This window comes from Ovis canadensis, chromosome 5, assembly GCF_042477335.2.
Source record: "Ovis canadensis isolate MfBH-ARS-UI-01 breed Bighorn chromosome 5, ARS-UI_OviCan_v2, whole genome shotgun sequence".
Classification (NCBI taxonomy): Eukaryota; Metazoa; Chordata; class Mammalia; order Artiodactyla; family Bovidae; genus Ovis; species Ovis canadensis.
Window position 1 is genome coordinate 39,565,511 of NC_091249.1, and position 1,153,433 is coordinate 40,718,943.

At 40.1% G+C, this 1,153,433-nt stretch overlaps 8 protein-coding genes, 3 long non-coding RNA genes, 2 other non-coding genes and 5 pseudogenes across 34 annotated transcripts; 9 read left to right on the forward strand and 9 right to left on the reverse strand.

The window, feature by feature from the left end:
* The first annotated feature begins 42,539 nt into the window (after positions 1-42,539).
* C5H5orf63 (chromosome 5 C5orf63 homolog) lies at positions 42,540-65,479 on the forward strand. Of its 16 annotated transcripts, XM_069589514.1 has the most exons (7): positions 42,652-42,688; positions 44,206-44,251; positions 44,542-44,594; positions 58,133-58,360; positions 58,669-58,789; positions 64,133-64,189; positions 64,840-65,479. In XM_069589514.1, the coding sequence occupies exons 5-7, from the start codon at positions 58,676-58,678 to the stop codon at positions 65,014-65,016; spliced, it is 348 nt and encodes a 115-aa protein (XP_069445615.1). In that variant the 5' UTR covers positions 42,652-42,688; positions 44,206-44,251; positions 44,542-44,594; positions 58,133-58,360; positions 58,669-58,675; the 3' UTR covers positions 65,017-65,479. The 16 variants fall into 16 exon arrangements, with proteins under 16 accessions (XP_069445612.1, XP_069445613.1, XP_069445610.1 ...); XM_069589512.1 differs by lacking the exon at positions 44,542-44,594 and having other exon boundaries at positions 42,549-42,688; positions 58,124-58,360; XM_069589520.1 differs by lacking the exon at positions 44,542-44,594 and having other exon boundaries at positions 42,637-42,688; positions 58,124-58,360; positions 64,852-65,479.
* Positions 65,480-66,798: 1,319 nt separating this feature from the next.
* LOC138440293 (transcription factor BTF3 pseudogene) lies at positions 66,799-67,517 on the forward strand (annotated as a pseudogene).
* Positions 67,518-80,738: 13,221 nt separating this feature from the next.
* LOC138441138 (uncharacterized) lies at positions 80,739-90,805 on the reverse strand. Its single transcript, XR_011257254.1, has 4 exons — positions 90,406-90,805; positions 87,692-87,789; positions 81,824-81,909; positions 80,739-80,823 (listed from the first exon to the last, which is right to left on the reverse strand). It is a non-coding gene; the product is annotated as an uncharacterized lncRNA (long non-coding RNA).
* On the reverse strand, positions 82,604-873,264 carry LOC138441134 (large ribosomal subunit protein uL16-like). Its single transcript, XM_069591648.1, has 2 exons — positions 873,203-873,264; positions 82,604-83,401 (listed from the first exon to the last, which is right to left on the reverse strand). Exon 2 carries the CDS (start codon positions 83,327-83,329, stop codon positions 82,685-82,687), a length of 645 nt encoding a protein of 214 aa, XP_069447749.1. The 5' UTR covers positions 83,330-83,401; positions 873,203-873,264; the 3' UTR covers positions 82,604-82,684.
* Positions 90,992-245,262, forward strand: MARCHF3 (membrane associated ring-CH-type finger 3). Its single transcript, XM_069591647.1, has 5 exons — positions 90,992-91,239; positions 205,095-205,338; positions 208,260-208,464; positions 238,494-238,703; positions 245,006-245,262. The coding sequence occupies exons 2-5, from the start codon at positions 205,151-205,153 to the stop codon at positions 245,162-245,164; spliced, it is 762 nt and encodes a 253-aa protein (XP_069447748.1). The 5' UTR covers positions 90,992-91,239; positions 205,095-205,150; the 3' UTR covers positions 245,165-245,262.
* LMNB1 (lamin B1) lies at positions 265,125-318,473 on the reverse strand. The gene is made up of 11 exons (XM_069591646.1): positions 317,607-318,473; positions 293,768-293,924; positions 293,004-293,129; positions 288,303-288,473; positions 286,784-286,909; positions 281,157-281,377; positions 279,915-280,140; positions 278,284-278,388; positions 274,010-274,129; positions 268,806-268,913; positions 265,125-265,930 (listed from the first exon to the last, which is right to left on the reverse strand). The coding sequence occupies exons 1-11, from the start codon at positions 317,963-317,965 to the stop codon at positions 265,889-265,891; spliced, it is 1,761 nt and encodes a 586-aa protein (XP_069447747.1). The 5' UTR covers positions 317,966-318,473; the 3' UTR covers positions 265,125-265,888.
* LOC138441135 (transcription factor BTF3 pseudogene) lies at positions 298,301-298,949 on the forward strand (annotated as a pseudogene).
* LOC138441562 (large ribosomal subunit protein uL24 pseudogene) lies at positions 318,530-398,773 on the reverse strand (annotated as a pseudogene).
* LOC138441886 (U6 spliceosomal RNA) lies at positions 348,519-348,625 on the forward strand. Its single transcript, XR_011257461.1, has one exon. It is a non-coding gene; the product is annotated as a U6 spliceosomal RNA (small nuclear RNA).
* Positions 401,035-406,347, reverse strand: SPMIP10 (sperm microtubule inner protein 10). Its single transcript, XM_069589527.1, has 3 exons — positions 406,262-406,347; positions 405,603-405,711; positions 401,035-401,244 (listed from the first exon to the last, which is right to left on the reverse strand). Exons 1-3 carry the CDS (start codon positions 406,345-406,347, stop codon positions 401,035-401,037), a joined length of 405 nt encoding a protein of 134 aa, XP_069445628.1.
* Positions 407,562-417,774, reverse strand: PHAX (phosphorylated adaptor for RNA export). The gene is made up of 5 exons (XM_069589528.1): positions 417,092-417,774; positions 414,819-415,432; positions 413,678-413,798; positions 412,269-412,352; positions 407,562-408,816 (listed from the first exon to the last, which is right to left on the reverse strand). Exons 1-5 carry the CDS (start codon positions 417,185-417,187, stop codon positions 408,547-408,549), a joined length of 1,185 nt encoding a protein of 394 aa, XP_069445629.1. The 5' UTR covers positions 417,188-417,774; the 3' UTR covers positions 407,562-408,546.
* On the forward strand, positions 422,219-461,058 carry ALDH7A1 (aldehyde dehydrogenase 7 family member A1). Its single transcript, XM_069589529.1, has 18 exons — positions 422,219-422,669; positions 424,273-424,326; positions 425,005-425,070; positions 432,516-432,596; positions 432,958-433,081; positions 436,157-436,289; positions 438,301-438,345; positions 441,667-441,744; positions 443,584-443,681; positions 446,188-446,229; positions 448,103-448,197; positions 451,370-451,454; positions 452,406-452,512; positions 454,834-454,950; positions 456,183-456,280; positions 456,528-456,601; positions 457,863-457,938; positions 459,497-461,058. Exons 1-18 carry the CDS (start codon positions 422,478-422,480, stop codon positions 459,549-459,551), a joined length of 1,620 nt encoding a protein of 539 aa, XP_069445630.1. The 5' UTR covers positions 422,219-422,477; the 3' UTR covers positions 459,552-461,058.
* LOC138440299 (uncharacterized) lies at positions 466,698-516,676 on the forward strand. 3 transcript variants are annotated; one of them, XR_011256983.1, is made up of 5 exons: positions 466,698-466,901; positions 468,239-468,357; positions 471,842-471,940; positions 514,143-514,255; positions 515,339-516,676. It is a non-coding gene; the product is annotated as an uncharacterized lncRNA (long non-coding RNA). The 3 variants fall into 3 exon arrangements; XR_011256985.1 differs by having other exon boundaries at positions 466,700-466,924; XR_011256984.1 differs by lacking the exons at positions 466,698-466,901; positions 468,239-468,357; positions 471,842-471,940 and adding an exon at positions 491,055-491,169.
* GRAMD2B (GRAM domain containing 2B) lies at positions 500,968-623,464 on the reverse strand. 5 transcript variants are annotated; one of them, XM_069589533.1, is made up of 14 exons: positions 623,166-623,464; positions 530,539-530,658; positions 527,501-527,612; positions 525,150-525,216; positions 524,127-524,230; positions 520,185-520,280; positions 517,908-517,979; positions 517,715-517,795; positions 514,879-514,990; positions 514,110-514,232; positions 513,414-513,501; positions 510,435-510,539; positions 506,482-506,569; positions 500,968-502,196 (listed from the first exon to the last, which is right to left on the reverse strand). In XM_069589533.1, the coding sequence occupies exons 1-14, from the start codon at positions 623,291-623,293 to the stop codon at positions 502,155-502,157; spliced, it is 1,338 nt and encodes a 445-aa protein (XP_069445634.1). In that variant the 5' UTR covers positions 623,294-623,464; the 3' UTR covers positions 500,968-502,154. The 5 variants fall into 5 exon arrangements, with proteins under 5 accessions (XP_069445634.1, XP_069445633.1, XP_069445635.1 ...); XM_069589532.1 differs by having other exon boundaries at positions 513,414-513,504; positions 623,166-623,444; XM_069589534.1 differs by lacking the exon at positions 623,166-623,464 and adding an exon at positions 576,673-577,133 and having other exon boundaries at positions 513,414-513,504.
* On the reverse strand, positions 518,283-518,409 carry LOC138441914 (small nucleolar RNA SNORA28). The gene has a single exon (XR_011257482.1). It is a non-coding gene; the product is annotated as a small nucleolar RNA SNORA28 (small nucleolar RNA).
* Positions 612,169-613,823, forward strand: LOC138440300 (uncharacterized). Its single transcript, XR_011256986.1, has 2 exons — positions 612,169-612,257; positions 613,661-613,823. It is a non-coding gene; the product is annotated as an uncharacterized lncRNA (long non-coding RNA).
* Positions 634,474-634,863, reverse strand: LOC138441746 (large ribosomal subunit protein eL27-like; annotated as a pseudogene).
* Positions 873,265-1,041,197: 167,933 nt separating the features above from the next.
* Positions 1,041,198-1,041,329, forward strand: LOC138441935 (U2 spliceosomal RNA; annotated as a pseudogene).
* The last annotated feature ends 112,104 nt before the right edge of the window (positions 1,041,330-1,153,433 follow it).

A 1,153,433-nucleotide genomic window follows, 5' to 3' on the forward strand; every position in this document is an offset into this window, starting at 1 on the left:
AGACAAGTCACCCCTTTTGAAGGTAGTAAGCTGCAGTATTTATGATAATTATATGTACTTCTGAACATTTATATGCCTAATTAGAAGATTGAAAGTTTTAAGGCAAGTAAAAATAGCTGAACTCACCTATGTTGAGAACACTGAGAAAATGATGAATGCATCTGTTGGGATCCACGTGAAGAAGTGCAGTAGTCAGTTGCTTATACAAGTCAAGAGAGTTCAGTAAGATCATGGGGCTGAAGATGTATATTTCAGAGTCATCAGTCAAGAGATGGCTCTGAGTGATAAAAATGAGAGTGACTATAACTGAAGAAGAGTCTAAGGCCTGAGCTATGGAGAAGAGGAAGATCCAACAAAAGAGATCGAGGAAGATCAGTCAGTGAGAGAGGAGGAAAAGTGTTTCTGAAAGACAAAGGAGGGAAATAGTTTATGGAGAAGGTAATGCCAATTGCATCAAACAATACTGAGAAATCAAGTAAGATGTGGAGGAAAAACTGGTCAATAGATCTAGCCACCTTGAGTGGTCTTGACAAGAATGACTTTAGTAGACCGAAAAGCAACTGAAAGTAGGGATGGGGAGAAGATGTCGATCTTATACTGTCTTCCTTCATAGCCTGAGCTTCATAACTTGAGCCTCCTTCATAGCCTGATCCTTCATAACCCGAGCCCACACATTTAATAAGTGGGGAGAATACCAGAGAGAGAGGGAGACCCTGAAATTAAATTTGGTCCTGTTAGGACCAACAAACTCAATCTTAGTTTACAAAGTGTCTTTGTATAATTTAAAAAAAAAAATTAGGTAACAGCAAAATCAATTCCCCAAAGAGAATGAACCCCAACAGGCCACATGATTACAGTCTCCACATTTTGTATACCAAAAGCTCCACAAAAGATTTTTCTTTGAGTTGTGAACTTAGTCACAAAACTTAACTTTTACATTTATACATGTATTGAAAATAGCAAAGTTACTTAAAAATCATAGATGCTCTGTCCACATGAAGCTCACCCCCTTGCCTTTAGGCAGAATTACATCTGAACCTTTGTGAATACTTAACAATTAACCTTGGTTTTTTTACCCAACAGCATTTAACCTAATAGCTACTGTGTATAAAGTAATTAATACCTTGAAAGTGAAAGTGAAAATGTTAGTCACTCAGCCATGTCCAAGTCTTTGAGACCCCATGAACTATAGCCTGCCAGGTTCCTCTGTCCATGGGATTCTCCAGGCAGGAATACTGGAGTGGGTTGCCATTTTCTTCTCCAGGGGATCTTCCTCACCCAGGGATCAAACCCAGGCTTCCTTCATTGCAGGCAGAGTCTTTACCTTCTGAGCCACCAGAGAAGCCCCAAAAAGTAATATCTTGAGCCTTGATTTTATCAGGCTCTCCTTCAGTCACTGATCACCCTGCATGATCAGAAAGCTCTAACTCAGATCTCCTAGAGAGATCTTGGTGCAGGACATTTTAATGACTTTGGGCTCTTTCAGTGAGTGTAAAAATAAACCATTAAAGGCATACTTTGTTTTCTTCCTATGAAATGTATCAAAATAAAAGGCCACCTCCATCCTCAAAACTCATCCCATCTTTTGTCCTACCCTTTGCATCAAAATGCATGGCTTGGGTTTGCCCATATTCTCTTTCAGTGTCCTCACCAGTGTGATGGGAGTGACAATAGCAGTTTACCATCCATCCTCGGGGTGAAACCATTACCATTCCTGTGATTCATCTCCATTAGTCCTTTGCACCAGCCCAACAGTCATTTATACTTCTCTTGTCAAATCCAATGGGCCACAGAATTCTAGGAAAAGTCTGGCCCAATTTCTCAATGATTTGATTATTCTATAGTTCTCAAAAGTTCTCCTGAAAAAATTCCAAAATGCTGCCTCTTTAAATTATTATTATTCCTCTTTAAAAACAGCACTGTCCTAAAAGAATACTGCCTTTCAAGATGTCCTTCTCAGCAAATGTATTATTTATTCCATTTATAGTTAGAATTTTCATGTTCATTTTCCTCTTCAGTGAACTACTTTCCCGAATTTCCTTTCTTCCTCCCTATAATTAGTGCCACACACCACTGATAAAGGACCTACATTATCAGAAAGAAAAGAAGCCATAGGAGCTTATTGTGTATTCTCAAAGGAAAACATTCCAGCAAATGAGTTTACAATATTCAAATAAAGTTGCTTCCCACATAAGAAAGCAAGAAACAAATATGTTGGAAAACTTGCTTCATTTGTAGACATTCATAGATGCAAGATCCATGGCCCCTTGTGAATACAGAGATGAATCTGACACAAACCTGTCCTGGAGGAACTTACAGTCTAGACAAGAGAAAGCGGGGCAAATCTTGTTAAAATGCCTGGAGTAAAATTCAGACTTAAATTGAAGAAAGTAGGGAAAACCACTAGATCATTCAGGTATGACCTAAATAAAATCCCTTATGATTATACAGTGGAAGTGAGAAATAGATTTAAGATACTAGATCTGATAGATAGAGTGCCTGATGAACTATGGAATGAGGTTCGTGACATTGTGCAGGAGACAGGGATCAAGACCATCCCCATGGAAAATAAATGCACAAAAGCAAAATGGCTGTCTGGGGAGGCCTTACAAACAGCTGTGAAAAGAGAGGGGAAAAGCAAAGGAGAAAAGGAAAGATATAAGTATCTGAATGCAGAGTTCCAAAGAATAGCAAGAAGAGATAAGAAAGCCTTCTTCAGCAATCAATGCAAAGAAATAGAGGAAAACAACAGAATGGGAAAGACTAGAGATCTCTTCAAGAAAATTAGAGATGCCAAGGGAACATTTCATGCAAAGATGGGCTCAATAAAGGACAGAAATGGTCTGGACCTAACAGAAGCAGAAGATATTAAGAAGAGGTGGCAAGAATACACAGAAGAACTGTACAAAAAAGATCTTCACAATGCAGATAGTCATGATGATGTGATCACTAATCTAGAACCAGACATCTTGGAATGTGAAGTCAAGTGGGCCTTAGGAAGCATCACTATGAACAAAGCTAGTGGAGGTGATGGAATTCCAATGGAGCTATTTCAAATGCTGAAAGATAATGCTGTGAAAGTGCTGCACTCAATATGCCAGCAAATTTGGAACACTCAGCAGTGGTCACAGGACTGGAAAAGGTCAGTTTTCATTCCAATCCCAAAGAAAGGCAATGCCAAAGAATGCTCAAACTACCACACAATTGCACTCATCTCACATGCTAGTAAAGTAATGCTCACAATTCTCCAAGCCAGGCTTCAGCAATATGTGAACCATGAACTCCCTGACATTCAAGCTGGTTTTAGAAAAGGCAAAAGAACCAGAGATCAAATTGCCAACATCTGCTGGATCATGGAAAAAGCAAGTGAGTTCCAGAAAAACATCTATTTCTGCTTTATTGACTATGCTAAAGCCTTTGACTGTGTGGATCACAATAAACTGTGGAAAATTCTGAAAGAGATGGGAATACCAGACCACCTGACCTGCCTCTTGAGAAATCTGTATGCAGGTCAGGAAGCAACAATTAGAACTGGACATGGAACAGACTGGTTCCAAATAGGAAAAGAATTCCGTCAAGGCTGTATATTGTCACCCTGCTTGTTTAACTTCTATGCAGAGTACATCATGAGAAACGCTGGACTGGAAGAAACACAAGCTGGAATCAGGATTGCTGGGAGAAATATCACCTCAGATATGCAGATAACACCACCCTTATGGCAGAAAGTGAAGAGGAGCTAAAAAGCCTCTTGATGAAAGTGAAAGAGGAGAGCGAAAAGGTTGGCCTAAAGCTCAACATTCAGAAAACGAAGATCATGGCATCCGGTCCCATCACTTCATGGGAAATAGATGGGGAAACAGTGGAAACAGTGTCAGACTTTATTTTGGGGGGCTCCAAAATCACTGCAGATGGTGACTGAAGCCATGAAATTAAAAGACGCTTACTCCTTGGAAGAAAAGTTATGACCAACCTAGATAGCATATTCAAAAGCAGAGGCATTACTTTGCCGACTAAGGTCCATCTAGTCAAGGCTATGGTTTTTCCAGTGGTCATGTATGGATGTGAGAGTTGGACTGTGAAGAAGGCTGAGCGCTGAAGAATTGATGCTTTTGAACTGTGGTGTTAGAGAAGACTCTTGAGGGTCCCTTGGACTGCAAGGAGATTCAACCAGTCCATTCTGAAGGAGATCAACCCTGGGATTTCTTTGGAAGGAATGATGCTAAAGCTGAAACTCCAGTACTTTGGCCACCTCATGCGAAGAGTTGACTCACTGGAAAAAACTCTGATGCTGGGAGGGATTGGGGGCAGGAGGAGAAGGGGACGACCCAGGATGAGATGGCTGGATGGCATCACGGACTCAATGGACGTGAGTCTGAGTGAACTCCGGGAGATGGTGATGGACAGGGAGGCCTGGCGTGCTGTGATTCATGGGGTCGCAAAGAGTTGGACATGACTGAGCTACTGAACTGAACTGAAAAATTAGGGAGAGAGTCTTTCTAAACAAGAACCTAAAGGAAGGCAGTGAGGAAGAGGTATCTGATGATTCTTGAAGATGGGATAGCATTTGGAGTGAGGTTTAGTGACCTCAAATGAGGGGAGGAATTTTCTTTTGAGAAGGGAACTGATGTGAACACAGGCTACCATCTGGAAGGGCATGAGTCAGGACAGGGAGCCAGGGCAGGGACAGAATGCCCCAGAGTGGGCAGGAAGGGGAGTAGGAGATGATGAAGCTGGAAAAATGGGTTAGAACAAGGCTTTGCCAGGTTGAGAATGCCAGCTGGAAGGCTACGGGCTCCACTGCTTAGGCAGTCAGAATCCTCCAGGGGAGTCTGCAGCAGAGGGAAAGATGAGTGCATTAATGCATAGGATGGATTGGAATGAGAACATACTGGAAAAGGGAGGTCAATTACAGGGTTTCTGTTTGTAATCATAGGCTCGGCCTTGATGAAATCACAGGACAGCAGGGCTGCAGAATTAGAGAGGAGGAAGAAGATTTCAAGATATTTCACAGAATTCATAGAGTCTGGCCTCTGATGGCATATGGAAGCGGTGGAGGAAGGAGGAGTCAGAATTAACACTGAGGGTTTGAGACTGGCTGAAATGAGGATTGGAGATGAAGGGAAAATTTGGGAGGGACAATATATCAGAGAGAGGCTACAGAAGATGCCTGGTGACTGATGGAAAAATAAGCTTTTTTAAGAAAGAACCCAGAGCTGGAGGTACAAAGGTGGAAATCATCTGTACAGATGCGACAACCAATGTCGCGACTTTACACGAGATTGTTAATTGAAAAAGAGTCACAATTACTGTCTATACATCACAAAGTCAAATGGTGCTCTGTTAATTATCTACTTAGTTTGATGAATGTAGACAGTCTGTATCAGATCATTATAGCCTAGATACTCTGCAGACTGAATGACCCAGTTTTGCAGCCCTCATCAATCAAATTAAAGAAATCATTGTCAAATCTGCCCCTGGCTTTGTGCTGTGTCAATATAGCCAGTGGGCTCATACTCAAAGTGAAATTGAAAACTTGACTCAAGGTCCTAAGGTGCCAGTGTCAGATCTCAAGTCAATTCTACCATCACCTGGCCGTGATCCAGCACACCAGGTCCCACTGTGCAGTTCACAGACAACTTCCTGCACAGTGTCTCCTTTACATGACAGGGCCATGCAACAGATTGGGTTGTCACCACTTCACAGATGCGGAAACCTGAAGTTCAAATGGTCCTCTGTCTAGGGTCCTTCAGCCAAAACTGGAGGCAGAACTAGCAACCAAGGTTTGAGATTCAAAGTAAATGGCAGAGAGGTTTCTGTTTGGTGTTTGTTTTACTAAACTACACTGCCTAACCTTTAAAAAAAAAATGCTTATGCTCATTACTAATTAATACCACTGAATGGAACAAGTGGTTATCTATACCCATTGTTCACTTCTCTCTCCACTTCTTTTGCCTTCTCTGTGTTATCTCACTGGAACTGACTGGGTGAGTGAATAGTATGTGTATGCACACGCACACGCACACGCACACACACACGCACACGCACACACACCACCTTTCTCATAATCTCAACCTAGTTGGCCAACTTAGAAGGAGAGCTATATCTCAAATAACACACTGTCAAAACCATAGGTCCTATTTCTTACTGTACTTTTATGGTTCTTTGGCTGTAGGCAACCACATTGCACAAAATAAATCTGTAATTTGATGTCACTTTCACACCCTTCAGAACATAAGTTTTAAGCCAAGCATGACGTTCAGTCCCAAACTTCAAAATGAAGGCCACTACATTGTATAAGAAAAGATGAGTCCAAATGAGAACCGAGGAGTATTTCCCTGGTAAGATAATGAGAACAAGAGAGTGGCGAAAATCACTTTCTTCCTTGCTCTGTGGTTACACAGATTTATGGTATTTCTTCACACTCTGCTAGATCCTAACATGTGAGGTTCATTAGATGAGACTCATGAGCAAATTTTCAAAACTAATCAGTGAAAAGTATCTTGATATACCCTCACCTCAGCAAGTTCTGTCCTTCCACCAAAAGTGAAAAAGGAGAACCATCCGACATTTCTTAACTGTCACAGGGAGGCTTGGTGAAGCAGACCCTGAGCCCCAAGGGCTTCTGGGAAATATACTGGGGAAACCAACTCCTTCCCCTTAACCATTTGTATCACATATTGTCATTGGGATTGAAGAGTTCCCAGAGGGGAAAAAAAAATTAAAATTCATCCTATTGGAATTCAGACATAACCTGCCATGTCTGATGGGTGGGTGGCGCTATGCAAAGCCAAATCATAGAGAGGAGCCATGGGGCTTCTGAGGGAACATTTCAGCCACAGCATAAAGTCAACATCTTACAATCCTAACTGTTTCATATTTCCATGCAGAAATATTAGAGTTAGTGACAAGAAATGGTAAGAAATCTTAGGCTTTTCATTTATAAGGAGGGCATAAAAGCACCTGTGCTCAGAGGATGTGGAACAGAGATTTTCCCTGAAAACTGTTCTGTGTAACCTTTGCATTTGGAAGGTTGGGAAGGGTAACAGACACATGCTTGAGGAGAACAACTGAAGGAAACATGGGCTGGGGTCTGACTCTCACTTAAAATGAGCTGATGAGTAAGTCAAAGAATAAGTGGCTGCATGAGCCAGCCTATGCTCTCAGTCTGTCGAGGGGCCGTGAAAGTGAAAGTCGCTCAGTCGTGTCTGACTCTTTGCAACCCCATGGACTATATAGTTCACGGAATTCTCCCTTCTCCAGGGGATCTTCCCAACCCAGGGACTGAACCCAGATCTCCCTCATTCCAGGCAGATTCTTTACCAGCTGAGCCCCAAGGGAAGCCCAAGAATACTGGAGTGGGGAGCCTATCCTTTCTCCAGAGGATCTTCTCAACCCAGGAATCAAATTGCAGGCAGATTCTTTACCAACTGATTTATCAGGGGGTGTCAGTTCAGCTCAGTTTATTCTCTCAGTCATGTCCAGTGGTTTGCGACCCCGTGGACGGCAGCTCGCCAGGCCTCCCTGTCTATTGCCAACTCCCAGAGTTTACTCAAACTCATGTCCATTGAGTCAGTGATGCCATCGAACCATCTCATCCTCTGTTGTCCCCTTCTCCTCCTGCCCTCTATCTTTCCCAGCATCAGGGTTTTTCAAATGAGTCAGTTCTTCTCATCAGGTGGCCAAAGTATTGGAGTTTCAGCTTCAGCATCAGTCCTTCCAATGAAGATTCAGGAATGATTTCCTTCAGGATTGACTGGTTGGATCTCCTTGCTGTCCAAGGGGCTCTCAAGAGTCTTCTCCAACACCACAGTTCAAAAGCATTAATTCTTTGGCATTCAGCTTTCTTTATAGTCCAACTCTCACATCCATACATGACTACCAGAAAAACCATAGCTTTGACTAGATGGACCTTTGTTGGCAAAGTAATGTCTTTGCTTTCCAGTATGCTATCAAGGTTGCTCATAACATTTCTTCCAAGGAGTAAGCATCTTTTAATTTCATGGCTGTGGTCACCATCTGCAGTGATTTTGGAGCCCCAAGAAAATAAAGTCTGACACCGTTTCCACTGTTTCCCCATCTATTTCCCATGAAGTGATGGGACCGGATGCCATGATCTTAGTTTTCTGAGTGTTGAACTTTAAGCCAAATTTTTCACTCTCCTTTTTCACTTTCATCAAGAGGCTCTTTAGTTCTTCCTCACTTTCTGCCATAAGGGTGGTGTCATCTGCATATCTGAGGTTATTGAGATTTCTCCTGAAACCTTGATTCCAGCCCAGCATTTCTCATGATGTACTCTGCATAGAAGTTAAATAAGCAGGGTGACAATATACAGCCTTGATATATTCCTTTACCTATTTAGAACCAGTCTGTTGTTTAATGTCCAGTTCTAACTGTTGCTTCCTGACCTGCATACAGATTTCTCAAGAGGCAGGTCAAGTGGTCTGGTATTCCCATCTCATGAAGAATTTTCCAGAGTTTGTTGTGGCCCACATAGTCAAAGGCTTTGGCATAGTCAATAAAGCAGATGTTTTTCTGGAACTCTCTTGCTTTTTCGATGATCCAACAGATGTTTACAATTTGATCTCTGGTTCCTCTGCCTTTTCTAAATCCAGCTTGAACATCTGGAAGTTCACAGTTCACGTATTGCTGAAGTCTGGCTTGGAGAATTTTGAGCATTACTTTACTAGTGTGTGAGATGAGTGCAATTGTGCGGTAGTTTGAGCATTCTTTGGCATTGCCTTTCTTTAGAATTAGAATGAAAACACCTTTTCCAGTCCTGTGGCCACTGCTGAGTGTTCCAAATTTGCTGGCATATTGAGTGAAGCACTATCACAGCATCATCTTTTAGGATTTTCAACTGGAGCGCAACTGGAATTCCATCACCTCCACTAGCTTTGTTCATAGTGATGCTTCCTAAGGCCCACTTGACTTCACATTCCAGGATGTCTGGCTCAAGGTTGGTGATCATACCATTGTCATTATCTGGGTCATGAAGATCTTTTAGTTTTGTGTATTCTTGCCACCTCTTCTTAATATCTTCTGCTTCTGTTAGATCCATATAATTTCTGTCCTTTATTGTGCACATCTTTGCATGAAGTGTTCCCTTGTTATCTCTAATTTTCTTGAAGAGATCTATTGTTTTCCTCTATCTCTTTGCATTGACCAATTTCTTATCTCTCCTTGCTATTCTTTGGAACTCTGCATTCCAGTGAGTATATCTTTCATTTTCTCCTTTGTCTTTCACTTCTCTTCTTTTCGCAGCTATTTGTAAGGCCTCCTCAGACAACCATTTTGCCTTTTCACATTTCTTTCCCTTGGGGATGGTCTTGATCCCTGCCTCCTGTACAATGTCACGAACCTCCATCCATAGTTCTTCAGGTACTCTGCCTATCAGATCTAATCCCTTGAATCTACTTGTCACTTCCACTGTATAATCATAAGGGATCTGATTCAGTCATACCTGAGTGGTCTAATGGTTTTCCCTACTTTCTTCAATTTAAGTCTGAATCTGGCAATAAGCAGTTCATGATCTGTGCCACAGTCAGCTCCCGGTCAGGGGGTGTAGGGATGCGTATTTCCCATGGGCAGAAGTGGGTCACATAACAAAGAATGAATATGGGGTCAGCTTCTCTCCCTCCAATGAGACTTTCCAGAGAGGCAATGAGGCCCTAGTGGAGAGAAGTTAAAGATATTGCCAGACATCTGAGGGCTGAAGGAGTAAGAAATCACCCATAATGGAGATGCCTCCCTCTGGGTCAAGGGAGCTCCAGATGAAAGGCCTGCAGTGATGGGGTTCTTCAAAGAACCAGAGCTTAACTTAAAACAGCTGCCCAGCCCCCAGACCACAATCCCGCAAGACAGTGTCAGTCACATGAGAACCTTTCTGTACCCCACTTAACTCTCCCTCATCCCCTACTATATTCCAGCCCTGGAAGACTGGAAACAGAAACAGAATCTAGCAAGAGAAGAGCTGGCAAGGACTCCCACTCTCCACCAATGTAGGCTCTGCCCCTACGCAAGAAGGGCTTAACTTGAGGAACTGGAAGATTTTATTTCAAGCTTGAAGAGTTTCTTATTTTATGAGCTGGACTTTTTGAATAAAGATTGTATTTGGTAACCTGAAGATTTTTATCCAATGGTTGTGGGAGACAAATTAAAGTTGCTTTATGACTATACCCCATGAGCCTGTTCATTCACCCTGTCAGTTACACACCCTTTTCCTCCCACTTAGCCATGTGTATCCAGCGATTTATTTGGGTTCTGAGGAACTTCATTAGAGGGGGAAAAAACCCTATAAACATACTGGGAATCAGACATATACAGTCATGTTCAATAGGCTGGAGTGGGTGACAGTCAAATTGTAAAAGGATTAGTTAGGTTCTCATCCAGACATTAGTTGAGGTCACCTTGTCCTCTGAGAATTACATAAAATAAATGGCTGACACTCTCCCCTCCCTATGATTAATGGAAAGCCGCTGCAACTGCGGCTAAGTCGCTTCAGTCATGTCCGACTCTGTGCGACCCCAAGGACGGCAGCCCACCAGGCTCCCTCGTCCTTGGGATTCTCCAGGCAAGAACAGTAGAGTAGGTTGCCATTTCCTTTTCCAATGCATGAAAGTGAAGTCACTCAGTCATGTCCGACTCTTCACGACCGCATGGACTGCAGCCTACCAGGCTCCTCTGTCCATGGGATTTTCCAGGCAAGAGTACTGGAGTGGGGTGCCATTGCCTTCTCTGAACTGAAAGCTAGCTCCCCCTAAATATTGCCATGACTCCCCAGAGGCTCTCCCTCCAATTTCTCCTTGTCATTCTCCCCAGCCTTTCCCAGAGCTTCTCCATTTACTCTGCATTCTAGTTCTCGGATTATAATGCAGACCCTTTCTCTTGATTTTCCCAGAAATACCACTGGCACAAGGTCTCACTTCAGGCAGTTACTTTTCAGCACAGAGCAAGCAGCTTAAAATCAAACACAAAACATCCTTGTCTTTGAACATCCTCTGGCCACCGATGACCTTTAACACATAGCCTTCCTGCAGACTGTCCATACCACGGATTAATCCCTGGCGGCTCCCTCCCCCTTCTCCACCTTCCACGTCTTTTCTCCCCAGAAAATCCTTGTTTATTTGTTATGCAGATCGGTTTAGCTATCTCTTTGTTTCAGTGCCTCCTTCCAATCATGCCTCCGGGGCCTCATCTTTGCTAAATAAAGGGCTATTTACTCCAGAGAGATATTATGCTACTTCCTTACAGGCTGAAGCTGCCGCAGCCACTTGTGACTTTAAATAAAACTGCTTTATCTATACTCTAAGACCAGCAACAGGGCTTGAGTTTGGACGGACAGGTGCCTTTGGTAATAGGTGATAGCAGCTTCCAGAACTCATTGCTACTCAAGGAGACTGACAGCATGTCTTTCTCCTAAGGAGAAAAGGGTTCTGTGTATTAATTGAAAATGTGTTGTTGGTTGCTGTTCAGTTGTTCAGTCGTGTTGAACTCAGCACACCAGGCTTCCCTATCCTTCACCATCTCCCAGAGCTTGTTCAAACTCATATCCATTGAGTTGGTGATGCCAACCAATCATCTTATCCTTTGTCGCCCCTTCTCCTGCCTTCAATCTTTCCTAGCATCAGCGTCTTTTCCAGTGAGTCAGTTCTTCACATCAGGTGGCCAAAGTATTGGAGTTTCAACTTCAGCATCAGTCCTTCCAATGAATATATTAAATATTCTGAAAATCTTTTGGCTCAGGTGAACTCATCATGGGTACTTTCCACTGTTCCTGTTTCCATATCCTTGCACTTCACTTCACCCCAACCCCTGCCAACACACACACACACACACACACAACACACGACAAAGTGTTATGCCCAGAGTCCGAGTCCCCAAAACTGAGAGAATAAGACGTCCACAGCAATGCAAAAGCATAAAGGGGTTTATTACTAGCTCGAGCCAGGACCCATGTTTCATCCAGCACAGTGGAATCAGACAAAGGCCCTGAGCTCTGAATCACATATACTTTTATACAGATGGTTCTTTGTTTCTGTAACAGCATAGCTGATTGGTTAAACCATACGTGCGCGGGGGACTTTTAAACCTTGCATCCCTATCCAGATTGGCTCAGGTCTGGCACGGGCGGGGGCTACGGGGATTTTTTTCTGATTGGTCGAGCTACACTGCCTGCGGGAATTCCCAGAGCCTCAGCTTTTCTCAGGCCTAGCCCGCCCCTTAGAGCCTGTCCTGGCTTCAGTTTGGTCCTAACAAAAGAAAAAGAGAATTCATGGCTGTCAGATATGGTGGCCCTCAAGGCCCAGTGGAAAGATTCCTGATCCTTCATGCTAGGGGGAAGTGGGTCTCCAGTTTTACCAGCGTCTGTGCATACAGGGCAGGGGTTGGGGGGGCTGGCTGCTGTCTAGTCCTGGTATTACCACCTCCAGCTGAATGAACTTGATCAGCAACCACAGAGGGCTCAAGCAACCTGGTCATTCCTCTCCCTGCTGAGTACAAAAAATAAAAAGGAAAGATCTCCCGATCCTCACAAAAACAATAACAAGGGTCATAGGCCTTGGAAGACAGCAGGCTTTGCAAAAATGACAGTAAGTGTGGGCTCTCCATCTTCACTAGCGGCACCAGCAACAGTGCCAGGATCAGAGTGGTAGGCTCTGTGCCAGCAGCAACATTGCCAGGATCAGAGTGACAGGATCAGAGGGGTAAGCTGGGATTAGGTGCTCTGTGCAAATGCCGCGAGAGAAAGCTGTAAATCCCAGCTCGGTAAACATCGGGGGGAGTGACTGGGGACATATGTGAGCACCCCTCAGAGGGGCTCTATAAACGACTGGGCTTCTTTGAGTCAACAAGAAGTCAGACAAAAGGGGGTTTGCTTGCTGCTACTGACATTTGGAGTTTAATATGATGCAACTTCATTTGCAATCAGCAGCTGCTGGATCCTGCTTGGATTGCATACTATAAACAGCTTTTCTCACTAAGTCTATGAAATTTGCAGACATACAAGGCTGCATCATTGTAGAATTAGTCTGTGACTGTGATCCATTCTACCCACAGTGTTTTCCAGAATGCCACTAGGGAAATTTGGAAAAGAGGTAATAATATCTGAACACCACCTATAAATATTGTTAAGTGATTTGCTTACCTTATCTCCCATGGCCCCTGAGAGGCAGGTGTGATTATCCCCATGTTAGAGATGCCAGAAGAGGCTTGGAGATTTTAAATAATTTAAGGTCAGATCAACATCAAAACTGCTTAATTGAAGATACGAAAATAAACACTAAACTAGGGCACCTGAAAGATTCTAGGATATACTACTGATACCTCTATTTTAGGTCAGCGTCCCTAGAAGAAGAATTGGGGACAAGGATTCCTGTGCAGGTGATTTATCCAGGAAGAATTCCCCAAGGCCTCTGATAGGGGGTGAGGGAAGCAGGACTGGGTAGGGCAGGAAATAAATCAGAGTGTGATCTTAGGTGGATGCTCCTGGAGTGACTTCACCCCATCCTACAGGGTAGCCCTGAAATGCTAGCTCCACCTCACAGTCATCCAACCAGAAGCACTGCCTCATTCGTCAGTCAGGACCGTCACCTGAGAACAAAAGCCACAGACCTGGCCACTGAAGGCACATCATACCAAACCCACTGGCATACACGAACAACAAGGAGAGAGCTGAAGAATCAGGTCAGAGCACCAACAGTATCTGCTCCACCCACTCAACAGCAGAGTTGACTCAGCCAGCTGCAGAGCCTTGAGTCAGAGCGAGTGCTTCCACGATTTGGGCTTCAGACTGACTGTGTATACCCAGGAGGAGTAGAAAGACTGTTTCAGCCAGTCTTTTGGTTTACTGAAACTGTTTTGTCATTTAGAAGCCCAGCATTTTCAGGTTTCCATGAGGGCAAAGAGGCAGCGCGATACGGCCAAGGACTTCCGGCTTTGCCTAAGAAGAGGAATCCCTCCCTTCATACGTCTCACAGCCTGGCTCTGTGACACAGCAAGTCACTCAACTATGTCAGCTTCAGCTCCCTTAGAGAGGAAAGGAAGAAAATGACCCATCCCGGAGTGGCTAGAATAGTCAAATGAGATAATGCCTAATAAAGTGCTTTGTAAATGGTCAGCATGATATAAATATTAGTTTTAGTAATAATAGGTTACAGTTGGATTAAACAGAGAGAATCCTATTTCCATTCAAATGAGCTGCATGTAGATAGACATGACCATGCTTAATTTCAGAGATTTGGAGTTTTCTCTTACTCACAAACAGCTTGACTCTGCCTCTTTCCTAATACCTCTGTCCCAGCCCTCATCCATCTGGAGATTAGATGGATTTGGAAAGAGAGCAGCCTTGATCTTCAAGAAATCCCAGCTCACAATAACACACACCAGCTAGTCCTTCAGAAGACTTGAGCCTCATTGTCTGCTCTGCCCTGGAGAAGCCTGCACCGCACACCTTCACGCATCCTGTGACCCTGTTCCTCCCTATCAACCAGCACCGACCTCTCCAGCACCACCAAGAGAATATGACATGACAAGCACACTCACCTGGAGGGGCAGAGAACATAACAGCATAAACATCCTCCATGCACACACCAGTGTGTACAGCCTTAACCCAAGTAATAGCTCTCACACATCCACGAAAAGTTGGTTACAAGGGGTAAGGTGGAGATTTGAGCATCCGGGGCAATAAGCCTGAAAACCACACCAGATGCATGATTTGGTTTAATAAAGCTATCATTGTTTACAGAAGAATGTTTCTCTCGAGAGTGATTTCCAAGCATAGGGAACAAGGAACCTCAATTATCAATGATTCTTTCTCAATTATCTTTTGGACAACCAATTAAAGAAAGAAGAAACTTTGGGATCAGAACAACCTAAATTTTACTCCTGGCTTCAGCATGTACCAGCAGTGTGAACCTGAGCTTTCCCATCTGTGAAATGGGATCAAGAGTACCTCCCTCATAAGGTACTATAACGATAAAGGACATTCAAGCTGTCTAACAGAGTTCCTACTAAAGAGCAGATATTCAACGAATGTTATCAATAATAATATATAAAGGGCCAAGTCCAAAGCATGTGACATAACAAAATATTTATTATTGTTGTAACTATACCCCTCAGAGAGCAGTTCAGTGGTTTGCAGGCATGCACTAAATGTTTGCCAATTTAATGAATACACAATTGAATACACGGTGAATACATGGTTGCGGCCAACAAATTTCTTGGTCCACAGAGGAAAGAAAGCACTTCTAAATCCCATGCCTGAGAATCACTTACCTCCTAAACATCTTTCAAGTAGTGCCTATGCTCAGCCCAGGTTTCTTCCCTGTTTCTCCCCTGTCAGCCCAGGAGGAGAGCTGTCAAGGGTACACACCGCCTTCCCAGCTGAGGGGCTGGATGCAAGGCCAGCCGCAGCAGGGCTGTGAGTCACCAGCTGTTTCTGTCTACAACTGGGACATAAGTGTTGTGACCATGGGTTGTGCTAATTTACCTGACTCCAAAGCCAAATGTCAGAGTGGGACCATCACAGATACTTATGTTTGTTTCTGAGATGACATCTACTTCGACTTTGCACAAATTGTGGAGTCATTAGGTATCTAGCTCTTCTTGTCAGTGAAAACAGTGCAGAAATATACACCGCCGGTATCCAATGAGATATTCTCACTCTCTTTTTATAGTAATCTCCACCACTTGCAGACAACTCTTCCTTTGTAGACTTTGAACTGGCAGAAGAAGGTAGATTTGCCTATTCAAGCAGCCTATGCCAGAGAAGGCACCCTGTCCTGGAGCTATATCTGAAAAAAGCCGGGGGGAAGAATCCAGAACAGAGGGGTGTCTCAGGAAAGGTGGCTTACTGCTCCATAAAGAACTTTGTTCACAGCACCTTCTTGGATACAAGAGAAAGGACCATACTGCCCTAAGTCCAATTTCGAACAGATAGCACAGGCATATGGTGAGGAGTCCTGAGAAATGACAACTTCTTCAGTGAGGAAGAGAAGACAGATGATATTTACTGAATATTCACATGATAATAACTATGGTCATTTATTAAGGACATATGCAGACTCTGTGCAAAAATTACCTCATTTATGTGCACAATAACCCTATAACATTGGTATTGGTTTGCTAGGGCTGCCATAACAAAATAGCACAGAATAGGTGGCTTCAACAACAAAATACGTGATCTCACAGGTCTGGAAGCTGGAAGTCCAAGAGGAAGGTGAGAGCAAGTTGGTTTCCTCTGAGGGTCATAATAGAAGAGTCTCTTCTGGTCCTCTCTCCTGGGCTTGCAAATTGCCACTCTCTTGCTGCCTCTTCACACAGACTTCCCTCTGCATCTGCATCCCTAGAGTCTGTTTTGTGTGTCCAACCACCTTTTTCTTATAAGGACACCAGTCAGATTAGATTAAGGTCTACCCTAACACCTTCATTGGCTGCACAGGCGCAGGAGGGTCTAGAGGAGCTATTCCATGTTCAAGGTCAGGAGGGGCAGCAGTGAGGAGATACCCCTTGTCCAAGGTAAGGAGAAGTGGCTGTGCTTTGCTGGAGCAGCCGTGAAGAGATACCCCACGTCCAAGGTAAGAGAAACCCAAGTAAGACGGTAGGTGTTGCAAGAGGGCATCAGAGGGCAGACACACTGAAACCATAATCACAGAAAACTAGCCAATCTAATCACACTAGGACCATAGCCTAACTCAATGAAACTAAGCCATGCCCGCGGGCCCACCCAAGATGGGCGGGTCATGGTGGAGAGGTGTGACAGAATGTGGTCCACTGGAGAAGGGAATGGCAAACCACTTCAGTATTCTTGCCTTGAGAAATCCATGAACAGTATGAAAAGGCAAAATGATAGGATACTGAAAGAGGAACTCCCTAGGTCAGTAGGTGCCCAATATGCTACTGGAGATCAGTGGAGAAAAAACTCCAGAAAGAATGAAGGGATGGAGCCAAAGCAAAAACAATACCCAGTTGTGGATGTGACTGGTGACAGAAGCAAGGTCCGATGCTGTAAAGAGCAATATTGCATAGGAACCTGGAATGTCAGGTCCATGAATCAAGGCAAACTGGAAGTGGTCAAACAAGTGATGGCAAGAGTGAATGTCGACATTCTAGGAATCAGCGAACTAAAATGGACTGGATGGGTGAATTTAACTCAGATGACCATTATATCTACTACTGCGGGCAGGAATCCCTTAGGAGAAATGGAGTAGCCATCATGGTCAACAAGAGAGTCCGAAATGCAGTACTTGGATGAAATCTCAAAAATGACAGAATGATCTCTGTTCGTTTCCAAGGCAAACCATTCACTATCACAGTTATCCAAGTCTATGCCCCAACCAGTAATGCTGAAGAAGCTGAAGTTGAATGGTTCTATGAAGACCTACAAGACCTTTTAGAACTAACACCCAAAAAAGATGTCCTTTACATTATGGAGAACTGGAATGCAAAAGTAGGAAGTCAAGAAACACCTGGAGTAACAGGCAAATTTGGCTTTGGAGTACACAATGCAGTAGGGCAAAAGCTAATAGAGTTCTGCCAAGAGAATGCACTGGTCATAGCAAACACCCTCTTCCAAAAACAGAAGAGAAGACTCCACACATGGACATCACCAGATAGTCAACAACAAAATCAGATTGATTATATTCTTCGCAGTCAAAGATGGAGAAGCTCTATACAGTCAACTAAAAAAAGACCAGGAGCTGACTGTGGCTCAGATCATGAATTCTTTGTTGCCAAGCTCAGACTTAAATTGAAGAAAGTGGGGAAAACCACTAGACCATTCAGGTATGACCTAAATCAAATCCCTTATGATTATACAGTGGAAGTGAGAAATAGATTTAAGGGACTAGAGCTGATAGATAGAGTGCTTGATGAACTATGGACGGAGGTTCATGACATTGTACAAGAGACAGGGATCAAGACCATCCCCTTGATCCCAGGGATCAAGAAATGCAAAAAAAAAAGCAAAATGGCTGTCTGGGGAGGGCTTACAAATAGTTGTGAAAAGAAGGGAAGCAAAAAGCAAAGGAGAAAAGGAAAGATATAAGCATCTGAATGCAGAGCTCCAAAGAACAGCAAGAAGAGATAAGAAAGCCGTCTTCAGTGATCAATGCAAAGAAATAGAGGAAAGCAACAGAATGGGAAAGACTTCAAGAAAATGAGAGATACCAAGGGAACATTTCATGCAAAGATGGGCTCGATAAAGGACAGAAATGGTACGGACCTAACAGAAGCAGAAGATATTAAGAAGAGGTGGCAAGACTACACAGAAGAACTGTACAAAAAAGATCTTCACGACCCAGATAATCACGATGGTGTGATCACTCACCTAGAGCCAGACATCCTGGAATGTGAAGTCAAGTGGGCCTTAGGAAGCATCACTATGAACAAAGCTAGTGGAGGTGATGGAATTCCAGTGGAGCTCTTTCAAATCCTGAAAGATGATGCTGTGAAAGTGCTGCACTCAATATGCCAGCAAATTTGGAACACTCAGCAGTGGCCACAGGACTGGAAAAGGTCAGTTTTCATTCCAATCCCTAAGAAAGGCAATGCCAAAGAATGCTCAAACTACCGCACAATTGCACTCATCTCACATGCTAGTAAGTAATGCTCACAATTCTCCAAGCCAGGCTTCAGCAATACGTGAACCGTGAACTTCCAGATTTTCAAGCTGGATTTAGAAAAGGCAGAGGAACCAGAGATCAAATTGCCAACATCCGCTGGATCATGGAAAAAGCAAGAGAGTTCCAGAAAAACATCTATTCCTGCTTTTTTGACTATGCCAAAGCCTTTGACTGTGTGGATCACAATAAACTGTGGAAAGTTCTAAAAGAGACGGGAATACCAGACCACCTGACCTGACTCTTCAGAAACCTGTATGCACGTCAGGAAGCAACAGTTAGAACTGGACATGGAACAACAGACTGGTTCCAAATAGGAAAAGGATTCCGTCAAGGCTGTATATTGTCACCCTGTTTATTTAACTTCTATGCAGAGTACATCATGAGAAACGCTGGACTGGAAGAAATACAAGCTGGAATCAGGATTGCTGGGAGAAATATCAATAACCTCAGATATGCAGATAACACCACCCTTATGGCAGAAAGTGAAGAGGAGTTAAAAAGCCTCTTGATGAAAGTGAAAGAGGAAAGTGAAAAAGTTGGCTTAAAGCTCAACATTCAGAAAACGAAGATCATGGCATCTGGTCCCATCACTTCATGGGAAATAGATGGGGAAACAGTGGAAACAGTGTCAGACTTTATTGTTTGGGGCTCCAAAATCACTGCAGATGGTGACTGTAGTCATGAAATTAAAAGACTGTTACTCTTGGAAGAAAAGTTATGACCAACCTAGACAGCATATTCAAAAGCAGAGACATTACTTTACCAACAAAGGTCCGCCTAGTCAAGGCTATGGTTTTTCCAGTGGCCATGTATGGATGTGAGAGTTGGACTGTGAAGAAGGCTGAGTGCCAAAGAATTGATGCTTTTGAACTATGGTGTTGGAGAATACTCTTGAGAGTCCCTTGGACTGCAAGGAGATCCAACCAGTCCATTCTGAAGGAGATCAGTCCTGGGTGTTCATTGGAAGGACTGATGCTGAAGCTGAAACTCCAATACTTTGTCCACCTCATGCGAAGAGTTGACTCATTGGAAAAGACTTTGATGCTGGGACAGATTGGGGGCAGGAGGAGAAGGGGATGACAGAGGATGAGATGGCTGGATGGCATCATGGACTCGATGGACGTGAGTCTGAGTGAACTCCAGGAGTTGGTGATGGACAGGGAGGCCTGGCGTGCTGCGATTCATGGGGTCGCAAAGAGTTGACAGAACTGAGCAACTGAACTTAACTGAACTGAACTTACAAACTCTATCTCAAAATCCAGTCTCATTCTAAGGTATTGGGGGTTAAGACTGCAACATTTGAATTTGGTGGGGAGAAATAATACAGCCCAAAACAGGTACTATGATTCCTGTCTTACTTAGGATTTTTAAATCTGCTTTGTCAAAGATAGCTTGTAAATGGTAAAGGCAAGACGTGAATTTGGGACTAACATGAACGTCTGTTATCTCTATCATGTAACACTACCTCTAACAGTGGATGAGAGGAGCAGACACAAGACTACAAGTGACTTCAACATCTGTATTTGTATGGTGCCTGAAAGATTTTGGTAGGTGGTTTTCTTAGAAGCTTACTTTGAAATGCATAATAAGTGTTAAGTCCTGCATTTGTGGGTTAATTTACAATGTGTTCCTTTGTTACTAAAGAAAATTTCTCTAAGCAACAGAAAAATCTGTGATCCGCCCCTGCACAAGCACATACCTGCCCTGGCTAATTATTTAAGACATTGTTCAAAGCTCTGCTCTTAATTAACACTGTGCATTGCTTATGCCAAAACACAAGCCCAGCATCTCTCACAGTTTGTAGTCCATCTGGTCTCCAGGCCCATGCTGCCAGTGTCAGGCATGGCTGGCGGTCGCATGCCACCTCCCTTCCTGTGTGGGGTGGGAGGAGGGATCCATGGTAGGTAATGAATCAATAAGGCTCAGCCAATTTTCCAGACTCCGTTGACATGCATGGCCAGTTTTCTCTTGTGATTAATTACACTTGCTTCTGCAGGAGGATTAATTTACTTTTCTGGAGTGCCTTTCTGATTTCTGCTGTTAAAAATCCAATCTTCGCAATCTCCCAGCTCAGAAGGAATGGAGTCCAGTTCAGGGTGGGCGATGACAGTCGTCAAAATCCAGAGCTTGAAAGGGTTACAAGTGGAAGGATGTATGTGTACATATACATATGTACATACATGAGCATAAACATAAATCTTGTATAATTGTGATGTCTCATTAAGGTGACTATATGTTCCTTTCTTCATGGCTGCCACCTATTCAAAAAAGCATATTAAAAAAGGTACAAGCAAATCAGATACTGCAGATTTCAGATAATAATACAGTCAGAAAAAAAGAGTAGATAATTGGAGACGTATTCACAATTAGACATAACTCTCTTCAAACAAAGAAGTACCCCTAGTTAATTAATGTTTGTCAAGCACTTTGAAGTCATACAATTCAACATCCTAGACATTCCCACCTAAACACTGGAAGACAAAAGGCTGGTGCTCAGGGAAGCAACTTAGGATGATTCTGTCCTGCTCAGTTATTCATCAGATTTACAAAGATGGGGGGAATAACACTACAGATACAAAGTAGCTGGAGCTAAATTTCCTTAAAAGCTATTGCTCTGCCTCTACCTCGCATTTTTCTTCATGAGTAAATAGGGGATAATTCTTCAGAAAATCATTTCACAGGAGCAGTCACATGAAATCTTAATTATTAATATCACAATTTGTTATTTATTGGGCATCCATAGTGTATTAGATGCTGAACAAAACTCAGAGAACTCCAAATCATAAATCAAATTGACTCACTCAGAAATGTGGGTCTTTAGCGTTGTTTTCTGTGTGTTTTTTTTCAATGGGATTTGGGACAGTGAGCTGGATAATGAGGTGCTGCCTGCCCTAGAGGGAACAGTCTTTCTGGCACTTAGGTTTTATTACCTACCAAATAAGAGCTGAGTATTTACCTGAGAATCAAAGAGTCCAAACTAGGGAACGGACCTTGGAGGGTGTTACAGCCAGCAGTCTCCAACCCTTCAACCCCCTTCCAAACTTGGCTGACTATGAGTCCATCTCCGTAAACTATTTCAACACTCACCATGTTATTTTTATGCATCTTTATATATTTACTTAAATGTTTTATATATATATATATATATAATATACTATTGGACCAATATATTACAATCTTTATAGTGTACAAAATGAGAAAATTTTAAAAGATAACATGAAGATAGGGGCCTGAAGATGGTCCAGTGATTAAAAAGCTACCTTGCAATGCAGAGGACACTGGTTTGGTCCCTGGTCCGGGAAGATCCTACATCCTGTGGAGTAACTAAATCTGTGTGCCACAACTACTGAGCCCATGCTCTACCATAAGAGAAGCCACCTCAATAAGAAACATAGGCATTGCAACTAGAAAGTAGCTCCAGTGTGCTGCAACTAGAGAAAGCCCATGTGCAGCAACAAAGACCCAGTGTTGCCAAAAATAAATGAATTTTAAATACATGAAGATAAAATGTTTTAAAATAGTTATTTTATTTTTTAAATTAATTAATTTTAATTGGAAGCAAATTACTTTACAATATTGTAGTGGTTTTTGCCATACATTGACATGACTCAGCCATGGGTGTACATGTGTCCCCCATCCTGAAACCCCCTCACACCTATTTTATTATATTTAATTGATAAGAACAAAGAATTTTTGCTCTTGCTAAAAAGACTTTTACTGATAATATTTCTCTACTGAGTAATGCAGTTGAAAATGATTTATTATTGTTTTAAATTTTAGTTTACTACCATGTGATACTGGGATTTGAAAGTTTGGGGCAGCTTTAATGGCTGCCACCAGTGAGAAAGTTACTTCTTAAAAATATATCTATCAAAATGGGGGGGAAATGCATTACTGGCTGGGCTTGTTAAATTATGAAACTCATTTTTAATCTCATTCACCAATTATGTGAAAATTTTTATAGAAATTTGCTAGTAAATTTCTATTTTTCCTGCTCTATCATTCATTCTTATCAATAAATTAGAACTTAACTGTACTTTTAAATATTTAATGAAAGTGAAAGTCACTCAGTCATGTCTGACTATTTGCAACCCCATGGACTATACAGTCCATGGAATTCTCCAGGCCAGGATACTAGAGTGGGTAGCCTTTCCCTTCTCCAGGGGATCTTCCCAACCCAGGGATCAAACCCAGGTCTCTCACATTGCAGGTGGATTCTTTACCAGCTGAGCCACAAAGGAAGCCCAAATATTTAATAAATGAGTTTAAAAAATGTGGATACCTTCATTTTTAAGTCAGTTTTGAAATGCTGGATCATCTAAAAAGCAAGAGAGTTCCAGAAAAACATTTATTTCTGCTTTATTGACTATGCCAAACCCTTTGATTGTGTGGAATATTCTGAAAGAGATGGGAATACCAGACCACCTGACCTGACTCTTGAGAAACCTGTATGCAGGTCAGGAAGCAACAATTAGAACTGGACATGGAACAACAGACTGGTTCCAAATAGGAAAAGGAGTACGTCAAGGCTGTATATTGTCATCCTGCTTATTTAACTTATATGCGGAGTAATCATGAGAAATGCTGGGCTGAATGAAGCACAAGCTAGAATCAAGATTACCAGGAGAAATATCAATAACCTCAGATATGCAGATGACCCAACTAATGGCAGAAAATGAAGAACTAAAGAGCCTCTTGATGAAAGTGAAAGAGGAAAGTGAAAAAGTTGGCTTAAAGTTCAACATTCAGAAAACTAAGATCATGGCATCCGGTCCCACCACTTCATGGCAAATAGATGGGGAAACAGTGGAAATAGTGGCTGCCTTTATTGGGGGGGCTCCAAAATCACTGCAAATGATAATTACACCCATGAAATTAAAAGACGCTTACTCCTTGGAAGGAAAGTTATTACCAACCTAGACAGCACATTAGAAAGCAGAGACATTACTTTGCCAACAAAGGTCTGTCTAGTCAAGGCTATGGTTTTTCCAATAGTCATGTATGGATGTGAGAGTTGGACTATAAAGAAAGCTGAGCACCCAAGAATTGATGCTTTTGAGCTGTGGTGTTGGAGAAGACTCTTGAGAGTCCCTTGAACTGCAAGAAGATCCAACCAGTCCATCCTAAAAGAGATCAGTCCTGGGTATTCATTGGACGGACTGATGTTGAAGCTGAGACTCCAATACTTTGGCCAACTGATGCAAAGAACTGACTCATTGGAAAAGACCCTGATGCTGGGAAAGACTGAGGGCAGGAGGAGAAGGGGATGACAGAGGATGAGATGGTTGGATGGCATCACCGACTCAATGGACATGAGTTTGGGTAGACTCTGGCAGTTGGTGATGAACGGGGAGGCCTGGCATGCTGCTGTTCATGAGGTCACAAAGAGCCGCACACGACTGAGCGACTGAACTGAACTGAACTGCTATTTCTAATTTTCTGTTTGTGACATGGTTTTCAAATTTACACAGTTATATACAGCTTTGGCAACAAAAATAACTTTAATAATGAAAACATTTTCAGTCATTATTTTCAAAATGCTTTCTCTCAGAAAACAACCAATGTCTCATTTTAGTAAATTAGTTGAGTGATTAAAGAACTTCATGTAAATTCCACTCTTTCATTAACTGAGTGATCTTGGGGAAGACCCTTCACCTTTCTACGACTGTTTACTCATCTGTAAAATGGACTTAGTAGTCTCTACCTTCTAAGACTGTGTGAAGAGTCAGTGACTTAATTCATTAAAATAGAGTATCACACACTAAACCCTATGTAAATGGAATGTGTTAAGCGTTAGTTTAGTTTCACAAAAATTTCTGCAAAGAGTTCTACTACCAATAGCTACTTGTCATCACAGAAGATCAGCATAATTGGACATATGCCTTTTTATTTTAAAAAATGCATAACCTTATGTATGACTATGCATTAATTATTTTGACCCAATATAACCTACAAACCTCTCTATGACACAAAAGATTGCCATGGTTATTCCTCATTTCATTCAAAATATTGTAAAGCCTCTACTATTTGCAGTTCTGTTATTTGATATAATATCGTCCATAAATTTCTTTAACAGAATACAATAAACTACAACATATGGAAGCATCCTAATATGAGTGAACAATGAAGATAATGCTGCAGCTTTCAGTGCTGGGGTACTCCTGTCTGCCTGCAGTGTCCTATGTGACATCTCATCATGAGACGGGATCTGATTTACTAGATCTCAAATTCCAGTAAGCTTGGTGTTGTTTGTGTTGTTCAGTCAGCAAGTCATGTCCGATTCTTGGCACCCCCATGAACTGCAGCACTCCAGGCTTCCTTCACTATCACCTGGAGTTTGCTCAAATTCATGTCCACTGAATCAGTGATGCTATTTAACCACCCCATCCTTTGCCACCATCTTCTTCTTTTGCCTGCAATCTTACCAGTAAACTTACTGCCTTTTTTTAACTTTTAGATAAAAGTAAATATAAAGGAGATGTCCTTTTCAGTCTTTCCTCAACTGTGGAGTCTACTCATCTGGTCCAGTGGTTTCCCAGCAGAGATTCTACGCAGAGCTGCCAAATCAGACCCCTGGGTGAAGCCTGCTTCTTAGCTGGCTCCCAGCCAGGGATGGTCTGACAGCTGATGAATATCTAACCTCACGAGGGAGCCTTCCTTCCTGAAGCCTTGACAGGTGGTCATTTTCTTGCACATTTCCAATGACCAAGAGTTTATTACCTCCCAGTTCAATTCAGTTCAGTCACTCAGTCGTGTCTGACTCTTTGTGACCCCATGGACTCCAGCATGCCAAGCTTCCCTGTACATCACCAACTGCCAGAGTCTACCCAAACCCATGCCCATTGAGTTAGTTATGCCATCCAATCATCTCATCCTCTGTCGTCCCCTTCTCCTCCTGCCTTCAATCTTTCCCAGCATCATGGTCTTTTCAAATGAGTCAGTTCTTCGCATCAGATGGCCAAAGTATTGGAGTTTCAGCTTCAGCATCAGTCCTTCCAATGAATATTCAGGATTTATTTCCTTTAGAATGGACTGGTTGGATCTCCTTGCAGTCCAAGGGACTTTCAAGAGTCTTCTCCAACACCACAGTTCAAAATCAGCAATTCTTGGGCGCTCAGCTTTCTTTATAGTCCAACTCTCACATCCATACATGCCTACTGGAAAAACCATAACTTTGACTAGATGGACTTTTGTTGGCAAAGTATTCTTTGCCTCCCAGTGTCTCTGCTTTTTAATATGTTGTCTAGGTTGGTCAGAGCTTTACTTCCAAGGAGCAAGCGTCTTTTTATTTCCTGGCTGCAGTCACTATCTGCAGTGATTTTGGAGGCCAAAAAACTAAATAAAAAAAGAAAGAAAGAAAAATTTTTAAAAAGTCTTTTACTGTTTCTGTTGTTCATTCTATTACCTCCCAGTGTAGCTCATATCACTTTTGCATTCCTTTAATTGTCAGAACATGTTTTCTTTCACCTCACTGTAATTTTCTCACTGGTGTATTTTACTCTCTGATGTCACGTAGAAAACACTTCACACCATCTCTCCTGACCCTCATTTCTCCTCTCTCCTCCCCAGACTCTTTAATCCATGCCCATTTGACTTGTTTTCTGGGATTTCTTCCCTCCCAATTCCCCTCCTCTGACTGCTCTCCTTCTTGGGAATGTTGCTCAATATCCCACGTGTCATCAGACCAGGTCAGGATGCTGTGAGTGTGCGACCTCCTCACGGCTGCTGTGATAGCATCATCAATGCCAAAGAAATTCATCATCACCAGTTAAGCTTCCCGTGTTCTCTCTATATGGGTCCTTCGTGTAGCTCACCATGTACATTCATTGATAGTAGAAACGCCTTTTATAATTGAACTGAGGTACTCTTAATTCTAGACATTTTCATCTAGAATTTCAAACTCTCATCCAGACATGCATGTTTTCTCCTATGTGATATACTGGTTTGCAGTGCAAAACTTTAAAGATTTGATATTGTCTATTTAATCTATCATAGTCTTATTTTATACCATAAAAAGTATGGCATCAAGACAAATACTGACCCTACAAGTAACGTCAGCTGCTACCACTTAGGCCCAGTTCTGCTGAATAACATGTTTTAATACTTATTTTTATTTACTTATTTGGCTGTGCCGGGTCTTAGTTGTGGCACATGGGATCTCTGGTCTTTGATGCAGCATGTGGCATCTAGTACCCTGACCAGGGATGGAACCTCGGCCCCTGCATTGGGAATATGGAGTCTTAGCCACGCTGCACCTCCAGGGAAGTCCCTCCTGAACAACTTTTAGCAGGACGCTTCCACTTTCTGCATCTCTCTGCACTCACCAATCAAATGAGAATAGAAATGCCTACCCTCCTGACCTCAGAAAGTTTTAGCAAGAATTAAATGAGTTACAAACTAAGAAAGCCTTTTAAAATTATACTATATTATTATTATTATTACAATGCAACTTGTAGGCATTTAATACATGTTAATGGGGAAATGAAACAGATAGATAAATGATGGAGAGCAGACTGAATAATTACAAGAAGGCAGGATTAGAGGGAAGATAAGATGTAACATCAATTCAAGCTCCTGGCACTGTAAGCTAGTGTCGTCACCGATGGCAACACAGAGAGAATCAATGCTTTAAGTCCAATGCAGTGTTTAAAGAAGGCAGGGCTGTTTCTGGTGAGAGATTATCTCACCCACGATTTCCATACCTCTGTGCAGTTAATGAGGCATCTAGTAGCACCTGTTCAGAATTTACCCAGGAAGAAATGAAATGGTAGGAGGCAGGAGCCAAGAGGCAAGGCTCACATTCATCAATGCGCATTGCTAGTCTTCTAGGGACAGAGACATATTTATCTGCTGAGCAGCAAATCCCATTTGACTGTTTAAGTAAAAGGTAATGATTAATATCAAGCTAAAAGTGTGTGCCTTTCTATCTTTTACTAAATAAAATACACGCATGGCATATGTATGAAACGAAATTGCATTTTTAACAAGTTTTTCATTCTCCCATGAATTTGGCGTCATGGGATATTTGGTCCTGTGCATTTAGTCATTCATCCATTTATTCAAACAAACATCTCCTAAGTGGATTTTAGGTGCCAAGCTTTCTCACAGATAGAGCAGAATTAAAAGATGAATAACCTCATAGCCTGCGGTCCCAGCGGGTAGTGGGAAAGAGAGGGAGAGATGGAGAGAGTGAATGACTTCAATGCAACACGATGTGACAGAATATGGACTGACTCAGGGTGCACTGGGCTCCCAGGTGATCTTTGAGCATCACATGAGTCAGGACTCCACTGCACATCAGAGAAACCACTCTAGCGAGCAAAGGAGAGAGAAATTTAATACAAGGAACAGGACGCTAACAAAATCAATGAACAGTCAGGAGGAGCCGTCTCTATCCTGAGGCTGGAGAGAAGAGTTCTAAAACAAAACTATAGAACTCTCCCAACCCCTCCTAAGGGGAGTGTCCTCTCTGCCAAACTCAGGAAGCTTGGAAATCAAGAGGCTGCCAATGCAACACTGTCTCCAAGAATAGGACTCACTAGCAGCTCTTCAGGGATGACAGTTGTTGGCGCCTACTAGGCCATTGTTGGGAGTCAGGGGTGGTGGAGGCTAATATGCCTCCATTGCGCTCACCATTTGCCTCAAAGCATGTCCTAGAAACTTGCACTTGTGACACACACATAAAAAAATTAGCGAGCCAGAGCTTTGCACTGTTTGCTGGGCCTTGTACTCAGCCAAGGACTTCCCTGGTGGCTCAGATGGTAAAGAATTCACCTGCAATGTGAAAGACCTGGGTTCAATCCCTGGGTTGGGAAGATCCCCTGGAGAAGGGCATGGCAGCCCACTCCAGTATTCCTGCCTGGAGAATTCCATGGACACAGGAAGCCTGGTGGGCTACAACCATGGGGTCGCAGAGTCAGATATGACTGAGTGACTAAGCACAGCACGTAATCAGCCTAGGTGAGTGTTTGGCAAGTGGTGGATCTTCCATTCAGAAGTTTTCATCACTATGTAATTCATCTATTCACGATACATGTATTTCATGCAATTTGGATAGCCACATGTTATTTCCTTGCAATAATGGCCTCCTCCACACTTGCTCAGAGAGGAAGAGCTGCTGAAGGCCAGGCTACCACGGAGTTACTGAGTTATAGCACGCAGACAGTGGCGTGCAACTCACTTGCAAAAGTACAGGTGATATGAGGTGACAACAAACTTCAAATGCCTCTGTCTCTCTCTCTTTCTCCCTATCTTTCCAGTCCAAGAAGGAAGACATTCAAGCAAGCTATGAGAGAATATACAATCAGATAAGCTTTTCAAATAGGTGATGGGCAGAGAAAAATACAGTGAAACATGAACTGACCATTCTACTTGCTTAGGTTCTACCTCATTGTCTATACTTACGTGACAGTCCATGATGATCATAAAGGACACCAGCACTAAACCAAGAAGTCACAGAATACCCTAGAATTAGATGCTGGGGGGCAAAAATCCGTGAGTAGATGTCTTCACAAGCAAGCATCTACTTCATTCATGGTAGTGGAAGCAAAGAGTAACTCTGAGTTATGAGCTTTCCCCAGATGAATGGAGCTAGTAACTTAGGTCCCTGCTGTGTTTCTGTTTATTCACTTGCACACACACACACACACGTGTGCACACATAGGAAGAAATATCATAAAGATGATCTACACTTTAACCAATTAACAGTTACAAAATAAGACATGTGACTGTACTATAATTGAATTGTCACCATCAGTACAAGAGGGCAATGCCAAAATTTCCTTGTACTTATAATGAGTTTTTTTCTTCTATTAAATATCTTTTTTTCCACCAGGCTTGTGCCAATTATACCTCTCTTGTCTCTTGGACTAATGGGAATAACTGATCCCCACTTTCTAACATTCATATCTGCCCAAATATTGTATTCTTCACTCTTCCTCCTTTTTCCCAGAAAGTAGCTAACACTCTTGATTTTAGAAAGAATCTTTTAAAATGTATCACTATTTCAAGAGATTTCTGGAGCCTGGCCAACTTGACTTGCTGTTATTTTATTTATTTTATTTTATTTTTTTTACTTTATTTTACTTTACAATTCTGTATTGGTTTTGCCATACATTGACATGAATCCACCACGGGTGTACATGCGTTCCCAAACATGAACCCCCCTCCCACCTCCCTCCCCATAACATCTCTCTGGGTCATCCCCGTGTACCAGCCCCAAGCATGTTGTATCCTGCATCGGACATAGACTGGCGTTTCGACTCTTACATCATATTATACATGTTTCAATGCCATTCTCACAAATCAAAAAAATAATTAAAAATGAAACGTTTAAAACTTAAGAATATGTTAGGCCTGCAAGATAACTTGCACCGATGAGCTTGTTCAAGGTAAGATTTTTTTTTTTCTCTGCTTTAGTCTTTTTAACATGAATTAGTCACTGAGAGTTTGTATAGAGTTACAAGAAGATGATCTGGGGCTTACAGTGTGGCCAAAACATGAATGTCTCCGAAGACTGGCATTTCTTATAACTGCTGAATAATTGTCATGAAAGGGTTGCTGTGAGGACTAAGAAGGGCAGAGCAGGAACTAGGAAACAGAACCTCACAGAGGAATTAAAGAAAAAAACAGTATCCAGAACTAAGAGCCCAGCGCACAGCCTTGGCCTTGGGTCCAGCCACAGAGGCCGTTCCTCTGGCATTCTCTGGGAGGTCTCAGAACTCCTGGCCCTAAAGTGGAGGGCACCTCCTCTGAGGGGGACATCTTCCCTCTGCAGACAGGAGTCATGCAGACACAGCTTGACTCAAGGGGGAGACAGGCTGGTTCTCAAAGGCTAAAGGGGATGACTGTCAGGTCCACCAAGAGGGTTCATCTTCCCTTAGTATCCAGAAGACAACTATTCCAAGGCACAATGTGAGGAAAAGGATGGGTGAGCCAATTCCTTCAAGGGTAAGTGAAAGTGAAAGTCACTCAGTTGTGTCCAACTCTTTGTGACCCCATGGACTACACAGTCCATGGAATTTTCCAGGCCAGAATACTCTAATGGGTAGTCTTTCCCTTCTCCAGGGGATCTTCCCAACCCAGGGAATCAAACCCGGATCTCCCTCAATACAGGCAGATTCTTTACCAGCTGAGCCCCAAGGGAAGCCCAAGAATACTGGAGTGCGTAACCTAGCCCTTCTATAGCAGATCTTCCCGACCCAGGAATCAAACCAGGGTCTCCTGCATTGCAGGTGGATTCTTTACCAACTGAGATATCAGGGAAAGAAGAGCATTATCCAGCTACTCCAGCCAACAAACAACTCAGGCAGGATTCACAAAGTAAGAGAAGACCCTAGAGATATGTTGCCTAAATATCGGACCATAACTTCATATGGTGTTCATAATCTCTGGATAATTGCTCTGCTTTTTGCTTTAGTTTGCCTAAGCAGCCTCAGCACTCATGAAATACCTACAATAGTATGTAAAAGCCTGCACAGAGGCATGATAGATTAGCCACAAATAATGCCTTGGCCGACTGCAAAATTTCCCATTTTCTTCAAGCTGCTTGCGGGGGCCGGCGGGGCGGGGCGGGGCGGGGGGGGAACCCTGCTTTATTAATTATTCTTTTGCCAACTACTTAGGTTTTAAAGGGGCTTTTTTGTGTTCTAAAACCACATTTATGTTAAGTACCAGCGTAAATGAAGCACAGAAATAAACAGCAATGCTGTCTTGTGGGATCATAGTTCATGGAAATGGTGGTTCTTCCCCCATTTCCGCTGTTTCACTCAGAGGACATTAAACTATTATCAAGCCTGTCTTCCCTTCCAGGCCTCAAGGACGGATTTAATTTTGTGCTATGCTCAGACTTGATGGCTAATAGCAATAACGCTAGTACAAACATCTGGACTCACTACAGGAAATCCTTTCCCTCATCTTGAAAGCCGGCCGCCAACTTGAGTGAAAGGCAGGCAAGAGGCTTCTGCACTTCAGCCATCAACAGAAAACTGCAACAGAAAGGTATTCTAGGAAGGAAGGAGGGAAACTGACAAGAAATGAGAACTGAACTTCAGAGAACATTCTGGAATCCAGTGACAATCCATGTGGAGTTTTTATATTTAGAAAATGCTAGAGCAAGAGATACAGAAGACAGGGTTTTTCATCTTTTTTTAAAAAGTAACTCACAAACATTCCTAATTTAGCTAAAGGCATGCATATACCTTGAAAAGGCTGACAGTACAAAGTGAAACATGAGTTTTCATAATCGTATTTGAAATCCTGGTCCTAGCTCAGCAAGATAGAGATAAAGTTGACCCAAACCCTTGTACTGGAGATTGTGGAAGTCTAATAGTTCTGTGAGTATCTGGGGATGGGAGTGGGGAGGAGTTATAGTCACAGAAGTACTTTTTTCAGCTTTTCAGACTCTATTGAATTGTTCTGAGGTTTCCTGTGTGGTGGCTCAGAGAGTAAAAAATCCGCCTGCAATGCAGGAGACCCAGGTTTGATACTTGGGTTGGAAAGATCCCCTGGAGAAAGGAATAGCAACCTACTCCAGTATTCTTGCCAGAAGAAATCCAAGAATAGGGGAGCCTGGTGGGCTACACTCCATGGGGTCGCAAAGAGTTGGATACCACTGAGCAACTAACAGTTTCACTTCACTTCATTTCCTGTGTTTACACTGGTGACCCTAACCTGGGACCCAAAACCTTCTCCGTGACTCCACTTGTCACGTGCTCCCTCCCCTCTACCACCAAAGCATCAGCAAACACAGGTACCAGAACTTTCACCGGAAAGGTGGGAGCCTTTGGATACAATGGGGGAGATGCTTTGCAGGCTGCTGCATCTTAAACCGTAAGAAAAGCACTTGGAAACCCTGAGTTAGTCCTTTCCACCATCCTCGCACCATCAGTTTCTCAGTAGCTGTGACCCCTTAGCCATATGACCTCCCACCATTTTACTAAGCCTTCGCACCTCTCTACTTCATCTGCAGAGACGCTATTTCTAAATAAGGTCACATACCCAGATATTAGGGGTTAGATACATCCAAGTCCTAACCCCTAATATCTGGGTATGTGACCTTATTTAGAAATAGCGTCTCTGCAGATGTAGTCAAGTTAAGCAGAAGTCATTAGGGTGGGCCCTAATCCAATATGACTAATGTCCTTATAAGAAGAGAAGAGAGGCAGAAAATGCCGCGTAACCACAGAACCAGGGACTGGAGTGAAACGATCACAGACCAAGAAATCCCCCGGATGGCCAGCCACCACTAGCTTCCTAAGAAGCTAAGAAGAGGCAAAGAAGGATTCAAGCGAGAGCCTCTTAGCAGAAGCGTAACCCTGCTGACACCTTCTTATTAGACTTCTAGTCTCTCAAACTATGAGAGGATAAGTGTGTGATACTTTAAGCCCCATTCTGTTATGGTGGCCCTAAGAAACGAATACTTCCCTATTCTTCCCTAATTCTTCCTTCTTTTTCCCTTCCTCCTACTTTCTCAGCAGAGAGATACAGCATCTCGTGTGATCTTGACACCTACCCTTATATCCTCAACTTTGACCCACAAGTAGTTGTGAAAAGTGAAAGTGTTAGTCATGCAGCTGTGTCCAGCTCTTTGTAACCCCATGGACTGTAGCCCTGTAGGCTCCTCTGTCCACCAGATTCTCTAGGCAAGAGCACTGAAGCGGGTAGCCATTCCCTTCTCCAGGGGATCTTCCCTACCCAGAGACTGAACATAGATCTCCTGCATTGCAGGCAGACTCTTTACCATCTGAGCCACCAGCAGTTGATGAGTGTATTTTCCTGTTCAAGGACAGTTTTATCCCCAAGAGATAGTCTGGTGCCAGAGATTAAGAAAATATTTTTTTTCCCCTCCACTACCTATAATGTATTTAGATTGTAAAAACAAATAATCCAAAGTCCCCTAATTAGATTTGAAGGTCAAAACTCAACAAATTGGCTGTTGCTCTTGGTCACAGAAGCAGACTTTTGCTTCATAACCATTGACAGCTTCCCATTGTCAGTAGGGAGGAAGGTCTTCCTGCTTTTCAGAGCTGGTAACGCTGGTGTGAACTGGCCTCTGCCTCCGTGCACCTCACCCCGAGCGGCTCCCCAGCCTCCGCTCTTGGCTCCTCAGCCTCACTCTTGGCTCGGACAATGCTGGCTTCTTTCACTTCCTCTTTTTCAATATGTGCGCCCTCCGCCCCCTCAGCATTGGCTCTGCTGCCCCGGCTGCCCGGAACTCTTTCGCTCCGGACCCCTGCCCTGGCCCCTTTCTGAGCAACCACCTAATCATTCTCAGACCTCACTCAACTGTCAAGTTGTCTGCAAGGCCTTTCCTGACACCCGAAGACTGAGTCACATCCCCCAGTTACAGACTTTTATGGAACCCACTGCTTTCCTTACTGATGTTTATTAGCTTTTAATCATAATAGAAACTCTTTTAATTGAGCTCCTCTGGGAAATTAACTGATGTTTTCAGATCCATCTGGAAAACGTATTGACTGATGCCAGAGCATGATAAATGCTTGCGACTTCTGCCGGGTAATACCCTCATCACTTCTCCCTGGCCTAGCAGTGCTCTAGCCTTAGGAAGAGAGGGCTGTTTTCGTTCCCTAACTTGTTTATGGCAGTTGTACTTGATTACTATAATTATATAGTTTAACTAAATATCACATAAACTGATCAAATGTGAGCATAAAAAAGAGAGTCACTGTTTCTATGATAACTTAAGTTCAATGCTATTGCTATGAAAAGACTTGAAAAAACTGGGGGGAAATTGCTCTTAAATTGTAGGCAAGATAAGTATAAAAGATTGGGGGAAAATAATAAGTTCTAAATGAATTCCAATTACTTCACAAGTGTCTTTAAGTTCTCCCTCTAATGTGTTTGAAACTGGAAATTATAGATTATATACATTTTGAGTGGGCTTTATGCAAGAAAGATGATGTTAACCTTCAGTTATCAGACTGATCCTCAAAGAAAGCACCTGGGCCCTACCAAAGTCGGCAAATAAACATTCGTTTATGCATTCTAAGTAAAAAATAAAACTGTTATGTTTGTGTATACATATATACACATGCTCCTTCTGCCTGCATTTCCCAATCACCTAACCAGCTACTAGTCTTGCTGTCTATATAAAAGGACTTCTGCAGTCAAGATCAGTAAATACTTATTGATGAGATCATTTGGTTAACACCCACCTCCCCCACTTTGTGAATTCCATTATACCAAGGGGCATGTCTACGGGTTCACTCCCAAAGTTCTACTGCCCAACATTGGCATGTAGTACGTATTCAGTAAGCATTATTCTGAATAAATGAATGAAAGATAACTTCCCTTTACTTTGTGTTATGCAGATATAGTAGATAATTTAGCAAAATATTTAAACATATTTCTAAAAGATGCTGAAAGCAGTGGGAAAAAAGTATACCTCAGAATTCTTTTAAGCAATAAGTGTTAACTTCAACTCTGTGGAAGACTGCTCACTGTGTCGGGGCATGTTTCTTTCTGACAGCTGGGCTGGCTACCCCATTTTGTACAGGGCTCCCTGGATAGGTGTAGATAGGAAGCAGGGAAAGAAAGAAGCACTTTTTACTCCTCTCTCCTCTCTTTATGTTCTGAGAAATCTATTCTCTTCCATGATCGAGGTTTAGTGAACATAACAGATGGGTTTAATCCATAAAACTGAAAAACTTTTCCCATTTCAAATCCATTTCCTGCTTCTCTAGGTAAAACAAAGCTTTCCCTGAGGAAATGATGTAAATGCACTCAAATGTTCTTAAAAGATGCCACATAGCACAAAATATTGCTATACACTGAACCATGTTTTTTTCATTTACATTTAAAAAGAAATATGAATTGTGGTAGTGGAAAAGAAAAATACAAATAAGAATTAGAACATGTTTTTCAATCCATGCTTCATTGTGTTCTTCCCCAAGGAAGAATTTCCTAGAAAATGGGCTTGGTAAAAATACATGCCCCACCTATGGTACAGAATTCTTGTGATGGATCAAAATAAATCACATACACAAAAACTTCCAAAATACTACAAAAGGTAAACACATGTATCCTGTCATCGTTACTACGTGGTGCCCACACCAGATTTCCTCAGCAGCGTCAGTCTCTGCCCTTTTTTGAGCCTGGCAGACTGCACACCATCCACTGCCTTTTGCCCAGACATAGGCCGTCTTCTGTTACCACATTCAAGAAGTCCTGGAGTGTACCAATTAGAGGTAGACAGTCAGGTTCCGCTCCAGCAAACCTTCTGGGGAAATCCATAGGACACTCAATCCACGTCTCCTCCCATAGTCTTTTCAAGACAGATATAGAGAGGCAGGATGAGTCCAGGCTCCTGTGAAAACCATAATTTCATTGCTGGTGTGGGTTTAAACTTTAACAGCTTTGGTATCCATCTGTAAAAATGTCATTTCTCTTGGTTCCATCCTAGTAGCTCAGACAATAGAAAATCACAAATCCACCTCCCTTGATAAAATGTAAAAGACTGCAGTCTCTGTATAATATATGTGCACTCAAGCTATACTAATTTATTCTACAATTACTTTTATTTTTTTAGCATTTTTATTTGGCTCTTATACTACATAATTAATGGTGTTTACATGGAAAGGTTCTTTAACTAATGTAAATAGCATAAGTGGATTACTGTGCAAGGCTTAAAACAAATAAACATTTTTCTCCCTTTGAAATTTTCTTCAATGTCCTCTGAATGTCCGGCATGAGAGCAGAGTTTTTTAAGCATCAAGGAGAATATAGAAATCAGGTTCCTGACATCCATTCTCCCCTGGTAAGACAGACTTGTAATTCTCTTTCTTGTAATGGTTGGCCTGGGGGAGTCAACGGTGACCCAGCTGACCCAACACATCTAGACTCAGAAACTTGTCTTTTCTTTGGGAGGTTGCCACTGTTTTTTTCAATGACCTTAAACATAACACAATATCTGGTCCCTACAGATGATTTCCTGCACAGTTTGCAGTACTGGGGATGAGACACTCAGGAGATAAACAAATCAGCTCACTATAAGGGCCAGAAAAAGACCAGGGAAGGTAGGTTTCTAAACACCTCCACCATCATGATCACATCGCCCAATTGGGGCAGTTATTAGGGCTGTCCCTCCTAGTCAAAGTTCAGACTACATTTTTCTTCAGTGACAGCACAGAGCCAGGTTACTGTAAAATAGAGTTGGCATGATATTCACTAACTGTCAGGACTCAAGTTAGTTTTCTAAGGTGTTCCCTAGGGAAGGCATTGGCATCAAAAGCCATTTCTTTGCTCCTTCTCTCCCAGAGGCAAAGCCTGGCTTGCGGAGGGAAGATAATTCACTCCTCACCACATGTCCAGCCCTTAGGAGGCCTTAAAAGGAAGCCTGGCTCCAGGCCATCTCTGGAAGAACAGGCAATGTGTTTTCTAAAGCATCCTTGGAGTTGAGGAGCTATGGACTAGGCTAAACCAGCAGGCTTTCTCTAGAGCAGGCTTCTGTCTCAGAACTGATCACAGAGCTGGCAGGGTCTTGAGATCTAAGAGACAATTCAACCCAAGTGAGTTCTGAATGGACATTCCAGAACACAGAGATCCTTGCACCACTTCTATCCAGATTCCAAGAGCATAGCTTGGAACTGGAGTCCAGACCCAGATGACAAGATCAAATGCCTATGATAGGACTTCCCGGTCCAGTTGTTAAAAATCTGCCTTCCAATGCAGAGAACATAGGTTTGAACCCTGGTTGGGGAACTAAGATCCCACATGCCATGAGGCAACGAAGCCTGCCCACCACAATGAAGATCCAGCACAGCCAAAACTGAAAAAAAAAAAATCCTCATGACAAGCCAGTTTTGAGTGAACAAAGTAGCTTAAGACCCATGGCTGCACTAAGGCCTCCAGATTCTCTTAAGACTCTTCCTTTCACATCACATGAACCATGTCAAAATCTATATACACCCTACACTTCATAATTTTGCTATACAAGATTTTATAATTTTACTTTTGAAATTATTTAGCTAAAATATGCTGTGATTTCTCAACACATGCATATTAAAGAACTCTCACTCAGGATGAGTATCTCATCTAAAAACTGCTTTCAAATATAAAGAAATTGTTATGAACACTGAATCCAGCAATTAATGAACATGGCATAATACTGCAGGTTATAACCATTAATAAATGTTTATTAATTTTGCTTTGGCAGATGTTTTTTATTTTGGAGATAATTCTTCCTGGTGAGACTTCAGACATTTTGTCCAGCTTAACTCATATGCCCAGTACTGTGAGTCCTACTCCCAGAGGTAAACTGGTCCTCTGAGCTCATGGCACTCAGCCAAGCTCTTTCAGAGTGACTGGGCATCAATTAAAGTGAGTCAACAGGGATGCCCAACTATCCACGGGACTTCCACTCTCTTGTACCATCACCTGAACAACCCAAGAAATTCTTAGTAATTAAATTCTGTTTCTAGAATTTGTGAATTTGGGGCTCCATGGAGATATTTACCTTTAACCAATACTACAAGCCTTCACTGTTGGCCTTTGGTGGCGTCGTTCTTCTCATTCAGCAGATGAAATCAGGTTTCACGAATCCAATTATATTTCCATTCTCCAAGAAATGAGATTTGGAAGCTGATTTGGAGTTGCATTTCTAGGAAGTTTTCCTATCACACCACAAAATGTGAGTTACACATGTTCCACGTTTATAACTAGACCCAGGATAACTTTTTTAAAGATAACATATCAGCAACTGTTAGGTGAAGTATACTTTGTCGACTTACTTCTTTTTTATTTTCTTCAGAAAGACCGGGTCTTATCAAAGTGTATCAACTCAAAAATAATCATAGGTAGTCTGTAGAGAGTCACAAATTCCCTCTTTTGTTCTCAACACATGATGAAAATGATAAGAATTTGAAAACTCAACTTTCTAGATGTGTCCTCTAAAAGTTATTACCTAACCAATGTGGTTATTTAGGGCATTCATTCCCGACCTTAGTTTGTTTTGTATCTTCTTGTAAATCACTGAATATATCCTGAATTCACAGTGATAAACAGTGAATGCACAGTTTATCCATGATAAAAAGCTCATGGATACTGACATCAGACAGCACGGGATAGAATCTCAACTCTGCCATTTTCCGGCTCAGAGAACTAGTGGTGACTGCCAGGTCCATTGCTCAGTCATGTCAGACTCTGTTCCACCCCATGGACTGTAGCCCACCAGGCTCCTCTATCCATGGGATCCTCTGGGCAAGAATACTGGCATGGGTTGCTATTTCCTCCTCCAGGGTATCTTCTTGACCCAGGGATCAAACCCTCATCTCCTGCATCTTCTGAACTAGCAGGCAGATTCCTGGTCACTGAGCCAGAATGCTGAGAACTAGAGCAAATTACTAAGTCTCTTTTCTATAAAATGGTACTAATAGTACTTAATGGATTGTTCTCAGGATCAATCAGGTTATAAGTGTAAAGCTGTGGTGAACAAATCAACAAATATTAGCTTTAAAAATTACTTATTATTATCCACCATTTGATCACTATTTACAGTAACACCTTCTTGAACTAACACCAAAAATGATGTCCTTTTCATCATAGGGGATTGGAATGCAAAAGTAGGAAGTCAAGAGATACCTGAAGTAACAGGCAAGTTTGGCCTTGGAAATACAAAATGAAGCAGGGCAAAGGCTAGCAGGGTTTTGCCAAGAGAATGCACTGGTCATAACAAACACCCTCTTCCAACAACACAAGAGATGACTCTATACATGGACATCACCAGATGGTCAATACCAAAATCAGATTGACTATATTCTTGGCAGCCAAAGATGGAGAAGCTCGATACACTCAGCAAAAACAAGACATGCAGCTGACTGCGGCTCAGATCATGAGCTCCTTATTGCAAAATTCATATTTAAACTGAAGTACAGAAAACCACTAGGCCATTCAGGTATGACCTAAATCAAATCATTTATGATTATTCAGTGGAAAATGGAAATAGATTCAAGGGGTTAGATTTGATAGGGTGCCTGAAGAACTATGGATAGTGGTTCATAACATTGTACAGGAGGCAGTTATCAAAACCATCCCAAAGAAAAAGAAATACAAGAAGATAAAACAGTTGTCTGAGGCAAAATGGCCTTAAAAATAGCTGAGAAAAGAAGAGAAGTGAAAGACAAAGAAGAAAAGGAAAAATATACCCAACTGAATGTAGAGTTTCAGAGAATAACAAGGAGAGATAAGGCTTTCTTATCTAAGTAAACAATGCAAAGATATAGAAGAAAATAATAGAATGGGAAAGAATACTACAGATCTCTTCAAGAAAATGAGAGATACCAAGGGAAAATTTCATGCAAAGATGGGCACAATAAAGGACAGAAGCAGTAGGGACCTAGCAGGAGATATTAAGAAGAGGTGGCAAGAATACACAGAAGAACTGTACAAAATAGGTCTTAATGACCCAGATAACCACCATGGTGTGATCACTCACCTAGAGCCAGACATTCTGGAATGCGAAGTCAAGTGGGTCTTAGGAAGTATTAGTATGAACAAAGTTAGTGGAGGTGATGGAATCCCAGATAAGTTATTTCAAATCCTAAAAGATGATGCTGTGAAAGTGCTACACTTAATATGCCAACAAATTTGGAAAACTCAGCAGTGGCCACAGGACTGGAAAAAGTCAGTTTTCATTCCAATCCCAAAGAATAGCAATGCCAAAGAATGTTCACACTACCACACAACTGTACTCATTTCAAATGCTAACAAGGTAATGTTCAAAATCCTGCAAGCAAGACTTCAAAAATATGTGAACCAAAAACTTTCAGATGTACAAGCTGGATTTAGAGAAGGCAGTGGAACCAGAGATCAAATCGCCAATCTGTTGGATCATGAAAAAAACAAAGGAATTCCAGAAAAACATCTACTTCTGCTTCATTGACTATGCTAAAGCCTGTGACTATATGGATCACAACAAACTGGAAAACTCTTAAAGAGATGGGAATACCAGACCACTTTACCTGCCTCCTGCGAAACCTGTATGCAGGTTAAGAAGCAACAGTTAGAACCGGACATGAAACAATGGTAAGTCTGGTTCAAAACTGGGAAAGGAGTATGCCAAGATTATATATTGTCAACCTGCTTATTTAATTTATTTGCAGACTTGGAGATGGAAATGAAAATCTACTTCAGTATTCTTACCTGGAGAATTCCATGGACCAAAGAGTCTTGCAGGCTACAGTCCATGGGGACACAGAGTCGGACGCAAAATGGTGGGCTGGATGATGCACAAGCTGTAATCAAGACTGCTGGGGGAAATATCAACAACCTCAGATACACATGCAGATACCAGCCTAATAACAGAAAGCGAAGAGAAACTAAAGAACCTCCTGATGAAGGTGAAAGAAGAGAGTGAAAAATCTGGCTTAAAACTCAACATTCAAAAAATGAGAATCATAGCCTCCAGTCCCACCACTTCATGGCAAATATATGGGGGAAAAAATGGAAACAGTGACAGATTTTATTTTCTTCAGTTCTAAAATCACTGTGGATGGTGACTGCAGCCATGAAATTAAAAGATGCTTGCTCCTTGGAAGAAAATCTATGACAGATCTAGACAGCATATTAAAAAGCAGAGACATCACGTTGCTGACAAAAGTCCATGTAGTCAAAGCTATGTTTTTTCAAGTAGTCATGTATGGATGTAAGAGTTGGATCATAAAGAAGGTTGGCACAGAAGAATTGATGCTTGTGAATTGTGGTGCTGGAAAGACTCTTGAGAGTCCCTTGAACAGGAAGGAGATCAAACCAGTCAATCCTAAAGGAAATCAGTGCTGAATATTCATTGGAAGGACTATGCTGAAGCTCCAATTCTTTGGCTACCTGATGGGAAGAGCCAACTCATTGGAAAAGACCCTGATGATGGGAAAGATTAAAGCAGGAGGAGAAGACAGTGGCAGAGGACTAGATGGTTTGATGGCATCATTGACTTAATGCACATGAGTTTGAATAAGCTCTGGGAGATGGTGAAGGACAGGACAGTCTAACATGCTGCAGTCCATGGGGTCACAAAGAGTCCAACATGACTTAGTGACTGAACAACAACTACAGTAATACATTCAGGCCACCATACCTCACTCCTAGACTATTTATCACATCCTGCCTTTCCTGTTCCAGCTCTGCTCTCCTCTGCCCCATCCCCTTCACATGCCCTCCCTAAAGGTGAGCGATCTTTTCCTAATGGAAAAACAATCAATTCAACCTGCTTCCACATACAAAAACAGTAAAACAAAAAGTCTTCCAGCTGCCCTTAGCACAAACCTGAAAAGTCCTCCAGGGTCTACTCAGGCCTATCCTTTCCAGCTTGTTTCCAACCCACCCCCAACTCCCGAACCCCTACCCTGATCCCTCAAGGCTTCAGCCTTGCTAATCCCTCTTCTGCGCATTGCCCACATTAATGCTCCCTCAGTGTCACCTGTCCCTAGGCCTGGAGAACACAGTCCCCCAGCCTGACCCTATATGTTCCAGTCTGAAAGTTACTTCTTTACCTAGAGTACATTCCTGTTTTTCCAGAGGTCCCTTTCACGACAGTTAGCTCAGGAAACACAAGACTTGTAAAGCTATTTCTAAATGTTTGACTTGCCTACACAGCCCTAAAGTTTGGGTGGGTACAGGTACCCTTTCGTTTGTTCATCATCCCCATTCCCCATAACTTAGTTCAGCCGGGATTCAGAGAAAGAGGGCAGTAAACAATAAATGAATGAATGCGGGGGAGGGGGAGTTAAAACAGCCTTCCCTGCACATCCTCTAAAAGCTGGCTTTCACATCTGATGCTCCTTATTAAATGGTTCCCAAACATGCCAGGTCACTTTTGCGTGGTCTTAAAAACAAAAAAATAAACCAGTGTGGCCTTGGTTTTAGCGTCTGTTTTCATGCCTAACAAGCCAGGCGCGGCCACCGTTCAGAGGGGCGATTGGCCCGGGTTTGGGCTCCACTGACACAAGCCCTAAGGGCTGAGGGCCGGGGCGGAAGTGCGGGAGCGGCAGGGCGCCTGCGGCCGGGGCGGAAGTGCCGGGCGCAGGGCGGAAGTGGCGACTGGGGCGGCTGAGGCTCAGGTGGGTCCCCGCGGTCGGGCGCCGGCAGGTGGGCGCTCGCGGTCCCCAGCCCGGAGCCGGTGGGCAGGCGGGAGAGGAGGTCACGGGAGCTCCACGCTGTGCCGCACGCTGCCGATTTCGATTGTCATTACAGGAAATTTAATTAAACCGGGAGCCATAAATCCGTGAACCTCCGGGGGCAAATTATAAGCGTGTGTGTATGTGTGCGCTCGCGATGCGCTTTGGGAAGTGAACACGGGTGGGAAGACGCAGCTTTTTAAAAGGAAGCAGAAAACATCACAACTTCATGCCCCTTCCCTGATTAACAGATGCTCTGTTTCGGATTTAATTGAGTTCTGTGAAGTGGCAATATAATCTCAGTTGGCTGAGATGACTGCCTTATGACATAAACGTTTTTGAGCAGCCATGTTGACCTTTAATTTAGGGCCAAAAGGTTTAATCGTGAGTACTGTGGGGAACACTGAATCCTGGGGTTTTCTGGACCTCCTCTCTGCCTTTACTGCACAAAAGCAGCCTTCTGGGTGCTGAACCATGAGAGAATAAATCAGAACCTATACAATTCTCAATAAATATTTAGCCTTATCAGTCACCCCTGACAAATATCACTCATACTTTTTTTTTTTTTTAAATAAGTCCAGAGTTACAGAAGTCCCTACTGGATTGTTACTAACATGAATAGGCAAGTGTCTTTCTAAGGTTGTCCTGTTAAAGAACAAGGAGTTATTCTTTTTTTTTTTTTTTAATCTGGCTGATCTTTATTCTTAATAGAAAGTATTTTATGTAGTGCTTTGTATTTTAGAACACTTAAAAAAAAAATCCACTGTATGACCGAGCTCAACCCCAAGATTCTCAGCTCCTAGAGCACGGAGATTGTTTCTAAGATCTGTTATGTCCCCCACTCTCTCTGGCACATTTCCCAGCATAAGAGCTTTCCTTAACCACAAACTGCCTTGGTTAAGCAGCCGTTGGTTAAGAGCCTTATTTCAGTGTGTGACTGCGAAAAGATGAGGTGGCTGTTAGAGGCCAGTCTTCTCATTTACTAATTATATCAGGAATGCTGTGTGAAAGTGCTTATGATGCTAGCAGTATTTGGAGCTATATACATTGAAACTGAAAACACTTGGAAAAAGAGCTGTGCCCTGGAAACACTGAGTGGTTATAGTAATGCGGGAAAGGCAGAACCAAATCACGGTTCTGTGTGAAATGTCATAACCTAATAACCTGCGTCCTGCTCTGCCGAGGAACTGCCTGGAACCAGAACAGGTCCCGGTGTGAAAATTAAGGTTGGTGGGGCTGTCTTTTAGATAGGCAGACTCCCCAGAGTTTTTTAAACTTCATGCTTACTGTGGTCAGTAGTAACTGCCTGCCAAAGAAGGATCAATATTTTTTTGTCTCCTTTACTAGAGGAAAATGTGGCTATGTGGTTTTCTTTAGATGGATTGATGGCAGGTAAGGAAATAGAAATGAGGGTTTTCCAACTTGGGAACTTATTGGACTGTATTTCTATTTTATTCCAGATGCCTGTTTCTAGCAGACTCTTAAATACTCAGAAGCAGTGTGGAGGTATACCTTCAAAATAAGTTTTCTTTTTCTTATTATTAAGGTTTTTGTATTTCATAACGTGCAAACTCCAGCTGGCTGATGCATTTAGTCACTCTAATGCCAGGGCTCAGGGTTTCACACATAGCAGGACCTTGAGGTGAGCTGGTACAAGTAATAAGGTTTTTTATGTTCGTTATTTTAAATCTAATTTTGCCACTGCTTTATTCAAGGGGTGTACATCAGAGGAAGCCAAAAGCCAGCTGGAATAGTTCCTGCTTGCAGTTTTAATCTTGTTTGCAATTATTTTGAAGGGAGAAACCATCTGGATCCAGGGATGTGTAGTTACCCAGGTAGCAGGCACTAGGTGAGCTTCCATCATCCTTCCCCTAGTATCATGGCCAGTTCGAGAGACAAAAATTATTTGAGGAAGAACATGCAAAGTGGAAAGTTTTGGCTAAGTTTCACCTAGATATTATTCCACATCCCTACCTCCCCATCTCAGTTACGGAGGCAGGGAACTGGAGGCATGAAAACATTACTCTTTTTATTCCAATCCTTACCCAAGATAAGATTTCCAGATATAGAAGTAAAACTCAAAATATCTTCTATTTTAAGAAAGTATCCATCTCCAAGGATTTCAGAGCATTTTACCAATATCTACTAACAAGCATTTTACTGCTGTAGACTGTGGTATTGTATTATTTGTTTGTAAATCTTTCGCCTACCCAAGGTGTGAGTTCCATAAGGGCAGAGAAAGTATCTGAATCACTTTTATATTTCTAGTACCTGGCACTGTGCCTGGCACATTACAGACGCTCAGTACATGGTATAAAGGGGAGGCTGGATCTATAAGGAATGTGAAAGCATCAGTGGGAATCAGCAAGGTACAGAAAAGAATGTAAAACAGTAATCTTTCAAGGGGCTACCGGATGCAGTTGTAAATGTTACAGTTAATGCCTTTATAAACAGCTTGGAGTAGGGAAGGGTGTATTTGAGAATCTACAGATGGTCACCAAACTGCCATCCAAGGTGATCTAGCCTGGTGAGTTGCAGGGTCTTTCTTATACTGAACAGAATATGCAAAGTAAAAGACACCACCAGCCCTACTCCCATTTTCTCTTAAGGTCTGCAATGCCCAGCTCCTCACTCAAACACCTGTTGAGTGGATATCTGAAAAGTATCCATTTGAAGGTATACTAAATTATTAGCCTACTTAAGCCACTACTATCTTGGTTTGGTCCTGCCTAAAGGATAAAGGACTTTGATCACTATTTTAAGGCAAGGTTACCCAAATAATATTGAATGAAAGCCACATCATCTTTTCTACTTCACTGACATTTCAAAAGAGTTCAAACTTGTCAGCTTTTTGTATTGTAATAGGGCAGGCATGTGGTATATGCTGCTTCCTTCTGTTGCCAATGGGAGTCCAGCAGAAACCAGAATGTTACTGCTGGAAACAGATGACCTTCCTCTCATTGTTCCTGTACTTTTTCATATTAATCATGAAATAATGGGGGAAGTGACTTCTAGTTTAGTCAGAGGTAAGGACATAGGACTGAATTATTTGATTTTGTTTTAATTCTTTACTTCTTAAACCATGTAGTTCTTCTAGTCAGCCAAAGTCCCTTGGAATCCAGCTCCAAAATATTAAGATTTTCTATCAATGTGACAGCTGTTAAGTAACCAGAATAGGACTGAGAGAATTGAGGAATCTCATGTATCTGCAAGTTACTAGAGCAGGACCTCAAGAGTGGATAGTCCCTAATGTTCCAGTATTAGTGTCACAAGTCCAAAGAAGTGATGGATTTAATATCTCAAATGTTCCAAAGCCATTTACTACAAAATGGCTAAAAATGAATGAAACATCTTTCAGGTCCTGTGTGGTCATGTGGCTAACTTCACCTCTTCTGCAAGATGAATTGGAAATGGTGGAGTATTAGTGACAAATGGGAGACATTGCCTGGATGGATGGAATTTGAATTGCAAACAGTTGTTTTTGGAAATGAAATTGTGTGCTTTTTAAATAGCAAGGAAACTGGGTACAATAAGACTAAGATGTTTTAATGAAATTGCCTTCTTTCTGGGTCAGTAGTAAGCATTAGAGATACCTTCAAAAGGAATGTGTCATTTTGGTTAAGAAGGATAATGTGGAAAGGAGTCTGCATAATTCCTTATGCACTTTATCCCCAACCCTTGAACTGGCTTGATTTTGCCCACATCTTAATGTTATCTTTATGGAATGAAGGAATTTTCAAATTGGTTTTTAAACTCTATTAAGCCCTCATGTATGATATAACCCAACCACATTATTCAGGCTTTCTTGGCTTTCAGGAATAGCTTTGCAGCCATTATGTCCTAATTGTACTGGACATTGTTGCACGCTCTGAATTCAGAATATTCCTCTGGCTCTAGGCCAGATGCTGAGTCAGTAACTTTGGGGTTGAGGATGAGGGGATGGGTACAGTGTGTGCAAGCCCCATTTTGTGAACAAGAATTAGTCTGGAATCCATTTCGGACCCCTGGGTGCTAGAGGGAGGGGTCCTCCCTCTAACTACTATTCTTGATCAGCATCTTCATTTTATTTTTCTTAGTGAAATGTTTTTCTGGAAACCAACCCTATTACCAAATAGGCTCTTGTGAAGCAATGATCTGGAAAATGTGACTGCTAAGGTCCAAAGATTCTAAAACAAACTCTTGCTTACTCAAAAGATTCCTCCTCCTTCCCATTTCACATTTGCTATTGGCCTTGGCAAACACAGCCGCACTTCTGGAAGTGGAGGAGAATGCCAAGACGATGAGGGTCTGTCATTAAAAATCACTCTTTAAATGTATCTATCAATAGGAAACATTATTATTATTTTTGGAGGCACATTCTTAGTATTCTTTCTGGAGGTACTTTTCCATCTGAGATGCTCAAACAATGCAAGATCAATGTCACCTCCCCCATTTTCCTGCAGGGTATTTTTGGGATGCCAAGGCTTCCCAGTTATGATCAAGGAGCTACAGAAACAAGCTTGGGATGAGGAAGCCCATGTACACTTCTGCCCAGATCTGTGTATGAATTTTGGTTCTCTTTAAATGGGCCTAGCATTTTAGACTGCTACAGCTAACTACTTCCAAGGCTTTCTTTGGAGCCTTTTGACATCATGAGCTACTGCCACAGCATCTCTTCTGGATATGATTTTCCCTTTTCTGATCTGGAGGACATTTGATACCCAAAACCTATGGGTATAGTTTCTCCTAGCCTCTGTAAAACGAGAGAACAGGACAGGGGGTCGTAGTCCCATATCACAGTTGATGAAACTGAGGCTTAAAGAGATGAGGAATTGCCTAGCATCAGAGAGCTAATTGGTGGAGTTGCCTATCTTTGGGGTTTAGATTTATGAAATCCTCACACAGAAATGCACCCAGGAATTCAAATGTGCTGAATTCCAACTGAAACTCTATAAGAAAGAGTAACTTTAAAGCTTTAGATGAAGAATCATGCCATTTGTGCTTAATTCCCCTGACTGATGAGTTAGTGGAAGCTATATTCCTTTACGTTTACTTCGACCTCTCTACACATTTATTCAAAATACTTTGGAACAAGTTTTGTCTTTAAAGATTATTAATAAATCCAACTTTACCACTTCCTAGGCAGCTTCTGTTTTGATATACAGGAGTTGAGTTGAGGGTATCATTGATAAAAAACAGTGGTACTGAATTTTCCCTTCTTTGAAAATATAAAGGCGAGTATTAGGAAGGAATAATAGGAAGGGAAGTGACCTTTGTTCAGAGCCCATCAAGGGAAAACCTCTACCTCTTGCAAAATGAATTTCATTGTCCTGTGTGAGGCCTGAGTAAGCTAAGCCAGAACCTGGTGCCAGGGTATTTGCTGGTCAAGATATTAAGTCTTAGTGGAAAGTAAATGGGCTTCTCTGGTGACTCAGACAGTAAAGAATCCACCTGCAATACAGGAAACCCAGTTCAATCCCTGGGACAGGAAGATCCCCTGGAGAAGGGAATGGCTACCCATTCCAGTATTCTTGTCTGGAGAATTCCATGGACAGAGGAGCCTGGCGGACTACAGTCCATGGGGTCGAAAAGAGTTGGATACAACTGATCAACTAACACCAGAAAAATAATATGTTGGGTCTTGAATCAGTTATATCCTGTCTTAGGAATTCCCATTTAAGTAGTCTTCACAATCTGAAAGTTTTCAGCTATTTGTTTGAAATGTTTTTCAGTTTTCAATTCCCTGTTTCTGAGACAATCATTCCTAGAGTTTAAATCCTCCTTCTGGGGCCAGTAAAAGCACATTTCAGTCAGTAGACTCATCATCATCAGTATTACTAATAACAATACCTTATCTTTGTATTATTTAGTAACAACTAAGCTTTATTTCTATTCTGCTTTTTAACTTGTACAAAGATTTTTATATTTATTATCTCTTTTTAAGTCACCCATCCAACTTTTGCTTTTACTCTTCTCCCTACCCCACTACCTCCATCTTCACCAGAAATATCTCCTTTTGTTTAAGAGGTGAAATTAGCCAGGGATCAGACAAGACCATTCATTTTAGGGGCTGGCATTGGTTGTAAGATTTCATTCCTTTGGAGGGACATCAGACACATCTTATCTGATTCGTGGTAGATTCTTTGACTGTCCCTTTTCCAGTCCAAGCCCTCATCACTCTTTTTGACAGTCGGCCACTCCTGTCTTTCTGGACACACTTTGTCCTGCTGGCTTCCATGACAGCCTACTTTTCTGATTTTCCTCCTACCCCATCAACCTTTCTCTTTGCTCCTTCACTGGCTCCTCTCTACGCTACTTCTGAATGTTGAATTGCCTGAGCTGTCTCTCCTGGGCCCTCTTCTTTTCTTAGCTATTTAGATGATCTCACAATCTCAGCTGTAATTGGAGCCTTCAAACTGAAGGAGTCTTGAAGTTTATCTTCAGTCCTGGTTTCTCTCCTGGCTACCAAACCTGTATATGCCACTTTCTACTTGAGCTCCAGCCTGTCCCTCACTGAGCTCCCAGACCCATACCCCACTCAATCTGTTCCTGCCTTCGCATCCCTCATTTTAGTAAACTGGCACCGCTACCCACCCAGAGGCTCACTACCGAAACTAGGATAGTCCTTACTGTCATTTTTAATTACTCAAATCCAGTTCATCGGCAGGTCCTTTCAGGCCCGTCCATGCCACCCACCTTTCTCCCCTGGACTACTACAGTAGCCCCTAACTCCCTGGTTCCACTCTTGCCATCCCAAACACATTCTTCACACAGGACTAAGTGAAAGTGAAAGTTGCTCAGTCGTCTCTGACTCTTTGCAACCACATGGACTGTAGCCTACTAGGCTCTTCTGCCTGCTCTTCTCCAGGCCAGAATACTGGAGTGGGTAGCCGTTTCCTCTCCAGGGGATCTTCCCAACCCAGGGATCGAACCCAGGTCTCCTGCATTGCAGTCAAATTCTTGACTGTCTGAGTCACCAGGGAAGCCCACACAGTGCTAAAGTCATCTCTTTTTTTTTTGGCCATGACATATGGCTTGCCAGGCTTCCCAGGTGGCACGAGTGGTAAAGAACCCACCTGCCAATGAGGGTCTGACATAAGAGATGTGGGTTCAATCCCTGGGACAGGAAGATCCCTTGGAGGAGGACATGGCAATCCACTCCAGTATTCTTGCCTGGAGAATCCCATGGATGGAGGAGCTGGCGGGTTACAGTCTGTGGTGTTGCAAAGAGTCAGACACGACTGAAGCAACTTAGCACTCACATGTATGTGGCTTGCAGGGAATCTTAGTTTCCCAACCAGAGTCCGGGTCCCCAGCAGTGGAAGCACTAACCACTGAACCGCCAGGGAAGTCCCTACAGTCATCTTTTTAAACTGTACATGTGATCACATAACTTCCTTCCTCTAAATCTAATTATGCTTAAAACCTAAATTTGTTAACATAACCCACGAGGCCTTAGGGGTTCCAAGCCCCACTGACCTGTCTCCTCTACTCTTCCCCTTGCTTACTTGCTTTAGCCACACTGTCCTTTCTGTTTCTTCCACTGAATCAAAGTTGTCCTCACCCTAGAGCCTTTGCACTTACTGTTCTCTCTCCCACAATGCCCTTCTTTCAGATCTTTGTACCTTCTTAGCCTTTAGTCTCAGCAAAAACGACACCTGCTCAGAGTACCTTATTTAAAGGCCTGCCTTGGTTACCATCACATCACCCTGTTCACTCCTTCCCCTTTGCTTACTACTGTCTGATGTTGTCTGACCTACGAGTCTCTTTAATGTGCCCAGTGACAGTATGGATCCCATGAGGGCAGGGACTTAACTTTTTGGTGCACCACTGAACTCAGTACCTATGAGTATCTCATAGGTGGAAAACAGCAGGTAATTGTTGAATGAGTGACTCTCATCCCACACCTAGATTTTCATAACTCAACTCTTTCCTGCCTCCGTTCTTCTTTCCTTTGCAGTCTATCCTGCTTGCTGCTGCCAGATCAGTCTCCTAAAATACTGATTTTATTGCATCACTCTCTTTTTTAAAACTCTTCTTTGGCTCCCATCCAAAAGGCCACAGCATTCCTACCTCATGTCTTTGTGTCTAACCCTGACTTCAGAAGGCTTCCCCCTTTTCTATGTATCCAAATCCTACATGACTTAGGATCCTTCTCTCGTGAAACCAGTTCCAATGTCAGCCCACAGTACTCTTCTTTTCTTGTCTCTATGACATCTGAAGTTGCCCATTAGATGTCCCTGTTGTGATCTCCTGTATTTATATTGTTTCAGTGAAGAATTTAACTCCCTCCTAAATCCACTGGAGTGTGTCTCTCTCTAATTCTTCTTGCTTATATCCAGAATGTGGAGTTGATTTCTCCATGTGAGAGTTTTATTTGGAGGGAAAGAAATGAGCTAAACACCAGACAGGATGAAAAAAAAATAATAAGGGCTTAATTTTACTGAGAATTTGAAGGGAGTGGGATAGAGGAGCAGAGTGTAGGTACTAAGTGATGGACATGTAAATGCCGTATACCATCAGAGGAGTTATAATCCTAATGGATAGGCCAGGGCCCACAATTCAAACAGTTTAAAAACTGTTGTTTGTGCAGATCAGTGTGTTGAATGTAAATGAATGGAATACCCATTGCATCCAAACAGTGGAGTAGAGACATCCAGATACTTGGAAAACCCAGAGTCATAGTAATCATTTAAAAGAAAGTTAGAAAGGGAGCTTTATCTCTAGGAACTCATGTGACCAGTCATATCTTTCTGAAACTGCTTCTCTCTATAGGCTTCTCTTTCCCCCTTGTGATGAAGCTGTTGCCACTGGATCCTGGAAATAGAAGCTGCAGGGAGCAGGGTGGACGTGTGGGTGTGTCTGCTCAGGATCTCATGTGTTATGTGGGATCAAGTCAGCAGTCCAGATCCCAGACAGATGAGGCTGTGATAATCATCTCACATTATGTGCAAATATCAAATCAATATATTTTATACCTGAAACTAATACAGTGTTAAATTATTTTAAAAAAAGAATGGAGCTGAGCATGAAGCCATGTACAGGTGGCCCCACGAGCACATGGTGAGCCAGGGATCCTTGTTGTAACATCATGTCTGAGTTGGGGCTATCTCCTTGGCAGTTCCCCTGGCCAGGTACCCTGACTGCTGCAGCTGAGATACTGAAAAAGCACCTGAGATCCCACCTAGGGAGTGAGGGGCCCCCTCCAGGCTCCCTTCCACCCCCTACCCTCTGTTTCTGTTCTGCAGCCTCATTCTAACCCTGCTTACTCTTGGAACTGACACCTCAAAGTATCAGCTCAGTCTGCAGCTTTGACTGGGTCCCTGTACACCACCTCACCTTGCACTCTTGGCTCCACCCTTGGACCCAGGATCCCAGGCTAGGCTCCCACTTGTTTGGGAGAGAGGGAGGTTTAGACACCTCTGACTGACCACAAACACATAAGATCCCTGGGGAGGCATCATTCATCCCTGTTTCTCTGGATTAGGGAAAGCCCAGTGACCTAGATGAGTGCCCTAAGAGCACTCTCACCTCATTATATGAGCGCTCAGCAATCTAAAACAGTGGATTTTGTTCCCAATAGAGGGGTGTTTCTGTAGGCCTCTGTGTGTGTGTGTGTGTGTGTGTGAGTGTGTGTGTGCGCGCACAGGTATGACCTAAATACAATCTCTTACGACTATACAGTGCAAGTGACAAATATATTGAAGGGATTAGATCTGATAGATAAAATACCTAAAGAACTATAGATGGAGGTTCGTAACATTACATAGGAGGCAGTGAACAAAACCATCCTCAAGAGAAAGAAATGCAAAAAAGTGAAATGGTTGTCTGAGGAGGCCTTACACATAGCTGAGAAAAGAAGTGAACGGCAAAGAGAAAATGAAAGATATATCCATCTGAATGCAAAGTTCCAAAGAATAGCAAGGAGAGATAAGAAAGCCCTCCTCATTGATCAGTGCAAAGAAATAGAGGAAAACAATAGAATGAGAAAGACTGGAAATCTCTTCAATAAAATTAAAGATACCAAGAGAACATTTCATGCAAAGATGGGCACAATAAAGGACAGAAATGGTATGGACCTAACAAAAGCAGAAGATATTAAGAAGAGGTGGCAAGAATACACAGAAGAACTATAAGACCCAAAAAAGACCCTTAATGACCCAGATAACCGTGATAGTCTGATCACTCACCTAGAGCCAGACATCCTGGAGTGTGAAGTCATGTGGGCCTTAGGAAGTATCACTACAAACAAAGCTAGTTGAGGTGATGGAATTCCCAGCTGAGCAATTTCAAATCCTAAAAGATGATGCTGTGAAAGAACTGCATTGAATATGCCAACAATTTTGGAAAACTCAGCACTGGAAAAGGTCAGTTTTCATTCCAATCCCAAAGAAAGGCAATGCCAAAGAATGCTCAAACTACTGCACAACTGCACTCACACTATCAAAGTAATGTTCAAAATTCTCCAAGCTAGGCTTCAACAATATGTGAACTGAGAACTTCCAGATGTACAGGCTGGATTTTGAAAGGGCAGAAGAACCAAAGATCAAATTGCAAACATCCATTGGATCATAGAAAAAGCAAGAGAATGCCAGAAAAAACATCTGCTTCATTGACTACGCTAAAGCGTTTGATTGTGTGGATCACAACAAACTAGAAAATTCTGAAAGAGAAGGGAATACCAGACCACCTTACCTTCCTCCTGAGAAATCTATAGGCAGTCAAGAAGCAACAATTAGAACCAGACATGGAACAACAGACTGGTTCCAATTTAAGGAGTACATCAAGGCTATGTATTGTCACTCTGTGTATGTACTCTGCAGAGTACATCATGTGAAATGCTGGGCTGGTAAAGCACAAGCTGGAATCAAGATTGTGGGGAGTAATATCAGTAACCTCAGATATGCAGATGACAGTACCCTCATGGCAGAAAGCAAAGAGGCACTAAAGAGCCTCTTGATGAAAGTGAAAGAAGAGAGTGAAAAAACTGGGTTAAAACTCAGTATTCAAAAAATGAAGATCATGGCCTCCAGTCCCATCACTTCGTTTCAAATAGATGGGGAAACAATGGAAACAGTGACAGACTTTTATTTTGGGAGGCTCCAAAATCATTGCAGATGGTGACTGCAGCCATGAAATTAAAAGACACTTGCTCCTTAGAAGAAAAGCTGTGACCAACCTAAACAGCATATTAAAAAGCAGAGACATTACTTTGCCAACAAAAGTCTGTCTATTCAAAGCTATGATTTTTCCAGTATTCATATATGGATGTGAGAGTTGGACTATAAAGAAAGCTGAATGCCGAAGAATTGATGTTTTTGAACTGTGGCGTTGGAGAAGACTCTTGAGAGTCCCTTGGACTGCAAGGAGATCAAACCAGTCAATCCTAAAGGAAATCAATCCTGAATATTCATTGGAAGAACTGATGCTGAAGCTGAAGTTCCAATACTTTGGGCATCTGATGTGAAGAACTGACTCATTTGAAAAGACCCTGATGCTGGGAAAGATTGAATGCAGGAGAAGGGGACAACAGAGGATGAATCCAATTCGATGGACATGAGTTTGAGCAAGCTTTTGGAGTTGGTGATGGACAGGGAAGCCTTGGTGTGCTGCAGTTCATCGGGTTGCAAAGAGTTGGACACAACTGAGTGACTAAACTGAACTGAACTGAATGAAGGTGGTACCTGAGCTTATATATTGATTTTGCACATGAACTAACAACACTGCAGCTTACTGATGAGAGATCATGTGAGCTTGGAGATTCAGTGTGCCAAAGGATTCTTTGAATGAATAAAAATTCTGATCTGTGAAGGTCAGTTTCTCTACTCAAATGAGAACAATGTTGTTTGCCTTCTAATCAGACACACACAGCATTTGAAGAATCCAGGAGCCCCACAAAGGTGATGTGCAGCCCGAGCATGAGCAGCTCCTCATGCAAGAAATGAATAATCCTTATTAAAGGCACAAATGACCCTGGCTTCTTTCTGTCCTGTGAGGAGTTGCTTTAATGGTATGCCCTTCAGCACTTCGGAGGGAAAACGCTATAAAGTTACCTTTCTTATATTGCTTCAAGGAGGACAGAATTGGGTCCAGCCAGCCCTCCCCCACGCTGTATTTGATTCGGCCATAAGACCACTGAAGTCAGCCTCAGTTTTGTTGAAAAGCCAGCATTCCCTCTCTCTTTTGGGGTGATCCATGCCTTTGAGCAGCCATATACTTGAAACAGCAGGAGTCACCATCTTTATTGTTAGGCTGTGGAATTTGTTTTAGACACATTCTAAATCCAGTCTTATACTTTTTTTTTTTTTGTTTGGCTGTGACAAAGGTGACCCAATTGTGCTTTTTTGATACTATGCACACAGCTCTTTTTGTTTATATTACAGAGGCATGTAACAGAATACAAAGGGTAAAATTGTGTGTGTGTGTGTGTAGTAAAGACACATTTCATGACAAAATTCAATGATATAATCAAAAAAGTGTTGTCCTCCTGGTCATGAGCCAACAGGTACAGACCACCTGTGCTGAGATACTGTTAAAAAATAATAGGACTATGTTCTATGAAAACGTCACATTGACAGAGTAGTCCATATTAAGATTTTACTTCAAGAAGGCATGATTGGGTGAATATGACAATGACAGCAATGGCATTAGGGTTTACAGAGTTAATAAAATATCCTAAGAAGAATATTATAGGATTCCAATTGGAGTGTACCATTTTACTTTTTATTTCTAAAACTAAGTGAACTCCAGTGGTCAGAACTTTAGCCTTAATATCTTATTTCTGCCTAGGAGAGGTATAGGGAAATATATATATATATATATATATATATATATATATATATATATGACTCCAGTATAATTTTATAATACAGTGCTTACAAAGAAATAAGTTAATTTAACAGTGTGGTAAAATGCATGTGCCTCAGGGCATTTGGAAAATATGCAGGTAGTAAAACTGCATAATGCTAATGCATTTCTCAATGAACAAATGTTCCATGTTTAAATGATTAAATTCACATGGGAGGAAAAAAGGAGAAATGGAGACTAACGTGGAGAAGAGAACTAGTTTAGGCAGAATGGTAGTGGCATCTCTGAAGACTTTATTTAGCTTTCTGGGTTAGTTGAACAAGTATTCTTCCAAATCTGGAATGAACAGCAACTCTGTTTACTATGACAGGTTTTATTTCTCTTGGGTGCAACCAAGACCGCATGCTGTGTTTTGTCATGTTGGAAATACTAAAGCAGATTTCCACTGTGATTGTGATTTTTTTTCTTTTACAAAAGCCTTAGCACCTCAGTCTCAACTTAGCTAGCTAAAAGCAATAAGTTTTCTATTCCTTACCAGGCAGACATCAATAAATCTTAAATCCTTCCACCCAAAGCACACAGCTGCCGTTCACTATCCTGGTTGTCATCTTAGGTCACTGCCTTACATGGCCTGCTCCTTCTCATTTCCAGGGCTGCCTTTCTGTTTTTACTCTCACAAAACTGATCTTCAGAATTTCCTTTCTCCATTTAGTACAGCTTCTTTACCTTCATACCCTAGGAGGGTATGTCACTATTAGCATAATGCCTTCCCCAAACCAACGATGCAGAAATTTGTACCTAGTGTAAACATGGCTAGCATTCTACTTTCCCCCTTCATTTATATCCTCTGTAGACAGAGACATGTTTTGAAGCTACTGTCCCCAACCACATTCACCTACTGGAGTGCTGATTCTGCTGAATTTATGGAAAATATATACACCAGGGCTTATTGCTTAGTTGAGAGTAGCACAGCATATTGTGAAACTCTTTAGATCTGCTGTCCACCTTAGAATAATGCTGAGTCCTTGCAGAATTCTTATCACATTCTTTTTTATGCGTTATCAGGATCATTTAGTTAGCAGGGAGATCCAGGAAGAACCGGAAGACTAAGGGTTTAAGAAAGAAGGGAAGATTATTGTTTCCACAGGTCAGAATTCAGTCCTTTTGTCTGTCTTTACTCTAGTTCGATATGGGTTCAGTGCTTTTAAAGTCATATCTTTCTGTTTGAAATGAGTTTGAAGCTAATCTTACACTGAAAAGCCTGGTCACCAGTAGAGACCAGTGCACAGTTAATACAGGCATGCTGTGTGGAGCAGAGCAGAGTGAGACTCGAGACGGTGGGGAAGGGCTGGGACCAGCTGCAGTGCCCTGCCTGCTTCTTGTGGACACGCGAAGGAGCACTTACCTTTAGTTATGATATGAGATCTACCCAGACAGTGACTGCTCTGCACCCTGAGTGTCTGATGAGGGGCAGAGGTGAAACTGGAAAGGGGGATAAAAAGTGTTAGTCGTTCAGTCGTATCCAACTCTTTGCAACCCCATGGACTATAGCCAGCCAGGCTCCTCTGGAATTCTCCAGGCAAGAGTACTGGAGTGGGTAGGTAGCCATTCCCTTCTTCAAGGGATCTTCCTAACTCAGGGATCGAACCAAAGTCTCCTGCATTGCAGGCAGATTCTTTACCATCTGATTCACCAGGGAAGCCCAAATAGTGACAACTGTGCACACTGAGTGTCTGATGAGGGTTCAAGGTGAAACTGGAGAGGAGGAGAAAGGCTCACTCTAATACTATTAACATTCAAACAATTATTTAAATAGCTACTATATACCAGATTAACTGTAGACACTCAGGAATTACTGGAGTGAATAAGTATCTGCTCCTGTGGAACTCTGTTGTAGTAAAGGGAACAGATAGGTAAACAATTTTAGATAGTGAAGGGTAATAGAAAACTATAGCAAGGTACAAGGAAGGAGAGTGGTGGACTGGCCCATGTTGATAAGGTAGTCACTAAGGCATCTCTAAGGAGGTGACATGTGCCCAGGCCAAACGAAAAGCTACTTAAGAGTTTTTCACACAAGGGGACAGGAAGTGCAGAAATCCTGATGAAGAAATAATCTTTGGTTATTCAAGGAACAGAAAGAAAATCTTTGCTCTGCAACTCACCAAGATAAGGGAGGGGAAAACTGATAGATGAAGTTGGAGAGATGGAGTAAAGAAAAGTTAAGAAATGAAGATCCCAGGAATGAATTCATGCTAGGAATATTGATAAGCAATAAAGTCAACAATACATATGTTTTAAAAGTAAAATGATTATATATGTAGTTTAAAGGACAAAGCTGGAGGCTCCGTAGAATAACTAGAAATAAGTAGGGTGTCTTATGTCATGCAAACTAGCAGGATGAGAGAACTTCAAAGCCTACTGTTTGACATGCTGCTGTTACCAAGCTGTTATTGGAATATCTCCAGCAGAAACACTAGTACATTTGTGGATGTTTTCAAAAATGATGGCAATCTCCTTTTAAAAATACTTCTGAAAAGAGTTGTGTAGATTTTTGTTTTTGACAAGTTAGCTCAGCCTAATTCTCCTTGTAAGTTCCTCTAGGTACCGCTCTGTGTTTCCCCACCTCTTGCAGCAGAGTACGGATCTCATAAGTAATAGCCTTAACCTTCAGCTGGAGACTTGTGCTGCTTACTTACTGATCCTTTATCGTGAAGGTGACTGGGCACTGTTGAATGCCTACCAATAAGATAAGCTACCTCTGCAAATAAAAACCATCTCAGGAAACTTCCACATTTTAGAAGATCATCAGGATGCTAGCAAAACCTACAGGTGAAATTTAATTTTTTAATCTAATTAACACATGCATGCAATTTGCTTACAGAAACCAAGTGATTAGACACATAGTTAATCCATACATTTGGATTTTTCTCCTTCTAAGTTCTGTTTTCTTTGGAATACAGTACATATTGAGGCATCATGGAGACTTGCCAAACATCCTGGCCTCTCTGCCACTCTTGGACTCCAAGAAGTACATCTGAAGTCTTCAAATTCCATTACAGACTTGCAGCTTACTGTTCCTATTATAAAGAGCAAAGTCTAGGGCACATAAGTTTACTGATCTGTTTTTCTCTTGGCAGAATTAAGATGCTCTGGTTTCAAGGAAATAGCATGCAACTTGCCAAACACTCCTTTCAACTACTCTTGAGAAATCTCTCTGCTTCAAAGACTGCTCTGCCTGTGCTGACCTTATTCACAAAGGTACAGAAGAAAAAGTAAAATTACTACTTTAAAAACATAAAGTATTCAAATGTTGGGAAAAGAAAGTTGTACATTTAAGAAAGGGGGAAAGTGTTGAAAGGAAAGGAAGCAATGGTATAAATTTTCTTCAGACCCACTCGTCAGTTTACCCTACCTAGCTACTTCATTGTCTCACTGTTTCCAGAGAGTAAATTAATATATTTATCATCTAATCATTACATTGAAAGAAAAGAACTGATGTTTACAAGTGTATCCTTTAGAAATAAAGTCAGTTCTTGGCATCTGAATCAGTTCTAATGAGGTGGATGAAACTGAAGCCTATTATACAGAGTGAAGTAAGCCAGAAAGAAAAACACCAATACAGTATACTAACATATATATATGGAATTTAGAAAGATGGTAATGATAATCCTGTATGTGAGACAGGAAAAGAGACAGAGATGTATAGAACAGTCTTTTGGACTCTGGGAGAGGGCGAGGGTGGGATGATTTGGGAGAATGGCATTGAAACATGTATAATATCATATATGAAACGAATCACCAGTCCAGGTTCGATGCATGATACAGGATGCTCGGGACTGGTACACTGGGATGACCCAGAGGGATGGTACGAGGAGGAAGGTGGGAGGGGGGTTCAGAATGGGGAACATGTGTATACCCGTGGTGGATTCATGTTGATATATGGCAAAACCAATACAATATTGTAAAGTAATTAGCCTCTAGTTAAAATAAATAAATTTATGTTAAAAAAGAAAGTCAAAAAAAAGAAATATAGTCAGTTCTTGTTATTTGTGATAGTCATAGTCTATAAAATCACTACAAATACTGAATTAGCAAGTACCAAACCACTGCTCCTAGGGCGAATATAGGGTTAGAGTCCTTTGAGCACCTGGTCACAACATTTTTGTCAGCTGATCAATACATAACCTTTGTTTTAAGGAAGATCGTCGGCTTTGCCAAATACTGCTATTAGTTTGAAAGAATGAAGTCTGAAAATTGACCAGTGGATTTGGCAACATGAAGGTCATTGAAACTTATGAGCATTTTCAGAGAAATGATGAGAAAGCTCTAGGGAGTTGGTCAAGAGAGGATAAGAGGAGGGAAAAAAATACATAACCTTGTTTTATGTGTGTTTCTGTTTAAAGGCACCTTATTTAATATATACTGTTGATCTATTATATTAACACTCTCAGGGCCAGCAGCACCATAACATATGCCTGAACAAAGCTTATCTAACACAGTACTTTCTCCCTACGGCACATCACAGCCTTCTTATGCTTAGAAACACTAGACAGCACTTCAGTACTACACTTGGCTATTTTAAATGGCAGAAAAACACAAAAATGCAAGAAGCATGGCACTGAATAGATCATGATTTGGCCACCTGATGTGAAGAACTAACTCATTGGAAAAGATCCTGATGCTGGGAAAGATTGAAGGCAGGAGGAAAAGGGGACAACAGAGGATGAGGTGGTTGGATGGCATCATGGATTCGATGGACATGAGTTTGAGCAAGCTCGGGGAGTTGGTGATGGACAGGGAAGCCTGGCGTGCTGCAGTCCATGGGGTCGCAAATAGTCAGACATGATTGAGCGACTGAACTGAAGTAGATCATGAAAAGGACACTTGTTTACAGTATGAGAGCTAGAAAGAGCATCATGTTGTCGCAACTTAGCCTGAAATGTACACTTCAGGCAACTCAGATTTTTTACTACTCTATGCAACTGCACATCCATGAATGACTGCAAAAGCTTGGGTGTTAATTTTAGGGTTACAAATAAGTTTTAGTGAATAGATGAATTCACAGATACAGAATCCACAAATAATGAGGACTGACTGTACTTACTTTCTTATTCCTAACACTAGTTTTAAGCCATAAAGCAAGTGTAAATTTTTTAAGAGATTTTTCCTGTAAAAGTTATAAGACAAACATTATGGATTTCCTTTTGCTAATTAACATTACTTTGTGTGATTTATAGTCAAAAAAGAAATAAAGTGCTGGGTAACAGAATTAACTTTAGTGAAAAATACTGCAATTCAAGCAAAAAAGGCCTCTTATTTAATAGACTTACTCAGATTTCAGGCATTTTAGCAATTTGAATATACCTGACAATTATGTAATAAAATTTTTAAATTAATTTCTTACTGAAAATAATCTTGACTACTTTTCATATTCATAATAATATATTGCACTATTATGGGACAAAAGTATTTCATAATCTGTGTCTACATATGAGAAATGCATGTGAAAATTAACCACAAAAATAAAATAATCCCTTAAGGTTAATGGTGCTCATTCGGCCTAACTATTCTGCACTATTTTTCAGTTTGAACAACAGCCAAGTAAGCCAAAAAAGAAAGTGAAGTTGCTCAGTCGTGTCCGACTCTTTGTGACCCCATGGACTGTAGACTGCCAGGCTCCTCTGTCCATGGGATTTTCCAGGCAAGAATACTGGAGTAGGTTGCCATTTGCTCCTCTAGGGTATCTTCCTGACTCAGGGATCAAACCCGAGTCTCCCACATTGCAGGCAATCTTTACCATCTGAGCCACCAGGGAAGCCTAAGTAAGCCAACACATATGCTCCCCCCCAAAAAAGTTCCACTAATCTTCCATTCAGCTTAAAACTTGTACTGAATCCCCTTCATTTGTATCATTAGACTATAAGATATTACTGTCACCTCTAGGAGTTCCCAGTTCTCTGAAAGAAAAAGTACATATCGATTCTCTTCCAGTTATAAATAATAGAAAGTACTTCCCAGAGTGGCTTAAACAAAAAAGGGATTTTATGGGTTAGTTTGGTTTCAGAAGTAGCTTGATTCTGCAACTTAAGCATATTATCAATCTCTTCAGCTCCACATTCTCTGAGTTAAATCAGTGCACACTCTGGCTCTTTAGATGGATAACTGCAGCGATCCCAATCCCAGATCTCACATTTCAGGTATCTACAGAAACCCCAGCAAACGCCTCACACTATCCATTGTCTACGACTGGCCAGTCCCTGAGTCATCTGTAGTCGAAGAGCTAGAGTGTGTGTGTGTTAGTTGCTCAGTTGTGTCCAACTCTTTGCAACCCTATGGACTCCTTCCAGGCTTCTCTGTCCATGCAGTTCTCCAGGCAAAATACTGGAGTGTGCAGCCATTCCCTTCTCCAGGGAATCTTCCTGACCCAGGGATAAGACCCAGATCTCCTGCATTCTTAACCATCTTGTCATTTTTCAGTTCATAGATTTCTTTAAATTTGATGAACCTTTCCTCATAAAAATACATACACATGTGATAATTTGCCCAGACTTCCATGGTCCCTGGGTTTAAAAAAAGAGAAAAAAGTGATCCTAGATCTACTAAAGTTCTTCATTATAAAAGCAAGTACTTCTGCAATTTCACTGGTTTTTGTTTTGTTTTTGCTTTTAAGAGCCTCTCTTGACTTTTTTGAACTTTTTCAGAAAATTTTAATGTGGTTATCTTAAAAATCACAGACTATCCATAATCTGTTTATTATAAAGTGAAAGAGGAGAGTGAAAATGTTGGCGTAAAGCTCAGCATTCAGAAAACTAAGATCATGGCATCTAGTCCCATCACTTTATGGCAAAAAGATGTGGAAACAGTGTCAGACTTTATTCTTTGGGGCTCCAAAATCACTGCAGATGGTGACTGCAGCCATGAAATTAAAAGACGCTTACTCCTTGGAAGGGAAGTTATGACCAACCTAGATAGCATATTAAAAAGTAGAGACATTACTTTGCCAACAAAAGTCTGTCTAGTCAAGGCTATGGTTTTCCCAGTGGTGATGTATGGATGTGAGAGTTGGACTGTGAAGAAAGCTGAGCGCCGAAGAATTGATGCTTTTGAACTGTGGTGTTGGAGAAGACTCTTGAGAGTCCCTTGGATTGCAAGGAGATCAACCAGTCATTCTAAAGGAGATCAGTCCTGGGTGTTCTTTGGAAGGAATGATGCTAAAGCTGAAACTCCAGTACTTTGGCCACCTCGTGTAAAGAGTTGACTCATTGGAAAAGACTCTGATGCTGGGAGGGATTTGGGGCAGGAAGAAAAGGGGACAACAGAGGATGAGCTGGATGGCATCACTGACTCGATGGACATGAGTTTGAGTGAACTCCAGGAGTTGGTGATGGACAGGGAGTCCTGGCGTGCTACAATTCATGGGGTTGCAAAGAGTCAGACACGACTGAGCGACTGAACTGAATGATAACATAATGAGCCCAGTTCTCTGAAGCAGAAAAATAGGGCCAGAAAGACCTTTCTGAAGGAAAATGTCTTTTGATGATCTGGGCTTTTGTTTCAAAATATGGTGAGTTAAGCTGGAGGAAGGGCCTCCATAACAGCTCATCGTTTTTTATCCTGTTAAAAAGCAGGTTTTATATAAGCGTCAGTAATGCTGAATCTGTTTTTAGCTCATACGAGAGAACCTACGGTAGTCCTTGTTCTCCGAGTCAGGGCCTCATAAGCCTTTAAAATCTGCCGATGGTCTGTAGCATTCTCAGCAGACTTCTCCTCTAGACAGAGTGCAAACAACAGCCACTGAAACTTGCGCGCTCCTACGGTGGAGTTACTCTGGGAAACCTACTGCTGACACTTACAATGAGAAAACTGACAAAACAGTAAAGTGTTGGTAAAATCAGCACCCAAAGTAAAGAGATTTTTCCCTTCTAAAAACGGGGCAGTAACTATCTAACTCTATCCCAGTGGGTTATTAGGAAAAACAGGCTGGGGTCTTCCCTGGCAGCCCAGGGGTTAGGACTCCATGCTTTTACTGCTGTGGGTCCAGGTTCAGTCCCTGGTCGGGGAACTAAGATCCCTCAAGCCGCATGGCATGGCCAAAGAAAAAGATAAATGGAAAAACAGGCTGGCAAAGTTCAGTACCCCCCAGTCAAAACAGATTTTAAGATATTCTGGCAATGTCAGCCAGGCCTAGAAGGTGCTCCTCATCTAGGAAGGACAAAGCTCTAAAACTATAGATGTTTGGAAAATGATCTTCCCAGGTATCAATTATACTAAGCCAGTAAGAAGAACATATAAGCGTCTAAATGTACTGTGTGTACATATATGCACACATATATATGTGTAACATGTAAGCATCAACATTTATTAGATAAATATGCTTGCAGAGAAAAAAAATCAAAACACAATTAAAAATTGCCAAAAGCCCATTTGCCATGAAATACTAGCTATTTATAAGAGTCTATAGTAGTGTTTTGCTTTGGAAATAAAACAGTATAATTAACCTGGGAGAAAATAGTCCTTTAAATTAAGTATAATCTGCTTCTTGTGGCTTTTGTCAGGCTGAATGCCATTTCTTTGGGATTAATGGCTTTTTTCTTCCTATAGGATCCATGTCCCCTTTGTGATGAAGCCAAGGAAGTACTGGAGCCTTATAGAAACCGGGTAATATGATACGCTATAGCTTTATGTATATGGAATGGATAGTATATGTAGTATAAGACAAAGCATCTGTCTGGATCCTTTCTTTAGGAAAAGACATTGAATGATTTTTCATTTAAATTTTCTTTCTGTTCTTCAGAGAGATTTTAGTGCTGATTTCCATAAAAGTCATTACACCTAAGTGTTTTTCTCTGAGCAGCACTGGGTTTCTTACTCTGACTGTTAAAATGCGTCAGAGTTAACTAGCAGGTACAGTATTCATGCTTTAAGCTTTTGTCCCTATTCCTTTTATGTTATTTTGTCATTTCCATGGAAGTGTTTTCCAGTTGCAAACTGTGACACCTTTCCCAATCTTCCAGTCCAAACATGTCTTTCCTGAGTCTCAGGCAGCTTCCCAGTTGGGGACATAGTTTATTTAATTTCAACTGAGTAGTAATGCTGAACCTAACAGATCTAACAGAAAAGTAGCGACCTGGAAAATTAAAGAATATAAAGAAATCAATCAGTCTAGGGAAAACAAGGTCATTAGATGACTGTGGACCTCAAACAAACAATAACAGTAAAAAAATCTCTGAGTGTTAGAACCGGTCACTATAACCATTGCATTGTTCCATGTTGCTGAAAAATAGAGCTTTAGTCTGTCTCTGTTTCAGTTTATTTTACAGGAGGTGGACATCACACTTCCCGAAAACTCTGCTTGGTATGACAGGTATAAATTTGACATCCCCGTCTTTCATTTGAATGGCCAGTTTCTGATGATGCATCGAGTAAACCTCTCAAAACTTGAAAAACAGCTCCAGAAACTTGAGCAGCAAGGTGCAGGAGGCTAACACACACCCTTATGATTTTCTACCTTCTCTGTCCAGAACGTGTTTTCCTGACGAAATGACTGTGTCTTCAAACTCCTTTTGTCATTTTCACACAGCTCTACAGATGTTCTGAACTCAGTCGTGCCAAATAGTGATATTCCTTTTGTGATTAATGGAAGTACCAATGTGGGAACTGTTTACGTGCTGGCATTTTGTAAAATAAGTGGAGTGTATTGGCGGGGAGGGGATGATGGACGGCAGGAGATATCCACTTGTTTTATTTATTTTACTCTTTTGTATTACTGTGGAAGCATCTCGCATTCACTGGACAGAGCCGTTTATAAGAAGGTGGCTCTGTGTCCCTGCTGCTGCCCTAAGGGCTTAACTTTTTAATGAAAGAATAAATGTTCTTCCACTTGGTAGATAAAGTGAAATGTGAATTGCTAATAACTGAACACAGTCAATAAAAGGATGTTTTAACAAATACATCTGCATGAAGTCTATTTCAGAGGAATTTAATAATACTTGTTTAAAATTAGAGCTCATTTTTTTGTACATAAGAGAATAAACTATCCTAGCCAAATTCATTTCATTTGAGAAAAACAAAAGACTTGAACCCCAAAATGTATGTAAGGATCTCAACATATTTTATACATAGTCAGTGAACTGATTTGTAATATCTGAGAACTGCCTTTCATAGTTTTTCAGTTATCATCAATTGAGTTAATTGAGCATATTTTAAGACAGTGGTTTTATCAGATTTTAATATCTTGGGGAAAATTCATGTTGGACCATCATTGAACAGGTATGTCGCCTAAAGACAAAATACTCTTTACCACCTTATATAAAGTATTAAAAATGCAGTTGTGTTCTCTTATAGTCAGGTTCAGCCAATGGAGGAATCAATTCATTTAAAAACTAAACTGCCCTTTTTTCTTAAAATCACATTGTTGCAATTTCATCTATAATGAAATTCTTTTGTGAACTATTTCAATAAATTTGGATGTTGTGAGTCACTTAGCTGGATTTTAACACTATGAGTTAGTCTTTGAAATTAGAGAATTTTAAAGCTGGCCAATCTTAGACATTGTTTAGATCCACCCCCCTCATTTTATACATGAAAAGGACTCTGACATTCAGAGTTTCAGGAAGTTAACTAAGTCACATAGCCAGTCAGATGTTAGACTAGGTCTTGCCGTGCACCCTAAATCTCTAGTACCACCTGGGTGGGGGCCTTTGCCACACACCCCAAATCTTTAGTACCACCTGGGTGGGGGCCTTGTGTTATCTCACATAAAGCGTTCTTAACCATTCTGGACCAACACAAATTAAGAAACAACTTTAGAAAACTTCCAAAGTAACAACAGGAAAAAAAATCTTACAATTGAATGTCAGTGTTTCTGACATTTTGGAACATACATCATTTGATTTTATAAATATTCATTGAGCCCTATGATAGGCAAAATTTTAGGAAGACTCCAATGAACCATTACCCTTGTAATCTCTCCCCTTTGAATATGGGTGAAACTTATGGATATGATGAAATATCCCCACTGTGATTATGTTACATTACAGTGCAAAAGGAAGATGATCTAGGGTAGCTCTGGTCTAATCAGGTGAGCCCATTGAAAGCAGCCTAGTTCTCTCTGGCTGGTTGCAGAAAATGAAATCAAAGAGATGTGCTCCCTGTCTAGCTGCCGTCTTGTGTCCCCACGTGTGTGTGCCTAACCTCAGCGGGTCTGCCTGAGACCACCTGAGCGCCAAGCCTAGTCCCCCGCACACCCCCATCTCTGCTCCAACAAGATGAAAGAAACTATCATGAACCAAGAGAAACTCACCAAACTGCAGGCACAAGTGCGCATTGGTGGGAAAGGAGCTGCTTGCAGAAAGAAGGTGGCTCATAGAACAGCCACAGCAGATGACAAAAAACTTCAGTTCTCTTTAAAGAAGTTAGGGGTAAACAATATCTCTGGTATTGAAGAGGTGAATATGTTCACAAATCAAGGAACAGTGATCGACTTTAACAACCTTAAAGTTCAGGCACCTCTGGAAGCGAACACCTTCACCATTACAGGCCATGCTGAGTCAAAGCAACTGGCGGAAATTCTCCCCAGCATCTTAAACCAACTTGGCGCAGACAGTCTGATCAGTTTAAGGAGACTGGCTGAAGCTCTGCCCAAACAATCTGTGGATGGAAAAGCACCACTTTCCACTGGAGAGGATGATGATGATGAAGTTCCAGATCTTGTGGAGAATTTTGATGAGGTTTCCAAGAATGAAACAAACTGAATTAACTTCTGAAGAAAATAAATCTTGAAGAAGTTACTGGAAGCTGCTATTTTATATATGACTCCTTTTAAAAATTTTGTTTATGGATCTGATAAGATCTAGATCTCTTAATATTTTTAATCCTAAGTCCCTGGACACTGCAGCTCTTTTCAGTTTTTGCTTATATACAATTCATGCTTTGCAGCTAATTAAGCTGAAGAAGCCTAAGAATAAAGTTTGAAACAAAGATAAAATTATTTGCTTAGTGAAAAAAAAAAAGAGAAAGAGAAAGATGTGCTCCTACCAGCCTGGAAAGAATCAGACACCAGTGTTGTGAACTGCCAACTAGGCAAGGAACTGGGCAGCCTCTGGGAGCTGAGAGTAGTACCTGGCCAACAGCCAGCAGAAAAATGACATCAGTCCTACAGCTTCAAGGAGATGAATCCTGTTAACAATCAGTGAGTCTAGAAGAGGCCCATGAAACCCAGGTGAGAATCCCAGCCCTGGGTTATTTATATCTTGGGTTCAGCTCAGTGAGAATTTGATTAGAGAATTCAGCCACACCTTGCCTAGACATCTGATCTACAGACACTATGAGATTATAAATGTGTGTTGTTTCAAGCTGCTAAGTTCATTGTAATTTTTTACGCAGCAATAGAAAACTCACAGAAGTCCTTACAACACTGACGCTCAGTGGGAGGTGGTGGGAGTATAAAAGTGAATCAGGCACAGTCCTTGTCTCAGAGACACTGACTGTCTCGGGCAGCAGAGAGAGGCAAATTAACAAAGCGCGACGATGTAGCATTGTGAGAGCTGGAGCTGAGACATGTGAAAAATGGTACAGCAGCCAGATGGGGAACATGGCAGGAAGACATCACAGAAAATTAGACTTAAATTAGGTGAAAAGTAAAAGAGTGTGGAAGGGCATGGCATATTTAGAAAATGGCAGGTGGCTTTGTGTGGCTGGCATGAAGGGGAGGGAAGTGAAGGACATGAGACTGATGAAATAGATAGGGGTCCACACTGTGATAGAGAAGGAAATGGCAACCCACTCCAGTGTTCTTGCCTGGAGAATCCCAGGGACGGGAGCCTGGTGGGCTGCCGTCTATGGGGTCGCACAGAGTCAGACACGACTGAAGCGACTTAGCAGCAGTAGCAGCCACATTGTGAAGGACCTCAGGTAAGATGGTGTTTCCCTGCAGCAGTGCCCTCCCTTACTCCCTGCCCTTGCCCAGAGTCAGCCCTTCTGGCTCCTGAGTCCTCACAGGTGTCTGGCCTCTCTACTCCAGCCCTTCCGAGTCCTCCTAGTCCTCCAGCATGCTAAGCTCAGAAGTCCCCTGAGGAGCCCTACAGGACATTGCCATCTTCATTACAACCAGGGCTGAGGGGGCCATAGATAAGATCGCCCTCTCGTGTGTCTGGGCACCCTGTGTCCCTTCCTCCCTGCTCCAGGCAACTTGAAAGCTACATGGCCCGTGTCCTAGGGCTGCTGATCAAGAGCTTCAGGCTCTGCTGAGCTAAGAGGGAGAGAATCCACTGGTTCCCTTCAGAAACTGAGGCTGGCCAGAGACCCTGGAGTGTTCTCTTGGACCACTTCTTGCTTAAGAATAGCCAGCTCATCACAGGTGTGGAGGATCTGCAGGGACTTCATCCAAACAACACATTTCTGACATTAGGATTTCAAACAAGCAGACAAATCCACCATGTACTCGCAAGGTGTTAAAACTAAAGTGTTGGCTGAGGCACAAAGACACATGAGGTGCTGCATTCCAAAGGAAATACGGGATCATGTAAGGATTGCTGGAGACTGGGGAGAGGATATTTGGAGGATGTTTTAAAAGAAAAATATGCTCTCACTTCCCACCAAAATAAAAAGTTGGGGTCACGCAGTGTCAAGTTCATGAGTGCAGATCAGAAAGCCTTATATATGTCGCTGGGTAGGAAGAACACAGTGGTCTAGTTCCCTTCCGGACAATCAGGTGAAAGAAGAGCTTACAAGCATTTCTGGTGTGCAGTAAAGGAGGACAGCTGCTGCCCCGAGCTTGTCCAAGGAAGAAGGGGTCGGTAGGTGTATGTTCAGGGATCAGAGGTGTGCCAGACGTGTGAGAGGGCTGGCTGGGGAAAGCCTTGGGCACAGGCAGGCCTCAGAAGAGGCGAAGCGGAGGGAGAAGACTGGTTCCTCGGGCTGAGGAAGCAGGTGGCTGCTCAAGTGGAGAGCGCATTTGCCTGAATCAAGGAAATAGCGGGTGAATGACACCAGCTAGGAGTGCAGCCTCCCACAAGCCTGTGGAAGTCTCTGTGAAATGTCTGCACCACAGCCCCAGAAGGATCAGAACCTGGCAGAAGCAGGGAAAGAAAGACCTTCTCCTTCCTCAGCTGACTGACTACACACGGCTTCTCACTGGGCTAACGGTAAGACGTAATTTTAAACCAAGTTCCACATTATCAACATAGGAATGGATGCACTAAAGGTGATTTAGACTGACCAAGGCTTTTCTACTGGCTGTTCAGTCACTAAGCCATGTCTGACTGACTCTGTGACCCCATGGACTGCAGCACACCAGGCTTCCCTGTCCTTCACTGTCTCCAGGAGTTTGCTCAGATTCACATTAACTGAGTTGGTGATGCCATCCAACCACCTCATCCTCTGCCATCCCCTTCTCCTCCTGCCTTCAATCTTTCCCAGCATCAGGGTCTTTTCCAATGAGCCGGCTCTTTGCATCAGGTGGCCAAAGTATTGGAACTTCAGTTTCAGCATCAGTCCTTCCAATGAATATTCAGGGTTAATGTCCTTATGATGTACCACTTGCCTAAGATTTCTGTCGCCTAAGAATGCTCAAAATAGTTCTGACACTACCAAGTTTTTATTTTCCCCTAAACAGAGGGAGAAACTCCCAATGAATACATTTCATAGGGATAGAGGGAAACATAAATAAACATGCTTTCGAACTGTATTCCATATTCAGAGCATTGATTGCATGTACCTAATGTTTTTTACCTATAGATCTTCAATGAATTTAATTACGCTAATTTGAGAGAGGAATGCAGTCCTGTGTCTAAGATTCCTGGAGACCTTCAGTAATCCCTCTGGTCTCAACAGCTGGAAAATCGAAAGGCAGCTCTCTGGAAACATCTAATTATCCCACCATTGCTAAGCATCAGACAATGTTATGTCACTTATTATAGTCATTTTTGTATCATATCTGTAGCAGCAATTACTTTTCCTTTCTAAAATTATGTTTAGGGATCAATTTGTTGACTGATTTTGACACAAGAAGCTCATAATATTCTCCCACTCCCAGAGGAAACAGTGAAAAACCTCTTTTTTTCCTAAGCTACTGCTTAAAAATGAAGTGGAATGAACACCGAGTTTGGGACTGCACATTGTTGCTTTTGGTTACAGTCCTGCTTTCTTCCAGATGTCTCATCAGAACATGGTAAAGACTTACTGGAACACTTAACTCTTTGGCCAATTTATTGAAGGAAGCAGGGGTTCACTCAGACTAGGATTTTGGTTTGTTTATAATAATGTCATGACTCCTGGAACTCTGACAGTAGGAATGAGAGTAGGGACAGGCCTCGGGAATTACTCTTAAAAAACCACAGAAGAGATGTAATGTACAACATGATAAATATAATTAATGGTGCTGAATGTTACATATGAAAGGTGTTAAGAGAGTAAATCCTAAGAGTTCTCCACACAAGAAGAACATTTCTATTTCTGTAATTTTTGTATCTATATGAAATGATAGATATTCACTAAACTTATTGTGGTAATCACTTCAGTTCAGTTGCTTAGTCGTGTCTGACTCTTTGCAACCCCATGAATCGCAGCACGCCAGGCCTCCCTGTCCATCACCAACTCCCGGAGTTCACTCAGACTCACGTCCATCGAGTCAGTGATGCCATCCAGCCATCTCATCCTCGGTCGTCCCCTTCTCCTCCTGCCCCCTCCCTCCCAGCATCAGAGTCTTTTCCAATGAGTCAACTCTTTGCATGAGGTGGCCAAAGTACTGGAGTTTCAGCTTTAGCATCATTCCTTCCAAAGAAATTCCAGGGCTGATCTATATATATCAACATGATTCAGTATGTCAACTATATCTCAATAAAAACTGGAAAAATAAAGCACTGGGTTAACACAAGTCTTTAAAATTATATTAAATATAAATGATTTTTTTAAAAAAGGATAGCAGAAACTGAGGCAGCACCCTGCTCACAGTGCCTCAGCTTCTTTCCTTCCTTGTTCTCATCTTGCTCACTGGGTCCCCTCCTTAGGTACAGTATCTACTTTCTCATAACTATAGCTTGCTCATGCCCATCATTCCAACTGACCCTTCTGTTCAGCAATGCAGTGATCCCAGTCTCTCAGCTTCTCTATTCCTCCTTTGGAGAAACTTACTAACTTGTATTTTGCAACCAGCCACCCAAGTCATATGTTGGCTGATCAAGCCTATAGAACAAACCACCCTTGGATCAGGCACCCATCCCTAGCCCAATCAGCTATGGGGACCAAGATCATGTGATACAAATGATACTCACTGCCCTCTCAGCAGAGACTGAGAGCATGGCTGGGGATCGGCAGCTCTGGTCTACAACCAGAGTATGTCATTCTACCATATTCAGGAGAAGTCAAGAGGAACAGTTTGGAAAGTTCATTTATCTACTTGTGGGAGTGACGAGGACTTGAACCATGGCAATGCAAGTTAGACAGGAAGAGATATCAGATATGTAGCAGTCAGATTGACAAAACTTCATGACTGACTGGAGGGGATAGTGGAAGAGTGAGTAGAGAGAAAGTATGAAGCCTGGTATGGCAGTCTCCTTGCTGTGGCTATTAAGTAAATCCTGGTACTTCCCATTCCCTGAGAGAGAGAGTATAAGGGGAAGGGGAGGTTAGTTTTTGGTGGTCCTTGGTGGATGGGAAGGATGGGACATGGGGAATTTGCCATGCTTGCAGGAAATCCAAATAAGGATTGAAGTTGGAAGTTCAAACCGGGGGTCTGGGCTATACAGGTTTGAGAGCCCCCAGAAAATGGTTGAATATGGTTGGGCCTGCATCTACCTGGCATTTGAGGAGAAAAGTAGACTAGCACCAAGTCCTGAAGGGAATACCAATCTCAACTGAATGGGTAGAGGAAGGACCACTGAAGAAAAGTAAGAATGAGAGGTGACAGAACTATGGGGAAGTTCATCCAGTTTTTATTATTCAATCTCTTTCATGATTTCATAATAGTAGAGACTATGCCAATCACTGGAGATAGAGCTTAGAAACAAAATAGCCTAGATTTCTACTCAGCGGTTTGCATTCTAGAGGGAGAGACAAAATAATATCACACAAGAAGAACACAATAACCCATATCTTGAGGTCAGAGAAGCAGTTTTTCCCAGAGTAACCAACAGTATGAAATGTCATTTGAGCAAGGATGGGAATAAAAAGAAGACGCTGGGTTTGAACAATAGGAAATCAATGCTATAGTAGCTGAAATAATGGCCCCCAAATACCTAGTAACTAATCCCTGGAACCTGTGAATGGTACCGAATATGGAAAGGGGACATTGCAGATGTAATTAAGCATCTTGAAATGAAATAATTGTGGATTATCCACGTAGGTTCTAAACATAACCCCAAGTGTCCTTATAAAAGGCACAAAGAGACGGATTTGACTGCAGAGAGGAAGTAGGAAATGTGCCAATGGAAACAGCAGGTTGGAGTGATGCAAGAAAGGGGCCCCGAGCCAAAGAATGCAGTGGCCTCCAGAAGCTAGAAAAGGCAAAGAAACAGATTCTCCCCTAGAGACTTCAGAAAGGGCAAGTCCTGCCAGCCTCTTGACTTTAGCCCAGTTAAACTGATTTCAGATTTTTGGCCTGGAGAACTGTCACAGAATAACCTTGTGTTGTTTTGAGCCCACAGGTTTCTGGTGATTTGTTACAGCAGCAATAGGAAACTAATACAAAAAAGGTAACTTGACCTTAGGGAGAACAATTTTGGTGGCGAGAGGGAGGAAGACGCAGACATCGAAACCTGCATGTGAATGACGAGTGGGAGGTTCAGAAGAGATGGCAGAATATCTAACTTCCAGGAAGTTTTCAAACATACCTCAATTAATCCTCTAAGAAAAAGCATCACAGAAGAGCTGAAGACCTGATTAACTGGTGAGCTCAAATCCTCAAAATGGTAAGCAGTGTTGAGGAAGCAGCATAACCTTCAACCTATCTTAGAAGAGCTAGGCAGCTGGAGAGCAGAATTCAGGGGCTCCCAGTGCAACTCTGACACTGGAGAACAGACAGCACCGTAGCACCACATTCTCATCTGCAGACGTGCAACAGACCCAAGACTCCTGCTCATCACAGAGACCAGAATACTTTGAAACTGTGACCCGAAATCCTGCACCTGGCACAGATCTTATACTTCTCCATTAACACAGGAAGCCATATCAACCACTGAGCCCACAGAGAATGGCCTCGTCTGGCCAGACTTTAATGTAGGCACTAATACTTTACACTTAGCCTCTCCTCTCTGGTTCAAAGAGGATGACTACCCAAGCCACAGTACTTCTGAATTCTAAAGACCATATAATTTCAGGAAATGGGGGAAATATTAAAGTCATACAAAAGATGGAGAACAACTCATACAGGAAGTGACAGCCAATAGATTTAGACACAACGAGACGAATCCAGCGTAGGTATCCCTTCCTCACACCAAAATGTTATATTTGAATTACTGCTGGTGGAAAGCTTTCTACCCTCAGAAACAGGGTACACAGCATAATATCAATTTAGAATTTTAATGACTCAGAAACAAGAAGTAGAAAAGACACAATTTAAAGGCAAGTTCTGCCTAAGGTCTCATTGTGCTACTCACCATGTACCAATGTGACCCGACTCCCCTGAGAAACACTGATGGCCTTACAGCAGCACTGCATTGTACAGACCCCAGCAAAGATCCCACGTCCTCCTGACAAGGTCAACCCATGCTCTGCCCACCAAAGCAGGAGAAACAAATCATAAAAAACACTTCCCTCAAAACTGGGTTAAAACATCCAATTGCATCATACTACTGCTACTGCTAAGTCACCTCAGGCGTGTCCGACTCTGTGCGACCCCATAGACGGCAGCCCACCAGGCCTCTCCATCCCTGGGATTCTCCAGGCAAGAACACTGGAGTGGGTTGCCATTTCCTTCTCCAACGCATGAAAGTGAAAAGTGAAAGTGAAAAGTGAAAGTGAAGTCGCTCAGTCATGTCCAACTCCTAGTGACCCCATGGACTGCAGCCTACCAGGCTTCTCTGTCCATGGGACTTTCCAGGCAACTAGGTTAAATATCAGTTGGGAAACTCCCTTTTTCAGGACAACCTATAGCCTGACCAGGTAAGGAAGATGGTCTTGTATGTTCTTTGTTATGAATTTAATATCAAGAAGAGAAAATAGGCATCTATTTATAATCTGGGTAATAAAGAGGCATTAGAAATTGGGAAGATCCAGAACAGCTAGGTCGCTGCCAGAAGAGCTAAAATTCAGAAATTATTAATAATTCCACCTGTCCCTTACTTTTCTTCAAAGTAAAGCCAGCATCACTCTTTTAAGATTGGAGAAGATTAAGACATTCGGAAACCACAGTTTGTGGGATTTAGTCCCACTGTGATTGCTGACTTCTAGTATCGGCCTTCTGTTCTGCATGATGGCTCTTGTCTTGCAAACTAGCAAGACTCCTGAATTTGGCAAGGATCCTGCTCTGTGAAGCATTTTCAAGTTAGAGTTTTTAACAATGTCACATTTCTCTAATCCAGTAATAAAGAAAATGTTGAGAGGACAAAGGATGCCACTGAGTTCTCACCTAATAGCAGAAAACAATCTCCTAGCAGGCAGATGCAGGCCAATACATCCAGGGTGATCATGACCTTTGAGTTACAAAAGTTTTTTTTTTTTTTTTAAATTTCTTTACCTTAACAAATGACTTTGATAGGTAAAACTGAATTTAGAGATTATCCCTCCCCCCTTTTGTTCTATTCATTGAAGGTGGTATTTTCTATTTGTATATACTGTGACCACATGAGAAATATAGCATTTCACTTCTTGATATATTTTATAGCCTGTACACTAAGTGAGGTCAAAAGGATGCTTTCAAGAGAAATAAAGGATATCACAATCACTCTATGGAGGAGGAAATGGCAACCCTCTCCAGTATTCTTGCCTGGGAAATCCCATGGACAGAGGAACCTGGCAGGCTATAGTCCAAGGGCTGCAAACAGGACATGACTTAGCGACTAAACAACAACAATAATCACTCTAAGTAAATTTTCCAGGAGGAGGAAGGAAGAGTGGAATAGGTGATTACAAATATTTAGAAAGACACATCACCTTGCCCATGGTGCAGAGGCTACAATTATGTGCAATTCCCTGCTTAGATTTTTTAGTTATGCAGAATATTGGAAAAAGCTAAATGATGGGGAGAAGAGAGAAAGGGGGAAATTTAAGCATTCCTTGTAAGGCCTTTATTTAAATGGAGACAGCGCTTCACCATAAGGGGGCAGTTAAGAGTCTGATAATTCTGCTGGTATACTGTTGTCAGGGGCGTCTCTGGGAGCTCAGCTGGTAAAGAACCTGCCTGCAATGCAGGAGACCCCAGTTCGATTCCTGGATTGGGAAGAGTCAAACCTTTTTTTAAAAAAAAAACATGAATTTGGGGTCCTTAAAAATATTCTGTATAATTTTGAAGTCAAGAATGGTTCCTCCTGCTCACAAAACATGATCACTTTTCATCAATATTTTTTAATGCTTTGACTGGTTTTGCATAGGCAGAAAAGATAAATCTTCAACTCTTGGAAATAAATCTTTTTCCTCCCTGCCAAATCCATAACATGATCCCAGTCTATCAATGACAGTGCCATCAGATAAGTAGATGTGTCTTGCTTGGTTAGAAGTGTGCTGTGGTTTTCAGCAAGAATAAGACTGTAGTTAGAGATCCAGACTGAGATATGTTCAGACCACATTATAAATTCTTTTCAATTCTATTCTGAAAGTATCTCCTGGAGCCCCAGTTTGACTGTGTGACTCATTCAGGGCTGACATCCTCTGGAATTGAATGTCTCAGGGAGAGGACAGAGGAGACCTTTGGGACTTGGGTTTCAGGAGGTGACATTGGAATTCATGACCAGGTAGCTGCAGGCCCTGGCTCTTTAGATTCCTGGGGTCTTCTCCACCCTCAAGCTGAAGATGAGTTTACACCAGAATTGGTGCTCTGGGGAGGGAGAGGCAAATCTGAAGATGAGCAAACCACAGAATCACTCAGAGGTATCTGAAAATGTAGTGTGAGATTCTACAACAGCCCAGACTTTTTTTTTTCTTGTTCCCTTTCATCATTTCTAAGTAAAATGTGGAACAAGCGACAGGAAATAAGCTACACTACCTAGAGTTATATCGCATTTTCTATGTTCCCCCAACTTTTATTTTTAACATATGTTTTCTTTTTCTTTTCCTTCTCAGAAATCCTGAGATATAAATAGGGCCACTATTATTATCTTTATCTTTGAGATGAGAACAGTGAGGCCCAGAAAGCGGAAGTGGCCTCCATCAGGTCATGCAGCAAGTCAAAGGAGGCCCAGGGAATGATACTCAGTTCTGCTTTTGTTTAATCCAGAACAGTCACCCTACCGGCTTTCAGTGTCCCTTTCCTCCTTTTCCCTTTGGTGATTTTCTTTTGAATGTGATCCCTCACCAACTGAGGAGTGAAGACAGATCTGTGTTCAGAGCTGCAGAGAACTGTTGTTTAAAGGTCCCCCAAGGGGCTTGTTTCCATTGCTTACCTGCAAAACCAAAGTTTGAATGTGTGACGGAAGTCCCTTAGAGGCATGTTAGGCTTCCTCCCACCCGAGACTGCTGTAATTAGCTCTGCTAACAACTATGATTGAACATAGCTCGTTGCAGTCATTGTTCACTGACAGGCACAGATAAGAGCCGCATGTCAGCAAGTGGTGTTCTAAGTGGTGCTCCCTGCTTGGTTAAACTCATGTAAGGCACTTATCAGAAACGCTGTTCCCAACTTCAGCTAACAGCAGGCAATGTCATTGCAACACCTTCCAAAGCCTCCAAAGGAGACCCCCAGTGAGCATAACCAGTACCAGGCGGTGGGAGAGACGTGGTCTATTTTGACCTTGCCCGGGAACTGGCTGCCCCTCCTGCTAATGGAAAACATAGGTGTGGCCCTGCACAAATATGGGAAAAAGCAAACTTCATGATCCTTATGACTCCCACAGTCTCAGATCTCCCCTGTAAGAACACTGGTAAGTGAAAGTTACAAATGTGTGGTACATTCAGCCTATGCGTTTCAGAGGCTATGCTCTCATTAGAAGCAAAACAGAAGGCTGCTTGCAAACACCTGCCGGTGAGCACAGGGCCAAGAGGCAGCGTGGGCGTTGGAGGGGAGGTGTTGCCCTGGCAGTAAATCCAAGCTGCTCACACCAAGGGAAGGGTTTCCAAGGAAGCTATCTGACCAAGAGGTAAATAAATACTTAGTCATTCAACAGGCCATATATGACTGCTTCACCTCCAATGCGGGGACGTCTGATTCCAATGAGCTCCCAAAATGAGGGGATAGCATTTCTTTTCCAGCCACCCTTTATTCACAATATACATTCCTTTGTTAAGAAATGTAAGAATCTCTGTAATCAAACCCTTGTTGACAAGGTGTTAAAGAGCTACAATTTGGCCGGTTGGTGTTATTTCAACAATATGAATTATGATTCTAAATTACATAAAAGAACCCAGCCTTTCTGTGGCCCAAGATCCCCTATTGCATATATCCTGTGGCCTCTCACCTACTCCCCAGTGTCACAAAATTATATGATTCTCCTTCTGAAATGGTTTCTCACATCTGTCTTTGTTCCAGTGCTCACTGCTGCTGTCAGAGTTGAGGGCTTCGTTGTTTCTTGTCTACACACTGCACTAGCCTGGCCTCCTAAATAGTCTCCCCTGCTCACTGCCCTCCCACCCCATCTCCCAGCCACCTCAGCACCACCTTCAATTATCCTTCCAAATCCCAGCCATCATCAAACCACTCACAAACCAATCACAGTTCTATAAAAATGAAACTAGTAACAGAACTAGTATGGTAGTGAACGCCTTGCATCTAGCCCCCATCGACTGTACCCTTCATGTATCCTAAACTGCATCTTTTCCAGATGACTTGCCTTTGCATGAAAGTATCATCACTCAACTATCTTTGAGCCTGTCTTCCCTCCTTAAAAAATCACTGTTTTGACTCAGCTCAAATGCCATCTCCTCCAGGAGATTTCCTACTACTTTCTTCCAGTCCAAATCAATTAACCACTCTTCTCATTAAGTCTATATAGCACTATTTATACATATATAAATATATAAATACACAGACACGGACTTCCTACATGGTGCTAGTGGCAAAGAACCTGCCTGTCAATGCAGGAGATGCTCAGGAGATGCAGGTTTGATCCCTGGGTTGGAAAGATCTCCTAGAGGAGGGCCTGGCAACCCACTCCGGTATTCTTGCCTAGAGAACCCCATGGACAGAGGAACGGCAGGCTACAGTCCATGGAGTTACAAGGAGTCAGACATGACTGAAGTGACCTAGCAGTAGCTGCATATATGTTTATAAATACACACACTTTACTGAGATATGATTCTCATACAATTCACCCATGTAAAGTATATGATTTAATGGTCTTTTAGAATAGTCACAGAGTTGTGCAACCATCACCACAACTTTAAAACATTTTAATCAACCCCAAAAGAAACCCTGTACCTACTAACAGTTCCTCCCCATTCCTCCCCAACAAGCCCCCAGCCTTAGGCAACCACTAGTCTATTTTCTATCTCTATAGACTTGCTTATTTAGGATATTTTATGTAAATAGAATCATACAGTATGTGGTTATGACTGGATTCTTTCATTTAGCATAACTTTTTAAAAATCCATCCATGTTGTAGCATGTATCAGTACTTCATTCCATTTTATTGTTGAATGATAGATAGCTTATTGTGTAGACATACCACATGTTATTTATCCATTTATCAACCGATGGACATTTGGGCGGTTTCAACTTTTCAGCAACTATGAATAAGGCCTCATACACACTTCGACTATCATTTAACGTGTGTAGCTTAGTAATACAGGATTTTGGTTTGTTTGGCCTGTGTCTATTTTATCACTTGATTATAAACTCCTTGCGGGCCAGGACCATTTTTAGTCTTCAATCTCCACACAGTAAGTATTCAATAAATGTCTGAAAAGTGGATTAAAGGACAGAGATTATAGGTTCTTAATGTGCTGATTATCATACAAGGTAACCAGAATAAAAACATTAGGGTGGACTAAATAATAATCCAAGGAAGGATCCAGTAAGTTTACCCAGCAAAGTGTAGCATTCAAACCTTATCAGTTCTTAAGTAAACTTTCATCTTTGGATTATTTCCTGGAATTCCATGCATGGATACTACAGTCAGTTATTTCACGGAGGCCATTCCTTTGCTAATAACAGTTGTGAATTGGTGGGTAGAATCCCGGAGATTTCTCCTAAATTGACTCCACAGTGTTATTGTTATTGTTGCTTAATTGAGATTGTTCTGACCCAGAATCACGGCTCTCAACCTTAGCTGAGCATCAGAATCCCCCTGGAGCATTTTCCAAGACACAGATCACCTGGGTCCTCTGCCCGACTGTGATTCTGTTCTTCAGGTAGGAGGCCAGGTGCTCACATGCTCTCAGAGCTATAAAGATGTTTCTGATACAAAGCTAGGTTCAAGAATTCCTGTTTTGACAGTTGCTCTGTGGTTAAAAAGAATTAATTTCATAGAGCATATATAGCACTTTACTCCTGGAGTGTATTTTACTCATCCTGGGATCATGCCCATTAATACTACCTAACATTCATAAGGCACTTTTTATTTGGAAAGAGCTTTGATGTTATCTTCTACTAGCTAGGCTAGCATGCTGGGTGACCTTGTACAAATCACATAATCCCTGAGTGTCACAAATTTTCTCAACTGTAAACTGTAGGCAGTAATACTGACCCACCCTCAAGGGGTATTGTGTAGACTAATGGAAGACTATAAGGCACTCAACAAACATAAAAATGTAACATGCATGCTTATTAGATATGAAGTCCCAGTCACAGCCTTTTAAGATGAGACAAATACCAAAATAAACTCTTAAACAAGACTTTCTGCAACCTTCACTGTCAACCAAAAAAATCCTTTCCCAGCACTAAAGTACAGCAATTCCCTCTTTCCACCAATATTAATAAGCAGATATAATTCACAGTCACAAAGAAAAAGCTAATAATGGCAGCAAATAAATATATAAAAGTCCTGAAATATAGTTTGCCAACCTTGTTGTTTATCATTCACAATGCAATTAGAGATTGTATCTATAAATATACTTTTCTGAAAAATATTCTTAGAAAATATTTGTACATGTTCACACAAGTCTTCAAGCTGATGCTACATACTCACTGTTGACGTTAAGCTTGAAGTTGTTTTTGCTGATAGTTATCACGTGGCTATATTTAGCCTCTCCTCATTTCCACCATGTAACTGGAAAAATATATGGTCAAAATGAGACTTTGAGATCTATCTCAAGTTGTGGGTGGGCAATAACGGGGAGGCAGAGGAAGAGCCTCCAATCTTGGAATCAGAGACAAGTCTCATAAGGATGATAACCCACAACTAAAGACTCAATGACACCATATTTTCAGCTTCTTGGAAAAGGGGGTCAGAGAACAGACATGGTTTTCCTTTTTCTTTTCCATTTTACTTTGAAAGGGCCACAAAATTTTACAGGGCCAGGTCCAATTACATATTCCAGTTCATTTACAATTGAACGGTTTCTGTGATTCTGAACTTGAATTTGTGTCCTCACGCCCGCCCGCCACAGCTGATCTGAACCAGGAATCCTAAGCAAGCGTGACCTGTCTGGGGCCACTTGACATTTGACCATGCTCTTTCCTCTTTGTGCCTTCTGAGGGTTTTGGTTTTATTCACAGGGGAAGTTGTCTATATTGCTTAAGCTTACCACTTGCTAACAACTAAACTTACTGAATACTTTTATCTGTGGATAATATTATAGCGCTTACTGTGGAGGTTACCAAGAGTTCCTTGAGAGGCTTACAAGGTTGCTACAACTCAATGACCTTGGATCCTTGAGTCAGGACAAGACCAACATCCTCCCCACAGAGACGCCTAAGGTTTGGTCAGCTGACATACTGGTTTCTTGGGGACTCCTGGACTTGCCTTCACCAGCAGACATCAGGTTGAAATGTCATTCAGCTTCTCACACATTTTCCTACCCGCGATACCCCATTAGACTTCACCAGAATTCAGAAGCTCTTGGGAAAAGAGCCTCTGTACAGGAAGTCTGTTGGTTAGGGAAATTAGTATTATGTATAGTTATTGTTTTTTAAATAAGGTTAATTCCAGCAAGTGTCTAACCCAATAAGCTTTGAGAGTCTCCGCATTTTTGCTGAACATCTTAAGGGAAGAAAGAGCCAGGTAGGCTTCATTTCAATAGTTAGGAGAAATTAATGCTAATACATACCTTCAATGGGATTCACTTGGTACTCTGAACACTTTCTTCCATCAACATGGAAAAATCCCCAGATGTACACACTGTGGAATTTTCCTCTGTAAAGAGATGCAAATGGTTACAATAAGCTGTCTGATTTCCTCTGAGTCTTTCAAAGTCCTGTTTTCCTCCATATCTCAAGGTAACCATCCCTGCTTTGTGGATCTAGAAGTCAAGATGCTGTGAGTTAGTATCATCGTGTTCCTCAGTGAAACACAGGCCACCACATCTCAGCCCTCCTTGAAGTCAGAGGGAAGAGCCATGCGTTTTAAGATAGGAGGAGTCAGGTACAATTTTCTGGTCTACCGCTTGTGTGCCATGTCTTTCACAGGGGATCCTTACGATCTTAAGATCTGAGACGAAATGTAATCATTCTTACCTGTTAGCTTTACTTTCTTTCAACTTCTTGAACACACACACATACACCAAACATGAAGAAACACTCAACTATTTACTCATGAATCTATGACTTGGGTCATAAAATATAACCTGCGCAAAGCCAAACAAGGCACTAGAGGGTAGGGAAACAGGAGAATGTTGTGCATTGCATCTAGAATTTTAAAATGTCCCATTTTAGTGGTTCCCGTTTGTTTTCAGGCAGACAGTTAAAACTGGCCTATCATTTGCAGTAGATATTTGACCTAAAGGAAGACTTCCCTGACTGATCATGGATAGGCATTTTCAAAGAAAACTCTCCCACAAAACCAAATTGATTCAAAAAAAAAAAATCACCCTACTTAATGTATGTTGAAATTTTTCACTTTTTTTTTTTTTTTTTTGACAGGAAATAGCATTTATTGGTGAGCATGATTAAGGAGGGGACAGCGCTGATGCTCATGAGTGCAGGGCCCGCCATTTGTCCAGGGGACCACGATTAGGGATGTATTTGACCCCACAGCCATCTGGGATGAGTCGCTTTTCTGCCACCATGTTCTCAAATTCATCCGCGTTGAATTTGGTAAATCCCCACTTCTTAGAGATGTGGATCTTCTGGCGGCCAGGGAACTTGAACTTGGCCCGGCGGAGGGCTTCAATCACATGTTCCTTGTTCTGCAGCTTGGTGCGGATGGACATTATGACCTGGCCAATGGGGACCCTGGCCACTGTGCCCTGAGGCTTTCCAAAGGCACCGCGCATACCTGTCTGGAGTCTATCAGCTCCAGCGCAAGACAACATCTTGTTGATGCGGATGACATGGAAGGGGTGGAGCCGCACTCGGATGTGAAAACCATCTTTGCCACAGCTTTTCACCATGTACTTGTTGGCACAAATACGGGCAGCCTCCAGGGCTTCAGAGGAAAGCTGCTCATACTCATCTGACACCATGTGGCCACAGAGTGGGAACTCATCCACTTTGGCCTTCTTACGCCCCAAGTCGAAGATGCGAATGTTAGCATCAGGGACACCTCGGCAGAAGCGGGACTTTGGGTACGGCTTGGTCTTACAATACCGGTAACACCGGGCGGGGCGGCGGCCCATGGCGACACCAGGATCTTCAGTGGCGTGCCAAAGGGAAAGAGCGAAATTTTTCACTTTTAATTTTTATGTCATCTAAACATCCACCCACCTCCTTAGAGCACTGCTTTACTCCTTTATAGAAAGATTTAAGTAAGCAATCTGTTTCCTTTCTAAATATTTTTGGGTTAACAGTCATTCTTCTCTCACTTGTATTTTAGTCCTGATAATTAAACAGTAAAAATGCTAATTAGTAGCCTGTATCTGGAGAGAAAAACCGCTTATTTCTTGATGGGCAAAATTCAAGCTGAAATGGAGACCTTACAGGGCAGTAAGATAAATGGGTTAGGTTACATGCTAAAGGGAAGGAATTAGATCAAACTGACCAAAAGACACTTACAAGACTGAAGTTATAAAAATGCAGGCATTTGTTCTTAATTGTAGGGCAGAGAAAATAGGAGGAAACACCCTTTGTCTTTCTTTTAACCTGGAGCTAACTTTAGACATAGAATTACTTACATGTTAAGAAATTAACTTTATTTCTCTATGTATTTTTGTTTCTAGAAAGACAATGAGCTAGAGAGAGAGGCATACTATTAGCTGGGGATCTTGAGTACACTGTCCAGAACCTGCACTTATTCTTTCCATAAGTACATATCCATGAGGAAGCGAAGAATGCTCCTTTCAAATTCCTCATCTGTCATTATCTACATGATGATTTTTTCATCCACTTAAGGAAGAATAATAACTTGTATCTTGCTGGAATGCTGTGAAGAATGCCGTGAGAGAAACTGATGTACGGGGAAAATATCTGGAGACTAAGCACAAAATAATAGCACTCAGTACATGTTAGAATAATGAGTGAATGGGAGAAGTCAGAGATGAGTCCAGTCCCCACCACCTGCAGGCTAAAATCTTTATATTTCACTGGGAATTCAGCGCCCTAGAAAATCTGTTCCTTTTGACTCTCCAGCCCTTTTTCCTCCACTGCCCTGCTGCAGTCAAACATTCTCTAATACATCTTGAATTTGCCCATTTTTGTGTCTCTCTGTCACTCCCATCCCTCTCAGCCTCTATTTTCCGAAATTCTACCCATCTCTCAAGGGCCTTAAATCCCATTATCTGCTGGAATCTTGGGAGACTCACCTCATCCTCCTCCAAACCCTGATCCTTGCCATCTAGATCTTTCCGGAAGACATAATCCACCAACCACTTATTGCTCGAGCAGATCGCAAGCTCCTGCAGTGCCGGGGCCCTGTACACAGTCCCCACCTCTGTATGCCACAGGCCGTGGTGCCTGCCAAGAGTAGGTGCTGAATGGACTCGTGATTGAATGGACGTGTAATCTGTCACCCTGCCCCTGTTGTGTTCTTGGACAAAACGCTTTGCCTCTTTCAGTCTCAGCTGCCTCAGCTGTGAACAGCGGATAACAGCACGGATGTACTCCCCAGGTGTGCTGTGAAGAATAAACCAATGACTGAAAAGCAATTTGAAAATGCGAAATGAAATGCTATATATAAATGTTACATAATCAAAATCGTTTCCCTCTGTATTGTGTTTTCTTTGGCTTTATATCTTGGAACCCTTTGTGAGTTCCAGAATTTCACAGATGCAATACCATCCACATTAGCACCTAAATTCTCTTGGGTAATAAATGATTGTGTGTATTATAACTCACGGCTACCTTTCCCTGGCATACTTATATGTGAATTTTTCATAATTTGGGGTATTCATAATAACTAATGATAGAATTCATTTTTAAGGGATCATCCATTTTTTTCCTTCTTTGGCCAGCCAGTTAGGATTCCAATATTGTTGCCTCAAGGGAACTAACTTCCATTAAACCAAAACCCAGATGATGAGCACACAGTTTAGAAGCCCAAATCTTCTAGGAGCTTACAAACTAAGACCTGGAAATTGATTTGGATTTGAAGCACTTATTTTTTTTTTTTTTTGGCCCTTTTCGTGCTAAATTCTGAACCCCTCATTTGCTTTGCTGTAACATATGTGCCACAGAGTCCTCATGGTAGCCTCATTTTCTAGACACCAGGAAAGGCGGTATTAGCCCACTCCACATGAAAGCAAGACAATGGTAGTTTTAAATGTTATTTTCTTTCTTAGTATGTTCAAGAAAGAGGTTGCCTATAGAAAAATGCATTTTTTGGAATATGTCCAGTACCTATAAAAAGAAGATTTTTATTTTTCCTGCATAGCAGGATACTATTCCTAGAATAGTCTGTCTGCATAGATAGAAACTGAGGAAGAGATGGTAGTGACATCCTAAGGCAGTTGCAGGGATTAAGTGAGTCATTAGGTGAAAAGGCTCAGAACAGTGCACAGCACTAAGTGTTGCTCAATAAATATTAGAGGTTATTATTACTGGTAGAGGACCTACTGGTTTGATCTCCTTGCTGTCCAAGGGACTCTCAAGAGTCTTCTCCAGCACCACAGTTTGAAAGCATCAATTCTTCAGCACTCGCCTTCATTATGGTCCAACTCTCACATCCATACATGACTACTGGAAAAACCATAGTTCTGACTACATGCACCTTTGTCAGCAAAGTGATGTCTCTGCTTTTTAATACGCTGTCTAGATTTGTCATAGCTTAATATCAACCTGAACATCATCAACCCTGAATATTCATTGGAAGCACTGATGCTGAAGCTGAAACTCCAATACTTTTGCTACCTGACATAAAGAGCCAACTCATTGGAAAAGACTCTGATGCTGGAATGAATGAAGGCAAAAGGAGAAGGGGGCTGACAGAAGATGAGATGGCTAAGTAGTATCACCGACTCAATTGAAATGAATTTGAGCAGACCCTAGGAGATAGTGGAGGACAAAGGAGCCTGGCATCCTAGACTCCATGAGGTCACAAAGAGTCAGACACAACTTAGCAACTGAACAACAAGAGGGCCAACTAATCAGCTGGGACCTGTGCTCAGAGTTTGAGACTCACAACAAACCAGTAAGAGAAAGCTTGTCACCTTCCACCCCCACTCCAGCTGTTTCCAAGAGACTACTACTTATCCAAGGTCTCAAAGTGAGGAAGCAGTGGAAAGAAAATCCAGAGCCCATATTCTTTGCCCTGTTTCTTAGTAGCCTTACTGTTCTTAAATTTTACTTACGTTAGGAGTCCATTTTTCCTTCCTGAACACATGGTCCTCCCTTCCCCACAGTCTAATTCCTCGGTTTTACTAATTTTGCTATGAAAATTTTCAAATTAGGACCAACTTGTCTAATTAGGACCAACTTGTCTAATTTTTATGTCAGGCCATTTTTCCATGATCATTCTTGTCTTTCATCAGACTTGTGCTCACTCAGCGGCATTCATTTTTAAGAAGTTCAATGTAGTTTTTCCTTCTGGTATGTATGAACAAATCCCACATTTCTGTAGAATAGAGGCTTTTCCCTTCCTCACCCATTTCTGCTATCACATTTTTACTTAGTTGTGTCTGTGGTAATATACTCTCATATGGACCAGTGGCACTGTCATTCAAAGGCAATGAGATATCATTGTTTTTTGGGTGGTATCACCCTGGCCACAGATACTGTACCAGAATTCTCTGTGTTAAAAAAAAAAATCTCCTAGTTGTGGTGTACAAACTAACACCACACTTTAGTATGCCAAAAACATCTACATGATATTTTGTGGTCTGCACTACAATATTTCAAAGTGCCTTAACATTTGTTATCTTTCCTACCTCATTGATATTAATCAGAAGTATCACTGTAGTTTCATAGATGGGAAACCAAGGTATGGGGAATTTTAATGGTTTGCCTACGGTCTCAGGATGAACTCATAGCCTAGCTGGTATTTAGAATCTGCTACTTCTGACTACATTTCTTTGCTCAACCTGTTCAAATTCTGAATAAGTTTCTAAGTTGAATATATGTTGAAAGAGGTGGTAGACATAGGAAAGGGGAAAAATACTATTCACTAAGTAAAACTTTCAAAACATGAAAATTTTGAAAGGACTGTGAGGGCTGTTTGCCCTCATTTCCATTTGCAGAATGGAAGGACAGTAATCCAATGAGATTAAAATGAATAGAAATTGCAAGTGTAAAAGGGAATTGTTCAGACCACACTATTTTCCCATTTCAACGTTGTTTTGTTCTCCTTTTCAGCAGCTGGTACATTTACAGTGCTGTGTCACCATTGGCCTTAAGTAGATAAATACAGTGGATTCAGCCACTGCTGTTTTACGATCAAGGAAGCAAGGGTAAACAGAGGTTAAGTGACTGCCAGGAGCACTCACCACAGCAGTCACTCAGACTAGAACCCAGTGCTCCTATCAGTCACACTCTATTGAAATTTAGGAGGTCCCAAAATATTCTTTATGTGTCAGAGGTGGGTGAGAGTGCCTGAAGGCAAATTTGCTCACCATCCACAAAGGGACCAGCCCGGCTTCCATGGTGCCACCTCAATCTTCTCATTCTTCCCTTCTCAATCTTCCAAGCCATTCCATAATCTTCCTCATTCCTTTGAGAGAGAGAATATTTCTTTTGGTGAAACAGGAAGAACTAAACAAGAGATTTCCAAGTTCAGATTTCCATGGTTTTGTTTTGTTTTGTCTCATACAAATAGGACCATAATGAGTTCTTAGACAAGTAATAGGTTTGCTTTTCCTTTGTATTAATAGAATATGGGGATGACCCCAACTCAAGAGATCATTAGAGGGACTGGCAACGAATAGAGTAAGTCTATGCCTGATTGATAAGCTCCTGTCAAGTACCAATTACAACAGAACATGGCATGGAAATATGAATGTAATCTAGACGTGCTCTGCCTCTTCCAATGTCATCCATCCTACAAGGGAAAATAAGACCAGTTGCTTGTCTACGAATTCATGGATGGGAAGGTCTCTGTGAAACAAACAAACAGAAAACCTTGGAAATTGGGGCATGGAAGTTACTTGTTTAGTCGTAACTTATTTCATGAAAAGACATTTCCTATTTCCTTTTCTCATTATCTAACATAAATACTATATCAAGTGTAGTCAACAGCCAATGTTTGGCTCCTACTACCAAGGTGATTTTTTAAACAATAATATTAGCACCTGTGCAAAACCTTCACAGGGTATTAATATGATAAACACTGGTAGAAAACTTTTTCTCCAGTCATCCAGGAGTTGAAAAAACAAATCCAAGGAGAGACATTTTTTCTGTATCTCCCACCCTGACCTCAGTATAGACAGACCTAGTATATATTCCATTCACATGGTCTACATAAGGCCATTCTCCACAGCATGCTAAACAACTGTTCGAACTGGATGGGATGGTCTTCCTTGCCTGTACCAGTCTTTTGGTTCATTAGATGAAAGTGAAAAAGTGAAAGTCGCTCAGTCATGTCCCACTCTTTGTTACCACATGGACTGTAGCCTGCCAGGCTCCTCTGTCCATGAAATTCTTCAGGTCAGTACACTGGCATGGGTAGCCATTCCCTTCTCCAGAGGAATCTTCCCAACCCAAGGATCAAATCCAGGTCTCCTGTACTGCAGGCAGATTCTTTATTGTCTGAGCCACCAGGGAGGAAGGGCTTAAATACACACAAAGTCTGCATGACTAATCTATACTTCAGGGCTTCCCAGGTGGTGCCTAGTGGTAAAGAACCTGCCTGCCAATGCAGGAGACATAAGAGACCTGGGTTTGATCCCTGGGTTGGGAAGATCCCCTGGAGGAGGAAATGGCAACCCACTCCAGTGTTCTTGCCTAGAGAATCCCATGGACAGAGAAGCCTGGCAGGCTACGGTCCGCAGGGTTAGAGAGTCAGAAGTGACTTAGCACAATCAATCTTTCAGGGCCTACTAAGGACTGTCCAGACCCTGATTTTCTTGCCCTCCCTGACAGCCTGCTTTCCCCATTGAGATGGGGAGATGAGGTGACACAATTTGAAACTCAGTCCAAGCACATAGCTCCCCTCAGAGTTGCAGCCTTCCCTGCTAGGGGGGCCGTTTCACTGCTTTTCAGCCACAGGCCTTTTCCTTCCTTCTTGGCAATGACCCTCATCAGAACCTGCTCTTGAGAGGTGGGCTACTTATGATACAGGTCCTTATGGGAGCCAGTGAAAGTCACTCAGTCCTGTCAGACTCTTTGCGACCCCAAGAACTATAAGTCCACGGAATTCTCCAGGCCAGAATGCTGGAGTGGGTAGCCATTTCCTTTTCCAGGGGATCTTCCCAACCCAGGGATCGAACCCGGATGGGGGGCTAGGGAGCCACTGAAATAACACTTCATGAGGTCTATACTCCCTCATGTGTGATATCCTGAACAGTTAACTATATTGAGAGACTACAACCTTTAGGACTTATGGGATGTGTGGGAGACAATGGTCAGTGATGGAGGTGAGTGTCAGGGTGCCAGGGAGCTTGACCCCTGTCCTGCCATGCACATCTTCATTTCACTAACATGGGTTGGGTGTCTACCTGTGGAAGGCATACAGAGGTCACTCCCCACGAACAGTTTACAGTCAAGGGCTTGCTAACATTCTAGGCCTCAGACTGGAAAGCAGCACCCAGCTCTGCTTTGTGACTCTTGACACCCCCAGCTCTGCAAAGACTTAAAACTTGGCTGAAGAGGTGATCTGCCGAGAAAATGAGCAACAGTGACCTGGCTGTCCAGGGAGGACAGGGCCCACAAAACCTTCCTTCGAGGCCACTCAGCCACGGATTGACCCAGCGAGTTCAGAATGCCCCCAAGACCAGGCACTACAAAGGTGTCTAACTAGGACCAGGGACTTCCGCAGGAGAGAGGGCAAGAGCACGCAGTCTGAGACAGGCGGGATTTGTTCGTGGCGTTCCTGCTCGCCAAGATGGGACGGTCCTGGTCCATCCAGCAGACCCCAGGGACAGCGGCAGGGGGAGCCACCTTCTGCGGAGGTCATCCCGCCAAACAGCCCCACTATCGAGCGCCCCAAGCCTTCCTTTCGCCCCCGGGCCCTGTTCAAGTGCCAGGGCTCCTCCGGTCGGCAAGGGAGCCTAGGCACCTGGTAAAGTCCCTGCTGCCGGTAGGGTGGAGGGTCGGGGTGAGGAGGGACGGTGTCGTGAACTCTCCGCGGGGCTGGCGGAGTTGGAGGTACATTTCGGAGATAACAGCAGACCTTAGTCAGAACCTTTTCAGAAAACCCGGAGCTCGCAGTTCTCGTCCCGGATGTCCACCGGTGGCTCCGTGACCCAGCCCGGGCTTCATCATCTTTGGGCCTCAGTTTCCTCCTGCTGACCCGCTTTAGGAACGCCAAGTTCCGCACCTCCTGCGGGCGCCAGGGGTGGACGGTGTAGATCCAGTCTCGGTCCGCAGGGCGCTCGGGCTTCCTGCTCCACAGCGCGCCGACTCAAGGTGGTTCCAGGCGGCCCCAGGCCCACAGGGCCCCTCTGGGGTCACCACTACCCTTTCGAGGCGTCGGGGTCCAGCCACAGGCTCCCCCGAAGCGCCAGCCCTCAGTCTCGGCTCCACACCTTTGCCAATTTCCCCGCCGCGGGCGCGTAGCCCTGCCAGCCCTCAGCGGCTGGCGATTGGACGGCGGCGGCGGGGCGGAGCCAGGCGCTTAGCAACGCCCGCGGCCTCCCCGGGCCCTGACGCAGTTGCGATTGGCTGCAGGCACCGCCAGTCACTGTTGGAAGGGCGCCCCGCCCCGCGGGGCTGGCCCCGGGCTGACTCCGCCCCGCCCGCCTTCTGGCCCCGCCTCCCTCCGGAGCCGGGTTACCTCTACGCGGCTGTCCGCCTCATTCTCAGAGCAGGTCCGTGAATTGTCGGCGCGCTCTGGGCAGCTGCTGAGCCGGGGCTACCATCGGGCTTGTAGTGCTCCCTCCGAGGTGCCTGCCGGAGCTAATGTGCCCCGGTCGGCCAGGGCTAGAGCTGTCGCCGGTTCGGGGCAACTTGGGATTCAGGACTCGCAGCAGGGGCGTCGGTTTGCGATCGGGACTCGGCTACGAGGGTGAGTGGCCGCGCGCAAGGAGAGCGGCTCCCCTTGCGTCGTTCGGCGGCTGAGGGGCGGGGGGGTACTGGACGTGTCCTGGCGCTAGTTGATCTGTCCGTGCGAGCGTATCGGCTAGTTGGGAGGTCAGGGCTTGGCGGTATTAGCTCCTTGCCAGCACCCCCCATTCCCGAACTTCTTGTTTCAAAGCGTCCCAAATCGGCCCAGGACGCGGCTCTGCGTTGGCGAAAACTTGGTGTGTTGTAATTGGCATCATTAGATGGGGTCCGAGGACGCGTCCCCTGGCCCTCTACAGCGGTGACACGCGCGCTAGGGGCTGTCTTCGTGTCCAGGGGCATGCAGACAGTAGTTCCTAGAAGCTTGAAGATGGGTTCCTGAAAAATTAACACTCGCCGGAGTCGGCGGGAAGAGGTAGCCCCTGTGCCTCTTGCCAGCGATCATCCGGCTCGGGGTGGGTCTTTAGGGGTTAGAGAACTTTAGCACCAGTCAGGTTCCGTAGCAGCGGCTTTAATGCTTTGCAGTTATTGAAGGGAATTGACAGTGCAGATATAAAACTTTGTCAAGTAATTACTTCCCATTAGCCCTTGAATCCGCATCCCTCATGAGGTGCTCAGACCTCTGCATCCTTATTCAAGGTGTGCCCGAAGGACTTCGTTAGGACAGGGGGTAGCTGCTGTCTGTCCCAATGCTGGGAGGCCCCAGGGAATCCAAAAGACTGTGAAAACGACCACCAGGCTGTCGGTTGGTGTTTGTTTGAGCTCCTGTGTGTTTAAGTGATGAAGTTGTGACAGGAACTGACAACAGAGGATTCAAGGTTAAACCTGACACTTCATGTTTGTGACTCAGTCTGGGATAGATTTTTTTTTTCCCCCTCTGGTTGATAAGGGGTAAAAGCAGCTGTTTTTGTTTTGTTTTTGAGAGTGGTTACATACATGTAATTTATATTATGTGTGGACTAAGTAGAATTATCTTCTTTTAATTCTTATTTAACCTGAATGAGAGAGAGCTTACTGAGAGTACTAGGTAGAGACTTAGGGACAGAATTGGAGGATATTTTGATCCTTGAGAATGTGTAAAAACACTGAGATATATAGCTATCCATGCATATGTAGATGTGCTTATATGTGTGTGTATTTATATGTGTGTGTGTATAACTGATAAGCAAATGAAAGAGATATGGGGGGGAAACTGCCTTGAATGTCGTCTGATCTGTGGGGTGTATGATGAGTGTGTGTGTAAGCATGTCTGGATCTGCCTAGTCTGTCTGGGTCAGTGTATGTCCACGAACTTTATGAGCATTCAGTTCAATACCACTCCAAGCAGCTTCCCAGTTCCTGTTTTATAGCCCAGCAGCCGCCAGCCGGCCCATCTGTTAAAACATAGTGTGTATACTTCACTGGGAGCTCTAGGGTGGAACCTGGGTAGGGGGCAACCCTTAGTGGAAATAGCATGCTACAGACAAAGCCTCCTCTCAGGTCCATTTTCATTCACAGTTCAGCTAAACATGTGATTTTTGGTGATGGAGGGAAGGAGTGCTTGATTCTTCAGAAATGGCAAACTGTATTTTGTGAAATAATTATAGGCATGGTTTGGAAAGGAGGAGTATATAAGGAGGAAAAAAAAAAATCCCTGTAGAAAAGAAATGTAGAGCTTGTCATATAACCATGCAACACTGGTTTACTGCTTTGCCGTAGCATGTATATCAGAAACTGTTTCCTTTTGCTTCTAAGAGAATGAATTAAAACGCAATTGTTTTGCACCCCCCCAAAAAATCTTAATAGTAAACAGAACGTTACTACGGAGGCTATTTAATCTACTAGCTCTGACTGCCTTAGTAATTCTAACGAAACATATTTTTAAGAATTTATCACTCAGATATAAATTCATATTCAGCCTAATCACTAGGTGCAATGGTTCACAATTTATACTTTAAAATAATAATAATTATAAAAAGCCTTATCACTAAACTTTTGATGACTAAATGGCTATAGGAGGAGTGGAACAGCTTATTAAGTTTCTGCAGCCAAGTGACTGATACTTAAAAAAACTATAAATTCCTTTAATAGCATAATTACTTTTGGTGACAAAATAAAGGCAGTGTTTTTGAGAAGTAGGGTTGATATTTTACCTAATAATTTTTTGCTCGTAATCACATTTTAATAATGGTGCTTATTATAGGTGGATAGAAAATACTGGCATGGTTCTTAAGAACCTATCACAAACATTGTTTTCATTTTTATGGTACTTAAACATTAGAGGAAAAATATCCTAACCCCTAATCCATACATTTCTGATGGACTGTGTAGATACAAGAATTCTCCTGTCTTAATATGCGTCACCTGAGTCAACTGGGCTTCTTAAAAATTCAGGCTGGACTTCAGTCTCCAGGGTTAGATTCAGGAATCTGGGGTGGGGCTTAGGAATCTACATCTTTAACAAGCACCCACAAGTTACTCTGATGTCAGGGATCCTCTCACAATATTTTGAGAAACACTGCAACAGCATTTATAATATAAAAGAACAATTACAGTCTGTGAGTTGATTCAATAAATGATTGTTCCAGAATTTCCAGGTGGCATTTATTAGCCTTGTGAAATTTATAGGTAAACTCTTGTGTCCTCAACAATGGTACCTTTTGTCCTCTGTTCAGAAGTGTCTGGGGACTCCTTAGGAATCCCTGCTCCAGGTTAGCCCCAATTCTAAGGAAGTCTGTCTTGGGAAGCAAGGTAGTTTGAGACCTCACCCCAGCTGGATCCCTTCCCTCCTCCAGGTCCAGTGGGTTCCTGGGGTGCTCTGGAGTAACCTTACGAGTCTGAACTCACATTGTTGGGCATTTCTCCCTGGAGGGTACAAGACTTCCAGTTCTTGAAAGCCACCTTTAACTCACTCCAAGCTTGGGAGTTAGAACCTCAGTGGGACAAGAACAGACTTGTCTGAGGTCAGGGATCTCCTTAGGAAGCTGTAGCTGGTCTGCCTGTTGATCAGGAGAGTGTCCCAGGCCACAACCCAGGGGCTCAGGGAGTCTCAGTTTCAGAAAGTCATCTTAAGTATTTTGAGGTATCCAATTAATCAGGTACACAGGTTTTCTTAGATCACAGGGAGAAGGGTTGAGAACTGATTGCCACCTCTCCTTGCAAATCAGTGTGTGGACTTCCCTGATGGCCCAGTGGTAAAGAATATGTCCTGCAATGCAAAGGTGTGTGTGCTAAGTCCAACTCTTTGTGACCCTATGGACTGTAGCCTGCCAGGCTCCTCTGTCCATGGAATTCTCCAGGCAAGAATACTGGAGTGGGTTGCCATTTCCTTCTCCACGGGATCTTCCCAACCCAGGGATCGAACCTGCATCTCTTGAGTATTCTGCATGGACAGGTGGGTTCTTCACCACCAGCACCACCTGGGAAGCCCGCAGGGCAAGGGATGCAAGTTCAGTCCCTGGTTGGGGAACTAAGATTCCAAATGCCGTGGAGCACGAAGCCTATGGGCCACAACTACTGAAGTCCGTGCACTCTGTACACTGTAGTGAAAGACACCACGTGATCCAACAAAGATCCTGCATGTTGCAGCTAAGACCTGACAGAGCCATATAAATAAATAAGTTAGTTAACTTTTAAAAAAGCAGTTGTTAAAAAAAAAATCAGTGTGATTTTGATGTATTAATCATTGTCAATTAGCTTTTTTATAAGTAGTTTGATACCTTTAGATTCTGTTCTTCCCTTTCAGACTGGCATAGTTCTCAGTGTTTAACACTCCTAAGTAAAGTTTAAAAGAGAAAGGATCTGTCGGCAGTTGCTGCCCTACCCTCTTCCTACCTTCCAACTACCTAAGTAACCAGGTGACTTTTCTGAGGTCAGATGTGCCCAGAATATTTACTTCACTGCTGACAAAAGGACCTGTATAGGCTAGAACACTGAACTTGGATTCTTCCAGGCCACCAGATCATTACTGGTACTTTTATGGAGCAATTTATGTTCTGAGGAACACTTGGCAGGCATGTTTATGGGTTGCTTATCTTAATCCTTTGCGTGCAAGGATTTTTTTCCCACTTTGTTACAGATGAGCAAACAGCAGCCACAAAAGAATAATAATACAGTCATCCATCAGTATCCTCATGAGACTGGTTCCAGGACTCCCACCCCTGCAGATACCAAAATCTGAGGATGCTCAAGCCCCTTATATAAAGTGGCATAGTTCAGTCGGCATTCCATACCCACGGGTTCCTCATCCCCAGATACCAAGAGCCAACCTTATTTAGATTTTTTCTTTCACATCCAAAGATGACACCAATAACTGAGAAGTTGGTCTTGTATTGGAATTGTTTTTATGTAACTTTGTGATGAGATGATAGAGTCATGCTTAGTCATTCATATCATCTAAGTTTTTTTTCACCTCTTCAAATTTTTTATATTGCATGTGACCTTGGAACAATTTTCTTTCTAAAGCTAACCAGCCACTCACCATACATTAATATGATAATAATTCAATGATCCTGACCTTAACCATCTAGGTTTGACCCAGAATGGCAAGTAATTTGCAAAAGGTCACAGAACCCAAATGCAGCAAAGCCTATATGGAGAATTTGGGAGACTTTATATTTTAGAACTGTGCTATTTGAGAACTGTATGTTGCCTATTGAGTCATGTTGTATGGCTAATAATGTTAAGCTGGCAAAAAGAATTTGCCCAGCTTCTGTGTGATTGGATGGACCTAGAAAATGTCCAAAGTCTAAGGTATAATCACAGCCCCTGATTCTACAATGGTACTGATTTATGCCTAGTTAAAAAAAACTACAGTAGAATGCTACTTTTCTTGAAACTGGCCATAGGCCATGGCAAGATTCTAAGCAACAATTCTCACTTTTTTTTTTTTTTTTTTTGGGCCCATGACACTTTTGGCAAAATTTTTTGGCAAAAAAAAAATTTGACAAATTCAAGTTTTTGATTTTTCTTTCTATATCCTTATTCCCGTGGTGAAATCTACATATAAAAAATTTACTTTTCAAATCAATCTGCCTTTTTAACATCTCCTAATACTTAAACCTTCGCCATTTTGACTTTTTCTCCTCCATAATGCCCCCTTAAGTTCCTACCTTCACTTTGGTTTTTGAATTCAGTAATGTCTTCTAATAATAGAATGGTCATTGAACTATGGAAGTTCTACTCTAGCTTGAACTTTGTAGAATAACTATAACGGTATTAAGAAAAAAGAAAAACTAAGAAGGATAATATGAAAGTCATGTTATTACAAGTATCTTATTACATATTCCCAGCATATAGTTTCCATGGGAAATTTAAGATCCAGATGAATACAGTGACAGCTTCACTCATCTGTCCTTATATATACTCTTGTGATACAAGCTGAGAAATATAACTGAATACAGCATCCTGGGTTAGAGAAGAAAAACAAAAGTTAAGCCCTGAGAAAAGAATTGGCAAAAAAAAGTGAAGGGTCACAGTTGGGATGCGATGGAAAGAGGGGTGGGGAAGAAATACCTCCAGTAAAATGCCAGATAGGGTGGTAAGAAATTTATAGAGGTGCTGATGGCTTGGGGTTTCTTGGGGGCATTGATTCTGTTTTATATTGTCTTCACAACCCACAAGCCCTGCTTGCTTTAAATAATTTATTATAGCAGCAAGCCTTCCCATGGTTAGTTTCTTTTCTTTTTTATAACATTTTCCTTCTCATCTCTGAGTCTAATCAGAGGCATTTATGATAGTGTGGCTGTTCTAGAATACTTTGGAAAATCCATGATCAATATCCCTACATTATAAACCCAAGGGTGTTCTGTTTTATTTTGCAATGTTTTCTTCCCTGCTATATTAACTCAGGATCTATGTTTTAAATAGTATTTTATTAATCTTTGCACAATAAGACTTCTGGGCTTGTTTTTCTTGGCTGGAACTATCTTTTGAGTAATCTATCATCCAACCACCATTGATCTAATGATGTATTTATTGCTCACTATTGCAGCACTGGCAAGAAACCCAGTATGATTCTAAAAATTTGATTAAAAAGAAATCAAGTTTTTGCAAGGCGTAGCCACCCAATTATGTTAGCAGCTGCCAAGTATATTTTATGCTAAAATATACACACATATTTCAAGTGGACAAAATGTGATCTTTTCAAAAGCTTTTAAAACTTTTTGCTATGAAATAAGTATAATGAGAAGACATCTTGTAATTAGAAAAATTACAAGTGCACTCCTCACCTCAGCCAAAGATAAAGTATAGTAATTTTCAGATTATACCCATAGACACTAACCTGGATAGGTTTATCTTTTTGATCGACAATAATAAAAACAATGGTGATAAGAACTATCTCCTAGTCCTTGAACAATCTTCCAGGCAGTCCTCACAAACCACAATGAACAGAAACGAATTAGCAGGTAGTAACTGAACGTCTGTCACAGGTAGCACCTTTTCTCAGCTTAGCCAACTCAAAATGCAGTTCAAGTATAAGCACCCTTGGGAACCTTTTCCATGCTGCTCTTTGGCCTGGCTGTATACAACCAGCAGAGCCCTTACCTGCTGTAATCCCTCCCTCCAGACTGGGAGCCCCTTAAGGGCAAGGACCACACTTGACATCTTCTAGCTTCTCAAGAGATGGTATTCAAGAAATAGCTGCTAGGTGCACTAGAGACTATAAAGAATCATAGGTGAACACCTGCAAGGCCTTAAAAGGACATGCATAGGATATTTACCCAAAGTCTGCGTGATAGTAATAACTGAACCGTAGCCCCAAACTTTCTGCTGTAGCCCAGTCTTAGAAATTCATAAAACTGTCATCCGTGCCTGCCCATTGACCCTCTGCGTCTCTCTGCTCCATCCCTGCCTTGCCTTCTTCTCTTACCATCTCCCTGTTGTGTCTTTGAGAATGTCTCCAACTCCCCACTGCCCCAACCAGGCCATCTCCCCTGGTTCCTTTGATGTTCCCATACCCACTGGCATATCTTGACAAAGCAGCTGACTCATGGGTCCCACTTTGAGACTTGGGACAGCCTCACGCTTGCATCATTTGAAGTCTCAGATGGCTTGGCCTCTGTTGCCATCCAATGCAGCTGACTACCTAGGTTTGGCCCTAGGAGGTTTAGGGGCCTTGCAGGAGCTCGATGGTGCTGTGCCTAGAGGCTGCTAGTATCCTAAGCCCAGCATAATGGGGGAACTTAGCACTTAAGTTAAGCTTTTATTTTTTTTTTAATTCCAGCAGACTTTTATTTCCGAGATTAACTTGCATAATATTTTTCATTGATAAATCACCCTTTGTTCAGGAAGCATTGTCCCTACATAGTCAGGTTTATGACCCAGTCTGAGGGCTTAGATAAATACCAGCTCTCACCTCAGAGCTGGGTTACTGAGTTGGTGTACACACTATGTGTCCAGGCAGTTAAGCATAACTCCCTGAGGTCAGGGCCATTAGGATAGCCCTTTTATGTTAGATCTTAACGGGCTTTAAATGACTGCAAGAGATCAAGGACCCCTATTTTCCATCTCATCTGGGAGATTAAGCCTCTCTTAATATAGGTGCTTTCTTCTCATACCTGCCAAGAAAATATCACTAGAAAATTGAGTAATTACATCTAAAAGTTATTTCAATGTTCAAGGCAACAGAGAAGATGAGCCACCCTAGATTAGGTCATGGACTCAAGCACTGGTTTCTTTTGGATCTTGCGTCAGGAGCACCCGTCCCTGCACACCCTGGGGCTTCTGCTTTCCCCTGGGAGCTGGGGCTTGGGAGGATTTGAGGAAGGCTTGGGTGGAGGGGTTGGGGTTGAGGCAAACCTGAGTACGCAGGGCACGGTCAGTGGAGGTTCTCCGTGTTGTGCAGGGCTTTGGCATTTTCTCAAATCTGCTTCTGAGCATCCCTAAGAGCCAATCCTCTTCCTCTTACACTTTGTGAGTATGTTACCCAACAGAGGTTCTCACACTCCGCAAGTTTTTATCCTTAACCTTCTAAGTTTTCCTAATTTCAACTTCTCTCTCTCCTGTAGCCCCATCCTGCAATAATGTTTTTTTTTTTTCTTTAATATTCTCTTTCCCTTCTGTTCAGGTAAGAACTCTACGTTATGAACGTTCCTTTAATCAGTGTTACTATTCATCTTTTCCCTGCAGGAGTAACTGCATTTTTGACCATTTTCAAAGGAATTTCCTAGAGCCTTCTGGTGTGTGTGTGTTTCTGGTGCTAAGAAAAAGATCACAATAGCACAGCTCCTCCTTGCTGGGATATTACAAGCCTTCCACAGTGCAAAAGTAATTAGCCTCACAAAACCTCACTTTTCACCAGCTTAACCCATGCTTGCCAGTGACACCCTCCCTCACCTGCCTAATCATTCTTACCACCTCCTGCTCACTTTTTCTATCATTAGGAAACAAGATCACACATCTCTATTAACACTAGACATATTCATTACAACCAAAGAGATGAAACTCTCCACAAAAGCCAAACCTGACATACTCAGAATAGGGAAAAGGGGTAGGATCACCCTGATTTCTTTAAAAGCAAGGCTCTGTGAACTGGTGCATCTTTTATTAAGTCCTTAATTTGTTGTTGTGATAAACCCTGGCCTGTTTCTTTTTTGAGACTGGGTAATTGCCTTATAGCTAATGTCAATAGCTGTCACTTTTTTCTTTCCCTTCAAAATCGTTGCCTGCAAGTTTCAGTTTTGTCGTCTTCATTTATTTAATTTTTATTTTTGGTGTTTTGGGTTGTTTATCATGACCTACTTAACATGTGTTGTTTCTAACTCTTCAAGATATCTTTCCCCCACTTTCCTGCCCCTGACAATGTCTCACAGCTAAACCTAGTCCTTATGTTGAATGAATTCCCATTTTCGCTGCAGATTAGTAATGAAGACATTAAGTGGGATTCTGATAGTGACCCTTTCAAGAGCTAAGGCACCATTTACTATTCCGTTTTAATTACAATCTTTCAGCAAATTTTCACCAGTTATAATGTTCACCCCATTTTCTAAGTAACGTTTCTCAAATACTATGCAACATTATGAAATCTGTGTGCATTACCCTTTCTGTTCTCCATTATGAGCTAAATTTATAATTCTATAATTTTCTCATAGGAGAAATGCTTATTAGACTGGAATGGTTACTTTGGTTTCAAGCCATACTGCTTTTTTGCTTATTGTGAATCATTGTAGACATTTATGTAATCTTTGTTTTAGTTCATTCCCAACCCCCACCTCCATAAGCCGTAATCCCACTGTATCCCTTCCCTACATAGTCAGTTATCATCGGTGCCATGTTTCCAAGATGAATATTTTATTTTATGGGTCTTTAATATTTTCAATTTTAAAATAATCCTGCACAGCTAGAACAAAAACAGGCAGGATCCTATCTTGACCATAGCATTTCCTCCTTCCTTTTCAGGAGGAAGGAAACCACCCCCCCTGCCTACAAATGGCCATACTGCACCTCCTCTCTGGAGTGTTTCTGCCTGTGCCTGGGATCTGTGCTTTGTTGCTATTCAGTGACTAAGTCACGTCCAGCTCTTTGCGACCCCATGAACTGCGGCACACCAGACTTCCCTGTCCTCCACCAGCTCTTGGAGTTTGCTCAGATTCATGTCCATTGAGTTGGTGATGCTATCCAAACCAACCCATCCTCTGCCACCCACTTCTCCTTTGGCCTTCAATCTTTCCCAGCATCAGGGTCTTTTCCAGTGAGTTGACTCTCTGTATCAGGTGGCCAAAGTATTAGAGCTTCACCTTTAGCATCAGTCCTTCCAATGAATATTCAGGGTTGATTTCCTTAAGGATTGACTAGTTTGCTCTCCTTGCGGTCCGAGGGACACTCAAGAGTCCTCTCCAGCACCACAATTTGAATTGGGATCTGTGTTTGTCCTGCATGTTCTCTGCTCATATTCTTGTAATTAGATAAGAGTTCACAATCGGCAGCGTTATGGGGGGGGGGGGGGGGTTGCGGGAAGGCCAGTGAGAGCTGTGCTTTATTTGAGTCTTGGGGAAAAAACAGTTGTCCTAAGCAAGTGTGAGATGAAAGTCACAGTTTTTGAAAGATTGGGAAAGCCAGAGACAGGCCATTTGGTATCAGCTACGCATGCCAAAGTACCGTCTTCCTGTGGTGATTTCTAGGGTGTTTTCCCCTTGGGCTTTTCTGGGTGACTATCCCAGTGTTGCATCAAAATTAAAATGCTGTATCAGCTCATATCCAGGACGGCTGGAGTTCACTGGGCTGGAGTCAGAAGTCCTAGTTCCATCTGCAGACCTTCCCAGAGCCAAAGGAAGGAGTGATGTTTCCAAATGGAAATGTCCATGTGGAGATAATGTGCTTGGAGACCTTCCACACAAAGCGGAATTCCCTAACCCAAACTGACCTACGTGGTAAGGAAGTGTATTATCTCATGAGAGAAGCAGGTCAGGCGGCAGGATTGGTTGACTCAGTGACACAAAGACAGTGATACAGGTTTTATTCATCTCTTTCATCTTTCTGCCACTGTTGGCCTCAGGGACCATTTCACCTAAGACTGGTCCTTGCCTTTTGCAGGATGGTGACAGTAGTTACTGACATGTTGTTGCAGGCAGGACAATATCTACGGCACAGAAAACTTATCCCCCCTTCCAGGTTCTTCTTTTGGAGAGTATGGAAACATTACCCAGAAGAATCCACAAACACCTGTCTTTTCTTCTCATGGATTACAATAGGATTATATGCCCCATCTCAACATCAGTCACTTGCAAGAGGACAATATCAGGATTCTGTTAGTAAGAAAGAAGTACGTGTGTGGAAATGAGGGGGGCAGTAGATGCTATCAGGCCATTATCACCCACTCCAGTACTCTTGCCTGGAGAATCCCATGGACAGAGGAGCCTGGGAGGCTACAGTCCATGGGGTCGCCAAGAGCCGGAGACAACGGAGCGACTTCACTTTCACTTTCACTGCACTCAGTGACTTGAAAAATAGCTGTGAAATTCGCCCTTATGACTGCTGTGTAGTTGATAGATACCACGGAGCTGCTACACAGTGCTGGATACAAAATGACAAGGCTATAGGTTGACAAGGAGAGAAAAGCCACAATGCAGACTAATGAAGGACAGAACTGAGCCAAGATCAATAATTATTCTGATTAGAACCACAATAAGCCCTAATGAATTTGAATGTACTAATTCATGTCTATTTGTCCTCAATAAGAATATGATCTTTATGGAATAAAAAAGATTCTTTTTGCTTATTTCTCAATAATTCTGTATTTCTGATATATCATTTTACAGCATAGCCCTATTTGAATGGAAAAAAAATTTATTTACTTTATTTACATGTCAGAACATTAACAATAATGATAATTACTGATGATTATAATTGGTCATTATTTATTGAGTGCCTCTTATAAATTAGGAATTTATTAATAGCATCTAAGACACGCCAGCAATTTGCTTATGCCACATAGTGGGCAGGCTTGGATCGAGACTCAGGTTCATCTGCTCATGTTCCTTCAGCTCTGTGGCTTTCCTTTGCCTTGGAGGACAATCTCAAGACTCTCATAGCCTGCAGGGTCCCGCCCATCTCTGTGGTGTCACCACCTACCCTCTTGGCCTCACTCAGCTATCCAACCACAGCAGCTTCCTTGCTGTCTAATAAACCAGTCTCACTCCCACCTCTGACCCTTTGGATCTGCTGTTCCCTCTGCTTGGGTCACATGTCCTTCTTTCACACAGCTACCTCTTTTCCATTCAGGGCTTCTCATCACAGGCACCTCCCAGGACTCTTCCATCTCATCTGTTTAGGGCGCTCACTCAATTCCTTCTCTCCCATTTTTGTTTCCGATATGGTTCTTGAACAACCTTAGGTAATTAACCAACTGCTGCTGCTGCTAAGTCACTTCATTCATGACCAACTCTGTGCAGCCCCATAGACAGCAGCCCACCAGGCTCCCCCGTCCCTGGGATTCTCCAGGCAAGAACACTGGAGTGGGTTGCCATTTCCTTCTCCAGTGCATGAAAGTGAAAAGTGAAAGAGAAGTCGCTCAGTTGTGTCCGACTCTTCGCGACCCCATGGACTGCAGCCTACCAGGCTCCTCCGTCCATGGGATTTTCCAGGCAAGAGTAATGGAGTGGGGTGCCATTGCCTTCTCTGAATTAACCAACCAGTCTACTTGTTTTTGTCAGTTTCCCCCATTAAGTTCCATGACGGCAGAGGTGGTATATGTAAAAAGAATGAACAGGGGAGTAAGTTAATGAAGGAATTAATGTTTAGAAGTCTTAACCTCAAAGAATCCATGGTCAGTCTTTTATCTCCTACGCTAAGAATAAGGTAGGATGTTAATCATCAATGAGCTGGGTGTGTGCACCTTAGTTTTTTTTCCTGTAAAATTTGAGAACTGAAAAAGTCTACTTTTCATTCCTTCTCTCTTTGAAGGAAAACAAAATATAGATATCATAGTTTTTTGGAGAAAAGATAGATTTACTATTACAATAGTATTACATAAAAGTTCAAAAGCTTAATCTAAGAAAGAAATCTGAGCAATACTCTTAACTCTAGTTTTTATATTGATTTTGGTTGTATGGACTGCAACTCCTTTCATTTTAGGGCATGAAAACGAAAAGTGTTAGCCTCTTGGTCATGTCCGATTCTTTGTGACCCCATGGACTGTAGCCCACAGGGCTCCTCTGTCCATGGGACTTCCCAGGCAAGAATACTGCAATGAGTGTGGAAAGAAATGGAAGGAAGGAAGTACTGGAAGGAAATGGTTATTTCCTTTTCCAAGGGATCTTCTTGATCCAGGGATCAAACCCTTGTCTCCTACATTGCAGGCGAACTCTTTACTATCTGAGCCACCAGGGAAGCTCTAGGGCGTAAACCCTTAAAAATGAAGGTATACATATAAGGCTAAGTTGTAAATTGGGAGAATAATAATCGTATGATAATTTGGAGTGGCAAATTCACTTAAAATTGTTTTCTCTGCTTGCACATAATTTTTCATTTGAACTCGTGTAACTACTAAAATGATTTATTCTTAGAACTGTGTTATTAATTATTCTGAGGTAATTATGAAGGTGCAAACTGAAAAACAACTTTGCCTCACATATTAGCTTGGATGGGATTGACAGAAATGAAACAGAGTGCCTTCCTCCTAATTCCCTTTCCTTTGGCTTTTCAGCATCTACATTTGAGAGTACCTTTTAATCCAGTTCTTTCAGTTGGCTTTGCTCTGTACCAGAAACAAGTCAAAAGGCAGGTGGGGCGAGGAGCAAAATGTTTTGATGCTGTTCACACTGTACTTCTCCCTTGGTGTGCATCCTGGCAGGGACCCCTTTCTTCCTCACTTTGTAACCTGCGTAGATTTGGGTGTGTGATTGGGTAAGAAGCCATCAGGATTCAGGTGACAGTGAGATCAGTAATTAAGGGGCTGGGTCAGTGTATCATCATGACTAAAGTTAGACAGGTGCATGGTCTATATATGCTCTTGAGAGCCTGCCTCCGATGGGGCAGTTTTCATATACAGTAGATTGGCCCTTTCATGGCTCAACAAAGGCTTCTTTCTTTCTTTCTAAGCTGTGTGGGTGGGAAACAGCATGTGGTTATAGAAAATGTATAGCAAAAGCAGTAGCAATGAGAAAGAATCCATAATGGGTACACACACATTGCTGGAATGTTTCCCAAGGATATGTGGGGGGGCAAGGGGAGGGCAGGCAGTGAGGTTTCTTTGGCAGAGGCAAAGTAGAACATGTGCTTTTCCATGTGTGAACACTGTGCTTTGAAAGGTCCTTTATGATTCACAAAAGCAGCTGCTTTTGAGTTGATATAGCCACAGAGTTTGGGAAATTCACTTAAAAAAGGTGTGCTGCAGACTCCTGACATCTGTTTTGGAGATCTGGTTGAGTGTTGCGAACTTGCTTATTCACAAGTGGCATGGCACAAGTATTCCTCATTAGAGTGTTGGGTCCTTTGTTCATTTCTTTAGGGTCTGTGGATCAAAGCTGACAAGACATGACTTAAAATTTTGAACAGTCATTTGCTATGTTACATACACACTTACATAAATTTGCAATGATGGCTTTTTTCTTAATTTATAAAACTATGCATGGCAGTTTTACTTCGCCTAGCAAATCAACTTTCCTGAGTTACTTTCAGACATTTTCTGTTGTATTATAAGGCTTTCTTGCTGAGTATTTGTAATCTTAATTTGCTTTTTTTTGGTGACTTTTAGTTTTACCTAACAAATTCTGGGGCTCTTTTTGTACACTTCTGTTGCATTTCTGGTGTTTCATCATCATTATTAAGTTATTTCCACTTTTCTAAGAATTTCAAACCTAAATAATACCAGCAGTGTTGTTTCTTGTCACTTTCAACAAGACCCATTTCTGTCCAGTTCTTCGAATAAGATAACTAGGACATACGATTCTTTTACTTTCTGCTCATTAGTTTTCAATTTATTATATACTGACATAATGTGGCATTTTCATGTTTAAGAATAAGGCAAAAACTTTATTTTCAATGTGTTATAACTATTGTTATTTTCCTAAATGACAAAGCAAAAAAAGATTACCACCAAATAAGATTAGTGTGGATATCTTGAACTAGAAAGCATTTGAAATGTTTCACAGCTACACTTTGTGCTAAATATAAAAATAATTGTGTTTCCCATGTGTGAGCATTAAAAGACCCAGTTGGAAAGTCACATAGTATAGCAAGTAGGTCACTATTGATGGTAGAACATGAGACAGGAAATGTCACAGCTAAGATTAGAGGCCAAGCAGTATGTCTCGCCATGCTCGCTGCATTGTTCATCCTAAGAAGTGGAAGAACTCAACAGGGTATAACTAACTTTAGCCCAATTTAAAAGTATTAACAAGGATAGCCTTTTAATCTGTCATTCCCATTTGTTTCTATATAACTCACTTTCCCAGTTGGGCAAACTAATTGAACTGCTTGGGTTTGCACATGAGCAGACCTCTGAATACCAATTAAAATGGTAGCCTTCACATTTTAGAAGTATAAATGGGAAGCAATAATCAGCTATGCACAGTTATAGTAAAAGATATACCTGGTGTTTGAAATTCCTAACAAGGAGTAAGCAGTTAAAAATGAATTCTCAAAAAAAAAAAAAAGAATTCTCTTAAAATCTCATTTATCTTCACTTTTGAATGTAAAGTACTATATGGATACAGGAGAAAAGTACACTCTTAGGGAATCCAGTTGCTTTTTACTTTTATTTTTGGGGTAATATAAGGAAGACCTGGGCTTCCCTGGTGGCTTAGATGGTAAAGAATCTGCCTGCAATGCAAGAGACCTGGGTTTGATCCCTGGGTTGGGAAAATCCCCTGGAAAGGGGAATGGCAACTCACTCCAGTCTTCTTGCCTGGAGAATGCCATGGATAGAGGAGCCTGGAGGGCTACAATCCATGGGATCGTAAAGAGTCGGACACGATTGAGTGACTAACATTTTTATGAGGAAGGTTTAATATTTATATGCAAGAATTTTCACCACAGAAAGTACCTAACTTTGCATACATTTGCATATTCTGATTTTAACAAAAGAGAAGGAAAAAAAGCAGTGCTCTCTGGCATCTGCCCCACACCTTGTTGGGAGGGGCCAGACCAAGGTGGAGCCTTGGATTATGAGAGAAGCCGTCCCCTCATGCTAGACTGAGCAACTGAACGCAAGCCCAGAGTGCCGGCACTTATTTGGATGAATAGATGGAGGCATGCCGAGATGACTGAATTTGAATCTGTCTTTAGAGCACTGAGGATTCATTTACTTTCAGCACAGAGTCCTTCACAGAAGTACCCTGGCTCATGGGTTCCATATATTCTGCGTAGATCATTTCACTGCTTGAATCTCAAGGTCTTCCTAGACTCACCTTTTCAAAGGTCATTAACGCAGATTAATACGCTCTGAACTAGGATTATTTCAGGCAGGTTGTAATTTTCAGGAGGTGAGCAGAGTGGTGTGGAGGCTCAATGAAAAAAAATATCTTAACAGTGTTTTTAGTCTTTATTCCTCCTCAGCTTAAGCACAGAGTCTACATTTTTATTCCTGATCCAGGGGAAGTATGTTGAAAAGGGGTTGGAAGCACAGTCTCACAGATTCCCCTCTAGAGTGAAAATCCTAGGAGTGGTTTTCATTTGGCAGGAAGACGTCTGCTGGCTTCTGATTGAAGCAAACACAAGTGATGTGGCTGTGGGGTCTGGTTGCATCACTGTGTGTGCCGTGTTCTTGCCCAAAATGATGTAAGCTGATTGTGAGCGGTAAAGTTAGCTCATCTTCTAGGCCTCTGTTGACAGAGGTTGGTGGGAATGTCCTAGAAAATATTTAGGCGTGCCTGAAATAGATTTTTGCTTTGAAAAATCTCTTTTCTAGTTTCAAAAATGTATGCATAACTGATAAATATTTAAATCCTTACGTGCCTTGTAGAATTCCTTAACACCTTGTGAAATTGGTTATCTAATTTTAGATACTGCTACATGAGACTCCTCTTTGATATCAGTGTAAATGACCAGAGAGTCGAGTATACCATTCTACTTTGACCTCAGTCAGAACCCTGAGCCTGCCTGTGACAAGAGGTAAATATAGAGTAAGTTCCCAGGATCCTTTGTAAACCTTGTATCCCTCTTCTAGGAAAGGAACAGAAAAATGGATCATTTCTATGGACTTGTTCCAATCTAAACAATTTATGATATTATTCATCTTTCAAGGCCATTTGCTTATTTTTCCTTTCTGCAGTGAGAAATACATAAAATTTTCTTGTTGGCACCTTTTAATTGTAACGGCAATACTCATCAGGCTGCTGGTTGTCTTTTTGAGTGCTTTCTATGGCTGTTTCTTTTACCTGTGTTTTATTTTGTTTTGTTTCAATGTTTACTTATTTATTTGACTGTGCTGGGTCTTAGTTGCGGCATGGGAACTTTTAATTGTGACATGTGGGATCTAGATCCCCAAACAGGGAATCAGACCTGGGCCCCTTACATTACTGGACCACCAGAGAAGTCCCTTTACCAGTGTCACATGCAAGAGCTCAAATGCAGTTTGGTCATAAATTTCAAGCAAGGTTATCAGTTCAGTTCAGTTGTTCAGTTGTGTCCGACTCTTTGCGACCCCATGAATCGCAGCACGCCAGGCCTCACTGTCCATCACCAACTCCCGGAGTTCACTCAGACTCACGTCCTTGAGTCAATTCCCGGAGTTCACTCAGACTCACGTCACAGACTCGAGTCAGTGATGCCATCCAGCCATCTCATCCTGGGTTGTCCCCTTCTCCTCTTGCCCCCAATCCCTCCCAGCATCAGTCTTTTCCAATGAGTCAACTCTTCGCATGAGGTGGCCAAAGTACTGGAGTTTCAGCTTTAGCATCATTCCTTCCAAAGAAATCCTGGGGCTGATCTCCTTCAGAATGGACTGGTTGGATCTCCTTGCAGTCCAAGGGACTCTCAAGAGTCTTCTCCAACACCACAGTTCAAAAGCGTCAGTTCTTTGGTGCTCAGCCTTCTTCACAGTCCAACTCTCACATCCATACATGACCACAGGAAAAACCATAGCCTTGACTAGATGGACCTTAGTCAGCAAAGTAATGTCTCTGCTTTTGAATATGCTATCTAGGTTGGTCATAACTTTTATTCCAAGGAGTAAGCCTCTTTTAATTTCAGGTTATCAGTAGGTTTTGTATTTTAACACAAGAAGGGTATAAATAGGGGGGAAAGATGGGGTGGTTGATATTGGTGGGGTGTGGAGGGCCTAGTTCCATGGTGAAAAAAGAATCCATTATGCCAGCATGTAACAGGAACCTAGTTACAATTCACACATTCAATAACCTCTGTCCCTGCATATAGGAAATACAGCATCAATGCTTATAAACCTGTGTGCATGGAAGTAGCACAAATGAAATCTTCATTTATAAGAGCCATCTTGTCACTTTATAAAAGGCCTACTGAAAAGAGTTTATATAATTTTAACTGATATACAAATAACTCTTTACATTATCTTAGGCTCTCTGATGATAGATAATGTTGGTGGAATCTCTCAAAACAACCTAGATTGGATTATTTTTCTTCTTGTCTTTTTGTCAACAAAACTTTCTTTGCAAAGAAAGAAAGACTGAACATCACCTGTAGTCTCTACACCATCCTGTCCTCAAATACAGACATAGCCAATCAAGGTTACTTTCATAAATGTGACTTATCCTTAGTTTTTCTGAAGGACTCTCTGGTTGTGAGAGTGGTTAACATCTGAAAGGAATTAGAGGCTTTGGAATCTCCTTCTTGGGAGTTCTCAAACAACACAAGAGAAGCTAATTTTCAGGGAGGAAAGTTGACTGGACAAAGTTCCAAAGATCATCTTTTGGTCCTGTCTTTATTTTAAAACCTACCTATGTTCTTGTAAGTTAGTGCCTTAAGAGATTTTACTTAACGGTAACCAGATCTTGGCACTGTACAAATAATTTCTTCTAGATGTTTATGTCTGTCCTTCCAGACTCTTGAAACAGGCTCTGGTCTCTGAACTGGGTTGTCTGGCCCCCTGCCCAGTGGATGACTCTTACTGCTGGCTGCAAAGAACACACTGGAGTTCCGGAGCTCCTACCCCTCAGCCGGGCAAATGTAGAAAACAAAAATAATCCAGGTGCTAAAAGATGCTAAATTTAGAAGACTTTTCCCTTCCACATAATAGAGTACAATTTGTTTCTTCTTCCCACACAACCTGGAGCTGTCCAGAACAACCATGAAAACACATGACCCCCCCGCCCCATCCCGTCCCTCCCACTTGCAGCTGTCCAGGCTTGCAAGTGAAATTTGTGTGTGCTGAATTATTTTGCTTGGAAACGCATCACAATCACCTGTTTTAATGTTTGTGGAGGCTGAAAACTGCCAGTTCATTTGAGGGGTATGTGAGTGTAGTCTAATCAGGAGACAGAGACTGGCCAACCTTACCTGGTTCTTCTGGATGAACTCAAGAAGGCTCTCTTCCAGCTGACAGAAGATGACTCAGCCAGGTAACCCATCTTCATTCCTCACTCAGTTGACTGTGGTGGGTTTTTCCAGAGCTACCAAGAAACATAAGTTTGGGGGTTATCTAGGAGTTGTTTGAGCAGTCAAATAATGAGAATACCTTTATAGCAGAACATCCATTCATTTTTAATTTTTGAGTTGGAAGTGGCACTGGAGATTGTCTAGATCAGGGTTTAGAAAGTGAAATTTCCATGTTAAACCAATGGAGCATGGGAAAGAAAATACTAGAACTCCTATTCACCTTTTTATATTCCAAAAGTAAGAAAAATTAAATTTTACTACTATATATGAATTTATATTTTCACCCTCCCCTGTTGTTCAAGTCAGGAGACCCTATATTCTGAGGGAGGAGTAAGTTTCCCTCAACATACAAGTGTTGTCTGGGCCCTCACTTGTCTATAGTATGTTGCATTGTATTGGTATGTGTCCAATTAATTTGCAGAATATTCTTAGTTTCAATTAAACTACCTTTCAACAATAACAACCCACCTCCCGCCACCATCACCAAAAAAAAAAAAGGCAGGTAGCTTAAAAAGATTCTGACAGAGACAAAGTGTGAATTAAAGATATCACTAATTGTGAAAGCAAGCACTGGGGAACAATATGAGGACGGAGGAGCGGACACTTCATTCCTGGACACACTCTTTGATAGCTGCATTGTAAGTTAAAAACAGTAATGGTATGATCCGTTCTGATCAGAAACCAGCCCTCAGATTTCAAAACAAATAACTGAAATACGGACTGATAGCTACTATCATGAAGAAGAATGAACACGTTCCTGATGAGAAATGAAGGTACCATGATTAGAAAAACATGGAAGATAACCTTTGCAACTTTTTTAAACCAATGTTTAAATTCACCTACTAATTGTTATGAAATTTCATAAAACTAAATGGTGGTTTGAACTTCTCTCGACGTCTTTTACTTGTACCCAAAGGTAGAAAAGCAACATATCTTTAGGAAACACTGGTTCTTCCTCTTAATACAACACCAGATATGTTGAAAACAATCTGAGTTTCCTTTTCAGAAAATACTACTGAAAGTATTAGTGAAGATATTGCTGAAGAAGCAAATAGTGTATTAGAACAAGTTATGGGTAGCAAAAGACTTGTTCTACATTGGTAAGATGTTAGATCTAACCTATTGTATTTGTTTATTTCTCTTTAACTGATGACATATATATATATACTAAGTGCTTCTATTTGGTGAGCCACCACTAGGTGAGATTTATTCATAATCTTAATGAAAATGTTTTATGAAAAAAACTGAGTAGCATTTCCTCTTAAGCAGCAGCTGTTGCTTAGAGAAGGATGGCAGGGTAAGGTTACAGGAGATAAATTCATTCACTGCATCATTCATAAGCAAGCAGCCAAGTTGTTGAAGCCAGAGGAACACAGAATGCTGCAGGATGCTACTTTGTAGTCAACTTTATAAAAATAAAAAGCCTTAATATACAGAGTGGAAGCCATACAATATTTTGAACAAGGTTAAGAAGAGACCATGAAACTTCTATACCTCACAGAGGTTTGCTGGTTATCTTGTGGGAAAATACTTAGTTGTCAAACTTACAGATAAGTTATATTCATTTTTCTTTTATAGAAAGGAAATGGCTTTGTATTTTGTAACCACTTCTGTGATAATAGGCAACTTGGATAGTATGCTACCTACAGGTCATTAAAAAACAGTTAATTTGTTCTTTCAAAATAAAGGTATCACTTTAAGACTAAGTAAGGAAATAGCTGAATTTGAAAGAAACTCTTATAGAGAGAACATTGTGAAAACAGTGTTTGGAGGTATTTATGTTGTTACATGATTTTATTGCTTAAAATAATGACAGCCATTAAAACCCATCTTTGTAAAATAAATTGAAGTTAAAACTAGACCTTCAATGTAACGTATCACAGATAATAAAATCTAGATTTTTTAAACACAAAGTATATTCAGTCATACTGCCCTTGACAAAATGATGATTGTTTAGTAAGATGAAAAAAGTTTTTACTCTTAGATATAAAGAAAATATTCTTTATTTCATATTTACCTTGTACATTTGTCATTTTGATGTTTGTTTTATAATGTTCCTAATATAATACATGTGTGCACACCCAATACATGAGCATGGTGTGCATGTTCAAAGGCTTTTTAGTGTTGGAATTGATGATTCAGTAATTTTGGAAACTAGTGCTAGGCTAAAGATTTTCAAAACTTTTGGGGGCAATAACAATCACAGAGTCTTTGAAACAATAGAAGATATGCACCCTCTTCTCAGAAATATTACACACATATTCTACCAAATAAAATTTTGTCCAGAATCTTAGGGTAGTCACATGCCTAACGATGGTTATTGTCATGGACTCCATTCAATCCCCAGGCTGAGGATATGAATGACCTAAGGAGTTATGCAACTTACCCACAGTCACCCAGTGACATGATCTGGTCTTTCAATCAAGACTTCCTGAGCATATGTCACTCTAGGCTTTGGTCTGGTTGCTGAGGATGCAGACATGGGGATGGAACTCTAGTTGGGCTCCCAAGAAATTCACAAGCTCCCGGGCAAATCCAACGTGCAACAAATAATCATGATACAATTGATGTCTAGGAAAAACTTGTTTATTTGACTGGCCTTACATAACACTAACTGTCTGGAAATGCAGAGATGGGCAAGACAACCCTTGTAGAAAATCAGGTCCCAATTACTTGCTCCAGCTTCCAGGGCTTTTTCTAACACACCTTTTATATTGCTCAACCCAGTGATGCTACTCATTGGGGTTTTGCAGCTTCGTGCACTAAAGGACGATGTACAAGTAGAGAGGTGAGGCAACGGGGTCACACTCCTTCCTATTTCTAAGCAACCGAAAGCTCTCTCTTTGAGCTTATGTGCACTAAACTTCATGCCTTTGTGCAATAGAGAAATGAACTCTGAAATAAATTGGAAAATGGAAGAAAACAGGGAGTAATAAATGAGGTATGGAATTTTACAAGCTTCATGATCTCCTTCCCCAAAGGCCTGAATCTATGTAATAAGGTAGTAGAATAAATTCCTGCCAAGTCTGAATTTATTCCTATAAAAAAGGGAATGATAGGAATAAAGTAAGTGTGAATTTTCTTTTTCTGCCTAGGTCATTAGTTAGTATATTCTTAAAGGTGATATGGAGTTTTTTCCTACAAATGTTGTGCTCTGTTTAGGGACTAAAAATAAACAGAGCAGCGCAGGGAAATCGGCAAGCATTATTGATCGCTGTCAGAGCCATTTCCACTTTAATGTTTGCAAAAGGCACAACCCAGTGTTGCAAACCTATTTATAGGGAGCAGTTCATCATTCATTGGTCTATATGGGTGAGAAAAACAAGGTGAACTGTCAGATAAATTTTGGTTTATCTTAGGAAATAGAACGAGAAGGGATCTCCTTCAGAATTAGTGAAGCGGGCTCCTCCCATGTGCTCCTGTGGAACAAAGGAAAGACCTGTGGAGTCTGGCGTCTGGGGCTCCCAACCTGAGTGCTGCCTCCGGTTGGACTTTGCTCCATTGGCTGCATCCAGCCTCTCTCAGCTGCAACCTGCCACCTCCTGTCCTGGGAGCAGGGCTAAGAACAAAGGGTGCCTCCCGACCCCTCCTGCCCTTCATTCCTTCCAGCAAGCTCTGTTCCCCGTTGGTCTACATGCTTTTGTGCACATGTATATGTACGTGTGTATGAATGGAATGTTTTGTGGGATCTTCTTTTGACATTTGGTTCTCTATTCATTTTTGGTGAATTTTTGTAATTTTTTTCTTTCCACTCATTTCTTACCAGAGTCATTTAGTCCTCAAATACTCCTGAAACCCTTATTTTTCTAATTTCCTCCCCACCCTACTCACCAGGCTTCCACCCTTGGGCAGCTTTTTTTTTTTTTTAACAAGTGTCAGTTGAGTTTAATAAGCGTTAAGTGAGTGCTGGTCACAGCTTCGAGATTTGAGGCTAAAGAGACAAGGCAGAATCTTTGTCCTCAAGCTGCTCAGTCCGGGGGACTTGTGGTCTGTGCTCTGCCTTCTCTCTACTCTAGTTATTGATCGCTCCCTCTAGGCAGAGTTTCTTGCCAGCGTACTCCACTGTAGTAATAGCTAAACGTTGGTTCAGTAGAAATGAATTCTATCTTAAACCCCCAGTGACATCTGATTTGTGAAAAGAACTGGCTTGTAGCAGGCTCACCCACCTTAAAATGTCATTTAAGAAGGGCTTGGATTCTGTGTGTTAAAAATGCCAAGGGGATGCTAATGAGCCTGACCACCTTCTACCCCTCTGCAGTGATGTTATTTCACTCGAGGGCATGGCTGTCCAGGCTCTGGGAAATGGCCTGTTGATTGTTTTCACTCTGCTGTGGTGGTTTTAGTGCTAGTAGAGCACTGGAATGCTAAAATAACTAACCATTTTAAAAACAGTACATAAACAGACAAGGAAACCAACTCTGATGCTGGGAAAGATTGAAGACAGGAGGAGAAGGGGACGGCAGAGAATGAGATGGTTGGACGGCATCAATAACTCAATGGACATGAGTCTGAGCAAACTCCAGGAGACTGTGAAGAACAGGGAAGCCTGGTGTGCTGAAGTCCATGGGGCGGCAAAGAGTCAGACAAGACTGAGTGACTGAAAGACCAACTCTGACTATGTGTGGTAACAGTTCACTTTAGTTCGGGGCTGGTAAAATTGCTTTCCATCATCTCTGTGTCCATCTCTTCCCTTTAGATCTTTTCTAAGTTCCTCTGTTCATCCAAATACAACGTCAGTTTATTTTCAATGAAAGAGGCACCAAGGACAGTGACAGGCAGTTCATCTTCCACAGTCACAAAACTATGCCAGTTGTATATAGGCCAGACTTCAATCAAGCAATAGGGACGGAACTTGAAAACTAATAAACATCTTAAATATAACCCTCATCTCTGTCCCTCAGTCTTTCTGATAATCACCAGACAAACGGTTATCAGGGCTGAGATAATGTGAGCTCTTTACCCTCCAGGGCCTTGCTGTGTGGATGGAATTCTTCACTGGTTTCATCACTCGTGACAGGGCTAATTTCTTTCTTGTGGCTGGGTACTGCTGGTTTCCCAGATTCATTCTTGAAATCCTTTTGCACCATGTCACTCTTCAGTACGGCTACTCAATCCATCCTTTGTCTTCCTCTGTTTCTCATGCCATACCCTCTGGAATATGTCACTATGCGTGGCGTCCGTTCTGTCCTGTCTCGGAGTGGCATGCCTCCAGATGATTACAGCTGTCTTCCTAGAACCTTATACAGAGTAATTCATTCTTGCCTCTTTCAAAGAGCAGCGATGCTATGAAGCCACTGGCATTGCCAACTCCAAAGTATTCCTCATTTTTCCTTCATGTTATATCACTGCCCAGCATTCCAGACTAATAAAAGCTGCTGGGATCAAATTTACCATGATTTCCTTGCATGTTATAAGCACCCTGATGACTGGCTGTTGCATAGCAAATAGACTGTACATGGACAAAAATGGAAGCAAGGCAACCAATTAGGAGATTACTGCAATAATTCAAGGAGATCTATCAATGACTTGAATTAGGTGACAGTAGTGAGGCTGGAATTGGAGAAGGAAATGGCAACCCACTCCAGGGTTCTTGCCTGGAGAATCCTAGGGACAGAGGAGCCTAGTGGGCTGCACAGAGCCTATGGGGTCGCACAGAGTCAGGCACAACTGAAGCCACTTAGCAGCAGCAGCCATGAGGCTGGAGAGAAGTGGAATTTCAAGGTGGCAGAACAAACGATTTGAAAGTGAATTGAAAATGTGGCATGAGGAATGGAATGAGGAAGCATGACGCCTCCTAAGTTTTGGGGAGAAGGAGGTTAATAAGGGAGGTGTGCTGAAGGGGAGGGGAATAGAGAGAGCACAAATAAAGTTGGTTAAATGATGCTAAGGATCTCTTTCAATTCACTAGTGAGAATTTGGCTTAAGATCATTAATACTGAAATATATGTATTAGCCTCTTGAAATCTATAAAGTTGAGAATGACTCTGAGGCATTGTTATTATTTTGCTTTGGTTCCATAATATGGCTACCATGGAGTGGGCTGATTTCTGTGCAGTGTGGGACATTAGTGATAGGTAAGTTCTTTGACTAGATCTGATAGAGTGCCTGATGAACTATGGAAGGAGGTTCGTGACATTATACAGGAGACAGGGATCAAGACCATCCCCAAGAAAAAGAAATGCAAAAAAGCAAAATGGAGGAGGAGGAGGCCTTACAAATACCTGTGAAAAGGAGAGAAGCTAAAGGCAAAGGAGAAAAGGAAAGATATACCCATTTGAATGCAGAGTTCCAAAGAATAGCAAGGAGAGATAAGAAAGTCTTCCTCAGCGATCAGTGCAGAGAAATAGAGGAAAACAATAGAATGGGAAAGAACAGAAATCTCTTCAAGAAATTTAGAGATACCAAGGGAACATTTCATACAAAGATGGTCTCAATAAAGGACAGAAATGGTATGGACCTAACAGAAGCAGAAGATATTAAGAAGAGGTGGCAAGCATACACAGAAGAACTGTACAAAAGGGATCTTCATGACCCAGATGATCACAATGGTGTGATCACTCATCTAGAGCCAGACATCCTGGAATGTGAAGTCAAGTGGGCCTTAGAAAGCATCACTATGAACAAAGCGAGTGGAGATGATGGAATTCACTTGAGCTATTTCAAATCCTAAAAGATGATGCTGTGAAAGTGCTGCACTCAATATGCCAGCAAATTTGGAACACTCAGCAATGGCCACAGGACTGGAAAAGGTCAGTTTTCATTCCAATCCCAAAGAAAGGCAATGCCAAAGAATGCTCAAACTACTGCACAATTGCACTCATCTCACGCACTAGTAAAATAATACTCAAAATTCTCTAAGCCAAGCTTCAGCAATACCAAGTTCAGTGAAGCATGAACTTCCAGATGTTCAAGCTGGATTTAGAAAAGGGAGAGGAACCAGGGATCAAATTGCCAGCATCTGCTGGATCATGGAAAAAGCGAGAGTTCCAGAAAAACATCTGTTTCTGCTTTATTGACTATGCCAAAGCCTTTGACTGTGTGGATCACAATAAACTGTGGAAAATTCTGAAAGAGATGGAAATACCAGACCACCTGACCTGACTCTTGAGAAACCTGTATGCAGGTCAGGAAGCAACAGTTAGAACTGGACATGGAACAACAGACTGGTTCCAAATAGGAAAAGGAGTACATCAAGGCTCTATATTGTCACCCTGCTTCTTTAACTTACATGCAGAGTACATCATGAGAAACCCTGGGCTGGAGGAAGCACAAGCTAGAATCAAGATTGCCGGGAGAAATATCAATAACCTCAGATATGCAGGTGACACCACCCTTATGGCAGAAAGTGAAGAAGAACTAAAGAACCTCTTGATGAAAGTGAAAGAGGAGAGTGAAAAAGTTGGCTTAAAGCTCAACATTCAGAAAACTAAGATCATGGCATCCGGTCCCATTACTTCATGGCAAATAGATGGGAAAACAATGGAAACAGTGGCTGACTTTATATTTTTGGGCCCCAAAGTCACTGCAGATGGTGACTACAACCATGAAATTAAAAGACGCCTACTCCTTGAAAGTTATGACTAACCTAGGTAGCATATTAAAAAGCAGAGACATTACTTTGTCAACAAAGGTCCGCCTTGTCAAGGCTATGGTTTTTCCAGTGGTCATGTATGGATATGAGAGTTGGACTATAAAGAAAGCTGAGCGCTGAAGAATTGATGCTTTTGAACCTTGGTGTTGGAGAAGACTCTTGAGAGTCCCTTGGACTGCACGGAGTTCTAACCAGTCCATCCTAAAGGAAATCAGCCCTGGTTATTCATTCGAAGGACTGATGTTGAAGCTGAAACTCCAATCCTTTGACCACCTGATGCGAAGAGCTGACTCATTTGAAAAGACTCTGATGCTGGGCGGGATTGGGGGCAGGAGGAGAAGGGGACGACAGAGGATGAGATCGCATCACCGACTCAATGGACGTGAGTTTGGGTAAACTCTGGGAGTTTGTGATGGACAGGGAGGCCTGGCGTGCTGCGGTTCATGGGGATGCAAAGAGTCGGACACGACTGTGTGACTGAGCTGAACTGAACTGAAGTTCTTTGAGGGTGAGACCAGGGCCTTGTTTGCTGTGTCTTCAGCACTGGGAATCTTAACAATCACAGGAACTTCCACTTCCACCGCAGGGTATGTATGGGTTCAGTCCCTTGCCAGGGAACTAAGATCCTGCATGCCACATAGTGTGGCAAAAAAAAAAAAAAAAAGTACAGCTCTCACTTAACAGTCTTAGAATCATAGGTGTTGGAGGTCTGTAGAAATAAATAAATTAGGTTGTATATTTGATTTACAGAGAACTTGACCATCTAAACAAACCACATGTCTTGAAAATACATCTCCCTGTGGGGAAGTAATGCCCACCGAAGAAGGCAGGGACCAGAGGACCATGGGCTGAATCAGCAGGGTGTCATTACTGCAAAAACACTGGCTGGACAGATGCTGCAATGGGGTATATTTAGGCCTGGAATAGAATAGTGAAGGCCAAATCTGAAAGGCAGTGACAGTAGCCTGCAAGAACAAGGATTAGAGTTTGGAGTGGGAGGCCCAGCATGTAGGTCAGGTCTTCCAGGACTTTGCCATGTAAATAGCCTCCGTGTCCCCAAGGTGCAGGCTGTCCACAAGGTTGTGCTGGGCTGCTCACTGAAAACTGGTCTGGGCATAATTGCCATTAAGATGGGCATTGTATGAGGGGAAAAAGAAATGTCTGCTATTTGGAAAAGAGGAAGAAAATGAACCCATTTTCTGCATCATGTACATCAGATAAAAATTCCTTATCCCCATTGGCAATATTTTATCTGTTTGCCCCAACTGAGGCCTACAGCTCATAGACCTGCCAGTATTATAGGATCAATGTAAAAAATCCTATTGGTTTGCTGACTTAGGGATTATTTGAGAGCCAGACCTGGAAAGCAATGATATGGCAAATTCAGTATGCTAGTTCTCCTTGAAAGAGAGTCTCTGAGAGAGGACTTTCTGGGGGCCTCTCTAGTTTTCAGTTCCTCCTGATATCTGGTGGCATGTGGTAATGTTTCTTCCAGTTCTTAGTCTTTTCACTTCAGTCCATCACTTTGGGGCCTCTTTAGGTAACATCCACAAATATTTTGGAGCTTGTTCTTTTAACCACAAATCTTTATAATATTTCAGCTTGTTTTGGCATGTTCTGGGGATTGGCACAGAGGGAATGGTGCAGGGGGACAAGTGAGACTGTTGTTTTTTAAAAAATGGCTTTTCTCAGCTTGATAGCCAGGGAAATACCCATTTGTTGTCCTCCTGGCATAGATTTTAAAGTAGTCATGAGGTTGCCTTTTCTCCACCCTGTTCTTCACTTTTCTGCACCCCATCTTCCCACCTGTTCTCCCCACTGTGAGAAAATAGGTTTTGCTGGAGCCATTTCCACCTGCTGGCTTCCAGGAGTGGCCCCAGCCATGGGATGCTGAATGTTTGTACTGGGTTCGCAGAGAGCCAAGTCGAGGAACAAGCGTGTTTGTATGAGGCCACGTGCCCTTCTAGTGTGGCTGCTCTGGTTTTGTCCGTGACCCAAGCTGAAGTACATTCTCCAGGTTGAGGAAGGCCAAGGAGTGGCTTGAAAAAAGAGCAGGAACTTTGTGCTTTATTCTTAGCTATGAGAGGCGAGTTCTACTCCACTGTCAGTGAGTACTTTCTGCCTTCTGATCCGCAGGTGTAGCCAGACCTGGCTGATCCCTGGTTACCCAGCTCACTGGCTGTCACATGGGCCCCTTGGAAGCTACAATTAATACTTTTGCACTTCCACACTCCCTCCTTCCCTTGCACATGACATTTTCTAACTTCTTTCGGGACCTACACAAAATAGAAGAATAACCCACCAATACCTAAGATTTCCCATGTTGTGAGATATAGTATTATTATCCTGCCATTCAAGAGATTGTTTTATAATGCCAGCCAGGAGAATTTTTAGGAATAGGCTAACATTCTTTTTTTTTCCTCTTAGCATTTCTCATTTGTTCTTAGATTGTCAGCAGCCTCCAATGGGTTTCTGTAATAACAGTTCTTCAGTGTTTTCTTTGTAGTGATAAATAAACACTCAGCCAATTATTTATTTTCTAAAGTCAACGGCAGTGTTTCTTTGCTCTATTGATAGCAGGGCACAAATAGTTAATTCCCCGATAATGGTAGCAATAAAGCCTAGGCTGGTCAGATATAAGTGGACGCAGAATGATCGCTCATCTCACAGACATTCTTCAGAGAGAGAGAGTTATGGAAAAAAATGATCATCTTAGCAAAAAAAATAAGGTATCCAGTCATCTTGGCTAAGCTGGCCAGAAGAATAAACTGAATAGGTTATTCTATAATTTCTATTAGAAAGAGAATCTGAGGTCACAGGAAAGGCTGCCCGGAGTCCCCTGACCCTTCCACTTTGGGGTACTTAGTGATGGTGAGAAAGAGTAAGCCTGTCAGGGCAGAGGGCTTCCTCTTCCTACTCCTGTCCCCACACTTGCAAAGAGAAGAATGTTTCTCAAGGAAGGTTCTTGAGATAGAGCACCAAGCATATACACTAGTAAAGAACAATCCTGTGAAAGGCTGGCTGCTCTGGTTGAACATTATTCATACATGTACCAATGCTTTTTCACCACTGACAAAGAAAGGGAGATGAGAATTTGTTTCAAAGTGCCCATGTACACACTCCAGCATGTTTGTGAGGCAGGGGAGGAAATTCTTTAGTAGTATTTTCTCATTACTAATTCTAGTTCTTGGGTCTTGGTCCCCATAGCTTCAGTTTTTAAAGCCTTTGATGGAAAAATATTAGCCCTTGTGACTGAGAGGGGCAGAGATTTTCAGATCTTGGAATTTTTTCTAGCTTCTAATACTGATCAGATCCAAAACAGAAAGAAGAAGGGCAGATGTCTCCATGTCAAGTGAAGGGCTTGCCATATTATTGTTTTCTCATTGCTGCTCTTTCCTTGCTTCTTTTGCTTCACCAATTCAAACCCTAAGCCCTGCCTCCTCCAGGAAGTCTCCTCTGCCTGGCTTTCCCAGCATTCACATTATGTGTTGTGTTTCTCTCTGTCTTAACTTACTGCTGCACTCTACTATATTAGCTGCTCAAGAACTAAAACAGTGACATATCCAGTAATCACTTATTAAACTGTTTAATAATTTTTGAAATGAAACTCTAGTCTCTGAATTGGCCCTCTAACAACAGTAGTCAGTGGTCTTCACTTTATATTGCAAGTCAGCCAAGGAATAATTATAAGTATTAATACTTTATGTGATCAAAATTATCATCATCTGCACAAGTAGTTAAAAATAAACTCAATAAACTCAGTTACAGAAGGGTAACAGACTGGCTCAAAATTTGGAAAGAAGTATGACAAAGCTGTATATTGTCATTCTGCTTATTTAACTCATATGCAGAGTACATCATGGAAAATGTTGGGCTGGATGAAGCACAAGCTGGAATCAAGAATGCTGAGAGAAATATCAATAACCTCAGATATGCAGATGACACCACCCTAATGACAGAAAGCAAAGAGGCACTAAAGAGCCTCTTGATGAAGGTGAAAGAGGAGAGTGAAAAGGCTGGCTTAAAACTCAATATTCAGAAAACTAAGATCATGGCATCTGGTCCCATAACTTCATGGCAAATGGACGGGGGAAAAATGGAAACAGTGACAGACTTTATTTTCTTGGGCTCCAAAATCACTGTGGATGGTGACTGCAGCAACAAAATTAAAAGAAGCTCTCTCCTTGGAAGAAAAGCTATAACAAACCTAGACAGTGCATTAAAAAGCAGAAAAAATCACTTTTCTGAAAAGATCCATATAGTCAAAGCTATGAGTTTTCCAGTAGTCATGCACAGATATGAGAGTTGGACCATAAAGAAGGCTGAGCACCTAAAAACTGATGCTTTTGAATTGTGGTGCTGGAGAAGACTCTTGAGAACCCCTTGGATAGCACGGAGACCAGTCAATCCCAAAGGAAATCATCCCTGAATGTTCATTGGAAGGACTGATGCTGAAGCTCCAATACTTTGGCCACCTGATGTGAAGTACTGACTCACTGGAAAAGACCCTGATGCTGGGAAAGATTGAGTGCAGGAGCAGAGAGGGGAGACAGAGGATGAGATGGTTGGATGGCATCATCAACTCAATGGACATGAGTTTGAGCAGACTCTGGGAGATAATGAAAGACAGGGAAGCCTGGCGTGCTGCAGTCCATGGGGTCACAGAGTCGGATACGACTGAGCAACTGGATGACAACAGCAGAAGGGTATAAATTGAAAAGTGAACATTTCTCTTTCTCCTACCCTCATTTTTCACTCTCCAAATATAACCAATGCTAACAGTTTTTATGTATCCTACTAGAGGTTTGTGTGCAAATACAGATATAGCAGAGAGCCCATTATACAGACTCTTCTGCACCCTGACTTTCAAATAACATGAGTAATTTATCCTAGAGGTCTTCCTGTCTCCTCACTATTTTTTCTTGCTGACTGTAATATCGTATTGTGTAAATGATCAGTTATTGATTTAAGCAGTTCCCTGTTGATGAGCATTTAGATGATTTTCATCTAATCAGTAATGATAGTGCTGCAGTGAAATTTTCCCTGTATTCATTACTGGTGTTTCTTGCTAACACCACTCCCCAAGGAGACTGAAGATCCTGGATCCATACCTCATTGGAGAGGGACAAGTGCTCCACCCCCTCTTGAAGCCTGCCACCAGGGTGCCCTCTTCTCCCTTTCCTGTTCATTTTAATTTTTCACTCACCTCTTCATAACTCAGCCACAATCAGTCCACTTAAATGCCTTATAGAAAAGGCAGTAACTTAAGTACATGAAGTTGTCGTGTGTGAGAGAATAGGGTGCATCGGGATTCGTGGAGAAATGGAGAGCCCCAAGGCCTCAGGACATGGAAATTCCAGAAGAATTTTAAACAGTCATGGTTTTCAGGCTCTAGGACGCTAGCTGATGATAACTGATTTGAACAAACGTGCACTTACAGGACCCTTTCTGCTAAGTAGTTCCTCAGCCTGGACTGTCTGCAGTCTCAATCTTCTCCATCCTTCAGGGGCCCAAGCTTAAATTCCGCTTTCCCAGAGTGTTTCACCTCACCCTTGCTGCCCTAGCACTATATTTTAGCTTCTGGTTATAACACACGACACTCTGCCTTCCATGGGAGGTTTTGAGTAGCTGATGTTGGCCATCCAAGAGCCTGGGACTTTGAGTTTCTCGTTCTGTCTACCTCCAGCATTTATTTCCATCTAGTAAATTCCTAACAGATGTTCCTACTAGGAGAAGGACAGAGAAGAAATAAAGCCTAGTTTTGGCGACAGTATATTATGGTCAGGGCATCGAAGAAAACCAAACAAAATCCTTTGAATATAATGGACATAAATGTTTCTTGGCCAAAAATATTCTGCACAAGGAATCTATATCACTAAATTAGGGAAGTCTGTCTTCTTTGTGTTATGTCTGGTTGGAATAATAAGGTTAATTTTCTTTATCATAGAAAACACAGACACAAGGCAGGCTTGAACTCTCAGTCTGAAAAAACTTTTAACTCGAGTGGTTATAAAAGCAATGATATCCAGGCAGTTAGAACATTAGGCGAAGCAAGGTAGGAACATAGGCAGCCCCCTGTACAGTCAACAGCACCTTCATGTCCGAATGTCAGAAGCTTTCTCATGAAGCACAGGCTTGGAAACATCCTAAATGAGTAACCCTAGACATGGGGACATGCTGATATGTTGATTTTATTGATTTATGTATTAGAGCTTTATTTATGTGTCCAAGAGTGACTGAGTGGCTTGTTTCTGAGCACCCCAGATCCAGTTTGGGAGAAGGCCTCCAGATCCTGATGTAGGTAGGAAGTTCACCAGCAGTTTGGAAGGCTGCCTTTCTTCATCATTGATCATTTTCTACTGAGATTTTATATTAAAGTTGCATTTTTTGAGGCATAATTTCCATACAGTAAGATTCACTTTGTAGTGTATAGAACTATGCGTGTTTAACAAATACATACAGTCATGTAACTAACACCATGATCAAGATATGGAATGGTACTATCATCTCCCCAAATTCTCTCAAGTCTTTTTTTGTGACTGCTTTTGGTAGGTGAGGTTTTATTTCTCAGGCCCTTTTCTAGTCAACTGTTGCTTTTACTCCCAGCCCCTGGCCACTGGTGACCTGTTTCCTGACCCTATAGTTTGGCTTTTTCCAGGATGTTACATCCATGGAATCAGGTGATATGTAGCCTTTTGAGTCTGATTTCTCTCATGCAGCAAAATATATCAAGATCCATTCATGCTGTTGTGTGGATCAGCAGTTATTCATTTCTGCTTCTGAGCAGTGCTCCGATGTATGAATATACTGCAGTTTATCTCTTCACCAGTTGAGGGACGTTGGGGTTGCTTCCAGAGTTTAGCCATTGTGAGAAAAGTCACTATAAACATTCACATACCATTTTTTTTTTTTTTGGTGTGAGCATATGTCTTCATTTCTCCTACCTAGGTGTGGGATTGCTGGGTTGAATGACAAATGTGTGTTTAACTTTTATAAGAAACTGCTGAATCATTTTCCAAGTGGCTGTTCCATTTTGCATTCTGAGAAAGGTCTAGAATTAAGGTTACATCTATACCATCTTAGATCACTTCAATAGGATTATATATTTCAAGTGGATTAGAAGTCGCTTAAAGGTGTCCATGAGGTTGTTCTGCTTCAGCTGTGGTTGAGTCGAGAGGAAGGGAGAGAAGTGGAAGAGGGATTTTTTATTTATATACAGAACTTTTTTTTTTTTTCCCTTCTGCCCGAAAATGATTAAAGTGAGTGAGTGCTTGCTTGGCAAGCCACAGACGTGATATTCAGGGAAGATTAGAGCAGCTTTGCAGATAAGCTCAGAGAATCTGCTGGGCCACAAAGTCGTTTCCCATGCCCCTCTGGGCAGTCCCCAGTGTCCTGGTGTGACGATATTGGATAACGTCAAGTACTGGGAACCTGAAGATGGCACGTCTTTTAAGGATGATTTTCCAAGTTTTATCCAAATTCTCAATTGCCTGGTAACTGACGTAGCACTTCTAAGTGCTTTCAGATTCTGGCCACTGGGCATACTCTCCTCGAAAGGCTACTTGTCATCTAGCTTCTCTGTGGTTCGTACAGGGGGACTGTGGGTCTGGCCTTGGAGCCTCAGCCCTGACTCCTGACAGCTGTATCTGTGGGCTCTCTGGCTTTTGCTGCCATCAGCAAGCACTGCTGGGCTCAGCAGGAAGATCAGTTCAAAGGCTCTTCAGGTTGAAGGCCTCGTCCTCCTATGGCTTGTCAGGGTTCATACTGGTTTGCTTTAGAGTCAGCTGGGCATCAAAAACAGGAAGAAAAAAAAATCAGTGACATGGGGACCTCTAATGCCCTTTTGTACCCTTCGAAGTTCTGTAGTAATTGTATCAAACACCTTGACCTGGAAATCCAGCCAGTGTCCTCTGGGGACCAGTTACTTGCAGTGTTTGAGTAGGAATTAATGCAATGATCCTGACTAAAGGCAAACTTCCAACCAAGGGCACAATGGGGGTTTTGTATTTTACCTCACAGCTTCTACTTGAACAAAACAGAGAGGAGATGGAAAAGCAAATGGAAAAATGATTTTTCCGTCTGCTTTTGCTTCAGGGGACTGTCCGTTCAGTGCTTGCCTCTTGGGGGTCACAGCTTCTGGCTCCCCCTTCCCTCCCTGAGTCTGTGCGCTCAGAGGTCCTGTGGAAGGTTTTTCAGCATCAACTGGCAGCTCTGTTTTTTGAGCTGATGTGACAGTCTTCTTAGTGATGCCAGTTTGAACAGAATGTTAAGGGCCAATGGACATGATACCTGAGGTATTGAGAGGAAGCAGCTTGTTTTCTTTCCAGCTATAGATGTGACTGCAGGTGAGCTCTTTGGAGTTGAGCTATCAGAATTCGACAGAGAAGCTGTGGCAGCACGGGAAGACAATCACAGGTTTTGATTGTGCCACATACCCTGGAGCACCCAGCAGTTTTGTAACTTTTCAGTTGGCATTAACTAAACCCACAGGATGGCTTTCCCTATTATTGTCCAGGAAATTGTTTCCCCAGGGCTGCCGGTGTTGGCAGCCCCAGTGAATGGTCCAGCTTTGTGTACTGCACGTGGCCCAAGAAAGACCCAGTTGGCAGGCCCTATGCATCAATTCCAAAAGGCAGGGAGTAAATGGAAACATCTTTGGGGACTCTTGCTTGCTAGGCGTATGGCGAGTGCACAAAGCCAGGCATCTTATCAGGCCAATAAATACATTTGCCAAGGAAAAGAATACAGTGCTAATGGATGTAAGGGAGGAAAAACTCAGAGAAGCAGCCTGATGCTGCTAAATTTCATTCTTAATAAGGGAGGTTGCTATCAGTGCAGCAGACACTGAGGATGAGAGCATAATATCATAGGAAGCTGTTCATAATTATCACTGATGTGCTTTAAGAATTACAATTAATATATTCATACTGGTTCTATCAGTAAAACATTTCTCTCCATGATGTGTATTATAATTTATGGTTTGCTAGGTCACAGTAATGCTGAATATTCCACAAATCTCATTCCTCAGCCAAGAGATGGTGTCAGTAGACCAGCTTATAGAAGCATTTGGTCCATTTTTCTGCTTAGATTTATGGTGGACCAGCGCTCATACACTGACAAAATCTACAGCATCTGGGGGAGAGGGAGGGGCTACTAAAGTGCTTTTTTAAAAATTCCTTTGCTTTTTGACAAAACAGGATGGTTCAGAAATTTCCTAATCATCTTCCTGTTTGAACTTCTCAATCTGCATTTGAAATGGTTTCCCTTCGGTCCTATTATTATAGGCCTTTTTTTCTACACTGAAGTGTGTTAGCGATGTCAGTGAGTGTCACCTACATAAAAAACACCTCATTCAAGTCTGAAAGAATATTTTTGAAGAAACTCCTTTTAAGTTTTTATGAAAATGATACATGTGTAAGTTAAAAAATGAAATATCACAGAAATGCTTATATGAGAAACCATGTGCCAAACCCAACACTGAGAAGGGGCTAGATTTTAGACAGGAGTTTGGAGGTGGTACTCCAAATGTCTGCTGCTGCTGCTAAGTCGCTTTAGTCGTGTCCGACTCTTCACGACCCCATGGACTGCAGCCCACCAGGCTCCTCCGTCCATGGGATTCTCTAGGCAAGAACACTGGAGTGAGTCGCCATTGCCTTCTCTGCCAAATGTCTGAGGCAGAACTAGAGTGTTGGAACACATGCTAGCCCTCCTACGCCTTTCCAGACCATATTTTTAGGGTTTTATTTTGAACTAATTTTAGATCTAGAAAAAAGTTACAAAAATAATAGAGTTTCTGTATATTCCTCACTCAGCTTCCCCTAATGTTAATGTCTTACATATAGTACAGTTTCCAGGCAGCTCTAAGTTTTCTCTATAGATAATGAGTCCTCTGATAGTCTGGGCACAAGTCACTTTTTGCGTGTCTAGCACAGCGCATGGACCTAAGGCCCGGGATGGGGAGGAGAGTGAGGGGTACCTGCAGGCCACAGGTACATCGTTCTTGTTTAGTTGCTAAGTTGTGTCGGACTCTGAGACCCCATGGACTGTAGCACACCAGGCTTCCCTGTCCTTCACTATCTCCCGGAGCTTGCTGAAACTCATGTCCATTTAAGTCTGAGGGCAGGAGAAGGGGCGATAGAGGATAAGATGGTTGGATGGCATCAGTCTTTCCCAGCATCAGGGTCTTTTCTGATGAGTTAGCTCTTTGTGTCAGGTGGCTAAAGTATTGGAGCTTCAGCTTCAGCATCAATCCTTTCAATGAATATTCAAGGGTTGATTTCCTTTAGAGTTGACTGGTTTGATCTCCTTGCTATCCAAGGGACCCTCAAGAGGCTTCTCTAGTACCACAGTTCAGAAGCATCAATTCTTCAACACTCAGCCTTCTTTAAAGTCCAACTCTTACATCCATACATGACTACTGGAAAAACCATAGCTTTGACTAGACAGACCTTTGTCGGTAAAGTGTCATCTCTGCTTTTTAACACACTGTCTAGGTTTGTCATAGCTTTTCTTGCAAGGAGCAAATGTACGTTAGGTAGATTCAATGAACTTTTCTGTTTTTCATCCCCTTCAAAATCCCAGTCTCTGGTGCAGTTGCCCAGTGAGCCTGGGGTTTTTAACGGTACATTGCCAAACTGCTCACTCCCATCCTCCCACTTAACCAAAGTTTTCTCCTCCATGTTCTACACTCTTATATTCTTTCTCCATATCAGTCAGGGTTCTCCAGAGAAAAAGAATCAGGTAGATACAGATATACATAGAGTGACAGACACAGAGGTTGATTTATGTTAAGGAATTGGCTTACATGATTGTGGAGGCTGGGAAGTCTAAAATCCACAGGTCAGGCAAACAGGCTAGAAATTCAGATGAGTTGCTACTGTGGTCTTGAGTCCCAAATCCATAGGGCTGGCTAGCAGCCTGGAAACTTGGGCAGGATTTTTATGTTAGTGTTGAGGCAGAGTTCCTTCTTCTCTGGGAAACCTCAGGTTTGGATCTTAACGTCTTCAGCTGATTGATCAGACCCTGTCTCCCCTCAGCCCACCACATTATGGACGATGATCTCCTCCGTAGAAAGTTACATGGTCATCAACACTCATCACACCTTTATAGTAACATCTAGACCAGCCTTGGTCCCCAAACCACTGAGCACCACAGTCTACCCAAGTTGACACAGAAAGTTAGCCATCATCTGCCCAGTTCTCATTTGCCGTCCTCTCCTTGACCTCCAGAAATCTGTTGAAATCTTTCTCTTTTTTCCCTGATGCTTCTTTCCTGATTGCTCCACTGTTACACCCCTCCTCCCCCGGAATCATTTTACTAGCGTCCAGAGAGACAAATGCTTGTGTATATTCCGCTATTAGTGGATACCCAGGTTTCTTTGTCAGAGAGACTAATGCTCGTGCAAGTGTCTGTCTTATATACTGGCCTGTTGGCAGAGATCAGCAGCCCTTTTAAGGTGAGAGGGGAAAAAAAGCATCATGATTCATCTCAAATTTATTTGCTTTACATATTACTCGATTTACTAACGTTGATTCTTAGTTATCTATTGCATTGTACTTATTTAGATTTTTTTCAAGTATTCATTTTATTTAATCTGATCCATCTAAGTGAAATTATTTATTTCCTATTCGTTTGCCTGTAAGTCCACCCAACTTTGAAATATATGAAAAAAAATCATAATGTGAATTCTGACCCTTAGTTTTTTTATTTTAATTTTTAAATCATAAACAAAGCTCTTTCAAGGACTTATGTTCACCTCTGTAATTCACAACACCTAGAAAGGTGCTTTATTCAAAATAGGCACACAAAAAATTTTCAATATGCTTATATTTTCAAAAAGTCCTTTAGCTTTGTATAATAATGTCATAGTTTCATATGGTACTTTAGAGATGTCAAATGTTTTAATTTCTGATATTTCATTTACTGGTCACATTTGATACTGCTGGGGGTAGGGAGGTTGCAGGCATGTTTAGCCTTATTTACTGGTAGAACACTTGGAGTCTGTGTGAAATGGTTAATAATTCGCTGAGGTCATGTAACTTACAATTTAATTTCTGAATCTGCCTGATACCAGGTCTTCTGACTCCTAGTTCTATGCTCTTTACTTAGGATACATTGCGGTGCTGTACACATCCTAATGGGAACATTAAACAGTGGGCATATTTCTATAAACCCTAGTGCCATTAGACATGCTTGTGATGGACTCATACTCAGGGCACGTTCTGGTAATGATCTAAACTATTTCTTTGTTTTGTAAGAAGCTAAATTTCCTTGGACGGTCAGTCCCCCTCACTGTGCCCTTACATGCTCTGCACCCATGGACCAAATGGAGTCATGCATGAAAAATGCTTCTAAGGTCAGACTCTCAGAGCAAAGGCATGTGTAAGAGTCAAAGACCACTGTGTTTCCTGAACCAGACCCTCCTCGCCACCAGCAAAAATTCATCCATACAAGAAATGCTCTAGTATTATTATAAAAACATCCAATTAAACCCATCACAGAATCTATGAACAGAAAACAGAGATGCAACCCTTCCCCTCCCCCCCCCCACAAACCTTCCAAGATGCAGCTTTTCAAAAATAACGTAAAGGTTTAATTAAATGACTAGAGGAAAAGTAACAATGCCTTGTTCAGAAAAGAACATCATTGCAATATAAGTATAGGCTCACTGGTGCAATAAATATTCTTTTTTTTTTTTTTTAAGAAATACCATGTGTTACGATTTAGCATAAAGCAAATGTGGCAAAACCCAAGAATGGTTCCTAAAAGCAGAGCCCCATCATGCAGGGCCATTCACCATTGTTCTGAATTAACCTCTCCCATCACCGCCTGGGGGTGAATGAGGGGTAGTTTCCTTGCCAGATACTCCCTACCTCTGGTTTCCCAATTTTCCTTTATTCCACTTTTTTCAGGGCTGCCTCTGACACTTCTCTCCTGCCCTTCCAGTCCCCACCTCTCCACTGGATTCATGTACTCACCATCAGGTGAAGTACCTTAACTAATCCTAGTTGTAAATTATGGATTATTCAGACCAGTTTCAGGCCAGGTCTCATACTATTCCACTGAATCTGGCAGAGGCTTAAAGGATTAAACAATCCTTCAAGTATTTCCTGTTATCACTCCTCCTCTTTCAGTATCTAGGAGCATCCTTAGGGCCTGGGGCTCATAACCATGGATGGGTATGTGACTTGGCCTATGGGGACCTGTGACTCTCCAGACGTGAAGGTGGAATAATATAAGCATAAGTGCATTTTCCTGGGAAGTGGGTCTAGTGTTTTCCTCAGATCCTAAAAAGGACCCATGACCTAAGAATATTTAAGAAGCACAAGTGGCTCTCAGAGGCCTGTGAGCTTCCTCCAGCTTCTTCTGTTTTCACTTGAGGCCTGGCATTGATCCCTCAGGCCCTGGCGCAGCTGCATGTTTCCCGCCTGGCTTCCCGCCTGGTTTCCCCAGATGTGCTGGGCTTTGCTTCCTGCACTTTCTTGCCAGTGTGCTGCCCATTGGCTAGACCTAACCTCTGCCTGACTTTTCTTAGTCCTTTGCACATCCCCCTGTCTGGTGTAGAAGGTATTCCTGCCCAGTTTCTTTCCCAAGTAGTTCTACTCCAGCTTGGTTTATCCTAGAATATCTTTTCTGAATATAGAGCATCACCAGGAATTTTCCTCAACCCTCTGCCCCTTGATATAGCTCAATTGGTAAAGAATCCACCTGCAATGCAGGAGACCCCAGTTCGATTCCTGGGTCGGGAAGATCTGCTGGAGAAGGGATAGGCTACCCACTCCAGTATTCTTGAGCTTCCCTTGTGGCTCAGCTGGTAAAGAATCCGCCTGCAATATGGGTTCCATCCCTGGGTTGGAAAGATCCCCTGGAGAAGGGAAGGGCTCCAGTATTCTGACCTGGAGAATTCCATGGACTGTATAGTCCATGGGGTCGCAAAGAGTCAGACATGACTGAGTGACTTTCACTTTTCACTTTCACTGCCCCTCATCAGTCCATCTGGTCCATCCCAGACTCACTGCCCTCCTTAAGGGTGACACATAGGGGCTTCTCTAGTGGCTCAGATGGTTAAGAATCTGCCTGCAATGCAGGAGACCCAGGTTTGATCCCAGAGTTGGGAAGATCCCCTGGAGAAGGAAATGGCAACCCACTGCAGTATTCTTGCCTGGATAATTCCATGAACAGAGGAGCCTGGGGGGCTACAGTCCATGAGGTTGGAAAGAGTCAGACATGGCTGAGTGACTAACACTTTTACCTTCTCAGGGAGTCATACTCCAGGGACCAGGAGCATCCCCCTTGCCCTGAGAAATCCTGGCACTGCCTGCCCTCCTCAGTTTCAGTTCAGTTCAGTCGCTCAGTCATGTCTGACTCTGCGACCCCATGAATTGCAGCACACCAGGCCTCCCTGTCCATCACCAACTCCCAGAGTTCGCTCAGATTCATGTCCATCGAGTCAGTGATGCCGTCCAGCCATCTCATCCTCTGTCGTCCCCTTCTCCTCCTGCCCCCAATCCCTCCCAGCATCACGGTCTTTTCAAATGAGTCAACTCTTCACATGAGGTGACCAAAGTACTGGAGCTTCAGCTTTAGCATCAGTCCTTCCAAAGAAATCCCAGGGCTGATCTCCTTGCAGTCCAAGGGACTCTCAAGAGTCTTCTCCAACACCACAGTTCAAAAGCATCAATTCTTCACCAATCAGCCTTCTTCACAGTCCAACTCTCACATCCATACATGACCACAGGAAAAACCATAGCCTTGACTAGACGGACCTTAGTCAGCAAAGTAATGTCTCTGCTTTTGAATATGCTGTCTAGGTTGGTCATAACTTTCCTTCCAAGGAGTAAGCATCTTTTAATTTCATGGGTGCAGTCACCATCTACAGTGATTTTGGAGCCCCAAAAAATAAAGTCTGACACTGTTTCCACTGTTTCCCCATCTATTTCCCATGAAGTGATGGGACCGGATACCATGATCTTCGTTTTCTGAATGTTGAGCTTTAAGCCAACTTTTTCACCCTCTGCTTTCACTTTCATCAAGAGGCTTTTTAGTTCCTGTTCACTTTCTGCCATATCCCCCTACAATTGCAAGGTCCCACACTAACATTATATAACATCCTGTTGCTCCCCACCCCCCATCAGTGCCATCCAGGGTCAGCTGCAGGTCACAAACAGGTTTTACCTTGCTTCAGCCTCACTTTAACAATTTCTCTCTTGGTTTTATGAGAGCAGTTTCTACATTTTCTGGTTAATTTTGTTTAATGTTCAGGATTGGAAAAAATAGCCAACACTGATTAAATTTGAAAAACAGGAAGCTGGACAGAGATAAAAGATAAGAAAAAGATCAAAGAACCATAGAGTTCTAGTATTTTCCTTTAGGTAGGGTCTGTGCATTGGTTTGGGCCTCTTCTAAGCGACCCCTTCATGGCCTGTGAACCTTCTGCTCTGCTACCCGTGAAGGGTCTGGAAAACAGAGGGGGGACAGTTGGAAAGGAAGCTGAGGGGTCTGGCTCTTCAGTCACAGGAGCCTCTGTGGATGGACCCCAGATCATAAGTCACATTGGCAGTGAGGGAGGTTTGGGGCCCCGAGTAACCGCCGTTCTAGTCCAAAGTGGCTCCCCGCGAAGTCTGCATTCTGAGCCTGCTGCCATCTCCCACAGCCAGCCTTTGCTGATTCCCAAATGAGAGAATTCACCCTGCTGTCTTTAGATTCCCGCTGTCAGTCAGAGCTCTGAGCTGTCCCTTTGCTGCTTGTGATACTCGATCCCCAGCCGAGGAAGCGAGCTGCCTGTGGCCTCACAGACTCACAGGAAAGCTGAGTCATAGGCAGAGTGCTAGTTCCTGTCCTCAGACAGCAATGAGGGGTGCCACAGCCCCTCTAGATCTCTTGCCCAGGCCTTCCCTCTCACCCCGAGGCCAGCTTTTCAGAAGGGATCATCTGCGCCTTTCTACCGCTGAAAAATGAGCAGTTCTCTTGGGAAGCCAAAGCCACCTCCTCCCTTGGGGCGCGTGGGAGCAGCTGGGCAGTGTCTGTGCTGTCCAGCTCTGCAGTTCCTCCACGGCTTTCTCCATCCAGTGCTTCTCCTGCCCAGGGAGAAGAATGAGGTGTGCACAGCCGGCTCCATGAGAAGGCTTTGTCACCGTTGAGACTTGTTAATGAGGCCTTGCAAAGTATTTGAGAGCCCATGGCTACCAGGTATCTCAGTTTAACATATACAGTGAGCCCGTGGGAGGAGGAAAATGATGATTGCATTTAGTTGGCTACAGAATAGGGTGTCAAGAACAACCCGAACCGTGTGTGCAAGTTTCCTCCCATCACAGAGCACACACGCTGAGTTCTCCTGTCTCGTAACCCGGTGGCCCTCTGCACACCAACACTGCCTGCGTGACCGCGCCTCCCTGCATTGTAAAACACTAAACCGATGCAAAGTGTTGGGACTAGGCCCTGCACCTGTGCTAGGATCAGTTTAAGAGCCATGGTACCCTCAGCCAGCTGTCATTTTGCCTTTCAATAAAGGAGCCACCCTGATGTGGGCCCTTGTAGGAGACATACAGTGGTTCTTGGTTGGCACTACCCATATGCGCAGTATGACAAGGACAACACAGAACTGAGGCATGCGTTCCCTACTCTACCGTCCACTTTCTGAGCACCTTCTATACCAGGCACTCGGCTGTCTAGTTCATCTGATTCCATTCATACTCAGAGCAGTTCCATGAAAAAGGTGTGTTTAGCCCCTGTTGCAGGTAAGCGCATTGAAAGCAGAGAGTTAACATGCCCCCAGGTATCACAGCTAACCTCTGGTAGACCAAGGTCTTCTAACCCAAGAGCCCTTGCTTGTCCTACTAACACTGTGCTATAGTCTGTAAGATCCCAGAACTGCATGTGGGAGTCACCCGGAGACTTTGAAAATAATGTCAGAGCCTCTTCAGATGGGGCCCAGGCTGCCAAACACCCAGCTTCTGCTCCAGCACTGAGAGGGCAGCCTGCCTTGCTGTAGCCCCAGGCTCAGCACAGGTCTGTGCAAAACCACCAGCTCTCCTGCACTTCCTCCCCTTTCTCTTCCCCTAAGACAAAGCCATTCAGGCCGTCAATAAAAAGTCCACAAGCAATAAATGCTGGAAAGGGTGTGAAGAAAAGGGAACCCTCCTGTGCTGTTGGTGGGAATGTACGTTGGTGCAGCCACCATGGAGAAGTACGGAAGTTCCTCAAAAAACTAAAAATAGAGTTTCCATATGATCCAGCAGTCCCACTCCCGAGCATATGCCCAGACAAAAGCTGTAGCTCAAGAAGATACTCAGCCAAGAGCAGCACTACTCATAATAGCCAGGACAGAAACACCTAAAGGTCCATTGACAGATGGACAGATAAAGAAGGTGTGGTACGTATATACAATGGAATACTGTTCAGCCACAAAAAGGAACGGCATCATGCCATTTGCAACAACTTGGATGGACCTAGAGAGTATCACACAAAGCAAGAAAGAGGACGACAAATACCACATAATATCACTTACATACGGAATCTAAACTATGACCCAAACGAACTTATCTATGAAACAGAAATAGACTCACAGACGTAGAGAACAGCCTTGTATTGCCAAGGAGGAGGCTGAAGGGCAAAGGATGGGGATTAGCAGGTATAAACCATTATATGTGGAATGGATAAACAAGGTCCTACTATATACCATTTAGTGAAGTCGCTCAGTCGTGTCCGACTCTTTGCGACCCCATGGACTGTAGCCTACCAAATTCCTCTGTCCATGGGATTTTCCAGGCAATAGTACTGGAGTGGATTGCCATTTCCTTCTCCAGGGGATCTTCCCGACCCAGGGATTGAACCCGAGTCTCCTGCATTGTAGACAGACATTTTACCATCTGAGCCACCAGGGAAGTCCACTATATACCACAGAGAACTATATTCAATATCCTGTGATAAGCCGTAATGAAAAAGAATATGAAAAAGCTTTGTGTGTGTATATGAGTCTACACATACATATGTATGTATTATATACATGTATGTATGTGTATATATACATATATATATATGTATGTATGTAGATGAATCACTTTGCTGTATACCGGGAACTAACACAACATTTTAAAATCACTTATACTTCAACTGAATACATTTGAAAAATTAGATCCATTCACGGCAGTTCATTCAGGCTAGGGCTCAGCCATGGTGCAGACTGGAGCAGATGGCTGCAGGCAGAGAGCCAAGGAGGGTGGCTGTGAGGGGGACTGGGACCAGCAGTGAACCCAAGGACATAGAGGCAGGCAGGCAGGAGAGGCTGTGGAGGTGTCTAGCACAGGGGTGGATGCATTCGACTTCAATGAGCGAAAAATGACTAGGTGTTCAAGTTTGTGTGGGCAAAAGGTTTTCATTACCAAAGATGAGTGGACACAGAAGAATATTGTGTCTGGAGAGGGAAACGCTGAAGTTGCATGGTACACACTGAGTGTGAGATGCTGTAAGAACCAGACCAGAAGATGGCTACTTGCAAGTGAACATCTGCAGTGAGAGACCCCAGGACCTGCTTGATTTCCTAAATGCATTGAGATGCGATGCAGTCTCTGAAAAAGGTGACGCAGTTAACAGCAGGACAGTGCTGCCCAGGTGCTTTTGGAGCATTCAGAGGATACTCGTATGTGTGTGTGTGTGTGCGTGTGCGTGTGCGTGTGCCTGTGCGTGTGTGTGTGTGTGTCTGTAACATATGTATAGATCTCTTAGAAACCTTTTAACAAGTGGAAAAAACAAACCAGGCCAGAAGGCTACATTTTCTTGATACAATGTATATAAAATGTTCACAATAGGCAATCCATAGAGAAAGAAAGTAGGTTAGTGATTTCCAGGGACTGGGGGCCGAGGAGAGTGGAGAGTGACTGCTGATGGATGTGGAATTTCTTTGGGGACTGATGAAAATGTTCTAAAATTGATTATGGCAATGGTTGCAGTACTCTGTGAATATACTGAAACCCACTTTAAATTGGTGAATTGGACAGTGTATGAATTGTATCTCAATACTAATATAAGGGTATATACATATATTCTGTTCAAATTGCCATTATTTGCTTGGCTAAATATAAAATCCAAACCAAAAACTAATTCCAAATTGTATCCAATCTTTACTCAAGTATATATGGGCATCTTGACTTCTTATGCAGAGAAAATACACATCCTTACTCACTTCCCTTTCAAATGTTACCTTACTTGTCAGAGCAAGAAGCAAAAACCTATGAAATTGGAGATAGGAAAGCAATCTAAGGAATAATTAGATTCTTTATTTAAAGAACCAGAGTTGTTTGCAGGAGAGAAAAGCCCATGATCCTTTGCTGTCTTGTTTGTTCCCTGGGAGAACCATTCTTCTTGGCCTCTTTAACATATACGCTCTTACATATTTATGATTTGAAAAAGTGGGATAGAAAAGGAGCGGCTGAACAGTTTCTGTCTTTGAGATTTACACTAAACTATGTATCTGATCTTGGTCCATCATTTTTAAACCTGCAAAATACAGATGCTTGGACAATGGTTTCAGATTTCATGATCATTGGTATTTCCTTATAACAGGTTGGGACTGGGTATGGGGAAATCTGAGTTAGCCTTAAAGTTAGGCACAATTTATCAACTTGACTTGAAAGTGTTAATGGAAAGTACTGTTTGGAAACAGCCTTGGATATTTTACGAAAAACCTTAGGAATACTCCAGGATAGCGATTCTAAATACCACAGTAGTCGAGTCATGTGCTCTCCTTGTAAAATGAAAATGAGCCTGCCTGGCAGCCCATGAAAAACTGAGCTTCACTCCAAACATAATATTTGATACTGTCCACACTTTAGTGCTCTTGTTACTGTTGGCTCAGGTATCTGATATGATATTTTCTTTTGTTGTTGTTCAAAGAAAAAAGGTTGGAAAATGCTCAGATTGCTGGTGTGATGGGAGGGAGGTTCTGTGAATGCACAAATAGAAGTCTGTCTCCAAGCTAAACACGCACAGTATACAACATCTTCGGTATGAAGAGAACAATGTGTTCAGTATCACTTCCCAAAGCCTTGCAAAATATATTAATATGCTGCTTCCATTTCACTAATGTATTTGAAGAGAAGGCGGCTCGAGGAAGTTTTCTCCACATACAAGTCTTAGATCTGGAGTGGGACCTAACGGAAACTAATGCTTAAAGTTCTCCAAAATCTCATCTTCTTAGTTATGTTTTGGCATGGCTTCTTCCGTCAGACCTTCAGAGGCTTTGCTGTCCAGGAAGTAGGCTGAGGGCCCCAGGTGCTCGAATGCTGGAATAGTTGATCCCTGAATGAGCCTAGATTTATTTGGCATTTTGCACAGCAAACAAGGTGTAGTAGGGACCCATCTTTAAGGAGAAGGTCCATTCTTCCAAAAAGCTGGTCTTACTCCCTGCACTGTGACTAACTGGAGAAGTCCTGGAGAGACTCATTTGCTCGCTGCTGGAGGCTGATTTGCTGCCCCGCAGAAGCACACACAGTGCAAGAAGACCTGCAGTGGGTCATGGATTTTTCTGCAGATTCAGCAGAGTGCTGCATGCTAACTACCAGCTTAAAGAGTGCTGAAGTCATGTTGTGTCAGTGCATCCTAGGATGAGGCTTTGCAGTGGAGAGCTTGACTGGAGCTTAAGGATGTCACACACAACTGGATTTTCCATTTGGGGCCATGGATGGCTTCTTTCAAACCCACAGATGGTCTAAAACTTGTAGCCTCGCTTTTAACCACTTCGCTTACAAACCTTTCAATAGAGAACTGAACAAGCAGCAGAACTTAACTCCCCTCCATACCCTCAGTCTGCATGACTAGATCAGAACAGGTTCCCAGATGTTTCCCAAATGAAAACCAGGTCTGCATACTGGTGGCTCACAGGCCCACCCAGCCATAGATGACGTGTTTTATTTGGCCTATATTCTGTTTTTAAAAAATACTTGAATGAGTTGTCAACATCTAAAACTCAGGAAATTGCATATTTAATCTACATTTCTGGTTTCTCTTAAAATTCCGAAGATGTGGCCGTCCTGGGCCAACAGTGGTGTCATGGCAGTGATACAGTGAGTCCAGGGGGGCAGCTGTGCCCTTCGAATTAGATGTGGCTCCCTTCTGGGTGCCCCAGTTCTCACCCAGCCCACCTGAGTCACTTCCTTTATCTACTCATCCCTTTAAATGTTTGGGTTTGGGACCCCCCCCCCAAACAAGAGAAGACACCTTGTTTCTTAATGTTTGGACAGTGGTACCAGACTTTTTGACAAAGTGGCTGTCAGTATGAAATTTGACCTAATGATAAACGAGATTATCATACGCATGCCTGAGTCCTGAATTCAAAGACAGGTAAAATGAGTACAATTTAGGATATAAGGCTCCACACTCATGTCTAATAAGGAATAAAAACTATTTCAAACAGAGAGATGTATATGGAAAGGCCCACTAAATGGAAGATAGGTAACCTGAATTTTTGACTCAACTCCCCGTGCCCCATGCTGATAGAGGTCAGCTTCCCCACCTTCATGATGGAAGCATTTGTAACCACCACCATTACTCATTCAGCATTCACTCAATGTTTATTAAGTGCACATGACATCGAGGCTTTAGAGTCTTGCAGACGTGGGTCTGCACATAGGACTTCAGTTTCCTCATCTAGAAAATAAGGAACATAATATTAAGCACCTCCATGTGAGCTGTAGGACCAGCTGTATGCCAAGCTGGGCATCAGGCCTTAGAAACATCAGACTTTTTTTTTTGTCTAAGAGGAGTTCTATCAGACTTCTAAATCAGAGGTCCTTAGCGGATCAGCCCACTGATACTTGAATCAGAGCATGAGCCCCTGCTACAAAGTTGTCCACACACAATTGTTTGCATGACATTCCAGGGATTGGGGAGCCCACCCATGGGGCCAGCTTCATCTCTAGAACCTTCTCAATGGGTTGGTCACACAGGATATGGAAGAAGTGGTTCCAGAACAGACAGAGCAACATACCAACATCAGTCAGACAGGGCAGCTCTGTGTGAGGGCAGGGGGCTGAGGTGCACCGAGGTGAAGCGGGCAGTGAAGGGCATTTTCAATGAAGGTGTCACTCAGCCAACACAGAGTTAGCATTCTGTGTATCTGTCATGTAAATAACCATGGCTACTCTGGCACAATCACAAAACTGATTCTTTCACAGTTTTCTCCTGAGTTTCTATTTGTCATCCTGGGTATGAAAACTAACCTCAGTATTTAGTAAGTCAGACCACTGCTTTTGCAGAAGGCTGGTTTGACATACTGCATCCCCCGCTCCTCCCCGCCCACCCTATAGTTCCCAGTATGTTCAGGACTGATTGCACATGGAACCTAGGTATCTGTTGATGACCCAGATGGTCTCTCTCAGCGGTCTCTGTCCTTGACCTTCTCTGACCTTTGGGTTGGATACAACACTTTATCACAATCCTTCGAAAGCAAATCCAACTGCAAAAGTATTGGGAAACAGGTAGATTTTACTGACAGTTTGGCAGGCAGGGTGAAAAGAAAACTCATCGCACTTCACAGTCAGATTCCCAACAGACAACCCTCAGCTGCCAAAGCTTGTCTCTGTCAGAGGCCAGCCCCCACATCTTTCCTCCTCACCCCTCCTCACCCTATAGCATGGGCTAATAAGTCAGAGAATGGAGCTCCCTGAGCTTCTAGCATTGCTTCCTCATTCCTGTTATCTAATACTGCCCTGAATATGAGAAAGCCTCTGTGCTGAGGATCACGGCTCTGTTTATACCAGGCAGCCAGCAACAAGTCCTTCTTAGTGTCCCTTCTGTGTGTGGTGGGGTTGGGAGAAAGTTTAAATAACAAATATAACCTCCTCTTCCCTCTTGCCACAAGGTAGCTTTTATTTCCACTTAATACATTAAAGACATCCTTTAATGGGTTGAGCATGGAAACTCATCTCTCATTTTTAGTAGTTGCATGGGGTGCCATCATATACAGCAGCATGATGTATTCATATTTCACCATTACTGAGCATTTACTTTATTTCCTTTTTTTTTTCTATTACAAACAGTGCTACAGTCAAATAAATATCGCACACTTGTGTGTGTGTGAAGGATGAATTTCTGGAATAGGTATTTCTGTTTCATGAATATGTACATCATAACATTTAATAGCTATTGCTGTCCAGAAATTTATCTTCCCACCAACTGTGTAAAAGAGACTCTTTCAAGTTGCTGTAAAATTACCTCATTCTGTATGTTTGTTTATACCTGTCCCACCTTGATTCAGGAACGGTTTAAAGTGGCTAGCAGGGGAATATAAATGAGAGGTAGATGGGAGGAAACATGAACAACAAAGATAAAGACGTAAAATGAACTGATGAATAAGGTTATTGTGAAAATTCATTCAAATTCATGGTATGCCCCAGGCAACCCTCATGTTTGGCACTAAGCTTTCCAGTAGCCAATGCAAAGAAGAAACGCTGGTCAATTACAGAATCCACACCCGAAAACAAAGTCACAGCTTGGCAGCCTCATATAAAGAACCTCGTATGGCAAGACAGTGTTCTTAGCAGTGCAACCTCATGTGACCCAAACAGCACCCCTGTGGCTGCCCATTTTTCTCAGACCCAAAACACATTGCCCAGGAACAGAGCCCTGTCTTAAGGTGCCCGTGTGCTGATTATGTTGGGTGGGGAGCAGGCTGGCCAAGACTGATACGCCAAGCCTCTGCTCTGAACGTGGCCAGATAGCAAGGCATTCAGAGCAAGTGTCATCACTCGAACACACAGACCTTCCTTTCTCCCAAAAGCTTCTGGGAATTGCCTCAGAGGAAGAGACCAGAAGCGAATCTGGGCCAGTGTGCGTAAGGCTAGTCAGGAAAATACTCTGGAGACGGCCCCCGGGCAGGACGCATGGGCTGCCTGCCAGGTAGGCGGGCAGGGTGCCAGACAGCCACGCTCTCTGTGCTGCCCAAGGGTGAGGGTGAGGATCCCAGAGGGAGTGAGAAGCCAGGGGCCACCGGTGCAAGTTGTACATGCCTAAGAGTGGGCTCATGAAGGGGCTGGGGGAAATTCAGATCTCAGACCCTGGAGAGTGGAGACAGGAGGAACCCGAGCGAGCTCAGCTGGGAGGGGAGACTGTGCTAATTAGCCCCCCAGGTGTGGAGCCAGCGGAGAGCAGATGGAGGATGTGAGGAGGCCTGGATGGAGAGAGAAAGGAGATGAGCTTCCCCGAAATCACCAAGGACCCGAGTGTCCCTGTGCAGATGGTCAGATGGCTCTTCAAGGAAGCTCCGACCCAGAGCAGAGGGAGGGAAGCTAGATACCCAGCCGCAGGCTTGCTAAGAGACAGCTGGACTTGGGCCTGGCTTTGAAAGGAGGGCAAACTAGCAAGAAAGAAGGGAGACTCCAAGGGTCAGGACTGGCAAAATATTCAGAAAACAAAACTGATTGAGTCATGTCAGACTTTGTCCCCAAATCCCAGTGAGCTCTGGCTAACTTTACCCTCAAGGTACCTGCAGTATAGTCCAGACACCCAACCACGTCCCATGGAGGGCATATCAGAGTGTATCAGGAGCAGGAAAAGAGAATTCAGAATGTGTATTGCAGCCTCATGAATGCAGAAAAAGAGTTATCTTCCTTTGTCATTCCCTGGGTGACAATAGAAAAAAGGAGGGGAGAGTTATCCAAGGGGAAGAGAAAAAGACAGTGAGAACCTGACTGAGGGAGCTTTGAGTGTTACCCTGGGGAGTCACAAAAGAGAGAGAAGGATGTAAGAACGGCGGGCACCTCCAAAGGGAGTAAACGAAACCAAAAGAGAAGCTGGGACAGGCCTGCTGGGGATGTGACATGGCATGGGGGGAAGAGGAGGCACATTTCTTGCCTGGTAAACTTATACCAGAAATATACTAGAACCTAACCTGGGGCCATATTTTCTCATCAACCACATTCTGCCAGTACAATAAGCCAGATACCCCAGGAAGCTCTTTATCACCAGGGGCTTCCCTAGTGAAAAATTTCCTCGATTCCTTTCAGGTGCTTCCATATGAAAAGTTGCATTTCAAATCATCCTGAGTCTCGGCCAGTAAAGCTGTTGGGTTTTAGCCTCACGCACATAGACCCTGATCCATTAATTTTAAAACCTACCACCTTCACATCAGTTTGCTAACAGACTGCTTTTGCTCTTCCTGAGAGAAGGGCTTTCCCATTCCCATATTCTGCACCCCTCTGCTGCTGTTTGCTTTAGTCACTAAGTTGTGTCTGACTCTTTTGTGACCCCATGGACTATAGCTCACTAGGCTCCTCTGTCCACAGGATTTCCCAGGTAAGAATACTGGAGTGGGTTGCCATTTCCTTCTCTAGGGATCTCCCCTAACCAGGGATCAAACCCACACCTCCTGTTTCGGCAGGCAGATTCTTTACCACTGAGCCACCAGGGAAGGCCCTGGTGATAAAGAGCTTCCTGGGGTATCTGGCTTACTGTATCGGCAGAATGTGCTTGATGAGAAAATATGACCCCAGTTTAGGTTCTAGTATATTTCTGGTATAAGTTTACCAGCAATATCATATAAGTAAAATATAATGTGAACCTATATACGGGAAAATAAGAAACTAATAATAAAGTTTTAGTGTTAGAATACCATATTCTATTTTAAAATAGATATAAGGGTGTGGCTCAGTGGTAAAGAAGCCACCTGCCAATGCAGGAGACATAAGAAACATGGGTTTGATCCCTGGGTCAGGAATATTCCCTGGAAGAGGAAATCACAACCCACTCCAGTATTATTGCCTGGAAAATTCCATGGACAAAGGAGCCTAGTGGGCTACAGTCTCTAGGGTCACAAAGAATTGGACATGACTGAGCACACAAACAGATGCAATGATAACCAAATGAATTCAACTGCCACATATAACTTATATAGCTTTTTGTTAAGACTTTTAAGTCATAGATAAAAATTAATTTTTTATAATAAAGTCATACTCAGGATGTGATTGAATATGCAAAAACTTAGTAAATGGAGTGTGTCTTATAAAAAGATACCCATTTCCTTATTGTCTAAATAGCCAGTTTCCATGAATTTAATGTGATCAGAGGTCTTGGTCAGGACTCCCCGAACTCCATTTTCAAATGGGTTCATCATATGAACACTGCTAGAAAGGTGCCACCTCTGATCGGTGTAATGCTTTTGATTTGAAAACCCCTAATTAAGGATCTTCATCATTTCCTTGGTAACAGAGAGTTTTAAGCAAAATATCAGAGCAGGAATATTATGAAAAGGTTATTTATTTTTCCCTCTGCCTCTCATTCAGTTCAGTTCAGTTCAGTTGCTCAGTCATGTCAGACTCTTTGCGACTCCATGAATCACAGCACGCCAGGCCTCCCTGTTCATCACCAACTCCTGGAGTTCACTCAGACTCATGTCCATCGAGTCCGTGATGCCATCCAGCCATCTCATCCTCGGTCATCCCTTTCTCCTCCTGCCCCCAATCCCTCCCAGCATCAGTCTTTTCCAATGAGTCAACTCTTTGCATGAGGTGGCCAAAGTACTGGAGTTTCAGCTTTAGCATCATTCCTTCCAAAGAAATCCCGGGACTGATCTCCTTCAGAATGGACTGGTTGGATCTCCTTGCAGTCCAAGGGACTCTCAAGAGTCTTCTCCAACACCACAGTTCAAAAGCGTCAGTTCTTTGGCGCTCAGCCTTCTTTACAGTCCAACTCTCATATCCATACATGACCACAGGAAAAACCATAGCCTTGACTAGACGGACCTTAGTTGGCAAAGTAATGTCCCTGCTTTTGAATATGCTGTCTAGGTTGGTCATAACTTTTCTTCGAAGGAGTAAGCGTCTTTTAATTTCATGGCTGCAGTCACCATCTGCGGTGATTTTGGAGCCCAAAAAAATAAAGTCTGACACCGTTTCCACTGTCTCCCTGTCTATTTCCCGTGAAGTGATGGGAGCCAGAGAATAATACTGCCCTAATATGGAGGAAAGCAAGGCTTCTTTGGGCCAAAAGAATAGAATTCAGAAGTAGGACACACTGATGAGGCCTCTCCCTCCTAGGGTGATGGCTTCCAGGAATTTTTTTCTTCTGCTCAGTTGGGTGTAGCTTTGACAGAGTAAAGTAAGAGCCACAAGCCTGGACCACCATCTCCAGCAATCAGACCATCTTGATGGACAGAGGGTTTCCTATCCATCTTTTCTTCATTCTAGGTCCCCACCTTAAAAAATAGGTTTTGCTCTGTTATGAATATGAAGCATATATTCCTCTAAGACATCCTTCAGTCCCCCAAATTACAGTGTTTTAAATGAATATTCTTCTCTGCTATCAACTTTAGCCACTTTTGTGTAGTGATTAACTACAATAACATACATGTTGTCACTAATAGAGATCACTTCCTACTTTATAGCCATAATCCACACCCCAGCATTTCTTTTCTAGCACTGGAAACTGATAGAGTCCTTACAATGCCTTTTAGGCAAAAGGGATGTGAGAGTTGAGGACTGTACTCCAGCTCTCTCTGTTGCCTTCTTTGCTCTGGGCTGGCCTGCTTTAGCCTCTGACTAGGTGAGAGGCACAGGGTCCTGTGACCTCCAGGCTGCCAGGTGTGTAGGTGTATCCCCTGCGGGGAGAAGCCTTGCTTCCTCTGGCTCACCCCACCTGGCAGGAGCCCCCCAGAGGTGGAATGCACTGGGGTGCGCTCACTCAGGCCTCCACGCACTACAGGCGACACAGAACGTGTTTACTTAGTCACAGTGACCCCACCCCCAAACGTGTGGACACAGAGTCATCCCAACTCCCACGGCAGCCCGAAGGAAGTATGCAGGTCAAGTTGTGAAATACCACCCCTGGTTATTTAGAAGGGCGTTTGGAATTCACAGCCAGGCTGGTTTTGTTTTAAGCTCTGCTTATTGCACTAATAGGAAACAATATGTGTTGATTACCCTTTCTTCTCCATAACATTAGTGATTCTCCAGGGAGATGCTTGCAGTGTTATTCTCCAGGGAGACATGATGACATGGACTTAGGTCCTGTAACCAGGTATTCAGCAAAAATAGCTAAGTAAAGAGCCTGAAACATATTGAAATTATAAGGAAAAGTGTGAAAATACATGATTATGAACAAAGGTTTTGTTTGTATTCACAGCAAAAAGAGAGAAACTATTTTAAAACTGACATGATGATCATGTGATGTAGAGAAATGGGTATATAATTTTTGCTGGGTGTGGGGGAAATGCAGTATATAAATTATTCAGGAAATAAATTTTCTCCATTGCCTGAGGGTATTTGGGATTCATCTCTAAGTCCTCACAAATTTGCAGGTTTTATTTACAGTATTATTTCTTACACTCCGTCTCAACAACTAGGTCCAAGTCATCAGACCTCCTTTCCCACGATCTGGACACTTTTTCTTTTTCTTCTCACTTGACCATGAGGCCAGTGAGGGCTTCCCAGGTGGCTCATTGGTAAGGAATCTGCCTGCCATCGCAGGAGACATGGGAGACACAGTTTCGATCACTGGGTCGGGAAGATCCCCTGGAGGAGGAAATGGCAACCCACTCCAGTATTCTCACCTGGGAACTCCTATGGACAGAGGAGTCTGGCAGGCTATAGTCCTTGGGCTAACAAAGAGTCAGGCACAACAGAACACAGCACAGCAGCAGCAACCGGTGAGAATGACTTTGAGCATTCAGTAGTAAAAGCCTCTCTCTCCCTCCCCTCACGTTTTGACAGCAGTCATGGAAGATGAAACCTGCTAGGGATGTGAGTGGTTGGTAGTAAGGTGGTACCAGGTGGGAGGAATATGCTGATGAAGGAATCTGGCTCTCAGTTAATGAATGACATCAATGCCTTTCATGTTGAATGGCACACCCGAGGCTATGTGAGACAAGCAGGCAAGAAGAGAAAGATCATATCTTGCTAATTGACCTAATCGCACCTCCTCCCCCAGAACTATGGATGATTTATAATACGGAACTTCCTTTAATTTCATCCAACCGCCTCACCCAGAAACGAAACACGGTAGTGATTATGAACAATGATTACAGACAAGAAGATATTTTGCTCCTGTCTCTTGCCATTATTTTCTCTATGAGCTAACTTTTTTTTAGGGAAAGCTGAAGTGAAGCTCATTTCTTGTTTTGTTTAGGGTGGGGTGTTTTTTTGTTGCATTTTTTTTTCTTTTAATTTTAAGCAGCCACACCCTCTGTTCCAAATAGAATGCAAATGCCCTCCCTTATGTTCTTGGTGTTATAAATGTCGGGCTGTGCAAAAGCAGCCACAGTAATGGTGGAACTGGTATGGATAATAAAAACTTTGGGTCTTGGAAAGGAAAAAATGAAAAGACCTGTTCAGAATCACAGGGCCAGGGAGTCTGGCAGTTTTTCCTCATATTTCTAGATGATAGACAAATTGTTAGTTACCAAATGTATAATTTATTAGTAATTGCTCTAATTTGCCTCGGGTTTCTAAATTGCCAGTTCAATGAGATCAACTATTTTGTACCCATAAAATAGGAATCGTGTGGTCGTTAAATGAAGTAGCTAACCAGTTGGGGTGATTTCTGTGCAAACGCAGTTATTGCCATTGTAATTTAGAAAGTCAGGGAGGAATACCACAGTCAAGTTTCTTAGAAGCCGAGTGACGAACACCACTCACTGGGATGAAAACACTGCACATATGTTTCCCTCTACTGGATGTATGGATGCTGGGATGACTGGTTTCACTGGGTTGTGGTCTATTTAAAATAAAAAGCTTCATTCCTCCTTGGGAGGGTGACTGTGGGGTGGAAGATGAATCCCTGCTGTGGGTGGCTGGGTAACAGAAGGCTTGAGAGTGTGTAAGTGAAGCTTGGAGCAGAGCTGGGCCTGCAGATGTTGCAGACAGGGTTGGCACAGAACTCTTGTTTCTTCTTCTCAAAACCAATGTCCCATTTCTCTCAAAAAATGATTAACAGACTTCAGGGATTGCTATAAGAACCTAAATGCAAAGTGTCTTCTTGTGTCGGGCCTGTCAGATTTCTCTCTGTTCCCTGATCACCTCGATTGACCAGCAGAAACATTTTCTCCTTACCCTTTCTGCTGAGAAGCCAAATGAGCTGAGGTCTCATTCAGCAGCACTGGAAACTCCCTTCTGCTTGCTGAACTCTGCCCCTGATGATTTGTGAGAGACAGGAACACAGCTTAACATTCAGTCCTCAGGTTTAAGCTTGTGGTCCTGGAAATGGCAGAAAATAGGAAAAATGAAGTTTTTAGCTGACCTTTCAGAAAATAGGAAGTACAGGTGACAGAGTAAATGTGGATTGCGCAGGATGCTTTAGAAAGTCACTCTTTTGCCCAGCTCAGCTGGCAAACATCCTGGGACTGATAAAATTCCTTTGCAGTTCATCAGAATTTAACTTTGGCTCAATCGTCAAAGTCACAACCACATCTCTCAAGAGTACCGTTTGGCCGTAGGTCAAATCCATTATGGCAAACACAGTGGATGTTCCTGAATAGCATTCCTAACCACAGCTGACATATACATGCATCAAGCAAATCAAATACCAAAGGGAAAAAAAAAAAAACTCAGTAAAACAAAATAATTTAGATAATCCCTGCTAATTTTATTCAAATCGCGATGCATTCAAATCGGGATGCATTCCCAAGTGACCAAATGGCATTTGGAAAAATGATCATATTCTTGGAACCTGAAATGAGACTGTCAGTGACTAAGAATTTAAACCAAATTTGGAAAGTATACTCACAGCCTCGTGACTTCCTATTAGCATGTTCCTGACCAAGGCGGAGCACAGAGGAGTCTCCTGGCTTAAAGCTTGCTTGCTCAGGGTTCTCTAAGCAACAGGGCAGGATGGGCAGTCCATTTATCTTCAAAGCCGGGTCTTAGGGCCAGAATCTCCTAGCCTATCAGAAAGGCACATTTTGGGGCTCTTCCCCAGCATGTTGTCCACCATTTCTGGGGATGGGGCCCAGGAATCTGGGTTTTTACAAGCTCTCCAGGTGATTCTGATGTTCATTTAAGTGTGAGAACTACTGGCTTCAGGGTCTAGAACAAACTGTCTAACAACTGAAGGTTTGTGGATGTATCTAGGTGGACATGAACTTGGGCAAACTCTGGGAGATGGTGAGGGACAGGGAGGCCTGGCGTGCTGCAGTCCCTGGGGTCATGAAGAGTCAGACATGCCTGGGCGAGTGAACCACAAAAACAGCTGGGTATCTTTCTACGGTTGAAAAGTGGCCATCATGCTGTCCTCTTATGGTTAGAAGTTAGGTTCCACCTGCTGCTGTTGCTTTCTTTTCTCCCTGACATTTTCCAATGTGTGGATCAGAATAATAGGGCACCATACACTGAAAATGACTTAAGATGGTACTCTGTGTTTTTAAACTTGAAACTATAAGGAGCATTTCCTAGATATATTTGTACTGTTTTCGTTTTCTGGTACCCTAAGAGGTCAACATACACTTAAATAGTAGTACACACTTTTCCTGAATCAGCTCTCCGCACATCTCAACATTCTGCAATATAGCAAAACACTACAAAGGAGATTAAAAAGACCTCTCGTTCAACTGTTTAAGAAAACTGTGCACGAAAGTTCATACTTAAATTAAAAAAATTCTTGGAGGCTGCCAGAATCTACTTACCCTTACTTTCCAAAACTAGTTGTACCTCAGAATTACACAAGAAGCTTTTGAAAAATTCAGATGCATGAAACCTAAATGTAAGAGCTAAAACTATGAAACTCTTAGAAGAAACTTAGGTGTAAATCTTTGTCATCTTAGATAGGCAACAGTTTCTTAGATATGACTCCTAATGCACAGACAAACTAGGAAAAATTCACTTCAGTTCAGTTGCTCAATTGTGTCTGACTCTTTGTGACCGTATGGACTGCAGCACGCCAGGCCTCCCTGTCCATCACCAACTCCCAGAGTTCACTCAGACTCATGCCCATTGAGATGGTGACGCCATCCAACCATCTTGTTCTCTGTCATCCCCTTCTCCTGTCTTCAATCTTTCCCAGCATCAGGGTCTTTTCCAGTGAGTCAGCTCTTTGCATCAGGTGGCCAAAGTATGGGAATTTCAGCTTCAACATCACTCCTTCTGATGAATATTCAGGGCTGATTTCCTTAAGGATGGATTGGTTGGATCTCCTTGCAGTCCAAGGGACTCTCAAGAGTCTTCTCCAACACCACAGTTCAAAAGCATCAATTCTTTGGTGCTCAGCTTTCTTTATAGTCCAGCTCTCACATCCATACATGACTACTGGAAAAACCATAGCCTTGATTAAATGGACCTTTGTTGGCAAAGTAATGTCTCTGCTTTTTAATATGCTGTCTAGGTTGGTCATACCCACTCCAGTGTTCTTGCCTGGAGAATCCCAGGGACGGGGGAGCCTGGTGGGCTGCCGTCTATGGGGTCGCACAGAGTCGGACACGACTGAAGCGACTTAGCAGCAGTAGCAGCAGCAGGTTGGTCATAACTTTCCTTCCAAGAAGTAAGCGTCTTTTAATTTCATGGCTGCAGTCACCATCTGAAGTGGTTTTGGAGCCCAAAAAAATAGTCTGCCAGTTTCCACTGTTTCTCCATCTATTTGCCATGAAATGATGGGACCAGGTGCCATGGTCTTTGTTTTCTGAACTTTTTCACTGTCTTCTTTCACTTTCATCAAGAGGCTCTATAGTTCTTCTTCACTTTCTGCCATAAGGGTGGTGTCATCTGCATATCTGAAGTTATTGATATTTCTCCCAGCAATCTTGATTCCAGCTTGTGCTTCATCCAGCCCGGTGTTTCTCATGATGTACTCTGCATTTAAGTTAAATAAACAGGGTGACAATATACAGCCTTGACGTCCTCCTTTTCCTATTTAGAACCAGTCTGTTGTTCCATGTCCAGTTCTAATTGTTGCTTCCTGACCTGCATACAGATTTCTCAGGAGGCAGGTCAGGTGGTCTGGTATTCCCATCTCTTTCAGAATTTTCCACAGTTTGTCATGAACCACACAGTCAAAGGCTTTGGCATAGTCAATAAAGCAGAAATAGATGTTTTTCTGGAACTTAGACAATTAATTTAAAACTTTTATGCTTCAAAGGGCACTATCAAGATACTGAAAAGATAGTCCACAGAATAGAAAATAGTTGCAAATTACATAACTGAAAAGAGTCTAGTACCTTGGTTTAAAAACTCAACAGTGAAAAGTAAAACTCAAATAAACCAGTTTAAAAATGGGCAAAAAATCTGAATAGATATTTCTCCAAAGAAGATAGGCAAATGGCTGATAAGCACACAAAAAAGACCCTCAGCACCTTTCATCACTAGAGAATTGCAAATCAAAACCATGTTGAGATGCCATTTCACAATAGGAATGGCAGGAATCAAGACGACAGCAAGCGCTGGGAAGAATTTGGAGAAATTGGCAGCCTCATACATTGCTAGTGGGAATAAAATGGTGCAGCCACTTTAGGAACACTCTTAACAGTTCTTCAGAAAGTTTACATACAGTTACCATCTGAACCAGCCATTCCACTTCTGGGTGTATACCCAAGAGAACTGGAGACTTAGAAACTTGTACATGAATGTTCCCAGCAGCCTTGTTCATAACAACTGAAAAGTGGAAACCCACATGTGCATCAGCTGGTGAAAGGATTAACGAAATGTGGTGAATTCTAGAATGGGATATTTATTCATTCAGGAAAAGGAGTATTGATACATGCTACTACATGGATGAGCCTCGTAAATACTAAGTGAAAAAGCCAGACACACAAACAAACTTGCATACTGTGTGATTTTCTTTATATGAAATGTCCAGAATAGGTTAAGGCCATAGATGTGGAAAGTTGATTCGTGGTGGTCAGGGCCTGAGTCAGTCTACTGGGGACGGGGCTGATGATGCTGCTGTAGAAGTAGATAACGGTGAGGACTGCATAACTTTGTAAACTAAACCACTGAGTTATATACACTTAAAAGGGTGTATTTTATTGTGAATGAATTATATCTCAGTTTTTAAAAAAACTCGCAGCAAGTTGGATTTGGCCTGTGGAGCCAACTTTTTGTTTTTGTTTTTAAAAACAAACAAAAAAAAATGGGGAAGGAGCAGATACATGGAAAAGATCGACAGAATGCTAATAGTTGTTGAACTGGGTGATGTAGAGGTTCAATGCAATGTTTTCTACTTTTGTGATCAGTATACACAAGCGTATTTCCATAATTTAAAGAAAGGTGATATGGGATGCATCCTGAATTAGAGATTAGAATCACTGAGGAGGGAGCCTGGACATCTGCAGTTTTGACAAGTTTCCAGGGATATATTTGAAACCAGTCAATTGCTGGTTTGTAAGTCAATAGGTGGGAACCACTGCTCTATACATACATGTGCTCATAATTTGATTATCTTAGAAGTTAGAAGAGAGGAAAGCAGCTCCTAGAGAGAGACAAATAGGCAACAGCAAAAAAAGGAAAGAAAAGCTTGCTGCTAGCCCAACAAGAGAAAAATAGGAAAGAATAAGATGCAAGCACAAAAACTTAAAAAGCTCAGTATTCTGAGGCCATTTAGCATAGAAGCAAATAGTTCTATGTGCAATAACAAACTGAAATCATCACCATATTACAGAATAGCACAACTTTTTATATTCATAATGATGGCCTCGAGGCATTCAGAGAAGATTAAATTGTATTCAGTAAATGTTATTTAAGGCATATGGAGGTAAATATTCATTTTAGCAAATAGCATTTTAAGAATACTCCGAGTGGTAAAACCTCAGATATAAAAGAAATCTGATTATCCAGGTAAGATGGTTTAAAAATTCTAAATAGCTTTATTTTTAAAGTCTAATAATTTTTTTCTACTTGGCTTTTATGAACAAAATCTAACTTGCAACTAAGGAAAAATAACAGGATATAAACTTCCTGAAACATTCCTGTAACATTCTGGTTACAGAAAACATTGTGGAAGAGAGAAACTGAGATGGAGGAATTTTTGTGTTTTAGTGCATGCTCTCTTCTAAGCCAGTAATCTTTTTTTTTTTCCTAAGTCAACTTTATTGAGTTGTAATTTACAAACAGTTTAAGTCTATCATCTGAATACCTTGACTCATGTAACCACCACCCCTTCAACACTCAGAACATTTCTTTGCAAAATTCTGTGCCCCTTTGCAGTCAGTTCCACACCCCAATACCCACCTTGCCCTGGGAAACCACTGAGTATGAATCAATTGTCACTGTTGATTATTTCTGCCTCTAGAATTACATACAGACTTGTACTGTATATATCGCAGTATCCAACTTCTTTCAGCATAACTATGAAACACATGTATATTGCTGCATGCTATGAATTCATTTCAATTTATTGCTAAGTAGTATTCATTATGTGAAAGTGAAGTGAAAGTGCTGGTCGCTCAGTCGTGTCCAAATGTTTGTGAACCCAAGGACTGTAGCCCGCCAGGCTCCTCTGTCCATGGATTCTCCAGGCAAAAATACTAGAGTAGGTAGCCATTTCCTTCTCCAGGGGCTCTTCCTGACCCAGGGATCGAACCTAAGTTGAGTGCAGGCAGATTCTTTACCTTCTGAGCCACCAGGGAAACCAAAATTATTTATCCATTCACCTGTAGTTTTTTCTATTTGAGGCTTTATGGGAAAAAAAAAAGGAAGTCTTTTTATGGACATATGTTTTCTCTTCGGTAAATTCCCAATGCTGCTGCTGCTGCTAAGTCACTTCAGTCGTGTCCGACTCTGCAACCCCAGAGATGGCAGCCCACCAGGCTCCCCCGTCCCTGGGACTCTCCAGGCAAGAACACTGGAGTGGGTTGCCATTTCCTTCTCCAATGCATGAAAGTGAAAAGTGAAAGTGAAGTCGCTCAGTCGTGTCCGACTTCTAGCAACCCCATAGACTGCAGCCTACCAGGCTCCTCTGACCATGAGATTTTCCAGGCAAGAGTACTGGAGTGGGTTGCCATTGCCTTCTCCGTCCCAATGCTGGGTCATGTGTAAAATATGTATCTAATTTAATAAGAATCTGCCAAATTCTTTTCCCAAGTAGGTTCACCATTTTATACTCCCACTGGCAATGTATGAGAGTCCCTTGGACTGCAAGGAGATCCAACCAGTCCATCCTAAAGGAGATCAGTCCTGGGTGTTCACTGGTAGGACTGATTTTGAAGCTGCAACTCCAATACTTTGGCCACCTGATGCAAAGAGCTGACTCATTTGAAAAGACCCTGATGCTGGGAAAGATTGAGGGCAGGATGAGAAGGGGACAACAGAGGATGAGATGGTTGGATGACATTACCGACTCAATGGACATGGGTTTGGGTGGACTCTGGGAGTTGGTGATGGACAGGGAGGCCTGGCATGCTGTGGTTCATAGGGTCACAAAGAGTCGGACATGACTAAGTGACTGAACTGAACTGCTAATTAATTATATATGTAATTCGTGCATGCGTGCTCAGTTGCTTAGTGATGTCCAACTCTTTGTGACCCCATGGGCTATAGCTCACCAGGCTCCTCTGTCCATGGGATTCTGCAGGCAAGAATGCTGGAGTGGGTTTCCGTTTCCTTCTCCAGGGGATCTTCCCAACCCAGGGATCGAACCCACATTTCCTGAGTCTCCTGCATTGGCAGGCGGATTCTTTTCCACTGAGTCATCAGGAAGGCCTAAAATTTTAGTTTTATTAGTCATATATTAATTATATACAGTGTTACTTATATATATGTTTCCAGGTGGCTCAGAGGTAAAGAATCCACCTGCCAATGCAGGAGACACAGGTTCAATCCCTGATCCAGGAGGATCCCCCATGCTGAGGAGCTACTATGCCTGTACGCTACAGCTACTGAGCCTGTGCTCTAGAGCCTGAGAACCACAGCTAGTGAAATTTTCATGCCCTAGAGCTCATGCCGGAGAAGGCGATGGCACCCGACTCCAGTACTCTTGCCTGGAAAATCCCATGGATGGAGGAGCCTGGTAGGCAATAGTCCATGGGGTTGCTAAGAGTCGGACACGACTGAACATCTTCACTTTCACTTTTCACTTTCATGCATTGGAGAAGGAAATGGCAACCCACTCCAGCGTTCTTGCCTGGAGAATCCCAGGGACAAGGGAGCCTGGTGGGCTGCCATCTATGGGGTCGCACAGAGTCGGACACGACTGAAGCAACTTAGCAGCAGCAGCAGCAGCAGAGCCTATGCTGCACAAAAGAAGCCACTGCAATGAGACGCCCACACACCACAATTAGAAAGTAGCCTTTGCTCACTGCAACTAGAGCAAAGCCCACACAGCAATGAAGACCCAGCACAGACAAAAATAAATAAGATTTTTTAAAAAAAACAAAAATTTTAAACACAAAATATTTTTCCCAGCACTGATAGCCGAAACATGTTTCTGAAGCAGCATTTATGTTCCTTTCTAGTAAGTAGGCAATTACAACCATTTAAAGTCTTGGCAATTTGTTATTTACACATTTGAAAGTCTACTTTCTATGGAACACAGGGTCTCTATTCATGAAAGAAGAGCAGTGCAATTTAAAGATAAAGAGCTCTAGCTTAAAGAGTCAGAGCAGGGTGAGAATCTTGGCATCTTTAGGGAGCACATTCTTTAACATGCACAGTCTCGGTTTCCTCATCTGCAATCTGGGGCAGAGGGGGAGAGGGCGGTCATAATTATACACCTCTCACATGGTTGTTCTGAGGACAGCGATCTCGTGTATATAAAGCCTTTGGCAGTATTCCGAGTCCATATTTATTGCTCAACAAATGAAAGCTTTAAAAAGATGTGTTCATTGAAGGAAAAGCTCATCACAGGAAAAGACAAGAGGTTCTCTAGAATGTGAATTCTTTCTCTTCCTGGATTTGACCAGGATCATGTTCCCTCTTTCCCCTTAGAAGTCAGAGAGACTGCCACTCCATCGGCTTCCCATAAGCCTCACCCTCAAGGTCATTCGCTCCCAACCCTCCACTCCTCCTGGGGCTGCTCAGTCTGAGGCGGGGTGTGACCCTTCTCTCACCAGTTCCAGTCTGGCTCGCCTGCTCAGAAGCCTGGATTCAAGGCTAGCTTACCATGCTGCACTCTGCCTCAGCTGTTTCAACTAATCTCACACTGGAACATCCTGCTTCCTTCCAGAATTCAGCCTTAAGTAACATCCCACATGTTCAGGAGAATTACACGGGATTTGTATGCAGCTGCTATATGGACCCCAGCCTCAAACAACCATAATAGGACAATAGGGGGAAAAAAAAAAAAAAAAAAAAAAACCTCACTGGACTCACATCTTAAAATTCCAGAAAATCTTTTTTTTTTTTCCTCAATTTTCCAAAGTCATGAACCCTAAGCAAGGAAAACTCCCCAGTCTCCGGCTTTAAACTGTGTGCGTGTGTGTGCGTGCACGCACGCTAAGTCATGTCTGACTCTTTTGCAACCTGATGGACTGCAGCCTGCCAGGCTCCTCTATCCATGGACTCCTCCGGGCAAGAATACTGGAATGGCTTGCCATTTCCTGCTCCAGGGGATCTTCCCGACCCAGGTTATCAAACCCACGTCTCTTGTGTTTCCTGCATCAGCAGGCAGATTCTTTACCACTGTGCAACCTGAAAGTGCAAGTGAAAGTGACGTCGCTCAGTCGTGTCCGACTCTTTGCGACCCCGTGGACTGCAGCCCACCAGGCTTCTCCGTCCATGGGATTCTCCAGGCAAGAATACTGGAGTGGGTTACCATTTCCTTCTCCAGGGGAATCTTCCTGACCCAGGGATCGAACCCAGGTCTCCCGCATTGGAGGCAGACGCTTTAACCTGTGAGCCACCAGGGAAGCCCAAGAAGCCCAGTTTGAAGACCACCTGGTAAATGTTCGTCTTTGCATTTGCACATAGGGCCTTTATGGAGTGGCCAGTAATTGCATCTTGCCTAGCTCCTGAGTCTGGAGAAACTGCAATCTGTCAGGAGGTAAATAAATCATAATAAAGAGTAAGTAAGAAACTCTGTGTCTGTGTGTATATATATAGCAAGCAAATAGAGTAACCAGAGAAATCAGTTTGCACCAGCATTATGACATCACACGACTCATTCAAACCTCATATTGAGGCAAATCTTGTTATCCTCACGTTTGCGTGTGCTGTACCGTGCACCCTACAGTGTTAATTCCACCTTCAGGCCAATGAGTGATGAGGTACATCTCAGAGAAGTGGGGAGGAAGGCAGAGGTTATGGTCTGGCAGTACTGGGGGGAAGTCATGCTAACCTTAGGTCAATATCTTTCTGTCAAATACCCTCCCTACAGAGCATCAACTGAAGGCTAGCCTTGCATCCTTAACCACTTCATTCAAGCCAGCAGCTGGCTCACACAGAGTCCCCTCAGCCAGAACTAGTGATGGTGTCAGTCAAAGTTTGTATTAAATATTGCAAATAGGGCCCAGAGTAGGAATGCTCTTTAGACAAGCACTTTAGTCCTCTGACACTGCTCCTCAGGTCAGTTCTATGTTACAAAGAGGAGAGGATAAAGGAAATATTGATGAATTACTTCGATGAGTTTCAGTAGTTTATAGTCAATACCCTTGACATTCTGACATCCTCATCTACTCTTCTTTGGTTTTCCTGCCAGAAGAGTATTATACCAGTTGAGGAAGAATCAAGAGTCTCTCAACTCTTCAACTGCTCAAAAATTCATCAGCCTTTTTTCTTGGAAAATTTACTAATTTTAAAAATATTTATTTATTTATTTGGCTGCCTGAGGTCTTAGTTGTGGCACATGGGATCTTTGATCTTCCTTGTGGCATGAGGGATCTAGTTCCCTGACCAGGGATTGAACCTAGGCTCCCTACATTGGGAGTCTTCAGTTCAGTTCAGTCGCTCAGTCTTGTCCAACTCTTCTGACCCCATGGACTGCAGCACACCAGGCTTCCCTGTCCATCACCAACTCCTGGAGCTTGCTCAAACTCATGTCCATCGCGTCAGTGATGCCATCCAACCATCTCATCCTCTGCCGTCCCTTCTTCTGCCTTCAATCTTTCCTACTATCAAGGTCTTTTCCAGTGAGTCAGTTCATTGCATCAGATGGAAAAATATTGTAGTTTCAGCTTCAACATCAGTCCTTCCAATGAATATTCAGACTGATTTCATTTAAAATTGACTGGTTTGATCTCCTTGAAGTCCAAGGGACTCTTAAGAGTCTTCCCCAACACCACAGTTCTAAAGCATCAATTCTTCAGCATTCAGCATTCTTTATAGTCTAGCTCTCACATCCATATATGACTACTAGAAAAATCACAGCTTCAACTAGACAGACCTTTATTGGCAAAGTAATATTCTGCTTTTTAATATGCTGTCTAGACATATTAAAGACAGCATGTATTCTTAGCCACTGGACAACCAGTGAAGTCCCTAAAAATTTACTAATTTTAAAACTAAATTTTTGTGAGCTTCTAGTTCTAAAAATGTTTAGTGTCTAAGGTCAAATGTATCTTACGTTAGTTCTGTCTAATAAGTCAGTCTCTGTACTAAACATCTTTAATGTCATTTATTCAGGCAGAAAATGTATGTGCTTGGTTTAACTTTCTTTTAATATATAGCATTCCCCCTTCCTCCTTTTTTCTCCTCCAGTTGTTAGCAATAACACTCTAAGGTTTGTTTTCTTTTCCCCCTGATAACTTTGACAAGTTAACTAAGATTGATCATATCTTCCATTTTGGTTTATATGGGTATTAAAATCAATACTATCTGGGCTTATCCTACAAAGTAGCAAAGTCAATGTGTAATTACTCTAGTATGTCTTTTAAAGGAGGATTGCATCATTTTAGGATCTATTCTTTCTGTTGAAAACATGTATTTCTGAAACTCAAATGCTGCTTCTCTGAATAACTGTAATTCATTAAAAAATATTTTTGTAACAGTTCAGTTTCCCTTCAAATTGGATAATCATAAGACTGCTTATTCTTTATTTACTTGTTTTATAAACAAAATGGAGAGGGTTACAAAATAATATTTTAAAATGTATCAAGTACTTACTGTGTGCCCTGCACTAGGCCAAATATTACATATATTATCTGGGTAATACAACATGCTATAAACAATGATATGTGCTATTATCAACTTAATTTATATAAAAGGAAACAAAAGCTTGGAGAACATTAACATGCCCACAGTTACCTGGGCTGAAAGAAAATCCTGTTATTAAAAAATAATAAACCCGATAACAAGTTACAGCGTGTCAAGCTCATATGAGTTTTAGTATTATTGCTGTTGTTGGAAGCATATATATATATATATATATGCATAGGCACACACAGAGATGATCCTGTTGTATAACCTTAGACTGGAAAGGAGTTCACAGGCAACATCTTATACTCTTGTTTTCCAAATGACGAAGTTAAGGTTCCTGGAAGAAGTGAAATGACTGGCCCCCAGGGACACAGCCAGTTAAGTGAATTTCAGACATAGTCAGCACATGTGTATCGTGTGCCTCCTGGGAACATGAGTTCCCCAAGCACTGTCATTTTGTCCCAAAGTTCCTTCCTTCCCCGAGTTCTCACACTGCAGAGTCCCTGTGCTCATGGCATAGACCCATCCTTGTTTCTTCACATGATGCCGCCTCCCTGCCTCTATGGACAAAGACGCATACTGCATACCGCTGTTCAGTGCTGCAGATGCTCGTCTGCTTACACTGGCAAAGAGTCACCAGCGTAGCTTCAAGGTTCTCACTATCCAGCCTATCAATGTAATTGTGTAGTAGTATCACTGGAGTTGTGAAACAAACACTAATATCCCCTCCTTGTGTTTATATTTAGCAGTGAGTGTTAATGGTATGATTATTGAATGGAAACAAGCTCCACCCAGAACGAGACTGGATGACTACACGATTGCCTGGGGGACTTAGGTTATCCAGTGCACACTGCACTCTGAAATGAAAATACCCAGCATAGACAACTTTATTATGTCTATAAACTTGGCTTCCTACTATCACCATTTCAAGCCAAATTATGTATGTTTGATGAGGCATAATTTCTTATTAGATCGAGAGAATACCAGGGCAGAATACATCACGACGGAATTATAATTTGAATTTTAATCAAGCTCTGTTCATTTCCCAATACTAGCTAATGAAATAAACTCCATACTGTAGTTATACAAATGAACAGGGGACAATAGACAACAAAAAGGGAGCAAATCATACTGCTTACCATAAATATTTTTTATAACAGTAAGCATTAACTGTTGGCATTTTTTTTTCCTGACCTTTCCGTGAACCCTCTTTCATCAGCCTTATGGTGGTCGCTCCTGAAAGACAGATGTCTGACGCTGGGTTTTGGCATCTCTGATGAAGGATTTAACATGCTGTATTCAGCCCTTTAATGATTCTCTAAAATTTTATTTTGATAACCTCTATGTAAACCCTGCATGGAGATCAATGTTTCTCGTTTCTGACAGAGGATATGTTGAAACCTTTCCAACAACACATCATTAGTGAAGTGGAGAGGGGACTGATGTGGTGGACTTTGGTTTGCTTCATTCTGCTTGCTGTTTCCTCTCTTCATCTACCACACCCAGAATTCAGACGTTTGAAGCAAGTGTTTATAATAAGAGATTGGAAGAATGAAGTCATAGCTGGAATTGCCTCTAACACATCACTGTATTGTCTGTACTGACCACACCAACAGCTCCATAAGAATGACATAAATAATACAAAACTCAGTTATCTGAATAATGAGCCATTTTCCCTTATTCCCAGCCACTTCAATTTCGTCTGGTGAGTAACTTCTAACCAGAGTATTTATCACCTGGTCATTTTTATTAGTTGGTATAATAAACTTGAGTATATGAACAATTAGAGTTTTGTAAAGGTTGAAGAGTCAGGTGGCCAACAGACACACGTTGATATAATTTTGAATCTTAAAACTGTGGTATTTGCCACCTGCCAGACGCTTCTCTCTTTAATCGCAAAAAGCAGGAAAATATCATTGCTGTAAATGGCTTGGGGGCCTGTTAAAACGTTGTTTTTCTAAAGTATTTAAGTCATCAAACAAGTAGCAGGAGGTCAGTGTCTAATAATGTTGGTTAATAGCTGGAGGCAGATCAGAATACATTTAGATTTCTTTTTCTAAACATTTTCACAGGGGCAAATATTAATAAAAAAATTAAAGCTTTAGAGTTTGCAGAAAATATGCAGAAATAAGATTTATACTCTGCCTCTGTAAGGGTGTTGAATATCATTTCAACTTGCAAATATTGGTACAATGGTCATATTATCTTCACATTGTGACAGTTTTGTATTTTCTTCACTTGAAACATTGTCCCGGGGGCATTGTGATTGTTAAACTAATCTTTATTCATGATTTATGCAGCCTTAACTCAAATCTCTGGAACAAAATTAATAAATCATATGTTGATAGAGAATGGCAGAGACCGTAGATAATTCGATGAACAATTTCTATGTGATCAGTACCACTTATGCCAACTTATAGTGGAAGTAAATTTTTCCATAAGATATAAAAACTCTTAGGATCTTCTGAAAAGTATAGAAATTCAGTCTCTTGCCTGATGTATTTCAAGATGGGCTGAAGCCAGACTGAACCAAACCAATGTATGGTCAACTCACCCTTAAAAGATTAACTAGCAAAGAGTATCACATAACTTGAATTCACAGCATACCGGAACTCTTAACTCAAAACCCTCCTGCTGCAATTTATGTCCATTTGTTCTTGCTGTTGTCTCAAAGGAGCTCTTACAGTATAACTGAGTATCCTCTGTGGAACTATAACTAAGCAATAACCTAGGAGAAAAGGTACATTGGTAATTAGTCCAGGAAGTGATGCTGGCTGGAATACCAAGCAGGGCTAGCTGTCTGTTAGTTACAGAGTTTTCATGCCATTATAATAATTGCAGCTTTAAGGACATCCAGGTATTACTGGGTATAATTATTGAAGGTAAGATTATTTTCTTAATAAATTTTTAGAATAGTTTTATATTTACAGAAAAATTGCAAAGATATTACAGTGTTCCCATATACTTCGCACCTGGTTTCCCCTATTATTAACATCTTACCCAGCTGGACAACCTGAAAGAAATGGATACATCCTTAGAAACACACAGCCTTCCAAGAGAGCATCATAAAGAAGCGGATAATCTGAATAGCATGATTACTAGTAAGGAGACTGACCAATAATCAAAAACCTCCCCAAAAGCAAAAGTCCAAAACCAGATAGCTTCATCAGGGAATTCTACCAAACATTCAAAGAATTAACAGCAATCCTTCACAATTCTTCAAAACAATTGAGGAGGAGAGAATACTTTCAAACTCATTTTTATAAGGGCAGCATTACCGTGATAACAAAACCAGACACATACATCACACATGCATATGCACACACACACACAAAAATTGTACACCAATATCCCAGATAACCATAGAAGCAAAGATCCTCAGAAAAAAATCAGCCAACTGAATTCAGCAATATAGTAAAATGACTGTACACAATGCTCAAGTGGAATATATTCCAGGGATGCAAGGATGGGGTCAACATCTGCAAATCAGCCTGTGTGATACACCACATTAACAAAATGAGTGATAAAAATCTTATGATTATCTCAATAGGTCCAGAAAAAGCATTTGGCAAAATTCAATATCCACTTATGAAAAAAAATCCCAACAAAGTGGGTATAGAAGGGACATACTTCAACATAATAAAAGTCATATATGACAAGCCCACAGCTACCATCATACTCAATGGTGAAAAAACCTGAAAGCATTTAAGATCAGGAACAAAACAAAGATGCTCATTCTGGCCACTTTTATTTAATGTAGTATTGAAAGTCTTAGCTGCTGCAGTTAGGCAACAAAAAGAAAAGGCATCCAAACTGGAAAGGAAAAAGCAAAACTGAGATGATTTAAGGATGACATAATTTTATGTATAAAAAACTCTAAAGATTCCACCAAAAAAAAATGTTAAAACTAATAAAAACATAGTAAAGTTTCAGGATGCAAAATCAATTTGCAAAAATCTGTTGTTTTCTAAAAACTAAAGAATCAAAAGATAAGAACCATAAGAACAATCCCATTATAATTGTATCAAAAAGAGCAAAATACCTAGAAAGAAATTTAACCAAAGAAGTGAAATACCTATACACTGAAAACTGTAAGACATTGATGAAAGAAACTGAAGACAAATAAATGGAAAGATATTCTATGTTCATTGATTGGAAGAATTAATATTGTTAAAATGTCCATGGGGATGGACAGGTACACACTGCTATATTTAAAATGGGTAACCAACAAGGACCTACTGTATAGCACATAGAACTCTGCTCAGTGTTAATGTTGGCAGCCTGGATGGGAGAGGAGTTCTGGGGAGAATGGAAATGTGTATATGAATGACTGACTCCCTTTGCTAATCGTCTGAAACTTATTACAACATTGTTAATCAGTTATATATACTCCAATACAAAATCAAAAGTTTTTTTTAAAAAATCCATACTCCCCAAAGCCATCTACAGATTCAGTGCCAATTTCCCATTTTTCAAAAAATAGAACAATCTTAAAATTTGTATGGAACTACAAAAGACCCCAAAATAGTCAAAGAAATCTTGGGAAAGAAGGACAAAGCTGGAGGCATCATGCTTTCTGGTTTCAAACTATATTATAAAGCTATCATAATCAAAATATCATGGTATTGGCATAAAAACACAGAATAGAATCCAAAAATAAACCCATGCATATATGGTCAATTAACTTATGACAAAGGAGCCAAGAATATATGATGGGGAAAGACCAGTCTTTTTAATAAATGGTATTGAGAAAACTGGGCAGCCACATGCAAAAGAATAAAACTGGACCACTCTTACACCATACACAAAAATTAAAATAGATTAAAGACCTGGAACGATAGAGTTCTTAGAAGAACACATAAGCAGTCAGCTCTTTGACATCAGTCTTGGCAATCAGCCTTGATTTTTTAATTTGACACCAAAATTGAAGATAATCAAAGCAAAAATAAGCAACTGAGACTTCCTCAAACCAAAGTTTCTTCACATCAAAGGAAACCATCAACAAAATAAAAAGGCAAACTATGGAACAGGAAAAAATATTTGCAAATCATGTAACAAGGGGCTAATGTCCCCAATATAAAGAACTCATATAACTCAATAGCAAAAAAGAAAGAAAGAAACCATCTGGTTATGAGCAGAAGATCTGAATAGATATTTTTCCAAGGAAGACATACAAATGACCAACTGGCACATAAAAAGATACTCAACATCCCTAATCAGAGAAATGCAAATCAAGACCACAATGAGATATCACCTCATACCTGTTAGAATGGCTGTTATCAAAAAGGTAACAAATGACAGGTGTTGGTGAGGATGAATAAAGAAACCCTTGTGCACTGTCCAAAGGTGGCTCAGACAGTAAAGCATCTGCCTGCAATGCGGGAGACCCGCATTCAATCCCTGGGTTGTGAAGACCCTCTGGAGAAGGAAACGGCAGCCCACTCCAGTACTCTTGCCTGGAAAATCCCATGGACGGAGGAGCCTGGTAGGCTGCAGTCCATGGGGTTGCAAAGAGTTGGACACGACTGAGCGACTTCACTTTCGCTTGTGCCCTGTTGGTAGGAATGAAAATTGGTGCAACCACTATGGAAAACAGTGTGGCGTTCCTCAAAAAATTAAAAACAGAACCACCATGTCATCCAGCAATTCTACTTCTGGGCATCTAACCAAAGAAAATGAAAACATTAATTTGAAAAGATCTGTGTACCCCCCACCATATTCATTGAAGTAGTATTTATAAGAGCCAAGATATTGGCTAAGTGTCCATTGACAGATGAATGGATAAAGGAAATATGACATCTATACTGGAATACTATTCAGCCATAAAAAGGATGGAAGCTTTACATGTATGACTACATGGATAGATCCTGAGAGCATTATGCTATATGAAATAAGACCTAGAAAGACAAATACCATATGATTTCACTTATTTGTGGAATCTAAAAGACAAAAGAAAAAAGAAAAAAAACCCCAAGTCCAGAAATATCATATGACATCCCTTAAATGTAGAGTCTAAAAAGACTTGATACAAATGAACTTATTTATAAGACAGACTCACAGATATAGAGAACGAACTTAAGGTTGCCAGGGGCAGGGGAAGAGATAGGGAATTTGGGATGGATGGGTACACACTGCTATATTTAAAACAGATAACAAACAAGGGCCTACTGCACAGCACAGGGAACTCTGTATAATGTTATATGGAAGCCTGGATGGGAGGGGATTTGGCTGAGAATAGACACATTTATATGTATTCCTGAGTCCCTTTGCCGTCCACCTGAAATTGTCACAACATGGTTAATCAGCCATACTCCAATACAAAATAAAAAGTTCAATTAAAACAAAAACCACCACCAAGCCCATAGATACAGTAAACAGTGGTTGCCAGACGGGAGAGGGGTGAGGTGGATGAAAGGAGTAAAAGGGTTCAAAAGATACAAACTGCCAGTTATAACATAAATAATGTCCAGCATGGTGATTATATTTAATAATACTGTATTTTGTATTTGAAAATAACTAAGACAGTAAAAAAAAATCTTATATTAGATGTTTATTTGTTACAACAATCAACCAGCATTGATACATTATTACTAAAGTCCATACTTCATTCAGATTCTTTAGTTTTTGTCTGATACCCATTTTTCTGTTCTGAGATCCCACATTACATTTAGCTATCATGTTCCGCTTGGTTGTGAGTTTTTCAGACTTTTCCTTGTTTCTGACAACGCCGACAGTTTTAAAGAGCACTGGTCAGGTATTTTGTAGAATGTTTCTCAAGTGAGATTTGTCTAATATTTTTCTCATAAATGGACTGGGGTTATGAGTTTTGGAGAAGACCAAAATAAAAGTGTCAGTGTCATCAAATATGAAGGGCACATACATTGATGCTCATCTTGATCACCTGTCTGAGATGATTATTTGGTTTCTCCATGTAACGTGAGTGTTACGTACTCTCTGGAAGGAAGTTGCTATGCACTGCCCACACTTAAGGAGTGGAGAGTTATGTTCCACATCCTTCAGGTCAGAGTGTCTACATAAATTATTTTAATTTTCTCTGTACAGGAGATTTGTCTGTCTCCCTCCCATTCATTTATTCAAACAATTATTTATAAATTGGTATGAACTCTTATACTTTGGATTATAATGCAATACTGCTTATATTTTGTTTCCAGATTATTCCACCTTTGGCCACTAGAGTTCTTAACACCTGGATCCTACATCCCTCTGACATAACCCCTCACCACTGTGGGTTTTTGTTTTTTTGTGGGGTTTTAGTGATTATTTGGAAGGAATGATGCTAAAGCTGAAACTCCAGTACTTTGGCCACCTCATGCAAAGAGTTGACTCATTGGAAAAGACTCTGATGCTGGGAGGGATTGGGGGCAGGAGGAGAAGGGGACGACAGAGGATGAGATGGCTGGGTGGCATCACCGACTCAATGGACGTGAGTTTGGGTGAACTCCAGGAGTTGGTGAAGGACAGGGAGGCCTGGCGTGCTGCGATTCATGAGGTTGCAAAGAGTCGGACACGACTGAGCGACTGAACTGAACTGAACTGAACTGAGTGATTGTTTTCAAGTTAATTGTTTCTTGCACTGAAAATCAGTCGAATTGGTAGTTACCAACTTTTCTCCTGCATTCCAGTATTCAATCATTTTCTATTCAGGTGAACAAGTAGGATTTTTAAAAATCACCCATATTTGATTATTAATCAGATTATTCAGTACCCTTGATCTTTCTTCTCCTTGTATATACTACCCAATCATGAGACCCTTTTTGGATTTAAAGATTCATTATTTTAAAAGCAGTGATAAACAGATTAGATCAGAAGTAAATAGGGACAAAAACTGGAATATAAAGACTCAGATAATGAAAACAAAACAAACAAACAAAAAACTATAGAATACAAAAGCAATGGGCTTTTAGAAGTAGTAAAAGGAACTCTGTGAAAAATGAGCTTAAAATTCAAGATAAATACCCTAGACCATTTATTAAACTAACATACATCTTAATATAATCAAGAATGTCTCAGCCAGAGAAACAACTTAGAGCATACTGAATGGTAAGCTGGAGACACTGCATTAAAACCAGGAGTGAGACAGTCCTCACCATGATCATTCAGTATTCTACTGGAAGCTACAACCCCCTCTAAGAAATAGAAATCAGAGGAAAGGAGGAACAAGATAATAATTATTTGTATGTTATATTCCTATTTATCTAGAAACTTAATAGAACAAAAATAATAGATTAAACTGTCTTAAAAAATTAAAATCTATATACAAAATAAACCAAAATCTGTAACTTTTCTTATGGACAATAATTACAAAATATAATGGAAAAAATTTTCATGTACTAGAGTATAAAATAATAAATAGTAATAAATCATATCTCGGAAATTAAAATACTTTATGGGGAGAAATAAAAGGAAATTTTGCATAAACGCTATGTTGCTAAATGGGAAGATTAAATTGCATCTTTAAAATGGTGGCTAAAAAAAATGGCAAGAATAAACAGAAATGATCAGTAAAGTCTGGGGGACAAGAATGTTGGAGATCTTCCTGTACTAGTTATTAAAATGAATTATAAAGCTATAATAACTTTAAAACATGGTATTTTACAAGAACGGACCAACTACTGAGACAGCACATAGGAAGTGCTTCTAGTATGTGTAAGAACTTACTCTAGATAAAAGTGATACAGAAATGAAGAAGTTATCAATAAATAGGATTGAACCAACTGATAAACAATTCATAGAAAATGAAAATTAGCTTTCTACATCACACCATACACTAAAATACATTATCAATGGATTGAAGAGTTTATGAAGTCATAAAAGTCATAGAAAATCTAAGAATTGTTATTTGCACTTGGAATGAGAAGACCCTTCTATGTAGAGGAGTAATAGAGAAAACCACAGAGAAAATAACTGATAGGTTTAAATTCTAAAAACCTCCAAGTCAAATAGACTATAAACAAGATTAAAAGATAAATGACAGGATCTCTTATAAGTTAAAGACAGAATACTATGGGCCAAGAAGTTTTTAAGGAGTATTTATTTACTTGATATTTGTGTATTTGCTTATTTATGTCAAGAAATTAATAACAGAATACTATCCCTAATCTGCCAATTTGAAGAGATGTTTTGAAACAATGAAAACCCAGTCTTGGCAAAGATTCCGGAAAATGGGCAATTTCATTCACTACCAGTGGAAGTAAAACCTTGACAGAAAATGAAATTCATAGGAGAGGTAGCCTAAGTGGAAAGAGGATTGGAATGCAGGCTGAGATCCTGCTCTAAGCTTCTGTCGTGCAGTGTGAACCTAAACAGGAAGTATGAGATCTCTGCTTCTTTGTTTTCTCATCTGTAAACAGAGAGGTGGGTTTAAAAATATTGTCAGTTTAAGTGAAGACAGGAGAAGCAGTGATACTGGGAGAGAAATGGGAAATTTAGAGACCAGAAGAGACAATCTGTTTGGAGAGGGAATCTGACTAAAATCTCAGATCTATTCATTGTAATAACATAGAAACCCCAGAAACAACTCCCCAAATATATAAGGGTAAATTAAAGCATTAAAAATAAGTGGGAAAAGGATTATTTGATAAATTATTTAGCTCTCATTATGAAGAAAGAAAAGCAGAGGCATCACCCCATACAGATGGATAATTTTAAATGGATTAAGGGCTTGAGTGTGTAAAATAAACCCTTAAATGTTTTAGAAGGAAATACAAAAGAATATTTTGGTGGCTATGGGGGATAGATTATTTCCCAGTCAATACACAGAAAGGACAGTTCATAAAGGAAAGATTACATTAAGAAGTAAAACTGTATTATGCAAGGGCCACTACAAATAAACTTAAGACATAATAAACCCTGGACTGGAAATATATAATGTTAACACATAAAACAGAAAGTATATTGGTTTCCAGACTATATAGGTGGAGAATCCTTGATGAGTGAGTAAGTGAGTAAAAGTCACTCAGTCATGTCCAACTCTTTGTGACCCAGTGGACTATATAGACTGCCAGGCTCCTCTGTCCATGGGATTCTCCAGGCAAGAATACTGGAGTGGGTAGCCATTCCCTTCTCCAGGGGATCTCCCCAACCCAGGGATCAAACCCAAGTCTCCCGCGTTGCAGGCCAATTCTTTACCATCTGAGCTACCAGGGAAGCTTAAAAAGGTGAGCATGTTAGTCGCTCAGTCACGTCCAACTCTTTGGGAACCCATAAACTGTAGCCTGCCAGGATTCTCTGTCCCTGGGCTTCTCCAGGTAAGAATACTGGAGTGGGTAGCCATTCCCTTCTCCAGGGGATCTTCCCAACCCAGAGATCAAACCTGGGTCTCCTGCATTGCAGGCAGACGCTTTATCATTTCCGCCAACAGGGAAGCCCAGAGTATCCTTTCAAATCAGTATTAAAAAGACAAACAACTGACTACAAAAATGAGTAGCAAAGAAACTTTCAGGAAGTAAACAAAGGAGGTTTAAAGGACAAATAAATATAAGAAGAGATGCTGAGCCTTACTAACAGGAGAAATGCTTGCTAAAATAGGCACCATTCCTCATCCATCAGAATGACAAAAAATTATGAAGTATGACTGTCCAAATGTTGGACAGGATGACTGGAATGGAGCATTTTCTCGGCTTGCTAGGCATGCAATCTGGTGCACCTTTTTGGACAGCAAGTTGACAGTACCTGCTAAAGTTGAAAATGTGGTCTATTAAGCAGCAGTTTTACCCCTAAAATTATTCCCTAGAGAAGCACTTGCAACAGAAGCCCTGTAATAAGGACATTCATTTGTCATAGCAAAATCTAATGTCTGTTAATGGAGTGAAGATAAATCATGCTATGTTCATATTTTGTTTTCTTCGTTGCTATGTCCCTAGCCATCAGAACAATACCAGGAGCACTGTTGATGTGCATAAATATTTGTTGAATGAATGACTATGGAGGACACTTACAGCATTAAAAACGAATAAACTAGGTCCATATGTACCAATATCAGTAGATTCCCGAAACAGTGTTGGGTGAACAAAATGATTTTTGAACTTGTATATTGTACAAATTTAACACACAGGAAACACTATTACATAGATACCTACATATAGTAAAACACAGTCTAGAAAAAAAAATGTTAATGGTGGTTGCCACTGGAAGAGAAGGGAAGGATGATAGCAAAGAGAAAAGCAGAAGAAGAAATTTGAGAGTAGGGGTTGGGAAACAGAGGAGACTTCAGCTTACCTCTGTGGTCTTATTTCTTCCAATAAAAATTCATCTGAAGCACAAATGACAAAGTAAACTTTTTAAAAAATCTGACTTGGAAATACATGTTTATTTTTTCTGCTTATAAAACTCTTTAAATAGAGAATACTTTTAATTCATAAAACAAGAAGAGATAACTATTTAAATGGGAGTAAGGAATATGAAACAGTGGATATTCAAAATGTAGATGAAATCAATTCATTTACTGAGTTTAAAATAAAATCAAGTAAATCTCCTAGGCTTTAGACCAAAAAGACAAGAAGATAGAATATACAAGAGAAAATATAATGGGCACGGACACTCAGTCCTAGACGTCTAACATCTGATTAATGAGAGAAAGAGAAAGAGAAAACAAAGACAACAGTGAGGAGGTAACAGGTATTTAAAGAGATAATAAAACAGTTCCTAGAGCTGAGAAGAAGCAAGGGCCTTCAGATTTAAATCGTAAATCCTTGTGAAATTGGAAACGCAAAAGATAAAGAGAATATGCTAATAGCATTCAGAGGAGGAAGAGAAGTTACTTACAAAGAAATGAGAATCAGAGTGGCATTTTATTTCCAATCAGCAACACTTTAGAAGAATGAATTCACAGTTCTGAGGAAAAATGATATTGAACCTAGGTATAGTTCAATGATATTGACTATATCATTAAGCTATTAGTCAATGGAAAGGCAAAATAAAGATTCTTTTGGAAGATTCAGGAATAAAGCTCTCCAGGGAAATACTTGTTTGAGAACATTTTCTAGGAGAGGAAGCAGGGAACTTGAAGGAGAGAAAAAAGAACATCATTTGAAAAAATATTGACCTCACTCTCAAAAAGTACAATGAAAAGAAACCCAAAGTTGTGGCATGTTTAGATAACACTATGTCTGAATTACAGCATAAAAGTCAGAAAGCAACAGGAAATCTTCAAGAAGAATGTGAATTTTCTGTACTGATTTGATTAACCAGCCATATGAAATTAGTATTAAGGCAAAAAATAAGCTGCTACTGTCAACAGAATAGAAATAAAACAAAAATAGAAGCAGCTCAGGAAAAACAAAAAGCTTCACAAGAAATATAGTCCAACTATGAAACAAATGAAAATGTGATTTGATTTTGAGCAACCGGTAGAATACAATTTTTTTAAGTTTTGACCTTGAGGCTTGGAGGATTCTCTTTCAAGCAATATGGCTTAAGCAACCCAGTACTGCCTTTTCTCAGGAGCTAAAGTGAGTGATATCTATAGAACTATAATACTGAAATGCTTTTTCTTAGTTTTTGTTTTCTACAGTTTATTTGTAGAGAATTTGTGGAAGCCAATTAAGACCACCAACAATTTAAATTATAAATCCTAAAATGCAAAATGTATGCTATGGCTGAGAGAATTTAGGTGATGGAAGAAGAAAAGTGCAGTGGAGAGAAGTGAAATGGTGCCAGTTTCCTCGAGGTACACAATTAAGAGATACTGGTTTAAACTGATGGATTAATAAATAAATGTTTAGGCATGTTATTTAAAGTTCTAAAGCTAGCAAAGAACTTTAGAAGTAAAAAATATAGCAAAATTAGGGGAAAGGAGGAAGGGAAGGAAAAGGTAGTAAGCTAAATTTCTAATTTCTTAAAAACAGAAAGCTAATTGAAGCTGCTAAAATTTGGTAAATCAAGAGAGGAGGAAGTGTAAGTACTGCAAGAATAACTGAAACCAGTAATCCCAGCAGATTATATACCAATATAATCTGGAGGTGTTATCAATATCCTCCTTTAGTGAGTGAATTTGTATAACCATGAAAGTTCATTACTTTTATCATAAGTTTTTAAAAGGAGATAAAAAATTGTAAGGCCTCTCTGCCTTGCTGATTCCTGCAACACCACTCCATAAAAAGAGTCGAGCCAGAGGAAAGGGCAAGAGCTTGCTGTCAACGTTTTCTTTGTGTTAGAATTTCGGCAGTCTTCTTATAGAGTAAAAAGAGCCTAGATTATAGTTTGGCCAAAACTCAAAAACCCTGGAGCAAACATTGAACAATGTACAAAAATGTCCAAAGAACTCTAATGGAAACATCTAAGGTCACTGCTTTACAGACCATGCTGTTAGTGGTACATCTAATCCACTGTTCTTATCCAGATGCATCGAATGTTACCCAAAACTATCAGGGAAAAGAGTGAGTCCCAGGAACCCAGTCAGCAGAGAAACGGATGGACTAGAGATATAGTATACAATAATAATAAAGGTGAAACTCTATACTCAAGTTCATTGTTCATTCAGAGGAAGTCAAAGTATGACTCAAAATATTATTGTGAAGAAACTTCCACAAGTAGTACAACATTTTGAATTCCATTAAACATAATAGCTAACATTTTACAATGCCTATTATATGCCAAACACTGTGCCGAGTGCTTTATGTGTATTATTTAATCTTCAGAAGATTCTAATGAGGTTAGTACCGTTATTATTCCCAATTATAGATATGGAAAGGGCTTCCTCAATGGCCCAGCAGGTAAAGAATGAGCCTTACAGTGCAGGAGACATCAACCCAGGGTTTGATCCCTGGAATGGGAAGATCCCTTAGAGAAGGAAACAGAAACTCACTCCCTGGCAGACTACAGTCCAAAGGGTCACAGGGAGCCAGACTCGACTGAGTGACTAAGCCCGCAAGCATCAGATAAGGAACCTGAGTCAGTGAGGGTTCAGTAACTTGCTCAGAATCACACAGACAGTAGGAAATGGAACATATGTCCCAAATGTGCCCAAGTCCTCTGAGTTTAGAAAATATGAATACATTTTTAAGAGGTGAATTAATAATTATAATCTCAACACCCTGGGATTTTTATGTACTTTTATATATTTCATCTTCCCGATGTATTTTTTGAGTGTGATGCATTTTCTATTTCTTACCAATTTGGGGGTCCTGAATCTCTTTCTGTATGTGTGTGCTGTGCTCAGTCGTAGCTGACTCTATTGTGACCCCATGGACTGCAGCCCGCCAGGCTCCTCCGTCCATGGGATTCTTCAGGCAAGAATACTGGAGTGGGTTGCCATTTCCTCCTCCAGGGGATCTTCCCAACCCAGGAATCAGAGCTTCATCTCCTGAGTCTCCTGCGTTGCAGGTGGACTCTTTACTGCTGAGCCGCTGGGGAAGCCCCTTCTATACTATATAGATAGATAGATGGATAGATTCCCATACTATATCTATATATATCTATATCTATATATCTATATATATAGTGTGTGTGTATATGTATGTACAGATATACACACACAAAATATATATTGTTTAATAATCTTTTTTCACTTAATAATTGGATATTATTCCATATGATTCCGTGGTCTTCTGCAAATCTGCTTAGTATTAATTTATTCATTCACTCGATGTTTATTGATGAATGAGACACTATTCTAGAGACTTGTACTACACAAGTGAACAAGCACACAAAAATCCCCAAATTTATGAATTTATGGAGTTTACATTTCACTGTGGGGAAATGACAATAATAGAGTAAGTGAAGTGTATATTATGTTGGAAGCTGAAACGTACTATTGCTCTTAATCCAATATATGGATTAAAAGATATAGCAGGATAAGAGGGATCAGGAGAGCTAGGAGGGTGGTAAGGTGACTGAAGTTTTCATTGAGAAAACAACACTGGAGAAAAGCCTTGAGGGAGGTAAAAGAGTAAGCCAGGCAGATAGCTGGGGAGAAAGCTCTCATAAAATCGAGATATAATTCATATATGATCAAATTCACTCTCTTAAAATATATAGTTCAGTTTAACAGAAAAATTAAATTCTTTAGGGAGGATTAATTTGAGACACTGTATCACTTACTAGCTGGTGAGCGCCTTGTTTTAACATACATACATTAAGGAGTTGCAGTATGGATTTGTGTGTATTTATACCTGTATTTGAGCTTCCCAAGTGGCGCTAGAGGTAAAGAAACTGCCTGCCAATGCAGGAGACATAAGAGATGCGAGTTTGTTCCCTGGGTTGGGAAGATCCCATGGAGGAGGGCATGGCAACCCACTCCGGTATTCTTGCCTGGAAAGTTTCATGGGCCTTTCCAGGTGGGCTACAGTCCATGGAGTTGCAAAGAATCGGACACAACTGAAGCGATTTAGCATGCACGCACAAATACCTGTGTTTGCCTCTTAAGCCTTGTCTTTTAAGGTATTTCCTCCACTGGGATTTGCCTTTAGAAAAGCTAAAATTCACTTCAAAAGAAAGAATTCCATTATGCTGATATCATAAGCCTTGTTGATTACTAAGTAAGATTTTCCTTCATGGTGGGAAAAAGCCTTTCTGCCCTTTACATGCCCACATTCCCGGTTATGTCTGCCTCCCACCTCCCCAGCTGCACACCAACAAAGGCACACACGTGAAACACGCACGACAGATGGTGCCAAGTCAAGAAGCCTGCCCTCGCTGTGACGGCTTCCTCAGCCTGCTTTCACCGGGCGCAGATACTGAAGATCATGACTTAGGGAGGATCCATCCACCTTTATTATTTCTCTGTTTTCTCAGTGTCTCCTCTACACACTGGAGTCTTTCATCCATAAGTGTCACCAAGTTCCGGGCTGCTGGCCCGTGTCACATGAGGAAATCCATGAGCACTTGAGAAATAACCCGCATTGGACCTGGCTCCAAGGTCATGATGCAAAACGCCACATAACAGAGAAACTCCAATACAATTAGGGACTGTTTTCAACTGTCTCATGCATTCTTTCACTCCATGTATTGGTTTTCCAAGGAGCATGGGGATGATCAGGGGCAACATTTTCTCTATGTCTTTGTGTGTTTCTGCACAAGCCCTGGTCTGGTGCACAGAGTGGATGCTCAAGTATTAACAGCCTGGGTGAGAAACCGGGCAGTCCCACTGAAGAGAGCTCACAATGCCTTGCGGCGGCCGCCGAGAATGGGGCTACAAGGGGCTCTTGGTGATGTTTGGGGAACGCAAGTGGGCAGTTCCTGGCCTGGCATTATTTTGTTGCTATTGGGTGTATATATTGCTTTCTCCCTCCACCAAAAGATGATTTTGGTGAGCGAAAAACCTTGCAGGAAAATGCAGTTAAGCCAAGAAGTAGGTACCTGCAGACACTGCTGAAAATGTCTTCTGTGACCACATACACGGTTGTCACGTTTAGGGTGTCTGCTGTGCTATTGCTCTTCCCCCCCCCACACCCCCACCCGAGAGGTGGTTTCCTAATAGCTACGGTTTCAGTGACTGTCTGAACTGGGCACGTGACAGCTTGCACGCAGGGAAAGATGTTCTTCTGTTCGTTTGCTCCCTCACCTTCCTCGGTGGAATCAGGGTTTAAGAGGTTATTTTTAGCCACTTTTGTCAGAAGGGAAAGAAGGAAAAGGCAAAGTGAAGACGCCCTGATGTGCTGTGGCAACTGAAAAGAATGGGCTTTAAAAAAACATCATTGGTGAAGATTAATTCCTTTGTCGATAAACGCCGGCAGCTAATCTAATGCCGATTGCACATGCCTGGGGAATGAGCCCTGTGGACACTGAGGAAACTCAATCATTGTGTGACGCAGCACTCGTTTTTTCTCCCAAACCCTGACCAGGCATCTGCCATTACTTTCCATTTTTTTAAATTGCAGAGCAAAAAGAAATGCCAAGCGGTTCTTGCAGCTCCAAAGGGCAAACTGCATATGTTTTGACATAGGATGAAAATAAATTATTCTAAAGTCTATTCACATAGAGAATTATCTTTCCAAACCAAATGTCTGTTTCACCTCTCAGTTCCTTTCTGCACCAAGCCTTTGGGCAGCAACCTGACTGGGTGGTGTTAGTGAGTTTGCCTCCTTTAGGGCTGAGTTTAGTGACCGCAGGGCAGCTGGAGGCCCTTAGTACCCTTTTCCCCCCCATTCACACAGCCACTTCTGCTTAGAAGAAACACTCCCTCCCCGGCCTTTGGCTTGTGGTCACTTTCAGGGACAGCCGACAGCCTAGAGCTAGGGTCCCATCTAGGACCACAGTGCATCAGTTTTTACTGGAAGTTAAAAAGCCTTGGAAACTCAAGCGAATAAACCCCTAAACTCGGACAATCCCAGCTCCTGAAGTAGGAGAAAGCTGGGCTGGCCCTGTTTTTTCTCATCCTGCCTACACTAACCCAGAAAGCTCACGGCAAGTTTCCTGTGGAAAACTTTCTCACTTTCTAACTGTAGTCCTCAGGAATAAATTTTAACATGGCAACCCAGTATACACACACTCAAAAATAAAACTTACCTTGCAACGTACGGTGGGCTCCAGTGCTTTATTTTTTTCCTAGCTCCATTTAATTCTCTTTTTCTCGCCTAAGACTCACTAAATTCATTTCACAACTCACTAGTGGGTCACCACCCACACTATGAGAAACGCTGTCCTAGCCGAGCAGTGTTTTGGGGTGGAAAGAGCTGCATACACAGTGCCCATCCTAGAGAAGGTGTGTGTTTGCTCTTCTGTGAGCTGGTCTGTGCTGGGATGCCTGCCCAGCAACTGCAAGGAGCCAGGCCTTGTGCTGAGCACCTGACCTGCAGAGCTCCAACTGCGGGAGGTCTGAGCACTGTAATCACTCACAGATGAGGCTCAGCTGAGCTTAGATGCTTGCCTGAGGATCCCCAGCTGGTGGAGTCAGAATTTAAATGGCACGGCTGTGACTGAACACCACACTCCTAACCTTGACCCTGCCCCAAAGCCCACTGGTTGCCCTCGGGATCAAGTTGAACCTCTTAGCCTCTCCAGCTTCATTCTTCTCTCCTCCCTTGCACTGTAGCCTTAAGGACCTTTCTTCAGCTGCTCTAACATGCTGGGTCTTTACACAAGTTGTTCCTTCTGGAATTCTCTCCCCTTTGCCTGCCTAGCCTCCCTCATTATTTAGGTCTCATTATTTACGTAAACCTCATTTCCTCCAGGACACCTTCTCTGGATGCCCTGCTCATTGCCCTGTTAACAGTAACAAGTGCCTCCTTTAGGCTCCCAGGTCACTCTGTAATTTCTCCACCCCAGCACCTGTGCTATTTCATTATTTTGCTTCTGTATCCAATGGTGTGCTACTGAAAGTTCAACAACCAGCTTCTGGGGAGTGGGGAAGGAAGGAGAAATTTGTAGCGTTTGCCAGTTTCCATAGTGTAAATACCTCCACCGTTGCCAATTTCAAGCTACCAGCATGGCTTCACTGAATATGGAGCTGGAAAGAAATTGGTGAGAACTGTTGGAAAGAAGCCGGCTCCAGTACAACACTGGACATCTGTCTTGTCTTCTCTGACCCGGGGGGGGAGGGTAGAGATTCTCTTTGTTTTGCTGACCCTTGTGTAACTCCTCAGTGGATGAAAAGAAGAGGAAAAGACTGGCAGGAAAAGGGACTGATATTCTGAGAAATACTAAGATAGTCCCAACAAGTAAAGAAAGAATGAGAGATGAAAGGATAAAGGCTGTGTGTGCTGAAGATAACCAGCAACAATCACCCCTTCTTTGTAGTTTATAGAATGCTTCCACGTGCTTCATGTCATTTGATCATATTCACAGAAATGTTAGGTTAGATGTTACTCAAGAGATGAAGAAACTGTGTCTCTTGGAGGTAAAGTGATCTATGTAGGGGGTCACACAGTTCACACCTGAACCAAGGTCCTGAGTTCCAGCCCCACATTGCTTTATTATTTAGGTGACCTCCCACATGAACATACCTGCTCACAGCATGAAAGCAGATAGCCAGACACATGCGTGGACTGGAGTGAGGCAGGTAATGGCGCAGGGAAAGGCAAAGACTGTCTGGGAATGACGAATGCTCTGTGTGTATGCGTGTGTGCATATGTGTGTGTGTGTGTATGCACACCGGGGCCAGCACATGTGACACATGAATCTGTACTATTTTTATGCCATCATTTCCCACCACTAACAATTTTTTAAAGAAATAGTGCCTCCCTCCAAGAATTGAGATGAGGGTTATATGAGATAATTCTTGCTAAATAAATAAAGGGCTGCTTCTCACAGAGTGAACACTCAGTATTGTTTTTGTATCTTTTGCTACCTTCTCTTTATCAGGCTTTATTTTTGATGACCCTGAGGTGATTAAGCACCTTCTATTGATGTAACTTACAGGAGAAGAAAGCCTTGCCAGTAGGGCAGTGCTGTTCGTAGGGCTGCAATGCCACCCAGCCTTCGAGCTCAGGAATGTTTTACTGTGTTTCTGAGGAAGTTTCAAAACATGTCAAAATACTGATCTGAGACAGTCAGAGTTAGAATGAAATCCAGTGACCACTTGGACTTGTCTCGTAGAAAGCTCTAATGATTTCCCTTCTCCATGTCAATTCACGAGTGGCTTTACAAGGCTTAGGACACGCTTTGCAAAGCACCATCTTGAGTAAAACATACAGAAACATTAAACTCCATCTAATACAAATGACCTTCTCCTATTTTCTTACTATGTCTGGTGTATACTTCTCTGTGTTTTGTTTGTTTGTCTGGGCTCACAGTTATCACTTTAGATACTAAACTCCTAAGCAGTTAGACAGGGACTGCGTTTGAGTTTTTAAACCAAGAGTATGTGTTTACATTCTTAAATGATTTTTAACAAAACTGAAAGACTACTATTTTATGATATGTGAATATCACATGAAACTCAAAGCTCAGTGTCTATAAGTAACATTTTCTTTAAAGTTTTTTCATAGCCATGCTTATTCATTTAGTATTGTCTATGACTATTTTAATGTTACAATGGCAGGGTCAAGTAGTTGTGACAAGTTTGAATGGTCTGCAAAGCTTAAAATCTTTATACTTTGTCCCTATAGAAAAAGTTTGCTGACTCTTGGCCTGGGATAACTAGTACATGCAGGCTAAGTTGCTCCAGTCATGTCTTATGGACTGTAGCCCACCAGGCTCCTCTGTCCATGGAATTTTCCAGACAAGGATACTGGAGTGGGTTGCCATGCCCTCCTCCAGGGGATCTGCTCCACCCAGGGATTGAACCTGAGTCTGTCTCCTGCATTGGCCGGTGGGTTCTTTACCACTAGCACCACCTGGGAAGCCCAAGATAACTAGTAGATCCCTTAAAAAGGTAAGGTTTCGTCAGCAAATACTATGATGTTCATATTCAGGCTTTCAAGATTTTCAGTGCTTCTTAAACATGGGGAATGGTGGAAACTACTGTAATGCTGTCTCTTTTTAAGCCAAATGCGATTAAATAGCTCAAAATGCTCAAGAAGGCTTGCTTTTAGAGATACCTAGGAAGTTCATTTTCATTAAGAAGCATGAGGCAGGAAGCCTGCAACATTGAATTTCAGACAGCCCCGGGATTCTACAAACTAGCAATAATAACTGGTACTGCACAGGGCTGTTTAAAAGACTAACTGGGATGGTCTGTTTGTTGTTCTATGATACCCTCATTGTGTGCTCACACCTCACAGCACTTAACTCGCCTTTCCATCCTGAACTTCTTCCACGAGTGGAGTGCCTGGAGATCTATCTGGGGTAAAGCAATAGCAGTGGAGTGGTCAGGGTGACGGCTGGCCGAACTACCAACAGAAGGACCCTGAGACAATTCCATGTGGTTCCTCCAGTGATCCAACTAACCAACGAACGAATGCTTTCCTGGGGTCAGGGCCCAAATGCACAGTGAGAATCTTATTTCAGTGCTGTCCTAGACAGAGACACAAGTCAGTCCTGCCTTATTCAGGTTCTACTCCGTGGGACACTTATCACACATAAACATGCTTTGGCTTAAGTTTTGAAAACCCAAGCACAATTCTGAAAACTGTTTCTAACAAGTGTGAATTTTCCCACCTGGTTTGTTTTTTCGTTGGTTGGTTGGTTGGGGGTTTTTTTGTATTTGTTTTTCCTACTTATTACACCTGCTTATTGAGTAGATGATGTCAAAAATTTTCTCCACAGTTTAGAGAAGATAACAACTTTTTAAAAAATAGGTTTGAACTTCTCATCTTGCCTGGAGTGTTAGAAAGTTCCTGTAATGCAGCTCAGAACAAAAGGCTTAAGAAGACAAAGGCCTCATTTTGATATGTTCAGTTCAGAATCTCTCCCTTTCTAGAACATTTAGGAATTGGTCATGATTCTTCTACAAAATTCTGAGCCTACCATTTCTGAACCAGAACAAGTTATAATGCAGTACTGGTAGTTTTACTTGAATTACAAAAGTTGACTGCTGTATCTTTTCAAATCAGAACTCAGATTCAACACTGTCTTTTACTGTAGCAGGGAACTGGAGGAAATTTTGTGAGCTGGTAGTTTTATACTTTCTACCACTCACAGTAATGTTCATTAGTTTTTCAAAATCAAATCTTCTAACATTCATCTACTTAAAAAAATAAAACAAAAACAAGCAAGCATATAAATAATATACAGTTGCACTACAATTTTAACAGCCCCCTAGCATAAAGATATTTTTTGGTGTTCAGCATGAGAGATCACTTTAATTGAGACTATCGGTGCTTAGGAGAAAAAGAGATAAACAAAGCACAATTTGCTATTGGATGAGAGGCAGAATTTCCACATTTGATTCTTATTATTGATGGATTCCATATTTGAGAATTTACACCTACTTGTTGAAATTTACTTGTAACCCTAAAATCAGTAAATGTAGCATTTTCTCTGCAATAGGCAGGCATGCACAGAGAGGTAAAAAATTTGAATCACCCTCTTATATTAATATATTGCAAGTCAAGGTCAAACAGGTAATGCTCAGCTCTGCCTTCTTGTTTCAGCTCTCATATTGTATCTTCTTTACAATATACTCCTGTGGTTCTTGTTGCTCCTCTGCTTTTTAAAATGGCCCAAGCAGAATGCTGAAATGCTGCCTATGTGTCCCTGAGCACAAGAATGCTGTGATGTGCCTTATGGAGAAAATATAAGTTAGATAAATCTCATTCAGGCATGAGTTATAGCATTGTTGGTACTGAGTTCAATGTTAATGAATCAACAATATATATTAAATAATATATCTTGAAACAAAAACACACATAAAACAAGGTTATGTATTGATCCATTGATAAAAATGTGACCAAAGGCTCACAGGAAACTGACCCTGTATTTCCACTAGGAGCAAAGGTCTGCTATTCCCTAATTAGTGTTCTCAACAATTTATAAAACTAACTACCTCAAATAACAAGAAACAGCTGCTTTTGGATTTACTTTCAAGTCTCAAATTTGGAGCTTAGGTACTATTACTCCAGAAGAATCTCTGGCTGTTAAAATTATAACTATATTTTATAATTACAACAGTTATTCTCAAAGCACTAACAGGAATTTCTTCCAGTCCTTCCAATTATAGTTCTCTATTTTATTAATACTTACCATGTTCAGAAAGGAATCATAGTGAAGGCTGAATGCCTAGCACGGATGATATTGGAAGAGGTTGGGGATAAGAGGGAAATGAAGAAATGGGTGGTAGCCAGGGAAGAATTAGAAAGTGACCTCCCATCCCAACCACTGCTGAGACCTTTTTTGCCCGCCCTGGCCTAACAGTTTATACCACTAGGAAAGCTTTCCTCGCAGGAAAGGGCACAAAGGGAAGGATTATATGGATGAGATGTTGATCCAACCTATTCATACAAGGAAAGTATAGGCAAGAGAATGGAGTTGTCAATGAATAAGTAATAGTGTTTAAGTTGTTTAAATCAACCCTAACATAAGGTTATGTTTGTAAAAGAGCTGGATGCTAACAGGAATTTGTACATGCACTATTATTACACAGTATCCAAAAAGGGGGAAACTTCTGGCAATCTTTATAAGCTTTTCTAAGACAAAGAGCCATTTGCAACTTTAGTGATTACCATATCCACGGAATTCACTTTCAGTCAGTGAAAGAACAATCTGATTTCCAGCCCCTACTCCGGTTGCTCAGATGGTAAAGCGTCTGCCTACAATGTGGAAGACCAGGATTCGATCCCTGGGTTGGGAAGATCCCCTGGAGAAGGAAATGGCAACCCACTCCAGTATTCTTGCCTGGAAAATTCCATGGACTGAAGAGCCTGGTAGGCTACAGTTCATGGGGTTGCAAAGAGTCGGACACGACTGAGCAACTTCACTTCACTTCACTCCCCAAATACCTGATTTTAATAGCAAAGGAGATCAGTGTGGACTTTTCTTGTTGTATGTAAGAAAGGAGGAAAATTATTTATTTTGGCTTCTGTGAAACTGAGGAAATATTACATTTTCTTCATTGTAATGCACATGTGATGTTATTTCCCTCAAACCAGATTCTAATTTTCTGTAATTCAGTAGGACAGCTCACAGAACTTTGTAGCCCACAGTTTTGAAGTGCTATGGGGAAAATTAAATCATTGCACAAGATGGGAAGTAGATGAATTGTGATGCTTATAAAAATGTGTGATGATTCACAGATAAGAAGAGAAATTTCATCCACAGTGTGAGCCTTTGGGAATACTAAGGAAAATGATTCAACTTCAAGGTTTTTTTAATTTATTTTCTACTTTTGTGCCCTACTCATTTAAAAAAGTTATATAGAATCAGATCAACAGAGCTGAGAATTATGTTCTACTCACCTCTAAGTAAAATGTGTTTCGAAAAAACCTGAGGTGTACATCAATGTGATAGGCACTACAACTATCATAAGATTTAATCATGAAATCTTGCAACCATTACACACTGCCTTGCCCAACCATTTAAAATACCAAGAATTCTTCCAGTTTCCAAATTTGAGCCTAATCAAAAGAGCATGTACTTTCCCTTGAAGCATCAACCATACTCAGTGTTATTAGGATACTCAGGAATTCTTCTGTGGAATATGCTTGTCATAACTGGAGAAATCACCTACTTTGTTAACTTTAACTTTGGGGAAAGGAGTTTTCACTTTTTAATTTCCTTTTTCCTACTCTTCCTTCTCACCCACTCTCACCCCAGCCGGAATGACTCAGGGTGCAGAATATGCAGGCATGCTCAGTCATGTCCAATTCTTTGTGACCCCGTGGACTATAGCCCCACCAGGCTCCTCTGTTCATGGAATTTTCCAGTCAAGAATACTGGAGTGGGTTGCCATTCCCTTCGCCAGGGGATCTTTCTGACCCAGGAATCAAACCTGCATCTCTTCTGCCTCCTGTATTGCAGGCGGATTCTTTACGGCTGAGCTATTGGGTACCTTGCATCATATATGCATTTGATCCGTGTTAAATAACAATAGGGGTAACAAGGCATAGGGAGTCAGAGATGGAGTTATCAGATTCTTCCACTAACTGGAGGGTGCAGAGAAAATCATGAAATTCCTCTGCTTTGGTTTCCTCATGTAAGAAACAGGTGAAAATGCTCGCCAATTCTCATAAGGCCATGTGGCTTAAATATGCAATTGATGGCCAGGCAATTATATCAGTTCCAAACAGGAATGATAAATGATGTGTTAGAAAAGCTTGGCTGGTTATTACAGCTTCTGTTTATACATTTGTCTTCTCTAGCAAGGATATGACTCACATTAAGTATATGGGGTTTTAATCTAAATTGGCATGTTTTTTGGTTAAAAAAGAAAAAAGCCAACCAAATGTTCATTTAGGGCACGTTATATTTGTGTATGAGGGAAAGTAGAGAGAGAACATCCTGTCTGGGTCATTTTGTCTCTCCACTGTTGACATCTGTGACTGGCACCAGGGGAGTAGGAGGGGCCGTCAGAAGATTCAGTCACGAACCTCGTGGTGGGGACCAGCGATGATGTCACACCGCAGGGCTTTGTACTTGGGAGTATTTGTGAATTTACTACTTCATTTTATTCTGACAAACCCCAGGGTAGCTCATAGAAATGGATTTAGTTCTCATGTATTCCTGATGAAAGAACCGAAACTGAGAGAGAGTAAACGACACGCTGGTGATTCCAGCCAGGCAGCAACAAAGAGCCTGGGGCCTCTGAGGTCCGACCCAGGGGCCTTCGCACTAAACTAGCTATTTCCTAGGGCAGGCTGCTCTGGACAGGGGTTACCTAACTTTCTTCCCTGGAGATCTGTAATGTCACGTCTGCACCTATGGAATAAAGGAAATCTTTCTGGCAGCTTTTTGGATTATTTATGATGAAGGTATGTGGTTTTGGGGGGTTTGGGGGTTTCTTTGAGTTTGGATTTGGCTGGTTTGGTTTTTATGTTTATTGTTTACTTTCTCAGGAGGTGGTTTAATATGCTTCCCCTCTTGAGGGTTCTAAAATGTTATTCACTCGTCCTTTTTTTCTAAATACAATAAAAGTATTTTTTATTTTAAAAAATACAAAAAGCATAAACATTAAAAATAAGAATCAGTTATTACCCAGAAAAAAAGCACCGTTCACATTTTGATATACCTTCTTTCTGTCTTTGGTGGTTGAAATCATAGGTACAAATACTTGTATAGTCCACTCCCCTCCCCCCACCCCGCTATAGCCTTATATTGTATTTTCCGTGCTATTACACAATTATGACAGTAATATTGATGGTTCCACCAACAGTTCCTCTTTGGATGTGCTCTATTTGTTTAACCTTTCCCCAGCTGTGGGATGGGCTTCCCTGGTAGCTCAGCTGGTAAAGAATCTGCCTGAGAGGCAGGAGACCCCAGTTGGATTACTGAGTCAGGAAACTCCCCTGGAGAAGGGATAGGCTACCCACTCCAGTATTCTTGGACTTCCCTGGTGGCTTAGATGGTAAAGAATCTGCCTACAATGTGGGAGACCTGGTTTCGATCCCTGAGTTGGGAAGATCCCCTGGAAGAGGGCATGGCAACCCACTCCAGTATTCTGGAGAATACTATGGACAGAGGAGCCTGGTGGGCCATAGTCCGTGGGGTTGCAAAGAGTTGGACATGACTGAGGCGACTAAGCACAACAGCACAGCCGTGGGACAGTCGTCTTGCCTTACTAAAAGGAGTCCTGCGCTGTATAAAAGAGCACTGCAGGTTGTGCCTAAGTCCTTGTTTGCATTTCTGATTATGTCACTAAAATAGATTCCCTAAGAAGAGGTTCAAACATTATGTCTTAAAAATAGATTCCTAAAAGGAAAGCCACAAGCATTTGAAGACCATTGAAACACATTTCCAAATTGCTTTTCAGCGTGTGTGAGGGCTCATCACATGCTGAGAAGAACTTGTGTCTTCTCTGCCTATCATATCCCTGTTATCCACTCTCTCAATGTGTGACTGGGATCATGGGTTACTTTTTTACAATAGCCTGAGCATCAACAAGATGGATGGAAATTTGCTTAGATTTTGCTTCATGGATTTTAAAGCCATAAAAGTCTATATAGTCAAAGCTATGGTTTTTCCAGTAGTCATGTATGTATATGAGAGTTGGACCATAAAGAAGGCTGAGCGCTGAAGAATTGATGCTTTTGAACTGTGGTGTTGGAGAAGACTCTTGAGAGTCCCTCGGACTGCGAGATCAAATCTGTCAATCCTAAAGGAAATAAGTCCTGAATATTCATTGGAAGGACTGATGTTGAAGCTGAAACTCCAATACTTTGGCCACCTGATGCAAAAAATTGACTCATTGAAAAAGACCCTGATGCTGGGAAAGATTGAAGGCAGAAGGAGAAGGGGATGATAGAGGATGAGATGGTTGGATGGCATCACCCAGTCAATGGACATGAGTTTGAGTAAGCTCCGGGAGTTGGTGAAGGACACGGAAGCCTGGTGTGCTGCAGTCCTTGGGGTCACAAAGAGTCAGACACAACTGAGCGACTGAACTGACTGATTTATATGTATACACACATACCTACACACATAGGTGTATTTTTAGGTTATCAGTTCCTTGGTGCTTCCTGCTATATTAGTCAGTATCTCCAGAGAAATAAAACCAATAGGATAGGAGGGAGCTAGAGATTTATTTTAAGGAACTGTCTGACATAATTATAGACGCTGACAAATATCAAGATCTACAGGGTGAGTTGGCAAGCTAGACACCCAGGAGAGTTGATGGTATAAGTTTGCTTCCAAAGGCTGGCAGGTTTGAAACCTAAGGAGAGCCAGTGTTTTATTTCAAGGCTGCAGGCAGGGAAAAAACCGATATCCAGCTCAAAAAGAGGTAGGTAGGTAGAATTCCCTCTTATTTATGGGAAAGTAAAGCCTTAGTTTTATCCAGATCTTCTACTACTGGATGAGGCCCACCCAGATTAGAAAAGACAATCTGCTTGTCTATCGATGTAAATGTTAAACTCATCCCAAAATACCTTCAGAGAAATACCTAGAATAATATTTGACCAAATGTCTGGACATCCTGTGGCCCAGTAAAGTTGACACATAAAATTAACCATCACACCTCAGGGGACTTATAAAATAGCAACACTTTTTTTTTTTCTTTAGGACAGTAGCGTTTTCTGGTGATTTTGCTACTTCACATCATTCAGAAACAGAATGGGCAGGCCTCCCTTAACTTGATGACGTGATGGTTTCCAACACCAGCTCTTAAGAGCCCAATCACGTAATAGTGTTTCTGAATGCAGAAGTAAGGGTACCATTCAACTCTAACTAGCCATTTTATCCCCACTGGGAAAATGTACCCTCGAGTTCCAAATCAGGATGCCAAAAACATGCAGCTTGCACCATGCGTCTGCCTCACACAGCAAATCAAGCCTACATAGACAGGATGGGATCGTTGACCTGAGATCCCCCTTTTCTGCACTTTCAAAAAGTGTCCTGAATTGATGGGGAAATAGAGATTGCTTTACCTCTAAGTATTATGGACCTTTATTTACTCATTCAGTCCTTTCTTCACTACATTCATTCTTTAAGTATACTTATTTCACAACAGTATCCTCCATGCCAACTTCATACCACATGCCTGGGGCACGTGGGGAATGGGATTAGAAACTCATTTTAGAGATGCTTGCAAGTCATTTCCAGGTTAAGAGTTCAAATTCATGGTCTGCAGGTTACTTTTTCTAAACAGCCTGTAGATTTCAATTTTGGTTATGAAGATAAGGATTATCCGAAATTCAAGAAAAAGAATTAAAATATAGGTAACTGTCAAGTAATAGAGGGGAATGCTAGACTGCTCGGGGGTTAAATGAGATAGAGGGTATTGTATTTCTAAATAAGAGGTATCTGGATCCAGAATTTGATATCAAGATAGTGAATTCACTTATTCATTGAATGAGTCAGCAAATATTATATGCCAGATACTTGTGAAAAAAGAAGTGGGTTTTAATAATATTTTTTTAAAAAGGAAAGCAGAGACAGAGGTTAGAAGGCAGCAGGAAGATCTATAAAACATACCTTTTAATTCAGTCTTCCCAATGACCGCATTGCTATTAAAGAAGATTGCTCATGTAAAGAAACCGCATATGTTTTGTAGTTTAAAAAATAATGCAGTTTACTGAAGCAGATTGGAGCTTTATTCCTTGGAACTAATAAAAGAGGCTTATGGGAGTTGGAAAGAAATAAACAGAATGACTTTACAATCATTTGTAGATACACAAGTATCTTTAAATGGCCTTTTTACTCTTTATAATGAAAATATCCAAAAGCCTCCACAGTAATGGGTAATTCACCTAGGAACTCATCTTCATTATTTGTGTAGTTTTTAATTCCCCCAGCTTTTACCTTCATGTACATCAAAACCACTTAAGGGCTCTAAAAAGTTACTGAAGAGAATGCCATGTTTAGAGCAGAAAATTTTGTTATTGAATTTACCATAGTGATCATCATTTGTAAATCTAAGGAATGAGTCCAATTTATGAACAGGCCAAGCTGGAGAAATCAACATGCCTCATTTTGCATCTGTACACACTGTTATCATGGATTAGCTTTCGTTGCAATTTCTCCCCTAGCAGACACACATATTTTATGTCACCTGGAAAAGTAGAACTTAATAAAAACCATGAGGCAGTATATTCTAACTTCTTTCAAGTGTGCAGATCCTTATGACCTAAAAATCCAAAAAGTTGTAAATTTCTCCATCCACATATCCCTGTTTTATTAAAAGAACATCTCTTTCTTCCTGATGTACCTAGTAAACATCTGAGCGGGCCTTGTGCTGAATACTGTGTAAACAAGATAAAGACCGTGCCCAGTTCTGGGAATGTTGACATCAACAGATGGAAGTGGAATTACAAACTCAATTTGATTCTCCCTTTTGTTAGGAAAGTGCAAAGACACATCTTCCTCAGAAAAGAATGGGGCCATTCATTTCTCTGTATCCATGCTGAATACTTCAGAGTGGCTATATCACTTTAGGGCCAAAATGGTACCTGGTTTTTTAGTAAAGCCAGGGAGGATAAAGGGAAAGTTCCAAGAGTTATAGTGGCCCACCTGGCTCCCCAAAGCCTCATACGTGCCCGCCATGTGAAGGGAGACAGTTTTATATTCTGTGTTATATTGATGCAGTGTTTTCAGATAATAGGCTCTGCACACTTCACTTTCCAGTAACAATTTCTTTAGACTTCTGATGTACCTGGGATGTGTGTTCAGCCCCACCCTGAAGTTCCCCTGGCAAGTTCTGGCACGTCCATTCCAGTATCACAGCATTAAGTGCGGGATTCATCAGGCCCACCTCTGTCCCTCTCCAGAGCCTTATATATTATTCTAATAATTCTGGGAGATACTACTGAGTGGGCTTTCATTGGGTAAGGCATTGTACATACCCTGTGGGCTGACCGCACAGTGACTCGGTAGGAAAGTCAGCCACCCTCTGCCTTTTCAGAGATGGTGACTCGACCTGAAGAGAAGCATCGTATCCAAGGTTGAACCCTGGTAACTGGTGGCAGGAGCCAGTATTTAAAGCCAGGTGCTTGATTCCTAAGCTCATGTTTTTTTCTGCTTCTCCATTTTGCCTCTCAGGACTGCACTGTTTCCCATATTAGTGTCAGTATTGTGATAAATTGGAGAGGGAAATGGCAACCCACTCCAGAATTCTAGTCTGGGAAATCCCATGAACAGAGTGGCCTGGTGGGCTACAGTCCGTAGCATTGCAGAGTCAGACATGACTGGGCGGCTAAACACACACATGCTGATAAATGTTGGCTTGAGCAGAAATATCGAATAACATAGATTACCCTAGAGACAGTTGAAGTTGCTGTGGCCCTAGCACAATATTGCTGGTAGCAGTGTTTGCTCTGTGCCAAGCTCTGTGTTAGGCACTTTACATACATCATTGCACTGAATCCTCAAATATAAGATGGGCACAATTTTATTTCCACTATTTCGGAAGACAGAAATGATAGATTGGAAACTCTGGGATTCAAACCAAAGGTGTCCAGTTCTGTGGCTCACATGTTGAATCATTGCAGAAAATAACCTTCCTTGACTTTGCTTTTAAAAAAGAAAATTGTAACACTACTTCCCTGGTGAGGCTAGTAATTTCTGGCGTCTCTCCTAGTCAAGTTGACTGCCGCCACTGGACACAGTGGCCCCTGTTTTCCTCCTCCCCGTGCCCATCTTAGAACTTTACAGAAGGAATTATACTTGCGTAGGCTCTAGGTCCATGGCTCAATCCAGGATGGTAGGATTTTACAGTGAACTGTTAGCATGAACATGGCATTCTATTACAATCATTAATTGAATAAATTAAAGTTTCAGTGGATTGAAAAAAAGACGGTATTACACAGGGCATGTGTATAGGATACGTGTGTGTAGGATATGCTTTTATTTGCATTAGCCAAGAAGTCAGGACCTGAACATATGGTTGGAGATTCAAATAACTGAGTAATGGTATTACTTTCTGACAGAGAACTATTTACTGGAAAGATTCTCAGTAGGAATTGAATTGCTTTTATTAGTTTATTTAAAGTGTGCCGTTCCCTTTTCACCTCCGTTTCAAAAGGCAGTATTTATGCTATTTCAGAATGTGTGAACATCCTCCACTTCCAGAGCCGTGGAAGATGTTTACTGCCCGTTCCCTGGTTCAGCAGCTCTCCGAGAGTTCCAGTGAGGCCAGAAAAAAAAAACCCAAAAACCTGCTTTCATCCTGCTCATCCTCTTTGGGATGCATTTCCTGACCAGTCCCTCTCCTGGGCAGAGGAGCGGTCCCTGCTGGTGTCTGCAGGGCCATTTAGGAATTTCTTCTGATCCCTTTTCTCTGTTATTCCTCTTCTCACTGCTTTGTTATCCTCCACTCAATTTCCAACTTAACAGAAATGCAGATGGGCACATGAGTTTCTAGGTTTCCCAAAATACACATTTTTCATGAGTGCTTCCTTCTTGAAGTGTGTGGACAAAGCCATTATCTTCCCATTATTACTCTGTTTTAACGTCTAACTGACAGATGCCTGTCAGTAAAACAAGGCGATAATGGGCAGAAAATATCTCTGCTCCTAGAGAGCAGAAAAGAAAGTTCCTGGATTCCTGTCAGTCTCAGAGACTTGTCAGCCGTCATTAAGGAAGACCTATGAAGGGCCTAAGTGTTTTTGCCCTTATTAGTGAGAAAACGGGAAGGAGCTGTTTCTAATACATGTGCAGAGTTCACCCACATGCAGTTTGTTCCCCAGTGGAAGCTTGCCCAGCGTGTTAAAGCACCACCTTTGCAGCCTAGAGCTGGGTGTGGCCATGCCAGATGGCACCTGAAGGCTTTATGGGACGGGTATGGCTTCCTGACGGATCATAGACAAAGCCCAATAATGTGATTTTGACTTGATAGCCTCAGCTATTCAGTCTGAAGTGGTGTAGTTCTGCTGATGGCTTCCAGACTAGAGGCACCTTCTGATGTGTTTAGTAAATACTACGATGGTGGAAATCCACAGGGGCAATTTGACACTAAGTCATCTGAGCCACAATTAGCAGAAGAGGGGAGATTTTAATGATTGTTCTCGTTTTCCCAAGGTATCAGTAAATGCAGACAGTCACTGTCTGCAAGGAGTGTTCGGCCGGCCTTGGGGAAGACTTTATCAGACCTAAAGAGGAGAGTCATATACCAAAGCAGATGAGGGAAACAGTGTCTGGCCTTCCCGTCAGAAGACAGCTACAAGATGACAGGGATTTGTGCTCAGACTTAATTTGTGTCCTTGTAAATTACAAATCCAGGTCTCTGTACTCAAGCAGAAGGGTTAGTTATAGGGTGGTGGTTCTTTTTTTTTTTTTAACTTCAGTAAAGGCAGATGGACCTGTAAAAATAATATGAAAGTGAAAAGTGAAAGTTGCTCAATCGTGTCCGACTCTTTGTGACCCCATGGACTACACAGTCCATGGAATTCTCTAGACCAGAATACTGGAGTGGATAGCCTTTCCCTTCTCCAGGGGATCTTCCCAACCCAGGGATCAAACCCAGGTCTCCCACATTGCAGATGGATTCTTTACCAACTTATAGACAACAACATGGAGAAGGCAATGGCACCCCACTCCAGTACTCTTGCCTGGAAAATCCCATGGACAGAAGAGCCTGGTGGCCTGCAGTCCTTGGGGTCACTAACAGTCAGACTTGACTGAGCAACTTCACTTCCACTTTTCACTTTCATGCCTTGGAGAAGGAAATGGCAACCCACTCCAGTGTTCTTGCCTGGAGAATCCCAGGGACGGGGGAGCCTGGTGGGCTGCCGTCTATGGGGTCGCACAGAGTCGGACACGACTGAAGTGACTTAGCAGCAGCAGCAGACAACAACAAAAACAACTTAGTAATAGGATATTCATAAAGCACCAGTCCCTCACTCTGAAAATTGGCAGTCAAAGGAAGGAATGAAGAAGTGATTATGCCTTTTCTGTGCAAATTGTTTTTCAGAATAACCAGATTGAAAGGGTTGATGAAGGGAAGTTCTTCTTCATATGAGAATTCTAGCCACTAAATGTAGAAGGGAAATTATAATTGAAAAAGCATAATTTTGTAGACCCCAAATGAAATCATTGATTCAAGCACCTGTCATCAATGGATGCAGCCATTGGACCATTAGAACCATCATGAAGAACTCCACAATGAAGGAATCAGACTGCCATTACCTGAAGCCACTAAGAATGGATCATTATTATATTAGGAGCCTTCTGCAATGATGCAGTACATAAGTACACAGTGCCACCAATGAGTTATTGCTGCAGAAGAGTTGACAGAAAGTTCCTAGAAAATACAGGGGATAGAAGAACAAGTTAAATGATACTACAAGAAAAATTAAGAATGTGGCTATTTACTATGGTGAACAGTGTGGAGATTTCTTAAAAAAACTGGAAATAGAACTGCCGTATGATCAAGCAATCCCACTCCTGGGCATACACACCCAGGAAACCAGAATTGAAAGAGACACATGTACCCCAGTGTTCATCGCAGCACTGTTTATAATAGCCAGGACATGGAAGCAACCTAGATGTCCATCAGCAGACAAATGGATAAGAAAGCTGTGGTACATATACACAGTGGAGTATTACTCAGCCGTTAAAAAGAATGCATTTGAATCAGTTCTAATGAGGTGGATGAAACTGGAGCTGATTATACAGAGTGAAGTAAGCCAGAAAGAAAAACACCAATACAGTATACTAACACATATATGTGGAAATTAGAACAATGGTAACAATTACCCTGTATGCAAGACAGCAAAAGAGACACAGATGTAAAGAACAGACTGTTGGACTCTGTGGGAGAAGGCGAGGGTGGGATGATTTGGGAGAATAGCACTGGAAACATGTATATTATCATATGTGAAACAGATCGCCAGTCCAGATTCAATTCATGAGACAGGGTGCTCAGGGCTGGTGTACTGGGATGACCCTGAGGGATGGGATGGGGAGGGAGGTGGGAAAGGGGTTCAAGATGGGGAACACATGTACACCCATGGCTGATTTATGTCAATGTATGGCAAAAACCACTATGATATTATAAAGTAATTAGCCTCCAATTTAAAAAAAAGAAGAATGTGGCTATTGAGATGGCCTCATGTGGAGCCCTGTATGAGTTTTTTTTAGTGTGGAGAAAAAAAGAGAGGTGACCGTGTGCAAGTGAGAGGGACTTAGATGCATCCAGATGTTATACTTGCCTGGATCATTTAAACAAGGCAGCCATAACCTGCTGCATATCACATGGAACTCTGCTCAGTGTTATGTGCCAGCCTATGGGACAGGGGTTTGGGGGAGAATGGATATGTGTATGTGTATGGCTGAGTTCCTTGAAACTACCACAGCATTGTTAATCGGCTGTACCCTGTGCTGTGGTTAGTCACTCAGTCATGTCCAGCTCTTTGAGACGCCATGGACTGTAGCCCACCAGGCTCGTCTGTCTATGGGGATTCTCCAGGCAAGAATACTGGAGTGGGTTGCCATACCCTCCTCCAGGGGAATCTTCCCAATCCAGGCATCAAACCCAGGTCTCCCGCATTGCCGGTGGATTCTTTACCATCTGAGGCGACAGGGAAGCCCAGGAATATTGGAGTGGATAGCCTATCCCTTCTCCCTGACCCAGGAATCAAACTGGGGTTTCCTGCATTGCAGGCAGATTCTTTAGCAGCTGAGCTACCAGGGAAGCCCCGGCTATACCCTAATACAAAACAAAAAGTTTAAAGTTGGAAAAAAAGATTTTTCAAGATAATTGGAGAAATTTGAGTACCGTTTGGATGACAGATGATGCAAAGAAATTATTAAGTTTGCTAGGTATGATCGTGGCTTTGCAGTCCTGTAAGATATGTCCATGTTTTTAGAAATTCGTATTGAAGTGTATAGAGGTACAATGACAATTTCTGAGATTTGCTTAAAAATTTTATAGGATAGAATGAAGGAGGTAAGGGTGAAAGGAGCGTGGCAAAATCTTGATTAACTGTTAGACTGAGATGATGGAAAATATATGGGTTCCTGAATTCTATTTGTTTGAAATTTTTCATGATAAAAATATTTTAAAAAGAGTAACAGCTCTCTCAGACGGTGGTGGGGATCCATCGGTGATGTGATTAAAGAAAGATCATTCTCTAATGATAAAAAAAATTTTTTTAATATCCTTTATTTTAAAAAAAAGTTTTGTTAGATTTTGGAGGTCATTACTAAAAACCGGTTTCATCGCTTTATGTCAAGCAATTGGAGGAGAATTTGGGAGACAGATAGTCCCCTGTGTGAAAGTGAATGCTGATCTTAGCTGGAATAACTTGCTTTCTTCAGCATCTGCAGCGCCTGGTCTCTAAGGACCTATCTGGCTACATGTGTTTTTCACATTTATTAGTGAAATTGGAGATTCAAGAGTAAGGCACAGTCCTCAGGAACACTGTGTTAATTTGTGACACACTAGAGATTTTTTAGCCCATAAAGCAAATGAATGAGCTCCGTGGGGGTATGATTGTTATTTTCACCCTGGAAGGCAGTAAAGACCCACTGTATTTATTAAGTACTTAGAGAATGGAAAGTGAATAGTGCTATGAAAACAGAAAAATACACTCTTGCCATTAACAGTGTAATTTTTTCGTTCTGTTCTGAAGGAAAACTACCATCAGACAAAAATTTTAACATTAAGGTTAACCTCTGTATATTTGGTTGTCTGATCTTGGGTAATAATTCATTGTCCATGTAAAAGTTGCTTTTGTTTCTGTCAAACAGGTGGGATGAGGTTAAGGAACCTCACCCATTATTTTTGCAGGGACAAATATACAAAGAAATGAACAGATCACATGCTTGATTTAGGTCCTTCCCTCTGAGTGGTTGAGAGGCCTAAGGGAAGACGTCCCTCTGTGTAAGCTGATGCTCTGGGGCGTTTCTCGTTGACTGTGGAGGCTCGGCTCCCCTGGAGGCTTAGGGAGAGAACGGGCTGGTTCTCACACTGAACAAGTCCAGGTGAAGCTGGCGCTCCAGCAGGTGGGGGCTGTGTAAGATGCAGGGACCAGTGCATCCACCAAAGTCAAGGTGCATGGCAAGACGGGACAGACAGCCAGAGAAGCAAGTGCAGGAGGGGGCATGTGTTCTCCTTAGAAAACATAAGGCCTCGGAGGTCCCTTTGAAGAGGTTCAGAAGTGCTTTGCATTGAGGTAAGTAGGAAGGAAGCACAAATGAGGCCCCATTCACCACCAATTTCATGGTCCACAAGAATTTAGGATATACAACTATGAAGAAATCAAGTGATAAAGACAGCTCAGATAACTTGGTCCTGGGCTAAGTGTTAGTTCTTTCTCGTGCTTGTTTATATCTTGACGGTTTAAAAGGCTGGACACTTTTAGGGAAGCAGTGAAAAGAAACTGTGGTTTTTGTGTGTATGTGTGAGTGTGTGTAGTGAAAGGGCAGTGGTGTCCAAGAGCAGAGTAATTCCAGGGGGCATTGCTGTGGGTTTTTTTTCCTCTGTTCATACAAGGCTGTCAAAGCATTTCAGCCCCTACAAGACATTCACTTGGGAAAATGGGAGGGAAGTGATGAGGACTGCAGAGAGGTGGGCTAGGCAAGGGGACTTAGAGGTAGGGTCTGGAAGGGACCTCTCTTCCTCACCCTGGTCCTCGGCTGTTGTGAGATGACCCTGCAGCCCTGCAGTCTCTTTTGTTTGGAACGGCTGCTTTACAGTGCTGTGTTAGTTTCCACTGTACAACAAAGTGAATCAGCTATAAGCGTACATATATCCCCTCTTTTTTTGGATTATCTTTCAAGTTACCACAGTGCACTGAGTAGAGTTCTCTGTGCAATACAATAGGTCCCCATTGGTTATCTATTTTAGACATGGCGTCGGTCATGTGTATATTGAGGTCAATTCCAACCTCCCAATTCATCCTGTCCCTCCCTTTCCCTCCTTGATATCCATGCCTTTGTTATCTACATCTGTGTCTCTGTTTCTGCTTTGTAAATAAGATAATATATAACAATGTTTTCAGCTTCCACATATATGCATTAATATACAGTATTCTTCTCTCTCTGACTTACTTCCCTCTGTATTACAATCTCTGGGTCCGGGCATTGCGGTCTTAAGCACTGCCTGTTACCAAGTGACCCCCCACAGGCCAGGCACATATCTATCCCAGGGCCACAGTGTCAGGAAGGAAGCTGAGGCTCAGTGCCAAGTGGGTGCTGGCTGGCAGTTCAAACCCTAGACACCTTGATCCAAAGCCAAGGCTCTGTTCCCTCCCCTGCAATGTCCCCCAGAGCTTCCTCTGAATCCAAAGCCAAGGATGTACAAAGGTAACACAAAATACCTAGAGATTCTGACCATGTGAGAAAGAACCAGTGGGGTTTGGGGACCTTCAGCAATATGAAGCGTATGATGGAGATCCTAAAAAGCAAAAGCTGAAGAGTGTTGGTCTTTGCCCTTGCCTTGCTATTCCTCGGCTAGCTGAGTAAGTTGGGATATCCTTGTGTGTAAATGGAGGTCAGCCAGCCATGTCTCCTGGGGCTCCAACAAACACTGCAGAGAGGCCTGGGCCCCCAAGCCTGGCAGAATGCAGAGCTTGGACCCTGCCTCCTGAGAGGGCAAGATGGCAACCTCCCCATGGCCTTAGTGAAATGCAGCCCAGGAAAGCCCTGGGGAATGCTGGGGTTTAAAATAAGCCATAGCTGGCTTGATTCCAGGCTGCAGGAGGCTGGGGTCAAGACGGAGCACATCTGTGTAGCTAGTAGGGAGTTGTTTGTACAGAGGAGAGCGAGACACAACTTGGAATGAGCCCCAAATCAACTTCCTTTAATGATGGGCATTCAGTTGGATGCTGGTGGAAGATGTGTATGAACCTAATCACAAATCCAGAACTTGCAGTCCTCAGATCATCTTCAGCCCTCACTTGTAGCTGAAATGGCTTCCTCCTGTATCCTCAGACATCCTGGGCAGTGTGCCGTCCCCTTCGTACCTTCCTTGTGCTAGACAGGTAGCCATTTGGCACAGGGCACCTTGAATGTCATCTGAACCATACACTTTTACTGCTCATCTCTGAGTAATGTCACATGAACATCTCATTCTACTTTGCCTGCTCCCATCTGTTTTTCAAACTTGACATTTAAACTTTTCTGATGTGCCCTGATGGTTCACCAGCCCCCAGAACTCAACCGGGCAGCTCTGTTTCCCCACAGTTCCCCTAACTCAGCAGGGCATCCCAGACAGGACCAGTTGTTATTTACAAGTGCGATTCAGCTGTCGCTGTGTCTTTGAACACACAGGGTTGTTGCTGTGGGATTTTAATTGCCATTTTCCTCTGTGTAATTATAATAAAATGAAAAAATGGGATAGTCTCCAAAATCTGAATTAATTTCATGAGTACTTCTTGAGGGGAAAAATATGTATAAATATGATAATTGTTACTTGCCTTTAGCAGAACTAGAGAATTTTACCTGGCTGAAAATAAAATATAGTCATTTTAAATGGAAGAAAAATTAGTCTGATACTTTTTGTAGCTGAGAATCAGAATTAATAACATGGATGGGAAATGATAAATAACTCTGGATACAAGTTTCAAATAGAACACAGGGAACAAGCTATAACTCTCTGGAGCCAGCTTGCCTTATGCTGGTCTGGGCTTTTTTCTCCCCAGGGTTCATCATTGGTATTTACACATTTCTCAATAAAATGGCATAACCCCCAAATCAAACATTCCTTCATGCTTGGAAACAGGCATTTCACCTGCTTACTCCGCTCTGTAAGGTGACAATGAGCACGTAGCAGAGAAAAATGAAACGACAAAAAGAGAAGGTTTTTTTTCTTTTCTTCTTTTTAATTCACTGGGCCCCTAGTGTTTCACTCTGCAGACTTACCAAGCACCTGATGGGCATGTTTATAAAGACTTGGATGGTCACTTTATTTGGAATGACAAACTCTCCGCTCTACATAATGAGGTCAGTGAAGCATCCAGAAAAGAAATGTATAATTTGGTAGCTTGGGTCTGTAAGCACAGCCCTGCTGTGGCTATTTAAGTTTAATGAAGCAGCTACTTTGCCGCTAACATGCTCTTAGTGAATAGCCTCCTTGGCATGTTTTTGAAAACTTCAATGTTGCTGGTAATCATGTCCCAGCCATCTCCTTGGAGAGCCTTTGTGCCCTGTTCTCAGAAGAAATATGCTGCTTTTACATGTTAATGGTTTTGAAATTAGTCATTTGCTTCGTTTTCATTGGAAAGGAAGGTCAGTGTGTGATTTCTTGCCTGCCTTCATTTTCTCTGAACATACAGAATTCTAACTCAGTTCATCAGCCATGCAGTGCACTGTCTGGTTATAACATGCCTGAAAACCCAGGGAAATATTCTATCAAAGAGTGTTCCTATTCTCAGAGACTGTTCTTAGAATTCAACTCAGAGGGGAAAGTTCCTGGACAGGTCATTATTGCTATTTTTCCCCCTTTCAGTTACCAACCGACTTGTATTATCCATTCCTTGGCCTCATTAGAGGAGGACTTGCTCCATGAGTATGCAGCTCCTCGAAAAAGGCTAAGGGACACTTTAGAGACCCTTTATGAAGCAGATTTGCTCATGTAAAACTAAAGTCAGGTTTCCGAATCCTGGATCAGCTTTAACGATGCACAGCTCTGTGGGAGCAGAAAGCCATCTAGCCATGCCATAGTTCTGCACTTTCATTCCCTCAAATTTAGAGCATGGAGTGCTGTCCTCTGAATTAGCAAATACATGATTGCTAGTGTTGTTATTGTCACTGAGCATGTCCGACTCTTTGCAACTCCATGGACTGCAGCACACCAGGCTTCCTCGTCCTTCATTATCTCCTGGACTTTGCTCAAATTTATGTCCATTGAGTCAGTCATGCCATCCAACCATCTCGTCCTCTGCTGCCCCCTTCTCCTTCTGCCTTCAATCTTCCCCAGCATCAAGGGCTTTTCCAATCAAAAAGTGAGTCAGCTTTTCACATTAGGTGACCAAAGTATTGGAGCTTCAGCTCAGCAGCAGACCTTCCAATGAATATTCAGGATTGATTCCCATTAGGATTGACTGGCTTGATCTCCTTGCAGTCCAAGGGACTCTCAAAAGTCTTCTCTAGCACCACAATTTGAAATCATCAATTCTTTGGTGCTCATCCGTCTTTATGGTCCAACTTTCACATCCATACATGACTACTGGAAAAGCCATGGCTTTAACTATACAGACCTTTGTCAGCAAAGTGATGTCTCTGCTTTTTAATATGCTGTCTATGTTTGTCATAGCTTTCCTTCCAAGGAGCAAGAGTCTTTTAATTTCATGGCTGCAGTCACTGTCTGCAATGGTTTTGGAGCCTAAGAAAATAAAATCTGTCACTACTTCCACTTTTGCCCCTTCTATTTGCCATGAAGTGATGAGACCAGATGCCATGATCTTAGTTTTTTGAATGTTGAGTTTTAAGCCAGCTTTTTCACTCCCTCTTTCACCCTCATTAAGAGACTCTTCAGTTCCTCTTCACTTTTTGCCGTTAGAGTGGTCTCATCTGCATATCTGAAGCTGTCGATATTTCTCTCAGCAATCTTGATTCCAGCTTGTGATTCATCCAGCCTAGCATTTTGCATGATGTACTCTGCATATAAGTTAAATAAGCAGAGTGACAATATATAGCCTTGTCATACAGTGAACTCATGTACAAAGCCCACTCTGTTGTACGGAGCCTCATGGCTCTGCAGCCTTGGAGAGAGTCTGGGGAACACTCTAGACTATTTGGAGACCTATGCTTTCCTTTGGGAAATGAAAAGCAGGACTTGAAATGGTTAGACTCTGTACCACCAGAAACTTCATAGGAATATGCAGTAAACTCTCAAAAAATGCTTGTTTGAATGGATGAAAGAATAAGTGAATCCTTCTGTTGAAAACTCTGATTGCAGAGATGATACACAGGACCCTTCCAGGTGTATTGTGACCTGAGGAGCCTATTTTTTAAAATCTCTGGAATTATCATTAGGGTTGAATTTGGAGATCCAGGCTAGCTCTGGAATGCCCCTCCGAGCTTAGGCCTATTCAGCCCACTGCCCAGGCAGCCCACATGACCAGGTTAGTGCCAGCATACACACAGTATTATGCCCATTTACACCTTTAAATCCTGTGGATAATGTTTATACCCAAATAGAGTTGCCAACGTACCAGGTACCTCCCCAAAATAACTTTGTCATTTTACATCTGAGAAATTAAAGTTGACTTGGTACTGAAAACACAGATCTGATAGAAGCAGGCTTGAAAAAATATCTGGGAGTGGCTTCTGTTTTATTTTTCAGTGTATTTATCATGCAATAGATTAGCTAAGATAAAGGTATGCATGCATTCTAAGTTGCTTCAGTAGTGTCCAGCTCTTTGTGGCTCTATAGACCATAGCCCACCAGGCTCCTCTATCCATGAGATTCTCCAGGCAAGAATACTGGGGTAGGTTCCCATGCCCTCCTTCAGGGGATCTTCCCAACCCAGGGATAGAACCCGCATCTCTTAAGTCTTCTGCATTGACAGGTTCTTTACCACCAGCGCCACCTGGGAAGCCCAAGATAAGGGTAGCTACGGTAACAAAGATATGAATACCAAACGTAATAGCAATTTTTCATCATGGATCTTTACTAAACATTTCCATGGAAAAGTGCAACCTGTGTAGGGGGTATGGAGGTGACAGGTCTCGGGAGAATGAGAAGTTGGGTGCAAGGAAGATTCCCTTTGTACGCCCCACTGGGAGAAGACGGAGTGGTACAAGGTCAGGGCTCAAGTGTGATCTAAAGGATGCAGTGGGTACAAACTGACCAGCGATGGAGGAAGACAGTTCTAGAAAACCGAAACAAGAGGCAGCTCAGGCCAGACAGAGAACAAGAAAGAAGGTTAATGCAGTAATAACATGTAAATATGCATAGCTCCCTGTGCATGGCTCATCCAACGTGCAGAGCACGTTCACATGTCTCATCCTATTTTAGACCTCACAAATAACCAGAAGAGGTGGCTCAGGAAGTATCAATACTCTGATTTCAAATGCAAAAAATCTCAGCAAAGTCTGAGAGACTGTGCAGTTTACTCCGGTGAGTGATGAGCCAGGGCGCAGGCTTTGATGTCCTGCTTCTAAGAACAGAGCCTTTCCTGTAACTCCACGATCTTTGCGGAGGTTCAGGGGCTGTGGGGCACAAAGGCTGCAGAGGTGAGCTCGGCTCGCTTCCCTGCCCTTCCCCCATGTCCTGTGCATGCATCCTCATGATGCCAGCCGTGTTCCCATGGAAATCATTCACCTTCAGCAGCCTGTTCAGCCATGATTAGCTGCAGCCTGGTTGGGTCCACGCTTTTATGAAACTGTACTCTAGCCTTTAAAGGGGTCATAGTTTCACAGACAGTCCTTTTTATCTTCACAATTGTCTAATCAGGCTTTCATTTCTGTAGCCACTCCTTTCTTTTTTATTTGTCTCCCTCTCACACACCTATTCCCAGTCCGCCCACTGAGTGCAGCAGAATTTGGCCAGTGCCAAATCATGTTTTATTCTCTATAAGGTGTCAAACCTAACCAAGAAAGAACTCCCATCAGTGTAATTTGAGGTTTCGCATTTATATGGACACCGCTCCCTCCCAGCATTAGTGTTTTTGTCCTGAGAAATCCAGAGAGCAGAATTCTTGGGGGAATTTTCTAGGAGCAGTATTAATGTTAACAAACAAAAAAAAGGCCATCAAATGGCACTTGACATTTTTCAGGAAAATCAGTGGAAGACCAGTGCTACGCTACAGACCCTGGCTAGGCTACAGCCTGACTATTTTTAGCATCCTCAGCAAGAGCCTGCTGTTCTCCTAAGTGGCTCTGGAAGAGACAGGGCAAACCAGTGGGCCATTTGTCACTGCCCCAGGTGCAAACGTGCATGCCAACTGATGCCCATGGCCTGCGAGAACCACTCCTGCCCCATGCCTTGATCTCAGCCTCAGGGCTTCTTTTTTACTGAGGCTGGGGAGACATGCTCCCCTCTCTCTTCTTCCACCTGATTAGACTCCCTCTTCTGGGGCTGGCGCCCACTCAGCCCTTCCCACCAAGGTCAAGGTGCCCATCCTCCATGTAATCCCTCCCGCCACATTTTCAATTCAAGACAGTCTTTCAGGAGCGTGGGGACTCACCTCTGGCACACTGGACTTAGTACGTCAGGATTATTCTGGTGTGTGGTGGTCAGCGGATGTGCTGGTGTGTTCTTCAGTGAGTGTTGGACGCGAGTATCATTTCAATCAGGTGCTAAGATGGGTGCAGAGCATGAGGGAAAGAGCCAGGGCTTGCTTGCAGGAGAAGGCAAAGTAGAGGAGGAATCTTTTTCCTTTATGCCCAGTTCAGTGCCTGGTGCTCTCTGTGAAAGGAATAAACTGATCAGCTGGTGGGTAATAGCTCTGTTGCCTTTGAGAAGGCAAGTGAAATGAAGTAAAATTATACTTCTAAGGAACTCTACTTCCAGAACTGTTTTAAGGGCAATTTTATTGCAGATTTAGGTCATACATTTAGAACTACTACCTGTGTGTGTGTGTGTGTGTGTGTGTGTGTGTGCAGTCGCTCAGTTGTGTCTGACTCTTTGTGACACCATGGACTGTAGCCCACCAGGCTCCTCTGTCCAAGGGATTCTCCAGACAAGAATACTGGAGTGGGTAGCCATTTCCTTCTCCAGGGGATCTTCCAGACCAACGGGATCAAAGTGCGTCTCTTGCGTCTCCTGCCTTGGCAGGCAGGTTCTTTACCAACTGCGCCACCTGGGAAGCCCTCAGCGAGGGCTTAGTCTTAAGTTTATAAGTGAATGAACCTGGGGGCCTCCTGTGCCTAAGAGGCAGTCCCCTCATGAAGGGCAGCCTCCTCGCCGGCCGGCGGGGCCTCTTTTTCTCACCCTGCAGCCCTTCTCCTCCTCCTTGCAGCTCCATGGAATGGAGGGAGGGGGTGCCTGGGCCTCCGAGTTGGAGTTATGCAAAACCCGTAAATAGACTCTCGGAGCGCACCCAGACATAATGATTTTGTGCGGCAAGAAGGTCACCGTGTCTGCTTTTCCTGCCAACACACCCCTGGCTCTTAATCTATGGCTGCCTTGTGAAGCAAGAGAGCTGTGCCAGGAAGTTACACTTTGTGACTGTCAGGCACTATGAGAATTTAAAATCATGTCAGTGGGGTTTTATCAGAGCAGGCCAAGGGAAGAGGGGTTAGACATAGTTTTCAAAGCTGACCTTTGAACATCCTTTTTGTTCTGTGGTCTGAAAACTTTGGGGAAAAAAAAAAAGATAAAGCTATCTGACCCCAGTTACAAATCAGCTCCACCCTGCCAATCCTGCCAAAACTTAAAAGGCTATCCACCCAAAAAGTTTACTGTGGTTATTCAAGTGGTGGCATTTTGAGTGAGTTTTATTTTCTTTGTGCTTTTCTGTACTTTCTTTAACATATATTTCTTGATTTTGTAATGTGAGAAAAAATAAAAGAGGCAAATCCTTTTTAACAAGCACCACTATACTAGCTGATCAGCTCATTGGGTTTTTTGAATGCTTGGTACCTGGGGGTTGAGAAGGCCGGAGGGTCCTGGTAGCAGGAGTCCTGCCATCGCCTCACATCAGGCCTCAGACCATGGCTGGTGTCCACGGCCCCGGCCCCATTGCCAGTTTTCAAAGGGCTCCTGGGAGAGGCCAGACCGCAGACCCCGAGAGGACTAGAGGCAGCCAAGGAGGACAGGAAGGGGAGGCCAGCCAGGCTCCTCGGCAGGAAGGAGGGGATTCCATTCCCATCCGCTGGTCAGGGCTGCGGATATGTGCTTGTCAGCAGTGACCGCAGCAGCTCAAGTTCATCTGAAAACCCGGCATTCTCCTCCTGAGAATGTCCAGTGGATGGACATTGCTCTGGAAGTTGGGCAGAGTCTATTTTCCAGACCTGTAGGGGTCAAGTAAAATGTAGTAAATAGAGACAAATATCTAGTAGAAAATAACCCTTTGAGGAATTCCAAAAATCCTCTTAGGGTTGGGAGGCAGATTTATTTACACTTGAGGCCTTGACCACCCAGACCACTAATTGACAGGAGCTTAGTCTGTCTACCAGCCCTGCCACTGTCCACTGAGTCCTGGCTGTGCCGGGCTCAGAAGCTCGAGGTGAGCAGGCTGGGCGGAGACGGTATGTATGGACTGTGAAACTGTGTCCTCTCAACATTAGACATAAAAAACTGCCTCCTGCGAGTTTCTCTTAAGGCCTCTATTTCTTACACATCACATGCAAATCTATTATTGGATGCAGTGGAGTTCCTTACTCCACTGGGTCTGAATGCTTTGAATTTGAGGTCAAGTTCAAGCCTACACTGCACAAATTGGAAACAGAATTTCTTGCAGTCTATGTGACAGGCCATGTGTCAGCGAGGTAAGGTCCTTATTAAGAATGGATTATTCGTAACAAGTGGTAGAGACCTCATTCACCTATGTGTTCACCTCTGAGAAGGCAGTGTCCCTAGATTTTAAATGGTACACAAAAAGAACCAAAAGCTTAGTACTAATGTATTTATTGTAATGTCCATTAAAAAATATATATAGGGACTTGCCTGGAGGTCTAGTGATTAAGACTTTGCCTTCCAATGCAGGGGGTACAGTTTCAATCCCTGGTCCAGGAGCTATGATCCCACATGTCTCACCACCAAAATACTGAAACATATTATAGCAATATTGCAGCAAATTCAACAAAGACTTTACAAATGGCCCACATCCAAAAAAATAAACATCTTTAAAAGAAAATTGGTATAACAAGCTCATCAAACTTATCATTTCATGAATAACTTTAAGACAAGGCTAAAATAGGTTAACTTTTTAAAGCAAGCTAATTTTCAAGACACATTAAGTAGATAATTTTGTTATGGAACACAGATACGGGAAAAGTCAGAAAGGTGGTTCATTAACTGAGTGATTCACGTTTGGCAAATATTGCCCAGGAAGGTGCTATTTGGCCGAATTCACATGGTTTTGGGTTTTTTTCCCTCCTTTCTTTTTGCCTTTTTTCACTCTCTCTCTTTTTAATCTTAGCATCTCAGAATGAAGCTGCATAGAGGATAAATTGCTTCCAAGAAAAAAAATAGTTGCAAACGGTTTTAATAATGGTTCTAGTAACTCTGAGAGAGTGTCAACAAAGACTTATTGCTTCTCTGGCCCAGAGCGGGAGAACTGCTTATCTTCTCTTCAGATCTGGCTGCAGGGCCCACCATGCCCTCCCCTCTCCGATCCTCGGTGTTTACATACACTGACACGCTCACTGTCCTGTTCATAACCATATCTACGGGTTCTCACGGGCTGAGTGTGTGCGTGAGCTTTGCAAATGGTTGCAAGACAAAGTACCACCTGTTATTTCTATTAAATCATGACATGATGATGGTGGCCATAATTCTCCGTTTTCTATTAAGTACCCTGCCCAAGTAAACTGTTTTCTGATCTCTCTTAGATGGAAATCCTGTATGAATGTGGAAGCCATTAGCAGAGTAATTGCTGTCTGTTACCATGACAACCAGCCGCTGCAGTCACCTGCCCGAAGTGCTGCCAGACTGCACCGGCTCTGCTGCGCCCGTGGTGAAGACCGTGGAGGACTGTGGCAGCCTGGTGAATGGGCAGCCGCAGTATGTCATGCAAGTTTCCGCTAAGGACGGGCAGCTGCTGTCAACAGTAGTGCGGACCCTTGCCACGCAGAGGTAGTACCACCATTGAAATCAATGAATCTGTAATTGATCCCGAGTGCTTTCTGTCAGATGTGAAATGCCAAAGGGAATGTAATTAGTGCTCAGGTCTTTGTGTCAGGTGAGAGGAGGTACTGGAGAGAGGAAAAAAAAAAAAAAAACTACACAAGTTCTGTTATTGCTGTTTCTATAGCAATGGGGTAAAAAGCTAAAACTCACACTGTGGAGTTTTCTGCTTAAAGTCACACTCGCAGAGAGCCAGGCAGGGAAGGATCCCACAAGGCACAGGGTCACTTGCTTAACATTTGTTATTTTGACCTTGCAACAGTAATTACTTTCTTGTCAACTTCAGGTACTAACAAAGGTAGCCCCCTTTGTTAGGATAGAACCAAGAAGGCCTCTGGTTTCAGGTGCCTGAGCCAAAGTGATTGGATACGTGGGTAAAACTTTTGAAGTGACGTTCTGGTGTGCAGGCTAGCACCCCGTGATGGGGGCCCATTCAGCGCAGCTTCCTGGGGGTTCCTCGGGCACATCCCCATTTGGGGGCTTCTTCTGCTGCCTCCTTCTTTGCCCTCCACATGCCCTCTCCACGATCCTTGATACACACTCCGCCCTGTGAAGTACTATCACAGCTCGTCTCCCCTGAGTGATGAGCTGAGCCAGACTGAAGGCTTTGAGCAGCCCAGACATGGTTTATCCAGGCCAGCCCTGTGTCCTCGGAGGTCTCCTCTGGTGCTCTTGCCACCCACTGGCAAGTGGAGAGCCACAGGCTGCCTGGCCACTAAGTGCTCCTCGGCTTCTCCATTTATTTCAGAATGAGTAAGTGGGACCTGACTTATGACTGTGAAATGTATTTCAATAGTAGACATGCCCTGTGATTTCACTGCTGACACGTCTGACCCTGAAACTTCGGGTCAGTCACTCAGAGCTCGACTGCTTACCTTGGTCTGAGCAGTTCAGCCAACTCCTCCAGTGCAGATACAGGCTCATCAACCCCTACGTGCAACAGGACCCCTGGTGATACCAGAGCACTCTCTGTGCCACCCCGAACCCCCTGGCCCCACGTGTGCTGGCCGCCAGACATGGGGTCGCCCGCCCACACATGTTATAAACATTATCCATGTGCCTTTGACTGTCAGTCTGTGTGGCCTTCACAAAGGGAAGAAATTTAAAACAAAAAAAAAGTCAATATATATTTTTCTACCTCTGGGAAAACTTGTAACAGTTGGTTAGGACTCAGAATACAAGGAGGCAGTGAGTGTGAGTGCTCGGCCGTGAGCGGAGACAGACAGTTATCTGTCTGCACGCGCTCCTGTCGCCCTCGAGCCGTCAAACACCCCATCTGATCAGGAAGCACGGGCTGCAGAGCTGAAACGACCGAGACCTGGGAGCCAGCGTGTGTGTGTGTGTGTGCGTGTGTGTATCAGGCATTTTCACATGTTCTCCTACCATATGGTAGTGTAAACCAGAACTTTTACAATTGTATAAGCATTTTGGTTCAGTGTGAACGATGGAGGCCAGGAATAATGAGAGAAAAAAGTCAACTCTTTAAACTTTCTTTTCCCACCCCTGAGCATGTGGGGCTCCTTTTGGCAAGTGGGAAGGAGTCTCCTTTCCTCTTTTACTCCCCTTTTAGCCTTCACTCAGTCCCAGGATCATCCCCAGAAAAGCCTTTGGGAAAGAGCAGTGTTTTCGTGGCTGTTTCCACAAAGATGGAGCCAGAGAGAGTGGGGTTAGCATAAGCCTGGGTCACTGTAGGGGACAGGAAGAAGTAGGGAAAGGTGGGTAAAGAGTCTGGTCCTTGGGTTTGCACATACAGTGATGACGTTTAAAAATCTAATACCCTGTAAGGACCTCTAACAATATAAAAAGACATTGATCAGAGGCAGATAGCCCTCCAGTATCCATTGAGAACTGAGGCCATCTTATTGGAGCTTTCCCTTGGCCTTTGACATACGTGGTGAGGGCCATGTCATTTGATTTTCCCTGACCTGAGTTTTTCTACAAGTGAAAATAGTGAGCATTAACTAGGCACTTAGTACCTGCTGGTCCCTCATCTAAGCTTGTGGCCTGGATTACACTTTCTTATCCTCACAGTCACCATATGAGGACAGTACCCTGCTTTGTGCCCATTTTAGAGATGAGGAAGCTAAAGTCCAGAGAGAAGACATTATTTGCCCAAAGTGAGCCAGCTCATGTGCAGCAGAGCTGGGGCTTGAGCCCAAGTGGCATGACTCCAGAGCCTGCCTCACTAACCACAACACCATGAGTCCTCACAGGGGTGATGTTTCCAAGTTAAAGGCCGAGCCCTGGACTGAGGCCACCTTGGTAGGACATACCTTTACCGGCTTTCAGCTGAGTGTCCTCAGCAGCCCGAAGTGCAACATAGGAAAGCTCCAGCTCTGTGCTCCGGCTCAGGCTGCAGTTCTGTGTGGCGGCTTCAGGGTCGGCTGCCCATCTGTTTTCCTCCTCTCACTCTCCCATCCCACTAAAAAGAGAAAGGCAAAGAACCTCTGGGTATTCAAAAGTGTCCTGGCCTGGTTCAAAAGACTCAGTTTGTCTAGAAACTATAATCGGTGCTGTTTGCAAACAATTTCTTACTAGCAAAGGATGATTTTTATTTTTCAATTGATAGTTTGCCTGAACTACATCAACGTCCAAGGCAAAATTAACACATTGCTCCTTTTCCCTCACTATGTCCCTGGGTCCGCCTACTCTGGTATTAGCCACCCCCTAGTTCATTGTTTTGACAAAAGTAGATGCCCAAGGACCCTGGCCCCCATGGCCGAATGCCAGTGTAGATATTGGGTTTTAAAGCAGATGTATGTTCTGAGCAGCTGCCGCGGGGGAGGGTCCGAAGGCCCCAGAGCTGGAGGACCATGGCGTGGCGGTGGTTACCAGCCCGTGACCAGCAGGTGCCCCTCCTTCTCTTGCAGTCCCTTCAATGACCGGCCGATGTGCAGGATCTGCCACGAGGGCAGCAGTCAAGAGGACTTGCTCTCTCCATGTGAATGTACAGGGACCTTGGGGACAATTCATCGGAGCTGCCTGGAACACTGGCTGTCGTCCTCAAACACCAGCTACTGTGAACTCTGCCACTTCAGGTTTGCAGTCGAGCGCAAACCCAGGCCGTTAGTGGAGGTCAGTAATTGGGGCACGTCTTGAAAACTTAGCTCTAATGAGCAAATGATGTCTGCTTTTATGCCCAGCTCACAGACCCTGTGCCGCTTCACTGAAGCATAGTAATAGCTGTGTGTGTGTGTGTGCGCACGCGTGTGTGTGTGTGTGACATGAGACAGAGCCAGCACTCGGGAGCCAATGGCAGAAAGGTGACCTCTATGAAGTGGAGATGAGAGAGAAGAAGAAATCAGTGTGAGGAGATAGGGGACGTTTTAGAGACTTGATCTCCATTTTTCCATGCCTGTGACACGGAGCAAACAGATCAAACACTGTTCTCTTTGCACACCATTGCTCACCTTGAAGCAACAGATAAATGGGATTTGGGTTGCCTAGTCTGAGAAATCTTTGTAGAAAAGTATAACTGCATGTGTGTTCAGCCACTTCAGTTGTATCCAACTCTTTGTGACCCTGTGGACTGTAACCTGCCAGGCTCCTTGTACATAGGATTCCCCAGGCAAGAATACTGGAGTGGGGTGTAGTATAACGCACAAAGACCTACATTTGGGGGTTTGACTAGTTCTACACCTTAGGTAAGTGACTTCACCTCTTGGAGTTACTATGAGGGGTAAATGAATTAATATCTATAAAACATTCATAATATTAGGTATATATGCAAGAGTTTGAATTTTTAAAAATCTCTCCTAGGAAATGACACGCAAGCTTTTTTCAGCTAATAACCTAGTATTGATATCTCTTTTCTTAAAAGTGATGCTGCCAACCCAGCCATTAAAATGGCAGGACATTATCTTTCCTATTTTAGGAGCCACGTGATTCTTCTTTAGACCCAGGGTCCGGTCATGTATGGCTGTTCAGTTGCTAAATTGTGTCCGGTTCTTTGCCACCCCATGGACTGCAGCATGCCAGGCTTCGCTTCCTCCCCTGTCTCCCAGAGTTTGCTCAAATTCATGTCTGTTGAGTCAGTGATGCTACCTGTCTCATCCTCTGCTGCCTCCTTCTTTTACCTTCAATCTTTCTCCACATCAGTGTCTTTTCCACTGAGTTACCTCTTCATATCAGGTGGCCAAGGTATTGGAGCTTCAGCTTCAGCATCAGTCCTTCCAGTGAATATTCAGGGTTGATTTCTTTTAGGATGGACTGGTTTGATCTTGTAGTCTAAGGGACTCTCAAGAGTCTTCTTCAGCACCACAATTCAAAAGCATCAATTCTTTGGTGCTCAGCCTTCTTTGTGGTCCAACTCTCACATCCATACATGACTACTGGACAAACTATAGCTTTGATTATACAGACCTTTGTCAGCAAAGAGGTATCTCTGCTTTTTAATATGCTGCCTGGGTTCGTCACAGTTTTCCTTCCAAGGAGCAAGTGTCTTTGTATTAACTGGAGAAACTGGAAAAAAATTATTAAGTTATCTTTGCCTTCTCTCCTACTCCCCAGCTGCCAGCCAATCAAAAATTGCATATTGGCAACAATAAATATTCTAATACACTTGAACCAGAGCTAGCTGGAAGAGGCCAAGACATTGTGCCTATAATCCAGTTGGGCTGATAACCTCATTTCAGCTGACTCAGTGGAACTTTGACACTAAACTAAAGCTAGAAATCAAGAAGCCCTTCTTGGAGGCTATTTAAAACAGCATGTTAGCTTGTTGGCACTAAGGTTCTAGAGCGCTCTGCTTATACATTCTCTTGGTTCTGACCTTGAAAATCTAATCAGGACCCATAACTGGGGGCTGTTTTAGCTGTGACCTCCTTGCCAAATGGCACAAAATTTATTTGACTTGCCCCAATAAACTCAATACTCCTTTTTAAGATTCTAGATCAAGTGACCTCTTAATTTAGGTGTCTTGCTGTTTGACATCTACTTCCAGAAATTCATTTCTGTAGAGTGCCATGAGGATTTAGCTCACTACCACCTTCCTTGAGATTTTCATTTCAGAACTTCTCTGCAGAGGAGGAAATATAATTAAGTAATAAACAAAGGAGGCGAAGATTTTCAAGCCCAATGGCCAAAGTTAAAAAGAAGCCTATTTCTCCTTTCCAGAAACTTTGTGGAACCTCCCCAGCTTGATATTGCAGCTCTTTCCAGGGCAGCTGGCTTCCCAAAGAAAGAAAACCTTGCTTTGAAATGGGCTGTATCCAGTGGTCTTTTTTTTAAACTGGTCTTTCCCCAGTAGAGAAGACTTTTTACTTGGCAAAAACCCCAGTATGTGTATGCATAATAGCTAACAAAGGCTGGGGTTGGGGGTGCATGCATGTCAGATAACACACATGTGTCAGGTCACGCAGTGAACCCTTGCAGTCTCAGAGAGGCACATGTACCCCCACACAGAGGTTTCTTCAGAGCCACGGGTGTCAGGCTGTAGATGGACTCCAGGATCTCAGACCACTGTCATTAAACAAGGAAACAGGGCAAAAGACCTTGAGAATGTGTGAGGTGCTCTGCACAATTTAGGGCCTCGCCTACAAAAACTTCACCCAAACGGTCACTGGTGGTGACATTTCCATTGCACAAATGGAATGTGACATTTTTCAGAGTTAATGATGATTGAACAAGTTGAAAGTGAAAGGCAGGCCTTCTCAAGCTGGGGGAGGCTGGCCGTTTGATCATCCGATGGCGAGATGAACTTGCTGTTTGACCACAAGCAATAAAAAGAAGTTGTCTTTGGTTTCTCAGCTGGAGGACAAATGAGAACCAGGTGCAGGCGGATTTTTAAACAAATGACATTACTAATTGACTTTTCTCCTCTTACCAAAGGGCAGGTTTATTCACAGTGAGCGTTGCTTCTCAATATGTTTACTTCAAGATGAAAATGAATCTTTTCAGCAAATCAGCAAAACCTGCCTATTTGGGTTTAAGCATTAGGAGTATTGTTACTTTATCATTTTCCCTCTTTAATTGCTTTAATCATTACTTTATTTACCAGTTGGTTCTGCCTTCTCATTAAAGCAAGAAAATTCCGTAACATTTCATTTCAAAATCAATGTGATAGTAACAACTCCCATTGCTAGAGGAAGCGGTTTAAAAAGCCATTTATAAATTTTATTTGTCAGCATCCAGACATTACATCAGTTGGAATTGCTTAACTCCACAGACTCCCATTCTTTAGTAAACTCTCAGTCCTTCATCCACCGTAAGCCTTCATCTTCCTCAATCCCATTCTGAAGATACTTCCTCGCCTGTTGTTTCTTACATTCTCTGCAGCCAGCAACTGGATGTTCATTTTTAACAGATCAGGAACCCAAAGCTATCTTCTACACAGGCTGCTACATAAAGTCTTTCTTCCCTCTCCTTGCAAAGAATGAGTTTCTACTCAAAATGGCCAAGTCAATAGACTGATTATTAATAGCAACTCCAAACTGGGCATCACTTCTCCACTTTCCACTGACCATCTGGGTGACATACCTGTTTCTCTGAGCTGCAGTGTGGAGGGTGAACTGCAGATTCTCCGTGATCTCTTTGGTCTCCAAAAGGCTCAAATTCTTGTGCAAAAACAACAACAACAACAACAACAACAACAAAACATTCTACACTTAAAATGAGCCCATTGTAAGGTGAGTAAATTATACTGTGTTGGCCAAAAAGTCCATGCCGATTTTTCTATATGGTGTCACAGGAAAACCCAAATAAACTTTTTGGCCAACCCAGGGCTTCAGTAAGTTGCTGTGTGTATCTACTTACCTACCTACCTACATGGGGAGACTAATTCTTTTAGTCTTTTTAATTCATTTTCAGTTTTATACCCTAAATATTTTCTTGGTGCTAAGTAAGCTAGCATAACGAGGTAGTTTCAACCCAAGAGAGTTGGTTGGGTTTATTCAATTATGGGTGGATTTCCTCTACAGTCCAGCTAGTGTAAATCTCCTAAAAGATCTGTGTCTACTTGGGCAAAGTTTGAAAGGAAAGCATTCGAACTGTCCATAGCAAAAAGGAAAACGGATATAACCCACATACATTTCATACCTACCCAGCCAGCACTTCTCTCAGGAAGGCTACATATTTTTGTTGATGATGGAAAATGTGTCCAGTGGCAATTTGTCAGATGAATTAGCCCCAAGAATATTGACCTGGTAGAATGCAGTAAATAGACAGCCACTAACCATAAAAGGATTCACGGAATGACTGGCCTAGGTGGTTTTATGGTCTCCTCTCTACTCATTTTCAGTTTTCCTCATTTCTGTCTGTAAGATGAACTCTAATACCATTCTTTTATAAGGGTGAAATACAGCAAACCAATAAAAATAGCACAATTTGTTCCCAAAAATGTGTGCCTTGACTTCCGCCTTTTGCCGTGATTGTATATCTGATTGAGCAGTTTGCCAAGGAAATCCGGCTTTCTATGTGCAGATAGCGTGCTTGCAACATCAGCTTCTAGGATGGGAATATCTGCCAATGGGCTTTCCTAAGACATGTATCAGTAACACCTGCCCTTGCCCGGGAAACTCATGAAGTAATAGATCAGCTCAACAATGTCAAGATTAAAATGAAACAGCCAGGAAATGGTGGAAATCTGCAGGAAAGGCTTCCTAGGATCTGATCTGTCCCCAAACAGGAAAACATGGTGATTTTTCACAGAAGAAGTGATTAGGTTTTCGTATTCCTATTTCCCTTTACACAACCCCAGCTGATTGATAGGAATTGTATGAACAATTTAAAAGCTGTTCCCGGTGAGTCTGAGGTTGAGCTAAATTGAAACTGAGAGTGTTTTCACACATATCAGTTACTCAGAATAATGGAATATAAAGCTTGGGAGATGAGGATTAAAGACTTTGTTTTTTCAAACTTTTCATTTATAATTTTTTAAGTCACTGGAGGAAAATGGTTTGAAAGTGTGCCGAGGATTCAGTGTCATCTTCAGCTATACAAAAGGGAGCAGAGTTGAACTGCTGTGAAGAAATGACTTTGTACCTTGGTGCTTGGCTATTTAATAGATTTGAGACTTCACTGAAGCCCTCCTACTATGTTTCTGTCAGGCTTAGGAAAGGATGTTGCTCACTTCATCGTAGTCGGTTTGGTTTCTTTTTTTTTTTTTATATTGGAGTATAGTTGATTAACAAGTGTTAGTTTCAGGGGCACAGCACAGTGATTCAATCATACATATACATGTACCCATTCTTTTTTCAAGTTCTTTCCCATGTAGGTTATTACAGAGTATTGAGTAGAGTTCCCTGCGCTATACAGTAGGTCCTCATTGGTTATCTGTTTTAAAATATAGCAGTATGTACATATGTATCCTTCTAGGTTAAAATGTGCTGGCATGCTGCAGTCCATGGGGTCGCAGAGTCAGACGTGACCGAGCGACTGAACAACAAGGTTAAAATGTGAACTTTTGGTTTCAAAGTGTTCGTTTTCATCAGCAAACCGCTGTAGCCTTGGGATAATTAAGGAATGACACCAGAGAGGACAGAAACTGATGGAGGAAGCTTCCCAGGCATGAGGACCCCCTACTTCCTCAAAGGAAGGTGGGCAACCTCCCCTCTTCATTCCAGCCGGTGAGCAAAGCACAGCCCAAGAGTAAGGTGGCAGGACCGTAATCACAGCACGTGATAGGCCATCACAAAGCCTCGGTTCATTAAACAGACAGATAAATAGAGAATCTTCCTCCCAACTGCAAACCATATATCATATTTGGAGCCTGTGGTTGTACATCAAAGAGAATGACCCTTTGCCCTTCAGTTCAAGACAGACACAGTTGGACAAGGGTTTGTATAATATAAAACCAGCACCACTGCTTTGAGCCACATAGCAAATGTGATGATTCTGACAAATTCTGCCTGCCTTCTAGTCATCAGTCCTCAGCCAGTGGCAGGAGCCCTGTTCCACTGGCAACCAGTGAGGAGAAAACGTGTGCTTCAGAGTTTGGCCAGGAGACGCTGACCAGAGTTAGAGGAGGGAGACTGGGAGTCGGGAGGGTCAGGCCGACTGGGAAGATCCAGGCCCAGCTGGACTTTGCAAGCTTTTTGGAATGCAAGCTCTGGGCAAGCAAAGTCTTCAGCATGGTGTGCGGGGGAAAAGATGGTCTTGCCCATGTGGTAGATGAAGGCACGGGTTTGCTGTGGGCCTCCCTGGTGGCTCAGATGGTAAAGAATCTGCCTGCAATGCAGGAGACCCAGGTTTGATCCCTTGGAAAAGCCCATGGAAGTCCAGTCCAGTATTCTTGCCTGGAGAACTCGATGGACAGAGGAGCCTGGCGGGCTGCAGTCCATGGTCTCACAAAGAGTCAGACACAGAGTGATTAACACTCACTCACTCCCTTGCGGTCAAAATCCCAGCAAGCAGCAAGGAAGGTCTCAGGTTACCGATCTCAGGCTTTGCTCTCCTCCTGTGTTCTGGAGGGACAAGGAAAAGCCGCACGCAGTGTCTGAGCAGTGGGATGGGGAATGGATTTACCTGAATCCACCTGGCACTCCCACTTCCCTCCCTCCTGTCCTCCAGGCATGGGGCCTCAGCTTCCCCAGGGCTGATCAGGCCCTTCCTCTGCAGCCCTGTCTCCTGGAGGCAGCTCTTCCACCTGCTCCAGTCCAGGCTGAGGCTCCCAAAGCCAAGAGCAAAGGAAAGATGACATAACAGAAAGGGGGCGTGGCGAGGGACTTTTGTGTCTATTTTTCAGAGAACACAACAAAAGCCCCTCGCACTGAGTGACATCTGTGCTGGTGACTTTTCCTAGCAGGGCTTAACACCCCGGCTGTGGCTGCTGTTGTAGAACCAGCTGGCTGCCCACTACCTCAGTGAGAACCTGAACAAATCATTCCTCCTCTGAATGCGTCAGTCTTCTCACCAGTAAAGCAGAGCAGAACTAGCCAGCGGGTGACCTCATTCTCGCACACAGCTGTGCTTTACTGAATTAATGCTCTTTTTAAAAATTGAATGCCTTCAGGTTGGACATGCATGCACTGTCTAGTTCCCAAGGGTCTTGCCTTCTGCTTACACCCACCCAGTCCTCTTCACCCTCTGCAGCATGTGCCTGCTTTTTACATTTGAGATTCCAAACTTGTGTGGCATCCCCTACCTTTAAAACCTAACACTAGACAGTGTATTAAAAAGCAGAGACATCACTTTGCTGACAAAGGTCCATACAGTCAAAGCTATGGCCTTTCCAATAGTCATGTATGGATGCGAGAGTTGGACCAGAAAGAAGGCTGAGCGCCAAAGAATGATGCTTTCAAACTGTGGTGCTGGAGAAAACTCTTGAGAGTCCCTTGGACTGAAAGGAGATCAAACCAGTCAATCCTAAAGGAGATCAACCCTGAGTACTCATTGGAAGCACTGATGCTGAAGCTGAAGCTCCAATACTCTGGCCGCCTGATATGAAGAGCCGACTCAGGAAAAGATACTGATGCTGGGAAAGATTGAGAGCAAAAGAAGAGAGTGGCAGAGGATGAGACGGTTGGATAGCATCATCAATTCAGTGGCCGAGAATGTGGGCAAACTCCAGGAGATGGTAAGGGACAGGGAGCCGTGGCCTCCTGCACCCACTGAACTGCAGAGTCAGACATGAGTTAGCAACTGAACAACAACCCCACCTCTAAAAGAATTTCCGAATGGTATGTGATTTCTTTCTACCAACATCTTTCTCCCAAGGTAGTACAGACTGAACTTAATGATCTCCTCCTATTGTCCCCACATTATGAGTGAGCTGAAATGACTGGTTCAAACTCACACAATTAATGAGCCGGTAGGAGAGAGAATACTAGCACAGACAGTGGTGAGAAGTACCGTGCACTGCAGCTGCCTTAGTGTTGGCCAAGCACTTCCTTGCCTGCCCTGTCACCAGCCTCCCCATCCTTTGTCCAGTAGTTGAGATGACCTGCCTGATGACTAAAGTCTAGAGACGCTTAATCCTACAGTTGTTCGGATTTGGATTTTTCTCTTGATTCTGGTGGCTAATTTGGCAGTTCCTTCGTTACTTAAAGCTTAGTTACAAAGAAGCTGTTTTAAGGTATCTATTAAATTCACAGCTTGCTTCATTAAAAATCACTTCATTTAAAAAGGCAAGCCAACTGAAGTGTTCACATGGCCATGCCAGATGGAAGGGAGCTAACTGCTTGGTGCCTGGGTGTTCAGCCCATCCACTGCTGGGAAAGGACTAATTTGGAGGGGAAATCCTGTTCCCTGCATTAAAAGAATTACAGGACCAATTCTAGCATTTTAACTTGTATTGACACTTGCAGTGACTTGGGTTGAAATACAAATTAGAAATCATGTTTTTGAAAGGACCTTTCTCAGACTTCCCTGGTGGCTCAGTGAATAAGAATCCACCTGCCAATGCAGGAGACACAGGTTCGGTCCCTGACCTGGGAAGATCCCACATGCCTCGGAACAATTAAGCCCGTGTGCCACTACTATTGAGCCAGCAAACTGCAACCACTGAGCCCACGTGCTGCAGCTGCTGAGGCGCATGCACCCTAGAGCCCACGCTCCACAAGAGAAGCCCCCACAATAAGAAGCCCAAGCTCTGCAACGAAGAGTAGTCCCTGCCTACCACCACGAGAGAAAGCCTGTGCAAAGCAACAAAGATCCAGTGCAGCCAAAAACAAACTAATTACATTTTTTAAATACAAATTTAAAAAGAGGACCTTTCTCCATCCTAGTAGCTGCCTTCAGCCTCTCCTCATCTGCGGGTCCCTGGAATAGAGGCACAAAGATGCAAAACACTAGGAATTGTTTCACACAACGTTTTGATTTTAATTGTTCTGTGTTATAACACATAGAGAGGAGGGCAAAAAACAATATATAAACAAGTGTGTATCCACCACCTAGAAGTAACGAATGTCACCATGTTGCGAGCAACACATCTTTTAAAGAACAGCCTCCGGAGGGGAGGAGGGAGGAAATGTCTGTAGTTGTCACCAACTCGGGCTTCTTTGATGGCTTAAATGGTAAAGAATCTGCCTGCAATGTGGGAGACCCAGATTTGATCCCTGGGTCAGAAAGATCTCCTGGAGGAGGGCATGGCAATCCACTGCAGTATTCTTGCCTGGGGAATTCCATGGACAGAGGAGGCTGGTGGGGTACACGGGTCGCAAAGAGTCAGACACAACCAAGCAACTAACACACTTGTCACTAACTCATCCTCAGGTAGTATCAAAAACAGAAGACTGAGCCAAGTTTCCCTGAAGCACATCTGGGCCAAGAACAAGTAAACAGAATACAGATAATCCTGAAAAATGCCAGCCCCTTTGAGCTCCCTCCAAATGTAAGAACAAACAGTACAGCAGTGCTGGCCACCAAAGGGTCCACTTCTTTGAAAGGCAGACAGTTGGAAGCCATTATATCGGAGTTTGGGGGGTTGTGGGGGTTGGAGAAGAAAGTGTCCCCAGCTGGGCAGAGAGCTTTGTAAAGGCAAGTGTGATCAAGAAGCAGTGAAATGTCACTGTGTAACTACACCAAGTAATCATCTCTCCCCTAAGTCCTGCTGAAATAACAAGGCACAATTAGCCCACAGGAGTGGCCCTGTGCAGGTGAAGGCACCAGGATGAACTGAAGGCAGTCATAAATTGCATGAGCCCTGGTGCAAATTTCAGACAGAGTTATCAGATATGCATAAAACTCCACACTGAGGGCATCTGCCTGCCCTTCTCTTGCCTTTTCAGTTTTAAGTGTCAACACCTGCCACTTTTAATGCCAAAGAAAGAATACACATTTTGAAATACATAATGGTCTGAAATATTGTGAACAGTACATGATTATGGTTAAATGCTGCCTAATGGACAATTATATTCGAATGAGCCAAATGGAGAAGTATCTTCAGTTAGGCAGTAGGAACCCAGTGGTCATTTATTCACTGAATAACACCCTTCTTTGCCCATTTATGCTAAGATCTCCATTTTCTAGCATAGGCACAGATCTTGACATGATATTCCAATCCAGTGGCATTCATTAATTTCACTTTGAGTCCATCTATTTTTACCCTCAAGATATTCACACCCCAGAGTTTTCTCTTCTTAAATTATTTAACCATTTCCTAGGCAAAGGAGAGAGATGTATATCGTGCATTTTATATCGCCATCTTATTTTAGTGTATCTGGTATCCCTATAATAGATATTATCTCATTTTATAGATAAAGAAGCTGAGATTCTGAGATGTAGTCACTCATCAGAGATCTTAAAGACTTTCGGCCACAGGGAAGTCAGCAGAGAGGGTAGATGAATTCAGGTTCCTCTGGCTCCAGAGTCCGTGCACTTGCCACCATACCTGCCTGGCTTCCTCCTTCCTGGCTCAAGAGGTCTTTCCACTTGCTCATTGACATGTTAACACACAAGCACACAGAGAACTGAGGGCTTCTCTACCAATAGCCAGAGTTTCTAAGGGACTATATGTACTTTAGAAAGGGAAGCATAGAAAAGGTGATGACTAAAGCCCTGATGTGCCTCTTGACATTGACCCATCTATTGAATACAGAGCTCTTGGTGGGGAGGGAGAGGCAAACAGGCCGAGCAGAGAGGATTTTTAGGGCAGTGAGCCTATTCTGTCTCATACCACAGTTGTGGCTGTGTGTCATTATACATTTGTCCAAACCCACTGAATATACACCAAGAGTGATATACATTCATGCTGTTCGTTGGAAGGACTGATGCTGAGGCTGAAACTCCAGTACTTTGGCCACCTCATGCGAAGAGTTGACTCATTGGAAAAGACTCTGATGCTGGGAGGGATTGAGGGGCAGGAGGAGAAGGGGACGACAGAGGATGAGATGGCTGGATGGCATCACTGCCTTGATGGACATGAGTCTGAGTGAACTCCGGGAGTTGGTGATGGACAGGGAGGCCTGGCGTGCTGGGATTCATGGGGTCGCAAAGACTCAGACACGACTGAGCGACTGAACGGAACTGAACTGAAACTATGAACTTTAGGTAACAGTGTGGGTCCATCAATTGTAACAAACGTAGCACTCTTGACGTGAGGATGTTGATAGTGGGGGAGGCAGGGGATATATGGGGACTCTGTACTGTGCACTCAATTTCGCTGTGAATATAAAACCACCTCTAAAAAATGAAGTGTATCAAAAACACAACAACAATGAGCTGTGCCAGACTGGGTGCTGGGCAAGAGGAATAGCATTTCTTCTCTGTGCTTCTGATACTCTGGGCTTGTTGGGAAACAAAGCTCAGAGGTACGCCACCCTATTAGAAGCCAGAGAAGTCATTCTTCATTTCCAAGGGACTTTATATGCCCTGTCTCTCTCCCTTTTCATCTAGTTACTCTTTCTCTGCATTTGTCTTCATTTCCATGAATCATGATGTCACTCACTTCTTCCAAGGTCTCTACTAGGAGAGATGTTATTAGAAAGCTTGGTGAACCCAAAATGTTTAAGAGCCTTTTCCCTCCTTTCAGGAGCAGGTTGTGAGGATTAATTGCTTATAATATGGTTGTACACACGTGTGAGGTGAATTTCTATAGACGCTGTCATCTATATAACTCAGATTGGTGAAACTGATTTTGCAACTCATGAAGGAAAACCCTGGTCTTTCTCTTGAATTATTTATATAATTGCCTCTGTTCTTTGCTTCCGTTTCTTGACAGGTGCAGCAAATTTGGGGAAAGATAAGAAAAACCCTGTCAGGTCTTGTGGCTTTGTGTTCCTCTTCCATTGTTCACTAAACGTATATTCCTGTACAGTGCCTCATAGCTGCCTACCTTCATTCATAAAGAAATAGGAACCCTGTGAGATTGCTTGGGATAAAATTGTTTCTTTGCAGTCCATTATTACAAAGCTGTAGGGATAGGTTTATGCTGTGACGGATATATGAGAACAAAGTTGTATTTGTGTGTGTCTAACATGAAAGAGAAAGAAAAACGCTTTTAAAGCTTTTAGTTTGGAACACTGAAAAACAGGCTTCTTAGGTATGCCCCTTATTAAAATATGTAAAAGATCTGTTTGTAAAGACTGAGGTCAGATTAAAAGAAGAAAATGAAATATTTTCTAATCATTGTCTTATCATCACTTCATCTCCAGCGATGCTATTAGAGACAGAAAGTTGGCAGAAAGGGTGAAGTTCAGAATCTTTTAGGGCTCTCAGGAAAAATGGCTAATGTCGTATATGAAATGCTGCTGGCAGGTAGGAACTGCAGGAAAGTTGTAAAATAGAATTTATGGGCATTAAGGACTTATATCTGTGTAGAATCAATAAAAACAGAAATCAGGAGATGAAGAGAAAATATTCACCGTGCTAGAAATTTATGCAACCTCTCCTAACACTTTGCTTACTTCCAAAGGCTAGCTGTTTGCCTTAACGCTGGTAGATGATGGGAGGAAAGGGATGAGAGATGAAAGTAATAAAATGGCTCTAATATTTTTCTAAACACTGGCTCATCTGCTTAAAAGCTATGACTTTAATGCTGAAACCCAGAAGTCATTCGTTCATCAAAATATATACACATTTTCAGCTGTTTGTAAGACGTACCTGACAGATACATATATCTGAAAAATAACCCTATTAGATGAAGTTGTGGCAAGGTGGAAAGAAATACCTGCAAATCAGAATTCATGCAAGAGAAGGGATTCTTTAGGGAAATCTACAGGCCACTTCAGAATATTTTTACCAAGGGTGTTTTTCAGTCTCAGACTTTTAGAACACTTATTCAGACACAATTCATAGACCATATAGTCCACAGAAATTTTAGAACATTTTCATCACCTGCAAAAGAAATATCACACACTTCAGCCTGAACTCTCCAGTCCTCATCTCTCTACCTTCACACCCTCCCCCAGCCCTAGGCAACCAAGAATCTATTTTATATCTCTGTGGATCGATCTGCCTGTTCTGGACATTTCCTATAAATGGAACCCTGCAGTTGAGACTGGCTTCCTTTATGCAGCATAAGGTTTGTAAGGTCCAATGTCAGAATTTATAGAAAGCATATCTTAAGCTTCCTTGCTATCATTTTCTTACTCCTTCACATTCTATTCACCTTAATATACTGCTTCCTCTCCTACTTGCTGTCATTTACTGAGTATTTACCCTATGCCACTGTTCTACCCGCTACCACTTTCGTGTTCAACTGTTTCTATATACAAACTTCTTCTTTTTTTTTGGCTGCACTGGGTCTTCATTGTGGCACACAGGTTCAGTAGTTGCATTGTGCAGGCTTAATTGACCCACAGCATGTGGGGTCAAACCTGCATCCCCTGCTTTGGAAGGTGGATTCTTAATCACTGGACCACCAGAAAAGTCCCCAACCTTTTCCATTTTCGAAAGGAAGAAAGTGGCACAGAGATGTGGATGGTTTATTCCCCTCTTAAAGTTTTGCCTTTTCCCGATCACAATTTATGTGATGAAACTGTTCACTTTTATTGAGAAGAAATAATTATGCATTGATTTTATGTTGTCTGAAATTTTGCCACCTGTGTCCAGTAAAAGTCTTTTTTTTTCCCCTTAGCCTTTTAATTTAGATGTTTTCATGATTCTGCTGCCCTACAACCACACGATTTATTTTTTAAATATCACAGTTTGTGCCCTAGGTTGATTTTTGTCTTAAGTCCAGGTCTAAGGAGATATGGATAGTCCATATGGATTCTCAGAAGGGAATCAACATCCTGCCGCCCATATTCTGAAATTTATCAAAGCTCAGAAAGCTGGACCAGACCAAAGAGTGTCTTGAGACAGTTTAGGAAAATGCTCTGGAACAGCACTGCTTCCCCTCAGTCATGTTTGAAAATAGGATCAAGGCTTGAATTCTCTCCCCTGAAATGCACAGACACCCAGTGTTCACATAAAGTCACAAAGGGGTCACAGATTTTCTGAAGTCCTGTGCCCAGGGTCAAACATCCTTGACCTACACAAACAGTAACATAGGCTGCAAGGGAACATGTAGACTGTCCAAAAGCGTCTCTTGCACCCTTAAAAGGAAAACTTCTCATTGCTTCACTGCAAATTCCTTCTTCTGTGAGGAGGCCTCATTATAATTCTAGGGATATCCACAACAGTGGATATGACTTGCTAGTGTTAAAGGGACAGCTGCTGATTCAGTTCTGCCCACATACAGCACTGGGCTGGTTATTAACTTGGGTTCTCCGGTGGTTGGCTTGGTTCTGCCACAAGGACACATGTCTCAGGGTCACTCAAGCTAGAAATGTCCCCTGGTTGGGGTCGAGCTTTCCCCCAGACAGCAGTTGTATCCTTCCAGCCGGTCTCCTGCTTGGCCTTCTGGAAACGCCAGTCCCTGATGTCACGACCCCTGACATCCAGCCATTGCCACTACTCCTTAAGAATGGCTTCCTTGAAGGCAGCCATGAGAAATTTGTAGCAAAATGGTCTGCGAACACTGAACATAAGCAAAACAACTCATGCCAAAAGAGGAAACTGGCACCCTCCCCTCAGGTAACACTGTGGTGTATTTTTACTTGGTGGTCTGATATTCTGGGACCCGTTCCTAATGAAGGATATCTGAAAAGTCCAATGTGTGTGTGTTCAGTCATGTGCGACCCTCTGCAACCCCATGGACTGTAGCCCACCAGGTTCCTCTTGTCCATGGTATTTTTCAGGCAAGAATACTGGAGTGGGTTGCCATGCCCTCCTCCAGGGGATCTTCCCCACCCAGGGATCAAACCCAAGTCTCCCACATGTCTCCTGCATTGGCAGGTGGGTTCTTTACCACTGTGCCACCTGAGAAGCCCCCTGAAGAATCCAAGGGAGCCAGAAGAACAAGGTGACCGGGGTGGCCTGGACAGGAAGAGGGAGACTTTTTCATTTGGATGTGAGGAGGCTAAGGAAGAGCATGCCTGAAATCTTACAAATCATGAAAAACTTAGATAACATGAGCCTGGTGTTCGTAGCCCAATCCGGATTGTGGGCTAGTGGGCTCCCTTTGAAATCTGAGGGTAAGAGTGCCAAACAAAAATAAAGAGTTCCCACCAAATACTGCAACTTGTAAACTTAAGCCATTGTCTCGAGTGGAGCCTTGAAGGATTCCAGATCCATTGGTTGCTAGGATGTGTCCAATGTCAGCAAGATCAGACAGGCCCTGAATATGTGGGGAACTTTTTGGCAGCAAAACCCTGGACTGTTAAGCACTGTGAATCTGGAAGTTCCTCTCTTCTCACAGTCATCCATCCAGCAGAGAGTTCCTCTTCTCAAAGTGTTCCCATCCTTGCTGACTTTGGGAATATATGGTCCTGGTGAGAATGTCTCTTCTATCCTGTATTTGGCACATGGATCACATTTCATCGAAATTCCTCCACCACACCCTGCTTGGAAGTGTTTTCATACTCACAGTCTTAATACATGAGGGTTTTTCACTACCGGTTTTTTCAGTGTGGTCCCATTTTGAGGATCTGCTTGTAAATTTGATTTCTCCCTCTGTATTCCTTTAAACATCCCTGATTCACAAAATAGGTATTTATTATTCTTATGCATGTAATTTATCATATTCTCATACTTTGTCCAGTGTTCCACTGAGGGTTCTTACTTGGTACCCTGTCACGGTACCATTTACTCTGTGATCCTGTCTTTCTCTTGGAAGTAATTATTTAAAGCTCCAGAATCCTGGGCTCCAACCACAGGCCAGCAGAAGGGGTGTTAGATGGCAGCAACTTCACCAGCTGGAGGGCCAGGGGTCCCATAAGAGCTCCAGGAACTTGGGGCTTCTGTATATGTCCTATTTGTAATAGATTACACAGCACAAAACCACTGTCTTCCAGAGTAATCATTTTTATTGTTGGCCCTATGCTTTTTATTAATTTCATCTGCAGATTTCTGTTTTCTTGCTCTTCCTGCTTTCTTGGTTGTTTATCTCATCTTGTGTTTCTGGCTTTATATGGACCACATATGCCACATAATTCTGCAGTATCTTCTTGTATTTTGGATAAACAATCTGCATTTGGCTGTGATCACTTCTACACACAGTGATATAAAATAGAGAAAAATGACTCCCCCTTTTACTTATATCTGGAATTTCAAGTGAATATACAAAATTATTTTGCCATCTAACCCTGCTATGCTGCTAATCTTATCTTTGGAAAATTTCAAACCATTGGTGTGAGTGTGTGTAGCAGTTGTTCAAATAATGCTGAAGCCAAATTATAATGTTCCAGACACAAATATAGTATTTATGGAGCATGATAGCCCTTTAATTGGCTTATTGGCCTGAGTCCTCCAGGGAGCATCCCAGATCTCTAGGGTGTCCTTGAATATGATGTATACTTCAGCCAATTCACAGCTGTGAAGGCCAGAACAACTGCTAAGCATGTGTCTGGGACAAAAATTACTTAACTGGATTTGATCCGAAGAGTCATGGGGAGTGATTTTATATATGTGTGTATATATTTCAGTTAAACTCATCTGATTTCTATTCAAAGAGATCACCAAGTTAAGAAGGATTTATGTATTTCTTCAACTAAAATTTATCAAACACAAATATTTTAGAAAATGGGATATAACTGTGAACAGGCCAGAACACTGTACTAACAGAGTTTACCTGCTAGAAAGAATGACAGAAAAAACAAGTAAATCAAAAGATTAGTTCTGATGGTGATGCAAGTTATGAAGGAAGAAACAAGCTGTTATGTTACAGAATGACTGAGGAGAAGGAATTTGGGGGTTTGTGAAGGCCTTTCTGAAGAGGTGATGTGTGAACAGAGGGATGGCCCATGAGAAGGAACTAGATGTGGGAAGAGTGGCAGGCAGAAAGAGCAGCCACTGCAAAGGTGCTGAGCCAGGCCAGCTGAGTATTTCTGAAACAGGAAAAAAAAAAAAAAAAAAAAAACCACTGCAAAGAGCACTGTTTGAGGAGTCAAAGGAGCTAGGTTTCAAGGTGCTTCAACTTTTCTGTCACAGATCCCATAGGCAGATCCAGTCTGCCTGTGGATCTCTTCTCAGAATCATGTTTTTCATCACGTAAAATACAGGCCTTCCCAAATGGCGCTAGTGGTAAAGAAACTGCCTGGCAATGCAGGAAACCTAAGAGACATGGGTTCAGTCCCTGGGTCTGGACGATCCCCTGGAGGAGGGCCAGTATTCTTGCCTGGAGAACCCGCTGGTCAGAGGAGCCTGGTGAGCTGTAGTCCATAGGATAGCAAAGAGTCGGACCCAACTGAAGTGACTAACACACACAAGATAAAATACATAGGAATGCAAAGAAAGCCAATTACATTATAATACAGCTATAAAAATATTTAAAAGACAAAGCTGTGGCATAAAATATAGATGCTGCTTTAACGCGTTTTGCAGATCTAATGACTATGAAGTGTAATTTGTCAAGATATCTGCAACAGTTTTAGTGTGAGATATCTGTGGTTTCTGTAGGTGACAGTCACTAAGATTTTCTGCATAACTCAATGAGATACTAAACTTCAGTTAGAGGCTGTGAAAATAAAGATGTGATCTCCCCCTCATCGTAAAATCACAGATCCCATGAGTCATATCCTTGGACCCCTTGGGGTCTGTAGAGCCCAGGGTACACGCAGTGGGGCTACGACACGCAGGCTTGGTGGCTGCAGCGAGGCATTAGACTCAGTGCAATAGGGACCCACCGGGGAGTTTTCAGCAAGAGAAGTGATGTGATCTTGCTGCTTTTTATAGAGAACCTGGATTCCAGGGTAACAGAACGAGAAGACTGAAGTGACTATCACATGGTTCAAGTGAAAGGTGAGGGTGGCTTGGTAAAGAGTCGTGGCCCTAGAGACGGAGATGTGAATGTGTCGAGATGTGTTCCAAAACGTCAGCATCTGCTGACAGGTTGGGTAGAGGGAGCAGGGAATGAGGAAAGGGAGAATGAGAATGAGGTGGAGGTTGTCTGCGGGAGCCTGTGGGGGTCGGTGTTGCCGCGGACTGGGGTCGAGCCTCCTGGGAGAGGAACTGGAGTCAGTCTGTGGGCAAGTTGCAGTGGTGGTGAGTCCAGGGTTGCACTGTGGACCTGGGGAAGGGTGAGATGTTTGTTACACGAATGCAGAGAAATTCAGTGCGCGGTGGGATCCACGAGCCTGGAGCTCAGAAGAGAGTAGGGCTGAGAGATGACATAGCCACTCTACAGTTGGACCTCATGTTTCGAACAAAAGTGGGACGTTAAGACAACTAGCGAGAGGTGGTCCCCATCCCCTCAAAGCTGGACCATCCTTACTCCTTGGAGGGAGACTCCCATTTTCACTCCCCCAGAAAGGTGATGGAACTTAATGAAGTTCACACAGCATAAGGGGGAACCAAGAAGATACACGTGGAAGCAGGGTCCTGTCTCCTGCTTCGATTCCCATGTTTTATTGCTGCTCAGTGCTGCTTCTCAAACCTTACTCATTGTGAGAGCAAACGAAAATGAGGGTCAAGGTTTTCTGTAGCACAGAAACAAGCTGAAGGGAAGATATGAAAGAACAGTAGGCTGGAGATTTCAAATACTGGCTCCTCCACTGTGTAACCTTGAACAAGTCATTTAACCTCACTGAGGCTTAATAACCCAATTCAAAATGGGAATAACACCACCATCTGGTGTCATTAAATTCAGTAAAAATACCTGGCACATAATAGGCACTGGGCACCTATTTTTAGTTGAATTCAAGTTGTATAATTTTTACATGGACACTTGGTATTGTCTTTTTCTCATATATTTCAAAGTACTTTTTTTCTAGAAAAAAAAAATAAGACAGTAACTGTGACTAAAACAGTACAAAGGACCCTGAATAATTTACTGGATTTCTCATGCTATTTCATGACCTATAGAAAAATAGATTATATTTCATGATTATTTACATCTTAGGGTAAAAAGATGACTTGAAAAGAATCTACAGGATTTTTCACCTTGTAGCAACAAAACAATATATTATCTTGGCAACCGAAAAGGAGTGTTATAAGGAATTCTATCTCCAAACTAATAGGCTAAAAGCAGTGAACTTCAGAACTTGAGGTTTACCAGCCAACAGAGTTTCTTCTCACTGACTGATTTAATTAGTTTAACATACTGTAGGGTCATTTCTAGTCAGGGCCACTGGCATCTCAGATGTTTATTCATTCATTTTCATGAAGTGTCTACTATGTTCCAGTACTGTTCTTGGATCAAGGCATACAAGAATGAACAAAAATGAAGTGCTACCATCATGGAGCTCTCATTGAAGTGGGGAGCAAAAAAATAAACAAGCAATCAGATAAATAGATAAACAGCGTCATTTCACAGTGTCATGCACTCTGTAGAAAATATAGCCAGGTAATGCTCAGAGGTGCAAGGAGTATTTTTTAACTAAATGATGAGAAGGAGCCAACCATGCAAGAATATGGGCAGAGCCTGTTCCCCTTATGGGAATAGCCACGTGTAAATTTGGAAATGAAGCAGGAGAGGTTATAGGAGACACACAGAGGAAGGCAGGGTAGACACTCAGAGGAAGGGCAGAGTTTTATTCTAAGCATCGGAGAATTTTAAGCAAAGGAGCAACATGGTCTGATTTATGTAATTACAAGGCCACTCTGACTGCTGTTTTGGATTTGGACGAGAAGGTGACCAGAATGGAAGCAGGAATGCAATTGCCTCCCAAGTAAGAGGTGATGGAGGCCTGGGGATGGCAGCAATGGAGATGGAGAGAGGAGCAGAGATTCCGGATGTGTGCTGAAGGAGTTCTGATGGGGCCTGCAGAAGGGCTAGATTTGCAGGGTATGACACAGAAAGGAAGCAGGATTAATGAAGCAACAGGGGGTTGGTCATGCCATTTCCTGATAGGGAGCCTTACAGAGAAGAAAGGTGGTGTTCAGTTCAGTCGCTCAGTCGTGTCTGATTCTTTATGACCCCATGAACTGCAGCACACAAGGCCTCCCTGTCCATCACCAACTCCCGGAGTCCACCCAAACCCATGTCCGTTGAATCAGTGATGCCATCCAACTATCTCATCCTCAGTCGTCCCCTTCTCCTCCCACCCTCAATCTTTCCCAGCATCGGGGTCTTTTCAAATGAGTCAGCCCTTCACATCAGGTGACCAAAGTATTGGAGTTTCACCTTCAACAGCAATCCCTCCAGTGAACACCCAGGACTGATCTCCTTTAGAATAGACTGGTTGGATCTCCTTGCAGTCCAAGGGACTCTCAAGAGTCTTCTCCAACACCACAGTTCAAAAGCATCAATTCTTCAGCACTCAGCTTTCTTTATAGTCCAACTCTCACAACCATAAATGACCACTGGAAAAACCATACCTTGACTAGATGGACCTTTGTTGGAAAAGTAATGTCACTCCTTTTTAATATGCTGTCTAGGTTGGTCATAACTTTTCTTCCAAGGAGCAAGCGTCTTTTAATTTCATGGCTGCAATCACCATCCGCAGTGATTTTGGAGCCCCAAAAAATAAAGTCAGACACTGTTTCCACTGTTTCCCCATCTATTTGCCATGAAGTGACGGAACCAGATGCCATGATCTTCATTTTCTGAATGTTGAGCTTTAAGCCAACTTTTTCACTCTCCTCTTTCACTTTCATAAAGAGGCTCTTTAGTTCTTCTTCACTTTCTGCCATAAGGGTGGTGTCATCTGCATATATGAGGTGATTGATATTTCTCCTGGCCATCTTGATTACAGCTTGTGCTTCATCCAGCCCAGCATTTCTCATGATGTACTCTGCATATAAGTTAAAGAAGCAGGGTGACAATATACAGCCTTGACGTACTCCTTTTCCTATTTGAATCCAGTCTGTTGTTCCATGGCCAGTTCTAACTGTTGCTTCCTGACCTGCATATAGGTTTCTCAAGAGGCATGTCAGGTGGTCTGGTATTCCCATCTCCTGAAGAATTTTCCAGTTTATTGTGATCCACACAGTCAACGGCTTTGGCATAGTCAGTAAAGCAGAAATAGATGTTTCTCTGGAACTCTCTTGCTTTTTCCATGATCCAGCAGATGTTAGCAATTTGATCTCTGGTTCCTCAACCTTTTCTAAAACCAGCTGGAACATCTGGAAGTTCACGGTTCACGTATTGCTGAAGCCTGGCTTGGAGAATTTTGAGCATTACTTTGCTGGCATGTGAGATGAGTGCAATTGTGTGGTAGTTTGAGCATTCTTTGGCATTGCCTTTCTTGGGATTGGAATGAAAACTGACCTTTTCCAGTCCTGTGGCCACTGCTGAGTTTTCCAAATTTGCTGGCATATTGAGTGCAGCACGTTCACAGCATCCTCTTTCAGGATTTGAAAGAGCTCAACTGGAATTCCATCACCTCCACTAGCTTTATTCGTAGTGATGCTTCCTAATGCCCACCTGACTTCATATTCTAGGATGTCTGGCTCTAGACGAGTGTGAGTGATCACACTACTGTGGTTATCTGGGTCATGAAGATCCCTTTTGTACAGTTCTTCTGTGTATGCTTGCCACCTCTTCTTAATATCTTCTGCTTCTGTTAGGTCTGTATCATTTCTGTCCTTTATTGAGCCCATCTTTGCATGAAATGTTCCCTTGGTATCTCTAATTTTCTTGAAGAGATCTCTAGTCTTTCCCATTCTTTGTTTTCCTCTATTTCTTTGCACTGATCACTGAGGAAGGCTTTCTTATCTCTCCGTGCTATTCTTTGGAACTCTGCATTCAGATGGGTATATCCTTCTGAAGGTATTTCCTTCTTTGCCTTTCACCTCTCTTCTTTTCACAGCTATTTGTAAGTCCTCCTCAGACAGCCATTTTGCTTTTTTACATTTATTTTTCTTGGGGATGGTCTTGCTCCCTGTCTCCTGTACAATATCACAAACCTCCATCCATAGTTCATCAAGCACTCTGTCTATCAGATCTAGTCCCTTAAATCTATTTCTCACTTCCAGAGTATACTCATAAGGGATTTGATTTAGGTCATACCTGAATGGTCAAGTGGTTTTCCCCACTTTCTTCAATTTAAGTCAGAATCTGGCATAAGGAGTTCATGATCTGAGCCACAGTCAGCTCCCAGTCTTGTTTTTGCTGACTGTATACAGCTTCTCCATCTTTGGCTGCAAAGAATATAATCAGTCTGATTTCAGTATTGACCATCTGGTGATGTCCATGTGTAGAGTCTTCTCTTGTGTTCTTGGAAGAGAGTGTTTGCTATGACCAGTGAGTTCTCTTGGCAGAACTCTGTTAGCCTTTGCCCTGCTTCATTCTGTTCTCCAAGGCCAAATTTGCCTGTTACTCCAGGTGTTTCTTGACTTCCTACTTGTGCATTCCAGTCCCCTATAATGAAAAGGACATCTTTTTGGGGGGTTAGTTCTAAAAGGTCTTGTAGGTCTTCATAGAACCATTCAACTTCAGCTTCTTCAGCATTACTGGTCGGGGCATAGACTTGGATTACCATGATACTGAATGGTTTGCCTTGGAAATGAACAGAGATCATTCTGTCCTTTTTGAGATTGCTTCCAAGTACTGCATTTTGGACTCTTTTGTTGATGACGTCCATGCTTAATCAAGTGTTCAGCTTTGGGGACTTCCCCAGTGGTCTAGGGAGTTTGAGTTGTCTACTAGTCATGTAAGTGGAGCTGTGGAGTGGCCTGCTAAATATACACATCTGGAGCTTTGGAGAGAGGCCAAGGCTGGAGATTGGCATTTCGGGTCATGAGCAAATCATCTACGAAGTTTTCGTTTGAGGTGCATTGCTTGCAGCCGGGGTTGATGGACATTTGAAGCGAGCGTCTCCTTAGCTTCCCTGGAGTCAGAATATCCTTCTGAGCAGCTTCAACTGTCCTGGAAATTCACTGACAGACTGCAAAGTTCAGGGACTTAAAACACTGGTGGGAGTTTGTTTGCTTTTGTTTTCTGATATGTTTCAAGTTAACTGAAATGTGTGATTTTTTAGTTTCATCTTCAGTTCTAAATTATGCCGAGGACCTGTCACATGTCTTCGGGTCTTTGCACTGCCCCTTTCCCATCGCAGCTCTCCAGGCAAGCCAGACAGCTCAGTGCAGGCTGTGTTGTGTTGGGCTTCAAGAAGAAGCCTCGTTCCGAGAAAGTCAAGCACTTGGTGAATAACTCTACCAAGTGTCAGATTAACAGGAGACACTCTGGCAGATAAACCCAAGTGAGTAAACATTCTGAGATCAGGCATTCTTTTTTCTGGTTTTCTACCCTATAAATTTGTTATGGTTCTATCGGTTATTATCCCTCCTATCAGTTTCTTTCATTTTCATGATGGTTTCTCATTAAGGAGATTCATGGGGAAGGTTGTAATCGATCGGAGCTATTAGCCACCAGAGTGTAATCTGGTTCCAGTACAAACTGACCTGCAAAATGTCCTGTCCACCTTGGGGATTAAAGCCGATTAACTCAGAGTCTGGGAGGCAGAATCTAATGTCCTGCAGCACTGCACCCCCTCACTCCTCCCCAGCAGTAAGGGATTTAACAAATTGACACTGTAATTAGAACTGAACCCACAGTTAACCCACCTTGCAAATAACCACTAGTGCCTGGCTCAGCTTGGATATCCATTTACAGCCAGTGAACAACACTGCGTCCCTGGCAGTGGAATGTGCTTCAATTCCCCCTGCTGTCTCGGGCCCTACACTGCTTATTACCGTGGAGGTTTCTGTTGTGTTTCATTTGGTTGGTTGTTTGGTTGACTTTTGCACCTATTTCCAAGAGTGGATTAATCTCATCACTTGGGAACAAGCCAATGATTAGAAAAGGAGCCCCACCAAAAAAAAAAAAAAAAAAAAGCCAGCTCACTGCTAGGGCTTTCAACAGTACAATCTCTCTGCTTTATGATGGAATCAGAGAACAAAAGCCAGGAAGGTGCCCCTGGCTGCCCACATATCCCCTGGCAGCCATGTAGGTGGGCCTGCCAAGGCAAAAGAGGCCATACAAATGAGCATTCTCCATCACTGACCTCTGCTCTTAAAAATACAACTAACCACCAAGTACAAGCTGAGGACTAAGGTCCAACTAAAGACTCTCTAAGAATGACATTTTAGGGAATTTCCTGGCTCTCCAGTGGTTTCACTCCAAGCTTTCACTGCAAGAGCCCCAGGTGCAATCTCTGGTTGGGGAACGAAGATCCCACAAGCTGCACAGACACCCCTCAAAAAAAAAAAGGTGATTATTTAGCTACAAAAACTGTCCACAAGCAGCAGGATGAATTAGTTGGTATTTCACTCCAGGGGAACCATGGAGAAGGAAATGGCAACCCACTCCAATATTCTTGCCTAGAAAATCCCATGGACAGAGGAGCCTGGTGGGCCACAGTGCCCAAGACCACAAAGAGTCAGACATGACTGAGCACACCAGGGGAACCATAATAGGTAAATATTCCTTCTTGTAGTAATAAAGCCAGTTAAGGTGCAGACCTCTTCTCCCTCTCCCCTTTATCCACGCACCCTTCCTACACCCCAGCCTTTTTTATTTTTTGAGAATGAAGATACAATAGGAGCACAATCTTTGGAGCTAGACTATGTAGATCAAGACAAGGTCAAACTTCTATAACTTATTTAACTTCTGCATGCCTCCATTTCCCTATTAATATAAAATACTAATGTTAATAATGGTACCTCTTTCAAAGGTTATTGAAGAGTGGATAAATTACTACATGTAGCAGATATGATAGTGCTTGACATATTGTAAGATCTGAGTTAACATGTAAACATAAGTTGCTGTCATTCATTCAGCCTCCGAATGCTGAATGTGCTATCAAATGCCAGTGATATAAAGGTAAGGGCCACCTCAAGTCAGTGGGAAGACTGGACATACAAACAAACCTGCCATTCTGCCTCTGTCTGCTCTGTACTGAATGTTTGGGACACAAAGATGCTACTACACATAGGGATAATACTTTATGTTAAATAAGTACAACTGGTAAGAGAGAGGCAGAAGACATATAAAAAGCAAAAGATGCAATTGAACAATAGTTGAGATCAATCTTTTGGCTATTATGAATTAAGCTAAAATGCATGATAATGTAGCTGAGATCAAACACTTAGAATGTTGTAGTGTGGTAAAAGAATTAACATAGAACAGAACAGCAGCCTAAGCAAATTTTATAAAGTTACCATGATAACATCCTGGCCAGCCAACCATTCAGTTACATGATGTACCAAGAAAACAGCAGGACTTACCATATCCCACCTAGCCGAAAATCTGCAGAACATCTCGTGTGTGCACGTGCAGGTGTATACACAAACACACACACTCATTCATGCACACATGCAAATATCACTTGGTGCAGAAAGAAAACATAAATATGGAAAGCAAGGATCAGACCAGTGAGGCTGGTTTCAATCTCAACCCTTGCTACCTATCGTTAGGTACATTGCTAAGTTCTGTTCCCCATTGTTTGTATCTGTAACATGGGGAGAATGTTAGGAATCCTCACAGGGTTATTGTGAAGACTCAATGAGCTATTGCACAAAAAACTCCAAATATCTAGCACTGGCTTGCCCCAGCCTTGACTCAGTAATAGGTTATTTTATTGCTTTAGTTTGCTGTGTTCTAAACACCTGCCTCGCCTGACTTCCTCCTCTCTCTTCATCTCTCTCCCTTCACCTCCCCTTTCCTCTCTCTCTCTCTGGATGTTTTGTACATAACTGCACAGGTAATCCATGTTCATTCTAGAGAAACATAAATATACATACAAAAAGGAAAAAAGTTAAAGACCATTCTGATTCCACTACCAAGAACAGCAACTGTTTTGCTAGGATCCTTCTGGTCTTTGTCTATGTAAATTCACTACATCTATGTAAGTATAAAGGTTCATCACTACATATATAGGATCATACTGTAATTCTGTCTAGTAGGATTCTTTTCTTGTTCAGCAATATATCATGTCAGTAAATACAAAATATACGTTATCACTTGAGATTACTCCATAGAAGTCTGTTTTAAGAAAATTCCATATTGTATTTAGACAATCCTCTATTGCTGGAACTTGAGGCAAAATCACATTCTCTCTGTTACAAACCCTGTTTAAATATCCTGTATCAACTTTTTGGACACATTGGTAGAGGGTCTTACCGTGGCACAAGGCGAATTTTTCCTCAACAACAGATATTGCTAGTGGTCTTATTCCCGGGCCTGCATTTGTGAGAGATAAATTATACTTAGGATTCTGAAGAAGTCACAGATTTTAACATAACAGCACCTATTTCAAGAACTTCATACTTGGCTTCCCTGGTGGTCTAGTGGTTAAGAACCTGCCCGCCAAAGAAGGGGTCATGGGTTCAATCCCTGGTTTGGGAAGATCCCACATGCCTCGGAGCAACTAACCCAATGGACCACAACTACTGAGCCTGTGTGCTGCAACTCCTGAAGCCTGTGTGCCTAAGCGCCTGCGCTCCCCAACAAGAGAAGCCTCCACAATGAGAAGGTTGCGCACCACAGCCAGAGATTAGCCCCCGCTTGCCGAAACTAGCGAAAGCCCGAGTGCAGCAGCAAAGACCCAGCAAAGCCAAAAATCACTTAAGTAGTTGATTTTTAAAAAAGAACTTCATACCTAAATATGACTCAAATAACACAAAGAGTAAAGTGAGCAAAAAAAAAAAACCCCATATATATATATATATATATACACACACACACAGTGTTAATAATATGCAGAATCTAGGTCCTGGTGGTCATAGACATAAAAAATGACCCGGAAATTTTTTAGGAATATAAAAGGTCAAAGAACAATTAGAAAGTAGGAAACTGGGAACAAACAATAGGAATTTCTAGTTTGCCTCTGCAATTTATTGTGCATCAGGCAGAGTTCTGCAGTGATCCATAATCACCTCCTTGCATACCTGAGTCATTTCAGTGAGCGGTGTCAAGGGCCACATAAAGTGCCACTGCTGCTGCTAAGTCGCTTCAGTCGTGTCAGACTCTGCGACCCCATAGACGGCAGCCCACCAGGCTCCCCCGTCCCTGGGATTCTCCAGGCAAGAACACTGGAGTGGGTTGCCATTTCCTTCTCCAATGCATGAAAGTGAAAAGAGAAAGTGAAGGTGCTCAGTAGTGCCAACTCATAGTGACCCCATGGACTGCAGCCTGGTCCATGGGATTTTCCAGGCAAGAGTACTGGAGTGGGTTGCCATTGCCTTCTCCTACATAAAGTGCTAAGTTAGGTTTCATAAAACATGTTCATAATTCCCAAGGAACAGAAACTGGGAGGTGCAGAGGGGTCTTAGTCAATGAAGTAAGCTTGTCTGTGCACCTGTCGCAAATTTATTGAGAACCTACTATGTTCCAGCAAGGGGGGGCACAGAGGAAAACAGGCCAGCTTCCCAGATCTACTTCCTGGGAAAATCTAAGCTGGCTGCTAGGTCAGCACTAGTGTTTAAGCGTCTGGATTTCTGAATGCGTTGCCACTTCGGTTTTTAAATATTTCACTGGCAGGACATCTGAACAAGAGTGGAGAGACCCTGATCCCCTCTCAGTATCACCCAGAGCAGTCATTCTCCCTTCCTGAGCCTCTGTAAAGTAGGGATAACAATATCTCATTGCTACTCTCCACTTCACAGAAATATTGCCAGTATTTAGATAAAAAAACATTAATTACTAAGAGCTCTTTGAATTTCTTTGAAGCTGCTGAGATGTCTGAGGTAGCATGACAACACGTAGTGAGGTTACTACTGTTTGCACTTGATCATTTTGGTATTTGTATTAAATTTTATAACACTGTTTATGTTCACAGACAAGCCAACTCCCCATTATCTATGTTTTAATATTTATCCAGGTCCACTTTTGAACTGAGGTGACTTTTTTCAGCATCTCGGTCGTTTTTAAAGTGGAATGTCAGGGAGTTCCTTGGTGGTCCAGTGCCTAAGACTCTGCACTCCCAATGCAAGGGGCCAGGGTTTGATCCCTGGTCAGGGAACTTGATCCCCCATGCCACAACCAAAGGTTGTGCGTGCCACAACTAAGACCTGGCACAGCCAAATAAGTTTAATTAATTTAAAAAGTGGATTGTCACTGGAAAGGGGTAATTTAGGCATTTGGGGCCCTCTACTATTTGCCTCAGGCAAACATTCAAGGAAAGTCTGCTCCTTCCTTGAACAGCAAACTGCCTTCTGTCCCTCTGAGCTTCCACCTCTTGGGCTCACTCTTGAGGCTTCTGCTGGCCTCTACACAGCTCTTTCCTGGTTCCCTCGCCCTCTTTGCAGCTCCCATGTCTTCTGGGTCTGCCCTTGAGTATAGCCTTCCCTCTCTCCAGTCTCCCCTGTCTTGGTCCCTTCCCTCCCATCAATGGTTTTGAAGGAATCACTGTGCTGGCCCCTTAGGGTAACTTCTCAGCAGCCCACAGCACTGCTGGCCCCTGAGAAGAGGTGGAAGACAGTCAGCCAGGTCTCTCCCACCTCACCTGACTCCTTCTCTGGACTCCTTGGCCTCTGTCATTGCTAGTTGGGGTAGTGAGATGAGAAATTACTTGGGCATGTTTCCATGCTAATCTGAAGGAAAGCAACCTGGCCTTGTTACCAATATGATAACTGACATCAGTACATAAGCATGACTTTTCCTAGATGGATTATGGAAAACATCTCAGCAGACACTCAGTAATTCCCCAAGTGGGAGGACAGCCTTGTTCCTATCCTGCGGGAATGCTCATCACTAGTCTTTCAACAAGCTGATGTTTTCCCCACCCTTTTTGGAATTGGTTCAGTCAAGATGGTAGCACAATTAAGATGTCAGAAAGTGAAGTGGCTCAGTCATGTCCCACTCTGCAACCCCATGGACTGTAGCCTACCAGGCTCCTTCATCCATGGGATTTTCCAAGCAAGAGTACTGGAACAGGTTGCCATTTCCTTCTCCAGGGGATCTTCCTAACCCAGGGATCAAACCCAGGTCTCCCACATTGTAGGCAGATGCTTCACTGTCTGAGCCACCAGGGAAGTCTAAGATGTCAGAGACAGTCCTAAGTAGATCTAGGCTCCTAAAATATAAGGGAAGGGGCATTATGGAGTTCATGGAGTAAAGGTGAGTCTCCTTCCCCAAGACCACCCTCAGTGACTGACTAGGACACACAAGACCCAGAAAAGCTCTTATACTCATGGTTACAATGAATGACAACAGAGGGATACCAATTAAAATCAACAGAGGCAGAAGGTGCTGGGGCAAAGTCCAGGAGGAACTAGACACAGGCTCCCAGATGTCCCTTCCCAGCAATATCACACAGATGCCCCTAATTTTTATAGCAGTAGTTTATAACAACATGTGCAAGTCATTATCAACCATGGATGTGTCCAGGGCGTTTATTAGGGTCAGTCACATAAGATATGCAGTGCCCGCGTGAAAGTCCTCAGCTACTCAGACTCCAGCCCCTGGAGCAAAAATAGGTGTTCAACATAAATCACACCATTGGGATAAACTATCTGCTTACCCTGGCACCATGTGGCCCAAGGCCTCAGACATACAAAAACACGTTTATCAGGCACATTATCACAAGGACTTAGAGCTCTTTTCTTTGGAGAAGGCGATGGCACCCCACTCCAGTACTCTTGCCTGGAAAATCCCATGGACGGAGGAGCCTGGTAGGCTGCCGTCCATGGAATCACGAAGAGTCAGACACGACTGAGCGACTTCCCTTTCACTTTTCACTTTCATGCCTTGGAGAAGGAAATGGCAACCCACTCCAGTGTTCTTGCCTGGAGAATCCCAGGGACAGGGGAACCTGGTGGGCTGCCGTCTATGGGGTCACACAGAGTCGTACACGACTGAAGTGACTTAGCAGCAGCAGCAGCAGAGCTCTTTTCTTAGGAGCCAATCTTAGAAAAAACAGGTGTTGGAAATGTGCAGGATTTGAGCAATGTGGGTGCAACGTGGGCATACTAAGTTAACCCTTTCCTGCACGCATTCCCAGGGTCGACACAGAAAAGCTCTGGCACACTACAGCGCTTCCTGCACCTCAATTACCTTTCAAAGATAACATTCTCTCTGCCTTCCCCATAGGGTCATTGTGATTCATAATAATCATTGAACTCTTCAAAACCAGCAGGACATCTACAGCAAGGATGCTTTTATTGTTATTACTATTATCATCATCACTACTATTGATGGGACAGGGCTGGGAATGAGCTCTTACTGCTTCCAGGTAATCTCAGAACAGGTCAGAAGTGCCTTCTCCAGATGCTGAAGACAAATACAACCTCAGAGTAGCATGTCTCCACCCCTCCCTGGTGTTTAACCTTGTCCCTGCTTTTCTCTGTCTCCCTTCCCCTGGCAGTGGCTCAGAAACCCAGGTCCCCAGCACGAGAAGCGGACTCTGTTTGGAGACATGGTGTGCTTCTTGTTCATCACCCCGCTGGCCACCATCTCGGGCTGGCTCTGCCTGCGGGGCGCTGTGGACCACCTGCACTTTAGCAGTCGGCTCGAAGCCGTCGGACTGATTGCACTCACTGTTGCACTCTTCACTATTTACCTCTTTTGGACACTAGTAAGTATGGCCCGGAGCCCGGGGATTGCAGCCGGTGGGAGCTGGCAGCACCCACCTGGCATGGCTTTCCCTCTTGTCTGTAGCTCATCTCACCTGCCTGGAAGCACAAGAGCGTTAAGTGCTGGCAATAGTGATTCGGGGTGCGTGTGTGTGTGTACATGTATGTGCACTGCTGGGAAGAGCAGATGAAGCAAAGAAAAAGCCCCAGCTTCTGAGAATTCATCAGCCAAAGGCATACACCCTGGGCATTCCTCCCCTCTCACAGCCAGGCACTCCTCTGTGAGCAGGCCTGGCATCTTCTTTCTCTTGTTCATGCTCCTCGCTTTTGCCAGGATTGTGGTATATGATGTACATGATGAATGACGCGCTTGGCCGCTGTTGCTGTTGCTGCCTGCACAGATCATGAATCCTCCTGCTGGTTATTTTCTTCGTTCGTCCTGACAAGGCCTAAAGTCTTTGTTGGACGAGGAGATGCACTTCGCCTGCTGATTATTCTGGGTTGGGACATTGATTCTGCTGCCCATAAAACCACTAATTCATCTAGCTGAGAAGCTACCACTAAAGAAAAACCATTTCCCAATAAGTGTTCCTGCTGGATAGACAGAAAAAAATTTTAACCCTCTCTGGTTTTTTATTGTTTTAATTAACCTCATGGTTGCTTGGGTATCAGTTGGCAGCGCCCACAAAGAGGGGGCAGCATTTGCTCTCTCTTGATGCTTCCCTGTGAGACCTGCAGGGAAGAATGTCATAGTCCTCTAGACAGTTTTCAGAAACTGGGCCCCCCTGCTTCCCGGCATGTGCCTGCTCATCTCTAATCCGAGCACGCTCCGTTGTTATTCAATATGTGTTTCCTGTCTAGGCTGTCCCATTCCCATCTCTGCAGCACAGTGTCAGCATGCGAAGCTTATGGTGCTCACACCTGCTCCCTTACCCTATATCCCAAGCCCTGTGCCACCGGCTGCCATCCCTACCATGCTGACCACAACCCCCTGCTCACTGCCCTTCCCTCTTGTCCAGCTCTGTACCTCCTCTCATGTGAGAGTTTCAGATGCTAAGTGGGGGATGCATTTCAGTCTCAGTAAAAGGGGCATGACTTGAGCCTGGGTACATAAGGAGTATTTCGGTGCTTGGAACTTTATGGGAGTCTTCTGGTTAAGGGAGACATTCATTTTCCCAGCCTAATAAAGCCCTTAGTCAAAACTTTAATTGTCTCCTCTAAACATCTACGCTTCTAAACTGTGTCTTGATTCACTGTAAATCAAGCAATCAGGCTGACTCAGAAGCTGCAAGGACAGTGTTGTGGGAAGAGAATTAGAAATAAGAAACTAAATTGTCTGTCCACTACTGTCTAAGTCCTGCACCACCCTGGAAAAGTCATTTCACCTCTCTGAGCCTCAGTGTCCTCATCTGTAAAGTAGGGATGAGAGTCATACCCATCCTACCAGCTTCTCCTGGCCTTAGGGGATTGATGTGAAAGCATACGTGGGAGAGCACTTTGGAAAACAATTAAGTGTAAGTTTTACCGTGTTTGGAAGTTTGCTAGTCTCTCATTTTTCTTGTACAAGTTCCTAAGATGAAGGTTGAAAGAAGATGTAGTCTTAAACGCTGGACATTCAAATTAAGTTAAGGCCTTTTTGAAAATCTGCTTTGTAAAGCATACACTTACCTAACAGGAAAGGAAAAAAAAAAGAGGAAGGAGTGGGTAAAAAGAAGGAAAGAAAAAAAGAGATTACCTACAGAAAAATGGACATTATCCTGTTTCATCTCTCATCTCAGGTGAAAGGAAGGTTTGGGTGGGAAAGGTCCCTGGAGTGGCTCTTTCGGGAGACTGATGACATACTCCACTCTAGAAATGCTGCCAAGAGGCAGTGCTGCATGGTAAAAAAATAAAATAAAAGCACATGCCTTCAGAATCCAAAGACTCTGTGTTTAAACCCAAGATTTAGCATCCAAATAGCTGTGTAACTTCAAACAGGGTCCCTAACCTCTCTGATCATCCCTCTCCTTCCGCTGACCCCTGGCTCAACTGTTGTGAGGATGAGGTGGGATAACTTCGGGAACATCCATGGGGCACTCAGCAGAGGCATGGGCTCTCTTCCCCCAGCTGCTTTGCTCCTCCATCTCACACTCTCCCTCCCCTCTCTATACAACGAAGAGCAACTGGAGGGAAATACCGGCGTTCCTCCCCTTTCGTGTGAAAAACTCACAGCGGCCACAGCTCAGCGATAGGTTACTGAATCTAGACTAACTCCTTCCCAGATAAATGCTGTACTGAGCGGGCCTGGCAAGAGCCTTAATTCAGAAGCTGACAGCACTTGGAAACTGCCCTCCAGCAGAAACCCATTGTAAACAAGCTGTCAAACTTAAGGAGAATATGCTGTGAAAATGTCTTAGATAAACAAACGACGGTGTCAGTCCCAGCCCGGCTCTCCCCAGAGGAACCTTCCCAGAAGGGCCTCGCCGGTGCTGTCAGAGGGACCCACACCCGCTCTGCTCGGAGGTGCATTTGGAGCTCAGCGCCTCCACCGGGGCCCAGGCTTGACAGACTCAGGGAGTTCTGCCTTCTGGAATCCACTCCTCTGACACACACAGGTGTCTGGCACCCAGGAGGCCAAGACCTCGGTCACCTCCACCCTGACAGCTGGAGGGAAGAGGTACCCCGGAAACATCGCTGTGCATGCCACAAATCATTTGAAGTCCGTGGACAGGCACAAGTAGGTGAGAACTGAGTCCACGTGAAGAGTTCAGAAAGTGTCCACAGAGGATCTGCATTAGCCCAGTGTAGCAGTGACCACCCCCCCCCCCCAGGAGGTCTGCCATCTACTGAGTCTCGGTGGCAACTGATTAAATCACCAGATGGAAGGAATGAATGATCCAGCCCTTCTGGCTGACTCCCAGTCCCGTGGGTCAATCATTTAAATTCTCTTTACAGAGGGGAAAGCTTGAATAGAATGCTGTCCTGGCAAGGCTCACCTTGGGTTCAGACACACCCTAAGGGTGTCCGGCAAGACCCAGTGTGGCTGACTCAGTCCCTCACCGACCTCTTGCCTTCCACAGGACCATCACAGATCAGAGGTCAGGCCCCATTCTGGGAAGACAACTTCACCGCCCTGGCCTCATCCATATGCTTCAGTCACACCATGAACTCCAAAGAGAAAGGGCAGAATCAAAATTCCTAATGAGATTTCCCAAATCATGCCATGACTTTACAGCAAACATGCGGCCTCAGCCAGTCACCTCCCTTGGGGAGCTATTGTTGTTTTGTTTCTAAGTCGAGTCTGACTCTTTTGTGACCTAATGGACTGTAGCCCACCAGGCTCTTCTGTCCATAGGATTTCCCAGGCAAGAATACTGGAGTAGGTTGCCATTTCCTTCTCCAGGGGATCTTCCTGTCTCCTGCATGGGCAGGCTAATTCTTTACTGCTGAGTCACCAGGGAAGCCTCTTGGGGAGAGGTGATGCTAATACGTGCCAGCCCTCTGTGTGCCGTGCACATGACCTTCCCTGTGGCCGGAGGTTAATAAATAGCCTTTGGATGAAAAAAATGAAGACACTTCAAGAAACCCATCCCGTAAAGAGTAGTTTTTAGAATAGTGGTCCTGTGCTCTTTCTTCCTCCTCTTTCTTTAAAACCTCAGAAATTTAATAAAGATCTAAATGAAGGTCCCAGTGTTACTACTGCCATAGCTTCTTTTTCCCTGTGTTTATTTGTTTCCCTCACTGCCTCTTTGTATCTCTAAATCAAACCTGCCTTCTTCTTCTTCTGTTCCACGGAGGGGAGGGAGTGTCTTGGCGCTCTTAGAGACCAAAGCCAGGGCAACTGCAGACCCATGATCCCTGTGCTCTGCACCTACCTTTATTATCTCTGACGCAGCGTCATCTGCACATGATGCTTTCTTATTGACTGAATTCGCCTGCAGACCGTGGTGGTGAACAGCAATTAAGATAGATGAATACGTAGTAAGGTCTCACTTGTTTGTCTGAACAAGTGGGTCTTATTTTTGTACTTCCCAGCCAAGGAACTGAGAGACCTCCTAAGGCTTGGACTCCCAGTTCCTCGAAGCAGTGCTTCTTAGGCTTGATCGTACATGCGAATCACCTGGGGATCTTGTTAAAATGCACGCTCTGATTCCCTATGTCTGGGTGGACCCACAACTGTTATATTCTAACAAGCTCCCAGGTGGTACATCCTTCATGGCCACACTGAGAGCAAGGCTTTAGAGGAAATAGCCCAACCTCTCTTTTTCTTTTTTCCCCCACCTTCCTGTATCTAAGGTGCGTTGCAAAATTATCTTCTTTTCAGATTTAACCCGCCAGAAATAACAGGCCTAGAACACTAACATGTGGCAATGGCACTGTGCAGCTTGCTTTTTATCCATTATCTCTGATATCATTATTCACATTCTACAAACGAGGTATCCCACTGCCTGCCTCCTACTGCGCGCAGCTACCGCTGTGCCCGCGCTTACTGAGCATGCGCAGTTCATTACCATCCCGACGGAGGGACTAGGTTTCAAATCCAGCTTTCCTCTAATATTTCCAGATCCAGATTTCTTGTACTGCCCCAGCTCGTCTTTAGTACTTGTCTGTTTCCTACCTCTTCCCTGCCCTTTGCCCTGATCAGCACGTTTTCCAGCCTGCCTCTTACCTTCATGAGTAGCACCAGGCAGCAGCAGGACAGAACAGATATAAGAGAATCAAGCTTTAAAAACAGAAAAAGAAAAAAACCCAAAACCTCTGATCCACTCTGGCATGTTCAGAGCCTTTTGGAGAAAAGCACATCTGTGTGAGTTTAAGAGCTTACATTTTCATACTGAAATGTCTCTGGCATTCTGTCTGTGGCATCTGCTTTCTACCCTAGGAAATTTGAGTGAGTGGCCTTGGATTTCATGATCCTTCCATGAAGACAGGCCCTTTCTGATCAAGAGCCTGCATTCTCTTCCAGAAATACTGAGCTCAAACCATAGGATCAGTCCACTTTGGCCAACTGGGACCCTGTACTAGGGTCAGCATGACTCAGCTACCCCAGGTGGTTAAACACTCTGTACCTTGAATAATTTGTCATCCTGAGGTCATGGGCGCCTTCTTCGCCAGCACTTACCTAGACATCTAGATATACTCAAACTAGAACCTATACTTCCACTTTTAAAGGCAGTTTATACATCTTCAGAAGAATTGATTCTTTGAATTTCCTGGGAAAATTGATCAACGCTTTTCTCCAGTCTTCTCCAAAGCAAGCCATAGAAGCAAGCAAGCTTCTTCAAGTATATTTACACCAGAAGCAAGCACTTTGGGGGCACAGTTATGTCACAGTTGGTGAGGCATCTACTGCTCGTGCTGTCGGGTATTGTGTAAGAGAGGCCCAAGTCTAAAAGTGGTGTTGCATTTGGAAGGTACAGGATGTGTATTCACTCATCCATTCACTCGGTGGACTTAACTGAGCAACTTCCTAAGCACCAGGCACGGTGACAGGTGCAGAGCATGCAAAGACGAATGCAACAGAAGCCCCCGCCCTCAAGATGCTTCTAGTGCAGGGAGAGGGCCAGGCCAGTGGTGTACAGGGCACTGCTGCCATGCTGAGGTGGGTGCAGACACTGGCTCAGGAAGAGCTCCTCGGGGGAGCTGGTGCCCACGCTGAAGCTTCTCCACTGGAAGCCATGGAGCTGGGGGCAGTGGGGGTTGCTCACAGGGGCTGCCAAGTACAATGGTGCAGGTTGTCCTATCACATGGAGCTAGGGGCAATGGGGGTCGCTCACAGGGGCTGCCAAGTACAGTGGTGTAGGTTGTCCCTATCACAGTATGAAGGGTGCCCTTCTTGTCATACTGTGCATGGGGTCCTTTGAGTTGTGCAGTGTCCAACCTACAGAAGGGTGTGTGAAGCCCTGGCATCCTTCTCATTTAACAGAGAGAAACTCGATGACCAAAAGTCCCACAGCTGCGTGAAGACTGGCGCTGTACCTGCTCTGCCTACAGCCCCCAACCAGCTTTCTTCTCCTTTGGGGTCCAAACCCCTACTCTGAAAATAAGTCCAGGCTCAGGAGGAACCTCATTTCCTATTATTACTGTGATTTGACCCAGTATGAAGAGGCATGAGAGGAGCCCTGCCCCTGTGTTCAGGGCATGAGTGCTCTTTGGTTGAACCTCAGACTCGGCACGCATCTACCTGCTAGAGCAGTTTTGCCCCAGGCTCTTGCCCAGCTGTACTGATGTTTGGAACTGTTTTAAATGGCACATAGGTTGTTTGAATTGATAACCAGCTTCCGTTATCTGAAACCTTCTCTTGTTTTTCCTCTCCCAACCCCAGGTGTCATTTAGGTACCACTGTCGATTGTACAACGAATGGCGTCGGACCAATCAGAGGGTGATTCTCCTCATTCCAAAGTCTGTCAACATCCCTTCTAACCAGCAGTCCCTGCTGGGCCTCCACTCTGTCAAGAGGAACTCAAAGGAGACAATTGTTTGATGTTTGTGTGTTTGGTTGGGTGGTTGATTTGTTGTTTGGGGTTTGGAAGTTTCTGCACTGGGGCCATGCACTGAGCCACTCCCAAACCCTTCCTCAAGCCTGTGGGTCGAAGAACATCCAGAGCCATGTAATCACATCGCCCTGACCAACAGACTCCGCCCGAAGAAAGAGAATGCTCTTTGACTTCAAATCATGGATGCTGCAATCATATGATATTTGCTAAGCTGCCAAACATGTTTATTTAGCAGATATGGAATTTTCTGAACACCTCTTTCACATGTGAGGAAGGTTGTCCTGCTAAGGATGCAATTCAATTCTTCCTTTTTTATTACTATTTCAAATATAAATATATATATATATTAAACTTAGATGATAATCAAAATTGAAAAGCCGATGTTAAAACTGGTTTCCTGGTTTGGATGGGTTTTGTTTGGGTTCATTGGTTTGTTTCCCAGTTTTTACTGTAGATTCTTCGGGGTAATTTGATAGCTTGAGTGGTCTTTTCCATCTCTTCCAAGTCCCTTCCTCAAGGGGACAGCATAACTGCAGGACAAGTCATATTTGAAGGATGTTTTATACTAAAATCCATTTAATTATTCAGTTTTTAAAGAAAAAAAAAGGCGTGACAACTCTCCCCACAGTGAACTGTTTATTTAAACTTCATTAAGGAGAAAAACAATTTATGGTGAGAAGCACGCTCCTTTCAACTTGTTTGGTACTGACAGCTGATAGAAGCTATTTTCTAATAATAAATACCCAGTGTGTGAAAGACAAACCCCACTGATGGCTATACTATTTTTTTTTTAATCATAAAACCTGTGAGGCTTCCCAAAGTAGATATGAAAAAGGAAAGATGAAAGGAAAGCAAAAAGGTTGGTGTTCTTACTCCCATTTCACTTAGTGCGGGTCTTAATTCTGCATTCACAATGAATTGGAGGATCATTAGACATTTCTAGGAACTCTGGACCTGTTTTGCATATCAATTAGCACTCCCATTGCTCTGCTGAATTTCTAGCTTGACAGGTAGATGTAGCAAAAAAATAAAAAAGCCTGTCCGAGCAGTCTTAAGACCCCTTTGTCTGATTTCTGAAAAAGAGCCCCATGCAGTGCCTCCCCCAACCATGAGCCAGTGCTGTCACAGGCTGAAATAGGCTTCCTCTAAGGAGCCCCTCTTTTATCCATCACAATGTAAAAGGTCTAGACTTTCCCTGCATTTGGGTGTCCACTGAAGCCAGGGAGCAGACGTGGGTCTGGGGAAAGGCACTTATCCACTGTGGCACTCAGGCTCCCGTCCGCTCACTCACCCACATGCCCTGAAGAGAAGGTGGAGCCCAGCCTTGGAGGAATGCTTAAAATATGGATTTCTAGAACATGACCCACATTGTGACTATCACCTCAGCGTCTGCCTTGTGCTCCTCCAGGAGGTGCAAAAGAACAGGCAGTGAGGAGGGTAACAATTTTGTCTGCAGAGTGATCAAGCCAGGCAGGTGTCGCCTTTGTCTGCCAAGCCCTCCGTTCACAGACAGCTCCCTGCGCTGTCTGGGGAGGGAAACAGCTGTACTGCTTTCCGCTGCAAAACTCAGATGTGTTTTATGGCTTGTGATAATAGATTTCCTCCCCACCACGCTTCACTTCGACACTTCAATTCCAGTAATATACATCTCAGCCCTTCTGTTTACTCGGCCCTGCTCACCCCCTTGGGCTGTCATGAGCTGCACCACCAGCAGCCGTTTCTTAATTGACCTTTTTAAAATGCTGGACACCACTGGCTTCACGCAGCTGTCACACATTAAATTTCCAGAGCCAAGAGTCCAACTTGGTAGCTTGCAAACTGCATCCCTGTACCATCGTTGACAAATGACGTCCACCCAGCCTGGGTCCCCGAGCTGTGAGGTGAACCAGTGACACCTCTCAACTGAGTGGCACAAATACTTCTGAGAGGAACTTGTCCTGTCTGTGTTTTCCATGAATTAAGAGAGAAGCAGCAGATTCCCAGGATCATTTCCTGTTGAGGTTGACTGCAGAAAATCCCTGCTGTCTTGATTCATGAGATATAATGAAGCCAAAGAGCAAAGGCAGACAGGTTCCAGCAGCTTGCTGGGGCTTCCAGACCGGGAAAGGTTGGCAAGGTGGTACTGTGCCTGGGCCACGTCCCTTCCCTATAAGGGCATCTCCACCCAGGAAATTAAATAGAGTTCATGTGTGAGGAGTGGGCTGTACGTGGGATGGTGGCCAGGACACCTTACCAGCTGAGAGAAGCATCAATGCCTCCCTACCCAGCCTCCGCCTATGAGACACTGATCTCCCTCAGCACCAGGGCCCATCTGGGATTCTGAAAGCTCTTGGAAGACACTTCATCCTCTCTTAGCCCTTTAACTCAGAGGTCGTTCAAGGCAGGAGAGTCCAGGGAACTGCAGCCATAAGCACAAGACACCAGCCAAGAGGACAGAGGCCGTAGGAGCTTTGGTCCAGGCTCTGCATCTGTCACCAAGCCACACTGCATCTTCTAAAGCTGAGTGTACTCCTCACTGGCATGAAGGCGCTGTCTGGGTTACCAGTGGCCTGGCCAGCCTTGTATTACACACTCTCTCTCTCTGCTTCTTTCTTTTTGAAACAGGAAAAGGCACAGGCGGGTAAAGGATCCTGCTGGCTCATTGCTTCCCTGCTCTGACCCCTTACACAGTCCTCTCTCAGCACCCCTTGCTGTATCCTCTCCTTGAGAATCTTAGAGATAATTGTGTGTCACAGCAGCGATGCCAGAGGGAAAGGAAAGCAGAACAAGTCCAGGGCACTCTCGCTGTCCCCATATGTTGTCACCAGCATGGTGCTGCTGCTTCTCCTCTGGGGAAGGACAGGATCACAGAGCATGCACCCGAATCCTCCAGCTCCTCAGAGCACTGAGCAGGAGCTCAGATGAAACCCAATTAAGGAGACATAAGTAGCTTGACTTAGAAGTTGCCTGTAATTGTCTTTCATGTACAGGTCTCCCTCCCTGGACCCCCAGCGCCGTGGTGGCCACTTGCACGTGGCTGGGCCAGTAACTCATCTGAGGATGCTGAAAAGCCAAAGAATATGTGAATGGGCAGCCCAGCTACCTGCACTGGGGCCCCAGCCAGCTGGAGACTCCCTCCCCTTGGATTTCTCTTGGCCCCACCTGGGTCTGCCTAGTCCCAAATCTCCATGCAGCTCACAGAAAGGCCTGGTGTGCATGAAGCCTCTGTCTTCATCCTGTCCTCCCAGGAAGAGTCCCAGGCTGGAAGACCCTAAGGAGGAAGGGAAGGAAATAGGCACATGTTCCCCCTCCACTTTCATCCAGTGTCTTCCCAGAAGCTCCTGGCAGACCAGCCGTAGGGTGGGCAGAGCTCAGGCTGGAACAGATTTACAGGTTATGATTCTGAAGCCTTAAGAATGGCTTAAGGGGGATGGGAAGTGAGCCAGCGGATGGGAACAGGGTCCAGGATTATTTTAAGTTGAGATGTTGGGACCAGGACAGACCTGGCTGGACACCATCCCTCCCAGCCAAGCACATGCAGGATCTCGCAGGCTGCCAGCCAGAGGCTTCATGCCACGAAGGCTGCAGTCATGAGAAATTAGCTCTAGATAATGATAACCCGGGAAATTGCAGACCCTGTCCAAAATGTGTCATTTCTATTATGTCCCACAATCTACCTTTTCTGACTTTATGAAAGTTTTTGTGTTGAGAAGCTGGCTTTGGGCCACTCTGCCTTTCCCTCACTATTGAGTTGCCCTGGGGTGAGCCTGACTCTTTGCTTCTCGGTGGGACAGAGCAGGAGAGGACCAGCTATGAGTCTGTCACCCTGGGTTTGCAGTGTACCAGCAGTGGGTTGTGGCCAAGGGTTCCCCCTTATGTAGGCCTCAGTTTCTGCATCTATAAAATGGGGATAACACCTACCTCTGGAGAAGGCAATGGCACCCCACTCCAGTACTCTTGCCTGGAAAATCCCATGGATGGAGGAGCCTGGAAGGCTGCAGTCATGCAGTCGCTAAGAGTCAGACATGACTGAACGACTTCACTTTCACTTTTCACTTTCATGCATTGGAGAAGGAAATGGCAACGCACTCCAGTGTTCTTGCCTGGAGAATCCCAGGGACGGGGGAGCCTGGTGGGCTGCCGTCTATGGGGTTGCACAGAGTCGGACACGACTGAAGCGACTTAGCAGCAGCAGCAGCAGACAGTCCTTATAGGATTCTGACAGTGCGCAGTAGGCAGCTCATGAATAAGCATCAGCACCCTTCCATCACCTTCCTTCTACTCGCTGTTGCTAACGTCAGGCTGATTGCCTGGGTTTTAACAACTTTGATCAATGATTTGAAGAACCATAAAGAGTTTTAAATCCTTTTCAGAAAGACGAGGGATTAAAAAAAAAATGACGAGGGATTAATTTTAAATAATCAACACATATTTATCCAGCACACTGTGCTTGGGAGTACAAAGAACTGTGAGAGATGCTCCTGGAGGTTGAAACGACTGACTTGATTGAGATCTCTGAATCACACGTGGATTTCAATTAACTTGGCATTTCCTGATACTGGAGCCTATGGCTAATTAAGAATTCATCACAGATGAAAAATGTGCCAGTTCTGGATCTCGCGCTACAGAGGAAAACAAATATAGTCCATCAGTTGTCTGCGTTCCCAGAAATGAGGGACTCGTGAGTCACTGAGCTCACATAGCTAGTGCCTTCTTAGAGGTTCTGAATTCCATGCACAAAGACAGCAAAAGGAGATGGCTCAGGAAGTTTTACTTCCTTTTGAAAAATTCTTTTTTTCTTTTCTGGATACACTTTGCACCTACTGGGCCATAGTTACCCATCAAGGAAATGAATAGATGGACCTATAAGAGGTTTTATTTTATCTCATTTGTGGGCACCAGGTACAAAGAATTGAGTTATTCATATATTTTAGTCCATGACACAGTTTCTGTCACCATGAGCCAATATGGGTCCCTATTCTATTTTATTCCACAAATGTATACAGTGTCAAGCACTTCCCACAAGCCATGCACTGTTCAGCACTTTGAAAATTACCTCCTTTAATCCTTACAACAACCTCATCCATTGTTACCTAACAAACAACCCTCTAATTTAGTGATCTCAACCTCATGAGTTTCGTACTATGGGTCATCTTATTTACATTTCAGAAGTCCTCTTTCTAAAATCACAAAGATAGTCTCCCACACTTTCTCCCTTTATCTTCATGGTTTTATGGATCACCTTTAGGTGTTCCATTGATCTAGAGTTCCTCTGTGTTTGACGTAAGGATCCAACTTTATCTCCCTAAGGTAGGTCATTTGCCATCACCATCTTCTAAACTGTCTCCCTTTCTTCATTCACCTGTGGTGTCACCTGGATGGTGTATCCTCTTCCATATAAACATTATCTGGTTTTGCATACTCAGTTTACAACTTTAACCCTTTTGTCTTGTTCCCTTGTTACCTCATTGTTTTTCTTACTAATGGCTTCATAATGTGCTTTATTATCTAGAGGAAAATAGCAGTTCCTCCCCAGTCCCCCACCAACTTCACTCTGTTTTTCAAAACTGACTTAGTTACTTGGGAACAGGCTTTTTATTCTTGTGTATACATTTTAGAATAATTTTGTTAAGTCATTTTAAAAGTCTTGATGGACTTGTGATTGGAATTGTAGTGAATTTACACAACAATTTCATGAAAATGACAATCTTTACAAATCTTTACAGTTTTTAGCCAATCTCATACGATAATCGTAACATAATACCATTTATTCATCCATTCTCTCCATCCTGAAAATAGAGCTCTAAATGTCAGTAAATTCTTGTGTGTCCTTTGTTAAATTTCTCAATAGTTTACAGTTGTGTTGTTATGGTACGATAAGTGATGTCTGATTTTCTAATTTCTCACTGGTTAGTGCTGGTGTAAAGGAACGCTTGTTACCCTCTCACTTGCACCTTTGCTGACTTCTGCATTTGTTCTCAGTTTGTGGATCCCCTTCCAAGCCATCTCTCTCCTGTCCTAGTGGGTGGCCAGGCCCTTCCTGGAGCCCTGGCTTGCTGCAGGGGACAGGGCACAGGAAGAAAGCCCACAACCATGGCCCTGGTACCCCAGCCCCACCCAGCCACTTTACCTCCGCTTCATATACTGGGGATCTGGGCTAGATCTCACCTCACTGCTGAAGTCTTGGGTCCCTTTTTAATTCTAAAATCCTGAGTAACCTCAGCTGGTTTCCTGGCTCTTGGGGGCCCTGGGTTTACAAAAAGTGATGAAGTGCTTGGCAGGAAAAGATCTGTGCCATGTGAGCCACTCCTGTATGAAAAGCGAATGACCGCCTACTCCCCCTCCCCACTCCATCCCCTCCTGGTTCACAGCAAGAAGGTAGCTGTGACTTTTAACCCAGCTGCAAATAATTAATACTTAGGAGACATATGAATGCATTTTATTCTCAGATAAAGCTTAAAGCCTTGTTGATGTTAAGATTTTTTTAAAGTCAATCTGAAGATTTGTAGGAGAAAATGCCTAGGAGTGACCAGGAGGCTGACTGTGCAGAACACCCATCACAGACCTATTAATATATGGAGGCCCTTCGAGGCCAGGAAGAGTGAGCAAGCCTGTGATGGTGGGTGGCCCCACAGCGGGCGAGAGGTATCGTACAGCAACTATAACTGTTTTCCTGCCCCTTAAACAGGAAGCTCAGACTGGCTTTGGAGAAATTTGCAAATAACTTTTCTAACATATAAATATACTCCTACAGAGCTTGAAAATGTCACTGGCTTTTCTCTATCATGTACCTTTCTTCTCACTGTCCCCACTGAGTAAATGCAGGGCCAACTACATCTGATGCCTCCAGCTTAGCAGCTGAGGGTACCAGGCAGTTTGGTGACATCCACAGGACACTGGCTCAGAGCTTACCCTCTGCAAGACCTCTCAGCAGCAAGGGGCTACCAGCACCCTGGCCCCAGACCACAGAAAAAGATGAAGTGAGAGTCTATGGGCAGTGATCTAAGACTCTGTCGTCTGGGTACCACTGGATCTCTTCTGCAGTCTGTGAGGGCACAGGACCCAGGCTTCATGGACATCTCACCACAAAGTTAGCAATCCTGAGTTAGGTCTGTGTGTGCAACAACCTGTCCGAGGGCACGTATGCACCACTCTGGAAGGGGTGGGGCAGCCTGGCTGGTCTTACAGAACAACAGCTGCTCTGCCCTCAGCAGCCTTTAAAGCACAGAGGACTGGAGAATCCTCAGCCTGACCATCTCCTCTCAGAAGCCTGTGCTCACAGAAGGGCTAGAGAAGATTGAATGCTTGTGGGTATATCTAATTCATCCCAGGAGGAGGGCTGGGAATCATACTCAGGCAGGGTCTGCAAAACCATACTCCATTTAAGGGAGCTCAGGTGGGGTTTGTTTTGTTTAATGAACCTGGTGGGCAATGCAGTCGCTGTCGGTCACGCCCCTGCACACCACGTGGGTCTCCTCTGTGTATAGAGATCTCTTACAAGCTCATTTACGCAAAGCCTTCAAAAATTGGCCATAACTGGTTGTGGTTTCTACATGCTGTTTTCCTACTAAGACGAATCAGGTCTTCTCAGAGAAATGTCTGAGTCTAGGTCAGAGACAGGGAAAGTGTAAGATGAAGATGGAGCACCTTGTCATACCTGAAAGCAAGGGAGACTCCTGTGGTCATGTCCAGAGGACAGAGGATAAAACCCAAACAGGCTCCCACCAGCCTAAGGTGAAACAGTATGAGCAGCACAGAGAATCAGATTGCACCGAATTATTACACATCATTTATGTTAAAAGTCACAAGTTCATAATGATGCTAAAAAAAAAAAACCACCTCATTGGCCACTCTCCACCTTTGGAGAGTGCTAAAGAACTGAACCATTATTCCGATAATGGCTTTTTAAAAAAATGTCTTGTGTGCTCTGTACCTTGGGGTATAATTGATGAAGGAAAGTTCTTTAGAGGAGACTTGCACCTTAAAAATGTAGAAATAATGACAGGATCTAAATGAAATCATCGATATGCCTAATGATCATTAGCAGGTGCCAAAACCATTAGCTGATGGGGCACTTTATGAAAGAAGTCAGACCCTCATCACCCAGACTCACAGATGGATCCTTACATCATGAGAAGGAGAAAATCTGACCTGGGTACCTCCTGATGTGATGAGGTAGGAACTGGGAAACACTCCTGCAAAAAGCTGAACCTGCGTGCGATCAAGCGCTGCTGGCTATTAGTTTACAGCAGTGAGGGGGGTCGATAGTTCATTAAACGACACTGACATTTAACAGCAAAGAGCACCATCACTATTGACACTTGCAGGTGGGTAATTCATTCAGACTTGAGAAACTGACATCAACAAATACAAGATGTGGACCTTGTTTGGATCCTGATTCAGACAACCCCTACATTATTGAAATTATGAGACTATCAGGGAACTTTGAACAGTGGATATTTGATCGTATTAAGGAATTGTTTTAAGTATGGTTACAGAATGATTGGAGAAGGAAATGGCAACCCACTCCAGTACTCTTGCCTGGAGAATTCCATGGACTGAGGAGCCTGGTGGGCTATACAGTCCATGGAGTTGCAAAGAGTTGGACATGACTCAGGGACTTCACTACTACTACTACAGAATGATGGTTATGTTTATAAATATAAGCATAAGCCCTTGTCTTTGTGTCGGCCAAAAAGTTCATTCGAGTTTTTCCACACTACATTCTGAAGGATTTATGGAGGAGTTGTGCAATATCTGAGATTCCACTGGGTAGCAGAGCAGAGCACACGCCTATAAAAGCCACAAGCCTGACCGGAAGCAGATCACTATTGAAACTGAGTACATGGGGTTCATTAAACTATTCTCTCCACTTCTATACAGGTTTAAACTTTTCCATTGTAAAAAAATTGTTTAAAAAAGGAAACAAAAAGTAGGGCACAGCTGCCTGACACAGACTCTCTAACAGGCCTCCCCACTCTGCCGGGAACAGGGAGCTGAGGGAGAGAGGGCTGAAGCCAGTGCCGCAGGAGGGAGAGGCTTCGCAAGAACACAGAAACCAAGGCGGGGCCTGAATCAGAGGCTGTAGGGTCAAGCCTGGGCATTTTTCTTAGCGCTGTTACACAAGGCAAGACCAACTGCTTCATGGTTTGACCTATCCCCACCCAGGACAAGGAGGATGTGCCTAGTGGGTCCCAGGGTACAACAGAGACTTGCCACCCAAATGGCAAGATGAGGAGAAAGCTTTGTCAATCAAACCCTCTTTGGGTCCAAAATGAGTTAACAACACCTAGACCAAGAATCAAAAATGGGGTTCTTCTCCTAGAGAAGAACTCACTTAACAATTTAAAAGTAATTGTGAACCAGAAAGCACACACTCCCATAGACCCACACATGCATGCAAGGCGCACATTAAAAACCCCCATCATACAGAGAAAGACAAATATCCTGTGATATCGCTTCTTTGTGGCATCTAACAACAACAACAAAATTGTTCCAGTGAACTTATTTACAAAACAGAAATAGTCACAGATGTAGAAAACAAACTTACAGTTACCAACGGGGAAGGCAGGGGATAAACTGGGAGATTGGCACTGACGTATACACACGACTATATACAAAATAGGTAACTAATAAGGGCCTACTTTGTAGCACAAGGAATTCTACTCGGTAATTTCTAATGACCTATATGGGGAAAGAACCTAAAAAAGAGTGGATATATGTGTCAACTGAATCACTTTGCCGTACACCTGAAACATAACATTGCAAATCAGCTATACTCCAAATAAATAAACAAACACCCTGGAGAATTCCTTCATGGTCCAGCAGTTAAAACTCCATGTTGCCATCACAGAGGGCATGGGTTCAATCCCTGGTCAAGGAAGTGAGATCCCACACGCCTTGAGGCACAACGAAAAAGCAATTAATAAAAATAAAAACAGAATTCCTTAAAAAAAAAAAAAACCAACACTCTGTCACACACACAGCATTAAGAGAATCTTGGGACAGGCTAACTCTGCTGTCAGTATCAGAGTGTCTCAGGGTGACATCGTCTGAAACCCCTCCTCCTCCTTCCCCACCCACACTCCTGAATTCAGCACCACTCAGGAAAGAAGTACCTGGAACAGGGTGATCAGAGGAGAAAAAGAATGAGCCAGCAGGTGTAAGAAGCAAAAGTGGACCCTGCAAAGAAGACACGGGAAAGAAGTGGCCGTAAGCCCTGCCCAGGTCAGGAGGTGGGAGGAGGGGAGAACACTTCCCTACCCACAACTTCCCGGCAGCTCTTCCATAATAGCCTTCAGATGGGGACAGTTGCTGTATAAGTCAGTTAATGGGGAGTAGACAAGCTCACGGAGAAGCAAGGGGCACCCCACTCCAGTACTCTTGCCTGGAAAATCCCATGGATGGAGGAGCCTGGTGGGCTGCAGTCCATGGGGTTGCAAAGAGTCGGACACGACTGAGTGACTTCACTTTCCCTTTTCACTTTCATGCATTGGAGAAGGAAATGGCAACCTACTCCAGTGTTCTTGCCTGGAGAATCCCAGGGACGGGGGAGCCTGGTGGGCTGCCGTCTATGGGGTTGCACAGAGTCGGACACGACTGAACCACTTTAGCAGCAGCAGCAGCAGCAGACAAGCTCAAGTTTCTTGCTCCTCCCCTCTCTCCCTGGAATTGAACAAGCCTCCTCAAACAACAACCTTCCAGAATCCTGTCGGTTTCCTCACTTTCCCCTGAGACAGAATGCATAAGCCGCTCACTTATTCCCCACTTATAACAATCCAGAGTCATTCACAGGTCAGCTCACACATCCTGAGTCTGTTGATAATAAAACACTGAAAAAAAAAAGTTGCTACAGAATAGTACGGCACCCTGTGATACACCATCACAGGGATAAGCTCATTACTGTAACTTAGCATTCATGAGCCAAGGATGACAAAAGCACCCCAACTGCCTTCCTCTATTTCATAACTCAGTGTTTCCCAAGCTTCATCATGCAGTTTGGGAAAGAGTTGCCAAATACCCATAGTTACTCCTTCCAGCAAACGAGGCAGGGAGGCAGGGCTCAGTCCCTCTGGTTTGTCCCCTGCAGCTTTAGCATCCCAGGGAGGCTCTGCCTGGCGACGCAGCCATTCCCTCTCCCAGCTGAAGGCTGGAATTATTTATTTAAATGAAAATTTGAAATCAACCTAGAGCCACCAGATTGAAGACAAGAAGAATCCTGCCCTGGATCAAACACAGACAAGTCAGTGCACCAGCATTCACGTGCAGACAGCTCAGCTTCAGCTGTGTGCAGGCCCCAGGCTCGGAGAGCACTCGGGGAAGGGGGGCCAACCGGCAGCAGCCGAAAGGCTTCCTCAGAGATGGGGTCTCAGTGGAGAACTGGGGAGTGATTGCCAAACACGCTCCAGAAATCCTCTCCGTTTCTCATTTGAACCCTGAGCACAGAGGCACCTTGACATTTTTGGTAATCTCTGACAGGCTGGCCACATTGGCATGTTTACCCCTGTTGTTTAAAACCAGAGTTCACAAGTGTGCCTCCTTCCTGCCTCCTCTTATGGGAGACCAGCTGCCCCTGGTCTCTTACAGGAGACCTACTGTGTGGGGTGCCTTCCTTTTAGAAGCATGCTTACTAGAGCTGTGGTTTTCCATCTTTGTGTGATTATCTGATTGAGGCCCACACTGAGCTGTAAAGCTCCTTCAGGGTCAGGACAAGATTACCTTTTACTCAGCATTGTACTGAGTATTTGTCAGTGCTAGAACACAGGAGGGCATTTGGTAAATGCTGACTAAATCTTTGATGAAATTGGTATTTACTCACAAAGCGAATAAAATGTGGCACTTACAGTAATCTCAATGGTTTTCCTTGTTTAGCCATTCAGTCGACAAGCGTTAGCTCTAACCAACAGCATCTGCACTGGTAGACTCGTGTACTAAGAACAACAAACAACCTACATTTCAAAACCAGAGTCTCACCTTACTTCCCAATTTTCCTCATCAAAAAATTTGAAGTAGTCATTAGCTTTAAATTCCTATGTATTTATTTAGACCTACCATATTTGTATGATCGTTCTATGTGTTCTAATATAATTCTACCATCAGAAGTCTAGTAGAATTTTTTTTTTTTAGTCTCAATTGACAGATAAGGAAACTGAGCAACAGAAATGTCAGGATCATACCATTAAGGGACAGCAACAATGTCACTAACACTGCTCCTATCCAGGGTTTCCCATTCACAGAGCTAAGTTCAAAGACGGAAACAATGCTGTTTTTCCTTCTATATATAGCCTGGCTTGTGGAGGACTATCCATGTGGGAAAGTACAAATTTGGGACATAACCCATGACTACACTTGGAATGTTTTAAAGAATAGTTAGTTCACTATGATTAAAAAAAAAAAAAACAAAAAAAAACCTTCTTTGTAATCAGAGCTGAATCATAGTTCCAGTAATTCCTGTCATTCCCAGTCCCTTACTGCCTGCAAACATGTGGGGAATATGTGACCATTCTCTAGGCCACTTTGAACCACTCCCAGATTGGACACTCACATTTTGCTTCACTGAGGCCCAACCTTCACTGAGGCCTCTTTTAAGCCCTCCAACAACTCTGCTTAGCTTACCTGATGCTGACCCCACAGGAGACTTTAAACCAGAACAATTAATCAGCTTCGTGATATCAGGGAAGATGCATGCTGAAACATAGCCAGCTCAGGAAAGGGCAGTCCACCCAGGCTGCGGCTTGCCATCTCATCCTACAGGGTAGAATGCACTGCAGAGTGAGGCAGACGGAATGAGCACAAGCTCAAGCTCGGGAAAGAAAGCAGAATCCCTCGCTGGCTCCTGACTAAGACGCATCAGCTAATCTACATGAAAGCATTTCCTAACCTGAAGCATGCAAATAATATTCATTATATTTGCCATTAATGTAAAGAACATCAGAAACACCAGAGCCTTAAAATAGGGCTTAGGGGGCCACCTGACAGTTGGGATTATCCCCATTCATTGTTGCCAGTGAGCAGCACCGTTGTCACTGGTATACTAGCTACGTACATTATTTTCCAACAGCTGCCTGGGACAGCGGAATAGGCAGAGCTATCAAAGATGGTGGCCTGGGGATTGCTCTGGCAGTCCAGTGTTTAGGCCGCCACGCTTCCTCTGCAGGAGTCCAGGTTCAATCCCTGGTCAGGGAATTAGGATCCCACAAACCGCAGGGTCAAAAGGAAAAAAAAAAAAAAAAAATGTGGCCTGGGCAATCAGACTGAGTTCCCAAGAAAACCACTGAATCTCTCATCTTGATATTCCAGGTGCTTGCTAGGCAATGCCCAGCAAAGCTAAATCGCCAGTGAACGGTTATTGAAGGAATGAATGAATAAATGACTTAACCTCTGGGCGAGTTGGGGCTTCCCAGGTGGGAATAGGCCACCAGTGAATAGACCACCAGTGGTCAAGAACCCACCTGTCAGTGCAGGGTTCCATTCCTGGGTCAGGAAGATCCCCTGGAGGAAGGCATGGCAAGCCACTCCAGTACTCTTGCCTGAGAAATCCCATGAACAGAGGAACCTGGAGGGTTATCGTGCATGGGATCACAAAGAGTTGGACCAACTGAGCATGCACACATGCTGGGCAAGTTGCCCATCTTCAAAAAAGGGTAACATCACTTGCCCAGAGTGGCACTGTGAGCTTTAAGTGAGTCAACATTGGCTATGACGCCCCTGAGCAGGCTGCCTGGCTATGTGAGCATCCAACAAACACCTGATCCTTTTGCTTTCTCCCTTCTTCCTCCTCATGGCTCCTTCCTTCTCCTTTATGAGACTGAAACTATTCCATGAGTCAGGGCGAGACCGGCGTGGTACTCTGCACTCCCCACAGTGTCAGAGCAGCACTGCATGCCCAGGACACTGCCCTCGCCCGTTCTCCCTGGTTGGGTTCCCAAAGTTCCGCAGGTACCTGACACAACGAAGGCCCTGCTTGAGCTTCCTATAGGAATTTCTGCTAAGAGGCACCCTGAGTCACCCAAAGTCATCCCCGCTCTGATGCCCAAATCCTTCATTCTCCACAAAGTTCCTCTCCCACATGGATGAACACAACCACCACTCCTAGTGACCCCACAGCTGCACCTCCCAGAGTTCAGCCCAGGCCCACTATTTCTTTCACAACACAGAAGTAGGCAACAGGCACTCAGGGAACGTTTCAGCTCGTTTTTCCAATGTTCAAACTTCCTAACATTTTTTTCTGTTAGCAGGACAAATACTGAAGAATAACGGGCATCTGGGGAAACGATTCAGAGGAAAATTCTGGCCCTTGAAAGAGCTTGGGTTTAGTCCTCTTGACACTGGAAGGCAGCATACCAAAGGAGTGGGGAGCTGGCCGCGAAGAGGAAGGCTGGGTCACCACCCCAGTTTCGGAAGAGAATAGACCAGCTGCCAGGGCCTAGGTCAAAAGGCAGTGCTTGCTAAAGCAGGGGGTGAGCTGGGAGACTGCCTGGCTCACATATAGAGAAAGGAGGGGAAAAGAGAAGGATGAAGGGAACGAGTACCTGGGTCTCAGGGTTCGGAAAACAAGACAATGATCTAAGATTGCCACTAAGATCACTCTTGGCCACTAAGCTAGGAAGCCCATTTCTGCCACAGTGAGACCTGCTGTCTTGAGACGTGTCCCGCCGGTGTGGTCACACAATGGACACTTAGCTTACACTCATGGCTAATTTGTCATGGCTATGGAAATACCCAAACTTATTTAACAGACCAAATCAGACTGTCTGAAAATAGTTCCCCAGATGGAGTCACAAAGCACGGAAGAAAAACAAAGACTAGGGAAGGTATCAGACACTGTTACAGTTGAATGGGGGAACTGCCCTAGGCCGGATGTGTAGAAAAAATCAGAAGGCTGGCAGATGCTAGCGGCAAAGAGGATTAGGGCACACGAGTCGCAGGTCAAGTGGGTCATGAAAGAAGGCTTAAAAGGCAGGTGAGGATTCTATCTTAAACCAAAGAAGTCAACAGCACTATTTAAGAAAATGGCATACAAAATGCAGAGAATTATTAAAGTACATGGGCTGGGGTACTCACGTAATTAATCCACCTGAATATGTGTTTTATTACTGTAAGTAATCAAGCTACTGAACAGGCTGTCTCCTTAAACTGAGAGGTGCATTTTGTCTCTGCAGAAACATCAGGAGAAGACAGGATTTACTGTGCTGTTACAGAGAAGGAAAAATTCGTATGGTGGAAGTGAGGGTAGCAGGTGGGGAGCGAGGTGACTCCCCGCTGTCGATGCGTGTCTCCAGGGTAAACTGGCTCCCAGGGGACCTCAGTGCTTGTCCTCTGCCTGCCCTCTGACCTTCAAAACAGCAAAGCTGCATTGGCTCCCAGTCCTGCTCCATCAGTTTACTATTCTTCCCATTCAACACGTTAGTCAAGCTCCCTCCCTCCAACTTCAAATATGACCTCTGTGAGCTTTACATGTATTTTGCCTATTTTCCTCATTCCCATCAACTTGATTCTGAATGCCCTTTTAGTAAGGAAGACAAAAACATCGAAGGCTAAACCCTACCTCTTTCGGCGCCTTTTTTCGGTAGGGAGGAATGGAGTCAGTCTCAAGTTCAGAATTCTGGGTTTTGCCAGGTTAAGTATCATGGAAATTCCAGAACTCTGCTTCAGGGGTTCGAAAGTTTGATCTTCATCATTCTCCTCTGGTGGTACCCCATAAAATCATATCCATGTTGCTCCTTCATGCAGTGGAATTAAGAAGATCTGTGCTTTGTTGAGAAGCCAGTGATCCAGAAGCAAGGATTAAAGAATCTTTTCAATTTCTCACTTTGGTTTAAACATGTGGCCAGGAAAAGAAGAGGCATTCAAATAAATTTCTCAGCAATTTACGATTCGGTAAAAGGGATGATGGGTAAGAAACTAAAACTCAAAAGAACATGATTTAGCATAACTGTATCTCTTCAAAATATACACACATACAAAAAAAGTGCATTTATTTGTATGTATGTATGATGGTGGAATGAAATGATCAAGATGACCCCTTCTTTCCACTATAAAACTGATAACATAGAACTATTTTTTCTTTTAATACAGGGCCAAGCCTAAAAAAACAAGAAATGTCCAAGTATAAGGGAACAAAGAACTCGATCTGAAGAACCCTCAAGGACTAGAGACTCAGAGAGGAAACATGTCTTTAAGTCCATTTAAGGAAGAGGGCCTGCTGCACAAAGCACATAACCGTGCCGTACAGCCCTCAACACAGGTGACCAGAACACCACCTGCCAGCCCAGAGCAAGAACCACCTCCTGCTGAGGCTGGGGGACCACATGTGGAAGTCACCTGTGAGAAACAGAGAACACCCCGCAGCAGTGTCCTGGTGGATCTTCACTACCACAAGGGGAGAAAGCAGCAATGAAGGTCCAAACCACTATACCATCTCATCACCAAGGAGACACGCGGGAAACTTCCAAACTATTCTGTAGCAAAACGCTGGGACAGGGACCCACTCACAAAATAAACAGCCCTTGCTAAAGATAAGTTCGTAATCCTAAAAACCCCAAGAAGAAATAAATCACCATTCATTTTTCGGTAGCTGAGGGAAAAAAAAATGAGCCCTGCCAAGAACTCAAGAATATAGAGACTATAAAATAAGTATGATTAAAATGACCTTTTCAAAGGAAGAAAACCATAGTTTTTTAAAAAACTGAATAAGGAACAGGCAAATATGAAAAAATATCATCAAACACAATGTCAGAAATGAAAAGTATAGTTGAGGAAACTAGAAACTACAAGTGGGATACACAGATTAGACAAGGCTGTGAACATAATTAGTGAGGCATACACTAAGTTACTGAGACTACAGCACAAAAAACCCCTAAAACCTGGAAAAGGATAGGTTCAGTGTAAGCCTGAAAGAAATCCCCAAAGGGAAGAACAGCAAAAGGGGATGAGCTGATACTCAACGAAATATGAGCATCCAGAATTTTCTTGGCCAAAAACCCTGAGCTGAGAGGAAAATAAATCTGTATCTAAACATAGTAGTGAAACCAGACCACTGAAGACAAGATGAAAGGGGGAAATTCCACACTCGTTATGAAACAGTTCAATCATGCAGCCCTAACCTCCACTGATGGAGAAGGCGATGGCACTCCACTGCAGTACTCTTGCCTGGAAAATCCCATGGGCAGAGGAGCCTGGTAGGCTGCAGTCCATGGGGTTGCGAAGAGTTGGACATGACTGAGCAACTTCACTTTCACGTTTCACTTTCATGCATTGGAGAAGGAAATGGCAACCCACTCCACTGTTCTTGTCTAGAGAATCCCAGGGCCGGCGGAGCCTGGTGGGCTGCTGTCTATGGGGTCGCACAGAGTTGGACACGACTGAGGCGACTTAGCAGCAGCAGCAGCAGCAGCAACCTCCACTGATGGCAAGACGCATCTACTACACAGAGGCAGCCTCTGAGTCTCTGTCCCCATGACGCTCCGTGGGAACAGCCGTAGGTGCAGCTCATGTTCAGAAAACTTCTCTTTGGTATCAAGTCTGCCAGCTTAAACAGACTCCAAAGTCTCCTGCCACATATTCAATGGCACCCAACTACGTATTAACTGAGTCCTGGATTCTCAGTCTAAATTTCACGAGTATATATAATACTCCTCTGTATTAAAACTGCCCTTAATGCCTATTAAAGTGATTTCTATAACCTAATTCATCCAGCAGTAGAGTACCTAGGTTGGATCCTGATGACGAGAACCCCATCTTGTGGCAACACTTTTCACAACCAAGTTGGGCCACACACAGCACTGCCATTCTCATTCTGAAGACAAATCTGTGCGGAAAAGTTACCATTTTATCTGCTTCACCAGACAGGATTTCTAACCCAGCATTTATCTTGTGTCTGTGACAGCACCAGAGTACGCAGTAAATCTGCAGAGCACAGAAATTCTGAGACTTCGTGAGTTATTTTCAAGTGTAAGCTGCTAATCTTTGCACAGCTTACTGCAGGAATATTTTAAGAGAAAAGCAAACACTGACTCTGGATTAGCTTCTGAATTGTTATCATTAGCTCAGTCTAGGGAAAATTTGGATATTTTACTTTCTACAAGACGAACTCACTGAGCTGAAGCAATTACAAGATAAAAATCCCCCAAATGCATAACAAATGACACCCTAGTTATCACCATATAGAACTACCTCACACAGCACACACCTCCCTGCATTTTCTATCATTCATACCATATTTCAATCAGTGTTGTTCAGGCACTCTCTTTTCCACCTCTTTGAAGTACTCCAGTCTTCCCTGTCCTTCACCATCTCCTGGAGCTTGCTCAACTCATGTCCATTGAGTTGGTGATACCATCCAACCATCTCATTCTCTGTAGACCCCTTCTCCTCCTGCCTTAAATCTTTCTTAGCATCAGGGTCTTTCCCAATGAGTCAGCTCTTCACATCAGGTGGCCAAAGTATTGGAGCTTCAGTTCAGCATCAGTCCTTCCAATGAATATTCAGGGTTGATTTCCTTAAAGATTGACTGATTTGATCTCCACGCAGTCTAAGGGACTCTCAAGAGTCTTCCCCAACACAACAGTTCAAAAGCATCAATTCTTAGGCACTCAGCCTTCTTTATGATCCAACTCTCATATACATAAATGACTACTGGAAAAATCATAGCTTTGCCTAGATGGACCTTTGTCAGCAAAGTAATGTCTCTGCTTTTTAATATGCTATCTAGGTTTGTCATAGCTCTTCTAAGGAGCAAGCATCTTTTAATTTCATGGCTGAGTCACCATCCACAGTGATTTCCGAGCATAAGAAAATAAAGTCTTTCACTGTTTCCATTGTTTCCCCATCTATTTGTCATGAATTGATGGAACTGGATGCCATGATCTTCATTTTTTGAATGTTGAATTTTAAGCCACCCTTTTCACTCTCCTCTTTGACCTTCATCAAGAGGTTCTTTAGTTCCTGTTTGCTTTCTGCAACAAGGGTGGTGTGTCATCTGTGTATCTAAGGTTATTGATATTTCTCCCAGCAATCTTGATTCCAGCTTGTGATTCCTCCAGCCTGGCATTTTGCATGATGTACTTCTGCATATAAGTTTAATAAATAGAGTGACAATATACGGCCTTGATGTACTCCTTTCCCAATTTTGAACCAGTCTGTTGTTCCACATTCAGTTCTAACTGTTGCTTCTTGACCTGCATACAGGTTTCTCAGGAGGCAGGTAAGGTGGTCTGATATTTCCATCTCTTTCAGAATTTTCCAGTTTGTTGTGATCCACACAGTCAAAGGCTTTAGCATAGTCAACGAAGCAGATATATTTCTAGAATTCTCTAGCTTTTTCTACGATCCAATGGATATTGGCAATTTGATCTCTGATTCCCGTTTTTTCTAAATCCAGCTTATACATCTGGAAGTTCTTGGTTCATGTACTGTTGAAGCCTAGATTGGAGGATTTTGAGTATTCCCTTGCTAGCATGTGAAATGACTCCAATTGTGTGATATTTTGAACATTCTTTGGCATTACCCTTCTTTGGGATTGGAATGAAAACTGACCTTTTCCAGTCCTGTGGCCACTGCTGAGTATTTCTTCCATATTTTAAGACAGTAAAACTAGATTCTAGAAGTATTATCTTCATCTTTTTCCTTTAAAAGGAATATCTTCCCCAATTTCTCCCACAGTCCCTACGTTCCTACGTGGCTTTCTTAAAGAGATTTTAAAAGGTCTTACTGTTAATAAGCTAAAAAATATAAACGATAACTGGGCTCCAAAAAAACTAGCTATTATTTTTATTATAAGTGATATTATTGACAGCAGGGTACTGAAAACAGGGGAGACCCCAGAAGAGTCTGTGTGATTATCTTCCCATTGTCAGAGCCTTAAAGAAAAACCTAGTTCCAACAAGAAGCCAAATTATTCTTATCGAGAGTACAACTGAAACAATTTTCTCCCCTCAAAATGTTTTTAAAGTTAAAACAGACAGCAGATTAATATTAAAACAGCCTTTTATTGTTAATGTCACGTAAGAAATTTAAGCAAGTTACACTATCTTAAAAAACACAACTAATGCGTTTTAGGAGAAACCCTTCCCTTCCCTCTCCTCCCCCTCCCCCCATTCCCCTTGCGAATTAAGAATCTAAGAGAAGAAGTAACCATAAAACAAAGTTTTGTGGAATCCTTCATCCAGAGTGCTTACATGATGATTAGGTTATATTGCCTTCTTACAAAATTTCTCTTTTCTAGTTAAAAAAAATTTTTGTAGCCTTGATTGTTTATTACAAAAAAATTCAGTACAAAAGTTTGATATATTGAAAAATGCCTTTCCCCTCCCTCACAGCACCGTTATATATAGCAGAGGATAATCAAGAGCAGATTGCTAATCTAGATGGAGCAATCTTCAAATTAAACCCAGACACACAGTGGTTTATTTACCCTCCCCCTCTGCCTCCTAAGAACTTTAAAAAAAAAAACCACACATACAAAAAATGTCAAAAAATTTGAGGGACCCTTTCCAAACAGTACAGTTAATTCAGTGTCAATAATTCACATCTTGCAACAAAGTGTATGGATATGATTTCTTTTATAAAACTTTCAGTGTCAAAAAAGGAAATTAAGGCCATCAGATTCGCAGCTTAAAAATTCACATAAAGGAATATAAAAATATTCTGTGCTTCTGAGAAGGCTCTGCACTGCATGTAGGTAAGGATTACCATACTTCTTTATTCTGAGGAAGACAGTTGACTTGAGAAGTTTACATAATTGCACAGCTTCTGTTGGAACCTCTTGGGGCTCCCTGATGAGGAAAACAGAAAGAAAACTCTTAGCGCTAAGACAATGGATCACAGCATTTTAAAATAAGGAAGAGATACTACAAATTCATTATCACTTACCTCCAAATGGACCTTTATTATTTACTACTTCTCACCCTTTCTAACCTTTTCTTATGGACTGCCCCCTAGGATAATGAAACAAACTCCAAAACACTGATTCTCAACTCTAGTTGCATGTACAAATCCTGAGGAGCTTTAAAAAAAAAAGAGCTGATCTAGGCCTCTAGATTAAATGAGAAATTCTCACTTACCTGGGGAAGAGTATCTATTTATAAGTCATTTTAAAGTTCCCTAAGTAGTTCTAATATGCAGCTGAAGCTGAAAACCACTGTTCAATAGCATCTTTTTGTAACTTAGTAAACAAGAAATCAGTGGACAGGATTTCTGAACACAGAGAATATGGCTGGCTGGATCCTCAGCTTTCATATCCTGAAGCATCTGCACTGGGTTGATCTTCAAATGAGAAGTCAAAAAGGCTCCATCTACCCATTTCTTTCTCACTCACTAATCCCTTAAAATCTCACATGACTGTGACTCACCACTTCACTAAACAGAAACTGGTTTCTTGACAGTCAAACAAAAAGACTTCAAATCAACTCAAAAGGCCACTGGACTCTTTCTCTAATGTGAAGTCAAAAGAGCTGATCCGTCTTTCCATCTTCCTTCTTTTGAACCTCGATATCACTATTTCTTCTGATCACAGAAGCTAAAAAACCTTGCACATCTTTGATTTCTTTTTCCTTCTTGCCCTCAAGTTCAGTCACTATGCCTTAATGAATCTCTATTTGTACAGTCCCTCAGTGTGTCTGTAGTCTCCCTCTGATACTGTCTCAAATTCTCCTTTGCTCCAAAGTATGCATAAACTACTTCCTTAGGCATTCCTAACTATGTCAATTTAACATCAACCTTCCCACTTCGTTTCTCTCACGCACACACAACCTACAACAAATCTGGATGGACAGATATACCTGGTGCTCAAGTCGACATATCCCCTGTGATGAATTAAAAATCCTCATAAATTCACTGCCATTTCTCTCATTATGAGATACCCAGGATTTACCGCCCCCTCCACCCCCGCCCCAGAACTGGAGCTGGCCTATGACTTATTTTGACTAAGAGAATATGGGCTTTTAAGAAATCTAGTGCTCTCTGTTTTTACTTTGTTGGAAACCAGCTGCCATGTTCATGTTGTAAAGAAGGCTGGGTTAAACCACCAAATGATGAGAACTGCATGGAAAGAGACATGAAGAGCATTCCAGCCCCAGCCAAGCTTCCAGCTGAATGCAACTACATGACTCACTTCACTCTCCATTGTGTGAATCAAAAAAATGCCCAGTTAAGCCCAGTCACAGGAATTAAGAAATCACTGTTTTAACCCACTGAGTTAAGGTGGTTTCTCAATGTAGCAACAACAGATAATCTAAACACCCATAGAACACCACTGTGTGTGTGTGTTAGTCACTCAGTCGTGTCTGACTCTTCCTGACCCCATTGACTGTAACTCATCAGGTTCCTCCGTCCAAGGAATTCTCCAGGCAAGAATACTGGAATGGGTTGCCACTCCCTTCTCCAGAAGAGCTTCCCGAGCCAGGTATCACATCCGGGTCTCCTACATTTCGGGGTAGAGTCTTTACTGTCTGAGTCACCAGGGAAGCCCAGAACACCACGGTCTGACTTTTAATACTCAAATAACTGCCTATCCTTCAAAATACCGGACAGAACTTATTTCCCAGAGATCTTCTCAACTGTTCTGGTGGCTTAAAGAGCCTTCTCCAGCATTTGACCTGCTGTAACTCAAGCTCTGAACCCCTAGTCTCTTATATTATTCTACTACCAGTCATTATAATGCTTCTCATAGGGCAGGAAATGAATGTCGTGTCTGTTTCTTGTTTAAGCCAAGTTTAAAATACCTGTTCTTCACGCATTACTCACCAGAAATGTATTAATACTATATATATACCTTAGTTCCACAACCTCCAGACCCCCAGGGCAATAATGTGCTAAATATTCCTCCAAAATGTATGAGAAAGTATCCAGGCCAAAAATCCACCCTACCGTAGCCTACCTCAAGTGGTTCTCACTTTAGAGAGCAAGCTCCTAACTCCTGACTCTGGAGGCTGAATACATAAGAGGATGTTTATTTGGAGCAGGACTGGGGCTAATTAAGGCAAATGAACAGATTTATAAATCTAGAGACATGGTGATGAAGTCTTATAAGGATAAGAGTAGGAATTTTGATTAATGATCAGACTTGAACAGCTTGAGAATATAAACTGAAGGCTTATTACTTATTAATAATTCTAATTTAATAAATTAAAATCAAATTTGGAGTTCCTTTATTTCAAGGGCTCTCAAAAGTCCAAGCATCAGCTAAAATCTAGCTTGCAATTAAATGATTAAAAACTTAAGACAGCAAGACTTTTGCTTCACATTGAAATTGAATATTACTCTTTTTTAAAGTTTATATGTAGATACCTACTCTAACTTAGTCATCTAAACTCAAAGAACCCTTCAATAAATAATTCTGAGCATGCATTCCAATCCATATATACTTATGCGGCATACATGTCCTACATACATTATAAAACAAAAGACAAAACTGAAATTCAATATGAGAAATAATTTTTTAAAAAGAAGTGCTAACATTTTCTTCCAGTACTCAAACGTACTGTATCTTGAATATCCCCTCAGGAAAAACAAACCCCACTTGGTAGATCACTGATTTGGTCCATCAAGTAATAGGGGAAAAGGAAAAAAAAATCAAGCCCCACTATTGGTTTTTGGTCTTCATGTAACTATGTTAAAAAAATTTAAAAAGAACTATATTGAAGTTAATACCTGCTGGTGGAAAAGTTCCTCCTCAACAGCCACTTCGGCTGCTTCTTCCTCCTCCTCTTCCTCTTCAGGTATGGTTGTTTTGAAGACTGTACTTCTCTGAGCAACCTCCTAAACAAGAGTTTGATTTTAAGTTAAAACACTATACTCAAAACCACAAAGTCTGTGAGAGGACATCCCTTCTTTGCATCAATGTAAGAAACTGCATTCCTACATCAGGGACTTTTTTTTAAGTGGTTCATCAGTACTTCAACTACTAAACAGGAATTTTTGCATAATTAGTAGCAGTTCTTAGATCGTCAATATTTCTTGCAGGAAAGCTACTGGGATCCAATTTGAAATACCCACTGAGAAGTTTCCACTGCTTTTTATCCCATTCTGTTACTAAGAATTCTGTAAATGACTTGGCACACTAAATTCTTTATAATACTCAACATGAATTCAGCTTAAAGATCGTGGTTCCTAGCAAAGAGAGGGTACTAAATAAATGCTGAATAAAATGAAGTCAGAGGCCAACTGCTGTGCTCTCAGGGATCCTGGTAGCAAGAAGACCTCCTGAGACTGAAAAGGACAAGCTTTCATCCCTTCAGCAACTAGTTCCTCTTAAAAGAAACGGAATAAGACACAGGAACAGTATTTATTCATAACACGCTAGTGAAGTCCCAATGTACTCTGCACAAAAACTGATCTGTCATTCACTGGTCTAACAGAAAGTAGGCGCAAATACAGATGACTTTCCTGTAGAGAATGCCGACTTGCACAAATGCAGCAGTGTTTCTGTTTGAGCACAAGGCTAATCTGATGATCTAGCAGCGAGAAAATGTGTCCTAGAGTGCTACAGAGCTTCTAATTTTACTCTGTGCTGTGTCTTAAGGCCACTCAAGAAAGGTAAGTCCAGATGAAGATGCTAAAGTCATGTGAGTAAAAGCTTATCTGAAACTTAAACATGGCTCAACTAGTTTAAACTGGCAAAGGAAGAAAATCAGAGAACAGTGTCAGAAACATGAGACTTCAATTTAAAGTATATCCATGGATATCGTTTATAAATGAAGCTGAGGTAGCACAGTAATGTTTTGTACAGACTTTTGATTTTTGCTGCATGGCCAAGGAAGATGGACCATTTTGATTCTCAATTAGCCAGAAACTTCTATTCTGTGAGATCAGTCTGTGTCAGATTGCTTAAACCAAACTAGTACTAGTAAAAAAGCATGTGAATCCTCAGATCAGTTACAGCTCTTTGAACTAAGATATACACTGAGGTATGGTGGCACACAAAACAGAAAAAAGACTCTCAAAAAGTTTCCAGAGTATCTACCTTCCCTCAAGTCATCTTAAAATAAGAAAAGTCAAACAAAATCGGTTACAGAATTCTCAGACTTCCTGGTTGTCCATCAGTTGAGAATCTGCCTGCCAGTGCAGGGGACACAAGTTCAATCCCTTGTCTGGGAAGATTCCACAGGCCTTGGGGCAACTAAGCCCACGCACCACAGCCGCTGAGTCTGTGCGCCCTAGAACCCATGCTCTGCAACAAAAGGGGCCACTGCAATGCGAAGCCCATGCACCACAACTAGAGTAGCCCCTGCAAGCCGCAACTAGAGAAAACCCACTCGCAGCAATGAAGGCCCAACGCAGCTGGAAGGAAAGAAGGAAGATTTGTTTTTTTTAAAAGATGGTTAGTTTAAAAAAAAAAAAAAAAGTGTTACAGAATTCTCACATTTCAGCTTCTAGCAGCTCATGACAATGTACACATCCCATATGGAAACACTGGCTCTTAGAGCTTGTGATAAAACACCAGACTATGAGCCTCAAATGAGAAGCTTAGCAAATAGCAATTTGCCCAACTTCATTAATTATGAATTACTTCAGCATAACTGCCTTTAATTTAAGCCTGCTGTTAAGCACTGTTCATTTGACAACATTTAAAAACCAATTAATCTAATACAGAAAGCCTGTATGGAATATAAGTGAGCTAAATGTCTACAGATTTAAATAAAAAAATAATAAAACAAATTCAGAATCAAAACTTGTTGGGAGGTTTAGGCCCAAAAAGGTACTAAAGATAAATGTCTTTACCAAAAAAATTCCTCTTAGAAGGAAACCGAACCGTACCAGTGATCTGGAAGGCACACATAGACGGTTTGCCTCTCTATCAACATGTCATGGGTCTGTCCAGGTAAAGCCCTGGGTACATACAGGTACACCATCTACCCAGCAGTGAAGCAGGGCCAGCTCACATGCTGTCTCTCCGGCTCTGCACTCAGTCACGCCATGTGGCTGGCCTGAAATCACCAGTGTGAGTATTTACACCACAGAAATCAGCGATTACCACAAATCAAGGTGGTTTTTATTGATGAAGGAGCTGACTGTTAAACTATGGTGTCTCAGGACACACAAGTAGTATCTACATGTACAAAAGTTTCAGGGACACCTATATTTTAGAGGTACAGAGAGGCGGCTTTATTATTTTCCTCATTAAAAACAAAAATAATAATAATCCGTGTTTTCTGCAGTGACACTTACTGCTTTTAACCCACCAGCATTCCACCCCACTCATCTCTCATTAAGAATGCACAGTTTTACCTGGGCACCCTCCCTCACATGGTGATGTGATGTGTGTGTCACAAAGAGCTGAGTGTGATCTAGCCGTGGAGGCGGAGGAGGGCTCAAGCTCAAATTATGTCCTCCCAACTCTAGGAACTAGCTAAGAGATGGGCACATGACCCAGGCTGGTAAAACAAGAGCAAAGCCCAGGCGAGGACCTGACTGGGCACCATGCTCTTGCCCACAAGAAGTCGATCTGGAATGATGGCACCTCCAGCCAGCAACTATTTTGCATCCATGAGGGAAACACTCGATCCCAGGAAACAGACCGCAGAAAGATCGCTGGGGACGCTGGGTGAGCCAATGGATCAAGTCCACTCTCCCTGGATTGTCGGTACTGTGAGCTCACATATCCCCATTGCTTTAAATTCATTTTAATTGGGTTTCCTGATATCTCCAATGCCTCAGCAAGAAAACATGCACTGAAAAATTAAGTTGACTCAATAAGTCAGTTACCTACAATCTTATAGAAAAATGGTCTTTACAGGTGGTAATTATGAATTATGATAAATACAGTCTGGAACCTACTAACGAACATGGCCTTACAGAATGAAATATATAAATGTCAAAAGTACTTGTCTGACATAAGAACCGTATTCATAATACTTTGCTCATTTCTGACAGAAGTCTCTTTACAGAGTCTAGCAAGCAGAAGACAGAAGTTTGTTAAAAGAACAGGCAAACAAACTCAACAATCTAATATTCAGTGGTTTGAATTATGAAGGGAAACCTAAGCTCAAGTCAGCTATATTGATACATCATCAGTAACACTACCTCTAGACATATCCCATGTCATGGTATCTACTTTGTTCACTTGTCCTTGAACCTATTTTGTGGGCTTTTAAACCTCCTGCATCCCAAATTATCTTCCTATAAGATCGTTTCTAAGTTGGAACATGTTTTCACACAAAAAAAGATGGGACTAGATTCCATGGCTCATAAAAACCTATTTCATCTACCATGGCCCCTTATAATAGCACTTTTCAATCTGGGTGAATCGCCACTCATAACATTTTGAAAAACACATGTACTCTGCCAGTTTCAGAGCTTGGAGAAACTACCAATTTAGGAGCTGCAATAATTTCAGCACTCAGGCAGCACCAGCTACAGCTGGGAAGAGTTCCAAAGAGCTGAAGGCAAGAAGTAAGCAGGGCTCCACGCCGAGAAGAGGAGGAAGATTCTGTTCCTTGAAGTCTGTCAATTACTGAAGGCATTTTTAAACACCCTCCAACCCTGAGGACCTAGGAGGTATTTGGAGGTAAACTGTACTAAGGTCTACAGTGAAAAAAAATCAGATGCCCTTTCATTTTCAGCCTCAGTCTGAGATTAAGGGCATTCTTCTTTCAGCAGACAGTGAGTTCCATATGAAGAGAGGTCTAAACACCAGCAGATGTTTACAGTGAAGGATAGGTGGGACGATGGCTGGGCATAAGGCACCTCATATGCAAATACCTCAGAACCCATCATGAATGCAGTTAATAACTTTATTTCTCTGTACTTAAGTGAAGGTCTATGTTTGATTTTTCCAAAATTTTACCTAGTAAATTCTTACTGAATATGTGCCAGGAAAACTCAGAACAGGTCCTTGTCCCTGTGTGCTTATTACTCTAGTGAGACAAGACAACCTGATAAGCAAGGCAAGGTCTGTAACCTGGCACTACGGGAGGAGAGAAGGAACTCCTGACCTGGAACCATGCCTTCCTTTGCAGACACTTTGATCTCTTAGTACGTGTGTGTGGCTGGGGGAACTTGGGGGTGTCTTTCTGTGACAGCAGGGGTTCTTTGACAAGAATTCTATGACTGATATGTTGGAAACATACACATCAAGCAAAGGTACACTCCTCAATCTTGAAACTCAGTTTCACAAGCACGCTGAAAGCTAGTAACAGGTTAATAGTATAAGCATTTACCAGAGGCCAGATACTATTCTGGGCACTTCCCAAGGACTGTTTCATTTATATTGCTCTTAGTATATTATAGTAATTACTTTGTTATTACCATCTTCACTTTAAAATGATAAAACTAAGAGAGCTGAAGGAACTCACCTAAAGTCCAAGGTCACTGGGCAGTGGAGACAGAAACTGAACATAGACTGAATTCTGGAATCTGGGCTAACAATCAAAACCACGACAGACTCATATTTCATTCCTAAAATCTAAAACCCTGCAGTTAGCTTTACTTTGACTGACTCAGCAGCCTTGGTCTGATTTAAGCAATCAGTTACTTCACATTTGATTTCATCCTTGAAAAGAAATCACACTTGCACGATGAACCCTCAAATGAAACTGATGCCGTGGTGGGGACACAGATAACAGACTTTTGGTTGCCAAGGGGAAGGGGTTTGGGGGAGGGATGGACTGGGAGGTTGGGGTTAGCAGAAGTACGCTTTTACATATTGCATGGATAAATAAGGCCCTACTTTATAATAGCATAGAGAAATAATACATTCAATATCCTAGGATAAACCATAATGGAAAAGAATATTTCTTAAAAATATACATATATGTATAACTGAATCACTTTGCTGTATAGCAATAATTAACACTATAAATCAACTATACTTCAATTAAAAAAAAAAATGACACTTTGGTGGAACCGATACGTACCTCTCCCTGAGAATTTTTCAATATAACCTTCACATCTTCGCCAGTGCCCCAAGAGTTCTGGTTCTTCCAGATGAGGTCGGTGGGAGGACTGGCTGTGACACCGGCATTCGCAGCCCAGATCTGGGAAAGAGAAAAGAAACCAAGTCACTCTACACACAGCCCTGCTCTCCCACGTGCCAATAACATAATGATGAGACTTCCTAACATCCTGTAAGAGGAGTGACTCTAGAATTTCCAGGACTATGTGGCCTAGCTTCAGCCTTGCTGTATTAACCAGTTGTGTTTCCAAGAGCCACAGAGCTTATCCAGACCTCAGCTTCCCCATCTAATAAGTAAAAATGCTGCTATAGGGACTAGATTCATATCCTAGCTCTCCTAACATGTCAGCTCACCTTGAGCAACCTACCTTACTTTTACCCTCCAATGGGACATAAACAGTACAGTTAATACATGGGACTACTGTGAAGGAAAATGATGGCCCACAAAGAAGAGCCGAAGCTGAAACCCCAATATTTTGGCCACCTGATGCGAAGAGCTGACTCATTTGAAAAGACCCTGATGGTGGGAAAGATTGAGGGCGGGAGGAGAAGGGGACGACAGAGGATGAGATGGTTGGATGGCATCACCGACTCAATGGACATGGGTTTGAGTGGACTCCAGGAGTTGGTGATGGACAGGGAGGCCTGGTGTGCTGCGGTTCATGGGGTCGCAAAGAGTCAGACATGACTGAGCAACTGAACTGACAAAGAGGAGATGGCTGACTCAATGAATATAAGCTCTCACTGCCAGCACTCTATTATTCTATGGGTTTTATGAGCCATCCTTCCGTGTAGAGCCTTCTGCCCTCCTCTAGCTGCGTGCAGCAGGAGCTGAGGAGATGACTAACTTCTCTCAAAACCTCTGCAGCAGACAGCCTTATCTAGAATACTGTAATGGAAAGTGGTATGTACCTAACTAGAGACAGTGTCATAATACCCCAGAGTGTCTGAGACTGAATTTCAAAAAGAAGTCAGGAAACAGAAAATCACTCATTATTCAATGGAAAACATGACTGCTATTGAAACAGACAAAACAAACAAAAAGAAATATTTCCCTTTTCCTAAACAGGGAAATTCTGCAACATTTTAATGTATTTACTGGCAGAAGAGTATTGATAGAATAGCGAAAACTTGAAAGTTAGAAAACCTGGGTTTGAATCATGGACATATGTGTGTGATATGTGACGTGATAGTCCCACAGTCACGTCTGACTCTGCGACCCCATGGATTGTGGCCTGCCAGGCTCCTCTGTCCATGGACCTCTCCAGGCAAGAATACTGGAGTAGGTAGCCATTTCCTTCTCCAGGGGATCTTTCCGACCCAGGGATCAAACCCAGGGCTCCTATGTCTCCTGCATTGCAGGCAGGTTCTTTACCAGTGAGCATAACACTACACCTCTACAAACCTCTACGTCCTCTCCTGTAGAGACACTACAACCAGTCCTTATCTTTCCAAAAGACCATGTGAAAACAGATAGAAAAGTTTTGTACTCCATACATTGTTTAGGAACATAAAGGGCCATACAATGGCAAAATGAAGACTGGAGATGGTATAAGCTGGTATCTTTTTAAATGGGGAAAAAACTTTATCAATTACTAATTAGGAGAAACCCCTTTCCTCTTAAGCTCCTTTGAAGCTTCCAAATCTTCCATCAGCTTTACAAATGGAAAAGGGCAGAGAGCATTTACTAGGATAAAACTGAAAAAGAGAACTGGATCCAGGCTGACCTTTGGGTTTTGTGGAATATTAATCTAACCTCAAGCTATACTTTTCACTATTCCATATGGAATCATACACTTGATTTAGTGTTAATAATAACTGTAACATGTCAGTAACCTTACTGGGTAATTTAATCTAAAACTAATATGTACTAGAGCTGTACTGTTCAACATGGTAGTCATATGAAGCTTGTGAGCACTTGAAACATGGCTAGAAAGTATAAAGATTTAGTAAAAAAAAAAAAAAAGTAAAATATCTAGTAATTTTTTCTATTGATCATGATATAATAATGAATTGGTGAAATGATAATATTTTAGATTTACTGAGTTAAATAAAAGTTCTAAAATTAATTTCACCTTTCTTTTTCACTTATTTTAAATGTGGCTACATGAAAATTTCAAATTACATATGTAGTTCCCTTATTTCTGATTTAGAGTTTTAAACTGATCTTTGCTATTGCCTTGCCTTGTACAATTTTACAGGAAGATTACTTATCACTACTATGTTCCACAGAGCTTCTTAATACATTTAATGCCAGTTAACAAATGGAAAAAAAAAAGTATTACTTTTTTATGTGAAAATTGATTTCTCCCCTAGATCCACAGAATATATATATCTATTTAGTCATTGAGGAACTACATTCAGTGGAAAAAGCAGATGACTGGCCTAACAGTTTTATACTACTTTAAAGAGATAGAGAGCACACTCAATCTGAAAATTCTGAATTAAAATGTCAGATTCTTTCCAACACATTATGCAGCTTCCACATGACACACAATAGGACTGAGCAATTTTGTCTCACTATAATAATCACAAAAGAGAAGCAAAGACAGTGTGGTTAGTGTATGTTCCCATTTTCACCAATTATTACAAAATTAGCATCTGATATTTTCATAATGTGGTGGCAAGTTCCATGAATACATTTTTTAAAAGAGAGGTTCTAACCTATTTTAGGCTTTGATATTCAATACTAAGTAAGGTTTGCATCAATCATAAAATATAAAACATTTAATATTTTTTAAAAAGAACTGATAAAAGGACAGCCACTTCAACATTCTTCACAGATGAAAACAGTGACTTCTTTAAAATCTGTATCAAACATATTTTGTTTGCTAGGTCTACTTACTGAGTAAAAACAAAGGAATTATGTGTTTGCTCAAGGGAAAATATTTCTCTAAAAAGTTAGTCAGTAATACTTAGTAATGATCACATATGTGCACCTGCAGAACACAACCACAAGGCACCACTTAGAATTCAAAACAGAGTCAAAAGGGCACGAAGCCCATCTCCCTCCAGATCCTGACCACTTAGATATCTGAAAAACCACACTGATATTGCTAAAATATTATGTTTAGAGAATGATGCTTTACAACAGTACCTATCACCTAGCTGTGTTCAGTCGCTAAGTGGTGTCCAACTCTTTATGAGCCTGTGAACTGCCTCATGCCAAGCTTCCTGTCCTTCACTATCTCCGGGAGTTTGCTCTAACTCATATCCACTGAGTCAGTGATGTCATCCAACCATCTCATCCTCTGTTGCCCCCTTCTGCTCTTGCCCTCAATCTTTCCCAGCATCAGAGTCTTTTCCAATGAATCCACTCTTCTTTGGCGCTGAAACACCAAAGTATTGGAGCTTCAGCTTCAGCACCAGACCTTCCAGTGAATATTCAGGGTTGATTTCCTTTGGGATTGACTGGTTTGATCTCCTTGGAGTCTCCAAGGGACTCTCAAGAATCTTCTCCAGCACCACAGTTTGAAAGCATCAATTCCTCGGCATTCAGCCTTCTTTATGATCCAACTCTCACATCCATACATGACAATGGAAAAACCATAGCTTTGACTATACAGACCTTTGTGGGCAAAGTGATGTCTCTGCTTTTTAATACACTGTCTAGGTTTGACATAGCTCTTCTTCCAAGGAGCAAGCATCTTTTAATTTCAAGGCTGCAGTCACCATCCGCACTGATCTTGGAGCCCTAGTAACTTTTGTTAAAACAAGTCCCTATCCCAATCTCAGAGATGGTAACTAAGAGTGAGGTAGACACCACCAGTCTAGACACCAAAACACTATTCAGATGATACTGATCCTCACCTAAGGCTAAAGACTGCTGTTTTAAGACATACCTCAGCATTAATAGATCACCTCCTAACAGTTCTTTATGCCAAGTAGTATCTCCTGCATTACACTGGGCTACCAGGTAACACTCGAGAGGCAGCTTTTTTTGTTTTGTTTTTCTTTTGTGGGGAGACAAGCAGGGAGGGGTGGGGGGAATCAGCTGATAATATCTACTGGAGTAGACAAAAATATTTCAGAGGCCAATTCTTTCACTTTTAACAGTCAATTACCATCTCAAAAACACAGAATTTTTTAATCTTTGGTAGCACTTGTAATTCCCTAATAATGTCAAAAACGTTTTAATGCCCATATCTAAAACGTGTCTCTTTAAGCCAAAATGGTTTCAATTACTTCAATTATTGGTTGAGATCGTGAAATTAAACGATCACTAAATTAACTTACTGTAACAGTCTGGCCTGCCTTCAGCACATATCTTGAGGTATATTTGTAACTGACTGATGTGTCTCCAATTTTTCTGATCATCTCCCAGCCTCCCATTGGTTGGTCCTATTTAAAAAAAAAAATCAAGGTCACTTCAAATATACAGAAAGTTGTGGAATAATCAAATAAATCAATTCTTAGGCAGTTAAACTAAGACAGCTTTATGACTGTCTTCCCATGGTTCCTATTTTCCCTACTATAAAAAGAAAACATGGTTTTGTCATTCAGCAAAACAGAAACTTTGACAATGCTGCAATCTTAATTAGTAAGGTGTGTGATCTTAAAGAGCGCAAAATTGGAAGAAAAGAGATGGGAATCAAACTAAATGGTCATATTCAATGCTAGATTAGGTGCATAATTTAAACTTATAACATCACCTAGCTGAATAACTACCATTTCACACATCGAACTTTTGACTACCATAAGCTTTTTAAATAGAGACACATAAAGCCTGGAAACAGAAGGAATAAAATACACGCTTTTTCTTCCACATCTGTACCACTTGTGCCCATATTTAATACTTATCTTAAAGCATAAGAGGTTCAAAAAGGGTTAATAACATAACGAGCCAGTCCCAAGCACCGGCTGTCAATGTTAGCCGGTAGGCTGCCCAGAGCTGCCCAACTCCTAAGGAGCTGTTCAGGGTATTAAAGCAATTAGCTGCACTAATTTATTTATATCCATCTCTTACTCAAAGACAGGAATAAACGAGGCTGAGAGCCAGCTCCAGAACAGCTCCAAAAAGGGCGGCAATGACTCTTGTAACACAGCCAAACTACTACAATGGAGCAGCAGAGGCTCCTCTGTCCTGCAGTTTCTAAAGTCGTGACTGAGAGGGCCTAGAGCCCGTGCTGCTTTGCATCAGAACCACTAACGCTCCTTTGCCCATCCAGAGTACTTATTCATCCACACACCAGACAGTTTTAATGGCTTTGAGGAGAAAAGTGATTTTACAGACATTTCACAAATCCTGAACGTGCTTCTGAAAGTGCGATCCATTCCACTGTACCTGCCTCTGGCATCATCTGACAACCCTTCATGGCCCCAGCTTGAAAGTTCAGGATTCCCTGCTATGAATATTTTATGTTTACTTTTAAATAATTTCAGGATTGAGCTTCATACTATTCCTAGTGTGTATTAAATCAACAGTGTTCATTCATTTATTTAGAGAGAAAAACACTCCTAACATGTGTCAGAGTCTGGGCTCATATTTCCTACCTTTCATAAAGCTAACAGCTGTGGAAGAATATCTACACAATCTATCTTCTTCACAATTCTGGCTAGAACAGGAAATATTAATAATTCATCCTTAGGAAGGCCACGGTGACAAAATGACCGGATGCGAAAAAAATCCCTGGCTCTCCAAAGAAGAGCTAATGAATAAAATTTTTAAACCACTAAGTGCACCATCCCTCTTCCTTTTCCTACTCAAGTTTATGCTACACTTCGTGAATTTGGGTTAAAAAGGAGAGGGAAACTCTTATTTCATGAAGATGACTGAATCCAAATAAAGGCTGAGGAGTTATTACAATTGCAAGACAAACCCCCAATTATCAAAGCCTGTCTGGACAAAAAGGGGTCTGCGTTTTCACCTGTTCCGAAGTGTTCTTCAAGCGGATAAATTTTCCATCAACATCTATCTCTTCAATGCAAACATTCCCAGTGGCTGAGGCAGAATGAGAGATGCTGACACTACTGCTGGCCTCGGATTCTTCCACATCCACTCTCTTCCTCTTTCCTCTGGTGGTACGCACGCTGCGACTCGAGGATGCACGTGATACTGTCACGCGGGAAGAAGGGCTTGGAGAGAGCTTCAATCTACATGGGAGAAATAAAACACTCCAATTATGAAACACATATGCTCTTCCTAAAAGCACAGCATTAATGACAATCTGTTAGACAAAGCCAACGTACATCTTAACAAAAAGAAACTTATTTGTGCTACAATGCCCACTATCAACATTGTTTCTAAAAATTATTATCTGAATGTTTTAGCTAAGAAAAGACCACAATCATAATGCATGAAGTTTGGAAAACTGGGAGAGGGGTGGTGAGAGGTTGGGGTGAACAACTCACCTACTACCATCACCCTACCACAACCACTGTTACATTTAGTATCTCTCCTTAACTTCTTCAAACCTGTATTTTCTGTTTACAAAATTACAATCACAATGTATGCAATACTGAAATTAAATGTCTGTTTATTCTAAGTGAGATACTTTCCCTTTGGAACTTTTTCTCAGAAAAGGTTTAAAAGGATTTACACACTAACCATATTTGAAAAGTACACAGTCTCTTTCAGCAAATCTAGTATTTTGCAGCATGTCTGCATGCGCGCTCAGTCTTGTCTGACTCTCTCCGACCCCATGGACTGCAGCCTGCCAAGATCCTGTCCATGGGATTTCCCAGGCAAGAATACTGGAGTGGGGTGCCATTTCCTCCTCCAGGGGATCCTCCCAACCCAAGGGCTGAACCCACGTCTTCTGCAGCTCCTGCACTAGCAGTGGGATTCTTCACCACTGAGCCACCTGGAAGTCATTTTGCAGCATATTAAATTATCAAAACATTTAAAATCCCAAAGGAGAAACGGTATCCTTCCAGAGTTCAGCATTTAAAATAATAATACTAAGACTGTTTGTACATCTTCTGTTGTTGATGTAGAAGAAAGATCTATTACTACCTACCTCTACACCTAGATATTAAAAAAAAAAAATGAGAAAACACTTAGGATTGTCCTAATTGTTTAAAAAAAAAATCCTATTTACTTTTCTTCAAATAGAAAGGGTGGGGGCAAAAAGTAGACTACGAGGTAGAGTGACAAGCAAGTTGCATACCTCTCTTCTTCACCTTCTAGGAGTTTCCTATAAGCACTGATTTCCATGTCCAGGGCTAACTTGACATCAAGAAGTTGCTCATAATCGTTCAACTGTTGCTGCATCTGATCACGTATCTCCGCCATCTCTCTCTCTTTGTCAGACAGCATTCGGCGAGAGTTGTCTCTTTCTTTAGCAAGCAAGTCCTCCAACTCTTGAATCCTCTCCAAACATGCTCTAGACTGAAGAGGAGTCAAGGGAACACATTTACTTTCTAGGAACATTCCAACATTAGCACAACACTAGCACAGCTATTTTAAAACATTTCCTGACCTGGAGCAAATCCAATCTCGTAACAGCAGAATGCAAGAACATTTTTATTTTAAGAAATTAAAAAACAAAATTCCTCCAATACAAAATACAACTCTTAGGAAAGTTTTGCCTTATAAAAAGGCTAGGAAAAGACATTCATCAAATGTACACATAATTTTTCTTTGTTTGACCAAATGAAACAAAATTTTAAGCTGTGGTTTTAGTAAAAAATTCTGGCTCCCTACAAACCATTTAGCTCAAAAGTATAAAGTAACGAAAGCAAAGAATGACAAGAAAACTCATTGACAAAAGAAACCGAGTATCTTATGGGGAACTACTGGAACAATTTAGAAACTTAACAAAAGGGATTCTAGTTACCACTTCAGAAACGGTGTGCTTTCCCACACTCCATCAGCATACAAACACCATATGATATACTGTAGGCTGTAAATATTATTATAAACATGGAAACCTCATATTTGGTATTTAAAAAAATGAAAAATCACACTTCCTACACAAGAAGGTTCATCTTAGAAACCTGTCGTTCACCAGGTAATCACTCATCTGCATGTCTCCAAAACAGAATTCATCTCCTCAGAAAATGACCAAGGTAATCAACTCAAAAAGACTGATGTAGAGCTTAGGCCCTTAAATCACAAGTACCTATGCATCAAAGCAGGAAGGAAAGGGCACATACTGTGCAAAAGTGAAATCTGGAAGGCTAAAGATAAAAAGGATCTCTATTCTACGTAGAAACATTACACTCTGGCTAGTGAATTTATTTCACACAGGGGTATAGGTTAAATAATTTGAAACTGCTTTACATGTATACTGAGGCTGGACAAATGAGGAAACGGGATGGTAGAAACCAGGCTTCTCACACTCAGGGAGAGAAGTTATAGATAAGCAAGGAAGGAAACCTAAAGTGAACCCAGTGGTACAGGGTTAGAGTCCCAGACATCTGTGTAAATGTGTGGTAACCTTAATATAAATACAAGTGGACAGAGATACAATTACAGATAAGCATGTAAACATGGGTGAGCATATACACATTTACCTAGCTCTGCCCACAAGCAGGCCTAGAAACAATGACACCCCAATACCAATGAGCATACCCAGGGCCCAGAACTTGCTTTCTAGATACCATTCTCCAGTAAAAAGAACCAGAGCACCCTAAAGAAATAGCTGATACCAGTGCTGAGATAGGGAAAATACACGACAAGCCTGGAGCATATTACAGAACCATAAAAAAAAGAAGTGCTCCAAAAAGGGGGGAACATGGTAGCCAATCTGACAAAACTCCTCAAAGCCAAAGCTGGAACAATCTGAGCCAATAAAATCATCTATTATCCAAATATAATACACATTATAAAAAGATTTCCATGAGTCCATACTGACAGAAACCAATGAATGGACAAATAAATACACAAATAGGGGAAGAAGAGATGAATCTTTACAAAAGCATTCCATTTAATAAAGGTAAATACTCTCTTCAGAATGTGACACATAATTCCTGCTCTTTATCCTTGAGGGCAGGCTGGACTTGGTGACTTGCTTTCTAAAAACAGAGTTAGGGAAACACAAAAATAGCAACTTACAATTGGGAAACCTGGCAAACAGTGTCTTAGCCAATGATGAGGGTTATCACCATCAACGATGTGTACATGTCACGTAATCCCTGATATGATGTAACAAGAGGGCACGTAAAATCCTTATCTCCAGGCTAATCATAAGGAAAGCACCAGATTAACTTAAGATTGGAGGAGAGCCTACAGGATACCTGGCTGGCTCTTCTTAAGACTGTCAAGGTCATGAAAAACAAAGAAAGTCTGAAAATCTGTCACTGACCAGAGGGGACTAGGGAGACCCGTGGGTACCATAAAACAGAAAAAGAACAGTAACAGAAAATCTGGTAAAATCCAAACCGTCTGGAGTCTAGCTGACAGTAATGTACGGACGGCAATGTCTCAGTTTTGACAAATGAACCACAGCCATCTAAGATGCTAACAAAGAAGGAAGACTGGGGGAGGGAGCTAAGGGAGCTGTGTGTACCAGCTTTCCAACTTCCCTACAAATTTACAATTATGCCAAAATAAAAATGTTATTTAAAAAATAATCAACCAATGAATTAATTAAAATCCAGGACATTCTATATCGGAAGCAAGCATTCATCTCAAGAGGGAGGCTAAACAAAATCCTGCCTCAGAGACCATGGATTTACCTGTATTTGCCAAAAAAAAAAAAAAGGCTACAAACTGAGAAATCCATTTTTTCCCTTTCTCAGGGTTCTTATATTTTCTTTCCTCCAAAATAAAGAACAGTTAAGTGTAAAAGGTATGTTCTCTGGGAATTTCCTGGCACTCCAGTGATCAGGACTCCGTGCTTCCACTGCAGGGGGCACAGGTTTGATCCTGGGTCAGGGAACAAGGCTTTCTTATGCAGCACAGCCTAAAAATAAGGAAGTAAAATGTCTCCTCTTCAATCAATCTCTTTATTTTTATTTACCAGGTGGGAGAGACAGATTGGCGACAATGTCTAATCTGAAGAGACATAAATCACCCAAGATTCAGAGAAAACTTTTAGCTTCGATCTGTAAAGGCCAAAATGTACTCATTTGTCCACCTTACGTTACAGGGTTCTGTAAGAGGGAAAAATCAAAATCTAGGTATAAGTAAGCTTTAAAGTTACTCTGAATCATTTTGTATTTTTAAATAGAAATACTTAAATGTAGTTTAAATAACCGCACTACACCTGCTTCATAGTGAAATACAAAGAATAAACAGGAGAGAGAGATCTAGATCCTTCTTCCTGATTCTGCCACTAAATAACACACCTCACTAAACTGGTACCGTTAGGAAAACGAAGCGGTCCAACTAGTATCTGTAAGATTCTGCCTCAAAACTCTAAAACTGTACTACTCATTTCTAATGGGGTTGGGTTCTCTTTGTTTTAAAATACCTAATTTTACCAGTTTATTATAATCTAGCTCTCACAGAAATTTCCAGAATTTGGGTGTTAGAAAAACAAAAAATAAAGGTGCCTTCAAAGTGCCACTAAATTCTGCAACTTAAACAGACCCTGACCAATTCAATAATCTGGCCAAAGTAAAAAATCTAGATAGAAATGAAAGAAAAGCTGTAAGCAATATATGAAATGCCTAATTACAAAACATAACACTGCTGCTATATTACGGAAAAATATTTTCTAAGTCACCATTTTAAAGGCTATATCAATTGTAAGTAAAACTAAAGAACTGCTTCATTAACATGAGTCACATAACCAAAGAGGAAACTCTGTGGCCTAACATACATGATGAAATCGATGACTCCACAACAAATACTCCAAAACAAAAAGTTAGAGATGCCTTTTTCTTTTTAATGATCTAAGGCTAAAATTCATCAACCAAAGAAGATATCCCTCAAGATATATTATTTATCATAAAATCTGATACCAGAAAGGATCACTCTCCACCCCCCTGACAGAGAAATTTAAAACTATCTGGCTGAAGCAGGCACTCCTCTCCTATTTCCTAAGGAAGGAGCTCTTCAAAACACCGAGGGCCCTGCCTAACACTGTTTAAGAGCTGCTAACCTGATGTGAAGAACTGACTCATTGGAAAAGACACTGATGCTGGGGAAGATTGAAGGCAGGCAGAGAAGGGGATGACAGAGGATAAGATGGTTGGATGGCATCACTGACTCAACGGACATGAGTTTGAGCAAGATCCGGGAGTTGGTGATGGACAGGGAAGCCTGGTGTCCTACAATCCACGGGGTCACTAAGAGTCAGGTGTGACTGAACTAAACTGAACTGAACCTGAAGTTAACCAAAAAACTTGCAATGACAGGAACATAACTAACAGGCAAACAGGGAAAGAGCCCTGGACCTGAGTCAGAAGACACAGCTACCAAATTTCAGAGCCTACTGCTATTTAACCACAGGCAAGTGCTATTCACCTCACCTGTAAAACATCCATACCTAGCATAATCAAGTGCAGTAAGCATCAGCCCCTGCCCAGCCTCCTAAAAGATAAGGAAATGTAAAACTGAGGGAGAGGGACTAACCAGAATACCATTTATTAAATGGAGAGTAGTAGCAAATGTCAACTCAGAGTAAAAACAGACAGGACTATCTTTGGAAAGGTACCTATTAAATGGGGCAATGGAAAAAAGGTGGTTAAATTCTTAAAAAGGAAATCTTTGAAGAGAGTAAGGTATAAAGAGAAAAACTGGGAACAGTGAAAGAAACCCATTTGTCAGCTTACAGTCTCTGGGCTCGTCATTAAACTCACCCAGGTCTGTGGTCAGACTGAGTGGACTCAAAGGCCCTTGTCCTTCCAGCTCTTTAATTGTATGTTGTGAGTAATGAAGTACACATGATAACAGCAAAGTAAAAACTTCTGTTTTAATCAAGCTCTTTTTATATCACCTCGTTTTACACAATAAGGTGTCTTCTAAATTCCTACAATAAATGTCTTCAGTTTTGTAATCAGAAAAGGATACTACTAAAAACAAAATATTAAAAAAGCTTATTTAATGAAGAATAAAAAGGCTACTCTTATATGAAAAATTTTAAACAACATAATTTCCTCCCTTAAGGAAAACAGAAAACTGAAGTTACTGCCTAAGTCATTGAGGTGAGCAGCAGATTATCAACATATCCTGCACTTATATGGTTGGACATGTACTTTGCATGCATATCAGCATCACCCTTGAACCAAAACCCCGATTTCAGGCAGTGTCCACACCTGCTTACGCAGCACCTAGAGTGCACCGTTCCACATTGACAGGCACCCATCAACACACCAGCAACAGTCACAAGACAGGTGTGCCAATGAATGAATGAGTCACTAAATTCTTAGCCAAGACGCAAACTGATGCTGCTTCCCAAGATACTAACTACTGAGTATTCTAAGCACCAAGGGAGTTTGTCTAGAAACACAAAGCAATCACCACCCACAAAGAACTTCCGCAGGTTTTCCTTCATAACAGTTTCTAAATGTGATGAAAACGAGTACGTCGGGAAGAGCACTGTGTGGAGATCAGACTGCTGGCTGGGTCAGAAAACCAGGGTCCTGGGATAAGTCCAGAGAATAAGCCAGCAGGTCATTCCCTCAAGGGCAATTCCCTTAGCTCCAGATAATCTATTGGGTTAGGAACAACAGTCTCTGCCCAGAGGATGCTTATGCAGTGAGAAATAGAAGAAACCTGGGGAGCACTGTGAAACCAGAACTCAAGGAAATACTATCCTCTCTGAAAAGTGATTTCAGGAAGAGCCAAGCAGGTGGGCTACCGTGGTGGAGGCGGCCTTCAAGTACAACTCTGAAGCTTAGTTACCTCCTTCTGCAGATTAGAAAGCTGAGACGAGAGGCTCTCAATTCTCATTCGACTTTCCATCAGTTCTTCTCTGGCGCTGTTGACAGTAGAAGTATTCATCTCTGACGACAGCCTGGCATTTTCAAGCTACGAAAAGAAGCAGACCACGGTCAGTCTTACCTAGTGAATTAGAACAAACGAATGAGGAAGTGTGAACCATCTCAAGATATTTCATTTCAAACCTAAGCCCTGTCAGTAACTAGCTGATGAAACAGGAAAAGCATCATGAAGTTCGCTGATGTGCTATGAATTACCTTAGAAGTTTTTCTGCTTTTTCAGCTCAGTTTCCAATACGGGAGCTTAACAATGCTGATATATGTGGGTTTACCCAAAATTTAGTGCTTCAATATTTCATCCATTATATGTCTAATGTCTCAGATAATGCTGCTAGTAAGCAGACTGAATAGGATTTAGCCATGGTGGTGTTTGCAGGAAAACAAGCATCACATATCCCTAACCAGCAAATCTGATACAGAATATAAAACAATAAACAGAAAGTGCTAATTAAGAGATTATCTCCAACCAAATAGAAATACTTCCTTTCAGAAGCAAAAAAAGAGCTCCTCTGGTACAAACAATAGCCCATTCCCCCAAATGCCCACAGCATTCTGTCCTGCCTGTCTTCAGGTATGTCTTCTGTATTTCTCTTCCCTGACTCCCTCTGAGACCAGAGTCTACGTGACCGACCCATCCTTAGCTTAGCTTCTTCAGTGCCCAGCACAGTGCCAGCACCAAGTAAGGGCTGAACAACTAAATGTAGGGATTAAAAGATCACCCTCTCATCAGCCAACTACTACTTCATAAAGTAGATTAAAAGCAATATGACCAATTTGAAGCCATGCAATGGAAATTATTTTCAACACCTCTATGGCTTATTTCTAAGTCTTCCACTAGTAACTTTTTAATCAAATCATGTAATATCTAACACATTGGGGTAAAATCATTTACTATGAAAGCCTGTAGTCAGTGAATTAATAAATTTTTGCATGGTCTCCTAATGTAACAGAGAAGTTTCTATATTCTTTTTTAAATGGCTGAGGAAGAAATATCAGAGGGTGTCCATTTGGCCTTTGTTCAAAACAGCCCAAAGTGTGGTGGTCACAATCTGAGTACAATGATGACAGGCAGTCAGAATTAGATGCAGTCCAACAAGGTTAGTACTTGTTACTGAATGAAAATTTACTTTTAGATGGCTGGAGTTTAACTAATATAACTTGACACGAATGATCAATTGGACAAAGAGGTTAAAGACCATACCTTTTGTAAAAGTGGAATAATCCTACTTTCTCTGATTAATTTCTAGTTAACATTTACTTTACAAAAAATTGCTTTCTTAAAAAAAATCAATTTTCTATATTCGTGGAGACTGCAGGAATTCACTTAATAAAATTAGAACAAACCAAATATCAAGTTATGCTCTCGGGGAGACTCTGAAACAAAAGCTTTACGTGTTTACAGCCATCCCGGGCAGTCTGCTCACTTTGGCATGGTAAGTCTGCTCTAGCTCTTCTTTGTACAGCTTGACTTGGGCATCGTGTTGCTCTCTCATCTCATGAAGGGCTTGAGCCAGCTTGTACTCGTACTCAATTTGACGCCCAGAATCCACCTCTACCAAGCGAGTTTCATGCTTTCTTCTGGTCTCGTTAATCTCCTAGGAAGAAAAAAATGACATAAAACCAAGTTACTTACTATGGCGGATATCAAGACCATCTGAAGTTTTACACACCAACCTCCTCATGTCTGTCCTGACAAGCATGTGAATAGATAATTTTTTGCCTTCATTTTCAAATGAGAAGATTTTTGAGACAGAACTAATGACAGAAATGGTAGCATCTCAAACTCTAGGAATTTTATGTTTATTTTCAGTAGCACAGCTATTTATTTCTCTAAAGGCAAGGAATGGCTTTCCAGCCATTCTAACTAGGTATACTGAATAGCAGGTAATTATTTTTCTAAATTGTACTGACAGTAGTACTAAGAATAACTCTGAAAAAAAATTCCACATGAAAAGTTAGAAACTTATCAGTAAAACTTCAACTAGAAGATTTATGCATAAAATAAAACTTGTCTTAGACATACTAAGACAGAGCAAGCTAATTTACACAACTAATAGCTGGTGATGCTAAGGTATCAACATCAATTGATACACAATCTTATTGACCATATTACTTTTCTATCTCAAATACATATGGCAATTCACTATCAAAGAATAGAAATAAGAGGCATAATCCTTCACATTAGTTTTTAAGGAATTATCCAAACTAGAATGGCTAGGAACACAAGTCCAAGAATACAATTTCCATTCTAGCGTCTAGCTCTGAAAATACAATAGACCTGTCTTTAATGGCAATAATTAAAGAGGCCACAAGAGGGGGATATAAGAACTTCTTGTTTCTGCATCCTCTTCCAGCATGCGGTTTTTCTGTGCATGTCCCTCATCTTTCTCTTAACCACAGGAAGATGAGCTGGACGGAATCAGAAAACCAGGGATCAAATCCCAGTTCTGCTACTAGACTCCTAGGGCTCATATCTATATGAAGTGAATGTTACTTAAATCATAAAAATATGCAAATAAAAAGGTTTAGTTCAACCAGTATCAGGTACCTACTAGCCATTTTGCCCTTCATCTGCCTCCCTTCCTCTTTTTGTTGCTTTTCTCCTTCCTCTTACCCCTTAATTGTTCATAATAAGGAATCTAGGTATATTTACTGAATAGAATTTGACCCTCCATGGGGAAAAAAAAAGAAACGAGGAAGATTTTTTTTTAATTCACTCTCAAAAAGGCAAAACCCCAAAATTCAAAGTTGCTACCCAAACATACTAAAAATACTAAATTATTACTTTTTAGTGATGTTTTTCACTTAGTATTTTACATAAAATAAATGACTTACAAAGAAAAAAATCCTAAACCTCTGGTTTAAAGATGCAGGAATCCACAGAGCTTCAAAATTAAGAAACAATAGATCGTGGGAAATTTTAACAAAATGAAACAAAAATGTAAGTCAATATAAAGATACTTCAATTTATAAACTGTAGTAAATAATTATATGATAGCAGTCACTGTAATTTATAAGGAGCTTTCACACATGGTATTTTACTTTGATCCTTACCACTTCTTGGGGAAAAAACAGCAGGAACTGATATTTCATTTTTAAATAAGACACCGACTCAAGAACTGTCCAAAGTCTGGCTACTTATCCAATGAGTGCGCTTTGTCCCCACAATACCCAGTAAAAATGGTCAATTTCTATTAAATTATTTTTCTCAAACTAAAATTATTTAACTTCTATAATAAATTCCTATTTTAAAATTGTTAGTCACCATTTTTAACATTCAGTTCAGTTCAGTTCAGTTCAGTTGCTCAGTTGTGTCCAACTCTTTGCAACCCCATGAATCGCAGCACGCCAGGCCTCCCTGTTCATCACCAACTCCCGGAGTTCACTCGAACTCACGTCCATCGAGTCGGTGATGCCATCCAGCCATCTCATCCTCTGTTGTCCCCTTCTCCTCCTGCCTCCAATTCCTCCCAGCATCAGAGTCTTTTCCAAGGAGTCAACTCTTCGCATGAGGTGGCCAAAGTATTTGGAGTTTCAGCTTCGGCATCAGTCCTTCCAAAGAACAACCAGGACTGATCTCCTTCAGAATGGACTGGTTGGATCTCCTTGCAGTCCAAGGGACTCTCAAGAGTCTTCTCCAACACCACAGTTCAAAAGCATCAATTCTTCGGCGCTCAGCCTTCTTCACAGTCCAACTCTCACATCCATACATGACCACAGGAAAAACCATAGCCTTGACTAGACGGACCTTAGTCGGCAAAGTAACGTCTCTGCTTTTGAATATGCTATCTAGGTTGGCATAACTTTCCTTCCAAGGAGCAAGCATCTTTTAATTTCATGGCTGCAATTACCATCCGCAGTGATTTTGGAGTCCAGAAAAATAAAGTCAGATACCATTTCCACTGTTTCCCCATCTATTTTTCATGAAGTGAGGGAACCAGATGCCATGATCTTCGTTTTCTGAATGTTGAGCTTTAACCCAACTTTTTCACTCTCCTCTTTCACTTTCATCAAGAGGCTTTTTAGTTCCTCTTCTCTTTCTGCCATAAGGGTGGTGTCATCTGCATATCTCAGGTTATTGATATTTCTCCCAGTAATCTTGATTCCAGGTTGTGCTTCTTCCAGCCCTGCGTTTCTCATGATGTACTGTGTATATAAGTTAAATAAGCAGGGTGACAATACACAGCCTTGACGTACTTCTTTTCCTATTTGGAACCAGTCTGTTGTTCCATGGCCAGTTCTAACTGTTGCTTCCTGACCTGCATATAGGTTTCTCAAGAGGCAGGTCAGGTGGTCCAGTATTCCCATCTCTTTCAGAATTTTCCACAGTTTATTGTGATCCACACAGTCAAAGGCTTTGGCATAGTCAATAAAGCAGAAATAGATGTTTTTCTGGAACTCTCTTGCTTTTTCCATGATCCAGCAGATGTTAGCAATTTGATCTCTGGTTCCTCTGCCTTTTCTAAATCCAGCTTGAACATCTGGAAGTTCACAGTTCACATATTGCTGAAGCCTGGCTTGGAGAATTTTGAACATTACTTTACTCACGTGTGAGATGCATGCAATTGTGCGATAGTTTGAGCATTCTTTGGCATTACCTTTCTTTGGGATTGGAATGAAAACTGACCTTTTCCAGTCCTGTGGCCACTGCTGAGTTTTCCTAATTTGCTGACATATTGAGTGCAGCACTTTCACAGCATCATCCTTCAGGATTTGAAATAGCTCAACTGGAATTCCATCACCTCCTCTAGTTTTGTTCATAGGGATGGTTTCTAAGGCCCACTTGACTTCACATTCCAGGATGTCTGGCTCTAGGTGAGTGATCACACCATCGTGATTACCTGGGTCGTGAAGCTCTTTTTTGTACAGTCATTTAAGTATTTAACTGCATGTTCTTTAACCTGCATGTTCTCAAACCCTCTTCAATTTTGAGAAAATACACATGTGCCTTTCTTCAACTGTATTACACTACACGTCTTTTCTGGTAACAGCTGTTACTTTTACCCCTCAAGGCAGAAGCACAGAAGTTATGGCTGACAGATATTTTTTATAACTATAAACGCTGTGGGTAGCCAGCCCCCAATGACTGCTATGTTCATCTCCTGTGTGAGCCCCCTTCCATACTGTATCGTGGTTCGTCAGTGTGATGGGGAGTGACGGTGCATCACTTAGGGATTTAGTCTCTACAAGACAATATAGCTTGCCTTGCTCTCTCTCTCTCTCATCATCCACTCTTGAGGAATCCCGTCATGAGCAGCCCTAACAGAAGAGCCTGGTGGGCTACAGTCCGTAGGGTTGCAAAGAGGCGGGGACGACCAAGCGACCAATATATACACATAAGGAAGCCAATGCTGAACTGGTATCTCCAGACAACAGCTGTGAATGAACTCTGAAGTGTCCCTCCAGACCAGGCTGAAAGCCTGACTGCAACCTCATGAGACCCTGAAGACAACATCCAAGTTAAACAGCTCTTAGATCTCTGACCTTGAGAAACTGTAAGATAGTAAAAGTCTGTGATTTTAAGATACTAAATTTTGAAGTAATATATCACTAATACAAATGCTTAGAGAGGTTGACAGTTAATTAACAGCTGTAGCCAGACCTTTTTAAGTTAGATGAAGTAAGTTGAGTTATATTATTGCATAAGTGAAAGTCGCTCAGTCATGTCCAATTCTTTGTGACCCCATACAGTTTCCATACAGTCCATGGAATTCTCTGGGCCAAAATACTGGAGTGGGTAGCTGTTCCCTCCTCCAAGGGATCAATCTCAGGTCCCCTCCATTGCAGGCAGATTGTTTATCAGCTGAGCCACCAGGGAAGTCCAAGAATACTGGAGTGGGTAGCCTATCCCTTCTCCAGCAGATCTTCCTGACCCAGGAATCAAACCGGGGTCTCCTGCATTGCAGGTGGATTCTTTACCAACTGAGCTATCAGGGAAGCCCTAGATGAAGTAAAAGCTTATAAATTTACCGTAACACCTTGAATTCTTACATGTAGCCTTTTTAGGAACAGTGCTTTAAATCCTTTGCCTACAGAATCCTTCCCATTTTTTCACATGTATGGTTTATAACAAAGCCTTTGGGGATCCTTCCATTCCTTAAAGAAGAGAAATTATACATAATTACCTCCTCATACATGTTTTTACGAAACTCCAAGTCCTCAGTAAGGCTCTGACAGCGATTCTCCAAATCCACTTTAAGTAAAGTTTCATCTGCTAACTGTTTCTTCGCAGCAGCTAAAGAGGCTTCCAACTAATAGAAGGAAAAAGAACTAATGAAAGTTATACAGCATTCATTTAGTAATGAATTTAATAGATACCGATGGATTGAATCAAGTCAAGTATTACAATTTCTATGTATTTGTCAATGTATGAGAGTCCCTCATGATAATCTTTATCACAGAAGTGTGGGTTCAACTGCTGGTCCCACCCACAGAGTGTCACCTCAAAACAGCCCTCAAATTCGGTAAATGGCAACAGGGGATGAAGAGATACCTATGGCTTACGTTTCAAAACTCAAACGAATGATTTTGGCTACCAATTTTATTTTTTCCTGTGTGGAGAGCACCATTAAGACATCTTCTCTCTTTTTACCCTACATTTTGGTACAATAATGAAATAAGCTGTGAGATCGAGAAACGAACGATCACAACAAGCAGGACGAACGGCAGCAATAAGATCTGCACAGTCCAGACACAATGACTGAGAGGTGAGGGTGCTTTACACGCCAGCTAGCTCAGGTCTATCCTTGCAGGTGTAACCACCACCCCGCCATCGCCGGCCAAAATAACTCAATAAATTTAAGATAAAAAACATAAATCAAGTTTTACAATCAAGACAGATGGGGCAATTAACCTGCAAAATACAGCTCAAGAGCAGAGTCTAACTTACCTGGGCAATCTGATCCTTCAGATCTTCCAAATCACTCTCTAAACTTTTCTTATCACCAAGCGCTGTCGCCAAAGCGGCATCTTTCGAATTCAGCGCTGCTTCGTATTCTCGAAGCTTGATCTGGGCTCCATTAAGATCAGATTCTTTCTTAGCATAACTGCAAAACATTTGAGAAAGTGCAAGACATCATATTATACAGCTGAACTGAGCCATTCTCCCTCCCTGTTTAAGGGGGAAACAAAAGAGGAGGTAATTTAAATAAAGGCTGCCATAAGCTACTAAAATCACAGGAGTGATTCGGGAGCACTCTATCTGGAGTGCTATCTTTGGTGGATAATAACTTCTTCCTTCAACGACCACCCTTCCGTGGTTAGCAATGACTCTAGCTGTAAGATGTCCAGAGGCCCAAAGTATCAGACTCTGGTTGTCTCTGAGGGAGAACACAAGCCTTCTTGTTTTATAAAGAGGTGTCTCTATGGTTCACTAAAACATTTCTAAAGAAATGAAAACCTGTTATTTTTAAATACAATGAATAGTAAAAATCAAGACATACATGAGACATAAATCAAGATAAATGATGAGATTAAATAAATGAAAATGAAAAGTTACTTCAAAAAGTAATGTCATGACTTGTTGATATATATTGATAGTCACTTCTTAGACATTACCTAAGAACTGACCCCAAGCTTACAAGTAGTTTCCATTTCTTACACAAGAAGTGGTTTTAAAACTTCCTTAACTACAAATAAGGGGCTTCCTAGTATTTTGAAGAAAATAATTATTTTCAGTTTACACTAATAACTATCCAAAAATGAAACTAGAATGAAGGTGTATTTTACTTATAAATATCACTTTTTATTAAATGGAATTCTACATTATAAAATTAAGATTCCTTAGGATATAGTTTGTCAAATAATTATATTGTGAAGATCAGTATTTTTTAATCCAAATAATTCCATTATCATTAATAGGTCATACTGGAAAAGCCTTAATAATATAAAAACTCTCAATATATGTTCTTAATTAAAACTGCTATTATAGAGAAGTATTTCCACTACTAATGTTTGAGAGTGGGCTCAACAGAGGAATCTTTAATTAACAGAAATCCTTAAAATAGTTATATCAATACCATAATAAAATGAAGAAAAAACTATCCAAAGGATAAGCAAAGGTAGTGAAAAGAGAAGATTTAATAGTACTCAGTTTTTGCTCATTTTGGTATTATAAAACAACTACATACACATACAAAATCTCAGCTGTCACATAACAAGAATTTTTTTTCTTAAATTCTGTATTTTTAAAAACCACAAGATGGCAGTCTTTCACTGAAGACTTTGTTTAGAAAGGCGAGGAAAAAAATCAACTGTAGGAGAAAAAAAAAACTTCCCATACAGTCATTAATTTGTTAACAAAAATGCCTAATTCATAAAAGTGTTGGGTCCCAAAGCTAGGAACACCACAGAAAAGAATCAATACTTATGGAAGAGCCATTACTTTACCCCACAATATAAATGACCAGAGCTGGAAGGGAGAAATAGCACAATACATTGGATTTTAAAACACAGTCATATTTTATAGTGAATCGCACAATATTTACAAAAGCTACGGACTCAAAATTACTTAACGGTTACAAAATTCTTCTGCATCACTGACTAATATTTAAGTCAGTGAATATTAGGAGGGGCTTCCCTGGTGGCCCAGTAGTAAGAATTCACCTGCCAAGGCAGGAGACATAGGTTTGATCCCTGGTCCGAGAGGACCCCACATGCCACGGAGCCAGCTGAGCCCCTCGCCACAACTACTGAGCCAGTGCTCTAACGGCCGGGAACCGCAACTGAAGCCTGCGCCCTAAAGCCCCTGCTCCCCACAAAGAGAAGTCACTGCAGGGAGAAGCTTGCACATGGCAACTACAGAGAGCCCCTCCTCGCCACAACTAGAGAAAAGCCCACACAGAGATGAAGACCCAGCACAGCCAGAAATAAACAACACTATTTTTACAGAGCACGCAGGAAGTCTTGGTCTACCTACCAGCACACGGTCAAAGTCCAGAGACCTGCAAAACGGACATCATGGAATACACACATGCGAGGATGCATCACCCAAGCACAGAGCAACATCTGACACTGCTCTCAGCAAAGAATAGCTTAGACAGGAATCCAAAGTTGCGCCGAAGTTTCACTTGAGGCATCGGTGGGCATTCTTCTGAGACTGTACTTCCTAACTGAATTTCTTCAGTTACTGACCTGCTTATTCAATGGAGATGTTTTCACACATGCACATGCTGAGTGTAAGTCAGAAAACATACCCATTTACCGGAGGTGTTCACCTAAGAACCAAAACTTTAAATTGCAGCAACAAAAAAAATGTTTATAAAACATAGCTAACACTCTAATTACGAATCTCCTCCCTTAATAAACAAAATTACTTTCATTTCAAGTAAGCTTGAATTTCAGTCACAGAGAAGGAAATAGCAACCCACTTCAATATTCTTGCCTGGGAAATCCCTCGGACAGAGGAGCCTGACAGGATACAGTCCGTAGAGTTGCAAAGAATCAGACACAACTTAGGGACTAAACAAGCTTGAATTTCATTCATAGCAAGTAAGCAGGTCTAATCAAATATCTGACCATTAAAAAAATAATCAGCTGGAAAGGCTACATTTACAGTACTGTTATTCTATCTCAGTGGATCAGGAGAAACAGACATAACTTCAATAATGGACTTCCCAATAGAACCTGGTACCTAAATCTGGGACCTGTCCTTATAATCTCCTGAGGCTTGTAGGACTAAATAACCTAAACACAATTCATTACCTGCTACTTTCTGAATTGCTCCTGCCCACTTCTGACTACCAAGAAAACCACTGCTTTAATCACCTTGGTTTTTAACCTGCCAACTCTTTGAACTTGGCTAGATTTAGGACCAGCATTTCAACCCTGGCTTCAGCACTGAGCTGCCTGACTCTCGAACTCTGTGTCTGTTTGCTGAGGACTCTGCACTACCTTTTCTCCTCGGATGACAAGTATCCCACTCCCTCAGTAGCCTTCATTTGTTTAAGTGTACCCCATTCCGGACTACTCCCACCAATAAATAAATGGAGATTAGAAAATGCAACCAATTACATAATTGCTGGAAAACGAATGCTTAACTGAGCCCCTAGGGGATATCCATCATTGGCAGGCAGTAACTGTAGAGCGCATTCTAACTAAAGTCACATCACCTATACACAACACACAGAAAATCACTTAAGACCTAGGAAGTATATAATAACAACTTAAAAGTCAATTATGAATCATACTGTAGTTGTACAACCTGAAAAATTAAGTTGACCACTTAAATAGGGAAATAAATTAAGCAGAACTAGAGGGATAAATACATACTAGAACATGATCTGAAACTTGTTACAGAACAGTTTTAATTAGTCAGGCATTGGCAACTTCCCTGGTGGCTCAGAAGGTAAAGTGTCTGCCTATAATGTGGGAGACCCGGATTCAATCCTTGGGTCGGGAAGATCTCCTGGAGAAGGAAATGGAAATCCACTCCAGTAGTCTTGCCTGGGAAATCCCAAGGACGAAGGAGCCTGGTAGGCTACAGTCCATGGGGGTGGCAAAGAGTCGGACACGACTGAACGACTTCACTTCACTTGGCAACTTACTGCCCTTCCGCTAACTTTTCACTGGTCAGTTTACACAAGTCAGTATATAGCACAATGCTCAGCTGAATTAATTCTCTAGCTTGACTAGTAACACAACCCCCAAAGTCCCTGAATTCAGGTTCCCTAAATCACCTACTACGTGACCCATGAACGAAGACTCCATGTTCATTTTCAGGACAGAATTTATATATCCGGGTTTGGCTTCCTTCTTTCACAAGTGCCATTAATTTTCAGTTTTTCCTCAAATACTTTTGTCCTTGTTCATTGATTCTCATATACGGAAATATAAGTAACAAAGTGTAACATTAAGCAATTCAAAATAAGAGACCTAAATGGTAAGATGGTCTCTTAGTTGACAGAATAGCTACATAAGTAGAAGGTATACAAAATTACTTTCTGGATGTTAAATGGCATTTCCATGAAATTTACCAAAGGTTATTATACTGCAAATATACAAGAATAGATAAGGGCAAGAAAACTAGGAGATTCCCTAGTGGCTCAGATGGTAAAGAGTCTGCTTGCAATGATGGAGAACTGGGTTTGATCCCTGGGTTGGGAAGATGCCCTGGAGAAGGGAATGGTTACCCACTCCAGTATTCTTGCCTGGAAAATCCCATGGACATAGGAGCCTTGGAGGGCAATAGTCCATGAGGTCGCAAAGAATCGGACACGACTGAGCAATAACGCGCGCGCGCGCGCGCACACACAAATGCTTGCTAAATTAATAAAATCTGTTGAAGATGCGTATTCAATCTGTTGAAGATGCGTATTCTTATGAAAAAAAAATACATCCAAACTGTAATAATGATAGACTTTAGAATACTGACTTTAAGAAGCCACACGTCCTCTAGCTGCCGTCTTGCTTCCCCGCGTGTGCGCCTAACCTCAGCGGGTCCGCCCGAGACCACCTGAGCACCAACCCTAGTCCCCCGCGCGGCCCCATTTCCGCTCCAACAAGATGAAAGAAACTATCATGAACCAAGAGAAACTGGCCAAACTGCAGGCGCAAGTGCGCATTGGTGGGAAAGGAGCTGCTCGCAGAAAGAAGAAGGTGGCTCATAGAACAGCCCAGCAGATGACAAAAAACTTCAGTTCTCTTTAAAGTTAGGGTAAACAATATCTCTGGTACTAAAGAGGTGAATATGTTCACAAATCAAGGAACAGTGATCCGCTTTAACAACCCTGAAGTTCAGGCATCTCTGGCAGCAAACACTTTCACCATTACCGGCCACGCTGAGACAAAGCAACTGGCAGAAATGCTCCCCAGCATCTTAAACCAGCTTGGTGCCGACAGTCTCACCAGTTTAAGGAGACTGGCTGAAGCTCTGCCCAAACAATCTGTGGATGGAAAAGCACCACTTGCCACTGGAGAGGAGGAGGATGATGAAGTTCCAGATCTTGTGGAGAATTTTGATGAGGCTTCCAAGAATGAAGCAACTGAATTGAGTTAACTTCTGAAGAAGATAAATCTTGAAGAAGTTACTGGGAGCTGCTATTTTATATTATGACTGCTTTTAAAAATTGTGTTTATGGATCTGATAAAATCTAGATCTCTAATATTTTTAAGCCTAAGCCCCTGGACACTGCAGCTCTTTTCAGTTTTTGCTTATATACAATTCATTCTTTGCAGCTAATGAAGCTGAAGAAGCCTAAGAATAAAGTTTGAGACAAAGATAAATAAAATTCTTTGCCTAGCAAAAAATAAAATAAAACAAAAAGCCACACATCTGGCAAGGCGGGGTGGGGAACAAGCAAGAGACACTCATATTTCTAAAAACAGAAATACAAGTATTGGGTCTTTTTAATTACTGCCTTCACATGTCAGACAACAGCTTATGGAAACCAAAAAGGAACCACTCTCAGGTATGTTTTAAACCCCACTCATAATATTCCATAGCAAAATACTAGGCAACTCTGGTTGCTCAGATCACTTATTTGCAATTTTGAAAAGCTATTACAGACTGTCAAGTTCATCTTATTTAAGAGTAGCTACTCAACAGATTCCGACTTAATAATGTTCCTAATTTTTAATCTCCCTAGATGGAAATGAGACTACAAAAGAAGATGAAAGACCAACAAAAACAAAACACGCCAATGAGTTCTCGGCAGGTGTCCAGCTACCTTTCTTAACTCAGCACTCATCACTAACATTTACTTCAGGATCATTCTTATTTAGAAAAACAAATTACAGGGAATGAAAGGGAAATGTCATTTTAGTTTTTTACCTTCAATCAGGTAACAGGAACCATTCTTTATAAAATTACTTTTAATCATATCCACAAAGGCTTTTTAAATCCTTCAAAATAGACCCACTCTACATGGAGAGCCAGGCTGATCAGGCACAGCTCTTTGAGCTCTGGTGTTAATATACAGTAAGGTTCTTCTGAACAGCTGTCTGGTGGCAGCTGAACACCACTCAACACTAACGCAATTATTCAATGACTATCAAATAATCCAGCTTCTGAGGCACTTTCCATCCCAGAGTTCAGAATCAACATGCCCTATATTATGTAGCCATGGTTCAGACTTTCAGTGCAAAAATAAACTTTACTTTGGGCTTTAGTTCAGTTCCATTGCTCAGTTGTGTCCGACTCTTTGCGACCCCATAGGCTGCAGTACGCCAGGCCTCCCTGTCCATCGCCAACTCCCAGAGCTTACTCAAACTCATGTCCATTGAGTCAGTGATGCCACCCAACCATGTCATCCTCTGTCGTCCCCTTCTCCTCCTGCCTTCAATCTTTCCCAGCATCAGGGTCTTCTCAAATGAGTTGGCGTGGGAGCGACTGTGAGGAGATACCTGACATCCAAGGGCAGAGAAGACCCAGAAAGATGGTAGGTGCTGGAGCAAAGGCTGCGTGGTGGGCGTGCGGCTGGAGAGTGGCTCTGAGAGGATACCCCACGTCCAAGAACAAAGGAGATGCCCCAGCAAGATGCTAGGAAGGGCAGAATCACGTTTAGAATCAAACCCCATACTCACCAGAAACGCTCAGAGGGCTCAAACAAACCTTTTGAGCACCAGGACCCAGAGACCCCATAGAGGCTGGGACAGAACTGTGTTTGGGCTTAAGATAAAGGATATTAATAGGCCCAAACAAAACCCTTCTGTCCTGAAACTGAGTAATCTATCTAAAGTAATAGACTCAAACTGCATATTAAATGCATCTGCCCCAACATTCACTCATCAGCCTCAATACTGTCCTCAGAGTATCTTCCCTTCCAAAGGGAGAAGGGATCTGATCCCCAATATTTCTACCAAGGAAAATTAATTACAAACTAAGTAAAATCTAATATACAATGTCACCAAAGTCGTGTGATCACAATTTCCATTAATAAGGGTCTCCTCTGACACAAGCAAAAAGACTAAGATGCTTCTGCACAAACCTAAAATGGATCATTTCCGGTGGTAATAAAATTCTGCTTCTCATTCAATAAACTGAGCAGCTGGGAATTCTCTGGTGGTCTAGTGGTTAGGACTCCATGCTTCTGCCGTAGGGGGCATGGGCTCCATCCCTGGTCAGGGACCTAAGATCCCACAAGCCAAGTGGCGTGGCCAAAAATTAAACATAAATAAATAAACTGAGCAGTCAACACATTAGCAACAACCCAATCAAAATCAGGTAAACTCTAATTGCAATCAGGTTAAAATTAGGAAAAAATTAAGCAAGATCAACACTGGACCACAGAACCATTTCTCTGAACAAAAGAAATCCACTGACATAAACAGACGCAAGAGAGGAATGGACAAATACAGTTTAAGTTTTAACAAAAAAGTGACTTGCTGGGGGAAAAAAAACAACTAAAATCACAACCTCGTTATGCTAGGTCACTGATCTGGGTGTGTGGAAACTAGCAATGAACAAAACATACAGAGTCCCTGATCTTACGGAAGGTACATTATACTGGGGAGAGACACAAATACATATACAGCAGGGATAATCAATATTTCAAAGAAAAACAATTCAGAACAAGGAGTTAGAGAAAGAAAGGGAGGATGATCATTTTACATAGTGTTCAGAAAGAGACTGATTTTATGTCACCAGCCATTTTTTACATCAGAAAATCACTTTTCAAACCCAAATTTTATCCAGCAATACAATTACTATCATTAGTTATTTCATTGTTCCTCTATGGGTTATGTGCAACCCAATCTAAAGAGAAAACAGTCTCCTACAAAAATGGTTATTACTAAGTCAATAATTATTTTGGGGAAGCCTAGAGAGTGCTAGGAAATGTGCTGATACAAGAAGAAGCAAAATCAGACTCCAGCCCTGTGCACAAAGAGATTCCAGTCCAGCAGGGGAACCAATGAATCACACAAAATTGTCTTAACAAATCAAACCTATCAGCAACATCCCTAAGAAACAGAAAAGGTACACAGTGCTGTAAGAGCACATGATGTAACTTCCCAGTGAAAATGGCACATTAAACACGGCTCCACTGTTACCCCATCCAGAAACACAACAACTGAGTAACAAATTGACACGGAAGGAACAACATTTTAGAAGCTAAAATCAGACGAGTGACAATGAGCCCGGCCAACCCTAGAGGGCCGAATCTCGAGCCAGACACAGGGCTATGTGAGAAATGACCTAATTTATACTGCAGATACTGTTGACAGCAAGAGATACCCCAGTAACCTGAAGTAGGACTAGATGAAAATCTATTTGAGAGGCTAAGCAGACCATACTCTATGTTCCTGGGCCAATGGCTCCTCATTCACCAGGATGAGAAAGGAAAAGTTTACTCTCTAAGGAGTAGAACAGAACCTCAGACCTGGCGCCACCTGAACAGCCAAAGGCACACTATTATACTGAAAAGGCAGAATTCCAGTGGACTTTTACAGATGCTGATGTCGCCTCTCAATCTCCCTCAGCTTGAAGTGCACTGTACAGACAAAACCCAAGAGAGAAGACTTGAAGACAGACACTGGGTAAGTTTCCAACTAAGCGATTCCACTGTTACACAATGATGCTTAGTCATGAATGCATCCATTCGTGCATACAGCTTCCCATTCTTAGAGCCCTGCTTCTGAACACAGAGGACATGTAACAGTCATCAGACCTTTGAGAGAAACTCTCACTGTAAACTGACTCACCCAGTGTCCATTCCACCCTCCTGGCTGCGCTTTCTTAAACTAGAAAACATAAACGACATTTGCCAGAATCTCTTGCAGCTAGGATTCTGGAGGCAAAGTATATACTCTCACTGCTGCTGCTGCTAAGTCGCTTCAGTCGTGTCCGACTCTGTGCGACCCCATAGATGGCAGCCCACCAGACTCCCCCGTCCCTGGGATTCTCCAGGCAAGAACACTGGAGTGGGTTGCCATACATCCATGATACAAAAGAAGGAAGTATCATGGGGCTACCTTCCTAGTATTTATGGCAATTTCTCTGCTGACAAGGAGGGTCAACACCACATACATTACTATAGTACTTTTGAAATCAGGAACTCATTCCTCCAATTTTGAGACTGTTTTGGCTATTCTGGATACCATGGATTTCCATTTAAATTTTAGGCTTAGTGTGACAATTTCTACAAAAGAAACAACTGATTCTGAGAGAGACTGCATTGAATCTGTGGGTCAATCTGGGGAGAATTGCCAGCTTAACAATATTAAAGTGTCCAGAGATAGCCGTGGGCTTAGAAAGCCTTTGGGCAACCTGTCTGCTGATGGGTGGGGCTGTGTGCCCCACTGGTTGTTTGCTAGGCCTGAGAAGTCAGCACTTACAGGCTGTTGAGTGGGGCCAAGCCTTGGTGATGGAAACCCAGGCAAGATGTCCACCTCAAGGAGAGTTTGTGCAAATGGATACTCCTGCTATGTTCACCATTAGATTTTATGACTCCAAAGTGAACCACAGCAGGCACCCACCTTCACAGGAGACCCTTCAAGACCAGCAGCCTCAGATTCAAGATGTCCAGCTCCCCAAGGCAGACAGTGGCTGTGATGGTCATCACCTTCCACAAGTACTCCAAAACAAAAGGATATGTCCTACAAACTCTTTTAACTTTTCAGTCATTAGTACTTCTTAGTAACAACAAAAGCTAGAAAACTGTAGAGCATGCTTTCAAAATCCTGAGGAAATATTCTTTACAACTTAGAATTCTACACCCAAAGTATCAATGCTTATGCAATGCAACTAGACAAGAAAAAAGCACAGATGCAAAATTATATTTCTATAATAAGATAAAACTAATAGAAAGCCTCCTGATTACTACTGACTCGATGTCTTAGCAACTGACATCATCTTTCTTTATAGTTAAACAAAACTAAATAAGTGGGGGGGAGGGGGAAGCAAGGGAATTCCAAAAAAAAATCTACTTCTGCTTCATTGACTATGCTAAAGTCTTTGACTGTGTGGATCACAACAAACTGTGGAATATTCTTAAAGATATGAGAATACCAAACCACCTTACCTGCCTCCTGAGAAACTGGTATGCAGGACAAGAAGCAACAGTTAGAACCAGACATGGAACAATGGACTGGGTCCAAATTGGGAAAGGAGTACGTCAAGGCTGTACACTGTCACCCTGCTTGTTTAACTTATATACAGACTACATCATGCGAAATGCCAGGCTAGAGGAATCACAAGCTGGAATCAAGACTGCTGGGAGAAATATCAACAACCTCAGATATGCAGATGACACCACCCATATGGCAGAAAGTGAAGAGGAATTAGACTCTTGATGAAAGTGAAAGAGGAGAGTGAAAAAGCTGGCCTAAAACTCAGCATTCAAAAAACTAAGTAAGATCATGGCATTTGGTCCTATCACTTCAAAGCAAACAGACTGGGAAAATGTGGAAACAGTGTCAGATTTCATTTTCTTGAGCTCCGAAATCACTGCAGACGGTGACTGCAGCCACGAAATTAAAAGGCGTTTGTTCCTTGAAAGAATACCTATGTCAAACCTAGACAGTGTTTTAAACAGCAAAGACATCACTTTGCCCACAAAGGTTCATATAGTTGAAGCTATGTTTTCCCAGTAGTCATGTATGGATGTGAGAGTTGGATCATAAAGAAGGCTGAACGCCGAGGAATTGATGCTTTTGAACTGTGTTGGAGAAGACTCTTGAGAGTCCCTTGGACAGCAAGGAGATCAAACCAGTCAATCCTAAAGGAAATCCACCCTGAATATTCATTGGAAAGGCTGGTGCTGAAGCTGAAGCTCCAGTACTTTGGCCACCTGATGTGAAAAGGCTGACTCACTGGAAAAGACCCTGATACTGTGAAAAATTGAGGGGAAGAGAAGGGGGTAACAGAGGATGAGATGGCTGAATGGTTTCACTGACTCAAGGGGTATGAGTTTGAGCAAACTCAGGGAGACAGTAATGGACAGAGAAGCCTGGCATGCTGCAGTTCATGGGTTCACAAAGAGTCTGACATGACTTAGTGACTGAACAACAACAAGAAAGTGGGGAAAATACTATTTTCATAGACAATCAAAAGGAAAAGCGGTACAGGAAAGGAAAACTACAGAACACTACTGAGTTCTGTTGAGGATTATGTTCATAGAGTATAGGCTTCTCTACTGTAATACAATTTGTGCTTCTGAAAACTCTTGCACATTAAAAATAAGAGAATGGGAAAAATAAGGTTGGAACCAATCATTCAAAAGTTACACAGCCCTAACCAACGCACCAGCAGTGACATAATTAGTACCCCAGGAGATGGCTTGGGCAATGCAGTCAGTTTGGCATGGATAGAGCAGCCTCAAGAGATGCTCAGAGACGCACAGCATCAGAGAGGCCTTGCTGATCTGCAGGAACTGAGCCATTAGAGACGGAAACAGACTGAATACAACCAAGGCTCTAAGAACAGAGGCACAGTGCCTCTCTCGGGGAGGGACTCCTGGGTGCAGGATCCTTAACTTTGTTAAAATGAAACTGAAGTCAGAGCTTTCTTTTCCTCTGAACTCTACTCTTGATATTCTGCCTCTCCTTTATTGGGAAAAGCCACATAGAAATCAATACAACCTCCAATTATAATTATGCCATTTCCCTATTTACCAGTCACATACGAGCAAATTGGTGCTCCAGGAGCATTTGCAGCAGAACACCATTCATTAATACTTTATATACCAAAAACTGACCTAAAGCTAATCTCAACTAAAACATAATGTATGACTATTAGGAGGAAAAGAGGAAGAAGAATTTGTATTATGAAGAATAGAATGAAAAAACTCAATTCTTCATCTTCCATAAATGGGACTGAATAAAAAACTTCACCTTTGGAGGGGAGGGAGCAAAGCCAAGTACGGTATAAGCTGAAGCCACAGAGTCACTCAGGAGCCAGCTCATCAAGGTAAGAACATTTAGGTAAAATGACCATTTTGTCCAAGTCTGTCTAGGGCAATTTCCACCGGCACCAGTTGTCCCAGCATAATTATCAATAGCTCTCTCTTTCACACACAGAAAGAAGTATCCCTGTTTGGATACTAAATTATACGGTCAATCTATTAGGTGATACTGAGGAGTTTACTCTTTACTCTAGAAGCCACAGTCCTGGAAGCTACTTAAAAGTGTCTTAGACAAAGGCAGGGAAACAATAACATTTTTTAGTGCAGAATCTTAGAGGGATAAGTGTTCTGGTACCCTATCCAATGTTCCGCTACATAAACATCAAGTAAAAATCTACTTTAAATCGACCTTTAAGAACATCTTCCTTTCACATCAAACACCCTTTGTGACCCACATGTTTATTCCCATTTCTTCCTTGATAATGGTCAGTGGCCTTGGACTAGCATTAGATGCTCCTCACAGTCAACAATATGCTCCCATGAACAGAAGTCAATGGATAGATACTTCTCAGGCCTTATCAAACCAGAACTGCACTAACATTCCTTTGTAAATCTCACTGTTCCATGACTCAATTCTGGGCCTACTTCTCTTGCTATTACTTATTATCTTAGCTGTAGGTTTTCCATCCTCTACCTCATCCTCACACGTAGACGTTTTCCATGTCTCTGACTTTGTCCTTCTTCTCTTTTCTCTCTTTACCCCTCAATGCCGCTAAGTCACGTCAGTCGTGTCCGACTCTGTGCGACCCCATAGATGGCAGCCCACCAGGCTCCTGTCCCTGGGATTCTCCAGGCAAGAATACTGGAGTGGGTTGCCATTTCCTTCTCCAATATCAGGCTTCAAAAACTGTATCTCCAATCAAGTCTCTCCTCAGAGCTCCAGAGAAGTCCTCCAAATTGCTGGCATCTCCACCTAGCAATCTAGCAACAACTGACTGACTAACACCATTAACCTCTCATTAATTCTGAGTAGGATGCTTCACATCTGGTCCTTTCCTGCCAGTCTCTCTTAAGAGCAACTCCATCTCCCCAAGCGCCCATGCATGGAAGCCATCACCCAAGACTCCAATTTCCCTAACCTCGCACACTCAGTATCTCTCCAGCCCACCTCTGCCCTCCTCGCACACTCAGTACCTCTCCAGCCCCCCTCTGCCCTCCTCGCACACTCGGCACCTCTCCGGCCCGCCTCTGCCCTCCTCGCACACTTGGCACCTCTCCAGCCCGCCTCTGCCCCTCCCCACTTCCTACCCCAGTTCGGCAGCCATGGCCCCACGTGCTCACACTAGCGCTTCTACCTCTCCTCTTTTCCCTCCACGCAAAAGCCAGACTGATCATGTCAGTCTTCTGCCTGCAATTCTTGAGGCTCTTCATTACCTAACGTTAAACCCCCCCTCACCTCATTTTTATGTACATCTATACAGCTAGAGTTTGCCCTTCTACAGTTTTCCATTTAGAAGTCAATTCCACTTACGTCTCAACATTCAGCTCGGATTTCCCTGCCTCCCCCAATTCTCCTGAGCAGCCGCTTTACAAGCTCCTACTCTGCTCGGGATGGTTGGCAGCCCCATCCCCCACAGCATGAAGAGGGTACTGCTATCACGGCACTGCTTACATTGTATTAGCTGCGCTTATGTGCTCAGTCGCTAAGTCGTGTCCGACTCTTTTGTGACCCCATGGACTGTGGCCCACCAGGCTCCTCTGTCCATGGGATTTCCCAGGCAAGAATACTGGAGTGGGTTGCCATTTCCTCCTCCAGGGGATCTTCCCCACCCAGGGATCCAACCTGTGTCTCCCGCATTCGCAGGCACATTCTTTACCACTGAGCCACCAGGGAAGCCTGGATATGTATTAGCATACCGCCTTAGTATTTCAAACAGCTGCCTCAGTTACTTCACCAGTTTCCTCACCCTTTGAGCAAGGTCATCGTAAGGCTTGAAAGACAGTATCTGTAAAGCATCTAGCACAGTATCTGGCAAACACAACAGTCACAAAATAACATCAGCTCTTTTTGTCCTGCATCTTGCACACGCCTTCTAAGCTTTCTAGGTCTCAGTTTCTGAACCCACAAAGTGGGCTGGAAAGATCAGATGATCCAAGCCTCCTCCGAGCAGCAAAAGTGCTGTAACTCTATAAAGGCAACAAATGCAAATGCAGTGAAGGCGAAATTTGCATTTGAAGGGACCAAGTAAACATGCTCGCTAGGGACAGTCTCCCTTTCACTCAGGTCTACAGCAAAGACATCAGCAAAAACCTAAGACTGTGACCCAAATGTGAATCTTTACTCCTTTATGCTTGCAACACGACAGTAACAATAAAGATGATCAAGAACTAAAAGAATCCCCCAGAAACTAAAAATAAATTATCTGAAACAAGAAAACTATACCCATTTACCGCCAGCGGAATCAAAAATTGGCAACATTGTCACTACTTGATGCAGTGGTTAACATTTAACCAAAAAATTAGTTAACATTTAACCATTTTTAGGTTAACCAGGAGGAAATAAAATCTTACACTGTCAGCAAGAGAGAAGATAATCATGGCCCTCTATGACCTCTCAGAAATTAGGGAGATATAGCCATAGCAAAGCCTACATCTTTGGTCATAGTAAACTAATCCTACCCTAAAGGCTGTTGATGTTATCTTTAAAATGATGATACAGCACATGTACTGACATGTAAAGAAGTTCACAAAGCAGCGTAGCATGAAAGAAGGTTACGCATCAATGTTTATCACGAACCCATTTTTGTTAACTATCTGGATATAAACAGGAAAACTTCCTAACTCTTACTTATGGAACTAAGGGTGATTTTTATTTTCTTCTTTGTGTTTATCTCTATTTTCCATAAAGTACATATAATTTTTGTGTAGCTATATATATTTATATATATATTTTTAATTCCCCAACAATAACTGCCAAAGCACAAACCGTTTTATCAGAAAGATATACTTGGGGGGAGGGGGGGTAGAGAGTTAAAAACTCCGATTAGGAAAACTTGGACCCCAGAAACAACTGGCAACTTCAGTTAAACGGGGTCCTGTCACACAATTGATACTTAGGGCTCATTCTCAGTGTGCAAGAAATACATCTTCAGTGATGATGTAAAAGTCTAAAGATACCTAATTCAAAAATACCTGAGGTGACGTCATCTGGACAAATGAAAAGAACAAGCATATGGAGTGTACGGAGGGGAAAAAACACAGAGCACATTTTTATAAAGCTTCATCTTTCATTCTGTGTGTTTACTTCCTTGAATCTGGGTACACCAAGAGAATACCTAGTCCATCCTCCTAGTTTAAATAAACAACTCCAAAAGTTATCTTGCTTTACCAAACATCCTTTGAAAGCATGGGAAGGAAGCATCATGATGGTTTCATTACTTAGGACCTGTCGCCTAGACTTTAATACCAATTCTAGGCAGCAATCCTTCCCATTCTTCCCTTGAAAATTAAAGTGATATTTACCATGAAGTTTTATACCTCTCATATTAAGGCTAGGAGTTACTGGCAACTTGTTTCTACCAGGGCAAAATCAGGACATAAACAGAAGACCAAGTAATACATGAGATCAAGGTTTTTGGAGTTTTTTTTTTTTTTCAATTAACTATACTACATACAAAGAAAAGTCCCTAGAGCAGATTAGCATTTATTATTTTAGATTTGAAAACTAGAAAATATGAATATTAAAACAACCTGCAGGATTGTTTAGTCTATGCACCTAAATTTTATTCTGTGACCAAAATATGTATAAAGTCAACAGAATAAATATATACAGTAAATCCCCACCACTCCCTTTTCCCCTGAGGAAAGAAAGAGAAAAATAAATAGCTTATGTGATTTACACTGCATTTCAGTATGCTTCCTAATTTCTTCAAATTGCCAATCCTGCTAAAAACCCACCCATTAATATAAGACAAGTAAATGAAATGCTAGAAAAAGGTCTGAGTTTCTTCATTCTTCCTGAGATTCAGAAAACAACTACTTACATCTTATCCCAATTATTCAGATGAGGAAATGAAGGTTCAAAGAACTGAAGTTACCTGTCCCAAATCACAAAAAGTAAGAAGTACTACTATGTCTCAGGCTAATGAGACACATGATTGACAAGTGTCCCAATTATACTTGTTATTATCATATCAGCACCTCTACACAATTTTTAATGAAAACACACAAATCCAAATTTTCCAACAGAAGTTTCCTTACTAATGTACTGACAAAGCAAAAGCCAGAGGAAAGTCACTTTCGCAAAGGAATATACTATGTAGACTTGATCCCCTCAAGCTGAAAACTATCCCACTCAAAATTTGCTTGGGGATCAAAGTAGGAAGCCTACACATCCTCAGATGCATATGCAGCACGAAAAAATACAACCAACATTAAACTTCATTCTGTTTGGAGAAAAGATATTCTTTTTACAAAATTATATTTAAAAAGTACCAACTTTTGAAAAGATATGAAATTCCACTTTAATAAAACATTTGTCCAGTACCTCAAAGATTAATACGAAAAAACACTGGCTTTGAAGCCTGATATCTAGAATATATTAAACTAAGTTTCCTGGTACATCCTTTAAAATTTTTTTTTTAATGAAGAAATGTAAGTTGACTTGCTCAGCATCTCAAACAATCCTACAGCAGCATCCATTGTATTAGTTACATTCCAGTGAAAAAGCTGAGCGCAGAAAAATTGATGCTTTTGAACTGTGGTATTGGAAAAGACTCTTGAGAGTCCCTTGGACTGCAAGGAGATCCAACCAGTCCATCCTAAAGGAGATGAGCCCTGGGTGTTCATGGGAAGGACTGATGTTGAAGCTGAAACTCCAATATTTTGGCCACCTGATGTGAAGAGCTGACTCATTTGAAAAGACCCTGATGTTGGGAGAGACTGAAGGCAGGAGAAGGGGACGACAGAGGATGAGATGGTTAGACGGCATCACCAACTCAAGGGACATGAGTTTGGGTAAACTCCGGGAGTTGGTGATGGACAGGGAGGCCTGGCATGCTGCAGTTCACAGGGTGGCAAAGACTCAGATATGACTGAGTGACTGAACTGAACTGAGCTCCCATTTCCACTTTCCTAATTATTCATAATTCTGAAAAAAGAGAAAATCACTATAGAGTTAATTTTGCATCAAGTTTGAATATCTACTACGAATCAATCAAATCTGTGTTTGATGAATAGAGTACAACTTCTAGAAACTGATAAGCCAAGTGAATTTACTAAGCAGTCAATTAAAAAACATACATCATTCCTTTCCTATACATAAGTCCAGAGCTCTAAAGCTTACGTTTTCATTAATTCATCTGGTGACAAAATTTGACCTGAATGGATATGAAGCTATTTTTAGACATTTTTCTCCACTTACTGTGACTATTAATATCTTTCCTTGCAGAAATATATATTTCACAGAGTGCTACCCCAGACGCCACTGGAGGCGTCATATACAGTACATGCATATTACCTTCTTACATTTGGAATTGCTTTTAATTCCAAACACATGTGGCCATGTGGGTTCTACATGAAAGACTATGGACTTAAACCACTGAAGGGAAAAAAAGTATGTATCCATGCAATTAGTTACTAAACAATCATTCAACATTATCTCTTATATTCAGTTTTTCTGCATAATTAGCTAATACTGAAATTCTCAATTAAATCCATTTTTTATTTTTTGTTTAAAGTGTTGATTGATGGTATGCATCATCATTTTTTGCAAGTGATCCCCAAAAACCTTCCAATGAAACATACTAAATAATAAGGCTTGAAGTTCAGTTCAGTAGCTCAGTTGTGTCTGACTCTTTGCAATCCCATGGACTGCAGCACGCCAGGCTTCCCTGTCCATCACCAACTCCCGGAGCCTACTCAAACTCATGTCCATCGTGTCAGTGATACCATCCAACCACCTCATCCTCTTGTCGTTCCCTTCTCCTCCCGCCTTCAATCTTTCCCAGCATCAGGGTCTTCTCCAATGAATCAGTTCGTCACATCAGGTGGCCAAAGTATTGGAGTTTCAGCTTAAGCATCACTCCTTCCAATGAATATTCAGGACTGACTTCCTTTAAGATTGACTGGTTGGATCTCCTTGCAGTCCAAGGGATTCTTGGAGTGAATCAAAGTAGCTGTATCTTAGATCTGAGATCACCTGCACAGAAACTGTTGTCAAATTCTTTCTAACGACAAGCGTCTCCAAGAATTCTTCTGTCTTTGGACTTCCTTGGCAGTCCAGCGGTCAAGACTCCGTGTTTCCACTGCAGGGCACAGGGATTCATCCCTAGTTAGGGACCCACACATGGAGAGGTGAGGCTAAAACAAAGAATGCTAAAAACCAAACAGGAACAAAGTAATTTTTGAATCTATAATTCTCTTAAGACTTGTTTCCCTAACCTAAATACACCCAAATGATAAGATTAATAATTACAAAGACTTTGACTCCAAATAAGTTAGAGAAAAGTATTCATAAATAAAAGAGCTCAATGGACCCAGATAATAAAACATTACTTCTTTGTCATCCTACAAATGTTATAACATTGCTCAAAATCAAATGATTTCCAAGACTTCCATGCATTGATCTCCCCACTATACTCTTGACAAAAAAAGCAGTTAACAACAACTAAACCCACAGGATCAAAGTGAACAGAAAGGGCTCATTAGCAAACATTTCAACAAATTTCTAGTAGATGAAATGTAGATAAATGTACCTATCACAGATCGTGCACACAAAGGCTACAAGAGAAAGTGAAGCAGAATTAAAATGATGGATTAACCCATGAAACAGCTTTACACCTCACCCTCTAGGGCACCCCTTAACATAAAGGCAGGCTTTCCAACAAGTGGGCCAAGAGTACATTCCACTCTTATATACAGAAGTCCTAATTTGCTATTCCACTCAGAAAAGTAGGAAGGAGCTACCAAAACAATCCAACATTCATTTTCAAGCATTACCTAGTCCTTCACTTGAAAATGTAGATTACCAAGGATCAGCAATTGACAAAAATTAGTAAGAAAAAAAAAAAAACCAACCCAAACAAAAAGTAACCAGGCAAGAAAAAGAGATAATCCAATGAGCAGAAGAGAATTTTAAAAAGAAAATTAAACATTACCCTCAGACAGATTAAAGAAAATAATGCATCCTTAAACAGACACAAGTTGAATAAAGAGAAATATCTATATAAAGATTTCTTGGAATTAAAACTATGACTCTGCTTTTAAAATGTCACTACCGAGCTAGAGAAAAGCAAGGTGATCTCCCAGAACAAAAAACGATTATGAGAAAACAAGATGCCCAAAAGTTCAACATTCTAACAAGAGAGAACTAAGAAAATAGAACTCAAAAAGCATATGGAAGAAAGGTCCCAGAGCTAAATAAAGATCAAGCCTCGAAATAGAAAAGATGCATAACAACTACAATGCATAAGAGGATATCTATATCTAAGTCCTATCACCATGCAATCCCAGAAAACCAGGATAAAAGAAAATCCCAAAGCTTTCAGAGGAAAAGAAAATCAAAAGCAATTACCAAAAAAATATGTATATATATATTACTGTGACTGGCATTAGATAGACAGTTTCAAAATTCTCCAAGGCTTCAGCAATACGTGAACCGTGAACTTCCAGATGTTCAAGCTGGTTTTAGAAAAGGCAGAGGAAAAAGAGATCAAATTGCCAACATTCACTGAATCATCGAAAAAGCAAGAGAGTTCCAGAAAAACATCTATTTCTGCTTTATTGACTATGCCAAAGCCTTTGACTGTGTGGATCACAATAAACTGTGGAAAATTCTTCAAGGGATGGGAATACCAGACCACCTGACCTGCCTCTTGACAAACCTATATGTAGGTCAGGAAGCAACAGTTAGAACTGGATATAGAACAACAGACTGGTTCCAAATAGGAAAAGGAGTACGTCAAGGCTGTATATTGTCACCCTGCTTCTTTAACTTCTATGCAGAGCATATCATGAGAAATGCTGGGCTGGAAGAAGCACAAGCTGGAATCAAGATTCCCAGGAGAAATATCAATAACCTCAGATATGCAGATGACACCACCCTTATGGCAGATAGTGAAGAGGAACTAAAAAGCCTCTTGATGAAAGTGAAAGAGGAGAGTGAAAAAGTTGGCTTAAAGCTCAACTGTTAGAAAACGAAGATCATGGCATCTGGTTCCATCACTTCATGGCAAATAGATGGGGAAACAGTGGAAACAGTGTCAGACTATTTTTGGAGGCTCCAAAATCACCGCAGATGGTTACTGCAGCCATGAAATTAAAAGACGCTTACTCCTTGGAAGAAAAGTTATGACCAACCTAGAGAGCATATTCAAAAGCAGGGACATTACTTTGCCGACTAAGGTCCATCTAGTCAAGGCTATGGTTTTTCCAGTGGTCATGTATGGATGTGAGAGTTGGACTGTGAAGAAAGCTGAGCGCTGAAGAATTGATGCTTTTGAACTGTGGTGTTGGAGAAGACTCTTGAGAGTCCCTTGGACTGCAAGGAGATCCAACCAGTCCATCCTAAAGATCAGCCCTGGGTGTTCTTTGGAAGGAGTGATGCTGAAGTTGAAACTCCAATACTCTGGCCACCTCATGCGAAGAGTTGACTCATTGGAAAAGACTCTGATGCTGGGAGGGATTGGGGGCAGGAGGAGAAGGGGACGACAGAGGATGAGATGGCTGGATGGCATCACGGACTCGATGGACATGAATCTGAGTGAACTCCAGGAGTTGGTGATGGACAGGGAAGCCTGGCGTGCCGCGATTCATGGGGTCGCAAAGAGTCTGACACGACTGAGTGACTGAACTGAACTGAACTGAACAACAACTGGGTGCTAGAAGTCAATGGGTCAATATGATACCTGTGAGGAAAAATTCCGAAAGTGGAATTTTATATACCTAGCCCAACAATCAATCAAGCATGAGACAAAAATTATTTTCAGACATACAAGACTTGTAAAGTTTAACTCCTGCCATCTTTTCTGAATAAGTAACTTAAAGCTTCTCCCAACAAAATGAATGAAGGAACCAAGGAATCAAAAATATGTGACGCAGGAGGAAACTAGATCTAAATCAGTATATTAGTCTGTTAGTTGCACACCATGTCTTAGGAGCAGGCAACTTAGGGAAGCAAGTGGCTTCGCATAATAGATATTATAAATAGATATCTTCAAAACATCTGAAGATATGCTAAAGGAAAATTTTTCTTTAATCAGCAAGAAAGATGGAAGGCTATTTAAGAACAAAAGAAAGTTAAGACTGAAATATCAAAGTAAAATGCGGCATGTTTTGAGGAGTTGATACTTACTAAAAAAGAAAATATATCTGACTCTGACAACAGAAATATATGTATAGGCTCTACATATATAAATATACAATAGATATATATCTATCAAGCAATTTTCCTACCAAATCCCAGCAGACATCTAAAATATTGTTTTCAGTTGTCAAGCCCTCAGACAGGCCTTCCTTAACTACACCATCCCTCACCCTACTTTATTTGTACTCCCCTAGTATCTGTTACCCTAGCAACCTATCACATACACTGATTTCACTGATTCTACTAATAATACAAATATTCTTCACTTTCTCATCTTGCTGAAACCAGGATGCATTTTACAATCCATGCAGAGCGTTCTACCACTAGTCAGCCAGGTGGCAGTCTTGTTACTATGTAAAAAAACCTTCCAAGTGGATGCCTTCTGGAAAGATAATAAAAGCACCAAAAATGTTTCAGATTATATGAAACACAGTTCTTACTTGCTGAGTATCTCCCCCATATTAACATAAGGGCAGTAACTTTTTTTTTTTTTAATCCCTGTATCCTCCACATAAAACAGTGACTGGCACACAACAGATACTTGATCTGTGTCACAGTTAACATCCCTGAAACCAGGATGGGTCCTACAGGATATATCCTACATATTTGGCCCTGAAATTTCTTTTTTCTTAGTGGTACATATGATACTGGTGAATCACATAAGCAATAGCATCCAAGATAAGAAATTCAGCAACAACAAATTTGGAGGAAGAGGGGGACAGAGGTGAGAGTACTGACCCATTTCAAAAGGTGACTCCAAAGGTTGAAAAATCCAGGAAACAGAAATACAAGCTTTTTTTTTTTCCTTTGCCGAGAGGCAGGCAGGGATATTAGCTATCAGACCATCTCCCACCAAGGATGGAACCCATGTGTGCCCCCTGCATTCTGCCATATTCGTTCAGCAGGATCTTAACCACTGGACTGCCCAGGAAGTCCTAGCTAATTATTTTATTTTGTGGAACTAAATACTCAAAGAAATAAAAACAAAAAGAGCTAAATGTGATTTGTCTCCTGGAAAGAGTCAGGAGACATCATTTATCACTATGAGGCAGTCTATATAGTGTTTTAGTTTTACCAAGTGTACATACTCTTTCTGAACCGTTTTTCAAATATCTAACATCAGGGAAGTTGAAATTCACATATACAAAACCACAGGGACCCAGACAGGGATATTTACACGGATGGAGACAGAAACACTCAGGAGAACACAAAGTAAAAGTCAGAACCAGGTATCTCCAGAAATTTCAGTTGGCAAGAGGGGACGGAGACCCCCGGAATACTGGTGACAAACAGCAACACTCTAAAGCATGACGTCAACACCAACTGCCTACTGGTGATAATTATGCCATTATTTTTTGCCTCACAAAGGCAAGGTAGGATCGGCAAAGTTTATCTCTGTGCCCTGGACTGATAATTCACACTCTCTTACGAATTAATTACAAGCTTTCCTTCGTTCGATCCCTGGATTGAGAAGATCCCCTGGAGAAGGAAACAGCAACCCACTCCAGTATTCTTGCCCCTGGGAAATCCCACGGACAGAGGAGGCTGACGGGCTACAGTCCACCGGCTCGCAGAAGAGTCCGACAAGAGTCAGCGACTAAACAACAACTACAAACTCCCTCACCACAACTCTCCACATTTATACAACCCCCCTTTCACCAGCTCTGGCCTGTCAACACGACAGTTGGGGGCACTGTCCTAGGTCTATCTTACATTCGAAAAATTAAGTGACTATTTCTTGGCGATGCAAAAGTTAGGCGAGAGAACTGTTGCCGGGGGGGTAGGTGGTCCGGCGATCGGAGAGCAGTGGCCATACAGGCAAAAATCCAGCTTGCGAAGTCCTCTGCAAAGCATCCAAGGACCCGCTTCTATCTCCACAGAAAGGACACCTTTCCCCAAAGCGAAGCAGCTTGAAAAACCCAACTTGCCAGGAGGAGACAGTGGCGCGCGGTTCAGACTCCTCCCCTCCCTCTGTGCGCAAGGCAGGCGCAGAAGGAGCGCAAAATGTCACAGGGCCAAGACTAAGCGCGCCAAAGCGGGTCCCACCCCCGGGAGACCGGGACGCCAGAGGCAGGTCCCTCCCCTTCCTCTCTCTCGGCCCGCGCAGAGCTCATTCATTCTCCAGGCGGGCAGCGGGATCTCCCCAGACAGCCATTCTTGCACCGCAAACCCAGCAGACGCTTTGTCTCCGGCCTGGCCGGAAACCGGGGCGCGCATTCAAGCGCGCGCCCTGACGCCACCTCCCCGCACCTGGCGCCCGCCGAGTCCCGGGGCGGAAAAGCCTTCTGGATCTTACGGTCCGAAGCCCCAAGCCGGGCGCTCGTCGCTGGCGGGCCCACGCACGCACTTCGCCGGGTCCCACTAGGTATCCAAGATCGGGAAATGTGCATCCCCGTCCCACTATCAGTATTGCTTGAGGGCTCTGAGCGACCCCTGCCCAGAATGAAAAACACTAGATTCTTTCTTCTTGGAGACCGAGACCCTGCCCGTTCCGAAGGGCGTGGGCACTCCGGCCCTCGCCTCCCGCCCGAGCAGCACCCCCCGGTCCGTGTGTGAGGTACAGCGGCCGCCAGGCGAGCACTCACTTGAGGAGCAGCTGGTCGTGCTCGGCCTTGAACTTGCCCAGCTCGATCTGCAGCTTCGCGCGCTCGCGGGCCGTGTCGTCGAGGGCACGTCGCGCGTCGGCCAGCTCGGTCTCGTAGAGCGCCTTGAGGCCGGTGAGCTCGCGGCCGCGCACCTCCTCACGCTCCGTCACCTGCAGCTGCAGCGCGCTGTTCTCCGTTTCCAGGCTGCGCACCTTGTCGATGTACACGGCCAGCCGATCGTTGAGCTCGCGCAGCTCCTCCTTCTCTTGGAGCCGCGACAGCCGCGTGGGGCTCAACGGCGTGGCGGGGCCGCCGGCGCGACTGCCGCTCCGCGGCGGCACGGGGGTCGCTGTCGCCATGGCGATCGGCGGGGAGAACGGAGCGCGGAGGCCGCGGGCAGCGTCGGGACACGGAGGGGGCTGCAGAAGGCAAAGCGGGAAGGAAGGCACGAACCGGCGACCCGCGCTCGCGGAGAGGCCGCCGTGGGGAGGAAAGACGGAGGACCCGGGGCTGGCGGGAGACGGGTTACAGCACAAAGGGCAAAGGGGGAGGACCGCGAATCAATCAAACGTAAAAGGCCCTTTGTGAAAAAACAGGCACAGACACACACGCGCGCGCACACACACACACACACGCTCAGGAAATACGGGGCGATGGTGCCCGAAAGGGCCGAGCAGAGTCCGCGCGCCGCCGCCACCGCCGAGTCTCCCGCCCGCAGCACTTTGTTTCCTCTCAGGCGGCGCAGAGCCGCGGGCGGGGGGAGGAGGGCGGAGGGGCGGGCTGGCTGCGAGCCGCGGGGGGCGGAGGTGGCGCGGGCGGCGGCGCCGCCCTCCCTCCCCAAGATGGCCGGCGCGCTCCGGCATCGCCACGTGACCGTCGCTGGCCAATGAGGAGCCCGCAGCTCGGGGGCCGGGCCTGTAAATTCAAAATCGGGCCCTCAGGCAACCGTCGGCTCCGCGCGCCTGGCTGGGCGTGGCTGGGGAAAGGGCCGAGGGCGGCCGGGAGGGGCAACGGGGACTGCTCGCGCCGCGGCCCTGGGCCCGGCCCTGGCCGGGCCTTCCCACCACCCCGCGGGGACCCCCTGGCGGGGCAGGGCCAGCGGATGGCGGGAAGAGGCCCAGAGGTTTCCGGGGCGGGTCTGTGCCACCACCCACACCAGGCAGTTCAGGGAAATTCAAAAGTAAACGTTTCTAATAGCCACACACAGAACTCGCAGAGGCTGGGATGACCGCGGGCGTTGTGACCTTATCCCCGCCCCGCGAAGAAGGTTCGGAAAACTGCCTGGAGGCCGCACCGCGGTGGAGTTACGTAATGGGCGCTGGTGATAAGCGTGCGGGTTCCAAGTGCAAACCTGTGCTTTTCTCTCTCAGTGGAAAGCGTATCAGAACACCGTCCCATCAAATTGACACACGTGCGTCTTGAAGACAAGATAAAAACCGAAGAAAAATCGGTGTTGACAGGCGGTCCCTGTTCCGTTTTATTTAACAACTTAGGGCCTTATAAAATCAAAACCTCACATGTGATATGATTAACAGGTTACTAAGTATTTAACACAAGCTGTTCATGCTCGTGCTTCAGTAAAATCCAATGCATCGAAAACTAAACTTGTGAAAATGTAAGTGGAAATGACTTTTTTGCCTTAAAAGGGGAGCCCCTAAACTGTTGACCACAGTTCTAATAGAATGTCCATTAATCCCTTTGAGAGTTTTAAACTTTCATCCTTAACGTTTATTGAAATTTACTATGTCCCCTGCCCTGGGCTTTTCGTGGATTATCCGTCCAGACGTTATGTGGTATAGAAACTAGATTCTTTCCATTTGAAAATGTCTCCACTTAATACTTGAATTTCCCTACAATCTCCTGGCAGGTGACTAGACAGTATTTGAACCCAGGCGGTCCCGCTATAACCTAGAAGGCCATCTCATAACCCTTTACAGACGTATCTGTAGAGTAATTTACAGGTTGTGCGAAGTCGCTCAATCGTGTCAGACTCTTTGCGACTCCATGGACTGCAGCACGCCAGGCTCCTCTGTCTGTGGCATTTTCCAGGCAAGAATACTGGAGCACCTTGTCATTTTCTACTGCAGGGGATCTTCCCCACCCAGGGATCAAACTCTTGTCTCCTGCATTAGCAGGGGGATTCTTTACCACTGTGCCACCTGGGAAGCCCCCCAAATTACCGGTTAGTTACCTTAATAATGGCAGGAAGGAAGACTAGAATGTTCTTTAAGTATTAATCAAGTCATGTACATAAGAATTAGTCAAGGGCACCAGGCTGAGTATCATCTGTCAATTTCCTGGCACTCTGAGTGAGGACACTCTCCTTCGTGATTCTGTTTCCTGCCCTGTTATCTAAAATACTTCCTTACTTAACCTCCTTGATAATTAAAAAAAATTGAAAAGATTCTAGTTTGAAGTTGGTGTTAGGAGTTTATAAATGAGTATTAAAATAACTTTAATAACTTTAAAGGATCTTGAAAGTCTAGATTACTTATAAGAAATGAGGCCTACAGAAGGTGAATACTGGGCCCAAGATGGTAGAATCTGGATTGCAATGTAAATCCATTCTCCTTGGGGCCCTTTCCCACTGATGACTTGGCTTTCACTCCATACCCTCCTTTAACACCTCAGACATTTAAAAAGAATGGAAATTTTTAAAAAAAATTTTTTTTCCCATTTTTGAAGTTTCAACATTGAATGTGCTTTCAGGCATGGCCTTTACTGGTCTCGATGCTATTAAGCTGTCTCTTGAAATTTTGGGGATTCCTCATTGGTTTAGGAAACAGTAGGTCCTATTAGCTGAAGTAATGCGTACACTGGAGTCAGACAGTTAAGGCTTTGCTGTTGATAGCAGTGTTAACTGTATGGAAATTATTCCTTCGTTTCCTCATAGGAAAATGTAGATGATTCCTATCTAGCAGGGGTTTGCAATAAAGTAACATTAAGTAATATGTGTAGTGTTTAGACATAATATGGGATGGCTAAATAATAATCCTTACTAATAGTTATCCTGTGTCTCCAAGCAAAAGCAATGAAAAAAATGAAATTTTAGCTTTAGAATTAGTTAATTGTGCAAATATTTGATCAGGCACTTTACCAAATGAACACATTCCTTTCTTATTCTCTTGGCTTTTCCCATGCCTACTCCATACCTAGAATAAGACTTGTTTCTTCCCTGATCTTTCATACTAAGTGTGTCCAGCCCTCTTCTTTTAAGCATTTCCTGCAATCCCATTACCTCCAATGTTTTCCCCAGTAAATGAGAAGTAAATACTATATAAATATGGTGACAAGAACAGCCATGATTTCAAATATTCTGCCTGATTTTTTTTCTGTGAACCTTTACTTGTCAGTGCACATGTTCTGACTAGTGGTTAGCCATATACATGGCCACCAAACTTCAACTTCCCAGGGCATCCTTTACCTCTGTAAAACCCCTCCCACAGCACACAGCTACCTCACCACATACAGAGAATTAGACCTTTGCCTTCCTTTTTTTGTATGTTATGTGGATCTGGGACGGATAAATACAGGATACCTATCATGGCTGGGCAGAAGGGACCCAGACTAGGATAAGGGTGGGAAGGAAGGGAGAAGAAAAGGAGAGACTGAAAGCTAGCAGTAATCCAAGTTTGTCCCAGGAGAGGGTGGTGACAGCTGGCAGATAGCTGAGTATACAGTGTAAACACATGGGGTAGCTAGGGATTCAATACAAAATGAAAGTGTTGCTAAATGGTGTCTCTCTTTTTAACCGATGTATGTTTTCTGAATATTTGAATGGTGAAAAAAATTAATATATGATCTTACATTAAACCAGATTGTTTCTATTTAATATACTTTGCAAAGTTAATACTTTTCCAGTTATCATAGAAACATAATACATCATGTTTCAGAAGATTGTTACAGAATGTTACAGAATCCCTTCCAACTCTGATAGAAATAATATTTGTGTTTTTAAAACCACCTAAGAGTTTTTGTAGTTGTTGTTTTCTGTGTGGGTTTGTTTTTTTTTTTTTTTGCCACACCACCTGTGAATCTTAGTTCCCAGAGCAGAATTTGAACTTGTGCCCCTTGCAGTGGAAGTGCAGAGTCTAGCAAGTTTACTAATAGTTACCCTGTGTCTCCACAGCCTAAGAGTTTTAGAGGTTATTTATCACCTTCAGTAAACTTGTTCTCTTAGCATAGCCCCTTGAAGTTTATTTACTGCTGAAAATTGTCTTCCAAATTGCTTGTTAAGATCTGGACACAGGGCAAAGTAGAAGTGACAGGATTGTTTTAACTCAGTGGTTCCATCTGAGAGCTTGTGATTTAGTCAAAAAGAAAAACCAATTTGCAGTTTTGTATTTTAGTTTTATTTTATGCCAAAATATGTTCATGACACAGCTTTTTTTTTTTTTTAAGTTATCTTTAAAGCATTTGTTAAACTAATACCTGGCTTTTAACAGCTTTTTTTTTTTTTTTGCTCTTACAAAAGTATCCCCCTTCACCCTATATTCTGCATCTTTGCCTTTAAATTGTAAAAATAGCAAAAGCCTAGAGTCCAAGAGTAGGATTTACAAGTAATTCAGCTGTTTCTGCTCTGATTGGAACTGACCCCACTCAGCTTTCATGATCAGTCTTTAGTCACTTTATCTTGATGTATGGTTTATCCCTCCCAATTACACTTTAATTTACTCATTTAGTTCTTAGTCTATTGAGCTGAGACTTTCCTTGCCTAAAATTTCCCCACCAGTCTGCCTCTTTCGTTTTGCCTTAGATTTCCCCATAAAACTTAGTCTTTCAGGTCAGTCTAGAAAAGTGAGGACGCTGTTTCCAGACCCCCCAGCTGAGTTCAGGAAAGCAGAGGAAAAAGGAAGACACAGTATCTGCAGAGTTGAAAGGGGAGAATAGAAGAATGAAACTTCAACCAGGTACCAGCGTGTTCTTTCCTTCTTCCTCATTACCACAATTTTGGGGTGCCATTCTTCCCATAATGGCACAGTAAACCAGAATTAAAGATAATTACACCATTCTCAGCTTCTACATTCAGTAGCTTTGACATTGGTATAAGAAAAGATTTGAAAAAAAGTGTAATCTGGCTGGACCTCCATCCCATTTCTCATCCTTACCATCTCAACCCTAATAAATGCCTCCTGGCTAGGAAAGGGAGGAGAATTTGAAGCCAGATACACTGGGAGAGTCACGGTCCCTTGTCCCATCCCTGAACTGAGTTCAGGATAAGGGTGGAGGATATCCAAGAGTGGAGATGGTTTGTGCCTCACAACAAAGTCTCCTGTTTGCTTCTATCTCAAGGCAACAGAACAGAAGCCAAGAGCAGCCTTCCTTAAAACCACTCTAGTGAGCAGCCTCAAAAAAAAAAAAAAAAAAAAGCCAAAATGGGTGGGAGAAGCAAGAAAGGAAATGCAGAACAGCCAGGGAAGCTGGCCTGAAATTCTCCAGAGATTTGCACATTAAAATATATATATATATTTAAGTAGAAACAAAGATTCAGGATACCTAAAAAGTTATGCTCATTTGCTCACTCATTAATCCATGCACTTATTCATCAGACATTTGTGGAGGACTTTAACTATGTGCAGAGCAGGGATGACTAAAGTCCAGGCATGATCCCTGCTTTGAGGAGCTCCGCAGTCCAGTGGTGGATAGGCAAGCATTTGTGCAAATAAATTCCACCCCACTGTGCCCCGTGCTAAAACTGAGGCATGAACAAGGTAATGTAGGTTCATTAAGGACCAAACAGGCCTCTGTGCTGGGAGGAGGAAAACACTTGGAGCCAGACGATCTTTGAGCTGGGCTGGGAAGAATGTCAGCCTCCAGGGACTGGAAAATATATCGGGGACTTAGTAGAGACCAGTAAATGGCAACCCACACCTCCAGGGAGAATTAGGGGGAAACCCTAGATGGAATCCTAACCTCCTTATGTTGTGCTTTTTATTTCAAACCACACTGCATACGGGGTGCTTTAAATTAGGAATTAGTAAAGGTGGTAAGGGAAGCAGATGTTGGTCAACAATCTTAACTTCAGGCATAGCTTACATTGTCAGGAAAAATGGGAAATTGAAGAAATTACGGACAAATTAAAACAATTACATTACTTAAGCTGAGTTGTAAAAAAACAGATGCCTCACATAAAGCAAAACAAAAATAGATAATCAACTAAGCAGGAAATTTTGGGTAACTCCTTTGTGCAAAGCATAGCACCATGTGCGTTCAAAGAAATGTTTTAAAGTATGATACATGGTTCATTCCCTCCATAAAGGTATCATCTTGTGTTGGTGGAAATGAAATGTATACATGCTAATAAATAGGTTAGGCAACTAAATCGTGAGTGACAAAGGCCTCAAAGAATGACATCGTTGGCAAGTGTTAAATCTCTACAAAAACGTAGAGAATGAAGAAATTAGAGAATGAGAGGACAGTGTGAAGAAAAGATTTAACTAGACATTGATGTAGAGAAAGTCTTCTTTAGTAAGAGATTCGATTTATAAAAAGATTATCTTGACACACAGTTTTTCAGGAATACAACTGTTCCATAAAGTGAGATGATTCTATATTTTTGATTGTATGAAACATTTGTATTTGTCTATGTTTAGCATGTATATTAGAAACTGGGCAAGAAATATCCAGAATTTGGATCCCCACATGCTTGAGTTTTAACAATACCAAAAATATTCTGTTAGAAGTCACTGAAAGGAAGTGACATTCAAAAGTAAATAGCAGCCTCTCTGATTTACATGTATATTGTGAAAAGTAGGAAGTGAAACGTTCATAGATTGCTGATGGGAGTGTAAATAGTACCACCACTTCAGAAAACTGTTTGCTCCTTATAAAGGTAAAAATGCTCCTATGCTGCGTTCCAACAATTCTGTTTCCAAAACAAATGAAAGCACATGTCTACTGAATGACTTACACAATAAGTTCATAGTAGCTTTATTCACAATAGTCCAAACTGGAGACAATCCAAATGCCAGTCAACAGAATAGGCAAATAAATCATGGTAAAGTACTATTGAGCAATAAAGAGGAATAAGCCTCAGATACACGTAACAAGGTGATGAATCTCACAAGCAATATTTCATGTGATTCATTTATATGAAATTCAAAAGCAAATTAAGTGTAATCTGTGTGAAAGAAGTCAGAACACTGGTGTGTACTGTGGTGAGAATTGATTAGAAAGGGGCGTGACAGGAGCATAGGCCCATGCATAAACACAGTCATCAGATCTCATTAAATTGTACATTTCAGATCTGTGCATTTTGCTGTATGTAAATTTTACAAGGATGAAAACAACCCAGTCTCTTATAGATTAAATTGAAAAATTCGTGAAGTATACTTGGAAGTTTTTTTTTTTTTTGGTAAGTGAAAACCATTTCCACCTTATTTGTTGCTTGAATTCTAAATTTTCGGTGGACTGTTCATGTTTACACCTGTGCTATAAATCTCCATGATTTCTTCAGGAGTCAAAAACTTGTATAAACCCTTTTTTTTTTTTTTAAGTCTCTTACTTAATCAGATTTAAACGATGTGTTTGAGTAATGAAGCCAGATGTTAAGGGTAAAACTGGTGACTTGAAGAGAGCTACTGTCAACTTTTGTCTTAAAAAGTTTGGAATATAGACACTAAAAAACTGAGGACTTAATAAAGGAAGTTCTAAACAGAGAAACCTAAAACGGTAGTTTCTACCCATGAAATTCTGTTTTTCACTCCTATATTGGTTTCATTTTATAAGATGACATATTTAGACACTGATCATTCTGTTGATCAGATACAAATACTGAACTCTAGTAATCCAGGTCCTAAACTCTTCTATTAATATAACAAATTTCTAAACACTAAAGACACACTACAGTTTAATTAATGAGGATAGAGAAGAAATTTTCAAAGGGGATGGGGATCAGGAAGAAGGGAAGAAAAGGGGCGTTATCAAAATCTAGGACAGCAAAAAAAATTATCTGTTGTTTTAATAAACATATTTAAAAGTCTGACTAAATCTTCTTGGCCAGACAGGTTTTGTAAAAGCTGCGATGCTTAACTGAGTGCTGGGGGGAAGGACAGAAGGCACCCTGTTTATAAGGGGCTTTCTCGATTTGGGTAGGCAGATGAGATTTTTATGTTTATCAAAAGAGGTTGTGGGATGATAAAGTTGTGGGATGATAAAGTTATGAGACGCTGCAGTGGAGAATGCAGAGGACGTATACCACATAGTTCCTGCCGTTGGTCTGGCTGGGGCTCTTGAGTCACATCCAGAACCACGCACACCTGTATACCATTACATACCAGAAGTAACTAAGTCAGACAACCCACCATGACAACCGTGACTACAGCCAAGTGCTTTTACTGTGACATTCATTTGAAAAAATCACCCTGTGGTAACTTGAATCAACCCTTTCACAAGGTTTTCAGAAATGTGTTGTCATTTAAAAGAAGTTGGTTTCATTTCTCTAAACTTCTTAGTTCTTTTCATTTACTACATACTTCCCTTAAGGGAGTTAAGTTGGGCTGATCTCAAAATGAGGGATGCAGAAACAAAATCTCAAGTGTCATTGGAAAAACAGAAGTTACAGGAGTGAGCCCAGCGCCGTTATTTTTAAAAGTGAAGTGAATCTAAATCTGCTGCACCCCAAAGTAATTAAGATGTCATTCCTCCATGAACCTCCCTGGCATGATCATCTCCAGCAGTCACTTGGAACCAAGCAGATTGCTTTTCAGTTTATCATTTTGACCAAATCATAAGACTTATCACCAGTGGAGTAATTCCCTGAGGGACAGTGCAAATGATGAAATGTTCTCCCCTTTCTTTCCACAATACCCAACTGGGAGTGGAGCAATATACAACAGTGGATAATCTAAATCCCCTTGTGTCAGAAAGCATTTAACAAGAGGCTTCCTGTGTGCTGTTCTGGATCTGTCAAGAATCCTCTGTTCCTTATTAATTCTTGAATATTCAGGAATTAAGAGGAGAGGCAAGCCTCTCCTGGGCTGAGAGATCCAGGCATTTCCTTCCTTAGTTTTTCAATATAGTGATAAGTACCCTCTTCCTCCTTAGGAACCATATGATAAAAGTGATTGTTTACAACTCTCTCTCTCTTTAATATGGATTGCCTATGTTTTGTAAGTCTGGAATTTTAATCTTTATCTGAGAATAACTACCTTGTAAGACAGTATATATGCCCACATCATGTTGATTAAAACACCTTTGCTCCATCAGAGCTTGCGTCCCCATGTCTTTCTGTCTTTCTCTCTCTCTCTATTTCTGGCTGATTTCCTGGAACGCAAAAGCCGGCTGTGTAACCCAGGAAATATTAGCCTCTCTCCTTTCGCTTTCTCATCGTCAACTCCGGATCACCAGGTTCCGGTCCATTAAAGGACCTCAACACCCTGGCCTTTCATCCATCTCTCATTTCTCATAATAAGTCTACCTCATCTAAGAAGTGAGCAAAAACCCTAATAGGCATGAGTCAAGAGATTTTTATTTCAAGATTTTTCCAGTAGTCATGTATGGGTGTGAGAGTTGGACCATAAAGAAGGCTGAACGGTGAAGAATTGATGCTTTCAAACTGTGGTGTTAGAGAAGACTCTTGAGAGTCCCTTAGACTGCAAGGAGATCCAACTAGTCAATCCTAAAGGAAATCAACCCTGAATATTCTTTGGAAGGCCTGGTGCTGAATGAAGCTCCAGTACTTTGGCCACCTGATGTGAAGAGCCAACTCATTGGAGAAGACCCTGAGGCTGGGAAAGATTGAGGGCAAGAGGAAAAGGGGGTGACAGAAGATGAGATGGTTGGATGGTATCACTGACTCAAAGGACATGAGTTTGAGCAAACTCCAGGAGATAGTGATGGACAGGAAAGCCTGGCATGCTGCAGTTCATGGGGTCACAGAGGGTCAGACATGACTTAGCAATGAACAACAACAAAAATCCTTTTAAAGTCTTTATTGAATTTTGCTACAACATTCATTCTGTTTCTGTGGTTGGGTTTCTTGGTCCCATCTAAGAAACATCTTGGCTTCCCAACAAGGAATCAAAACCTGAACCCTCACCTGCATTGGGAGGTAAAGTCTTAACCACTAAACCACCAGGAAAATCCCAAGAGATATCTTAAAACTTCAGAAATCAATTACTTAAAAACGTAGTAAGAATTCCATTTGGAAAATTTCTTATTTTCTATAACTTTTGCCTGAAAATGAATCTGATCTGTAATGTATATTTCATAATTATCTACCTATTATTGATAAAATAGTACCAAATATAGTAAATAACAATATATAAGGTAAGACTTTTTAACCTTAAATACCAGCAGCCTATCTCAGTTTCAGATTTACTATGTAATCTCAAATGCTTCCAACAAACTTCATTATGAAGAAATTGGAGGAAATCAACCACTTGATTTAAAATGCATATGTATATATTTATTTATATTTAAATATAAATTTATTTAATTTGTATTTAAGTAAACATTTAATTTAAATAAACATTTGCTTAATTTATATTTAAATGAATATGTTTAATTTATATTTAAATAAATATGTTTAATTTATATTTATTTAAATATTAATATATTTATATCAGGAGGGAGGTTCAAAAGGGAGAGGATATATGTATACCTATGGCTGATTTATGTTGAGGTTTGACAGAAAACAAAATTCTGTAAAGCAGTTCAGTTCAGTCACTCAGTCGTGTCCAACTTTGCAATCCCATGGATTGCAGCACACCAGGCCTCCCTGTCTATCACCAACTCCCGGAACTTACCCAAACTCATGTTCATTGAGTCGGTGATACCATCCAACCATCTCATCCTCTGTCATCCCCTTTTCCTCCCATCTTCAATCTTTCCCAGCATCAAGGTCTTTTACAATGAGTCAGTTCTTCACATCAAGTGGCCAAAGTATTGGAGTTTCAGCTTCAGCATCACCCTTCCAATGAATATTCAGGACTGATTTCCTTTAGGATGGACTGGTTGGATCTCCTTGCTGTCCAAGGGACTCTCAAGAGTCTTCTCCAACGCCACAGTTCAAAAGTATCAATTCTTCTGCACTCAGCTTTCTTTATAGTCCAACTCTCATATCCATACATGACTACTGGAAAAACCATAGCTTTGACTAGACAGACCTTTGTTTCCAAAGTAATGTCTCTTCTTTTTAATATGCTGTCTAGGTTGGTCACAGTTTTTCTTTCAGGGAGCAAGCATCTTTTAATTTCATGGCTGCAATCACCATCTGCGGTGATTTTGGAGACCCCAAAAATAAAGTCTAACACTGTTTCCCCATCTATTTGCCATGAAGTGATGGGACCAGATGCCATGATCTTCGTTTTCTGAATGCTGAGCTTTAAGCCAACTTTTTCACTCTCCTCTTCCACTTTCATCAAAAGGCTCTTTAGTTCATGGCTATCTGCCATAAGGGTGGTGTCATCTGCATATCTGATGTTATTGATATTTTTCCCGGCACTTGATTCCAACTTCAGGTTTATCCACTCCAGCATTTCTCATGATGTACTCTGAATATAAGTTAAATAAGCAGGGTGAGAATATACAGCCTTGACATACTCCCTTTTGTATCAGGAACCAGTCTGTTGTTCCATGTCCAGTTCTAACTGTTGCTTCCTGACCTGCATACAGATTTCTCAGAAAGCAGATCAGGTGGTCTGGTATTCCCATCTCTTTCAGAATTTTCCAGTTTGTTGGGATCCACACAGAGGCTTTGGCATAGTCAAAAAAGCAGAAGTAGATGCTTTTCTGGAACTCTCTTGCTTTTCCGATGATCCAGTGGATGTTGGCAATTTGATCTCTGATTCCTCTGCCTTTTCTAAAACCAGCTTGAACATCTGGAAGTTCACGGTTCACGTATTGTTGAAGCCTGGCTTGGAGAATTTTGAGCATTACTTTCTGGCATGTGAGATTAGTGTAGTTGTGTGGTAGTTGGAGCATTCTTTGGCATTGCCTTTCTTTGGGATTGGAATGAAAACTGACTTCTTCCAGTCCTGTGGCCACTACTGAGTTTTCCTAATTTGCTGGCATATTGAGTGCAGCACTTTCACAGCATCCTCTTTCAGGATTTGAAATAGCTCCACTAGAATTCCATCACCTCCACTAGCTTTGTTCGTAGTGATGCTTCTTAAGGCCCACTTGACTTCACATTCCAGGATGTCTGGCTCTAGGTGAGTGATCACACCATTGTGATTATCTGGGTTGTGAAGATCTTTTTTGTATACTTCTTCTCTATATTCTTGCCATCTGTTCTTAATATATTTTTGCTTCTGTTAGGTCCATACCAGTTCTTTCAATTATAAAGTAAATAAATTTTAAACATAATAAAATGCATGTATACATATATATATCATACATACATAAAAGTGTATTTTGACACACTATGTCTTGAGGGATCTTAGCTCCCTAATCAGAGATTGAACCTGGATCTTGGCAGTGGAAGCTCAGAGTCCTGACTACTGGACTGACAGAGTACTCCCTAAAATGCATATTTTAAAAACTGAGTGTGGTATACCAAGCAATGAGAAAGAGAACCATAGATGTATCACCTGTCCCAAATATCAAATGCAGATACAAAAATGTGACATGTGTATCACATATTAGCAAGGACAAAGTGAATGTGAAGTGTGGAAATTTGGTAGAATTGCACAATTGTACATTAGGATTAAGTTAATGCTCTGGGGCATCACTGGTGTTCCAGTGGTTGACTCCACACTTCCAACATAGGAGCCAGAGGTTCAGTCCCTAATCAGGGAACTAAGACTCCACGTGCCACTCCATGCAGCCAAAAAATAAATTTTTTTCTGTCCTGGATTACCACCAATATACTATTTCACTTCCCATTTGTCTTTTAAAGCTGTAAAAGTGATTTAGTTTTAAGAGTTAAGCAGTTGCCCTGGAGAAGGGAAAGGCTACCCACTCCAAAATTTTAGCCAAGAGAATCCCATAGACTGTATATCCATGGGGTCACAAAGAGTCGAACACGACTGAGCGGTTTTCACTTTCACTAAGCAGTTGAAGATCTGGATGCCAGATCTGTTTCGGTCATTGGGGCAGGGCCAAGAAAGAATGTGAAGACTACTTGGAGACTAATTCAGAGATAGAGGTGCCCTTCGTGCTTGGCATGTCCAGCTCTTTCCAACCCCATGGAAAGTAGCCCTCCAGGCTCCACTGTTCACTGAATTTTCCAGGTAAGAATACTGGAGCAGGTTGCCATTTCCTCCCCCAAAGGATCTTCCTGACCCAGGGATCCAACCTGTGTCCCTGGCATCTCCTGTGTCTTCTGGGTTGGCAGGTGGATTCTTCACCACTAGTGCCACCTGGGAAGCCCACTTTAGAGGCAGAGTGGGCTGATTTGACCAATCACTGGACAAATAAAACTGAGAATATTGGGGGACCGATGAAGATATTGGGGCTCAGGGAAAGTAAAATCAGGACAGTAGAGACAGGCATACCCGAGTGTGTATCCTTCTCAGTCATTATATGACCTGTGAACCTCCATTTCCTCATCTGTAAAAAGCAGAGAAAACTACCCTATCGGGATGTTGAAATAAATGGGTATGTTAATGTATCTAAAGTATATCTGTTACATAGGCAATGCTTAGTAAATATTTTTCCTTTCCCTTCCTCAAAAACAGATATCAGGATATTAACTTCTCAGTTTTGAAAGTTATTTAATTTGGCATATAAAGCACTGAGAAAAATCCGTGCCTGTTACAATACCACATTTTCAAAATGTAAACTGTTAAACTTTGTCATGCTTACTAACGTTTATCTTGACATAAAGTCAATAATTATACAAATATTGAATAGTACGTATAATACAGTTGACTTACTATAACTTCATTTCATTTCATTAACTTCCAGTGAATATCACTGTGGCCAGTGTAAAAGAAATTAAGAAACGATCAAGCCACAGTCCCCGCCCCACAGAAACTGCCAGTGTCCAAGGGCAGAGGTCAATGTCAGTACTTCTGATACATGCTCTGCTGAATCTTCTGACAGTTGTCCACAAGCCAGCCTCTCTCCAAACACAAGATGCTGTGGTATTGAGTTGGAACTTCATAGCCGGTTTTATCATTTTACAGATTATCTTTCAGACATCCAGGCACAGTTTGATCAGTTTAGATTGATTTTTGTAATAGAACAAATCACTCTCAGTTGTTCTCAGAATATGAAGGCACATCTCCTTATTGCAAAAGATGGAGGGAGGTAAGGTTTATTTTTCTTAGATACATATAACATTTAAATCTAGATTTTTCCCTTTGTATGTTTCTTCACCACTTCCACATTCTGAAGGGAAAAAAAAACAAAACTGCATGCTTTCTGCCTGTCCAAAAGATACTGCCTGCTGGACAGAAAAAAAAAAAATGTGGTATTAAACGTGCAGCCATCTGCTCGCCACTGGCTCTGGGTGAGCCAAGAAAAGCTAATTAACACCTCGGCCCTTCCTCCTGGTGACATTCCCTTCCCTCTCATATCAGCTTCTTTCCACATTCTCTGACTAGGGGAGGCTAGAGACATTTGCCTGTCCTAGGAAGAGACAAGAACGCACTTCAGCAGAATTCTGGGCCATGCGTTTCTAAAATTTGAAAGGAAATTACGCAAATTACCTCCCTCACTCACACCAACAATGCTGCCTTTCATGGACGAAACCTCAAAACATCTTTTTTCCCTGTCCAAGGAAATTGGTAGGTCTGGAATCCAGTCTACTTTGTAATGGACAATTGTCGGTCTGACAATTGTCTGACAGTACCTAATTCCCACACTGAGTCTCTCTCGCGAATTTTTAGGGGCAATTAGTTTTAAGAGCAGAGATAGAAACAAAAATCAGTATAGTATAGTGAATATAGTGTCATTCGCCATAAAGCCACAGGAAATGATGAGAGGATACATTCAATGTGAAACAGCAGCCACAGCCCAAATGGCATTACTCATTAAAAAGATATCAGATAAATAGGACATCAGTGAAGCAAATTAAGATTTTGAGACTTTAAAGAATAAAAAGAATGAGTCTTCTAACTAGTCAATAAACACATACTAGCTATTAATGCAAGAAATATGATTCTATTTACCTAGGAAATAATGCAATCTGGATAAATTGATGTTTCACTAATAAAAATCTTTGTTAACTTTGGATTTGGTTACAAAATAAATTTTTTTCCCCTTTGTTCTGACTTACTTTTTCTCTTTTTCTACCTTGTAGTAATATAAGCTATGTACTTTAAAAAAGAAGAAGAAGAAAATCTGACTCTTCCAGTTTAAAAGAAGAAACACAGTAGAAAACAAACTTTGAAAATTACAAAACCATAAATATTGGGTCAGAATAAGAATCTGACGAGAATCTTGGAAAAAAACTGTAGCTAAGTTTGCTATAAAAAGACTTGGTCCATAGTTATATTTCAACACAGCAATGTATATTTGAAAAAGACAAAAATACTGTGAGATTTTGATGTCAGAAATTTTACCTTTTTTTTAAAAGAAATTGCCCAAGTGGATATTTTTAACAACAGAAGGAAAGGGAAGCCAACAAACCATTTTAGAGTATTTTTCAAAGTCACATAAAATTACGCTGTGACTCAGATCTGTACAGAACACCAGATGCTTCCTACCTATAGCGAACATCTGTAACTTTTTTGGTTGTTCACTCTGAGCTGTCTTTCTATGCTTGGGGAATTCCTCACCATTTGAGTCTTAGCAAGAGACAGGGTCTGCCTTCCACTATGCTGCTGCTGCTGCTGCTAAGTCACTTCAGTCGTGTCCGACTCTGTGTGACCCCATAGACGGCAGCCCACCAGGCTCCCCGGCCCTGGGATTCTCCAGGCAAGAACACTAGAGCGGGTTGCCATTTCCTTCTCCAATGAATGAAAGTGAAAAGTGAAAGGGAAGTCGCTCAGTCGTGTCCTACTCGTCGCGATCCCATGGACTGCAGTCCACCAGCCTCCTCCATCCATGGGATTTTCCAGGCAAGAGTACTGGAGTGGGGTGCCATCGCCTTCTCTGCCTTCCACTATAGACGCTAAGAAAGCCAGCCAGCCTTTTTTTTTTTTTTTTTTTTGCAGGCCTAGGTTTAGCCAATCAGATGCAGCAGATCCAGAATTTGACCCAAAGCATTGCAAGACAGGTGGTCTGGTATTCCCATATCTTTCATTTCCAGTTTATTGTGATCCACACAGTCAAAGGCTTTGGCATAGTCAATAAAGCAGAAATAGATGTTTTTCTAGAACTCTCATGCTTTTGCCATGATCCAGCATATGATGGCAATTTGATCTCTGGTTCCTCTGCCTTTTCTAAAACCAACTTGAACATCTGGAAGTTCACAGTTCAAGTACTGTTGAAGCCTGGCTTGGAGAATTTTGAGCATTACTTTGCTAGTGTGTGAGATGAGTGCAGTTGTGTGGTAGTTTGAGCATTCTTTGGCACTGCCTTTCTTTGGGATTGGAATGAAAACTGACCTTTTCCAGTCCTGTGGCCACTGCTGAGTTTTCCAAATTTGCAGGCATATTGAGTGCAACACTTTCACAGCATCATCTTTCAGGATTTGAAATAGCTCCACTGGAATTCCATCACCTCCACTAGCTTTGTTCGTAGTGATGCTTTCTAAGGCCCACTTGACTTCACATTCCAGGATGTCTGGCTCTAGGTGAGTGATCATACCGTCGTGATTATCTGGGTCATGAAGCTCTTTTTTGTATAGTTCTTCTGTGTATTCTTGCCACATCTTCTTAATATCTTCTGCTAGTGTTGCTGCTGCTGCTGCTAAGTCGCTTCAGTCGTGTCCGACTCTGTGTGACCCCATAGATGGCAGCCCACCAGGCTCCCCCATCCCTGGGATTCTCCAGGCAAGAACACTGGAGTGAGTTGCCATTTCCTTCTCCAATGCATCTACTGTTAGGTCCATACCATTTCTGTCCTTTATCGAGCCCATCTTTGCATGAAATGTTCCCTTGGTATCTCTAATTTTCTTGAAGAGATCTCTAGTCTTTCCCATTCTGTTCTTTTCCTCTATTTCTCTGCATTGATCACTAAGAAAGGCTTTCTTATCTCTCCATGCTATTCTTTGGAACTGTGCATTCAGATGCTTTTATCTTTCCTTTTCTCCTTTGCTTTTCGCTTCTCTTCTTTTCACAGCTATTTGTAAGGCCTCCCCAGACTGCCATTTTGCTGTTTTGCATTTCTTTTCCATGGGGATGGTCTTGATCCCTGTCTCCTGTACAATGTCACGAACCTCTGTCCATAGTTCATCAGGCACTCTTGTCTATCAGATCTAGTCCCTTAAATCTCTTTCTCACTTCTACTGTATAGTCATAAGGGATTTGAGTTAGGTCATACCTGAATGGTCTAGTGGTTTTCCCTACTTTCTTCAATTTTAGTCTGAATTTTGCAATAAGCCATAGTCAGCTCCTGGTCTTGTTTTTGCTGACTGTATAGAGCTTCTCCATCTTTGGCTGCAAAGAATATGATCAGTCTGATTTTGGTGTTGACCATCTGGTGATGTCCATGTGTAGAGTCTTCTCTTGTGTTGTTGGAAGAAAGTGTTTGCTATGACCAGTGCGTTCTCTTGGCAAAACTCTATTAGGCTTTGCCCTGCCTCATTCCGTATTCCAAGGTCAAATTTGCCTGTTACTCCAGGTGTTTCTTGACTTCCCACTTCTGCATTCCAGTCCCCTATAATGAAAAGGACATCTTTTTTGGGTGTTAGTTCTAAAAGGTCTTGTAGGTCTTCATAGAACCATTCACCTTCAGCTTCTTCAGCATTCCTGGTTGGGGCATAGGCTTGGATTACTGTGATATTGAATGGTTTGCCTTGGAAACGAACAGAGATCATTCTGTTGTTTTTGAGATTGCATCCAAGAATAGCATTTCGGGCTCTTTTGTTGACAATGATGGCTACTCCATTTCTTCTAAGGGATTCTGCCCACAGTAGTAGACATAATGGTCATTTGAGTTAAATTCACCCATTCCAGTCCATTTTAGTTCGCTGATTCCTAGAATGTCGACGTTCACTCTTACCATCTCCTGTTTGACCACTTCCAATTTGCCTTGATTCATGGACCTGACATTCCAGGTTCCTATGCAATATTGCTCTTTACAGCATCAGAGCTTGCTTCTGTCACCAGTCACATTCACAACTGGGTAATTTTTTTGCTTTGGCCCCATCCCTTCATTCTTCCTGGAGTTATTTCTCCACTGATCTCCAATAACATATTGGGCACCTACTGACCTGGGGAGTTCCTCTTTCAGTATCCTATCATTTTGCCTTTTCATACTGTTCATGGGGTTCTCAAGGCAAGAATACTGAAGTGGTTTGCCATTCCCTTCTCCAGTGGACCACATTCTGTCAGAAAACCTATATGCAGGTCAAGAAGCTTGTCACCCTGCTTATTTAACTTATATGCAGAGTACATCATGAGAAACGCTCGGCTGGAAGAAGCACAAGCTGGAATCAACATTGCCGGGAGAAATATCAATAACCTCAGATATGCAGATGACACCACCCTTATGGCAGAAAGTGAAGAGGAACTAAAAAGCCTCTTGATGAAAGTGAAAGAGGAGAGTGAAAAAGTTGCGTTAAAGCTCAACATTCAGAAAACTAAGATCATGGCATCTGGTCCCATCATTTCATAGCAAATAGATAGGGAAACAGTGGAAACAGTGTTAGACTTTATTTTGGGAGGCTCCAAAACACTGCAGATGGTGATTGCAGCCATGAAATTAAAAGGCACTTACTCCTTGGAAGGAGGTTTATGACCAACCTAGATAGCATATTAAAAAGCAAAGACAGTGCTTTTCCAACAAAGGTCCATTTAGTCAAGGCTATGATTCTACCAGTGGTCATGTATGGATGTGAGAGTTGGCCTGTGAAGAAAGCTGAGTGCTGAAGAATTCATGCTTTAGAACTGTGGTGTTGGAGAAGACTCTTAAGAGTCCCTTGGACTGCAAGGAGATCCAACCAGTCCATTCTAAAGATCAGTCCTGGGTATTCATTGGAAGGACTGATGTTAAAGCTGAAACTCCAATACTTTGGCCACCTCATGTGAAGAGTTGACTCATTGGAAAAGACTCTGATGCTGGGAAGGATTGGGAGCAGGAGGAGAAGGGGACGACAGAGGATGAGATGGCTGGATGGCATCACCGACTCGATGGATGTGAGTTCGAGTGAACTCCAGGAGTTGGTGATGGACAGGCAGGCCTGGTGTGCTGCGACTCATGGGGTCGCAAAGATTTTTACACGACTGAGCGACTGAACTGAACTGAACTGAACTGATTGCAAGACAGGAGAATCCATTCTGGTATCAAAGTTCAGTTTCTCAAAGGCACGAGGACAGAGCACCATCCTTCTTGCAGGGTTTGTGGGGGGAGGGGGATAGCAGCTATAGAATTGCTTCTTCCTTGTAACGGTAATGAACTTCCCAGCTACGTTCTGGGTCCCCTGTATGAAGTCTCCTTTGACCTACGACCTCTAGCCTTCCTAGCACTCTGTGAGCCACACAGTTTGTTTCCAGTACTTTCCTTCTCTGCTCAAGTCAGAATCACCTTCTGTTGGCTTGTAGTGAAGAACCTTACAGGACATAGAACCTCTGGACTAGTAACTTAGAATTTAAAAGAGAGGAACCGGTGACTGGATTATAATTTCTCTTATAAGTTACATATGGCTCAGGAAAGAGTTGAAGGCAAGCTCATTAGCGATGAGGTATGTGCATATTTTCCCTTGTTGTAAGTAGGCGTGTGTGTATATCCAGGATATACAGAGAAAGACTGGTTTCAGTGGTGGTCTCGAAACAAGGATGGGGAGCCTTACCCCTTTATCTAGGTCCAGGTCTAGATTACTTATACAGCTCAGAAAGGCAGGAGTAGAAAACCATAGACATTTTACAAAAACATAAAGCAAAATAATACCCATTAAACACATGAAACTGGCTGCCTACGGGAGTTGGAAATAGGAGTCGGGGGTGGAGATAAAAGGGAATGGCTGAATAGACTCATGCTGGGCTTTTATCTGAAGGTGTCTGGCCCACGTGCCTGGTGCCATTTCCTCTGCCCCTGAGACATCCAGGAGGGAAAGAAACTCCAGCCATGCATCATTTGGGTTTGAAGATGAGCCTACCTGCTAGTATGGATGGGATTCACCACGAGGCTGGAGCTCCCAGCTCAAACAGGCAGCAGGAAGGGTTGTAAGAAAGAATACCTGAGGTAGGGAATCTTAAGAGAGGTTGATAATATTAAACACTTTTTTTCCGATTGGAATATTGCTTTACAGTGTCGTGTTGGTTTCTGCTGCGCAACGTGAATCACCTGTCTGTATACATGTATCCCCTCAGCCTCTTGAGCCTGCCTCCTACCCCACCCCCATCCTACCCGTCTAGATCACAGAGCACCAAGCTGAGCTCCTGTGCTATACAGCAGCTTCCTGCTGCCCGTCTGTTTTATCCCTGGTAGTGTGTATATGTCAATCCTTACCTCTCAACTCATCCCACCCTCTCCTTCCCCCACTATGTCCACAAGTCGGTTCTCTGCGTCTGCCTCTCCATTCCTCCTCTGCAAACAGCTTCATCGGTACCATTTTTTCTAGATTCCACATATATGTGTTAATGTATGATATTTTAAACACCACTTAATAAGTATAAACAAACTCTTTTAGTCTAGACCTAATTATACCACAGCAAGGTTATAAACAGCTCTGTTTAGGGGGGGTGAAAAAGTTTGGAAATAGATTGTGGTGATGGTTGCATAACATGAGCATAATTAATGGCACTAAATTTTACACTTAAAGTGATGAAGATGGCAAATTTTGTTAGTTATATGTTAACACAGTTTAAAAATATTAATGACATACCAAAAGCCATTCAATCGTACACTTCAAATGGGTGAATTGTATCTTATGTGAATTGTATCTCAGCAAAGTGGTTTAAAAATTACTCTTAAGTGTTTAGGGATCTTCTCTTTTAAACATTTGGCACTTGGTGTGAGAACTGCAACCTTTTGGGAACTGAGAAATTGTTGCTCTTGTCTAATGGATAACTAACAAATCACTTCCCTTTCACAGCAAGTTAGAGGCATGTATCGGGGACAATAGTAACACAAACATCTCAAGGTTTAGAATACATCAGGTTTGGAATACATTGAAAAGAAATAAAATGTAACAAGAATCTAGCAGAGATGGACACACCCACCTAAAAACTGGCAGCACTGACAGAGGGAAGTTGCGAATATTCAAGTGAAAATGAGAACCATAGTTGGCGGTAACTGACTTTTTTTTTTTTTTTTAAACATGTGAGGTTTAAAGGAGAAGCTGCTGGCTGCAGGCCCAAAGAATGTAAGAGCACACTTGAAAGCTCCCAGACTGGATCAATCATAGCTGGAAGAGTCCGAGCTGCGGCAGGAGCCTGGGCCTACCAAACCTCACAGCTGCAGAGGAGTTTCTTCACTTCCAGACCCATTCTTGTATCTGCCGTGGACATTCCTATGTCTGTGCCATCAATCACGCTGTTTCCTACACCTGGAACGTCCTTTCCACTTATCAACAGAGTTTTCAATCCTACCGATCACTCAAGGGTCAGCCAAAATAGCATTCTTTCCCTTTCCTAGCGCCCAGCTGGAGGAATGCTGCTGAGGCAAACCAAACTGATTTTAAAGGGATGGTTGCAGACACACCTCTCAGATGTTTGGCTAGACAGCGAGTAGGGGATGGGGATCAGAAACGTAACACAACTCTCATCACCAGAAGGGAGAGGACCAGCAAAATGGTATTAAGGGGAAAATACCGTCCTTATTGCCAACTACATTCTATAAGTTTAAACTTCCTAGATCACCTGATGATCTTCTTGAATATCAAAGAAGTCATTTTTAAAATAATTATTTAGGTAATGAATGCCAGTTGAGCTATTTCAAATCCTGAAAGATGATGCTGTGAAAGTGCTGCCCTCAATAAGCCAGCAAATTTGGAAAACTCAGCAGTGTCCCCAGGACTAGAAAAGGTCACTTTTCAGTCCAATCCCAAAGAAAGGCAATGTCGAAGAATGCTCAAACTACCTCACAATTGCACTCATCTCACACGCTAGTAAAGTAATGCTCAAAATTCTCCAAGCCAGGCTTCAGCAATACACGAACCGTGAACTCCCAGATGTTCAAGCTGGATTTAGAAAAGGCAGAGGAACCAGAGATCAAATTGCCAACATCCACTGGATCATCAAAAAAGCAAGAGAGCTCTAGAGAAACATCTATTTCTGCTTTCTTGGCTATGCCAAAGCCTTTGACTGTGTGGATCACAATACACTGTGGAAAATTCTTCAAGAGATGGGAATGCCAGACCACCTGACCTTCCTCTTGAAGAACCTGTATGCAGGTCAGGAAGCAACAGTTAGAACTAGACATGGAACAACAGACTGGTTCCAAATAGGAAAAGGAGTACGTCAAGGCTATACATTGTCACCCTGCTTATTTAACTTCTATGCAGAGTACATCATGAGAAACGCTGGGCTGGAAGAAACACAAGCTGGAATCAAGATTGCTGGGAGAAATATCAATAACCTCAGGTATGCAGATGATACCACCCTTATGGCAGAAAGTGAAGAAGAACTAAAGAGCCTCTTGATGAAAGTGAAAGAGAAGACTGAAAAGGTTGGCTTAAAGCTCAACATTCAGAAAACTAAGACCATGGCATCTGGTCCCACCACTTCATGGCAAATATATGGGGAAACAGTGGCTGACTTTATTTTTGGGGTCTCCAAAATCACTGCAGATGGTGACCACAGCCATGAAATTAAAAGATGCTTACTCCTTGGAAGGAAAGTTATGACCAACCTAGATAGCGTATTAAAAATCAGAGACATTACTTTGTCAACAAAGTTCCGTCTAGTCAAAGCTATGGTTTTTCCATTAGTCATGTATGGATGTGAGAGTTGGACTATAAAGAAAGCTGAGTGCTGAAGAATTGATGCTTTTGAACTATAGTGTTGGAGAAGACTCTTGAGAGTCCCTTGGACTGCAAGGAGATACAACCAGTCCATCCTAAAGGAGACCAGTCCTGGGTGTTCATTGGAAGGACTGATGCTGAAGCTGAAACTCCAATACTTTGGCCACCTGATGTGAAGAGCTGACTCATTTGAAAAGACCCTGATTGAGACGGGAGGAGATGGGGACGACAGAAGATGAGACGGTTGGCTGGCATCACTGATTCAATGCACATGTGTTTGGGTAAACTCTGGGAGTTGATTATGGACAGGGAGGCCTGGTATGCTGTGGTTCATGGGGGTCGCAAAGAGTTGGACACGACTGAGCAACTGAACTGAACTGAATGGCGCTAGTGGTTTTAACACCTTAATTCAAAATTATGGACTCTCTTGGGACCTCACTGGTAATCCAGTGTGTTAAGACTGTGTTGCCAAGGCAGGGGACCCAGGTTTGATCCCTGGTCAGGGAACTAGGTTCCACATGTGGCAACTAAGAGTTCACATGCTGCAATTAAAAATCCCCCATGGCGCACAAAGATCCAAGGTCCCCTGTACCACATCTAAGACCTGGCACAGCTGAAGGTATGGCCTCTCTTCACAAACTATTCTTCTACAGTTATCATGAGGAAAATGCCTTGGATACACATTTTTTCTCTCCTAGTCTGACTTATAACTTTTGTTGAATTGCTATTGAATTGCTATGCATTGCTCCTTCTGATAACTTCTAAGGAAGTGTTTGCATTACCTAGAATAGCTGCTTCCCAGTCTTTTATGAGTCATGCCCAGGGACTTCACTGGGTGGTCCAGTGGCTAAGGCTGTGCCTCTAATGCAGGAAGCCCAGGTTCAATCCCTGGACAGGGAACTAGATCCCATGTGCCTCAACTAAGAGTTCACTTGATGCAACTAAGATCCAGAGTAACCAAAATAATAAATAAATATTTTTTTAAAAAGTCACGCCCATAAAAATAATTTTCTATTTAGGAATACAGAAGCAAAAGCCTGAGTCAACCATATCCCCAGTCCCTCTGCACAGGGAGCATATTTATTTATCCATTTATCTATTCAACCGTCCATCCATCATCCATCCCTCTGTTCCCTGTGATCTCTATTACCCGCTGTCTCCAGTACCATAGGCAACCATTCTGATGCGCTAAATGTGTCTTGTCTTCTGTGCTACTATAAGGAGTAGGGTTACCCTGCGCGCCTGCGTCTTTAACCCATGCAAGTGACGCCAGGATGCTGCCCTCGTTCCATCTCTTCCTTCCTTTCCTCAGCCTGGCTTTGGAGACCTACAGCGTTGCTGTGTGCACGTCTAGTCTGCTCCTCAGGACTTCACGGTGGTCGTCTCCTACATCGGCGCCCATCCCCTGTGACAGGCACCCTGATTGCATGGATTCCTGTCTCTAAACACCGACCTTGGTGAATACTCTCACATGTGCCCCCTGAGAGGGAACTGCGGGTCACAGGGTACCTAGACATTTATCACAGTGATGTACCCATACTGCTTTCTGAACTACTACCTGTGTTGTGCTAAGTGACTTCAGTGGTGTCCAACTCTTTGCAAGCCAATGGACTGTAGCCCACCCACCTCCTCTGTCCATGAGATTCTCCAGGCAAGAGTACTGGAGTGGGTTGCTTCTAGACCCAGGGATCGAATCCGGGTCTCTTATGTCTCCTGCATTGGCAGACAAGCCCTCTAGACTGCCTATGCTTGGCTAAAAGCTGGACATAAGGTTTCCTAGAGGCTACAGTGCCACCAGCACTTGGCACGAAAAGGAGAATATTTGCACAGCACACTTGGGTGGAAAGGTGGCACTGCTCCTTAGAAGAAAATGGGTCCCTGGACTCCTGTGGCCACACCCTTGCAGCCTCCCTAAGGACAGAAGCATCCATACCTCTTAGCCTGTAAGCCCTTTCTAAGCATTTCTCTGCAGCACTGGGCTTGCCGGGTGACTCAGATAGTAAAGAATCTGTCTGCAGTGTGGGAGATCCAGGTTTGATTCCTGGGTTGGGAAGATCTTCTGGAGAAGGGAATGGCAACCCACTCCAGTATTCTTGCCTGGAGAATCCCATGAACAGATGAGCCTGGCAGGCTATAGTCTATGGGGTTGCAAAGAGTTGGACATGACTGAGCAAATTTCTGTCTGTCTCTGCAGTACCACACAGATGAGGAAATGCCAGAAGAGGGTACCTCTCTCTCCATCTCCCACTGTCTTCTTAAATGTTAAGTCTCAGGATTCTGTGGAATGAGGAACAACTGTTAAATTTCTCAGGGTGGCACTTACTGTACCCGCATCCCCAGTGGTGCAAAGGTGTCTTAGGGGAGAACTCCGGGTCACACCACTAGCAGACACCATCACTTCCAGCGGCCCCTCCCTTCCAGTGCCACTGATGCTACTGCTTACCATCCTGCCACAGTCCTGGACCAATTGTGGTTACTTCCAGCTTACGGGAGAAGTAAACACCAAGAATAGGATAGTCAGAGCCCCACAGTAGAGGCTGTGAGGAGCAGCTGGAATCCAGGCCTGCTTGTCTACAAACCAGTTTCTTTGTACACCCTGCTGGAAGATGCTGCAAGAACAAAGGGCAGAAATAAGGCTGTGGGAGAAGGGGAACATTATGTGTAGACCTAGAGACTCCAAGACTGGGCACTGCAGATACCCAGAAGAGCATGGTCCCTTCCTTTTGCTCTGTTACCCCAGGTATCTGGGATTTCAGTCTGGCAGTTGAGATACAAATATATCAACTGTGTTCGGAATAATCTGATGATCTAAGAATCAGGGCATTTGCTTTGATACATTTCTTTTTCTATTTGGTGTTTTGTTTCCCTTCAGAGTTGTAAATTGAGTGACTAATGTGTTTTCACAGTCTGTGGGTTGAGGTTGACAGAGGGAGTAAATTAGGCTTTTTTTTTTTTTCTGTTACTAAATAATGGGGGGAAAAGTCAATTTTTTTTAGAGAACTATAAAAAAATAAATCCCAGCTGATGGGATGATAAGGAGCTAAATAGTTCAAGAGATGACATCATCATTTATTCTTGTGAAGTATAAGTGCTTGTTGCAGTCTGGAGTAAGGATTTCCAGGATGCCCATACATATTAAGTTCTGGGAGGGTCTTCCATGGCGCCCCGGGTCCCAGTGCAGGGGCCAGGTTCAATCTCTGATTGGAGAACGAGATTCCACGTGCTGCAACTAAGAGTTTGCATGCCACCCACATACTGCAACAAAGACCTGGTTCAGCCAAATAAATGAGCTCTGGGAGAGAAAGAAACATTTGCCTATATGTCCAGAAATGAAGACAACTTATTAACCAGGCGGGAAACTATCTGTGCAGGCCTACAGTTCGAAGTTTCTAACAATACCAAAAACTGCAGATGGAGGGGGCTGACACAGTCCCCTTCCTAGAAATGAGGTGTTCAAATCTAGGGTCATCGCAAGCATGCTGAGCTCTTCTCTGGATTTCCCGAAAAACATTTTGACAGTCTTTTCACCTCAAGACTTGCATTAGATATATCATGCCCAGTATACCATACAGCTATAGGAAACAGACTTAGGACAGTCATGTGAGCCAAAAAAAAAAAATATCTTTAAACAAGCACAGGCTACCAAGCTAGTGACTCCAACAGCTGTATTTATGTGCGTAATATAGGCATTGTTAATTATGATTTTCCATCTTCATATTTAGAAAAACTGTAGATAGTATTTTTGGATGTGATGAAGGACAGTGATATCAAAATATATGTACATGTGTCTATATGTATACATACACACATAATAAAGAATAGAAGCCAATTAATATCCATGGCATAGAACAATAAAGATACATTTGAGACCTTTAAATTTTTTAAAAATTCTTCTTAAAAAGCTAATTAAATAAGAGATCTGTCTTTGCTTGTATGTGTACAGTAATTGCAAGTTGTCTGTCTCTCAATGTCTCCCACTGCATATTAAGATGCTAGGCTCATCCTCTATTTTCCCTTTGGTCATGCCTCTGACTCATATCACAGCACCAAGCCTTAATTTTTTTAAATCTTGGAAATAGAGTATTAGGAAGGAACACAACAATGTGTTCATTGCTGTACTATGGAAAATAAACAAAGCTTGACTTTAATTGTAACACGTGGTTATTATATTAAAGGCAATGTGTGGTAGGCAGTGAACCACTCCCCTCACCGCCAGCCTCCTCCCTCCTCACTTCTCCTTAAGAACTTCCTAGTGTTCCCAGATGGGTGGGTTCTCCTAAGTCTCCTTTCTGGTGCACGGTTCTGTCCCACAAGAATGGCTGACCAATCCAGAGCAGAACCCTGAACAAAGAGGGACAAGTGGTTTCTGTTCCCCAGGAGGTACCTTTTGACCAAGAAGTATTTGAAGCAGCAAGCCCTCTAAGGAGAAAGTCCCTGACCGTGTCTGGGTTCACTGAGGTCCCCAGGGATGCCCTGGTTGTGCCACTGCAAGGCTTGCTGCCCACTCTCCCCTGCACTCAAGGCCGTGCTTGACTATTCTCCTACAAGGGCCTCCACCCTTCAGTTTTTTGCTCAAGTTCTCTTTGTTTTCATTCACTTGTAAGCAGAGAAAACTGTAACACAACACACATGCTTAATATGACTTTATTTCCATACTAACATGGAATTTATGGTTTCTGGTAGGATTAAGATCACAGACTTATCTTCCACCTGACACTGTCCTTTATGAAGAACCCCAAACAACCTCAGCTGGCATGTTTAGAATTATCTGAAGTAGGTTAAAACAGTATGGTTAAAGCAGGGTGACTCAGTGATAAAGAATTCGCCTGCAATGCACACAACATGAGTTTGATCCCTGGGTCAGGAAGATCCCCTGGAGGAGGAAATAGCAACCCACTCCAGTATGCTTGCCTGGAGAATCCCATGGACAGAGAAGCCTGGTGAGTTCCAGTCCATGGGGTCGCAGAAGAATCAGACATGACTTAGTGACTAAACAGCACCAGAGCAGTATAAGAGAAAATAACTTAAGGAATTTGTAGGGAAATGTGGGGTTTATTAATTTGTACACTAACTTTAAAAAAGTGCTTTAGACTTTCTTTTAGAATCCCAGCACCCCCCAGAAGACTATTTGTGAACTATCATTAAAAGCCATTCAACTTCTATAACCAAAGGAGAGTCTTCATTTTGGCTTAAGCACCAGGTATAAATGTCTTTGCTTATCTACTCAGGATTTAAAAGTGCTAAGTCATTTTATCGGAGAAGGCAATGGCACCCCACTCCAGTACTCTTGCCTGGAAAATCCCATGGATAGAGGAGACTGGTAGGCTGCAGTCCATGGGGTTGCTAAGAGTCGGAGACAACTGAGCGACTTCACTTTCACCTTTCACTTTCATGCACTGGAGAAGGAAATGGCAACCCACTCCAGTGTTCTTGCCTGGAGAATCCCAGGGACGGGGGAGCCTGGTGGGCTGCCATCTATGGGGTCGCAGAGTCGGACACGATTGAAGAGACTTAGCAGCAGCAGCAAGTCATTTTATGGCAATGAGGTTTTGAAAAAGTTTAAAAAGCAGGAAACAGAGCAGAAGTCTCAACAAATACATAGTATCCTATTCCACCACATTCACTGGACTGGATTATATTGTCTCACAGGTTCAGTTAACTCTGAAAAGTGAAAGTTGCTCAGTCCTGTCCGACTCCTTATGACCCCATGGACAGTCCATGGAATTCTGCAGGCCAGAATACTGGAGTGGGTAGCCTTTCCCTTCTCCAGGGGATCTTTCCAACCCAGGGGTGGAACCCAGGTCTCCCGCGTTGCAGAGGGATTCTTTACCAGCTGAGCCGCAGGGAAAGCCCTGGGAGAGCCTAATAGGTGCATATGTTTAGTGTGGGAGTGGGCAGTGTACTTAACCCAGAGTCTTTCATTCTTCTGGAGTTCAGATGAAAGCAACCATTTAGGTTTTGTCTAACATTTAGGGTGTGTTTCCAATTACACTAATATCAAAGCAAGCACCTCTGGATTCTTCTTCAGGATCTCTATCGTGAAAACTGAGTGTATGGTTCTGCTCCTCCCAGGTCCACCCCCTGCTTCTGGAAGCAGCAAGATCTTGCCAAACTTGAAAATCTCTATTGAGGGCACAAGTAGGCATCACAAAACTTATCTGATCTCCATTTTGCCCAAAATAAATGGTTTAAACCTGGGGACAGTGTTGGGTAAGATTAGGCATGGTGACTTGAGTTGGAGTTCCAATCTGTCCCTAACTAGAACATCCTTTTATTGACCTTAACCCCCTCCCACCAATTCATTAAAGTTCTTTAATCCTCAAGTAATTGTTTATGAGATAGTAAATGAATTCTTAGGCTTACCTTTTTGTGAAGATGTCTTAAAAGCTCACACCCTCCCTGGCTTAAATGAGAAATTCAAACATGTCCTAGGGATCTTCTGAGTTCAGAAACAAGTCTAATTGTCAGCCTGAACTGCCAATTCTCATCATGCTGTGAAGGAGTCTTTGAGTGTTAGAACATCATCCAATTCATCTTTGCATCCCCTAGCACCTACCATCATGAGGGCTATTAGGAAGCTCAATAAATAAATACTTGTCAAATGAACATATCCTTTTTATCTTTACTATTAGAATTGAGTTTTCAAAGGGAGTAAGAACTGTATAGACTTAAACTTTAGATTCCACATCATACAGACAAATTTCATGCACAGGGAAACAACTTGAGACATACTGCAACACATATTTATTGAATTAAAGAAAAAGTAGTAATTTTGGCAAATACAGAGAGATTTCAGTATTCAGTCAAACTGTAGTGCCTAAACAAAGTATTAATGTATTAAAAGACCACTCAAAAACTCAGGACTCTGCACCTGGAACCGGAAGAATAGCCCCCAAAGTGAACCCCAGGGTGTTGGGGGAGGGGAATAGGGGTGGGGGTGGGGACGTGGAGGAAAGTCTCCAGTGAGAGGTGGAACCGACTGAAACTGCATTGACCGGAAGAGAGTCAGCCCCGCCCACCTCCACAGGGCTTCCTAAATAGTCACCACCCCCAGGCTCTTTAAATGGAAGATAGTCAAACCAAAATTGTCATCAAAGCTGTTAGGCTTTTTCCTGTTCTTTTTGCATCTAAGGCATAGTAGGGAAAATAAAATGACAATATAAACCATAATAAAATAGTGCCCTAGAAGGAGTGACTTATTTATTGCGTTTGGCAAGTATCCACTGGACAGTTTAACTCAGCGTCTCTCCTGCTCTGTAGTTTGTGTGAGGGAATGACGGTTTGCATTCCTTCTCTGCACAAGCTTTCACTCATCTGCCTCTGAAAATAACTCTTCATCTGCAGTTTAAGTGAGACCAGGTCTAATGGAATCTCATATGTAAAATTTTAAAATAAGAAAACAAGAAACAAAAACCTAGTACAGCAAGCGCCCCCTGGATTATATACTTCAAAATCATAAATCATTAAGTTTAGGCTATGTGAATTTCACCTCAATTAGAAAAAAGATGGTCTGGAGCAACCACAATTTGCTGTTAAAATCTTTTAGAGTCCTGAAATTTGTCCATCCTGCTTTGTGTCTGTAAAGGGATGTGATTAGTCTGACTTTTTGTGATCCATGGACTATATTGGGACCCATGGACTATTGTGGACCCATGGCTCCTCAGTGCATGGGATTCTCCAGGCAAGAATACTGGAATAAGTTGTCATGCCCTCTTACAGTGGATCTTCCCACCTTAGGGATAGAACCCAGATTTCCCGCATTGCAGACAGATTCTTTACCCTCTGAGCCACCAGGGAATACCTGTAAAGGGCTGGGCCAGACCGAAATGAATTTGGCACCATGAGGAAGTCCTGGACTCAGAATCTTAAGTTTACAGCCCCAGCTCTTCTTTGTCTTGGGGATCTTTTAACCTCTCTCTGCCTTTGTAAAAAAATAAAATTCCCTGTTGGAAATATCTGGTCACTTGGGTCTCCACAAGAAGTAAATTGGTTTATTTACAAGCAAGAGCTGTGTGCACTTTGGTAGCACATATACTAAAATTAGAACAATACCAACAAGATTAGCATGGCCCCTGCGCACGAGGATGAGATGCAAATTGATGAAGCAGTCCATATTAAAAAAAAAAAAAAAGAAGAAGAATTATTTACATCTTTATTATCTTTCAAAAGAGCTGCTTTCACATTTCATCATCAGTTAAGTTTAAAGACCAGAGTCTTTCGCTTCTCTTCTTTTCAAAGCTATTTGTAAGGCCTCCCCAGACAGCCATTTTGCTTTTTTCCATTTCTTTTTCTTGGGGATGGTCTGAATCCCTGTCTCCTGTACAATGTCACGAACCTCTGTCCATAGTTCATCAGGGACTCTGTCTCTAGTCCCTTAAATCTCTATCTCACTTCCACTGTATAATCATAAGGGATTTGATTTAGGTCATACCTGAATGATCTAGTGGTTTTCCCTACTTTCTTCAATTTAAATCTGAGCTTGACAACAAGGAGTTCATGATCTGAGCCACAGTCAGCTCCCGGTCTCGTTTTTGCTGACTGTATAGAGCTTCTCCACTTTTGGCTGCAAAGATATGATCAATCTGGTTTCGATGTTGACCATCTGGCAATGTTCATGTGTACAGTCTTTGCCTGTGTTGTTGGAAGAGGGTGTTTGCTACGACCAGTGCTTTCTCTTGACAAAGCTCTATTAGCCTTTGCCCTGTTTCATTCTGTACTCCAAGGCCAAATTTGCCTGTTATTCCAGGTATTTCCTGACTTCCTACTTTTGCATTCCAGTCACCTATAATGAAAAGGACATCTTTTTTGAGTGTTAGTTCTGGAAGGCCTTGTAGGTCTTCATAGAACTGTTCAACTTCAGCTTATTCAGCATTAGTGGTCAGGGCATAGACTTGTATTACCATGATATTGAATGGTTTGCCTTGGAAATGAACAGAGATCATTCTGTCATTTTTGAGATTGCATCCAAGTACAGCATTTCGGACTCTTGTTCACTATGATGGCTACTCCATTTCTTCTCAGGGATTCTTGCCCACGGTAGTAGATTTAATGGTCATCTGAGTTAAATTCATCCATTCCAGTCCATTTTAGTTCGCTGATTCCTGAAATGTCGACATTCACTCTTGCCATCTCCTGTTTGACCACTTCCAATTTGCCTTGATTCATGGACCTAACATTGCAGGTTCCTATGCAATATTGCTCTTTACAGCATCGGACCTTGCTTCTATCACCAGGCACATCCACAGCGGGGTATTGTTTTTGCCTTGGCTCCATCCCTTCATTCTGTCTGGAGTTATTTCTCCACTGATCTCCAGTAGCATATTGGGCACCTACTGACAAGGGGAGTTCATCATTCAGTGTCCTAGCTTTTTGCCTTTTAATACTGTTCATGGGGTTCTCAAGGCAAGAATACTGAAGTGGTTTGCCATTCCCTTCTCCAGTGGACCACATCTTGTCAGAACTCTCCGCCATGACCCATCCATCTGGGGTGGCCCTACACAGCATGGCTCATAGTTTTATTGAGTTAGACAAAAGCAAAAGAGAAAAAGAAAGATATACCCATTTGAATGCAGAGTTCCAAAGAATAGCAAGGAGGGGTAAAAAAGCCTTCCTCAGTGATAAGTGCAAAGAAATAAAGGAAAACAATAGAATGGGAAGACTAGAGATCTCTTCAAGAAAATTACAGATACCAAAGGAACATTTCTTGCAAAGATGGGCACCATAAAGGAGAGAAATGGTATGGACCTAACAGAAGCAGAAGATGTTAAGAAGAAGTGGCAAGAATACATAGAAGAACTGTACAAAAAAATCTTTATGACCCAGATAATCACAATGGTGTGATCACTCACCTAGAGTCAGATATCCTGAAATGTGAAGTCAAGTGGTCCTTAGGAAGCACCACTACAAACAAAGTGAGTGGAGGTGATGGAATTCCAGTGGAGCTATTTCAAATCCTGAAAGATGATGCTGTGAAAGTGCTGCACTCAATATGCCAGCAAACTAGGAAAATTCAGCAGTGGCCACAGGACTGGAAAAGGTCAGTTTTCATTCCAATCCCAAAGAAAGGCAATGCCCAAGAATGCTCAAACTACCGCACAACTGCACTCATCTCACATACTAGTAAGTTCAGTTCAGTCGCTCAGTTCAGCTCAGTTCAGTCACTCAGTCGTGTCCGACTCTTTGCAACCCCATGAATTGCAGCACGCCAGGCCTCCCTGTCCATCACCAACTCCCAGAGTTCACTCAGATTCACGTCCATCAAGTGAGTGATGCCATCCAGCCATGTCATCCTCTGTCGTCCCCTTCTCCTCCTGCCCCCAATCCCTCCCAGCATCAAAGTCTTTTCCAATGAGTCAACTCTTCACATGAGGTGGCCAAAGATTTGGAGTTTCAGCTTTAGCATCAGGGCTTCCAATGAACACCCAGGACTGATCTCCTTTAGAATGGACTGGTTGGATCTCCTTGTAGTCCAAGGGACTCTCAAGAGTCTTCTCCAATACCACAGTTCAAAAGCATAAATTCTTTAGTGCTCAGCTTTCTTCACAGTCCAACTCTCACATCCATACATGACCACTGGAAAAACCATAACTTTGACTAGACAGACCTTTGCTGGCAAAGTAATATCTCTGCTTTTCAATATGCTCTCTAGGTTGGCCATAACTTTCCTTCCAAGGAGTAAGCGTCTTTTAATTTCATGGCTGCGATCACCATCTGCAGTGATTTTGGAGCCCCAAAAAATAAAGTCTGAAATTGTTTCCACTGTTTCCCCATCTATCTCCCATGATGATGGGACCAGATGCCATGATCTTAGTTCTCTAAATGTTGAGCTTTAAGCCAACTTTTTCACTTTCCTCTTTCAATTTCATCAAGAGGCTTTTTAGTTCCTCTTCACTTTCTGCCATAAGGGTGGTGTCATCTGCATATCTGAGGTTATTAATATTTCTCCCAGCAATCTTGATTCCAGCCTATGCTTCTTCCAGCCCAGCGTTTCTCATGATGTACTGTGTATATAAGTTAAAGAAGCAGGGTGACAATATAGAGCCTTGTTGGTTCCTATTTGGAACCAGTCTGTTGTTCCATGTCCAGTTCTAAAGTTGCTTCCTGACCTGCACATAGGTTTCTCAAGAAGCAGCTGAGGTGGTCTAGTATTCCCATCTCTTAAAGAATTTTCCACAGTTTATTGTGATCCACACAGTCAAAGGCTTTGGCATAGTCAAGAAAGCAGAAATAGATGTTTTTCTGGAACTCTCTTGGTTTTCCAATGATCCAGTGGATGTTGGCAATTTGATCTCTGGTTCCTTTGCCTTTTCTAAAACCAGCTTGACCATGTGGAAGTTCATGGTTCACATACTGCTGAAGCCTGGCTTGGAGAATGTTGAGCATTACTTTACTAACGTGTGAGATGAGTGCAATTGTGTGGTAGTTTGAGCATTCTTTGGCATTGCCTTTGTTTGGGATTGGAATGAAAACTGACCTTTTCCAGTCCTGCGGCCACTGCTGAATTTTCCAAATTTCCTGGCATATTGAGTGCAGCAGTTTCACGGCATCATCTTTTAGGATTTTAAGTAGCTCAATTGGAATTCCGTCACCACCACTGGCTTTGTTCATAGTGATGCTTTCTAAGGCCCACTTGACTTCACATTCCAGGATGTCTGGCTCTAGGTAAGTGATCACATCATCATGATTATCTTGGTTGTGAAGATCTTTTTTGTACAGTGCTTCTATGTATTCTTCCCACCTCTTCTTAATATCTTCTGCTTCTGTTAGGTCCATACAATTTCTGTCCTTTATTGAGCCCATCTTTGCATGAAATGTTCCCTTGGTATCTCTAATTTTCTGAAGGCAAATTGTAAGTGGTCAAACAGGAGACAGCAAGAGTGAACATAGACATTGTAGGAATCAGCAAACTAAAATGGACTGGAATGGGTGAATTTAACTCAGATGACCGTTATATCTACTACTTTGGGCAGGAATCCCTTAGAAGAAGTCAAGTAGCCATCATGGTCAACAAAAGAGTCTGAAATGCAGTACTTGGATGCAATCTCAAAAACAACAGAATGATCTCTGTTCATTCCCAAGGCAAACCATTCAATATCACGGTGACCCAAGCCTATGCCCCATCCAGTAACGCTGAAGAAGCTGAAGTTGAATGGTTCTATGAAGACCTACAAGACCTTTTAGAACTAACACCCAAAAAAGATGTCTTTTTCATTGTAGGGGACTGGAATGCAAAAGTAGGAAGTCAAGAAACACCTGGAGTAACAGGCAAATTTGGCCTAGGAACACGGAATGAAGCAGGCAAAGGCTAATAGAGTTTTGCCAAGAGAAACACTGGTCATAGCAAACACCCTCTTCCAACAACACAAGAGAAGACTCTACACATGGACATCACCAGATGGTCAACACCAAAAGCAGACTGATTATATGCTTTGCAGCCAAAGATGGAGAAGCTCTATACAGTCAACAAAAACAAGACCAGGAGCTGACTGTGGCTCAGATCATGAACTGCTCATTGGCAAATTCAGACTTAAATTGAAGAAAGTGGGGGAAAGCACTAGACTATCCAGGTATGACCTAAATAAAATCCTTTATGATTATACAGTGGAAGTGAGAAATAGATTTAAAGGACTAGATCTGATAGACAGAGTCCCTGATGAACTATGGACAGAGGTTCATGACATTGTACAGGAGACAGGGATCAAGACCATCCCCAAGGAAAAGAAATGCAAAAAAGCAAAATGGCTCTCTGAGGAGGCCTTACAAATAGCTGTGAAAAGAAGAGAAGCAAAAAGCAAAGGAGAAAAGGAAAGATAAAACCATCTGAATGCAGAGCTCCAAAGAATAGCAAGGAGACATAAGAAAGCCTCAGCGATCAATGCAAAGAAATGGAGGAAAGCAACAGAATGGGAAAGACTAGAGATTTCTTCAAGAATATTAGAGATACCAAGGGAACATGCTAGTAAAGTAATGCTCAAAATTCTCCAAGCCAGGCTTCAGCAGTACGTGAACGTGATGTTCAAACTGGTTTTAGAAAAGGCAGAGGAACCAGAGGTCAAATTGCCAATATCGCTTGGATCATCAAAAAAGGAAGAGTTCCAGAAAAACATCTATTTCTACTTTATTGATTATGCCAAAGCCTTGACTGTGTGGATCACGACAAATTGGAAAATTTTGAAAGAGATGGGAATACTAGACCACCTGACCTGCCTCTTGAAAAATCTGTGTACAAGTCAGGAAGCAACAGTTAGAACTGGACATGGAACAACAGATTGGTTCCAAGTAGGAAAAGAAGTACGTTAAGGCTGTATATTGTCACCCTGCTTCTTTAACTTATAAGCAGAGTACATCATGAGAAATGCTGGGCTGATGAAACACAAGCTGGATTCAAGATTGCTGGGAGAAATATCAATAGCCCCAGATATGCAGATGACACCACCCTTATAGCAGAAAGCCAAGAAGAACTAAAGAGCCTCTTGATAAAAGTGAGATAATGAAAATGTTGGCTAAAAATTCAACATTTAGAAAACTAACATCATGCCATCTGGTCCCATCACTTCCTGGCAAATAGATAGGGAAACAGTGGAAACAGTGGCTGACTTGATTTTGGGGGGCTCCAAAGTCACTGCAGATGGTGACTGCAGCCATGAAATTAAAAGACGCTTGCTCCTTGGGAGAAAAATTATGACCAACCTAGACATCATATTAAAAAGCAGAGACATTACTTTGCCAACAAATGTTCGTCTAGTCAAAGCTATGGTTTTTCCAATAGTCATGTATGGTTGTGAGAGTTGGACTATAAAGAAACCTGGGTGCTGAAGAATTGAAGCTTTTGAACTGTGGTGTTGGAAAAGACTCTTGAGAGTCCCTTGGACTGTGAAGAGATCCAACCAGTCCATCCTAAAGAAAATCAGTCCTGAAAATCATTGGAAGGACTTATGCTAAAGCTGGAACTCCAGTACTTTGGCCATCTCATGTGAAGAACCAACTCATTGGAAAACGCCCTGATGCTGGAGAAGAGTAAAATCAGGAGGAGAAGGGGACAACAGAGGATGAGATGGTTGGATAGCATCGCTGACTCGATGGACATGAGTTTGAGTGAGCTCCAGTAGTTGGTGATGGACAGGGAGGCCTGGTGTGCTGCAGTCCTTGGGGTCGCAAAGAGTCAGACATGACTGAGTGACTAAACTGAACCCAGAGGCCCAGTATTTCTCCTTACCTTTCCAACCTTTGAAAAAAGTAACTTATTAACACATTCCAAAACACCAAAATAAATAAAACGTTGTTCTGACCCCAAGAAGTGGGGTCACCATTATGCAGTCATTCACAAAAAGACAAATCATGGCCCAGGCCAGGAAACAGAGCACCTTGAAAACTGAGGAAGGAGGTGGATCCCAAGGGTGCAGCCTGCGGGGAAGGTTTGGCCAGGCTGAGACCTTGGACACGGGCCTGAGGCATAGACTTTAGGAGCAAGGTAGGAGGGGTGGAGGAGCAAGTGAGCTGCGAGGCCCAGCCCCTACACACCCTGAAGCTTACCACCTGGACCAGAGGAGCTCCAGCTTGGCGGTTGAGACACAGTATTCCCCACAATATTCTTAATTACTCAGAGAAAATTAGTCCCCTTACAGCGGAGAAAACTGCCAAACAACTTTTTATCCAGAGATTGCAGTTAAATTCACGAGATAGGGAACAAGTTGACATCATGTGCTGATAGTGCACTGAGGAATATATGGAATTTCTTTCTGCCCAAAGTACCTAGTATGATTTTAATCACGAGAATGTCAACTAAAAAGTGGCACTTATCAAGAGCATTGCCAAGGACTGAACAACAAAGGCATTTGCCATCTGCCTCTATGGAGACTGAACCCCATGCTACAATAGCTGTTGACCTTCAGCAACCCCTGAGGGAGTTCAGGTGAACTGAGGCACCCTGTGCTCCAAGCAATCTGGTGGGACAGGTCTTTAGATATTTGGATGTTTTTAGGAACAGATTTCATGATCTCAATCCTTGCATCTCCTCATATAAAGAGAAGCACTAAATCCCTTCTTGGTGACATCAGATCCTCACTACTAACAAAAAAAGCCTTTTGTAAAATAGGTGCTTCATGGTATTGAACTCTCCTTTCACCAAAACCTTATATATTGAATTTTACCCACTGCCGCTTTCGAGCAGTCTCTCAGAGCTATCTGAGATGCTGCCTCCCAAGCTGCCATCCTCATTTTGCTCCAAATAAAACTTAACTCACAGCTCTCAAGTTGTACATCTTTGTGTAGTCGACAAGGAGGTACCAGGCAAACCGAAACTGAAGGACACCCTGTACAGTAAATGACTAGAATCCTTCAAAAGTTTTATCATGAAAGGAAAGAAAGAATTTTTTTCTGATTCTAAGAGTCTAAATAGACCTAGCAACTGAGAGCGATACATGATCTAGGATTTTCTCTCGCTCTAAAAGCCATTATTCAGGGACTTCCCCGGTGGTCCAGTAGTTAAGAATCTGCCATGCAATGCAGGGGAACTGGTTTCCATCCCTGGTTGGGGAAGTAAGATCCAACAGCCACAGAGCAGCCAAGTTCACATGCTCCAATGACTGGGTCTGCAAACACCACATAACACCACGCGCTTCGAATAAAGACAGGAGGCAGTCTTTTTTATTAAAATAAGTTAGTAAATAAAAGCCATTATTCCAACAACTGGAAAGGTTTTAATAAGATCTGTAGATTCAGTCAGTTCAGTTGCTCACTTGTGTCCAACTCTTTGTGACCCCGTGAACTGCAGCACGCCAGGCTTCCCTGTCCATCACCAGCTCCTGGAGCTTACTCAAACTCATGTCGATCGAATCAGTGATGCCATCCAACCACCTCATCCTCTGTCGTCGCCTTCTCCTCCTTCCTTCAATCATTCCCAGTGTCAGGGTCTTTTACAGTGAGTCAGTTCTTTGCTTCAGGTGGCCAAAGTATTGGACTTCCAGCTTCAGCATAAGTCCTTGCAATGATATTCAGGACTGATTTCCTTTAGGATAGCTGGGTTGGATCTCCTTGCAGTCCAAGGGACTCTCAAGAGTCTTCTCCAACACCACAGTTCAAAAGCATTGATTCTTAGGTGCTGAGCTTTCTTCATAGTCCAACTCTCACATCCATACGTGACTACTGGAAAATCCATAGCCTTGACTAGATGGACCTTTGTTGGCAAAGTAATGTCTCTGCTTTTTGGTATGCTGTCTAGGTTGGCCATAGCTTTTCTCCCAAGGAGCAAGCGTCTTTTAATTTCATGGCTGCAATCACCATCGCAGTGATTTTGGAGCCCAAAAAAGTCTGACACTGTTTCCACTGTTTCCCCATCTATTTCCCATGAAGTGATGGGACCAGATGCCATGATCTTAGTTTTCTGAATGTTGAGTTTTAAGCCAACATTTTCACTCTCCTCTTTCACTTTCATCAAGAGGGTTTTTAGTTCCTCTTCACTTTCTGCCATAAGGGTGGTGTTATCTACATATCTGAGGTTATTGATACTTCTCCCAGCAATCTTGATTCCAGCTTGTGCTTCATCCAGCCCAGTGTTTCTCATGATGTACTCTGCATAGAAGTTAAATAAGCAGGGTGACAATATACAGCCTTGACGTACTTTTCCTATTTGGAACCAGTCTGTTGTTCCATGTCCAGTTCTAACTGTTGCTTCCTGACCTGCATACAGATTTCTCAAGAGGTAGGTCAGGTGGTCTGGTATTCCACCTCTTGAAGAATTTTCCATAGTTTATTGTGATCCACACAGTCAAACACTTTGACACAGTCAATAAAGCAGAAGTAAATGTTTTTCTGGAACTCTCTTGCTTTTTTGATGATTCAATGGATGTTGGTAATTTGATCTCTAGTTCCTCTGCCTTTTCTAAATCCAGCTTTGACATGTGGAAGTTCATGGTTCATGTACTGATGAAGCCTGGCTTGGAGAATTTTGAGCATTACTTTGCTAGTGTGTGAGATGAGTGCAATTGTGCGGTAGTTTGAGCATTCTCTGGCATTGCCTTTCTTTGGGATTAATGAAAACTGACCTTTTCCAGTCCCGTGGTCACTGCAGAATTTTCCAAATTTGCTGGCATATTGAGTGCAGCACTTTCACAGCATCATCTTTTAGGATTTGAAATAGCACCACTGGAATTCCATCATCCCCACTCGCTTTGTTTGTAGTAATGCTTCCTAAGGCCCTTGACTTCACATTCCAGGATGTCTGGCTTTAGGTGAGTGATCACACCACTGTGATTATCTGGGTCATGAAGATTTTTTTTGCATAGTTCTTCTGTGTATTCTTGCCACCTCTTCTTAATATCTTCTGCTTCTGTTAGGTCCATACCATTTCTGTCCTTTATTGTGCTCATCTTTGCATGAAATATTCCCTTGGTATCCCTAATTTTCTTCAGGAGATCTCTAGTCTTTCCCATTCTATTGTCTTCCTCTATTTCTTTGCACTGATCACTGAGGAAGTCTTTCTTATCCCTCCTTGCTATTCTTTGGAACTCTGAATTCGAATGGGTATATCTTTCCTTTTCTCCTTTGCCTTTTGCTTCTCTTCTTTTCACAGCTATTTATAAGGCCTCCTCAGAAAACCATTTTGCCTTTTTGCATTTCTTTCTCTTGGGGATGATCTTGATCATTGTCTTCTGTACAATGTCATGAACCTCCATCCACAGTTCTTTAGGCATTCTGTCTATCTGATTTAATCCCTTGAATCTATTTGTCACTTTCACTGTATAATCATAAGGGATTTGATTTAGGTCTTACCTGAGTGATCTAGTGGTTTTCCTTACTTTCTTCAATTTAAGTCTGAATTTGGCAATAAGGATAAAGAATAAAGCAAGTATGATAAAATGTTAATATGTGTGAAATGGGTAAAAGTTGCTTGGCAGTTCTGTGTGCTACCTTGCAACTTAGATTCTGATTTTATACTAAAATTAAAAGTTAGAGGGAAAAAATTAGTTGAGCCTGTTGATGTTAAGATACAAACACGGATTTGTCTGATCATGTTTTTGACTGTTAGCTATTAACTGCCCATCTAATCTAGATCAGAAGATGGAGAAGCTGTATACACGCAGCAAAAATAAGACAGCAGGTGACTGTGGCTCAGATGATGAATTCATTACTGCAGAATTTAGACTTAAATTGAAGAAAGTAGGGAAAACCACTAGACCATTCAGGTATGACTTAAGCCAAATCCCTTATAATTATACAGTGAAAGTGTATAGAGTCAAGGGATTCGATCTGATAGAGTGCGAGAAGAACTCTGGATGGAAGTTCAAAACATTGTATAGGAGCCACTGATCCAAACCATCTCCATGAAAAAGAAATGCAAAAATGAAACCAATCACCCCAGATTGGGACTTGAACCCAGCCAAAACCCACAGTACCTGGTTTCAGGACCTAATGAAGCTGAGGTTCTTGATGTCTCATCACAGAAAGAACTCAGTGAGAGAAAAAGCGATAGGTAAGAAGTGGATTCCTTCAGATTCAGAGAGAAGCACGCTCCACAGACAGAGTGTGGGCCGTCACAGAGAGTGAGTGTGCCCATGAAACTGGGGCACGGTTAGCTGTTATGGGTTGGGTAATTTCATAGGCTAATGAGTGGGATGATTATTCCAATTATTTTTGGGAAGGGATAGAGATTTCCAGGGATTGGGCCACTGCCCACTCCTTGCTCTTTTGACAGTAGCTTGGAACTGTCATGGCCCCTTTCAGTTCAGTTGGTAAGTCATGACTGACTCTTTGTGGCCCATGGACTGCAGCATGCCAGGCCTCCCTGTCCATCACCATCTCCCAGAGCTTCTCAAACTCTTGTCCATCGAGTCAGTGATGCCATCCAGCCATCTCATCCTTTGTTGTCCCCTTCTCCTCCTGCCTTCAATCTTTCCCATCATCAGGCTCTTTTCCAAAGAGTCAGATCTTCAAATCAGGTGGCCAAAGTACTGGATTTTCAGCTTTAGCATCAGTCCTTCCAATGAATATTCAGGACTGATCTCCTTTAGGATTGACTGGTTTAATCTCCTTGCTGTCCAAGGGACTCTCAAGAGTCTTGTCCAACACCACAATTCAAAAACATAAATTCTTCAGCACTCAACTTTCTTTATGGTCCAACTCTCACATCCATGACTATTGGAAAAACCATAGCTTTGACTAGAGGGACCTTTGTTGGCAAAGTCATGTCTCTCCTTTTTAATATGCTGTCTAGGTTGGTCATATTAAAAAATAGACATTACTTTGCAATCTTGATTCCAGCTTGTGCTTCTTCCAGCCCAGCGTTTCTCATGATGTACTCTGCATATAAGTTAAATAAGCAGGGTGACAATATACAGCCTTGATGTACTCCTTTTCCTATTTGGAACCAGTCTGTTGTTCCATGTCCAGTTCTAACTGTTGCTTTCTGACCTGCATATAGGTTTCTCAAGACGCAGGTCAGGTGGTCTGGTATTCCCATCTCTTGAAGAATTTTCCACAGTTTATTGTGATCCACACAGTCAAAGGCTTTGGTGTAGTCAAGAAAGCAGAAATAGATGTTTTTCTGGAACTCTCTTGCTTTTTTGATGATCCAGCAGATGTTGGCAATTTGATCTCTGGTTCCTCTGCCTTTTCTAAACCCAGCTTGAACATCTGGAAGTTCATAGTTCACATACTGTTGAAGCCTGGCTTGGAGAATTTTGAGCATTACTTTACTAGCATGTGAGATGAGTGCAGTTGTGCGGTAGTTTGAGCATTCTTTCTTTGGCATTGCCTTTCTTTGGGATTGGAATGAATACATATCATAAAATTCTCTCTTTCTCTGTACAATTCAGTGGTTTTTGCTTGTGGAAGCATCACCACTATTTATTTTCAGAGCATTTCTATCACCCCCTAAAAGAAATTTCCTACCCGTTAGCAATCATTTCCCATTCCCTTCCATCCCCAATTTCTGGTAACCATTCTCTGTTTCTCTGTGTGTGTGTGTGAGTTGGCTGCTCTGCCGTATCCAGCTCTTTGTGACCCCATGGACAGTAGCCCTCCAGGCTCCTCCGTCCATGAGATTCTCCAGGCAAGAATACTGGAGTTGCTTGCCATTTCCTTCTTTAGAGGATCTTCTTGACCCAGGAATCACACCCGAGTCTTCTGTGTCTCCTCCATGCAGGCAGGTTCTGTACCACTAGTGCCATGTTTCTGTAGAAATCTCTATTCGGAACATTTCATTTGAACAGAGTCATATAATATGTAGTCTTTAATGTCTGGCTTCCATTACTTAGGATAATGTTTTTTAAGATTCATCTATGTTGTAACATCTATCGGTTCTCCATTTGTCTTAATTACTGAATGAATAATCCATTGTGTGGATATGCCACGTTTTATCTGTTCATAGAGGTGATGGACATTTGGGGTTTGGGCTACTAAGAATAATGCTGCTCTGAACACTCATGTACAAATTTTTGCATAGTCGTATGTTTTCCAGGTGGCTCTAGTGGTAAAGAACCCACCTACCAATGCAGGATGTGTAAGAGATACAGGTTTGATCCCTGGGTTGGGAAGATCTTGTGGAGTAGAAAATGGCAACCCACTCCAGTGTTCTTGCCTGGAGAATCCCATGGACAGAGGAGCCTGGCGGGCTACAGTCCAGAGAGTCACAAAGAGTTGGATGTGACTGAAGCAACCAAGCAGAGCATGCACACACACGTCTTCATTTCTCTTGGCAACATACCTAGGATTGAAATCTCTGGACACATAGTGTATTAGTTTGCTAGTGCTCCATAACAAAATACCACAGACTGGATGGCTTAAACAACCGAAATTTATTTTCACAGTTCTGAAGACTGGGCGGAGAAGGCAATGGCACCCCACTCCAGTACTCTTGCCTGGAAAATCCATGGACGGAGGAGCCTGGTAAGCTGCAGTCCATGAGGTCGCTAAGAGTTGGACATGACTGAGCGACTTCACTTTCACTTTTCATTGGAGAAGGAAATGGCAACCCACTCCAGTATTCTTGCCTGGAGAATCCCAGGGACGGTGGAGCCTGGTGGGCTGCCGTCTATGGGGTCACACAGAGTCGGACACGACTGGAGCGACTTAGCAGCAGCAGCAGCAGAAGACTGGAAGTCCAAAATCAAGGAGTTTGGTTTCTTTCAAGTCTGTCTCCTTGGCTTGCAGATGCAGAAAACAAACTTTTCTCCTGCTAAAATTGGTTACTTTTTATGACATAACTTCTAGGGTCCTATCATGTTAGAAAAAATTGGGGAAGAGGAAAAATAGGGTGTGAACATGAGAGAGAAAATCCCTCTCTTCCATGTTTGATGAAATAAATAGGGAAAATTTCTTTTCAGAATCTTTGTACCATTGGTGCTTTGTAAGATCTTTATGAATTAAAAAAAAAAAAAAGATTAAAGAAATTCAGAGGTTGAAAATGTTTTTAGTTTTATTCATATGTATCTATCTTTTGGAATTGCTGTTAGCTGTTCTTGACACAATGAAAGGTATTTTAAAGAAATCTATGTGTAATATAATTTTTGTGTTAAGTGGTGTGATTTTTTTGATTTTTTGACCTTTTTAAAAGGGAAGGTCTGAGCGATTCACTCACAGGGAGCTTGACAGTGTTCACCAGAAACAGCAAAGAGCAAAGGTGGAGCTACAGAAGAGCTGGGCAGGGCTGGCCTAGTGATACCGCTGGCTGGTCTCCTGGTGCTGCTGGTCTCAGGGTCACGCTGGGGACAAGCACTTTTAACCTCCAGCTACAGTATGTGGATCCAGTCCATTCACGAGAGCGTTACTCAGGGAGGTGTGTCTAAAATGAACTGTCAGAGCGAGTGAGCAAGTGGCCCAAGGCAGGCACGTGGAGAGGTGGAGGGCCAAGGGAACCAGATGCCAGAGAAGGTAAGAGCAAGGAATGCATCTCACACAGCAGAGGAACGAGAACCTCCTGGAGCGGTTTCAGAGACTTCAGCAACCGCCAAAAGTGGAGAAATGTTGCATTCTACTAATAGATTGTTGCTTGGCCAGGCTGAATGCTTTGGAATATTCCACAATAGAACACACAGGAAGAATAAGGAAGTTTAAACGAGGTCTTGGGGTCAATGTCACAAAGCGTTGTGTAGAATGGAGCAGAGGCAGGTGGCTCTGACAAACCAAATAAGAATTAGACTGAATTATTTCAGAGAGCCGATTGAGTCAATAACTTTGATTAGTTTGAGATGCAGCATTTGTGTAGCTTTAAAGCTTTTGAACTTGGCTTGACAGCTGGTATACATTAAAGTGAGGCCATTGGATATTTGTCTTTAAAGTATATATATATATTTTTTTTCTTAAAAAATCTTTTAACTTTTCTTTGTCATCATCTTTGGTGTTTTGTGACTTAAAATTTTAAAAAGGAACTGACTTCTGTTGCGTAACAGTACATATCTATGTAAAATATTCTGTAAGAAGAGGTGCTGTTTTTGTTTTCTTAGCTTACATTCCCAAAGCTTTTCATGCCCCAAAGGGAGTGCCTGCTACATTGTTCAGAGGACACCCATGATCAATTGATAAATGTATAAAGAAGGCAAGCAACATCTTTAGGGCATGCCAAAACCTCCCAAGTGTCTGATATGTGTCAGACACTTACTTTTATCAACTTAGAACTTGCATATTTCCATAATAAATAACATGATTCTGTTTCTCACCTGCTTAAAGAATGGTGAAACTGTCTACTCCCTCAAGTCAAACAAATCCAATCTTCAGAAACAGATCTACAGGAGTATCTTTTGAGCATCTTAATAAAAGATAAATGTGATCAGAGAGGTCAAATGTCATCAAATGTATCTATTTGGTTGTATTAGGGTGGCATTTACAGAAAATCCTTCAGAGCCCACTTGTATAGTCTGCCTGAGTCAAGAAATTGGACTTACTCTGCAAATATCGAAGGTCTACTACATAGACCATTACACTTACTATATCCAATGAAAGCTCTAGAAGCATACTTCTAGGTTTCACATTTCTAAACATTTAGAATATTTTAGTTAATTAAATCCACTTAGAATTAAAACCTTAAGATATTTAAAGGAAGTCCCCATAGGAGACAATAAAAACAGACTGAAGTGTTGATTTAATGGTAGATTCATAAAAAATGTGCGACATATTCTTTTCTGTTCTATGAATGTCCAGAATGCCCAGAGAGGATTAGCAAACTGCAACTGGAATACATGAAAATTGCAGTTATGGATTTTTTCAAAGGGCTTATATTTTAAACTGTAAACAGTCAGCAAGAATAAGACCAGGAGCTGACTGTGGCTCAGATCATGAACTCCTTATTGCCAAATTCAGACTCAAATTGAAGAAAGTAGGGAAAAGCACTAGGCCATTCAGGTATGACCTAAATCAAATCCCTTACAATTATACAGTAGAAGTGAAAAAGAGATTTAAGGGACTAGATCTGATAGACAGAGTGCCTGATGAACTATGGACGGAGGTTCGTGACATTGTACAGGAGACAGGGATCAAGACCATCCCCAAGAAAAAGAAATGTAAAAAAGCAAAATGGCTGTCTGAGGAGGCCTTACAAATAGCTGTGAAAAGAAAAGAAGTGAAAAGCAAAGGAGAAAAGGAAAGATACAAGCAGCTAAATGCAGAGTTCCAAAGAATAGCAAGAAGAGATAAGAAAGCCTTCCTCCATGATCAATGCAAAGAAATAGAGGAAAGCAACAGAATGGGAAAGACTAGAGATCTCTTCAAGAAAATTAGAGATACCAAGGGAACATTTCATGCAAAGATGGGCTCAATAAAGGACAGAAATCATATGGACCTATAGAAGCATAAGATATTACGAAGAGGTGGCAAGAATACACAAAAGAACTGTACAAAAAGGATCTTCATGACCCAGATAATCACAATGGTGGGATCACTCACCTAGAGCCAGACATCCTGGAATGTGAAGTCAAGTGGGTCTTAGAAAGCATCACTATGAACAAAGTGAGTGGAGGTGATGGAATTCCAGTGGAGCGATTTCAAATCCTGAAAGATGATGCTGTGAAAGTGCTGCACTCAATATGCCAGCAAATTTGGAAAATTCAGCAGTGGCCACAGGATTGGAAAAGGTCAGTTTTCATTCCAATCCCAAAGAAAGGCAATGCCAAAGAATGCTCAAACTACCGCACAATTGCACTCATCTCACATGCTAGTAAAGTAATGCTCAAAATTCTCCAAGCCAGGCTTCAGCAGTATGTGAGCCCTGCTCTTCCAGACGTTCAAGCTGGTTTTAGAAAAGGTTGAGGAACCAGAGATCAAATTGCCAACATTCACTGAATCATGGAAAAAGCAAGAGAGTTCCAGAAAAACATCTATTTCTGCTTTCTTGACTATGCCAAAGCCTTTGACTGTGTGGATCACAATAAACTGTGGAAAATTCTTCAAGAGATGGGAATACCAGACCACCTGACCTGCCTCTTGAGAAATCTATATGCAGGTCAGGAAGCAACAGTTAGAACTGGACATGGAACAATAGACTGGTTCCAAATAGGAAAAGGAGTACATCAAGGCTGTATATTGTCACCCTGCTTATTTAACTTATATGCAGAGTACATCATGAGAAATGCTGGGCTGAAAGAAGGACAAGCTGGAATCAAGATTGCCGGAAGAAATCTCAATAACCTCAGATATGCAGATGACACCACCCTTATGGCAGAAAGTGAAGAGGAACTAAAAAGTCTATTGACAAAAGTGAAAGAGGAGAGTGAAAAAGTTGGCGTAAAACTCAACATTCAGACAACTAAGATCATGGCCTCCAGTCCCATCACTTCATGGCAAATAGATGGGGAAACAGTGGAAACAGTGTCAGACTTTATTTTTGAGGTCTCCAAAATCACTGCAGATGGTGATTGCAGCTATAAAATTAAAAGATGCTTACTCCTTGGCAGGAAAGTAATGACCAGCCTAGACTGTGTATTAAAAAGCAGAGACATTACTTTGCCAACAAAGGTCCATCTAGTCAAGGCTATGGTTTTTCCAGTAGCCATGTATGGATGTGAGAGTTGGACTATAAAGAAAGCTGAGCACCAAAGAATTGATGCTTTTGAAGTGTGGTGTTGAAGAAGACTCTTGAGAGTCCCTTGGACCACAAGGAGATCCAACCAGTCCATCCTAAAAGAAATCAGTCCTGAATATTCATTGGAAGGAGTGATGCTTAACCTGAAACTCCAATACTTTGGCCACCTGATGTGAAGAACCTGATGTGAAAAGACCCTGATGCTGGGAAAGATTGAAAGCAGGAGAAGAAGGGCACGACAGAGGATGAGATGGTTAGATGGCATCACCGACTCAATGGAAATGAATTTGAGTAAACTCCAGGAGTTGGTGATGAACAGGGAGGTCTGGCATGCTGCAGTCCATGGGGTCTCAAAGAGTCAGACACGACTGAGTGACGGAACTGAACTATATTTTAAAGAATCTGCTTTGTAGAGTCAGATAGCAAGAGGATACTCATAGTTGGAGGTTAAATAAAATTTTTTCACACACACAAAAAAAAACAATGAATCTAAGACTCATTTATTTTCTATTTAACAAGGTCAATTTTCTTTCTTTCTTTTTATTTTTCTGCCTTTCCATAGGATACATGGGATCTTAGTTCTCTGACATGGAATTGAACCTGAGGCCCCTGCAGTGGAAGCATGGAGTCTTAACCACTGGACCTCGTGGAGAAGTGCCAAGGTCAATTATCAAAAAGGCCAGTACAACACAAGTTGAGAAGGGAATCTTTCTAGTACTCCAGCAGGAATCAATTGTCTCCCTAAACTTCCTTTCCACTGGAATTTATATCCCATTAGGATGATATCTCAGCCAAGTAAATGCTTAGCATCACTCAGGCTGGAATGTCACCAGCCGTAAACATTTCAAAAATACACATCCAAGCCAGCCTTGGCTAGGAGCCAAGACAATACAGTAATCCACTTGGACAGCTACGAGGGTGAAGCTGGGTCAGAGATAAGCAGCGCCAGCTAAATGTTCATAGTTTACCTCCCACCTGACGAGTCCAGACTCCGGCTGTGCAGCACGGGTGTCCTCGTTGTGCCATCTAAGACTTCAAGACACCAGAACACAACTTTTGTTACTGCAACTACACTCATTTCTGACACATATCATTTCCCAAAGTGAATACTTTTCCTAAATTCATACATGGATACTGAAGTTAGCTGCTGATATAAAATCCTCAGTGTTCTTCATTTTTAATTGTTACGTTTCTCCCAGGTTGTATTTCATGTATTCAATAAATATTTAATAAGTATTGAGGGCTTCCTATGTGTTTTCTTCTTGGTTAAGCCGAATAGAGCAAAGAGAGCTGCCAAGCTTTGCCCTGTTCAGTTTTCTTCCAAGTGAACAAACTCCCAGAGGGGACTGAAGTTTAGACTTGATGTTTTTTGTGGCAGCTGCCAGTTTCAGGGAAGCAAAGTATCATACATAGTCCACTGGTGACAGATGGAAGTAATGGCTTGAGTTCAAAAAAGAAATTGCAAGTTTATGGACCAACATACAAAAAGCAAATTACTTTAGTTACACAATGCATAAGGTATGAAATAGTGGTATAAAAGCATAATTTAGATAAGCCCTTTGCTGTTGCCAAAATATTTGTAGATTAGAAAATTAAAATACTGTGATTATGAAATAGGTTAACACCCTCCATACCACTCCCTGCCTCTAGTGTAGTAAGCAGCATGCTTTCCTTTGCAAGTGACAGAAGCCAGCTCAAAATTGTCTGAGGTTTGATCCTTGGTTCAGGAAGATCCCCTGGAAAAGGGAATGGCTACCCAATCCAGTATTCTTGCCTGGAGAATCCCATGGACAGAGAAGCCTGGCAGGCTACAGTCCACAGGGTCACAAAGACTCAGACATGACTGCGTGACTAACACACACAGGAGAATTTACTGCCTTCTATGTAACCGGTAAATTCAGGGTGTTCCGGGTGTGGCTGGTTTCAGGATGACAGATCCAGGGTCTCAGATGAGCCTGTCAGATTTCTCAACTTTGTTTTTTTTAACCGTTCTGGACCTATTCTCTTCTATGCAGGTAGGCGTAGCAGGGAGATTATCAATGTTTCCTGGTTAATATCTTTCCCTGGGAATTCTCTGGCAGTCTAGTGGTTAAGACTTTGCCTTCCAAGGCAGGAAGTGCAGGTTGATTCCTGGTTGGGGACTAAGATCAGCCATTGCCTTGTGGCTAAAAAACAAAACAAAACCGTAAAAGAGAAGCAATATTGTAACAAATTCAATAAAGACTTTAAAAATGGTTCACATTTAAAAAAAAAATTTTTTTTTTTTAACTCCCACCTTCATAACACAAAAAGCAAAGTGCTTTCCCCTCCAACTCTAAATGTAAAATCCCAGGAGGGATTTCCGCTCGCCTGACTTGAGTTGCATGCCTTTGCCTACTAAGTGAAAATCTCTCAGTCATGTCCGACTCTTTGCGACCCCATGGACTGTAGCCTGCCAGGCTCCTCTGTCCATAGAACTCTCCAGGCAAGAATACTGGAGTGGGTTGCCATTTCCTTCTCCAGGGGATCTTTCCAACCCAGGGATAGAATCCAGTTCTCTTGAATTGCACACGAATTCTTTACCGTCTGAGCTACCAGGGAAGCCCAGGATATTTGGATATTAGGAATGTCTGGAGTGTTCTGTGCCCACTATGGAACAGGATCCTGGTTTAGTAGCGCCATCAAAATCACCCGATTACATTGCTGTTGGAGAGAACCTGCTCCCCAAAAGAAGAGCTCCATACACAGAACCAAAAGACATTCTGAAGATTCCAACTTCAAATCTGCCCTTATCTTTTGGTTCAGCCGTATTCCATTGAATGTTTGACTAATATGGTTATATTTGTGGCTCATTGGTTCTTGAACTTTAACGTACATCAGAAACATCTGGGGAGCTTGTTAAAACACAGATTACTGGGAACACAGTGTTTCTGATTAAGCAGGTCTCTTTCTAAGTGATGTTGCTGGTCAGAGGACCACACTTTGAGAACCTCTGTTTTGGAATTTCTTTGTTTAATTGTCAAAGAGATTTTTATCCAAATAAATACCATTCCTGGATATATCTTGCAGGTAAAATATCTCTAATTTTCAAGGAACATGTCATTCTGATACTGATTACCATTGCGGCCTTGGACAAGTTACTAAACCACTCTCCCAATTTTTTGTGTGTGTAAAATGGAAATAACATTACTTACTTCATATGGTTGCTGGAAAGATTAATTAATACATGTAACACACTTAGAAGTACATGGTGGACTTTCCTTGAGGCCCAGTGGTTAAGTCTCTACAGGGAGTTTTTCCATTGCAGGGGGTGCAGGTTCAGTCCCTGGTTGGAGAAGTTCTTCAGGCCATGTGGTGTGGCAAAATAAATAAGTAAATGATTTTAAAAGTAAAAATTTTAAAAAGTGCATAGTATGTGATATATGTGTTTCCAAGTATTTAAACTGCTCCAGGGAATAGAGAGGAAACCATGCAAAGCATTTTATGATGGAATCAAAAGATGAATATCAAATCCTGAAAAGGATTATGCATATCAATCTCACCTATAAATTAACCATGAAAATTCTGAATAAAACATTAGCAAGTAGAATCCAGCTGTACACTAAGAGAACACAATATCACAACCAGCTGGGTGCTATTCCAAAACTGGAAAAATAGTTCAGTCATATTTATTAATATAGTTACTATAGCAATAGATCTGAAGCAAAAAAAAATCATATGGTTATTGCTAAGACTCAAAAGGTAATCCATATTGAGTCCCGATGAAATTTTCAGTAAAGTCAGAATTGATGACTAGTAGACACCTGTCATTTCTATTTTTAGCTATCCAGCATCAGCTTTGTATTCTGGGGTATGGAGTTTGTGTGAATCTTGGTGGGACATGGGGTCCCACTTGGAAGACAAGGCACTGATTTTTCTGACCGTGGGAGCCATAGTGCAAGCACCAACCCTAACCTTGTCAACCAGAGACCCTCACCTGGGACTCTGAGACACAAGTGGGTAATGCAGAGAAGTAGAGGTGAACAGAAATGTCTGATGGGACAATGTTCGGGATCAGCCAGGACGGCAGGAGGCATCTCAACCTGATGCCTCTTGGGGCAGAGGCATCTGCAGTGTGGCTTCCCAGCATTTTTTTTTTTTTAGAACTGATAAAATTTCATTTCATATTTGAAAGATCAGTATTTTTGTGTCTTTTGAAGGTGGGAAAAGCATTCTTGGACAAACAGAATGCATTGGGTTTATTCTGATGACTCAAGGCATCAGAGCTGCCTTGCTGGTAACAATGGATAAATGCTACAGGAAGTCAAAGGAAATTGGCAAGACCAATTTCCGGCATTGGTCTTGGCATTCAGACAAAGGCTGATTGATCTGCACTTGATAGGAACGTTGCAAAGATGATTCAAATATCAGATGGTACTCAGACCAGAAGAACTCATATTTGCAAACTGGAGACTTTTTCCTGGATGCTTCTCAGTCTGGGAATACGCAAAACCCCATATTTTAAAAGAACTTCCAATTTTATGATGCCCAGTCTGTTTCATTCTTATGAGCTGAGTTTGAATCTTCAATTTTCCCAGAGATTCTGGGTTATCACATAGGCATCCAATATTTTCTTCCATTAAGTTACCTAGATTCTGTTTGGGATTTTGAAAACAAGAAGCCTGACTGGTCCAAGATAAATATCTTTTTGACTTTAAAGTGTACCAAATCTCAACATTCTATTCAATAGTAAAATGTCAGGAAACATTCTCATTATGGCCAGCAATACAGCAAGGTGATCTCTGTTCTCATCTGGCACAGGATTCCCTAGATTGTTTTAGGGATAAGGTGTCAGGGAACAGCCTTCACTTCACAAAAGTCTTGCGAACAAGTCATGGGCAACACAAGCTGAGTGGCCAGTGCTGTGCTGTGCTTAGTCACTCAGTCTTGTCCAACTCTTTACCACCACGGACTGTAGCCCACCAAGTGCCTCTGTCCATGAGATTCTCCAGGCAAGAATACTGGAGTGGGTTGCCATGCCCTCCTCTAGGAGATCTTCCCAATCCAGGGATCAAACCCAGGTCTCCCGCACTGCAGATGGATTCTTTACCCTCTGAGCCACCAGGGAAGCCCAGAGTGGCCGGTAGGAGGCCTGAATCAAGTCCAGGAGAGCACACCACATATCAGGCCATGGCAGCTGCAGCGGAATTTGACAATATGTTTAACATATCTTAAAATGCTTAACAATCAGACCCTTATCTCAGCAGTTTACTTCTGGGGATTTGGCCTAAGAGATAACCAGTGCCAAAAACAAAGACTTGCGTGTGTGTAAAGGGAATAAAATTTCCGCCTGGTCACAGTAGACAACAAGCAATCTGTCTTTTAAGTAGGAAATTACTTTCTTCTTCTTCTTCTCTTCTCCAACTCCTCTTTTCTCGACCTTCCTCTTCCTCCTCTTCTTTTTCATCTTCTTCCTCCCCTTCCTCCCTCCCACCCTTCCTTCCTTTTCCTCTCTCTCACCTTAAGAGGCCTGTTAGTATAAAACAGAAGGTCCTGGGCTACTCTGAATGGGATGAAAAGTGGAAGTGTTAGTTGGATCTGATTCTTTGTGACCTCTTGAACTGTAGCCCACCAGGATCCTCGGTCCATGGGATTCTCCAGGCAAGAATACCAGAGTGGGTTGGGTAATCCAGAAGGCAAGGGAATTTGGAGACATTTCAATCACATGTGTGCAAGAATATTTCAGGCACCATTATTTATACTCAGACACATCTACCTTCAGAACCACCTAACATTCCAGATATCAATTCAGAATTTTCAAATTTCAGACAGTAAGTACTGTCTACTGTACCCCAGCATGGAGAAATAGGAAGAGCTGGTCCAGCCTCAGCTCTGGTCCCCTCATGGCCCATTTATTTTTTCTTCCTGCTCCCAGCTCTATTCTGGCTAAACAGGGCTGTGTGCACCTGTGAGACTATCTCATTCTCCTGTTCAAGCTATATCCACATACTTGCTCAACCCCCTGGGCTAGGAGCAAGCACATTAGTGCTGTGGCCCTGATGTGGGAGAATGGACTAGGGACAGGGCCCAGTCAGCCAGGTCTTAAAAATGAACTTCTTGAGGTAATTTGGGCAGAGAATTCCAGGGTACACAAAGCACACTTGCAGGGGAATTGGGACAGGGAGGGACATACCAGAGAGGTCTGGTTCAAGGACTGGATCAAATCCAAAAATGATAATCTATCTTAAGCTTTATTTCCCCTGTAAGTTCAGCAGTCTTGTCATAGATACAAGGATATTTGAGTACAGGTAGATCAGTCCTGGGATTTCTTTGGAAGGACTGATGCCGAAGCTGAAACTCCAATACTTTGGCTACCTCATGCGAAGAGTGGACTCATTGGAAAAGACTCTGATGTTGGGAGGGATTGGGAGCAGGAGGAGAAGGGGACGACCGAGGATGAGATGGCTGGATGGCATCACCAACTCGATAGACGTGAGTTTGTGTGAACTCCAGGAGTTGGTGATGGACAGGGAGGCCTGGCGTGCTGCGATTCACGGGGTCACAAAGAGTTGGACATAACTGAGTGACTGAACTGAACTGATACTGAAGATAAGTCTGAGAAAATATATGGTCCCAGAGATGTTAGTAAGAAAAAGGTTACTAGGTAATGTAGAGGATACCTCCTAAATTACTAATGTAAGTTTTTAGCAGAGAGCCTACTGTTCAGGCATTCTCAGATTGTATCTGGGAATCAGAATCAAGATTCCCAGCACAGTGAGTCTCCTCCAGAAGCATCTGTTTTAAAGCTAAAATTTATTGAATTCTCTTTTCTTAACCTTGCTTTTATGTGGGTCATTTAATTTAATCTTCACAAGTGCCCAGTGTGGTAGATGCTGTTATAATCTCTAATACAAGGATGAGGAAGCAGAGGCTCTGAGGCAAATGTGACTGGGATGTGAACCCAGGCAGACCAGCCTGAGAACCCCCAGTCCTAGCCACTAAGCGACAATTTCCCAGTTGGCTAATAAATCCAGAATAAATTTAACAATGAATCATTTGGATAAAAGTGGCTCCCATTCTCCTAATTGGTTTGATAATGTGATATGGGAATTCTTGCCCTTTTACCAACCCTCTTCATGGAAATGCATCAAATCTTTCCACATTTCCTGACTAATTTTCTCCTGGCAACTGAGGGTAGTTTAAAGAGGTTAAGTCTTGGGGCATACAGACCAGAATTTAGCTGGTGATTTCAATCTAAAAGGTTGTTCAGTTGGGAGTTCAGGTGCTGTGGCTGACCAGAGTGAGTACTGCTCCTCCTTACCCTTGGAAATTCCTTGCAGAGCTGCCAACAGTGTGATAAGTGTCTGTGTTAGTGAACCGCAGCTTCAGTCATGTTGCTTTGGACACGATGAGCAATGGCATGTGATGGTAACAGAGGTAACAGGTGTGAGTAGAGAGTTCTTTGATGACCTAGGTTTCGGCGGGGCTACCACTGCCCTCTGGTTACAGCAATAGCAACGGAGGTTCCTTCTACTCTAGGAACCTAGATGTTGGTGTCTTCAAAGCTCAAGTGAGGGTGGCTATCTGAGTTTTGTTTAGTCTCTAGCAGTGATACATGAGCAAAGAGGACTGTCCCTTAAAATGAAGCACTGAAACCCTGCATCAGGTCCATTTCACTAAGCAAGGTCATTTTAAGACCCGAATGTCTGCCAAGCAGCATGTAGCCTAAAGATGTTTGCCCCAGTTGCTTTCCAGGAACTTGTGGAAAGTCAGCTGTGAACTAATGATCTCGTCAGCTCTTAATGAAAGTGCAAGAGGAGAGTGAAAATGTTGGCTTAAAACTCAACATTCAGAAAACTAAGTTCATGGCATCTGACCCATCACTTCATGGCAAATAGATGGGGAAACAATGGAAACAGACTTTATTTTGGGGGGCTCCAAAATCACTGCAGATGGTGATTGCAGCCATGAAATTAAAAGACACTTGCTCCTTGGAAGAAAAGTAATGACCAACCTAGAGATCATACTCAAAAGCAGAGACATTTCTTTGCCAACAAAGGTCCATCTATTCAAAGCTATTTTTCCAGTATTCATATATGGATGTGAGAGTTGGACTATAAAGAAGGCTGAGCACCAAAGAATTAATGCTTTTGAACTGTGGTGTTGAAGAAGACTCTTGAGAGTCCTTCGGACTGCAAGGAGATCCAACCAGTCCATCATAAAGGAGATCAGTCCTGGGTGTTCATTGGAAGGACTGCTATTGAAGGTGAAACTCCAATACTTTGGCCACCTGATGTGATGAGCTTACTCACTGGAAAAACCCTGATGCTGGGAAAGATTGAAGGCGGGAGGAGAAGGGGACACAGAGGATGAGATGATTGGAAGGCATCAACGACTTGATGGACATGAGTTTGGGCAAGGTGGGAGGTGGTGATGGACAGGGAGGCCTGGCACGCTGCAATTCATGGGGTCGTAATCCGACAAGACTGATCGGCTGAACTGAACTGAACTGAACTGAACTGCAGATGAGTTACACCTCTGCAGGAAGATATTACACACCTTTTCCCAGTCACCGTTCCCCACATTCCCCTTGCCTCACAGACTGCAGCTGTATTTGTATCCCATAAGTACCCCATCCCCTTGTCTTCAGAGAGGCTGATGTGAGACTTTTTTCTCTTCTCCTTGCTTAACTGCCTTGTGAATAAGCCCTCTGTTTGCTTCCAACTTTTGTGTTGCAGCAAACTGCTTGCTGGGCATCAAGCAAAACAAACTTGTTTTGGTAACGGTACTTTGAGAGGGTCCCAAATATAATGGAATTGGAGGAGACATGGGGGTTGAGGAGTAGAAACTGAACTTGCAGCTGTATACCTGAAACTAATAGAACACTGGAAATCAACTATACTCTAATAAAAAATTTTATTTGAACTTGCTGATAACCTGAGGATATGTACAGGTGGGAAGCATTGCTTCTACCCCAAATCATATGTAACCTCAGTTATATTTTGAAGAGAACTGGACATTTATTCTGTTGTGCTGAGGTCCTGAAATCTGTATTTTGGACTTTGGAGATAACTTTAAAGATTGTCTCATTTAACAACACACCCAGCATTAAAAACTTCTTGCCAGGAGTTGTCCGGCCTGTATCAACAGAGCTCTTAAGACTGGAACTCACTCTTTTCTGAAGCACCTCATTCTGTGTTTGGAAACATTAATAAAATAGTATCTTGAAAATTAAGCCTGAATTTGTGTCATGTTCACTCTTGGGTTCTATAACCTGAGGCAATAAGGGCTAAATTGAATCCATCCTCCACAAAATACCAGTCCAAGTAAAGTCAGTCATCCTGAGACATCACTTTTCAAAACTGAAGACACTCAGAATTGTTCATGCAACTGTCTCTTGTGTGACATGTGCTGAGGCCCTTCGTGCTCCTGATTTCCCTGAGTATTTTGCGGTTGTCTCTTTTGCTTACAAGACTTGACGTCCAGAATTGAAAGTTATGTTTCTGGAGTAGAGACAGCAACTGCCATCTCTGCTTTTCTCTTAATGCAGACCAACATCAGAGCCACTTTATTATTATTATTATTTTTTTTTTTTTGGTGTAAACCTCAAAATGGGTGTATACTGATACAACTGCTGCCTGCATTCCCTAAATCATTTTCACATGAGCTACTACTAAGCCCTGCTTTTTGCTTTGGTTAAGGCAGCTGCTGTGCTCTTCGGAGACTTAAATGCCCTTGGGGTAAGTCCCAGCAGCAGAGGAAATAGTCCATCCAATATTATTAAATCTGTGCCTCCAGATTCAAAACAATCCAACGTTTTCAGTCACAAGTTTTATCTTTTCACAAAAGAATGAAGAAGTACCTTTTAAAACTCCAGGGAAGATGGCAGTTTCTCTAATTTTTTGGCAATTATCACTTGCTATTCAAATGTAGAAATCATATAAGAGTTACAGCCAGTTTTTTGTTTTCACATAAAATTAAGGTTTAATTTTAAAATATCTTTACTATTTCAGTTCTGAAAACAATAGACTCTTGGGAAAATGTAGTAGAATATTTGTATTAAGCTTGAAGATTAGTCTCTAAGATCCTGTCAGGGAAATAGCTACTTTTATGATTACAAAGTTTAACTCAAAATATAAAATTAAAATTCAGCTTTTAGTCTGTAAGTGACTGAAAAAGATTAAAATTAAAGTAAGGGTTAGCAATGTTTAGAAAACTTTATAGGATTTTTCAAAGCACTAAATTGTTGCCCTTTTGTCTAAGTTTGGCTTCGATAAGTGTTTAAAACCTCGCAAATCAATGTTACATGAGCAATCTTAGTGCTGAATTATGGATCTCACAACTGCCAGTGCTTACATATCTGTCTAGGATAAGAAATGGAATTTGTCAAGTTCTTACAATTATGCAAGTTTCTAGGTTTTTTAAAAGCCGATTTGGGTCATTTAAAAAAAAATCTTACAAATAATTCAGCCGAAACTAGTTCATTAGTTCAAAACAAATTACTTCATCCTTCATCACTCTTCAGTATTTTAAATCACAATGGGCCTCAAGATAATCATAACCTTATCCAACATGTAATGGTGTAAAGGGAAGGTTACAGAATATCTGGGGCCAGCTTTGGTGTTTATCTACTTGAAATATTTCATTTTGCTGAAAGTAGAGAGAGGCAAAGGGTTTCATTTGAAAACCTGAACAATTACTGAGTAACAGAACAAAACTATTGATGTTAAATAAGTCACACTGCAAAAAGACAACCATTTTACTCACTGGCACGCAGATGGACAAGGTACATTCAGGACTGGCCCTTCCTCCCCACCTTAGCAGAGACCGGGGGCCTGGGTCAAATCTCTGGAGGTGGAGTTTGCAGAGTTAGGCGGTGGTCTGTGAAGCATGAACCGAGCAGTGATTGCAGACCCCCTCCATCCTTCTGTATCCTTAAGCTCTGCCTCCCCCAGATGGCCCAAACCCACTTGGGATCACAATGGAGAGTATGTTTCCCCAGCACCCGTCTCAGTGTTAAATGCCTCTTTGCTTGCGTCTGGTCCAGTCTTGCTCAGACAAGGGCTGTCAATGATGGCCACAGAAAGGCCAGCCGAGCACATGGAGCCCATGGTGTGGGAGGTGGCAAAGCCTCTGTTGGGAAAGAGGCTGGTCATTCCTAATAGACTACTGATCTCTCTGGGTGTCAGAGAGGGAAGGAGCGTGAACAGACGAGGGTAGTTAACACGGCAGCGCTGCAAAGCAGTGACCTGTCCTCACTTGCCTAGCAACTGGATGGCCTCTGGGAGCTGACCTGCCACTGACACTGGGCCTCCTTGTTTAGGCTGAACCGATGCCATTCTCCACCCACTTCTTCCCGTGCGGTCTGTCCACTCTGTCTCTCCTTTCCTCCAGTGGAATCTTAATTTGGTCAGAAGTCAGAGGGCGTGGATGGGGAGAGGGGTGCAGGGAACTGTAAATGTGTCTCTAAATTTTGCAGTCTTCATAACTTTAACATGCTGATAGTGAAACTCATCCCCTAAAACAAGAATGACTGGTACCTAGCTGCCAGGAGAGGCCCTCAAGGTACAGGTGAAGAATTTCAGTGAGAACTGGTTGGGTGGGAAGGAATGGAGATTACACATCACTTATCCTTTGAAGTTTTCTACAAACATGACTTTACAGACTGTGGCGAGGGATAACTTGTAATTTAAAATGAAATAAAAATATTCATATGGGTAGTTCCTCTAGGTTCTATACATAAATAAAATGAGGGAAAGCATGTAAAAAAAGATGATAGTTAAACATATACAATTGTTGGAGAATTTAATGTTGCCAAGCGTTATTAATTTAACTTTTTTTCGGAAGGCTTTTTTGATGTGGACCATTTTTAAAGTCTTTATTGTTACAATCTTTATTTGTGACAATACTGCTTCTGTTTTATGGTTTGGTTTTCTGACTCTGAGGCATCATCTTAGCTACCTGACTGCATTGGAAGGAGAAGTCTTAACTACTAGACCTCTGGGAAAGTCCCTCACTATCTATTTTTAATTCCTGTTAGTGAATCTGGTGGGTTTTTTTTTTTTTTGGTGACATTCAACACAGTTGACCATATTCTTATTTTATTTTTTATCAAAAATTATATATACATATGTAGAGTTAAATATATTTATAATGTTTATTACTTTAAAAATCCCAGCTATTCCCCACTCTCCAACATGTCACCCTCCCCCAATATCCCACGTCTGTTTCCCATAGCAATGATTTTTAACTATTTTTGTGCATTTTTTTAGATATTTACCTCCATATCTGTAAATAATGTGCTTATAATATCACATCTTGAGTTGCTAATTGTAGGCATTATGTACTGATTTCAGACCGTGGGGAGACTGACATGAATTCTAACTCTGTATCTCTCTCTCTCTCTCACACACACACACATTTCTCATTCCCCTTGTCTCCACAGTTACACTGTAAGATTGCTTATATAAATAATCAGAATTTCATTATTATGTCTATGTAAACACTATTCACGGCTGAGCCAGGTGGTATATAATGACTGAATGTTCTTGCTGTCCTGTACAGCATTCCTCCCTACCCTACTTCTATTCTACTATCCCCTCGCTTTAATAATTACCTTTTCCCCTCATTTCCTTAATTTTCTCTGAATACAATTGACCCTTGAACAACACAGGGATTAGAGGGAGTAGCACTGCCCCTTGTGGTCAAAAATACACCTGTACCCACCATTCCTCCTATCCCTGGTTCTACATTCACAGACTCTGTATCCAAATTTAACCACATAGGAGTTAGAACTTAAAACGTGTGAATTTTGCTAGAGTACAGGCATTCAGTCCGTAACCTAGGGAATATAAAGTAATATTTCTGTGAATCTGAACTTGTACTTCCCTAATACTGATGCTGAGCATCTTTTCGTATGTTTATCTTCTTTGGGGAAATGTCTGTTCAAATACTTTGTCCATTTTAAAACTGAGTTTTTGTCTTTTTATTATTAATTTGTAAGAGTCATTTAAATATTCTGGATACATTTCATTTATCAGATATATTATTTGCAAAAGAATATATTTTCTTGAGTAACAATTTAAAATTAAAGTCACAAAAACCATAAACTTCTCCAAATATCAGATTAGCAAAAGAGCAAAGAAAATAAGTTATATCACGAGGGAATTTAAAAATTATAAAAAATAACAAAAGAGAAATATGTCAGTCAAAATTTTTATATGTGCTTATTTACCTTTTAGAAACATACTGACTTTCAAATTAGAGCACAAGGCAAGAAGCCAAACTTTTGGGTATGTAAAAGAAACACACCTAAAACAAAGTGGTTCACAAAGGTTGAAACTAAGAGGATGGGCAAAAGTAAACTAGGCAAATGCAAATTTTAAAAAAAGCAGGATCCTGGAGAAGGACATGGCACCCCACTCCAGTATTCTTGCCTGGAGAATCCCATGGACGGAGGAGCCTGGTAGGTTACAGTCCACGGGGTCGCAAAAAGTCGGACACGACTGAGCGAAAAAATAAATAAATAAAAATAAAAAATAAAAAAAGCAGGATTTGTGATCTTAATATCAGCAACAGATATGCATACCAAAAAGCCATAAAATGAGACCAAGTAGGGCTACTTATAATAATAAATTATAAAATTTAAATGATAACGATAATATAACACTTGTGGTATACATGCCCTTAAAGCTTGGTAGCAACATTCAAGGAGCAGACATTACAGGAGATAACAAAGGGGAGTAGATGTGCTTGTTTAGGAGACATTTCGTTTGCATTTAAGGTAGATCAAAGAAATTTTTAAGGAGTGTGAGAATATAGACAACCTAAGTAGCATGATGAGCTAAAGATGGTCAATATCACATTTCATTTGAATGTAAGATGCCATCAATGTAAAACATCATTTTAAAAATATAGCACAAGAAAATAAGTGCTATCAATTAAATTATGACACCTGTCTTATGGCTTGCAAAATGCGTGAAGAAGTCTCAGTATCCTCTGCTAGTTATGAAATTTGTTCCATCTATTTTGAGAGATCTTGCAATTTCTAAATTCGGTTGCTTCAGTTGATATGCAATAGGTATCTTCTAGCACATATCTCAGGAATAAAATGCCACACAGATGCATCTACTTATAGTTATTCTCCTTTATTGTTTCAAGGTCCTGTACAGTCTTTGGTTGTTTCTTGCAAGAAAATGTGTAGTTTGGCATTCAATAATATTTGCTTTACTAATATCAAATTTATACCTTTGCAAGCCTTTCTATGTACCCAATGAAATTTAGTTTCAACACCAAAATACACTAATCTTTTCAACCTCTGAAAATGGTAACTAAACGCCACATGTACAGAGTCCGCATTATAAACATATCTCAGTTGAAGTGTCAATGATGTAAACAGCAGGGACCACGTATATGCCTGTGCCAGCAATGCCTTATGACCGCCACCTGGCCAAAAGCATCTATGAGATGCTAAAATTGAAAGATGAATCTCAAGCAGTGATTTTAAAATGTAAAAGAAAGAAACTGTGACTGGATTCAATAATACACGGTAGGTATACTGTGTTTCCTTAAGATAAATAATATACTTCAAGTGTCCATAGAAAATTAACCATATATTGGTCCACAGAAAACACTGAGCAACCTTTGAATGGTAATAATAGAGGCCACATTCTCTATTCACAATTCAATAAAACTAGGCTAACTAACATGATCACAAAATAAAGACCCTTCTATACAAATATGTAAAGAAAACAAATTCTCTTATGTAATTCTTAGATCAAGCTGCTGCTGCTGCTAAGTTGCTTCAATCATGTATATCCCATATAGATAGAGAATAGTATATCGCATAGAGCAATATGCTAAAATACTAGGCAACCAAAGGAAGTAAAGATGAGTGTGGTACTCTCAAAGTTAAAGCACACTGAAATTCTTGAATTGTTTAGGAAGAAAACAAAATTGTCAAGTTTTTGTTTTGTCAAAATATATATTTATATTTTAGGAATTACCAATGAGAAAAATAAATTGCGGTATATTTTCTAAACCAGTAGAAGCAACATAAACCAGTGTCAAGAAACTCACCCCCTATGTTTGCTTCTAGAAGTTTTATAGTTTCAAGTCTTCAATCCATTTTGAGTTGATTTTCGTTTATGGCAAAAGATAAGGGTATAGTTTCATCTTTTGCATGTAGCTGTCCAGTTTTCCCAATACCATTTATTAAAGAGACTATCTTTTCCCTTTTGTATATTCTTGGCTCTTTTGTCATAAATTAATTTACCATAAATGTGTGGGTTTCCTTCTCAGCCTCCTTTCTGTTCCAGTGATCAATATGTCTGTTTTTTTTTGTCAGTATCATATTGTTTTGATCCCACTCAGAGTGAATTAAGTCCCAGGCCAAGGGCCTCATTTTACCTTAATCACCTCTGTAAAGGCCCTGTCTCCAAATAAAGTCACATTCTGAAGGGGTCATGGCTTCAAATTCAATGTGAATTTTAAGGGGATACAATTCAGCCCATAACACAATTTATAACAAAATATTATGTAATTTTTCACCATTTCAACAAGTGAAACATGGGGCATGGTTACACTATCATAGTGCTTCTCAAACTTTAGTTGTACATATGAATGCCCCGGGGATCTTGTAAAAAAACGCAGATCCTAATGTAGTGGTTTTGGAGGGATCTGGGATTCTGCAATTCCAGCAAGCTCCCAGATGAGGTCCTTCGGCCATACCTTCCGCAGTGGTGAAGCGCTGAAAGACAGGAAACAGTCAGATCCTTGCAGCTGCTTGTAATCGACAGGACTGTGTTTAAGAGGGGTACGAGGATCAGAAGAAAAACAGAAAAACGAAATAGCAGAGAACAAATGTGATCTATATTCGTACATTAGAAAAAGAAACTTAAGGCTCATATGCCAAGACAACATACTACGTTAATGGAGAAAATGAGGAGGGGTGTTATTCCTACAAATGAATAAGTAAATGATGTTAATATTCACACCCCACCAGGCCTATCAGTCTTTCAAATCTACAGATTTGCAAGAAAGTTTTTCAAGCCATTACATAATTTCACCACCACTACAGGTGACACATTGGGATGCCTATTGAATTTTAAAAATGTCTTTATAAAGGGAAATTACTTAATCAGTTCTAGGAGTCCCTTTCCAGTTTATTTACTTATCAATTTTTTTAAGAATTATAATCATGCATCACATTGGAAGGATATGATTGCTGAATTAGCTATCACTGTATCCAGATCATCCACTAGGCTGGACTAAACTTCGCATCTTGAAGATTTCAAGCAATTTCCAAATGTCTGACTTAAAACCAGACATTTAATATACCAAAGCAGTGAAGACTTCACAACTATCTCGTAATCCAAAAGCTTCAGGCAGAAAGATCAGGCCCTAGGGCGAGGGTGGGATGATTTGGGAGAATGGCATTGAAACATGTAAAATATCATATGTGAAACGAATCGCCAGTCCAGGTTTGATGCATGATACAGGATGCTCGGGCCTGGTGCACTGGGATGACCCAGAGGGATCATACGGGGAGGGAGGTGGGAGGGGGGTTCAGGATGGGGAACACGTATACACCTGTGGCGGATTCATGTTGATGTATGGCAAAACCAATACAATATTGTAAAGTAATTAGCCTCCAATTAAAATTTTAAAAATTATATTAAAAAAAAAGAAAGATCAGGCCCTAGAAAAATCTGACATATTCACTAGGGATTTATCACTGACAGCCCTGGGGAGTTGGATAGCCGGATGAGCTCTGAAAGTTCTTTCCTTACTAACTGGAAATACAGGGACAACTGCTTCTATTCTGCTTGTAGCCTGTTTTACACAAGTATGGGCCTCTCTCACTCTCTGGTCTAAGCAAAGCATGCATGAAGACACTGTTTTAAATCCACCCTGTCTGCAGGATTTTGTGGCATTTTCTGTGGAAAATGAGACCATAACTCGTATCATAATTTTCATGTTTAATTACCCTGTTCTGAATAAGGTAACTTCTGGGGGCCATCTGTTCAGAGAATAACTGGATGAACATTTCAGAGTAAATATATGAAAAGGTTAATTAATGCTGTAGGCTAAACAACAACGAGACATACAAGAACAGGTCTGGTTAATTCAGAAAGTCTCATCAGATGCTTCTTCTCCTGCAGCATCTGTGTAAAACTGTGATGTTCTTCAGGCCCTATAATTTGCAAAGTTCCAGTCTTGCCAACAAACTGGGAAACTCTGGCTTATTTGTCTATGAGAAAGAATATGACCTTGAGACCAAAATCTAGATAGATTAGTAGCATCAACTTTTTAGCCTTAGTAAACTATGAAAAAAAATATTCTGACACTAAGTTCCTAGATTCACAAGATGTGCTTTTAGTATAAAGCCATGTGTTTTTGCAATGTCTGTCAACATCATGGGTCATTTTCCTCCAAACATTACAGCAAATTGGCCACATTTTAGTTGTTTGCTACAGCTGATTTTCAGATATCTGTCTATGTACTGTGATGACAAATTGATGTTATATGTAGAATAAAATCTGGAGGATTAGACCACAAAATATTATCAGTGGTTGTCTCTGGAAGCTGGAACTTTATGTAATCTTTATTTTGTACTTTCTGTTTCTCTGGTCTTTTTTTTTTTCTTTCTTTCTCTGATTTTTTTTTTTCAGTGAATATGGTTTACTTTTATAAGCAGAAATAGAGTTACTTAAAAAAAATAATGCATTAGTAGCAGAATGTTGACCAAGCTGCTTGTTTAAACATGTCTTACTAAATGAAAAGAAATACCACCCCATAATAAGAAGTGCAAAGAAAATAATGTATTGGAAAGATTAATACCACAAACTATGCCAAGCATTACCTGGGAAAATAGAAGTTTTTAGATGTTGGGCAAATCAAATAGCTGACGTCAAAAGTCATAATGGAGGTAATAAACAAAAACTTTATAATTAAATATTAAGTTAATATCAATATTGAATTGAAACTCCAAAAATTAAAGCTAATTCTTCCCAACAGACTTTTTGTTATGAGAGCATATTAAACATCTATTTAAAAACCTTTTTGGGGAATTCCCCATTGGTCCAGTGGTTAGGACTCTGCACATCCACTGAAAAGGGCAGTTTGATCCCTTGCCGGGGAACAAAAAAAAAGAAGAAGAAATAAAACCTTCTAAAGCTTCAGTTAGAATATTTTTTTAAGTAAGGTCTATAGACTGAATGTTTGTGTTCCCCCTTCCCCCCAACCAGTGGGATCTGATTCCATTGCTGCTGCTGCTGCTAAGCCACTTCAGTCGTGTCTGACTCTGTGTGACCCCATAGACGGCATTACTTCATGGCAAATAGATGGGGAAACAGTGGAAACAGTGACAGACTTTATTATTTTGGGCTCCAAAATCATTGGAGATGGTGACTGCAGCCATGAAATTAAAAGACGCTTGTTCCTTGGAAGGAAAGTTATGACAAACCTAGACAGCATATTAAAAAGCAGAGACATTACTTTGCCAACAAAGCCCGTCTAGTCAAAGTTATGGTTTTCCAGTATGCATATATGGATGTGAGAGTTGGACTATAAAGAAAGCTGAGCACCAAAGAATTGATGCTTTTGAAATGTGGTGTTGGAGAAGACTTTTGAGAGTCCCTTGAACTGCAAGGAGATCCACCCAGTCCATCCTAAAGAAAATTATCCTGAATATTCATTGGAAGGAGTGATGCTTAAGCTGCAACTCCAATACTCTGGCCACCTGATGTAAAGAACTGATTCATTGGAAAAGACCCTGATGCTGGGAAAGACTGAAGGCGGAAGAAGAAGGGGATGACAGAGGATGAGATGGTTGGAAGGCATCACCGACTCAATGGACATGAGTTTGAGCAAATTCTGGGAGTTGGTGATGGACAGGGAGGCTCGGCGTGCTGCAGTCCTTGGGGTCGCAAAGCGTAGACAAGACTGAGTGACTGAACTGAACTCACTGCCCTTCCCCCCGCCCTCCCCCCACCACCCGCCTAAATCAGTGCATTTAATGTAAATGAACTAATGTGGAAGGTATTTGGCCAGGGTGGGGGAGGTGATTATGTCTTGAGGGTGGAGTCCTCGTGAGTGACCTTAGTGTCTAAAACAGATTCCCGGTGAGCCCCACACCCCTTTCTCAGCGTGAGGACACAGGTAAAAGTCTTCTAACATGCAATAGGAAACAGGCTTTCACGAGACACCAAGTCTGCTGGTGCCTTGCTGCTGGACTTCTTAGCCTCCAGAACTGTGGGAAATAAAGTTTCTATGTTTCTAATTCATTCTGTCAATGACATTCTGTTACAGCAGCCTGAACAGACACATTGCCCCGCAGCACGTGGGATCTTAGTTCCCCAACCAGCCCTTGCATCGGAAGGAGGTTCTTAACCACTCGACCACCAGGAAAGTTCCTCTTTAAGTCTCACTCACTCTCATTTCTTTCCCCAATGAATTTAAGTAACATATGAATATTTTATATTATTTTATTTTTTAAAACATTTACTTATTTGGCTTACTGGGTCTTAGTTATGACATGTGGGATCTAGTTCCATGACCAGGATCTGAAATTGGGTCCCCCGCATTGGGAGCTTGGAGTCTTAGCTACTGGTCCACCAGGGAATTCTGTGAATATGTTAATTTCATAATAAAAGAAAGAAACAGAGAAAAGATAAGGATGCCAAACCTATTTTAAAATGTAATGGTTTTGAGAGGGTAACAGGCAGGAAGGCCAAGGGTCTCCAAACAGAGGAAATAGCCTGCAAGTGTCAGACATTTTTATCTCTCTTAAGCGGCAGGAGGAAACAAACTAGTGATATATTTTCCTTCTCTATACAAATTTAAGCTATCTCAAATCCTGAAAGATGATGCTGTGAAAGTGCTGCACTCAATATGCCAGCAAATTTGGAAAACTCAGCAGTGGCCACAGGACTGGAAAAGGTCAGTTTTCATTCCAATCCCAAAGAAAGGCAATGCCAAAAAAGGCTCAAACCACCGCACAACTGCACTCATCTCACACGCTAGTAAGGTAATGCTCAAAATTCTCCAAGCCAGGCTTCAGCGATACGTGAACCGTGAACTTCCAGATGTTCAAGCTGGTTTTAGAAAAGGCAGAGGAACTAGAGATCAAATTGCCAACATCCGCTGGATCATGGAAAAAGCAAGAGAGTTCCAGAAAAACATCTATTTCTGCTTTCTTGACTATACCAAAGCCTTTGACTGTGTGGATCACAATAAATTGTGGAAAATTCTTCAAGAGATGGGAATACCAGACCACCTGACCTGCCTCCTGAGAAATCCGTATGCAGGTCAAGAAGCAACAGTTAGAACTGGACATAGAACAACAGACTGGTTCCAAATAGGAAAAGGAGTACTTCAAGACTGTATATTGTCACCCTGGTTATTTAACTTATATGCAGGGGACATCATGAGAAATGCTGGGCTGGATGAAGCACAAGCTGGAGATCCAACCAGTCCATCCTAAAGGAAATCAGTCCTGAATATTCATTGGAAGGAGTGATGCTTAAGCCGAAACTCCAATACTTTGGCCACCTGATGTGAAGAACTGACTCATTGGAAAAGACCCTGATGCTGGGAAAGATTGAAGGCAGGAGAAGAAGGGGACGTCAGAGGATGAGATGGTTGGATGGCATCACTGACTCAATGGACATGAGTTTGAGTAATCTCCAGGAGTTGGTGATGGACAGGGAAGCCTGGTGAGCTGCAGTTCATGGGATTGCAAAGAGTTAGACATGACTAAAAAGCATATTAAAGAGCAGAGACATTACTTCCAACAAAGGTCCGTCTAGTCAAGGCTATGGTTTTTCCAGTGGTCATGTATGGATGTGAGAGTTGGATTGTGAAGAAGGCTGAGCACCGAAGAATTGATGCTTTTGAACTGTGGTGTTGGAGAAGACTCTTGAGAATCCCTTGGACTGCAAGGAGATCCAGCCAGTCCATTCTTAAAGAGATCAGTCCCGGGTGTCCATTGGAAGGACTGATGCTAAAGCTGAAACTCCAATACTTTGGCCACCTCATGTGAAGAGTTGACTCATTGGAAAAGACCCTGATGCTGGGAGGGATTGGAGCCAGGAGGAGAAGGGGCCAACAGAGGATGAAATGGCTGGCATCACCAACTCGATGGACATGGGTTTGAGTAAACCCCAGGAGTTGGTGATGGACAGGGAGGCCTGGTGTGCTGCGATTCATGGGGTTGCAAAGAGTCGGACACGACTGAGCGACTGAACTGAACTGAACTGAGGGACTAAACTGAACCAAACATTTTTTTCAATCTTTGAAAATTACATACCATGGTATAAAACCTAACCTTGTGTGTGTATCTTCTCTGAAATATGTTACTACATCTCTAGTATACATAGCCAGAAGTCAAATTGCTTTGTTGGAGTATATACATTTAAAATATTGACAGATGTTGCTAAATTGTCCTCCATAGATGTTGATATATGAGAACACTTATTTCCTCATTCTCTAACCAATATCCTGAGTTATTAAGCTTTTTGATGTTTATCAATTTGATAGGGAAGAAGCTATCTAATTATAGCTTTAAATGAGTGACACTGAGTGTCTTATGTTTAAGAGGCATTCATAGTGGTGTTTTCTTTTTCCCTGAATTGTCTGTTCACATCCATTGTCCATTTTTCCTTCTGGGCTGTTATTATTATTTCTTATTTACTTATAAGAGTTTTTTAATATATTAAGAAAGCTAGGATTATAATCGGAGAAGGCCACGGCACCCCACTACAGTACTCTTGCCTGGAAAATCCCATGGACAGAGGAGCCTGGTGGGCTGCAGTCCATGGGGTTGCTAAGAGTTGGACACGACTGAGCGACTTCACTTTCACTTTTCACTTTCATGCATTGGAGAAGGACACGGCAACCCACTCCAGTGTTCTTGCCTGGAGAATCCCAGGGACAGAGGAGCCTGGTAGGAGGCCGTCTATGGGGTCGCACAGAGTCGGACACAACTGAAGCGACTTAGCAGCAGCAGCAGCAGCAGCAGGATTATAATATGAGCTACAGATATTGTTTCATGGTTTGTCATTTGTATTTAGCCTTTGCTTTTGGTAGTTTTTGCCATGCTAACTTTTAAAACATAATTTAATTTTTAGTTGTCTACAGTGTCTCAGATTTGTGTTATAAGAATACTAGAAGAAAAAGGCTTTGAGATAAAATTCACGGTCTGCTAGAAAGGAACATTCTAATTAAAACTTTGGATGAGACCAGAATTACCTTAAATTATCACTGATAATCTAATAAAAATCTTGATCATCTTGCCATCCAAACTCTAAAGTTTGTTCCTCTAATAGTTTATCCCATCTTGATGAGGCCAACTTCCTTCTACTTACTCAAGGATAACCTTGGACTTATCCTTGGATCTCTCTCTCTCTTTTTCAATTTAAAAATTTTATTTTTAAAAAGTTTTGGCTGCACGGGGTCTTTCTTGGAGCACACAGGATCTTCATTTCAGTGTTCGGGCTTTCTCTAGTTGCAGCATCTGGGCCTCTTTTGTTGCGGTGGGCAGCCTTCTCTAGTTGGGGTGCTCAGGCTTAGTTTCCCTGTGGCATGTGGGATCTTAGTTCCCTGACCAGGGACTGAACCCACATCCCCTGCATTGGAAGGCAGATTCTTAGCCAGTGGACCACTTGGAAAGTCTCATTGTTGGTTCTCTTTTTCTCTCACATGCCACATTCAAGCCATCAATAGCTCTTATCAGGTCTATTTTAAAAATATTTCTAGAATGTGACCTCCTTTCAAACCCTTCACCACCACCCTAGTCCAAGTCACCATCTTAGCTTATCATAAATGCTCCTAAGTGGTTTCTCTGCTTCTACCTCCTGGCCTATCAGTTCACTCTCAAGGAGCCAGAGATCTTTTAAAGATATAATACAGATCATGGAGCTTCTCTGCTCAGTGCCCTGCCAAGTCTCTGCATTTGACTTAGGGTAAATATCAATGTTTTTACAATAGCTGATGGTCCACTGAGACCCCCCACTCTCACCTGTTGCCTGGCTCACGCTGCTTTCTTTGCTGCTTGTTACTGGGACACCAAAAGTTCCTGCCTCAGGGCGTCCGCATATCTGGTGCCTTTCCTTAGAAGGCTTTTGTCCTCAGTAGCCACAGGTTCCTCCCCAATAAGTATTTTGTTCAAACATGACTTTCTCAGAAGGACCCTCTGTGATCACTATTATTTAACATTTCTCCCCCATCCCAGCCACTTCTGGTACTCACCCTTCCCCTTCCCCCTTTGCTTTTCTTTATAGCTCACATCTCATATGGCATTCTAAGTATGTTGCTTGCTTATTTGTTTAATATCTCATCTCCTACCCAAGCTCCCCCCATTTGAGCTTCGTGAGGGCGTACTTCTAGTCCTGTTGGTGTGTTCAGATTTTTTTATCTCAAGTCCTAGAACAATGCCTGACACATAACCATGAGAGAATGGATCTTGGATTGTACCTGAAGGACTTCACCTTCAAACTCAGATCCACAAAAATGCACTGAAAACCAGCTATGTAAATGGTTCTGCCCTTGGAGTAGTGAAAGAAAACAAAACCAGAGCCAACTTATATGAAAAAAGTTTCAAAGAAGAATTGAGGCATAATATGAAAAACAGCACATACATAAGAAAGTTTCAACTTTTCCAGGTAGTTATATTAGAGTTGGATGTGTGAAATAGGTGATTAAGACTGGAAAATACAAATTTGAGCTTAATTTTAAGAGATGCCAGGAGGAGGTTACACATAATTATATATGCAAGAGGAAACCACTGAGAAGGATGAGCAGAAATTAACATGATGGGAACCAGGTTTCAATGCTTAGTCTACTGGCATGTCTAAGATGCACTGGGTCTGGAAAGGCAGTTTAGAATCTAATACTATGGTGTCAGTGAGAGGCTCTGAAGTAACTGAGAGTAGCCCTAGAAAGAAATGAAAACTCCTGTGTATGTTGAATAAACATAAATTGGCAAGTGATTGGCTATAGAAAGTAAAAGGCAGTCCAGGGTAGGGGCAGACAGAGCTAAGATTTTAAGTTTGGGTAATCCTTAAAGCATGTCCTAGACACCTATGGATCTTTCAGTATGTCCTTTCATGGTTTGATGTATTTGTATCCAAATACAAATACATGTGTATGCAAGGAGCCTCAGCAGAGAAAGTCAGTACATTCTCTTTATATTACTATTAGGACTGCAAGGAATACACAGCCCAACACTGGGAGCCAGGTCTGTGGGAAGTTGGACTGAACTGACGCTTGGTAAAGAGGCTGAGGAAACTATCTCCTTTTTCCGTCTCTCGAGATACTTTACCAGATATCATTGTTGGAGCTGCATCTTAACCTTAGAATTTGACAAACATTTGCATGTGTGGCCATTCAGGAAGATATAATCCAACAGCTTAGATTGAACCCAGCAGCTCCTCTAACCTCTGAGAATTGCTTATCATGCTCACCTGCAGGAAAATCAACCCAATGAAAACATCATATTCTACAATGGATAAGACACAAGGCAGTCCAATCCCTCCTTTATCTACAGCCAGCCCAAGTTCCTTACACAAACACCAAGAGATTAGTTAAATGCAATGCCCTGTCCAACACAAACAAAATGAAATGATGTGATTTAGAGATGCAGAGTGTCAGAAGACTTCATGTTTACCAGGGAAACAGATTTATCTAATAGCTTGCAGAATTTTTTCTGTAATAATTTTGTGCCTTCTAAACAACTTTCTTTTTTTGTTTTGTTTTGTTTTTTTACATTTTAATAAAATTTTAATTTATTTATTAATTTTTTATTTTTATTTTTTATTTTTTAACTTTACAATACTGTATTGGTTTTGCCATACATTGACATGAATCCGCCACAGGTGTACATGAGTTCCCAACCCTGAATCCCCCTCCCACCACCCTCCCCTAAACGACTTTCTTAGTTTGGTTAATTTTTAAAAAATAATAACCGAAGCCAGTAAACAAAATATTATTGGAACACCGCCATGCCTCTTTGTTTATAAAGGAAAACAAAAGTTCAGTCGGCTTATGGTTTACTGTGGGATTCACGGTTAGCGCGGGCTGTGTGTCACTGACACGATCATGGCCCGGTGCCCTGGAGTGGTTCTTGGCATTGCCAGTCATTTCCCACTGGACTCACTTGGCCCCATTTCCTCCTCCTGAAACAAATCATCCGCAGTTACTGCCTCAACTGAATGGAGTATCTGACTTGGTCAAGACAATTTGACTATATCCAGAGCCAAAAGCAAAGAACCTAATGACTCATCTCCAATTTTTTAAGTCCAATAATAAAAGATACTCTGTGATTAAAGAGTTTATTATAGGTTAAGTTTAGTGCAATATTAATTAATGCACTAAAGTCCTGTGCTCCCACTTCTCTCTGCCTATAAAGAGCTGTTGCTGTACATTTCTCAAAGAGATTTTATTTTAATATGATACAGAGAAGTAATAACCATAAGAGTTCAAAAGGAACTTCGAGGTCATATTGTCTCCTCATTCACATTGCATTTTATTTGTATTTTACAGTTGATGAAACTGAGGCTCAGAGAAGCAAAGTTATATTTTCCAGACTCTATAACAGGCTTGTAGAAGAGCCAGAGCTAGAAACCAGTTCTGATCCAGTGGTTTTAAGCTCTACGATATTTACTACAGGATAATTAAATGATCCTATTTGACAACATAACTTTCAAGTACAATAGTTTATAAATTTCAGAAGAAAAGTGCCAGAGAATCGGTATCAGAAGGAGCTTTCAGAAGCATCCAGTCCCACTTCCCAGTATGTCAGGAATCCCATTAGAGTTCACAGAGAGAGGATATTAGAGTAATGCAGCTGTCGCAACTGTGACCCCAGTCATTTAACAATCCTGACTGGTGGCAGCTTCCACATGGTGACTCAGGAACTCAGCCTCCTTTTATCTGTGGCCTTCTTTTCTCAGGGTTTTCACCCTTTACATGCAGGAGGAGCATAAGGAAAAAACAAACGGAGAAAGATTCTTAATCTTGGTCTTGAGAGAATACATCTCAATAGTTCTCAGTGGGAACTATTCACATGTCCCTATCGAGCTGCAAGAGAGGCTGGCGAGTGTAGCCCGTGGCTGGACAGCTGCCTCTGTAGACTATGGAAGCGGGCTTCATTTCTGACTTGGGCATCTCCAATCAGCCGAATGCAACCTCCTGGGGAAAAGTGCAGGTGTAGTTAGCAGCCAACACTGGTACTCCAGTTTGTAAAGGGGATTTCATGCATGCTCAGTTGCTTAGTTATGTAACTCTTTGCGACCCCATGGACTGTAGCCCACTCAGCTCCTCTGTCCATGGAATTTCACAGGCAAGAATATTGGAGTGGGTTGCCATTTCCTCCAGGGGATCTTCCCCTCCCAGGGATCAAACCCACATGTCTTGTGTCTCATGAATTGGCAGGCGGATTCTTCACCCCTGAGCCACCTGGAAGGCACCAATAGCATCTGCTACAATCTACCCTTTGTACCACTCAGAGCCAACTGTTTCTCATTGCCATGTTTCTTATTGCCATTCCATCTGGTTGCAGGTCCTCCAGCATTCTGGTTGGTGTAATTTCTGGTACTTATAAGAGGAGAATTCTTGGAACAAATTACAACTTTGATGTTGCAGGCTGTCCTCAGGTTAAAAGTAGTAGTTGTTCTGATCTACTTGTTTGCACAGCTTTGTTATGCTTTGGGGAACTGCTCGAGCCTAGTTTCAGATGCACTGTTTCTATCTTCTGATGGATGCTGCTGGTGTACCCAATCTTATGATCTGGTAAGTCTGACCAAACTCAGCTTGTGGTGGGCAGCTCTTGTTTCATAGTGATTTGATGTCTCATAATCAGATAGTCACTTCCAGGTCACAATAATGTGTCAGACGCTGTTTTGTGAATGGTGTATAGTTCTCTGCTACAGGTAACACAGCCTTGCCCAAGAACCCTAGAGATCTGCATGGCAATTCTCACATTTAGGGTTCTCAAGTATTTCACACAGCATCTTTACCTACCACAGACACATCCAAATACCCTAGAATTTTGGGGGTCATGTGGCCCAAAAGGCAGTGTTTCTTGTACCATAACCCAGATCCACTACAGAGCCCTTTTTTATTCTAAGTCCCACTTAAACTGGTAGACTTCCTCATGTTGCAAGCTCAGTTGCTCAGTCATATCCAACTCTTTGCAATCTCGTGGACTGTAGCCCACCTTGTTCCTCTGCCCAAAGGATTTTCCAGGCAAGGACAGTAGAATGGGTTGCCATTTCCTCCTCTAGGGGGTCTTTCCGACCCAAGGATCAAACCTGTCTCCTGCATTGGCAAGAGGATTCTTTACCACTGAGCCATCTGGGAAGCCCAGTAAACTTCCTCATCACCCACTAAATAGCTATCTGTTTTCCTTTACAACTTGTGATTTTGAAATAACTACAGACTCCCAAGAAGTGGCAAAGACAGTACAAGCAAGCATTCCTGTGTACCAAGCTTCCCCCTGTTTTCCTCATACATGTTAAATACCCAGAGCCATTGCAGAATTCAGTACAGCTTCTTCTTCCTTCATTTTGTCCTGGTTCTCTGCAGGTGAATATCTTAGCAATGGCACCACGACAGCAAGCCAAGCAGTAATAACAGTTCACTCACTACCGATGACGGGGTTCTCATTGCCATCTAGTAGATAAGCACTCCAACACCAAACCTACATCCAGTTGGCTTCCTAGGGCCATTCCTCTCACTAGCTGTCCTAAATCACTTTCTCTGTGAATGGAATCTGAAGTGGGACTCTTTACTTAAAAGATCTTAAGGAGAAACCTTTTAGGGAGTGAAAACAGGAGGAGACAGCAGGGGATGAAGTTCAGTAAAGATATGGCTTTAGGAGAAGTCTGGTCTCAGCTCGATCCCATGGGAAGCCCTGAATCATGCATTGCTCCACTCAGAGGTGTCGTGTGTTAGTCGCTCAGTCGTGTCCAACTCTTTATGACCTTGTGGACTGTAGCCCACCGGGCTCCTCTGTCCCTGGGATTCTCCAGGTAAGAATACTGGAGTGCGTTGCCACTCCTTTCATCCAGGAAATCTTCCCAACCCAGGGAGCGAACTGGGGTTTCCTTCATGGTAGGCGAATTCTTTGCCCTCTGAGCCATCAGAGGTGAAGGTTGCTAATCCTTTCATCATCCAGCTTTTGTCCACGGCCTTCCCCTGGGTGGGGAGGTGTAAGTTACTGCCATTATCTCCTGGACCAATGCCAGGTGAGGAGGCTCCTGCAAGCCAAGGGCAATTCCACATGAAAGGACAAAGGCCTGGGCCAGGAGCAGCCAATACCCACAGCACCTGGGGGATGAACGCACACCCTGTGAAGGGGCATACGGGCAGGGCCTCCAGCAGCGTCTTCTGTCCCTCCCTGAGATGATACAGGTTCAGAGCTGAATGAGGAGAAGGAGGCAGCCACGGGAAAATCTTGGGAAGATCATTCCAGGTAGTTCTGAGGTGAGAACTAACTTGGTATGTTTGAAGTGCAGAAAGGCCATTCCCAGTGGAATGGGGGGATGGAGGTGAGGCTGGAGAGACTGAGCTGGTGAATCTGGCAGAGCAGCATGACACAGGCAGCAGCTGGGCTTAATTCTGACTACCACTTCCTCAAGACACTTTACATCTTTAAGGCATGTTAACAATGTTGTTGCACTGCGAACATCTGAGAGGTGTGATTAGAAACATTATTCCTTACTACTCAGCCATAAAACATAATTAAATAATGCTATTGGCAGCAATACGGATGGACCTAGAGATTACTGCACTAACCAAAGTCAGAAAAACAAAAAGGCTATCACTTACATGTGGAATCTAAAAACGACACCAGTGAACTTATTTTTGAAACTGAGTCACAGACACAGGGAAGAGACTTGTGGTTGCCAGAGGTGGAGGGGCCTGGGGGAGGGATGGGTTAGGAGTTTGGGGTTAGCAGTGCAAACTATTGTGCAGAGAGTGGATAAACAGGGTGCTACTGTACAGCACAGGGGCCTATATTCAATATTCTGTGATAAACCATAATGGAAAAGAATATGAAAAAGAATGTACATATATGGGGATATATATATATATAGCTGAATCACTTTGCTATATAGCAGAAATGAACACATTGTAAATCAGTTAATATTTCAATGAAATTTTTTTTAAAAGAAATGTCATTCCTGCTTTTATTAAAAATACACACCCCCACATCAGCTCATAACTCATTTCAAATGTATCAGATCTTAGATATGAATGTATGAGCTCTTAAATATCATTGCTTTCATGAATTTTAATATGTCAACACAGCAGATCCAATCTTGACCTTGCCTTATTTATTCCTTCTAATCAGGTTATACTTAAATGAACTACCTTTGAAAGGAAAAACAGATTAGTTATACTAAATGGTTTTCTTAAAATACTTCACCATAAAAAATAAAAAACAACTGTACCTCCTGGTACTCCTACACCACACACTGATTATTTCCTTTCTGTGTTATCATCTGTCTTTCTAGTAGAAGTGTTTTATACCTTTTCTTGGAGGTTAAATGGCTCTAATAGGGACTTCCCTGGTGGTCCAGTGGTTAGGACTCAGTTCTTTCACTCCTAAGGGCTGGGGTTTGATCCCTGCTTAAGGAATTATCCCACAAGCTGTGCATGAAAAAAAAAGTTCTAATAGTGCCTTACTGACCTGATTTATAAAGGTAACTTACCAAGTGCAGGTGAACTCATTTCCAGGAAGGGTTGACCACGTGTTCAAGCCTTACTTCTGTGCTTCATTCACTCCAATATAAACCATCCTGATGGAGGTCCCTATCCCCCATCTGCATAGCTTTGATCCTAATTGTGGCTTCTTACCTGGATTTATGTTCAAACCGGTTTATTTATCTCTTAATCTTCAATTCATCCTTTGAACTATTGCCAGATTAGTTTTTCTCAAACTCTGTCATGATCATTAATAGTAATCTATTTCAATCACTGGTTTGGAATTTAAAGTCCTCAATAAGCTGGATCCTTTTTCCTAAGATTACCTTCTTTTATTTCCCAGCAGGAAATTTTTCTCTGCCCAGGATATCCTCACATATTCTGTAAACATAGTGATTTTTCCTCATTGCCTCTGTTTATGCTTTTCCCATGTGTGGAAAGTCCTTTCTAGCTCTCACTGGCTTGCATCTGACCATTGCTCAAATCCAGCATCCTGCTGGAACCTGCTCTGATTTCTCTGACACTCTAAAGCTTAACTCTTCTCTGGAGGGTAGTACCAGCTGAGGCCTGATCATCTAGTCATCACTTAGGATAAAATGCACCTGTAATTGCTTGAGACCCCCATGAACTTTGTCTCCTAATCAGTTCAGTTCAGTTCAGTCGCTCAGTCATGTCCGACTCTTTGTGACCCCATGAATCGCAGCACGCCAGGCCTCCCGGTCCATCACCAACTCCCGGAGTTTGCTCATACTCACGTCCATCAAGTCCGTGATGCCATCCAGCCATCTCATCCTCAGTCGTCCCCTTCTCCTCCTGCCCTCAATCCCTCCCAGCATCAGAGTCTTTTCCAATGAGTTAACTCTTCGCATGAGGTGGCCAAAGTACTGGAGTTTCAGCTTTAGCATCATTCCTTCGAAAGAAATCCCAGGGTTGATCTCCTTCAGAATGGACTGGTTGGATCTCCTTGCAGTCCAAGGGACTCTCAAGAGTCTTCTCCAACACCACAGTTCAAAAGCATCAATTCTTCAGGGCTCAGCCTTCTTCACAGTCCAACTCTCACATCCATACATGACCACAGGAAAAACCATAGCCTTGACTAGACAGACCTTTGTCAGCAAAGTAATGTCTCTGCTTTTGAATATGCTGTCTAGGTTGGTCATAACTTTTCTTCCAAGGAGTAAGCGTCTTTTAATTTCATGGCTGCAGTCACCGTCTGCAGTGATTTTGGAGCCCCAAAACTAAAGTCTGACACCGTTTCCACTGTTTCCCCATCTATTTCCCATGAAGTGATGGGACTGGATGCCATGATCTTCGTTTTCTGAATGTTGAGCTTTAGGCCAACTTTTTCGCTCTCCTCTTTCACTTTCATCAAGAGGCTTTTTAACTCCTCTTCACTTTCTGCCGTAAGGGTGGTGTCATCTGTATATCTGAGGTTATTGGTATTTCTCCTGGCAACCTTGATTCCAGCTTGTGTTTCTTCCAGTCCAGCGTTTCTCATGATGTACTCTGCATATAAGTTAAATGAGCAGGGTGACAATATACAGCCTTGACATACTCCTTTTCCTATTTGGAACCAGTCTGTTGTTTCATGGCCAGTTCTAACTGTTGCTTCCTGACCTGCATACAGATTTCTCAAGAGGCAGGTTAGGTGGTCTGGTATTCCCATCTCTTGAAGAATTTTCCACAGTTTATTGTGATCCACACAGTCAAAGGCTTTGGCATAGTCAAGAAAGCAGAAATAGATGTTTTTCGGGAACTCTCTTGCTTTTTCCATGATCCAGCGGATGTTGGCAATTTGATCTCTGATTCCTCTGCCTTTTCTAAAACCAGCTTGAACATCAGGGAGTTCACTGTTCACGTATTGCTGAAGCCTGGCTCCTAAAATGAAAATGAACCTTGCTGTACTCGCAAGATATTCTCTTAAATCCCCAGAAAAGACCAAAGAATGCACAAGTTAATTTTCCTGATCAGAAAAAGAACAGAGTTGTCACAGCTCATTGCTAGGGGTAATTAAATATATCTTGTGTGACTTCACTGAAAGAGGACTTTTGGAAATTAGTGCTCATTGTCCCTTGGACTTCACCCCATGTGTTTTTGCTTTGCTTTGCTGATTTTGGTCTATATCTGAGCAGAACCCTACGGGCCTTCCTGGAACAGACTCCCCACAACATGTCCTCTGCCTGCCTCTTGTCTGTAGAAAAAAATTAGCCTCTGAGGCCTTCCTTGAATTCCAAAGAATCACTTTACTGATGGTTTTTCATTTGTCCCTAGAAAAAGACATGTTTTTCTCTCTAAATGTGTTATCCCTTAGTTTCTTTCTTTTTTCTTTTTCAGTTTTCAAAGTTTTACGTATTAGGTGTAATTTCACTGCAAAGCACTGAGGGATAGACCCAAAGGGTTTAAGCTCCCCTTTGTGAATAAAATGCTCTATCTGAAAATTTGTTAGTTATAGAAGCATTGGAGAATTTCTACCTCTGATTTCTGTAGTATCACAATATTTCTAACAGGCAATGACAAAGATTTCCCTTATTAAAAAAGTGCAAACCAACAAAACATTTAAAAAAAAAAAAAAAAAAAGCTTTTTTTTTTTTTGAGCAACACAGCAGAGACCTCTTCTGGTCAAGAAGCAGAAGGCTTAGGCAGAAAACCAACTTGGAAAAGGTTAAAGTGGAGAGAATTGGTATTGGAGAAAAAAGAATATGAACTAGGTTTCTGGAAGAGTTGTTGAATATGAAACTCTTGACAGCAGAATAGAAAGGAGCGCCTTCCACATGTGGGGAGCAGTGTCTGCAAAGGTAAAATACAGCAGTGTTTGCTGCAGATAATTTACAAAGATATGAGGATGTAAATAAGAATCACAGCTCCACCTTTCAGAACTAATATTGTAAACATTCTGATGCTCTGGCTTCCAGCGCTGTTATCGGGTCATAGGCATTTATCTTATCCACACAAGTTGATACATCCTGACTTTTTATCCAGCCTTCTATCCCACATATTTTGCCACATTCTCCTTTTTTTCATTTTAACAGTTTTGTTTGTTTGTTTGTTTGTTTTTGAGCAGCATGTGCAACCAGGGATCAAACCTGCACCCCTACGGTGGAGGTGCAGACTCCTCACCACTGGACCACCAGGGCAGTCCCATTTTAACAGTTTTTAACGAAAGTTGCTAATGATCCTTGCGTTTTCTCAGTTGTTTCTTCCTTATGTCTGCTCCTTGCTTTTCCTACTTGGCGAGATTTGGGATCGTTTTCAGTCTTTGTCCGGTTTTTGTCTAGTGACAAGCACCTTGCCGGGCTGAATGCCTACGTGGACAGTTGTGCCCTTAGCTTCCTCTTGCTGCTCTCAGTGTAGGTGACAGACTTCTTCCCATAAGCTCGGGCTGTGTTGCCAGTTTGCTGCTCTTTGCAGGGCCCTCGCAAAATCTGAACTTTCTCATCCTTTCAGACAAGCACGGATCGAATAATGCTCTTCCGTCTCAGCTCTTTTGGAAAGAGGGGAAGACATAATCTTCCTGTGAACGTGGGGAAGTGCACTGACGTGACTTTTCTGGTTCTTGCTTTGATGAGAAGCCACAAAAGAATTGAACTTCATTTTGGCTGCTGGTGCTTCAGCAGTGGTCACTGTTTCAGCCACATTCTTAAAAGAAGAAAGACGCTTTCTGACAGTCAGGCTTTCAGTAACAAATCACGTGAAAAGCTGGAGAAGTCGTAGTGAAGATTTGGAACTGGCCCTGTGTTGCCAGGGCCCCAGTGGTGCAATGAGGTGCACAGAGCTCGGGGAGTGTAGTGCTGGCTCTATTCCAGCCACTGCTCACCTTCTCTGCCAGACACCCCTGTGTGGGACACATCCGTTCACCTGCTCTTGGCGGCCCCTTAGCCTGCTGGAAGCTAATTAGTGATGGTCGAATATGATCACCTATATTCTCAATATGTGTGATATATATCCCTCGGCATTTTCGATCCTGGAAATCTCAGAGATTTACCAGTCACGGGGATTAACCCACCTGGGCCAAGACGTAGCATGATAATCTGCTCTCTTTGGGAGAAATTCAATTTTAAATTGAACCACAGTGGAACGGGGAGTCTTTTAAAGCATGTTTATGTACTTAGCTGAGCCACGTTTTTTGTTGAGGCATATGGGCTCTTAGTTGCAGCTTATGGGATCTAGTTCCCTAACCAGGGACTGAACCAAGGGACCCTCACTTGGCCATCAGGGAAGTCCCTGGAAGTCCCTGAAATTTGAGTTTACATTTAAGAGAGTGAAATTAGATGAGGAATAATCTGAAAGAGAATCCCTTACTAGGATGTAACTTAGAAGGTCACACAAAATGAGAGAAAATTAAGTAGAACAGAATAATTGATACCATCAGGTGATGAGACTGTCACTGAGCCAGGTACCCTAAAGTGTCTAAAGGAATTTAGATAGAAGCCTTATTACAAGAATACAGCTATATCACCGGAGATGTCTGCAAAATCATGAGCAAGGTGTGATGGGGGAAACACTCAAGATCTCTGTCTCCTCTGTGTCATATTGTTTCTGCTTGGCCCAACAAACATTTGCAGAGCGTTTGCTTTTCCATCTCCGTGTGTCAATTGCCTTCCTCTTCTTTGAAGCCCAGACCACTATTCTCAAATCCTCTTCTGTCTTTAGCGGAAGATGATATATAAAGTGAGGGTTTCAGTCATTTTGGTGAGTTATTCAGTTTTCCTGGGTCTCTCCCACGTACACGTTATTTAACGTTTGATTTTCTCCTGTTAATCTGTCTCATGTCAATTCAATTCTTAAACCCACCAGAAGAACCTAGAAGAATAGAGGAAAATTTTTTCCTCCCCAACAAATGTTGATGGACATTTGTTTCTACCTATTGGCTATGATGAATAGTGCTGCTGTGAACATTAGTGTACAAATATTTGTTCAAGTCACTGCTTTTAATTCTTTGGGACATATGCCTAGAATTGAAATTGCTGGATCATAAGGTAATTCTGTGGGTAATTGTTTAAGAAACCACTATACTGTCTTCCAGAGCAGTGCATAATTTTTACAAATGAAAGTGAAGTTGCTCAGTCGTGTCCGACTCTTTGCAACCCCGTGGACTGTAGCCCACCAGGCTCCTCTGCCCATGGGATTCTCCAGGCAAGAGTACTGGAGTGGGTTGCCATTGCCTTCTCTAGGGTGTCTTCCCGACCCAGGGATCAAACCCAGGTCTCCCGCATTGCAGGCAGATGCTTTAACCTCTGAGCCACCAGGGAAGCTCATAGTCATTCTTATTTCTTAAGTTCTGTGAATCAATTCTTTGCTGTAGGATACTGATACTTGAATACACTGAGCCAATATGGAAAGTATATCTCAGCTAAAATTATATGATGCATCATAAAGTTGTCTACCAAACACTTCTAATAACCATATTGGTTAGTTACCAGTCTCTGATAGCCTTAGGGGTATGTGTATTGGTGAGGGAGGCAGAAAGAAAGGTGTTGGGGTAATCAGAAAAGTAGCAAAAATAATCCTACATCCTCCAACTCTATCTCAGTTTGGTTTACCTGACAGTGAGTTTTGGAAGAGGTGAATAATAAGGATGAAATGAGGAGGAGAAAAAGGTAGAGGAGTGTGGTGAAGATAGATGGTGGGACTGGATCAGTGTACTGTTTCTTAACTACTTACTCTGAAATTAATTTCAGTGAGACAGTTTTCCTTGCTCCTGGTGTTCTCAGAGACTATTTTCTTTCTAAGCTATAATAATATAAAAAAAATGCAGTTGCCTTATAGCCTTTGAATAAATTAAACCTGTAGGTGAAATATTTATGGAAGAGAGAGAGGGAGAGACTGAACTACTTGATTATTTTATTCTTTGATCAGATGAGTCGCCTCCTGAAGCCATGGGAAATCACAGTGCTTTGGTACTTGGAGAGAGGTGAATGCAGAGGCATATCCGCAATTTTTATTTCTGGGGGGCCTTTCTTCAAGACAACTTTACGATCTTCCCCATGGCAAAGCCTTTCACTGTGATCCAGAAACAGAGAGTCTTCCAAAGGGCCAGCATGGATCCCACATGCTTCTGCGTGCTAAGAGGAAGAAAAAAATCTGCTGTATATTACACCAAAAATCACTTTATTATATTAAGATGGAAGTTGCCCAGTAGTTTTTCTGTTACTGTCAAGAAGGAATCTCTAGTGGGCAGAGCAATAATCCTTTTTTAAAAAAGCAGTGCTAACTGGTGTCTTCCAACTAACAGGAAGAGCCAGTGGTGTGGGCTGCAGACTCTAAACTTGGAGTCAGATGACTGACCTTTATCTTCACCACTTGTGTCCTTTATGTACTGTGGAACTCAGTTTCCTCAAATATAAAATGGGAATTGTTAAACAATTCTTTGAGTGCTGAATAAAACATTGTATGTGAATGCAAAATCTTTTGCTGACTTTCAAAGCTCTTTTTAGGGCTTCCCTGGTGGCTCAATAGTAAAGAAATCTGCCAGCCAGTGCAGGTTCAATCCCTATGTCAGGAAGATCCCTGAGAAGGAAATGGCAACTCACTCAGGTATTCTTGCCTGGGAAATCCCTTGCACAGAGGAGCCTGGTGGGCTACTGTCCATGGGATCACAAAGAGTTGGACATCACTGAGCAACTAAACAACACAAAGTAAAATAAGCTATAGAGGATGCGGAGGCTGCTGCAACTGCTGTTGGATAGACAATAGTTACTTATTATCTGTAGTAAGAGGTTATTACCTGAACTGTACATCTATATCTGATTCTCTGATATTGCTGAATAGCAGTGTGGCCCGGTCTTGGGGTGCAGCCCCCTCTCTCCTATACAGTGCTCTTGTTTTTATGTTGTTAAATAGCTATTTCATCTCCTATAGGAAAAATCGTACAATGGAAGAAAAGAAAAGCTAGCATTTACTCAGAGCACTTTCACTTCATTTTAATTCTCGTTTAGTTTTCACTTTTACTCTGTAGGATAGATGCTCCATATGCTGTTACTTCAGTTGTGTCCGACTGTGTGTGACCCCATAGACTGCAGCCCACCAGGCTCCCCCGTCCCTGGAATTCTCCAGGCAAGAACACTGGAGTGGGTTGTCATTTCCTTCTCCAATGCATGAAAGTGAAAAGTGAAAGTGAAGTCGCTCAGTCGTGTCCAACTCTTAGCGACCCCATGGACTGCAGCCCACCAGACTCCTCCATCCATGGTATTTTTCAGGCAAGAATACTGGAGTGGGGTGCCATTGCCTTCTCCAGATGCTCCATATACCAGTTGTTAATTACATTTTAAAAACTGTTAGGAACACTGTCAACTAAATTGCAGAAGTGAAATAACAATGAAAAATTTATGCTGAATTATAGCTCTAAAGAGTAAGGTCAAGAATACTGGAAATGTTTTATATATAATATTCATATTTTATAACATCATCTATTTTGGTAAAGTATATTCTTATTCAACATTAATTGCTTATTGATTAGAAATGTGGAAATTAGTTACATACACACATTTCTTCCTAGGAATCATAACTTGAAACTTCTTATTGTCTGATTATTACAGAATATTGTATTCTCTTTTAAAGAAACAACTTACCTTTTCACAAGTGAATGGTCAATCTGAATTTGGAAAATGTTTTGAAACTGCTGAGTACTGAATAGAAGCACTGAGTGAACACGGAGTCTTGTCTATAAATCTAGCCAACCTGTTCGCATAGCTTTCAACCTGAGTATGCAGTACAGCTGTAAAAACACTCTCTGCAAAGAACAGACTTGTGGTTGCCAAGGGGGAGGAGAAGTAGGGGAGAGTTGGATTGGGAGTTTGGGGTTATCAGATGCAAACTATTGTGCCGGGAGCCAGCGTGAGGAATCCCACCCTTGACAAGGTCACGAGGGAGGAAGCTGACATACGCAAGGACGTGATCAGACTTCAGGAGTTCCCCCTGGCATTTCCTGAGCATGTACCCCCAAAACCAAAAATCTGCCAGCCTTTGTACTCTGCTTTTCCACTCTTCTGATATTCTCTGGAAAAAAGTCAACTTGGGGCTTTAGTCTTCTGCATTTGAAAGGGATGTTTCAGTTAAACCCCCTCTGATAGCTCTCTAGATTGCCTAACAGGTTCCCCAGACCTCTTACTGCTTGTGAATTGCTTACAGCCCCCCAACTGCAAGAGGCACAAAGCTTAAAAGCATCTTAAAGATGCAGAGCCTTTTCTAAAGAGTTAAAAATTATATTGGTAGAGGGTTTTCACTGTTGACTCAATGACTGCTGCCAGGCCTCCATATTCTTTATCTTTTAGGAACCTGGGAGGATGTTAATCAATGTAAACAGGATATGGAAAAAGATATATAGTAGTTTTGATGTTAGCAACACTAGACTTTTGAGTTAATTACTTCTTTTGTTATATATCACTGCACTCCTCTTGCGTCCTTGCTATGTAAGAATGTAACTTTATTTAGTGCTTTCTGAGAATGGTACCAGACTTTGGGAAGATCAACACAAATAAGTCTTCTGGTTGACAAAACCCTTATCAGAAAAAAGGCTGTAAAATGTTAATTGGCCCTTTTGGCTGGAAGATAATGTAAATTACCTAAGACTTGTTTATACAATTAGGTATGCAGAGAGAAAAGCCTGGTTTTGATAAGAGTCTGGACTGCTAACGCTGCATTACTTTGTGTTACCCATTGATCTCCATGTTTTATCAAAAGTATAAAAGGCCTTCTGAACAATAGAGGACGGAGCCAGTCACTGGACTGGTTTCCCCCGCGTCTCTCTCTCTCTTTTTCCTTTTCCTCTTTACTTTAATTTCAGGCTGAATTCCCATCTGGGGCGTGGAGGCTCGCCAAGTCTACTTACTTGCTCTGGCTGTTAAGACCCGCGCGAAAGGGAGCCTAAGGCGAGGCACCCTTAGATATTCAAGCGAGCGCTGGTGGCCCAACGTAGATGGTGCAAGTTTCTTGTCAGGAATTTATTGGTCTTCCATGTAATCCAAGTTATTCAGCCTTCTTTCTCCACTTAATTTTCCTACTACACTATTCTTAATCTAATCTTATATCAATCAATAAGTCTTCCCTCGCCAACGACGTCCACCCTTCGAATTCCCTGGATCCACCGGGGCTGGACCCCGGCACTATTGTATATAGAATGGATAAACAAGGTCCTACTGTATGGCACCGAGAAATATATTCAATCTCCTGTAATAAACCAGTAATGGAAAGGAATATAAAAAAGAATATGTGTATATTTATATACATATATAACTGAATCACCTTGCTGTACAGAAATTAATGCATTGAAAATGAAATATACTTTAATAAAAAAGTACATACTCTGTACTACAGCCTTAAAATTAATGGTGCCTACGACTGATGAACTTAATAACTGTGAGTTGGCATTATGTAGAGAAAATATAGACATGTATTTCTGATATCTTTTGGTTTATCTATTTTAAGTTTATAATTGGGATATTTGAGTAAGATATTGCTATTCAACTTTTGTTTGCAAGTTTAGGTGGCAGGTGCTCCAAACAACTTTTGTTAGAATGGTGGTTGTCAAGGCCTGGGAAGAGGAAGAAATGACACAAAGGGTACAGACTTTCAGTTTTAGGAAGAGTAAGTTCTAAGAGTCTAATGCCCAACACAGTGACTATAGTTAGTAAAATGGTACTGTATACCTGAGAGCTGCTGAGAGTAGATTTGAGGCATTCTTCCTACAAGGAAAAAAGTTACCTATGAGAGATGATGAATGTGTTAATTAGCTTGATCTTGGTGATGTACAAAGCATCAGGCTGTACACCTAAAAATTTTATTTATTTTTGGCAGCACTGGGTCTTCCTCGCTCATGCGGACTTTCTCGTTACAGTGTGTGGACTTATTGTGGCAGCTTCTCTCGTTGCAGAGTACAGGCTCTAGGTGCGTGGGCTGAGCTGCTCCATGGCATACGGAATCATCTTGGACCAGTGATCCAACCTGTGTCCCATTCACAGGCAGGCAGATTCCTAAGCACTAGAGGGAAGCTCCTATTTTTAAAGATTTTTTAATAAACTAGCCCTTTGCTGTATATGCTATAAATATTTCCCCGAGTTGCCCTCAAATTTTTTTGTTGAGGTATAGTTGATGTACAATATTATGTAAGTTTCTGCTGTACAACACAGTGATTCACAATTTTCTGTAGTTTTATTTGGCCACACCACACAGCATGAGGAACTTCCCCAACCAGAGATCAAACCTGTGCCTCTTGCACAGGTGGAAGCATGAGTCTCAACTACTAGACTACCAGGGAAGTCCCATGTTGTATACTTTAAATATACACAATCATATTTGTCTATTGTCCCTCAATAAAGCTGAAAAAATGAAAAATAAATGTCAAAACATAGAGTTGTATGCTTATTCACAGATATACTATATACTATAGTTTTTTTTTAAATTATGAATATTTATAGGAAAATACCTTCAGATTCACATTCCTGAATTTCATGTCCTGCTTCCAAGGCATTACATAATGTCTTGGGATCATCCCTTGCTTTAAGGAAAACCGTGGCAAATGAATCTCACAACACCTGAAGATGAAGCAAGCAAGAAAGGGTATCTTGTGAACTAAATACAATTGTTTTAGCATCATTTGAGGGAATGGAAGCAGTTGTGTCTGTGAGGTTTGGACCCCCGCATCTGCAGGACAGAGCTGCCACTGCTTTGAGACTCACCTATTAACAGTAGATACCAGACCCATTAAATCCCCAAGTGTCACCGAGTCCACTCTGGATATCATTACTCTAACTGCATGCTGTCCTTTACAATGTGCTCATGTTCATTTTGGCCTTATTTTAAGGGGAAAAACAGCACACCATGATTTAGCTCAGGCCTATGCACTGGCTAAAGGAATCTCTGGCCAGTCACAAAAATCAGTAACTAATTTAGCTTCTGAATTTAGTACATGCTCTACACTCAGGAGAGTCTTGCTTTCTCTAGCACACACAGTTTTGCTCTGGAACATAAAGTTTTCTATATAGATACCAAGGGGAAGCACATAATTGGCATCCCCATGAATGTTAACTCCCAGACTGAAAACAAACAAAACCACGGGAAATCCCCAAACCCTTAAGTCCTCACTTATTAGCAAGCTTATCTGAATTCTCATCAGAACAGTTGTTGGCGAGTTTAGGTAGGATTGGACAAGTGTCTTTGCCTGAAGCCATCACTGCCAGTAGTGACAGGAATTCTCATCTAGAACTTCACTAGTCTACTAATTATGATGACAGTACTGCCTCAGATGTAACAATGTTTTGCTAACTTCATAGCAACCCATAGCAATTGCTTCAGCAGTTAATTAAGAATGTGGGGCTTAGAGCCATTTTCAATGTTTTTTAAATACAACTTTGACAAAGATACTAGGAAATATAGTGGACTAAGCAATTATTACTCACAAATAATCACTGCATATTTTCCTCTTTATATATTGCACATAGCTGATATGTCCCATTTCTGTTTTGCCATTATTTAGATACCATTATTTATATGCCATTATTTTGAGTGTAAATCAAACTTGCCTTAACCCAAACCAATCCAACCCATTTTACCTCCTAGGTTTTGAATTGAATCACAGAGCATTTTAGGTAAAAAAATAAACTCATTCTAATAAAGGTTATGAGTGAGGATGAGCACCTAAATTACTAAGCCAGAGACACAGAGGGCTATTACTGTTAATCCTACTAGCCAGCAAATAGAATGTTCGGCTGAGCAGGAAGAATGACTGTAATGTACGCTGGTATGGTGACAGTATTAAGGGAATATATTTCTAGCAAGAGTTTGTACAGACATTCCTAGATCTGGATAATCAGAAAGGTTTAGAGAAGAGTAATGTTAATAAACAAAACTTTAAACCTTAAAAACTGAAGCACTGGTTTCTATACCATTAGGATGTAATACAATCCAGAAATCTGTAGTTTACAAATGTTAAGAAAATGAAAACAAGCTAGGAAGCAGGGTGGGGGAGAAATGAGCCATCCACTAAAGATGAAGTAGCCTGAGACATTCTTCAAAAACTGTTTTAACTTTCACTAGAAAAATCAGTAGTATTTATAAGGATACATGACATTTAGATTTCTGACTGTTATCTTACTAATATACCAGACCTTTAAAATCACCTCACACAAAGTAATCCCAGGAACAGTGGTAATCATTTTACAATGCATAAAAATACTGAACCACTATGCTGTACACTTGAAACTAATTTCATACTGTAAGTCAATTATATTTCAATTAGAAAAAAGTTCTTCAAATAAATAAAAGGTTAAAAAAAACTTTAGGGACAATATTTAAATACTTACCTATTTAAAATGCTTCTTTCCTTGGTTATGGCAATTTTATGAAAGAAAATTTGAGATTAAAAAATAAAATCACTCGAATCTCATTGATTTCCAGAATTCCAATTTTATTTCTGCATTCTTTATGAATAAAATGTAACCAATAACCATTTTCCTCTTCCTTCCCTGCTTAGATCCAACTTCAATGATTTATGTGTTTCAAAAATTACTGAAAGACTTCAAGTACATTATTGCAAAGAATAGATAATAACTGCTTCCTACATATTTTTGCTTACTCTGTAAACTGTGGTCAACTCTTGGGGACACCTTAAGTAAACTACCTTTATTTTCTTAAATAAAAATGAATAATTTTAAACATCATGCAGAAGAAACATTTTTAATACCTAACTTCCTTAACATAAGGTAAAACTGTCTTAGGCAGGCCCACTGGGAATTTCTTAAATGTCATTGTAATTGTGCACATATGGATTACATTCAGTATTTAAAGATATGACCAAAGTAACTAGTAAGTCAAAAACAAAGTTAAAAGTTATGAACCGATACTTCTTTGAAAAGCTTCTGATGTTTATTTACTTCGGAACACACACATAAGTGGGAAGAGCCACTAGTATAAACCTATTTTTAGTTTCTATCATTAAAAGCCTAAGAGTTCTTAAAACACAGAAAAACTAAATTTGAATGCATTTGTAATAGCTTAACAATTTATGTCTTAATAGGATCTTCTAATGGAATGTTTCGAAACCAATCATAGTTCATTGCAAAGATAAATCAGAAAAACTTTTGAACGGCATGTTATAATAACCTGGACAAAATTGATTATCAACTAGTAATAATTAGCACATGCAACAGATTAAGAAATTAAATCTTCCACTATATACTTTTAAATACTTTGTCAGACATGAGAAAGTTGTAAATGTTCTTATCACATTCATCTCCCACATATTCAATTTTATTTAAAACAAGGTAACAGTTCTCTCCAGATTTTTGTGTTTATCAGTGCAAAGTAAAATAATCTCAGTAGAAATGGTTTATTACAATGTTATCTTAGAAAGGTTTATTCCTCAAAATGTACTAAAACATGTCCAAATCGTGAGAATGATCAACCTCAATGGCTTCCTCTGCATCCAACTTCGTTTCTCCATGTCCTTCCTGTGATTCATCAAGAGAGGCCAGGGCCTCATTAGTGTCACTTGCAAAAGTCTCTCGTGATGTATCATCATCTTCTTGAAAATTTAGGTTTTTAATGGCTTGTTTCATCTTTTTCCCCATCACTTGCATTCTTCTCTTTCTAGCAGCTTTTTTATTTTCATATTCCTTTTGATTTTCAAGGTAGAAAATGTCCTACAATAAAGGAACAATTTTAATAAACAAGAACAAATACTATTTATTAAAACTACCATATCCTTAAACCCTATTATGTTGCCTTCACAACAGTGTGAAAATTCACAATTTTTTCAAGTGTCTACTTACCTTTACATGGAGCATAGTAGCAGTATTTTCATTTTATATGAAAACCCATCCAAACATCTTGATAAAAACAATTAACTAGTACAACGCTTGGCAATACTAAATTACATTATGAAGTCCCCCCTTTCCCTCCAAATACAGCAAACCTTATTAAAGAGGAAATGTCATTCCCATGGGTTATATCCTTAAATAAAACAAACCAGGGAATGGCCTGAAGAAATGTCTTTTTATCATATTGTTAACGTGTTACAACAAATGCAGAAAATAGATAATCTGAGAGAAATTTTTCTTCTCCCATCCACAAGTTAAGAACCTAGTGCATACTACTTTAAGAGGGCGATCGTTATAGCTGGACTTTAAAAAAATATAGCAAATTAACCTCTAACTATTCTTACTCTTTTTATCTCCACAAACTTTGTATTCTGTACAAGAAAAATAATAAGCCCACTTACTAAAATAAAATCAAATGAGAAAAAGTTGAAAACAAGCCCACTCAGTTCAGTTCTGGCTTCCAAACTCTACAGACTGTGATTGGTAATAACAGTGACTAAAGAGTGACAATAAGAGGGACTGAAAGAAAAATTATAACACCATTGTTTGAATGAAATATGAAATTACCTGCAATAAAATTATATCTACCTTCTGATTTTTCTTTCTAGTAACAAAGGTAGTCAATCCATGTACAACAGAAAATTTGGAAAAAACAGAAAAAAAAATCTTAAAAGCCAAAACATTTCTAACCCCTCACAACAGACCAAAGCACTGGTAACATTTTGGTGTTTTAACTACCAATCTATTATCCCATGACTCTTTTTCTTTAAAAATCTGTACTCTGCCTTTCAGCTATTATTTTATTTTCTAATTTTCTTAGAATTGCTTCACAAAAATAGAGGCTACACAATAGTTGTTTTAAGAATGTCCTTATAAGTAAACATTCCCCTATTATTGGATACTATTAAAAATGTTTCCACTGTTTATTGTAACGCAATGTTTCTGACAGTTTAGGATAAAAATCTACACACATTAAATTCCCTTCTCCACAACAAGTCAGAAGAACTGAATTTCAAAGACCAGTGATTCAGTGGAAACAACATGGGTCTGAAGGCAGAGTCCTGCGTGATCTCAGACCTGTCCTTTTCTTGCTTCCATCTGCAGAGCAGGGTGACACCCAATGACAGGCTGTCAAGAGTAAGTCCTGTAAATATTGGCCTTAGTGCCAGCCTCACAGGAAATAAATGTTCTCCTCTCCTGCTTCTGGAAATTGTTTGTCCAGATTTAGTTATCAAGAAAAAGCTTTTTTAGATATCATTTTATTTAACTCTTTTATAGTAATATTAAACAGGCAGCGCACATATTACAGTCCTCACTTTATAGATGAAAAAATCAAGGCTGGGGGAGACAGTAAGCAATCTTCTCACAGTCTACAATTGCTAAATGGCAAAATTAAGATTAAAACCTAGACTTTGAATCTTAGAGAATCCTTTTCATCACATCATACTGTATCTTTCAAAAGAGTGACATTTTGCCATCAAACAAAACCTGAGAAGAATGTTCCTTCTAAGTACACATTTCTGGCCAGGGGTAATATTAGGGGAGGAGGGAGAACATTAAGGTATTAATATAAGCTCTGTTCTATCACTCAGAAGTTGTGTTCCCAAGGAAATCCACTTCATTACAAATTCACGTTATCAAAATAACTGTCCAATGAGGGAAAAAAGCACTTAAGGAATACAGATTCCAAATGTGCAACAACGGGAACATTTCTTGTAGGAATTTCAGTAACATATTTTTTAAAAAATGACCAAAAGTGAATAGTGAGGGAAAAAAAAAAAAACAAAACTGAGCAAATGCAAAGTATGCTCACATGGAGCATCAGCTCAAGAGAAAAGGCTTTTAATTTTGTGTCACCATCAGCCTTACATTAAAACAGTTAAAGCACATTCCTATGACCTTTATCACCCACTGGTATAATAGAGAGAACACAACATTTCTCAAATCCTGCAGCTGTGTTGCACGAGTACCACCTCCTTCCTAAGAAGCCAGTTTTTATTTTGATCAGATGTGCTGAACGCCGTCATGTTCCTTAATTAACAAATTAACAGATACCAAATTCTGAGCTATGAAAAACCCACACTGTTTTTTTCCAAATGACATTCTAGTAATACAAAAATGATTAAGAATGCTAAAGTGCCCAGCTTCCTGTTCATCAGAAATACAGGAGATAGAGAAACAAAACAAATGCACCAGCAGACATTCACCAGAATGTGGTACCCTCTGTAAGAGCAACCTTGGACCCATCAAAAGGTCTACAGCCTAGAGGAAAATGCAGGATTAAAAAGATCAAAAGAGATATAACAAAAAGGATGTGGGGATCTATTAGATAGGGTCCTGGTTTGGGGAGGAAAAAAAGCTAGAAAATACATTCTTGGGACAATTCATTAAATCAGAATAAGTTCTACAAAGATAATGGGATGATGCTATGAAATCATCATTTTTATTTCTCTTAGGTGTGGTTATGGAGGATATTGTCCTTACTATTGTGAGATTCTAGTTAAAATAATTAGGGCTGAATGTCGTGATGTTTGTGTCTTATTTCTCAATGGTACAGAAGAAAAAAAAAAAAAGTCAAAATATTAACTACCCCTAAAACTAGGTAAAGGATACATTGGTATACATGCTGTTATTTTTTCATCTATTCTGCACATGTGAAATTTTTCATTAATAAAAAGTTATAGAGGGAATTCCCTGGTGATCCAGTGGTTAGGACTCCATGCTTCCAGGGCAGAGGGCCTAGGCGTGATCCCTGGTCAAGGAACTAAGATCTCGAAAGCCAAGTTATGTGTGTGTTAGTTGCTCAGTCATGTCTGACTCTTTGTGACTGCATGGACTATAGCCTGCCAGGCTCCTCTGTCCATGGGATTCTCCAGGCAAGAATACTGCCATTCCCTTCTCCAGGGGATCTTCCTGACCCGGGGATCGAACCCAAGTTTCCCGCATTGCAGGGCAGATTCTTTACTGTCTAAGCCACCAGGGAAGCCTTAAGATTCCGAAAGCCAAGTTATAGGAGAGTAGAAAAAAATAATTACATGCTAAGACACCAGGAAAAATTTCCATAAAAGGAAATCATGACTTTCTCTCTGAAAGGGGAGAAAAAGAGGAGGCAGAGCTTTATAAGAGGTTCAAGTTTTACTTGAAAAGAGCAACTAAAAAAAATCAGTCAACGTAAGGCAGAGCAGGTAATAGAGATCAATAGAAAATGAAGCTAGAGGCTGAGTGGCAGTCAAATTATGATCGATCTTAAAAGTCAAGGACATTATCATTTTTACCTTAATTTGTTCCTCACTGATACTAGGTGTGTTTTTCAGGAGATTCAGGAAAACTCCACCTGGTGTTCTTCTTCGACTACCATTCTACAAAAAGGAACAGAAAAATTATCCTGTGTAGGCTCTTACCCTGAATGGTCAGAGCAACTTTCAGAGACATTCTTAAGGCGCAATTGTTAAGATTTACTATGCCATTCCGTTAAACTGCAGTGTCCTTCTCACCTCTCCAGACTTCCCATTTGCTCTATTTCTTTTCTCATAGCAGGTAACACTTTCTAGCATACTTGGAAGATACTACATTTATTCTTTAGACCGCTTCCTTCCCACCCTCTATTGTAGCATAAGCTTCCTGAGTCTAAACAGTACCTTAAACTACGACACAGACAGGGGGCACCACTACACTCATGATCATCATAGTTTGTTGTTAACTTCTATAATCTATGTTCACAGGCTGTTTCGTCATCCAGTGCTATCACTTTTAATTGGTTACTTTTCTCTCCATTTCCACAGCATAATATTGATGGAGTCTCTTGTGATGTTATTACTCAAATTCATGAGGAACAAATAAGAAGGACACCATTCGACCTTCATCCTCACCCTGTGGTGAAAGCTCAATTGAAAGAGATCTGCAAGACCACTCATTCTGCGGCATAAATTGCTACTGCTTGTGAGCTGGCCCCAGCAAGAGAATTGCTCTATCAGTCATTCTGGGACAATAAAGTGCTTTTTAACCATTATTTTTCTTCCCCCTTCATCAACCCCAGAAGCCTCTTTAGACATTTTGTTCCCTATTCACCCCTACCACCCAGGAAATTTTAATACTCATACTTTATCTGTGCTTACACATAACAAGATTTTTTTTTGCCCCCCCCCCCCCAAAACCAGTTTCCAAGAATGTACGAATTAATTGAACCAAAAATAACACTTCTCTTCACCACTAACTGAGTTTTGGGCACTATGATCAGCATTATGCATGCATTATCTTATTTAATCCTTACATTAGAAGATTAATCCCATTTTATAGCTGAGACTGAGGTCTCCAAAGTCAAATAATTTAGCCAAATGTCACATCTAGTATGTTGCACATCCAAAATTCAAAACAAGAAACCCCAATCTCCAAAACCCATACTCACTAAATTTGAGCTTCCAGGTCCTTTGCCCTGACTTTTTTCTTAATTCAGCCCCTCCCTTAATGAAGCCTGTTAGAGATTTGTTGTGGACTACACACTAACAAGCTACAATTTAGATATATTTTTAATAAGAAAAGTACTAATTGTAAAAAGTGACCATACTGAATGTTTAAATTCAATTTTCATTATTAATGCAGGTTTTTAAAAGTCTGAAACACACTGGTTATAATCCATAAATAAGAGAACCAACAATCAGAGACAAGGGCATTTTATTAGACTTACCATTATAAAAAGACCACCGTTTTGTTCAACTTCAGCAGTTTCCATCAGAAGTTCAATTGCCTTTTTGTTCCCAATTATTCTCACTACTCGGGCTATCAAATCTTTCTTTGGTTCCTGCAACCTGATAAGGAACAAATGAAGTAATATCAACCTCTTTATTTGTTGCATAAAGTTGAGAAAATCTACCTTTGTCTCCAATTTAGTTCTCAGATAGAATTAACATCCCATTCTAGTTATATTACCTTTGAACCAAACATGTTTTCAAACTTGTGAAACTGTTTACTAGTGATTTAGAGCTAATAAAATGTAAACAAAATTTCAACTTAAAAAATTTCATGTTAAAAACACATGAAATGTAAATTCACCATACATCAAACAACTCTACTCCTATCCAAAATAAATGAAAATATGTGTCCAAAGATGTGTACATGGAAGTTCATAACAGAATTATTCATAATCGCCAAAAAGTGTAATAGCCAATACAAATGTGTGTGTAAATATATAAGCTGTTGATGACTGCTGTAACATGGACGAATTTCAAAAACACTGCACTATGTGAAAATAGCCAGGCACAAAAGACTACATATTGCGATTCTATTAACATGAAATTTCCAAAAAATGCAAATTGACAGCAACAGAATGATTAGTTACCTGGGAATGGGAATAGGAACTAACTTTAAATGGGCATATGGCATGAGGGATCTTATTGGGTGATGGAAATGTTTTAAAAGTGCTTTATGGTTGTACAATCGATAAATTTACCAAAAAAAAGTCAAACTTAAAGAGGACAAATTTTATTACATGTATAATAAGCCTCAATAAAGTTGTAAAAACAAAAAAACACTCCAAGAAACCCACATGATTTAAAAGGATCTTTTTATCTGAGGAGTTCTATAGCCCTCAATAAAAAGAGAGGCTCAAAGTTCACAAAAATCTACAAAATTATTCTATCAGGTCAGCCCAAATTTAAGAACAGCCAACCATATTCATATTCATATAACCACATAAGCCCAGTTCTTGCCTTGGATTTAAAAATCTCAGAAAGGAACACCACCATCAATGTATTTGGGATCTATGGTATATCTTATAAATGGAAGACAATTGGTCAAGTGTTCACTTGTAGAAATATTTAAATGCTCACCTGAAAGAAATTTCATCAGCCACCCTCTCCTGAGAATCGTCCTCTGTGATCTCATAGCGGCCTTTATAGTTCATTTCTAGTCTGTCTCCTACTCTCTCTTTGACAGGTCGTTTCCTTTTGGGATGACCTTGCCCATTTTCCTCCTCCTTTGGTCCCATTTTTTTGCCACCATGCATATATTCTTCTAGCTCTTTGTCTAATTCTTTTGTATGTTCTTGAGATTCTCTTTTAAGTTTCTTAGCAAGTAAATAATTGTAGGTCTCAGACTGTCGGCTTCTGTCAATAGTGCCCTCCATTCCCAAGATACCAAGTTCAGTGGCCACTGCGTCTTGGTTCTGTTCTTGCAGCACAGCACTCCATATGTTGTTCACCTTCTTCCTTCCAGCTATAGGTGGTTTCTGGCTGCTCTGGTCAAACTGAAAAGGCTCTGGTTTGGGAGGGGTGTTAAAACATTTCTGTCGCTTGCGTTTCCAGACAGAGCTATCATCATCTGAATCTGAAAAGCTCTCTTCACTTGAATCCACACTTTTAACAGTCCGATAATGGGATGCTGGGGCACACACTGTTGCAGTACTCTGGAAGGGCCGCAGTGCACAGTCCCCACCTAGCGCTTTCTGCAAGTGAAGGAAAATCACAATCAATTCCACAAAAGACATTACCCACACACCCTGTGCTATTTAAAAAAAAATAGGGATTCAGCTGAACCATTTTAAAGCAGCAGTGATCTTTGAAGATCTCTGAAACCAATTTGGTGCCTGAATTTCTAAAGGTTTACATGGAACTTCCTTTTTTTTTTTGGCCACTTGCAGGATCCCTGAGAGTGTTAGCCTGCATCACTCGGGGATCCTGCAAGCGGCCAAAAAAAAAAAAAAAAAAAAGAGAGAGAGAGAGAGAGAGAAATCCATGTAAGGGACTGAATTGGTTTCAGAGATCTTCCAAAGATTACTCCCTAACCAGGAATTGAATCTGGGCCCCCAAGGTCGATGTCGCCAATACTAACCACTAGACCACCAGGGAACTCCCTGGAATTTCCATTTTTAAAGCCACAAATTCTTATTTCTATATAGCTAATGCAGCACTTAGTGCTAAAACAGCTTTCCAAAAAATTATCAAAGTTCTTAATTCTCACTTTCAGAAGATTTTCAATCTTTTCAGTTGTCAGAACGTTTGAAAATCACATGTTGAACAATTGTTACAGGCAGTTAGAACTTGTTTTCCTCTTTTCCAAAGGTGCCTGTCATGTATGTGGACATATCAACTGCCTTTATAAGGTTTTGGGACTATGTTCTTTTTAGACTAGAGAGTGAAGTCCTATGTGTAAGCATCCCTGACAAATTACTTGTAAAACCGCAGAGTCCATGGCATTAAGTTTACTAAGTCAGGAGTCAATCTAAGGAAAATTGAAAAAGATTGAAGAACAAAATATCTTGGTACCGATTTCCCAAGATGCTTCTATGCAAAAGGAATCACCTTTGCTTTTTCAACTAAACATCAAAGTATTTGTTGAGCTCCTAATCCGTGCTAGAAATGGGGGAGGGGTATTTTAAAGCTAGCAGTCTCCGTATCTGGAAACAATAACGGCACTAGCACTTGTCAGCCACCATTTAGGCTCCACCGAATCCTTACAGCCACCCTATCACTGTGGTACTATTATTCCCACTCTAAAGATGGGGCACAGGCTGAATACCTTGTCACCGAACACACAGTGGCGGCTCTGGAATTCCAACGCGGGCAGCCTGGCACTAAAGCCTTCTCAAAACAGCTTGCAACTTAGTAGGGCGGCCAAGATAAACGCCTGTTTAGAAACCTGGGAAGCTAACATAAAACCCAGTGGCACATTAGGGCACGACGAAGCTAGGTTCCATGGGAATATGGAAGAACAGGCCCCTGAGCAAGAGATGAACTTCATTCTCGATCCTCACTCCCTTTCTCCTCGGGGCGCAAATGAGCGCCACAGGCTGGTGGTGGGCCGACGTCCCCACGTTCTACATGTTCGGGAGAATTTGCCCTTCGGGGAGAACCCAGCGACGCCCAGTGGGGAATTCCGTAGGTTTAGAAAACAAGGAGAGGAGCACGGGAGGCAGGAAAGACGACCGCACGCCCGCCTCTGGGAAGCCGCACGCCTCGCGCACCCCGCCTCGCAGCTAAATGCCAGGCCAGGTTCGTAGGGCCCGCCGTCTCCCCGCCGCCTGCCGGGCTCCGCGCGCCCGACAGGAGGACGCCTGGGCCCCGCGCTCCGGGCCCCGAGTCACCCGCCTGCCCTCCGCACTCACCGGCACCGGCAGCGGCCTGTCGCTGGGTGCCACCGTCATGTCGGAATCCGAGTCGGAAACCTGCCCATCGTCCATGTCGCCGGCCTCCTGCGCCATCTTCCCCCGGCGCGGCGCGGCGGGCCGGGAGGGCACTTCCGGCGGGGCGGCGGGCGGTGGGTGCTCGGGCGCCCCCGCGAGGGGGCCTCTCTCGCCTGGGCTGCCTGAGTCGAGACTCGCTGATGTTGCGTCATCATTGCAAACTGCTCCCTTGTGCTGCCTCAACACCCTGGCGCCTTCGCTTCTGACCTGCTCGCTTCAAACCTAAAGATGTGCACGCATGGCAGCCGTGAGGGATTCCTCCCTCGGTCTCACAGTCCTCGCCTGGATGCTCCAGGCCGGCCTTTCTGCATCTAGTCTTGCTCCTGTGTGATCCACTGCAAGGAGCTTCCTGGGGAGCCTTCCAGACGGAACGTGAAGTCTCCGCCCGGCTCAGACCTCAGCACAGCCGACAGAGCTGGAGGTGTGTGCTTCAGGCTGGGGTCCCCTCCCCTGCTCTCCAGCCACGCTGGCGCCTCTCACGTTGTTCCTCAGGCACCCTTGGTCCTTTCCCGGCCCAAGGGCGCTGCAGTTACTGTTCCCTCGGCCTGCAGACCCTCCAGTACCCCACACCCCATCCTTCCGGAGGTTATGCTCTCACATGATTCAGAATTCTGATTAAATGTGCCCTTCCCACAAAGGTCTTCTTCAAGCACTCTCACTAAAACAGGGTCCTTTCTTTACAGTCACTCTCGCACCCTTTTTATTCCTTCATGGCTTCAATAGTCATATGCCTATGTGTTTAATTTTTTTGTCTGAATTCCCCACCAAAATGTCTATTTTATTCACTTTTTTCTACCGGTGCCCAGTCCAGTGATTTCTTGTATGTAAACATGGTGAAGAAATATTAATCGAATTTTTTTCGGCAAAAGCGAAGTGAAGTCGCTCACTCGTGTCCGACTCTTTGCAACCCCATGGATTTTAGCCTACCAGGATCCTCCATCCATGGAATTTTCCAGGCAAGAATACTGGAGTGGGTTGCCATTTCGGCATAAAGGGGATCTTATTGTTTGTACCTTTTTACTATTCTGTAATCTCCTTTCAAAAAGAAACAATATAGCTGTTTATCCAGGACACTTTTCTAAACCAAAATATAAAGATCTAGCTCCTTTTTAATGACTTCCCAGTTTTTCCACTGCATGGAGGTAGCATCATTTATTTAGTTTCTGATAGTGTACATTTAAAGTGTAGCCAGTTTTGCAATGAACATGTCTTTTTACAGACTTGTTTTATTATTTCCTTAGTATAGACTGTATGGGAAGAAATGAATTTATATTTTTGAAATATGAATTTAGTACCTATAAAGGAACTTAGAAGTCACTTGGGCCCATTTTATTTTGGTAACTGAAGGGAGATTACATAGCTAAGCTATTGCAGACATCTGTCCTGACTCTTGGAGAAGGAAATGGCAACCCACTCCAGTGTTCTTGCCTGGAGAATCCCAGGAACAGGGCAGCCTGGTGGGCTGCCGTCTCTGGGGTCGCACAGAGTCGGACACGACTGAAGTGACTTAGTAGTAGTAGTAGTAGTCGTCCTGACTCCAGGTCTCCTAATAGAGGTCTATTAGGCTGTCTAAGGTCTCCTCTTAGACAACTGATATTTTACTTCTTTTGCATAGAATTACAGTTCCCCTGAATGGGTTCTTGTGTGTAGTGTGAGGTAGGAGTACATTTTCATGCTGTTATTAACATTATACTGTGTGGTATGGGATGCAGCTAAATATCATATAATGCATAGGACAGCCCCTCACACTAAAGATTTTCTCCAATGTTTTCCACTGATGTTTTAGAGTTTTAGTTCTTACTTGTAAGTCTATGGTTCATATTAACTTAATTCTTATACATAGCATGAAGTAGAAGTCAAGTTTCTTTCTTTTTTTTTTGCACCTGAATATCCAAATAATATAGCATCTTTGTTGAAAAAACTATTCTTTCTCTTTTGATTTCTTTGATACCTTCATTGAAAATTGACTATACATGTGAAAGTTTATTTTTGAGTACCCTATTTCTGATCCATTGATCTTTATGTCTGTCTTTGTACCAGTGTGACATTTTCTTGATTATTGTAGCTTTATAACAATTGTAAAATTGTGAAAATAATTGTTAAAATCAGGTAATGTAAATTTGTTCTTTTTTTTTTTCTTCCTTAAAACTGTTTTGACTATTCTAGCTCATTTGCCTTTCCATTTAAACTTTAAAATATGCTTGCCAATTCTAGTATTTTGATTGGGATTGCATTGAATCTATAGGTTAATTTGGACATTTGAGAGACTGTAGTAGCCTGATACCATTGAATGCTGGAATCAAGTATTATTAATCAATAACTCTTCTTCTGACACTGGGCTCATTAAACCACTGGATAGGTAGAATGTATCCTGGGAGAGAACGGAGTATTTAGAGCACATGAATGGTTGGTCCTTTCTGAAAATAATTTTCCCCATTAAATAATAAGCCAGCATGTTAGTTGCAATAGCATATTTTGGTATTTTGGTGAGCTTGATTAATCTGAGTATGCCCAGAGCAATAGTAAGTGCCACTCATTCATGCTCTGAAAAATCAGATGCTGAAATTATATTCTGGTTGGTGTGATTTCTCCAATTTACCACTGCCTTGGGGCAAACATGCATGTTCATATCACTCTGCCTTCTGGCCAACTATCTTTGAAGAATAAAGACAGCTATTATTCACAGAGGATTTCCCAAGCACAGGTCATTTGTACTTATGCTGTGACTCCAGAGTCTTTGCTTTAACCACTCTCTGAGGCCTTTGATAAGTCATTTGAAAAGTAGAATTTGCCATCTACTAACTCCTCCAGTTTTAATACAAAATTAGTTCAAGGTATCCTGACATTTGAATTTCTATAGGGCTTTGCAGTTTTTATATATGCTTTCATGTACAATCCATTTAATTCTTTTTCAAGTGTGAAATGTGCCTTCACAAGATTCATTTATTCTATATTTTCCCGCTTTGCCCCATCAAAATTCATTGTTGGTGATTTTTCCTGACCTCCTATTGACAGGCTAAATAAGTTTTGAAAAAAGAAGGTGAAAGAGAGATGTAATCCCTGTTTTCCATATAGGCAGTTGCTAGTGTCTGTCGTCCCAAAACTTGTTTAGAGGGAGACCACCATGAACCTCTCTTTTCGACTTAGTGAAGAGATGGAAGTTAACATTCCTTGAGAGCGTCATGTGTTGCTTCTAAAATTTAGTGCATCTGTAAATGTCTTCTCATTTTTTGAATCAAATGGAGGGGGAAAGAATGGAAGGATGTGATGTTGGGATACATGTACAAAGAATCTTACTGGCAGCCAGAAAGCGAGGAGAATTAAATTCTCTATTAAAATATCTGAGAATTGAAATGAAGGAAATTAGTGCATCAGTCCTAGGAGTGGATGGACAGAAGTAGTTGGGTTGTTGATACAGATTACCAATGCTGAACAGGGTCTCCTTGCTTATTACTGCTGAGGTGTGTTTATAGGTTCATTTTTTTCCCAATGATGTAAATGAATGTGAGCCTGGTAGGACGCTGGGAATTGTGGAGTCATGCAAGGATGAGTCAGAGGCGGTCCTTGCCTTAATGGGGGAAAAGTGTAACATTTTCAAGTGGAAACACCATTCAGATATCCAGCACTTACCGCAGTTTCTGGTAGATGCTTGATAAGTGCCTATTTCAACATGATTTGTTGAAACCATTTATGTTCTAAGGGTCGAATAGATAAAGCTTGAATGCAGAGATGGAAGGAAAGGTTTTACAGGTGGAGGGAACAGTAGGGCAAAGGCACCATGAGAGGAAAACACAGGCTTTGTAAAGAAACATGTGACTCTCAACTGTCTGCTTGCCATGTGGAAGGCCACAAGGCAAGTAGGGAGAAGTAATATTTTGGGAAAGTAGGTTTGGAATCACCTTATTTATGCAAGGATTTGAGAGTATGTGTATATTTAAAACTTCTGCCCAAATCATGCTGATTGAGATGTTGCCATTTTCCTTAAATAGGATAGGCCTAGTTATTGTGTTATCATGGGTGGCAGATGGGATGGTGGGGATGGCAAGAATATTGCAGGAAGAGAGAAGAAATGGAGAAAAGAGGAAATTGATCAAAACTATCTTTGTTCTTCAAAAGCAAGAATATACCCACACAGAATATTTGGAGGGAGCTACCACAATTTTGGGAAACAGATGGGAAAACAGTGGAAACAGTGTCAGACTATTTTTTTTGGGCTCCAAAATCACTGCAGATGGTGACTGCAGCCATGAAATTAAAAGACGCTTACTCGGAAGAAAAGTTATGACCAACTTAGATAGCATATTCAAAAGCAGAGACGTTATTTTGCTGACTAAGGTCCATCTAGTCAAGGCTATGGTTTTTCCTGTGGTCATGTATGGGTGTGAGAGTTGGACTGTGAAGAAGGCTGAGCACTGAAGAATTGATGCTTTTGAACTGTGGTGTTGGAGAAGACTCTTGAGAGTCCCTTGGACTGCAAGGAGATCCAACCAGTCCATTCTGAAGGAGATTAACCCTGGGATTTCTTTGGAAGGAATGATGCTAAAGCTGAAGCTCCAGTACTTTGGCCACCTCAATCGAAGAGTTGACTCATTGGAAAAGACTCTGATGCTGGGAAGGATTGGGGGCAGGAGGAGAAGGGGCCGACAGAGGATGAGATGGCTGGATGGCATCACTGACTCGATGCACGTGAGTCTGAGTGAACTCCGGGAGTTGGTGATGGACAGGGAGGCCTGGCATGCTGCGATTCATGGGGTCGCAAAGAGTTGGACACGACTGAGCGACTGAACTGAACTGAACCACAATTTACCATTTTTCATTAATTAGATAACTGTAATTTGTAAAGTAACAAAGGGGCGGAAACAATCCTCTCCTTTCCACCAGAATTGGTTAAAAATACCGACTCTTAGACCCCAGTCCAGACCTACAGAATCACAATGTGCATTTAACACTATAGCTAGGTGAGATCACATGCACATTACAGCCTGAGAGGCCTTCTCTCACTGTATTTTAGAGCCAATCTTTTGCTGGAAAAAGTTCCTAGCTGGTGCCGCTGTTCCCGCCGTCTTTCACTAGATGGCAGTAGCCTGCTCACTTCCTCCGGGTTTCACCCTCATTGTTTTCCAGGCCTGGGTTGACCTCCAGGCCGCAGCTCCCGGCTCCCGCGCAAGATCCAGCTAAGCAGGGCGACGGCGGGGGGCGTGCTCGAGGGCGGGGCCGGGCCTACCCAATGGGCTCCTCCGGGTGGGGGGCGGGGCCCCGCTTCAGTTGTTCCTCGGGCCGCAGGCGCTCTTCGCATCCCTGACTCAGTATGTGGCGCGTTCCCGGTCTGCTCTGCGTGCGCGTTGCAAGGAAGAGCAAGTTCTCCGGACCTTGGACCAGGCCTGCCGCCTTCATGTCCACTCTGCTCATCAATCAGCCTCAGTATGCTTGGCTGAAGGAGCTGGGGCTCCGCGAGGAAAACGACGGCGTGTATAATGGAAGCTGGGGAGGCCGGGGAGAGGTATGCACGACTTGGGCAAATCTCTGCGGCCTCTCTTCGCTCTGGGAGGCCGGACAGGCGCTGCCCAGCCCTAATCCCCGCGGACGCTGTCGGCTTATAGTGGGTGGGAAGTTTTGAAGTCCATAGTAAACGGTCTCTCAAGTAGAACCATTAAAAGTACCACTAGATATTAGGTCCTGCGTGTTACCGAGAATCGAGTTCATTTTGGGGCAGAAAGGGGTTAAACTTCCCAAGCGTACTTAAAACCGCACGGCACAGTTCTGCACTCTGTAGTGCGAAATGCCACACACTTGGCGGTGGAAACCATCTGACTTTTCTACTTGACTGTGGCTCCTCGCATGTGACGTGCGCCACAGGTAATGTTCTACAGTATTATATTATCTTTTGAAATCCTCTGGAATGCAAGCTCGAAGTTGCTGAAGTTCTGTTTTTCAGTCATTGGGCTCAGAGCTTCCTTGAGGGCCAGATTTTCAGCATTTCTCTATTTCCAGACCCTAACAGTAGCTTGACTCTCAGTTAATGTTCAGTAAAATGTTTTATAGACTAGGATGGAAAGATAAGGTTGTTACTACTTGGAGTTTTTTTGAGGGCTGCGTATGAAAGAAAACTTATAAGAAAACGTTATATAACATCCCAACAGTTTATTGAATGAACCTGCTTTGTTGGAGGAAAAGCATCTTTTAGTTATCTGTGGCTGTAGGAAGTGCAGGTGGTTTTAATTGTTCCCAATCCCCCATTGGTGGTTTTATCCTGTTTTTTTCTGTGGTATCCAGTTATTAGGTTCATGGATAAAATACCCTTTCCTGAAAGCCTTTTTAAAGCTATACCTGGGTGTTGGTTTTGGTTTTTTTTCCCCTAATTTATCCCTCCAGTTCATGTGGACACACGCCTTTCCCATGGTTGTCTAGCCTTGGCCTTTTCACCTCTGACCAGAGGGTGGGCAGAGTTATGGAGAGAGGGAATAAGCTAAACGTAACTGCGAGTGTGTTTGCTCAGTCGTGTCCGACTCTTGCGGCCCTGCGGACTGTAGCTCGCCGGGGTCCACTGTCCGTGAGATTCTCCACGTGAGAATACTGGAGCCGATTGCCATTCCCTTCTCCAGGGGATCTTCCTGACCCAGGTCTCCTGCATTGCAGGCAGATTCTTTACCATTTGAGCTATAGGGAAGTCCCTAAAACTTGTAACCTTGGTCTGTTAATGGAAGAAGAGGCAAAATAACATATTACTTTTAGCCTTTTGTGTAGATGCTTAACATTTAGATGGCGAGGGTGGGTTTTGGTGAAAAAGTTGTTCTGAGTGTTCAGGTCAAAAGTGAAAACTCTAGTCTCCTGTTTGTAACAAGTTAATGGAGAAGGAAATGGCAACCCACTGCAGTATTCTCACCTGGAGAATCCCATGGACAGAGCATCCTGGCGGGCTACAGTCCGTGGGGTCACAAGAGTCGGACACGACTTAGCCACTAAACCACCACCACCACCAATGTAAAGGGTCTGAGTTTGGTTATTGTATCTTAGCTCCCGCCCTTGCCCCATCTTCCTTTTTACCTTCCTCCGTTTGGTCTGCCCTCCATTTTCTATTTATGTAGATCATCTTTTTGTTTTAGGTTATCACCACCTATTGTCCTGCTAACAATGAGCCCATTGCCAGAGTCAGACAGGTACGTGCTTTTTTTTTTTTTTTTTCTTTACATGCAAAATGCCCTTAGGGAGTTTGTGCCAGTGACCACTGAGTAATACAAATTTACAAAGTCAAAGAATGTTTCCTTTTAACTTTTAAGAATGTCTGGGGGAGGGACTTTCCTGCAGGTTCAGTGGTTAAGATATTGGGCTTCAGTTGCTGGGAACACGTGTTTGATCCTGGTCCGGGAACTTAGATCCTGCATGCTACACTGCCTGGCTGGAAAAAAAGATTTCTCGGGGAGACCCTGTACTCTGTGAGAGTATATGTGCCCTGGAAAAGGAGACCCCTGGAGAGGACTGCCCAAGAGGGGTTCCACTGAGGTCTGTGTTTCTGGATCACCAGGGAACTTGGGTTAAGGTGAATGTTCTGACCTCTTGAATCTAGGTTGTAGCCTGAGGTTCTGAATTTCTAATATACTTCAGGTATTGCTCACAGATGAGGCTCCTGGACCTTGCTTTGAAAGGCAAGGTTTTAAAAAGTACAGATTCTAACTTAGCAAATTCCAGCAAGTTTTGGGAAGTGTAAGGCGTGATAATCATTTTAAAACACAAATCTTAGGGTCACTGGGGATTTTACAATTCTTTTCCAAAAGTCTATGTTCTTAGGAGATCATCACTGCCCTTTTCCCTTTGTCTCCCTCCAAATATTTATTTAGGCCAGCATGGCTGACTATGAAGAAACTGTAGAGAAAGCAAGAGAAGCATGGAGCATCTGGGCAGATGTAAGTACAGAGTCCGGGACACAAATATCTACTGTAATGACACACAAGGAGGCAGCCAGCACCCCCTTGCTGATACTGGAGCTTCTTGGGGGCTGTGACTATCTCTAAGCTGTAGTCCTAAATTAGTACTCTTTTCCATATTTTGCCTTCAATAGCAGGGTAATTTTAAAGGGAAAGGAACTCTGTACTATTGTAGCGTAAGCAATCTATGAACACTTTCATCTCCAACTGATCTATGAACACCCAAGTCTCCAAAAATTAAGCAAAGAGAAAGGAATCTCTATGCTAAAAATAAACCATATGCTCCTCCTCCACCTCCAAGTTTTTTTAGGGGCAGGGAGGGGATGTTAGTAGGTCGGCATTCTTGGTTCAGAGGGAGTGGTGTCAGCAGCAGCTCTCATAGGGCCTAGGCTTCAGTTCCTTGGCAGTCTGATGAAGCCCTTAGGCTAATTCTGCCTCCCCTGTCTCTGTCTCAACTAGTTCTGTGAGCAGGTGTAGGCACTGACTGGAGCTGGACTGGGCCACCCTGAGCTGTCGATAGATGAGGGCCAGGCTCTGGAGGAGGGGAGAGTAAAGAACTGGCTTAGTCTGGATCTTCCAGTTTACCCTGAACATCCCTTTTGGTCTTCTGCCTGAGATACTTGGCCTGAAGCTATAGGAATATCCTGAAATGTTAACCCAGCTCTGCCCCAGGTAGTTACTTTGCCTTAGTGTGCTTTGTCTTTTGTAGAAAGGGGAGGCCAGGTGTGCTTACCTCTTGGGTTATCATAAGGGTTAAATGAGTCAATCATTTAACATGCTTACACGCAGGGGTAAACCTTAGTACCTGTTTTTGATTTTTAGAACCATGTGCTGCTGAGCCTCAGTGGGTTTTTTTTGTTTTTTTCCTCCTGAATCAGTGGTTGCTCTGGGGACTTGGGGAAGGAGAGCCCTGAACTGGATGCAGGGTTACTGTTAGCCAAGAGACTGCCTCTGTGCAAAGCAGGAAGAACGTTGCCTTTAACTATTTGGGCTATAAGTTAGGCTCAGGGTTTATTGTATACAATCAAAAACTGAACAGAAAAAATCCTTGAACAGAGAAAATACTGCTTCCAAAAGTAGTGTGCTAAGTGAAGTTCATCTTAGCAATGTAGAGAATAGTGACCGATGCCATGCCAACTTTATTTTAAATCAGCTCATTCCCCATCTGCTGGGCTCACATCTGCAGGTATGGAGTGCTGACTGTTCTCCACCACTCTGTATAAGGTGCTTGAGCATCCACAGGTTTTGGAATCCATGGGGGTCCTGAATCAATCTCTCATGGATAATGAGGGACAGCTATATTGTTTTTGTTTTTTCAATTAATAGACTATATTTTAGAACAGTTTTAGAGCTACCAAGGGGAAATTTCATGCAAAGATGGGCTCGATAAAGGACAGAAATGGTATAGACCTAACAGAAGCAGAAGATATTAAGAAGAGGTGGCAAGAATACGCAGAAGAACTGTACAAAAAAGATCTTCACAACCTGGATAATCACGATGGTGTGATCACTCATCTAGAGCCTGACATCCTGGAATGTGTCGTCAAGTGGGCCTTAGAAAGCATCACTATGAACAAAGCTAGTGGAGGTAATGGAATTCCAGTTGAGCTATTTCAAATCCTGAAAGATGATGCTAATATTGTGCTGTACTTTACAGGACTGGAAAAGGTCAGTTTTCATTCCAATCCCAAAGAAAGGCAATGCCAAAGAATGCTCAAACTACCGCACAATTGCACTCATCTCACATGCTAGTAAAGTAATGCTCAAAATCCTTCAAGCCAGGCTTCAGCAATACGTGAACTGTGAACTCCCTGATGTTCAAGCTGGTTTTAGAAAAGGCAGAGGAGCCAGAGATCAACTTGCCAACATCCGCTGGATCATGGAAAAAGCAAGAGAGTTCCAGAAAAACATCTATTTCTGCTTTATTGACTACGCCAAAGCCTTTGACTGTGTGGATCATAATAAACTGTGGAAAATTCTGAAAGAGATGGGAATGCCAGACCACCTGACCTGCCTCTTGAGAAACCTATGTGCAGGTCAGGAAGCAACAGTTAGAACTGGACATGAAACAACAGACTGGTTCCAAATAGGAAAAGGAGTACATCAATGCTGTATATTGTCACCCTGCTTATTTAACTTCTATGCAGAGTACATCATGAGAAACGCTGGGCTGGAAGAAGCACAAGCTGGAATCAAGATTGCCGGGAGAAATACCAATAACCTCAGATATGCAGATGACACGACCCTTATGGCAGAAAGTGAAGAGGAACTAAAAAGCCTCTTGATGAAAGTGAAAAGTAGAGAGTGAAAAAGTTGGCTTAAAGCTCAACATTCAGAAAACGAAGATCCTGGCATCTGGTCCCATCACTTCATGGGAAATAGATAGGGAAACAGTGGAAATAGTGTCAGACTTTATTTTGGGGGGCTCCAAAATCACTGCAGACGGTGACTGCAGCCATGAAATTAAAAGACGCTTACTCCTTGGAAGAAAAGTTATGACCAACCTAGATAGCATTTTGAAAAGCATAGATATTACTTTGCCAACAAAGGTCCATCTAGTCAAGGCTATGGTTTTTCCTGTGGTCATGTATGGATGTGAGAGTTGGACTGTGAAGAAAGCTGAGTGCTGAAGAAATCATGCTTTTGAACTGTGGTGTTGGAGAAGACCCTTGAGAGTCCCTTGGACTGCAAGGAGATCAGCCCTGGGATTTCTTTGGAAGGAATGATGCTAAAGCTGAAGCTCTAGTACTTTGGCCACCTCATGAGAAGAGCTGACTCATTGGAAAAGACTGATGCTGGATGGGATTGGGGGCAGGAGGAAAAGGGGACGACAGAGGATGAGATGGCTGGATGGCATCACAGACTCGATAGATGTGAGTCTGAGTGAACTCCGGGAGTTGGGGATGGACAGGGAGGCCTGGCGTGCTGCGATTCATGGGGTCGCAAAGAGTTGGACACGACTGAGCAACTCAACTGAACTAGAACAGTTTTAGGGTGAAACTGTAGGGGAGGAAATTTTTTTATTCTTCCCTTCTATGTTCTTTGGCTGGCCTAATAATTAGCCAATATACAACAGATTAGCAGGAGAAAAACAAATTTTAATTTTTTATGAGGGGGAGGCATAAAGATATGAGACCCAAAGGCAGCAGGCAGTTGAGGCTTAAACACCATCCTGAGCTAAGTAAAGGGATAGGAGCCCGGGGCTTCAAAAAGGAGGAGGATAGTTGCTAGGAATGTGAGCAGAGCAAGTGTTCGGTAAGCAGATATTTTCCCTCTCATGCAGATAAGTCAGATATAAAAAAGTTTTCACTGGTGATAACTCGTGGTACAGGTCCCTTTCTAATTTCTTTTGGGCTGTTAAGGGGAGTTAGAAATCTTTTCCTGAGTCTTCTGGGCCTTAATTATCTGTAGCTCAAAGTAAAGCCACAGAACTTGTCGGATTGGCCGATTCTGGGGTGGCTTATTCTGAACTCCTAAGTTTCCTATATTAACACCCTGCCTTAGTGGGGTAGCTCTTAAAATTGGTGAGCCAATACGGGCACATCAGTAGTAACTGAAGTCCATAAGTTGCGTTAAGAGTCACTCTTTGCATGTGTTGTTTTGAATGCTAGTGGAACTTTTGATTAGAAACTTCCGTTATATGTGTGTATATACCCATAGTAAATACAGTCTTGTATGAAAAAAGATTTGTGTGAATTCGGGGTCTTTTCTTTCCCTGAACTGACTTTTAGGTCAATCTTGGCTTTGCTCAAGGGGGTGGCAGATGGCACTGTGATGTCTTTAATATTGTGCTGTACTTTGCTGTTGGTGCTGTTTTCGAATTCAGGTGCTGGTTTGAAGTCTGCTCTTCCACGGTCATGCCAGCCTCTGCACCTAGTGTTGTTTCTCTTTCTGCTCTTCATTTTTATTTGTCTCCGTAGAGTGGGGCTGCTAAATGGGAACGAGTGGCTTTTCTGGGTGATGTTAGAATCAGTTGGGAATCCCACTTGTTGGAATTTGAGTTAAGCAGTTGAGTCCAGAGTTTAAGGAGAAAGCAGAGCATTTCTTCACTGTGTCTCCAGGACTCCTCAAACATGAACAGAACAAAGCTTGGTCCCCTCCAGGTGCACACACTCCTCTTGGCCCCTCACTTGCATGGGGCTACTTCTGCTTGGCCCTGACCCTTCTGGGTGCCTTGCCTGTGAGGGCAAACCACAGTTTCATTTAGTTTCTTTGTATTCGACCTGGAATTTTTCAAAGGGAACTTTTTTTTTTTTTAAAGGAAAAAGGAGACAGAGTATAAAAATATGAAAAGGCAGTTTATAAAAATGTTTCTCTTAACTAAAATTAACCACCAAGAACCTGGTTGGGAATTCTTGCTCTGCTGCTTTCTTTCATGAGCTGGTTTAGTCCGAATGCCACCTGTTTCTGCCCGTCTGCATCCCCTGTGGGTATCATCACTTTCCTTCTGTACTCCTGGTGAGGAGGAAAGGCAGAGTCTCTTTCTTCTCTTGATGACAGGAACTCGAATGGGCCTTCTCCAGCTGCATAAAAGGATTCCAGATACCTGTAGCTCTCTCTTTTTTTTAAGTTAATTTTTAATTGAAGGATAATTGCTTTGTAGAATTTTGTTTTCTGCCGCATATTAACATGACTCAGCCATAGGTATACATGTGTCTCTGTAGCCCTGTAACACAGTTGTCTTTGGAATACTTCCCCAGGGGCTCAGCGGATGACAAGCTCGGTGCTCTTAGTTCCCTGTTCATGGCTGCCTCTGATGCTCGCTGTAGACCTGACTTCAGAGTGAAGTGTGCAGGGATGAGGACTCTCGGTGGCTGTCTCAGGAGGGTCTAAGGTTATTGATGTGCTGTTGTGCTGGGCTGGTCAAACCCACACGGGAATGGGACTGTCTTCCCGGTTTCCTGCTCAACCTCATCCCTCACCTCGTACTTAATCCTGACATTCTTTTTATCTCTTGCTGCTCCTACCCATCGTTTTGGAAGCGGGAAGAAAGAAAGAAGAAAAGTCAAGTTTGAGTGGTCTGAGAGGGAATGTAGTTTAAACCTTGGGTGATGGGTTCTAATGTGTACCCAGGGTTGAGGCTTGATCAGTTGCCAGGTCTTAACAGTTTGAATTATGTTTGTCTCTTGCTGTTTTTGTGGTCCAGACAGCCATCATCCCTTGTCTGGCTTCATAGTTTTCCTGCCTGAGTCTTTCCTCCCTCTGATAACATTTCCTGTACCACATCTAGAGTGGTGTTTTAAAATGCACTGTGAGGGACTTTCTTGGTGGTCCAGGGGTTAAGACTGCTTCCGCTGCAGTGGGCCTGGATTTGGTCCTTGATCGGGGAGCTAAGTCCCTGCATGCTGCATGATGTGGCTAAAAAATTAAAACGCACTGTGATTTTTCTCCCCACTGTACAAAACCCTCTAGTGATTTCCCCACTGCTCTTTGGATCCTTTACATGGTCCTTTGCAGTGTGGCCCCTCCTTTCCACTCCTACTTCTTTGAAGTCTTTATAGTTTCCCGAAATTATCATATTCTCTTGCCTTTTAGCCTTTGCGTATGTTATCTCTCTGTCCCCCATAATCTCCCTCTCCTTTATCTACCTCTTCAGATGGCAAACACCAATCATGCTGTAGGCCTCAACTCTTTAAAAAGCCCCCTTCCTTCCCATCTCCTTGCCCCCACGTAACGCTGGGTTAGTAGTCACAGGTGGTCCACTTGTGTAGTTTAGCGCCATCATGGCGCTTACCATGTGAGATTATAATCTCCTGTGTTGTGTCTGCCATCCCCAGTGGATTTGAATCTAGCTGCCTTGTTTCCCTTGAATCCTGGGGAATAGCACACTATCTGGCACATAAAGTGTGTGCAGTAAGTGGTGGTTCAAAGACTGGTAGAATAAATAAGCTCAGAATAGTCATGTGTACTGAATTAGCCATTCTGAGTTGAAATTAACCAATTTGCTAAGGCTATAAATGTGTGGTCTAAATTTGGTTCAACTCATTCAGTGCCTTAGAAAATACAGAGGATCTTTGCTATTTCATTTAATGTTACAATTTTTGTTTACTGTTTCCAAAAGTGTGCATGTATCATAAAAATAGCAAATGTTGCAGACGTACACAATGCAGAGAATCAAAATGTTGTGATTCCATTTCCTGGAAATTGCAACTGTTAACCTCTTGTTGTATATGCCATCAAATTTAAGCAAAAGTTTACTTACCATATGCATTATCTTGCTTTTTTTTTGTTGTCTTGTTACGGCTCTTTAAAAGTTTTTCCTTATAAATCTACTTTATTCTTTTTAGAAAGTGTCCAGACATTTTATGTGCTGTTCTTTGCTCAGTCACTCAGTCATGTCCAACTCTTTGTGAACCCATGAACTGTAGCGTACCAGGCTCCTCTGTCCATGGGGATTCTCCAGGCAAGAATACTGGAGTGGGTTCCCATGCTCTCCTCCAGGGGATCTTCACAACCCAGGGATCAAACCCCAGTCTCCTGCATTGCAGACTGATTCTTAACCTTCTGAGCTGCCAGGGAAGCCCTCCATTTATGGCTATGCCGTAATTAACCAATCATGTGCTGATGGGCATTGGGATGGCTTCTGTTTCTCTGCTGGAAACGGCACCGCGGTAAATGCTGCTGTAACCTATACTTTTGCACACTAATGTTTATGTTCAATTTCCAGAAGTAGAACTGCCTGTTCAAAGTAGTGGGGGCGCAGGATGCATTTTAAATGTTAATAGAAAGCCAGGCTACCCTTAGATTAGAAAAACTATACAAGGATATTTGGTGTACATTTGGGGAAGAGAGAGAGTGAAGAAGAGCCCTGAGCTCCATGAGTGCCTCAGTTATTTTAGCTCCACTGCCTAGTATTGCTGATGTCACACAGTATGTGCTCAGAAAGTATTTCGTGAGAGGGTGGTATGATTGAATGGATTTTGGACACCAGCCTAAGTAAGCTGATTTAGGGTTTGGGTTTGCAATCAGTTTGACCCATGTGAAAACATCACTGGGAATCATATAGGGTTACAGGTTATGTAAGGTATTTAGAGCTTTGTAGAGTCATCCCACCACTCCAGTAGTCTTGCCTGGAGAATCCCATGGACAGAGGAGACTGGCAGGCCATGGCCCATAGGGTCACAGAGAGTCGGGCACGGCTGAAGGAACAAACAACTAAGCATGCAGTGTCATCCCAGAAAGTTGTGTCCAATCTGAATTTCTCTCTGTACTTGGCGCAGTCCTTGCTCACCAAGAATGTGTCATCTGTATATTTTCTTGCTCTCTGGAATGGGTTTTAAGGCCTGTCACATCAGACACTGATGAGATCAAAACAGATGTTTTTGATGTGGTTGTGCTTTGTTCTTTAACAGCACATTAGTACCGTGATAATAGACATGAGCTTACACTTTTCAGCAGACACTAAAATGCCATTCCTTCCTTAGATTCCTGCTCCAAAGCGAGGAGAAATCGTGAGACAGATTGGTGATGCCTTGCGGGAGAAGATCCAAGTGCTAGGAAGCTTGGTAAAGTATTTTTGTAGTAAATATATAGTACTTTGAGTGAAGAATAAGGCTGTTTCGTACTTTTGTGTATAAGATTGTGATCTTTTTAAGGTCATAATTTATGTATTTCAAAAATATACGTGTATATAAATTTGTAACATATATTTCAAAAATCTTTTCTTTAGAGGAAGGATTAACAAGATGGATAGGAAAATGTGAAGACAATTCTTGGGCTTTAAAATTCTTCAGAAAAATAAGAACAGACTGTGGTTTATAACCCTCACAAAGCAGAAACAAAATGTTTTGCTTTCCCCACCTCAAATTTAATGTTTAAAGCAGGAATTCTGTTGGAAAAATGCTGCTTGGTCTTTTGTATTTTTAGGTGTCTTTGGAGATGGGGAAGATCTTGGTGGAAGGTGTGGGAGAAGTTCAGGAATACGTGGATGTTTGTGATTATGCTGTTGGCTTATCTCGGATGATTGGGGGACCCATCCTGCCTTCTGAAAGTAAGTGCTAAGTATTGCACTCCGAAACAGGGAACTCCCCCAGATTCTCTGATTGTGAGCAGTTTCCACAAAATACTTGTATATGAAAATGTCTTTAATCTCTTTACTAAGAAAGTCAAATTAAAACAGGTGAAAATAATCAGATCAAGATGCTTAAACTTTTTAAATTTTTTAAGATAAAGCTCAGCGTTGGCAAGTTCATGGGTGGAGACTTTGTGAAGTGAATCACCAGTCTTATCTGGAAAACAGTTTGGAAAAATATCTATCCCGAAAATATTTAATGCAAGTTTCCCTTAAATCTGTTAAATATTTAATGCAAGTTTCCAGAATATTAATTTAAGTAAATAATCTGAAATGCAACTGAGGTTCAAGTGTTAGGGTTGAGCATTGTCCCATTAACAGGAAACAATGGAAATGGCCTAAATGTCCAATCATGACAAAGGCTGAACAAATAATTTTGGCAGTCTATTAGCAGATATTGTCAAGAGATCATAATGATTGCCTTCCCCAACCGCAAACTTTATAGGAAAGTTGTACTTATTTTTACTTCTTTTGTCTTCTTTTTTAATACATACTTATTTTTAGATTATTTTGATTTTTTTGAAAAGATAGTCTTTTTCATTTCACAAAATTAAAGAGGAATAAAAAGGTGAAGGAAGAAATATTTTCCTCCTCCCAGTGGGATACTCCATAGCATTCCCATGAACATATCAAATGTTTCTGGTCTCTTGAGTGTATCTTTCTGGAGCTTATTCAGGTGCAGACAGATATGTAGCAAACCATGTGTTCTGTTTTATACTTTTTTCCTACTTAATGTATCTTAGAAGTTGTTTCATATTGTTCCGATAAGGTGCTTCCTTCATCTTTTTTTTTTTTTAATGGCTGTTTTGTTGTAAGGATGACCAGTTCCCAAGTAACAGGTATTTGGGGTGTTTCAGTCTTTGCCAGTTAAACTGTGCTGCAACCTTGTACTCAGTGACGGGGACAAGGGCTTACCCAGTTTGTAGTGTTTGCCACGTCAATGGAACAAACCAGGTGAGTTCATGTGACCGTATTGAAAGCACAGAGGTGGAAATCTCCTGAAGTAGTAATGGTGGTTATCTGTCAAGGCAGAATTATTAATGGTTGGTATTGTCTTTCTTCTATATTTTCCAAAGTTGCCACGCTGGGAATTAGGTTACATTTATAATCAGGAAAAGACATTTTAAAAAAATCATGTTTTCCTGTTTCCTCTTGGAATATTGGGCAAATTCCCTGCTGGTAGAAAGAGGGGGTTCTTTTCAAATGTACAGTTATTGTCCATAATTTGCTGTGTAACAGTGAGTCCCATTAGCCAAGGTTAATTTTATATTGAACACTTTCAGAGGTTTTTCAGAGTTAAGAAAGTAAACTGCCAGTTTGGGATGGTATATATGTGCAAGCAAGTAACTTTGATTTTTACCTGCTCTAATGTCTGACTCACCAATTAAAATCCTTTTCAATTGTTTACACTTTAAAAAAATAGATTATTCATTTATGCAGAAGCTCTTGGGTAACTTTGACTTCATTCATTCAGTTAATGCTTGTTGAGTGTCTGCCAAATGATCTAATAGGTAATAACTTGGTTGAAAAAATGTAGTCCTTTCCCTCAAGAAATGTATAAAGCTGTAGATTCCTTGCATTTTAATTTTGTTTATTTTTACTTATTGGCCACACGGCATGCAGGATCTTAACTTAGTTCCTCAACCAGGGATCATACCTGTGCCCTGTGGTGGAAGCATGAAATCTTAACCACTGCACTGCCAGGGTATTCCCAGGGGTGATTTTAAACTGGGAAGAAGCCTGTGTGAAAGCTTAAGATGGGAGAACTTGGCTTATTTGGGGAACTGTGTTACTGCAGCCCTGCCGGAGGGTGCAGGATGAAGGGAGAGATGGGTGGAGAAGGAACCTCGGGAAGGGACTTTATCCTGAGGGCAGCTCTGGTAGTGATGGGGTTGCCAGAGTGTGGCAAGTGGGGGGCGTCATGTCTTCAAAGCTATACTGTCTCCCTGGAGAGAAGGATACGGAGGGGAGGGGCAGAGAGGAGGAGGTAGGCTCTGTGAGGAGGAGACTGTACCAGCACATCACCTCCAGGGGGAATAGGGTTCCCGGACTAAGGGAGGGCCTGGGAGTGAGGTGGAACAAGTGCTGGGTTCCCTGTTCTTGCTGACAGGCTGAGCATGGCCGAAAGGCAGATGGCTGGGAGTGCGGCCTTCCTAATGCTTTTAGCCAGGTTTCACGAACCTTCGCACTCCTTGCTCTGGTTCTTCACTGCTTCAGCTGCCTTTGATTAAATAAGGCTCTTGTGGGGTGAGATGGTTGGATGGCAGCACCAACTCAATGGACGTGAGTTTGAGCAAACTCCGGGAGATGGTGAAGGACAGGGAAGCCTGGGGTGCTGCAGTCCCTGGGGTTGCAAAGAGTCAGGCACAACTGAGCGACTGGACAACAACTTGTGGCATTATGGTGACTTAAGTTGGTCTATAAGAGACAACTATTTTAATTTATATTTTCAGTTTTCCTATATGTATGTAAAGATGTGTACACTTAGTTCTTTCAACGTTTATGTAATTGTTAAAACTTACTTTCCCCCTGTACGTGAGTCACCTTGTCCTGAATTTAGAGAGGTGAGCTGAGGGCCTCATCCGGCCCGGTCAGGAGCATGGCCCGGAGAGTCGTGACTCCTGTGTTGTGGTTGTGCCCTGCCCTTGGCCATCACATTACCGAGGACATGTCTCGTTTCCTCTCTGAAGTCTCCTTGTCTCCCAGATGGGACTGGCACTGCCCTGATCCACAGAGTTCCTTTGAGGAGTAGAGGCTTAATGGATATCCTCATGGTTTATAAGGTAGTCTGGTAATAACAGCATTCGTTGTATGCTGGCGAATGTACCAGTGTCCCCCAGCTGTGTAAGATGATCTGTACAAAGCATCTGTAGTCCCCACCTGATCTGGTGCATCTTTGTTCTGAAAATGAAAGATTGCCGACTTTGTTTTTGTGACCTCGACAGGCATTAACTTAATGTGTTTAAGCATGTTGCATGCCTTCTTCATCCTCAGGACCTGGCCATGCTCTCATTGAACAGTGGAATCCTGTAGGCCTGGTTGGAATCATCACTGCTTTCAACTTCCCTGTGGCCGTGTATGGCTGGAACAACGCCATTGCCATGATCTGCGGGAACGCTTGCCTTTGGTAAGAACGGTTTGTTTTTTTTTTATCCACTAGTTAGATGGTAAAAGTCTCCGTTTTCAGGTACTACTGAAAGTATTGCAAATGTTTTCAAATGTTTTCTACTATTTCCGTTAACATAGCAAGTGACACCTGCTAGTTGTGAAATGCTGGGTTTTAGTTATTTACATATTTTACCATCAGTAAAATTTATATTTTTTGACTTAACTTTTTGACACAACCTTATACCCTCTTCCTTCTAGTTATCTCTACCCCAGGCAAGTATAGTGTAATTCAATTTAGACATTAATTGCTTGGACTCAGTGTCAGACTCCACCTGTTTAGGGGCTCAGTCTTCCACAAGACTCCTCCTTCTTAAGATGCTAGCTGCAAATGTTCCCAGTCCTCAGGACATCTGCAGTTCTCACTGGCTGTCTACAGATTTGGAGGTTACCACTGGTTTCAGTAGAGCTTCCCTGGTGGCTCAGATGATAAAGAATCTGCCTCCAATGCGGGAGACCTGGGTTTGATCCCTGGGTTGGGAAGATCCCCTGGAGGAGAGCATAGCAGCCCACTCCAGTATTCTTGCCTGGAGAATCCCCATGGACAGGGGGACCTGGCAGGCCACAGTCCGTGGGGTTGCAAAGAGTCAGACACGACTGAGTGACTTTAAGCACAGCACATACATTGGTTTCAGTAATTCATTAGAATGGCCCACAGAACTCAAGGAAGTGCAGTATTTAATGGTTGCACTTTTGTTGTAAAGGATGTATTTAGGGCGTGGTTTAGAAGGGTTTCAAACACAGCATCCCTTCCCTCTCCCTGTGAGGTCAGGACATATCACTTTCACACCCAGAAGGCATCACTGAGCTTTGGCGTCCAGAATTTTTATGGGGTTTTTATGACACTGGCATGATTGAGTAAATCATTGTACATGCGACTGAACTCAAGTCTTCCTCCTTCCCTCCCCATGATTGATCTTTCTCATCACCACCTCCCATCCTGAAGCTGTCTTGTGGGGAGGGGCACTAGATACCTCAGTAGCATAACAAAGGCCTTTCTGTCATTCAGACAGTTCCGAGGTTGTTGATACTGGGTGTGCCAGAAACTGGGAGCCAAATCCCTGAGAAGCTCCAGCAGTTGGTGATGGACAGGGAACCCTGGTATGCTGCAGTCCATGGGGTGGCAGCTTCGGACACCCTGAACTGAACACCAGATACAATCTTCATTATGCTACATTTCACAAGCAGAAAACTAAATGAACAAGTAGGAGGGAAAAGAGAACTTGTGATAAGTCACAACCTTCTTTTAGAAACACGACTCTTTTTTTTTTTTAATTCAATAAAAATTTGACAGTGAATTCCCAAGAGATTCTGAGGCACTTGGCCAGTCTTCCCATTGCTGTGTTAAATGTTACATCGCTATAAAATATGTGATAGTAAAAGTTAGCTGGGGAAATATCAGTATTTATAGATGACAAAACAGTTGCTTGCTTTTAGCTTTCACGTTCAGTGGAGCAGCTTACATCAGGAGAACCAGGAGAATTGTCTTTGCCCATTTTGTGTCTGCCCCACTACTGTGTACTGATCTTATTGTTGTTCTCAGTTGAAGGTACTCAAAGACTATATAAGCAAGGCATAGTTGGAAGGATTAATGATTTGGCATCATGTTACCAAAGGCTAGCAGTATGGTTTTCCGAAGCCCCCGAGTTATTCAGTGAAAGTTCACATTGACTGATCTCTGTTTTACTCAGTTTGCACAATAGACAGGGGTTAACGTAAAGTTCCTGTGGTCAGTGCAGCAAGCAGGTTCAGAACTGCTCAGGGCCATTTTTATACTTAGGAAAGTATTATAGTCCCTTGGGCTCCAGAGGCACCAAAGTGAAGGACTGATTTCTCTTTCAGTTATTAGGCTCTTTTATTTACTTAGAACTTTTCCTCACAAAGACTGTTGCTTCTGCTTACAAATAAAAGGTATTTATGATTTTCACCAAATTAAGCTGATTTTTTTTGTTTTTATTTTTTACTGTTACAAGGAAAGGAGCTCCTACAACTTCCCTCATTAGTGTAGCTGTCACAAAGTAAGTATGTGTGGCTTTCTTTTTCCTGGGTCTGGGGGAATCGTAAAAGGGTGATTGATAGCACTGAATTTTTAATCTGGCATGAAAGTGTCATATTTATTTTAGCATAGAATCTGGATAAACTCTGTTCTTTGATTGTAATAACATTTTTATATCATTGTGTAGTTTACAGATCCTTTTCAGGGCCATGTAATTTAAGTCATGGGAAACATGCCAGATACTGATATAAATGTTGAACTTGAACTCTTAAAACATTTTTTTTTTTTTTTTGTCATTTGCAAAATAAAAACAAATCCAGTGGAGAGGAAATAGTCTTGCAATTTAGGGGCTATATGCTGTAACTATGCAGCATGTTAATGGTCTTAATTTCTACTCAGGCCCATACTTTCATTGTTCTTGTTTAATAGACCTTAGCAAAACAAAGAAAGGGTTAAACTATTCAACTGATTCTTCTGACACTGTCTAAAATGTATTTCATCTTTTGGTTAAAAATTACTGTTTTATTTATTCCTCTTTGGAAACGTGATAACACTAGTTAAGTCATAAATCAGTGTTACTGATTTATCCTTCCAGAACTAGAGAACGTATAGAGGAGAATGGCTGCCTGTGTAGGGTGATGTCGGGCCTTTGATGATGCATTGTTTGCCTGGCCTGCATTCTCTGATTTAAGAATTATTGGCAGAGAGCTTGTGATGGAGTCTGTTCATAAGAGGGTCCTTAATGTTGGACTGCAAGGAGATCCAACCAGTCCATTCTGAAAGAGATCAGCCCTGGGATTTCTTCGGAAGGAATGATGCTAAAGCTGAAACTCGAGTACTTTGGCCACCTCATGCGAAGAGTTGACTCATTGGAAAAGACTTTGATGCTGGGAGGGATTAGGGGCAGAAGGAGAAGGGGACGACAGAGGATGAGATGGCTGGATGGCATCACTGACTCGATGGACGTGAGTCTGAGTGAACTCCGGGAGTTGGTGATGGACAGGGAGGCCTGGCGTGCTGCGATTCATGGGGTCGCAAAGAGTTGGACACAACTGAGTAACTGAACTGAACTGAACTGAATGTTAGAAGATCATTTAGGAACACTGGCTTAGGAAGCAAAAAGTCGGCTAAGAGAGTAGTGTGTGTCAGTATTAAAAGGAATGTGTGATATTGAGGAAACAAATATCTTTCAAGGTAAGGGTTCAAATTAAATATGAAAAAGAACCCATATACAAAACACATAAAAATGGTGAGATTCCCCTAGGCAATTAAAAAAAATAATCCTTAAAAAAACAAGCAAACAGTTAATATGAACATGGTGAACTAACTTGCCAGTTGTTATAAAATAGCTGATTAAATTATTATTTTGATGTTTTCAGTTATTGCTTTGTTATTCTAAAGCATAAAGTTATTCTTTGTGCTTTTAAATACTTATTTGGTTAAACCTTTGAAAGGTTTGAGGTGTTCACTTAGGAATATGGCTGATTTTATTTTTTTGATGATTGAGAATATCATCTGATTTTTGTGATAGAAGACAGTAAGTTAAATGATGATATATTGTGCTGGAGTTAACCAAAGGTATCATACCATCCACTGGGAGTTTTTATTTTTATTTTTTTTCTCTGGGAGTTATTAAATTCAGCTGCTGTTCAGACTCATAAGATGACTACGTATTGTACCTGTCTGTTCAGAAGGATATAGGACAGGAACATAGTTTCTGGTAGGATAGCATCAGGTACAGTCATTTCTCTTCATTCGCTGTTTTTTGAGCAGTTTATTTGGGGCAAAGGAGTTGCGATATACACTGGACAGGGGTTACCTTGGCTTAGAAGCTCAATGCCCCGCAGAAACCAGACAGTCTTGTAGCAATTCTTGTATGCATGACTTTCAACCACTCACAAGGGACATGTAGTTACGGAAGCCACTGCCCTCAGAGAAGAGCAGAAGCATGAGGCTCCAGTCACAGTTCTTGGGTCATTATTCCAGTTTAGATGGGGGTGATCAGCCAGGGGTTGCTTTTACCATGAGCCATGTTGTCTAGATAGCATTGTTGACATTGGTGTTTATCAGGTAAGCTGAGGAACAAAACAAGAGTTAACCCAAGGTCAGATTCTCATGAATTAGGGAAAGAGGGTTTGATTAACTTTTACCTACAGGTGCAAAGCAAAATGCCTACCCTTCAGGTGCAATCAGCTGCTTGCGCAGACGGTAGATACACCCTGAGTCCCTGGAGAGAATTATACAACCTGATCCTTAGTCTCAGACATGACAGCTACAGTGTGTGACCCTTGATGGGTGGAGGAAAGAAAACAGCTGTAAAGGACATTTTGGGGGCCAATTGGAGAATTTACTTGGGTATGATAATGGTATCATACCATTGGGTATTTATGGAAGTGGGTATAGGATTTAAATCTTTATGAAATATCAGGGAGAAAGTAGCCAGTAGCTTGGGGTGATAGGTCAAAAGAATTTTTGCCCTATTGAGGCACCTACTCCCCAGGAAGCTCCAAATCAACGAAAGAACCCTGTTTCAGAGAAATCGGAATTACTGGAGCTATATTTTACAACTTAAAATCAGATTGAAATAGCATTGAGCCATGTTTCTCATTTAGATTCTAACAGCCTAAGTTGTAAGCATAGCCTTAAGAAAGGACTGTGCTTGTCCACCTTACTTTAGTCTGGTGGGTGGGGCACTGTTTCCTGACTAAGAGGTTGGTGGGAAGCCAGTAGACACTCGTCCCTAACTTCTTTGGGGTCCTGCGCCCTCTGCTGTTTCCTCCACATCCCCTCTTGGTTTGGGGAACCTTTTCCCATCTCATCCTTTACCATTTCTCTAGCTGGCTCTGGTTGGAAGAGATGTGGCAAAACCTCTCATGGCAAATGGAAACTATCCTTCATTTTCTTCATCTTTCTGGGTTTTATTCCATATAGCCCTTTTTATTTCTTTAACATTATTTTAATGGATTTGTGATGAGAAAGGGCTCCCCCACCTGCCCCCCAAAAGCCCTGCAATCAGTTTCCCACTTTGAACTGGATGTCTTCTTAGTTGGGCAGAAAATATTTGAGAACAGTGATCACTTGAACTTCCTGACCAATGCTTTAGGTCTTTTGTGTATTTTTCCTGTCTTATTCTGAAGTTTCTTTTAGGGGGAAAAAAAAAAAGTTCTGCTTTCAAGTGTTTGAAAACCTCCTCTAGTATGTGAGGAGAAATCTAGGCCTAGATATTTGAGGGATGGGAGAGAAAGTTGAAAAAGGAAAGTTGAATGGTTGGAATTTATTAATTTTCAAAATTTGGTAAGAAGTCAAATCAGTCCCTTCCTTAGCATCGCCTTCTCTTTTCTAGGATAATAGCCAAAGTTCTGGAGGACAACAAGCTGCCTGGTGCAATTTGTTCCTTGACTTGTGGTGGAGCAGATGTCGGGTAAGTCAGCAGGCCCAGAGTGTCTTTCTGCTGAAGGACCTGGGATGATCACCTAGAATCATCTTTACTAGAATTTCAAAACCCAATATAGTGGAGGAGGTGAGAGTGGTATTTTGAAATCTTTACTGTTACAGATCTCACTGGGCTTTACTTCATTAATATGTAGCTGTTGTTGGAGAGTGAGTGAGAACTGTCTTTTTTCGTTGCCCAGAGATGCTCTTGTAAGGTGTTTGTGTTACGCATTACTGTGCCAGCGTGCAGCCTGTGGTTTCCTGGCGCTTGATTTATCAATGTGCTCACTTAGAAAGCAGAGCTGTGGAGGGGTGCTCTGCTGTCTCACTCCGCACCGAGGACACGCAGCCTATCCTCTGGGTTCCTCCGTGACCAAAGAAGGGAACCCTGGAGACCCAACTTCTGATGTATTGTTTTTCAAAAGTTGCCATGTAATTCACATACCATAAAGTTCTCTCTTTAAAAATGTACAGTTCAGTGGTTTTTAGAATAGTCACAGTGTTGTACAGCCATCCTCATTACCTTATTCCAGAACATCTTTGTTACCCTCCCCTCAAAAGAGCCTGATACACATAGCAGTCACTTCCCCTCCCTCTTCCCCCGGCAACCCCTCTTCTACTTCCTGTCTCTGTATTTGCCTGTCTGGGATATTTCTTATAAATGGAATCATACAACATGTTGCCTTTGTGTTTGGCTTCTTTCACTTGTCAGAATGTCACAACCTCCTTTTTCAGCTGGAATGGACTACACTTTCTCTAAATCATAGTAAAAGCTGGTTCTACTGGCCTGGACTTTCTATGAGGTGACGTTTCCTAGGAGTCAGGTCTTAGAGCCCTTACTGGTATGGTGAAAGTCTTACTCTTGTCTCCATCTATTGTACTTAATGGGCAGTCTCAAAAAGGAGTAGTAAAGACTTTTTTTTAAAGATAAGTGAGAACATTTTAGAAATTTTATTTAGAAAATACAACTGCCATATAAAGAGTGCATATAGTGAAGTATTATCTAAATGTCATTTAAAACATGACATTTAAAATATGTCTATCCTTTGACCCACTCTGTTCTTATACTTAGGACGTGCAGTCCTTCAAGTTGGCCTTGGTATAGCTCAGATGGTAACAGTAGTGTGTGCAAGAGGGCTTTAAGCAGCAACCCCCTTGAGTGTCAGTGCCCATGTGTGCTGGACTGACCTGGGAAAGCCCACATGCACAGTGTCATCAGCATTTCCAGCCCTGCATTGGTCTGAATCTGTATCTGTCTTGCTTGGCACACACCACACCCTTTGAAGCACTGAGCTATAAGCAAGGAGGTTCAGATTGACAGTGTCTGGTCTACCTTCCTTAGAAACTGGAAATCCTAGCACAGACTTTCTAAGTCAGCTTCCATGAGGCATAATTAGGATATTTCCTTACAGTCTTTGCACTTTTAATTCTTTTTCAAAAATATTTTTTAATTATTTTATTTTTGAAGAGTTTGTTTTTAGTCAAGCCACGCAGCATGTGGGATCTCAGTTCCCTGACCCGGGACTGAACCCGTGCACCCTGCATTGGGAGCATGGAGGCTTAACCACTGGACCACCAGGGAAGTCCCTAAACTTTTAATTCTTGAAAGAATCAGTTTTAAGAGACTTAAAAATAACTGAGATGCTCATCAAGGAAATGGTCCAGTTGAAATGTCCAGTCACCCATCAGTACAAGAAGGAATATCTTCCTTAACAACATCCTTGAGGTGATTTCTGTTTATGGAGAGCTCCCAGAATGGGTTAGGCACTGTCAGATGCCACCATTGCTGGGTTTCTCTGCTTGGGTGACCGTGTCTGTTCCCCTGCAGCACAGCAATGGCCAAGGATGAGCGGGTGGACCTGCTGTCCTTCACCGGGAGCACTCAGGTGGGAAAACAGGTGGCGCTCATGGTACAGGAGAGGTTTGGTAAGTGTTGGCTTTATAATGAACATTTTAATACCCTCAACTATGGATGTGCAATCTAAAGATTGGGTTTTTTCCATGGATTATTTGACTGTCCAAGTAAAAGAAAAGATACAGTTAACAGTGGGTTAATATTAACAGCAGATATGATACCATAATTTGGAAAAGGATTTCATTCCCTCCCCAACTGACTGTATTAGAATCATATCAAATGTATTTATTAATCTGTAACAGACCAGTTTAGCAAGTAAAAAACGAAAACTCGCGATTTAATCAGGACCATTCAGAGTACAGGACCTAGACTGAATGCGGTATAGAAGATTTGCGTCTGTTCTTCTCTCATTTATGATGCAGCTCGCAGTGGCTTTGGTAATAACAGCCCCATCCCCATGTAATTTAATATCCACTTGATGCTTAGGCGTCCCTGGTGGCTCAGTGGTAAACAATCTACCTGGCACTGCAGGTGACATGGGTTTGATCCTTGATCCAGGAAGATCCTACATGCCTTGAAGCAGCTAAGCTGTGCGCAGCTGTTGAGCTGGTGCTGTTGAGCCCAGAAGCCACAACTACTGAAGCCTACAGGCCCAAGAGCCCCATGCTCTGCAACAAAAGAAGCCACCTCAGTGAGAAGCCCACACTAGAGAGCAGCCCCTCAGTCTAACTAGAGAAAAGCCCACGCAGCAAGGAAGACCCAAGAAGCCAAAAAAAAAAAAAGTTCCTTTAAAAATAAAAATCCATCTGATGCTTAACTGCTTCAGAGTAGTGGAGGTGAGAACATACTCTCCTGTAGTCACACATGCTGCCAGTGGCACAGGGAGATAAAAGTGACTTACATAGAAGCTGATTTTGAAGTGCAGTTAAGAAAAAAATAACTATATTTAAAAGGTCAGTAGTAAACACAGCTCTAAGTTGAGGCAAACGGATCTCAAATCTCAGTGCTCAGGAGTGTGAAATGAGAATGGTGTACATAACCTCCTGTATTCCTTCCTGGAATGTAAGTTGGCAGTGTGTATCAGGAGCTATAATATTGACACCCTTTGCCCCTGACCTAAGTAGATGATCGAGAGGTAGGTAATCAACAGCCAATATATGCAACACTAGAGAAGTTCTTAAACAAAAGGTGGCTTGTATCATGGTGATGGGATGCTATATTGGGATGTTTTTAAAAATATAGCTCTTAATAATTTAGAGAAAAACTGAACTGATAGGTTTTTATTGAGGAAATAAAGTGAAATTGATTATTATGATCTCCACTGGATATAGATGTATAGGAAAGAGATTGGAAGGCACTGTATCAAATTATGAGGAGAGATTTCATGGTAACTTGTGCCGTGCCTTTGGCTTATTTGATTCTTTTTTGCCTTTTTTTTCCCAAATAATTTTCTACAATGAGCACATAATTTTTAAACTTTTTTATTGTGATAATATATATGTGTGTGTGTATATATATATATAAACATTTGGTTTATATATATATATTTTTTAACTGTACAGTTCAGTTGCATTAATACATTTGCACTTATATTATTGTGAAACTGTCACCATCATCCATTTCCAGAACTTTTTTTGTCTTCCCACCTCTACCCATTAAAAACCAGTTCGGCATTTCTTCCTTCTCCTAGCCCTTGGGAACAAGCATTCTGTTTTCTGTCTCAGACTTGATTATTCTAAGAACCTCTTATAAGTAGAATCATACAGTAGACGTCTTTCTGTGTCCAGTTATTTCGCTTAGCATAGTTATCTTCAAGGTTTATCCATGTTGTAGCGTGTGTCAGAACTTCCCTTTTAAGACTGAGTAATATTCCAAGTATGGATATAGCCCTGTTTATTTATCTGTGCGTTTCTCTGTAGATACTAGGGTTGATTCTACGTTTTAGCTATTATGAAAGTTGCTATTGCAAATACTACTGAGGCCCCTGTTTACTTCTTATGGTTAAGTACCCAGAGGTGGAATTGTTAGATCTTATGGTAGTACTGTGCTTAAGTTCTTGGGAAATTGTCATATAATTTTCCTCGGTGACTGTACCATTTTACACTAACTGTTTCGAGTTTAAGGGGATATAATTTCAAGCTTAGAGAAATTCCAAGACTAACACAAAGAATCCCATATACTCATTAATAAGTTTTACCAATCACTTGCCCCATTTTTAAAATCGCTTTCTCTTCAGCAGCACACACACACATACACACACAGAAACACATACATATTGTGAGAGTATATTGTTTTTGAACCTTTTGAGAAAGTTGAAGACATTGTACTCCTTTAGATATGTTTGTGTATTTCCTAAGAACAAGGCCTTTCTGTCATATAACCATCATACAGTTATTGAAATCGGTCATCTTGACATTAACGCAATGCTCGTTCTTTTTTCTTTTCCTTAAGGTACAACTGGTTTATGCTTATGCTGTATTTTAAATCTGAAAGTAAAACTAATGGGATAGGCTGTGGTTTGCAGGTGTGTGCAATCAACTGAAATAGGCATGAATTTCTGTTTACATATTTTTAAAGGGAGAAGTTTATTAGAACTTGGAGGAAACAATGCCATTATAGGTAAGGTTGCCTTTTTTGTTTGTTTTCTGGTTGACATGTCTTCTGTAGTCATCCTGAATGTGTAGAACTCATCTGTTCTGTGTTGTTTGAGATCTAACTCCCGTGCGTGGGAACTGTTCTTTATGAGGCAGAACACAGTGTGTTCGTGTTTGGAAAATGTTACCTGGGGCTTAGAACCTGTGTGTGAGACTTTCTGATGTGGCATGTTTCTTGTTCTCCTATTTTTTTTTTAACTGGCCACATGTTTCTCTAGAATAAATAAGTCACTCGTATATGATCTGTTTCCAGAAATACTAGCTTGTCATCAGTGGAATATTGAGTGCTTTTACATTGGGAAGGAACACTTCCTTGAGGTATTTTATCATTTAGCTATAGTCTTAGAGATTATTTAATTCTCTTTTTCACTTGTTTGACACAAAAGGAAATAGTCCACCAGCGTAACTTCTGGATAATATAATGAATATCAGCTGGTTGAGACTTCATAGAATCATGAATTTTATGATAAAAAAACTTCCTAATTGTACATTGCTGTCGTTATCGTGTTTAATGCTTTTGTGTTTGTGGGGGACACCAGGGATAGAAAAGTGTATGACGAAGGATTTGTTCTGGATGAACTTCTAATCTTGTAAAGAGAGCTGATTAAAAAATACAGTTAATGTTTATTGATCACTTGGCATTTGACAAGTTCTGTGATAAGCTGTTTCATATGCCATATGTCATTTAATCCCCACAGTAGTCCCGTGAGGCAGATACCTTTATTAATCTCATTTGAAGGTTACACTGAGGCTTAAAATGATATGTGCCTGAAGTGACAGAGTCAGCATTTGTATCTTGGCAATCAGACCCCAGAGCACAGCTCTCTTTCTAAAACTCCTTCCTATTGTCCATTAGTACCCCAGATAATAGTATTCCATTTCATGGATGAGGAAACTGAGGCTTAAAAAGGTAAAAATAACACAACTAAAAAGGGATGGGGATGGATAAGAACTTTGGTCTGTTTGGTTGTACAAACTACCTTCTTAACCATCACATTAGTCTGAGAATGCTGTTAGGCTGGGCAGGGGAAAATTGAGGATGTAAAAGGCAGTTGGGACTGTAAGTTTCTGGAAGGGGTGGAAAGTAACGAGTCATAAGTAATACAGTGTATCACCGGAAGGGTTAATCTTGTAAAGACGAGGCTCATTTTTCTTCAGAGGGCAGAAAAGTAGGAGGAAGGAATATAGGCAAAAGGGGAGAGGAATCTGGAGGTCATTTTGTGTTGATCTCTTCAGATGCAGAGGAAGCAGGACAGGGCTTATCACTCCAAGACTTTTCACCAAGTGCAGGATGCGGTCGTCTGGTGTGGGAGTAAAGGGCCCGAGGGATTTGAGAGATTTGAAAAAACTTCTATAGAGGGGGGATCAAGTGGCATTTAAGGGAACGGACTGATGCAGGTGAGGGTGTAGATATTGTTAGAGAGCTTGGTTTGATGGTGGTAATAAATCAGAAGGGTCCCAATGGGCTCTCTCTGGCCCAGGGAAGCTGCCATTGTAATCAGCCGTGGGGTTGAGGGTGGGGGTAAGTAAAACTGACAAAGACAACGGTGTCTTATAGAAGAGATCACGTGGGGGTGCAGACAAGGCTTAGTCAGCACCAGAAACTCCCGAGAGGTGAAAGATAAAACAGATCAGAAGAGGATGAACTCATCACTCTATTCTCATATCATTTTCCCTGGGAGAGAAGTTGCCTCTGCAGTGTGAACCTGCTCATCGTAGAGAAATAGTTCTGATGTTCTCTTCCTGTGCTTTCTAAAGGCATCGTCTCCCACCACTTAGTGTCAAGTACCTTGTCTGCCTACTTCACGACACTAATGGGTGTGTTTTATTTCCCTAAGCTTTTGAGGATGCGGACCTCAGCTTAGTCGTCCCCTCAGCTCTCTTTGCAGCCGTGGGGACAGCCGGCCAGAGGTGTACCACGGCGAGGCGCCTGGTGAGTGTCTGCGTGGGCATGTGAGGGTGTCCCGTGTTTCCATTGCCATTTTTTAACACACTGTACCATTCAGGAAGTGTGATGGAAGCGCCACTAGAAACCTGCGGTTTCTGAACGTGGTTGACGCTCCTGCTCTGCTCTGTGCTTATGGCACACTGTGCTGGTCAGTCAGGGCCTCTGCCACAGCTCTGCCCCAAGCTGGATGTGGTCCAGCCCTCCCTGGAGCTGGACCTGGGAGATTCGACCTGCTTTCAATCCTGCACCTAACAATGTGGAGAGTCCCATGTCACTTAGAGTATAAAACCACCTAAACACCCTATGGGGTCGCAAAGAGTCGGACAGGACTTAGAGCCTGAACAACAACAACAAAACATTTGAAAAATTCAAAACTGTTTGCTTTTAGCATAGCAAACAAAATTCAAAACTGTTTTGCTTTTAGATAGACAATTTTGGCTTTTTTATAAAGACATTTTAAGTAGTAAAATATTTTAAAAATTAAAGAAATTTTGGCCTGTAAGTCAAGTCTTGGATTTGACTTGATGTGACATAATTTTCTGGAAAGTGAATGTATGTGTATTCTCTCTTGAGAAATGTCTTAAGTCTATTCACATAGTGTATAGAGCACATAAATATTAAGTGAATATGATGAGAGGGGTTTCCCGTCAGTGCTTGGGGCTTGGGAAGTTTAATATCCACCCTTAGTTTGGGGCTGGATTTTAAAATGAATTTTTATGGGATACAACCTCGATTTTCATGACTCATGCTACTGAAAACTTGTGCCAAACAAGTTTTGATGAGGCAGAAAATTTGGCTACGTTTGCCTTTTTAAAAACAATTATTGTTGAGTTTTCCTCCTGTCATTAAAAAAAAAAAATCGAATTATGGAGGAATTCAGTTCAGTTCAGTCGCTCAGTTGTGTCCGACTCTTTGCGACCCCATGGATCGCAGCACGCCAGGCCTCCCTGTCCATCACCAACTCCCGGAGTTCACCCAAACTCATGTCCATCGAGTTGGTGATGCCATCCAGCCATCGCATCAGAATCTTTTCCAATGAATCAACTCTTCTGAGGTGGCCATAGCTTTGAGTTTTTCCTCTCACCCACAATGAATGTGAACAAATTCTTTATAAGATGAGTGTAATTTTAGAATAAGATAATAGGGAAATTAAGTCTTTACTTTTGTCCTGACTTCTCATTTTCACTTTTCCTATATTTTACAGTGAATGAATATCAATCTTTTCTTTGTTTCTACATTATTCAGTTGAAGTTCTCAAGAACATTTAAGCTACAATTTTCATAAAGTATTTACAATGTATTAAATTTGTTCACCTTAAGCATTTATTACATTAAAGCTTAGAAGGAAACAGTCATACTCCAAAATATTATAGTCTTTAATTACATGACTGTGTGGATCACAATAAACTGTGGAAAATTCTTCAAGAGATGGGAATACCAGACCACCTGACCTGCCTCTTGAGAAACCTGTATGCAGGTCAGGAAGCAACAGTTAGAACTGGACATGGGACAACAGACTGGTTCCAAACAGGAAAAGGAGTATGTCAAGGCTGTATATTGTCACCCTGCTTATTTAACTTATATGCAGAGTACATCATGAGAAACGCTGGGCTGGAAGAAGCACAAGCTGGAATCAAGATTGCCGGGAGAAATATCAATAACCTCAGATATGCAGATGACACCACCGTTACGGCAGAAAGTGAAGAGGAACTAAAAAGTCTCTTGATGAGAGTGAAAGAGGAGAGTGAAAAAGTTGGCTTAAAGCTCAACATTCAGAAAACGAAAATCATGGCATCTGGTCCCATCACTTCATGGGAAATAGATGGGGAAACAGTGGAAACAGTGGCAGACTTTATTTTTTGGGGCTCCAAAATCACTGCAGATGGTGACTGCAGCCATGAAATTAAAAGACACTTACTCCTTGGAAAAAAAGTTATGACCAACCTAGATAGCATATTGAAAAGCAGAGACATTACTTTGCCAACAAAGGTCCGTCTAGTCAAGGCTATGGTTTTCCCAGTGGTCATGTATGGATGTGAGAGTTGGACTGTGAAGAAAGCTGAGCGCCGAAGAATCGATGCTTTTGAACTGTGGTGTTGGAGAAGACTCTTGAGAGTCCCTTGGACTGCAAGGAGATCCAACCAGTCCATTCTGAAGGAGATCAGCCCTGGGATTTCTTTGGACAGAATGATGCTAAAGCTGAAACTCCAGTACTTTGGCCACCTCATGCGAAGAGTTGACTCATTGGAAAAGACTCTGATGCTGGGAGGGATTGGGGGTAGGAGGAAAAGGGGATGACCGAGGATGAGATGGCTGGATGGCATCACTGAGTCAATGGACGTGAATCTGAGTGAACTCTGGGAGTTGGTGATGGACAGGGAGGCCTGGTGTGCTGCAATTCACGGGGTCGCAAAGAGTTAGACACGACTGAGCGACTGAACTGAATTACAAGGCAAACTATGAAATGATGTAAATGTCAAGCATTTTTTTATTTGGTTAACTTTTGTTTTTCCTTTGTATCCTGGAACAAATATGCATAGCTATGCTTTCTATTAAGTGTCAAATATTAAAGGATACTATTGTATCCTTTCTATTAAGTGTCAAATATTAAAGGATACTATTGTATCCTTTCTATTAAGTGTCAAATATTACAGGATACTATTTGGGTCATAACCCAAATTAATTTCTATAGGGACAGTAGTAGTCTTTAGAAAAATCCACTCCAGTATTACACACCTCTATATGATTTATCATTGGCCCTCTCTATACAAAATCTTCTGTTTCATCCAACTGTGAACCATGTAGTCCTGTAGCATTTGTTCTAGAAAAATATTTTTATACAGGGGGACTTGACAGTTCAAACCCATGTTGTTCCAGGGTCACCTGTATAAATCAGTACTATTAAGAAAAATTGGAATAATTCCCTGGCAGTCTAGTGGTTAGGACTCTGAGATTTCACTGCTGAGGGCATGGGTTCAATCCCTGGCAAGGGAACTAAGATCCCACAGCTTCACAATGCAGCCAAAAAAAGAAAAAGGCTGCAGGAAAAAAAGAAAATTGTACAATGTTAGCAATTTTGTGCATTTATTTATACTATTTATATGTACTATTAATAGTGCATTTATATTTCCTAATCCCTTGAATGTTTCTTCATTTAGTTCTTACATGAAAGCATCCATGATGAAGTTGTCAATAGACTTAAAAAGGCCTATGCACAGATCCGTGTTGGGAACCCTTGGGACTGTGAGTATCTGGTTGATTTCAGAGATTTTCTTTTTAACTGCTGATGTTATAAGAGTTTCTGATTTTCTACACATATATTTATTTATTTATTTATTTATTTTCCCTTTCCGAGAGGCCCAAGGGACTCTGAAGCAGGTTATTATTGGGCAGATGGGATGACAAGTCTGCTCCAAGTTAGGATCTGAGTGTTTCATGTGAGCTGGGGGGGGTGGGCGGTGAGCTTGGGAAATGATCTTGAGGTGGGGTGAGTTTGAGGAGCTGCTCCTTCTCCGTTTCCCTCTTTGGAGTTACCACCATCTTCCCTCAAGCAAGATGGCAAGAGGCACCTACCTGACTTTTGTGCTTCCATTTCTGCCTTCCAGCATAACCAAAGGCAGTTTTAAAAATGTAATCAGATAATTCACTCTCTTGCCTGACACATTCATTGCTTTTGGACTAAAACTTCAATGCCTTTGGAGCCCTGTTTTAGCAAGTTTATAGTCTTGCGTGGTCTTACCTCGTTGCCCGCTCCGACCCCCTGTGCACCCTTAACTTGTTCACAACTGCTGGGCCTATGAAGTTCTTAGAGAATCGTCACCCTGTGATGAAGAAGCAGAGCCTATATTTTGACTGCAGTGCTCTGATGAATTGATAGCTCTTTGCCTAGATTTGACCCTCCATGTTTCTCTATAGAAAGCTTATGAGGACTCAGTCACACCTGCTTTTTTGCAAATCTTCTGTGGCTGCTTTTGCACTGCATTGGTGTAGTTGAATAGCCATGGCAGAGACCACGTGTCATACAAAGCGTTAAATAGTAACTGTCTGGCTGTCTGCAGAGAAAGGTTGCTGAAACCTCCTGCTCTAAGCCGAAGTGATATATGAAGGGACTGGTCTGCTCGTTGAGATAGCTGTTAGAATAATAAAATGATGTCTTTTAGGGTGAAATGAAGAGCATTCTTTTTTTCTCTCTAGCTAACGTTCTCTATGGGCCACTCCACACCAAACAGGCAGTAAGCATGTTTCTTGGAGCAGTGGAAGAAGCAAAGAAGGAAGGTGGTACCATTGTCTATGGTGGCAAGGTAATGACCACTTGAGATCAGGACTTTCTTTTCCTTTTGCACACAAGTAGGCTCTGGGTAAATTGATGAAGTGTCCCTGACTGCCAGCTTTCTTTTCTGCATTCCTTTTGTGACAGGGGAGTAAGTACATATTTGAAAGAATGACAGTATAACACTCATGGAACATTTCTGAAAAGACGCAACTCGGAGCCAAGGTTATCTTTGAATTGAGTGCCTGGCAATTTGTATGGAAGGAGGATGAAGACCTCTTTTTCATGGTACAGGGGAGGACTGTATTCAGTACAGTTTAAATCTGCATTTAGTCCTGATTTTTAAGTCATTTAAGGCAGAGGATCAAAAAAATGCACACTACACGCATTTTAATTTGACACATATTACTGTTGTCGATGGAAAATTAATTAGTTGGTTTAAGAAAGAAATGGAAAGTTTTATTTGAGCCAAGTTAAGGATTATAACCCAGGAACAGTATCTTGGAACGGTTCGAGAACCATTCTGCCTGTTAGAAGTCAAGGCAGTTATAAAAGTATTTTAGACTGTATATTAAATGATAGTTTACACAGTCTAGAGAAATGTCATCGTGGCTCCTTACAAGATAATGAAGGAGTGTTATATTTTAGGAAGTGTCTTACTGGTGCTAGGAGAATGTTTGCTCTTTATGGTTAAGCAGGTATTTCTGCTTATGGGGAGGTTTGGTTGACGCAAATACAGATACACAAAGCACAGTAGAGGGGAGAGAGGAAACCGTAGGGCAGAGAAAGCTTTTGATGGTTAAATTTTTCTTGTCTTGCTGTAAAATATGAATTTCATTTCACACTCTATTTGTTTGATTCTTGAGATAGAGATCCAAGGCATTTTCTTCATGTAGGCTAGAAATTTGTCTTCATCCTTGAATAAGCTATAAGTATCATTTATTATCTACAATGTAGTTTCAGTTCTTTAAAAATCGCAGTGAACTGAGTCTCTTGCAAAGCTCTCTGAGAGCAGAATCCTTCTCTTAACATTGACACACCTATATTTCACCTGATAGAGATGTGTATGCATATTTGTATTTTTGTTACTTATTTACCTTGAGGTTTTTTTTTTTTAAAGCATATAACTTTATAGAAGTAACTTTTTCTCCTCCTTGGGTAATGTTTACTTGTTACACAATGCAGTATAGGATTACAGTAACAAATAGAGCTGCTGCATACAGAACCAGGGGTAAATATAGGTGACTCTTGGTAAACATACAGCTCAGAAGGTGAGAGCAGAATTGTATAGGCACACTGGACAACTGACCGCTGGCCAAGCAGCATGCTGCCAGCATCAGAATATTTTATAGACGTTAACGTGGAGATGAACTAGTAATTTGGTTATGTGGAGCTTAGTTAGGAGCGTGTCTACAGTATGCCCTTTTGGAGCTTTAGGTTTCTGTGTTACTGTGTGTTCATTTGCTAGGGCTGCCATAACACAGCATCACAGACTGGGTGGCTTAAGCAACACGTTTATTGTCTCACAGTTCTGGAGGCTGAGTCCAAAATCGAGGTGCTGGCAAGTTTGGTTCTTCCTGATGAGGCTTCAGGCTTGCAGGTGGCCGCCTTCTCTCAGTGTCTTCACATGGTCTGCCTGGAGAGAGGAGGTCCTTGGTGTCTCTTCTTATGAGCAATTAGTTCTATCTGATAAGGGCCTCACCCACATGACCTTGTTTAACTTTGCCTCCTTGAAGGTCCTGTCTTCAAATTTAGTCATAGTGGAGAAGGTGAGGTTTAAGGCTTCAATGTAAGAATTGGGGAAGCGGTGCGGGATGGGGTACGTTGTAACAGGATTGGTATAGATTACCTCTTTAAAAATTATGTGGAGTTAAAAATAGCCACCTGTAGCCACATTTTTTCACTGTAACTTGGTCATGATGCATAGCCCTGCTCTCTGTCCTTGACCCTTTTTTCTTTTCTTTTTCTGACCAACTAAATTAGAACCAATAGGTGGCAGAGAAATTTTCATTCATGATGGGAAGTTATTTTGGAGAAATAATTCACTTATAAATGATATTTTTTTTTTCCCCAAAAGTATAGGCATGGGACTTCCTGGCAGTCCAGTGGTTAAGACTTCACATTCCAATGCAGGGGGTGTGGGTTCGCTCCCTGGTTGGGGAGCTGATATCCCACATGCCCCGCCAAAAAAATCAAAACATAGAACAGAAGCAATAATGTGGCAGATTGAGTAAAGACTTTAAACATGGTCCATGTCAAAAAAAACACCTTAAAGTACAGGCGAAGATGGTATCTGCTGAACCGAAGAACCAAAAACAAATATTCTTGGTTTATTTCCGTTCTCTGCTGCAGGTTATGGATCGCCCTGGAAATTACGTAGAACCGACAATCGTGACAGGTCTTGAGCATGACGCGTCCATTGTACACACAGAGACTTTTGCCCCGATTCTTTATGTCTTTAAATTCAAGGTAAAATGTGGATTCCTTCTCTCTTTCCTCTAGTTTAATGTTGAAACATTAATGAGAAGACCAGGAGAAAATAAAGACATATTAAATTTCACTCAGCCTTTTGGGGAGGTTTTATAAAATGACTGTGATTAGTAGAGATTTGAAAGTTAAGGACAAAATACGATGATCCGAACACTTTAAACAATAAAACATGTTAAGCTAGATGCCAGGGGAATTGAGACAAGCCAAGGGCCAGTTTTGAAATTAATGGAGAATGTGGCCCACATTGTCTGTATCACCTGATTTAGAGCTGTGTATGCTATGCAGTCATCTTGTGCACAGAAGGGACCAGGTAGTTTGATAGTCTGAGTGTTCAATATCAATGGACAAAATGAGAAGATATAAACATACAGTTACAACCTGTATCAGAGGACAGGCTGCCAGAGGTTTCAGCAGACATAGGTATCTAGAGGGTCTCCTTCCTCATGTGCAACAGACCCTACTCTGCCAGCAGAAGCTTAGAGACTGAATTGAGGCTTGGCTACTATGATTAACAGTTAAAGGGTAATGAGACATACCTTGTTGCAGTTATGTGATGGCATGAATTAAAATCTTGCTTTAAATTGTCTATTATTGTTCCACATAATGTGACTATAAATTGTAGTTTCATGTTTTGTCATGTGCCTACATGTTTGAGTTCCTGAGCATATAATTTAGCCTCTCTTGCCTAATCTGTGAATTTGGGATAACACTGAGCCTATGTCATTGGCTGCGAATTGACTATATAAATGTATGTTCAATGCCCAGGTCAGTGTGTTTATGTTGCATGTAGTAAGAGCTTAGTAAATAATAGATCTTATATGTAGTGGCATGAATGGAAGAATGTACTTGTGTGTGTGTGTGTGTGTGTGTGGTGTGTGTGTGTGTGTGTTATATTTATTTGGCTGTACTGGGTCTTCATATGGAAACTCTTAGTCACAGCATATGGGATCTAGTTCCCTGATGAGGGATGGAACCCAGATCCCCAGTGTTGGGAACACTGAGTCTTAGCCACTGGACAGCCAAGCAAGTCCCCTTATATGTTTTTCTCAAAGTTCATTTGAGGGGAAGATCCCACAAAGCACTGTATTAGGAAGATGTTGACTCCTTAGTTCCCCTACGATTACACTGGTAAATTTTATGGAATGAGTTTACCATTGGTGATTGGACCCGACACTGTATCATCTGACAGCTTCCAATGTCTGTCCTTTTAGAATGAAGATGAGGTCTTTGCATGGAACAATGAAGTCAAACAGGGACTTTCAAGTAGCATCTTTACCAAGGATATGGGCAGAATCTTTCGCTGGCTTGGGTATAACTTTGTCTGTTTTGAAAATGTATATAAGTCTGATTTGTGTGGTGAATGGACTTTACAAAAAAGAAAATGATGCCATCATAGGTGAAATCTGTTTTTCAGCATTGAGAATTTTAGAAGTTTTGTTCAGCTTATTTATTTATTCATTTTTGTGTGTGTGTATGTATGTGTGTGTGTATATATATATATTTTTTTAACTTCCCTATATTTTGCTTTCACTATTCCTCCCTTTTTATATATGCAGACCAAAAGGATCAGATTGTGGCATTGTAAACGTCAACATTCCAACGAGTGGGGCTGAGATTGGAGGTGCATTTGGTATGTGGAGAATCCTTTTTCTTTTACCATGTTGGACAACCTGTGTGAAACATTGTCTGCCAGGAAGGCATAGAGACTTGGTACCCAAAGCTTTTACTGGGAGTTGGTCACACAGGCATGCAAGGCCTAACATGCCCCCAAGATTTCAGACTCTCAGAAGGAAAACCGGTATTAAACATAAACTACATTGTTGGCCCAGTGAGACCGTATGGGGAACTGGTTAGCCTGTAAATTTCCAGATGCTAGCGGCATTGTAAACAGATCTGCTGTGTATTTTCTGCACAGCTTGTAACTTTTCTCAGACTTTGAAGTTATAACTTGCTTGTCTTCTGGTTTCCATTACTGTAGCTGAAACGCCCAATTCCCTTTGATTTCTGATCTTTCCCCTCATTTCAAAAGTTTGGGTCTGTTATTTATGTCTGATGTTCTGAAATTCTTCAGTAATATGCCTCAGTGGAGATCTTTCTAAAATTCTTGTTGCACAGTCAATGGGCTAGCAATTGGCCTTTTAGCATTGGAACTCACAGGTTTTAGTTGTGGAAAGTTTTTGATAGTTTTATTTTGTTTTGGTGGTGTTTGAGTTTTTTTCCCTTTGATTTTTTTTTTTTCTGTTTTAATTTCTAGAACTCCTATTACTTGCATGTTATCTCTTGAAGAATTATCTAATTTTTTTTTCTTTTTATCTATCTCATTAGTCTTTTTGAGAGATTTCTTCAAACTTTTCTTCTAATCCTTCTCTCAAGTTTTTTCTTGTCTGCTCTTACCAAAAAACAATATTAAGTGTACTTTGATAGCATACTTTTAAATGTAACCTTGTCTTGTTTTGTGGAATCATAATCTTTTTATAATCATTAAAAATATTAATATAACATTTAAACATTTTATTATAACATCAGTTTATGTATATTTTAGAAAATTATATACAGACAAGCGTAAATGGGAAAATAAATTATATTTCCCTTGTCAAGAGGTTTCTACTCTTAACACCATGGTCTAATGGTAAGGTTTTTTCAAGGTTGCCTTCTGCTGCTTGGTATTTTTATTTTTTTAAATTCCTTTTAAGTTTATTTTCCACAGTAGTTCCCTGTTTTGTGTTTGTTTTGGTCTCTGTCTTTTATTTATTTGTTTGCAAAGCAGCTACCTGGCCACAGGTAAGGTGACTGGTCAGGTAGCTCTGGTCCCCTGGTGTCTTCATCTCCATGATACTGAGCAGGAGCCCGCACAGAGGCGCTGCTCACGAGCTGTTTGTGCTCTTCTCTAGGAGGAGAGAAGCACACTGGCGGTGGCAGGGAGTCGGGCAGTGATGCCTGGAAGCAGTACATGAGAAGATCTACTTGGTAAGAGAAGGCTTTGGGGAAGCGGTTTGGCCTTACAGCCTCTGGAACATGCTTCTACACAGTTCTGCTTTCTGCTCTGTGTTCGTGTAATTTCTCTTGATTTTGTGTTTCTAACATTCCACAGCTCTCCCCTCCCAGATCATCCACTTGGTACTATTCTTTTCCTAACTGTTTCAGCTAGTGCCCAGCATCTGACTGAAACCAGTGTTTTCTGTCTAGGGATAGCACCGTAGCAAGACACTTGGGGTCAGCCAGCAGGATAAAGTGGAAGAGGCTGTCCTCTGAGTTTTTTCCTTGGGTGCAGTTAACCTATCCCTGCAGTCTACCAGGGTAGAAGAACATGGAGGTGGGTGGGCTGCCTGCAGGCCTGGCTAGTGAGTGGCGGGGGCAGGCGGGTGGGAGGGATCCTGCTCTCTGGGAATACTGAGCATGAACCTTGAAAGTAGAACAGCGCAAGGGTAGCCGGTGAGGGAACCTGTTGCTGGGAGATTTTGATTAGGACTTTTTACTTGTTTTCTATTTTCCCTCCCCTTTAAATAGAAATCGCTCCATCCAGGTGCAATAAGATGGTGTGTGAGGTGAGGCCCGCGTGGTGTTAGGTGTTAAAGGAGCACGGGTGAGGAGCCAGGGCACTGTCTTAGTCTCATTTACTGTTTCTCGCTGGCTCTAGAACCTCAGAAGGAGCAGGGTGGGGGGGGTTCTCCAGCAACTTCATGTAGGTCAGGAAATTTTCTTTCCCCCTCCAGCTTTACTGAGGTATATGATTGACAAGATTGCAATATATTTAAAATGTATAACATGATGATTTACATATGCATACATTGTGAAAAGATTCCCAGTCAAGTTAGCACATCCTTAACCTCACATCACTGTGTGTGTGTGTGTGTGTGTGTGTGTGCACGTGCAGGCATGCTTAGGATCTACTCTTGGCAAATTTTTGAATGTATGTCAGGAGTTTCTGAGGTGCTTTGGCTATGGCTTATTTAGTCTCAGACATATGCATGCTCTTTGCCTGATTCCCTTTTGTTGAAGACAGTCTTGTTCCTTTTATTATTTGTCTTGTGTACTTGGGATCTAGGGGACCAAGCATGTATTAATAGCTGCGGCCTTTTTGGAACCCATTTAATGGGGACACTCTGTATCAGGAGTAAAGCCAGATGGCTAAAAGGAAACCTTTTATTTTCCAAATTATTATAACTCCTTATTTTATCTCTATCAGATGTGAATCCCTGTGTTTTTCCTACTAATTCACTGCACGTTATTGAGAGACGTAAAGAAGGTGAAGTTATAGTCTCCATATTCTTTACACCCTGAAAACCACGACTAACAGATACGCTGTGTGTCTTTTCAGACTTTTGTGTTTCTCCTTTTTTTTCTTTTATAAAACTGGATCTATACTAATTTTTTTGTATACTGATTTTTTTCACCGTCTTATAACTTGAGCATTTGGCCTTGTTAACATATGCAGCTTGGCTACATTTTTTTCATGACATAAAATTTCCTCTGCTACATGTGTACTATTCTTCATTTAATTTTGTTCATTTTTTACCCCCCTTAGTACCATCAACTACAGTAAGGACCTTCCTCTGGCCCAAGGAATCAAGTTTCAGTAAAAAGTGCTTTAAATTGACATTTCAAGTCTTTCACGCATTGTTACAACTCTTTCTTCTGAAGAAGACAAAGAAAATGAGTATTTGCCTTGAATAAATGTATCATTTTGAATATGACGGTGGCTAATCCCTTATGCTTCCGAGGCCTAAATCAAGAGACTCATTTAAAAAAAAAATAAAAGTTTTCATGACATCATCTCAAGTAATAAAAAGTAGAGTAGGTGAATTTTTATGTTACTAGTAGTTACTGATTTTTTAAATTTAGGATTTTTATAATTTATAAAAAATAATAGTACATGTCATGGTGGGAATTTGGAAAAAATCGGAACATAATAGAGAAGAAAATAGAAGTCTTGTCAGTAGATGTAGGAACATCTCCTAAGCAAATAAAGAAATCAGTGGCGAGCTTGATTCGCGTCACCTCACACCCTGGAAAGGGTGTGATTGAAGAGAGTGTCCCTTGTTCATGGAGGACCGTAGCGCAGTTATGCTTGTGGATCGACTTGGTGTTTAAGATGACTGGGGGCATTCATCACCATCACAGCTTCTCTCGCTCAGGATCACCTGTGTCACCACAGAAGAAATTTGCGAGACAGACGGAGATTTTGCCCCTGGCCCACCTAGAACCTGCACCTGTGGATGACTGGACTTCTATGCAAAGCACCTCTGGATTTCTTAGGCAACCTCAGACCATCCTTTTTAGCTGTTAGGCTCCTGTAATTGCCTTTAGGTTTGTTCTTAGAGAATATCAAGTGTGTAGCAGCTCGTGTTTGCAGTGACCTCAGCATAGTTCACTTTCTCTTTGCTGAGCATCTGCCTCCTCTTGAGAATCTGCCCAGGAGCCCCTGGAGTGGTTCGGCTAAGGGCCGTGCCAAGCGCACACTGGCTCCTGCAGTTCCATCTTCCTGGCAGCCTTCGCTCCCCTAATGGGTAGCAGCTACCCACCACCTTGACTCCTGCCAGACTGGACTGGGCAGAAGCCTTGGAAGATGATGTTTGTACAGGACCTGATGTGTCAGGATGTATTGGAGAGATTCAGACAATGGGCAAAGAGTTTGGGGTTGAGTTATGACAGAAGCAAGCAAATGAAAAGACCAAACAATTTTAAATTTGTCAGGGAAGTGATGGTATTCATAGCATGTTCCATGGCCCAGCGTGACTAGTGTTCACAAGCTGTGGTCAGCCTTGAATATTAAGCCAAACATGGTGATAAACCTTTTGAGAGCATGTTGGCAGAAGTTCAGGGTATGAGAGCAGGTTAGGAAGGCAGGCAGTTTATGTTCTTTGGTGGACAATCAATAATGTCTAAACTTACAAAACAGGAAATACCAACATAGGCTTATAAAGATAGGGAAGAAATTCTGAAAAAAATCTTTGCTTCAGGTTGTGGGGGAGAGACATGGAGAAGAAGGCATTACTGTTTTCCATAACAGGTCTTGTAGAGCTGTTTGTGTCTTTAAATCAAGAGGATGTATAACTGCTTAAAAATTAAAGCCAATGAAAAAGAAAATGATCTTGGAGAATCAGGTGCTTGAAATCCTCCACTTCTTGATCCCGTTTCCACCACCCCCACTCCCTAGCATGTACACGCACGCTGTCTGGTTCCCATTATTGAACTGGGGACTCCTTTTAAACATCTCATGAAATGATTGTGCTGAAAACCAAGTTTTCTTCCATGTTGTGAAGTTCATAATAGACTAAATCACCTTGTATTGATATATACATACTTTTTAATACAAGCTGATGCTTGAGAGAATTACTCTCTTTGGGCATTTGTTCTTTTAAAAAAAAACCTCGCCATGATTTTTCTTTGTAAGTTACAGTGCTAGGTCTTGTAGCCCTGTCTATAGAATATAATCTGAAGAATATAAAACACTATTTTAAAACATTTTTAGGAACCATGTAGTAACTGGCTGTTTTCATTTTGTGAAATTATATAAGATTAATAGTGATTGAAATATTTTTTTATACCCAGTTTTTTCCCAAGCATTTTATTTTTTAACAGGTATTCTGAAACACAAGCTGTGTCGGTGTTTTAATTTAAAAATTTTTACATTTATAATTTCTCTCCAATCAGGTATTTAAGGAGGTTCTCTGTCTTCCTGTGTATCTCCTAAAGCCACGCCATACTAGCCAATTTGAAATAATAATCTCCAATACACTGGTGGGAGGGGTACCAGCAGCTCTCATCTTAGGTTATAAAAGTCAAGTTAAACTGATTCCAGAAGTTTTCTTTGAAACTAATTCAATTTTCTACATCTTTCTAGCAACAAGGACATTTTTTGCTGTGACGTTTATTAAAAAATTTTGCCTTTAAATGGCCCTCTTTGTTTTATTACTGGTTTAATAAAAGTTACTCATAGTAGCCATAGAAGTTAAAGTGTGCATCTGTACGCAGTATTTCTGGCCATGTGATTGAAGGTGCTGGGAGCCTAGTCCTTTGCTGGGAGCTGCTGGATGCTGGTTACACTGAATCGCCTTGTCACTGGCCCTCCCTGAGTGTGGCAGCCATACTGCGAGTTCCGGCCTCCACAGTGGACCCGAGCAGCTGTGGTTAGCATTTCCACTCTACAGGACAGTTACAATTATAAAGATTTTAAAAAAAATATTACAAAGTAACATAGTGCCTGTCAATGGTAAGAGCTCAGCAAATGTTTATTAGGGTGTGTTCTGTATTTTGCACTTGAAAAAAAATTTTCTTTAATGTGTTTTCCTGAAAGAAATTTAGAAGCATTGGTTTTTGAAAAGTGAAGTTCTTTGAAATGTTTACTGGAATCAAATTTATAAGTAGGAAAGAACCAATTTATAATACCCATTTAAAAAACCGAGGTATACGGTATCTGTTGAGTTCAAATATTTATCATTCTTAGCAAAGTTTATTCCTATATAATTTACGATTTTAGTTGTCAGTTGGATTTTTCCTCTTTGCTTATGTGTAAATTTTTGCAGAGGCAGTTTTCTTCCCTGGGTAGGTTAGGTGTGAAAATAGGAGGACAGATTCAGTAACTCCTCAGCGTTTGCGATTTGTTGGTCTTTTCACTGACAGTTCTATGGTTTTCTATTAAGAGAATTCTGGCCAGAAATCAAGTATTATCCAATAGCCTTCACGGTGTTGCCCTGCAGGTGGCGCTGTTGATCAGAGCAAGCGCCTCAGTTTGGCAGGGGAGTGATTCCTTCGGACTTTTAGGTATCCAGGAAGTCACCATGGAAAAGGTTTTGCGTTAAACTCAATGTGCTAAACTTCAGGCTGGGCTTTTCTGAGCTGCTTTTCATTCCAGCACCATTGATTACCCGCCTTCCCTACCTCCATCTGATAACTGCGCAAATCACCTTTGCTGCAGTTGATTATTGTGCTTAGGTAAAACAAGGCCCGAAGTGTCAGAGGAAAAACTCAATGGCTATAATCACAGAATAGTGTCTTTTACATTTAAAAAAGTATTATTTTTCTTCCCCTGCTCCCCGTAGTAAGCATATGTGTGAGTTTACTCCATTTTTAACAACTCCAGGGGACATTGTGTTTAACGTAAACTGTGATCCAGGCACTTTTTGAAGCACTTAAATATAAACCCATTTAATTCTCCACAGTTCTACAAATTAGGTATTATGATCCTCATTTTACTGATGAGGTACAGAGAAGGGGTAAGCAACATTCACCAAGTCTCACTGCTGATAAATGATGGAACTTAAATTTGCACCCAAGCATTTTGGCCCCAGAGTTAGCGTCTGTTGACAGGAGTTGCAGCCCCTGAAAGTGGAGCTCTAGCAATGCCTGCTTCCCTGCCTGTTTCTCAGTCGCTACTCTTTCTTTCTTCTTTTGTAATGTTCTTTATTTTTTATATAATCATGAACTTAAAGAAAAATGGAAGTAACTGTTCCCCCTCTAAGCTGTGAGAGTGTGTTGTTGACCTGATTCCACATTAACTCCAAGCACTTCAGGGTTTATTTCCCACAAACTACATTTTACTATGTAACCATATACGATTGATACGTTACTGATACTCTGATTCCATTCACCCTTTGATTTGAGCCAGCAGAGTCTTTTATAGCAAAGTGAGTCATGTCATATATACTTAGTTTCCTTTAGTCTCTTCTTGACTGTTATGGCCTGGATACTTTGGGAACTGCAGACCACTTACTTTGCAGGGTGACCTTCAACTTGGTGTTTCCTCATGATTAGGTTCAGGTTGTGCACCTTTAGCAGTTACAATTGCAGAAATGATACCGTGTTCGTCCCATGAGGTGGTGCATGATTGCGTTTTGTCTTATTACTCATATTACCATTGATACCTTGACCAGAGTGGTGTCTACCAGCTTTTTTCATTGTGAACTATTTCTCCTTTGTAAATTAATGTCTTCTGTGGGGAGGGACTTTGAAATTACCTGTGTGTTCAGTTCGCCCTCAAACTTTCTTGTCTCATCTATTTTCCTCTTTTATACAGTGAGTTATAATCCATTTGTTTTATTACTTCTTTGGATGCTCACAATATACCTTGATGTTCCTGATTTGGCCAGCAGAGTTCCCCTTGAGCTGACGTCTGTGTTTTTTGAATGTGTCCTTGTTCTTTAGGCACTTGCTAGCTTTTTGAAACAAGATGTCCCAGATTTTTCTTGTAATTAATCTACCCCAGTTCTGCTATCAGCCATTTCTCCCAGGAGCTCTGATTCCTTTTAGTCAAGAACCATATTTAGGGGAATTCCCTGGTGGTCCAGTGGTTAGGACTCTGTGTTTCTACTGCAGCAGGCATAGGTTTGAACCCTGGTTAAGGAACTAGGATCTTATATGCCAGGAAGCACAGCCGAAAAAAACAGAAAAGAATCTTATTTGGAAGCCAAGATCTGGTGTAGGTATGACTAGTGACATGATATCACTGCTGCTAGGTCCTTACAGAGGATAGAGCTGGGAAATACATGTACAACCGACTGTTGAACGAGTTTGAACGGCACTGGTCCACAGAGACAATACTTTGCAGACAAAGGTCTGTCTAGTCTACATAACCTATGGTTTTTTCAGTAGTCATGTATGGATGCGAGATTTGGACCATAAAGCTGAATGCCGAAGAACTGATGCTTTTGAACTGTGGTGCTGAAGACTTCTGAGAGTCCCTTGGACTGCAAGGAGATCAAACCAGTCAATCCTAAGGGAAATCAACCCTGAATATTCATTGAAAGTACTGAGGCTGAAGCTGAAATCAGTACTTTGGCTACCTGATGTGAAGAACTGACTCATTAGAAAAGACCCTGATGCTGGGAAAGACTGAAGGCAAGGGGAGAAGGGGATAACAGGATGAAATGGTTGGATGGCATCACTGACTTGGTGGACATGAGTTTGGGCAAGCTCCAGGAGTTGGGGAAGTCTGGCGTGCTGCAGTCCACTCAGTCGTAAAAGAGTTGGACACAACTGAGCAACTGAACTGAACTGGTCCACTTACGCTCAGATGTCTTTCAACAGAATTACAGTATTAACACAGTCATATGCTGGTTGAATCTGCAGGATCAGAACCTCATATACAGAAGGCCAACTTTAAATTATAAGTGTATTTTTGACTGCAGAGGGTTAGGGCCCTAATGCGTTGTTCAGGGGTCAACTGTATACACAAGTACCTCTGTGTTTACTTCTGAATCTATCTGCTTATACTGAGAGCTAGGAGTTCACATCAAAACTTCCATATCCAACCCAATATCACAGGTTTCATTTTAGTTATCTTTTGGTATTTGCAACTCTGATAGTAAGAAACTGCCTCTCATTACCCTTGATGTATTTCTCACTGGAATAGCTAATCTCCCATCTTTCTGAGGACACCTCCCTCACCTACTTTTGGTTTTGAGGATGCTGGTCTCATCTCCCACGTGGATTTCCTTCTCAGCCCACTCACGCATCCTATACATAGCTGTCCCCAAATGGGGACAGTCTTCCAGCTGCCTAATGGTGTTAGGACTGAACTGCTCTGGAAGAAATAAAGTAGACAAAGAGTAGATTTTAGCTCCTGTAACATACTACAAAGATTGGAGGCTCAACAAGGTAGCTTCTGTGACCTTTCCTGAAATGTTGAGTCCTGAGTCAGTTAAAATGACGCTGTTCCTCACCCTGCCTGCTTGTCTGGGGGCTGAGATGCCCGGGTCTTCAGCTGGATATATAGGTGGCACGGGTCTGGGAGGTGGAGCATCTGTGTCTTCAGCACAGCTCTGCTTCTAAGAAGCTGAATGTTCTTAGAAGAGTAATCTGACCTTTCGGTGCCCTAGCTCTCTCATCTATAAAATGAATAGGCTGGGCCATGTGGAGACCATGGACCAAAACTGGCTAAGTGCTTGATTTATACTTAGGTGTTAGCCTTCAGAAAAAAATTCAGATTTAAATTTCTTTGGAAGGAGGCTGTGCATGCCAGTTAGCCACAGGTGGGCCACAGCTCAGATGATCTTTCCAAGTTTCACATATTTCCTTCCAGCCGAAAGGTTTTGAGGTTTAGGCTCTGGTGAGTCAAGCCTACCCCTGTCTGACCCTTCTTGGCTAAAGGCAGTATTTACACCAAGAAGAATGAAAACAGCTTATAGACTTCCAGTCAAGGCCATATTCAGGATATGATTTTAGCTTCTCTTTCCGAGACTGCAAAGAATGAAAGCTCAACAAGGTAGTATCTCTTTCCTCCTTAACAGTCCAGACGTGGGTAGTCCAGGGTGAACTGGTGACCTCCTGGTGTCTGGGCCTGATTGTTCTGCTTGATGAAAGATGACTCATCGCTACCACATACTTGGGTAGGGGAGGGCACTCTTCCACTTAAGGGTGTGACCAGGAAGTTGCACATGTCAATTGCAACATGTCACATCACATGGCAGAACTTAGTCACAGCATATACAGCCAAATGGGAGGTTGAGAAACCTTTATTTTTGGCAGCTGCGTACTTGGACACAACTTGGGTGTTCTGTTGAGAGAGGACAAAATGATTATTGGGGGAAAATTAGCAACTTCTACCAGAGTGTGTGTTAAACATACTCCCTTCTGCCCACTCTGGGGAATGCCTCCTGTCACATGTCATTTTACTTCCTTAAGCTCTGATGATCAGCCAATTAAGAATTCATTTAGATCCTGCTACGATTACTTAGGGCTATTCGTCATGACCCTTCATAAAAAACAGAAGTCATCAGCTTCCGAAAGCAGCCAGTCAGGGAAGTTTCAGAGTTGGTTAGAACAGAACGGGAGGTGGAAGAGAGAAGTTTTGACAAATGGGATAGTTGGAGGTAGAGCTGACAAAGACAGGAAATCCTGCAGAGCCAGTGGCCAAGTGGAAAGTGGGTACCTGGAGAAGTCAGTGCTGGTTTAAGAGAAGTGGGAAGACGGAGAGAGGCTGAGAACCAGATGTGAGCTTCCTCTGCATTTTCTGGTGTGGCTCAGTGGATTTCTAATCTTCTGTATCAGGGCTGTCAGAAGGGCAGGATTCCATTCTCAGCTTAAACCACATCTCTTCTGAGGCCCCTGTCTTCCTCTGTAAAATGGGCATAATCTTTCTCCAATACCTCTTTTCCCAGCACTATTGTAAAATACAAGTACGATGCCAGATGTTAGAACTTTCTAGATAAAGTGTAATAGATGCATGGTGATACTGGAAGAAGCAGTGAGCTCCCTGTATTCTTTGTGGAGCTGGTCTGGGCCAGCCCAGGGGCACTGATTTAGTTAAGAGAAGCTCAGAGATGTGGACTGATGGGGTCACCTCTGATTCAAACGTCATTCCTTTGACAAACAGGGCCTGGGAGAGACCACACAGTGTGGAGGTTAACCCCTATGTGGCAGGTCTAGACCTAGGCTGTCAGCATAGACACATATCTGGAACGGAGTGGGGAGGATGGCATGGTCTCGTATATGGTCAGAAAGATGCTCCTTACACGGGGCTACTCCTGTTGTGGTGGGATTGCCAGTGCTTTCTCTGATGAGCTCAGAGTTCCTTTAAGGAAGTCTTAACCTAAGACTCTTGAGAGGAACTCAAGAACCATGGCTGGAACTGGTTTGATATTGGATTGCAGTGAGCCACATGCCGTACCACTGAATCTCTCCTTTTGAGCTGGTGAACTCATATTCAGATTGGCTTTCAGCTGTGAAAAAATCTTCTGAGTGAAAAGAGGAGACATTTTCTCCAGTTTAGGGATTGAGTTTGCAATTAAAATGAGGACATTCAGCTGTGAGCCAGGAAATGCTCTTTGCTCGTAATCTCAAACAGCCTGTGAGAGGGGTCCTCATGAGAGGACTATGAGAGCGTCTTTTCCTGTGTTCTTTTTGGGGGAGGAGACGACACGTGGCCTTGTCTTTTCTGGGGATAACACGAGGGGACAGTGTCTCAGGGATGCATCTTGTTTTATTTTGAATTGCAACTTGGAGAATGGGATGTCAGTTTTATATTACTTCCCTCAGTTATTCATTTAAAAAATGTAACAAACTGTGGTAAGAATAACAAAGACGATTCATTGAAGGTTTTTCTTTCTTTTCTTAATGATCTGCCCTGACTTAAAAGAATTCTGCATAATAATTGCAGTGTTTCCTGGCGTTTTAAATCCAGACTCTAGCTACCCCAAAACAGAGTGATCAAATGATTTTAACCTCTTGAAATTGAAAGAACCTCTGAGGAAAAACTACCAGGAAACTTTCTATAGCTTAGGGCTGTAGACTCTGTAGGAATGACCCAGTGAATTTTTTATTCTTGTAGTTTGCCCTGCACAAGGAGTCAGAAAAAGAGGAGATGAATTCTCACCTCTGCCTGCTTCTGCAGTCTGCCTTAGCTGCCTAGTAAGTGGCCGATCATTCCAGCATCTCCTATGAACACAGGTAAGCTGAGTCTGCGTTCCCCATTGTATTTTTTGACCTCTGCACATTTAACAAGGACTTTCTCATGACCGCACTCCCTCCTTTCCTCCTTGAGGGATTTTATTTTATTCTTGCTCACGAAAGCAGAGAGCTGACTGCTGCTGGTATTCCCCCACCTCCCTCTCAGCCCTCTCAGAGCTTCCGCACCACCGAGGGCCCCCTCCCTCCCAGGTCAAGATGTCACCGTCTACCTGCCGATCTGGCTAAGTGGCTGAAGTCACGACATCCCCCCTAGTCCCGGATTTTTATAAAGAACCTAGTCAGTGTGCTGCCCTCGTTCTCCCCCAGCAGGATTCATCTCCGTGAAGCGCATCCTCTGAAAAAGGGAAAAGCCCAATTGTTCCCTCTGTGTTGCCCAAATGACTTGAAGGGCTTGGATTTTTAGTAGCTTCCAGAAACAAAAGAGGATTTTTTTTAACTGGACGACCGATTTCCTCCAGCGAAGTCTCCCTGGCTGACCTTTGTTTACGGTTAAGCAGCATTATGCTGGCTGCTCTGTGGCTCCAAGTCAATCACTACAGGAAATTCGCTTTAGGGCTGTTATTGAACTTACAAGGCCTACTTCTGGTTTGTTCTTTTTTTTTTTTTTTTTGTCTGTTCCTTAACAACAATAAGGAAGGTTACAGAAAGTTTCATATTATCCTTCTCACCCCAGTGTTAGATCTCCTTCTTGTTGTATCCACAAGGTTCTGATGCACCGGTAATATATTTTAAAAATTAATTAATTTATTTTTGGCTGTACTGTGTCTTCACTGCCCTGAGGGCTCTTCTCTAGTTGTGGAGAGCAGGGGCTGCTTTTTTTGTGGCAGTGCACGGGCTTCTTATTGCAGTGGCTTCTGTTAAGGAGCAGCGGCTCTCGGTTCACAGGCTTCAGCAGCTGAGGCTCGCAAGCTTAGTTGCTCCGGGGCATGTGGGATTTTTCCCAGATCAGGAACCGAATCTGTGTTTCCTGCATGAGCAGAATTCTTTACCACTGAGCCACCAGGGAAGCCCTGCACCAGTAATTTTTTAATGTCTGCTTCCCTCACTAAAGGAAAGCTCTGTGAGGGCAGGACCTTGCCGAGCTTAACCAAGTTTTCTGTCTCTCCTCCCGCATAGTATGGAATCAGTAAATGTTTGTTGAGTAAAGAAATAAATGGATACTCTGTGGAGGGTTTGACTTCTATTTGTATGTGTGGGGAAGGAAAAAAAATTCTTCCTCACTCATGTTCTTTCACTGAGACCTGTGAATTAAACTGAGAAAAAGATTAACAGAAGAAAAGAAATACGCATTTTAATATTATTTTATGTACACAGAGGGGACTTTCCTGGTGGCTCAGAAGGATCTGCCTACAATGCAGGAGACCCGGGTTCAATATCTGGGTTGGAAAGATCCCTTGGAGAAGGAAATGGCAACCCACTCCAGTATTTTTGCCTGCAGAATCCCCATGGACAGAGGAGCCTGGCAGGCGATAGTCCATACAGTCCACGGGATCCCAAAGAATTGGACATGACTGACCAACTAACACGCATGTACACAGAGGCCTTCTTACAAATGAAGTGAAAACCCAAGAAGTAGTTACTGTTGGAGACTTACATTCCATTTTACCAAAGGCCAATGAATGGTGGAGGATTGAAACGATGAAGTTAAGGGGGTTTGGGTTTCTAGGGGTAGTAAGTTTTGGGATGTTAAGTATATGGGGAAACATAATGGAAGAAAGGGTTAACTGTCAATAGTCAGGTTTAGTTTCTGCACACTCATCCGGATGCTGTCTTAAGCTCTGGTGATAAATGTTGTTCTTTCCTTCTGGGTGTGAGAGAGGAGGACATCTTCAGAAGGCAAGTTAAGCTTTTAGGCTGAAGGGAGATGAGCAGAGAGCTTTTTCAGCTTTTTCTCAATTGCCTTCAGCTCAAGAATTCTTATGCCAAAGTGGCATATTTGGGGGCGGCATACTGTGATCCCTTTTAGTGTTTGGTAGAATTTGGATCTGGTAGAGACAGCTCATTTCCTACTCCAGCATTCATCGTCCCCTTCTTGTGGAGGGTGCATGAGTGCCTGGATAAAGACAGATAGCATCTGCTAGTCTTTTACAGCAAGGTGTGGCCATGTATTAAAATAGCTTGGGTTCCTGAGGACTTCTAGGTGCAGATGAATCACCTCTGGACTGTCAACTCCTAGGCTCTTTTGAGACAGAGAGATGACCGTATACCTTGTTTATGCTGTTGCAGTTACAGGATTTTGTGTATGACTTGCAGCCAAACCTAATTGTAACAGGTATCTTGGCTTTTCTTTGCATTTCCGAGGAACGATTTGGATTAGAAATCTGAATCTAGCTGGGATGATCATAGAAAACCATGCCAGTTAGAGATGTTCTGAATCTTAGGACAGCCTCAGCTGAGGGTATTTTCTTTGGTGGTTTAGCTCACCAAGTCATCGAATCATCATTCGATTTAGTCGCCAAGTCATGTCCGACTCTTGAGACTGTATGGACTGTGGCCTGCCAGGCTCCTCTATCCATGGGATTCTCCAGGCAAGAATACTGGAGTGTGTTACCATGTTCTCCTCCAGGGGATCTTCCCGACCCAGGGATCGAACCTGGGTCTCCTGCATTGCAGGCAGATTCTTTACTGACTGAACTATAAGGAAAGCCTATTTTCTTCGTTAATTTATTTCATAAATATGCTCACCAAAATGGAGCATGTCCCCTCTTACCCTTTGGATTAGAAATGTAAATAACAAATCAGTATATTAAGTATTGATCTATTGATTTGTCTTATGAGGCTGAAAGTAGCTATGCATCTCTGACTGGCAGCAAAGCAAAAAGTCTGGTATGCCCACCCTGGTAGTTTTTGCTCTAAAGTATAAGAGAGTGCAACCAATCACTTGCTTGTTTGTTTGTTTTTTTTTAAGATTTTTTTCCCCTATTATGTTTATGTCATTGGAAGCATCTTTTGCTTCCTGGTGTCCTTTATAAGATTTGAATTTCTTTATTGCCTAGTCTAATTTAGCTCACATGAGTAAGAACTTCTTGACAATGACACGTTTCCTTATCTTTTATGCTAGTTCTTTCCTACAAACACCTAGTTGTCTAAGCTGTGTTTCACTTACCTTAACCGTAAAGGAACAAGGAAATTCTGTCTCTTTTCAAGCAATGGTGACTGTGGTGACGTGCAGACAGTGGGGAGGAGGCAGTCTGGGAGCTATGACTCTAGATAACAGTTTGTGAGACATGGCTGTATGAGAAAAGGCTTTCCCTTCAGTTTTCAGTTTATGTTTTTTTCCCTCTAGGAATTCCCATTAAGCTTAGACAGTCATGAAGTTGGGAATTTCATCAATCTGATTGGAGTCGTGGGACACTAAAATAAGCACTTTTAGCTCTGTGTGCCCCATGCCCTGAAAGCAGATTGGGTCATCAGGTTAGCCTGGTGGAAATTTTTGTTCTTAATCTCTCTTTTGTCCATTCAGTCCATAGGCTCCAGAGCCACAGAAGCTGAGAGGATGGAGGAAAAGGTTCTTCTCCAATAGGAAAGAGGTTGGCACATAGGACAGACTTTCTAGAAAGAGGTGGGTAAGACTGGTGTGACCGGCCCGGAGTGAGGCAGGGGGTGTGTGCTGGGAACGTGGTGCACACTTTCATGAGACTAGGAAGAGAGCTAGAATTCTGACCCACGGGGATATTAGTTATAGATGTAGTTTTAAAAGCAAAAATGGAAGAAGTCTGTGTCCCTCATCATTTGTAACTTACTCTTAAATTATCGATACCTACGGTTTGGGTCCAGAGCCTTTTTGCTGCGGTGGGGTCCGTACCTGCCTGTTTCTTGCTCTGTCACTGCCTTTGTAACCTAGGGAATTAGACTAGCTCTTCCTACCAATCAATGTAACAGGAAAACTGCCCCTTACCTGTACATGGAGCTGTGAAGGTTGTTTCCCTGGAACTGAGTAAAAATTCACAAGTGGGCCTTTTCCTGAGGGGAAAACATCCTTTTTTGCTATTGGCCTGTCTCCTGCCTTCTCTGAAGCCCAAATAGAGGATAAAATTGAATTTGTACACAGTGTTAATACTATTAGTTAAATTGTAACACCCTGTATTGTCTATTGTCTACTTTTATTTTCTTCAGAATATCACGTAACATAACTTGATATTTAGCCAGAGGAATACTCTGATTTCTCTGAGAAATTAATATGCCCCTCTGCCTTTCAGGTGGTAGATCAGTGGGGCATTTGGGGAGATACTGTGTTTGCTTTGCATCACTGTCCTCTTTTGGGTCATCACCACTGTTTTCAGTTGAAAATCACCAAAAGGGAGACAGGCAGTATGGCGTGTGCCCATCTGACATGAGTTACTTTCAGAGTTTCAATGCTGAGAATCTCAGTATCCAGTCCTGACTAGTCAAACTTCGTAGTGAAAGAGACAATGTTTTAAGAGGCATGTATGGCAAAAATGATTGGCATATTCTGCATGGTACTTGATGGCAGTCTTACTCAAAACAAAAGCAAACAAAAAGCCAAGGACATTTTTTTTTTTTTTTTTTTGCAGATGGGCAATTTCTCAGGGTTTAACAGGGTGTTAGAAAAGGGAGATTCTTTTCACGTTTGTCTGTGCGTTGGAAAGCTTAGCTTGGTGGATGGTGAGAAAAGGACACCTCCACATTCTCACACACCCAGTCTGAGGGAAAAACCACCCACAATCCCCACCCAGCTGAAATTTCCCACTTGATCCACTTTTTGGTGAAACCCGAGATCTGAGATGTGCCAGCTGCTTCCAGCTGTAGTCTCAGGAGCCCAGTGCATTCTGGGATTGGTGCATTCGTGGGGATGGATGGGGGGTGGCCTCATACATTGCAGATTCATACCAGACTCAGATTTAGAGGATTTGGGACCATTATTCTTGGCAGTTATTTTCCATCATAAGGAAAACAAATCAAATTAATACAAATAGGTTTTTGCTTTTAATGGATTTTCTTTATATAAAAGTTAAAGTTCTTGGTTGTCTGTCACATGCAGAGGGAGTAAGACACTTGAAATGTATTTTATTAAGCAATCTGAGGCCCAGAAAGAAGACAAAAGACCTGCCATTTGTATGATTCTGAGTCCAGGGACACTGTGATTCCCAAATGAGTGCCCTTGGGTGCAAAATTTGAATGGATGGATGGATGGAAGCCAGAGCGTGGATGTTCTCCACTGAATGGCTTCCAGGAGGAGACTTTACTTAGTTTGGGATAACTTTTCACTGGCCCTCGAAATCTTGAACAATTTAATAGGTTTACTCCCAGGTGACTATAAAGAAATGGGAAGTTTGGGTCCCTGGAGCTCCTGGGTGTGAGGCATGAATGAGGAGTGGCTTTGGATGCTTACATCTTTACTTCCAGGGCACTGGGTGCTGGCTGCAATCCTGGCCATAGAGGGAATTAGATGAGGGTCCCAGGCTGCTGTGGAGGCCAGGGGTGCCTGCACTGACCTCCAGAGGTGGAGCCAGACAGCAAATGGCCGGTGGACTTGGTTCAGCCTGAGATGTGATGAAAGGCCCTGGGGGAGCCCTTGTGCAGCTTTTGTTTCCAGGGCTTTCAGTTCTGTATTCCCCTTTCCGTAAAGAAGAATTTTCTAGAAATGTTTACTTGTAGGAAAGAAACTTAGGATACTGAGGCATGTTGCCAAGTCTACTAAGAAAATCTTCACCCAGTGATACAGGACTATTTACCTGGTTTCTCGTTCAGAATTTGGCCTTGCTTGGTTCTAGAGAATGGAAACATACATCAGGTATTCTAAGATTTGAGGGACCTAAGGAAATAGAGTTGATGATGTTGTGCTATTAAAAAGAATAGTGACCAGACACAGAGAATTATTTGTGGTTGTCAAGGGCTGGGGTGGGATGGAAATAAAACAAGAAATAGTGATCATTTCAGTTATTCCACATCATAGGCTCAGGAGTCATTCTGGATGTATGATTTTTATTTTAGTTTTTTAGACTGCTCTGTAGTTATCTAGGCCTGAGAAATGCTGTCCTAATTTTGGTGGTTTATGAATGTAGTAACTGTGCTTTGATGGGCATCTACCGAAACTATTATAGAGTGCCTTTTCTTGAATGCTGTATTCCCAGTGAAGCCCATGCAGTTGTCTGTTAAAGACAATGTTGTGAATTTTAAACAGTTTCTGAAGGTATGAAAAATGTAGGCTTAGACAGGAGACAGCCTATAGCATAGTGCTCAGCAGCATGGCTTCTGAAACCAGAGCATCAAAGCCTTGGTTCCTCTACTAACTAGCTCTGACTTTTCAGAAGTTACTTAACTTCTCTGTGACTCAGTTTCACTACTTATCCAATGGGGTGGGGGACGTGCTGGTCACTCAGATATGCTTCGCAGACCTCTGGCTTCAGGAAACGTGACTGACCAAGGGCGCCAGCCGCTATATTCTGACATCCATCACCAAGGTGCACTGAGGCCAGGCCCCCATGGCTGCTCCTAGCCCACTGCGCATGGTAGAATGTGAAGACAGACCCAATCATGGACCGCTTGGAGCTCCTTTCTTTGCCCCTTTGGCCTAAGGACTTCTTGATGGCTTTGCCTAACCCACCTTTCATGATGTTTTCAGCCAATCTTCTCTCTGTCTCCTCCCTGGGCTTAGACTTACAATAAGGTCTGAGGGCTCTCCTGGCCTGGTCTGGCTCCCAGCCTTCCCTGCAAGGTGACAGTGGGAACTGGTTGCCCACAGGCTGTATTCTGGTGTCGGCACTCACAGGGCTGGTAGAAGCCTGAGTGACCCATTTGGAGAGGCAGATCCTGTCAGATGGATGCCTCTGCTCTCTTTTTCACTAAGTGGATGCTGCCTGGCTCCCTAACCCATCCTGTTTTCTCCTTATCAACAGCCATTTCTTGTTTCCTTTGCTCTTTTTCTCCAATCATCTTTTATTTCCTCACTGTTTTATGACATTTATACAAAGGGCCAGGCCTGGTCATCAGAAAACCAGAATTTTGCCTCTGACAACCTCCAGAAGTTGTGTGTTCAGTTATTCTTTGGGCTGTTTTGCTTTTTAATTGTTTGGTTAACTTTTGCCTTTTTATTACCGTTTATTGCTTTCTTTTATTTGGAACTATCAGAGTATGAGATGCTCTGGTTGCTTGAGAGTTCTGGAGGGTTGAAATCTGGATAAATGAGGTGATGTAAATGAATTCTGTAGGAGTAGAAACTAATGGAGCAAATGAACAATTACATTGAAATCTGGGAGGTGTAGAAACGTTTTTAAGCTCAAAAATGCCCTGGATGCTTGGAATAGAATCTGGATGTTTAAATCTTAATGTGTTAGGACTAGATTCATATGAGATATTTGATACCAGTAATACATGAATTGATTTACATTACTGTCAAGGCTGTATATTGTCACCCAGCTTGTTTAACTTATATGCAGAGTACTTCATGAGAAAGGCTGGTCTGGATGAAGCACAAGCTGGAATCAAGATTGTGGGGAGAAATATCAATAACCTCAGATATGCAGATGACATCACCCTTATGGCAGAAAGTGAAGAGGAACTAAAAAGCCTCTTGATGAGAGTGAAAGAGGAGAGTGAAAAAGTTGGCTTAAAGCTCAACATTCAGAAAACGAAGATCATGGCATCCGGTCCCATCACTTCATGGGAAATAGATGGGGAAACAATGGAAACAGTGTCGACTTTATTTTTTTGGCTCCAAAATCACTGCAGATGGTGATTGCAGCCACGAAATGAAAAGGCACTTGCTTCTTGAAAGAAAAGCTATGACCAACCTAGACAGCATATTAAAAAGCATACTTTGCCAATAAAGGTCCGTCTAGTCAAAGCTAAGGTTTTTCCAGTAGTCATGTATGGATGTAAGAGTTGGACTGTAAAGAAAGCTGAGCACTGAAGAACTGATGCTTTTGAACTGTGGTGTTGGAGAAGACTGTTGAGAATCCCTTGGACTGCAAGGAGATCCAACCAGTCCATCCTAAAGGAGATCAATCCTGGGTATTCATTGGAAGGACTGATGTTGAAGCTGAAACTCCAAAACTTTGGCCATCTGATGCAAAGAACTGACTCATTGGAAAAGACTCTGATACTGGGAGGGATTGGGGGCAGGAGAAGAAGGGGATGACAGAGGATGAGATTGTTGGATGGCATCACTGACTTGATGGACGTAAGTTTGGGTGAACTTCGGGAGTTGGTGAGGGACAGGGAGGCCCAGTGTGTTGCAGTCTATGGGGTCTCAAAGAGTCAGACATGACTGAGCAACTGAACTGAAAGTCCAAAGAACAGTAATTCCACATTATTATGTGGACTTCAATTAGTTCTTATCAAAGATACTTTTGTAATGAATTTGTTCCCCCCTTAATAGCAGCCTTGTATGTGCATTAAACTTTTTTATAATGATAAGTTACTATGGCAACACCATAGTCACAAATACTCGCCATACAATTGAACTTAAACTTCAGGTCTCAGTAAAATGGAAGGATCGTTGCACTGAATGAATTTTGAAAGGTTAATGGGCCCAACATTTTGCCCTTAAGCAAAGGAGAGTTGTTCCCACAAGATCAAAATCAAACTTATTTTAGAATTTCTGGTTAAAGTTTGCGTAACGTGAACCAAAATGTAAATTCTTAAGCTACTGTTATATTTAACAAAAAATGCAAACTGAGTTATTTAAGGAATGGCTGTATTAATCTTGTCCATATAATAGCTGGTTTGTGACATGTGACATCACATTTATATCAATGAAATGTGATATAACATGAAGTCTACAATAATTTTAATTTTGAGAGTCTTTGGGATTAGTTTTTTTTTTTCCACCCTATTGGTTAGGAGAGTTTTCAAAGCACTGCGGTGTGGATTTAGGACAAGCTTATGAGGCATGTGTGGTAGGAAGAGGCTGGGATTTTTGAATCAGAGCATCTGGGTTCAAGTGTATTCCCCTGCCATTTAGTCCCTTAGTAAAGTCATTTAGTTTCTCAGAATTTAGCTTCCTCATCTGTAAAATTTTAATATTGATATGGGAATAAATTCTTTTTTGGCCAGATTTTTCTGTGGCTTGAAGGCATATTATGTATTAAAAAAGAGCTTTGTAACAAGTTCCTGTTACTATTTGTGTGAGAAAGGCAATGTTCATATAATTTGTGACTCATAAGGAGAAACCTCATATGTTCTTAATTGCATTCTATGATGAGATACTCAGTTCCAACACAAGTGATCCTTAATTAAGTAAAAATAATCATAAAGGGGGAATTTTGCATATAATATCCCTGGAAGGTGAGGCTCAGATTCTCTTCCCAGATTCTCTTGCCCATCATTTCACTGAATGCTCCCAGTAAACATGCAGAATTGTGAGTCACTATCTCCATTGTAGGCAATGTGATGAATGCCAAAACGACAGGGAACTTTGCCAAACCTCAGTGTTAGTAAGTCACTGGAAAAAAAAAATTGAATGTAGCAATTTGGGTTCCAGAATCTATGGTCTCAACACTTGCTAACTACTTTTGAGCTCATAAGTCACTAGATTTAGAAATTGGTATATCACTTCTTCCAGAACTCCTGGGAATATCAAGAATATCTATGTCCTTTGGCTGGGCCAGAAATAGAAAATTCTTCTTATTGTTGTTCTACTAGATGAATGTCACAAATTTCCATGGACTTGACTTCACATTGTAGGGGAGGAAATGCTTTTCCTCCACCCTCTTATGTTCAGTCTGTGAGACCTACAAATTAAATTGATAAATGGCAGTTTCACAGGAGAAAATCTGTACAGATTTTACTGATATAAATAATTTTATGTGTATGAAGAACTTCACAGAAAAGAAGTGAAAACCCCAAAGAAGCAGTTACATAGTTGGGGTCTTATATACATAGATGAATAGGAGAAAGGGAGGGAGAGAAAAGGCGCTTAGGGGAAAACAAATGAAGTTTTGGAAAGGTAAATGGTCTCACTTAGGAGACTAAGTGGAAAAATGCTAGTCGTCCAGCGATGTCTGTTTGGGTGTGATTGAATTAGAGTTCTTCTCAGGGAGTGGACTTATGACAATTGAGTTCTGTTGGGAGCCTCTGCTTTTTGGTAGGTAAGAGATTTCATGGACTCAAAAGCCTTCAGCACAAAGTAACACTGTGTCCAAATGGGATAGCATATTGTGATCCTTTTCAGTACATTTGACTGAGAATGAAGTTCTTAAGTTACCTAATAAATGTGATATTTAGACTTACAATCATCTTTTGCAAATGTAAAGGAACTCATCATTCACAACTAGCATGCATTTGGATTTAACCACTTTACTCTAAGTGAGAAGACTGGATTCTCAAACCCATCATCAGAAATTTTAATTCGGGAGACCTGACGGGGTTTCAGGATCTGCCTCCCTGGGATGCTGAGGTTGGCATTGACCTTGTAGTTTTGGTGCGAGGGTCGTGCTTTTATTTTTTATTTATTTATTTATTTTTAAGCTATTGGTCTCTGAGCTTTATTTTTTTTTAATTTTTTTTTAACTTTACAATACTGTATTGGTTTTGCCATACATTGACATGAATCCACCACGGGTGTACATGAGTTCCCAATCCTGAACCCCCCTCCCACCACCCTTCCCATATCATCTCTCTGGGTCATCCCAGTGCACCAGCCCCAAGCATCCTATATCCTGTATTGAACCTAGACTGGCAATTCGTTTCTTACATGATAGTATACATGTTTCAAATTCCATTGTGAGTTTATCCCAGAGAAATGCAGAGTTGCTAAATAGAATGGCCCAATAATCAAAGAATTCCTCCTCAGCCTGGGCCTGTGGTCACAGAATCAGATTGAGAAGAGAGGCAGATAAGAACACTTCTGTTGCAGCAGGCCTGTGCTTTTTCCAGTGCCAGAGTAAGTTAGGAGAGCTTGAAGGTAGATGAAACCTAAGTACCTGGAAAAATGAGCTGCTTGAGCTGAGTGTTTCAAACTCAGGCAGCGTTTGCGTCCTAGCTGTTCAAACTAGTCTCACCAGGGAATTGCAGTGTCTGGTTATACAGTTTGGTGCCAAGTTTCAGTAAATAAGTACTACTATTAAACGTGAAATATAATGTTCATGGGATCCTAAATGCTTAATGAAAATCAAATTCATGAAAGAAAAAACTAACTTCTATGCTTGCTTACTTCCTGAAACCAAGGTCTAGATAGTATTGCACACTAGCTAAGTCATGTCCAACTCTTTGCGACCCCATGGATGACAGGCTACTCTGTCCTTCATTATCCCCCGGACTTTGCTCAAACTCATGTCCACTGAGTTGTTGATGCCATCCAACCATCTCATCCTCTGTTGCCCCCTTCTCCTCCTGCTCTCAATCTTTCCCAACATCAGGATCTTTTCCAATGAGTCGGCTCTTCATATCAGGTGGCCAAAGTGTTGGAGCTTCAGCTTCTGCGTCAGTCCTTCCAGTGAATATTCAGAGTTGGTTTCCTTTAGGATTGATTGGTTTGATCTCCTTGCTGTCCCAGGGATTCTCAAGAGTCTTCTCCAGCACCACAATTGAAAAGCAGCAGTTCTTTGGCACTCAGCCTTCTTTATGGTCCAACTTTCACATCCATACATGACTACTGGAAAAACTATTATGTGTGTGTGTGTGCGCCTAGTTGCTCAACGTGTCCAACTCTTTGCGACCCCCTGGACTATACAGTCCATGGAATTCTCCAGGCCAGAATACAGGAGTGGAAAAAAAGGAATATCCTTTTCCTTCTCCAGGGGATCGTCCCATCCCAGGGATTGAGCCCAGGTCTCCTGCATCGCAGGCAGATTCTTTACCAGCTGAGCCACAAGGGAAGCCCTAGCTTTGACTATATGAACCTTTGCTGGCAAAGTAATGTCTCTGTTTTTTTTTTTCAGAACTGATTTTATTTGGGTAACTGACTGAAGGAGTCTCGTTTGTAACCAAGATGAAATTCACAGTATGTGTTATACTCACACTTAAAAAAATATATCTCTATGTATAGGAATTTGCAAATTGATATAAACATACATTTCTTCGAAGTGCAATTCTCCCTTTCTCGCTGGAGGAAAAAGATTAGAGCCATCCAAGCAAGGCAACCCCTTCAAAGTAACTTGAACACAAATGATGTAGGTTATCTCTGCTTTTTAATATGCTGTCTAGGTTTGTCATAGCTTTTCTTTCAAGGAGCAAGTATCTTTTCATTTCATGGCTGCAGTCACGGTCTGCAGTGATTTTGGAGCCCAAGAAAATAAAATCTGCTGTTGTTTTCACGTTTCCCCCGTCATATAGGTGTGTATTAATAAAAATGTCCACATGACTAGCTCCCAGATTTGAAAGGAAACTGAATGGTCTAAAGCAAATCCCCTTGGTCAGTTCTAGGTGCTTGGCATCCAGAAAATTATTTAACCTCACTGGCTCATGTAGTGTTTGTGACATTGGAAGCAAAGAATGTGAGTGATTTATTTTGTTCTTTGTAAACATTTATTAACATTTATCCAAAGGCCAGGAAGTCTTTCATATGTAAAAACCTGATGGTATTGGAATGAAAGAAGCTTTTGTACAACGAAGGAAACTATAAGCATGGTGAAAAGACAGCCTTCAGAATGGGAGGAAATAATAGCAAATGAAGCACTGATAAAGAATTAATCTCAAAAATATACAAGCAGCTCCTGCAGCTCACTTCCAGAAAAATAAATGACCCAATAAAAAAAAATGGGCCAAAGAACTAAACAGACATTTCTCCAAAGAAGACATATAGATGGGTAACAAACACATGAAAAGATGCTCAACATCACTCATTATCAGAGAAATGCAAATCAAAACCACAATGAGATACCATCTCACACCGGTCAGAATGGCTGCTATCAAAAAGTCTACAAGCAATAAATGCTGGAGAGGGTGTGGAGAAAAGGGAACCCTCTTATACTGTTGGTGGGAATGCAAACTAGTACAGCCACTATGGAGAACAGTGTGGAAATTCCTTAAAAAACTGGAAATAGAACTGCCTTATGACCCAGCAATCCCACTGCTGGGCATACACACTGAGGAAACCAGAATTGAAAGAGACACATGTACCCCAATGTTCATCGCAGCACTGTTTATAATAGCCAGGACATGGAAGCAACCTAGATGTCCATCAGCAGATGAATGGACAAGAAAGCTGTGGTACATATACACAATGGAATGTTACTCAGCCATTAAAAAGAATGCATTTGAATTAGTTCTGATGAGGTGGATGAAACTGGAGCCTATTATACAGAGTGAAGTAAGTCAGAAAGAAAAACACCAATACAGTATACTAACACATATATATGGAATTTAGAGAGATGGTAACTATGACCCTGTATGCGAGACAGCAAAAGAGACACAGATGTATAGAACAGCCTTTTGGACTCTATGGGAGAAGGCGAAGGTGGAATGATCTGAGAGAATAGCATTGAAACATGTATATTATATGTGAAACAGATCGCCAGTCTAGGCTTGATGCATGAGGCAGGGTGCTCAGGGCTGGAGGACTGGGATGACCCAGAGGGATGGGATGGGGAGGGAGGTGGGAAGGGAGTTCAAGATGGGGAACACATGTACACCCATGGCTGATTCATGTCAGTGTATGGCAAAAACCACTATAATATTGTAAAGTAATTAGCCTCCAATTAAAATTAAGAGAAATAGATACGGTCTTCTCTTTTTCCAGGAAGACCACGTTCTTGTTTCTATACGTTGGGGCTTCCCTGGTGGCTCAGATGGTAAAGAATCCACCTGCAATGCGGGAGACTTGTATCAAACCAGGATTTGATCCCTAGGTTGAGAAAATCCCCTGGACGAGGGCATGAAAACCCACTCCAGTATTCTTGCCTGGAGAACCCCCATGGACAGAGGAGCCTGGCGGGCTACAGTCCATGCGGTCGCAAAGAGTTGGACCCAACTGTGTAACTAAGCACAGCACACCTCACTAGCAGACGTGGTCATAGGGAATATTTGCTTGGAGCAGAACCAGACAGAAAGCTAACAACCTTTCACACAGGTCTATTCAGGCCACTAAGGTTACTCACCGCTGAAAAGGCTGCCCTGTAAGTGCCGTCATCTTATTACAGTTTTTATGTCATTTTATAGCTTCAGGGGCTTTTCAGGTGTCCTTATTTCATATTCATCACCATTTCCCCAGATGACATTTAGCAAACTTTAAAAAAAAAATTGAAGGATAATTGACCTACAACACTGTGTTAGTTCCAGGTGCACAACATAGTGATTCAGTATTTCTATGCCTTATGAAATGATCACCGTCATAAGTCTAGTTACCACCTGTCACCCCACAGAGTTACTACAAAATGACTGTATACCTGTGCTGGGTGTTACATCTCCATGACTCATTTATTTTATAACTGGAAATTTATGCTTCACCTATTTTATTTTTCCCCATCTCCCTCCCCTCTGGAAACCACTCGTTTGTTCTTGTATCTGTCTGTTACTGTTTTGCTGTGCTGTTCATTTATTTTGTTTTTAGAGTCCACATATAAGTGAAATCATATGGTATTTCGCTTTCTCTGCCTGACTTATTTCACTTAGCTTAATACCCTCTAGGTCCATACGTGTTGTTGCAAATGGTAAGGTTTCATTCTTTTTTTTTTCTTTAAATGACAATATTCTAGTGTATCTGTGTGTATACCATCTTTTTATCCATTCCTCTATCAGTGGGCACTCAGGTTGCTTCCATTTCTTGGCTAGTAAATAAAGCTGCAGTGGGGTGTGTATTTCTTTTTTAGAGTTTTTGTTTTCTCTGGAAAAACACCCAGGAGTGGAATTGATGGGTTGTGTGGTAGTTCTAATTTTTTCCAGAAACTCCATATTGTTTTCTATAGTGGCTACCCCAATTTACATTCCCACTAACAGGGTGTGAGTCATTGTGGTGCCCGGGCTTAGTTGCCCCATGGCATGTGGAATCTTCCTGGACCAAGGATCGAACCTGTGTCCTCTGCACTGGCAGGTGGATTTTTCACAGCTAGACCACCAGGAAAGTCCAAGTTACAGTATTCTTAAACTCTATTTGGCTTTTCGTTTTAGTTTCAAACTCTTTGTTAAACTTCTCACTGTATTCATTCATTCTTCTCCTGAGTTTATTGAGTATCTTTATGATCATTACCTTGATCTCTTCATTATAATTGCTTTTCTTTGTTCTTTTTCTGGAGCTTTTTCTTATTCCTTTGTTTGAAATATTCCTTTGTCATCTCATTTTGCCTAATTCTCTGTTTTTATTTTTCTGTGTTAGGTGGATCGGTTATGCTTCCTAACCCTAGAGAAGTGGCTTTACATAGAAGATATCCTATGGGACCCAGCAGCAGTCCCTTCTGGTTACCAGATTTATGTGCTCTAGTTGCCCCATTCTAAATCCAGCTTGAACATCTGGAAGTTCATGGTTCACAAACTATTGAAGCCTGGCTTGCAGAATTTTGAGGATTTCTTTGCTAGCGTGTGAGATGAGTGTAATTGTGTGGTAGTTTGAACATTCTTTGGTGTTGCTTGTCTTTGGGATTGGAATGAGAACTGATCTTTTCAAGTCCTGTGGCCACTGCTGAGTTTTTCAAGCTTGCTGGCATGTTGAGTGCAGCACTTTAACAACATCATCTTTTAGGATTTGAAATAGCTCAGCTGGAATTCCATCACCTCCACTAGCTTTGTTTGTAGTGATGCTTCCTAAGGCCCACTTGACTTTGCATTCCATGATGTTTGGCTCTAGGTGAGTGACAACACCCTCATGGTTATCTGGGTCAAGAAGATCTTTTTTGTATAGTTTTCTGTGTTTTCTTGCCACCTTCTTAATATCTTCACTTCTGTTAGGTCCATACCATTTCTGTCCTTTATTGTGCCCATCTTGGCATGAAATGTTCCGTTGGTATCTCTAATTTTCTTGAAGAGCTCTGTAGTACTTTTTCCCATTCTCTTATTTTCCTCTATTTCTTTGCATTGTTTACTTAAGAAGGCTTTCTTATCTCTCCTTGTTATTCTCTGAAACTCTGCATTCAGTTGGGTATATTTTTCCCTTTCTTCTTTGCCTTTCACTTCTCTTCTTTTCTCAGCTATTTGTAAGGCCTCCTCAGGCAACCATTTTGCCTTTTTGCGTTTCCTTTTCTTGGGGATGGTCTTGATCACTGCCTCCTGTACAATGTCATGAGCCTCTCTCCATAGTTCTTCATGTACTCTGCCTATCAGATCTAATCCCTTGAATATATTTGTCACTTCCACTGTATAATCAAGGGGTTTGATTTAGGTCACGCCTGCATTTTCTAGTGGTTTTCCCTTCTTTTTTCAATTTAAGTCTGAATTTTGCAATAAGGAGTATTTTGCAAGCTGGATTTAGAAAGGGCAGAGGAACCAAAGATCAAATTGCCAACATCTGTTGGATCATCGAAAAAGCAAGAGAATTCTAGAAAAACATCTACTTCTGCTTTATTGAGTACGCCAAAGCCTTTGACTGCGTGGATCACAACAAACTGTGGAAAATTCTTAAAGAGATGGGAATACCAGACCACCTTACCTGCCTCCTGAGAAATCTGTATGCAGGTCAAATAGGAACAGTTAGAACTGGACGTGGAACAACAGACTGGTTCCAAATCAGGAAAGGAGTTCATTAAGACTGTATATTGTCACCCTGCTTATTTAACTTACATGCAGAGTACATCATGTGAAATGCTGGGCTGGATGAAGCACAAGCTGGAATCAAGATTGCTGGGAGAAATCTCAATAACCTCAGATATGCAGGTGACACCACTCTTATGGCAGAAAGCGAAGAACTAAAGAACCTCTTGTTGAAAGTGAAAGAGGAGAGTGAAAATGTTGGCTTAAAACTCAACATTCAGAAAACCAAGATCGTGGCTTCCGACCCCATCACTTCATGGCAAATAAATGGGGAAACAATGGAAACGGTGAGACTTTATTTTGGGGGAGCTCCAAAATCACTGCAGATGGTGAATGCAGGTATAAAATGAAAAGACGCTTGCTTCTTGGAAGAAAAGTTATGACCAACCTAGACAGCATATTAAAAAGCAGAGACATTACTTTGCCAACCAAGGTCTGTTTAGTCAAAGCTATGGTTTTTCCAGTAGTCATGTTTGGATGTGAAAGTTGGACTATTAAGCCTGAGCGCTAAAGAATTGATGCTTTTGAACTATGGTTTTGGAGAAGACTCTTGAGAGTTCCTTGGACTGCAAGGAGATCCAACCAGTCCATCCTAAAGGAAATCAGTCCTGAATATTCATTGAAAGGACCAATGCTGAAGCTGAAACTCCAAAACTTTGACCACCTGATGTGAAGAACTGATTCATTTAAAAAGACCCTGATGCTGGGAAAGATTGAAGGCAGGTGGGAGGAGAAGGGGATGACAGAGGATGAGATGGTTGGATGGCATCACTGACTCAATGGACATGAGTTTGAGTAAGCTCCCACAGTTGGTGATAGACAGGGAAGCCTGGTGTGCTGCAGTCCATGGGGTTACAAAGCGTCAGACACGACTGAGTGACTGAACTGAACTGAACTGAACTGAACTAAGTGCTGCCCCTGTGTGGGCTGTATGGGCCCATCTGCTGTGGTGTGGCTGACTACTGTTGACCCATGGGTAGGTAGGGCTGGGCCCTGGTCTTTTTGGCTGCCAGGCCCTGCCTCATACATAAGCTGCTGGCCTGCTGTTGGGTAGGGTAAGGTCATGGCTTTGCTGGCTGCACATCCCAGGGAACCCTGGGGCTGGGACTGGTCTATTGGTGGACAGGGCTGGATTCAGAGGTAAGGGGGCTATGCAGTCTAGGGTTTTCAGGACTGCTTCTGACCCAGTTGGTGGGCAGGTAAGCCCTGACGGTAACAGGTTGGAGAGAGGACTCCAAAATGGCACTTTGCAGGACCAGTGTCCTTGTGGTAGAACAAGCTTCTCAAATGGCTGCTCTTAGTATTTATGTCCCAGGGGGAATCCCATTTGCCTCCTCCCATTCTGGGAGGCTCAGAAGGGGTCTGATCAGGCTTCTTTCAGATTACTGCCTCTGTGTTAGGTCTCTGAGCATATGAGATATTCATGTGAGCCCTTAAGAGTGGAGCTCGATTCCTACAACCCTCTGACTCTCCCAAAACATCTGGCCTTCAAAGCCAGATGATCTGGGGACTTGTCTTCCTATTGCAGGACTCTGAGCTGGGGGGCCCAAGGTAGGGCTCAAACTCTGTTTTGAGAAAACCTCTGCCATTGGGATTACCCTCCTGTTTGTGGGTTGCCTGGCTAGGGATGTGGACCTTGACTATACCTCATCTCTACCCCTCCTGCCCGTCTCATTGTGGTTCCCTGCTTATGTCTTTGGTTGCACAGAATCTTTTCTGCTGGTCTTCAGGTTGTTTTCACCAGAAGTTGCTCTGTAAATAGTTGTAATTTTGCTGTCCACATGGGAGGAAGTGAACCTAGGGTCTTCCCATTCTGCTATCTTCATCTGAAGCTAGCAAACTTTTAACTTTCATTTAGGCTCCATGCAGAAATGGAAGAGTCTAGTTCTGATTAGAGCCAGGCATGTTCTTTCCTTCCCTGACTAAACCCTTCTAGAGACTACAACTTTACATAGGTGGATTCCCACCCAATTTAATTATCTGTCCCTCAAATGGAGAAATGAATCAATTGCTCAGAAAGGTTTACAGTTGCTTCTTAGGCCAAATTTCATCTCATTTTTGGATACTGGTTTTCATATTATTTGTTCTTTGAAACTAATATTGAAAGTACAAGGAAAAAGATCAGGAGTCTTAAGGAAGCTCAGTCCCCTCAAAAAGTCCATACTGTGTTATTTTTTTATATATATAAAACTTTATTTTTAAATAAAGTTTTAAATAAATCCATTTGGGCAGTAAGATCATACAGTCACAAGCCTACAAAACAGACTTGCCTTTAGTTGAATTTCACGTTCACATTAAAGAAAACAGTGTTGGAGGAAAGCATCAATATCATATACTACTCATTGTTCATACGGAAGGATGTAAAAATCCACTTGAAAACCTCTCTTAAGGATTCCTAAGAGTTAAACAACAATGACAACAAAGGATGTGTATGGTGACCCAGAGCTTATTTGCTTCTTTTATTAAGATTGCTAGTCAGATTCTGCTCATGGGGAGGAATTTGAGCCCAGATGGAGACTGAGACTGTGTTTATTCCCCCTGTTTTTTATCAACAAAATTAGTCACTTTTATTTAAAAGAAACATTACAAATAAATGTGCAAAATTAAATTTCATGATTAAATACACAAAAAGTAACATGAAATCCACATGCAAAAAAAAAAAAAAAAAAAAAGAAATCCACATGCAAACTTAGTTGGTTACATGACAGTAAAAGAACTGGCAAAACTGAGAACTTACTACTGCAGGTTTTAAATGTTTGCAACCTAAAATCAAAACCATAGAATTAAGTTTTTTAAGGGAATTTAAGAAAATTAAATATATACCTTAAGTAGCACTAAGAAAATAGAGCTCACGCCTATTTTAGTTACCAAAGGTAACTAAATTTTGGGGGAGATGCAAGTGGAAATCACCCAGTATTTCATTTCTAGTATTTCTTTCTCCTTGTTATTTAGTTTTCTTTACTCCGGGATGGCTTCAGGATTTACACAGCATTGTGTTCTGTTCGGCAGCCACTCGGCTTTGATTGTGCAATCAGTACTCTGCCTTCATTTTTCTTCTGACAGTAAACTCTACCTCTCTGGAATAACTGTGTGGCAAACAAATTGGGTCACATATGCTTGTCTGCAAAGCCAATAGCGTATCACAATCCTCCATGCAACGTTGTACAGATCAAGCGTGTCAGAGCCCCAGCATTATCATGTAGCTGTTGTCCTTATTTCTTTGTTGAGCAAGAAATGGTTTAATTTCCCCATGGGCAGCTTTAACCCTTGAATGGAAATTTGCCACAGCCTTGAAAATGAGGAAGTGTGCTGTGGAAGAGATGCAGCTGGCTCCCTCACCGCTCTTCTCTCCTGAGGTAGCCAGCAGAACCACGCAAAGCCAAGCAATCTGGAAAATTTTTTTACACTTCCCTGAGAGCTGACCATCTCGGCTTGACTGCCCAGCTAGGCATCCACTTAATAAACAGCGTTTTAACAAGTCCAGTGCTGGTCGGGGGGCAGACCGGACACTGTGATTATCTCTGTTGTTTGAAAGGGCGACCCTAAGGGCTAGAGTCCTTAAAACAGCATATTCAGATGTTAATCTTTAAATAGGGAATGAATATTGATTGTCATGAAGTTTTGTTCTAGATTCAACCATACTAAGTTCCCTTCGCCAGGAGTGTTCCATCTGAGTGCCTAACCTGGCAACAACCTTTGATATAACGTCATTCCTCTGTGGACCAGCCATCAACTTGGTGGCAAGACTGTTGCTCGGGACCTCTTCCAGGGTGGAGGGGAACGATTTCTCTTTGGAACAGATACGTGTTCTCGATATGGATCTGCCTTCCTTGTCCGTGTTTCTGCCTTACTCTCCATCATGGTGACTTCACTGCATGCCACATTGCTTCTGGTCAAGAACTCATTTCATGACACAGAATTTCAGCAGAGGGCTAGCGCCCACAGAATCCACTGGTTTTTTCTTTCTTTCTTTTTTTTTTTTTTTGCCACATACTCCATCACTCAGAAGCTGCTGGCTTAATAAGATAGAGCATGGCCTTGTAAAGGGCCTGTTAGGCTACCAGTTAGAAGAGACACCCTGAAAGCATAGAGTTCTATCTTACAGGATGAAGAAAGAAACCAACATATGCGTGCCTCTCCTATAGGCACAGGCCCAAGAGTCAAGGTTGGAGTTAAGTGTATCTCCTTTCAATATTTTTCAAAACTAATAATTTTCATTTATTTTTTTGCTGCACTGAGGCTCCATTGCTGTGTGTGGACATTCTCTAGTTGTAGTGAGCTGTGGCTACTCTTTGTTGAAGTGCTCAGGCTCCTCACTGCAGTGGCCTCTGTTCTTGAGGAGCACAGGCTCCAGGGCACATGGGCTCAGTGGTTGCCTGGCTTAGTTGCCATGCAGCATGTGGTTCCTGGACTAGGGGCTGAACCCATGTCCCCTGCACTGGCAGGCAGATTCCTAATCACTGGACCCCCAGGGGAGTCTTCCTTTCACTGTTACTGTTTAATAATAATCTACTTGTGGGGATTCTTGCCCCCCAACCCTGCAATTTTGAACTCTGCTGGTTTGGAGCAGACAAATGTTTGTCCTAATGGACAAATGTTTCTATTGAATTGGAAGCTAAGACTGCCAAATATCTATTTTGGTTTGTTCATGCCATTGAGCCAATGCACAACCACCACCACCACCAACAAAAGGTGGTGGGGAGAAGAAGAAAGAGAGAGAAAGGCTCTGGGAATTCAGACCCTTCAGGAATAAAGATTTGAGTCACCTTGCCAGGTAAAGAATTCTGATCAGCTGAGGTTCTTTCTGAGGTCAAAGGAAAGATGTAAAGGGTAGTAGAAGATGGAAGAAGATGATAAATTTGTTTTCGTGATTAGTTACAAAAATGAAGGCCATTGCAGCTATGTGTATTATCTTGTTTCCTGTGGGTATGTGTGTGTGTATTTGTATGGTTTGTATTAATATTTGTTTATAGTAAAGTTTTTTCTTTTTCCTACCCCTTAATATTCTACACTGTTTTGTTGGAAGCTAACTTTACAATTTAGTCACTAGAGAGTAGAATATTCAGACGGCACTAGGACCAAATTTGAGGGATGATGAAAAATAATTTTATTTATTTTAAATTAAAACTCTTTGGGGAGCTTTGAATTCTTTATTTTTCTCATCTTTGGTCCAGTAACATACAGAAATGTCTCCTGGAGTTACAAGACTTGGGGACAGGGCCAGATACCAGGGAGAGAGAAGGAGGTGGCTGGCGGTGCTAGAGCCCTGGGGAAGGAGCCACTCCTTCCTGGCGGGGGGGGGGGTGTGGGGGGAGTTGGGACAGGTGCAGGTGTGGGATTGCCTCCGCTGCTTCAGGTAGCTGGCTGCCCTCTTCACACCCTCCCTGAGACCAGAGGATGGGGCACTGGCATTTCCCTGAATCAGCGTGTGCTGCCATCTTGGTAACCCGGCAGAGCTGCAGGCTTGCCTTCTTCTTCTGCAGCCCTGGGTGAGAAGCTCTGAAGCTTAGCTCAGATCAGCAAGGGTTGGCCTTTCCTCCTTTTCCTCTCCCTGACCTACTGTTTCCCAAGACCCCAATTTAGCCTATATGACTCTGTCCACATCGATGCCAACTCACCGATGTGGGTAGGCGTGAGGCCTGCATCTTCTTCCTTGGAAAAGCGGTCCAAGAGGGCAAGTTCAGCCTCACTGAGGGGGCCTCGGCAGGGGCAGTGGATGCCTCCTCAGTGCTCCCACAGTTAAAGGTGGGCAGAGCTGGATAGTGAGGGTGTGGGGTGGCACTTTCAACACCTCAAGGCCCCTCCTCTTCTGCAGCCTTCTTCTCTGAGAGTTGCTGGTGCAACCAGGACTCAACAAGGACTGGAGCCCAGGCTCATCAAGGGGATGGTGTGGGGATCAGAGAAGGTGGTCCCTGGACACTTCAGAGGACCGTCACCTCCCCACCCCAGAAGAACTCATTGAGTTGGGAGCTGTCACTGAGCACAGACACGTGCACTGTGGAGCATATCAAGTTCTTAGCCCGTTTCTGCGGCACCTCAACCACTGAGGCTTTGAACCACCAAACACCTATGCCTGGGGCGGGGCGGGGCTGGGAGGGGGAAGTGAGGAACTCACGGAGGAGGTAGTCTGGTCTCCAAGTAGCTTGTGGAAGGTGCTAGATCACAGAAGTGGACACAACCAGCGTCAGGACTTTGCATCATCATTTTCAGGTAAGGATGAGACTGCCTTCCTTTGCATGAAGTAGAGTTGTGTCGTGTTAGAGACAAAGTTGTGTTTCTTATGTGAGAGTTCAAGTGTCTATAGAAGGGATGTGTATGGATGCTGCATAGCCCGAGGGGTGCCTCATAGCCGTTATTAAGGGATTCTTTCTTAGCTTAAGGCCCTTCCTTCGCACTCTGCTTTGTGCTGCTCAAGTTGCAACTTTTCAGACCATGTTTCTGTTTTGCCAGCTGCTCCCTGTTAGATTCTGCTAACATGGGGCTCTAGGGAGAGACTGTGAGGCTGGACAGGAAGAAGGGATTGCGCCTTGTTCCGGTTTCTTAACTTCTTCCTGTTACAGTGAATGTTATCTTATTCTCATGGCTTTGGCTTGGCACTGACAATTTGTTCTGGAGCAGCAGGTGGATCCGGTTTGCAGTTTATCCAGCATTTCCAGAACCAGCCTCATTATGCCCCCCTCTGACACATTACTGCCCCCTGACGTGCCCCTTCTGCAGAAGGCTGAATTTCAGCTCCACCCGGCCTGTCCCCAGCTTCTAAGCTCAGATAGTTTCAGCCACCTGACTCTTGTTCCCTCCAAACCTGGGTTTGCTATTTCCACGCTGTCTTTGTGTTCTGATTTTCTTTGCTGTCACTGTTACTGAACCAAACTTGGGTCCACTTGCCTGCTGCAGTAAAGTCAGTCTACTGATGAACCAGGTCGTGGTGAAGGAAAGTGCAGCTTTTATTGCGCCAAGCAAGCAGTCCAGGCAACTAATACTTAAAAGGCCCAAAGTCCCTAAAGCCTTTCAGGGAAAGGTTTTTAAAGACGGTGAAGGAGGGGGTCATGAGGTATGTGATCCGCTCATGGACATTCTTTTGATTGGCTGGTGGTGAGGTAATTGAGAGTCAACATCATCAACCTTCTGGTTCCAACGGGTTGGGATTCTACTGTGCTTGTGGGCAGCATACAGTTAACTTCTTCCACTTGGTGCTGGTTTCAGGATCTGCAAAACAGCTCAGAGGACATGGCTCAGAATTTTATCTGTAGTTCTTGAGGAGGAACAAAAGGTCCTTGACTTTGTTTAATGGCTAAACTTTTATTTCATCTTGCTGGACTGTTTTCCCTTCCTTCTGCATTTTCTCAGTTCTCCAATTAAATTTACTCTTTGGAACTCAGGGAATGCCTACGAGGTTAAGGTTTTTCTACAGACAAGAGACAGGCAGAGGACATGGGGAGGTTGGAGTTTGTTCTGAGAAGGCTTCATAGGACCCTGCTCGGTTACATCATCAAGTTAACAATTCTTTTGAAGTATAATGGATTTACAATGTGTTAATTTCTGTTGTACAGCAAAGTCGTTGTTATACATGTATATAATTATTTTTTTAAAATATTCTCTTCCATTATGGTTTATCATAGGACACTGAATATAACTCTCTGTGCTGTACAGTAGCATGTTGGTTTTTATCCATTCCATACATAATAGCTTACATCCACTAACCCCAACCTCCCACTCCATCCCTCCCCCTACCTCCTCCCTCTTGGCAACCGCTAGGCTCTTCTCTATATCTGTAATTCTGTTTTTGTTTCACAGGTAGGTTCATTGTGTATCATATTTTGTGATGTTATGATATCGTGTGGTATTTGTCTTTTTCTGACTTCACTTAGTATGATACTCTTTAGTTGCATCCTTGTTGCTGCAAGTGGCATTATCTCGTTCTTTTTTATGGCTCAGTAGTAGTCCATTGTGTATATGCACCCCGTCTTCTTTATCCATTCATCTGTTGATGGCCACCTCACGCGAAGAGCTGACTCATTAGAAAAGACTCTGATGCTGGGAGGGATTGGGGGCAGGAGGAGAAGGGGACGACCAAGGATGAGATAGCTGGATGGCATCACGGACTCGATGGACGTGAGTCTGAGTGAACTCTGGGAGATGGTGATGGACAGGGAGGCCTGGCGTGCTGTGATTCATGGGGTCGCAAAGAGTCGGACACGACTGAGCGACTGAACTGAACTGAACTGTTGATGGACGTTTAGATTGTTTCCATGTTTTGACTATGAACATAGGAGTGCATGTATCATTTTACAGTTTTGTCTGGATATATGCCTAGGAGTGGGACTGCTGGATTATATGGTATAACTCTATTTTACAGGCATCTCCATGCTGTTTTCCATAGCTGTTGTACCAACTTACATTCCCCGCAACAGTGTTGAAGAGTTCCCTTTGCTCCACATCCTCTCCAGCATTTATTTGTAGAATTCTTAACGATGGCCATCCTGACTGGTGTGAGCTGGTACCTCACTGTAGCATTCATTTGCATTTCTCTAATACTCAGCAATACTGAGCATCTTTTCATGTACCTTCTGACCATTTTTATTTCTTTTTGGAGAAATGCCTATTTAGATCTTCTGCTCATTTTTGAATTGGGATGTTTGTTTGTTGTTGTTGTTGAGTTGTATAAGCTGTTTGTATATTTTGGAAATTAAGCCCTTGTCAGTCACATCATTTGCAAATATTTCCTCCTGTTCTGTGTTTTCATTTTGTTTATAGTTTCCCTTGGTGTGCAAAAGCTGGTAAGTTTGATTAGGTTCCATTTGCTTATTTTTTGTTTTTATTTCTACTGCCTTGGGAGACAACCTAAGAAAACATTGCCACAATTTACATCAGAGAATGTTTTGCTTATGATCTCTTCTAGGATTTTTATGGTATCGTGCTTATGTTCAAATCTTTAAGCCATTTTGAGTTTATTTTTGTATATGGTGTGGGGGTGTGTTCAAGTTAACAGTTCTTTCTACCTATTTCACAGTACTTGAGATCAAATTTCTCTGGTTTGGGAATTCTATTTCCACTCAGGACGGAGTAACACAGCTAGATTTGCTGTCTGTGTGTCAAAAGTTCAGCAACAACTGAAGTAAAATCAGTGACCCACTGGAGTGGTAATTAGTAGAAGTTGATTGTGCACACACCAAAAAGACAGCCCACGAACTGGGAGCACTCAAACCAAACATGGGATGAGGCTCATGCTGTAAGGCTCAGGGGTATATTGTTATGGAGCAGCTCACATAGTGGAAAGGCAGGAACTGTTTAATTTTCAGTTATTGGTTAGCATATTAGGCTTTTCCTAACCGATAGGGAAAATTGGTCAGGATATATACCTCATATGAACCTTGGGAAACACTTCAAGTTTTGGTTATGATTTCCAGAAGCATGAAGAAGAAATGACCCAGGTCAACTGAGTCTTATAAAATAAACTACATTGAATTTCTCTTTTATGTCCAAACTGGTTTTATCTGCTCAGGGAATTTTCAAAGAATCCCCATTTGATTTTGATTTTACCATCCCAATGAATGAAGAAAATCCAGAAAAAATGTATAAACAATGGTTTTCAAGATGCTGGAGATTAGGTACTGAAGGACAGTTAATCCTGAGAGAAGAGAAACAACGGAGGTGAGATTGCTCCAGCTGACTTCCTGGAGAGAATGTTCAGGCTGCAGGAAGGGAACCTAGGCAGAATGAGGGTTGCAGAAATGGAGGTAGGAGAAATACCCAGGTGACTAGAGTTGGCAGAGCAGAGCATTAGGAAGGAGAGAAGCTTTCTTTGAGAGACATAAAGAGAATGAAAAGACAAGTCACAGTCTGGGAGAAAATATTTGCAAATCACACGGGTGATGAAGGACTTTTATCTAGAATATATAATGAACCCTCAAAACTTAAGTAAACATCCCAATTAAAAAAATGGATAGAAGACTTCTTATTAAAGAAGGTATACAAATAATGTCAAATGGCACATGAAAAAATACTCAGCATCAGTAATCATTAAGGAAGTGCAAATTAGAGCAACACTGAAATACCGTAACACAGTAGAAAGTCTAAAACTGCTACAGTAGAAAGTCTATAATTTCAAAGACTGATCATGCCAAATGCTGGTGAAGATGCAGAGGGGCTGGCACTCATGCCTTGCTGATGCTGATGTTCAGCAGCACATTTGGGAGAAAGTTTGACACTTTCTTAACAAGTTAATCATATACCTGCCATATGACCCAGCCATTCCCTCCTAGGTGTTTCCCCAAAAGAAGTGAATGGGTGTATCTACACAGAGGCTTTATAGAAATGTTCTTAGCAGCTTTATTTGTAATAAATAAAAATTAGAAACAACCTGCATGTTTATCCACAGGCTGATGAGCAAACAATTTGTGTTATATATATATTTCATTACATGTATATTATATATATATATCTCAAAAATATATGTATTACATATATATCTGAGAGGGATATATATATATGTATTTCATTATATGCATACATATATATTCACATATACAGTGAAATAGTATTAAGTAATAAGATATATATGATATTTCACTTATACATACAGTGAAATACTATTAAATAATAAAAGGAAATGAGTTACTGAAACATGCAAAAGTAGATAAATCTTACAAGGATTACTTTGAATAAAAGAATCCAGACAAAAAAGTACAGACTCTAGGGTTCCACTTATATAAAATTCTAGAAAATACAGTAATATATAGAGACAGAAAGCAGATCTGTGGTTGCCTGGGGAGGAGGCTGTGGAGAGGGGCATAGAGAGTGCTCCCAGAGAAATTACTTGTGGGGGTGATAAAGATATGTTTCTTGATTCTGTGATGGTTTCACAGGTATATACTTAAAACATGTACTTTACACATGTATAGTTTACTATATACATACATTATATCTCAATAAAGATGTTAAAAACTGGAAACACTATTTACAATAGCGAGGACATGGAAGCAACCTAGATGTCTATCGACAGATGAATGGATAAAGAAGCTGTGGTGCATACACGCAACGGAATGCTATTCAGCCGTAAAATGGAACACATGTGAGTCAGTTCTGATGAGGCGGATGGGCCTAGAGCCTTTTATACGAGTGAAGTAAGTCATAGGAAAACAAGTATTGTATATTAGTACATATATATGGAATCTAGAAGGATGGTACTGATGAACCTGTTCGCAAAGCAGCAGTAGAGATGCAGACATAGAGAACAGACTTACAGACAAGGGTGAGGGAGAAGTGGGAGAGAGTGAGATGAATGGAGTAGCATGGAGGCATCCACGCTAACATATGTAATCAACAGCCAATGAGGATTTGCTGTATGACTCAGGGAACTCAAACTGGGGCTCTGTAAGAACCTGGAGTGGTGGGAATGGGCGGGAGGTGGGAGGAAGGTTCAAGAGGGAGGGGACATATGTACACCTATGGTTAATTCATGTTGATGTATGACAGAAATCAAACCAATATTATAAAGCAATCATCAATTAAAAATAAATATTAAAAAATTGAAGTACTGTTAGGGTGCTGCTGGTTAGACAAAACTGCACAAACATTCCTTTGGCAGCCAGCAAAACTGTTATTCTACTTCTTCTGCCTTGAAGGCATCTGGCTAAGGTCACTTTCATCCAGGGGCAAGCAATCCCTAGTGCTAGGTCCTGGGAAGATTTCTGTGAGTTCCTACTGTGGCCCATGGATGTGCAGACAAAAAGGAATAGAGTTCACAGTCATAATCTTTGTATGGAGAAAGGCTGAAGGGGCAATGGGATCATTGCCTGGCCAGGACCAAGAATGAGGGAGGGCAAGAGCCTATACTGCTTGGGTCCAGAGATTACTGGCTATTCACAATTCCACCACTGGAATAAAACAAGTATTCTCATTACTCTGTATTTCCTTCCAGGGATTTGTCCACAAAGCTGAATGTTTTTATGTAGAAGTTGCCATATAATTTTTCACTCAGCTGTTTTCACTGAACATTATAACAGCGAATATATCTTGGTGGCTTTTACAAATATTCTTTGAGGAAGAATTCTTCTCTGTTCTCTACAGGAGACGGAATTAAGACTTAGAACAGCCATTTAGGAGATTAAAAACAGACACTGAAAAAGAATTTCGCCTTAGCAAGAGTAACTAAAACCAAAATTTTTTCTTTTTTAAAAATTGAGGTATAATTGACATATCCCATATATTAGTTTCAGGTATACGACACAGTGATTCGATATTTGTATATATTGCTAAAGGATCACCACAATAAGTCTAGTTGACATCAGTCACCATACAGAGTTGATTTTTTTCTTGTGATGAGAATTTAAGATCTACTCTAGCAACTTATAATTATGCCATACAGTATTATTAACTATAGTCACCGTGCTGTATGTATATTACATCCCTATGACTTATATCGTAACTGAAAGTTTGTACCTTTGGATCCCCTTCACCCATTTCAACCACCACTTCCACCCCACCTGACTCTGGCAACCGGAAAACTGTTCTCTGCATCTATGAGCTTGGTTTTATATTCAGTATTTTTTAGATTCTGCATATATATGAGATCATAGATATTTGTTTTTCTTTGATTTATATAACTTAGCATAAGGCCCTCAAGATCCATCCATAATGTCATAAAGGGCAAGATTTCATTCTTTTTATGGGTGTGTGTGTGTGTACACACACCACATATACATTTTCTTTATCCATTTACCTTTTATAGACACTTAGGTTGTTTCCGTATTTTGGCTACTGTAAATTATTCTGCAGTGAACCTGGGGGTGAATATGTCTTTTTGAATTTGTGTTTTCATCTTCTTAATATAAATACCATGAAGTGGTATTATTGGATTCTATGGTAGTCCTATTTTTAAGTTTTTGAGGAACCTCCATACTGGCTGCATCAACGTACATTCCCAGCATCAGTACACAAGGGTTGGTTCTCTTTCCTCCAAACTCACCAGCATTTATTACTTCTCATCTTTTTGATAACAGACATTCTAACAGATATGAGGTGATATCTTATTATAGTTTTGATTTGCATTTTCCTGTTTAGTGACATTCAACATCTTTTTATGTGCCTGTTGACCATCTGTATGTCTTCCTTAGGAAAATGTCAATTTAGACAATAACTGTTTTCAATCCATTTTTGAGTGAATTTTTGTGTATAAGATAGAGGTGTAATTTCACTCTTTTGCGTATGGCTGTCTTGTTTTCCGCTCACAATTTATTGAAGATACTGTCCTTTTCCCATTGAATCTTCTTGACTCCTATGTCATAATTGGCCATATATGTGTGAATTTACTTCTGGGCTCTCTATTCTGTTCCATTGATCTATGTTTTTATGCCAGTACCATAGTGTTTTGATTATTGTAGCTTTGTAATTTAATCTGAAACCAGAGGATGTGGTGCCTCAATTTTTGTTCCTCTCTTGGTTGCTTTGTTTGGCTATTTGGAGTCTTTTGTAGTTCCATACAAATTTTAGGATTGTTATTTTTGTGAAAAATGCTATTGGAATTTTGATAGGGATTGCATTGAATCTGTACATTGTTTAGAGCAAGGCTTAGCATCTGGAAAAAACAAAAGTGCTGGAAATACTAGTGGTCAAAGATGCTCCATTTAATGTCTTTGATTTTGTTTTGTAAAGTCAAGAACTGGTAATATCATTATTAGCAAGGACAGGCTTAAAAGAAGTGCATGAGAAGTATTATATCACTGAGCTCCTTTGTAAGAAGATCAGGTTATGGATCCCAAATGACAGTATTAACTGTTACAGATGAATAGAATTCTGACTTTAAAACAATGCTTGAGAGCAGAATTCACTGGGCTGTCTACAACATGTTAGTGTCCATGTTATAGGTATCCATCCATCCTTTAGATCACCAGAAACAGATAAAGAAGGAAAGTGTCATCTGAATTGAAATTTTAGGATACATAAATCAAAACAGCATACAATACAATTAACATATAGGTTGGAAAATTTTCAGTCTGACTCTATGAATTTATAAATTAGGGTGAGTTGTGGAATGGAAGGAAAAATCATTAAATAATGTGTCTGGTAGGGAATTCTCTGGCAATCCAGTGATTAGGACTCTGTGCTTCCACTGCAGGGGGCCTGGGTTCAATCCCTGGTCATGGAACTAAGATCCCTTAAGCTTCATAGCACAGCCCCACTCCCCCCAAAAAATGTGTCTGGTAGAAAACAAATTTATGGTTACAAGGGAAAAGGGATTGGTGAGGAATAAATTAGCAGTTTGGGATTAGCATATATAAACTACTGTATATGAAACAGACAAACAACAGGGTCCTACTATATAGTACAGGGAACTATACTCAGTATCTTGTAATAGCCTAGAGTGGAAAAGAATATGGAAAAGGGTGTGTGTGTGTGTGTATATATATATATACACACACATATATATATCTGAATCATTTTGCTGTACACCAGAAATAAACACATTGTAAATCAGTTATACTTCAATTAAAAAAAAGAGGAGAGACAGGAATGCATTTATTGTTTGAAAAGATTGCTCTTTCTGCATCTGTATGTATGTGTACAAATAATTTTTATTTTCTAAATAAATTAGGCTTAATACATAAGAAAATGTGTCAGGGATGGTTTTAAAGAATTACATATGTGAGTAGCTGGGAAATGCCTTGGAGTATTGGGTATATTTAGGAAAATATCTTCAATATTCACAGAGCTTGAGAGATCAATAATCCTGTCTACTTTCCATATGTAAGACTGGTAATTTCTATTCACCTAAATAGTGTTTTTAATCACAGATTCTCTATGTAAGTCTGTTTGAAGATAGGTTCATTTGCGTCATATTTTAGACTCCACATGTAAGTGATATCATATGGTATTTTTCTTCCTCTGAGTTACTTCATTTAGTATGATAATCTCCAGTTGCATCCATGTTGTACAAACAGCATCATTTTTCACGGCTGAGTAGTAGTCTGTGGTATATAGGGACCACATCTTTATCTGTTCATCTGTAGATGGATGTTTAGGTTGTTTCCATGTCTTGGCTATTGTGAGTGGTGCTGCTACGAACATAGGGGTGCATGTATCTTTTTGGATTAGAGTTTTGTCTGGATATATGCCCAGGAGACAGATTTCTGGATCATATGGTAGCTCTAGTGTTTTGAGGAATCTCCATACTGTTTTCCATAGTGACTGCACCAATCTTCATTCCCACCAACAGTGTAGGAGAGTTCTCTTATCTCTACATTATCTCCAAAATGCTTACCTTTTAAAATGCTATTTTCTATGCCAATTTTTGACAGTGCCACTCTAAACAGTGATATAATTTAAGTGCTCTGCTACTATTCAGTAGATATCACTAATGTTCTGCCCTTGAGGCTTCAAAGAATATTCTTGTATGTACATTTTTGAGGAAATCTCTTATTGTTTTGGGATAAATTCCTGGATAGCCTTACTAATTTAGTGAAATAACTTTTAAAGGCTCCTTACACAGTTGCAAAATTTCTCTCCACAGGTGGCTGACACTCTTGAATCTTTAATGGTTTTAACTATAAAACACTGACGTAGAACTTTGATAAAGCCGGACTGTCAGATATGCAAACATTTTAAGAAAAAAATGAATACGGTTCCTACTAAAAGAGTATACTTCTTGCCCTACAAGGCCATCAGCTTTAGAAAGATCATCACATTTAATTCTCACAATGACACTTTCCCTTGGTACTTTTATCCTCATCAAAACGGGGGAAAATAACCAAATATCTTGCTTATAGTCACATAATTCAAAAATGAGGACCTAGGACTCATGCATTGATGTTCTGATAACAAAGTTCATTTTCTTTCCCCATATTGTTGTAACACACGAACTTAAATCCATTGTTTTGCAAGTGAATACTAGGGAGGAAAGGAGTATGGGTGAGTTGGAAGTAGTAGAGAGAGATGAGAAGCAGTTAAAAAGCAGTTAAAAAGTCTTAGTTACAAGAATTCAGACTGACAAAAGACAGTGTTAGCAAGGTATTTAAACCAATGAGTATTTATTAAAAGCCAGGGGTGCACCAGGCGCAATCCCTGTCCAGTAGGCTAACAAACACAAATGATGTAGCCAATTCACTTATTAGCTTATCTGATTAAACAAAATACATTTCATAGAAATGATTATAAAATGCATTATAGACAAACAGAATATCTTTTATATTAACAAATCTTAGGGTGCCTAAATAATTATTAATAAAAACCAGCCAACCCATATGGTAAATAGAAGTTAGCAAACCACCAGTTATATATTTTAGTCAGCAAAAGAGAAAAGCATGCTATCATCATGCTGATGGGTTTCACCATTAATTATAGACATCCTGTTTTGAAACAAACACAGTCCACCTACAATCTTAAAAATGCAGTATCTTCCATCCAGTATCAAATCACTATTATATTTTTTGGTTTAAAGATTAGTTTTGGTTTCAAAGTCTTAGTTTAAACTTAGTACTTTAGTCTCAAGTCTCACAGATTCTTGACATGGGGTGGGTGAGAATCCTGTTAAGTATTAATGAGAGGAACAAAATAAAACATTAAATGGGATAGTTCAATCAGCTTTGCCTGATTTTCTTGCCAATACGTGGCTGAGAAGTTAAGATACACACGTAACTTAAACCAGAACATAACATCAGAAAGGGAAAGAACCCCAAAACTCAAATGTTACTTGTTTGAAGCAAGTTTGTCCATCAGAGTTTTTTTTTTTTTTTGCCCTTTTGAAAGTCATGGCAAATTCTTTAAGGGACCGTATCAAGTTGGTTGGCACATGATATATCCCTTCCGTTGAAGGCTGGTTAAGGCAGGGGTGGATACATGAGAGAAAAGGCTGATGGGCAGGGCTGAAAAGGCTGGAGTGGAATATATTTGCTGACAGTCACAATAATCTGCTGAACCACAATCATCCAAGTGTCCGCCGGGCCCTTCTGGAGACCTCCAGAGACGGGTCTGTTTTCTTCAGGCAGCAGCACTGAAAACTTCCTCAGAGAGTCGAGGTCAACTTTTATTGCACAGGAACCAGAATTATTCCCCATTCCCCCCTTTCCTGAGCCTGAGACCTCCAAGGGCAAGAGAGGCTGCCCGCCTGCTAGCTCCTCTGGCCGGCAGGGAGCACTCCACCAGAACACCCTGGGAGCACCTACTTGAAGGGAAGTGCGAGGTATGGCGTGGCTCGAGCTTCAGTCACCATTCTCAAGCAGCTTTTGTAAGTTGTTTTGTATCTTGAAATAATAGAGAGAAAAGCTCCTGTTATTCCATAGAGGGGAGTATACAGTAACGGCGTATTTGCTATGGTTCATATAATGCTTGAGATTAATCTCTTCTACCTTGAATTAAAAGCTACACATGGGTTAAATTTAGATCAGGCAAATAAATGCATTATCATGGCACAAAAACTGTTTGACAGTCCACTTCAAAATGAAAAAAGATAGGGCAAAAAGTGAAAGAATGGCACAAAGATGACAATGTCAGTAGAGACTAAGAGAAATAGAACAAAAACCTTGGCAACACCAGGTGTGACCCAAATGCATTCAGAGGCAATGGGAAACTGTCCTTGACAAAGCCCATGTGATGGTCTGAATCGGACAAACACCACAATATAACATTTCCCAGAAGACAGAATTTCACAGGACACTGACGATCTGTGGATCTCAAGCCCAGGATAGTGTTGGGCATTGAAAATGGGTTTAGTAAATGTTTGGGTAAATGAATTTGAAAGAATCCAGAGCAGGGTGTTTTTAAGGATCAATACTGTGAAGGGAATAGGGAACTCTGTGGAACAAGAGAAAGAGAACATAGTCTTCATTTGCAAGAATATTCTGTGATGTCCTACTGGTATCCACAGAGTAAATGGAGAGGAAGAGGTTGAAAAAGTATGTCCCAGGAACTTCATGTATGCTCGCCTTAACCACACACATGTCCACACACATGTTCACACACAGAGGCAGGTTTTCTACGCGAAGGTAAGGGCCTGAGACACTATATAACAAGACTAGTCACACAGTAGGTGGCACAGTAGGGAAAAGAACAGATATCTGACTCCATAAAAAAGTTTATGCTTTTTCTTCTGCCCTGCTGCTGCTTCTAAGTCATTTCAGTCATGTCTGACTCTGTGTGACCCCATAGACGGCAGCCCACCAGGCTCCTCCATCCCTGGGATTCTCCAGGCAAGAACACTGGACTGGGTTGCCTTTTCCTTCTCCAATGCATGCATGCATGCTAAGTCGGTTCAGTCGTGTCCGACTTTGTGCGACCCTACAGACAGCAGCCCACAAGGCTCCTCTGTCCACAGGACTCTCCAGGCAAGAATACTGGAGTGGGTACTGCTCTGACATTAATGCCACTTCCAGTGCTAAGAAAATAGGTATTTACTTCTTTACCTGTAGAGGGCACTGCCTTCATTCCCCATATTATTACTTCACATCTTCCCTACCTATCCCATCGGACCAAAGATAAATGGACAAGCAGGAGTGGGAAGGGAGAAAAAGAAATGATTAAAAAAACCCCAAAAAACTGATATACAAAATATTTAAAATGCCTACAAAGACAAAAACCCCAAAAGTAAAACAAAGGAGATAAATGGGCAGTTTACAAAAGGAAATCCATAAGAAGAATATATATGAAATGATGTTCAACCACAGTATTAATCAGGAAAACGTAAATATAAACCATGAGATCTGACTTCACACTCAGTCTAGGAGGTGGGAGGGGGCCAGAATGGCCTAAGATGGTCTACATTAGAGAATCTGAGGAGACATTTGAAGATAGACTAATTAGTGAACAAAGCCTTGTGCAAGCAAAAAGGGAGGAAGGAGTTAAAATATCCTTCAATTTCCCATAAGAATGACTGAAAGGGCAGTGATGCCATGAACAGAAATGGGTAAGATATAAGCGGGCAGATCAGGAGGCCGAGACATGACCAATCCCTGCAGGAGAATAAAAGAGAGTTGCTGGTGTGGAGTAGAAACAGCTGAGACGTGGCTCCTACCTCCCCATAGCTGCTCCACCTCCGCCATGCACTGCTGTGTCATCACCAGCCTGCCTCTGGGGAGGGTGGGGCTGGGGGGTACAGCCTGAGTAACAAGCACACAGGTGTGCCCTGGTGACTGTTTTTATGCCAAGACTCCTATGAGCAATGTGTGCAACTAAGTCAACACATGCATTTTGACTCTAAATCCCCTCTTTCCCGCTTCTGCTTTGGGACACAGGTTTATGTTGGCACCCTAGCCGAGAGGCTGGGTTCTGCGCAAGACGTGACCAGCTGTCTCTCCTGCTTTCCTGTCCCTCATTACAGAAAGTGTTGTCCCTGCCACGATCCACAGGAGAATGGGAAGAAATGCACAAGAGGGTGGCTGGGTTCTGCATGCTTCCCAGTCCAAAGAACATCACCATGTGCCAGCATGAACAAAAGAGAAAATTACCTCTCCATTCTCCAGGTCAGCATGGAAGTCAAACATGTCTAAAGTGAAAGTCACTCAGTCATGTCCAACTCTTTGCGATATAGTCCATGGAATTCTCCAGGCCAGAATTTTGGAGTGGGTAGCTTTTCCCTTGTCCAAGGGATCTTCCCAACCCAGGGATCAAACCCAGGTCTTCTGCATTGCAGGCAGATTCTTAACCAGCTGAACCACAGGGGAAGCCCAAGAATACTGGAGTGGGTAGCCTATTGCTTCTCCAGCAGATGTTCCCAACCCAGGAATTGAACTGGGGTCTCCTGCATTGCAGACAGATTCTTTACCAACTGAGCTATGAGGGAAGCTCTAAACATGTCTAAGCATTTCATCAAAGAAATTTTATCTTCAATTCTAGCAACTAATGTTTTAGAAAGGAAAACAGTTCTGGTTGCTACTCCATACCTTCTCTAGCTTGATTATGCATCGCAAAGAGAAAATGTCTGAGTCTGCCCACTGATACAGTGGTTCAGTGGGAATTATCTGTCATGCCTTGGTTTAGAATAGAAACCTGTGGACTCCTTTGCTCTCCATACTTAAGTGGTTAAGTGCTAGATACCATTTGGTATCACAGGACAAACTTAATTTGACTTGTCTGTGTTTTATGTTTCTTCCCAAGTAAGCATAACTGTACTATTATGGAAATCCACCAAATACCAAGCATTTGTGGCAGCAATTAGAACTGAATAATTCACTAAACCTTTCCTGAGATAAGGATCAAAACAAAGCATCAGATGGGAAGGGACAGACATGGTAAATGGAGAGATAAGAAATGTTAACAAGGTTTAAATTAACTTCAGGGTATTTCTGGCTCCCTACCATCTTCTCCTGGTTGCCTCACTCTTCAGTGACCTTATCCCCAAGCAGAAGGTTGGCTTTTTGGGGAGCAGTAAAGCAGAGGACTTCTCAGGACAAATGTGGGAGTCAGACCTGGCTCAAATTCTAGCTCTGTCAACTTTCTGGCTCTGCCTCCTTAAGTAAGTTAACTTGAAACTTTGATCATTTTGTCAGATGGAAACAATGACATCTACAGAGACTGAATGCAAATATTTTATGAATGGTGACAGCCAGCCTGGGTGGAGCTGGGGCTCCACCTCTCTGGTCAGGACACTCCCCCTACAGTGTCCCTCCCTGGAGCTCCATGTCAGGTATCACTTATCCTTGGGGCCTAGGACAAGAGGATAATTTCTAACCAAGAGGAAAACCACAAAATCTACTATTAATAGCAGGGAAAATGAGGTGAAACCTGTTTCTTTGTGGAAAATCCCTTGGCGAGGTTTAGCCATTTCAATGGCCTGTTGCACACCCATGTGTGTGTAACCCCTGCCCTACGGTGGTAGGGGGCCTATAGTACCAACATAAACCTGTGTCCCAAAGCAGAGGCAGGAAAGAGAGGATTCAGGGTCAAAATGCATGTGTTGACATTATAAATAGTCATAAGCTGCACACATTGTTCATAGGAATCTTAGCATAAAAACTGTCACCAGGCAATAAGACCAACCTAGACAGCATATTAAAAAGCAGAGACATTACTTTGCCAACAAAGGTCTGTCTAGTAAAGGCTATGGTTTTTCCAGCAGTCATGTATGGATGTGAGAGTTGGACTGTGAAGAAAGCTGAACATCGAAGAATTGATGCTTTTGAACTGTGGTGTTGGAGAAGACTCTTGAGAATCCCTTGGACTGCAAGGAGATCCAACCAGTCCATTCTAAAGGAAATCAGTCCTGAATATTCATTGGAAGGACTGATTCTGAAGCTGAAACTCCAATACTTTGGCCACCTGATGTGAAGAGCTGACTCATTTGAAAAGACTCTGATGCTGGGAAAGATTGAGTGTGAGAGGAGAAGGGGACGACAGAGGATAAGATGGTTGGATGGCATCACTGACTCAATGGACATGAGTTTGAGTAAGCTCTGGGAGTTGATGATGCACACGGTGGCCTGGCGTGGTGCCGTCCATGGGGTCACAAAGCGTTGGATATGACTGAGTGACTGAACAGACTGACTGAGGCAGTAAGCACAGTGACTGCCCCAACACAGGAAAGAAAGCACTCACCTTTTCTAATCGCATTATGTTAGCTGTAAGCTCTTGACACAGGGCCTCCACATTTAACTGTGACCCCAGGCCAGATGGTGCTGTCTGTCTGTAAGAACCAAGAGAAAAATTACTGTGGGCAGGAATGGCAAAGAAACAAGTGGAATGAACACATTTTAAATTTATTTGAACAGAAAACTAGGTTATAATAGAAGACAGTGTGCATTTAACCTGCAAACATCAGAAAGGCCTTAAAGTACTGCACAACTCCAGACTAGATGTTTAGGAGACTAATTCTACAAAGATCAGCTGGAAATCTCTTAAGCTATTTTTATCTAAGTGGCTGTGTTGTACCTTGGCTTCCAAACAAGAATCAATTATTCTCAAGCATGTGGTTTCTTAGACTCCTTTTATTAACTGCTGATACCTTCTGTCTGTCCATGATGGCATGCATTTTTAAGGAGTATTGCTTTTCTCAGTCATATTCGTACTGTTTATGGGAGAAGCAATCATTTACACTAGAACTTTCATAATGTTTGGGCTTCCCTGGTGGTTCAAACAGTAAAGAATCTGCCTGCAATGCAACAGACCCAGGTTCGATCCCTGGGTTGGGAAGATCCCCTGGAGAAGGGAATGGCAACCCACTCCAGTGTTCTTGCCTGAAGAATTCCATGGACAGAGGAGCCTGTCTTTAACCAAATTTCTGTTGATGTATGTGACTTCTGTATTTCCTTCCTTGAGACCTGCCATATAAATGTAATTGCCCTTGTCAGTAATATAACTGATGTATTCACTATTAACCACTTGAGTATTAAAGAAATGGGCTCTTACTCTGGGGTCCACTGGGGTCCTATACCAGCTAACACTGTAGGACATTTAGAGATATGTATACATTTTCCTGGAGAGCTGCTCAAAAACCACCGATCAGATTTTCATGTTAAGGTCAAGCACCATGGTTTGTTCTCCTCTGTTTCTTGGTTGTAATTTAATTTAAGCTGTGAAGTTTTTTTTTTTTTAAGTATAGTTCAAACCTCAACATGAATCAGCCATAGGTATACATATATCCCCCTCCCTCCCTACCCCACCCCTCTAGGCTGATACAGAGCCCCTGTTTGAGTTTCCTGAGCCATAAAGCAAATTCCCGTTGGCTACCTATTTACATATGGTAATATGTTTCCATGTGACTCTTTCCATACATCTCACCCTCTCCTCCCCTCTCCCCATGTCCCCATGTCTATTCTCTGTGTCTGTTTCTCTATTGCTGCCCTGTAAATAAATTTTTCAGTACCATTTTTCTAGCTTCCGTATATTTGTGTAGAATATGATATTTATCTTTATCTTTCTGACTTACTTCTCTGTATAATAGGCTCTAGGTTCATCCACCTCATTAGAACTGACTCAAATGCATTCCTTTTTATGGCTGAGTAATATTCCATTGTGTATATGGACCACAATTCTTTACCTATTCATCTGTTGATGGACATCTAGGTTGCTTTCATGTTCTAGCTATTGTAAACAGTGCTGCAATGAACAATGGGATACATGTGTCTTTTTCAATTTTGGTTTGCTCAGGGTATATGCCTAGGAGTGGGGATGCTGGGTCACATAGTGGTTTTACTCCTAGTGTTTTAAAGAATCGCCATACCGTCTTCCATAATGGCTGTATCAACTTACATTCCCACCAACAATGAAAGAGTGTTCCCTCTTCTCCACACCCTCTCCACCATTTATTATTTGTAGACTTTTTGATGATGGCCATTCTGACTGGTGTGAGGTGATGGCTCATTGTGTTTTGATTTGCATTTCTCTAATAATGTGTGATGTTGAGCATCTTTTCATGTGCTTGTTATAAGCTGTGAAGTTTCTAGATGGCACTAACTGGTCTAGTTTATTTTACATAGGATCCATTTTTGAGCCATAGATACTTGGTAACTTATTGATGAGTATCTAAATGTTAAGAAAGCAAACATGTTTCTCATTGAGCAGAGGTGAAATAGTTTTTTCTTTAACCTTGATCCATAGTGTCAAAGTCTTATATCCCAGAAAGGAAACTGAGTTTAAATCTTAAAAAAGAATTTATTTGGCTGCACTGGGTCTTAGTTGCAGCATGTGGGATCTAGTTCCTTGACTAGGGACTGAATCTGGTCCCCTGCATCGGGAGTGTGGAGTGTTAGCCACTGGACCAGCAGGGAAGTACCTGGTGAAATCTTTTGGTCTCTAAACGAGGGATCTGAGACTCAAGGTACTGACTTATCCACATGAAATTCTGACAGTCCACAGGCTGTGAACCCACTAACAAAGCTAGTACAATGTATATATTTAAAAAATGATTCTGTACCAATGAAAGCAGATTACAAGTGTGGATTTAGCTACCTGGGCAGCATGGATGGATGACCCTGGATGAAGAAAGATACAGAGGAAATTCAGGTTCTGTTAAATTACTCTATTAACAGACTTTCCCATCATAGATGTTCCCTGACCTCATGTCATATGAGGTCCCTGACCTCTGTGATTTTCCTTTTAAATGATTGTTTTTCAGACTGTTACCTCCTCTTGGGTTGACTATCTAAATAGTAGAATAAATATTCCATTTGACTTTCATTAATAGAATTTCCCCCTCATTGTCACCAAGTTAATTAAATGATGACATGACAGGAGGTAAATTTCCCTAATAAAATCACTTATGTCACTTACATGATAGTGAACTAATACTAATAGTTTACATTAATGTAGAGTCACCTCCTAGCTCTAGGTGTATTATTAACATTCTGAACAACATGGGAGAGAGTAAGGGCAGGGTATAAATCTATCCCAAACCATTTATTAGACTTCTTATTATTGGCTCAAATGTATGTTCATGATACAAAAATAATCTGTGTAACAGCATACACATAAGCCATAGAACAAAACTTTTAAGTAACTGTTAAGAGTGTCAAGAAAGGCCCCAGAATGGTATAGCATAATAGTTCTTGAAGTGTAGACCCCAGACCAGCACCAGAAGCTTGGAGAATGGGCCTTATAGTCTATTTTAATAAGCTGTCCAGATGATTCTGATACACAATGAAAATACACTGACTCACTTCTCAGCTATTCCTTACATGCAAGGAACCTCTGGTAGACTAAGTTTCTATGGTCATATAGACCTGAATCCTGATTCTGTTTGTTTTTTTTTTTTAACAAACTATTTCTCTGAGTCTCAATTTTCTCATCTGTAAAGGAGGGAATAACATCTATCTTTTAGGGTTATGGTGAAGATATAATGAGAGAACATTGTTGGTGTGTGAAAGGGTCTATTGCAACAGTGTCCCTAGCACATGGTACATACTCTACAAAGAAATATCTCTACTTTTAAAACTTCAGCTAGCAGTATGCTTTTATTTTGGTTTTTAGGGAATGTGTCAAAATCCTCATGTAAATGGGTTTATAGGAAAGACCGCTATGTCAGTAGATTTAATTAGTTGGGGCCTATTAAAAATACTGTGGTAGAAAATCTTTACAGACACATTCAGCTAATTACTGGTCACATGGATCTTCATAGTGGTCAAGAGTTTTGTAAATAAGTGAGTTTCTATAAAGAGCTATAAATGATGAAATGTGCTGTTACTTGAATTGTTTCTTTTTTATGAATGACTTGACTCACTGCCATTTTACAAAGAAAACTTGAATATTTTAATAAACGGGCCAAGGTCACAATGGAGCTTAGTCTAAGAGAACAAGATAATGTAAAATTAGGCTTGTTTCTTGCCTTCTTGCTGGCAACACTGTAGCAACTCAAAAACATGCAGAGTCAGGTCATTCATTTTTTTCTCCAGGGCCCACCTACCTCTTTATTTTTTCTACATGTACACTTAGCAAAACGTCTCATACAGAATGTACCCTCAATTAATGCTTGCCAGAAGGATGCCATGCTCAGGTCAAACATTATACCAATGTCAAAGGCAAGCAGAAGACGGCACTGGAGGGAACTGACTTACTCAGTCTGATGGGTGTCCACAATGGAGGTTAGTGACCCCAGCTGCTCCTCCAGAGTATTAATTCTGTATCTCATGTAGAAGGTTGAGATGATCAGTGCACAAACACTGGAAAGGGATAAAAGAGAAATCATCAATAGGTTAATGACCAGGGCCTGATTGATGTTCCTAAAGCAATAAATATGAACTCTGTACCTTTGAGGCAAGGTATTTACCAAAATAACTTGGCTACAGAGACTTTAAAAAGGTCATTTTTTTTAACAGACTGATGCTTGCACCAAACTTTATAACTAAGATATTAAATTCTCTGCTGCTGCTGCTAAGTCGCTTCAGTCGTGTCCGATCTGTGAGACCCCACAGACAGCAGCCCACCAGGCTCCCCCGGTCCTGGGATTCTCCAGGCAAGACACTGGAGTGGGTTGCCATTTCCTTCTCCAGTGCATGAAAGTGAAAAGTGAAAGTGAAGTCACTCAGTCATGTCCGACCTTCAGCGACCCCATGGACTGTAGCCTTCCAGGCTCCTCTGTCCATGGGATTTTCCAGGCAAGAGTACTGGAGTGGGGTGCCATTGCCTTCTCTGATTAAATTCTCTAGACCCTCAATTTACAAATAATGGCCATTTAGGAGTCTTATTCAAAGCCAGCCAATGTAGATTGTCAAGCTGGGGCTCCTCCTCCCACCAGATACTGTCGGAAGTCCTGGCCAGTGAGTATCTGGTTTTGTGACTCACAAATTCCCTGCTTTATCTGAAAACCAAACTGGGCACATCCTCCTCGGTTGTGAGGAACAGCCTAGAACTGGGTCAGGCTATTTTCAGAAGAACTGGTTACAGAGTGAAAGCTGAGGGGGAAGTTAAAAAAAAGTCAATGCCTAAGTTTTATTGAAGGGGATTACTTTTCTAAAAATTGAAGTACAGTTGATTTACAGTGTTGTGTTAATTACTGCTGTACAGCAAAGTGATTGTTATACATTTATTTATATTTTTAGAAACAGTCTTTAATACTATTTTTTAATATTCTTTAAAAATATTTTTGATTTTTTAAACACTCTTTTCTATTATCCTGTTGTTTATCATAGGATATTGAATATAGTTCTCTGTCCCATACAGTAGGACTTTGTTGTTTCTCCTATACAATTATATTTTATAACTATATATAATTTGCATCTGCTAACCCCAACCTCCCACTTCATCCCCCCACCCTCTCTCTCGGAAACTACCAGTCTGTTCTCTGTGTTCATGGTGCTGCTGCTGCTGCTAAGTTGCCTCAGTCGTGTCCGACTCTGTGCGACCCAATAGATGGCAGCCCACCAGGCTCTCCCGTCGCTGGGATTCCCCAGGCAAGAACACTGGAGTGGGTTGTCATTTCCTTCTCCAATGCAGGAAAGTGAAAAGTGAAAGTGAAGTTGCTCAGTCGTGTCTGGCTCTGTGCGACCCCATGGACTACAACCCACCAGGCTCCTCCATCCATGGGGTTTTCCAGGCAAGAGTACTGGAGTGGGGTGCCGTTGCCTTCTCCCTGTGTCCATGAGTCTGTTTCTATTTCACAGATAGGTTCATTCGTGTAGTATTTTAGATTCTGCATTTAAATGATAGCAGAATGATATTTGTCTTTCTGGCTTACTTAGTATGATAATCTCTAGTTACATCCATGTTGCTGCAAATGGCATTATTTAATTCTTTTTTATGGCTGAGAATCATTCCATTGCATATATATATATATATATATATATACCCACACCATATCTTTATACATTCACCTGTTGATGGACATTTAGGTTGCTTCCATGTCCTGGCTACTGTGAATAGTGCTATGAGCATGGGAGTGCATGTGTCTTTTTGAATTATAGTTTCGTCTGGAGATATGCCCACGAATGGGACTGCCGGATCACATGGTAGTTCTCTTTTCAGTTTTCAGAGGAAACTCCATACTGTTTTCCACAGTGGTAACATCAGTTTACATTCCCGCGAACAGTGTAGCAGGGCTCCCTTTCTTCACACTCTCCAGCATTTCTGGGCTTTTTAACAATGGCCATCCTGACTGCTGTGAGGTGGCACCTCAGTGTAGTTTTGCATTGCAATTTTCTAATAATTAGCAGTGCTGAACACCTTTTCATGTGCCTCTTGGCCATATGTAGCTCTTCTTTGGAGAACCATCTATTTAGGTCTTCTGCCTCTTTACCAATTGGTTGTGTTTTTGTTGTTGTCGGGTTGGATGAACTGTTTGTATATTTTGGAAATTAAGCCCTTGTTGGTCACATCATTTGTAAATACTTTTGCCCAATCTGTGGGTTTTAATTTTGTTTACAGTTTCCTTTGCTGTGCAAAAGCTTGTAAAACTTTGACTAGGTCCTATTTGTTTATTTTTGTTATTATTTCTATTGCCTTGGGAGACTGACCTAAGTAAACATTGCTAAGGATGTTTTGCCCATGTTTTATTCTAGGAGTTTTATGGTGTCATGTTTTATGTTTAAGTCTTTAAGCTATTTTGAGTTTCGTTTTGTGTATGGTGAGATGGTGTGTTCTAACTTCATTGATTTACTTGTAGCTGTCCAATTTTAAGGGGATGACATTTTAAAGTTGTTTTGATTTCTAACCAGAGGACATTAGATAGACAAAAAAATAAACAAGAACAAAGATGCGTCATATTTCAGGCAACAATTTCTCTACTAAGAGTATCTACTCAGAACTTAGTCCTCTGCTGGATCTGGCATATTTTGCTCTTCTTTCTTCCCTTCTCCACTATTTATTTAAATAAAAAAGGGTGAATATGAAAATGTGACCTAAGTTTAAGGAAAAAATGTTGAAGTAGGAGATGAAAATTGCCCCTGGAAAGATCTGGGTCACATTAGAGGCATTAGAGATTCATGGCTCTCGACAACGTGAAGAGATTTTTCCTTTAGTGAAATGAATCATTTTCTTAAGTCATTCATTAACAGTAATATATAAGTCTTAAGTCATTCACAGTAAATACATTTACTTACACAACTGCATAGAATATAAGAATATGGTGGAGAGTTGGACATTTCTCAGACTTTACTCTGGGTATGAGTCCAGTGGTTTCTGACTGACCTGCTGAATGGAAAACAAAATATATGTTTTAAAGTGATAACATATCTTCTTCATGCAGCAGTATCCCTATAGGGAAGAAGTACTTGAGAGACAGAATTATTTCCAGGCAGTAGGAATCAGAGAAAATACTATCTGAAGCCTTCCAGTTTTCATTTCAATCAGTGGTTACAATTCCTTCCCACATGTTTCATTCAATACATATTTGTTGAGAGCCTTCTCTGTGCCAAGGCTTGGGATACAGTGAGTGACTGGTGAATACAGACCCCAGCCCTGATCTCCTACCAGGACAACCGGTGACCAGTTATGATAAGAATCAGTAAATAATAATTAAATAATTTAGTTTTATGGGTAATTTTTGAATCATAGACTCAATGTATTCAGAATGATGAAAGGTCCTCTACAGAAACTATTCATCTTTGCATCCCTTACAGTAAAGCACAGAACTGGGTACTGTCTGTTGAGTGAATACATGAACTAATATGCAAAGACCCACAGCAGGAAGGGAGGAGAGGCAACAGGAAAGGCAGTCATAAAGTGAAACATGAGGACTTTTAAAGTTACAAGCAGACGCCCCCACTACCCGCCTGCCATCATAATCCATTCCTTACCATGCCCAGGGAGACTCTTGGCTTTTCCCTCAGGTACCCTGTTCACAAGCGGATCTGCCCGAGTTGGTTTTGCTTCTCCCTTGGAGACATTCAGAACTGTCTGGGATTCTGTCACATGGAAATCTACCAAGATGAAACAGGGCTGGGTAAGTTTTCCCTCCAGTACATTTACACACATAGGATCAACCACAAAGCAAATCAATCCCTGAATACATACATAATGGTCGGGAATATAAATGGATCTTAAATCCAATGTTTAAGCAAATAAGAAATAAAACGATACAAAGGCAGTTTGTCCTTATCCCACTGATTCATGGGGATCATTCGGCCATAATAATTAATAATATTATAAAGAAGAGGTCAGAAAATATTGCATTTTTCTGTCTTTCGACCACTCCAATATTATGTCTATTTAAGAGATGATTTCCCCCCCACCCCCACCCCACACCACACAGCTTGTAGGATTTTGGTTCTCCAACCAGGGATTGAACCTGGGCCCTCTGCAGTGAAACTGTGAAGCCTTAACCACTGGACCCTCAGGGCATTCTCAGAGACATTTGTTACATGCATATAAAGGCAAATGGGTTTTTACCACATAGGCAATTCGTTTCCCTTGAACTTTCAAACTACCCTTTGTTTAGAGTCCTGTTTTAACTGTAAGCGCAGAAGATGTGTTGTTTATTGGTTGGTTTTGTTTTTTTGTTTTTGGTTGAGGTAAGGATGTTTTATGGAGAATTAAGTTTCAATAAAGAACAAAAATCTCCCAGACCTCGAGAGTTCTCAGATTCAGGGGTCTGAGAGCCAGAACTGCTGTATCCTTCCATGTCTTGCCTTCTTTGCCGCACCACTCCATCCAGATCTGAGAATTCATCGTTGAAATCCTGAAGGGAGATAATGAAATGCAAAGAGGCCCATTATCCTTTATTCAACATGTAGGCCTTTCACTTAGACCTGACCTATAAAATACAAATAAGGAAGGATTACCCCATAACAGATCAGAGTATCTGGTTACTGACTTTCTGGGCAGTCAGAATTCTGTTAACACACAGTGGCCAACTTGTTTGAAACAACAAATGTCTAGGGAAAAAACTGGAATGCTGATGACAGAATAGCTTCCAGGTAAAGCTGGAGAAATCTCATTTGCATTTTGTAATGAGAAAAAGTGACTGAAATACATATATATAGCAAAAAAGTAGCTAGAAAGTTCTAAATGTATGTTCTAAATGCAGAGTCCTTTGGAAGGCAAGGAGATCAAACTAGTCAATCCCTTAAGGAAATCAACCCTGAATACTGACTGGAAGGACTGATGCTGATGCTTCAATATTCTGGTCACCTGATATGAAGCGCTGACTCCACGGGAAAGACCCTGATGCTGGGAAAGATTGAAGGCAGGAGGAGAAGGGGATGACAGAGGATGAGATGGTTGGATGGCAACATCAACACAATGGACATGAGTTTGAGCAAATTCCTGGAGATGGTGAAGGACAGGGAAGCCTGGTGTGCTGCAGTCCGTGGGGTCACAAAAGAGTCAAATGTGACTTACTGACTGAACAACAGCAAATGCAGAGAAAGGTTTTTTTCAAATTAAGTTTTAACAGAGGTATTGGAAACAGAAAAGGGAAAATGGCTTAAGCAAACCGGACACTGAGGGAAAGTTTTAGCTTTTTTCTTCCCTCAAACAAATCAAAAAAGGGTCAGTAACATACTTCTAAATGACAGAAGGGTTATATAGAAGTGTGGAGTTGGGAAACAGTGGGATGCTTTTGCTGTGTACCCTACTGGTTCCCCAAAGTGCTTAAGAAATGAAGAGATAAGAGGCATCACTAAAATGTGCCAGTGAAAGTACAATTAAGCGATTAGGCAAAGGTACAGTTAGGTGAGCTTTTCACAATTTATTTAGCGACCAAGTGAAGAAAAGGAAACATGGCCTGCAAGCAAATTACCAACATTTCACCTTCAATTAGCTGTCTCTTGATCATTTCAACAGCCATTGCAACTTCATGCAAGAATTTATAGGGGAAAGAAAATTAAACAATTCAAATCTCCTCAGTTTAATAAGTATTAATGGAATGCCTACCATAGATCAGGCAGTATGCAAAGCTCCATAAATATGATTTCATGACTGCATTTAATCTTTACAGCCATGTAAGGAGCTTGGCATTTTACCAGATGAAGAAGCTGAGTCAGAGTAATTAAAGAGCTTGCCTGATGGCATAGCTCAGCTGGCTGGAACCAAGATTTGAAACCAGGTTCGATGGATTCCAAATCATAAGTGTGTTATCCTATTTCTCACTGTTTTTTTAAGGTAGATTTTTTTTTTTTAATTGAGATAAAATTCACTGGTTTAAGTATACAACGTAGTGGTTTTCAGAATAATTACATTATTGTACAACCATCACCCCTGCCTTATTTCATGATATGCCCATCTCCCCACCAAAAGAAACTCTTTATCTATTATCAGTCATTCCAATTTCTCCCTCCTTTCATCCTCTGGTGACCACTAATGCATTTTCTGTCCCCATGGATTCGTCTATTCTGAACATTTCATATAAATGAATCATACAATATGTGGCCTTTGTGTCTGCCTTCTTCCCCTTAGCAAAATGTGTTCAAGATTTATCCATGTTGAATTATATATTGATAGTTCTTCCTTTTATGGTCAAATGATATTTCACTATATAGATATATTACATTTTATTTATCCATTTATCAGCTGATGGGTATTAGGGTTGCTTCTACTTTTGGGCTGTGATGTATAATGCAGCTATGAACATTCTGGTTTTTGTGTGAACATGTTTTCAATCCCAGTACTTTTTAACAGCTCTGAAAAAAAGATAAAGATGTGTAGATGTTGAAACTCTGGGCTCATCCCACTTCACCAAAGGTATTAAAACATTTAACAATCATCAATTCGGGAATAACCATTTGAACAATATGGCTGGGACTTCTTGGGCTTATATTATACCACCTCAGGTATAAATCTTATACAAATGGGGGGAGCTATTTCCCATTAGAGATTTACTCTATAATCAAAAAGTCTAAGGGAATCCAAGAATCTCTCTGCCTTTCACCTGGGCATTACAGCTTTCTTCTTCCACAATTATTTCTAGTTATTCCTCTTCCACAGTTATTTCTGGGTATCCCTCAACATCTACTAAGCTGTAAAATCTTTGAAGGTAAGAACTAGTTTTGATTTTTCCTGGTGTCTTTATGGGTATACTATGCTAACATGGTGCCTTCAACGCAGAAAACGTTCAATGACTTGTGGGACTGAATCATGCCCTCCCCAAATAAATTGGTGAATCCCTCTAAACAACACTGATAAATCCATCAAGATTTGAGGAATACCTTTGTGGACCTGTGACTGGCCAAGTCAGCCAACTAACATGTTTCTTTTCTTTTGCAGGATGGCTGTTCAATTACCTGAATAAGTGTATGACCTCCTATGGTCCTCTCTCCTTCAGGACATAAATGCCCTCCTCAACTCTGCCTCAGACGCCATGGTCCTAAGTTCCTCCCACACCCTGGTCATGGTGTAAGGAGCAGTGCCATTGTGGGACAGTCTCACTTTCTTTTGCATTTTGATCATTTTGTAGGCAACTCACCAGAGGCAGAGATGAAGGGCGGTCTGCCCGGAAACTGTTTTCAAGAGAAGATGGACTGGGACCATTGCCAATACCTGTATTCTGAAATTATTGAAACAAAATTATTTTTACAAAATGGAAAAACCAGATCAACTCCCAAACTAAGACATACAGAAGAGAGACAGCAACTGAGGCTCAGAGATGTCATACTCACTTCTAAGTGTCCACACACTGATTTCAGTAGTTTGTAAGTTGAATCTCTGGAGAGTAAGGAGACAAATATGTACTGAAAAACAAAATTATAATTATTAACAGATACTGCTTGACTAGGAGTAAGAGTTAAAAATTTTATCTATCTATATTTTTTCAAACAATGTAGCCTATATTCTTTTTTTTTTTTTTATTTTATTTTTTTTTTTTATTTTTTTTTTATTTTTTTTTTTATTTTTTTTTTATTTTTTTAATTTTTTTATTTTTTTAATTTTTTTTTATTTTTTTTTTATTTTTTTTTTTATTTTTTATTTTTTTTATTTTTTATTTTTTTTTATTTTTTTTTATTTTATTTTTATTTATTTATTTTTTTTTTAACTGTGTTCAAGTCTATGTAACGGCTAGTCTCACAGAAAAGAGAACACCGGAATAGGTTAGACTTTTTTGCTATAGCAAGCTCAAATTGTGTCAGACAATTTTGATTTATCTGCCACAGAGTGTTGCTTGCATAACAATGTAGCCTATATTCTATACAGAGTCTATACTCTCATTCCTCTCACCCACACATTGAGTTTTTGTTCCATTCCTAGAATAAAGTGAGTATGTTCTCCCACAATAGCAACAAAACTCTCAAACCCAACTTAAATAATAGAGAAACATATAGCAAAAGGAAAGCTCTGATACCCTAACCTTGGTGCCCCAGACAAGCTTGGTCAGAAAGAGGCCTGAACAGCACAGAAAGGCCCGTGATGTTTTTGCCAAGTCCTCTTTTAAGTCCCTCTCCCTCCCCTCCCCACCTCCTTTTGAGAAGGTATTTAACAGTTCCCAAGGGTCTGCTGTCTCTGCTCTGACCTAGATTTCCATTGAAAATTTCCCAGCCGCTCTAACAGGCTCATGTTTTTTCAAGTCACTTCCAGATTCTTTCTTGTACAAATACGGAGATTTCTCCTAGTGGACGCTTATAAGTAAGTTATGAGAAAGAAGTAAAGTCAGAGCTAGGCAAGTCATTTGAGAGACAAATAACATAAGGAAAAATGATTTTACCATCAACCATATGTTAACAATAAAAAGGCTCACTCTTTTTCCATCTGTTCGAATCACACAATCTTTTTACACTCGCTTTCCAAAGTTTGTGACTACCCTCTCTTGCTCACCCATGAGAGAACTTGATATACTTTCCAAGCAAATACTGTATTCCAAAGTAGTTAACATTATGGGTTCTGGCAGTAGATGGACCAAGTTGCAAATTTTGGCTCCTTTACTTACCAAGTGGGTGACACTGGGCAAATTGATTACTTAATGCCTCTTAGTTTCTGTTTTCTTAACAGTCCCTACCCCTCATAGTATGGCAGTGTGGAATAAATGTGTACATACAAGGAAAGTATCTTGTGTACATCTGGCAAGAAGTACCTGATGCTTGCTAGCCATTAGTATTAAAAAAAAACCAAAAACTCACAATAGGTATCAGCATATTTCCTAGCTCATCCGAATAGCTTCTTTTACTCTTCCCTTCTCTTTCCTTCCCTCTTTAAGTTATTCAGTAGGGTTAGAAATTAGCTTTTATGCTTTCATAAAAACAGTAGGGAAAAGATAAAAAAAAAATTTCAAGTGAAAAATGAGTAACCAAACCATTCTACTGCCTCTCTCTTGCCAAGATGAAAGAAACACTGCAAATATTTCAGGTTGTCCATGCCTGGGGTAGCCCAAGGCCAATGACAACTCCAGAACTTTTGTATCGAAGAGGAGTAGTTAAGGCAACCTGGAAGCAGAGAGGGCCTAGATTGGGCCTGAAGCTGCACCTGAATAGCAGACCCCACTTTTGTTTTCAGGTTGGCTCTGGAGAGGCACCAATGGAGGTTACAGGGAGACTGGCCAGCCCCACCTCAGGGACTCCTCCTATCACCCTGCCTCACCCTGTAAGCAAGGCAGTGGTAGTGTTTTAAACAAAAATAAAGAAATGAAATATATCCCTTTAGCCTGACCTGACCTGACAGATGTTAGGCAAAGGGAAGGTGGGAAAGAATTTTAATTTTTTGGACCTTGGTCAAGTAAGTATAATGAAGTCAGCAGGAAATTCAAAATAGGCAATGATTAGAATAAATCACCTTGTCAGGGGAAACCACACTAAACAAATGTCTGAAGGCTGTGATTTTAAAAATTAGTCTTCTAGAGTAACTCCCAATTCATGGTATTTATGGTTCAGGGTCTTGGTACTTGGCAAGAGGCCCCTAAGGCAATGAGACCCAGAGCAGGACAAAGCAGGGTGCCCACGCGTACTCACCCTGTCTGTGACTGTCGCTATAATCAGGGCGTTTGGCACCAGGAGGGCAGTTTTGGTTTTCTTTATCAAGGTTACTGAGAAAGCTGGAATCGAGATCTGAAACAGAATCACTGAGTTAGCATGGGTTCAGGCTCCATAGAGCAGCATTCCAAATCTTCCCGTTAAAGGAAAAAGAAAAGATAAAGCCAACAGCCAGCTCTTCAGTCTCCATGAAGAAAAGGGAATCTTAAAGAGTGGCATGGGTGTGTCACCGAGGTCTCAACCTGGTGTTTGCAAAGCAGGAGGATACGTGTGGATCACTGAGTCTGTTGAGGGGTTTGGTGGGAAACATTTATCTTTAGACATGGGAACAGAATGCAAAATGTACAGTCATTTTAAAGGTGATCCTAAGACCCTAATGAAGTTACATGCTTGTGGTTACCCACTCTGAGCTCATCTCCAACCACCCTGCTCTCCTCTGTCCTTGGAGGAAAAGGCTGAAAGCACTAGTGTAGCAGACCCATTTGGGGACAGGAATCCTGGGACCTGAATTCTCAGTTCTGTTACTATCTACATGACCTATCCAACCTCGTAAGCTGTCCTTTCTTGGCCTCAGTTCCCTGACTTACAGAGACAGTCTTACCTACTTCCCAGGATTTTCTGTGAATTAAATGAGATAATAGACGGAAAATACCTAGCACTCAATAAAAATGTCATTCATCTGTCTCTTATAAAAGAGGATGGGTGAAATAAAAGAACTCTTTAGTTCTTTTCTGATTCAAACAATAAGAAATAATGACAATTACAGCAGCTACCATTACAATACCTATTCACTAGATGACAGTTTCATTTAATTATGACATTCCTATAATATAGATATTCTCAGAGATGAGGATGTTTGTTTAGAGAGGTATGTGACTTTCACCAGGGCTTTCCTGGTGGCTCAGATTGTAAAGAATCTGCCTGCAATGCAGGAGACCTGGGTTCGATCCCTGGGTCAGGAATCTCCTGGAGAAGGGAATGTCTACCCACTCTCGCATTCTTGTCTGGAGATTTCCATGGGCAGAGGAGTCTGGTGGGCTATAGTCCATGCGGTCTCAAAGAGTAGGACATGACTGAATGACTAACACACATGACTTTCTCAAGGTCATAAATAAGTTACAAAGATAGAATCTGAACCAATCTGATCCAAAATAGGGGTTCTTTTTTATACAGTGTACTCCCAGAATGTACCAGATGCCACAAATAATAGATGTTCCTCATATTTTAATCAAACCTGGTTGATTTTTATGAGATCAACCAGGTTTGATCTCAAAGGAAAATGGATCATATCACTTTGATCCCCGAAAACAGAGGCACCCACAAGGGCCTGAATTCGCCCACGGGTGCACACACTCATGTGAACATACATTTTGTAAAAAGGCTTTATATATTCTGAAAGAAATCAACAAGGTCAGTTATGGGGGAGGAGGGCCTTACGCTAGTACTTCCAGCTTGAATGACCAAAACTGAACTTGTAGTTTCCTTAAGCTTAAATTTAGGATATTTCTGTTCATACTGAGGCTTACAGGATGGAGTTGTTCTACCGCCCCTGATGGGAAGATTATGAAGAAAGAGGGGCTGATCTAAATTAGACACTAGAGGAAAGAAAGCTATTTCATCAAAGAACTCTACCCACAAAACTTTTGAAGTTGGGGAAATAATTCAGAAGTGATAAACTGGGATTACTTTGGAGAAAAGAACTTAGTATCTTCCAAGAAAGATGATAATATAACAATGAGTCTAATTTCGATTCTCAGCAGCAACATAAATACACAGTGAAAAGAGCTATAAATTTGGATTTTTGCAGAATCTGAGGCATGGAACACGCTTAAGATGGAGTTTTCAATCAGTTGCTTCATTAGTATAAAATGACAACTAGATAACACTGGAGAAATAAAGCATGAATCATTTCTCTGTTTGAGCTTAGATGGAATGCAATACGTGCCTTTAATTTTACTAGCATCTGAAAATACACACTGGCTGAAAAGGTCTTGATTAAATTAAGGTTACACTTTATTATTACATTCCTCCAGGGTAGGGTGCTTAGAAAATTCCCCTTCCTGGTGCAGATTGTTTGACTCCTTCTAGTTCATGCTAGATTGCATTGGGCCAAGGTCTGCTGGCAGGGAGCAAGTTCTGCCAGAGGACTGAAGCCCAGGTTTCCATGATACCATCCTCAGTGGGGAAGGAATGTGCAAGTCACGATTGTGGTTCTTATCTTCCCACCCCTCTTAGATTAGATACAGCACAGGCAAATGCAACCCCATGTGTCCTTGTCTTGAAAAAACCATGTCAATCCTTTTTTTTTGATCAGTACTTTCTTAGCTAGAGGAGGGATTTTGAAACCATTACTAGAATAATATTAGCTTGAAACCACTTACTGGCTTTGTGAATTTCTCATCCCTTAACAAAGGCTAATTCTTTGTTCTCTAAAGTTTTCAAGCCCTGCTGCTTTGGTCAGAGGTGTTGGCTTTCGCTGTTGCTGAGAATTATCTTTATCTCACAGAACCAGAAATCAGTCCCCTTATCCACTCTATGCACAAGAGCTTATAATCCAGAAATCTAGAAACATGGTGTGATATTACTCAATATCATTTTCCATTATACTGATTCAAATAATACTGTGAATCTAAACTATGTTTATCTCAACACAACTCTATACAATAAAAATTACATGTTTGATGCTAGTCTGCTGACTCAACACCAACATAAAGAATTTCCACCATATTTGTTACATGGCTTTTATTTATAAGACTGCCAATAGCTTTAGGGAGAGTATTTAAATAAAACATATCTACCAGTCAAAACAAAAGGAGTTTTTAATCAGCTACTTCATGAATATAAAAGTTGCTTATTCATAATCATGAATCAGAATGATTAAAAACTCACCAAGGTCACGCAAACCCCAGGTGTTTCTTTGCCTCCTTGTTCTGGTGGCCTGGCTGAACTGTGTGATGCTATGTCATAGCTCAAAGGGAAAGAATGGCAGTGGGAAGGAACGAGCTTTTTCCTTGCTTACACCAAACTCCCAAGGGCCTTGTTTAAAAGGCGGTACCCTGGGAAAACTACCAACTCCTTCAGGCTCTTCTCCTTAATGGCTCAGGTATCATGGGACTCTGCTCCCCCAAATTTGTATTTAGTGAGAAGGAAAAGATGTCAGTCCACATCTACTGGAGATTGTATGTGACTCCCAGACCAGGACCAAAATGCTCCAAAGCCTGCTCATTTTGTACTAGTGACAAATGGAGCTCTAATAAGTAGCTTATTTATATGCCTGTTTGCCTAGATTTCTCATGGTAACTGTGTCAATATGGTGTAAAATTTTTTTTTTAAAGAACTGTTTTGGGTTTAATGTATGTCTTTGAAACAAATTACAGCATACCCTCCATATGAAGAACTTTGAGTGTGCTGGTGACATCTTGGTAAAAAGGATTTAAGGCAGGATTTTAGAAGGGATCTATGTATGTAAGGAAAAGAATGAAAAGAGTTCAGGTTAGGGAAAAAGAGAAGTTTGTGTCATCTAGAGGCATTTAGGGGGCTTCCCAGGTGGCGCTAGTGGTAAAGAACCCGCCTGCCAGTGCAGGAGACAGAAGAGACACTGGTTCTATCCCTGGGTTGGGAAGACCCCTTCGAGAAGGGCATGGCAACCTACTCCATTATTCTTGCCTGGAGAATCCAATGGACAGAAGAGCCTGGCAGGCTACAGTCCATGGGGTCACAAGGAGTCAGACACGACTGAAGAGACTTAGTACTCATGCAGAGGCATTTAGAACCTGCAGTATTTGGGACTACAGTAAAGGAAACTTGGTATAAAGGTATCATAATGACACAAATATTTATAAACATTGTTACATTTAACAATTAATATTAACAATATGTAAGAAAATGCAGGGTTAGTTTTCTTTTAAAAAAAATACTAACCTTAGTGTCTTTTCCAAAGACCTTGGAATGAAAACAAATCCAGTTTTCTGAGACAAAGAGCTTCCCTTGGTATAATATTTCTTTCTGTAGAGCACACGTAAAACCTGGGAAGATATACACAGGTATAACATCATTTACAACTTCCATTTAAGATGAAAATTGTGTGTATCTGTTGATGACTCAGGGATGGGCAGAGATAACACACTCATATGCTCAAAAGATCTCTCCCCTGTTTTTCAGTTATCTTTAGTGGAATAAAGCTATGGAGATGAGAGTTTGTTTTTTAATTCCAAGTCTTACAAACTTCAGTATAAACATCAAAATAGAAAGGCAAGTGTGTCATTGCAGATGAGAGTTCAGAACGATGTTTCAAAAATCTCTGTTTGGGAAGGCATGTCACCCTTGTGCTAATGTTGACACTGCTGCCTGCCCCTCCTTCCCTGGGATGGTCATAATGACTCTTTTGAAATAGACGGTCTCATTGTGGGAAGAGCACATGACCCACACCTTCCTGTGTGGAGATAATGGCAGGAACCCAGCACGCTGCCTTAGCATTTGTGTACTGAGGGAGGCTGGAATGGAACCCTGGGTCCCTCTGCTCCCAGGTGGAGCCAAGCAGCTGCTGAATGGCGTGCTGGGTTGGGTGTTTAGGCGTGACCGTTGAGCCCTGAACAATGCAGGGGTCAACATGTCTGTTGACCTAGGTCTGTGTTGCCTTCTTCCGGTCTGGTCTTGCTTGGTCTTGTTAGCCTAAAACAGCACAGTCCAATCACAATGCATGTTAGCACGAATATGGAAGGCGAGGACATTCTGGAAACCTCTGGGATAACTCTGTATCACATGGAGGGAGTCAGTTCCCCATTCTACTCTCTTATCTCTCAAGGTGCTGGGTGAGAGCTGAGTGAGGTCAGCATTACGGTCACGTCATGACTTTCAGAAACCTATGCCCCTTGGTGATTCAGTCCCCAGACTCTTTCACCCCCCAAACCAATTAGCATCTTTTCAAAGCAGGTCAGAACTTACTCTGTCTCAGGGGTTCCTCCGTGGGGACATCTAGAAACAGTTTGTGGAAGTGCATGTTTGCTTTGTCCTGCAAGGAAGACAAAACACAGACAGAAGTCCCTGCTCTCAGCGTTCTTGTCAAACATAAGCAAATTTTACCTTCAGTTGAAATCATATAACAAGTCTCCCCACTCTTAAATAAAGAATCTTTAGGAATTCCTTCTCCCTGATCTTATAGTCTCCAACACAGTCCTTCAGGGAAAAACAGTGGAGGTCACAAAGGTTTCATTTTCCAATGAGATTAGTGACCTGATGACTGGACATGTATCTATAATCATGAAGTAGCTGGTGGGCAGCCTTCTGCAGAAGTGGCTGGACGAGGGTAATAAGAAATGAGGTAGAACTGACAGAAATCTCACCAGGCAGTGAATCCCAGGGCACTCAAGATCCCAGTGAGTACTCTCAGAAGAGGGTAGTGGTTAAAAGCTCTGTATCAGATGACCCTGAGTTTAAGTCTTGGCTGTACCTCTTCTGAGGTATGTGATCCTGCCCTAGTAACTTAACCTCTCTGGGCCTCAGTTTTCTGTACCTGCGTCAGAAGGATGTCCTAGGGCTTAAATGGGGGTGATGTATCTCCAGGACCTGCTACTGGGTTTGTCCCTATCACTATTACTGTGGTGAAAGTATTTCCTTAACCAGTGTTGGGGTAGATGACAAATAGGATTTCACAAGAAAGATTTAGCTCTCCAGGGCAGTAGAAGGCCCAAGAGTCTGAAATGCTACAAATCACTTCATCTTCAAGGAACCTGTTTCCAGTTATGATAACAGCAATTTACAGCCTGTAAAGGGCATTCACAAAACACCACTCCCAGCTCCACAATAACCTGGGAACTGACGTTCATACTGCACAGTTCAGGGACCTGTGCCTCAGGGATACCTGGGGACTTAACTGGCTCCACGCATCTACTAAGAGGTAGAGCTGGGCCCTCTGTCCACAGGATCACTCTTCTTCAAAAGCATCCAGCAGGCAGAATCTTATGAGCAGAAAAGAGATACCACAAATTGGCCCTTGATGATTTATTATCTAAACTAGAAGTGGTCTCAATGGCATAAATGGTCCTAGTTTTGCCATAAAGGTGATTCATATGACAGACAGTCCCCTCGAGACAACTAATTCATGGATGAACACTTCACATAAAGTAGGTTAGCTCAAGCTGCTTCTTGGAGTACGTCTGGCATCCAAAAAGTTCCTTCTGATTAAAGCTAGATGTTGTTCTAAAACTTACGGTTACCAGTGGGGAAAGTGGGGGTGGGAGGGAGGCATAAATTGGGAGATTAGGATTGATATATACACACTATTATAAAGAAACAGATAACTAATAAGGATCTACTGTATAGCATAGGAAACGCCAATACTCTGTAATGGCCCATCTGGGAATAGCATCTAAAAAAGTGGATATATGTATAACTGATTCACATTGCTGTTCAGCAGAAACTAACACAACACTGTAAATCAACTATACTCCAGTAAAAATTTAAACAGCTAGGTGTTCTCTCAGAGCTTTGCTGAGATTTTCTTGTTAATGGCTATAGTGAGTCTTGGCTGCATGCTTGATTTAAAAATATCCTCCTGGGCCATGAAATCTTCAAAAATGTGGATAAAAATCAAATTTTAAAAAGGTAGGGACTGATCTAAATTAAACATGACATGAAGAACAAATGCAATGCATGGCTCAACTGGATTCTAGAGAGCGGGGGAAAAAACCTCTGAAAGACATGGATCACTAGGACAACTGTGGAAATTGAAAATGGATTTTACATTAGTAATATTTTCATAAATTTACTATTTAGTTAAATTTCTCAGGTGAGTCAACAGCTTCTTGTTCTAGTTGTTAGGAGACACATATTCAAGTATTTTAGGAGTAAAGTATCAAAAAACCCCAAACTGTTGACCCCAGTATGTCATACTCTATGACACGGATCTGTCTGGGTATATTCTTCTGGAGAAGAATCATAACCCTGTTCCAGGTTTTCCTCCTCTGTGTGCACCTGGGAGGCCTTCTATTCACACAGATGCCTTATAAGACTATAACTGCAGGGTAAGGATGTCACAGTTCTGCTGGACTTGGCTAATTATTAGACAAGCACATGAATCTGGGTTGGCCCCTGCTCTCTGGGCGCTTGTCAGAGTACAGGGCCACAGTGCAGGACTCACTACCATTCAGCATACGCTGGAAGGTCAGCTGGGAAATCCAATGTTCTCTAAATCTGTACCTGCATTAGGCCTGGCCCTTGCGTTCCTTCCTCCAGCTGGCTTCAAATCAATGCCCCTTTAGCCCTCTGAGACGATCCACATCTCATTCCTAAATTACCTGGCTTGAAGATGAGGACTTTTTCCTTTCAATCTTAGAGTCATTCTTGCTTTCAGTTTTACAGTCGCTTTTCTCATTTGCTAAAGGGGCACCATCGAAACTGGATTTTGACCTGAGGAAAGAAAATCCAGGGAGTCTATAAAATGAAATTTTTTATGCTACCCACTAACTTTATTACTACATCTTAATTATCACGCCAGCTCACAACAAAGCCTTTCATTGGTTTTTCTCTTCTAGATATCAATGATCACTCAGTACTCTAAGGGCATTTACCCAGCATGTGATGTGGGTGACGGGGTGATTTCAGCAGCTGGTCATCCCAAACTGCAGAAATCATATCTTATGGAAGAAAGAAGTATTGATCGAGCTGTGAAAGTAATTATATCATCTCAAAAGTACTTCAAGCAGTATACAGAGTAGTACTGGAGGCCAATAATAGAAGCTGCAGCTCTAGTTCAATCCAGGAATATTTGGTTTCAAAATGCTGTCAATGCTTCACAAGTGTTAACTGAGTGAGGTGCTGCGTTAAATGCGTCAGAACAGACAAGACAGTTTTTATCCTTAAGGAGCCTGTGCACACATCAAGCATCTCTTTAAAAAGGCAGTATGTGATACAGCATCAAAACAATGCCTATCACAGGCGTTAGGAGGAGATACAGAGACGATAAGCCCAACAGCAGGTGAGAGAAGAGACCAACAGGACAACTTGGGTTTAATATACTGGGCCTAACAGGATGAGCAGGAGCCGGGTATGAGGAAAAGAGAGACAGATCATCACAGAGTGGGAATAAAGAAGGGAAATCATGATAAAAAAGACCGTTTGGAAGTCCCTCCTTCGTTCTCATAAGGGCAGAGGTCAGAGCTCCCTGACTTCTTTCCAAAATGACTCCAGTCCTGCTTCTCCATTTGGGGAGCATCTGCATCTTCAACCATACAGCAAAACACAGCCATGTCAGTGTGGATTGAGTGCATGACTTTCAGAGGTATATGCATGAACAAGTTTCGTGATACAATTATATAGACTTTTTCAGTTTCTTGGGGGGAATATGGCACATGAAATTTATGATTCCACAACAGGATTCTTTAGATCAAGGTGCAGTTAAAAACAATGTTTGGTTCAAAGTGAATTTAAGAAGACTCTTAAGCATTTGGGGGGGGGGGCATATGGGTGTGACCCAGAAACAGAAATGAAGTTAGAGAGACTTTAGGCTCTGGTTTTCTCAGCTATGAGGCTATGGACCATGCAATGTCCCAGGCCTCTGCCAGCCCCAACAGTTTGTGTCTAAGATACCTATCATTCAATTCAAGGCACAGAGATTTGGATTCAACTACTGGCCATTGAACCAATTTATGGATACAAATGCCTTTAGAATTCTAGGAATTACTTAAAAAGAAAAACAACTATGAGTAAACATTTGCACTCTACTTGAAAATAAAACTGTTTTTACAAATGTCAAATTACCTATTATTTATATTAGTGACTACTTTGAATTTATCACCTCTATTGATTCAAATTAATAAATGTTAATGGTACTGTCAAGGCAACGATCAGACCTTTCAAAGAACTACGGGCTGTAAGCAAATGCGACAGCAGGGCAGCTGTGCCCTTGGTTCCAAGTGGCACAAGCAGAAGGGTTTGTCTGCACAGCACTGGCCTGAAGTAAGGGTGGGAGGGATGTTCATTTACACACATGATTTCCTTGTGCCTTTTCGACTTCTCACTTCTTACAAATGACTATGAGCAGGACCTGAAGCCTAGTGCAAAAATTTTTATTCAAAAATTCAGAACTTCCAGACAGTGAGAGCAGAGCCTTCAACCAAGTGCAGAGCTCTCTGCACGACACAGATCACACGTTGGAGAAGTTTCACAAGCCCTGGTGCTTGGTGTAAGACGATGAGTGTATTAGTCTCCCATAAAGCCTGGGGAAGGTGGAGTTACATGTGTAGTGCATTTCAGAGCACCTGTGGCAGCCAGTCAGTGGTGCTGGAAGTGACAAGAAACCACAGGCTTGATGTCTTTGCTGAATAAGGCAGGATGCTCTGACAGGAAAACAGCTGTAGAAAGAACGGTTGAAAGTGACATGCATCAAAACAGACTTGCAGAAAAGACGGAGAGAGAATTGGGAGTGATAGAAAAGAAAAAGCAGGGGGCAGAGTAAAGACTTATACTTGGTCCTGAGTGAGGAATGGATTAGCAAGAAGATGTGCGCTGGGGTAGCCAGGAAGGAAGGGAAAAGTAGGAGTTATTGAATCATCCTTTAGCAGAGGCCCAAAGTCGTAGAAGGCAGCAGTTCTGACAGTTCTTATAAGAGGAAGAGAGCTATCACTCCACTCGGTGTAGATGAACGGTCAGAGTTACTTGTGATTGATTGTTGGCTTAACCATTTTCCTTTAAGGGCAGAAAAGCAACTTGAAATTCCTACTTCTTCCTTCCATGTGAAAAAAAGCACATAATTGGTGCCCCTGAGAGTAATGGGAGCAGAGGTCCACGTCTCAAACCTCCTCTCTCCTCACAGCCCCATGATCAAACTGAGCCTGGTTTCCAGCACTGGCCCCTGGAAACAGGCAGTGCACACCCTGCCCAGGGATCCCAGGCAAGGTTTTTTCCCCTCCTCTCATTTCTGCAGCTGTCAGGGAAGTGAGACAGCAGCTGTGCACACCCATAGGCTGAGCACACAATTCAGCTGGGGTGGCCTCATCAGTAACCCTGCCAGTCTTTCCAGGTGCTTTCTAACTCTGTGCCAGAGAGGGGGCCACCCAGGCTTTATTACGTAGCAAAATCAGTGCTTAAGAAAGGGGCAGAAAGTTTGCAGAAGCCTGGGGCAGGAAGGAGAAGAGCTAGGAAGAGCTCAGAGAGAAAGCAGATGCCAGTGCCTGGATGTGAAGGAAAAACACCTCGCTTCTTTCTCAGGGGTGTTCCCTGCCTGTAGGAGAGCTTCCGTCTTAGCCGCCACCATACAACTAGAAATACCAGCTCTTTCCAGCAACCCCTCCCTCTGAAAAGCCAAAAAAATGGAGGGGGTCATGTGAGGACTCACCGCAGGGAAATGGTTCTCTTCTGGTCCTGGGGCTCGGCCTCGCTGGACGGGGTGGGAGACAGCGCCGCTGGTGACCTGCATACCTTCTTCCTCTCCTCCACGCCATTCTCAGCCTCTGAGCTGGGGAAGAGAAAACGCTTCACCTTAGACATCCAGGGTGGGGAGGAGGCAAAGACGATGACGTGACCTCACTTTTCTGAGAGTGGAATGATCTTCAATCCTGCGACAGGCTGAAGTCAACAAGGACAGCTGTGCCCTTCCCATCCCTCCATTCTGGCCCCTCCACTGGTGCCAGAGGAGGAGGAGCTCTGGGTCATGCTGGCTTCAGATACACCTGCAGGTTTATGTGTGGGTAAATGTCCGGCTTTGCAGGGACTCGCAGGCTCCCAGGTCTGTGGCCCATGAGCCCTGTACTGCCCGGCTCAGCCCTGCCCAGCACGGAGGTGGCAGATCACCTGGAGGCTGGGAGGGCCTCCTGAACCTGCTCACGTGTGGCCTCCTGCCAGGTGTGAGTTGTCTCCCGGGAGCCCCCACCCGTTTTGTTTGCACTTACGTCACTTATCACCTTTTGTTGTAGTCCTACAGGACTTGGCTTGGGTGGTTGCTAATTTCACCAAGTGCCTCTCTCAGCAATTACTATCTCTAATCCACACCAGGCTAGGTGGGAATTACTACCCCCATTTCACAGAGGAAGACCTGAGGCTCTTACTTGGTGAATGACTCGCCCCACTTCATAGAACTGGCAGCTGTCTGAGTTGGGATTCAAACTCAGGTCTGTCCATCTGAGAGGTCTTTGTGTAGAAGGCCATTCTCAAATTTTCTTTCTTTGCATTCATCCACCCTCCCAGTTCAGTTCAGTTCAGTTCAGTTGCTCAGTCGTGTCCGACTCTTTGCGACCCCATGAATTACAGCACACCAGGCCTCCCTGTCCATCACCAACTCCCGGAGTTTACTCAAACTCACCTCCATCGAGTCGGTGATGCCATCCAGCCATCTCATCCATCCCCCCAACCACCTATCTATCCTCTGAGCCCTCTTACTAGTTCTGTGATGTGGCAGCCCCAGGCTGGGGTGAAAATCTCACTGATCTTTATATTGACCTCAGGGTCTAGGACAGTGCTGGTATGTAATCATGCTTAATGGGCTTTTGGAAAACTAGGTCTGACCTTGGTGAAAGAGGGAGAAGAGGGGACAGTAAGTCAGAGGGCCGCACACTGAACCATTAATGGATGGAGGAGGGCCAGTGTGGTGAACACAGGAAAAAAGTTCCCACAACCTAGTCAAGGAAATTGAATAAACCAAAAAAAGAAAAAGAAATCCACTTGAGAGTCCCTCTTGAAGTAGGGAGACAAGGTGTGTGTGGAACTTCAATAATCCACTTCAGCATTCCTCCAAATATTTACCAAGTTCTCTGAAGGGTCAGATTCAGGCCCATCCTGCACAGCACCTTTGTGGACTCAGAAAGAGCCATGCCCAGTCAAAGGCACCCAGGAAAAGGTGCTGTCTGTCTGACTGTAGCCCTGTGGACACATGGCCTGCCAGAGAAACAGTGCCCCTTGCTCTGGGCAGAAAGAGCCCAGTGCCAAGATGTAGAGGAAGCACTTTGCTTACTGTGGTCACTTGCCAGTGTTGATCAATATGGGATTGACAATTATTGATTCTCTAATGTCTAAAGCGGAAGTGCAATTCATCTATGGGCCAATTCAATTTGGGGTTTTTGTTTACTCAAAGATGCTAAGGAAACTCAAGCAAGCTAATTCCTAACATGATTCTTGGAGGCACCCTTTATCCCAGAGGTCGTCTTGTCAGCAGCAGACTCTAACAGCCAGAATCTGAAAAGCAGAGACTTGCCTGTGCTTGAGTGAGGAGGGCGCAGGGGAAGAAAGAAACCACTTCCTCAGTGCCTCTCAGGCACTATAAAGTTACCGTCAGTGAAGCTAAACTCTCACTGACAAGGCAGATGAAATAACAGGTCTCACTTAAATCATGAAAACAAGGAAATCAGTTTAAAAAAAAAAAACAACAAACAAACCAGAAACAAGAAGATAAGGTTCTTTCAAGGACACTGACTATAAGAATTAACTGGAAAAAAAAAAAAAAGCCAAGTCAATGATCCTTTTCTCTCAACAAATGCTTGTTTATGGGTCCCTACTGGCCCTGCTGGTGAGACGGATAAATGAGTTTCAGTTTTAAGGAAGCAGAGAAGCGGGAGAAGATGCTGGGAACAGGGGATCCATCTTCACCTGGTATTAGCAGGTTATTTCTTCTCTAGTCTCGAACCCAATTTAAGCATCAGTTATGGGCCCTGAAAGCTTCTCAGTAGGGAGTTTCTGAGCAATTGCCATCTGATAGACAAGGGTGGCAATGCTTGGGAGATAAGACAGACATGCTTATACTAACCAAGCCTGACTTTACCTGCTAGGCAATAGCATATGTATTACCAGCTACCACACTGAAACCAGTGATGGTTTCAATAATACACTGCCACACACTGTTACACAATCTATAAATTAAAAAAACAGGTTGACAATCCTTATCAACAGTCTGATATTCCTTACTTCCTAGACCTCATTAGTTTGATGATGAGTTGATTCAGACTTCACAATGTTTCAGAATTAGAATTTTTATGTGGAGTCCACTATTATTCCACCTGGAAAGTCTCTCTCTGAGTTTAGAGTAAACTCAACACCTCTCTCCTGTCGTATCTATCTCCCAGGCTCTTTGCCTCTCCTGCTGAGGCTGTGTTGTACTCAGGCACCATCACATCTCAGTGATGATTAGGTTCTGTCTCAGGTGAATGATTATACTGTATCTCAGATACATGCAAACAAGTGCCTCACTTTGGTTCAGTCCAGGAAGCTGTGTTCCTTCCTAACTACAGTGATAAACCTGTGTTTGTCTCCCTTCAAGTTAAATTAGTCTAAGCTTGGTCATAAAAAAGGTCACTAAATTCCTTTATGGTAGTACCAGTGAGATAGTTTTACATCCACTATCATTTAAAAAACTCCCTGATTATCATTTCTCGAAACCAGTCTTGCCCAACAAAGGTTAAGAAGTGACTTGAAGATAGCATATGTTTCACCAGAAAATAAAGTCCTAGAAATCGGACGGTCATGATTAAGGGCAGGTCTGTGAAAGCACGGTGACACTGGAACCCTGTGCTGAAAACCAGGCTGCCCCTGGACTTGCCAAGATCTGTAGCCTCAGACTTGTTCCTAGTATGCTGCCTGCTTGGTGACCCCGTGGCCGGTGGGCAAGAGTGGCAGTACTTGGGAAGCAGAGGAATGGGCTGTAGGGACAGAGGAGGACTCTGGGGACCCCTGGGCTGTAGCCATATGGCAAACAGAGCGTCATAGTAACCGCAGCAGAAAGCAGCGTGGGGTGCACAAGGCGCAGGAGCTGGTGATGGAAATCAGTACCTCTCCAGGACCTCTTAGCCTCTCCCAAGCGCAAAGCAAACTCAGTCTAGTCTGGGAGCAAACTAGATTTTTGTAAGTCAGGAAGAACGGTCTTTCATTTACAATTCTGATGCAAGTATATCTTTATCTGGAAAATTTACATTGTATTTATCTACTGACATATTTATTCCTGAAGAGGTACTAGAAGCACAACAATACAATTCAAAGTTACAAACGGAAAAACAAACCTTTCTTGTGCCCACCCCTGTTTTGTGGTCACCCCGTTTCTCTCCAGAGGCACCTACTGTTCCCAGCTCCTGTGTATCCTTCCGGGGAATCTGAGTGCATACGAGTGTGTGTGTTTTAAGCACAAGTGATAGCATGCTACGCTATACCCCTGACCCCTTTTTTTTCCAACTTACGATTCTCTGGTACTCTTTTCCTATTAGTACCCATATAGCTTCCTCATTCTTTTTAATGACAGCATAGAGTTCCACTGTAATGTTTAACAATAATTTAACCAGTTCCTTATTTATGGGCATTTGGGTGATTTCAGTCTTATCATAAATACAGACATTACTAAGAATGTCCTCATATGTTATGGGTGAATACATCCATGGGATAATTTCCTGGAAATGAAACTGCTGTGTTAAAATGTACACAAAAAAATTTTTACAGTTACTGCCAAACTGCCTTTAGTAAAGGTTTTGTGACTCACACCCATAATATGTATCAAGAGTTTACACATTTCTACCAAAGTGTTAAACTTAAAAGAATAATCCAGAGTGCCTAGCAGGTACCTAGCACAGAGCATAACAACTTTACCAGTGACTAGTGTTAAAGTTTTCTTTTTAAACTGTTAAAATTTTTGATCTCTGCAAATGTGAGACAAAAAAAAAAATCCCATTATACTTTTGATTTGATTTACATTTCTCTTCTGATGACTAAGGTTGAGTGTATTTTCATATGTGTGTTCTTTATTTCCTGTTTTGCAAATTAGCTGTTTGTATGTACATTTTGCCAATTTTTCTGATGGGCTGCTGATAAAAACAATTCTGATCATAACTGCATCAGCAAATTCTTGGCAATATCCTAGAATTGACTTTTTAAATAAATACACACTTAGAAAAGTTAAATGGATATTAGAGGTCAGCATAATGTTAAAATAAAACATTAATGACAAATTAACTTTTCCTTTTTTCTTGATAGGCTTACTGGCAGATTTCAAAAAGAAAAGCCAAAAATATAGTATTCTTTGGTTTTAGCAAAACCTGTGATGAAACCTGACAGGCTTTCAGTTCAGGATGGAGAACAGGAGCACAGATGTTTGCCTCTTCTTTCTGAGGCCTGTTAAATGAGAAATAATAATCCTGCTTACAATGATGGTGGGAGACTGTCCACAGAAGAGTCATTTCCCCACATATCTGGAAAATGAAAGCGAAGTACAACATGAACTCATGCGGCAAAGCAGAGGCAGTTGCATTTTAGAATTTGGGCATCCATGGAAGACAAGAGAATAGTAACCTGTTTCTCAGTGTCCAATAAGGTGCTATAAGAGGAGGATGTAAGAAGTGTGGAAAACATTAAACAAAATTAAAGGTGTGTGTGTGGGTGCTCAAATCTCTGCCCATCCTCCACCTCACTATCACCCTCTGCCTGACCTCAACACCAAAATGTCAGATAGTCAGCTGCTCAGCTTGTGAGAAAAAAAAAAAATTTAGAAAGGTTGTTAATTTATTTTTTTAATATAAATTTATTTATTTTAATTGGAGGCTAGTTACTTTACAATATTGTATTGGTTTTGCCATACATTGATGTGAATCCGCCACAGGTGTACATGTGTTCCCCATCCTGAACCCCCCTCCCACCTCCCCCCATCCCATCCCTCTGAGTCATCCCAGTGCACCAGCCCCAAGCACCCTTTCTCATGCATCGAACCTGGACTGGTGATTCGTTTCACATATGATAATATACATGTTTCAATGCCATTCTTCCAAATCATCCCACCCTTGCCCTTGAAAGGTTGTCAATTAAAAAAAATGAATAACTTAGCAGCAGAAAATCAGGGTACCTAGTTTGGAGGCTGAAACCCCAGAATAAATCCTTTCTCTTCTTTCCATTTTGAACAAAGTGGTCCCAAGCTAAGTACCAATTTCCTACCCATGTTCTACTGAACTACGCTAATTCCTCATCTGACCCCCCACCACCCACCAGTCCCTCATTCTTACATATGAAATGACAGTAAAGGATTGCTAGACCCTTGAAGAAAATCTGAAGTCTCAAAGAAAAGACCAGGATAAACTAACAAGAAGGTAAAACCCCTGGAAAACTGACTTCAGAAAACAAAAGAAAATAAACAAGCAAACAAGAAAAACAGAAACCCAAAACCTTCTAATTAATATCTTCTGAGAGAAGACAGAACTCATAAAACAGACCACAGTATTATGCAAAAGGACTGAGTTCAAATCCTTAATAGCCTACAAAGCACTTGCTGATCTGCCCTCTCTGCCCCTCCGGATTCCTTTAACCCCCTTTTCTCAGTTTATGCTCCCACAAGAACATCTGTGCCCTGGATGTTCCCTCTGCCTGGAGTGCTGTTGTCCCCATAAAGGGCAACACATGATTTTCTCGCTCCTTTCCTTCAGGCCATTACTCAAATATTACGTTCTCAAGAAACAACTGGAGTAACAGGTAAACTTGGCCATGGAGTACAGAATGAAACAGGTCAAAGGGTAATAGTTTTGCCAAGAGAACGCACTGTCCATAGCAAACACACTCTTCTAAGAACACAGAGAAGACTCCACACATGGACATCACCAGATGGTCAACACGAAATCAGACTGATTATATTCTTTACAGCCAAAGATGGAGAAGCTCTATACAGTCAGCAAAAACAGGACCAGGAGCTGACTGTGGCTCAGATCATGAACTCCTTATTGCCAAATTCAGACTTAAATGGAAGAAAGTAGGGAAAACCACTAGATCATTCAGGTATGACCTAAATCAAATCCCTTATGATTATACAGTGGAAGTGAGAAATAGATTTAAGGGACTAGATCTGATAGATAGAGCGCCTGATGAACTATGGATGGAGGTTCATGACATTGTACAGGAGACAGGGATCAAGATCATTCCCACGGAAAACAAATGCAAAAAAGCAAAATGGCTGTCTGCGGAGGCCTTACAAATAGCTGTGAAAAGAGAAGCGAAAAGCAAAGGAGAAAAGGAAAGATACACCCATTTGAATGCAGAGTTCCAAAGAATAGCAAGGAGAGATAAGAAAGTCTTCTTCAGCGATCAATGCAAAGAAATGGAGGAAAACAATAGAATGGGAAAGACTAGAGACCTCTTCAAGAAAATCAGAGATACCAAGGGAACATTTCATGCAAAGACGGGCTCGATAAAGGACAGAAATGGTATGAACCTAACAGAAGCAGAAGGTATTCAGAGGTGGCAAGAATACACAGAACTGTACAAAAAAGATCTTCACAACCAAGATAATCATGATGGTGTGATCATTCATCTAGAGCCAGACATCCTGGAATGTGAAGTCAAGTGGGCCTTAGGAAGCATCACTACGAACAAAGCTAGTGGAGGTGATAGAATTCCAGTTGACCTATTTCAAATCCTGAGAGATGATGCTGTGAAAGTGCTGCACTCAATATGCCAGCAAATTTGGAAAACTCAGCAGTGGCCACAGGACTGGAAAAGGTCAGTTTTCATTCCAATCCCGAAGAAAGGCAATGTCAAAGAATGCTCAAACCACCGCACAATTGCACTCATCTCATACGCTACTAAAGTGATGCTCAAAATTCTCCAAGCCAGGTTTCAACAATATGTGAACTGTGAACTTCCAGATGTTCAAGCTGGTTTTAGCAAAGGCAGAGGAACCAGAGATCAAATTGCCAACATCCACTGGATCATCGAAAAAGCAAGAGAGTTCCAAAAAACATCTATTTCTGCTTTATTGACTACGCCAAAGCCTTTGACTGTGTGGATCACAATAAACTGTGGAAAATTCTGAAAGAGATGGGAATACCAGACCACCTGACCTGCCTCTTGAGAAACCTGTATGCAGGTCAGGAAGCAACAGTTAGAACTAGACATGGAACAACATACTGGTTCCAAATAGGAAAAGGAGTACGTCAAGGCTGTATATTGTCACCCTGCTTATTTAACTTATATGCAAAGTACATCATGAGAAATGCTGGGTTGGATGAACCTCAAGCTAGAACCAAGATTGCCAGGAGAAATTTCAATAACCTCGGATATGCAGATGATACTACCCTTATGGCAGAAAGTGAAGAAGAACTAAAGAGGCTCTTGATGAAAATGAAAAAGGAGAGTGAAAATGTTGGCTTAAAGCTCAACATTCAGAAAACAAAGATCATGGCATCCGGTCCCATCACTTCATGGCAAATAGATGGAGAAACAGTGGAAACAGTGGCAAACTTCATTTTTGAGGGCTCCAAAATCACTGCAGATGGTGAGTTCAGCCATGAAATTAAAAGATGGTTACTCAATGGAAGGAAAGTTATGACCAACCTAGACAGCTTGTTAAAAAGCAGAGACATTACTTTGCCAACAAAGGTCCACTGAGTCAAGGCTATGGTTTTTCCAGTAGTCACATATGAATTGAGAGGTGGACTATAAAGAAAGCTGAACACCAAAGAATTGATGCTTTTGAACTGTGGTGTTGGAGAAGACTCGAGAGTCACCCGGACTGCGAAGAGATCCAAACATCCTAAAGGAAATCAGTTCTGAATGTCCACTGGAAGGACTGATGTTGAAGCTGAAACTCCAATACTTTGGCCACCTGATGTGAAGAAGACCCTGAACAAGAACAAGACCCTGATGCTTGGAAAGATTGAAGCTGGGAGGAGAAGGGATGACAGAGGATGAGATGGTTGAATGGCATCACTGACTCATGGGCATGAGTAAACTGCAGGAGTTGGTGATGGACAGGGAGGCTTGGTGTGCTGCAGTCCATGGGGTTGCAAAGAGTCAGACACAACTGAGCGACTAAACTGAACTGAACTGAATGAGACCTATTTATGTAATCAAAGGGTTGGAAAACAGCATCAGGATACAGAAACTTGAAAAGAGAAAATGTAAGAGGGAAAAACAAGACATGTTTAAGCCAGGTACTTCTATATCAAATGAACAGGAATTCTAAACAGAAAAAAAAAAGGAGAACGTATTATTAAACAAAAAGTATGAGTGATAAAGAGGTCAAAGAAGAGGTCAAAGAACTTCTTATTCTAAAAAGTTGGGAGTAAAATTAACTTCACAAGATATTTTGGTCAGGGTGTTTTTTTTAAGAGGCAAATGCATGAAAATAGGAAGGAGAAAGTGATATGCAGAAGAGAGGCAAGCAGGGAAGTAAGTATCAATGAGTTGACACTTATGTTCCATCAAAACAGGAAGCTGAGAGAGAAAGCAGAGAATTAGTAAGCAAGAGAGAACAGGATGCATACATTTTTATAGATAATGAAGTAACACTACCACTAAAATCAAACACAGTTAAAAGTTATTGGGGAGGCAGATGAAAAACTTAGCAGTTTGGTTTTTTTTCTGGAGCAAGGCAGCAGAAAGAAGCAAATTAAACTGTTGTTAAGTTTGGTTCTTAATGAGAGAGGGCTGTGTTCAGACTTTATTTAGTTGGCAGTGGGGATTAATCAAAGATTTCTAGACAGAAGGGATGAAACGATGAAGATGAGATGTTACTCAGTGCTTACTCTTCTGGCACATACAAGGGGCCTGATGATAGACATGCTCATGGAGGGTTACACTTGCATCAATGTACAAGAACAGGGAATGGGCGCAGGTGGGGGCTGGAGACAGTGAGAACACAGAGAGGCAGATGGGGGAGGAGCTTGACCTCCAGAGAGGCAGACACTAGAGAGAGAATTGAGAGATAACACCGGGTCGAGTGGGAGAACAAGCAACGGAGAGGAACACCCAAGATAACCCAAAGCTTATCTGGGGAGTGGAGAAGATCAGCACCACCAGGGCTAGTTACAGGGAACACAAGAAGAACTGTGTTTCGTGGGAGTGATTTTGCAAATCTAGTTTGCCATATAATAGACATATATTGGCAGCAGGTAAAAAACTATATATGAAAACCAGCAGAGCCCAGAGAACAACAAAAAGATACTGTCCTCACAGAGGAAGGTTTCTGTCAGTTGGAAATGATTTCTGTTGAGTCCCAAGCACACCACCATAGGGCGTGAAAGTGAAAGATGCTCCGTTGTGTCTGACTCTTTGTGGACCCCATGGACTATACAGTCCATGGAATTCTCCAGGCAAGAATACTGGAGTGGGTAGCCTTTCCCTTCTCCAGGGGATCTTCCCAACCCAGGGATCAAACCTAGGTATCCTGCATTGCAGGCAGATTCACCAGCTGAGCCACAAGAGATGCCCAAGAATACTGGAGTAGGTAGCCTATACGTTCTCCAGTGGATCTTCCTGACCCAGAAATTGAATCAGGGTCTCCTGCATTGCAGGCATATTCTTTACCAACTCAGCTATCAGGGAAGCTCTAAATCTCAGCTGCAATATCAGGGCTGAAGGAATGGCTGAGCACAGACCACCCACTGGCCCCAACATGGCCCTTTAAGCTGGTTCCATGAACAATCATATGATTCATTCCTACCTTTATACCTACTCCCAATTCTATTTTCAGCATTACTCGTTGGGGCACAGACTTGGATTACTGTGATACTGAATGGTTTGCCTTGGAAACGAACAGAGATCATTCTGTCTTTTTGAGATTGCATCCAAGTACTGCATTTCAGACTCTTGTTGACTATGAAGGCTACTCCATTTCTTCTAAGGGATTCTTGCCCACAGCAGTAGATATAATGGTCATCTGAGTTAAATTCACCCATTCCAGTCCATTTTAGTTCACTGATTCCTAAAATGTCGATGTTCACTCTTGCCATCTCCTGTTTGACCACTTCTAATTTGCCTTGATTCATGGATCTAACATTCCAAGTTTCTATGCAATATTGTTCTTTACAGCATTGGACTTTATTTCCATCAGCAGTCACATCCACAACTGGGTGTTGTTTTTGCTTTGGCTCCGTCTCTTCATTCTTTCTGGAGTTATTTCCCCACTGTTCTCCAGGAGCATATTGGGCACCTACCGACCTGGGGAGTTCATCTTTCAGTTTCCTATCTTTTTGCCTTTTCATACTGTTCATGGGGTTCTCAAGGCAAGAATACTGAAGTGGTGTGCCATTCCCTTTTCCAGTGGACCACGTTTTGACAGAACTCTCCACCATGACCAATCTGTCTTGGGTGACACTACATGGCATGGCTCATAGTTACACCAAGTTAGATAAGGCTGCAGTCATGTGATCAGTTTGATTCGTTTTCTGTGATTGTGGCTTCTTGCCAGGAGCCAGCACGGGAGATCCCACCCATGCAGGACTCGAGGGACTCCCTGGGCCATCCCACCCATGACAAGGTCATGCGGAAGAGTCCTGATAAGCAAGGCCTCAGGACTCGATGGACCCCCTGGAGCTGCTCAAGCATCTACTGCAAAACCAGAATCTGTCTGTCTTCCTATTTTATGTTTTTCACCAACTCTTCTGACATTAACAGGGGGCTGTTCCCGACCACCTTTCTCTGGAAAGAGTTAACTTAGGGCTTTAGTTAATAAGTCTGGACAAGATAAGAGTGTTTCAATTCAAACCCCCTGTTAGCATTCTAGCTTACTTGGCAGGTTTATCCAGACTCTTGCAACATTGTTAAGCCAATATTTGCTGCCAAGTTCTCACATCCTTTATCCATTGTGTTCCTGGGAGTGCATATAGTCAGGATGTAGAAAAAACAAGGAGCAGCCTTAGCATTAGCAACATTAAGCTTTGAGTTAATAAGTTCTTTCTTTGCTGTAACCTGGTGAATCTTTGCTCCATAAAAATGTAACTGTACTTTAAGGGTGATGCAGGCTAGGAATTTAAGAAGAAACACTTCAAGGGAAAATTATTGTTCTGGCTGACCAACCTTATCAAAAAGAGGTCATAAAATATCAACAGGCCTCCAGGCCAGAAGATAATGTACAAAAAATAAGACTCTTGCAGGAAGGAACCTGGTATCGATAAAAGTTAATACTGATGGAATGTTGAGTCGACTCTGCATTTTTCACCTTGCTGTATGTACAACTCAGGGTATAAAAGCCCTCTCTGAAAATAAAGTGACGGGCCTCGCTCACGGAAGCTTGGTCACCCTGTGTCATTCTTTCCTTCTCTCTTTCTCTATCTTTCTTCATTTGCCGACGTCGTCCATCCTGAGGATATCCCTGGACTCTGCTGAGGCTGGACCTCGGGAGCTTCCCAGGTGGCTCAGATGGTAAAGTGTCTGCCAGCAATGCGGGAGACCCAGGTTTGATCCCTGGGTTGGGAAGATCCCCTGAGAAGGAAATGGAAACCCACTCCAGTACTCTTGCCTGGAAAATTCCATGCATGGAGGAGCCTGGTAGGCTACAGTCCATGGGGTGGCAAAGACACGAGTGAGGGACTTCACTTTCACTTTCTTTCTTTTTGTGATTATGGTTTTCATTCTGTCTGCCCTCTGATGGATAAGGATAAGAGGCTTATGGAAGCTTCCTGATTGAGGGGGACTGAGGGGGAAACTGGGTCTTGTACTGATGGGCGGGGCCACACTCAGTAAATCTAATCCAATTTTCTGTTGATGGGCGGGGCTGTGTTCCCTCCCTGTTGTTTGACCTGAGGGTAAACTATGGTGGAGGCAAAGAAGATAATGGCTGGTACAGGCACTGCTGCACTCAGTGCCCCCAATCCTGCTCAGGGGGGCCACCATTGACCCACGCCTCTGCTGGAGACTCTTGGACACTCATGGGGAAGTCTAGGTCAGTCTCTTGTGGGGTCACAGCACCTTTCTCCTGGGTCCTGGTGTGCACAAGGTTTTGTTTGTGCTGTTCAAGAAGCACAAGATTTAGAAAAGGCAGAGGAACCAGAGATCAAATTGATCCTTTGGATCATTGAAAAAAACAAGAGAGTTCCAAAAAACATCTACTTCTGCTTTATTGACTATGCCAAAGCCTTTGACTGTGTGGATCACAACAAACTGGAAAGTTCTGAAAAGATGAGAATATCAGACCACCTGACCTGCCTCCTGAGAAATCTGTATGCAGGTTGGGAAGCAACAGTTAGAACTGGACATGGAACAACAGACTAGTTTCAAATAGGAAAAGGACTACTTCAAGGCTGTGTATTGTCACCCTGCTTGTTTAACTTATATGCAGAGTACATCATGAGAAATGCTGGGCTGGAGGAAGCACAAGCTGGAATCAACATTGCTGGGAGAAATATCAATAACCTCAGATATGCAGATGATACCACCCTTATGGCAGAAAGTGAAGAGGAACTAAAGAGCCTCTTGATGAAAGTGAAAGAGGACAGTGAAAAAGTTGGCTTGAAACTCAACATTCAGAAAACAAAGATCATGGCATCTGGTACCATCACTTCATGGCAAATAGATGGGGAAACAGTGGAAACAGTGACAGACTATTTTTTGGGGCTTCAAAATCACTGCAGATGGTGACTGCAGCTAAGAAATTAAAAGATGCTTGCTCCCTGGAAGAGAAGCTATGACCAACCTAGGCAGCATATTGAAAAGTAAAGACATTACTTTGCCAACAAAGGTCAGTCTAGTCAAAGCTATGGTTTTTCCAGTAGTCATGTATGGATGTGATTGTTGGACTATAATGAAAGCTGAGCACTTAAGAATTGATGCTTTTGAATTGTGGTGTTGGAGAAGACACTTGAGAATCCCTTCGACTGCAAGAAGATCCAACCAGTCAATCCTAAAGGAAATCAGTACTGAATGTTCATTGGAAGGACTGATGTTGAAGCTGAAACTCCAATACTTTGGCCACATGATGTGAAGAACTGACTCATTTGAAAAGACCCTTTTGCTGGGAAAGATTGAAGGTGGGAGGATAAGGGGACAACAGAGGATGAGATCGTTGGACAGCATCACTTATTTGATGGACATGAATTTGAGCAAGCTGTGGGAACTGGTAATGGACAAGGAAGCCTGGCATGCTGCAGTCCATGGGGTCGCAAAGAGTCGGACATGACTGAGTGACTGAACTGCACTGAACTCTGTTTCCCTTTTCTTTCAAAGCTTAAGGCAACTCACATAACTTCAAAATGTGTTCAAATATTAAGATTTTGATTTTTAAGGAACAGAAGCCCAATTCAAACTGGCGTATGTTTTTATTTTTTAAAAAGCCACCCACAGGGGCTTCTGTCACTGCTTTAAGATGAAGTTAACAGTAGAGAAGAGTGCAGCTGCAGACATGTCCCCTCAACCTTGGAGACACACAGCGGTGATCTCCAGGGTCTCCCTCTCCAAGTCTTCTGGGTCATCAATGCCCCATTCATCCCCCTGAGACACTGCCTCCATTATGTCATGCCCCTATTCCAAAACTAACAACGGCTTCCTATTGAGATCAGAATGAGGCATCTGGATGTGAGTCAAGACTCTCCAGAGTTTTGCAGCCTCTCTCGACTTTCTAAAACAATTCCTCCATTCCAGCCGTGTTGGTCCTCTCACCATGGTGGCTTAGTTTCTAAGTCGTGTCTGACTCTTGCAACGCCGTGGACTGTAGCCTGCCAGGTTCCTCTGTCCACGGGATCCTCCAGGCAAGAATACTGAAGTGGGTCGCCATTCATTTCTCCAGGGGATCTTCCCAACCCACAGATAGAACCAGGGTCTCCTGCATTGCACGCGGATTCTTTACTGATTAAGTCACCAGGGAAGCCCATAGCCTTGCTTATGTGTTTCATCCTTTTTCTGGGTATGGCTCTTGGCTCGTCTAGCCTAGGCTGTCCTTTCTGCTCCTTCCTAACAACCCACAACTATTCATTGCTCCATGCCCAGGACATGTCTCTCTTGATAGTAGCCCCTATCTCTACCTCTAATGTCAGGACATTAAAAAATTATGTAATTAATATTCATTGACTGGACAGTTTTGAGTATGTATAGAGTTCAGAACAATAATCAGCACTGGAAAAGGGGCTTGAGCTTAAATTTAATCCCAAGAACTATGTACAAAACTCATTTCCAAGTGTGACTTTAAATCCTGTTGGAAGAGGACCAGGCTGAAGGTGGAAGAGGGGAGAAAGAAAGTCATCTTTTCTTTTCATTGATTCAGCATTGTGTGCAAACTTATCTTTCAAACTGATCATTAGTTAGGTGAGTAATAATTTGAAATATATGAAAACTGACTGTCTTCATTGTTGGAAGAAACAATTGTAAGCAAAATCATAATCAAATTAAATAACTTCTTGACAGTGGTATTCTGAGGCCAAGCACAACTGGAAAATAGCAAAAGTGACAAGAAAATGCATCAAGGAGACAGCAATTGACTTTTCCAATTTCCAGGAAAGGTAGATTGCTGCTGCTGATAGCTCTGTTCTGTTATTTATACCCTCAGCATGTAAACAGGATTTTGTATAGTACATTGCTCATGCTAACAAAGTTTCTAAAATATATATATCTCCTTCAAACTAATAATCTTCCCAGGGGCAAAGACTTTAAATATTTTTTTGTATTTATATCTCTACTCTTGTTTTGAAAGTGTTCTTCCACCAACTGACACTTTTAATATACCTAAGATACGTTAAAGGAAATCTATTTAATTAAGGCTTTGGCCAGAAGGAAGTGTTTGGGAACAACCTAGATTTTTAAAAGTGTAATAAGAAACTTACCAAAACAGAAAGATAAGAATGAAAATTTCAGGTAGGGCATGAAATTCAGGAAACTGCATCCCACTCCAGTATTCTTGCCTGGAGAATTCCATGGACAGAGGACCCTGGCGGCCTACAGTCAGTGGGGTCACAAAGAGTCACACACGACTCAGCAACTAAACAACAACACAGGATTAACAAATTTTCAGCTATTACGGCAAATATTTAAAAAATCATAAATATCAAATAAGACTGAAAATTACTCAGGTACTGTAGATTCAGTCAGTTCAGTTGCTCAGTCGTGTCTGACTCTTTGTGACCCCATGAACTGTAGCACGCCAGGCCTCCCTGTCCATCACTAACTCCCGGAGTCCACCCAAACCCATGTCCATCGAGTCGGTGATGCTATCCAACCATCTTATCCTCTGTCATCCCCTTCTCCTCCTGCCTTCAATCTTTCCCAGCATCAAGGTGTTTTCAAATGAGTCAGCTCTTTGCATCAGGTGGCCAAAGTATTGGAGTTTCAGCTTCAACATCAGTCCTTACAATGAACACCCAGGACTGATCTCCTTTAGGATGGACTGGTTGGATCTCCTTGCAGTCCAAGGGATTCTCAAGAGTCTTCTCCAACACCACAGTTCAAAAGCATCAATTTTTTGGTGCTCAGCTTTTTATATAGTCCAACTCTCACGTCCATACATGACCACTGGAAAAAACACAGCCTTGACTAGACGGACCTTTGTTGACAATGTAATGTCTTTGCTTTTTAATATGCTGTCCGGGTTGGTCATAACTTTCCTTTCAAGGAGTAAGAGTCTTTTAATTTCATGGCTGTAATCACCACCTGCAGTGATTTTGGAGCCCAGAAAAATAAAGGCAGCCACTGTTTTGCCATCGATTTGCCATGAAGTGATGGGACTGGATGCCATGATCTTAGTTTTCTGAATGGCAAACCACTTCAGTATTCTTGCCTTGAGAACTGTAGATTAAGGACACACAGAAGAAAACTAAACCCACTGTCAAAAGAACCCCATTAAAATCCGGAATATAAAAAAAAGTTAAGATCTCTATTTTGGGTTTTTCAGAAGTAAGGGTAATCCTTCTCACAGCAGATCAGTTTGGAACCCCATTTGAAAGGAACAGAGGATCAAGAACTGGGGGATGAGGACTGTAGGCAAAGTCATAAAAACTTTACAGTATGCAAAGAAGGAGAAAAAAACAAAAGAACAAGTGCTTTGTATATCAGGAATGCCAATAAGAAGATATCCGTAGTGTTAGAATCTGGGAGGTGAGTAGGACTACAAAGAACTGAGTGTCTGAGGTGCTGTCCTTAAGCCTGGAGGGATGAGGGTGCAGCTGAGCAGAGGAGTTCTGAGTTTGCAAGAGATTAACAGAGCCCTGCCATGGTCTCTTGAAATGAGGCTCAGCTTTATGAAAATGCTACTCCTAAGAAGACTGATGTGTATTTTCTGATACATGGGTGCTGGGAGAGGATCATGTTAGGGAGTTCCATTTTAGAGGCACTCTTCCGGGAAAGAGAAGGAATGAGGACCAGGTGGTAAATGGGAAAAGGAAGAGGAGGGAGAGACACCCCAAAGGGATGGAGTCTTAGTAAACTGCATTGGTAGAACAGTGTTTTATGTTCATGGAAATTCCTTTTGAGTTAGACTTCCTTTCTCTTGTTACCATACCTAGAGTAATAACTTTTATCTGGAGAGCAACAGAGAGACAGAATGTACCATGCCAGAAATGCATGTATTTAGCCAGAAGGGAATATTTTACCAATGAATAGCATAGTAACTTTTAAGGTTAAAGAAAACTATAAAACTACAAGGCCATTTAGAAGCCGACTTGGGAAGAGAGAAACATTTGCTTTGTTTTCAGGAATCCTGGTCCCTGTGGAGACCAGCTGTGCTCCTCTGGCCCTTAGCTATTGCAGGAGGTGTTTGGACTGGAAGCATTAGAGATATGAGCTGTCTTCTACTATCCTGGCGCCCATCTGTGATGACTTAAGTGTCTTCTTTCCTCTTATACCCTTCATTTCCTAGAACTCTCTATCTTTCTGTTTCACTTAGGGGAGGAGGAGAAAAGATCAAACGCGAGAGAGCGGAAAGACCAAGGTACGTAGGCATTGCAGCAGAGTTAAAAGTTGCCACAAGAGTCCAAAATAGTACCAGACAGCCATCTAGAAACTTATTTCTCCTTTGATCCCCCCACTTAAAACTGGCAGAACCACTGTCTCACTGTCCTGTATTCTGATCTCAAGGTGCAGAACTACATGTGTATGAGGACAGCTCGGGATGGAGCACACAGGAATTTCCCAGAGGTCACTGGGAAATGCCACATCATCCCCAGTGAAGAAAATGGACATGGGACTTTATGGATGTCATTACCACAGATGAAAATTCTCTCTGCTTGAATGCTAGATAGTATTACTGAAACTCAGGATTTCTTCCTAATGAAAAAGTAAAGGGACTCCATTTCTAAAGAAGAGAAAGACTATCGCATTTTAAAAAATGGGAAAACTATATTAAACAGTTTTCTGTAAAAGGCTTTAGTTTAACCAAAACACGTCCAAACTAGATATACTTAGGGGAAGAATAGTTCTTGCTACCCTATGGCGAAAATAAAAGAGTACATTTTTAGTTATTTCAATATGGAATTCCATAATTATATAGTATATATGATATAAGTAGTATATATCAGAATATTATCATAAAATATAAAAAGAATACATTATATGCTGTATAATATCATGTATTATATAATATATAATTGATATATGTATCAAAATATGGAAGGATTGTAGAACTAGCAACTCTTGAAAAGAAATGCTTATAATTGTAATTAATGTGATTTATACATAATAACGAGTACCTCTTTCAAGGAAATAAACAGTAAAAGTCTAATAAATCTTATATCTGATATCCTTATTTCCTATCCTTTATCTCTCCCACTACATATATGCATTTTCTCTACCTGTGCTAAAACATATATTGCTTTGGAAAACATCTATTCTTGGCCCCTCTCCTCTTCCTGGCCACACCCTCCTAGTGGATTTTCCAGATGACTTTACACTTGCATTGTTCTTAAAGAGCATCCACGCCCACACCACCAGGCCATACTAGTCCTCATGCCAACCTTATGAGGCAGGTATGTAAGACAGGTGTTATCCATATTTCACAAATAAGGAAACTAAGACGAAAGCCTTGAGTGACCAAAGAGCAATCTGAGTGACTGGAACCTCCATAGTTCTAATACTTTGACTATCCGTCTCCTACCAAAGCTAGTCAGACACCAAAACCTGTGGATTTTATGTCCTTAACATATTCCAGTTATGACCCCTCCTGCTCTTTCCCAGTTCTACTGGGTTAGCTAGGGTCCTCAGTGTTTCCTGTCCAGACCCCTAAACTTCCCCACCTCATCTGAATGATATCCAACACTTCCTCCTTCCATCTGTGCGGAAGATCATATTGTCCTGTGATCTTTGAAAAGCCCAAATATACTATAATATTCACATCATCTCCCCAACCCCACCTCATTTAAAAGCCTTTTTGTTCTCCACTGCCTACAGGATAAAACTGAAGTTGAGTACAGGCGGCATTCTGCAATCTGGAGCCTCCTCACTGGCATTCACCCTCTTGCCATGTTCTGTCCAGCCCTGCGCTAGGGCTGCCCAAGCCTTCTTTCATGGTTCCAGCAAGCACTGGTCATCTTCTGGGATTTAGCTCTGGCTGGGGTCTCCTCCTACAGGAAGCCTTCCCCATTCCTCTCTGTGCCCTGAGGACCAACCCTCTTTTACTTAATGATTCTCCCCAATACCCTAAAAGGTATGACTGCCATGGAAGCTGTATGCTTTAATACAGGGTTTAATAATTATGAACGGGCTATTATTTGTTCACCTTTACTCTTAGACCGTAACCCCTGGAGGGCAGGGCCTGGGTATTATCTCTGTGAGGGGGGACTCTATTCACTTCATGCTCCTTATATCACAACTGAGACCAGGTATCTTATTTCTAGCCCAGAACCCTTTTTAACTATACAGACCTTATAAACAGCAATAAGAAGCAATATACTCCACTGTGAATTCCTGGACTCAGGAAAACTGGCATGGGAAAAGATCAGGGAACTTTTCTGCTGGAGTCTAGGTCATATTTGGCAAACTTAGACTACAATTAATCAAGAGCAGTTTCAGTGAGGCCATGGCCTGCCTTTCCAAGCCTGCCAGACAAAGATCTGAAAAACTGAACCTGCAAATGTTGGGGGCAGAGAAGAAACATTTCCATTGAGGAAGCTTCACCATTCCTTCATCCCAAACTGGGTGAAAGGTAATGGAGTCAGCCTTAGGAAGGGCTAATGAGCTGTCATACAGCTGGGAGGGGCTGTTACACCTTAAGTGGCTTTACTTTAAGAGTTTAAAGGGCAATGCTTGGTTATTGCAGATTCTAAGAAACAGAAAGAGAACAGGATTGCTTTTCTTCATTTTATACCTCTGAACTGGATTAAGGCTCAAGGAGAGGAATCAATGCTGTGACTTTCTAAGAGTAACCCAATGCATGGTTTCTGGGAGTGGCATCTTCATAAGGGGTATTTATCATATTTCAATGTCTTAATAAGAGTCTGACTTTCTCATCTCCACACCAGATCCTCCCTTCCAGAGCATGTGTTATAAGCAGCACTGTACAGAGCTGCTCTCTGTCACATCAAACTTGATTTTAGAAAACACATTCTGTTTTCATTTAAAAAAAAAAAGGGGGGGGTGGAAATAAAGGAGTTTACATGAAGCTAGGTGGCACTGACAAGAGGAATAGTGGCAATTTTTGAAGATCAGGCATAGATTTCATCAGAAAAACTTGGACTCTCTACTTTTTGGTGTTAATAATTTACATCATGTGTTGTGCTGTGCTTAGTCGCTCAGGCAAGTTCGACTCTTTGCGACCCCATGGACTGCAGCCCACCAGGCTCCTCTATCCATGGGGATTCTCCAGGCAAAAAAACTGGAGTGGGTTGCCATGCCCTGCTCCAGGGGATCTTCCTAACCCAGGGATCAAACCCAGGTCTCCCGCATTGCAGGTAAATTCTTCACCAACTGAGCCACCAGTGAAGCCCAAGAATACTTAAGTGGGTAGCCTATCCCTTCTCAGGGGATCTTCCTAACCCAGGAATTGAATCAGGGTCTCCTCCATTGCAGGCAGATTCTTTACCAGCTGAGCTACCAGGAAAGCCCAATTTACATTATAGCTGAGTAATTAAAGCTACCCTTTCACTTCCTTTCATAAATGATTGCAAAATTTTCCAACCACCTACTATGAAAACTTTATGAAATACAGTAGGCAGAAGAATGATTATCTACTCATAGCTCAGATGAGTGTCTTGTTTCACCTGTATCTCTGTCCATTCCTCCCACTTCATATTTTTGTGCAACAAATGACCACATTATCTTCACATCTGTAATTAATACATAGCTGTAAAAGATAAGCACTTTTTTTCAAAAAAGATCAACACAATACCAGTAACACTCAAAAAAGGATTAATTTAGTTAACTAATTGTAATTAACAAAAAACATGTGAAATCTAGCTGTTCTTCAGGGAAGGTTTTGGCATTACAAATTATTATTTTTTAGAATAAGCACATTATTATTTCAGGGTGGAAGACAATTTCTTTCTTTCTTTTCTTTTTTCGCCACGCTGTTCAGCATGTAGGATCTTAGTTCCCTCCCTGCCTAGGGATTGAACCTGTGCCCCTACAGAGGAAGCACAGAGTCTTAACCACTGGACCGCCAGGGAAGTCTCTAGCATTCTGAATTATTATTGAAGAGTAGCAGAGCATGCTAGCCTAAGAGATGTCAATTTAGTATTCTATAATGATTTTGAGCTACTTTTAGGTACCTGAAGAACAGCAAATGCCAGGAGGGGCTTTCTCTGAATGTCTCCTGTCTGCCTACAGACAGATTCTCCCAGAGGAACTCAACTGTCATAAATCCCCTCCCCAAGTCTCATCAACCAGGGAGGACTGACTTCATCAGAGAGGAGACTAGGAGCTTACACCACACCCAGACAAATTCTGTCACAACTATAATACCTCCCCTGTATTCTATGGGCCCTTGATCTTTCCTAAAAATCATTTACTCTCTCCTCTTTTTTTATTAAGATGGTATTTAATCCCAAATTCTACAACCACCTGGAGTTGCTCCTTTTCCCCTGGGGAATCTCCCAGGTATACATGAATTCTACCTGTTAATAAACTTATCTTTGCTTTTCTCTTGTTAACCTGTCCTGTATTTTACGTGTCTCACAAGCTATATATATATAGCTAAGAACTCAGAAGGGTAGAGAGAAAATTATTTTTCCTGCTCTCCAGTATTTAGGACTGTAGGAACTGAATCATCTCCAAACAGAAATGGATATCTGAGCACCCAATATGGGATCTGGGAGAGTTCACATTTCCTGTATGAGTCCATGTGGTTGTCACCAGCTTGGCAGTAGAAGGTACCCACCTTCGTATCTTTACTTGCTAGGGGTACCTTTTCTCTTGGGAGCCTAGCTGCCCTGGCTACTCTGGGGAGAGTAAGAAACAGACATGAAATTCCCTAATCTCAATATGTGGGCCAGATTAGGTTTTCTTGGGGGTGAAGGAAAAAAGATTCAAAATTACATGGGTTAACATGAAGCAAGCTGTAATTATGAGCAAAGAGCATCCAACTGAATGAGCTACCGTAACTCTAGGTGGGACCACGGAGTGACGCCTGTAGCCTGCCTGCGCCTCATGCTGCAGCTGCTCCTCTCCAACCTCCCCCCGCTCACATCCAAAGGACAGCCTAGAGAGAAACCTGAGCAGAGCAGACACAGGTGGTGATATGATAGCGCAGCTGCCATTTCCTCTGGCCCATCAACAGTAGGTGTCAGCGAAGCCTTGGGCTATCCTGGCACCGAGACTGTCTGGCCTTTCCCTCACATCTGGTCCTCTGCCTTTGAGCATTTACAGGGTTAAGTCACACCTCCTGAGCAGAGAACAGGGTCAATTCTGCACCATATAAAAAGCAAGCAGGATGTAGGTTTGAAACACAATCTGGAGTTCTAGGTGCAAAGAGCAGCACTTTCAAAGCATTAGACTCTACCTCACACAGGTCAGAATGGCCATCATCAAAAAAGCTACAAACAATAAATGTTGGAGAGAGTGTGGAGAAAAAGGAATCCTTTTGCACTGTTGGTGGGAATGCAGACTGATACAGCCCCTGTGGAGAACAGTATGTAGGTTCCATAAAAAACTAGGACTAACACTACTCTATGACGCAGCAATCTCCCTACTTGGCACATACCCTGAGAAAACCATAATTGAGAAAGACACACGCACCCCAATGTTCACTGCAGCATTATTTGCAATAGCCAGGACATGAAGCAACCCAGATGTCTATTGATAGATGAACAGATAAAGAAGTTGTGGTACATATATACAATGCAAAAAACTCAGCCATAAAAAGGAACAAATTTGAGTTGAACTGAGGTGGATGAACCTAGAGCTTGTTATACAGAGTGAAGTCAGTCAGAAAGAGAAAAACAAATATCATATATTAATATATATATGGAATCTAATCTATATATTAATCTATATACAGAATTCCACATATATGTGTGTATATATATGTATACACACATATATGTGGAATCTAGAAAAATGGTACTGATGAACCTACTGATATGTGAAGTAACTGAGGGCGTCTCTCCACCACAGCAAGGTCAAAGTCATTGCTGTGTCAACGTCTCCGCGGGGACAGCAGTACGTGACTGGGTAGAAGGTGTCTTTGGAAACACAAGAGAAGAGAGATGTGAACGAGGATGTGGGAGGACTCTGTGTCCTCAGGGTTTTGCCTGGATCCTATTTTCTTTTAACTAACTAATGGAACCTTGGGCTCAGGACACAAATATACAGACTAAAACAACCCGTAGCAAAACCAAGACTGAGAAGACAAATTAGGCTAAAAAATGCTTCTCTCCTCCAGGGTGTGTACTTTAGGTGTTCTTGAGCCATACAGCTTCTGGTAAGATCAGTCTGTGAATTCTACAATTTAGTGGTTCTCAAAGCGGGACCTGAGGACATTCTATCTCAGACCCATCTGTGGTTAGGGGAGGGTCTTGTAAAATTGCACGTTCTTAGCCCACCTTCAGATCCCTTTAAGTCTTATAATCATTAAAATCTTGAAACTACTGAGCTGAGGGTCAACCAAGCCAAGATTACTGAGCTGAGTGGAAAACAATTGACTTTTTTTTTTTTTTTAAACCAGCAGTTGTATGATGAGGACTGGAAGAGAAGTGTTAATTTATCAGCACAAACAAGTACTTCTGGAAAAATAATCCCCCTTACTGATGAATGTGTAATGATACTTTAGAAATGAAGTTTCTATGTTAGCTAAATGCACTATCTAAAATTCTTTGGTAGACACAATTACTGGTTGTTTTTCTTTTCTTTTCTTTTGCTTTGATTTATGGTTTTTTTAAAAAAAAAAAGCAAAAATAAGATGGAGAAGCTCCATATAGTCAATAAAAACAAGACCAGGAGCTGACTGTGGCTCAGATCATAAACTCCTTATTGCAAAATTCAGAATTAAACTGAAGAGAGAAGGGAAAACCACTAGATCATTCAGGTATGACCTAAATCAAATCCCTTAGGATTATACAGTGGTAGTGACAAACAGACTAAAAGGATTAGATCTTACAGACAGCGTGCCTTAAGATCTATGAGTAGAGGTTTGTAACACTGTACAGGAAGTGGTGATCGAAACCATCCTCCCACAAAAAAGCAAAAAGGCAAATGGTTGTCTGAGGAGGTTTTACAAATAGCTGAGAAAAGATGAGATGTGAAAAGCAAAGGAGAAAAGGAAAGATAAACCCATCTGAATGCAGAGTTCCAAAGAATAGCAAAGAGAGGTAAGAAAGCCTTCCTAATTAAACAATGCAAAGAAACAGAGTAATACAACAGAATGGGAAAGACTAGAGATCTCTTCAAGGAAGTTAGAGATATAAAGGGAACATTTCATGAGACGATAGGTATAATAAAGGACAGAAACAGATCTAACAGAAGCAGAAGATATTAAGAAGAGGGGGCAAGAATACACAGAAGAACTATACAAAAAAGATCTTCATTACCCAGATAACCATGATGGTGTGATCACTCACCTAGAGCCAGACATTTTAGAGTGTGAAGTCAAGTGGGCCTTTGGAAGCATCACTACGAACAAAGCTAGGGTGATGGAATTCCAGTGGAGCTATTTCAAATCCTAAAAAGATGCTGCACTCAATATGCCAGCAAATTTGGAAAACTCAGCAGTGGCCACGGGACTGGAAAAGGTCAGTTTTCATTCCAATCCCAAAGAAAGGCAATGCCAACGAATGTTCAAATTACTGCACAATTGCACTCATCTCACATGTTAGCAAAGTGAAGTGAAGTCGCTCAGTCGTGTCCGACTCTGCGACCCCATGGAATGTAGCCTACCAGGCTCCTCTGTCCACAGGATTTTCCAGGCAGTAGTACTGGAGTGGATTGCCATTCCCTTCTCCAGGGGATCTTCCCGACCCAGGGATCAAACCCAGGTTTCCCGCATTGTAGTCGGATGCTTTACCGTGTGAACCACCATCTGCTAGCAAAGTAGTGCTCAAAATTCTCCAAGCTAGGCTTCAACAGTATGTGAACCGAGAACTTCCAGATGCTCAAGATGGATTTAGAAAAGGCAGAGGAACCAGAGATCAAATTGCCAACATGTGTTGGATGATAGAAAAAGCAAGAGAATTCCAGAAAAACATCTACTTCAGCTTCATTGTCTATGCTAAAGCCTTTGACTGTGTGGGTTGCAACAAACTGTGGAAAATTCTTAAAGAGATGGGAATAGCAGGCCACCTAACCTGCCTCCTGAGAAATCTGTATGCAGGTCAAGAAGCAACAGTTAGAACCAGACATGGAACAATGGACTGGTTCCAAACTGGGAAAGGAGTATGTCAAACCTGTATATTGTCACCCTGCTTATTTAACTTATATGCAGAGTACATCTTGTGAAATGCCAGCTGGAAGAAGCACAAGCTGGAATCAAGATTGCCAGGAGAAATATCAATAACCTCAGATATGCAGATGACACCACTCTTATGGCAGAAAATGAATAGGAATTTATTATAATCGTAAATGTTGTTTGGGCTTCCCTTGTGGCTCAGCTGGTAAAGAATCCACCTGCGATGAGGGAGACCTGGGTTCAATCCCTGGGTTGGGAAGATCCCCTGGACAACGGAAAGGCTACTCATTCCAGTATTCTGGCCTGGAGAAGTTCATGGACTGTTAGAGTCCATGGGGTCGCAGAGTCAGACACAACTAAGTGACTCTCACTAAAATAGTTTAAAAGTTCTTTACATCTTAAATAGGGTTTTGAAGGAGCTTATTTCAAAATGATGACTGATGTAAATACTGAGGTAAAGAAGGCAGCTGAATACGAGATTAGGAGTTAATGGGTTAATATGGTAAATTTAAATCCAATAGCTTGACAATACATCAGGGAGACAAGTTATGAGCCTTTCTTCTGTCATGCAGATTTAGGCTGGATATTCTTACAGGCTTATCCTTTCTGAAGAATTTCAGAATCATTCTGTAATTTAAAAAAAAAACACATTTATTTGGCTGCACTGGGTCTCAGTTGCGGCACAGGGGATCTTTCAGTTATAGCATGAAAATTCTTAGTTGCTGCGTGTGGGATCTAGTTCCCTGATCAGATATGGAATCCTTCTCCCCGTATTGTTTAACTATTGGACCACCCTTAATGTTTCTTAAGAGAGTCACTGAGATTCTGTTTGGTTGTACTGAACTTATAAATTTAAGGAATGAAGCTATCTTTATAATGTGAAGGTTTCCTTTCAAAAGGAGGTAAACCTCTCCATTTAAGTTGTCTCACTTAGTAGGTATAATTCTGGGGTTGCAAACAGTCAGACATGACTAAGCGACTTTCACTTTCACTTTAGTAGGTATATAGTTTTACTTTAAGTCCTAATATCTATTTCTGGGAGTTTTCAGCTCTCAGGGTCTTTTCTTCCTCCAGTTTACTTTTCAAATTAGCATTGTTAGAAAGTAATTGATTCTTTAAAAACATTTTATTGGCTTATAGTTTACTTAAAGGGCTTCCCTGACAGCTCAGCTGGTAAAGAATCCACCTGCAATGCAGGAGACAGTGGTTCAATTCCTGGGTCAGGAAGATCCTCTGGAGAAGGGATAGGCTACCCACTCCAGCATGACTGGGCTTCCCTGGTGGTTCTGTCGGTGATTTGCCTACAATGCGGAAGACCTGTGTTCAGTCCCTGGGTTGGGAAGATCCCCTGGACAAGGGAAAGACTATACCCGCTCCAGTATTCTTGCCTGGAGAATTCCACAGACTGTAGAGTCCTTGTCACTTTCACTAGAGTTGACTTAAATGGTGTGTTAGTTTCTGCTGTTAATTTTTAAAATATTTCAGATAATTAACTTATTGAATACTCTTGTTTCTAAATTTGTTAGCTTACTTGATTTTAAAAACTAAAATTAATTTTTACCTGTGCTCAGTGTACAGAAGGTCCAACCTCCTGTGAGTTACACTGACCTAGTTCCTTATTGCTTTCATCCTCTAACATACTGGTCATGTTCCGTTTCTCAAGAACGTTGACACCTTGATCCTTCAAAGTCCAATGTTCAAGTGGGATGGCATCCAACAACTTGGCATTAAGTCCAGTGACCTTTATTTTCACTTCACAATTTCCCAGTGGCTCTGTAGTAAAGAATCTGCTTGCAAAGCAGGAGACGTGGGCTAGATCCCTGGGTCAGGAAGATCCCCTGGAGGAGGATACAGCAACCCACTCGAGTATTCTGGCCTGAAAAATCCCATGGACAGAGGAGCCTGGTGGACTACAGTCTAAAAGGTTACAAAGAGTCGGACATGGCTGAGCAGCCACACACAGAATAGAATAGAATAAACCACCATCAGTGTCTTGCTTTCATCATTATTCAGATTGCTCCATCCAGAAATTAGGACATCTCTAACTTTCCACTCAGCCTGTAATCTCTCCAGTTCTCACCTCATGTACTTTTTGGCCTCACACAGACTACAGTCCTTGATATTTCCATGTTCTCCTAGTTGAATCAATCCCCTCTGGATTTATTTCTTGCAGCAGCTCAGACCACATATATATATATACAAACACATGATGATCATCTTTAGTTTCCAGTTATGCCCATTCTTTTGCACAGCCATTCAGCACAACTACCCCAAGACCAGCTCTGCACACTGTTAAAGGGGGAGAAATTAGCCCTTATGGTGGACTGGTACATTTGTTGTCAGCTGGGCCCTTGGCAGTTCTCTCCTATAACCACAACTTGTGTGCCAAACATTCTCCAGGCTCCCAAGTCCCTAACCAAACACAGTTCATACCTTTGGATGAAACGGTTACCTTAGCACTGTGCTGAGTCAATTGAAAACTGAAGTATTCAGACAAGGGCATGACTTCCCCCGACTACAATCACCTAAACTTGCACCTAGTGCATCATACATTCCTCCAGTTTCAGAAGAAAGTTTCTCTCTTCTTGATGTTCAAGCCACTTTCTGATACCTCTGGGCCTGTTCTATCAGTTATCCTATCTTTGGGCCACATCTTCATTTTTTCCTCTTTGCTGGTTCTTTCTCCTAATTTATATACAGGCTCACAAAGCTCTCCATCAAAAAAGCCAAAATCTTATTTAGTTCTCACTTCCTAAGGTTACCTTCCTGTCTATCCTTCAGTTCTCAGCCAAGGCTGTCAAAGCCAGTCTACCCATGTTGGGTCTGTTTCCACATTTCCCATTAACCCACTCTACTCCAGTCTGGCCTCCATTCCCAATGTTTCTCTGGCAAAGTTCACCAGCAATCTCTACACTGCTAAATGCCGACGGCATATAAGGAGCTCTCTCAGTGCTGCTATCGGTGGCACCTCTCACTGTTGACTGTATCTTGAGATTTCTCTTCTCTTGTTGTTTTTCTTCCCCCTCCTGCTTCTATACCATTCTGTTTGTTTCCTTTTGCTTAATTTTCTGCTATACCATTTATTCTCTGTCACCGTTGCAGCCCTTCTTTGACCTTTATCTCAACGTAGCATGCATGATTCCTAGGTTCTCTCTTTGGTCCTCTTTGCTCCACTGAGAAATTCCATTCACTGGGAAATTCCATCCACTGGATTTTAACTATCACTTCTGTGCTGGCATTTCCCAGCTCTGTGTCCCAGCTCTGACCTTCTGGGGCATTTTCTGACACCAACAACCAACTCTCTGATTCTCCAGATACCAACTGGATATCCAACAGTCCAGTTCAATTCTGGCACTAATGACCCACATTTGGATCCAATCTCATGGGTTAAGGGCTTGACTGCCTCTGCTTCAGATGCCAGCTGCAAGTTGCAGGCCAAGTGGCTATAAATCAGAGGTTTCCAAGACACCTCTCTCCACCCCCATTAGGTTTGATACTTTGCTAGAATGGCTCATAGAACCCAGGGGAATGCTTAACTTACATTTACTACTTTATTATAGAAGACGACTCAAGGATAGCCAGATGGAAGAGTTACATAGGGCAGGGTATGGGGGTGTGTGGAGTTTCCATGTCCTCTCTGGGTGCACTGCCCTCCTAGTATCTTGATGTGTTCGTTCACCAATCAAGTGCATCAAGTCTTATTATACTGCTTAATCGCTTGGTGCCCTTCTCTCCCAGGAGGCCAGGGATGGGGCCAAAAGCTCCCAACCTCTAATCACCTGGCCTTGCTGGTGGCCAGCCCCATCCTGAGGCTATCTAGGCGTACTGCCCTAAACCATCTCAGTAGCATAAACTCAGGTGTGATCAAAAGGCGTCATTATGAATAACAAGGGACACTCCTTCCTATCAGGAAATTCCAATTCTGGGACTCTGTGCCAGAAACTGGGGATAAAGACCAAATATATTTATTACAGCACAGACTTCCATCCCAATCTCTCTTTTCCTACGTTTCATGGCTTAATTAACAGCATCACAATCCACGCAGCCTTCCTGGAGACAGAAACTAAGAGTCTCTCTACCTTCCTTCTTCTGTCAATCCAATCTATCACCTGGTTCTTCTGATTTTATCCCCTTGACATTTCTCAAACCTGTTCTCCCATTTTCCTACTAAATCAATCTCATTTGGATTGTTTCACAGACAGCTAATCCTTACTTCCTATTTTGTTCTCCATCAAGCCTACCTTAAACCTTGCTACTGGACCTGAAAAACTAAAATTTGACTTTATCACATACCTGTGTAAACCTTTCAGTGACTCCCATGTCTTACAGGTAAGTCCAAGCTCCTTCTCATGGCATACAAGGTCATCCTCTGTGACCTTCCTTCAGTCCATTGAGGCTGCCCAGGTACTGCCACTGAATATATATTTTATGTTCCAGTAATATTAGTTCCCCATAATCACCAGACTGTTTCACATTACTCTGCATTCATCTAGGCTATTCTGTTTGGATTAAATGACCTCTCTAGTTTTTTTTTTTTTTTTTTAAGCTAACTCCTATTCCTCTTTCAAAATTTGGCTATCATCGTTTCTTCTAAGAAGGCTTTTACACAATCCCTGCACTGGGCTGGTTGGTTCTCCACTATCCTCTTAAAATGCCCATACAATATTCTTATTATCGCAATAGGCTGAAGTTGGTATTTAGTGTCATGGTAAGATACTGCTCAAGTTATAGTAAAATCTGCTGTGATGTTCTTGAGGGCAAGGTCCACATCTACTATATCCTAATATTCTATAACACACTGTGCTGCTGCTAAGTCGCTTCAGTCGTGTCCGACTCTGTGTGACCCTACAGACGGCAGCCCACCAGGTTCCTCCATCCCTGGGATTCTCTAGGCAAGAACACTGGAGGGGTTGCCATTTCCCTCTCCAATGCATGAAAGTGAAAAGTGAAAGGGAAGTTGCTCAGTCGTGTCCGACTCTTCGCGACCCCATGGACTGCAGCCTACCAGGCTCCTCTGTCCATGGGATTTTCCAGGCAAGAATACTGGAGTGGGGTGCCATTGCCAACACACTATAGTGCTTGACAATAGTGTCAAGTGCTTAACACAAAAACTGTGTTAAATTCCAACCACTGCTACAAACAAAAGTACTTTAAAGGATACAAAGTGTGTTAAAATGCTGTGTGTGTGTGTATGTGTGTGTGTTAAGTCAGTTGTCTCCGACTTTGCGGCCCCATGGACTGTAGCCAGCCAAGCTCCTCTGTCCATAGAATTCTCAGGCAAGAATACAGGAGTGGGTTGTCATTCCCTTCTCCAAGGGATCTTCCTGACTCAGATACTAAGTCAAGGACACCAACTTACCCTTTCCAATTAAAATGCTGTAATACTTATTAATTGGAGAGGATAAGCTTGTATCCTTGACTTCATATCCGAGGAAAGGGCTTTTTAACTTTAAATTGTCTCTTGTATTCAAGTGCAATATACGATTATTTTTAGATTTGAAGTATACCAGAGAAACCTGCAGTTCCGTTGATAATGAATGTGCTCCCCATTTGTGTTATAGGTTTTACATTGTTACTTGCTTAGACCTTTCTACTACAAGTTGTTCAGAAGGCATTGTGGTCCTGTCACCAGAAGCCAAAGGGCAAGCCAGGGTTGTCCAAAAGTGACATGGATGCTGATGTGTATCTATAAATATGTAAGAGGGGACTTAACGTATGTTCCAGAGGCAGTCTGCGTTAACCAAGTATAAGTTAACGAAAAAGAAGGGGGGAAAAAAAAGAGGCCAGACCAAGTAAGAAAGCAAGGATTCTATTCTTATTCAAAACACTTTCCTCGGTGTGTTCAGTCTGATAGAATTCTTCACACAAAGGTTACAGAAGAGCGCAGAGAAGTAGGGCAGTTTCTTCAAAGAACTCATACTCTTCAGGTTGGAAGGGACTGAACAAATCAGGTCACTCAGCCCTCTCTCTTTATAGAGGAGTTAATTGAAGACCAAAGAAAACAGCTTCCCCAAAGTTCCAAAGAATCAACAGGATTGCCAAAGCCAGAAGCGAAGCGCAGAGAGCCAAGCAGGGGAATTCTATTGGTAAATGGGGCTCCAGGTCCTCCCCAGTTCTGCTTTCCTGCCCCGACCAGTCAACAGTCCAGCCACAGCAGACCTCTAAGGATTCATCAAAAACACACATTTGAACCTCCAAGCCTGTCCTTGTTCATCCCTCGCCTGGAATAATTTTTCCCTTAGCTGAGGACAAATTCTTTCTTGCCCATCAGCTGCACTTTAGACACCAGCACTTAGCTCAGCTCACCTCAAAAACAAACAAACAGAAAAACAAACAAAAAACCACAAACAAAGCCCACAAACTTTTCAAAAGCCAGGCATAGAAGTGAGATGGAAGTCTCCTTACTGTGGTGCCCCCAATTCAGTGACGAATCTATGTCTGGCACATGAAACTCAAAGTCTCTAAGGGAGCTGTTTGGAGGTAATGAGCTATACCATTGCTATTAGCATTTGAGAATCATTGTGGAATTTTTATCACAGCATTGCTTGTGTGTGTGGGGTGTGTGTATGTGTGTATGTATGCGTGTTCCACTCTCCCCTCCCCAGACTGAGAGCTCCTAAAACTCTCACTCAGATGCACTGTCTACATCTCACTCAGTTGTGTATTCCCAACACAGAGTACATGATTAAGAATGAGGTCCCATCTCACGCCGGTCAGAATGGCTGCTATCAAAAAGTCTACAAACAATAAATGCTGGAGAGGGTGTGGAGAAAAGGGAACCCTCTTACACTGTTGGTGGGAATGCAAACTAGTACAGCCACTATGGAGAAGAGTGTGGAGATTCCTTAAAAAACTGGAAATAGAACTGCCATACGACCCAGCAATCCCACTGCTGGGCATACACACAGAAGAAACAAGAATTGAAAGAGACACGTGTACCCCAATGTTCATTGCAGCACTGTTTACAATAGCCAGGACATGGAAGCAACCTAGATGTCCATCGGCAGACGAATGGATAAGAAAGCTGTGGTACATAAACACAATGGAATATTACTCAGCTATTAAAAAGCTATTTTAAAAAAGCTGGTTTTAGAAAAGGGAGAGGAACCAGAGATCAAATTGCCAACATCCGCTGGATCATGGAAAAAGCAAGAGAGTTCCAGAAAAACATCTACTTCTGCTTTATTGACTATGCCAAAGCCTTTGACTGTGTGGATCACAACAAACTGTGGAAAATTCTGAAAGAGATGGGAAGACCAGACCACCTAACCTGCCTCTTGAGACATCTGTATGCAGGTCAGGAAGCAACAGTTAGAACTGGACATGGAACAACAGACTGGTTCCAAATAGGAAAAGGAGTACGTCAAGCCTGTATATTGTCACCCTGCTTATTTAATTTCTATGCAGAGCACATCAGGAGAAACACTGGACTGGAAGAAACACAAGCTGGAATCAAGATTGCCAGGAGAAATATCAATAACCTCAGATATGCAGATGATACCACCCTTATGGCAGAAAGTGAAGAGGAGCTAAAAAGCCTCTTGATGAAAGTGAAACAGGAGAGTGAAAAAGTTGGCTTGAAGCTCAACATTCAGAAAACAAAGATCATGGCATCTGGTACCATCACTTCATGGGAAATAGATGGGGAAACAGTGGAAACAGTGGAAATAGTGTCAGACTTTATTTTTTGGGGCTCCAAAATCACTGCAGATGGTGATTGCAGCCATGGAATTAAAAGACGCTTACTCCTTGGAAGGAAAGTTATGACCAACCTAGATAGTATATTCAAAAGCAGAGACATTACTTTGCCAACTAAGGGCCGTCTAGTCAAGGCTATGGTTTTTCCTGTGCTCATGTATGGATGTGAGAGTTGGACTGTGAAGAAGGCTGAGCACTGAAGAATTGATGCTTTTGAACTGTGGTGTTGGAGAAGACTCCTGAGAGTCCCTTGGACTGCAAGGAGATCCAACCAGTCCATTCTGAAGATCAACCCTGGGATTTCTTTGGAAGGAATGATGCTAAAGCTGAAACTCCAGTACTTTGGCCACCTCATGCAAAGAGTTGACTCATTGGAAAAGACTCTGATGCTGGGAAGGATTGGGGGCAGGAGGAGAAGGGGACGACCGAGGATGAGATGGCTGGATAGCATCACGGACTCGATGGATGTGAGTCTGAGTGAACTCCGGGAGATGGTGATGGACAGGGAGGCCTGGTGTGCTGCGATTCATGGCATCGCAAAGAGTCGGACACGACTGAGCAACTGAACTGATTAAAAAGAACACATGTGAATCAGTTCTAATAAGGTAGATGAAAGTGGAGCCTATTATACAGAGTGAAATAAGTCAGAAAGAAAAACACCAATACAGTAATATTAACACATATATATGGAATTTAGAAAGAAGTAATGATGACCCTCTATGCAAGACAGCAAAAGAGACACAGATGTAAAGAACAGTCTTTTGGACTCTGTGGGAAAAGGCAAGGGTGGGATGATTTGAGAGAATAGCATTAAAACATGTATATTATCATATGTGAAACAGATCGCCAGTCCAGGTTCAATACGTGAGGCAGGGTATTCAGGGCTGGTGCACTGGGATGACCCTGAGGGATGGGATGGGGAGGGATGTGGGAGGGGGGTTTCAGGATGGGGAACACATGTACACCCATGGCTGATTCATATGACTGTATAGCAAAAAACTACCACAATATTGTAAAGTAATTAGCCTCCAATTAAAATTAAAAAAAAAGAAGAAATGCTTGCTTAATTACACTGAATTAGAGAAGAGTGGAGATATGTTACATAGAAGTTACCAAACAACATGAGATTCAAATCAGATCTGAGATATGCCATGATAAGGAATCCATTCCAACTGAAAAGCCAGAAAAGGGAATAACAAAATATGCTTGTTTTTAAGTAGGCTCCAGGACTGGTATGTAGTAGAACAGTCAGCTCACAGATATTAACTGCTGCTACTGCTGCTGCTAAGTCGCTTCAGTTGTGTCCGATTCTGTGCGACCCCATAGACGGCAGCCCACCAGGCTCCTCCTTCCCTGGGACTCTCCAGGCAAGAAAACTGGAGTGGGTTGCCACTTCCTTCCCCAATGCGTGAAAGGAAAAGTGAAAGTGAAGTCACTCAGTCATGTCTGACTCCCAGGGACCCCATGGACTGCAGCCTACCAGGCTCCTCCATCCATGGGATTTTCCAGGCAAGAGTACTGGAGTGGGTTGCCATTGCCTTCTCCGCAAATATTAACTAGCAGGTGCTGCGATTCATGGGTTGCAAAGAGTCAGACACGACTGAGAGACTGAACTGAACTGAACTGAACAATTAGAATGGAAAAAAAAAAGAACAGAAAAATGGAAAGCCTCACAAGCTTCATAGCTAATTGATTGCTATCATATGTGAAAGGCATGAGTCATGCCTTGAATACCCCAGTGGAAAAGTCCATTTGGTATAAACTGAGGATATGGGGAGTGGACCTGAGAAAATATAATGTGTATACAAATTCCCATAGTGTGTAATGAAGCAGAAGAGAGAACAAGATGATTGTGATAGCTGAGCCTTTCACTTACGTCACTGTCTAAACTCATGGAAATGTTTTTCAAAAGCTGTTTCTGTTTTCCATTATTCGTATGTAGGGCATACTCCTCAAGAAAAAAGTCATCGCCTGTTACATTTGTATCCTGAAAGTATTTTTAAACGCCTATCACAGGCCCAACACCTACATGAAACATGATTTTAGAACAGAACAATAAGTAGAACATTTTACTGTTTTCATAATGAGGTTACAAAGTAATAAACCTAAATTGGGTGTACAAATTGGTTTGTAAGTCTCATCAGAAATTCTGACTTATTATTTTATAGTCACATCTTTTTGGATCAAAAATGATCTTATCCATAGACTGGTTTAAAGGTGTTTAAACTATTCTTATTCACCAAATTTGGTTTCAGGCTGTTTCCTAAAATTGAATTCATTCTCAAACAAAGAGGATTTGCCAACCTCATGACTATTCAAAGAATGAGCTCCAGGCTCTGAAAGTACTTCACAAGAATTTTAAAAAGATTCTGTGCAATTGCAGAATTTTTACAAAAGTTCTTAGTCCCTTTGGCAATTACTTAAAAAAAATTCACATGGTTTTGAATCGGTCACATTACAGAAACACTATGTACTTCTGCAAAGAAGAACCTAACCGTGGTTTTTAAAAATCGGAATCTGAATGACTGCTATGCAAGTCACCATATGAAGCTGGAACTGAAACAATGAAGTTTCAGGTCTATATAGTCAGGTCTGAGCTCAGATGGAGACAGAAGAATCCCGAAAGGCACCTGTGTCTGACAGTACACAGAGCACTAGCTCCCAACTGGCAGCTACAGGTGCTCTCTCTACTCTGGCCTCTATAAGACCATTAGAAATCCTTTCAGTGTTAGAACTGCAGCAAGAAAGGAAATGAGTCTTGGTTTTATAGTTGAGAAAGCAGACCTATATAAAAGTTAAGAAATCCAAACGGGGCTGCACAGATATCTAATGGGAGCCACTTGGCCTTCTGCATTTTTTGCTCTTCCCAACTCTACTGAGCCTGTAGAATTAATGATTTTAGGAGCCTGGCTCAGATTAGACTGCCTATATTTGAATTCTGGCTCCAACATTTCAACAGCTATTATAAACTTGGGCAAGTCACTGTGTCTCTGTTATGCATAAAAATGTGATGGTAACTGTCCCCTCCTTTGTACATGTATATATATATACAAGTACTTTGAAAAGGGTCTAGCATATAACAATGATATTATCTCATCTCATCTAAATATATCAGCTGCTATATTTGATATACATTTTCTGGAGCTACTTTGTTTCTTCTTTGAAAGAAATCTCAAAAAACATATTCCTTTCCTTTACTCTTTTTTGTATGGGCAAAGGCCCCATCTTCATCTTGGTGGCTGCCATGACACTCAGCACAGTGCCCAATACACGGAACTCCTTAATCAACGTCAGCTGACAACATGAGCAAATCTCTCTGGTCCTTACCAACTGTTAAAATACTGCCTTTCTCCTAGCTCATATACCATTTTTACTCTTTCATCTCAGGTTCTGTTGAAAAGTATGACATTTGGTGATTTCAGAATTTGAATGTAGAAAATGTGTTGTGATTCTTTGTATATAAAAAAGATTCTGATCAAATCAGGAAAAAATATAAGCTATCTACCAGCTTCATGTCAAAACTAGTTCAACTTCAGAGGAGCAGAAGGGAAAGAGGGAGGGAAAAAACATTCTTGACAGTTTATATCGGCTCTCAGAGGACCACCTTACATGTTCTACAAACATTTAAGTTGTTAAGATCAAATGAGGAACGATTTTCCTGTGAATTACAGAAACAGTACGGTGATAATAAAAGTTGTCATGATGAATGGTTTTCCTTCACTGTTGACATATGACAACTCAACTCACAATGCAGCTTTTATAGCTCTACACATTAGATGTTTCAAAATAATCTGTAGGATCATAAGATAACTGTTTTCAGATAATAATCCTTAACAGTAAAAGACACAAAAATTAGAGTATTCTGAGTTCTTCCCATTTTTTTAACTCATTGAGCAGGATGCAAGACACAATCTGAAAAATCTAGAAGGTAATAAACATGGATATAATAATAAACCTGACATATACAGACTTTAAGAAAACACCAACACTCGTACAGAGATTAGCATCTCCATTAGGGAAGGAGAGGCATGTCAGCCACCCAGCTCAGTGCCTGGGATTTCAGGGATAAGACACAGAACAGCACAGGGAAAGACAAGGAGGAGCATCTTCCAGGAGAGAAGGGGGAGATTAGACAGGTCAGTGAAGTACCATTTGTTTTTTCATCCTTTCAGTGTGACTCAATCTTCCTCTCATCTTTCTAAAACTCCTATTCTCCCCATCTGCTTACTCACTGCCTCCTTACACATTTCCATTTCTCCATTCTGGTCTCTGCTCTGCTCAGGTCTCGTCACTACTGTGACTTCTATCTAGTTGTTCACGATGTGGTCCATATTTCTTGCTGCTTTATTTGACTAGAACTCTTTCTAGGCTCATCCAGGTAGGACAGAGGCACAGAAAAGATTAGACGATGAAGGTAACTTGAGGATGGGTCAGTAGGACATCAACTCTTCCATCTAACACTCCAAGTCTACCTGGCTAAGGCAAACCTCTGTTCTCATGGATTTATTTATTCATCAATATTTAAACCGTGTATGTCCTCTTGCTCGTGCTCAGCTGCTAAGCTGTGTCTGACTCTTTTCGACCTCATGGATTGTAGCCTGTCAGGTTCCTCTGTCCATGGGATTTCCCAGGCAAGGATACTACAGTGGGGTGCCATTTCCTTCTCCAGGGGATGTTCCCAACCCATGGATGGAACCTGTGTCTCCTGCATTGGCAGGCGGGTTCTTTACCTCTGAGCCACCAGAGAAGCCCAGGTCACCTAGATAATTAATTATTCTGCAAAGAAGTTTGGGAAAAGTTGTTCATGAGAATAATGGCTGCTGTTTATTGAGCTCTCTTATAGTGTACAGTCCAGATACTGTAGGATCACACTTAATCCTCCTGACAGCCTCACGAGGTGCTTCATTGTGCCAAGTACAGCACACTTAGAGTCATACTGGGAGGTGGATATTCTAAAGAAAAAGAAAAATCAACAAAAAAAACTTGACTCTGGCTTTAAATGACAATAGCATAAGAACAAAATCCAAAGGGACTTCTCTGGTGGTCCAGAGGCTAAGACTCCGTGTTTCCAGGGCAAGGGGAACAGGTTCGATCCCTGGTCAAGGAATCAGATCCCACATGCTGAAACTAAAGATTCTGATGCCCCAACCAAAAAAGAGAGCCTGCACGTTGCAACTAAAAGATCTTGCATGCCAGAACGATCGGTGATCTCAAGTGCCCCAACCAAGAGCCAGCAGCACAGCCAAATAAATAAATAAAATACATTATATACATAAACAAAGAACAAAACCTGAACCCTTGGCAAGTGGTTACCTTTGAGACAAGGAACTGTCAGGCAGAAGAGAGGAGGAATACCTTCACTTTTCATTTTATCCCTATCTATACTGTTTAAATTTTTTTGCTTTTAAATATGTTAGCACATATGGGGGAACATTATAGTCTCATTTAAAAATGTCTTCTTTGTAAATTTCATCATTAAAAATAATCCACTTAAATGTTACACGCAAAATTTTAAGAGATTGCAAAAACAGGTCCCAAGTATGACAGCCTGAGTTATCTTTTTAACGTTGCAGTTTAAGGGAGTTTTCAAAATCGTTAAGTATTAACGTCACTCAGTTAACAACGCAACAGATACCTGTTACGATATTAAGTGTAAGGTATTGACATATCTTTAAGGTGCTTACAGTCTCGTTTCCCTGCTATGTGAAAGTACTTTCTGTTAAATCTAACCACGGGCCCTCATACACTGCTAGTGGGCATGTAAAATGGTGTAGCTGCTTTGGAAAATAGTTTGCCAGTTCCTCAAAAAGCTCAAACATAGAGTTACAATGTGATCCAGTAATCACATTTCTAGGTACATGCTTGAGAGAAATGAAAACATGTATCTACAAAAAGACTTTCACACAAGTATTCAAGGCAGCATTACACATTATGTTCATGAACAGGTGGACATACAGACAAATGGTCTACCCACATAGTGGAATACTATTCGGCAATGAAAACGAATGGGCCACCGACACATGCTACTTTATGGATGAACCTCAAAAACATGATAGTAAGTGAAAGAAGACAGATACAAGAGATCACATATTATATGTGACTCTATTTATATGAAAAGCTCAGAAACAGGAAATTTAGGGAGACAGAAAATAGTGGGGCCGGGGATGAATTTTGACTATTTTTAAAATTACAATTTATGTCATGCTAATGGGAATTAGTATAAATGGGCCCAATAGATCTTAAAGGGGAAGTGTGTGAAAATGTTCTAAAACCTGGTATAGTGATGGTGCTCCACTCAGTAAAGTTACTAAAAGTCACTGAATTGTCTACTTGAAACAGGTAAATTTTATGATGTGTAAAATACACCTCAATAAAGCTGTTAAAAATCACCAGCATCTTCGGTCATCATGCCCCATCGTGCTCTGGTACGTGTGGAGTGACCAATGAGAACACATTACTTACTTTGTTAATAAATTAGGGACTGGAGTTTAAGTTGGTTCTGCTTCTCTTCTAAGGGTGAAAGTAAAAGTGAAGTCGCTCAGTCGTGTCCGACTCTTTGCGACCCCATGGACTGTAGCCAGCCAGGCTCCTCCGTCCATGGGATTCTCCAGGCAAGAATACTGGAGTGGGTTGCCATTTCCTTCTCCAGAGGATCTTCCCGAACTAGGGATTGAACCCAGGTTCCCGCATTGCAGGCAGACGCTTTATCCTCTGAGCCACCAGGGAAGCCCCAGTAATCAAATTTAGGCATAGATAAAAATACCCTCGTTTCTTTAGGGAGTAGGAATTCACTTTAAGTCATTCAAGTGGCAGTGGAGGAGTGTCTCTCGAGGACCTGTGCTTTATGGCACTTGAAAATGTGTAAAATGCCTAACGCTGGGCACTGAAAGAATTAGGAAGGTGCTGAAGGACAAGTCTACTGCAGTTTAGCAAATGGAAACAACTCAGCAGTTTAAAGATGAGGAGCCAGGAGGCAAAGCTTCCCCACCTGCATCTCTTACAAGCGTCCTATATTAATCAATCTATTAATATTGCCTGCCTATCAAAGGAAAAAAGATGAGGAACCATCAAAGAAAAGCTCAGAACCAGGACGCAGGATGTGTAAGTCAGCGGGCCAGAGAGAAACGCACTGGCAATAGATGCGTGCGTGTGTGCGCGCTCAGACTGGCCCGATTCTGTGACGCCATGGCAAGAATATTGGCATGGGTTTCCATTTCCTTCTCCAGGCAATCTTCTTAACCCAGGGATCAAACCCGCGTCTCTTGTGCGTCCTTCATTGGCAGGCGGATTTTTTACCCCTGAGCCACCTGAAGCCCTGATAGAAGATGGGAGAACACCAGATCAGTAAGCAACATGGAAATGAGCTGGCAGGCCACTGAAGAGTTAGGGCGTGGGATCCTTTCAGCATAAAGTAAAAGCCAAGCTGCCAAGTTGGATTCATGGTAATGTTTAGTGGCTATCATGAGTGCCAGATAAGTCTAGTTGCTGGAACAGAGGCTTACTTAACAGGACACTGGTACCTGCGACTGTTAGAGCTAGGCCTTTTGAATTTTGACTATTTTGTTTAAGAACATTTTATGTCACCCTTCCTCCCCACCCCACAGCATGTCCCAGACCTTCAACAGCAAGCACGGCGACATGGTTTCTGGAACACTAACCATTTCAGGAGAATCCCATGGACGGAGGAGCCTGGTGGGCTACCGTCCACAGGGTCGCAAACAGTTGGACACGACTTCACTCACAACCAGTTCAGGAACTAGGTGAAATGAGTTTCTGACATTTCCCAGTTAAACCTCAAAGTAAAACTATATGAAACAGCTGACTTTATTTATTTTTTGCCATGCCATGGGGTTTGTTGGATGACTCCCGACCAGGGACTGAACCTGTGCTCTGGGGCAGTGGAAGCTTGGAGTTCCAACCACGGGACTGCCAGGAAATTCCCAAAGCTGATTTCATTATTCTTTATATAACAAAGCTTGGAGGGGCTAAGTAACACTGCCAGGGTCACATTCCTAGAAGACAAGAAAGTCATATTTCAAACCTTCGTTTTCTAGAGCCTGCGTTCTTAATCTTTCTTTGTACTGCCTTGACAAATTAGCAATTTCTATTAACCATGGAGATGATTTGGGTCATTAAATTTCTTTTCAAAACAGTTCAGACTAGAACACTGTTTATTTTTCTCCATTTTTTCAAACTCCTCAATTAAGCACTGTACCTTAATATAAATATTTTCTAATACGTTGTAATTTTTTCCTCTTATCCAGAAGTTTATATTAAAAAGTAGCATGGATAACCTGTCAGAGTTACCTGAAAATTAGAATTAAAAAAGAAAAAAAGTATACACACCTATGGGAAGACATATAATATACAGATAATTATAGAGATTTTCTTACTAAATAGGCACTTTCAAAGTCTGGAGTTAAGAAAGCACTAAGAAATCAAGCCATACTCAATACGTATTCATATTTACTCCTCTTGCTTCCAATGCGAGATCAAGCCCCGACTGCAACCCTTATTCTTTTTGTCAAGTACCCACAAGGACAGTGTAATTGGAAGACAAATGCCTTCACTACAGGTAATTTATTTTAACTTGAAGTCTCTAAAGTTAAAGTATATCTTGCAAATAATTATTATTTCTTGATAATCCCAGAGAACTTCCTTTTAAGGTAAAAATGCTTATATTGCATACGTCCCTGGTGGCTCAGAGGTTAAAGAGTCTGCCTGCAATGTGGGAGATCCAGGTTCGATCCCTGGGTCAGGAAGATCCCCTGGAGAAAGAAGGAAATGGCAATCCACTCCAGTATTCTTGCCTGGAGAATCCCATGGATGGAGGAGGCTGGTAGGTTACAGTCCATAGGGTCGCAAAGAGTCGGACACGACTGAGCGACTTCCCTTTCACTTTTTCTTTCATTTACCTTCTTTTTCTCCACATATAAGAAACTGAATAAATTTCTAGAATTGTTATGTCCTAAGGTATTAAAGCTTAAATGCTTAAAATTCAAACTGCAGGGACTTCCCTGGTGGTCCAGTATTTAAGAATTCCCTGTCAATGCAGGGCACACAGGTTAGATCCCTGCTCATATGGGCATGCCAAGGAGCAGCTAAGCCCACTGCTTTAGAGCCTCTGCTCTGCAACAAGAGAAACCACTACTGCAATGAGAAGCCTGCACATTGCAGCTAGGGAGTAGCCCCTGCACGTCATAACTAGAGAAAGCCTGCACGCATCAACAAAGACCCAGGGCAGCCAAAAATAAATCAACAGCTGTGTACTAAAAAAATTAGTATTAAAAAAAACAAATTGTATTACAAGTATATGTTATATGTGATATAATTCATTATTTGAAATATGAGTCAACTGCCCAGAATTATGTATTAGTTTTAGACACTTTTTGAAATTCACTAAAAGTAACTAGGCCATTACTAAATTAGATCCATCAGAGATTTAAGAAATAAAAGTATATCTAAAAAAGTTAGTCTATGTTAGAAATATCTACATATTGTGAACATGAAAGAAATCAAGAATGAAAAAGACAAAGCAGAGAAAAACTAGGCTCTCAAAAAGAAATATGCAGCGAAAACTACCAATTCTTGGTTAAAAAAAAAGGGGGAGAGGTGTTATTTTTTAAGTCAAATATGTACTTTGGTGGTAAGTAAATGTGCAGTCTCACTTCTAGCACAAAGATGAATAAATAAGCCACAGCTCTCAGGCAAGTAAAGGTATCTAAAAATTTTCCTGCTACTGACAGAAATTTGATTAAAAGTATAATTTCCCCTGAGATAGTCAAACTGAAAGTCAGCTATAAGCATATTACGTACCTTAAGTAGGTGGGATGGGTCTTAGCCTTCATAGCTCATCAACAGATAGTTACTGAAAGTGATTATTTGCCAAGTTCTTCAAGAAATTCAATACAAAAAAAATGTGACTGGAGTTTGCAATTTATTTGGGGACAGTTAACTAAGGTACACTGGACTAGTGTCTGAATTAACATGTTAACAAAGCAGTACTCTGTACATACTAAATGTTACATAAACATTAACTATTAATAAAAATTAATAACAATAGCAGCTCACGTTTCTGGGCTGACCACATACATACAAAGTGAGCACTGGTAAGAAAGAGGAGACTGTGGCCAGTGATAGGAGAGGCTTTAAATGAAGGAAAGCTCGAGCTGATTTACAGAAGTATCTTGAGAAAGAAGAGAGCACACTGTTTGAGCAAAGCAATAGACCTGAGGAGGAGGGAAGGATGAGGAAGCTTGATTCAGTACTACGACTAAATACTATTTATTCTTCTGCATTATCACCTCTGAATTACAGCGTTGCTGCTGTGATCGTTGGTTGCAGAATCGGTGCAAGCTTTCCGTGCAAGCTGACTAGTACTAGGAAACGTGTATTAGGAAATGGTCTATGTGTGTCCAGATCATCAAGGATCTTAAATTCTTGGCAGAGGAGCCTGTTTCTTAGAGTAGGTCATAGAGGGCCATCAAAGTTTCCGCAGTATAGGAATGTACTATACTATTCAAGTTCAGGCTCTAGACTTAGAGGAGTCCTGGACTTGAGTATGAGCTGTTCTCTTATTAACTGTGTCTCTGCCTGCCTAGTTACTTCTCAGAGTTTTAATGTTACTATTTAAAAACGGCCATAATCATAGTGTCGATCTGAATTTGTATGAAAATGATTGTGAAGTTTTGAGCACATGGCCTGTAACATAGCAGGCATTCTCCATAATTGGCCATCTATTATTAATTAAGAGGCTAAGGTCTTAGGTGATGAGGCTCATGTGGGTGAAGTTACAGATGTAGAGACTGGGGAGGGAGCAAGCCATTCAACACTCTTGAAGAAAATGTCCCTTGGGACACCCAGGTTTCAACAACTTGGAGTTTAGTGATAATTAATCTAAAATAGGAAATTCAAAATAGAGAAGTTAGACTGAGTTTCCAAGCATAAAAATGTCACCATGATTTCGAATATGGAATTATCACACCAATATCACTGTGATAATATAACTACCTGTGTCTTTAAATATTTATTCTGTTACCAAAGCAAGAGGTTAAGAGCTCAGAATAAAATGGTGTCTAAAATCTTAGACTGAATCAGAAGTGACTTCAATGGATCTAGGAATTACCACTTTGTTGGGAAAAGCAAACCAAACACCCAATAAACCAAGGACTGCCAAATGGATAAACATCTGAACTGTGGAGAAGATTCAGTTGTAGGCCAAACTTTTTATAGATTCTTTTGTGTTTAATGGTAGTATACACATGTGCCTCCCCTCAACGCTACTCTTGGAGGTATAGAAGGATGGATACCAATTCACATTCATTCTTATATTCCCCACTATTATTGAAGAAATAGTAAGTATTCCAATATTTATAGAACTGAAATGAATTTGTGCAATGGAATGTTCCAAAGGAAGGGGCTGGCCGTTTGGGGCTTTGAGTTTCAGTGCTGTTGTGCCTATATTCTACATAATTATTTTCTCAATATCTAAAGAGTTTTAGTTTAACTAAATTAGTCTAAATAGCAGATATTTAGTCTATAATAGATGTTTTCAATCAATCAGAATGAACTCCTTGACTGAGTACCTAAAGGACCGGGAATGTGACAACTTAAAACTTAAGATCTGTGGGGTAGACTTGACTCATTCTGCCTTGTGTAGCTGGACATAAATACTGCCTTTGGATGAGTTCTGAACTAAGAGTTTAGAGTTCCAGTCTTCCCTGTGCCAATTACCACCTCAGACATCTATGAAATGGTGACACCTCTTATTCAGGGAAGTAAAGTTTATAAAAGAATGATTAAATACAAGGGAAATCTACATCATTTGCTAGTTCATCTTTTTCTTGGGTTTGAATTATTAGTATAAAATAAGGACTTTATTTTGGAGTGAGGAAATAAGAATATGTTGTGAGAGTTATACCTATAGGAAATTTTCCCTCAATCATCTTTGTTTAATCAGTAGTGAGGAAAGAACATCAGCTTAAGTTGACAAAGATGAGAGGAAAATGTAAGAGAAGCCAAAGAAAGCAGACACTGGAAGAGAATGTGACCAAAGCGTTTGAAACCACAAATCAAAGCAGTGAATAAAAGCTATTCTTTTTTCTAAAAGGTCAGCTCAAAGTTCAATAAATAGGTGGAATACGCTTCTGAAAATGCACATCTTTATGTTGAACCAGGCTGTGTTTTTAAAAAACCAGTAAGTGCTGAAATAATGAATGATGCGGACTGGATTTTTAAAATCTTTTCTTTGTTTTTGGATTGAATCTTTACTATTAAAAAGTGTGTCACCTTTTTATATTAGTATCAGTAAAGCATTTTAGATACCCAACAGCTTGGTACCATAAAAAGTAAAACTGGGCTTATTTAGATATTTACTTTACTCCTACTTAATGTTATAGTGATGTAGAAAATAAGCAAATAAAGATTCTTCTTCTTTTTAAAAGAAGAGTTTGGGAATAACAGGCATACAACAACCATACTTCTGGATTTTTTTTTTTTTAAGTACACGAGATTAATGTTACACGAAGCCAATCCTTGTGACCAAATATTTGAATTTTCAGTTTCTTAAACCAGAAGAGTTTACAGGTCAAACGATGTGCAAATCCTATTATCCACAAGAGTCCTTTAAGAGGGCAGTCACCGTCCAATATTTGTTGTGTTTTGTTATACTTTCATTGTGCTTCCCGACCCCACCCCCGCATCCTCCCTTTTTATACAGTTTTTAAAAGTGTGTAACAAGTTTGTGTTAAGTATCTAACAAAGGCAGGCAGTCTTTGAGGGGGGGAAATAAAACGTGTTTCATGTTTTCCACTATTTCTGCGGTCTCTAGAGGATAAACAGGGAAGGGAATGAGGGAAAAACACCCTCACGTCCGAGTCACAATCACATAATACGCATCGTTGTGAAGCTACTGATGAGATGCCATCTACGGGACACCGCATCTCCACACGCGTCATTAAGAGTAAGACAATTAGAATAAATGTGAAGCGCTGTTTCTCGACGTGGCTTGGAAATCTGAAAGTTCGCCCCAGACCTCCCTCGGGATTTATAAAACACCAACGGTGCTTTCGGCTCAAATAATTCCCAGCCCCGCGGGAATGCAGGCTGCAGTGCATTCCAGAAAACTCTGCTTGCCTTTTCTCTACTATAGAATCGGGGGCAAAAAAAGAGACCGGGCGCCACAGAAAGAGTTCAAGCACAAGTCTGTCCACGTTTAAAGCTCCAGAAAGCCGTGTCCGCTTGCAACTCGCCCCTGGCGGAGAAGTTTGGGCTGCGCGCGTCCTCCCGCCCCGGCTGGGTCCAGCAGAGGATACTTACTGGGCTGAGCCAACTTTGCTCTCCCTCTTCCCGAGCACTTTGGCAGACTTCGCGTCGTCCACATCCTGCTGTAGTTCGGTCATCAGGGCCACGTCTGGACGGCACCTTCACGCCGTCTCCTCCCCGCTTCCCCGGCTCCCACCGTCCGGGCTGCAGGCCCCGCGAGCCCGCCGCGCCCTCCCCTGCGCCCTGGGCCGCTCGGTGCATCCGGGCCGCCCGCGCCGGGGGCCGCCAACCTGGACACGTCCGGGCCGGCGCGATTGGTCCGGGCGAGAGGGGCCGAGCCGGGAGGGAGGGAAGGGGAGGGTCGAAGCGAAGTGACAGCCTCTCCTCCCAACCCAGGAGGCAGAGGGAGAGAAAAAGGAAACCTGTAGAACTCGTCTTTCTGGGAGAGGAAGCTAATTGGCCAAGCAGGTGAAACATTTGCCTAACCCGGCGCCCTATAAGCAGCCTCCTAGGAAACTGGGCCTTTTTTTTTTTTTTTCTTATCTAGACTAACTACGGAGGTTGAACAGTGGGCAACCAGCTGTAGATACAGGAAACCATAGGGGTTTTCGCGCATGGATGCGCTGGGTGGGCTGGCCTGTTCCCCAGCCCAAATTATTCAAGCAGGGTGTAGCCTTCTTGAGGACTGCCTGACAGAGCTCAAGCAATAGGTCGGTAGTGCAGCAGAGGTGATATGAGCTGGTTACCTAGTTAACCCTTCCTAGTTGATGAGGGCAGACAGGAGGATGGAGAAGCAGCCATCACAATCTCACCAGCAACTTGCCTACTGTGCGCCCAGCCAATGAAATGAATGCCTCTTCTTCCCCATCTTGCTGATTCTGTCTGAAGTTTTGTGTTTGGAGCATCCACTTACTCATTTAAGGAACTTTGAGAGCTACCGTGTTCCAGGCATTATTCTAAACATCCACTTAGTAGAGAGAGGAAAGAAAAAACTTTCCTCTGCCCTTCTAGGTTCTTCTGGCTAGTTGAAGAATTACACTGAACTGAGATAGATGAACAGGATAAGATCAAATTTAATTACCTGTGTTCAGGGAACTGCCCAAACATATGTCACCCAAGGACATGTTAAGCAATTGAGGCTTATGAGCCACCTGAGAAAAGAGAATGGGGCAGGCAGGGATTTGGGACTTCAAAGTGTCAACTGAAAAAAAAAAAAAACAAACAAACCCAAACCTGCAAAACCTAAAAGTTGAGAATTATGTTTTATTTGGCAGACTTAAGCCCAACAGACAGCCTTTCAGATAGTACTATAAGACTGACCTGAAGTAAGGGAAGAGCTGGGATATATAGGAGTTTTGGCAACAAAAACCTTAAAAGATGACTAGTAATCAAAGAATAATTGAGCTTCCCAGGTGGCGCTAGTGGTAAAGAACCCGCCTGCCAATGCAGGAAACGAGAGGTGGCTCCCATCCCTGGGTGGGATGGAAGATCCCCTGGAGGAGGGCATTGCAATGCTCTTCAGTATTCTTGCCTGGAGAATGCCATGGACAGAGGAGCCTATCGGGCTACAGTTGGTAGAGTGGCAGAGAGTTGGACACAGCTGAAGTGCCTTAGCATGCAAAGCAAAAACAGACATCTCAGTTAATGAATTTAGCACTTTTCTATGTATGGGGGGAGGCAAGACTCTGTGTTTATTGAAATCGTTCCTTGATATCCACCTTAACTGTCTAGGGCCAGTGTCCTTTTTTCCATCCTAACTCCCATCAGGATGCACAGTTGTGGGTGCCATGTGGTTGATGACTTGATGGGGCTTTAATATCTGTTGTTTACTGATACGGCAGGCAACATTCTCATCCACAAAAGGGAAGGAAGGCCATTCACAAAAAGATGAAAATGAGCAAATGTTTGATAAAATGTTTGCTGGGCCAAACAGAAACAATGGAACACAGAGAGGAATTTTAACAAACAGACTCTGCTTAGGTTCCTCCCTGTGTACATACCTAGTTTGCATTATACTGTAGTAATCTTCAGTGACAAGTCCCTTCCTGGATCAGGTCTTCTAGATAAATTTTTTTTGGCAGTTAGATGAGAGGTCAAAGATTCTTCTCCAATCTTTTGAGCCTTGATTATTTTTAGCTTGAAATAATCTGCATGCCAAATGGATACATTTCAGAATGGCAAATTATAGTACTATCTGAAAGGCTGTCTGTTGGGCTTAAGTCTGCCAAATAAAACATAATTCTCAACTTTTAGGTTGTGCAGCAGAGGTGATATGAGCTGGTTGCCTGGTTAACCCTTCCTAGTTGATGAGGGCAGAGAGGAGGATGGAGAAGCAGCCATCACAATCTCACCAGCAACTTGCCTACTATGCGCCCAGCCGATGAAACGATAGCAAATAAGGTATGTGTTGGTAGATTTCTGATTTACTACAGAGTAGTTAGGATTAAGAAAAACTAATATAAAACCTTATTGTTGGAGGTTTAACTTTATGGCTGGGAAAAAAAAATGACTGACTCTATGCTCTGGGGCTGCTTTCAATTTTTCTTTTAAAAATGATTTTAGATTTACGAATAATTACAAAGAGTAGGCAATCATAGCATTTATTTGTGTAGGAAAAATGTCGCCTGCCAACAAGCCACTGGAGCTACCCACCACTGTGCACCCTGAAGGGATTCACGATAGAGAGAAACAGGATACTGGCCGTAGACAGTTAACGTGCACATCAAAGGTATTATTTCAATAAACCCAGATTCTCGCATCTTCCCTTACATAGAAAAATGCTAAATTTATTCATTTGAAGTTTCTGGCTTTCTTTAACAGTAATCTTTTGGTTAAACTACCTGTGTTGTTAGGGCTTTGTTTTTGTTTTTTGCAAAAACTATAACCTGGCTCCCCCCTTACCTCTTTGGAACAGTCCCTCAGAGCAATCTGAGAAACTGTCTCCCATTCCATGGAATACAATATAATTCTCAACTTTTAGGTTGTGCACTTCTTTCAGTCAACAATGTGTGTATAAAAAGAAAACAAAACCTACCCTTCTAAATAACCTCAAACATTTTGAAAGTGAAAGTCCTTTTCGAAGTTTTCCTCTTCCCTCTATGTTTAGTAGCTGAGAGGACAAAACCATCTTTTTGTGACCTTCTTGCTCTAAAAATGATTCTCATGACACTTGAAAAGTAAGGAAAAGAAAAAAGTTTACAGAAATTCCATTTGAGTTGGCTTGGTCAGATCTCTCTCTCTCCCTGTTTTTTTTCTCTGCACGAGCCTCGCTGGGCAGGGTGGGGAAGGCTCTGGGTGACCCAGAGGCTTGGAGATATTACTCATGCCTTCAGGCTTCCGGTCCCTTCTCTAGTTCACCATCCTACTTGGGATGGGAGTGGATTTAGAATATAGAGGAGGTTGTCACCATCCCAAACTCTGGGTAGTGACTGTCTCATTAAAACTCAGGTGTACTTCAAGCCACCCTCACTGCAGGATTCAGATCAGAAATGACTTTTCAGCCCCCTCAGTATTTTTTTTTAATTGCTGTTAAAGCTATGTAACATAACATTTTAAGCATTGGTAAGTGTACAATTTAGGGACATTACATTCATGATGTATGTAACCATCACCACCATCTAGACCCAAAACTTAAAAAAAATCACCCCAACGTAACTATATCTATTCAACAATAATTCCTCCATCCCACCTTCTCCCAGGCCTTGGTAACGTCTATTCTATTTTCTGTCACTATGAATTTCTCTATTCTGGGGCCTTCATGAAAGTGGAATCAGACAATATTTTTCCTTCTGTGTCTGCTTTATTTCATGAAGCATAATGCTTCCAGGTCCATCCAAATTGTAGCATTTATTGGTATTTTATTCTCTTTTTTGTTGTTGTTAAATAATATTTGATTGTATATGCATATTCCACACTTGTTTATTCATTCATCCCTGGAACACGTGGATTGTTTCTACCTTTTGGCTATTGTGAATAATTCTGGAATGAACACTGATGTACAAATATTTGTTTGAGTCCCTACTTTCAATTCTTTGGGGCATATACCTAGGAGTGAAATGCTGGGTCTTTTGGTAGTTCTAGGTTCAGCCTTTTCCAAAACCATGGTCCGGTCTCTTCTGATGTATGAATATAGGCAAGTGTTTATAGCTTCCCCACACAGGCTTACAGTTGAACTACGGAGCACTCAGTTGCCCTGAAATGCGTTCCTCAGTGCCTGAGATGAGGAATTCCAGAAGTGTGATCTTAAGTGAGAAAGGGAGAGAAAGGTAGGGGTAAGGGAGGGATTTGAGGAGGAGCAGGTGGGGAAAATAGTTGATAGAGTGGGGAGGAATTAGAAAGGAGCTGGGGGTCTTCCCTCGTGGTCCAGTGGCTAAGACTCCCTGCTCTCAGTGCAAGGGGCCTGGGCTTGATCTCTGATCGGGCAACTAGATCCTGGATCCTACAACAAAGATCCTGTGTGCTGCAACTAAGACCTGGTGAAGCCAAATGAATTTTAAGAAAAGAAAGGAGCTAATAAATGACATTATTTTACTTAGTGGCATTTGATTAAGTGTAAATGATGCTGTCACAGCTTCATAATTTGTTTATTCTGGGAGCTGTTCTACAATAGGGCTTCCCTGGTGGCTCAGTGGTAAAGAATCCTCCTGCCAATGCAGGAGACCCAGGTTCGATTCCTGGATCAGGAAGACGCCCTGGAGAAGGAAATGGCAACTCATTCCAGTATTCTTGCTTGGGAAATTCCATGGACAAAGGAACCTGGTGGGCTACAGTCCAGGGGGTCGCAAAGAGTCGGACACAACTGAGCGGCTGAGCATGCACAGCAGTGAAACAATAGGGGAAACTTACTTATAGCGTGATAAAACAGACATAAGATTATGTCTAAAATACATTTTGGGATACTCTTTGGTTTCACACCAGTGGGAAAAAAGCTCTACCCTCTGTTTTCCTTCCTACAAGCCTCTGGGAACAGAATTTCTTCTTTCTGATATCAAAGAAAAATTCTAGCTGATACTTTTTCCAGGTATTGAAGCAGTTCAAGCAGAAAATGCCTAACCTATCACCTTTCAGGATATAGGGGTTTCCATTCAATAGCTTAGAATATTGTGAACAGAGAACATTGCCTGACATTTCCCAATCAAAGTATGTTGCCCATCGTCTCTTTTCTACAAGGATCAAGCCATTAGCCACTCCAGGTACCCATCGATGGTGCACCCTGAGGGGAATTCAGGATAGAGAAAATTAGGAAGATTTTTTGTACTTTGGATGCTGGTCCTAGATACTAGATAGTTAAGATGCATACATATCTAAGGAATAATTTTAATGAACTGAGTCTTATATCTTCCCACACATAGAAAAACATTTAAAACATTCAGATATCTATTATTTGTGCTTAGCAGTGATTTTTTGACATTTGACTGCATATTTTTTTTTTCCCCCCAGCAAAAACTTGTATATATCTTGGCTCCTTTGTCGCCTCCTCTATCTCTCTTTGCTATGAGAGACTGTCTCCTGGGACATGGTCCTCAGTAAGATCCTCAAATAAAACTCAACTCGAAACTTTCAAGTTGTGCAGTTTTTCTTCAGTCAAATATTGATCAGATTGTGGTCTGCTTTTAACATGATCAGATACACTGGACATCTGTCCATAGTCTTGGGGCAGAGTTCAAATATGGATTTGGAAATTTGAGTGGCTATTTGGTTGCAATGTATGGTCAAGTAGTTATCTAATTTACAACACAGGGCAGGGTATGTAATTATTAGCCAATATCTTTGGAAGGACTGATGCGAAAGCTGAAACTCCAATACTTTGGCCACCTCATGTGAAGAATTGACTCATTGGAAAAGTCTGATGCTGGGAGGGATTGGGGGCAGGAGGAGAAGGGGATGACAGAGGATGAGATGGCTGGATGGCATCACTGACTCAATGGACATGAGTTTGGGTGAACTCTGGGAGTTGGTGATGGACAGGGAGGCCTGGCGTGCTGCAATTCATGGGGTCGCAAAGAGTTGGACACGACTGAGTGACTGAACTGAACTCATAAGCACATGTAAAGTGTCATCACATGCCTGTAATTTTATTCATATTGTCTGAAGATGTTTGTCTTAGAAGATGTTGATGCTCTTATCAATATGCAGCTTGGAAGTGCTGTAATAATTTAACTATGCATAGTGTTTAATATACATCACAAGTCAAATAATTTTAGGAACTCTCTTCAGACCATTCCTGTTTTTAATTTAAGGTCACTATGCAGAGGAAAAAATGGGAAAAGATGGAGAGAGTTCAGAGGAACGCTAGTACAGTGACACTGAAAAACTTAATTATATGACTTAAAAAAAAACTTATATGAAAGTTGAGAAGTGTTATGTGAAGGGGACCTTTACTGAGTGATTTTTGTCAAAAATGACAGAAAGTTTCCTGATGAATACACTCATTAAATGTTGGAGTGGGAATGTATATAATAGGCTATGAAATCTCCTCCTGTAGAGACCTTTGAAAATATTTAAAAAATAAAATAGAATGGGACTTCCCTGGTGGTACAGTGAATAGAAATCCACCTGCCAATGCAGGGAACACACATTTGATCCCTGGCCTGGGAAGAACCCACATGCCAAAGAGCAACAAGGGCCTTTGTGCCACAGCTACTGAGCCTGAGCTCTACAGTCTGAGAGCTGCAACTACTGGGCCTAAATGCCAGAACTACTGAAGCCTGTGTGCCTAGAGCCTGTGCTCCATGCTAGAAGCCACAGCAATGAGAAGTCTGTGAACCACAACAAGGAACAGCCCCCTTTCTCACTGCAGCTAGAGAAAGCCTGCACACAGCAATGAAGACCCAGTGGAACCCAAAATGAATGAATTAATTAATTAAAAATAAAATAGAATGATTTTAAGCCAGTATTTCCCAAGTCAAGTTATACTGCAGATGGGGAAATTTGAAATACTCAATTTCTTTTTCTAAGGACGAGGCAAGAACTAAGTTTAGCACTTGTATTGAAATGAACAGGCAAGATCGTAAGGGCTTACTGCTCTAGGGGCAGATAGTGGTTGGGAAAAACTAGTATAAATCTGTTTCTATAAGAAAGCAGAAGCAATAACAAAACTCTTCCAGCTCAGTACTCTGTTTTTAAATTGAAAAAAAAAAAAGGAAGGGTCTTCCCCAGTGGTCTAGTGACTGACTGCACTCTTATGCAGGGGGTCAAGGTCTGATACTGGTCAGGGAACTGGATCCCACATGCCACAACAAAACATTCCAAATGCTGCAACTGAAAGATTCCATGCGCTGCGACTAAGACCCAGTGCAGCCACATAAACAAGTAATAATAAATAAATACTTATATAAATGAAAATAAAGTAACACCATATAATGAATTAAAATCTACCCTGAAGTTATGTGTCTATTTTCTGTGTAATAAATGTTAAAAACCACAACATGTAAAGTGGGGAGGCCTCTGAGACCACCCTGTATAGTGCTTTTCACACTGGGTTCTGGCGGACTGGTGAGGGGAGGAGCTGGCATTTGAGCTTAGGTCTTCCGACTCCAGTCTCTCCTTCTGACCACTACACAATACATAGCCTGTCCTGCTTCCAACAGAACGCTTTCTTCCACTTGTATCTCTTTCACTGATTTCTGTTTTGTGTTAGTTCGAGTTGGAGGGAGGGGGGAAAGGGTAGTCTATCACACACTACCCAGAGTTAAAAAATCAAACCCATACTATGATTTTTCATATAAGAGGAGAGTGATAAAGTTGGCTTAAAACTGAACATTCAGAAAACTAAGATCGTAGCATCTGGTCCCATCACTTCATGGCAAAAAGATGGGGAAACAATAGAAACAGTGACAGAGTTTATTTTCATGGGCTCCAAAATCACTGCAGATGGTGACGGTCACCATGAAATTAAAAGATGCTTGCTCCTTGGAAGAAAAGCTATGAACAACCTAGACAGCATATTAAAAAGCAGAGACATTACTTTGCCAACAAAGGCCCGTCTAGTCAAGGCTATAGTTTTTCCAGTAGTCATGTATGGATGTGAGAGTTGGACCATAAAGAAAGCTGAGCACCGAAGAATTGATGCTTTTGAACTGTGGTGTTGAAGAAGACTCTTGAGAGTCCCTTGAACAGCAAAGAGATCCAACCAGTCCATCCTAAAGGAAATCAGTCCTGAATATTCATTGGAAGGATTGATGCTGAAGCGGAAGCTCCAATACTTTGGCCACCTGATGTGAAGAACTGACTCTTTTGAAAAGACCCTGATGCTGGGAAAGATTGAAGGTGGGAGGAGAAGGGGATGACAGAGGATGAGATGGTTGGATGGTATCACCGTCTCAATGGACATGAGTTTGAGTAAGCTCTGGGGGTTGGTGATGGACAGGGAGGCCTGGCATGCTGCAGTCCATGGGGTTGCAAAGAGTCGGACATGACTGAGTGATTGAACTGAACTGAACTAGAGTTTAGTGACTTACCCAGAATTACAGTGGTCCCATGAGGATGAAGAACCAGCTTTTCTGACCTCCAGTGGGTGCTTATAAAGGAGAATAAGAGAGTGAAGAGTACAAACAAAGCTTGTTAATGGCAGAGGCACCTGCCTTATTAAAGAGTGGGGGGTGGGCAAAGCCCAGGGACCCTTAGACATGTGTTATGCTTACAGGGAACATAATATATGAATCCAGAGCTATCTTTTTTTAAAGAATTCAAAATTTTTCTCTATTAATTCTGGCTGGGCTGGGTCTTCACTGCTGCACAAGGTTTTCTCTAGCTGTGGTGAGTCGGGGCTGCTCACCAGTTACTGTACCCAGGCTTCTCACTGTGGTGGCTACTCTTGTGGAGCACAGGCTCTAGGGCGCACAGGCTTCAGGAGTTGTGGCGCACAAGCTCAATAGTTGTGGCACATGGGCTTAGCTGCTCCGCGGCTCGTGGGGTTGTCCCGGATCAGGGATTGAAGCCTTGTCTCCTGCACTGACAGGTGGATTCTTTACCACTGAGCCACCAGGAGCTGGCTTTGGTGGCTGCATTTCACAGTTATCTGCAGTTATTGCTGCATGACTAACCACCTCAAAGCTTGGTGGCTTAAAACAATATGTATTATTTTCTCTTATGGTTCAATGTACTGATGGAGCTCAGCTGGCTAGTTCCCATTTGGGGCCTCTCATGCAGCTGCAGTCGGATGGCCCAAGGGTTGGAGCCATTTGAAGGTTCAGCTGATGGATGTGAGCTCTCATTTCCATGCTTCAACTGAGATAGGTGAAATGGCTGGGGACTAGCTGAACATTTGAGTCTCTCTGCCTGGCCCACCATGTGGTTAGATTGGGCTTTCTTACACATGAAGTCCCAATATAGTCGGACTTTTTAACTTGGGAGTTGGCTTCCTTCAGAATATGTGTTCCATGATATCAAGAGGGAATATGCAAGGCTTCCTATGCGATAGCCTGGGACATCAGGTGTCACCTCTGCTGCATTCTGTTGGTCACAGATGAGGCACAGTGCCAGCTCAGGTTCAAGGCAAAAGAACTACCCAAGGTGTGAATACCAGGAGTGCAGTTCACTGTGGGCCAACTTTGGAGACCAGCTGCTACAGTGCAGATAAGAGAGTAGGTCCTCTGAGGCTAGATACATTGTCATTGGGCATGTTGGCAAATGGGCATTTCTAACAGCACTGTTCTAAACTTGAGAGATATGGACATGGACAAAACAAGAAAAACCCATACTGCTGGGACTCTTACATTCTAGTGGGAGAGAGCAAAGACTGGTTTACATAGGAAGATCAAGGAAGCCTTTGTAACAGGTGACATCTCTGCTGAGACTTGAAGGAGGGGAAGACAGAAGGGATATGATATCTGGGGGCAAAGCTTACCAGCCGGAGGGAAGGGCGTGGGGAAAGCCTCCAGGTGGGACTAAGCTTGGCATATTTGAGGAAGGGCAAGAAGGTCATTGTTCTACACCTCACCTGGAGTAAAAGGAGGGAAGAGAAGGGTAGAGGGAGATGGTCTCATAGAGATATTATCTTCTCTGCCCATTTGTTTATTATCTGTCCTCTCCTACCTAAATGGAATCTTCTCAAAAATAAAGGACTTGTCTGTTGTGTTAGCCACTGTATTCACAGTGCCTGGTTCACATCAGATGCTCAGTAAATACGTGCTGGATGAATGAATGAATCACTGAATGATTGTTTCCAGCCAGCGGTTCTCAACCACACTCCAGTTCACCCGAGATGTTGATGTTGAATAGTATCAGTCTTTTTTTTTTCAATTTGCAGGGGGTAGAAAAGAGTGCATGAAAAGAAATATAACTTAAATCCTTTCTAAATCCTCCCTCCCAATCTAGGAAGGAAAACCTTAGGCCTGTGCTACTTCTCACTTGTCTGCTAGCTGAGTACAAGTGCTTCAAACAGGTCAGAGAGGTCACATGACTCCCAGATGGTCTAGGTCTGGAGGAAGTCCAAGAATCACTGTTTATAACCCACAGGCAACAATTTAAAGGGATGGAATCACTCCTGTTTTCTTAGAGAAACATTCATACAGCTACTTCCTTTCCTTGTTTTGGGCACTAACGACCATGCCATCAGTGTGCAGACTGGCCTTTCTCTTTCCTTGCACCCTGGCTTGGCATGTTCTGTTTCCCTCCCTGTGAAATGTTTGACAAGGCAGTCTATGTAGCACAATCAGCACATTGTTTCAAAGCCAGGTAACATTTAATTGTTATTAAAGTAGTTTCTTCAAGTTGCATTTTTTCTTAATGTCACCAATATCATAGACTTTTAATGGCTTTTCATTCTTTTTTTACATATCTTCATTTTTGGGGACAATTCCTGTTAGCATTTTGTTATCTCTCCTTCCAATCTGTTCTCCATGTAGCACTATTTATTTTAAAAAATTTATCTAACTAATAACCTGACAAAGAAGGAGCATGGGAGAAACAAAAAACACCTCAGGCAAATAAAGTTTATCTTTCAAGTTTACTTTGCTTTTACTTTTTGGTTGACTCATAAACAGAACCTACATTTGAGGCAAATTGTGCAGTCTATCTGTCCTTCCTTTGTCCCTTCCTTCCGTCCTCCTTTCCTTTTTCCTTCCCTCCAATCAACACTTTTTTGATGCCTTTTATGTGCAAGGCTATATTCTAGGTGTGGTTTCCCAGATGGCTTAGCATTAAAGAATCCTCCTGCCAATGCAGGAGATGAAAGAGATGCGGGTTTGATCCCTGGGTCAGGAAGTTCCCCCGGAGAAGGAAATGGCAACCCGCTCTGGTATTCTTGCCTGGAGAATCCCATGGACAGAGGAGCCTGGTAGACTACAGTCCATGGGGTTCCAAAGAGTCGGACATGACTGAGCACGCACGTAGTCACACAGTCAGCTTGCTGTGAGTTTGCAGTGCGGTGGGAAAGTTCATTATACAGATAATTACAAAACATGCACATACAAAACCTTAGTCCAAAGCTCACCTTCATATACCACAACAAGACACTTGGATCAAGTAACATCATGATGTAAAGTCATGGGAGGGGCAGGAGATGGATATTTGATTCTTCAGGTTCTTGCTTCTTGGGTCACACATCAGTCACCCCTTCCTCCACCCCCAGACATCTGCACAACTTGTTGAAAGGGCTCTAGGCTGGAAGTCAGGAGGACTGGGCTCTAGTCCAAGCACTGTGCTTGGAGCTGGAATGTGGATCTATTCATGGAACATGGCATTGAAGTAACAACGCTGGCCTCAAGGGAAGGACCCTAAATCTCACAGTTATAGCTTCATCACTTTCTGCTTTACACAGATTGACTGTAAGAATGAGGGGAAAAAACACCTTTTACACAGAAATGTTGCATTTACCCATTGCAAAATGCCAATTTTAAATAAATTAATTTTTTACTCTCTCAGGAGGAGAGAGTAATTATGGAAACCTATTTCCTGTGGGAAGCTAGGGCCTTGACTTCCTTCCGGTAGGACTTTGTGCTTCTTTGCATTCGTTTCTACTTTTAAAAGCAAACCAGATGAAAAGAGAATGTTTTCCTATGCGTTAAGATCACAGACTAATTAAAATCAGAATTTAATTTTTAGTTTGAGTAGTAGTCAGCAAAATGTAAAGTTCACCCTTCCTCCATATCAAAAATGTGTGTTTTTTTAAATGACATAGTAGAGGGAGTTTAGACATTGGAAATACATGGTGATGTAGAATCCCAAGTCCCCAGGTTTCAAAAATATATTGTAAAAAATTGCAGTAGACACTGCAAAGAAATAGGAGATGAGAGCTGTTGGGAATGGTTTTGGTTCCTAGCTTCTCAGTTGCCTGCCCTAGATGGTTGGTCCTACAGTATTTGCTTTTCTGCCCTTGATATCTAAGGGTTTTCCCATGCTATCCTGTCAGTAAACATATCCCTTGTTTGAGCTAGTTGAATGAGTTTATCCCCAATTAAAGAGCCCTAGGAGGGGTGGAGATGGAGAAGGCAATGGTAACCCACTCCAGTACTCTTGCCTGGAAAATCCCATGGATGGAGGAGCCTGGTAGGCTGCAGTCCATGGGGTCGCAAAGAGTCAGACACGACTGAGCGACTTCCCTTTCACTTTTCACTTTCATGCATTGGAGAAAGAAATGGCAACTCACTCCAGTGTTCTTGCCTGGAGAATCCCAGGGACGGGGGAGCCTGGTGGACTGCCATCTACGGGGTCGCACAGAGTTGGACACAACTGAAGTGACTTAGCAGCAGCAGCAGCAGGAAGGGTGGAGAAGGGAATGGCTACCCATACAAGTATTCTTGCCTGAAGAATTCCAAGGACAGAGGAGCCTGATGGGCTACAGTCTATGGGGTTGCAAATAGTTGGACATGACTCAATGACTATCATTTTCTGTTTCAGGAGGGGTGGATGTAGTGTAAAATCAGAGACCGGCTAAGAGTCAGACGGATCTTAGAGTCCTAGTATGCACCATACATCCTGGACCAAGGCCTTAACCTCCTCTAAGCCTCAGCTTCCTTATCTGTGGGGAAAGAATGGGAACAGAAGTTAAATTATCTTGAAGGATCATTGGGGAATTAAAAGAGCAAATATATATAAAGGAATTAGCACACATTGCCAGGTACTTAGTAAGCACTCAAGTTATGTAAATTACTGATGATCCTTACTACATTATTACTGAGCAAGATAATATCTTAACAGATAGGAGTATTGCCCTCCCTTAGTTCATCAGCTCTCAGTATTTAAAGACAGTGTGTGGAGTATTATGTCACATGCTAGACAAATTTACAAAAGCTATAGATGTTTCTCTTCCTCTGAGTTCTCAATCCTCTTCAGGTTGTTTTCCTCATGTCAGAAGCTAAGTCTGCATCCTTGTATCAGTGGCTTTGATACGTTTAACTTGCTGGAACTCAGCTATAATCTCTAGGTCATCCTTTTTTTTTCCCCTCTCTCTCTCAGATGTCTTTGCCACTGTAAAAGCCTTAGCTTAACTAGTGAACGAATTGTTGGAATCGAGAGTTAATCAGCATGAACTTTTATGGGTTGGAGGCTTGTGATAGCTAAGGTGACTGTACATCCTGGTTTGCTGGGGCTGCTGCTGCTGCTGCTAAGTTGCTTCAGTTGTGTCTGACTCTGTGCGACCCCATAGACGGCAGCCCACCAGGCTCCCCCGTCCCTGGGATTCCCCAGGCAAGAACACTGGAGTGGGTTGCCATTTCCTTCTCCAGTGCATGAAAGTGAAAAGTGAAAGTGAAGTCGCTCAGTCGTGCCCGACCCTCAGCGACCCCATGGACTGCAGCCCACCAGGCTCCTCCGTCCATGGGATTTGCTTGGGTTAGTCCTGATTTAGTTCTACTGTTCTGGCATAGTTATGGTAGTGGCCCCTTTTACTCTCAAAAGCTGTGCCTATTTGCATAATTTATTGATAGCCAATATATAGTACTGGCCAAAGTGAAATATCATGTCAGTTCAGTTGTTACTAGGCATCTAATGGCCCAGAATCTTGGGTCTTACTGTCTTGCTGCTCAGTAGGGTACCCTCTGTCACTCACTGTACCCCAAAATTTATTTAATAACCTGAAAGTATGGAATGCTGGGGTGGAAAACGGTGTATGCAAGAACATCAAATTATCACAGTTACTTGAAAAACAACTCAAAGTTCATGCTCCATTAGTGTCAAATTGTTCACAGAGTTGATAGTTTCATGATCAAACCAAGAGTTTGGGTCTAAGTGTCTCATTGTTATTACTTATCTTGACTTTGCTAAACACAATGCAGAATTTTTGCTTAGACCTAATTGAGTTGTGCTTATGTTGATACTGAAGTTGCAGACAATCCAATTTAATTCTCCAGATGCTTTCTTTTATCATGTGTCTTTAGAAGAAAGAACTGGGCCACCTGACTCTTCTACGGAAAGAATTTGAAGTCTGCTGCCTCTGTTAACCAGGCTATGGTTTTTAGTTTACCACCTAGTGAGCTAATTCCTTAGAGCCTTGGGTATCTAATGGTTACTAAACCACCAATGTAAGTTTTGTAAAGAAAAACTCTTGGAACAGAAAAAAAAATCAGGTTTAGGATTCCTTTACTTTTTCATTTATCATTTTCTGTTTTTGTTACCTGCTTTGTTTAAAATGTGAATAGTAGTTATCTTGTGGGTATGGACTAAGAAGGGGGTAGAGGACTTTCAAGGGCACTAGAAATATTCTATATATATATATTTGAGTGTGGTTACATGGGCATATGCTTATGTAAAAGTTTTTGAGTATACAGCTAAAATTTGTGCATTTTAATGTGTATAATGAAATGAGGAAAATCACTCAGGTCGTGTCTGACTCTTTGTGACCCCAGGTAGCCCGCCAGGCTCCTCTGACCATGGAATTCTCCAGGGAAGAATATTGGAGTTGGTAGCCGTTCCCTTCTCCAGGGAATCTTCCTGACTCAGGGATCGAACGTGGGTCACCTGCATTGCAGGCAGATTCTTTACCATCTGAGTCATCTGGAAAGCACAAATGTATATATAAGGTAAACCTCAATCAAAAGAAGTAAAATGAAAAGCCTCAGATCTCTTTAGTCAGAGCTAGTTTAAAAAATGTATTCTGGTTAATAAAGTAACAGAGAGAAGAAACAAAACACCTACTTAAATAAAGTTCTTTATATCTATTTTTTTCTCTTGAGTATCAATATGATCCTTGTTTCTTACTCTTTTCTCTGGATGTATATCTTATTATCTCCATCTTTGATAATAAAAGTTCAAATTATGACACAAGAGTTTTTGGATAGGACTTTTTCTTCTTACTTCCATTCACATGTTTACTTCAGTATGTGACATTACAAAATTTAAAACTCTTAACTATGAACTTTTTGCACAACCCATGCAGTATCTACTGAAAGCTTCCTGAGCCATATCAGTCACAGCTTATAAATAGTATGTAGCTTCACCTCTTGATTTCCAGTTTATCATGTGATGGTTTAATAAGTCAGTTGAGTTATAGAAACAAAAACAGCAAAAGAAGCAAACAGCATTTGAAAAAAGTGAAAGTGAAAGTCTCTCAGTCGACTCTGAGTTTTTGAATCTCATGGACTATAGCCCACCAGGATCCTCTGTCCATAGAATTCTCTAGGCAAGAATACTGGAGTGGGTAGCCATTCCCTTCCCCAAACAAATGCACTGAAAATTAGATCTAATGTATATTTTAGAAAATATTCGATGCCCTCAAATATCCTCTTTTACTTTACTATCTGCCTCCAAATGGTACCGTACTATTGTGTAGCCACACAGTGATCTAAGATTTAGGTCAGTTCAAGAACTTAAATTATATACAGTTAAAGAAAAATAAGGTGGATGGGGTTTCTCAGGTGGCTCAGTAGTAAAGAATCTGCCTGCCAATGAAGGAGACCCAAAAATGAGGGTTTGATCCTTGTGTTGAAAAGATCCCCTGGAGGAGGGCATGGCAACCCACTTCAGTTTCTTGCCTGGAAAATTCTATTGACAGAGGAGCCTGGCAGGATACAGTCCATGGGGTTGCAAAGAGTCAGACATGACTGAGTGACTGAGAATAGTACACACAGCTAAGGGAAAAGAGAGACAAAAATTACTTGAGTGCCTTCTACGTGCCCGGCACTGTGCATAGATAGCTAATCTTCACAACAACCCTATGAGGATTTTCTTATTGCATCAGTGAAAAAACATTAAGGTTCAGAAAAATAAACAACTCTCCAGAGGTCACACAGCTAATAATTCAGTTGTGTTGATTGTAGCTTACTTCTTTTGTATCATCTCCAGTAGTATCACAAGAGGTGGATTCTGAAGTGATTAAAAGATTCAAAGGGATTTTAGAGACAATCTCATCAGTCCCACTTGTTTGGAGGTAAGGAACTGGGTCTAAGGAGGTTATATTTTGTCTATCTGGACAGCACACAGCTCAACTGTTATTTCTTTTTGGAAGCTCCCTCCACTTCTCTCCTCATCTCCCTACCTAATCCTACCTCACTAACCTACCCTAATCAGAATTAAAATCATTTGCATATATTTTATGGTATGAAACAATGACTGTTGGAGCCCGAGTTTAAATCCCCTATCTACCATGTATGAGCTGTGTGACCATGATTAGGTTACTTAACCTCTCTGAGCTTCAGGGTCTTCATTGTGAAAAAGAAGAAAACAATAGTACCTGTCTCACAGAGTGGTTCTGATAATTAAGTGTATTAATAAAACATGGATTAAATTTAATGTATTAAAACATGGATAGCCTTTCCCCCAGTAAACCTATGTTGGACATGTGTAGTGAGCAAGAGACTTTGTTAGAGACATTGAAATTTTGTTCTTATTCATTGCCACATTATAAGCTCACTTCTTATGTTTCAGGGTATTTCTTGTCAGTCTCTATATACAGGCCCTTTCTAGACTATTCACTAACAGTGGAAAAAAACAAGTAGATTGAAAGAGGAGAGTGAAAAAGTTGGCTTAAAGCTCAACATTCAGAAAACGAAGATCATGGCATCTGGTCCCATCACTTCATGGGAAATAGATGGGGAAAAAGTGGAAACAGTGTCAGACTTTATTTTGGGGGGCTCCAAAATCACTGCAAATGGTGACTGCAGCCATGAAATTAAAAGATGCTTACTCCTTGGAAGAAAAGTTATGACCAACCTAGATAGCATATTCAAAAGCAGAGACATTACTTTGCTGACTAAAGTCCGTCTAGTCAAGGCTATGGTTTTTCCTGTGGTCATGTATGGATGTGAGAGTTGGACTGTGAAGAAGGCTGAGTGCCCAAGAACTGATGCTTTTGAACTGTGGTGTTGGAGAAGACTCCTGAGAGTCCCTTGGACTGCAAGGAGATCCAACCAGTCCATTCTGAAGGAGATCAGCCCTGGGATTTCTTTGGAAGGAATGATGCTAAAGCTGAAGCTCCAGTACTTTGGACACCTCATGCGAAGAGTTGACTCATTGGAAAAGACTCTGATGCTGGGAAGGATTGGGGGCAGGAGGAGAAGGGGACAACCGAGGATGAGATGGCTGGATGGCATCACGGACTCGATGGACGTGAGTCTGAGTGAACTCCGGGAGTTGGGGATGGACAGGGAGGCCTGGCGTGCTGCGATTCATGGGGTCGCAAAGAGTCACACACAACTGACCGACTGAACTGAACTGAACTGAACTGACATTCGTGATATACTTCATGGGCTTTATTTACAAGTGGAACAATGTATTGTCATGTGATTAAAATGTTCATTGCATCAGATCATACTTTCCCTTTCTCTTTCCTTTGGAAGCCTACTAGCAGCAGACACTATAGCAATTTAAGGGCCCTGGGGACACATAATCTGCCTCTATAAGAAAAATAAACAAACAAAAAAACACGGATAGCCCTTTAAAATGGGGTATGATTTGTAATAAGTATCTCATGAATATCAGTGACTCATTTTTGTTGTTATGTAGCATAATATTTCTCTCTTGATTTATGGTTACATGTGTGTAGGCTTGCCTTTCCGGTGGGATTGAGACGGGTCTGGCACATCTTGGTAATTCTCCGTTCAGTGCTAAGATTGATGTTTAACAATTCTAGACATGGGAATTCCTCAGCAGTCTGGTGGTTAAGACTTTGTCTTCCAATACAAGGGATGCAGCTTTGATCCCTGGTCAAAGAACTAAGGTCCCACATGCCAGAAGTGGAGGGGTGCCACAAAAAATTTAAAAAAGAAACAAAAACCCAATTCTAGACACAGAACAAAGATCTATTGACTTGATTTCATTTACCCAACTAACGAGTTTTCAAATCTTCCAAATATCACTAGTTAACAACTCCATCAAGTGCAGAATGCAAACATTATCCTGCTATTTTTGACAACCCTGATTATAAGATTTTCCAGTTAGCATTTATCCCAAGAATTCCTCATTGCTCTTAGAAATCTAAAAGTACAGGGGTAGTTGCATTTGCTCATGATTCAATTCAGGAATTAGTTATTTCCCTGTTGTTCCTTTAGGGGATTAACATCAAGCATGTGTTGCCTTTCTATTTTTGGTATTATGTGGTTGATGCAAACTGGACTAGTGTAACAAGCAAGGAATCCCAGCATGTGCTGTCTGCCCATAGCTCCCATTTCCACCAGCACTGTCTCTTTAACCCCACCATCAAGCTGCCAGGAGAAAAAGTAAGGTCTTTATCTCTTTTTGCCTCCCTTCACGCTGCACTCTCTATCAAGTATTCCCATCATAGAAAAGTCCAAGGCTTCATTTCCTTGGGTTGTGTCGAGTGGAATCCTGAGATTTCCTGATTTCAGGGAGATCGCTATTGTTTTTTGATTTCCACTCAGAAAATCTAACCTCTGCATTTCTGTAGCACGACACTACTGTTTTCCAAAGTATGATATATGGAATGTTTCTAAAAATGTGGACTACCACAATCAAACATGAGCATTCCATCCTTTTTTGGCAAAGTGGTGTGTGTGCGCGTTTTTAATGACAAATTCAGCGCTATTGTCTTAAGATTCAAATATTGTTCAATGTCTCTGCATTTTGGAAAAATGACGCTATTATTCCACTGTGTAAGTTCTTCCTTCCAGATAACCTCTTCCTTAACAGCAGAACCCAGAGGATGAATACATGTGTTTAGAAAGCTTCCCTGGCCTTTGTGAAGGTTTGGAGCTGCTACTGCAGCTGCTAAGTCGCTTCAGTCGTGTCTGACTCTGTGCAACCCCATAGACGGCAGCCCACCAGGCTCCCCTGTTCATGGGATTCTCCAAGCAAGAATACTGGAGTGGGTTGCCATTTCCTTCTCACATGCATGAAAGTGAAAAGTGAAAGTGAAGTTGCTCAGTCGTGTCTGACTCCTAGCAACCCCATGGACTGCAGCCCACCAGGTTCCTGTGTCCATGGGATTTTCCAGGCAAGAGTACTGGAGTGGGGTGCCATTGCCTTCTCTGCAAGGTTTGGAGACTTTTGGGTGTGAATCTTTGAATATGTCAAACTCAGTATCAGGAAATCTGAAGTTGCTTTTAAATAAGATAAAACTCATCATGCAAGCGTTTTGTTGTACAGGAGAAATGTAACTTTATGAATACTTAATTTTACATTAAGATGAGTTTACTTCAAGAAGAGAGCATAAGCAAAACATTCTCTAACATAAATCGTACTAAGATTTTCTTAAGTCAGTCTCCTAAGGCAATAGAAATAAAAACAAAAATAAACTAGTAGGAACTAATCAAACTTACAAGATTTTGCACAGCAAAGGAAACCATTACAAAAAAAAGAAAACCTATAGAATGAGGAAAAATATTTGCAAGTGATGTGGCTGACAGGGGCTTAATCTCCAAAATATACAAACTGTATAACTCAGTAACAAGAAACAAACAACTCAATTGAAAAATGGACAGAAGGACTTAATAGACATTTCTTCAAAGAAGAAATACAAATGGCCAGTAAGCACTTGAAATGATGTTCAACATTGCTGATTATTAGAGAAATGCAAATCAAAATTACACTGAGTTACTACCTCTCACCAGTCAGAATAGCCATCATTAAAAAGCCTAAATAACAAATGCTGGAGAAGACGTGGAGAAAAAGAACCCCCCTACAATGCTGAAGAGAATGTAAGTTGGTATAGCCACTATGGAAAACAGTATGGGAGGTTGCTCAGAAAACTAAAAATAGAGTTACCATATGACCCAGCAATCCCACTCCTGGGTATAAATATGGACAAAACTGTAATTCAAAAAGATACATATACCCCTCTGTTCATAGCAGCACTATTCACAATAGCTAAAACATGTAAACAACCTCAATGTCCACCAATAGACTAATGGGTAAAGCGAACGTGGTACATATATACAATGGAATAGTGCTACAGCTAAGTTGCTTCAGTTGTGTCCGACTCTGTGTGACCCCATAGACGGCAGCCCACCAGGCTCTCCCGTCCCTGGGATTGAACACTGGAGTGGGTTGCCATTTCCTTCTCCAGTGCATGAAAGTGAAAAGTGAAAGTGAAGTTGCTCAGTCGTGTCCGACTCTTAGCGACCCCATGGACTACAGCCCACCAGGCTCCTCCATCCATGGGATTTTCCAGGCAAGAGTACTGGAGTGGGGTGCCATTGCCTTCTCCAACAATGGAATACTCAGTTCAGTTCAGTTCAGTTCAGTCGCTCAGTTGTGTCCGACTCTGTGACCCCATAAATTGCGGCACACCAGGCCTCCCTGTCCATCACCAACTCCCAGAGTTCACTCAGACTCATGTCCATCGAGTCAGTGATGCCATCCAGCCATCTCATCCTCTGTCCTCCCCTTCTCCTCCTGCCCCCCAGCCATAAAAAGAACAAAATAATGCCATTTGCAGCAACATGGGTGCAACTAGAGATTATCATACTAAGTGAAGTAAATCAGAAAGAGAAAGACAAATACTATATAATATCACTTACATGTGGAATCTAAAGTATGGCACAGAGGAACCTTTCTATAAAATAGAAACAGACTCATTGACATAGAGACCAGACCTGTGATTGCCAAGAAAGAGAGGGGAGAGCCAGAGGGATGGACTTGGAGTTTGGGGTTGGTAGATGGAAATTATTACATTAAGAATGGATAAACAGCAAGGTCCAATAGAATACTATACAGCACAGGGAACTGCATTCATCTCCTGGGATAACCATAATGGAAAAGAATATATAAAAAAAAGAATGTATGTGTGTGTATAACTGAGTCACTTTGCTGTATAGCAGAGATTGGCACAGCATGGTAAATCAACTTTACTTCAATCAAAAAAAGAAAAAAAAAGATGAGCTTACTTTCACATTGTTTCCTATTGTCTCTCCCCCAGCATCTAAACTGTGTGAGGGCTGGTTCATTGTCTCTTGTTGAACTCTATTTCCATTACCTATGAATAGTGCCTAGTAAATGTTTCTTGAACAATGAATGATGACAATTAGAAAAACACTGCATATTATAGGCAACATCCAATATAGAAATGCATTGTGTTCTAAATGACATTTTGCATATTATTTGGGATGCAGAATACATTTTTATTATAATACATTAATTATTTAATATAATACATTAATATATTATTATATTATTAATATACTATATAATATATTAACAATATATAACATATATAATATAATATATTGTTTTAATATAATACATTAATTATTTGGGATGCAGAATACATTTTTATTATAATACATTAATTATTTAATATAATACATTAATATATTATTGTGTTATATAATATATTATATAATATATTAATAACATATAACATTATATATTATATGAAATATATTATTTTAATATAATACATTATTTAATATAATACATTAATTATTTTAATATAATACATTAATTATTTGGGATGCAGAATACATTTTTTTCATATAAACAGTAATGTGAAAAGAACTCAGATCCATAGATTCATTCTTAAAAGTGAGCTTATCCCATATTACAAATTCTACTGCTTTTGCTATGCTAGGAGCAAACTTTTGGGGGGTTAGCTCAGGAATCAAATCATTATTTTAAAACTTGTATAGTGATGAGATATTTTATCCCACAGGGAATTCTGCACTGAATTCAAGAACAGGTTTCTCTCCATGTAGTTTCCTGCCTGGGTGAATGTTTGTCAAAGGAATCTAGAGAGATAGGGCTTCCCTGGTGGCTCAGAGGTGACTCTGCCGGCAACACAGGAACTGCAGGAGATGCAGATTCAGTCCCTGGGCCAGGAAGATCCCTTGGAGGAGGGCTGGGCAACCCACTCCAGTATCCTTGCCTAGAAAACCCTGTGGACAGAGGAGCCTGGTGGGCTACAGTTCATAGGGTTGCAAAGAGTCAGACATGACTGAAGTGACTGAGCATGCACACAGGCGTCCAGAAAGACAAGCAACTGGCTGTTAAGGGGCAAACACTGTCTTCTCCAGGGCTTTGCGAGACACTCTACCCTAATTCCTGGCTCTATAGAGGTACTCGCTTTCCATTAAATTACGAGCACTTTCCACTCAGTTATGAGAACTTCTAATTTTCTATACATGGCCTCTCCCTATTAGCCACAGTCCTGTATAAAATATTGAAAAAACCTCTGGAACTAGTTGTGACTCTATTTCCGATCTAACAAACCTATATCCAAAATTCCTGGGGACAGGTGTGTTTTGGAATTCAGAGAGATTTTTGGATTTTAGGAAGGTAATATGACATATGTTTCACATTACATAATATCACCAGCTTGTAATTCAACACAATAATATTTCTTTCGCTAAATGTGTGAATATTCCCATGAAGTGAGATAAATAGACATTGTTCATAGCCTTAAATCTCTTCAATTTAGTTCTGTGATGTGTACATGTGTGCTGAGTCATGTCCAACTCTTTGAGACCCCATGGATTGTAGCCCGCCAGGCTCCTCTGTCCATGAGGATTCTCTAGGCAAGAATACTGGAGTGGGTTGCCATTTCCTTCTCCAGGGGATCTTCCTGACCCAGGCACTGAGCCTGTGTCTCTTGCATCTCCTGTGTTGGCGGACAGATTCTTTACCACCAAGCCACCAGGGAAGCCTGTTCTCCTGTTAAGTAGAAATAAAGTAGATCTAAATCCAGAAGTTTCCATAAAACACTCCTTCTCATTCTAGAAACTGAGTAGCAGGCTCTCTCCTGCTGCTTTTGACTTTTCAGTCCCTGACGTTGTTTTGTTTTTCCTCTTCTCTTCTGCATTCTAGCTTTGATTAATACATAGCTTGCTTTTAGAAGTTTTGGGGATTAGTCTTAGCAATAAAAATAAAGTGAGCTGAGCTTTTGTTAGTGTCAGAATATTTTCCATGAAGGCATATTTGTGAGTTCTCTGTTGCCTGGAGCCATGCTGGGAGGTTCAGTGAGTCTAACCCCCTGGAATTTCCCTAGAGTTTCTCTCCTCTGCCTCCTGACAATCTATGCAAACTCGAAGGTGCCTTTTAGCTACAACAGGTCATTTTCCCAAGTGATCATGTGATCCAAGTCTAAGATCATAGTTGTTAAATTCAGATTAAGGTAAACTAATCATGTCCTGGAATGTGCTGATTAGGTAAATAATTAGAAATGAACTTCAATAATAAACATTAATAGGCAAGGATAGATTGTAAATACTTAACCAGCTTGGTTCATTAAGGGATTTAATTCTGAGACTAATGTTTTTTAATGTTAACCATTAAAAACAAAACCTTGTTCAATATATACCAGCCTTGTGTTTCTTTCTAATTATGAAATACTGTTATTCCATTTTTCCAAAGGAAAACTTTTGGGTTGGCTGAAAGGTTATTCAGAAAATCTGAACAAACTTTTTGGCCAGCTCAATATCTTCTAACCATGAAACCTGTTGCAAGAGCAACAGGATGATCCTAAATAATTCACTTTAGGAAGACAGACTTGAGGTTCCTTTATTAATGCAGTTTGAAGACCAACAGTTATAACTTCAATGGCTTGATGCCAATAGTATCCCAAATATTCTTTATGCTAGCCTTCAGCTGTTTCATAACTAAGGGTTATCAATCTGGTTGGCTCAGTCTTGGTAAGAATAAAAACATATCTGGGGCTCTTCAAATGTAGGAAAAAACAATATGGATTTTACTTCACAGTTTCTTGAGGTTAGGAAAAATTTCCCAGTCTCCTCTGTTGGATGAGAGTAGGAACCATGGTTATTTCATTTACCTGTGTGTAGCCTATGTTGAGCCTTCAGAGTAATTATTTGATAAAAGGAATGTAGAATATTGAATGAAACTATCAAAGACAGGAACTCATTACCATTAGAAACAGCCCAGTTCACGCTTGGGCATCTCTAGTTGTTCAGAGTTCCCCTTTATAACGATTCGGTTGTCATCGCTTCCCACACAATTGTTCCATTTCACCCCATCAGGCTGCACAGACTTACTCTACAATGTGACAAACCTTTAAATATCTGAACTCACCCCCATGCCCCACTCTCCCCTCCTGGCCTCTGGGCTTTGCTTCGGCAGACTAATAACCCTAGTTCATCCACAAGTGGTGTAGATATTAGTGTCTCTGCATGCTTTCAGATTCCCCTCTGAGCATGGCCCAAATTATCACCTGTAAGTAGGCAGGATGGTCAGAGAAGGCCTGACTTGCATGGGATGGTTACCTTCTGCATTCTAGTCTATTGGTGCTTTTAAATATCAAATTCACTTTCTAATTTTTTTGATAAATCAATTTTTTCAACTTTTCAGAGAGAACTTCTAATTTAGTCTGGGCAGATCCTGCCTAAAAGGAAGGCAAATTAAATGGGAGATAATTATTATCTTGGAGGTAGGTTTAATTTGCTCATGGTTCATCTGTTGTGTCTTGTTTCCAAGAGGACTTATCTGGATTCAAGATAATTTGAATCTTTGTGAAGATTAAATATAGGGAGTTAGATGGAGCATTTCTCCCTGTGTGATCTCTGTAAGGAATGTTTCTTTCACGGTATCCAAGCCAATCGTTAGGACTGCCAAGTCTGATTCTGGGAAGCTAAGGTCTCCCCATGTGGATGCCTGATAGTTATGATAGAATTCTGAAGATTTTGAAAGGCAGTTGCTGAAAAAGAATTTACTATATTTTTCCCCCATAGGGCTAAAAAGACAATTTAGCAAAAAGAATTTATTGATCTTTCATGAACTTTAATATTGTCTAAAGATAATTTTTAAATCAAACTACTAATTGAGGGCAGGAGAAGAAGGGGGCAACACAGGATGAGATGGTTGATGGCATCACTGACTCAGTGAACATGAGTTTAAGCAAACTCTGGAACATAGTGAAGGACAGGGAAGCTTGGTGTGCTGCAGTCCACGGGGTTGCAAAGCATCTGATAAGACTTAACAACTGAACAGTAACAATGACATTAATGTAGAAGATGACGGTACATGTGAATATGTAGGTATTTTCCTAGAAATAATCTATGAGTGAGATAAAATGTTCACATTTGGGTAGAGAAATAAAATTGTAAAAAAACCAAAATTCTTTGCAGCTATTTGAATCCTCTGAAATTACAGTCAGTTTATAGTTGTTTGGGGGTGGTGGGATGATGGAAAACAGGAGAAGCAAGAAGAGGAAGCTGATGGGTGAAGGTAGGGAGTGGAAAGGAGGGGGGGGGGGAGGAGTGAAATGGGACAGTGACGGTAGAATGTCTGTTTCCAAGTGTCCAGAGAGTCCTTCCCTGCTTTCTTGCATGCACTTTGAGTTCTGCGTTATGATATATTTAGTAACTCAATGGTCAAAGTTAAACAATTCTTATGTAATAGAAATTCATTGCCCTGGGAAAAAAGACTTCCTTTCACTTGCCTTTCACTTCCTTTTTTGGATGTATTCTAGTTGATTTATGGTGTTAGTTGGTTCCAAAAAGAGCGGAAACAGCCAATAGATTCTTCTACACTTCCATGAGATAGAGGATTATTCTTATTCAGTATTTGCAGGAAAGAAAAGGACTAAATTGGAGCCTTCCTGCATAGGGCTTATTCCTCAAGGTTCCATCTTTGATGATCACATCTGGGCTAATAAGAACTGCTGGGCTGATAAGTATTACGAGGGTGTGTTGTGAACTCTGCTCTTATTGATAACCATTTCAGCGTCTGCTCATCTGTGAGGATTCTTTCTGGAATGCCAGGGCATTCCATTCTTACCTTATGGTAAGAATCAAAGAATGTTTGTAATTCAGACATTCTTCTTTCCATTGCAACATGTAGATGCCCAGAAAGGAACAGGGGTTTACTTTCACCTGGAAGGCTGGAGAGTGGAAGGCCATGATGGTGGTAATAGACAGGACTTTAAGCTAGAAACTCCTGGGATGACTTCAAAGTGATTTGGCCTAAGTGGTCCTAAGACTAGTGAATCAATCTTCTTGCCAAGGTTGTGGGGTCAGTAGACTTCTGACTTGAAAACCAAACCTTACAGTGTGCCCCTGGCCCTGAAATCCTGCTGACTCTATTTCAAAACTCTTAATCCTCTTCCTCTTTCCCTCAAGAATCTATTTTCATTGGATGCTGGTTTTGAGATCTTCATTTTCCACTTCTGTGCAGAGAAGAGGTAACATAGCATGTCTGAGACTTGTAAGAAAGACCTATTTGCAAGGTTGAGTTGGCATTTGGGAATTTGGATTTTGGGGTATTTCCACTGTTCTCCACCTCACTGAGCCTAGAATATGCAGATAATATAATTTATGCCTATCATCTGCTTTTTTTTTTTTTTTTTTTGCTGCATCACACAGCTCGTGGAATCCTAGATCCCCAACCAGGGATTGAATCAAAGCCCTCAGCTGTGAAAGTGTTGAGTCCTAACCACTGGACCACTATAGAATTCCCTGATCATCTGCTTTTTTTTATTCTGAAAGTTTGTGTTTGGAGTATGAACTAGGCAGAGGATGTCTAAGTGACTAGCTGCCAATAAAAACCTTGGGTCCTGAATCTCTAATGGGCTTCTCTGGGCAGAAATAAAATAAGCATGTTGCTACATTTTTGTTGCTGGGGGAGGAATGCATTCCCTGTAACCCAGGGAGGGAGAGAGCATTAGGAATCCTGTAAACAGACTCCTGATTCCACCAGTATATTTTCCCCTTATGGCCCAACTTACTATGTCACTGTAATAAATCCTAGCCACTTGTACAACCATATTCTGAGTTCTGTGAGTCTTTCTGGGGCTTCCCTGGTGGCTCAGGTGGTAAAGAATCTCCCTGCAATATGAATCTCTGAGTGTGGGTTGTTCTGGGGGACCTCTGACACAACCCCTTTCTTATAGTACTCTCGTATTCCTATCCTAATGCTACATAATTCTGGTGAAACGGTAAAAGGGAAGCATTTTTTAAAAGTTAAGTGGCAAATAAAGGAAATATCGATCTAGAAGTTCTGGTTCAGTAAAAACATGTCATTCCTTTTAAAAGTCAGGAAGCCAATTTATTGAGCTTGCCAGGTGGTTCAGTGTTAAAGAATCCACCTACCAATGCAGGAGATGCAGGTTTGATCCCTGTGTTGGGAAGATTCCTTGGAGTAGGAAATGGTAACCCACTCCAGTTTTCTTGCTTGGGAAATTCCATGGGCAGAGGAGCCTGGCAGGCTATAGTCCATGGGGTCATGAAGAGTCAGATATGAGCACACGTGCACAAGCCAATTCATCAGTCATGGAAAACTTATTTACATACTTTATATTTACAGAATATGAACTTTCAAAAAAAGTAAATGATTTCTTATAATCTTTCATTAGCATTTGAAAAAATAACAGCTTCATTGAGATATATGTCATACACCATCAAGTTCTCTCTTTTGAAGGCTATATAATTCAGGGGTCTCAGTATCACTAAATAGAGTTGTGCAGCTGTCACCACTAACTCCAGAACATCTTCATCATCACAAAACGAAACCCTGTCACCAGCAGTAGTAAATCCCCATTGTCCCTTTTCCTTAGCCCTTGGTAACCACTAATCTACTTTCTATCTCCATAGATTTGCCTCTTCCGGACATTTCATATAAATAGACTGATGAAGTCTTTTGTGACTAGCGTCTTTCTTCCATGCTGTGACGTGTAACAGTACTTCATTCCTTTTTTATACCAAATAATATTCCATCTTGTGGATATACCACATTTTATCGATCAATAGGTAAACATTTGGGTTATTTCCACTTTTTAGCTATTATGAATATTCAAGTTTTGGCCTAGACAGATGTTCTCAATTATCTTGGGTATCTACTTGGGAGTGGAATTGATGGGTCACACAGCTACTTTAAGTTTAGATTTTAGAGGAACTGCCAACTTTTTTCCAAAGTGGTTATACCATTTCACACTCCCAACAATGTACGAGGGTTCCAGTTTCTCAAACATGCTCACTAACACTTGTTTTTTTCTCTTTTTTGAGTATAGTCATTCTACTAGATGGGAAGTGGTATCTCATTGTGGCTTTAATTTGTATTTTCCTAGGGAATGATAATGTTGATCACCATATTACTTCTTATTGGACATCTATACATCTTCTCTGAAGAAAAAGCTATTCAAATCTTTTAGCCATTTAAAAATGAGTTGTCTTTTCATTATTGAGTTGTAAGAAATTCTTTATATATTCCAGATGCTATACTTTTTATCAGATACACAGTTTATAAATATTTTCTTTCATTCTGTGGGTTGTTTTTGTTTTCTTGATGGCCTTTGATATTTATCATTGATGAGGTCCAATTTATTATTTCTTTTGTAACTTAGGCTTTTGGCATCACATTTAATCCTTCAGTTTTGGTGGGGATTTAAATCACCCCACTTACTTTAGAATGTCCACACCCATTAGCCAGTACTGTTACTCCATGGTGGAAGGAGATTAAAAGTGGAAGGGGTTGGAGTATAGTGAGATAGAAAGAGCATGTGCCTAAAATCTAAAGATTGAGTCCAACTCATCTGTCATGGAATATAAGTACTTAATTTTCCAAACTTCAGCTTTCTATTTGCAAAATTGGGTAGTTGCTATTTCATAAGGCTATTGTGAAATTTGAATTAGCTAAATTGCAAAAAGAGTTTACCGTGGTGCCTGGCACATAGGAGGTATCTAATATACACTAGGTTATTGTCATTTTTATTAAGAGAAGGTGGAACTGAGCCTGGACCTAATCAAGAATTACTCAATAGAGCTATCACTCTGTTTCTAACTGTGTATTTGTATAGGCGGCTAAAATTATATAGAACTGCAGATTTGCTTATTATTATATAGTTTTCCAGCACTATGGAAAAATCTGATAGGCACACAGTAGGATAATTTCATTTCTTTTGAATTCAGGAATAAACAAAACTATTTCTCTTTGGGATCCAAAGAAGAGACCTAGACCCAAAAAACTGTGGCGTCAGCATCACCATGTGTTTCTTATTATCATTAATTTAGGGCCATTTATACAACTATAATGGAGAAGGAAATGGCAACCCGCTCCACTATTCTTGCCTGGAGAATCCCATGGATGGAGGAGCATGGTGGGCTACAGTCCACGGGTTGCAAAGAGTCGGACACGACTGAGCGACTTCACTTTCACTTTCACTATACAGCTATAAAATGAATAAAGCTCCCTACCTGTCACTTAGGTAAGGGACTTTAAGAATGGTCACTCAATATTTCCATTAAATGTTTACTATACTTTACAACATTACTTTAGAACTAACCCAGTCATTTAGTATTCACATAAACAGAGTGGTTTAGGACATAAAAACATACTCTGTTTTATTATGATAAACCCAGATATTGGGGACAGTTCAAAGTAAAATCATCTTGATAGGTTTCTCCTGTGTGGCAGGTAGACTAATAAATGAGGCAACTTCCAGTAGAAATATCTTATTGATACTTAAGAGAAAGAAGTTTTTTAATATCTTCTGTTTAACCAACTCAACCTAAAATTTTGTTATTTTATTCATCATTAAAAGTTCAACTCTTACTCAGTAATTGGCATAAGTATACTTTTAAATGTGGAAAATTTGGTAAATATTAAAAACCCTTTTGAAAAAGCCCATAATAATCCTATGCTGTGAAACTTTTAAGCTATGCCACACAATTTTCTGTTTCACTTGTGCTTAAGTTGCAATTCAGAAATATTTAGTGATTACTTCTATCCTTAATAAGGCCAGAAGACTAGCCAATAAACTTAAGGGGATATAAAGATGAATAACACATTCTTTCTGACTAAAGATTTGGCAGTTCAGTAGGTGATCTAGAGGCAACATGCTATAATTAATGGGAAAACAACAGTAGGATAAGATGAAAAATTTCATAAAGTTGATAAAGCAATTTGTGAGGTGATAGCCGAAGTTAGAAATCAGCCAAAGGTGTGTTAAGTAACATTTATTGCTTGGAAAATTCCATGGGCAGCTGAGCCTGGTGGTCTGCAGTCCATGGGGTCACAAAGAGTTGGACATGACTGAGCATAAAAGTTCACATGTAGCACTTATACATGGCAGGCAGATTTCTAAGCACCTAAATCCAGTTACTCATTCAATCCTTACAACAGCTTTTTGAGGTAGGAGCTACCCTTCCCCCACTTTAATAGGCGAGGTAAATGAAGTACAGACATGACAAGCTACTCAAATGAGGTGGGCTCCCAGGCAATCTGGCTGAGGAATTGGTCTTCTTAACTACTCTCTTATGCTACTTCTTAACTCAAAGAGGAATTATTGTTAGTAGAGTAGCTTTTGGATTTCTGGAACCTCTACTTCTTCAAAACTCCCCAGACGTGGGATATAATAATGCATATAAATAAAAGATCTGATAACTCCTTTCTCTCTTTTAAAGGTGTTATCACCTTTATGTCTTACTCTAAAATTTTACATTAAGCATATGTCACATACTCTAGTATATATGGATTAGATAATGTGGTCATCCTGTATGACAGTATGAATGGTCTCCTTCAAAGTATGTCTAGTAGGGAATAAGCTTTATTTCCATATTTTCCAATTTTGGAAATACCCTTTCATACCATCACAATAGCTTCTTGCATAGATTTGTTAAACTGTTAGATTATTTCCCATTTTACTTTTATGAAATATTGATGATAATGTCTATTTGTCTTGATTGAAAAATGCAGCTACTAGAGCAGGCTCAGTTTTGTAGGGTCTAAAGCCTACTATTGTTTACAATATGGAGGACTTCTTTCAGAAGCACTACAAAATTAGGTGCAAGGAATGAATATTGAATTAGAAGTGCTTCATTCTGTCAGGCCCTAAAAGTTTCAGCTTAATTAGCCTGAATGATAAACCACCGCTTCAGATAGTAACTAAAATAAAATTTGAAAAAATTCCACAAGAATAAAATACCCAAAAAGAATGCTTCATTTTTTTTCTCAGAAGGATCTTGTAATTTTAAACTTTATATATATCATCTCATCTGATTTTTTTTCTCCTTTTAATTTCTCAGTTGTCTGGAAAAACTTTATTCACAACAGATCTCTCCATTTTGTGAGATGAGGAAGAAGAAAGGGTCAGTGATTTGCTCTAGGTCACAGAAGCCTGTTAGGGGTCTTTCCACTATTCTTGTCAGCAGATGAATTTGAAGAAAGAATATTTTGTATCAGAAACCAAGAAGCTTCTTTTCTTAGGGTCTTTAGTGTTATTTTACTGGAGAAGAAGCTAAGCTTGGACAAATTTACAACAAAGTTCAAAGCCCAAAGTGTGGAATTCCTGAGTGTAGAACATTGCTTCACCTTGTAACTGGTAGCACTGTTGGGAAAACCTTTCATTTTGATGTGACACAGACATTTTGAACCTTTTTTTTTTTTTTCCCTAGAGATAAGCACATCCTTTTCTGCCCCCTGCCTCTCCACAAAGTAGTATAATTTTGAGGAAACTACTCAGCCCAGCATTGGTTGTTATTTTTTTTTTATACCCTTATTTTCGTATTTTTCTAAGACCATCATAACATGGACTTCAGTCACAATGAAGAAATGAAATACTTTGACAGCTGCTTGGCTCTTCAAGTTTGAATCTTAAAGTTCTCAAGTGTTTCCATGTTTCAAATAAATAAAAAAGTATTTTTTTTTAAGCTTCATCTACTTTACCCCCCTGTTTTCAGCTCTCATTGAGTTGTTTTATTGTTTAGTTGACTTTGGGAAGATCTCCTGGAGAAGGAAATGGCAACTCATTCCAGTATTCCTGCCTGAGAAATCCCATGGACAGAGGAGCCGGGTGGCCTGCAGTCCATGGGGTCACAAGCAGTCGGACACGACTGAGCAGCAAACATCCACACCCGTGCATCACCCGTGCAACAGCCTCTACCCTGTTACCAGGCAACGGTTGTGAAAGTCAAAGTGAGAGGGATCTAACGGGGTCTCCTGCACTGCAGGCAGGGTCTTGAACGCGAGCCAGCGGGACCGTTAGTGGTCCTACTTAGTCATTGGTCAGCGCCGCGCTGGACCCGCCCACAAGCAACCGTCAAAGAGCCGCCAGTTAGCGAGTGCATTTCAACGGTGGGCCTGCGCAAAGTGGCGGTCTTCATACAGAGAGCAAGGTAAGAGGCCATTCCTGACCTGCTACTCCAGACCCTCCAGTTCACGCGCTCTAGGCCAGCAGGTGAGCGGTAGGTGGGGGATTGGGGGCAGTGTGCCCAGGGAACAGGCTAGGGGCTATGTTTTGCAGAGCTCTAGAGCCCTCAGCAAGGCTGGTCGGGCCACGGTGGAGCCTCTCCCCGATCCCTGCCCCTGTGACCTAATGGCAGGAGCCGTTTGCTTAAGAGGCAGGCTTCGGGACCCGGCTCCCATCATTTGGTTGGCCTGAGGAACCTGAGGGCCAGTGGGCTCCTGGGTGCCTGGCTCCCTCAGGGATGACAGCTGGACAGGGTCTGGGAACCTGGCCCTGAGGGAGTTGCCAACTGATATCGGCCTCCTTAGCCAGGACTGGGACCTTGGAGGGTGAAAACTATGCCTTGGGATCTTGCCCTTTCTTGTCAGAACAGAGAGAAACATTCATTTGGTAGAGATTTATGGGAACATCCTTACCTGACCATGACCCAAACTCAAGAACAAAGGATGTGACACCAAGAAGTTTGCAAAACTTATTAGAAAAGGGCTTCGCTGAAAGCTTTCAGGGAGCTTGGGGTTTTTTAAGTCATGAGTGACCTGTCTCTTTGCATGGTCCTGCAGTAAACCTTTCTCTGTTCCAAACTCTGACATTTTGCTGTTGTTTGTTCTCTGTGTATTGGGCACATGGACTTTTGTATTATTTATTGTTGTTGTTTAAGCTGTCATATCTGACTCTTTTGGGGACCCTGTGGACTGGTAGCCTGCCAGGCTCCTCTGTCCATAGGATTTCCCAGGCAAGAATACTGGAGTGAGTTCCTTCTCCAGGGAGTCTTCCTAACCCAGAAATTGAACTCTGATCTCCTGCATTGCAGGTGGATTCTTTACCGTTGAGTTATCTGGGAAGTCCCACGGGAATGATAAAACAAATGAGGAGGGGGAACTCTTAAGATTTGACACAGTGTCTGGATTGTGACTTCCTGTTATTTTTTGGGCTCCAAAATCACTGCAGATGGTGACTGCAGCCATGAAATTAAAAGACGCTTACTCCTTGGAAGGAAAGTTATGACCAACCTAGATAGCATGTATCAAAAGCAGAGACATTACTTTGCCGACTAAAGTCCGTCTAGTCAAGGCTATGGTTTTTCCTGTGGTCATGTATGGATGTGAGAGTTGGACTGTGAAAGAGGCTGAGCACCAAAGAACTGATGCTTTTGAACTGTGGTGTTGGAGAAGACTCTTGAGAGTCCCTTGGACTGCAAGGAGATCCAACCAGTCCATTCTGAGGGAGATCAACCCTGGGATTTCTTTGGAGGGAATGATGCTAAAGCTGAAACTCCAGTACTTTGGCCACCTCATGCGAAGAGTTGACTCATTGGAAAAGACTCTGATGCTGGGAGGGATTGTGGGCAGGAGGAGAAGGGGACGACAGAGGATGAGATGGCTGGATGGCATCACGGACTCGATGGACATGAGTCTGAGTGAACTCGGGGTGTTGGTGATGGACAGGGAGGCCTGGCGTGCTGCGATTCATGGGGTTGCAAAGAGTCAGACACGACTGAGCGCCTGAACTGAAATGATTGTATTACTATAGTAACACTTCACTGACTTTGTCACTATAACAGCAGTTCTTGAGTGCCCTACTTGCCACATACTGCACATGCCTAAATCCTCAAAACAGTCCTAAGAGGTGCTACCTGCCCCATTTACAGATGGGAAAACTGAGGTTTGGAAAAATTGGGTAACTAGACTAAGGTAATGCAGTAAATGCTGGAATTGTGATTCAAATACAAGTCTGAGTAACTCCAAGGCTCCTGCCCTTCCCTCATATATTACTGTTCAGATTAGAAATATGTTGTAGTTTTGATGTCATCTACAAACTGCTGAGGTGCCCCGCCTCCACGATGGTCTCATGTGATCCCCTCCTTTCTTGGGTTTCTCCCCCTTGATCCTCCTCATGCCCACTGAATATGCTGGGCCAACCTGTGTAACCAACAGGATATTGCAAAAATGCAAAATACTTGTTGGTTAAGTATTGCTTGAGGGAACTACTGTCCTAGGCAGAAAGAAAATAGGCACAGAAGTATGAAGCTATGAAAATGTGAGGCATCTTTGAGGGATTATTTATTAAACTAAAAACCAATGTTTATTAAATTATTTATATTTATTAATTTAGTTTTAGAGTAATTAAGCTTATTAAGCTTAAATTAATTCAGTGTAGAATTAAGTTAAAATTAAGCTTATATTTATGGAGACAGGACTTTCAGCCTATGTTGCTCCTTGTGGCCTTTCAATTGTATACTTGTCTTTCTTCCCAATGGCAAGGGTAAAGCACTTGGGACCATAGTGAAGCAAAGAGCTGTTGAGATCTAATAATGAATTAGAAGAAGAGTGAAATTAGTGGGAGAGTGAAAAGATTCTAGACTTGGAGTCAGAAGATCTGAGAGGTCATCTGACTTTGCCATTAGCTGCTCTCCCTGCACTGAGCATATTACCAACTTGTCTGCTCCTCCTCAGCCTTCCTGGGGTGTGGTCAGCAGCACCCCAGCAACAGTCAGCTATTCTGGTCAACTCAGGGGAGCTGCTTATGTATCCATCATCCACCACCATTCATTCATCCAACACTTATCATTGTTTAGCTTAGGTCAGGAACTGTGCCGAGTGATTGGTTAGGAATAAAAGGCAGAGTGTAAGGAAGAGAGATATTAACAACAAGAAAGATTGAGTGTGTGATAAATGCAGTAATGGAAGTAAACAAAAGGTACATTGTAAGTCCAGAGAAAGGGGGATAAGGCCAGGGTAGACTTTCTGAAAGCAGTGGTACCTGGTCCAGCTTTGAAAGACAGCTCAGACTTTATTCTGCCTGTGTGTTATATGCAGTGTGTGTGTTAATCAGTCAGTTGTGTTGACTCTTGTAGGTAGAGAAGAAGGTTCAAAGGCCCAGAACTAGCATGTGTGGCTGGAGTGTAATCTCTCTGGGGTACAAACAGGGCAAGAGATATGACAGAGAAGCCGACCAGGTCACAGAGTGCCCTCACAGTCCAAAGGACAATGCTCAGAGGTAAATCAACACTCTTGTATGATATGACCATTCCTGCTTCCAAGTTTCTTTTTCCTTTTGCAGGAGCATGGTTGGAGTGAGAAAGGCTTCCCAGGTGGTGCAGTGTTAAAGAACCCACCTGCCAAAGCAGGAGATTCAATAGACGTGGGTTCGATCCCTGAGTTGGAAAGATCCTTTGGAGTAGGTAATGGCAATCTGCTCCATTACTCTTGCCTGGAAAATTCCATGGACAGAGGAGCCTGACAGGCTACCTAGGGTTGCAAAGAGTCTGACATGACTGAACACATACACTTGGAGTGAGGCTTGTTCATGGCATCCTGTTCTGCCCCTTTGGGTTTGTTGGAGGGAATAAAGTAGAAGTTTCTTTTCCTTCAGGATCATCCTGGCAGCTGTGAGACTTCCACATTAGGAAAAGTTTATTTTGTCCCACTAAAACATTTGAAATGTGTAGTTTATTTCTAGATCTAAGTATTGCAACATTGGGATTAACAGGAAATATGCTGTGGGAAATTATAGCTTGGAGAGTTCAGTCAATAATTTAATCTTCAAGGTACATGCACCTTCCCTACCCTTTATGGTTGTCTGAGTGTGTGTCTGTCTCCAGCAGAAACTGAAGTCCCTTGGAAATAGGAGTTGACTCTTTAGCCATTTTTTTTTTAATTTAAAATTTTTAAATTTTAATTGGAGGCTAATTATTTTACAATATTGTAGTGGTTTTTGCCATACATTGACATGAATCAGCCATGGGTGTACATGTGTTCCCCATCCTGAACCCCTCTCCCACCTCTCTCCCCATCCCATCCCTTCTTTAGCTATTTCTTTACTCCACAGGAGTCTCTCCTTGTCATAGAGTTTCTTCTTTGTGCTAGGGATACAAAGACAAGGATGTATTCCTAGCCTCTAAGAGCTCTAGGTGACAAGTGAATATTACCATTATTACTCTCCCATTGCCTTATAATAATCACAGCTAGTATCAGAACATTTGCTGTGTGCCAAGCACCTTCTGTATTATCTCACTTAATATTGTCCACAACCCTATGATTATCTCCGTCTTACAGTTGAGGAAAGTGAGGCACAGAGGAGTTACACAGTTTAAAAATGTATACTATCATGTAAGAAACGAATCGCCAGTCTATGTTCGAAGCAGGATGCAGGATGCTTGGGGCTGGTGCACAGGGATGATCCGGAGGGATGATGTGGATGGGAGGTGGGAGGGGGGTTCATGTTTGGGAGCTCATGTACACCCGTGGCGGATTCATGTCAATGTATGCCAAAACCAATACAGAATTGTAAAGTAAAATAAAGTAAAAATAAAAATTAAAAAAAAAAGTGATGAAACCAGATGTACACGAGGCAGTATTCCCTAGATAGAGCATCCCTACACAGAGATCTTAGAAAGTATTCTATACCTTTCTAATAAATGAAATTACCCACCATACTTGTTCTTTTGTTATTGCTCAAAAGTACATAGAGCAAATACCATTGTCTTTTAACATAAATTTAACTGAAACTCACATGATCATAAAAGGACTAAATGTAAAAATTAGAATCCCAGAAAAGTCTTCTTAACCTCATTTTTTCAAACAGAGAATTATGCCTGTCTCTGAAACCAGTGTTCCCTCTGGGGTTGTGAAAATCACCATGAAGAAGCTGAATGAAATGACCCTTGAAGTTTGGATTTGATTTTTGGAAGTAGCCCAAATAATTGGAGCCAAGCCAGGTGAATAAATTGGTTAATGAAGTTGGATAACTGTTTTGGTTTTGTAACTGGCTGCCTATTCACTGCATGAACTCATTTCATTGGTCCAGTTTTGCCAAATGGCAACAACAGAAAACTTCTCTTCCTTTTCTGTTACTTGCTTTCCTCACCTAAGCAACAGAGAGAGTAACCATAATCCATCTATCACAGGGAAAAGCCACCAAAGTTTATAAGGTCATATCTCTAAAAAGTTCCCATGGATATGCCACAGTGCAAATATAGGAGACTATTATTGTTACTGCTGGCTTATGTAGAAACAGTTACTCATCACTTATGTACTTCTTGGCAGGGCTTTCAATCTCCCTTATCCAGCCCCACATAGATACACATGGAGGAAACTCCTAGAATTTCCGCATCAGTTACCCTTGGCTGGTTTTATTTTGTTAAACATGAGGAGAGGTAGGAGGGAGGGAGGGAGGGAAAGAGATAGAGAGGGAAGGAAAGAGATGAAGGCATGGAAATGAGTCTGACTTTTAAAAATCTGTTACAACAAAAAAACTCTTAATGAAACTGGGACTTTAAGCTAAACTTATCCATGTCCATAGATTTCCATGAGGTTTTAAGACCAAAAGGCTCAGCTCTCCTGGAGAACACAGACACAGAAGCAGTTAGAATCAGGAGTATATCAAGAGTTTGTGGATCGAAGGCTTATACCACTTTAGGGTCTTCTTTAAGAGAAATTAGGGACAAAAAATTAGGCATGAAAGGGAATATATATTTAGAGAAAAGAAGTCAAGTTATTAGTTTACAAATAGCTGACAAACTCCATCAATATCTCCAAATCCAAAAAACTTATGTGACACTCTTATAAATTAACTGCCTGACATATTCTATGCTGTTATATTTTTAACTGATACATGTTGATCCTTTCATATGACACATTTTGTAATTTTCAATGAGAGATAATACAGTCTTTTCTCTAGAAAAAGTTTGAAATTGAAAGTGTTAGTCACACAGTCATGTCCAACTCTTTGCAACCCCATGGAGCCTGCCAGGCTCCTCCATCTGTAGGATTTTTTCAAGCAAGAATTTTGGAGTGGGTTGCCATTTCCTCCTCCAGGGGATCTTCCTGACCCAGGGCTTGAACCTGAGATTCCTGCATTGCCAGCAGACTCTTTACCATCTGAGCCACCGGGGAAACCACGAGTTTTATCAATAGGTTAGACATTTTCAGACAGTTTCAAACCTGTTCTTGATAATGTCATGCTAAGATGTACTGTGTGACACACAGACACAATGGCTGCTTTTAGTATTACCTTGGGTTTGTGCTCCATAAAGAATTCTGATAAATTGTGTGATAAGCATAAGTAAAATTTGGTATACTTATATAAGCTGCATTATGAAGTATCAAGTCTTAACAGGAGAGAGAATTTCTGGTTTGACTTGGTGTTAGTGAGAACAGAACCCAGAAGTTACAATTTACACGTATGATGATGGGAAGACCTTGCCAGAGATAACCTTCAGCTCTGTACATTTCCAACTTAATTTCTCTTCTATTACCTACGTGCTTCTGATGCATAGCACTCGTAGGACATGTTTATGTGATGGAATCATCTTTGGTCCTGCACCTTTTTCCCCTCTAACGTTTATTTATTTATTTGGCCATCACAGGTTTTAGTTTCAGCATGCGGGATCCTCACTGTGGCATGTGAACTCTTAGTTGTGGCATGTGGGATCTAGTTCCCTGACAAGGATCCAAACCTGGGCTCCCTGCATTGGGAGCACAGAGTTTTAGCCACTGGACCACCAGTGTAGTCCCTGGTCCTTCACTTCTGTGTCATCAAGCAAGGTGAATTTGCTTAGTGGAGTATTCCTGGAAGCCAGGAGGACTAGTGATAACTTAGCACATAGAAATGATGGCAAATCACATAAATATATTCCGCTTATCTCTAATTAAATGTATCTCCAAACAACTTCCCCTTAGTTCACAGTGCCACAAATGCCCTTGGCTACCTGACTGGAGGGGACATGTAACAGAAAATTGGAATGAAGAGAAGGCAATTATAATTGTAGTTAAAATATTATCTGAAAAGTTTATGAAAATGTACAACTACATGAATATCTTGCTAGGGACATTCCCAGGGCCGTGGAAGGGCCCAAATAAGTGAAGGTAGAAGATTAAGCTTCTTTGGTTTTATAATAAATACTTCCCTTTTGACAATACATTCTGATACATAGTTAACATGGGATGATAAGAAAAGGCTTCTAGTTCTGAGGGCAGAAGTAAGGGGGCAAGGGAAGAGCTCTGATGTTATACTAAGCCTTTCAGGAGGTGCATCTGGAAAGATGAATGGGAATTTTCAGACTTACTCCATTTACAAAAGCCTGGTAATAGGCTTGAGCATGTGTATTGTGAGAATCCTGGGTGCTTTGTATCATTAGGCAGTAGGGAAGTGTCTGGCACAGTTTGGGAAGGAGACTGTAGGTCCCTCCTCTTCTGGCAATGTTAGTGCTGGGGAGTTCTCTTTTCTTCTTGGAAAATTCTAACGCTTCCATCAAAGAGGCCTCTTCCTCTGTATGTCACCTCCTCGTTCTAACTTCTACTACATCATTGTACCCCAAGGCCCAGCAGAGTTCACTGATCCTGCCATCTTGCCCTCACCTGCTCACCTGACCCTACCTCACCTCACTCCATTCACTGAAATACTTGCCTTGTACTCAGGACACTATTATCTTTCCGCTTAACACAGTCCTGCCTTCTTTGATTGCTAGCCTTCATCCCTGTTCCTGGAGAAGGAAGGCCATTTCCTAAAACTCAACCTCCCTTTAGCTTCTAAATACCAGTCTTAACTCTACAACTCCTGTGAACAGGAGCTGAGGCCATGGGGCTTACCTAGTAAAAATGGATCAGGGTATCTACCAATGGATCATAGTATCTACCATGTTCCTGTTCTTCAGGTACCAGATAGTCTTCTGTCCTTTCCCTAATTGCAGAAATGGGACTGGCTAAGAAAAAGCAAGGCTCTTGGGAGGGGAGAGTGGAAGGGAAGAAGGGTCAACGTCTCCTCTACCACTCGCTGATGACAACTGACGAGCAGAGGAGTGGAAGCAGGGTCACTGGAGCCACCAAGGGGAGGCACAGTGAGAGCGACTCAAGGCTGTTCTGACCCTACCGAGCTCATCGTCCACTGCAGCCTGGAGTGGTCCCCAACCGTAGCCCAGCACTGGCCCCATCCTCGTTTCACATTCCAGCTCGGTACTGCCCCATATTTGCCCTCTTTTGTTGTCACCTTGGCCCTTGTTTATGCCCCCAAAGCCCACGGTGCCCCTTTTAACACATTAGCTTCACTGGGCAACTTTCATCTTTGCCTAAAATGGAAATAGACTGACAATCTAAAAAGAAATATTTTGGAGAAACAAAATTTTTTTTAAAGCAGTAGACCTAATGGCTAATTTGTATAGTAAATCTCCAAAAACTAACTTAAAAATACCTGATTTTTATTTGCTGAGTGACTAAGTTATTGAACTGTTAATTCATCAGAGCCTTTTCCAGTCTATTTATGAAGCTTAAAGCAATTCGTGTTTTTCAAGGCCTTCCAGTGTTCTGTATTTTGGGAAATGATGACTTTTCATGAACTTCAAATGAAGTGCTGGGTGCTTTATGAGTGCCAGAGATTTTCAAATGAGGATCCTCTTAGTGGAGGCCAGAGAAGCACTCAATAGATTCAACAACCATTTAAAAACCCTCAACAAGAAGGAAACTTCTTTAACCTCAGAAAAGTTGATAAAATCTGAAATAAAAGCATTTCATTTTAAATTAGGAACAAAATGAGAAAGCCTGGAATTAGTATTTATACTCAACATTATATGGAGTTCCTTGCTTGTATAATTAAAAAAGATTTAGAAGGACTAAAGTTCAGAAAGGTAAAAATTTTTTTTTAAATTATCAAATAATATTATTGTCTACAAAAAACACAGTCTACAGATTATTAACATTAATAAGATTTAGCAAGAATGTGGATATAAGATCAATTTAGAAATTCAATTATATTTCTGTACATCAACAAAATAAAATCCAATTAAAATTTCCAAAAACAACAAAGGTGTAAAGTACCTAGGAATAAGTCTAACAAATGATGTGCAAGATTTCTGTGTAGAATTCTCAAAAACTTTATCAAAGGATATTAAAGACGTAATAAATGGAGGCCCCATCATGTATATGAGTAGGTATATGGAACGCCATGAAATGTCACATTTTCTCAAATTGAGCAATAGATTTTCTGCAATTTCAACTTTAAAAATAAATCTTGACTTGACAAGCCACATTCTAAAATTTAAATGGAAGAGCAAAGGGTCAAAAGTAGCAAATCACTTCTGAAGTAGGTAAGAAGTCTTGTCTTATCAGATAAAAAACTTTCCTTGTAAGTGACAGTAATGAAGATAGCAATGTGTGATAGAACTGCATTGCAGATTAATGGGGAAGGAAAGTCTATTTGATAAATAAGCTGGGATAATTCATTATCCATATAAATGACTAGATGATTCCTTAATTCACAGCAGAAACAAAAATAATTCCAAATACATGTGCTGTACTGTGCTTAGTGGCTTAGTCATGTCCGACTCTTTGTGACCCCTTGGACTGTGGCCTGCCAGGCTCCTCTGGCCATAGAATTCTCCAGGCAGGAATACTGGAGTGGGTTTCCATGCTCTGCTCCAGGGGATCTTCCTAACCCGGGGATCTTCCTAACCCAGTGATTGAACCCAAGTCTCCTGCCTTGCAGATGGATTCTTTATGGTCTAGGCCACCAGGGAAGAATTCATTATCCCTATAAATGATTAGATGATGCCTTAATTCACACCAGAAACAAAGATAAATTCCAAATACATAAAGGATCCTAGTTTGAAAAGAAAACATATTTTTAGAAGAAAATACACAAGCACATTCTTATAACCTCAGAGTGGAAGGAGTTCTTAAGTAACAGACAGTGCAAATTATTAAGAAAATGAGATATCACCTCACACCAGTCAGAACAGCTAATTATCAAAAAGATAACAAATAACTAGCATTGGTGAGGCTATGGGAAAAAGGGAAACTTCATGCACTATTGGTGGGAATGTAAATTGGTACAGCCACTATGAAAAACTGTATGGAGGTACTTCACAAACTTAAAAATAGAACTGCCATACAATTCAGTATTTTTACTTCTGGGTATTTATACAAAGAAAACAAAAACACTAATTCAAATAGATGTATGCACTTCAGTGTTCATAGCAGCATTATTTATAAAAGTCAAGATATGGAAGCAACTTAAATGTCCATCAACAGAAGAATGGATAAATGCTTGGTATAGATACACAACAGAATATTACTCATATACCTATAAAAAGATTGAAATTTTGTCAACAACATGAATGGACCTGCAGGACATTATGTTTAGTGAAATAAGTCAGAGAAAGACAACAAATGAAAAAATATAACAAAACAGTAATAGACTCACAGATACAGAGAACAAACTAGTGATTACCACAGAGGAGAGTGGTAGGGTCAGGGACAAAATAGGTCAAGGTGATTAAAAGGTAAAAACTACTAGGTATAAAATAAATAATTGACAAGGATGTAATGTTTAGTACAGGGAATGTAGTCAATATTTTATAGTAACTTTATATGGAGTATAGTCTATAAAAGTATTGAATACCATGTTGTACACCTGAAATGTTGTAAGTCAACTATACTTAAATAAAATAAGCAAACTAATAAGTTAAAAATAAGAGCTCAGACATAATAGGCAACATGAACAGACAAGTCATATGCTGGAATAAAACATTTGCAACACGCATAGCTAACGAAAGATCAGTATTGGGAGTATTTCAAAAGCTATCTAAAAATAAGGAAAAATTAGTAATCTCTCTCTCTCCATTTCTGCTTCCCCAAAGGGTCATAAATTCATAAGCAGTAATTTAAAAGATGAGGAGATGAAAATGACCAATAAACATACTGAAAAGATGCTTCTCTTGTCTTAATAAGAGACATGCACATTAAAACCATTTATTTTGAAATGACATTTCATACCCTGCAGATTAGAAAAAAGTGAAAATTTAGATAATGGCAGTGTTGATGAAGCAGAATAACTGCTGGTAGTAGCATCAATGACAGAACTTTGAAATGGAATTTGACATGATGAGTAAAGTTAATCATGTCCATAATATGGCCCCACTGTTCCTCTCCTAGGTAGGTACCTTGGAGAGACTCTTGCATAAGCACACCGGACACCTGGGCAAGGTGGAGCATTGCTTGAATGAGCAACAAACAGGAAATATCCAGAGAGGGGCAAAAGGGAACATCACATCATGATACTCCCCTAAATCTTCTAGTGGTTTCCCACCTCAGTTAGACTAGAATTTTAAACTCCTCATCCTCTGCTTGTCTCTCTGATTTCATCAGGTGCCCATTGTGGTTCCCCAGGACACATGTCTTCTCCACTTGAGAGCAACTTGCTCCTTCTCAGTCATTTTGTGCTTGGCTGCTTCATCCTCAAAGTCAGCCTAACTATCACTTGGAGAGTCCTTAACTTGCCACTTCACCTAAAGTAGTTTTCCCCATCTTATTCTCCATCTCTGCCCTGTAATTGTTTCCTGTAATAATATACATCAGTATTTAAATTATGCATGTATATATGCACTAATTTATAGTTTTTTTTTTTGCCTATGTTCGATATTAAGCTCATAACTTTCATGAGGACAGGGACTAGGTCTATCTTGCTTTTGATTGTACTTGCTGTGTCTTCCACATAGCCTGGCATATAATGCTTAGTCAATAAATCTTTGTTGAACTGAATGATTGAAAGAAAAAACTGCATAAATTGTATGTGTCTGTTTGAGTAGTTTGTTGATATGAGGGTACATTTGATTAGCTTTAGTTCATGGGAAAGATAATGGGATAATACAACAGCCACATAAATTGCCAACATTTACTTAGCCGGTAAAGGGAAGTGTTTATCTTTTTTGATTCTTTTTTAAATTGAAGTATAGTTAATTTTCAAGGTTGTGTCAGTTTCAGGTGTACAGCAAAGTGATTCAGTTATTTGTATATGTATATTTTTTTCAGATTCTTTTTCCTTTTAGGTTACTGCAAGACTTTGAGTATAGTTCCCTGTGCTCTACAGTAGGTCCTTGTTGGTTTCTATCTGATTTTTGACCTCAAATAATTAACCAACACATGACTGAGTGCTTCAAAAAATTATTTTAAAAGATTTTATATGCAATATGTTAAGTAGATCTTTCAACTAGACTAAAACTCCTCTAGAGCCAAAATATTTGGAGGTATGAATAATGTTTTAAGATAGGTTCCAATATACATTTAAAAAAAACCTTACATATACTAATATATAGATTTAATGTTGAATATTCAAAGATGCAGGTGAAATAGGCCTGGGCTGTTTTTAGAAAGTCTTCAATATGGCTTGATGCAGGTTTTTATTTTATTAGTATTCCATTTATCTATATTTATTTAAGTCATATGTATTATATTTACCTAAATTATATTTTGCATGTTTATACATTTTAATACTTTTATACATTTAATTTAATTTTTCCTGGTTAGATCTTGAGCTACAAGAAGAGTTTGCACTACAGTCAATGTGAGAGAAAGATTAGGTAGACAAAGTAATTAAATAAATTTCAGGAAACTATGGAAATAATCTAAGAGTTTTACATTTTCAATCAGAATTGTACTCTTACTCAAACAGCTATAATGCAAGTAAGGCAGATTTATTTTATTGATGGGTGGAAAAATTAAACTAACTTTAAGTAAGTGGATTGAGATTCATTTTATGTAAATTCAGGTTCTTGATCTCAAAAACTTTTAAAAAATGAATTTGTCTTCATAAACTGACAGTCTAATATGTGAATACTATTAGTGGGATTTCTTTATTTTCTATTTAATTTTTAAAAGCTATAACTTTGAGTACTTTTTTGTGTAAATGATTTAAAATGATTAAAAAATAAATCAGACAATTGACTTTCTGGATATGGTGCTATGCAAAAGTGAAGTTCAGATATGGAGGTTCCTCTTCTGCCTTGACTTGATTACTTTACATGGAAGTTACATTAACGTTTACATCAGATGGAAAGTAAATTTTAGGTGGTTAGCATGCTGTAATATATATAGAAGTAGAAATAAAATGTTATAAACACGAAACATATAATATTATAGACCAATGTCACCTCCATTAAAAAAATTTACACCAAAGCTGGATGAGTTATAATCTATAAAAATTTGATTGCATTGTATATCTGAAACTAATATAGTTTTGTAAATCAACTAAACCTCAATTTTAAAAAAGTTGGATGAGAAACTTTTTCTTGTAACAGATTTCCACCTGCACTTGGTTTCCCCATTGTATAAGTTGCTGGAAAATTATTATGAGACAAAATGAATAAAGAGTAGATAAATGAATTTTCATTAAAAATATAAATTATCAGAGTGGTGTTCATGTAGGTATTAACAATTATAGCTAAAAAAGATATGTTCTGAATCTAGTCACAGCTGCTATAAATCGTTTTACAGTAAGTAGCAGGACCAGACCACAGCCAGTATTAACATTTAATTTAGAAAGCTCCAAAGAAGGAAACTGTTTTGAAATTTTAATAATTACTATTCTGATACTTGGGTTTCCTGGTGGCTCAGACAGTGAAGAAGCTGCCTGCAGTGCAGGAGACCTGGGTTTGATCCCTAGGTTGGATCCCCTGGAGGAGGGCATAGCAACCCACTCTAGTATTCTTGCCTGGAGAATCCCCATGGACAGAGGAGCCTGGCGGGTTACAGTCCATGGGGTCACACAGAGTTGGAAACAACTGAATGACTAAGCACACAGCATATTCTGATACTTATACCATAATTTTGACAGCAAAGGAAGGTTTTTGGTTTAGCTGTTTTTACATGAACTTGGGCAACCTCTGGGCAATGCTGAGGGACAGGGAAGGCTGGAGTGCTACAGTCCATGGGGTCTCAAAGAGTTGGATATGACTTGGCAACCAAACAACAACCACCACACCACCACCACCAATAGTTTGGTTTCACTTACTGTGAACCTGTGAGGGGGTCAAGGATCAAGTAACTGCATAGCTGGCCAGATTTCCAGTACGTATTAAACAGTACTAAGAAGTCAACAACAATTATTGTCCCTTCACGGTGATAAGAGTTCTGTTTGCTCAGCAAATCACATCCTTTTCTGCGTACTCCCTTAAAATCTACCAGCCCAGGGGCCTGGGCTGTGCCCTCTCTTTCTCTTTGGCAGAATCCTCCCTTTGGGGATGAGGAAGGAGCTCTCCAAGCAGCATCTGTTGGGTGGCCGAAGCCATGGGGTTGGGGGCGGGCAGAGAGGGTGTACCCACCTGAGAAACACTGAGCCGGGGCTGTCAGGAATGCTGTTCTGGGCCTCTGCACCCGACTTGCCTGGGATGCCTGGAATCTCAGACCGGAACGTTGTGTCACTGCCTGATGAGAGCCTTTTCTTCACCATTGTACACTTGTCAATCACCAACTCAAGAAGTAAACTCAAGGGCTCATTTTCCAAGCTCCCCAATAATGTGAAAATATCTGAGTTTCAGCCTTGTTCTGTTTCTGCACTGCAGGAAGCTCTTTCTTCACATGACTCCTAATCTAGCTGAGGTGATTTTTTTTTTTTGAAGCCAGTTAATGAGTAACATGTAAGTATAACATGGAGTGGTTTTCATCCTACCCACATTTGCTCTGAAGGAGAAATAAACATGTTTGGTAGACTCAGCTTTCAGTTTACTAATAGGAACACCATATGACTCTGGATTTAGGCAGAAATGTCTATGGAAACTCGAAGACTTAAAAGAACGAGATGCAGAGACAGGCAGTAATGAAACATTAAAAGCAGAAATGTTTTCTTTAACCTCCTGAGTCTGATCAAAAGGGCAGGGAATGTGCTTGACACCTTTACACGTATAGGAAATAACTAGCCCATGTTAGGTAAGACACGCAGGAGGCTGTGTGCTGTGGTGCTGAGTCTCTGGGACCTGGAGAGCTCTAGAGTTCTTATGGAAGTGATACGTTCAAAGTTAAGGGAGCCTCAACATTCAGGCTATGTATTTTGCTGGTTATAGAAAACTGTACTCGGTACCAAAATGGTAATGACAATAAAGACAAACAAACAAAAAAACACTAGGAGTTAAAGGCTCAGACTCCATCCATTGCATGCTGGCTGTCTAAGCACAGGCGATCCCAACCCGGCCAAGCATATCAACCATGTGTCTCCCACAAGATTAGAAGGAAATCATATTGGAGAATATTCTACATATTATCATTATTGTTATTTAGAACCCTACTAAAAGTGTGAAAGTGAAAGTGTTAGTTGCTCAGTCCTGTCCGACTCTTTGTAACCCAGTGGACTGTACCCTCCCAGGCTCCTCTGTCCATGGGATTCACTAGGCAAGAATACTGGAGTGGGTTGGCAATCTCTTCTCCAGGAGATCTTCCTGATCCAGGGATTGAACCCAGTTTTCCTGCATTGCAGGCAGATTCTTTACTGTCTGAGAGAGCAGGGAAGCCCACTAAAAGCAGGAGGGAAAATGAATTTACATGTGATGATCTTCAGATCGTTGGTCACTTAATGTTTCTTCACAAGAAAAACATCAGTTTTTCACCAGTGTTACTAGTGGCAGGGAAGGATTTATAGTTCAAAGGAACTATATTCTCTCTCTTCTGTTCCCCTTGTGATTAGTCAGTGACATTGGAGAATGACTGCCTTAAGTGAAGTACACAGATTCTGATAGTGGAAGAGAGCAAAGTTTCCTGGGAAATCAAACCTTTAGCCTTGCTTTTGTTAGCACTTTGCTCTAACCAGCTGACAACCGGCCAGGGGTAGGTTTTTGCATTTCTGTGCACTGTACTGACTCTAAGCATACTTTTGAAATTACTAGACAAAGTGTATATTTCAGTAGGATTTTACTGGTGCCTACCAAAATGACCAGTTTATCCCAGTTTGTCCAGAATACCCTTAATTTTTAACATTGAATGCCCAATATCCTAGGAACCTCTTAGGGTTGGGCAAACCAAAGCGGGTGGTCACCCTGGTTCCAAGTGTCGTCTTGTTACAATTCTGGTGGCGCATTGCACCCAGCTTCCCTCCTTATTTTTTTTAAATAGTGGAATATACATATTTCTCTTTTTCCCTTTATGTTTCCCCTTATGTACCCCTTTTGTGTTGCAATTATGTTAGAAAGATATTAAGTAAGGTAATTTATACTGAAGTGGATGGATTAATCAAACCCATCATGACGTAGTGATTATCATATGAAGTAAGTCAGACAGAGGAAGACAAATATGATGCCACTTGTATGTGGAATCTAAAAAGTGATACAAATGAATTTATTTGCAAAACAGAAACACACTCACAGACATAGAAAACAAGCTGATGGTTACCAAAGGGGAAATGTGGGGGAGGGATAAATTTAGAGTTTGGGATTAACAGATACACACTACTATATATAAAATAGATAAACAGCCAGGGCCTACTGTCTAGTACAGGGAACTATATTCAGCATTTCACAATAACCTGTAATAGAATAATCTATCTATTGATAAAACCTGAATCACTTTGCTGTACAGCTGAAACTAAGGCAACATTGTAAACCAACTATACTTCAATAAAAAAAAATCCATTACCAAACTTCTAGAATAGCAACCTATAAGGTAGTTTCTGCTCCTTATAAATAAAAAAGTCTCATCAGCACAGATACTACAACTAATGAAACATAATGTTACTGTTTCCTAGGCTGGTTTGGATTTTAACTGGGGGCAATGCTTAACTCAGGACAAAATGTCTCAAAAGGAAGAAATCTAAGGGTTAGCAACCAGTCTTTGGACATATTTTTTAATAGAGAAGATTTCTTAATATTCACTCAGTCAACAATATTTTATCAGCAAGGCTCCAAGCTGGCTGCAGTGAGTGATACAAAGGTATTTAAAGAAATGGGTCCTTGCTCCAATATGTAGCTAGGAAGAGAAAATATACGTAATTGAAAAGTTAACTAACCAGTGAAAGAGGGAGGAAAGCAGTAAATCATAATGCTTTAGAAGCAGAGGGGGATGAGTGAATTCACTGCTGCAATCACCGGTGATATGGTTGTGTCATAGCGGCAGCAATGACTAGCCTACGGGAGGCAGCCCTGAAGTAGTGGAAACAGTACTGCCTGAACTCCTACGTAAGATATTGAGTTCATTCCTTATCATAAGAAAGTGTGTCAGAGATGAGATTTGCTGAAATTCTAGAGCATGGGTCACAAACTCAAATGCCTTCAAGACCCAGAAGATAAGTAAAACCACGACAGGGCAGACAGGGCGTAGAAGTCTGTAGAAAGTGGCAGAAAAGTGGAGTGCTCATGCCCTCCCTAGAACTTGTCAGTGTGAAACTACAGATGCTGGTGGGAGGGGCAGCCTAAACTTGTCTGAAGGCGGGATTCAGTCACGGCTTTTCAACTGAATTCCACTTTTTGATATGAGCTACCTATGATCAGTCTTAAAAATTTTGCTAGTAGTTATGTCTGCACTTTATATTCAAACAGGAATAAGGTTCTGATAGCACATGACCACTGAAAGAAATATGACTGATTAGTTTTTAAATGGGTGACAGTTGACAGCTGTGCATTAATCTACACCTGCAGACACTCAGCTGCCACTGTTTGACCCCTTTGGCTGTGTTTAGATGTGGCCTGTACTCAAGGCACTTTTAGCCTTTGCTACAACTTTCATTTTTATGTGGAAAAATGGAAATAAAGACCAGGTGACAGAGACATTGGCAAAAAAAAAAAAGTATGATCTATGATAACAACCAGAATACAATGAAAATAAAGATAGCAGAGACCTTTCATATCTTTCCATGGAAAGGGAGATTAATAAATAAAACTAAACAAGACAAAAACTGACAACTAGAAGGCAGTTTTAAGTGAGACCACCAATGATGGAAATACCTCATTTTTCTGATGCTTTCCAGTAAGTCACAATGCTATATCTTTATAAACAGAGATTATAAAAGGCAAAGTGGTTGACTGAGGAGGCTTTACAAATAACCTGGAGAAAGGCAAGAAGCGAAAAGAGAGAAAGGGAAAGATATACCCAACTGAATGCAGAGTTCAGAGAATAGGAAAGAGAGAGAAGTCCTTCTTCAATGAACAATGCAAAGCAGTAGAGGAAAATAATAGAATGGGAAAGACTGGAGATCTCATCAAGAAAGTTGGAGATATCAAGGGAACATTTCATGCAAAGATGGGTGCAATAAAGGACAGAAATGGTAAGGACATAACCAGAGGCAGAAAAGATTAAGAAGAGGTGGCAAGAATACACAGAATTGTACAAAAAAGGTCTTAATGACCCAGATAACCATAATGCTGTGGTCACTCAACTAAAGTCAGACATCCTGGAGTGTGAAGTCAAGTGGGGCCTTAGGAAGCATTACTGCAAACAAAGCTAGTGGAGATGATTGAATTCCCGCTGAGCTATTTCAAATCCTAAAAGATAATGCTGCACTCAGTATGTCAGCAAATTTGGAAAACTCAGCAGTGGCCACAGAACTGGAAAAAGTCAGTTTTTATTCCAATCCCAAAGAATGTTCAAACTACCAGACAATTGTGCTCATTTAGCGCGCTAGTCACTTCACGGGAAATAGATGGGGAAACAGTGGAAACAATGGCAGACTTTATTTTTTTGGGCTTCAAAATCACTGTAGATGGTGACTGCAGCCATGAAATTAAAAGATGCTTACTCCTTGGAAGGAAAGTTATGACCAACCTAGATAGTATATTCAAAAGCAGAGACATTACTTTGCCAACTAAGGTCCGTCTAGTCAAGGCTATGGTTTTTCCAGTGGTCATGTGTGGATGTGAGAATTGGACTGTGAAGAAAGCTGAGCGCCGAAGAATTGATGCTTCTGAAGTGTGGTGTTGGAGAAGACTCTTGAGAGTCCCTTGGACTACAAGGAGATCCAACCAGCCCATTCTAAAGATCAGTCCTGGGTGTTCTTTGGAACGGATGATGCTGAAGCTGAAACTCCAATACTTTAGCCACCTCATGCAAAGAGTTGACTCATTGGAAAAGACTCTGATGCTGGGAGGGATTGGGGGCAGGAGGAGAAGGGGATGACAGAGGATGAGATGGCTGGATGGCTTCACTGACTAGATGGATGTGAGTTTGAGTGAACTCCGGGAGTTGGTGATGGACAGGGAGGCCTGGCGTGCTGCAGTTCATGGGGTCGCAAAGAGTCGGACACAACTGAGTGACTGAACTGACCTGAACTGAAGGTTATGCTAAAAATCCTTCAAGCTAGGCTTCAGCAGTATGTGAGCCAAGAACCTCCAGATGTAGAAGCTGGGTTTAGGAAAGGCAGAGGAATCAGAGATCAAATTACCAATATTCATTGGATCATTGAGAAAGCAAGGGAATTACAGACTACTACATGAAAGTCTTTGACTGTGTGGATCACAACAAACTGAGAAAAATTCTTAAAAGGATGCGAGTATCAGACCACCTTATCTGTCTGCTGAGAAACCTGAATGCGGGTTAGAACAATGCAACTGAATGAAACAGAACGTTCCATGGAACAACAGACTGGCTCACCCTGTTTATTTAACTTATATGCAGAGTATATCATGTGAAATGCTGGACTGGATGAATCACAAGTTGGAATCAAGATTGTTGGGAGAAATATCAACAACCTCATATATGCAGATGACACCACTCTAGTGGCAGCAAGTGAAGAGGAACTAAAGAATCTCTAGATGAGGGTGTAATATGAGAGTGAAAAAGCTGGCTTAAAATTCAACATTCACAAAATAAGATTATGGCATCGGGTCCCATCAAATTCATGGCAAATAGAAGGGGAGAAGATAAACTCAGTGACAGATTTTATTTTCTTGGGCTCCAAAATCACTGTAGATGGTGACTGCAGCCATGAAATTAAAGGATGCTTGCTCTTTGTAAGGAAAGCTATGACAAATCTAGACAGCATATTAAAAAGCAAAGATGACTTTGCTGACAAAGGTTCATATAGTCAAAGCTATGGTTTTTCCAGTTCAGTTCAGTTGCTTAGTTGTGTCAGACTCTTTGTGACCCCATGGACTGCAGCATGCCAGGCTTCCCTGTCCATCACCAACTGGAGCTTACTCAAACTCATGTCCATTGAGTTGGTGATGCCATCCAACCATCTCATCCTCTGTCATCCCCTTCTCCTCCCGCCTTTTTTGCAGTAGTCATGTACAGATGTGAGAGCTGGACCGTAAAGAATGCTGAGTGCTGAAGAATTGATGCTTTCTAATTGTGGTGGTGGAAAAGACTCTTGAGAATCCCTTAGACAGCAAGGAGATCAAACCAGTCAATCTTAAAGGAAATAAACCCTGAGTATTCCCTGGAAGGTCTGATGCTGAAACTGAAGCTCCAATATTTTGATCACCTGATGTGAAGAGCCAACTCACTGGAAAAGCTTCTGATTGCTAGGAAAGATTAAAGGACAAGGAGAAGAGGGTGGGAGAGGATGAGATGGTTAGATTGCATCACTGAAGCAATGGACATGAATTTGAACAAACTCTGGGAGATAGTGAAGGACAGGGAAGCCTGGTGTGCTGCAGTCCATGGTGTTGTGAAGAGTTGGACATGACTTAGTGACTGAACAACAATAACAACAGGCATATGATAAATTGTGTAGGAGTTATAGTATATATTGTTTTGTTTGATTTTATACAAGTTGGTAATATTAATAATTTCCAGGGAAATATTTATGAACAGTATATGATTTTTTAATGTCCCCATAGTGGATTTTTTGGTATTATTTTTATTGTGGTTAAATAATGCGGTTAATGTGGTTCATAATGTTTTACCATAAGGTTTATAAGACAAAATATACAAAATATAAAGAAAATTTTAAAATCACCTATAATCCTCAGTTCCCAGGAATAGTCACAGTGAATATTTTAGCATCATCAAAATTATGTTTTACTCTAGTTCAGTTCAGTCACTTAGTTGTGTCCGACTCTTTGCAACCCCATGAACTGCAGCATGCCAGGCCTACCTGTCCAACACCAATTCCCAGAGTCTACCCAAACTCATGTCCATTGAGTCGGTGATGCCATCCAACCATCTCATCCTTTGTCATCCCCTTCTTCTTCTGCCCTCAGTCTTTCCCAGCATCAGGGTTCCAACGAGTCAGCCCTTCACATCAGGTGGCCGAAGTACTGGAGTTTCAGCTTCAACATCAGTCCTTCCAATGAACACCCAGGACTGATTTCCTTTAGAATGGACTGGTTGGATCTCCTTGCAGTCCAAGGGACTCTCAAGAGTCTTCTCCAACACCACAGTTCAAAAGCATAAATTCTTCTGTGCTTAGCTTTCTTTATAGTCCAACTCTCACATCCACACATGACTACTGGAAAAACCATAGCCTTGACTAGATGGACCTTTGTTGGCAAAGTAATGTCTCTGCTTTTTAATATGCTGTCTAGGTTAGTCATAACTTTCCTTCCAAGGAGTAAGCATCTTTTAATTTCATGGCTGCAATCACCATCTGCAGTGAGTTTGGAGCCCCCCAAAATAAAGTCTGCCACTGTTTCCCCATCTATTTGCCATGTTTTACTTTAAAGGACTGTCAAATTGTTAATCCTGGAAAAATATTCAACATTTACTAAACAAATTTTTATCATTTCTAAGGGGTCTTGCATTCAAAGTGAGGAATAAACAGATACATCTTTTCAGTTCCCCGCCTACAGCTGGAGCATCTGGGGCTAGAGAAGTTGATGTAGAGCCAGAAAAGACATGTTTGGAGAATTTCATGAAACAGATTTGAGCAAGATTTGTTTGGGAGTAAGCACAACACTGGCCAAGATGTTTCTAGTCTAGTGACTAGATGGTAGATAATGAGATTTTAAAACAAAAAGGGACCTAAAGATATTTCACAATATAGATGTATCCAGAAGGGTTAGATGACTCACCCAAGGTCATGTGAATAATTATATAGTGGCAGAGGTGGGGCTGCCTCCTGGACTCTCTCTTCATTCCTGGCCTGGTAACCTGGCTTCTGTTCACACCATGAGGGTCTACAGGGTTCCTCCTCTTGTCACTCACAGGAGAATAACATATCAGGGAGCAGCAGCAGCTCACCTGTATTTGCTGTTGTCTTTATACACTTCATTTCTTACTGCTATTGTGTGAAGCAGCAGTTTTTCTTTTAGATATTAACTTTTTTAGGCTTTGTCATTAATCATAATATTTAAAATTTTCTCCAGCTTTCTGAATTTCAGGGAGTTTTCTCCCTATATTTTGCTATTGGATTCTAGGGCCAGTACACATTTTATTTAAAAACACCGACTCTCTGTGCTTGAATTCTTATGATGCAACTTATTAGCTATAGTTTTCTAATCTGTGCAATGAGACTAGTAATAGTACTTACCTAATAGGTTTGTTCGGAGAAGGCAATGGCACCCGACTCTAGTAACTCTTGCCTGGAAAATCACATGGATGGAGGAGCCTGGTAGGCTGCAGTCCATGGGGTCGCTAAGAGTTGGACACGGCTGAGTGACTTCACTTTCACTTTTCACTTTCATGCATTGGAGAAGGAAATGGCAACCCACTCCAGTGTTCTTGCCTGGAGAATCCCAGGGACGGGGGAGCCTGGTGGGCTGCCGTCTATGGGGTCACACAGAGTCGGACACGACTGAAGTGACTTAGCAGCAGCAGCAGCAGCAGCAATAGGTTTGTTGGGAAAGCAAATTAGTTAATACTTGCAAAGACTTTGAATATTGTCTGGCACATAAGGAGCACTCGGTAAGTTGCTATAATTATTACCAACTTTCATAATTATTTTTATCAACATTTATAAAAGTGGGAAAAGGCAACCCACTCCAACAGTCTTGCCTGGAAAATTTATAATAAAATCATAGGGCCTTATGTACAGTAACTAATTATCTGTTTTTCAAGGCTTTCAAACAGCCTAACATATTATTTACATAATATAAACTCCACCTGTTTAAAGTGTATAACTTAGTGGTTTTTAGTTTATTTACAAAGTTACACAACCTCCACCATCTCTAGTTTTAGAACATTTTCCTCACTCCAAAAAGAAGCCTTGTACCCCATGAGCAGTTACTCTCCATCCCCTCACAACCTCCTTTCTCCACCCTCAGCAACTGCTAATCTACTAATGTAACTGCCCTATATGAGAGAAAGTAAGTAACTTATCTGATTATTTTATATAAATGAGATCATACTATGAAATCATAGTATATGTGATCTTTTTTGACTGGCTTCTTTTACTTAGCATGTTCCACTGGGTTCTTTCACTTAACATGTGATTTCATCCACATTGTACCATATATCAGTAATTTATTCCATTTTGTGACCAAATAATATTCAACTCTGTGGATACTGGAGAGGGAAATGGCAACCCACTCCAGTATTCTTGCCTGGAAAATTCCATAGACAGAGGAGATTGGTGGGCTACAGTCCATGGGATTGTAAAGAGTTGGACACGACTTAGTGACTAAACAACAACCAAATAACTATACCACATTTTATTTATCCATTCTTCAGGCGATAGGTATTTGAATTGTTTCCACTTTTTGGCTTTATGAGTAATGCTGCTATGGAATTTGAGTACAGGTTTTGTGTGGTCATGCATTTTCAATTATCTTAGTTGTATACCTTAGAGTAAAATTGCTATGTTTAACTTTTTAAGGAACCATCAAATTGCTTTCCAAAGTGGCTACACCATTTTATATTCCAACCAGCAATATCTCCATATGCCTTCCAGTACTTATTATTTTTTTCTTTTTGATTGTAGACATTCTAGTGGTTGTGAAATGATATCTCATTATGGTTTTTATTTACGTGTTCCTAATGACAAATGATGTTGAGCGTTTTTCTGTGCTTATTGGCCATTATAACTCTTATTTGGAGAAAAATCTGTTTAATCCTTTGCCCATTTTCAAGTTAGGTTGTCTTTTTTATTATTGAGCTGTATCCTTCATATATTCTGGAAATAAGTACCTTTTCCAATATGTGATTTACAATACTTTCTCCCATTCTATAGGTTTCTCTTCACTTTCTTGATGGTGATGTTTGAAGCACAAAAGTTTTAATTTTGGTTAAGTCCAATTTATCAATTCTCTCTTTTATCAAACTTGTGCTTTTGGTGTTATACATAAGACATAATTGCCTAACCCAAGGTCATGAAGATTTACTCCTATGTTTCTTTTAAGAGTTTTATCATTTTAGCATTTACATTAGTGTAAGGTCTTTGAAAGTTATGACCAACCTAGATAGTATATTCAAAAGCAGAGACATTGCTTTGCCAACTAAGGTCCATCTAGTCAAGGCTATGGTTTTTCCTGTGGTCATGTATGGATGTGAGAGTTGGACTGTGAAGAAGGCTGAGCACTGAAGAATTGATGCTTTTAAACTGTGGTGTTGGAGAAGACTCTTGAGAGTCCCTTGGACTGCAAGGAGATCCAACCAGTCCATTCTGAAGGAGATCAGCCCTGGGATTTCTTTGGAAGGAATGATGCTAAAGCTGAAACTCCAGTACTTTGCCCACCTCATGAGAAGAGTTGACTCATTGGAAAAGACTCTGATGCTGGGAGGGATTGGGGGCAGGAGGAGAAGGGGACGACAGAGGATGAGATGGCTGGATGCCATCACTGACTCGATGGACGTGAGTCTGAGTGAACTCCGGGAGTTGGGGATGGACAGGGAGGCCTGGCGTGCTGTGATTCATGGGGTCACAAAGAGTGGGACACGACTGAGCGACTGAACTGAACTGAAGGTCTTTGATCCACTTTGAGTTAATTCTTAAATGTATTATTTGTTAGGGGTCTAACTTCATTCTTTTGCATGTTGTCCCAGCACTTAACTCTTTGGCCAGTTTTCCTGACATTATTGTTGAAAATGAATTGACTGTAAATGTTGTTAGGTTTTATTTCTGGCTAACTATTTTAATAATATAATTAGAAACTTATTAACAATTAATTAATTTGATCAACACTGTTTCTTTTGAAGCCGTGTGTTTTTATCTTTTTCGTAAGATCTGGTCTACATAAGTCCAGGAGCAGCATTTTTGGTATTTTCCCTTTATCCTTTTTGGTAATCCTGAAATCATGTTTTTTAGGTGGTTGTTTATTTCACCTGTTTGTAATAGTGATATAACAAAAATATTAATAGTAATGATTTTCTACAAAATCTTCAAGCATTTAGAAGGGAATGAACTAAAAGACCAGTCTTAAAGACCGGCAAACAGAAAGAGATTCACTTACTAATATGTTTCTATTTATTGTTGATTACTTTTCTTCAGTTTAGCATTCATCTTGTAACATTAAAAAAAACGGTAATGAATGGTGAGGCTGGGCTGAATTTACAACAACTCACTGTGATGGTACTGTCTGTGTCAGTTTAGTCTTAAAAAGTTATTTTATGGTATCTTTAAGATGTGACTTAGGATAGAAGTGTGAAATTTATGGAAGAAGAAATATACATGGATAATAAATAAGTGAAAAATATTCTCTACTAATTTTAAAAAACGCAGCTGATGACCTAATTGGGTAACAAATTAGCAGAGTTTTTTTTAAAGATCACCAAATTTGTGGTGATGGTAGTAGGCTTTTTTTTTTTTGTATTGTAAATGACTGAAACAAGACAAACCTAAAACTGCAGCTTCTGGAAGAGCCATTTGTCCTTGTGGGTCTTATATCTCTCCTTGAATTTGACCTTGGTGTCTTGTTGAGAGTAGGATCTCTGAAGACATCCTTATTGACAGTGATTTTGTCCAAGGGAATATCCACAGAGTAGCTTGTGGGGCATGAAGTGATTATAATTATAAACTTTCATGAAAGACTTGATCTTTGACCTCTTAACAATTTTCATCTTGTTAATGGTGGCTGTCAGTTTGTGGTCAATTCTAGCCCCCAGAGCATGACTGTAGGGTTGGCCTGAGGTGCTATTATCAAGGTTCTTCATTATGACCACTTCGTGTCTAGAGTAGCATCTGGCCGAGATCAGATCCATAATATTGAATTTCATGAACTTGCCCATTTCAGCAGCACCAGTTGGGACTACAGCTAGTGGTAGGCCTCTTAACATGTATGTATTCAATGCTGGCTGCTGCTGCTGCTAAGTCGCTTCAGTCGTGTCCGACTCTGTGTGACCCCATAGACGGCAGCCTACCAGGCTCCCCCGTCCCTGGGATTCTCCAGGCAAGAACACTGGAGTGGGTTGCCATTTCCTCCTCCAATGCATGGAAGTGAAAAGTGAAAGTGAAGTCGCTCAGTCATGTCTGACTTTTAGCGACCCCAGGGACTGCAGCCCACCAGGCTCCTCCATCCATGGGATTTTCCAGGCAAGAGTACTGGAGTGGGGTGCCATTGCCTTCTCCGGTTCAATGCTGGAAATAACCCATAAAGGAGTTCTCATCCTCATTTTGTGGAGGAGAAAGCTGAGGCTTGTGAGTTTTATGAACTCATCCCGCATCTCACAGCTTGTGTGTGACCAAGGTGAGACTCAAACCTAGGTATAGGTATATAAAGCTAGGAATAGCTGCCCTTCCATAGCCACAGGGCGAGTTTAGCCCAGACTGGCCAGAGGCCATCGTGAGCTTCCTGGTAAGCCAGAGTTTGAATTCTGCCCTGTGTTTCTGTGCAAACTCTACAGAGTAAGGCGAGGTTTGGGGGTTGCCTGGGTCATCCTGGGGCTGAGGAGACACACCATTTCTCTGAGCAACTGTGTTCCAGTGTTTCTTGTTAGGTTTTCAGGGAGGGAGGGTAAAGAGTAGGAGTGAATTTATTAGTTGTGTAACTTCTGTATTCCTGGCACTTTACATATAGAAACTTATTTAACCCTCCTGTAATGCTAGGAAACGGGTATATTTCTCATCATTTCAGAGATAAGGGAACTGAACTCAAGAAAAGCAGCTTCTTTTGCTAGTTCACACGTTCAGTTGAACAGCAGCAGAGCTGAAATTTAAATGCAGGCCTATGGAATCCAAAGTCTTTCCGCTATTATACAGTCTTTCTGAAAGGAAAATAAAACACATGGCTCCTGTTCCTGATTTCCTCAACCTACTCACATATTATATTACACTTTATGTTCCCATCATGCCTCATGCAGTGTATGCCTTCACAGTGTCCGTGTGTACCTATTGTGACGCCTTCAGATGTCATTCTGAGGCCTTCTATTAATTGCCCTGGGTCTAGGCTGAGACTGATCACCTTCCCAGAAGAGAATCTTTTGCAGATAGGATTCTTTGAGGGATATTTAAGCAGTTGCATTCATAGTTGGAACTGTAGAGGAATTAAAATAAAATTCAACGCCTTGCCACATACATGGTGCCCTGCTAGTAGTTTCACAGACTTTGAACTAATAAACACAGTAAAAGTCAAAGAACCAAAAGCCTAATCTACAGTGTCTGCTTATAAGGAAGTCAAAGAAACTAACCTAAAACCTAATCTGTCTTTCTAAATTAAAAGGAACTTAGAACCAAAACTTGCGGAGTTGCACAGCAAGTTGCATGAGTAACAGTGCAAGTATGGAATCATCCTCTTTCCCTTGTATATGACATAATGAGTTCTCCTGGACAAACTGTGTCCCAGATTGCAGCCATACTTCCAAGTCCTCCCTAGAATTGTTCATGGTCTCCCTCTGCTTGAGTTCTCCCTCTTCAGCTTGAATGACATGAAGAACTTTAAACTCTACCAGTTCTCCTTTGCAATCAGCCTATAAGCAAAAGGCATTTATATCAGAGATTCCTGAGCACCAGGGACCACTCTTGTTTGTGCTCAAATCCTTGATTAAACATAGGAACTACCCCTGATAGGATCTCCTTCCTGTGGAGACTTTCTGTCCTAGAGATACCCAAAAGACCTTTAATGCAGCAAAGTGGCATCATTCTACACTTAACTACTTTTTCCAGGTCTGAGACCTGTCACAGTTCCGGGTCAGGATCCTTTGGCTTCACTGCTTTCCCCTGGAGCCTACTCTTCCAGGGCATGAGCTGTGCTTGGAATGTCTGCTGGATGCTCCTCTTTGCTGCCAGGGCCTGTTGTCTTTTCCACATCTTCTAGAGGTTAACCAATCTTCGAGAAACTCTGAAGAGTGTCAGAAAGGAACTTTGAGTTTACTCCTGACGTGGCCAATAACAAGCCTTTTAGCCAAGTGGCCTGTTCTTCCCTCACAAATAATATATAAGAAAGTTTCTCTTTCAGGGTCTGGTTAGAGGGACAGATCAGCCACATCTGAAACCCACATGTGAGAGTCAGCAATTGACCACAGAGACTTTCTGTGTGACTCCTAGGATAATGTTATCCTGTCACCTCAGGAGCTTCTTCTTTTCTTGAGGCTGATGTGGGGTTACTTTCATTGACCCCTTATTCATGATGATCTTTGTCTTACACCAAATTTTATGTCTTTTCTCACTTTAGAAAACAGTAAGTACCTGCTACCTCAAAGGTTCTACCCTAACTCTTCCTAAATGGTCTTCAGTTTACTCCCTGGAGTTCATGACTGAATATTATTTAAACATGCCCAGCATAATAACTTTCATATGTATTTGAATTAAACATAACACATTTGATATTATCAAAATGTTGATAAAACATCAATATTTTATCACCCATGTCTCATCTGTGCTTTCTGTGATCAGAATATACTTTTTTGCTTAAAGAACATGTTTTATGCTGTATTCATCATGGTTCTTTCCTCACTGTGGAGGCTCAGTAAATACTTACTGGTGATAAACCTGCTATGCTTAAAGCCAGATTTACTGGGAAATTGATCTTTTTTATTCTTGCTTCTTTTTAGCTGTTCTACCATGACACTCATGCAGACACTTAAGTTGCTCATTAACTAGAAAAATAATAAAATGACATTAAAGTTCCTTTTCTGCTCTGTTTCAGACAAAAGTCTAAATGACTGAACTCAAATGTAAATATTTTAGAATATCTAATTCATTTTAATCTAAGACCATTGCACAGCACACTGTATGTGGGGAGATGATTTATTTGTATAGGAAATACTAAGATGAAGGTTTACATAGAGCAGAAAGGGTACAATTTGCTTGTAGAGTTCAAAACTAGATAATAGAACTAGAGACTTCCATGCATAAGATTGTAAAATATACACATAATTTTATTCTGTATCATTTCTTTCCTACTCTTGCATGCACAATTTGCCCTTCCATCCTGTGTTAGATTAAAGCATTAATGATCTCAGTTAAATTAATGGCTTCTCTCTGTCCATACTATTTGTCTGATAACCTTGGAGTCCCTGATCCTCCAACTTGGGCTGCCTTTGTGACTTGCTTTGGCCATATAATGTAGCAGGAATGATGTGGTGACAGGTCTGAGTCAAGAAGCCGTGTGTATTTCTGCTTCCTTTCTGGCTCTTCTGTGGTCACCATGGCAACATGCCTGAATTAGAATCTTGTTCCAGGTGAGACCTGGTGGAGCACAGATGAGTCATTCCAGCTTTCATAGACCACTCAGCTCCTGGTTGACCTGCTATTTGACATGTGACCGAGTCCAGCCAGAATCTAATTGGTCTAGATCAGTAGAACCACCTGCTAACATGTGGATTTATAAACAATAAGTAGCTATTTCAAACCCATATGTTTTGAGATGGTTTTTATAGAGCAATAGCCAACTTCAGATTCTACAGTCTTATCACTAATGGAGTAAGATGATAATAGCTAGCTCCTTTTAGGGGCACTTATATTTTACCCGTTGTCAACTGCTTGAGTTATATGAAAGTAACTTTGAGAGTGTCTTCAGTTTCACTAAGTGAACAGAGGGAACTTGGAGACTGTAGTGGAATCTTCCTGTGTGAATAGCTGAATATACTTCAGAAGACTTTTCTCACCAGAAATAAGGAAAGGTAGCTTTAAGGTAAGGTAGGGTAGAGGACATCTTTTAAAGACATAGACCAGCACACTCTTGGGCTTCCCTGGTGGCTCAGATGGTAAAGAATCCACCTGCAGTGTAGAAGACCTGGGTTTAATCCCTGGGTTGAGAAGATTCCCTGAGAAGGGAATGGGTACCCACTCCAGTATTCTGGCCTGGAGAATTCCATGGACTGTATACTTCATGCGGTCGCAAAGAGTCAGACATGACTGAGCAGCTTTCACTTTCAGCATGCTGTTACCACCACATCCCCCTCTTCCCCAGCCTCCCCTTCAGCCCTCCTACTCCCCGTGAAAATCCTGCAGCAGCACCTGCCATTTACTCTTGTCAGGTCTGTTCTGGAAGTCCTGCTTCTTACCCCTGTCTTGACCATGTTCTGTGTCTTTGCATTGAAATTCTTGTGACTTCTTTGGTGTAAGACAAATTAGGCTTCCAATCCAGCTCATGCCTGATGTGTGATGGGCCCCCAGGCATGCTGAGGTTTTTTTTTAAAAAAATATTTATTTATTTATTTATTTATTTTTGGCTGCGCTGGGTCTCCGTTCTCTTTGCATGGGCTTTCTTTAATTGTGGCGAGTGGGGGCTACTCTTTGTTGCAGAGCATAGGCTCTAGGCACGTGTGGACTTCAGTAGTTGAGGACACAGGCTCAGTAGTTGCGGCTGGAGGACTTTAGAGTGCGGGCTCAATAGTTATGGCCCACAGGCTTAGCTGCTCCGAGGCATGTGTGATCTTCCCAGACCTGGGATGGAAACCGTGTTCTCTGCATTGGCAGGTGGGTTCTTAACCACTGTGCCACCAGGGAAGTCCACGCCAAAGGTTTGATATCCTTGTGCTCCAGTCTTCTCTGCAAAATGTTGGTGAGAAAGTGTGCTCTGTGATGCACTATTCTTTTTCTCCATGGTGTATTCTTACAGTTAGGGAAAAAAAATTAGCTATTGCTTTTTAAAAAGTTAGTTGAATGTCCTTTTGATCACTGGTAAAAGACATTTTCTACTGATTTAGAAACTTTGAGGTATGGGTCAAAGCTTTAGCAAATATTAACTTAAATATTAATATATATCTTTTCTGGATTCTTTTTCACGATAGGTTATGAGGTATTGACTACAGTGCCCTATGCTATACAGTAGGTCCTTGTGGTAAGAAATCTGTTGAACTTTAATAACTCAGGCTTAACAGAGATCCTGGAAACTTGTGAACACCTTACAAAAACCTCATTTTGAAGATGTGGAGACAGATGTTTCTTAAGATTTCCTTCAGTTGTAAAGACATCTGAGCTAGTGGAAATATTTTAATTCTATTGGAATATACTGCAGAATCCACTTCTACCAAGGAATGAAATAAGGGAGAAAAATAATATCTTGTTGATAGTCTACTCTGTCTGGCATTTAGATATTTTACATATTCATTTATTCCTTGCAATAACCATATAGAGTATTATTCTCACCTTAACTACATCATATTATAAATAACCACTACAGTCTTATTGAGAGAGTATCAAGCACCAGTGTTCTTGCCTGGAGAATCCTAGGGACGGGGAAGCCTGGTGGGCTGCCGTCTGTGGGGTCACACAGAGTCGGACATGACTGAAGCAACTTAGCAGCAGCAGCAAGCATCAGTGTAATCAGTGGGCTCAGCTTCAACAGTCTTCTCTATCTACACATGTCCTCTAAGTGATATTATCCAGCCTTAGGGCTCTAAATTCTATTTATGTGCTAATGACCATCAAATCTTGTAATCTCCCCCTAACTTTTCCCATGTTAAATAAACATCTCAAACTTACTCTTACCACACCAAAATGTTGAAGTCACAGCTCTCCTCCAAACATTTCCACTCAGAAAGGATGATGCTAAGGGGAAAACAAGCCCTAAAACAGCCTTCCTCAAGCCCTGCTCAGAGAAAGATTAAGACAACTGAAATAAGTTCAAGGAGAAAGATGTTGAGTTATTTTGGTATGTTATGCTCCTTTTCTAAAAGGTGGAGAGACGTGGAGGAGAGAGATAAGAGGGAAAATGAATATACTGTTTACTCAATGGGAAATGTACACGAAAATTCCATCTTCAGAATCCTGGCACCATCTAGTGGTTAACACATCCTGTTTCAGAGCCCAGTCATTTTTGTGGATGGTATTAACAGTTCTCAGACTTTTCCTGGCTGGAGGAGGCAACGGGACCCCACTTTAGTACTCTTGCCTGGAAAATCCCATGGACAGAGGAACCTGGTAGGTTGCAGTCCATGGGATCGCAAAAAGTTGGGCACGAATGAGCGACTTCACTTTCACTTTTCACTTCCATGCATTGGAGAAGGAAATGGCAACCCACTCCAGTGTTCTTGCCTGGAGAATCCCAGGGACGGGGGAGCCTGGTAGGCTGCTGTCTATGGGGTCACACAGAGTCGGACACGACTGAAGCGGCTTAGCAGCAGTAGACTTTCCTGGTATGTCTCAGAATCCTGTGTGTTCAGTCCCTTCAATTGTGTCCGACTCTTTGGGACGTCATGGACTATAGCCTGCCTGGCTTCTCTGTTCATGGAATTTTCCAGGCAAGAATACTGGAGTGGGTTGCCATGCCTTCCTCCAGAGGATCTTCCCCACCCAGGAATAGAACTGGGTCTTTATTGCAGACAGATTATTTACGGCTAAGCTACCAGGGAAGGGTTTGACATAGGGTTTAGGCATGAGAGTTTTGAAAAAACAAGTTACACAGGTGATTCTGCTTATAGTCTCTCATTTGTATGACTTTCCCTCTCCTTTCCTTCACCCCTTGTAAGAAGTATTTATAGAGGATATTTTATACAATAGGATCAAATTGAATTTTGAGAAATGCTATTTTGAAATTCTGAGGATTTTGTGACACATTCAAATCAAAACAGAGTTGAGAAGTTGTATGTGTATGGGGAGTGGTGTAGGGTGGCCCCAAACCAGTGTGGCCAGTCATTGCTCTGGTCAGCCAATAGCCAATTAAATAGGACAGAAGACATTTGTAATCTATTTTTAAGGTTCCTCTTAAATTTTCCATCACCTTCTATCCTATTGATTTTAATAGTTAAAACTTTTCACCCTTTTATTTTTAAGTCATCTCAAATTAACAAAATATTTCAAACACACCAAGAATTTTCATAACCTTTCATCCAGTTTCCTCAAGTGATAATACATTGCAAAACCACACTACAATTATAAAAATCAGCAAATTAGCACTGATACTATTACCTTACACATAGACTGAATGTGAATTTTCCAATTGTTCCACTAGTGCTCTTTTCTTGGTCTGCAATTCAATCCAGATTCTCATGTTGTGTTTAGTTAATGTCTCCTCAGTCTCCAGTTTGTGACACCCCTTAGTTTTTGCCTTTCAATAAATTTGATTTGACCCTTTAAAAGTACTGAACAATTAGTTTTGGAATAGAATTCATTGTGTTTTTAAAAAATTTTATCGTATTGAAGAATAGCTGAATCACAATGTTATATTAGTTCCAGGTGTACAACATAGTGATTCAAAATTTTTATAGATTATACTCCATGTCTCAGTTCAGTTCAGTCGCTCAGTCGTGTCCGACTCTCTGAGACCCCATGAATCGCAGCACACCTGGCCTCCCTGTCCATAACCGTCTCCTGGAGTTCACTCAAACTCACGTCCATCGAGTCAGTGATGCCATCCAGCCATCTCATCCTCTGTCGTCCCCTTCTCCTCCTGCCCCCAATCCCTCCCAGCATCAGAGTCTTTACCAGTGAGTCAACTCTTCGCATGAGGTGGCCAAAGTACTGGAATTTCAGCTTTAGCATCATTCCTTCCAAAGAACACCCAGGGCTGACCTCCTTTAGAATGGACTGGTTGGATTTCCTTGCAGTCCAAGGGACTCTCAAGAGTCTTCTCCAACACCACAGTTCAAAAGCATCAATTCTTTAGTGCTCAGCTTTATTCACAGTCCAACTCTCACATCCATACATGACCACAGGAAAAACCATAGCCTTGACTAGATGGACCTTTGTTGGCAAAGTAATGTCTCTGCTTTTGAATATGCTATCTAGGTTGATCATAACTTTTCTTCCAAGGAGTAAACGTCTTTTAATTTTATGGCTGCAGTCACCATCTGCAGTGATTTGGGAGCCCCCCAAAATAAAGTCTGACACTGTTTCCTTTGTTTCCCCATCTATTTCCCATGAAGTGATGGGACCAGAGGCCATGATCTTAATTTTCTGAATGTTGAGCTTTAAGCCAACATTTTTACTCTCCACTTTCAGTTTCATCAAGAGGCTTTTTAGTTCCTCTTCACTTTGTGCCATAAGGGTGGTGTCATCTGCATATCTGAGGTTATTGATATTTCTCCTGGCAATCTTGATTCTAGCTTGCGCTTCTTCCAGTCCAGTATTTTTCATGATGTACTCTGCGTATAAGTTAAATAAGCAGGGTGACAATATACTGCCTTGACGAAAGCCTTTTCCTATTTGGAACCAGTCTGTTGTTCCACGTCCAAATCTAACTGTTGCTTCCTGACCTGCATACAGATTTCTCAAGAGGCAGGTCAGGTGGTCTGGTATTCCCGTCTCTTTCAGAATTTTCCACAGTTGATTGTGATCCACACAGTCAAAGGCTTTGGCATAGTCAATAAAGCAGAAATAGATGTTTTTCTGGGGTAGTTTGAGCATTCTTTGGCATTGCCTTTCTTTGGGATTGGAATGAAAACTGACCTTTTCCAGTCCTGTGGCCACTGCTGAGTTTTCCAAATTTGCTGGCATATTGAGTGCAGCACTTTCATAGCATCATCATTCAGGATTTGAAACAGCTCCACTGGAATTCCATCACCTCCACTAGCTTTGTTCATAGTAATGCTTCCTAAGGCCCACTTGACTTCACATTCCAGGATGGTTGGCTCTAGGTGAGTGATCATACCATCGCGATTATCTGGGTCGTGAAGATCTTTTTTGTACAGTTCTTCTGTGTATTCTTGCCACGTCTTCTTAATATCTTCTGCTTCTGTTAGGTCTGTATCATTTCTGTCCTTTATCGAGCCCATCTTTGCATAAAATGTTCCCTTGGTTTCTCTAATTTTCTTGAAGAGATCTCTAGTCTTTCCCATCCTGTTGTTTTCCTCTATTTCTTTGCATTGATCGCTGAGGAAGGCTTTCTTATCTCTTCTTTCTATTCTTTGGAACTCTGCATTCAGATCGGAGAAGGCAGTGGCACCCCACTCCAGTACTCTTGCCTGGAAAATCCCATGGAAGGAGGAGTCTGGAAGGCTGCAGTCCATGGGGTCGCTGAGGGTTGGAAACTACTGAGCGACTTCACTTTCACTTTTCACTTTCATGCTTTGGAGAAGGAAATGGCAACCCACTCCAGGGTTCTTGCCTGGAGAATCCCAGGGAGGGGGGAGCCTGGTGGGCTGCCATCTATGGGGTCGCACAGAGTTGGACACAACTGAAGCAACTTAGCTTAGCAGCTGCATTCAGATGCTTATATCTTTCCTTTTCTCCTTTGCTTTCAGCTTCTCTTCTTTTCACAGCTATTTGTACGGCCTCCCCAGAGAGCCATTTTTCTGTTTTGCATTTCTCCATGTTTAGTTATTTATGAAATATTGGCTATAGGCCCTGTGCTGTACAATATATCCTTATAGCTTGTTTTATATACAGTTTGTGCCTCTTAATCTCCTGTCCATGTATCTTGAAGATATACCACATCTTCTTTATCCATTTGTTTGCTGATGGACATTTAGGATGCGTCCGTATTGTGGCAAATATAAATAAAGCTACTACGAACACTGGGGTGCAGCTCTTTGAGTAAGTGTTTTTGTTTTCTTTGGATATACACCCAGGAGTGAAATTGCTTGGTCACATGGTAGTTCTATTTTTAGTTTTCTGAGGAAACTCCATATTGTTTTCTACAGTGGCTGCACCAATTTACATTCCCACCAACAGTGTAGGAAGGTTCCCTTTTCTACACATCTTCTCTAACATTTGTTATTTATAATCTCTTTGATGACAGTCATTCTGATAAGTATGAGGCAGTTTTTCATACTGGTTTTGATTTGCATTTTTCTGATGATGAACAATGTTGAGCATATTTTCATGTACCTGTTGATCATCTGTATATGTTTTTCAGAAAAATGTCTATTCAGATATTCTACCTATTTTTAAATTGGGTGGTTTATTAATATTGAATTTTATCAGCTGCTTATATATTTTGAATATTAACCCCTTATTCATCATGTTACTTGCAAGTATTTTCTCCATTCAGAAGGCTGTATTTTCATGTTGTCAGTAGTTTCCTTTGCTCTGAAAAAGTTTTTAAGGTTAATTAGGTCCTGTTTATTTTTGCTTTTGCTGCCTCTTGGTTAAGTTCAGCATATCCATTCTTGTAAGAAGTGATGTTTGAGTTCTTCTCTGCACTGGATCAAGGAATGCATGATATCAGTTATCCCATTACTGACTCATGGGAACCCATGGTTTGCACAACCACCTTGGGAGCACCTGGACTTTTCCAGGAGAACTTTGATATAAGGATCTTGAAGGAAATGGATCTTCAGATATGACCTTAGACATGGAACAGCAGCAACAATGGTTAGTTGATTCACATTTTGTTGGCTGCCCTGTGATTTCACTTGTGGTTATACTGGGCAGTTCCATGCAGGTTTCCACTGACTTTAAGGTGACATAGTCTCCTGTTAAGTGCTTCACCTAATGCCTCAGTGTTTCCTTTGGTGTTACAGATGTTGTGAGGAACTTTCTAGGCCATGGTATGTGCCCACCTTTGGGAGCAACCCTAGTTGGTAGAATAAATGTTTTGAAAGGGAGGCTCAGAATTTTATCCCATAGACAGAAATGTATAAGTGGAAGAATAATAGCAGGGAGAATTTTAATTATGATCCTAGATAATTTGGTGGTGACATGGAGATTAGACTGGTATAGGAAGTAAATGGGAGCAGGCACAGATATCAGGAGTCAACTAGAATTGTCCTGATTAGAAATACATTGGGCCTAAATTTGGAAGCAAAGTGCTGTAGGAATTTAAAGTTGGAGATATGATGGTAAAATTCCAAATACATCAGCCAGTTTTCCTTACTCAGGTGTTATGTTACATAATAAAATGGGCTCTGGGTGCCTGTCTAAGGTATCTCTTGCTGTGAGATGAAACTTCATCAAATTGGTGGCTTACAGCAATCAGAGAAGAAAAAGAAATAGAAGGAATCCAGAATGGAAGAGAAGAAGTAAAACTCTCACTGTTTGCAGATATGATCCTCTACCTAGAAAACCCTAAAGACACCACCAGAAAATAACTAGAGCTAATCAATGAATATAGTAAATTTGCAGGATATAAAATTAATACATGGAAATCCCTTGCATTCCTATACACTAACAATAAGAAAACAGAAAGAGAAATTAAGGGAACAATACCATTCACCATTGCAATGAGAAGAATAAAATACTTAGGAATAAATTTACCTGAAGAAACAGAAGATCTATATGTAGAAAACTATAAAACACTGATGAAAGAAATCAAACATGACACAAAGAGATGAAAAAATATACCATGTTCATGGATCAGAAGAATCAATATAGGGAAAATGAATATACTACCCAAAGCAATCTATAGATTCAATGCAATCCCTATCAAGCTACAAATGGTATTTTTCACAGAACTAGAACAAATAATTTCACAATTTGTATGGAACCACAAAAAACTTTGAATAGCCAAAGCAATCTTGAGAAAGAAGAATGGACCTGGAAGAATCAACCTGCCTGACTTCAGACTATACTACAAAGCTACAGTCATCAAAACAGTATGGTACTGGTACAAAGACAGAAATATAGATCAATGGAACACAATAGAAAGTCCAGAAATGAATCCATGCATCTATGGACATCTTATTTTTGATAAAGGAGGTAAAAATATACAATGGAGAAAAGATAATCTCTTTAACAAGTGGTGTTGGGAAAACTTGTCAATCACCTGTAAAAGAATAAAACTAGAACACTTTCGAACACCATACACAAGGATAAACTCAAAATGGATTAAAGATCTTAATGTAAGAGCAGAAAGTAGAGGAAAACATAGGCAGAACACTCTCTGACATAAATCACAGCAAGATCCTCTATGACCCACCTCCCAGAGTAAATAAAAGCAAAAGTAAACAATTGGGACCTAATTAAACTTAAAATCTTTTGCACAATGAAGGAAACTATAAGGAAGGTGAAAAGACAGCCTTCAGAATGAGAGAAAATAATAGCAAACAAAGCAACTGATAAAGAATTAATCTCAAAAATACACAAGCAGCTCCTGCAGCTCAATTCCAGAAAAATGAAGGACCCCCCCCCAAAAAAAAAAAAAAACATGGGCCAAAGAACTAAACAGACATTTCTCTGAAGAAGACATAGAGATGGGTAACAAACACATGAAAAGATGCTCATCAGTCATTATCAGAGAAATGCAGATAAAAACCACAGTGAGGTACCATCTCATGCCAGTCAGAATGGCTGCTATCAAAAAGTCTACAAATAATAAATGCTGGAGAGAGTGTGGAGAAAAGGGAACTCTCTTACACGTTTGGTGGTAATGCAAACTAGTATAGCATTATGAAGAACAGTGTGGAGATTCCTTAAAAAACTGGAAATAGAACTGCCTTATGACCCAGCAATCCCACTGCTGGGCATACACACCAAGGAAACCAGAATTGAAAGAGACATGTGTACTCAAATGTTCATCGCAGCACTGTTTATAATAGCCAGGACATGGAAGCAACCTAGATGTCCATCAGCAGATGAATGGATAAGAAAGCTGTGGTACATATACACAATGAAATACTGCCGGGGGCCAGCGTGAGGAACTCCGCCCATGGCAAAGGTCATGAGGAAGGAGGCTTGGCATACGCAAAGGCGTGATCAAGCCTCAGGAAACCCCCTGTTCCCGAGCATCTAACCCCAAAACCAGAGTCTGTTTTATGCTCTCACCTGCACCTCTGACTTTACGGGGGGCTCTCCCCCATAACCATTTCTCTCTGAGAAGGAGTAAACGTGCAGCTCCAAGGCAATAAAAATTCTTGGGCGTGACAAGAGTGTTTCAGCTTACAGACTCCTCTGAAGGTTATCTAGCCCACCTGTATAGGTTTGTCCGGCCACATGTGATTGCTTGCAGCCTCCCAACCTGAGAGGCACGAGATGTTTTAGACTTACTAAAGGCAAATTATTTTGGGGAGTTAGAAATTATTAGTATAGTTGGTTAGGAATTATATTGGTGAAGGGTCTCTTCATTTGTTGTGTCAATAATTGCTGCTAATTCCCTGCTCTGGGTGGAACAAGGATGTCTCAGGTCAAACCTCTCTGCTGACAGACTAGCTTGTGTGACAGGATTATCCTTACTGCCGCCACTAGGCACATGATTGTTTACTACCTCTCAACCATAAACAGCACAGAGAGTTTTGGAGTATTTTGAGAGTCTTAATTAGCATAGGACTTTTTCTTCTTGTTGAGTCAATGATTGCCGCCAGGCCTCTATATCCTTAGGCACCTGGGAATATATTAATCAATGTATTTGGAATATAGCAAAGGAAATATGGTAGTTTTTGATGTTAGCAATACTAGACTTTTTGAGTTAATGGATTTTCTCTTTTGTAATAGATCACTGTACTTTGTTATATATCACTGTGTCCTTGCTGTGTAAGAATGTAACTTTATCATATCTTAAGACTAAATAGATCTTAAGGGGAGCATTGGTGAAAGGATTTTCATTTGTTGGGTTGATGTTTGCTGCTAAATCTCCATGTTCCCTACCCTTATAATGAATATAACTAGCATATAGGAAGAAATAAGGATTAACCTTTAAGCATATAGGAGAAATAAGTATTAACCTTTAAGACTAATCATGTTAACCTTGGGTTGAATAAATTCCTTTCTTGATTGTAACTCACTACACCCTCACCCTATAGGAATGTAACTTTATTTGGAGGGTGGTGCCTGGTTTAAGAAAAAAAAAACACCCTTGGAAGAAATAAGTTTTTGGTTATCAGAAAGAAAGCATCATAAAATGTCAGCAGGTCTCACTCATGGCCAGAAGATGATGTACCTTTTTTATACATTTATGTGAAGCACCTGATTTTGACAAAGGTCAGAACTGCTGACCCCCGCGTGACTCTGTATTCATCCCTATGTGTAACAAAAGGTATATAAGCAAACCCAGAAATAAAGAAATCGGATCAGTTTCCGGAAAGACTGATTCCCCCATGTCGCTTCTTTCTTGCTCCCGTTTTTCTGGCTGAATTCCCATCTGGAGCATGGATGCTATTCCACGTAATCCAAGTTATTCAGCCTCTTTTTCTCCACTGATCTTCCCACTACACTATCCATTTCTAATCTCTCTATATCTGTGATTAAATATGTATTTTTCCAAAGACGCCGACTCCGTCCCCACCTTCGAATCACCCTGGATCCACCGGGGCTGGACCCCGGCAAAATACTACTCTGCTATTAAATTTGAGTCAGTACTAATGAGGTGGATGAAACTGGAGCCTATTATATAGAGTGAAGAAAGTGAGAAAGAAAAATACCAATACAGTATATTAACATGTATATATGGAATTTAGAAAGATGGTAATGACAACTCTATATGTGAGACAGCAAAAGAGACACAGATATAAAGAACAGACTTTTGGACTCTGAGAGGTGAGGATGGGATGGTTTGAGAGAATAGCAGTGAAACATGTATATTACCATATGTGAAAGAGATGACCAATACAAATTTGATGTATGATGGGGTGGGGAGGGAGGTGAGAGGGGGTTTTGGGTCAGGGGGACACATGGCTGATTCATGACAATGTATGGCAAAAACCTCCACAATATTGTAAAGTAATTAGCCTCCAATTAAAATAAATCAATTAATTTAAAAAATTTGGTGGCTTAAATCAATAACTTATTTGTTCAAAAAGTCAGGCTGGAGACTTCCTTGGCAGTCCAGTGGTTAAGACACTGTGCTTCAATTATAGGGTACATGAGTTCAATCACTGGTCAGGCAGTTAAGATCCCACATGCCGTAGGGTGAGGCCAAAAAATAGAAGAAAAAAAAAGTTGTGCTAGATTCAGGTAGGCAGTTCTTTTGCTGTCCTTTTGGAGTGTATTTAAGAAGTTGTCTTCTGAGGTTTGATTGATGGTTAGTACAGTTGACTTGAGGGCTTTCCAGGTGGCTCAGCGGTAAAGAATCCACCTGCTAATGCAGGAAACACAGGAGATGTAGGTTCGATCCCTGGGTTGGGAAGATCTCCTGGAGGAGGAACTGGCAACCTGCTCTAATATTCTTGCCTAGAAAATCCCATGGACAGAGGAACCTGGTGGGCTACAGTCCATGGGGTCACAAAGAGTTGGACATGACTGAGTAACTGAGCACACACACACACACAGTTGACTTGAACAACACAGATTAAAGTATGGATTTTTTTTCAGTAGTAAATTATGTGGTACTGTGTGTCCATGGTTGGTTAAATCCAGGATGTGAAGGAACCTCAGCTGCAGAACAGCAGATCTAAAGATGGAGCTGCTGCTGCTGCTAAGCCGCTTCAGTTATGTCAGACTCTGTGCGACCCCACAGACGGCAGCCCACCAGGCTCTGCCGTCCCTGGGATTCTCCACGCAAGAACACTGGAGTGGGTTGCTATTTCCTTCTCCAATGCATGAAAGTGAAAAGTGAAAGTGAAGTCACTGAGTTGTGTCCAACTCTCAGCGACCCCATGGACTGCAGCCTACCAGGCTCCTCCGTCCATGGGAGTTTCCAGGCAAGAGTACTGGAGTGGGGTGCCATTGCCTTCTCCGAGAGATGGAGAGCTGACTTTAAATTATTACGTGGATTTTAAAGTGCATGGAACATTGGTATCCTGGCATCATTCAAAGGTCAACTATACATTAGTCAGGATTCTCCAAAGAAACAGATCCAATAGGAAATAAGATATATATATATATATGTAGTATATATGGAAAAGGCAATGGCAACCCACTCCAATATTCTTGCCTGGAGAATCCCAGGGACAGAGGAGCCTGTTGGGCTGCCATCTGTGGGGTCGCACAGAGTCGGACATGACTGACGCGACTTAGCAGCAGCAGCAGCAGCATGTGGTGTGTGCGTGTGTGTGTGTGTGTGTATATATATATATATATAGTGTGTGTGTGTGTGTTTGTGTGTGCTCAGTTTCTGTCATCTCTGACTCTTTGCGACCCCATGGACTATAGCCCACCAGGCTCCTGTGTCCATGGAATTTTCCAGGCAAACACTGAAATGGGTTGCCATTTTCCACTCCTGGGATCTTCCCAACCCAGGGGTTGAATCTGTGTCTCTTGCATCTCCTGCATTGGCAGGGGATTCTTTACCATTGTGCTGCCTGGGAAGCCCACATATAAACATAGTAGAGGAGATTTATTATAGGAATTATCTTACACAGTTATGGAGGCTGAGAAGTCCCACAATCTGCCATCTGCAGGCTGAAGAACCAGGCAAGCCTAAAGCATGAGAATATGGAGCTCTGATGACTGAGAACAGGAGAAGATGGATGTCCCAGTTTAAAAACAGAAAGAATTCACCCTTTCTTTGCCTGTACGTTCCAACAGATTGGATGATGCCCACCTGCATTGGTTAGCTCAGATTCTCTTAACTCAGTCTATTGAATCAAATGCTAATCTCTTCCAGAACTGCCCTTACAGACACACTCAAAATAATGTTTTACCAGCTTTCTGAGCATCTCTTAGGCCAGGTGAATTGACACGTATATTAATTATTGTTACCAAACCAGGTTTGTTTTGCCTGACACACAGTACACCAAAATGCTAAGACAGGTTTGCAGCAAAGAGTGGGTTTATTCAAAGGCAGCCAACTAAGGAGACCAAACAAATCTTAAAATATGCCTCGCCAGGGTAAGGGGCTGGGATTCACGGGATAAAGAAGCGGTATATTCATGGGCTGGGTCTGAGGCATGGAGGGTGTTGGACTGTGGGGAAAGGTGATTGGAAAAGGGTGTGATCATGTTCTGCACAGGCATAACTCAGCTCCAGTCCTCTGCGTGTGCAAATGGCACTGAGATGACTCTGAGCATGCTGAGTTGGAGGGTTGGAGGGCCTATCCGGTCTTAACCAACTCAGTTGAAATAGACACAGCTGATTCCACTTTCTTGGCCAATAATGAGCAAACAACTTTTTGCTTAGGTTATGTGTTACTTGAAGGACATGCAAATCTTTTTCTAAATTTATTTTTTAGTTGGAGGAAAATTGCTTTACAGTGTATTTGTTTCTGCTGTACAACACCATGAATCAGCCATAATTATACCTATATTCTCTCCCTCTTGAGTCTCTCTCTCCTCCCCTCATCCCATCCCTCTAGGATATTACCGAGCACTAGGCTGGGCTCCCTGTGTTATATAGCAACTTCCCACTGGCTATCTATTTTACGCATGATAGTGTATAAATGTCAATGCTACTTTCTCTGTTCATCCCACCCTCTCCTTCCCCTGCTGAGGGACATCTCAAAATGACCTTGATTAGTGAAGACAGGAGAAATGGATTTCACTCATCACCCACGGTTTCCCCATCACAGTCAAGGACTTCAGCTGAGAGGACTTGTCTTTGTTCCACACGAACATCCTACTTCACAAGCTTTCTCTTGTGAAAGCAGCAAGTCCAGGAGGTGAGAGCAAAGTTTCAAGGCCTCTCTAAGGTCTGAGCTCAGAGTCACACAGTGTCACTTCTGCCTATGGGTCAGAGCAGTCCCAAGTTGACTCAGCCTGTCATTGTGAGGAAAGAGACTCCATCTTTTGATGGAAGGCGCTAGATTAATATATGACCAATTTTAATTTAGTATATTTTAGTAGCCAATGAAATGAATTTTGAGCGCTATGTCCTCTTACTTGTGGATTTTGTTTTAAAGCAAGAATTCATATTACTCATGTGCTGACAATCATTTCTACTCTCTTCTCCTAATACCCAGGTAAATATTTCAATGTGTCTATTCTCATTGCTGGTAACTATTTTAAGCCAGAACCCTTGAAATATGTGGCAGGTTTAGATAAACTTGTGTAAGGAGAAAGATGCAGGGGAAAGCTTAGATTCACAGAATAAATATTTTCTGGACCACTGGAATCAATTACTATCTTTTTAAAATGATAGCAAATGTAATATTTCAAATTAATTGTTTTTTAAACTAGCAATAGGTTTTTTTTTTTTTAAACTAGCAATAGGTTTTTTATGTGTGAATTTTTTTAAGAAAGAAGAAAGGGATATTTTGTTTTTATAATATGGCATCAATATTTATGGGAACATTTTGATAATCACTGTAATAAACATCTTCATAGTAGAATAAAAATGTTTTAAATGAAGATAGTTTAAAGAAGCACTAGTAAAAATTTCATTATCTTAAATATCAGAATTAGCTGGCAATAATGGTTTAGTAATTTATAAGCTTTTATAAAGCAATAGTTCGCCATAATGGTAATATCTAAGACTTACAAAGAAGTTTTTGATAACTTGTGTTTAAAAGAGGCAGAAATAGAATGCAGATGTCTTTTTATGCAAGGAATTGTTTGGTCAAATATTATACAATGTGTGGAAAAGATGTGGTAATCTGGTCCTTTAAGGAGATCCTGCCTTCCCAACCACTGGGCTTTGGAGGCAGAACTTCACCGGCGGAGAAAGATTTTGCTGAAGATGTGAGGCAGAGACAACCTAAATCAAACCTTTTCAGAAGGCTACATTTTATTTTATTTTGAACCAAGATCCCTGGCTCAGTTCTGGGCATTTCTTCCCAAGCTTGCTCTTCTGGCTTATCTCACAGACTGCTTTTTACTATTCCACTTCTTTCTTCAGACAGCTGCTTCTTGACAATTGACTTCAAGCTGTTTCTAAAGGTCATCTTAGTCACTTTTTCCTCTTTGACTGAAGCTTTTATATTTTAACACTGCGATCCATGTTATTTCCTCAGAACACTTGTTTGTTTAGATGCTTCTGAAACGATAATGAAAAGGGGTGGTTCTATATAGCAGTGACAATGAACACACTGTTTCCATAAGCAAGAACAAAGATGAATTGCACCAGTATAACTTGGAGTGAAAGAAACCAGATACAAAAGGAGGGGCCCTGTGTGAATCCATTTACGTAAAATTCGAAAACAGGCTAAGTTCATGTGTAATTCGACCAGAATAGGGCTTACATAGTGGGTTTTTGTGGTGCCCCACTAGGTACTCGTTATATTGATGGGCTTGGCTTGTGGAAATTTATTGAGTTGTGCACTTAAGATTGTTACACTTTGCTATTTCTTTGTTACAGTTTTTTTTTTAGAAAAATAGAACAATAAAGGAAAAATGGTTCTCATTGACTCTCAAGGGAAACCTGAGATTGAGTATCATTAAGTTGGCACCATTTATTTATTTTTTCAGACCCACTTTATTGCAATGTTGATTTTGATTTTATTGGGTTGTGGTTTCTATGTAAACCACACTTAAGAAGGCAAACATCCAATAAATCAGTGGCAATCAGAAGCAATGAAAACAATATAAAGCAAACCAAAATACAACATGTTTAGTATTGCAGTGCTGTAGGACTCTTATTTTACTGAAAAAAAGAATCACCATGCTCCGCTAAACCTAGAAACCCTAAGAGGAAATTGAAAACTGAACACTGATATCACTGAAGCCAATGTTATCTAGACAGCTTCTCTCCCTGCTGCCACCCACTCCGAAAACACAATCTAAGACTAAGACTATGGCATTTGATATTTCTTGGTTGATTCTGTTCTGAGAGCTATATATTCTTTCTTGGAAAGGAAAGGAAAAAGGAAGTCATGTATAATGATAAAACTAATAAAATACCTCATATTTGCCAAAATTCACATCTAAATGTATTTAGATGCTGTTGTCAGGCTTGTATTATTTCCTAGAACAGTGTTGACTTCTCCCACAGTTGGTGCCTCTTCCAGGATGTTTGTGGATAGTAATAGAATGCTGGACATAATGCCTGAACTCACCATTCCCTCCTACCAGTTGGAAGGGTTGAAATAATATCAATGACACTATCCTTAGGACTATTCCCTGCATATCTGAGGTGTTACCTTCGAGTTGAAAATGGAGGATGAAAAATAGGTTAGCAGTTTTAATTGCTGTTGTTGTATCAAGGATACAACTGTGATGGGTGGAAATACAGTCCCCCCTTGGGATTCAGAGAAGATTGAATATGTTGACTTAAAACTCAACATTTAGAAAACTAAGATCATGGCATCTGGTCCCATCACTTCATGGCAAATAGATGGGGAAGCAGTGGAAACAGTGGCTGACTTTATTTTTCTGCCATAAGGGTGGTGTCATCTGCATATCTGAGGTTATTGATATTTCTCCCGGCAATCTTGATTCCAGCTTGTGCTTCATCCAGCCCAGAATTTTGCAGGATGTACTCTGCATATAAGTTAAATAAGCAGGGTGACAATATACAGCCTTGACGGAATCCTTTCCCAATTTGGAACCAGTCTGTTGTTCCACGTTCAAATCTAACTGTTGCTTCCTGACCTGCATACAGATTTCTCAAGAGGCAGGTCAGGTGGTCTGGTATTCCCATCTTTTTCAGAATTTTCCACAGTTGATTGTGATCCACACAGTCAAAGGCTTTGGCATAGTCAATAAAGCAGAAATAGATGTTTTTCTGGAACTCTCTTGCTTTTTCCATGATCCAGCAGATGTTGGCAATTTGATCTCTGGTTCCTCTGCCTTTTCGAAAACCAGCTTGACCATCAGGAAGTTCACAGTTCACGTATTGCTGAAGCCTGGCTTGGAGAATTTTGAGCATTACTTTACTAGCGTGTGAGGTGAGTGTAATTGTGCAGTAGTTTGAGCATTCTTTGGCATTGCCTTTCTTTGGGATTGGAATGAAAACGGACCTTTTCCAGTCCTGTGGCCACTGCAGAGTTTTCCAAATTTGCTGACATATTGAGTGCAGCACTTTCACAGCATCCTCTTTCAGGATTTGAAATAGCTCAACTGGAATTCCATCACCTCCACTAGCTTTGTTCATAGTGATGCTTCCTAAGGCCCACTTGACTTCGCATTCCAGGATGTCTGGCTCTAGTGAGGTGACATGGAGGCTATAAAGGAGGATCTTAAGAGGAGTGGGAATTTAGCAGGTAGAAAAGGTGGGGAAGGACATTCTAGGTAGCAGGAAAAGCACAGAAGCTTGGATTTCCATGCAGTGATCAGGAAATGATGAGAAGTTTGTTATGTTAGGGGTTGTGAGAAATGGGAGGTTGGGAATGGAACAGGAAACCTAGGCTAGACCAGGTTTGAGGAGAGCTTGTATGCCCTGGAAGGAGTTTTGAGTAGAGCAAAGAGCAGTAGAAGGATTATAAAAAGAGGAGAAGCATGGTCCTTCCTGTATTTTAGGAAGATAAGATCAGCAATTCTAAGGATAGTGAGTTAAAGAGGGGAGAGCAACTTCTTGGAAGGCAGAATTAATCTTTGATTTAAATGTTATTGCATATGGATGATGAAATACTAGAAAAGTATGGAAATAACGATGTTGATCTAGCTTAATGATATAGAAAGATGTCCAAAAGATATTGTTGAATAAAAAAGTTTTTAAAAATGTGGTCAGTAAGATTCTGAACCTATCTATCTATCCTTCTACATAGAAAAATTAGTGAGGGACTTCCCTAGTGGCCCAGTGGTTAAGAGTCTGCACTTCCACTGCAGGGGGCAGGCATTCAAGCCCTGATTGAGAAAGTTCCACATGCCTAAAGGTACAGTCAAAAAGAAAAGAAAAATGAGTGAAAGAGTACGCTAAGATGTTAACAACACTGTTTACTTGCTAGTAGGCTTCAAGTAATTTGGGAAAAAGCAACTCAGAGGCCCAGTTAAGTTTTTAGTATGAAATATTGTTTTTTGTCAAAATCTAGTAGATGGTTCAACATTTCAAGATGAGAGGAGGATATGCAAAACCAAGAAGAGTTTAAAGAAGGGTCAAAAGATAACAAATAGAAATAAAAAATAGAAAACATGAGGACAGAATATAGAAATGGAAACTGAGAAGAGAAGGAAGGGGAACAATTTTATTTAAAATGGGTGTTAAAGTTTATCTCTGGATGCGTTTTAAATTGTTTCTTATTGTCAAGAGTGTAAGATGTTGCTCTATGAAGATGGTGTTGGTGGTTTAGAATGGTGTCTTAAGGACCCTCTAGCTCTATAATCCTTATATCATCTGATTCCACTGTACCAGTATATGGAGGGAACACACAGTTTAAAATTATCTCTTGTATTATTGTAAGTATTCTTTCCAGACATTTTCCATGAATGGAATTGGCCACAGATGCAAGACTGAATTGATGCTTTTGGATAATATAAGTGAACGTGAAGTTGCTCAGTTGTGTCCGACTCTTTGCGACCCCATGGACGGTAGCCTACCAGGCTCTGCAATCCATGGGATTTTCCAGGCAAGAAAGAATACTGGAGTGGGCTGCCATTTCCTTCTCCAGGGGATCTTCCCAACACAAGGATCGAACCTAGGTCTCCTGCATTGCAGACAGATGCTTTACCGTCTGAGCCACTAGGGAAGCCCATATATATATATATAAAATGTACATGCAATTGTGTGGAACCAAACTGGTTTTACTAGTTCAGAATAAACCTCATAGAAGGGTTGGGATTTGAAGAGATAGCCCAGGAAAGGAGAAGTTTAGAACTCAAAGAGAAGAAAAGGAAAAGAATCACTTAGGTTAATTTGTAGGAGGGTAAAAGTATTTATGACGAAGGAGGTCAACAGTCATGATACTGTTTGCTATTTCACCTATTTTAAGAAAATGAGGTTCAAAGGAAGAGAACCAATCTTAAGTCAATCAGCCAAGTCCCTCTTGGGTTTGTACTATGCCCTTATGAGGATCACCTCTTGAAAGTGCTCATCTTCCTGGGTCCTAGGACCATCCAAGCTCACCTTCTTTTCTTCTTTAAACCCCAAGCATTGATTGCTTGCTTTACATACTGATTTATACCACTCATTCTTTCACCCATGCTTCTCTCTAGTTATTTAACTTCTTTTTGCTTCTTTTCCTTCATTTTTTTTTTTTTTTACTGTGCCACTTGGCATGTGGGATCTTCCCCCGACCAGGACCAGGACTCAAACCTGTACCCCCTACAGCGGGAGCTTAGAGTCTTAACCATTGGAATGCCATGGAAGTCCTCCTTCATTTTTAAAGGAATATAATTATCTTAGATTGTTGAAAATATTTAAAAACCATGAATGTCTTTGAGCAGATGCGCTTGGAGCTTTTCTGGCAGAAGTTGGAGTTGAAAGGCAGAGTCCCATCTGGCTCTTCTTACTCCCCCAGAGCTCTCTAAAGAGGCATCAGAGTCAGGTTTGAAAACCACTTGACCTGAATCTGTACTTCCCAGAGTCAGGAGAGATTACTCAGGCCTGGAATGTGCTGAAGACAATAAAGATTCTTGTTGAGATGGTAATTTACTTTTCCATGTAACATTTTCAACTGGGTTTCTTGAAAAGAGCAATTTGTTTTACTGTGGTAATCTAATGGTTAGGCCTCTGGGATCAATATTTGTGTTAAGAGAAAATGAAATGTAGTTATCAGAATCAGGAAGATGTTTCCTTATCTGCCGCTGTCTTGCTGAATGGCCTTTTGAAAATTGCTTGGGATTACCCTTCATGTCCCCTCACTTTTCCATAAAGGTGCTGTGAAGACCTCTGACTGAGATGTGCATCACTAAGGTTCAGGGAGAAAAGAGGGAGCTGGTATAAGTCTTTCAAAGTGCTGCCTTTGTACCTGATTGAGTGGAGGAGATTTGAACTCTTCTGGACCTTGATGTCTCAGACTATTTCCTTGTCTGGTAGAAAACTCTTAGCCACTTCCCTTCTAAGAGCTTGAGTAAAGAGAATTGTTATTGCATCTTTTGTGGAAAGCGTTTTCTGCTGCCATTTTGGTCTTCCCCTCTGAACATATTGAATGAAAGGAGTGTAGAAGCATCCTCCTTTGCAGGAAAAAAAATCATCTCATTGTTTGGTTGCTGTCTCAGAGGTGAAAGTCATTTCCAACAGATGGCCCTTCCTTGACCCCCCAAGGCTGCTGGTTAGCACAGACTGCAGAGAGCTTGGAGGAACACTTTGAGGGATTGATTCAAGGCAGCAGAAACCTCTTATGTCTACAACCTAGCTGACCTTTCTTGGGATTCATGCTGTATCTGGGACTTCTATTTTATAGCTTTTGAAGTCATATATCTTCATTAGGACTTAGAAGTAAATATATTTTTTTAAAGTTCTAAGAAGGAAGCAATTTGTCTTGAACACAGTGGGTTTGATCTTTAGAGAGAGGTGAACAGCTAAATTTTTTTCAACAGAAGCTAAGGATGATGAATGAATTGTGCAGTGCTAAGAAGGCCTCTTCACAGCAGAGAGGGTTATCTTTGGAAGGATTTTAAATCAACACACACGTAGTTACCTGACTAAAGAGCCCTTGCTTGTCTCTGAGCAGTGACTTTCCTAGGAGGTTTCTGAAGACAAAAACCTCAACATTGTATCTTGCAAACCAGAAAGAGTTGGTATCCAGATTTTCAAAGGAATAGACCTTGCAAATGATAATTCCTTAGGGTCTTTGTCAAAGAGTAAGCCTTCCTTACCTGTCTGGTACACTCCATATAAAATACATGAGTATTTTTTCCCCGGTGGAGTGGACTGTTAAATGAAGGCATGTACAGCTATAGTCTTTTCCTTCACATGGGTCTTTTAATATTTTATATCCTGGCATATATGGGCATTGCCATCTAGTGAAAGTGAGTGTTGGTGATAAAATTTCTTAAGATGAAGTTTTACTTATCTCCAGAACTAGAGGTTTGTTTGGTGTATTTATATGGAACTTCAGTCACATTAGTATTTTGATTAATTACAAAGGTTTACATCTTTGTAGTTAATTTTTGTTTCAGTGGAATTTTTCTGGCCTAGCCATTAGTCATTTGATGCCAGTCTTTGTACAAATGAACAAATAAACACAATCTCTTACACCCAATCCAAGAAAGCTATACAGGTGTGTAGCACTTCTGTAGAGTAGTGTGAGAAAACATGATTCCCTTTAGAATGGCCTGATTTATAACTTGATTTCATGGAAATGTTAAAAATGGTCTATATTTGTATCTGCATACTTTTCTGTGTGTGATATACATTATATGATTAAATCCTCTAAACAACTCTGTGTGATAGGTAGTATTATTACTTTATTCTTCAGAAGAGGAAACTAAGGCAGGGAGAATACTAAGATTGTCTGTTAATCATGGCAGAGCTGGTGTTGAAACCCAGTCCTCAGAGGCCACAGCCCACACTCTGGACAGTGTACGCAGCTGCTGCCTTGTTGTTTAGTCGCTAAGTCGTGTCCCACTCTTTGTGACCCCGTGGACTGCAGCATGCCAGACTTCCCTGTCCTTCACTATCTCCTGGAGTTTGCTCAAACTCATGTCCACTGAGTCAGTGATGCCATCCAATCATTTCATCCTTTTTCACCCCCTTCTCCTGCCCTCAGTCTTTCCCAGCATCAGTGTCTTTTGCAATGAGATGGCTCTTTGCATCAGGTGGCCAAAGTATTAGAGCTTCAGCTTCAGCATCAGTCCTTCCAATGAGTATTCAGGACTGACTTGCTTTAGGATGGGTTGGTTTGATTGCCTTGCAGTCCAAGGGACTCTCAAGAGTCTTTTCCAGCACCACAATTTGAAAATATCAATTCTTCGGCACTCAGCCTTCTTTATGGTATAACTCTCATATCCATACGTGACTACTGGAAAAACCATGGCTTTGATTAGACAGATCTTTTATTGCAAAGGAATCATAGCAAGGCCCACAGTTATTGGACACCTACTGCAGTGTAGATTGACAGGGGAACAGAGGCACAAAAATGTCCTGCAAAGATCCTAGTGTTAACCTTGAGATAGTATATCATTTGGGAAGATGGCATACATACCAATGTGACTTATAAAGTCAGATAAAGTACATGCTAAGTCTAAATTAATTTTACTCCACAGTGTATAATTTAGAACCGTTCAAGCATAAAAAATATTGGAAGATTTCAGACAGTTGAATAAATATGAGTTAAAACTAACTTTTTGATACAAAAAGATCAAGGAAAAATACTTGTGTAAAGAAAACAATAGAAATGGGAATTCCCTGGTTGGTCCAGTGGGTAGGACCCTGCACCAAGGCCCAAGGGCCCAAGTTCAGTCCCTGGAGGGGGAAGTGATATCCCACAAGTGGTGTAGCCACAGAACAAAACAAAACATGATAGATACTAGTTGTGGAATGTATGGAATGGTTTTTTTTTTTTTTTCTGTCTAGGGTAGAGATTCCCTCCCTCATGGAATTCATCAGACTTGGATAGACCATTTGATGTTTAGTTTGAGGGAACAAGCACTGGCACAAGGTCAGTGAACTTCTGCAAAGTTTGACTCACTTTCTTTGCATTTAGGGGGTGGGTATCCTCTCAGCCCTTGGGGCAGCTGGGTGCAGCCTGGGGGATACCTTCATGATTGATGATACAAGAACCTCTCAAGGCCTGGCTTTCTTTTTTTTTTAAGAGAGGATTAAAAAAAAATATTTATTTTTATTTTTGTCTGCAATGAGCCTTAGTTTAGGGCTTCCCTGATAGTTCAGTTGGTAAAGAATCCCCTTGCAATGCAGGAGACCTTGATTTGATTCCTGGGTTGGGAAGATTAGCTGGAGAAGGGATAGGCTACCCACTCCAGTATTCTTGGGCTTCCCCTGTGGCTCAGCTGATAAAGAATCTGCCTGCAATGTGCAAGACCTGGGTTCGATCCCTGGGTTGGGAAGATCCCTTGGAGAAGGGAAAGGCTACCGACTCCAATATTCTAGCCTGGAGAATTCCATGGACTGAATAGTCCTTGGGGTCACAAAGAGTCGGACACAACTGAGCGATGGGTCTTCACTGCTTTTGTGCAGGCTTTCTCTAGTTGTGGCTAGTGGGGGCTACTCTTCATTGCAGTGTGCAGGCTTCTCGCTGTGGTGGCTTCTCTTGTGGAGCTTGGGCTCGAGGTGCTTGGGCTTCAGAAGCTGTGGCACACAGGCCCAGTGGTTGCGCATGGGCTTAGCTGCTCTGCAGCATGTGGTATCTTCCCAGACCAGGGATCAAACCCATTTCTCCTGCATTGGCAGGTAGATTCTTACCCATTGTGCCACCAGGGAAGTCCCGAGGCCTTGGCTTTATATAAACTCCCCCAAACTTAGATACAACCAATTAAAAAGAAAGAATTCTAAATTAATAAGAACTGAATTTTTGCCATCTTCACAAAATGGGAGCTCAAAATGCAAATCAAATTACTATACCTATGACACTAAGTTTTTGGTTCTAGCTAATGTTGGCACAAGGGGTAGTCTCTAAGTCAAGGAAATGAGGAATTCGTGATTTTTTTTTTTTTAAAGAGTGTTATTGATGGGTTTGTGGATGGCCTCTGCAGGTATCCATGCTTTGGACATGGAGTCTTAGAGCATTTGAACCCATTGCGAAAGGCAGATAAGACTAGAGACATGGATTATAGGAGAAAAATCAATTGAGATTCACAAATCTAAAGGCCCTATTCTGGAATTTAATAAGTGTCTGAGTTAAAAGTGCTCAGACTTACAAAGGAACAGGTTCAAATGTTCTTATATGAAACAAAGCCCCGTTTAAAAAAATATCTTTGACAGAGAAACTGGAACTTGCTATTAATCTTATTTATCAGGGAAAGTGTTGCATTCTCTCCTCTACATATGGCAGTTTTCTCTGGCCTTGGGCAGGGATTTGCATACAAAAATAAAAATTTTCTTTTCCCCAGGCTAAGACTTTGGGAGCCACTTTAAAGAAATTATTGATTTTTAATTGGAGGATAATTGCTCTACGGTATTGTGTTGGTTTTTGCCATATATCAACATGAATCAACCATAAATTTTCATATGTCCCCTCCCCCTTGACCCCCCTTCCCACCTCCCACCCCATCCCACCCCTCTAGTTGTCACAGAGCCCTAGTTTGAGTTGCCTCAGTCATACAGCAACTTCCCACTGGTTATCTGTTTTTCATATGGTAATGTATATATTTCCATGCTATTCTCTCAATTCATCCCAACCTCTCCTTTGGGAGCCACTTTTTATAAAGCTCTAGAAACTTGGATTTATTTCCTTATTAGCTTTATATAAAGAGAGTTTGTATATCAAGAATCACTTCAGGAGAAGGGAAAAATAAGGCCGTGGTTAGGTGTCATTACCACTGCACCTCTCTACCTGCAGCATCTCTGGTTCTTGACATGACCCATGCCTCTTGGGATTTCTCCTTCTTGGCCTGTACCTTGAAATCTTGCTGTGTTGGAGTAGAGTTTGCCTGGGTTTCAGTCTCCGTATTGATGCTTATGCTTGACAGGGGCCTGCCTCTCTTGCTTTCCAAATTCCCTGTCTGTTTGGGCCTTTGACCTTAATAAGCAAGGATCCTCAGACTGTATTTATGTCTGGAACATACTTGTTAACTTTTTTTCATTATAAAAACAATATTTATCTTTAGAGAAATACAGGTAAGAAGAAATAAGAGTCTAAGGAAAAAAGGGATAAAATAGAAAACCAACCATAATTCTATCATTTGGAGGCATCAGTCCTTTATTAGCCATTTTGTGTATATCATTTCAGGATATGTTATCAAAATAGAACCATATAGCATAGACTATTTTAGAATCTGCTTTTCCTACTTATTAATATAGCAAACCTATTTCAATATTATCACTAACCTTTATCAAGTCAGTACAAAAGGCTGAATATTATTTTGTGTAATGGATGTACCATAGTTGGTTTAACATTTTCAACATTGTCGGACAGTTTACTTCTAATGACTACCCTTTGGGTACCATCACCTGCACAGTCACGATTATTTCCTTAGGATAAATTTCTAGAAGTAGGATTGCCAGGTCAAGGCATGTGCAGAATTTGAAGTCTCTTTGTAGGTTTCCAAACTTCCCAATTTATTCACCCACCAAGAAAATCTGAGAGTTTAGACCTTTGCCCTGGCTTTCTGACTTGGTTTCCTGAATGTGGTTTTCTGTGTGGCTCTCAGTTACACTACAGCTCTCCCACAGGCTTTGTGTTGAAAAAATAGAACAATGCAAAATAAAATGACAAGCAGACAACAAACAAACCTGCTATGAACTGGAATTTAGGTTAAGGAGACAGATTGTCAGTCTGCTTGGCTTAATGTGTATGTGTATTGTCCTGTGTGTACAGCGCAGAGAGGTTGAAAGTACCATGGGTTCTTACTCTGAGGCCAAGGGTAGGCCCTCCATCCCTCAATCCTCAGAAAACATGTACTCTTTGCATTAGGGCATGTCAACTTTTTTTTGGTGCAGAGAGAGTTCATAACTTCCTTAAGGTTTTCTAAGGGCCTTGTAGGACTAGCATGAAATGAATGATTCAATGTATTAGTTTCTTGCCTTGTTAAATGAAAAGAGTAAAAGAAGAAAAGAGATATGGTTTTCCCTTTCTAGTTAAAATATTTCTCATTTGTATCAGGGTCCTTTTAGAGTTGACTATTATTTTTGAACTATGATTTCTGGAATCAGGGATAAAAATGGCTATTCTATAATTGCCAGGAATTTGCTTCTGTGCCTCCTCTAAGAATGGAGATGAGGCAGATTTGTCTTTTGTTTGGGGAGGGGTCACTTTGGGAGTGAGTCCTCAGGGTCAAAGAGCCTAAGGCAACACCTGCTTCTGGCACTGGCCCTGTTCCTTGAAGCAAAGGATTCCCAAGTCCAAGTGTGAGACGTCAGCCAGATGTAACTCTATATGGAGAGGGACAGGAAGCATAAAAGGTATGCAAATTACTTTTTTTTTTTTTAAAGAATTGAGGACATTTCAATTGAGGGAAACAATGGAAAATTAGAACACTTTCTGGATATTCGATGATATTAAGGAATTATTGTTGTTAAGTAGAAAATGGCATAATGTATATCTTTCTATTTACACATGCATGCTCAGTCGCTTCAGTCGTGTCTCATCCTTTGACACACTGTGGACTGTAGCCCGCCAGGCTCCTCTGTCCCTGGTATTCTCCAGGCAAGAATACTGGAGTGGGAGGCCATTCCCTCCTCCAGGGGATCTTCCGGACCCAGAGAAAGAACCCGTATCTCTTGTTATCTCCTGCATTGGCAGGCAGATTCTCTTACTGCTGAGTCATTTAGGAAATCCTTTTATTTACAAACCCATACACAAATTTTTTTTGTGTGTGTGGTAAAAATAAACGTTTTGTTTGAATTTCGAGAAGGCAGTTTCTAGTGGCAGACTGAAAACAAAGTGGAGCGTGTGTGGATGAAGGCAGGGAGGATGAGAGAGTCTCTGATTCTTAGTCGTTGAGGGGCAGGTTTTAAGCATGATAGTTGATATCTGACCAAGGCTTCATTTCCAGAATACATGGAAGTGCAATTCTTGGATTTTAAAACAGGTTCTTTGCTTATCATCTAGGCTATCTCCTAGACTATATAGTACTTGGATTCAAGAACCCGAATCTTAACCATCCAGACTTTCCCTTCCAAAATGCAACATTTATCACTCCCAGGCATCTATAAAACAAATAGATTAATAATAGGCATTGCTTAAATTCATTAAAAAATTATTCTTATGTGATTTTATATCATTTAACGCCAAAGATGTTGGTAACTGAACCTTTCGAAAATTGAAGGCCTATTTCAGGTTAATGGCTAAGTCACCATAATAATAAATTTCAAATAACAGTAATAACCGATTAAAAAATAAATTCTAAATAAATTATCAGCTGAGAAGAGATATAGAAGGCCGGAGGACTGATTTAAAAGTGCCAAGACAAATTTTATCAATGTACCTCAGTTTCAAGGTCTGAGTGTCTTTAATGATATAATGCTGCCACCTGGTGTTTATGCTCCTTTACTGCAGTAAGATTTGTGGCGTTGACACGTAAAGTACTACTTCAGGGAAAGGTTAAATTTTTGAAAAGGCAATTATTTGAGCTTTTGTCTGAGAATGAGTTGAATGTATTTCCCGTAAAACACAAATTTAATGAATGAAAGAAGACTTGAATTCCCTTAATAGCATCACAAATGATAAATGAGAGATGGAGCATCTGCTGGTTATCACTGACGTATTACAACTTTATCCTCTATTCTGGTTATTAGAAACAAAGTCACCTTCACAATCAGAGCAGGGTCATGGCTTGATCTGACAACTGGTATTTTAACTTAAATTCTGTTTGGAACCTAGCAGAGAGGAATTTGGAAATTAGCATTTAGACAGAGAACAATATGGGATTGTGGAGAAGAAATTCTGAAGTGTGTGTGCATGGGGACAGGGGGTCGTGTGCTGGGATCGAGTTTGAGAGCTCCAGGTTTTTAGCTATGTCTCATTTTTCCCATCGATGAGATTTGTTTAGCTCACATAAATTTTTCTTAAAAACAGTTTTAGACTCCGACAGTAAAGGATTTCTGGGGTCTTTTTGGAAACCAGAATCTCCAGATGATGGGCTAACATTCCCTGTCGCATGACTTGCTGGGACATATGTTGTTCAATTTGCTCCAGATCTCATCAGGCAAGTTTTACTCACTCACCAGCTTGAACCATGTCTTATAGCTTCTAGATTCTAGTGAGAGGAAAAGAGAAATTAAGGCTTTTAGTGTTGGAAAAGGAACCTGAACCCATCTAGTCTATGCCCTTTCCTTTCAAGAAAGAGAAAGCTGGAGTGCCCAGGATCACATGCCTAGGGAAACCCAGAGAGAGAAAGAGAATTCAGAACTTCCTGCAGCTTTGTGTATTTATCTGGGATGGTTTTGGTTTTGGGTGACCTGATGCAAATTGTTTAGGCACAAGGTGACTTTCTTGTCATATTTATACAATAGGTTCCCAGAAAAATATTTAATTTGGCTTTTAATATTCCACATTCATGGTACATGTGAATGTGACAGGATGTAAAAGCTACATCAGTTCAAAATAAATAGAACAAGGAATTTGTTGAATATTATGTATCTATTCTGTACTGTCTAGTATGGTAGCTACTACCCACATTTGGTTATTTAGATTTGTATTTAAATTAATTGAAATTAAATGCAATTAATTTTCTCAGTCTTACTAGTTATATGTTAAATGGTCAATAGCCGTATATGGCCAGTGGCTTGCATATTGGACAATCCGGATATACATTTCCATCATCACAGAAAGTTCTCTTGGACAGCAGTGATGTGGTTGAAATGCCTTTTTTTTTTTCTTTTTTGAGACCTTTCCTATAGCTTTATCTTGTTTTTCTTCATGATAAACAGAATTAATCAGAATTACTTCATGAGCAAGAGTGGAGAATGAAAGCCAGGCAATGTTCATTGTGAAAGTTAGATACTGAAGCGAGAAATTTCTAAAAGGAATAAAATTCACCAAATGTGGGTGTTGGAGCCGAATGTCTCTTGCCATGAAATGAAAAGCAGTTTGATGGACTTGTGCTTTTAAGGGCTGACCCAGATAATGTTGTTTCTTTGAGTTTCACGCCTTTGCTGTGTGTTAAATGTGTCATGAACAAGTGCGTCCATTTACAGCTGTGGTGGATGGCCACTTGTGATGCCTGCCTGGCCTCCAGCACTGGGAACCTTCCTGTCCCACGCTCCATGCAGTCTTCATGGGAATCTCAATCTGAGCAGAAGGGCTTAAGATAAAAAATATGATTCATCCTTCTGGCAGTTCTGAAGAGACCAAACATTGTTTCCCAGCATTACTCTGGGTTTTATCTGTCCTGAGATCTGGTTGCTCATTTTACCCTTCCATTTGATGTAACTACCTACCTCATTTCCTTCCAAAGAGTGAAAAAAATTTTTTCTTTGTTAAAGTGAGCCAGAACCTGTTTTGTTACATTCAGCCAGATAATCCAAGCCAATATGATGCTGTTACTTGAATGTCATGGTGTATGGAAATGAGTCTGGCCCCTCTGTAAGTTTATGTATGTGTGTTACTCAGTTGTGTCCGACTCTCTGTAACCCCGTGGACTGTAGCCTGCCAGGTTTCTCTGTCCATGGAATTCTCCAGGCAAGAACACTGGAGTGGGTAGCTGTTCATTTCTCCAGGGGATTTTCCAAACCTAGGGATTGAACCCAGGTCTCCTGCCTTGCAGGCAGACTTTTTACCATCTCAGCCACCAGGGAAGCCCCGAGTTTACCTATATATGTGGTCAACCTATGTGGTTATAATTTTGAACCAAGTCCTCTTCTGTGTACTCTGGAAACTCAGTGTTTATACTATACTTTGGAGCACTAGCCTCTGTCCATGGGATTTCCCAGGCAAGAATATTGGAGTGGGTTACCATTTCCTCCTTCAGCAGATCTTCCTGACCCAGAGATTGAACCTGTGTCTCTTGTGAGTCCTGCATTGGCAGGAGGATTCTTAACCATTGTGCACCCTGGGAAGCCCCATTAAGTGAAGCAGACAGTAAGAAAAGTGGACCGTGGCTTTAGAATTGAGGTAGATGAAAAGGGTGGCATCTGGGCCTGCAGATAAAGAACTTAGGAAGCTCTGAATGAAGGCTCTGGGTCTACTTATGGCCACTCCCACTTCTCGACTGGGAATGTTTCATTTATCCTTCTGAAAGTCTTCATTGTCTTTTCCTGATTCCTTTAGCTCTCCGAGTTTTGCTGTGCTTCTGTTTACTGCCAGCGTATTTTCTAATGAGGACAGAGGAGATCTGGAGCAGCCTTGTCTGTACATTTCCAGTAAGCAGTTGGTGGATAGAGCATTTCTATCCGTTTTCTGCAGTTTCTGCATTTACACCAAGTGCAATTGAGTTTTGTATTAGGAGCACATAGAGAGGGGAAACCTTCCAATTCATATCATACCAGGGCCAGAGAAGGATATTTATAGCATTTCAAGTAAATGCTATAGACTCAAACTGCAGTGAGTTTTAGGGGGTGCTGAAAAGTATGAATGCATTCATAAGTAATTTTTGTGGGTTAAAAATGTTGGGTTGTGTATTGGAATCTCATGTTTAGTGACCCTCCAATTTTTAATTAGTAGCCTTTTTCCCTCCATCAATTACTAGCCAAAAAAAAAAAAAAAATTGGGATAGCATAAACCAAACAAAATTCCTGCACAGAAAGAGCCTCACCATTTGAACACCAATTTAAACAAACCATATTGCTATGCTTTTGTTGTTATATTCCTTTTAAATTGTTACTTTTTACTAATTTTGAGGTCTAAATCGGTTCAGTTCAGTTCAGTCACTCAGTCGTGTCTGACTCTTTGCGAACCCACGAACCATAGCATGCCAGGCTTCCCTGTCCATCACCAGCTCCCGGAGTTTACCCAAACTCATGTCCATTGAGTTGGTGATGCCATCCAACCATCTCATCCTCTGTTGTCCCCCTTTCCTCCCACCCTCAATCTTTCCCAGCATCAGGGTCTTTTCAAATGAGTCAGCTCTTCACATCAGGTGGCCAAAGTATTGGAGTTTCAGCATCAGTCCTTCCAGTGAACACCCAGGACTGATCTCCTTTAGGATGGACTGGTTGGATCTCCTTGCAGTCCAAGGGACTCTCAAGAGTCTTCTCCAACACCACAGTTCAAAAGCATCAATTCTTCAGTGCTCAGCTTTCTTTATACTCCAACTCTCACATCCATACATGACTACTGGAAAAACCATAGCCTTGACTAGACGGACCTTTGTTGACAAAGTAATGTCTCTGCTTTTTAATATGCTGTCTAGGTTGATCATAACTTTCCTTCTAAGGAGTAAGTGTCTTTTAATTTCATGGCTGCAATCACCATCTGCAGTGATTTTGGAGCTCCCCAAAATAAAGTCAACCACTCTTTCCACTGTTTCCCCATCTATTTGCCATGAAGTGATGGGACCGGATGCCAAGATATTAGTTTTCTGAATGTTGAGTTTTAAGCCAACATCTCCTCTTTCACTTTCATCAAGAGGCTCTTTAGTTCTTTGCTTTCTGCCATAAGGGTGGTGTCATCTGCATATCTGAGGTTATTGATATTTCTCCCAGCAATCTTGATTCCAGCTTGTGATTCATCCAGCCCTGCATTTCTCATGATGTACTCTGCATATAAATTAAATAAGCAGGGTGACAATATACAGCCTTGACGTACTCCTTTTCCTGTTTGCGAACCCTGTTGTTCCATGTCCAGTTCTAACTGTTGCTTCCTGACCTGCATACAGATTTCTCAAGAGGCAGGTCAGGTGGTCTGGTATTCCCATCTCTTTCAGAATTTTCCACAGTTTATTGTGATCCACACAGTCAAAGGTCTAAATAAGTCAAGTGTATTTTAACCTATGCCTTTTAAATTAACATCCAAACTCAAATCAAGGTCATGAACATCAGTAAATACATAAACCAATAGAAATGGAAGGATTTATTTATGCAGGACCACTTTACAAGGAGGAAGAGTTTCTCATCATTATTTGAGATTTCCAAAATGAGAAAGTGCCCCCAAATAATCAACATGGTAATATATTATTTTGAAAGTTCAGTGTCAATATGCATGGTTCGGTTGTAATCACTACTTGAATAAAAGAGGAAACAAAAATGATAATTGTAATTTAGGGCAGAAGCCCTGATTCCATGCTAGAGACCTACCCCTTAGGACAGTGTTGTTCATGACATCAGATGGTGGCCGTGGGCTTCCAATGCCCAAACCTTCACTTCTGGTAGGCAGTGTTTCTTAGATGTCAAATCTGTGCCTGGAAGACAGCTGATCATAGACTGTAGTGATATGAATTCTTGGTGCTGAGAACATCTAATGGCATTGCACAGGGACAGCTGCAAGATAATGTGATGTTGCTGTCCTCCATTTCATGCTGTACCTAATTTTTTTTTCTCTCCCTGTAACATTGATTGATTCGGTAGCGGAGAATGTTTGCTTTCCAGCTGGCAGATCTAATTGTAAATAAACAGCTGCTAGCTGCATTTAGACAGTGGATGATGTTGGCAGGTACAAGAGCAGGGTGTGCTGGATGATTTAAGGCCTGTGCAGTGGAGTGTGTGGAAGGCTGCGGAACCAGATGCAGGCAGGAGGCTTTCAGGTACAAAGTCCTCTGTGGCTCAGAATAACCTCAAGGCAAAATTTTTACATTTTAATATAAAATAAGGACTGGTGCATGGATGTGAGGGCCTGTGAAGGCCAAGGTTATGGACTAAATATGAAGAAAATATAGATCCTCTGTTTCCTAGGAGTCCTTTTTGTTTTTGAAGAGCAAAGTCATATATTAGATTAATTATCAAGAATAATTTCCCTGGACAAGGTAGATTTAAAATTTTGGAATGAAAACAGCAAGAAGATGAATATGTGGAGGAGAATTCTGCCTTGTCTATGAGATGATGTGAATAGTAACAGCAGCAATAACAAAAATGCCAGGACCTCAATAGAGGTCATCACTCTAGTTATAGCCATGTCTTTGCCTAGATCAACCCCAGCATCTTCACGTATGGGACACTTAGCTCAGGAAAGTCGAATTTTCTCTGAGACACTGAGTGTTTTAGACTATAAACAGCAACGCTTGTAAAGCTTAGGAAGGAACTTTGCAGGTATCAGTCATTAACCTAGGTGTCAGCCAAAATTGTGGCATCACTGGTCACCTGAGCCTAAAATCTATAGTGATTATCCTCTTGTTTTCTCTAACGTGAGGACCTCACTTGGCCAGTGCCTTCCTCTCACTGTCATCATAAATCTGTGTTCCTTCCTTCTAGACTGGAGATGGCCCTTTCCATGGCTCAGAAGATCTTAAGCAGGACTTGTTTTCCCTACCCTTATATCTGGAGCCAGTGTAGGGTCCTGGACAGGTAAAAGATGGATGTTGGTGTGAAGGAAAATTCTCCAGAGCTAGCCTAGGAGGGACCAAGGAGAGACTGAATGGAACCCGATCAAGGTATCCCTCTGACCCAGAACTGTGGAGGGCCACTCCATTCTTAAACATTATAGAACTAAGGATATAAAATGTGCTTAAAACAAGGAGAATCTCAGCTGTGTGACTGGACCAGCAGCAAGAATGAGTGGAGAGGTGGGTAGGTGCAAATTACCTGGTGGCATCTAAAGGTTACAGCATCTTCCAGTACTGACCCTCAGCTGCTCCCTAGCCCTGTGGAGTGAAGACAGGCTCTGGGCAGAACAGCCGCACAATCGTGGATAATGTGGAACTGTGACCTGGAGACTGGCAGGTGACCTAGTAGTGTTCCTATTTTCTTTCTGGTTTCTCCTTGGTTTTTGTCATAAATTCTCCTTCTTCCTTGCACTTTGCATCAGAATGTCCTGGATGTTTCATGTTCTTTTTTCTTTCCCCCTTCCCTCTACTGCATTTTCTGTCTGTTTATTTTTTTGTTACAAGCAGTGTTTAGGTCTTCACAACCTTTCCTATAGTCTTTTTGTTTTTACACCTCTCAACAGAGGTTGTTTCCTCCCTCAAGTCCAATTTCCTGTTCATTATCGGCTCTCAGGTATTCACAAAGCATTTTGGCATGTTAAAAATCAGTTGACAATTCTCCCTGGAGGGAAACTGTTTTCTTTCCTGAAACGCTTTATATGGGGGAAGGGAGAGTGAGGTAGCCCACTGGTGATCTCACCTCCCAGTCTCCAGGTCACAGTTCCACATTCATCAGAACCCCTAGTGGGGCCATTTACCTTTACCTGCATTTGATAGCAGGACTGTCTAGGCTGGAAGAGACTTAGTAACTTGCCAGTGGCTACAGAGCAAATCATGGAACAGTCTGGATTGATTTTCATCTGTTGGGCTCCAACGGCCACATTCACTCCACTATGGATGGGGGCGAGGTTTGCCCCTCCACATTCCAGGGGCAGAATGTCTTGCCACTTCCAGCCCTCTTGAGGTCCAGAGAAGTAGTATTCATAGGCATGGAGGAGGAGGACTTTAAGCTATAGACCATGTATCATAATCTAGTTTATAAAAGCCTGTTGGCCTGGCCTCAATTTATTCTCCTTCTGAAACAGCCTGATGATCTGTAATGATGAGAATTTGAATCCATAATCTGAATTTACTTAACAAGATAATTAAATATTTAAAGTCAGTTCATTTGGAGGCCAGAAGGGATTATAGATAGCACACACATAGATTTCCATCCCTCTGTTAGTATGCACAGCAGCACATTCTTAATTTTGGTTATAGCTGTTTTGCAGTTCTCATATCTCTGCATTTTCCATGGCAATTAGGACTGGAGGGAGCTTGTGGTGTCCTTGGAACCGAGAGAGAAGTGAAGTTATGACACCGAATAATACAAAATGGGCCTAGTCCTCATTGCAGTAGAAACCACTCAGAAAAGTTAATTAAACTCAGGAAATAAGCTGCAAGATAATTAAGTTTTGGCCTAATTTTACACTGCAGGCATTCTATATTGTTTTTGCAAGGGTCCAAAGGAACATGAGATAGAAAATCTCCAGGTTTTGGGTTTGATTCATAAAGGATCATTTTCTGTAGTTAAATGGAAAGATAAAATGGTGATGTGTGGGCAGCAAATTGTATTTCGTAAGGTTTAAATGATCATTGTGCTACACATAGAAGATGTTTACAGTTTCTTTTAATTATCAGTAGAAGTGAGAGTTGTCAGCATGTCTAGTGTAGGAGATGATAAATGTGTGAACCACAAATCCAAGATATGTGGCATTGTGTTTTCTAAAATAATGGTAAATAATCAGCTTATTGTATTTTGTGAGCTTGAGTATATTTTAAACTCAAGGGCTGGAGGCAGCCTTGATCACTATCTTATTACCTCATGTATAACAGAATAAAAAAAAGCCTGTCCCAAGTCAAGAGCCAGTTCACCATCTCTCCTTAGCCTGTCCTTGTGGGAGGAAGGAAGGAGGGAGGAGGGGATGTTTGCTTCCTGACTGACTTGCTTTTCACTTGCTTTTCTGCTAGGGGTTATTTAGTACCCTGTGGCCTTTGAGGGCATTGCCAGTTGATTACATTTTAAACTGTCTAATATTTATCCTAGTTTTTTTTTTTTTTTCTTTTTTAATGCCTGTTGTGAGCTCAGTGCTCCTTTTGGACAAAGTAGAACATTTATTTAAAAACTGACCTGGGATTTACCTTGTTCCTTCCCTATATATTTTCTTCTTTGCTTTAAAAAAAAAATTATCCTGTAGGACAGGAAGAAAATAAACCAAAATCTATCTGTTGGCTGCCAAAATGAATCAAGTCAACTTTATTTCTTATTTACTGTTTCTGGGAAGTTCTGAGTCAAGACAACTAGCCTTTGGTGAAATTTGATCAAGGCCATTCTTAATGTTCAATGCTATGTTATTTCTCCTGCTGGCTGATTCCAAAAAGGATTCTCCAGGGTTCTTTCTTTCATTGTACATAGTTTTACTGACATTTTGCAAGTGACTTGGAATTTCGGAATACATTGGAATGTAAAGAAGTAAGCAGTCTAGATATACCATGGTGATCACTTTGTAATGTATAGAAATATCAAATCACTATGTTGTGTGTCTGGAACTAACATAGTGTTGTAGGTCAAGCATACTTCTATTAAAAAATATGTAGACATTGGGAGGAAGTGTATAAAAATGCTAATGATGGTTATCTCTAGAGGGTAAGGATTATGGGTGTTTGCTATTTTTTACTTTATGCTTTTATGTATTTCTAGTTTCTATATTGAAGATATATTGCTTATAGAATTATAAAGAAAATAAGAAATGTCATTAAAAAGAAAAAGAAATCACCAGGGCAAAACAGGTATAAATGTAACAGGATATCAAATGAGATGTCTACTACTATTTCATAGTTTTGATCTAAGAGCCCAAAGCTGGGGGCAGGTGGCCCTGAGGTGGTCAGTCCAGTGTTCCGCAGAGGGTGACGGAATGGCCAGAGTTCCACCACTATAATATGAAGATCAGAGTTGCATCTGTTTGCATCATTTATTTACATCATGAGCTATCCTGTCCATCCAAACTGCTGATCTGGATGGGGCAAAGAGAGAGTCAGAGCAATGGTCAGATTCCCCCTTCTTAGGAAACCGTCCCCAGTGGAATTAGAGAAGTCGTTAGGGAAGAGCTCCCTGGCTGCTGTGGCACACCTGGCTTACTGGGGTGTGTTTACGCTCCCTAAACCTACATACCTGTGCCTATTTAAATGGGATCCACAAGATGGGGACCGTGTCATCTAATGCAAGAGACGTCATGGCCTTGGCTCCTTAGAATGTCGATGTGATTTGGAAAGCTGGTCCCATGGAATGGCTGCTGGACTTTTAAGAACCAAAATTAATACAATACTAGCTCATTGTACTTAATGCATTTATTAGGTGGTTACTTTGTGCCAGGCACTGTTCCAAGTACTTTACATGTACAAACTTATTTAGTGCTCAGAAAGAATTCATGATTTAAGTATTATCCCCACATTAACTGAGAAAGTGATGACTCCATCAAGACAACACAACTGGCAAGCAGTTGAGTTTCTAACCTGGATGCCATTCTACCTCTTATGTGAAAAGCATTCTGATTGCCTCAACTGTACACTCTGCATCAGAGAGATGACCCAGGCCCTGGATGTTGGACCCCACCTGAGAAAAGGCCTACTGCCTCCTATCAGTGATGAAGCAATGACTTCAAGGTAGCAGCTGTCTTTCCAGGGCCCCTGAGGTGGGGGAAGGGAATGAGAGTGCCTTGACTTCAAACCGAAAACAGGAGACCTGGTCCTTGCCCATCTTTGCTAGGATTTGCCTTCATAACCTTGCATGTATCCACTCTTCGTCAGACAATATAGCATGCTTTCCTTTGGAAAATTACTAAACATAGGATTAGCAGCACCTGGAAATGTCAGGAAGGCCCGACAAAGTCTGAAGCAAATAAAAAATATTTTTATTTGCATGTATGGATGTGAGAGTTGGACTGTGAAGAAGGATGAGCGCAGAAGAATTGATACTTTTGACCTGTGGTGTTGGAGACAACTCTTGAGAGTCCCTTGGACTGCAAGGAGATCCAACCAGTCCATTCTGAAGGAGATCAACCCTGGGATTTCTTTGGAAGGAATGATGCTAAAGCTGAAGCTCCAGTACTTTGGCCACCTCAATCGAAGAGTTGACTCATTGGAAAAGACTCTGATGCTGGGAGGGATTGGGGGCAGGAGGAGAAGCGGACGACCGAGGATGAGATGGCTGGATGACATCACGGACTCAATGGATGTGAGTTTGAGTGAGCTCCGGGAGATGGTGATGGACAGGGAGGCCTGGTGTGCTGCGATTCATGGGGTCGCAAAGAGTCGGACACAACTGAGCGACTGAACTGAACTGAACTGAACTGAACTGAGGGTAAGGTGACAAGCCTAGGAAAATAGGTACTTTTAATTCCCTAAGTGGGAAAAACAGAGCCAGTTTTCTTGACATAATTATCTTTTCATCTGTTCAAGGTATGGAGAGTGCCAAGTACTGTCCCAGAATGGACCTGAGTAATTTAAACCAGTTGTGAGTGGAAATTCTAGAAGGGTAATACTAGAACTTACACTGCTTACCATTATTTAGGTGGTTGTCTGAAGAGTTCATGTAAAATAATATAAAGCGCTGGAGGTAATTGGAGAGACCCCTAATATCATTAAAGGTCTGAAAGATGCCAGGTAGGGAACTATTTTGCTTTTCAACTTTTCCTTGTGGTCATTTTAAATGATTTTGAGAGACTAACTACAAATTGCTGCTGATGTAATAAAATTGTTTCTGCCATTGTTAACATAGGACTTGAGATTGTTTCAATTCTGGAAAAGCTATCCAATATGCCCTGTAATATTAGCAACAGATTTGGCCAGTGCATTTATTTCTACATCTGTGCATAAAAAAATCACCACTAGCAATTTGCATCTACCTGCACAGGACAGTAATATATTGTCACTGTCTTGTCTCAAGGGTGTGTAAATTTTCTCGCTCTCTGTCACACTGTTGAAAGAAGGGATTTTAAATCACATGGAAACTTGAAAGCTTTTCTTTCACTTATTATAGAGATGATGTATTAATTAGGGGAAATAGGAGAGCTGTTTTCTGTCTTTTCTTCTCCTTTATTGAGTTTATGACCTTCAGGGGATAGGTGAGTAAATACAAGAAGACTCATGAACCTTGCCCATAGTTACCTCTGTGGGCATTCTATTTCAAGCCTAGAGAGAAGCACCCATTTAGACTAAAACCAAACTCCTCTTATGATTATAAATTATTTTACAAGACTTTTATTGTTAGAGCTGGGCTTGGAAAGGGGGACACAGTAAGATTTTCCTGTTTCCTTATTAGGAATAGGTTTTATCCCCAACCATTTCTGCAGCAAAGTGATTTGAATACTGTATAGCATTACCTCTTTATTGATTTGTAGCTGTTTCTGCTTGTTTTATATTCTGTTGATAGTGCCTGAAAATGTCTGCTATTGTGTTAGGGGTGCTGGAGTGGGATCAAGAGAGAGGTGTCAGTTCCCGAGCTCCTAGTAGTGACTGTCAGCAGGGGACAGAAGGTGAATGCAGCTTGTTAGGTGTATGGCAACAGCAAAGAAGCAGGCTTCCATGTAACCTGTTAGGGATGGGTAAGAAATGAATCTTGTGGTCTTAAATACATTAGAAATATGACTTTTGGAAAAGGAAAGAGTTGAGGAGGCTAGACCATGTTATGACTCCACTGTTCTTGCCTGGAGAATCCCAGGGACGGGGGAGCCTGGTGGGCTGCCATCTATGGGGTCGCATAGAGTCGGACATGACTGAAGCGACTTAGTAGTAGTAGTAGTAGTGGTAGGCATATAAACTATCTGACTTGGTTTTACATAAAGAGCTGATCCCCAAATGCTGGAGGAGTTGTGATCATACAGTTGACTTGGGTAACATTAAGGGTTTAGAGTTTGAAAATAAACTTAGATATTTTCTTCTTCATTTTCTATACATAGAAATGAAGGCCAAGAGAATTTAAAGTGATGGCTGAGTCAGGCTGGAATCGACGACTCCTGATGGCTGGTCCAGCACGTTTCTGTTGACTCCTTTTGAATATCATCTGTAAAGTCTCTGAAGTAATGTCACTGAAAAAATCAATTTTATGTTGATAATTATTGACTGTTATAAAGAGTGAAAAGTCACAACTGTGTCTTCTACCAAAATGTTGCTATAATCACCCTTTAGTGGTGAGAGGCAGCGTAACACCTGACCCAGACTTTCTGGGATAATATTCCAGCCCGGCCTCTGATTACAGAGAAGTCTCAGCCTTCATGGGTCACAGTGTCCTCCTCTGAAAGTAAACTTTTCCCCTGTCCAGACAGTGTGTTTTCAAACTCTAGGATATTTGCTGATCTGATTAAGTGAAAAGAGTTATCTCAATGTAGTTTCGACAAACATTTATTTGTCATGAGTGAGACTGAACATTTTAAAAAATGTGTGAATTAAATAAAATAATATGTAAAACAGAAGAGTGTCAAGCGCAAGTGACGATTGTTAGCCAATTTCATTCTTTACTATTTAATTTTAATGAACAATACGTTAACGTAGATCAAAGATCCGAAGGTGTAGAAGTATAGAGAGCGCAAAGTCAGCTTCCTCACTCTCTCTGTCAGCAATCCAGTCTGCTCCCTAGTAGCAGTTATTTTCATAGAGCTCCTTCTAGTGATTTTATGTGTACATAAGTAGATATGTAAAGAGGTCTTATTCACTTCAATAAGCTGTATCATACTATGTAGAATGGATTTACCATAATTCATTTTACTTGACACTTGTTAACATAAATTTAGGTTGACACCAATCTTTTGCTATTATGTTTTAATTTTTTTGCTTTTAAACTGTTTTTTTCCCCTTATTTATTTATTATTATTTTTTTACTTTGCAATATTGTATTGGTTTTGCCACACATCAACATGAATCCACCACAGGTGTACACGTGTTCCCAATCCCGAACCCCCCTCCCACCTCCCCCCCGCCCACATTATACTGTGACAGATTACCTTGGACATATTTAAAATGGGCAGGAGACTGAATAGATATTTTTTATAAAGAGGAAATGAAGATGGCCAACAGGCATATGAAAAGAAGCTCAACTTCACTAATCATGAGAGAAAGGCAAATCAAAACCACAATAGGTGTCACCTCACATCTCCCAGCAGGGCTGTTATCAAAGAGAACATAAATAATAAATTTTGGTGAGGGTGTGGAGAAAAGAGAACCTTCCTGCACTGTTGATGTGTAGCCATTGTGGGAAACAGCATGGAGTTTCCTCAAAAAACTAAAAATAGAACTAGTGCATGACCTAGCAATTCCACTCCTGTTTATATATCTGAAGAAAACAAAAACATTAGTTTGAAAAGATATGCCCCAATGTTCATAGCAGTATTATTCGCAATAGCCAAGATATGGAAGCAACCTAAGTATCCATCAACACGCGAGGTGATAAAGAAGATGTGGTGTATATCTAGAGAATGGACTACTACACAGTCCAAAAAGGGAATGAAAATTTGCCATTTGCATAACATGGATGGGCCCAGAGGGTATTATGCTTAATGAAATAAGTCAGAGAAATGAAAATACTATACAATATCACTTATATGTGGAACATAAAAAATACAACAAACTAGTGAATTTAACAAAAAGAAGCAGACTCAGAGAGAAAAAATTAGTGGTTACCAGGGGAAAGGAGACGCTTCCCTAGTAGCTCAGCCTGAGGTGCAGGAGATCCCAGTTCAATTCCTAGGTCAGGAAGATCCCTTGGAGAAGGGATAGACTACCCAGTCCAGTATTCATGGGCTTCCCTGGTGGCTCAGATGGTAAAGAATCTGGTGAAGAACAGACTTTTGGAATATGTGGGAGAAGGCCAGGGTTGGACGATATGACAGAATGGGATTGAAACATGTGTATTACTGTATGTAAAATAGATGACCAGTGCAAATCTGATGCGTAAAGCAGGGCACTCAGAACTGGTTCTCTGGGACAACCCAGAGGGATGGGGTGGGAAGGGAGGTGGGAGGAGGGTTCAGGATGGTGGGACACATGTACACCCAAGGCTGATTCATGTTGATGTATGGCAGAAACCACCACAATATTGTAAAGTAACTAGCTTCCAATTAAAAGAAAGAAAGAAAGAATCTACCCGCAATGTGGGAGACCTGGGTCCCTGGGTTGGGAAGATCCCCTGGAAGAGGGCATGGCAACCCACTCCAGTATTCTTGCCGGGAGAATCCCCACTGACAGAGGAGCCCAGTGGGCTATAGTCCATGGTGTTGCAAAGAGTTGCGCACAACTGAGCAACTAAGCACAGCACAGCGTGGGGGGAGGAGAGGAGGGCAATACAGTGGTGGGGGAGCAGGAGGTACAAACTACTGTGTGTAACATAAGCTCAGAGATGTACAACATGGGGAATACAGCCAATATGTTGTAATAACTGTAAATGGAGTGTAACCTTTAAAAATTGTGTAAAAATGTATATGGAAGAAAAATAAAAAGTACAGTTTTTTGGTGTGTAGTTTGTAATGTACACAATACATTAGTCAACTGTATATGTATGTAATTAGAAAATAAATATACATTTGACCCTCGAATAATGTGAGGATTAGGGGTGCCAAACTCTCACACAGTAAAAAATCCATGTATAACTTAAAAAAAAAATTGTTTATTTTTGGCTGTGCTGGGTCTCTGTTGCCGCGCAGGCTTTTTCTCTGGTTGCCGAGGGCAGGAGCTCCTCTCCAGGTGCACTGCGCGGGCTTCTCACCGTGGCGGCTTCTCTTGTGGCAGAGCGTGGGCTCTGGCTTCCTCTGGCTTCAGTAGGTGAAGCTTGTGTGCTCAGCAGCTGCTGCTCCTGGGCTCTAGAGCCCGGGCTGAGTAATTGTGGCACCTGGGCTTAGCTGCTCCGTGACCCGTAGGATCAGGGATTGAACCTCTGTCTCCTGCTTTGGCAGGCAGATTCTTTACTACAGAAAGACCAAGGAAGACCCCATGTATGACTTTTGATTTCCTTAAAACTTAACTACTAATAGCCTACTGATGACCACAATCCTTACCAATAATATAAAAAATTAACACACAATTATATGTACTATGTACTGTATTCTTACAATAAATAAGCTAGAGAGAAGAAAATGTTATCAAAATTGTAAGCAAGAGAAAATATGTTTATAATACTGTACTGTATTTATCAATACCACAAGTTTACCTCATCTGTTTATAAGATGGATCATCTGTCAGCACCTATATTGTCTTATATGATACAAAACACTGTAGATGTTATGTGTATTACTAATACTAGGCATCAAAAATGAAAAAGTAATGTGAAAAAGAGATTCATATTTATATACAAGTAAAATGATTTGAACATTGATAATGAAGAAGCTGCAGTATGATTGCTTTATGGTAACTCAACAGGATTGCTTCATGATAGCCTAGCCTATTAAAATAGTTTTCTGTATATGTTTACTTTTTACCAAATAGGTTACCAAATTTATTTATTTATGTAATTTATGGCTTCTGTAATTGTGACATGTTTGGAAAGGCCTTCTCCATTCCAGTACTATATTAAACCACTGGATTTGTCTGGTACTTCTATTTTTTGTAAAGTATGTAAATGTGTAATCCATTTGGAATTAGCTTGGAGTAATAGTGAGGTCCATGTCTAACTTATAATTTTCTTTTCTATTTTAAATGTTTAATATGTTGTCCTAATACTTTTTCTGGTCTAGCATTTTTTAATGGAAATGTCTCCTTTATTAGATGGTAAGTGAATAATAATATTTCCATTGACTGAAAATTAGACACCATGAATAAAGTAGAATATTTGCTGGGCTTCTGAAAGTGTGGAACAATATTTGAGCTAGAAAAGAAAAAGGGCCTTTTTCCCTTCCTTCCTCCCTTCCTCTTCCCTCTGTCCCCCCTTCCTTTCTTTCCCAGGTGAAGTAGGATTTGGAATTAGGTAAATCATGAAAAAGTACACTACTTTAAAAATGAAGAATTGAAGAATTATATTTAAGTTATGAATGTAATTATTTTCCTTTCAATATTTCTTTAAAGTGTGTTATTTCATTACAGGTGTACGTGATAGTGTACAGCAAGCTCTCTTTAAGTCCCTACTCAAACATTTGAGGTTGCTTACAACTCTTTCCTCTAATATGGATAAAATTCTAAAATGAAGAGGGTGCATTTACTGTTTTCTTTGGGAGAAATCTTCATTTCTATACTTAATCAATGTGCATTAGCAATCTCAAATGGGTCAGTGTTCTGACACATGGTCAATGAAAACAATGAAAGAATGTGGTTTGATCTTTGTAAAAGTGGTTTCTATTACACTTGGGGAGTCCCTCAAATGACATATATGTGCATATGTTCACAAACCAAGACTTTTCCTCCTGTTTTCTTTATTTTCTTAAAAACATATAACTTTTTAAGGGGGAAATAGACTAGATTCTAAGATGTATTTATAGTCCTCATAATATCTATTCAGAAAACTAAGATTGAATCCTCTTTATTATGAATGACAGGAAAATTAATAAAAATAAAACAATACCTTTTTTTCTTTGTTGGTTATTTTGTTCTATGATTTTAGGTAGCTATATTCACCCTAGGAAATCTTTTTGATACTTTTACAATCTGAGATATATAATAAACCATTTATATCTTTCCATGTTTCAGAACCCTGAAGCCTATATTTGAAATTTGAAGTAAGCAATTTCCACAACAGCAATGTTTCATTTTTTTTTCTCTTTTTCTGGACTAGTTATATTGAAAGCTGGCTTTTCTCTTTCCTCTGAAGTATTGCTACTGAACTTTATGAATTAAATTTAATACTACAAGCCAAAATATCTGTGTGTTTCCATTTTCTGCAACCATAAAAATATTACTGGTAGAATTACTTTGTGAGTCAAGCCTTAGGTTCTGAATGTCACTGGATTTCTCCTATCTGGAGATTTTTCATTTTCAATTAGACTGAAGCACAGATTCAGTACAGGTGGAAGAACTTTTTCAAAAGTAAGAAATGTAAGTACAACCTTTCTCTTCAAGGTAGAAAACTGCTGAGCTCTTCTGTTAACAATGCTTTATACGAGAATTTGGGAAAAGGCCCTCATTTTTTCTTTTTTTCTTTGAAAAAAATTAGTTTACATTAAAATATGTCCTGAGTATTCAATGGGGCATTGATATCTCTGTGTACCATTACAGTGTCCCAACATATGAAGACACTTAGTGTACAAAAGCCTTGAGCTCCCTTTTGCTGTTTGTCTTATTGCCACTGGACATGTGATGTGGGAAGTGGAAATTCATTTTACTTCCCCTCCAGTCTAATCTGTTTTTTAAAATGAGAAGATTCATCCCAGGAAGAATTTCTCACAAAGAATGAACTTTGAATTCTTCTTACATATGATGATGCAAAGGTAGGAATAGTAATTATCTTTCCCTGCATTTCATCATCAGGTAGTCTAGCCTCGAAATTAAGCATTTTAGTGAGTGAGTGTGTGTGTGTGTGTGCGTGTGTGCGGGCTCTCAGTTGTGCACTCTTTGTGACCCCACAGACTGTATGTGGCCAGGCTCCTCTCTCCATGGGATTTCCCAGGCAGGAATATTGGAATGGGTTCCCATTCCCTTCTCCAGGGGATCTTCCCGATCCAAGGACTGAACCCACATCTTCTGTACTGGCAGGTGGATTCTTTACCACTAGCACCTCCTGGGAAGCCCAGTAAATTTAATAAGAAAGTGAGTTTAGTAGGAAGGCTAGGATGTGAGGACAGAGGTCAAGGTAGACTCCACAGTGGTGTTACATTTTAAGTCAGAGGACAGTAATGCTCACTGAGCCTTGGTATAGTTAATTGAGAAAGTTTAGACTGTATTAGGTTGTTTTTTTTTTCTCTTCTGGGGTTGTAACCTGATATCTACTGTCAATCTGATTATCATGCTTGGGTAGACAATGCCTTTTCTTTTTGGAAGTTTTTAAGAATCTCTTTATTTTTGTCTTATGAACAATATATCTAAGCATGGATTTTTAAATAAATTTTTCCTATCTGGCACTCAGTGGGCTTTTCAACCTGAGGTTTCATGTCTTTCTTTAGTCTTGCATAATTCTCTGCAATTATCTCATTGAACATAGCTTTTCCATTAGTCGCTTCTTACAGCATTCTTACATGCATGTTAGGACTTCTGTATCTATCTTCTAAATGTCCGTATCTTACCTCCTTATGTTGTGCTTTGGGAGAGTTCCTTAATTTGATTTTCCATTTGACAGTTTTCTCTTTGGCTGTGCCCAATGTACTATATGCTTCCCAGGTGACACAGTGGTAAAGAATCCGCCTGCCAATGCAAGAGATGCAAGAGATGCAGGTTCGATTCCTGGGTCGGGAAGATCCTCTGGAGAAGGAAATGGCAACCCACTTCAGTATTCTTGGAAGATTCCATAGACAGAGGAGCCTGGCAGGCTACAGTCCATGGGATGGCAGAGTTGGACATGGCTGAGCAACTGAGCATGCACGTACACACACACAACATGCTATACAGTCTGCTTGTTGAATGTTTAGATCTCAGTGATTACAGTGTTCTTTTCTAGGTTTCCCTTGCTTCGTGACTCTTGCTTTTATTTTATAAACCATAATACTGATTTTATGTCTTTAAAGTTCTTAAACACTTGAAGTTCTTCTCAGCACATCACTAACTTTTATTGGGAGATCTTTGGTCAATTTTTTTTCAGATGGGGAATGCATGTACACCAGTGGCAGATTCATGTTAATGTATAGCAAAACCGGTACAATATTGTAAAGTAACTAGCCTCCAATTAAAATAAATAAATTCATACTAAAATTTTTTTTCAAAGTGTTGAAGTCTACTAACCCTTCCTATTCAAATACAGTAGATGTAACAATTTTTTTGGTGTCAATTGCACAAAGATTTATATATACTTTTATCAGAAATAAAAATTTAAAATATTGTATAACAGAATGAATGTGTAGTAACTTAAGAATTTCCAGTCAGAAATCTCTCTCTTGAAAAACGGCTCCAGCTTGTTATTTAATTTTGATGCTAGAGGACAGAGAGAGTCATGCTCCCTGAACACGCTTCACATGAGGTCATGGGTAACCCTGAACTGTCACCTTTAATTGGAGAACCTAGTTTGAGTCACCCACATTGTGTGGAGTACACTTAAAAAAAATATTTGTTTGTTTATCTATTTAGGGCTGCACTGGGTCTCTGTTGCTCTACAGCGTAGGCTGTATATTTGTGCCCCACAAGCCTAGTTACCCCATGGCATACGGAAACTTCCCAGACCTGGGGATTGAACCCATGTCCTCTGAATCAGCAGGAAGACTCCCAACCATTGGACCACCAGGGAAGTCCCTAGGGTACATTTTAAAGCAATCACGTGAGACCACAGGGGCCTTAATCTCAGTATTCCAAACTAGATCCAAGTTCCTTTGAGCCATGAGGCTTAAGCATCTGTTACTGAGTTCCCTTTTCTAACCCACAGAGATTTTATTTTCTTGTCTTCAACTACAGATATATATGTTTAAAGATCTCTCTATATATCTGTTGTATTCAATATATTATTTTAAGTCTTAGCTGCTGGACTGGGGAGATTTTAACATGCTCTCAGCAAGCCATTTTCATCTGGATACTCACTTTTAATGTTGGCAAAATGAGTTCCATCTTCCTGTAGCGCAGTTTACTTGTTAGATTTTTAAAAAGATGTTTCCGGATACAAGAGAACTTCTTAGGAGGAATAGAATTTAAAATTTAGATAATAAAATAAATCCATTTTTCTTTGGAGAGAGTCCTGTACCACATATTCTTTTAGTGTTAAAATTTTATTAGCTCTAACAGCTGACTTTCAGTAAATATTAGTGGCTGTTTTGGGATTTGGAGAAGGGAATGGCTGCTCACTCCAGTGTTCTTGCCTGGAGAATTCCATGGACAGAGCAGCCATGGGGTCACAGAGAGTCAGACACGACTGAGCAGCTAACACTTTTGAGAAACTGTATTGGCCCTCAAGCTTCCTGATGGGCGTATCACACAATACTCCATCGAAAGGGATGAGCGCTAGGACAGGATATATTTTTCGTTACAGGGAATTCACTGGAAGTGGGACCAATTTACATTTTATCCATTGTGTAAAGAGTTTCATGTGGAAACAAGTTAATTGGCACCATATTTCTGATGTCTTCAGCAGTGTTTGAGGGTCCTTTATAGGTGGGATCCCAAGCAGCTGCCCTGTGACCTATCTTTTAAATCTGCCTCAAGTTACTTATTCTGGTTTTAAGTCATTTTGCAATGAAGCCTACAGTTTAATGAAAGGAAAATAACATCAGTAACTTTTGCCAAAATGGATGTGAAGCGTCTTTGAACTGCTGGACTGTCCTTGTAGTTTTTTTTCCTGGGTAGCAGTTGGTGTGGTGCGATCTTTTCATTCTATTAATAATATGTTATGCATGGTCACATCCCTGGTTAATTAGACTTACAGTTTTCAATTAACAGCATTTTTGATGATACATTATTATCCTTATTAGTGAGGTCATAGACTATATTATAATAAAGACTGAAGACTCTATTGTCAGCATAATCTTGAAAGAACCATTTAACTTTATGAAATGTATCTGGTGAAGAAACTTCATACTTTATTTGATGTCTAATTTGACCCCCATAAAGAACCAAATGATTCCCTTTTCCCTCCTCTTCTTTGAATAAAATGTCCAGCACTTCAGATGGTATGAATATTTCTCTCAGTTAAAATGAATAACATTGTCAGAAAATGAAATCTAAATTTTTAAAAATTGAGTAGATGAGCAGTCAGATATTTTTTAAAGCAATTTATCATGTCTTTGGATGAAATTTATAGTTCTATGTGAAACTGATTAACTCCATTAGATTTTAATTATTGTTCCAAAATCAATACTCTTATGAGCCTCCAGCAATTTCATTCACTCATCCAAATGAAGAGGGTGGATTTGGGGTGGACATATTCTTTTAGTTGACATTGAAACACTCTATTTGGTTTAGATTGTTGTAGCTCACTCTTTTTCTACTGTTCAAATACAAGGGGATCAGAGGAGATTTGTAATAGGTTTTTATCTAAACTTCCCAGCAGCTATGGAATATTGACTTTGTCTCCTTTTGTCTTTTCAACTCAGGAACCTATAGTGTAATCTGATGAGAGATTTGACAGTGGCCTCTTGATGTGCCATGGAGGACTGAGTTGGGTGTGGGTACTTCTCTCCAGTCCTGCTCGCTTCATTCTCACTTTTAAATGAGACTATCAAGTTTAGAGAGAAGGATCGTTTGCACCATTGCTTTCCAAGTTACTGTGCTGTGCTGTACTTAGTCGCTCAGTCATGTCCGACTCTTTGCGACCCCATGGACTGTAGCCTGCCAGGCTCCTCTGTCCATGGGGATTCTCTAGACAAGAGTATGGGAGTGGGTTGCCATGCCCTCTTTCAGGGGTTATTCCCAACCCAGGGATCGAACCCAGGTCCCCCCTCATTGCAAGTGGAGTCTTTACCATCTGAGCCACCAGGGAAGCCCAAGAATACTAGAGTGGGTAGCGTATCCCTTCTCCAGGGGAACTTCCTGATCCAGGAATCAACCTGAGGTCTACTGCATTGCAGGCAGATTCTTTAACAGCTGAGCTACCAGGGAAGCCCTTCCAAGTTATTTTGTTTCCCCAAACGTAAACAACATTCTGGCATCTATCACTGTTTCTATCTGACTTATGTTAATCTTGTTTGTGTTTGAGCTTTGTATAAAGTTACATAAATTGAATCATAACACCCATTCTTTCGTGTCTGGCTTTTACCCACCAGCATGATGAGTGTCAAGTTTGTCTTGCGATAATGATGAAGTAGTAGTAGTATTTCATTCTTCTCATTGCTCTCATTCACTGCAGAGACTGACAAACTTCTTCTGTATAGATCCAGACAGAGTAAGCATTTTTAGCCTCGTAGGCCATATGGTCTATGTTGCAACTCCTGAACCTGGTGAGTGTGGTGCAAATACAGCTATGATCTGTAAATGAGCATAGCTGGATTTGACCCACAGGCTATAGTTTGCTGACCCCTGCTGTATTATTGAAACACCATGCCACAATTTATTTGTTCTCTAGGTGTTTAGGTTATTTTTGTTTTGGGGAAATTGTGCCTAAGGCTGTTGTGAACATCCTTATGTATGTCTTTTGTGCTTATTTTAGTGCTTTTCACGTGGTGGAATTGTTGGATTAAAAAGGATGCATATGTTCAACTATGGCAGATATTGACAGCATGTTTTCTGAAGTGGTTTTACTGGCTCATACTCCTACTGATAATCTTCCAGATGATTTAAATTTTTACTAACACTAGATATTGTCATTAAAATTAGCCAATTTGGATTTTTAAAGTATATTCAGGCTTTTTTGTCCAATTTTTGAAAATTGGTTTTCTGCTTTTTTCTTATGGATTTGTTATATTTCTTTATGTATTCTGGAAATGATCTATTTGTTGGAAATATATATTGCAAATATTTTTTTCCTATTTGGTGACTTGCCTCTTTCACGTAAAAAAATATTTTCTTTGTACTAATTTTATTTTTTCATTCTTATAGTGATATATTTTCACATATAGACTTTCTTAAGTGTAATGAAATATGATTTATCAACATTTTTCTTTATGGTTAGCTCTTTCTGTGCCCTGTATATGGAGAAGAAAATGACAACCCACTCCAGTATTCTTGCCTGGAGAATGCCATGGACAGAGGAGCCTGGTGGGCTACAGTTCACGGGGTCACAAAGAGTCGGATATATAAGAAATCTTTATTTAAACTAAGGTCACAAGTGTAATTTCTTATATTAACTTCTAGAAGCATTATTATTTGTCTTTCATAATCATATCTATCATCTAACTGAAACTGATTTTTTTTGTGTTTATGTATGGTATAAGGTAGTGGTCAACAGGACCTTTTTCTATATGGCTACCCAAATGATTCAACATCAGTTATCAATGATTTTTTTGGCTCGTTTAATTTTAGAATTTTACTAAATTCATCTATGGAATTCTTCAATTCAGTTATCAATCAATAAATCGATTAATTAGTCATCTTCAGTGAGACTGGCAGTGCCATTACTTTCAGTTTGGCTCTCTGTGTGTATGTGTGCAGTGAGTCAGAAAATGGTATGAGGGGAAAAGTGGAGGCTGATGTCCAGGCTACTTCCAAAGCACATGTGCATTTTGTTTCCTTTCTGTGATTTATTCCTTCAAGTTCTGCTATTTGATTATTTGCTCTTTTCTGACTCCAAATACCTGTTTCAAGTGTTTTATCCATCTTTTATAGTTATTTTCCATTGAAGGTTAGTCTGATACAAATTACTCTGACATAAACCACACAGCTTTAAAACAAAGTTTTGATTTCAACTTGTTATTGGATTCGGCCAATTCAACTGGTGGAACATAAACCAAATCCAATTTACCATATTTAAAAGAAATTTTCTTCTTTTTCCTTTCTGTTGTAGACATATACTGGGGGAAGACTTTCAGGTGGATAATGTATTTTCCAGGTTTCGGCCTTTGTTTTCCTGATTGAGAAGATGCCTGTTTACAGGTGTGCAGCTTTCTCTTTTTATTTTCTACCCATTTTATGAGTTCAGGTTCATACTTGGGGGTGACAATAACCAGTATCACGCAGTGCTTATCATTTACAAACCACATTGTGACCCATTATATCATTAGTCCTCACAACAAGACTATCCTGTGAAGAAAGTGTTGTTGTTACCCCTCTGTAGCCATTGAACAGACTCAGACTCAAGATCGGTTATGGGATTTCCTCTCAATCACATTGTCGGTAGGTGGCATACTAGGGGTGAAATTCCTGCCTTCCATAGCACCCTTTTCCCATTCTGTTTTTACCCTAAGAATAACCCGGCAATTGGCTGGAAAATCTACAAATATAATTAAAGTAGTGTTTACTCTCAAGGACTTTCCAGTTTAGTGCATTATATTACACTGTTTCTTAGGAAGTAACATTGTTATTTTTTCAAAAATGCCAAAGCTAAAATGTCCTCAAGCTTTAGCACAATCTGGAAAATAAAGATATGAGTAGACTAGAAAAGAATATTAATCAAATTTGGAAAGTTTGGGGAAGGTAGAGCAAGGGCTTTTCTCTACTTACATTTTTATAGAATAATGACGCCTAGTTTGGGTTCAGGGGAAATAGGACTAGTATTTCACATGAGAATCTTCTTCTGTACAACTCTTGGAAGTTTTTGGAAACCTCTGTCACCTGAACATTTTTCAAATTCTTTAACGCTTATATGTCTTTTCCTTTAGTTCATGTGCCTGGGGAAAAAAATGTATTCAAGTGAGAATGAGTCTCTCGGTGCTTTCATCAGATGAGGTGCACCCCAGAAACAGACAGGGTTAGAGACAGACCCAGGCTTTGACCACAAGAGGCTTCCTCATGTGCATCTGTGGAGTGACGCAGGCTTGTCCGAGTCTCCTTGGGGAGACACTGTCTCCCAGGGTATGCTTGGAAGCATGTGTGCCTGCTTTCAGTTGTCGCAGTGACTGGATGGAGCTACTACTGACATTTGGTTCCTTGGGGCCTTGAAGTGGAGGGACTTAAATGCCATATTAAAGTGAAGTGAAGGTTGCTCAGTCATGTCTGACTCTTTGAGACCCCAGGGACTGTACAGTCCATGGATTCTCCAGGCCAGAATACTGGAGTGGGTAGCCTTTCCCTTCTCCAGGGGAATCTTCCTGACCCAGGGATCAAACCCAGGTCTCCAACATTGCAGGTGGATTCTTTACCAGCTGAGCCACAAGGGAAGCCCATAAAAGAAGCCATATTAAAGAGTTTTGTATTTTACTGTGCCATCCACAGTGAGTAATTGGAAGCTGAAATTATTGTTGGAAAGATTAACCAGGTGGTGATTTAGGGTGATTTTCAGAGATAGAGGCTGGAGGCTAGGCACCAAGTTAAGATTTTGTAAAAATTGACACATGCAGAAACTATGAGTTACATTAGAATATGAGAATGAGGAGGGAGAGTTTGTTACATCTTCAAATCCATCTTAAAATATTCATGAGAGAAGTAAAAGGGATGTACTCCATATTTGGGAGGTATGAAAGGGGAGAGGAGTGGGCACTCAGACAGAAGAGAACTTAGGTTAACAGCAGCGTAGTGAAAAGGGAGGAAGGCCATACTCTAACCCGCACCTGGTTTGTCTGAGGCTCATTAGGCTCTTGCTTTGTACATGAAAACATTCTATTCTTTAATCAGTGCCTAAAATTGATCCAAGTATTATTTATATGCCTCCCTCCCTCAGGCCAAAGTAAGTCAAAAGTTGATCCTCAATGAAAGAGTGAAACTTATTAGTGACTTCTCTGTAGGCACAAGTGTAACAGAGCTACTCAGAGAAAACAAAAGGATGGTTCAGAATGCCTTGGGAGCTAATTTGGAGTTCAGATATTTCAGGTTGAAATATAGAAGCATTACTTTTTTTTTGGTTACACATATGACTTCTATGTGAATTCTGGCAATTCAGTGAACAGTAGATGAGATGAAATAATTTGGAAGCCTTATTTCTTCTCTCAGAGATTTAGATTGATTAGTGAATAATTTTGCTTAGTTGTAGGAACAAGTCTAACAATATTTTCTAGATAGGCTGTTCTCTAGGTAGCAATTTCATTTGCTCTGCCCTAAAAAAAAAAAAAAAACCACAAAAACTGATACACTTTGCATATGAAACTTTAATACTCTAATCAACCAAAAGAAAAAGTCCAAAATGTACAAATGAAAAATTCAAACAATTGGCACAGGTTTAATATTAGCTACTTGTATATATAACTGTATAAGTTCAAAAGAGCTAACCTATGTGTATATTTAACAATTGTTTACACGTGTGCCTGTCTGTAAGAATCAATTCATGCATTTCTTCGAAATCCTAGGTGCTGCCTCTTTGTGAAGACACCGGTACTCCATTCACATATCTTACCACAAAAGGTAATCCTGTTCCCAGGATTGAGGACACGGTGCATCCTGTATTTAGACAATGTAGTTTTCACCTTATTGGTTAAAATCCTTCATGATGATGATACAGGTATCATCATACCTGTACCTGGGTGTCCCCTGACTAACAACTTCACACAGAGGGCTCCAAAAATAAGTCTGTAAACCACCCTGACATGAGAAAACAGACTCCTTGCCAGGGTGCTAGCACAGGTCTAGGCTTAGGAGAGCCTGCGGGCTCTGCTCATTGTCAGTATTCCAGCTCATTGATACTGGTGATTTTGGTGGGAACAGAGGGCAGGGGCTGCGTAGCACACGTGTCAGTCATTCTGTATTCTCTAGTGTCTGTCCTTGTGCTTTGCTCATAGTAGGTGCTCTATAAACATTTATTGATTGAATTGATGAGACTTGGCAAAAATATCCAGAAGCAGTTTTGGCATATAATATTTGCTATGTATGAGCTAATATATTTCTCATTCAGGCACACAAAGATCTCTTCAGTTCAGTTCAGTTCAGTCGGTCAGTTGTGTGTGACTCTTTGTGACCCCATGAATCACAGCACGCCAGGCCTCCCTGTCCATCACCAACTCCCCGAGTTCACTCAGACTCATGTCCATTGAGTCGGTGATGCCATCCAACCATCTCATCCTCTGTTGTCCCCTTCTGCTCCTGCCTCCAGTCCCTCCCAGCATCAGAGTCTTTTCCAATGAGTCAACTCTTCTCATGAGGTGGCCAAAGTACTGGAGTTTCAGCTTTAGCATCATTCCTTCCAAAGAACACCGAGGACTGATTTCCTTTAGAATGGACTGGTTGGATCTCCTTGCAGTCCAAGGGACTCTCAAGAGTCTTCTCCAATACCGCAGTTCAAAAGCATCAATTCTTCGGCGTTCAGCCTTCTTCACAGTCCAATGGTCACATCCATACATGACTACTGGAAAAAACATAGCCTTGACTAGACGGACCTTTGCTGGCAAAGTAATGTCTCTGCTTTTGAATATACTATCTAGGTTGGTCATAACTTTTCTTCCAAGGAGTGTCTTTTAATTTCATGGCTTCAGTCACCATCTGCAGTGATTTTGGAGCCTAAAAAATAAAGTCTGACATTGTTTCCACTGTTTCCCCATCTATTTCCCATGAAGTGATGGGACCGGATGCCATGATCTTAGTTTTCTGAATGTTGAGCTTTAAGCCAACTTTTTCGCTCTCCTCTTCCACTTTCATCAAGAGGGTTTTTAGTTCCTCTTCACTTTCTGCCATAAGGGTGGTGTCATCTGCATATCTGAGGTTATTGATATTTCTCCCAGCAATCTTGATTCCAGCTTGTGTTTCTTCCAGTCCAGCATTTCTCATGATGTACTCTGCATAGAAGTTAAATAAGCAGGGTGACAATATACAGCCTTGACGTACTCCTTTTCCTATTTGGAACCAGTCTGTTGTTCCATGTCCACTTCTAACTGTTGCTTCCTCGCCTGCATATAGGTTTCTCAAGAGTCAGGTCAGGTGGTCTGGTATTCCCATCTCTTTCAGAATTTTCCACCGTTTATTGTAATTCACACAGTCAAAGGCTGAGGCATAGTCAATAAAGCAGAAGTAGATGTTTTTCTGGAACTCTCTTGGGTTTTCCATGATCCAGTGGATGTTGGCAATTTGATCTCTGGTTCCTCTGCCTTTTCTAAAACCAGCGTGAACATCTGGAAGTTCATGGTTCACGTATTGCTGAAGCCTGGCTTGGAGAATTTTGAACGAAAGAGTCCAAAATGCAGTACTTGGTTGCAATCTCAGAAATGACAGAATGATCTCTGTTCGTTTCCAAGGCAAACCATTCAATACCACAGTAATCCAATCACTGGTCTATGCCACAACCAGTAACACTGAAGAAGCTGAAGTTGAATGGCTCTATGAAGACATACAAGAGCTTTTAGAACTAACACCCAAAAAAGATGTCCTTTTCATTATAGGGGACTGGAATGCAAAAGTAGGAAGTCAAGAAACACCTCGAGTAACAGGCAAATTTGGCCTTGGAATACGGAATGAAGCAGGGCAAAGGCTAATAGACTTTTGCCAAGAGAACACACTGGTCATAGTAAACACCCTCTTCCAACAACACAAGAGAAGACTCTACACATGGACATCACCAGATGGTCAACACCAAAATCAGATTGATCATATTCTTTGCAGCCAAAAATGGAGAAGCTGTATACAGTCAGCAAAAACAAGACCGGGAGCTGTCTGTGGCTCAGATCATGAACTCCTTATTACCAAATTCAGATTTACATTGAAGAAAGTATGGAAAAGCACTAGACCATTCAGGTATGACCTAAATCAAATCCCTTATGATTATACAGTGGAAGTGAGAAATAGATTTAAGGGGCTAGATCTGATAGATAGAGTGCCTGATGAACTATGGACAGAGGTTCGTGATATTGTACAGGAGACAGGGATCAAGACCATCCCCATGGAAAAGAAATGCAAAAAAGCAAAATGGCTCTCTGGGGAGGCCTTACAAATAGCTGTGAAAAGAAGAGAAGCGAAAAGCAAAGGAGAAAAGGAAAGATATAAGCATCTGAATGCAGAGTTCCAAAGAATAGAAAGAAGAGATAAGAAAGCCTTCCTCAGTGATCAATGCAAAGAAATAGAGGAAAGCAAGAGAATGGGAAAGACTAGAGATCTCTTCAAGAAAATGAGAGATACCAAGGGAACATTTCATGCAAAGATGGGCTCGATAAAGGACAGAAATGGTATGGACCCAACAGAAGCAGAAGATATTAAGAAGAGGTGGCAAGAATACACAGAAGAGCTGTGCAAAAAAGATATTCACAATGCAGATAATCATGATGGTGTGATCACTCACCTAGAGCCAGACATCCTGGAATGTGAAGTCAAGTGGGCCTTAGAAAGCATCTCTATGAACAAAGCTAGTGGAGGTGATGGAATTCCAGTTGAGCTGTTTCAAATCCTATAAGATGATGCTGTGAAAGTGGTGCACTCAATATGCCAGCAAATTTGGAAAACTCAGCAGTGGCCACAGGACTGGAAAAGGTCAGTTTTCATTCCAACCCCAAAGATCTCTTAGTTACATAAAATAATCTTTTATTTTAACCTGGATTTTTTGGTTGTTTTAACTGTGCTTTTAAAGAATCTGTTGCTTTAATAGGTATGTTTTAGCAGTGCACATTTTCTAGCAGTTTATATTACTACCATGTTCAGCAGTTGTGTTAATGGAAATATCAACATTCTGACAAAGGCTGGGATTCATAGTATTTAAGATCTTTCTTAGAGAAGTAGAATATACACAAATGCGTTGTGTATGTTCCAGTTGAGTGTGGGCAGAACTAGGATCATAGTCATGTTCAACAGAAGCCCTCTGTTTGCATATTAATTGATTTCTAATAGTGAAGCTCCCTATTAGCTTAGTATTAGTATACATAGGTGTATCTGGGTATATGGTATGTAAGACATGTTTGTATTTGTACAGGTAGTCAACATGGCTTAACAATAATTTTTGGGAATTTTTTAGTCCTATTAGTATTACTAGCTTACAATATTTTCATCAGTTCCTAATTGTATTTTCAGTGACTACAGTAGAAATCTAAAACACAAACTGAGTTTCAATGCATTACAAAAAGCCAAATTTTGGCTTTTTGTCAATTTTCCTTCCTTGTGATTTGCAGTTAAGATCTGGAGCAGAAAGTGCCTAGGATGTAAAGAATCAGGATGCAGTGGTGAGGGTTGAGGGTCGGAACTCAGGTCCTATTCTGGGCTTAGTGTCATTGAGAGGTCAATGCACTTTGATGACACCTCTGAATGATTTTTGTTCCACAGAGGTGGATTTGCCTCTTAAGTTTCAACAGTGCTAATAAAAGCAGAGTTCTGCTTTAGCTTTGCGTGGGTCTGCATAATTTTAGAGCATTGATTATTCAGCTCCTGGGACATGCATAGAGCATAGACTTTAGAATTTAAGTCTTAACTCCACTAGTGAGGAGTCTGTGATACTGAGCTAGGTAAATAACCTCTTTAAGCCTTGATTTTTCTTACCTGTAAACATGGGGTTAACAAAGTAGATGCCAGAAGGTCCGATGATAGATTAAATGCTTGGGCAAGTCTTACCTTAGCATCTGGCAGTTAGTAATTGCTCAATAAATGCTAGCTATTATTATTTCTAGTGAGTCTACTATCTCTTAGGTCATTTATCTCCATTGGCAGAGATGTCAGATACTTTCATAGATAGCATTTTCAACAGATAAATTACACAGGGTTTGCTCAACTTTAGAAATGTTATATGAGACTTGAGTGATCTCCTTTATAAGCCAAGAACTAGTGCAAACAAAGCAGGTGACAGAGGAACACATGGGGTGTGTGAAGATGCATTTCTCAATTAGAATTTGAGGCCATTCTAAAGTGAGCAGAGAAGATAACCTGTGTCTGGATGAAGTGACATCGATTCAGCACAGGTACGTGAACAGCTACTAAATGTAATCAGATATTATGCAAATTGAACCTCTGTTGTTGCATTCTAATGACAACTCTCCTGTAAGTTACACTTATTTCAGGATTTTACTTATTCTCATTAAATAAGCCCAAGGTTGTTTGCATTCCTGAAAAAGGAAAACTGTCAGTAAGAACTCTGAGTCATGCGTCATACAACAGCTACACCTGTTTTTTGATTTGATTGAATATATATATTTAAAGAACCTAAGAGATTTTGACTTTCAAATACTTGAGTTAATGGCTCAGGAAACTCAAACAGGGGCTCTGTATCAACCTAGAGGGGTGGGATGGGGAGGGAAATGGGAGAGAACTTCAGAAGGGAGGGGATATATGTATACCTATGGTTGATTCATGTTGAGGTTTGACAGAAAATAGCAAAATTCTGTAAAGCAATTATCCTTCAATAAAAAATAAATTAATTAAAAAGATCACGTTGGAATCATAGCTCTAACACATACGTAGAGAGAGCTTTAGAAAAGGTCAAGGTGTTAGTGCTGATTTTTGTGGAGAACTTAAGATTTTCACTTGTGAATTTCTGTTTACAATCTAAAGGAAAAAATATGCAACAGAATTGAAATCAAAAGTCCTTTGGCTTTGCTTTGAATATGTGGTGATGTAATAGTTTTCTTGGAGATACTTTCATAGATAGCATTTTCATAGATACTTATGATTCTTGAAGAACTTTTAAAAAAGAAACCAACACAATATTTTAAAGCAATTGTCCTCCAATTAAAATAAATAAAAAAGTTATTTTTTCCTTTTTTAAAAAAATTATTTTTAATTAGGGGAAATTGCTTTACAATGTTGTGTTGATTTCTGCTGTACAACAGTGCAGATCAGCCATAATCATACATATATCCCCTCCCTGTTGAGCCTCCCTCCCCTTTTCCTAGCCTACTCCTCTAGGTCATTACAGAGCACTAGGCTGGACTCCCTATGTTATACAGCAACTTCTCACCAGCTGTCTGTTTTACACATTGTAGTGTATATATGTTGATGCTGCTTTTCCCGTTTGTCCCAGTCTCTCCTTCCACCGTGTCCGCAAGTCCATTCTCTGTATCTGAGTCTTCATTCCTTCCCTGCAAATAGGTTCATCAATACCATTTTTTCTAGATTATATATATATATATATATGTATATATATTTGTAAAACATGTTTTTTTAAAAATTATTTATTGAAGTATACTTGATTTACAATACCATGTAAGTTTCAGGTGTACAGCACAGCCATTCAGTTATACATATGTATGTATGCTGCTGCTGCTGCTGCTGCATCGCTTCAGTCGTGTCCGACTCTGTGCGACCCCATAGACGGCAGCCCACCAGGCTCCCCTGTCCCTGGGATTCTCCAGGCAAGAACACTGGAGTGGACTGCCATTTCCTTCTTTGATGCATGCAAGTGAAAAGTGAAAGTGAAGTCGCTCAGTCATGTCCAACCCTTCGTGACCCCATGGACTGCAGCCTACCAGGCTCCTCCATCCATGGGATTTTCCAGGCAAGAGTACTGGAGTAGGGTGCCACTGCCTTCTCTGATATATATATATATATATATATATATTCTTTTTTGGATTCTTTTCCCTTATTATATAATATGAAGTAGAATTCCCTGTACTGTACAGTGGGTCCTTGTTGGTTATCTGTTTTATACATAGTAGTGTGTATATGTTAATCCCAGACTGCTAACTTATCCCTCCTTCCATAAAACATACAAGTTCTGATCTCTCTGTCTTGTTTAGTGACCAGAGATTAGAATATATAGATGTAAATGTCGACACTTGAGGCAGAAAGTTTGAGAAGTTATTCACATTGTGTCTATTTTACTCTTATCTCAAGAAGATTACCACTTGCATTCTAAAGGAGATCAGTCCTGGGTGTTCTTTGGAAGGACTGATGCTAAAGCTGAAACTCCAGTACTTTGGCCACCTCATGCGAAGAGTTGACTCATTGGAAAAGACTCTGATGCTGGGAGGGATTGGGGGCAGGAGGAGAAGGGGATGACAGAGGATGAGATGGCTGGATGGCATCACTGACTTGATGGACATGAGTTTGGGTGAACTCCGGGAGTTGGTGATGGACAGGGAGACCTGTCATGCTGCAATTCATGGGGTCGCAAAGAGTCGGACACGCCTGAGCGACTGAACTGAATTGAAACATGGAAATTTAAGTTGGACTTTACCTGGAGAGACATCATGTACTGACTGTCTGGTGAGTCTCCTTGTGTAAACATACTCTTCCCCAGCTTGGAAAATCTGTATTATCGTCGGCCACTTGAAATAAAGCTAGTTATTTTGATCCAGAATTCTGAGATCTAAAGATTTATGCATAGAGCGCCCTTTATGATATTATCTTTAATGAACTTAAAAAAACTTTGTAAAATGTGGACTTTTCAGTGGGAGCAGATGAGTATTTTGATTCAGAAATCATCATGCCCACTGCAGAAATAATGCATTTTAGTGAGAGGAAAAATGAGTGACACTTTCCATTTCTTGTATGAGATTAACCAAGGGTATGTGAACAATTGTTCTGAGAGGTATTTTCATGGGAGGCAGAACAACTTAGTTTCTGAATATTCAAGGTGATATGCTGCAAAGGAAAAAAAAAAATCTACCATTTCAGAGGAAATGTGTGTGAGGTCATTCTTTTACCCTTGGTGAACTCCAGCATATCAGGGGCAATGTAATAATTAAAAACTCATTTCACAGCAGCTGATTAAGCTTTGATTCACAATTACACTGTCTTTCAAAAGTCTTCTCTATCTGAGCATTTTGAAAATATGATGGCTTCATTATTTGTTATATTTCCAAAGTTAGAGCTTCAAAGGAGCTGCAAAAACTTTCTCAATCATCTAGAAAGACATGAATAAAACATGCATACCCAGAATTTTAAATTAAAGTAATTAGGCCACATTAGAATCTTAAAAAAGAGATTTAACATCCATGTCAATGTAGAGAAAGATGCCCTTCATTAAATTATATCTTCATGTCCAACAATTTAAGCTCCTACTTTTAGTGTAACATTAGAAAAAACAATTATTGTGATTAAGATAATTTTAAAAAGTAAATGTTAGAAAATTCAGACCACAACATTTTCAGAGTATCATTCCAATAGAAATTTTTTCTCCTATAGATTATTTTAAATTAATAAAGCAATATTCTAAAATGTATACCAACTTTCTGGACCCAAAATAATGAGTGTATGCAAGAGTCTGATACTTAACTGAAGACTGGATGGTTTTCCCATAGGCAGCAAGTAAGTATGGACTTCAAACTAGCACTTGTTAGATTGTGAGATAAAAACAGCTAAGGATAGAGTGTTGAACAGTATAGCTCTAGATAAGATGGGAAGCTAAATTTTTGAGACCTCACAGTGCTCCTTCAAGAAACCTCCAAATTTAGGGAAAATTCTAGCAAACCAAGAAAGATCAAGTTGGGTTCAGTGAAGGAAAATGGAGATAGGTAGAGAGGAAATTGTGCCTTAAATATCACAGTCACGTTTCTATTTTAATTAAGCATCTTCCAGATACGTAGTTTCTGGAAGATGCTTAGTTTCTGAATATTCAAGGTGATATGCTGCCCAGACTCTACTTCTTGGATCATTTTCCCATGGACAAGAGCCTAAATAATTTAAGTCACCACCCAGGGCTTAGCACTTCATGTGTAAAATGGAGATAGTAACATGGGTTGCTCTGATGATCAAATGACAACATACAGAGAACTAACAGTTTCCGGAACAGTTCCCACTTAATGAAGGGCATTTTAAAAATTCCGTATAACAGACAGCTGAAGCAATTTAAAGCAAATCTAATCATTTTATATAATAGAGTCAAATAGGAGACCTAGGAAACCTTACTAATATGAGAGATTTAAGGGTAGAAGAGCTGATATCCCTTTGAGAAGTCTATGGATGATGTATTATTTGGGAGGTATCTTCAAAGATGAGTAGAATCATGACAGGCAAAGAATGGAGGAAAGTGTTTCAGGTGTAGAGAACAACAAGACACTATAGAAGCTGGGGAGCATGAACTGGGTCCAGGACTGTAGAAATCAGGTGATTTGGCTGGAACGCACGATCAAAGTAGGAAGCTTAATATCAAGCTGAAGGATTTCTTAATTTAGTACACAACTGAGAATTGTGTTGTTGTTGTTGTTGTTTTGGTTTTCATTTTTAGCAGTAAAAGAATACAATAAGGGGAAAAAAAACCACACACAGAATTTATAGGCATTTTCCTTCAAGTTAATACTGATTCCAAGAATAGGTGCTAAATGTTTTCCAAGTGATTTTCAAAGTAGAAAGAAATGCCCTTGAGAAGCTGTGTTGTTAAATATGTGCTTACAAATATGGGAATCAAGGACACTCTGTTCTTCTCTCTTTAGTAATCACTGGAAGGTCTTATGCTCCTAAAATAGCTATCAACTTGTGAGATGTCAGTCAATCATTTGAATGGTATTCATGCAATTTCAGCTATGTGCCCAGGAGCACATCATTCAGTGAAGACAGAAAACAATGTATAAAAGGCACAGTTCTTGCCCACAAATAATCTAGTCCCGTTGGGGAGGAAAAATTGACCCACCTGTACAAATTATCACGTGGATCCCAGCAGAACAGTGTGTGACCAATCAAGTGATTCACTTTCAGAACTTACAAAACCAGGTAAATTCTAGTACAAAGACATACAATTACTCTGCTTTCTTCATTCCTCTGCCTCAGTTGTATACCTAGCGTTTGACTAAGCACATATAATGGAATGCAGATTGCTCCCAGAGTAAATACATCAGGATGCCTTTATTTTTGATTACAAATACATAAATCACAAGATACCTCTTAAAGTTCATCTTGAGGAACAATATAACACAGTCTGTGAGTAATTCAGAGTGATTCACAATCATCCTCTCATTTAAAGGCAGATCTACTCTAAGAGAAGTAAAAAATAGCTTTTTTGGGGCAGGGGAATTGAAATGAGCTATTTGCTTTTTCAAAAATAACTAACTCAGGTGGTTAATTGGTAGTGTTGAAAGCTCGCTTCTTGCCAATCAACTTGAAAACATTAAACAGGGATATAAAATTCAGTTTACTTAAAACTAATCTAAGTAAAGAGGGAATACACTTTTCATCCTACTTTTTGAAATAATTTAATTCATAGAAATTTTTTAGAGCTTTTAAAAGCATTTAAAACAGAAACCTTTAACAAAATATTTCTAATAGTTTCTGATAATTAGGAAAGTGAAGTCTGTGCAAAGTGCTTCAAGCAATTATTGATAAATTTCATAGAGTCAGCCGAAGTATATGAGCCTGTATCTGCCCTCAAAAAATTTTCAATAAAGTTGTGATGACTTATATGCATAAAAACTGAATATTAGGTAGCTTCTAGATAGTGCTCAATAATTGGGAAAGAAGTTAAATGTATTAAGAAAGCTTGTTAGTGTGTGTCTTAATATTGAATTCAAATGGTACCTTAGATCTAACATACATGGGTCATAAGTTATCAAATTTCCATTTTTGGTAGAGTTAATGAAGATTAGCAGAGAGAGATATCCTTTCATGGGTATAATGAATGTTAGGTATTTTTATTGAAAGGACTTGGGTACATTTCAATTAGGAAAGTGTTGCACTCCAAACTGAACTAAGCTCTGCTAGAACCACATGAACAAAGAAAGATTTTTAGTGTGTGTGTGTGCATAAAAAGAGATCCAAAGACCAGTCCATGGTATCTACAATATCACCAATTACTCAAGCATCTTTATTGCCATCTTTTCTCATTTCTCGTGGTTAAAAGATGGCTACTGTATTCCCAGTTATCATATTTGAATACAAGAAAGTAGAAAGGAGAAGGGTGAAGGGCCAAGTGATGAAAAGGCCTGCCAGTTTGCCTCTTTTAAGAAGCTTTCTCCAAAGCTCCATCCAGTAGCATTTGCTTACATATCATTGGCGAGAACTGGGTCACAAAGTCACCCCTAGGTGCACGGAGCAAGAGAAGGTCTTCTCACTTTCCAACTGTTAAGCTGAGAAAGGAGCCGTAAATGGCTTTTGTGTAGGCAGTACTCAGTGTTAGCCCTGTAACATTTTAATGTTAAGTTTGAGAGAACATACTCTTGTTGGCCTGAAACACACTTGGTTTATCCCTAACATCCTGGTATTCCATCTAATTTAGTATTTATACTGTTTTTATTTCTTTATTTAAAAGAGGAAATATTATTTTATTATTGTTAGCCAGTCAGTTCAATCTCTCAGTCATGTCTGACTCTTTGTGACCCCATGGACTGCAGCATGCCAGGCTTCCCGGTCCATTACCAACTCCTGGAACCTACTCAAATTCATGTCCATCGAGTCAGTGATGCCATCCAACCCTCTCATCCTCTGTTGTCCCCCTCTTCTTCCACCTTCAATCTTTCCCAGCATCAGAGTCTTTTCAAATGAGTCAGTTCTTTGCATGCATCAGGTGGCTCAAGTATTGGTTTCAGCTGCAGAATCTGTCCTTTCAATGAATACTCAGGACTGATATCCTTTAGGATGCACTGGTTGGATCTCCTTGCAGTCTAAGGACTCTCAAGAGTCTTCTCTAACACCACAATTCCAAAGCATCAATTCTTCAGCGCTCAGCTTTCTTTATAGTCCAACTTTTACATCCATGCGTGACTATTGGAAAAACCATAGCTTTGACTAGATAGACCTTTGTTGGCAAAGTAATGTCTCTGTCTTTAATATGCTGTCTAGGTTGGTCATAACTTTTCTTCTGAAGAGCAAGTGTCTTTTAATTTCATGGCTGCAGTCACCATCTGCAGTGATTTTGGAGCCCTCAAGATAAAGTTTGTCACTGTTTCCATTGTTTCCCCACCTATTTGCCATGAACTGATGGGACCAGATGCCGTGATCTTTGTTTTCTGAATGTTGAGCTTTAAGCCAACTTTTTCACTCTCCTTTTTCACTTTCATCAAGAGGCTGTTTAGTTCTTCGCTTTCTGCCATAAGCGTGATGTCATCTGCATATCTGAGGTTATTGATATTTCTCCCCTTAAAATAAGCTGAGCAGTGTCAAGCAGCCCTCCATTTTGTGTTTCTAGATTCTTCTGTGGTCTTGTCTGGAAGTGTATGAGACCTATGATCAGTGTGTTGGCAACAACCAATATCTCCTTTTTAAGGCCAATACGTGGGGTTCTCAGTGATAAAAACAGTGTCCTTGGTCACTAGTGATGAGGGACAGCTAGCTCCTTTCAGTCTTGAGTAGTGGCAGGAGGCACATTTTGGTGCTGTTGCCCCTTCAGGCCTCTTGGTACACTAGCCAGTCACGCTGTGGCCACTGCTTCCCCCAGAAGCACATGAGCTGCTGGTCTGCTCTCAGTGCAATCAGTGGGACATTACAGGTTAGAGCTTCCTGGAGTGTATAGATCTACAGATGTCTTAGTTTTGGTTTTTCTCAGAGGTCGTCCAACAAAGATTAGAATAAATGCTCTTTATTTGTGAAATGCAAATAATATCTAGAGGGTAGTGAGGAAGGAGAAATCAGAGCAGTAAGGAGGCCAATAAAAAGTGCAAAATTCTGTAGAGCAATTATCCTTCAATTAAAAAATAAAAAAAGAAAGGACAGCAAGATCTAAACAAATAAACAAAAAAGTGCAAAATTAAGCCATTTGCTGCCACACATGACTGGAGCTTAATCCTGTGGAGAAACTCTGGGAAATGGTACAAAACAAACAGTTCAGAATTATTTCATTGAAGGAGCACAATGTTAGGGTGTATTTCTGCATCTATTTTGGAGGGTTGTCAACTGGAATTTCTCTTGGGAGGTTATTGATTACTCAGAATTTCTGGATTTCTGTATAAAAAATAGCACAGCAGTCCCCAATTCTGAGGATGGGCTAGAAGAAAGGAGCCCTTTGTCACAGAGATGTAGATACTCATGGGAATTTGGCTAGAAGACATGGAGAGGTTTGAGGGATATTCACAGGGTATTGACATTGTCAATAATAACAATATAATAACTTTTATTAATTTGATAATACTTTAAGAAAAATTTCAGCGAACTTTTTAGTCAGTAATGAGCCCGGAGAATTGGAAGTACTTGCATAATAAAAATTAAGTACTAAAATTTTTCCTAAGAAGTTTGATAATAGATGAGTAACATTTACCACCCACTCCAGTGTTCTTGCCTGGAGAATCCCAGGGACGGGGGAGCCTGGTGGGGTGCTGTCTATGGGGTCGCACAGAGTCGGACACGACTGAAGTGACTTAGCAGCAGCAGCAGCAGCATGGGGGCTGTGGTAGTACCACTGATCACATGAAAACCAAGAGGGAGAAACACTAAAACAACCCCGAGATGCCTCTAGAGCTTCGCAGGTGGCACTAGTGGCAAAGAACCTGCCTGCCAATATAGGAGACTTAAGATAGGCAGGTTCGATCCCTGGATTGGGAAGATTCCCTGGAGGAGGGTATGGCAACCCACTCCATTATTCTTGCCTGGAGAATCCCATGGACACAGAAAGCTGGAGGGCTCCAGTCTATAGGGTCATAAAGAGTCGGACATGATTGAAGTGAGTTAGCACTCATGCACATGTAAGATACCATTATACACTTTTAGAATGGCCAAAATCTAGAACGCTGACAGTACCAAATGCTGGAGTGAATTTGGAACAACAGGAACTCTCTTCCACTGCTGATAGGAATGCAGAATGGTGCAACTACTTTGGAAGACAGTTTTTCAGTTTCTCATAAAACTAACCTAATCTTACTATGTGATCCAACAATCATCAGTCAGTCAGTCAGTTCAGTCGCTCAGTCGTGTCCGACTCTTTGTGACCCCATGAATCGCAGCACGCCAGGCCTCCCTGTCCATCACCATCTCCTGGAGTTCACCCTGACTCACGTCCATCGAGTCGGTGATGCCATCCAGCCATCTCATCCTCTGTCGGCCCCTTCTCCTCCTGCCCCCAATCCCTCCAAGCATCAGAGTCTCTTCCAATGAGTCCTCTTCACATGAGGTGGTCAAAGTACTGGAGTTTCAGATTTAGCATCATTCCTTCCAAAGATACTCCTTAGTAATTACCCAAAGGAGATGAAAATGTATGTCCCCACAAAAACCTACACATGGATAATTACAACAACTTTATTCACAATTTCCCAAACTTAGAAGCAACCAAGATATCTTTCGGTAAGTGAGTGAGTAAATAAATTGAGGTACATATAGACAATGCAATATTATTCAGCACAAAAAAGAAATGACTATCAAGTCATGAGCATACATGGAGAAAACTTGAATGCATATTACTGAGTGAAAGAAGCCAAGCTGAAAAGGCTACATACTATATGATTCCAACCATATGACATTCTGGAAAATGTGTAACTATGAACACAGTAAAAGGATCAGTGGTTGTCAGGGATGAATGCATGTGGTACAGAGAATTTGGGGGGCACAGAGGATTTTTAAGGCAGTGAAACTACTCCGCATGAAACTGGAATACTGGATATGTCATAACACATTTTTCCAAACCCATAGAATGTGTAACACCAAGAGTAAGCCCTAATGTCAGCTATGGTCTTTGAATGATAATGATGTGTCAGTGGAGGGTCATTGTAACAAATATAATGTTAAGAAAAAAGTTAATGTGACATAAATAGATACGGCCTAAAAATTGAACAAAATGAATAATACTAAATGCTTGAATGTACCAACCCATACTTCGCTTTCACAAATTTATTAACTTTTCAGCCTTTTTTCTTACCCCTGTCTATGGTACATTTCTTTTCTTCTTGCTTTCCTACTAGAGATGAAATATTTAGTGTTTCTTTTCTCTCCTTGGAGGAGTTTGATACTCTTTGGGTTTTGGTTTATTAGTTTTATCCAAAAATCCTAGCTCTTTGATGGACTCAAAACTTTTTATTTGTATATTATTGTACTTATTATTTGTTCTCACTGTTTGCATGACAGTAACTTTCACTTGTGACTCTCTACATTAGGTGTTGACAAATTTTGATTCATGGGCCAAACCCTGCCCATCACCTGTTTCTGTGAATACGGTTTTACTGAAACATAGCCATGCCTATGTTGCTTATATATATTGTGACAGAGACCATGTGTCTCATAAAGCATATGTCCCATATTTACTGTCTAGCCTTTTAGAGAAAAAGTTTGTTAACCCTCATTCAACGTATTAAAAAGAAGCAGAAGTACCTTTGATGCTATTTAAATTTTGTTGTATCCTGGAATGAAATTCCAAACTTTGAAGGAGACTTATTGTATTTCTTAGTTAGAAGTGAGAATGACTATTCTTTGTATTCCGCATTGCTAATTCTTTACCAGTTTACATGCTTTATGTTGGATTAACCGTACTTTCAGATATGGATACTTGTTTGGCAAATGTTATGTTTTGTTTTTTAAAAATGGTATGTTTGTTTATGAAGATGATACTCTGAACTGAATTTTGAGTTGTTTTTCTAATGATGTTGCATGGTTTGCATTAATCCTTTTATTTTTGTCCTCCTAGATCCCAAGGCCTTTCTTATAAGCCCTCTGGTAGAGGTTATCGGATTATTGACAAAGGTATGAAAAGGAAAAAAATTTACATGCAGTTAATAGATTACATGACCCTGCTATTTCTGTGGCTTTTTTTTAACTGGTTGTATTAGTCTGGTCTGTTAATAAATGTGAATTTGTAACTGTTTAGGTATCACTGCCAGGGAGATAAGAAATATAGGAGTCAATATATTCTCGAGTTTTAGTTTTTCTAATTATAAGCTCATTTGGAAATTAATCTGTAGGGGGAAGTACAAAAATAAGTTAATCTTGGCCATGTTTTAACACACTCATTTTATTTTCATCTAGTCCTTTTAAAATATAATTAACTGAATTTTGTCAAAAATGTTTTTGAATGCATTGAGATGATTATATGTTTTTCATCTTTTGTTTTGTTAATGTGGTATATCACATTGACTGATTTGCAGATGTTGAACCATGCTTGTATCCACGGAATAAATCCCACTCAGTCATGGTGGTGTTGCTGTTGTTGTTCAGTAGCTCAGTCATGTCCAACTCTTTGCGACTCTATGGACTACAGGCCTCTAGACTCCTCTGTCCATGGAATTTTCCAGGCAAGAATATGGGAGCTGGTTGCCATTTCCTGCTTCAGGGGATCTTCCCAACCCAGGGATTGAACCTGCGTCTCTTGCATCTTCTGCGTTGGCAGGTGGATTGTTTACCACTGAGCCACCTGGGAAGCCCCATTATCAGGGATATTGACCTGTAATTTTCTTTTCTTGTGGTGTCCTTGTCAGGTTTTGGTGTCAGTGTAATGCTGGCCTCATGAAATGAATTTGAAAACGTTCCCTCCTCTTTGATTTTTTTGTTAAGAGTTGAGAAGACTGACATTAATTCTGTTTTGAGTTTGGTGGGCTTCACCAGAGAAGCTATGTAGTCCTGGACTTTGTTTGTTGAGAGGTTTTTGGTTGCTGATTCAGTCTCCTTGCTAGTAATCAGTCTGTTCAGATTTTCCGTGTCTTCAGGATTCATTCTTGATAGGTTGTACATTTCTGGAAATGTATTCATTTTCCTCAGGCTGTTCGATCTATTGGTGTATAATTGTTCATAGTGTTCTCTTATGAGCCTTCATATTTTAGTGGTATCAGTTGTGATTTTTCCTCTTTCATTTCTGGTTTTATTTATTTGACTCCTCTCTCCTTTTATCTTGATTTGTCAATTTTGTTTATCTTTTCAAAGACTCAGCCTTTAGTTTCATTCATCTTTCCCAGTGTCTTTTTAGTCTCTATTTCATGTATTTCTCCTCTGATCTTTGTTGTTTCCTTCCTTCTACTAATTTTGGGCTTTGTTTATTCTTCTTTTTCTAGTTCTAGGTGCAAAGTAATGTGGTTTATTTGAAATCTTTCTTGTTTCTTGATGTAGGCATCTGTCACTATGAACTTCTGACACTTATTCTTAAATTCAGTGAATATGTGAACATAGAGGCTTTATGCAAATGTGGGTGTGCCTTTTGGTTTGTATGTGGGATGCCCTGGGCTGAGGGAATTTCCAGGAGCTAAGTTTTTGCTTGGCTACCTTGGGGTCATAAGCAACTTCTGTTCCTATCTCAGCATTAGCTGGAGAGCCTAACATTTTTTGCTAGCATCCCCACTCTCATCCCCACCCCCACCTCAGTCAGAGGGCTCGTGGCTGCCCTATGGGAAATTAGATGTTCATTTCATGTCCTTGATGACAAAGAAACCATGATTTTGTTCTATGGACTGTCCCTCCCTCCTTTCAAGTGTAAGATCATATTTTCAAGCAATTGGTTTTACATTCAACCTAGAAACTTGCCCAATTCTCTGTGAAGTTCCACTGCCAGCAGCTTGCATGAGGCAGAATGCTGATTTAGCTCATAGGATGCATTGAGCCACATTTCCATGGTAACCAGCAGAGAAACCTGAGAGAAGCAAGACTGCAGAGGAACTGTAGCCATTGCCAAACAACAAATCAAAGGGAATTGTCTCAGGAGAGATTTCTAATTATCACTCATCTGTCTTTGCTGCCAAACCAGAGTAAGGGAAATGGCTCCATTGTCACTGGCATCTTTAGGTCACAAAATCACAGAAACTTTGCTGTGCTCCTCTAAGAATTTTTTAGAGCCTCCTGCTGCCTTAAAGTATATTGAAATAGATTCTTAGACTGACCTTTTCCTTAGTGTTATCACCAATTCCTCAGCAGTGATAACTATAATGCTCTGTAGCTTAAGATATTTTAGAGGCAGCAAGGTAATTTAAAAAGTCTGAGCCTGATAGCTAATAACATCTGAGATTGTTCTCTGACATCTTGAAAAGATTGCCTCGTTTCTTTATTTCTTCCCCCCCGCCCCCTGCATCCTCTTTAATATAGGCAAACTTAATTTCAGTAAGCCTTAATGCAAATAGAGTACAAACCTATATGTTTATAAGCAAATACATGCAAATCATGTTACAGGAAAACAGTCAATGTTCCTAGAGTAACAATTGGTTTCATCTATGTTTGCTCATGTAAAAGTTTCTCAAGGTTACAAAACTATCACTAAAGGTTTATAATTTGCTGGTGAAATAGTTGCAGAGATACCTTTCCCACTTTTAAATATGCTAAGATTGAGGCTATCCAATCCTTGAGACAGAGGAGAGGTGATAAATGAAGACAGAGCATCATATGAATAAAATCGAGTTGCCCTTGTTAAAAGAGCGACTTCAGTGTTCATGCATTTTGCCAATCCGCAGAGGTGTCTGTGTTAGTAGCAGTCTTTAATGTCTCTGTTCTGTATTAATTCACATTTCTGACTGGCATATGCTGGAGGCTGGCCTGAATCACCTTTGTTTTATTAAAGGTGCATTTAAGGTCAACTACCACTAACTGCATTGTTAAATATTGATTTAGCCATTTGAATTAATGTAATTTTCAGTCCTTTCCCTACTTAATGTACACCAGCACCCCTGCGACCCAGTCAGACAGAAGATCAATATGTGGGCATTCAGCTTGTAGTGAAGCTGGACTGACTGCTTTCTGTGCTCACTTGTTTTCCTCTGGAAGCCAAAGAGTTCAGGGTAATGGGCTATTTGCTTATCTGCCGATCACCTGCAAAACTTATGAATGCTTTCATTTCTTGCAAAATGTCTCTGACCTACTTAATAGTCCATTTCTCAGGGTTCTGAGGGATAGGTTTCCCTTGTCCAGGAGAAAACAGTATCCAGAAAGCAAAAAATCAAACCTGCAAATTATAACAGCAAGGTTAGCACTACATGGATTCATAACATTTCAGAACCCAAGACAAGCCTTAGAATTACTTTACTCAGCCACTGGGGTCACAGAATCCTAGACTTTCAAATATTCTTCTTTGTCAAATGGCCTGTATGTGTGTGTGTATGTGTGTGTGTGTGCTCAGTTGTGTCTGACTCTTTGTGATACCATGGACTGTAACCCTCCAGGGTCCTCTGTCCATGGAATTTTCCAGGCAAGAATACTGGAGTAGGTTGCTATTTCCTACTCCTGGGGATCTTTCTGACCCAGGGATCAAACCCACATCTCTTTCATCTCCTGCATTGGCAGGCAGATTCTTTTACTACTGTTCCACCTGGGAAGCCCTAAAGCCCTCTAGACCATGTAATTTGTCTTTATGCAAAATGAGGAAAAGTAAATGAATTTTGTGGTCATATTGAGTCAGGTCAAAGAAAGCTTGGTATTCAAATAAAATATCTTGGCACAGACCAAATGAAGCCACTGTCCCTAAAGAGGCATGTAGTGATATTGCCTCCTTTGGAAATTTTCAGCTTGGCTCTCGAACAACTAGACAGTAACAACTTGCTTCCCTTATTCTAGTTTAACATAAAACTAGAAGAAAAACTTTGATATTGATATCAAAATATGTAGTTGATGTATGTTCTTTTCCTCCCTAGACTCCATTCAAGTTTTGAGGTTCTAAGGGGCCATGTTTGCTTCCATATGTATATTCATTGCCTAAGAATATAGCACTGAGAAGGCAATGGCACCCCACTCCAGTACTCTTGCCTGGAAAATCCCATGGATGGAGGAGCCAGGTGGGCTGCAGTCCATGGGGTCGCTGAGAGTTGGACACGACTGAGCGACTTCACTTTCACTTTTCACTTTCATGCATTGGAGAAGGAAATGGCAACCCACTCCAGTGTTCTTGCCTGGAGAATCCCAGGGACGGAGGAGCCTGGTAGGCTGCCATCTATGGGGTCGCACAGAGTCGGACACGACTGAAGCGACTTAGCAGCAGCAGCAGCAGCAGCAAGAATATAGCAAACATTTGAGGAAGCAGAATCAAGGGATAGAAAGAGAGAGACCAAGCCCTGGTGATGTGGTGTCTGGATCCAGCCATGCCTGAAGATAGTGATACCTATGAAAATGTATATAAATCACTAAATTTGCTTAAATTGTTTCTTTTTTTGCTGACCACAACCAGTGTCTCAATTTACTAACAAATATCTAAGCTGAGTTGGGTGTTTGAGAAATACCTGAACCTTGGTAAGTGAAGTGGCAAAACTTCTAAGTCATTAAGATAGTTTCAAGGTAATTTCTTATAGCATTTCTATGTGTGTTTTAAAATAAAAGGCCAGGGGACAAGTGTCTAGTAAACATTTATATCCAAAATCTCTCTCTCTTCAGTTTGGATCTAGATAAACACATTATCTGTAGTGTAAGCATTGTGAATTGACATTTTATTTTCAAAGTTCTTATATAATGTCACTCCTTTCTAGTGTTTAATAACATCTTAATGACTGTGGAGTCTTTCATGTAAAAGCCATAGTTTAAAAAGTTGTGTTTTTTGGCTCAAACTTTCAGAAAGGCTAAAACTGAAATGGATTCTCCATTAAGAAAGGAAAGCACTGAGATTGAAATTATAGATGTTTAGATCTAGAAAAATAACCTTGGAGATGGGTGCAGGACTCCCAATTTATAGGTAGCACCATGAGACAGAGGGTTTAGGTGATATGACCTCAGCCGTACAGCTCATTTAGCTGTGGAGCTGACACTGGTGCTTACGTCTCCAGCCATGCACTTTACCCTGCTCTGACTTTCACAGCCCAGTGGATTTACTAGTTCTCCCTTCTCTTACTTGACAGCATTCTGGGCGGTACTTTCTATTGCAGGGCTGTCTGGGGTCGAAAGCTTCCAATGATTAGATGCTGTAGGACAGAGGCACTATTTAAAGACAGCCATGGATGGATGTAATATTGTAGTTTATATCCACATTCTCTAAGTGCAAAGGTGTAGTAGTACTCCAGTCTCTGTGGAGGTGAGGAATGTAATTAGAAAATAGAAGTTTAAAGGCAAGAAGAATTAAATTAACTGGAACAAACACAGTAAAGAGAATCAAATCTTTTGTCTCAGCACTTGGTTACACAATGAAGCACAGGGATTAATGATAAAGCCCACGTAGATTTTTGGTGGCATCTCTACCTGGCTCACTGGTTAAGAATCCACCTGCCAACGCAGGAGACACAGGAGACAAGGGTTCCGTCCCTGGGTTGGGAGGATCCCCTGGAGTAGGAAAGGGCAAACCACTCCAGTATTCTTTTTTTTTTTTAATTTTTTTAGTTTTTTATTTTTTTAATTTTAAAATCTTTAATTCTTACATGCGTTCCCAAACATGAACCCCCCTCCCACCTCCCTCCCCATAATCCCATGGACAGTAGAGCTTGGTGGGCTACAGCCCATGAGGTCTCAAAGAGGCAGACATGACTGAGCCAGTGAGCATCTATGCACTGCCTGCTGAAGGTGGCCTTGGTAGCAGATTTGATCATTCCATTTTTTTGGATGATTTTTATTCTCATCACATAGACCTCCTTGCAATAACACTCTGCAGTTATGTACAATTAAATGAACTCACTCATTGACATAAAGGAGGTTTGAAATATAAAAAAATATTAGATATTGATGACTTTGCCTCTTTTTATGTGTTGGCTGTAGAGTACACAGTGCGAAAGTCTATCAGCACTAAAGCATCAAAATTATAAAACGTCTGGATGTGAAGTTCATAAAGCTGAAACTACTTTTTTCTTAAACAAAGGCAGATGCTTTGTGTAGATAGATATCTCTTTTCTGTGTTCTAGGCATTTACTTTCATTTTTGAAAGCCTTTTAAGTGCTTCATGAGGCACCTGGCCCTGGAGTGAAAAGAGATTAAAAACACCTTGGGGAATCTTAATTCCCTCTAAATCACTTTTTCTGCCCCTAAAAAAAAAAAAAAAGAGTTGGTCTCAAATGAAAGAAATATGGAACCTTACCTACCTTATGAATGATCTCTCTTTTCTCCTCTCTTATTGCTCCTGAGTTCCAGGGCTTGCTGATAGATACGTGGTGATTAAAAATTCTCATTGTGCCCATGTGCCTTGTGCCCTCTCTTTGTTGTTCTGCAGTTGGGTATCAAAGCTGTGCTATCTATGTTCTTTGAAGACTAAGCAGGTTGGACGTGCGATTTAGATGAAAAACAATTACTCTGTGTTAGCTTGCTTTTGGCAAGAGTGTATTAAACCTCATCTCACTGATGGGAAACAAAAGCTACACTTCATCTTCATGAATTTCAAATGAGAGGGAGACAAAAATAAGGAAGCACTGAGTTTTCTGGCAGGAGCTTTTCTGCATAACCTTTCCCTGATGAGTTGGTTCCTTTCTTGAGAGAATACCCTCAGCATTGGCTTGGATAAGAATACATTTCTCTCCCATGCACAGATGGTGCAAATGATCATGCAGTTCTACTGGTGGGGAGGTTTTGAAACACAAAAAGAGAACTAAACAGCTGAAGTACATGCTGTGGCATTTTTTGGGAACTTATGAAAGGAAGAGAATTAATGGACACAGTGCACTGATACCTTTTATTATAAATGTGTTTGGTTTTGAGAAAATGCATACCAAGGACATACTTGTGAACCAGCTACGTTTTGAATTAGATTGGGCCTTAAGAACACTATGTTGTCTTGAGAGGCTCAGTTTAAAACCCCTGGCTTGGAGAATTTCATTGGATCATCAACATCTGAGTAATGTGTCATTGCTTGGGATGTCAGAATAAAGTCTTGGCCTTGGTCATTGAAGGAGAGCCTATGAACCCAAATGGCCTGTTGCTGAGTGAGGAACTAACTAGTTCTAAGGGAACCCATAAGATATTTGATACTTTTCACAGTATCACTCAGTTCAAAAACACTAAAGAAACATCAAAGGCAGTATTGAAAGGGAATGAAATTACCTAAGCCTAGCAGACATCATGTGTGCTTAGATGGTTCCACGATTGACTTCATTCTCTGCTGTCACTCTCAAAATTTTTAGTCACTTTTGAATAAAGACCCTTGCATTTTCACTTTGCGCTGGACCCTGCATATTTTAAAGCTGGTTTTGAGGAAATTTTATCAAGGAGGATTGAGAATGGAGAGCTGTTTCTGGCTCCCTGCTGTCTGAATTTTCCAGCTTGGGTACAACTTTCCTAGTGTAACCAGTGGAGCCAATTGCTCCTGACGGGTAGGAACAGGGAATAGTCTTCTTTTGGAGAAGTCTCTGAATGAAAGGCAACTTATATGTCTTTTCATATACTCACCTCAGCTTGTCACATTCCTAAGAGTCAAAAACTGTACTGTATCTGAGCACTAATGTTGCTTGAGTGGCTTCAAAGTAATGTGTGTTTTGTTGACTCATGGCTAACATGTGGAAAAAAATTTTTTTTCTAGAAAAGCAAGATTTAGGTTTCAGTTTTGGCTATGAACACATTTTTTTTTTTATTTGTATGGAGTTTATGTTTAAAATTAAATTGCAGTTTTTCCTTTTAGACTATTGTCAACCTCTAGTCCCTAACCTGGCTACTGTTGAAGGTTTGGTAAAATTCTGCTGATCTCTCGAGTTTAAACTTATCATATAGGTGAGAAGGTGGCTAAAGACTCGATGAGAAATACTTTGGGGCAGCAGTCCCTAATCTTTTTGGCACCAGGGATTGGTTTTGTGGAAGACAGGTTTTTCCACAGACTAGGGTGAATGGAGGGAAATGATTTCCAGATGATTACATTTACTATATACTTTATTTTTATTATTATTATATCAGCTCCATCTCATATTATCAGGCATTAAATCTTGGAGTTAGGGACCCTTTCCTTAGGGGATTTTGAGACATGGTAGAGCCTAGAGCAAAGGCTCTGCGCAGAGAGAACTGGGCCTGCCATTAAGCTCTTAAGGAGCTGCTTTGCTTCTATGAAGGCCACTTCATTGCACTAAGACTCAGTGTCTTCAACAGTGAAATGGGGATAAGAATGTTACCCAGCAGAAATATGTCAGTATTAAGTGAAATAATAAGTATAACGTGATTGAACCGTCCATAATACTTGGAGTTTTTTTTTAAAATTAATGACTCTATACATTTAATTATTTAGAGTAACTGGGTATAATTCTCTCTTCCTAATCTTAACCCTTTTATATGGACTAAGTTCACTATTTAAAACCCATGTTCAAATGAGATTTTATGCATGCATTTAGGAAAGAAAAGAAAATAATCAAGAAAATATGAACCAGCTTTACTTAATTATATAGGATGTTTCTTTTTTTTTTTCTTATTGTTTTACTTTATTTTACTTTACAATACTGTATTGGTTTTGTCATACATTGACATGAATCCACCACGGGTGTACATGCGTTCCCAAACATGCACCCCCCTCCCACCTCCCTCCCCATAACATCTCTCTGGGTCATCGCCATGCACCAGCCCCAAGCATGCTGTATCCTGCGTCAGACATAGACTGGCGATTCGATTCTTACATGATGGTATACATGTTAGAATGCCATTCTCCCAAATCATCCCACCCTCTCCCTCTCCCTCTGAGTCCAAAAGTCCGTTATACACATCTGTGTCTTTTTTGCTGTCTTGCATACAGGGTCGTCATTGCCATCTTTCTAAATTCCATATATATGTGTTAGTATACTGTATTGGTGTTTTTCTTTCTGGCTTACTTCACTCTGTATAATCGGCTCCAGTTTCATCCATCTCATCAGAACTGATTCAAATGTTTCTTAATAAAATATTTATAATTTTCCTATAGAATTTAGGTGACTTCCTACCCAAAAGGCTTAGGGTTAAATCTATAAAAAGTGAAGATCTAAGTGTTTCTTACTCTGAATCTGAATGTTTCCATTTGTATTATAAAATTTCCCAAATGTCCACACAGGTAGTATCAGTCCCTCACACAAATTACAAGAATATGTTATTACTTTAAAAGGTAATCTTAAAAAAAGGTAATCTAAAACCCTTGGCAACATAATACTATAGTTTCTTCTTATTAAGCACTTTGTTGTGTGGTGTTAGTCACTCAGTCATGTCTGACTCTTTGTGACCCCATGGACTGGGGCCCGCCAGGCTTCTCCATCCATGGGATTTTCCAGGTAAGAATACAGGAGTGGGTTGCCATCTCCTTCTCCATATTAACCACTTTGTTAAATCCTAAAAAGTAAGCCTGTTAGCCATACTTCTCTGCCACGTGTCTCCCTTGAAGAAGGCCCTACTACATGGTCAAAATCACAGTTGTGAAATTGAAGCCTCTGGTTTCCATCCTATGAGTGAAATCCTCTGAGGTGTTTGGTGGGGGTTTTACACATACAGGATGTTTATAAATTCCTTATGGTATTTTAATGTTTGATACCTTGTCCATCACAGAAGCAGACTGTAAACATCTCATGTAAACAGAACCCCATTCAAATATCTAGACTTCAGCACAAGCACCATCTTTAGGAATGCATTGTTCTTTAAAAAAAATATTTATTTGGCTATACTGGGTCTTAGTTGTGGCAAGTAGAGTCTTTTAGTTGTGGTGGGCAGGGTCTTTAGTTACAGGATGCTAACTCTTTAAAATGTGAAATCTTAGTTGTGGTATGTGGGATCTAGTTCCCCAACCAAGGGTCGAGCCTGGCCCCGCCTGCATTGGGAGTACGGAGTCACAACCACTGGACTACCAGGAAAGTGTTTGTATTGTCCATTTTGATTTGCCAAGCCTTTGAAAACATTCTCCATTTGGTGAGTCATTTCATGGACTACTTCTATGAGCACAATCCTTAAGATGAGGAGGCAGCTTATATAGAATCCTGGGAGAAATACTCTGAAAGGAAAAGGTAATAGAAGGTAGCTTTGAAATTCATCCAGGTCAGCTGATACGTTTTCTTAAAAGGGCCTTGTGGATGAACCATTGACTGTTTGAAATAAAATCATGCAGGAAGAAAAAGCAATGAAAAATAATGAAATTATCATAATTAGGTGAAAATTTTGTAACATCTCAAAGTAACACCACATAAACCACGTATATATTTTACAAAGTAAGGTCAATAACTCACACTTTCCTGAAAGCAGAATACTAAAAATGTTACAATATTAAAATTTTAAATCATATATTTTATAACGATTTATTTTATTACCTTATGAATACATCTACATACCCTCATCTCTTTAAACATATACACATGATTCACATTGCTGCATATATCTACTAAATGCATTTTTTTGGTCTTCCAAGTCATTGTTGTTGTTCAGTCACTAAGTCATGTCTGACTCTTTGCTTCCCCAAGGACTACAGCACACCAGGCTTCCCTGTCCTTTACTATCTCCTGGAGTTTGCTCAAAATCATGTCCATTGAGTTGGTGTGCCATCCAACTGTCTCATCATCTGTCACCCCCTTCTTCTCTTCCCTCAATCTTTCCCATCATCAGGGTTTTTTCCAATGAGTCAGTTCTTCACATTGGGTGGCCAAAGTATTGGAGTTTCAGCTTCAGCATTAGTCCTTCCAGTGAATATTCAGGGTTAATTTCCAGGCATATTCATTTTTAAATGAATAAATCATTTGTGATTCAGGTTATTGGTATGCTGACTGTATTAATAGAGGAGAACTTTCATCACTTTTAGAAAACATATAACATCTCTTTCATACAGTTTACCTCTTTGTGGAAATTCCTGATTATGCTATGAGAAAGCAATCCAAAACAAAAGAAAATTTTACTAGAATAGTTGTATTTTTAATATGATACTCAATGGGAAAGTAATTAGGATAATAATTTGCTACTTGTTCCATAGTTCTTTGAAGTTGTTTAAATGACCATATTATTTTTGCCAGGAATTTTAAGTTAGCTGTAATATAATTTTATCACACCCTTTTGTGGCCTTTGAAAGTGAAGATATAAGCTATATTGCTGCTGCTGCTGCTAAGTCGCTTCAGTCGTGTCCAACTCTGTACGACCCCATAGACGGCAGCCCACCAGGCTCCCCCGTCCCTGGGATTCTCCAGGCAAGAACACTGGAGTGGTTTGCCATTTCCTTCTCCAATGCATAAAAGTGAAAAGTGAAAATTAAGTCGCTCAGTCGTGTCTGACTCTTAGTGACCCCATGGACTGCAGCCTACCAGGCTCCTCCATCCATGGGATTTTACAGGCAAGAGAACTGGAGTGAATTGCCATTGCCTTCTCCAAGCTATACTGAGTGACTTGCATTAGGATGGCTGCTGTTGATGAATGGCAACCCACTCCAGTACTCTTGCCTGGCAAATCCCATGGATGGAGGAGCCTGGTGGGCTGCAGTCCATGGGGTCGCTAGGAGTCGGACGCGACTGAACGACTTCACTTTCACTTTTCACTTTCATGCATTGGAGAAGGAACTGGCAGCCCACTCCAGTGTTCTTGCCTGGAGAATCCCAGGGATGGGGGAGCCTGGTGGGCTGCCGTCTCTGGGGTTGCACAGAGTCGGACACGACTGAAGCGACTTAGCAGCAGCAGCAGCAGCAGCTGTTGATGAACTTTTGGGAGTAATATGATTTAGAAAAGAGAGATCAGATTCATGGCCAGAGAGATCTGGTTTTGGGGACTGTGAACATTCCTTAGCATCATGTGGTTCTGGGGCAAGTGTTTAAAATTCTTTGCCATAATTTTATAATCTGAAAATTTGTTAAGATTAGAAGCAAGATACAGAGTACGCAATATACTAGGTGGAATGACTCAGTAGATGGTAACTAATAATACTAATTACAGATAGGTTTGTGTTGAACTGACCAGACTTTTATGAACACAGTTTGCACAAAGCCAGAGTACCCCAAAACTTAAAAACTGCACTTAACTCCTTTCTACAAAGTCTACAATGTCTAAAAGTCTCTTGACCTTTCTTTGTTTTTTCTTATAACAGAAAATAATGTTTTTTTTCCAGCTTTGGATTATAGCTTGATGCTAAAATTAGTAGTCTTCTTTACCAATATTTAGTGATGTGGCTAGTCTTTTAAAAAGAAGACTATACTATTGTCCTCTGAATTTCTTATGTTATACGTATGTAAAATGAGGTTATCTTTTATTACTTGAAAGTCAGATTTGTTTAGCTTAAGGGATTGAACAGAACATGCAACACTGCTGTTCTTAAATATAGGGTTCCTATTTTCTCTTCTATTTTTTGACTGTGCTGCCCAGCGTGCAGGATCTTGGTTCCTTGACCAGGGATTGAACCCTGGTCCCTGGCAGTGAGAGCGCTGCCAAGTCCTAACCACTGGGCCTCCAGGGAAATCCCTAAGGTTTCTTTTTGGTAGAGAATTTACAGAATTTTAAAAATATGTATAAATTAGAATTTAGTATGGCACTTTCCCCCTTAAAAGCTGTTCAGATATCTATTTCTGTTTTAGATTATTCCAAATTTCTACTTAAGAACTATGAATTGTAATAGAGATAAGACTTTTCCATATGTGTCATTTTGTTGGTTATAATTGAACAAAACCCCTGAGTAAAACAAAATGCCTAGAGTTTTCCAGCTGAATATATGTTACAATAGATTGATGAATAAAAAATTGTTGTCCAGTGAAACAATACCAGTAAGTGACATCTGCATTTGCTCAGAACTTCATATGGTTCTGGCATGTATTATACATACTTTCTATAAATTTTGAGCATCAAAGAGGCTGAAAATTCTTTTTGTATTGATTTTTTCCTGGTTGATTTTGTTTTATAAAACTAATGTACATTGTTGAAAATGAACATAAAAAGGGGCATTGGAAACATGTGGCATTTGTCTAATTTCCAGGACAATAGGCTAATACCTCTGAAAAGAAAATTGATACCAAATATGACATGGAACATATGCTAGGGTAGGTCTTGGAGACTGAATTCATCTTGAGCATGAAATGTTAGAACATCTTAGAGTATTCACTGGAAATCAGAAACAGTGTCTGGTCCTGACACATTTCTTCTTTCAATAAAAACCAGATCTGGGCTGGTGCTAGTATTAAGCCCCAGGGTAGCAACAATGAAGCTGACATCAGGTGAAATTCCACTATTTATCATAGCAGCTACATGGGTAACTTAAATACTCCACCCCCAACATTCTGACACAATGCAATTATTTTGCTTTTGACAGACAGACGGAATTTGTTTGTCTGAGAAGGTTATTGCTTAAAGTACCATCTTCAGATAAATGTGCTCAGATTTATATTTTAGATCTATTTCACAGCTGCACTTTTATAAATAGGTTGGAAAATAGCTAGACACCGATTTATGCTTGACAGCTAGTTTTACTGGTGTTAGAATTTCTGCAAGGATACTTTGACTTGTTCCCTTGAGTCTTCACAGCTCATGAAAACTCCAAACAGCGTTAAAGACAAGAGGAAGAAAATTCTTTAATACAATATGTTCAAACCTCAGTGGATTAGCTTGTTCCAGATTTTCCAAACAGTTTCAGTTTGGAACAGTTTTTTTTTTCAATTGTTTATTTGAACACATTGCAGTTTTTTCAGTTTTTCAGTGTATAATAAAAGGCTTGCTCAGTGGTTAATTTAGACAAGAAAGTGCTCAGGTTGAAGCAGGTAAACCTGTTTTATAAATGTGAATTTGTATGTATCTGTTTTTACTGTTGGGTAAGAACATGAATTCTGAAGTCAAACTGCTTGTCTTCCAAATAGGTTCTGCAGGAGATGTTGTGCAATAACAATTTCTTTTGTTTCAGTTTCCTTGTCTGTGTAAACATGGACGCTAATGTGAACTAAAGTTGTGAGGATTAAATTAATTAACGCATTTAAAGAATTTAGAAATGCTTGGTTTATAGGGTATGGCTGATAAGTATTAGCCTCTATTACAGGTGTATGTGTGTGTATATGTATGTTTATAGACTATGTTCAAGAAATGGCAATCTGCTCCAATATTCTTGGGTGGGAAATCCCATGGACAGAGGAGCCTGGTGGGCTACCATTCATGGGGTCGTCAAAGAGTCAGACAAGACTTAGTGACTAAACAATAACAACATATGTACACATATATGTGCATGTATGTATATATGTATTTGTTTGTGAATAAATAATACATTGTTGAAATAATATTGATAAAGCTAAAATTTATTCAGTATTCCTTATGTCATATTCCTGTTCCATCATTGGTTATATGAATGTTGCTGTATTACCAAATATGTTTTGAGTATTTTATAAAACACTGTCAAAGATAATGAAAAATATACTGCAAATGTATAATATGAAATATAGTGAGTATACATGTATCCAAATTCTTTAAAAATTGATTGTCTTTTTTGTCTCATTTTCCCTCAAATATCTTCAAATATGCTGTAAGTGTAGAGAGGATTTAAGTTGCTGGAATGACCCATCTAGAACCTTCCAGATGTGTTGATATAATTGATTGTGTGTGAACATCTCATGTGCCAATTACATATGGACATCAGGATGAGCAAAAGACATAATAAATGGCACAGTTGTTTCTTTCATTTATGGGAAAAGTGTTTTTTTAAAAAATACCTTATAACTTTAAAAAAATTTATGTGTATATCTTGTCTGCCCTGAGTGAAAATCATGCATTCCAAATATATGATGGTGAAGGGAAAGGAGTGAATATAGTGGTAGCTGCAGAGAACAATATGCTTAAGAGAATAGACTATCACTATATTGTTACTGTTGCTATTAGAATAAAGGCATGTGTTCTATTGGTGGGAAAGAACTGGAGGGAAGGGGCAGCTAATTAAACAGCTAGGATCATAATCAGTGGAACAAGTCATTTAAGAACTGATAGTTTAGCAAGATGGATCTGGGAGTGGAATGTAGACTGGACTGAAGTTTGAAAGTGGCCAGAGGGCAGGAGACCATATGGGGAGTTGCTGCAGCAGCAGCAAGATTGTCAGGGAACTGCAGATTGCATGGAAATGAAATAAAGAGGTAAAGATAGTTATCCATGAGGCCTCAAGAAAAGAAGGAACAAGATGTAGTATTGAATTAAATACTGAGAAATAAATAACATCCAAGGTATCCTCAAGTTTGGCTTGGGTGATCTACTGTACTTAACATACTGGGGCCATTTCTGCCTCACTCCCCAAAGCAGTTCAGGCTCACTATAACTCTGCTTGTCCAGGCTCTCTGACAGTGACACTAAAGAAACATCAGACTTTCAGTTTTTTTTTTTTTCTCTAAATTGTGTTCTTTTGTTATTAGGATCAGTGTTATGTGATCTTCCAAAACGAATAGCTCTGATTACTGTGCATGTCCTATGTCTTCTTTCGTCCCATAAATCTGCAGTTACTGAAAATAAGCTGAATCATTAGAAGAGACACAAAGGCCACATCCACAGGGGCTAAATGATCTGTCAGGATAAGAGTCTTGAGCCACTGCACAATGTACCTGTTCATATTGTCATTTTGTTGTCAAAACTGCTTTTTTTTGCTTTCTTTTTCTTGCTCCTGCTTCAAGCTTATTTTTGGAGCATTTTAGTGACCTTGAATGGGAAATGAAATGGTGATGCCACTTCTAAAGGAAAATGTGTTTAAGATGTGCTGGTTCATGAAAGAGAATCATCAGTCAGAGTTCCCCAAGGGCTTAACCTTCATCTGCTTTTCAAAGAGAAAATCTGCTCCCTTCTGCTCATGCATAGAACTTTGTCCGCTTCCTCTCTTTGTCTTCTTCCATATCTGTCCTGCATCAGTAAATTTTTGATCTTTGGAGTCTTTTGGTGAGGATGCACCATCAGTAGTTCAAAACTGTGACAACTTTCTCTTTCTTTTGTTTCAATTTTCTCTCTGTATCTTCCTGCCACTTCACTAATTTCTATCACTGTATTGTAAAAATGAAGGGCAAAAGTATTAACATTGTGGACACAAAATGTGAATCCAATTGTTGCTTGTGAGTTTGCTGCATGTTTGGGAAATCTTCAGTTCAGCTCAATCGCTCAGTCATGTCTGACTTTTTGCAACCCCATAGACTTCAGCACCTCATGCGAAGAGTTGACTCATTAGAAAACACTCTGATTCTGGGAGGGATTGGGGGTAGGAGGAGAAGGGGATGACAGGATGAGACGGCTGGATGGCATCACCAACTAGGACATGAGTTTGGGTAAACTCTGGGAGTTGGTGATGGACAGGGAGGCCTGGGGTGCTGCGATTCATGGGGTCGCAGAGTTGGACACGACTGAGCAACTGAACTGAAGTGAACTGAGACTTCAGCATGCCTGGCTTACCAGTCCATCACCAAATCTCAGAGCCTACTAAAACTTGTGTCCATCACGTTGGTGATGCCATCCAACCATCTCATCCACTGTATCCCCTTCTTCTCCTGCCTTCAATCTTTCCCAGCATCAGGGTCTTTTCAAATGAGTCAGTTTTTCGCATCAGGTGGGCAAAGTATTGGAGTTTCAGCTTAGCATCAGTCCTTCCAATGAATATTCAGGACTGATTTCGCTTAGGATGGACTGGTTTGATCTCCTTACAGTGCAAGGGACTCTCAAGAGTCTTCTCCAACACCACAATTCAAAAGCATCAATTCTTTGGCGCTCACCCTTCTTCACAGTCCAACTCTCACATCCATACATGACCACAGGAAAAACCATAGCCTTGACTAGACGGACCTTAGTTGGCAAAGTAATATCTCTTTTGAATATACTATCTAGGTTGGTCATAACTTTTCTTCCAAGGAGTAAGCGTCTTTCAATTTCATGGCTGCAATCACCATCTGCAGTGATTTTGGAGCCCCCCAAAATAAAGTCTGACACTGTTTCCACTGTTTCCCCATCTATTTCCCATGGAGTGATGGGACCGGATGCCATGATCTTCGTTTTCTGAATGTTGAGCTTTAAGCCAACTTTTTCACTCTCCTCTTTCACTTTCATCAAGAGGCTTTTTAGTTCCTCTTCACTTTCTGCCATAAGGGTGGTGTCATCTGCATATCTGAGGTTATGGATATTTCTCCCGGCAATCTTGACTCCAGCTTGTGTTTCTTCCAGTCCAGCATTTCTCATGATGTACTCTGCATAGAAGTTAAATAAGCAGGGTGACAATATACAGCCTTGACATATTCCTTTTCCTATTTGGAACCAGTCTGTTGTTCCATGTCCAGTTCTAACTGTTGCTTCCTGGCTTGCATACAGATTTCTCAAGAGGCAGGTCAGGTGGTCTGGTATTCCCTTCTCTTTCAGAATTTTCCACAGTTTATTGTGATCCACACAGTCAAAGGCTTTGGCATAGTCAATAAAGCAGAAATAGATGTTTTTTCTGGAACTCTCTTGCTTTTTCGATGATCCAGCAGATGTTGGCAATTTGATCTCTGGTTCCTCTGCCTTTTCTAAAACCAGCTTGAACATCAGGGAATTCATGGTTCACATCTTGCTGAAGCCTGGCTTGGAGAATTTTGAGCATTACTTTACTAGCGTGTGAGATGAGTGCAACTGTGCAGTAGTTTGAGCATTCTTTGGCATTGCCTTTCTTTGAGATTGGAATGAAAACGGACCTTTTCCAGTCCTGTGGCCACTGCTGAGTTTTCCAAATTTGCTGGCATATTGAATGCAGCACTTTCACAGCATCATCTTTCAGAATTTGAAACAGCTCAACTGGAATTCCATCACCTCCACTAGCTTTGTTTGTAGTGATGCTTTCTAAGGCCCACTTGACTTCACATTCCAGGATGTCTGGCTCTAGATGAGTGATCACACCATCATGATTTTCCGGGTTGTGAAGATCCTTTTTGTACAGTTCTTCTGTGTATTCTTGCCATCTCTTCTTAATCTCTTCTGCTTCTGTTAGGTCTATACCATTTCTGTCCTTTTGCATGGTTTGTTCCCTGGGCAGTTGAAACCAGAAAGAGAATAAAATGTCCTTGCTCAGGCAATCCAGGTCATCTCAGCAAGGCAAGTGACATGAGTTGCTGGGCTGCCATCTATTGTCATTGTTTCAATATGGTGACCCTTCAACAGTAATTGTGGAATCTTGATTGTCCTGGAAATCAAGCAGACTCAGGAAAATGCTTAGAGCAATGTCATTGCCCTTATTAATAGTCAGTATAACAAGAAAGTTGCGCACAACAGAAGCTGCACTGCACTTAGTGTCTCAGTCGTGTCCAACTCTTTGTGATCCCATAGACTGTAGCCCACCAGGGCCCTCTGTCCATGGGATTCTCCAGGCAAGAATATTGGAGTAGGTTAGCATTTCCTTCTCCAGGGGATGTTCCCACCCCAGGGATTGAACCTGGGTCTCCTGCATTGTAGGTGAATTCTTTACTGCTGAGCTATCAGGGAAGCTACTGAAACTAATATTTTTAAAGTCTGACAGCTTTAAGTACACACAAAAAATAGTCTAATAGAAATTAAAATTTTCTTTCCTTTAAAATAAATTTTGTTATATGTTTTTAGGAATATTCTAGGTTTATGTTAGACATAGTTAACATTTGCTATGATTTCACAGAGCAGTCATAACGAAGAGTGAATTTTTAAACAAATGTTTACTTGGGGATTGTAGTAATTTGTTAACTGTGGGGCCTTCTTTGTTCCCCTTTCCTTGCTTTCCACCTTTACCCATTCATCATTATTCAACTCTTTGCACTTTTCTTTCCCATTGAGATGTTTTACTAAAAATTCTGGTGTGTAGGAGTTTAAAAAAATTATTTACATAATGATAAGGATAATCTTTCCTTCGAAATACTTTTCCATTTTTTACCCCACAGAGTCTTGTAGCTGTAATTTTAGTCTTTGTTTTACATTTATCTATTTCCCTTTTCTTGCTTTCCATCTTTAGAGAGTACTGATCCCATTTTTTCCTTTTAATACAGGTGACATTAAAAAATTACATGTTCACTGTAGGAAGATAAATTTATAGTAAAGTTATATAAGCTAAAAGACGGAGGATAAAATGTATAATTTATATCACCTGGTGAGTGCTATTACATTTTTGGTGTATCTTATAGAATATTAATAAATAACTGTATATACCACATATGCAAAATGGATTATATTGAACTCCTCTACCTGTTTTTATACAACTTTTCATGTTAAAAAATACACCTACAATATCAGTTTTAGTGCCTGAAGCACATTTCATTGTACGGGTAGGCTGTAATTTACTTAATCAGTCCCTTACTTTCAGATACCTAGTTTGTTTCCAGATTTAAAAAATAATAATACTAAAACACCCCTACAGCTAACTTTTGCCATAAACTAGCCTCAGTTTTTGGATCCTTCATAAACGTCTACTGCTTTTATAGTACTCATTTTAAATTTGTTGATGTTTTCAAGTAGTTCATAAATTTTGAGATCCAACATATATTTTTACCATAAGCAAGTGTTTTAGCTTTCCTTGCTAAGAGAACACTCAGTGCATACTTAGTCTTGATTAAACCCCGTGGTCTTGCTCCTGGGTATCGTGGACCTGAGTAGTAATGCTTTATATATAAAAGAAGATATTCAGACACTTGTGCTCTTTATTGCTTGAACCCACCAGTTCTAACTAATGGCCCTCTATAATGGTATAGGAGGTTTCAGCACAACTCATAACACAGTTTTACCTGTATCTGCTGCAGGTAAAGGAAAATGAGAGAGAAAGAGGGACTAGTTAGTAGTGGGCTCCACTGCTTCCAGCTTGAGAGATCTGAACCTCTCATAGGTGGTCAGCTCAGTTCAGTTGCTCAGTTGTGTCTGACTCTCTGTGACCCTGTGGACTGCTGCACTCCAGGCTTCCCTGTCCATCGCCAACTCCTGAAGTTGGCTTAAACTCATGTCCATTGAGTCAGTGAGCCATCCAACCATCTCATCCTCTGTCATCCCCTTCTCTTCCTGCCTTCAATCTTTCTCAGCATCAGAGTCTTTTCCAAGGAGACAGTTCTTCGCATCAGGTGGCCAAAGTATTGGAGTTTCACCTTAGCATCAGCCCTCCCAATGAATATTCAGGACTGATTTCCTTTAGGATGGACTGGTTTTATCTCCTTGCAGTCCAAGGGACTCTCAAGAGTCTTCTCCAATACCACAGTTCAAAGGCGTCAATTCTTTGGTGCTCAGCTTTTCTTATAGTCCAGCTCTCACATCCATACATGACTATTAGAAAAACCATAGCTTGGACTAGATGGATCGTTTTAATAATGTCGTCTAGGTTGGTCCTATCTTTTCTTCCAAGGAGCAAGCATCTTTTAATGTCATGGCTGCCGTCACCATCTGTAGTGATTTTGGAGCCCCCAAAATAAAGTCTGTCACTGTTTCCATTGTTTCCCTACCTATTTGCCAGGAAGTGATGGGACCAGATGCCATGATCTTAGTTTTCTGAATGTTGAGTTTTAAGCCAACTTTTTCACTCTCCTGTTTCACTTTCATCCATAGGTGGTAGCTCTCTGCTAATGGTCAAGGCTCCTGTGACTCTCTCCAAGTATCTGCCCTTATCTGTTATGATAAAGAAGCTTCTCTTATGACAGCATGGGGCTTTGGCTGATAATTAGGAAAGATGTTCTTGATGTTTTTTTTTTTCTCTTTAATTTAATGCATGTATATGGAAATGGCAGCCCACTCCAGTATTCTTGCCTAGGAAATCCCAGCAATCCCATGGATAGAGGAACCTGGTGGGCTATAGTCCAAAGGGTTGCAAAGAGTTGGACATAACTGAGCAACTAAGCACACAAGCACATATTCAATGTATACAATACCAAGCCCTCAAAACTTTAAATTTTCCTAGCCTGTTTCAGGGAGGGAAAACTTTCTTCTATCCTTTTAGGTGCTGTGTATAAACCTGAGAATTAAACTCACAGAAGACAGCCTAATAGGAGAAAAGGAGACATGAATGCAAAAGTCCTCTTAAGGAGAATGAAGACCTGAAGAAACCAGTAGGACCAAGAGCTTACATATTTGGTTTCGGAAATAAAGAACTGATAAATATGTGAGAAAATGACAAGGCAGAGGGATGGGACAGTAAGCTGTGTAAGCTAGTTAAAAAGGAAGATAAGGGTTAATTTAGTAGGTTGTTCGGATGGATTCATTTCGGCATCAACTCTCAGTTTCAGGTTATAAGAATGTTCTTCTTCTCCTGGTACTAGGAGGGCCCCTTCTCCTGGGAGATTTAATGATGCTTTTAAGAAGAAAATGGGGAGGCTAGAGACCCCTTTCTGAATCTGCTGTTTCTTAAGTGCTTTTAGCTCAAAATAATCAGAACTATGGATGGAGGTTCATGATATTGTACAGGAGGCAGGGATCAAGACCATCCCCAAGAAAAAGAAATTCAAAAAGGCCAAACGGTTGTCTGAGGAGGCCACAGATAGCTGTGAATACAATGCAATCCTTATCAAGCTACCAATTGTATTTATCAGAGAACTAAAACAAATAATTTCACAATTTGTATGGAAATACAAAAAACCTCGAAGAGCCAAAGCAATCCTGAGAAAGAAGAATGGAACCGGGAGGAATCAACCTGCCTGACTTCAGACTATGCTACAAAGCCACAGTCATCAAGACAGTATGGTACTGGCACAAAGACAGAAATATAGATCAGTGGAACAAAATAGAAATCCCAGAGATAAATCCATGCACCTATGGACACCTTATCTTTGACAAAGGAGGCAAGAATATACAATGGAGAAAAGATAATCTCTTTAACAAGTGGTGCTGGGAAAATTGGTCAACCACTTGTAAAAGAATGAAACTAGAACACTTTAAAACACCATACACAAAAATAAAATCAAAATGGATTAAAGATCTAAATGTAAGACCAGAAACTATAAGACTCCTAGAGGAACACATAGGCAGAACACTCTCTGACATAAATCATAGCAGGACCCTCTATGACCTACCTCCCAGAAAAATGGAAATAAAAGCAAAAATAAACAAATGTGACCTAATTAAACTTAAAATCTTTTGCACAATGAAGGGAACTATAAACAAGGTGAAAAGATAGCCTTCAGAATGGGAGAAAATAATAGCAAATGAAGTAACTGACAGAGAATTAATCCTCAAAATATACAAGTAGCTCCTGCAGCTCAATTCCAGAAAAATAAATGACCCAATAAAAAAATGGGCCAAAGAACTAAACAGACATTACTCCAAAGAAGAGATACAAATGGGTAACAAACACAAGAAAAGATGCTCAATATCACGCATTATCAGAGAATGCAAATCAAAACCACAATGAGGTACCATCTTACGCCGGTCAGAATGGCTGCTATGAAAAAGTCTACAAACATTAAATGCTGGAGAGGATGCGGAGAAAAGGAAAGACTCTTACACTGTTGGTGGGAATGCAAACTCGTATAGCCACTATGGAGAACAGTGTGGAGATTCCTTTAAAAACTGTAAATAGAACTGCCATCAGTTCAGTTCAGTTCAGTCGCTCAGTCGTGTCAGCTCTTTGCTACCCCATGAATCGCAGCACGCCAAGACTCCCTGTCCGTCACCATCTCCCGGAGTTCACTCAGACTCACGTCCATCGAGTCTGTGATGCCATCCAGCCATCTCATCCTCTGTCGTCCCCTTCTTCTCCTGCCCCCAATCCCTCCCAGCATCAGAGTCTTTTCCAATGAGTCACCTCTTCGCATGAGGTGGCCAAAGTACGGGAGCTTCAGCTTTAGCATCATTCCTTCCAAAGAAATCCCAGGGTTGATTTCCTTCAGAATGGACTGGTTGGATCTCCTTACAGTCCAAGGGACTCTCAAGAGTCTTCTCCAACACCACAGTTCAAAAGCACCAATTCTTCGGCTCTCAGCCTTCTTCACAGTCCAACTCCAAGTCTATGCCCCAACCAGTAATGCTGAAGAAACTGAAGTTGAACGGTTTTATGAAGACCTACAAGACCTTTTAGAAGTAACACCCCAAAAAAGATGTCCTTTTCATTATAGGGGACTGGAAAGCAAAAGTAGGAAGTCAAGAGACACCTGGAGTAACAGGCAAATTTGGCCTTGGAATGCGGAATGAAGCAGGGCAAAGACTAATAGAGTTTTGCCAAGAACATGCACTGATCATAGCAAACACCCTCTTCCAACAACACAAGAGAAGACTCTACACATGGACATCACCAGATGGTCAACACCAAAATCAGATTGATTATATTCTTTGCAGCCAAAGATGGAGAAGCTCTATACAGTCAACAAAAACAAGACCAGGAGCTGACTGTGGCTCAGATCATGAACTCCTTATTACCAAATTCAGACTCAAATTGAAGAAAGTAGGGAAAACTGCTAGACCATTCAGGTATGACCTAAATCAAATCCCTTATGATTATACAGTGGAAGTGAGAAATAGATTTAAGGGGCTAGATCTGATAGATAGAGTGCCTGATGAACTATGGAATGAGGTTCGTGACATTGTACAGGAGACAGGGATCAAGACCATCCCCATGGCAAAGAAATGCAAACAAGCAAAATGGCTCTCTGGGGAGGCCTTACAAATAGCTGTGAAAAGAAGAGAGGTGAAAAGCAAAGGAGAAAAGGAAAGAATTAAGCATCTGAATGCAGAGTTCCAAAGAACAGCAAGAAGAGATAAGAAAGCCTTCCTCTGCGATCAATGCAAAGAAATAAAGGAAAACAACAGAATGGGAAAGACTAGAGATCTCTTCAAGAAAATTAGAGATACCAAGGGAACATTTCATGCAAAGATGGGCTCAATAAAGGACAGAAATGGTCTGGACCTAACAGAAGCAGAAGATATTAAGAAGAGGTGGCAAGAATACACAGAAGAACTGTACAAAAAAGATCTTCACGACCCAGATAATTATGATGATGTGATCACTAATCTAGAACCAGACATCTTGGAATGTGAAGTCAAGTGGGCCTTAGAAAGCATCACTACGAGCAAAGCTAGTGGAGGTGATGGAATTCCAGTTGAGCTGTTTCAAATCCTGAAAGATGATGCTGTGAAAGTGCTGCACTCAATATGCCAGCAAATTTGGAAAACTCAGAACTGCCATAGGACCCAACAATTCCACTGCTGGGCATACACACTGAGGAAACCTGAATTGAAAGAGACACGTGTACCCCAGTGTCCATTGTAGCACTGTTTACAATAGCTAGGACATGGAATCAACCTAGATGTCCATTGGCAGACGAATGGATAAGAAAGCTGTGGTACATATATACAATGAAATATTACTCACTTATTAAAAAGAATGCATTTGAGTCAGTTCTAATGAGGTGGATGAAACTGGAGCCTATTATACAGAGAGAAGTAAGTCAGAAAGAAAAATGCCAATACAACATATTAATGGATATATATGGAATTTAGAAAGATGGTAATGATGACCCTATATGTGAGGCAGCAAGAAAGACACAGATATAAAGAACAGACTTTTGGACTCTGTGGGAGAAGACGAGGGTGGGATGATTTGAGAGAATAGCATTGAAACATGTACATTACCATATGTAAAATAAATTGCCAGTTCAGGTTCAATACGTGAGACAGGGTGCTCAGGGCCAGTGCACTGGGATGACCCTGAGGGATGGGATGGGGAGGGGTGTGGGAGGGGGGTTCAGGATGGGGAACACATGTACACCCATGGCTGATTCATGTCAATATATAGCAAAAACCACTACAGTATTGTAATTTGCCTCCAGTTAAAATAAATAAATAAATTTAAAATAGCTGTGAATAGAAGAGAAGCGAAAGGCAAAGGAGAAAAGGAAAGATATACCCATTTGAATGCAGGGTTCCAACAAATAGCAGGGAGAGATAAGAAAGCCTTCCTCAGTGATAAATGCAAAGAAATAGAGGAAAACAATAGAATGTGAAAGTCTAGAGATCTCTTCAAGAAAATTAGAGATACCAAGGGAACATTTCATGAAAAGATGGGTACAATAAAGGACAGAAATGGTATGGACCTAACAGAAGCAGAAGATATTAAGAAGAGGTGGCAAGAATATACAGAAGAACTATACAGAATTGACCCAGATAATCACTATGGTGTGATCACCAACCTAGAGCCAGACATTCTGGAACATGAAGACAAGTGGGCCTTAGGAAGCATCACTACAAACAAAACTGGTGGAGGTGATGGAATTCCAGTTGAGCTCTTTCAAATCCTAAAAGATAATGCTATGAAAGTGCAGCACTCCATATGCCAGCAAATATGGAAAACTCAGCAGTGGCCACAGGGCTGGAAAAGGTCAGATTTCATTCCAATCCCAAAGAAAGGCAATGCCAAAGAATGCTCAAACTACCACACAGTTGCACTCATCTCACACGCTAGTAAAGTAATGCTCAAAATTCTCCAAGCCAGGCTTCAGCTATACGTGAACTGTGATCTTCCAGATGTTCAAGCTAGTGTTAGAAAAGGCAGAGGAACCAGAGATCAAATTGCCAACATCCACCGGATCATGGAAAAAGCAAGAGAGTTCCAGAAAACATCTATTTCTGCTTTATTGACTATGCCAAAGCCTTTGACTGTGTGGATCACAACGAATTGTGGAAAATTCTAAGAGATGGGAATACCAGACCACCTGACCTGCCTCTTGAGAAATTTGTATGCAAGTCAGGAAGCAACGGTTAGAACTGTACATGGAAGAACAGACTAGTTCCAAATTGGGAAAGGAGTATGTCAAAGCTGTATTTCTCACCCTGCTTATGTAACTTATATGCAGAGTACATCCTGTGAAATTACAGGCTGGATGAAGCACAAGCTGCTTGGGAGATTGCTGGGAGAAATATCAATAACCTCCGATATGCAGATGACACCACCCTTATGGCAGAAAGCAAAGAAGAACTAAAGAGCCTCTTGATGAAAGTGAAAGAGGAGAGTAAAATACTTGGCTTAAAACTCAACATTCAGAAAACAAAGATCATGGCATCTGGTCCCATCATTTCATGGTAAATAGATGGGGAAACAGTGGAAATAGTGACAGACTTTATTTTCTTGGGCTCCAAATGACTGCAGATGGTGACTGAAGCCATGAAATTAAAAGATGCTTGCTCCTTGGAAGAAAAGTTATGACCAACCTAGATAGCATATTCAAAAGCAGAGACATTATTTGCCAACAATGGTCTGTCTAGTCAAAGCTATGGTTTTTCCAGTAGTCATGTATGGATGTGAGAGTTGGGCTGTAAGGAAAGCTGGGCACTGAAGAAGTGTTGCTTTTGAACTATGATGTTGGAGAAGACTCTTGAGAGTCCCTTGGACTGCAAGGAGATCCAACCAGCCAATCCGGAGTGAAATCAGTCCTGAATATTCATTGGAAGGACTGATGCTAAGCTGAAACTCCAATACTTTAGCCACCTGATGTGAAGAACTGACTCATTTGAAAAGACCTTGATGTTGGGAAAGAGTGAAGGCAGGAGGAGAAGGGGACAACAGAGGCTGAAATGTTTGGATGGCATCAACAACTCAGTGAACATGAGTGAGCCAGCTTTGGGAGTTGGTGATGGACAGGGAGGCCTGGTATGCTGCAGTCCATGGGGTTGCAAAGAGTCAGACATGACTGAGCAACTGAACTGAACTGAATCAGTAGGCCAAAATGGCACATTTTGGGGTGGCATGTTCTGAATCCCATTTGGTTGTTTGCACTATGAACTTTTTCCTTGCCTTCAAAAACATCATATGCTATTAGAAGCCACTGAAATAAATGACCTAAAAATTCAGTTTTGGTCAACTGACAGTTTAATTCCCACCCCCCACCCCCAAAGTTTGCTTATAATTTAGAACCCTAAAAAACACTTCTTAAAACTAATCACTTAGAGAATCCTTTTGCTCAGTAAAGTATGGTCCTTTTAGGGGGGTTTCCAGTATAAGCTGGGGTTTCAAAGCAGTGTACTTAAGTTTTTCAAGTGGGTAAGGCACTTATTCCTAAAGATCTCATGATAAGAGGAAGGTTATCTTTGGAGCATAAATAATTATACTACCAAGCAAATACAACGGCTTAAGAGAGGTTAAGAGAGAGAAATTTAATTCATTTTGGAAATCAGAAAAACTTCCTTGGGGAGACGTGAGTAATGTACTTGACAACAGTGATAAAATTTCACTAGACTGGAGTGAATAAGACTCCAGTGGGTTTATGTGTGACCAAAGGCACAGAAATAGGGTGCTACCAGATGTGTTTAAAATCACTCAGTTTTTCAGAGGGCAATGGCATGATGTCACTGAGGGTAAAGCTGAAGCTTATGTATTTGATATCTGAGGCAATGGGAAGGAGGGTTGATGTTGCTGGCCTATGTTTGAAGAAGACAGTGGTACCTAGAATGGACTAGAGTGAGGAGGCAGGTCACAGTGGTCCAGGAGTTAGTCTTAAGGAGAACCTGAATGCAAACTTTGGCAGTAGGACTCTCCTGAAGAGAACCAATGGCATTGATTAAAGGAATGTCTGCGCGTAACAGCTTTCAAACCTGGGGACCAGGAGAATAACAGGGGTAGTGAGGTCAGAAGGAGAGACTGGAATGGGAAGGAAGGTAACCATCTTGAAGAAAAGCAAAAAAGGGAGATGGGAGGGAGAGGGGGAGAGCAAAATTTGAGGAAGTGAGAGATGGAAGAAAACAAGGGAAAACATATTTATCAAATAATCCCAGTTATTTAAATATAAACCCTGGAAAATTGCTATGAAGGAGAAGTACAAATGGCTGTGGTAGAGTGTGACAAGAGAACTCATCTAGTCTCAGTCATGATGTCAAAGGTATCAGTGAAGAAATGAGCTGAAAGATGAAGAGAAAATAAGTGAGCGCTGCTGGGAGAAGGCTGGAGGGAAGCACAGAACAGTGTCAAGAGCCCTGAGGAAGGGGTTGGCAGGAGGTGGGGCATGGCCGAACACGCACCAGCTGTTGCAGGAGCCAAAAGGATTCCACAGTAGTGGGGAGGTGTTCCTTTTTTCTATCCTGGGGTAGGTTAAAAAGACAGGTTGTGGGTGTCAATGGTAGGGAGCAGCTGGTGCATGCAAAAGAAAATTGAAGATTTCAGAAATTGTCTTGCTTTATGCCAGGTTAATAGTATAAGCCAGTGATATTAACGCTAAAGACTGTTTTTTTCTTTCCTATTTTTTTTAAACCAAAGAGTCTGAAATGTATATTTCCTGGGGACTAATATTCAGACCTGCAGTTTTCAGTAGGTGTGCCTTGTTTTAGGGAGCAAATGTATTTCTGAAGAATTGTGGCTAATTCACATTTTGGTAAATTGACTAATTTTAAACACAGCAGGGAGTATGCTTTTTAAAGGAAACCTATGGTGCATCCTTTCATAAAGTACAGAATCTTTTTGGAAAACAAACATGTTTTGTAAATCTCTCCTTTAGTAGATGGGGTGAGGGTATAAATATGCTAAGAAACACTTGTGTTTATATATACTTAGGATTTGACAATAAGCAAATAAGGTCTTTTGAAAACAAGGGCAACTTCTCTTCAAATTCTTTGGCCTGTAAATACTTTAGTAGAAAGGCCCACCCTCTCTGTCATTGTTTTTATTTCTTGAAAATTTGTTGCTATAATCAATCTCTGGTTTATTAAAAGTTTTTTTATTGAAGTATAGTTGAATTACAATGTTGTGTTGATTACTGCTGTACAGCAAAGTGACTCAGTTACACACACACACACACACACACATATTCCTTTTGGTTTCATTTTAATTAGGTATCACAACTTGTTGACACTTCTAGGGAAGTATTTTCAGAAGAATGGTGCAGGTGTCTATATTTTTCAAGATATATACTTTTCTTTCTTCATGTTCTTCTTGAGTCACTGCTCATAAAAGAAATGATGTGTCTATGGAAAGAGCCAGCATTGATCTCCTTGATTACTTATTCTCAGAGAGTTGATGTAATGGTGTTACCACAATGTGTTTCTGATGTGGGATTGTGTTGTTGGGGATTCCAGGGTGACACTTTGTAGAATTACCCTGGGGATTGGCTATGCTGTTATTTTCTTCCTTTAGTGTTGGCCTCTAGGTTTACTTGATGTAGAATTAATCTAAAGAAGAGAAAACATTTCCAATTGCTTGCCATCCTCTTGAGAATCACAGATTTCTAAGATCGTATGTCTAGTCTAGGGTTTGGTATGACAGATATTTATGTTTGATACAGAATAAAATACAAAATATACTTAACCTTTATTCAGTCTGCATTATAAATATATTTTACATGCTTTCAGCCATGGTAAATTATACTAATAACCTGTTATTGTAAAAATGTTGAGTATTTTCTGTCTCTTTGAATGATTATTTATTTGCTAAAAGTATAGGATTTATTTTAACACTCTTGACAGAAGAAAAAAAATACCTTTTAGTGAAGCGTTACTTTTCAAGTATTTTTTTTTTATATCTGTCCAAAATATAGCTATAGAGATGACACAGGAAAAATGTCTAAATAGTATAAATGATCTGGAATTGCCCCTACCCCTGTTTGATTGTAGAAAGAATATATACACTATAATATTTACTTCTAGTTACACTAATACATTGATTTCATTATCTGTAAGTGGTTTTTCATTAAAGAAGAACAAATGAAATGTTCTATGCATTTCTGGAAAGAAAAATACCCCTTCAATTTCTTCTCCATCCGTACCCATATTAGAATACATTTTCCCTGGAAACAATAGAGTAAAACACTAGCTTAAAGCTTCTGGGACATTCTAATTGATTCTTGACCTGGATGTGAAAGCTCTGAAGAATTAACATGAGAAGTTGCATTTATATTTCAGTTTAACATGCTGGCAAACTTGTACAAGCCTCTGCTCATCACCCAGTGTTCTAGATATAAGTATTTAGAATAACTTTGATTTTTTTTTCTTATAGGAGGTTGAATATTGTACAGTTATTTAATTTTAATATTAAAAAATCACACCATTTATTCCTACTATTAGGAAGCCAGGATCTGAATTACTACATCTCTCTGAATCTACTTTTTAATAAATTATTTTTAATTGGAGGATAATTGCTTTACAGTGTTGTGTTGGTTTCTGCCATACATCAATGTGAATCAGCCATAGGTATACACATGTCCCTGATGTTGAAGCTGAACCTCCAGTACAGATGCTTAGATAGCATCACTGACTCAATGGACATGAATCTGAGCAAACTCCAGGAGACAATGTAGGACAGGGAAGCCCAACGTGCTACAGTCCATGGGGTTGCAAAAAGTCAGACAGGACTTAGGACTGAACAACAACAACATACACATGTCACCTCCCTCAGCAACCTCCCTCTCACCTCCCACGCTATCCCACCCCACTGTGTTGTCACAGAGCACTAGGCTGAGTTCCCTGTGCTATACTGGAACTTCCCCTTAGCGATTTGCTTTACACATGGTAATGTATATATTTCAGTGCTGCTCTCTGAGTCTCTTTTTAATTTAAACCCATTCCTTTCCAGCCTTCCCTGTTTCGCAAACAGCAATTTGTTGATTCTTTTCTCAAGAACTCACATTTGGTGTCCAGTGGCTATGGACTGTGGAGTACTCATTTCAATCCAGCTTTCATAGTTTCTGTGACCTCATTAAAAAAAAAAAGTTTGTTTATTTAGGTATTTGGTTTCACTGGGCCTGTTAGTTGTGGCATGCAGGGTCTAGTTCCCTGACCAGGGATTGAACCCAGGCCCCCTGCATTGGGAGCTCGGTAGCCACTGGACTTCCAGGGAAATCCTGATCTCACTTTGTTTTGAAATTCCAAATGATCTCCATTTATTCAATAAAGAATCCCTCGACCAGTTGGGAAGTCTTGTTGGTCCACTAGTGCTCTCTGCCCATATAGCTTTCATGCATTTCTGAGTTCTTATCTTTGCCTATTCTGTCCTTTTACTTTTCCCATAATGCTGACCACTTGTGTCCATCTACTTTCGCCTCCCAGTGATCACACACCTCCCACTGGCTGTGCTTGAGTGACTCTCCCCATGATAAGATCGTGGTGTTGGTATCTTAGCTGTGTTATATCAAATGCTGTTGGATTGTATCAGAGTATATTTAAAAACCGGAGCAGTTATCCTCAAATCCAAATAGAAAAATGAATGAAAGGGAAACCGAGTATAAGAGCTTAAGTAAAACTGAAGAAAGACAGTTTTTAGAGAGGTGGTTTCTTTAGAAATAAGGGGATGGAAGCCAACTTTTCCCATATGTTAGGGCTGATTAAGGGCTATGGTTCCCTGTTATGAAGGAGTCCCAGGAAAAGCTCACCTGAGGGTGGCAACAGAGAGGTGTAAGACATCTTTGAGCATTCATATTGGTCTTCAGTGATTCACCTTCCTGTAGTATATCCCTCCTCCCCATATTTCAGTTCTCCCAGAGAGAACTGAAATATGCATATGTATCTAGAGCTGCTGGCTGGATTATACAAGGGGGAGTAGAGTGAGGCAGTGTGTTGGGGGTGGGGGTGGTCATTGCATCTAAACTTTGATTCCAACTTTTTGCATCCAGAAGCTTCATCCAACAAAATATCCTGAGCAGACAATTTTCCATCTACAAACTCACACTATCCAAACTTACAAGAGACAGGTGTGCAAATCACAATGTCAGCTTGTTCATCGACAGTGATGGGTATTCCTTTCCAGGGAATCTGAAGGAGGAACTGGGGATTGCCTCATGAGCATGCTATCAGGACAAAGGGCAGTAGGTCATTTAAGGAGTACTCCCCTTTGCCTAGAGAAAAGTCTGTGAACTCTCCTACTCTACGAAAGAGAAGTGAATAATATTAACATGAAGAGATGAACTGAAACACGTGCTCCCTCCCCTACAAGAATCAGTGAAAAGCAGTCTGGCTTATAGAAGGCTGAATGATGAAATTTAGTGAAGTGGTCAATTTCAGTTCAGTTCAGTTCAATCGCTCAGTCGTGTCTGACTCTTTGCCGCCCTATGGACTGCAGCATGCCAGGCTACCCTGTCCATCACCAACTCCCTGAGCTTGCTCAAACTCATGTCCATCGAGTTGGTGATGCCATCCAAACATCTCATCCTCTGTCGTCCCCTTCTCCTCCTGCCTTCAATCTTTCCCAGCATCAGGGTCTTTTCCAAGGAGTCAGTTCTTCACATCAGGTGGCCAAAGTATTGGAGTTTCAGCTTCAGCATCAGTCCTTCCAGTGAATATTCAGGACTGATTTTCTTTAGGATTGACTGGTTGGATCTCCTTACAGTCCAAGGAACTCTCAAGAGTCCTCTCCAACCCCACAGTTCAAAAGCATCAATTCTTCAGTGCTCAGCATTCTTTATAGTTCAACTCTCACATCCACGTATAACTACTGGAAAAACAATAGCTTTGACTAGACAGGCTTTTGTCAGTAAAGTAATGTATCTGCTTTTCAGTATGCTGTCTAGGTTGGTCATAGCTCTTCTTCCAAGGAGCAAGCATCTTTTAATTTCATGGCTACAGTCACCATCTGCAGTGATTTTGGAGCCCTAAAAAAGTCTGTCATCATTTCCATTGTTTCCCAATCTGTTTACCATGAAGTGATGGTACCAGATGCCATAATCTTCATTTTTTGAATGTTGAGTTTTAAGCCAACTTTTTCACTCTCCTCTTTCACTTTCATCAAGAAGTTCTTTAGTTCTTCTTCACTTTCTGCCATAAGGGTGGTGTCATGTGTGTATCTGAGGTTATTAATATTTCTCCTGGCAATCTTGATTCCAGCTTATGCTTCATCCAGGCCAGAATTTCACATGATGTACTCTGCATATAAGTTAAATAAGCAGGGTGACAATATACGGCCTTGATGTACTCCTTTCCCAATTTCCCAAAGTGGTCAAGAGGAGTTAATAATAATGCCCTGCTGCTACTGCTAAGTTGCTTCAGTCGTGTCCGACTCTGTGCGACTCCGTAGACAGCAGCCCACCAGGCTCCCCCGTCCCTGGGATTCTCCAGGCAAGAACACTGGAGTGGGTTGCATTTCCTTCTCCAGTACATCAACGTGAAAGGTGAAAGTGAAGTTGCTCAGTCGTGTCCAGCTCCTAGCAACCCCATGAACTGCAGCTCACCGGGCCCCTCCATCCATGGGATTTTCCAGGCAAGAGTACTGGAGCGGGGTGCCATTGCCTTCTCCAATAATAAAGCCCTAAAGTATTACTTTTCAAAGAATGAAGTACAGCTTATGATGTAGAAGTAATTGGAATTTCCAGTGGAAACATGTTTTTTTTTTTTTCTAGTGGAAATTACGTTTTTAAAATAATTGTTTCGTGGTGTTAAAAAGGTTTTGATTTTAGATCCTCTGGGAGAAGCAGCTGCAGTTTCTCCTTTCAGAGGAGACCAAGCTAGATCTTCCCTACTTTCTGTTGAGTTTAGCTAACTCAATAAGGCAACAAAAGCTGCTGACATTCAAAACCTGAAGAAGGCAGAGGAGGACACTCACCCAGAGAGCAGTGGTAGGTCCTGAGGGAAGGAGGGGTGGGATGAACACTTCTGGTGATAGCATTGGGAGAGATGGGTGAGAGGCTGTACGATGTAAAGAAGTAAGAGGAGGGGTAGAGGATGAGGATGGCAGAAGTACAGTCTCTTTGAATGATTTAGAGAGCATCTGTGTGGGATGGGGAAGCTGAGTCCTGGAGGTCTGCCCTGATTGGTAATAAGAGGAGAGAGTTGCTAATGCTTCCCTGGTGGCTCAGATGCTAAGGAGTCTGCTTGCAATGTGGGAGACATGGTTTCATTCCCTGGGTTGGTAAAGATCCCCTGGAGAAGAAAATGGCAACCCACTTCAGTATTCTGGCTTGGAAAATCCCATTGACAAAGGAGTCTGGCAGGCTACAGTCCATGGCGTTGCAAAGAGTTGGACATGACTGAGGGACTTGATTTTCACTTTTCCCCTTTCTCCCTACAACTGTAGCCATCCCTCCCTCAACCCAGGGACCTTCATATGACTTCAGAGTGGTCACTGAAATTCTTTCTTATAGGAACATTTTAATCTTTCATTCAAGTCTAGACCATGTTTGCTATAGGGAAAATTTGATAAGACTGTACCTAAACAGAAGATCTTTCTCACCTAGAAGCTCCTATGCAAAATGACTTAAATAAAAAGGGAGTGTATTGACTTATATAATATAAATATCCACTGGCATCAAGTGTGACCTGAGGGGAACCAAATCTCTCATGAGGACCCAGGATCTTGTCCCTTGTTTGGCTCTTCTTCCCTCTGTATTGCCTGAACAAGTGGCCTCTCAGGGGTCCAAGTTCGCGTTCACCCTGTTTCAAGTCCAGTGGAAAATATGTGCTACTTCCTGATAGCCACAAGGCAGATTCTGGGGTCTGTCTATGGCACCATGCCTGCTCACCACATATGTGTGTGCTCTCAGTTCCTTCAGTCCTGCACAGCTCTTTGTGACCCTATGGTCTGTCCATGGGATTCTCCAGGCAAGAATACTGGAGTGGGTTGCCATGACCTTCTTCAGAGGATCTTCCCGACCCAGGGATTGAACGCACATCTGCCTCCATTTCCTGCATTGCAGCAGATTCTTTACCCACAGAGCCACCCCAGAAGCCGCACCCAGTCACCATGCTTACCCCTAAATAATCACACATTAGGCTTTTGAATTGAACTTGGTTTCAGTTCAGTTCAGTCGCTCAGTCATGTCCGACTCTTTGCGACCCCATGAATCGCAGCACACCAGGCCTCCCTGTCCATCACCATCTCCCGGAGTTCACTCAGACTCACGTCCATCAAGTCAGTGATGCCACCCAGCCATCTCATCCTGGGTCATCCCCTTCTCATCCTGCCCCCAATCCCTCCCAGCATCAAAGTCTTTTCCAGTGAGTCAACTCTTCGCATGAGGTGGCCAAAGTACTGGAATTTTAGCTTTAGCATCATTCCTTCCAAAGAAATCCCAGGGCTGATCTCCTTCAGAATGGACTGGTTGGATCTCCTTGCAGTCCAAGGGACTCTCAAGAGTCTTCTCCAACACCACAGTTCAAAAGCATCAATTTTTCGGTGCTCGCCTTCTTCACAGTCCAACTCTCACATCCACACATGACCACAGGAAAAACCATAGCCTTGACTAGATGGACCTTAGTCTGCAAAGTAATGTCTCTGCTTTTGAATATGCTGTCTAGGTTGGTCATAACTTTTCTTCCAAGGAGTAAGGGTCTTTTAATTTCATGGCTGCAGTCACCATCTGCAGTGATTTTGGAGCCCCCCAAAATAAAGTCTGACACTGTTTCCCCATCTATTTGCCATGAAGTGATGGGACCGGATGCCATGATCTTCGTTTTCTGAATGTTGAGCTTTAAGCCAACTTTTTCACTCTCCTCTTTCACTTTCATCAAGAGGCTTTTTAGCTCCTCTTTCTGCCATAAAGGTGGTGTCATCTGCATATCTGAGGTTATTGATATTTCTCCCGGCAATCTTGATTCCAGCTTGTGCTGCTTCCAGTCCAGCATTTTTCATGATGTACTCTGCATATAAGTTAAATAAGCAGGGTGACAATATACAGCCTTGACGTATTCCTTTTCCTATTTGGAACCAGTCTGTTGTTCCATGTCCAGTTCTAACTGTTGCTTCCCGACCTGCATACAGATTTCTCAAGAGGCAGGTCAGGTGGTCTGGTATTCCCTTCTCTTTCAGAATTTTCCACAGTTTATTATGATCCACACAGTCAAAGGCTTTGGCATAGTCAAGAAAGCAGAAATAGATGTTTTTCTGGAACTCTCTTGCTTTTTCCATGATCCAGCAGATGTTGGCAATTTGATCTCTGGTTCCTCTGCCTTTTCTAAAACCAGCTTGAACATCAGGGAGTTCACGGTTCACGTATTGCTGAAGCCTGGCTTGGAGAATTTTGAGCATTACTTTACTAGCGTGTGAGATGAGTGCACTTGTGTGGTAGTTTGAGCATTCTTTGGCATTGCCTTTCTTTGGGATTGGAATGAAAACGGACCTTTTCCAGTCCTGTGGCCACTGCTGAGTTTTCCAAATTTGCTGGCATATTGAATGCAGCACTTTCACAGCATCCTTTTTCAGGATTGGAAACAGCTCAACTGGAATTCCATCACTTCCACTAGCTTTGTTTGTAGTGATGCTTTCTAAGGCCCACTTGACTTCACATTCCAGGATGTCTGGCTCTAGATGGGTGATCACACCATCGTGATTATCCGGGTCGTGAAGATCCTTTTTGTACAGTTTTTCTGTGTATTCTTGCCATCTCTTCTTAATATCTTCTGTTTCTGTTAGGTCCATACCATTTCTGTCCTTTATTGAGCGCATCTTTGCATGAAATGTTCCCTTGGTATCTCTAATTTTCTTGAAGAGATCTCTAGTCTTTCCCATTCTGTTGTTTTCCTCTATTTGCATTGATCGGTGAAGAAGGCTTTCTTATCTCTTCTTTCTATTCTTTGGAGCTCTGCATTCAGATGCTTATATCTTTCCTTTTCTCCTTGGCTTTTCGCTTCTCTTCTTTTCACAGGACTTGGTTTACTGTGAGTAAACAAATGGGCTGAGTGTGGGCTCCCCCAAGGAAAGGTCATATAAAGAGTGGATGCAGGACAGGAAGAAACATCAGGCCCACTGCACTGCTCACCAGAGACATGGGTGCTTAGCAGCCTCAGCCTCAGTGTGGATTACATGGCACAAGGCTCTTGTAGTTGCAGAATAGACAGAATTAGAGAGTCAGTGAAGTCTGGCTCCCAAGTTTCCTCCACCCCACAAGTTTATGGAAAGAAATTCTTTGGGGAGGGAAAAAGTTTATGTAGTGACTTTAATTATTAGTTGAGCAACTACTTTGTGCCAGGTATTATGTTAGTGTTTTATATTATCTAACAATTCTTTTAATAGTATTATGTTTTAGTACTCAGTTTAGAGATAAGAAAATTAAAGATGAAACTAAAATGATCTAAGGTAATCAGATTGGTTATATTCTTTGCAGCCAAAAATGGAGAAGCTGTATACAGTCAGCAAAAACAAGACCAGGAGCTGACTGTGGCTCAGATCATGAACTCCTTATTACCAAATTCAGACTTAAACTGAAGAAAGTAGGGAAAACCACTAGACCATTCAGGTATGACCTAAATCAAATCCCTTATGATTATACAGTGGAAGTGACAAATAGATTCAAGGGATTAGATCTGATAGAGTGTCTGAAGAACTGTGGACAGAGGTTTGTGACATTGTACAGGAGGCAGTGATCAAGAAAAAGAAATGCAAAAAGGCAAAATGGTTGTCTGAGGAGGCCTTACAAAGAGCTGAGGAAAGAAAAGATGAGAAAGGCAAAGGAAAAAAGAAACGACACACTCATTTGAATGCAAAGTTCTAAAGAATAGCAAGGAGAGATAAGAAAGCTTTCCTCAGCAATCACTGTAAAGAAATAGAGGAGACTACACTGTTGGTGGGAATGCAAACTAGTACAGCCACTATGGAGAACAGTGTGGAGATTCCTTAAAAAATTGCAAATAGAACTACCTTATGACCCAGCAATCCCACTTCTGGGCATACACACCGAGGAAACCAGAATTGAAAGAGACACATGTACCCCAATGTTCATCGCAGCACTGTTTATAATAGCCAGGACATGGAAACAACCTAGATGTCCATCAGCAGATGAATGGATAAGAAAGCTGTGGTACATATACACAATGGAGTATTACTCAGCTGTTAAAAAGAATTCATTTGAATCAGTTCCGATGAGATGGATGAAACTGGAGCCGATTATACAGAGTGAAGTAAGCCAGAAAGAAAAACACCAATACAGTATACTAACACATATATATGGAATTTAGGAAGATGGCAATGACGACCCTGTATGCAAGACAGGGAAAGAGACACAGATGTGTATAACGGACTTTTGGACTCAGAGGGAGAGGGAGAGGGTGGGATGATTTGGGAGAATGACATTCTAACATGTATACTATCATGTGAATTGAATCGCCAGTCTATGTCTGACGCAGGATGCAGCATGCTTGGGGCTGGTGCATGGGGATGACCCAGAAAGATGTTTTGGGGTGGGAGGTGGGTGGGGGGTTCATGTTTGGGAATGCATGTAAGAATTAAAGATTTTAAAATTTAAAAAATAAAAAACTAAAAAAAAATAAATTAAAAAAAAAAAAGAAATAGAGGAAAACAATAGAATGGAAAGGACTAGAGATCTCTTCAGGGAAATTAGACATACCAAGGGAACATTTCATGCAAAGATGGGCTAAATAAAGGACAGAAATGGTATGGACCTAATAGAAGCAGAGGATATTGAGAAGAGGTGGCAAGAATATATGGAAGACATATAAAAAAAAAAGATCTTCATGACCCAGATAACTATGATGGTGTGATCACTCACCTAGAGTCAGACATTCTGGAATGTGAAGTCAAGTGGGCCTTAGGAAGCATCACTACAAACAAAGCTAGTGGAGGTGATGGAATTCCAGTTGAGCTATTTCAAATCCTAAAAGATGATGCTGTGAAAGTGCTGCACTCAATATGGCAGCAAATTTGGAAAACTCAGCAGTGGCCACAGGACTGGAAAAGGTCAGTTTTCATTCCAATCCTGAAGAAAGGCAACGCCAAAGAATGCTCAAACTACCGCACAATTGCACTCTTCTCATATGCTAGTAAAGTGATGCTCGAAATTCTCCAAGCCAGGTTTCAACAATACGTGAACTGTGATCTTCCAGATGTTCAAGCTGGATTTAGAAAAGGCAGAGGAAGCAGAGATCATATTGCCAACATCCACTGGATCATCGAAAAAGCAAGAGAGTTCCAGAAAAACATCTATTTCTGCTTCATTGACTACGCCAAAGCCTTTGACTGTGTGGATCACAATACACTGTGGAAAATTCTGAAAGAGATGGGAATACCAGACCACCTGACCTGCCTCCTGAGAAATCTTTATATAGGTCAAGAAGCAACAGTTAGAATTGGAAATGGAATAACAAACTGGTTCCAAATCAGGAAAAAAGTACATCAAGGCTGTATATTGGAACCCTACTTATTTAACTTACATGCAGAGTACATCATGAGATATGCTGAGCTTGTTGAAGTACAAGCTGGAATCAAGATTCCTGGGAGAAATATCAATAACCTCAGATATGCAAATGACACCACCCTTATGGCAGAAAGTGAAGAAGAACTAAAGAGCCTGTTGATGAAAGTGAAAGAGGAGAGTGAAAAAGTTGGCTTAAAACTCAACATTCAGAAAATTAAGATCATGACATCTCGTTCCATCACTTCACAGTAAATAGATGGGGAAATAGTGGAAACAGTGACAGACTTTATTTTTGGGGCCTCCAAAATCACTGCAGATGGTGACTGCAGCCATGAAATTAAAAGACTCTTGCTTCTTGGAAGAAAAATTATGACCAACTTAGAAAGCATATTGAAAAACAGAGACATTACTTTACTGACAAACGTTCCTATAGTCAAAGCTGTGGTTTTTCCAGTAGTCATATATGGATGTGAAAGTTGGACTAGGAAAGCTGAGTGCTGAAGCATTGATCGTTTTGAACTGTGATGTTGGAGATGACTCTTGAGAGTCCTTTGGACTGCATGGAGATCCAACCAGTTCATCCTAAAGAAGATCAGTCCTGGGTGTTCACTGGAAGGACTGATGTTGAAGCTGAAGCTCCAATACTTTGGAAACCTGATATGAAGAACTTACTCATTAGAGAAGACCCTGATGCTGGGAAAGATTGAAGGCAGGAAGGGAAGGGGATGACAGGGGATGAGATGGTTGAATGGCATCACCAACTCCATGAACATTAGTTTGAATAAGCCCTAGGAGTTGCTGATGGACAGGGAAGCCTGTCATGCTGCAGTCCATGGGGTGGCAAAGAGTTGACATGACTGAGTGACTGAACTGAACTGAACTGGGTACAACTGGGAAATGCCTTTATTTTTCTACAGCATACTATACAGTAATCTTTATTTATTTACTTGTGTGCTGTCTGTGTCTTTCACTAGATTTATGCTCCACGAAGGCAAGGATCTTGTCTATCTTCTTCAACATTGCATTCCTAGTGCCTCAAGCAGTGGCTGGAAAATAATAGGTGCTTAATAAATGTTTCTAAATAGTGGTTTCTACCCAAAAACCTCAGAAAATAAGTGAAAATCAAATACATTAGACCTTTGTAGTTTTTATTGCTTATTTCCCAGTTTCAAAACATTCTTGAGCTTTACATTTTTTCTGACCGTTATCCCAACTCTACTAAGCCAAGCAAACTTGCACACCTGTTACTGAACATACATATGTCTCTGTGCCTGTCCATGACTCACTTGGAAATGTCTATCCTCAATGATCTGACTGTACCCTGATTAAGAAGCACACTTTGATAAATCTCTTAATATTAAAATAAGATTCTATTTCTTAAGGCGGTCCTGAGATGGTGGGAATAGGACAGGGAGACCACTTTCTCCCCCACAAACTCATCAAAAGAACATTTAAACACTGAGTAAATTCCACAAAACAACGTCTGAATGCTGGCAGAGGACATCAGGCACCCAGAAAAGCAGCCCATTGTCTTCAAAAAGAGATAGGGAAAAATATAAAAGACAAAAAAAAAAAAAAAAAAAAAGAGACAAAAGAGGTAGGGATGGAGCACCGGCCCGGGAAGGGAGTCTTAAAAAGAAAGAAGTTTCCAAACACCAGGAAACAGTCTCACTGCCGAGTCTGTGGTGAGCCTTGGAAGCACAGAGGGCAACATAACAGGGAGGAAAAATAAATACATAATTAAAACTCACAGATTACAAGCCCAACGGTAATTCCCCCAGCGGAGAAGCAGTGCAGATGCCTGCACCCGCCACTAGCAAGCAGGGGCTGGGCAGGGAGGAGCGGGCTGCGTTGCTTAGAGTAAGGACTGAGCCTGAATGCCCTTGAGGGCAATCTGAGTGAACTGAACTAGTACTTGGGCTAGCAAACCAGACTGTGGGATAGCTACCACGCAAAAAGTCCTAACCTAAGACACCGCCAGGCCTGTGCACAGAACAGGGACTGAACAGAACTAGCCAGCTGCAGACCATCCCCCTCTGGCGACAGGCAGCCGGAGCCAGAAGGGGACGATTGTAGCCCCAGAGAGACATTATCTACCAAACTGCAAGTAGGCTTCTTTGCTAACTAAGACTTCTTGGGGTTCTGGACGGTCTACATCCGCCTGAGAAGGTGCGCCGGTTGTACACCCAGAAAACCTAGCGGCAGGGACGGGGGAGGCAATAAGTCACAGCTACCATGCTCACCAAACACCTCATTACCTGAGCTGCTCAGACCTGGGAAGGGCACAAAACGCAGGCCCAACTGAGTCTGCACCTCTGAGGACTACTGGAGCACCTGAACCTGAGTGGCTTAGACCTGGGAAGTGCCTGCAGCCCAGGGCCAGCCTCGGATGGCTCCTGGTGGAGCAACCTAGAGCCTGAGCAGTGTGGGCAGGGAGGGCACACACGCCATGAGCAGGGACAGGCCCAGTGTGGCTGAGACACTGCGAGCACATGCCAGTGTTATTTGTTTGCAGCATCCCTCCCTCCCCACAGTGCGACTGAACAAGTGAGCCTAAAAAAAGTGTCCACCACTGCCCCCCTTGTGTTAGGGCAGAAATCAGACACTGAAGAGACCAGCAAACAGAAGAAGCTAAAACAGAGGGAACTGCCTTGGAAGTGACAGGTGCAATAGATTAAAACCCTGTCGTTAGTACTGACTACATAGGAAGGGGCCTATAGATCTTGAGAAATATAATCCAGATCAAGGAACTATCTGAAAATGAACTGACCCCACACTACCCACAACAACACCAAAGTCCTAGATATATTTTTACTATTATTATGGTCATTCTTTTTTTTTAATTAAAAATTTAAGTCCTCTATTACTCCTTTAATTTTCATTTTTATAACCTACTATTACTTTACAAAAAAAGACCCTTTTTTAAAAAGCAAACTTATATAATTATTTTTGTGACTTTTTTTCTTCTTTTCTTTAATATTGTATTTTTGAAAATCCAACCTCTACTCTAGATTTCTAATCTTTGCTTTCTGGTATTTGTTATCAATTTTGTACCTTTAAGAACCAAATCTTCAGTACCCATTTTTACTTGGGAGGGAAATTACTGGCTTGACTGCTCTCTCCCCCTTTGGACTCTCTTTTTTTCTCCACCAGGTCACCTCTGTCTCCTCCTTCCCCCTTCTCCTCTACCCAACTCTGTGAATCTCTGTGTGCTCCAGATGGTGGAGAACGCTCAGGGAACTGATTACTGGCTGGGTCTGTCTCGCTCCTTTTGATTCCCCCTTTATCCTCCTGGCCACCTCTGTCTCCTTCCTCCCTCTTCTTTTCTCTGTATAACTCCGTGAACATCTCTGAGTGGTCCAGACTGTTGAGCACACATAAGGAAGTGCTTACTGGCTAGCTTGCTCTCTCCTCTTTTGATTCCACCTCATCTCATTCGGGTCACTTCTAACTCCCTTCTCTCTCTTCTCTTCTCCACGCAACTCTGTGAACCTACTGGGTGTCCCTCACTGTGGAGAAACTTTTCATCTTTAACCTAGATGTCTTATCAATGGTGCTGTATAGAAGAAGTCTTGAGATTACTGTAAAAATAAGACTGAAAACAAGAAGCAGGAGGCTTAAGTCCAAATCCTGAGAACACCAGAGAACTCCTGACTCCAGGGAACATTAATCAATAGGAGCTCATCAAATGCCTCCATACCTACACTGAAACCAAACACCACCAAAGGGCCAACAAGTTCCAGAGCAAGACATACCATGCAAATTCTCCTGCAACACAGGAACACAGCCCTGAACTTCAGTATACAGGCTGCCCAAAGTTACTCCAAAACAATTGACATCTCATAACTCATTACTGAACACTTCATTGCACTCCAGAGAGAAATTCAGCTCCATGCACCAGAACACTGACACAAACTTCCCTAGCCAAGAAACCTTGACAAGCCACCCATACAACCCCACCCACACAACCCCACCCACAGTGAGGAAATGCCATAATAAAGAGAACTCCACAAGCTGCCAGAATACAGAAAGGCCACCCCAAATGTAGCAATATAAACAAGATGAAGAGAGAGAGGAATACCCAGCAGGTAAAGGAACAGGATAAATGCCCACCAAACCAAACAAAAGAGGAATCTACCTGATAAAGAATTCCGAATAATGATGGTGAAAATGATCCAAAATCTTGAAATAAAAATGGAACCACAGATAAATAGCCTGGAGACAAGGATTGAGAAGATGCAAGAAAGGTTTAACAAGGACCTAGAAGAAATAAAAAAGAGTCAATATATAATGAATAATGCAATAAATGAGATCAAAAACACTCTGGAGGCAACAAATAGTAGAATAATAGAGGCAGAAGATAGGATTAGTGAAATAGAAGATAGAATGGTAGAAATAAATGAATCAGAGAGGAAACAAGAAAAACGAATTAAAAGAAATGAGGACAATCTCAGAGACCTCCAGGACAATATGAAACACTCCAACATTCGAATTATAGGAGTCCCAGTAGAAGAAGACAGAAAGACCATGAGAAAATGCTTGAGGAGATAATAGTTGAAAACTTCCCTAAAATGGGGAAGGAAATAATCACCCAAGTCCAAGAAACCCAGAGAATCCCAAACAGGATAAACCCAAGACGAAACACTCCAAGACACATATTAATCAAATTAACAAAGGTCAAACACAAAGAACAAATATTAAAAGCAGCAAGGGAAAAACAACAAATAACACACAAGGGGATTCCCATAAGAATAACAGCTGATCGTTCAATAGAAACTCTTCAGGCCAGGAGGGAATGGCAAGACATACTTAAAGTGATGAAAGAAAATAACCTACAGCCCAGATCACTGTACCCAGCAAGGATCTCATTCAAATATGAAGGAGAAATCAAAAGCTGAGAGAATTCAGCACCACCAAACCAGCTCTCCAACAAATGCTAAAGGATATTTTCTAGACAGGAAACACAAAAAGGGTGTATAAACTCGAACCCCAAACAATAAAGTAAATGGCAATGGGATCATACTTATCAATAATTACCTTAAACGTAAATGGGTTGACTGTCCCAACCAAATGACAAAGACTGGCTGAATGGATACAAAAACAAGACCTCTATATATGTTGTCTACAAGAGACCCACCTCAAAACAGGGGACACATAAAGACTGAAAGTGAAGGGCTGGAAAAAGATATTCCATGCAAATAGAGACCAAAAGAATGCAGGAGTAGCAATACTCATATCCGATAAAATAGACTTTAAAACAAAGGCTGTGAAAAGAGACAAAGAAGGACACTACATAATGATCAAAGGATCAATCCAAGAAGAAGATATAACAATTATATATGCACCCAACATAGGAGCACAGCAAAATGTAAGACAAGTGCTAACAAGTATGAAAGGGGAAATTAACAATAACACAATAATAGTGGGAGAATTTAATACCCCACTCACACCAATGGATAGATCAACTAAACAGAAAATTAACAGGGAAACACCTGGTCATAGCAAACACCCTCTTCCAACAACACAAAAGAAGACTCTACACATGGACATCACCAGATGGTCAACACCAAAATCAGACTGATTATATTCTATGCAACCAAAAAAGGAGAAGCTCTATACAGTCAACAAAAACAAGACCAGGAGCTGACTGTGGCTCAGATCATGAACTCCTTATTGCCAAATTCAGACTTAAATTGAAGAAAGTAAGGAAAACAACTAGACCATTCAGGTATGACCTAATTCAAATCCCTTATGATTATACAGTGGAAGTGAGAAATAGATTTAAGGGTCTAGATCTGATAGACAGAGTGCCTGATGAACTATGGACTGAAGTTCGTGACATTGTACAGGAGACAGGGATCAAGACCATCCCCATGGAAAAGAAATTCAAAAAAGCAAAATGGCTCTCTGGGGAGACCTTACAGATAGCTGTGAAAAGAAGAGAGGTGAAAAGCAAAGGAGAAAAGGAAATATATAAGCATCTGAATGCAGAGTTCCAAAGAATAGCAAGAAGAGATAAGAAAGCCTTCCTTAGTGATCAATGCAAAGAAATAAAGGAAAACAACAGAATGGGAAAGACTAGAGATCTCTTCAAGAAAATGAGAGATACCAAGGGAACATTTCATACAAAGATGGGCTTGATAAAGGACAGAAATGGTATGGACCTAACAGAAGCAGAAGATATTAAGAAGAGATGGCAAGAATACATGGAAGAACTGTACAAAAAAGATCTTCACGACCCAGATAATCATGACGATGTGATCACTAATCTAGAGCCAGACATCTTGGAAAGTGAAGTCAAGTGGGCCTTAGAAAGCATCACTACAAACAAAGCTAGTGGAGGTGATGGAATTCCAGTTGAGCTCTTTCAAATCCTGAAAGATGATGCTGTGAAAGTGGTGCACTCAATATGCCAGCAAATATGGAAAACTCAGCAGTGGCCACAGGACTGGAAAAGGTCAGTTTTCATTCCAATCCCAAAGAAAGGCAATGCCAAAGAATGCTCAAACTACCACACAATTGCACTCATCTCACATGCTAGTAAAGTAATGCTCAAAATTCTCCAAGCCAGGCTTCAGCAATACGTGAACCATGAACTCCCTGATGTTCAAGCTGGTTTTAGAAAAGGCAGAGGAATCAGAGATCAAATTGCCAACATCCGCTGGATCATGGAAAAAGCAAGAGAGTTCCAGAAACACATCTATTTCTGCTTTATTGACTATGCCAAAGCCTTTGACTGTGTGGATCACAATCAACTGTGGAAAATTCTGAAAGAGATGGGAATACCAGACCCTCTGACCTGCCTCTTGAGAAATCTGTATGCAGGCCAGGAAGCAACAGTTAGAAGTGGACATGGAACAACAGACTGGTTCCAAATAGGAAAAGGAGTACGTCAAGGCTGTATATTGTCACCCTGCTTATTTAACTTCTATGCAGAGTACATCATGAGAAATGCTGGACTGGAAGAAACACAAGCTGGAATCAAGATTGCTGGGAGAAATATCAATAACCTCAGATATGCAGATGACACCACCCTTATGGCAGAAAGTGAAGAGGAACTAAAAACCCTCTTGATGAAAGTGAAAGAGGAGAGTGAAAGAGTTGGCTTAAAGCTCAACATTCAGAAAACGAAGATCATGGCACCCGGTCCCATCACTTCATGGCAAATAGATAGGGAAACAGTGGAAACAGTGTCAGACTATTTTTTTGGGACTCCAAAATCACTGCAGAAGGTGATTGCAGCCATGAAATGAAAAGACACTTACTCCTTGGAAGGAAAGTTATGACCAACCTAGATAGTATATTCAAAAGCAGAGACATTACTTCACCGACTAAGGTCCGTCTAGTCAAGGCTATGATTTTTCCTGTGGTCATGTATGGATGTGAGAGTTGGACTGTGAAAAAGGCTGAGCACTGAAGAATTGATGCTTTTGAACTATGGTGTTGAAGACTCTTGAGAGTCCCTTGAACTGCAAGGAGATCCAACCAGTCCATTTTGAAGGAGATCAGCCCTGGGATTTCTTTGGAAGGAATGATGCTAAAGCTAAAATTCCAGTACTTTGGCCACCTCATGCGAAGAGTTGACTCATTGGAAAAGACTCTGATGCTGGGAGGGATTGGGGGCAGGAGGAGAAGGGGACGACCGAGGATGAGATGGCTGGATGGCATCATGGACTCGATGGACATGAGTCTGAGTGAACTCTGGGAAATGGTGATGATCAGGGAGGCTTGGCCTGCTATGATTCATGGGGTCGCAAATAGTCGGACACGACTGAGCGACTGAACTGAACTAAACTGAACAGGGAAACACAAGCTGTAAATGATACAATAGATCGATTAGACCTAATTGATATCTATAGGACATTTCACCCCAAAACAATGAATTTCACCTTTTTCTCAAGCACACTCGGAACCTTCTCCAGGATAGATCACATCCTGGGCCATCAATGTAGCCTTGGTAAATTAAAAAAACTGAAATCATTCCAAGCATCTTTTCTGACCACAGTGCAGTAAGATTAGATCTCAATTACAGGAGAAAAACTATTAAAAATTCCAACATATGGAGGCTGAACAACACGCTTCTGAATAACCAACAAATCACAGAAGAAATCAAAAAAGAAATCAAAATATGCATAGAAAAGAATGAAAATGAAAACACCACAACCCAAAACCTGTGGGACACTGTAAAAGCAGTGCAAAGGGTAAAGTTCATAGCAATCCAGGCATACCTCAAGAAACAAGAAAAAAGTCAAATAAATAACCTAACTCTACAACTAAAGCAATAGAAAAGGAAGAAATGGAGAATCCCAGGGTTAGTAGAAGGAAAGAAATCTTAAAAATTAGGGCAGAAATAAATGCAAAAGAAACAAAAGAAACCATAGCAAAAACCAACAAAGCCAAAAGCTGGTTCTTTGAAAGGATAAATAAAATTGACAAACCATTAGCCAGACTCATCAAGAAACAAAGGGAGAAGAATAAAATCAATAAAATTAGAAATGAAAATGGAGAGATCACAACAGAGAACACAGAAATACAAAGGATCATAAGAGGCTACTATCAGCAATTATATGCCAATAAAATGGACAACGTGGAAGAAATGGACAAATTCTTAGAAAAGTACAACTTTCCAAAACTGAACTATGAAGAAATAGAAAATCTTAACGGACCCATCACAAGCATGGAAATTGAAACTATAATCAGAAATCTTCCAGCAAACAAAAGCCCAGGTCCAGATGGCTTCACAGCTGAATTCTACCAAAAATTTCGAGAAGAGCTAACACCTATCCTACTCAAACACTTCCAGAAAATTGCAGAGGAAGGTAAACTTCCAAACTCATTCTGTGAGGCCACCATCACTGTAATACCAAAACCTGACAAAGATGCCACAAAAACAAAAACTACAGACCAATATCACTGATGAACATAGATGCAAAAATCCTTAACAAAATTCTAGCAATCAGAATCCAACAATACATGAAAAAGATCATACACCATGACCAAGTGGGCTTTATCCCAGGAATGCAAGGATTCTTCAATATCCGCAAATCTATCAATGTAATTCACCACATTAACAAATTGAAAAATAAAAACCATATGATTATCTCAATAGATGCAGAGAAAGCCTTTGACAAAATTCAACATCCATTTATAATAAAAACTTTCCAGAAAGCAGGAATAGAAGGAACATACCTCAACATAATAAAAGCTATATATGACAAACCCACAGCAAACATTATCCTCAGTGGTGGAAAATTGAAAACATTTCCCCTAAAGTCAGGAACAAAACAAGGGTGCCCACTTTCACCACTACTATTCAACATAGTTTTGGAAGTTTTGGCCACAGCAACCAGAGCAGAAAAAGAAATAAAAGGAATCCAAATTGGAAAAGAAGAAGTAAAATTCTCACTGTTTGCAGATGACATGATCCTCTACATAGAAAACCCTAAAGATGCCACCAGAAAATTACTAGAGGTAATCAATGAATATAGTAAAGTTTCAGGATATTAAATCAACACGCAGAAATCCCTTGCATTCCTATATACTAATAATGAGAAAATAGAAAGAGAAATTAAGGAAACAATTCCATTCACCATTGCAACCAAAAGAATAAAATACTTAGGAATATATCTACCTAAAGAAATGAAAGACCTATATATAGAAAACTATAAAACACTGATGAAAGAAATCAAAGAGGACACTAATAGATGGAGAAATAGACCATGTTCATGGATTGGAAGAATCAATATTGTGAAAATGAGTATACTACCCAAAGCAATTTACAGATTCAATGCAATCCCTATCAAGCTACCAATGGTATTTTTCACACAGCTAGAACAAATAATTTCACAGTTTGTATGGAAATACAAAAAACCTCGAATAGCCAAAGCAATCTTGAGAAAGAAGAATGGAACTGGAGGAATCAACCTGCCTGACTTCAGGCTCTACTACAAAGCCACAGTCATCAAGACAGTATGGTACTGGCACAAAGACAGACATATAGATCAATGGAACAAAATAGAAAGCCCAGAGATAAATCCACACACCTATGGACACCTTATCTTTGACAAAAGAGGCAAGAATATACAATGGATTAAAGACAATCTCTTTAACAAGTGCTGGGAAAACTGGTCAACCACTTGTAAAAGAATGAAACTAGAACACTTTTTAACACCATACACAAAAATAAACTCAAAATGGATTAAAGATCTAAACATAAGACCAGAACCTATAAAACTCCTAGAGGAGAACATAGGCAAAACACTCTCCGACATACATCACAGCAAGATCTTCTATGACCCACCTCCCAGAGATATGGAAATAAAAGCACAAATAAACAAATGGGACCTAATTAAACTTAAAAGCTTCTGCACAACAAAGGAAACTATAAGCAAGGTGAAAAGACAGCCTTCTGAATGGGAGAAAATAATAGCAAGTGAAGCAACTTACAACAACTAATCTCAAAAATATACAAGCAACTTATGCAGCTCAATTCCAGAAAAATAAACGACCCAATCAAAAAATGAGCCAAAGAACTAAATAGACATTTCTCCAATGAAGAAATACAGATGGCTAACAAACACATGAAAAGATGCTCAACATCACTCATTATTAGAGAAATGCAAATCAAAACCACAATGAGATACTATTTCATGCCAGTCAGAATGGCTGCTATCAAAAAGTCTGCAAGCAATAAATGCTGGAGAGGGTGTGGAGAAAAGGGAACCCTCCTACACTGTTGGTGGGAATGCAAACTAGTACAGCCACTATGGAGAACAGTGTGGAGATTCCTTAAAAAATTGCAAATAGAACTGCCTTATGACCCAGCAATCCCACTGCTGGGTATACACACTGAGGAAACCAGAATTGAAAGAGACACATGTACCCCAATGTTCATCGCAGCACTGTTTATAATAGCCAGGACATGGAAGCAACCTAGATGTCCATCAGCAGATGAATGGATAAGAAAGCTGTGGTACATACACACAATGGAGTATTACTCAGCCATTAAAAAGAATACATTTAAATCAGTTCTAATGAGGTGGATGAAACTGGAGCTGATTATACAGAGTGAAGTAAGCTAGAAAGAAAAACACCAATACAGTATACTAATGCATATATATGAAATTTAGAATGATGGTAACGATAACCCTTTATACGAAACAGCAAAAGAGACAGATGTATAGAACAGTTTTTTGGACTCTGTGGGAGAGGGAGAGGGTGGGATGATTTGGGAGAATGGCATTGAAACATGTATAATATCATATATGAAATGAATCGCCAGTTCAGGTTCAATGCAGGATACAGGATGCTTGGGGCTGGTGCACTGGGATGACCCAGAGGGATGATATGGGGAACACGTGTATACCCGTGGCAGATTCATGTTGATGTATGGCAAAACCAATAAGTATTGTAAAGTCATTAGCCTCCAATTAAAATAAATAAATTTAAATTTAAAAAAGATTCTATTTCTTTAAAAACATCCTTGAGGGTGTCCAAGATGGGCTGCCTTTTGAAACGCTCAGAAAAGTTTTCTCTGTGCTGGTAACAGCAAAACTTTGAAGTATTCTTAACCAGTCTTTTTAGAGTTTTGATGGATCAGATAACTGCAATTAGATATTTAAAGAGCTGAAATGAAGGCAAGGGATTAGATACTTGTGTGACTTCAAAGTGCAGAACCGAAAACTATTGGGAAGCAATATTCAAAACAACTTTCAAACAACTAGAAAATTATAAATGGAACATTATGAGTAGAGTGAATTCACCATCAATGGAGGCATTTGAGCATGATGCAGAGAGGATTCAACCATCCAGTGAAGGACTGAGCCAAATGATCACATACTCATGATATGTGAGTTTATAGTTCCTCTCTGTAACTGGTCATTCCTGGGTTGTGGAGACTTTGGAAACGGTTAAAAATTGCTATCGTATGTGATGTTTATTTTATGTAATATTAAAGTTGAGAAACTATAGTTAAGAGCAAATATGTGCATGAGAAAGCTTATAAAAGCTAGAGTGAGAAAAGAAGCATGGGAGGGGGAGCTGAAGGAGGGTGGAGAGAGATGGAGATGCAGGCTGTCTGTAAGCAACAGAAGAACATGCACTTCAGCGTCCAGCTTTTGATTCTCATTCATAAAAGATGTATACTCTTTGTATCCACTTTGGCACCATTATCACAGCTATAGTGGGAAGATATTTTCCCTAAGTATGGGAAGTAAAACCTAATTTCTAGAGTTTTTCTTTTGCAGTCAGTAACACCTGGGAGAGTGACATGATTTGTGATAAGAGCAGTTCAGAGCCCATGTCAGCTGTGTAGGCCAGATTCTAGCTTGTGTTGTATCTTGTAATATTTAATACTCAGCTCCAGAGCACTTTGTAATCATTACCAGATCTTTGTGGCATCCCTGACAGGTAAGTGGTGCCATTCCCAATTTGAAGATGAAACAATGGAAATGATTTAAAACCCTAGGAGTGAGTTTCAGGGTTACCAACAGAAGCTTAAATGCTTTGACTGTCAATTTTATGCTTTAAGTTCCTGTGATTAATACTTTTCAGCCAGCAATTCTTGCACTGGCATTGATACACAGATGTGCTTTCTGCCAGCCTGGGCGGGTCTGACATTGTATTGAAACTGCTGATACCATCCTGGCAGCTGGAGCACTCCCCAACATCTTTGAAGGTCACAAGAGCTGCCATCTCTTGCTTTGTTCAAATGTCAGTTGCTCATTAAGAATGTTTAATCTTGTGGTTTCTGGTCCTTGATTCTTTTCCTTAGAGTTCTTCTCTAAGCCCGAGTATGTCTGTGGGTGTATGTGTGTGTATATGTGTACGTATGTCAGTGTATTTGAGTACGTGTGTGTATATGTGCCTGTATCTGCGTATGTCTGTTTGACTGTGTGTCTATGTGTGTGATATGTGCTGTATGTGTGTGTGTGTGTATGTGTCTTTATGTGTGTCTGGCCATGAGGTGTGTGTATGGGCCTTGGTATGTATAGTGTATGTTACACTGTCCTCACTTTACCTCTACTTCTGCTTCGTTGCTTTGCTACTTTCAAAGACAGACTGAACTTTTTTCATCATATCATCCTGCTATCAACCTTCTGAATACTAATAAGAGAAATTATTTTTCCTGGGAAAAATATTGCTGTGCATCCTGACATTTTTGGCAAGTCGTTTTCTCCTCATAATGGGAAGTTTTGATAAAGTGAATTATCTTTTGTGCAGAGTTGTTTTCCTTTGTCTTTCTCTGTGCCTACCATTCTCTCAGTTTTCTATTAAATTATTGTTTTCTCTGTATTACTCTACAAGTTGTAATTGCTTTGTTATCAGAGAGAGGTAGGTTGATTTTTATCCTTTTATCACCTAGTGTCTTGGTGAATGAATTGTAGCACTCCTCATTACCATAGCTTTGTTCTGCTCAGTTTTTAGTGATAATTGCCCTTGTCATTTCTTGTAATGTAAGCTATAGAAATCTTCTAGTTAAAGGAGAGATTAACAAGTCAGGATATATTTTTAAAATGAATTGATAAATTTTGTGTTTCATTTAAAAGCATTAATTAAATGACAAGGAGCTTGTGAAGTGAAATAAATAAAAGATGGACAAATTACATTGTCATAAAAAGCCCAGGAAAGAAGCATATGAATGTGTGGTTAATTGAGATGGAACTATCTTTGTGAATCTGGTTGTTCTTTCTGCTGCTGCTGCTGCTAAGTTGCTTCAGTCGCATCCGACTCTGTGCGACCCCATAGACGGTAGCCCACGAGGGTCCCTCGTCCCTGGGATTCTCCAGGCAAGAACACTGGAGTGGGTTGCCATTTCCTTCTCCAACGCATGAAAGTGAAAAGTGAAAGTGAAGTTTCTCAGTCGTGTCCGACTCTAAGCGACCGCATGGACTGCAGCCCACCAGGCTCCTCCGTCCATGGGATTCTCCAGGCAACAGTACTGGAGTGGGGTGCCAGGTTGTTCATTCTACCACCTCTCAATTTATAATCCTTTTGAATTTTTTAACTTTATTTTTATCGAGGTACCCCCCAGATTTCTCTCCTTTAAATGCCAAATTTCTTACTGATTTTTGTACTTTTTGATGAGAAAACACAAATTGTTCACATTCAGAGTTGTTACTCAGCCTTAACAAGGGCTGAACTTGTACTGGCCAAAAGCTCCACACTGCCCTCTTCTGTCGAGTAGGGATATTGCCTGCCAAAAAAAAAAAAAAGTTGCTCAGTCCAACTCTGCAACCTTGTACCTTATAGCCCGCCAGGCTCCTTCAGTTCAGTTCAATTCAGTCTCTCAGTCGTGTCCGACTCTTTGCGACCCCTCGAATCGCAGCACGCCAGGTCTCCCTGTCCATCACCAACTCCCGGAGTTCACTCAGACTCATGTCCATCGAGTCAGTGATGCCATCCAGCCATCTCATCCTCTGTCGTCCCCTTCTCCTCCTGCCCCCAATCCTTCCCAGCATCAGAGTCCTTTCCAATGAGTCAGCTCTTCACATGAGGTGGCCAAAGTACTGGAGTTTCAGCTTCAGCATCATTCCCTTCAAAGAAATTCCAGGGCTGATCTCCTTTAGAATGAACTGGTTGGATCTCCTTGCAGCCCAAGGGACTCTAAAGAGTCTTCTCCAACACCACAGTTCAAAAGCATCAATTCTTCGGCACTCAGCTTTCTTCACAGTCCAACTCTCACATCCATACATGACCACAGGAAAAACCATAGCCTTGACTAGATGGACCTTTGTTGGCAAAGTAATGTCTCTGCTTTTGAATATGCTATCTAGGTTGGTCATAACGTTTCTTCCAAGGAGTAAGTGTCTTAATTTCATGGCTGCAGTCACCATCTGCAGTGATTTTGGAGCCCAGAAAAATAAAGTCTAACACTGTTTCCACTGTTTCCCCATCTATTTGCCATGAAGCGGTGGGACCAGATGCCATGATCTTCGTTTTCTGAATGTTGAGCTTTAAGCCAACTTTTTCACTCTCCTCTCTCACTTTCATCAAGAGGGTTTTTAGTTCCTCTTCACTTTCTGCCATAAGGGTGGTGTCATCTGCATATCTGAGGTCATTGATATTTCTCCCGGCAATCTTGATTCCAGCTTGTGTTTCTTCCAGTCCAGCATTTCTCATGATGTACTCTGCATATGAGTTAAATAAGCAGGGTGACAATATACAGCCTTGGCGTACTCCTTTTCTTATTTGGAACCAGTCTGTTGTTCCATGTCCAGTTCTAACTGTTGCCAGGCTCCTTAGTCCAGGTAATTCTCCAGGAAAGAATACTGGAGTGGGTAGCCTCTCCCTTCTCCAGTGGATTTTCTCCACCTAGGTATTGGACCCAGTGATTGAACCTAGGTCTCCTGCATTACAGGCAGATTCTTTACCATCTGAGCCACTAGGGAAGCCCCATTTCCTGCCAAAGTGAAAGTGAAAGTCCCTCAGCGTTGTCCTGCTCTTTGCGATCCCATGGACTGTGTAGTCCATGGAATTCTCCAGGCTGAAATACTAGAGTGGGTAGCCATTCGCTTCTCCAGGGGATCTTCCCAACCCAGGGACTGAACCTGGGTCTCCTGCATTGCAGGCAGATTCTTTACAGCTGAACCACTAGGGAAGCCCAAGAACACTGGAGTGAGTAGTCCCTTTTTCAGTGGATCATCCTGACCCAGGAATTGAACTGGGTTTTCCCTCATTGCTGGTGGACCCTTTACCTGTTGAGCTACCAGGGAATCCCTTTTCTGCCAAACCAATAATCAAATAAGGTGAAATCTACAGAAGTACTTGGTGAAGTATGTGACAATTATGTATTAATAGCTGTGTGGTAGAATTGCTCAGTAGAATGGATAAAGAGATCAATGAGCAGTAGAGAAAGGATTTTCTTGCTCACGATAATCATAGGGTGAATTTCAAAGAAAACCGTGTACTTTGAAAGCAGTTCTACTTTATTCCTCTTTGATTTAAATCATCTGTCTAGTTAAGATTTGACACTCTTACCAGATTCTGAGCTAATCCAATTCCAGGAAAGAAGTAGAAACCGTCATTCCATGTTCTGCCTACTTGCAGATGAGACCTGGCGATCCTGCTTCTAGCCTGAATAGATCTATATTTTAATTACTTCCATATTCTAAATCCTATCTAGGGTCTCTTGCCAGGACCCTGCATTTTTTCATAATGGAAAGTTTTGTTAAAGTTAATTCTCTTTTGCACATTTGTTTTCCTTTGCGTTTCTCTCTCACTCTTGTGCATGCTCATTCACTCAGCTGTGTCTAACTCTTTGAGACTCTACAGACTGCAGCCTGCCAGGATCCTCTGTCCGTGGGACTGGCAAGAATATTGGCAAGAATATCGGAGTTGGTTGCCATTTCCTTCTCCAGGGGTTCTTCCCGACCCGGGATTGAACCTGTGTCTCCTGTGGTTCCTGCATAGGCAGGTGGATTCTTTTACCACTGAACCACCTAGGAAGCCCTCCACTCTCTCAGTTTTGATTATTATTTTCTGTGTATTACTTTACACTTTGCAATTTCTTTGTTCATAATTGCCCTCTACTAGAAATTGCTTCTTTCTTTTCTCCCAAGGTGTGGGTAAATAGATAAGGGGTTTCTGGGTCAGAAAGATATTTTCATGTGGCTCATAAAGATTCTTCTCCTGAGCCCTAGCGCCTTACATGTAAAGAGCTCTTGCTAAGTAACTCAGTATTTTGCAAATAGCTTACTGGGTAAGTTACTTCAACAATCTGAAGGCATTTATTTTCTATTTCTCCTTTCTTTGGGGAGTGGGTATGGGAGCAAAATTCATTTGCAAAATACTGAGTTACTTAGACTACTTAATTTGTGGAACATCACTTTCACTGGGCTGTGCAAGGCTCATTTAACTACTTTTATTTCAGAAACCCACCCCCAGTTCCTGCCTGTCCAGTCAGCTCTGACTTGAATGTGTTTGCTAGATGTTTTCAGATATGCATCCTTGTAAATGATATACAGTTGTTCTGTGTGACTTTGGGTTTGGTCATGTGGCTGTTTTTAACCAATAAAATGGAGGAGTGACAGTGTACCAGACACAAGACCAGGATTTGGAAGAGGATGCGAATGGTTCCATTTGCTTTCTTGTGCTGTTGCTGTCGCCAAGAGAGAAGTAGCCTAGTGATCTCAGAAAGAGGTGATTACTGTTTTCAGATTGTTGAGTATAAAACTCTTCTCTTATTTCTGAAGATATTTTGCTTGTTGCCATGATGTTAGACATCAATAAACAAAAAATGATCTGGAAGCAGGGATTCTGTGGAAATACCATCATGAGACTCATTTAGGGAATCTACTAAAAGTGCAGATCCTTTGAATTGTCCAGAGATTCTCAATCAGAAATTCTATGATGGGGCACAGGAATATGTATTTTAAAATACGTAGCTAGTGACTGAGATGTGGGTGCTTCTTGGATAATATTTTGAGAAATGTTCTGTTCTCTGTAATATAATGTGATAAATATATAGGCATGTGAAGTTTGTCATCTTCATTGATCAGTTTTCATTAATAATCTATATATCATGCGTATATGTCTCAAGCACATTAACTTTTAAACATTTAATGAATATGTTTTAGAGAGCAGGAATATACAGCCTCATGGAGACTTAAAAATAAGACTTGAACTGACGCTTTATAAGAGATGGCTTGCTTAAAGATGTTGGTTCACCAATGATCTCAGGCATTCTCTCCATATATGGGGGTTTTGTCTGCTTCAGATTTTTCTCTATCAAGGAGGTGGCTCTTCTCTGACCTTTCATTATGAACTCTTAAGTCACTAAACAATGTCCACATTTTCTGATTAGCCCTTTCAAATGGATGTTGCTGGTCTACATGTAGGTAAAATAGAAAGCCGACTAAATGATGTGGTTCCACAGATGCTTAAGACCCTTTTACCCTGAACTACTTGTCTTATCTCCTCAGTGATGGGACCCAAAATTCCCGCTAGCTCTCAGCATTGAAGGTTTCTGATAAAATGCATTTATTATTAGGGAAGAGCTAACACAACTCTCTCTCTTTCGGAAGTATATTTATCAAACTTTCACAGCTGTGGGCAGAATGGAGTGATTATTGGAGAATAATGGGGAAGGGATTTTTCTACCTTACATACTTTATTATTTTAACATTTTGCTCCAGTACTTTTGGGGCTTCTCTGGTGGCTCAGACAGTAAAGAATCTGCCTGCAATGCAGGAGAGCTGGATTTGATCTCTGGATCGGGAAGATTCCCTAGTAAAGGGAATGGCTACCCACTACAGTATTCTTGCCCAGAAAATTCCATGGACAGAAGAGCCTGGAGGGCTACAGTCCATGGGTTCCTAAGGAGTCAGACACTGAGAGACTAACACACACACACACACACACACACACATACACACACACACAGACACAGTACTTATATGGAAACATTTTATTTTTGTTGTTTTAATTTTATTTTATTTTGGAGTGTAGTTGATTCACAACATTGCAACACACTCTCCTTTAGTGGTCTTTGATACCTTTGGTTGAAATAGTTTTGCAGATTTTTAGCCAGTCACCTAATTAGGACTTAGATAACAGGCAGTTTTGATCACAAAATAGGGGAAAAGAAATAGCAGGAATATGGATCATTCTGTAGGACAGACCTAGCAGTATGTGTATTTGGACAAACTGGGCAAAGGCACACTTGATGGAAAAGGGACAGGATGATCCTTTAGAAATACTTCTGCTTTGCTTTTTTTTTTCTTTCCTAAGAAAATAAGTTTTTGTTTATAATGATTTTCCTATTTCTTGTAATGAATGCTTGTGTTCAGTGAAATAGTGCTTTACAGTTTTTAAATGCTGGCAGCTTTGGGGTTAAGGACTAGTTTTTAGATGACTATTATTTTAATGCCAGAATTAAATAACCAATAATTTTGCAGGGAAGCATGCTTCATTTGCATGTTGATTAATAAGTGTCTGCGAAGACTGAAGGGTTGAACAAATAAGCTTTGCATATGGATTGTATATATATTTTCTGGTTAGAATTGGGAAATATTCTTTGCCTGGGAAGGATTTGGAGTGGCTAAAGGAAGAGTGGCTCACTTATAAAGATCTTAGTGCATATCAAAAAGCCTTCTTTAGCTGTGCTTGTGTGCGTGCTGGTGTGTAACCCAGCTGTGAATTTACTGGGTAGGTGTATGAGTTTTCTTTTTCTCTGTAAAGTTGAAAAAACAAAACACCCTTTCCCCAGAACTGTCTTGTTGTACAACATTCATTTTTGTTAGAATTAAATTCTTGGTACACATGCCAGGGGTTATTATTGTCAATCTACTTCAATCTTGGATATACTGTGGTTTGTAAGATATGTTTTTCTTTTTCCCCCTTTCACCTGGGTTTTGGATTTATAATCATGTCATATCTAGTAAAAATCGCCCAGGTCAATCCTAAGGATTTCTTTGTGTGGTTGGAAGATATCCTTTGTTATTATTCTTTTTTTTTGGCCATGTATCAAATGCTTTTCCTTGTCACTTATGATTTTTCATCCTTTTTAGCCATACTACCAGCACTATTTACAGTTTTATTTAGGATACTAATTTGCTCACAGCCATCACAAATATGATTAGGATTTTGATGTGGAAGCTGATTTGGTTTTTGAATCTTGCTTTTTATCCACACTGCCAATTCATTGAAAAAAAAAAAAAATCTTAGGAAGGTATTCAGTTAGGCCACAGGAGCACAAAGTTGCTTAATACATATGGTTTGATAGTGATTAAGGTGACATTTTTCAGCAAGCCATCAATGTCCTTGCCAAGGGTTAATCTTTATGTTTAAATGATGTCGCCTGTTTGAAGCACTCCAAATGCTTTAAGGGCCCCCTCCAAAAGCAGTGTGTCAGTGTCAACTGCTATTGAGAGTTTGTTCCTTGGCATTGTTTTCAAAATGCAACAAAAGCGTATATAGTTATGCCATTGGCGATTTAATTTTGATGGAGAAATAGGAGATCAAATATGTTAGCTATCTATAATAAAATTGGCCCTTACGAGGGATCGCTGATTTGATCATTATGTTCATCTTATTATTGTCTGTATAATGAGCAAGAAAGAGGAATAGAATGGATATGTTCTAGCTCTTATTTAACTAGATCTTATTCAAAAGGCATTTGAACATCAGGAATTATATACAGCAGTAATTGATAGGATAATATTTGATATTGGAATATTAGTACAAGTAATTTAAGTTATGGAGTATATACTGCATTTTTAATACTTGGAAAATGTCTTAATATTCTTGATCCTTTAGGTCAGGAGTGGGCAAACTACAGCCCATGGGCTAAATACTGCTGCTGCTAACTTACGTCAGTCATGTCCAACTCTGTGTGACCCCAATGATGGCAGCCCACCAGGCTCCCCCGTCCCTGGGATTCTCCAGGCAAGAACACTGGAGTGGGTTGCCATTTCCTTCTCCAATGCATGAAAGTGAAAAGTGAAAGTGAAGTTGCTCAGTTGTGTCCGACCCTCAGCGACCCTATGGACTGCAGCCTTCCAGGATCCTCCATCCATGGGATTTTTGAGGCAAGAGTACTGGAGTGGGGTGCCATTGCCTTCTCTGGGGCTAAATACTGCTCACAGCTTGTTTTGTAAATAAGTTTTATTGGAACACAAACATTCCTGTTCACTTGTGTATTTTTATTGTTAGCGTTCTTGTTGCAATGGCAGTGTTGGGCACTATCTGCAAACCTGTACTATTTGGCTCGTTAAGAAAAAGTCTGCCAATCCAAGCTTTGGTTGAATAAAGTGTTCTATGGGTGCATCCTTGTTGGGGTATTTGGTTATTTTGATAATGTGATTTGAGAAATGTGATAAAAGGATGTTTACCATTTGTTCCACATTATGCTTCTTTGAACATACAGTTTATTTCTCAAATGAATCTATTTTAATACAAGGGTTTATTATTTGATGATGGGAAAAAGGAGTCATTACTTTATCTGTGTTGTGTGTCAGTATCTGCAGAGGAACAGTCATATGTGCAAATTGTGTGGGATATATGCATGTGTGTGTGTGTGTGTGTGTGTGTGTGTGAGAAAAATGCAAGATCTTTCTATTGTTTGATTTCCTGTACGTTTCTTATGTGTTACTTATATAGGATGTTTTGCTCTTCAGTCCATTTCTTAATAGGTTAAAATCTTCTTTTCACACCTGTCTGTGGCCTTGACTTCCATCAGCATTTCGAAAATGAAGTTGGCATTAATACTTAACTTTTGGTGAACTTATTTTTCTTTGTTTATGCCCAAGTAATACATGACCAAGGTAATAAACCGGGAATACAAAGAGTGCATGATAAGAAATGAAACGCTTCAGCCCTACCCCTCACACACCCAGGCTCATTTCCACCAGCATCTCTTTTCATCATTACAAAAATATTTCTGGTACTTATCTGAATAAAGTTTGTCATCCACTGTTTCTTGATTTAATGATCTTGGACAATTTCTACTTGCTAAGTACTGTAAAAGATGAGGATTTGGCCCACTCACTGCCCACTCCCATCTCCTTCTCCTAAACTTTGATAGTTACATCATTATTTTTAGTTTTACTTTTAGTTCTTTTCATAACCTTAGAAAATATATCATTAATTCTTTTTCTGGTTCCTTTCCTTTAGTCAACTGACTTGATTTTCATCTAACATGAAAATATTGGTGCTTTTTTTTTTTAACCCTTTCCTCTGCCTCTTCTTTCTGTTTTTCTTTTCCCACCTTCCTCATTTTAATTTTGCTTTTATATTGTCAAGACTGATAACATTTACATTCTGCTCCGCAATTGCAACCATATTTTCTGTGCTTTCTGCCTATGTTTGTTGCCTTTGAGGCTAAAAATAATCAATCTTCTATATTACTCTAAGCACATGGTTATTTTTTTTTACTGCTGAGACGTGCAGTGTGCTGTGACTCCTTTTCTTTTGGATTCTATTACTTGCCTGCAGGCCACTCATCAGGGTAAAATGGAATCTTTTCTTTCGTACCTCTATTTTCCTTTTATAGGATTTCTATTAAATCAGATGATGGCCCAGCTGGACTGATTTTATATGCCTCTGATCTTTTTGTTCATATTTTCAGCTTCTTTGTCCTTTCTACTCTATTATCAGAAAGCTGTCTCAGCTTTATTTTCTGTCCATTTTATTGCATTTAAAATTTTTGGCAATTCATTCTCCTAATCCTTTAACTTGCTCTTCCTGGAAAATTCCATGAACTTTCTGCCTCAGCCCTCTCTTCTGATGGTGGTCTGAGTGATGACTCCCTCTGCTTTCATGTATACATAGTACTATCTTATTCCCTACTCTGTCGTCCAGAAATCTGCGAAAATATCTGGTCTATTGATGTCCCATATGTTCTCACCACTTTTTGGATATATATACTTCCTTGTGTCTTTTTTAAACTGCCATTTTAATAAGTTTCAGAGGACAAGATGCAAAGGCATATGCGGTCTACCATCTTGAATTTTATTACTTTAAATTCATATCTCTGTGGTTTTCCTTTTTTTTTTTTAAGAAGCCAGACTCTTTCACAGTTTATAATAAATAACCAACATGTTTATCTAGTATATTTAAATTCAGGTCAACAAATTTTTCTCAAATATTCAGTTATAACTCAGGCTGTTATAAATATAATAAATGCACATTTTTATTTTCCCTTCATATACTTTCTCTTTTTTCAAGCCAGTTTTACTTTATAGTTTTCAAACTCAAAGTTTTAAAGCTTAAGATTCTACCTGACATGATTTTTAACATGGCATTTATATTAAAATTTATTTCCCACCATAAATCCACCATAGACTTCACATCCATTCAATTATTTATGTAATTTTTTTATGAACACAATAGGCTCAAGGTCACTTTTTTGGTTCTATTTTCCTCATCGTGGTTTGCTTTTCTAATGAATCCCCCACCCTCCACACTGATACATTTTTATGCTTACATATAATAATTTATATATCTGAGTTCTTTCCTCAGATAATCATTGAGTACAATGTTTTATACTTTTTTCTCATCTTTAAGATATTTTGTGTGTGGGTAGAGATTGTTTTATACTTTTTCTTATTAGACACCTTCCCAAATACTGTGTGCTCCCAGAATCCTTATGTTGAAGCCCTAACCCTCAGTGTGACTGTATTTGGAGACAGGGCCTTAGAGTTGTAATTAAGGTTAGATGAGGTCATAACTCTTGGGTCCTGGATCCAATGGGATTAGTGCCCATATAAGAAGGGATACCTTTCCACCATGTGAGCACACAGTAAGAAGGTGGCCATTTGCAAGCCAGGAAGTGAGTCTTCACAGTAACTGAATTGGCTGGCACCTTGATCTTGGAATTCCTAGTCTCTAGAAATGTGAGTAATAAATTTCTGTTGTTTAGGCCATCCAGTCTATGGTATTTTATTATGGCAGCAAAAACTGAGTGACACACATACCTACAAAGATTTTGAATTGTTTTCCACTTCCGCTGTATACTCTTCTGTTGCACAGATGCTGACCTGTTGGCCCTCTGTATCTGTGGGTTCTGCATCTGTGGATTCAACCAACTGTAGATGGAAAATATTTGAAAAAAAGAAATTCCAGAAAGTTCCAAAAAGCAAAAGTTGAATTTGCTGTGCCCCAGGAACTGTTTACATAGCATTTACATTGCATTAGGTATTGTAAGTAATCTAGAGATGATTTAAAGTATATGGGAGGATCAGTTCAGTTCAGTTGCTCAGTCATGTCTGACTCTTTGCAACCCCATGGACTGCAGCATGCCAGGCTTCCCTGCCCATCAGCAACTATTGGAGCTGGCTCAAACTCATGTCCATCTAGTTGGTGATGCCACCCAATCATCTCATCCTCTGTCATCCCCTTCTCTTCGTGCCTTCAATCTATCCCAGCATCAGGGTCTTTTCTAATGAGTCAGCTCTTTGCATCAGGTGGCCAAAGTATTGGAGTTTCAGCTTCAACATCAGTCCTTCAATGAATATTCAGGACTGATTTCCTTTAGGATTGACTAGTTGGATCCCCTTGCAGTCCAAGGGACTCTCAGTCTTCTCCAACACCGCAGTTCAAAAGCATCAATTCTTTGGTGCTCAGCTTTCTTTATGGTCCAACTCTCACATCCATACATGACTACTGGAAAAGCCATAGCTTTGACTATAAGAACTTTTGTCGGTAAAGTAATGTCTCTGCTTTTTAATATGCTATCTAGATTGGTCATAACTTTTTTCCAAGGAGCAAGCATCTTTTAATTCCATGGCTGCAATAACCATCTGCAGTGATTTTGGAGCCCCCCAAAATAAAGTCCCTCACTGTTTCCATTGTTTCCCCATCTATTTGCCATGAAGTGATCAGACCAGATGCCATGATCTTAGTTTTCTGAATGTTGAGCTTTAAGCCAACTTTTTCACTGTCCTCTTTCACTTTCATCAAGAGGCTCTTCACTTCCTCTTCACTTTATGCCTTTAGGGTAGTGTCATCTGGATATCTGAGGTTATTGATACCCGGCAATCTTGATTCCAGGCTGTGCTTCATCCAGCCTGGCATTTTGCATGATGTACTCTGCATATAATTTGAATAAACAGGGTCACAATATATAGCCTTGACATACTCCTTTCCCAATTTGGAACCAGTTTGTTGTTCCATATCTGGTTCTAACTGTGGCTTCTTGACCTGCATGCAGATTTCTCAGGAAGCAGGTAAGGTGGTCTGGTATTCCCATTACTTGAAGAATTTTCCACAGTTTGTTGTGATCCACACAGTCAAATGCTTTAGCATAGTCAAAGAAGCAGAAGTAGATGTTTTTCTGGAATTCTCTGAAATATATGGGAGGATATGTATAGGTTATATGTAAATATTATGCCATTTTATATAAAGGACCTGAGCACCTGTGGATTTTGGTATTTGCAGTGGTGGCGAGGGGTTTTGGATCCAATCTGTACTGGATACAGAGAGACAAACGTAATTGGTTTATTGAATGCACTAAACTGGTTCAATCAGAAAGGGCTCTCTTTCACTCTTGTGTTATTTTAGAGCAAGTTCTGCTTTATTCTTTCTGGACTCTATATGTGTATGTTTCTTTTTAAGCTATAAATTAGGTTTTTTTTTTAAAGCTATAAATTAGTCTAATAATAAAGTTGTCTTAAAAAACTAACGTAGTTCAATGTCAAACCTCAAATTTTCATCCAGTTAAAGATTCAGAAGACTTTTCTTGCTCAGTCTGTGGCTACCACGACAAAACCCAGAACAGGAAGTTGATTTGGTCTCTTTGTTTGTATTCCTTGCTTTCCAAGCTGCTCCTGTTTGTTTTGCTCTTGCCTCCCTCAGAGTGAGTGATGTAGGGAGGGTGGATTTAGAGAAAGGACACAGACTGATGTGAGCAGTGCTCCTGAGACTTGGCTGTTGATGTCCACTGTTATAACCGTGGTGTAGACAGTAGCTCCCTCTCTGCTCTCCCTCCCTCTGCTCTTCCCTCTTACAGGATAATGAACACTGAGATCCTTCCATATATATCCTTGATCCCCACCATGAACCCATAGATCTCCCATTGGACTGGGAGCATTTTCCTATAGTCAGTTTCCTTAGCTGAGGTCCTTTCAGGTTCATGCCTTGTTCATCTCCAAAGTATCCCTTGACTATAGAAACTTCAAATGTATTTCCACTGTATTTAAGCAAATGCTGTGCTCCTCTCTTGCCACGTGATTATTGTTTCTGTCATTGTTGTTTGCCTTAGATGGCTTCCTATTTTTATGTTTGTATAGGTATGAGGTTGCTTCTAATCTTTGCTTCCTGAATCCTCACCTTCCCAATTCTAGGAATTTGTGTTAACTTCTCCCCCAAATTTTCTTGCAGCACCAGCATACAACTCACCTCTGATACACTCATCAATGTATTCTGTACTAATGAGAAATCATTTCCCTTCCTACAGAAACTCCCAGTACTTCTGATTTATTATCTTGAGAAACTTCCTTGCTTAACTTGCAGGTGGAGCACCTTCAGGAGGCAGAGGGGAGTGCTCTGCCATCACCTTTCTGGTTCTGTAAATTCCCTTTAAACGAGCTCCCTAATCTCTAGCCTTCTCTTATGTGGACTGGAGGTAGGAGATGGTCACTGATGGGCTAGGATTCGAATAAACCCAAACATTTCTATGCAGAGTACATCATGAAAACTGCTGGGCTGGAAGAGGCACAAGCTGGAATCAAGATTGCTGGGTGAATATCAATAACCTCAGATATGCAGATGACACCACCCTTATGGCAGAAAGTGAAGAGGAACTAAAAAGCCTCTTGATGAAACTGAAAGAGGAGAGTGAAAAAGTTGGCTTAAAGCTCAAAATTCAGAAAATGAAGATCATGGCATCTGGTCCCATTCAATCAGTTCAGCTCAGTTCAGTCAGTCAGTCGTGTCCGACTATTTGCGACCCCATGAATCGCAGCATGCCAGGCCTCCCTGTCCATCACCATCTCCCGGAGTTCACTCACACTCATGTCCATCGAGTCCGTGATGCCATCCAGTCATCTCATCCTCGGTCATCCCCTTCTCCTCCTGCCCCCAATCCCTCCCAGCATCAGAGTCTTTTCCAATGAGTCAACTCTTCTCATGAGGTGGACAAAGTACTGGAGTTTCAGCTTTAGCATCATTCCTTCCAAAGAAATCCCAGGGTTGATCTCCTTCAGAATAGACTGGTTGGATCTCCTTGCAGTCCAAGGGACTCTCAAGAGTCTTCTCCAACACCACAGTTCAAAAGCATCAGTTCTTCAGTGTTCAGCCTTTTTCACAGTCCAACTCTCATATCCATACATGACCACAGGAAAAACCATAGCCTTGACTAGATGGACCTTAGTTGGCAAAGTAATGTCTCTGCTTTTGAATATACTATCTAGGTTGCTCATAACTTTCCTTCCAAGGAGGAAGCGTCTTTTCATTTCATGGCTGCAATCACCATCTGCAGTGATTTTGGAGCCCCCCAAAATAAAGTCAGACACTGTTTCCACTGTTCCCCCATCTATTTCCCATGAAGATATGGGACCGGATGCCATGATCTTCGTTTTCTGGATGTTGAGCTCTAAGCCAACTTTTTCGCTCTTCTCTTTCACTTTCATCAACATGCTTTTTAGCTTCTCTTCACTTTCTGCCATAAGGGTGGTGTCATCTGCATATCTGAGGTTATTGATATTTCTCCCGGCAATCTTGACTCCAGCTTGTGTTTCTTCCAGTCCAGTGTTTCTCATGATGTACTCTGCATAGAAGTTAAATAAGCAGAGTGACAATATACAGCCTTGACGTACTCCTTTTCCTATTAGGAACCAGTCTGTTGTTCCATGTCCACTTCTAACTGTTGCTTCCAGGCCTGCATACAGATTTCTCAAGAGGCAGGTCAGGTGGTCTGGTATTCCCATCTCTTTCAGAATTTTCCACAGTTTATTGTGATCCACACAGTCAAAGGCTTTGGCATAGTCAATAAAGCAGAAATAGATGTTTTTCTGGAACTCTCTTGCTTTTTCGATGACCTAGTGGATGTTGGCATTTTGATCTCTGGTTCTTCTGCCTTTTCTAAAACCAGCTTGAACATCACGGGGTTCACGGTTCATGTATTGCTGAAGCCTGGCTTCGAGGATTTTGAGCATTACTTTACTAGCATGTGAGATGAGTGCAATTGTGTGGTAGTTTGAGCATTCTTTGGCATTGCCTTTCTTTGGGATTGGAATGAAAACTGACCTTTTCCAGTCCTGTGGCCACTGCTGAGTTTTCCAAATTTGCTGGCATATTGAGTGCACCACTTTCACAGCATCCTCTTTCAAGATTTGAAAGAGCTCAACTGGAATTCCACCACCTCCACTAGCTTTGTTTATAGTGATGCTTTCTAAGGCCCACTTGACTTCACTTTCTAAGATGTCTGGCTCTAGATTAGTGATCACATCATCATGATTATCTGGGTCGTGAAGATCTTTTTTGTACAGTTCTTTCATGTATTCTTGCCATCTCTTCTTAATATCTTCTGCTTCTGTTAGGTCCATATCATTTCTGTCCTTTATGGAGCCCATGTTTGCATGAAATGTTCCCTTGGTATCTCTAATTTTCTTGAAGAGATCTCTAGTCTTTCCCATTCTGTTGTTTTCCTCTATTTCTTTGCATTGATCGCTGAAGAAGGCTTTCTTATCTCTTCTTGCTATTCTTTGGAACTCTGCATTCAGATGCTTATATCTTTTCTTTTCTCCTTTGCTTTTTGCCTCTCTTCTTTTCATAGCTATTTGTAAGGCCTCCGCAGACATCCATTTTGCTCTTTTGAATTTCTTTTCCATGGGGATGGTCTTGATCCCTGTCTCCTGTACAATGTCATGAACCTCAGTCCATAGATCATCAGGCACTCTGTCTATCAGATCTAGCCCCTTAAATCTATTTCTCACTTCCACTGTATAATCATAAGGGATTTGATTTAGGTCATACCTGAATGGTTTAGCGGTTTTCCCTATTTTCTTCAATTTTAGTCTGAATTTGGTAATAAGGAGTTCATGATCTGAGCCACAGTCAGCTCCTGGTCTTGTTTTTGTTGACTGTATAGAGCTTCTCCATCTTTGGCTGCATAGAATATAATCAATCTGATTTCAGTGTTGACCATCTGGTGATGTCCATGTGTAGAGTCTTCTCTTGTGTTATTGGAAGAGGGTGTTTGCTATGACCAGTGCATGTTCTTGGCAAAACTCTGCTTCATTCCATATTCCAAGGCCAAATTTGCCTGTTACTCCAGGTGTTTCTTGACTTCCTACTTTTGCATTCCAGTCCCCTATAATGAAAAGGACATCTTATTTGGGTGTTAGTTCTACAAGGTCTTGTAGGTTCATAAAACCATTCATCTTCAGCTTCTTCAGCGTTACTGGTTGGGGCATAGACTTGGATAACTGTGATATTGAATAGTTTGCCTTGGAGACGAACAGAGATCATTCTGTCGTTTTTGAAATTGCATCCAAGTACTGCATTTCAGACTCTTTTGTTGACCATGATGGCTACTCCATTTCTTCTGAGGGATTCCTGCCCGCAGTAGTAGATATAATGGTCATCTGAGTTAAATTCACCCATTCCAGTCCATTTTAGTTCGCTGATTCCTAGAATGTCGATGTTCACCTTTGCCATCTCCTGTTTGACCACTTCCAATTTGCCTTGATTCATGGACCTGACATTCCAGGTTCCCATGCAATATTGCTCTTTACAGCAATGGATCTCACTTCTATCACCAGTCACATCCACAGCTGGGTATTGTTTTTGCTTTGGCTCCATCCCTTCATTCTTTCTAGAGTTATTTCACCACTGATCTCCAGTAGCATACTGGGCACCTACCAACCTAGGGAGTTCCTCTTTTGGTATCCTATCATTTTGCTTTTTCATACTGTTCATGGGGTTCTCAAGGCAAGAATAGTGAAGTGGCTTGCCATTCCCTTCTCCAGTGGACCATGCTCTGTCAGACCTGGGGAAACAGTGGAAACAGTGTCAGACTTTTTTTCTTTTGGGGGGGGGGCTCCAAAATCACTGTAGATGGTGATTACAGCCATGAAATTAAAAGACACTTACTCCTTGAAAGGAAAGTTATGACCAACCTAGATAGCATATTCAAAAGCAAAGACATTACTTTGCCAACAAAGGTCCATCTAGTCAAGGCTATGGTTTTTCCTGTGGTCATGTATGGATGTGAGAGTTGGACTGTGAAGAAGGCTGAACACTGAAGAATTGATGCTTTTGAACTGTGGTGTTGGAGAAGACTCTTCAGAAGTCCCTTGGACCACAAGGAGATCCAACCAGTCCATTCTGAAGGAGATCAGTCCTGGGTGTTTTTTGGAAGGAATGATGCTAAAGCTGAAACTCTAATACTTTGGCCATTTCATGTGAAGAGTTGACTCATTGGAAAAGACCCTGATGCTGGGAGGGATTGGGGCAGGAGGAGAAGGGGATGACAGAGGATGAGATGGCTCGATGACATCACTGACTCGATGGACATGAGTCTGAGTGAACCCCGGGAGTTGGTGATGGACAGGGAGGCCTGGTGTGCTGCAGTTCATGGGGTCACAAAGAGTTGGACATAAGTGAGCGACTGAACTGAACTGAACTGAACTGAACATTTCTCCTCAGAAAGAGGTGTGTGTCCTCATCTATTGTTCTCAGTGCCACAGTTGTAGGAAAAGTCCCGTTTAACATCTTGTTACAGGTGTTATTTGGTAATTAATATTTATTTTCATTAATCCTTGTCCTTCTTTCTCATTCAGACACAAGTATTGAATTGAAGGGGGAAAGAGAGCTTCCTTTCTGTAGAAATTCTAACTCAAGTTGAGTTAAATCATTTGTGTAGAGAGAAAATCAACACTTCCCTCGTGTGCTTGGTACTCTCCTCTGAACATAGCTGTTGTCCTCAGCAGTCTGTTTCTGCGTGTTTCTTCCCTCCCAGCCAGTGACCATGCTTGACTCACATCCATGTTCCCAGCATGCAGCAAAGCATATAAATTATAACTGGAACTCTATAAATGTTGATTGAATGATTAACTGTGAGCTGATTGGTTCATTGTGAAAAAGAGATGGATATGAAATGGTCATTCAAATCCTAATGACTGGAATTGAAGATGAAGTTATAGAAAGAACAAAGTTGTATTGAATTCAGGCACTGTGAAGAGAAAGCTTATGTCTGAAGGGGCAGAGAGGAATTGAGAAAGGTAATCCATCTTCTCCTGCCTCCAGATAACTTCCCCAAATATTCTAAATTTAGAATAATTCTAAAGTCACTTTAACAACTTTGCTAATCCTGAAAGAAGCAGTTTACGAGGAGTGAAGGTCAGAAAAAAATCTTGACTTCCCTACCAATACTTTGGAGAATCACTTAACCTATTAAAGACAAAAGTCATCTGTATTACATGCCTACAGATCTGAAATCGTGTTCTTTAGGTGGGAAAACTTTTCCATTTAAGGGCTATGTGCATTCTGCTGATGCAGAAATGACAAGGTTGGCAGTCTCTTTTGATGAATGTATAGAGGAACATTATTTTCCATAGTAGCAGATTTTTTCTAGCACCAATTTGGGGTTGACTCTGCTGTGGGTTCAAGCAGAAGTACATGTTGACTCTCAGGAAATAAGTTGTTATCTAAATTCAACTATTTGGACCAGATACAAACCCAGCAGAGAAAATTGCCTTCTGTATTGGACAATGATGTATTTCAGTTTGCTCCAGCTGAAGAAGTCTCAATGTAGAAAAACCAAATTCCAACAATCTGATGGGAAAAAGGATCAAAGAAAGAACAAGTGGCAGCGGGAGGATAGTCAGAGCGTTTCTGCCAGCAGGGCTTGTGGGGAGGGCGCTGGACTGAAAAGTCTCTGCTTCATAATGTTGAAGAAAACTGACTTTATTTGGTGATTCCACCCCTTCCCTCACCATCTCAAAAGGACAGCAGCATAGCAATCTGCTGTTTACATAGATGAAAAAGTGTCAGTTGAGGAAAGTCGTGTACTCAGCATACTCTGAAAACATCTGTTCTAGTAAAACTCTTGACAATAATCACATGCCAACAGGAGAAAAACAGCTGTGCCTGAGTCGATAGGCTCCACCGTACGCAGGCCTGGACTAGATGGACAATAAAATCTTCAGGAATGGGTCCCTGGGATATTTGGGTCAGTGGACAGACTATTGATTATGTGTAATTTCACTGTGAATGGTTGGTATTTAGCTGTGTGGAAGATTTTGGGTGTGGAGTCCAAGGGAGATCTTCTACTCATGGACCTGTTCGTTAAAGCCTTCTATAACAACTCTTTCAAAGAAGTATATAAGCAAACCCTCAAGGGAAGTTTTTGAAGCATTGAGAGGTGACATGTATGTAACTAAGCAGAGTCGTGGAAGGTGAGATTCCCTTTGCATGAAATTGTATCCCAAGTTTTGATCCTGTTCTTCATCACTTTCTGTTATTAGTTCCCTCCAATAGGGTCAGATTTTCTTATTTGTTGAGATAGAGTGGTTACCTGGGTTCCAAAGACATAGCTCATGTGATCTTAGCACTACTCTTTGCTCATCCTGTCCTGGGAAGACCGTTGGAGTAAAGCATGTACAAATGTTTCTTTCCCCAGGCTGTAGGAAATGTGATATAAAGAAAGAATAAACTCTACCTGTTCTTTCCTCACTGTATATTTTAAATTTTTGTTTCCTGGAAATGCTCACTACGCAAATGAATTTGTTCCTAAGTTAGTAACTCATTGTTTAAATGCATAGTTACAATCAAAACCTCAGAAGTCATTTGAAGTTAAAATGTATGTGGGTCAGCTTTCATCCTCCAGATGTTGGTGATTCCTGAAACAGTCTGGGAAATGCTTTCTAGTTTTCCTCTGTGGCCAGTGGTGGCAAGCACTAGTTTCTAGGATTCTCTCATAAGGTACAAAGCACTATAGTGCAGTCTTCCATTTTGATGCTATTTTTCTTGTGTTGAAGGAGCATTTGAAAGTTTATCAGCCTTTACTGGATCCAATCAGTCAGCCACTCTGAGCTGCTCAAGGCAGAGTTGTGCCTTTCACCACTGACGTGTGGAAGAGCAATCAGATGCTAAAGCCATGGCTGGCTTTCTTTGTCTTCATCTGTTTAAAGTTCTCACCAAGCCCAGTGAAATACAAGTGCTGTGTGTAAAACCCCTTGGAAAATCTCATTCATCATCAAATTTGTAGGGAAACCTGAAGAAATAGCTGAAGGGCTGACTTCACAAAAGGCCAGAACAGACAATGTTTTGATGTTTTCAGAGATCATGCTGTGAACATGATTTGGCCTCTACCTGCCCTATTTCCATCTTCCTAATGTTAAACATTTGGACCATTAGACTTCAGTCCAAAGACAGCGTGACCTACTCAAAGTTGCTTAGTGTGGCAGCTGTTAAAATAATAGTGATTCCAGACCTGATTATTTACTTTGAGAGCCCCAAATATATTATTAAAAGCAATTTATGCATCTCTATGTGTTAAGGAATATGCTAGCAGCAAGGCCAACTGAAATAATTTAGGTCAAGACGGAAGGGACGGATGCACTGGACCTTCCTGAAGATGGATCACATGTTGGCTTAGAGCTGATCTCTCCTGAGGGGGATGGACTGATCTATAGGTTATTGTTAGTGGTGTAAACTTTAAGTTTGGGTTTATCTGGAACATAGCATGATTCTAGCTTACACCCAAGTCTCCTCATTCAGTGTTTGGGCTTAGGGCTTGTAAAGAAATGTTAATGTTTGCTGAAGCCAAATATGATTAACACTTTAGTTTGGTTTCAGAAAGGTAATGCATTATAAACCCAAGGATGTATCATTTTCAGATTATTTATAGTTTGGATAATCCATACAATGGATCCTCTACAGTGGATAATTTGGAGTAATTTTAAAGTGAAATGAACTGTCAGTTCAGCTTTGTTTTGGAAGCGAGGTCATTAAAATTGATTTTCTTAGGTAGATACAACTAAATACCTCTACTTAGGGAAAGGATAGAGTTTCTAGAGGGTCTGAGGATAAAATATGTGGCCATCCACACATATGCTCCCTGTTTTGGTCTTGCAAGCCACTCGATTTGGAATATGTGTGTGTGAGTGTGTGGGCGTGTGCATGCGTGTGTGCACACTGAGCACACTTTGGTGGGTGGGGGAGCACTTTCATGAAGTCTACATTTCTGGATGGTGGTACATTTGATTTCAACTTGGGTCTTAACAAAAAATGGAGCTACTTGTCAGTGCTTGATTAGTATGAAAGACGTTCCATTTTTATATCATCTGGAAAATGAAAAATACAAAATTATAGGGTATAGATTAGTTAGAGCACAGAATGCTCAGGTTAGTGAAGCCATTCTAGTGAAGGTAGATAGCATCTTAGTGTTAGGCTTTTTGCAGAGTGTGTTGGATCGAGGCAAATCTCTTGAAGAATACTGTGGAATAACAGCATACTACAAAGTATTTCAGCACTTAGTAGGTTTAAAGGACTGTTTATTTTTAAAAAATGATGACTCGGATGTATGAGGGCCACATGAAGCCAAGATAGCATGGGACAAAAATGCTTTACATACAGATGAACATCAGCAATGCTGAGACAATTCAAGAAGAAAAGTATTTCAAATTGATTCAAAAGACAGACTAAGCTATATACTGTCGCAACCCATTAAAAAAAGTCAGAAGCTGACACACCTGGACACAACGCAACGAACTATTTGCTATTCACGGTTGTGTTTACGTTAATTGTGTATGCAGATAGCTCTCATTCTATACCATGAGTTCAATTCTTTTCAACAAATCCTTTTGTTTTCTTCATACAGTTCAAGGTTGAAAATATCCTAACTATATGTGTGAACTGGGCTCCATTAAAATTCCAAGGTCCTTGGCTGTAATACTAGCTCAGCAGAACCTCTCAGAAGGATGCAGCTTTAATTAAGTGTATTTTCCCCAAGGAGCATCATAACATAAGCTTACTCTCCATATCATCATTCGGACCCCTGAATGCTTGACCTTTTCCTGAATCTCTTATCATGATCTGTTTCTAAACATTAACAAATTATCAGATCACCAAATACAAATAGTTCAACTAGAATCCTAAAATAATCTTTCTTAGAACAAAACAAAATAAAAAACAAAAGCAAGCTGTGACAAAAGTAACACCTTAGACATTCGACACTGCCAGCGTTGTGTGATGGAAACGGCAGTGAACTGAAAATCATTCTAGTCCTTACTTTGCTCCATTAGATGGTTGTCTCTTGATATATATATTCTGGCTGATTTAAGCAGAAAAGGAATTTAATAAAATAAAATATTGGCTAGGTCACAGAATGAATAGGAGGGCTTAAAAACCAGTTTAGGGGTCTGCAGCTGGAACAAAGTGCCTGGGATGGTGTCATGAAACAGACCTGGTGAGAAAAACTGACGCTGCCACCTCTGAATTAGACCTGCAGCTTGTACTGCTGCCACTGTTGCCTGAGGAGGGTCCCTCAGCCCTCAGCCCCTCTACCAGTGGAGGTCCCCTAGAGCTCCTTCATCTTGAAAGGCTGGGCCCAGGGCATGTACTCACACCCTAGCTACTGGAGAACCCCAGCAGTGAGTTTCTGGAAATTTTAGCATCTATCTGAAATTCAGTCCTGTCTCCTGCTGGAACTTATTATGTGGGATATTCCCCAAAATATAAATGAGCCTTCTGAAAAATGACTAGCATCCACTATATCATCTTTACCCAGTTTAGCAGAAAATTATTCTGTTCTGTGATGGAGAATTTCCCTATTGCAATGATTGACATCAGCCTATCTCATGTTAAAGCTCACTCAGTGGTCTGTGTGACTTTTTCTTATTAATACTGCCTTCTCCATTTCAAGGTGATTAAAGACATTTTTCTTTGCTCACCTCCAATTTCTAAACAATATTTCTCTCTCTTTTTTCTTCCTTCTCTGTCCATCTTTTCCTCTATTTCTTTCTTTTTTTTCCCTTGTTATTCTTTGGAATTAACAGGATGAGAATGTTATTTCTTTTGGGGTATTAATTGCCTTATAACATTTAAGCTTAATTATTAAAATGCTGTTTATACAGTATATGCATAAAAAAGTACTCAGGCATCTGCAGTGGTTTAGGAAATTTGTTATTGCTTTTTTTAGTACAAAGACAACTTGGAGATGATTTGGAGGTAGAAATGGAATGTGTAGACAAGGGGATATTTGAAAAATTGCCCAGATGTATACTGGGTAATGTTGGGACATGTGATTGATCATGGGGACTAGGAGGTACGTTTGGGTAACCCCTTGAGAGGAAGCTCTTTCAGAAAGGAGGCAGATTCAGTTCTGATCCCTATGGCTCTGAGAATGTTCCTAAATTGTTCAGTAATTGGTTGGGAAGGTAATACTTCAGGGTGATGTTGGGTCCTATAATACATGAATCCATGAGAAATTGTTGTTATACTTTGTGTGAAATCTTAGGAGTAGTTATACAAAAAAAAAAAAAAAAATGCAGGGTTTTGGCTCAATTTGGAAAACGCTATATGGTTGGATGGCATCACCGACTCAATAGACATGAGTTTGAAAAAGCTCCAGAAGATGGTGATGGATAGTGAAGCCTGGTGTGCTGTACTCCATGGGGTCGCAAAGAGTTGGACACGCCTGAGTGACTGAACTGAACTGACCTGAACTGATGAGGATGTAATAAAACAAAATATAAACCACCCACTATAAGACTGAAGAACAGCAATAAGTGAAAGTGACTGTTACTAGCATATTGTAAGTGATATAATGTTGCTGCCCTTTTGATGTCAGAACTGGACCTTTTCTGAATTTATTGTAACACTCATAGAGGGAAATACGTGTTCATTACTAGCGCTTAAAGCATCTGGTAAGGTAACCTCTAATTCTGCTTAAATGGAAATCGACAAAGCAGATATATGTTATCCTGGTTTTTGAGAATTAGTCCCACAGGATGGCTCTTCTGATTCAGCATTCCTGAATTATGTGCCATCCTCAGAATAAGGGATGAACGTTAAATGATATTCAATGGCTCAATCTTTGTAGATAAATCTAAGCCATATGAATTTGACACAAATTGCTTCATTCGAAGAACTGAGTGATTGCAAAGGACTGCCATGGTGTGAACACTGCTTTTTATATTGACTTTATAGATCTAAATCCCGTGCCTATATGCAAGGAGCTAAAACTTAGTAAAAGTTCATAGTTATCAGAGGTCTAGATTACATTTTGAATGGGTAATATCATCTGATTGGATTACAAACCTTGAGAGAATATGAAAGCTTAAACAGGAAAGAATTCCCTTCTTTAAATCAATAGTTACTACACAGGCACACAGTCCTGTGTTTTAGTGTCTTGGGGAAGAGGGGTTATTTTGTAAGGAATATGTCATATGTACAACAGCTAGACTCTTATGAAAATTATTTTCTCTTTCCATCAGCCAAGTTATCAGGGAAACTTCATAAAAATAAGCTAAATTATTTTGTTTCTTTGCATCATATTTCCTTCATCTATAGTAATTTCTGTATAATACTGAAGGAATAACCTTGAGGTGGACCCAGTGTTGTTAAAACTTGTTCAGATTGCTGATAGCAAGCCAACTGTGTTCAGGAGCTGAACTTTAAAATAATTTAGATGGAATCAAGTCCCAGAATAGTTCCACCTTTGTTGAGTCCCAGGTTCATGTGAAGCTCTCAATTTATCATTGTGTAAGCTCTGAAGGAATATCTCAGTTGCTAATGACAAAAGTTAACGGGTCGATTGGGAGGAGATGAAGTGGAAAGAGGGAACGAATGAAAATTGTTTTATGCCAATAACATGATAATGAAACAAAGGATAAATGAACAAAAGGCAAGTAGCAGTGGGTAAGTGGAATTTCTGAGGGTTCAAATGCAATGTCACAAGCAATCCCACATCCGATCAGTAGAGAGAAGTTAGGAATTTTAGAATCTATATGGGAAAGGAAGTAGAGGTGTGATGTGGAGAGACTGAGATTAGTTCTTTCTTCCTGGTGGGGACTTTTGGACCATGGGAGGGGAGCGGATTTCAGATGCTGGCTTGATATACTTCTGCTATTACTATTGCTATTACTATCATCAGCTCTTATTTGTGGAGTATTTAATCTTGTCAGGTATCCTGCTAAAGCACTGGTATGTATTATCTCATTTACCAGTCCCAAAGATTTCTTCAAAATATAGGTGGATGGTAAAAGTTGCATAACATAGAGACCAGGAGACCTTTCTCCTACTTTAATACTATGATCAGCCGTCTACCAGAAGCAATTCATATAACTTTCTAACTGTATGATGAAAATAACAAGACTCCATTCATGGATTTGCTGTTAAGAAAAAAATGAAATAACTCCAATACAGTGACGCTCCTCCTATCTAGCACACTGTCATGTCAAGTTTCTTTTTTCCCCTTTCTAGTTTTTTGCCTATGATAATTAAATTCTAAAAGTTTCTTTCAGCCAGAATATTTAATATAAATTTTGCACTTATCTTGAATCATATGTTTAGAATTCTTCAACAGAAGTTGTTTGATTTATTGCTATAGTGTTATTATTTATAGTGTCTAATGTAATACCTTGCACATAGTGAATACTCAGAACTTTTATTGGATTAATGGTGAAATTTATTTACTTTATATATATTTCCTCATTGGAAATGAATGTTTCAGATTGGAAAATTTTCAATGAAACAAAATATTACAGACAACAAAACCAGTACAAATGAAGTATTTCAAAGCCATAGTTTCTGAGGGGAAAAAATTGGCCCAGGAAATATATAGCTAAAGGCAGTATTATAACCAGGAGTGTTCTCAAGTCTGATAAAAAGTTTCATTTTTGGAGCAGAGAGGATAAGTTTGGCTTTTTCTCAGAACATCACAAAGATCTCAGTGATAGTCTATGGGCAATACTTATTCTAAAAGAATTCAACTTATCTAACTTATCCAGAGCAAATATATGCTCAACCTGTGTATTATTTCTCTAAGATGGACTGAAACACACATGGATTGAAATGAGCTATCTCTTTTTCTTTCTCCCCAAAATGATACTTTCTCATTTTTCTGTTGTACCTTTTAAATCTGGGTTCAGTAGGCATGTAAGATTTCTAAAGAATAAGATAAAATCTGAGTGGACCAAGAGGTAAAAAAGACAGAGTTTTGTCTTTTTGTCTTTAATATTTTTCACACTTCTGAGAGGAAGTCTGAAATTGATGTTCCATTCTAGTATATACCACTGGTCATTGAAAGCTAAGCTAGAGGTGGATAATTTGGAATACCACAACACACTTCATCAAAGTTGTCAGTTATAAAAATTGGCTACCATCTAGAGCTAGTAATCACTAGCTCTAGATTACATTTGTACTAGTAGATGAGGAAGGAAAAAAGAATTAAAAAACAAAAAAAATAAATAGAACCACTCTGGAGCTAGACCCCTTAAATGTGGATCTGGTCTCTGTATTTACTACATATGATCCTATGTAAATTATTTCATCTTTGTCTCTTCATCAGTAAAATAGGGAAAATAGTAGGAACTATCTTATTGGACTTTGTGAAGATTAAATGAATAAATATATGTAAAGCACCTGGAAGAGGGTAAGGACAATAGGTGACATAGTATTAATAGTATTATTCCTCCATGTTAATATTAAGTTTTACTTTTAGTTTCTAGTCCTATAACCTTCCCTGGTGGCTCAGAGGTTAAAGCATCTGCCTCCAATGCAGAAAACCCCGGTTTGATCCCTGGGTCGGGAAGATCCCCTGGAGAAGGAAATGGCAACCAACTCCAGAATTCTTGCTTGGAGAATCCCATGGACAGAGGAGCTTGATAGGCTGCAGTCCACGGGGTCACAAAGAGTTGGAAACGACTGAGTGACTTCAGTTTTAGTTTTCAGTTTCAGTCCTGTAACTTTCTTCTTCATAATATAAGGACATGGGTCCAGAAATTGGGAATTTATGAGTGTATGTGCATGCATGTATAAATTTTTTCTAGAAGTGAGCAGGTTTTTTTTTTTTTTTTTTTTCAGAAAGTTAAAGTCACTATATAACATGTGCTGCTTTCATGAAGATCTGGCTTTGGTCATAACTCTGTCACTTACTATTAATAGGGCCATGGGCAAGTTAGTTTGAGCTTGTTAAATTCCAATTTTGTTATTTGTTAAGTGGTGAGAACAAAAAAGCAAACTGTGTGGAAGAACCCAATATTAAAAGGGATGGATGTTTGAAAAGCAGGAGGCATTCAACAAATGTTAGCCACTATTATTATAGGTCTGACCACTCCCCAAGAGACCTTCAGTATTTCTCTCATTTCTATCTATTTTGCATTTTAAAGCCTACAAAAATAAATTAAGCTCATCAAAAAGAGGAAGTAAGAATATCACTGAATAATCTTTAAAAGCTTTTTTAGCTAGTTTACAATGTTGTGTGTTTCTAGTGTATAGCAAAATAATTCACAGATGTATAATCATATATATATGTGCATATATCTATCCTTTTTCATTTTCTCTACCATTATGGTTTATTATAGTATATTGAATAGAATTCCCTGTTGGCTCAGACAGTTAAGATTCTGGAGAATCTGGGTTCAATTTGTAGGTTGGGAAGATCCCGTGGAGGAGGGCATGGCAACCCATTCTAGTATTCTTGCCTGGAGAATCCCCAAGGACAGAGGAGCCTGGTGGGCTGCAGTCCATGTGGTTGCAAAGAGCTGGACATGACTGAGTGGCTAAGTACAGCACAATGCTATATGGTAGGATCTTGTATTTTGTATATAGTAGTTTGTATCTGCTAATCAAACTCCTGACTTATTTCTCCCCCACCCTCTTTCCCCTTTGGTAACCATAAATTTTTTTCTATGTCTGTGAGTCTGTTTCTGTTTCATAGATAAGGTAATTTTGTCATAGTTTGGATTCCACATATAAGTGAAATCATATAGTATTTGCCTTTCTCTTTCTGACTTACTTAACTAGTATGATAAGCTTTAGGCCATTCATGTTGCTATAAATGCCATTATTTCATTGTTTTTTTTTTATGGCCGAGTAATATTTCCTTGTGTCTGTATACCACATCTTTATCCATTCATCTATCAATGAGTATTTAAGTTGCTTCCAGACCTGTGTGGCTCAGAAGGTATAAGGAATCCGCCTGCCAATGCAGGAGACGCGGGTTTGTCCTATCCTTGGGATGGGAAGATCCCTTGGAGAAGGGAATGGCAACCACTCCAGTATTCTTGCCTGGGATATCCCATAAACAGAGGAAGCTGGCAGGCTATAGTCCAGGGCATCACAAAGAGTCAGACACAACTGAAAGACCAACACTTTCACTTTCATATCTGGCTATTGTATATTGTTATTAATAAGCAATCTTAATTTCTGATGATCTGTATCACTATAAGGAACTGTGAGAGTGTGAAAAAGAGAAAGGATAAATTTATTTTTTGAGATTTCCATACTCCCATCCCTCTATATATTCTTGAATAGTTTGACTATGATATTCACCTAAAAGGTAAGCAAATTGTAAAAAGGAGTACTCACTCCTTGGTACTTAGAAAGATGGATAGTAAGCAGCAGGTATTTATTTATCCTTGCATATATTCATATATTCATCAGTTTCTTAATAACTATGCATTTTTTTAAAAAGAAACATTTTAATTTGCTATAGATGGTTCGTGGAAATCATTATTAGAATAAAGACAAAATGTATTTGGAAGCAATTGTACAAAGGTTTGATTTTTTTTCTAAGGGAAAGTATGTGCAGGGAGTAAAAGTAATAAAGGAAAGTTGAATTTCTCTTGAGGTATCTGATGCTGAATAAAATCTGCTACATTATCCTTCAATCAGTCACTTAAAAATTTTAATTGTGTAGACTCTTAATCACAAGGAAACTAACCTTTTCCTGAGCTCTCCTTTGTAGAAGGGAGTTGGGGAGGGCTACCATCCTTTTTCAGCTCCTTTGGAAAGTCCTCTTTTTTCAGCATTTCTGTACAGCTCCTGTGCTCCTCTAGGCTCTACTGCTGACTTTCTGGCTCATTATGCTGTACAACTTAGGAGAAAGGCCACAGTAATGAACAGGCTTTAAAGAAGCAGGTACTTAGTTACTGTAAAATGCCTCCAAGTTAAACCCACTCCAATCCCCATGGTGTGTACAGCCAGGTCCCAGAATACTTCCTGTTCAACAGCCCCTGACTCAGCAGACCTAACCCTGTGCAAGCCCCTCTGTGTGGCTCATTCTCTTAAGTGTCATTGATACAGCATATGCCATTTTGGAAATGCAGGGCAAATTGATATGAGATAAAGATCTGTTTTACTTTTTACACATTAGATGGTAATCAAGGGAGCTATATAGCGTGATAACAATAGATAGATTTTATGATTCTTAAATTTTGACATTACATATCTCATAAAGTAACATAATTAAGATTCATATGGTTTTCTAGGTTTGGGATTAACTAGGAACCAAGATGATCATGAAAAACAATGAAGTCAAACAAGGGACAAAGCAAATTAACCAGATAAAGCATCTTTTGGAACAATTTTCTTTAGCATCGGTGCTATTGCTCTATGCCATTAGGCTTTTATAGCTCTGTGGTTTCCCAGGTAGCTCAGTGGTAAAGAATCCACCTGTCAGTGCAAGTCCCTGGGTTGGGAAGATCCCTTGGAGAAGGAAATGGTAACCCACTCCAGTATTCTTGTGTGGGAGATCCCATGGGCAGAGGAGCCTGGTGGGCTACAGTCTATTGGGTCACAGAGAGTTGGACAACGCTTAAGCAACTAAATAAACCTCACTCTGCAGGGTGAAGTTTGATACTTAAGTGTCATGTATTTAGTGTTTCTGTCAATATCTGTTGGAAAGTCCCCAGGCAACAGCCGCTTTAGAATAGGTTTATGTCTTTTGTCTGATATCCTCCAAAGACAAAGGGAAATAGAAAGAGCATGGTGTAGGAATCTGCCTGCCAATGCAGGAGATGCAGGTTTGATCCCTGGGTTGAAGATCCCCTGGAGGAGGAAATGGCAACCCACTCCAATATTCTTGCCTGGAAAAATCCCGTGAACAGAGGAACCTGGTGAACTATAGTCCATGGGACTGCAAAGAGCTGGACATGACTGAGTGAGCATATGTAGAATAGGAAACATTTCATGCCAATTTTTTCTTATTTTTAAGAAACAGCTTTTTGAGGTAAAATAGGCATAAAGTAAACCATTGGCATTATAGTGCACAATTTGATGATTGATATATAAATATACCTATGAAACTGCCACCCTAATAAAGATGATGAACACACTGGTCCTTTTCAAAACTTTCTTTATGCTCTTTGTAATCCTCTCATTCACAAGCAATACCTCATTTACTTTTGGTCAGTATACATTAGTCAGGATTTCCCAGAATTTTATATAAATGGAATTACCCAGTATATACGTTTTTCGTTATTGGCTCCTTCTATGCAGCATACGGCATCTGGTCCCATCATTTCATGGCATTTGGTGAGGAAACAATGGAAACAGTGAGAGACTTTATTTTCTTGGGCTCCAAAATCACTGCAGACAGTGACTGCAGCCATGAAATCAAAAGACACTTGCTCCTTAGAAGAAAAGCTGTGACCAACCTAGACAGCATATTAAAAAGCAGAGACATTACTTTGCTGACAAAGGTCCATATAGTCAAAGCTATGGTTTTTCCAGTAGTCATGTATGGATGTGACAGTTGGACCATAAAGAAGACTGAGCACCAAATAATTAATGCTTTTGAACTGTGGTGTTGGAGAAAACTCTTGAGTCCCTTGAACTGCAAGGAGAACAAACCAGTCAATCCTAAAGGAAATCAACCCTGAATCTTCTTTGGAATGACTGATGCTGAAGCTGAAGCTCCAATACTTTGGCCACCTGATGCAAAGAGGTGACTCATTAGAAAAGACCCTGATGCTGGGAAAGATGGAAGGCAGGAGGAGAGTGGGATGACAGAGGATGTGATGGTTGGATGGCATCACTGACTCAGTGGACATGAGTTTGAGCAAGCTTCTGGAGCTGGTGATGGACAGGGAAGCCTTGCAATGCAGCAGTCCATGGTCCAACAAAGAGTTGGACACAGCCTAGTAACTGAATAAGAAATGTGATTACTAAGCATAGCAAACCACTTTCTGTGGTATCTTGAAGAAACTTACCGCTTTTCTGTTTATGGTCAATTTGAACTCTATCCTGGTCAAATGAATTGAGTAAAACCGAGGGTGTAAATCCACTGCTATCCTACTCCTTTTCTTTTTTCCCTCCCATTTTGTCTTCTTGCTTCCTCCAGAACAATAACAGGTACACACTTCCAATGTCTGTCTCCTCCTTACCTGTTTCATGTTTTTGTAAAATGTGGAAAATAATTATACCTATTTTATAACACTACTGTCAGGACTAAGTGAGATAATGCATAATAAAGTGCTTAGTAAAGTGCCTGACTTAATAAATGTTAGGTTTTAATACATTACTATCATTATTGTTACTGTTTACTTGTAACATTTACTTAGATTTTCCTTCTATGTGTTTGGCTTCTACACACTCAGCACCAAGTAGAACTAAGAGCAGGTTAACACTCTGAGGCTGAAATGTGTGACTTGCAGGTGTCATTAAAGCTTGTGAACACACTGGAAGTGATCTTATCTTGAATCAGGGCAAGAATTATTGGCAAAATAATCCCCAAAGTCTGAATTTAGCAGTTCATTTCATCAGCCATGAGAAATGTTAGAATTATTTGGTCCTTGGTATCAACAAAAGATGAAGCAATTATTAATAAATTGAGAGAGCACACCAATGTCTTTGCTAAGAAATGCCCAGCTGTTTGTTGATAGGAGCCTTGGCAAGAGGGAGAGTGATGGTTTGGGATGGCATACCTTTCCTTGATAGCGTTTCCACAGCTGGCAGTCAGTCCTATTGTAAGCTTTGGTGACAGGCAGTAATCTAATCTGGCATCCCACTGATTCTTCCCTTCTCAACATAGTACCAGCTTCCTTTTGGTTCAGCATTCTGACATTTGTAATTAGTACATCACATTCCATCTTGCTGACCTTTTTGGCCTTGGAATAAATAAGATTGTGAATCTTCACAATGAGTTTGACTGTATCTATCTATTCATAATCTCAGTCAGCAAGTATTTAGTATCCTCCTACACCCACCTCCCAGAGTCCCTTGAAGGTATTAGTTTCTTCTATATATGTCAGGGAAACTGATTCTTTGGTTGGTTTCCCAGTATTTATGACAGCATTCACAAGTTCTAAGGGATTATTGGGAATGAATAGAATGTGCCAAACTTCCCAGTGTTTTCTTGGTGTCTAGTCTTTAAGTAATGAGAAAGAGAGATTATTCTAAACAAATAACCAGTGGGGTCTTTTCATAAAAAAAAAATCTCCTTCTGACACACTCTTTGTTTAGTCTGTCTTTTCCCACCCTAGAGAGTAAGCTCCATGAAGGCAAAAACTCTAGCCCTTTCATTTACTACTGCAGCTCAGTGCTTGGAGCCTTTCTTCTAAGACCTCAGTAAACCCTTGTTGAATGAATAAATGAAATCACTCAGTAAATTCTTTGAGTACTGGCTAAGAAATAACATTGTGCTTTGACTTAGAAATATTAACTAACTTCAAAGACTTCAGAGACATTGTTTTACTGGACCATATATACTAGTTAGGGGATGAGACACAGTAAAACAAAATAATTACAGATTGGGATTATAGATGATGATTCCTAGGTGTCTCAGTATTTAAGAATCCGCCTGCCAAGCAGGAGATGGGGGTTCGATCCCTGGGTGAGGAACATCCCTGGAGGATGAAATGACAACCCACTCCAGTATTCTTGCCTGGGAAATCCTATGGACAGAGGAGCCTGGTGAGCTGCAGTTCATGGGGTTGCAAAGAGTTGGACATGACTTTAGCACCTAACAGCAGTATATGGTTAAATGATGAAAGATTGGAGAGAATGGGAAAAGCCAGTCTGAGGAGCTCTAAATGAGAATAAGCTAACCACATGAAAATCTTGAGGTGGATCAGTCCGCAAAGTGCTAAATTACAGCTATGGGGAAAGAGCTTTCTATATCAGAAGACCAGAGAAGTGGACAATGTGGCTAAAAAGGAGCAAGGAAGAAGTGAGAGGATGTTGGAAAGGTAAAGAGGAACTGCTTCATGAGACCTGGTTGACCATGGTAAGATGAAGTATTATGGTAAACCACTGGAGAGTTTTGAGTAGGAGAGTGACATCTGATTTCAGGTTTTAAAAGTTATATGAAAATTATATCATGAAGGATTAAGTGGAAGCAGGGGAATCAGAATTTCAGGATACAGTGACTTGACTAAAGTGGTAGCATTGGAGGTGCAGAGAAATTGAGTTATTTGAAATACGCTGGAAGGAAGTACTGACTCAGTGTGATGATGAATTTAATGCATGGGAAAGGGTGAATAAAAGCTGAATGACATTTTGAGGGTTCTGTAGGTGCCGGGGTCCAGCCCCAGTGGATCCAGGGTAATTTGAAGCGGGGATGGAGTCAGTGTCCTAGGAATTAATTGCTTAATTAAAGATATAGAGGGAGATTAGAAAGAAATAGTGTAGTAGGAAAATTAGTGGAGAAAAAGAGGCTGAATAACTTGGTTTACATGGGATACCAATAAAACTTCAAGACAAGAAATTTGCACCATCTATGTTGGGCCACTAGCACCCGTTTGAATATCAGAGGGTGCCCCACCTTGGGCTCCCTCTCTCATGGATCTTAGAAGCTAGGGCAAGTAAGTAGACATGGTGAGTACCCACGCTCCAGATGGGAATTCAGCCAGAAGGGAAAAGAAAGAATGACACGGGGGAGTCAGTCTTTTCAGAAACTGATCCGATTTCTTTATTTTTTAGGTTTGCTTATATATCTTTTGTTACACATACAGACAAATGGAAATTTTAAAGTCACATGGGGGTCAGCAGTCCTGACCTTTATCAAAATCAGGTGCTTCACATAAATGTATAAAAAAAGGTCTTAGGGGTTTTACATCATCTTCTGGCCATGAGGCCTGCTGACATTCTACGACACTTTCTAATAACAATCAGTTAACCAGAAAACTTATTTTTTCCAAGGGTGTTTTTTCTTAAACCAGGCACCACCCTCCAAAGGTACCAGATAAAGTTGCATTCCTATAGGGTGAGGGTGTAGTGGGTTACAACTAAGAAAGGAATTTATTTAACCTAAGGTTAACATGATTAATCTTAAATGTTAATACTTATTTCTCCTATATGTTAGTTATATTCATTATAAGGGCAGAGAATATGGAGATTTAGCAGCAAACATCAGCCCAACAAATGAAAACCCTTCACCAATGTTCCCCTTAAGATCTATTTAGTCTTAAAAAAAAAAAAGATATATTTAGTCTTAAGATAGTGATAAAGTTACATTTTTACATAGCAAGGACATAGTGATTTATAACAAAGTACAGTGACTAGAACAAAAGAGAAAATTCATTAACTCAAAAAGTCTAGTATTGCTAACATCAAGACCTACTATATTTCCTTTTCTATATTTCAAATACATTAATATATTCCCAGCTACCTAAGGATATGGAGGCCTGGTGGCAATCATTGACTCAACAATGAAAGAAGCCCTATGCTAATTAAGATTTTCAAAATACTCCAAACTCTGTGCTGTTTATGGCTGAGAGGTAGTAAACAATCATGTGCATAGTGGCAGGAGTATGGATAATCCTGTCACACAAACTAGTCTGCCAGCAGAGAGGTTTGACCTGAGACACCCTTGTTACACTCAGGAATTTTTATTGACTGGAGCTGCACGTTTATTCCTTCTCTGAGAGAACCAGTGGGGAACAGCCCCCCATAAAGTCAGAGGTGTAGGTGAGAGCATGAAACAGTAAAGTAGATAGACTCTGGTTTTGAGAGTAGATGCTCGGGAACAGGGGGTTTCCTGAGGCTCGATCCCGCCTTTGCGTATGCCAAAGCCTCCTTCCTCATGACCTTTGCCATGGGCGGAGTTCCTCACACTGGCTCCTGGCATGCAGGTATGCAGATACACTCTCTAACTGGCACAGCTGTTCAGTGGCTAAGTGGTGGTACATTGACTGAACTGGTGATGACTTGAGGTGAGTTCTTCAGAGAAGCAGATGGCTATATATCTTTATATCTATCAATCTAGATAGAGATGCACAGAGAGACAGATATATTATAAGGCTCATTTGACTATGGAGGCTGAGTAGTGTTTTGCAGTTAGCGAGCTGGAGACCCAGGAGAATCACCAATGGTATATGTTGCATCCAAGTCCAAGAACTGAGAACCAGGAGAACTGATAGTATAAGTTCTAGTCTGAGGACAGGAGAAGACTGATGTCCCAGCTCAAACAGCAGGTATCCAGAAATCCTTCCTACTCAGAAGCATCTCAGAGATCCTTCCTTTTTGTTCTACTGACATCTTGAATTGATTGGACAGGACCCACCCACACTAGGGAGGACAGTCTGCTTAATTAAGTCTACCAATTCAAATTTAAATCTTCTCTACAAATACTCTCACAGACACACCCAGAATAACGTTTGACCAAATGTCTGGGTACCCTGTTGCCGACTCTAGTTGACACATAAAATTAACTATCATGGGGGAACAGATTGAATGTAAGATAACTGGTTTTGTTTTGTACATTTCAGTTTGAGATGACTATAGTCCACAAGTATGGAGAATTTAAGTAACATGTTTGATATATGACTCAAGAGATCAGAGGAGAGGTCTGAGCTGGAGACATTCATTTGAGAGTATAGCAGAGGTGACTGGTTTTCCTACCTAATGCCAATCTTCCCTTCAGTCTTACAGATATGATTCTTACTTGCTTTGTTAATGGAAGTAGGTACAAATTATAAAAATAAAATTTCCCAACTTCCCTTAAATATGGGATGATCACATGATATAGCTCTTGCCAATAAAATGTATGTAGCATTTTGTATGAGGTACTTCATACGTACTTTGTGGAAAACTAAAAGAGCGGTGGTTTGATGGTTTAGTTACCCAGACTGTAGCCTGCCAGGCTCCTCTGTCCATGGGATTTCCCAGGCAAGAGTGGAATGCCATTTCCTTCACCAGGGGAACTCTCAGACCCAAGGATCAAACCCAGGTGTCCTGTATTGCAGGCAGTCTTCTGCATTGCAGTGGGTGCTTTACTGACTGAGCCGCTAGGGAATCCTATCTAAAAGAGTGGCATTGACCTTTTGTTATTTGCCTTTTCTTTCCTTCCTTTCTGCTTCTGAAAATAAGGTGACAAGGGCATGTTGAAGAAATCTGAACAAAATGATAGAAGAATCTGTGTCGATCTGGGACTGTCCATCTCCAGATGCCATATTTCATGAGAAAAGCCAATTCTCGAATGTATTTAAGTCACTGTCATTGAGGTTTCTATTCCTTGCAGCTGGCTGCAATTCCAAACTGACACAAGTTGTAATTAGTATAGAGATATATCTTATTAGCGAGGGTGTTTTGGCTATAAGATATGAATCTGACCTAAACAATGATGTCTTTAATCTTGCATAACTGGAAATCCAGAGGAAGTACAGACTCCAGGATTTGTTATTCTGGGGCTCACCAAGGATATTGGTACTGATGTACTTTCCCTATTTCTACTCTATCATCCTCTGTGTTGATTTCATCTTATTGACTTTCTATTCAAGTTTCCACCAAAAATTTAACATAAATTCTTATTTTCACTTTGATGGAGACAGTATCACATAAATCCTTGCCTTCATTTTGATGAGACAATTAAGGTCACCTCTTCTCTATACCAAGGGCAAGACAATTTAGGTCACCTACTTATACCAGGGGCTTCCCTGGTAGCTCAGCTGGTAAAGAATCTGCCTGCAATGTGGGAGACCTGGGTTTGATCCCCGGGTTGGGAAGATCCCCTGGAGAAGGGAAAGGCTACCCTCTCCAGTATTCAGGCCTGGAGAATTCCATGGACTGTATAGTCCATGAAGTCTCAAAGAGACGGACATGACTGAGTGACTTTCACTTTCACTTATCCCTATATGAGTCACTGGTGTAAGAGGAATTTGCTGATCGATTTGACCCTGGATTTTGAACTAATCACCAGCAAGGGAGAAGAGATTATACTCATTGGCTTAACAATTCAGGAACTATTCTTGAAAAAGTATTCAAACTCTATTGCTATTATATAATGGGGAAAGTTTGGGATAGATGTTGAGTGTTTAACCAGTTGTTAAATACAGTCTTCCCTTTAACTGCTCAACATCCAAACTTAGCTCTTTCACAGATAAATATGCACCCTTAAAATGCTCTCATTGGCATGAAACGTTTACTCTTCCACAAATGGGACAGCTCAGTATCTCTACTGTCTTGATTCCAAATCTCTGGTTGAGTTACTTTTCCTCCCATCACATCTAAATGTAGCTTTTCATTGTATCAAATCTGAAACACTATTATTATTTACTTCCAACATACTTTAACCTCATGGAGAAAGAACAAGATAAGCACAATGAAAATTTCATTTGAAAAAGCACAGTGCACACTTGGCTCCTGGCACGTAGCATACAGCATAGTCTGGTGGCTAGAAATGGAACTGTCTCACCTGGTAGTGCAGTGACTTTTGTGTTACATATGGTGGTGGTTTAGTTGCTAAGTCGTGTCCAGCTCTTGTGACCCCCATGGACTGTAGCCCGCAGGCTCCTCTGTCCAGGATTTTCAAGGAGTGGGTTGCCATTTTCTTTTCCAGTTTCTTGTGTTATGCATTGGCGGCATTTAATTCTGCTTTCTGGGATTAATTCACCTGTCGGTCCTTCTCTTTCACCCTGTATCCTCCCACTTGGGAAGGTCACTTTTTCCCATTGTCTTTCAAATGAGATGGACATTGGGTATGATGTTCTTTCTGGAGCTCCACAGCTTTAGTGTCTCACTTCCTGGGGGTGTGTCAAAGAGATTTAGGATTTAAGTCATAGCTCTTTATGATCAAGCCCAGTCCATATATACTTATAATTTTCATTGTGTGATACAATATCAAGAGATTTTAATGTAGTCATGTTTTTTGAGTTTAAGACTTTGGTCTCCTAGAAACAAGACTCTGTTTCCTAGAATCTTAGATTAATGGCCTTGATCTATTTTTGGCCTATCCTTGGAAAATATTTGAAACAATAGCTGGTGGTTGGTGAACATCAACATGTCTACCTTCTTCAGGTAGAGAATCATTAATAGGACTTGACTGAGTCTCATGTTCTTCTTGTACCTCAGTCTTATATTCTTCCAAATTACCTGCCTCCCAATCTGGTCCAGCATCAGTATTTTTTAAGATAGACCATTCAGTTTTTCTAACTACAAAATTCTGTCTTTTTGGATTATAGAAATGACCCTTCTTAATGAGGCTTTCTACTTTCCTCTGTGCTTACAGTGGGCCATCAAGTCCCCAAATGCTATAGCCTCAGTAGCACATTGACTAAGTTTTAGCATAAAATATATGTATCTTGAAAATAAATTATAAGATTTCCAGAAAGAAGTGTAGAGGAAATAGTAAGGTCCTCTCTGTTCTGTATCCTATATATTCTATAAGACTAGTATTTTTTTCTGTAGTGCTTGATTTCCTTGTATCAAAACCTGTATTAGTTAAAATGTAATATGAAAATAACAGAAAATTTGCATTGGGGGAGAAATTCACAATTCTGTCAGAGTTGAGTATGAGCCTCTGTCTGCAATGATTCAGGGCTGTATATGTCAGCCAAAATAGTCCAGTCGGAGATCATCCGGGGAGATTATGATCATGGAGCTGTCAGGGGCCATAATGTGAAGCCAGAGAAAGAAGCCAACTCTGTGGAAAACAGCCAAGGGCTGGACAGAAACCAAGTGCTGATGATATCATTGAATCTCTGAATCCAGTCATGTATGGAGCCAGGATTATTTCTGGCCTTCTCAATTAAGTGAATCAATAATTTTTTTTTTCCTTCTTAAGGTCATTTGAACTGAAATTTTCTATCCAATTCTATAGTTTAGGCTACTGGGTTTATCTTAACAACTGGACTTAGAGAAGTCACTCAATTTCATCTAGTTAAATAATTTTAGAAATGAAAGGAACATTTAAGATAATTTAATCCAGTTGCTTCATTTTTATGATATGAACTCACATGTTCTGGTCGTATCTAGCTGCAGATGGAGCACAACCCGCATTTCAGTCTGGTTGTATTTTGGGGGTTCCCAACCTGGTGATTGCCATGCTGAGTTCTCAGGACACAAAATGAGACAAACAAGAAGACAATAGCTGTCCCTGGCATAGAAAAGATCAATAACCAATGGATCTGGATTTAGAAAGGAAAAGCCAGTGTGAAATTTTACCTTTCTTGCTTGACCAGGTTACAAACAGTGATCTGAGAAGGCTGACTCTGGTAAGAATCCTCACTCTTCACCAGTTTCTGCCTGTTTTTCCAGGATCCCCTCCGTAGGGTCCTGAACAAGTAGGGTTTAGAGTGGAGAGTGTAGTTCCAGTATCTACCAGAATTTCCTTAATGAAAAGAATTTGCTTTTCATAAGTTTAATTTTAGTTTACCCTTGACTGTTTATGGGAGTAACTGGTGGTAGTTTATTGGGAGAATCCTCCAGAGTCTCATCAACCCTGGGAGGGGCTCCATGTGGGTCCCCTTTATGGTAGCTATGGGGGTGTCTCTGAGGTCACTAGCTGTAGACTTTTGTTTATGGTCTTATAACTCTTTAGAGTGAAAAGGCAATTTAGGTAGAGAATTGGTACACTGTGCAGACTCAGGGAAAGTTAGAGGAGGGGTAGGAGTCACATCAGTCTTTGGTTTTAGGTATATCTTGTGTCTTTAATTTTTTTTCCCTGATAGCTCAGTTGGTAAAGAATCCTCCTGCAATGCAGGAGACCTGGGTTTGATCCCTGGGCTGGGAAGATCCCCTGGAGAAGGGAACGGCTACCCACTCCAGTATTCTGGCCTGGAGAATTTCATGAACTATATAGTCCATGGGGTCTCAAAGAGATGGACACGACTGAGCGACTTTCACTTCCACTTTACACAATGAATCTTTCAATGAGGGTATTTTGGAATCTTGAAGTCTTTTGGAGTCTTCTGCACACCAGTTAAAATAGGTGTGCTATTCTGTTTATTTGATTTAGGAACCCTTACTTTCAGGTGAGAAGCTTCGCAGGTGGCTCATTGCTAGAGAATCCACCTGCCAATGCAGGAGATGCGGGTTTGATATCTGGGTCAGGAAGATCCCCTGGAGAAGGAAATGTCAACCCACTCCAGTATTCTTGCCTGGGAAATCTCATGGACAGAGGAGCCTTGTGGGCTACAGTCCATGGGGTTGCAAAAGAGTCGGACAAGACTTAGTGACTAAACAACAACTTTCAAGTGAACTTTAAAGAATAAATGATCTTGTATTTTAGAACATTTCACATATAGCCACTGTGATTCTAGGTTGTCTTAGAAAGGTTTTGTAATTTTGTAGCTATCTATAGCTTCCAAAACCATAGTTCTTAGACATAAAATAAGATGTTCTGGGAGGTGGCATGGTCAGTTCTTTGAAACTTGAGGATCTTGTTACTTTAGCTAAGCTTTGGGTCTCTCAGAGGGAAGAGGAAAGTGGTGCTGGTGGCTCAGATGGTAAAGAATCTGCCTGCAATGTGGGAGACCAGGTTTGATCCCTGGGTCGGGATCTCCTGGAGAAGGGCATGGCAACCCACTCCAGTATTCTTGCTTAGAGAATTCCATGGACAGAGCAGCCTGGTGGGTTACAGTCCATGGGGTTGCAAAAATTCAGACAAGACTGAGTGACTAACACTTTCACTTTCACAGTGTACCTCGTTGCACAGAGAATTTCTTGAGGTTGACTGGTGACCTAGTGTCAATCTAGCTTGTTTCATGACCAATTTATTCTAGTACAGGAGTCTTATCGTTAAGTGGTGAGCACTCTAACAACTCTTAAGTGCTCAATTCATGCCCACCAATTTTGAAGCTTTGGTTTATGAAATTTTCATAAGCAATAAACCTGTTATTCTTTTCACAAGAAGTTTTCTTTACAGTGGATGGTTCTCCCATGGCTTTTAATAGTTTCAAGTAGATTTTGATGTGCCACTGGTCAAAATAGCCCACATTTCTTGTCTTAATTTATTTCCCTAAGTCCCCAAAGCAGTTTGTTCTGTGGACTTAGCTTAAGGCTTTGTGAGTCTCCTAATGGTTGCTATCCATCTTGCTTTCTTAGATTGAGGAGTACCCATTATTTTTCCTTGTTGAAAGAGTCTTCTCTACTTCAATCAGACTTATCGTTTCTGGTTGCCAGAGTGTAGCTCCTGAGACCTGTTGGGACCTCCTGAAGGGGGTTACCTTGAGATGAGGTAAAATAAGCCCCAATACAGTGACCCCCTAAGTCTCATTCAGAAAAATGTGAAGTCTTTCAGGCCTTGATTCTCTACTTGGAAGGATTAGGCAGAAAAACTTGAAGAACTCAGAATGCAAAATAAGTAAAATTTGATTAGAGGGAAGCTTCTTAGACATCTCAGGGAGCAGCTGAAGAGGCAGCCAAACAAACTGGCTCTGTGGTTACCTTCTCTTGGTCTCAGAGCCATCCCAGGGATCTTCAGGAACTGTTTTAAGGTCCTATCTGGCCCGTCAGAACTGTCAAATGACAAAACTAAAACAATTTAGTGATGATTTTGATCTCCTTTATTCAAGGGAAGACAGTCCATGGATTGGTAGAGTACGGTGCCTCACAAGCAGTGGTGTGGTCTTCCTAAGGGATTTTAGGCAAGAGTGAGTTTTAGGGACTGTTAGGAGAGGAAGCATAAATGGCCAGAAGGATGGGAGCTTTCTGGCAGGGCTGGCAGGTTCTGTTTTCTACGTTAAGGTAAGATGCTTAAAGCTGAGATAAGGATTGCAATTGGTTTATGTTAGATTTCCTTCTCAGTTATTTCTCATAAGCCCAGGCTGATTTAGGTTTGATTTGTGAGATAGGCTGGGCCACTGGGGAAGCGTCCATTTTGTGGGTCTGGATATATGAATTAACTTTATCACTTCATACTTTTCTGTTTTCCTCTTAGTTATTTTTCTTTGCCATTCTACTTACATTCAGGAAGGAGGTTTCTTCATATGTATATCACCTTTTGTTTTTATAAATTCTGTTTTTTAAAGAGGTTTTTTTTTTTTTTCTGACTTGGACCATTTTCAAAGGCTTTATTGAATTTGTTACAATATTGCTTCTCTTTTATGTTTTACTTATTTATTTATTTATTTTTTTGGCCACAAAAGGTGGGATCTTAGCTCCCTGACCAAGAATTGAACCTGCATCCCCTTCATTGGAAGGCAAAGTCCCAACCACTAAACCACCAGGGAAGTGCCTTTCATGAATTCTTAATCTTGAGAGACTAAAACTCCCATGGGTGTGGTTGGGTGTGCTTCACTGCAGGGTGGTGGTATGGCCAGCTAGGATGCTAAAATGTATTTTTTGTAGTTCTTTCTCCAATAGGATAAACTTTCTCCAGATAAAAATCCTTCAATATCCAATCCTCTCATTAGGCTTTTTATTTTCTTCTGTAAAACAATATTTTACCAGAAGACATACTAAATTTTTGGTCAGGTGCCATGTAAGTCTCAGAGTCAGAGAGGCCCCAGATGATGGAATGGCTTTATAAAAATTATTTTTAATGTAAAATTCTTTTGAATATGTCTTAAGGATTAATAAATATTCAGAATTAGGGCCTTTAGAGATTTGAAAAGCCAAATACTACTTCCAAAAGTATAAAACTCCAATACAATAAGGATACTAGTAACTTCATCAAGTAAGAAATAGTGAAATTGGGAAAATATTCTCATGTCATATTATTAATAGCAAACTTGAAAGAAACTTACTATTTTATATCTAAACATAAAGGAAGGAAAATAATGTGAAACCAACATAAAATGTTAACTAAACCTTAAGGGGGGTTATATTAGTCTGTCTAATTGTTTTTAAATGATTCCTATAAGATAGAGGTTAGCAATCCTTGGTAGGGACTTGGGGGCGGGGGTGTGTTTGGGTTTTTTTTTTCACTACTCAGAAAAGCCCTAAACTGATGTATAGTGTTAGATCAGTTGACTGTAGTTTTCTCTATAGTTGCCTGGGTCAGGCTTAGTACAGCATTAAATAATCCTACAACTCTTCTATCATAACCTTTCTCTCTGTTTTCATAATTTGTTATTGGATAGAAAATTAAAAGTGTAGCCATCACCTGCATTATCCAAGTAAGCAAGGTACAGACCAGTAGATAATTAATCTTACTATTTTTATTGATGTTTTAATACCCCTTGAATACTGAACCAAGCTATTATTTCCTTGATATATCACATAAGGTAAGGTGTCAGTGAATGTTCCATTTGTTTACTTCATTAGTTTAGCTGTTTGTTTCTCTGTGAACTGCCATGATCAATTGGGGAAAATAAGAGCTTGTGCAGGAAGACAATTGCCTTTACTTAGCATACAAATGTTTATGGTACTTTGGATTGGTTGTGAATTTCTTTGAATTTCAGTGATTTGAAAGAGCTTGGAATTCAGTTTTCACAAATTCAATGGAACTGTAAATAAATAATTTAGACATATGTAAAGTTTTTTTCTTAATACATTTCATGATTACACATATTACCTAGAATTCCAAATTGATTATACATATTCCAGAAGTGAAAGCTTGAGTATTGGATTGACAACTTTATGTAAAAGTTGGGGGCTGGAATATATAAGTGCACTAAATCAATTGTTACATGATAGCAGCTTGGAAAACACCATGAAAATTTTTCATATGGTAAAGCAGAAATCAAGAGAATCCAGTTGGCTACTTATTTCACCTACTATGAGCCCATACATGAAGTAATTGCTCAACTTGAAAAGTGTTTCTGCTTTCACAAATCTCCAACTTAAAAATCCCTGAGGATTGTTATGTGTTTTCTTAGTCTGAAATTGTCTAAAAGTAACATTTAAATTAAAAAATATAAATATTAATTTAAAATTTTACATTGGGGTTTTAAATTCAGCTCTAGGTATGCAATAAGTGCTGTTGAAATAATAAACGTTAAGAAATCAATCAAATAAGAAGCAGAACCATTCAAGTCTTGAGAGTGTTGCAGCAAGAATTAAGCTATGGTTCTTATTTCTTGTCCATTTTCTGGCCATGAGCAATGATAAAAAAGAAGTAGCTGACTGGGCAGAAGACAGTGGCTCTATAAGCTCATAAAACTAGTAACTCACACAGATAACAATAAGTTATTTTCCCCACCCTGCCCCACCCCCAAATCATATCCCCTAAGGTAAAGGAGCTCTGGATCATATGGTCCAAGGAGCTGGTGGCTGCGCAGGCGCAGGAGGGCCAAGAGGAGCTACTCCATGATCAGGGTCAGGAGGCGCGGCAGTGAGGAGATACCCCTCGTCCAAGGTATTGTCCCCTATAATGAAGAGGACGCCTTTTTTGGGTGTTAATTCTAGAAGGTCTTGTAGGTCTTCATAGAACCGTTCAACTTCAGCTTCTTCAGCATTCCTGGTTGGGGCATAGACTTGGATAACTGTGATATTGAATGGTTTGCCTTGGAAACGAACAGAGATCATTCTATTGTTTTTGAGATTGCATCCAAGTACTGCATTTTGGACTCTTTTGTTGACCAGGATGGCTACTCCATTTCTCCTAAGGGATTCCTGCCCACAGTAGTAGATATAATGGTCATCTGAGTTAAATTCACCCATTCCAGTCCATTTTAGTTCGCTGATTCCTAGAATCTTGACATTCACTCTTACCATTTCCTGTTTGACCACTTCCAATGAAGAGATACCCCACGTCCAAGGTAAGAGAAACCCAGTAAAACAGTAGGTGTTGTGAGAGGGCATCAGAGGGCAGACACACTGAAACTATAATCACAGAACACTAGTCAATCTAATCACATTAGGACTACTGCCTTGTCTAACTCAGTGAAACTAAGCCATGCCCATGGGGCCACCCAAGATGGGTGGGTCATGGTGGAGAGGTCTGACAGAATGTGGTCCACTGGAGAAGGGAATGGCAAACCACTTTAGTATTCTTGCCTTGAGAACCCCATGAACAGTATGAAAGGCAAAATGATAGGATACTGAAAGAGGAACTCCCTAGGTCGGTAGGTGCCCAGTATGCTACTGGAGATCAGTGGAGAAATAACTCCAGAAAGAATGAAGGGATGGAGCCAAAGCAAAAACAATTCACAGTGGTGGATGTGGCTGGTAATAGAAGCAAGGTCTGATGCTATAAAGAGCAATATTGCATAGGAACCTGGAATGTCAGGTCCATGAATCAAGACAAATTGGAAGTGGTCAACAGGAGATGGTAAGAGTGAATGTCAAGATTCTAGGAATCAGCGAACTAAAATGGACTGGAATGGGTGAATTTAACTCAGATGACCATTATATCTACTACTGTGGGCAGGAATCCCTTAGAAGAAATGGAGTAGCCATCATGGTCAACAAAAGAGTCCGAAATGCAGTACTTGGATGCAATCTCCAAAACGACAGAATGATCTCTGTTTGTTTCCAAGGCAAACCATTCACTATCACAGTTATCCAAGTCTATGCCCCAACCAGTAATGCTGAAGAAGCTGAAGTTGAACGGTTCTATGAAGACCTACAAGACCTTCTAGAATTAACACCCCAAAAAGATGTCCTCTTCATTATAGGGGACTGGTGTGCAAAAGTAGGAAGTCAAGAAACACCTGGAGTAACAGGAAAATTTGGCCTTGGAGTATGGAATGAAACAGGGCAAAGGCTAATAGAGTTTTGCCAAGAGAACGCACTGGTCATAGCAAACACCCTCTTCCAACAACACAAGAGAAGACTCTACACATGGACATCACCAGATGGTCAACACCGAAATCAGATTGATTATATTCTTTGCAGCCAAAGATAGAGGAGCTCTATACAGTCAACAAAAACAAGATCAGGAGCTGACTGTGGCTCAGATCATGAACTCCTTATTACCAAATTCAGACTGAAATTGAAGATAGTGGGGAAAACCATTAGAGCATTCAGGTATGACCTAAATCAAATCCCTTATGATTATACAGTGAAAGTGAAAAATAGATTTAAGGGACTAGATCTGATGGATAGAGTGCCTGATGAACTATGGAATGAGGTTCATGACATTGTACGGGAGAGAGGGATCAAGACCATCCCCATGGAAAAGAAATGCAAGAAAGCAAAACGGCTGTCTGAGGAGGCCTTACAAATAGCTATGAAAAGAAGAGAAGTGAAAAGCAAAGGAGAAAAGGAAAGATAAAAGCATCTCAATGCAGAGTTCCAAAAAATAGCAAGGAGCTATAAGAAAGCCTTCTTCAGCGATCAGTGCAAAGAAATAGAGGAAAACAACAGAATGGGAAAGACTAGAGATCTCTTCAAGAAAATTAGAGATACCAAGGGAACATTTCATGCAAAGATGGGCTCAATAAAGGACAGAAATGCTATGGACCTAACAGAAGCAGAAGATATTAAGAAGAGATGGCAAGAATACACAGAAGAACTGTACAAAAAAGATCTTCTCGACCCAGATAATCATGATGGTGGGATCACTCACCTAGAGCCAGACATCCTGGAATGTGAAGTCAAGTGGGCCTTAGAAAGCATCACTATGAACAAAGCTAGTGGAGATGATGGAATTCCAGTTGAGCTCTTTCAAATCCTGAAAGATGATGCTGTGAAAGTGGTGCACTCAATATGTCAGCAAATTTGGAAACCTCAGCAGTGGTCACAGGACTGGAAAAGGTCAGTTTTCATTTCAATTCCAAAGAAAGACAATGCAAAAGAATGCTCAAACTACTGTACAATTGCACTCATCTCACATGCTAGTAAAGTCATGCTTAAAATTCTCCAAGCCAGGCTTCAGCAATATGTGAACTGTAAACTTCCAGATGTTCAAGCTGGATTTAGAAAAGGCAGAGGAACCAGAGATCAAATTGCCAACATCCACTGGATCATGGAAAAAGGAAGAGAGTTCCAGGAAAACATCTACTTCTGCTTTATTGACTATGCCAAAGCCTTTGGCTGTGTGGATCACAATAAACTGTGGAAAATTCTGAAAGAGATGGGAATACCAGACCACCTGACTTGCCTCTTGAGAAACCTGTATACAGGTCAGGAAGCAACAGTTAGAACCGGACATGGAACAACAGACTGGTTCCAAATAGGAAAAGGAGTACGTCAAGACTGTATATTGTCACCCTGCTTATTTAACTTATATGCAGAGTACATCATGAGAAACGCTGGGCTGGAAGCAGCACAAGCTGGAATCAAGGTTGCCGGGAAAAATATCAATAACCTCAGATATGCAGATGACACCACCCTTATGGCAGAAAGTGAAGAGGAACTAAAAAGCCTCTTGATGAAAGTGAAAGAGGGGAGTGAAAAAGTTGGCTTAAAGCTCAACATTCAGAAAACGAAGATCATGGCATCTGGTCCCATCACTTCATGGGAAATAGATGGGGAAACAGTGGAAAAAGCAGCCGACTATTTTTTGGGGCTCCAAAATCACTGCAGATGGTGATTGGAGCCATGAAATTAAAAGACGCTTCCTCCTTGGAAGGAAAGTTATGACCAACCTAGATAGCATATTCAAAAGCAGAGACATTACTTTGCCAACAAATGTCCATCTAGTCAAGGCTATGGTTTTTCCAGTGGTCATGCATGGATGTGAGAGTTGGACTGTGAAGAAAGCTGAGCGTTGTAGAACTGATGCTTTTGAACTATGGTGTTGGAGAAGACTCTTGAGAGTCCCTTGGACTGCAAAGAGATCCAACCAGTCCATTCTGAAGGAGATCAGCCCTGGGATTTCTTTGGAAGGACTGATGCTCAAGCTGAAACTCCAGAACTTTGGCCACCTCATGCGAAGAGTTGACTCATTGGAAAAGACCCTGATGCTGGGAGGGATTCGGGGCAGGGGAAGAAGGGGATGACAGAGGATGAGATGGCTGGATGGCATCACCAACTTGTTGGTCGTGAGTTTGAGTGAACTCCAGGAGTTGGTGATGGACAGGGAGGCCTGGCGTGCTGCAATTCATGGGTTGCAAAGAGTTGAACACGACTGAGCGACTGAACTGAACTGAACTGAAAGGAGCTAGGTCCATCTTTCCTCCAGTGTCTTTCAGGCTGCTCTGAAGTACATTTTAATCTATTTTGTAAATAGTATCCTTTGTCAGAGTGGAGACAGAGATTACCATTTGCCCTAGATTTTCCATTTTTCCTATATCAATTGGTTTTGATATGCTGTTGATTGAGCCCCTAAATTGAAAGTCGTGGGAGTTCTGGTAAAAATATATATATTTTTTAAAATAGCACCTCTCTAAATTACTGAATTGAAACTCCTTGGAATGGCTCCTGAAAAGTATTAGTCTCTGAGTTTTATCTGACTCTTTGCGACCTCATGGACTATAGTTTGCCAGGCTCCTCTGTCCATGGAATTCTCCAGCAAGAATGCTGGAGTGGGTTGCCATTCCCTTCTCCAGAGGATCTTCCTGACCCAGGGATGAAACCTGGCTTTCCTGCATTGCAGGCAGATTCTTTACAGTCTGAACCACCAGGGCTGGCCCCTAGATAGCTGCATTTTAAACAAGTTTGTCAAGTGATTGCGATGTACCCTTGAGTCTGAGAATCACTGTTCTATGTGTGACCACTGCTTTCAGGTATTTATTAGCTTATCTCATGTACACAACATAACTTATGGCCCTTTTCCACAATAAATGTATGATGTAGTAGAAACAATAACAGATAGGGAAGAAGTAATCTGTTAGTGGTAAAAGAAAGGGGTGGAGTGAAATGGAAAAGCTGAGCCTTGCAGTCACTCATTCATTCATTCGTTTGCTCATTCTGCAACTTATGTCCCAGAAACTGTTAGGTGTTTCATAAATATTTGGCATCTACTTGGTTCTGCTATTCCTTCATCTGTAGATCCTAACTATCTTCTTTATGTCTAATATGTTTCAGAAGGTGTTTGCTTTTATGTTTAGTTTCATTTATCTTCCTTGTCTTACTCTCCACAGTAGAACTGAAAACCCCTAAATAATACAGCAAACGCATATGGCAATATTGGAGTCATTTCTAAATAACATTAACAGAACAATCTCATTATGATTAGATTAGGATAGTACTCTTGATGATCAAATGAGGGGTTCTTTAAGTGGGATATGCAAGGAGATCCAACCAGTCCATTCTGAAGGAGATCAGCCCTGGGATTTCTTTGGAAGGAATGATGCTAAAGCTGAAACTCCAGTACTTTGGCCACCTCATGTGAAGAGTTGACTCATTGGAAAAGACTCTGATGCTGGGAGGGATTGGGGGCAGGAGGAGAAGGGGACGACAGAGGATGAGATGGCTGGATGGCATCACGGACTCGATGGACGTGAGTCTGAGTGAACTCCGGGAGTTGGGGATGGACAGGGAGGCCTGGCGTGCTGCAATTCTTGGGGTCACAAAGAGTCAGACACGACTGAGCGACTGAACTGAACTGAACTGAAAGTGGGATCTGAATAATCTTAGGATCATATGAGTCTATGACCTTTGAAACTAAATACAAAATTGTTTGCATGGGTGCCTTTCTGGAGATCTATGGCTTTTATTAGAGTTTCTGGAAAAACTTTAAAACTGATAGTCTGGATGCCATAAACCCAGTACTTACAACAGCCAGGCACGTAGAATAAATGAAACAGTACTCAGGGTAAGAAGCCATGCTGGTAAGTAGAAGGTAGATGCCTCATCTAAAGGAAGCATTTCCCTCTGCCTCAAGACTATTGTTGCTCTGTAAGAAATCAGGCCCAATGGCCAAGTATTCTCAGTTTTCAAGTGAAACCAAATATATGATTTTAATTTTTATTTTGGTAAAATGCTCAGTATATTTTCACTGGGTGTCAGATTCTGGGTTGATTTTTTTTTTTAATTTCACCCCTTGAAAAATGTTGGCTACTTCTTTCTAGCTTTTATTGTTTCTGCTTAGAAATACTGTAGGATTCAATTTGTGCTTCCTTACACTTAATGTATTACTGTTCTTTGGCTGCTTTCGAATTTTTTAATCTACTTTTTGGGTAGCTTTTAGAACTTGATTAGGATATTCATTAGAATCATATATTAGGATATATTCTGATATCAGGATATGCATTTCTTTGTATTTATCCTGTTTATGCTTGTTCCTCTTTTTTTCCTGTAGATTCATGTCCTTTGTCAAATTGGGGAATATTTCAGCCACTGATTCTTCAAGTATTGGTTTAGCCCCTACCTCTTTCTCATTCCCTTCTGGGGACTTCAGTGATGCAAATGATAGATCTTTTGCTCTACATTGCTGAGGATCTTTGGCTATTTAAATCTGTTTTTTCTTTGCTGTCCAGTTTGGGTAATTTCTATTGATTTTTATGTTCACTCTTATCTCCATTCTGCTACCGAGTCCATCCAGGGAGTTTTTCAATTTCATTTATTTTATTTTTAGTTTTAAAATTTTTATTTGATTTTTTTTTAGTTTCTTCTATTTCTTGGACTTTCTATATTTCCGTTTATTTCAAGAGTGTAATTTCTTGTTGGAACATCTTTTATGATAACTGCTTTAAAATTCTAGTCAGATAATTCTAACATTTGGATAAACTCAGTGTTGGCATTGTTGCTTATCTTTCCTCATTTGAATTGAGAATTTACTGGTTCTTGTATGACACATATTTTGGATTGCATTTTTTTTTAAGTATTTGGTTATGAGACTCTGGTTGCTATGTAAATCTGTTTCAGTGAGCAGTAGACCTGTTTAGGTTCAGAAAACCTGACCTAGTTCCCTTTTGCAGGCTATAGTTCCAATGTTAATTTAGTTTTCAAACTTTCGCAGCATTATTCTACATTATTCTACTCTGCTTATTAATACTGAGGTAAGTTTGAAACCGGAGTGGTATTCTGTGCAATAGTTCAGTTTTTAAAGTTTTTGCTTTATTGATTCTAGTCAGTTTCACATGGACTGCTTGGGGTGTGCTTGTGATTTTATTCTCAGGTATAAAGAATCCCTTTTCCAGGTCCCTACTCTCCTCAGTCTAATCTCATAATGCCCACAGTTTAGTTGGGAGGGGTGGAGTGCTCCTCTTTGCAGATGTTCCCTTAGTGCAGGGCAGGTGTTGTAGGCAGGGCTTCTTTCACAGTCTTCACAGTGCCTGACAGGAAGAAGGAGGGATGCTGCCTCTGTTTATATTCATGCAGAGCATGATGGGCTTTTGGATTGGGTGAGGAAAAAGGCTCTGCCTCTGTAGCTATTGCAGAGTGGGATGGTTGACAGGATACTACCCAGTTGTTCCTGTTTAGTCCCTGAGCCATGTCGGATGCTTTGCAGCCCCATGGACTGCAGCACACCAGGCTTCCCTGTCCTTCAGTTTCCCAGTTTGCTCACACTCATATCCATTGATTTGGTGATGCCATCTAATCATCTCATCCACTGTTGTCCCCTTCTCCTCTTGCCTTCAACCTTTCCCAGCATCAGGGTCTTTTCTAATGAGTCAGCTCTTCGCATCAAGTGGCCAAACTATTGGAACTTCAGCTTCAGCATCAGTCCTTCCAATGGAATATTCAGCGTTGATTTCCTTTAGGATGGATTGATTGGATCTCCTTGCAGTCCAAGGGACTCTCAAGAGTCTTCTCCAGCACCAGAGGTCAAAAGCATCAGCTCTTCGGCACTCAGCCTTCTTTATGGTCCAGCTCTCACATTCATACATGACTACTGGCAAAACCATAGCTTTGACTTGACGGACCGTTGTTGGCAAAGTGATATTTCTGCTTTTTATTACGCTGCCTAGGTTTGTCATAGCTTTTCTTCCAAGGAGCAAATGAAAACCCAGTAGTATCATAGTGTCGGCAGCCCCCAGGGAAAAGGGAGTGTGGGAGACTCTGGAGGCTTTGCTTGCTTGGTGCAGTGTGTGAATGTTTGACTTGGCTCTTTTCCACAGTTGCTGTGATGCTTAATGTGAAGGGAAATAGGCAGGCTTTTTTTTTTCTTTTTCTTTTTTGTGTGTGGTGTTGGCCTGGAGAAGGAGAGATGTTGTCACAGGGTTCTGTCCCCCAGGACCATCTCCTTCACTGTGCTTTGGATAGCAAAAGCAGTCTTTTGTTGTTGTTTATATCTCTCTACCTCTTTGTGTTGCAGGGTTATAGCCTGCTGTAGTTTCAAGGCCAAGATAGATAAGGGATAAAAATCAAACCAAACCAAAGAACTCATCACCACGTTGTTCCCTGAGTTCATGGATCCTTAGCCAGCCTGTCTTTTTCTTTGCCTTTCATAATCATCTGATATATAGTTGTTCTATATATTTTGTTTGGGCTTCCCTAGCTGCTCAGATGGTAAATAATCTGCCTGCATTGAGGGAGATTTGGGTTTGATCCCTGGCTAGGGAAGATCCCCTTGGAGAAGGTCGTGGCTACCCATTCCAGCATTCTTGCCTGGAGAATTCCATGGACAGAGGAGCCTGGCAGGCTACAGTCCATGGGATTGCAAAGAGTCGGACATGACTGAGTGACATTCATTTTCACTTTCATATATATTTTGTTTAGTGAGATGAATACTGTGGGATGTGCTTACTCCATCTCTCCTAGCAGCCTTGGTTCCTTTCTGGTGGCACTGTAATATCAAGGAACAAGTAGGATGTGAGGTTCTAACCTAACCATCTTTATTTTTTTGTTGAATTTTAGATTAATCACCATAAATGGAAGTGACTTATCATGTCAAACACGTAGTAAAAATAAATTCATTGTAAATATAATGTTACATGTGCTGTTAAATAATCATACTCTACTGAGTTTGTTGCTCAAAATTTTAATGCAATATTTTAGACACGTGGACAGATATAGAAAGAGCAACATTTTCCCCCTTCTCTTCCCTTCCCTTTCTTTTCATTTCCTTGAATTACGAGGTATCTAGCATGCCTCTCCTTTCATATGGAAGGAGTAGGCCTAGGATCAAAGCTTGGCCAATTGTGTGCTGTCCCAGGATTCAATTCATAAGCAAAGGAACAAAAATGACTGAATAGATTTGAAATTCATTCATTCTGGCAGCTATGAGGCCCTGTAGGAGAAGGCAGTGGCAACCCACTCCAGTACTCCTGCCTGGAAAATCCCATGGACAGAGGAGCCTGGTAGACTGCAGTCCATGGGGTCGCTAAGAATCGGACACGACTGAGCAACTTCACTTTCACTTTTCACTTTCACGTGTTGGAGAAGGAAATGGCAACCCACTCCAATGTTCTTGCCTGGGGAATCCCAGGGACGGGGGAGCCTGGTGGGCTGCCATCTATGGGGTCGCGCAGAGTCGGACACGACTGAAGCGACTTAGCAGCAGTAGCAGCAGCAGCAGCAGCAGCAGCAGCAGCAGCAGCAGCAGCAGCAGCAGCAGCAGCAGGAGGTAACTTTCACTTTAGTTGCTGTTCCCTAAAAGAGTAGCGCCTAGTACCGGGCTTGTGGGCAGGTCATGTGTTTTGAGAAGTAGTTCCAAGAAGCAGTTGTAGAGGACAGGGAGGATAAAACAGGTGAGAGGGAGAGCCCACTCAGAGCTGCACTATTCAAGGCAAGCTGATCACTATTCTTGGCAAGTGAGGCTTAATCATGCTGGGGACTATATGTGGAACCACATAGAAAGCAGTGCAAAATTATCCAGGTGGGGATGGAGGAGGGTAAGGTTTTCCAGGAGCACATGCCCCATTGCTTGCCACATGAATTGCTCCCTCCTTCACATCTCTATATTTTTGTTTTTGTGCCAGAATGGCTGAGTGGGCTGTTACAAGCAACCTATGTGGCAGAGAAATCCCTGTACAGATGGAACTGTCACATTGTACCTGTGTACCTGCTTTCTGTAGCAACGATTGGAAGAAAAAGTTCACCTAAGATGATGTGAAGTGGGGCCGAGCAGAATCCCACACATATTTATGTTAGTTCCCTTTTTCAGAACTCCACAGATGCCTTATTGTCCTTCCTCAGCTTAATACAGTGAGCAATTCCCCAATCAATTATAATAAATTCTTTTTTTTTTCCCCACATATGTTAGCTAGAATGAGTTTCTATTGACTGTAACCAAAGAACCCTAACTGACACTTTCATTAATCTGTTCTCTTTCACTGGGAGACAGTTTCATCTGTGGTGAAAGTCTATCTCCTTAGTTGAATCTTGGCATGTCTATCAAAATGCTTAAGCTGTGCTTCAAGGACCATATGGGTGTTGTTAAAATAGAATCTTCTGGCCCCAGAAGCTGAAGTATCCCAGTTAGCTTCTGATCCTTCACAATCAGGCCCAACTTATTTACATAGTATTTAATGACATGAGATGCTTCAGTTTTGAATAGATGTAAAGAGGCAGCAAATTGAAAAGGCAAGTTAAAGAGATACAGGTGGATGTTATCACATAAATAGTATTTGGTTTTCTGAAATTACAATTATGACACTCCTGAATGATCTCTGATCCCTCTGTATTACAATGTGACAGATGTTATATTGCTGTGATTTCTCTAGTGATGCTTGCTGTTGCTTCCTTGTCATCTTCAATAACAAAGCAACTGGACAGATTAAATTGAAATGATTTATTCTCTGTGAATGCCATAGTGAAAGCATGCTGTCATAGTAACAGGTTAAAGCTTTTCCACTAGGAATTTATTATGCACAATGTGGTGGTACAGCTAGCAACCTCCCCATATTCCTTGTATCAGTGACACAGTACATACATTTCTGGGTAGAAATTGAGGACTTTTGTGATTATTGCTACTGCTGCTGCTAAGTCGCTTCAGTCGTGTCCGACTCTGTGCGACCCCATAGGCAGCAGCCCACCAGGCTCCCCTGTCCTTGGGATTCTCCAGGCAAGAACACTGGAGTGGTTTGCCATTTCCTTCTCCAATGTGTGAAAGTGAAAAGTGAAAGTGAAGTCGCTCAGTTGTGTCCGACCCTCAGCGACCCCATGGACTGCAGTCTACCAGGCTCCTCCATCCATGGGATTTTCCAGGCAAGAGTACTGGAGTGGGGTGTCATTGCCTTCTCCTTTTGTGATTATTAGCAACAAAAATTTTAAATGCAAATTATGTTGAAGTATCACATATTAAAATAAAGTCCATATCATTAGTGTACTTGAGATTTCCCAAAGTAAACATAATAGCACAGTTGGACCCAGATCAAGACACAGAATGTTAGTACTACAGAAGCTGCCTCGTATCTGTCAAGTCACAGTTCCATGTCTTGTATAACCACTGTCTTGGGTTTTGCCACTTTAGATTAATTTTGCCTGATTTGTTCATTTTTTGTGTATTCTATTTAAAATTTTATTGATGTATGTCTACATGTAGTGAAAGAAGCCTTAAATGGTACCGTTCAATGAATTTTGAGAAATGTGTGCATATAACCAATAGCTTTATCAAAATATAGAACATTCCCATCTCCCCAGATTGCCTTGTGCCCTTCCTCAGCCAATTTGCCGTCTGTGGAAAGCAACCACTTTCCTGGAATCTTTTGCTATAATTAGTTTAGCTTGTTCCTAAAATTCGCATAAATAGAATGATAGAATATATACTCTTATATCAGGCTTTACTTTGCTCGTTTAAAGTTTTTGAGATTTTAGAAGCGTTGCATGTGTAATTAATTTGACTTTTCTATTTATGAGTAGTATTCCATAATATAGACTACAGTTTGTTCATTCAGTCTTCTGATGTGGGACAATGGACTAGTTTCTAGTTTTTGTCTGTAGTGAATGTGCTTCTACAAACACTCTTGGGCAAATCTTTTTGTAAAAATAGGATTTTACTTCTCTTTGATGGAATTTTTGGATCATAGGTAGGTGTATGTTTAACTATGCAAGAACTTTTCAAACCATTTTCCAAAAGGGTGTATAATTTTGTACTGTCACAAACAATGTATGAAAGTTTTTGTTAACTGAAAATTTTGTCATTATTTGATGGTCATGGTTTTTTTTTTTTTTAATTTTTGCCATTCCTGTCAGTGTGTTTGGTATCTCATTGGCGGTTTTCATTTATAATTACTAACGATTTCTCATCATTTATGAACATCAATTTATCAATATTTTCTTTGAAGGTTAGTGTTTTTTGTGTTCTAAAAGATCTTTACTTATCCTAGGGTCATAAAGACATTCTCCTTTGCTTTAGAATATGTGGCTTTTAGGGTTGGCCTTTAATCCGTATTACACTAACTTTTGTGTATGATTTAAGGAGTGGTATGTAAGAATTTCCAGTTGTTTCAGCTCTTTATGTTGAAAAGACTCTCCCTTTTCATCTATTGATTTATTTGTTCATTGTTAAGTCAGCACCACTATTTCTTGATTACTGTAGCTTTAGAATAAATCTTGAAATCAGAAATAATGAGTTGTCCAAATTTTTCCTCCTTTTATAGGACTATTTTGGTTATTCTAGATCTTTTTAAAATTTCAATAGTTATTTTTAGAATCAGTGTATCAGATTTTATGCTGAAAAGTCTGCTGAGATTCTGGTTGAGATTGCATGGGAAAGAATGGACAATTTCATAACCTTAAATCTTTAGCTGCATTAACATGATATATCTTTAGGTATATACTTAGGCATTTAAAAAATATCTCTCAGTAGAATTTTATAGTTTGCAACTGAGAAGTCTCCATACATCCTTTGTTAAATTTACAACTAAGTATTTAATGTTTTCTGAGGCTGTTGTATGATAATAATCTTTAGAAATTTTATTCTCAAGTTTGTCATTGGTAGTATGTAGATATATAAGTATATATTGACTTTAACTCTCACGGCCTTGATATATACAATATATCCTTCTACCAGGTTTTCATAGGTTCATAGGATTTTCTGCATTCTTAATTGTGCTGCATTTGAATAAAGTATAGTTTTGCTTCTTCTTTTCTAATCTTTATAACTTTATTTTAAGTTTCTTTCATTAATTATTGGCTAGGACCTCTAGTTTAATGCTACATAGACATCTTAAAAGTCAACATCTTGGCCTTATTCATGATAGAAGGAGAGAGAATTTACTCTTTCAGCATTGTGTGATGACAGCTGTATATATTTTTAAAGAAATAGGTGCTCTTTTCAGATTATGGCAGTTCCCTTCTATTCCTACTTTCATAAAAAACTTTTTTTGTCAAAAGCTTCCCTTCATATATTGAACTGCACATGTCATTTCCCTTTATAGTTAATATGGTAAATGATATTGATTTATACAAATGGTTAAGTTAGTTTTGTATCCCTAAGATAAATCCCACTTGATCATATTACATTGTGTTTTAATATATTTCCAGATATAATTTGCTGGCATTTCACTGAGAATTTTTGCATTTATGTTCATGAGAGACATTGGCCTGGGATTATATTTTGTGATATCTTTGTTAGGTTTGGTGTCAGTGTTATGGTAAACTCAGACCAAAGTTAGGAATATCTTCTTATATTTTTAAAAAGTGTACATAATAATGAATTATTTTTCTCAAATATTTGACAGAATTCACTAGAGAAACTATCTAAATTATTTCCTTCTCCTTTAATATTTAAAAGAATTCACAAATAAAATTGTCTTGACCTGGGAACGTTTTAAGTAAAACTCAATTTTTAAGATATATGGCTATTTACAATTTCTTTTTATACTTGAATTAGTTTGGTAGTTGTGTATTTTGAGGATTTGTACATTTTATCTTAGTTATCAGTTTCATTGATATAGGGGTACTTTTTAACATTTTTAGAAAATATGGAAATTTCCCCTCCTTTATTCTTCATATTGTCAATCTGAAGTTTTATCTTTTTTCTTGCTCAATCTTGCTTGATATTATTTTATTTAATTTTTTTTCAAAGAACCAATATTTGGCTTTATTAAGTTTTTCTATATTATCTTTTTTGGTCAAGCTTTTCATTTGTTATCTTTGTTATTTACTTCCTTCTACTTATTTTAAGTTTAATTTACTCTTGTCTTTCTATCAAAATTAAAAGTTGATTAAAAAGTGATTAATAAAGATTTAAAATCCCTAGCAAGATTAATCGAGGAAAAACATTTTTAAAAGGACACCACACAAATTACCACCATCAGGAACTACAAAGGGGACATCAACAGATATACATACTACAGATTTTAAAGTAAAAACAATAAGAATTTATGAACAATTGTATACTTTGGCCACCTGATGCAAAGAGCCAACTCATTAAAAAAGACCCTGATGCTGAGAAAGATTGAAGGCAGGAGGAGAAGGGGATGACAGAGGATGAGATGGTTGAATGGCATCACTGACACAATGGACATGAGTTTGAGCAAGCTCTGGGAGATGGTGAAGGACAGGGAAGCCTGGAGTGCTGTAGTCCAGTCAGACATGACTGAGTGACTGAACAACAACAATATACCAATAAATTCTGCAGTTTGGATGAATGGGCAAATTCCTTGAGAGACATTAACCATAATTTTTTTTTTTCTTTCTTTCAATATTTATTTATTTTTTTTTCAAACAATGTGCAGTGCTTTTACTTTTTTTTTTTTTTTTTAGTTTTTTTTTTTTTAATTTTTAAAATCTTTAATTCTTACATGCGTTCCCAAACATGAACCCCCCTCCCACCTCCCTCCCCATAACATCTCTCTGGGTCATCCCCATGCACCAGCCCCAAGCATGCTGCATCCTGCGTCAGACATAGACTGGCGATTCAATTCTTACATGATAGTATACATGTTAGAATGTCATTCTCCCAAATCATCCCATCCTCTCCCTCTCCCTCTGAGTCCAAAAGTCCGTTATACACATCTGTGTCTCTTTCCCTGTCTTGCATACAGGGTCGTCATAATTAACCATAATTAACACAGAAATAAATAGAACATGTGTGCAGTGCCATATTTACTGAAGAAGTTAAATTCTTGATGACTGATTATATTCTCTCCCCCAATATACCTCTAATTATAATGTTTTTACCCCAGGTAAAATATTTAGTAGAAATATTTTAAAGAGATTTTAAAGAGATAAAATTGCAATTCTATACAGACTTTCAGAAAAGCATGATAAAGAGAAAGTTTCACAACTCTTTATTGTTTTGTTTTTTGAAACAATAAAATATATCTTTCAAAGATAAGAGTAAAATTCCAAGCCAATATGCTTTATGAATATAGACACACAATTTTCTAAAAAATGTAATAAATTAAATCTAGTAACATGTAAAAAGTATAATACAACATGGGCAATGAGTTTATCCCAAGAATATGAGGTTAATTTGCCAACTGAATATCAATTAAGATAATTCATCCCATCAACAGAATAAAATCCATAAAGCCTTCCTATTAGTTGTATAAAAGCATGCAACAAAATTTAATGCCCTTCATGATATTCAGTTCAGTTCAGTTCAGTCGCTCAGTTGTGTCCGACTCTTTGCGACCCCATGAATCGCAGCACGCCAGGCCTCCCGGTCCATCACCAACTCCTGGAGTTCACTCAGACTCATGTCCATCGAGTCAGTGATGCCATCCAGCCATCTCATCCTCAGTCGTCCCCTTCTCCTCCTGCCCCCAGTCCCTCCCATCATCAGAGTCTTTTCCAATGAGTCAACTCTTCATGATATTACCTCTTATCAAATAACAATAGAACAGAAATACCTAAATCTGATAAAAGGAGTCTATAAGAAATCTATGGTAATATAATTAATGTTGAAACATTATTTTCCTTAAATTTGGGAAAAAGCAAAAATATCTACTTCTCTATTCTACAGTTTCTACTAACTTGTAGTAGAACTTCATATCAATTCAATAGGGCAATAAAATAAGATGAAAGGAATATATATTAGAAAACAAGAAGTAAAACTATCATTATTTGAGGATATGATCATGGTTATAAAAAACTGTGCTATTTATAAGAAAAATGATTAAAACTAAAAAAGATATTTAGAAAGATTGAAGATACAAGATTAACATGTAAATCAATTGTATTACTATATACTTTTGACAAACTATCTGAAAATTAGGTTAAAAATTATTACCATTTATAATGGTATTTTAAAAGATCAAATCCTAAGGAGTAGATCTAATGAAAGCTATGTAAGACCTCTACACCTCTATATGGAAAATTACAAAGCAGCTGAGAGGAATTATAAAAATCTTAAATAAATGTATGATATTATATCATGGACTGAAAAAGTCATATTGTTCAGTTTTCCATCCTACCTAAACTGATCTATAGATCCAATTCCTACCAAAGTCTCAGCAGACTATTTTGAAGAAATACACAGCTAATTAAAAAGTGTGTATGAAAATGCAGTCAAGCTAGATCAGCCCAAACAATTTCAAAAAAGAACAAAGTTGGAGGACGTATAAAACTTGGTTTCAAGACTTACTATAAATCTGTAGAAGATAAAACAATGTGTCATTACTATCTGTGCCAAATAATAGATTAATAGATTAGAGAGTTTATGGGGAATTTTCCATAGTGTTTTCCCTTGGGCCATAGAAAGAGACCCAAAGGTCACACTGACAATGTGTAGGGCTATGCATTGATTATATTTTTATTGCAGGGTTTTCTTATTGGATAAAATAGGGCATAGAGTCTTAGAGTAGAACTCTTATATCTGCTAATTAACCAAAGTGACCCAAAAAGAGGCTTGATCAGTGTTTCCTGAGTACCTGCTATGTGTCTTGTCCTGTGCTGGAAGTTGGGAGTATCACTGTAGGCAAAATAGTCTAGTGGGGATTATAATCAATCAATCATATAAACAATGTGATTTCAAAGTATAAGAAGTACTATGATGGAAAGTTAAAGGAGCTCACCTTTGAAGTACGAAAACACTGCTCTGAACAGTTTTAGTTATCTCTAAAGATAATTTGTTACTAATTCTTTCATTTATTCTCTCTCTCTCCCTTTTTTCTCTCCTTTCTTTCTTTCTTTCCTTGTTCCTTCCTTCCCTCCCTCCTTCTCTCTCTCTTACTTTCTTTTTCCCCAGTTGTGTTCTAGACACTATGCTAGCAGCTGGAAAAATGTAATAAAAATATTCTTGGTGTCTTCATAGAATTTATGATTTAGCTTTTTAAGTGATTAAATGTTTTAAAGTAAAGAAATGAAATTAAACATTTTCTCTTCTCTTGCAAAGTCACAAATAAGGGGCAAAAAGAAAGCCAGACAGACTACCTGCATCAAATTAAACCACACAGGTATTATCAGTGAAGTAAATTACGCACTGACCTTTGTGACAACACATGAATAAACTTGCTGTTTATTGTCAGTGTTTAGGGTAAAAAAAGAGATTCCATTGACATTATTAAATAATGACCTTGATTATTGAAAACTAAAATGCAGAGAAGAACATCAACAGAATCTCCTGATTGCATTACAATTTTCTAGCAAGCAGGAGACTGTTTCTGGCTAGAAGACTTATCCTTTGTCTTCCATTTCTAAAATTAATTCTATTTGTTTAAATACTCACAAAACATATAATTCTTACTTTGTCTGTAGTAAATAGAAATTATTGATAGATTTTAAAATGAGATTTCAAATTTAATAATATAGTTTTATAAGTGATTATTTAAAATTCCTTTTATTAGGGCCTAATTACTGTCTCTTCTATATAATGAGTCAATTGCATACCTAGTAAATGCTTTCAATAATCACATGAAATTTTAATGAACATACAATAATGGTCTTATTAATTTTAAATTAAATGTACTTGTTCACTTTTGAAAATAAATTGAAAATGCCACTATAAATAACTAAGGAAAGTGAATTCATTTTTACACAAGAGGAACTATTACTTTGGATATTTATAACTGTAAATACTCTTGTTCTTTTCAGTAAAAAGAACTGATAGAATATGACTGTTTTTCTGTGTACCATGAACATATAGGGATGATTTGATGTACTTTACATGGATTATTTAATTTAATTTTTATGCAATATTCAAAAGCAGAGATATTACCAACAAAGGTCCATCTAGTCAAGGCTATGGTTTTTCCAGTGGTCATGTATGGATGTGAGAGTTGGACTGTGAAGAAAGCTGAGCACCAAAGAATTGATGCTTTTGAGCTGTGGTATTGGAAAAGACTCTTGAGAGTCCCTTGGACTGCAAGGAGATCCAACCAATCCATTCTGAAGGAGATCAGCCCTGGGTGTTCTTTGGAAGGAATGATGCTAAAGCTGAAACTCCAGTACTTTGGCCACCTCATGTGAAGAGCTGACTCATTGCAAAAGACTCTGATGCTGGGAGGGATTGGGGGCAGGAGGAGAAGGGGACGACAGAGGATGAGATGGCTGGATGGCACCACAGACTCGATGGGCGTGAGTCTGAGTGAACTCCGGGAGTTGGTGATGGACAGGGAGGCCTGGCGTGCTGGGATTCACGGGGTCACAAAGAGTCGGACACGACTGAGCGACTGAAGTGAACTGAACTGAGCTACTGAACTGAATTACGCTGAAGGCAGGACTTGTATTATGTTCAGTTTAAAGTGAAAGTGAAGTTGCTCAGTGGTGTCTGACTCTGCGACCCCATGGACTGTAGCCTACCAGGCTCCTCCATCCATGGGATTTTCCAGGCAAGAATACTGGAGTGGGTTACTATTTCCTTCTCCAGGATATCTTCCTAAGCCAGGGATTGAACCCAGGTCTCCCTCATTGTAGGCAGATGCTTTACCATCTGAGCCACCAGGGAAAAGTCCAACTGAAGATGTTCAGTTTAGAGATATGGACAAGGTTATAGAGCTTAAGTGTCAAGCTCAAAATCATGTCTCTTAAGAGTTGATAACATCTAAAACTCCAGGGAATTAAGCATTGTTTTAGTGGAGCAATGTCATTGACTTCATTTCTGATTTCCAGTTAGATTATAGTTAATTAGGTGCTTCATCAGAGTTGGCAATTTTCTTGGCAAATATATTGTTTAAAAAACTTTTACTTTGTCAGTAACAATAAGCAAGTTGATAGCAATGAAAGCTGAATACTTTGGTCTGAAAAGGAGGAAAGTGTGGTGTGCTGGAGTGGCTCACATTGATCCACAGAAAGGGAAAAGTGAAAGTGAAAGTGTTAGTCCCTACTAACTCTGCAAACCCATGGACTGAAGCTGGCCTGATTCCTCTGTCCATGGGATTTCCCAGGCAAGATTACTAGAGTGGGTAGCCATTCTCTTCTCTAGGGAATCTTCCTCACCTAAGGATCGAATCCTGGTCTCCCACATTGCAGGCCAGTCAAACATTCAAATACATGTTAAGGAAATAGGTTCCTAATGTCCTGTTCTATCTGCTTCAAGTAATCATAATAGTTTTTGATTGCTCACATATTAATAAAATTAATGAAAATTTAACCTTTGAGAGACATTTAAAAGCTCTTTGTACTTTTATGTTCAGTGTAATGGAAGTCCATAGGCAAATGCCCTATCAACTTCCCCCCGACTGCATTTCTACAATTATTTTATATTTATCTACGCATATATTCCCTTTTCTTTTATCCCATATGCCATAAAGTATACTCTAGCAGAGTAGCATCTAAGCCAGTTAATGCTGGTATAACCAACGTATTTCATGTTTTATTTTACGTTCACTTTTTCCTTCTTCAGGTTTCCTCCTCACTTTATGTAGATCTGAGTTTCTGACCTATGTTATTCTCCTCCTCTCTTAAGAACTTTTTTTTTTTTTAACATTTCTTGTAAGACAGCTCTGCTAGCAACAAATTCTCTCAGTTTTGACTCTAGTCTTTATTTCTCCTTCATTTTTGAAGGATAATTTTGCAGGGTGCAGAATTCTAGGTTAGTGGTGTCTTTCTTTTTGCTTGCATATTTTCTGTTGTTGTTCAGTCACTAAGTTGTGTCCGACTATTTGTGACCCCATGGACTGCATACCAGGGTTCCCTGTCCTTCACCATCTCCAGGAGTTTGCTCAGACTTATTTCTGTTGAGTCCATGATGCCATCCAACCATCTCATCCTCTGTCACCCCTTTCTCCTCCTGCCTTCAGTCTTTCCCAGCATCAGAGTCTTTCCCAGTGAGGGTCATGTTTTCTGCTGCTGCCGCTGCTAGTCGCGTCAATCATGTCCTACTCTGTGTGACCCCATAGACGGCAGCCCAACAGGTTCCTCCGTCCATGGGATTCTCCAGGCAACAGTACTGGAGTGGGCATGTTTTCTGAGGAGGAGTTACATGTAATTCTTACCTTTGTCCCTCTGTAGATAAGGTGTAGATTTTTTCTTTATCATTGATTTTCTGTAGTTTTGCATAGGTTTTAAAAACTTGTCAGAAAAGATATTTATATATACATGTATATATATCACTTCAATCAATTCTAAAATTCTCATCTCAAATTTAGCAGCAAGATAGATAACTTCTTTGGGATATTATTATTTTTGCTTCTTATTCTTCTTCACTTCTTTTCCTCCTCCTATTTTTTCCTATCATCTGCCTCCTTTTTGTTTTTTCCATAGTCTGTGAGGCCAGAGCAAAACTTCACTGATCTGTGTGGTGGACTGTCTTGGGTTTTACTAATTTGTTATACCTGTAAGTACAAAAGTATTTTCAAATGAATAAATGGCACTACTTACATGAATTATTTAGAAAGAGTGTGGTTGAGTAGGAAAAGTCAGATGCATGGTTTCTATAGGAAAAAAAAAATTTCCACATGCTCGAGTTGTTTTGATTAAAAAACACAACTCTGGAGGGCAGAGTTTTATTATGTAAAACTGTGTCTTCTTAGATGATTTGTTCATTGCTTGATTAAAGCTATATCTAGGCATTGTCATTTAAAAAGATTCTTTTCTGAAATTTGTGTGATTGAAAACTCAGAAACATTGATTGTATTAATGTTGCTATTATGTGAAACACTAGCCAAAAGGGACCATTCAAAATGCATTGTCAGAATGAGGACTATTTAATAAACAGACTGCTTTTCAACTAACAAATACAACTCTGAACCTCGGTCTAGTAAAGCTGAATATCATGAGAGTCCATCTCTTACAAGAAATGTAAAGTTTTGGGCAGGTGTTTAGAATCACAGAGTCTATGAGGGCTTGGTGCTTAATTCTTAGAGCAAATTGCCTTTTCCTTTGTAGACTCATTTTGTCTCTACAGCATCTTAAATTTCACTGTTAGTCTTCTATGGCTTTGGGGCAGGGGCATCACAGAGAATCTCCTAGCATTGAGTTTGCGTTTTAAAAATGGTGTTACTTAATTTTATAATAATAATTGATGGTCAGTGCTATTTAAAATAATTAAAGAGGCTTTTCTATCCTCTTGAAAACCTGTTCCACTGTTTGTAATCATTACTGCTGTGAAATGTTCCTTTGTCCACCAAAACAACAACAACAACAAAATCCCTTCTTTTTCCTTAAATATTATCTTGCCATTTCATTCCATCCTTTTTTTTTTTCCCCTATGAAGATGGGAAATTGGCTACTGACTTACACATCATGAGAACTTGCATAATTATACAATTGAATTGCATATTAACTCCTCTTCTTTAGACTTATATAAATCTAATTTTATAAGACTAATTGTCTTAGTTGGTTTACAGATTGGCATATTTTCCTTCTCTATGTTGATTATTTTAGTCCTCATTGAGGCTCAATTTTCAAAATGCTTTGATATATTCTGCTATGTTTCATTTTACACAAGATTTGAAAGTCAATGAAGTTCCTTAAAGTTCTCTGTTTCATATTTATGGAAATGAAATCCTCATCCTCAAAGTGATGTAGGTGGTGAAACTCAAACTAGATTTTCTAATCTACCTGAGTGTTATTTCCTCATTCCTTTAGATTTCCTCCTATTATACATGTTTTGAGACAAAAGATGTTCTTTTATGTTCAGTATGTATTGTCAAAACTGTAGCCAATTTCAGCATACATTCGTTCGGTAGTGAATAAGCAGTAGATGTGTCTTCCCAGGTGGTGCAGTGGTAAAGAATCTGCCTGCCAGTGCAGGAGATGCAAGAGATGCAGGTTTGATCTCTGGGTTGGGGCGATCCCTTGGAAGAAGGAATGTCAACTCACTCCAGTATTCTTGCCTAGGAAACAGCATGGACAGAGAAGCCTGCTGGGCTACAGTCTATGGGGTTGCAAGAGCTGGAAGCGACTGAGCGCATGCAGTAGATACTGGCCAGATGCTGAGTTCCGAGCATAAATAAACCCTTGAGATGCTTATTAGGGAACATCTGAAGATCTGTAGCACAGTCTCAATTCTTGAAGGAGTGAATGAAGTAATGCTTTGTCACAGGATTTATTCAGTTCTCCAGGTGGCAGACACTTAGGAAATTTTGTAAAGGTCAACTGTCTAGAAGATGTTTCCTACTTATTTTTTGAGCACATTCTTATTCTCATTTCTTTTTCTTCCAAGTTTTTTTTCCTACTTTTTTTTTTCCTTAAAGTTTCCATTTCTATACTCTGTTACATTTCCCACAATCTTTGTGATTAATTTATAGTCTTTCAAATTGAATTCTTGGTGACAAATTATTCTGAAATCAATTTTAAATTGACACATTCTGAGCTCACTTTTTTAAGGGAAGGATGTTCCTACCCTTTGCCTCTCATTGCCATTTTTACCTCCTGTCATCTTTACTCATTTTACCTTCTCCAACGTGCTTTGTATGTTACAATCAATCCAACGCTCTTCCTTGTTCACGGCTCATCTTTCTTACACCTACCTTCATCCTTCACTGTTGAAATAGTGCTCATCCTTCAAGGACTTGTTCAGATAATACCTCCTTCATTTGACTTTGCTCCACAATAGTTTATTTGAAATCACATTATATTTTGGCTCAGAAAAATAAGTAGGATCACTCCTCCTCTTTTTAACATCTTCAACTAAGAGTCCCAGAGGAAAATGCTTTCCTTCCTGATAGCAGTGTATCACATTTTGGTTGATGTTTGGGAGCTGATATGTTAAAATTAAGCCAGAAAACTGTCTCTACTTTAGAGTAAAACTTGTGAAAATGAGTAGGCATTAGGCTTTCTTTGGTATTGAATAGCACATGCTCTTAAAACTATGTTCTTCAAGAAACTATTTTAGTTAAGAAGAAAAAAAATCTGTTTAAATCTGGATCTACTAATAATCACTGTATTAAAAACATAGCTACACAATCTTGCATTTTATTTCTCTGGGGCTCAGGCTTTCCTTGTGGTTAGTCATGTGCAAAGCAGAATGAAAACTTCCACTGTCAATTTACGTTGATTCCCATCTGCCATGAATGGTAACCCATGATCTCTTTTCCATTGGGTATTTTTGTTGTGTTCTTGTTGCTATTTTACAAAGAATCTGCAATCACTTATTCTGTGCGCCTCCCTCAGCTCTTGAAGAGAGACAACACTTGAAAACATAATGGCTAGATGATCTCAGGATGCAAGAATCCTTCAGATGTTTGCTGAGAACTATTGAAAGATGCTTCAGTCTGACAAAAGCAGGAAATGTTAATTTTCAGTTCTTTTATAAATAGAGGGATGATCTGTAAAGGGAAAACTGTTGTCACAGCAAATATACACTTGAGTGATTCAAACCTAATTAGTGGTTATATGATTCACTTTGAATATATTTACTGTAATAACTGGTAAACTGCTTTTCAAATTCAGCCATTGAATAGATTCTATTAAAAAAAAATAAAACAGCCCTGAAAATTCATTTTCCTTTTTTATTACCAAATATATACCTTTGTCCTTCATATATGTGCTATGTATAACCATTAATTAGCTGCCTCCCTCTACTTTCTCTTCCCATTTTACCTCTCTTTGCAAAATTCCCAAAATATTTACTAGAAGAAAATATAGTAGTGTTATCTGCTTATTTTTAACAGCAGAAGTATGTGTTAAAAATGTATGGAAGTAGAGGATTATTTAATTATGAAAAATAAAGTCATATTCCTTAAAAGACTCTATTGAACAAGACATCTGAAGCAATTGATGTATGGTACCTTTTTGCTATGTGTTCTCATTTTGTTAAATACTTGACTAGGTACAACCAAGAAAAGACAAATTCAAGCAGAGTGGTGATTTAGTGACTCTAACTGGAAGTAATCAGCAATAAAATTAAAAGAAATCTTTCTATAAAGCAGACATAATTTATATTTTGCATATGCCACAAATTTATCTTGAAGGAATCACTTTGAAAACCAAATACTCTAAAATTCAAATAATGTATGCTTTAAACCAGCTGTAATAGGAAGGAAATCCTTCCACTCTAATTCACATACTTTCAAAACATTTGATTATAAAAATAGCAAGTCTGTGGTAGATATGCAGAAAATGTAGAAGCATATAAGGGAAAAGAAGAAAAAGAAACATAATTCCATTACTTACAATGTTTAGAAGTATTTTATTTCTCAATTGTTCCACTGTCTCTGCATGTGGGATTAAAAAGACATAAGGAGTCATATTATCTTCACACTTTTGTAACTTCTTTGAGAAAAGTTCTTTTCCAAATGCCTACTTGGATTTTCATATGCTTCACTGGGTCCTTTGAAAACCGGATTCCTCACTCCAGAGATAGACATGGATCCACAGGGAATGCAACTGGATCATAGATATGTCAACATGCATTTTCCTAGAACTGCAAGATGCCTCTTGAAAACAGTAGCTTTGGCCAATTGATTTATGAAGGTTTAGATATTAGAAATGCACAGTATTAAAAGTAAACACAGAATTTAATGCATATTTTAGGAGGGGTAGTTGAGGGAAGGAAGGTTTCTAGAAGTTTCTGCCTTTATTAGATAGTGAGGGCAGAGTCCTTGAGAGATGGCTTACAGCCACAGTTATAGAGGTAGTGAGGAGGACCAAATGAGATGACTGGAAGGATTTCACCTCTTCTTCTGTTACTTTAGCAGGTGATCATGCTTAGGAACCACCAGAGTTTGTTAACTCTCTCAGCTGGGTTTAAGTATAGTGTGAATGGGGCTTCTCAGGTGGTTCACTGGTAAAGAATCTGCCTGCAGTGCAGGAGACCGAGATTTAATCCCTAGATCAGTAAGGTCCGCTGGAGGAGGGCATGGCAACGCACTCCAGTATCTTGCCTGGAGAATCCCATGGACAGAGGAGTCTGGCAGGCTACAGTCAATGGGGTTGCAAAGAGTTGGACAGGATTGAAGCTACTTAGCATGCGCACACAGTGTGAACAGGGTAAGCTTTTGATTTTTGGTATCCATTTGGGTCAGTTAGCTTTATACAGAAAAACAAATGAAACAAAAAGAGACCCCCATGCTTCAGCTGCAAACAAGTCTACCCTGATGAGGTCAGTCACATCACTTAATTTTCTTTTGTAAGTGTAGTTAAAGAAATGAAAAAAAGATCAGACTGACAACAACGAAAAAATTGCTTTACATAGTGGGTGGATAATGCACTGCGAGGTCAGATTCTTAACTACTGTGGTTGGAATCTTTTTCTCAAAAAAACTTTTTTTATAAGGCTGAATTATTTTATTACCACTAATAACCCTTGTGGCTCTGAATGCTAAAATAATCTGGATAATCAAAATTTATGCTTTAGGATGAAAGGTGCTTATCTGCAGATGAGTGGAAGGAAATTCCTTTCTCCAGCCCTCTCTGCCAACTGCACTGTGAGTGAATAACTGCATGGAGGTTTTGACTAACATTCTGTGGAGGAAGTGGGGAATCCCTTTCAAAGGGACATTTCACATTTTGGTGGCTGGAGACTGAGTGAGGCAAGTGACTGAATAATCCCAAACTCTTCACTCAGGAAAATGGACTACATGGAGATACCAGAAAGAAAGGGAAGGTTGATCTCAAGATGTTTGCTTCCCTCGTTAGGAGTCCATTCTTCAAGTTGTTGAATTTAATTTTTTAATAAATTTATTTTAAACTAAAAAAATTGTTTATGATGGACATTATATTTTTTCCACTGTATAAGGGTCCTACCATCTTTAGGAGTCCCCCTTCCCCATGTTCAGCAGTATGGCTTGTTTGGGGTGTTTTAAATGGGGAGTTGGGAAGAATAGGATTACAAATTTGCTGGGTTTAATCTAGATTTATGAAAGGACTTTTTATTATCATGCAGATACGCTGCTGCTGCTGCTGCAGATATGAATAGATTCTATTTGTGGAATTCTATTTCTGATAAATGGTTAAAGGAAAATTATTCACAGCAGAGATAACTGATGAAAGTATGTGAATTTCCTCCATAACTTTTGGTGGAAGAAACACAGGTTATTTATTTTGTTTTTCTAAATCTCTTAATCACCCTACACATAAATGTGATTACTACTCAATTACTACTCATCCTTCCAAAAATAGATTTGTGTTTCTATGGTCTTACACAGCTTAAGAAAAATAACCTCTAAAAAATTTGTACATATAGTATTCTATTAATATATTTATTTTAAAACATATAAAACACAAAAAGACGTAAACAATTATTTTAAAAGTATTTTAATGTTAACATTATTAGAATAGATCTTGGTCATTATTATTGTTTATTAGTGAATAAAACTTGAGTGTGCTTTATAGTTTTGAAAATCTTCATTGTATCAGTGTGGTTCAAATGCTTGATCATGAGTCTATATATTTTCACACTTGGTTTTAATGAAAACTAAGCCTAAAAGGAACCTAATAAAGATAAGTAGATTCAGAGGGATGAAGTGCAAACTTGACTCCATTGGTGAAATTATAACCTTTTTTTCATATCCAATAATAAAAAGGTTTTGTTGAAATTAATCTGGAACATTTCCATTTTCCATGATGTCAGTGAGTTAATGGTCTTACGTTAACACAAAGGTGTTCTTTATTACATCTTTACTAAGAGTTCAAATCTCATGAAACTCTGTAGATGGTTTTAAAACAGCCTAGAAAATTATCTTTCCGAGTTTTAAAGTAGAAGGTATGAAGTGTTTTTTTAAATAGATAATATGCTTGTTTAATTTTGGCAGCAGAGTCACATGTTTCCATTTCCAAACATCTGTTTTCAAAATGGTCTCTCTATTGCTCGAAATTCTTTCAGAACGTAGTAATTTTTTTCACCACTTTTAAGATGTCACCTTTACCTTGAAGGAGCAAGAAAGAATTTTTATTTTTTTATGTCTTCTAGCTTAGTACTGTCATTCAGTTATCACAGGGAAGGTAAACAAATCTGAAACACATGTCTTTTTGTAGGAAAAAGCATCTTTTAATAAGGACCATCTTTCAATTTGAAGGTTCTATTCAATACTTTGCATTTAGATAACTTTAATGAAAGGTGGTCACACCCCTTGTCATTGCACTACACTGAAAGCTTCTTTATTGGAGAGCATATAATCCCATAAACGGAGGTATGGAAATTGCAATACCTAGCAATACACAGGAAGCTGGTGAAAGCCTACACAAGAGCAAGTGTCATTTGCCCTCTGGGTGTTAGACATGCCACTTTGTCCTCAACATTAGCTAATACTCTTCCCCAGGTAAGAGGGTCTGACAGATCAACTGTGTTTAAGGTCTTACTTTTTAAAAAATAATAAAGTTGCACCTAAATACAAATTTAACCCTTAGTTATAGCTATAAATTTGTATCTCAGAAATGACTGGTATACACTCTTTAGAGGCATATCCTCTGACCTTTGACCCACACTGACATCAAGGAGCACTGTTCAGCCCTTGAGGCTCTCCTGCTTCTGTGCCTGTCTAGAAGCTGGGAAGATTTCCTGAGGCTGGATCTTGGCCACCCAGTGTCCAGCCTCCATACAGGCAGCTACTCATGTTTGAGGTCCAGCTATCTCAGTGCTGTTCTACAAGGAAATGGGGTAATTGTTTTCTGGACCCATGAAACATTCCACCAGGGAGTTGTCTGTGTTTGCCACCAACTTGAAGCTCTTGTTGCAATTTCAGGCAATTCACCATGCGGTTCTAGAGCCTTGACTTACTACTGACGAGGACTTTTTGATGTCTTGCATATGCTCATTAAATCTAGGTTCAGTGTGGGGGAGGTATGTGAGGAGGGGGCAAGTTTGTGCAGTAGATTTAAAGATCCAAGGAAGGCTCACCTGTCTCACAACCATGTCCACCAGAAAGCCTGCTGTTTAGTCAGATTTGTGTTTGAATAGTAAATCTATTGCTTACTAGATGAGTGACCTTAACAGAAAGATTAATCTGCTTGAAACTCAGTTTCCTCTTCCATAAATAGGCAAAAAGTGTGAGAATTAAAGATAATTTATATAAAGTGCTTAGCATGCTACCAAGGTGTTCAAAAGAGTAGTTTTTAACTAATTTTTCTCCTACTATTCCTCTTTTTCTGTGTGGATTGAATCTAGGTATTTGGAAATGATAAGGAGAGTATTTTTATTTTTTGATACTTGAGCATTTTTATTAGCTTAGGAGGAGAGGTCAGTGAGGGGAAGGTTGAAGATGCTGCAGAAAGAGGAACAATGGATAGGTTAGATCTGGAGGAACCATGGTGGTGGGACAGGCTTCTTTTTGTTTTTTTAATTTTTTATTTATTTATTTTTTTAATTTTAAAATCTTTAATTCTTACATGCGTTCCCAAACATGACCCCCCCTCCCACCTCCCTCCCCACAACATCTCTCTGGGTCATCCCCATGCACCAGCCCCAAGCATGCTGCACCCTACGTCAGACATGGACTGGCGATTTAATTCTTACATGATAGTATAGATGTTAGAATTCCCATTCTCCCAAATCATCCCACCCTCTCCCTCTCCCTCTGAGACCAAAAGTCCGTTATACACATCTGTGTCTTTTTTCCGGACTTGCATACAGGGTCGTCATTGCCATCTTCCTAAATTCCATATATATGTGTTAGTATACTGTATTGGTGTTTTTCTTTCTGGCTTACTTCACTCTGTATAATTGGCTCCAGTTTCATCCATCTCATCAGAACTGATTCAAATGAATTCTTTTTAACGGCTGAGTAATACTCCATTGTGTATATGTACCACAGCTTTCTTATCCATTCATCTGCTGATGGACATCTAGGTTGTTTCCATGTCCTGGCTATTATAAACAGTGCTGCGATGAACATTGGGGTACATGTGTCTCTTTCAATTCTGGTTTCCTCAGTGTGTATGCCCAGAAGTGGGATTGCTGGGTCATAAGGGAGTTCTATTTGCAATTTTTTAAGGAATCTCCACACTGTTCTCCATAGTGGCTGTACTAGTTTGCATTCCCACCAACAGTGTAGGAGGGTTCCCTTTTCTCCACACCCTCTCCAGCATTTATTGCTTGCAGATTTTTGGATCGCAGCCATTCTGACTGGTGTGAAGTGGTACCTCATTGTGGTTTTGATTTGCATTTCTCTAATAATGAGTGATGTTGAGCATCTTTTCATGTGTTTGTTAGCCATCCGTATGTCTTCTTTGGAGAAATGTCTATTTAGTTCTTTGGCTCATTTTTTGATTGGGTCGTTTATTTTTCTGGAGTTGAGCTGCATAAGTTGCTTGTATATTTTTGAGATTAGTTGTTTGTCAGTTGCTTCATTTGCTATTATTTTCTCCCATTCAGAAGGCTGTCTTTTCACCTTGCTTATAGTTTCCTTTGTTGTGCAGAAGCTTTTAATTTTAATTAGATCCCATTTGTTTATTTTTGCTTTTATTTCCAGAATTCTGGGAGGTGGATCATAGAGGATCCTGCTGTGATTTATTTCTGAGAGTGTTTTGCCTATGTTCTCCTCTAGGAGTTCTATAGTTTCTGGTCTTACATTTAGATCTTTAATCCATTTTGAGTTTATTTTTGTGTGCGGTGTTAGAAAGTGATCTAGTTTCATTCTTTTACAGGTGGTTGACCAGTTTTCCCAGCACCACTTGTTAAAGAGATTGTCTTTACTCCATTGTATATTCTTGCCTCCTTTGTCAAAGATAAGGTGTCCATATGTGTGTGGATTTATCTCTGGGCTTTCTATTTTGTTCCATTGATCTATATGTCTGTCTTTGTGCCAGTACCATACTGTCTTGATGACTGTGGCTTTGTAGTAGAGCCTGAAGTCAGGCAAGTTGATTCCTCCAGTTCCATTCTTCTTTCTCAAGATTGCTTTGGCTATTCGAGGTTTTTTGTATTTCCATACAAATCTTGAAATTATTTGTTCTAGTTCTGTGAAAAATGTGGCTGGTAGCTTGACAGGGATTGCATTGAATTTGTAAATTGCTTTGGGTAGTATACTCATTTTCACTATATTGATTCTTCCGATCCATCAACATGGTATATTTCTCCATCTATTAGTGTCCTCTTTGATTTCTTTCATCAGTGTTTTATAGTTTTCTATATATAGGTCTTTAGTTTCTTTAGGTAGATATATTCCTAAGTATTTTATTCTTTTCGTTGCAATGGTGAATGGAATTGTTTCCTTAATTTCTTTTTCTACTTTCTCATTATTCGTGTATAGGAATGCAAGGGATTTCTGTGTGTTGATTTTATATCCTGCAACTTTACTATATTCATTGATGATCTCTAGTAATTTTCTGGTGGAGTCTTTAGGGTTTTCCATGTAGAGGATCATGGGACAGGCTTCTTTTGAGACTGGAGAATGATTGGAGTCACTTCTTTCCTTAGAATCGCCCATACTCTTCTTCCTCATGCAGGACCCAGAGCAACAGGTTACAGAAAGCTCATCTGAGCCTTCGTATCTGTGCTGTTTTCTGCCTGAGGCTAATACCTGGCCAGCCTGGGGCAACAGAGATGAATGGGGGGAGTGCAAAAGCCCACACCCACCCCTCAGCTTCTAGTTAGAATTAGGTAGGCTAAAGAAATAACTCTTTGTGCTGTTTTAGTTCTCAATTTGTTTCTTCAGCTCTGAAATCTCCCATTTCACTCAATTCTGTTTATTATTTCATCTCAACTATGAGGGGTCTCATTTTGTGGATTCCTTCTTTATTAAGTACTTTTATAGGTCAACATGTTTGCGAAGGCTATCATTCTACTTTTCAGGAGATGCTTTCTTTCAGAATATATACTTTTCTGCAAGGAGAATATTATAGACTATATGTCTGTGTCCTTGAAATTCATGTAATGAAGCATCAATATCCCCAGTGTGATGGTATTGAGAGGTGAGACCTTTAGGAGGTGATTACAGTTAGTTTAGGTCATGAAGATGGGGCCCTTGTGATGGTATCAATGCCCTTTATAAAAAGAGAAAGAGACACGGGGCCTCTCTCCTCTCCCCACATTTCCTCTTCTCTGTCTCCCTCTCTCAGTCTCTCTCTTCTTGAGGATATAGCAGGAAGGCAGCAAACAGACTAAAAACAGGAGGAGGGCTCTCATATTTAATAATATGAGAACAATATATAATTATTTCAATTAAGTAGGGCTTGGGACTCAGAAAGTCTGGATTTGTATCACAGCCTGATACTGTGCATTATCTTGGAGAAATCATTTAACTTCTTAGGGTGTGTTTCTTCATATACAAAATGGGTTTAAGTAGTATCTTATAGAATTACTGCGGACACCGAATAAGATAACTCACATAAAGTAAGTTATTAACAATAATATTATCAGAAGCGTGATGTTATTACTCAAGGGATTTTATATCATGTGCAAAAGATACTGTTCCTGGTCTTGAGGATTTTATGACCAGAAATAGGTACTTCTTAGCTTAAGGGACGATGCTTAAAGCAATAAGGATGTCATCCTGGGGTGTGCTTACTGGCAAAATACATGTGTGTTCTGAATTTTTTTTATCACTACCTCCTGTGTCAGTGTCCTTCTATAGCTTACTTGCATTCCGCATACTTTTTCCAATAAAAAATCTTCCTTGTATACATCTGGTCCCATCACTTCATGGCAAATAGATGGGGAAACAGTGGAAAAAGTGGCTGACGTTATTTTTGGGGGCTCTAAAATCACTGCAGATGGTGACTGCAGCCATGAAATTAAAAGACGCTAACTCCTTGAAAGGAAAGTTATGACCAATCTAGATAGCATATTCAAAAGCAGAGGCATCACTTTGTCAACAAAGGTCCATCTAGTCAAGGCTATGGTTTTCCCAGTGGTCATGTATGGATGTGTGTGTTGGATTATAAAGAAAGCTGAGCGCCGAAGAATTGATTCTTTTGAACTGTGGTGTTGGAGAAGACTCTTGAGAGTTCCTTGGACTGCAAGGAGATCCAACCAGTCCATCCTAAAGGAGATCAGTCCTGGTTGTTCATGGAAGGACTGATGTTGAAGCTGAAACTCCAATACTTTGGCCACCTGATGCGAAGAGCTGACTCATTTGAAGGGACCCTGATGCTGGGAAAGATTGAGGGCAGGAGAAGAAGGGGATGACAGAGGATGAGATGGTTGGATGCATCACCGACTCAGTGGACATGGGTTTGGGTGGATTCCGGGAGTTGGTGATGCACAGGGAGGCCTGGCATGCTGCGGTTCATGAGGTTGCAAAGAGTCAGACATGACTGAGTGACTGAACTGAACTGATAGTTGTTTTATAATGTTGTGTTAGTTTTAGTGCTTTTTTTTTTTTCATTTGACAGTCTTTAAATTTGCTATTAGCAGGATGTCAATTACTCTGGAAATGGGATTTATTCTTGGGATTATCATATATTACTTATTTCATCAAATAAAAATGAGAAAGTCAAGTGCCAAGATAAACAGTTATTTTAGGGTTTGTCCCCACAAAGTTCTTTTCAATCATCATGTTTTCAAAATAACAAATGAATAGAAAAAGAAAGAAAGAAAAACACGTTGGATGTTTTCTTACTGAAAATTCTAGATCTTGCTTACAAAATACATTAGTTAGGTACATTATTGACATAGTGATATTTTCTGCTAATGATTGCAAAATAAATCACAGTGCTGAATTAAAACATTTTAATATAGCTCTTTTATGTGTACATTTTTTTAAAGTAAGAATGTTTATTCAACTTGTTCTATCTAAGGGAATTTAATCCCTTATAAATGTTCTCCCTAGGAACAGACTGAATCCAGTCAACTTAAATTTCAGATTCATGAAATTTATGAAAGTGTTATGTTAGCAATTACAAGATGTATTCCTCGTGGGTCCCAGGCCTTTATCACAACAAAACACAAAATGTATAATTTGAAAAGACCTTCTCCTTTCTTTTTTTAGTTTTGTGGGGGCAGGGAGTAATAAAAAGTCTAGGATTCTATTGAGAATGGCAAAGAGACTGGATTATTTTACATAGTATTATACCTATTGTTTCTGCATTGGGTAACATATTTCCTCTTAAAAAAATCCAAGCTTTAAAATTACATTTGTCTCTTAACATTAAAGAGAAAAAATGATTATAGTTGTAGTAAAAGAAAATATCTTTAAGATTCTAAAAAATTCCTAAACTTAAAGAAATGTATCCATTGAGAGGCAGACATTATGCTGTTACCCAAGGGATCTTTCAGAAACAGAAAAGACATTGTTCTTGTTCTCAAGGAATTTATGACCTAAAGAGAAATGAAGACAAGGTGTGGCTGTCACTGGAACATTAAACTGCATTTTCCTATAGTGTTTCCTCTTTTCTGGAAAGAAGGGTATTACATGTAAGTAATAATTATTTTTAAAGTTCTTCTCTGAGGGAGAATTAACATTAATGAAAATACCAAAATGTTGCTTCAGAGATGAGCAGTGACATACAGGACAAGGAAGAGTTCTGACCATCCCTATTTTTAGGGAAAGGGTTACTGAAAATATACAGGAGGGTAGGTTCACTCTATGCATCATAGAGGGTTAATATTTGTTTCAAAATCAAGTCTCTTTGTATACTTCTCCTGAGTCAGAATCATTATTATCATTGCAGGATTGAGTCCTTTTTTTTTTTTTTTTTAAGACTTTTTTTTTTGACATGGACCATTTTTAAAGGCTTTATTGAATTTGTTACAATATTACTGCTGTTTTACGTTTTGGTTTTATGGTCACAGGGCATGTGGGATCTTAGCTCCCCAACCAGGGATCGAACCCATAACCCCCTCTGCACTAGAAGGTGAAGTCTTAACCATTGGACCACCAGGGAAGTACCCAGGATTGAATCTTGATTATCCAGTGCCAATATTCCTCCCAAAGTGACCATTTCCTTCATCCCTATGGGTATTGTTTAACAAACATTCCTTAACAGGGCAAACTGTAAATATTTAAGAGCTAGTAAATTTTATATGTGTTTATCAGTAAGTTTGTCTAGATATCGCCTCTTTAATGTATAAATTAAAATTGCAAAATAAGAACTGGGAAGTAAAGTAGAGTCTGTCATGTTAATCTTTTTCTCATCTTGTTTTGAAATGATCCATGAAAAAATTGGAAGATTGGGCGAAAGTAAAAGTTTTGAAACCATATTTAGAAGTTAAAAAGTTAAACAACATAACAGAAGAGTAGAAAATAAGATATAACATTTTCTCTCTTGCAAACACTTTTCTCCAACACTTCACTAAGTAGTATAAAATTCCTTGAGAAATATTTTAGAAACTTCTTTTTCCTGTGTGACCTTATTTTATAATTAGTGTAAATATAAATAAGATCCTTTAAATTCTCTGTTTACCAACATGTATAGTTTTATATTTTAACTAAGATCTCAATAACATTGATGTCGAAATGAATTTCAGTAAGGCTGGAATGGTATAAAGAGGGAGTGTTTTGGAAATCCTAGAATCACTGAATGTTAGGATTAATTGTTATTCTACCTTCTATTTAATGATGGATTCCAGAAAAGAAAATGGCACAGCGATGTTCTTTTTCCCCCCTTATATCTTTATGAAGATATAATTGACATATAACATTGTATAAACTTAAGGTGGCCAAAGTACTAGAGTTTCAGCTTTAGCAACATTCCTTCCAAAGAAATCCCAGGGTTCACCTCATGTGAAGAGTTGACTCATTGGAAAAGACTTTGGTGCTGGGAGGGATTGGGGGCAGGAGGAGAAGGGGACGACCCAGGATGAGATGGCTGGATGGCATCACTGACTCAATGGACATGAATCTGAGTGAACTCCGGGAGTTGGTGATGGACAGGGAGGCCTGGAGTGCTGCTATTCATGGGGTCGCAAAGAGTCAGACACGACTGAGCGACTGAACTGAACTGAACACTTAGATATTACAGTGTGATTACCACTGTAGCATTAGATAATACCTTCATCATATCACATATCACCATTTCTTTTTTTATAGTGAGAACATTTAATATTTTTTATTTTAACAATTTTCAAGTATACAATAAATATTGTATAGTCACAGTACTATGCACTGAACCCTCAAAACTTATTCATTTTCTAACTGCAAGTTTGTATCCTTTGATCAGTATCTACCTAAACCCCCCTTTTCCCCACCCCATGATGCCCTGCTGGTAACTATAATTCTTCTCTTTATTCCTATGACTTTACCATTTTAGACTGCATATGTGAGTGATACCGCATAGTATTTGTCTTTCTCTGACTTATTTCACTTAGCATCATGTCCTCAAGGTTCATTCATTTTGTCAGAAATGGCAGGATTCCCTTCTTTTTCATGGCTCGATACTATTCTACTATATATGTATATATCTCATATCTTTTTTATCCACGTTCACATTGATGGACATTTAGCTTTTTTCTTTATTTTTGCTATTGTGAATAGTGCTAATAGACATGGGAGTGCATCTGTTTCCTTTGTATATATACTTAGAAGTGGCATTGTATATATACTCAGAATTATTAGATCATATGATAGTTCTGTTTTTAATTTTTTGAGGAACCTCCATACTGTTTTCCATAGTGCCTATGCTAATTTACATTTTCACTAATAGTGCACAAAGTTTGGCAAAAGATATTCTTATCAGATAACCTCTTCTTCAATCTAAACTAACAGAAATTTGTCTCATTTCCTGCTCTTGGCAAGACAGTTGTAATGAAATCTTAGATCTTTTTTGCCTCTACCTTATGGGAATCTGAAACCTAGAATATCACCTAAGTGGCCAGTTTTCTCCTTTTGCTCCTTCTAGACTGGTCTCTCTAGCTCTCCACTGTCAAAAGTAGCATTCAAATGTTTGTGTGTCTGTGAAGCAGTGGTATTGGAAAGGGGGTGGTTGACATGTCAGTAAGGAGAAAGTAAGAGGGTCAATAAGAAAATATAAAACAAGAAATACAGATTTTCAGAATAACTGCACCATGCCCCGACCATAGCTCCATTGTACTTCATTATGCAATTTTTTTTTATGGTCTGAAAAACTGTTCAAGTTTTCAGTGGAACGTCCCCTTATAATGTGATTCTGAGGCATGGACTAAGTATGTCTAGACTGATTACTGTTACTGGGCTTTTGTAGTTTTGGTGTTACAACAGGAAGAATTATCATCTTCTATTTACTCATTTTAATTTCCATTCTATATAATGATGCCAGGATAATAGCAATTATGATGAACTTTGCAAGGGCTCTTTTAATAATTAAAGTGAAAAAATTCAAAGAAATAATATAGATACAAAGCAAAATGAATTAAGTAAGATGTATTTAATGAATAATTTAATACAGCAGATTCCATTGTCTTTGCAACACAAAATTAATAAGATGCAATGAACTTCAATTTTTTTTAAAATTTGTTTCTCCTGAAAATCACCAGAGTATTATTATCAACAAAATACATTAAGGTTAGATAGCATTCTCTGTCCCTAGTGGCATGATTCTCCCTTTTGCTTTAGGACTCACAAAATTATATTTCACTATGGAATTCAAATGATAGGCTAATTTTTAAAAAATGATGTTATTGAATAAGGAAGTTGTGATGCCATTTTGTGGGCAGAATATTTTTCCTGAGGCCATTTCCTATTTAACAAAATTTCAATTGCGAAGTAGGCATTTTTTTTTTTCTGTTAAGAGTGGATGTTATTTTATCTGTGCATAAGCACGTATGTACATGTGTGGCACATGCATGTGTGTAAAATGTAGGCGTGTTCTGCCCATGTATTCTCCACACCTCTAGTATGCTGAATAACTTTGTCCTTGGAACCTAAGTAATCTTGATTCCAACTCTCATCTAAATGGTGGAAGACCCAGCACCTGTAGGCATTTGGAGTGCGGACTCATCTCTGGTTGTGAGTCTTGCTTTTACTGATGCAAGAGCCACACTACCTGATGTGCCTCTGTGCAGAACCTTGCTGGCCATCTTTTCAATTGTTTCCCTCTATACTGTGTCACCAACTCAAGCATATAGTATAGCCAGACCTTATTGAAGATTTTCAGGATAGTTTAGTCAGAATATAGGTTTGGATATGTATAAGAGAGACCCACATTAACAGCGTCCTATACATCATAAAAGTTCATTTCTCTTGCTTTGTAACAATCTGGAGGCTGATGTTCTGAGTCTGGCATGTTGGCTCCACTTCAAAAAGTCATCCAGGGAGCCCAACTTCCTTCTATTAATTTAATGTGACTTCATCATCTGTAATGCGTTAGCTTTGCTGTTGTAATCCAAGATAAGTTATTGTATCCACATCCTGGGCATCAGGATAGAAAGTAGGAGGATAAAATACCTTCCTTCCCTTTCAAATTATACCCAGAAGTTACACATTTTACTTCCCTTCAAATTCTACTGGCTCAAACCTAGGCCCATGGCCATACATAGCTGCAAGAAAGACTGGGAAATATTTCTTCTGGGTGGCTATGTACTAAATTTAAAACTAAGAATTCCATTCCCTCCAAGAGTAGCAGAATACATATTTATCTCAAGCAAATACGGAACATTCTCCAGGATGGACTATATGTTAAGTCGTAAAACAAGGGTCAACACATTTAAAAAAGTTGAAATCGCAACACTTTTCCAACCACAATGCTATGAATCTAGAGTTCAACAACAGAAGACAAACTGGAAAACTCACAAATATGCACACATTATACAACATATTTATGAAGAACTAAAGAAGCAAAGAAAAAGTCTAAAGGAAAATTAAAAATACCTTTAAACAAATGAAAATGGAAATACAACCTACCAGAACTTATGTAATACCACAAAAGCAATTGAAAGAAAGAAGTTTTTAGTGATAAATGCCTATATTAAAAAAAAAGATCTTAAACAGATAACCTAAGTTTACCCCTCAAGGAATTATAAAAAGAAAAATGAAGACCAAAGTTAGCAGAAAGAAAGCGATAACAAAGATCATAGTTGAAATAAATGAAATAGAGAATAAAAATAATAGGAAAGATCAACAAAACTCAGAGTTGGGTTTTGAACAGATAAAGTGGACAAATCTTTAGTTAGACTTTCTGAGGAAAAAGAAAAGTGGACCTGAATATATAAAATTATAAATAAAAGGAGGGATGCTACAACTAATACCACAGAAATACAAAGGATTATGAGAGTACTGTGAACAATTATACAGCAACAAATTGGACAACTTAGAAAAGAAATGGATAAATTTCTGGACACCCAAACTGACCAAGATGGAGTCATGAAGAAATAGAAAATTACCCACTTCAGTATTCTTGCTTGGAGAAATCCATGGACAGAGGAGATTGGTGGGCTATAGTTCACGGGGTTGCAAAGTGTCGGACAGGAGTGAGTGACTAACATACAGACCAAAAAGGAATAAGTATGAATCGAGGTGGCGCTAGATGTAAAGAACCCGCCTGCCAATGCAGGAGACACATGGCAATATTCTTGCCTGGAGAATCCCATGGACAGAGGAGTCTGGTGGGTTATGGTCCATAGCGTCACAAAGAGCCAGACACAATTGAAGCAACTAACCATGCACACATTGAATCGATAATCAAATTCCTCCCAGATAAGGAAAAACAGGACCAGATGGCTTCCCAAATGAATTCTGTTAAACATTTAAAGTATTAACAGTAATTCTTCTCAGATTCTTTAAAGAAATTTAAGAGAAGGGAACACTCCCAAACTCATTGTAAGAAGCCAATGTTACTCTGATATTAAAGCCAGATAAAAGTTTCATAGGCCCATAGTACAAAGGTGCTCACTCTTACCATCCTTATTCAACATGCTACTGGAAGTCATAGCCAGAGCAGTTAGGCAAGGAAAAAAAACACTAAATAAAAGGCATCCAAATAGAAAAATAAGAATTAAAATTGTCTCTATTTTCAGATGACATGATATCATACATAGTAAACTCCTAAGGATACCCCCCACCCACAGAAAAACAAAAACAAAAAAACTGATGGTACTAAGAACCGAATTTCTTAGTTTCAGGTTACAAAATCAATATACAAAAATCAGGTGTGTTTCTATGCACTAATAATTAAGTATCAGAAAGAGAAATCAAGGAAATAATTCTATTCACAACAGCATCAAATCAATAAAATGCTTAAAAATTAATTTAAGAAAATAGAGACATTGATGAATTATCAGACATTGATGAAAGAAATGGAAGGAGTCATAAGTAAATGGAAAGATATCCTGTGATCTTGGATTGTAAGAGTTAACGTTGTTTAAAAGCTCATACTACTGAAAGTCCATGTAATCCCTATCAAAATTTCAATGCTATTTTTCACATAAATATGACAATCTACATTCATATGGAACCACAAGAGACCTTGAATAGCCAAAGCAATCTTGATAATAAGCAAGACATCAAACTTAACCAATTTCAAACTATTTTACAAAGCTATAATAATGAAGACAATGTCATATTGACCTAAAAACAGGTGTATAAATCAATGAAACAGAAAAGAGAGCCCAGGAAAAAAGTCTTCGTATATATGGTTGACTAATACTTGACAATGGAACCAAGAATACTCAACAAGTAGAGGACTGTTTCTTTAGTAAGTGATGTGAAAGCTAGATATTCAGATGCAGAAGAATGAAATTGAACCGTGCTATCTTACTCCACCAATAAAAATTAACTAAAGATAGATTAAGGGCTTAAGCATAAGACCTGGAGTCATAAAACTCTTAGAAGAAAATATATGGGAAAAAAACTCCTTGTTATTGGTCTTGGCAATGATTTTTTGGACATGATACCAAAAGTATAAGCAACAAAAACAAAAATAAACTTCCTCCAACTAAAAATCTATGCATAGCAAAAGTACAACAGAAATAGGCAACTTATGAAAAAGGAGACAGTATTTATAAACCATATCACTGATAAAGGACTAATATCCAAAATATATAGTGAACTCATGATACTCAATAGAAGAAAACATGATGACAAGATGGGTAAAAGGACCTGAACAAACATCTTTCCAAAGAAGACATATAAGTGACCAACAGATACATGAAAAAGTGCTCAACATCACTAGTCACCAGGGAAATGGAAATTAAAACCGGGAAGAGATATCACCTCACACCTATTAGAAAAGCTGTGCTACAAATATCAAAAGATAACAGGTGTTATTGAGAATGTGGAGAAAAGAGAACCCTTTGTGCACTGTGGGTGGGAATGTAAGTTGGTGCAACTAGTATGGAAAGCAGTGTGGAGGTTCCTAAAAAGTTTAAAAAAGAACTACCATTTGATACAGCAATACATTTTCTGGGTGTATGTCCTAAGGAAATGAAAATTATGTTAAGTGTTAGCAAGTAACTCATATTTTTTCTAAACAATGTGACAGCAAACAATATACTTCTGCTGGCTGCCTTGGGCAAGTTTTTCACGAAACTGGCTTTAGAACACCCATGAATTGCCTGTGGGGATTCAGCCTCAAAACTTTTCAGTTTGGACATTCTATTAATGGAGGTTGTCATTCTCTTCCCAGAGATATGGTAATAGTCTGATTCTGCAAAATAATTGATACTAATTGTTTCCTAAGAGTTTTGCACATATTTGCTTATTAACCTTTAGTAGAAACTCCTGATATTCGGCAGATTTAACATTATCTTTAAAATGAGGAAATTGAGGTTCAGAAGGTTTTAACTCCTGTAATCAATATTACAATAAAAATGAGGTGGAGGTAAACCAAGGATCCCTATCTTCTGATACCTTGCTCAGAGCACTTCCTATTTACTTCAGGCTTTTGAGAACTGAATAGTTTAAATATATAATACATTGTGAAATCTCAGCACTTAGGCTTCAAGAAGTACTTGAAATCATTAAAAACTCATTTCAGTATTCTAAGAAGTAAGCATTATTGTGCTGTTTCATAAAAAGAAGAAAGAGATTCAGGTTCAATCATCATGGGAATGTTGGCAGTTCTAAATTGTATTTTTCTTGTCTTTGTATTTCCCTGTTTGATGCTCCACTGACTAGGATTTTGTAAGTTCACTGTTATTCTCTTCTGTGATTCTAGATGTAGCATCTTTCTTAACATGAGAAATCATTTTAAGCACATAGTGAGTGCCTAGTGCATAATAATAAGTATGAAAGGAATGCATGATCTATAACAAATAATGTGAATATAAGAATTTTAAAATAAAATTAATGCATGCATATGGTAAAAAGTAAACAAATAAAAGAAAGGGTTGTAGAAGAGATGTCTTAGTCTGTGTTTACCTTGTCAGTTGATTCTGAGAAAAGGGCCTCTGGGAAGGTAGTTTGAGAGGTGATTGTGCAGAGAAGGGAGAGAGTGGGAAAAATTAAAAAGGAAAGACAAATTATTGTAAAGCAGTGTTATTGAGTTGGTCCCCATGGGGGCAACTGCAGCTCAGTTACACAAAGATTTTAGAAGTGTGTAGAATGTTTCTCAGGATTATCTGCCCAAGAATGGCTTGGAGAAGCATTTAATCATTGAATGCCAAATTCTATAGGCTGTACACTGATGCTTCCCACTGACATGCTGCTCTTCATCCACATCAAACATTCACTAGAATATAGAGAAAAAGCCATTAGAGGCAGTAGGTGGCTCAGATGGTCAAGAATCTGTGTGCAATGCGGGAGATGGGAGACCTGGGTTCCATCCCTGGGTTGGGAAGATCCTCTGAAGGAGGACATGGCAATCCACTCCAGTATTCTTGTCTGGAGAATCCCATGGACGGAGGAGCCTGGAGGGCTACAGTCCAAGGGGTCACAAAGAGTCAGACACGACTGAGCGACTAAGCATAGCACACAGCACTTACTTAAGGGGCAATCAAGGTGTTATGAATCGAGACCTGTACAAAATAATTACCATGGGCATGACTGGAAACTAAGGTAAGGCTAAGAATCTGTTAGGCTGTGTACAGGAGGGATCTGATGCAGTAGCTAGAAGATAAGAGCAATAATACCCCATTTGGCTATTTGGTCTTTAGTCTTAAGGTGGTGGAAAATTGTATGTGTGTGTGCTCAGTTGTATCCTACTTTTTGTGACCCCCATGGGCTGTAGCCCACCAGATTCCTCTGTCCATGGAATTTTCCAGGCAAGAATACTGGATCAGGTTGCCATTTCCTACTCCAGGGAATCTTCCCCACCCAAGCATTCAACCCAAGTCGCTTGCGTCTCCTGCTTTGGTAGGTGGATTCATTACCACTGTGCCACCTGGGAAGCCAGTAGAATATCATATAACTCTAAATAATAAAAATATTTCACTTTTTCTTAGTTTATCAATTTTATGCACTATTTCCAGTCCTTACTCTAAGTTATTATTTTCAGTTACTTTATGGATTATGCTGTAGTTTTAAATAATACACTCAAAGAATGATTTCTTATTTTATTAAATTTCAAGTTTGACTTGGTTAAGTTGGGATTTTTTTCCCTCTACTATTGTCTTCACCTATCTCATCCAACTTCCTTCTAGCAGTTGACAGCTGTGGTTTTTTCTTTTTATGGTATGACGGATAATAGCCTTTACATTCTGTTTTCTATCCTTAATTGTGTGTGCTTTCTCTATACTTTGATTCTAAGAGTCGATAATAAATGGCATTTAACTAGTTTCCTGTATAAATGTTATTCTGCACAGAACTGAATGATAGGCTGCTGCTGCTAAGTCACTTCAGTCGTGTCTGACTCTGTGCGACCCCATAGACAGCAGCCCACCAGGCTCCCCCGTCCCTGGGATTCTCCAGGCAAGAACACTGGAGTGGGTCGCCATTTCCTTTTCCAATGCATGAAAGTGAAAAGTGAAAGGGAAGTCGCTCAGTCGTGTCCGACTCTTCGCGACCCCAAGGACTGCAGCCTACCAGGCTCCTCCGTCCATGGGATTTTCCAGGCAAGAGTACTGGAGTAGGGTGCCATCGCCTTCTCTGGAATGATAGGCTAGGATTATATTTTTCTCATTGATCCAAAATTATGACCCTTGTACAACCTGAAAAATAATGTTTCTAGCATTATGGTGCAAATGAGTCATCTTTGTTACGCACCACCAGAACCTGAGAATCATGCCACGTGTATTTCACTCTGTGTGTGTGCCTGCACATGCTTGCATGTGGGCTTCCCTGGAGCTTCTAATTGTCTTTCATTTCTTCTTGTTGGAAGAAAAATAATGCCTATTCACCATATCATTTCCAGTCTCTTAATCATTCTATTGTCAGAATGGCATTTATACCATGAGTTTTCTTTTTGAAGATTTTTTTTTTTGGTGCTATTTTCTTGGTATTCTTGATCAATTGTGTTTTGTATTTTTATTCCACTTTGAAGATTGGGAGATTATGATTATATTCATTGCACTCTACATAAATTCTGGCATTTATTGGATCTCACATTTTACCTTTCTTGATTTTGATAGAGTAATGTTCTCAATATGTTCTCAAGTAACTCAGAAGCAGTCTTGGCAAGAATACTTATAAGCCTTTAGGCATGTGACAATGCCTTTGCTCTCAGATTTGATTGCTAGTATAACTGGTCTGAAAATCTAGTTCAAAATAATTTTCCTTGGATCTTTGAAAGTACTGCCCCATTGTCTTCTGGCATAAAGCTTTCTGGATAAGGGATCTAATACCATCCTAAGTATTGGTTTGGTTGTTTATTTGTTTTGTATACAATCTCTTCTCCCAAATTCTACCCTGGAAAATTTTAAGATCTCTTATTTCTTTACCTTTGAATTTTGACTTTTAAAACAAAACATCCAGTTCATTGCCTAAGAGCTGCTGTTTATAATTGGATAATTGTCATGAAACTATTTTTTTTATCTTTGCTTGAAAACTTACTTTTATATGAGCTAGAATTCATTATGGCCTGGATCCTATGTGCTCTTGATTTAAATTCCATCTTACAAACGACAGAGCTAAGGGAATTTCTGGACTTGGTGCTGTGAACTCAGCGTAGTCCTTGTCAGGCTATTGGAATGGCTTTGTCAGTTGAAGACTGGATAATTTTTATCCTTAAATTAGTTCTTTTTTGGTTACTTTCACACAACATACGGATATTACAGTGCAACATCAGAGAAGGCAAGCATGGTATTATGCTGTCAATGTGCAGAATGAACCTTCAACTTGACTCAGGCTGCAAGAGCCAGAATCAGTGGCTATCCATAATTAGGTATATAGTCAGGCCTCAGATGTATCATAATTTTATTTATTCTTCTCAAACTTGGAATAAATTTTAGTTTTCAATCATCTGAAAGTAAAAGGTGTGTGTCTGTCTTTGCTGACTCTGCTTGGTACTCAGAAGGCCCCTTTTGTCTAAAGATTTATGATGCAAGGGTTCTAAGACATTTTCTTCTTTTTCATGAAAATATGATGCAGAATCAACACTCAAACTCAAAGTCTTAGTTTTTCTAGTCAATTTATTCAACCTGTTTAAAGAAGATTTCTCTGATATATTTGCTTGGATTGCAAATTACCACCATGGGTTGCTATCCCTCTGCACTTGGTGGGAAAAGGAAAATGGTGTGGGTTTTTCCTCTTTAGCCTACATATTTTAATATCTGCTTCTCACTCCCACTTCTGAGCTTGGGGACCCTAGAGAAAAGAAAGGAGACTAAATCCTACTCTTGTTGCAGCCTCCACCTGGGGATATTCCTAACTTCATTATCTTTTCAGCAGTTAACATGCTTTTCTTCAATTTCTATTTTCCAGAAATTTGTTGAACTCTCTAGAATGTTATGGCTTCTCCTCCAAGCTAATCTCCTCTTGCTTTGGTTTGATTACTTTGAGGTTATTTTTATGGCCTCTCCTAAGAAACCTTAAATGATATCTATTTTTATTTTTGTTTCAGTTCAGTTCAGTTCAGTCACTCAGTTGTGTCCGACCCTTTGTGACCCCATGAATCGCCAGCACGCCAGGCCTACCTGTCCATCACCATCTCCCGGAGTTCACTCAGACTCATGTCCATCGAGTCCGTGATGCCATCCAGCCATCTCATCCTCTGTCGTCCCCTTCTCCTCCTGCCCCCAATCCCTCCCAGCATCAGAGTCTTTTCCAATGAGTCAACTGTTCGCATGAGGTGGCCAAAGTACTAGAGTTTCAGCTTTAGCATCATTCCTTCCAAAGAAATCCCAGGGTTGATCTCCTTCAGAATGGACTGGTTGGATCTCCTTCAGAATGGACTGGTTGGATCTCCTTGCAGTGCAAGGGGCTCTCAAGAGTCTTCTCCAACACCACAGTTCAAAAGCATCAATTCTTCAGCGCTCAGCCTTCTTCACAGTCCAACTCTCACATCTATACATGACTACTGGAAAAATCATAGCCTTGACTAGATGGACATTAGTCGGCAAAGTAATGCCTCTGCTTTTGAATATGCTATCTAGGTTGGTCATAACTTTTCTTCCAAGGAGTAAGTGTCTTTTAATTTCATGGCTGCAGTCACCATGTGCAGTGATTTTGGAGCCCCCCAAAATAAAGTCTGACACTGTTTCCACTGTTTCCCCGTCTATTTCCCATGAAGTGATGGGACTGGATACCATGATCTTCGTTTTCTGAATGTTGAACTTTAAGCCAACTTTTTCACTCTCCTCTTTCACTTTCATCAAGAGGCTTTTTAGTTCCTCTTCGCTTTCTGCCATAAGGGTGGTGTCATCTGCATATCTGAGGTTATTGATATTTCTCCCAGCAATCTTGATTCCAGCTTGTGTTTCTTCCAGTCCAGCATTTCTCATGAGGTACTCTGCATAAAAGTTAAATAAGCAGGGTGACAATATACAGGCTTGACGTACTCCTTTTCCTATTTGAAACCAGTCTTAATATAAAGTGAATGCCTTTTTTTCCCTGCACTTAATTTTATCCTGGAAAACACTGATTTCATATGAGTTTTCACTGTAGTCTTGATAATGGAGATATTGGTATTCACTCCTGAGAGAGATATAGATGCTATGCTTATGAAAATAACCAGTACCTAATTGCTTCTTTTTTACACAATTAGCAACAAAATTGGAGAAGGCAATGGCATCCCACTCCAGTACTCTTGCCTAGAAAATCCCATGGACGGAGGAGCCTGGTGGGCTGCAGTCCATGGGGTCACTCAGTCAGACATGACTGACCAACTTCACTTTGACTTTTCACTTTCATGCATTGGAGAAGGACGTGGCAACCCACTCCAGTATTCTTGCCTAGAGAATCCCAGGGACAGGGGAGCCTGGTGGGCTGCCGTCTATGGGGTCACACAGAGTTGGACATGACTGAAGCGACTTAGCAGCAGCAGCAGTAACAAAATACTTTTCACACCTCCTTCAAAAGTTTTGATATCCTTTTAATGCATAGGAATATTTTTCATTTATGAGCTCAGCATAAATGGAGAGAAAAATGTAAAATTAAATGGTAATGTTTTACAAAAGTTATTGCTATGTGCTAAGCCTGTTTTTCTGTTGGCTGGGAGTATTGTGTAGATAATAAATCCCCATCAGTGATTTAGCATGTATAAAACACATCAATCCTTTTTATTATAATTTTTTGAACCTTGACATTTATGATAATTTCCTCATATCTACTTAAACCTCTTTCTCTTATGATTGTATTATAAAGTGGATTTTTTGCCCTTGTTGGCTTATCTCATTAGCATATGTTTATCATATATTTTGAAGGTAATTACCATTTTGGAATTTGCATGCAACATTGAATGGATTCCCTAGTCTTAAAAGGTGCGAAGATAAAGGCAACAGTGTCACCCCTCCTCAGCTCTAATCCTTAACACCTTGAAAGACTACAAAAGACATTTTGTCACTTAGGTCAATTGGCAAGGATAACATGCCCCCCATCACGTGTCCGCAGTTAGTCCAGGAAGGGAGAAGAAATGATGGGAACGGATTTTTACAGGATCCTTATTTTCAGTGCCTCTGTTTGTTGTCCATCAATCTGTGTCCTGATTTCTAGACTTAAGAAAGCATAGTATCCTAATTGATATTTGTAACTGGAAAACATAGTATTTCACCATTCTCTCTTAGAATGACAGCTTGAGGTAAAAAAATAATTTAAAAGGAATCATTTTTGAGATTCTAATTATTAAGTAAAATGATAAGGGAGACTCATATTTGGTTAGTGTCCAAGTAATTAAAGTGGCTGCTTCCTTCTTCATTCATAAACTTATACATATGAAGCAGGAGCTAATACTCTTGCTATCATTAAAAATGAATGTGAATCTCCAGAAGATGTTGACATGACTTCTGAATTCTCAAAAAATTGCTAACAAACAGGTACATGATTTTCCTATTTATTTGTGTTGTAGAGTACTACACTATTTGCTGTCCTTTGTTAATTTTCAGTATGCTCAGAATTTATTAGTTTACAAAATGTAACAAATCAGAAGTAAATTGTAATGCATTTTATTTGTTTCTTCTATAAAGTGTTTTTGCTGTTAGTGGTTTTTGTTATTCCATTGGAAATCTTGATTAGTTTATTAAGGAACACAAATTATAGAAAATAAAATTGATGCATTACATATATTTGAACTATAATTCTATTAGAGTATTTAAAGAATAGGATTTAAAAATAATGATCTATATGCTGCATAAGGATGAGAATAACTCCAATTTAAGATATTAGCCATACTGGTTTGATAATGTTTAATAATTATTTTCATCATGATATTTCTAATTCTTGTAAAAGTCACAGCATATGTAAAACTTTGCAATTTGCTAGTCTTAAAAACAAGATAGGAAGAGTGAGAGAGTCAGACAAAGTGGTCATTGAACACATTTCTATTGAAGGCTATTCTGTCTAGGCACTCTGTTAGGTACTGGAAATATAATGGCAAAAACTGTATACTGCTTCCAAAAACTTACAGTTCATTGGAGCAGCCAGATGAAATAAAAGCAGGAAAAGAAATAAGAATAATCACAAAATTGTAAATGAAATAAAGAAACCAACAATGATTAATAGTTACCAAAGTAGTGATGGTACAAACTGATTTTAAATAGACTCTTTGGGGAAAGACTGTCTAAAGAAATTACATTAATGCTGAGACACGAAGACTGAGAAGGAGTTAACCAAGCCAGTGGCATGTGTAGAGACTGGGAGGTAGGGGCTGAGTTTGAAATATCAGTGGACTTATCAGAAGCTGTTTTGGCCAATATCCATGAGCAAAGGAAGAGAGGAGGACATAGAACCATAACAGAGGGCAGGGAATTCATGAAAAGGCTGAATATTCAATGATTCAGATCATATATAAAAATAAATCTTTGACCTCAAAACCTGCAGCAATCTACCCAGAAAACCAACCTCTTATCTATAATAAACAACCCAGGAAGCCAGCCTGGTATAAATCAGACTTGTAGGAAGCCAGATTACTATCTCCAGTGACAGTCCAAAAGCTAAATGATGGCTCCTGTAATAATAGGCTCCAAATGGCCAGGACTTGATTAATAACTTAATAACTGACAGGTTTCTTTTTAGTCCCCCCTTCCAATTAAGCGCCAAGCAGAGAAAGCCAAATATGCATCCATAACCAATTGCATGGGATGCTTCTCTTTTAGTAAGACTGCCTGTAGCTTTCCCATTCTCACAGCCTTCATCAGAGACTTCCCTTTTTCCATTATAAAACCTTCCCAACTACTATTCCTGTTTGAGTCTCTACCCAAATGCAAGTGATGGAGGCTGACTTACTTGCTATAGCATGTTCAAAATAAATAGCCTTATTTGTCTCATAAGAGATGACATAATTTAAGATAACTCTGTCTGGAGTAAGATACTGGAGAGAAATTATGTAAGGTGGGTAGGGAAGACATAGCTAAGAAGGTGGATATAGTTGTATCCACAACATAGAATAACTCAGCTACTGAAAATATGTTTATAGGACACTAAAAGAAGTTAACATCATTACTCTTCAGTGAAATGCAAGTCAAAAATAGAATGAGATACCATTTCATATCCAAAAGAATGGATAATGGATAAAACAAAAAATTCTGAAAATGATGGTGAGGACCTGGGAATAATTAGAACTAACCCACTCTGTTGGTGAGGATGTAGGATGCTATTGCCACTTTGAAAAGTTGGTGATTTCTATAAAGGTAAATATATTTACACTCAGTGACTCAGTAATGAAAACGTATGTCCACAATATGGCTTGTACAAGAATGTTCATATAGCATCCTTCAAAACTGGAAACTACTGCATGTTCATCAATAGGAGAAAGTGCAAATTAACTATAGTATATTCTCTTTGCAATGCCATGGACTGTAGTCTACCAGGCCCATCTGTCCATGGAATTCTCCAGGCAAGAATACTGGAGTGGGTAGCCATTCCCTTCTCCAGAGGATCTTTCCAACCCAGGGATTGAACACACTGCAGGCAAATTCTTTACTGTCTGAGCCACCAGGGAAGCCCCATACGATAGAATACTACTCATTAATGAAAAGGAACAAACTACCAAATTCAACACCATGATCAAATCTTAAAAATGTTAGGTTGAACTAAAGAAGCCAGACACAAAATAATCCATTCTGTATAATAAATATTCCATTTATATGAAATTCAAGTCCAGCCAAAAGCATTCTATGGTAATAAAAATCAGCAAGTTGATACCTCTGAAGTGGTGGTGATTATAATTGTCTAGAGAGAAGGATGAGAGAAATTTCTAGGGGTGCTGATGGTTATGTTTTGTATTTTGATTTAAGCTTTGGTATGTGGATGTATAAACATGGCAAGTCATTGAGCTGTGCATTTTTATTGTATATGAGATAGACTATTATAATAATAGGACACTATAAACTAAAAGTTAATTTAGAAAAGAAAAAATTTTTATAGGAGAAAATGTTTGCTATAAACTTGTCAGTAAATGAGAGAGCTACAAACTTGAATGTACAGTATGAACTAATCTTTTACTGTGCTTAGTTGCTCAGTCATGTCTGACTCTTTGTGACCCCGTGGACTGTAGCCTGCCAAGCTCCTTTGTCCATAGGATTCTCTAGGCAAGAATACTGGAGTGGGTTGCCATGCTCTCCTCCAGGGGATTTTCCCAACCGAGGAATGTAACTGGGGTCTCCTGCATTGCAGGCAGATTCTTATCAGTTTAGCTACCAGGGAAGCCCCATAACCTAATCCTAATCTATGTGGAATGAATGGAAGGAAAAGAATTTGAGGAAATGTGCTGTGATGCTAATTGTGATTAACATTTTGCTGGTAGGATTACTGGTGATTTTTATTAAGCATGATTATTTTAGGTAGCTGATCAACTATTAATAATTTAAAGGAGAGAATCAAAAGAAAAAATACATGTGCTAAATATTATATTTTATTTAAACTTTCAACCTATAAATATTTATTTATTTCCTAGGTTTTTCTTGAAAGGTACAGCTTTTTTTTTTTTTTTTAAGTTCTGCTAATAGGAGTTTCTTTTTTTTTTTCTTGTTATAAAAACTATTTTGCTTTGGCTTCTTTAGTAAGGATTTAAAGAGGTTTGGAAACAATCTTAGTACAGATTACTATGATTAAAAAAGTGATTATACCCACACTTAACTCAATAGCAAATTTTAATTACTTGTCTTTATCAAGTCTTTCCAATGAATTCAAATTATTTTTATAGACTCAATAGTTCTCCTTTCATACTCATATTTTCTTGGTTTATGTGACATGTAATTATACTCCATAAACACATTAATAGGTACAACTGGCATAAATGAGTTTGTGAATAAATAACCTTATTCTGGTGAGCATACAAATCAACCAGTGAGAGGAGACATTGCAAATATGTCAGAGAAAGGTTTGCCAGCCACAAGCAAGCTCAGTATCTTTGGCTTTAGTCAGTATGCTTTACAGAGAAAATGAAAAGTGCTGATTAATCCAACAAGTCTGTTAAGTGGGTATCAGTTAACAAAACTTCTATCCCAATTTCCAGCAATGATCATAATTTTCTAATCAGGAAAAGCAGGCATTTACATTATTTAAAGCTTACATTATTAGTGTCAAAGTTATTAATACAAGTAAAAACCAATTAAAAATGATTATTTGAATGAAATCTGTAAATTCTGAAACTTTGTGAGACTATTGCATGTTGTTAGGACTCATTTGACATATGTTTACCTCTGAATTTTTGGGAAGGGCAACACATAAAGAACATTGGTAAATTCTTTAGATTGTGAGTTGAGATTCTTCAAGGACAGAATGTTGAGGATCTACACTTAAGAAAGCTTTGGGATGATGGCTTTTAGGAAATATGAAAATATATCCTTAGCCCAGGGATAGTGTGTGAACTTGTGCCTGGCTTGGACCATAGCAGAAAGACATGTTGGAAGTGAGGAATAATCCATGCTAAAAAGTGTATGGCTTTGGGACCAGCCAGCTGGGGCTTACACTCCTAGCTTTTCCAGTTTGCTTTGTCATGCACTTTGGGAACTTCACTTTATGAGCCTAAATCCTGACCTGTAAAACTTCAAGTATAATTATCCAAATTAGAGTTGCCAGTGTACGGCTAAAATGAGATAATTTATCTAAAAGTTAAGAGGAGTGTTCAGTGCACTGAAATGCCTAAAAAATTATTCTCATCCCCCCAACCCTACTCCATCCTAAATGTCCTTCAAAAAGTGTTGGGCAAATGAGTGGCCTTATCCCTTTTTTGTGAGGTTTTATTTGTACCTCTGAAGTGGTCAGTGCAAAGAAATAGAGGAAAACAATAGAATGGGAAAGACTAGAGATCTCTTCAAGAAAATGAGATACCAAGGGAACATTTCATGCAAAGATGGGCTAAATAAAGGACAGATATGGTATGGACCTAACAGAAGCAAAAGATATTAAGAAGAGGTGGCAAGAATACACAGAAGAGCTGTATAAAAAAGATCTTCATGACCCAGATAATCATGATGTTGTGATCACTCACCCAGAGCCAGACATCCTGGAATGTGAAGTCAAGTGGGCCTTAGGAAGCATCACTATGAACAAAGCTAGTGGAGGTGATGAAATTCAAGTTCAGCTATTTCAAATCCTGAAAGATGATGCTTTGAGAGTGCTGCACTGCATATGCCAACAAACTTGGAAAACTTAGCAGTGGCCGCAGGACTGGAAAAGGTCAGTTTTCATTCTAATCCCAAAGAAAGGCAATGCCAAAGAACGCTCAAACCAGTGCACAATTGCACTCATCTCAAATGCTAGTGAAGTAATGCTCAAAATTCTCCAAGCCAGGCTTCAGCAGTACGTGAACTCTGAACTTCCAGATGTTCAAGCTGGTTTTAGAAAAGGCAGAGCAACCAGAGATCAAATTGCCAACATCCATTGGATCATGGAAAAAGCAAGAGAGTTCCAGAAAACATCTATTTCTGCTTTCTTGACTATGCCAAACCTTTGACTGTGTGGGTTACAAAAAACTGTGGAAAATTCTAAAAGAGATGGGATTACCAGACCACCTGACCTGCCTCTTGAGAAACCTTTATGCAGGTCAGGAAGCAACAGTTAGAACTGGACATGGAACAACAGACTGGTTCCAAATAAGAAAAGGAGTACGTCAAGGCTGTATATTGTCACCCTGCTTATTTAACTTATATGCAGAGTACATCATGAGAAATGCTGGGCTGGATGAAGCACAAGCTGGAATCAAGATTGCTGGGGGAAATATCAATAACCTCAGATATGCAGATGACACCACCCTTATGGAAGAAAGTGAAAAAGAACTAAAAAGCCTCTTGATGAAAGTGAAAGAAGGGAGTGAAAAAGTTGACTTAAAGCTCAACATTCAGAAAACGAAGATCATGGCATCCAGTCCCATCAATTCATGGCAAATAGATAGAGAAACGGTGGAAACAGTGACAGACTATTTTTGGGGGCTCCAAAATCACTGCAGATGGTGACTTCAGTCATGAAATTCAAAGATGCTTACTCCTTGGAAGAAAAGTTATGACCAACCTAGACAGCATATTAAAAAGCAGAGACATTACTTTGCCAACAAAGGTCCATCTAGTCAAGGCTATGGTTTTTCCAATAGTCATGTATTGCTATGGGGGTTGGACTATAAAGAGAGCTGAGAGCTGAAGAATTGATGCTTTTGAACTGTGGTGTTGGAGAAGACTCTTGAGAGTCCCTTGGACTGCAAGGAGACCCAACCAGTCCATCCTAAAGGAAATCACTTCTGAATATTCATTGGAAGGACTGATGTGGAAGCCGAAACTCCAATACTTTGGCCACCTGATGCGAATAACTGACTCATTTGAAAAGACCCTGATGCTGGGAAAGACTGAGGGTGGGAGGAGAAAGGGATGACAGAGGATGAGATGGTTGGATGGCATTACCGACTCAATGGACATGAGTTTGGGTAAGCTCTGGGAGTTCGTGATGGACAGGGAGGCCTGGCGTGCCGCAGTCCACAGGGTAGCAAAGAATCAGACATGACTGAGCGACTGAACTGAACTGATGTGAGGCTATCCCCCGTGTGTTCCTGAGACATACAGGCAAATTTTCTCATTGGTTTAACTTATGAAACAAAGATTTTTGAGGGTGAGAGAAACCAGACAGTGTGCACACCTGTTTGCTTTGTCTCTTTCTGTTTGCTGATCAACTCAGTGTACTGCTGAGTTTTGTGCCTCCCCCATGCCCTAGAACTCCTTCACCCAAGTAGCATTTATTGGTTTCCTGTGAATAACTCCTGTGGACACTTTTAGCGCTTATTTTCCTCTAAGGATATTTGAGACTTTATCTTCTTGACACTTTCTGTTCTTTGGCTTCCATAACAAGTCTTCTGCTTTCCTTCCTGCCCTCTTGTGGCTAAATTTTAATCTCTGTTTATTGCCAATGCTTTCTTGACTCATTTCATTATTACTGTTATTTGCCAAGCTACTTTTCTAACTCCAACATGTCATTTTCCTGAATGATCTTACAGGTTCCCATAGGTTGTACCCAAAACTTGGTGTGAACTAGAGATTATTTAGAATTTAAGATCCTTATATTTCCTTGCCTACTGAAATCAACAACATAGATATCTAATTAAATAAACAAACACATTCTCATTTCTCAGCTCTATCTTTATTTACCCATTTTAGGAAAATAGTACTTCCTGTATTTCCTATTTTGTTGAACGACAAATCAACAAATTGTTAGGGGAAGCGCACTGAGTGAAGCCGCCCACCCTGGCTAGGCATCATAGTAACCATCTGCATAAGTAGTTTTATGACAGAAGGTCCTGGTAAGGAACACAAAACTAATAAGCCACCACCAGACAGAAGAGTTCGAGAAAGATCGAAAGGAGATACCACATGTCCGACCACCTCCCCAAATCCTCACTGGCATCCATTTTGGCTGAACAAGGTGTATACCACCAGGAAGGACTCTGAGTCAGGTAAACTAATCCCATCACCATAAAACCTGAGAGTGCCAGCCACATGGCAGAGCAGTTCTCCTGGGTTCCCTTACCCTACTGCTCTCAGCCCAGGGGTCCTTTCCCAATAAAATCTCTTGCTTTGTCAGCACATACGTCTCCTCGAACAATTCATTTCTGAATGTTAGACAAGAGCCCAGTTTTGAGCCCTGGAAGGGGTCCACCTTCCTGCAACAAATGGCAACTCTGGCAGGGAGTCTTCTTTGCTGTGACTGACATCCTGACCACTCGGGGTACTCAGGGACCAGCTTGCCTGCCAATGGACCAGACCCAGCGGCCACAACTGGAACCCTTTAGTCCCTGGTCTCCTCCGGATGTGGACAACTGGCCAGAGTGCCCCGACCGGTAAGAAACAAGAGACTATTGACCTCTCTCCCCTTCCTTCTCTTTTTCCTCTCCTTAACCCTTCCTATCCTTCCCATTTTTTCTAGTCTCCTGATCCCAGACGCAGGAATCTGGTCGAAGGGCCTCAGCCTGAGCTGAGGATTGGAGACTGATCACCTCCTCTTGGCAGAGAAATTGAATTCTGGTTCTGTTCTGGTCTGGTTTCTGGTAGGCAGGTGGCAGGAGATGTCAGTAAGCCCACCCCTTTTGCCCTCCTCTCCTGCCTTTTCCCCCCTCTTCTTTCAACCTGGCTTCCTTTTCTCACTGTGAAATCTTTGAAGACCTAAGGTATTTTCATTTACTCTGTTAGATCTGAAGTTCTGTGTTTCCAGGACGTTTTCTGAGAGACTGTAATCTTGTATTTAAGGGAGGGTCTGATTAGGACTGCCAAGTCTATGTGTGTGGTTTATACTCTGTGTTCCTTGTTGCGATTTGTGGTGGCCATTTTGACTTGTTTGGCCACCATTTGGTTTAGACCTGCTGCCGTTTTCTTAGAACTTGATTTTCTTTCCCTGTGCCTTGAGATCAGGGCTCTCAGGAATACTTATCTAGACCATCTCTAACTCCTGAGACTGAGGAAAAATGGGAAAAAGCCTTTAAAAATTTTATTCAACTGCTATTTATAAACTAGTAAATTTTATATTGTAATATCTAATTCATGACTAAGCTCAGAAAATGAAGCTAGATCTTGCTTGTGTCTGTCTGAATATGTCTCAGTATGTCTTTGTCTCTGGATAATATTTTTGAGTTAATTTGTAGATGAGCTCTATTTACTTGGCTTAAAGAAAAGTAAGCGCTTACAAATCAAATAATTCTAAATTAAACAATGAATTCCAGGTTCATGTGAACTGGGAAATATTCAGTATTAAATACCTGATATTAATAATGTTTGTTTGTTGATCTAACTAATATAGACATGTCTTAGAGTAAGTAACATTAAGTAGAATTTTTTCATTGTACCTAGGTTTAATATAAGTTAAATATTATTAAATCTGTTACAAATTTGTCAACAAGGAAATTACCTCGAGTGAAGAAACTTCTAAAAAATATAAATGAGATATGAGCTTTTAGATAAACTCTATTAAGAATAATTATGCTTTAGAAATGTCTGTCTAAAATAGTCTCTCTGGATTGGGGTAACTTGAATTTCTAAGGGTTGTGCTAAACTAAGTTTTGGAAGTCCATTGAATAGCTAGGTCATTTCAAAATAAAATAAGATTTTGAAACATTTACTACTAAATAGTAATTTCCTTTTACAGAGAAACTAAAGAGATTTGGGACTATAAATAAATAATATTTGGTGCCATTCAAAAATATTCTAAGAAAGCAGAGGTTTTAGAAATTATCACTGGTATTTATGCTCACCGATCTATAAACTGATAATATAAAAATCAGTTCTTGTTTGCTTGAGGAAAGGAGGAAGTGTGTTTTCAGTAAAAGAAGTTATAAAAAATACTAAAAAGAGTTATGCATGATCAGGATTTTCTAAAATTGGATTACAATTAGTTAGATAAATGGTTTTTGTTAGGAAAGACATGGCCGTAGGAAAACTGGTTAGAGCCAACTAGGTCCAAGATGGTGGAATTGACTTTCACTAGACCTTGAGCTTCGATATATATGCCCATTGTGCCATATCAACAAGCAAATGAGAGAACAAGATGGTGGCGGAGCAGGTGGAAGTGGAGTGCATCTCCACGGATAGATCAGGAATACACCTTCAGACACAGAAGTGCATGCAGAGCACCAGCTGAGAGCAGACAGGAGTAGCTGACCAGAGGAAAATAATATATAGACCCCCACAAAACTCGGTAGGATGAAGGAACTAGGGGGGAAAACAGGAGTGTCAGTAGGACTGGAACTGCCCTCGGTGGTTGGGGAACTGAAGCAGGGGTCCGATTCCCACATCAGAGCAATTGTCTGAGTCAGAGGAGAAACATTTAAGGCCAAGAGTGAAACAGGTGATCTGTGGCAGCCTAAATAGAATGAGAATCAGATAGTCCTTGCCAGTCATACATACCCCGGACAGGAACACTGGTCCCCTGGAAGGTGCAGCAGCTGGGAGCTAGAGTTTAGGGATTGTGGAGCAATCCCAGGGCGAGGGCTGCTATTGATTGCAGAAAGACAGATTGAGGGGATATGAGGGAAGAGATTGTAGGGGAAAATGCCTGTGAAGGAAAGCCAGGCAGCCATGGAAGCAATGTGATAGTGCTGAGTCACATGTAGGGGGTGGAGCCATCACCATAGCCTCTCTCCCCTCAATAGGCCAGCATCTGCAGCTGAACAATAGAGAGGCTGGCCCATCAAACGCCTGAACTACAGAGCAGGACCCCACCCAGGGTGCCCCTTTAAGTGCCTGACAAGTCCATTTACAGACTAGGACCTCAGCCAGGAGGGCCCCCTCTCTGTGCCTGATGCAACAAACAGAGAAGGACCCCAGGCTAGGGACCCTTCTTAAGTGCCTGCATGGGCAGAGCTATGGAGAAAGACTGGCCAAAGAGGCCTTCTGATCACCAGCTACAAGAGGCTTGGGAAAAGACCCCAATAGGGCCATTAACTCCTGCAGCGGAGAATGTCCCTCCACACTTGGATCTCCTTGCAGTCCAAGGGACTCTCAAGAGTCTTCTCCAACACCACAGTTCAAAAGCATCAATTCTTTGGCACTCAGCTTTCTTTATAGCCCAAATCTCACATCCATGTCTCATAACATGACTACTAGAAAAACCATGGCTTTGACTGGATGGACATTTGTCAGCAAAGTAATGTCTCTGCTTTCTAATACGCTGTCTAGGTTGATCATAGCTTTTCTTCCAAGGAGCAAGCATCTTTTAATTTCATGGCTGCAGTCATCATCTGCAGTGATTTTGGAGCTCAGAAAACAGTCTTTCATGGTTTCCTTTGTTTCCCCATCTGTTTACTGTGAAGTGATGGGACCAGATGCCACGATCTTCGTTTTTTGAATGTTGAGTTTTAGGCCAGCTTTTTCACTCTCCTCCTTCACTTTGATCAAGAGGCTCTTTAGTTCTTCTTCAGTTTCTGCCATAAGGGTGGTGTCATCTGCATATCTGAGGTTATTGATATTTCTCCCAGCAACCTTGATTCCAGCTTGTCCTTCATCCAGCCTGGCATTTCCCATGATGTACTCTGCATATAAGTTAAATAAGCAGGGTGACAATACACAGCCTTAATGTACTGTATTCTTTTCCCAATTTGGTACCAATCTGTTGTTCCACGTCTTGTTTTAACTATTTCTTCTTGGCCTGCATGCAGATTTTTATATGGTATTAAATATGCTCTGAACCACTGACAAACATGTATCCTGCATCCCATTTACTGAATACATAGATCTATGGCTACTATGGGCTGAATTTTGTCTCCCCTAAACTCATATATTGATGTTCTAAAACCCAGTACCTCAGAATATAATTGTATTTAAACATGGAGCCTTTAAAGAAGTAATTAAGGTAAAATAAGATCATATGGGAAGGTCTTAATCCAAGTGACTGATTTCCTTATAAGAAGAGATTAGGATATAGATACACAAGGAGAGAAGGCCGTATGAAGACACTGAATGAAGATGGCCTTCTACAAGCCAAGGAGAGAAACTTCAGAAGGAATCATCCAAGCTGTCACTTTGATATTGGAGCTCCAGTATGAGAAAATTAATTTAAAGTCACCCAATCAGTAATTTGCTGTGGCAGATGATGAGTCACATCTCTCTATTGTATTTAATGACTCACAAAAATCTCCATGAATCTTGACTTTGCTGGGGAAGAGGAACAGAATTTGCAACCCGAAGATATGTCTCCTAGGCAAAAGATCATTTTAGGCTGATCAGCTTTAAGGAATGGTACAGGAGGAACCCTGAAAACAGTACAAGAAACACGTTGTAAGAGACCCTTGTATGTATAATGAAAATCTTCCTTTATAAAGGAAGAGCTTCTCCCTCACAATGGCAGAAAGAGGAGGGTATTCAAATCCCCAGAAACTCATCAATGGAGAAGGCTAGGACTTAAACCTACATAACAACTTTGCCCTTGTTCACTGTGCTTTTCCTGGTAGCTTCCCATAAATGACTCTCCACCTCCCACATCTTCATTTGTCTTTAGCTGAAGATAGTATTTAAAGTGATGACTTCTGCCATTTCAGAGAGTTATTCAGTTTTCCTGTGTACCTCCCATGCATACAAGAGGGATACATGTTATTCAACTTTTAGGTTTTTTCCTCCTTTTAATCTGTCTTATATCAACTTAATTACTACACCCACAAAAGAACCTAGAAGAGAAGGAGGAAAAAAATTTTCCCCTCCGACACTGGTTAATGAGCCTCAGTACCCAAAGGGTGCTGAGGAGTCAGGTCAGCAATCTCAAGCTGCTGTCCTCCCATAACATGGCCTACATGCTCCATCCCCCATGGGGTCATCTGGCAGAATGGTTAGGGGAGGGCAAAAGTCAAAGAAATCTGAGACTCATAGCATTTTTTAAAGTAACTAAAATGACCAACATATTAAAAGACAGCATATTAAAAGGCAGAGACATTACTTAGCTGACAAAGGTCCATATAGTCAAAGCTATGGTTTTTCTAGTAGTCATGTACGGATGTGAGTTGGACTATAAAGAAGACTGATTGTCGACGAACTGATGCTTTCGAACTGTGGTGCTGGAGAAGACACCTGAGAGTCCCTTAGACAGTAAGGAGATCAAACCAACCCATCCTAAAGCAAGTCAACACTGAATACTCATTGGAAGGACTGATGCTGAAGCTGATGCTCCAATACTTTGGCCACCTGATGCGAAGAGCCAACTCACTGTAAAAGACTCTGATGCTGGGAAAGATTGAGGGCAGGAGGAGAAGGGGGAGACAGAGGATGAGATAGTTGGATGGCATCATCAACTCAGTGGAAATGAGTTTGAGCAAACTCTGGGAGATAGTGAAGGACAGGGAAGCCTGGTGTGCTGCCCTTCATGGGGTTGCAAAAAGTCTGACACAACTGAGTGACTGAATGACAGTAATGAGTATTTCATAACTAATTTGATCAGCTTTTTATTATTCAAGCTTTAGGTCATTTCCAAATTTTTAAAACTATAAATCATATTATCAAGTTCTAATACATGATTTTTTAAAAATATTTCTGGTTATTGACTTAGGCTAAATTCTAGAAGTGGGGTTTCTAGGTTAAAAGACTTGAACAATCTTATGTCTTTTGGTATTTATGATAGTTCTACAAAAATAGTGTACTAATGTGTGCTTCCACCAGGAACATAGACTATGTCCATTTATTTAAATCCTATCAAATAGTGGATTTTATATTGTACATCTTAACAATTTGATGGAAGGCTATATTATTTCAGTTTGTATTATTATTATTCCATAGGTAAACACTTGAAACATTTAAGTTAGCCACTGAAATCTCTTTGATGATCTCAAGCACTAGACTTTAACTGAACTGGTCCAAGTCTAGTTTCAATAACAAAGTCAACAGAGAGCTGCATAGTAATGACGAATATCATCCATTTTAAATAATTGAGCATGTTACGTGGGTGAAATGTGCCACATAATTAGCATACTAATATGTGTGGAGTAAGGATAGGTTACCTGACAGTGAACAAAACAACAACATTGAAGTGTCAGCTTGATACTTGAGGATAATTACACTTTTTTTTAGACAGCTAAGCCTGACATCTTCTTTAAAATGGAAAATTAGATGTGATATTCTTTGTTGAGATATTTTTAATATTAGTTAAAAATAATCTTCAAAAGAATACCATTTTTGTCATATGAAAGACAAGTGAGTAACTTGAGGAGCAAACTATATTTTAATTTAATTTTCAGGAAAAAAGTTTATTTTTTTTCTTGTTTTTCTAAAGCTCTCTTTAAAAATTGAATGGTTAACAATGAGATACAGATAGACTTTGCTTCCCATGTCAAAAACAGTTAAAATGAAAGACAAATATTCTTTTCATATTTTCCTCTTTTGTCTGAAGTCTAAGTCTTCATTTCAATAGTGTGAATACTTTCCCATCTCTGATTCAGTCTTTGGTCACACCTTTCAAGTCTCCAGAACTTTTAGTTAGCTTGAATTGTCTTTGGATATCACAGAGCTAGTTGCCAGGCTCTTTATTCTAAAGCAGAAAACTTCACACATATTCATAGTCTTTGATATAGCTGTGTTTGTTTTGCAAATTAGTTCTTGTTCTAATCAAATAAAGTATTATTCGGGACAAGTAGGCTCTAAACTACCAAAGTAACATGTATATTAATTAATACTCTGCAGGCAAGCTCATCATACTGTAACTCTATCAGAATTCACAAAACTTTCATCACAATTAGAAATTATTTTACTGATTGAGGACTTTTAAGAACATTGCTGGGTTTAGCTACACAATTATAAGATTTATGAACTTGAAATGTAGACAGGATGGAGTTTAGAGATCAACTATATTACTAAAAATCCTAATAAGCTCTCATAGAGAAAACTACAGTGTAAATAGCTCAAATAACAATAATAAGATCTTTAAAAACAAAAACAAAAACAACGAATCCTGTTAATTTGACTACAGAAAAAAAAAAGTCAACGTCTTCAACAGAAAGTCTTACATACTTTGAATGCACTTGCTCAAACAGGAAATTAAAATGAAGTTGTGTAGATTTGGGAATGAGGAGATGATTGGCTTATGCCAATCAGAATATACTCCTGAGTTACACCAAGGTGATACCTGAAAGAGTGAACTAATGTAGCTGTAAAAGTAAATCAATTTTACCCTTTGATCATTTGTATAGGAGTCTCTAATTTTTATCTTGGATAGTCATTTTGTTGCAGGAAGGAACCCCTTCCAGGGCCTGAAACTGAATTGTCCAAGGAGACATATGTTCCTACAAAGCAAGAGATTTTATTGGGAAAGGGCCGCTGGGCTGAGAGCAGTAGGGTAATGGAACCCACGAGAACTGCTCTGCCATGTGGCTGGCACTCTCAGGTTTTATGGTGATGGGATTAGTTTACCTGACCTAGAGTCCTTCCCGGTGGTTCATGCCTTGTTCAGCCAAGATGGATGCCAGTGAGGATTCTGGGAGGTGGTCAGACAGGTGGTGTCTTCTTTTGATCGTTCTCAAACTATTCCAGCTTATTAGTTCTGTGTTCCTTACCAGGACCTCCTGTCATAAAACAACTCATGCAAGTGGTTACTATGGTGCCCGGCCAGGGTGGGTGGTTTCAGTCAGTGCGCTTCCCCTAACAGCTCTCCTCCAAGAGACTTCAAACTCAAGATACTTCTTGGGAATTGGAATGGAGGTCTCCTTCTGTAACTTCTTGCTGTGCATGGGTGTAGGCCTACCTAGCAGAGCAGAAGTCTCTCTCTACCTGATCTAAGTTGAGGTATTCCTTGCCTGAAACCAGCATTCACCCTTGTAATAACAGCAATTTAGCTGAAACTGTTGTCTCCTCTCAGAGATGAAATAGACAGGCGCCAAACAGGAGACCTATTTCTTAGGGATAATCTTGATCACTGCCTCCTGTACAATATCACAAACCTCCATCCATAGTTCTTCAGGCACTCTATCAGATCTAATCCCTTGAATCTATTTGTCACTTACACTATATAATCATAAGGGATTTGATTTAGGTCATACCTGAATGGTCTAGTGGTTTTGCCTATTTTCTTCAATTTAAGTCTGAATTTGCCAATAAGGAGTTCATGGTCAGAGCCACAGTCAGATCCCAGTCTTATTTTTGCTGACTGTATAGAGCTTCTCCATCTTTGGCTGCAAAGAACATAATCAATCTGATTTTGGTACTGACCATCTGGTGATGCCCATGTGTAGAGCCTTCTCTTGTGTTGTTGGAAGAGGGTGTTTGTTATGACCAGTGCATTCTCTTGGCAGAACTCTGTTAGCCTTTGACCTGCCTCATTTTGTACTCCAAGGACAAATTTGCATCTTACTCCAGGTATCAAGAAAAAGAAAGGCAAAAAGGCAAAATGGTTGTCTGAGGAGGCCTTACAAATAGCTGAGAAAAGAAGATAAGCTAATGGCAATGGAGAAAAGGAAAGATATACCCATTTGAATGCAGAGTTCCAAAGAATAACAAGGAGAGATATGAAAGCCTTCCTCAATGATCAATGCAAAGAAATAGAGGAAAACAATAGAATGGGAAAGACTAGAGAAAATTAGAGATACCAAGGGAACATTACATGCAAAGATGGGCACAATAAAGGACAGAAATGGTATGAACCTAACAGAAGCAGAAGATATTAAGAAGAGGTGGCAAGAAGACACAGAAGAACTATACAAAATAGATCTTCATGAACCAGATAACCACAATGATGTGACCATTCACCTGAGCCAGACATCCTGGAATGCAAAGTCAAGTGGGCCTTAGGGAGCATCACTACAAACAAAGCTAGTGGAGGTGATGGAATTCCAGTTGAGCTCTTTCAAATCCTAAAAGATGATGCTGTGAAAGTACAGCATTCCATATGCCAGCAAATTTGGAAAACCCAGCAGAGGCCACAGGACTGGAAAAGGTTAGTTTTCATCCCAATCCCTAAGAAAGACAATGCCAAAGAATGTTCAGACTACTGCACAATTGTACTCATCTCACATGCGAGCAAAGTAATGCTCAAAATTCTCCAAGCCAGGCTTCAACAGTACATGAACTATGAACTTCCAGATGTTCAAGCTGGTTTTAGAAAAGGCAGAGGAACCAGAGATCAAATTGCCAACATCTGCTGGATCATGGAAAAAGCAAGAGAGTTTCAGGAAAACATCTACTTCTGCTTTGTTGACTATGCCAAAGCCTTTAACTGTGTGGGTCACAACAAACTGTGGAAAATTCTGAAAGAGATGGGACTACCAGACCTCCTGATCTGCCTCTTGAGAAACCTGTATGCGGGTCAGGAAGCAACAGTTAGAACTGAACATGGAACAACAGACTGGTTCCAAACAGGGAAAGGAGTACATCAAGGCTGTATACTGTCACTCTGCTTATTTAACTTGTATGAAAAATATGTTATGCATTTGAACTGAGGTGTTGGAGAAGACTCTTGAGAGTCCCTTGGACTGAAAGGAGATCCAACCAGTTCATCCTAAAGCAAATCAGTCCTGAATATTCATTGCAAGAACTGATGCTGAAGCTGAAACTCCAATACTTTGGCTATCTGATGTGAAGATCTGATTCATTTGAAAAGACTGTGATGCTGGGAAAGATTGTAGGTGGGAGGAGAAGGGGTAGACAGAGGATGAGATGGTTGGATGGCATCACCGACAATGGACATGAGTTTGAGTAAACCCCAGGTGTTGGTGTTGGACAGGGAGGCCTGGCATGCTGCAGTCCATGGGGTCACAAAGAGTCAGACATGACTGAATGACTGAACTGAACTGAACTAATAGAGGCCAACTTATATCTGCCTGTTCATTGGGAGCATATTCTTTAGTGAGGATGTTGTGGTGAGTGATCAATACCTAAGAATCAATTTTCTCACACTCCAAACCCTTTCACATCCTTCTCCAAATATCCTTCCATCTGTTTTCTATCTTTTTTTTAAAAGACTCTGGCTAATAATTGTTTCTTGAATTTAGAACATAAGTGTTAATACAAGGTATATAGAGTACTTGCTGCCTCCTTTCCAAGTCCAAGCAATGTAATGCCATTACTATAGTGGAACAATATAATACCCTATGAGAAATGAGATGACTGAATTTTTTGAAAATTAAATTATGACATAGAGTCAGAGAATTGATCAGACTTGATACAAGATTATAATCACGTACCATTGTTCCTCTATGCATTTTCTCTTCTGGTTCTAGGTCAATAGCTGTATACCATATTCTAGGGCTTGTGCTCATCTCTCCCCATAAAGAGGCCTCATCTTTTGTTTTTCATATTTATCTTTATTTATTTATTTTGACTGTGCAGGGTCTAGGTTGCGGCACTTCAGGATTTGTGACCTTAATTGCACGTCTTTGCTGTAGCATGCAGGATCTTTTAGTTGTGGCATGTGGGATCTAGCTCCTGAGCAGGGATCAGACCTGTGCTCCCTGTACTGGGAGCATGGAGTCTCAGCTACTGGACCACCAGGGAAGTCCCAAGGCCTCATTTTGATTTTTAGCAGATAGAGTTTACACGATGATCCACCATAATTTTCTACATTTATTTTTTTCCCACAGTGGCCATGTATTGGTTTAACACTTGGGCTTTCCTGTGCCTCTGTCCTGAGGCCAATAGGAGAGGCTACTCTTGAGATTCAGGAGGCTGGCGGGTGACTAGAGTGGCCATTCACCAACACTGTACCAATGATCTGCGTATGTTCTGTATCTCTGAATCCAGAACACATAGAAACATGATCCAAGTGCTATAAGTGTAAGCAGTAGCCTTCATGGATAAGTGTGGTATGAGTGTAAGCAGTAGCCTTCATGGAAAAGTGGGGTATGAGTGTAAGCAGTAGCCTTCATGGATAAGTGAAACTTGAACTTTAATGAGTGAGTGAAGTCAGATTTGAAGCAGATGAGCAGAATGAAAATGAAAGGGGTTGGGGAGATGCTGATAAGTTTAAATGATGTACTGGGACCAGTGTCTTTAGACGTGTCAGAGCAGAAGATTGAAAAATAAAAATGGAAAAGCATATAGGGTCTGTGTTACTGAGGCTCTGAAAGCAGATTAAAAAGTACGTACATAATTTCTAATTCTTGGCAACATTATAGTGTTCTAAACAGAGCAAGGGTAAGATGGAAAGTTATTTCAGTAAGATTCATTGACTCTGATGTGTTTTTGGACTTGGTGAAGATGGGGTGGGGTGTTCTCTCTTGTGAGAGTGCCCTAGTAGATCAGGTATGGCTGGAGAAGGCTGTGAGTTTCAGAAATAAGTTGGAAAAGAAAAGAGATGTTTTCCAAATAAAGAACCGGAAGGTATTGCTCACTGCTCCTTATTTTGGAGGAAAAGTAGTTACTGGAGTCATTGATGCCTCAGAATTTTGAGTCTCCTTGGCTGTGGGAATGGGAAGACTGGACAGAAGCCAATTTTAAGGAGAATATTAAGAGCTCAGCTTCAGTTTGAAGTGGGTGTACATTATCTGAAGAAGCAACATCAAGAAATAAATTGAGGGTCTAGGGCTGGAGATGTGTAGGATATGTGAAAACAATAACTCCATCATTAGTCAGGTGAAATGAGAATAGTTATTCTAAACAAAATGCTGGACTACAAGGAGACTGGGCATCTCTCTTGATAAGTTCTTGCGACCAGGGACAGGAACTTGGAAGATAATGATGTCTATGCATAGCAGGGAAGAAGGAAATTACATTTAAGAGGCAGGATCCTGAAGGCAATTAGTGTGGAGAAAGAAGGTAGCAAGCTGATGCTGTCCATCATTTCTTTTCAAGCCTCCTCACTTGCACTTGGATGATAATGGAATCTTAACTTAGGAGTAGTGCTGCTCTGCCTGAGGTACTGATCAGGGAAGAGCAGTGGAAGAAAAGCCATCTTCCCAGCCTTATTCACTCCGGCTTTGGCGAGTGCTTGGCTAAGAAACTTTGAATAAAGCGTAAATATCATCCACTCACACCACTTCCTCCCCTTGACACATATATCTTAAACTTAGAACTGCTTATGCTACAGAGAAATGTTGTAGAAGCAGTTCTTGATCATCCCAGTCCACAACTGAGAAGAGAAACATTTATGGTAAAATCTACAATTACTTTATTCTTGGTTCTTATACAAAAAGAGCTAAAAAATCAAACTTCATGGTAGCAATTACACTGTTTGATAATAAATAGCCATCCAAGTCCTACATATCTGATAGATGTACTATACTGTGTTTTGACCTTTCCATCTTGAGGATTTTGGAGGAAGACTTGTAGACATTTAGGTTTCACCCACATCATCACAATTTATTAGTGTCATAAGGGTGTAATAGACATATAATCTACCATATTCAAAAGGCCAGTTTATATATATGTATTTATATAATTATTTATTTGTTTCATTCCTCCTGTTGAACTGTAGCTTTGGTTTGGCCTCACTGAGAAGGAGGGAATTCAGCAAACCCATTCCTGAAGTTCATTCTTTTAGTTCCTTGTGAAACCTGCTAGAATCTTCAGAGACATTCACAATGCATAGCATTCAACCAAAGAATAAGCTATGGGGTCTGCAGAAAGGAATTCGGGATCATAGAGGTTCCATGAGATGCACATTTCTCTACCTTACTTCTCTCTTTATAATTACTCCCTACTTGGGTGTTTTCTCTCCTCCCCCAAGCTAGCATCCTCTGTGCAGTGTGTTATATGTAGGCTTCATGTGTCCTCCCTCTCACCTGCTCTCAAGGATAGAATTTTATCAACCTGTTTATATGGTTGAAAATGACTGGTAAGGCTAAACTGATATTTATTTTAAAATTTACATGCCATCAGCAAATAAACTGGAGAAGGAAATGGCAACCCACTCCAGCATTCTTGCCTGGAGAATCCCAGGGACAGAGGAGCCTGGTGGGCTGCCGTCTATGGGGTCGCACAGAGTCGGACACAACTGACGTGACTTAGCAGCAGCAGTAAATAAACATTTGACAAAGCAGTTAATTACTGATTGTGGCATTTCAGGAATTAGTCAGCTGGCTGGAGGAATTTTGGAGGGGGTGTGCTTAAACACTTCCCCTATGTCCCTGAAACCAAAACACTATTTTAGGACTTTTTTGCTCATAAGAACAGATCAGAGGAAAATGAGTACTGTTTTGAACAATAATTTAAGAAATGGATGGAAACTTAGTGGGTCAGGAAGTAAGTTAGGCATAGTTCAGGATTCTAATTATAAAGCAATAGCAAGAGTAATTTTAATGTTTCTCTCCACATACGTATTTAGTCTTTGTGTGTGTGTGTGTGTGTATTTGTTTTTGTTTTTGTTTTTTTTTGCTTTGTTTTCTCTGAAAAGCATCTCTAAAGAGTATGTGTAATATCTGGGTACTTGGCAACACCATAAGCAGCAAGTGAGTATACAGAACTTATCTCTCAGGTTCTCATTTTCGGTAACTCTCTATGGGAATGAAACTGCACACCTACTAGTCTGTCAGATGTGAGCAACCCACACCTCTCACCGTTCAGCAGGCCTGCAAGACAATCCTCCAAATCCTGTCATTGCACTGGAATAACCAAAATGTGGCCACGCCAGCTTTCTGCACTTAGGCCAGTTTGGAGCGATGAGTTGAAATATCTGAGAAAAACATGTCCCCAATTGGACAAAGGTCTGGGCTTCACACAGAACAAGCAAACATTTATCCTAGATGATGAACAGTTTTGTTAACAGTTTTGCAAATGTGTACGCAGCACGACACCCTGCTTCTTAGACCACTTTCACCAGGAATTGTGTCCTACATCCTATGAAATGAATTTAGTGGGTGTTTTAGGAGCACGCCATCCACCTGGTGTTAGTCAGGAGTGTGGTGTGCTAGGATCCTGTGGCTCCGTGCAGGCACTATACATTGTTTCATCTGTCACTATGCTGCCGGGTATTACAGCACAGTTCATAAGCACTATAACACTTACGTTGCAGACCCGGACGATGAGTTTTTATTGTCCCTATTACTTTAAGTCTAAATTTATGCCTTTGCTACTTTATGAAATACACTGTTTGCTTCATCTCTGGCATGTGCCTCCCTTCACATTCGAGGCAATATATTATGACCAATCACTGTGAGTCATAAGTTACCTGACATTGTGATCAAAAAGGCTTTTTTATCCACTTGTTTTCTGGAGCCAGTCTGTGGAAGGGTTTAGGCTGGGAATGAGGGGAAGAGAAAGATTCTGTCAAGGATTTAATTTATCAGTGCCTTAGTATAATGGTTTTGGTCAAAAATGTGTTCCTTTTTATCGTCTAGTTTCATGATTAGTTGCATTGTGCACTGATGAGTAAGTGAAATTCTTATGTTTATTTGATTTGACCATGAAATGAAAAAATGTAAAAAATTGTCACTTAAAATGATGTTATGATTGAAATATCAATATGGATCTTGTTCAAAGAAACTTGCTATTGTTTTCTGCTTTCTTTTTTCATCTAAGCAAAGTGAAGTGAAATGAAGTGAAAGTCACTCAGTCATGTTCAACTCTTTGTGACCCCATCGGCTATACAGTCCATGGAATTCTTCAGGCCAGAATACTGGAGTGGGTAGCCTTTCCCTTCTCCAGGGTATCTTCCTAACCCAGGGATCAAATCCAGGTCTCCCACATTGTGGGAGGATTCTATCCCACTCCAGTATTCTGGCCTGGAGAATTCCATGGACTGTGTAATCCACGGGGTCACAAAGAGTCAGACACGACAGAGCAACTTTTTTTGTCTAAACGGACTAATTATTTGAAATAGAAACACATTTTAGATGGAAAAAAATTCACTAATGTTTAATTTAGTTCAGGTGTACAACTAGACTTTAAAGTTTTGGGGGCCATAACATTAAAATCTAATGCAAAGAGAATTCTAAAGTATCTTTCCTAATAATCGTTAGGGCCTTCTGAGTCTGAGCACTGTTGGTTCTATAAATTCCTAAAAATGTTGATGAATGAATGTGGCTTTGTGATTGACAAGTTTCTTAGTTCACTTTACAGGAAATTTAATTGTTTAGCATTTTGTGGAAAATATGTAAAAGAAAATGTGTCACTCTGGTTTAATAGTTTCTTGGGGAACTGCTGTTTATATCTTTTATAATTACTCAAAAGTATTTCATATCATCCAAACAGGGTGGTGGGAGGCAGCAAGAAATTGAGGGAAAAGGATAAAGTGCCTATGAATTAAGCTTCCGCACTGGATCAGTGGTAAAGACTCTGCCTGCAATGCAGGATTTACAAGAGATGTGGGTTCAGTCCCTGGTTGGGGAAGATCCCCTGGAGGAGGGCATGGCAACCCTCTTCCATATTCTTGCCTAGAGAATCCCATGGACAGAGGAGCCTGACGGGGTACAGTCCATGGGGTTGCAAAGAGTTGGACATGACTGAAGTGATTTAGCACACATGCACACCTGTGAACTGGTGCATATCTGTGAACTGGTTGTTCTTCATAGCATCTTGTTGTTTCATAAGAAGATGCATTCTAAAGATTCATTTGTTCAGCTATTTCTGACTTATGGGCATAAGATTTATTTTGTTCTATGCTGGTCCTGTATGATACCAAACAACCAATTTAATTACTTTAAGAAAATTAACAGATTGATCTAACTTAATTGGCCTACAAATTAACTGATTTAATTGGCAAACCAGGGATTTTTTAGGATTGAAGGGTAACTGGACAGTGCAGCAAAGATTGGGCATTTTTCCAGTACTTGAGGAATTGTAAACTTTATAAGGTATTCAAAAGAAGATAGGCATCAAAACATTAAAGGACACACTGCTGCTGCTGCTGCTGCTGCTGCTGCTGCTAAGTCACTTCAGTTGTGTCCGACTCTGTGCGACCCCACAGACGGCAGCCCATGAGGCTCCCTCATCCCTGGGATTCTCCAGGCAAGAACACTGGAGTGGGTCGCCATTTCCTTCTCCAATGCATGAAAGTGAAAAGTGAAAGTGAAGTCACTCAGTCGTGTCCGACTCTTTGCACCCCCATGGACTGCAGCCTACCAGGCTCCTCCATCCATGGGATTTTCCAGGCAAGAGTATTGGGGTGGGTTGCCACTGCCTTCTCCAAAGGACACACTAGAGTGTTTTTATTTGGCAAGCAGTGTGACTAAGTTGAATTTGGGCCAACTAACTGTCCCTTAAAGATTCCTGAGAGAAACAAGTGTGCCATAAATCAAAGTGAGGAAGTCAGTGTTTAGTACAGGATGAAGGCTGGATGGAAGTTGCTGTGTAATTTATACTTTCTTAAATTTACATTGAGCCTTATTTTTAAAGAAGGGGAAGACCTTATTGTTTCCCTTTTTGTTTTTAAAGTTTGTATGGTTCTGTTAGTGAAGTTTAAATAGAATTTAATAAGTTTTATCCAGAAGAACAGAGTATAGAGTCAGATCTTCAGAGAAAATACTGAATTTTCAGACCAATAGAATGACAATTCACTAAGAAACACTTCTCTGCTTATGATAGGATTATGTCTTAGAATCTCAGTGATAAGAATGAAGATAGAACATTGAATCACAAGATTCCTATCATAAGTACTATAGCTCCTACAAACTAGGAGATATTCTTTGCCTCTTCCTCTCTTAATCATTGTCTTTTGTTTTTTTTCCACTGGGTTATTTATTTTGAGTAATTTTAGTTTTTTTCCCACACTATAAAGTCTGAATTCTCTCTTCACTATCACTCTGACACTTTGAATCAGGCTTTCTCCTAATGTCTAATCATTTTTCTCTCATTTTTTTTCTCTGTGCTTAATCTTTCTAGATTGTTGTTTCCATTAGCATACCTCTCTTAAACTGTTTTGCTTTGATGTTGAAGACACAATTCAGGAACCTTGGATTCTAGAGCTTTCTCTGCAACTCATTGACTTTGTAGTTTCTAGCACATGGCCTGACCTTTACAGGAGCTGTTTTGCTATCAGAAAATTGGTATTAAAAAACCCAATTATCTGTTACTCATAACAGATGTGGGATTGAAAAATAAGTGTATATATATATATATATATGACTTGCAAATAGGGACAAATTTTTAGTTCATTATATTTGAGAAACTGTGGGCTTGGGGAATTTAAGAGACATGTGCAAAATCCCAGAGTAGTCAGTAAATGAGATAATGACTAATCTCATATCTTTTTTAAAACTCAAATCAATATTTTTATTTAATTTGAGAAAATTAATCACCTCATTCATCTATTTTAAAGTCAAAAATTTTTAGGTGAACATATTATTGAAGCATAATACCTATAAAGTGTTCATATTTTAGTGTATTTGTGCATTTTACCTTTTATACATATATTTATTTTTACCTTCAATCAAAGTGTAACATATATATAGATAAATGCCCAAATAATAATTGTGTAGTTTGATGAAACTTCAAAGTTAAATAGATCTCAGAAACAGAATGTCACCAGCATCACAGAAGCCTGCCTCCCTCCAGGCAGAGTCCCCTCCATCCGCAACCCAAGGATAATCACTATCCTGATTTCTAATACCATAGGTCAGCTTGACCTGTTCTGACATCATATGCTACAGAGAGAGAAACAGAGCTGGGGTGTAGACTTGCCAGCCTCAGGCTCCTCCTCCATGAGCTCTGAACCTAACATAGCTGTCCAGCATTATCCAACATTGGGTCCAAATTGCCAGGCGTTTATTTATATCTTTGCCTCCATCAGTTATTGAATGTGGGTAAGGCAGTTCTCTGCAACTGAGGTGCTTCCTGAAGGGTCTGACAGCTGAAAACTGTCTTCTCACTACACAGCCAGCAATTAGGACAGCATAATCTCCACTGGGATATCTGGGTAGTGCAGGTCTATGTCTACACTATTATAAAAGAGAAACTATACAGTATTTACTCTTTGTCATTTGATCTCTTTTGACCAACATTATGTTTGTGAGATTTGTCTATGTCTGTGTGTAGCTCTGGTTTGCTCATTCTTATTGCTGTATAGCATTTCATTATCTGACTATATTAACAATTATTACTCTATTAAATTATGATGAATATTAAGAAATTTTCTCAGTTTTTGGCTATTAAAAATAGTGCTTTTATGAAAGTTATGCATGTCTTTTGTAGTGAGTATTTGCATGCTTTTTTTTTTTTTTTTTGGTAACTGAATACTGGGGCTTGGAGTGAAGCATAGATACCTGGGGGGAAGAATTGATGGGTAACTGGTAAAGAATCTACCTGCCAATGCAGGAGTTACAAAAGACATGGGTTCGATCCCTGGGTTGGGAAGATCCCCGGAGTAGGAGGTAGCAACCCACCCCAGTGTTGTTGCCTGGAAAATTCCATGGGCAGAGGAGCCTGGCAGGCTACAGTGCATGGGGTTGCAAAGAGCTGGATAGGACTGAGCCACTGAGCGTGCACACACACTGTATTCACGTGTTCCACTTCAGGGGATACTGCCAAACAGTTTTCCAAATTGTGTTAGTTCCAGTTGTTCCGCACACGTCCTTACCAACACTTGACATTGGCTGTCTTTTCCACTTTAGTCATTTTGGTATGTATGTAGAGATACAGCATTAAAGTTTTAATTTGCAGTTCCCAAATAACTAATGTGCTGAACTTTGTTCTTATGTTTATTAGCCATTGGAATATCTTCTTATGTGTAGTGTCTTTTAAAGGAGCCTAAAACACTGAAAGAAAAATTCATATGAAAGTAATTCTGAACACAATGTAAGTGTCATTGCTAGGTGCTATTCAACATGAATCTTGAATTGGTCAATTTTGTTAATTGTGGTTGATGTTAATTCACATATCCTTATGAATTATTTTTTGTTTGCCTATTCTATCAGCTATTACAAGAAGTAAGTTAATGTCTATTCAAGTGTGAATGTATCTATTGCTCCTCATAATATTGTCAGTTTTTTCTTTATATATTTTTACAGTGTTTTGTGAACATATTGATTTAGAATTGTTATATCTTACTGTTGTGCTTGCCACTTTATCATGATGAAATATTTGTTTCTGTAGTTATTCTTCTTGCTAAAGTCTACTCTGTCTGATTAGTATGGCTGACCCAAAGCTCAACATCTAGAGTTTTCCTCTTGCACAAAACTTAAGCCCTCTGATTCATATTTCTTAACTGACTGAAGGATCTTTTAACAGATCTATAGATACAGATCTATAGATAAAGCCAGCTTTATTAATTGTTTTTGTGGAGTGCTTTTCTACTGGAAACTACTCCATCTTCTCTCAGACTTTTCACGTGGACCAAAATAATATCTCCAGATTATAATTTATTTATATATCAAAGAAGTACATGATTACTATAGAAAAATTTAAGAATATAAGACAAAAATGAAAAGACTCTTTAACTCTACCTTTTTAGTCGATAGCCGTATAACAAACTACCTCAAATCTCAGAGGCTTAAAAACACCATTTTAATTTTTACTCACAATTTTTTGGGTCTGATAATGTTTGGTTGGGGAGTTTGTCTCTGATTTATCAGGTGTCATTTCCAGAGGATCCATTTTCAAAATGACTACCTCAGTCACATACCTGATGTTTTGGTGATGTCAGGTACTTCTCTGTGCAATTATTGTTGTTGTTAAGTCGCTCAGTCATGTCTGACTCTTTGCAACCTCATGACTGCAGCACGCCAGGCTTCCCTGTCCATCACCATTCCTGAAGCTTGTTCAAACTCATGTCTATTGAGTCAGTGATGCCATCCAACCATCTTGTACTCTGTTGTCCCCTTCTCCTGCCTTCACTCTTTCCCAGCATCAGGGTCTTTTCAAATGAGGCAGTTCTTTGCATCAGGTGGCCGAAGTATTGGAGTTTCAGCTTCAGCATAGTCCTTCCAATGAATATTCAGGACTGATTTCCTTTAGGTTGGACTGGTTTGATCTCCTTGCTGTCCAAGGGACTCTCAAGAGTCTTTCCAAAACCACAGTTCAAAAGCATCAGTTCTTTGTTGCTCAGCCTTCTTTGTGGTCCAACTCTCACATCCATACATGACTACTGGAAAAACCATAACCTTGACTATATGGACCTTTGTCAGCAAAGTAATGCCTCCACTTTTTAATATGCTGTCTAGGTTTGTCATAGCTTTTCTTCTAAGGAACAGGCGTCTTTTAATTTCATAGCTGCAGTCACCATCTGCAGTGATTTTGGAGCCCCAGAAAATAAAGTCTGTCACTGTTTCCACTGTTTCCCCATCTATTTGCCATGAAGTGATGGGACCAGATGCCACAATCTTCGTTTTTTGAATGTTGAGTTTTAAGCCAGCTTTTTCACTCTCTCTTAAATTGTGTTGCTCAGTACAATTAATTAAACTATAGCCTTTAGTAGAGTTTTACTGCTTTTCACATGTGTTCATTTTTTACGTCTTTGTATATAGTTCTATGATATTTATCATATATGGATTCATATGACTACTATGAGAATCATGATACAGAACTCTTCCTTCATCACCAAGGTACTTCCTTGTGCTGCCTCTCCATAGTCATAGAAACTCTTTTCTCACCACACAGTGTCTCATCTAGTACTTCTCCAGATAGCCTAGGCTTCTCCCAGTTCAGTAGCTTAAGGACATCTGTCCTTACTGAGTGACTCAGGGCTCCATGAGACCGCAAAAGAGGCTGCCAGTTCCCTTAAAGTTTGGCCTCAGAACCAGTAGGATATCACTTTTATCACATACATATTTTTAAAATTTCCATATTTTATTGACCAAGGTAGCTATGGGCTAGGCCAGATTCAATAACAGGGGAAATATACACTATCTCTCAATGGGAAGAGTGTCCATTTGCAACTTTTAAACTTTATCTGCCATATGCCTTCAGAGAATCATTATCATTATCTTGGCAAAGTAGTATAATAAACAGCTAACTTGCCTTGAGCATTCCCTATATCACATATATTCATAATTATATGCTGAGGTAGGATGTAAGTATATATCAAATATTTTCTTTAACTTTTAAACATGTACTTATTTAATTATAAAATAAACACAAATATATTTATTAGAGAAAAAAGCTAAAATGATACAGGAATATATGGAATAAAAATGAAATTTCTTCTAAGACCCCTCCTTTAGTTTCTCTATTTTCCAAGATAACTGTGTTTGGCAGGATAGTGAGTATTCTCCTAGGATTTTCATATGAATTTTCATGCTTGTATATTTGCTACCCTATCATATTTGATCCTGATAATATTTGGTGCTATGTATATGCACTCATGCAGAAAATATGGTTCAAAGCTATGATCCACATTAATAAAAATAAGAAAGCCTTACTCTCTGTTATTAAAGTTTCTTTTCTTTCCTCTTGTCAATAGAATATTGTTAGCTATTTTCAAGAACTTTGATGACTTTCAAACTCTTCAAGTAAAGGCTTCCATTCCCTGGAGACTATTTTGTTTCATCACCAGGCATTGGTCTATAACGCATGTAGGAAATGTATGTGACCAATGTATTTCAAATAAGGCTAATATCGATAAGCTTGGCATCACATGTAAGGGTGGTTTATCATCAGTTAATTATTGAGCAAGTCTTAGTGTTAAATATCTCCTTTAGAAAAGACTGATTCTTAGCTTTAAAAGAACTTAGTACATAAGCTATTACATATTTATTTCTAATGTGACACATATAAACTGAGTTTTGCTCTAAAATTATTATGTACATATGTTTTTTAAAATTTTAGACCAACAAAGCATGTATAAGAAAGCAAAATTATCCATAGCATTTAGTTTTAGGATTATAAGTCAGTAAAGCCTGTGTCATTATGAACCATGGGGAACTGCCTGTACGCCTTCAGGCGCAGCAGCATTGCGATGGTCAGTTTCAGTTTTGATTCATTATACCTAGGCTTGTATTATTTTGTAAAATATGTTATAATTCATAAAACCTAACAGCAGTCATTCATATTATGACGCTTCTCAAATTTAAAATATTTGTCTCTCTGATTTGGTCACATTTAGTTATATTCTAGAAGGCTGATGTTTCTATATGAGCAGTTGATCCCATCCCCTTTTTTTAGCATCTCCTTGTCATTTATTTTCTCTTTTTCTTGAAGGTGCAAACACTTCGCCTCCTCACAGGACTCCTCATTTTTAAGTAATACTTAAAAATGTGTTCTGTTGTCCTATGACAAGTTGAATCTCTTTGCTTTATCTCTTCTTAGTCTGTTGTGTGGCTTTTTCTTTCTCCTGTCTGTTAATTTTCTTGGAAGAGTTCACTTGCTGCTTCCATTTCCTCTTGTCCCAGTACTTATAGTTCAGCAGTCATTTTCAACACAAGGCTACCCCATTCCTTCCTCTTTAGCAGTGGATGCTATTGATCACCACGTGTGTGTGTGTGTGTGTGTGTGTGTGTGTGTGTGTGAAAACCTATTTCCTTTGACTTTCATACTCATACTATCCTTAGATGTTCCTTTGTTACATTTTTGCTAGCCATGTATATTGACTTCCTAGGAATTTATTCTCAGAACTCTCCTTATTTAAATTCTCTCCGGAGCTAGACTCATCTGATCTTAGTGTTTCCTCTTAAAAACTAAACATAAAAAAAGTTTTTATTTTGAAAAAAGTATAGACTCATGAGAAGTTGTAAAACTAGACAGTCTCCATGTACCCATCATCCAACTTTCCCAGTGTATCATATATTACATGCAATTAGGGGAGAGTATCTCAATCTCGACACAATTGGCATTTTGGGCTGAAAAGTTCTTTGTTGTAGAGGTTTCCTTGGGATTATAGGATGTTTAGCAGAATTCCTGGATTCTACACATTAGGTGCTGGTAGAAACCTATCATCCCCAATTGTGATGACCTACAAAATTATTCTCCTCAAGTCTTGATAATTAAAGTTTCATCAGAGGCTGGCAAATATCCCTGGGAAGCAAAATTTCTGCCTTGCACCTCTCCTCCCCACTTTTAAGAACTACTGAATTAGAGAGTCAGTAAGCATTTACTGGAGGCTTCCCTGCTGGCTCAGAAGGTAAAGTGTCTGTCTACAATGCTAGAGACACGGGTTCGATCCCTGGGTTGGGAAGATCCCCTGGAGAAGGAAATGGCAATCCACTCCAGGACTACTGCCTGGAAAATCCCATGGACAGAGGAGCCTGGTAGTTTACAGCCCATGGGGTCGCAACGAGTCGGACACGACTGAGCGGCTTCACTTCACTTCAAGCATATATCAATATATGCGAGGCTCTAAGCTATTGCATGTGAAGTCTTGCTTTCTTATGTTTTTCTGTACCTAGTACTTTTTCAGTGCCTGAAGGAACAAGGTAAAGTGGCTTTTTTTCTGATAGTTTTCTATCTGTGAGATGAAAAAGGATTGTATCCTTTGATAGAAATAGCCACTCTCCTAGATATTTGGTCCTCTATCGAATAGCTATTTGATCTTTTAAATAATAAAATTTTCTAAGGAAACTCACTGCCATATTGCTGAAAGTAATTTTACTTTACAGCATATATCAAATTTGTGTGACCATCTTTGAGAAGAATAAACCTAGTTGTCATCTCTGGAGATTTGAAAATATATTTCTTGTAATCTGAAGCTTGAAACACTTCTCTAAATATTATAGAAATAATTTATTTCCACATCCTCATCTAAGTATAGACTATGCATTCTTGTCTTGCTTTGGAAACATATATTCCAAGACTCTGATAAGGTTGTACCTTGGAATCTAAATTAAGTCTTAGAATATATAGATTTCAGATCTCCAAGATAAGTTATTAATTTGGAAGGGTATATCTTTTTGTTAAATTTGGAAGAAATGTAATTGTTAACTTTTTCACTTATAATTTATTGCTACACATAGTATCTTATATTTCTAAAGCAATATATGGTTTTCTAGATTGCTTCATATATATCATTTGAGATGATTTTAGGAAGTATATGGAATATGAGATTTGTTTAGTAAGTATTAATTATCTGGGCTACCTTATTTAAATCAACAAGGAAAGCAACCTAAATTTCTCTACTTTAAGGGAAATAAATTCTCAATTACAAACTTATTTATCTTTATTTTTGTGTCATTAGTTGTTATTTTCATTTCATGTTTATCACAAATTTCAGTAAACATTTTGCCAGTTTTCTCTTCACTTCATTGGAAACACTGGAAGTCAACTGTCAACTCCCTTTCACACCAGAAAACCTGAAGAGAGAGGGCATTATCCTACGTACTGAGTTCAAATTGACTAATGGCAAGTTTATAAGAGGAAACAGGAAAACATTCAGTCCTCTGCACCATAGGATTTATATCCTTCAAAATAACTTAATTCTGATTTCATTTGATTTGATATAGGTCCAAGAATACAGGATCACACCATCTGCTTTAGTTTTGATAGTCTTTGTTGTGTTTGCCTTTTAGCCTCTTAAAAAAAATACAACTGAAATGATAGTTTATAAACAATATGCCATAGATCCAACCCTGATTTTTCAAGAAGGCATATTGTCACCAATTGTTTTGAGCCAAGTGAAATAGGGGGATCTTATTTCCCTTTGGTTCAAACAAGACAGAACTTGTCTAGCTTGAGTTCTGCATTTTACCTGTACACCCATTATTTCCAGGCAACCAAATAAAGACTCTTAAATGTTTTAAGTACAGTAGCAACATGAAGTAGCAGTGAACAGAGAGTGCTAGATGAACTTGGCTTTAAGATGATGTGTGTACTAGGGATATTATTTTTCACTGGCCGCTTTTATTTTATTTTTACTAGAAGACTTCTTGAAAGATACTATTTTTGTTGTAAATGGTGAATTAAAAAAATAATTTTAGATAGGTTATAATGATTAATCTGAGATACTAATAAAAATTAGGTATTAGTTCAAATTTAGACTTCAGAATCATTTTTTCCTATTTAATAAACAACAAAATTCAGCCTTGTACATATAAGTCATTCATTATGACATCTAGAGATTTCTAAAGCTTGAATTTGAGTTGATAGTAATCTAGAGGAAATATTTTATCCCCAAAGGAAATTTGCCACCCCTAAAGCTATACTGTACATGCTTTTCAAAATAAATGCCAAGCAGTTCCAGTTAGAGATACATTTCATGTGAAAGTCACTGTTTGAACTAGAACACTGGTTTTACATTTCAAATTAAAAATAAAATGTACCCCCAAAGGTGCTGATTTGTTTCATCTTTTGTAAACCGGAAGTCTTATTAAAAAAGATTTATTTGATAACATGCTCCATTAAGCTGCATTTTCAAATGTGTGGTTAATTCTCATGACTGTTAAATCAATGGTATCATTTTTTTTTTCCTTAAAAAAAAAATACTTGAGGCATCCCAAAATGCCTTCTGAAGTGATTGGCAGAGCAGCATCTGTGAAAGCAAATAGACCTGCCTTTATGTTCTTAGCAATACCCAGAGGCAGCCTCATCCATTAGTGTTAGTTTTATTAAAGGGAGATGTATTGGCTAAGACATCAGCTTGTTTCTCTTTTGAAAAGACATTACAGAATCTTTATCATCAACCTTAACCATTTCTAGAGAGCAGATCCTTGGTTTTCCCAATACCACCTGCAAAAACTGGACTTGTTAAATCTCTATGAGATTAGATGTCCTTTTTCATCAGTTACCAGCTTTTTTTTAAGCTTTGTTAATGAAGGAAATTCTCCTTGTTTTGAATACCCTCATTACATACAAATTAGAGTTAAAACAGTGGCTTCTCAACCCCAGGAATGTAAGAGCTAATGAACAGAAAAAGGATCTCCAATGAAAAATAGCTCAGGCAAGCTACAGCTCCGCACCACTGTTTGCAGCACTTGGGAAAAGGTTCTAATATTAATGCTTCTTGTCAGAAAACCCTTACAACCTCTATTAAATCATCTTCTCTATCGAAAGTGCTGTAGTTATAAATAGGCTCACAATGAATTCTGAATTCTCTGCATGTAAATCATGCCACATACCATTATCTGATATCCTTGAATTAGGTATGCGTGGCCTTGGGGGCAGTAAAGGATAGGTCGATTCAGCCAGCTGTCTCTTTTCGTAATAACGGCTGCATGTTAAAGACTAACAGCCAGACAATAAATAACATTTTCAAATCTGCATCTAGACTTTGAGTGGGAGAGAAATGAATAATGATTTCCTTGTGTTAGATTGGACTTAAGAAAAAGGTCAAAGCTTTCAGTAAAAGGAACAACAGCCGTACAGTCCAGTTAATCATAGACAATAGACAGAAATGTGTGTGTGTAAACCTGTAAGCAGGATAATTAACGGGTCTTCTTACTTTTAGTGTATGCCATTGTGCCATTTTATTCTTGCAAACTCCATTTTCTTTCATGTCTATTGCTCATTCTGTCTCTCTTTAAAGAAAGGTGAGAGGTTAACAGATTAAATCTAGTTAAGAACAAGAAGCTGGGAGTAATTGATATTATATTTGAGCATTGGATTTAAATAAGTCGAGTGCTTCCTTTCCATACTGATAAAGTCTTTATGTATGGATTACACTGAGTTAGAATTATGTATTTTCTGAAAAAAGTGAAGGTTTTCAGTGAGGGTTTTCAACTCCTTGCAATCTCATGGACTATAACCCACCAGACTCCTCTGTCTGTGGGATTTCCCAGGCAAGAATACTGGAGTGGGTAGCCATTCTCGCCTCCAGGGTCTCTTCCTGACCCAGGGATTTAACCTGGGTCTCTTGCGTTGCAGGCAGATTTTACTGTCTGAGCCACAAAGGATCAGAGCCAATTTGCATATCTTCTGTGAGAATATAAATAGTTCTGATATTGACTGAGTTTAATAGATAAGCAATACGCAAGAAGAAGCAACGATCTTAAATTTAAACAACAACAACAAAACCAGGGATGAATTACTTCTGGGAAAAACGTGCCATGAGATTTTAATTTTCTTCCTCCATATTGCTCTAGAAATATCACCTACGTCAAAAGATTGAAGTCATATTAATATTTCTTTTATAAGAGGAAAGATCTGATGGACTGGTTTATTTGGAAATAATTTTTATTTTTTAATTTTGTTTCCATGATTGTGTGTATATGTGTGTGTGTGTGTCCAAATTGTGCTTTAATTAGTCATGGTACAGGAACTCAGCTACTAAAATGTATTCTGTTTAACTGCAAATAATAAACTTCAGGCTCTTAACTGTTTACTTCCTTAACCTCTTATATTTCTGTGTTTCTGCATGAAGAGCACAAGAAAACTCCTGCTACACCTCCTTTGCAGGAGGCAGCTTTTCAATAGTGATACAAATATTGTTGTTTTTGCTGGCAAGTAATTCACCAGTGGCTCATTTCCATCAGCTTTTATTTCACAGCAATTGTAAAATAAACCATTCGTAGCACTTGCTGTTAATATCTGGTCCCTGGGGTGTAACTGATGCGCATGGTATGGGTCATGTGCTAGCTAAAGTGTGCATTAAAAAGGGAGAAATTAATAGTACTATCACTGATTCAAGCTAAATGATATTCAATGGGCAATGTCATCCCTTTAATGGTGTCATAGTATGTCATTTTGTTGGTTTCTTTTAGAGTCTGATTTTAATGCAAAAATAAGCAAGAAAAAAATCAGAGCATACTAATGTTATGAATTCTTCAGAGGCACAACTAGAAACATTCTGAAGTTTCATTTATACATTTTATTCATTTCATTTTTGACCTTCATTTTATATTTGATGAGACGATGAAACTAGTGGTGCAATCACTCGATTCTGTGTTTCTGCATAACTTGGTACAAATAACGATACTCTTGTGTGCTTGACTGTTTGTGTGTTCTAGCTATATATTCTAAAAGTAAAAAAGGTAAGCCCTTTTCTTTTAGTTATATATTCCTAGAGATATAAACCATATAATTGATTTTGAAGATGGAATTTGTGAATGTGTTATGTGCTAATTTTCACTGAACATTATTTTACTGTATTTTATTTGGCAATAATTAACAAGTTCATCCTTAACACTTTCCAGATATTTTCACTTTCATGCTGACAACATTCCCTCAAGATTGATAGATGGGATGCTGTTCATTTTCCAAAGAGAGATGTTGTCGTCCTGAAGAGGTTATTTGAGCACACAAAATCATGTTTTAACAGCTTGTCAGTATCCAGTCTTGGCCTAGTTACTTTCCTGTTCATACAGAACTGATGTTATTCAAGCATCACACCACCATGAGATACAGTCCTTGGAAGCAACAGTATAATTTCGACTGCATCTTCTTCCCTCTTCTAAATTTATACCCCTGCTTCTATTCAAACACATATAAAGTTCCTCTCAAAAGACCCTTGTATGCAGCTGACTTTATTAGATACAATCTCTTCTTATTTGCAATAGTGGTGTTGTAGACAAGGCTTCCCTGGAGGCTCAGATGGTAAAGAATCTGCCTGCAATGCAGGAGACCCAAGTTCAATACCTGGGTCAGGAAGATCCCCTGGAGAAGGGAATGGCAACCCACTCCCATATTCTTGCCTGGAGAATTCCAAGGACAGAGGAGCTTGGTGGGCTACAGTCCATGGAGTCGCCAAGAGCTGGAAATGACTGAGCAACTAATACACACACACATGTTGTAGACCGTCACTGTGAGCGATAAATTAGCAAATATGGGGTTGCACAGAGTTGGACACGACTGAAGTGACTTAGCAGCAGCAGCAGCAGAACTATTGCTTCTGGTGGAAAGATAGGATAAAGTTCTGGCAAACCTTTTAGTCACATTTTCATCAACTGATTGATACATAACATGATGTGTATTTGTGTTTAAAGGCACATTATTTCATATATGTTTTGATTCATTAACACTGAACTGGTAGTCAACAGCCATGCCTAAAGAAAGATTTCTTTCTCTGTAAGTCATATCACACCTTTTCTATGCTAAGGGACACTGGACAGCTTCAGACTATGCCTAGGGGCTATTTAAAGATTTCACCACATTCACTGCCAACCTTTTGAAAAGAAGAGATTTGGGAACAATGAGCTCCTACATGGAGATGAAACTTTAAACTTTTTTTTCCTGTCTACACATGCTCTCCCCTCAAAGAGATGTCCCCAGATTCTGCTCTATCATAGAATAAGTGGGCTGCACTGTCCTTCCCCGCCTAAACCCATGTAGAACAGACACCATTGCTTCCCTAAAGGTGAAACGACGTTGGGGCCATTTTGAACAGTGGATATACCAGGGAAAAGCACAAAAGTGAGAAAACAGTACGTTAAATAGATCAGTACATTAAACAGATGACCAAAAGGACACTTGTTTGCAATATGAGAGCCTAAACAAGAAGGCAGAAGATTGTCTTATTCGGTCCAAGCTGGGAATGAGTACTTTGTTTAACTCAAATTTCTCACTATTCTGTATGTCTGCAAATGACTGTGAAAATGACTCAATGAATGATTTTGCAGTTACAAATATATTTTAGCAAGTTAAGTGATTGACGAATGTGGAAATTTCAGAGAATAAAAATCAGCTGTATTCAGTGATATATGGAAGCTAGTATGATCAAAGCAATGAAAATTGTTTAAAATTAGATTTATCCATTCCTATATCCAACCAATTCATTCTGAAGGAGATCAGCCCTGGGATTTCTTTGGAAGGAATGATGCTAAAGCTGAAACTCTAGTACTTTGGCCACCTAATGCGTAGAGTTGACTCATTGGAAAACACTCTGATGCTGGGAGGGATTGGGGGCAGGAGGAGAAGGGGATGACAGAGGATAAGATGGCTGGATGGCATCACTGACTTGATGGACGTGAGTCTGAGTGAACTCCGGGAGTTGGTGATGGACAGGGAGGCCTGGCGTGCTGCAATTCATGGGGTCGCAAAGAGTCGGACATGACTGAGCAACTGAACTGAACTGAACTGATATCTTTACATATAACATTATGTTAGTTTTAGGTGAATAACATGTTGATTTGATATGTGTATATATTGTGAAATAATCATCACAATAAATTTAGTTAGCCACCATCACCACGTACCTTTATAGATATTTTTTCTCATGATGAGAACTTTTAGAAGTTACCCTCTTTCTTGTTGTTTCTGTTGTTCAGTCACTAAGTCCTGTCTGACTCTTTGCAACCCCATGGACTGCGGCACACTAGCTCCTCTATTCTCCTCTATCACCCAAGTTTGCTCAAATTCATGTCCAGTGATGCTATTGAACCATCTGATCCTCTGCTGCCCCCTTCTCCTTTTGCTTCAATCTTTCCCAGAATCAGGGTCTTTTCCATTGAGTCCACTCTTTGCATCAAGTGGCCGAAGTATTGGAGCTTCGGCTTCAGCAATAGTCCTTCCAATGAATATTCAGAGTTGCTTTCCTTTAGAACTGACTGGTTTGATCTCCTTGTAGTCCAAGGGACTCTCAAGAGTCTTCTCCAGCACCACAGTTTGAAAGCATCAATTCTTTGGTGCTCAGTTTTCTTTATGGTCCAACTTTCATATCCATATATGACTACTAGAAAAACCATAGATTTGACTTTGTGGACCTTTGTCAGCAAAGCGGCATCTCTGCTTTTTAATATGCTGTTTAGGTTTGTCATAGCTTTCCTTTCAAGAAGCAAGCGTCTTTTAATTTCATGGCTGCAGTCCCAGTCTGCAGTGATTTTGAAGCCCAAGAAAATAAAATCTGTCATTGCTTCCACTTTTTACCCTTCTGTTTGCCATGAAGTGATGGGACTGAATGCCAAGATTTAAATTTTTTTAATGTTGAGTTTCAAACATTCAAATATACATGTACTGTATTTTTAACTATAGTTACCATCTTGTTCCTTTCCTCCTCAGGACTTATAACTGGAAGTTTGTATCTTTTGATCTCCTTCACCTATATAAATTCCTATTTTTTAAAAAAGCTGTATTTGCTATCTCATCACTTGCTGAGTCATTGCTCTTTCCTTTACAAATTTTCAGCTCCAACTTTCCTTCCTTGACCTCGCTTATTTCCCTTGCATCCATTCCATATTCTTTGTTTCCACATTTTACTGGACAGTTGAAGTTCTTCAATAGTTCTTTTCAGGTCCCTCTGACTGTTACCTCTCTTGGATTTCAGGCTTCTAGTTTATATCCTGCTATGCTTCCCTTGTGGCTCAGCTGGTAAAGAATCCGCCTGCAGTTCTCCCATGAGAACTGGGTTTGACCCCTGGGTTGGGAAGATTCCCCTGGAGAAGGGAAAGGCTACCCACTCCAGTGTTCTGGCCTGGAGAATTTCATGGACTATACAGTCCATGGGGTCGCAAAGAGCCGGACACAACTGAGTGACTTTCATTTCACGTGCAGAATGATGGTTACTGTTGCCATTCTTCACTGAAAAGTATGGTTGTAGATGCTATGGGAGTTTTTGCCAGTATCGTCCAGTGCCTTTCAATTGTCTATACTTGCGCTTCACTGAAACATGAGACTCTAGCTCTCAGTCAGGCAGCTAGAACATTCCACCCACACTGTCTTTGGCATTTCAAAAGTGCTGAATAAAATCAATCAATCAAACTTCAACTTTGAATTTTAAAACAGATTTTTGGTGTACTGGTGGAAGCAAGACCTTTGGGGAAAAAGGTAATTCATTAATTTTTTGATATCTAGGAGACTAGTTTTGGGGAAGTTTCCATATTTTGAGGTCTGCAGCCACATTATGAGTGTCAGTTTCCAAACTGGATACAACCCTAAGTGTGTTATATTTGTTTACTAAACTTCTATCCAGCATGGAAGATAATCAAATTACATGTAAAAATATGGATAAAACTCATAATCATACTAGAGAGTGGAAGAAGCCAGATACAGAAGCTTGTGTACTGATGATTTCCTTCATATAATTTTTAAATTAATTTTTATGAAGGTAATGGCACCCCACTCCAGTACTCTTGCCTGGAAAATCCCATGGACAGAGGAGCCTGGTAGGCTACAGTCCATGGGGTTGCAAAGAGTTGGACACGACTGAGTGACTTCACTTTCAATTTTCACTTTCATGCATTCGAGAAGGACATGGCGACCCACTCCAGTATTCTTGCTTGGAGAATCCCAGGGACGGGGGACCCTGGTGGGCTGCCGTCTATGGGGTCGCACAAAGTCGGACATGACTGAAGCGACTTAGCAGCAGCAGCAGCATAGTTGCTTTACAACATTGTGTTAATTTCTGCTGTTTAGCAAAATGAATCAGTTGTATATTTACAAACATCCTTTCAGGTTTCCCTGGTGGGTCAGTGGTAAAGAATCTGCCTGCACTGTGGGAGACCTGGTTTCGACCCCTGAGTCAGGAAAATCTCCTGGAGAAGGGAATGGTAACCCATTGCAGTACTCTTGCCTGGAGAACTCCATGGTCAGAGGAGCCTTGAGGGCTACAATCCATAGGGTTGCAAAGAGCTAGGCATCACTGAGTGAGTAACATACACCTCTCTTTTGGATTTCCTTCCCATTTAGGTCACCACAGGGCGTTGAGGAGACTTCCCTGTGCTATACAGTGGATCCTTATTATTTGTTTCATATAGAGTAGTGTATACATATCGATTCTAATCTCCCAATTCATCCCACTTCCCCTCTTTCCCACCTTGGTATACATACATTTGTTCTCTACATCTGTATATAATTGTTTAAAAAGACAAAATCATGATGTTAGAAGTCAGGATAGTAAACACTGGTAGGAGAGTAGTGACTATGAGGGGTTGAGGAACTTCTAGGTACTGCTGGTTTTCTTTTTCTTTGTTGTTTTGGTGGAATTTATGTGTGTTCACTGTGAGAAAACACATTAAGCTACAGACATTTGTAATGGGAGCTCTTTTCTGAATATATAGTCAGTAAAATAGTTCTAAATTCACCATGAATGGTGTGAACCTATGTATACAAAATGTATGATATGGTGCATGAATAGATTAAAAAATGGATTTAGATGTGTATCTGTGAATTGTAAGGATATCCAAATTACGTTAAATGAAGGAAGGAAGTTTCAAAATATGTATATACTTATTCTTCTAGTAAAACAAACAAATGAATAAATTACATACACATGTGTATATTTTACACATGTATGAGCCAGGGGAAAGGGTGAATAACACACACCAGATGTTGATGTTGGTTACCCCAATGGAAGTGAGATTAGCGATTTGGGGTTTGTGCAAGGGGTAATGTGCATTGCCCTCTTACATCTTTTGTTGTGTTATTTGACTTGTTACAAGAAGCACATATTAATCTTACAATTTCAAAGACATCAAGAAATGGAAATATTTTATAAAGAAAAAAATGAGTTATGGTCTGAGCTAAACAAAATGTACATAAGAATATATAGATCCATCAGATGGAAATATTTCCACCTACGAAAAACATATGAAAATCTCAAGAAAAAATAAGTCAGAAAGGAAGCAAGAAAGTGAGATTCTAGGGCATGAAGAAGTAGACAGATGATGTGTAGTTCCACATCATTAGTCATGTCACAATGTACCCCAATTTCATCACTTCTCACCAGCCTTGTGCATAAAACCAAGCCACACGGACATAAATAACTCTTGTTCTTATCACTTATCATTAAGGCAACTTTTATGTCCCTTGCAAATACACTCTACTGTTTCTGGGGACCTCACCATGAGTAATAGAGACTCACAAACCTGTTGGTACCACTCAGTTTCCACAAAACACTCTCATGGAAAAAACTCCTTGAGCCCTACCCATGCATTTTTTCTCTACCAACTACCACACAGGTGAAGGCCCACAGTGCCCTTCCTCTCTGTGTCCTTTCCATGGTCCTCATGCCAGGCCTCATGCCTCTGGAATGAAAGTCAAAGTGTTAGTTGCTCAGTCATGTCTGACTCTTTGCGACTCCATGGACTGTAGCCTTCCAGGCTCCTCTATCCATAGAACTTTCCAGGCAAGAATACTGGAGTGGGTGACCATTCCCTTCTCCAGGGGTCTTCCCGACCCAGAGATTGAACCCAGATCTCCTGCATTATAGGCACATTCTTTACTGTCTGAGCCACCAGGGAAGCTTGCCTCTGGAATAGGACAAAATAAACATAAAAGAATTTTTAAAGAAAGTCTCCAGAAAGGGCAGCACATGTAAATAAATGCCCCTGAACAACCAACAACCACACCTCATATATCAGCTGAGCTCTGCATGCAAGCCTGGACTCGGGCAGGATATACCTCTGCAGAGATGTGAACAGGTGCTGCTGGTGGGAACCCCAAAGCCGCTGGATGAAGTTGCTGCTCTTCATCCTTACAATTTAGCCTGTACTCGATTTTAGCTATTTGTAGATTTTTTTGCCCTTTATATTGTTCTCGTAATCATGCTTGCAGGCCACAGTGGTAGGCTGATTTAGAGTTCCCCTGCCTATCGTCTCACCACATCATGAAGTCTGTGCATCTCCCTGACTTTCTGTCACAGGTCCTTTAGAACGTGTGTCCTCAGCCTAATCTCTAGGCAGTGGTGCTGCTTCATTTTTCTTATTCCCAGGATCTCATATTTTTATTTGTTTGTCTACTAATTTATTTGTTTCTGAGGTAAAGCTGTGCAAATGTCCCATTAGTTCTTTTCTTTTTGCTTTTCTTTTTGGGCTAGCATTGTCTGGACCCAGAGCCAAATAAAAGGTTCTTTTTCTAACTCATCTCAATCACTGCATCGACTTAGAGTTAGCCCAGGAGAGATAAGGAAGGGAAGACAAACTAGATGCCCCCCTCTGGCCTGTACAACCCTTATGCTGTATGAGAACATTAGAAGTGAACTAATGCAGGGCTTTTGCAATTGCCCATCAGCTCGGATTCACCCCCTTTGAACTATGAGCTCTCTGAAGGCAGGTTTTGGTTGGATCTGTGAACCTACAGTACCCAGAGTAACGTGTGAAATAGTGGGCACACTAGGTATAAATTTAACTCATTAAGTATATGAGTTAACTCAAGTATATGTCTGAAACATTGTGCTGCATTTTGAGGAAGTAAAGATGAATAGACCAGAATAAGTAATCTCAAGATGTTCACAGTCTAGAAATAAGTAAACAGTTGTAACGTAGTGGGAAAAGTCTATTACAGATGCAAACAATTGCTAGGGGAGAAAATATGAGGGGATGATTAGCCAGACACACTTTTAAATGTTTACAATCCTGAATAGTCACTATAACACTGAATCCTTATCTCTTATCTATAGGCTAACCCTGCTGCAAAGCTCTCAGTCACTCTTTGCAAGAGGATTGTGTTTTGTCTGTAGACAAATCTGTAGAACTGATTGCCTGGCGCAGACCTTACTGTTAAATAAATCAGTGTCTGTATGTGCCTCTACTCAGTCTCTAGTTTGGTATATAGGCCTTGAATTATTCACTCAATTCATACTACAACTTGATTCATTTTGTTCTGCATATGCTTTCCAGAGGAAGACAAATGACATGGGGATCAGTGCGCACTTAGGAATGGTCCCATTTTCACATCTGATCTCATTCAAACTCATTGTTTCTGTCCTTTTTTTGGCTAAAATGATCTAGAAGAACATCTCTTTAAAGTTTTGCCATTCCAACTATTTAGGTTAAAAACAAAGGACAGAAACCAGAGCTTGAGCTTCACAGAAAATTCCATTAATGGATTATAAAGCTCTGTTACCTCTTAGAAGAATTTAGCTATCCCATAACATGTGAAAAGAGTAACCACTAAGCTTACATATATTAGAAAGTGATATCACTTGAAAGGATGGTAAATGTTCATAATCCTTTTACTCTCTAAGATAGGAGGAGATATCTTTTCCATTCCCAATCATGCCAGGTCCTAAAGTGTAAGGGGCAAAAAACCACAATAAATTGCCAACTTAATCAATTATTAAGGCAGATTAATCCTGCATCACACAATGTTGTCAAAAAACCCAGATGTGTCATATTTGAGTTGCATTTTCATTATATGCACATACTTGGCCTTAAGCAGAATTGTATGAGTTGGATTAATTTTTTACATGGCCCTCCAGCAGTTCTATGCAGAGCCATATGGGAGATGTTTGGTTTTCATCAGCTCCCTTTTACCCTTCCTTCCACTCCACTGCTTTAAACAGAACTTTCATTCTCTTTAACTATCTGCAGGTTTTATTCTGTTCAGAGAGAAGAGTCACAAAATATTATGACCTCTAAGTGATGGGCTGTGAGACAGGGTCTGTCTCCAAAGCCAGCCCACAGCTGTGCATTGATCGCACGTGTCCATGGCCTGCTGTAGGCTGTGTGTGGGGCTGATTATGCTCTGTTCTCTTTCATCTCACTGGGAGAATAACTTACAGCTTGGTTTGCTTTTCTCTTGTGGTCTATAAGGAAGTGGAAGGATTCAGTTTTCAGCCCTGTTATTATGGTGATTTTTTGCTAAGCTTGAAATTCACTTTTCAAAGAGGGTGGATGTTTTATACAGGGAATGGTTGTTAGGAGATTTTCTGAGATTTATTTTCAACGATAACCCTTTATAGTAATATCAAGGCTTCCCTGAAAAGATCTCAGACACATTGGTGTGATTATTTGCTAACCACTCTGCAAGGAAGGGACGTGGCAAGTATCAATGACTTTCTAAATGAAGGCGTTCAAGACTGGCAAGGTGGTAGAGTGCCAACCGGCATTTGAACTTGTTTTTCTTCCTACTCAGAATCTTTCTCCCTTCATTGTCTGGTCCATCTGGTTTCCTTCATTTCTCTGGGCAGAGAAAAGACTGAAAGAAATAATACAAAAACTGTCCTCTGCACATTGTAGGTAAATGCATTGTGATGGAAACCCGCATCCAGAGCATTTCTGAGGTCAATTATCAGTTAACAAAGGATTTTGAAATGACTTGGCACCAGTGATGTTTTATACTAGATAGAAGCTGAGTTTGTGTTAAGTGAATGGAATTTTAATTCCAGTCAATGTTCATTTGTTTGAAAAATGGTATTATGAATAAGCGCATTCTTAAAAGATAGTTGCCACTTAAAGTGTCTTATGGGATGTAGGTAAATTCTATCAAAAGATAGCTTCCCTCACAATGAAGTAAAAGTACTATGTGATGTTAACTGTCACTTAGTATTTTTATTTCAAATCCATATTCGGCATATTAAGTGGTAGATAATTCATACACTACATTGAATTCCTTGATGGAATTTGAGGACAGGCTAGAAAATTCTTTTCAGTTTTTTTTGATAAGTCCATATCTTGCTCAGGTTTAACATTTATTCGTGATGGCACCTCATCCCTTGCCTTCTTATTTAAATGCCAGAGGTTAACATTTCTTATGGAAATTCTACTTAACAGAAAGCTTTATTTTTCATAATTACAATCTGGCTCAACCTCAATTCATCCAATATTTATTATAACATTTAAAGGTCTAGAAATACCTCTGAGATTTTTTTTCCTCCGTTTTTAAACAAATGGACTGATTTTCATAAGTAGTATTGGCCAAGTTTGTTCCCCCCTCCTCCTTTGCTCTTTCTCTGTCTTTTCCTATTTCTGTTCATAATTGCGGGGGACGACCCGTGAAGGGTTAAGTCTTGGGAGCTCCCTGGCAGGTATGCCGGGCCCTAGGACATGTGCCTAAGCTCCCTGTCCCGCCACCCTCAAGAATTTTTATAACCCTTAAGGCTCCAAGATGTTTGGTTTCGGCAACATTTCATAGAAGATAGATTATCTTATTGTGTATATTTCATAGAAGATAGATATTCTGATTGTGTTCTGTATACAATGGTAAGGGTCTGGTGATTGTATCCTGAGATTAAAAAACAACCTTGTGAGTGCCTTAAGTTACGTACTTTACCCTATATATACCGCAGCACAATAAAGCAAGGTATCAGCCATTTTGGGCTGATCCTGTCTGCCGCGGCCAGCACAAGCAAGAGTCGCACCTGCACAGGGAGAGAACGGAGCGTCCCCGCTAAGAAAATCAGAGAGACAAAAGATGGGGTTGAGAGGATCAGCCCCAAATGGCTGATACCTTGCTTTATTGTGCTGCGGTATATATAGGGTAAAGTACGTGACTTAAGGCACTCACAAGGTTGTTTTTTAATCTCAGGATACAATCACCAGACCCTTACCATTGTATACAGAACACAATCAGAATATCTATCTTCTATGAAATATACACAATAAGATAATCTATCTTCTATGAAATGTTGCCGAAACCAAACATCTTGGAGCCTTAAGGGTTATAAAAACTCTTGAGGGTGGCGGGACAGGGAGCTTAGGCACGTGTCCTAGGGCCCGGCATACCTGCCAGGGAGCTCCCAAGACTTAACCCTTCACGGGTCGTCCCCCGCACTCTCAACCCCATCTTTTGTCTCTCTCTTATTTTCTTAGCGGGGACGCTCCGTTCTCTCCCTGTGCAGGTGCGACTCTTGCTTGTGCTGGCCGCGGCAATAATGGCAGTGGGCAATTCTCCTCTGATTAGCTAGGTTCTCACTCATCATTTCCCTTCATCCCTGACCTGACCTAAGCCTCTTTCAAACTTACTGCCATCAGTCCAGCACTTTGCTCAGAACCATTGAGCTGAAACTTGCATGTATTTCATTATCTACAATGTAGTAATTTATTAGTAGTAATTCTATTACTTGTCCCTATCCATTAAACAGCATGATGTCTAGCCATACAATTCAGTTAAATGAAAATTTGAACATTTATATAGTCACGACTTATAGCAAAGATAATATAACTGACATGTTTTGAATTATGGTTCTGGATGATTATGTATTTTCTGTAAAGTAGTTGCTCACTGACCAGAGTGATCTCAGAAACTGGAAATAGAATGTCAGTTAAAACGGACAAAATAAAGAGCCAAGTGATTCTTTTTTTCTTTTTTTCTCATATCATGGTATTCAGGACAAATAATTTGATTAAATATAAATGAAAGTTGTTTGAACTTAAGAATTATCCTGAAAGTTGCCACAATGCTAAGATATGTCTGGCACAAATAATTAACTGTTATTAGGGCCTGTGACTTCCTTTATTAGAACATTTTATTTCCATTCCAACTTCTCTAAGATAAATATACTGCTCTCAGGAATTAAAAAAAAAATCATGGCTATCCCATCAGTAACACAATTGGTGCCTAAGAACATCAAATGGTAAATCCAAGCATATTAATTACATCATTAAAGTAGCATTTGGTGCACTGCTGAGATACATTACAATAACAATAACCTTTCTGTTAATAGGATTCACTACCAGCATGTAATGCAGAAGTTGCATACAATGAAGATATCCCATTCCACCACCTCATGGCATAAATCAATATAGTCAGAGCAACAAAGAGTGAGTATTTTCACAAAAATGACATTAAACCATGTGTGTGTGTGTGTGTGTGCATGCGTATGTGCGTGTGTGTCTTTATGGAATGCCACAATTTGAAAGCCAGATAAACTGCTCAAGAGAAAGCAGAGTTGCTTGGTTACATCTGCTGAAAACAATCTGTGCTGTGTGTGTGAGCTCATGTCAGCCCCGTAATTACCACAACTGAGATAAAGCCTGGGCTAAATGTCACCTGCCGCTGACATGCACAGGAAGCCAAGCACCGCTAAATGAGTCAGTTACTCTGAGAGCGCTTTGCTCTGCTTGTGAGCTAAATGCATTTGTCGTGCATATAAAAGGAGATAGATATATGTTAAAAGAAAAAAATCAGAGACACACGTAATGAAAACCTCACCCTAAATCCTCACTGCCCACTCAGAAGTACATTAAGTAAGAAGGTTAACAGATGCAATCAGGTTGAAGGAGAAAGATTAAAGCATTAACGAGCATTTCTATGAGACAGGCAAAGTCTTCCACTTTCTACCACAAATTGGTCATTAGTCAGTGCAGTGCAATTTCCCACATCTACAATGAGCCCCCGGAAGACAGCCGAGGTTCATGTTGACAACAGCCATCCAGTAACACATTGGACCAGTTTGCCTGTATCTGTGTATAAAGCCTGTGGACACAATGTGTATTTTTAAAGACCTTAAGGAGCAGGGGGTTTGCTGGTATTTAATAAATATTTACGACAAAAGCAGAATTAATAGCATTGGTAGGAAGTAAACATCTTCTACCTCCTCTATTTAATTTTGTCACTTTTTAAAAATATCATCCTCTCCAGTCATAGTATTACTTTGTCTGCTTTGTAATGTGATGTGATTACTAAAAGACTTTCCTTACCTGACCATGTAATGCTTAAATGGAAACCTCAGTACCTAGGCAGAGGAACAGGAATGTGGTAAGCACCAACACCCAGAGGGAATAGTACTGCTAGAATAGCTATTTAGCACCCACATGGATTCAATGATATCAGGATGATGATATGAACTTTGGAGGGGGCCTTTGTGATCATCTCTCATTACCTTGGTGAATTTATCAAGGTTCAGGATCTAACAGTCTTCAGCCTTAAAAATCTTATTTTTAGCATACTACAAGTGGATCCAAATTCTGGGATACACTCTCATTAACTCAGTTCTCATGATCGGCTGCAAAAATGAATATTTGCAATAATACATGAGTACTACAGAGCCTGAGATGGTCTGAAAATAGATTACATGAGTGGTTAAATTGTTGTTGGAAGTTGTTTCCTGATAGTATAGAACCAGAATCAGGGGAGTTAGATGAATTGAATGTTTAATTGCATCCTTCTCCCTACTGGGGTGGTCTTGCCAACAGGATGAAATTATTAGAAATCTTACTATAGCTACCAGAGTCTTTTTTCACATTAAGGATGCAACCAGAGATTTGGAGCCTATTATTAATTTATCATTTATTGAACTCTTAGTCTGTACCAGGCACCAGTCCTAAATGATTTTGACACTCTGCCTTATTTATTCATCAAAAAGTCCTGTGGGGGGAAATACTGTAAATATCCTAATTTTACAAATAAACTTACCTAAGGTCAGACAGTTCAAGCAGCATTTATTTTCATGTTCTACTAATCAGTTCTTAATTGGCCCACCCAGTAATCACTCATTTTAGCCAAACTGAAAAATTTTATCATAATGTAATAAATGGAATTAAATCATAGTATAAATATTAGTAATCATGTTCTATAATTTAGAATAAGAGTGAGCAAACTACGGCCCAAGGCCAAATAAAACCTTTTGCCTGATTTTGTAGGACCTGTGAGCAAAGAATGTCTTTTACATTTTTAAGTAGTTGCAAAAGAAATAGAAAGAATACTACTTCATGACACATGAAAATTATTGGAAATTCAAATTTCCATGTCTGTGAACAGTTTTCTTGAAACACAGTCACATATATGCTGCTTTTGTGCTATGATAACAGGATTGAGTAGATGTGACAGAAACCATATGCACCATAAAACTTCACCAACTATCCATTTTTGTATCTATACCTTTATAATTATTTTTAGCATCTGTAGTGCGAGTCTCTTGCCACTCTTTCATCTTTCAAAATAGTCTAGACTGCCTATGCTTGCACGCTCCCTTGATACAATTATAAAGTCAGCTTACTAAAGTCAGTGAAAAGAACTGAAAATTTTATCGTGATTTACTTGAATTTAATGATAAATTTATTGAGTTTAAGTATTTTTATACCACTGATTTTCCCTTCTAAGAAAATAGTGTATCTTATCATTTATTCAGATTGCATTTTGTGTCATTCAGTAAAATTATGTGGTTTTCCTCATAAAAAATCTGTCGTTTTATATTTATTCAAACATATTTTAGCTTTAAATTGTGTACAGAATAAGATATTTTATACTATATTTTGTTTCTGCTTATTGCTAGTGTTAATACAAATTTGACTTTTCATGTTAAACCCAAATACCTTTGTGTTTAAGGGATGATTAGTTTCAGCTTTAGCAGGAGACATGGACACAGGCTTGTCTAATTGAGTGTTTTTACCCAGGACTTTGACTGTTAAAGAAATGACTAAACATTTAGGGGAAGTCCAGGAGTTTGTAAAAGAAGCATCAAGTTCAAGCAACTATGGTGCTGTGTGTCAAGTGTGGACTCTGCCAAAAGCCTTGGTGTGATTATTTTGTATGTTACCTTGTCTATGCTTTCCCATCTAACCTAGCCTGCCATTTAAGCCTGTTGTTTTCAAGCATCTCACTGATCCCATGACCTATTTTTTACCCTTAAATCCTTTTTTATTTAAATTTACCATAGTTTTTTCTCTTTCTTGCAATCAATAATAGTGCATGGATAGATTTAGGCACAAAGGATGGGTTTTCAGTGAAAGACTCAGGAAAATGAGGCTTTAGAGGACGTGGAATTGGTCTTCTGTTCTGGGTTGGGTCAGGGTCATGAGAAGTCCATTAACATCCTGTGACAATACTGTGGAATCCCTTCTTAGTTGTAGCCAAGAAGTTAATTAAATTATTATCCACAGCCACCTTGAGTGAAGTGCTTATTGAGGTTAAGATTTGGAGTAACCATATTGCTATTTCTAGTTAGTGGAGGTGATGGCATTCCAGTTGAGCTATTTCAAATCCTGAAAGATGATGCTGTGAAAGTGCTACACTCCATATGCCAACAAATTTGGAAAACTCAGCAGTGGCCACAGGACTGAAAAAGTCAGTTTTCATTCCAATCCCAAAGAAAGGCAATGCCAAAGAATGGTCAAACTACCGCACAATTGCACTCATCTCACATGCTAATAAAGTAATGCTCAAAATTCTCCAAGCCAGGCTTCAGCAATACGTAAACCATGAACTTCCTGATGTTCAAGCTGGATTTAGAAAAGGCAGAGGAACCAGAGATCAAATTGCCAACATCCACTGGATCATGGAAAAAGCAAGAGAGTTCCAGAAAAACATCTATTTCTGCTTTATTGACTATGCCAAAGCCTTTGACTGTGTGGATCACAATAAACTGTGGAAGATTCTGAAAGAGATGGGACTACCAGACCACCTGACGTGCCTCTTGAGAAATCTGTATGCAGGTCAGGAAGCAACAGTTAGAAGTGGACATGGAACAACAGACTGGTTCCAAATAGGAAAAAGAGTACGTCAAGGCTGTATACTGTCACCCTGCTTATTTAACTTCTATGCAGAGTACATCATAAGAAACGCTGGGCTGGAAGCAGCACAAGCTGGAATCAAGATTGCCAGGAGAAATATCAATAACCTCAGATATGCAGATGACACCACCCTTATGGCAGAAAGTGAAGAGGAACTAAAAAGCCTCTTGATGAAAGTGAAAGAGGAGAGTGAAAAAGTTGGCTTAAAGCTCAAATTCAGAAAACGAAGATCAGTGGAAACAGTGTCAGACTTTATTTTTTGGGGCTTAAAGCTCAACATTCAGAAAACAAAGATCAGTGAAAACAGTGTCAGACTTTATATTTTGGGCTCCAAAATCACTGCAGATGGTGACTGCAGCCATTAAATTAAAAGACGCTTACTCCTTGGAAGGAAAGTTATGACCGACCTAGATAGCACATTAAAAGCAGAGATATTACTTTGCCAACAAAGGTCCATCTACTCAAGGCTATAGTTTTCCCAGTGGTCATGTATGGATGTGAGAGTTGGACTGTGAAGAAAGCTGAGTGCTGAAGAATTGATGCTTTCGAACTGTGGTGTTGGAGAAGACTCTTGAGAGTCCCTTGGACTGCAAGGAGATCCAACCAGTCCATTCTGAAGGAGGTCAGCCCTGGGATTTCTTTGGAAGGAATGATGCTAAAGCTGAAATTCCAGCACTTTGGCCACCTCATGTGAAGAGTTGACTCACTGGTAAAGACCAATTTACCAATGAGGGATTGGGGGCAGGAGGAGAAGGGGATGACAGGATGAGATGGCTGGATGGCATCACTGACTCAATGGACATGAGTTTCAGTGAACTCCAGGAGTTGGTGATGGACGCGGAGGCCTGGCGTGCTGCGATTCATGGGGTTGCAAAGAGTTGGACATGACTGAGCCAACGAACTGAAGTGATATAGTGCTGTAAACCATATTAGCTCATTCTAACAATGCTGCACAGCTTAAATGGGAATAACAAAACTCAAATCCATAAATTCTTGTCAGAGGGACGCACTGAAAATGAGACTTCCCATGACTCTGTCAATAGGAACTTCCTATCTTTTAGGTACAGGGCTAAGGTGACTAAATTAAATCAAACTAAAAATATGATACAGAATATTGCTGAAATACATTATTATTTGAATTACAGGCTCACCAGGTCCTTTCTGTGAATGTGAGGGTATTGCTTAGGTAAGAATAGTCTTCCACAATTTAAATGAGAATGAATTAGGTTAATTGAAGGACTCTCATCCCCCACTGGGCCTTTGTTGATTGTTTAAGCACATTTCCCCTATTTTATTAGGATATCTTCCCTTTCTTGAAGATATTAAATCTCCCTCCTCTATGAGAGTTATGTTATCAAAACAAGTACAATTTCCTGTATGCCTATTTCCCTCTAAACAGTCAGTCATAACAGTGGAGTCAGATCCCAATAGGACCCAGGGGGCCAACTATAAAGTCAAATCTAGGGAGAAGTGCAAAACAAAAGAATTTCGCTACTTAGGTAATTTATAGGAACAAAAATCTAAGGAATATTTGTGGCAACAATTCTTCAAATTTCACACCCAGGAAGAGAGAAACATTTTATGTCAGGCAGAATTTAATTATGTGTATACACTTATCAGAGTACTGATTCAAGGACCCTCTGCTCTGCTGACTGATGACTGGACACTGGACTCAATGGTATCCCACTCTAAAAGTAATGATCAGAAATTAGTTTCTACAAAACAGAATATTTAAACCCATGGATTATGATTATTTAGCCATGGTGAAAATTCTAATTGAAGTCTATCACTATACATTTCAAGGATACTGAATGAAAACCATTTAGTGAGGTTATTGACATGAGTGCTTTTGACAAAGGAAAAACCATTTGTTTTGGAGAAATTTAGAGATTACTTACCAACCATTCATTAAAAATTTAAGTTCAGTTCACACATTAGTTTTCTTGTCATCATGAAACTGAATTTCTATTCTAAAAGTAGGTAAATAATTTTTCAATAATATTTGGAAGTTAATTTAATGGTTACCTTCCAAGGACTACTGCTGCTGCTGCTAAGTCGCTTCAGTCGTGTCTGACTCTGTGTGACCCCAGAGACAGCAACCCACCAGGCTCTCCCGTCCCTGGGATTCTCCAGGCAAGAACACTGGAGTGGGCTGCCATTTCCTTCTCCAACACATGAAAGTGAAAAGTGAAAGTGAAGTTGCTCAGTTGTGTCCGACTCCTAGTGACCCCATGGACTGTGGCTACCAGGCTCCTCTGTCCATGGGATTTTCCAGGCAAGAGTACTAGAGTGGGGTGCCATTGCCTTCTCGGTTCCAAGGACTACTAGCTTATTAATTTACAAAAACTTTATTTCTTATAAAAACTATATATCACAAAATTTATGTTGTAAAGAATTATATTTTTTCACTCCTTTATCAGAATAGATAAAATTTGCTCATTGTCTTTGTAATAATTAATCCACTAGGGATGACCTCCCTGACTTATGATAATTAATTCAACTGGTGTATGCTAATAATGCATTCTTAATGCATTCTTCTGAGGTGGCACTAGTGGTAAAGAACCCGCCTGCCAATGCAGGAGACATAAGAGACCTGGGTTCGATCCCTGGGTCGGGAAGATCCCCTGGAAAGGTCATGGGAACCCACTCCAGTATTCTTGCCTGGAGAATCCTATAGACAGAGGAGCCCCGTTGGCAGGCTACAGTTCATAGGATTGCAGAGTCAGACACAACTGAAGAGATTCAACACACACACACACACACACACACACACACACACACACATATGGATTTTTAAAAATAAACTTGACATATGATTAAGTTTATAAAAAAACATGTAAAATCTTGTTCTACTTTGACATGTTTTGGAAGAGAGAATTACTGGGCTGGGTTTATCATGTACCCCCTGTGTACTGCTGAGTAGATTTTGCAAACTTTCCTCTTATTGAAGCCTAACTTGGTAAGTACAGAGACGATGACAACAAAGAGCTGTGTTGACTCTTCTCTCTACTGTGGGAATGCTGATGGGAAAACTGCAATTAAATGGGCTCAATGATTTTCATGGGAAAGAAATACCCAGGGGATGGCAAAGGCTGAGAAGCAGTTTACTTAATAGCTAACTTAATTAAAAGCAAAGAGGACCAGCTACCATAATAGACAGCAAAACCAGCCTGGTAAATTGAGTAATCTAAACCACATGAATCTTAGTAGTATTTAATTGTTTATGGGAAACCTAGATGAAAACAAATAAGCAATAAAATAGCTGATTACATGACCTAGTAATCAGACTTTCAGATTATATGAGGCATATTTTTGGCCTGAGTCTACCTGCAGTATATCCAGCTGGACCCCATATCCATCTTGTGAGTATTTCTATAGTTTCTGAATATAGAGTTGGAATCATTTCTGAAGCTTTTGGTGCCTTATGTTACTTTCTCTTGGTCCATCTCCTATTTCTTGAATTCTTTTTTTTCTTCTGTCTTTTCTCTTCCTAGGAGAATGGGTGAGATCTATTGCAATGGGCCAGTGGATGAGATATAGTGGTAATAGAAGGAGTTGTCCTTTTCTAGAGCTTTTACAGTTAAAAAGAGAAATAGGAGGGTATTTGAACCCAAATGCAGGGGGCATAATGATGTGTTGGAGGGTCTTGTGGAAATTCACTTTTGATTGCTTCCCTTCTTTCATTGAAATAGGAAGCAAGTTGATGAGCAGAGAGAGGATGAGGGAGGAAAATTTAAAAAAATGAGTATTGGGGAAACTACAGGGAATCATCCAGGTAAGTGGGAGAGTGAATGGTCTAGGGAAACAGAGTAAAACTGACAGGTAGCATTATAGGCCCATTTAAAGTGATCACAAATTAAAGTAAGTAAAATCAACATGGTTACTTATAACAGTTGATGTGGGAATGTGTGCGTGCCTCTGAGTATATGTGTACATCTATTTTCAATCTCATTCAACTACCTGGGTGCAAGTGTGAAGTCAGCAGAATATTTAAACTTTCTTAAGATTTTGGTTTAGCCAAGGGACTAAGATTAGAGAAACTAAAAAACTGAAGGTTTATGCAATGGGAAGATTTTAATAACTGGTTAGGATAAACTGCTTGTATTGAGAAATGAGGACACATAGGAGTAAAGGAAAAGGGAGAGGTCATAGAAGCAGTGTAAGTAAGGATGGGGAGAAAGGATTGTTGGGGTTGGGTAATAGTGTGTGTGATTTGAAAAGATAGGAAAGATCAGAGAGTGGGAAGACTGAAATTTAGATTTTGGAAGAGAGGGCTTAGTGTTTGATTTAGGGTAGAGTCATGGGGATGAATAATCCAGGTAGGCTATAGGGCAATATCACTGGATAAGAAGAAATGAGAGATTAGGAGATCAGAGATCTAAAGGATCATTTGTTTGCCTCCTGTACATATCACTAATTACGACCAAGGTGACTAAATAATTTATTGACCAAATGGGAACATTTTTGAAAGTAAAATGTGTATCTATTCAAAATTATCACAGATCAAGTGACATAGAAACCACAGTTATATAAGGAGTAGTGCCTGTGAGCACTAGATAAAATCTTCAGGTAATAAGAAGAGTGAAGAACAGTGGATAGTCTGATGGAATGGGTTTTAAATTGGTGGGGTTTGGTTACTGGCATGAACAGTAATATTTGATAAGTATGATGATGAAAAGGATTTGGCATTGAGCTGTGGAACGAGTTTGGTAGGAACCTGTCTCCTTTTTGACTTTTGATCATGAAAGTGTAGAATCTGAGAAGATGTGGTACACAGTCTCTGTTGTCTTGCCCTATCGAGGGTGGCCTCTGAGCAATAACTATTATCATCTTTTCCTGGACTAGATACTTCAAAGACTCACTGGAAACATATCAAACATAAGGAGAAAGAGATAGGAAGATAACAATCTACATAGAGATCTCATAGAAAGGAAATGAGAGTTATCTTTCTTGGGTCAAGGACCTGTCCTGAAGTTCTAACCTGTTATGGCTTAAGGATTTTTTAAAAAAATTTCTGTGTAGTTCAGATGTATTTCAAAAAAGATGAAAAGGTGTTCATGTAATTGCCTGAGTGGATGTTCAGGCAGGAATTAGAGAAAATATTGGAAAATTCATTGAAAATGTGATTTGTTAATAGTTCATCTTCAAGACTGAAATGATGACATGAAAAGAAAATAAAAATGGGCAAAAAAAAAAAAATAGACCAAAGATATATCTCACCAAGTTAATTTCATATAACTTGTTTTAATAGCTTTCAGGAACAGAGGTACGTGCATACTCAATTGTGTCCGACTCTTTGCGACTCCATGGACTGTAGCCTGCCAGGCTCCTCTGTCCATGGAGATTCTCCAGATAAGAATACTGGAGTGGGTTGCCACTTCCTCCTCCAGGGAATCTTCCCCACCCAGGGATTGAACCTGTCTCCTGCATTGGTAGGTGGATTCTTTACCACTGAGCCACCTGGACATCCCTTCAGGAACAGAAGATAGCACAATAACAGGCTTCCTTTATCTCTTCCATCATGGACAAAGTACTGGGGCAGGTAAAATTTCCAATTGTACAATGGGAAATGCCTTTCTGTCTTGAATGCCAGCTTGGCTGATTTTATTCTTTGACTCAGAAGGAGACCTCATTCTTTTGAGAGAGAGAGAAAAAGGAGCTTAGTGCTGATAATGTACCAGAAATCCTGAAGAAAAATCTTTTCACCACGTAAATAAGTGAAAATCATTTGCTCTTTGATGCTCTGTTTCTCTCTTTCATTTCAATCCGTGAGGTTCTAGACATACATTTAGCTACAGAAATAACTTGAACTACAAATAAATGTACTTGGGAAAGGAAAAAAAAAACAAACCAAACCCAACCTCTATATCTGTGAAAAACAGCTCTGGAGAGAATATTAATACATTTATTTAAATTTAAAATCTATTTCAGGTTTTGAAAAGCCTCCAGTTTAGTTATTTTTTTATCTTTGACATTGTCTTCATGTTCCAGTCAAACGAAAGAATTGTTCTCTTTGGTCTCTTTGTTTTGAAGAGTAAAACAGGTAAAGAAATGGGGTTTGGGAAATGATGTGTAAGACATTTTGGGGAACATATTTACGTCATAAATGGTGTGATAAATACACATCAACTGTCCCTTCTGCCTGGATGAGGCCTAATAGTTCTTCAAATCTCAGGAGCTTTCATTTCTTCCAGAAATCCTCTCAAATTCCCAGGAAGAGATGTGTTTTCCTGTCACGGCCCTTCATATTTTCCTCTCTCACCACTCTCTTCATCACATTATATGAATGTTACAGATTTTTTTTACACTTAATGACATCAATTATATGTGTGGCCCATGTGGAATGCTTGATTAATGTTAGTTTAATTAAAATGTAGGGAAAGATCCTTTCACTATTTTTCCTATTGTCTATAATAAGTCCTCTGCTTTATAGAAGCAGGTATATATTATAATGGCATTTTTGTGGCAGAAAATCTCAAGGAATCCTCCAGACGTGTTCTGCTTACAATTGGAAGGCAGTTTAAAGAAAACAAAAAAGTCCACAATATGCTTATGCTAACATTAAAGGCAGTGGGTTTTTTAAATAAAATTTTTAAATTTAGTTTTGACTGTTCTGTTTCTTCCTTGCTGTGTACAGGCTTTCGCTAGTTGCAGAGAGCGTGGGATACTCTCTAGTTATGGTGCATGGGCTTCTCTTTATGGTGGCTTTTCCTGTTGCAGAGCAGGGTCTCTAGCGTTCATGGGCTTCAGTAGTTGGGGAGCTTAGTTGCTTCATGGCATGTGGAATCTTCCTGGATCAGGGACTGAACCTGTGTCCCCTTCATTGACAGGGGGATTCTTAACCACTGACCACCAAAAGTTGAGGAACGTCCAAAAGCTGAGAATTTTAAAACCTCTTTCAGTCAGAATCCTTTCCAACAGTGCTTCCTTGTCCATTCTAACCAGCCATTTTGTCCAAGTTGCTCCCTAGCTTCTTAGAAAGGTTGTCCTTCCAGATTGCGCTTTTCTTCCTCCTCCGTCAAACCTTATTTTGACTGACTGGATATTTGGAAAAGATATAATAGAGAAGTCTGTCTCAACTGTCACTCACTGATCAGGTATGTGGCTCATTTGTGTTTTCATTAAGGCTTTTGATAAAACTCTAACCCTGGATGAACCAAGCAATTGTTTTTTTTGTGTATGTGTTTGTACTTGAACCAGAAAGTGTGAATTCAGTTCAGTTCAGTTCAGTCACTCAGTCGTGTCCGACTCTTTGTGACCCCATGGATCGCAGCACGCCAGGCCTCCCTGTCCATCACCAACTCCCAGAGTTCACTCAGATTCATGTCCATCGAGTCAGTGATGCCATCCAGCCATCTCATCCTCTGTCGTCCCCTTCTCCTCCTGCCCCCAATCCCTCCCAGCATCAAAGGCTTTTCCAATGAGTCAACTCTTCGCATGAGGTGGCCAAAGTACCACCAAAATAAAGAAGATGGTTTTCTACTCCACATTCATCACCTTCAGCCTTAAATGAGTCTCCAAACTGCCTGGTGAGTTTATTCAGGTTCTCCACAGCACAGAGCTTGAGGCAAGGATAAATATGCTCTTCTTGATGGGAATGATGAAGAAAGTATGGAAAATGCGAATAAAGGCACAAACAAATGCGACATAACACAGTGTGATGAATTATCTGTGACCTCCTTGCTTCTTGTGGGCTGTAAAGTGATCCAGAGGGTCACTCAGTAGGCATATTTCTCAGCAGGCAGAGAGACTTTCTACAATTGAGCTCTAAGGATAATGTGTATTTCAGAATAGCCTATGAAAGTGTGAAAAGAGGGGAATATAACATCTACTTCCTTCTTGTCTCCCATTTATCATGTGATATTAGGGTGCATTTTCTTACCATTTGGAGAATGTTCAGGAAGCCTATGGTGTAGCATTTTACTCAAGGCCAGGGTTGAAGGGTGGCTTGCTATGGATAGGCCTCAGATGAGGAGCCATATACACATAGCATTCCAACTCAGAATCCACCCTAAGAAGCTTGCCAAAGGCAACCATGGTAGCTTTGCCATGATACAGGAGGGAGGTGGTCCTTTCTAAAAAATGCAATCATCAAGGGAATTTACAGAGGGTATGGGGGCATTGTAATGTGTTAACATGACTGGGCTGAATATATTTCCTGGATTTCTTCTTCCTGTAGACTTCCTTTCAGGTGGCCACAAAGGACATTTTCACATGAGATACAAAAGACAAAAGTGAAGCACCAGCAATTTTGTTTTTGACTTTTGGAAGTTTGAGGCAAGAGCTTTTATCAGTTCAGTCAGTATAGTTGCTCAGACATGTCTCACTTTGCAACCCTGTGGTCTGCAGCATTCCAGGCCTCCCTGTCCATCACCAACTCCCAGAGTTTGCTCAAACTCATGTCCATAGAGTTGGTGATGCCATCCAACCATCTCATCCTCTGTTGTCCCCTTCTCCTACTGCCTTCAATCTTTCCCAACGTCAGGGTCTTTTCTAAGGAGTCAGTTTTTTGCATCAGGTGGCTAAAGTATTGAGTTTCAGCTTCAGCATCAGTCCTTGCAATGAATATTCAGGATTGATTTCCTTTGGGATTGACTGGTTGGATCTCTTTGCAGTCCAAGGGACTCTCAAGTGTCTTCTCCAACACCACAATTCAAAAGCATCAATTCTTCAACACTCAGCTTTCTTTATGGTTCAATTCTCACATCCATACATGACTACTGGAAAAACCATAGCTTCGGTTTTTGGAGCTTTTATAACTCACACGTACTGTGTCTCACCTGCTGGGTCAACTCATTGCGTGAATGTGTCCCCCTCCTTCCTATGGATTTTCCTTCACTTTCACTCCTGGGCCCAGTGTGTGTTTAGTTCTATAATGAAAGGTACCCAGTTCTCCTCAAGGATACGTACTCCATCAAGGTTCGGTTTTAGTTTGTCCTCATGGATTTCAGCTTCTTATTGTTCTCCCCATTTTGTATCCATCTTCCTTTTTTATTGCCTGCCCTCAAGTTCCAATATCAGACAAGAAGACACCAGTGAGTTTTACCAGTGTCCACAATTATGTAAGGTCATTTGTACCTAGGAGTTATTTCTTTGTGAAACCCTGACCAGTGCAGAGGGAAATGATGTTTTTATACACTATAGTCTACCACTTATAACTCCATGAGACTCTATATCTCCATTATATTCAAGTCCCTTATAATTTTTTTGTTTGAGATACCCTTACTAGCTATCCTTACTCTTTCCCTTAAGCGTGTGTGAGATACCCTCACTAGAGATACCCTTACTCTTCTTGAGTCCAATCAGCTATAGAGACCCTTTCAAATAAGTGTATAGTCTTTACTGCTGGAGGACTAAGCAAAGAGAGTTAGTGTAATAAAGCTGTAGTCTTCACAATTGGCAAGGAGGGATGGTGGGTCCATGCTTTGAAAGAACTTGCCTCAACCTGTGAGGCACCTACTTTGGCTTAGATTATTATTTAGTTTCCAGGGCAAGAGTTACTCTTTTTAGAAAAGATAGTTTAGACTATTGGGTTCACACATCAAAATATTCCCACCCAGGTCTCTGGGTCCCATGCTTTCTTTCTTATTGCCTTGATTATAACACAGACATCTGAGAAATGCATATTTAGTCTCCATTGCAGTTCTGCCACCCAAATAATCAGATCCTGAGCTTGATTTCTAGTATTCTGCTGCAGATACTTTAAACTTATCTCAGATAATTTGGCTTTTAAAACATGCTCTTTTTTGGATGGGCATGATTGCACTGTCCTGTCTTCTTGCATGGTCTCTAGAGTTGTTTTAAGAAGCCATCCTAATGCACATTTTATATTAACATGTTCTTTTTTTTAATCAGAGATTTTATTTCATTTTATTTATTTTTAAAATTTATTTATTTTAATTGGCAGCTAATTAATTTACAATATTGTAGTGGTTATGCCATACATTGACATGAATCAGCCATGGATGTACATGTATTCCCCATCTTGAACCCCCTCGCACCTCCCTCCCCATCCCATCCCTCAGGGTCATCCCAGTGCGCCAGCCCTGAGCACCCTGTCTCATGCATCAAACCTGGACTGGTGATCTATTTCACATATGATAATACACATGTTTCAATAATATTCTCTCAAATCATCCTACCCTTACCTTCTCCCACAGAGTCCAAAAGACTGGTCTATACATCTGTGTCTATTTTGCTGTCTCACATATACGGTCATTGTTACCATCTTTCTAAATTCCATATATGTGCATTAGTATACTATGTTGGTGTTTTTCTTTCTGACTTACTTCACTCTGTATAATAGACTCCAGTTTCATCCAACTCATTAAAACTGATTCAAATGTATTCTTTTTAATGGCTGAGTAATATTCCATTGTGTATATGTACCACAACTTTCTTATCCATTTGTCTGCCGTTGAACATCTAGGTTGTTTCCATGTCCTGGCTATTGTAAACATTGCTGCAATGAGCATTGGGGTACACGTGTCTCTTTTAATTCTGGTTTCCTCAGAGTGTATGCCCAGCAGTGGAATTGCTGGGTCATATGGTAGTTCTATTTCCAGTTTTTAAAGGAATCTCCACACTGTTCTCCATGGTGGCTGTACTAGTTTGCATTCCCACCAGCAGTGTAAGAGGGTTCCCTTTTCTCCACACCCTCTCCAGCATTTATTGTTTGTAGACTTTTGGATCACAACCATTCTGACTGGCATGAAATGGTACCTCATTGTAGTTTTGATTTGGATTTTTTCTGATAATGAATGATGTTGAACATCTTTTCATGTGTTTGTTAGCCATCTGTATGTCTTTTTTGGAGAAATATCTATTTAGTTCTTTGGCCCATTTTTTGATTGAGTCATTTATTTTTCTGGAATTGAGCTGCAGTAGCTGCTTGTATATTTTTGAGATTAATTATTTGTCAGTTGCTTCATTTGCTATTGTTTTCTCCCATTCTGAAGGCTATCTTTTCACCTTGCTTATAGTTTCCTTCGTTGTGCAAAAGCTTTTAAGTTTAATTAGGTCCCATTTGTTTATTTTTGCTTTTATTTCCATTACTCTGGGAGGTAGATCATAGAGGATCCTGCCATGATTTATGTCAGAGAGTGTTTTACCTATGTTTTCCTCTTGGAGTTTTATAGTTTCTGGTCTTACGTTTAGATTTTTAATCCATTGTGAGTTTATTTTTGTGTATGGTGTTAGAAAGTGTTCTAGTTTCATTCTTTTACAAGTGGTTGACCAGTTTTCCTAGCACAACTTGTTAAAGAGATTGTCTTTTCCCCATTGTATATTCTTGCCTCCTGTGTCAAAGATAAGTTGCCCATAGATGCATGGATTTATCTCTGGGCTTTCTATTTTGTTCCATTGATCTATATTTCTGTCTTTGTGCCAGCACCATACTGCCCTGATGACTGTAGCTTTGCAGTATATCCTGAAGTCAGGCAGGTTGATTCCTCCAGTCCCATTCTTCTTTCTCAAGATTGCTTTGGCTATTGGAGGTTTATTGTATTTCCATACAAACTGTGAAATTATTCCTTCTAGTTCTGCAAAAAATACCGTTGGTAGCTTGATAAGGATTGCATTGACTCTATAGATTGCTTTGGGTAGTACACTCATTTTCTCTATATTAATTCTTCCTATCCATGAACATGGTATATCTCTCCATCTATTTGTGTCACCTTTGATTTCTTTCATCATTGTGTTATAGTTTTCTATATATAGGTCTTTTGTTTCTTTAGGTAGATTTATTCCTAAGTATTTGATTCTTTTATTGCAAAGGTGAATGGAATTGTTTCCTTAATTTTTCTTTCTATTTTCTCATTGTTAGTGTATAGGAATGCCAGTGATTTCTGTGTGTTAATTTTATATCCTGCAACTTTACTATTTTCATTGATTAGTAATTTTCTGGTGGAGTCTTTAGGGTTTTCTATGTAGAGGATCATGTCATCTGCAAACAGTGAGAGTTTCACTTCTTTTCCAATCTGGATTAATTTTATTTCTTTTTCTGCTCTGATTGCTGTGGCTAAAACTTCCAAAACTGTGTTGAATAGTAGTGGTAAGGGTGGGCACCCTTGTCTTGTCCCTGACTTTAGGCAAAATGCTTTCAATTTTTCACCATTGAAGATAATGTTTGCTGTGGGTTTGTCATGTATAGCTTTTATTATATTGAGGTATGTTCCTTCTATGTCTGCTCTCTGGAGAGTTGTTTTTTTTTTTATCATAAATGGATGTTGAATTTTGTCAAAGGCTTTCTCTGCATCTATTGAGATAATCATATGGTTTTTATCTTTCAATTTGTTAATGTGGTGTATTACATTAGTTGATTTGTGGATATTAAAGAATCCTTGCATCCCTGGGATGAAGCCCACTTTGTCACGATGTATGACCTTTTTAATATGTTGTTGGATTTTGTTTGCTAGGATTTTGTTAATGATTTTTGCATCTATGTTCATCAGAGATATTGGCCTGTAGTTTTCTTTTATTGTGGCATCTTTGTCAGGTTTTGGTATTAGGGTGAAGGTGGCCTCATAGAATGAATTTGAAAGTTTACCTTCCTCTGCAATTTTCTGGAAGAGTTTGAGTAGGATAGGTGTTAGCTCTTCTCTAAAGTTTTGGTAGAATTCAGCTGTGAAGCCATCTGGTCCTGGGCTTTTGTTTGCTGGAAGATTTCTGATTACAGTTTTGATTTCTGTGCTTGTGATAGGTTTGTTAATATTTTCTACTTCTTCCTGGTTCAGTTTTGGAAAGTTGTACTTTTCTAGGAATTTGTCCATTTCTTCCAAGTTGTCCATTTTATTGGCATATAGTTGCTAATGGTTTCAGTTCAGTTCAGTTCAGTCGGTCAGTTGTGTCCGACTCTTTGTGACCCCATGAATCGCAGCACGCCAGGCCTCCCTGTTCATCACCATCTCCCAGAGTTCACTCAGACTCACGTCCATTGAGTCCGTGATGCCATCCAGCCATCTCATCCTGGGTCGTCCCCTTCTCCTCCTGCCCCCAATCCCTCCCAGCATCAGGGTGTTTTCCAATGACTCAACTCTTCTCATGAAGTGGCCAAAGTACTGGAGTTTCAGCTCCAGCATCATTCCTTCCAAAGAAATCCCAGGGTTGATCTCCTTCAGAATAGACTGGTTGGATCTCCTTGCAGTCCAAGGGACTCTCAAGAGTCTTTTCCAACACCAGTAGTTGCTGATAGTTGCTGATAGTAGTCTCTTATGATCCTTTGTATTTCTGTGTTGTCTGTTGGGATTTCTCCATTTTCATTTCTAATTTTGTTGATTTGATTCTTCTCTCTTTTTTTTCTTGATGAGTCTGGCTAGTGGTTTGTCTATTTTACTTATCTTCTCAAAAAACCAGCTTTTGGCTTTGTTGATTTCTGCTATGGTCTCTTTTGTTTCTTTTGCATTTATTTCTGCCCTAATTTTTATGATTTCTTTCCTTCTACTAACCCTGGGGTTCTTCATTTCTTCGTTTTCTAGTTGCTTTAGGTGTAGAGTTAGGTTATTTATTTGACTTTTTGTTTGTTTCTTGAGGTACGCTTGTATTGCTATGAACCTTCCCCTTAGCACAGCTTTTACTGAGTCCCATAGGTTTCGGCTTCTTGTGTTTTCATTTTCATCCATTTCTATGCAATTTTGATTTCTTCTTTGATTTCTTCTGTGATTTGTTGGTTATGCAGAAGCATGTTGTTTAGCCTCCATATATTGGAATTTTTAATAATTTTTTTCCTGTAGTTGACATCTAATCTTACTGCATTGTGATCAGAACAGATGATTGGAATGATTTCATTTTTAAAAAATTTACCAAGGCTAGATTTATGGCCCAGGATGTGATCTATCCTGGAGAAGCTTCTGTGTGCACTTGAGAAAAAGGTGAAATTCATTGTTTTGGGATGAAATGTCCTATAGATATCAATTAAGTCTAACTGGTCCATTTTATCATTTAAAGTTTGTGTTTTCTTGCTAATTTTCTGTTTAGTTGATCTATCCATAGGTGTGAGTGGGATATTAAAGTCTCCCACTATTATTATGTTACTGTTAATTTCCCATTTCATACTTGTTAGCACTTGCCTTACATATTGTGGAGCTCCTATACGGGTGCATATATATTTATAATTGTTATATCTTCTGGGATTGATCCTTTGATCATTATGTAGTGTCCTTCTTTGTCCCTTTTCACAACTTTTATTTCAAAGTCTATTTTATTTGATATGACTAACACTACTCCTGCTTTCTTTTGGTCTCTATTCGTGTGAAATATCTTTTTCCATCCCTTTACTTTCAGTCTGTATTTTTCCCTTGTTTTGAGGTGGGTCTCTTGTACACAGCATATACAGGGGTCTTGTTTTTGTATCCATTCAGCCAGTCTTTGTCTTTTGGTTGGGGCATCCAATCCATTTACATTTAAGGTAATTATTGATAAGTATGATCCCATTGCCATTTAATTTGTTGTTTGGGGTTCGAGTTTGTAAACCTTTTCTGTGTTTCTTGTCTATAGAAGATCCTTTAGCATTTGTTGAAGAGCTGGTTGGTGGTGCTGAATTCTCTCAGCTTTTGCTTGTCTGTAAAGCTTTTGGTTTCTCCTTCATATTTGAATGAGATCCTTGCTGGGTACAGTGATCTGGGCTGTAGGTTTTTCTCTTTTATCACTTTAAGTATGTCCTGCCATTCCCTCCTGGCCTGAAGAGTTTCTATTGAGAGATCAGCTGTTATCCTTATGGGAATCCCCTTGTGTGTTATTTGTTGTTTTTCCCTTGCTGCTTTTAATATTTGTTCTTTAGGTTTGATTTTGTTAATTTGATTAATATGTGTCTTAGGGTGTTGTGCCTTGGGTTTATTCTATTTGGGACTCTCTGGGTTTCTTGGACTTGGGTGGCTATTTCCTTCCCCATTTTAGGGAAGTTTTCAACTATTATCTCCTCAAGTATTTTCTCATGGCCTTTCTTTTTATCTTCCTCTCCTGGGACTTCTATGATTTGAATGTTGGGGTATTTGACATTATCCCAGAGGTCTCTGAGGTTGTCCTCATTTCTTTTAATTCTTTTTTTTCTGTTTCCCTCTCTGCTTCATTTATTTCCACCATTCTATCTTCCACCTCACTTATCCTGTTTTTTTGCCTCAGTTATTCTACTGTTGGCTCCTTCCAGAGTGTTTTTGATATCAGTTATTGCATTATTCATTATTGATTGACTCTTTTTTATTTCTTCTAGGTCCTTGTTAAACATTTCTTGCATTTTCTTAATCCTTGTCTCCAGGCTATTTATCTGTAACTCCATTTTGTTTTCAAGATTTTTGATCATTCTTACTATGATTATTTGAATTCTTTTTCAGGTAGACTCCCTATCTCCTTCTCTCTTGTTTGGTTTGGTGGGCATTTATCATGTTCTTTTACCTGCTGAATATTTCTGTGCCTTTTCATCTTGTTTAGATTGCTGTGTTTGGGGTGGCCTCTCTGTATTCTGGCAGTTTTTGGTTCCTCTTTATTGTGGAGGCTCCTCCTTGTGGGTGGGGTTGGACTAGTGGCTTGTTAAGGTTTCCTGGTTAGGGAAGCTTATGTCGGATTTCTGGTGGGTGGAGCTGGATCTCTTCTCTCTGGAGTGCAATGAAGTGTCCAGTAGTGAGTTCTGAGATGTTTATGGGTTTGGTGTGGCTTTGGGCAGCCTGTATATTAAAGCTCAGGGCTACGTTCCTGTGTTGCTGGGGAATTTGCATGGTATATCTTGCTCTGGAACTTCTTGGCTCTTGAGTGGAGCTTGGTTTCAGTGTAGGTATGGAGGCTTTTGGATGAGCTCTTATTGATTAATGTTCCCTGGAGTCAGGAGTTCTCTGGTGTTCTCAGGTTTTGGATTTAAGCCTCTTTCTTGCCTCTCGTTTTCAGTCTTATTCTTACAGTAGCCTCAAGACTTCTCCATCCATATAGCATCAATGACAAAACATCTAGATTAATGGAGAAAAGATTCTCCACAGTGAGGGACACCCAGAAAAGTTCGCTGAGTTACATGGAGAAGAGAAGAGGGAGGAGGGAGATAAATGTGACGAGGAGGAGGAGGGGAGAATCAAAAGGGGAAAGAGCAGTCTAGCCAGTAATCAAATCCCTATGTGCTCTCCACAGCCTGGAACACCCAGAGAGGCTCATGGAGTTACATAGAGAAGAGAAGAGGGAGAAAGGAGATAGAGGTGACCAGGAGGAGAAGAGGCAGAGTCAAAAGGAGAGAGACAGATCTAGCCAGTAATAAGTTCCCTAAGTGTTCTCCACAGTCCGGGATACCCAAAGAGATTCACAGAGTTGGGTAGAGACGAGAAGGGGGAGGGAGAAGATAGAGGTGACCTAGGGGAGAAAAAGGAGAATCAAGAGGGGGAGAGGGCAATTAAGCCAGTAATCACACTCCTAAGTAAAAATGGGTACTGAAAATTGGATTCTTAAAGATACCAAATTGATAACAAATACAAAATAAGCAAGGATTAAAAATCTAGAGTAGAGGTTAGACTCTTAAAAATACAATATTAAAAAACCAAAACAAAATAACAAAAATTATAAAAAATATATGAGATTTGCTTTAAGAATAGGGTCTTTTTTTTTGTAAGGTAATACTAGATTATAAAAATGAAAATTAAAGGAGTAATAAGTGAAGTCACTCAGTCATGTCTGACTCTTTGCAACCCTGTGAACTGTAGCCCACCAGGCTCCTCCATCCATGGGATTCTCCAGGCAAGAATACTGGAGTGGGTTGCCATTTCCTTCTTCAGGGGATCTTCCTGACCCAGGGATTGAACCCAGGTCTCCCACATTGCAGGCAGATGCTTTAACCTCTGGGCCATAAAGGACTTAAAAATTAAAAAAAATTAAAAAAATTATAATAGTAAAAATAATATCTAGGAATTTCTCTGGAGCTATTGTGGGCAGTGTGGGGTCAGTTCAGTTTCAGATAGTTTCTTGTTCCAGCTTATACTTCTCAAGGGCTATAGGCCCCTAGTTTCTTGTTCCAGCTTATACTTCTCAAGGTCTATAGGCCCCTTCCAATGTAGTCAGTGCTAATTATAGGGTTTTAATCTGTTCCACCTGTCACTTCCAAAGCGGTTCCCTCTGTTTATTTTGGCTTCTTTTGTTTGCAAGTCTCTTCAGTGTCTAATTTCTGCCCTGACACAAGGGGACAAAGCTGGTCACTTATTTAGGCTCACTTGTTCAGTTGTGCTGTAGGGAGGGAGGAACACTGCAAACAAATATCACTGACGTGTGTGGGGAGTGCTTGCAGTGTCTGGGGCACACTGGGTTTGCCCCCACTCACGGCATGTGTGCTTTCCCAGTCTACACTGCTCCGGCTCCAGGTTGCTCTGCAGGGGAACTGTCTAAAGCAGGCCCTGGGTTGTGTGCACTTCCCAGGTCTAAGCTGCTCAGGTTCAGGTTCTGGGGCACTCCACAAAGGCACATACTCGGTTGGGCCTGCGTTTTGTGCCCTTCCCTGATCCGAGCAGCTCAAGTGACCAGGTGCTTGGCGATTGCTTTCTCCCGGTGGGGAGGTTGGGGCGGGGAGGGGGGCATCTTAGGCATGTAATCTGTGGATTTCATTTATTTATTTATTTATATTTCTTTCTGGTTATGTTGCCCTCTGAGATTCCAAAACTCCCCACAGACCCGCTGGTGAGAGGGTTTCCTGGTGTTTGGAAACTTCTCCTCTTTATGACTCCCTCCCCAGGATGGGAGTCCATCCCTAATTCTTTTGTCTCTCTTTTTACTTTTATATTCTGTCCTACCTCCTTTTGAGGACAATGGGCTGCCTTTCTGGGAACCTGGTGTCCTCTGCCGTTCAGAAGTAGTTTTGTGGAATTTGCTCAGCATTCAGATGACCTTTCAATGAATTTATGGGGGAAAAAGTGGTCTCCCTGTCCTATTCCTCCACCATCTTAGGCCCCCCCCCCCACAAGCATGTTCTTTTTACTGAGTGCTGCAGTCACTGATTTCACGTTGCCTCAGTTTTTACATATAATTCGTTCCTGTTAATCACAGTTGGAGGCTTAAGTACCACACCCACTGCCACCAGTAGGGTCTCTGCTGGCTTTACACATGTAAGCAATTCAACACCAAGTTCTCATCTCAAGTGTCTATTTTTTGGAACCACTTCCTGTACCAGTTATAGTTAAAGGTGCAATTTGTGTGTGTGTGTGTGTGTGTGTGTGTGTGTGTTACTCAAGTCAACTTGGGAATGGTGAGTTAAAAGAAAAACTGACCAAGGAAATACAGATGGAGCAGTAAAATGTGATGTATCATTGTTTACTGCTTCATGGTAAGTTTTGAAGAGGCATGTCAGGACACCTGGCAAGTATGCTTGCTTGACTTGTGCTACAAATAAGAACTATACCTTGAATACTAGATGAAAAGGGAAATAAGGGAGAATTTATCTGTCTCATCATATCCCATCTCTTATTTCCCAGTAATCAAGTTTTATTCCACAGGAAATAATTATCTGGAACTTTTTCGGCTTATCCACCTGGTTCCTTGGTGGATGCTCTGGAAGCCAGATCCTTCCCCTGGCAGTATATTACTTCACCCAGATGCAGAATATGAAGGTCAGAAGTATAGGCAACAGTGTGGGAGGTGTAACAGCTGCAGAACTGACCTTGGGGTTCAATGTAGACCACAGTTGGCTTTGAAATCTCAGAAACGGTGACAGTGCCATGGGAATAGTGATCTTTGGAGGTTAAGGATAAATTCTGGAAGGAGTCCAGTTGATGAAACCTGAAGGGGTATCTTTGTGTCTAATACACTAGTCACACTAATAGGCTCCTCTGGCTTCCCCATTTTTCCATTCTCTATGCCCATTATTTCAAATTTCATCTGGTCAATTTGCCAGTCATTTTATTCCCTCATACCCAACAATAAATCTTGACTTCTTTTTTTATAGGAGTAATGAGAAAGACACTTTCTTGTGTTGTAGATAGCAAAGATACAAACTCACCTCTGTCTGTATCCTTTCTGTATTTTTTCCCTCTTGCTTACAACAGAAGAGCTATGTTTTCTCTTGTTAAGGTCAGTTCTTCAGTTTGTTTATTGTATCCTATCCCCTCTTACATTTTTAGAAACCTGAAAACACTGGGTGACTTTCCCTTTTCTTTCTCTTACATTCAAACTTTACCTCTTAGCTAATCATGTAGCAGATTTTACCCATAGACTTATGTGTGTGTGTATAAAGGTGGTTGTGTATAAACATATCTATGACTTTAATAGAATTTTAATAATTAGAGTGGTATACCCTCATTGTTATAGGTTAAATATTATTTATAGTAATATTAATCATCTTTACCTTCTACCTATTATTATATTTTCTCAAGAGCAGCTATATTAACAATTTGATGTGTTTCTACTAAGCCATACATTTTGTGGAAGAAACCATGAGTACTTACTGAATACCCCTTGCATTTCCCAGCCCCACTTCCTTGCGATAGGTTGGGTTCATGTGATGAATGCTGACCAATGACCAATGAAATCTGAGTGAAGGTGATATGTGGCACTTTTGGACTGAGGCCTTGCTGTGGAAACCTTAGAGATACCAGGTTCTGTGTTGCAAAACTTCCAGGTGCAGGAGGCCTCCTGACTGGCATGGGCATTTGTGTGAGGAAGATTTAAACTTTTATTGTGCTAATATACAAGTTCAGTTCAGTTGCTCAGTCGTGTCCGACTCTCTGTGACCCCATGAACTGCAGCATACCAGGTCTGCATGTCCATCACCAACTCCCGGTGTCCACCCAAACCCATGTCCATTGAGTCGGTGATGCCATCCAACCATCTCATCCTCTGCCATCCCCTTCTCCTCCCACCCTCAATCTTTCCCAGCATCAGGGTCTTTTCAAATGAGTCAGCTCTTTGCATCAGGTGGCTAAAGTACTGGAGTTTCAGCTTCAACATCGGTCCTTCCAATGAACACTCAGGACTGATCTCCTTTATGATGGACTAGTTGGATCTCCTTGCAGTCCAAGGGACTCTCAAGAGTTTTCTCCAACATCACATTTCAAAAGCATCAATTCTTTGGTGCTCAGCTTTCTTTATAGTCCAACTCTCACATCCATTCATGACTGCTGGAAAAACCATAGCCTTGACTAGATGGACCTTTGTTGACCAAGTAATGTCTCTGCTTTTTAATATGCTGTCTAGGTTGGTCATAACTCTCCTCCCAAGGAGTAAGTGTTTTTTAATATACAAGTAGCTTATGATATATTTATATTTGTATATAATATTTCATTTAGATAATGGAAACAAACTAGACATTTTATTCTGAAAATTTCTTTGTTCACTTTGTAGTATTACTGGGACTTACTCATCCTTTCTGAAAGCTGAATTTTATTCTATAGTGTAACTATCCTATAACCTATTTCATCATTTTCCTATTGTTAAATTCAGATTGCTTGCAAATTTTGCTCTGGTACAGTTTGCCTCTACAAGCTGTGTTGCCATAATACCTTTACAACAGAAACAGCTTCACAGCTGACAATATGCTGACAATATTTTTTTTGTTGTGCAATTTTCTCAAAGTGATATGCATGGGTCAAAGGAGTTGCGTATGTTTATTTAAGTAGAAATTTCTAGACTACTTTGCAAAAATATTTTAAGCCTTTCATTCAAACATCAGAAATCTATGAGTGCCTGTGTTTAATCTTAACAACACAGGATATTGTTTTTTATAGCTTTTGATGACATAATATGATCTGATCTAATACAATATGATATAGCAGTATACAATAAAATATGTTATAACTTTGCTTAACTACTATAAATTTGAGCATGTTTACATATGTTTATCTGTGATTTTACCTTCTGTAGTATTTTCTATCATATTTTATCACCATTTTTGTTTCATATCTTTTTCTTATTGATGTATAGGAGCTCTGTTTATTGTGTCCAAAAGATTCTGTCATATATGTTGGTGATGGTCTCTTAACCTATCATTTGATATTTTAAGATTTAAATATTAATTTTTAAAATTGCATATATATTCAATGATTCAAAAACACCTATGGTCAATTCATGTTGATGTATGACAGAAATCAAACTAATGTTGTAAACCAATCATCAATCAATTAAAAATAAATAAACATTACAGGAATTTAATATAAGTAAGGAAAAGTGATAATAATGAGATTAGGAAGCTTATCTCTGAACTTATCACCTTATGTGGGGCATTCATGAGTTCTTTTTTTTTTTCTCCCTAGGGACCACTTTCTGATATGTAGTAGTTTTACATGTTCTTTAAGGAAACTTAGGAAACTCTTGTGAACTATTTTCAGGAAAAGCTTAAAAGTAATAGTGTTAGAGTCCTATTTAAAAAAGAGAAAGAAACAATGGCTTTTAAAGAAGTATCTTAACACATAAAGTTGATAAAACATTGTAGTAGACATGGAATGCAGAGACATTGGAGGAATTTAGAATGTGCTTCTATTTTTATCCCTATGGGTACAATTTAGCACACATGCATTTTCAGTCAACTTTTGATTATATTATACAGACTGTATCAATATTTTATTAGATCTACTGATTGATTCTTTTGCCGTTTAGAACAATGAAAATAATTGCTTCCTTTTGGGAACTAGTTCTCACCTGTTTCCTTGCTACAGAGCATTTCATATATACATTAACATAAGTGAAATATTAATGATTTTCCTAAGATTCTCATGAGAAAGATTTTGGGAATACAAATTAAATAAAGTAATATTATTATAATAGTAACTTTGATTATCCTCTATTTTTAAAAAGTAAGCCAGTTTCAAGTTCCAAACTTGTAATATACAATTATTAAACTAATTTATAGTAATATTATATAACAATATAATTTTATTATGATATATAACACAATCATTAACAATTAACCATAATTATTACTTGGCCAAAAACTTGTGCCAAGAAACTTGTTATATTCTTCATATCGTCATAATACAGCAAATTTTATCTTCCAAAGTGAGAATGATTACTTTGGGAGATATTTTGTGTTTGAATAGCAAATAGCTCTGGGTCTGTTATTGATGATCATTCCATATGCCTCCCTCACAATACACATAGACATAATTTCAAATGGATGGTAGGTTGCTGGCATTCTTTCTCTTATATTGCTCCCTCTCTTTCCTTCATGTTAGATTCAAGTTTATTTTTTAATCTATTAATTCAACTGAAATTTAATGTTTATTTGGTGGAAAAGGAATCAATGGCTTTCCTACTAGGCCTTTATACAGTGATCAGACTGTTCTTGCTATACTGTACCTTTCACCTTTCCTCATCATTTTTACAGGCAGATTATTTTTATGGTCTAATGGTTCTTTAATATGCCATAAACACCCTATACATTTTCAAGTTCCCTGATAACACAGAAAAGAGAGTCTGTCAGTTCTAAAAGTATCAAAACCAGGCCTTTGGTTAAAGTTTCCAATAAAACAAATCTGTAAGTCATTAAAAAAAGAAAGGTTAAATTTTGTTGCTGTCACATTGAAGTGTTATTTCTGGCTAATGTTAAATGCAAATTGTAAGGGGTTTCTTTGATAATCACTGTGTAAAAACAAGACTTATTGGAACTTTTGCTCAAATGGACCAGTGGGATTTTGCATACATTTTTAGGACAAAATTTTGCATAGAGTTCTCTTTTCCTTCCTCTAGCTGACTATCAACTTTGTCTTAAGAAAGATCATCCTTATGGGCCATTTTATCACAAGATTGATTTTGCCTATACTTACCATATCACCTTTATACTTGCAAGGGACCTCTGATTTCATTTCTTTATTTTAAATAGTAAAATATGGACCAGATGCAAAGAATGCTGAGGGTGAATTTCTTTTATCTCATTTAGAACCTCAGTTAATTCCCTGCAGTGTGTGGCAATATTAACATAGGTGATTTACAAATAGAATAAGAAATGGGAGACACTACTTGCAGCATCATATTATTTGCTAATGAATTTTGGCATCATTCTATTAGGAATTTATTGGTTTATAGTGACCACGTGTGTGAGGGTGTGTGTGTGTGTGCGTGCACACACGTGGTATGTATGTATGTATATACTTAAATCTATATACTTATCAGAGTATGGGGGTAGATGAGAGGTTGGTGGTTTAAATATCTTTGTGAAATAAATGTCATGTTTTTCTGTCTCTCAAGGTGAAAATTACAGAAATGTGCTGACTTGCAGCAGAATTTATGGATAAACTGGTTCCAGATTAATTTTATTTTTACTGGAACTTATAAAGTATTTATAGGGAACTAGTAGTAATTACACCTATTCTGAAGTCCCATGAACTTGGATTTCTCCTGGAAAAATTATAGCACAAGCTTAGCCTGCAGGCAGATTCCATATTGTGGCAAGTACCCCTTTCCTGGGCAGCCAGCATCCTGCTCTATAGTTGTCTGCTGGGGCTTCAGCCAACTGGAACGTGGAAACATGGATCTGCTTGTTCTTGCAGCCAGTAGACCCAAATCACTCCCTCATCCCTTTTAAAAACATCATTGTATAAAGCAAAATAATACTTGCTCAATGTTCCCTGTCTCTTTCTGTTACTCTGTCTCTTTCTCTAAGTGGTAGAATGTTCCGAAATGATCTTGCTTCATTAACTACTCTGGGAACGTACTTTCATGGATTAGAACTAATTTGACATTTTAATTATTTCCCTTTCTGTTGTTTAGAATTCAGTCAGCTGCAGGGACCTCGAAAAACGCACATATGGAACATTCATATGTGCTGTTTGATACTGTATGCCACCCTCATATTTTGAGACTTGTACATACAAGTCAGCTTGAATTTGATAATATCCTGTCAAATAAACTAAACCTTGTGTTCAAAACCAAATAACACAAGTGCCCCGGGCATCTGCAAAAAAAAAAAAAACACAACAAAAAACAAAAAACACACCAACCAGGCACACAGGCTCAAGTGGATAGTTAGGTGTGCAATTACTTGATTTATACACATGTGTGTTTCTGAAATTACAGCTGCAGGGTTTTGTGGTCTCTGTGGGGATGTGAACAGTTTTGCTGGCAAGCCCGGTATGCCTTACTTTGGAAATTTGGCTCCCAACAGAAATTCCCCTCCCATCACTGATGGGGAACAAAGTCTATTTGTCACTTTTCCGCATGCCTTCCACAGTGATTCAGAAAGAAAACAGTTTTATTTTGCTGCTCTAATTGGGAATTGCTGATTCATCTCACAAGTGTAATCATCTTTGCTATTCATTATACAAACACCAGCTAATGGGACTATGATTGTGGTAGAAATTGGCATGGGGAGGGCTTTCCACCCCCATTACTGACCCAAACACATGTAAATTTGCTTGAGAAAACACAGTTTTTTTCCACTAAACTCTCCTACTTCAACTTAAATTTTTGAAACGAAAGCGTTCATTCAAAGAAGGTCCTGTTATTCTTTTGGTTTTGCAGCTATTTAAAAACAATGCTCGCCTTGAAGTTCTATGTATACTTTTTACCTTTTGGCTTAGCTGTAGAAAAGCTTATTACTGCAAGCAGACTCAAATTACTCATGATAGTACAGCACTCTGGAGATCTTATCCTTGCATCATCTACTTAAGTAATTAAATGCAGGATAAATTTACAACTCAGTGGACTCACTCATGGTAGGGTGGTAGCTATGTCCTGTTTCCCTTTTGAATCTTTCAATTTCACACTGCAGCTTTGTAACAGGATGATTGGAATCAAATGTAAAATCAATATTAAAGAGAAAATATAGACTATAAAAGGGGTGGCAAGTTAGAAAAAGAGGAACAAGGGCATTGAAGGATTTTGCCACCCAAGCGAAGGAAAATTATTCTAACTTGTGGTAATTTTGCAGCTTTGTTAATAGTATAATGTGTAGCTATTATTAGATTGCCTGTTTTATTAAGAAATTAAACAAGGTCATTTCAGTAACAGAGAACTCACACTTTCTGCAAAACCTCTATTTCCTCAAGGGGCTAATAGGAACTCAACATGGATAGAAAAACCTCTGCTTTCATCTCTTCTCAGAATGGTTACGTAGAATCATAATGGCTGGAGATTGAAAAGGCCTATTCAGCTCTGGGCTGCAGCCTCCAGGGAACTGGGTGGCATTTTTCCTCATAATATAATACATTTTCCACTGTTTTGTATGGCTTTATTTTAATCGCCTCAAAACCTTCTCTATTTCTATGGAAAATTTGTTCCAGAGGCTAGCCAGTCTCATCATGAAAATTACTTTCTTACTAGAAACTAAAAGATATCACTATTTTATAGGGTAAAACTTTTATTAGGCAAATAAATGCCAGGTGGAGATATTTAAAGTCTTGACTAATTTAAATATTTTAAAATTGGGATAAACTTCTGTTTTTATGCCAAATGATAACAGTAAGATTTTAAAAGGACTTTTTTATAATATGAAAATTTCAATATTTTTATTTCATGTATATGGAGTTGTCTTTTGAGCTAGTAAAACTAGAAGCAAGCATAGGTATATCAAAGAAGAGAGTGAAGGCTCATTTTATGTCTTCACTTCTGAAATCAAAAAATCCTCTTGGTTTCTAACTCAAATATCCCTCAACTTTAACCCTGCCCACTTGATGTTTCTGAAATATATTTAAAAAATTGAATTACTAGACAGTTACCATTTGAAGAAAGCCGTATTAATCTGTTCCTTCTACCCCCTTTTGGAAGGTTTGCCCATATTTTATGAAAAGAATTAGCCTTGTTTTTCCTTCATAAGAGAGAGACAGAATACTCTGCACTCAGTTTATAAATAGCAGTGCTATCAACATTACAGCTAGCTCATATCACTTTTTGGATATAGACAAGTTATAAATACTACAAATGAAAAAATACTTGTGTAGAGTATTTGTTGGGGTTTGTTGACCTGTTTGATTTGTGTTGCTATATAAATAAGTATTTTCCTCTTCTGAAAAATTTCCTAAATTTAAATATTTCACTCATTTATTCCAATAAAACTTGCTGAATACCTTCTAAATGTCAAACACAGTTGTAGGCACTGGGGATATAAGGATGAATACAACAAAGTCATAACCTTGTGGAACTTACATTCTAATGGTGGGCTGTGAAATATAAACAAACAAGTAAACGCATAGTCAAATGGTGATGTATGCCATAGGGAAAAAAATAAGTAGGATAAAGAAGATAGGATCTTCTTTAATGAGTCTGTGTATGAATGCATTGTGGATTCATGTGCCTCTGTGTGTGTGTGTGTGTGTGTGTGTGTGTTTGTGTGTATGTGTGTTATATGGAGGGGAGATGGTTGTTTCATACAGGTAGTCAGAATGACAAGATGACCATAAGGTGAGAGGACCCAAACAAAGGCTGAGCCCAAAATTTCCAGTTTAAGGTGATTGCTAAATAGCAAAGTATAAAATGCTGCTGTTATGGATAAGTAATATGAGAATGAACTATTGGATTTAGCAAAATGGAGGTCACTTGTGAGCTGGATAAGAACATTAAGCTGAAGTGGTAGGTGCAGAAGTATAAGAATTCTTAGGAAAATAAAGAAGAGAGAAATTGGAGATATTATACCAAATACCAGTCCTGAGAATTTACCCCCAGGAACAAGAAATGAAATAGAACGTTTAGCTGGAAGGATTGTGGGGATTTTCCTTCCTTGGTGGCTCAGATGGTAAAGCATCTGCCTGCAATGTGGGAGACCCGGGTTCAATCCCTGGCTTGGGAAGATCTCCTGGAGAAGGAAATGGCAACCCACTCCAGTATTCTTGCCTGGAAAATCTCATGGATGGAGGAGCCTGGTAGACTACAGTCCATGGCGTCCCAAAGAGTCGGGCACAACTGAGTGACTTCACTTTCACTTTCCGTTTTCTTTTAGCAGTGGAAGAAATAATAGGATGTTCATATACTGATGGGAAAAACTGATGTGTGTATGTGTATGAGAGAGAGAGAAAAGGAAGGAGAGAGAAAGAGGGAGAGGAGGGAGTGAGGGATGGAGAGAGAAAAGAGAATATATATGAATGATGGGGAGATAGAGGCAACTTTCTAGAACAGTGTCCTCATGTAGGGGAGCAGAAAAACAGGATGGAATCTGGAGGATGATGTGCAGTGGAGAGATTTTAGAATGTCTGTATGCTGATAGTAGTAATCTAGTAGAGTGAGGAAAAACAGTGAGAGTAGGGCAGAGAAGGAGCATTGTGCAATGTCTTGGAGTAGCCAGTGGGGTTGGGATCCAGCGCATGAAGGGAGAGACCAGCTTTAACTTGGACAGAGTGTCACTCTGTAGTGACAAGAAAGAAGGTGGAAGGTATGGGTACAGATGTGTGTCAAAGGGAGGTGGGGTTGCAGATTCTGTGAAAGTTATCTTCTGATTTTTTCCTTTCCTCAGTGAAATGGACAGAAACTGAGGATAAGGTTGAAGGCAGAAGAGTTGGAATTTGAACAGAGGCTCAACCAGGAGACAGAGGTCTGGAAGAATGGGAGAGGGAGTAGATGAAGGGAAGTGGAATAGGTTATAGTTAGTAATCATGATTACAGAATGAGTCGTGTCCAGTCAGTGTGGTTTTGCTGTTCATGTATTCAGCTCACAGGAGAGAGGGAAGTGTATGCGAATGGTTCAGTTTAACTAGGTTGAGATTTTCCCAGGGCCATATGATGAAATGAGTGGGGAGGTGGTGCACAGAAATAATTATTCTGATTGACCATGGAATTTAAGCTGGGTTTAAAGAGAGATATGAGGACATGACAGCAGTGTGGAAAAGCTAAAAAACAGATGCTTGGATCTTGTCCTAAACAGGTAAAATTGTAAGAATTAGAGTCATGAAGGAGTGCGCTGAATACATAGAAGCAGTTGGTCAGAGATAGGGACCCTTGAAACATCATTCCTGATGAAGGACATTCTTAGAGGAAAAACTCGGTTTGTAAGAACAGATATTAATCACACAACTTCTTACCTCCTGATATCACATTTCCATCTTTATGCTTTTCCTTTGGTAAAATAAACATCCTAGATGAGAGCTTGAGATTTAGTTTCCCCTCCCACATCCCCACATAATTATGACAGCTAGAATATTTATATTGGGCTCTAAGGTTAAAAGGATTTTTTTTTTTTGCATGCAGTTTTTTATTTAGTTCTCATGAAAATGCTGTGCATATACATTTTACGAAAAGAGGAAATTAATTCTTAGAGAAGGATATAAACTTTGCAAAGTTCAGAGGGTTATTTATTCTAGTTCTTAATGCAGAGTTGATCCCACAGAAAACTTAGCCGCAATAAACACTCATACAGAGACATGCACATGGGCACACAACAAGTTTTCACAAAAGAAACTTTCAACCTTCCTTTGCAACTGGTTTTGGCATTTAATACATTTCACTTATCTCTGTGTCTACTTATGCCCTTCCCTAATCAATCCATTCATCTCACTGCAGTCAGAATAATCTTTAGAATAAAAAAAGGCGACCATTTGACCACCCCATTTCAAAGCTTTAAACAGCTCCTTTGTATTTTTAGGATTAAGTAAGTTTCCATAATCTGCCCTATCATACTCTGTATGATATGACCTTAAACTACATTTCATTTACCAAATATTGTATTGCTGGCAGCTAGCACAGTACCTGGAAACTAATAGAAACATCTAACACTTAGATAGCACATTGGCCAGTCTCTGTTTTAGGCACTGTGTATCTGCAGGTGCCTTGTGATCTATTGTTCTCGTTTTCTCTATTATTTAATCCTCACATCAACCCAGGTAGTACTGTTATTATCCTTCACAAACCAAGGAACTGAAATACAGAGTAATCTACCAACTTGTTTAAAGTTTTATACAGTTCTCCTGTGTCAGAAGTAGGAGTTATACCCATACAGGCAGGCTTCATGCCATGCTCTTCACTATTATGCATAGTGTCATTTACACGGTACATGGATAAATATATTAGCAGATGAATGAGAGTACTGCCTTTCTTATGTGCATACTACATGGTTTATGCTGCAATTTTTCTTCTGTTTTTCATTGAGGGATACCTTACCCCTTGCTGCTCAAGCTCATATTGTTGAAGATATTTACTAAAAGACATCTCACCTTGTCTTTGCAAACTGGAAACCTTCTCTCATGAACATTTTCTAATAAGCAGCCAATGCTGATAATAGAAACAAGAATTCACAGTCTTTCACTATAGCCCATGGGGTCTCAAAAAGTTGGCGCAACTGAGTAACTGAGCACAACTGAGTAACTGAGTTTGCAAAGACAAGGTGAGATGTCTTTTGGTAAATATCTTCAACAATATGAGCTTGAGCAGCAAGAGGTGAGGTATCCCTCAAGGAAAAACAGAAGAGAAAGTGCAGCATAAACCATGTAGAATGCACATAAGAAAGGCAATACTCTCAATCATCTGTTAATATATTTATCCGTGTACCGCGTAAATGACACACACACTATTGTGAAAGAAAGACATACAAGTGCTTAGCACTCTACTTGTGGTAGAGAGAGGTAAATCAGGGCTAAAAGTATTGTAGGCAAAATTACTTTAATCATTAAGACTGTGAACTAAAAGATAACTGACCAGAAATAAGAAAGTGTTAAATTTCAGTAGAAATCACCACTTTCTTGCATAGAAAACCTCTTTTCAGAGTTGATATTTTTATTGTGAAAACAGAGAGCTTGAGAAATTTTGAGTCCCCAGGGGCCATAGATGTCGTGTTCTACAGTAGAGTTCCCTCTATTGCATTGCAAGGTCACCTCTGCTTGAACATCCTTTGACATAAGTTTCTAACTATTTTGAGCAATTGTTTTTAATCCACTTTTTACAGGTAAGAATATCTTAAAAAATCATCTTACTATTTCTGCCTACTGAAATTCCCAGACATTGGTCTTACTTTTACCTTTTGAGTAACGTGGACCATCTGTCTATGGTCCATGTCTATGCAGATAGCAACTCCTGAAATAGATTTGAGGATCAGTGTGCTTGTACTTTTTTCATTGCCCTAAACTCCTAATTGTCTGACTAAGATGTTGAACCCAGGAGTATTTCCATCCTGGTGCCCTTTTTTTGTGTGATAAAATAGTTTTCCTAGTAGTTCTTACATTGTGCTATCTAATACAGATTACAGTATTCAGAAAGAAGTCTGAACTTTTTTTGGATACTGTACTTGTACTAAAAAATGTGTTAATTCTAATTTGCTATTTGTTTAATGTCTGTTTTCAGTTTTATCAGTTCATATTGAGATTATAGTCAACTCTAACTCCAATATAGCTTTAAGAATGATAAAACTTTAAAATATAGGGCTACTGCTATCTTTCAGCTCTAATTCCATGTTGACTCAAAGGGTTATTGAGAAGTATTTTCTTTTACACATTAATATTTTAGTAATATTTTAGCTATCTCTGTACCATTGATTTATAATTATACTGCTTCATTGATAAAGGCTGTACAATATTGATTCTTAGAAACTTATTGGTGAGCTACTGTCCATGGGGTCACAGAGTTGGACATGACTGAATAACTAAGACACACACACACACACACACACACACAGGAATTTATTGAGACTTCGTGGCCTTTTACAAAGATAATTTTTCTAAATTTTCTGATTTTGGTTAAAAAAATTCATAGTCTCTGTTGATATAAAGTTTATTACTTGGAGCTTCTTTTTTGAATCTGTAAGAAATGTATTTGCTTTTATTTTGGTTTCTGATTTATTGCCAGTTATTATTTAATACCACTTCCCAGATGGCTCAGTAGTAAAGAATCTGCCTGCCAATGCAGGAGACTCAGGAGACATGGGTTCGATCTCTGGGTAGGGAACATGCCCTGGAGTAGGAAATGGCACCCCACTCCAGTACTCTTGCCTGGAAAATCCCATGGGCAGAGGAGCCTGGCAGGCTACAGTCCATGGGGTCGCAGGAGTGGGACATGAGCATGCACACATGCGCATGTGTTATTTAATAAGTGAAATAGCCTCCAAGTACAATTGTTGACTTATTCATGTTTCCTTGCAGTTTTGTGAGAAGTTATTATGTGGTATTTTCAGCTGCACTATTATAGGGAGAGAAGACTCATGATGATTATAGATAACCAATAAATATATACCTTCTCTTTTTATTCTCATGGTAATTTTTATTTTAAATTATTTTGTTTGATTCTTGCTTTCCCTTGGTTCCCACATGAATGAAGTCACTTTTTTCTGTCCCTCAACTTTCAGACTTCATGTGTTTTCCTGTTTAATATTTCTGACTGTTAAAAAAATTCCATCAGCAAGTCTTTTAATTAATGATAACATTTACAGTTCTTTTAATTACTCTTATACTGGAATTTACTTCTGACAATGTATTCTATTTTTTCAATTTATTCAAAGCCTTTTTTCTATTTTCTTAGTATCCATTGACTATAAAGAATTTTTTCTACTGGTTTGAAAATGGTTTTACTCTTTATTAAATCTTATGCTTAAGTCTGTTTTTGCTTAGTTTTTAGCTTATAAATGGGCTTCCCTGGTGGCTCAGAGGTTAAAGCATCTGCCTGCAATGTGGGAGACCTGGGTTTGATCCCTGGGTTGGGAAGATCCCCTGGAGAAGGAAATGGCAACCCACTCCAGTATTCTTGCCTGGTGAATCCCATGGACGGAGGAGCCTGGTGGGCTACAGTCCACGGGGTCGCAAAGAGTCAGATCTGACTGATAGTCATAAATTTGATTTCAATAGGTTAAACAATAACAAACCCTCCATGTGTATATCATCAATAGTTTCATTTTTTGATTGTTAGGAATATTTTCTTCCTTTTAAAATTTTTCTTATCATCATTGCTGTTTTAAATAATAAAAAATTTCCTTAAGTTATTTTTTCACCTTTAGTTCCCTTGTATTTGCAGCATCCTTTTTAGGGTAGTTAAAAGTAAAAGTTTTGGGTAAGTAAAGTAGTAGAATCTTTACTTTCTGGAGAACATGTCAAAGGGGTTTTGGTGTGATAAACTTTTTGAATCAATAATGTGCCAATAACATTTTATTTCACACTTACACATAGAGAAACTATTTAATTGGATGTTGAGTATAATGTACTTTTCTTTCAATGCTTTGAAATTATAACTTCATTGTCTTCTTGGCTATAATACTGTTCTTGAGAATTTCAGTGTCAATCTGACTCTAACTCATATGCTGCTGCTGCTGCTGCTGCTAAGTCGCTTCAGTCGTGTCCGACATCTGTGTGACCCCATAGATGGCAGCCCACCAAGCTCCTCTGTCCCTGGGATTCTCCAGGCAAGAATACTGAAGTGGGTTGCTATTTCCTTCTCCAATGCATGGAAGTGAAAAGTGAAAGTGAAGTCACTCAGTCATGTCTGACTCTTAGCGACCCTATGGGCTGTAGCCTACCAGGCTCTTCCATCCATGGGATTCTCCAGGCAAGAGTACTGGAGTGGGTTGCCATTTCCTTCTCCCTAACTCATATGAGTGATTGGATTTTCCTCTCTAGAACTTATCCTTTTAATTTTACTTGATGTTCTTAGTTTTCACTATAACATGTCTCAATGTGGAATTGTCCTAATTTATCCAGTTTGCCATTATGCTTTGTTTCAATCAGAGATCTTACATTTTTCTTTAACTCTGATAATTTTAAGTCATTATTTTTTCTAAAATTTCTTGCCCCATATTTATTTATTTTTCCTTGTAAAATTCATCTATTAACTTAAATTGATGTTTCTCTTTTCTCACTATTTTAAATAACTCATCTTTCATTCTTCCTACTTCTGTCTCTTCTTGATATTTTGTGGGACCTTTTTTCAATCAGATTGTGATAGATACTGTTGGTGGCCTACCTAATGGCCATTTTCACTTTTTTTTGGTTGACTTTATTTGTATGATAACATTCTCAGACCCAGGGAATGTATAATTATTGATTTAAGGGAATCAAGAAAGTCCAGTTGACAATAATCAACTAAGAAGGATCAAGTGACTCTAGGAATAAACACCATGCTTAAGGCTTAGGGTGTTTTTCCATTTTTCTGGGACTAAAGAAATCAAGGGAGACCAAACCAACATGACTGATATTGACCTTTTGCTAACACTGGTAAATGGAGTCTTACAGTTCAGATTAGATATTTTAGGGAAAAGTAAAAAATACAGCATTTTAGTATTATATTTGTCATTGAGGATTTCATTCATACTGTTAACATATTTGAGTGTGTTATTTTATTTACCTCATTCTGGCAAATGAGCTATGAGGAAACGTATACTGAGTACATTGGGAAATATTTCTCTTTATTATTACTGCTGGTAATACTAACAATTGCTACTATTCACTATTACTATTATTACTGATGAATAATAGTTTAAAGGAATGCAAATGAAAAGCTCTTGGTCCTAGTGTTCAGCTCTTTCATTGTCTCCTCTCCTATTCTGGTCTCTCATTTACATTGCTGGTATACTATCTTCAGGGCTTCCCAGATGGTGCTAGTGGTAAAGAACCCGCTTGCCAATGCAGGAGACATAAGAGACGTGGGTTCGATCGTTGGCTCGGGAAGATTTGTGAAGGAGGTCATGACAACCCACCCCAGTATTCTTATCTGGAGAATTCCCATGGACAGAGCAACCTGGCGGGCTACAGTCTATAGGGTCCCACAGAGGCAGACATGAGTAAAGCAACTTAGCAGATACTATCATCATGATTCATCAGCCTCTGCATTAGGCGTCACCAACAGCTGATGTCTAGATTTAACCCAGGAGAATCTTTTAGATCCAAATACTGCTATTAGCCTGATGCCAAGTTTCACCATTACCCAGTGGCTTCTATTGAGAAAATTCACCTTACTGAACTGGATTACTTGAATGATTAGTCAACATTTTGGGGTATTGGCCCAGCCACTATCATGATATAGGCTGTTTTTTTGTCTTAACGTCCCCTTTGTTGCCCTGTTATTGTCATCCTAGGTGTTCCAAAGTTGAGACTCCTGGGAACACAGTCATGAACTAGAAATAGTACATGTCTTCCAGAATGTAATATATAATCTGGGATAGAGACAGACAACTAAACAGATAATTATGATGCAATTTCAAATATCACTTCATGGCAAATAGATGGGGAAACAGTGGAAATAGTGGCTGACTTTATTTTTCTGGGCTCCAAAATCACTGCAGATGGTGATTGCAGCCATGAAATTAAAAGATGCTTACTCCTTGGAAGGAAAGTTAGAACCAACCTAGACAGCATATTAAAAAGCAGAGACAGTACTTTGTCAACAAAGGTCCATCTAGTCAAGGCTACGGTTTTCCCAGTAGTCATGAATGGATGTGAGAGTTGGACTATAAAGAAAGCTAAGCACAGAAGAATTGATGCTTTTGAACTGTGGTGCTGGAGAAGACTCTTGAGCATCCCTTGGACTGCAAGGAGATCCAACCAGTCCATCCTAAAGGAGATCAGTCATGAGTGTTCATTGGAAGGACTGATGTTGAAGCTGAAACTCCAATACTTTGGCCACCTGATCCAAAGAGCTGACTTATTGGAAAAGACCCTTATGCTGGGAAAGATTGAGGGTGGGAGAAGGGGACAACAGAAGATGAGGTGGTTGGATGGCATCACCGACTCAATGGACATGAGTTTGGGTAAACTCCGGGAGTTGGTGATGGACAGGGAGGCCTGGCGTGCTGCGTTTCACGGGGTCACAAAGAGTCGGACATGACTGAGCGACTGAACTGAACTGAACTGAATTTCAAATATACTAAGTAATGATGTTAAAATACTATAGAAATGAGGAGAGTGAGATTTCTTTGCCTAGAGAAGTTGGCAATTAATAGAAATGTTGACGTATGAGCTGAGCCTTGAAAATTCAACATTTTCATTCTAGAAGAAGAAAAAATGTTATGTATACATATATATATGTATATCCATATATAAAAATGGGATTATGAAAGAGCATGGTGTAACTGAAGGATTAGATAGCATTTCACCCACATGCTTTTTGAGAACTTGTGTTATAGGTATAACACATATCTATAGCATATATACATGAGAATTCAAAAATGTGGATGCATCAAATCAAACTTGTTATTTATTTGCTGCTGCCTATAAAAGAATGGACTTCATCTTTAGGGTAAGAGGAAGCTGGCTGACTGGTACTGTATTTCTCTGAACTGCTTTTTTTTTTTTTGCCTTAGAATAGGTATACAAGCATTTTATACTTTAGGAGTCTGGAGTCTGACTCTATGAGTCATTCAGTGTTGCTGTATACCATTACACCCAATTGTTAAAGGAGGCAGCCAAGTGGAAAATATTGAATCTTTTACATAATGGGAAGAGAGAGAAGCTAGGGTCAATGATAAAATAATTCTGAATACAAAAGAAAGGAGAGAAACCAGCAAATAATGTTGGAAGTTTTTTTGGGGGAGGTAGGGACCACCTCATGCGAAGAGTTGACTCATTGGAAAAGACTCTGATGCTGGGAGGGATTGGGGGCAGGAGGAGAAGGGGACGACCGAGGATGAGATGGCTGGATGGCATCATGGACTCAATGGACGTGAGTCTGAGTGAACTCTGGGAGATGGTGACGAACAGGGAGGCCTGGCGTGCTGCGATTCATGGGGTCGCAAAGAGTCGGACACGACTGAGTGACTGAATTGAACTGAACTGAACTGAGGGAATGAAAACACACTTGGATGTTAACACCTGATAGTAAGACATTTTTGAGTGGTGGAAACTGGCCACTATGTTGCTTGTTCCCTGGAAGTCTCAACAAAGATCTGGTCTGTGGGTAAAGGCTTTATAGGTATAGGGCTGCAGATTGAACTATGGCAGCAGAAAAAGCCACCATCCTCTAGACTTAAGGTAATCTTCAGTTTTCCTGGGGCAAATAAAGCAAGGCAGAGAGAAGCCAATATGGACATGGCTGCTCATGCTCTTCTTGCCAACACTGGCATATAAAGTTTTGAAGTCCAGGTTAGATTTGACTTCAGAAAATGAAGAAATATACTAAAGTGTGTTGCCATGCCCTCTTCCCAAGTCAGGGGTTGAACCCAGTTCTCCCACATTGCAGGTGGATTTTTTACCATCTGAGCCACCAGGGAAGCCCACATAGAAAATGAAGGAATATATATATTTTTTGCATCTTGTCTCTCATTGAGTACCTATTGTCATCATACCAATGCGTTATTTAATTTCACTTTGCATGTGTGCATACCAAGCCGCTTCAGTCGTGTCTGACTCTTTGCAACTCTATGGACTGTAGCCCACCAAGCTCACCTGTCCATGGGATTCTCCAGGCAAGAATACTGGAGTTGGTTGTCATGCCCTTCTTTGAGGAATCTTCCCAACCCAGGGACTGAACCCACACCTCTTATGTCTCCTACATTGGCAAGCAGTTTCTTTACCTCTAGTTCCACCTGGAAAGTCTAATTTCACTTTGAGTGAGTGAGTGAGTGAAAGTCACTCAGTCGTGTCTGACTCTTTGCGACCCCATGGACTATACAGTCCATGGAATTCTCCAGGCCAGAATACTGGAGTGTGTAGCTGTTCGCTTCTCTTTATAAAGGTGTTGCCACCTTGAGGATAAGCATTTAATCTTCATTGGCTTTATAACTTCAGCAGCTCACTCATGTTGCATATAAAGCAGGTGAGTGCTGATTGAACAAATGAAATCAGTGCTAGGGGTTCAGAGAGGTTGATGTCAGTTTCTACTGTAGAACTTACCAGAGTAATTAGGTAAGTGTGTAACTTTCAGACCCACTTTTCACAGGACTGAAGATATTTGTGCTTTGAATTTATTATGATTTAGACCTTCCTCAGTGATGAAATAATGCCCACTTAATTGCAATAATTTTCTTTAGTTTATCTGATGCCAAGGTTACTGTCAATATAGAGAAAATGGTATGGCCTTATTAAGAATATTATACATTCCTATCATATGTATAAGGAATACTTGTTAAGTGCCTGTATTTGTCTCTAAGTTTAAAGACTTTCCTGATAGCTAGCTCAGTTGGTAAAGAATCCACCTGTAATGCAGGAGACCCCAGTTCGATTCCTGGGTAGGGAAGATCCCCTGAAGAAGGGATAGGCTACCCCTTCCAGTATTCTTGGGCTTCCCTTGTGGCTTAGCTGGTAAAGAATCTGCCTGCAATGTGGGAGAGCTGAGTTTAATCCCTGGGTTGGGAAGATCCCCTGGAGTAATGGAAAGGCTACCCACTCCGGTATTCTGGCCTGGAGAATTCCATGGACTGTATAGTCCATGGGGTTGCAAAGAGTCAGACTCAACTGAGTGACAAATTATCTGTTTCTTCATTTTCGATATGGACGTGATAATTTTGCTTATCGTACTGGGTTATTATGGGATTAAAATGAAAATAACATATGTGAAAGCAATTATTACTATTTAAGAAATCTATTTGCCCCTCTTTCCTCTATTACTGGAAAAATGTTGATTTATTCCAATTCCAAAGAAAGGCAATGCCAAAGAATGCTCAAACTACCGCACAATTGCACTCATCTCACATGCTAGTAAAGTCATGCTCAAAATTCTCCAAGCCAGGCTTCAGCAATATGTGAACCGTGAACTCCCTGATGTTCAAGCTGGTTTTAGAAAAGGCAGGGGAACCAGAGATCAAAATGCCAACATCTGCTGGATCATGGAAAAAGCAAGAGAGTTTCCAGAAAAACATCTATTTCCGCTTTATTGACTATGCCAAAGCCTTTGACTGTGTGGATCACAATAAACTGTGGAAAATTCTGAAAGAGAAGGGAATACCAGAGACCACCTGACCTGCCTCTTGAGAAATCTGTATGCAGGTTAGGAAGCAACAGTTAGAACTGGACTTAGAACAACAGACTGGTTCCAAATAGGAAAAGGAGTACATCAAGGCTGTATATTGTCACCCTGCTTATTTAACTTCTAGGCAGAGTACATCATGAGAAACACTGGACTGGAAGAAACACAAGCTGGAATCAAGCTTGCCAGGAGAAATATCAATAACCTCAGATATGCAGATGACACCACCCTTATGGCAGAAACTGAAGAGGAGCTAAAAAGCCTCTTGATGAAAGTGAAAGAGGAGAGCAAAAAAGTTGGCTTAAAGCTCAACATTCAGAAAACGAAGATCATGGCATCTGGTCCCATCACTTCATGGGAAATAGATGGGGCAACAGTGGAAACAGTGTCAGACTTTATTTTGGGGGGCTCCAAAATCACTGCAGATGGTGACTGGAGCCATGAAATTAAAAGATGCTTACTCCTTGGAATAAAAGTTGTGACCAACCTAGATGGCATATTGAAAAGCAGAGACATTACTTTGCCAATAAAGGTACGTCTAGTCAAGCCTATGGTTTTCCCAGTGGTCATGTATGGACTTGAGAGTTGGACTGTGAAGAAAGCTGAGTGCCAAAGAATTGATGCTTTTGAACTGTGGTGTTGGAGAAGACTCTTGAGAGACCCTTGGACTGCAAGGAGATCCAACCAGTCCATTCTGAAGGAGATCAGCCCTGGGATTTCTTTGGAAGGAATGATGATAAAGCTGAAGCTCCAGTACTTTGGCCACCTCACGGAAGAGTTGACTCATTGGAAAAGACCCTGATGCTGGGAGGGATTGGGGGCAGGAGGAAAAGGGACCGACAGAGGATGAGATGGCTGGATGGCATCACAGACTCGAAGGACATGAGTCTGAGTCAACTCCGGGAGTTGGTGATGGACAGGGAGGCCTGGTGTGCTGCGATTCACGGGGTCGCAAAGAGTTGGACACAACTGAGCGACTGAACTGAACTGAAGTAATTCAATGTTTATGTGTGATTGTGTGGGGGTGGGTGGTAAGTAAAGATATATGGAGGCATAAGAGATGCGGGTTCAATCCTTGGGTCAGGAAGATCGTCTGGAGGAGGGCATGGAAATCCACTTTAGTATTCTTGCCTGGAGAATCCTATGGACAGAGGAGCCTGGTGGGCTACAGTCCAGAGCATCTCAAAGAGTCAGATATGACTGAAGTGATCATATAGCACATACACCATTCAAAACTACATCTTTCTATTGTTTTCATAGATTGGATAGGTACTATATCACTTTTATAACAGTCTTTAAGGTGTATGTGTAACAATCATTTCACATTTATGTTTTTCTGTTGCCTGAAGGACCTCATACCAGGGCCAAACAAGTAAGTTGTTTTCAATTAAGGATATCAATGTAATGCTTGGTGTTTACACATGACTTTATGTATGAGTTAGGGAGTTCATACTTTCAAAATGGGTATAAGAAATAAACAGCTTCATTTTATATCAGCACTAGCCCTCTAAATGAATAAAAATACTGTAACTATTATATGACAGCATTGTAGATTTTTTAAAGTTAATTTTCTATTACTCATAATGTATGGATACTCCTAATGATTCCATTAGAGTTTAAATAATAGAATTCAGCACAAATGTATTTTTACTGAGCAGAGAAACATAATTTCTCTGGAACTGCAGCTGCTGAAGTTGAAGATGAGGTTCTTACTATCCCTTGGGGAGATTACTATCTCTGCCAGCTGACTGAGTTTTTATACAGCCAGCGATTTATTAGATTGCTTTGCTCTTAAGTGTGATAATAGGCCTTATGCTTAGCAAGGTTTAGAGACTTCCAGTGCATTAATATTTTATGGCAATGACAGGCAAGACACATTTTGTTTACCTAACAAGACAAGCCAAGCCGGAGCTTATGTGTACTGGAGTATTGGAGATTAGCACTTTCAACTTGGAGGAACCCTGCCAATTATATGTTTAGGGCTTTGTGAAGGCTCTTATAATTGTAATCTAATCAGTCCCTTATTTAGTACATTGATATTATGTGCAAAGAAATTATCATAGCTTTTTCAGTCTGGCCTCAGTAGGAAGTAACCTCACTGTTAAATGACTAATGTTAACCACATAACAGCAATGAGTTTTCTAGTCACTTCTTTTGTTCTAGTAACAGATTTCATTTCATTTAGAGGTCAGACAGACATAAACCAAAGCTTAGGTAGATGTACATATACCCAATTTAACTTAGACAATCCATTCAAATAATTTGAATCACCTACTAAGGAAAAGTATGTTGTGGTACTCTTGATTTCTGAAATTTTGTCATTTTTGCCTTCTTATTTTCTAAACTATTTAAAATATGGTAATTCCTGGGCCATCTGTAGAATAGAAGCAGAAATAACAGTCACAGTATGAAACAGATCAAGCCATGCAAGTTAGTACAGTATCATTTCAATTTTGTTTATTTTTTTAATAAAGCAAAGTTAACAGTTGCATTAGTTTTCATTCTGGACAAAAATTGTAAGTCTCAATGATAGTAAAGGTTGGAATATTGATTCTCTTTAATTTCAAGTCTTCTTAGTGTACCTAGCTCCTCTGTATATTTTAAACACAGAATTATATGTGTAATGTTTCTTCAGTATTTTAAGGACTGTCACTGTTCCAGCCAAATTATTAGGTACTTATTATTTTTAATATTAAGCTGCATTTTTATACATTGATTAGTAAGCCTTTAGTTTTTATTTGAGATCAGTCAGTTCAGTTCAGTCACTCAGTTATGTCCAACTATTTGCGACCCCATGGACTGCAGTACATCAGGCTTCCCTGTCCATCACCCAACTCTTAGAGCTTGCTCAAACTCCTGTCCATCGAGTCGGTGATGCCATCCAACCATCTCATCCTCTGTCATCCCCTTCTCCTCCTGCCTTCAATCTTTCCCAGAATCAGGGTCTTTTCAAATGAGTCAGTTCTTTGCATCAGGTGGCCAAAGTACTGGAGCTTCAGCTTCAGCATCAGTCCTTGCAATGAATATTTAGGACTGATTTCCTTTAGGATGGACTAGTTGGATCTCCTTGCAGTCCAAGGGACTCTCAAGAGTCTTCTCTAACACCGCAGTTCAAAAGCATCAATTCTTTGGTGCTCAACTTTCTTTATGGTCTAACTTTCACATCCATACATGACTACTGAAGAAACTATAGCTTTGACTAGACAGACCTTTGTCAGCAAAGTAATGTCTCTGCTTTTTAATATGCTGTCTAGGTTGATCATATCTTTCCTTCCAAGTAACAAGCAGCTTTTAATTTCATGGCTGCAGTCACCATCTGCAGGATTTTGGAGCCCAAGAAAATAAAGTCTGTCACTGTTTCCATTGTTTTCCCACCTATTTGCTATATTTGAGATATTATAATTTAAATATACAATGGAATTTGAAATTTTTCAATTTGTTAACATTACCTCAGGGTAACCCCAGCCCTAGGTGTCATCTACCTTCTGCCCTTCTCTGTCATAGACAGAGAAGACAGAGACATTTAGAAAAAGACTGGGAAGCTTCTATGAGATTGGATACAGTATATCTTGTGGGAAAAGAGGAGAGGGAAAGGACAGACATGGGGTAGGAGTATGGGGGTTGGGTAGTTGAAAGGGAAAAAAGCCTGAATGTGTTGAAAAGTGAGTCAGTATGTGTTCAAAGCCAGAAAATACCAAGTGCATGTAGATTTAGAAGACTCACTCATACCCACAGTGTTGCAATGAGTCATAAACACAAACCATGTTGTGCTCTGCAGGGTCCCTCCGTGCATTCATTACTCTTAATGCCATTCTGTGCAAGCCTCAGAGGAACACAGCCAACTCCCACATCTTGGTGTTAGTGGAGTCTTATTGCAGCTGGCACTTGGCCTGTGCTTGACTAAGTATGCTGATGTTTATGACAGAGGGCAAAAAATGGAAAACATTTAGTTTGAGTGGACAGATTGCTTTCTTGTTTAAACTGGTGTGGTGGGGTAGAGTGGTTGATATGGGTGGGAATGAATGTTATCACCTGGACTAATGTCTTGATAATTACAAATATGCAATAAAATGAAATTGATCCTTTGTGCAAACCATCAGATTTTTTGTTTGTTTGTTTTTTGGAAGTGGGGGCTTCATGTGACTGTAGTGACAATTCTGAAGAATGCTTGACCAGTAGGGTGTTGAAGTTGTAACTCCTCTTTCAGAGCCTTTCTTCTTTCCCTGAAATTGCCTCGAGAGTGTTTATTTTCATGCTAGTTAATTAAATTTTAGTAAGGACCAATGCAATCAGATTTATCTTGGTCTCTTCCTCTTCTGTTCTTAATTTAGCTGTTAAGAAGTACTTTTTGATTGCAAAGCCCATGGAAAAAAACATCAGAGGGGTATGAGAGGAAGGCACAGAGATTATGTTAAGCTTCATCAACTGGGAAATAAAGTGAAAGTAAATTCTCAAAGTGTTGGAAAGTAGTAGAGACACAAAAGTATACACACTATATCAAGCGTGATAGTTTAACTCTGTTCTCACTTTATTCATGTGTTCAAGTCATATTTTTTTTCCTCTGCTTCCCTCCCCTTCCCAGAGCAATATGGTTTTCAAACTTGAGAGACGCTTAAACTACAACACTGTTGGGAAAGCATTGATTCTGGCTTTGTTAAGGGAATTTAGAGGCCCAGTGACTTGGAGCAAATCATATGGCTGGTGATTGGCTTTGTCTATGTTTTTGTAAGTGATTAAAAAGAAAACCACTTCAATAATCCCCAGACCTCTGCTCTCGGCTGGGATCTCTTCCAACCAGGCCTGCTCAGCGGAACCCCTGGGGGGTGGAAAGCACACAAGCTCTGGGCCAAAGAATTAGAAAAAGCAACAAAGAAGTTGGAACCAAAAAGTTCAATGTGGGCCAGAATTCAAGGGCGTAATAACCTTTTTTTTTTTTTCCCTAGTTTGAGTCTCATTCCCCTTTGTTTTGCAGATCACCTTCTCTTAGCTTTCAGGGGGCTTCACAAAACCTTAGATAATTATTTTATATGTCTTTGAACACATAGTCAGTTTGGCTTTGAGTTGCCACTAGATGACAAAGAGATAATTTGAGTAGCATATGATTTTCAAGAGCCATAATGTTGAGTTCTTGGTGAAAGAACTGATCTATCCTTAGTGAGCACTCTGAAATTAAGGAATTTCAGAACAGATTTCCCAAGTGGATGAGTTTCTTAGTCCTCAAACAAACAATAAATAAAACCTAAATTCATTTAGTATTCTCCATGTTGAGTTTATATTATTTTTTATTAGAATATTTGCATATACTTAAAAAACTCTAAATCAATTGCTTATCTAGTGGGGAAGGGAGTGTATTCTGGGTTCTGAAGTCTGAATGTCAAGGTTGGAATTCTTGGTCCACCACCTGTTTGTTCTAAGATCTTAGATAAACCAAGACTGTCTGGCCCTTCTTTCCTCATTTGTAAAATAGATATAGAATTAGAATAAGAAATAGAATTAGAATAAGAATAATAGATATAGAATAAGGTATCATCTGGGGTTGCTTGAAGCAAAAAGGAAATTATATACATCACATATTTCACACAGTACTTAATAAAATTGATTATATTATCTTTGGTACAGAAAACTTGCTTTATGCTTTTCTATCTTTCCATTTTATTGAGCATTTTAGAGAAGACTGAATAAAGGATCATAGTTTTAGAATATAGTGATTTATAGTCATTTTCTCAAACTGGTATTTCACCTTACAAGTAAATGATAAAACTACTAAGTCTCTCTCTTTTTTTAATACAGTAATATGGGGAGAATATTTCTTTTAGACAATGGTAGTGTGTTTTCCTTCCCATAAATCATTAAAGTATTACTACCAGACAATTGTTCTGAAATCACAGTGGGTTTAGTGTGCTTGAAGAAATTGAATAGTTTTTTGCATTTATGGTTATACATGCAAATAAAGATGGACTAAGGCTTTATAAAGTAATATCTGTACTTAGAGTTGCATTCATTTAATAATAATGTGTTTTGTGTGCTCAGTCACTCAGTCATTTCCAACTCTTTGCAACCCTATGGACTGTAGCCCACATGGCTCTTCTGCCCAAGGGATTTCCCAGGCAAGAATACTGGAGTGGGCTGCTGTTTCTTCTCCAGGGGATCTTCCTGACCCAGGAATTGAAACTGTGTCTCTTGCATCTCCTGCATTGGCAGGTGGATTCTTTACCATTGTGCTTCCCAAGAAGCCCCACTAACGTATCTCTTTAAAAATATATTATATAGTCATATTTGTTTCACCTGGAAATATCTTGATGAAAAGAAAATCCAGGAGTAATTATATGAATTCTGCACAGAAGACCTGCTATTTTGTTTTATGCTGTTAGCTATTTAATACTACAAGTATTTGTACAATGGTCAAAACATTAGAAATAATTAGTATAAATGTGTTTAAGCCTCAACAGAAAACACTTGTGCTCCAAAAGATCTAAATATTTAATGAGATTGTTAAAAACCACAATTACAGCTTTTTATAGAAAAGGAACTTTACCTCCGAGACCTGAAAAAAGACTGTTTATTATATAAAGAAAGAGACTTTTATATTTTTAAAGTAAAATTTAATAAGAATTGTACCATTCCAATTTTAAAAACTCCAGCTTGAGAAGAAAAACAGAAATGTCATGTCAGAAAAATATTTTAGAAGGGTAGCACCTATATATTTTTTAGGAAAATGTCCAAAGTATACAGAAGGCAGAAATCTTACTCAGACTGTTTTAGTTTACTGAATTTTCTGTACCTCAAAAATCATAGCACAATTCTCTGGAGACACCTCTAAGGATGTATTACATCATAAAGTACACCAAGGATAGTAACCCATGTTATTAAACTGTCAACATACATTATACTACAATTTGTCCTCAATCCAATGCAACTAAAAAGCCGCATTGTTGGCAAGATGTTTAAAACATAAGCCTGTTCTCTAATCATCTAAAGCCTAAGGTACTTCGGGGAAAAAAATGCTGTAATAATCGCTCTACTACTCTGTAGCAGCACGTGTGAATTCCACTCGTTTTGTACAGCAAGTGTTCAGCTCTTACAAGAAAGGATTCAGAAGGATTACCACTTAAAGGCTTTGACTGGTGATGTTGTAGATGTCTCATTTCACAGCATATTAATATAGGTTTTGTATAATAATAATAGCAGGGAGAACAAATCTTAAAAGCTAGAATTTAAATCATATTTAATTTTCACACAAATGTTTAACATAAGATCTGACAATGTAAGATTGTTGACACCATCTAATTCCACATTTATAGACAGTCAGAGTATCCTTTTAAACTCTGAAATTTAGTAATCTACAGAAATGGGGACAGACTAAGTGCTATCTTTCAATATTTCCCACAAACTTTATTTGTGAACTAGGCAAGGTGTTCACGAAAGAAAGAACTTGACAATAAAGATAAAATTTCTTGTGCACAGATGTCTGGGGATTCACTTTCAGGAGATGTCCTATGCTATGTTATGACCTTTTTCAGATGTTTACTTGCTAGGAGGATTTCAAAGTTAAAAGGAAAAAGGACATAAGCCAAGTGGCACAAAATAATTTTTATTAAGATTTCATTTTGGGAATAAGCTGAAAGGATGAGAAAGCAGTGGGATGGGGTACTTATTTTCTTTAACCTAAAGCATACCCATCCTTTTGGTATTCAATACATATGGAAATATAAACATCATTTTTTTTAAAAGTAGAAGCTATGTATATAATATCATGCTGTCTAATAGTATCAGGAAAATTTATGGTGGGTGAAATTCAGTTCTTTTTTTTTGTTTTTTTTTGTAAATAAGTTCTTGGTTTTCCATTGTATAATTAAATTGAGTTGGCTAGAAAAGTTGGGAAACCTGTTAGGGTTAAGATACTAGCTTCCTATATGTCTTCCCCACATCCATTCTAGTCTTTGCGTTCTCTATCTGGGTGATCTCTCTCTCTCTTTAGTTGCTAAGTTATGTCCGACTCTTATGATCCCATGGGACCGTAGCCCGCCAGGTTCCTCTGTCCATGAGGCAAGAATACTGGAGTGGGTTGCCATTTCTTTCTCCAGGGCATCTTCTCAGCCCAGGAATCAAACCCTTGTCTCCTGCATTGCAGGCAGATTCTTTACTAACTGTGTTATGAGGGAGTCTCAAGGACTGTCAGGCTCATAGTTGAAATTGCATAAACAGTTTTTAAGTAAATGGAATGGTGAACAATTGCAGTGAGTTTGCTGCTGCTGCTAAGTCACTTCAGTCGTGTCCGACTCTGTGTGACCCCATAGACGGCAGCCCACCAGGCTCCCCTGTCCCTGGGATTCTCCAGGCAAGAACACTGGAGTGGGTTGTCATTTCCTTCTCCAATGCAGGAAAGTGAAAAGTGAAAGTGAAGTCGCTCAGTCGTGTCCGACTTTGCGACCCCATGGACTGCAGCCTACCAGGCTCCTCCATCCTTGCGATTTTCCAGGCAAGAGTACTGGAGTGGGTTGCCGTTGCCTTCTCCGGCAGTGAGTTTAAGTAAACATAAAAATCAGTTTTTTCTAGCTGTGACTGAAAAGCAGTTGTCAACTCTATCATGTGCCAGCTTTTCTTCCATAGAATTTGTGATGACTTGGGGTCCTGGGAAGGTATAATGAAGACACAGATTGATATGATGGTGGAATCTGAAGATTTTTTGATATTTGCAGCATCATGGGAGCTCTGTTTTGGATGAATATTCCCTTCCTAGGTGTAGTACTTTCGATTACTTTCATCATTATTCCTCAACTTCAGAATCTGTCATCAAGACACCATTGTGGAAAGAGTCAGCCTACCCCCTTTATCTTTGTTTCTAAATTTAGGGAAATTCATTTTCAGAGATCTCAAGTCTCTTGTGGGAAAAATCTCCTGCCCCATCAACATGAAGCTTAACTCTGCATCTTTGGCAATGACAGTACCAATACATACATGTATTCATACATGTGCAGTCATATATCCGAATTACTCAGATTCTACACAACAGTTAAAGTCAGGACAGTGTAATGACAGTGCATTTAAAGTCACTGTCAGTAAAGTCAATGACAAATGCAGACTAGACAGTGTTTTGTCTAATCCTGTGGCCACCTCATGCGAAGAGTTGACTCATTGGAAAAAACTCTGATGCCAGGAAGCATTAGGGGCAGGAGGAGAAGGGGACGACCGAGGATGAGATGGCTGGATGGCATCACCCACTCGATGGACGTGAGTCTGAGTGAACTCTGGGAGTTGGTGATGGACAGGGAGGCCTGGTGTGCTGCGATTCATGGGGTCGCAAAAAGTCGGACACGACTGAGCGACTGAACTGAACTGAACTGAACTGACAACAAACAAGGGGAAATAGTGATGACAGCAGCTTCATCTTCAGGCCTTTGCTGTCACTTTAGTAGAGAATCTAGAAAACTTTCCCTGTTTTCGTTAAAGCCATCCTCCATACATTTGAGCTTTTAATTCTTACTGGTTAAAATGCAAACTGAAAATAGGGAAAGTTCATAAGCAAATATGTATTTCCCTGATTCATCTGTACCTTGCAGCATCTCATAATCTCTCCATGATTCTGTAATTAAAGATACATGACAGATGAAAAAATTAAAAGAATGCATGAGACAATCACACCTTAAAATATTCACAGTGAGTAACACTGTATGATCCACAGGCAGCCTAACTCTGTAACTCTGCAGAATGCTTTTGTTTGTTTGTTTTCCATCTAGTAGCTATGAACGTCAATCAAGTTAACATGAAATTGTGGACTCATGGTCTAAAAGAAATAAGGTTGCTTCCTAAATTTTAGCTGCTACCAGTCTGTCAATTCAAATGAATATGTGTATGTATGTGTGTGTGTTGATTCTCTTGTTTCTGTCAGATATTTTTTCAGTGTAGGGTTAGAGAAAATTAATTATAAACTAAATAAACTGTATTATCAACTACTATACATAACTTACTATGTTTTATTGTTTGACAACATTAGATGGTATATCTTCATTCCTACTTTTACAACCATTCAACATATTAATAAACTTTGTACACTGCTTGGTTTCACAGAAATTTTTAATATGCTTTCTCTTTTTTGCAATAAGCATCTTCTTTGTTCCCTGTACAGACACATGCATTTGTTTACATTTTCATGTCTGTACACAGATTGGAGGATACTTAAATTTCATGCTCTGTGACTGGGAATAAGAACCAAGACCAAATTTATGAATTTATTCACCAAGATCGCATCTGAAGTAACATCTCCAGATATGAATTTGAAAAGCAAAGAGATGAGATCCTTATAGGTGGCATGACCAACATGGTTGGCTTTTCCTTAGTATGGGGTGAGGCTGATTTGATTGAGTAAGTAAGTCATAGTATTCATTAGTAAGTTAAATTTCATTTTTTCTCTTTCAATAAGAGGGTTGTACTGTGTATCCATCTTGGTGTTTGTGGTAATTTGTATTAACAATTTATTATTTTAAAAAATTGTTCAAGTACAGTTGATTTACAATGTTGTGTTATTTCCTACTGTATGGCAAAGTGATTCAGATATACATATATATATGTGTGTGTATATATATGTATATATACACACATTTTTATCATATTCTTGTGCATTTTGATTTATCATGGGATAGCAAATACAGTTCCCTGTATTATACAGTAAGACCTTGTTGTTTCTCCATTTTATATATACTAGTTTGCATCTGCTAATCCCAAACTCCCAATCTATTCCTCCCCCGCACCTCTCCCCCTTGATGACCACATATTTGTTCTTTATGTCTGTAAATGTTTCTGTTTCATAGAAAAGTTCATTTTTGTCATATTTTGGATTCCATACATAAGTGATATCATATGACATTTGTCTTTCTCTGGCTTTCTTAGTGTGATAATCTCTAGGTCTATCCATGTTGCTGCAAATGGCATTATTTCATTCTTTTTTATGGTTGAGTAGTATTCCATTGGAGAAGGTGATGGCACCCCACTCCAGTACTCTTGCCTGGAAAATCCCATGGATGGAGGAGCCTGGTAGGCTGCAGTCCATGGGGTCACGAACAGTTGGACGTGACTGAGCGACTTCACTTTCAGTTTTCACTTTCATGCATTGGAGAAGGAAATGGCAACCCACTCCAGTGTTCTGCCTAGAGAATCCCAGGGACGGGGGAGCCTGGTGGGCTGCTGTCTATGGGGTCGCACAGAGTCAGACATGGTTGACCTGACTTAGCAGCAGCAGTATTCCATTGTATATATATATATATATATATATATATATATATATATATATATATATAATGTACTGCATCTTCTTTGTCCATTCATCTGTTGATGGATATTTAGTTTGCTTCTACATCTTGGCTATTGTGAATATACAGTAATTCATTTTTAATTGTATTATCTTTGTTAAGCCTTTTTTTTTTTAGGTATTAGATACACTAGCATGAGTTCATTTTCATACTTCTTGCAGGCCATTTACTAATAATTTGTGAAACATACCAAATCATCATTGTGTCTATGTGATTATCTTATTTACGTGATGTCAAGAGACTTTCTTGACAAATGCTTCCAGCAGCTTGATTGACTGGCTAAAGTGTATATTAGGAAAGGGCAGACATGGCCACAGAGTAACTACAACTGAGATTTCACTGTTTACTTAGTTTGTAAGATTAAAAAAAAATCTTTTAAAAGTTGTGAAATACAACCCACTTATATATAAGTTTATAAAATACAAATACATAGCAAAGTGAATAATGATAAAATGCAAACCCTTATAAACTCTACCCAATCTGACAAACAATATTGCTTATGACCTTTATATTTCAGTACACTTATTTATTTTTTCATAGACTCCTATTTGGTTTTAGCTATCTTGTATTATGGTCTATCACTGAAATGTGCATTTTTGAAAATAAATTATAAAGGTTTTACCAATTATACAGCAGAATTGTCTTCTTTTCTTAGGTACAACAGAAAAGCTTCCTCTTCACTTTTGTCTTCAAAGGTGTCAATGATAAATCTGTTGATTTTCTTACCCTTTTTTGTTCCTATTTCATCTAAAGTTAGCAAATATATAAATGAGAAAAATAACAAGAAATTCTACTCCATGCTAATTCAGGGCTTGAATTTCTGCAGGAGATTGATGTTGTCTTTTCTTCTCTTCCTTAACAATATTCACAGTTGGCTTGGAAGACTTGCCAATCTAATTGTTTTTGCCACTTATTATGAACATGTCGCTTCTTTTCTCAAGGAACTGTGTTACATATTAACTGTTAGCATGAAGATTCGATTTAAGCTGCTTATTTTTCATACACAAAGTGAACTTCTCAGTCATGTCATTAGATACTGCTAAATTAATCTCTTGCTGCCCTTAGAAAGGAATAAAAATGTTCTCATCTGCCAATTACTCACATCACACTTACTACAGCATTTCCTAACCTTTTTCTTTTTGTTATGCTGTTTTTATTTTGCAAATGTGCTGCACAACTGTTTCTGAGTGGGTGTTTACTCAGTGAAGAGTTGAGTTGATTTGAGTTAAGAATGTCACATCAGTCATTAGAGAGTAGATTTTATTTTATTTTCTCTGTTTCAAATACAAGGGTTATATTGGTTGTACAATTTGTGATAAACTCGTATTAGTGTGTACAGTTAGAGTTTCCTTGTCAGTTCAGTTCAGTTCAGTTCAGTTGCTCAGTCGTGTCCAACTCTTTGCAACCCCATGAACTGCAGCACGCCAGGACTCCCTGTCCATCAACTCCCGGAGTTCACTTAAACTCACTTCCATAGAGTCGGTGATGCCATCCAGCCATCTCATCCTCTGTTGTCCCCTTCTCCTCTTGCTCCCAATCCCTCCCAGCATCAGAGTCTTTTCCAATGAGTCAGCTCTTCACATGAGGTGGCCAGAGTACTGGAGTTTCAGCTTTAGCTACAGTCCTTCCAATTAACACCCAGGACTGATCTCCTTTAAAATGGACTGGTTGGATCTCCTTGCAGTCCAAGGGACTCTGAAGAGTCTTCTCCAACACCACAGTTCAAAAGCATCAATTCTTTGGCACTCAGCCTTCTTCACAGTCCAACTCTCACATCCATACATGACCACTGGAAAAACCATAGCCTTGACTAGATGGACCTTTGTTGACAAAGTAATTTCTCTGCTTTTCAATATGCTATCTAGGTTGGTCAGAACTTTCCTTCCAAGGAGTAAGCGTCTTGTAATTTCATGGCTGCAATCACCACCCACAGTGATTTTGGAGCCCCCCAAAATAAAGTCTGACACTGTTTCCACTGTTTCCCCATCTATTTGCCATGAAGTGATGGGACCAGGTGCCATGTCAAGTCTTGATTTTTAGTAGATAGGTAAAGTTTTAAATGAGATTATTTTCATAGTTATATCCAGGCCATTTCCTAAGAGTTAATGAAATATATAAATTCATTTTTATTTTACCTTTGCTATATGAAATATACACAAACTATTTAAGGATTATACAGTAAGCAAAAGCTATAATACATTTAAGTGCAAAGTGAATGTATTTGGTTTTGCTGGACAGTTGGAGATTTATTTATTTATTTATTTATTTTCAGTTGGAGATTTATAACAGAGAAAAAAATATTACTTTGAGCTCAGGATCATGATTGGGACTAGAAATCTATGTTTGAGATTTGCCTATAAAACATGAAAAGATTCTCAAGATTGCTAATTATTAGAGAAATGCTAATCAAAATTATAATAAAGTATTACCTCACACTGATCAGATTGGCCACCACTAAAAAGTCTATGAGTAATAAATGCTGGAGAGGGTGTGGAGAAAAGGGAACCCCTCTACACTGTTCGTAGGAACACAAATTGGTGCAGCCACTATGGAAAACAGAATGGAGTTTCCTTAAAAAGCTAAAAATAGAGTTGCCATATGATCTAGCAATCCCAGTCATAGGGATTTATCTGGAAAGATGAAAGCGCTAATTCAAGAAGATACATGCACCCCAATGTTCATAGCAGCACTATTTATAATAGCCAAGCTCTATGGAAGCAACCTAAGTGTTCATTAACAGATGAATGGATATCAATTCACTATACACACGAAACTAACACAATAGTGTAAATCAACTATACTTTGATAAAAAAATAGATAACTGTTCATTTCCCTGTACAGAAAAAACACTCAACATTGTAAAGCAACTATACTCTAGTAAAAAATTAATTGAAGAACAAACTAATAATCAGTGCCATAATTTTGACTAATGTTTTTGTCATGATCACAGGTACAGAGCTTATGTTAGCCTCCGATCCCCCAAAATTATTCTAGGCATTAAAAATATGAGATGAAATTCTAGCAAAATTATGGATTTAATGTGATATTCCTGTTGTTGCAGGTCAATTCCTATTGTTGCTTTGGTCATGGCTGAAGGAATGATACTAAAGTATTTGGGACTTATTGCAGTCAGGTGGCCCATGAACTTTATTCTTGTTTCAGTCTACGGCAGTCGTATAGATGTGACTTTGCTTAGTTTACAAAGTTCCACTCAGTCTATATTATGTTGATTATTTAGAAATATATCTTTTGGATTCAGAATTCCAGAAAGCAGAGGACACATCATGATCTTTGAAACATATTTTTTCCTTCTATTCATCATCTTATTATTGTGATTTGAAAATCATCTGAGTTTTTTTTCTTTATGTCCACAAATGCCCTGGGAGTGACATAGAATATGTATTAGTAAGCACTTTTGATATATGCAGAAATAGACACTCAGAAATGTAAAATGACATGGCAAGATAACCCAGGTTTTCAGTGACAGAATCAGAACTTGAATTCAAGGCTTTTTGCACTCAGGATTTATATTTATGTCAGAAGGAGTTTATTATATATCATATTGAGAGATGTCACTTGTATTCATTGACAACTGAAGGTTTTCATTAATATATTTTTAAAAACATATATTTCGAGTTATTATCAACCTGTTTTATAACAGAAAATGATGGCAGAAAAAATGTCTGAGTAGCTCAAGGTCAATGCATTCAGGAGGAGGAGTTGTTGGCACACTAAAAATTTGACTTTTAGGCCACAGAGCATGAAGGAGACTGTGTTTTTAAACCTAGAAATATGTTATACATTGTAGCTCATTAGAAAATGGTTGTTAGTACAGGTTGAAAGGGAAATTTATGTGTGAAAGCATTCTTTTTATTTTTAGAAAGCTTATTTATCTTTTAATAAAACATAACTAAAATTGTAACAGTGCAATTAACTGTGTTTTTATATTTTAAATGTTGCAAAAAGAAAAATATCAAATGGGTTAGGTTATTAAACATAACCTTTTAAAAAGATATAATGTAGTCCAAAGTTTCAAAAGGACTTAAGTTGGGGTTCATTGTAAAGTGTGCTATTTGGTTATAGAGAAATTAAACAAAGAAATCAATTGTCATTATTAGTGTAGGGCTTACTCTAAATTAATGGTGTGTGCTGTTAATGAACCAATGCTGCAAAATGAATACAGTCAGAGAAGTAACTGCTATTCCCAGCACTGTACCTATTCTCCTAACATAATCAAGTAGTCTAGTACCCAACCATGAAAGTTGGATTGATTTGGATGGTTTTTAAAACAGTAAGTAAAAAAGGCAATGTCTTCCAGAGGGGGAAAAATGATGTGATTAAAAAAAGTCATTTTATTTTCAATTTTCAAAAAATATATCTCAACCTGCAGAGAGTGTAAAAAATACATCTTAACATAATTGTATGGCTCAGGAAAGCAGCCAAGGAAAAACTTTCTGTGTAGGTAGCAAAACAAACATCATAATTATTTGTTCTGTAGAATACATTCATCAAAGTTTCACTGGGATTTTAAAACTCTCAGCTACCTTTATCTAATTTTGGTAAATGACACACATTTGTCACTGAAATTGTTTTCAATATTTAATTATAAATGAAGAACATTCATTTTTGAAAAGAATACTCCCTTTTGAACCAATCGCATGCATTTCAAGACATAATATTCAGAAGAATATTCTAATATAAGCAGAAGCTGTGGCTTCCTTCATTTAATCAATAATTTTATCTACATCTTTTCTCTTTATGGTAGTAGGTAAAGCAGAGGGACCTTGTATCTTCTCAAGGACATTTGTACATAGTTGTGGTATTGGCAGGGGTGGTGGAGAGGCTTGTGGGCTTTTTACTGTGAAGGAGCTTGAGATTGCTTAAAGTAGTTAACCAAAAATAGATTTTATGGCTTCTTTGGAAGTCAATCCTAGATATCATCCTTTCCCTTCCCTCCCCAAAATCCTGACCTCAAACTGTCTATTCAGGTAAACAACAAGCTGTTTTCGTACTATTTTATTAATACAGAGGGAGTAACCATAAATAATTTCCCAGAAAGGGTTAATTTTTAGAACTATCTATTTCATACAGACTCTAAAGATAAATTTTTCAGAGAAGAAAAAAACTTGCCATTTCTGATGGATATTAACTCAATGGTGTTTGATTTTATCAGACACAACAACTCTATTAAAAAACTGAGGAATGACTCTTTACTATTACGCATGAAAAACACACATAATATAACCACGGTAGGGAGCTAATACAAGCAGAAGATATTAAGAAGACGTGGCAAGAATACACAGAAGAACTCTACAAAAAAGATTTTCATGACCCCGATAATCATGATGGTGTGATTACTCACCTAGAGCCAGACATCCTGGAGTGTGAAGTCAAGTGGGCCTTAGAAAGCATCACTACAAACAAAGCTAGTGGAGGTGATGGAATTCCAGTTAAGCTATTTCAAAACCTGAAGATGATGCTGTGAAAGTGCTGCGCTCAATATGCCAGCAAATATGGGAAACTCAGCAGTGGCCACAGGATTGGAAAAGGTCAGTTTTCAATCCAATCCCAAAGAAAGGCAATGCCAAAGAATGCTCAAACTACTGCACAGTTGCACTAGTAAAATAATGCTTAAAATTCTCCAAGCCAGGCTTCAGCAATACGTGAACCGTGACCTTCCAGATGTTCAAGCTGATTTTAGAAAAGGCAGAAGAACCAGAGATAAAATTGCCAACATCCACTGGATCATGGTAAAAGCAAGAGAGTTTCCAGAAAAACATCTATTTCTGCTTTATTGACTATGCCAAAGCTTTTGACTGTGTGGATCACAATAAACTGTGGAAAATTCTGAAAGAGAAAGGAATACCAGACCACTGACTTGCCTCTTGAGAAACCTATATGCAGGTCAGGAAGCAACAGTTAGAACAGGACATAGAACAACAGACTGGTTCCAAATAGGAAAAGGAGTATGTCAAGGCTGTATATGGTCACCCTGCTCATTTACCTTCTATGCAGAGTACATCATGAAAAATGCTGGACTGGAGGAAGCACAAGCTGGAATCAAGATTGCCAGGAGAAATATCAATAATCTCAGATATGTAGATGACACCACCCTTAGGGCAGAAAGTGAAGAAGAACTAAAAAGCCTCTTGATGAAAGTGAAAGAGGAGAGTGAAAAAGTTGGCTTAAAACTCAACATTCAGAAAATGAAGATCATGGCATCTGGTCCCATCACTTCATGGGAAATAGATGGGGAAACAGTGGAAACAGTGTCAGACTTTATATTTTTTGGGCTCCAAAATCACTGCAGATGGTGATTGCAGCCATGAAATTAAAAGATGCTTACTCCTTAGAAGAAAAGTTATGACCAACCTAGATAGCATATTCAAAAGCAGAGATTATACTTTGTCAACAAAGGTCCATCTAGTCAAGGCTTTGGTTTTTCCAGTGGTCATGTATAGATGTGAGGGTTGGACTATAAAGGAAGCTGAGCGCCGAAGAATTGATGCTTTTGAACTGTGGTGTTGGAGAAGACACTTGAGAGTCCCTTGGACTGCAAGGAGATCCAACCAATCCATCCTAAAGGAGATCAGTCCTGGGTGTTCATTGGTGGGACTGATGTTGAAGCTGAAACTCCAATACTTTGGCCACCTGATGCAAAGAGCTGACTCATTTGAGAAGACCCTGATGCTGGGAAAGATTGAGGGCAGGAAGAGAAGGGGATAACAGAGGATGAGATGGTTAGATGGGCTCACCGACTCAATGGACATAAGTTTGGGTAAACTCCGGGAGTTGGTGATGGACAGGGAGGCTTGGCCTGCTGCAATTCATGGGGTCTCAAAGAGTCGGATACAACTGAGCGACTGAACTGAACTGATATACCTAGTAAAATATCATTAAAATATCTTAATTACAACAGAAAGGATGAATTTTGGAAAGCAATTTAAAATAATATATTTATATATATAAATTCATATTTATCTTTATACCAGAAGATCTGGTGAGGTAGTGGGATCCTCTCACTGGTATGTAGAATCACTGTGATGATGACAGCTGTGGATGTAGGCTGTTATGACCACACCAGTACCACAGCACAATATTCTGAATTGTTGGGCCATTCTTGGTAAACTAGTTGATTGTCAATACAGTTGTCCTTTACATGGGAGCTGTGCTTTTGGAAAAATCAATGCATTGTATAAATATTTTGCATTTACATATAAACTACAGCTGGTATCCCGGTTTAGAAAATTAAAAGCAAAATTTTTACCTATGTTACTGTCCAGAAGGACATTTCAAACTGTGGGGATATGGGATAAGACTTGGTTATGCAATATTCTCCATAATGTTGCAGGATGTCAAACATTCCTAGTCCCTGGCTTCCAAAAGTTCTGATACCATCTGCATCATGGAGCGAATGAAAAGTGTCCTTATATGTTTGCCCAATTTGAGAAAAAATTTTTTTTTCAAATTGTAGATTGTGATATGCCTTTTTCTGTTAGTTATTAAGCTGTTGTTGATGGAGCTTTCATGGTATTTTGATCCAAACTTTACATATAAGGAAAATTAAGACCAGAGGGAGTAATGATGCATTTTCAAAATATTAAAACAGAACATTTAGCAAAATGATATCAAAGCACCAACCACGTATCTACCAAAACAGCTATTTAGCAGAGTAAGTGAAAAACTATAAACAGATCAGGCAACACAACACCCCAGCAATAATTTTCACTTTTAAACCATGTATTTTGGCATCATATGTTGGCCTAGTAACAAACCCAAAGCACTGGACTGGATACAGTTGCAGCTCTGTCATGGATTAGTTATGGTGCTTGGATAAGTCACTTACCCCCTATCTATGTACTTTTCTCCTCTATAAAATGGAATAATGCTCACTCTATCTATTTCACTGTTAGGACACAGTAGTAAAGCTTGTGAAAATGTAGTATTTAGTATTGATGGTCCAGAATGCATCTTGTTATGTCTCCATTTAGGAGGTAGTCTATTTATCTTTAATGCCATCCTGCTTTGCAATATGTATTGCAGGCTTTATATGTTTGAAAGAAATGAAACAGTCCAGGGTGTTTGAACTTATACTATTAAATGATCTACCTACAGGTTAGTAAGTAGTTAACCTGAGAAGTCTATATACAGAATGTTGATATATGTAAATATCTATAAATATATTTTTTAACTCCTTGGTTCTCAAAGTACAGTTCAGGCATTCCTCCGGGTTCCCAAGATGTCTGTAAAATCAAACATTTCTCATAATAGTACCAAGTCCTGGTTAGCCTTTTCACTCCTTCTTTGGCAGTGGACTGTAGCATTTTCCAGAGGCCCAGTGACACTGTAGGGATTTTGTTGTAAAAGCAGTTGGGAGCATCTATCTGTCCTCTGTTCAGCAACACAAGCTGCAAAATGGAAAGCCATATCACTCTTCTCACTAAATTTATTCATGTATCTGAAAAATATCTTACTTTAAATTTCTAATGCAATCAGTTCGTTCAGTTCAGTTCAGTAGCTCAGTCATGTCCGACTCTTTGCGACCCCATGGACTGCAGCACACCAGGCCTCCCTGTCCATCACCAACTCCCGGAGTTTACTCAAACTCATGTCCATTGAGTCAGTGATGGCATCCAGCCATCTCATCCTCTGTCTAATGCAATACACATCAGTAAATACACTCCTATGTATTGGGGGTTTTTAATCTTGATTTTTAAGAAGTGAAATGTTCCTGAGACTCAAAAGTTTGAGAACTACTAATTTAGATTTTTTGCAAATTCTCTCTCATGAAAGAACTGACTGAATTGGCTTTTCTATGGCAAGTGTCTGTTTCCTTGTCCTGTTTGGAACTTCATCATCGTAGTCTTCATTCTGTTATCTCTTTAGGTTCTTTGTGACTCCCTTTGATCTGTGTGAGAACAGTTGCTTCTTTAATACAGAATTGTTAGAGTGAATGCAAAAATATTGGCTCCTCTATTTGTGTGCTATCTTCTCAGGTGAAATCTGCATTCCTGTGGTCTTCACAGTCTGCAAAATGCCCAAGCTTGCCTCCTCACCATCCACACTGATGTAGCGCAGGGCTCATGCTGCCTTTTTAAGACCTGCCATGAAGCAGTGACTGGATTTTATTCTCATTGACTTTTTGTCAAAAAGGAAATCACTTCCAAGGATGTATGAACTGCAGTAATGGCACGGCTTTGCAGAAATATTGTTTATAGGCTTCTTATATGCAGGTTCCTTCCGCATTTCTGTCTGCTGCAAACCCGCAACTGAGCATTTCATTCTGTGATCATGTTGTACAGGCTATAAAGTCTAGTATGAAATGTGTAAAGTAGCTGATGAATACAAAGATGGATTATAAATCAGGTTTCTGTTTCCTTTTTTATTGAAATATTTTTCTTTTCTTTAAACAGGGTTAGTCTTGAAAGGTAGATTGCTTTGGTATGTTTTAATCAAGACTGAGGTACTGAAAGTCGTGTCCGACTTCTTGTGACCCCATGGACTGCAGCACACCAGGACTACCTGTCCATCACCAACTCCTGGAGTTTACCCAAACTCATGTCCATTAAGTTGGTGAGGCCATCCGATCATCTCATCCTCTCTTGTCCCCTTCTCCTCCTGCCCTCAACCTGCCCAGCATCAGGGTCTTTTCAAATGAGTCAGCTGTTTGCATCAGGTGGCCAAAATATTGGAGTTTGAGCTTCAACATCAGTCCTTCCAGTGAACACCCAGGATTGATCTCCTTTAGGATGGATTGGTTGGATCTCCTCGCAGTCCAAGGGACTCTCAAAAGTCTTCTCCAACACCACAGTTCAAAAGCATCAATTCTTCAGCACTCAGCTTTCTTTATAGTCCAACTGTCACATCTGTACATGACTACTGGAAAAACCATAGCTATGACTAGACAGGCCTTTGATAATAAAGTAATGTCTCTGCTTCTTAATATGCTATCTAGGTTTGGTGGCTCAGAAGTTAAAACGTCCACCTCCAATGCAGGAGACTGTGTTTGATCCCTGGGTTGGGAAGATCCCATGGAGAAGGAAATGGCAACCCACTCCAGTATTCTTGCTTGGAAAATCCATTGGACAGAGGAGCCTGGTAGGCTACAGTCCACGGGGTCACAAAGAGTCGGACACGACTGAGTGACTTCACTTTCTAGGTTGGTCATAACTTTCCTTCCAAGGGGTAAGCGTCTTTTAATTCCATGGCTGCAATCACCATCTGCAGTGATTTTTGGAGCCCCCCAAAATAAAGTCAGTCACTGCTTCCACATCTATTTGCCATCAAATGATGGGACCGGATGCCATGATTTTATTTTTCTGAATGTTGAGCTTTAAGCCAACTTTTTCATGGTCCTCTTTCACTTTCATTACCAAGCTCTTTAGTTCTTCTTCACTTTCTGCCATAAGGGTGATGTCATCTGCATATTTGCGGTTATTGATATTTGATAGCTGCTTCCAGATGTTCAAGCTGGTATTAGAAAAGGCAGAGGAACCCGAGATCAAATTGCCAACATCCACTGGATCATCGAAAAGCAAGAGAGTTCTAGAAAAACATCTATTTCTGCTTTATTGACTATGCCAAAACCTTTGACTGTGTGCATCACAATAAATTATGGAAAATTCTGAAAGAGATGGGAATACCAGACCACCTGACTTGCCTCTTGAGAAACCTATATGCAGGTCAGGAAGCAACAGTTAGAACTGGACATGGAACAACAAACTGGTTCCGAATAGGAAAAGGAATATGCCAAGGCTGTATATTGTCACCCTGCTTATTTAACTTACATGCAGAGTACATCATGAGAAGCGCTGGGCTGGAAGAAGCACAAGCTGGAATCAAGATTGTCAGGAGAAATATCAATAATCTCAGATATGCAGATAATACCACTCTTATGGCAGAAAGTGAAGAGGAACTAAAAAGCATGTTGATGAAAGTAAAAGTGGAGAATGAGTCAGTTCAGTTCAGTTCAGTCGCTCAGTCGTGTCCGACTCTTTGCAACCCCATGAATCGCAGCATGCCAGGCCTCCCTATCCATCACCAACTCCCGGAGTTCACTCAGACTCATGTCCATCGAGTCAGTGATGCCATCCAGCCATCTCATCTTCTGTCATCCCCTTCTCCTCCTGCCCTCAATCCCTCCCAGCATCAGAATCTTTTCCAGTGAGTCAAAGGATAATCAGAACATTTCCTGAATGCTGTTTCAAAGAGACCTAGGCTCCTGTAGAGCCCTGATCAGAGGTTCTGAAACCTCATAAGCCAAAGGAACCCTATACACTGTTGTTCTCAGTTAGATTTACAGATGATGTCCTACATTAAAAATCCAAAAAATTCCAGAGGATTGAACACTGCTACATTATGTTTAGTCCAACACTTCTTCAACTTCATCAGCCACAGAAACCTTTTATGAAAGAAGATTCATGTTGATGTATGGCAAAACCAATACAATATTGTAAAGTAATTAACCTCCAATTAAAATAGATAAATTTATATTAAAAAATTTAAAAAAAGAAGAAGATGTTTAAACAAATCCTAGGATAGGTCTATATGGCAGGACATCATTTGAGAAATAAGGACTAAGAGGAAATCCAGCTGTTAAGTATTAACAGTTACAGAGAATTATCGTATTTCTGGTGCCCACAAGCATCCACCTTGCCTTCTTCCTACCCAGCTTGTTCCGGGCTCCATCAAGCAGAGATTGACTTTGTAGCCTTAGCCAGAGGACAGGGCGGATTTTCTGACAGGAGCTATGCTAGCCACATGGGTCTGCCTGGTGAACTAGCTAGTAAAATACTACACTGCAAATGGGGGATGCATTTTATGACCTGCTACAGAAGAGTTTGTTCTGAATCATAAATATCTACTTAATATTAAACGCTTAAAAGACAGCTAGTTGGGAAATGGAAACTGGTGGCACTAAATGTTTGCCTTAAAGTTTGGATAGTCAATATAACTCTGACATTTTATTTAAGAGCAAAAGAAATATTTTAGCAAAAGCAAGGGCCAATTTAGGATGAGAAGAAAAATGAAGCTTTACTGAATTGGGGTCAGAAATGGCAAGCTTCCTAATATATGTCCTACAGAGGGGCCAATCATCACCAACACATTTCTTATAGAATATCTGGCTGCATAACACTAAATTCATTTTCAGAGACAAGACTGTATAATGGAATATATCCACGTGAATATAGATAGCTTGTAGAACCCAGGAGAAGCTACATTCATCCAGTGTGAGTTTTCTCTTCCAAACCTCCCACTGCCAGGATTGAAACTTTAGAGCAGTTAAATGCCAAGAAAAGAGATCCATGAATCAGTACAGAATTGATGTTACATCTTAATATATCTGAGCTGCCAAGTCTCCCCTATTATGCAGCTGGGAAACATGTCAACTGAAAGAAAGGGTACTCAAAAATTAACCTCAAAAATAAACTTAAAAAATCTTTTGGAGACTTGTCATGCAAGCGGCTCCAGAGAACTAACATCCCAAATAATTCAGTCTCTTAGTGATGACTCTTCTTGAGCTCTCTTAGCAATTATGTGAAACTGTGATGGTGTAATTTTTATTGAAAACAACTTCATAATATTTCAAAAGTTTATTATTTTTGGGCAAAAGTTCTAAGTTTCTAAGGACCCTAGGAGAGAAAAAAAAAAACCTCAACAACCTCAGTATAGTGAATTGAAAATATTAACACTATGTCCTCATGTTATGGCAGGAAATTTAGCAGTTGGAGTAGTTGAGAAGGTTACTTCTCTCCCTGGATGAGACTGATGCTTATCTCTGCATGCTCAACTTTAAAAGGGACTTCTGAATTTTATTTTAGCCAATTGGAAAAATAATTAAGAAAAAGAGAAACCATTTAGCAAAAAATAAAAAGGTAGTGTTTTATACTTTTTAATCTTATTTCTCTTTCTTTCTTTTTCTTTTCTTTCTTAGTGGTAGGTCTAAAGGTGCTTACTCTGGAAATTCTGATAGCATTAATTTTCAGTACAATATAACCAACTGGTTTATAATAAATATTTGCTAATGATAACATTTTAAAGTACTTTCTCTAGTGAGAAAATTAGTACTGCCAGTGCTAGGGAACTACTTTCTGCATACAGTTCCACAGTTGTTTATTTGTTTAATCTCTTTGACAAGTTGTAGTTCCCCTGTTAATTGGATATAAGCACTTAATGGACATATAACTAGATTACCTGAACCAAATTCTTGTTATCCAGTGTTATCTAGGGAGCATCATAGAAATGCTATTCCTGGCTCTGAAGTCTCAGAACCTCAGAGATTCCATCCACAAATGGTCTCCTATACCAACTCTTGTTTATTTCACTTATGTTTTCCTTTTCAAAGGGACTACAGGCTTAAATTCATTTATAAACACTTAATCAGCTTCTTTGCAAGGGAAAATCCTCTTTTAAATATACCTGATGGACTTAAAATGGAATACCTGCATGAGTCCCGATTTTTTTTTTTTAAGAGAAACTCATGAAATATATTTGTTTGGAAAGATCACCGCAGGCAAACAAGTATTTTTGCTTCATGGAAACATCTTGAACTACTTTCCTATGCTTTTGGGTCATGAAAACTCTAACCATATTTCGTCTAACACTCATACTTCAACTTTGAAACCCATGTGAATAGCCAGGGAAAAGCAATCTGTATGTTTCTAATTAATTTACACTTAACTCATCAAAATGTTGTTTTCTAAGAGCCATTTGATGTGTAAGACCTCTTATGAGTTTTTCAAATATGGCTTCTAAGCATTTTTCCTTTGAACTAGAAGGTCACTTTTTTTTTTTTAACCCCTGAAGCAAATGGAATTCAATTCTCAAAAGGCTTAGTTTGGTTCAAAAAAATGTCAAACTCACACAATCTGACAAAACATGTTCTCTTGCTTAAATGGATTAACTCATGCAGTAGGCGCTAGGTATTACAGGGCATTTTGCATCATTAGGCAAAGATTCATTTACAATGGCCAGAGTGTTAAAGACATTGTTGTTTATTTAACAATTCCCTCAGATAAAATAACATTCAACACACTCATGTGAATGGGCATAGGCACTGCTGCAGGAATATGCAGAGGAATTAAACATTTTTACCTGAAAAGTTCACACTGGTCTTTACAGCATGTGTTCTAGGTATTATCTCTCTGTTTCTTCCCCTAAATTCAATATTGTACACAGGAGGCTCATAGATTGGCACCATCCAGTATTACTTCTCTCACCTTTTATATCAGGATCCTAAAAACAGTGATTACTACAGTAAAATACAGTGACAGATTCCGAGTGTAACACTTGACAACTGTCCCAGGTGGGTCGTATTTCATTATGTTTGCATAGTCCAAGTGCTTGAATATTATATTTCCATCTAAATTCCTTCCTTGATACTAGTCTTATAAGTACATTTTGGCTTTCTATCTAATAGCCACTTAGTTTGAAACAGCCACATTGATTTTCAAATCCATTGTGTCATAGTTGCCTAACTTACTTTTCACCTATTCATTGTAACAACATTTTATTTAGAGACCTCCTGTCAACCTACATATTATAGAAACAGACTCTTGGAATGTCTTTTAACTATTTTCTCTAACACTGAAGAAATCTCAGATACGCCTTTGTGATTTCTTCTATTGTTTATACCCAAATTTCTCCCTCAATTCAGGCACACACTGATTCATCATCCCTTTCTAACCTCTGGTTCAGTTCAGTTCAGTTCAGTTCATTTCAGTTGCTCAGTCGTGTCCGACTTTTTGCGACCCCATGAATCGCAGCACGCCAGACCAACTCCCAGAGTTCACTCAGACTCATGTCCATCAAGTCAGTGATGCCATTCAGCTATCTCATCCTCTGTCGACCCCTTTTTCTCCCGCCCCCAACCCCTCCCAGCATCAAAGTCTTTTCCAATGAGTCAACTCTTTGCATGAGGTGGCCAAAGTACTAGAGTTTCAGCTTTAGCATCATTCCTTCCAAAGAAATCCCAGGGTTGATCTTCAGAATGGACTGGTTGGATCTCCTTGCAGACCAAGGGACTCTCGAGAGTCTTCTTCAACACCACAGTTCAATAGCATCAATTCTTCGGCGCTCATCCTTCTTCACAGTCCAACTCTCACATCCATACATGACCACAGGAAAAACCATAGCCTTGACTAGACAGACCTTAGTTGGCAAAGTAATGTCTCTGCTTTTCAATATGCTGTCTAGGTTGGTCATAATTTTTCTTCCAAGGAGTAAGCATCTTTTAATTTCATGGGTGCAATCACCATCTGCAGTGATTCTGGATCCCGAAAAATAAAGTCTGACACTGTTTCCACTGTTTCCCCATCTATTTCCCATGAAGTGATGGGACCGGATGCCATGATCTTCGTTTTCTGAATGTTGAGCTTTAAGCCAACTTTTTCACTCTCCTCTTTCACTTTCATCAAGAGGCTTTTGAGTTCCTCTTCACTTTCTGCCATAAGGGTGGTGTCATCTGCATATCTGAGGTGATTGATATTTCTCCCGGCAATCTTGATTCCAGCTTGTGCTTCTTCCAGCCTAGCATTTCTCATGATGTACTCTGCCTAGAAGTTAAATAAGCAGGGTGACAATATACAGCCTTGACGTAGTCCTTTTCCTATTTGGAACCAGTCTGTTGTTCCATGTCCAGTTCTAACTGTTGCTTCCTGATTAATGATTACTCATTTAGCATTTTTAGCTCTGGCAGGACAATTTTAGTTTACAGATAAGTATTCATAGAGGATTTTGCATTATTACCACTGAATTTCTTGGGTAGTTATATACTCTTAATGATAGCGTAAGCCAAGTAATTGATTCTGTTGACTGCCTATAAACCACATGAATTTCTATTGCTCGGTAGCTTTCTTTTAGTTTTCTTCTGGAAGTATTTTGGTTGGAAAGAACATGAAATCCAAGGTAGTCTCAACTTAATAGAAAGACAAATCCAAATCTTATAGACTTTAAAATGCTTTGGTATGGACACTGGTATGGTATAACTTCTGAAAGTTTTCAGTACACTGGTTATAACAGAACCTATTTCATAGACTAAATTCTAAAATATTTCATAAAGGTAATATCTCTGATTTCAGTATATACACAGATACTTTAAAATGAAAAATCCACTGAATTCATGATTATAATTTTCCTTTTACGTATTGGATGTTTGTTGCATCCATATATTTCTCTGTGGGTCAATTCAGACTTTGGGCAATATGTGTGCCCTGACTTCTCGAGTTTATAATTGGATTATAACCCATCCTCCAGAATCCCTATGAAGGCCTATTAAGGTATATTTTAAAATTTTGTCTTTTAGTGTTCATAGTTAGGCTTCTAAAATGAAGTTTAAAAAGTTATTGCAAAACCCCTCAAAATAAATCTACTTCTTTAATTTAAGGGTGACCTTAATATATCTCTCAGTGAAAGCGCTTATTCTGAGAGAGGACGTTTAAAGGCATTATGAACACAGTCACCCTCACTCCTGCCACCCAGACTTTTATCTTTTGTTTTTGGCAGCATCAACAGTGTAAGATGAAGTGACTCTGGAAGTTTTTGTCAGTCAGAAGGACATTTCAAAAAAGCAGTACATGTATGTTTTATAATCCTTATTCTCTGATAAGTCATAACAAACAGCTAAAACATATTTTCCACTGGTAGCAAATTGCTATTGGGAACCACTCCAGTTCACTTGTAGTTAAAAACATAACAGTTAGGATCAGTTCTCACATAGGCTAAAATTCAAATTATTGTCAAAGGACAAGGAGGTTATTACTGTGATTATCTTTTAGTAGATCCAGTGTGATTGCAACTAGAATTCAGATGAATAGGATCTTTGGGTGGTGGGGAGTGAGAAAGAGAGAGAGGGGAAGAGGGAGAGAGGGGAAAAAAGAGGGAGGGAAGAAAGAGGAGGGCAGGACAAGGCGAGGAACAGGAAAAAGGAAACTTCAGCCGCTTGATAATGAAGAGAAAACATTATTTTTAGCTTTCAAAATGCTTTCATAGATGTCTACCTATTTATTTGTTGTAGTTATGTCTAAATAGGGTGAGAAAGCTACCAAAATAAGATTTAAATCATTCATCCCTGATACAAATATCAACGGATTCTCATCTCTCAGTGACTACATTTAAACATACCAGAAATTGATTATTTACTATGAGATTAGAATCCCTTTCAACTGGTTAGCAATCTTGCTTGTTAATAGAAATAATTAATCCAGACCAAAATTCAACATGCTAATTTTGCTGTAGGAAGTATAAGTACGATTTCCCAGGAACAAAACAATCAACACAAACCAATCTGAATGATCTGTGAGCAGTATTTGCCAAATGTACATTTAGTGTAACAGGTATCAGGCTTCTGCTATGTTGTCCTTTCTTTGAACTCAAGGGTGGACTGGGGGAATAATATTGGAACCACATGCTATTCAAGTTAGTAGCGTTCTTCAGAAGACATAGTAGGGTCTACATGATTTTTATCAGGTTGCAAGACAATTGTCCTATTGTGAAGAACCATTCATCTGTGTCAGTGGGTTTATGCTAAAAAACCCTCCCAAGATATTCATTTGTCATTATTTAGGTATAATATCTCAAAACTCAATTATGCTAAAGTTGATTTTACAATGGAAATGTTTTCAAATACAGCTAGATTGCTAAACTTTCATAACATGATGCTTTTCACTGTTTTAATGGAAAAGGACAATATTTTAAATATTCTGGTGTTTGTTTTTACCAGGAGAAAACTACTCTAAAAGTGAGAGGGCAGTGTGATGTCTAAAATTGAAAGGGTAAATTGCTGCTCTATCACACAAGTGGCTTTTATAGGTTAGAAGTGAAAAATATTTTTAATTTAAAAGTGAATTTGGAGGTCTGAGCATGCTCACTGTACATCACTTTAAAATTATTAAAGTAGTTTGATTTAATAGAGTGAATCTTCTCAGGCTAAGGAGTACTTCACTTTGCACTGCATAAGCTCAGATGTTAGAACCCGATCACTTCCCAGCTGAAGAGCTTATAAAAAAATGTGAAGTACTCTAATAATTTTAAATTACTCTGTATTGCACATTTTCAGGTCTCTGATCACCTCCAAATTCAAGTGCTTATAAAACTACTCCCATAATTTTAAATTGCTATGTGCACAGTGATTTAAAATTATGAGAGTGCTTCAAAGTTTTTAAATAAGTGCTTTAATTTAGAAGTGAGTTGGGCAATACTTCAGTATAACTTCAAGAAATTATTAAACTGATATAAAAATTTATCCTCTGGAAAGAAAATTACATTATGTATAAAAGGGTGAGGCTCTAAATGAATATATATGAGGATGAAGGTATCAAATGCTCAGGAACAATCAGTAAATGAAATGAGATAATCAGGTCCTGGGTGGGGGTTTGTTTGGTTAATTTTTCTCATTGCTTGCTTGAGGCTATAGTTCTTGAAAATCTAACAGGTATTTCAATTCCTTTAAGGTGAAAAATTGCATATAGAGAACTTCATTTTCAATTCTCAGTTTTTCCAAAAATGTCAGGAAGTTTCTCCTGAAATTAAGGGAAAATAGTATTGTTAGATGAAAGGAGGGTATCTTAGAAAAAGGGGGAACTGAAGAGAGATAAAACAAGGAAGAGAGAGGAAGGGAAGAATGGAAAGAGGACTGGTGGGAGACAATTTGTTGTTGAAGTATTTTACCGCTTGCCAGTAAGGTAGCTTCTGGACGATCCTGATTCCTTGATTTCTCATTTTTCAAAGGTAAACATGGCATGTTTTAAATTGTACTCATGGATGAAAGAAATTGCTTACATTGAGAACAGAATTTCTTTCTTAAACCAATATTTCTGTTCACCCTAGATAAACATGGAGATTTTGTTTTCTATAACCATACATCATTATTATCACAATGCACCATGTGATTTGACTTTGAAGAGGCTATCATCCTACACAGATCTACGTATTTGGAGGGTAAAATAGCGTGATATGTGCCAGCTGCCCGCAACTTGTTTTCCATATCTTCTCCAGCTTATTTGCTATGCTCTTCAGGGCCACATGGAGGTACGTTTTGACTGAGTCACTTGGTTTGTCTGACTGCACTACTCAGTATACCCGAAATATAAAACAGTTTCACAGGAACACAAGGCCTTGTGTGTATTTAACTAGAATTGTACAAAGCCCGTGATTAATAACACTAAATTGAAATACGTAAAAGATGAGGATGTTCTTTTGTCAAATTGTTGAAGCTTTGCCACTTACAGTATACTGTGATTTTTTTTGTACATTTCTAAATTTAATGAAGCCCTTACAGCTTTACTTCTAAGCAAAAAGTATTTGTTTACTAAGCTGAAGATGAAATAAAGGTAAATTGACTGCATATTTCAGCAGTTCATGATTGAGTACAGGAAATTATATAGATATTATTGAGTTCTAAAGTATAACACATGGGTGAATGTTATTACTTCTCACATTGCTATAAATATTACTGTGCATCAAAACACTTGAAATAGTTTTCCTCATCTTTGTTTTTTGACTTATGCAAATATTCTTAAAATAACTATTTTCCTATATTTTTTAAAGATAGAAGTTTAATCTTTGTACTACTGGGAAATAACACTTTCTGAAATGTAATACTATTACTATATATGTATACAAAGTAAAGATCAGTAAGGATGTGTGTAAGATCTTACAAAGAGGGTGAATTATTTTAGAGCAATTTATTATACGTCCTGTGTCACCATTTTCTAGAGCATTTTTAGCACTGCTAACACAAATTACATTCTGTGTCCCCAGTAGAACACTCATTAGTGGCCTGGAAATATGGACTACTCTGATGTTGAGGCTTCACAGAAAGGAGTTGTCTGGTTCCAAAAAAGTCATTGGTTTTCGTTCACTGCTGGAGCCTTGATAGTTCATTGTAGAATTATCTCATTGTTTTCTCCCTGACATGATTGGTTTCAGCTTCTTAAATCTCCATAGACACTCATTTAAAAAAAAACTCCCCACAATGGTTTGTTCTTACTGGGAACCAGAGGCAGTGGGGAGGGAAGGACAGAAAGATTTTCTTTCTTTTTTCTGAGTCAGTTCTGGGCAGTGAATAAGACGTGCTTTTCTTCTTACAGTTGTCAATGAAAGGCTGTCCCTTTAACTGCACAGCTTATTCATCATATGCATTGCCTTAAGATATTGCCCCAAAGATCAATATCCTGATTTCCTTTCCATCTGCCTAGACCAAGATAATTAGGCTCTTTACTTTGTTTTGTGTATAATGAAGGAGGCAACTAGTGCTCTTAGGGAAAAAAGGCGATCTCCCTGTGGTAAATGTATTGACATTTACAGACACCGGCAGAGCACAACATGGGGAGAGTAATGAGAAATTTGACTGCTTTCCTCTCTTTCTCTGCTTCCTGTTTTTAGAGCTGCTGCACCCCACAGTGAATTACTAGCTACAAAGAGAAGGGACTGCTTAGGGACTGACAATTGAGAGCATTTACAATTAGCTGAATTGATTAACCTTTACAAATGCTGTTACTTTATGAGGTGTTTTTCTCAGCCCTGGTTGAACAGTATGCGTTATTGATTCAACATACTCCTTTACGGAAGCCCTGATTTGTCTGTGACTGCACCACTCATAATGCCTGCCTTGGTAATCGTTTCTGCATATTCTTGGGAAAATTTGACACGAAAGACTGATTGGCATTATGTAAATGGGGTCCACATCTCTCTCTCAGAAGGCTGTACAGCCAGCGGAATCCAGGGCACAGATCTGCCTCCCTGCATCCCCATTGTCAGGTTCATAGACAAAACGTGCCAGCCTCTGTGCCAGCCTCTCACTGCTGCCCGGTTCACAGCCTGACTCCCAGTAAGCGGCCTACAGGAGGAAAAGGGCCTGGGAACTCCTCTGAGGTTTCCAACTCCTCTATATTCCCTGGTTTTTAGTTAGGTTTCCTGAAATAATTTGGATTGGGCGTGTGTGTTTAGTGGGTAGGTATAAGGAAAAGGCGAGGTGGGAAATTATCCCCAAAATTGAAATATATTTAGCTTAATTTTTTTTAAGATTGTAGACTGACTTTGAGTGCCATTTTGGTTGGTGATTCCAAAATCTATGGTGGAGGCATTTTCTTATAATGAGTTTCACTCAAAGAAGTTTGGTGCTTAGAAATAATAATATCTAGAAATGGCTCCCTTCTATGCCTCTTGCCCCAAAGAACTATATGAAAACAAAAATAAATACTACTTGTTCTTTCCTCCCTTCTTTCTTCCCTCTCTCCCTACTTTTTCCCTTTTATCCTTCTTTTCTTTTTCATTTCAAGGTGCACATTTTTGTGATCATAAAGATGAAAAGACTAAAAGCTTGAAATATGTACTGCAGGGTAGATCCATCAGCTGTTCCATCAGTATTCCTAAAATCCATCCTGCACCAATACCAGTTATATGATATGCTGGTACAGTGCAAAATGAAGATACAGGACCCCTTGTTTATAAATCATTAAAAATTTCTAAACAGTAACTGCAGAGCCTTAAACCCAACTAAGCTCTCTAAGTATAAGGCTTATGTGACTGCACAGGTCACATCCCAAGGAAGTAGGCTCTGCCCTCATCTTAGACACTGGTATTTGTGAAAAGATGGAGGGAGGTATGGGCCTGGGATGGTGGTACTTGTTTTCTTTCCAAACCTGAATTTAAACTTCCCAGTTGTGAGACTGGTTTATTCCAGATCACACTGAATTGCATTTACTGATTTACCATGTGAACTGCTGCTTAGTTGGGTCTGAACTGAGAGCACCACCCTTACGCCCATCTTCTGCATAGCAGATCCCAGCAACATGAAGCACTTTTATTCATGCCAGAATTCTGAGATTGGAGCGTTTGTCGCTTTGTGCATCCGGTAATGGCTGAAAAAAGTCCGTTTTGTTTTATGTGATTAAACTGAGTATTTGGATTATGCACATGCGAATGTTCTAATGTAACACATATACATATTCAAGTGCACAGGATTTTTTTTCATACATGTATGTGTATAACAGAATTGAGTTTATGGCATTCCAGGACACAGATGAACAATGATGGAAAACAGCCATTTTTTTAAAATGAAGAGTTGATGCATTTTTAAAGGAAAAAAATCAGGAAGCTGCTCTAACAAAGTCTGCAGCATTCACAGCATGATAAACAAATTAGAAAACAGCAGATGCAGCACAAATTAAGATGTATTTAGCACAGCAGCCCATCAGATGTGTGAACGTCTTTTGTAACTCAGCTCTGCAAGGTTGATGTATTGCACTTTAGACAACTGATAATGAACCCTTCTAGCAATTAGAAGTGGAAATACTGAGGAGTCAAAATTGTGCGGTTCCCACTGGGCCAAAAAAGGAAAAAAAAACAACAAAAAAAACAAAAAACAAAACCTGTGTGAAATTTACTTCTTTATGCGCTTGCAAAACAAAGAGAATGTTTCAATTTATATACTGGTGTGTTTGAATCTCTCTCGCCTTTTAAAAATTCCTACTTCATTTTAATTACCATCCGATTCTAAAAGTGTCATTAAATAAGTATGAATTCTGTTGCAGTTACACACGTTTTATGGCCAATACAATGTCTTTCCTTTATGGGATGCATTATTTAGTAATCTTACATTAAGACAATAACTTCAATCATTGTGCCTTCAAATGGCAATAAGCATGGTAATGGCTTTGCTGAGCTGTTGCCTGACTTTTATATCATTGTGTTTTCCCTTTAATATTAGAGCCTTGTTTTTATTTCTAGGCAGAGTGTGTTTCCCCCAATTTCTATTTTCTGAGAGTGGGGACACTTTTGCCACAGGGAACAATGCATCAAAGTCCACTTAATAGGAAGCTTTCTATCCCAATCCAGTGCAAAGGTAAATATGTACTGCTAATATTTGCATTTTCCCTCCATCATTATTTGATTTAAGCAAGCATATCATTTCCTTCTAGGAGGAAGAGGTGCCTGGTAGTCACTCTTAGCTCCAGCAACAAATAGTCTAGTATTTTGTCAAGTATAAATTTTGACAACTTTAACTTGAAATAACTCACTGGAGAATAAGCCAAACAACACAAAAATGGAAAAACAGTAGCAAATAAGAAGAGGAAACCTAACTGGTGTATTCTGCCTAGGAAAAAGAGGTCTGATAGGTGATTTAAAACCCAACACTCTTATGTGAATAATCGCAGATGATTCTGATGTTCATAATTTTTGCTATGTAGTATCACATTTTGGAGAAGGCAATGGCACCCCACTCCAGTACTCTTGCCTGGAAAATCCCATGGACGGAGGAGCCTGGTGGGCTGCAGTCCATGGGGTTGCTAAGAGTCGGACACGACTGAGCGACTTCACTTTTCACTTTCATGCACTGGAGGAGGAAATGGCAACCCACTCCAGTGTTCTTGCCTGGAGAATCCCAGGGGCGGGGGAGCCTGGTGGGCGGCCGTCTATGGGGTCACACAGAATCGGACACGACTGAAGTGACGCAGCAGCAGCAGCAGCAGCAGCAGCAGCAGCAGCAACAGCAGCAGCAGCAGCAGCAGCAGCAGCAGCAGCAGCAGCAGCAGCAGCAGCAGCAGCAGCAGCAGCAGCAGCAGCACAGTTACGATTTCCTTTTGAGTCTGTCTGCAGCTGTATGTTGTTGAAATCTAACCTTAATCTCTGACCTCCAAAGAGCAACCTCCCAGGGTTAATTCTAAATTGAATTTAGATGAGTGTAAGGCTGGGTCAAAATATACATTTCTGTAATATAAATACAAATGTCAAAGTGCATATGTCCTGATGGGTCACATTGTGAACACAAAGGATAGAATTTATTTATAACGTGGAAGCCTTTCTGTGCTTCCCAGAGAGGGGTCCAAATGTCATAATTTACAGGGAAACGTTCACAGTGTCCAGAGGCCCTTTTGTCCTGCAGATAAAGGAGGAGGATGTCGTCACAGTCCTTCCAGCAGGAATCCACTTGGGTGGCACCAATCTTGACTTCAAAATGAAACAGTTCATCTATGAAAAACAAAGGTGACAGCCGCTACATCACAAAGCCTCAGAGCACCTGGGAGAAGCTTCTGCCACAGGTTTGTACCATTTTGCTGTTAAAAACCTGGGGGTGTCATGTCATATCCTCCAGGAATTTGGCCAGCAAGCTGTGTAGAAGTTTTTGCTGCTTCTGGAGCGCCTCTTATTCTGGCGGCTCCACCTTCAGAATCTTCATTAACCAAATCCAGGCAGCCACCCAGCCGCCCCAACAAACTTCTGGTTGTTACAGACCCCAGGGCCAATCACCAGCCTTTCACAGTTTACCTTAACGTGCCTACCTATTTTCACTCTGGTAAAGCAGACTGTCCTCTACCTGAGCAGGGGCAGGGAGCTCCCTCCGCGGGTCTGATGTGCAGGGGGCTGGCAGGAAAGCGCTGCACCTGCATGGCCCCGACTCCCATGAGTACCTGAACGAGGTCACACCTGAAGAGACCCTGAAGAGATGGCAAAGGATGAGCAGGCGGCTCCTGAAAAGCTGTTCACCCTGGAGGAATTTCGGGGCGGGTAAATTTCAGCTCCAGAATTTACGGCTTCTCAACCGTGGTGGGAGACGGGTCTGGTGGGCACCGGTGCCCTTGGAGCATGTTCATCAGTTCCTGCTGAAGAGGAGCCCAGGCCGCCTCCCAGAGGACTGCGCTGCGGCTCCCAGCTCCCGAAGCGCGGGCCACTGAACGGGTAGGAATGACGGCTGAGTGGTCACAAACAGAAAAGGAAGCAGGGAGCATTCGAAATCAGGTGATAGAGTCCAGAGGTCATGAACTAGCGGGGTGGAGAACGGAATATGCCCGTAGCTGTTATATTGATTTTTAATTTTTCCATTTTTAAAATTTAAGTCAACAATTTCTAAATCATCAAATTTTAATGTGTATAGAAGCAGAGTTCTCTTTTCTCCATTTCCACCTTAGTTGGAATTTTGCACAGAGAACAGTACCCAAACCTGTAAGAGTAGTTTGGTTCCTGAGAGAGACCTCTGGCTGCAGATTTCAGCAGCCTGGGTCCTGGACTTACCATTTATCTTTTGTGTGAACTTGACTCATCTTAAAAAAGGAGGGTTATTTCAGCAAAGCCTGGCTTCCCTGAGCCAGACACATGGACCCCTGAATGGCTTCCATCCCACCCAACCTCCCACTGCTCATTCTTAAAACTGCTGAAGACAGTAAGTGTTATAAAGCTTCACTGAGGGAGAAATGTTTGCTCACAATTGCTGAAAGTGTTTTCAGAGGCAATATTCAATCATATTTGCACTTCAGGAAGTTGCTTGTATCAGATAGTGGTGGTGGGCCAGTTAGAGAGAAAGGTAATCTGAACACAGCAATGAGGTGGTATATTTTCAGCGACCTTTCCCTGTTTGCATCTTCCCCTCCAGTAGTGCTCATATATGGAATAGTCCAAAGTTCTTTGATCACCCAGAACTCACAACTGTGTCCTCTTGAGTGAAGCCCTAGTCCCTAAACCAGTACAGCAGTTTACAAGTAGCTGTTAAGGCAAACAGTGACAGAAAATCATGCCCCTCTCCTCTTTCTACATTGTAATCAGGGACATTCACAATCACAATTCACAAGCATATTATTGTCATTAAGGGGAGAATTACAAACACCAAATAGCTGATTAGGGGGCAGGGTCAGCAGAGTTTCCCACAATCAGCAAAAGGCTGATGAAAAGGGTGAGACTATAGGGTAGCACAGAACATTGGACTGTTAATAACCTTCAAAAATTATCTTCTCAGTCCTCACAGGAGCAGTCTTCTGGAATGGGATTTTTGTCATAGAAAAACTCTATGTTTCTTCTTTGATTGTGCATACATAATACCAGCATTAGAAAATTTTATTATTAATAAACATTTTGAGCTCTTTTGGAAAATTTTCTACCTGAATTTTGGCAATGAAGGAGAAGGCAATTATTGACTTTATTATAATGATAGGCTGTAATATACTGAGCCTCATGGTGTTAAATGTTAGAAAAGAAAGCCAGTTTTGATGCCAAAACTCAGCCTCTGTACACCAATACCAAACTGAATTTCAGAGACAATGTAACTGAAACAGAAAAGACTAGTTTTATTGCTTTTCCAAGCAAAGCGGGGCACAGCAGGCTAACACCCTCAGAACTGTGTATCCTGACCTGGAAAGGGTAATGAGGAGTTTATAGTAATATTCCAAGAGGGTGTGGTCAGCTTGTGGACATTTTTCTGATTGATTGATGATCAGGTAATTGGGAGTCAGCATCATCAACATTCTGGTCTGACAGGTGTGGGGTTTGTGTACTTGTGAGCATACAGTTAACTTCTTCCACCTGATAGGGGTTTCAGTGTCTGCAGAACAGTTCAAAGATGTTGTTATGTATATCCCTTGAGGGGGAACCAGGACTCTGCCCCAAAGCTGCACTATTGTTTCTTGTTCTTTCCTAGTTCCCTCATCCTCTCCCTTCCTTTATAACTAACTGTTTGAACCTGCCTATTGGCACTCAGGGAAGGTCAGGGGGCTTAAAAGAAGTCTATTTCCTACAGACATGAAACAGGGGACATAGAAAAGTTTTTATGCCTGGGCGCTCCACAGGGTCCTGCATGGCTTCATGATGATGACAGGGCAGTTGTTATTATTAAACACTGGAAAGGAAACTATGGCTGGTTGTGTGGTTTAGGAGCACGTTTTTTAGAGTAAATTTCTGTAAGACAGGGCTTCTCTGGTGGCTCAGGTGGCAAAGAATCTGCCTGCAATGTGGGAGACCTGAGTTTGATCCCTGGGTTGGGAAGATTCCCTGGAGAAGGTACTGGCTACGTAGTCCAGTATTCTGGCCTAGGGAATTCCATGGGCAGAGGAGCCTGGCAGGGTATATAGTGCATGGAGTCGCAAAGATTCGGACACGACTGAGCCACTCTTCTTTTCTATAAGATAAGCAAAATTTGCTCTGTTAAAAGCTAGTTATGATTGGAACCTTATTTAACTGTCAAACTATAGTATTTGACCTTCATTTTAATGTTGTATAATATTGGTAGTTATTAATGGTTATCATTTGATGTGTTAGCTTTAAAATTAGACCAGATAGCCCGCCAGAGTATTCATCACCTTTAATAAGGAAATGAAGTGGATTCTCTGGGCAAACAAGGCACATTCTTAGACCCCTAATCCAATTGTTTTGTTATTGTTTTGCTGAATTTTAGGTGTTTCCTTTCCACTCCCAACTCTCCTTTGACTTGTCTACCAGTATGTAATGTCCAAGGGCTTTCCTGGTAGCTCAGATGATAAAGAATCCTCCTGCAATGCAGGAGACCAGGCTTCAATCCCTGGGTCTGAAAGATCCACTGGGGAAGGGAATGGCTACCCATTCCAGTTTTCTTGCCTGGAGAATCCTATAGACAGAGGAGCCTGCAGGCTATAGTCCGTGGGGTTGCAAAGAGTCAGACACAACTGAGCGACTAACAACTTCCACTTCTTTCCACATGTGTAATGTCCAATAAAAGAAAACATATAATATAGTTGCATTTTATTTAAGGAAAAAGACCCTCTGGACATGAAATGTTTTCCAGGTAAAGGCCAAATATTACTGTTTCTTTTTGAACTAGATTGTTTTCTGTTTTATGCTCAGTTCATTCTGTACTTTTATCTTCTGATGTTTTCTTTGACCTCTTAGCTAACACAGACTTTTGATATGTATTGTATAAATATAAAAGTGCATTTTTAAGTTGAATAGACAAACCGATAACCGAACAATTGGATTGACAGAGCACACTTGCTGGGGACAGTGCTGTAGCATGCCTGCTCTTAGAATGGGTAGGTTCATTAAATATGAGGATTTAGAACTTCATTTAGTCTTTTTGCATTATGTCCATTTAAAAAAATTATTATTTTCTTGCATGTCTAAAGATGGATCCATTATAATTTCTAACATTTCTGTACATTTTTAAAGTTCATAACATTTTTACATAAATTATTTCTTTTAGTCATCATCACAGTTTTATAATTTGAATATTATTGTCCTCATTTTGTAGATGAAAATCTGAGACTCAGGAATATTATTTTATTAACATCAAATATCTAATACTTGAACATTGTCTTCTAACTCCTAGGTTGGCACACTGGGAGACTAATTTCTTGTAGTTCTTTCCATTACATGTCTGTTAATGCTATTTTTATTCTGTTGAAACCTTGGTTTTCTTACATTTTCTTCTGAAAAGAATCCTGAAATATTGAGTGTTCTCTTATTTTCCCCATTCTTCTCTTCTAGAATCATTCTTTCCCTGCTCAGCAAAGGAAGCATAATCTCCATCTATCCTGAATCTTGTTGTTGTTCGGTTGCTAAGTTGTGTCGATTCCTCGTGACCCCAGGAACTGCAGCACGCCAGGCTTCCCTATCCTTCACTATCTTCCAGAGTTTGCTCAAACTCATGTTCATTGAGTCAGTGATGCCATTCAACTGTCTCATCCTCTGTTGCTCCTTCTCCTATTGCCCTCAGTCTTTCCCAGCACCGGTTTTTTCCAATGAGTTGACTCTTCGCATCAGGTGCCAAAATATTGGAGCTTCAGCATTAGTCCTTTCAGAAGATTCAGTGAATAATCAGGGTTGATTTCCTTTAGGATTGCCTAGTTTGATCTCCTTGCTATCCAAGGGACTCTGAGGAGTCTTCTCCAGCACCACAGTTCAAAAGCATCAATTCTTTGGCATTCAGCCTTCTTTCTGGTCCAACCCTCATATCGTACATGACTACTGGAAAAACCATAGCTTTAACTCTGTGGACCTTTGTCAGCAAAGTGATGTCTCTGCTTTTTAATATGCTGTCTAGGTTTGTCATAGCTTTTCTTCCAAGGAGCAGGCATCTTTTAATTTTGTGGCTGCAGTCACTATCAGCAGTGATTTTGAAGCCCAAGAAAATAAAATCTGTAACTGTCTCCAATTTTTCCCCATCTATTTGCCATGAAGTGATGGGACTGGATGCCATGATCTTAGTTCTTTGGATGTTGAGTTTTAAGCCAGCTTTTTAAGTCTCCTTTTCAACTTCATAAAAGCTCTTTAGTTCCTCTTCACTTTCTGCCATTGGCTTGGTGGTTTAGTTGCTAAGTTGTGTCCGACTCTTGCAACCCCATGGACTTTAGCCTGCCAGGCTCCTCTGTCCATGGGATTCTCCAGGCAAGAATACTGGAGTGGGTTACCATTAGGGTGGTATTATCTGTATATTGGTATTATCTGTATATCTGAGATTGTTGATATTTCTCCTGACAATCTTTATTCCAGCTTGAGTTGCATCCAGCCTGACATTCTGCATGTTGTACTCTGCATAGAAGTTAAATATGCAGAGTGACAATATACAGCCTTGAGGTACTCCTTTTTAGATTTTGAACCAATCCATTGTTTCATGTTCATTTCTAAATGTTGCTTCTTGTCGTGCAAACAGGTTTCTCAGGAGGCAAGTGGTCAGGTGTTCCCATCTCTTTAAGAATTTTTCACAGTTTGTTGTGATCCACATAGTCAAAGCCTTTATCATAGTCAATGGAGCAGAAATACATGGTTTGTTTTTTTTTTTTTTTTCCTGGAATTTTCTTGCTTTTTCTGTGATGTTGGTAATTTGATCTCTGGTTCCTCTGCCTTTTCTAAATCTAGCATGTATATCTGGAATTTCTCAGCTCACATATTGCTGAAACATAGCTTGAAGGATTTTGAGCATCACCATGTCAGTGTATGAAATGAGCACAATTGTATGGAAGTCTGAGCATTCTTTGGCATTGCCTTTCTTTGGGATTGGGAAGAAAACTGACCCTTTCCAGCCCTGTGGCCACTGCTGAGTTTTCGAAATTTGCTGGCATATTGAGTGCTGGACTTTAACAGTGTCACCTTTTAGGATTTGAATAGCTCAACTGGAATTCCATTACCTCCACTAGATTTGTTCATAGTGATGTTTCCTAAGGCCCACCTGACTTCACACTCCAGGGTGTCTGGCTCTAGGTGAGTGACACACCATCATGGTTATCTGAGTCTTAAAGATCTTTTTCGTATAGTTCTTCTGTGTATTCTTGGCATCTCTTTTTAATCTCTTAATCCCCATCCATCCTGAATCTTACTACTCTCTATTGCCATGGGGTGTGAGCTTTCCACCAGCCTCTAACAGATACTTCATAAATGCATTCTTTTGAGAAAAAATTTATAACAACAAGACAAGGAGATCCTTATGGACTATTGAAAGGATGGGACTTTATTTCATCCGTATAATAAATTCAAGTCACAGAACTAATCCTGACTGTACACTTTCTGAGGAACCATGTGGAAAAACCAGAGAATTTTTTTCATATTGAAATGGGAAATCTTGGATATTTATTTGTTGATATTTATCGTTTCCTGCTTGAAAGGTGTTGTTGAGGGTTTTAAATCCCATGAACTGCAGGCTGCTTGGCCCAGGATTGAGCAAGCTCCCATGGCAGTAAATGAGGCTTCCAGGTAGAGAATTTCAGAGAGATGGTACTTCAGGGGGAAGCTGTCTGTGTGCTGGAAACTGTCTGATGTTGCTGCAGGTAAACTCAGAAGTGGACTGAAGGGATGTGTAGTAATGTATGTGTGCACATGTGAGTGTGTGTGTTTGTTCAGTTAGATTTGAGTGAGATTTTGATGGGTGACATTATGTATTGAAATAACATATGGAATAGGGACTAGATTCAGAAATGCCAAGATTCTGCCTTGGCCAATTAATCCTTATCACAGAGTTTCCTAAAAGAGATATAAACATAAAGAAGAGTTGTAAACAAGGAGTGTAATATTTCTTTATTATTAGATGAAAGTCTGTCACCCCAGTGCAGAGCTCTCTGGAAAATTGGGCTGCAATCATGACTTTGGCTTAAATGCTAAGTGGGGCCTCTCTCTTACCTTATATTAAAATTCTACTACTTCGTGGTTATAAGACTTGAAAGGATGATTATGGATAATTGAGGATGATTATGTATACACACACACACACACATATATATATATACACACATAAATTTATTCCAAGGAGTAGGTTTCCATGATTTGTAAGGGCTGCAATCATATGAACCTACTTCTTGCAATACATTTTTAATGTTGTGAACAGAAGGTGCTAGTGAAAGCCAAATAGGTACACTTGATTTTACTTATACTCTAAGCCTATCCAACCTTAAGTGTAGTTCTATTGGTGGTATGGAATTGACTTGGTTAGACTGGTATTATTTCCTTTATGAAAACTAAGTTGTGGTGTACAATTCTGATACCAATTTTGACTTGTGTGTTTTGTTTTTTTTCCCCTTCACTAGCAAGCAGTAGTCAGACACTGTCTACCTGGAGATAGTGTCCAGTCTTACAGGTTAAGTGTTCAGTCCTACAACAGTGCCCTTCCCTACCACTTTAGATGCCAATATCAGGTTCAGGTTGCCCAACCATCTATCAGTTGGAGGCTCCAACAACTCCTACCTTGAGTTCAGTTACTCTGCTGGAGTGATTCACAGAAGTCAGAGAAGCATTTTACTAACCAGATAACTGGTTTACTATAAAATGACATAACTCAGGAATAGCCAGATGAAAGAGACTCATAAGGGGAAATGACCAGGAGCTTCCATGATGTCTATGTGACACTCTTCCAGATGTTCACCAGGAAGCTATCCAAACCTCATCCTTTTGAGTTTTTATGAAGGCTTCATCTCATAGGCATGAGTGATGTAACCCATTGGCCATTAGTTATTGATTCGACTTCTAGACCCCTTTCCTCCTTGGAGGTCAGAGGAGGCAGTACTGAAAGTTCTAAACCTCAAATCACAGATTTGGTTTTCCTGGGAACCTACCCCCATCTGTAGATCCATTTCAAAAGTCACTTTGTTAACACAGCAAATGATACTTTATTTCTGGTCACTTAGGATATTCCAAGGGTTTTTGGAGTTTTGTGCCAGGAGCTTGGACTGGAATGAAGTACTGGAATTAATCCAATACACATTAATTGTTACAAATTACGGTATCACAGGTGGTTGGAAGAGTGTTTCCCTACTTGCCTTCCCCAGAGCTCTATGTGTATGTATTTTAAGCAGTTAGTCCAAAAAGCCAAACCCATGGAAACTAGAGATACAGCCAGTCCATCTTCTTCACAGTAGAGTATCAGAAAGTCCTTCATCCTCCTACGTAATTGCTTCTTAAGGTAAATAGTTCTTATGCAATTGTCTGGGATGACTTAGGAAGTTCTGGCTTGCAAAGAATGTTTGCTGTTGTATGATAAAATTCCTAACAGGTCACATTAAGACATCCAATAAGTTAACTGCAAAGTTACATTACATATTGATATTTTCTTTCTTTTTCATTCTGCTTCACACCTAACTGGGTTATCTAAACTGCCATATCCAAACAGGTTATGTTGTTCAGTCGCTAAGTTGTGTCCAACTCTTTATGACCCCATAGACTGCAGCATGCCAGGCTTTCCTGTCCTCCACTATCTCCCACTGTTTGCTCAAGTTCATGTCCCCTGAGTCAGTGGTACTATCTAACCATCTTACACTCTGCTGCCCTCTTCTTCTTTTGCCTTCAATGTTTTCCAGCATCAGGGTCTTTTCCAATGAGTTGGCTCTTCATATCAAGTGGCCAAAGTACTGGAGGTTATACAAACAGGTTGTTTAACAGACAGGTTATACAGTGAGCAATTCACAGTTCTGCATTCCTCATTAATTGCCATCAATTCAAAGAGGGTGCCAAATTTAAATAAGATGACTATATTTTCTATTAATAATTTTCCATAAATTATTAAAACCTACAAATTGTATCATTCATCTTGTAGAAATTAAGTGTTTAATATAGTTCATGTCTGAAAGTATTCCCTACCAATTTTTCTCTTCTGGGTAGTCCCAAATACGGAACACTCACTCATGTGCCTAATTCAGGAATTAATTCCTTCTTCTTTAGCAGCGATTTCCTGAGCTTTTCTCCCTCCACTGGATCTAGTGTAGATACTTCATGATCTCCAAAATTGGATTCATCCATCAGTGAGTCCAAAGTTTCTAAATTTCCAAAATCTAGGAAAATACATACTATTGTATCACTAGCCTGACATTCCTAGAGTTTACAACATACAAATCCTCAGCCATCATAGCAGTATGTCAACTAAAATATAATATTCTTAAAACTGAGTGTGTTCTGTATACCCTCATTGTAATTTCTAACCATAAGCAATGCATGAAATATGGAACTCTCTCATCAGGCATTAATGGAAAAACTGTTTCTCTGTTCCCAGGTATGTGTGTGTGTTGGGGAGGGGAGGGCTCATCCATAAATATTATCTCTGCTTTTCTCAGAAAATAGTATTGAAAACACATTTCTCTATTTGTAAAGCTCAGCTTTGGAATCTTTCTTAAGGATCATTTCTACTCTTTAGTGGTTAACCTTTTAAAAACCTTTTAAGAAATACCCTCCCCCAACAAATTCTTGGAACTTCAAAAAAAAAAAAAAAAAAAAAAAGAGGAAAGACTAGGGGAAAAAGGGCTCTGTGCCAAGAAGTGGTAGAACAATAAAAAAGAATTATAGTGCATGCAAGACTGACATAAGATAGTAATTACTAAAAGAAAAAAAGATGTTTTTAAATTAAAAACAAGTGAATAAATAACCCATAAGTCAAATAGAGAATCATAACGGAAGTAAAAAAAAGCAAAAACCTGAATGACAATTAAATATATAACACTTACAGGATATAAGCAGTATTTGAGAATAATTTATATTCTCAAGTGTTTATACTGGAAAAGAAAGGATAAAAATTAATAAGGTTTGTACATTAAAGGTCAGGAAATAAAAATAATGTATTTAAGGAAAATATTATAGAAGAGACAAAATAATGGATAAAAATCAAATGTCAATAAAATTGAAAACAAAGTTATAATAAAGAAGATCAAAAGACTGTATGTGACTTCTTGAAAAACCCATAAAATTTATAAATCTCTGACAGTGTTGATCACCTTAAGGGAAAAAAAATGAATGAATAAATAGATGGAATAAAAAAAAACTATGGATTTGAATGAATAATAAAAATGTAGAGAATTCTGCTAACAATTCTATTCCAAAATATTTGAAACAAAATACATATTTAATAAAACACTATAAAAATAACTATATCAATATTGACTCAGGAAATAGTAAGGATAAACCTATAACTATTTGAGAAATTTAATGTGAAGGGCAAAATCTTATAAAAAATATAAAAGCAAGTTTTCTGGGGGCCTGCTGCCAAACATTCAAGAGATACGATGGCTGATATTACTGAAAAAAGCTTCTAGAGTACAGATACAGAAGAAAGTAAACTTTAACTCATGCTATTGGGCTGTGATCAAACCCAAAATACCTATTTGAGGAAATAGAAGCTAGATTTAATGATGAAAGTAGATGTAAATATCTGAAAAAAGGAATAAACTTAATCAAATTGGTGAAAGATTTGCATGCTAAAAATTAGAAAACTATGATGAAAGAAATTTAAAAGACATCCTGTGTTCACGGATTAGAAAAATTATGATTGTTAAAATATATACTACCCAATATGATCTCCAGATTCATGGTAAATTCTACCAAAATACCAAAGGCATTCTTTACAGAAATAGGAAAGTAATCCTAAAATTCAAATGGAGCTACAAACTGTCCCACATAGGTAAGGCACTCTTGAGCAAGAAGAACAAAACTGGAGGCATCCCACCTCCTGATTTCAAACTAAACTGCAAAGCTAGAGTAATGAAAACAGTATGCCACTGATGTGAAAACAGACATACAAATCAATGGAACAGAATAGAGAGCCCAGAAATAAACCCACAACTTTATGATCAACTGACCTTTGACAACAATGCCACAATAGGTTCAAAATTTGGTGTTGGAAAGACTGGGTATCCACATGCAGAAGAATGACTTTGGATCCTATATCAAACTGTATTAAAAACCAACTCAATGGGCTAAAGACTTAAACATGAGACTGAAACTGTAAAACTCCTAGGAGAAAACATAGGGAAAAAGCTTCTTGACATTAGTCTGGACAGTAATTTTTTAAAACATGATCACAAAAACACAGGAAGCAAAAGTAAAAACAGACATAGGATATTGCATTAAACTAAAAGCCTCTGAAGCAAACAAAAGTAGAAGAAACAACAGAGTGAAAAGACAACCTGTGGAATGGGAGAAAATATTTTCAAATGATGAATCTTATAGAGGATTAATATCCAACATTTATAAGGAACTTAAACAACTCAATAGAAAACCAAAAAACAAAATCCTCAACTAAAAAACAGACAAAAGATCTGAATACACATGTCTCAGAAGAAGACATACAGAAACCAACAGATATATGAAACAATATCATCACTAATTATCATGGGTGTGCAAATCAAAACTATAATAAGACATAATCTTGAATCTGTTAGAGTAACTATTATCAAAAAGACCAAAGATAACAAGTATGGATGAGGATTTGTAGGAAAAGGAATCCTGATACACTAATGGTGGCGTTGTAAACTGGTATAACCACTACAGAAAACAGTATAGAGATTCCTCAAAAAGTTAAAAATAGAACTACCATATGATCTTCCCTGGTGGCTCAGATGGTAAAGCAACTGCCTACAATGCGGGAGACCTGGGTTCAATCCCTGGGTCAGGAAGATTTCCTGGAGAAGGAAATGGCAACCCACTCCAGTGTCCTTGCCTGGAAAATCCCATGGATGGAGGAACCTGGTTAGGCTACAGTCCATTGGGTGGCAAAGAGTTGGACATGACTGAGAGACTTCACTCACTCACTCACCATATGATCCAGCAATCCAACTTCTGGATATATATCCAGAGGAAATGAAAACAAGCTGTCAAAAAGATTTCTGGACTCCCTTATTCAAGGCAACATTATTTACAATAGCAAAGATGTCAAAAAACCTTTGATGGATGAATGGATCCAGAAAATGTGATACCAGACATATATATACACACACATACACAATGGAATATTATTCACCAGAACAAAATTCTGCTGTTTGTGACAACATGCATGAACTTGGAGGACATTATGCTGGTGGAATAAGCAAGACACTGAAAGTTAAATAATGTGACCTCACTTATACATGGAATCATAGAAGTGCTTTCATAGAAGCACAGAGTAGGTTGTCAAGGATTGAGGAGAAAGGAAAATGAGAGGTTGACCAAAGGCTATAAAGTTTCAATTCTGTAAGATGAATAAATTCTGGAGATCTAAATTAGCATTTGACTATAGGTAACAATACTGTATTTTATACTTGAAATTTTCTGAGAAGGTAGAGCCTAAGTATTTGTCCCCTCACCCACTGTACACAAATGGCAACTCTGTGACATGATAAATATATTGATTAGATTATGGTGATAATTTCACAATGTATACCTATGTCAAAAACATCAAGTTATGTACCTTAAATACATACAGTTTCTATTTGTCAATTATATGTCATAAAACTGAAAAGAAAAAAATTCTGTATGTCATTTGGGTTATACTTCTCCAGGAAGTTCTTACCTTATATATTATTACATAATTTAATATTGTATCTTTGTACATGTTTACTCCACTCGTCTATGAGTGAACTCGTTGTGAGTAAATTACTGCAGCATGCAGATTCTCAAATGTTTTGTTGAATTCATGCATAAATGCTAGGGTAAATTTGTGATTGCCAAATATGATTATTTTTAAGATTTTTAGACTGCATAAATTCCACAACCAAAATTTTATCATAAAAGCCCAGTAAGTTTATTCAGGTCTTCCATTTCATAGCTATTGAAATGAAAAAAATATTTGTCCCTTTCAGAATAATAATTCATTGTCCAACCAGTATAACTAATGAATGTTGTATTGAAAAGATAAGGGTTATATAACCAAGCACTTAATGAGAATTTGGGTATTAAAACTAAGGAGAAGGAGAGTTAGGCATAGTCAGGAAGAAAGAAATTATAAAACTCATAGGGTAAAACATTATAATTTATTACTTATGACCATTCACTTGGGAAGCAGGAACTAAATGGTGTGTATGTTATAAAGTGATTAGCATCCTGCTAGCTGTGCCACTAGTAAAGACAGTAACTCATCAGTAATATCTGTGTTATAAAGTGATTAGAATGTTTCTAGCTATGTCATGAGCAAGCTGCTTATCACTGTGCCAATTATTTATTTAATCTCTTTGGACCTTAGGTTCCACCTCTGAGCTTTAAATATGTTGGCCCTACAAAACCTTGGGTCCCATCTGTTATTATATGCCATGGTTACTTTTGATATATTCTCTTCCCAAATATTAAAAAAAAAAAAGGTAGTCCATTTGGTTCCAATGACCCAGTAATCCAAACAATAATCAGTTTTATATATATTAGAAGTAACGTCTGCACATTGAATGTACCCCAATAATTTAGGTATAAATTTTATGCAGATGAGATGTCTTTAAGGGTAATGATATATAATCATATGACCACTCCAGAATTTCTTGAATACTGAAGCTCTGCTGTATCTTTCATATCTAGGTCAGTGTGAATAAGCAAGTCCTTTGTGAATCATGTTTCTTCCCTTATTATGTCTAATATTACCATTCTCCTAGAAAAATTTAGGGGGAGCCAGACAATTAATTAAACAATAGAACACGAGATATAAGGAAGAATTAGAATGTGAGGAGTAAATGAGGCTTCAAGGTAACTGTGGGCAAAGTAATTTACCAGTCATGATTTCATTGAGAATAATTGAAAATATTGGATAAAATCTTAAGCAATATTTCCTTGACAGTAGCAGAGAGCTACAAAGAAATGAAAAATTAAAGATCTTGGAAAAGGAAGATACTATAACAGATAAGCCCAGTGTTTGACTTCTAAGACAAATTTAGAATTATAAAGGTGACATGTATACGTATGTTCAAGTATTGCAGTTAAAGAGTCCAGTGTTTTATCTTAACAGGCAATCAGTAATTGAGTGGACAGATAAAATTCATACAGTCACATGATAGAATACTGTACATAGCATACATAGAATTAAGTTAAACAGGACTACATTTATTAGAATGGGTGAATTTTTCAAAACATTGAATGAAATTAGGAATTCCAGGGAAATGGATAGATGCATTTATATTACAAGCATACACAAATAATTATATATATATATATATATATTCTTATATATATAAATACTTAAGAAAAGTATAAAATAGTTGTTTATTGCTTTGGAGTTATCTAGTAAGATACTGTGTTAAATCATTGCTGTAAATTACAGGAACTGAAAACACAGTAGACAGACTTACTGACTAACAAAGAAAAAAAGCCCACAAACCAAGAGTATGAATAACATTACTCAGGTGGCACTAGTGGTAAAGAATCTGCCTGCCAATGCAGCAGGCACAAAGAGATGCAGGTTGGATCCTTGGGTCCGGGGAAGATCCCCTGGAATAGGAAATGGCGACTGGCTCCAGTATTGTTGCCTGGCATGTATTCTGTGGACAGAGCAGCCTGGTGGACTACAGCCCATGGAATCACAGAAGAGTCAGACACAACTGAGCAAAGCGTAATACTACTCAAACTAGTACTTTTTAAAAATCTCTTAATGAACTAAGATCTCTTTTGGAAATAATAACTTGCAATAAAATAGATCTTTTCATTTGGATATGGATTCTTTACTCTGGAATCATTTAATTTGCTTTGATGGATATGTAAGAATAAAATAATGGAAGGAAGTTTAGAAGGCTACACTTTAATACACAGTGGATATAGGGATGGGATTGAGGATAAAAGAAATGCATTCCAAAAAATCTAAAATTATACCTGCCCTGATAATGGTATCATGTCATCAACTGGAGGATACTTTTGATTGAAATCTGTATATGTAGGGCACATGAATACTTATAGGAGGAAGAATATACTTTTGAATTCAGTATATTGTTTAATTTAAAGTCTTAGGGAAATGATGAGAGTTTTCAAAGGGCAAGAAATAATTTACTTGCTGGACTGGATTTTCAAGGGAAAATAACTAAGTGTGAATAGGCAAGACAAGTCTTGGGTCTTTTTGTGATTTTCTGTTCTGCAGCAATTCCTAAAATAATCATTTCAACTATTTGTCACCAGGCACCTGTTAATAAAAAAATATGTGTTAAAATGTTTACAGGATTTATTGATCAGTAATCAGTATAACTTTTAAACTCTTAGAAATGTGTTGTAGTACACACTTTAAGCAATGATTTAATCAGAGCCTCCAAAGACGGGAAATCTCACATACTCTCATATTTAGTTAAGATGGCTTGTGTAATGGACAAGCTGCCTCAAGCAGCAGGTACATTGAAATTTTCAGCCACAGAGTATTTAATGTTTCCATTAGTGTGGTTGTTCATCTAGCGGTCTGCCTTTGATTGCATTTGTGTTCTTCTCTGTTAACCACAGCTTACAATGTTTGCCCTACTCTGTTGTATTCTTTGCTTGCCAATGCCTTTCTCCTTTCTCCCTGGGTTCAATTCCTGGGTTGGGAAGATCTCCTGGAGAAGGGAATGGCTACCCACTCCAGTATTCTGGCCTAGAGAATTCCGTGAACTATATAGTCCATGGAGTCGCAAAGAGTTGGACACAACTGAGTGACTGTCACACTTAGACTTTATGTCTCCTTTCTCAGCTCATATTCATTGTCATGTAATGTGGTATAGTGCATTTGGTCATTCCCTTAGAGTAATATCAGCATTTTTTTCTCCTGTTTCCCAGAGTTATTATGGTGCCATTTTGTTCACTTCTTATAATCTCTGATAATGTAAATAAATGCTAAGATGTGCATTGTGTTTCTAGGTTAATGTAACCTCTAAAAATCAGGTAGGATAGAGTTACATTTCTTGTTCCAGTTGAGTGTTACAGTTATATAAGAAAAAATGATTTGAAAAATTATTTCTGAAAATTCTTTTAGATCAGCTGCAAAATCCAGTATACCTGATGTTTTTCTGATATATATTACCATTTCTTTAGTTTACCCACTGGCTTGGTAGATCTTAATGTTATTTACTATATGTGTGTATGTGATACATATTTAGTACATATAGGAATATTTCCAGTATGTGTATTATATTCATTACACATATACACTCAAAAGGAGAGTTTTTTCAGTTTATGGGAGACATTAAAGAACTGAGGCCAAGTGAGGAATCAACAGTCGTGTTTCTTATCTAATGTTCACCCTGGATATGTGTCAATGAGTGGAATGGTTGAGGATCAAACATAAAATTTGTCTTTTCTATTTCTGTCTCATTAATTATGTTTCTGTTCTCCCCATCTCCTAGATGCATAAAAAATGCACATACAAAGTTTATATAGGGTGATATACTGAAAAAAATTTATCAATCATTTTATGCATTGAGTTAATTGGAATATAGCTAGATTTTAACTGTGAGATGTATACATTTCATGTTCATATGGATGAAATAATAAAGCTCAGATATATTGTAATTCTCAGTCATCTGTGCCTGTCAGCATTTATACATGAGTGTGTATACTTTTCATGTAATTTTCAAGGTTCTGACATTCAGTGTTTTTTTGTGATCATATAGAAATCCCTTCCAAATGAATCTTGGAAAGGTATAGATGAATGTTTGTTATTTTCTGAAGGAGCATGTAGGAGAATTGATGTTCTTTCTTTTTAAATATTTTGTAGAATTTGCCAGTTAAACAATATGAGCCTGAAAATTTCTGTTTTGGAAGATTTTAAACTATGAATTCAATTTCTTTAATACTTATAGAACTACTTAGGTTATCTGTTTATCATGAAAATGAAAGTGTTAGTCACTCAGTCATGTTCCACTCTTTGCGACCCCCTGGACTGGAGCCTGCCAGGCTGTTCTGTTCATATAATTCTCTAGGCAAGAGTACTGGCATGGGTTGCCATACCCTTCTCCAGGGGATCTTCCAGACCCTGGCATTGAACCCAGGTCTCCTGCATTGCAGGCAGATTCTTTACCATTTGAGGAAGGCCTTTGTTTATAATGGATGTCCTTGTGTGTGTTCGTCCCTCAGTTGTGTCTGACTCTTTGTGACTCCATGGACTGTAGCCCTCCAGGGTCCTCTGTCCAAAGGAGTTTTCCAGGAAAGACTACTGGAGTGGGTCACCATTCCCTTCTCCAGAGGATCTTCCTGACCCAGGGATCAAGCCCAGGTCTCCCACATTGCAGGCAGATTCTTTACAATCTGAGCCACTGGGGAAGCCCCTTTGTTTATCACGGGGGAATTCTAATAGTTTGTGGTTTTTGAAGAATTGGACTAGTATACAGTTTGTCAGATTTATGTGCCTAGGGATAGTTGTTCATAGTATTCTTAAAGTCTGTGAGATTTTTAATGATATTCTCTATTTTATTCCTGATACTATTAATCGTTGCTTTCTTTCTCCTCTTCTTTGTCTGTCTTTCTAGAGGTTTATCAATTTTATTGATCTTTTTAAAGAACCAGCTTTTGGTTTCATTGATTTTCACTGTTGTTTTTAATGTTTCCAAATTTATTGATTTCTGCTCTGATTTTTATGATTTCTCTATTCAGCTTGATTTGAATTTATTTTGATCTTGTTGCTCTAGTTTCTTAAATCAGGAGTTTAGATTATGAGATGAGACCTTTCTTCTATTCTAATCATAGTGTTAAATATTATAAACTTTCTACAAGCACTGCTTTTACTGTGTCTCACACACTTTGATATGTTGTATTTTCATTTTCCTACAGTTCAAAGTATTTTCTAATTTATCTTGAGAATTATTCTTCAACAATGAATTGTTTGGGTATTGACTCTTGTTTTTTGGTTATTGATTTCTAGCTTGACTCCACTAGAATCAGAGAACATACTTTGCATGATTGCAATTCTTTTAAATTGGTAAAGTTTGTTTTAGGGCAATGAGGTTTTTTTCATGATTTATCTTGAAATTTCAATGTGCACTTGGAAAATAATTATATATTATTCTATAAATGGCAGTTAGATATAGTTAATAGTCTTTTCTCAGTTCATCTATGTGTTTATTAATTTATTGTTTACTAGTTATATTTACTACTAGGAGTATTGAAGCCTCCAAATATGGTTATGGGTGTAGCTTTTAGTTTTTTTTAGTTCTGTCAGATTTTGCTTCTTATACTTTGAAATGCTTCTGTTAAATGCATGAACATCCTTTTTCACAAGCAGGATTTGCATAACATGAGCAAGACTATTAGAAAAAGGGGATAAGAAGTAAAGGGCTTGTACTTTATTTCATGCCAATATAGCACATGTAGGAATTACTAGAAATAAAAAACTTAGTTTTAGAAATACAATTATAGAAATAACAAAATTATAATTTCCAAAACAATTTAAATCTGAGCAAAGTCTGATTTCTTTCTCTTTAAAAAATTTATTTATTTTAATTGGAGGCTAATTACTTTAAAATATTGTGGTGGTTTTTGCCATACATTGACATGAATCAGCCACGGGTGTACCTGTGTCCCCCATTCCAAACCCCCCTCCCACCTCCCTCCCTGTCCCATCCCTATGGGTTGTCCCAGTGCACCGACTTTGAGTGCCCTGTTTCATGTATCGAACTTGGACTGGTGATCTAATTCACATATGGTAATATACATGTTTCAATGCTATTCCCTCAAATCATCCTGCCCTTGCCTTCTCCCACAGAGTCCAAAAGTCAGTTCTTTATATCATCTGTGATTCTTTTGCTGTCTCACATATAGGGTCATCATTACCATCTTTCTAAATTCCATGTATATGTGTTAATATGCTATATTGGTGTTTTTCTTTCTGACTTACTTCACTCTGTATAATAGGCTCCCGTTTCATCCTCCTCATTAGAACTGATTCAAATACATTCTTTTTAATAGCTGAGTAATATTCCATTGTGTATATGTACCACAACTTTCTTATCTCTTCATCTGCTGATGGACATCTAGGTTGCTTTTTAGTATGTCATAATGAGGATTCATATACCATCATTCAAAAGTTATAAAAAAACAGACAACTGATCTCTGGAGAAGACATTACAGTTTAAAAAAATGCTGCTGCTGCTGCTAAGTCATGTCAGTCGTGTCCAGCTCTGTGGGACCCCATAGACGGCAGCCCAGCAGGCTCTGCCATCCCTGGGATTCTCCAGGCAAGAACACTGGAGTGGGTTGCCATTTCCTTCTCCAATGCATGAAAGTGAAAAGTGAAAGTGAAGTCGCTCAGTCGTGTCCAACTCTCCGAGACCCCATGGACTGTAGCCTACCAGGCTCCTCTGTCCATGGGATTTTCCAGGCAAGAGTACTGGAGTGGGTTGCCATTTCCTTTTCCATTAAAAAAATGATTCTTTGCAAACTAGATGGTAAATGAGAATGTCATGAACTCAACACTTATTAACTTGCTTTGCATTAAAAGTAGAAGAGAAGAAATATCTTCTTCCATTAAATAATGGATATTTTGGGTGAATTCTTGTTCTATGTGTAAGGCACTTAGAAGTCACTACTCCATTCAAATAACATGTATAAAGGTGAATAAATGGAAAAACTTAACTCTTCTTGAATCTGAAAGAGGAGGACACAGAGAAAACAGTTGTCCCCAAGGTTGGAGTGACACACAAGTGAGTGCAAAGAATCATGGCATACCGGAGTAGAGACTCTTGAATGGAAACAGTACCAAAGTAGGAATAATTAAAAAAACGAATTGCTGGAGGCTCAATGCAGACAACTCTGAGAGTTAAAAACTCTGGAGGGACCCAATCAGAGCATGGCCCTCACCATATTTTAAGATTTACCTTCATGAGCTCAATCAGTTTCTTAGAGTAAATATCAGAGAAAAATCTTTTTTTTTGCTTCTGGCAAGGGGAGGGGAAATGGGGCCATTTTGAAATCCTCCAGACCTCTGTTCTTAACAAGGCTGTTAAGAACTGTTCTTAACAAGTTTCAGGAGAAACTAGTTAATGAGAGTCTAACCTATTGGGTATTATCATATTCCAACTGACCTAGAGAAAGGGAAATACCCAACTCCAGCTCACTCTAACCATCCAGTCCCACTTAAAGGAGGAGGAAAAAGCACTAAAAAACACTAGTAAAGTTCATAGTTCAGAAGCATAGGCTCAGTAAAAAACTGAGTATATCTACCCCCACATCTCACCATTACATTGCTGGCATGCATGCTCAGCCATATCTGACTCTTTGCAACCCCTGAGACCCTGCCAGTCTCCTCTGTCCATGGAATTATTCCGGCAGGAGTACTAGAGTAGGTTGCCATTTCTCCTCCAGGGGATCTTCTCAACGCAGGGATTGGACCTGTATCTCCTGCAGTCCCTGCATTGTCAGGTGAATTCTTTATCACTGATCCACCTAGGAAGCCCACCAACACATTATTAAAGCCCTATTTATATAGCATTTTCTTTTACTCAAGACATTATATTTGGTTATCAAAAAATTACAAGGCACACCAAAAGATAAAAAACACAGTTTTAAGATATAGCAAGCATCAGAACCAGACTTGGCAGGGATGTTAGAATGATTATACTGGGAATTTAAAACAACTATAATTAATATAGTAAGAGTTCTAGTGATAAAGTAGACACATGAAAACACAGATGGGCAATGTAAACAGAAAAATTAAAATCTAAGAACAAGAAATAAATGTTAGAGATCTAATGAATTGTAACAGAACTGAGGATTACCTTTGATGGGCTTATTGGTAGATTGGACATAGCTGAGGAAAAAATCTGAGCAAGAGGCTATATCAATAGAATCTTCAAAAACTGAAATACCAAGAGAAAAATACTAAAAACTGGAGCAGAATATATAAAAACTGTGGGACAATTACAAAATATAAAACACACAGGTAATAGATAAACCAGAAGGAAAAGAAAGGGACTAAGAAACAGAAGAAAATTTAAAACAATATTGACTGAAAATTTTATCAAATTAATGTCACCAAATAACACCAAAATAATTAATAACAAAATAATTAATAACACCAAAATACAGATCCAGGAAACTCAGAGAATAAGTAGGATATGTACCAAAACAAACTAACAAAAAATCCAGAACTATAGGAAAGCATATAATTTTCACACTACAGAAAATAAGAGATTAAGAAAAAACCTGGAAAGAAACCAGAGGATGAAAACACCTTTCCTGTAGAGGAACAAAGATAAGAAGTATGGCCGACTTCTCAGAAACCATACAAGCAGGAAGACAAGGTAATGAAAATTTAAAGTGTTGGTAGCAAATCCCACCAACCTAGCATTCTGTACTTGTAAAATTATCATTCAGAAGTGAAGGAGAAATTGACTTTGTCAAGCAAGCAAAAATTGGGGTAATTTGTTGTTAGTAGACCTGCTTTGCAAGAAATGTGAAAAGAAGTTAGAAAGAAAATAATACAGATTAGAAACTCAGGTTTACATAAACAAAGGAACAGCACTGAATAAAGAATAAATGAAGGTAAAATAAAAACTTTTATTTTCTTATTCTTTAACTGATCTAACAGATAAGTTTGTTCAAAATAATGATATCAACAATATGTTTATGTATATCTATATATATCTTATGAATATGTATTTATATATATGCTTATGTATGCTTGTATGTAAGTAGAAGGAATGGCAGCAATGATAAAAAGATGGAAGGAACTAAAATATTTTATTATAAGGTAGTCACACCTTATAACAACAATAACACAAAGAACAACAAAGAACAGTTGCTCTAGGGTTTTCAATATACATTTACAACTAATCTAAATCCACTTTCTATTAACACTATACCACTTCATGGTTGGGCTTCCCTGGTGGCTCAGTGATAAAGAACCCACCTGCCAATGCAGGTGATCGTCTGCAATGCAGGAGACCTGGGTTTGATCCCTGGGTCAGTAAGCTCCCCTGGAGAAGAAAATGGCAACCCACTCCAATATTCTTGCCTGGGAACTTCCATGAGCAGAGGAGCCTGGCTGGATATAGTTCACGGGGTAACAAAAGACTTTGAGCACCCACCCGCTTCATGCTTAGTGTGAACGTTGTTGTGTTCAGTCACTAAGTCATGTCCAGCTCTTTGTGATTTGATGAACTATAGCATGCCAGGCTTCTCTGTCCTCCATTATTTCCTGGAGTTTGCTCAAATACGTGTCCATTGAGTCAGAGATTCTATCTAACCATCTCACCCTCTGCCACTTTCTTCTTCAAGACAACTACTGAAAAAAAGTGAAAAAAAATGTATAACTGATATGCTAAAAAAGAGGAGAAAATGGAATCATATAAAATTGATCAGTTAAATCCACAAAAGGCAAAAAGGAGTGAAAGGCAAAAAGCAAGAACAAAGAACAAGGACAAAAAATAGAAAACAAAAGTGAATATGATAGATATTAACCTATGTTAATAATCACTTAGAGCCTCAATGGTCTGAATGCACTAATTAAAACACAGAGATTGTCGGAGTGTATGTGACACAGGACCCAATTATATATTGTTTACAAAAATCTATTTTAAAGACAAATATAGATCAAGTAGATGGAGAAAAATATATCAAGGTAATACTAATCAAAGAAAGCAGAAGTAGCTACATTAATTTAATATGATTAAATTTTATAAATATAATAAAATTAAGACAACTTCAAAATAAGGAAAGTTATCAGGAATAAAGATGTACATTGTCCAAGAAGACTAATAAGCCTCACAACATAGTGCCATACTACATGATGTAAAAAATGATATAGTGGCAAGGAGAAATAGATGTTTGCACTATGATGTTGGAGACTTCAACACCCTTCTCGAATCAGAAATGGACAGATCTAGCTGGCAGAAAATTAAAGAACATGGCTGAACTCAGCCCAGCAATCAAGTGCATATCATTGACATCTGTAGAACTACATCATCCAACAACAGAGAACACATATTCTTCTCAAGCTGAAATGGAACATTCACCAAGATAGACAACATTCTGGGCCATAATACACACCTTGTAATTTTCAAAAGAATAGAAATAATACTGTGTTTGATCTCAGATCACAATGGAGTTAAACTAGAAAATTCCCAAATACATGGAGTTTAAAGAGTACATTTTTAAATGAGTCAAAGAAACTTTCAAGAGAAATTTAAAAATATTTTGAAAGTGAAAAAATACTTTCGCTTCAGAATCTGTAAGGTACAGTGAAAGTAGTGTGTAGAGGGTAATTGCACTGAATTCATAAATTAGAAAAGAAGAAAGACCTAGAATTAATAATCTAAATTTCCATCTTAGGTAACTAGAATAAAAAAGCAAATGAAATTCTAGGTAAGCAAAAGAAAAGCTATGATAGCTGCAAATAACTGAACACAATTTGAATTCCCTTCTAGTTTTATTTTTTTGGGCTCCAAAATCACTGCAGATGGTGACTGCAGCCATGAAATTAAAAGATGCTTACTCATTGGAAGAAAAGTTATGACCAACCTAGATAGCATATTGAAAAGCAGAGACATTACTTTGCCGACTAAGGTCCGTCTAGTCAAGGCTATGGTTTTTCCTGTGGTCATGTATGGATGTGAGAGTTGGACTGTGAAGAAGGCTGAGCGCCGAAGAATGAATGCTTTTGAACTGTGGTGTTGGAGAAGACTCTTGAGAGTCCCTTGGACTGCAAGGAGATCAAACTAGTCCATCCTAAAGGAAATCAATCCTGAATAGTCATTGGAAGGACTGATGCTGAAGTTGAAAATCCAGTACTTTGGCCACCTGATGCAAAGAACTGACTCATTAGAAAAAACCCTGATGCTGGGAAAGATTGAAGGTAGGAGGAGAACAGGACAGCAAAAGATGAGATGGTTGGATGAGTTTGAGTAATCTCCGGGAGTTGACAATGGACAGGGAGGCCTGGCTGGCTGCAGTCCATGGGGTCACAAAGAGTGAGACATGACTGAGCGAGGGAACTGAATTGAGATATAGGTATATATTAATACAAATTGAAATATGAAATTAAATTTCTTGATCAAATCTCCACAAATATCTTGACAGCTAAAATAATCTTGAATTACCAACTGTTTCACCTATAAATAACAAATACTTTTTGTTACCAAATTTTTCTTATTTTAGAGATTGTAATCAGTTCATCAGATTAAAGAATTCCTCTGGTCATCTAATACTTTTATTAAGTTATTAATTTAATGACTTTTTCTTAAAGTCTTCATAGCATACCTGACTAGTATGTGTTATGATAAATTACTAGTATTCATTTGTATATGTATATACATATATACATAGTTTGGGTGGACTCCAGGAGTTGGTGATGGACAGGGAAGCCTGGTGTGCTGTGGTTCATGTGGTCACAAAGAGTTGGACACAACTGAGCTACTAAACTGAACTGAACTGATAGTATACATTAACACCATTTTTCACTATGCAAAATTAAGCAGTTTTAGTCTTTTCATTGAGAAAGTTGAATATGTTGTTGTTATTGTTGTTTGTGTATTTATTTGAATATCCAACATATATATATATATATCAACTCTGATTGTATCTATATATTTAATCCTAGAAAAATAAAAGTGGCCAAAAGTTGAAACATAGGTGATTGTCTTATTCCGTATAATTTCTGGGTTTTGGCTTGGTCACCATTACTCAGTATACAAAAATGCAAAAGCTCAGTTTGGGAATCACTCTGACCCAAGCTAAATGGAAATAAACTTTTCATCAACTCATCAGTAATAAGCTACTTTTCTTTCTTTTTTTAAATTTTAAAGCAAAATTTATGTTTATTTTAATTGATTTCCTTAACATGTGTGCCTAAAGTCAGATCAGAAAACTTTAGAATAATGTGACAATTTCAAAATTTATAGAAAACACATTTCAATGGGTTCAATAGGTTACTATTATTTGGACCTATTTGAAAAACTAATGTCTTAATGTGTGAATAGAATATATGCTATTTGTCACAAATAAATGTATAAATTTTATATATCTATTGATGAACTATTTATTTTTATGCAAAAATAATCAATGTATTTTCTGTTACCTAACTTATAGAAAAACTTTATGCTATGACAGACACATATTTCCCCAAAGATAGTGATATTTATGTTAAATTTCATAAATTATGTAAACATTATTCTTACCTTGCTTCTTTAAAGAGAAGTATATCTACACAATGTCCAAATATCTAGTTAAAATTAGATAACTTCAATTCATTATTAATTCATTCTAGCCATGGAGATGGCAGATTTCTGGATATGACAATAACTAAAAATTTAACACCAAGAACTTTCCCTTTAGCTGTATGGTTGTTTCAGTAAAGATAAACCCCAAAAGAATCATTAGGAAATGTGCTTAAGAGGGAGAGAGGGAGAGAGAGAAGGAGAGAGAGAGAGAAGTTTGAAAACTAAAGCCAAATATTTATGTCCATGTTCATGGAATCTGAAAGAACAAGAAAGAATGGAAATACTTTCTCATAGGTTGTGAAAGAGATCATGTTAGCTGTTATGCCAATATAACTGTTAAATGGTGAGCAATAGGTTATTATTCCTTTCCTGAATTAACTGGATCAATATCATAGAAAATCTGGATAAATATCATAGAAAGCCTGTGTATTTCTGTTTTCATTTCAGAAAAAATCAGTTTTATTTGGAGGTAGAATAGTTGTATCCTCTCTGGTCACTGAGATGGCTAATGTAATCTAGATTTCCTTTACGATTTTTAGTGTCACCTGGCAGGTAAGGGAAGAAATAGCCTTTAATTTGCAGCCAGTTTGCTTTTCATTATAAGCTTTTGACTTTAACATCTTCCAAAGTCTGAGTTAAACCTTAGCATTGTCTTTTTCTATCTTGATTTTTTCCTTTTCTTAATTTGCTTTCAAAAAGTTTAGAAACTTCTAGGATCTCTGGGAAAGCATGTCATGAAGATTGTTTTAAAATACATACACAGAAAAATCAGATGGAAGCATGATTTTTACTTGATGCTTTATAAACCAGTGTTGAACAGAAGGCAGTAGCTAAGCTAATTCAATAATTATGTAGTTAAAGGCATACACTATATAATGCCCCTCAGGTGGGATGGCTAAAGTAACTCAAGGATGTCCAGAAGTAAAACCTGGGAAAGACAGGGAGAGTAGAACTCTTATGAAGGAGGAATAAACAGAATACAGTGTAGACACCACCATTTAAACAGATGAAATTTGTGTGCATCTAGCAAGTTGGGATTCAGGGCCTATAGCAGGACAGTCTGCCTGAGAAATTAGGAGAGGAAAGATTGGCTCATGGAGTCATTTGATTGATTCTCATTAGGACAGTCCTACTCCTAACTTTTTTACATTAAAAAGCTCCTGTGGCTCAGCGGTAAAGAGTTTGCCTGCAATGTGGGAGACCTGGGATTGATCCCTGGGTTGGGAAGATCCCCTGGAGAAGGGCACGGCAACCCACTCCAGTATTCTTGCCTGGAGGATCCCATGGGACAGAGAAGCCTGTTAGGCTACAGTCCATGGGGTCACACAGAATTGAGTACGACCAAAATGACTGAGCACGCACGTACACGCACTCCTAATTAGGTCCTTCATTCCCTTTATTCATGTTATTGTAGACTCATTTCCTCTGATTTGGTTATGAACTGTTTGGGATCACTGTGTGTTGTAGATTACCACTGGGTTAGGGGTGGGTTGTTGCAGGGGACAGGAAGGGACTTCCATGGATAGGGAGTTATGAATGGACATTTGTCCCTAGCTGTAGTTGTAGCTTGTGCAATTGACATTTGGAAGAGGAGTCATTGAGATGGGAATAAGAACAGCATAAGGAAACTAGTAGGACCGTGTGCACCCTTAAAGCACCCCATGTGAAAGATTTAGCCTCCACTTTCCAGCACCCAACCATCCTCAGCAACAGGAGACACATAACTCAGGCTGGGGTGTGCAGGGCCGTGGCACAGCCCATACGTGCAGTTCTTACTTAGTCCTGCCTTCCTTGGACCATCTGGGGATTGATTGCATTGCCCTTCAATCCCTGGGAAGGTCCCTTTCTGTCCCAGCTGATTTCCCCACCTTAAGGGGGTTTTGCTGAGTGTGGGAACCTTTCCTCACCTTCAGCATCCTGCCAGGGGTACTGCTCCCTTTCTGATTCCTCTTTTCTTTTTCCTACCTGGTTGCCAGGGGATTTTCCTTTTCCTTTTAGGGCTCTGCAGTCGTCTGCTAATGTTCAGCATTTGCTCTGTGAGAATTATTCCATTTGTAGATGTATTCTTGATGTACTTGTGAGGAGAGAGGAATTCCATGTCCTCCTATTTCACCATCTTGACTCTTTCCTATGGAGATAAATTTTTAATTGGATACACTGATATTTTGTTTTAATTGTATCTTTTCAGCAAAGTCTCACACATGTATTGTAGTGTTTAGTTCAGTTCAGTCGCTCAGTCGTGTCTGACTCTTTGTGACCCCAATGAATCGTAGCACGCCAGGCCTCCCTGTCCATCACCAACTCCTGGAGTTTACCCAGACTCATGTCCATTGAGTCGGTGATGCCATCCAGCCATCTCATCCTCTGTCGTCCCCTTCTCCTCCTGCCTCTGATCCCTCCCAGCATCAGGGCCTTTTCCAATGAGTCAACTCTTCACATGAGGTGGCCAAAGTTAGAAAGAATCAAAAAACAATGTAGGGCAGGTAGACATGTCCTGTCCCACATTCACCTAACCTTTCAACACTGAGTCTGGAATTCCAATAACAAAGTCCTGTTTAGGCTACTTTAGGGTCCCAACTTCAGAGAACGCAATGGCACCCCACTCCAGTACTCTTTCCTGGAAAATCCCATGGATGGAGGAGCCTGGTGGGCTGCAGTCCATGGGGTTGCTAAGAGTCAGAGTCAGACACGACTGAGCTACTTGACTTTCACTTTTCACTTTCATGCACTGGAAAAGGAAATGGCAACCCACTCCAGTGTTCTTGCCTGGAGAATCCCAGGGACAGGGGAGCCTGGTGGGCTGCCGTCTATTGGGGTCACACAGAGTTGGACATGACTGAAGTGGCTTAGCAGCAGCAGCAGGATCCCAAGTTAGTGACTAGCAATGGAGTTGACATGGCCAACAATGAATTGGAGAATCTTTAAAAGATGAGATTGCAGGAAGCAGAATGAAGAGACTATTCAGACAGAGGCATCAGTCAGTCCTCTTTGGGAGTCACTGATAGGCATCATTTTGGCTCAGGCCATTCTTGCTTTATAGCTGTTTTCTTCTTTTCAGAACCCAGAGATTTTGTGACAGCTCCAGATGGTTTCAATAAAGACTCCTATAGTGATGTCAGCACTGGATTTCAGGGGTGGGAGATGGAGATCCGGGGGAAGCTGGAGAAAGAGGGAAAGGAGAAAGCAGCAACGTAGTTTATGGTTGGAGTGAATTATCATGGAGGATTATATTAGGCACTCCTAGGCAGAAAGGTCTTCAGAAAATAGTGCTTCACTGATAGGTTAGGCAAGTAAGACTCAAGGAAACTGGGAGCACTCGTTTCTGACTCTTAAAAATTTTAGTGTTTTGTTTACTATTCTCTCAATGCTGATATTTAGCTGGGTCTGTTCCTCAGTCAGGTTTGATAGATTTGGTTATCTCCATTTTAGGCTTATGTATTATTCTACTAATAATGCAAAAAAAACCCCACCCCATATTATATCAAATTCTATACTGATTTGAAGATTCATGGTGTAAATATATGGAATCTCACCTCTTTCCAATTTAATTAACACTCTCCAAACCCTAGTATGATACCTGCATTAATGGCACCAGAAAGGGAGGCCACAGTGAGCCCAATGGTCCACCAGGCAGGCTAGGAACTGCTCTGAGGACTACCTGATGGTTGACATGACTTTATTACGATGAATGTCATCTTTAGAATCTGAGTGTTGGCACTGTTAGACTGTACATTCTGTGTCTGTGCAGTTTCAGGGTTGGTTTTGAATGGAATCTTGAATAATGGAAAGAAAATTCCCAGAAATATAATTTTTCTGGAATACATAATTTTTTATGAAAAACATAATTTTTCATACAAATCTTCCCACATGGTTCCGATGCACAATTGGAGAAGAAGTGGTTGATTTACTAAATTATGCTGAATTAATTAAAGATACTCTAAGCAAAAGATAAGCTATATCTCAACAGTTAGGAGGTATAATAATATACCTTATATTAGAGAAAAATGTATCTACTTATCCAAAAATATGAAATGTCCTGATACTTTGGTCCTGTAAATAATTACGAGAAGTTTAAAGTGTTTAATCTTCACTTTTATACACGGAAGAAAGAGATAATCAGAAAGATAAATCAATTACTTGAAATCTCTGTGAACCATATTCTTGAGGGTTTTCTGCTTCTGAATTCAATGCTTTGTCCAGTATTTGTTTTCAGTGGTGTTGTTACTGGGGTGCATGTGTGTGTGTTCCATCTGCTGTTAGACATACAGATCATTCAACCTCTAGGAAATTCTGAGATCTCAAAATTTTAAAACCAGAGGTTGCAGAACAGAAGGACCAAATTAACACGCTCAAATCATATAGTCAATTTAATCTATTTCCAAAATGTCACACGTAGAAAAGGCAAAGTATTAGTGCAGGTTAACACACTTTCAATAGTAGGAGGCATCTGGAGTGGAAGGAGCGCTGAACCTGAAGTCTGTGTTACACAGTGCTCACACGCCCATCTCCCTCCCTCCCTCCGTCTCATCAGCCTTCTCTGCTGACAGTGTACTTACAAAGACCAGAGTTGAAGTTTAGGAAGGGCACTCAGCAGATATAAGATCCTCTGACCCATCACTTGCTTGTTTGATTAGAGAGACACAGGGGCAAGCATGCCTAGCCAATAGCTGTAGATCACTGATGACTTGCCGAACAGCTATGGATTTTATCTGCATGCCTCTGGCAAAGGTCACATGGGACCAAAATGGATGTCATCAGTGGGTGACAGTGTCACAGTAGGGATCATATTGCTGACAACTGGGAATAATATGATCCATGATTTATGAATATTTAAGGTTTAAAGGTCTTTCCATCCCTTCATATCTATAAGTTAGCTCTCATTTGTTCCATCATTTTATCTGTGTTCAGCATACGTGAGTTGTATTTATTCTATATCTAATATATCTTACAGGTTAGCACTCTATGATTATAGTTAGCAGATCTTATACGTGTCATCCATGACATTTGTTTATCTTGTTCTCCATAGAAGAAGATTGTCTTTAGGTATTATAGTAAACACACATTTTAGCCCTCCTAGAGTCTTGTGTTGTATTTTCAGAATTTAGAAACTGTATCTTTATTTCTAGAAAAAGCAAGCAAAAATGGAAAGACAAAGAAGCCTGCAGTTTTCAACAATTATTTTAAAATAAAAACATAGATGGATAGGTTGGAGAAGGCTAATACACACAAAAACGAAAAACTATCTAGACGTGATCTGTGTATAATTACCTTCCTTTTGCCTTTTCTCTCTTCATGCCTCCCTCCTTTCTATCTCCCTCCCTCCCTCTTTCCCTTTCTTCTTTTCAGTGTATTCAATAATAATTTATTTATGATGTGTTAAATTATACAACAATTTAAACTTGCTTTAGAATCCAGAATATGATCTTTTCTAGTGAATTCATCATATGTACTAAAAATGAACATGTATTCTGAAATAAATGGGAATCAGTTCAGTTCAGTCGCTCAGTCCTGTTTGACTCTTTGCGACCCCATGAATCACAGCACGCCAGGCCTCCCTGTCCATCACCATCTCCCAGAGTTCACTCAGACTCAAGTCCATCGAGTCAGTGATGCCATCCAGCCATCTCATCCTCTGTCATCCCCTTCTCCTCCTGCCCCCAATCCCTCCCAGCATCAGAGTCTTTTCCAATGAGTCACCTCTTTGCATGAGGTGGCCAAAGTACTGGAGTTTCAGCTTTAGCATCATTCCTTCCAAAGAAATCCCAGGGCTGATCTCCTTCAGAATGGACTGGTTGGATCTCCTTGCAGTCCAAGGGACTCTGTTCTCTAAATGCTAATTAGGTCAAGTAGTTGATAGTATTTTTTAAGGTAATCTGTGTCCTTACTGATCTTTTGATCTGATAAAAGAGATGTTAAAATGTCATTGTAATTTTATCTCTTTCTCCTTTTAATTCTTTCTCTTCAGCTCTAAAGTTCTAAGATGTACTTACATTTATGATTATTATGTTATTCCTGCTGTACCATTATTTTATTATTTTTAAATGTCCTTTATTATCTCTAGTGATGCACTTTTTTCTTGAGGTCTATTTTTAGCTGATATTAAAATAACTACTCCAAGCTTCTTATGCTGACTCTTTATATAAAATATTATTTTCATCTATTTACTTTCAACCTGTCTTTCTATTTATTTATTTATTTCTGTCTTTCTGTTTAAAGGTCTAACTTATTCAAAGGAATATAATTTGGTTTTGTTCTCTTATTTATTCTGACAAATTTTGTTCGTTAAGTGTTTAAATACTGACACATTTATTATATTGACATTTTACAAAATTACGAATATTATGACTGAATGAGTCCCTATTCTAGTTTGTTTTTTATTGTTTTTAACCTCTTTTTTATAGTTTTATTTTGGTTTGTTGTATTGTTGTCATTCCACTGTTCTTCCTTTCTTGCTTGTATTTGGATTATTTGAATATTTCTGTGATATATATCTTACTTTACCTGTTGGATTTTTACCGTTACCTATTTGCATCAGTATTTAAGTGGTTACTGTAGCAATTACATGTAAATCTTTACCTTTTCCCTCTACTTAACATTACTGTTCTACCATTTCACATACAATATAGAAACTTGGATTCATATAATTTTCTTTATGCCCTATCTTTATTCTACCAATGTTATATACATTTACATACATATAAATGCCATAAGATAATGCTATACTTTTTGCTTTAATCATTCATGTACTTTTTTTAATTAAGAGGAGAAAGAGTGTTTTCCATTTATTTGAATATTTATTGCTTCTGATGCTGTTTATCCCTTCCTTATGATCTGAATTTCCTTCTGGTATAGTTTTACTTGAATAACTTCCTTTAGAGTTTCATATAGTATAAGTCTTCTGACAAACTCAGTTTTTTTATTCAGAAATGTCTTCAATTGTTCTTCATTCTTGAAGACTTCAGTTCAGTTCAGTTCAGTCGCTCAGTCATGTCCGACTCTTTGTGACCCCATGAATCGCAGCACGCCAGGCCTCCCTGTCCATCACCAACTCCTGGAGTTCACTCAGACTCGCGTCCATCCAGTCAGTGATGCCATCCAGCCATCTCATCCTCGGTCGTCCCATTCTTCTCCTGCCCCCAATCCCTCCCAGCATCAAAGTATTTTCCAATGAGTCAACTACTTATTTCACTTGAAATAGAAATCTGGGTTAATAGTTCAGTTTTTTGGTATTTTGTAGGTATTTTCCCACTGTCATCCGGCCTAAATTTTTTTCCATGAAGAGGTCGGTGGTTTTTGAACCATTGTTTCCTGTAGATAATATGTTGTTTTCCTTTGATTGTTTACCAAATTTCACCTTTATCTTTGACTTGGCAGTTTGACCATGATGAACCGAGACGTGGTTTTCTTTGTATTTATTATATTTTGCTTGGAGTTTGCTGAGCTTCTTGCATTTATATATGTATATTTTTCCAAATTGGGGAAAAATTAGCCAGCTGTTTTTTGATTTGTTTTCTCTTTTGTCTTCTCCCATGATTCCAGTTACATTTATGATCAACTTCTGATTTTTTTTTTTTTTGAGGTTCTTCTCATTTTTAACACCTTTTCCTTCTCTGTGTTCTTTAGACTGGATGATTTCTCCTAATTTATATTTTAGTGACTCATTACTGTGTTATTATATTTTTCAGTTGCATAAATTACATTTAGATGTTACTATAGTTTCTATTTCTCTGCTATGAATTCTTGCCTTTTCATTTACTGCAAATATTTCCTTTTATAATTATTGAACAGGCTTGTAAATAGATGGTTTCATGCCTTATTTGCTTCTTCCAATATTTCAGTCATCTTTGGATGGGTTTTAATTGATTTTCCTTTAATTAAAAATTGGTCCTGTGTTGTCCTTTTTGGGTAGAATTTTATCCTGGCCATTTAAGCTTTTATGTTGTGGAGATACTGCTGCTGCTGCTAAGTCGCTTCAGTCATGTCTGACTCTGTGCGACCCCATAGATGGCAGCCCACCAGGCTCCCCCAACCCTGGGATTCTCCAGGCAAGAACACTGGAGTGAATTGCCATACATTCTTTTAAAACCCCTGGTTTTAGTTAGTTTGTTTTAGTAGACAATTTTCTTGTCAAACAAAAGCTGTAAATTGTTTCTCTCTGGCCATGGCTAAATTTTAAGTTGAATTCTTTTATCTTTAGCTACATAATTTCATGTCGGCCACATACCTGTGTAGATCATAAATCAGTCAGAGATTTGGGCAGAGTTGATACAAAATAAATTAAGGCTCTGTTTCTCTGGCTCCCTTTTCCTATGAGATCCTTTCTCCTCACATTCCAGAGACTGTAGCTGCCTCACATTATATTCTCTGAAAGACTGCATGTATTCTGCTGGCATTTTATCTACCACAAAAGATATAGTGCTATCAGTGTAAAAGTCTTAAAAACAGGAAACTCAAACCATGCTTTACTTTTCCCAAGTTTTCACTTCTTTATAAATATTTCTGCCTTTTTTTTCAGTCTCTAATGCCTTCAAGTGGTTGTTTATTGATGTTTTCTAGAATTTAAAGGTTATCTCTATGAGAATAAATTTGATAGAAACTTATTCAGACATACTTGAAATAATACTTGGAATTTTACACCTTGTTCTTATGAATAGTTTCTCCAACCTCAGGGAAAGTAACTATTGAAAACTCAGATATTCTTATTAATTATAGATTCTAAAGTATAAATCTATAAATGTTATATATTATTCTTTCATGATTACCGAATGAAAGCAAGTATATTAAAACTTGGATCTATTAAAGTAATGACACAATCAACATAAATTAGGAAATAGATTGGGAGGTATAAAGATAAGTAGGTTCTGTAGAAACAATATTTTCATATTATGAAAATAAACAGCTACAAAGGGACGGTCAATCTAAAGAAATCAAAGGGGAATCAAAATGGTGAAGTAAAAGGATGTGAAGCTCACTGTCCCCCACCCCAAACACGTAAAAATACGTCTACATATCAAACAGTTTTCATGGACTATGACTAGAAACTGGGAGAACTACTCCTATACAGCAAATGCTGCATGAAAGATTCCCATGTAACTGGGTAGATTGGGGAAAAAAACAACACAATGGGTCAGGACCTGTGCCCCTGGGAGTGATCTAGGAGGAAAGAAAGTCTACATGGGCAAGCCCTCTCCTTGGAGGGTGAGGAGGTTGAGGCACAGACTTGGTGTTGCTGGCCTGGGGTCTTATGCAGAGGAAATAAGACCCACTTGGGTGTTAAGAGAACTGCTAGGACAGATAGAAGGTCAGGAAAAGGCTAGACTGCACTCATGAAGAATGTGTGGTTAGTGGCTTGCCAACACACAGGGCAGAGTCCTGCATGGTGTCTATTGCCTTTCTTTGCATTCCAATCTGAGCTGTGTAAACCTCTTGGCCCAACTCACTCCACACCGCAGTTTGATACGGGAAATAGGTCAACCTGGTTTTGGGAGAGTACTTGATATAGAGACACAGGAGTGGCCTGGAGGCCTGGGGTACGATTTGACTGGCACATCAGTGGAATTGTTGGCATTTGCTTAGGCAGTTCCACAGAAGCAGTACAGACCTCTGATGGCAGTGCTGCCATTTGAACCACTATGACCACCATGCTGAGATCCCCACTCCCAGTCTAGTACATACACACTCTAGTCACACTCATTCTGTGCCATAACTTGACACTGGATCTGAGGCAGACAGGTCCTGGTAGAAGATGCGATCTAGAGATAGAAGTTCAGGGGCCTGGGGTGTGGTCCAGATGAAACAGTATCAGCCAGTGTTGGTGCTTGTCAAGCTGAAGGCCAGAAGGAGTCCAGACCTCTGACATCAGCACAGCTGCTTCAGTTCCTGCAACCACAACACTCCAAAAAACCTGTTTCAGCCTAGTGAATGCTCCAACCTCACCCATTTATGTGCCACAACCTTGCACTAGATCTGGGATGACCACAACAGGGAAAGGAATGGGGACTGAGTGGAGGTTCAGCTGCCTACACAGTCAATGCATCAGACCCATGTAAGCACACTAGCTTGACTTACTTCAGCCCTTCCCTCCTTTGGGGCAAAATCCCCAATGTGGGGAGAAGGGAAAACACACACTTAAAAGGGAACAGAGCCTGCTCAAGCTCAAACCTAGTATTTCACTTCAATAGTTGAGTAACTGACCCTATCTGTAGCAGGGCAGCAATATCCATGGGGCAGAAAGGAAGTCCCAGTTCAAACCCTGTGCAGAATATATACACCCAATGCAGGAGCACCTGAATACATAAAGCAAGTGTTTACCAACAGACATAATCTTGGATGGAAAAATTAATATTGTTAAAATGAACATACTACCAAAAGAAATCTATAGATCTAGTGTAATTCCTATCAAAATACTCATGACATTTTTCACAACTACAACAAATAATCCTGAAATATATATGGAACCACAAAAGATCCTGAATTGCCAACAGAATCTTGAGAAAAAAAGGACAAAGCTGGAGGTGTAACCCTTCCAGACTGCAGACTATACAATGATTCTGCAGTAATCAAATCAGTGTAGTACTGACACGAAAACAGACATCAAGATCAATGGAACAGAATAGAGAACTTAGATACAAGCCCACGCATCTCCAACCAGCATTCTGATGGACAGCTGGCATTCCAATAAAATTAAAACGTTCCCTCACATCATCTACAAAGATAGACTCAAAATGGTTTAAAGAGTAAACATAAGACATGAAATCATAAAATTCCTAGAAGAGTATGTCAAAGGCAAACACAATATTTTCCTTAATCAGACTCCCAAGACAGCAGTAAAAGCAAAAGTGATCAAGTGGGATTTAAAAACATGAAAGCTTCCACATAGCAAAGGGAAATACCAACAAAACCAAAAGACAGGCTATGGAATAGGAAAATAAGTTTGCAAATGATGAAACTGATGAGTTAATATAAAATATACAAACAGCTCATACATGCAACTCACTATCAAATAAACCAAAAAACTCAATCAAAAAATGGGTACAAGACTTGGAAAGACTTTTTTCTAAATAAGGCATACAGAGGGCTCAGAGGCACATGAAAATATGCTTAACATTGCTAATTATTAGAGAGATGTAATTCAAAACCACAATGAGTTATCACCTCACACCTGTCAGGACAGCTATCATCAAAATTCTACAAATAACTGAATCATTTTGCTGTATACCTGAAACTAACACAACATTGTAAATCAATTATTCTCCAATAAAAATTTCTACAAATAACAAATGTTGGAGAGGACATGGAGGAAAGGGAATCCTCCTCCACTGTTCTTGGGGATGTATTATAAATTGGTGTAGCTACTATAGAATGTTTTGAGAATAGTATGGAGATTCCATAAAAAACTAAAATTACAGCTACCATGTGCTGTGCTAAATTGCTTCAGTCCTTTCTGACTCTTTGTGACTCTGTGAACTATAGCCTGCCAGGTTCCACTGTCCATGGGATTCTCCAGGCAAGAATACTGGAGTGGGTTGCCATTCCCTTCTCCAGGGGATCTTCCCGACCCAGGGATTGAACCTGCATCTCTTAGGTCTCCTGCACTCGCAGGCAGGTTCTTTACTCAACAGTTCCCCTCCTGGGGATATATCTGGGAAAATAAAAATCATTAATTTGAAAAGACACATGGACTCTAATATTCATAGCAGCACTATTTCCAATAGCCAAGACATGGAAGTGACTCAAATGCCCATCAGCAGACAACTGGATTAGGAAGATGTGGTATATATTTATAATGGAATATTGTTGTTCAGTTGCCAAGTTGTGTCCAACTCTTTGCAACCCCATGAACCATAGCATGCCAGGGCTCTCTGTCCCTCACCATCTCCCAGAGTTTTCCCAAGTTCGTGCCCGTTGAGGGCTTCCCTGGTAGCTCAGCTGGCAAAGAATCTGCCTGCAATGTGAGAGACCTGGATTCTATCCCTGGGTTGGGATGATCCCTTGGTGGAGGGCATACAGCTCATTCCAGTATTCTTGACTAGAGAATCCCCATGGATAGAGGAGCCTGGTGGGCTACAGTCCATGGGGTCACGAAGAGTTGGCATGAGTGAGCAACTAAGCACACAGCACATGTCCATTGAATTGGTAATACCATCCAACAGTCACATCCTCTGTCGCCTTCTTCTTCAGCCTTCAATCTTCCTCATAAAAAAGAATAAAGTAACTGCCATTTGCAGCAGTGTGGATGGACCTAGAGAATATTATGCTTAGTGAAATAAGTTAAATAGAGAAGGAAAAATACTGCACATTACTTGTATATAGAATCTAAAAAGTAATACAAGTGAACTTATATACAAAACTGGAACAGATTCACAGACATAGAAAACAAACCTGTATACATAAGTATAGAAGGAAGGGGTGGGGGACAAGTTAAGGGTATGGGATTAACAGACACTAACAATTGTGTATAGAATAGATAAGAAACAAGGATTTGCATAGCACTAGGAATTGTAATCATTATCTTACAATAACCTATGATGGAATATAATCTGCAAAAATGCTAAATCACTATGCTGTAAACCTGAAACACAATAATGCAACACTGTAAATCAATTATGCTTTAAAAACAAGCAAAAAAAGGAATCAGTCAGTTTAGACTAGATTGCATTCTGTTTGAATGGAATGGATTCTATGAAATTAAGATGCTGAATTATGTTAAAGATAAATTTAAACACCAAAGATTTTTCTTGTTTATATCAACAAGAGAAACGAAAGTGAAGTTGCTCAGTCATGTCCGACTCTTTGCGACCCCATGAACACCAGGCTCCTCCGTCCATGGGATTTCCTAGGCAAAGGTAATGGAGTGGCTTGCCCTTCCTTCTGCAGGGAACTTCCCGACCCAGGGATCAAACCCAGGTCTCCCATATTGTAGACAGGCGCTTTACTGTCTGAGCCACCAGGGAACGAAAGGCATGAATTAAAATCCAAGAAGAGAAACTCATATAATCTTGTTTTTATATGAAACACCTCAGATTATGGTTTTATTTTGAGAAATTTATGACATATATGAAACATCAAGTGCATTTATCTTATATTAGGAACATTTTTATTTGGATTTAATAATTGTTAGGATATTCAAGTCATAGAGAAATTAATTGCTAGGTTCTTATCTAATTTTTTGTGTATGATATTTATATATCCCTAGTAACATAAGCACTGGGTATTTTCAGCTTTAGAATCAAATATACCTTTTAATAATAGAATTATTATTTATGATTATAAATATGTTTTAAAAGTTTGCAATGTACTAAAAAAAGTAACAGTTGAAAGAATATGCAGTGAGAAAGAAAAAAGGCGAGGTGGAAGGCAAAATAATGTTTGTAGCTTTAGATAATAGCATGAGGATTAAAAGAACTTTCAAAAGGTGATGTAATGTTAGACTGAAGTAACATAATTATATTTCCAAAATAATCACTGAAAGGACAAAATAATAACTCACAAAAATTGAAAGAACATAGAATTTAATAACCTAATGCTCATCTTTCTGAATAGAGATTTACTATATAATTTCTCATGTATATAGTTAGATAATAATGTTGTGAACATTTTAGAGTCCTAAATGTACCCAGTAGCAGCTAAAAATCTGAAAATTGTAAAAGTAGTGACTTTTAGAAAGTGGAACTTGAGCTATGAAGGATAATGCTTGGCTTTGCTCCTTCTCATTATGAGCACTTAAGGTTTATTTTTTAAAATCTGTTTTTATTGAAAACCAAGGAATCATATGATTTAAAACTAAGTAAATGGTAATGTAGGTAGTTGATGAGGATATGCCACAGAGTTCCCATGTAATTATCATGCTTCTTTTCCTCCAGAAATTTTCTAGAACAAATCCAGTATAGATATTGTTTCAGTTCAGTTCAGTTCAGTTCAGTTCAATTCAGTCGCTGAGTCGTGTCCGACTCTTTGCGACCCCATGAATCGCAGCATGCCAGGCTTCCCTGTCCATCACCAACTCCCGGAGTTCACTCAGACTCACATCCATCGAGTCCGTGATGCCATCCAGCCATCTCATCCCCTGTCGTCCCCTTCTCCTCCTGCCCCAATCCCTTCCAGCATCAAAGTCTTTTGCAGTGAGTCAACTCTTCACATGAGGTGGCCAAAGTACTGGGGTTTCAGCTTTAGCATCATTCCTTCCAAAGAAATCCAGGGCTGATCTCCTTCAGAATGGACTGGTTGGATCTCCTTGCAGTCCAAGGGACTCTCAAGAGTCTTCTCCAACACCACAGTTCAAAAGCATCAATTCTTCGGCACTCAGCCTTCTTCACAGTCCAACTCTCACATCCATACATGACCACTGGAAAAACCATAGCGTTGACTAGACGGACCTTAGTCAGCAAAGTATTGCTTCAGGGATAGTCATTACTCAAGATGCACCAAAAGGGGATTTAAATTACATAACCTAAATTTTTTTCTTTTCTCCTTGCATTCAGCATCTATTAATCATATTTTCATACCTAGTAAAAATTAGTGGGGTTTTGAAATGAGACAAACCTTCTTATTTTTGGTTCAACTAAATTACTAGCTGTGTTTTTATAAAATTTTCCTGATTCTCATTATTCTCATTTATCAAAAGAAACCTCTATTATGAACTTCATAGAAATATTATCAGTATTGAATAATGAGTACAAAGTGTTTGGAAGAGTGTGGATCCACATATATTTTGCCCTTTAACCTATGCTTCTCTAATTTATTTCTTCTAAACATTTTTTTTTTCTAAAAAAACACAATTGGTTTATTTAACAAAATGTTCTCATCATTGAAAATAGTTCGATATTGCTGGAATTTCTCAGCTTCAGTTCAGTCGCTCAGTCGTGTCTGACTCTTTGCGACCCCATGAATTGCAGCATGCCAGGCCTCCCTGTCCATCACCAACTCCTGGAGTTCACTCAAACTCACGTCCATTGAGTCAGTGATGCCATCCAGCCATCTCATCCTCTGTTGTCCCCTTCTCCTCCTGCCCACAATCCCTCCCAGCATCAGAGTCTTTTCCAATCAGTCACCTCTTTGCATGAAGTGGCCAAAGTACTGGAGTTTCAGCTTCAGCATCAGTATTTCCAACAAATATTCAGGACCGATTTCCCCTAGGATGGACTGGTTGGATCTCCTTGCAGTCCAAGGGACTCTCAAGAGTCTTCTCCAACACCACAGTTCAAAGCATCAATTATTCGGTGCTCAGCCTTCTTCACAGTCCAAGTCTCACATCCATACATGACTACTGGAAAAACCATAGCCTTGATTAGACGGACCTTTGTTGGCAAAGTAATGTCTCTGCTTTTCAACATGCTATCTAGGTTAGTCAAAACCCTCCTTCCAAGGAGTAAGCGTTTTTTAATTTCATGGCTGCAATCACCATCTGCAGTGATTTTGGAGCCCCCAAAAATAAAGTTTGACACTGTTTCCACTGTTTCCTCATCTGTTTCCCATGAAGTGATGGGACCAGATGCCATGATCTTTGTTTTCTTAATGTTGAGCTTTAAGCCAACTTTTTCACTCTCCTCTTTCACTTTCATCAAGAGGCTGTTTAGTTTCTCTTCACTTTCTGCCATAAGGGTGATGTCATCTGCATAAGAGGTTATTGATATTTCTCCTGGCAATCTTGATTCCAGCTTGTGCTTCATCCAGCCCAGCGTTTCTCATGATGTACTCTGCATAGAAGTTAAGTAAGCAGGGCGACAATATACAGCCTTGATGGACTCTTTTCCCTATTTGGAACCAGTCTGTTGTTCCATGTCCAGTTCTCACTATTGCTTCCTGACCTGCCTACAGGTTTCTCAAGAGGCAGGTCAGGTGGTCTGGTATTCCCATCTCTTTCAGAATTTTCCACAGTTTATTGTGATCCACACAGTCAAAGGCTTTGGCATAGTCAATAAAGCAGAAATAGATGTGTTTCTGGAACTCTCTTGCTTTTTCCATGATCCAGCAGATGTTGGCAATTTGATCTCTGGTTGCTCTGCCTTTTCTAAAACCAGCTTGAACATCTGGAAGTTCATGGTTCACATATTGCTGAAGCTTGGCTTGGAGAATTTTGAGCATTACTTTACTAGTGTATGAGATGAGTACAATTGTGCAGTAGTTTGAGCATCCTTTGGCATTGCCTTTCTTTGGGATTGAAATGAAAACTGACCTTTTCCAGTCCTGTGGCCACTGCTGAGTTTTCCACATTTGCTGGCATGTTGAGTTTAGCACTTTCACAGCATCATCTTTCAGGATTTGAAGTAGCTCAACTGGAATTCCATCACCTCCACTAGCTTTGTTCGTAGTGATGCTTTCTAAGGCCCACTTGACTTCACATTCCAGGATGTCTGCTCTAGGTGAGTGATCATACCATTGTGATTATCTGGGTCATGAAGATCTTTTTTTGTACAGTTCTTCTGTGTATTATTGCCACCTCTTCTTAATATCTTCTGCTTCTGTTAGGTCCATACCATTTCTATCTTTTATTGAGCCCATGTTTGCATGAAATGTTCCCTTGGTATCTCTAATTTTCTCAGCTTAGTTGATGTCAATTCACATTTCTGACTTAAAAGTAGATGATTAAAGAATTAATTATCCAAAGCAAGCAAATTCTTGTGTCAAGTTGTCCTCTAGCTTCTTCCAATATCAATTAATAGTTTGTGCTTTAATGAGATTGCTTTGTCTTTATGTTTTAATTATCCTCATAATTAAGTTTCAAGTTTATAATAAAAATAATTTTGTATTTGGTAGCAAATGAAATCTTCAAACAGTTTTACGCTTAAATATAAGTATAAAAATTATAAGAAAAATGTTTTACTATTGTATTTTATGCTGTCTTTTCTGATCTAGTAAGTTTTAAAATAGATTCTTCTAAATATTATTTCTAAGTTCCTCAGTAATATTAATATCAATAATTGTGATAAAACAAATATTTTAAAAGTAAGGGATTTTTAAAGAACTTGGTTCACTTGGTCCATTTTCCTATTTTCATTTCTTTTATAAATCACCTTAGAGTTAACATGAGAACCAAGTCAAATTTTTTTATCTATTTAGGCAGGCTGAAAAAAATTTTTTCTACTAAGCTCTCCTAAGAAGCTCTGAACTCCTTGCCCAATTAGAGGGCATGCAAAGAATAGAGAACTTTTAGATCCAATATACAGATTTATCTTTTAGAGTTAATTATGTGTTGACTTATTATTTAAATATAATAAGATCATTGGTGGCCATATGTATTAATATTCAAAAATGTTTCCTGGTAATATATAGCCCCATCTTGAATCATTTAGAAAGAAGAAAATATATATAAGTATCCTGGTGGCTCAGAGGATAAAGCATCTGCCTGCAATGCAGGTAGACCCAGGTTCTATCCCTGGGTTGGGAAGATCCCCTGGAGAAGGAAATGGCAACCCACTCCAGTATTCTCACCTGGAGAATCCCATGGACAGAGGAGCCTGAGCAGGCTACAGTCCACGGGGTCACAAAGAGTTGGACACGACTGAGTGACTTCACTTCACTTCAGGATCCTATTGCTATAGGTTGTAAGTTACTGTTTCTTCATATAATAATAAAAATGTAAATACACCATGCCAACTTTGTTTGTTGTTTCTTTTCTCTTTGGAAGCATGACAACATTTTGATTAAATGGATACTTGTCTAGTCAAGGTAGGATAAGTCCTAGTCACTAAAATTGATTGTGGTGAGTCAGAGGCAGCTAATGAACTCAAGGCTTAAAATGACATTGATCTCTGCTCACTCCTTTGTCTATTTGACCATGAAATTGGAAGTGGGCAACTCTTCTAGCTATGAGCACTGGCATAGAAACACCTTTTTGTTCCTAAGAACTAAAGAGCAATTTAAATCTTATATTTCCAGTTCAAGTCAAGGAACTATTTCCCTTGTGGGATCACTCAGAGCTATAAAATAACACTTTTACAGAGTTGAAAGCAATCTGGGAAAACTCAATTTTCACTAGATTAATCTGAATTTTCTGTTATGGTGAACATTATTTTGGAAAGAAAATATACAGGTAATCAAATCTTGACTGTTTATGTATGATATAATGTACTGTTGTAGCCCTATTCAATCTTTTCCATAAAGTTAATGATAGTCCCCAAACATGCATACTTTTAATAATGTAACATTATGTGTTCCAAAGCAATAGAGAGATTCTGTTGAACAAAAGCAAAGTTAATTGCAAATAAGTTTTGATAATTTTAACTTTGAGTTTAGAGAAGGTCACTATTAGCTCCTTGTTGCATTAATTCAAAGAGGGAAAATAAAGATTGCTGGTAGATAAGGAGAATTTGAATCCTCCTTATTCTTTGGAGAATTTGAACAGAAGAGGCTTCGGGCTCAGATGGTAGAATGGTAGGAAGTAAGAGTCAGGTACAGGAATAAGGAGGAAAATTAGGAAAAATACTACACATTTATATATACAACAATGATACTCCGATCACCCCATTTCTGCCCCATGCACAAACAATACCAGCACCATTCTATCAGTATCTTGAGCAAAATACTAGAAATTGGGTAAAAGTCTACATGGAAAATACACAAAAAATGCAGAATGTTTAGTATTAATATATGATAAAGTATTTAAAATTGAAAGCATTAAATAAGATAAAGATATGCTCTGATATTCATAAATCCATGTGTAACAACTAACAAAGCAATTCAAGACATAAAACTTCAACCCACCCAGCCAAAGTATTGCTAGTAGCATTGCTTCTAGTGAGTAAGTTTCCCACTTTGCCTTGAAGGCACTGGTAAGATGTAAGCAGAGATGGTGAGGTGGAGTTTCAGGGAAAATTCTTTGAAGTGGGCCTACTTTGTTTGCACCTTGTTAATTCATCTTCTTAATCCTTCTTTTGACTTAAATGTGTGTGAGATGGCTAGAAATCTAGCAACTGTCTTGTGAAACAAGTGACTCTGAAGCGCCCTGACCTGACAAGATGACTGTGTCCATGTCTATGTTTTGACTCAGGATGAAAGCCAGCTGCTAAAAATTGTATGCTAGAAAGAAAGAAGGTAACATGTTTCCCATTGATAAATACAAAGAACTACTGTGTTTGTCTTAGATTGCAGGTTTGTGAGAAAAAATAAATCCTTATTTTGTTCAGGACTGTTATTTTAGTCATTTCTTATTAGAAGCTTAATATAATTTCAACTGATAGGAAGAGCTTGTTAAAGATACAACTATAGGGATTTTCCTGTTGGTCTAGTGGCTAAAGACTCCACGCTCCCAATTCTGGGGGCCTGGGTTCAATCCGTGGACGAGAACGAGATCCCATATGCCACAACTGAGTTTGCATGTTGAAACTAAGACCTGGCACAGTCAAATAAATAAATATTAAAAAAAAAAAGCAGCACGAGTGGGAGATTTAAAAGCTTTCCCAAATATGAACAGGTTGAGTTAAAGCACACAAAATTAAATAATTATATAGGAATCTTGAATAAAATTAATTTCTTTTGGTATGTGTGTGTGTGTATATATATATATACATATTTAAGTTTCTATATATAGACAATAAATATGTATGCATTGTCAATGAATACAGCTTGAGCAGCAGGGTTTTATTTTTATCTTTAAATTATGAAATTTATTTGAAATTATGTGATTTTGAAGTTTTTGCATATATATGTATATAGCTTACATGGAGGATGCCAACAAAATTTTTTATTTTAATTTAAATTTATAGGACATTGTATTCTATTTAGGCTTCCCAGGTGGCTCAGTGGGTAAAGAATCCACCTGAAATGCAGGAGGCACAGGAGACATGGGTTTGATCCCTGAGTAGGGAAGATCCCTTGGAGGAGAGCATGACAGCCCGCTCCAATATTCTTGCCTGGAAAAGCCCATGGACACAGGAGCCTGGCGAGTTATAGTCCATATGGTCGCAAAGAGCTGGACATGACTAGAGCAGCTGAGCATGAACACACGTGTGCCGTTTGTTTGGTGTATGTGTGCCGTGGCCTCCTCCAGGGGATCCTCCCTACCTGAGATGCATGTTTCCTGCTTTGGCAGGAGGGTTCTTTACCACTAGCACCTGGGAAGCCTGTTTGTTTGGTGGTAAATGTTAAGTCTAGCTTATAGTTGGTCCTGACTTTACAGTTGTGAGTCATATCTTTCAGGTAGCATTATATCAACCATTTCCAATAAAATACAATACTTCCAAATCACATCTCAGACCTATAGTTTGTGGTTAAGCAAATTCTCTTAGGTTTCAATAATGGTAATACTCTTAGAGACGCTTTTGTGGAATATATTTTAAGACTATTTTGTGCTGTTTGGTAGAAGACACCTGCAGAAAAGGTGATATTTATTAAGTTCATTTCAGCATTTATGATCTTAAGTGAACTACAGAGAGGATACATTTTTCCTTGTCCTCTTGGGTGTTCCTTTCTTTTAAATCTGATTTTCATATAGATTTGTGTCTCATAGTCTAAATATAATGTAATTCTAAAGATATCTAGTGGCTGATACCCAAGCATACATTAAAAGATGGGAAGCACTGAGCAGTGTGAACGTACATATTCATAATAGCTGCCTAACTAATATTTTTTCCCTCAGTAGACTAAGTCATACTGTGTATTTTCCATCCAACTGAAATATTATAAATCACTTTTTAATCTTTTTATCTGAACAAGAAAAAAATCATTTGTATTACAGACATGTAAATTTAACTTAAAACTACAAAACCTAGTTTGAGGCTTGATACTCTGGCCATAAATCATATGCAATAACATTGTAAATGAGATAACTGTAACATTATATTCTCTGGGCAAGGTTAATAGATTCACTTCAAGTCTAGCAAGAAATTGTAGCTGACATTTTCCCATTTCTTTCAGAAAAGCCTTTATAAATCCTCAACTTCTAAATTGGACTGGATTAGGTCCCAGTGGAGAAAATCCTAGATTTAGTGTTTTTAATTTCCTAACTTACTGAGTAGGAACCAACTTTATAACTGTAGTCAGATATGACTGGGGGACTTTTAACAGGTTATTTTTGTTATTCTCATCCAATTCCAATAATAAAACTAATTGTGTTAATAATAATAATAAAGGAGAAATGATGGCAAAAGTGATAGCAGTCTAAATTTTTAAAAAGCCCATCAATGTGGTTAAGCCAGGCCAACAGTGGAAAGAAAATATAAATAAGAGTTTTATTCAAACCTTCCTTGGTTGACTAAACAACACACAGAAGGCCCACTGCTTTCATTTTCAGCTCATAGCTCTTTACCCTGGTAACAGAATATTTACATTCTGCTCTGCCCTGTTTCTTGCTGCTGTCAAACTCTCCTCTGGGAACTGGCATAATGGGTGATCTTTTTTTTTTAATTTTTTTTTTTTTTTTTACTTTATTTTACTTTACAGTACTGTATTGTTTTTGCCATACATTGACATGAATCCACCATGGGTGTACATGGGTGATCTTAATCTCCTTTTACTGTGAGGAAGAAGAGTGTCTGAGTCATAATACCTGGAGGCCCAGAAAACGCAGTTGCCTAACCTAGCCTGTGCAGGGAACCTTTTTCCAAATGCCATGTTAACATTGGGCTTTAGTTACAAGATCTTCAAGGCACTGTTTCCTGTTGTAGAAACGGAATGATCTGCAAGGTGGGGAGATGGTTGTATAGGAAAATTCCCCACAATGTGGCATTTCCTCTCCTTTTCATTAGTCAGAACTCTCATTCTTATCTCCAGATACCGAGGTTAATTATATGGTCTCTTTTCTGCTAAAAGCTTCTGTGGATTACATTTTATGCTGTGTATTCTTGTTGGATTATTCTTCGGGGAATTCTGTTTCATCACTTCATTCTGATGCCCAAGTCCTACCAGGTATCCTTGTCCTTCAGGGATAGAAGCAGGCTTTTCCCACTATCCTTTCAGATCTTCTTAAAATGGGCCCAGTATATCTGAGTTTTTGCAGTATTTCTGTTCTTTATTTACACTTGTCTCATTTCCTGTCTTTATTCCTGCTCTACTCCTTAACTTGGGATATCTACCAAATCCAAGTAAAACCACATGCTGTCATGGGGAGGGCATATGATTAACACATTGCTCAAAACCCAATTGAAAAGGCATCTGATTCCCTGAAACTTGCTGTGGCTTATTTCACTCTACACTGATTTTCTCTTATTTAAATTTCCTATAGACTTACTACAATACTATATATCACATTTAATTTCCTTTAAGTAGCATTATGCATATTCCTTGAGGATTATTCATATGTCATTAACTAGACCCCAAGCTACTTCAGGTCAAGAATAATACCTTTTACCTCTTTACACTCCTTGTAGGTTCAGTGAAATTCTAGGTGTATAGTAAATGATAGTTGAATTCAAGTTAATTTTTTTTTAGCAGATTATAAGCCTTGGCCATTCTGGACATCTGCTGTAATCAAGTTGCATGTTATTATAATAAATTTTCACTTGTTATTTCACTGATTGAATTACCATTAAAATGGCTTAAAACACTTTTATTGTTCTTTCAGGGTGATTTGGGAATCAGACAGGTGCTCTCTTTGAACTTCTTGCCTCCTTAACAAGCAATAGTCATCTCTCTAAAATGCATCTCCAGTTCTGTGCTTAAGGAAGGAGCATTTTCTAAGTCTTTCATACTGTTTATAGTATTGTCTCTTCTATTTGACAGCTCAAATACTGCCTGGTTTAAATCCACAGATCCTAAAGGGTAAAGATTATTTAGTCATGACTTTTTTTTTAATCTTAGCAATACAAACAACACATAAAATAAATGTGGGTATTTAATGCTTAAATCTGATGCAGGGATTCCTTTATTGTAATTAGGTACAATATGATGCCCTGAGGCTTCTGGCTCTTGCTTTCATAAAAAGATTGGCTAAGAATGAAGGATGATATTAACATTGGCCTTATGGAATAAAATACTTATTATCCATCTTTCAAATATCAGCCTCATAAAGTAAGGTGGATCTCATCTCTGGTAACACAAATTATACCTCAGTCTAGAGAATTATAACTTATAATTTCTCAATTCTTATCATAGATGTAATGACCTGTCAAATGATAAGCATATCTTACATAATTGGCAGAAACATCTACTAGGTTCTGTTTCTTGATTTCATTTTTTATGAAAATTAGTTCCATGAAAAGGTAGGCTATCTGTAAGTCTTTCGTGATTGTGTCTATATGGCATCAAGTCACTGGTCAGTGATTTTAAAAGCTTCAGTTAGTAACTTGCATTACAATTTCAAAGAAGTAACTAAAAGATTATTTATTTGGTCCTTTTCAATAATTTGTTGTTATTAACATGAATTTAATCCTTCTGTTAATAGCTATTTTTTATTCTGCATAAAGTGCTTCTCTGGATACTTTTTGAAGTACAAGTGTAACACACAATCCTATCAGTTTATTGAAAATACACAGCATGAGTGCACACACATACAGACAAGCACTTAAACACACATACAAGTGAAAGGCTAAATAATAAGAGAAGAGATTAACATGTACTTCTCTGAAATAATATGACTAAATGGGTAGTATGAGTAAATGAACAGTGTGAATAAATATTGTGCATTGAAATAACATTACTACTTGGGTAGGGGTTATAAGGAGAAAAATGTTTCAAATGAGAGCTACTATTTGTTAAACCCTTGAAATTCATTTTTCTATCATTTTCAGTTTCTACCGTTTTCAGACAACTCACCAAAGATCCACTTTATGTGGATTTTCACTTTTGCTGAGGAAAGAGTCTATATTATGTTGCTTACAAAGTTGATGAAGGAGTGATATTAGCTGAAATGTCTCTATCATCCACCTTCATTTAATTTTACGTTTCCAATTCTATATGGTGGAATTTGTCAATTTGGGATTCAAGAAGATCTTGGATGAGTTATTGTACTTGTCTATTAAGTCTGGTCTATTGTTTGCCTCATGACTGACTATGTTTTACATATTCTGATAACCTGTCACCTACAGTGTCTGGCACATTTCAGATATTCAGTATCACTTTGAATGCATGTGTGGGTGCTGGATAGATGAACGTGGCCTCAGTATGGCAGTGAGAAGTGGGAGAGGACAATGAAGTTGAAAAAAGTCAGTGGCATCATAGTAGAGAGGGCCTTGAATTCTGAAAACAGCTTGTTCCTGCTCTGTGGTATAGACACTTATTTTATTTTATTCATTTTCCCCAGGCTTATTAGAATATAATTGAAATATCCCACTGTATAAGTTTATGGTATACAGCATAATAATTTGACTTACAAATTTGTGAAATGATTGTCTCATGCTTAGTGAGCTTTCATCATGTGATATAGATAGATAGAGAAGATAGAGAAATAGATATTTTTTTTCCTAGTGATGAGAACTCTTAGAATCTACTCTCAACAATTTTCAGGCAGCAGTGTTAATTTTCATACAGCAGTATTAATTATCATGTATTTATCTTTTAACTAGAATTTTTACTTTTGACTGCCTTCATCTAATTTCCCCTACCCCAACCCCCACTCTGATAACCACAAATCTTACCTCTTATTCTATGAGTTTGTTGGTCTGTTTGTTGTTAAAGTATTAAGTAACCTACAATACTGTTTGTTCCTGTTACACAGCATAGTGAATCAGTATTTCTATGTGTTTAAACATGATCACCATAATAAGTTTAGTTATAATATGCCACCTTACAAAGATATTAAATATTATATTTCCCATGTCATACATTTCATACCCATGACTATTTTGCAACCAGAAGTTTGTACCTCTTAATCTAGTTCAGTTCAGTTCAGTCACACAGTCGTGTATGACTCTCTGCGACCCCATGGACTGCAGCATACCAGGCTTCCCTGACCATCACCAACTCCTGCAGCTTGCTCAAACATATGTTCATTGAGTCGGTGATGCTATCCGACCATCTCATCCTCTGTTGTCCCCTTCTCCTCCTGCCTTCAATCTTTCCCAGGATCAGGGTCTTTTCCAATGAGTCAGTTCTTTGCATCAGGTGGCCAAAGTATTAGAATTTCAGCTTTAGCTGAATATTCAGGACTGATTTCCTTTAGGATTGACTGGTTGGATCTCCTTGCAGTCCAGGGGACTCTCAAGATTCTTCTTCAACACCACAGTTCAAAAGCACCAATTCTTTGCTGCTCAGTCTTCCTTATGGTCCATCTATCACATCCATACATGACTACTGAAGAAACCATAGCTTTGACTAGATGGACCTTTTTTGGAGGAGTAATGTCTCTGCTTTTTAATATGCTGTCTAGGTTGGTCATAACTTTTCTTCCAAGGAGCAAGTGTCTTTTAATTTCATAGCTGAAGTCATCATCTGCAGTGATTGTGGAGCCTAAGAAAATAAAGTCTGTCACTGTTTCCATTGTTTCCCCATCTATTTGCCATGAAGTGATGGGACTAGATGCTCTGATCTTTGAATGTTGAATTTTAAGCCAACTTTTTCACTCTTCTTTTTCACCTTCATCAAGATGATTTTAGTTCTTCTTCACTTTTTGCCATACGAGTGGTGTCATCTGCATCACTGAGGTTATTGATATTTCTCTTGGCAAACTTGATTACACCTTATGCTTCATCCAGCCTGGCATTTTGCATGATATACACTGCACAGAAGTTAAATAAACAGGGTGACAATATACATCCTTGACGTACTCCTTTCCTGATTTGGAACCAGTCCGTTGTTCCATGTCCGGTTCTAACAGTTCCATGTCCATCTGCATACAGATTTCTCAGGAGGCAGATAAGGTGGTCTGGTATTCCTGTCTCTTGAAGAATTTTCCACAGTTTGTTGTGATCCACACAGTAAAAGGCTTTGGTGTAGTCAATAAAGTAGGAGTAGATTTTTTTTCTGGAACTCTCTTCCTTTTTTCTATGATCCAGTGGATGTTGGCCACTTGATTTCTGGTTTCTCTGCCTTTTCTAAATCCAACTTGAACATCTGGAAGTTCTTACTCTAACTCACTCGTTTTTTTGTCCCTCACTCCTTTCCCCTCTAGCAACCACCTGTGCTTTTCTCTATAACGTTGTTTTTTGTTGTGTTATATTTGTTCATTTTTTTCGTTTCTTTTAGATTCCTCTTAGGATAGCTCAGATGGTAAAGAACCTGCCTACAATGCAGGGGACCCAAGTTTGATCCCTCGGTTGAGAAGACTCCCTGGAGAAGGGAATGGAATCCCACTCCAGTATTCTTGCCTGGAGAATTCCATGAACAGACCGTGGGGTCGCAAAGAACTGGACATGACTGAGTGGCTAATACTTTCACTATAAGTGAAATTGTATAGAATTCGTCTTCCTCTGCCTGAAGTATTTCACTTAGCATAATTCTCTCCAGATCTGTCCATGTTGTCGCAATTGGCAAGGTTTCACTCTTTTTCACAGGTGAGTATTATTCTATTGCATATATATGTATATCACATCTTCTTTATTCTACGGATGGGCACTTAGGTTGCTTCCACATCTTGGCTATTGTAAGTAATGCTGCAATGAACACTGGGGTGCATGTCTGTTTTGATTAGTTTTCTTCAGTTAAATGATCAGGAGTAGAATTACTAGATCATATGTAGTTCTGTTTTTAATTTTTTGAGGAATCCCCATAGTCTTTTCCATAGTGGTTGCACCATTTTACATTCCCACCAACAGTGCATGAGGGTTTTCCTTTTCCTTTGCCAAAACTTGTTATTTGTTGTTTTTTTGGTAATAGTCAACTTGACAGGTATGAGATTATACCTCATTGTTGTTTTGATTTGCATTTTCCTGATGATGAGGAGTAGGAAATGGCAACCCATCCCAGTATTCTTGCCTGGAGAATTCCATGGATGGGCTACAGTCCATGGAGTTGCAAAGAGTCAGACAGGACTGAGCAACTAAAACATGATGATGAGGAATATTGAGCATATTTTTATGTGCTTGTTGGTCATCTGCATATCTTCTTTGGAAAAAATGCCTATTAGATCTTCTGCCCATTCTTAATCAGGTGGTTTGCTTTTTGATGTTGAGTTGTGTAAGTTCTTAGTCTATTTTGGATATTAACCCTTTTATTGGATATTTTGTTGTGAATATCTTTTCCCATTCAGTGAATGTCCTTTCATTTTGTTGATAATTTCCTTTGCTCTACAAAATCTTCTTAGTTTGATGACGTCCTGTTTTTTTTTTTTTTTTTGCTTTAATTTCCCTTGCCTGGAAGGAGAAGGAGCCATGTCCATAAAAATATTTCTGAGACTGATATCAAAGAGCTTGCTGCCTGAGTTTTATTCTACCAGTTTTATATTTTTAAGTCTTACATTTAAATCTTTAATTTATTTTGAACTTATTTTTGTGTTTCATGCAAGAGAATAGTCCAGTTTGATTTTTTTGCATGTTTTGTCTAATTTTCCCCACACTATTTATTGAAGAGGCTGTATTTTCCTCAGTGTGTATACTTGCCTCCTTTGCCATAGATTAGCTGCCCATACAAGTGTGGGTCCACTTCTGGGCTCTCTGTTCTGTTACATTGTTCTATGTGTCTGTTTTTGCACCAGTGTCATACTGTTTTGATGACTGTAAATTTGTAATATCCTTCAAAATGAGAGTGCATGATGCCTCCAGCTTTGTTCTTCTTTCTCAGTATTGTTTTAGCTCTTTGGAGCCTTTTGTGTTTCCATACAATTTTAGAATTATTTGTTCTGTTTCTGTGAAAAATACTGTTTGTATTTTGACAGGTATTGCACTGAATCTGTAGATTGCCTCAAGGAGTATGGTATTTTAACAGTATTAATTCTTCCAATACATAAACGTGGTATATCTTTCCATCTGTTTGTATTGTCTTGAATTTCTTGCATCAATGTCCTAAAGTTTTCCAAGTACATGTCTTTTACCACTTTGTAAAAGAGGTCTTTTATTTCAGGTGTTTTATATTTTTTGATGCAATGATAAATGGGAATATTTTCTTAATTTCTCTTTCTGATAATTCATTCTAAGTATGTAGAAATGCTATAGATTTCTGTATATTAGTTTTACATCTTGCAACTTTACCAAATTTCTTGATGAGTTATAGTAATTTTCCAGTGGCATTCTTAGGATTCTTATGTGTAGTATCATGTCCTCTTCACATAGTAAGTTTTATTTCTTTATTTCCCATTTGGAGTTCTTTTATTTCGATACATTACACAGTTTCTCCATTCTGGTGTCTAGAAAAATTAACTCTTTCTAGTCTCACATAATTTCTGGAAATTTTACTGTTTTTCGTTACTGGTTGTTCTTGTCTTGGTTATAATATACTATAGTATGTATATATGTGCATGCATGCCCAGTCACTTCAGCTATATCTGACTCTTTGCAACCATATGGGCTGTAACATGCTGATTCTCCAGTCAAGAATACTAGAGCAGGTTGCCATGCCCTCCTCCCAGAGATCTTCCTGACCTAGGGATCGAACCTGCATCTCCTGAATTGCAGGCAGATTCTTGACCCACTGAGCCACCTGGGAAGCCCCATAGCATGTGTATAGCTTAATACATTTAACAGATTTTATTATATATATTGCATTAATGTTATATGCTAGTGTTATATATTCTAGAAGGAAGTGGCAACCCACTCCAGTATTCTTGCCTGGAGAATCCCAGGGATAGAGGAGCCTGGTGGACTGCCATCTATGGGGTCGCACAGAGTTGGCCATGACTGAAGCGACTTAGCAACAGCAGCAGCAGCATACTATTACTACTTCATATGTGTTATGCTAATTTATTTAAATAATAGTATTGTACTCATTTTATTCATTATTTTCCTCTAAAAAAGCTCTACATATACAGAGATTTTGTATCTTTATTTATTTCTGTATCCTCATGCTCATAACAGGATCTAGTCAATAGTAGATACTCAGATACATATTTTCTGAGTTGTTTAATTAGTGTTGTGAACTAATTTTTGATACATTGAATTTGTGCTTCTCAAATAAAAGTATGTCAGAAGTTGTCATAGAAAATAAAAGGGTCTCAATTTAAAGATATTGTGGAGATATAGTGATACAACGTAAGAGAGTGAGGAAATTTTCAATTTGATGGATAAAGTAGATCTCTCAGAAGATAGAATTTAAACTTAAAGCTAAAGGAAGAAATAGGAAAGCATACAACTCTTATAAACTATACTTATGAATGTGTGCATATAGGATTGTGTGCCTACAGACAATGTAATACCCCTGATCAAGTCAGAGACATTATTTATGCTGCTCGTATGAAGCATTAATGTATAAATTTAGTGATTTTATTTTATCTAGTTGTAGTGCTGTGTAATTATAATCTATATGTTCAGTTTTAGTGCATTCATATACCTTACATAGGAGTCAGCCCTGGTGGCTCAGATGGTAAAGAATTTGCGGGAGACCCAGGTTTGATCCCTGGGTCAGAAAGATCCCCTGGAAAAAGGAAATGGCACCCCACTTCAATATCCTTGCCTGGGGAATTCCATGGACCAAGGAGACTGGTGAGCTACAGTTCATGGGGTCCATAGCTCATGTGACATATTGGCTTACCATGAGAAATAGCATGATGATATCCTCATTGTAGAAAGTTTGATTAAAAAATAGCTGATCTTTTTCTTCCAGGATGTTGTAATGATTAACATGGTCATCTCTACAGAATTTGAGTTTCAGTAGAAATTTTATTATATGATACTTGTATAAGATTATGAAGAGAAAGTACTTGGATTTGAATTCTAGCTTTGCCCTTAATAGTAAACAAATTCAGCAAATCATGTAATATCAATTTCTATGAGATTAGTAACAATATCATTGTTGTAAGAATTAAGTGAGAAAATGTTATCAAATTGAAAAATTTTCTACTTTCTGTGCCTCTTTCCTACAATTTTTTTCTTATTCACCTGTATTTATTTTTTTCTTTTCAAAATCATTGTTCTCCTACAGTTTAAGGCTAGTTTCTTACCTACGGGACTTCCCTGGTAGCTCAGATGGTAAAGAGTCTGCCTGCAATGAGGGACCCCTGGGTTTGATCCCTGGATTGGGAAGATTCCTTGGAGAAAGGAAATGACAGCACACTCCAATATTCTTGCCTGGAAAATCCCATGGATGCTGCAATCTGGCAGGTTACAGTCCATGAAGTCACAAAGAATCGTACACCTACACTTCAAATATCTTTTCAGATTATTTAGCTCTGACTATTCCTCAATTTTCAAATGACTTTATTTTCACCTTTCTAAAAGGTGAATTTCTTCTTATCAGTACATAAACATAATCAAATCTTTCTCATTCTTAAGTCCATATTGCCCTATAGTTTATTCTCTCCCCTTTTTTCTATTTTTTACACCACAGCTTCTTGAAACAAATGAAGAATTTACTTGATACTCACTCTTTTTTTTTTACAGAAATTTTCAATTTATTTATTTAATTTTTTTAAGTTTTTTATTTTTTTAATTTTAAAATCTTTAATTCTTACATGCGTTCCCAAACATGAACCCCCCCTCCCACCTCCCACCCCATAACATCTCTCTGGGTCATCCCCATGCACCAGCCCCAAGCATGCTGCATCCTGCGTCAGACATAGACTGGCAATTCAATTCTTACATGATAGTATACATGTTAGAATGCCATTCTCCCAAATCATCCCACCCTCTCCCTCTCCCTCTGAGTCCAAAAGTCCGTTATACACATCTGTGTCTTTTTTCCTGTCTTGCATACAGGGTCGTCATTGCCATCTTCCTAAATTCCATATATATGTGTTAGTATACTGTATTGGTGTTTTTCTTTCTGGCTTACTTCACTCTGTATAATCGGCTCCAGTTTCATCCATCTCATCAGAACTGATTCAAATGAATTCTTTTTAACAGCTGAGTAATACTCCATTGTGTATATGTACCACAGCTTTCTTATCCATTCATCTGCTGATGGACATCTAGGTTGTTTCCATGTCCTGGCTATTATAAACAGTGCTGCGATGAACATTGGGGTACATGTGTCCCTTTCAATTCTGGTTTCCTCGGTGTGTATGCCCAGAAGTGGGATTGCTGGGTCATAAGGTAGTTCTATTTACAATTTTTTTAAGGAATCTCCACACTGTTCTCCATAGTGGCTGTACTAGTTTGCATTCCCACCAACAGTGTAGGAGGGTTCCCTTTTCTCCACACCCTCTCCAGCATTTATTGCTTGCAGATTTTTGGATCGCAGCCATTCTGACTGGTGTGAAGTGGTACCTCATTGTGGTTTTGATTTGCATTTCTCTGATAATGAGTGATGTTGAGCATTTTTTCATGTGTTTGTTAGCCATCCGTATGTCTTCTTTGGAGAAATGTCTATTTAGTTCTTTGGCCCATTTTTTGATTGGGTCGTTTATTTTTCTGGAATTGAGCTGCATAAGTTGCTTGTATATTTTTGAGATTAGTTGTTTGTCAGTTGCTTCATTTGCTATTATTTTCTCCCATTCAGAAGGCTGTCTTTTCACCTTGCTTATATTTTCCTTTGTTGTGCAGAAGCTTTTAATTTTAATTAGATCCCATTTGTTTATTTTTGCTTTTATTTCCAGAATTCTGGGAGGTGGATCATAGAGGATCCTGCTGTGATTTATGTCGGAGAGTGTTTTGCCTATGTTCTCCTCTAGGAGTTTTATAGTTTCTGGTCTTACATTTAGATCTTTGATCCATTTTGAGTTTATTTTTGTGTGCAGTGTTAGAAAGTGATCTAGTTTCATTCTTTTACAAGTGGTTGACCAGTTTTCCCAGCACCACTTGTTAAAGAGATTGTCTTTACTCCATTGTATATTCTTGCCTCCTTTGTCAAAGATAAGGTGTCCATATGTGTGTGGATTTATCTCTGGGCTTTCTATTTTGTTCCATTGATCTATGTGTCTGTCTTTGTGCCAGTACCATACTGTCTTGATGACTGTGGCTTTGTAGTAGAGCCTGAAGTCAGGCAAGTTGATTCCTCCAGTTCCATTCTTCTTTCTCAAGATTGCTTTGGCAATTCAAGGTTTTTGTATTTCCATGCAAATCTTGAAATTATTTGTTCTAGTTCTGTGAAAAATATGGCTGGTAGCTTGATAGGGATTGCATTGAATTTGTAAATTACTTTGGGTAGTATACTCATTTTCACTATATTGATTCTTCCGATCCATGAACATGGTATATTTCTCCATCTATTAGTGTCCTCTTTGATTTCTTTCATCAGTGTTTTATAGTTTCCTATATATAGGTCTTTAGTTTCTTTAGGTAGATATATTCCTAAGTATTTTATTCTTTTCATTGCAATGGTGAATGGAATTGTTTCCTTAATTTCTTTTTCTACTTTCTGATTAATAGTGTATAGGAATGCAAGGGATTTCTGTGTGTTGATTTTATATCCTGCAACTTTAGTATATTCATTGATGATCTCTAGTAATTTTCTGGTGGAGTCTTTAGGGTTTTCCATGTAGAGGATCATGTCATCTGCAAACAGTGAGAGTTTTACTTCTTCTTTTCCAATTTGGATTCCTTTTATTTCTTTTTCTGCTCTGATTGCTGTGGCCAAACTTCCAGAACTATGTTGAATAGTAGCGGTGAAAGTGGACACCCTTGTCTTGTTCCTGACTTTAGAGGAAATGCTTTCAATTTTTCACCATTGAGGATAATGTTTGCTGTGGGTTTGTCATATGTAGCTTTTATTATACTGAGGTATGTTCCTTCTATTCCTGATTTCTGGAGAGTTTTTATCATAAATGGATGTTGAATTTTGTCAAAGGCCTTGTCTGCATCTATTGAGATAATCATATGGTTTTTATTTTTCAATTTGTTAATGTGGTGAATTACGTTGTTTGATTTGCGGATATTGAAGAATCCTTGCATCCCTGGGATAAAGCCCACTTGGTCATGGTGTATGATCTTTTTAATGTGTTGTTGGATTCTGATTGCTAGAATTTTGTTGAGGATTTTTGCATCTATGTTCATCAGCGATATTGGCCTGTAGTTTTCTTTTTTTGTGACATCTTTGTCAGGTTTTGGTATTAGGGTAATGGTGGCCTCATGGAATGAGTTTGGAAGTTCACCTTCCTCTGCAATTTTCTGGAAGAGTTTGAGTAGGATAGGTGTTAGCTCTTCTCGAAATTTTTGGTAGAATTCAGCTGTGAAGCCGTCTGGACCTGGGCTTTTGTTTGCTGGAAGATTTCTGATTACAGTTTCAATTTCCGTGCTTGTGATGGGTCTGTTAAGGTTTTCTATTTCTTCCTGGTTCAGTTTTGGAAAATTGTACTTTTCTAAGAATTTGTCCATTTCTTCCACGTTGTCCATTTTATTGGCATACAACTGCTCATAGTAGTCTCTTATGATCCTTTGTATTTCTGTGTTGTCTGTTGTGATCTCTGCATTTTCATTTCTAATTTTATTGATTTGACTTTTCTCCCTTTGTTTCTTGATGAGTCTGGCTAATGGTTTGTCAATTTTATTTATCCTTTCAAAGAACCAGCTTTTGGCTTTGTTGATTTTTGCTATGGTCTCTTTTGTTTCTTTTGCATTTATTTCTGCCCTAATTTTTAAGATATCTTTCCTTCTACTAACTCTGGGGTTCTCCAATTCTTCCTTTTCTAGTTGCTTTAGTTGTAGAGTTAGGTTATTTATTTGACTTTTTTCTTGTTTCTTGAGGTATGCCTGTATTGCTATGAACTTTCTCTTAGCAATGCTTTTATAGTGTCCCACAGGTTTTGGGTTGTTGAATTTTCATTTTCATTAGTTTCTATGCATATTTTAATTTCTTTTTTGATTTCTTCTGTGATTTGTTTGTTATTCAGAAGTGTGTTGTTCAACCTCCATATGTTGGCATTTTTAATAGTTTTTCTCCTGTAATTGAGATCTAATCTTAATGCATTATGGTCAGAAAAGATGCTTGGAATGATTTCGATTTTTTTGAATTTATCAAGTTTAGATTTATGGCCCAGGAAGTGATCTATCCTGAAGAAGGTTCCGTGAGCACTTGAAAAAAAGGTGAAATTCATTGTTTTGGGGTGAAATGTCCTATAGATATCAATTAGGTCTAACTGATCTAATGTATCATTTAAAGTTTGCGTTTCTTTGTTAATTTTCTGTTTAGTTGATCTGTCCATAGGTGTGAGTGGGGTATTAAAGTCTCCCACTATTATTGTGTTATTGTTGATTTCCCCTTTCATACTTGTTAGCATTTGTCTTACATATTGTGGTGCTCCTATATTGGGTGCATATATATTTATAATTGTTATATCTTCTTCTTGGATTGTTCCTTTGATCATTATGTAGTGGCCTTCTTTGTCTCTTTTCACAGCCTTTGTTTTAAAGTCTATTTTATCAGACATGAGTATTGCCACTCCTGCTTTCTTTTGGTCTCTATTCGTGTGGTATATCTTTTTCCAGCCCTTCACTTTCAGTCTGTATGTGTCCCTTGTTTTGAGGTGGGTCTCTTGTAAGCAGCATATAGAGGGGTCTTGTTTTTGTATCCATTTGGCCAGTCTTTGCCTTTTGGTTGGGGCGTTCAACCCATTTACGTTTAAGGTAATTATTGATAAGTATGATCCTGTTACCATTTACTTTATTGTTTTGGGTTCGGGTTTATACACCCTTTTCGTGTTTCCTGTCTAGAGAATATCCTTTAGAATTTGTTGGAGAGCTGGTTTGGTGGTGCTGAATTCTCTCAGCTTTGCTTGTCTGTAAAGCTTTTGATTTCTCCTTCGTATTTGAACGAGATCCTTGCTGGGTACAGTAATCTGGGCTGTAGGTTATTTTCTTTCATCACTTTAAGTATGTCTTGCCATTCCCTCCTGGCCTGAAGAGTTTCTATTGAATGATCAGCTGTTATCCTTATGGGAATCCCCTTGTGTGTTATTTGTTGTTTTCCCCTTGTTGCTTTTAATATTTGTTCTTTGTGTTTGATCTTAGTTAATTTGATTAATATGTGTCTTGGGGTGTTTTGCCTTGGGTTTATCCTATTTGGAACTCTCTGTGTTTCTTGGACTTGGGTGATTATTTCCTTTCCCATCTTAGGGAAGTTTTCAACTATTATCTCCTCAAGGATTTTCTCATGATCTTTCTTTCTGTCTTCTTCTTCTGGGACTCCTATAATTCGAATGTTGGAGCGTTTCATATTGTCCTGGAGGTCTCTGAGATTGTCCTCGTTTCTTTTAATTTGTTTTTCTTGTTTCCTCTCTGATTCATTTATTTCTACCCTTCTATCTTCTATTTCACTAATCCTATCTTCTGCCTCCATTATTCTACTATTTGTTGCCTCCAGAGTGTTTCTGATCTCATTTATTGCGTTATTCATTATATTTTGACTCTTTTTTATTTCTTCTAGGTCCTTGTTAAACCTCTCTTGCATCTTCTCAATCCTTGTCTCTAGGCTATTTATCTGTGATTCCATTTTGATTTCAAGATTTTGGATCATTTTCACTATCAATATTCGGAATTCCTTCTCAGGTAGATTCCCTCCTTCTTCCTCTTTTCTTTGGTTTGGTGGGCAACTCTCCTGTTCCTTTACCTGCTGAGTATTCCTCTGTCTCTTCATCTTGGTTATATTGCTGCGTTTGGGGTGGCCTTTTTATATTCTGGTAATTTGTGGAATTCTCTTTATTATGGAGCTTCCTCACTGTGGGTGCGGTTGTATCCGTGGCTTGTCAAGGTTTCCTGGTTACGGAGGCTTGTGTTGGAGTTCTGGTGGGTGGAGTTGGGTTTCTTCTCTCTGGAGTGCAGTGGAGTGACCAGTAATGGGCTATGAGACATCAAAGGTTTTGGAATAATTTTGAGCTGCCTGTATATTGAAGCTCAGGGGAGTGTTTTGTGTTGCTGGATAATTTGAGTGGTATGTCTTGATTTGGAACTTGTTGGCCCTTGGGTGGAGCTTGGTTTCTGTGTAGGTATGAAGGCATTTGATGAGCTCCTATTGCTCAATGCTCCCTGAATTCAAGAGTTCTCTAATGTTTTCAGACTTTGGATTTAAGCCTCCTGCTTCTGGTTTTCAGTTTTATTTTTACAGTAGCCTCTAGACTTCTCCATCTATACAGCACTGATGATAAAACATCTAGGTTAAAGATGAAAAGTTTCTCCACATTGAGGGACACTCAGAGAGGTTCATTGAGTTACAAGGAGAAGAGAAGATGGAGTGGGTAGTTAGAGGTAACTGGAATGAGATGCGGTGAGATCAAGAGAGGAGAGAGCAAGCTAGCCAGTAGTCACTTCCTTATGTGCGCTCTATAGTCTGAACCGCTCAGAGGTATTTATGGAGTTATATGGGGAAGAGGAGAGGGAGGAAGTAGACAGAGGTGACCAGGAGGATAAGAGAGAGGAATGAGTAAGAGAGAGACAAATCCTGCCAGTACCCAGTTTCTTAGGTGTTCTCCACCGTCTAGAACACCCAGAGATTCACAGAGTTGGATAGAGAAGAGATGGGGGAGAAAAGAGACAGAGGCCACCTGGTGGAGAAAAAGGAGAGTCCAGAGGAGGAGAGAGTGATCAAGCCAGTAATCTCGCTCTCAGGTAAACTTGGGTAGTGAAGTTTGGGTTTTTTAATGTACAAAATTGAGCACAAAAACCTAAGAGCAAAGATTTAAAGTCTAGAGTAGAGGTTGGATTTTCAAAAATACAATATTAAAGAAAAGAAGCAGAAGGAAAAGGGAAGAAAGAAAAAAAAAACAAGAATTATTAAAAAAAAAACAAAAACAACAACAACAACAAAACAACAACAAAAACCTCCAACAACCATCCAAAGACTATATATGGTGTTTGCCTTAAAAAAAAAAAAAAGTCTTTTTTAAAAAAATAGTAATAGTAGGTTATAGAAATAAAAATTAGAGGAGAAATAGAAGACTTAACAATTAAAAAAAGAGAAAAAAAAGAAAAAAAAAAGGAATGATTTTAAAAATAGTAAAAATATATCTGGCCCTTCTCTGATGTTATGGGCCATGTGGGCTCACTTCCAAGGTGGTTCCCTCTGTTTAACTTCTTCTGTTTGCTGTTTTTTTAGGCTCACTAGTTCAGTCGTGCTGTGCGGAGGGGGGATGCTGCGAACAAATAGCACTGTCGTGTGCACACAGTGTCTCAGCCCCGCTTGACCTGTCCCTTCTTGTGGCGCACAAACCGCTCCGGCTCTAAGATGCTCAGTTGGGAACCGTCTGGGGCCGGCCCTAGGCTGCGTGCACTTCCCCGGTCCAAGCCGCTCAGGTTCGGGGCTCAGGCAGCCCTCAGAGGCACAGATTCGGCTGGGACTGCACTTTGTGCCCTTCCCAGGTCCGAGTAGCTCAGGAGTTTGGCGAGCGAGATTGCTGCGACTTGTCACCTTTTCTGCCGCTGCTGCTCAGCTTTCTGGGTGGACCGCTGGCGCACCCCGTGAGGCAGATGGTGACTGTCTAGCACCCCCAGAAGCCTTAGCAAAGGAGCCTGCTTGCAGTTAGGTAAGTAAAGTCTCTCCGGGTCTGCAATTGCCCCTTTCCAGTCCTTACGGCTCTGGCTGCCTGTCCCCGGCGGGGGATGGTCTGCAGCCGGCTTTTTCCGTTCCGTCCTTTGTTCTGTGCTCGGTCCTGGCGGTGTCTTATGTTCGAGCTTTTCGCGTGGTACCTATCCCACAGTCTGGTTTGCTAGCCCAAGTTAGATCGTTCTGGTTGCGCGTGGGGCGTTCCTGCCCGATTCTTACAAAGCTCTCCAGCCCGCGCGTCCCTGCCCTGCCCCCACTTCCCAGTGGCGGATGCAGGCATTTGTGCTGCTTTTCCGCTGGGGGAGTTACTGGTGGGCTTGTACTCTGTTGGTTTTAATTATTTATCTATTTTTCCTTCCTGTTATGTTGCCCTCTGTGTTTCCAAGGCTCGCCACAGACTCGGCAGGGAGAGTGTTTCCTGGTGTTTGGAAACCTCTCTTCTTCAAATTCCCTTCCCGGGATGGGCTTCCCTTTCCGGGACGGAGCTCCCTCCCCACCTCCTTTGTCTCCTTTTTCATCTTTTATATTTTTTCCTACCTGTTTTTGAAGACAATGGTCTGCTTTTCTGGTTGCCTGATATCCTCTGCCAGCCTACAGAAGTTGTTTTGTGGAGTTTGCTCGGTGTCGAAATGTTCTTTTGAGGAATTTGTGAGGGAGAAAGTGGTCTTCCCATCCTATTCCTCCGCCATCTTTACAGTTCCCCCGATACTCACTCTTTAAAATAGTGTTATTATATATTATCTCCCAACTTTCCACTAAAATGGCTCAAATTCTCATGTAGTTTATAAGTTTTAGAGAATACTCTTCAGTGAAGAATGTTTTCATTATAAGTGCACTAAGTCATGGAAGAATACATATTTAGAACATAGATTTACCTTTGCTTCTCCTGGGAACCAATGAGAAACTCAGGAATTTGATGATAGTTTGTATTTGGAGTACTTACTTGAATACATTGCAGGTTTGGAATTGTAATTATTTACGAGTCAGTTTTTAAAAATTCACTGACTAGTAAATTTTATTGCTCCTGGCTTTTGTGATGGGTGGATTTATGCAGAACATTCTGTATGTAGTAAATAACTTCACTATGCGTGGGCCTAACACCTTGTCTCATGTTCTCCAGCAGGCATTAAAGGGCCGACTTCTAGTCTGCAGTTTGGTTTCTGTCTCTCTGGACCACTTGCATTTAGTTCTCACTTTTCTCTCTGGCTTACCATTTCCTCTTCAATCATGGTTTTTTTTTCATTAAAGGATTTTTTTCATTGAAGTTTGGCTATACACTTAAATATCTTATTGTAGGGGAGGAAAAAGAATTATTCCTTTTAGCTTTCTGAATTTTTAGATGAGAATTCCTCTGATAAAAGATGATTAAGAACAGAAAAGCAGATAAAAATTTATTAACATATGTGCCTCATGAATACATGGGAGATACCCAGGGAAAAATGAGTGACTCTAAGGGTAGCTTAGAATTCAGACCTCAGTATCAGTTAAATCGCTCAGTCATGTCCCACTCTTGGCCACCCCATGGACTGCAGCATGCCAGGCTTCCCTGGTCATCACCAACTCCTGGTGCTTGCTCAGATTCACGTCCGTTGAGTTGGTGATGCCATCCAACAATTTCATCCTATGTTATCCCCTTCTCCTCCTGTCTTCAATCTTTCCCAGCATCAGGGTCTTTTCAAAGGAGTCAGTTCTTCACATCAGGTAGCCAAGGTATTGGACTTTCAGCTTCAGCATCAGTCCTTCCAATGAATATTCAGGACTGATTTCCTTTAGAATTGACTAGTTTGTTCTCCTTGAAGTCCAGGGGACTCTCAAGTGTTCCTCCAACACCACAGTTCAAAAGCATCAGTTCTTCAGTGCTCAGCTTTCTTTATTGTCTAACTCTCACATCCATAGATGACTACTGGAAAAACCATAGCTTTGACTAGATAGTCCTTTGTTGGCAGAGTAATGGCTCTGTTTTTTGATATACTGTCTAGGTTAGTCATAACTTTTCTTCCAAGGAGCAAGTGTCTTAATTTCATGGCTGCAGTCACCATCTGCAGTGATTGTGGAGCCTAAGAAAATAAGTCCGTCAGTATTTCCATTGTTTCCCCGCCTGTTTGCCATGAAGTGATGGATAGGATGCCATGCATGATCTTCGTTTTCTGAATGTTGAGTTTTAAGCCAACTTTTTCATTCTCCTCTTTCACTTTCATCAAGAGGACCTTTAGTTCTTCTTCGCTTTCTGCCATAAGGGTGGTGTCATCTGCATATCTAAGGTTACTGATATTTCTCTCGGCAATCTTGATGCCACCTTGTGCATCATCCAGCGCAACATTTCGTATGATGTCCTCTGCATAGAAATTAAGTAAGCAGGGTGACGATATACATCCTTGACATACTCCTTTCTCAATTTGGAAGCAGTCTGTTGTTCCATGTCCAGTTCTAACTGTTGCTTCTTGACCTGCATACAGGTTTCTCAGGAGGCAGGTAAGGTTGTCTGGTATTCCCATCTCTTTAAGAATTTTCCAGTTTGTCATGATCCACAAATCAAAGGCTTTGGCATAGTCAGTAAAGCAGATGTAGATGTTTTTCTGGAACTCTCTTGATTTTTGATGATCCAACAGATGTTGGCAATTTGATCTCTGATTCCTCTGCCTTTTCTAAATCCAGCTTGAACATCTGAAAGTTCTGAGTTTATGTATTGTTGAAGCCTGACTTGGAGAATTTTGAGCATTACTTTGCTAGCACGTGAGATGAGTGCAATTGTGCAGTAGAAGGAAATGGCAACCCACTCCAGTATTCTTGCCTAGAGAATCCTGTGGACAGAGGAGCCTCGTGGGCTGCTGTCCATAGGGTCACATGGAGTCGGACATGACTGAAGCAACTTAGCAGGCATGCATGCATTAGAGAAGGAAATGGCAACCCACTCCAGTGTTCTTGCCTGGAGAATCCCAGGGACAGAGGAGCCTGGTGGGCTGCCGTCTATGGGGTCACACAGAGTCGCACACAACTCAAGTGGCTTAACAGCAACAGCAGCGTGAACATTCTTTGGCATTGTCTTTCTTTGGGATTGGAATGAAAACTGACCTTTTCCAGTCCTGTGGCCACTGCTGAGTTTTCCAAATTTGCTGGCATATTGAGTGCAGCACTTTCACAGCATCATCTTTCAGGATCTGAAATGGCTCAACTGGAAATCCATCACCTCCACTAGCTTTGTTCGTAGTGATGCTTCCTAAGGCCCACTTGACTTCACATTCTAGGATGTCTGGCTCTAGGTGAGTGATCACACCATCATGGTTATCTGGGTCATGAAGATCTTTTTTGTATAGTTCTGTGTATTCTTGCCACCGATTCTTAATATCTTCTGCTTCTGTTAGATCCCTACCATTTCTGTCATTTATTGAGCCCATGTTTGCATGAAATGTTCCCTTGGGATCTCTAATTTTCTTGACGAGATCTCTAGTCTTTCCCATTCTATTGTTTTCCTCTGTTTCTTTGCATTGATCACTAAGGAAGGTTTTCTTGTCTCTCCTTGCTATTCTTAGGAACTCTACATTCAAAAGGGTATAATTTTCCTTTCTCCTTTGCCTTTAGCTTCTCTTCTTTTCTCAGCTATTTGTAAGGCCTCCTCAGACAACCTTTTTGCATTTCTAAGCGATGGTCTTGATCACTGCCTCCTGTACAATGTCATGAACCTCCGTCCATCATTCTTCAGGCACTCTATCCATCAGATCTAATCCCTTGAATCTATTTGTCACTTCCACTGTATAATCTTAACGGATTTGATTTTTGTCATACCTGAATGGTCCGGTGGTTTTCATTACTTTCTTCAATTTAAGTCCAAATTTGGCAATAAGGGGTTCATGATCTGAGCCACAGGCAGCTCCCACTCTTGTTTTTGCTGACTGTATAGAGCGTCTCTATCTTTGGCTGCAAAGAATATAATCAATCTGATTTCAGTATTGAACGTCTGGTGATGTCCATGTGTAGAGTTCTCTCTTGTGTTGTTGGAAGAAGGTGTTTGCTATTGCCAGGGTGTTCTCTTGGCAAAACTGTAAGCCTTTGTCCTGCTTCATTTTGTACTCGAAAGCCAAATTTTCCTGTTACTCTAGGTATCTCTTGGCTTCCTACTTTTGCATTCCAGTCCCCTGTGATGAAAAGGACATCTTTTTTGGGTGTTAGTTCTAGAAGGTCTATAGGTCTTCATAGAACTGTTCAACTTCAGCTTCTTCAGCATTACTGGTTGGGGTGTAGACTTGGATTATTGTGATATTGAATGTTTACCTTGGAAATGAGTAGAGATCATTCTGTAGTTTTTGAGATTGCACCCAAATACTGTTTTTCAGACTCTCTTGCTGACTATGAGGGCTACTCCAGATCTTCTAAGGGATTCTTGCCGATAGTGGTAGATATAATGGTCATCTGAGTTAAATTTGCACATTCTTGTTCAGGAGCAGTGATCCCACAAGAAACTGACCCAGACCTTCCTGTGAGTGACCAGGATTCTCTGGTGGAGGCGTGGGTTGGTGGTTTCCTGCTGCAGGTTCAGGGGCACTGAGTGGGGCAGTGCATGCATGGGACATTTTGAAGGAGGTTCCCCATAGTTTGATCTCTGGTCAAACAACAATGCAGCCCCACCCATCAACAGAAAATTGGATTAAAGATTTACTGAACATGGCCCTGCCCATCAGAACAAGACCCAGTTCCCCCTACCGTCAGTCTCTCCCATCAGGAAGCTTCCAAAAGCCTCTTATCCCTCAGAGGGCAAACAGAATGAAAACCACAGTCATAGAAAACTAGGCAAACTGATCACATGGACCACAGCCTTGTCTAACTCAATGAAACTATGAACCATGCCATGTAGGGCCACCCAAAACGGATGGGTCATGGTGGAGAGGTCTGACAGAACGTGGTCCACTGGAGAAGGGAATGCCAAACCACTTCAGTATTCTTGCCTTGAGAACCCCACGAACAGTAAGAAAAGGCAAAAAGATAGGACACTGAAAGATGATCTCCTCAGGTCATTAGGTGCCCAATATGCTCCTGGAGAAGAGTGGAGAAATAACTCCAGAAAGAATGAAGAGACAAGCCAAAGCAAAAACAACGCCCAGTTGTGGATGTGATGGGTGATGGAAGTAAAGTCCATTGCTGTAAAGAACAATGGTGCATAGAAACCTGGAATGTTAGGTCCATGAATCAAGGCAAATTGGAAGTGGTCAAACAGGAGATGTCAAGAGTGAACATCGACATTGTAGTAATTAGTGAACTAAAATGGACAGGAATTCAGGCTTAAATACCATTTTAATAGGGAAATGGGAGAAGGGGTGTAGGTTTCTTAGGGAACAGTAAATGCTTTTAGGAAAGATGCATGAGCCTTTAGAAGAACAAATGGGAAGTATGATAGCTTGTGGGAAAATTTGTTCGGGAGGCATGTCAACTTCTTCCCTCCCTTCCTGTGATAAGCATCAGTCTTTCCTGTTTGATGAAACTTCCAGGTAGGGGATTTATGACAACTGAGTTCCTTTTGGAGGATCTGTCTTTAGGCAGATAAGAGGAGTTCAGAGAAAGCCTCTCCTTGCATTTGTTGCTATTCAAGTACCTACAGCTCAAAATAATCACTATGCCAAAGTGGCATATTTTGGGGTGGAATGTTTTGAACTTCTATAGTTATATTTTGGCATGGCATATTTGGTATTTAAGTATTTTATTCTGTATTTTATTTATTTCAATCAGGAAGAGGTAATTTCTTTATTAGTTCTATATCACTTTCTGAATTCTCCATTTCCTGCAGTATTGTAGTAGTCGGAACCCCTCCATGAATTCTGTTTTTATTAAAGTCACCAAATGCATCTAAAGACAAAGAGCAGATAACCTTATTTTGCCCACAGTTGATAGCTAACTCATTTTTTTGCTTCTGGAATATTAGTCCTTCCTGTCTTTCTACACTTCATTTTCCTGTTCAACCTCTTCACTGGCCCTTCTGCCTAAGACTGCCAATTAAGTTTTTAAGATCTATCCTTGACTATCATTTCTGCTGTCTATAGATAGATAACTCCATAGCTAAGGCTGTAATCTGATAATTAAAAAAATTATATTTCCAGAGATTTCTCTCCTGTTTCAGAACAAGTTTATCTGACATCTGGATATCTACCATGTATTTCCCCTTAAACTAACATGTTAAAAGTCAAATTTATCACTTTGCCTACAAGGACTCCGAAAATCCCTGCTGCCTGCTTCCCCACTAACTACACATGATTCTTTTTGACTTTTTAATTCCAATAAATGGCAAGCCGTTCATCTATTTATTCAAGCCACATCTTTGGGAATCCTCCTTCTCATTTCTTTCTCTTTTGGCCAGCACATTCAAGAAATAAATGCACCATGTCAATTCCCCACCTCCCCAAACTTGTTTAATTCATCCATTTCTCTTCTTGTCCATTTCACGCTACTTCAGAAGAGGCTGTCTTCCTTCTCACCTAGTTTGTGGTAGGATATTTATTACCTCTCTCCATACTTTCAATTTTGCCACTCTACAATAAAATAAACTCTTTTTTTTTTTTAAGAGAATATCTTCCCCTAAAAGTTTTTTATGCATACTACTACTTCAGCCTGGGGTATCTTTTCTGTCTCTGCCTCTTTAGCTGAAGAACTCCTATTTACCATTCATTACTTATATTACTTGTAATCCAGGAGGCCTTCTCAGACTCCCAAAGCTGACTGTTCCTCCTTGCGCATGTTCCTGTCACAGCACTCATCACATCATGTTTTACCTGCAGATAGCCTAACTAGGTAGAAAGCTCTTCTCGGCCTTTTTGGCTAAGATCAAGTACAGCATCTGTTCTTATCAGTTTAATATCTGATATTTTCTTTATCTGAGGCTGTATATTAAATGGATTTTCCGAGCAGGGAGCTGCAATAGGAACTTACTCTGCAGGGAGAAAAAAAAGAAAATGGAAAAGGAAGAAAGAAGAAGAAACAAAGGGGGAAGCACTTTGAAAGCATACATATTATATCTAGCGCTATGTACAGAGTCTTGAACATAGTTCAGTTCAGTTGCTCAGTTGTGTCCGACTCTTTGCAACCCCATGAATCAAAGCACGTCAGGCCTCCCTGTCCATCACCAACTCCCGGAGTTCACTCAGACTCACGTCCATTGAGTCTGTGATGCCATCCAGCCATCTCATCCTCTGCGTCCCCTTCTCCTCCTGCCCCCAATCCCTCCCAGCATCAGAGTCTTTTCCAATGAGTCAACTCTTTGCATGAGGTGGCCAAAATACTGGAGTTTCAGCTTCAGCATCATTCCTCCCAGAGAAATCCCAGGGCTGATCTCCTTCAGAATAGTAGCCACTTAGTGAATATTTGTTATATTTTTAAAGAAGAGCAGTATTCTCAGTGTCTGTCATTTTTTCCAAAGCCAGTGAAATGTTATTTTGGCAAGTAATATCCCCCATTCCAAATATTGTTAAAAACAGAATAAATTCTCTTTTAATATTGATTTAGCACAGATCTATCTTGAAAGTAGTAATTAAAATGACACTAAATAGTTTATTTGATATTTGCTATGTAGTTTATTATAGTTTTTCTTCAGGGACCTGACCAATTGGTTGAGCCTCTGGAAACAAAATCTGCTGGTCTCTATGTATTTAAATTTTTTTTACCAAAATAGTCATTGTGCTGAGTTTATGCCAAAAAAAAGTATTTAAAGTTATATGCTTTCTATGTAATGCTCCTATATAGTTGGGTGAATGTTTATGTAATGCATTTAATTTTATTTCTAACCATTTTAGGCGTATATATTAGACTATTTTCATGAATACTGTAATTGATTTCAGAGAGTACTGTTTCAACAGAAGGGAATATTTCAAATGATCTTCAGAAATATTTCACATGCAAAGGATAATTATTTACACATATTACTATGGAATCTGCATATCAAAGTATGATAAATATGGAGTATACAATTCTTTCTTTTCGATTCCCAAATCAATTTAGTGATCAAATGTTTGAAGGTACCTTCATATAAAGTACACCAGAACAAGAGTAGAGCAAAATATTTTGCTTAAGCTCTGTTAAAATATTTCCTTAAAAATGTATTCTGTAAGGTTGGTCAGGTCCTTGTAATAGCTATACTGGACATATTAATATTAGAAAAAGTAGGTTTTGAGACAAGAAATATTACTTGAAATAAAGTCATTTCTTAATAATAAGAAGATCAACATATCAGGAAGATATAGCAATTACAAATTGTACATACATAGAACCAGAGCCCCATAATACATGAAGCAAAAAGTGAAATAGCTCAAAGAAGAAATAGACTATTCAACAATATTAGAGATTTCAATACCTATTCTCAGTCATGAAAAGAATAACTAGGCAGACAATCAGCAAAAATATAGAAGGTTTGAATACATTATCAACCAACTTGACTTATTTGACATCTATAGACTGATCCATTCCAGTAATAGCAGAATACATATCATATCAAGTGCACCCTAACCATTCTCCAGACTATATGCTATGCCAGAAAATAAGTCTTATCAAGTTTAAAAAGATTAGAAAAAACCATAATCCAAGAAACAACAATAAAACCCAGAAAAAGGTAAAAATAAAAATTTCCTCTCACAATGAAACTATATGTTAAAATTCCAAAATCGATTAATTCATGTAATGCTAAGAAAGAAAAATAAATAACAATTAGGGCATAAGTTAACTCCAGGTAAAGTTACTGATAAAAAAGAGTCACAAAAAGATTTAAAGATTATTTTTATATAGAATATTGAAAGGTTAAATAAAGTAACAATATTAAAAAATAACAGAAACATAAAGTAAAAATTCTAGAACAGCTAGAAATAAAAAATGGTGTAAATTATTGAAGAAAAATTATAACCATTGAAATAAAATATTATCAAAGAGAATTGATAAATAGTAATGGTCAGGAAGCAACAGTTAGAACTGGACATGGAACAACAGACTGGTTCCAAATAGGAAAAGGAGTACATCAAGGCTGTATATTGTCACCCTGCTTATTTAACTTCTATGCAGAGCACACCATGAGAAATGCTGGGTTGGAAGAAACACAAGCTGGAATCAAGATTGCTGGGATAAATATCAATAACCTCAGATATGCAGAGGACACCAACCTTATGGCAGAAAGTGAAGAGGAACTAAAAAGCCTCTTGACGAAAGTGAAAGAGGAGAGTGAAAAAGTTGGCTTAAAGCTCAACATTCAGAAAACGAAGATCATGGCATCCGGTCCCATCACTTCATGGCAAATAGATGGGGAAACAGTGCAAACAGTGTCAGACTTTATTTTTTTGGGTTCCAAAATCACTGCAGATAGTGACTGCACCCATGAAATTAAAAGATGCTTACTCCTTGGAAGAAAAGTTATGACCAACCTAGATAGCGTATTCAAAAGCAGAGACATTACTTTGCCAACAAAGGTCCATCTAGTCAAGGCTATGGTTTTTCCAGTGGTCATGTATGGATGTGAGAGTTGGACTGTAAAGAAGGCTGAGCACTGAAGAATTGATTCTTTTGAACTGTGGTGTTGGAGAAGACTCTTGAGAGTCCTTTGGACTGCAAGGAGATCCAACCAGTCCATTCTGAAGGAGATCAGCCCTGGAATTTCTCTGGAAGGAATGATGCTAAAGCTGAAACTCCAGTACTTTGGCCACTTCATGCGAAGAGTTGAGTCATTGGAAAAGACTCTGATGCTGGGAGGGATTGGGGGCAGGAGGAGAAGGGGACGACAGACGATGAGATGGCTGGATGGCATCACGGACTCGATGGACGTGAGTCTGAGTGAACTCCGGGAGTTGGTGATGAACAGGGAGGCCTGGCATGCTGCGATTCATGGGATCGCAAAAAGACACGACTGGGTGACTGAACTTTACTGAACTGAATGAGTAAATCATCTAAACAGTTATGTTTCTCTTTTCCATTCATTCTTCTATGTTGACTAAAAGTATCCAGACATATTGCTAAATTTGTTCTGTTTCTTGCTCATTCATTCATCCTCTCACTCAACAGATATTGATAAATATCTCCTGTGGCAGGCAGAGTTTTAGATGCTCTCATAGAGCTTACATTCTAGTAGGAAGAGATGTTCATTAGTTAAAAAATAATTTCAATTGTGTGATAAGTGATTTTAAAGAAATTGCATTTCCCTCTCTGAGTTTTAGTATAGTTTCTGACTAGAGAGAAATCATTCTTGGAAGCTTACCTGGGACAGCAAGTCTGGATTTATACAAGGTTATTTAGCAGGTTAAATAGCTCCCAACAGTGAGTGTAGTCCAAGCTGCTGGCTAAGGGATGAATCATTATGGTAGTTAAAATGTCATTGTACCAATAAGTGTTTCTACTTTAGAAATAATTAGACTTACAGACATCAAATCCAGCATAAGAAACATAAAAATATAGGACCTAACAGCTGTTTAACCCTGTATCAGTAAAATATTTCTTTAATACCCAGTGCAGATGGAGAATTGAGGAGACACGAAAAGCCAAAGAAGAGGCATGGAAACAAAACAGAGAGAATATTTGATTAGGTTGCTTTCCTTTTCTTTTTCTTTTCCTCATCTTATTTAAACTGGTAATCTATGGTCATAGATTTCAAGATTGTTATATATTCAAGTTTATTGTACTGTATTTTATATGTAAATAACTATGTTATTTTGTACTGTGCCTCTTTCATAAGCAACACATTCCAACAAGTACTCTTATTGCCCTTGTAAGTCATAAAAAGTTTAGTCTTTTATTTTTTAATATTCACTAACTTCATTTTAAACCAAGTTGCACAAAATGGGTTGGGGTAAAATAAAAAGTTGGGATAAAATGGATTTATCCCTATTTTCTAGCCCCAAATTATCTGAATAAATTTAAAACTTTCCAAGATTCAGGTCTTAGTCCAACCCAAAGTGAATATTATTATCTAGCTTAATCCTGGAAGTAGTAAATTATGCACATTTGCTATAGAACATGTCAATTATTTCAATAAATACAGTAATAATAGACAAATATAGACATTTTAGAAGAATGGAATCATTGAAGAAAGACCATCCCATCTGCTGAAAGGGTGAGCCTTTCATAACACTCTCAAGTGGCAAATGAGGAGCATACTTTTTCCTTTGAGAGATGTTTGGTTAGCGTCTGCAGGAGCCAGGGAAAACACCTAAAACAATAACTGATGCCTAATACAAAGCATAGTCAGGTTTCTTTGTGATCTTTATCAGTCCCTTAGGGAAAATGATGTTGTTGAAAATCACTGCAAAGAAATGATTCTCCAGAAAATACATCATTCAAATGGCTTTTCTATCTTACATATCTGATAAATACAGGAGTAGGAGAGTATAGCTTAATGCTCAAAGTCAGAGACTTAAAGGAAAGACACTTATTTTAGTCCTGAATGGAAAGGCTACATTTCAAGCTCAGACCAACACACCAGGAAAGAGAAAAGGCAGACAGAAAAGGGGAGGTCTATATACTTTAAGAACTATTCATATGATAACATCTGAAGGAATCTAATGCAGCTACTCACATATCATCCAATGAGAAGACAGATTAGAGTTAAGAGACTTAAGTCTTTTGTATGGCTCTATTATTGTGTGATTTCAGAGAAGTTAAGCACTTGGCTCTAGCATACCAAGCAGAGTGAATTGGAGGCTATAGCACCTTCTCTTCTCAAGTTATATTGTTAGGGACATAAAGCAAAGGAGATAAAACCCATGATAAAATTAAAACTTCTACAGAAATGTGATCAACTACCCAAACAGAGGGTGCTCAATAAGGTTTTGCAGAAATCCGTAAAGAATCTTTCCCAAGTTGATACTTACCTTGTGTAAATGCATATTGTTTGTGAGTCTCTTTCCTGTTACATCATTAGCAATCAGTATAGCTCTAAGAAAGAATTGTGTCTCAAATAAGAAGCAAATTAGCCCATCTCAGGGAAATGAACAGCTATTAGTACACACAAACTTTAAGAAATATCTGCTCTAGCTTAAGAAATACAGCATATGAGAGATGTAAGTGAGTTCCTGCCATGAATTCATCCTATTCTCAAGACCTTTCAAATGGGAGATTGCACACCTGAGTCCTTGTCATCTCCAGATCCCATCCCGAGCTGCTCCCACCATTGCTAACCTGTGTGCCCCAGGGGTGCCTGCTCTTTTCTTTAATAGGAAAGAATCATGAATAAGTTCTTGCCAGTTTTTCAGGTAGAAGAGGTGATAGTGGAATCATTTTATTTTAAGGCAACACTTGGCCTAGCACTTGGCCAAGTGTCTTAGTTTTCAAGTCGATTTTTTTTTCCTTCACCTTCCATTCCTAACTTCCAACTTCCAAGGGTGAATTCCTATAAGAATGATGTTCATGGAAATTTGCCGAGGTCCAGCCCCGGTGGATCCAGGGTGATTTGAAGGAGAGATGGGGTAGGTGAGGAAAAAACTTATTTATTTATTAATATAAAATTAGATTAGGAAGAAATAGTGTAGTAGGAAAATTAAGTGGAGAAAAGAGGCTGAATGACTTGGTTTACGTGGAAAGCCAATAAAATTCCAGACAAGGAGCTTGCACCATCTACATTACGCCACCGGCGTCCTCTTGAATAGCAGGGGGTGCCCCACCTTGGGCTCCCTCTCACGTGGATCTTAGAAGCTGGGGCAAGTAAGTAGACATGGCAAGCCTCTGCACCCCAGATGGGAATTCAGCCAGAAAATAGAGTAAGGAAGAGACAGGGGGGAAACCAGTCATTCCAATGACTGGCCCAGCCTCTATTGCCTAGAAAGGCCTTTTATACCTTTTTGATTGTCAATAGAGATCAATGGGTAATACAAAATTATGCAACATTAGCAGCCCAGACTCTTATCAAAACCAGGCTTTTCTCTCTGCATACCTGTCTTAGGTAATTTACATCATCTTCCGGCCAAAAGGGCCAATTAACATTTTACAGCCTTTTTTCTGATAAGGGTTTGTCAACAAGAAGACTTATTTGTGTTGTTCTCTTCAAAGTCTGGTGCCACTCTCAGAAAGCACTAAATAAAGTTACATTCTTACATAGCAGAGATACAGCAATTTATAACAAGTAAAAGGAGTACAGTGATTTATAACAAAAGAAAAGTAATTAACTCAAAAGTCTAGTGTTGCTAACATCAAAACTACTATATACCTTTTTCCATATCCCGATTACATTGATTAACATCCTCCCAGGTGCCTAAAAGATAAAGAATATGGAGGCCTGGCAGCAATCATTGAGTCAGCAGTGAAATCTGTCACCAATATGATTTTTAGCTCTTTAGAAAAGGCTCTGTATCTTTAAGATGTTTTAAGCTTTGTGCCTCTCACAGCTGGGGGGCTGTAAGCAATTCACAAGCTGTAACCAGACCACCTGACCTGCCTCTTGAGAAATCTGTATGCAGGTCAGGAAGCAACAGTTAGAACTGGACATGGAACAACAGACTGGTTCCAAATAGGAAAAGGAGTATGTCAAGGCTGTATATTGTCACCCTGCTTATTTAACTTCTATGCAGAGCACATCATGAGAAATGCTGGACTAGAAGAAACACAAGCTGGAATCAAGATTGCCGGGAGAAATATCAATAACCTCAGAAATGCAGAGGACACCACCCTTATGGCAGAAAGTGAAGAGGAGCTAAAAAGCTTCTTGATGAAAGTGAAAGAGGAGAGCGAAAAAGTTGGCTTAAAGCTCAACATTCAGAAAACGAAGATCATGGCATCCAGTCCCGTCACTTCATGGGAAATAGATGGGGAAAGAGTGGAAACAGTGTCAGACTTTATTTTTTTGGGCTCCAGAATCACTGCAGATGGTGACTGCAGCCATGAAATTAAAAGACGCTTACTCCCTGGAAGAAAAGTTATGACCAACCTAGATAGCATATTCAAAAGCAGAAACATTACTTTGCCAACATAGGTACATTTAGTCAAGGCTGTGGTTTTTCCTGTGGTCATGTATGGGTGTGAGAGTTGGACTGTGAAGAAGGCTGAGCACCGAAGGACTGATGCTTTTGAACTGTGGTGTTGGAGAAGACTCTTGAGAGTCCCTTGGACTGCAAGGAGATCCAACCAGTCCATTCTGAAGGAGATCAACCCTGGGATTTCTTTGGAGGGAATGATGCTAAAGCTGAAACTCCAGTACTTTGGCCAGTTCATGAGAAGAGTTGAGTCATTGGAAAAGACTCTGATGCTGGGAGGGATTGGGGGCAGGAGGAGAAGGGGACGACCGAGGATGAGATGGCTGGATGGCATCATGGAGTCGATGGACGTCTGGGTGAACTCTGGGAGTTGGTGATGGACAGGGAGGCCTGGCGTGCTGCGATTCACAGGGTTGCAAAGAGTTGGACATGACTGAGTGACTGAACTGAACTGAAAAAGTCCAGGGGAACCTGTTAGGCAAGCTAGAGAGTTATCAGGTGGGGGTTGAACTGAAACATGCCTTTCAAATGAAGAAGACTAAAGCTCTGAGTTGACTTTTTCCAGAGAGTGTCAGAAGAGTGGAAAAGTACAATACAATAAGGCAGGCAGATTCTTATTTTGGGGGTACATGCTCAGGAAATACCAGGGGGAAAACCTGAGGCCTGACTCGCCTTGCCCATCAGGCCTCTCCGCATGACCTTGTCATGGGTGGGATTCCTCAGGCTGGCTCCCGGCAGAAATTGTACTTGATGAGTTAAATCCTTGAGTCTTCTTCCAAAATTACAAACAAGTTATTAGCATAGGAAAATCTTTTGCCAGAAAACTGTTTTGTATGTGGTTTTTTGCTAGGTGACCTTTCAGTGCTAGGTTAGAAATCAAGGGTTCTCATTTTAAACACTACTCTATAAAAAGCATCAATGATACCCTCTGAAAACTGTACTTATTCTTTAGAGACATTGTGTCCAACTCAGGAGAAAGAATAAAAACTCATAAAAGCAGAAGGAGAAAATATTTTTTTTGTCTTAGCCATACTATTTATATTTTCCTCATTAAAAAAATAGTTGCATCGACCTATATTCATATCCTTGCTTTGAGATCAGGCAATTCTCTTGCTCAATAATCTGCTACCCTCCCAGTGCTTTGCACAATAAAGTTCAAATTGTTTTATTAAATGCTTAAATACCTCTTGATTTAGCTCAAATTATTTTCCTGGTTTTAAACTTCCTGTTCCCCATTTCCTCCTGTGCCTTCCACAACACACTACACTGAGTTACTCCTAATTTCATTTAAATACTCCTACCACAAAATATCCAACTATAGATTTGCTCACATTTTTAAAAATCTAATATATTCTTCTTTCTACTTACTGAAGTCCTCCCCCTGCTCAAAGCTTAGCTGGAAGTGATTTTATCTGTGAAATCTAGTCTAGCTTCTGTAGTTAAAATTTAATCTCACCTTCCTCTCTGCTCTCATGGTTTTGTGTACTCCTTCCGTGTCCCTGCTTTGTATTTAGATATTTATGTGCCTGATGGTCCAACCCAATAGATTGCAGGATCCTTAAAGCAAGATAGTCTGATTTGCTCATCTCTGTTCCACTAATACCTAACAGAGTTTTGAACATTTATATGCAGAAATTGCCAGGACTTCCCTAGTGGTTCAATGGTTGAGACGCTTTCACTGTAGGGGTCCCAAGTTCACTCTCTGGCAGGAGAAGTAAGATCCCACATGCTATGTGGTGCGGCTGTAAAGTAAAAAAAAAAAAAGAAAGAAAGAAAGAAAGAAATTGCCCAGAGAAGACCTTTTCATAAATAAAGAATGAATTCAAGAGAGAGGTTTACAAGAGAGAGAATCCCAAGGATGATCATTCTGGGATTATCTGATTATCTTTTGCTCTGTCTCATCCATTCACACTCTCACTTTCTGGATGATAATAGTAAAGTAAGAAAACCTGAGAAGCACAGATAGCCAGAGAAGTATATGAATATAGTCAAAGATGACTATAAATAACCTTTTGGCCAGAGTTATTGGAGGTTATTTGTTCATTAATGTATTCTTAAGGTCATTGTCTCCTACTAGATGGCATTTTTTGTGCTTCTCTGCAATCAGTTGCCTTTGGCAGTTTCAGCATATAGTTCCTTTGCCTTTATTTTTCTGTTTGCATACTGGTCCTTGAAGGTCAGCTCAGAACAAAAATCTAAGAGCACACGAAGTGAAATATGGTCAGAGCTTCTGAGCAAAGATGTTTCTACCAGGATCACCTCTGTCACCATTGCTTTAAGATTAATATTGAGTTATCACCTCACAGCAGTGTAACTGTTTCCAGTTCTAAGATGTTTGGGGAAAAGAGTTAAGAAGCCACCAGAAAAAGAACAGATGGGAAGAGCTCCACAGGAATTTGTTTACACCATTTCTTTCTCTTTGCTCTATCAGAGGAATGCAAGCCTTAAAAGGGAGAAAAGTCTGAGATTATTAATATAGCTTGTTTTTGTACACATGACATTCTCCCTGAGCCAGAGTTATTGATCACTTGAAGGCAGGTGAAAGTGGTAGATTAGGTTTGTTACAGGTGAAATGTAGAGAGAAAGAAAGATAATATTTTGCTTCAGATATTCAAAATAGGATTGATAGGACAGTGTTGTATGATATGGTCTGGTATAGTCAGTATAGTCTGGTACCAAACTTTTCAGAATGGTTTTTTTCCCCTAAATCCCTATATTTCCTCCATTATCATGTCAGTTACCATGCCAGGAGAACTGTAAATTATATGTAAGGTAGGAAAAAACATGGATACCTCATATTTTGGTCCTGAGATACTTGGGATAGATGGAAGCAGAAGATGAAGACTATATGTATACCACCTGCCCAGTTGGAGATGGGAGTGTTAGAGGGAATGCCTAGAGAAAGAAGGTTTGTCTATTTCATGGTTAAAAACATGGAAGGAACTCTCAGGCTGCCTCTCACCTTTGCCTACCTGGGAAGTGACATTGTCAAGTGTTGTTCGGTCTCTAAGTCATGTCTGACTCTGCAACCAGATGGACTGCAGCATGCCAGGCTTCCCTGTCCTTCACTGCCTTTCAGAGTTTGATCAAACTCATGTCCACTGAGTCGGCGCTCATCTGACCATCTCCTGCTCTGTCATCCACTTCTCCTCCTGCACTCAGTGTTTCCCAGAATCAGGGTCTTTTCCAATGAGTCAGTTCTTCACATCAGAAGGCCCAAGTATTGGAACTTCAGGATTAGTCCTTACAGTGAATATTCAGGGTTGATTTCCTTTAGGATTAACTGGTTTGATCTTCTTGCTGTCCAAGGGACTCGCAAGAGTCTTCTTCAGCACCATAGTTCAAAAGCATCAGTTCTTTGATGGTCAGCCTTCTATATGGTCCAACTCTCACATCCATACATAACTACTGGAAAAACCATAGCTTTGACTAGATGGACCTTTGTCAGTAAAGTAACATCTCTACTTTTTAATATGCTATCTAGCTTTGCCATATCTTTTCTTCTAAGGATCAAGCATCTTCTAATTACATAGCTGCAGTCACTGTCATCAGTGATTTTGGAACCCTCCCACACAAAAAAAGAAAACCAAATCTGCCACTATTTCCTTTTTTACCTCCTGTCAAGTGTAGTCAGTGGCATATAATGGTAGCATGGTAGATGGAAGACTAGAGTTTAGTGTTCTGTGTAGCTCTTAGATCCTGTGCATCATGGGAAGGGCTCAGAACTTCCTGTTAAACCCCTAAAGGATTTTACTGCAGCTGGAATCCTCCTGCCAAGGCAAGAGATGCAAGAGAAATGGGTTCAACCCTTGGATCTGGAAGATCCCCTGAAGTAGGAAATAGCAACCCACTCCAGTATTCTTGCCTGGAAAATCCCATGGACAGAGGAGACTGGTGGGCTACAGTCCATGGGGTTGCGAACAGTGGACAAGACAGAGACTGAGCATGCACACATGCAGTGCAGCTGGAGGTAAGCTGCACTGTGGACTACTTGGGGAGAGGAGCTCAAGGCCACAATAGCTGGGAGTGGATCCACTTCCAGACCTGGAGTCCCCAGGAAGACATGGCACTTGTGAGAGCCAGAATGATGCCAGTGCCAGAGAGCTGGCCAGAGAGGGAGAGAGAGAGAGAGGAAATGAAGAAGATGAAAGGAGGGAGAGTAGGGAAGAGAGAAGGGGAGGCGAAGTTACGTTCAATGTCAGCAGGTCAAGCAGCAACTAAGTGGACAAGGCTCATTGCCACAGAGCGTAGGAACCCATGATAGAACAGGGGTGCAATTTGTGAACAAGGATCTCCTCCTGACACTGCCTTAGTTACACTAGGCCTCATCCAATCTCTACATAAAAATGTGTGACTTAAATATTATTAGTAGTAATGACTAAATTATCGTATTGGGTAAGGGTTTTTTAGCAGAATTTTTAAGTCATAGATTTCAATAACAGCTTTTCTTCTATCTAGAGTATGGGGATTCATCCTAGAGTATGGGGGATTTATAATGGGTAATCATATTATTTAAGAGAATATAAAGAATTTGCATTTTTCTGGACTTGTCTGAAGGGTAGTCTGAGTAAAACTGATATCCCAGCACATGGAGAAATACCCCAATTCTGGCACTTACTATTCTACTACTTATTAGAATTGACTGGTCTAAATGACTGGGTGGGTACCCCAATTTTCTAATATTTCTTCTGGAATCTTTTCAAATGACATTTTTTCTAGAAGTGGTCCCAATACTTTTCTCTCCCCTTCTTCCTTTCTGATTCCCTCCCTCCCTTCCTTCTTCCCATCCTTCCTTTTTCTCTCCCTTCCTCCTTTCTTTCCTTCCTTCCTTGCTTCTTTCCTTTGATAGTTCACTAACAACAACTGTTATTGTCATTGGGTATAGGAGAGCTGTATATATATATTTTTAGTAGAAGCTTATTATGAAGTTCTATTGATTATTTACATCCCTTTTTTATTGAATTATAGTTGATTTACGATATTATGTTTCAGGTATACAGCATACTGATTCAATATATTTATAGGTTGTATTCCATTTAAAATTATTAAAAGTTAATATTACAAGGAATACAAGCTATATTTCCTTATGCTGTATAATATATCACTGTTGCTTATTTATTTTATACATACGAGTTTGTGTCTCTCAATCCGTTACCCCTATGTCAACCATCCCCTCTTCCCTCTCTCCCCATTGGTCACCACGTTTCTTCTCTATATCTGTGACTCTTTCTGTTTTGTTATACATTTGTTTGTTTTATATCTTATATTCCACATATAAGTGATAAAGTGTCTTTGTCCGATTTGTTTCACTAAGTGTAATACTTTCTACATCTGTCGGCATTTTTTCAAATAGAATCTCATTATTTTTTATAACTAAGCAATATTCCATACATACATGCACACCCTTACCCACTCATCTGTTGGTGAGCACTTAGTTGCTGCTTACATGTCTTGGTTTATTGTAAATGCTACTCTGAGCATCGGAGCACATGTGTCTCTTCAAATTGGTGTTTTCATTTTCAGATATGTGCCTGGGAGTGGAATCGCTGGATCATGTGGTAGTTCTATTTTGAATTTTTTGAGGCCCCTGCATACTGTTTTCCAAAGTGGCTGCACAAATTTGCAATCCCACCATCAGTGTACTAGGGTTCCCTTTCCTGCACATCCTTGCTAACATTTATTATTTGTAGACTTTTTGATGATAGTCATTTGACAAGTATGAGGTTATATCTCCTTGTGATTTTGATTTGCATTTCTCTGATTAGTGATGTTGAGCATCTTTTCATGTATCTGTTGGTCATCTGTGTATCTTTTTGGAAAAAAAATGTCTGTCCAGGTCTTCAACTGAGTTTTTAATTGAGTTCTTTGTGGGTTTTTTTTTTTTTGATATTGAATTGTATGAGCTGTTTATCTATTTTGTATATTGACTCCTTATAGGTTATATCATTTGCAAATATATTCTCCTATTCAGTAGGCTGTCTTTTGGTCTTGTCCCTGGATTCCTTCACTCTGCAAAAATGTTTAAGTTTAATTAAGTCCCATTTGTTTATTTTTGCTTTCATTTCTTTTGCTTTAGGAGACTGTTCCAAGAAAAAGTATTTCTATGATTTATATCAAGGACTGTTCTGCCTGTGGTGTTTTTTAGGAGTTTCATGATTTCAGATCTTACATTTAGGTCTCTAATCCATTTTGAGTTTACTTTTATACATGGTGTGAGGACCTAAAGGCTGAGGTGCCTGATATGGAGCTCAAATGCTGAGCTCAAGAGATTCAGGGAAAATAACTACCTCTGTGGTCCTTCCTGATAATGGATTCTTGTGGTCAGCCTGTGGTTTTTCCTTAGAGGGATCATCTCTACTTTTCTTACCTATCTTGATGTTGTCTTTTCCCCTTTTGTTGTGAAGATTTTGATTATCTACTTTTTGGGTTCCTTTCAAAAGGAATTATTTAATATGTAGTTGTAGATTTGGTGTGTCTATTGGTGGAGGTAAGTTTGGGATCTTCCTATGCCACCATCTTCAACCTTTCCTACCATGTTTTAATTTTTGTTCATTTTTTATTAACAATTAAGTATTTTTTCAATCTATACATTTCATTTTGAATATCTTTGGCATATTCAAATATTAAGTATGTAATAGACATTATAGACATTCCAGTAATACACTAGTTTACAAGTATAAGATAAAATTATCAAAAGCAATGATGAGCATAATCCAAAAATTGTTAAGAAAACACACAAAAAGGAGAAAACACACAGGATCTGAATTAATCCATTTTCTTAGAATATAACATGTGATGAATGTTGGTCTGCAGGCCCCTAGTTGTAAATTTCAAACTTCTGTACTTATCAAGTTTCCATAAATTCGTGAATCCTTCACAATAAATTCTAAATCTCTTGGACAAATATTATGAAAGTCAGTTCAAATGTAACTTGACTGACTTTTCCAGACTTTGATGAAAGTCAACAACCCCACCAAATATGTACCTCAGCATGCCAATCAGGATGATTCCATAATTTATTATCTTTGGCTAGGGAAGTATCTGATATAAGCAAACAAAAAAAAGATACCTAGCCAAAATAAATTGGTATTTTTTTTATACCAAGTTCTCCCTTGAGTGCAGCTTTGAAAAATATATGAAGTTCCCTGTAATTGCCAAATTGTTCATCTGGAAATATTTTTGAATTTGTACCAATCCCTGCTCCCCTCTTATCTAGATGCCCGAGTCACTGTTTATATTTCTAAACAGTTTGACTAGTTCCATAAGAATGTTGCTGAAGTTTGCCACTTATTTTATCTTCATTCAGATGTTTTATCCTACTCTTCTACCTTTATTACCTTCCACATAGATGTGTATCTACTTGATATATAGCCAACATTGCTTATCTCACCTACAGATTTGATCTTTTGCTAAGTATGCCCAAATCAAACAGTTGTTTACAGACAATATCCTGGCAAACTAGGAGCATTCATCTTAAAACACAGCAATCAACTCAGACACAAAAACTCAGAGAATTCATTCTACAGGGAGAAATAAGTTAAATCAGTTGTTAATACTTGTACCTTAAAAAATGCTAATAATTTGATATGGCATAGAATCCTGTAGTCCATCTAGGGTTACCCATCTATGTTCATTAGTGTAAAAAGAAATTCCATTAGGAGAAGAAGTTGCATTTCCAAATTATTTCCCAAATTGTTTACAACATTTCTTTATATAAGGATACCTAATATTTATAAAGCTATCACTTGTTTTCAAGTCACTTTAACGTAGATGATTTGTTAAACATCTCATGTTTTTTTTATTATAATTTCCTCTTTGCAATAGTTTTAGAGCCATTCACATACACCATTGTTTCCTAAAAAGTAGTTTAAAAACTACTAGTATCCTTAAAAAAGTTAGTTAATATTTCAAAATTTTTCAAAACAGAATTTTGTGAGTAAGTAAATTTGAAAAGTTTATGTTAAAGCTAAATGGAATTCTTAGGTCAAAACTCTTTGAAACATTTAATAGGTTAATGTGCTATGTTATTCCTTGAGGAGGTAGCTCACTTATACAGTTTTCCCAGAATTATTTGATTTAATAATTTGTTTTCAAAGAATATTTAAGGACCCTAGAATTCTTCAGTGCACATTTTGGTGAAAGCTGTTAACAGTATCTGTTCCACTTATTAGCTTCTCTTTTTTAAGATTTAAAAACTTATTTATTTTTAATTGTAGGATAATCACTTTACAAGATTCTATTGATTTCTGCCATACATCAACATGTACATCACCATATGTAAAAACAGATCGCCAGAGGAAATTTTCTGTATGACGCAGGGAGCTCAAACCGGTGCTCTGTGACAACCTAGAGGGGTGGGATGGGTTGGAGGTGGGAAGGAGGTTCGGTTCAGTTCAGTTCAGTCGCTCAGTCGTGTCCGACTCTTTGCGACCCCATGAACCGCAGCACCTCCTTAATATCTTCTGTTTCTGTTAGGTCCATACCGTTTCTGTCCTTTATCGCTGGGGGGGATTGGGGGCGGGAGGAGAAGGGGACGACCGAGGATGAGATGGCTGGATAGCATCACGGACTCGATGGACGTGAGTCTGAGTGAACTCTGGGAGATGGTGATGGACAAGGAGGCCTGGGTGCTGTGATTCGTGGGGTCGCAAAGAGTCGGACACAGCTGAGCGACTGAAAAGAACTGAACTGAACTGAACTGAACTGAACTGAACTGAACTGAACTGAAGCGCAGCACGCCAGGCCTCCCGGTCCATCACCAATCTCCCGAGTTCACTCAGACTCACGTCCATCGAGTCCGTGATGCCATCCAGCCATCTCACCCTCTGTCGTCCCCTTCTCCTCCTGCCCCCAATCCCTCCCAGCATCAGAGTCTTTTCCAGTGAGTCAACTCTTCGCATGAGGTGGCCAAAGTACTAGAGCTTCAGCTTTAGCATCATTCCTTCCAAAGAAATCCCAGGGTTGATCTCCTTCAGAATGGACTGGTTGGATCTCCTTGCAGTCCAAGGGACTCTCAAGAGTCTTCTCCAACACCACAGGTCAAAAGCATCAATTCTTCGGTGCTCAGCCTTCTTCACAGTCCAACTCTCACACCCATACATGACCACAGGAAAAACCACAGCCTTGACTAGACGGACCTTAGTCGGCAAAGTAATGTCTCTGCTTTTGAATAGACTATCTAGGTTGGTCATAACTTTTCTTCCAAGGAGTAAGCGTCTTTTCATTTCATGGTTGCAATCACCATCTGCAGTGATTTTGGAACCCCCAAAAATAAAGTCTGACATTGTTTCCACTGTTTCCCCATCTATTTGCCATGAAGTGATGGGACCGGATGCCATGATCTTCCTTTTCTGAATGTTGAGCCTTAAGCCAACTTTTTCACTCTCCTCTTTCACTTTCGTCAAGAGGCTTTTTAGTTCCTCTGCACTTTCTGCCATAAGGGTGGTATCATCTGCATATCTGAGGATATTGATATTTCTCCCAGCAATCTTGATTCCAGCTTGTGTTTCTTCCAGTCCAGCATTTCTCATGATGTAGTCTACATATAAGTTAAATAAGCAGGGTGACAATATACAGCCTTGACGTACTCCTTTTCCTATTTGGAACCAGTCTGTTGTTCCATGTCTGGTTCTAACTGCTGCTTCCTGACCTGCATACAGATTTCTCAAGAGGCAGGTCAGATGGTCTGGTATTCCCATCTCTTTCAGAATTTTCCAGTGTATTGTGATCCACACAGTCAAAGGCTTTGGCATAATCAATAAAGCAGAAATAGATGTTTTTCTGGAACTCTCTTGCTTTTTCCATGATCCAACAGATGTTGGCAATTTGATCTCTGGTTCCTCTGCCTTTTCTAAAACCAGGTTGAACATCAGGGAGTTCACGGTTCATGTATTGCTAAAGCCTGGCTTGGAGAATTTTGAGCATTACTTTACTAGCATGTGAGATGAGTGCAATTGTGCAGTAGTTTGAGCATTCTTTTGCATTGCCTTTCTTTGGAATTGAAATGAAAACTGACTTTTTCCAGTCCTGTGGCCACTGCTGAGTCTTCCAAATTTGCTGGCATATTGAGTGCAGCACTTTCACAGCATCATCTTTCAGGATTTGAAACAGCTCAACTGGAATTCCATCACCTCCACTAGCTTTGTTCATAGTGATGCTTTCTAAGGCCCACTTGACTTCACATTCCAAGATGTCTGGCTCTAGATGAGTGATCACATCATCATGATTATCTGGGTCATGAAGATCTTTTTTGTACAGTTCTTCTGTGTATTCTTGCCACGTCTCCTTAATATCTTCTGCTTCTGTTAGGTCCATACCATTTCTGTCCTTTATTGAGCCCATGTTTGCATGAAATGTTCCCTTGGTATCTCTAATTTTCTTGAAGAGATCTCTAGTCTTTCCCATTCTGTTCTTTTCCTCTATTTCTTTGCATTGATTGCTGAAGAAGGCTTTCTTATCTCTTCTTGCTATTCTTTGGAACTCTGCATTCAGATGCTTATACCTTTCCTTTTCTCCTTTGCTTTTCGCCTCTCTTCTTTTCACAGCTATTTGTAAGGCCTCCCCAGAGAGCCATTTTGCTTGTTTGCATTTCTTTTCCATGGGGATGGTCTTGATCCCTGTCTCCTGTACAATGTCACGAACCTCATTCCATAGTTCATCAGGCACTCTATCAGATCTAGCCCCTTGAATCTATTTCTCACTTCCACTGTATAATCATAAGGGATTTGATTTAGGTCATACCTGAATGGTCTAGCAGTTTTCCCTACTTTCTTCCATTTGAGTCTGAATTTGGTAATAAGGAGTTCATGATCTGAGCCACAGTCAGCTCCTGGTCTTGTTTTTGTTGACTGTATAGAGCTTCTCCATCTTTGGCTGCAAAGAATATAATCAATCTGATTTTGGTGTTGACCATCTGGTGATGTCCATGTGTATAGAGTCTTCTCTTGTGTTGTTGGAAGAGGGTGTTTGCTATGACCAGTGCATGTTCTTGGCAAAACTCTATTAGTCTTTGCCCTGCTTCATTCCACATTCCAAGGCCAAATTTGCCTGTTACTCCAGGTGTTTCTTGACTTCTTACATTTGCATTCCAGGAGGGAGAGGACATATGTATATCTATGACTGATTCTGATATATGGCAGAAACCAATTTACTAATTTTACAATTCTCTCGTCTTCAGGGAACAACTGTTGTTTTTTAGTATTACCTGCTGAAAATATGATTTCAGTCACTGCAAAGGCATCCAACACAACAGAAACTGTGGGGAGGAAGACAGTGGAAAAATCCCAATATTTTACCGCTAGGAGGTACTTACTTTGCCTGGGCAAAGTAAGAGTTCTTAAAGATTAGCTCCCCTTAAAGATTAGCCCCATTTGTGTTACAGTCAGTGCACCACTGGTATCACTGTCCTGTAAGGAGTTGTCTCTCAGCCAACTGAAGTCAGATTTCAGGTCCCATAGTGTTCCTGGGTTTACTAGAGGCCTCAGCATTTAAAAGCCACCCTAACCTGAGCCAGGCATTTGAACCCTGGACTGAGAATCTTTCATTTCTGCTGCTTCCTCTCAACATATTTTCAGATATACTTCGACTCTCCCTTGAGGGCAACCTTCTCAAACTTCTAATTTTGTTATTTTCATATGACCCATTACACAGAACTTTAATGACTCATCAGAAACAGACTCTGAGTTTTTGCAACAGTTTTTAGTCTTCCTTGAGAAGAATGAAGGTCTAGCAATTAAAAACTCTCCATTGGGAGAAGAGAAATATTTCATTCTTGCTTGCTGTATTACCATCTCTCAGAGTTTCTGGACCAAGCAGCCATAAATGAATAAACAAATGAGTAGATAAATAAATAAATAAATACTTAAATATGTAAGAAAGATATGTTAGGAAATAAGATAAGTAGTCTGTCTTTATTGATCACTTTGCCAGTCCTGTCTTTGGTGGGATACCCAGTGACAGCAAGAATGATTCTTAATATGGATACAAGATATTAGCTTTCATCCCAAATCAACATCTCTTTTAGATCTGTTTAAAATAAAACATTTATTTCAGTGAGGCACAGGTACAGGAAAGGAGTTGTCTAAACCCACACTGCTAGTAAGACAAGCTAGACTCTATCTGACTCCTATCTTTGGGCTCTTGGCCTAGTGCTTTGTGTAGGACAGCTTTCCTCTGTGTGAACTCACATATTTCTTTGTGCCTCTCTTATGTTAATTTTCTCAAATCAGTATACAATCAATTTCCTATTAAAGTGCATGTTCCTTAACTCCTCAGAGCAAGGACTGCATTAGCAATTTTTCTTTTTTAAAAACTGTCTAAAATGCACAAGGCAGAACATAATTGTTTGCTGAACATTTTGAATGAATAAGCCCCAGGGGATCTAGACTGCATTTATTTATTTTAGAATAAATCCTGAACTAAGATGTGGTTTGACTAACTTATATATAGGAGTCTTAAACCGTAAGCCGGACTAGCTATCATTTTGACCTAAACTCTCTCTCCTTCAGTGTATTTATTCCAATTAGCTGATAAACTCACAGAGGTCAGATGTGGAGCACAGCTAGACTGTTCTCTGGAGACTAGAAACGCTCATAGTAAATTCTTACTAAATTCTTCTTCTTGGTGATGATGACATAGTTTATCATTTCCAGTTAACTTCTTGCAATATGAGTTGTTTCATTATGACAAAATTTACAATAATATTAGGTACTAGTGCTTCCAGTCTGGCACTAATCACTGTGATGATTAGACACAAGGCTATGACAGTGGTTTGCAGGCAGAAATTAGCATGAGAACCGTCCTTCTGTGAACACGCAGAGAGGTCAATATTACATGATTATAAATTAGCTTGGTGGACTGGTGTGGTCATTAGCTCAGTCGAGTGTTCCTATTTCATATAATTGTTTGCTGCACCTGAATTAATTTGAGTGTTTAAATCCTGCATATTAATTCTGTGCTGCAGGATGTAAAGCTTTGGACTAATCCCTATAATACTCTTTAGTATAAACACCTTAATCAAGCAACAGCTTTATAATTAGTTCTACTTACAGGCTGGATATAATTTACTAGTTTTACAGATCATAAGTTACCACAACTTTTTAATCATAGTAATTATGCTTTAGAATGTAAGCATAAGTGGACTTTTCTAGTTTATTCCAAGAATGAAACCAAGGCAGTCAAAATCAGGAGATTAATAAAATCCAATATATGGATACACTTTGTATTTTTATGGCAGCTCAAGATCACTCATCCTTGGAATTTAATCACCAGATTACAGTAGGCTATTGAGCTGAGAAGGTGATTTTTTCTCCTTTAAAAGGAAGCACAATTCTCTATTTATTACATATTTCTTTTGTTGGGTGTGAAAAATGCTGACATGATTTAATTTTATCACAGCCATGAGTGCTCTGACAATATCCCTCTTGTGTACTAAACCTAGTAAGTAAATAATGGTTTAGTTACTAAGTATGTGCTGATCCATTTTTCTTTTTATCTGTTTTTTTCCCTGAGGATTTTAAAGTACAAATCATTTCTGGCATTAAGACCATTTGTGTGGTCAGGCTACACAGTTTAGAGAGCAGCACTTTAAATTAAGTCTTAAATAGGCATTTAAATTAAATTTAATAGAGAGTTACTTATATTAATTAAAGTAAATTTATTTAAAACACTTTATTCAGGTTTAGGAATGTTATGAAAGATGAGACTCTTCTTATAATGTTGCTAAACTTCAGTGAATATATATTATTGGCTGAACCACTTGAAATATGAAATCACTGTCTTCATGTATCTTACTGAAATATTTATTTGAGATTTTGATACAAGTTTAATATAAAGATAACTTTTTCTAAGATGACTCCATGAAAATAGCTAAAACCTTTAGAGTTTCAGTGCTAAAATCTGTAATTATATCAGTTCAGTTCAGTCACTCAGTTGTGTCCAACACTTTGTGACCCCATGAACTGCAGCACACCAGGGCCTCCCTGTCCATCACCAACTCTCGGAGCCTACCCAAACTCATGTCTGTCAAGTCGGTGATGCCATCCAACCATCTCATCCTCTGTCGTCCCCTTCTCCTCCTCCCTTCAATCTTTCCCAGCATCAGGGTCTTCTCAAATGAGTCAGTTCTTTGCATCAAGTGGCCAAAGTATTGGAGTTTCAGCTTCAACATCAGTCCTTCCAATGAACACCCAGGACTGATCTCCTTTAGAATGGACTGGTTGGATCTCCTTGCAGTCCAAGGGACTCTCAAGAGTCTTCTCCAACACTGCAGTTCAAAAGCATCAATTCTTCAGTGCTCAGCTTTCTTTATAGTCCAACTCTCACATCCATACATGCCTACTGGAAAAACCATAGCCTTGACTAGATGGACCTTTGTTGGGAGTTTCAATGCTAAAACCTATAATTATATAAAATAAAATATATGTATATGCATAGTTATAAATACAATTTTGTGAAAATATATGCATATGTTTGTATACATGCAAATGTAAATATGCTTTGTTAATAACAAAATATAGACAGTGCTCAAAGGCTCTATTCTCATCATTCTAAATGGTTTTGGTTATCTTGTGGTAAATTTGTTCATAGTAAATTCTATTGATTATAAAAATAGGTAAAATAACTGATAGTGTTGTAGGACAGGGTCAAAGGTTGCATATAAACACAGTTAATTTAAGGGTGCTCTAAGACCATTTACAGTGATTAAATAATTATCTCATTTAGCATAATGATGTTTTCAAATAGTTTATGATGAACTGATATTATGACAGTGGTTTACTAAGCAACTACACTGTTGCAACTCAGAAATCTTTCAGATGGATTCAAATATTTGAAGAATTTTTCAGAACTGAAGACAAATCCCTTAGGACAGAGAACAGACTGAAATGTCACCAAATTCTAGAATAAACAGCCTGGACAGAGAGAAGCTGATGTTAGCTGGAATCTTAGAGATTTCAGAAGGAAGATGTCACTTTAAGAACAGAGATGTATCCAGCTTGTCAAGGGAACTCTAACTGAACAGTCCCTAGCTATAGAGAGTGGGATCTCCAAAGAATCCTTGAAGTCACTCATGAAAGCATTAAATCTGTGAGACTCAGAAAGCACTAAACCAGAATTTATCAGTGTTTATCAGTGCTACGGGACTGGAAAAGGTCAGTTTTCATTCCAATCCCAAAGAAAGGCAATGCCAAAGAATGCTCAAACTACCACACAATTGCACTCATTGCACATGCTAGAAAAGTAATGTTCAAAATTCTCCAAGACAGACTTCAAAAGTATGTGAACTGAGAACTTTCAGATGCTCAAGCTTGATTTAGAAAAGGCAGAGGAACCAGAGATCAAATTGCCAACATCCATTGGATCATCAAAAAAGCAACAGAGTTCCGAAAAAAATCTACTCCTACTTTATTGACTAAGCCAAAGCCTTTGACCATGTGGATCACAACAAACTGTGGAAAATTCTTAAAGAGATGAATACCAGACCACTTTATCTGCCTCCTGAGAAACCTGTATGCAGGTCAAGAACCAACAGTTAGAACTGGATGTGGAACAACAGACTGGTTTCAAATTGGGAAAGGAGTACATCAAGGTTGTATATTGTCACCCTGCTTATTTAAGTTATATGCAGAGTACATAATGAGAAATGCTGGACTGGATAAAGCACAAGCTGGAATCAAGATTGCTGGGAGAAATATCAATAACCTCAGATATGACATCACCCTTATGGCAGAAAGTGAAGAACTAAAAAGCCTCTTGATGAAAGTAAAAGAGGAGAGTGAAAAAGTTGGCTTAAAACTCAACATTCAGAAAACTAAGATCATGGCATCCAATCCCATCATTTCATGGCAAATAGATGGGCAAACAATGGAAACAGTGACAGTCTATTTTCTTAGGCTCCAAAATCACTGTGGATGGTGACTGCAGCCATGAAATTAAAAGATGCTTCCTCCTTGGAAGAAAAGTTATGACCAACCTAGACAGCATATTAAAAAGCAGAGACATTACTTTGCCAAAAGGTCCATCTAGTCAAAGCTATGGTTTTTCCAGTGGTCATGTAAGGATGTGAGAGTTGGAGTATAAAGAAAGCTGAGCACTGAAGAACTGATGCTTTTGAGCTGTGGTGTTGGAGCAGACTCTTGAAAGTCCCTTTGACTGCAAGGAGATCCAACCAGTCCATCCTAAAGGAGATCAGTCCTGGGAAATCAGACTGATGTTGAAGCTGAAACTCCAATACTTTGGCCACATGATGCGAAGAATTGACTTATTGGAAAATACCCTGATGTTTGGAAAGATTGAAGGTGGGGGGAGAAGGGGATGAGAGAGGGTGAAATGGTTGGATGGAATTTCCAACTCAATGGACATGAGTTTGAGTAAACTCTGGGAGTTGGTGATGGACAGGGAAGCCTGATGTACTTCAGTCCATGGGATCGCAAAGAGTCAGACACGACTAAGTGACTGAACTGAACTGACCAGGCCCTTTGCCTTAGCATTTTCACCCCCGTGACACGGGATGGTCATGGGAGGGTGAGAAACTTCACCTTTGAATGAAGATTGAAAATGTGATTATCATATGAATCATAAAATGAAATACAAGCAGCAGTTCTCTAAGTGAAGTCTGCAGACTGCTGGGAGTCACCAGAGAGACCTTTCTAGGAGATTTGGGAGATCAAAGCTTTTTTTCATAATAATACTAAAGCATTATTTATTTTTTTCATTGTTTTGACATTTGCAGTAGCGTTACCAAAGTATCGGTGGGTAAACTGCTGACTCATAGCCTGAATCAAGGCAGTAAAACCAAGCTGTACTAGCAGTCACTGGATTCTTCATTACTGTCCACTGGCACCTAATCCAAAAAATGCTAGTTCCGAGTCATCTTTCCTTCCGTTGCTATTATGGCTAACATATTTCTTACAACTAGATTTGGCATTTCTTGTTACTTGTCTTATAACACCTCTTTTCTCTCTTTCCCATGACCTGGGCAGTCCCTGGTACAGAAGTTCCTCCCTGTTACTCCAGATGTTCCTCTGACGGCCCTTTTACTTTTAGTTGCCCTCTACTTCTTCTTGAGAGATTTTACCAAGTCTTGATTTGACCTTGTTGGACACATATCTTGGACTTTGGGCCACTCTTCTCCTCCTCTCAAATTAACCTCTAATTAACCACCAATTGCTTCTGGATGTTGTTTTCTGATTTCTGAAGTGACAGCTAAGTATTTGATAAGATTATTCTTAAAGTATTAGAGGTTGAAAAATATTTCTCTGATTCCTTTTCTCCAACTACATGTCCTCTTCCTTGTTAGATGGAAGACACCTCAGTTCTTCAAAGAATTCTTAGGGCAGGATGTGGGTAAATTATATTTTCATGGGTTTTGAGTCATTATGAACAAAAGAATGATATCTAGGATAAAGGTGATCATGGGCCTTACACATTCTTGTCTTCACAGACAACATCCAGGGCTTCAAAATGAGGAATTATCTGAAATTATGTTTTCAGGGAAACAGAGATGCTTAGCCAGCGAAAAGAAGACACAGTAAGGTTCTATTAGCTGGGTTTAGAGTTGAAGGGCAGTCTTATGATTGCTTGGCCTCTAGTGGGTGCTCAAATAATGCTTCAATAAGTGGGTGGGCAAATACCACACCTACCTGCAAATCTACGCACAATGACCATGCCCACCACTGAGGGGGTGGAGTTTCTCTCTTTCCACTGAGTGCTCAGATCTAAGGTTTTCAACTGGAGTCTTCAATCCTATTTTAACTAAAGATGCTAAATCTATAAATATTTTTGTATTTAGTAGATTGAAATGGAATACTAAAACTAAGGGAATGTAACATGATTTATTCTCAGTTTTGTCAGTCTAAGGCCAGGAGTGAAGTAGGGGAAGCTTGTTTTAACTAGTGTGGCCCTTAGTTTTAATATATAAACTTCATCCTTTTATATATTTTATAAAGTAAATTTTTGAATGTTAATTTTTTTTCTGCTGTTGTCTCTTTTTGTTCCAAACTATGTATGAGCTATGAATGGAAAATGAAGTAAAATGGACAAACTCCTAAAATTCTACTTTTATCTCTTTTGATTTCCTTATTGGCACAGCATTATCTAGTCAAGAAAGACATCCTCCAGCAGCCTTTTGGGTGGTGGTCTTTGTTATAGGAAATCTTTTATTTCATTCTAGCAAAGAAATGAACCAATTTGATATGATCCTTTTATCCCAGAGAAAGGACACTTCTTTATTTTCAAGGTTGTGCATTTTTTTCAACTGTAAAACACACTCCACGATTGAAGCCATAATTATATGCACTTGTCAATCAATCTTAACCTACTACACTATAGTTATGGCATTTTATCTAAAAAGAGAAGGATTAAAGGCTTTGCATGAAATGAAAGGTACACACAGTCAGGGAAGTATAATGCATGTCATTAGCTATCTGGGAAGAGAGAAATGGACAGCAACAGATTACCAATATTTGATTTCTCATAGGCATTAAAGAAGTATTTAAGGCTACCTACAAAATAATGTTAGGGAATTTGACACTTTGATTCCTATTTGTTCTCTTGGCAATTATTTAAAAGAATTTCTTTATCCAGAAGCTACATGAATCAAATTTGAAAAGGATAACAGTTTAAAGGGAGATTAAGAAAGGGGGAAAAGAAAATCCTGTTTAAACTGAAGTGCCACAACTTCAAAAGAAGATTTTAAACTTTTTTTTTTTTCCCAAGCACATTTTATTTCTTTGGATACAGTGTTTGTGGTGGGTAAAGGTATCTGGAATAATTTTAAAATACACTTGCTGCCCTTTGAGTCTCTGAGAGGCACTGTAGCAGTGGGGAAGAATAAGCATCTTATGAGAAGACAACAGAAAAAAAGCCAAGACTGAAGTGGTGAACTTATTTTCTACGAAAGGTTGGTATGATGAGAAGTGCCAACTGTGTTATACATAAAAAATATTGGAATAACACTAGGCCAGTCTAAAGAAGCAAAACTGTATCTGATGTCTTCTAGAATTGCTTTTATGAAGTGAGTCTTGCTGATCTACAGAACAATGGAATAGCATTTAGAAAATTATTAATAAAAATGTTCTGAGAAAAACTGCCTGTATAATTCCCATGAAATGAATTTTGTTTTTGAAAAAAGTATTGCATGTTGAAAAAAACCCGAAGACCATACTTGAAGCATCTGTCATCAAAACAACTTACAGTTACTAATTTTGTCTCTTCTATGTGGGCTTTTAATCAAAAACTTCAAGAGTTCAATTCAGGAACTAGTTGTGCTCAGCTCCGAGAGATTTGCGAAATCCAGAATAAGATAATGGAAGTAGTGACCTGAAAAAGGCAGAAAAATGACTTGAAGAAGTAGTCAGTAGCTGACCCCAAACACCACTAATAGAATAGAAAAGGCTGGCCATCTATTTACCTGCTCCAGGACCTGTTGGTTGGAAAAGTAAACTGTGAAGTGGTAAAACTTGAGAAACCTCTCAATGAAGGTGGTAGTGTTGTTACTGACTCAGTTTCTTAGGCTCTTTATTGAATAGAAACTGATGAGAGTCCAGACAAGGAATTCAGGCAAGGCTTTATTGGGACTCAGTGCTGCAGTGAAGTAAAAGTGTCCAACGCTTTGTGACCCCATGGACTGGAGCTTGCCAGGCTCTTTTGCCACGGAATTCTCAAGGTAAGATTCCTGGAGTTGGTTGCCAATTCCTTTTCTTCCCAAACTAGGAATTGAACCCAAGTCTCCTGTGTTTTAGGCAGATTCTTATTGATTGAGCCACCAGAGAAATTGTAATTAGAGGGAACAAAAACAAGTAACAGTTTCTGTTGCTTGCTCCCTGCTTCTGGAAGAGTGCAGGCTGGTTTCTTAATGAGGATGAGGGTAGCGACAGATTAGTGTGTTGGTCAGAGGGGTAGTTTAGGTGGTCTATCCACCCTCTTGGTAATGCTGTGTACAGGGTTCACCCGCCGTACCCTGCATTTGCTCCTGGCACCTCAGAAGTTAGCCTTATTATCTTGTTCATGATTTATACCAACAGTGCTTGCATGCAGTTATTTTTAGTCCCTTACAGTTTCTTTGTATTCTGTTGCTCCAAGAGACATTTGTCCACTTGCAGGCACTCCGTATAAAGGTCCCAAGTCCCAGCCTGTCTCAGTTTGTGGAAAACTTTTGTGGATAAGATGGATGCTTATATTGAGTTCTGATGGTTGAGTTCTGCAATGTACTTAAAACTTAGAACTTCTAAATAATGAAAAAAGATCTTATTAGCAAAAATGATACAGCAATAATCAGTATGCTGGGCCTTATGCAAATATCCTTCTAGACTTTTGCTTGGATTTAAATTTAATCTATAGATCAGTTTGGGAAGAACCAACGTCTTGATGATGTTGAATCTTCTGACTCACTGGAGTAAATTTCTCCATTTTTTACCTCTTCTTTAATCCTTACTAATTTTCTGTACTTTTCAAAGAAAAGCTCTTATACAACTTTTGTTAAATTGATTCCTGAAGAGTTTATAAATTCACTGTTATCATGAAAAGAATTTAAAATTTTTTCATTTTTTATCATTCATTTATAGTATGTAAAATGCTTATAGCATGTAAAAATGTTAAAAATGAATTTTATATCCCTTTATCTCCAGTTAAATTACTAATTTTGTGATTAGTTCATACAGTTGCTTTCTAGATACCTTAGGTTTTTTTTCTTAGCCATCAAATCACTTTCAAAAAAAAGCTTTTGTGCTGCACTCAATATGCCAGCAAATTTGGAAAACAGCAGTGGCCACAGGACTGGAAAAGGTCAGTTTTCATTCCAATTCCAAAGAAAGGCAATGTCAAAGAAGGCTCAAACTACCACACAATTGTACTCATCTCACACGCTAGCAAAGTAATGCTTAAAATTCTCCAAGCCAGGCTTCAGCAATACATGAACCGTGAACTTCCAGATGTTCAAGCTGGTTTTAGAAAAGGCAGAGGAACCAGAGATCAAATTGCCAACATCCATTGGATCATCAAAAAAGCAAGAGAGTTCCAGAAAAACATCGATTTCTGGTTTATTGACTATGCCAAAACCTTTGACTGTGTGGATCACACAAACTGGAAAATTCTTCTAGATGGGAATACCAGACCACCTGACCTGCCTCTTGAAAAATCTGTATGCAGGTCAGGAAGCAACAGTTAGAACTGGACATGGAACAATTAACTGGTTCCAAATAGGAAAAGAATTACATCAAGGCTGTATATTGTCACCCTGCTTATTTAAGTTATATGCAGAATACATCATGAGAAATGCTGGGCTGGAGAAAACACAGCTGGAATCAAGACTGCGGGAGAAATATCAATAACCTCAGATATACAGAGGACACCACCCTTATGGCAGAAAGAACTAAAGAGCCTCTTGATGAAAGTGAAAGAGGAGAGTGAAAAAGTTGGCTTAAAGCTCTATATTCAGAAAACTAAGATCGTGACATCTGGTCCCATCACTTCATGGGAAATAGATGAGGAAACAGTGGAAACAGTGGCTGACTTTATTTTTTGGGGCTCCAAAATCACTGCAGATGGTGATTGCAGCCATGAAATTAAAAGATGCTTACTCCTTGGAAGGAAAGTTATGACCAACCTAAACAGGCTATTAAAACGCAGAGACATTATTTTGCCAACAAAGGTCTGTCTAGTCAAGGGTATGGTTTTCCCAGTGGTCATGTATGGATGTGAGAGCTGGACTATGAAGAAAGCTGAGTGCCGAAGAATTGATGCTTTTGAACTGTGGTGTTGGAGAAGACTCTTGAGTCCCTTGGACTGCAAGGAGATTCAACCAGTCCATCCTAAAGGAGATCAGTCTTGGGTGTTCATTGGAAGGACTGACGTTGAAGCTGAAACTCCAATACTTTGGCCACCTGATGTGAAGAGCTGACTCATTGGAAAAGACCTGATGTTGGGAAAGATTGAAGGCAGGAGGAGAAGGGGATGACAGAGGATGAGATGGTTGGATGGCATCACCGACTCAATGGACATGGGTTTGGGTAGGCTCTAGGAGTTGCTGATGGACAGGGAGGCCTGGCGTGCTGCGGTTCATGGGGTCACAAAGAGTCGGACACAACTGAGTGAGTGAACTGAACTGAACTGAACTCTATTCTTCCTGACCTAGGGAGTTTATTATTTACCTTATTTCAATGATTATAATCATTAATAAATGTTGAATAGTAGTGTTAAGAGTGGGCATTCTTGCCTAGTTACTTATCATTGGGGGAAAGTATTCAACATTTCTTGGTTAGGTTTAGTGCAAGCCATAGGTTTTAGTTTGCAGAGGGTTTTTTTTTTTTTTTTCCCAAATCATGACGGAATATTGAATTCTGTCAAATGCTTTTTCCACATTTTCTCCATGTAGCATGTAAACTATATATAAATATTTTATGAGCATTCCAATTTCTATAAAAAATTCTGTTGATATTTTTAGTGTGATTGTGCTTGATGAATAAGTCAAATAATAGATAATTGACATCTTAATATTTAGTATTCCATTTTATGAATATATTTTCAATTTCCATGGCATAAGGATCTTCTTTAATTCTTTTCTATATGTAATACATTAATATTTAGTAAAACTTATCAAATTAGGATTGGTTATCTAATGTGCATGAATGACACCTGTACTTAAATAATGAAAAAACATTATTTTATTATTATTGGTTAAGGAATGGATGCTTAGAAAGAATGATAAACCTAATATCTAACTCAAAGGCTTTTTTAAAAAATAACAGTTACCAAGGCAAACTAAGTACAAAGTTAACTAATCTTGCTACAATTAATAGTTACATACTTTCTATTACATACTTTTCTATTTCTCAATTATTTCTAAATGTTACATATACTAGCCTAATAAGCATTGTATAAGATGATCATAAAATAGTTTTAAACTAAACATCTGGGATGATAACACCTTAGAGATTTTTACAAGTTGAAAAAAGATAACTTTTCAAATTCTTATTACATTTATTGTAATTTTTGTAGTGTTTTTGGAAATATACTAATCAATAGTTAATACAGATCCTTATCCCATTAACAAGCCAATAATACAATATTTTTAAGGTAGCATGTTAATTTTACCATAGTAAGAGAATATGATAAAAACAATAAAACATAAGTAATTGAAAATTAAACTGACTTATGTGTACTGGTAATGTTTTGCTGTGTATTGTACCTTAGAGAAATCTGTAAATATTTGTTGAGTGAAATAAATCTAATAGAAGAGTTAAAGCATTGCATTTTCTATCACAAATTGTATACTAATCTATGGTTAAAACGTAAGAAACAACAACCAGAATACTGCATGTACAATATTAACATTAGCTTTAAAAAGGGAAAAATATTAGCTATGCATATATTTTGTAAGAAAATCATCCAAAACATAAAACAAGCTTGTATGACTCATAAAAAATAAAAAGTTGGCAAAATTTGAGGAGATCCTTCACAAAAGTAGTTATGCAAATGGCCAATACACCAAAGAAAAGATGTTCAAATCAGTCACCAGGGAAAACAAATTGAAAACACAATTAGATATCAGTATACACTTACTCAAATGGCTTAAATGTTAAAATCAAGCACATATTGGTGAGGATGTGGTGCAGCTAGAACTCTTATACATCAGTTATAGAAGTAAACATGTTGCAGTCACTTTATAAAACTATTTTGCAGTTTCTAACAAGATAACATACACCTAGTATGTGGACCCAGTCTTTTATCTCCTAGTATTTAGTAAATTCCACACAAATACTTGTACATGGATGTTTATAACACTTATACTAATGGAAGCTTCAAACTTGAAACAATTCAAATATCCATCAATGGGTCACTGGTTAACCAAAATATGGTATATTCATACAATGGAATGCTACTCAAAGATAAAACAAAATGAACTACTGATGCGTCTAGTAACATAGATTAATCCCAAAATCAGTATGCTGAGTGACCCCAGTTTGTTCTTTTTCATCATTATAAATTTTTTTCAGCCTACAAACATATATATATGGGTGTGTGTGTGAAATCATACATCATTTCTACCTAGAGATTTACCAATCAGCTTGTTGTTTTTTCAGATGACCAACAAATTTTGGCTTTGTTGATTTTCTTCTTTTTTGTTTTGTATTCTATTGATTCTGAATTTTAAAATTGTTTATTATATTGTTTATTTACTTTCTTTTATTTATTCTTCTCTTGCTAGCTTCTTGTGAAGGTAGCTTTATTCTTTTTCCAATATAAGCATTTAAAGATTTAAATTTCCTCCTCATAACTGCTTTCACAACATCCCCTGAAATGTGCAAAAACTATGTTTCATTAGCATTCAATTAGCAATATTATATAACTTGCTTTTAACTTTTTACTTCGCTGATGGGTTTCCAAATATTTGGGGATTATTCTACTTATCTTACTGTTGATTCATAATTAAATTCCATTATGGAAAGAGAACATCCTCTGTGTGATTGAAATTCTTTGAAATTTGCTTCACAGCCCAGTGCATAGTCTCTTCCGATGGATGTTATTGTGTATTTGTAAAAAATGTGAATTATGAAATTGTGTGAATGTTCTTTAAATGTAATTTAGTTTGAGTTTAATGACAGTCTTGTTCAAGTCTTTAATATTTAAGCTTAGTCTTTTTCTACTTGTTCTGTCAGTCACTGGACAGAGGATGTTAAAATCTTCTACAATGATCGTGTGTTTCTCTATTTCCATTTAGTATTGTTATTATTTTCTTGATGAATTGGCAAATTTATACTATAAAATAAACCTTTCTGTCTGTGGTAATATGCTTTGTCTTGAAGTGTAGTTTTGTGAGATTAATAGAAAAATGTGAGTTTACTCAGCGTTTACTGTTTACATGATATTTCTCCACACTTTACTTTCAATCTGTTTGATTTTATTAAAAGTCATCTTTTGAAAACAACAGTTAGTTGGGTAGTGATTAATTTTTAAATAAATTTTGCCTTTTAATTAGAGCGTTTATTCCATTCATATAAATAAATAAAATTTTATATAATTGGCATTATCCATAATTATAATATCTGTTTTCAGTTTTTGCCTTCTTCCCTTGCTCTTCTTTCTTTTCTCCTGCCATCTTATATATAAATACACACATATATTTATATACAAACACATTTTAGTATTTTATTTTTCCTTCTTTAAAGGCCTTTTAGACTATAGCTCATCATATTCTCTTTTATGATTGGTATAGTGGTTATAATTTATCTTGAATTTTTTAGTCTTTGAATTAACATTTTACCTCTCACATATGATGTAAAAATATTAGAATAGTTTCATTTACTCCCAGTTTTCCCTTGAGATACTCTTGTCATGTGTTTTACTTATATATATGCTATGGACTCTATAATGTTCTGCTATTGTTGTTTAAACACTCAATAATCTTTAAAAAATAAGGAAAGAAAGAAAAATAGTCTTTAAAGTTTATTCATATATTTATTATTTTCTGGTGCTTTTTATTCCTTCTTGTTGAGATGATTTCTCATCTGATATTATTTCCCTTCCACATGACACATTTTCATAGTATCTCTGAGTTTGTGGGTGAATTATCTTAGCTTTCTGTTATCTGAAAAAAAGGTTTTGCTTTATTTTGCTAAAGAAGTTTTCACTGGATATTGAATTCTTGTTGACAGTTTTATTTTTCTTTCATCATTGAAAAGATGTGATTCTACTGTTCACAGGTTTCCATTGTTTCTGATAATATCTGTTATCATTCTTACCAATTTTCTCTGGAATATAATGTATCTCTTTTCCAAGGCTTTTATGTTTTTGTTTTCCTTCAGTTTAAGCAGTTTGACTTTAAAAAGCTTAGTTATGGATTTCTTTCAGTTCAGTTCAGTCGCTCAATCATGTCTGACTCTTTGCGACCCCATGAATCCCAGCACGCCAGGCCTCTCTGTCTATCACCAACTCCTGGAGTTCACTCAAACTCATGTCCATCAAGTCGGTGATGCCATCCAGCCATCTCATCCTCTGTCGTCCCCTTCTCCTCCTGCCCCCAATCCCTCCTAGCATCAGAGTCTTTTCCAATGAGTCAACTCTTTGCATGAGGTGGCCAAAGTATTGGAGTTTCAGCTTCAGCATCAGTCCTTCCAATGAACACCCACGACTGATCTCCTTTAGGATGGACTGGTTGGATCTCCTTGCAGTCCAAGTGACTCTCAAGATATTTATGTTTATAGTTTTTTATTTTGTTGAGCTCCTCCAAATATGTGAACTACTGTTTTGATTATAAATGGAAAAATCATGGCCAATGTTTCTTCACATGTTTTTTCTGTTTCATTCTCCTTTTACTATTTCAAAGACTTTAGTTACACGTATGGTAGATCACTGGAGAAGGCAATGGCACCCCAGTCCAGTACTCTTGCCTGGAAAATCCCATGGATGGAGGAGCCTGGTGGGCTGCCCTCCATGGGGTTGCACAGAGTCGGACACGACTGAAACGATCTAGCAGTGGCAGCAGCATGGTAGATCACTTAATACCATCCCCAAGTCATTGGTGCCAACTTGTTTCTTTTCAATTCTTTTTTCTTCTCTCTGGTTCAATTTGAATAACTCTAGTGTCCCATCTTTAGGTTCATTGATTCTTTCCCACTTGTAGCCAATCTACTGTTAATCACATCTACAAATTTATTTCAAAAGCTATATTTTTCTGTTCAAGGATTTCCATCACGTTTTCTTTTCCTGACATTTTAAATAGATGTCCAAAATTTTCTTATCTTTTTACTGATTGTATGTAAATATTTTCAAGCTGCCTTTAGTATATGTATCATAATTTTTTAATATTCTTGACTATTAATTTCAAATTATGGTTTATATTTGGATCTTTTTGTATTAGATATTTCTTCTCTTTAGTATTGGCAAATTTTTCTTTTTTCTTTCAGTTCAGTTCAGTTGCTCAGTTGTGTCTGACTCATTACGACCCCGTGGACTGCAGCATGCCAGTCCTCCCTGTCCATCACCAACTCCTGGAGTTTACTCAAACTCATGTCCATTGAGTTGGTGATGCCATCCAACTCAATCTCATCCTCTGTTGTCCCCTTCTCCTCCTGCCTTCAATATTCCCAGCATCAGGGTCTTTTCAAATGAGTCAGATCTTCGCATGAGGTGGCCAAAGTGTTGGAGTTTCAGCTTCAGCATCAGTCCTTCCAGTGAATATTCAGGAGTGATTTTTTTTTAAGTTGGACTGATTGGATCTCTTTGCTATCCAAGGGACTCTCAATAGTCTTTTCAAACACCAGAGTTCAAGAGCATCAGTTCTTCAGTGCTCAGCTTTCTTTATAGTCCAACTCTCACATCCCTACATGACTACTGGAAAAACCATAGCTTTGACCAGAAGGACCTTTGTTGGTAAAGTAATGTCTCTGCTTTTTAATATGCTGTCTAGGTTTGTCATAGCTTTTCTTCCAAGGAGCAAGCATCTTTTAATTTCATGGCTGCATTCACCATCTGCAGTGATTTTGGAGTGCCCCAAAATCACTGCAGATGTCACTATTTCCACTGTTTCCCCATCTATTTGCCATGAAGTGATGGGACCAGATGCCATGATCTTAGTTTTCTGAATGTTGAGTTTTAAGCCAACTTTTTCTGTCTTCTTTTACTTTCATCAAGAGGTTCTTTAGTTCTTCACTTTCTGCCATAAGGGTGGTGTCATCTGCATATCTGAGGTTATATGCATATCTGAATATCTTGCTTTTTTGCATGTACAGTAATAGTTGAGTAGTAGACGTTGTAGATAATGCATTGTATAATATAGTCCTGTTACTTTTCTCTTTCTCTGTAGAACTTTGCATTTTATATTGGTCTGAAGTTAAATTACTGGGAGATCATATGATCAAAGAAAGGTTTGGTTTTAGGCTTTGTCATATGCATTTATTTTAATTTTTCCCTTGGTGCTAGGATATATCTCTTGGTCCTAAGATGTGATCTTTACTGCTAAGTTGTGGTCTTAATATTATTTCTATGTATAACTCAAAGTACTTATCATGTCTCTATCACTCTGGTTGATTGGGTTCCTAATTCTGTGTCCCAAGTGGCAGGCAGCTTCTGAAACCACCAATCAGCTCCTTTAACTTTGCAGCTCTTGTTTACCTTGTACCTTTTAGATTTCTCTCTAGGCCTGTGAATTTCAAGAGTTAGCTAAGTATTTTAGCATTGAATGTAACCATATTTTGAATTTTCTTATTTGTAGGTTCCTTCTTTATAGGATTTCCTCTTTAATTTCATATTGTTCCAGAAGCCTTCAACTCTAACCTATGATCACTCATCCCAATAAATCTACATGTTCTATGAAGCTCTGTCATCTAGCTCAGGAGATCTAGAGACTCTCCTAATGGGTAAAAGAAAAAAAATTCATCATAAAGCAGATAAATGTGGCCATCATCCTCTATAGTTAGTTTTTCCCAAGTGTCCTAACTCTGTTAGATACTACCTAGTCTCCAGCACTTTTGAATCGTGGTTCTGTAATATTTTGCCTAGAATTTTAAAATTTTATTTGTAAGAGACTTTTCTGATATAAGCTAATCTGCTATTACCTGAAACCAAAATAATTTTAATATTTTTGTTACAGAGTTTTGAATGGGCTTTCTGCTATTGTCTCAAAGTTGTAGTTTTGTCTGAGGACAGAATGTACTAAACAATCTCCATTTGTTCACTGGACCTGAGAAGAACTCCTAAATCAAGAAAGAAAATGTCAAGAGAACCATTCAAATATTGGAAATGACTATGAGCAGGAAAAACTGGTGAGTCTTTTCTTGGTTGGATATCTTTCTAAAAGATACAATTGCTGATCTATCTCTTAGCTGTTTGTATGTAAAGGCATAGGACTGAGAAAGCAGTGATTGAATTAAATTATAGCAATTCCAAATTTTTGTCCTGCTGGGTTCAGGCTATTTTATGTATTGGGTGTATCATATTCATTGAATCATGAGAATCCAAGAAAACATACATGAAAATAAAATGGGCAATGGTCTCAGACAGGAGTTAGCTTTGTTGAAACAGAATTCTAGAATGGGTTCCACTATCTGTTTATTCTTATTGTGAGCCTACTGGATTCAACTGTTATTTTTTTAAGTTGATTTTTATACACAATGTCACTACCTTCCAGTTTTCTCTAAAAGTGATAGTTGTCTACTGAATTTGTTTTTATTTTTTATTTTTTAAAAAATTTTTATTTTTACTTTATTTTACTTTAGAATGATTCTTTGTTTTCTTCTTTTTGTTCTTTCCTTCATCATTCCTCATAGGGAGGGAGTCTTTCAATCTAATCACACATAGAAATTATGCTGAAACAAGCATCAATATAAGCAAAATAACAGTACTTTATTCTAAGAAACATCATGAGAACATTGGGAAACCAATTTTCTTGTCTTTCATTACAAGGGCTTCATGAAACTCTCTAGCCCTCAAAACAATGATGAGTATTAGATTAAACCAAGGCCCTGGCCAGGGTAAGTTAAGAATAGGAAGACTAGAAGGTGGCCAAAATTAAAACACTTCAAGGATGCTGATCTTTGATGAACTTTGTGCAAACTGAGAAGTGAATGAACAGAGCAATAAAGACATATTAAACACAATTATCTGAATTCAGTTAAGTTAGTGAATAAAATAGGGGTCTCTTTAGAAATTGACTGAACATCTTTCTAGACTCTGAGGCATAAAAGCTACATGCAGAGTAACATAGTCACATTCAGGGACTTTATATCAGATAGCACTGTGTTCAAATTTGTACTCTGTCATGAACTAGCTATGTGAAATTAGAAATTTATTCTAATTATCTTCTCATCTGTGAATGAAGTTCATCACAGTAGTTGGGTCATAAAGATGTTATCAAGAGAAGTTAGATAAAACATGTAAAAATTTTAGCACAATGTGTAACTGAGTAGCAGTGATCTTTAGTTTTCATCACTGCTGTAATCTACATGACTTTCTCCCTCATTTTTATGTCTTCATTTAGATATCTTTGTTTCAAGTGAGACCTTGGTCTACTTGCCTATCTAAAACTCCAAGACTTCTTAGTTTTATTTCTCATCTTTGCTTGTTTTATTCATAATATTTAACATTATTATACTATATTTCACTTACTTATATTCCTTAATATTTGTCATCTATCATAAGAATATAAACTCTACTTAATGCAGGGATTATTTTGCCTTTTTTATACATTGCTGTGTCCCTAGAGACTATAACCTGGTACAGAATAGGCACTCAGGTGCTCACTAAGTATTTATTGAATGATAACAAAATTTGGTGTGTGATGAAATGATATAGCTCTCATTCTCTTTAATCTGAATATATTCTTCATTCTCAGTGGCATCAGAGTTCTCTTCAGTTTTATTGTATTGTGACAATTGGAGAGGCCTTCAATTTCTTTTTAACAGGAAGATCCTCGCATTATTTTGGGATAATACTTCTGAAATAATGACTAGTGGCTTTTCCTTTTATATTTCCTCCAAACCTGATTTATTTCCCATTTGGTCAGGAGTCAGAACTTGCTACATATATCTCTTAGGAAAAGATTGTTACAGTGAAAAACAGAGTAATGGTTTAGATTTCAAAATTGTGCAACCCAAGGGAACTGAAAGCTATGAAAACATGTGGCAACTCAAAGGAAATTTTCCTTTCTCTGTAACTAAGACAGATCTCCAGACTATGAGAGATTGGAAAGTTGAAGATAGGGTCAGCAATGAATGGTGAAAAGAGTTCTTGAAAAGGAAGCCCTATGTTTAGATATTTACTCAGGCTCTGCCTTGGTATTGGAATTACAAGAAATTCTAGACAGATCTGATGATTCAAGTGCAGAGAGTACTGTGTACTCTGGGTAGTGACTGAGGAAGCAGAAAGTCTCTAAGAGTAGAAATGGCCACATGGTCAACCTAGGAAGATAAACCTAAAACAACCTGACTCATTTTACCTGCCAATAAACCCAGTGAGGCTTTGGAGACAGGCTTGGGACATAGACTGCTAAATAATTTTCTGTTGAGGATAGGTTTTAGCAGTGCATAACATGACTTTGGGAGAAGGCAATGGCACCCCACTCCAGTACTCTTGCCTGGAAAATCCCATGGATGGAGGAGCCTGGTAGGCTGCAGTCCATGGGGTCGCAAAAAGTCAGGCATGACTGAGCGACTTCACTTTCACTTTTCACTTTCATGCATTGGAGAAGGAAATGGCAACCCACTCCAGTATTCTTGCCTGGAGAATCCCAGGGACGGAGGAGCCTAGTGGGCTGCCATCTATGGGGTCGCACAGAGTCGAACACGACAAGCGACTTAGTAGCAGCAGCAGCAACATGACTTTGATCTTGCAAACTTTCTCCTCCATCTCCCATACACACTTTCAGTGACTGCTTTCAAGGTGCCACTGCTCTGTCTTGGCATGAACAAGCTTTCCTGGGCTGCTTCTGTTTTGTGGACTGTTGTACATGCTGACTCATGGCTCCCTAGAAAATGGTACCTCTCTCGCTGGGAAAGGAAAATGGCCCTACTATCCTTATATGTACAAATCACAATCATTGATACCAAAACATTTTTACTGAAGGCTCTTCTCTTTTATGAAACTCTCTAATGTCTGTTCAGTCTTAACCTTTTTCTCCTGTTCAGTTCTTCTTTCTTGACAAGAAAAGTAGAGAACAGCATTAAAACATAGTTGGGATTTTTATCCCACCATGCTCACTAGCCCTGAGTTTTTGAGCAAGTTCCCATCTTCTGACATACCACAGGTAATATAAACTGATGAGCATTCTGTATGCATTTTGCATTCTATCTAACTTGCAACCAGAATTCTTTGGAGTGAAATTTTTTTTTTTTTTTTTTTTGACCAGCAATGTTAAAACCTCATCAAGAGAGAATTTTCTAGGAGTCTAGCTCCCAGCCTATTTCCAAAGCCTCATTGGGTTTATTGGCAGGTAAAATGGGTTGCAGATCTTAGGATGTGGGAGAAGTGCCTGATTTTTCTGTCAACTGTGTCAACGTGTCCTTTCTTCATTTTCTGGTTCATTGCCAACTCTCTGCCTTGTCGCCTTCCAACTGGGCTCAGGAGTATCAATACAGCCAGTTATTTCAGTGGTTTACTAGGATTGGATATGCCACATTTCTACCAGAATGCTGTATACTCTCTATTTTTCTTGCCATTACATCTCTGGTTGGGGCTTGATTTTTCACTCATTGGTTAATTGTGCTTATTGAGATGACTCAAAATGTTTCATGTTCAAACTTCCCTGAGTGGTAGTGTTAAAACCTCCCAGCTGCCAAAATGGCTGCCTCAAAAGAACCAGGCTCAAAACATCTGCTTCATAATAATCTGATTCCATGGCAATAATCCAGGGAGATGTGAATTAAAGATTTTCGTAAAATAATGAACTAAGTAGGGAACACATAATTAGAAATAATATTAGAAGATAAAAGCAAAAGGATTTTATCAAAATGTTGAAATGTGAGGTTGATATAAAAAATGTTTTTGAATTTACTATTTTAGCCTCAGTTCAGTTCAGTCGCTCAGTCGTGTCCGACTCTTTGCAACCCCATGAATCGCAGCACGCCAGGCCTCCCTGTCCATCACCAACTCCTGGAGTTCACTCAGATTCATGTCCATCGAGTCAGCGATGCCATCCAGCCATCTTATCCTCTGTCGTCCCCTTCTCCTCCTGCCCCCAATCCCTCCCAGCATCAGGGTCTTTTCCAATGAGTCAACTCTTCTCATGAGGTGGCCAAAGTACTGGAGCTTCAGCTTTACCATCATTCCTTCCAAAGAAATCCCAGGGTTGATCTCCTTCAGAATGGACTGGTTGGATCTCCTTGCAGTCCAAGGGACTCTCAAGAGTCTTCTCCACCATCGCAGTTCAAAAGCATCAATTCTTTGGCGCTCAGCCTTCTTCACAGTCCAACTCTCACATCCATACATGACCACTGGAAAAACCATAGCCTTGACTCAGTAGTGAGGTGTAAATCAGTATTATCAAAGAAATGAAATGCAGGGATTGAATATGTATGTGTCAAGCCAAAGAAAGGTTCAGTATTTTTGTTCTTGGTCATAGTCATGTGTAGATAGTAATAACAGTCAAATTAGACTGCTTCTGTCTCCAGTTGTTATTTAAATAACTGAATAGCATTATTATTGAGGTCATAAATGTTTGAAAATTGTTTTAAATGTACCTGAAAACAGATTAATTGACTTAGCAGTGGTGAGGTCAGGTATCATATATAAGCACACATGTTGTGACATTTCATTAGGCTGAGTAATTAAGACGTAGTAGAGAATTGGCCTCTAAACATCTCTGGTGCTCTCTCAGCCTTTACACTATTGATGTAATATGAATAAGATTACCAGCTTAAAAAAAAAATCTCCTTGCCATAAACATATGCAATCGATAGACCAAGACAAGTAAATAGTTTCATCTTTGATTTGGACTTTAAATTCACATTTCCTCTTTCAAAATTCTATACAGCTGCTTAGCTAGATCCCTGTATAAAGAACTACAATTTTAAACTATCTAGACATCCAAAGCATCCATCTTCCTTGGGCAAAATTCTCAGAGACCTTTTAGATGTTAACATTTGTTTATGTGCCAGAAAGACATGGTGTGCCTATGCCTGCTTACCTTTCTCTAAGTCTCACAGATCCTTTTACCTTTTGGCAACTATGTGTTTATTCATGTCTATTCATTATAATGTGAAGAAAGACTCAGAGATTAGCAAGTCAGACAAAGGCAATTAGAGGAGTAGTGAGCATTGTCTTAAGCTTGCTGCTTTTGCACAGCTTCCATAAATATTTGCAAAAGTCAGAAGCCTCCTTTAAAACTATCCCCTCCATTCTCTACAATTAAAAGAAAGCTCTTATCTGTTTTGTTCTCCTGAATTGTAAAATTCAAATAGGAAATTAGATAATGTAATGTGACAAAATCATAAAATTGTGTGTCATTTAATGATAGAAATAAAAAGACAGGGCATAAGTCAGCCAGTAGAATACTTTCAGGTCAATTATTCACCAAATATTTTTGAGCGGCTACTCTCAGTGAGCACAATTCTAATTGTTTGGGATAGATAATGAACAAAATATACAAATCAAGATCCTTGACCTCGTAGAGTTTACATTCTAATGAAGGGCACCTGTGATAAAATATGAACATAACAGATGAATTAGAGAACAGTCTACAAGACCACTCTCACCTCTGACGCCAATTACAATTTAAGGGGCCCAAGATACCCTTCAATTTGACAATTCAGTAGAAAGATTGACAGAACTCAGTGCTGTTATACTCACAGTTATGTTTCACTACAGTGAAAGGATCCCGATTAAAATCAGCAAAGGAAAGGGAATCATGGGGCAGAATCCAGGAATGTCCTATTAATAAATGTGGATTTTTCAATTGTCCACTCCCACTGGAGTCAGGGACATGGTTAACTCCTCCTGGAAGTGACATGTTGTAATAAGCACAGAGTGTTGCCAAGTAGCAAATCTCATTTGAGACAATGTTCAGAATCTTTATTGGTGTTCAGTCACATAGACATGGTCAGCTGTCCACATAGTGCACCTTAATCTCCAGCTTCTGTGGTGTTGAGCTGATACTGTATGACTCGAAGTCCCCACATTGTTAGACTTTTCTGCATGGCCCAGAGCCCCCAAGTAAACGAAGATACGGTCGTTAGTCAAAGTATGCCAAGAGTGTAGGGTTAGGAGAATTGGGGTTGTGTGTGTGGGTAATGAGGAGAAAGGGCACTTTGCCGTATCAAATGCAGTGTTCAGGGTAAGTCTCTTTAAAAGGTGACATCTAAGGAAAGAGTTGTCTCAGATGATTTTCAAGTAATGAAACCAAGGTACAAAAAAGAAATGACTTGTCCAAGGCCAACTGAGATCTAGTGCTTGTAGCATGGAGGTGAGCAAAGACATTTTCCAGCACAGGGCTATACCAGTTTCCAGTTGACGTGGTCATAGATGGATTTTATCTAATCTAAGTGGTTTTGCAACAGTAGGGTCACAGAGGTATCAATAATGAAAGAGAGTCAGAAGCTAGTCCAGGAGAAATTGAAGTACTGAAAGCCAGAGGAAAGGAAGTCAAGAAGCAGAACAGCAGACAGGCATCAAATAGTACAGCCTGGGCTCAGTTCAGTTTAGTACAGTCGCTCAGTCATGTCTGACTCTTTGCAACCCTGTGGACTGCAGCATGCTAGGCCTCCCTGTCCATCACCAACTCCTGTTTACTCAAACTCATGTCTGTCGAGTTGGTGAGGCCATCCAACCATCTCATCTTCGTTGTCCCCTTCTCCTCCCACATTCAATCTTTCCCAGCATCAGGAACTTTTTAAATGAGTCAGTTCTTCACATCAGGTGGCCAAAGTATTGGAGTTTCAGCTTCAGTATCAGTCCTTCCAATGAATATTCAGGACTGATTTCCTTTAGGATGGACTGGTTGGATCTCCTTGCAGTCCAAGGGACTCTCAAGAGTCTTCTCCAACACCATAGGTTCAAAAGCATCAATTCTTCAGTGTTCAGCTTTCTTTATAGTCCAACTCTCACATCCATACGTGACTAATAAAACAACCATAGCATTGACTAGATGGACCTTTGTTGGTAAAGTAATGTCTCTGCTTTTTAATATGCTGTCTAGGTTGGTCACAGCTTTTCTTCCAAGGAGTAAGCGTCTTTTAATTTCATGGCTAAACTCACCATCTGCAGTGATTTTGGAGCCCCCTGAACTAAAGTCTCTCACTGTTTCCATTGTTTCTCCATCTATTTGCGATGAAGTGATGGGACCAGATGCCATGATCTTAATTTTCTCAATGTTGAGTTTTAAGCCAACTTTTTCAGTCTTCTTTTTAACTTTCATCAAAAGGCTCTTCAGTGTTTCACTTTCTGCCATAAGAGTGATGTCATCTGCGTATCTGAGGTTATTGATATTTCTCCTGGCAATCTTGATTCTAGCTTGTGCTTCATGCAGCCCAGCATTTCTCATGATGAACTCTGCATATAAGTTAAATAAGCAGGGTGACAATATGCAGCCTGATGTACTCCTTTTCCTATTTGGAACAAGACTGTTGTTCCATTTCCAGTTTTAACTGTTGCTTCTCTACCTGCATACAGATTTCTCAGGAGGCAGATCAGGTGGTCTGGTATTCCTATCTCTTTAAGAATTTCCAACAGTTTATTGTGATCCACACAGTCAAAGGCTGTGGCATTGTCAGTAAAGCAGAAGTAGATGTTTTTTTGGAACTCTCTTGCTCTTTCTATGATCCAACAGATGCTGGCAATTTGATCTCTGGTTCCTCTGCCATTTCTAAAACCAGCTTGAACATCTGGAAGTTCACGGTTCATGCACTGTTGAAGCCTATCTTAGAGAATTTTGAGCATTACCTTGCTAGCGTGTGAGATGAGTACAATTCTGCAGTAGTTTGAGCATTCTTTGACATTGCCTTTCTTTGGGACTGGAATGAAAACTAACCTTTTCCAGTCCTGTGGCCACTGCTGTGTTTTCCAGTTTTTCTGGCATATTGAGTGCAATACTTTCACAGCATCATCTTTCAGGATTTGAAATAGTTCAACTGGAAATCCATCTCCTCCTCTAGCTTTGTTCATAGTGATGCTTCTTAAGGCCCACTTGACTTTGCATTCCAGGATGTCTGACTCTAGGTGAGTGATCACACCATTGTGATTATCTGGGTCATGAAGAACTTTTTTGTATAATTCTTTTTTGTATTCTTACCATCTTTTCTTAATATCTTCTGCTTCTGTTAGGTCCATACCATCTGTCCTTTATTGTGCCCATCTTTGCATGAAATGTTCCCTTGGTATCTCTAATTTTCTTGAAGAGGTGTCTAGTCTTTCCCATTCTATTGTTTTCCTCTATTTCCCTGCATTGATCGCTGAGGAAGGCTTTCTTATGTCTCCTTGCTATTCTTTGAAACTCTGCATTCTAATGGGTATATCTTTCCTTTTCTCCTTTGCCTTTCGCTTCTCTTCATAGCTATTTGTAAGGTCTCCTCAGAGAACCATTTTGCCTTTTTGCATTTCTTTTTCCTAGGGATGCTCTTGATCACTGCCTCCTCTACAATGCCATGAACATTGTCTGTAGTTCTTCACACACTCTATCAGATCTAATCCCTTGAATCTATTTGTCGCTTCCCCTGTATAATTGTAAGAGATTTGATTTAGGTCATACCTGACCTTGGACGTGGAGACAACCCATTCCAAGGGCAGAGAAGCCCCAGCAAGACAGTGTGGGCTAGTTCAAACATTCCAGACAATGTTTTCCATTTGTATTGGGATATGTGAAGAGGAACTAAAAAGCCTCTTGATGAAAGTGAAAGAGGAGAGTGAAAAAGTTGGCTTAAAGCTCAACATTCAGAAAAAGATCTTGGCATCTGGTCCCATCACTTCATGGGAAATAGATGGGGAAACAGTGGAAACAGTGTCAGACTTTATTTTTTTGGGCTCCAAAATCACTGCAGATGGTGACTGCAGCCATGAAATTAAAAGACGCTTACTCCTTGGAAGGAAGGTTATGACCAACCTAGATAGCATATTCAAAAGCAGAGACATTACTTTGCCGACTAAGGTCCGTCTAGTCAAGGCTATGGTTTTTCCAGTAGTCATGTGTGGATGTGAGAGTTGGACTGTGATGAAGGCTGAGCGCTGAAGGATTGATGCTTTTGAACTGTGGTGTTGGAGAAGACTCTTGAGAGTCCCTTGGACTGCAAGGAGATCCAACCAGTCCATTCTGAGGGAGATCAGCCCTGGGTGTTCTTTGGAAGGAATGATGCTAAAGCTGAAACTCCAGTACTTTTGCCACCTCATGCGAAGAGTTGACTTGTTGAAAAAGAGTCTGATGCTGGGAGGGATTGGGGGCGAGAGGAGAAGGGGCCGACAGAGGATGAGATGTGTGGATGGCATCACGGGCTCGATGGACGTGAGTCTGAGTGAACTCCGGGAGTTGGTGATGGACAGGGAGGCCTGGCGTGCTGCGATTCATGGGGTCGCAGTCGGACACGACTGAGCGACTGAACTGAACTGAACTGATGTCCACATATTCAGTTAGCCTCTTATGGCTACTCATATGAGGATATCCCTAAATGTCATTAATCCTTTTCCTAAAATGTCCTACTTAGCCCATTTCTTTTGGTAAATTCACATTTTCCCCACAAGACCCATTTCACATATCTTCTCTGATTATTCCCTCCTCCACTCTTCCTTAGCTCCTTGAACTTACTTCTGTAGCACTAAAAGCATTGAATTATGGTTTGCAGGCTATTCCAATGGCTAAACTGTAAGATTATGATTAGTGAGAATGATATTTTATTCATATATGTCTCCCTAGCACATGTTACCTGGGGAAGTGTTCAGTAAGAATGCATGTGGAGTAGTAAGCAAGTGAATTCTTGAATCTATGAAAGACCTTAAAGTGATTGTTATTTGTTATATGTGTCAGATATAATCTCAGAAAACAAAATTCAGTGATATGAACAGTGCTTTGTGTATGAGAATATGTAATCAGAATACAGATGACATAAACCTGGCAAGAATAGAATAGAGATGTATAAACCTGGCAAGCTAGGAAGCTTTGTGGTCACTATTCTGTGATTAATTTCTCATTACCAGTTCTAGAATTAATTTTGAATTGGATTCTTTTCTAAATCCCCCTTTTCAGTCTTCTAAGATGAAAGAGTTATGTTTTGATGCAGCAATTCATCTATTCATACAGGTATTATTTTCTGCAAATCAGGCATTTTGTTAGGTGCTGGGGATACAAAAATGAACAAGATGCAATCCAAGTCATTTTGAAGAGCATAACAACTTCATCATAGATTTTAAGGGGGAAGTTGACATGCAACTAGTCACAATATAGTATCATATGTACAAAGTAAGGCAAGACCACAGTAGTAAATAGGTGTAATTTAACTTTCTTCTTACAATAATACCTATTGAGCAGGCACATTCATTCTCATATAAAAATAGTGGCTCTGAGAGCATGGAGGAAAATCATTCTAACTTTCTAATTTGGCTCTTTCCATCCAGTTAAATTCAATTAAACTGAATTTTAACTCCTCTTTACCAATTTTCTGATTGTGGACAAGTGTTCTAAGCCTTGGTTTCCAGATTTTTGAAATAAAGGTAGTAATATCTACTTTACAAGACTTCAGGAAGAGTAACTTTGAAACCATATATGTAAAGGTCCTAAAGTATATCTAACAAACTCCAAACTAGGTTATGTTCATTATATTTCATATTATCTTTAATATCAGAATGTTAAAATTTAGAAGTTGCAGTCCACAGATGAATATGAAAAGTATATTTAACTTTTATAATGCCTAAGTATCTACTGTACGAGGAAAGTTGATATTCTTTAATGACTGGGAAGATTAGAGTTTTGTGTTGAAAGTAAATACAGTTCTATAACCCTGTACCTAGCAGAATCCCTTTCTATTAATGTATGTCATGGTATGAAAAATATCATTTTGGCTTTTCTATCATCAGAGTACATTGTACAGGAAGATGTTACTTGCCAGTAATGTTCTGTACATTTCAGAGGTCACATCTCTATATGGACTTGTCATTGTTTTACATGTTCTTTCAATTAGGGTACACAGGCCTTGCTGTATAACTGAATTTATTTTAAAAAATGGTCCTATTTCATTCATGAACTAAAAGAAAACAGATATATAGTACATAATAAAAAGTCAATTTTCTAGAGGTCAGAGAGAAAGAAAAATGTCATGTTAATAACAGTTCAGGGAAAATGTATTTTAAAGTTTCCATGTCATGCATTTTAGTGCTGATATAATTTATTCAAGTAATATATCCTTAAAAAGAGCTGAATCATACATTCTATGTTAAAACATTCAACAAGGCTGGTTTTATGAAAAGTTTCTGTCATTGGCTCTTAACCCGGTAAAATCCCAACAATATTACTTTTTCCAAGCCTAAGTTCACAATGTTAAATAATTATTATATACTTATCCATATTTATATATCCTTTTTTATGAGTAGATAATATAATTTACATTTCAAATCAAATTAAAACACTGCCTTTAAAGTATTGCATTCTCTGTATAAAAGCCAAAAATAAAACACTGAATTTCAATTAAGTATTGTTTCAGGAAAAGATAGAGTTTATTTGGAAACATTTCATATAAACAGTATTTTAGTTAAAACATTCCAGCGTAATTTTGTGAGAGGTGCACATACCTGTCTGATGTTCACTGGGCTGGCTTTGTGGCACACGCCATGACTCATTTTGTTTTTCAATGTCTGTTGTATTACAAACAGCTCCAGTTGATCCTTGTGTGCAGTGTAGTTTGTCTCTTTTGAGCTCCCAGGCAACAATAACCTCTCATCATGATTACAGAGTCTTTTGTAGAAAGATGGGCCTAATCCTGGTGATCCATCAACTCAGTAATCTATTCCAATCAGTATTTGATGGATTTGACAGGCCAAGTGAGACAGACTCAGGCAGGTCAAGCAACTTAGGTCTGCTACAAAATACTGGGGAAAATCTTTGTGCTACATCAAAAATTACATACAGTAAAATTGCTTTTGCTCTCTCCTCTTTTAACAGATAATGGATATAAACATTTTCCAGATCCACAGTTCAAAATATCTTCATTATTTTGGTCATTGGACACATTCATTCATCATTAAAAATTAAAGCTAAATAACCTGATATTATATTTAAAAAACAACAACAATTCAAGGTTATTAAAAAGCTAGTTGTTTCAATGAATGAAATTTGTTTAATATTTTTATGTCCTACATAGACATGAGAAAACCCCTGATATCTAAAAGTCATGAAATTCTCACAATTCAATTTTGAAAGGCATAAATCAGTAAACAAATATTTTTAAAGATGCAGTTAATCTAAGCTAGTCAAAGTCATCTTCTTTTATAAATTAAATATAATGATAAAAAAAAGGGAGTCATTTAGAAAAGAAATTATGGTATACTTCAAATTTAGCTCTTTTACTAAGTCTTCTCCAGTTCTGATGGCTAGTAAACATGGGAAGAAGCCCTTCTATGTTATATGTCATACTTGAACGTTCCATTTTAACCAGGGCATATTAGTTTCTCTTACAGTTTTTTTCCCCTCCTTTGGAGAAGGAAATGGCAATCCACTCCAGTACTATTGCCTGGAAAATCCCATGGACAGAGGAGCCTGGTAGGGTACAACCCGTGGGGTTGCAAAGAGTCGGACATGACTGAGTGACTTTACCTTACCTTTATATTAGCACTTACAAGACAAGAATAGAATTTAGAACCTGTAATTTCTCAGTGCACATTGCTATAGCTGCTGCTGCTGATAATAATAATAATGAATTACTAATTTTCTTCTAGAAGAGACAAAATCAGAACTTAAAATCCACAGGTAATAAACATTGTTTCATGTTTTTGCTCTAGGGACAAATTGAGCCACGAATTTTAAGTGTTTCTTAAGATAAAATAGAAGTTATATATAATAGACATTGCTTTACCCTTTTTCAAAGTCTTTTAAAAAAAGACACCCAGCCAGCTTATGTTAAGTATGTTTGACTCAACTGCCATTTGAAAGACTTCTATATATTTCAAATAGTGGAATGAAAACAACTTACTACTGTATTCCACTTTTAATGTCTGATAAAAACAGGTATAGTTAAGTTTATAAAGGGATATCAATTTAAAATGATTACTTTTCTTGCTCTACTGTTTCCTGAGTTTTTCCTCCAAGAGCTCAGCTAGCTCCCATGATTTAACAGCAAGATTTACATAAAAAAAGAAATCCTGGTCTTTCCATCTTTGTTTGCCTTAGGGCTAGACTGTAAACAGTAGCTGTTAATGTAAAAGTTTTATCTAAGAGTTCAAAGAGCAGCTCCACATATTGTGTAAAAATAGCATAACCTCAAAGTGCTAAAGGGATTTCAGTGGCCACATAAGTACAAATACTTGCATGTTAACACAAGTCTGTTTCTTTTCTGTACCCTGGCACCAAGTGGGGGAGGGAGGAGGAGCTTGCCTTAAGTAGCTGGAGGATGGTAAGGGAAATAAAGTTTTGTACAGGTACTGAAATGGATCTTCTGTTGTTATACACCTTCATAACCTTTCACTTTTCACTTTCATGCATTGGAGAAGGAAAAGGCAACCCACTCCAGTCTTCTTGCCTTGAGAATCCCAGGGACGGGGGAGCCTGGTAGGCCACCGTCTATGGAGTCACACAGAGTTGGACAGGACTGAAGCAACTTAGCAGCAGCAGCAACCTTTTTATATGCTGAAGTCCTTTATTATTGGAGTTCTGTCCAGGAATCATTCTCAACCAGTGGTGGCTGGAGACTGTTCTTTGGGTTGGATCTGATTTGGCAATTTAATCACTAGCATGAATAATCCAATTCCCTACTGCTCACTGGGATGACCCAGAGAGATGATATGGGGAGGATGGTGGGAGAGGGGTTCAGGATTGGGCACTCATATACACCCGTGGCGAATTCATGTCAATGTATGGCAAAGCCAATACAGTATTGTAAGTAAAAATATAAAATAAAAAATAAAGAGCACACACACACAAAAAGGATACTACATATGATGAAGGTTAAACTTAAGGAAGACATAATAGATCTAATTTCATAAACGCCAAATAGATTTTTGGAAAAGTAAGAATATGTTATCCCAGAAAAGAAGAAAAATGGCTTTAAAATAGGGTTTCTTTTTGTTTGCTTTTAAACTAACTGAAAAAAAAAGACAAGCAACTTCTTCTCTGGACATTTCACCCATCATTCTTGTGTTTATTAATTTTCTCCACATTTCACAGACACAAATTGTAAAATGGTTATTGGAATATTTATATTGGGCCAAGGTTAGATACAGCTCCTCACTTAAAATTAGCCACTTAAGGATTTACTTCCACTAAAAGACTGAGACACCATAGGAAGACAGTGGCAGCCCAGGTGCTGGCTAGATTCTCTGAGCTGTGTAATTCTGCCACTGACCACTCAGGCCATTGCGGCTGCACAGTAGCCATCCCTGCCAGGAATCTGCAGTAAGATGCTGCCCTGCCTTCCACTGCTTTTCAAACGGCTCTGCTCTATGGGCAAGTGAAACTGAGATTAATATGCGTTGAAAAATAAAATGCCCTTACCACATTTTTGTCTGACCTTTGCGCAGTTAAGTGAAAATATTTCCTCACTGGGAGTTTTTGGCTTCATGTCAGGTTTGCAGAAGGGTAAAAAAAAAAAGTCCTTGCAGCATAAGGAGGAAGAGATTCTGGTAAGTGAACCTTGACAGATATTAGTACAGAGGTGATTCCAGGCAGACTTCTCTCCCCTTCCTAGCGTTGCACTTGGTGTTCTACCCTGGGGCAGAATAACTGATAGAAAATTGCATCTATAGGAGCGTTGAATATTGCTTTAAAATGCCAGTGGGACAAGCTTGAGAGCAGACAGCAGAAGCTTTATTTCATTTCATTTCATTTTGCTTTGGAATGCTTTATATTGCCAAAGCTTGGTGGCAGAGCAGGGTGAGTGGGAGGAAACCAGACTTGTAAAAAGTTAACCTTGAACAAAGAAAACACCAAAAGCTTCATGTTTGCTATATGGAAAGCTTTTTCAGGAACAAAGCCGAATCAATTGCAATGAAGTCTGTAGATAACACAAATGTAAAAGACTTTCCTCACTTCCTCCCCTCCACAAAGGTTCTTTATAGTCTATTTCTAAATTTTTGGGGGGGGAGGGAGGGGCAAAGTGCCAGAGGAAAGCAATGCCTGCTAGTAGCCTGAGAGTTGCATTCCCTTTGTCCTGTGTGCACTGCACTGGCTTGAAGAGCTAGGCTGCATCTTTCTCGGTGGCCTTTTCTGTCTAATCTTTCACCCGTGGAACTTGGGGAGACTCTATTGTTACTTTCTTCTGAGGGTGGGTTTAGAAAAGAATAAGCAGTGAATGAAGTTCACAGTGTGTGGAAGCCTTGTGAAGAGGATAAGATATAAAAAAATTAAAAGTCCTGGAAATAAAATTATGTTGATCTGAGAGAATATAGCCCTAAGAGCACCAAATAGGATGGGTTTAGACTGAATAAAGCAATAGGGAATTCCATTGTGTGGCTGGAATAGGAGTTTAGCTTCTGACTAGCCTGCTGGCCTAACCTTGGATTTGTGTAGGTCAAAATGCCTGCGCACAGCAAGCAGAATCAGGGAGGTGACCCACAGTCAATGCCCTGTAAAAACATGGGGGAAGAAAAAGAGCAAGAAGTCCCTCAGTGTTAGGAGCAAAAGCAATCTCCTTTTGAATAGAAAAGCTTTCAATTTGTTTTGACAGTTGTAAGAAAGCCAAATAAGGAAAATAAATTTTAGTTTGGCTTTCTCTCTGTTTTTCTTTCTTATCTTTTTTTAAGATAATAGAACAAGGTAGAGAAGGAAGTTGAATATATTTGACCCTCAGAAATCCAGCTCTTTGTCCAGTTCTAATGGGAATTTATTCTTTCAAAACATGGAAGTTTTGTTGATCTATTTTAGTTGGTTATTTGATATTTGTGTGTGTGTCTTTATCTCCCTAATCAGAGTCATCACAGAATGCTTCAGTTGAAAATTTCTTTACATTGTAAAACATCTGTGGGTCTATTTGGTGAGACCTTAGAATAAAATATAATGTGGTGAGATAAGCACTTCCCCTTGGATTGGCTTATATAAACAGTTAAACTCGTTGTCACACCAGGAGAAAAATGAAAGCTGTAACCACAAAACATTATTCCCAGCAGGAGCCTGAAGTGTCCTTTGATATATTAAGATAGTTAATAATAAGATGTCCGGCTTTCTGTTTGAGTTGTTAGGTAATGTGAGGATTATTTGATTGATAAAACCTGTTCGCTGTGGATAATTGTTTATTAAATTAAAAATGGTTTGTTTTGTGAAAGTATTCCTCCCCATCATTAAAATAATTCACATTGTCAACACATCTTTAAAAGATAAAATTGAACATACTTTGAACTAATTATTAAGGAGATATTACTTCATAGACTAGAAAGATTCTGCTGTTTTATCTTTTCAGATTTGAGTGTCTTCTGGAAAGGAATGATTCTTTCCAGCTTGGGTCGGCGTGCTCTCCTTAACTTTTCCCCATGAGGAAACATTAATCAGATTCTGATTAGTGTCTTCAGCTTGTCAGGAGGTGAATGGAAATTTCAAGAAAAGTCTAAGAGAATTTGTAATCTCTAGCTCGGAAATTGAGTAAACACATTAAATGTGAAAAGTTAGTCATGAGGGTAATGTGTTAGGAAGGGCATTTAACTACATTCTGCTAAAAATAACTTTTTTTTTTTTGGAGCCGAAGAAATATGATAGTGCTTTAGCCAAACTATTTATATTTCTGTTTTCCTCAAAATCTGGGCTTTTAGTGTATATAGAGACTATCAGCTCTATATAAAATTCAGAGAAAAATGTTTATGTAATAAAATTCAATATTTAAAAGTAATAAATTATTAAGGATGAAATTGTCTGCAAAATTTCGCAGCTATATCTATTTCTGCTCAGTGACATACACCTTGAATCAGTCTCAAATTCAGATGTTGTTTTTTTCTTATTTCTTTTATGTTAGAGAATTATAATTCATTTTTATAGGCCTTTGAGAATGTCAGCAAGTGCATCACAACTCTGCAAGGTGGTCCTGCATATTTTCAGATTAAACACTAACTTGATATTATGGAGAGATTTCTTACTGAAGATACTATTAATGTCAACACACACACCACATTAAAAATATGGAAGGTATTTCACCTTCCAAATGTTATTAATTTGAGGAGCAAATGGATCCTCAATTTATTCCTCAGTTATAGACAACTTAGAAGCATATTCCTTTATATGTTGAATATAGTTTATACATTGCCCCAAACTGTTGTTGATTTCTTTCACTAATAAGTATGCCAAGCTGCTTCAGTTTTGTCTGTGACTCTTTGCGACCCCATGGACTGTAGCCCTCCAGGCTCCTTTGTCCATGGAATTCTCCAGGCAAGAATACTGGAATGGGTTGTCATGCCCTCCTCCAGGGGATCTCCCCAACCCAAGAATCGAACCTGTCTCTGCTGCAGCTCCTGCATTGCAGGCAGATTCTTTACCACTGAGTCAGAGGGGAAGCCCCTACTAATAAGTATAGAAAATCACTAATGTTGGGAGTCAAACCTAGATTATTGAAGCATTTGCCTCACAGATCAATTTTCTTTAGATACCTTATTATATTACATAGTAAATAAAACCTTTTGCTATTTTAGCCCTTAAATTATAACTTGAAATTGTTTAAGGTATTGCTGTATTACTGAGCTATATCACTTGAGCAAGCCAACTGAAATATGAAAATGGTTCTTACCAGAATGATCACCATCATGATGAAATGTTTTCATCATTTGCTATTCCTTTCACCAACTCTTGAGTGTGCCATTCTGCTTGGATGCTTCATGTCTCAGGTTTGATTTACCATCTTTATTGTTATTTGTTAGTTGCAAAGTTCCTGAAAAGTTTATATTAAATGGCTTTGGTTTTATCATCTTCCTTATTTTATCATTTGTTCAATACTAAAGTAATATCAGAAAGCATATATTGTTGACTAAAACAGTAATGTAAGGATTAACGTTCTGACACAGTCCTTTATTATTCATTGGATAACATCTGTTTTTGTCAGCACATAATTGACTTATCAGTATTGATTTCAGTGCACATTTCATAGTCTGTATCATGATTTATAATACAGTTGTTAGCTAAACAACAAGAACAAAAACAACAACAGAAAGCAAAGTCTTCTTCTACAGTATGGGCTTTCGAAGTATCTAAAAGTGTTAGTCAAGTACTTCCTCTCCGTAACTACCACACCTATACCAAGAGCTATTAAATAATATTAACATTATTGGTTCTATTCAAACGTAAAGTGAGATACCTAGTAGTATAATTTTCAACACTCAAATACAGTGATATTATGTGACATCCCACAATCACATAACATAGGAGTTTTGCCAATATTCCAATCTGCTATCTCTCAGAGGAGAATATTTTTCATTTAATTAGTGTATGGCTTTGCTTTTTTATATTCCTATGAACAGCACAACTTTGGATGATGCCCCATAGTTTTGATTTTTTTTCCTCTGCCTCTAGTGACAAAATTCATAAATTTCACATTAGGAAGCTATATTTAGGATTTGTTATGTAAAAATTGAGTTGTTTACTAGAAATTTCACTGAGTTCTGCTGGGAAAAATTGGAATAAACCCTATAGAGTTCATTCCTTTTAATGAGTCTTAAGGTGCTAAGCACTAGTAGCTTATAAGATCAGTTAATGATATAGATATGGTCCTTGTCCTTGGAGAAGATACATATAATACTGTATTTTTAATAATGAACTCATTTGCTAAAAATTAAAATAACCTGGAGGTGCAGGCCTTACGGTTGCCTTTGGCAGCTACCCCCACACTGTAGTTTTCTTAGGTTCTTCTGAGTAAGACTCTACAGTAACATGACCTAGTTTTTCCCAGGATGGTTGAGGGGAGTTCCCAAGTCTCTGTGTTTTAATTAAAATGTAACAGCTGTATTTCTCTTCTAACTTGACCTTGAAAGAGTTCAGAGCATGCCACACCACAATATGCCATTGTGGCATATTGACTATTCTGAGTTGAAGGCACTTGAAAAACAGCAAATGAAAGAAAAATGCTCTTTTTTTTTTTTTTTTTTCCTAAAAGCATGAGATGAAATTCCTTGTATGAAAGATGTCCTGTTTATACCAGAATGCACGTAACAGTCTTATCATCAAGGATAAAACATGAGATGACTGAATTCTATGCAGATTTTGTTAAAATAAATTTTATCTTTATTTAGCTTTTCCACATAGTTTTGTCACTTCTTCCAAATTGTCTTTCTTTGTTTAGCTTAATATAAAAGCAAGTAGCTTTTGCCATTTATTTGGGTTTTCATTCCTGGTGAAGACTATTATGTCAAGTAAAACTTGTATTAAATAGATTTGCATGCTTTTCATCTTTCAATCTGTCTTAGGTCAATTTACTTTTCAGGGCCAGACAAAAAGAACCCTAAAAGATTAAAGGTATAAGTTTGAGTTCAGTTCAGTTGCTCAGTCGTGTCCGACTCTTTGAGACCCCATGGACTGCAGCACACCAGGCCTCCCTGTCCATTGCCAACTCCTGGAGTTTACTCAGACTCATGTCCGTTGAGTTGGTGGTGCCACCCAACCATCTCATCCTCTGCCGTCGCCTTCCCCTCCTGCCTTCAATCTTTCCCAGCATCTGCAACTTTATTGTGGGAGGATTGAGTACAAAACTGTCATAAGCCTGGGCTGAGTGCCCGAGTCAGTTCCAAACCTACTTTGATGACTTCCTACCTGTGAATTTTACCTTTAGTTTTCCTACCGCCACACTTACCTCAGAGGGTAGTTGTAAGCACCAGTTACTCAAAAGTGTACATTTCACCCTGTTTCACATGCTCCCAAGAAGCATGATTTGCTGAAAAGAGCTAAGCTGATACGGAATTGTAATTCATTCTGAGATTAAATTTATTTGTCTTATAGAATTCCATGAGAAAACTGCAAAAATAAATATCACATGACATTTAATTTAGGTTTATGGCACTAATGTTACCAACAAAAAGATGTAATTGTTTTAATAAATAGAAGTTAGAGTAAAGGCAAAGCTGTCAGCTGACAGGAGTGTTGATTTAAGAAGGTGACATGTTTGTATCTGTATAGGACATTTACAAAAAATTCTGCTAACTTATTTTACAAATAAGGACACTGAGTCCAGAGATGTTTATTGACTAGAAGTCTCTCTTTGGGGCCAGTTTAACTCTGTTCTCCAGTCATAGTTATTAGGGAAGGCCTGTCTAGGGAAAAAGTTAAAGAAATGTAATTAGTACTCTACTGGAAATATTAGAGATCAAAATTGCCAAGTGAACTTTGAAAAGTACTTCTGAATTTAGTAAAATTTATTTATTGAGTTTTCATTTAGTTATCACTTTCTGTGGGAGAGACATTTAATCCTTATCATATATCCAGATTCTCCCCCACACTTCCCAGCCCTCTTGCAGATGGAAAGGACCAAGTGATTCATTTGGCCAATGAATTAAGAGTAGAAGGGACATGTATCACCTCTAGGCTGAGACGGTAAAAGACAGACAGCCCTTCAGCTTAATTCCTTTTGATGGAGATCTAGAAGGCACATGCAAGTTCATGATGTAAACACATTCTCATTACTGCTTGGCATGTGTATTCCTGAAGAGCTACCTGCAGACGTGAGAAGCAAGCCATTGAGATCTCAGGGTTTGAATATTACTGCTACAATCCCTAGCCTAACCTGACTTATGTTATTTTATATTTTTCTTATGAAAGTTATGTTAATCCACTGAAGGAAAATTCAGGAATAAGCAAAGTAACTGTATAATCCCACCACTCAGAAACAGTCACTTGAAAAATTTTGATGAATGTTTGGTTAGAAACATATATATATTATAATATATATATATAATACATATAATATAAAATATGACATGAAATATACATGTTATATAATAAGAATTATGGTAATAATTAACATTTATTGAATATTTAATCTATTCATGCATTGTGCTAAAAGTCTTATATGAATTATCTCATTGAAGTTTTATAAAAGCCTTAAAATATAGAGGTTTCTTAAGCCCATTTTATAGATGAGTGAACTGAGTTTCAGAAAGGTTAAGGTAACGTTCCAAAGGTTACACAACTAGTAAATGGTATAGCCCAAACTGGAGTTCATTTATCCTGCTCTAAACTGGGGTTTAGTTACAAAAGTATATTGCCTCCAAACCAGATTATATTATACATACAATTTCAATCTACTTCTTTATTAACTATGTTATATACCATAAATATTCCCAATAGCATTATTTATTCTTCTACAACATATTTTAATGTCTGTAATGCTATAGTATTAAATAACTAATTGGCCAGTCTTCTGTTATTGAATTCTTGGGTTGTTAAAATCTAAGGACATATTTGAAACTAAATCTTTGCATATAAACATGATTGTTTTCTTAGGATAAATTCTGAAACATTGAATTTTTGAATCAAAAGGAATACATGTGTATTATTTTCTTTATTGTCAAATTGTCCTGTACAAAGATTCTTATTAATTTGAAATTCCATCAGTCCTATATAGGACTGCATGTTTTTCTAAAATGTTACTAACACATTGCCTCTTTATTTAAATTTTCATTTATTTTTTTATTATGTGAACTTAAACATTTTTCTAATGTTAATGAGTTGTTTGTATTCCTTTTTTATTAAATTGCTTATATATTCTTTACCCAATTTTTGGTATAGATATTAAGATACATTTTGAAAATAATTATTCGGGAGGGCGGTCCTAAGATGGTGGAGGAATAGGATGGGGAGACTACTTTCTCCCTCACAAATTCATCAAAAGAACATTTCAACACTGAGCAAACTCCACAAAACAACTTCTGAATACTGGCAGAGGACATCAGGCACCCAGAAAAGCAGACCATTGTCTTCAAAAACAGGTAGGAAAAAATATGAAAGATGAAAAAAGAGACAAAGGAGGTGGAGATGGAGCTCCATCCTGGGAAGGGAATCTTAAGAGAGGTTTTCAAACACCAGGAAACACTCTCCCTGCTGAGTCTGTGGCGAGCCTTGGAAGCACAGAGGGCAGCATAACAGGAAGGAAAAATAAATAATAATAAATAATAAATAATTAAAACCAACAGATTACAAGCCCAACAGCTTGTAACTCCCCTAGCGGGAAAGCAGCGCAGACGCCTGCATCCACCACTAGCAAGTAGGTGCAGGGCAGGGAGGTGTGAGAGGCACAGGCTGCAGTGCTCCTTAAGAATCGGGCAGGAACGCCCCGCACATAACCAGAATGAACTAATTTGGGCTAGCAAACCAGACTGTGGGATAGCTACCACGCAAAAAACTCGAACATAAGACACCACCAGGACCGCTCACAGAACAAAGGATGGAACAGAAATAGCTGGCTGCAGACCATCCCCCGCCGGGGACAGGCAGCCAGAGCCGTAAGGGCTGGAAGGGGGCAATCGCAGCCCCAGAGGACTTTACCTACCAAACTGCAAACAGGCTCCTTTGCTAAGACTTCTAGGGGTTCTGAATAGTCACCATCCACCTCACAAGGGGCGCCAGCGGTACACCCAGAAAACTGAGCAGCAGAGACGGGAAAGGCAATAATTCGCAGCGGCTGCACTCGCCAAACACCTGAGCTACTCGGACCTGGGAAGGGCACAAAACCCAGTCCCAACCAAATCTGAGCCTCTGAGGGCTACCTGAGCACCGAACCTGAGCAGCTTAGACTGGGGAGGTGCAGTCAACCTAGGGCCGGCCTCAGACGATTCCCGGCAAAACAACTTAGAGCCTGAGCGGTTTATGGGCCATGTGCAGGGGCAGGCCTAGCGGTGCTGAGACACTGCGTGCACATGACAGTGTTATTTGTTTGCAGCATCCCTCCCTCCCCACAGTGCGACTGAACAAGTAAGCCTAAAAAAAAAAGGAAAAAATGTCCACCACCAGCCCCCCCCCCCCCCCGCCCCCCCTGTGTCAGGACGGAAATCAGAAACTGAAGAGACCAGAAAACAGAAGTTAAACAGAGGGAACCACCTTGGAAGTGACCCCACACTGCCCACAACACCAGAGAAAGGGCCAGATATATCTTTACTATTTTTATGATCATTCTTTTTTTCTTTTTTCTTTTTGTTTTTTGTTGATGATGGTGTGTGGTTATTTTTTTTCTTCTTTTTTTCTAACTTTTTAAAATTGTTAAGTCCTCTATTTATCCTTTAATTTTTATTTCTATAACCTACTATTACTTTCCCCCCCCAAAAAAGACCCTATTTTTTTAAAGCAAACGCCATATATAGTCTTTGTGTGGTTGTTGTTTTTTTAATAATTCTTGGGGCTTTGTTTTCTTTCTTTTTCTTCTTCTTTTCTTTAATATTGTATTTTTGAAAAACCAACCTCTACTCTAGATTTTTAATCTTGCTTTTTGGTTTTTGTTGTCAATTTTTGTACATTTAGAAACCCAAACTTCACTACCCAATTTTACCTGAGAGTGAGATTACTGGCTTGACCACTCTCTCCTCCTTTGGACTCTCCTTTTTCTCCACCAGGTGGCCTCTGTCTCTTCCCTACCTCTTCTCTTCTCTATCCAACTCTGTGAATCTTTGTGTGTTCCAGATGGGGGAGAACACTTAAGAAATTGGTTACTAGCTGGATCTGTCTCTCTCCTTTTCATTTCCCTCTTTTATCCTCCTGGCCACCTCGGTCTACTTCCTCCCTCTCCTCTTCCCTGTATAACTCACGGTCCAGACTGTGGAGCACACATAAGGAAGTGATTACTGGCTAGCTTGCTGTCTCCTCTTTTGATCCCAGCTCATCTCATTCCAGTCACCTCTAACTACCCTCTCCCTCTTCTCTTCTCCATGTAACTCAGTGAACCTCTCTGGGTGTCCCTCAATGTGGAGAAACTTTTCATCTTTAACCTAGATGTTTTATCATCAGTGCTGTATAGATGGAGAAGTCTAGAGGCTACTGTAAAAATAAAACTGAAAGCCAGAAGCAAGAGGCTTAAGTCCAAGTTCTGAGAACATCAGAGAACTCCTTAATCCAGGGAACATTAAGCAATAGGAGCTCATCAAATGTATCCATACCTACACTGAAACCAAGCACCACCTAAGGGCCAACAAGTTCCAGAGCAAGACATACCATGCAAATTCTCCAGCAACACAGGAACACACCCCTGAGCTTCAATATACAGGCAGCTCAAAGTTACTCCAAAACCATTGACATCTCATAACCCATTACTGGTCACTCCATTGCACTCCTGAGAGAAGAAATCCAGCTCCATACACCAGAACTCCAACACAAGCCTCCCTAACCAAGAAACCTTGACAAGCCACTGATATAACCCCATCCACAGTGAGGAAGCTCCATAATAAAGAGAACTCCACAAATTCCCAGAATATAGAAAGGCCACCCTAAATGCAGCAATATAACCAAGATGAAGAGACAGAGGAATACTCAGCAGGTAAAGGAACAGGAGAAATGCCCACCAAACCAAATGAAAGAGGAAGAGATAGGGAATCTACCTGAGAAAGAATTCTGAATATTGATAGAGAAAATGATCCAAAATCTTGAAATCAAAATGGAATCACAGATGAATAGCCTGGAGACAAGGATTGAGAAGATGCAAGAAAGGTTTAACAAGGACCTAGAAGAAATAAAAAAGAGTAAATATGTAATGAATAATGCAATAAATGAAATCAGAAACACTCTGGAGGCAACAAATAGTAGAATAACAGAGGCAGAAGATAGGATTAGTGAAATAGAAGATAGAAGGGTAGAAATAAATGAATCAGAGAGGAAAAAAGAAAAACGAATTAAAAGAAATGAGGACAATCTCAGAGACCTCCAGGACAATATGAAACGCTCCAACATTCGAATTATAGGAGTCCCAGTAGAAGAAGACAAAAAGAAAGACCATGAGAAAATCCTTGAGGAGATAATAGTTGAAAACTTCCCTAAAATGGGGAAGGAAATAATCACCCAAGTCCAAGAAACACAGAGAGTTCCAAATAGGATAAACCCAAGGTGAAACACCCCAAGACACATATTAATCAAATTAACACAGACCAAACACAAAGAACAAATATTAAAAGCAGCAAGGGAAAAACAACAAATAACACACAAGGGGATTCCCATAAGGATAACAGCTGGTCTTTCAATAGAAACTCTTCAGCCCAGGAGGGAATGGCAAGACATACTTAAAGTGATGAAAGAAAATAACCTACAGCCCAGATTACTGTACCCAGCAAGGATCTCATTCAAATACGAAGGAGAAATCAAAAGCTTTACAGACAAGCAAAAGCTGAGAGAATCCAGCACCACCTAACCAACTCTCCAACAAATGCTAAAGGATATTCTCTAGACAGGAAACACAAAAAGGATGTATAAACCCGAACCCAAAACAATAAAGTAAATGGCAATGGGTTCATACTTATCAATAATTACCTTAAATGTAAATGGGCTGAATGCCCCAACCAAAAGGCAAAGACTGGCTGAATGGATACAAAAACAAGACCCCTCTATATGCTGCTTACAAGAGACCCACCTCAAAACAAGGGACACATACAGATGAAAGTGAAGGGCTGGAAAAAGATATTCCATGCAAATAGAGACCAAAAGAAAGCAGGAGTGGCAATACTCATATCCGATAAAATAGACTTTATTTTTTATTTTATTTTATTTTTATTTTTATTTTTAAATTTTAAAATCTTTAATTCCTACATGTGTTAACAAAGGCTGTGAAAAGAGACAAGGCCACTACATAATGATCAAAGGATCAATCCAAGAAGAAGATATAACAATTATAAATATATATGCACCCAATATAGGAGGACCGCAATATGTAGGACATATGCTAACAAGTATGAAAGGGAAATTAACAACAACACAATAATAGTGGGAGACTTTAATACCCCACTCACACCTATGGACAGATCAACTAAAATTAACAAAGAAACGCAAACTTTAAATGATACAATTGACCGGTTAGACCTGATTGATATCTATAGGACATTTCACCCCAAAACAATTAATTTCACCTTTTTCTCAAGTGCTCACGGAACCTTCTCCAGGATAGATCACATCCTGGGCCATAAATCTAACCTTGATAAATTTAAAAAAATCGAAATCATTCCAAGCATCTTTTCTGACCATAATGCATTAAGATTAGATCTCAATTACAGGAGAAAAACTATTAAAAATTGCAACACATGGAGGCTGAACAACACGCTTCTGAATAACCAACAAATCACAGAAGACATCAAAAAAAGAAATCAAAATATGCATAGAAACAAATGAAAATTAAAACACAACAACCCAAAACCTATGGGACACGTAAAAGCAGTGCTAAGAGGAAAGTTCATAGCAATACAGGCATACCTCAAGAAACAAGAAAAAAGTCAAATAAATAACCTAACTCTACACCTAAAGCAACTAGAAAAGGAAGAATTAGAGAACCCCAGAGTTAGTAGAAGGAAAGATATCTTAAAAATAAGGGCAGAAATAAATGCAAAAGAAACAAAAGAGACCATAGCAAAATTCAACAAAGCCAAAAGCTGGTTCTTTGAAAGGAGAAATAAAATTGACAAACCATTAGCCAGACTCATCAAGAAAAAAAGAAAAATCAATAAAATTAGAAATGAAAATGGAGAGATCACAACAGACAACATAGAAATACAAAGGATCATAAAAGACCACTATTAGCAATTATATGCCAATAAAATGGACAACGTGGAAGAAATGGACAAATTCTTAGAAAAGTAAAACTTTCCAAAACTGAACCAGGAAGAAATAGAAAACTTTAACAGACCCATCACAAGCATGGAAATTGAAACTGTAATCAGAAATCTTCCAGCAAACAAAAGCCCAGGTCCAGATGGCTTCACAGCTGAATTCTACCAAAAATTTCGAGAAGAGCTAACACCTATCCTACTCAAACTCTTCCAGAAAATTGCAGAGGAAGGTAAACTTCCAAACTCATTCTATGAGGCCACCATCACCCTAATACCAAAACCTGACAAAGATGCTACAAAAAAAGAAAACTACAGGCCAATATCACTGATGAACATAGATGCAAAAATCCTCAACAAATATCTAGCAATCAGAATCCAACAACACATTAAAAAGATCATACACCATGACCAAGTGGGCTTTATCCCAGGAATGCAAGGATTCTTCAATATCCACAAATCAATCAATGTAATTCACCACATTAACAAACTGAAAAATAAAAGCCATATGATTATCTCAATAGATGCAGACAAGGCCTTTGACAAAATTCAATATCCATTTATGATAAAAACTCTCCAGAAAGCAGGAATAGAAGGAACATACCTCAACATAATAAAAGCTATATATGACAAACCCACAGCAAACATTATCCTCAATGGTGAAAAATTGAAAGCATTTCCCCTAAAGTCAGGAACAAGACAAGGGTGTCCACTTTCACCGCTACTATTCAACATAGTTCTGGAAGTTTTGGCCACAGCAATCAGAGCAGGAAAAGAAATGAACCCAAATTGGAAAAGAAGAAGTAAAACTCTCACTGTTTGCAGATGACATGATCCTCTACATAGAAAACCCTAAAGACTCCACCAGAAAATTACTAGAGCTCATCAATGAATATAGTAAAGTTGCAGGATATAAAATCAACACACAGAAATCCCTTGCATTCCTATACACTAATACTGAGAAAGTAGAAAGAGAAATTAAGGAAACAATTCCATTCACCATTGCAACGAAAAGAATAAAATACTTAAGAATATATCTACCTGAGGAAACTAAAGACCTATATATAGAAAACTATAAAACACTGATGAAAGAAATCAAAGAGGGCAGTAATAGATGGAGAAATATACCATGTTCATGGATCGGAAGAATCAATATAGTGAAAATGAGTATACTACCCAAAGCAATTTACAGATTCAATGCAATCCCTATCAAGCTACCAGCCATATTTTTCACAGAACTGGAACAAATAATTTCAAGATTTGTATGGAAACACAAAAAACCTTGAATAGCCAAAGCAATCTTGAGAAAGAAGAATGGAACTGGAGGAATCAACTTGCCTGACTTCAACTTTACTACAAAGCCACAGTCATCAAGACAGTATGGTGCTGGCCAAAGATAGAAATATAGATCAATGGAACAAAATAGAAAGCCCAGAGATAAATCCACACACATATGGACACCTTATCTTTGACAAAAGAGGCAAGAATATACAATGGAGTAAAGACAATCTCGTTAACAAGTGGTGCTGGGAAAACTGGTCAATCGCTTGTAAAAGAATGAAACTAGATCACTTTCTAACACCACACACAAAAATAAACTCAAAATGGATTAAAGATCTAAACGTAAGATCAGAAACTATAAAACTCCTAGAGGAGAACATAGGCAAGACACTCTCTGACATAAATCACAGCAGGATCCACTATGATCCACCTCCCAGAATTCTGGAAATAAAAGCAAAAATAAACAAATGGGATCTAATTAAAATTAAAAGCTACTGTACAACAAAGGAAAATATAAGCAAGGTGAAAAGACAGCCTTCTGAATGGGAGAAAATAATAGCAAATTAAGCAATTGGCAAACAACTAATCTCAAAAATATACAAGCAACTTATGCAGCTCAATTCCAGAAAAATAAACGACCCAATCAAAAAACGGGCCAAAGAACTAAATAGACGTTTCTCCAAAGAAGACATACGGATGGCTAACAAACACAGGAAAAGATGCTCAACATCACTCATTATTAGAGAAATGCAAATCAAGACCACAATGGTACCACTTCACACCAGTCAGAATGGCTGCGATCCAAAAGTCTGCAAGCAATAAATGCTGGAGAGGGTGTGGAGAAAAGGGAACCCTCTTACACTGTTGGTGGGTATGCAAACTAGTACAGCCATTATTGAGAACATTGTGGAGACTCCTTAAAAAATTGCAAATAGGACTACCTTATGACCCAGCAATCCCACCGCTGGGCATACACACCTAGGAAACCAGAATAGAAAGAGACACATGTACCCCAATGTTCATCGCAGCACTGTTTATAATAGTCAGGACATGAAAACAACCTAGATGTCCATCAGCAGATGAATGGATAAGAAAGCTGTGGTACATAGACACAATGGAGTATTACTCAGCCATCAAAAAGAATACATTTGAATCAGTCCTGGTGAGATGGAGGAATCTGGAGCCGATTATACAGAGTGAAGTAAGCCAGAAGGAAAAACACCAATACAGTATACTAACACATATATATGGAATTTAGAAAGATAGTAATGATGACCCTGTATGCGAGATAGCAAAAGAGACACAGATGTGTAGAGCGGACTTTTGGACTCTGAGTGAGAGGGAGAGGGTGGGATGATTTGGGAGAATGGCATTGAAACATGTATACTATCATGTGAGAAACAAATCACCAGTCTATGTTCGATACAGGATACAGGATGCTTGGGGCTGGTGCACGGGGATGATCCAGAGAGATGATATGGGGTTGGAGGTGGGAGGGGCATTCATATTTGGGAACTCATGTACACCCGTGGTGGTTTCATGTCAATGTATGGCAAAACCAATACAGTATTGTAAAGTAAAATAAAATAAAAATTAAAATTAACAAAAAAGAAAATAATTATTTGGATATGCTGCTCTGGCAAGCTCTTCTAGGAAAAAGGAGATATGAAGCTATAGTGGTATCATGTTTTTTATGGTTATATAAACTATTTAGTTTTTGTATTTGTAGAATTATGATCTTTTTATTTCTATTTGTGGAAATAGAAAAATATTGTTGTTTTATAAGATTTATGCTGTGAAACATTCTCTAGCCATATGACTTTGATTAAAAAAATTCAACATTTTCTCCAAATATAAAACACAGATGATGTATTTATGAAGTACTATTCATGGGAAATAGATGGGGAAACAGTGGAAACAGTGTCAGACTTTATTTTCTGGGGCTCCAAATTCACTGAGGATGGTGACTGCAGCCATAAAATTAAAAGACGCTTACCCCTTGGAAGAAAAGTTATGACCAACCTAGATAGCATATTCAAAAGCAGAGACATTACTTTGGCAACAATGGTTGGTCTAGTCAAGGCTATGGTTTTTCCAGTGATCATGTATGGACGTGAGAGTTGGACTGTGAAGAAAGCTGAGCACCAAAGAATTGATGGTTTTGAACTGTGGTGTTGGGGAAGACTCTTGAGAATCCCTTGGACTGCAAGGAGACCCAACCAGTCCATTCTGAAGGAGAGCAGCCATGAGATTTCTTTGGAGGGAATGATGCTACAGCTGAAACTCCAGTACTTTGGCCACCTGATGCGAAGTGTTGTCATTGGAAAAGACTCTAATGCTGGGAGGGATTAGGGCAGGAGGAGAAGGGGACGACCGAGGATGAAATGGCTGGATGGCATCACTGACTCAATGGACGTGAGTCTGAGTGAACTCCGGGAGATGGTGATGGACAGGGAGGCCTGGCGTGCTGTGATTCATGGGGTCGCAAAGAGTCAGACACGACTGAGCGACTGAACTGAACTGAACTGAATGAAGGGCTATTTAGAGCTACAGTGAGGATAATATTTCTAGAAGCAGTTTTAAATTACTGTAAATTTTAAAATATTATAAATTTTAACCTATGATTCCCATGTAGTGTATTTCTCTTAGTTATGAAAAAGTCTAAATGATTTAGTGAAATTGAGCAATTTTGGGTGGATGAAGGATAAAAACAAACATCAAACTTTGGGGAGAATATTGGGTAGATAGGTAACAAATATTCACGTATTATTTACCTTTCCATCAATTGTATATTCATTTTTATTGCAGTCCTCCATGTTTTGCATATATCTATATATTCCCACACATGTACACACACATGAAGAACACCTCTAATTAACAGTATCAAGAATGACCTCTTATTATTTGGCAAAATGAAATACTTTTTTCTGCTATGATTGTGCAAAAGGACTAGAACTTTAAAATCAAATATGCCATTTAAAAGTCACCTAAATATGTAAAGAATGTAGGCCACTAGACATAATTTTCAAAATGGTGACAATTTGCACTGATTAACTATAAATCTCAGGTATTGACATTGCCTCACATAAAGAACAAAATGTGTACTTGGCTTTTAGAACATATTTATTTGAACAAAATGCATATTATTTTAGTATTGCAAGGGAAAATTTCATTATTCTCTTTTAACAGCTTATTTTGAGATATAATTGATGCATAACATTGTGTAAGTTCAAGGTGTGCAATGCGATTATTTGATACACTTATATGTTGTGAAATGATTACTATGCTAAGGTCTTTTAACTCCTCCATGACCTCATGTAATTACCATTTCTTATTTGAAATGTGAAGATCTACTCTCAGCAACTTTCAAGTGTTTAATGTGGTATAGTTAACCGTAGTCATTATGTTGTGATAAATTCAATCCTTGGAACTTATTAATCTTATAACTGGAAGTATGTATCCTTTCACCAGCACCTCTCCATTTCCTTCCTATTCTGTTTCTATGGTGGTGGTTTAGTTATTCAGTCATGTCTGACTCTTGTGATCCCATGGACTGCAGCCCACTAGGTAGCTCAGTTAATGGGATTCTCCAGGCAAGAACACTGGAGTGGGTTTCCATTTCCTTCTCCAGGGGGTCTTCCTGATGGAGGGATGCACATCTTCTGCACTTCAGGCAGATTTCACACCAACTGAGGTTCAGTTCAGTTGCTCAGTTGCGTCCGACTCTTTTCAATCCCATGGACTGCAGCATGCCAGCCCTCCCTGTCCTTCACCAACTCCCACAACTTGCTCCAACTCATATCCATCAAGTCAGAAATGCCATCCAACCATCTCATCCTCTGTAATCCCCTTCTCCTCCTGCCTTCAATCTTTCCCAGCATCAGGGTCTTTTCCAGTGAGTCAGTTCTTTGCATCAGGTAGCCAAAGTATTGGAGTTTCAACTTCAGCATCAATCCTTCCAATGAATATTCAGGACTGATTCCCTTTAGAATGGACTGGTTGTATCTCCTTGCAGTCCAAGGGTCTCTCAAGAGTCTTCTCCAGTACCACAGTTCAAAAGCATCAATTCTTCAGTGCTCAGCTTTCTTTATGGTCCAACTCTCACATCCATACATGACTACTGGAAAAGCCATAACTTTGACAAGATGGACCTTTGTTCGCAAAGGAATGTCTTTGCTTTTTAATATTCTGTCTAGGTTTGTCATCGCTTTTCTTCCAAGGAGTAAGCGTCTTTTAATTTCATGGTTGCAATCACCATCTGAAGTGATATTGGAGCCCAAGAAAATAAAGTCTGTCATTGTTTCCACTGTTTTCCCATCTATTGGCTATGAAGTGATGGTGCTGGATGCCGTGATCTTAGTTTTTTGAATGTTGAGTGTTAAACCAGCTTTTTCACACTATGAATTTAGTTTTTTTTTAGATTCCACAAAAGTGACATTAATAGACTGTTTTCCTTTCTAAGACTGACTTCCTTAATTTAGTATAATACCTTTGAGGTCTATCCATGTTGCATATGACATGATTCTATTCTTCCTAGTGACTGAATAGTACTCCACTGGGTATGTATGTATGTGTGTGCATAGGCGCAGATCTATGTACCATTCTTCTTTGTCCGTTTGTATGTAGATGGCTGTCTCCATATCTTGGCTATACTGAATAATGCTTCAGTGAAGATGGTCTTGAAGATATCTCTTTGAGATTCTGACTTCATTTCCTTTGGGTATATGCCAAGAAATGAACTACTGGATCATGTGCGGGTCTATTTTTAAGTTTTTTGAAGACCTGCCATTATGTTTTCAATGGTGGCTTTGAAAACCACTAACAGTGGTTCCGTTTTTTCTATATCCTCACCTGCACTTATTTCCTGTCTTTTTCATCATAGCCTTTCCAGCAGAGGTGAGGTGAAATCTCACTGTGGTTTTTTTGATTTGCATTTCTCTAATGATTAGTGATACTAAACATCACTTTTTGAATCTGTCAGTCATTTCTATGTCTTCTTTGGAGAAAAATCTTATTCAGTTTCTCTTCCCTTTTTCAGATGAATCATTTGGTTAATTTGCTGTGTTATTGTTGTTGTTCAGTCACTAAGTTGTGTCTGACTCTTTGTGATCTCATGGACAGCAGCATGCCAGACACCTGTCCTTTACTCTGTCCTGGAATTTGCTCTGTGGGTTTATGTGAATTCTCATATATGCATTTCAAATATAAACCTCTTATTAGGTATGTAATATGTAAAATTTTCTCCCATTTTATAGGTTACCTTTTCATTGTATTGATGTTTCTTTTGCTGTTTATAAGCTTTTTCATTTAATGTAAGCCCACTTAGTTATTTTTGCTTTTGGTGTTATATATATATATATATATATACACATATATATATTTATATTTATATTTATATATTTATATATATAAAATTGCCAAGATCAAGGTCCAGGAGATTTATTCTACATTTTCTTCTAGGAAAGTGTATAGTTTCAGGTCTTATGTTTAAGTTTTTAATCCATTTCAAGTAAATTTTTGTGAATGGCGTAGGACAAGTATTCTGTTTCATTCTTTGGCATGTAATTATTCAGTTTTCCCAGCATTATCCATGAAAGACTATCCTTTCCCCACAGTGTATTCTAGACTCCCTTATCAAATGTTTGTTGACTACATACATGATAGTTTATTTCTGGGGCTCTTGATTTTGTTATTAATATTTATATGTCTATTTTTATGCCAGTACTATTCTGTATTTCTTAATACTGGCATAAAAATAGATACACAGATAAGGATTTCCAAGGTGGTGTATTGGTAAATGTACCTGTCAATGCAGGAAATGCAAGAGACACAGATTGGATCTCTGGGTCTGGAAGATTCCCTGGGGAAGGAAATGACAACCTCCTCCAATATTCTTGCCTGGAGAATCTCATGGACCATGGAGCCTGGTGGGCTATAGTTCTCTTGGGGTTGTAAAAAGCTGGACACTACTGAGCACACACACATATACACACACACAAACACACACGGGAGCTGGTGGGCTGTGGTCCATAGGGTCACAAAGAGTCAGACACGACTGAAGTGACTTAGCACACACACATATATGTAGGAAGATCCCCTAGAGAAGGAAATGGCAACCCACTCCAGTATCCTTGCTGGAAAATTCCATGGACTGAGGAGCCTGGCAGGCTACAGTCAATGGGTTCACAAAGAGTCGAACATGACTGAAAGACTTAACTGTCTTTCTTTCTATGTATATATACACATACGCACACACACCTTTGTAGTATGTTTTGAAATAAGGAAATGTGATACCTCTGTCTTTGTTCTCCTTTCTCAGAATTGCTTTGACTGGACTCATTTGTGGTTCCATATAAATTTGAGGATAGTATTTTCTATTTCTGTGAAAAATGCTGTTGGAATTTTGATAGGGATTACATAGATTCTGTAGATGGCTGTGAACAGTATGGGCATTTTAACAATATTAATTCTTCCAATCCATGAACACAGAATATTTCTCCTTTTATTTGTGTCTTCTTCCATTTCTTTTGTCAAAGTCTTGTAGTTTTCAGTGTACACATCTGGCATGTATGTTGATTAGTTGCTCAGTTATGTCCAATTCTTTGTGACCCCACAGACTGTAGCCCACCAGCTTCCTCTGTCTATGGGATTTTTCTGACAAGAATACTAGAGTGGGTTACCATTTCCTCCTTCGGGGGATCTTCCTGACCCAGGGATCAAAACTTCATCTCCTTCCTCTCTGGCACTGGCAGGCGGATTCTTTACCACGGAGCCACCTGGAAAGTCCATATGGTTCACCTCTTGGTTAAACTTATTCATAAGTAGTAGCAGTCACCTCCACCAGTATTTACTAGTTGACTTTGGGAGAAGCTGCATTTCATGAGTCCTGCTAGGCATCCTGAATCTTTCTCAGATCTTTTATGCATGTTGCACACTTCCTACTCCCTTTTATGGTAGAATTCGTAAGATTGTATGCCTTCTCTCAGCTCTGCAACATACCAGGCTGGGTGCTGAGAGCCGCCTTTTTGCTTTCCCAACGGTGGCGCTAAAGCGCAAATTTGTGTTCTCTCTCTAGCTCACAAATTTGGTCTGGCTTTCTGCATGTGTCCCATATCCATCTACCTGCTAAAGACTGCTTTTGCTACCATCAGGAGTGCACACAGTGAGCCAGTCACAGGGTCAAGGTGACTGTTATGACAGACACACAGAATGCTTGGATGCTGTGGGCCAACTTAGGGGATCTGCACACACTGGGTCCCCAGTGACTTGTCAGTTGCCTCTTGAAGGAGTCCTGAATGCAGTTAGTAGGATCTGCATTCCTTCAGTGTGCTTCAAGAGTCTTATCTGTAGCTTTCCCAGGGTTTTCCTGCTCCCCAGTCATGCAGCTCATGACTCAGTACTCTGGATGGGTGAGAGAGAAATAGGTCTCTTTGGCAATGTCCTGCATAGCTAGAGAAGCTAGGCACTCACTCATGCGTTTGCACTTTGTCCTGTGGGAGAAATTGCAGGCTGAGAAAATCTCTTTTGGAACTGAACCATGCTGTCTTGAAGTGGGATGACCTCTCCAATACATCCAAACACATTCTTTTCCTCCAATTTTGTGCTGAAACTTCTACATTAGAACTTGGACTTCCCTAAAGCCGCTCTTGTCTTTGGGTTATTGTCTAACACAGTGTTCTCTAGGAGCTCCCAGATCATTGCCAAAAGGGCTGGAGCTGCTTCATAGACCACTGCAGTGTCTGTCACTGGGACCAAGGTCTGAATGCCTATTATCTTGCACACGAGTTAGCAAGATAAGTCCCAGTCCTTTAGCATATGGTTCTGTGTACTGTAGTTCTCACAAATGCAGTTTTATCTGTGGATGGATGCCAAAATATTATTATTGAGGGGTGAATACAAATGAGAGATTTGTTTTTCAGCCATGTTGCTGAGGTCGTTTTGGAAAGTTGTTCTTGATTACAATCTCAGTGGTACTGAATTCAATATTATAAGGAGTGTCAGTTTAGCTTAAAGTTCAGTTTGGCCAGACACTGGTATGTTTGCAACAATATTTAGAAATTCTTCTGGTATATTTTATACCTGATCAACTTATAGACCCTCTAATTAATTTTGCTTCCAAGGGGAAAAATGGTGATTTTTCAAGATAAATTATAATCAAAACTTTGAAATTGTACTAGGCATCTAGTATATGACGTTTGTAAATGCTATTTATTATCATTGCCCTAAAGCAATGCTTTTTATAAACAAAAATGCAAAATATAGTTTCTATACACAGGATGATGCTTCTATAATACCGCATTCTATGAAATGTCTATATTATTTGTAACTGTTAATTCCATATTATGTGGTATATTTTCATTTAGAATTGGCCTTGTTTGTATGGGGAGTATTTTTTAATTAGTTCTGACCAGCAACAAACAATCTTCTTCTAAATATCAGTAATTACCATAGATTTAGATATAGCCTCTCAAAGGGAAAGAAACATATGAATCTTAGGTCTTCATTACAGTTCATGCTTTAAGAGAAATCAATGCTATACTTTCCTGACAATATATCAATTCAGTATAACATGTTATAGGGCATTTAATTTAGTAACTTCTTGAGAGAGATGTAATGGGCTGCATTTGATATAAATACAATCTCTAAGACAACCAGGTTGTGCTACTGATATACTTATGTTTTGAATAGCTAAGAGCCTGTAATTAGTAACACTAGGATTCAGTAGAGAATGCCAAAATCAGAACTCACAGAAAGGAGAGGTAGAAGTTTCCATAATGCATATACTTAGGTAAATTATCTATTGGAAAAGTATGAAAAACGAGGATAGGAAACAAAATAGAAAAATTAGAGAACACTCCCTTATACACATCTCAACAAAATGATTTAATGAAGCTACTGAGAGGGAATGAGAGTAGAGATCAAGGATCATTGTTAATTGTTTTGTTGTTCACAGTCACTCAGTTGTGTCTGACTCTTTGTGACCCAATGGACTGCAGCATACCAGACTTCTCTGTCCTTCACCAACTCCCAGAGCTTGATCAAACTCATGTCCATTGAGTCTGTAATGCCATCCAACCATCTCATCCTCTGTCATCCCCTTCTCCTACCTTCAATCTTTCCCAGCATCTGGGTCTTTTCCAATGAGTCAGCTCTTTGCATCAGGTGGCCAAAATATCAGAGCTTCAGCTTCAGCATCAGTCCTTCCAATGAATATTCAGGATTGATTTCCTTTAGAATTGATAGGTTTGACCTCCTTGTGGTCCAGGGGACTCTCAAGAGTCTTCTCCACACCACAGTTCAAAAGCATGGATTCTTCGGTGCTCTGCCTTCTTTATGCTAATTGTCTAGAAAACCATTTTAATGACTTTTTATTCAGAGTGCTGAATATGCATCATGTGAGGGTACCTGTGTAGCAAACAAAGTGCATCTCATATTCTCTTAAAGAATTTCTTAATCCAGTGAATGAGGTACAAATAAATAAAATTTGGAGCAATAAGAGTTATGGCAGAAAGTAGAAGGACCTAGAATGATTGAAGAGAATAATGTGATCTGACTTATGCTTTAGAAAAATCACTTTTGTGGCTGTGTAGAAGTATACTGGAGAGAGAAGAAAGGAAGAAGGAAAGTAAAGATGAGGGTTTAACATAGGGTAAAAGCAGGAATCACAGAGAAAGAAAATGCATTATTAAGTATATCAAAGGTAGAACTGACAAAATGTTGAGGTGGAGTGAATGCAGGGGAAAGTGAAAAATCTAAATGACCTTGAGACCTGTTGGGAAACTGGCAATATGGTAGTGTAAGTCTCCAAGATAGAGAATTAAGATTTGTGAGTTACAGGGGAGGGCCATATAATTTCGTTCTGGTCCAGTTATGTTGGAAATGTTGTCCAAGTAGTCTTTTTAGGAAGTGATTATATGTGCTGACAGCTGAAATAAAATGCTGAGCTGGAGATGTAGAGGATTATCATGAGTATGTCAGACAAATCAGTGTGCTTTCATTGAATGAAAGAGAACTGAAGGCGGAATAATTATATATATATAGTATCAGTTCCGTTCAGTTCAGTTGCTCAGTCGTGTCTGACTCTTTGTGACCACATGAATCGCCAGGTCTCCTTGTCCATCACCAACTCCCGGAGTTCACTCAAACTCATGTCCATCAAGTTGGTGATGCCATCCAGCCATCTCATCCTCTGTTGTCCCCTTCTCCTCCTGCCCCCAATACCTCCCAGCATCAGGGTCTTTTCCAATGAGTCAACTCTTCGCATGAGGTGGCCAAATGTATTGGAGTTTCAGCTTTAGCATCACTCCTTCCAAAGAACACCCAGGACTGAACTCCTTTAGAATGGACTGGTTGGATCTCCTTGCAGTCCAAGGGACTCTCAAGTCTTCTCCAACACCCCAGTTCAAAAGCATCAATTCTTTAAGCCAGCTGTTTCTACCTGTTTTACTATCTAAAACAGGTAGAAACAGCTGGCTTAAAACTCATCATTTAAGAAACGAAGATCATGGCATACGGTCCCATCACTTCATGGCAAATTGATGGAGAAACAACGGAAACAGTGACAGACTTTATTTTCTTGGGCTCCAAAATCACTGTAGTTGGTGACTGCAGCCATAAAATTAAAAGCTGCTTGCTCCTTGGAAGAAAAACTATGACCAACCTAGACAGCATATTATAAAGCAGAGAATTACTTTGTTGACAGAGGTCCTTCTGGTCAAGCTATGGCTTTTCCAGTAGTCATGTATAGATATCAGAGTTGGACCATAAAGAAAGATGAGCTCTGAAGAATTGATGCTTTTGAACTGTGGTGTTGGAGAAGACTCTTGAGATTTTCTTGGATTACAAGGAGATCAAACCAGTCAATCCTAAAGGAAATCAGTCCTGAATATTCATTGCAGAGACTGATGCTGAAGCTGAAGCTCCAATATTTTGGCCACCTGATGAGAAAAACTGGGGAAAACCCCTGATTATTGGAAAGACTGAAGGCAGGAGGAGAAGGGGCCGACCAAGGATGAGATGGTTGAATAGCATCACCAACTTGATGGATATGAGTTTGAGCAAGTTTTTGGAGTTGGCGATGAACAGGAAAGCCTGGCATGTTGCAGTCTATGGGATCACAAAGATTCGGACATGACTGAGTGAGTGAACTGAACTGAACTGAGAAACACATAGATGAAAAGGATCTCACGAATTTCAATAAGTAGAGGTACAAGGAAGACAAGTGGTGAAGCTTTGGACACTCACAGAGGAGAATTCCAGGAAGAAATGATTAACATTTTAAATGCTACAAATAAATTTGGAAAGTGCTTGTTGGTCTTTATAAGTGATAGATCATTGCTGAGTGGGAAAGGACAATTTTGATAGAGAGGTGGGGTCTGTAATGATTTTTAGTTAGTAAAAGAATAAAAGTGAGAAAATAGACACATCAAGGTGATTATATTCAAGACTCTTGGAGTTGAATGGAGGAGACCAGAGGAAGCCTTGGAATTAAAGGAGAATTTTTATTTTCTAAAGACAACAAACACAGAAACGTGTATAGATTGATGGAGATAAAAGGCAATCTAGAGAAAGAAAAAATGAAGGGGAAAAGATAAAGGAAGGCATGAGATAACTATATAAAGGGGATAAAATGGGATTCATTGGAGAGTCTGTGAAAGTAACTACGGACCAGCAAGAGGGTGAGACCTCTGAGGTGGGCAAGAATGAATTTGAATGCACACATATTAACACAATATTCCCACGTATAGTGCTATAATAGTAGAAGGCTGAAGTAGATCTCTATTCAAGTGACTGATAAAATACAGTTTCAAGTTGTGGTTAAAGAGAAGCACTGCCAAGGGCAGAAAAAGTCACTATTTCTGAATGAGAAGATGAAAAAGAGAGGAACTTAACCTATTTCTTAGAAATAGAGAGAACTAATGGGAATAGTTTTTCCCAAGATTGGAGTCTAGAGGCTGGCCTGAAAATTCAAAATAGAAATAACCAGGAAAACAAATTTAATAGATGCCATTATGAAGCACTTCTATGTGTCAGTCACTCTATTAAATAATTTAAAAATAAATGGTTTCTGTTTTAATCCTCTTAATGACGCTAGTGATTTGGTATTATTGTCTGTGTTTTCCTGATGATAAAATTAAGGATGTATTAGTTAAATGACTTGTCCAAATTCACACATGTCTGAAGTGTTACAATCAACCTTCTGAATAGCATCTGTCATCTGTCTCCAAAGACTACACTTCTGAATGGAATTTTATTTTACAGATAAAGGACTGCTAAGGACTTTAAACTTTGCCTGAGCTGATTGGATAACAAGATAGGATCTATTTTAACTTAAAATTCATATAATTCTAATTTTTATGAATTTTTTTATTCTTCAGTAATCTTTAACTCAGATAGCTATAGGGTCGCACAGAGTTGGACACGACTGAAGCAACTTAGCAGCAGCAGCAGTCATACTGAAATCAGATTGATTATATTCTTTGCAGCCAAAGATGGAAAAGCTCTATACAGTCAGCAAAAACAAGACTGGGAACTGACTGTGGCTCAGATCATGAATTCCTTATTGCCAAATTCAGACTTAAATTGAAGAAAGTAGGGAAAACCACTAGACCATTCAGGCACGACCTAAATCAAATCCCTTATGAATATACAGTGGAAGTGACAAATAGATTCAAGGGATTAGATCTGATAGTGCCTGAAGAACTATGGACAGAGGCTCATGACATTGTACAGGAGGCGGGGATCAAGATCATCACCCCAGAAAAAGAAATGCAAAAAGGCAAAATGGTTGTCTGAGGAGGCCTTACAAATAGTTGTGAAAAGAAGAGAAGGTAAAGGCAAAGGAGAAAAGGAAAGATACACCCATTTGAATGCAGAGTTCCAAATAATAGCAAAGAGAGATAAGAAAGCCTTCCTCGGTGATCAATGCAAAGAAATAGAGGAAAACAATGGACTGGGAAAGACTAGAGATCTCCTCAAGAAGATTAGAGACACAAAGGAAACATTTCATGTAAAGGTGAGCACAATAAGGGACAGGAATGTTATGGGTTTAACAGAAGCAGAAGATATTAAGATGAGGTAGCAAAAATACACAGAACTATACAAAAAAGATCTTAATGATGTATATAACCATGATGGTGTGATCACCCACCAGAGCCAGACATCCTGGATTGCGAAGTCAAGCGGGCATTAAGAAGCATCACTGCAAACAAAGATAATGGAGGTGATGAAATTCCAGTTGAGCTCTTTCAAATCCTAAAAGACAATGCTGTGAAAATGCTGTACTCAATATGCCAGCAAATTTAGAAAACTCAGCAGTGGAGTGGAAAAGGTCAGTTTACATTCCAATCCCAAAGAAAGGCAATGCCAAAGAAAGCTCAAACTGCCACAGAATTGCACTCATCTCACACGCTAGCAAGGTAATGCTCAAAATTCTCCAAGACAGACTTCAACAGTATGTGAACCATGAACCTCCAGATATTCAAGCTGGATTTAGAAAAGGCAGAGGAACCAGAGATCAAATTGTCAGCATCCATTGGATCATAGAAAAAGCAAGAGAGTTCCAGAAAAACATCTACTTTTGCTTTATTGACTACGCCAAAGCCTTTGACTGTGTGGATCACAACAAAATGTGGAAAATTCTTATGGGAATACCAGACCACCTGACCCTCCCCCTGAGAAATCTGTATGCAGGTCAAGAAACAACAGTTAGACTGGACATGGAACAATGGACTGGTTCCAAATCCGTAAAGGAGCACATCAAGACTGCTTATTTAACTTATATGCAGAGTATATCATGTGAAATGCCAGGCTGGATGAAGCACAAGCTGAAATCAAGATTGCCAGGAGAAATATAAATAACCTCAGATATGCAGATGACACCACCCTTATGGCAGAAAGTGAAGGAGAACTAAAGATCCTCTTAATGAAAGTGAAAGAGGAGAATGAAAAAGTTGACTTAAAACTCAACATTCAGAAATCTAAGACCATGGCATCCAGTTCCATCACTTCATGGCATATAGATGGGGAAACAGTGGAATCAGTGAGAGACTTTATTTTGCAGGGCTCCAAAATCACTGCAAATGGTGACTGCAGCCATGACATTAAAAAATCCTTGCTCCTTGGAAGACAATCTATGACCAGTCTGCTAAGTCACTTCAGTCATATCCGACTGTGTGACCCCATCCCTAGGATTCTCCAGGCAAGAACACTCGAGTGGGTTGCCATTTCCTTCTCCAAGGCATGAAAGTGAAAAGTGACAGTGAAGTCGCCTAGTCGTGTCTGACTCTTAGTGACACCATGGACTGCAGCCTACCAGGCTCCTCCGTTCATGGGATTTTCCAGGCAAGAGTATGATCAATCTAGACAGCCTATTAAAAAGCAGAGACATTACTTTGTTCACAAAGATCCTTCTAGTCAAAGCTATGGTTTTTCTAGTAGTCATATATGGATGTGAGAGTTGGACTGTGAAGAAAACTGAGAACTGAATAATTGATGTTTTGAACTATGGTGTTGGAGAAGACTTTTGAAAGTCCCTTGGACTGCAAGGAGATCCAACCAGTCCATCCTAAAGGAGATCAGTCGTGGGTGTTCATTGGAAGGACTGATGTTGAAGCTGAAACTCCAATACTTTGGCCACCTGATGCCAAGAACTGACTCATTTGAAAAGACCCAGATGCTGGGAAAGATTAAAGGTGGGAGGAGAAGGGGACTTCAGAGGATGAGATGGTTTTGGATGGCATCACTGACTTGATGGTCATGAGTTTGAAGAAGCTCCGGGATTTGGTGATGGACAGGGAAGCCTGTTGTGCTGTAGTCCATGGGTTCGCAGAGTCAGACATGACGGAGCAACTGAACTGAACTGAATCTTTATCTCTAATCTTGAGTATGATAAACTGATTAAAGGAAGAAGATTCAGTGGAGCAAAAAATAATGTGACAGAAGTCACAAACCCAATAATCCACAGTTTAATAGAGAAATCTCTCCTTTTTTTAAAAAAAAAAACTGAGGAAAGTTAGTGGAATAAATGCTGAGCCCAGATGGTTTTCTATGTGACTGTTGCCCTTACAGTTAGCTCTAGTTTCTCGATGGGTCTGTTTACTTGGAAATATAACAATTCTGAGGTTCCCCCCCCCCCCCAGCAACATTGTCCTTATAATCCTTAAATTCCTTCATTTAATTCAACATGCTATAATTTTTCCATTCTTTGCAAATTTTAAACTTTTGAACAAAATATCTGTCTGATAATAATTCTACTTAAGAAATTTAACTTGAAGAATAAAACTGAACCACAAATTATTTTTCAAGGCAAAGCACATTAGGTGGTTGAATCAATATCAGAACCTACAGAGCCTGTTATTTTTCTCCCTTTTAATAACACAACAGTAAGTAAGGTCATGTCCCAGTACCTTAACTTCCAATTCAGAAGCTTCATAGACAACACAGTTATTCTAATCATGATTTTAAGAATCACAATCAAAATGACAAATCCTCACATTATTTGACCACGTTTGCAATTGATTCGGATGTTCCTTGTTCACACTGGGAGGCCACCATGTGTTCTGGGCACTGTTTGTGAATCTGTCCACCTGATTAGTTTGTGTTCTGTCTAATAACCCTGATAGCACTGAACATATGTTGTGGGCAAAAGCTGTCAAGCAAAAAAATGGAGTTAATCCCATCTATCTCTGTCATTCTTAATATGCATTCTTATTCAACTGCTGAACAAGGTGGTGAAAGATTTGGGTTATTATACTTTTAGTATTTTCACATGTGATAAAAATAGTCTGATGAATCTGAAATGACTAGAAGGAAATCATAAAAAATGACCACTCATTTTACTCAATTTAAATTCATAGCCTCGAACACTATGGCTAATAATTAGCTGTAGCTAATGAAACAAGGCACATGTAATTGACAAGGGCGTACCAAAGAGGCTCACTTTATCATTTTCAGATACAGTACACTGTGTAGGCCAGAATTTTATAAAAACAAGAAAGCTTAAACAAAGCAGGATCTACCAAAGGAGAGGAAAAAGATTCATTTTAGAAACACACAGTAGCTTTATAAATTCTTTATATAAGTTTTTAACATGCCTGACATTTTTACTAATGTGTTTAAATGAATGTTTACCCAAGCAACATCATTTTCCAGTCCTTTTTGCTAAACGTTCCCCATTAACCACGTGTTTCATCTTTGGATTTAACAACCTGGCAGTAAACAATTCCAGAATAGTGTGTTTTGCACACAGATTTACTCAAGCACAACTGTCAGAATCACCTGGGGCTGCTGAGTTCTCAGTACAGCTGGTTTGTTGTAAATCAATTATAGTCGTTTCCTAAGGATTGTGAATCACACTTGAAGAATGTGTTTTTATGTGTCTTAATTTGACTTTGGTAAACCTCTGCAGGATTATAGAGACAATGTAGGATTTTATGATGAGTCTGAGATAACCTTATTAAAGAGCTAGGATATTTATTATTCATGTCATGTCCACACTTCATGAGAAGCTGTATTATGAATAACTTATTCACAGTCAACACTGACTTCACAACAGTTGAAACCAGCATCAGTACCAAGAACAATATGGGAGAACTAAATTTGTTTAATTGTCACCTACAGAAACAAAACTATATGAAAGGTAGCTCAATTGTTTAAAAAATGAATTGGGATAATAATGCTACAACACTTCCCCTCCCCAGATGTAACACCATGTTAATCATGTTGATTTCCTTAAAAGCATATTTTAAAATGCCAAAGGTGTCTTGGATGTGGTACATTAAGAAAATATTAATATTAGGATTATGACAAACCGTGGCTTTTACTATTTTGGAAAGTATGAAAATGATAGCACAGATATTTCCCCCCAACCTATAATGTAGGATTTTAAGGAAAAAGGGAAAATGATAAAGTGAATAGATTGCAAAGTAATACTGGCGCAGCATTCAGTGTGTACAAAAGAGCATAGAAACTTATGTTCAGAGCAACCCTGGAGAATCTTTTAATTTTACAACCTGACAAGGCTATAAGAGGCAGAGTGTTGAACAAGAAAATTACAGAGTACTCAGGGTGAATAGTCATCTACTTCACAGAGTTAAGCACCAATATTTACAAAGAATCTTTGTTCCCCTTCTTTTCTTTCATCCATTGTCTTTTTGTAGCAAGGAATGTCTGAAAAGGAAGCTGGCAAAAGCAAATGGAATGTTCTTCTAGCTAGTGTTCTTGACCTGACTTTCTTATCAAGTCATCTTTCTAAAGATGTTATTATAGTGGTAATTTTAATTGCATATTTTATACCAGTGAAAGATACAGGAAACATAATTCTTTTAGGTGTTATCAGGATGCCTTTTAAAAATAACTGCAAAAATTGATTATTTACTATAGACTTAATGTTTACAGTTAGTAAACAGGACTACATGCCAAGGGAATTTCATAGGTTCTCTATGAAAGTAAGGAGTCATTTTGGCATTATTAAATTTATAAACATAAATGTAAATTTTTTTTGATTAGATTTTTATTCTGAGTATGAAAAATAGTATATTTAAATCCAATGTTGCATTTTAAATGACATTGAAGCATTTTTAAATATATGGACTCAATAGATACATTATATTCTCTTTTATCTGAGGTAAACTCTGTTCATATTCTGAATATATTTTAAACCTAACAATGTACTAGTAATAATGACCTCAAGAGTCTGTTCACTTTCTTTTGACCCAAGGATTAAGGGCTTGAGAAACTTGTATTCATGATTTTTCATGATCCATGGGAAGGGAAGAATAGTAGTTGAGAAATTTCACCATCTTTAAAGGGAAAATATATCTATGGAAGCTGTTCTTCAAGAGTAATTTAGGAACTTTTTTTAGGTCCATTTATTCTTTTAGGTTATTAAGGAATCAATTGGTAAGTAGCCGCTGTAGTATAATAAAATTTTCTTTTATAGCATTTTGTTAAATGTCAACATTTATATTAGTGCTCATCATTATGATCTTTTGTTTCAGTATAAAACTGTCAGAATTAATTATTATAGAGCTCAATTTTACTCTTGGACCATAAATTCAAGAAAACAGTGACAGAGTAACAACAGGAATATTTAAACATAGGATATTTTCTAGGTGTTTCAGTAATACTGTTTGAATCTTTCCCTCAAATCTTTAGTGTCCTATAGTCTTATATATTAAAGACTGTAATAATTTATACCAAATATCAAGGGAATATTATAAAATTTTCTTTTCACAATAATGATTACATTTGCACATATGGAATTAAAGCTATTAATGTATGCAGATTTGATAAACAATGATGAATTTTTGTTTACTGTTCCCTATAATTCTTCAATTGATAGTAATGCCCGGGACTCAGCATCAGGACAAAAGTCTTTCCATAACTCTTGATTCCTCATCCCCATATCCACAGTTCTTTTCCCCTTCATGAGAGCATTAACTTCTATTTCTTGGTTTTAGTCTTCAATTAATTATATTTTAATATTTATTGCTGATTTTTTTCTTTTATGATTGTCTCTGTTGACCTTATAAATCATGTGCATTATTTTTAGCTCATTATTTCATCACTCTCTATCAGAACTTGTCTCAAGTTTTATGTATAGTTTGGCCTACTCTTGGTTTTACTTTTGTCATCTGTGAAGATAACACCATCTAAATCCAAAAAGGTCTTTTGTTTGCTTGTTGTTCTTTGAGTTTGTTTGGTTCTGCTAAGTCTGGGTGCTTTCCTTTGTCATTTTTTTTCTTCAGGTATTACACTTGGGTGTGGGGCTTCTGAGGCTTCACTTGTGTTTCAGTTTGCTTGTAAAACCAAATGTATAAAAGAATCAAGACTAAACCTTAGTAGCATGCAAAAAAGGAAAGATATATGAGCTGCAAAGACCCTCTTAAAACAAAATGCAGGGTTTAAAATGCATCAATGTGAGGATATTTAACATTAAATATTTTTAACCATTTCCCTATAAATTACCATATAGATTTTAAAAAATAAGTTGAAATATGATGAAAACAGGAAAAATTTAGAGTCATTTGCACAATATATTTCAGGTTCAGAAACAGTGTTTCTAAGGAATGAACTTTGGGCATACTGAAAATATTGACTACCTAGCAATATTTTCCATACACTTATATTTACTGTACTGCCTATTTATGGCAAAATGAATGGGATATCATGAGTCTGTCCCATTATGGTTCAGGTAAAGCAGACCTGGAGTTTTTCCTTATCCAAATTATATACTTCATTAATTGGTTTTAATTCCATAAAATGATGCACATGATAAAAAATTATTTTTTAAGAAAGCAAAATATGAAGTAGAAATCACCTTATGACTAATCTCTATTCCCTTTAGGTAAACAGCACAACAGCTTCTCTTTTTGGTTCTCTGCCTACCATTACTTGCTTTATACAATGTATTTATATATTTTTAAATTTGTGCATATTATATATAGTTGCATATGATTTATATGTTTACTTAATTTGCTCCCTTTATATTATTCATATATTTACTCTATTTCTAAATTATCTGTTTTGGAAAATAAATATTGCTTCTTTTTTGGAAAGCATAAGGAATTTAACTCACATAACTTACTATATTTTCTTCATTCCCTAATGTTTGACTTATTTATTTAACTTTACTTTCCTCTAGTGATTTACATGTTATTCAGTCATAGCCTAATGCTTGACTTATCAAAAGTATTTATGGACTTCTCTGCTGTGAAAAATGAGAGAATTAGAATATTTATCCATTTTTAAACTTCTTCTCTTTCTACATTCACTTTTTGAAAATTTTATTGCTATTTTAAAAATCATCAAGCCTTATAACATTAAGTTCTGTTTTGAAATAATACCACATTTTCAATCTTTATTTTTAAAAGATGAAAACCAATACAGTAAATTTATAATATTATATGTAAGTTTTAATAACTGTCCTTTCAGCCAAGTAGAAGGTAAAATTGTGTGTGTGTTAGTCGTTCAGTTGTGTCCAACTCTTTATGATCCCACGGACTGTAGCCCGCCAGGCTCCTCTGTCTATGGAATTCTCCAGGCAAGAATAATGGAGTGAGTAGTGTCAACTAAGAAATATAGTCATAATCTGAAAGCAGAGAGTTATTTTATCTGGTGGGAATATTTAGGACACTGAGCCTGGGTGGCAGCATCTCAGTAGCTCTGAGAAAACTGCTCCAAGGAGGCAGGAGGGGAAGTCAGGCTATATTTATTGTTATCTTTCAGTCACCCAGTCGTGTCTGACTCTTCGCCACCTCATGGACTGCAGCAAGGCAGGCCTCTCAGGCTCCTTACAAGTTTGCAATAAAGGGAGCAGGCAGTCTGAACATCAAAGATCAGCATTCTATGTATGGAAAGATGCATTCTTTAGGAATATAGCATTCTATGGATGCAAAGTTAAGGAGTATAGCATTCTATATATGGCAAAGTACAAGACTCTAGGCTCACTGAATTCATTCCTTTCATATGCACCTCAGCTATTTGGGGCCAGTCTTGGTTCCTTGTTCACCTTGCTTCTTGCATTCCCCCAGATCCTCAGCAATCACTGGGGGGGGGGGGGGGGGCGGGTTGGCAGCATCTGATGGATTAAAAGTTTCAGGAGCCTTCATTCACATTTGGAGGCCATAAATCACTGATGACTGTGACATTTCTTATTTATTGATAGGGCGAGAGATACTTTCTTTTCACAGTAGCCATTCCCTTCTCCAGGGAATCTTCCTGATCCAGGGATTGAACCCAGGTTTCCTGCATTGCAAGTGGATTCTTTAACATCTGAGCCACCAGGGTGGCCCTAGAAGGTAAATTAATTCTATGCTATTTAAATTTTGCCAAAGATGTTCTACCAAGCATTCAATCCATATTTCTTTGGTTAATTCTACCTTTCTTTATTCACATTTTCTTAATTTTCAGTTGTAGTCACAATTTGTATTCCATGTTCTTTCTTATATTAATTCTTTTGTTGTGTGCACGTGGGCTTAAGCAACAGACACGTATTTTCTCAAACTTCTGGAAGCTGGAAGTCCAAGATCAGGTGCTGGCACTGTCAAGTTCTTGATAAGAGCTCTTTTCTTGACTTGGAGATGGATGCCTTCTTGTTGTACCTCACATGGTGGGAAGAGAGAGATCTCTGGTCTTTTCTTCTTCTTATAAGTACACACTAATCCCATCTTGGGGCCGCACCCTCATAATCACATCTCAATCTAATAATTTCTCAAAGTCTCACCTCCAAATGCCATCACCATGGAGGTTAGGGCTTCAAGAATGAATTTGGCGAGGATACAAATGGTGGGTTCATAGCAGAGGGGAAAAAAAGCCTGGCTATGTTAGTCCCTCTTGGGACAATCCTGAAGGTCTATTCTAGTTTCAGAGCTGACTGCATGGCAGACTGAGGCTGTCCTGGGTCTGCCTACTTGCTAAGTCGCTTCAGTTGTGTCCGACTCTGTGACACTGTGGACTGTAGCCCACTGGGCTCCTCTGTCCATGGGATTCTCCAGGCAAGAATACTTGAGTAGGTTGCTATTTCCTTCTCCAGAGAAATTTCCCAACCCAGGGATCGAACCCAGGGATGAAACCCCAGTCTCCTGCATTGCAGGCCGATTCTCTACCATCTGAGCCATGAGGGAAGTCCATCTTGGGTCTGCATCCATTCACCGTTAAACTTCTTTCTTCCTCTGTGTATCTTGCTTCCTTCTACAGATGCTAATCTTAAGGGGTCTTGAATAAACATTCTCATGACTTAACTCCTAAAGGGTTGGGAGAATCTCCCCTGGAAGACTAACTTAGACCTACTTTGCAATTTACAGGTAGATATTGCTCTTATGTTCTCGTCACCTTCTTTAATCCCGATGAGCAGCACTGTGAAGTCTCACTTTTTTTTTTTCTGCCTTAAGGATAAAGAAATTGAAGGTCAGAGAGGGTATTTGCCCGGAGCCTTATGGCTTGTTAGAAACTAGGCTAGAATTTAATTATGACTCTGACCTTTAGGTGGGGTGAGTAGCTCTGAAAAAAGAGATCCAAAAGAAACAAACAACAGACTAGGCCTACGCTACAGGCTGGGTCAGAGAATTTGGTACCCACAGCCAGACACTCAAGAAACTTATGAATTTTTCCTTTCTTTCTGTGTATTTAAGTTTTATTCATTAATTTTTACTTCTTTTTAAATATAGTTAATTTACAACATTATATTTGTTTCAGGTGTAGAGCATAGTGGTTCAGTATTTTTAAAGATTGTACTTCATTAAAAGGTAACAGCAATAATTCCTTGTGCTATACAACACATCCTTATTGCTTGTCTATTTTATATATAGTAGCTTATATTTCTTAATCCTGTATCCCTAATGTGCCACTCTCCCCACTTCCCTTTCTCCACTGGTAATCATTAATTTGTTTTCTATATCTGTGAGAGTGTTTCTTTTTTTGCTATATATATATTTGTTTGTCTTATACTTTAATTCCATATGGAAGTGATATTATATAGTATTTGCCTTTGGCAGTATGAATTATTAATATTTCACAAAGCATTATATATTCTAGGTCTATCTACATTGCTGCAAATTGTAGAGTTTCATTCTTTTTTGTGTCTGAGTATATTCTATTGTATATGTGTATACACATACTGTGGAATATTATTTGGGTTTGTTTCATGTCTTGACTCGTTTGAAAAGACCCTGATGTTGGGAAAGATTGAAGGCAGGAGGAAAAGGGGACGATAGAAGATGAGATGGTTAGATGGCATCACCGAATCAATGAACATGACTTTGAGTGAACTCTGGGAGTTGGTGATGGACAGGGAAGCCTGGCGTGCTGCAGTCTGTGGGGTTGCAAAGAGCTGGACACGACTGAGCAACTGAACTGAACTGTAAATAAGGTTTCTATGAACATTGGGGAGCATATCTATATTAAAATTAGTGCTTTCATTCTCTTTGGATATATACCCCGGAGGGGAATTGCTAGATCATAAGGTAGTTTTATTTTTAGAGTTTTGAAGAGACTTATATTGTTTTCCATAGGGCAGCACCAGCTTATATCCCCACTAATAGTGGGGCAGTGCCGAAGCAAGTGCTCTCAGTTGCAGATAGAGGTCAAAGCTGTCTCTTGTGGGCTGACTGTGCAATGCCTGCACTTGATTTCATCACTCTGCTGAGATGCAGCCTCAGGTGCAAGTCCCTTTTGTTCCTCACAGCTGATCACTGACCCAGCCTCAGTCTCCCACTGTACACTATTGTTGAGCCACACCTCAGGGTTGTGGAGCCTTTGTGGTCTCTTGGCATGAAGGATGAGTTTTGGTGGACCGACTTTTGTCAAAGATCTAGGCTGCTTCTGAGGCATTCCCTGAGCTGTTGTTTAGTTGCTAAGTTATGTCTGACTCCTTTCTAACCTCATGGACTGTAGCCGATCAGGCTCCTTGGTGCATAGAATTTCTCAAGCAAGAATACTGGAGTGGGTTGCCATTTGCTTCTCTGGGGGATCTTCCTGACCCAGGGATCAAACACACATCTCCTGCATGACAAGCGGATTCTTTACCACTAGGGACTCCGGAAGACCCATCCCCTGATTAAGAAACAGCAATGGACACCACCAGCCCCACCGGGCTCTGCCCAGGGACTGGGTCATCTCTGTGTTCCAAGGTTGAGTCTTTTCCCTTATTGGCAGCTTCAGATCCAGCGCCATGCTATGATATGAATGAGCAATGCTGGATCATTTGCTCAGCTTGGACTGGGGCATGCAGTGAGGCAGTTGTGAGAAATCTGTGCCGTCTATAGCAGGCCTCTCTCTGTTTTGCAAGCAAGTACCTGTGCATACATGCTTCTCAGGAGAGCAGAGTGCAGGCTTCCCACTGTCTTTTTCTTTGTCTAAGCAGTTCTTTAATCATCCAAGGGGCCTCTCTCCTCATGAAGGACCCTAGGACTGGGGTATCCAATCTGTGGTTTGACCCTAGGTCTGCTGTCTACCACATAATCTCTCATTTCCTCTGAATCTCTTTCTGAGGGCATAGGTCCCAACTTGATTGTTTTTCTTCCCTTCCTACCTGATTAAATTTGTATCTTTCTTACATTCCCTCGGTTGGACAGTTCTTTTTGCCAGTTTCTAGTTTGTTTTCAGTGAGAATTGTTCCACGTGTAGATTTGATTTTGATCTATTCATGGGGGGAGGTGAACTCCACATTGTCTTACCTCACTGGCCAAAAATGTCTCACATGGTGAATTTTACCTATAAGGGAAGCAAGAAAATCACGTTTTTACAGCTGTTGGTAAGAGCAGAATGGGCTTCCCAGGTGGCACTGTGGTGAAGAATCTCCCTGCCAATGCAGGAGACATAAAAGTGTACAATTTTATGGCATTAATTACCTTTACAGTGTTGTACAACTAACACTACTAGCTTTCCTTTAGCTTAGTTTTTTTATTGAAGGATAACTGCTTTGCAGAATTTTGTTGTTTTCTGTCAAACCTCAACATGAATCAGCCATAGGGGATACATATCCCCTCCCTCTTGAACCTCCCTACCATCTCCTGCCCCATCCCACTGCTCCAGATTGATACAGAGCCCCTGTTTGAGTTTCCTGAGCCATACAGCAAATTCCCGTTGGCTATCTATTGACATATGGTAATGTAAGTTTCCATGTTACTCTTTCCATACATCTCACCCTCTCCTCTCCTCTCCCCATGCCCATAAGTCTATTCCCTGGTTTGTTTCTCTATTGCTGCCCTGAAAATAAATTCTTCAGTACCATTTTTTCTAGATTCCGTATATGTGGGTTAGATATGACATTTATCTTTCTCTTTCTGACTTACTTCACTCTGTATAAGAGGTTCTAGGTTCATCCCCCTCATCAGAACTGACTCGAATGCATTCCTTTTTATGGCTGAGTAAGACTGGTTCCAAATAGGAAAAGGAGTACGTCAAGGCTGTGTATTGTCACCCTGCTTATTTAACTGCTATGCAGAGTACATCATGAGAAACGCCGGGCTAGAAGAATCACAAGCTGGAATCAAGATTGCCGGGAGAAATATCAATAACCTCAGATATGCAGATGACACCACCCTTATGGAAGAAAGTGAAGAGGAACTAAAAAACCTTGATGAAAGTGAAAATGGAGAGTGAAAAAGTTGGCTTAAAGCTCAACATTCAGAAAACGAAGATCATGGCATCTGGTCCCATCAGTTCATGAGAAATAGATGGGGAAACAGTGGAAACAGTGTCAGACTTTATTTTTTGGGCTCCAAAATCACTGCAGATGGTGACTGCAGCCATGAAATTAAAAGACGCTTACTCCTTGGAAGAAAAGTTATGACCAACCTGGATAACATATTCAAAAGCAGAGACATTACTTTGGCAACAAAGGTTGGTCTAGTCAAGGCTGTGGTTTTACCAGTGATCATGTATGGATGTGAGAGTTGGACTGTGAAGAAGGCTGAGCACCGAAGAATTGATGCTTTTGAGCTGTGGTGTTGGAGAAGACTCTTGAGAGTCCCTTGGACTGTAAGGAGATCCAACCAGTCCATTCTGAAGGAGATCAGCCCTGGGATTTCTTTGGAGGGAATGATGCTGAAGCTGAAACTCTAGCACTTCGGCCACTTCATGTGAAGAGTTGATTCATTGGAAAAGACTCTGATGCTGGGAGGGATTGGGAGCAGGAGGAGAAGGGGGCGACTGAGGATGAGATGGCTGGATGGCATCACTGACTAGATGGACGTGAGTCTGAGTGAACTCCGGGAGTTGGTGATGAACAGGGAGGTCTGGTGTGCTGCGATTCATGGGGTTGCAGAGTTGGACATGACTGAGCGACTGAACTGAACTGACTGAATATTCAATTGTGTATATGTACCACACTTCTTTATCCATTCATCTGTTGATCGGCATCTAGGTTGCTTCCACGATTTAGCTGTTGTAAATAGTGCTGCAGTGAACAATGGGATACGTGATGATTTTTCAATTTTGGTTTCCTTGGGTATATGCCTAGGAGTGGAATTGCTGGGTCATATGGTGGTTTGATTCCTAGTTTTTTAAGGAATCTCCATACCATCTTCTATAGTGTCTGTATCAATTTATATTCTCACCAACAGTGCAAGAGCATTCCCTTTCCTCCACACCCTCTCCAGCTTTTATTGTTAGTAGACATTTTGATGATGGCCATTCTGACTGGTGTGAGGTGATATCTCACTGTAGGTTTGAATTTCCCTAATAATGAGCAATGTTGAGCAACTTTTCCTGTGTTTGTTAGCCATCTATATGTCTTCTTTGGAGAAATATCTTTAAGTCTTTTTCTCACTTTTTGATTGGGTTGTTTGTTTTTCTGACATTGAGTTGTATGAGCTGCTTGTATATTTTGGAAATTAATCCTTTGTCAGTTGTTTCATTTGCTATTATTTTCTCCCATTCTAAGGGTTGTTTTTTCACCTTGCTTATAGTTTCCTTTGCTGTGCAAAAGCTTTTAAGTTTAATCAGGTTTAATCACTTGTTTGCTTTTATTTCCATTACTCTAGGAGATGGGTCATGGAGGATCTTGCTTTGATTTATGGCATTGAATATTCTGCCTATGTTTTCATCTAATAGTTTTATAGTTTCTGGCCTTACATTTAGGTCTTTAATCAACTTTGAGTTTATCTTTGTGTATGGTGTTAAGAAGTGTTCTAATTTCATTCTTTTGCATGTAGCTGTCCAGTATTCCCAGCACCATTTATTGAAGAGGCTCTTTACCCCCTTATATATTCTTGCCTCCTTTGTCAAAAATAAGGTACCCATAGGTGCATGAGTTTATTTCTGGGCTTTCTATCTTGTTCCATTGATCTATATGTCTATCTTTGTGCCAGTACCATACTGTCTTGATGACCATAGCTTTGTAGTACAATCTGAAGTCAGGAAGGTTGATTCCTCCAGCTCCATTCTTCTTTCTCAAGACTGCTTTGGCTATTCAGGGTCTTTTGTGTTTCCATATGAATTGTGAAATTTTTTGTTCTAGTTCTGTGAAAAATGGCATTGGTAATTTGATAGGGGTCACATTGAATCTGTAGATTGCATTTGATAGTATAGTCATTTTCACAATATTGAGTCTTCCTACTCAGGAACATGGAATATCTCTCCATCTATTTATGTCATCTTTGATTTCTTTCATTAGTGTCTTATAATTTTCTGTGTACAGTCCTTTTGTCTCCTTAGGTAAGTTTATTCCTAGATATTTAATTCTTTTTGTTGCAGTGGTGAATAGGATTGATTCCTTAATTTCTCTTTCTGATTTTTTGTTGTTAGTATATAGAAATGCAAGTGATTTCTGTGTATTGATTTTGTATCCTGCAACTTTGCTAAATTCACTGATTAGCTCTAGAAATTTTCTGATACTATCTAGGGCTTTCTATGTCATCCACAAACAGTGAGAGCTTTACTTATTTTCTGATCTGGATTCCTTTTATTTCTTTTTCTTCTCTGATTGCTGTAGCTAGGACTTTCAGACTATGTTGAATAATATTGGCAAAAGTGAACACCCTTGTCTTGTTCCTGATATTAAGGGGAATAGTTTCAGTTTTAACAACTGAGAATAATGTTTGCTGTAGGCCTATCATATATGGCCTTTACTATGTTGAGGTAGGTTCCATCTATGCCCATTTTTTGAAGTTTTAATCATAAATGGATGCTGAATTTTGTCAAAGGCTTTTTCTGCCTCTATTGAGATTATCATATGGTTTTTATCTTTCAATTTGTTAACATAGTATATTACATTGATTGATTTGCATATAATGAAGAATCTTTGCATCCCTGGAATAAACCCAACTTGATCATGGTGTATGAGCTTTTTCAGTGTTGCTAAATTCTGTTTGCTAAAATTTTGTTGAGGATTTTTGCATCTATGTTCACCAGTGACATTGACCTATAGTTTTCTTTTTTGTGTTGTCTTTGTCTGGTTTTGGTATCAGGGAGGTGGTGGTCTTGTAGAATGAGTTTGGAAGTGTTCCTTCCTCTTCAATTTTTTGAGAGAGTTTTATAAGGATAGGCATTAGCTCGTCTCTAAATGTTTGATAGAATTCTCCTGTGAAGCCATCTGGTCCTGGGCTTTTGTTTTTTGGGAGATTTTTGATCATAGTTTCAATTTCTGTGCTTGTGATTGGGTTGTTCATAATTTCTATTTCTTCCTGCTTGGAAGATCAAACTTTTCTAAGAATCTGTCCATTTCTTCCAGGTTATCCATTTTATTGCCATATAGTTGTTCTTAATAGTCTCTTATAATCCTTTGTGTTTCTGCATTGTCTGTCGTAACCTCTCCTTTTTCATTTTTAATTTTGTTGATTTGATTCTTCTTTCTTTTTATCTTGATGAGTATGGCTAAATGCTTATCAAATTTGTTTATCTTCTTAAAGAACCAGCTTTTAGTTTTATTAATCTTTGCTCTTGTTTCTTTCTTTTTCATTTATTTCTGCTCAGATCTTTGTGATTTCTTTCCTTCTACTAATTTTGTTTTTCTTTTTCCAGTTGTTTTAGGTGTAAAGTTGGGTTGTCTATTTGATGTTTTTCTTATTTCTTGTAGGTAGGTAGGATTGTATTGCTATAAACATCCCTCTTAGAACTGCTTTTGCTGAATCCCACAGGTTTTGAATTGTTGTGTTTTCATTGTCATTTGCTTCTAGAAAATTTTTTATTTATCTTTTGATTTCTTCAGTTCCATATGCACTTGAGAAGATGTATTCTGCATTTGGTTGGAATGTCCTGAAGATATCAATGAGCTTCGTCTCATCTAATGTATCATTTAAGACTTCCGTTTCCTTTTTAATTTTCTGTTTTGATGATCTATCCATTAGTGTGAGTGGGGTGTTGAAGTCTGCTACTTTTATTGCGTTACTGTCAATTGCTCCTTTTATGTCTGTTAGTGTTTGATTTATGTACTGAGGTGCTCTTATGCTGGGTGCATAGATATTTACAATTGTTAAGTCTTCCTTTTGGATTGATCCCTTGATCATTATATAGTATCCTTCCTTATTTCTTATAATCTTCTTTATTTTAAGGTCTATTTTTTCTGATATGAGGATTGCTACTTCAGATTTCTTTTGCTTCCCATTTGCATGGAATATATTTTTCCATCCTCTCACTTTCAGTCTGTATGTGTCTTTAGGTCTGAAGTTGATGGCACCCCACTCCATTACTCTTGCCTGGAAAATCCCATGGATGGAGGAGCCTGGTAGGTTGCAGTCCATGGGGTCGCTAAGAGTCAGACACGACTGAGCAACTTCCCTTTCACTTTTCACTTTCATGCATTGGAGAAGGAAATGGCAACCCACTCCAGTATTCTTGCCTGGAGGATCCCAGGGACAGGGGAGCCTAGTGGGCTGCTGTCTGTGGGGTCACACAGAGTCGGACATGACTGAAGCGACTTAGCAGCTCAGCAGACAGCATATATGTGGGTCTTGTTTTTGTATCCATTCAGCCAGTCTGTGTCTTTTGGTCTGCACATTTAATCCATTTACATTTGAAGTAATTATTGATATATATGTTCCTATTACCATTTTCTTAATTGTTTGGGGTTTATTTTGTAGATAATTTTTTCTTTTCTTCTATTTCTTGGCTATGTAAGTCCCTTTAACGTTTGTTGTAAAACTGGTTTGGTGGTACTGAATTCTCTTAACTTTTGCTTGTCTGAAAAGCTTTTTATTTTTCCATCAGTTTGGAATGAGATCCTTGCCAGGTACTGTAATCTTGGTTGTAGATTTTCCCCTTTCAATACTTTAAATATATCCTGCCTTCCTTTCTGGCCTGCAGAGTTTCTGCTGAAAGATCCGCTGTTAAGTGTATGGGATTTCCCTTGTATGCTACTTGTTGCTTCTCTCTTGCTGCTTTTAATATTCTTTCTTTGTGTTTAGTCTTTGTTTAGTATATGTCTTGACAGGTTTCTCCTTGGGTTTATCCTGTGTGGGACTCTTTTTGCCTCTTGGACTTGATTGACTATTTCTTTTTCCATTTTGGGGAAATTTTCAACTATTATCTCTTCAAAAATTTACTCATACCCTTTCTTTTTCTCTTCTTCTTCTGGGACCCCTATAATTTGAATGTTGGTGTGTTTGATATTGTCCCAGAGGTCTCTGAGACTATCTCCAGTTCTTTTCATTCTTTTTACTTTATTCTGCTCTTCAGAAGTTATTTCCACCATTTTATCTTCCAGCTCACTGATTCATTCTTTTGCTTCAGATATTCTGCTATTGATTCCTTGTAGAGTATTTTTAATTTCAGTAATTGTGCTGTTTGTCTCTGTATGTTTATTTTTTAATTCTTTTAGGTCTTTTTTTATTGATTCTTGCATTTCCTCCATTTTGTTTTCAAGGTTTATGATCATCTTTACCATCATTGTTCTGAGTTCTTTTTCAGGTAGTTTGCCTGTTTCCTCTTTATTTATTTGGACTTCTGTGTTTCTAGTTTGTCCCTTCATTTGTGTAATATTTCTCTGCCTTTTCATCATTTTTTTCATAACTTGTTGTGTTTGAGGTCTCCTTTTCCCAGGCTTCAAAGCTGAATTCTTTCTTCGTTTTGGTTTCTGCCCTCCTAAGCTTGGTCCAGTGGGTTGTGTAAGCTGTAGGGTAAGTTTTGTGCTGAGGTTTTATTTGTTTTTCCTCTGATAGGCAAGGCGGAGTGAGGTGGTAATTCTATCTGCTGATGATTTGGTTTGTATTTTTGTTTTATTTGTTTGTTTAGACGAGGCATCTTGCACAGGATGCTACTGGTGGTTGGGTGATGCCAGGTCTTGTATTAAAATGGTTTCCTTTATGTGAGTTCTCACTATTTGATACTCCCCAGGGTTAGTTTTCTGATAGTCTAGGGTCTTGAAGTCAGTGCTCCCACTCCAAAGGCTCAGGGCTTGATCTCTCTCCAAAGACCAGGCTAGGTCCAATCTACCAAGAGGAATTTCACCTGAAATGAAAGGGCCTCTCCTTGAGTTCAAAAGCCAGTGCACAAGAACAGAATGGAGATCTCTGACTTAACAGAAACTCAGGCTCAGTGCCAGCGGCCTAACCCCAGCCCCATTCTCTCTATCACTACTGTCTTGTTAAAGAACTTTTTTTATCATCACAAATAAGAACCCCATACACATTAAACAATAACTCCCTATTTCCTTCTCCCTCCACTAACCACAAGTCTGCTTTCTATCTTTATGGTTTGTCAATCTGGATATTTTATATTATTGGAATAATATAATATGAAACATTTGTGTCTAATTTTCTCATAGAATAGTTTGCAAGGTTCATCCATGTTGTAGCATACATCATTGCTTCATTTCTTTATGAGTGAATGATATTCCATTATATGGTGTTATATAAATAAGCCAAATGTATCCTCTAAGAAATGGACACTAGATTGTTTATTTCTTTATTGTAAGCTGAGATCTGATAGCTCAGAAGCCTGCTAGAAGCAAACTCAAAATTTTATATATCTAGTCATTTAAAAAATAGCCCAAAGAAGCAGGTTTTCACTCAAGAGCCTGCTTGTTTTGCATACTACGTAAGACCTCACTGAAAACAGTTACTCACTGCTAAGATAGCACCTTATAGTTGTAAGGCCCAAAGCTGCTGTCCACTTCATAGTTCCTGGAACTAGAGACTTCTTATTGTGCTTCTGAGTGACATCACCTACTTATGTAGGTCATCTCTGTACTCCCTCTCTCCTTTGGAGTTTCTGTGCTTTCGTCCTCTTACCAATAGCTATCCTTATACTATAGCCTCTTGGAAAACTTCTGCTGTGAGGTACTTCCCCCACATGCAAACCTGTCAAAGTATCACCCGATAAAGCTTGTATGTGCTACTGCCAATTTGTGGTCAGGTCTTTTTCCTGTATCAGTCCGTATATTGAACCCTTATGCCTACATATTACCACACTTTGTTTATCCGTTCATTCATTGATACAATTTGGTTTGTTTCTACTTTGGGCTATTGTGACTAGTGCTGCTGTGAACATTTATGTACAAGGTTTTGTTTAATCATCTGTTTTCAGTTCTTTTGGTATATATCTAGCAATGGGGATTACTGAGTCATGTAGTAATTGAATATTTAATTTTTTGAGGGCACATCAAAATGTTTTCCACAGTGGCTTTATCATTTTACATTCTTATCAGTAGCATGTGAGGTTTCTGGTCTCCACATTCTAAACATTATGTGTTCAGTTCAGTTCAGTTCAGTCGCTCAGTCATGTCTGACTCTTTGTGACCCCATGAATCACAGCACGCCAAGCCTCCCTGTCCATCACCATCTCCCGGAGTTCACTCAGACTCACGTCCATCAAGTCCGTGATGCCATCCAGCCATCTCATCCTCTGTCGTCCCCTTCTCCTCCTGCCCACAATCCCACCCAGCATCAGTCTTTTCCAATGAGTCAACTCTTCTCATGAGGTGGTCAAAGTACTGGAGCTTCAGTTTTAGCATCATTCCTTCCAAAGAAATCCCAGGGTTGATCTCCTTCAGGATGGACTGGTTGGATCTCCTTGCAGTCCAAGGGACTCTCAAGAGTCTTCTCCAACAACACAGTTCAAAAGCATCAACTCTTCAGCGCTCAGCCTTCTTTACAGTCCAACTCTCACAACCATACATGACCACAGGAAAAACCATAGCCTTGACTAGACGGACCTTAGTCGGCAAAGTAATGTCTCTGCTTTTGAATATACTGTCTAGGTTGGTCATAACTTTTCTTCCAAGGAGTAAGCGTCTTTTAATTTCATGGCTGCAATCACCATCTGCAGTGATTTTGGAGCCCAAAAAATAAAGTCTGACACTGTTTCCACTGTTTCCCCATCTATTTCCCATGAAGTGATGGGACCAGATGCCATGATCTTCGTTTTCTGAATGTTGAGCTTTAAGCCAACTTTTTCGCTCTCCTCTTTCACTTTCATCAAGAAGCTCTTTAGTTCTTCTTTGCTTTCTGCCATAAGGGTGGTGTCATCTGCATATCTGAGGTTATTGATATTTCTCCCAGTAATCTTGATTCCAGCTTGTGTTTCTTCCAGTCCAGCGTTTCTCATGATGTACTCTGCATATAAGTTAAATAAGCAGGGTGACAATATGTGTTAGTTTAAAAAAATTATTTTGGCCATTTTGGTAAGTGTAAAGTGATATCTCATTTTAGTTTTGATTTTCCTGTGCCTATTGGCCATTTGTTTATCTTATTTGTAGAAAGGTCCATCTGTTCAAACCCTTTGAACATTTGTGGTTGTTTGATTGGTTGTTTGGTTTTGTTGCTTGGGTTTTTGCTGTTGTTTTCTTGAGCTAATCTGTAGCTTTAACTCTTGCTTTTAGGTTCGTGAGCCACACTGAATTAATTTTTATATGTTGTGTGAGGAGTAGGTATTCATTCTTTTGCATGTAGATATCTAGTTTTACTTAAAAGATTATTCTTTCTGCCTTTGAATTGTTTTGGCATCCTACTTGAAAATCAATGATCATACATATTAAAGTTTATTTCTGCAATTTAATTGTTTTCTATGTCTGTTTATATGCCACTACCACACTGTCTTGATTACTGTAGTTTTTCAGTTACATTTTGAAATCAAGAAGTGTGAACTTACAAATTTTCTTTTTCAAAATTATTCTGAGTCCCCTGTATTTCCAAATGAATTTTAAGAGCAGTTTGTCAATTTATTTGTTTAATCATGAACTTTACTATTTTATTTTATTATTTCTTTCACTTTAATTTCTTTTTCTAGAATCTTTATTAAATAGATTCTGAATTCACAACTTATTAGGGTTAGATAGATCTACTCTCCAAATCTATTGACATTTCCCCCTCTTAACTGTTTATTCCTTTGCCTTTTCTCTGTGTTCTGAGGTATTCTATTCCTCTTAGTAGTTATTCTAGGCATATTCCCCCCGTCAGCTACTTTTAGTACACTATTAATTATGATTTTTTAAAAAATACTGCCATTAAAAGTTTTAATATTCCAAATATATGATGGGCCTTCTTGAATCTCAGGGCTTCCCTAGTGGCTCAGATGGTGAAGAATCTGTCTGCAGTGCAGTGGACCTGGGTTCAATCCCTGGATCAGGAAAATCCCCTGGAGAAGGGAATGGCAACCCTTCTCCAGTATTCCTGCCTGGAGAATTCCATGGACAGAGGAGTCTGGTAGGCTAAGGTCCATGGGGTTGCAAAGAGTTGGACACGACTGAGTGACTAACACTTTCAGTTTCTTGAATCTCATATATAGATTTCATATCCTCTCTTACTTGTGTCTTTACCTGGGAATTCCTTCCTTAGTACCTTCATTTCATGTGTTTTTAAAATATTTTCTCTAAAACTTTAATGATTCTTTTTTGGGGATCACGTGAGAAAGTTTGTGTGTTTGAGTCCTAAAGTTTGTGTCCTGTTCTTTTGAGGACAGAATCTACCCTCTGTTACTTTTGGTGGAGAAGTATATTGGTTATATGTGACATTGTTTTCTTCTTGGTTTACTCTTCTTGTATATTCTATATCAATAACTCCTTGGTGAAATGCTCAACCTTTCAAGGTTTCCTAACTCATAGTTAGCCTCTTGGTAATTAACGTTGAAGTTCACTCCACAGCTCAGGTAGGACAGGTTAAGGGAGATCAATCCAGTGATTGTTCTGGCTATTGGTTCTCTATTAGCTGTTTATTGTTTTCCTCAGTAACCATTTCTGGTAACCACTTTGAAACACATTAGAACTTAATAGTTTTCTAATAGAATCTAGTATGTGTATATATGGCCTTATATGAAGATAGTATTTTCTGAGTATATAAAGCCCTTTATTCTACTATGGGAATGTATAGTGTCTGTGTGCCTAAATGTGTATTTATGTGTTTATGCCTCTGTGTGTGTGTGTGTGTGTGTGTGTGTGTGTGACAGAGAGAGAGAGGGGAAAGGCAGTTCATTATATACCTGAATTGATATGATTAAGCTATCATCCATGGCTATAACTATTTGTTTAGGATATTTATTTTAACATCTTAACTCAAAGTAATTATATTACATTATATTTAAGCTCTTAAAAATAAGAAAAAGAACAAAATTAAAGGAAAACTAAGAGCAAAAAGAAATATTCCCAAGATACATATACTTTTTATAATAGAAAAAGAGAGATAAAAGTACTGAAAAAATTATAGAAGTTCCTCTTTCTGGCTTCCATCCGTTTCAGACACTATTCAGATTAAAAATGAATGTCTGGGTATGACAGTGTTTTAATATTTTTCATGTGTGTAAATGATTCCACCTTGCTATATGACTATAAATTTGAATTTTCTGTTATGTTTTCAGTCATAGTTATAAATTTTAAAAACCTGTACTCTATTTCTCAGAATTATTATCTTCAATTTTCTAGAACTCTTTATATGGAAAAATAACCTTGTCTAAGAAAGTTGTTTTATTCCTGTATGAAAAATAGGATATGATTATATTTCAAAGCTAATACTGAAGTTTGTTTAAAATAACTTTAAAATACTAAAGGAGAAATAATTTTTTGAGACTTGTGTTATAGAAGACAAAGTTACAAATAAAAACTACTATAAGGCTCATCCCCATTAGGTTATTCCTATGTAAATAATATAGTGATTGAAGAGGAAAATATAAGGTGGAGTGAAATGATATTAAGTACAGTTGCCACAAGAATCATTTTTTATTGGATAGATATTATTGTTAGACTTGATAAAAACTTCATTGATCACCCTCTGGCATATTTTCTCCTTTATTTCCCATGAAAGGAAGAGCAAATGAGAAAAACTAAAGAGCACTGCAGAACTAAGTCACACAATTCTTAGAATTCCACATATCAAGAAAGTCAGTTTACTCCCTGGAGACAAATGGTTAGAAGGTTCACCAACAACTGTGAGCTACATCAATAGAGTTTTCCCAAGAACAGCTCCTGTTTTATAAATATAAGACTAAAAATCAACATTTTGGTTCTGCTCTACAGGCTCTCAGAAGCCAGAATATACCATAGATCTGTGGTTTAAGAAGTAGAAACAGAGATGGACTCTGAAGCTTAAAACACAGAAATCTAAAGAGTTCATACCATAGCAAAATATAAATGAACCAAAATGAATAAAGCTTAATGTAGATTTATTAATATAATTATATATATTTACATTTATTTTGCTCTTGCCATATATTTTAGTGTATATATTATATGAGTTGACTTGGATTAATTGAAATTTATACCATTCATATGTAGTAAGTGTTACTATTTATCACTAAGCAGATATTATAATAAATGTAGAGAACAGAAATTGTTACTGCATTTATGGAATTAACAGTCAATAGGGACTAGTTAAAAATAGACTAATAAATATGACAATAAGGAAGCACAGGGTACTATAGGAATAAATAACAGGGGTACCTCCTTGAATCTGGAAGTGGAGTGTAAGGTTTAGGAAAATTTTCTTAGAGGAAATGAGCTGAAGTGAAAGCGATTCATTGGTGTCAGACTCTTTGTGACCCCGTGGAGTATACAGTCCGTGGCATTCTCCAGGCCAGAATACTAGAGTGGGTTTTCTCTTTCTCCAGGGTCTTCCCAACTCAGGGATAAAACCCAGGTCTCCTGCATTGCAGGTGCATTCTTTACCAGCTGAGTCACAAGGGAAGCCCAAGAATACTGGAGTGGGTAGCCTACCTCTTCTCCAGCAGATCTTCCTGACCCAGGAATCACACTGAGGTCTCCTACATTGCAGGTGGATTCTTTACCAACTGAGCTATCAGAGAATTCCCTTAGAGGGAATGATTAGTGGATAAGTGAATGAAGAAAAATAGCTAGGTATAAAAATCAAGAGAGGTAGAAAGAGAGGGGACAGTATTTCAAATAAACAAAATAACATGTGCAGAGTCTGTAAGAGAGAAAGTATTACACATTCAAATGGTGAAAGGAGTTAACTACGGCTGGATAAAGGGTGTGAGGCAGGAAAGAGTGGGAGCAAAAGCCTAAGCTCTTCATGGCCACATAATAAAGGGATTAATGGCTGTCCTAAAGTATTTACTCAATCCTAATGAAAATACAAAACCACTGAATAGTTTTAATTAGAAGATTGTCTTTACGAGGGTTGCATTTCAGAAAGATTACTCAAATGTGCTTTGGAGAAGTAAGCTGCAGGAAATGAGAGCAGTTATGGCAAGCTTTTGCTGTAATCCATGTAAGATATGATGATATGATGGTGTCTAAGACTGGCATAGTAGCAATATGGGTGGAACTATTTGGACAGACCGGGAGACAGAATGTAAAACTTCAGAAGATTTGATAATTACTTATATATGGAAGGGAGAGCCAAAGAAAAATCAGTCAATCTTGGCAACTAGATTCTTGACTAGGACAGCCTGGGAAATGATGGAACATTTCACTAAGTTTGGACCAAGAGTACCATCAGGTTAAAACTCAGTGTTACCATAGAGGAGTTTATTGACTTTATTTCAGAAAGAAGGACATTGAGCACTAGAGAATTTGGATGACTCACGTAACATCGTCAGTTACTAACTGTCATGTTAAATCTCACTCAGTTTAAAGTTTGGGTGTTAGTAATTTTGATTTTTTTACTTTATTATTTGGATCTCAAGTCATGCTAATCATTTAAGTCATTTATTCAATTATCAATATTTATTCATTGCATTTATAATGGACAAATATTGAGAATTAACGTTAAGTTGTAGTCCCTGCCCTTAAGGAGCTTGCAGTCTACATTCCTGCTACATTCACAGCAAGTCATGACTAGGAAAAAATACATTAGTTGAGACTTGCCTTACAACTATGTTCATATGAATACATTCACATGGCAAATTTTATGTTCCAATGCATGGTCTGAGAAGCAGTGTTAAATTTCACAGACTTGACATGTTTTTCCTTTTGCATTTTATTGGGAATTTTTTTCTAATAAAAAGAAAAATTGATATTATGGTAGAATGAGTTTGCTGCCTTTCAATATCCATTCTCCCCATCCAGAATCCCAATGTTTAGTTAGGTAAATTGACACACCATTTTAAAAGTACATTTCCTAGCCCAACTTGCATTTAGATATGATCATGTGATAACTCTATACAATGAGAAAAAATGAGAGATATCCTGTAGGACTGCTAAGATGTTTCCTTAAAAAGAAGATGTACATATTTCTCCACCTTTGATCCTATCCTGCTGCCTGAAGTGTAGATGTAGCAGCTGGAGCTCAGGCAGCCATTTTGGATTATATAGATAAGGGTGACATGCCATTAGAGGCACAGCAGTAAACGGAAAGGCCTCTTGATGTGTGATGATGTCACAGAGCCCTCATGGAAGTCTGAAATCAGAAACATCAGACTTCTTTTGTGTGAAAAAGAAATATATTTGGTTTAATCACATGTAATTTTTTGTAAGTGGCCAAAGCTATTTGAAATTTATATTTCCTCAGACAACAAACTAGAGCCTGCAGCTGTTTGTTCAGGAACTCTTTTTGCTCAATTAAACCTCAGCTAAGGGATCATCCCTACGCTTATTAAAAGGACAAGCCCAGAAAATACTGCCATGTTTTTGTTATGCAAGTGAAGAATCAGGAGCAGGAAATTATTTCCCAACCAAAAATTCACAGGCTGTAGGGAAAGACTGCATGATTTTGTGTCCTACTCAACTTAGAAAAGCAAGTTACTTGTGAGATAATACACTCATGTTCATGCTTTGGGGAAAACAGTGGCAGTGATGTGCCCCAAAGACACTAAATCCCAGTATACACATAATGAAAGAAAAACATAATATTCTTCATAGGTTTCTTCTTATTGGCTAAAGATAACATCTCTTCTTAGTTCAAGGCTAGGAATTGATCACCTAGCTTCACTAACTCATTTATTGATTTTTATACCTTGTCCTACCTGTCCTTTTATCAACTGATCTCAATTGGATGAATTATTAAATTTGCCTTATACGTATTTTTGGTCTTGGTTTGTCATCTTAAGTAGTACTATGTTCAGATCCCACCTCTATTTTTTCATAAGAAAAAAGCTTTAGTTATTTTATGTATGCAAAAGCTTTAGTTATTACTTCAAAAAGTTAATAATTAAGAATTCACTTAATAAAATTTATTTAAACTTTCATTCAATAAATTTATTTAAACAAAACTTCTGTTCTATACAGAATTTTTAAAAAAGAAACATAGTCTTTTTACCAAATTCTGACATATTTTAATATACCAAAATCAGTAACAAAACATGGCAATATTTCTATACTTTTGTACTGAAGGTATATAACAAATTATGTTTTCTACTTCATTATACATCTTAGGAGAAGAGTCAATACAAAAATTGATTTATGATTGCCATCATAAATCCCTTATCAATTATGATCACATATGTATGGCATAAGAATTAACTTTATTACTGAGGAGATAATAAATTGTTGGTAAAACAGGTAATCACTCAATACTCAGGATATCCAACAGATAATTGATATGTACCTTTATCTTCTTTATTCTTATGAGAATAATTGTCCAGAAATGACAAATATTGCCAACCAATTTTTTCCCTGGACACTATAGTTATGAAATAACCAATTAGACTTGGAGTTTCAGATCAATATCTTGATAGCTCTTTAAGATAAAGCATTCTTTTGATAGTATCCAAAATTAAAGGCTATATTAAAAGGAATATTTTCAAAAAGTAATTTAACATTGTGTCTGGCACAGTATAATTAATGATGTATTTATAACACTGCCAGAGCATTAAGTGGAAATTACTAACAAATGCTGTTGCATTTTCACTTCTGCTTTGATGATTTATTTTACATTAATACAAATGAGGTAAAATTAACACCAGCTCATAGTATAGCAGCCCATTTAATTTGGTTGAATATTTTTCAACCTCTTTCAAGTGTTCATTTCATTTTAATGATAATAAAATGAGACTATTTATTGTTAGAATCAGACACGACTGAGTGAACTGAACTGATTGTTTCAAAGTTTAGAACAAATAATTTTGTGTATACTTTTAAATTTCTTATCAATTTCTGCCATTCTTTCAGACTCAAGAAAATCATCTTAAAATATTATAAAAGTCAGATCTTAGTCAAAATTATTTTCTTATACAATAAAAGAAAGAAATCCTAAGGAAAATATCATCTATTTTCTGGAAATAAAAACACCCCACTTCCATTTTCACCCCATTTTCATTTCCCCCCATTTCCATTTAAGAATATGTCACTGTATTGTTCATTAAGCATTTCTACTTGTTTTTCATCAGAAAAGTGAGTTTTGTTCATTTTTCCTCTCATGGGTTTACTAAGACAAAAAATACATTTACTTTAATTGGAACAAGTTACTAAACAGGGGTCACTTGAAAAGAATAAAAAGTCTTTCTAAAACATCTTATTTTGAGAGGGTTGAACACAAAATATAAAACCCAAACGAAAACAAAACCCAAAAATCTCTGAGGTAGCTATTTTAAAGCACTGCAATACGAAGTAGAAAACATGTACTTTAATTGGTAAGCAAAAAAGAATATTTTATATTACCACTTAATTGAGTGATAACTGTGGTTTAAGATGTTTAGAAGTTCTGAGAAAGAGGTGTATATTGCAACGATGAACATATGTTCTGATTCTAGTCACAGTGGTAGGCAAAGGGTCATAACAGAACAAAAAGCTTACAGCAAATCATTCTTATGCTTAATTGTCAATGTGCTTTTATTTTTTTTTTAAAGTCCATATGTTACATTTCTTTTGGGAGCTAGAATTGGACAGTTTGAAACAATGAGACATGAAAGTATAAGGGAGTATATATTTTTTTAATCTGCATTTCACTATTTGCATTTCTACAACCCCTAATGTCTAAATATTTTAAAAAAATAATAATTCACATCAATTTTGACTCACAACTTCAAAAGGAATTAGGAAGGGAAAGTCATCAGTACCAGGCTGAGGAAGAATGCAGGCATTTTCTTTGGAGGCACCCATTTATTATGCTCCATTTTTCTGATATAAAGACCAAGTGATGGTAAAGTCCTTTGTATTTGGCCTGAAGGTATGTCTTATACAACAAAGAACTAAGCAACTTGACATCCTTCTCAGGCTGGGAGGAGAATGTATGATCGATAACAGGCACATTCCAAGTGAAGTTTACACTCTGCTCTCTTAGCTTATGAATTTGCCTCTTGGAGGCATTCTGGGTTCATTCCTTGTGCTGTGTGGATAGGTGTGTGCACCGTGCCCTGCTTTTATTGATTTTTATTTTGTTTATTTAAAATATTTTTTATTTTTACTTTATTTTACTTTACAATACTGTATTGGTTTTGCCATACATTGACATGAATCCGCCACAGGTGTACATGAGTTCCCAATCCTGAACCCCTCCTCCTACTTCCCACCCCATATCATCTCTCTGGATCATCCCCATGCACCAGCCCCAAGCATCCTGTATCCTGTATCAAACCTAGACTGGCGATTCATTTCTTACATGATAGTATACATGTTTCAATGCCATTCTTCCAAATCATCCCACCCTCTCCCTCTCCCATTCTATACATCTGTGTCTCTTTTGCTATCTCACATACAGGGTTATCATTACCATCTTTCTAAATTCCATATATATGTGTTCGTATACTGTATTGGTGTTTTTCTTTCTGGCTTACTTCACTCTGTATAATCGGCTCCAGTTTCATCCACCTCATTAGAACTGATTCAAATGTATTCTTTTTAATGGCTGAGTAATACTCCATTGTGTATATGTACCACAGCTTTCTTATCCATTCATCCCGATGGACATCTAGGTTGTTTTCATGTCCTGACTATTATAAACAGTGCTGCGATGAACATTGGGGTACATGTGTCTCTTTCACTTCTGGATTCCTCAGTGTGTATGCCCAGAAGTGGGATTGCTGGGTCATAAGGAAGTTCTATTTGCAATTTTTTAAGGAATCAATGTAATTCACCACATTAACAAATTGAAAAATAAAAGCCATATGATTATCTCAATAGATGCAGACAAGGCCTTTGACAAAATTCAACATCCATTTATGATAAAAACTCTCCAGAAAGCAGGAATAGAAGGAACATACCTCAGTATAATAAAAGCTACATATGACAAACCCACAGCAAACATTATCCTCAATGGTGAAAAATTGAAAGCATTTCCCCTAAAGTCAGGAACAAGACAAGGGTCCCCACTCTCACGGCTACTATTCAACACAGTTCTGGAAGTTTTGGCCACAGCAATCAGAGCAGAAAAAGAAATAAAAGGAATCCAAACTGGAAAAGAAGAAGTAAAACTCTCTCTGTTTGTAGATGACATGATCCTCTACATAGAAAACCCTAAAGACTCCGCCAGAAAATTACTAGAGCTAATCAATGAATATAGCAAAGTTGCAGGATATAAAATCAACACACAGAAATCCCTTGCATTCCTATACACTAATAATGTGAAAATAGAAAAAGAAATTAAGGAAACAATTCCATTCACCATTGCAATAAAAAGAATAAAATACTTAGGAATATATCTACCTAAAGAAACTAAAGACCTATACATAGAAAACTATAAAACACTGATGAAAGAAATCAAAGAGGACACTAATAGATGGAGAAATATACCATATTCATGGATCAGAAGAATCAATATAGTGAAAATGAGTATACTACCCAAAGCAATCTACAGATTCAATGCAATCCCTATCAAGCTCCAGCGATATTTTTCACAGAACCAGAACAAATAATTTCAATTTTTGTATGGAAATACAAAAAACCTCAAATAAGCCAAAGCAATCTTGAGAAAGAAGAATGGAACTGGAGGAATCAACTTGCCTGACTTCAGGCTCTACTACAAAGCCACAGTCATTAAGACAGTATGGTACTGGCACAAAGACAGAAATATAGATCAATGGAACAAAATAGAAAGCCCAGAGATAAATCCACACACCTATGGACTCCTTATCTTTGACAAAGGAGGCAAGAATATACAATGGAGTAAAGACAATCTCTTTAACAAGTGGTGCTGGGAAAACTGGTCAACCACTTGTAAAAGAATGAAACTAGATCACTTTCTAATGCCATACACAAAAATAAACTCAAAATGGATTAAAGATCTAAATGTAAGACCAGAAACTATAAAACTCCTAGAGGAGAACATAGGCAAAACACTCTCAGACATAAATCACAGCAGGATCCTCTATGATCCACTTCCCAGAATTCTGGAAATAAAAGCAAAAATAAACAAATGGGATCTGATTAAAATTAAAAGCTTCTGCACAACAAAGGAAACTGTAAGTAAGGTGAAAAGACAGCCTTCTGAATGGGAGAAAATAATAGCAAGTGAAGCAACTGACAAACAACTAATCTCAAAAATATACAAGCAACTCCCGCAGCTCAAGTCTAGAAAAATAAACGACCCAATCAAAAAATGGGCCAAAGAACTAAATAGATATTTCTCCAAGGAAGACATAGGGATGGCTAACAAACACATGAAAAGATGCTCAACGTCATTCATTATCAGAGAAATGCAAATCAAGACCACAATGAGGTACCATTTCACACCAGTCAGAATGGCTGCGATCCAAAAATCTGCAAGCAATAAATGCTGGAGAGGGTGTGGAGAAAAGGGAACCCTCTTACACTGTTGGTGGGAATGCAAACTAGTACAGCCACTATGGAGAACAGTGTGGAAATTCTTTTTATTGACTTTTAAAGGAGAAGCAAGGGCAGTCTCAGAGAAGAGGAACAGAAACTGACTGGGCGGTGACCCCTTTGTTTTTCTTGGCTTTGACTCTGGAGCTTCTAACTTGTGGCTGCTGCTCTAAGACTGATCTAGCCCTTTTGGGTTGCTGGCAAAGAAGAACTGTGTTTTACCTAATCCACAAACAATACTTATGGTTCCTGTGTTCTCACCTATGTGTAATCTTGAAGACGTGTTGTAATATTTTTAACAGTTACCTGTGGCATATTGGGATCCATATTTTGAATTTTTGTTTGGTGGAAGGATTAAGCCACCATGGATGGAAATTTAGACTTTCCAGCTGAACCCTCTTATCTGTGGAGGCGATTACATGCAAGATAATTTAAAATCCCTTGTTGTTTTTCAAAACCATAGTAGAAAAAAAAAAATCACACAAAAATGCTTCTTGGTGTAAAAGGTGTCATGGGTTAAAAAAAAATGCAGTATATCTCTCACAAAGGGTTACACTATTTTTCTTTATTGTTCACGATTTTTATCACCATTAAAAGAATATTAGTATACACATGGAAGCTACCCAATGGGTGAGTAACTCCTGGCCCCCTGATGTGCCTCGTCTCTGGCTTCACATTTGTCTTTTACACTCTCTGAGACAGTGAGCCCAGCCGATGCTCCAGAGTTTCTGTTCTTATTTCAGGGAGTGAGGTAAACAGCTGACGCTATCATAAGCATGTTTGTGTTAGGATGATGAGGACATAGTCTGTGGTATGTGGATGGAATCGAAGGGAGAATTTAAAAGACTTTTCCATAAAAAAAGGAAATTGAAAAACCCTGATAATCCTTAGTGCAGGGAGAGGATGAGTCAAATCTTTCAAGAATGATTTCCATAGGAAAAAATAACTGGTAACAAAACAATAAATTTTTTCATGTTTGTTTGTTTTTGACATGGTAAATTAAAGTTGTGGTGAAATAGCAAATTCAGCATTTCTTGAAGGTAGCTGAGGCTGTGACTTAAGTCAGGAGCTATACAAAAAGTATCTCTGGAAAGTGGCTACAAGGACACCAATGTGGATGTCTTGAGAATTCATTGAGGATAGAGATGAAGAGACAAAAGCAGGAGTCTGGAATCTGACCCTTTGGAAGTGTACCCATTTTGCAGGGCAAGGAAAGGAATTGGAGAAGGTGGTAAAAGAGGAAGAGTCCCATGAATGAGGGGGAGAGAGCCACATGCTTTCCCCTTGTCCCCTGAGAGGTGGTGGTAAAGTATAAGCATAAAACATACCTTTTCCCCTGGTTTCTGTAAGACATATTTTTACGAATGCTGTTTCTCTTCAGAACGTAACAGCATGATGAAGTAATGCTGAGGAGGAAAACTTGACTGAAATTATTTTTTGAGTTTATCATATGCCACTGTGTCTATATGCTGCAGCAGCCATGGAAATATGTTCCTCAGATCTCCAAGAGTAACCACTTTGAGGAACAGACTGACTGACTGTCCCAGCTGTCACTTCTGGACCCACCACTGCTTTAGAGCAGTCTTCCTGGGATGTTCCCAGTCAGTGACAAGTACAGTGTGGGTACTGTTGCACACCTTTTCTGCCCAACACTCTATGCTAGGCAGCTTTTGCTTGGCCTAGTGGAAAGTTTCACAGAGCTGCACTGTTGTCTGAGGCTCTTCCCACTTTATCCCTCCATCCTATTTCTTTTGTGTGCATCAAGCCTCCTCTTACTCATTGTGCCTGGGTCCCCTGTGCCACAGGTATTTCTCCCAAAACATCTATTGGTATTTACTTTTTGGGTCCCAAACTTATACAATATATCAGGCACAACCAAAGTTTAATAAGTAACCTCAGCAGTTCTGATAACCCTGATTCCTCAGAAGCAAAAGCCAATCTCCCTGAAAAGTTTATTTGAAATTAATTTGTTTCCCCCAAGATTGTAGGGCTTAATTATATTCTGTTTGTAGTAAGATCTGTGGGAAAGAACCTAGGCTAAATTACATCGGATCCTGCATGGTCTCAATTCTGCTATATCTAGCTTAATTTTGTTATCAATTTCATCTCATAAGCCATGTCATATTTGGAAACAATGGCAGATTCGTGTACTTTAACTTAGCTTCTGTGCTTTTAAGAATTTAGTTTTTTAATTGAAGTAACATTGGTTTATAACTTTATGTAAGTTTCATGTGTGCAACATTATAGTTCAGTTTCTGTATATATGATTGCATGCTTACTGCCAAAAAGTATAGTTTCCATTTCTCACCATGCTACTAATCCCCTGTAACCATTTCATTCTCCCCCGACCCTGTCTTTCCCAGTGGTAACCACCAATCTGTTCTCTGTATCTATGTGTTTGTTTTTGTTTTGTTTATTTTGTTTTTTTAATATTAAATATATGAGAACAATCATATTGTATTTATCTTTCTCCCTCTGACTCATTTCACTTATCATAACACCCTCAAAGTCTATCATATAGTTGCAAATGGCAAAATTTCTTGTTTCTAATGACTAAGTAGTATTCCACTGTGTGTGTGTACGTGTATACACATATATTACATCTTTATCCATTCATCTATTGATGGGCACCTAGATTGCTTCCATTTCTTGCTTATTATAAATAATGCAATGAACATAAGGGTGCATATATCTTTTTGAAATAGTACGTTCACAATCAGATGGTAGTTCTATTTTTAACTTTTAAGGAATCTCTTTACTGTTTTCCATAGTGGCTGCACTAATTTATATACCTGTCAACAGTGTATAATCCCTTTCCTCCACATTCTCTCCAACAGTTGATATTTCTTTTTTTAAAAAATAATAACTATTCTAACAGGTGTGAGGTGATATATCATTACAATTTTATTTGCATTTCCCTAGTAATTAGTGATGTTGAACATCTTTTCATGTGCTATTAGCTATCTCTATGCCTTCTTGGAAAAAATTCTGTTCAGATACTCTGCACATTTTTTAATCAAGTTGTTTTTTGTCATTGTTGAATATTATAAGTTCTTTATGTATTTTGGGCACTAGCCCCTTTTCAGATGTATAATTTGCAAATACTTTGATGTTTTCCCAACACAACACGTTGAAGAAATTGTCTTTTTTCTATTGTAGTATTGCCTCCTTTGTTATAGATTAATTAAGCATACATGTATCTAGGCATATTTCTGGGCTTACTAATCTGTTCCAATTATCTATGTGTCTGTTTTTGTGCCAGTACCATACAGTTTTGGTTACTGTTGCACTGTAGTATAATTTGAAATTAAGAAGTAGGATACCTCCAGCTTTGTTCCTCTTTCTTAAGATTGTTTAGCTATTTGGGATCCTTTGTGTTTCCACACAAATATTAGGATTCTTTCTTCTTATTCTCTGAAGCATGCCATTGATATTTTAATATTGATTGCACTGAATCTGTAGCTTGCTTAGGGTTTTAGGGACATTTTAACAATATTAATTATTTCAATCCATGAGCACAAGATATCTTTCAATATTTTTGCCTTCATTTTTCTTTTCAGTGTCTAAACTCTTTAACTGTACAGGTCTTTCACTTCCTTGGTTTGGGATGGACATGTACACACTGCTATATTTAAAATGGTTAACCAATAAGGACCTACTGTTTAGCACATGGAACTCTGCTCAATGTTATTTGGCAGCCTGGATGGGAAGGTAGTTTGGTAGATACATGTGTATGTATAGCTGAATCCCTTCACTGTTCACTTGAAACTATCGCAATATTGTTAATATGTTATACCTCAATAGAAAATAAAAAGTTTAAGTAAAAAAAAATATTCCTCAGTATTTTTTGATGTGATGGAATTATTTTCTTAATTTTTTCTCCTAGTTTATGACAGATATTTGTATATTGATTTTGTATTGTATAACTTTGCTATATTCACTTATTATTTTTAATAATTTTTGATGCTATCTTTAGGATTATCTTTGTATAGTATCATGTCATCTACAAATAGTGACACTTTTATTTCTTTCTCTGCAATTTTTATGCCCTTGAGTTTTTTAACTGTCTAATTGCTCTGCCTAGGAATTCTAATGCAATGTTGGATAAGAGTGGCAACAGTGTGCTTTGTTGTCTTGTTCTTGACATTAGAGGCTATCTTTCAGTTTTTATACCATTGTGATACTGATTTTTCATATGTGGCCTTTGTTATGTTGAGATATGTTACTTATATACTCATTTATTGAGATTTTTAGCATAAATAGGTATTGACTTATTAAATACATTTTTGCATCTATTGAGATGATTATATGATTTTTTTTACCCTTCATTTTGTTTTCATGTTATATTACATTGGCTGATTTGTGGGTACTGAACTCTCTTTACATCACTTAAATAAATCTCACTTGATCTTGGGATATGATCCATTTAATATACTGCTGTATTTGGTTGAAGATTTTTATGCCTGTCTTTGCCAGAGATATTGGCCTGTGATATCTTTTTACCTGTTGTAATTGTCTGGTTTTTTGGTCTTACAGTATTACTGGCCTCTTAAAATGTGTTAGAAAGCATTCCTTCTTCTTCAATATTTTGGAAGAGTTTGAGAATGATAGGTGTAAAATTTTATTTGAATATTTGATAGAATTCACAAGTAAAACAGTAAGTACCAGAGTTTTATTTAGGGAAAGTTTTTGATTAACATTCAGTTCAGTCCCTCAGTCGTGTCTGACTCTTTGCCACCCCATGAATCGCAGCACGCCAGGCCTCCCTGTCCATAACCATCTCCCGGAGTTCATTCAGACTCATGTCCATCGAGTCTGTGATGCCATCTAGCCATCTCATCCTTGGTCGTCCCCTTCTTCTCCTGCCCCCAATCCCTCCCCGCATCAGAGTCTTTTCCAATGAGTAAACTCTTCGCATGAGGTGGCCAAAGTACTGGAGCTTCAGCTTTAGCATCATTCCTTCCAAAGAAATTCCAGGGTTGATATCCTTCAGAGTGGACT

Bases quoted from the DNA above. Each gene is read 5' to 3' on its own strand.
- SPMIP10 (XM_069589527.1), bottom strand. From the start codon at position 406,347: ATGGCTTCAGGCAAAGACACTTGTCCAATCCTACCTAAACTCGCCAAC. The intron at 405,712-406,261 runs GTGAGGACTTAA...CTTCATCTTCAG, and splicing joins TCAGATAAGCTTGCTAATAA to GTGTTGTGAGATTCATTTGC. The intron at 401,245-405,602 runs GTATTTTCCTAT...TCTTCCTCTTAG, and splicing joins TCAGGAATGTGAATCTGAAG to CACGCAGAAGCATGTGGGAT.
- LMNB1 (XM_069591646.1), bottom strand. From the start codon at position 317,965: ATGGCGACAGCGACCCCCGTGCCGCCGCGGAGCGGCAGTCGCGCCGGC. The intron at 286,910-288,302 runs GTGAGCAGACTG...TTCTTTTCGTAG, and splicing joins AGCAGACTTACCATGCCAAA to CTTGAAAATGCCAGGCTGTC. The intron at 265,931-268,805 runs GTATTAACTTCA...TTTCCTCATCAG, and splicing joins AGGAACTTTTCCACCAGCAG to GGAGCCCCAAGAGGTTCCAA.
- LOC138441134 (XM_069591648.1), bottom strand. From the start codon at position 83,329: ATGGGCCGCCGCCCCGCCCGGTGTTACCGGTATTGTAAGACCAAGCCG.
- ALDH7A1 (XM_069589529.1), top strand. From the start codon at position 422,478: ATGTGGCGCGTTCCCGGTCTGCTCTGCGTGCGCGTTGCAAGGAAGAGC. The intron at 425,071-432,515 runs GTAAGTACAGAG...TTCCTTCCTTAG, and splicing joins CATGGAGCATCTGGGCAGAT to ATTCCTGCTCCAAAGCGAGG. The intron at 432,597-432,957 runs GTAAAGTATTTT...TTGTATTTTTAG, and splicing joins TCCAAGTGCTAGGAAGCTTG to GTGTCTTTGGAGATGGGGAA.
- GRAMD2B (XM_069589532.1), bottom strand. From the start codon at position 623,293: ATGGTGAAGAAAAGGCTCTCATCAGGCAGTGACACAACGTTCCGGTCT. The intron at 527,613-530,538 runs GTGAGTCCTCAC...TTCTTTCCTCAG, and splicing joins AAGAGAACCATTTCCCTGCG to GTCAAAATCCAGTTTCGATG. The intron at 514,233-514,878 runs GTCTGGGAGATT...TCATCTTGGTAG, and splicing joins TGAATCTGAGAACTCTCGAG to ATTTCCATGTGACAGAATCC.
- C5H5orf63 (XM_069589511.1), top strand. From the start codon at position 58,676: ATGCTCTGGTTTCAAGGAAATAGCATGCAACTTGCCAAACACTCCTTT. The intron at 58,790-64,132 runs GTACAGAAGAAA...TTCTTCCTATAG, and splicing joins TGCTGACCTTATTCACAAAG to GATCCATGTCCCCTTTGTGA. The intron at 64,190-64,839 runs GTAATATGATAC...TCTCTGTTTCAG, and splicing joins TGGAGCCTTATAGAAACCGG to TTTATTTTACAGGAGGTGGA.
- PHAX (XM_069589528.1), bottom strand. From the start codon at position 417,187: ATGGCGCAGGAGGCCGGCGACATGGACGATGGGCAGGTTTCCGACTCG. The intron at 413,799-414,818 runs GTGAGCATTTAA...GTTCCTTATCAG, and splicing joins GCTGATGAAATTTCTTTCAG to GTTGCAGGAACCAAAGAAAG. The intron at 412,353-413,677 runs GTAAGTCTAATA...TCCTTTTTGTAG, and splicing joins ACGGTGGTCTTTTTATAATG to AATGGTAGTCGAAGAAGAAC.
- MARCHF3 (XM_069591647.1), top strand. From the start codon at position 205,151: ATGACAACCAGCCGCTGCAGTCACCTGCCCGAAGTGCTGCCAGACTGC. The intron at 205,339-208,259 runs GTAGTACCACCA...CTTCTCTTGCAG, and splicing joins CGGACCCTTGCCACGCAGAG to TCCCTTCAATGACCGGCCGA. The intron at 238,704-245,005 runs GTAAGTATGGCC...TCCCAACCCCAG, and splicing joins TTTACCTCTTTTGGACACTA to GTGTCATTTAGGTACCACTG.